This window comes from Nomia melanderi, chromosome 2, assembly GCF_051020985.1.
Source record: "Nomia melanderi isolate GNS246 chromosome 2, iyNomMela1, whole genome shotgun sequence".
NCBI classification, from domain to species: Eukaryota; Metazoa; Arthropoda; class Insecta; order Hymenoptera; family Halictidae; genus Nomia; species Nomia melanderi.
The window spans coordinates 17,733,501-18,758,074 of NC_135000.1; the positions used below are offsets into that span (position 1 = coordinate 17,733,501).

Below are 1,024,574 nucleotides of genomic sequence, written 5' to 3' on the forward strand. Positions count from 1 at the left end.
CTTTCCAATGCTCAAACTAATAACAAACAATATCTTAAATAATAATCGTAACAATATACTACAGTAACCAGAATTTATATCAGTTTACATAGGAACCGAAACTAAAACTAAAATTTCTTCATGGCCATATTCAATTTTCATTAACTGCCTTTGCAATCATTCCAACTCCAACATAAATTAACAACAAAACCTCAACGGACATCAACGACAGTCACATACAATTCTTATCTAGCACAAGATCCAACATCCAAACAGCTTCATATGCAAACATAATAAAAAAATAAACTTCCTCTTGAATTGCCACGAAAAATTAGCCCCCAGTGTCCCCGCCGGCTCCTATGGAGGACAAGGGACCGGAGCACTGTCAATATTGAGCAGCCTAAAAACGAACTCCCGTACACCTCGGATAGTGGCGTCAGCAGCACCGACGTCAACCGACAGCGCATGCACCACCCTCGTCGAGGGGGTGATCAAGGGAGAAAGAGATATCGACGGAGAGAGAAAGCACGAGCGAGAGGGAGAGAGAAAGAGAGGGGGAGATCGAACGCCGACACCGTTCCTCGCAGTCTCCTCCCGTGGTTCGCGCGTGCACCGAAACCATCTTCCTTTCTGCGTGGCTTCAACGAAAAAATACAAAAAAGAGAGAAGGAAAAGGCAACGAGAATCCGTGAAATTGAAACCCCGCACTATCGAGAACAGCGATTCCTTTTGCATTAATTAAGTGTCTTCGTTTCGCCAACCTCGTCTCAGTGGATCTAATGCAAAGACAGCGACGCGACGCTCGGCAACATCACAGACCCTGAGGAGTTCGACGCGAAACTCTTCGCGATAGCAACCAGCAGCTCGTAACGCGAGAAAGTAAGTAACTTTCAGCTCTCTCAAAAATCTCGTCCGTTTGCACCGTGACGTTTTCGTACGAAACCCACGGGCAGAAATTCACTGGAGGTCGATACGTGCGGCGATCGCACGCGGTTCGAAGGATGCGTACCCTGTCGCCCGAGGGCGAATGACGCGTTTCCAGGGTGCTCGATCGTCAGGATCAACCGGGGATGAATTGGCCGTGCTTCGTTTCGAAGTAGCTTTGGATTCGATGATGTTAGTGAGAAATTCAGGGATGAATGATCATCGTTGTAGTAAAATGTATAGTGGAAAAGGGAATTAGATGACATTAGATACGTTAGCAGGCGGAATATTAAAATCGCTTATATGGAGAGCTTTGCTTTGTAGAATGGGTATTTACACGAATTTCGGTAGCTTAGATTTAGGATTTTTTTTAAAGAAACATTGAATGCAAGGTTGATTAGAGGGTTCGTGAAATGGAAAATAGAATAAGTGTCCTGTTGAATATTCAGTGGGAAGTTGCGTCTTTTGTATTCTGCACACTCGCGAACGCCACAAGCGCGTTAAATCCGAAGTCCAATTATGACGTGAATGGTTAAGTATTGTTGTGATGTAGAAGGTGATTGAAAAGGAATTAAGCATTTAATAAATTCGCTAACTGTACAATGGCTAATAAATAAATTTTAAAAATAAGTCGAGTATGAAATAATATTTTATATTGTACAGGGGTAGTAGAATTACCAATAATAACAAAAATAATAATAACACAAATCATAATAAAACAGAATGCAATATTTTAAAAATGAAATTAATGTTTTAAATACTGTAGGGTGGCAAAGTAATCTAGTAAAAATGCGAAAATCGTACTCGCCAAGTAGTTTGAATAGAAGGAAAACAACTTTAAGATATAAATTAAAATTGAACGTCAAAGATTTGCTATTATTTTAGGTTCTTAATCATTTACGTAATCAAGTATTTGGGGCTGAAGTAATATTTAGGGCAAACTATCATGTCCACGCGTACACCATGGTACTTGACACGAAAATAAAATTTATTGCTTGTGACCTCGAACACGAGGAACTGTGTTGCGAGTTGCATGATGGCGCCACGAAGTCTAGCAGCGTCGAAAACGCAATCCCGGGTGATTAAGATCAGACTGTCTCACTGGAATGCTTGATACATGCCAAAATTTCCAGAAGGGTGGTACGAAACTTATTCTTTGCTATCGATAAATACATTCGTCGGAAAGAAGCCTTTAAATTTTACCACGAAGGAAACATATACATATAAACAAATTAATTCTATAATTCCTAAATCACTAGTGCCAGTATTAATAATTTAAATGCAAATACAATATTACACATCCAATATCTATTAAAAATTGGTTTAATATAATTGAAGTAAAACATATTCAATAAAAATGGCAATAAACAATGATAAATATTATTTTTTGTGTATCTTAGAGCAATTGTTTATTGATAGAGTCGTTTCAAGGAATATTGAAACATAAGAATAATTATATTTTAATCCAAAGTGAGTATTCGTTACACTTATATTAATGAGCATTAATATTGTTCAAATAATTGATGTTCTGTAGTATTCAATTAATTTAACATGTTTATCGTTAAATACATTTTATACGATTCGTTGTTTAATAGTTTTATAATCATATGATAATAAAATGTTGCATCATATCTCAAAATGACTGCATCATCTGGATACAATGATTATTGAATACAATAATAAAATAATACAATAATTTCATATTCTTATCTGATTATTCACGTTGTATAAATTCTTCTATTTAATGACATTAATCTATTGTAAATTTTTAGAAAATATTTAATTCGATTTCCCACTGTTATAACAATGTGTTCAAAATAATATGCAGTTGTTTTATATCTCAAATGTTTATAATACTGTTTTCTATGAAATCTTCTCTTAATATTCCTCTTTCTTACGTGCGAATATAACCATTGTCTTTCATTTAAATAGATTCTTGATTCAAACAGATGCATTCAGTATACAATGCTTTATCGTCAGTATTCTTCGAACAGCTTTGTGAAGCTTCATTCGCGCGACTCGTATTGTATAATAATACAATATTTATGCGGTCGTGCGACGAGTTATACATTTCAATCAAGATACCTAACAGTTTCTCGAACCGAACTCCTTCCTAGTCTCTTTAGTTGATTAACAACAACAAAAATCGAATTTGGTAGATATACAAAAGTTTAAAAAAGCACAAATATATTAAATCGCACATATGTTGCTAATGAAAACAGAAATTGTTATTAACGAATATTAGACCCTAAACATACAGATTTTCACTGCAAATTGTAATCAATAACTATCAATGTATAAATAGGAAAGAAAAATTTCTAATGGTATGTAATGGAACGATCACTCGAAACAAGTTAAATTATTTTTCACATTTTTTCGTATAAGTATAACATTTAAGGGTATAATATTTATTTTCATTCTAACATATAAAACTATTTTTCAAATTCATGTGGACGTAAATATTTCAAGGGAACATATTTTTTAAATTATACTTTAGTACAATTTAATTATATTTTATATTAACTTTTATAAGTTAAATAATTATATTTTAGTGGTATTATAACATTTTTAAATTAAGGCTTTGATAAAAACTAACTTATACAGACGTTACTATGTTTTACCTTATAGTAGTAATTAGAAATAATAAACTTCTACTTACTTAACAATAGATCAATTATTAACTACAGACATCATAACGTTGCAACATGAAAGCTTGAAATACAAATATACACACAAGAAACTTCACTGAAACGTAACAATATATTTGCCACTCTTTCTTCCATACCTCTGTTTACCAAAAAGCAATTTGACAATATTCATTAAATTTCTTAATATAATGTAACAAATAATTGAATACCATCTAAACAAAGCATATACCGTTAATTTTATAATCATTATGTAAAAATCCCAAATACCAATTAAGTCAAAATGATTGAACATGGAAAATAATTTTAAATTACAATGTCAAAAGATGTCTTCCAAGACCTTTGGTAAAAACAATGTTAAGAAAACATAATCGTTTATCTCCGTATAAAATTCCGTAAGTAAACGAATTCCAGTGAACCCACTGATCTTTGCGTTACTATATAAAGCATTGAATTTGTAGTCGTTCACTCGCGACACGTTTCGCCTGCTTATCGATAGTTTCATCCCCCGTATCGATACTTTTCTAAACTGGGAACCACGGCGTCTGTGTGGCCTCAGCGGAGCTCAACGCCACAAAGTAGAAAATGGTCGATCGATGCGTGATTCTGCCTATGGCAGTCGGGTGTACAGCACGCGACACACAAAAGAGGAACAGAGAGAGAAAACGGCGTTAGTGAGTAGGGGAGAGAGAGAGAGAGAGAGAGAGAGAGAGAGAGAGAGAGAGAGAGAGAAGGCGACGAATCTCCCCTAACTCGGGGAAACAGTCGTGTGTCACGTCTACGCTGCTGTTATGTGCAACCTTCGCCCCCTCTCTCTGTTTTTCCCCTCCGTCAGCCCTCTTCACTGCTATATTCACATTTTCAAATGCTAATGGTAGAATTTCATTCGCGGAAACACGTGACGTTCACGATCACTTCAAAGGAAACGTTTACCTACCCGCGAACAACACTACCAGACACTTCGTACGCAAACATCTTTTATGAGAACTCGTTTATCCTTATGAGGAGTCAAAAGATCCTTGCCAAACGAAGGTGTGATTCTATTCGAGTCAGTTGACCCGAATGAAACGAACGTTTGAGACTTTTCCACTTGTTACGTTGAGCAATTTATCTGATAAAGAAGTTGTTTCTATGTGCAGTTATTTATTAAGTACATCAACCCTTTGCACTTGAGAAGAGAAATTTTTTAGTAGAATGGGTTATACGAAAGTACCTGTGTATTATGTCAGTTCTGAGGATTAATAAGGTAATCAAGTTATGTTGTTTATCTGTATTTTATATTAAACCCTTTATATTCGTTTAATGACAACCCTTGAAAGGGTTACTTCATTATTAATAGTTTTGTATTTAAAAAAAGAATAAGACGTATTTGATATAATAAGGTAAAGGTTGAATTTATTCAATGAAATTTTACACATAAATGATCAACTTAAAATATGATGAATTGAAGATGAATTATTATTAAATGACGATGAAACTATCGTTTACGTAAATGTTCTGGAAAAGTTAAATAAAAGTAGTGTGAAATATTTATATTTCGATGATAGGAAAATTGTTTGTAATTTGATCACCTGTTTAGGGTTGCTTGATTCTCATATTTTCAAGCGAATATGTCAAAATTTCATTTATATACAATTACATACAACTATTATGTTGCAATTTCGAAAACTGTCACGAATATTGTGAATAGAACTACATAAAAGTAGATTCACTGCTATTAAAGTATTCTTCGTCTAAATCTATAAATTGATGTTGTAATTTTTTATTGAAATTACGATGAGAAGAGAAATGAGATGCACGGTAAAATAATAAAGCCGAGTTTATAAGATTTTTTAATCAACAGGCTTTGACCCTGTTTTTATCGCCTTGATCTCAAGTGTAATAGCTATCTATATGAAATCTTTTCATCGAGCCTCAACAGCTTTTGTTGAGCGTATAATATCGAATGAATCAATATCATTTTAAGGAGTATGGATAACTTTTCAAACTGATTAAGAAATGGCAGTCATTAATTTATAATGTAGTCATAATCTCATAAACATTTCATTTTAATTATTCACTTATATGCTTGTATATCTATCAATATTATTTAATCATGATCATTTGATATAAATTCAAAATAAATATCTAACTTATATTCATGCGATCTTTTTCTAAAAGGAATTCCAGAAATATTTAATTCTATGAAGGATATTGTAATCAAAGGACAAATTGAAAAGTAATTCCTTATTAGATATTTTTGAAATTAAATATATGAATGCTGTGAAAAATATAACCATTCGGTATGATAATCATTACTGACGGTTCGTGTAACAAAATCTTATTAAGTAGGTCAATCAATAAAGTACCAGACAAGTAGGTAATTGTAAAGCGTGTTATAAAAATTAAAATTAAAGAAGAACTTATGAATCCAAAGAATTACACCGCTCAATATAAATGGAAATGTTGTTTGTAATAAGGAATATTAAAGATTTTACTTTTTAAGTTTTAATTAAAGACAAAAATATAATTGTACAAAATATAATGTTTAATAATAAAATTCTTCTTTTATAAATAATAATGAAATTTCAGTTTTGATTTTGTCGCAGTTTCCAAATTATTTTATTAAAACGGGTATATCTACATATGTTATAATTAATGGTAATTGAAAAAAATCGGTTTTATGATATGTCAAATAATATCTCAGAGCAACCAAAAAATGTACTTCTTCAGATCATTTTTTCAAAGAAAAGTTATATAACCGTGGCTCTTTCAATCTTATACTGGGAAGTTACGATCCCTGCATTGTAAATATTTGATGGGAACGTCAAGTAAATCGAATTTTCGTTCTGGAAGGAGAACATTTTCTTTCTTGTTCGATTGCTAACTAATTGAATAAAGTCAATCTCGGTATTATTGTCATCATTTACCAATTACTTCGACTACAATATTCAATTATTGTAGTCCAATAAATTACCTCACTTTCTCTAATGTTGAAATATATAAATTAATGGACCCTGGTTTATTTAAATGAGTTTTCTTTTTATTTTTTTGAGTCTTGAGTATTTTATTAATTACATATTACATAAATATAAAATTATTGTCATGTCCACTATTATAATAACTATTTAAATATTACTTCAGCTAATTGTAATAAAACTGAATAATTCAATAAATCTTTTATATTATGATTAAAGCAAAAAATTCTTCTGGGAAGGTCAAATTTATTTAAAACCTTAAAATACAATTAACTACATAGAAATAACTCGTACAGTTATAAAATTACCATTTCATGCATATTCTTGTATTTGTTACCTATTTTTCACATATTAGATTATTATAAATACCATTTATATACACAAGAATCAGATTTTAATTGAAATCACAAATGCAATCATAATTGAACATTTCCAATGATTTAAAAGAAATATTCATAATTCCGTTTCACAAAGTATTCAGCAAATTATTAATTCTACAGAAAAATTCATAAATTGAAGAGAAAGGCACGATTTAGCTTGGTAATACGCATAAACTAGATCTTTTTTTAACGCCGGTGAGTTTATGTAAATCTCACATAAATAGATCAAGAAGCGTTATCTAGGAGCGTTCCAGCAAAGCGTGTCTTCGAAATGCTTTAGAAATCGTGGTAAACGGATCAGAAAACAGAAGCCGTAGCAAAGAAGTAGGCGTCAAATAACAGAAGTAAAGTACGGGAACGGCAAAGCAGATACACAAGGTAATCCACTACCAGTTTCAATCCCCAGGGAGCAATCTGAAGAAACAACTTTCTGTTCTATCTATTTCTCTCGTGAACTTCGATCTATAAATTTTATAAAGCGTTCACAACAATGAAATAAAGTATTCGACGAAACGAGTAAAGTGAAGATTAAAATTGCACAATAAAAAATATACATCAATACATGTATAATATTATACAGAACTGTATGTGAACTAATCAACAAAGTTTATTAGACATATTTAAATAAATTAATCTTTGCGCACTATTTGAATTAATCCGATGAAAAATAGACATTTATATTTTATATTCTTCTTGTCTTGGCCTAATATAAATTTTTTAATGTTTTATGCAATCTTTTTTAATGTCATTTTTTAAATTTTAATACATAACATGACGATTAAGGTTATTGAATTAATATTTTAAATGTGGAGTTTAATTTCCCAAGTTATAAATCTGTATCTCGTAGATATATGCATGTAGCAACGGAAAATATAATGGCATACACTTGGGAACTTTTATACGAAAACGCGTTAAAAATTGATGACCAAAGTTTTGATACGGAGCTTTGTTTTTCAGGAAACCGATGTAAATCCGACAAGTAGATCTGCTGTTGCATACGAGTTGATAGTAGTGTCCGTCCATTGCTTACCGAATCTACTTACAAACACAGAACATTAAAGTTACAGTATTCTTTCTCTTAATTTATTTGTAATCTGGACAACAAAATAATTATCTTGTTACATATAAAGTCATGTAATTAAATTTATAATTTATGTAATTTTCAAAATCATTTATCTCGAATATTTTGTACGAAAATTGTGTTTTACATTATTAGTTTCCGAAAGACATGGTTTCACCATTCCATGATCATACTGTGAACTTCGGCCTATTTTGTACAGGAAATAAAATAGAAATAAATGTTTAATAGAGGATTATTAAACAACACTATTCTAACAAATAATAAAAATTGTCTACAAAAGATTATTACATTTAATGATTATTTTTAGAGAAGTCTTTACGGATTGCTTCGATTATAAATATTCAAAGTGCATAGAACGTGACATTTTAAATATAAATGGGGGAAGGGAAAGTTTAATGCAGTCAGTAATAAGCCAGTATAGACTATACTAATAATTATTGATTCCTCTTTTAAAATAAAATATAAAAGAAGAGGGTTAATCCGCGTGACGAAAAGGAGATCTGTACTCCTGAAAATAATTAGATCATCTACTCAATTAATTTTTCCCTATAAAAGTACATCAAGTGTCTCCTGGAACTCTTCAAAGTTTTATTTCGTAAACTTATCCATTTTCCTCTTACTTTATTTTAAGCATACAATTATAAACTATACATGAATAATGAAAGATAAGAATGGTGGAAGATGAAAAGGCATCACATAAATATTATCACAGATTATTATTTATTTTAAACATTAATCTTGAATAATTACGAAGTCAAAACAATAGACAAAACATAATATCAAAAGTATGTGCCTCTCACATGCAAGAAACTTAACAAGGGGGAAATTAAAGTAAAGATTATTTTTCATAATTTATGTTAAAAGAGGAGACATTGTGCTTTAACCAAGAAACGCAAAGGAAAATAAAAAGAAATCTCACGGGTTGATTAAACATTCTTCCAAACAACCAATGTAAGAACATACCATTCTTAACGTACAGAATTGTGCTGAATAATGCTGAAAGCTCTGTAAAGTCATAATACCCAACGTCCAGGACAACCAGACAAAGTAAAAAGAGGGCAGAAAAATGTGGGACATCATAAAGCAGGAATTTAAATACCAAACTTTATTGCGTGCAGCACACAACATGAACTAAACAGAAATAAAATAAAGAATTAAATATTCTTTTCTAGCAATACGATAAAAAATATCCGACTTTTTAAAAAACTTGATATAAATAACAGAAAAGGTATAATAAACCGGGTATTTTCTATAATTTATGTTTTCAAACATTTCACGACTTTGAATGAAACAAACATTGAACAAATTTCAATTTGCAAACTAACCATTATAATTAGAGTTCACAAAATATTACATTCACAAAAAGCATAAGACCTAAAACATTCAAACTCTCAATTTGTTAAACTCCAAACGTGAAAAAAGTACAGACACGAACCAAAACGCCCAGTAAAGACACGAAATAATTTAGGAAGCGTCTCTCAAAGATCGATTCGCCAGTTCTACCCCTGGGCGTCCCAAAAATTCCCCCAAAGAGAGAAAAAAAGATTTAAAAAGGAACTACGCGAATAGTAAGCTCACGATCCGATACCAAAAATATCCGCGAACACGCAAAAGCATCCAAGGAGAAAAGAGCCGAAAATGAAAAATTAAATGCGGGAAGACGAGGGGCAGCCGAGCGTTTAGGGTTGGGAAGTTGCGCGGAGGGGAATGACAGGGAGAAAGAACGCGAGTCAGAGCGAGGCAGGAGTAGATAAAGCGAAAAGAGGGGAGCAAGATAGGGGTTGGAGAGAGGGAGAACGAGCGCGGATTGAAGTAGGCAGGTAGAAAGGGAGGAGACGAAAGACCGAGGGCGAGAGAGGCAGGACAGCGAAAGGAGAGCGGGACGAGAGGATGTTGGTTGCGAGTCGATAAACCACGGGAAACGCGAGCACCCTTGCGCACGACTTCAACATGGCGGTCGGTGAGTTCCATTCTCTTTTTCCGTCCGTGTACGGATAGACAGAGGAACTTGGTCGTGCGATCGATTCCGCATCATTCATTTATTTTGTTTTTCATCCCCATCGGTGCCCGGTGCGTTGAACCTGCCGTAGACCCGATGATCGTCGCGGCCACGCGGATTCCGTACGCCGTGCCGTCGTCGTTGACCCGCGGCCGCTAAGTAAACCCACTTTGAACGCCGAGGAATCACACGAAGTTCACTGTTTCCAGACGAGGATCCGATATGCGGCTCAGGGTGGCTGTCATGCGCTTTGAATCGCCGCACCCTGGGGGACTGAACAACAAGTAAGTAACACGTCAGGCAGCAGTTAGCTACCCATCCATCCTGGCCATCCTCTTTTTCATCTCTCGTAGCCAGTCGATTTGTTTCTTCGCCGCTTCGTTTCGACCCCTGTCCCCGGTGCTTCTTGTGGCTGTCAGACTGTGCCGCGAACCCGAAGCGCGCGGCCAGGCTCGCGGAAAACGCGTGTCTTGTGCCACGACATACATGTACACCTGTTTCGTTTTCGTGAATGACGTGGCTTCATTGATGCCCGCGTATCCGGTCACGTATTTATCCCGAATGTATGGATTATCCTTCGATTCTGCGTGATCCAAGAGCCCGTGGGGTCCGATCCAAGGATGCTGCAGCCACTTCGGACCCGGTGTGCGTTGTTCGTTGGTGGTTCCGCTTGGTTCCACGGTGCAATGTCTGTGGTTCACGCTATCGAATGGACATCCGTTTTGTTGGTCGTTGGTGTTTGAACGGGTGTTCGGTGATGTTTTCGTGAGAGTTTAATGGGGTGTCCTTCGGTTGGTCTTGGTTGGATAAGATTTTCGTTATTCGGCGATCCGAGGAGCATAAATTACCTACCTGTAAATGTAGACGTGGAGTGTCCAATTATCGTGCATAAGAATCGCGAATTGAACCTGTTGAAAGTATAGTATTTTCCTTTCTCTGTTTGCGGAGTGCTTCGTTACTGCGGCCCGGAAGATTTTACTGGTTGTATCGTATGTTTACTTGTTGGTAGTTACATTATCCGACATGTTTGTACTTTATTTTGGGAATTTTAGTGTTTAGTTGATGATTCTTGTGGACTTTTGTGCGTTGAGTATGAATTTAAAATTATTATTCATGGTTTTTAGAGTTTCTTTAGAAGACTTTTAAATTTACAATACAAAGTAATTATTAGGCAGTGTTGTTTATTATTCTGTAAAACTACCACTATTTGAATTTCGAAACTGAGCGCTGCAGTAGAACAGATAATTGGACACTGTTACGCTAGGATTTAATCAACAACTTAGGTCGATCAATCATCTTATGTTCATTTTGTAATTATTGAATGCCTTTGAATCCCCAGAAATGTTCATCGAATCATCCTGTAATTAATTTCAGTATTACTACATAAGTTTACTTCTTTAGTTTCACGTTTGATACCGTTCTTTTAGATTACGGTGTAATCACTTTCTCAACTAGTTCGAAACTACCGTCATTAGTAGAATTAGTAATTAGATCACCGATTAAACGCGTAGTACCACGGAGATCTTAGCGATGAATTGCTTTAGATGTTACTTACCTAGTGTAAAATTGTAGATTATTTATTCCAAACCTTATTATTAGCAATGCCAAGGCATTTAACTGAAAAGGAAAACCAGAAGGTTAGTGTTGACTCTAAACGATCCCCTATTTTCATACAGTTTACCGTTCTTTATCGTTTACCGTTTTCTTTGTTCAATTCGTTTACCATGCATTTTCTCAGTATACTACTCAGTATAATACTCAGTATATACATGCTTCTTATGATGTTGCCGAATAACACCAACCCCCCAGCCAGATTTTGTTTATCGGTGTCCTCCAGTTGTATATATTTGTCCCGTTGATCGAACGCATTGAACGCACACACATCGCAACAAGTGATTGTCGCATGTAACCTTTTTCTAACGCATCCACACCAGCCCGAGAGATGTAAATTTTTCGGAAGAAAGAAAAAAGAAAAGAAATGAAACGATATAATTCTTATAGGTAGATGCTGTTATTTAGGAACACACTGTGACTTGATTTGTTTACTGGATACATTATTGCCATCGTAAACGATTATGTCTCTTGCTCTCCGCTCAACCCTTGCCCCTATTAGAGTACCAACACACGCGATGTCTTTTAGTGTCGTATTTCGTTTACGCTCGTTAAATATACGGGATGACCGGAAGAGGGGTGGTCAAACTTTGATAGCGAATTTACTCCTCCGGAGGATGAAAGCGGGTCATATAAACATAGGTTCGGGAACGCTTTCCTTCCGGAATACACCACCACTTAACTAATTGAGATCATTCCTCATGGATACGATTCTAAAAGAGAATCACATAAAAAATAGTGCTGTTGCTTTCTACTTGTTGTTTTTAGTGGGTTTATTAAAGATATTAATTCGATAAGCAGCATTCGTTTTATCGATCTTTTCGTTTGCTCGATGCACTTGCAGTAGTTTCATAGATCATTGAATGTTACTCTTTAAAATAATTTAATTGCATCTTCATTGCAGATTGAATCATTATCTTCTATATTTTGGATCGTTACCACTGCTCTAATATTATTTTGCTGAAAAAAATAAAAGTTGGTTAGAAAACATGATATACAATAGCCTGAAATAATAATTTTAGGTAAATATAGATTAATAATTGCAATCTCATGATAATTCTATAATTGTATAGATCCATTTGAAATATTCTCTTCTGGTCAATTAAGAATTCCAAACCTTTGTTTAGCAGTGGATACACTCTTATTTATACGGTGATTTGAATATTTCATGATATGAATAACTGGCGTGTACAGAATTACGCGCAGCATTAAGTATTAACAGCCTATCAAACATTTAGAGATTCATTATTACTGTACATTTTAGTTGCTATGAATATTTCCTGCAGATCGTCACGGGATAAATCGTGATTGAATGGTTCAATTCAGTTATGAAAATAATATCTAGAAAATTACACAGTTGTTTCATTCCTGCACGCTACCCGAACAGAATCAACTGCATTCTATTACTGTACAGCATACGCTTTTCCTTGATAAAACTCCTTAATAACAAGAATTATCATACATCATTTAGTGAAAATATTCTAAGAAATGCAAGTATTAAACGCGCGTAAGTAAGAAGTAAGTTACTCTTATTCTTGACTTAGAAACTTCCTTTAGCTTTTTCTAATTTTTATTTGCTAGAACAACTAGAAAATTTAATATACAATAATGATGATCGAATGCATGATTACAATGATTTAACGTTTTCGGAAGCTCTTGAAACATCGGTGAGAAATATACATCGTTGAAAAAATAACTTTCAGAAATTCACTTAAGCATTAAAGAAAGTTATAACTCGAACAGGATGCACTTTCGGATTTATATTTGTATGACCCTGTTTCCATCCTTAGGAGGAGTGATAAATTCGTGGAATGCTAACAATTTGGCCATCTACAGTTTGTTATCTCTTTGTAATTCGCTTGACAATAGATTTATCTATTTTCTTTTCAGGTGTTTATTTTGAACAGTGATTTGTTTGCACGACGTCTTGCGAGTTTTGGTTTAAATCGAAATTCTCAATGGCTTGACAACACGTTTCGATCCACACCTCATTCAATTCGTGGACATCCCCATCGACGAAACAGCACACTCTTGCACCATCGAACTCCGTTCGTTAATGAAACTCAAATCCGCGGGCTTGGGCACATTTTTTGCGTTGCTTTACACTTCCATTATTGAGAAATCGAGTTTTGTCGACGCCTGCTGTTTGATTTCCTAGACAGACATCGTTTTTTGCACTGACACTATCAAATTAGATATATGTGTACTGGAGGAATGTACAGTCGCGAGCACGAATCGATATGCTGCGATTAAGAAACCGTAGACAAAATTTTCGTTAACGTAAACAAATAAAATTTTAAAAATTGATAATTTTCATTAATTCTAATTACCGCCAAGAAATATCACGAGTGAATCTTCCTGTTTTTAGAACCTGTGAATTTTATCTTAAAAAAATGTGTACATGTTAATATTCTTTAAAGAAAACAATTTATCCATATTCTTTTCAACAATTTTTCAAACATAAAAACAAATAAGTTCTAATTTTTATATACACAATACAAATCGTCCCAAAAATTTCGTTCAAATAAAATAGATTGACCAATAATGCAGTTTTTACCTACGAAAACAATAAAAAATCTCAGCTCGTAGATTTATTGGGTTGAACAGAAAGCATTACTGATAAATTCAAGGAAAAATGAAATATTTGTTAAAAAGCAATTTATTTATCAGTCTGAAATACAATAATTCATTCCCTCATCTCTTAAACACGTATAAACAAAAATTACCTAGAAAATCGTGAAGCCTCCAAGAAAATCTCACAAATCCACAAAAATCCACGAAAAAACCTGTCCAACCCAATGTAACAATCGAAAGATTTCTCGTTGATTCCTCGTTTAATCGCAGAATATCAACACAGTCGTTGAATTATTAAATAAAAGCAGTAGTCATCGAGCGTTCCGCATTATGCGAGCCCGGGTAGCTCGACGGAAGGTGTCGAACACCCGAACAGCCGCAAACTCGCAGGAAGGCTTACCGAAAAAAAGCAAAAGGGGCCGATGGAAACCGGCGATCCGAGGGATAAATGTTTCACCGGCTCGGCCGAATCAGTCCCTCGTGATCACAAATTTAAACCGGCCCGAAAACGAAAGGGTTCCCTCCGCGAAGGCCTGCGTGTGGGTGAGCGAGCGCGTTTCGCTACCTCGCGGAGACGTCTTTACGTAGGTGTGCGCCGCCTATATTTGCATCGTCATAGATCGTGCGGGCCGCCGCTGCCGCGGCTAACGGAACGTATCGATCCACTCGGACTCATTTCTCTGTCTCGCTCGCAGTCAGCTACGTAGAAGCGAGCAGAACCAACCGAACGCCGAGGAGATCGAGAATCGGAACGAGAACTCGACGACGACCGCGGTTCCGGCGAGGAGCCCGACGTCGACAGACTACCCAGGCGAAGACACCGGGGACTTCCGGGTCGCCGAGGACACCACCACGTGGTCCTCTCTGGCCATCACGCGCGACAACGCGCCGATCGACGCAAGCAACAACGACCCCGGCAACTTGAACAACAACTTATCCGTGCCGAGGATCCGCAGAAACAGCTCCATCGAGAGCCTCGCCGACTTCGAAGGTATTTAAATGGCGGAGTTATAGGGTACCCGAAAAGGTCCGTGCGGTTTTTTTGTTAGCGATGAATTGAGGGCCGATTTCGATCAGTACTTCACTAATTTAATGAATGGCGTTGGAATTGGGAGCGAGTTATGTTTATGCCGTTGGTATTTTGATAACATAGAATTATTTCACGGAAACGTTCTGGGTGTTTACATTTTGTTCTAGGAAACTGCATGAATTTTTTTATAGTGATTCAGTTGCTCACGGGTTAAATCAATTGAGTCAACCTTGGGAATCTTTGGGATTTGCTGATGCAAATGAAATTTGAAATATGTCTCTTTGGCACTAGATTTACTGACATTTATTGTACAGTTTGTTCTATTGTTCTTAGGAAAACTGATATTCGTTCATTTAGATCTTAGAAATTGAAAGTTTTAAAGCAGACAATTAGGATACATATTGATGTGATCATCAATTAAAATCGACCCAGACATTTGACAAATAATGTTTATAGAATTTAATATGAGTCAAATTGACTTGTTCCGTAAATCTAGTATTAATAATTGTTTTAGTATCGTGAAATGAAAAAGTTTTTGGAACACGGAATCATACTATTTATTTCAGAAGCAAAATTTTTAAAGATTAATGTTTATACCTTAAGTCAATCAGCGTAAACAACTCGAGCAAACAATACTTTATCGTTTTTATCGATTACGTTGTATTATTGTTTATTATTGTGTTATGAGATATTCAAAAATTCGAGTTAGAGGTTGTAACAAAAATGTACAATTTCTGTCACCGATTTCTCTGGTTTCTGGTTTGTGGAGTTCACCGATTTAGCAAATGAACCTGTCCCGTATTGGCGGGATCGGAACATGTATGATCGATTACCTGGGGACACTTAACTTACCGAGTTATTTATAATTTATTCTGGTTCAAATATTTATTATTCTCCTTTGTTACTAACTAGTTATAGAACTTCAGAATGCAAGGTATGCTACATGTTAATGAAATTCGAGTACAAGTCGCGGCCTACGGATTATTCCGAGTTCGGTGATACGAAGCAGCCTTTTCTCGCGGATTATTCTGCTTGAAGCTGCAAATGGGATATGTTACGAAGTTATTTCGAAATACGGCAGCGTGATATTTTAGGAATCTAGGTGGACGTTGACGCGTTATCTGATAATCGCTTGCGGATACTCGTGAACACGTTTGTTTTGATTGAAAATAGAGAATTCTAAGTGAAATTGCATTTATTTTGTTGCATTGTTGGCTTAAATTAAAAATACGGTAAAAAGTGTAACGATAAGGATTTATGTTTACCAATGTTCGTGGAGATCAACATTTTTGAGATCGAATATGAGGATTTCATAGCGAAATAGAATTGTCTCTATTATATCAATAGTTACGAAATGTTGGTTTAATGATATTTGGAAACACAACATGTGCTCCAACTTACATTAATAAAGCTAAAGAAATTAATAAAAACTTAATTTAAAAAAATAATGAAGTATTATGTTGTCACATAAGTTCGTGCCGCGGTGTGTTTATACATCTCGCGTTACGTTTTGTAATCACAGAGTAATACCAGTTTGAACTCGTTCAGTTTAGTTAGTAAAGGGTACTCGAAAGCAACAGGTCGTGAAGTTATATGAATTCTGTATTTAATAAAATATTATTTTATATGGTAGAAAAATAAACGGCATGAACTTATGGGACAACGTACAGTGATGCCCGGTTAAATTTTAAAAGGATTTGCTCGGTTAGATTTTAACGAACCATCCCCACTTTTTCCCCACCAGTCACTGTCTCGAGCTTACACGGTCAATGTAACCTGGTCTCAGTACACAAGGGAAGCAAACAAGTAAGTTTCAGTAATTTCAGTCTTACCTTTTCAAATGTAATACCAGTGATTCATTGAGATTCTTCTAATTAAAATGAGTCCAAACACGATGTAAATTGGTCTATTTTTATCAATTTGGTGAAAATAAACCTTTAATTTCGATAATTACATTATGTCGATAAAACAAGTCCGATTTACATCGTGTTTGGACTCATTTTTATCACAACAATCTCAACAACCCACTGGAATAACATTTGAGAAGATAAAATTGAAATTAATGAAACTGATATTTTTTTTATTGCATATTTATGTTTCACGTTCGTGGCATCCCTTTAAAATGTCGAGTTTCGATCGTTGATGCTTGATATACTGTATCTATCTCGCTTCTGTTCATTATATCCATTCTCCTACTTTCTCAAGTTACACTCGGGTCAATTTCTGGAAGAAAAACGCTACATTGCTCGCGAGAATTTTAATGCTAGGTCCTTAAATTTTTAAATTTAACCGAGCACTAACGCAATAATAAATGAACACTATTGCATGTTTATTGGTATGAATCTTTAAAGGTCTAATAAAACACATCTTAGAAATAAATGTTAACATACCATGAATAATGGAAGATAAAACCTACGAACAAATTGTAGTTTGTGAAAAAAGATGACACGATTAGTTAAATTTTTGGATATTAATAATAATTATTATTATAGACTATTAATAAAATTAATATCTATGTTCTCTGAAACGAGTTCTGTATTATCAATTTACAATGTGTTTCTACACATTAGATTTATTATCTAAATAAATCCTGTGTGGATTGCTAAAATATCACTCTGTACGTTAAACGGCAACATTATTTAACAATGAAACAAAAAAGAAACTGTGTTTATTTTAAAACTTGATCGATTATGTTGTTTTTATGACTATGAATGTTAAAATTCTGTATTTAAATTTATATTTTTGATTATCCTTATTCTTTGATTTAAATACTTTTCATTAAATCAAACACTCTGATTGATTCTAACTGATAATATAAAAGATGGTATAAAATTGTAAGTAATATTAATCTTTTGTATTACAATTTTATTTTGATAATTGTGTTTACAACTTGGCTAAAACAGTGGTAATTTGATTCTTAAAATTTCGTGCATAGATGTATTGCATTTTGAGTAACCTAGAAATATCGACTAAAATACCAACTAGTGACGTTCATTGTTGTCATAGAAGTCACGAACTTCGATATTTCAAACTCGTCTCAAGCTTCTAGCAAACAACTTTGTCCTTAACATTAAATGCACTTTATGTAACTCGATGAATCACAAGATTTATCCATACAGTGTGCCCAAATTAATAGTTTCTAGATCATTTATGCATACTAGAATCAATAGTACAAACATTAAGAAAATTGAAAATAAATCACTTCACTGTGAATATTTACATATATTCACATTTAAACTAGAACTTAATAGTAATTTACCTATTCGCTAATTTATTATTTTACTAAACTTCTTTTAGAGACATTAAGACAATTCACATACTTTAAAACTGATGCAAATCTATTTTCTTTTGTTCGTATTTATTGAAATATTTACGTTTCCAAGGACTGCAAAATGTCTTATAAAAATTTGTATTAAATCTTTTCATAAAAAATTGTTTACTCAATTTTTCTCCTGCTTTGTAAACCGATTGCCACTTTCAAAACAAATTATTATGTAACTCTACGTAGCAACAAAATTTCATTTAAAACAAACCCTTTAACCTTTGAATGATAAATCTGTCCTAAATGAAAAGTTCACAGTAATGTACAAAAATAACTCTCCGTTTTTTCTTAGTGTATTAAAAAAATGGGTTTATATTACTTTCAAAATAAACAATGCTTTACAGTAAATGCATAAATGCATACAAATTGAAATGAATAAAGAAAAGTCAGCAATCAAATCGCTGTCGAAATTTCGAATCATACGTTGTCGTCGCGCGATGAGTAACAGATACCACATAGATTAGCTCGGTCGGGTTACGAGGAAATCAGAGTGTCCGCGTGTTTTAATGAAAAGGTTCAATCATCAAATCCCCCGAGCAGAGGCGGCCGGACCGCCGCGATGAGTCAGAGTCGCGTTACGATGCCCGATTATTCAGTATTCCGGCAATGTGCGACGAGCATGAAATTCCGCAGGGCGTAACTCCTCTCACGAAGACTCGTCCCACGAGTTGACACCGTCCGAGTGGTCCGACTGGTCCGAGGAAGGAAATCTGCCCGCAGGTTGCCGCGGCATCGTCAACCCTAACTATCCTGGCTTTCAACACCTGGCGCCTTCTCTTCTATCAGACACCGATCTGACCGAAGACGAACACGAGAGCTGTCCCGATTACACCATACTGAACGAAATTAACGCGAGACCGGTCGAGAACGACAACGAGTACAACAATAACATCGAGGACAGCATCAACCACCTCTGCGGGCAAAAGAACCAGAGGAAAACATTCTACGAGAAGCCGAAGTTCAACATTCAGGTAATTAGCTGTGATAGCAGCTTGTTCACGGAAACTTACACCTTTACGGTTGAATACTGATGAGGCGAAATAAGATTTTGTTCCTTTGTATTAATCGCTTCAATCACTTGAGATTTTGATAATTATTTTTAAAGGTCGTTGCTATTATTATTTATAGAAACCTAGGAGACATTTTCACAGCTCTCTCAGATAATCTTAGATATCTCTGCAGATAATCTGATAATGGTCTGCATTTGTTCAATTCAGAGATTAAATGTAACATTTAATTTCTGTTTGAAGAACATGATGTAATGATAACTTCATTTTGAATTTAGACATGTATCCAGCTTAGTAGAATTTTCTGTGAAAAGCAGAACGTCGTAAAAAATAATACAGATTACTTTGAAGACTGATGTTTTTGTAAACGATGAATTCATTTTAAAAGAACATCGAATTACTCTGTACATAATATTTGAAATACTTCGTATATTTCATTAAGTATGACAATTATTTGCGGATTTAAAAATGATCGCAAGTATTAAAAACAATTTGACGAAAATTACCTTACAGAAGGATAACTAGGCCAATAATTAATCGCACGGAAGTTTTGCTTTCAATTTTCCAATTAACCAGCAACGAAGATCGCGATACCAATCACCATCAATATCGACTCTGCTTCCAGACCGTAACGTCTTTGTACGAGTCAGTGGTGCCGCCGTCGGAGAAGTGCATAAACTACGTGAAGAGCGTCGAGGACTCGAGAACCGAGGAGAAGACCTTCTCGCCAGAATCGGAGATCGTTAACGGCGTCGTCGAGGCGGAGACGCATCTGACCGTCTTGGAACCGGAAGAAGCGCTCGCCGACACGGTCGCCCAGACCACGCCGGATCTGTCCGAGGCGGTTTTGAAAGAGAAACAAGAGCGCGAGGTACCAGTCGAAGTTGAAATTGTCGAGCTGACGACCAGCGTAAAGGAGACTCCGCAGTTTCCGGAAATCGAAGAGATACCGGATTCCGGAAAGACCAGCGAGGTCGGCGAGGTGGGTTAAGAAATTCTTCTTTTATAAATGATTACACGATAAAAGAATGTGATGGTAAACATTGAATGTTACGCGAATTCTTGTTAAATAAATGGAACTAAGGAATGGTACAAAAGAGAAAAGTGTTCTGGAAACTAATAAGACTACATGAAAATATTGATATTTGTAAAAATGTACTGTAAATGTAGTACACACCAATTTTTGTCCTTTTTATTACTGCCAAGTAACAAAAAACGAAGCTGTTTTGTTTGTCACGAAATATCCACCTTTTTGAAAGAACTCAACTATCTTTTTTTTAACAGTATCGTTTTATATGCAAGTTGTTACACTTTCTATTTATGAAATTTGGTATAAATTTACAGAATAAAATATTTTTGGAATATATTGTAGTAACATATGTCAGTATTAACCCTTCGAACTTCTTTGAATTAAAAACAAGGTAAAAGAGGAATTCTATATTTCGTATGACCACGTTTACAGATGAAATATTAAGATGAAGTATTGAAGGAATAATAAATACATATATTTATTAAATTGAATCTAAAGCAACTGATAGAATTGACATACCAAAGAATCTGAAAATAGCAACAGCGATTATTAAGCGATACTATTTTCGTGTGGAATCAATAGTCCATTTGATCGATAATAAATCCAATTATTTATTGCGGTACGGTACGTGTGCGTTACATCACAAGGGAGACTTTAAAAGTATTTCATTGTCAGAATTATTTACACCATTAAGAAGGAGAACGTTCGAGATGTAAACTTTCTTGTTTTATAGTACATCACAGGTAATCAAGATTAATGAGAATTCGCTTGATACCGTGTATACCACAATTTCGAGCACGGGCGCGAAACTAACGATCTCACGGAGAGCACGCACACGCGCGCGGTCGAATCATGTTAATGCGTCCAGCAATGTTCACGCTACGTTCTCCGTTTTAAAACAGCGTAACACTCGACTGTTTTACGTCGGGTAGTTATACCGCACCGCTAATCAGAAATTTCCTGAAGCCTTAACCACGGTCTTACTTCCACGTGGTAACTGAATGCCAGATGGTTGCACTACCATTCAAACTCCGCCGGCTTAGTGATGTCAACGTTTCGAGTATACCAATATGAGAGCAATTATGAGTAACGAAGAGCCCTCTCGCAGTGCAATTGTTTGATAAAGAGAAGTCGAAGAACAGCGGAATTTATTGTTGCTTTAGACATCAATAAAGTGAACGTTATTTTCAACGTTTTAAAGTGTTATAAAATTAATGAAAAATATCGGAAAATCTTATTTACTAAAATGGAGTCTGAGGAACCAAGATTTATCGAAGTGATTACTGTTTAAGACAACTAATTCCTAAGTCCAGACAAAAAATCGTGTCATCTATTTTATGTGATTGATACAGTGGGCAAAGTGTTAATAATAGTGCTTTACATTAAGTTTTTGAGAGAAGACTTTCATCTTAATTAAAATTCTTTTTGTATTATTAAAGTTCTCAGTTGAAATAATCTTCTAATGTTGTAAAATAGAATAATTAGAAGGCTGAAATATAAAAAAAAAGGAAAAAGGCTCTGAACTTAGCGGTTGCAAATGTTTACGCATTACTTGGAAACCAAACACAATAGAAAACTGCAAAAAAGAATATTCAACTTTTCAAAATTGTCATCCTATTTTACCTTTAAATACAGATGAAGAAAAGATATTGTCAAATTGACGATAATTGTTTCGCTTTCAGGCGGAGGATATCGTTGTGGAGCACATCGATCTAATACGTGAGGCAAAGGAGTTGCCTCACCAGGTTCGGTCCAAAATAGGCAACCGTCAGAACGTCACGTCGAACGGCTCTGCCGAGGACGACTCGGAGAGCAACTCGGACACGGACAGTTACCCGGAGGAGCAGCCCACCTACACCAAGCTCGAGGAAATCGATCTGCTCTCGAGCATCGGCCGGGATATCGGGGTCGATCTTGAAAAATACGTGCAACCGGTGCCAGACGTGGTCGCCATGGAGGCGCTGGATCACATACACGGCTGCTCGCGGTCCTCTTCCGCCATCACCATGAGGAAAGACGTCATCGAGGACACCAACAAACTGTACGATCGCGATCTTCCGGAGGCGTCAAGCGCAGACGCCAGGAAAAAAGAGAAGATGGTTAGGAACCAGGCGAAGAGGAGGCAACAGCAGCAACAACAACAACAGCAGCAGCAGTTGAGAATGGCGAACATGCAGAGGCGTCCAGACAAGAGGAGAGCGGACATGGATATTGGACCAGGTATGTTTTCTCGGACGATAACTGATTAAGATGCGCTGATGATATTTTTAAACAAATATTAATTGCCAGATGTAGTTCTTGGAAAAATTTGTTTGAAAAAAACGAAGACTTTCAAGGACAGATGTATTTTCTTTTACTTAACGGAACAAGATTTGAAGAGCGAAGATTTATCCCAATGATACTTTACAGTTTTTTTTTTTAACACAATTATTGTATGACCTATAGTAAACAAAATATAAATTGTTATTACACTAAAAATATGGAATACCTACAAAGGATGATTAGTGAGGAAAATATAGCTATAATGCACCAATTTTTGCAGACACTCAACTATTTATTTTAAGAACTAACAAAGCAAGAGATAATCTAATCGCACCACCCGATAATGGACACTTTTTTCTACAAATAACGTCAACAGAAGTTACAAATCGTATTTTGTTTTTAGTACAGAAATAAAATGGTTAAAAGACGAAACATACATGTGCTCAGTGGTACATAATTTACGAAAAGAGAAATTAAATACGAAAAATTTTAATTCTATAAGGTGAAAACTTCAAACAGTAGCATCGGGAGATAATAAAATTAAAAGTATTTCTTTTTCAATGATATAAATACGTTTTTCCTTTCATTTTTCATTTCATTAAACACTTTAACACTAAAACTACCAGACAGGTCAAAATGATCTATTCCAGATTTCTTCTTCTTGCAATTGTTAAAAAGATAACACATTTTTCTTTGAGAAATTATGAAATAAATTATTTAGCAATACGTAAACTGAATTATAAATTTATTAGTCTCAATGGATGCTGTCTTAAAGTTTCTATAAAGGAATTTCAAAAAGTCAATTTCACTGCTTGGCAGTTTTAGTGTTAAATGAAGAAAATTATCATCTTTATATTAAAGTCGTTCATTTTACGTAGAAACGCAAGTTCGAACAAACTGATGAACAAACTTTTCTTTTAGAGGACACTATGTGAACGTCAAACCTTTTTGTAAGATCGATCGAAGGCAACGTGTATAGTTTTTCTGCATTTTCTGTTTCACTATTAGCGAAGTCTTCCTGCAGAATAATTACACAATTAGTTCCCTAAGCACACTCGTAAAATCCTCCTCGGTCGAAGACGGAAGTTTCTGCTCTTGGTACGCTTTGCACTACGGAAATGCGATTGCGTCTAATTCGCGGTTGCTTAAGAAAAGTGAAATTTCACGGTGCAAGAACATACAAGACAATAAACCGCATGCGAATGCGTGTGCGCCTCGATTTCGATGTCGACTGAGAAACGCGTAATCTCGGCCGAAGTTGCTCTCCATTTTCCACATTTATCGCGCACAGGAAGCCCACACGATTAACGTAATCTCTAGGACAATAAAAGTACCTTGGCGTATCTTTCATACGTGACACGTTTCTTTCACCGTCGCTACTCGTTTACGCATTTCCTTCTTGACTCTTCCCTCGCGCTTACAAGTTAGTGTCGCTCTTCAGATCTTACGGTATGTGCGTATATAAAACGATCTCGACAATTTTCTTTCACAAATTGACAATATTCTTATTGTTTTATTGCGATAAAATTTAATTTCAATATTGTTTTAACGTTTATGTTAATTCAATAAAACTGTGATGCAAAAAAATATATACACACTGGTAAGTTTGGCTACTATTATTTGAAATTATTTATTTGAAGAATTTTTAAGAAACATTTAATTTTATATTAAGATATAGTTTAATAGAAGTAAATATTATTTCATTATAATTTATTACACTTCCCTTGCACAAGTTGCTTACAAATTTCCCGATGATTAATTCAAAAACATTGAGAACCTTTCAAAAATTATTCAGAGAAATATAAAATAATCAAACATGAGCAGTTACTTAGAAATTAATCTTAGAAATAATGAAATATTAATGATATCATATTAAAACTCACAACTATAGCAACTAAAAAGAATCTAAAGAACAAACTACTTGTATATATCTTAAACAAATTTCATTTCTGTATAAAACAAAAATAATAACTACTAGTAATGTGTAGATATACTTTATTGTTTGCGTTCGCGTAAGTGGGTTAAATGCAATTTGTTTACTATTCATGGATTCAATGTTCAGTGTACTATTTTCTTTTTTTGTCAAAGGTGGCTTCGACGTTTACAATATCGAGACAGCGATGCCAAAGATAGACTTGGACGCGATCGAGTCTCACCTGAGAGCCGCGCGCGAAGAGGAGCGACGGGTAAGTGAAGATTAAACATATGCAATAATTTTTCACCGTACCGCAAAACACTTTTTTCCTAATTTTCATCGGATAAATTCACGAATCTCGTATTTCACTTCTTGATACAGAATGAAAGTACAATAATTCTTGAACGTAACGATAGCTTTGTGTAGAAATTAGCTTCTTCGATTCCTGAGAACGCCGGTCGACCTTTCACTCTGACATACGTATGTATGTTAATCGCGTCTTTTTATTTGCGCGAATGTGTGCAATATTTGCATAATAATGCAGATATTTAAGGACGTACTTTGTGGGTGCAGCGCATGCAAGTAGGAAAATGATATTCGTCGTGGATAAAATTAGTACGGATACAACTGAAGAATTAGTAATTATTGAATGATAGTGAGAGGTCTTTCACAAATATCATGCAATTGGTATTATAAAATTTTATTATTCTACTATAAAATTAAACGACAAGAAATATAAACGTAGACCTTATTCGTATCAACTATAATTAAACTATAAATCCTTGTACTTTCGTAACCTAAAAAATTTTTCAGAATAGAAGTAAAAATTTACAAAGTCTCTATGAAAATCAAAATATACGCAATTCATATAACAACAAATATAAAGCACAGGATATTGTCCTAATTAATGAAACATAAATGAAGCTTAAAATAAATGACCATTAATGACCCATAAACCTGTTAGGTAATGAAATACTCGCATCTTACATGTACCCCACATAATTGTATAAAAATAACTAGCGAACACATAAATCACAGACTTAATCTATACAATTGCCATTAATTTACTTCAAGTACCGTAATTCTTAATTAATGTTCCTAATGTTCGGTTTAAAACAATATCACGAAGAATTTTCCATAACGTAACCAACAATTAATTATTTCGTCATGCAACGTAGGTTTTCCAAGTAAAACTGTTCGTTCGAGTAGCTTTTCACGCGAGCAAATACGTGAATAACCGGCGAGGAATAATTCTGCGGCGAGCGGCAAGCGTTTAACATTACGCAAATGGCTATCTCTCGAAAACAAATATGCAGGAGCGAAATGCGGACGCTCGATGAGAAAAAGCATTCGCAATTAGAGTCCTCGCGAAAGGAACAGAGGCAAGAATTTCACAGCTCACCTGACCAACGTTTTCACGAATAAAACACTACGATACTGTTCAATGAACGCTCACGTGGCGTGATTGAATCGCTTTCGTTGAAGGTCGAGATACACGGACTCGTAATCATAAATGCTGCATGCCTGATAAAACTCTGACTCGATCGGTCTAAATAAAGCAGCAAAGGATGCAGTGGGCGTGCTCAAAGATAGGTAGAAACGGCATCGATTCATGTATGGAAAACGAAGTTTGGTAGTGCGATTTCATGGTAGAACTGAAAATAAAACTGAGCACTGTGGAGCATTTACTTTTGAATAACAAGTGCTGTAAATAAATAATTGATTTATAAAAGAAGTAAAGGTGTATAACGTCGATTGGTTGTTGAGCTACTAGACTAATGCTTCAGAAAATTCCGCTATGAGTAAATAATGACATTGTTTTTTTAATAGAGAGTTATGTTTGTTAAAACAAATTCGTAATGTTTGTTTAATAAAAAGTTTTAATTTGTTATGTAAGATTAATAACGTAGTAGTTACGTTAAAATTAATGTTTTCTGTTTCTTGAGGATAAAAAGGGTTGAAGCAGCAAATTTTCAAAATGATATTCATTGGAAAGCATACATGCATCTTGTATTTGGCAACGGATGGAAGAAAATTTAAAATGTAATTCACAACGATAATATAATAATATAATATAATAAAATAAAAAATACAGAATCGTAAATCTAGTTGAGTCATTTTTAGAATTCATTGAGAATTTTAATTCTGACTTTGAAGTCAGAAGATAGCAACAGTTTGGCCCTTCTGTCCCTCGTAGATCACGCCAATGACCGCACTTGTACTGACCTGCCTCACGCACGCCACTATTGGAGGATCGTCATAATTGAGAGAGATTTATAATCATCACAATGAAGCAAAATAACGCAATTACATTGTATGAAACAGCTGCGTTCCGCTCTGAGGAACGTGAAATGATTGTTGAGAATCACTGGCAGTACTCTTAAAAGTAAAATTATTTTATTATTTCAATCAAAAATAAGAAGTCTGTTTCATTGCATAATACAACTAAACTTTATTTTAAATCTCCTGTCTTTAAAGAAAACGAAAAGTATCAAAAAAAGTCTGATGCTTTAACAATGTAACTCGCCTCAAATATTAACTAAAACATCAACTCTAGTCGCTTATCACAAAAGCTTTACTTATAAACTGAACTTAAAATACAATCACCTTCCACAAGAAATATTTCCATGCTCTTTACACTCGACTCTGAAACAAATCTTTCAATTCGAAAGTTTAATCTTCCTTTCACAACTGAATTTCCCAAAAGTTGAAAGCAAAAGAAAGACGCTATTCTTAAATTAATATTCAGCACGCGAGACTATACAAGAATCGTCTGTTCATTGTTCACATGCCAATTACGTTTCGAACTATGTAATCATTAATTTCCAAACAGCAATTACATTTTCATTAACACGACGAAGAAGATGTTTCTTCAGCGTTTAATCAACTCCAATTACTCCAACGAAGTTGAATTCGAAGTTTCAAGTTAACTGCGGTTACCTGAGCTCCGGGTAACGAATCTCCCCGCGAAATGTTCGTTTTAATATACTTTGCAAGGGTAAAGTGGAGCAAAACGGGGGCGGATGAATTCTGGAGCCGCGAGAGGGAAATTCAGCATCCCGCGGCGGTCAGGCCACAGGCCGAGGAAAAGAAACGGCACTCCGCGTAATCCCCGGCGTGTTTCACGCGAGTATTTTCTGGATTATTGACGCGGAAAATAAGGTCGACGAGGTTTACGACCCCGTTTTGGGATTCCGATAGCGAGAGTCTCATTAAATGCACAGACGATCTATATTCGCCGGTGCCAGTGTCCATTGTATGGAAATAGGGGAGCAGGAAACGGATGTCGCCGCGAAGACGATCAATGCAACCGTCAAATATACCGTGTGACATATTTCACTGCGTAAAAAAAAAAAGCGAAGGGGCTTCGCCGTCAAACAATAACGGAGCGGACTCGGTAACGAGTGTGCTCAATACTCGCGCCGGCACAATGAGCTTTTAGATTTAATTAGGGTCTCGTTCGGTAAATCAGAATAGGCTGTGTTTGGCTTTTGGAATAATGAAAAATAAATACGCGGCGAATAATGAATTTCTTAATAAGAATTTGTATGCTGATGAGTGTTAGTAATGTTTGTAGAATTTGTGTAAATAGCGAGGCAGAAATAATTAGATTCCTTTGTATTCCTTGTATACGGTTTTTTCTTGGTAAAGAGTAATTGATGATAAATTAAAATATTGAACTTTGTTTTGTTGTGATAGCTATTGTTTTTAGTTAAAAAATTATTTTCTATTGATCTTGAGTATTTTTAATTTAATTTCCTTATTTCCATTAGTTCCATGCGAATTATGATGCAATATTTGCAGCAATTTCTTTCTTCTATTCAAGGATGCATAAGATATTTGCTTTCAACTATACAAACCAAAGATTAAATATTTCAAATTAAATTGTTTATTTAATTAATTTATTAATAATAGGTAAACAGAAATACATTGTTTAGAATATGTTTTTCTATATAAATCTATTTTAAACATTCATTTTATAGCTAACAAGTGATTTCACAAAGAAAATAAAAAGCTGTATAACTTGAAAAATTAATATCTTATAAAAGTATTTGTGCATAGTAAGAATCGTAGAAATTATCTCACTATATTTTAAAAATACTAATTTCTATATCGAAACAAATGATAATGTTAAAGTATATGTTTCAAAATAAGTTTACGAAAACATTGTATTCGTGTATGCTTCAGATGTCTGTTAGTGTAACATCTCGAGATAACGTATCACAGCACCTTAAAAGCCCAGACAGCCATGGGTCAAACGATTTGCATGAGCAGCCAAGTAGAACACGTTGCGTACAACTCACAAAAGATACACCATCTTCACGATATATCCAGTTCGGAGACGCAGCAGTTTCTGCGTAGGATTTCAGAACGAAAGGAATTTATCCCGATCACACAAAATTGAAGAAAGAAAAACTCGGACATCCTTTGAGAATCAAATAGACGTAAGAAACAGAAACAGAAATTATAAATTTCATAAAATCATACGTGTAAAATTTACGACGATGCATTAGTATTTAAAATTAAATATTACATATTCATTGTAGATCTAAATTAATAGAAGATCAAAATTAGAAACACCAAATACGAATGAATCATTTTAAAGTGCTTAATTCTGAGAAGAAAGTTCGTTTTCTTTAGTGAATAATTCTAAATTAAACGTTTTCCTTATGTGTATAAAACATACATTACATACATTACTAGGTAACTTATATATTACCTTTCAAGAAATTTATTTCAAGATCAAAATAGGAACATTTCAAAGCTATCTAACTTCGCCTATTTGTATTACTAAAATCATCAAAAATCACCTAACATTCTACGTATATCATTAACTAATTTATATATTGCTCGGCGAAAGTTTGATTTCGAAATCAGAGTCGGACAATAGTGGCACTTTCCTAATCGCTCAACGCAGAAAAGGAAAAATATTCCCGTTTCCGAGGCCGGTTCCACGCGCAACGCTCGCATCAAAACGAGCCAAAGCCACTTTCACCGAGAACTGTGAAAAGTCGGGTTAATGTATGTCCAGCCTCCGTAGACGGTTAATAGCACTGACTCCACCACCTCCTTCGAGCTGGCGAACCTTACCGGAAGATCGGTTCGCCGCTCACTTGACTCGCTTTACGCCAGTCTCGTGTCGGTCTTGTTTCACGCGAGTCCCATGGCAAAAACGCAAGTAACCTCGCGTCTTTGGTGTACCGTACCGTGAACAGGAAGTTAGAATCCACTAGCTGATAGTGAATCGTGGAAAAAGTGAACACCTCGCTATTCTTACTCGCAAGACGCTAATCTCGTCGATCGACAGAGAATCAAAATCAGGATATATCTATAATAATAATCGACAGACAGAAGATTTCATTTGAATCTTTCCAGAAATTCGTTGTCCAGTGGATTTCGATCGTAAATTACGCCCAACTGTTCGAGAAACGACGTCGCGTCACTGTTTCATTTTTCCAGGGTCATAAGATATATCAACATTCATGACATAATGACGTTCAGCTCAAATTGGAGGAGATAAGCTCGTTATGGACGACTCTGTGTTTTCGTTGGAGACGTTCCAAATATGGTTTTGAACTTCTTTGAAACAGAGAGAGATTCATGAAGTAATTGAGTTTAGTAAAATGTCTGGATTGATAAACGAGCAACAATTGGAACGCTTCGAATGAAATTGCGCTTTCAATTTATCTGTATGATTGACGTAATATCTTCCGCGTGTCTTGTTTAAATTAACGAGAAAGTAAATGAATTTTAATTTGAGAGAGAATTGATCGGTAGCCATAGTTATTATATACTTTGATAAAGTGCTCGAGGCTGACATCGAACTCTGGCATTGATGTAACTCCGGAGAAATCAACAATTTATTTATAACCAAAAAAAAGTAGAGAGTAAGATACACTTGACTGCAACGAATAATCGCGACAAGATAAACGAAGAAACTGAATCGTGACAGGATGAAGGAACAAATTGAATCGTAACGCGAAAGCAAAGCGAAGGTAGATGATAAAGACGATTGCCGTTAAAGACGCGCATTATTGAGCCTCTTTTCTCCAGCAAGAGTAAAAAATAAATGAAATAGAGTTTTCACATATTACAGGTGACTCATAACTTCTACTCAAACTTCATGTGCTGTTATATGGCAAATAAAAGGAAAGTAGACCGCCGTTCTACTTATTACCAAGCGTTCTACCGTAAAGAAGAAATCACTGAAAACATCCCCATAAACGTGTTGAATCGTCGAAACGACTTTCTTTCTGGCGCTGTTTAAGAAAAGGAAGATGCAGTGCGTGCACGTTGCGATTTGAAATTCATTCTCCGAATACTCTGATGCGGCGAGCAATGTTTCACGAGTTTTCTTTCGGTGATGGAATGTGGATTTCGTGTTATTCTTACGAACAGTTTCATATGTCACGCTTAACGTTCATCATCTGTGAATAAATTGAAGGAGTGTATATTATTCAAGGAACATTGAATATTAATGAAGTTTTGAGAGATTATAAAGTGAAAGGGAAGTTGTTAATTTTGGAAACATGGGAAGCAGCAGCAAAGCAAATAGGCATTATAAAAAGGACTCCCGATTTGTAAGGGACCTGTACACGTTCACTTACGATGACTTCGATCTTGTAAGGTTTATATTTTAATGTCGAACTGGCGAATGGCGATAAGATATTTATTTTCAATTAATTAGCTGGATAAGGTGGTTTGTAAATAGTGGTTTCACACTAAAGCTACTAGATGGGTCACAATGACCCATTCCTGATGTCTTCTTTTCGTAATTATTAAAAAGATAATAGATGTTTGTCTGAAAAGTGATTAAAGAAAGTGATTTAGCAATACGAAAACTGAATCGTAAATCAATTTGAGCCACAATAGATGCACTCTTGGAGTTTCTATCAAAAAATTTCAAAAAGTCAGTTTAACTGCTGGGTAGTTTTAGTGTTAAATATTAAGTTAGAAAAAGCTAAATAACGTAAAATCATTATAATACAATGAATAATTCTAATAGGTAATATTTTAAGTATTACGTAGAGTCCTTAAAATTATGAATTTCTACATATATAAATAAGATGATTAGCTATTTATTTTAATTAATATAGTAATGTGAATATAGAAAACAAAATTTCAAATAAAAATTAACTTAGCCATATGATACACGTTCGCGCACAAGAGAAAAGTAAACAGCCATAACAACTGCGAAAAAAGATCAAAAAAACATGTTCTGGTGATAAGTTGTCGACAATGAATGCTTTGTCTCACTGACCCTGCCCGACAAATTATTTCCTGCACTTGTTGTTCCGCGGAAGGTTAACGACCCAACCATTCGATACATAAAAAGGGGAAAGTGGGTCGTGACTGCTCAGCCGATAAAAAATTAATTTTGACATTCACGCGCGAGGTAATAACAGTGCGGAAAGGAAAGTTACGAAAGATTGGTAGGGCTCAATGCAAAGCAGGATCGGATTAACAGTGTTGAAACATTCTTCGCTCACTTTGGTACACTAATTAACTTTTTTGTAATACATAGGAACCTTCACGGGTGGAACGTGAAAATTTATGTTGCAACTAGACAAGAAGAAAAACAAAAGTTTTGTGGAAGAAATGTTACATATTTACTTACGAATTACTTGTAATTTAATTGTTATAAAGCCATTGCATTCTACGCAGTTTTACTCTATAAATATTTCAAAAACACATTTCACTGTTAATTTAGCTTGAGTATTAATGAAGAAAAGACAATTTTTCTTAATTTCTGATGTTTAAAATTTAAAAATGTATATTACTCATTTATTTTATAATAGTTTACAATTTTTATATTATACATAAGTAGCAGTCAAATTGAATTTATTTTTACCAGCCAGTAACTGAAGATGATAGAACTTATACTTTTTTCGTTTTAAATGCCAAGATTACCTTCATTATTTCAACTTTAACAACTGAAATCACTTATTTCCGTTAAGGTCATAAAATAAAACGCAATGTGTTTGAAATTGATTTTTAAATAGAATTCTATTTCTCGACGGACTCTCCAAACTTCAAGTGCTTCTATCATACTGAACTTAACCTTCGCCGTTCAATGAATCACTCTTGCTAAAGTGAACCATTCTGAATTCATTGTAGAAAATGCTTAACATTTATTCCACAGAATATTGAAATTTTAATAGGTCGGCCATCAGAACTTACATTACAGTTTACACCGAATAAAAGTTTTAACGAGCATGGATTCAAACCAATTTATAATGAAGTCATTTTTAAATAAATCGAAAAGAAAAATATTCTTTGAAAATTATAACTGACAATAAGAACCGTCAAATAAAATCAATAAGAATATAAATAAATATTAATTTCTATAAAATGCACAAATTTCATTTGTTTTAGTGAACCAATTATTTCTAAATTATATAAGAAATTTAAAAATATTTATTGAAAAGTTGCACGCAATCTGTAAATATTAATTTTTACACATACTATAAAAAACATGTTTTAACAACCCCTTAAAAGACCAAGAAATTATATAGTCAATTTTATTGAACACGATGCAGAAAATTTGAAATAAAAATTATAAGTGACTACAAATATTTCCAATTATAAATATTTATAACATAAAAATTGGATTTGAAGTAAATATCTTGATGGCCATACGTACAGTCGGCAGTCCCTTTTTATCAATGCTTTGTAATGTGCTGTATCGATTACCAAGCTGGCTTTCATTTCTGGGGTATCAGGATGATGATAAAGAGCCAGCCAAGGAACAGCCAAAGTCAGAAGAGATGACGATCGAATCGTTCCAGAAATCCGACGAAACGAAGGAACCTGAAAGGGAAGATCTTGTTATGCGATTCGATAGAGTTGTACGGGGAGATCCAAATGAAGCTTCTCAGGTGTGACTTCGGACAGCCATAGAGCGCCCCTAAGAATTTCCCAGACTGCCAATCGTAATCACTCTCTTAGAATTGAAAACAAAATAAAATTCTATTTCCTTCTTATTAAAAGACTATTATAAATTTCATATTTTTAAAAATACGAAATCTGTTTCACTAATATTAAATCTCATACAGAAATGTATTACCATATCCTAAAGACATATACCGTTCATAATAATTATAAAAATTCTAACTCTAAGAGAAGCTTTATTACCCCTCATTAAAATGAAGAAAACAATAACAACCTCGACTTCGTTTTTATTGTTGTTTCCAAGTTTAGAAAAAGAGTATCGACAGTTAAATGAAACAAATCAAATCGAATGTAACTATTTATGTAAGATTAAAAAATGGAATCTCTTTTACACACAAAAAACATTAAATATTACAAAACATTCTTATTCAAAACGAACTTTTTCTTTACCTCAAATTTCATGAAACAAACAACAGATTTAATTAGATATGTTAACATAAATTTGGATAATATTAAATACAAATTGTTACTAAAAATAATGGACCTCTTATTGATACAACTGTCATCAGCCTTGCAACAGAAAAGACATAGAGAGTGATGTGTAGGGGAAAATTTCTCGTCTCGTTAACTTGAAACAGGATCCATTAATCATACTTCCGGTATAATTGGTAGCGCATTACCAACCGGACACCGAAGAAACATTATGAATTTCATTAATGGTTTCGCTAGCATGAGAATAGGTTTTAATACAATGAATGGCGGACAACGGAACACGGGGGATTAAAGGCACACCAGGGAGATTCCTCCCCCTGAGTAACGGGTAATCACACTTCAGATTCCTCTGTCTGTTCACAGCGACGAAACGACCGTGAAGAGATCCGAAGGAGGTTGGCGATGGGTCCAGACGCTGACGACTTGCGCGCTGAACGCGGAAGAAAGCCGAGCCTCCAGTCGCGACTTCAAAGCGGTCGGTATCACTTCATCCCCTAACACCTGAGCTCTCTCGAAGATGTTTTTTCCACTACTTCCGAAATTTCTTACCATTAATGCTAGTACAAAAATAGCTAATTAATATATTGATAATACAAGTGATAATATTGTCTGTGAAATGGATTAAAAATGTTTCTTCACATTTTTTCTAAGGTTTTTTCATCATGAATTGAACCGAAAAAATTGCTAATTAACACATTCATAATACAAGTGATAATGTTGACTGTGAAATAATTAAAAAATCAATTTTTAAAGTGATATGCCAACGAGAAATATTTCTGACAAAATTATATGTGCTTTTAATATAATAAGCTGTTCTTAATTTAGAAAGTGGTTTATGTTGGGAAAAAGAGACATTACGAAAAATTTGTGTAAACTGGTGAAGAAATGTGAAATAGAATTTTTATAATACGCTAAAGTGTTTGCAGTGGAAACATTAGAGTTCATGTAGATACATTACTTAATTAAAATGATAATGTGAAATAAATTTAAAAATATTACAAATGTTGTATGTATTTTAAATTGTTTGGTGTCTGTTTATAATATTTGAGTATGTGAAATTAAAACGAAGTTGCAATATATTTTTTAGTAACTACTTTGGTTTTTTTAATGTAGAATTTCTGTACTTTACAAATTAGTAGATTGACCATTCCTGAATGAATTTTGTATATGTTTATATATTTGTATATTTTAATATCCTTATACATTTAAATTGAATTAATCCAGTTAATCGAATGTGCATTAAGTTACAATAATTATTTTCATTATTTTCAAAATAAAATTACCCTTTTATTTTTAATCTCTTACAAATTTTAATAGCCGATAGGGTTTTCCAAGAAAAATTTCAAAAAAGGTAGTCCATTATCAAAATTATATTATTAAATATCAAACATTTATGCAGATTCAGATTTGTATAGATTAATTCACAAAACAGAATGATAAAATTCCATATCTTTCGCATTCAATATTCTGGTACATCAAAAATCATTACATTAATAAAATAAGAGGTATTCACTTGTAATAAGTTATAATCAGTATCCAAATGTTGATAAAAATTTAGATAGTTCCAAACTATCTTATAATAACTGGAATTGAACAGAAATTTATTTCTTCCATTGAAGGTTTTCAAAGGATGAAGGTAAAACATTGAATATACCTTCATCAAAGATTCTTTATTTTATTCTTCTTTGCATGCTTGCATAACCCGTAAATACGTATAACGTACTGTCCTCTCAAAACGTAGAGTCTAGGCAAGTTCTCAATTTCTTAATACTGTAGGTGATCAGTGTACCTCAGTTCCAGCTTATTAGAAAGCTCTAGCGAACGTTAGTGTAATCAAATTTTCGTTTATTGAAATTGAACGAAGCAAAGACATCCAACAAATTTATACAGCGAGAAGAAATTTTGATAAAGGCTCCATCTTTCCACAGGCATGAACCTACAGATCTGCTTCATGAACGACACTGCTTCCGATACGGAATCGCCATGCTCGGAGAACGATTCCTCACCTGGAACCACGCCGACCTCCCTGAACTCAAAACAACAACAACAACACAAACAACAAATGCCAGTTAGACCTCAAGTACTCAGTCTTCCTCCATTGAGGCTCGACACGGGTTCGAATTCAGCTCCCATTGATGAGGCTGATTTCTTCGCCAGGCAAGCAAGGTTACAGACCGAGGCGAGAATGGCTCTAGCACAGGCCAAGGAAATGGCGCACATGCAGATGGAGGTCGAGAGACAAAGGCTGAAACAAAGTCCCATCACGGAGATGGTGCGATCCAGCCTTGAAAAAGTGGGTAAAATAATTATACTTTTTAATAATGCCTCTCTTTTATTTTACGTCGTGGAAGCGAGTTTATAATTACGGGTCGCATACCTTATTTGTAATGTTTGTCGCACCCCGCAGGACTCAACAAAGCTTTCACTCGTCACAATGTATTCTTTTCATAGGGTAAAATTAATAAAAGAAAGCGCAAAAGAGCGATCTGTAATATTTTGATGAATAGTAGTAGTATATTGATATAATCGAGATAGTATAACTAATTAATTCATGGTTATTGGGACTCAAGAATCTCTTGAGTTAAATAATTGATTACTTCATTTCTTTATGGTGTTACCCTATTCAGCAACAAAAATGAACTTAGTACTGTTACATTTGAATGATACTATATTTTAAAAATTTGTGCTTTTTTGTTTTTTATTATACAGAAGATACAATTAAAGATATAGTAAAGAAATGAAAAGTGAAAGCTGAAAAATTTGATATTTCAACCACGTTCTTTCGGTGTAAATGAATTTTCTATTACCACTCTCAGGTCGGCGTTCAATTGGGCGAGGACAGACGGAGGCTGTCTCGGGTACTTCTGACAGAACTAAATGTCGCGCAGCTGCAAGTGGTGGCAAACGACCTGCACGCTAGAATTGCGGCTTTGAATGAGGCCCTAGTCGAGGGATTGCTGAGACGAGACGATCTGCACATGGAACAAGATTCGATGCTCGTTGATATAGAGGATCTCACCCGATACCTGTAAGTTTCACTTCATTAAAACTGAACTATTCGTGACGTACTCCCTTCTCTTCTTCTCCACGTTAGAACGAAGTAGGTCTTTCTACGCAATTAAGGATACAGAAAAGAAGGAGAATGTTAGTGAAAAGACGCATGGCCCATTTTTCTGAATGCAAAGTAGAACGAGAACTCTTAAGATAAAGTCGACGTTTTTCCGAGCCTGCACAATCACACTGTTTTCTGTTGTTTGAAACTCTTGGTTCCTTACATGTCAACTTCACACGAATGCTGTCTCAAAAATACTAACGTTTATGACTATGTCTTGCGCAGTTTGGTAAATTCAACTGGGAAACGATTCGCATATTAAATATGTTGAGTCAATAATTAAAAGTAATGAGAGTAACTAAAATTATATTGATTTTAAATTACAAAGTTTACCTGGAAATTTTATTGAAATTTGTAATTACAGAATATAAAATGTGCCACGTGAAAATCTTATATATATACAAATATATGTATATAAGATTATAATATATATTTAAAAAAAAATAAGTTAAAAAATTCTGATTGAAAAAAATTGTGAACACTTAAACGGTTCGGCTTTTATCTAAAATAATTGAAAGAAACATCATTTTTAAATAAAAGTGGAATTTCAGAAATCAACTTCTATTCTACTAATCATATTTTTGCAGTTAATTCAGATCTAAACGATACAAACTATGTTCTTGCACTTTTGCTTATTGCTATTTACTCATATAGACTTCGCTTCAAGTTAGGACATGACAATCATATTCACAGTTGCCCATGAACATAGGAGTAGGAATATAAAGATGAATATAAACTTACCTTGAATGGAAGAACTGACCGTTGTTTAAAGATACAGCGTGCAATATTGACGTCTACATTTGATTGTTTGCTTAACGACGCATACTTTGTACCTTTAATTATAAAAAACTGAACAAATTAATACTCATGTAATTCGTTGTTAAGGGTATTCACTTTTTTCAGTAAAAAAACAATCAATTTTCAATAAAATCATTCGAACTGAATTACACTTAATGAACAAAGTGCATATAATATACAGTAGATAAATGTTCATACGAAGTTAAGAATGCTGTTACTTTATTTTCAATTTATTAAAATTCTTAAGCGAAGCAATCAGTTTCTACTTGACCATTAAATTACTTCGAAAAATCTTTACTTTGCGCAAGGACACGCTATTCATAATACATGATCAAAGTAATCAAACTAATGAGTAACAAATAATTAACAAACAGCGGTCACATCAGCAAACCGTACCTTCCGTTCCTACATTTCTATGTCTATGGGATCGACGGAAATTGAATCTTACGGTAGTCGCTAACGCTCTATAGCACCCGCCAGATGCCTCATAGCTGTCTCCTCTTAACAAAAACTAACAACCTCCGTGGAAATTATGACGAACGTTGTATTTTCTGGCCTGGCCGCGCTAATAAACAGCTTCTGCTGCGTTCGCATGCACAGAGGCACCAAGCAGGAGGCCTTGAAGAAGAAGCAGAATGCGAGGGAACAGCAAATGGCGAACAGAAGTCACCAGCAAACCGCGACCGCGCAGACCAAGATGTCGTTGAAGCCGAAGCTGACGCACCGCAGTCTAGTCTCCCTGGTCAGGAAATAATGCGTGGCCACGAGACTGCGTGGTCTCGTCGGAATCTAAGCGAGCAGAACGAAGGACAGCACCAAGAAGAGGCGATGCGTAGAATATAGATCTCTTTGAAGACGCGAGAATTCGGGGACCGCAGATTCAGGCAACTGAAGCCGGTTCTCGACGTGAACGACGCGTCGGTGTCAATGTCGCTGGCTCTCGCTCCGAAATGCGATGGCAGAAAGCAAAAAGAAAAAAAGAAAGCGGCATTTGATGAATTCAATTCCGAGTATAAAAGAACGCAAATTTTCCAAAAGAGAAAAAAGTAGCAATTTCTTTTCGCGCGGAGTGGAACACAAATCTCGTTTTTCCGTTCTCCTCGCCGGTGGTCTGGCAAGAGATATACGTAACGCGGATGACACGATCGTCGCAGAGCCCTATTTCCTTTCTCTGACACCGGTCCGAGCGGAAATAAGGCATTTTCCAGAGTTTCCAAAGTTTTTACAGCTTCGTCGTTATCAATTGAAAGTAGAATATACGTACGTGCATATAATACATAGCCGGACAAGTAGCAACGAGGCAAGTTCCCTTTCCCCAGAGATCCTCGATCAAGGCGAGTCCGTTCGTCCGAATTGTTCGTAAGGATGATCCTAGAATACTTGGTCGATCTTCAACAATCTCTTAGGTAATCGTGCTAACGAAAAATAATCATTAAATGAGATATTTTCTTCGGAAAACGAAGGATCATAGAGAGAAAGGTGTTAGTTTAGTACCTATAATTATTCTAGTCTCCTTTTTTTATTTCCTGATTAGAGGCTGAGGCTGGCAGAGACGATTTGCATCTACTTTCTTCCGTACGCGCAATGATGAACCTGAAAATTTAAGCAAGATAAGCTTAAAAACTTAAGCAAGAAGTGCAACTTCCGAGTCTGAAATTTGTAACTTTAAATATATCATGGTTTACTATTGTTAATCTGCTGTGCAGTAAAAATAAATAGTAAGAAATGTACAAAGTACTGTTCTCAGTAATGTATAAATACTAACATGCTTGCCACTTTATGTCAGTTCATTTAAATGACCTCAACATTTAATATTTGTAATCCTTTCCTTCCAACTGCATTTTTTAAATCAACCATGTTTCAGAAGTTAAAAGTACAGCTACATAACGATAATAAACAATGATTTATTTCAATGTCAGACTCTAAAATCCTAGTTTACGCAACAACTAGATAAAAAAGTTACGTGTTTTATAAACATACACAACATTTTACAAAGAAATTCGTGTTGCTACTTTTATTCATCATAGTGTGCTTAAAAATTGATCGCTTGAAACAGAAGATATTTCTCGATTCAACATTCTGAGACTTTTTTTCATTGGCACGATTATATAACATACGATAAACCAGATTCGGTATCTGTCCAAGCATTGTAAGAGCATTCTATGTGTCCGATCTCCCTCCGCTCCGGTCACATATATCTTGCGGCCATGCATGCATGTGTTTCCCGAGTGTATCGCCTTTATATGATAGCGTTAAACGGTAGGCAGATCTCTTCTCTATGTTGTAAATAAGCGGACGCCGTGGCTCCATCAGCGAGTCTGATGCACGGGTTTTCTCCGTCGCCAATGAAAAACGGGTTCTTTGTTCTCCCTAGTCGAAGACGTTTCTCTTTCGGCGTCTTCCAATCCGAAACCAACTGACACAGCAGGTGGCGAGTTGATTCACCGGCAGATCAACCCATTCCCGTCTTGTAATTCATTAGACGAGGATCGTGATGGAAGAACGTCAATGCCGGTACCCAAACGATCTACGGTTATATGCCGATGTTCTATAATGACGATTAAACATGACAAATCTTTACGTGCTTTTTATGATTTCATTACTTTTACTTGATTCGTGTAATGTATTCGATAATAGTTCAAAGAAAATTCAAAAAATGATTATCTATGTACATATAAGACCAAAAACAAGAGTAAAAAGTTTGTTATTCGGATTTCGTTTACAAATTGTCAACGATTACTTTCTCTGAAGTATGACGACCTACTGATAGTCGCACGCATGAAGCTAAACATAAATATAAAAGAAAGACTTCGAAAACGAAACACTTTTTGCTCTTGATTTTGTGACTTCTGTTCCCATGAAAAATCATCTTTCAAGTTTTGTTGCATTTATTATTGAACACTTTATATAACGATCGCGTAATTTTAATAGCATTGACAATAGTATATAATATTTGATCAAAATCATAACATTCGGAAAACAGTGGTTTGATTTGTAGGAACTTTATATTTTTACTTTGTATCTTTGATAACATTATCGTGCGTGATGACGGGATCGTTGCTCCTCGAACGATATCATGCGTTAAAAAACTGACTTTTGTGTCACGAGAAATAAATCGCGTTACATTCGTAAATAGCTATTAACCATCTCGCGATTTATTTATTTCGTTACGTTCAGCTAAATGAATTGTTAGTAGCGCGTGCATAATTTCATAAGCGAAAGCTATGCATGTGATGCTAATCGAAAATTGTTCATTGCCACAGGCGCAAACTTCAAGGATTTAAGGTCACCGATGCGGTGTATGAAAAAACGAGAAAGCGATGGCACTACGTACACAACTTTACGAGACGTTGAGAAGTTTGGTTTCATAGTACAATTTCTTTCGATCAATTCGTCGTTAAAAGAGATTTCACATTCGCATTTATTACTTACAATTAGAAGTTAATTACCTTAAGAGAAAGTATAAGATGCGCTACTACGCCGATTATTGTACAAGAAATGCGAGTTTAATCGTTTGTACATACACGTAAATTAATTGCATGTAATTTTCTGTAAAAGTCTCGACAAACTATAACAGGATAATGTTATTCTATCACTTAACAGATTTCAATATATGTTTAAACAGGGATTAGCAAATCCCTTGAATATGTGCATAACCGATAACTCGGAGAGCCACGATTTCGAATTCAACTTTATTTTGTACAACATACTCGAAATGAAAAATCAACAGGTAAAATAAAATAACGCATGTGGAAAAGTAAGATCGAATATTTTGAGCAGCATAGTGTGATGTAAAGTTTCCATCGTTCCGTGTGTATATATATATATATTTTTATTACCGTTAATAAGTATAAAGCTTGTTTGTAATTTGTAATAATATCCGCTAACATAGCATCACCAAAGAAACGACTACATTCCTTTTTATATAACATAAACTAACGAGAATTATCAACGTCTTATTTAAATACTCTACTAATATCTTTTAGCATTAATTATTTAACTTCGTTCGTGTACTTATTTAAAGAATAATTCGTTGCTATAGTTTGTAAGGTTATTTACATTTTCTTCGTCTATTTACTCGTTTACGAGAAAGAGGTCGCTTTCAAAAAAACGATTTTTATTCAGCCATTCAATGTGAATCGTAACGACGGAAGAGAACGAAGAACAAATTACATATCCAGATATCAAACGCGGAAACGATTGAAGACGTGAGGAAAAGAGGACGATTAGTCTACAAACTCGCCATTAAAAAAATGTAATCGAATAGGAGAAACCGACTGATATTATACGATTTGAATTAAAATTCCTTTATCGACCGCCCGTTAAAACAATATAGACTTAGCGAATGTAATCAAAAGTATATATTATATATAAATATATTCGTGTATTTGAAATGGATTGCTCGAGTTTTGCATAAAAATATTCACGTACTGATTTTCATGTATTCATCATACTTAAGGACCTGTCAGATACAAAAACGATTGCAGGATATACATACATACATATTGCGAGTAACATATATACGAGTAACGAATTTTGAAGTCCCAGAATTTCATGTTTGTGCTACCTTTTACGTGAATCTCTCCATTGAGATAGTTACAAAGTTATAAGCGAAAAATGACAAATAAACGGCAGAACGTTCAATCTCCTAAAAGAACCCAAGATTACTCACCCGCATAAAATCATTTACTCTATTTAGACCTATTTACCATGCTCACCAAACGTGAGATATATTAGTTATTTTTTTCTAAAACATAATAAAAAGTACATACTATTACCGATCGACAAATTTTATATTATCAATTTTCATGCTCGTTCGTAAATTACCGAGATTTCTGTAACAATACCATGTACGAATGCTGAACTATTAATGATTATTCATTGTAGATAAAATTCAAACCAAAAGGTAAATTTGTCACAAACGGAAGCAGTCCAAACAGATTTATTATTTGTTACCCAGATGCAAGCAAAAATTTACAACCAAATTTTGAATCGAAATTTAAAACCGAATTTGTATGAAGAGCAACACAATCTTTAAACACTTAAGAAGACTCAAACGGTTAAATATTTTCGTATACTTACAAAAAACAGAAGCGAAACTATAATACACTTTGTTCGGTTATCTCAGAATTATTTCTGAGGGAGTAGAGAGAACTGATTAAGTCGTCTATCTCAGGAAATAATTTAAAGGTCGTCGACACATAGCGGATATGCAAAGAGGGCCCTTTCATTAATTCCAAACATCACCTCGACTCGTCAATGCATTATAAATGAGCAGCCACCGCTAATTAACTAGAAGCACATTCTAAGCCTTCTTGAGCCTTCTTAATAAATGACAAAAGCTTTCCACGAAAATGAACAAAAAAAAATGTTTTGCATAAAACGCTAAATGTTAAGATAAGTTCGTCACAATATCGATTATCGAAATACGTTCGAACGTCTACAATGAGGACGTGCTCATAAATCCGCAAACGAATCAATCAATTGATAGATTGTTTGCTCTTCGACGAAATGAAAGACTGAAACAATTCGATTGCAAATTGTTTTGTCTCGGAACTTGAACGACGAACTAAAATGTTAGATTACAATACAAAAAAAAAGAACTGTATATTATATGGAGTATTATTTTGTACTACATAAATCAATTACAAAAAAAACCCGGAACGAAGGAGGAAAGAAACTACAAAATTGATACACAACACACATGCACGAACGAACATACACACACGCACACACGCGCACACCACACGCAGCACGCTGAAAAGAGAGAAGAAAAAGAAAGAGAGAAATGGCAGTCGAGTGTATTGTCTTACCGTTAATACTATAAATATATAAAGATCATAAAATTTCGATCGTGCCCCGTTCGGGAGCGAGGGAGGTCGCCGGATAACAAGAGATCACAATGAATCTATAATGTCCGACGGGCTATCATTGAAATGATAATTCATATTCGGCGATGGTGGAAACGTCTAGACTCGCGTTAATTATCTACAAAATACTTTAATCGTAATATTAATTAATAATATACAGATTGTAAATAACTAAACAATAATAAAATATGCTCTAACAAGTTCTTCCGCTTATTCTTGCTTCCATCTCTTTCATTATCTCGCAATTGGCAAAAATTTGCTTTCCAGCACCCCCAGCCGCCGGAAAAATCCAAACGGGGGATGGCTAAAACGAGAAAGAAGGCACGGGGCAGTAGTCGGAAAATGGTGTTCTTATTTCTTTTTTTCTTCTTTTTTTCTCTCACTACGATCGATTTTAGCTCTCGCCGCTTATTGTTCAATCCAATGAATGACGTTACGGGTACCGAGCTTCCTTCCAAGTTCCGGAAGCTTCTTCGTTTTCTGGAGAAAGAAAGGAGAAAGGACAGGTGTGGATCGGTTGAGGACAAGGGGAGGGAGCACCATTTAAAAGAGTCTCACGCGTGAATACGCAGCTACTAACGAGAAGGATGCAGACGTTAACAAGCGACGAAGGAAGAGTCCGTTTTTCATTTTCAGCTTGTTCCGAAGCAAGACGTTGCTGAGGTACCACAATAAGAACACAAGCGGCGATAACGATTAATAATACATTCTCTATGTTCGTTATAATTTCGCTTCCTTTTTTTTTACTCGTTTCCATTTTGTTGTTTTTTATTCACTCGATGCCTCTCGCTCGCTAATCTCACTCGGCACCGTTCAACGTAACTTCCTAAGCTTCTCAATTATGCTCTTCGTTCCAAGGTAATAGCGAATATCGTACATCGTATTAAAAATTCTTAAGTTACAACTGTAAATATTATCTCTACTATACAATCAAGCTCGTTCGCGGCGCTGTTCCTTAGCGTTCACTGTCGTTTATAGGTTCCACGACATTTTGTCCTTCTCTCATTTAACCGCGTCTACGTTCTGCGATGGCAATAGGGACGAGAATTTACAATGTACAAAATATCCATCGAACGTTCGAACGTTATGAAAATCATTGGACGACGTTAAACTTGAAGTTTTGTGGAAAAAGAAAAAAGGGAAACAGAAAAATCGAAAAGGGTATGTATGTACAAAATTACCCACGCAAGTGGAATGAGTCGCAGCTCTTTTTTCAATAGAATTAGAAAACACTGTTAAGATTCTAATTACACTGACGAATGAGCCGATTTCTAACAGTTGCGTGGAACGGTTTGGCGATCCGTGGTATGGACAAAATCTAGTTCATTCGAATTATTCCTAAAATAGCCATGAAACGATCGAGGCTTCCACAAATTTCGAAGTTCGATGAATACGTCCGATCTAATTTACATCGATAAATTTGCGATTAAAAATACTTTCAGTGTTCAATTGTTTCTACATCGATGCCGATCGGGGCGCTAACGACGTCCGACCCACGTCTCTCATTCTAAAACTGAAACTTTGGCAGCCGCACTAGTTAACTGGGCAAGCAAGCATCTGTCTACACACAAGACAATTCCAATCTTACCTAACGGTACTTAAAATATTCTAATCTCGAGACGTATAAAAGTAATAATACTTCCAATCTGCCGTGGTGAATGTACAATATTACGTGTTTTCCGAACGTGAATGTAGTAAGCTATGTCGCACGAACGTCTTATGTCATGTAACCCTTTCGATGCTAACCACCGAAGACTCGAATGCTGGTAAATGCCGTGTGATGAAATCCCGTGAACATGTCTCCCGGACGTGTTCGTGAATTTTCCGATCGGCGTCCACCGCACGCGGTGTAACCACCCGAACATCCAAAGGGTTAAAGAACATCTCGATGCCTTTTCAACGCATTCGTCCCGAAACTAACGAACGAGCCGCTATCGACCGATAACAGTTACTCAGAATGTATATACAAGGGGAAATCATATTTAAGCGTCTACGAGAAAAAAGAATCACTATAAAAACTCGATCCGTTCTCTCTCGGTCTGTGAAAAACTTTTATAAAACGACTCGGTGATCCTGAGACTACAGCACTGATTATTGAGTATAATTACGCGCAGAACCCGAGACCACCTGTATGTCCTCTTGTAAACGTTATTATCAATGACGCACGGTAACAACTTCCGTTTGCTAAGATAGCTCTTACTTCCTTCCAAATGCGAGTTCCATTTCGTTAAGTCCCTCTTTATTAGATTAAACGCGGTCATGTACTATCAAGCAAATGGCAAGCAATAAATAAAAAAAAAAAGAATCGATTGATATTTTTCATTTCTTTTATATGAAAAATTAAGTGATTCAGTTCAATCCTCTGGACATTATACTGTTAGTTTCCAAAATTGATTTGCAACGCGTGACAAAGAGTACCTAAGCACCGCTGAATCTTGCTTTCAATAAGTAATATTGTTATCAATATGATACTGAATTAAACCTTATTTACATCGAATTATATAATTCTATAAGAATGTAGCTTCGTATTGAAATATAATCCAATGCGAATAATATTTAACTTCATTGTAAAACAGTACTGGTAACTGAAAACAGTGGACACCGGTGTTTAAATACTTTCATTTTCTCCCGGTGTATATTAGAGTAGTTTTTTGTGATTAATCGTTTTCCTATTCTACTCCCTTTCTCTTATGTAGTTTGTGACTAATTTACTGTATCACTAACGCGAATACCTTGCACATTTAGGTGATGCTCTTCCTGTTCGTTTAACGAGATAGCTGCAGATAATAATTCATGCGGGAGATAATATCACCGACCGATTTCGCTTGGTTCACAAATCCGACTGGATGCTTTTTAGATACACGAAAATCGAGTTCTGATAGCGTCACGAGGCCCGGTAAAATGTTAATGGACTTGAATCCCGTTAACAATAATGCGCGCAAACGACTAATCGAGTTCATTCGCTCGACTGATGAATAGGAAGGACGTTGAAGCAACGAATTTCAATCGAGTATCATGTATGCCAGTTATGGTCACTTGCCCATACTAGCATTTGCTGGCAGCGTCGCGGATCGTTGTTGCACCGATAAATATGGCTTCAAAGTAGATCTGGTGGACTCTCTGAAAAATAGAAATCAAAATCGATAAGGATCGAGCGGCTGTGGAGTCATTGGGCAGGCTCATTTGATTCAAGAGCAACATCAAAACATAATACAAGGTACTTCTGAACAATGCATGAAAACTTATCCACTTGATAGAACTTGCTACAAATAATAAATAATATCGATAAAAGAATCGGAAGACAGATCATAATAAGACACTGGTTAACGTATACAAAAGAAACAAATTATTTGAAAAACTGTTAGTTTACTGACTCATGTTTGCTAAAACTTTCCTTAGCAAACCATTTTCATGGTTTCAGCTTTTATTTGTAGTTCAGAAATACCCTTTATATGCTTATGCAACAAGAGAAGCTTCAAAAGCGGTTTTTATCTATGAAGAATGTAGAAATAGATGTGAGAGTTCCAATTTGAAAAAAAGCATTTGTTGAATATAACAAACATTTGGGAATCCGTTCACACTCCTGCACAACTACGAGGATCAGGAACAACTATGCACATTAAATTACTGTGATACATTATAAAATGCAACATTCATAACTACTTGCAACTCGAAATTTATTACCAATTTCATTGGTTTAGTAAATAAAGAAATTAAAAAAACCATAATATTATTGAAACCACAACATATCATACTTGAAAATCATGTTAAGAATAAATAAATCCGAAGGAACAGATTATTTATCCACGAGAAATTAGTTCCTGGCGTTAAAACAATTTGTTTATTGTTCCAAAACATTTTTTAGGCTGCTCTAGTAACAATCTTTTGATGGAAAAAAATATATAGAAATAGTATAAAAACAAATCATAATTGAAACTACCAGATAATATACATGTATGTAATTTGAATTGAAAAATAAAATTTAAATTTTAAATTTCTTAAATTAATCGTGCAATACGTTCATGCATGCTTAACGAAAATAATATTATAACATATTACCGCTTGGAGAAATACGAATACAAAAAATTGAACACAATTAATAATGGTTTGTTGTTCTACCTTTCATTTTTGTAAGCAGAATATAATTAAGATTAAACATATTTACTACTTAAAAATATTTCATCATATACAATATTCACAGTTCATAAGAAGAGAAGTAAAACACAACATAATCTATTGCTTTATAATTGTTATTTTAACATTCCCTTTCAGTTGCATATATTAACTTTAAACGCTCATTCAAATTGTTTTATTTAAAAAAGAACCAGATTCAGTACTTATCAATTTAGTTGATCCGATTCGGTTAGACGTGAAAAATAATAGGATTATTTAAAATCGGTTCTAATTAGATTTGAAAGTTAAAAGGATAGTAACTCAATTCGATTGGGATTGATTTAATCGATTTATATCGATTCAGGTTTCGAAAACTTCCATGTACAAAAAATTACTGGAATGTTTCTAACTTTAATCATTTCTGAGAATATGTAAATGTATAATACAACTGATTGTACTGTTATGCAATAATTTGTAATTTTGTTTCTGAGACACAAGTTTTAAGTCAAGACTCAATATTTCACTATAATGAAAACACTGCATTAAAGTAGAATCTTTCCTTCGCAAATGCATTCACTAATTCTTTTTCGTTTCTTTAGTCACTGTAGTTTGTTTATACTCTACCTCTGCTCTTACAGAATTTGAAACATCGCACGGTTTAGTGTCTCTTTCAGGTACTCAAGCAATCTTATATATACAGTAAAAATCTTTCAAAATTCCAACCTGAATTCGATATGTGTACACCTATTCTGAACACCAAATATCAGCATCATTATTGTGTTGTATAAGTCTTAATAAAAGTATGGACCTCTGCTGGAAAATGGGAGTGCAAGAAAAATCAAACGACTCTAACCTCGCTACACCCAATCATGCGATGCCACAATACAAGAGAGCTACTTAGTCTCCGGTTACGCTGAGTCGCACAGCTACGCTACCTTGGCGAGACACGTTGGCCAGTGCCATCGACGTGAGAATTCGCTTTATAGCCACATTTTTGTACACGTCTAGACAATCTTGCGACCCAGTATTTCTGCTCATCTGGACTACCAGCTAGAATTAATAATTCGCGGGCGCTATTTGGGTCATAGTGCAATTTACATGGCGCTATGGCATCTTCCTTCTTATCCAAATGCTCCTTATGCACTTTTATACGACACCCTGAAAAAAATATATCAATTCGATATAATTTCAATATAACTTGAAATATTGTCTGTATTTAAGGATCAACAAATCACGAATTACAAATAAATAGTAAATGAATATTATCTTTTTCTACGTACTTCGACACTCGAGAGCCGGTGGTGGTCGGAACATATGCCACAACTGCTTAGAGCATACCTCACAAGTTGTCGGCATATGATACGATATAGAAACGAATTCATGGCCTTTTAACGACTGTGTGCCTGGTTTATCTGTAAGTTGTGGCAATTCCACTCCAGGCAATGTGTTTCCTTCGTCACCAGGACGCCTTGCCTCGCCTTCACCAGCGTATAACAACTGTATTAAATAGAATATGAATAAAGTTAAACTGTATGATAAATAAATAAAAATTTTGTTACTGAGAGATTTGTTCACCTGAAAAATTCTCGGAATATCTTTGGCATCGGCTCGGATGACATCACCCTGAGTAACGGATCTAACGTGGAAGACTTTATTTAGATCCAATATTAAAATTGGATCCGCGTTTAGCTTATCATTTTCACTGTTATAAAATATTATTTTTTTCGAGGAGACAACAACGTATTGCTTCTTCCACCCGTGCCTTTTAATATTTTGTTTATTTGGCACATTTAACCAGCCCTCCAACCTCATGGTACCATGTTCCGATAAAACAGAATCTTCTCCGTCATTTTCAACAGATGAAACACTCGCAGTTTCTGAATTCAGTGACGCGATCCTCATTTGTAAAGTTTCTATTTCTGAATCCTTCGAATCAAGTTCCATTTGTAATCTCAATTTCGCTTGATTTTCTTCTACCAATTGTGCCTGAAAACATATATTCGTGTCAGATAGGTATATGAGTTTTTTTTATAAAAATTAATATTGGATTTTGCTGACCTGTAAGTCTTGTAAATCCTTTTGCCATTTAGCTGCCAACTGTCCATACTTCTCCCTTTCTTGAGTGAGCTCCTGTTGCAAACGTCTACAATCTTTCTCCTTCTTTCTTAAATCTGCTGCAGATGCTTTATTCTTTGTTTTACCACTTGAAGACAAGTCCTTCCTATTCATGATCTCTGCTAATTTATTAACAGCTTGTTGCTTCAATAGTTGTTCAGTTTTTAATTTACTACCTAGTTTTTCTATTTCTTCAGCGTTAAATTGTGCTTTCGAAAGTTGATGTTGTAATTCTTTAAGCTGTTTACTTAAATCATCCTTTTCTTTAAAGTATTGATCAACGCTCTTCTTAAGTTCGCTTTCACTATCTTTAAGACGATTTATAACCTGCTCTTTAGAATTCAATTCTTGATGATGCTTAGCTACTCCATCTTTGTATTCTAATTCTTTCATTGTTCGTTCCTTCTCAAGATCTGCCACAGTTTCCTCAGCTATTGATCTTGCCAAAGCCTCACTATCTCCTCTAGCTAATGATAATTGTAACTGATGCACTAAAGAACTGCGTTCTTCTTCTAATTCTTGTTGTAATCGTATTTTTTCATCAAGTTCTTCGCGAAGTTCTTGTGTCTGAGTTTTATAAAGAGTCTATCAGGAGGAAATAAAATTCATTACAATTAAGACTAAGAAAAATAATAACTTTTTTGAAAGTAATAATATGAAACAAAACTTCACCGAGAAATAAGCTTCCGCTTCTAATTGTTCTTGTAATTCCTTTGTCTGTAACTGGTCCACATTTCTTTGAGCTTTTAAGTGATGTAATTCTTCTTCTATCTGTCGCTTTGCTTCTCTTAATTGAGCAACTTCGCCTACTAATTGTTGTTCTCTAGCACGTAATCGTCCTGCTTCAGATGACTGTTGCGCCAAATCAGTTTGCAGAACATTTCTTTTCTGTTGTTCTTGTTCAACCTGACCCTGTAATACTTTTACCTTTTCCACTTCTTGCCTATGCTCACCCTCCAGCTTTTGTAATCGTTGTTGTATCTGACGATAATCCACAGAAAGCATAGAAGTTTGTCGTTCTTTCTCTTGTGCAAGTAATTCAGCACGTTGTCTTCCACTTTTTTCCTCATTTAGTTTAGCTTGTAATCCTGTTGGATTATATTAAATTATGAAAACAATTTTAGTTTATAAAATTATATAAATATTATAAATTTTAATCGCAATATACATACACAAAAAGAAACACCATTAGGTAGAGGCAGCAGAAAATTTAAAACATTACAATTAGTAATAAAACGAATTTAAAATACAGTTAAATTAATAATCAAATAGAACTATATAACGTGACTTTCAAAAATGAGAGATTTGAAACATGTATAATTTAAAATATTTAACACTGTTCACATGAAATATATTATATGCTTCGTTATATAATAAGTGTCCGAAGTATTTGTTTGATTTATAATTTTGAATCTATAAGGATTAATGCATATTACCTTCAAATATTTTATTCTTTCGCCCTGTTATGCATATCAGAATAAAAATGTATGTCTTGTCAAAATCAGCGTCACAAAATCTTACATTTACAACCAAATATTACCTTTGACAACTTCCAAATTAGCTTCTTCTTTAGATAATATACGAGAACGTTCTGTTTCTTGATGAGCTACGACTTCTTGATTGTATCTAGCTTGTGCTGCTTTTAACTCGAGAGTTAAGCTGGCAGCTTCTTTTTCTAGCGCTGAAATTCTTTCCGTTAGTTGTCTATTATCTGAGATTGCTTTTTCCTCTTTTTCTCGACTATGTTCAAGTTCAAGATGAAGAGTAGCCAGACGGCTTTCTAATTCTGCAGTTAAAGATGAAGCTTGCGATCGGGAACTACGCTCTTTTGATAACTGTCCCTATAACATACAAATGTACAGAAAGAAAGAGAGAAGGAGAGAGAATGTGAGATATAATTTAATCACCGAAAGTTATTAATAACCGTAACAATTTATCTAAAATGCTTACTTGTAACGTAGCAACTTCTTGTTGTAAATTATCTCGTTGTGCCTGCAACTGTGCCCTTGCCACTTGTAACTCATTTGCCATTTGTTCTGAAGCTTGTCGCGCTACAGTAATTTCGGTAGCTTGTTTTCGTAACCTTGATACTGTTTCTGTTTCCCTTTCCAATTTTGATTGCATTTCTTTAATTTGTTTTTCCAAAGTTGCAACGCGTTCGGAAGTTTGTTGTGAATTGCTCGCATCACGTGCTCTTTTTGTCTGCTCTTCATCAAATTTCTTTTTCAACTCTACAAATAATGACTCTGCTTTTCTACGTGATTCTGTTTCATGTTCTACTCTACGTTGTGCTTCTTTATAATTATGTCGTAGTAAAGTCAGTTCCTTATCGGCTCTTCCTATTTCTTCGCGCAATTCAGTTTCCCGACGTGTCATAGCTTCTAATTGCATTGTCAAAGCTTTTTGTCTTGATTCCAAAGATTCTACTTGCCTTTTCTCCCGATCCAATAAATTTTCCAATTGAGAAATTTTAATATCATCACTTGTACCATTATTGATATGATTTTCTAATCCGTCTACTGATTCTTTTCCACTAGAAGCCATTAACTGATAATCTCCTGAATATGTAAAACCAATAAAAGGTAGATGGTTTCCAGAAAATGCTTTTGGCACTGGAAAACTTTCTTCTGGTCCATCTTCTTTGTCAACATCATCAAAGTTACTAGTATCATCGTCACCAGAAAGTTCAGGTACAACTGGTGGGACACATTCTCGTAAATTTTCAAAAGTCCATTGGTCATTTTTAAAGAAGGGATGACTTTTTATTTCATCTACACCATTTCTTCCTAAGCGTTCTGTTCTATCCGTAAGAAAACCACATATTAAATTCTTGGCGGAATGGGAAATATCTACTTCTTGAGGAAAGTGTAGTGAGTTTCTATGATCCATAATTTTCGAATATGTTCCAACTAATGAATCAGCATAAAAAGGAGTATCGCCAACAAGCATTTCATACAAAAACACACCAACTGACCACCAATCACACTCTCTTCCATATACACCTTCGCCACCTTGAGACTGAAGTACCTCAGGTGATATATAATCAGGTGTACCAACCGCAGTATCAGATCTAACAAGTCCATCCTAAAAGATAAAGTATAATAATATTTCTAGAAATTCGTATGACACTTTGTAAGTTTAACAGAGATTAACAAAGATATACATACAGCATCCATTCTCATACAAGTACCAAAGTCTGCAAGTTTTAAATGACCATGTTTATCAAGCAACATATTATCTGGTTTAACATCTCGATGAACAAATCCCATTAGATGTATCGCATCTAATGCAAGCACCACTTCTGCACAATAAAATTTTGCCCACTTTTCTGGCACTTCATAGTTCGACATTAAGTTTACTAAATCACCACCCGGCATATAGTCCATCACCATATAAAGATATTTTTGATCTTGAAATGCGAAATGAAGTTGAACTATCCATTGGGAATTCGCATGTGCCATTATATCACGTTCTTCCCAAAAGAAGGCTGAATCCGAACGCTTAATCTATAACAAATACAAAAATAAGAAAAAGGATATAATATACTATACATGTGTTTATTTATATTCCTTACCATTTCAAATTTGCTGAGTAATTTCATAGCATACACTTTTTGCGTAGATTTATGTCGTACCAACTGAACTTCTCCAAATGCCCCACGACCTATCACTTTTATCAAAGTGAAGTCATCCATACGCATTCGCATTTTACAAATATCATGAGCAACCGAGTCATCTGAAATTTAAAATAGTTTTTTCTATATTCCATTCGTAAAACATGTGTAAATATATATTAAATGAAAATATATAATCTAATATAGTATTATTTTTTAATATTCAATTTTTGTAGAGACTTCAAATTTGTAATAAACAAGGAACTTACTATTAACAAAACCAATAAAATACTTACATCTATTCATGTATGCTTCTATATTCTTCATACGTTTTACACTAGGGTGATCACAATCTGCTACCAAGGCTTGGACTGTATCCAACAGGCAATCGATATTTGTAACACTTCTTGGATCTCTTATACGCTCCTCTAGCACCCTCAGGCGCCTGCGCCTGTCTTCGTCTCTTACAGCATCCATTTCTTTTATTCGAAGCTAAGAAGTAATTTGCCTCAAAAATATATTGTCCCGTTTGATGCATCAAAAGCAATGCAAAACAAAAGACTACATGCAATGTAAGTATAATTTAAACACTGTTGCAATACTAGATGGGCAGTCCATGTTTCCTGAAGAAATAAAAAAACATTAATCACATAAATCTAAAGCACAAAAATATTTCTATTAACTATAACAATTTTAAAGACAATGTTTAACTATGTTAATAATAACATTACAATAAATTAATTATTAATACATATACAACATTATACTTGTAAAACAATTTTTAAATACTGAGATGATTAAGAAACATTATCCTAAAAGACATAGAGAGAAAGTTCAATAAAATTGTCACTTTTGATCTCATCTTTAAGTGAGAAAAGATTCTAATAAATGAAAATTAAAAAAAAACAAAATTGTGCTAAATATTAACAAAAAATTTGTTGATGAACAGTGTAATACCCAATATATGATGACTCAACGCAATATACATAAAGCAAACGATCACTAGGAGGCACTGATTATCGAACTAATTCAAATAAACGAATCTTCTAACTAATATTTTATTAAATATATTTCACTTCAAATCGAGTTTTCAACTCGAAAACAAAACTATACTAACAAGTCTTGTCACTTTCATTGAAAAGAATTTTCATTGTAAGAATATAACTTCTGAAAATTATTAAATAAATTCAAAGCTTAATAATCGTTTCGCATCTTTATATATCAACAGAAACCAAAAATTTCACGAACTGACAAGTCGAAGAAGTCTGTCAGGAAGCTTGGAGAACTAAGGTGGATCCCATGCAGGTGCTTCTAAACCCGTCACAAAAGATTTTTCACATATCTCACATATTCCACAGTCAGTTAATTAATGACAGCAAGAAATCTTCTTCAACATACCTAATATTACGAATACCGTGTTCAGTACACCTTCTACTTGGATAAAAATACTGTAAAATACATTATTTTTCTAATAAATTGCTCGCGATTACACACAGCTGAGCTGTGCATGCGCCATTGGGAAAATTCACAACGATGGTCAAAGCCAATGAAAAATCCGCGGAAAACTTAAAATTGTATGAATCCTTCTTAATTCATATATAATATACAAGAAGAATCTTCAATTTATACCTGAAAAAACTGACACCTGTTCCAAATGGATGTTTTCATATTGTTCAATTTAAACTGATTTTAACATCTTCGAGGATATTTTAATTATTTGTACTATATCGAACACCACTCAAATTATTTATTATTTAAACATTAGCAATATTGAAAACACTCTTTTCTCGTGTATACGTATATTTATTTAAATCAAATAGAATTTAGACAATTTTACCTGAATTATCGATAACCACATTGAAGTCGTTAAAGCGGAGCATCAACGACTTCAGAAAAACGACGTAATGGAGTGTAGGAATCTAGATGGCGTAGCATTTGCACAGCAAGTGAGATGTGGACTTCTGTCAATTTGTAATCTGCTTGCAATTCCTTTAATTAAACAAAAGATCATTTCACAAATAAATATCTAAAATTCCACTATGGGAATTCTTACAATAAACTACATGAATCGGTACTTCAACAAAACTTTAGTTATTATAAAAAAAGGGAACTGCAAAACCGTGCAAGCATTGAATAAATACACTTACAGTGGGTGAAAAAAGTTCTTGTACACTCAGTCTCTTAGTAATAATTCTTTGTTTCGTATCAGTAGTTGATAATTTACAATTAAAAAATAATCTGAACATAATGATGATTTGTAATCAAAAAGATATTTAAACACTGGTAATCAATATAGTACCTAAATATTTAACAATGATACGCAAGGAAAACAACAAACACCTATTTATCATTACTGAAAGTTTATGCATCTCACTGCGTCATTAACTAAAAAAATATTAATGTTTAAATTATAAGAAATCTATATGTGCAAATACTCTGTTTTTTGAAAGATCTTCGTTTTTTAGCTTTATTTTTAAATGGTGTATTATTAATATTTTATTTTTCCGATTATTTTTTATTGCGAGGTGCGGTTATTTTTTTATGTCAAGTTAATTTGAAAAAAGCGATTTACAAATAGTTTTCTATACCACTGTAGTTGTGTAGATGATTAAACAAGAGTATACAAATTTCCTTTCTTTATTATTACGACCGAGTTCCGTCGCCGCGTAGTTAGTTTCAAACAAAAATCTGTGCTATAAAGAAGTTATGAAGTGTAATTTGTAGTATTTTCTTTTCTGTTGTCACTTTCCTTTGTTTATTTTCGTTGCTAAGCAAATGTAACTATTGTTTTTTAAAATTAGATCACGTTTGTTTACAAATATCAAGATCCTAGAATGCATCTTCAGTCTACCTTGTGTATGTTTTGATTCACAGAAACTATTCTACAAAATCTTTTTAGTGCTATTGGTATAATATTTTATGTTTATAGCTGAAACATATATTGCAAAAAGATAAGTACATATGATTGTCAAATCAAATGCCTAAACATATGTCAGAACTTTATTCTTGAGGTATTTAATCTCTCATTTATGTAATTTTCTTTGCTTATCTTTACAGTAAATTATCTTTTACAGTAAAAGTTTTATTATTTCAGGAATTAATCTGGTTTATTCTTTGACTTGATCACTTCAATCATTGTGTTATTGTGTGGATTTCAATTCACTTCATATTTTTGATACTATAAAAATGGGTTTGCCCTGTGATTGGCAAATAAACAAAAAAAATATTTCAGAACGTGGCCAATATTTATTTGAGACAGGCCAATGGTCTGATTGTGAATTTATCGTTGGAAAAGATCCTCATCGACAAATATTAAAGGGACACAAATTATTTTTGGTCATTTCTAGTCCTGTTTTTGAAGCAATTTTTTATGGAAACATGACAGAGAAAAATGATCCGATACCAATTCAAGATGTTCAACCTGAAATTTTCAAAGCCTTTTTGAAATATATATATACAGATAAAGTTGATTTGGATTGTTTTGAAGTAGTTTGTGGATTGTGTCATTGTGCTAAAAAATATATGATCCCACCGCTAGTAGACAAATGTAAAAAATATCTCACTTCTGATTTATCTCCGCAGACAGTTTGTAAAGCTTATGAACTTGCTAAATCATTTGAGGATCCAATACTTATGGAAAAATGCCTTCAAGTTATTCGCAAAAATACAAATAAAGTTTTGGAAGCTCCGAGTTGGAAGGATATCGAATTAGAAACCATATTAACTGTGTTAAAGGAAAACTATTTACAAATTAATTCTGAAATTGAATTATTTAATGCTGTAGAATGTTGGGCAAAAGCTGAATGTGCAAGGAAATTACTTGATCCAGATGATAGAAAATCAATAAGATCTGTAATTGGTAATGCTTTATCAAAACTTAGATTTTTAACATTAAGTCCTCGAGAATTCGCAGAAGGTCCAGCTATGTCACTGTTGCTTATTCAAGAAGAAGCTTTCCCAATTCTTATGAATATACTATGCACTTGCAAAAAACCATCTATGCCTGAAGGATTTTCACTTAATAGAGTTAAGAGGTATGTCAAAGCGCAGGAATAAGTTAGCCAATTTTGTTTGTATATTCTAAGAGTATTAAAATACATTATAATAATAATGTATTTCGAATTTTAAGATCCATCTTGAAATTTTATTTTTTAGAATAAAATATTGTCCGATACTCCATGGAATTGATCTTGAAAAAATTTACGGTGAATAATAAAATACAGTTAATCTGTTTATAAATTTATATTTTGTGTCATATATTTGCCAGTAAAGAATACACAAAGTAGTTAAATAGTATCAGTTCTCCTAAAAATATCAAACATACAAAGATTAAATAATAATATTGTACAAATAATTTGCCTATGAAAACTGTATATATTTTTGTATATACTTTTCTAGAGTTAAGCTTAATTTCTCTAGATAGAAATTAATGAAGTTAACACTTTAACAATAGGAGAAGATATACAGTATTTTAATGCGCTAGGTTTCATGGTAAATCTAGATAAAAAATATGTATTTTTTCATACATATAATCTTCAAAGATAATGTATAGATATGCTCAGTGATAATATTAAAGTAAGTTAGTTATTGCTTTATATTATGTTAAATAAAATTGTCGTCTTTGTTCTTAACTGATGTTTATATTACAAAAATAAAACAGAATGGGCACAAACTGAAAGAGAAAAAAGAAAATTGTACCTGATATGTATTAACTGATGAATATAACAATTTATGTTAGGCACACATACAGTATTTTGTCTTATAAGCTTTTATGTTATAAGATTAGTATAAAGATTATATAAATTCAATAAGTATCTAAAGACAAAATTTTCGAAACTTTTGTATTCGTTATTAAAAATAAAATTTTTGCATTCCTTATTTAAAAAGTCTTCAATTTATTATTTATGGATCGTCATTCTTTCACCACGGAAATAAACTATTGAGTTAATGAAAACGTAATTTTTAAAATGGGTGTATACGGATGGGTATGTGTATGATTATATCTTATCTCAGTGTAATTATAGAAAGGAAATATGGTAAATTGATTTATTAAATTTTAACATTTATTACATTTAACATTTTATAAAAAGAATATCATCATACGCATTTTGTAATTTTGAATATGTCTTAAAAATAGTGCAGTATCTACTTTTCCTACAGTAAGGAACAACGTCAATTAATATAAACAATTACGTCTTCAATTAATAATAGTTAAAATTAATATTTGTTATGTACAATCACGGACATATTATCATGTGCATATTAAAGTAAAAGTTACGAAACCTTATTCTCTTTCCAAGCTGAAAGATTCGGTGAGGCATTCGTGTGTATCGTACAGTTTATCACATCATTTCTGAAAGTTTAAAAAAGTATTATTGTTTAATTATGTTAACGGTATAGTTAGACTCAAATAAGAGACTTACAAGAAACGATCTCGCAGAAGAAACGCCTTAGGTTGCATCAAATTCAATCTATCGCCATTATAACACAAAACATGTGCCATTGTAACTTTTCGAATTTCTTCTAATTGATTTAACGTAAATGATCCTGGAGTATTCGCATTTTCGAACCAGTATCTGTCACCTGTATAATACACGTACAACTAATTATATTAATGCAAGTAGCGCATACGCTTTTAAAATATATATTACCAATTACGAGTATTCCGTAAAAAATGTTAACAGTGTACCAAATTTATTTACCAAAACGAATATTTCGGAAAGTACGACCCAGTAAACAAAGAAACGTTGGTCCCAGAACAGAATCAGATACAGTTGCTTCGGACAGTGCTCCTGTCACTAAATCTATGTCCTGTACATTTCTGTGAAAATTATTACAAGCATTTACAAATTATACAAATCATTTAATTGATGATATAAATAGAAATGTTACGATTCTAAATAAAAAATTACGAGGAATATGATGAAATACAGCTATACATGTGATAAGTAATGTAAGAATGTAATACAACAGCACGTATGTCTGATGAATTCTCAAACTTGTTTTTCTCAAAAACAGAATTTTGTAAGTATTCAATAATGAATTGTGATCAGTCTATATTTTAACGGCTATTTACTTTATTTTATGGAGTATCATTATTTCAAGTGTTGGTTAAATTTGTTAAAGTACATCTTACGAATTACCACTATGTATAATTATATATAAAATATTAATGTGCTTCTTCTTACTTATATACAGCCCGAAGTTTCTCTATAGTATCTTTGGTCATCGATCCTCTAAGGCTTTCAAAGCTGTTAATATCTGGTAAATCACAGAATGATCGCCATCTGAAATAAGGTGGCAAGCCATGATCCCGTCCTTGTTGTATGAGTTGTGCAGCGTAATCCACAGCAATATCGTTGCTTTTTCCATCATGAAAGTATCGTTCCAAAAGGATTTCATTCAATCCTGGCGGTAAAGGCCTCCTAGAATGTCCCGCTGTCACGGAAATTAAATCTTGCATCCTAGATCGTCATTAAAACCAAGTTCTCATGGGACAACGTATCGGTAGATTGTGATAATATTTAATAAAACTTAATTGAAACATGATTTGCAATGCCAATGTATTATGCTTCACTCGATGTAATGTTATTTATCGAAACGCTACCACTAAAATTAGAGGGAATTATAACTAAATTCCATATTTTATGCATTTATTTACAATTACAATTGAATTATTTGAAGGAAAAGTTTTTAAGCGAATTGTCATGAAATTTGAATGATTCCTTTTATATTTTCTAATTTAAAACACAGAAACGTGAAGCTTTTCGAGATCATTTATGCACCACGATTTATAATTCATGCATTAAAAAGAAAACACGCAGTTCCACAATTGGAAGCTCCTTTTATAGTTGTATGAATAATATTTATGACTAATAGTCCAATGAAGCGTGCGTGATGTTACGACTCTCAGTAGCTTGTTAACTGACTCCTTTCTAATAAACTTGTTAATGATCTTGTGAAATAAATGCCTGCAATACTACTATGCAAAGTATTCCCAAAATAAGAGGTCAAATTTTATGAGTGTATTCTACTTTTCATTATTCCTTCGTCCTACTTTGAATCAAATGTCAATGCGTAAACGCGGTTCTAAGCTGAGCCAACAGAAACATTCTTGCTTCATGGTTTCTCTATTGTAACGGCATAAAAATAAATTTTTTTTTATATTCTTAGATTATACACTTCCGTGAAAAATTAAGAGATTGCTAAATTTTCATTGAAAAATCACTTATGTTCAAAGTAGATACTACAACTTTATAAAAAACCGTTATACAGCAGTCAACCTAGGTTTATTTTGAAACGTGACGCTACTACTTTCAAAATCTACATTGATTCTTTTCTGTAACGTTTTTACATCATGTGACGAGTGTAAAAATAAATGTAATAGTTCATTTAATATATTTTGCAAATATAAACATCTCTACGGGCATAATAACAGTTTTTTCAAAACGAAACCCACTATGAATTTCAAAAACGTAGTCTTTCCTTTAAACCGAAACGATCGCTTAAAACCTCAAGTAAGATTTTTTCTACTGTTTTATCAACTTTAAATAAAATGCACAAAATTTCTTATTCATGTGTGTAATGATTTTCATTAAAAAAATTTCCGAAAATCGTATTCACATTTTATCTGATAAAAATATTCGAAATGTATCCTAAAAGTAAAGCTGCAGTGGGTGTATGTTCACAATATTTTGTTATCATGATAGTGCCCTACATAGAATACACTTATAAAATTTGACGTCTTATTGCAGGATCATATTGTATATATTTGTAGATATAATTGGTGATATAAAAATAATTTACTCATCATTTTATAGGAAAATTTCAACCTACATACCTGTAGCACCAACGATCAAGCGATCGATAGCTCCTGCTTCATAAAACTCTTGTGGAGCATAGAAGGCCGATAATAAGGATCTTTCTCCAGACTTTAATGCCGATCGTGAGTCAACTAGGTCGAGGGTTTTTGGGGTCAACGCGGCGATGAAGAAGAGTCCAGCCGACGCAACAGAATTCGCGAGTGTCGCGTCCGTTCGAGTATCATAACCGCGAAAGTAGCCTCGATGCGTTAAACGTAGCTGGTACCTTTAATCATACCATAATTAAAATATACATATGTTGGTACGTTACAGTAGGCGTCATATTTGAAATTACAATGTTCCTTCATAGAGAAATTATTCATTTGTAAACTAATGCAGCTAAGTATATGCCATTACATTGAAATTTATTAATATTTTATTTCATAAAACATGTTCAACGCAAGATATTTATCTTTACCACCTCAAATTTATTTTCTTATATGAAAAAATATTTCAAACAAAAATATACGTCATTAACCTTTTAGCTACGATTGGACTAGCCATGAAGCAGTACTTCTGTAATGCAAGGTTTGACGCGATCTGTGTATCATATATGTAATATCACTGCAATTTGAGACTAATAAAATTTTCCACTGTGCAATTACGTTAAATTGGACTATAATGTGCACAATTATCGATGACAGAGAAAGAATTGTACCGCTATAGTGGCATACTATTTAAAAAAATGATATACACGAAAGCTATTATAGTGGCGTACAGTAGCTAAAAGGTTAAAGAGGGCATACAGTATTATAATAAATTAATAAATTTTAAGTTTCTAAAGTGTATCATGCAACATTTGACTTCGCGTTTCAAAAATATTAGACACTGAGTAAAGAAATATGAAAGCACGTATTTAAGTACTAGTGGTTATTGCGATATTCTTAAGTGAGAGATGATGACATACACTCATTACTAAACTAAACACTCATACTGATTGCAATGCGTAATATTGTGGACATTTCGTATATTAAAAACCATTTAAAGTGTGCCTCCTCCCTGGAAATTGCTATAATAATTTCTAAACATAAATTCCATAACACTCCTAATATCTTTGATACAACTTCACTTTCAATCATTTTAAATGTAACGAACAATTTACAAAATATTTAAAGTGATACAATTACCTAGCTCGACCCGTATTTTCGTTCGTTCTAAATATTTAAGTTTTCAATGCGTAATTCCGTTCCACGCAAGTAGCACTTGATACTTGTAAATGAAGTCTTACGTAAACTTTTGAAAGGAAACATAAATACGCAAGGAGGGTATAAAACGGTGTTGATGTTGTTTTAATTACATTTAAAGAATCGTTTACTTTTTTGCACCGAGCGAACTAAATGAAGTTAATTAAATAAAATTTCTGGTGCATTTGTTTCTCGAATGAATGCAACCTGTTAATCCGTTAAATTAATTATGACACGAAAGAGGGTACCACGTACTTGTCGAGGGCTGTTTCGCCGAGAACAACAGGCAGAAACTCGTTATAAGTTATATGCTCCATTTCTGCGATAACGATCCTTCTTGCTTCCTGGTAGAGTCTCTCGTCGTCCCAGTGAGGATTCAGTTGTCCCAGCTCTGTAGCGACTCGGTTATGTTCCCGTAGAAAAAGTACGTGCATTAGAGTGAGACCGGGATTCTCGTTTACTCGCGAATCTCCGCTAAGAAAACATGGGAAAGCTTTGTTCGCGCTTCTGCAACTTTCGTACTTCGGCGAAGGCATGGGCAAATTCTTCCTCTGCGTATTAAGCAAACCGCCCTTCCCGGATCGCAGAGCTTTCGCTACGTCTTCGGAACTTCCATAAACCGGGGAAAGGTCTAAATACGAAGACGCCTGGTTGATCTGCTGCCGAGGACCCAATTTGCATCCCTAAGTTTAAACATTACTTTTATCTACAATCCATTAAACATCGTAGTAAATATTCTCCAATATTGAAACTATTGTCTTTTAACTTGGGTGCAATGCGGGAGATTAAGTATCCTTCAGAAAGGATTAATATGATATAAAGGACTAATATGATGCTATCGATAACTATAATAGAAATTAAATTATTACATTTCGCTAGATATTTTACAATAATACTATTCTTCAAGGTCCTTAAGTTTCCAGAAATTTTATTCAACTACACAAATGGATGTATTATTAAAATTGCTCTTGTTACAACCTAGTTTGTAATCAGAAACGTGAGAAGTTTTACGCAAGATGAATATTCTTGTTACCTGAAATGAGTTTCCAGGATGTGGTGCTGACCTCGAGTATTCCATGCACCCCACAGCATTATCAGCACGGATGGGAAAACATTCCGGATGAAAATGCTCATAATCCACATTGCAACATTTGAGTTTCGCACCGTCGGGCAGTTCCATCTTAGGTGTGTGAGCAAGATCGTGAACTAAAAACTGGCCGAACAGCGCGGTGAGCGCCATCAAATACGGGTGTTTAACGTCTAATCCCCCAGAATGTACTTTTAAAGAGACTTCCCTGGCGCTGGGCAAGTCTGTACGTGGTAAGGAAACACCGTCCATGTATTCAGGAGGTAGTAACCTAATGTAAGGTTCCAGAGCGGCGCCCCAAGTTGGGTGTAGGCCGTTGTTACACCTTCCACTATGCGTTCTGTATTGAGAATCGAATTGTTTGCAACTGGCCATCACTTGTAAAAAAGTAGACGAGTCAGGACAATTAATGGCTGCGACAGAAGGTAACACGGAGGACGCCTCTCTCGAGGACATGTTCAGAGCTTCCACCAGCATTGTCGCCATTGCTTCGATCCGTAGAGCTCTCCTCGACAGATTTTGTGCGTGTTCAGTTATTTCGTGGGACGTGCTGAGAAAGTACGACGGGGACCCATGATTTAAATGCGTGTGCGAGTTCAGGATCGCTTGCTCTGCCTGATGGTACTTTTGCATCGAAACGTTTGTACGCTTATTCAGATCCAGTAACATGTTCGACGGTAGGGTCGCGCTCTCGACAATCACGAACGCGACGAGGAATCTGCGAATTGGAATCTAAGGATAGGAAATATAAATTTGTTCTTACGTGTACCTGGAAGTAATTAGCCGTTAGGATACAGGAAAAGAAATCTCGGTTAGATTAAAAGTATGGTTGATCTACTGTACGGAAAATTGAATGGCAATGGTAGACCTTTAAGGAACAACGCTGTAACTATAGAGAAGTTGCTCAATAGTAAATAACGAGAATCTTGCAGCAATTCTTAGTCCTTTGAAGAGCAATCTCTTGCGAATATAGGATTCATCAATTATCTGTAATGAAGTTGAAAATAATAACGTTGTACAAAATATCGGAACGTCGATATCGTGGGAATGCACGGGAGAAGTTCTAACCGGGTATGTATCTGTGATCACGTTTCATAATATTATAATATAAAACTTTCTTCGACACGTGTAAAAAATCCAAGATGCACGTTCAGTGAAAGTAATAGTATTCTTTATTAAAATTCTATTTCTTTAATGCCCCTCAATTCGCAACTTGCATATGATTTTAACGTTTTTATCATTCATTTTAGGAGTTTTATGAACACGATAATCTGTTTTATGCGGGAAAAGATAAGTTCAATATTTAATTGAACAGATTTAATGCAGCATCTCTTAGACTCTTTGGTTTTAAACTCCTTCTTATATTATGAAACCAATTTGAAAATTTGAAAATTTAAAGAATAATTAAACATCTGAAAATGCATTCAAAAATATTTTGTTGTCCCTGTGGCAATATGACGATAAATAAACAATATTTCGAATATTTCATAATTACATAGAGCATTTACAGCACAGATAATTTCCTATATTCTTGTAACAAAATCTGTCAATAACAAAGAATATCTTTATAGATAATATCTGTTCATAGTTCATAGTTATGTACTTTCGACAAGTACATAAGAGTATGGTAATCACGTCTTTACAAGATAATAGGAATCGTATTATCTCTAACAAAACTGAAAACTGTACAGCAATAGAAAACCCTTCGTACATTAGCAACGTGAGAATATATTATACAAGTTTATATCGCTGTGGTAATGTTACACCTCCCACCGGTGAACTCGTGAGAAATTGTCTGTAACTTCTATCCTACAGTAGTATACCTTGAAGTTACCTAATAATTGGCATGTAAATTCAATAGTTGTATTATTATCTAAGTTAACAATGACGAGATAGGATCAAAATACACGATCGCAGGGTTGAGCCATTTGGATTATAAGTTTTTGCCATTCTTACATCTATGTTGTAAATAAATTGGGGTGCGTGACGAGAACATAGCGTTTACATAAAGGAGAAAATTTTTGGGACGGGAAGGTTCGCATGATTTCTCGACAGAGTAGCTTTCTCGTTAGCGAGAAGTAGGTCTACTAATATTGAACGAGTCGCGTGATCCGTTTCAACATTTATCACGAGATCACAATGAACTCCAAAGACCTTGTCCAGGAGGTATCCTTTCCCCTCGTTCTAGACAACTATTCGTTGCTACCCTTACCGCATAAGGTTTATTCATCGATTAACCTTCACTCCTTTAGCCAATTTCTAGGTCGATATAGTTGCGTTTTCGATCATTCTAATGTTATATATGAATAGAACGAATGTGAAATGACCTTAAGACGAGATCGACGAATAGCTATCTGACATTTGGACTCCTTCCTGGTTCTCCTGTGATTTCCTTACGCAATCTTTGCTCCATGGCGAGGACACCGTGTAAGTTAATGGGAACCACTCTTTCGTGTGACTTATTACCGAAGGTATTTCTTTAAAGTGTATTTTAAGGTACAAAAAGTACTTCTATTTAAAGTGCAGTCCAATGAGACAAAGACTGCAATAGTATTGAGAAATTTCTAAGATTCGTAATATATTTGAAACGAAAAACATTATTTTTTGCAAAAGATATTTCATCTATTAGTTTAGTGAATGATATTTTGTGTCTTTTAATTATTTCAGCAAAAATCATTTTTAACTTCTTACTTCGATTTGACTGACATAAACAAATAAATTTCCGTGACACTTTGTTAAAAATTTAAGTGAAATAATACATTTAACGTGAAATTGAAAATGAAAACTAAGTTTTCGAAAAAATACAGTTTCTAATTTTCAATATATCGGTTTAATTTCAAAATGTAACGGAGAAAAGTCTTAATTTTCAATAATAGTTGCTTTGTGTTTACATACAAGTCCTTAATCAAAAATTATAAGGTCCATTATTTAAAATACTAATTTCCTTATGTGGAAAAACAATTACGTAACTTAAGTAGACATATGATATTTAATTGTTCGTATATGATAGTAATATTTAATATTTCAGAATGTTTTTACAATATCAAATTTGTTAAATTACTAAATTAGTCTCGTTTATTTTCCATTTCCTTTTCTCACGAAAATCAAATTGTAAGTTTTATACAAAAAACGCAAATTCAAAAGTATACATGAAACTGAATAGCATCGTTGTTAAAGTTTTACATGTTCAACTCACCGTTTTAATCTCCTAGGAAAATGATAAAAATTTGACGATTGTGTCAGTTATTTGACAGAAAGAAAGCAGAAACACTCACCGGGACAGGAAGATGAATACATGATCGACCGATGTTTGTTTCACACGCGTTGACATTTTCCCAAAATTATTATCCTTTACGATAGTGACCAATCCTTACTGGCAACACGCGATAGAATTCATTCGCCTTGGCGAATTTCGCAAGACTTGCACCGGCTATGTACGAGAACATGTAGCGGCAAACCTGAACTGAGACCGATCCTCGAACGAAAGTAAAACCTGAGTGCGTCCGGTCGGATAAAAGAGTGGGGCTCAGAAGGATCACAGTAATATAGGGTGTCAACAATACAGCGGCGCGTAACACTTACTTAAAGTCACGGTAAAAGTGCATCGTTGCTCCAGTCGGATTGGTATTATGAACGAGACCAAGGTTCACCTTTCATAGATACTGTTGTCCGCAGTTGCGGTTGGACGTGCAGTTTCAAGGCTCAAAAGTGCATTCGCATCTTTTTATACATGCAATGCGTTATATACACACACCCTGTGTGTATTCCTTCATTGCATGCCATGCGTTGGCATCGCGGTGTCATTGCGCTATGCTAATTAACACTTACAGGCTTGACCGTAATGTCGACTGTGGTTGAAAATTCTTTAGAACTTCGCGACTGATCGACCGATTCTTACCATTTGTGGAGCTGAGAGTTCCGCAACAGTTCGATTACAAAATTTAGTATAAAAATAACTTAGTTATGTACGTTGGTAACATGACGTACATAAAATTTATCCTTATCGGAAAATTTAAATTTACCTTTCGGTTAATATTTTGTGTAATTTGGTGTATGTCCAGCATCATCTTCCTTGTTGTCTTAGTAATATATAAAATCAAAATTTCACCACGATTGTTTGTAGAAAAAATTTATTTTTTAAGTAATAAAAATATTTTTAATAATCTTTAATTGACAATTCAGTTAACTGTTTTTTAAATTCAAATTCACATTTGAAATAAAGGGTTTCTAGAATTAGTTAAGAAAAACTTCGTATTAGAGTCCTTGAGCACTTTTATTTTCGCTCTGCCTGCCACTGTTTACAGTTTTGATCTCTTCTTATTCTGTTTCCATAGTATTTGTTTACTTACAGTGTATTAAAATTATCTATGGTCGCATTTACATGAGCGCGTTAATATTTATTGCTTAAATTACAAAATTTGGTTCTACGATCGAATATCGTCCGTATTATCAAGAACAGCTCCGCTATAAGCTAAATCCCAGTAATGCTCGACCTGATGCTTTTTAAAGTGCTCGCGAGCCATTTTTTCGATTGGACAAACTTTAAATTTAATTTCACCGAAATGACGTTGTTTGCTAGTACCTTCCCATACAGGAACACATTTGTTGGGCACATCGTTCCCATCATTATCCTTTATAGTATCTTCTTCCCACTTAATGCGATGCATCATTAATCGTTTATATTTATTTAATTGTTTCGCCCCACCCTCTACTACCACAACGTTGCAATCACGGAAGAGCATCACACAACCTGTGAGGTAAAGCTGTTTTGCATTCGTTTCTACCTTAAACTTTTTTGAAGCGTTATTCAAAAGATCACGTATTCTGTAAAAATAATATTTATCATCGATAATAATTTCTTATAAAAATAATATTAAAATTTGTATGATTCTTATTAGTATATTATCATGTTTGTATCAATATTATTTTTCAGTATACCTGTAAACAGCCACGTGTACACCAAGTGTAGTATCTTCCTTAAGTTTCCTTGCCTTCTTTTCACGCCGCTGATCAGCGGTTAATCGCCGAGCTGCATTGGCGTCTTCATGCGCTTTTAATCTTTTAGCCATTTGCTGTCGAACGTGAGCTTCTATTTTTGTTGGATCCTGGACGGCTTCTGTACCTAATACTCTCATAAGATTTGAAATTCGTAATTTTGGTTCTGGTGGTGGTTCAAGTCCTAATCGAATTTTTTCTTGCTCCTCTTTCCAAGCTTCACGCCTATTTTGCCTACGTAATTTTTTACGTTCCTTCTTTGTTAAAAATACAGGCATATATATTGGTTTTAATGGGTCAGCTAAAAAAATGAAAAGAAATAAATAGGTAATAAGTAATACATATATTACTTTATATTCGTAATATTTTATTGAGGTATACATACTCGGTGGGCGCATTTGCGTAGGATGTTCTACGAGATTAGTAATAGTGGAACTTTTGATTCCAGTAGGCTCATCTTCGTTTGGATATCCTCCACTTAGTATAACAGAGTCCCACCATTCCACATTAGGCACATCTTCGCTAAGAGCTTCAGTTTTCGGTGCTATAAGTGCTAATTTAGTTGCTGAACTTATACCAGTTTTTCTTGCGATTTGACTAATTTCATTTTGTAACTTTTCGAGTTGGGCTTTCATACGAATTCTTTCTGCCAACTGTTGAAATTTTCCTGGTTCATGAAATTTTAGTGTACGTTTTCCACGTACTGCTGGTTTTACACCTATCCTAGTGTCAAAAAAATGTGTGTCTTGAATTTCTTCTGGCCCTTTAGATTCTTGCAATTGTGCTTTAAATTCTTCTCGCTTCTTTGCTCGAATATTGGCCTTTAATGTTGGCACCACCTGTGTAAGTTGTACTTCTTTGCCAGTTATATCTACTGTTCGTCCTGATTCATCCAAGATTAATGGAGTTGGTTTGTCAGGTACACTGACATTACCAAGTAATCCAGAGCTCAGTTTACTTCTGATTTGAGCTTGTAATGCAGCAATTTTACGTGCTTTGTCAGAATCTGTTTTACTTAAAAGACCTTGGTTATACATGCTACCTACTGTTGGTATTGAATCTCGTGTTTTAAGTAATGGTTTTACTGGTGCTATCTCTTCTTGTTTTATAGCCTTTAATGCCCTTTTTCGTTCTTCAATTTCTCTTTGAGCATTAGCCATCATTTGTCGTATCTATATAAAAATAATTACCTTAAAAGTAGATAACACACTATTTTAATATTGATAAAAATATACATACCTTGTCCGCAGACAATTGTGCTTCTGTTGTTTTTTCATTTTTTACTTCATCATCTCTAAATCTAGGTTTTTTTGCTTCTTTTTCTTTATCTTTATCTTCCACATGATTTCGTTTCTTACTCTTTTGCGCTGCTTTGGCATCATCATAGATCGCAAATATTTTTTCAGTTAATTTTGAAGCCTTTTTATCTTCCAGTAAAGCAGACAATTTATCTAAAATACCAAATATATTGTCTATTTCACTTAAGTAATAAATAACTTACAGCGATATATTAATTATAATTTAATTACCAATTGAAACACGTCATACACAAAATATATAAATGTAGGAATTTATGTAAATTACTGAAAATGATTTAATGATTACATGAAAATTATAATATATCAGAATATTATATAAATATAAAATAAATGTTAAATTATTATTAGGATAGATTTTATGAAGGAAACAACCTAAGTAATATATTACATACTTAACATTTATATGTGACCAACTTTAAACTAATACCGCTAAAAAAAATCACCTTTATTGTTGTCTTCAAGAAACCTAATTAAGTGAGTAATAATATTTTAAACAATTATAGTACTAACCTGCCGTTTTACGTTTATCATAACCAGAGGTAATACAGTTGACAGCCGTAGTTACGATAGCAGGTTCCCCAAAACCAAGAAATTTATGCACTGCTTTCTCAATTTGTGGTTTCATTTCATCTATTTCTTTTCTTGTCAAATACGCCATTTTTTTCAAATTCGTTAAGAAGTAATTTATTTAAAACACCGTCAACTTAGCAGAAAATAATCTACTTCACAACATAACCTCTTGAAATTATAAGGTTATGTACAACATATCAATATATATCTATTGAAGTATAGTTAGTTTCACAAAATACCAAGCAAACAGTTACTTTGGAAAGAATTGTCATGATATTTATTTACGGTTCAACGTTCATTTCCAAATTAAACATTGATAAATATATTCTAATAACTTTAACATCACATTGCAAATTGCAATTGTTATTTCAGTATTCACTAGTTCTTTACACTTAACCAACTTATACACTATACACAAAGTTCAAATAATCTAGCAATTTCCCTAGAGCATATAAAGCATGTATGTACGAAGGAAAAAGTGTCCTACTCGTAATCTAACTCACGCGATGAATTATGTGAAAAATAAATGTCTAAGAAATTGTTGATAAATTGGTTTTCTTAAGTAGATGACGCACATGCATGGTTACGTTAACCTGCTAGCAAATGATGCATTATTATTATTATCATTATTATTATTATTATTATTATTATTATTATTGTTATTATTATTACATAAATGTTTTATGCAATGAATAAAAAATGTACAAATCTACCAGTATAGTATATTACAAAAATCAGAAATATGAATCCTTAAGGAATTTAAATTTGAAATATTTGGAATGAAATAAGTGTCAGATGAAAAAACTCATATATATATATAAGGTTATAAAGTAAAAATAGGCGTTTCTATATCACTATAATTTCAGTTGGAAATAGTAAAAATATTCACATATAAGTATAAAAAATAAGTGTAACTGTAAACCAAAAATGTTGAACTGCTTCCCTTGCAGCTAGTGACTTTCGATCAGTGTTCCCCTACTACTATTTCTAGGAGCTGTCCAAGATTGTGTACGTACCTTGAGCAGTTTTATAAATGCAGTGTTCAATGCAAGCAGGTGAAAGTAGGTATGGAGAGGGTAACTCTCTGCGAGGGGAAAGACCCTAGAGATCTCGTAAATTCTCAGTTCATGACCCTTGGTGTATTGCATAAAGTTGGTACCAATGTACTTACAAGTACTGAGTTTTGAAAATAGTATCTTATAAATAAGAAATATGAATATTAAATAAAGTTATAAGTTTAAATACTTTTGAATTGATCGTAGGCTTACTATTAAGAAGAGTCTTGATAAATTTTAAAAATTATGTAAAAGGAAGTCAATTGCAATAGTTAACCTTATCAAAGTTAACATAAGCACGTGTCGATGTTTAAAACTTAAGATAAACATAAAGTACTTACGTAGAAATGATAATTATAAAAGTAACCCTAGTGAACATTCATTAAAAATAAATTGAACATAATGAATGAAGAAGACAAAATTAAAATAATAAAAAAATATTCTGGAAAAAGTAAAACCATTACAGAGAATATTACAACAGCAGATAGAAAACGTAATACTATTATTAAAGAACTCAACGTCAATAATAAAGTAAAAATCATGAAAAGTAGAAAGTAAAAGTAGGCATAACATATGTAAATAAAAAGTGATAATAACAATAAAATTATGAAGGCCTAACAAATTGTAAAAATAAATATAAAACATGGAAAGACATTGAAAAAAGTGGGAAATACAAATTAATAATAATTTAACAAGAAAACAAGGGAAAAGGATTAAAATACATGAAAATAATGAAGCATTAATCATTTTGTGCAGTCCAAAAGAGTAATAACAGTAATAAGCAAATGAAAAATTAAATACACTAGAAATGTACAATATAACATGTTTAAGGAATTTAATTATATAGGATTGTAAGGATTATGTAGATGGGATTAAATTTAATTTACGCAAAGATTTGCAATACACACCTTTACCTTGGTTTTCATAAATAATTTTTTATGTTATTTCACTGTTATACGAAAAAAGAGTATGTAATTGTTTTCAACATGAAACGCATTTATTTTTCATAAACGTTGATTAAATGTTAGAAATATTCATGATACGAATAAAATAATTTCGGGTATTCATTTTAGACAATTAATATTAGCGTGACGTATAATAATTACTGCAGTGTACAAACCTTTTGAAATGGACAAATGCTCTGGTGCAAACTTCTGAATACAGCTCTTTAAACACTGGACATCTGTTGCTACGCAGTACGACAGAAATTCCTGAGAGGTCACCCGCGCGTAATAAATCTAGATTTACGTAAAGTTCTGCGATAGTAACTTTAGATGAAAGCGGCAATGTAAATTCACAAAGTAGCGCAACTGAATGATGATCCTAAAAAATCCTCGACTATATATAGCTATTTTATTGCAGTGCCGTTTTTTGTGTATCGTACTTATGTGAATGAATTTAATGTAAATATTTTTTTAAGCAATATAATTACGAAAGTATTACATACAATACGTTTATTATATGTATTTATATTAATATAATATAGATTTTTTTCACGCTTATCTATGAACTTATGGAGTGATTTATTAAGAAATTTTATGACTTTAAGGTCGACAAATAATATTGATACGAATTAATGTTGTTATAAACGACCGTAGTTAATAATTTACATAACATTATTATGTAATTGCCATAAATTACATGCGTGTAATCTATGAAAAGTAAATTATCAAGTTAAAAAAAAACAGGTTTGTAAGTAAAGTTACATGAAGTAATAACTACATGAAAAATAGTAATTACTTATTATTCATTCTTTTCACACTAATATATATATATATATATATATTTTCAAAAACCGAGTATAAACTATTCGTTAATACTGACAATACTGAGGATGGATAATTCTTTTGATCAGCACCATTGTTTTATATAGTTTGGTCATTTCTACTTTCATTTAACTTTGAAATGTTAATTAAACAATTAATTTAAACAAAACGAAAAAATGTTTACTCTGTAATATTTGAGAAAAACATGAAGAGTAATTAAAAAAATATTCATAGATAATGCCAGGCTTCGGGTAATTTCAGTTAGGTTCATAATATAATATAACTTTGTTAGAATAAAATATATAAAGGTTTAAGAGACGAAAGCAGTTCCGAAGGCAACGAAATAACAGTAGACCGATAACCGCAAATGAGAATGGCAGAGAAAGCTACGTTGTTCCATGCTTCCCTGGTGATCGATGTGACCAATTCTGCGGACCACATTTGTTTCATTTGAAGTTGTTGTTCTAAACTTTTCTGTTAATTGAAATGAAGAAATTGGAGTATTTGTTGCGCTTATCTTGCGATACTAAACAATTGGAGCTCTACTAAAACTTACGTTCAGTTTCGTTATAAGTACACCGGGAAGTCTAAGTAGTTATGTTGTCAAAGAAACGTGCTCGTTAATCTGCTTTAAATGCTTAAATAAGCTTCAAGTAACTTGCCAACTTTGAGATGTATAAAACAGATCAATCAATTCAGATGAAAAATATGCTTTTGCACTGAACGACAATATTATCACTGTTCTAAATATTAATTTGATCAAAAGAATTGAATATTACCGAAAAAACATAAAATGCTAATCAAAAGGACAAGATGACGAATTTTACACCTTAATTTCCAAATTACATCCCTTATAAATTCTTCCTTTAAACATAAACGCAATCATTCAACCTCAAGCCAATCACCATCACTCATCTTGTTTACCAATACCCACAAAATCAAACTTTGCGAACTACTTTATAAATCTATCAAATCGAAATGCTTCAATGTTATACAAATTATACGCACAGTGTAATAAAATCATCCAAACAAGCACGTTTACTTCGAAATAAATCGTCAGAAAGGGGATTAATGCATTGGTATCTTGCTTTTTCCTTCGTAGCCCAGAAGATTACATTAAAGTAATAATCCCGAATTACGTCTTTCTTCGTGCACAGAAACAGCACTCTTATCGAATTTCATTTGTAATTTATCCCAGTTGTTGAGTTTTTTTTTGTTCCGGTCGATTCCGGGGAAGGCACACGCTCTCGCCGTGCACCAATGTCAATGCACACGGTGTGTGCAACTATGGATGTAGGGGTGCGCTGGTGTACACATGTGCACGCTGCACTGTGTTGTGTCACTAATATTCAGTCAGTACGTATCGGGCCCGTCGTGTTTCTTCGTAAATTTAACGATTTTACCGGCAGACGTGGCTACGTCCTGAAATGATGTACGGTTCGCTCGTATGACTCGGTAGCTAATGCTTTAATATGCGCAAAGGGTGCCATGCCCGTGTCACGCGGATTACCGCTAATTGTAGTTTATGCTTTATACTACGCTATTCTCTTGTATGCTATGTCGTCCGTTGGGTATTCGATATGTACGGACCTGTATGTTTACTTGTAGAGGCGAATGCAGGTCCCTCCGGATATATATCCACATAACAATTTGTATTTGCGAGAATGTGCACATTGTATACGTCTACAGTCCGTACAAGTTGCTCACTTCTAAGTACAGATGTTACCATTTTTTAGGGTAATGTTGAACACCGGGGAACGTTTATTAAGGGGCACGCTTGAAATTCATTATTACGACGGATTTAAATAGAATACCTTATTTGAAACATGCAGATTGTTCATAATGTGTGTTTAAAATTGCTAAAAGTTATAATAGTCATGGGGAAGGAAATGTTTAATGAATGTATATTACAGTATGCTTTTAGTGTAAAATCTACTTTTATATTTTGAGTTTCCTTGTCGTAATGCCTTAGAATAAAAATTCCTAATAGATTTAAATGAATTTGAAAAATTAGGGAAGATAGAGGCATTTAATAAGAAATTGTTTCTGAAAATGTATCCCGAAAGAAATAGCGATATTCTTTGTTGTTTGGGATAACGAATAACCGGTAATCAGAAAATTAAAACCCAACTACTTGTAGTTTTTTCTTGTTTTTATAGAACTTATGAACGTATTCGTTAGTTGGTTCATTTTTATCGCATTACATTGGCGCGTGATATTGGTAATTTTAATTACGCTGATATTTCTTCATCGACAGTTCATAATTATTAAAATATCATTGCTAGTGCCGGAACTCGCTATACGAATGGAAGTAAAGGCATGCAGTAGTATAACTGTCTCGGATATTTAAGTGGGTTTATAACAGTAAAATCTGGAGAGTAATTTTACTTTTACTACCGTCATAACGGTGCAGCATTTAATTACACCGGACGTTTATATTTATTTTTAATAATACTTATGGAATGAGAATGCATTGTATTGTTTGTAGAACAGATTTACATTAAACAGAAATAAATCGATGTATTGTAAATACATTTTCACGCATCTGGAGATACGCAAGTAAAGGTAGAAAGAAAATGGAGAAGTTTGTAAATGTCATTGAAATATAAATCTTACTGATCATGCGTAAAATAATTAAATTTTCTTCTCATCTGCATATTATAATCATCATAACATAATATATCCGTTGTGCTACAAGATCGTTGTTTTCATCAATGTTTGTATATCAGAGAAGTTATGCTTATTATTATAAAACATACCAATATTTTATACTAAAAATTATATGATTGAGTATCACTTTTTTTAATAATTCTAACAGGCGCTTTGATGCTTATGAACGAGGGAATACGTTCACAAAAAAGCGGTAACGATGCTTATAAGTAGTAGGTATATAAAACTCTACCAATTTAAGAATGCTAACATCAAAGGTTCTGACAGGAGTTTCGTCTCAGTGAAGATGCTTTATGATCTGGTTTTTCAACCCAGTGTAGACCACCGAGAGAAACCGCGCGACACTACAGAGGTGGACATGACAATTAAAGAAAAGATAATATTATTATGTTCGCGAGAAGCATTCGTATTAATTTCTATATTCGGTCAATATTAAGTAACACAATACACGTGGATACAGGTATATTTCAATGTACTCAATACATTTGAATTTTTTCACTACGAGAGCTCCTTCACGGCATGTGTTACGCATAGAGTTCAAATAGTCCAACATTCAGTGTGTTCATTTATTGTATTAATCGATGGTACGTGCTTTTATTACGGTTGTCATTTAATGATTATGCAGGTAATTATTATTATTAGTAAGTAATTATTCAATGTTTGTAGTTAAATCTCAGATGATTTACAGAAATTTAGATGTAAGAAATACTAATGATTTATTAACTTTGAAAGCAAATTTCTGATTATACTTCAAAATAACTTTGTATGTATGTTGTAAACGTATAAAACTGCAGACAAATAAAAAGTATTTCATATATTTCTATCATAAATAATGATAATATAAATTGTACACCTACCTGTTTTACGCCTTTAAAAACTACACGTATATTATTTGAAAAAAAGTAGACTCTAAAATAGATTTATTATTATTTTCTACAACGACACTTTTACTAATGCTGTCTTCGTGTGTGTATAATTTTCAACAGTGCTAATTGTTCATTGATAACAATCTCAATTAGTGCGATAAGTAACAAGAGAATTATGGAATGTGTGCAGCATTTTCCAGGACACGTAAAATTTATGATTCGATTGTGTCGTTCGTCTTTAAGCTATAAAAACTTGTTCGTGTTGCGCACATAATCTACTTCTAATCTACAAGATCTTGAATGTCCAAATAAACTTATTACATCTGTTTTAGATTTGTATCAAATAATAATAATTTATCGTATATTCATTGTGACTAGGTATCTTGATTACAGATATATACAGCTATGCGAACAGGAAAAATAAAGTTGCAAAGCTGATTAAGGGAACAATATACTTTTTGTTCTTGTGTGTCGTGTAGTTCTAAGATTATTTTGGTAAGCGAGAAAATATTAGGATATCTTTGGTTTGAATAATACAATTAATAATTATACCCATTGTATGTTCAAAAACGTTTATTTCCTTCGATCTGAATAAAAATCAACTCATATACGAACAGTTTTAATACGACCAATTACAATTTCACATGGATATACTTGTTGCAAATGAAATGAAAAACAATCTCAATTTTGTTCAATGGAAGGGAGGATAAAACACTTAATTATATCAAACATTGTACCTTATTCCTTAAAACGAAACATTCCAAAAAGGGGAAGGAATGAATGTAACAACATACATTTTCTATAATATATTTTACATTATAAACCAACCATACATCATCATAATAATATCTTATATCCTTAAGCCTAAGCGTTTTTTTTCTTTATCCTATACTCTCATTTATATACTTCCTTCGTATTTATACTTTGTTTATTTCTTCATAGTATTTATATATGTATATATATATATTTATATATTTATATTTATATTTATATGTATATATTTTATTTATATTCATCATTATTTATATTTTATATACTAGGTCATGTATATATAATATCATACACGTTTTTTTCCTTTCACACACGTCCCAGGGCGTCTCGAATTTCCATTTCTATATCGCATGAGAATTGTCTGTTTGGAGGTATCTGTCTCTTTTCTTCTTTTTTTTTACTTCCCCTCCCCTATGTACTCGTGCACGTGTGCATCTATATTTCTAGGTAAATGTCGCTCTGTGATTCGTATAGTAGTAACGTGTAGGTCTGTATCATTGTTTGCGTTGTTGTCCATGTATGTGTGCATGCGCGTATCACTATAATGGTGTAAGCATGTGTCACGCGTATATGTGTATAGGTTTCCCTGTATGGCTGTGTATGTATTTACGTGTGTCGTGTATGCATGCGCGCACGCGCTCCTGATACGTTATCGCTTAATACGACCCCTATATCGCGTCGGTACAAATTACATATACAGTGTACAAGGTTTTGCTTCTTCGGTTTGTGTCTGGCGATTGCGTATCGCCTTAACTTAAAAGTGTATATGCGAAGAGGCTGCCATGGGACCCCGCGGGCCATTGTCGGTGGAACGTGGAGGATCTACCGCGAACCCGTTTTTTTACTAGTTCGATCGTTTTTTTCTTCATTAAACGCTTGTTTAAATAAAAATATGTTGTCGGACGATGCACGTTGGATGGACGTTGTACCGGTCCCTTCCCTCGATCTCCGTCATATGCCGTGTCTCTTACAGTCGTGCGGTACATCGATACACACGATTCTTATGCCATTATTTGCCCTTTTACGTTTCTTTCTATCTTCTTAATTTTTTTTTTCATCGCTTTCGTCTCGTTTTCTCTTTCTCTATCGATCTTCCCATATGTTTTTGTCCTCGGTTCTCTTACGTTTCGTTCGACCCCGAAAAAGTTACATACATACGATGAAAGTGAAAAAAGGCACCTTACTCCTTAGCGTACGGTCGTGAGTGATATGCCGCATACCGCGCCGGGGGGTTGGGGTGAGGGTTCAGAAGGCGACCCATAACGTGTACAATAATACGGGTCCCGTGTAACACGCACGCCGTGGAATCGCACGAGAAACTGCGAAAACGACGAAGGAACGGTACCAAGGATCGAACGAGATCGCCGACCACGGGTTAAGAAGTAGGTACTGTCCCCTTCTTTTCGCGGTTTCCCCATCCTTTTCTCAGGCGACACACGTTAATCGTTTTTCTCGTTCACTCACACTACTCGCGGAACACACACACATTCTCCTTTTTTTTACCACATGCCTAAATCTTTTCTGTCCGTGTTTCTCTCTCTTTTTTTGTTCGTTTTACTCTTTCCCAGTTTGCTCTTGTTCTCTACGCGACAGACCTATTTATTTCGTATTCTCGTGGGGCTCAGGGGGTCCGGCAGGCAAGCCACAATATTTTCACCTCCATTTCGTTTATGAGTTACGGGTTCAATGATTTGAAGTCACTTACCAGCTAAAAGGTATTTAACACAGTACATTGCGGGTGTCCCGCGTTAACAGGTTTTCACGCGGGTATCCCGACGTCGACGTCGTCTCCTCTCGATTTCGTGTTCTACGCTTATACTCGATATACTTGCTAGGTGTATATGTGTTTGTGTGTATAGCGTGTCGTGTGTCGCGCGCGCGCGCGCGCGTGTGTATGCTGTGTGCGCGTGTGTTATTTTCTTCTCATCGATTAATGTTATTCTCTTATACATTTATGTCTGGTATGTATATATAATATACATGGTTTTTGTATTATACGCCTGTGTATATATACATATACGTAATAGATGTATGTATGTATACACATACAGATGCACGTGTTGGTTTTTCTCATTTTTGTTATTGTTCTTGTAATATATATGATCATATACATATGTTACTTTAAAGTATGCTCGCTTACGGCTCCTACTTTTTCGCTTTCTTCTCATTTGTGTGCAACATCTTATACATCCTTGTCTTATTGACGCTAAACTGTTTTCACGGTGCTCTGTATCGGTATCCAAAGTAGCGTAGCTGCTGCCCTCCTACACCGATTTTAATTCCTGATCGATGAAGCGAGTTAAGTTGCGACTGACTTTGAACTAAACTCTTTCGCTATTGCATCGTTTCCCTGGCCGAAGGAAACTGCATGTTTCTATAGAGCAGCTTCAGTCATGGCGAATTTTGGTTATATCTGTTCTGTCGTACGAATCGCTGGAATTTAAATAGTAAAAGTGAAACACGCGACACGGTAGAGTTTCTCGTATCCGAATACCTAGTGTACAAATATATACTTTGAGATCCAAAATTCTGTTATTCAAAATAGAGTATCCCCTAGCAACTAATGTCTTTACTTGTTATAAATACAGACAGTTAAATAGAGGGTGAATTTCTTTCTAACAAAACACGTAATAATTATTTCGGAAATAAAATTTAGAAAGACATTAACTCTTGGAAATGGGTTAAATGTTTCAACGATGATGGCAACAAAAGAATTAAACAGGAAAAATAGCGTGTCATAAATAGACCGTAGATCTTTGTGTAAAATAATATGTTCTTGGTGTAATTTACAAAAACTGAGGTTGAACATGAGTTAAACATTGAAATGAAAAGAATATTATATCTACTTCATTTGAATACATATATCTCTCCATTAGTTCGGATACGAAAGATTTTACTGTGCGAACTTAAGTTCAGATTATATATATTCTCTGAAATTCTACGTTTAAACATAATAATACTAAAATGTCATCTTGAAGATGATTTCTACTTTCGCTAGAAAATAATTTTCCCTTTTCCTTGCATTCTTAAACTCTGACTTGATTAATATAATAGAATATTACAAATGCTCTCAGTAATAAAATGTAAAGTGTTTAACAATAAACACTTGGCGATTCCTTTATTGCAAAGACAAATGAAATTTTCGATCCGCTGTGCGTAAGCAGTAATGATTATGTTAAAACGTCTAATTAATCATTGTATAATTTTGACACGATTTTCTACACGGTCTTCCTCTAAATTTTTATTTTACAGATGGCACGATTCTATGTATGTACAAAATTTTAATTGTTGCCTATTAACCGTGAAAGCGGTAATGTTACCTTCCCGAATATTCAGATTAACATTTGTAAACAAATGTAAATAGTATCACTTTGCAGGACGGTAAGATAGGTATGTATCGCCTACATATCTGCGAATGATTGAAGGAACTCTCAATATGAAATAATAGAATCCACTTAACATACGTTTTACTGCATTAATTACAGAATAAACAGTATCCAAATATATATTTCGTACTGACGAAATCGCATGATTAATTTCACTTTTATAAGAGAAATAAATGTAGTTTATACATATTTCTAATCCTACTTAATCAAATTTTATTTTATTTTTATAAACCGAAAAGTAATATATACGTTTCATATTGGGATTTACATCATCAGTTACACAGGATGTTCCATTTGTTTTCATTCAAAATATCTCCGATATTTTTGTGACACGAAAAATATCATTTTTGTCCAGGTGAAATCATTGTATATACGGCACTAAAAGCAATTTAAATACCCTCGATAACAGGTAAGAATAGTTTTTCAGACTTACGCCTCTTTAATTCCTCGTTATAAAGATCCTTAAAAAATGTATCGTTAAAACACGCGAAAATTAGTCAACGATGTAACGAAAATGATTACTTTCTTCTAGGCGAAGAAATATAATCAGTACATATTATAGTAAACTCTCGTAAGAAAAGTTGTATACTCTTCCGATTCTATCAAACTTCAATAATATCTTTAAAATTATTTTAACATCGCATTATCACAATTCACTTAAAATATTCACGACATTGAAAGCTTAAGAAAGTGCACAAGAGAGAACGTTTGTTAATATCGCATTCGTCTATCGCGGTTAAAGTAACTCCGTTCCGGATAATTTTCCGTATCATAATAAATAGAGGAGATAGTTTTATAGGTGGTCAAGGTACGCGAGATATTGCGTTAAAAGTCTCTTATCCGTCGCCCCTTTTACAGATTCTAACAGGGCTAGTGGATTCGTTCCGCTAAATCGCGCAATGATATGTTCACATCACGTTGTATACACGTAAGCGGCATATGCGTAATCGACCGAAAAAAAAAGAAAGTAGCATATTCTGGTTCCTTCATCACCGATGCCACCGAAGTCCCTCCATCTATCAATCGTTCGAGATCTCGCGAGAAAGCATATCGGAACTTAATTACTTTAGTCAGTCCACGGTGAAAGAAGCACGTACACGTCTCTAAATTGTATGTTTCATCAATGATTGTCGGTTTATCGTATTTGGTAGGTCTTCGCGAGGGAGAATCCTTCTGTGTAGAAAATCATTATTTATAGAGTGATTCGGTGGTTCGACGGAGTAGGACGCAGGTATGGCCATAAGAATATGATGACGAAAGGTATAGCTTTGCGGAACTGGCTGCTGACGGATCTGATCGGATTCGCGCTGTACGTGCGTGATCTGCAACCGTTAATTGCGAAAAATGAAAACTACAGATCAATACGGATATTTACGTTAAGTCTTTCGAGTTAGAGAGAGAAACTGTTGACATTTTCTTCTTGTGTAGTCTTTCTAGGATATTTTTTATTCATTTCTGTTTAATAATATACAAAATATTCATTGTTCCTTGAGCTAGTTGAAAACAAAGGGCACAAGAGTGCAGGACAAGTAGAAGACAACTATTTAAACTTAATAATGCAATACTTTTTATTTCAAATATCCATCATTCAAAGGAAATTGTATTTTAGAAATGTCATACACAGGAGTTCTAGTACATTAAAACAAGTATTTCTGATTCGAGAGCAGACGTTTAGCAGTATCAATCCGAGGATCACAACTTTCGAAAATTGCACGGCATAGGTGAGACAGCGTTCAATTAAATCCAGTCGTCAATATATCGTCTAAAAGCTAAGCTTACATCCCTTTATTCCTACGCCCATGGATGCAAGGGACACTAAATTGTAACATAATTGGTTAATAGCATCTCATATCCATTCCTATGGTGTAACGTCATAGCTTTAGGTGACTTTCGAAAAAGAGGAATGGTGATGAGCGTCAGCTGACGAGTATCAAAGACGAAACAGGCTTCGCTAGTCTTGAGCTACTCGCTGAACCCACGGAGTTTCGCGAAGTTACAAGGGGGACGCCGCGTCACGTGGGATTCGTGGCGCGACGGTAAAGAAAACGGGTGTCGATGATGTGTCGGCAAGAAGAAAAGCAAAGGGAGCGGGGGAAAAGGGCGAGTGAGGAACTGGGCCGTGGTAATACGGAAATGTCGTGATTCGATAACGGCGAGAACAGTCGGCGTGCCAGCGCTCGTCGAGGCTGAAAACGGCGCGACGATAAAAATCGCCTAAATGACGAAAATCGCGCTATCGTACACACGTTACAACGTCGTAGAAATTCGAGAGCCGCGACATTCGGAGGCACGGACGAAGAATAGAGGCAGCAGCAGCAGCCACAACTCGTTTCTTATATATTTACTTGTGTTTCTTTCTGCGAACGTGTTCCATATGGACGTGTGAGTACATGTGTGTGCGCGCGCGTGTGTGTGTACACGTGTTTTATGCTCTCATATGCGGTTTTTAGGGTGCTGCGATGTAACCTGCGGATATAGTTATTGCACTATTCATTTTTTTTGTTTCATGAACGTTTCTTTCTTCTCGTCGTATTCGCTAACCTAGTGATGGTCAAGCTAGACTAGATCCAACCTACGTCTAGAGCTGTTTGTTCTAAGTTTCCTCGTCGCCTACGTTTCTTTTCGTTACGCTGCCGCGTAACGGTGTGCTGCTCCGTTTAACTGTGTATTTACATAGGTGTATATGTGTAGGTTTGTGCAATGCGTGCACGTAACTCGTGTAACATGTGAGTGTACATTGTTGTTTCTGTTCTTTTGGGCGTGATTACGCACACGACTTAGGTACCATAAATGGATTTTACCATTTTGTTTGTTTTTCTTATTTGATGTATCACTCGCGTTCTCTAGCTCGCTCACTCTCGTTCTCTCTCTCTCTCTCTCTCTCTCTCTCTCTCTCTCTCTCTCTCGCTCTCTCTCTCTCTCTCTCTCTCTCTCTCTCTCTCTCGCTCTCTCCCGCTCTCTCTCTCTTGGTCTCTCTCTCTCTCTCTCTCTCTCTCTCTCTCTCTCTCTCTCTCTCGGTCTCTCTCTCTCTTTCTCTCGCATACATTCTAACCTCACGTTCACTTTTGCACACGCGCTCGCTCCCCTTTCGTGGCCGTTCGCTCGGCGATCATCCTTTCTCATTTTAACTAAGCTTTTTACACGTTCCTTCGCGGCGGCTCCAATTTTATCCGCTTCGTCATCGTTACTTTCCGAAACCCCGTATTTACCTCCTACTCGGTCAGGTTACATTAATTACCTATTTATCACTTTACACTACATTTTGGTTTTCCCTTTAATGCAGCGCCGTTTTCCCATTTGGCTAGCTCCATTCGGTTTATTACCTAGACAACGTACTTGAGGCTATGGTAAGGTTCCTAGACGCGTCTCGGTGTTCGAGACGCTTTCTTTTCGCTTTTTTTCCTCCTCTTTTTAAATACTTTTTACAAGACGAGGATCCCCGCGGTTTCTTTAAAAGAGCGGCGAGAGATCGCTCCGTTTCGCGCCGTTTTGAAAGTGGAATCGAGCCGAGAGGCGGATTTTTTGGAAATGGGGATTGATTATACGAGCAAAAGACGCGAGGGCTGGATCCGTGAAACACGTAATGTCGATTTCTCTTTGTTTCACCTTCGTTCCTTTTATTTTCTGGGCTAACCGTTGAATACGGCATACGTTTCGCGTATCCCAACCCTTGCCTCTCATTTACAAATGGCCCTTTTCCCGCTCCTCTCGCTCGTTCTATCTTTCAGAAAAATAACCTATACTTTTATTCCTTTTTTTTCACCTAACTAATAATGTACACGATATTTTGTTTCACTTATGTTTTCATATTGTTCCTTAACAGCTATTTCATCTCGCGTACATTTCTTTTTCATTTTATTCTTTTTTTTCGCTTACGACGATTTAAAATAACAGCTTTTCGTCGCTGTTTTGCACGTTGGTATATATTTTGCATTTATGTGTATGTATATGTTTTATTTATAATTCTTTCGTCTCTTCCTCGCGACTTGTAGCGTGTCCTGTTAGGCTGCACGTTAGTTTCACACGTTTTGTGCCGAGAAATCGAAATCGACTGTATTCCAGGTTGCCGGTAATTTAGCAACGAAATGGTTTCGCTATGTTCAGTGTTTTTTGTCTTTTCTTTTTTTATCCATTTACGTGATATATAATTGAATTTTCCGGTAATTCGTTGTATTCTTATGCTATTTTTTTTGTTTGACAAACGACACTTACGTTCCTCGTATTTATCAATTACAAAACAATTGACGGAAATACGGTTGAAATATATGTTGGTGTTGATCTTGGGCCACAATTCTTATGTTTTAGGTACACGGTGAAAAATTTCTTAATTCTTGTACAATCTCTCGATTCATTCATAGCGGGTTTTCGTCGATATATTGCCAGAAATGAACGTACTGCGGCGGACATAGAAAAATTGAAAATTAACAGTTGTGCACATTAATTAGTAATTTCTACCATCTAGTTTTGGAACATTTTTTAACTACGTACGGTGTGGATGTTATTTTGTTTATATGATTGTATTTAGAAAATCTAAGAAGTCAATTTTATATTAATTAATATTTTACATGGCAATAAGAAAACTATAAAACAATAAACTTATATGAACCATTATTTTTAATATTGTAGATATTAGGTAGTTAATAACTAGAGATAGAAAAAACAAATTAATATTTTTAAATATTTTAAATTAAAAAAATATAGCACAGAAATTAATTTAACTAAATCTGGGATACTAAGGAAAACTTTAGAAAGAGATGATAAAATGATAATTTGAAAAATTAAACATTTGTCTTGGTAATATAAATGAAGAAGCGATGAAAAATATAAATTGAAAAGAATTGGATAATAATGTACCAATGAAGTCAACAATTACAATTTATTGTGATCGACTGTGATGAAGAAGATGGATGAATAAACATTATATGATTCCAGTTGTAAACAGTAGCAACGTAGGGCATACCAAATGTTACTAATAAGATCTACGAAATATTAAGACGTTTGAAAATATAACGAACATAATCGTAAAAATATTTAACTAAATTTACTTTTGTCCACTTAGCCTCTTTATCATTTCATTATTTAAACCAGACCACATATTTATAGTTCTTTTTGTTCAAATTACTTTAGAACATGTGAACTTTAGTGTTCACGAACATTTTATTACCGTTGTAAACTGTAATTTCAGATTGAAAAATTACAAATATTTGGTTCGCATCGTATCAAACTTTCCTTTGTCCGCCGCTATGCGAAACGAGAACTTTAACTCAGAAATCGTAATTCATCTGCCATTGCACAAAGAGCTATTCGTGGAAAAACTTTAAAACGGTAACGCTTGAAAAGGTTGAAGATTCACGTTTCGGTGATCAGACATTAATAAAACCGAACGAACAAGTTTGAACGATGTATAATTAATGGAGAATAATCTACGTTCAACTCGAATTCTGTCGGGTTTATTTTACTGGGAAGACACTAAGGGATTATCGAATCACGCGTAGTCTCCGAATTTGTATACTTAAGCATTATGTTTCAGACACGGAAACGCTTCGCCCGTTTCTTTTCCATCGAATAGGACAATCATTAGTTTACGAAGAATTAATGGCACGAAACGTTTGTGGTCCGCAAGATGGACTGAAGGCACACCTTTTATATCCATGTCAACGTATTACGCATCGCATCGTTCGGAAAATTAGTAAATTTACTGATAACCTCTAAAACGCTAACGTTACCTCGAGCTTGTTTGATTACGTTATCCCTCCGTTATTCGATGCTATCTCGTTTCTATTCATTGCTACACGACGGCACACGAGCCGTTGCTGTATCGGTCTTTGATCATCAACGCTTTTGATTTGAAACTCTTGAGCGCTTTTGATTCATTTAAAGCACGATCCGTCTATCTTTTGATTAGTAACAAAGTTGTCTATCGCTTTTGTCTCTCCCCCATTCCCATTCTCTCTCCTGCTCCCCCCTCCCTTAACTGTTACCATTTAGTCCATTTCTCTCTTTCTCCCTCTCCGTTCCGTTCCCCTTATTTTTTCATTCCTCTTCGACTCGTTCGTCTAAATTCTACGGATTTTATTGTACCACGGCGATACTCATGGATTTTGTATCCGTCGATGTGCGCTCGTACGATGAGACAGTTTCATTATCGAAAGACACTGTACAAACACCAACACACAGTGCGATCGGCAAGGTATGATGGGTCGAACAGAGAAAACGCGGAAAGAATAACGTTTACGCGGTTCCGAGACGTGATTAAAACCGAAAGAAAGCAAGCGCGGAGCAAGAACAGGGGGAACACCACAGTCCAGATATATTAAACGGGCGAGCATGTCCTTGACTCGCCCACGTCGTCGCACACCTTAAACTGTCGTCGATCTCCCCATTCGTTTTGATTTTTTAATCGCGCGTCCTCTCTCTTCACACTACTCGGCAACAGTTTAATCACCGGATGACCCCGACGCAACGATTATTACACGGTGGCAACAATTCAAAGACTCGATCTGGAGGACAGGATACATATCCGCGAGGAAGGAACTCGATGCATCTAATCTAACTTTCGTGCTGTTTTGTGCATTGTGTCTATCTATGAATTGTATAATTTCTTTCTCGTCTTTCGCTTGTGTTATAATTTCTCATTTTATCGTTCATGTATACACGCACACGCACACTCACTCGCGTGTTCATCCCGTTACCTCGCACGTAGGTACGCGCGAGGTTTACCACACATGCTTATATGTTCGTTACTTACACTTGTTTCGACTTAGTTTCCATTTTGTTGTATTCATCGATAGATTTGGCCAAGTCGAAATTCGGGACGTCGGACAGACCGTAATGAATTTTCACTTTCTCTCTATCCCTCCCTCTGCTTTTCTCTCTTTCCCCCCATCCCGATGCCCCTTTTCTTGATCAAATCGTTCAACCGTCGCCATGTCCCTTCTCTTTCAAATCTATATACCGTTTCGTTGTTGCGAATTCGTAGCTCGTAAGCCGATCAGCCGTGAGCGAGTTACAGCAGAGAGACACGGGGGTAAACGGCTTGTTCGTCATCCTAAGCTTAATGATTTATTGCTTAAGCGTCTTAAAGTAGAGATTCTCTCTTTGGTTCTATGGTATGCATGGTATATAAAAATCTAGAGTACAAGTTAAAAACCACGGTAGACCCGATACGTTTTACTGGAGTCGACCGATCACCGGACACCCTATCCTGATCGGCGTTTCGGCTCTTTCTTTCGTCACTTTCGTCGTCTTCACTTTCTTTTCTTTTCTTTTCTCTCTCGTTTTCTTTTCCTTTTTTTTTGCCTTAACCGAGCGATCGACGCGCCGAGCATCGGTCGACACCCCTCGGCGCATGCGGCTGATCTTTTATAAAAATATCCAACTGTCTAACCGCCGCGTTAGAAGGATCAAATTCGAACAATAAAAATGGCTCTCGTCGTCTCATCCGCAAGGACTTCGGGTGCATGATTTGTCTTTTTGGCCTCGAGTTCGATAATAAATGTAACAACCGAAGGGTGGAAGTCCTCGCAGTGGCGGGAAAAATGGATTTAAGACACATGGATCTATCAGTCCCGTGGTTCACGATAGTCGAAGTGGTTGTACGAAAAGTGCATTTTCAACAGTTTCCCCTAGGAACGCGGAACTCTTCAACCTTGTTTCGTGGAGGTCTGCTTCCGCCCTTGCCACCGAATTTCGAATCGCCCTTGAGTAACGTTTTATTATAACATACCTACCTAACTAGCTAATTGTTGAATTTTTGTGTATTACTTCTTTTATTTTTTTTTGTCGTTTTGTTTTCTTAATAATGCTCTCGCTCTCTTTCTCTCGTACTCCTCGTACTCATCGATTTATACAACCGCGATCGCGCGTGCTTCCTCGGCGACCGTCATTCCTTAAGTGAGTGACGCGTTTCACCGCTCTTTTGCGTCTTTCGCTTGTTCATCTTTCTTTTCTCTTGTTCTTTAAAGCCGAAACTACAAAAATAATGAATCCGGGTTACGGGTCGGTATCCTAGCAGCGTTCCGTCGCTTCCCCCCTCAATCCTCGGGAGACGTCAGAAGTTTTCGACCGTCTCGATTTTAACGGCGGGAAGTGTGAATAACGAGCTTAGCTCCCACGCGTCGTCTCGATTCGTGTCTCCGCCCGCGCTGTAATCAGCCGTTAGCGAACGCCGCGACGCACAAAATATCGACTGTTTGCGCTACGAACGGTCTTCGATGATCACATGGTGGTCCACGTACCCCGGAATTCGTGTTTCATTACTGAAGCTTTTGTCACTACCGTGACGGCAACGCTATCTATTAATTCAAGCCGAGAGAGACACTACAGTTTATCCTACAGACTGGACGAGAGGATACCTCCGATTTGTTATGACGGTACCAGTTTCATTCATTCATTCATCCTTTCCCGTTTTCAAAGATTGCCGGTTACACTGGACGTGAGAATCTGCGGGGAGCGTGGAAGTATTCTCTTTTTCTTACTTTCTTTTTTTTTCTTCGTTTTCTTCGTCATTTTTTTTCTTTTAATCTTCTTTTTTATGTTGCTTTAAGAAACATTTATAGATAAGACCATTCGACTCTTTCCCTTTTCCATTTCTCTCATCCTCTTCCGTTTCCCTCGCCATCGTTTCGCTAAGTGGTCGTTAACTATTTTTGCTGATCAACTTACTCTCACTGTCTTATATTATGTTTCGTCAAGCCGCTACCGGCATGATTTTGGTTGCTTTTGCTGTCGCGGTGCCCTCGATGGTGATGAAAATATTTTGGTTGTTGTTGGTTGTTGTGGTGGTGGTGGTGGGGGTGGTGGTGGTGGTGGTGATAATGGTGGTGGTAGTAACTGTTGTTGCTGTAGAAGATGTTCCTGTTGGTGGGGTGTACTTGTTTACCATCACACTAGAAGGCTAGGCGTCAGCCAGTCCTCATCCGCTAGCTGGACCGCAACCAAGAACACACTTTACCATTTGAACACACAAACGCTGGTTAAGTCTTGGTCCGAATTTTAAGAAAATAATAGAAATATTCTGAACAACTCTCTCTTTCTCTCCCTTTCACACGATCATTCTTGCCTCTCCTTCTTTCTCTCTGTCTAGCTTTCTTTCTTCATTCTTTCGTTATCTTCCTCTCGTCTCTCATACGCACGCAATCTCTAGCTCTCTTTAGTTATAAAGCCATTTGATCTTCTCTTTTCTCTGACTTTCTCACTTTCTCTCTCACATATTCTCACACTATATCTTTCGTTCCATGTCTTCACATTCTATACACGAGGAGACTAATCGATCTGAATCTACCTTTACCGTGACTCAACCTCAATTGTTCCCGGAAGTTGTGAAAGTGTGAACAATTAACGGAGATATTATTTCACGAACTGTGTTTGTCTGGCCTTGACTAATGAGAACGCGCGAAGGAAAATTGTCAGTGTCATGTAAATATCTTATGAATCATGCGATCGTGGTGTTCAATCAGTTAACCTTTCTTGTGGATTTAAACGGTTAATGGCTCAGGGCAATCGAAACGGAAATACCGGCGACGGGGAAATCTACATAAAAAGATTCTCGTTCGTTCTTTCTGCGTTTGTTCCCTGCACATTTTTCTCTTCCGTTTAGTTGCATTTCGTACGGAATGATGGTACCCATTTTAAAAACACGCACTCCAACGACAATTCGCTGCTTCAATTCGAGGTTGAGCCAGGTCGTAGATGCAGTTTTCTTGATGTAAATAGATATTCGAAAGTAAGGATAAGCCAGACCGTGCGATGATAGGTGTAGCGATCACTGTGCCTGCGAACCGAAATATGTAAATAAAAGTAGTTCCCTGAATGACTTCGAGTATCTCTCCTGGTTGTTAATCATCAGTTTAAAAAATTGAAACGAAATCGAAATGACTTATTAAACGAAGTAGAAAGTATTTAATGAAAAATTAGGATCCCCTTTAAGACCGATTTAAAAAAAAATTTGTTCCACAGGATATATCATCCTAAAAATTAATTTTTTAATTCTCACAATGCGGTGTTAAATGGTATTTTCACTCAATTGATATCATTCGCATTCTAAGAATTAAAAAAGAAAAATAGCGCTGGTGTTCGTTAACGCTCGAGGCTTGTAATTATTTATTTGTAATATTTTCATTTTGGAAATATAAGTCATATGTTTCTCTTAATACAAATTATACCTTCAGCTTATATATTATTCATCCTTTTTATGTTTCTGTGTCATATAATTGATCCATTTACATTTTTCGTGGTCTATTTATATTTATCAAATGATTGTTGTATATTCGAATAGATTTTTTTCATACTGCAATGATTCGATGAAAATCCAGCGAGATACTCGATTTCAAACAAATCAAGTGCAATAAGCGTGTACTTCAGCCATGTTTGTATCACCGTCGAATATTTGTGCACATTGAACAACATGCAGACGAATATGGAGATGGTGATGGTGGTGAAGTTTTCATGCTTGTTACTTGTATGATTTGACTCTGGAGATTGCATTCAGCATGATTCGTCGATTGCTATTAATTATAAATGACATTTATAGATAGCAATGGTGCATGTAACCTCTCAAAATAAATAGGTTTTAATGAAAAGTAAACTGTGAAGTAAGATAACTCAAAGTAAAGTTGTAACTACGGAATTAGCAAAAGGATACTTCAAATGTTTTGGAAATATTTGTACTCCTAAGATTTGAGACGTAATTTGATTTATTGTAAGAGTTATGTTCCTAAGGATTAATTTAAATCATACTACAATAAATTATGTTTGTTTGTCCATTTTAATTGCATACGTATTTGAATAAGTAATGTGTATCAAACTCAAATAAAATTTTGAATTTTGAAGACGCAATGCATCTTTCTAATTAAATATCAACAAATGGAAGAATAAGGCCAGAAATATTACTTTTATGTTGTCTTGAATATTATTTTCTGTTCTTTAAAAATTAAAAAGGTATACACATTCTTTTACTAGGTGTTTTTTATGTAAAATGAAAATAAGTGACAAGCTTGGTGTGTATATATGCAAGGCAAAACGTCATAAGCCACATGATTTTTTATTTTGAGATTGTATTGAGGATTAAAACTTAACCGATTCGTTACCAGATTTTCCTTTTTTTTTAATATCTAGTATTTTACGAACTTTTTTAATATATATTTGTTCAAAAACAAATGTTACTTTGTAAATATTAATTAAGTAATTTAAATAAACACATATTTGTTAAAGAATGTGTATTATGACGCTTCTTCTTACAAACATACATACATGTGGAGTGTAATTATCATTATAGCAAGAAAAACCTTGAACTAATTATCTGCACGAAATTAATTGAAAATATGAAATGAATTTTTGTTTTGCAGTTTTCTAGAAAAATGATCAAATGTTTACGTAATGTTCAGAGTATAATAAAACGAGTGGATATTTCATTTTGATATTATATTTTACTCTTTTCACTTACGGAGGAATATAGGTATCTACAAATATGAGTATCACATTTTATTACTTTTGAAATGTAAATTAATTTTATTTGATTATTGATGCCAATAAGAAAAAGATGAAAAAAAATGTCTGATCCACAATAGATTTACCTGTATAACATCCACTCGTGATAATTATGATATGCTTACACAAACATGCTTACATTTGATTCAGTCAGTGTTTATGAGAAATCCCCTAAATTTACATGTATATGTTCATTATTCACATTAATAATGCATAATACATACAAAATATTTCTATAAACTTTTGTTGTATTGTAACCAATATTATAATTTTTATGGTTAATGTTTCCTTGAAACAGTGATATCATTGATAATTATTTTTGTTTTTTAATTATTTGTATATGTTTTGTTTATTTATTTTTTTAAACATTCAATAAAAATTTGAATAGTACATCCTCTTTACGATTAATGTCGTTGAATGTACTGGAGAATGAATAAGAGTTTATTGTGATCTATAGATTAAGGAATTCGAGCAATTGTGTTTAAAAAGGTATGTGACGCAATCGATATACAATGGTAACACTAAGTCGTGAATTTCTAAAAGAATTTGAATTGTGCGTGGGGAAATTGTACAGGGATCACTTTTATTTCACCTACGCACACAGTTCTCTCTGATTTATATGTCCAATTCACCAACCGAAGTTAATGTCCCTATTAGCCTTCTCAGTTCTTTTATCCGCCAATTATTTATGTTTTATTACATAAAGTTGTAAATAAATAATCACTGAAATAAAGCTGGCAAAGATTGGAATCAAATATGTTTCATCAATCGATTAATTACTGTAACTAAGTACAAAATTCATAAATAAATTATACAAAACTCTTTATCAAAATTTATGTTGTTAATTTAAATAACTAATAAAAAAATATCAATTATTCTTTTTATATTCCATCATTCTTCAAAATAATAAGCTTGAAACCTTTTTCAATCTGTAATTATACTTATACATAAAGAATTTGTATTCAACATTAAGTTATAATTTTCCTTTTGTGAGTTTCTGTGAACATTAAATAAAATTAGTAAACTTGGGGGACGTGTATTTACGAAAGCATTAATTTTGATAGCATTCACCAATGATCAAGCAGAAATAAAAAGCACACAATGAAGTGTTACGACAAATGTTTAAACTTTGACACTGGATAACGAAGGTTGACCGATGAAACTGCATAGCTATCGATTTTAACTGATCGCGTGGAGATCCGTAAAATTTATGCGTGTAATAGTAGCAGGGTGCGACATTCATTACGTAATGCAAGGTACGCTATATTTTACAGTATCAGAAACAACATTCTTATTAGAAAGCCACTCATGACACAAATTTCTGCAGTCAACATCATTCAATCACCTCAAATAACTTTGATATTTTGTAAGAAAAAAAGCCAAGACTAGAACTTGTAGAATTATTACCACAATTTGATCCAATCATTTTTAGGTACTCAATTTTGTAAAAAGAAATCACCGAAATGCAATTAATATTTAATTAATACCTGTATATAGTGGTACGATTTCAAATCTTATTTAGATGATTGTATATTGAACAGAATGTTCAATCACTTTAACAACATCATAATATTTAATAATTAAATCAAATTTCCATTACACTTTGTAACCTTCTTTTAAAAACTTCTAGAAATTATTAAACAGTCCTAAGAAATTTATTACGATTATATAATTGAAAAAGGTCACACAACAAAGAAGTAATACACTTTAACGTATCTATTTTTGTATAATGTAAAAACAATATTTTTTGTTAAGATAATATAGATAAATCATATTTAAAACAAGAAATGCTAAAATTTTATTGAATATCCAATGAGTGAATCAAAAAGATGACAATGCAGAGACACGTAAAGCGAGGTACACTTACATCGATTAGAGAATATAGTACGTAACGAAATATGCACGCGTATACGAAACAGACAAAGAAAAATAATGGTTACCTGGAACTGTTGCATCGGGTAGGCCATCATTTGTGCCGGTGGTGGTGGTGGGGGAGGTGCGGCTTGTACCCCTGGGGGTGCCGTGACCGTCGTGGCGTGGTGTGGCGGTAACTGTGGTCCCCCAGGTAATCCCTGGCCCCAACCTGCTGCCGTGCCAGCAGCGTGGACACCCATTCCCATTCTGTATTTACAGGTCGAACATGTAATTTTGCAGTAAATAAATGTACACGTTCGAACGAATAGAAAATTTTTTTGGACAATTTCAACCTTTGCATTCACCTGTCCCTTGATATCATAGATAGGTAATCAAACTAGACGTGAAGTTCGGTTTATTGTAATAAGTAAACTATGAATCTTTATGCAAATTAAAATGTTTAAGAATGCAGTTAGAAAAACAAGACTACAATAGAAAATGATTAATTTGATTATTTGAAATGAGTAATTTGAAAATGAGTAATTTGATTTAAAAAAATACAATGGTTGTTTCAGTGCCATATGAATAAATACAATAATAAATACATTTTATTGAAACGTGTTTGTTTCTTGATTATTTTCGGAAATATATTTACTGCGTTCGATTTGTTGTACGCAGACAGAATAACTCTTGGCGAGTTCTCATATTTTAGTTATTATCATTGTTTATAATTAAAATTTTGTGAAAACGCGATAAACTGTAATACATTCATCATGATACAAGATAAATTTTATACAGCCATATAGTATCTCTGACAAGAAAAATATTACACGTATTTCATACTACACGTCGTTCGATTTTACACATAAAATTGCTGCTAGATAACGTTTACTATCAAAATGACAGTTTTATAATGTTTCATATTTACGTCTCGGTGTTATAATACGTGATATCTTGCGAGCATGAGTTATGTTATATCAACGCGTGCATTTCGATAACATAAATGTTCATAAACGTGCGTTCACCCAAAATGAATTTGTCAAATAATTAAATTTAATACAGGTTTTCAAAATTCCCAGTTATAACAATAGGAAACCAAACAGTTGCAGTTGGATGCAAACGATAATTAATCCTTCCATGTTTATTACCTTGGAAAGTATAGAATTTATATTTTTTATTTGCAATATTAATATCTATGAACGCAATGACAAATAATTTTATATTTTCATATTTGAATTTACACAGCGTCGTTTTTGCAGAATGATAGAAAAATTTTATTTTTAATCAAATTATTTCACCTATTCATTCCAATAACTTATCCTTATTTATGCGTATAACAATGTAAATAATTTTGAGTGAGTATCTATTTATTTGACGCGTATTTCTTTGATATAATACGCCAATGCCTCCTGTCGTACCCTTAGAAATATTACTTATATATTATGCAGTTCTTTACTTTTCAAGATAGTAACATGTTTCCTCTCTCAAGTTCTAAATTGCTTCCATTTCTTACTATAACCTATTGCCACTAACTTCATTAAATTTCAAGAACGAAACATACGTAGTATTAAACATATTACACATATATGTACTATACGCGACTGAAGAACATGTACCTATACTGTTAAATAAAAATTACTATATACTCAATATAAGAAACAATATGCGTTAACCTGTTAATCTCTACTATTTAACTACATTTCCCAATAATTATCTTTTATCTTTTTTATTAAACCACCAATTTCTATATTCCACTAAACTACAATGTCTGTATTAATAAAGCCTACATACATAGACTCGACGTTCATCGTTGCAGAACGTTGACTATATTATTTTTAGTCATCTCAAGTTACATCGTGAACGTTTGCACGAAATGTCACCGGGTTAACAGGTTAACCATCCACGTTTACGAAAATTAACACCGTCGCGCGTTGCAGCGTCTTTTCATCGTAGACTGTAAATTCAGCGTCCGCAGCCGCCGGCCGTTAATTTTTTTACACCCTCCGCGCGCTGGACCTATTACGGAATTACTTTGGTCGGAGAGCGGAACTTTAAGAGCTTACCCCATGTATTGCGCCTGTTGATAGCCGGCGAACTGTCCATAAGTGTATCCCTGCATTCCCTGCAGGAAACCACCGGCCTGCATCTGCGTCGCTGTCGTGGGATAAGATTGGGGCGGATACCAGTATCCAAGCTGTCCAGTACCGCCGACGCCACCGACGCCTCCGACACCCGCGACACCCGCCGCCGCCGCGGCGGCAGCAGCTGCCGCCGCGTAGTATGGGTACGTCGCCGACGATAACGCCTGGGAGAACACGAAGATCAATGAAATAGAAAAGAGTAAGGGTAATGCTTGGATTTTATATTTAACGATGTCAATAGGGTTAGGAATGGTAATACCGCGTGCTTAAAGATCGTAATTTTACGTATACGCCGTTCAATTGTCGGAATAAGAATGATCCTGTGATCAATGCTACGAACGTTTTCCGTGTTTTCTTTGTTTAATGCCTTGAACGCCGCACGACTGCATAGAGCAAAATACACAAAGTGGAACAGATATATTATTAACTCGTTTTATTGAATTGCATTATTATTATTGCACGTATATCTTGCTCAATGTCACTGCGTTATTTATAATATAGAAACGCTTTCAAATAACTGTCGTCTAATTGAATGAACTATAGTAATTCGATTTGGTTGGGAGTCATTGGTAACTCTCACGGCATTCAACACGTTAACCCTAGTATTACCGTACCAGTCAAAATGACTGGTTTCGGTTCTTTTGTTTCGTAAATATTGTTATCTTTAAAGTATTGAATATTCGAAAGGATTTTGAAAATAAATAGTTTCACTTGAATGCTATAATGAATGTCTAAAGAAACTGAAGATAATTTATTGTTAGAATTTTTATAGGGATTACATAGCAGTCGTATTAAATGCTCGGTAGTTCTAGTGTTCAGCTGCTTTGATCTTTTTTTTCTCTTGGTGTACTGACTCTAACCCTTTGAGTGCTGAGTACTCCCAGCCGATACGTTCTGTGTGGTTGGGATATTCTTTTCCTCGTTTGAAGATCGATGAATTATGTTAATTCATACAATTCAGTAAGTTGTAATTAAATTGTAATTGTAATTCCTCAATTTCAAGGCACCCCCTAAATTATTTACCTCCAAAATTCTGCCATCCCGTTTTTTTCTTGACAATAAAAATTCATCGAACTGACCTAAGTCTACCTAAGCAAAGGAAAGCAACCTTAACCCTTTGAATGTTGTGGGTGCGTATATGCGTCCGGTGAAAGTGTGAAACTGTGGACTATGGACGCATATATGCGTTTTTCGATCTTTTCAATCTTACACATGACGTGGTGACAATTACAAGCGTATGTGATTAATATATGCCCTTCATAGTATTATTCAATTTGGCGAAACTGAGGAATTACAATTTAATTACAACTTACTTGATTGTACGAATTAACATAATTCATCGATTTCAGATGAGAAAAAGAATGTTCCGTCCACATGGAACGTTTCGGCTGGAAGTATTCAGCATTCACAGGGTTAACCAGTTAACCAGTCATCTTAAAGCTTGAAATGATACTAACTCTTTCAACGATGAATTCTTTATTTTTTCAGATAAACGTGTAATTTTTTTTTTGTTTTGCTTTGGTTTTTCATTCAAATATACCCTAGGTGCATTCATCCTGTATTTGACGAGTACACACCTCAGTTTTTGATTTTATTGCACGCGAAACGAGAAAATTTTCAAACTAAATCCCACAGTTAACAAGTTAAGGAACGTATGATTAGAAATTGAAGGTGTCGATTGCTTTCCGCAACAGTTGCCAGCTAATTTGGCGAGGTTAAGAAGTAGAATCGAACACGGAAGACAGACTAACATGTCGGGTAGACGGTCGATCCGTGATGAGGTACGCGGTGTTGCGATATCCCGGCGCTCGTGAGAGAGGCGCGTTATGGGAATAGGGATCAATTAGAGCGATGTCACGGGCCGAGTAACAGTGGATGGATGGATAGAAGTACTGCTGAGGGGAGGGAAAGGGTAGAGAGGACGTACTTCGGCTACCATTCCCAGATCGGACGTACTTGTCCTACCGGCGCTAATTGCTAAGAGACCTAATAGACACACTTGAGAGCAAGACTTGTGAATAGACCGGAATCTTGCCCGATTCTCTGTTCTCTTCTTTTCCGTGGCCCGTTTTTACTCTTCCACTTGTCTCGTACTCGGCTTCCCGTCCAGGGACGCGTACATACCGAACCGGATGGAATTAGGAATCGAATACTGTAATTATTTCCTGTCTCGATATCTGGAAGAGTTTATCGTTTCGCGACTTATTCTCGCTAATGATATCTAAACGAGACATAATGGCCCTTCGACGGAGCTAGTATTTCATTTTCATGGAAACCGATGTCGCGATGTAACCTCCATGTACGTTTTAATTTCTATGTACAGTGGAATGTCGATCATCTGCACGTATTATAACTTAACTGAAACATGGAATTCAGTGAAACCGGTTATCTGAACGATCGATTGAAGTATCTAATAAGTTTTCACTCATTTTTTATTTTAAAATTCGAAGGTGCAGATTTTTGTGCTGTAAATATAGATGTTAATCGAATTGTTTCTGAGATATTTTAACCCCTTATCTTACAATTCCGTGTGTGACTCGCAGTGAACACTTTAAATAGAATTTAACAAATATAAATATTACTCAATTCCTTTAAATTCAAATTAACTGTTATTCTTCTGTTATCAATTATTATATTATAGGGCAAACATAGAGATAAAATATGCACAGAATTATTCTCCTTTTTCAATACATTATTACTGACAAAGTTGTTGTATCGATCACAATTGATAAATAAATCATAGCACAAGGGGTTAATTAAGAAGAAAAGTCAAATTTTTAGCTTTCCAGGTGGAAAGTGATTTTATAAGCTTTCTTAAATGAAATGATATGCATTTTTGTGGCGTAAATATTTAAATACGTTTAAATTAAATTCAATGCGAATGAGACACTTGTGGAAGATTTTATATTTAATCTACTGTTACCAATACGGGTTATGATTTTCAGTTGTATATAAATAATTGATGTTAAATAAATGACAGTTACTGTTTCTTCATTTAGTTTGAGCTGGAACATCTGTCGATAGGATCGAACAAACTTGCAGCATAATACATTCACCAGGGCATCTCAATTTCTAATTCAAGCCTAACTTAGTTTTAGTTCAAAATGGACTTCTGCTAATTGTCAGGATCTTTCGCGCGTACTCAAAAGTTGAAACACTGTTCTAACGAGAATTTGCACGCTGAACTGGCATCTTATTCATTTATTTTTTGTTCCCTTTGATTATCGTATACAAAGTGAATAAAATAAATAAATTAAAAGGTATTATTTTCGTCTTAGATACGTACATTTATAAATACTTTACAGAGATCAGGCATAATTTCACGAAGATCTAATTTCCTTTATTTTAATTTCCTACAAATGTCGTCTGTATTTTTATAAAACGAACAAAATACAATAGGAAAGTAAATTTTAATTTTTATTCAGAAGTTTTTCCGACAGTAGCATCCTTAAGTTTCGTTTCATCGGATTTTGAGAGGTTAATAAAGGGAGAACGTTTACCTGTCCAGTTTGTTGAGCATTGTTCGGGTCTCCGCTCTCCTTTCCCCAACTGCATTTCACTGTTTGACCATTGATGTCAGTGTTGTGCACCGCCACAATAGCGTGTGTTGCCGATTCCTTCGTAGAAAACCTATAATAAAAGTAATCATAAACGTTGGATTAACTTCGAACGTATCTCCTTAACATAAATAATTATATATTCAATTCGTGAATCTTTTAAGCTTATTAAATCTTCAAATATTTTTAACTGGCTGTACTTTCAACTTATTTCTTTATGAAAAATTATATATTCAATTGATGAACCTCTTAATCTTACTAAATCTTTTCAAATATTTTTAACTAACTGTACTTTCGATTTATTTCTCTATGCAAAAGTATATTTTGTATTTTTTCAATTTTATTTTGCATTTGGATCCTTCAAATACCTTTTGTTGTGCAAACTTCATGTAAACTTTTGTATAATTACCGACTTAATATTATTTTTCATCAGTAACGTGATTATATTTAATACATAATAATATTGTAGAATATTGAAAACAGACGAATACTTTGAAATTAGTGAATGAATTTTCAATTTGTATTTTTATGTCAAATTCCTGTACAAATCGAAAGTAATCGGAATTACAGGAACTTAATTAAGAAACACAGACAGAAAGTCTTGTGCCGAACGCGTTAGACTTACGAGCGTTCTTGTTCGTAAACGAGAGAAGAAAAATATGTAGCGCGATCTGGCATTTTCCGCCAGTTACACGGGACCTTATTATCGTAGGTTTAACGAAATGGTCAGTTACTAGTGCACTCAGCGACTCCTGCAGTTTAATTTATGTGAGTTTACCGTGCGCATGAATAAGCACGATAATTGTGAATCCCGGCGAATCTAGATTACCGCGAATCTAGAGATTCCATGTTAAATCGTAGTTTCGCACATATATCGCGCTACTTTGAATTTCATACAGTTTTGGAGGCTGTTCAAAATGTATCGAACATGTAAACGAACTCCTGATATTATCATTTTGTCGTTAACGACCGAGTTAACTGTTCTCTCTTTGTTCTTACTCCTACTTCTCCATCATGTTGTATATATCTCCTCGTGTCGCGATCTATGTACATATTTTAATAATAATGATGATAATAATAGTAATAACAACGAACTGTTTTTGTAACGCAGAACGAGGAAGAAACGAATAATATAAATACGTAAAGATGAATGTAAATGAGTTATGTAAACGTTAAACAATCTTGTAATGCTTCGTTCCTTAATATTATCTTGTGATATTATGTTGAATACAATATTTAATATTCAATAGTTACTATTAAGAATTAAAGAAATCAATGAAATATTTTCAAAATTTTGTTAGGAAATAGATTCCTATATGGAAAATTTGATTCAACGTTTATAATAAAGATATAATTTTATTGCGAAAGTGTAAACAAATGGTGCAGACATACAGAAAATTGTTGATAATGCAGACAGCGTCTTATTTATCGACTTCTTCAATTATGGGAAGGTTAAGGTTTGTCATTTGGCATTTATCCAAGATTCAGGAGATATACGTCCCCGTAAACGTCGCCTATGTAGTCGTGCACTATGGGAGGTGGTACGTTATGTTGCATGGTCGATAAATACGTCGTTTTTAGAGGCATTATAAAGATAATCTTGTGTACGGATGCTTGTCGCGCAAGATTCAGAATACAGTTTCCGCTCTTTAATGAACGGGGACGGCATTCCATGATAAAACGATTTCTCGGGTACCCCGCGGAAAATAAATACTCGGCGCGCAACGTCCTTACGCCAATCTCTCTGGGAGAACAATTCAGGCGCACACGTTGTTGATAAGTTGGAATTGTTTTAATTTGAAATTCTTTTCATGCGAGAAGGTTTGATTTATATTGTGCTCTTCTCGCACAATAGAAGCTATATGTTAGCCTGCATCGAGAGCTTTGTATAAAAGTGTTTGCCGAATGACACGTTTTTCTAAGTGAAATGGTCGTTGACCGATGAATTACTCTTTCGAATATTTACATTTGAACGGTACCCGCGATCAAATGATTTTTCTACATGCAAATTCCATTTTCAAATTACTTTCAGATTCGTGTTATAGATCGCTGTCATAGTAACAATGAAAATAAATATTTTAGCTTCGATTCGATCATTCCATTAAGTTAAATTGAACTGTACGCGTTGGAAAATTAATTATTTCTTCTTTTAGGAGTTGAGGCTTTTTAAAAAATTACTGAAATATTTAAAATTCTATAAAAGATTTGTTTTTGATGGTAAGACGCTAGAAGGCAAGAACGATACAATATTCTGGTAAGCATATTCGCAAATAACAATGTTAAAGATAGATCGTTGTCATGAACGTGAGAGGATTAATATTTGAATTTCGAAGATATGAATAATTAAAACAGAGTATTATCATAACAATACTATTAAATTTCATAGTTATACTATAATAATCTCCATATCTCTGTTGATGTTGTAATAATTCATTAACAGCGCCATCATTTTACCAAAAAGATTGAATAATATCTACAACTGCTAAATAATATTCCTCTTTTAACTACATAAACCGAATACCATTCATATACAGGGTGGAAATTATAAAGCGTTACAGTCGAATATCTCCGAAAATATTGATTATATGCAAAAATGTTTCAGACAAAAGTTGTTCAATACCGAAGAGGACATCATGTGGTGGAACTTTTATTTTTCCTGGTGGACACTCCAAGGTGAGGTGAAGGTCAACTTTCTTTTTTTAAATGGAATGATACTTTTTTTTATCCACCATCAAATAGTGCGTTTTAAGACGAATTCAACGATCTATGACTCAAAGTCATTCAAGTTCAAACTTGCAGGGAAATGGAGAAAAGGTGTGGTCGTTTTACTTTTACGTATATCAACCCTAAAATTAAAAGTTGCAAAAGTATCATTTATTCATCCAAACAACAAGAAACAGTTACCTGATTGTCTCTATTTCTATTTAAGATTCTGCTGCATAATTCAGTTTCCTACGCAAAGAATCTTCAAAAGTTTAAGAAATCCTCATCCACAAGGGTTTAAACTCAATTAAAAATCCTCATCACGAGCTTGACCCGAAGTAACAGAACTAGAGTGTTAATTTCCCACTAATTCGCTTCCAGCGAGTAACGACACCGTTAACGCGATCGGGGTACTAAGAGCATCCAACGAATGGATCGCGATACTCCGGAAGCCCGCACGTTACATCCAGTTACCCGTGAACGTATATCAGCTATCACTTATCCATTTGGAGCACGTTCCCTGAGCAAAATTCGATCAATTCTCGTCGCCAGGCCATCTCACGAGGGCTCAATCCTGGATTGACGAATACGACACCGGGTGTTGGGAAGGGCCGACGAAAAATCATCGAGTTTACCGAGAGATTAGGTCACTTTTAACGTCCACGCCCGGAACTGCACAATAGGAGCCTCGCCGAACTTCGTTCCCCCGTCTTCTTTCTCGAGTAGGACGAAGGATGGTCATCGTCAGCAACCAACCTCCTTTTCTGCCGCCACCGCTGCCCCGTTCTCACACGCCCCCACCCTCATCCAAGTCTAAAGGCCCGGCCGATAACCAGTAGTAGATAAGATTCTTTCTTTTCATCGGGATGAAAGGATCCTTCTCCGTCCCTTTTTCCCTCTCGCTCCCTCTCTCCCTCTACTCTTGCTTTATACAGTGTATCCCCGGTGCAAGTCCATACGTCATCCCGAGATATTCGTTTCCGAGCCTTCTGACTACAGAAGAATGGAAGAAGGAAGAGCAATTAGACGGAAGATATCCGAATGACGGACATTGTCCACGGGTGGTGGAACTGCACCAGACACACGAAGGCGCACTGGCGGTGGGGTCGAGAGGGTGGGTTACTGCCGGCATGGCCGGAAGAAAGCAGAACGATGCTGAATAGCGTAGAATGTGCGCGAGAAGCGCCGGTCAGGTCCAAGGAGCAAAGGGGGCTGTTGAAGGGGCTGGGGGTTGGGGACAGGAGGGAAACGAAAGAGTTTTTCGTCTCCTTATTCCGCCTCTTTCTTCCGTAGCCATTGCTCGTTTTCGACCTAGCCTCTCGCGTTTCTGCTAGTTTGTTCAAAGATGGGTCACGGAAGCCTGTCTGTCTTTAAGGAGCACTGATAGATTCCGATTCGCCAGGCTCCGCGCGTCGTTACATTCGTGTTCCCCTGTCACGAAATATCGCTCGCCACGCCGGAAACGGGCCAGTTCCGGCGTTGGCTTAGAAATTCGCTTGCTTAGAAAAATTCGGGAATACTGTTTTGCGAGGGATCATTTGGTCTTGGTGGGGTACGAGGAGTTCGATTGAAATTGATAATGGAAGTATGGAAGAAATGACGATACATTGTGTGAAAATGAGTAAAATGATTGGAATGCTTTTTTGAAATACAGGTTTCATTTACGAGGAAATTGGTTGCAGAGAATCTCGTGTATGCGTATGTGTTTTGGGATAGGAAGGTAGTTTATTCTGTTACTTGGGTTTTTAGATTGTCTGTATTAATATATGAAAGTGAAGTGAATATGAATTTTAACGATGAATTCAGTTTTATTAAAAAAGGTAAATATTACGCAAATATAAAGGTATAAAATAATAGCAGATTTGTTGAAAGAATGGAAACATAAGTTAATTAGTCTATGCATTGAATTTTCGAATCTTGTTATTCCCGATTAACGTTGAATATTGGTATCATACTATGAATCACGTGTAAAATTATATATTTAAGATTTGATAACTTTAGATTTGTGACTGTTTGCCATGAACTGTGTATATACATAAAACAAAAATGAATGACAAAAAAGAAAGAAAGAAGAATACTGTGTATTACGAAAGTGATAAATGATATTAATCGAAATCACCAAGAAATATATTCGAAGGTACGAATCATGAATCAGAAGAAATTATTTCGGTGATTTGAGTTGCTGGGTAACCATTATTTTCCTCTATAATAGAATTCAATGATTAGATCTTGTATTGTATACGCTTTCCTTTGTGACTGCATATATATTTATGTAGCGAGAAATGGGGAAACACAAAAGACTGGGAAAATTACGAAAGGTAATATGTTACATCATATTGATGAAAGTGGTGTCCGTGAACCTGTGTTTTCCATTATGATGATATTTGTTATCGTAATGAATTGTTGTACACGAAACATGTACTTTAATTATAAGAATTAACGACTATAGAGAAATATAAACATAAAATGTTCTGGTTGAAAAACGTACAAAGATAAATGAGAAATATCCAATAAAAATATACATGGGAATTAATTTTACGTTTAATTATAACATTTCAGAGATGATAATAAAATGAATACGTTTTGTTATCATTTGCTTGTATTCTTATTAATACAAAAATGTGACAGTTATTGCTGCAGTGAATCAACAACAACGCAGAAAAATTGATCGATGTTAAAATAACTTTATATTAATTTACAATTAGAACGGTTTCCAATACTTATTTTGATCACGACAGAGTGATTTTTATTAGCGTGACACACACACGAAACGAAGGACTAAAACTAATGACGCGTAAAACACGATATAGCAACCTTTTATTGCAATATTCCCTGTTTCCTTGGAAGTAAACGATATGTTTTTGGTAGTGTGCGGTCTCTAAAATCGGAGAGTCATGGTTATTTTCCTTTGGGTCGTGTCATACTAGCACAGGATGATATCGATTGAATACGTAAGTGATTTTAGCTGCATTCCAAAATCAGCTATCAATTTTAAAAGCATCATTGCACCCTCGTCAGATGCCAAAAGTTCCGTAAGGACATCATGATGTTGTCAGTGCCTTGAACAAATTTCACGACCTATCCTTCGTCACATCTTCCGATATTACACGCTTCCAAACCGACATTTGGCAACGGGAAGTGGCTTAAATTGGGGCTTTGTGGACTTTTATAAGACGAAGTTAAATATTATTAATTGCATGTACATTTGTTATTGTGCAATAACACCCCAAGAACATTATTTTTCCTTGGTTGCCAATTTTTTCTTTTCTAATTGAAATTTGAAATATTGCTTTTGGATTCTTCAAATTCTATGAATATTTATTGCGATTTTCTTTATTAATATCGTTTAGCTTTTTAATCATGAAAATTACAAGAAAATATGCTATATTGTATTGTGAGATTGTATATAAATGTAGATCGATCTCAAAAATAATGTAAAGAAAAGTTGTAGATATTGTTCTAGATATATGGAATTTATGACAATTCCGTCTCGATAAAGTTTCTCTGATAGTCAATATACAAAGCAGATGGCATACAGATATATTTTAGATTTTTACATGTAGTAGACCACGAGAATGTCTTACAGTATTTTAATTAATAGTTAGAATTTAATTGATAAATGTAAAAGAAGAAAATTGATTAATTTTTGAAATCAATACTTCTTATGCGAACATTCTGTTGTATACTGTCTCCGTATACGCGAAAATTCAAATAGATACTTGTGTGTGCTCGTGTGAATAGTCTGGTGGATTCTCTCTCTGTATTAGAAAATCCGATACAATGGATTTTGACACGCCCGCATGGATTTCAACCAGTACGTGGGTCATGCATGAATTTGCCTATGGTTCTTTACGAAGTGTCACAGAATCCTATAGTAGCGCCTAGTGTCCTCGAATTTTCCACAATTTCTGTGAAGTAAATTTTTAGTCCCCTCTGATTTTTTATGATTCCTGTAGAACAGTACTGCGTAAAATTTTATTTGGATAACGAATAAAACATAAGAATAACGAAAAGGACTAACGAATTATTTGAACAAAATAGTAAGAACTTAAATAAGAATTTATTGCAATAAATTATTATCATATTCTTACATATACACATACTATTATGTCATTTTTTTGCTATTAACTTTTGTGACTCATTTATTTTCAATGCGGAAGGTACAAACTTATTTTTTGGTAAACATATTAGTACACGTAAAATCTGAAGCAATAGTTTCAACTTGATTTTATCTAAAACAATTTATCCTTATAAAATATGATAATAAATAATTATAATATAGTTTAAAGATGTTATTTTTTAAATAAAATATTTATTATCATTTTACTATAATTCTAGATATTAACATCGAATATTATACAAAGCATTCATATTTCTTCCATAAAAACTTAAAAATTCCTTTCATTCAACACAAAATTTTAAATCTTCAAACGACACTATAAATAAAAATTGAAAAATCATATGTTTCAGACTACAAACTTAAAAAGTCTTAACCTATGAACCTGATTAAATATATTCCATAGTCTACATCTCATTTCATTCTAAATACAATCTTTTCAATATTAAGAAAATACAGCACCTCAAAATACCGTGGGTTAATTAGATTAATTAGACTAATTTGTAGCGGACAAATTCATGTATGAACAGCGTGGCAGTAATCGCGTTATATATATTCCTATTAGCGGTGAGACACCCAGTACCTATGTACCAATTAGATTGAATAATCTCGAAAGTTTCGCTGCGTTAGAAAAAGTCCAGTGATTATAAGTATGAAGAATTAATTTTTTGAAACTCGACCGTATACGAGGGGGGGGGGGGTAACTTTTTCTATTGGTCAACTTGACTTTCCGTTTTTCTTGTTTTTTCCCGGCTGGTGATCCTTCCGGTACCACCATACTCTTCAACTCCGCGTTCACCTCTGGGATTTCTCGTCACAGTGACATCCCGAAGAGATATTATACGTGACGTATATCACCGCGACATTTCAACAACAACGTGGAACAGTCTTGGGGGACACCAAAGATCGAGAGATCGACGTGGCACAGACCGCCGCGCGTACCAAACTTTTGAAATTAATAAGTTTCAGAAGAAGCGTGCGTCTTACTTGAGTGTACATTTGACAGGTGAGCAATCCGCTGGAATAATTGCTGAACTTTTGAAGATGTTTGCTTGGGCAAAATTATTTACTTTGGAATTCACCTTTGAAAAGTTTCCGTTTCATTATCGTGGGTTAAATGCAATAAACGTTCACCTCGTATTATATTGTTCTCGATAATTGTGGATTTGGTCGAATCGTTGATTCTAAAATCAAAAATTGCTTGCGGTGAAATTGATTTATCTTGAGGAAAGGGGTTTCCTAAACGAAAGTTGTGACGAAGGTTGTATTTGTAACCTTGTAACTTTCTGATAGTGGAATTTTCACAATATTTTCATTGTACAATATTTTCATTTATCCAAAAAATGAATTAGAATATTATTATATTTTCTTATCATCTTAGTGTCAACTATTTTTAATATTATAATTTTTCTATAGAATTAATTTCTTATTACATATCATCGACAATGTGTTTTTGGTTCATTGAGTTGATATTATTTGAATACTTTAAGTTTCATCAGCAATAAGGTAATATAAAACAGCTAAAACTGAAATTGAAATTTGCAGTTTGAATATATTTCACTACTGTGTTCAATAAAGTGTGAACCATTAAGTTAACAGTCTACAACAACAAATTTTTCGAAGTCACTGAAGATCGCGCAAACAACATTTTCTGTTCAATTTTCGATGTCACTGCGAAGCAACGTTATGTTTATTCTTGGACCTTTCAGACGCTTCACTTATGTGTCAACACATCGTAATGGCACCGAAAAGTAGACAGATAACTTTGTTTGTACGACCTTCACTGACTTTGACTTTTGCGACTTTAGAAAATAAGAGGTCGTTCCAGATATTTGTCAACATCAGCTGTAATTCCTTTTCAGATTTCAAAACCGTGGACTTATATTACGCTGTAATATAGATGTCTTTTATTTAAATATTAATTAATATTTGTTTGTAACATTGAGGTATTGAAAAATAAATTTTTATCCGTACGTGGATGTGTATCTAAAAATAAGAATATCAATATAAATGACTTACCTGATGAAAGCGTAACCCTTGTCCTTAAATACACGTATCTCTTGGATGGATCCAAAAGGTGAGAAAGTCTTTTGCATCAGTTCTTCTGTCAGACCATTAGTTAGTCCACCACAGTATACCGTGCAATTTGTTGGACTACTCTGATTGTATACTTCGTCGAAAGTCAGCGGCTTTGCATTCGCTGCAAATACAAAATAGAAAACATTAATAACGAGTTATATCTTCCAATATGTAATGAATTATATTTCTGTAATACGAAAAAATGTCCATAATAAAGTATTTCTAGATTATTGATTATTTCGGTTAAAATCTTCATTAATATAGTTATTACAATACATTTCCCGTTTGATATTTTAATTATAAAATCCCATAGGCTCCCAAATAAATGAATTATGTAGATAGTAATTTGAATATCTATTATTTGTCATTCTCGCAAATTATAATATTTTCTTATTGTTAAAAAAAATTAATTTTCGTTTAGAAAGCTTATAAAATAGCAGCTAAATGCCTGCGTTTGGATAAAGCTTCATATAATTTAAAATTATGTTATACGGGACGTGTAACTTTCTAAAAAAACCAATATGAACAAGCGTGTTATATTCCGAGAGGTAAAAAAGCACGATTCTATTTACATAATTATCGGAAAACTTAATTTTGATTACAAATATTATTAATTGGTATTCATAGCTGTAATGTTATCTATAAATTATGGTTAAAAGCAATGCGAATTTATTGTCATGTTTGGTAGTCATTATTGTTAGTTACTATTTTTGAAAATAGTGATCTCAATTTAGGAAAATAGTGCATTTATATATTATGGCAAGATTTATTGTACATTTATTTATTTTAAACGATATACTGATTATATTGAATGTCTTTAAAGTATTAAAAAAAGTAATTTCATTTAAACTGCATGACATTAATAAATTTATCATAATCATATTTTACTTATTTACACATACAGTAAATGTAATAAAGTTTAAGTTAATAAAGTGTAATTTTACTTTAAGTAAGTTAATTATAGGATTTAAATTCATTTACGAAACTACAAGCACTCTAGTCAGTTCAATTACGAAGTTTTAAAAATGTTCAGATTTAATTTTTGCTTGCCATAATTATTACTTAAGGAATGCATGAGTAATACTTTAGTATAAGTAGTTCGGTGAACCAGTCAAAATCCTTGAACAACTTTATTTTAGCACAGCGAACTCTTACTTTGGTCATTAATAATCTTCACCTGACGCACATAAGAAACTATTCAACCTAAGCAATACATTAACAATGCGTGAATAGCTGCAGTACTTCAGCAAAGTAGTAAACTCAATTAAAATTTATCAAAAGTTTAATATAAATTCCAAGCTTCGTGCGTCCTCAAGATTTATCACTATAAAATAAAGATTTTAGTATGATCACTTGTTATAAAAAATTATTATGTCAACAAAGAATTAGTTAAAAAATATAAGGTCATTATTAAATATTTATTTGTGTTTAACTGAAACAGGTAAGAAATATAAATGTTTAATGTTACAAGGGAGATAGTTAAATCTCATTGAAAGTTTTAGAACTACTGTAACTGTATACTGACTGTATTTAGTAATTAAAGTAAATACATTGATAAGTAGAGTAGGTCTGACATATTACGTCAATTATTTTGTGTGATTAACATCAGTTAGTTCAATTGCGGAATAATTGATGTTTCAAACTCAGAAGTGTTCACCCTTTAGTCATTTATAACATTACTATAGTAAAATACGTATTTAAAATATTTTACAATTTTGTAACTACTAAATGATATCGTCAGACAAATTATTATTTACAATAGTGAATTGCGCCAGCAAATATAATAAATAACGTGAATTTTTAATAAAACGTGACAAATAATAAATAATATTCAATTTTAACGACTATTAAAATTGAAATTTTCGCATGCATTTGTCAGAGTAGCGATCAAATTTAATTCACAAATTCAATATTTAATATCTTCAAACAGATCTACTGAAATTTAAAAAAAGGTTAAAAAAAGGTACTGGTAATTTGATCAAACTATTACTACTAAAACTAAGTATACATGCAGTAAAATTTATCCAATTGATACCGTCGTCGAAAATTATCCAACTCTGAGTATTTCAATTATTAAACCAACTGGCAATATATTTCCTAATTTAATTTGCGTAATCAAGTACACAAGAAGACTGACTGTCACACATTCCTAATAATAATCTAATAACATAACTATAAACACAATTTCTGTTCCTGCAATCAATAATACTTATTCCCAAGAAAAAACAGTTTTCAAAAACTAAAAATACTCATCCTTCGAGTAGCATGTATCTTTCAAACTCAGTTGCCTAAAAACGAGATTATAAAAACGATTTCATATTAACAAATATATTCAGAAACAAGATTACTTATTCCTACCCAAGCATGGTTGCAATCGAAACCAAGACAAACGAAACGATCCATAGCAACAGGTAACCCTCAGAAGCCCTTGACTGCTAAAAGTGCCCTCCGATGAAAACTGTACACACGCATCGCTCATTATATTCGATTGCTGCCTGAAACGGATCTCAGGTAGCGTATATCGAAAAATTAGTATTCAAGGTTTAACCATGTATAAAACTCTCGCCGGCCCGACGGCACCAGGCATTTCCGAAAAAATCGAGGCAGGTGCATGGAAAACGCATTTTCGCGAGTATATTTAGTCGTTTTAAAGCAATAGATTTCCTCGCCACGTCCTCCGTTCTCCTCCCTTTTCCGTCTTAGCCTCTGCCGATACCGGGAAAGGGGTCAGGTTTGACGACGCGGAACTCGGGTGCAGCAAGCTAGCTGTTCGAGATATCGAACGGCAATGCCAAAGAGGTTGAACCCCCGTCAGCCAAGTTTACGATCGCACGGGGGCTTAGCCTATACTAAGGTAGCGAGCCACGGGTGTAAACGCGACCGGTAAACCACGGCCTGTAATTGCCTCGTTCGAGGATAGAAGGTTCTCAGGACGTCGGGAACGTCCCGTTAAGAACTTACCAGGGGGGACGTTCTCTTCGTTTCTGATAGCTCGGCATTATCTCTTTATTGCCCTCTGAACGTTATTCTTAGTATTCTCGGAATGTCGTTCTACCCGTGCGTTATCGGTTCGCTTTAAAAAATTTTCTTCCCGCTAAAACGCTTACGTAGCTACTATAATATTGATTTTTCTCTCGTGTTCAGGAAATTATTGTTTTCTTTTTACGAGCCGTCACTACCCCCACCACGTCCACCGTCAACACTCTCCTCTCGCACCATCCCCTGCTTTGCCACCCCTCACTTGGTTTCCGCGATCGATTCGAGTGAACAGTGAATGTCAAAGTGTCGCTTAATTTAGGGACACTGGAAGTTAAGGGATGATTCCCTTTCTCGTTGCTCGAGCCGCCGCGGAACAGGGGATTCTTTGCTTGAGGGTGTAAGTCGACGCGGATCATGGTTTATTCTTCGATTTAGAAATACTAGTACTGTTCAAGAGAGTTGTTCGTGTCATAGAGTTATCTCTTTGTAATGATTGTTGGAGAAGATTTTGTATGTAACTTATTTTCTGCTGAAGTTTGAAAAATGTTTTAGATATTCATTTGATAGACAGATGGCGCTAGTTTATATTGTACAGGGAGTGATTTTAAACGTATTTGAAATTTATTGTAAACTGTTTGTTATGTAAGGAAATATTACAGTCTTTTGTTATTTTGAGTTTTTGTAGAGATGTGAATATCAGCATGAGCTTTTAAAATGTACTGTGTAATATTTGACCCCACAGTTTGAAAGTATGAAATACTGAAAATGAATTTTGTGACACGTATTTAAAGGGATGTAAATTATTTAATTAAAAAATTTCAGATATCATGGAATTTTGTTATTTTTGGTTTAGAAGTACAGACTGTATCAGTTCCTATAAATTGTTCTAACATTTCGCTACAATTACTGCTGATTAAATTATATAATGCTACTGTCCACAATGTAAAAATAATAAAAGACTTCAACGATATTAATTGGGGCACCCTCACAACGGAGATACAAGCTGTTATTTGAACTCAATCTAAAGCTATCTCTTTCTAACATTTTAGTTGTACAACTGACTCATTAAAAGTCTTTGGTTAGTGAGCAATGAACTGGAATATGAGCAGGTTTCACTTTAACAGTGAATCACTACAAGGTATACACCATTATCAATGTGTCACTCGATCCTCTAATGAAGCTAATTGCAATGTCAGTAGAACGTCAGGATAATTTTTTCAAAAGGGCATAGCCCGAACCTGAAAGCCTCAAGAATGAAGAGGACGAACAGAAATAAACTTCGTAGAATTCTATGTCTATGAGGGAAACAAGCAAGTGAAACAGTACATCGTTAAATATTTCGCCATCAATAGGATACACACGGTCTGCAGGGTTTTCAAAATTCATTAATGAAAACACTGTATCTTTAGTTTGAACAGATATTTCTAAAATAAACTAGTAATGAGATGTTTCATGAATAAAATTGGAAATCTGAAAGGAGAAAAATAACTTTTCTATTAATATCAAACATCATATGCATATTGAAATAAAGTTTGATTACTTTGTATTTTTAATATTAATGAATATGGATCTTTGTTTTCTACAGCATTGTTTCTGTTACAAATAATTTAATTTTAATCTTAGTAGAACCGAAGCCTGATATTTTTCCAAGCTTGTTATGCGTCGAACTAGTTGAATATCGAATTAAAGTTTAAGAGGGGTTATATCACGTATACTTGGCTGAAAAATTGAGGGGTTACTATAGATCCATACTATCAGAAAGCTATCATTCTGGGAGGACTCCGTGAATGAAAATCAGCTTTAAAGAATAGATCTCAAAAATGAGATTGGCTCGTTACTGGGGCTTCCTTCGGCAGAAAACGTAATGATATACAATAAAAAATTTTATTGGCGCTTATTCATACAGATATTTTATAGACCTGTGACTGATTCGTGATTGTTTATTACTTCAAGATCGGAGAGTGGTCATTCATATGCAAATATATAAACATTAATACGGTTTGGAGTTTGGGCGTATCTGATAACAGTATGCTGTCAAATATTGATTACTCTTAGGGAATTTTTAATTTTTAACTAATTACCATTGTTAGAATTTATATATTTTTAACCGTGAAATTATTATTGCAACTTTTAACATAATCATTTTCCACGTAATTTCCTCGTTGTTATTATTTTTCAATATTTAATCAGTAATTTCTAACCAAGCTTATCAAATAAAGGTAAATTTGAAAATTCTCTTTAGATGTAAAATTAAACTTTATTTCATTATGGGGTTGAGAAAAGGTCTTCTACTTTTTACGGAAATTCGACCATTCATATTCTTACTTTATGGAGCATGCCATCAATCTAATGTTATTACAGATTAAAATTATATAGTTTCAGCAATAATTCCTGCAAATCGAAACATTTCTGAAAACGGAAATGAATGTCCGAAATAGGAAAATTTCCAAGAATAGACGGAAGACAATTTGTTGATATTCCCAAACAGTTACGTCCGCTTTAAATTTTACGGTAGCCACAAAGCTACCTAGACTGTTGTCTTCAAAATATTCGAACTCGGTAGATTTTTCCATGGAATTTACTTCCCAATGTTCCAAGACTGTTTCAATGAAAATGCGTAAAAGGGAAAAGCAGATTTCCCAAAACCTGTGATCAGTTACGCGGCCTGGAAGGAAATCTATGTAGGCCTACTCTTATAGAGCCCTGAGATTCGTGTCGCCCGTGTCGCGGCAAAGGTGATTTATGGGTGGTGGCTCGGACGTACTTCGCATGAAGCTGCTATCACGGGAAGAGCCGGCAGCGCTACACTCGGCTCATTAGGTAGCTGATTACATGAACGCGGTCGAAACGAACTTCTATACACTCAATCAATGGTGGGTCCGCTCTCAATGCCCGGTGAAACTTTATTCTTATCTGGCCGGGAACAACTTGCCGATCAGGTAACTAGATTTATCGCATGGATCTAAGAACTTTTTACTCCGGTGAATCCTTGATAACCCGCCGTGCCGCCGTCTTCGGTGTACCCGGACGAGATGAAAGATCAACAGCAACTTCGCCGGGTAAACTCGAAATTTTCGTTTGACCGCGAATGGTACCGGGATGGTGGCGTAGCCCGTCACAGTTTCGAGGTCAAACAGAAGGGGAGGAATGCCGAAGTGAACGAAAGAAATGGGAGAAGAAAGGAGAACGGGGGGAAAAGGGTGGAAAACACCTGAACGAGGAAGAAGATAGGGGATGAGGAGGGAAAAAAAAGGGATGAGACAACGTTGTTGGACTTTCGCAATATCTTCTCTCGCTCTCTGTCTTGCTCCCGGGCAGGAAGTTTCCACTTTTTTCCATTTTATGGCGAAGGGAATCTCTAGTGGTCGACGATGGAACTCGAATGTACGTTTCTCGTACCCCCTTAAATAACGTAGATACTTGAAGTTTCGTTGGCACTAGATACCCCCGCAGCGCGCCAATATTCCCCTCGAGTAAATTCATGCTAGCAACCTCTAAGTGGACATCGACTGGTCCCTTTGTCTTCTTTCTTCCCGTAGCACGGCGCGCCGCGCGCGCGCGCGTCCAGGGATATTTGAATAATTAGTTCTCGTGGCTGACTGTGCTGTGCTTATAATTTTCCGTTCGCCCGTTAAAACGTTATATCGACCGGCACACGATGAGGCAAAAAAAAAGTTGCCTCCCTGACTTCCTCATTTTCTCTTTCTGTGTGTCTTCTTCGGTTTCTCGGGGAACTATTTTTCTGCCCGACCGCCGCGCGCCGCGATTGTTGTGCGGTAATTGTTATCCATTTTGCGAAACTAAAGAATCGCTTAAGTCATTGTCCGCGGTAACAACTCTACTTCGCGATGATAATGACGCTTATGGAATCCGATTATTTTAAAACGGGTCCCCGTCTTTGTGACTAGCTTAGGCGAAGTTGAAGCACGGGTTTAAATGGAGACTGTAAGACGTAAATCAATTCCCAGGAGATCCGGTTTCTTGTTACATTCTCTTTACTTTTTCATATTGCGGAATTTTTGGTCTGGTTAAACGTACAGTGGACGTGTGAATGCAGGACTTAATGTGAAATTTTTTGTAACTAGTCCGTGGATCTTTGTGAAAAATGAAAATTCCTTGAAACGAATTGAAGAAACAAGTGTTAAACAGAAATTAATTTTTTCTCTTAAGAATCTTAATCTGTTGTATTTTAATAAGAAGAATATCTGATAAAAAGAATATTTAATTTTAATCTAATCTTAAGTCTATATTTTAATTTAATGTTATTGAATTTGTGTACCTGTTTCTATGCGAAATTACTATCGTGCATGTGGTACAGTAAAAGTCGCGACATATTTCAACAAATACCGACAATATTATGGTTTTTATAAGAAATTAGAAACCAGTCGTTTCATTGTTCAATACTTTTAGTATTAATGTATACAAGGCTTTGTTTTTAATCAATGAGATTTTGATAGTTTCTTCGATTCACACATGTTCTAGCATCAACAATATTTGCAATTGATAGAAACTAGAGTTTTATCGATTCCCTCAGAAACAAAGCCTCATATGAAAACATCATTTCACTATTTATATTTCACTTACATCTATCTGAGAAACATCGTACATCCGAGTGTATTATAACTATGACATCATTGTTTGTATTTATATGTGACTCGCACTCACACGCATATTCACGCAACTGCTGTTTTTTATTATTTTTTTAATCATTTATTATTCTGTTACTTACGAAAAAAGTTATTATTATGTTAGTCGTTGAAATTTGTCAATTTATTGATTAAGAACTGTTGATTAAGAAATAAAGAAATAATTTCTTGCGTGTAGTACCATGAATCGGTTTACTTCCAATTCTTAAGAATATTTTCAGTTCAATAATCCGTAATGTTCGCTCAAGCGGATGTAACACTTTGTGTAACTTAAAACGAGACGTATTTCCTGTGGATTCCAAAAGTCTGTTTCACATTATTTCACATTATTTAGCAATGGTTACGACGGTGCTTTACAATTACTGGAAGTTTGAAATTTACGACTTGGCACAAATAAACTCAATGCATAGACAGAATTGGACGCGCAACGACTTCGATTAACGTGAAGACTGCGGGAAGTTTAAAACAAGTTCGAATTGCATTCAGACAGCAAAGATTAGTAACAAGAAGTAGGTATATACTTTTACTACGATAGGTCCTCTACATAGTTTAATTATATACTGAAACAGATACAATACAGATTGGTTACTATTTTTACTGCAGGAGGAAATTTCACGTCGATTCTTCTTGAAACTGCATTTCTTAACACTAGAACAACTACACTCATCAAGTTGACTGGTTTCAGTTTTATTTCACATATTTAGTTGATTCGCAATTATTGATATTTTAAAAGCATCAAACACCTGCAATGATTTGAAAAACAAACAGTTCCACTTCAATACTATATGAAGAAACCGAAGAAAACTGTTGTTAGAATTTTTATAAAGATTACATATTAATCATGTTAAATATTTGGCTGTTCTATCGTTAATTAACACAATTCCAAGAATAAACTCTATTTATTTGAAATTTCGGATAAAATTTGAAAACTGAAAATATTTAAGACGTAGTGGGTTATGTTTAAAGACTGAATACTTTATAATAAACGTAATATTTATTTAATTAAAGGTATTTTGTCCGTAAAGATGTATTAGGTAATATAGAAATATTATTCTAAATTAGAAGAATACTTTACTTATTCCGATAAGTCGTCCCGAGGCAATTATATATTCTTCTCCGACGTTGGCCGTGGTACTTCCCGGCTTTTGACATCATTCCAATTCACTACACATCACTAAACTATCTATGTTAATAAGAGTCTAAAATTGAATATCACCAAAAAAACCGAGTAAAATTCAGTGAACGTATCGTGTTACGCAAAACGTGGAAAATATGTTAATAGTGCAAAGAAATTCCTCTTGAATTTATGCCCTCCGTAAGTCGGTTTAGAAAAATGCTCGTGTCCATACACATCCGGTGTCTATACAACGCCGAACCTGACGCTCGCGTGTTTGATACGTTGTCCTTAATACTTTCAACAAAAATAAAAGCATGAAATTGCAGCGCGTTGCAGGTGATACGTCACTGTTAGGGTGAGAAATTTACGCAATAACGTGCCTGTAGATAAATGTGCACGTGATATAAAGAAAAATTTGAATACCAATGCAGTTATAATGTGGCACATTGAAAAATGCGAAGTTCCGTCATTTTGACCGGCGGTAATTGGAAGGATTTATTGATGCATATCAGTATTGCTTACAAACTATGTGCTCGGTGAATTTCTCAATATTAACTAAACTGCAGAAAGAAATATTGTGGTGTAAGTATGAAGTTGAAATGATGAGAATGTTGAAAGTGAGGGGAAAAACTATTTATTTTACAATTTCTGTCTCGTTGTCTTCTGTAAATAGTTTTCTTGTGTCCTTTTTATCATCCCTTACGAGCATGTCGCACAATTTAGGCAGCTTAATGACCGGACAAAAGTAAACAGCCAGGTATGTATAGAAACCAGTGTGTATATATACTCTACTATAAAATTTTACGGCGAAAAATTACTTTGAACGTGGTTCCAACGGCGCCGCTAAATACGTTCAACGTAGCGCAAGTGATTCTTGCCGCTTATATATACACGGCGCACGACTAGACCGGCAAGAATTTCTGTGGCGTTATGTATATACATATATACCTACTATGTTCTATCTTATGCACATGACACATGTATACTTGGATGTACAGTGATGAACAAAAGTATTGGCACAGATAAGATACTTCTCTAAAATCTTATACAAATTTGTAGAATATACCATTTTTAATATAATTTTCGTATAGAATAGAATTCAAAATTGAAGTTTAATTATATCATTATGTATTATTGTTAAGCAACTATGCAATATCGAATTGAATACTCTGCTTCTAACTCTATTTGTTTTATTACGTATTTTTAACTGCGGTACATTGAATGTACTAAATTTTCTTTTGCGCTCGAATTAGTATTTTGTTGTATAATTTATGTTTCCTCTTTTTGGATCATTTGACTTATTATGCAATTACAACAAATAAATAGTAAACCTTCTTTTTCAAATGTAGTAATTGTACAAACATTGTAAACAATTACATTAAAATTTTACAGAAACATTAAATTTCTAAGTATGCTAATACTTATTTTTCATTGAAAACTATATGTACATTTTGTTATCCATTGATATTATTTTATTATCTTTATTACATAGCATTTTAACGATCAGAAATTGTGGTACATTTATATTTCAGACACGGAAGTTGTACTTAACAACGTAATTAGACTAAGAATTGTATATACTACAGATGGAAAAAGATTTTAGAGGAATATTTAAATTGTGACAATATTACGTTTATCACTTTATATAAAAGACGATTAAATAATATTTCGAAATCGAAACAGTATTTTTAATCAAGAACGAAACTCATTTTCTTTGAGGATTATTAATCACATACTGAAAAACTTCTGCACTCAAACCGATGTTCAATAGCGTTTGAAGAAAGGCTTTCTTAGAGTATGGATAATTTCAGCATGACAGGAAAGAAATGAAAAGGTTGAAAAAGATAACAGCTGTATGTACACGGAGAAAAATAGTAGCAATTAGAGATTACTCAACATGAACGAGTAACAAGTTCGAGTGATATCCGCAGTTACAACTTCCGGTTGGTTTACTTTAATGTTTTACTTACAACACCGGCCAATAGTTGAAGGCTCTAAGGCATCATTGTATTTTCTAAGAAAGAAATTTTAATGTTGAACAAACATTTAATTCAAATATTATTTACATTGTCTTTAAACAGCTTTTCAAGTCACTTTATAAATATCTATGTAATATACTAATAACATAAATAATGTGTTTTCAAATGTATCTGCAAAATATAATAAGTTTGTCATATCAGTAATGTAATTATTGAACAATTATTTTATAATAGTGATGTATTATATTACACTATGAACATTGTTTGTGCTATTGTACAATCGCAAATTCATTCTTCTACGTTCACCTGATATATTTACATCAAGAATTAGTAAAGACCATTACCTAAGGCAAGGAAAATATGTATTATTTTGAATATGAATATTATTATTCACTTTGAATTGTTAGAAATTGGTGTTCGTGACAATGATTCAATAATTAGACAGTAGATTTTATTGAATACCATATGCAAAATCTAATCTCAATGATATAGTATAAGATACTAAACATATTCGTAAACTAATAAAACTTTAATACAGAAAAAGAAAGTCCTGTTTCTGAAAATTAATTCATAATAGTTTGAATTTGCATAAACGTTTGCAGTCTAATATCCAATTTAATATTTCCCATTGAAATTAATCGCAAGACCTGGACCTACACTTTTGACCGGCATTGTAATTAGGTGTCAAGAGGTGCCGATATTTTTCTCCACGCAGTAAACGTATACAAAGTACGAAGAGTGAAAATGGAAAGTTAAGAAAATGTATAATAATTATGATAGTAATAAATACAACAAAGATAAGTAATATAATATATAAGGTATTCCAAAAGTTAGAAGAAGTACAAGTAATGATTATTAAAAAGAGGTAAGAAGTAAGAAAAAAGTACGAAACATATTTTTAATAAAGGGTAAATTAGGTAACGTTCGTATCTAGCTTGCTTTGATTTTGGTTACACTTACACACTCGTCTAAGCTCTCACTCCCTCTCTTTTCTCTCTCTCTCATTTTTCTTTGCTATTGGCCTTAACTCCTGCCGTATCACCCTCCTGCAAAATATCCGTGTTAAAACGACGTACCAAATGACCAAAGTGCAGCAACGGTTCCTATAGAACAAAATTTCTTACTAACTTTCGCCATATATATTTTCTCAGGAATCATTAGTTACGATCATCATGTAATATACGGTCATGAGCTTTGTTTCATCAATTTACGGAATATTTATTGATTTACAGAATTCATTAATGAACAAAAACAGAGTGTCCCAAATTTATAAGACTATTTGGAATATAGATATTTTTCACAAAAGTATAAATCGCAAAATCCTTCAACATGTTATAAATTGAAGCTCCGATTCCCAGGTATTACGGATTAAACGTGCTATTTGATTGCTAGTAAATTAAAAGTCCCGTCATACAACAAAATTTCGTTGCAAAATACATGTAACACAAACATAGTAAAAAGATACTTTAAAGTGAATGATCATGTAGAATTTTAGGTTATTTACTGTTAAAAACAATGTTTATATAGTGATTAAATTAGATACTTCTAACATACTTAGATCAATAGTAATATTAATAATCACAAAAAAGATTTGTCTTTACTACAATTACAACTTAATTTGTAATAATTTTAACGCCATTTAATTGAATCATTTCTAGTTGGAGTTATCATAGTTGTAAAAGAAGTATGTAATAATATTTTCCATTTTACCGACACAAAACCTGTAACGTTCTGAAGCTACCTTTTCTCGTAACTACAATTTTCTTGGCAATTTTCTCGAAAGGCCTATTGATGGTCCAGGATATGACCGGTTTATGATGTCCAGGTATCAGGGATCGAAAGGTGAACATCCTTCAGTTTGGTGAGCTGCCCAGAACACCGACTATTCGACAATTCCACGTTGATGAGATCCTATGGTCAAGGTTTCATTGAAATAAAGCCTCCAGCTAGCCAGCCAATGGATGTGATGGATAATTTATTGTCTAGAATAGGTCTATGCTATGGTATTCAGGTGCCAGGGATCGAAAAATGGAAAAGTGAGGATCGTTCAGTCTGGAGAACCGCCAGAGATTCGGAAAAACGGTAACCTAGCGCTAATGGGATCCTAAACTTAAGATCTCAAATGAAAAGTCCGAAATTGATTGCTTTTTAGCAGCACACCATTTCCAATTGTTAATATTTTGGGAACGAGCGACGAACTAGCAACATGTTGAAGGACTTTTTGATTTGTATTTGTATAAAGATGATGTATGTTCCAGGTAATTTATTAGTTTAGGGACTCCCTGTATATTTGGATGTTAAACATAAATTTAATTCCAATTTATATTAAAAATATAAAAAGCGAAATTTGGTATCGCTACCGTTAGATGATGAATGAAATGGGAAATAGATTGTTGTGTAATAAATAGTACTAATAGAGTAGCATTAATTGCATGTGTTAAATATAAATAAAAATATCAGACGGACTTCCTTTATATTTAAACTGGTTTTGAGAAAATTAAATTTGATATTCTTCATCCAAGTAACATGTTTGTTTATTACCTAACACTTCTACTTGTAACAAACTAGTAAGATCGTACCAAATTTAATTTTCTGGGAAATAATTGTTTGTAAGAAAAATATGTTGCGGATTTATGTTGGAAATATGGACAAATTGAAAGTATAATTGTCAGAATTATAATAAAAGTCTGTGTAATTGTAATTTATCTATATTTTGTGCATTATAAGGTTCCCGAATACACTTTTGCAGTATTTCCAGGAATTACATAATCTTATGTATTATTTAATTATTGAAAAGGTAAAATACAATTCACAGTCCCTCGTTAAACTAGTTTTTAATCGATTTATACTTTCATATAGCCAAAGTATCTTAAACTGAAATTTTTAAAGACTTTGTAAATTTTATTTTAATATTTTTAAACATCTTTCGTAGATTATTATTTAATCAAAACTGCAGAATACATTAACTACAGCGGAAGTCGTAAGAATAAAATTTAATGAAGAAATACTTTCAGTAGAGAAACGTATAATCTTGATGAGATAATAAGTTTACTTCATTTTCCGAAGTTTCAGTGTAAGTATTTCGCACTAAAAAGTATGATAATCTCCTTTCAGAAGGAATTAAGTCATTATAAAATTTAGTGTTTCAGCTTCCACAGTAATTTTCTCTTTCTTTATCATTTTGAATGTCATTTTGTTACCAGCATTTTATTTGGAACATTCCAAGTTGTAAGATTGTAAAAATATGAACAATGTTTAAGATTAAAAAGAAATTACACGTGTAAAAGTAATTATCAATTAATGTGTAAAATATTTCTCTATTAATTTCTAAATATAACTGAAGATTATTAATCAAATAACTTAGTATCGCTTAGAATAAATTAAAAAAGTTGTCGATGATGATAATCGAGTGTAAAGTTATGTTACGATAGAGTCCTTGAAGAGTGGGGGCAATGATACAATCGATTACGAGTTTCTTTCTACAAATGCGCAATATTAAACGATCTATGCTTTTGAATGGATGCCTTTTTTCTTATTATTATCTCTCCCGCTTACAATTGTGACTGTACCTAGTACATCCTTATGCTGTTCAAGCACTAACGACAATTTAATGGATTTTCTCATAATGACAAAAAACTAAGTATTTCCGGACCGGTTCTCCCTATCTCTTTAGATTATACTATAAATAGTAGGATATACTTTTTTTTATAGATAATATGGCTACGTTCTACCGTACGATGAGTATAAATTTAAAATAACTCTCACAAAGTATTCAACTACTTAAGTATATGTAAAGTACCGTATAAAGATGACAAAGTTTTCTTTTACAGAATACTTCTCATTCACACATGATCTGAAATTTCGAATTTTCTAACATTACCGAATGACTTCTTTAGGCAAAAAAATCTACTTTATCACCGATATTACCAAAAAATTATTTTACATACCTCAATTGAAGCAATAAGAAATATTACATTAAACCTAATCTACTTTATCGCCAGTATTACCAGAAAATTAATTTACACACCTCAATTGAAAGAATAAATAATATTACATTAAACCAACTTAACGATGCCATTCGATTAATAAAACCAACTCTTCGACTCGCCCAATATTTCAAGCAGTGCAACTTTCATTAACAAAACGTCACACGTCCCCATTGATTTTACAGTTCCGATTGCGCAGTGCGTATGTACTCGAGAACTCGAAACCGAAGGAAGCGTTTAGGTCACAGTGAACGACGGCAGTTAGCAATACTTAAAACGGACGCTCGCGGTTTAATTACCCGAATTTGATAATCGGTCTGTTACAGAGCATCAACGTGAAGTCTATGTCCCGGAATATTCTCTAACAATAAACACAGACGCATGTTGCCCGCAGGAACATTATCAGGACTAATAAACCTGCAAGCTAAACCACGTCTGCCATGCTTTGCCAAGAAGGCTGAGTAACCGTGGCCGTTAAAGTTTCTGCATAATCTTGGGATAGGCGGTTTCGTTCCGCGGGAACGCCGCGTCTCGAAAACGCGCCCCGATGCGCGCGCGCGCGCACACACACATACACATATACACGTTTACAGACTAAAGTCCCTGAGTTGCATCCGAACATACGCGGAAGGGTTATTCGACTATTATTTATGAGTGTTGTTTCCTACTCGCCGCGCTGCTACCCTGATTACCTCTTCGTCTGCGATACTATCTACGCTTTGTTGTTACACATTTCTCCGGAGATACAGTCGATGCGAGAAGATCCTCCGCGTGGATAGACGAAGTTAAAAAGAGAATTTATGGCGACCCTTAGCTTACCTCCCTACTTCATTGTTGATACGATGCATGCAACGCGGAAAGCGTGGCGATTGAATAATAGGATCGTGGGTCGTGCACTGATCATCTGATTGATGATCATTAACAGTTGAGCATCTTGTCTTATGATTCACTTTGCGTGGCGAAGTCTGTGGGGGATGAATGAAATTTTGTTTGAAATGCGAGTTTCAAGTAGGGGGTGGTGGTTAAGTATTGTCTGTATTCAAAGATTTTTTTTTTATTTGTAGGTTTTGTATTATGTTGATAGCTAAGATTATTTCTGATGTTAATGTGTTCTTTGTTATAGATTAATTGCACTCTTTATTTAGAAATTTGATTTTCTTGTTGTGTCGAGTGCACGAGTAAACTGTGAAATGTTGAAGTAAATGTATCTGTTTTGGTTATTAAACTTTAATTGATTTAACTTGACTTCGATGTTCATAAAAACTTTTCTGTAAATTGAACTGTATGTGCATTTTATAGGAAATTCAAGACACATCTGTTCAATTATGCTCAGATAGACCGAGTGTTGAAAGTATTATCCAATTCATAATTAATGAGGTACTATTTTCTAACTTGCTTGAGTAATTCCGGAATTCGATCACCAAAGTGTAGAATCTAGAGGAAACTCCTAGAATAGTCTCTACACTGCTGCATCAGTTCGTTCTACTTGGATTTCAACTTCCATCGAACTTCGTGTCAAGCCAAGATTTGTAGTCACGGCCTAAATTCGAGGTTTCGTTCTTAATAGATTACGATCTCGATAAAAGAATTTAGCTGGACGTTATAACATTTATTATCTTAACAGCGATTGACTCAAAGTATTTAACACAACAAGTTTTTTATGTACGGAATCTTCTTTGTACACGGAAACAAATTAATTGTTTTTCATGAGAACTATCAAGCTATTTTACTGTCTAAATTTTAATATATATTTTGTTTGTAGCCTGATATTAATTTCTCGCAAATCTATATAGTATATTTCGAGAACTAAACTCCTTAGTTTAAAGGTAACGAAAGATATCGGTAATTATTAGCTTGCATTTTAAAATTTCAAATTTATTGTAATCTTTCAAATTTTCGAATTTTCCATTCTTATTTTTTTAAACTTTCAAACTTTCAAATATTCAAACATAATCACAAGACAGAGTGCCAATACTTTATTAAATGACCCTTTGTACATGGTAAGCTCTTCCAAACAAACCTAGTAACAATTCCAGTACCCGAACCCCGAAAATTGCTCCTTTAACCTTCCATCTACTTAGTCCCTTCCAAAACACACTAAAAACATTCATATACCAAACTACAAAACAACTAGCATACACTGAATCACCTATTACCATATTGCCTCGCATCTATATTCCCATACGCACAATTTACGCACGTCACACAAGAGATTCGGAACGCACAGAAACGCTGACCAAACATGAAGATTCGTGGTAATGCATAGGAGCATGTGTACACCGACCTGCCACATATCGAACATTGCAAACGTATTGGAGAAAAAGACAGACACCTATATAAAGTGTGCCAAATACAGAAGAAGAAGCTTCATGCACGACACCGAGAAAAAAGTCAGTACCAAGAAGAAGAGGACAGACCAAGAGAGGAAGAGAGAAAGAGAGAAAGAGAGAAAGAGAAAGAGGGACGATAAGAGTGGGGGAGAGATTCAAGCGTTTAAAGGGCCGCGGGGGTGTTCAACAACGTTCCACACTCGGCAACGAAATGGTCCTCCGCCGCTTTATCACGACCGGAAAAACAATCCTCTCTGTGCACCTTCGCATTTATGCCTTTATTACTTTCGATCCATGTCTCCACGAGCTCTGACCAATCCCTACAGGCACCGCCGCGCACGAAACCCTTCGCCTCTCGAACCCTACACGCCAACGTGTTCGGCATTTCCTCTCTCCAACTAGCCGAACGATTCACCGTGCTCTCCTAGCCGGCCGCGACCATCAGGAATTTTTCACTTCGTACGCCGGGCTAATTATACGCCGGACCTTTACACATCCGCCCATCTCATTTTCTTTCATTTCTTCCTTTTTGATTCTCCTCGTTGCTTTTCCTTAAGCGCAATCTCGTTCTCATCTGCGCTGAGACATCTGCGTGTCTTTAACGTTTAGAGGACCGGAGGAGACCTTTCTATACGATACGTGCATTGTGTATGTTTGTAAATATTTGAGATAAACAAGCTGCATTTGTTATGAGAAAATGTTGATTCTTTAAAGGTTCATGAAATTTAATCGAGACACTCGCAGGTCTTGAAAAGTAGAACTAGTAGATACGTCAAAATTACCCATTTTTAAATTCTCTTTTACAATTATTGAAAAAATAATAAATCCTTCTCTAAGAAATTTCTACACAAATTGTTTTAGTACTACGCAAACTAAGTTATGAGTGATCGAAGTCTCGATAGATGTACCCTTGGGGTTTCTACAGACAAATTTTGAAAAGTCAACTTGATTACTCGGTAGTTCTAGTGTTAATACTAGAGTTACTATACCTGTCAAAATAAAGGGTATTAGTTTTCATATTTTGTAATTATTGATATTTTAATAATATTCAATATCCGAGATGATCTTAAAAGTAAATAGTTTTACTTATACGGTGTAACGAATATCTGGAGAAATTGACAAAAAGTAGTGTTACAATCTTTGGAAGGATTATATATCAACCCTAATAAATTCGGTAGTATAGTATTAATATATAGGGGGATAGGAAAGACAATTTTAGGGCTTTTAACAAATCTTCAGATTCTGTATAAATCACTATTTTGGAGGAAAAATGCGGGTCTCTCAAAGGTTAAGAATCTTTTGGTGATATGTCAATTTGAACAGAATAGGGGTAAAAATTCGAAGAGAAACCTGGCACGAAGAAAGAGTGTAAAGAAGATATTGTTCGGGAATGTTGACTGTCAGCTTGAGCTGTCTGACAAGCTTACATTTTTTGTAATACATACTGTTTCTCATACGACCAAATGTTTTAAAATAAAAATGTACGGTATTACGGGAATAATGTGATAATTAGGTTACTGGTATTTTCATTTTCTATTGGGATATCAATATTATAGTTTCAACTTTCTTAAAAGTAATATGTAATATTTGATCTTGCAGTTCAAAAAATGATTGAACATTAAATGAAAAATAATTAAAGTACTAGTTTAAGTATTTTGAGTACATATAACATAACATACGTGTTGAGTATTTTTATATTCCGTGTTATGTATGAAGTTTTATTGCATTCAACGTGTATGACTTTGGTTGATGTTCCTTGTTAGCACTTTAATGGCAAGTGATGTAATTTCCATTAATAGGCCTCGTGTCGCGTTGACTGTCAAACCAATGATTAACAATCCATTTATGAAAACAGAGATGGCGCAGCAAAGAAGAATATCGTGTAACGCAGCGTTATGTGTGTCATTTGAATTATCGACTTTAAGAGACCTAGACACACATTTTTATTGTTATTAATGTTCTTCTCCTTTCATTCACGATTGTGAGTCAGCATTTTTTAATTTCAATTTGTTATTAAAACATATTTATATACAGTATATGTTTCATTTAAACAGTCCAGAGAAATTTCAAATAAAAACAGCATGCGAAGCAGTTCTTTGCTCACATTTAAAAATTTATTTTTTCATCACTAAGAGAGCCGAATTTCATTTAAATGTAAAAAATAAAAGAAAGTTAAATGAGTAACCGTTATAATAAATTTTAACTTTTCAGTTTCCATTGTATTAAATAAATGTCTTCAATCCTGAACAATTTTTATGTATTAATCTTTCAGGGTTAATCCAAGTTGAACACGACTGTCACGCTGGTCACCGATAATGAGAGCTTCCAAATTACTCGAAAACAATTATAATTCGTAAGATAACTGCTGTGAAATAAAAATATTCAACAGTGTAAATAATTAGATAGTAGTGTAACGTAACAATTGTAACTCAGAAAAATACCAAATAATTGATAATTGTTTCTGTTCGTCTTTGTTAAAAAAGAATAAGTGATACATTAAACGTTGGAGTTTTTTGTGACAGACAATTAATGTTATTAAAATTTATATCATTGTGTTCAGGAAGGTCTATAGAATAATACTGTGCAATAAAAGTTTGACAGATTTCCATAATTGAGACACAGAAAATGTTCAAAGTCGAAAAATTGAGTTTTTATTAAAATTGATTTTCTCAAAAACTGTGAGTGACGGAGAAACAGATTACATATTCGAATTTAGCATGAGAAATACTATTAAGATGACCCATTAAACCTTCTGTAACAAAACCGTGTTGACCAGTGTAATCAAACCGCAGACAGTAGACACTTCAAGTCGCAATCCGGCGTGTTTTGATCGTGGGAACAAACGGCAACTGTTCCGTTCGGTTGTCGTATTCACCGAAACGTAATTTATCCGAGGAAACGATACTGGAAGGAACAGTCGAAGAAAAAAAAGAAAAGAGGAAAGGTATTATTGGTGCTGGAAAAGCGTATTATTGTGGGGCTCGCTCTAATACGAAGGTGCTGATAGCTGTGATTGCTCGACCGACGAAATAGGGGTGGGTTAGTCGTTGTAGCGGTGACTCGGCTGCTAATCACTCCCCCCGCGCCTTGCCTTCAGCCTCGAGTTACCAACACAAACACCGAATCTCCGTCTTATACACGGATTCTTGTCTTAACTATCTTCCAACTTATCCATCTCTGTTGCACTTTCTAACCGTCGTCGTTTTCACCGACCCACCGTCATTTACCTTCTCTTGCCTGGCCATTAAAAGGTCGCGAAATTACGATGATTTTATGCACACCGAAAGACGCTACCGCCAGAAGGCACGCGCGATATGAAAATTTTGATGTAGAAAAATATTCCTTAATTTTCCAGGGTAAAGTGCAAGTAGTGTAACTTCTTAGGATGCAACTGTGAGGACGAAGAGATAAATAATATTCATTGCAATATAATGGTTCCTATGGTTCTGTAATAGTAAAATATAAAATAGTTGGTTTACTTTTTGGTATTTACAGTGTTAAAATGTATTTGTATAGAGTGTGATTTTAATATTGGTGTAATTAGTTGCAGGTTATTTTGTGAAGTAAAAATATAATAAATGGAAAATTCCAAATAGAATTTCTTGTACTTCCTGTTGTGTAAACTTGAAATCTTAGTATGCTTAACCATTTCTTAACCAAAAATTGTAAAGTTTAGCATTTAATTATTAGTAAATTATATTGTATGTAATTGTAAAATAATTAATAATAGAGGCAGTTGTGCACCATTTTAATACTTAATATTTTCCGTGCTTCAAAATGGGAAGAATTCATGGGAAGAAATTCATAGAAGAGGAAAGCTAGCATAACAACAGTAATATTATTTTCAATAATAAAAAGTAGTTATACTAAAAAATATTTTCAACTAAACTAGCGTTTCCTTTTACCTACAACTTTTTAACTTTTTAACTTTCCTTTTATATCACAACTGTGATTTCAACCTCAAAGTTTGCAAAACCATGCTTCACATCCTCTCGCAATACAGGTATAGGTCTGTTCTACTAAATCCCTTTGATGGTTGCAAATGCAGAATGTGAAGGTTCCATGGTTTGTCCCAGCGGTTCCTTAAATTTCGAGATTTTCGATGCAGCGAAGGACTATAATACAGTTCTCGTGCAACTCTGAAAGGGTCCGGGTCATCATTTTGCTCGTTTGATGCGACGTCAGACCTCAAGCTGATAGGCAACGGAACTTTCGGAATCGAATGCTGTCGCATTTCCATATGTAAATACGCTGGTAACCGACTACGGTAAATTATAACGGTTCGAGTCAATCACAACAATCGATCAGCGGGAAACGTAGTTCATCGTGAGTTATTGTTTCTCCGTGAGTCGCGGCATCTTTTTTTGCCAATTCTACGGATCGCGACCCGTCAAAGTTATTTGCGATAATAATTTCCTCGGTCTGGTTCCGGGCAAAAAAGGCATACGGTTCAACGGTGCACTTTGGCACTCTCGAAAGTGATGTATGGTTTTGATTGGTCGAATGGAAGTAGACGTCACGTAGGAGAAACAAACGAGCGCCGATTTACATTAGAAATCCGGTTGCGAAATTCTGAGGAGACGAAGTAGGTTTATCGGCGCGATTTGTATAATCGACCAAGTTTTTGGAATCGAATCGACCGTGTGCGCGCAATGTTCGTCATGAGCTTCCAGAAAACTGGATCAATTTCTGCTTCTCAGAACCTAATTCCGACCCGTTATTACCATTTTGTCTTCGCTTAGCGCTAATTTTGATTTCCTTAAATGTATACTTTCTGTTTCGAATATTATTCACGAGAAATATTTATATTGTAAAATTAATTCACTTTTTAGTTAAGTGATCGTGAGTGGAAAGGAATTATGGATTTGATAAAATATGACTGTCACTGTTTTATAGTAAAAATTTAGAGAAAATGTTTATTATTTGGTATATTTGTAAAGGGTCCAGTAAAGTGAATATGAACAGTCTGTTTTAATGTTTAAAAATTTTTAAAATATGCACTGAAGTAAATTCTTTCACTGTGTAATTTCCGAAAGAAGAAAAGTTGCGTCAATTAATAGCAAAGCAAAGGTATATCAGTCTCCCCCTGAATATTAAACCAACGCTGCCCAATGATGGGATTTCTCACGCATTTTCTTTCTCTTCTAGCCTTTCTTTTATAGGACACTACTATATCGTTAAGAAAATCTCGCAACGTTAATGAGACGTTCTAGACAGTAAAACAAAAGACAATATTATTATTACTGCGAGAAGTATTCATATCGTTTTCTGTTATTCAGCCACACTTTGTGTACCATAGTAATAGAAAGAAAACGTAGAGAAATAATTTTCCTCTACAATATCATCTTACGCATTTAAATTATTACGATTATAAAATGAATTTTTCCAAAAAAACGTTTCATTAAGATATAAATAAAATAAATAGATAATTCTATATTGTCCGAATTCTTACAATTTCTGTATACAATTCACAGTTCAATTACCAATAACTAAAGGTAATTAATTACATAAATTGCACTGAAAAGTCTGTCTTTAAAAGGTGTAAGTTGTCGTGTGTTGTTCGCGCTCGTCTAAAGTCCACACATCGAGATAACTTTCAATGTATTACAGTGACACGAGAAATGGCTTTCAATTGTACCGTGAAAAAAGAACCGTCTAGATGTTTTAATGGACGAATAGATCTTGCAACTACCAGCTATTTAGTTGCAACCCCGGAAGCTAGTACAAGAAAGATACATGGCCAGGATACATTGTCTTGTGTGCGAAATACATCTCGAGTGCAGGCTCTTCTCGCAATAATACCTACGGGACCTTCCGTTCTACCTGTGCAGGTCGGGTTCCGAAGTAACATCACTCACGAAAAAAGTCACCCAATGCCATCCCCCTACGGTTTTCCCCTGTCGATGGAAAATTTAGAGCATAATCACTCGAAGCATAAACAAATGGCTTTGATGTATTACTTATTTTCAATTTCTGTGGTCAAGGAAATCATTGTGCAAAAATATTATACATATATATTATACATATATATTTCATTCATTATTATTGTGAAAAGAAGAAATGCAAATTTAAACGTTTATTAAATTTAAATTGATAATTTAACTATTAATATAGGTACCTGTCTTTTGTATATGTAATAGATTAAAAATAATTAAGTAAAAATGGAAGTAATAAAATAATAGAGTACAGATTTAAATAACGAATAATAGAATACAGATTTAAATTTTTGAAACACGTTTTATTAAATGTTTACAACGTCTACTTAATTGATATATCAATTTATTTTATAAAATTTTCGCCGTGTAGTTTGATTTTACTATTCCTTAAGTTTCTTACTTTTTGTGACGAAGATGATATTATTGTAATGCAGAGTTTCTATCTTACTACCATGAATAATTGCTTTACCTTAATTATACATAAACATGATGATGAAGGACTAACTGTTGTAAAAAGAAGGTTACCATATTTTATGAACTTTCAATGTCTGCATGTCTTTTGATACTTGTTTAATAAAGGGCAATTTTCATTACGCCAAACAGGCATCATATTAGTATTAATAACGGCAAGTGTGACGTACTTCATGGGAGTCTACTTTTTCTAGAACTCTATTATACACGTAATTACTGGCTTTATAAGGGGAAAGAAGAGCGAGAAAAATCGTGAGCGACGCATACATGTCGATGCTATAGAAACAGCGTTGAAAGTTTTGAAACCGGCGCACGTTTAAAGCATCTCATGCTACCCACTTAAGTTTCATTTTAACCATTTAAAAACTATTTCGTGCAGATAATTTGACGGCGAGAGACTGATCACGAAATTTTATTAAATAAACACCATTTTTAAAGTGAGCTTCGCAATTTTTTTTTGAAAGAATTGAATGAACGCATACATATTTGAAGTTTCCATATTCTTTAACGTTATTAAAGTATGTTTAAAATGTAAAATAATTCACCATTATCAATTGTATTAATAAATAATCATTTTATTCACTATAATTGCAACTATGTTCAGTATTTATTATCATGATCAATTTCTACGACCAATTACTACAATTTTAACATTGATGTAAAACCAATTTAAGGGTACATTCGTCACAGCATGGAAATTGAGAGAATTTAAAAAGACTGATTATTTTTTCCAAGTAAATCGAAAAACAGCCTCGATAATACATCGACTGAAGATAAACCGTGTGTTTTCTTGTATTTTCGTGGAAGTTTCTCGTGTTTCGGTGTCTCGAGCCCATCATGGGAACGATGAAAACCGAATGGCGCGGGCAGGGGTGGGTGAGGGGACGAGGGAAAAGGGATACTTAGAAAGAAGAAAACTGAATAGGAAGTCAAGGATTTAAAATAGAGGTAAGCTTGTCATCCTCTTTCCCCTTCGCTTTCATTTCCGTGTCAATTGTAAATAACAAAGTTTCCAATTTTCTTCAATTTGGCGGAGCGAACTACAAGGTGCAAGCGTTCTCCGGCTGTGTTCCTACTTTCGCGCAAATTTCCCTCGGAACGTCGCATTTTCCTCCTCGACTCTGGTGGCTTTACGTCGAACTCGAAGGATGAACAGTCCCCCTCCGCACCCTTAATTCGAATCACGCGCGGATTTCGTATTCTGTCCGAAAGTTTTACATCTCGCCGCATTACCGAGTCAGGAAGTCAAACTGACCCGGAGATACTAGAGCAGAAGGAATTGCAACTTCTCCGTTCGAATAGTTTAAAGAGCTCGGGCGGTAATGGTTTGTTCCTCTCTTCTCACTCGTTTAAATTGCGGCTAACAATTTCTGTCGATCGCGCGCGCGCACGCTCCGTGCGAACTGTATTACGTTATTGTATTATCTTAATGAGATAAGTTAGATTGCTACTCTTGAACGAAAGTTCGCGTGGAATATATGCTTGTCAAGGCGTACGGGATCGATTCTTCTGAAACGGATACTCGTTTAAAATGAATTTAAATTACAGAGTCCGGCGACTCTGTATAATGGAAAATGCTCCGTTAAACACATATTTTGAGCGTGGATTAAATTACGTCCGCTAAAATCACTTGAAACACTGTTCTTCTTGCGAAATTAGCTTCCTGCATATAACTCTTCAGTCATAATTACATATACTTCTTAATTAATATATATCTATTCTATTTATCAGAGACACTTATAAGAGTCCAAAAAAAAACAGTTCCAACAAGCAATAATACGAAATAAAAAACACACCACCAGAAATCATCAGAATTCAAGATATTTCTCATGTAAATCCCTACGTGCGGATACTTTGAGATACAAAGCTAACTTCTTAAAATTACTTAAAATCCATTAAACTTTCTTTGCTCTTTATAATAACCTACAATTAGAAACAAGAAAATAAGTACATCTTACTCGATAAAAACAAAGGGAACAGAAAATTATGTTTTTAGCGGTGGGAAAACTTCCACCCATTTCTCGCACAGTAGTAGCTACAAAGGCAGTCGCGCGCGCGCAGCCCGCGGCACGTTTCCTAAGGGATATAACCTTCCCGTTGTAGGGCAATTCCAACCAATTTACTATTCATGCCGGTTCGATGTATGCCTAGCCGGGGGCTGTTGTGATACGAGCGAGCAATCAAAAACTCTCGTCAGAAACAACCGACCGTCCGGCCGATGGCGCAACAAGCAGAAACCTCGGCCCACCCCTTCCCGCGAGGGACGGATTGCTGGCAAGGGTGCGACGGAAAGAGAAAGGAAGAGAGAAAGAGAGGGACAGCGAGATAGAGGAGGAAAGAGAAAGAGAAATAGAGTGGGAGAGGGAACGCCAAGGGGACAGGCGCAAGGAGGCAGGGGTTGAAACGGCGCTCTCCTGAAAGGTAGGGAACATCGGTCCGTTGTTGGCTGGTTGTTTCGTTTGTTGACGTTTCAACGGACCAACGTGGGTATTCCGTATACATACACGCAGACACGAAAAAGGGGAGAGGGAAGGAGAGGGAGGCATATGTGAATACGGCGATGTACACTTAGCGTACATACCAGTGCGGTAGTTAGTAGAGAAAAGAGCACTTGATTCACCCCTTGGGCTGTAAAAGTAATTATCGCCGGTTGTTAGCGATTTAGCGAGCGTGCGTTTTCGAGGTCGTATCTCGACGTTGCCTCCAGACAATAGAGGGTGGCGTGCGCCGACTGGGGGTGGCGGAGATGTTACGAAGAGTGATATTAGGTATGACGACAATAAAGGAACGCGTCCATGTATCAGGATGATTATAATTGGTTGCTTTTCAACGGCGCGCTGCCGGTGACGAGCGGCTTTTAAACGATCGACGCTGCGGGAGTTCACTTTTTCTACGTTTCCACGTTCGTTCATTTGATACGAATGTTTATTCATTGTTTCGCGGCGGTACGGGTCGGTAGCTTCAAAGGGTTCCGCTTTGAAGATGGATATTGTTGTTGTTCGGTTGTGAACGGTAATGGAAACTCGTATTTTCGCGAATCGATTTATGGGGGAAAGTGCTGACGATTGTTGTCCCGACGATTGATCTGATTTGACGAGGAAAATAATTGAGTTTGTGTCAGATTTTGGTAGTCTTGTTGCTTATCGTTGGTTCAATAATAATTTCTCTTCATAGGTAATAAGAATAATTGAAAATAAAATAATTTGATACTCAATTTTTTTTTTACTTGACTGTGAATACTATTTGATATTATCGAACATAGGCAATGAGAACCCTAGATATATTGATTATATAAAATTGCGATATAAGGTGCTATTTAAAAAAGTTGCGAATCTCAAACGAAATAAAGGGAAGAAAAATGCAGAAACAGAGAAGGAATTTTATTTGTTTTTAGGATTTCACTTGGCAGCGATTTCAACTGTTATACCAAACTTAGGCCTATCTGTCTCTTTTATCTAAACCGAGAACTTGTACTTGCAATTCGGAGATGTATTCCCTTGGCAGCGGTTTGAACTCTCAACACAAGGCTTAGGTTCTCCAGTAGCATATTACTATGTAGCTTTCTCCGTTCTGCGTTTCGTTTATCCTTCCCTATTCTGTATCTATGTTGAGAACTTTTATTTACGTTTTATATTCTCTTGCCAGTGATTTGATCTCTCAATAGGAAGTTTAGATTCTTGGGTATCCTTAGGCTTGTTTTCTCTATGTTACTTTTACTGTTCCGGAGATTCATTTTTGTTTGTCTCCATTTTTGCTTTGAACAGAATTTAATATTTCTTTCCTATAACTGATTCGACAACCTTATTTGCTCTGATTTTAAGATACGAATCGTTGTTTATAAAGCAAAAGAAAGTTGTTGGGTGGTTATAATATATAACCGTTTGCCTTTATTGATGACTCTTACTAGTGATCTGCTTCAAAATACTGATCAATGCTCATTAAAGAACAAACAAAGCTGTTATAGAACATTAGAAACCCTGATTTCATACTTTTATCCTGGTGTTGTGATTATTATGATTATAAATAAATTCTATCTAAGGACTTTCAATACTATGAATGTGGAGATTTAAAACAGATCGAGGAATAGAATACAATTATTTAAAATTAATAACGTATTTTCAGTATGCAAGAAAATATACTTTATGTTGGTACTATTCAAATTAATATTATAGTTCGTTCTGTAGATATAAAACTTTATATTATTCAGTTTAAAAACGTGTAGGAGACTGAATGGTTATCGATTTTCTCGGGAACGATGTGACCTACTTTACAGTAATAAAAAACTCGGAGTAATAAAAAAATGCTGACTTAGCTTTCGCTGCTGACCACTACACAGGTGTTAAGTTCGAAGCAGATGAACGAAAGACACGGCACAGCGATATGATTGTACTCCGTCGCATCGGTAAGGGATACTGAAATATTCAAGGTACTCTTTCCGGTGTGATACCTTACAATCGACGGTGAAAAGTTGTACTTTCGTCGACTGAAAACCATTTATTATTCCTTGGCATACGGAAGTCAATAAAATGAGTGACACGAATCCGGTAAACATCAAATCTGCAGGGCGCAACCGAATCGACCGTATAACCGAAATAAAAATGACCCAAAATGAAGAAGACTCATAATTTGAAATCAAATTTTAAATGCTTAATAAAGTTTTTCGACTTTCTAGATTTGTTCCCAATAGGAAATCTGGAATGAAAAATGGATATCACAGATGTTACAAAACTCTATAATAAAATAAAATCTTAATTAATTTTTAAACGAATATATAATATAAAATTTGTAGGTTGCACAAGGGAGGTAAAGTTAAACAGAAATGAAAGGTATATAAATAATTGTATGAAGATAAAATTCGATAATAATGTTCTAATTGCCAAGCTGATCTTGTAACAATTAAAAATTAGGTATCATAACTATCATTATGTTTAGAAAAATACACTTATAATATCGAACTAATGTTTTTAAAGGTAAAGAATTGTTGAAATAGTTTTGATCGATAACGCAACTTTCGTTCGTGGCAAGTGAATATAATTTCGAAGTAGTCTAAGTCCGAGTATCGAATGTGGTATATCATAACCGAATATTCCAACTACTACTAAATACACAAAGTTTCTATTTAGCTAGAAAGTTTAAGAACGTGGCGTAATTTAATATTAAGCGCGCTCGAGTACTTTCTAAGTAGTCCCCAACTTCTCGGATTCCGCCTTCGATCGTGAGAAAAGCGACGACAACTCCCTTGTAATAGAAGCTCGACGTACAGTATCGTGTTAAAGCTCGCAGCGTGATAAGGGGACCGTATACACTTAAACGTAGACCTGTAGATTCTACGAGTAAAAAAAATTTGAGGGCGAACACGAAAGGTAAATGACGTAGAACTTGAGGGTGGACTCATTCAGAAGTATCGTTTAAATCTCTGCTCCATTCAGATCGTTTCACGGTACGGTTCCAAAGACAGAAACAAGCACTGTGACGTTTAAAAAGTTTATTTTACGATTCAAATTAAACATTTCACGGTTATATTTCAAAAGAAATTTTTTTTCAATGCAATTACTTCATTTGTTATTCATTGCTCGCTATCTAACGAACAAAAAACTCTTTCTGGAATAAATATTATCATTATCATCGAATTTTTATATGCAAAAGGAGAATATAAAATGAATAATTAAGTAATTTAGAATTAAAATGAGATTACGTTATTAGGTTTAATTGGGAACCATACGAGTGTAGAATTCAAGTTTGCAATTTATTCAAAACAAATCATCCATCTCTTTGGAAAATATGTAATACTATTTGCTATGAAAAGTTCTTAAGAACTAATTATTTTTATCATAATTATTAAAGAATTTCTTTAAAAAAAGAAGTCCTTTCCTTAAAATTCCTAGGAACTATTATAATTACATACGTAACTCTAACGATTGATGGTAATGTTGGAAGTATTGGAAAAAATTCTGTTAAAAATACACCAGAATCTTTCATTATTCGTCTACATCTCGCGAAAGAGAAAACTTAAAAAATTCGCACGTCTCTTAGGAAAAGGTTCATGATCATTTGAAGCCGTGTAGTTCTACAAAGCTAATTCAAGTTGGAAGAACCGAAGACCGAAGTTTCTACCGGACCTGTTTATAAATGAGCAACGGGGAAAGGGGAATCGAACTTTCCGACTCATTCTTCCAGGGACTGTATCGACTACCGAAAACATACAGCGAACGTACTCTCGAGGTAGTATAGACAGGAGTTCGCGAGTGTCTTCGTTGTACGCGAGAACTCCCGTGCACTTTAGTGCCGGTGGAAGCAAGCCGCCAATTTCCAACACGGCTCGACATTTAACCCCGGCGAAGGACTGGCCTGCTTATTTAATGCCAGCACGTCGACTCTACGTCACCGTTGATGGACTGGTTTTCCGGTGCGTTAATGTTGCGTTAGGTCTCTAACTTCGAGAATCCCGTTTCGCGTGTGCGCTGGCATAACGCGTGCCCGCTTCCGCGCGTTTATCGCCGGCCCTATTACTGGGAAAGATTCTTTGTTTATTTCAATTTATTTGAGAATGGCCATATTAGCCCTTATATTAACAACTGGGTATTCAGATAATCATTTTGAAGCGTTCCTTTAAGTAATTTTTTTCTGTTCTGGTAAAGGCGTAATTGCTTTCGAAATTTATATTAATTTCTGCTTCGAAGCTAATGAATTTAGGTAAAGGTATTGTGATACTAAAATTTGGATAAATGTAGGTATTTTGGTTGCCAACATAAGGATTAACCGTATAGTCTATAGATGCTATTGGGATCATTTAGATTTGTCTTCATACGAGAACTAATATTATATTTATGTATTTCAGAAGAGAAACTGGGGCAATTTATTAAAACATGTTGTATGTTTGAAGGTACATAGATGCGTCACAAAATAAACACTTATCAGAACGTTATTTTGTTAACAGATACTCGTGAGTTAATCTAAAATAGCTGACACGTATGTTTAACCCCTTGCCCTATTTCTTTCTCCACTATGATCAATCCAAATGGTACTTCTTCATTAATAATTTATTAAAAAAAAGTAGGAGAATCTAGTCATATCCTATTTTTACGTTTGCTGTAAAATATAATAACTGATAACATGTGAACAATATTTAATTTGAATTCAAAAGAATCGAGTAATATTTATGTTTGTTAAATTCTGTACAAAATCTTCTTTATAAAGCAAGAGGTTAACATTGAAACATTTAAAACCTCTTACAAATTAGGTCTTATTGAATAAACTTTAATTTGGTTGCCGAGAGAAATTGAATAGATGAATTTCGACTGAATTTTTCGAACCTTCTGTACACGGTACTTTACAACTTCGGGTTTTATAGTCCGGCGCACGTCTGGCGAGTGCCCGGTGGCCACGCGATGCTTTCCTGCCGGGCGATTAACAACACGGTGCTGAAAAGACGGCTTAATTACATATTGGTATTTACAGGCCACAAAAGTGAAATACGTTACCATTGCTAATACGGTTTCCCTTTTACGATCCGTAGCTTTTGTTTGTGCTAATACGCAATTATACGAGGCCCTCCCCACCGCGCCATTCCCATTCCGCTAATTTTGATGTATAAGTAGAATGGAAGGTTAAGAGTGCAATGGAGTTGTATAAACGCGAGGAAAAATAAAGCTAAAAGTGAATTCTGGGGTAATGATTCTATAGAGCGGTGGCGATGTTAATGCGTTCTTGGTCATTTGCTTGTTAAAGTATGGCACCGTTTGCGCGCGGAGGGAATTTGTGTTTTATAGAGGTGATCCTGTTACTTTTTTATGCAGTACGTGACAGAGGTTTTGTTATAATAAAAGAGAGAATAATTTCTTTTTATTTTTACATACGAAGTAGTGGAATAAATTGGTTCACGTGTCTGTCCATTACTGGTTACTTCTACTTTTAATAGTACAGAATGTCCTCTGATGTTAAAACCGGGAAAGAACTGATACCATATGTATGAAAAAATAGGTCGGAAACATAAAATAAAATTTTTTCTTAAAATCTGAGTTTCGAGAGCATATATGTTGTGGAATAACAGTAGTGTATCTTATTTTTTATTCATACGACAAATAATATTTTGTATATCTTCTTGCTAGTGAATATTATATATATTTTTAATTTAGAGAAAAATTGAACAGAGGTAAATAATATAAATATTATTGAGAATTAAGAATAAAGTAAATATTATTTTTTATCTAATGACAACTCTGTTTACACTCACTGAACGTGTCTCTTGTAACTATAATTGATACAAGCATATATAGTATGGACCGTACAGTTTTGCCATGGCAACGTCACTCCAAGCTAAAACTACATTAAAAGACAATTTCCACGATAATTCCGCTAATTTAAACAATAATTGGCTTAATCGTGTTTACTGTTATTGGTCGAAGCCTTTATTTAGTATCGTACTACTATAAACCGGCAAGTCAGTTATATTGATTCGCTAAGTGCATTTCAACATGTAATATGTAAATGAGATTCTAATCGTGTATTATTTCACAGGTATTGAAACGTAATGACACAGTGTTATTGTTCGTCGATGAACAATGCTTAGAGTAATTGAAAGATATTTAATTGAAAAAATTGCCTTTCATAACAATTTCATAACAGCTCATATTGGGATAATGGAAAATTCGATGTGTCAGCTGTTCGTGTCGTATTGTCATACAGAGTTCATTTACGAAATTTATAATTCACTACTGACTTTATTTTAATAATACAATATGACATAAAAGATTCAGATATATTTAGTGTATTAAATTACAAAATGCTCTTTCCTCGTTGACATAAATTGTATATATTTTATTATAGAAAATACTTTCGATACTCCCATTTAAATTTATATTTTCTGCATACAAAAAGCTCTGAAAAAATAAATTACAATAAAACGGAAAAATATTAATGCTGATATTTCGTTGAAAATTACTAAATTCTGTATATTTTGAAACTACTTAAAAATACCATTTTTTGTTCATATTCTACCAAAGCGAATTATTTTTAGAATTCAATTGAATTGAATTTAATCTGAAATATTATTATACATATTCACTCTATTAATAATAATAAAAAAACATTTACATTTAGTAGGCGTATCATTTGAAGATTATTAAAATATCTAAAGATAAAACAGAAGTAGAAAATGAAATAGAGATAAAGAACTAATTGGAAATCAATAAGTAATTTATAAATTGAGTGTTATTATGTTTCTGTACAGTATATGAGTTTAAAGTGTAAAGAACATATTCTACTTTTCGAAGTTCTGAAGTTGTTTGAGCAATTATGAACGGCACTGTATACATGGCGGTGTTATGCACACGATGCCGTTTTCCCAGTTCGACTTCCATTTGCTCTCGCCGTTGCTCACGGCTTTGCCCCGGAACAACAGAGCACTCTTACTCTGCCACCTTCGAGTTGCCCACCTCTTATGTACAAATAGATCGATGATGTTTATTTGGGTTGTGCATTGTAACTGGTTTATTTACGTAAAGCCATTAAAAGTAATCGACACAAATTACTTCTCTTGCCATGAAAGTACCACTATACAAATGTTCGTACACAATCAAGTTATAAAATTGTTAATGTTGTTCGTTATTTTCGTCCTTTCACGTTTCATATAATTTTCCAAGTTATTTCACAAGAAATCGTTCCAAACATATTAATGCATCTTATATTATAGCTCTGAAAGAATCTGTTCAATTTTTTAAAGATTATTAACTTCTACATTCTTTTGTGTAAATTTGTTTGCATTTTATAATTAGCTATTAGATAAGATTTAATTTCAGAACCTCCATACTATGTGTGTAATTAATTTGGTCATTTAGAGTCACTTAGGCAAACGTTTGAAAAACATTAAACTAACTACTGTTAGACGAATACTAATTATAATATTTACTAATATACGTAATAAAGGCTTCTCAAAAATAAAGTGAAATAGTACCCTTCATTCTAAATTAAACTTTCTATCTTTAAGTAATGGCAAAAGAAGCTACGCTATATAAGGGAAATGTTTTCGACTGTGTCTCAGATTATAAAAATTCAATTACCGAGTTTCCATTGCTTTTCATGTTGTTTAATATAGCACGACGAAGTTCGGCTTTATATCGCCGCGACAAGTTTACTTTCAACGATTAAGAGTCAAAAAAATGAAAAAGCGTCGCGATTCTTTGAAAGAGAAGCGATGCGAAATCGACAGCAGTCATAGTTTGCTTAGGGGCGATTCAGAGTAGACGGCGATACAAACTTTCAACATTAACCCGAGCCCAAGTTGGTTTCTTTCACACGCCAGCAATCGTATTTTTGCCTGACCGCAAAATTATCTAATTGCCGGGGCTATAAAATATTGACCCAGTTGCTGACAAACTTCGGGCTCTCTCAAATTAAATGTTGGCCTGCGACGGCGCTGCTGTCTTTAACCTTTTTGCCTTTCCATTTTTCTTTATAGCTTCGTGACGAAGAATATTTTATGATGAATTCCTCATTTCCGTTCCGCTTTCGCGCACATAACGCTCAACGGGAATTACACAAGAATAACAACGTTAACAGATTTTATGGGAAGCATAAAGGCAGGACATACAAATCCGTTTGCGGGTTTTAGACATTCTTCGAGGTTAAATGTGTATTAAGATGTGTAATTATTTTTGGATATATAAATTCTTTAAATTAAATTATGTATTAAGGTGTACAATTAGTTTTCGTATTTATTTATTTCTAAAATTTATTTTTAAAGTGTATTCTTACTCACTTCTTAAAAATTTTAATATATTAAAGAAAATAATTTAAATAGTGTAAATTATCAATTGTCATAAATAGATTATCTTTTAGAAAATAATTCAGATAAGGCGAACGCCATGTATTGTTCGCAAGACGATGTACATTTATATGAATATTGATATTGAAGTTTTAGATGTACATACATAGATACGCTGACACACGTTCCATTTCGCAATAGAGTTTCGTGTCCTAGATTTTTAAACGAATGAACAATATATGCGTTAATGCGGCCACCGAAACGTCTTTCTGTTACGTCTGATGCGATGTTTTTGGAATGATGCCGGAAGTAAGTAGCAGGAAGGAATCGAATAAACTTCGTTATATAATTTCAGCGAATAAAATACTGAGTAAATTTACATTTGGACAACTCTGTAATTTTCAGAGATCCTTAATCGCTAGATCGATACTCATAAAATCTTCTTTCTTCGAAAGCAATGAAAGTTCTATAAATCCTTTTCTTAAGTTCCTTGAACTTCATGTGTCTTATGTTTGTTAAATTTTGTTGATTATTCTACTGTGAACAATAATTTTTAAATCTAGACCACAAGTTGTGTTATTTATATACATGTGACATTGTAGCCAAAGTGTTCAAAGCAACGAAGTTTGTCGAAATGCCACTTTTCTCTAAATAGATATTTTATATGAGTATGATCACTATTTTATATATTTTTAAATACCCTCCTATGTATATTTAATCGTAGCAATTAATTTAAGAGGATGTTTTTATTTATCAAGAATTCTCAGTTGATCTAATTCACTCATTCGCAAGCAGAGTAAGTCCAAAAGGATTTTGCTCTTAATAAATGATTGATATGTGACATTTTCAGGTTTCTAATATGTTAATTTTTATAACAAAACATATAATAATTCAACTTTGGAGTACATAGTTCAAATGGTTTTCATGATATTCACAAACACACAAAACAAGATAAAATTCCACCAACACTTAAAAAATACTTTTAAGTAAATATATTTAATTACGTCAAAATAATTACGCATGAACCTGTTAATACATAAAAGAAAAGATATTCTTCAAATGTTATCAAAGAATAAATTTCCGTCTGCAAGACTTATTAAACCACTCCGATTCTTAACCTCACAATTCAATTAATTCAACAACAGAGTATTTAACCAATTAAATGCACGTTTCATATCATTGCTGCTTTCATTCTCCGATCTTCAACAATGCGCACAGCAGAGGAGGAATGTCACTAAAAATTAATATCCGTTCGTATAATATTATAAGAAATCATTCGCGTCATGCCAGTCGTTCGAGAAGAAACCTTTGAGAAAATCGTTTGTCTACGCCACGAAACACGAACACACATCCGAGGAGTGTTTTACAAACATTCTTACACACGCTTTCCGCTCATAGAATTCGCACAAACAATTGTCTTTAATAAACGCGACGTCGCATCGCGGAGTCTCCCGCAACCGAACATTATATTCGTCGTCCATCCCGTTTCTTTCGTTCCTCGCAGAAACGTAAAATTCTTCGCGTACAACCCGCGAGACGTAATTTCGTATTGTCCGGCGGAGCAGATGTTTCATTAAAAGCACTCACCTCGGCATTATATCGAGACTATTTACCGTCTCGAGAGTTTTTATTGTTGCTCGGGGTAGCGTGCTCGAGAGAGGGGGATTGTTACAAATAGGCTCGGATAAATGGTAAATTGCACGTGAACCGACTCGTGTCAAGGATGGACGGCCGTTGACGATGCTTCAGGGAAAAAATGTGAACCGCGGCCGCGTAAATTTATATTAATACGGTTAATTACCGTCCGACTGAAATCATTCAAGCCTATCATTTTCAATTACCCTTCCCGAACGATCGCGTTAAATTTATCTACGACAATGGGCGCACGAGCGACCGAAAGGAGACCGATTCACGAGTAACCCTTTGTTCCGCGCGATCTCGGCATCAGCGGCATTCGAGCTGACGGTATTTTTCACTGAATTGTCATGGTTTTTGTAATAAATATGAGTTGCTGATCGAATGTGATGCGAATGTGAGGTCGTCCGGTAGATATATAGAAATTTGAATATACAATTTAACCCATTCGTTACTAGCTACGTCGTATCTCGTTGTTTACGTTATAAATTTGAATTAACTATTACTTTGCATGAATTACAGTTTTAGGAAAAAATAAGTGACAATGAATGAGAAAATAATTTTGACTTTTTCGAAATCAATTTCTGGCGTTTAGGGTAAGACGTTCTTAGTTTCTCTGGCAGCGAATGGGTAACGAACAGTTTAAATAAATGGAGACTCGAGAAGGAAGTTTTCGACACAAATTTACAGAATTTGGTTCTTTATATTTTGAAGTTTATTCTAGAAATGAGAAATATTGAATTTATGAATAATCAAAATTTTGAATGATGTAGATTGTGAAAAATAGTAATTCAGTTAATTGAGGTCCTACTCTATTGATGACGATTCACTTGCGAACAGCAAATGTATGATACATTATAGATTTGTAGAGAAATTTTTTCAATAGAAATTGATCATTTTATTATAAAAGTAAATATTGTGTACTAATTTATTATTCAGAAATGGTTTTAATCTCTACTGAGTATAATAAGAAAATTATTGTTAAAAGAGTATGTCGCGCCTTTAGAATTTCCAGTTGGTCCGACTGCCTGATGAAATAATTTAATATATTTGAGCATTGAAATCGTGTACCTTGGAATTTTTCACTTTTACGGTAAAAGATAAGGTCTGACAAATGAATAAATGAGCCTTATGATAAGGGTCGCTAGAAAAAGTGAAAAATGGAGTTTCACGCAAGAGAAAACTGAAGGAGGTAAAACTAAATCAATAAGAGAGGCTGATGGGAACGCTGTCAAGAAAGGTAGTGCCTTTAATTTGGTAAAAGTAGATATGAACTTTATATTTGGATAAATTTGTTTTCGTAAAACGATATTAGAATACAACAAAATTTACCTGTGTAAAAATTTATGTTATTGCATAAAAATGTTTCAATGACTCGTAGATTGTATGAAATTATGTAATTTCATTTAAAAAGTAAAACTTCTTTTTCTTTTGTGCATTTCTTTTTTGTTTCCAATGAAACCTGGAAAATATTTATTCTCGCCACACATATAGATAGTCTTATACACTATCTATATTCAGTCCGCGGAGTTCCGCTAGAGCTCGAAAGATCGCTAGCAAGATTTCATACGCTTTTGGCTAAACAGCGTTCTTTCATTTACTTGAGGCCTTGGCCGATATTTTCCAGCTTTACTTTTTTCAGATTCCGATAAACGTGAAGCAGGCGGCAATGGACTCAAAATTGTTTCCAAAAATTACGTGTAGATGTATACTGATTGTGAACCCGTGAACTTTTGGAAAAATGTACAACAAAACTATATTTGTAACGGTAAAAATTCATCTTAAGTATGTTCATCTTAAGTATATAGATAGTATTAATATTGCATAAGGCATATTAAAAAGAATATAGAATAATATCATAAGATGTGGAACATTTTTAATTTTTAATTAGTTATAAGAAACTTTTTTTAATAACTACGAATGATTAAATATTTTTTCAATTACCATTTCATTTTCTTACTTTTTGTTCCATGAATATACAGGGTAGTAACTTAACTAGGAAAAACTTTCAACTGGAATTGTTTCATTTTCGACGTCTTCTTTTAGAAAATCAAGATTGAAAACTTGTGAAGCACACGTGCTTTTGGCTGACTTGACTGAATACATGTCGCACAATCGATAGCGAGCTGCTGTATTTGAAAAAATAAGTCACAAATTCAGAATAAATTTTTTCGTTCGAAACCTTTTTCCTTGAACTTAATTTAAAAAAAGAAATAAAGACTGAATAAAAAAATATAATCTATTCACCAAATAAATCGTAAAATAAACAGTTTATATTTTTTTTTACTATTATTGTATATAAAGCCTTTATTGTTTCTCTTGCGGGGTACACCGGCAGACTTTTGCTCCACCTTATATTTTTTAAAACATTTTTCCTTCTCTCGCATATGGAACGCCCAAAACACAGCACGCCTTAATTGCCTATTTTTTTTCTTTGCCTTAAATTCTACTCTTATCTTTCATTCTTTTCTAATTTCCACTTTCTGATGCCATCGCCGCGCCTCTCTCTCTCTCTCATTTTCTCAATCCTCCTTTGCCTCTTTCATTCCAGGGACCTACGTTTCCGCCGTTCTTCCCATGCTTCTTATTTTATCCTATTTTACTTTCTTTTATTTCACCCATTCCTCTTTTTACCTCTCATTCCTCATTCACACTGCCTTCTGCTCTTCTAATCCTTCCTAGTCTGCTCTTCATCCATTTCCCCCTTTCCCTCCCCACTCAATATATCATTTAACTTTTCTCTCGTCGTACCTCATCAACACTATTTTTTGATTATTATTGTAGGTTTTTCACCCTTATTCTATGATCAATTCTTCCAAGAAACGTCTCATTTATTCAACCATTGCCTATTACAATCTCCGCATCTACTCCCAATTCCACTTAGTATTCCTTAGTTCCACGTTCATTCGATTCGAGTGCAATAGCGTGGTCCCGCGAAAGGGAACGAGTGCATGCGCGCACGGTTGAAATTTTATTAACGGGTAATCATTTTTCTGGTTGCGAAATTTTGAAGAATCCCGTGGTAGATGATTAAGCTTGCGAAGGTGGCTGACAAGAAAGTGTTCTCCGCGAATTTGGCCTATGCAAATGCGGGTGAACGGTCCCGGTAGGATGAGTCTGCGAGCCCACCTCCAGTGAAAAAGTTTGGACGCTCCGCGACGAATACTAATTAAAGACTTGGGGAATGAAATTAGTTAGTCGGGGGGTCGGAGGTGACTCCGAGGCTGGACGATGGAGTCTCTGGGTCGACGACGAAGAGCCGCTTATGATAATATAATAATACTTACTTGGGTCTCGGAGTGCTACCTCCAAGCTCATTATGCGTTTAGTTCATAACTTCAATTGGATTCTTACTATCCTCGGCCGACTTAAAGCTTTATACTTTCATTGGGCTTTTACCTTTAACAGTGATAATTATGGGGCTAATGACGACTAGACGGATAACGTGTAAATTACCTTTTGCCCTACATATTTCTGCACGAGAAAACGACTCGGGCCGCTCGATTTCCTTCCAAGGTCAGTTCTGGTGACTGTGGGACGCGACAAATTTCGCGGTTTCTTAGAATGATGTTTATATAGTGATTATAATAAAATAATGCTATATAATGAATAATAATAACTGAACTAATTGCATCATCGAAGTGTACTATATACCGCTAGATTCTTTATTAAAAAATACGTAACTTCCCTACGTACAACGTTCTTCCAGCTTTATTAATTATTAAATATTCCACTGAATTTTTCACTTCCAAAGAACAGTTTGCATCCTCTCCACGCGAATACCGATTCAACAATGACACACGTTAAATTCAGTGAATCTTATACTAACAAAATGTAAAACGAACCATTAAAAAAAGTAAACTCTGACAAAACCCATAAATATTCTAACGAGATCGGTCCACCAGCCAACAAGAACAAAGTTGCGTTCACAATATTCGCCGCCGTAAACGCTCGCATTGATTAGAAGCTCGAGTAAGTGCGCCGGATAAACTCGTATTTCTCCCGGCGGATATTTACTTGGTCATAGTGACACTCGGTCGTCGTCTTCTCGAGCACCGTCGCATTACAAACGAGCCTTTTTTTTAAGTGCCTCGAGTGTGTTCCGCACGGTTCGTTACGACACGGCGCACGAGTCCAACGGCTAGAACACCTGGTGTAAGCGGAACGTTCAGCTTATTAAGGACGTGCGGCTAAGTCGTGAAAAAAACGTCCCCGCACTTCAAAGCGTGTAATCGAATCTAGTTAATAGTAACACGTAAAAGTGAACGTGTAGACGGCACGGAGCGGCCCGTTCGACTAAACGAAAACAATAAGACGCGATAGAATGGCGCGCGCGTGTAGGCCGTGGCGTTCATCGCAGACCCGCGGCGTTTTATTATAGCGGGTTTATGTTACCGCTCCTCCATTCTTTCTTCTTCTTCTATTTTTTTTTACTCGCGTTACCGCTCGTTTGCGTAGGCCGCGTTGCACCGTGTCACCGTTCAATTTATTTTTACACGATCTCTTTTCGTTCCGTCATTGATCCGCGGCTAACTTGTTCGGCATTCATCCATTTTATTCGTTGAATAATTTTATTGCTCGACGTCGCCGGGATTAAAACGGGATATACTCGACGATCGCGATTCGTACTGAGTGGGTATCCGTGAACTCGTGACCGTCGCGGGAAAAAATCGACCGAATGCATTATAATGAACGCGGTCGTTACACTGATTACGGGAAGTTATTTCTACTGTAATGAGTGAAATAAGCGAAAAGGTATACACTATACCTTATTAACACATTAGGCGCTACGAAAGTCTTGACTGCTTTTTCTTAGAGTTATTCTTTTGTAGCAAAGAAAAGCGGAAACGATTATTAAATATTTGGCGTTACAATTCTTGAATGACGCTATTATCAGTTTAATTACGTTATTAAACATCTGCATTCGATATCGGTTATCTTACATGTTAGGATTGTTTTCAAGTAATTCAGAAGCGTCGGTCATTAGTGACTGACATGGCGCTTAACGTGTTATAGGTAATTTATAACATTATTTACGTGGTAGTTTTTATTAGCGATATCAATTTACACGATCTGAATTTAATGACATTGAATAAATGTACTTTTGTCTTCTGAAATGTCATTATTATTATTTCTTTTGTTGGACTATCCTATACAAATATGTGTTTGTAAAACTTACATCAGCTTTTCTTTCCAATATTTTGTTTCCCCTTCTACCGATAAATTTTATTTGTGTAATTTTCATTTGCGCAAAATGAATCCACGAGGAACGGATTTTCGTGTAAATCAAGAGCCAGGTATATAAGTTTGAAGCTGTAATAACTACTCGCGTCGTCCCGCGAGAGGAAAAAGGCACTCGACATCCATCTCTAGCTATCGATTAGCAAACACTCGGGCGTCGCTTTTGCGGGCCAATCGTTCATGGTACATAAAATTGTTTCCAGCTTTCTTAAACGGCGCGGTGAAAGTTTTCCGTGCTGGACAAGCCGACCGATGGCGGATAGTTTGGTACCGTATAGCGACGATATCGCGCGCATTCATTTTTGAACCGTAGAATTTCGCCGATCTAACCGAGTTTTGGCCGCGGCAAGAAATATTCCGTGTTCGGTGTGGTATTTCATTTTGTCCGGCAGTTTCGAATTCGCGTCAGACCATTCCCATAACTCATTGTCCCATATTTTTCTCTTTTATTTTTTTATCAACTGCCGTGTTATTTCGTTAATCAGTTACAAATGTAATCGCGGTAAGAGAAACGATAGGTGATTTTATTTTATTTGGAATGGGAATTGAAGTATATGGTGACATTGTACAGTGAAGTTTCATTTCCGAGAGAATCGAATTAGAAAATTCTCATGGATAGAATAACTTTTTACTAATCTGTCAGATCATTACTAGTTCGTTTCACTTCTGTTTACGTTTACACACATGTGGCTTACGAGAGTTGTTTGTTTTTCATGACAATTTAATATTTGTCGACCAATAGGAATTTTTAAAAATTATTTAAATGATTAAGGAAATACATATATTCTAATTTTTACTTATTTATTATCAAGGTTTTCTTATAAACAAATAGAGAACGTTCAAAACTCGAAAAGAAAGATGAGAATAAGATACCAACATTTGATCAAATGTTTTCCTGTCTTACAGAATATTATCGCTTGGTTTTAAGTTTGTTATAGTTTCATCAAAACTGAATGTAAAAGATGATAAAACATAACTATTATATACTTAATAAACAATTCGTTTACTATAATCAGTTTTATAAATAACATTATTTGTAGGTAATTTGCAGTTGTATGTACAATAAAATGCACTGGCAATAATATCATTGAATTACAAAATAAAAGATCGACTTTTGGATGGAAGTATGATTATATAGTATTTTAACTCTTTCCACTTGGAACTTCTGCTGTGTTGCCGCCCAGCATTTCAGGTAATTGTTTTTAGAAATATCACACCATAAAATATAATGAAGTGTATTTTCATATGCGTATTAGACTTTATTCACGGAAATGAAATCTAATGTTTCTAAATCAAATTTAAGATTACTTATCATGGTTAACAAAATGTGTCTATAATGAGTTATTGCGAGAAAATGTAGAAATTGTTGCCGAGTACAAAGAGTTAATATATGTGAATTATAAATCTCAATATGTGACACAATTATCGATGAATTTATTAACTACGCGACCATTTTAGATATAATCTGCTTGCGGACTTTTTTGTTGCGGTAAAGTAGACGGGAGCTCTTTATACAATGTTTTTATATAATATATATTTCGCTTTTTTCATGCTCCTGAAATTGGTCGATAATAACAACAATCATGCACCACCGATGAACACCGCAAATTCGCAAGGAGCCAATTCTACATGCGAATACTCACCTTCAGATTTTGGTGCAGGAGGTTTGCGGGTCGCCCAATTCGTTCGAATGCTTCTGCTACCGAGCCATTGTCCGTTCATGGCACCGATAGCACTTTCCGCTTCCTAGAACAATGAAAGGAAAAATTGGATCTTTATATTTGGGAAATACGAAGTTAAAGAAACAAACAAATTGTTTGTTTGTAAATAAATGTATAAAAGCTATTGATGTGTATGGGTGTTAGACGGAAATATTGAGATGTACATTTTAAATATCTTTAAACAATATATTGTTACTAATTCACTGAATTTTCTTAAGTGTTTCGGTGAGAAATATGAAAATCGAAATATTATGAAAAAACTAAAATATTTTGAGAATTATATTGTTACGTGTAATGCTTTGCAATTTTCTAACTTCTGAACTCTGATCTCCAATTTCATTTTATTATTATTAATTCTCTAATTATTAAATGCTTGCTATTATAATACGATAATTACATATATTTTGTTGTGATAACACTTATTAAAAAAAAATATATAACAAAACTAAGATTAGTAATCCGATTGATGTTTTTATATATGTGCTGAAACAAATTGACACTTGTGTTCTTCTTAAATGACGGCAATATTGTAGGAGCTGGTAAAAAGAAATCACGATCGCCACGCTATTTTGCATTAAAGAAGAGATAGAGCAACCCGAATAAACCAGAAGGTGAAACATTACGACCACCACCTAGGGGTCGTAACTCGTAGTACGTAAGATGGTGACCGTAACTTTTATTTACCACTACTCTGATTTGCGAAACGCAGCGTGAGTGGATTGAGAAAAGTGGTCTATTACTGTCTACTATGCGATGTAGTCAGAGTGAATACGTATAAATGTACGTCATAATTGCATTATCAATGCAAGTAAAATACAGAATAACAAATACATTTTCACTTCTTTAACAGTATAGGAGTCTTAAGATATACACAATTATTGCATGTATTGCATAATAAAATACTGATTTGATGTTGTCATCAATAAATGCAATGTTTAAGAACTTTATGAACACTAGAAATACCAAGCACTAAAAGCGTCTCTTTTTTAACCCTTCATAAAAGCTACAAGATTACAAAATTATAAATTTAATCAAATGTTATATGACTTTTATAGAAACGCATGTATGAATGAATAAATTTATTGTACATATAACCTTTGATTTTAATCACTGTATAATAAGAAATCCAAACTATGTTATCCAACTGGCATCTTTAGAGCGCTAAGTGATCATGGCACAACATTTAACAGCTTCAGAAAACATAAAGTTTCCAATCAACGTTACAAAATTCCATCAATTCCCACCTATTCACAAGAGCAAATCCCGCAGACACCGCAGCTTCGCGCAGCGACACGACAAAAATGTTTTCCACCCTCCTCGAACAATACTATCCACCAACGGCGCGCTGGTCCGACAATAAGAAACTTGCCGCGGATATTGTTCAAAAGTTCGTACGACCGAATCCCTCGTTCCCTAGTTGGAGAGTAGTTTCCGATGCGGGTTAAGTTAATACACATTTTCAAATTTTCTCCAATCCGCTGCATCTTTCCGTCCGATTCTTCGGGAATCCACGGAAATGCTCCAGGCGAACCGAAAGTCTTCGCCTGACGCCATTGGATTCGCGGCCGACTGCGAGAATTCAGCCTTTATGAGGCCAGGAAGGGGCGAGCTGGGGAAAGCAATCGCGAAACGGGCGAGTGCCGATAGCGATAGCTACGACGTCGATGCAGTTTGCCCTGGTGGTTGGTAATAAAACAGCCCCCCTCCCCCTAAGCCCGCATCCGTCTATCTATAAGTCCATTACAGGATCCGTATGAAAAATAAGGGAGAACCGCGGATGTGTGCGTGTAGGGTAGAAGGAAGAAGGGAGGACGACAGCCAAGAAAAAGGCAAATCGGAACACGGTGGTAAGGGGGCCGCGAGTAGGAGAAATGGATGTGGAATAACAGAAGACGACATTGGTTGCGGGCGCTCGCAAACTCGTGCCCTCCACGTAAATGCAAATGTCCGTAACAGTGTGCCGAAGGGGGGGGGGGGGTGATAGTCGGACGGTTGACGCGAAGAAGGACGGGGGATAGGAAACTTAAAAATATTCCTGTCGCGAGAAATCTCCCCCCCCCCTCCACCGAAAAGATTGACTGTTTGAAAAGCTCTTCGGTCGGTACGTATGAAGAAGGGGTGTTTCCTCTGCACCGTACCCCGCCACCACGACATTCCGGGCTTCCTCTCACCGTTTGCTCTACTTCGAGGACTCGCCGGGTGCTCGCCTTTTGCCTCGTTTCCCCAACTGTTACCTTCCACTCGGTTCTCTCGTCTAGGCGTCCTCTTCACCTCCCCGTTTCCTTCCTTCTGTAACCCCCCATTGGTGAACTTAGCATCGCTGATGCCAACGGCATCACCGTCATACTCAACCGGTCCTCCACTCTTTTCTACGATCCTTATCCCACCGTCACCCCTTGCCACCGCGGGGATAAAGTATTTCCGATTCGAATTTCCATTCCCTCCGCCGATATGATGCCGCGCATTCGCGGCGGTTAGCCCAGGTAGAGAGCGGAAGACCGAATGCTCGCCTCTAAGCCGATTCTAAACTGCGGTCGATAACTCGCCGTCGTCTCCTAGCCACCCCGGACTCCTAACCTCCGGGACGAGGAGAGGAACGGTTGAATCTACCTACCTACCTACCTACCTACCTACCTACCTAGCTACCTACCTAGCTAGCTACCCACCCTCCCGCCTAACCCCCTTCCATTTTCCGTGACCGGACCGTTTATACGACACACCAGAGCCACCGCTGCCCTCCCGCTAGCCCCTCCACCGACCTCGACCAGTGCCTGCCTACTTCGAGCTGTCTAAGTACCCATCAAATCGAATTTCTTGCACGACCGAAGTCACTATACCGACGTCGCCGCCGCGGTGCCGGCTCTGACCAACGACACCCCAGCTGCTCTGCCACGCGTTACCGTGTCACGGTTCCGATACGTGGCCGTCGGATTACGTGGCTTTTACGAAACTTACGCCCCGTTCTCCTTCGGGGCCGGGACGTGTGCAGGTATCGCGGCCGACCCGAACGTGATTTGTAAACGCATTTCGCGCCGATGTGTGCTCGACCGGCCCGATCGATCGCTCCCGTTTCCGGGACCTGGCCGGACCGACGCGATTGGATATTTTATGGGGGTATTATGTCGACGGTGGAAAATTTCGAGATCAACAGGGGAAATGGAAATTAAGAATATAAAATGAAGTGCGTACACCGCTGCCCCTCTTCCCGAGTCGGCGTTACCCTCCGCTAGGAATTTTATCGGCGGAGAGCCATGAAAGCTTTTTTCTGGAATTTCCTGATTTATAGGTGACGGGTTTATTGGTTTTTGGATTTTATGCCGGCGATAATTAATCCGAGTGTTTCATGTTTTCGTATTCCGCGCATTTGATACTTTTATGACGCGCTCGGATCTTGCGCTTTTGTTTCTTATCGATCCGCAGCGCGGAGCGGGGCGACCGGTAATTTTGCGAGGAAATTAATTTTTGTTTGCTTTAATTACGGTTATTTTTCGTAGCCCCGCTGGCTGCTTTAGTAAATCGTGTGTTTGCATCTGTTTGATGAAATGAAGGTGATTATATATAGAAGTTGATGAATTATAATAATTTGAATTCATGTATTTTGCAAGCTTAATACGAATGAAAAATTGTTTTTACTTGTGGGTATCTGACGAAGTGTATCCACCTCAATTTTGCAAATTTCAAATTTTTCATTAGTTTTAATATTTACAAGTAAGAAGGAAATACAAAATTACGAAATTATACTATTATGTGATTGTAACATTTTTCGAATTACAACAATAAAATTACAAAGTTTGCATATACAACAGAAATTCTCAGGTTCATAAGCTTACGATTCTATTAGATTTTAACACTTTTAACGATATTGCACGATTTTCTAATTCCTTAGATTATTGTACACAAATAAACTGCCTTTCATTCAACTAAAGAAACCAGAAAATAAAACTACATATAATCAAGAACTAACAAAACAATGATCTACATAAAGTCTGTAAAAGTATACTTCAGAAAATATCCTCCAAGACCGCCATTTTCATTGAAAAATAATCAACCCGACTTCCCGTAGAAATTCAATATGAAAAGTGTACTTGACCTATCGGACACTTCTCAATAAAACCCAAATTCAAACGAAGTTCAGTACACCTCTCTCTCCATGTTCCATCTTACAAAGCCGTCGACGGAAACTGTAATTCAAATCGCCGAAAAATAATCCACGGTGAATCGGGGAAGGCGGTTCAGCGACGTGTAAAAGTTAAACGCACGTTACAACATCGACGCGCGTTTATTGCGGTGCTTCCGAGTAACAGGGTCGAGGTCGAGGGAAAGCGAGAATCCCGGGAATTCGCGTTTCCTCGTACATCTTAAGAGAGCCGGGATGTTGGACGGTCGGTGATCAGAACCCTCCCCCGATTTAGGTACGTGTATCCGGGGGATATAGCGATGCCGAGCTACGAGAGGTGGCTGACGCGCGGGAGGGGGGGTGGCGTGCAGAGAAATTTTCGCGTGTTCTTCGAGGTTAACGGGAGACACCCGGAAAATTTATACTTCGGCAATAGTAATACCGTGGGTGTGAGACAGGTGCCGGCGGTGGTCCAGATCGATAGAACGTTAAAACAGAGGGGAAACGAGAGAGGGAGAGAGAGAGATGGGAAAAGAGAAAGAGAGCGAGAGAGTCTGCACCTTCGGGGCAGTCACCTCAACGAATAACCTAGCCATAAGCGCGGAAAAGCCTTCTTTTACTCAGCCGTACATCTAACTTCGCCCCCGTGATTTACGTCGCAGATTTTGGCGGGGCATGGTAAAAGTCGGACCATTCCGTGGTCTCTTCCGCCGAAAAATGATGTTGTAAAGCGCGACGCACGGCGCCCCGCTTCCTTATTTAATCAGCGGAAAGAAGTCCGGGCGAGGGGGCGGCAGATTCGAAAAGCGACAGCGCCGTGACCCCGGAAATTTCCCAGCGGCGGACCGGCCGATAAATTTAGATATCCCTCTCGAAATGGGTCACGTTAGTTTTGAAAAAGTTTATAAATACCATGGTCCCCCGAAAGTTTTCCTTGTGATTGGAAACTCCCGAGCCGTTCTTAACTCTGCGTCCCCCGGCCCCGGTGAATTGATATTCGCTCGAGGTCCCTCCTGACCGGTGACATTCCATTTCACGAATTTAGGTTTCTTTATTGTACAATAATTGTATTGGTTTTGTGCTGTGGAAAGTTTGCTCGTTGCGAATGCGGATGTTTGTGCATTCTTTGAGTTTAGTGTGTGAGGTACAGTTAAATGGGTTTAGTGATTGGTAGCTTCTGTATGAATTTTCGAATAGAGATGATAAAATTTTTGGTGGAGGATTTAGTATTATATATGTGTATGTATAGTATATAAACGGTTCGTGTATTATAAATGATGTTTCTCCTTAGAAACAGTATTGGATAGTAGTTTAATTCTCATTCGAAAGTGTAAGTATTAATATAATATGAGATTTAGAAGTTATAAAATTTAATATCTTTTTAATAGTATATTAATGTTATGAAAGTTAATTCTTTGTTTTCCACTAACATCTGTTAGAACTACTTACAATATAAAATGAATAAGTTATAAGACTCTTCAGTTGTAGCAAAATCTCAGTTTATATATCAAATTCACTATTTCAGGTTCAATTCTGTGTTATACTAAACTATAAATTTAAAGTCAGAACATTATTAGTGTAAAGTCAAATTTATAACTTACCACTTTTTTAACGAAAGAAACAAACCCATATCCTTTGGATTTGAGTGTCTGTGGATCTCTGACGACTCTGCAATCCCTGTAACAAAAAATAAGACATTATATAATTGATGTTCTGAATGAACCCAAGCAAACAATGTTTTACTGTATATCGTACGTTATTTCATAAAATTTTCAAAGATAATTTATTCCCATTAAAACATAAACTTATCATTTTTATAATAAAACTAGATTTATCGTATAGTAAGCTTGTATGACGCGAAAGTATATAAATATAAAAATATTTGATTTATAGTATCTCTAAGATCTATAGAAACATTAAAAGAAACCCATGTTTGAGTAAAATATAATTTATGAAAGTAAAAACGATTGAATATGAATTTCTTCTAACAATTGTACATTTCTAGATATCTCAGTAATTTGATATTTCGTCATTTGCTAAATACACCTATCTATCGTTTTTTTAAATCACATCATGTAAATAGAAATAGAATCTTTGTTGACAACACCATTCGATGTACAAATTACTAGCAAAGAATGATGTATATATATTACGATACAACGTAACGAATATTGCCGTGTTTCCAACACTTTTGAAGTTTCGGCTACTTTGCCAACAGTTTTCTCTCCTCCTTTTATTCACCCGAGGTGTACGTCTGCAAACAACCGGTATCGCCGTCTGTAAGCAGTACCTCAAGATTCCCCAATTTGGAGGGATCGAACATCAAAAGTTCTGTCCGAAGTTGCGCTTCTATAAAGACACTTAGACAGGATGGTTTTACCGCAGGTACAGTGTGTTCTACTGTATCTTTCTGATCACCGAACGATCTCCTTTATTCGAAACAAAAATATTAAGTAAATCAGGACAATTTGTCATTTGTTTAATACGAGAAAGATGTTTTTTATTTTCTGTAATATTTTCACATTTTTATGATCAGTTTCATTAAAAATAATATTTCTGCATAATTCATGCATAACGCAAGATTAGTCAACAGTAATCCATTTTATCGGAGGTAACAGTTTTTAATGGATTCAACTCTTCATATTCCGAAGGTATTTTAAAGTACTGCTTTCATTCAAATGCAGCTACGAATCAAAGTTTCTTCGATTTTTAAACATTTAATTTCATCGAATTTTAAAATGCAACGATATGTATATTTATATCTTAATAATTGTAAAAATTCCTTATCCTCAATATCTAATGTAAATTATTTGTACTTGAATCCTTTATTCTCAGTAATATCAGTAGAATAAGTAACATTTAATAGTAAATACTGAAAATAGTAATAAGTAACATCAGTAAAGTATTTTAATTTTATTTTAATAAAAATTATTAGAATTTGATAACATGTACCCAGACGAAGTGCTCAATTTGTTTCACAAAAGATAATTCAATTCACCTAAAAATTCTAACGAAACGAGTATTTTCCTCACACTTTCCTTTGTCCGTTATTAGAATTTAATAACACCCCGGGTGAAGGGCTCAATTTGTTTCATACACGGACGAATTTCGAAGCATTTGTATTCCTACGAAAACTGCCAACAACATTGTAGAGCGAGTTGGAGAGTCCAGTTGCCGGGTGCCCTCAAATTCTTCCTCATAATTAAGATTCCAACAGTGCCTAGGCAGACGAAATTAGGGAATACTCCCCGGGCATGGGGTGTAGCTGGTGGCCCCGGCTCGTTCTTTTCAGCTTAAATAAAGTATTCTTTCGGCCGATGAAGTCTGGCATGCGGTTCGAATAAAATTCCGGGTTATGGGTCTGTTTAATTCCTTGCCCCCGCTCCCTGTCCGCTCGTCTGAATTTTCTTCGACCGCGCGTGTACGGGAATCCCGGGAGGTCTAGCTTTTTATGGGAATGCGCGCTATGCACTCTGGCCAGACAACCAATACGAGAATATATCGGTGTTCAGAATGTCTTTTATAGATAATACTCGACTATTCGCTTTTACGCGAAAGAATTTCGGTAGGAATATTCTGGTTTATATAGGGTGACCCGGAAACGAGGCCGCGGACCCGATCAGCGAATAAAATTCACAAATGAAATTAAAGTGTACGATTCCGTTTATTGAGTATTACTAGGGGATTTAATATTTTTTTTAAAATAAAATGGTATTGTTATATATAAACGTTGGGATTGGATAAATAAATTAGTTAGTGTATCTAGTGGAATATAATGTTTCGATTACTTTTTTCCTGCTATATGCTTCCCAAATTTCATTCAAAATATTCACACTTGAATAACCAACTTGTAATAGTCACTGATTATAAATCAGATTGTAATTAGACTGATTAATATCATTATTGCGAGAATTATTTACACCTGTTTTGCAAATAGAAAATGCTATCAGTTTGCAATTTCAGAATGTTGAATTTTTTTAGTAATATTTGAGTTTCGAACTCTGTATTCTGTATAAACAAATAAAATTGTTTTGATATGAATATTTTTTATGTCGATTATGTACAAATAATTTTTTTATTCTGCTTTTTTTAGTAATTTCACTTTCTGCAGAGATTTACGAATACGAAAATATCAACAAAGTACAAAATTTCATTCTGTTTACTCCTTGAAGCCAGGCGTTCAACAATTGTTTATAGTCGCGTTCGATATAATTTACCTAATAAATTCAAAATACGATAACATCTGATAACAAACCAAATTGTCAAACTAGAATGCATAGTGATTTCAGTAAAAAAGTAGCAAACTAAATGATAAGAAAGGAAAGGGAACGAAGAAGGTGCACGTATAATTTTTAAGTACACCGAAATAATAGCAGAACTCATTATCTTTACCAGAAAACAATCAATCATCATCGGCTGAATATGCATTAAAAAAGCCCGAGAGGTTATTCCAAGATTTCTCGTGCTTTTTCCATGGCCGACGTAGCCATCCGCTTCGTTTCGTCGAAATGAAAGGACGTCCGCACTCGCAGCAAAGAAATCATTAGGGGCGTAATACGCGGAACGTTTACCCCGACTTAACTTACTAGGGTTAAAAGACCCGGCAAAGAATATTTTCCGTAACGCGGCTGAATGAAATTATAAAAAGGTGTAGTAAATATTGGGAACTAAGGCGCGGAAGAAAAAACTGGAATGGGTAGGAAGCCTGAAAGCGCGGTCCCCAAAAGGACAGAGCGTGAAAAGAGATGAAGGGGAATATAAGCAAGATTACGCGATTCGGAGCGCAAGTAGTGCGTCAGTTTCCTGGCCTCGGTTATCTTGCTTTTCTCTCCTTTATTTTCCGTATTTCCCGCTGTTATTTGGATAGCGCAATCCCTTTGCTTATTAGCATAACTAATTGAAACGAGTAAACAAAATTAACGATGCGGTGTCTGGTGCAATAAATGTAGTATCACGGAATGAGATAACTAAACTATTGATAAATCAAATGCCACGTGCAAATATTTTGTATTTGAGAAGGTAACAGACGCACTGATTGTAAATAAATGTAGATAAATATTATACCCATAATTAGACGGTTGTGAAATGATAGTATGGAAAGGATATAGTAAAATAAAATAACATTTTTAATCATTATCTTTATGTTGAATTATTCAATCTAGTGTGTTTTATAATGATGTTCAATGAAATAAAGTTGTAAAATTAATACCGAGTAAAGGAAATTGTTTGCATGTAGGGTTCTGATTATTAAAATTGAATGGGAAATGAAATAAGTGGAATGCAAGCGAAAAGGTAATGAAATTCTATGAATAACTTTTAGCTTACAAGTACCATGAAATGAGAACACATGTACAAATATTTCCTTTTGTTAAATATATTACGGGATTTTCATCTTCTTGTATGGTGCATAGATTTTAATGTTTTTACACGCCTCGTGTGGAATTTATGTACGACGCAACAGGCTAAACTAAGGCTAATTGTAAGTTTGGAGTTACGGATAAACGGATGTTGCGAATACTTTTCACAAAGTTATGAAGCTGCGCGCAGACCTAAATTAAAAGGTGGACATCTGTGTACGCGCTTTTGAATGAAATTTTGTACATGCTGACCTTGATTTTCTTATATGTTTTTTGAAACTAGTAATTCACCTTGTAAGTATCTCTACCATGATACGTATTAATCACAGAAAAGTACAAAATATTTCAATATTTCGAATTAGACTGTTTATTTTTATATACTTTTAGTAAATTTGGCTTTACATTTAATTATTTGTAGTGCATTATACGTTTTCTTAAATAAATTATTCAAAGATATTATAAATATTATTAGTAATGCTCAAACTCGCAATAATAATGTACAAAGCGTAAATTTAAATAATAATTATAGTTAATTACTGGCCTACATAGAACATGGGAGTTAATAAGAGAGATTTGAGGATAATGAATTGTAGTATTTACTTGCTTGTAAAAGAATAGTAAATTGGAAGCCCTTCCGCTTGTTTCAAAGTAAAATTAAGCGGTTGCATGACTGGCTCATAATTGTGCTTGTAAGTTGATATACGATAACAGGTTGCTTGGAATAGTTGTAAACAGCAGTCCCTTTATTGCATTATTATGCGCAATCGCTAGTGTCGTTTTGTTAATTGTTAAAGGAAATATCGAAACAAAATTTTATTTGTTGCTTTATATATATATTTATTACGGCCAGTAAAAATTATTCAGCATAAAATTTAAAAAATGTATAATTATATGGATACAAGTATATAATAATTATCACTCTAGCTAAAAATTTTCTACTACAATTTATTAATCTCAAATTGTTTAAACACATTGCGCGTATAGAAATGTCAAGAAAGAAATTCCTTCAAAAAAGTTTTCACATACTAAAAATAAATCAAGACTAATAAAAGATTTTAAATCACTCATTTCATTCAATTTAATTACACCGCGAAGAATAAAAATTACAGACTAATATCAATCCCAAAACATCTTCCCCCAAAACCAAACAAAGCTAAGAAAAGTCCATAATTCCTAAGTCAATACACGAATCCTTCAATAATGGACATGTTTAAATCTTCTCGCGGACGAAAAACTATATTACATCAATTTCCATTCGAAAAAGAAAACGGCGCGCGGTCCGATGAGAACCGTTAAAAAAGCGTCGTGCGCAGGGTGGATCTTATAAAGTATTTCGAATAAATTTCGAAAACGAGCGCACCAGCGATCCTCCTTTTCAGGTATTCCGCAATGGTTTCCGAATCGCGGCATTGTTTTCCGCGACTTTTCAGTGAAACGCCGGTGAATGTCACAGTACACGAACATGAGTAATAGTCAATATAAGTTAGATGTAGAGCACGCCAGTCGCATATGTCGTTGCCCACACTTCAAGTCTCCCCACCCCTACGGTTCTTCCGCATTGGATATAGCAGCGAACCCTCGCCTGTACGTTCTCATTGCGCGTTTCATCCTCGCCCCCCTCGCCACTCCCGTGTTCCCATCGGCCCCGGTCCCTGCCCATCCGCACCCCCTTCCGTTCCTCGTTCCTATTTTTTTTTGTTCCCTCTTCTCGTTTGTACTCTGTACGCGGCTCTCTCCACGACGAACGAAACAATCGGCGAGCCCCGGGGGTGGATTTACGTTTTCCACCGCTAAAAATCGTAAATTAATGCACGGTTATTGACGCGATAAATCTCGAAATTTAATTCAAGTTCCATCGAGAGCTGTCCGGCTGGGACGCGGCAGCCTTCCTTTTTTGGTTAGTCGCGTAGCCGCGACAATGGTGGCCGCTACGGCGGCGCGGCACCCCCGTAAACGACAAAGCCCAGATAGGATAAAGAGTTAGTCTGGATTTATTGCCGGCGAGCCCAGCCCGAAACGCGATGAACGTCAAAATGGAAGCACGGCCCGAAGTCGATGATTCAAATTGCGCGTCGTAGACACAGGCTTGTCTTCCTATATCCTATCAATTCGCAAGTATTTATTTTATGCCGGACGCTCCTGCGACCCGGTGAGATTTATTTGTCGAAAGAGAAAAAGAGAGAGGGGCCGGCTTCGCCTCGGTCGCGATTAAAATCCGAACGCCACCGAAACTGCGATTAAAATCGAACGGTTTTCCGCGGGGATTGTCGAGGAAATATTTGCACGCGCAATTTTTGCGCGGAACACGACCGACTTAGATATACATGGGTGTATCCGCTCGCTCGTAACATTGTTTTGGTATATTGTTGGAGTTGAATGCTTGTTTGGACGCGTTAATGAATTATCTTTCGTACGGAATGGGAGCGTGAGAAGGATTTTGCATGTGGAAATGTAGTTTGATGTTTGTGATTGGTATAGTGAATATTTTGTTGTGCATTAGGTAGTGAAATAAATACATTTGGAAGTACGAACATCTTCTAATTTTGAGGATTTACGGTTTATTGGGACTGGGCATAGCTGTGATGAATAAGAAGTCATTTCTGTGTTCGATATATCGTTAGAAATATTCGCTTTAATCGAAAGAGTTTATGTTATGATTCAATATTTTTAGTAGTCATATGTTCCAGAACTGAAGATTTGTTATTTGAAAATAATGTTATTGGTTAAGTCGTTAGAAAAATGAAAATACAATAGATTATATCGATTTATATTTTTCTTTTTTTTGTCATTTTAATAGACGTACATACTGACAGATTATAATATATAATGTATGTGCGACAGTTTCACGCTGCATTCCCTTTAAGAAATGATATAGTGTTAATGGATAAATTTAAATGGTAAGTATTAATATTTTTAAACGAGACTAATTTTTGCACTGAAAAACTTCTAAAACACATTGTATAAATTTGCCGTTTTAGTTATTATTCATACATTTTTTAACATTCATGTTCGCGTTATTTAATTTATAAAAGTACATCATCAGAATACTATATTTAGTCAAATATTGACTTTAACTTTTTATAATTTTCATTCTTTTAGTGTTATAACTTTTAATTAATTATTCATAGGAAATGTTACGATATTGTAGTACTTGTAACGGTTTATTTCTGGTTGTATCAGTTATGTTTATCGCAACCCCGATGTTTCTTATTTGAGCGAAATAAAACGTTAATTAGAATGGAATACAAGATTAGTAAATCTACTTACGTGCTAATTCTCTGTTAGATGTCTTAATCGAGTTACGGGTTTAACTTTGTTAGCAGAAACGTATATACGTTAAATCAATTCTGTTCAACATTAATAGACTGTAATTATGAAGCTGATGGTATTACGTACACGTAATTCTCTAATTGGGATCTGTCTGATATTTCATTGAATCAAATTACAGTAATTCAGTGTGTATACGTAGCTGATATCACAATTGAAACATGAGAATATGTTTGAGAGGTATTTGAAATTAATATAAAGAAATGAAAAATAAAAAGATTGTTTATAACATTCTGATATATTAAAAAGTTCGGGGACAAGTTATAATACACAATCTGATTGTTAATATTATTTAAAACATGATTATGACGATTCTAAGCTTAAAGATTACTTAATGTTCATGATTGATATTTTCCTCGTGCATTATAAAAATTTAAATTTCTAACATTTTTGAAATCAATTAATGCCATTGTGTAAAAAAAGCTGAAATAGAATAGATAAGTATAAAATGTAATTTAAAAGATGTTTCAATTAATAACGGTTTTGTTGTTACTCAAATACAATACAAACATCGTTGTAATACGACTGAACAGCTAATAGTTCAATAATCTTCATTTAACTTCTATTCTTACGTAAAACTATTTTATTTGCACGATATTTTATTTGTACGAGAAATACTTGTATTTCTACGAATCATGTTTTCGCTCCCAAGCAGTTTAATTTAAGAAACGTTAAATTGGAACTAACTGCACTTTTCAATAATGGCGCTTCAGAAAAGTTGTCCGAGCGTGCATATAAAACAGCAAGAACCCTAGCACGAGCCAGCAAAATCTTGTCTTCGTTTTATCAGTGGACCGTGTTCCCAACTAGCGAAACTTTTGCCCGTTAACTGTCACCCGTTCATCCCTTTTTCATCCCCTGTCAGCGGCCCACTGGATACCACTGAAGCAGTTTTTCCTGTCGTCATCGAAGGAAACCTCGAACTCATTAATTACCGGCGAGAAAAAAGGAGACGCGTCAGCAAGGAGAATCTTTATGCCACGAAAATCTTTGTTCTTATCATCGCGCAAGGTGGGATGCGAACCGAAGCTGCGTCGAAGAATATCATTTTTGAAAGAGTGAAAGCGCGAAGGGTGACGCGGCGTGTGAATGCACGGTGGTCGAGCTTCATCAATTTACTTTAACAACTTGAGCAGGCTGTCGTCATGATCGCGGGGCGAGATGGTTATCAGCATTCGTGTTAGCTGTTTCTGTGACATCGACGAGATATTGCAGCTTTTTGTATGCAGGAGTTGAAAGAATATGATTATTATTATTTTCTTATTACTAATATTTTATTATATGTTACTATTTTACGGTCATTACATATTTCATCAATTTCTGTGATATTGAAATAATAATAATGATAATGGTTCTCAAATTTTATGTACTATTTAGTGGACTGACACATTAAACTATAGTTAAATTCAGTAACGTCAAAAAATTTATATCGTTCCTTATTTACGATAAATTCGAAATAAATTCTTATTTTCGTTTAATAAAGAGTATTTATATGTATGAAAAGTTCATTATGTTTAGTTTTATGTGTTTTAAGGTTGTCGACCCCAGAAAAAGTTTAAATGGTACGTGTAGGTCTTCGTTAAAAGATATTTGTGAGGTGTTTTAATATTTTTACTGTTGCATTATTTGGAAAACGCGAGCCAGCAAAAAGTGTATTTACATGTCTTTTCTTAAGAGCTTTGTAATGTGCGCACCGCTACGAAAAACCGAATAATGAAAATGTAAAATCCCAATCTCTGCATTTTCATAATGAAGTTGACATATGTAATACCAGAAGACGTAAAGAAAATAAACATACCAAATCCATTATTAAATGTAATATTAAATGAATTATTACCAATTAATATCAAATTAATTCCTTATTAAAGAAACAATTTTTAACTTAAATCAAACTAAATTTCGAACTTTCGATTGTAGAAATCAACGTGCTTACAGTTGGGTGATGATTTGATGTCATCGAGGCAAAAGATATCTTTGCAGTTTACAGTTTCAAAGTTTTGATTATTTACGTATAACCATATTGACGAATAATATATTATTAACCAAAAACGATAGAAATAGGAAATAAAATTAACAGAAAATTGGACGAGAAAAAATGAAAACTGATCAATCGGTCGAATTCCGTAATCTAGCCAAGTGATTTCGTAGTATATGTTATCACTCAAAAAAAACCTTATAAACATTTTGATCTACATAACACATTTCCTTCTAATATTCGTCGAAAGAGTAGTCACCATTTCGTTCGCGTTTCACGATACACACCGTGTATAAAGCGGCGCGCGGTTCTCGATCGATGAAATCACGAAATCGAGGGAAAAAACGAAGGAAAAGGAGAGGAAGAAGAAGAAGTAGAAGAAGAAGAAGAAGAAGAAGGAGGCTAAGAAAAGGAAAAAGAAGAACGCTGAATATCTCGGTAGCCCTTGAAATAAGCCATCAGTGAACTAAACGGCAGAGTTATCGCGCTGTCGGTAGAAACCATTCCGGTATCGGATGAAAATGAAAGGGAGCGCAGTGGCTGGCGGCGGGGAACGAGGAGGTGGAGGGGGGAAGTTTGCTTACTTTTCGCTAAGTGCACTCAATGCCGAGCGCGCGAACTAATTGTCGGTGGGATAGGTTGGCCCCCGGTGCCGTTGCGAGGTTGGCCAGAGGTGGATAAGGTTGGGACAAAGTCGTGTGCTCGCCCTGCTACCTGGGGACTCTCGAAGATTCTGGAGTGGGCTTCGATTTCGAGATCTCGATAAATGAAACGGGTTGTCGTGGAAACGTTCTCCTTCAATCGTCTCCGTCGAGCCGTACCGTATTTTTATCCCGGTAAACTGCTTATTAATGTCCCCGCAACCGTGACACGAGCGCGCCACCTTCGACGAATTTGCGGGAAACCGATCTCCCTCGTCAATTTCAATGATTTTTGAATGTGGTTTGGGAACCAACATTTTCGACAATCTTTTTAATACGTTTAACTTCTTACGGAAAAAGCCAAGGGGTGGAAATACTGGAAGTGATAGAGAGGAAGAGACTGGAATTGCGAAGGGAGTGAGAAAAAGAAAACTGAAGAAAAGAAGGAAGCCAAAGAGGAGGGAAGGATCAAGTGCAAAAAATGGTGAAGTATAGATCAGTGTACATAAGTAAGTTAAGTAAATGTAAATAGATTGTAAGCTAATAATAATATTGTAAGATTGTAAGGGTTCATCCTAACCCGAAAGGGAAGGACTATGTAAAATGAGTAAAATAAAAATAATACATGTTAACCAATCATTTTTAAGAGAAATAAATATTTTTATGAAAAATACTATTCTAGCTGTCGAGAAAAGGTCGATTACTGTATTGATTATATGCTGATGGGTTTGAAACAGTCCATTGGTTCGTATTTTGCTGATATTGCAGCATGTATGTGGTTTCAAGGCGATGGTACTGGACTCTAAAGGGTTAAGGGTAGATCGAGGTGAATCGAACCGAAATAAGAATCTAGCCTTAATTTGGTATATCGTAGATTATATTCTTCACTTTATATTCCTGATTTGAAGGAAAAAAACTTAAAAATTCTTTTTCATTGATTATTTTTCAGGTGTGAGTATTTTTGTTTCTTTATCGTGAATCAGAAGATGGGTTGGTTTCAGAAATATGCGCAAAACTATATTTAGTATTATACAGATAATATAGATGATCACAGATAAGCATACATGGGCAGAATTTAATACGTCCTTGAAAATATTTAAGAAACGAAAAATGTTGTTCACTGTTGGTTTCTTTCGAAAGAAATATCTTTTCTGTAACTTCACTTTCGTTTCTTTCCAGAACTTCTTTTTTTGGACTATGTCTTAATTAATTCGTCGAAATTCATACTCCGTCGAGCCGTAACCGGGAACCGTCAACTCTAAACCGACCCCGGTGCCGGATTGATTTATGGTGCTTATGAAATTTCATAGTTCGTGATGTGAATAGTTTCAATCAGGGCACATGCGTGACTAAAATCGGCTAACGTGGATTATTTGAGGTACCCGGGACACCAGAATACGTACTTGGTACCTTGCAATTTTTTAGAATTTCAAATATTTTGAATTTCATGTATACATTGAGAAAACTGTGTATACTGAGAATATTTTTTTAGAAATTTAATGACCTTTATTAATGCGTAATAAATTAATTCCATGGGAAAATGAATATTTGTTTTAAAAACAAGAATCTATAGGAAATTGTACCTACACCATGAAAGTTGAGATGAGGAATGAAAGTTTGTTGTGTAAAACTTCATTACTGAGAAAATCAATAATCATCAACTCACTGTAAGTATCAAACTTGTTTTAAATATGTATTCTAGAAATATTTCTCTATGTTAATGATCTTGTTCTTAGGGAAAGAAAATAAAAATTGCCTCGTGTATTATAGAATATTATTTTTTATTGTATCTCATTTCATTGTATCTATTATATGTGACTACATTTGGTTATCTGTTAACTGAATAGTTATGAAATATGGTTAGAGAAACGCGATGGTTGGTTGTTTTCTGACTTTATTCACATTGATACTCATAATAATTTATTCTTCAATAATTCAATAATAACATGGTAGCAATTATCAATGGGATAATAGCATGATTAATAGAAACCACGTAGAACAATACATAATAGTTCGTATTACGTACAAGTAGTTATGGTAAACAATGGTCAGACACAAAGCGGGAAGATAATCAATAGCATCTGTGCGCCAATTGAAAATTTTAATTCACTGGCACCACGAACCAGATTTCTACGAAAATCGTATTTACTACGTCTGATGTTTAACATATTCAATCAACAATGAATTATCAACTCCAGAAAAGTGAAAAAGTGCAAGTTACATAGAAAAATGAAAAAAAATCTTAAATAACATATTACAATACTTCAATAAATATTATTAAAAGTAACGCTATTTTGTTCCGAGTTCTCAAATCAAATACTTCTTCACCACTTTTTCAAATAAAAGTTCTCTTATTTAATACGAATCATTTGCAGTAATTACGATACACAAACAAGAATACACGGGAAAAACTTTGCTGTTTACTACTGTAGTATGCTAATTATACCGGGAACCGTAATCTAAAATATTGTCCACGCGAGACTCGAACGAATTATCGTTGATCATCGATAACGTCTCGCGTATAATAAAATTAACGCAAAACAATCACACTTTCGATACAAAACACTGAGTTAATAATGTGGTGCTGTGCCATTGTAGAAACGTAGCTCCGTCGTCGACCATTATAAGCCCCTTTTTACCCCTGCTCACTGATTTACTTTTCGCCCCTATCATCCTCATCCCCCTTTCGTCGTTCACCTCTATGACCAAAGGGTTAACCGGGTATGGCGTAAGCGAGATTATTGCCTAGATAACTGGAAAATTAACTGCAAAATGCGCTGTTTTAGCCCCGGCAAATGGGGTTATGATAATTTTAATAACATATTTATTGCTCCCCGACTGTCCGCGGCGAGTGTACAAAAGGCTACACACGACCGATTCGTAGGCGAGGGCCGATAACGCGCTGCTGATTACGCTCGCGTTATTTTGCGAACTTCGTCGGCGCCGAATTCGTTCGGGCGGCTGGCCAAGTATTGGAAATTTATGAGCTTTCTCTGCACCGGTGCGTGATATGCGTATAATGTTTACGATATTATGCGACTTGCATTGTCGCTTCCCCTAATTCGTTCGATTTTAACGGGAAATTAGAGCCGTTCGCTGGAATTAGAGTAGTGTTAAAATACACTGAACGTTTTGTTAAGGATTAAAATGAATCATTTGTGATAGTAACGCTGTTATGAATTTATTTAAACTGGTATAAAATGACTGAAGGTTAACAGAGATCTTCGTTTCTTTTGTATTAGATTAAAAATTGTATTATTAAGTTACCATTATACAAGAAAAGTATCCGCAGTCCAATAGTGGCAGAATGATTTCAGTGTCTCGGAATGCCCGCCAACGGGAAAGGAACTTTCTCCGCCACGCGTTTCGTCTGAGGCCGGATCGAATCAAGGGAACTTAGTGTATTCAGCAGGAGCAAGCAGCGGTTAAGAACAATAGGCAGATAATAGGGAAAGCCTCCTTCCCACGGCGCTTTGTTCGGCGAACATGCATGCCTGTCAATTTTGTTTGGGAGCGAACGTTGGTCGTTCCCACTGCGCGTTGTTTGACGAACATGTAGGGTCATCAAACTGCTTGGGTGCTGAACATACACGCACCAGGCTGAGCGGAGGCCGGGTTGCCTTTGATGCGTGCTACATTTACTGACAAATGAGCCGTGTGCGCCAAACAACGCGCGGCGGGAAGGGAGCTTAAGACATCCAGGATATCCGCGTCATCAGTGCGTGTGCGAATCATTATTGGTCACAGCGGCTGAATGATGATGGACATAAATATAACGCGACTGGCTCGCTCATGGTTCGCGTGTGGAGAATGGCCATCTACGAATCCTTTTGCTACACATGAATTACCCTTTTTCTTTGAATACCTTGCTGACCGATGAATTTGATTAGAGAAAATGTCTTTTGCCTTTACATACATACTTTATTCACATATAATATGCTGAAATGGTTTAATCCTTTGCATTCGACTCATTTTCAATGTTGTTGATTGTAAAATTGTATTTATTTTTGGGGAAATGAATGAAAGTAATTTATTATTAAATTATATACATTACACAATTATATATATTATATAAATTATATATACAGAGTTTTTGAAAATTTATTTTAATGTGTATAGTTAAATAAATTTTATAGAATCTATGGTCACCTACAGGTGCAGTTTCCATGTTATGACATGTAAAATGCGTATAAATATTGTATGCATAGAATGTGTTAATAAAATAACATTATTATTAGAACCTAGGGGATAAGGTGGATTTGGAAAAAGAACTTCAATTATCAGAAAATTATAGATCAGTTCACTGTCGTACGTTACCAAATGAAAGGTTAAAAACAAGGAAACAAGTTAACGAAATTCTAATGTGAACTCGATTATCGAAAAGTAACTCCCAACAAATGTGCACTTTATAAAAGAAAATGAATAAATGTTACGCGGCTGCTTAATTTCCTTAAGCAAACTTCAACGTTGATGTAAGCACGATAATATCAAAACAGGAATTATTTAAGCAGCATTATGAACGTTAAAGGAAAAACCACCGAATGAAATCGTATGACCGCGGAGCGATAAACTTCGGCCTGACACGTTCTTAAAATACAGCATATTTCGCGTTATTACGCGGAGGTCCGTCGAAAAACGTAATCCGCGAAATTGCACCGTTGAGGGGGAGGGCATTACGTGTGTTTCATTTGACAAGTTTCATCGCGCAACGCCGGTATACGATATGTTGGTTAACGTAACATCCTGTTTTGTTATCGCGCGAACAGCAAAGAGAAAGGGAGAAAGAGAGCGCTCCCCGAATAGCGAAACGAGCGCAGGAGAAGGAATTTCGGTGGAACAGAGACGAATAAATGGGTGAATTAATTAAAGTACGATTTTAAAATGCAACGGGCCGCTAACGCGAGCTTAACGAAAAGTAAACAGCCCGTAATTTCCTTGAGTCTCACATTTCATGGCATTAGTCCCCGGAAACGTTCTCGCGCGGATTTATCTTCGTGCGGCGGACATTTTTTACGCATAATGAAATTCGCGTTGGTGTTTAGGGTACAAATGTCATTCCATGAATTCCTTGAGAAGTCAGAACAAACAAATCCCGTTCGTTATGAATTATTACGGGCCCTCGGTATACGAGGGACGGAACGAGTTTCGAAAGATAATACGAACTTCTTTTGTCAAGTGGGAAAGATTGATTGAACGCGGCTGATGAAAGGTATCGTTGTTGTTTCGGGTAGCTCATCAATTTGTAATGCAAACTCGATGAAGTGTAAAATCAACGCTCGCCGGATACCGCCGAAAACTTTCCGTGAGCTATTCAATTATTTAAACTGCAAATTGATGATTGATGAGCGTTTGCGAAGAAACGGCGAGCAAACAGAAAAGACGCTAACGAAATTGGGGTCACCTTTCAATAATTTCGCAGCCTCTGCGCGCACGGCGGGCCGTATTATAAAAAACTGTGGGATTTCTTCGGGCAAAGAGTCTTAAGCGCTAAGAAATTTAAATGTGTACGATTATAGACATATTCGACAATTCTTGACCATTTGAATTAATAGCAGTGAAGATGAAAATGTAGTTACTGAGAAGTTCATTTCAAAACTGATGAAGATTAAATATAACTACATATCCTCCTTTCAGCTTACTTTCCTATCCTAACCTATATTTGAACAAACTGTATGGGTAAATATTTGTATTAATGTATTTATATCTATGAATAATTGTAACTCGTAATTCTCAAGATTCTGTGCAAATATAAAACAGGAAAAATAAAACTTTTTTCTAATTCGATGAACTTTCACCGTAAACTGTACTAAGCCTTATCTTTGCTCCTCTGATAACTATTCTCGCCCGGAACGAATTGAATATCCACCAAAATCCAACTGACAAATGAATAAGCGGTCCAAATCGGAAAGCACCGTGAAATCTCCAAAGTGCATTCCAATTAGCGCGAACGAAAGACGAAATCGTTCAAGAATATTTGCTGGAGTGGCGCGTGTGAAATGTAAAACTCGATTCCGTTTCAATGGTATTTGTTTGCCGCATTTTACCGCGCGCAGAACGGGCGGCCCCAAAAACCGAGATAGCTGTATAAATGTGTGTCATGCGAGTTAGTGATGGGTTTTACTGACGCTCGGTTTACGAACGCATCGCTATCAACGTGTGACGTACGCGCTGTAACGCCGCCAGTATTCTGCACGCTGTCGAATGGCCGGCACTCGAAAAAGGCTATTAGCCGGTGTAGTACCTTTGTTTTGAGGCATGGAAAGAACCCCTATTTTCTCTTCCACCTTCCAACCCCTCCCCAACTCGTCCCACCTTTCCGAAACATTCGCCAATTCCAGTCGTGTCGTTCCATTTTGGATCACTTCCCGATTTTCTGTCGTTAACAGCGTCCCCGCTTTATGACTTTTAAACGGTTCCCACTCGATTGCATCAAGATGCAACCGGATATCCGAACCGTTAAACAGTAATATTATCCGATTACCGAACACGCGAACGTGCTGTGTAATTCTGCCACCCCCGACTGTTCCAAGTTCCTCTCCACGAGCGCCGCCATTAAAACGAACAACTGTTACCTTTTCCAATTTTAAATTACTCACTCGACAAACGCGTTTTCCATACTGTTTTCGGTTTGTGTGTGTGTATGTGTATGTGTTTTTTACTTTCTAACGGATACGTTACGAGGAGTTCGAACGATGCTAGCGTATGGATGGTAGATTGTTTTCCGGAAACGTGTTATGGGATTGTCGAGAATTAATTGCAAGTGGAATACTTTCGACGTGTTAAACGAATTGTTTTCTAATTGCGGGTGTGGTTGAAATTGGAGGAATTGAATAATCATTTTTCATGGCACTGAAGTATCAATTCATAGAAAGAGGATCTTATAGAAAGAGCATGCGCGGAGGCTGCGCTGGATTGGTTCTTAAGCTTGTAATGTGGAACACCTGTGGAATTATTTATCATGGTGGCAATATTTGCTTACAACGCTGTGGGTATTTCTGGCAGAAATATCTTGGATTGCAATAAATCATAAATTTTTATTTCTTCATTTTCTTCGAACTAATTGTGGGATTAGTAATTAGAACATTTCTAATAAACATAATAAATTATTTATAAACATAATAATTATAAACTTATTTAATAAAACATAATACTTATTAAATTACGAAATTATTATAACTTAATAACAGAGTTAAAGCTATTGCTGATTTCTGAACCTAATAGTACTTAAAACTGAAAAGGAGATGTTTTTATTAAAATAAATTCATATGTTTTCTTCGTGAATCTACGAAGAAGGTATTAACACGTTGAATGCTGCACAATTTCATAGTACAAAATACTCGAAATGAAAAAAATATAATATTAAATCATTTGATTGAATTGCATTGTTATTATTGCAGGTTCACCTAGCTGAATGACGCCACATTAGCTAGCATTATTTATAATATAGAAATGTTTTCAAATAATCATGGTTTAATTGAGTGAACTACAGTAATTCTATTTGGTTGGGGGTCACTGGTGACCCCCATGGCATTCTACGTATTAAATGTATTCAATAGTATTATTTGTTACAATAACTTAAAATAAAATACTATGGTACAGTTGGTTACTCACATGATCCCAGCCGGCCGGCGTTTGAAACAAGTAGAGAGGCAAGGGGAGACGTCCAACTAGCGGCGCTCGGTCCGATAGTAATGGCGGAATTAGTTTCGGCACGTCTTTGTTACTGGCCGAGCCGCGAGCTGAAGTGGAGCGTGCGGCCGAATCGCCTTGCCCCTCTTCACTTTTGAGCCACACGCCGGCTGGGATCATGTGAGTAACCAACTGTACCAATATTGATCTCAAAAATTCACGATGAACATTTATAGGTAGTTGTAAAAGTGGTAAAACTAATTCTAAAGAAATGACATCGTACCACGATCAATAGTCATTACAAACAAGAATAGTAAGTCATGATTAAATCCAATATCAACCCAGAAACTTAAAACTCGATTTTTCTCGAAAACAAATTCTATTAAGGAAACTGTTCTAAATGGTTGATTTCTATTTTTCATGTAGAACTTTATCTTTTGAGCTCTAACGCAAGTTTATATGGTAATGTTATATAGTAACACTCTGCATGTACTATGAGGTTCTGACGAGAGTAGAACTTGGAAGGAATGCGAGTTTAGTGGTTAGAAGTCTTAGTTCCGCCATCGTAAGTCACGTGACTAAGCGTGGCTGTCACCCATTGGGCTAGAAGCTTGCGGGTCTTGGAGATACTTTACTATTACATGCTTATCTGTCTAGATAGTATTTTGTCAATAAATTGATAACAGCCAGTACGTTGCAATAAACTTCCATTTTTGTTTCCATGACAATTACTTATTTAATCTCTGTTTTACGATCGTCTCGACACATGCAGTGACAATAAAATTGTATCGATCAATAACGTTTGTTTTTATGTATATGTGTACAGTTTTACGTTGCACGTTTCAATAAATTAACGTTTATTATAATTACACGGAATAAAGTATTAAGTCAATATATAATGGCGTGTAGTAAAACACATAAGTGTTCTTGATAAATAAAATGAACTTGTGTATATATAATTGTGTTATTATACAATATTACATGTATTATTAATATTTTAAGAGGATTACGTGGAAGATTTATTTATAGATATCCAGAGTTATTATCTGTTATCGATAGAAAATTTAAGTTTAAATTCCTAGAAAATGGTCCCTTAAATACGAGTACCCTTTATACAATGCATTTCATAACTTTGACGTTACAAGTTGTTATAAACTCAATTCGAGCGCCAAAGCTTCACGTTTAAAATTTAAAAGCTCAAATTTAAAATTCATGTGATGTCATATTAACTGAATTAAATTTACTTAAAATCTGCGAGATACAAGAAAGCAATAATAATAAGTAAATTGTTTTTATCAGTAGTTCAAGACATTATATGTCTATAGATAAAGTTAATATATCAATACCAGTATTATGTACTGGAATCATCTAATGTACAGCTAATGAAACACAGTAAAAAGATAGAACACTGGAAGTTGTGTATTAACATGTTATTATCAAAGTTGGTCATTAGTTGTTCGATCACAGCTTTTATCCGTGGCCCGGAAGACAGAGCTCGTTATTTCTTTGCGGAGGATGCGGTTCCCTACCAGATAGCTAAAACAAGTTGCTAGGACGAGTTAACGACGAATCGACCATAGTTCGAGAAAGTTTGCATCTATCGAAGTGTAGTTGATGGTCCATGTACGTGAACTTACAATCTCCTTTCTTGAGGTTAACTTCGGAAGAGCCAAAATAACGAAGGGCTAAGATGCTGAACACAAGAGCTGTGACTGTACCTTGTCCTTCTGTATGGCTTCGTTAAGAGGATTAAACGGCTTTGAAGTTACGTCATCTGAAATTGCGCTAGATCGAGCGAGAAGGCGTTTGGCTGAATCGGGAACCCTTTTCGACATTGACAATTGAAGAGGATTTAAAGATGAGAATCTGAAGGCAAACTAATAATCGGATTTTTTAACGGAAGTTTCAACAAGGATATTCAATTTCATGAACAAGAAAGCAACAACAATTTAGGTGAAAATAATTTTTTACTTTATTATTATATCACTTGTGGTGAAAGAAATAATTTACAGAATTTAATGAAAATGAAGACTTATTACATTTATTTTATATTTATGTTAGTTCTGTAAAAGAAATATTTAGTTGTAAAATATTTACATTATATGTTTCTAGTTTTATAGTTCTTGACCTTTCTAAACGTAATAAAGAACAATGTCGACAGCTTTCATTGTCATTTTTTCTGTTCAGATATACTATTGCATGTTTAATAATTTTTTTCTTTTTAATTAAGATATTAATTATTTTCATTAAATATAATATTACTTTATTCGTTGAAATATTAAAAAGCTATGATATGTCATTTATCTTTGACAAAAATTATTACGTTTCTATTAATTACTTATTAAAGACAATTCGATTTCTGTTATCCTAATACAAATTTAGTAAAGTTAATATATTATTATTCACTTATTTTTTGCATCATTGCAACAAATTTGATTATTAGATGTGTACTAGATATAAGCTGTTAAAGAATCATAAAATATTTTTCAATCAAATCGATCGTTTAGTTCAACGAATCCTCAAATCTTCACGTCCTGTTTCAAGGAGAATTTGGCGAGTTCTCTAAAGAAGGCATAGCAGCAAAGGAAACCAATTGAAGCACGAAAATAAAAAGGTAGGTCGAGTTCATGAAGCAGAAAAGTTTCAAAGTCCTACAAATATTTGTAAAATAAAAGAACACGAACCTTGCTATTTGTTCGTTTTACAAATTCCAAAATTCTCCGGTTTGCATCGATATGTATCGAAAAGGTTGAAACTCGAAACACAGTGACCAGTAAAATTGTAACAATAAAAGTATTCTTGTTAGAAAATAACAATTTAAATGTGTATGCGACTATAATTTCAAATTTTCATCTGTTTAGTATATATTAACATAATATAATTATATTTTCATATAATTGTACAGAAAGAAACGTAATTTATATTTATTATATATATACACATTTAAGTACAACTAATTACGAGAAGTAAGTTAAACTCCCTATTTAAGATCACCTAAAATTTTCGAATAGAAATGTTATATTTAAGAATGATTTCATTTTATTTTCATTTTTAAATAACTTATAAATAGTTCTTTTGTTTTATATGTAAACAAGTAATACTTTGTAAAGTATATAAAGCGAACCGTTATTCTATTATTAAACTTAACATATTATTGAAAATCTCTATTTTATAATTGACAATTTCATTCACAATGAATTCGTATGTTAACGGTACAACATATACACAAAATCTTAACAAAAGTATCAAGAACAATTTGATTATAAATTTAAAATTGTAAGTCAAAAGTTTCATCGATTCCGAACGATAGTCGACATTTCACTGTGAACGCGGCCGTAGGAAATACTTCGCGTGTGTAACGCATTCGCTTGAAATTCCTTTAGGATATTTTATTCGGGATCAGAAACAAGAACGCGCCAAGGGACGACTCGATGCGAGTAAGACACAACGGGAAACAGGGTGAACAGCTCGTAGTATTGCGAATCGCATCCGACGTGGGATAGAAGTTTGCTCGCGGCTTGGAATGCGTTTATTCGAATCTTGATGCAAGAATTTATTCCGTCCGTTCACTCAGCTGCGCAAGCTTGCCCTATTCGGCTTCTGTTTGACGACATGGTTTTCAATCTAATCTCTGAAAAGTGCTGTAACCCTAACGAAATTTTTGTTTTAATTCACATGTAATGAACTTTAAAGATATTCATTAGAATTTGTAGGGAACAATAAAGTCAATGTTTATTTTAATGTCTTTCATTGAATGCAGGCTCCTTAAACTAAATATTTTACATATATCTGCGATTTAACATAATCTGTCAATAGAATTATTTATCTACATTGTTAAACTATTGTATAATTATATACTTATTTTTATCAATTTATATTATAAAAATATGTTTTATCATTATTTATAATAGAAATTTCATTTTCAAAAATATATTGAATCTGGAAATTGTAATATTAATATAAAATATAATATAATATAAAATATAATAATTACATACACTAATAACTACTTAACACTATTATTATCCCGCTTATATAATTCAGCTAGAGTTTTAAATAACTAACCATTTCTCGTTTTCCTTCAATAAAATAAAATATTAACTTTCATCTAGATCGTGGTACTCAATATCAGTGAATTTCACAATTATTTTACCCAATATCATTATCCTCTAATTACAGTTTATTTAACCGTGCTTTTATGCATTGGTAATTGTTTAACACAACTCGTCTCATCGAATTACCAAAAAATAGAAAAAACACGAACATTTTAACAATTATCAAAAAAAAAAAAATAGAAGAACACGGTATTTAATAAATACCAGGAATGCCAAGACATTGAGTACAGCCGCACTCGAATGTTCCTATTGTTTGCCCACGGGATCACCTAACGTTTAGTGATCGTTTGCTCGTACGGTAAATGTCGGTCGAATCGCAATACCCATCGAACGTCGCGGCTGTAGAGCCGATTCCGTTGGCGGAACAATCAGTCGAGTCGCGCCTGATTTAATGCATTATTTTATTAGAAATCTATAAAGCCATCCAGATTACGCGGGAAAGGTTTATGGCTTGCCGCCAACCCACCAGATTCGGCCGGCGCATCCTCTTTCCGCTTTGACCTAAACCGTTTTCGACATTCAACCTACCACCGGCGACCAACCCGCGTCACGATTCGTGCCCTCTCCCCCTTCCTCGCCCCTAAAGGAACCGCTGGTCACCAGTTTGGGGCGTCAGCTACCCTTCCTTCGGATTCATCGGTTAACCCTCGGGTAGCTGACCATGTAGCAGTGATGTGACCAGCTAACGCCGGGTCATTCGTGATCCAAATTAAAATTTTCATCATTTCTGTATGCAATTCAATTTTTCCGTGGGTAGCATATAGTAAGTTCAATCAGTGGTGATTTTTTCAAATAAATTAAAGTGCTATAGAACTCCGCATCTTATTCTATCTTATCGTATTCCTAGTATTTCTGAGTTCTCGAAAACAAGCACTTGCGAAATATTCTTGGATTAATTAAGTGATTAACTTGAATATATTTGAAACTTTATGAAAATGTGGTTCTGATATTTAAGACTTGTCTTATCACATCGCGGACAAATTGTTAAATGACACTGGAATGGAATAAGTGAAAACGAGGAGGAGAAACTCAAAAAATGAAATGGAATGCAATATAATATAGGATTGACACTAGATTTACGGACATTTACTTTACAGTTTCTTCAATTGTCCTTAGAAAAATCGATGTTTGTTTATTATATTTCAGAAATTAAATGTAACTACATCAATGAAAATCAATCCAATTCAAAACATTTACAAACATTAAAATATTCACTAAATAATATTTATAAAATTCAATATCAATTAAATTAACTCGTTTCGTAAATTTAGTGTTAAGTGTCTAACTGTACATGAATATACGCAAAAGTAATTTGGGTATTGGTCGCTTTAGGGGTGTCCTTTCCAGGCAGCGGTGTCGGAAGAAAAAAGACCAGCCGAGGAAATCAGCGAATTAATTTATGCGCGATTTCTTCTTATTTGGGTCGTATCATGCTGTCCGACAATTTCCACTCGAAATAGGCGGCGCCACCGGCGCGCCGCGAGGTTCCTCGTCGGCGAGAGGGGCTTTGCCCGAATTTGAGGCATCCCCCGAGCTGAGAGTAATGACGATAAATGAGCGGGCTAATGAAGAACACTATGAATTCCACGGGAGCTTTAAATTAGTGGGAGACGTTGCATTCTTTGACAGAGGGAACCTTGTTGATGAAATAATTTGACGTTGGCTACTTTTATTTCTTCGACGTATGAAGGCCATTAGGAGAGATTTCGACGAAATTATATTAATTAAGATCTATTGTGGCGTGTATGCACCTTGTATTTCAAAATACTGGGACTGTACGTTATTGAAATAAATTTTTGTTCAAATAGTTAGGCAATTAAATTCCTATTTTATTTTCGATTATGTTTGTTGCTTTATTTTAGTGGTAATGTGATTGAAAAATATATTCGTTAGCATTTACTGTTTTATTTTGTATAATTTCAAAGTCATGATATTAGAATAATTTTGAGAAATGTTATATGAATTATCGAGAAATTAAATTAAACAGCTTGTTCAGTGGTCTAAGATGAATAAAGATTAACTTTCATTCAAAATTCGTTGCTTTCTTTAAGTGTTACACAAAGATTATAATACTTTGTTTAAAAATTGACTTTTTCTTCTTTTCTAATAAAAATTTATTATGTAATGTTATCTTCAATGCTGCACTATAAAACAATTAATATGTTGCCCACTGGGCACACAATAAATAAAATGAACGGATAATGATAAAAACGATGAGAATAAATTAATTTAGGTGACTAGCACATATCCGGCGACTTTCCTCTAGCTGAATACTTCCGTAATTGCTCGCGGTTCTCTCTAATGTCTTAATCTTCTTGTGAGTCCTGGGATCTAATCCGAAAAGCTGATCACTCTTTGTTCAACTCAAAATTTCACATGAAATTCAGTTTCCGCGAAGTGGGTCTGTAAGTATGGCGATGAAATCCGAAAAGGAACCACGACTTCGAAAGTTCGCTGGGGGGAGAAAAATTGTTCGGTTCCGGTTTTTACGGCAGGCATAAAGTATATTTTAGGAAACGATTGCTACGGACGTCAGGTTTCTCACACCCTGGAAATTGGATTTCGTGGCTTTTCTTGGACCATGAATTTTTTTTCGATGTTTAACCGTTGATATAATTGAACATAAACCGCGTTACCTATCGAAGCATTTTATTTTTCCTTTCGTACTTCCTGTGCTGAAAATACCTGGAAATCAATAACAAGGAAAAATTCCATGTCTTGATAAAACTGGTAGTAAATTTTCAGGTATACATTCAACTGTCGGTTTTAGACCATTTCAACGAATTAGTTATTGTTGTACGAAAGTCTAAGTCTAATCTACAGTTTTATGAATGCTTTCATAAATATTGGAGTCTGCAATATTTTAAGTGCCTCGCATTTTATCTATATTAGGTTTTTAATACGCTTTATCTTTTGCCAAGTATGCCTGTGCAACGACGAGTAAAAAGAAACAAACCTGAAAAAACAAATATTATTGAATAATATTGAAGAATTGCAGGGAAATTCTTTAAGTTACATATTTTTAATTCCATTAAAGAAGATAACGCAAGAAAAATAGTTCATTAAGAAATATTTGATTTATTAAGTACACATTTGTTTTAATGTCACAACCAGCGTTTATTGATTTGTGGAGTCGACTTTACTTTATGATTTCACAGAATTTATCAGGCTTTCATTATTAATTACATAACTCTTTAAACAATACGTATATTTCAGTAGCTTATTTTAAATTTCGAGATAATGAAACAGCAGAAAGGGATTAAATAAAATGATGAATTCAGAATGAAGAGAATTACCAATAAAATTGAGAGCCGAGGGAAGTGCATATGTTTCGACTGTACAAATAATATTGAAGAGATTAATTCACTTATTCTCAGTGAAAATACCAATTCTCACAGTAATGTAAGTTCTCCATTCTCTCTCCCCCGTACAAATTTACTTCAAAAGTAGTAATATTATTTCGATTTAACATACAGTCTCATATAATTTATATTGCACTACGTTATTTAATATTTTCCACCTGTCTGCAAACATTTTTGTCATCAATGCTAACATAAAATAGAATGTTACACAGATTCACAAAGATTTCTTTTAGAAAAAAACGAGAATTCTTTTATTCGACGTAAATAAATATATTATGGTTTTTATTCATAATTGCGTGATATGAAGTAGGCTGGACGTATTGATTTTTAACACGGAACAGAAGGATGTCTGGTGAAGTTTCGACGATGGTGGGCAATGGCAAAGCCGCAAGGGTATTTGTTAATATTACGATATTGATTATCCTTAATGAGGATGCTGCGAAACGATCCACCGGCTCAATAGTGCCTCTCCTCTGCGGTGATCAGAGACACTGCTGAACCGTTCGTTTCTATGAAGATTACTTTCGCGCACGCTTTACACGAGCCTCGAGTATCATGTGCCGGGATTTTTGAATAACTAGGCGAGCCTGCCTATTATTCCTCGTTCCAACACATGATAACACGATGAATCAGTATAAAGGCAAAAATATTGAGCTCAGTGATCAATTGACGAATATACAATCCTCTATCAGTTGAGACTTTTTCAAGGAAGAATAAGGTGGTTTCTTTTATAAAAAGAACTCGATTACAAAAGATAAGATTGCTTCACATGAGTGTTCGTTATTGAGACGATTGATTTCGAATATTGGTCTGCACGCTCTATTCAACTTTCCTTGACTTCAATTCTAGTTGATTTGAATGTATATATTTGTAAATTGAAATCTGATTTTCTCTAACAAAATTAGAAATTAGAAATGAAATATTTTCGAAAGAATTTTTAAAAAATTGTTTGTTTTCCCTGTTATATGAGATATTAATTTTTTTTAATACGTAATTTTCTATGATGGAAAACTTATTTATGCTTGGAAATATTGTTGGACATGTTTATGTAGCATAAAATATACAAATAGAATATTGGAGCAGAAATAACTCAAAATCGTATTTATTACTGAATGTTTTACATCTTTCTTTGTAGTGAATATTAAAAATGGAGCTAGAAATTTTATTTTATTACTTCACTTCATTTTTTCAAATAAACATTTTTCTACTACGTTTTATATCTCTTTGGGATTTATTATAAGAACATTTTAATTCATTGATGTGCAATTTTCTTTGTAATGATTGATTACCACGCTTTTAAACAATGAAATTTGTATTCCCACAAGAGGAGTCGCTGTAGGAAACCCAACCGTCAGTTTTTCTCCGCAGGAAAGTTCTAACGAAAGTTCAATCATTATCGTTCAAAACTGTGAACCGAAATTCATAGTGAAACTTTCATATATCACGGTCGATAAGATATGTATCTGCTATCATACCTCGGACCGTATGGACGAAATTTCGAAGGCTTTCACATTTCAACATTCAACATAAAAATCTGGACGTACGTTTTCGTGTTTTGCAATCGTTGAAGCGAGTTCGGTTTGTTATTTCTATGCAAAATTTATTTTAACCTTTACCGTAAAAGTTCTGCAAATATTATCAATGCAAATCGTTTTGGATAAAAACATAAGGACTGTCTTTTACGAAAACTTTATACTCGTTTCTGATTCTACACGTGTGTTAACATGAAAAACAAAGAAAAATACGTGTACAGTAAATTTAATTCGGTTGATTCTTGGAAATTGCGAGATATAATTAATAAAACACGTAATGTACAAACTATTTACTAAAATGCTGGATATTTTGTTCGAGCAAATGCATACAAAAATTAATATTTAAAAGTTTTGGTAATCACCTAGTGAACTATAACTTAGTCGGAGATCTTCTAAAAAACTTTTGGGTTGGGCTGTACCCTAATTTAAACAGTTTATAAATGCATTTGCACTGCTGTACTTATGAAAAGAATGAAATTGTACAAAATCAGGCAATAAAAAGGTGTTACGTACAACAATTTAACTTTTTCTCCACAACATTGTGCTATCACTAATTAAGGAAAACAACATTGCCAAGTAACAAAATAAGGAAAGATTTTGTCAAAGTCACATTTCCTAAAATGTTTAATACTAAAACTACCAGACGGGTTGAAACGACGTATTCCTTATTTCTTCTTTTCGCAATTATTGAAAAGGTAACAGATATTTCTCGGATGAATTATTACAGAAAGCGGTTTAGCAATACGCAAACTGAATCAATTAAAGTCTCAATAGATACACCCTTGGAGTTTTTATAGAAGAATTTCAAAAAGTCTATTTAACTACTCAGTAATTTTAGTGTTAATAACAATATTAGAAATGTTTCCAAACGTTTAAACAGTACCGTATGAACTGTCAAGCAACACCATATGAAAAAACCAGCAAAACAATTCGATCCACTACAGAACGACACGCATGACATTTAAATGCAACACCATAATTCAACCGTTCCCATTATCACTGTAAACACCGTGATGGATATATTAACCTGCCGAAGCACGAGCATTCTTTAAAGGAACGTAATATTCATCGCGCCCGGTGTTTCCATTTAAATATCCCGGCGCTATTGTTCCCAAAATGTCCACGTGATAAACACACCGACGTCATCTGTCACATGCTGTCAAAACCGTTATCTCCTTTTTTTAGACACAATTTTCCCAAGGAACACCGTCCGCGAGACAAACGATTTCTCGGTTGTGACAGCGAACGTATTCTAAAATGTTCAGGCCATCAAGCCTGCTGCTTGAGCGCAGTCTATTCATTCCGGCTTTGCGATTGTTTTGCAGTTTTAATATCCAAGATGGTGAATGCCGCGGAAATAGCGGTGAAAGACGACACGGGGAAACGGAGGTTCGTTGCATTTTAATTCCTCCTGTATCAGCGGGAGCCCGCGCAACCACGGGCACACTATATAAACGTTCAGCATAATCGAACGACGAGCGCCTCGGATACTCTGTCAGGAGACGCGATCAAAGAATATTGAATGGGAATTTCACTCCGACTTGCTTCACTCTAAACTCGTCTCCCTTTCTCCCAGTTCCCCCACTTCCCCCTCTGTATACCACCCGCGTGGGACAAGCACGAACGCATAATTAGAGTTTGCAAGCACCGTCGGGATTAAGTAAAGTAAATTTCACGAAGGAAGTTAAAAGAAATGTAAAGTATTTGACTCGAACCTGGCAGTCGAGTTGCTCTTCTGCGCGGTGAAAGAGATGAGAAGAAGACGATGAAAAAAAGAAGAAGGGGGGACGAGGGAAAGGAAACTATGAGAGTGATTAAAGCTTCTTATGAGTTTCTTTGACGTTGCTTTCGCGTGAATAAAACGCGTTCATAATTTCGCGATATAAATTATAACCACCAAGGCTCTACGGTAACGGCCGGATGCCAAACATAGATAATCCTGGTTTTTCATTCAACGGGAATGTATTAAGATATTATCGATAAACGCTGCGTGTTCTCCTTAGAAATCCGTTTAAAGGGATTCAGTAACCTAATAATTCGCGGGACGTGCATAGAAATTGCGAAGTGAGCGGGTGATTCGTGATACAAACGGAGAAGTAATTCCGTATGCGATTATAAAGTGAGTCTTTTAAATTGAAAAATGTTTCTGAATAATATTGAACGATCTCTGAGAACAACGACTTACTTTTTATATTATATATTTATATATATTATATAAATTTATTTATAAATTATGTATCGTACGTTTTTTTAATGTATTAATCCGTGAAAGTTTAGAAGATTGTTACATTCTGTATGGCAAAAATAATATATTATTACTTTATTTGATATTTTAGTTTCTATGTTTCAAAGTAGTGTCATTAATTTAGTATTTGACCCTTGAAAGCAGTAAACAAACTACAAGTTAATAAAAAAATAAATGGTTTAAAAAATGTACTATTTCATAAAAGAAACATTAGTTTTTACAAAAATACAGCAGAGTTTATTTTTTTTTAATTATTTAACATTGGTTATATTTATCATTATTTCTCCATACGACTGAGGAATTAGAAGACACTAATTAGAATTAGAAGAACGAACCGGTTTAAATGATCCACCCAGTATATAGATGTAATGGATCCCGAGAATGTTATATAATCTTAATTGCAAATTCCCAGATACAAACTCTTACAGATAGTTGTCTTAAGTGATCAACTGCCATGTGTCATCGGTTTTGTTACTTCTTCCATTTCAAGATTCCGTTATTCCAGTTAATTAAATGTCAAGTGTCATGGAGAATGAATTAAACGTCGTGTGTGAAAATATATGGAAACAAAAAATTTTAATTGTAGAAAGATTAATGAAAGAGAATAGTAGGTAGGAATTATTGTATAATAATATAATGAGGCTTGTTGTATGAGTAGATTATATTATATTTATGAGTAGTTAATTATATAGAATCATTAAACCCTTTCAATGTAATAATTTTTCTTTTATATGGAATTAAATAGAAATTTAATTTGATTGTTTTCATTGTCGTAATATTAAAATTAACACATAAATAATATTTAGTCGTTTAACAATTTTTTCATAGTGTGTTACAGAACAACACTATAAGTACATAAACATCTGTAGCCTATTTGTAACTGTATGAAGAAGACGATGTATGAATAAGTTCTATGATATAAAACCTATTCTCCTATAACTTCCTTTCTTCCAAAAAGAAAGAAATGGAATCATACCATCTTTAGGGGGATCGATATAAAACTGTTCAGGAAATAAGCTAGGCAAGTAAACATTTGAGAAGTTGAATGCCAAAACCAGATGTACGTTTCCTTTGTGAAAGTAACATAATACCCTTATTTTCATAAGAGTATCAATTATTTTTAAATATTCTATTATTATTTCATTTTCTCTAAAAGTATTCATCTCTTGATCACATAATAGCAAGAATATACAATTTCAGAAATGTTCAGAATTAATAAGAAAAACTTAAAAATTGAAAATTATTTACAAATATTAAAAATCTCTCTTCATTCAATAATTTATGTTAAAAATAACTGAATATTAAATTTTTTTAATGTAATACACATACCGATACTTTGTAAAATAATCCGCTTTATTGCACTATGCTTTATATTTTAAATACCTAATATGAAGTATTAATAAATAATTAATTTGAATAGTTGTTTTGAAATAATTCATCAGACTCCGGTCTAAAATCTACTTCGGCTTACATTTAATATGTGCAACAATATGCTTCGAAGAAAAGCCTGATCATATGAAGTTACGTAAATGTCATTAAGCCAGTTAACTTTTTCTTCCAGCATTTTTTTATTTCAGTCCATACAAAAGATACGATATGTCCTAATTGTGTCACTCAGCCTGGATACGCAGTTAGGAAAGTGGGTTTAGTAATGATTTATAAAAGTTCATGTCTATGACCATGTATGAGTAATGTGAGGAGAGAATATTGTCATATAGTTTCTAATAATTTCATGGCATTATGAGATAGAAACTGCTCGATAGAAAATTGATAAGCAGCTGCTCTTGACACTTTCACGTAGCCAATACTTGCAGACATTTATATGACCTACATACGTACATATTAATATATTTCAGGTAAATGTTAGTATTTATAACTATGTTAGTTAGGTAAATAGTAGTATTAAAAATGCAAATATTTAAAAAATAACCGAGAAAAATTTTATCATCCTTGAAAGCTATTTCAATTTTTCTGCTGTCATTATAAATACTTTATCGCAGTACTGAAGTTACTTACTACAAATAAATGTAAAAAATCATTTGATTAATTGATTTAGTTCCTGTTTTATCAATTAATGCAGAATAATTTCATTGAAATAACTTCTATATCTCTTTATATTGTTATAAAATACTCTGTATTTTAACTTCTATATAAATTAGTATGATAGACGATACTTCTACTTAAGGATAAAGATAGTAACGGGGGGAAATATACGTTGTATGAATGTACATCTTTATTCCTTGGAAAATTCGTGTACATATAGCACCGATGAAAAGAATAATGATCACGATAGAAGCAAATGAAAGGAAGTATAAGTGAATAGAAACGACAAATGCAGTAATTGCATTCAAAGTGGTCAATCAAATTTCTTTCTCGTGGCAAGAGCAGCACGAGCATGAGGCATAATTGCACATCTATTAGATCAATATGAAATAGCTGCGTAATTGACCTATTATTAATACTATTTTTGTTTCGCCACAGGTATATTAAACTCATACTTTATAAAAGGAAATTCTGTAATTATCAAATTCTTTAATAATTCAATCAAAGTTTGAATGGAAATTTGATTATATATTATTATAAAGTATATACAATGCACATACTAAAATTGCATACTACACAATACACATGTCTACAATGAATATATAACAAATAATAATATACGTATACACAGTCGAATAACATTGAACTAAAAAGTAACATACAACTCAATCGCATTTTTCAAACAAAAAACAAACATCCCGTACTCTCGATACTGTCAACCGAAGTTTCCAGTTCAGTACGGATAGTAATCACAAGGTAAGTAAACTAAATTATAGAAACAGAATCCAGTGCTCTAACGACGACTTCTTAACTCCGATCCTTAACCGAGGGCATTTTCATTTCTCCTATCAAACGGAACCCTTACGGGTTACGCGCTAGCTATATTAAAACAGGAGAAAAAAAACGAGAAGAAAGAGACCGACGAGTCCGGGATTACGTTCGTTAGTCTAATTAGGAAGCTGGCGACTGTTCTAAAACTAAAATTCCAAACTAAGAGAAACAGTTGCCAGCCAGCTGATACCAGAATTGTGGCGTTTGCTCGGTTCGACGAGAACTAGTGCGTAGGGTAGGGCGCGGGGCGAGTGGAGCCTTATTTGAAAAACAAAATTGCGAAGTCGACCGAACGCTAGAATGGAGGAAAAAAGCCGGCGCGCACGCGTATCAGAAGCGTTAAAATAATAAAACGCCAGAAGGAACAGACATTCCCATCGGCAGTATCCATGAAAGTTGTTCGAACTTTTCCATGTACTCGAGGGCCATCCTCCAACTACCCTCCTGCTCTTCCCGTCCTCTTGAGCTACACCTCCATCCTGGAAGAAACTCCGTGAAAGAGGACGCCGCGCAGTGCCTGCCGGTAGGAAACACGTCAGCCGGCCTCAGCGTGCGCGCGCGCGTGTGTGACTTTTAAACCACTCACCGTACAAGTTGACTTTTATTTGAACGAAGTATCAACAGGTATTGACCTGGGTTCTTCCTCCTATAGCATATATCGTGCAACTCGAACCTTCTTGTCGTGTTTCCGATACCATCGTCTCGTCCTACCGACCGCCTAACCAAATCGGATGCCGGCTATTTTCCGCGATCAAAAGTCAAAAGCTGCCCGACAACCGCCTTCCACGAACCGCGGAACTCGAACTTCTTAGAAATCAGCACGTTGCCTTGATCGATCGCTGGTTTCTCGAATAATTCCGGACCATTATTTACGTGCTTTATAGGCGACGTCTGGAATCATTTTTGAAATATGGCATAAGGGGATTGAATTAATAAACGATTTTATTGGGATAAGTTGGGGAATATGGAAATTTTAGTGTGAAGGTGTTTCGCATTGATATTTGTTAGGAATATTGAAATTTTAATTATTCATTAATTTATGGTGTATTTAATTATATGTAATTATTCATTAATTTATGGTGTATTTAATTATATTTAATTATTCATTAATTTATGGTGTATTTTTGTGATACCTATTTGTGGGTTTCAAGGTATCCGGGATATTTGAAAAAGGAATGAGACGGAGAAGTATTTCAAATTTGAGCTTTGCTATTGCATATTTAAGAAATTATTGAGTTTCTTAATAGTAAGTATAAACCATTAGGTGCCATTTTAAAATAAATTTATAGGAAATCATGTATTTTTTGTAATCTCAGAAATATTTGTTAATGGTTCAAATAATTTTACTCCATTTTTGAGATAGAAATAGAACGTTTAGAAATACTAAGGAAATATTAAAATTTAAAATGGTTTTGTGATGGATTAAACAAAAGGCTATTGAATAAATTTTGACAGTTAATGGACAGTCGAGATAGTGTTGAATTCGAGGATTGCTCATAATATTTCGCCGTAGTGAAAGTAGTTGCACTTATTGCTGCCGGTATCTGAATAGGGACCAAAGTTGATCGCCAGATTCGGGAATTCGACAGAAAGGCGTTTAAATCCGTGATAGATATTCCAATCGGATGAGCGGATGGTTCGAGCGTAGGCAATGATGGGGGTACGATTGGAGGTGAAAACCAGGGGTAATCCTAGGGATTATTCTCTCTGATCCCTGACCAAATATGTGTTCAACGGACGTCCGCTAACCACTATCACTACCTATCACCGTCTCACTTTCCATGCCTACCTCTCTGATTACCATTTTGTACCTTCGTATTATATGATGTCAAAAGGACTTCTCGTGACCTACATACAAAAACTGTATACGACGAGTATTATCCTACGTATAGTTGATCAATCTTTAGGTGTTTACATTTTGCAGTGGAAGAGATTTTAATTTTTTATAGTTTTGAAAATGTATAATCAGCTAAAGATGTTGATAAAAAGTGTTGTATTAATTATTAGCTAGAAGTTGATAACGACATCGGAAATATGTGTTACGCTAAATATTGAATACGTTATCGTTCCCCTTGTATTATTAGTATACTATTGTACGATTAAGTAGATATTTAGTTAAGAATGTATTAAATAAATATATAATCTTTTATGTAAATATAAGAAATACTAGGTACATTTTAGGATAATGTAACCAATATTCCTGTGACGTAAATTTAAGAAGTAAGAGTCTGCAACTTCTTCAAAAGGGACCAATAAAGCTTAAAAAAATATGTTGCAGAAAGAAAATATCCTGTTTCCACATAGTCGGCATTTCTCTTTATACAGTTAGCGTACCTCGAGACCAGATTTTTTATATCCTCTGGGTAGAAGTTTACTGCCTGCAAGTAAAACCAGTTTCTTACTTTTCACCTTAAATCTTCATCACGAAGCATTGCAAGCCCAGTCAGATCTTCAAATTCAAGCACTTTTTAAGAACGTTTTTCTTATTTTTCATCTATGCAAAAGATGGCTAATAGTAACGAAACTATCGAATACTGTTGAATTTTGTATTTTAAAAATGATGTGAAATGTAACTGAATCTTAACAAACGGTATTCTAGATCTTTATAATTAATAAACAGAATATAAATAATAATAATGCAAATAAATACACGATAACAATTTTAATGTCCTTGTTCCTAAATCATTCACATTATCTTATTAATCACAGTATCTTATAAAATCGATGAAGGATTATTGTATAAGGATTACGATTATTCATAGCATTTAGAATAACTGAACGGTAGCAAACATCTCACGAAGCATGAAACAAATCAGTCGTTTTTCCAGAATTCCAATTGAACTACATAAAACGAATCTTGAATATTGAATTGATCGAAATTCATGAATATATATTGGACCTGGCTTTCTTTATAATTAAGCGTTTGGAATTTCAGATGAAATTCATTTCAGATCTCTGTAGGTATATTTACAATATTTTTCGCTTAATAGATTATATATTGTCATCACATTATTATTAAAAAGTGACTTATAATTCCAAATAATTTTTTTCTAAAAATGACATCTATTTCTATTATTTGCAAGCGATCATTTCAAAAGTCAATACATGTTAATGAAAAAAGATAAAATATTAGCTGTAAATAATAATAGATAATAATTTAATTTAATAATCATTAAACATTTTATCCAACAATTTCGTAGGCACAAAATATTTACGTACTTTATTTCATTGGTTTCAAAAGACACTAAAACATTTTCCGACTTCATTTTCTCTGAACCTTCCTTATTTTCAATTGAAACATTGACCAGTGTCCTCAAGAGCTACCTCATACATCTAAAGTTAGATCACTTGATGTCTATGCTGAGGAATACAGATTCAATTGCTCAGTGTTTATCTGTTCTGATTTCAGTTTCAATGTTAATTTACTGTTACAAGTAACCAATAAAGCTATATACAAAACACCAAAATACTCTTTCTACCCACCTAGAATCCGCCCAGCATTCCTGTTAAAGTTGCATAACACATAATCCAACCAAAAGAAGCCTCAATCATATCCTATCGAACAAGTTATTTTGAAGATAGAAATGTAACGTTTCGAAATACCGAGAAAATATTTAAATGTAAGTTAGATTTGTAATACGTACTAAATAAATTATTACAGTTAATAGACAGTCGAAATGGTGTCCAACTCCACGACTGTTCATAGTATTTCACAGCAGTAAATGCACTTATTGCTATCAGTATCTGAATAGGGACCAAAGTTGATCATGAGCCTCGGCCATGTCCCATCAGACAAGTTACACTATTTTTCGACGCGGTCATCAGAAAATATTCACATGGCGTTCATAAAGCGAGAGCTACTAACGAAGAGTGGGGGTACGTTATTGGTGAGCGCGTTAAGTACTCTGCATGCGAGGCGCGGGGATAGTTGTGAATGGCGAAGTGGAGAAAGGAGTGAATGGGGGAGCGAGGCGAGGGAACAAACACAGCGCGCACCGTCGCGTAAATCTGGACGAAGGGTGCTGGGCACGCTTGTACGCGGCCTGTCCGTGGCCAAACAATGTCTGTCCGAAACAGCCGCGATTTCTCTTATCGCGCATTCAAACGCTAAATAATGGCGCAACTTCTCCTTGGTCAACACCGACAACTCGGCCAGCCACTCCGGCCGGTACCCCAGCGCACCAACACTATCGTGGATCCCCGTGAACACGGAGCAGAATTTCATGACCGTTCGCGGCCCTCTTTCCCCGCTGGCGGTGGGTTTTCGCGTCGCTGGGTAGGTACACGTAACTCGCTGTACACGATTGGCCGATTGGAAAATATTGTACCAACTATTCGGCCTCTCGTTCGCATCGCCTCTCTACGAGCTAGGCCCGCCCCGCCGCACTAAAGAACTTTCAGCATATGACAGTCGTATTATCGAATGAACACGCTTGCCTTTCGCGAAATAGCCCGGCGAACCTGGGCACGCGAAGAAATACGGTAAGCCATGCAAGCTGCAATACGTGCACAAGGACGCGCGATGCCAACGAGAATGGTGTACAATTTCAATGCCAGTTAAGTTTCTGGATAATTTCGAGTGAACGGGAATTGGTAAGAACAAGTTTACCGTGTGGTTCTGAGGTAATGCGAAACAACGCGAGCGAGAAAGTGCACTGCGAGAGTGTGTACGTATTAGCTGTGATTGTTTTGTATTGAAGGAGAATGAATTGGCAACCTTGTCGATTAATCTAGGTTCAAAGATTAATCTGAATTGATTTGCAGGTTTATATTATAAAATTTGATTGAATTTGTTTCTTCGTATAGAGTGAGATAAATATAATGAATAAATCATTATATAATAAATATTATTAAGTGATAAGTAATGTATCCAAATGTTGGTGGTTACTAACGATTTTACTGTTAATGTGACCACCTTAAAATAAACTCAAATGAAAAAGAAGTATAATGAAGTAGAGAATCAAAGTTTGTATATTGATTAAAACCGTTTTGAGGTTTTTAATTAAAATTGCAAAGCTGCGTTGAGAAAGCAGTTTTAACAATATTTATTACTTCTATTATTCGTTTGCAAAATTTTCCATGATTACAACGAAATTCTTTTAGTAACATCTGTTTCCTTTAATATAATTGCCAAAGAGATTCCTTTAAATTAGAAATTCTCGAATTTCCTAAGGACCTTTCTTTCCCTTTCGGCGTTGCGAGGCAATAGCGCTATTGACAGCGTAGGTAGCGTGCCCGTAACTAAAAGTCTCGTTCCGTGGATGTAACTTCAAAGAAGTCATTGTCGTCGAAGTTCCTGGCAATAGAAGTAATCTGCACACTTGTGCACAATAGGGTACCCCGGCACTAACCCGCCTCCATCTGCGATAGGCTCATCCGCACCTCCTTTGGTCACCTGTCGCGGAAGTCTTAGCTAGGCGCCACTGTGCCATTCTCCCATATTTGTCATTGAGCACCCGTTCAATTTTGAATCAGCCAATCACGGAATTTTCTCTCCGTTGGCATAACTTGAGTGGGAACTAATCATTGGCAAGCTTGAGTTCCTCGAAAAAGATAATACCGGGATTGAAAATTCCATTACAGAGGTTTCAGTGGGGTTATTCCGATCGAATGAATGCAGAAGTGAATTGGGGAAGTTATTTTTCGTTCTAGTTGTTTTGAACAACTTGAATCGCAGACTGTTTGCAATTACGATGTAACATTTAAAGTTAACAGCTGAGTGAATAAGAAGTATCCTTAATACTTTGCACTCCGAATTTCTTTTGCATTTTTTCCTCGATAACTCCGTATTATTACGATATTTTTTTGAAATGCATTTAAAAAAATAGTTAGTTTGTAGATAGCAGTGTAAACGATTCTTCTTACTGATAATATTGAAAACAACATAATAATATAATTTATTTTAAAAATACCTTTACAAAAAATCACACCTGTGAAGAAAATTGATATCGAGTCACGCTTGACATAGGAGCGCAAAGGGTTAAACTCAAATTTTTATGTGTAGAATAACTGTTAATATATTTGTATATAGAAATTAAGTAATTTGCAAATTTATGCGAAGTAAAACTTTGCTTACATAACGTGTTTTAACGTTTTATACTTTATTAAATTCTCATATTAATTAATATAAATTAATATAATTACTTACAAATTACAATATATTAATGTAATATTCTATAAAACTTAAGGTTTGTAAATTAATATTTATAATGGAGTATAAGGAAATGTTAATTCGATCGTGGGTGGAAAATATTTTTTAAAATTTCCTGGCCGCAAACGAGCAAACTAGGAGTAATACAGAATGATGCATAGAAATTCTAAATCTCAAAAGTAGCGTACAAGTCACGTTCATTCTATAAATCCACTTCTTCCCGCTGTTCTTAACACTTTAAGTCATGGGTTACTTTATCACCCAGATTGAATGTTTGTCTGAAAGCATTACGTCATGGTATTTGATCTGGTTTTCTGAAATATCGAGGTTCCATTTCCTCCGGAGCTTAAAAACTCTGGAACTTCCTAAAAATACGAAAAATACTCTTCCCTTGCTGTTTGCGTTATCGAATGCGCTGCGGTTTGCAAATGCGTTGTCTTGTAAATGCAAAATTGAATCGGTTTAAGCCCCAGTCAAATAATTAAAAAACCCCAGTCAAATTTATAAAACTGTTCAAATATGAAACTTGTTGAAGATTTAAGTTTAATGCATATTACGAAGATTAAAATTCCCGTAGCTCGTGAACGTTATCTCGTAAGTAAATATTAAAATTACACCTTTCACTCGTCGTAAGCTTTTTATTACTCTGAAAAGAAGAATTCTAGTATCCGTATAATAAATACAATACAACAATATTCACTCTAAAAATGAATCTTACTGATCTTTATCAAACCAACATCGTACGACTATGCCTTTTTTCCAGCATAGACATAACAACAAACTCCAATATTTAATTCGTCACATTAACATACATGATACACAATTTCGTATCATACTAATAGATCGCACTCTACTGAATAACTCATAAAAGCAATAATTATAAAATAGATCATTTCAATTCCACTCTAAACTTCACACAAACGCGTACCCAACCAAACTAAATTAGTCATCCACGTATCAAATCAACTAACAAAGGATTTCACAAACTCTCCAAAATATTCATTACCAATCACTAACGCTCGCCAACAGCAGCGTCTGTAATTAAACGAAACACTGACTCACTGAAGACCGGGCTGCAGATCCACATACAACCCCCCGCCATAGATCGAATGGGTGGTTGAGTGGCCAGAGACACACTAGAAGGTCGTAATCCACTCCGTCGAATATCTTAGGTATGGACGAGGCCCGGGCGTAGTGCATTCGAGCTGTCTATTACCCGGGTCTCCGGGTACGAGACATTAGGACATTATTGGTACAATATCAGTGGGCATTAATACCGGCAGCCGCTTCGCACTATCGCGTCGTACGGTAAGATAATTACGGGGTGAAATATCGTCCGGTAAGGCAACGTCCCCCGTTACGATCACGCCGGGACTAAATTTCCCTCCTCTGTCTCTCTTTCACCCCTTCCAGCCGCTCCTGGGATTCGCTTCCTCTCGATCATCGGAATTTATCTCGTTCCCTCTTATCTCATCCGTTCGTCTCACTCCCCTTCGCTCCAGCTAGCCGGCAACCCTCTCCGTCGCGTTCCGTGCTCTCGTGTCTTCTTCCCGTATTCTTCGCTCGTTCACACGATTCTTCTTGCACTCTTGCCGCCTGGCGCCTTCCTCACGGACGTGGATTTCGGTGGAGTTTTCCCGGTCTGACGATTTCAATTTGTCGACCGGAAGGAAGAAGAGCGGAACTCATTCGAACCGCGGAGAGCCACGGCTCTGGTGTCGGGGCAGGAGGCACGGAGGGCGGTCGAGGAGTTGGGGGCTAGTGCGGCTAGTTCTATCCCGCCGCATCTCGTCCCTTCACCCCGTCCCAGCCGATACCTCGTGCTCCTCTCGCTACGCTTACCCGTGCCATCCGGTTTCTATGCTCTCTTTATTTTTCTCTTTGTCCGTCCCTCTGTCGTGCCCGTTGTTTTCCTTCTCCATTGCTCTTCTCCCGCCATTGTTCCCGGCCCCAATGCGAGGTGCAGGAACCGGTTACTCGAGGGCTATCATGCTTCGAAGAAGGCGTAAGAGGGATGAACAGCGAGGCGACGGACGGGCTGACGGAGGAGGGAATTTCGTCAGGTTGTTTCGACATCGTCAAAATAGTTGGTCGAGAAGGGGGCCGCGCGGGTGAGCGGGATGCACGCGCGGCAGTCGATAGGGGATGCGAGGGAACCTCGCGAGATGGAGAACGATACGATGCCCGGGTGGAAGGGAACGGGAAGCGTCACTCCGACGCGCGGCTGATTTACACTTCAACCAACATGCAGCGTGGCAACGTGTAGTACGCAATGTTTGTCAAGTTTCGCAACTTTGCCCGGCTAGGGCTGATAACTACGCGGCAGGGACGTCGGTGAACTCTTAGCCTTAGGGATACAGGCATTAGCGGGGATCAATGAGCTCGACGATTGGTCACGCGCCAGTAACTATCACTCTAGTTTAACACTTCGGGATATTGAAAGTACTCCGCGCTAGTAATATTGATATTGTGTACCGCTGTTGGACGGTTGTCAAGTCGTTTCTCGAATTGTTTGGCTAGTGTGAATTTTCATTGGAAATCGACGGGTGTGTGTGGAATTTGTTAGGCTTCTTTGGAATGGGGACGGTTTTTTGACGCTTTTACTGGTGTTAAGTGTTCGAATGGATGGATGTTGTGGATGGAGTATTGAAATGTATAAATGGATTTTTTATTTAGTTGCTTGTTGATTAATAGTTTCTTGTAAATTAAGGATTAATATTGGGAATGTCTTGATCGTTTTTTCAATGACAAGTGGAATTATTATTGTGAATTAATGAATTCTTTTAAATACTGTGCTGTAAACATTGTTATTGGAATTACCTTTTTAAAGAAATTATTAAATTTGTTTTTGTAAACAACATCAATTTTGAGAAGCGTATAATAATTTTAAAAATGATTCGCCATTTCTGTTTTTCTATTCCTTCCATAAGCATTTATGGAATATTGCATGATATTGGATGTGAAAAAAAATAGAACGTAAAATTTTTTGAATAGAAAATGAAATCCATATTCAATCGAGTATACCAACCGCATGTGTTCTACACAGAATTTCAATTGTGAAGAATATTTTATTGTTCATAGCCGATTTTTCGCATATCCTTTTCCCAAAATTGCTGGTACTAACAGTACATCCTGTGTACACATATAAGATTAAAAGATTATTTGAAATAAATATTTTCAATATTTTAAATTTCATTATGAATACCTTAATACAAATATTTTAAAAACCTCAGGGATATCTGCTTTCCGTATAAAAAAGAATAATAATAGTATCGGAAAATGTACTTTTTGAAGCACATTCGTAAACCAATCTAATAGATTTTATAATGGCTACATAATTGTATTAAAATTGATTTTTCATATTAGATAACGTGCATATTTCATAAATTCTCCAAGAACAAATATTGAAAGTCCAACGAATATAAATAGAACCATAATTAGTAAATTTGTTTCTGTAGATCTTAAAACTTTCTAAAATAATTCGTGAAAAGTGGAATCCGCATAAAAGCCTGAACATCACATTTTAACATTTAAAATATTCTCAATTCAATCAATCTGAAATTCTCTATTACTACAAAGAAATAAATTTACATTCAAAATACGATTAATTTTTTGACACAAAAACCTAGAAAAATCACGAAGAACAAGTTACAATTAATCTAATCGTTTGAACCGGTATCAGTGATAAATGTACTTCCGCAATGTTTCAATAGTGAGCTTCCCAATTCCATTGGAATACTTCGTGCTAGGTTCTCGTTAAACGTTCGTGTCTTTCGAGCAGCAGGCGAAACTCGTTTCCTCTTTCGAAGTGTCGGCAATAATGAAAGGGTAAATTTCTTTTCGAACGGACGTGCAAGATTTCTGGCTATAATGCGAGTTAAGGAAGTGCTTACCTTTTATACCGGAAAGACACGTTAAAACGTTCGGATAAGGTTTCGAGTGGCGTGCTATAAATACGCGAGCTCGTAACCGGGTGAACAATTTCGGACGGAACCTATTCGAAGGTGAAAACGTTGGCAAACGCTGGGGAGTGCATAAATAATAGATTTTTAATCCGAGTCCGCACAGAAAAATGGACTTCCAGGAGAACAGACTTTCAATTCATCTACCTTTATATGAGACCTCCAGAGAGATCGAACCGAGTGGGAAAGAAGAATCTGCAGGTTCCCTTTTCGGTAGGGCGCACCGAAGATTAAGATTTCAGTTATTCTTCACTGTGCTCCTACAACGCCCACATGCTCCCGAACTCGTAATTCTAACAGTGCCGATTGAATTTTTGTTTTAAAAGGGAATAGGTGAACAAGATTTCATTAGCATCTCCTTGAAGCAAGATATAAATTACATAAATGTTAAAATACGGTATGTAAGGTATCTTACGATTAATAGTATACGTGTATATCGAAATTTGTTAATTCCAATAATTAAATAAACTGAAAATGTAGAACATTTCTTTGTTTTGTTATTCGCGAAACTATTTCGCTGTAATTTTGAGAAGGTTAAGTTTTATCTGTTTACTTGGAAGATTGGTAGGATTTCATTAGTCTGACTGATCATTTTTTATCATTTCTACTTTTTGTAAGGTTTTATAAAAATGCGTTACATGAAAAATAATGTTAAAAATTATTGAATATTGACGATTTGAGTAATTAAAAATTAAAAGTTACAAGAAATGAAAAATATAATAATCATTAATTAACATATTGCCACAGTATAAGTGAGATAAAACAATTTTTCAAAATAACGAATATACGCGTGTCCACTAATTCGTTTAAAACATAACTTACATTGCCGATTAAAAATCGCGGTTAGCGTTTAGAACAAACAAGGAGGAAAACGTATAATAAAAACGAGTTAATTGAAACAAATCCCAATTTAGAGATTCGAGAGAGGAATCGACAATTACAGTTTTCCTCTCAGTAAACTCGTGTTCGTTCGACGTTGTTCTTATATTTCTCACGAACCCTTGCTCTCGAAATCGTATCATGCAGATCGTTATCCCACGTGAAGAGGCTGTCGACCGAAGAAGAAAAAAAGCAGAAATTCGTGACGAATTTCCTGGAAAAATAATAGTTAGCGTAGCCGATGATTTACGACCCGTTATTTTTCTCGGTAAATCGATTCGTACATTCAAGATTGTACCAGGAGTAAGAATATTCTTTTGTGAGAAATGGTGTGGCCTTGGTAAAATGGGAAAGGAAACGATTGACTTATCAAAAATCAATGTCGACTGCTCTGGAAGGAACGTTGGCAAATGGAGCGTCCTACTGGAATGGGTTATAAGTTAAGTGGCATGGAGTGCGGTTTCATGCAGAACGTTTTCCCGAATATATATGTATATACATATATATATATATATATATATATATATATATATATATATATATCCCGTACATATATATACATATATATATACTCTCACGTATATAAGGTAATTTTTGATATACGATCGTGCGCCGATTTATACCGTTACCGCTGGTCAGGAGAGGCGTATGGAGATCGGGCTTCGAACATCTTTTAACCCTTTCAGTGTTGAATACTTTAGTGCCTATACCGTACCTCGGTGCATATTTTGAAAACATTAAGAATATCGTATTAATTTTTCAAGATTTTACAGACATTCTATGAATATAATAATGTTTACTCTGTAAATTAAGACTCTGTAGATTTGCCGTAGTGCTATTGACATTTCAGTATCTACAGATTAACATTTTGCAGTGTTATCTCTTTTAGTAACAACACTCGCTGGAATTGTTGCATCGTCTACACTAAACCAGTCAAGATATTTCTGTTTACAATTGATTCGTAACTTTTTAATTAAGTACAAGTCATTGACGCATCACTAAAAATAGCTTCGCCGTACTCCACAGTTCAAGCACAAATTTCATTCGATGCATTTAATAACATCCCCGCAAAATTTACCATCGTGTAACAAACATGCCGTCTTAACCGGAGTTTCACAGTGACCCAAAAATAATTTTTAACCCAGATTTCGTTGAAAATTCTCGCCGAAAACGGAAAGTGGGTACAAGAAAGTAATTTTTGAAAATTAAACTGTGATACCATCCTCGTGGCTGGGGATCGATCTGCAGGAAAGGTGCTCTCCATCAAAACGCAACGCGGTTAAAACCTATAAAACGTCGGAAAACATCAGCGCGTATAGCTTTCCTTAACCTCATCGGTTTGAGCGTCAACTTTAGTAGACTGTTTATCTAAAGGTTCTTGTAAGGACACCTATAAGTTGATTTTACTTGATAGTGGTGGTTTGAATAGAAAGTTTTATCGATCAATGTAAGGAAAAAGTCTTTATCTAAAAAAATCATTTATTTCTCAACATAAGATATACGTTTCTTCATTTCCTTTCCTCTCAAAAGCATACAAACAAAAACTCATTTATTGATATCAAACTTCCCATTCTCCGATAACCTAAGTAATTTCCCCAATTTCCCTATGACTACTTCAATTATATTCCACATTACAGTAACAATTTCCAAAAATAAATTACTAAATCCATTATTACCGTAAAAGCATAAACTTCCAATTCATCGAACGACCGTAAATTCTCCAAACGTCACACATTTCACACATAAACTCCGAAATTCGGCTCATTTCACCATCAGATCAACCATTCATCCAGATTTCTCAACTTCATCCAGTACCCGCGCAAGCCCCTCGATCCCCAATACATTACCGGAAAACAAAGTTTCAACGGCGCATTTTTCCACATCGCTTTCAGTCACCAGCGAACGGCCAGCATTAAACTACGATGGACCGGCGTGCCGAGCAGGTTAACCGGCTAAACCGGACCTTTCGCGGATTCTCGGAAAGGTTTCAAGAGTCATATAAATTCATTCGAAATGGTTCAATCAACAATCACGCTGAGTGGCGTTTGGCCGCGCGGCGGGGCGCGGAGATCCTTCGGCACCAAAGCGTTCGAGTGTTTCGTGTATTCGAAGCGCGAAACAGAGCCCGTTGCCAATCTGCCGTTGCGTTGCGATGGTGCCGGGGCGGCGCGCATTGCCCGGTGCCGGCGGCTCTGGGGAAGAGAAAATCGTTCCGGTCCACGTTTCGGGACCGGTATTGGTTTCAGGTGTGTATGTAGGTGTAGATCAGCCCGAAACGTACGATCGACGGAACATAGATATAACTATGCCTGTACAAACTCTCTGTTCTGGAAAGAGCGGGCAAGGGGCGCGCCAGCCTTGCAATCGAGCCTGTGTCCCGGCCGCTCCCCCCGCGACCCGGTTGCACGTGTATAGAGCGGCGGGATGGTTAGTCGTGCGTGTGTGACTGAATGGCAGAGAAGCCTGAGAGACAAGAGGGCCGGGGGAGAACCCGTGAAATACACGGCTCGATACTTCGCCGGTGCACGCTTTGTCGCGGTCAACCCCAAACTCACCCGCAATTCTAATTGTTACACGGGTATCGGACGCCTCGCGCTATATGCCGGTGCCCCCGTGGCGAGAAAGAACGATCCACGGGGATAACCGAAACCGTTCCGCGATCGCTATCGCGATGGTCACCTCGTTAACCGTAACTGCGGCGAGACTATAAATTGCGGCGCTCCGATTTCTTCGTTATTCCTGTTCTAAAAGGGAAACGGAATGAAAACGTTTATTGCGTAATGATTTAACGTTCACCCTACACCCCACGTCGAATAACTGTAACGAATTTTTTTCGATGTCGAACCGGAGGTTCGAAGCTGGGCTTTGATTAGAATCGAGTGAATCGAGTGTGATTAGAAAAATTGAACGACAGTAGTGGTGTTTACGCGAATGGAAGGAGTGCGGATGTTTGTAGGGTTTTCATGTTTCTGGATTATTTTTGAAAAGTGGACGTTTAGTTGAGGTTTCTTGGTTTTAGTATGGATATTTGTGGTTTATTGTGATATTAATCCTTTGCCCTACGATTTATATCTCAATTGAGATCGATACAACTAGTTTGTCATGAATAATTTATTGGAAAAAAGAGAAAAATTGTATATATATATCTTATATCCACGTTTGCTCTAAAGTATAATAATTGATAACAGAAGAAGAATATTTAATTTGAATTCACGAGAATTGAGTAATATTTATTTTGGCTGAATTCTGTTTAAAATCTTCACCATGAGTCTTACACGTTATTCTAGACCAAGGGTTTAAAGGGATTAGTTTGTTGTGTGAAATTCTGATAAGTATTGGATTGATTAAATTATTTCTTTCTATGTTCTACTGAAGAATGTGAATTATATTTTACACTAAAATGTGATTCTTTTATGTTTAATTTTACGTTATTAATATCAAGTTTCATATGTACATAAGAAATGAATTGTATTCTGTAAAATTGTATTTTATTTTGAAAGATGCATTTTTAATAATCAATTTTTGTTTAATAGAAATTGTGCCGAATATATAGTGAAATATTTGAAGGAATAATAGAGCAAATCAAATATATTATGACATCAACTTCGACGTGTCTCTACTGTGCATTAAAAACCTGTCATACGTATAAATGGAATTTATTTTTCAGAAAATATTGGCTGAAATAGGGTAAAAAGTAACGAAAAGAATTCGTACAACGATTGGCGTATCAGTTTCCTAGTGTACTAATTAAAGTAGACGCTCCTTACAAGAAATTAGGAGGCGCATACGAGTTGGCGTGAAAACAAGGAGTTGATTGCGCTCGTGATCGTAGAAATGCACACTAATTTCACAGATCTAGGACATATCCATTCAGAAATGCCGTATATGCTACATACCAGGCTCACGTCTTGTTGATGAACCGCTATTTCCCACGAAAGCACATTGCAGATTCATGCAATATACGGCCAATAAGTGTGATAAGTTAAGTTCGATACCTTTGGATGCCGCAATAACAAGTTACGTCGAACATTCAACAATGGAATTTCGTGTTGAATCACTAAAGAGGAAGGGGAAATTGAACTCATGCTGGATGAACATGTTATCGAAATGCTATTTGACATGCCGCGATTCCGCTATGAATGTAAATCCTTCGCACTAATATATTCAGATATTAATAATAGATCACTGCGTCGCACAGATCAGATAACAATTACTGAAAGCAAAATCCTCTCACGGTCAAAGGCAGGTCTTGTTTGGAAACATTGATGCGTCACCATCGTATTTGAAATCAGCATTTATCCGTCACGTTCAATGTTTTTAGAAATTGAATTTAAAAAAATATATTTTAACTTCTCTGAGGTAAGTAATATATAGATAATTTTATATTCCGAAACTTCTTTATATACAATGTTCTTTAAATTAAAGGTTTGAAAGTTTTGATTGAAAGATTGAGAGCTTTTAAAAATATCTATTAATTCAAAATCGGATCTAATGCTATCGTCTTACGTCAAAATCGATTTTTGGCATATCATTCAAATATGTAAAAATTTGCACTATATTGTCTACAAGGTGATATAGTTGTTTCTATTCAGTACCTATCCATGTATTGCACTTGAGAGTGACAGGTGACAGCGTGGAGCACGTTGACAGTCTACGATACGTCGATCACTATTGACGATCTAGGAGCAAGGCGTAAATATCCATTGTATAAAAGTCGATCATTAATCTCTTTAGACTTCCACTATTCACTAGACCTTGATATATGATCTTCCAAAAACCGGGTAATTATATACAGACTATATATAACATTTTTATTAAAATACTGTCATAATTAAAATATTATTAAACGTTTTATACTATTATATACGTGTGTATTAAACAATCCAGTAACTTGGATTCACTGTTTAACTGCAAAATGTTAAATAATTTTATTTTTGTATTCTTGAGTATTTTGTTTCATTTTATTGAAATTTATGAAATATATTACACATTGAATATATTTTATTTGAACATTTTCAATTATATAGAATAAAGATAGCAGTAAACAATAAGTATTATTTAACTTATGCCTTAAAAAATTAAATTTGCCACGTAGCTGCGAAAATTTCGACACATTTTCTAAGTTTTCTTTCGCGTCTATTCATTTTGATTTTGTTTTCTCCTTTGAATATTTTGTAAAGTAGAGAACGAAATGAATAAAGATGAAAATGGATTGAAATATTTAAAACAGAAGTTTCTTCGCATACATGAATGTGAAGAACATTATGAAAATATAATGGAGCTACCTACTTCCTCCTATTAAGCACTTGGGTGCAATATGTCTTTAAAGACCTACGTCCTGCGTTTACAGAACACGATTCTTTCTGCTGAGAACACGGGAATGGACTTAGACGAACATGGAGAGAGGTTCCATCAAGGCATTCTTCAATTTGAGGAAAGATATAGTAAAAAAATAAAGAAAACACGTTGCCAGGCTCCTGATGGCTATTACTTATATATATCTTGAATTATAAGTTTACTTTACTAGAATTATAAGTGAAAAAATCCACAGAGAAAAAAAATCACTAAATGTAATGTAATTAGTTTTGTAAATAGTTTTAGAATATCAGTGAATTGAAGATATTATTAATCATCTTATGTAAAAATATATTCTATAAATAATTATAAACAGTGATGATAGTTATCATTAGTTTAAATTTGCTAAATGTTCTAATTTTACAGAAAATTAACGAATTGAGATCATTCTCTTTTTTCATATAAATAGAAATGTTGATCAATATATAAACGGTACGTACTGTAATCTGCTGGATATTATGTACAGCAAAAGTTAAATATACCTAGAATTTTATATATATCTGTATATATGCATGTATGTATATAGATGAAAATTAAATACTTTATAATGGTGATGCATTGCGCAGTTTTTGACGTTTGAAATTTTAAAGGAAACAGCTAGACAACTGTGTAAAAACCACCAACACAATTTTACGTATGCTCCAAACATTTTCCAATTAATTCCATAGAAATTAATTCATCAGATTATTAGATTCCGAAATCGTTAATACGATGTTAGAATGCAATGAATTGAGGACGGGAAACCACTGCATATCATTAATTATTATCAAACTGATTTCCAGAGATTAGCGAATAATATGCACGCAAGTTCTACTGCAGGGTTTCTCTTTTATTTACACAACCACTTTTGAGCTTCTATCGACACATACACGAAAACCTTAATAGCACTACGAACATCAACAAAATTGAACAAATTCATGCTAAAATCACACAAAACACAAGAAAAACAGAACATCTGTAGCACACGAACATTGCAGTTATTATGATCGTGAAAGTTTAACTGTGTCACGTATACGTGTTCAGATTGCCCGAATCATATCGCATAAATCTCAAATTAGGTCCACGGTATTAATTTACTAACGAGTAATATTAATTTACCATCGCGGGATGCGCTATGACACAGATCTTTCAATATTCGGCCGCACATAAAATTATTGGACGCGAAAGATAACATTGAACGGTTGAAGCTTACACAGAGGATGACCCATTTTAATCTATAAATGTTTAGATTTCAAAAACTACGTAGAACTGGAAAAACTGCTCCAGAGGTAATAGCTGCTGAAAGGGAGCACCAGTGTGTAAGAGTATCGAAATAGCTCGCGGTGTACTTTTTTTTGTCACTAAAATAGTAGTCCGTTACGAGACGAATTCAACTAGACTATATGTCGTGTGATTTTGATGTCAGATTCATAAGCGAAGAACGTAAGTGCGGAATTGGATTGATATTTGTCAGGAATATTTTTCTCACCGGTTAAAAATTTTTAGGAAGGAAGAATAGAAAATATAAAAATTTTATTTTGTATCGCCGAACGTCGTTCTGTGGCAACTGTTGAATTGAATTGTTGATTGCCATACGAATGTAGCTTACGGGTATTTCGCTTGCAGGCATTGTTGCAAGTCGTCAAAGCGTAAAATAAAAGATTTTTTACCAGGAAAATAGAATTGGGAGCAAGTAGAGAGGTATATTTTATTTATCTTATTTTGTATAACAGTAGACTTGCTGTTATATGCTAATATTAGTTAGTTAAGTGGAACTCATTTTCTTTTTATAAATGTATTGATTGATGTAATAATAAAATTTCATAAAATGTTTCTACTTCTTTTGATATAATAAAGATACTTATACAGAAAATGAGTTTATATTCAACAAGGATGAACTCTGCACAAACAATTAAGCGAAAAACATACAAAATAATTTCTGAACTTTCGAGATAGTCAAGTATGAATAGTTGTCGAGCATACGCGGTATCTGCTCGCTAAATGCAGGGTGGCGGAATCGACAGGGATTATTGTACCTATAAAAAGAAGGTAGAAATGTAAAATAAAATTTTTTTTCGAAGCTTCGTTTCCGAAAAAATCGGGTTGGAACATGTTCTACTGACAGTAAGCCAAATGCACGTGTATTCGACAAATTTTCCATTTAAACTTTCTCGAAAGTGAGATTTCAAACGAACAAATTGTATTTCAGATTTTGCATATATCTTTTCATCCAGAATAATGCGTTGCGAATTACACCACCTACGTGCAATCAAGTATACGAAAATTTCAAAAATTTTCAATTTAGATTTCTTCGAAAGAAAGTTTCAAATATCATTTGAAATATCTTACGTATTTTTTCGTGTAAAATCAATTAATTCTCGGCTTTATCATGAATTACAGAATACGCTATATATTTTTTGAACTGTCGGTGTTGTTGGAATACCGTAACGCTTTAACAAATCAATGGATCTTCTATTTATAAAAATATGTGGCCCGAGGCCATGTATCAGTGCCGCTATCTGCACGGCATGTTTAATTTCTACGAGAGCATGATAAATTAATCTCTCACTCTTTCCTCTTTTTCTTTCCACCCTTCCTAGGGAGCATTTAATCCATGCATGAAACTTATTTTCAACGCGGGAAGGGATGAATATATATGTCACCCTTTCTTAGCTCGATTAATTACTACTTAACCGAAGACTAGCTCATCAGCTTTCAGTTTTATCTAATAATATATATACGTACAGGCACGAGGTTGCCTATTTCTAAAACAATTAGTCCGTTCTAAAAACTAAAATCGACCACAAACTATCCAATTACTTTATAACAGCTTGCACGCGATAAAAATCAATGATACCTTGCAGACAAACATCTCAGGAATATTAATATCTACTGTGTGATAAAGAAAAAAATAAGTAGGATACGATTTTTAAAACGTTTCCACGTAAATTTGGGACTGTGGTTACACGAAATTATCCCCCCGACACTTGGTGCATTTTTTTTACGCGAAATTATTTTTAATGAGAAGAATTAATGAGAAAGTTGTGATCGTACTTTTCATAGGCATCAAGATGGAGGTTGCCGCCTCATTATCGTCGATTCGCCAACATGTTCACCCGCAACGCACTGTTCCGCCGTTCCCATCGAATAAGAGTAGAGAAATATTTCTATTAGTTTTTTCAGTGGACTCGAGGCAACAGTAATTTTGCGGAGAACCGGTCGGTCGGTGGTCTGTCGGCTTCGCGGTACATTCCCGGCGCGTTAGAAATTTTAATTTTAATTACTGTTGTCCATTTTTCATTTTAAGGATTTCCACAAGGGAGAAACGGCCGGAAAGGCGTTACCATATTTAAAAATACAGTTGAATATGACGGCGTAACACGCCACGTCAAGCTTTCGCGCGGCTTTTTTTCTCTTCGCGCGTTGCTCGAAGCTCGGACAATCGTGCGTTAATACTGGCAATTTTTTATAACTTATATTCACTGAGATTTATTTGTCTTAACGTTACGCGCCGGCCCTCCCGGGCGGCCAGTCACTGTTATATTTTTGCGGGTTCGCGCGAGGATAAATTATGAATCGGCGTGGACTGCATTATTTATACAGCCGGCTCAAACTTAGTATTCGACATTATGTTTGCGGAGCAATCTAACAGCCACAGTCACGAAACTCTCGTTCCATCTTTCGCCGCATTACTTCCCTTACCCGTATTCAATGGCATATCCATTATTTCCTGCATATTTTTGGGATCAATCCACTCTGCCCAGAAACCACTGCGCGATTAATTGTGACACGTAGATGGAAAATATTTTACGTGAATCATGTATCTAATATGAAATCTGTTGGTAATCTAAATTTTTATTATAGCAAAAATTCATTAGCTCGATGTAATCGACTAAAAGAATATATTTTCTCAAAGTTTTATTTCAATGTATTTAAAATTGAAAAAGTACTGGTTTTTGTGGTATCACTCGATTGTTAACGTTACTACGTAATTATTTGATAGCTACTATTACACATTATAATTTATCATATATTATATTATTATTTTCTTTCTTGTTATTAACGTGGTTGTCATTGTTCTTATAAACTTTCTAAACAGATGCTTAGTTGCCAATGGTACTGATCATTTCATTTTTGTAATGTACTTCATTATAGTAATTTATTTTTTCTTTTTATTATTATTGTTGGCATTGTTGATGTTCTTTATGATAATATTTCATAGATTCAGAGTTATCATAAAAATATATTATTATCAAAATATTGTTTAGTATACCAGTACTATTTTTCAGTGTTAAAGCCAGATAAAATAAATTCTTCTGTGAAAAAAACTTTTTGCACGCTTTTCGCGTGCGAGTCGTTTTCATTTTGCCCAATATCTCAGTACTATGACATTGTTATAAATATGTATGTCACAAATGAAACTAAAAATTAAAATACGATTGTGTATTCTTTGCATAGATTGATAAATGGTACACTGATCCACGGCCGAGTAAGCTCGCTTGAATGGGTTGTATTCATTCATTTCGCATGAAATATTTCCGCTATTTTTAATGTTATGAAAGGATAGTTTTAATTTGAATTATATGATTTCAAGAGATAAAAAATTGCTTACGAAAAGACGACAAAAATTAGTCGTTTAAAACAATCTGCTTGTAACATACCAATATTTATTCAAAAGAAGTTATACCTCATGAAATATAAATCTATAGAAGAAAATTATTATTTTAATTGCGTAAATCATAATATATTTGTTTTATTATTAATTATTTATAGAATACTGAGGTCAAATATCTGTCGGTCGTGGAATACTTTCTAAAACGCTTGAATATATTTGGACCGCTACTAGGATGATATCGAAACGATATGGAGATATAAGCTATTGCGAATGCATATGTATGTACTCGTGGCATGTGCTCGGAGGAATGCGTTTACTGATGTACATATCGTACGTTAAACTCCACCGAGGCAGAGATAATCTTATAATTCCTTCAACATTTCCAATAAGATCACATATGAATAGCAAGTCCTATATCGTACACGTCGGTTAACACTGCCGGAGTTCGCGTGGCGCTTTCGCCTCTACCGAAGCAACGAAATAATTTAGGATCGACCGGAACGCGAGTTCAACGATTCGCTGGTGGTGGTTACAGAACGTTTCCATTCAGCAGATTTGTAATTCATGTATCATGAAACATAATATCTTTGATCTCGTACACGCGTACAACAACGTTCTGTGAACTATTGTATATAAACACCTTTTATTTTTTTATATAGTATGTTCTCAAATCTTTTTCAGAATTTAACATAGCAATTGTATTACTCGCGTAACTGAAACTATTCTGCTTCAAACAATAAATTTCGAGATTCTCTCTAAGCCACAAAATACTTAGAAATTGTTGCAAACTGTTAATAAGTATAACATCTCCAGAATATCTACACATCATTTACAATTCTTAATAAAAAAAGCATAAATCTACAATTCACATATCTCAACAAATAATAAACTACCAAACAAATATACCAAAACCAGAAAGAACTCTTCTCAAAATCCTCAAATTACAATCTTTTAACACTAAAACTATCGAATCCGTCAAATTTATCCACTTCAAAACGTTTATTTTACAAATATTTAAATTACAAAGACACTTTTACGAAAGAATTTCAATTAAATTCGTGCATTTGCACAGATACACGTTTAAAAGATCCTTCGAATCTCAAGCATCATACTATTCCAATTTCTATATAAAATTGAAAATAAGTCACTCTAATTGCTCGGCAGTCTTGGTGTTAAAATCCATCGCCCATCAAGATCTCCTAGCGTCCGCAGTTACACCGACCCCCAACAAGCAGCCAAGAAGCAATATCCCAGTTAACCGTACTCAATTCCGCGATAAGCTTCCGCGTCGTTCAATTTCCCTAAGTACGCGTATTAATGTACGGGAAAAGAGTCCATCCCGCGGCGTAATAAAACGCGATGTACTTTCAATCATCGAACAATGGACCGCGGCCGCGTACTGCTCGCCGTCACCGAAAAAGGAAGCTGCACGGTCGTTAAATGCGAAAAGATGCGTCCCCCTGATGAATCGCGGGACGAGCTTACTGCGTCGCTATCTATATGATTGATGTAGTGGTGCGCGTATAATACGACGATGGGGGAGGGGGTGGGCGGGGGCAGGGGGCAACGTTTACGATCCGAAATTCCGTGGAAGACTCCGCCGAAATTTCGGTGTGCAAGGCCGCTGCACGACCAGCCACACCATCCACAGCCACGTCCCACATCCATATTCATGCTGACCGTGGCTGGTGGCTGGTATGCAAATAACAGTATAGATTGAAGCGTACCCGCTGGATGACTACGCCGGTAAGAGTTCGCGGGGGTAAAAAGACGAGTAGGGCCGGACGAGCGGCTGACAGAATTTTTCAAAATGCGGAAACTAATATCGCGAGCACGCGAACGGTATCCTTGAACCGTGACCCGTGTCTCGGACTGCAAACCTATAACCTTCGCTTGTTCCTCGCGCCTCGCGGCGTACGCCGTTTTCCACCGAGTGTCCTCTTTCGATCCTCTTTCTTTCCCTTATCCCCTATCCGCTTCCACGTTGTCGTCCTGCCCAGTGTTACGCTTTTATGTGTCGCGCGCGTATATATCTCTCTATCTGCGAGCATGTACCAAAGGGATGTATAATGCGCAGCTGGTAGACAGGTGTATATAAGGTATCTCGCGGGTTTCCGTGGAAACTTTGTTGGTGTTCTGTAAAGATGTTGTATTAATGTTGGTTAGTATTTGAGTGACTTGATTTGAATATGAATAATGAATGAATTATTAATTGTTATTAGAGGTGTTTGTTGTTCCTGTTGTTCGTAAATTGTGATTAATGAATTCGATTTAATTGTTATCTGTGAATGGTGAATGTATTAATTATTCGTTATTCGCAGGTAATAATCAGATTGAATTTATTCGTTGCTTTGAGTAACTTTCAGTCAACGCTGTGTTCTACATATCCAAATTCCAATTATAAAGTTTCTTTTGTATACCCTTATAGATACTTTCGCTTTATGTTTCGTATTTCCACTACATCGTAAATCGTTTACAAATTCTGTATTACGTAAAGTTTTAATTGTATAATACCCGGTGACATCGTTTCAATGAACTATTCAATAAACCTTTAAATATGATAGCAGCTTGACAACGTCATTGGGCTTTTAAGAATGATGGTGAGACCTCGTTAAAATTGACAAAAGAATGACGGAAAATTAACAGTATCAGTGTTTTAATTAGAAATGTTTGTCATAATCGATAGAAAAGAGTGTCTTGGAAAAACCTTCTTTCAACGAGGTAAGGTCCTCAAATTCTTCACTTTAAAAGTTGAAAAAGCGAATTTTTCTATCAAGAATTCTTGAAGTATTTTAGATGAGCATACTCTTTATCTTTTTTATTCACTTCCTCCAGGAAAGATTCATTTTATAACAAACAGCATGCGGTGGTATACAAAATATATGCGAATATATGACGAAATCATAGAAATATGTAAATATACAATCAAACTTACTTTTGTCAACCTGGTTTCTTCACTTGTCCCACACATTTCCATTCTTATGCGCAGTCTTTTTGTTTTCATTACTTCATATCATCTACATATGTATGAAAAATTCAGTGCTGTTGTAAAGTACAGTTCCATATTCTAAATTTATGGTATTCTTCTTGTATCGTTTGCCTTCCAAACTTTCTTTTATCCGCCAGTATATCTTCATATTTCGAAGATTCACCTGCTTTTATCAACACAAGTCTATTCTCTGCCTAATATTGAATATGTTGTAGATCAAATTTCAGTCTGAATTTCTTTAATTTATCCTACTTCCTTGTTTCATTAATTTCACCTAATAATTACTTTATCTCAGCTAAGGAAAACATATTATTCATTTACGAAAGGGGTTAAATTCTCGAAAAAAATATTAGAAAAATTCAATGAAACTACATACACGAAGGACCAATTAATGTTTTAGCATTGAAAATGGAAAGCATTCAGAAATTGGAAATGTTTATTGTGAGCGATTCATATGTTACGATTTCTGTTGCGTTATATTAGTGGCTCAGATATTAATAATAATTAATATTATTGGCACCATTGTAATATTAGTATTTATTTAATCTAAAAACATTTCACACAAGCTTTTCTCCTCGAGAACTCAGAAATACGTAGCAGTTAGGCCACTACTATTCTAAGCCACTTATATTTCGACCTTACTTATGGATATAGCATATATTACCAAAATTCATACGAAAACCTGCAGAACACCCTATATAAACGGGTACGATTCACGGTACACCGACTCTCAGCGGACCGCCTGCGTCGAGGGATGAGAGAGCTTTCTTTATTAAAGCTCGCCGGAGTGACCAAAATATGAGTTTATATGAACCTCGACCCTTCTGCCCGCTTTACCCTTCTAATGACACCCCGTGATCTTACTCGTCGCACCGAGAAAAGACGAACGGTGACTTCGCTCAGTTATGCGTTTTGCGTATACGCTGTTACTTTCTCGGCGCGCCCACAGCGTTCAAAATGAGCTGCGCAGAATGAACTAAATTAAAGACTGCACGTGGAAGTTGTAACTAGAATCGATATTTCACAAAATGAATTCTGGTTGAAGGGAAAATATTTTGGAATGCGAAATACGAGTGGAGGATTTGGATTTATTAATCCTTTACACTCGAGAGGCGACTCGAGCAAAATTATAGATAACTTTGGTATTTAATATTAAGGATTGTATAATGTATCAATATGTGAAATATTTAAATAAAATAGCAATGGTCCTTAATTGACGTATGTCTTTTCGTTGAGCTAGTTTCAATAAATGCCATCTACATCTCATCAGGATTGTTCGTTGAATATTTCAAATAAGTTTGAATTTATTTGAATTTATTCCTTGTAATGTAAGTAAAGGTACAGTTAATAATTGTTTCTTATGCTCTAAACAAAGCTCCACGGTGCTTGTATTAAGAGAAGCAATTAATTATTGTTGCATGAATTATTTATTTCTCAATTTCAAAGTATACACATATTATAACAATTTAAAAATATCAGAATAAGGGATTCATGTGTAAATTTTATGATTTCATGTAATCTTATGTTTTGAAATTGGTTCGGGAAAAATTTGCATACAGACAAACATCAACAATCACCTCTCACCACACATAGATTAACATTTAATTTTCATTTATTTTTACAATAATATTTTGCGTTGTACATTGCTAGTCTTACGCAAATAAGTATACTAAACATGCTCGTGTCTAATACTGTTACATGGAAAGTCATTTAATCATCCTAATGGATCGCACTAATGGATCTTCGTCTTCGTACTATACATCCTTGATGATTAATTTGTGGACCTGTGATGACAGGATACTTTCTGTTTATTTGAGACAGTTCTGTGTGTCCTTAAAATGTGCAATCCTTCTTCTTCAATCCACCAATGTTCCATAAAAGTATCGTATAATTATTAAATTCGAATTTATCTCTGTATTAATGGTTCAGCCGAGATGTGCATAAAATTTGTAATGTAAAATTTCCATCGAGAGTATTATCGCGTTAATAAATTGCTGATATAAGGAAGCTCCATGATATATTGGTAGTAAGAAAGCATGCAGTAAACCGCTTTAATCGAAGAGTGATAATGAAAATTTCTACCAAGAAACAGAGATGGAAGTTCGCCGTCGAATAGCTGTATTAGGAACCTTATGCGCCTTAAAAAATGACCATAAATTTTATACCGATCGGAGAGCATCATAATATTATCTAGAGCGTTCCTGCGTCCCACAACACTTTCCGATAATAAACCATATTTCCATGGAGCTCTAGGGAATTATAAAAGCGTTATAGTTAAACAACTGAGTGAACGAATGGTACTCCAGAGACTATTGATTTTTAATCGATTTTGTGTTATTTTAAAAATGCTTATCCCAAACGTACAGCGCAAGGTAATTTAATGTTACTCGCGAATTCTGCATAAATTAATACAAACGCGCATCATCCCTCTGAATTAATTAACGTTAACTGAAAACGTTCTGTATTTTTCGTAGCAGGGAAAATACGATGACAGGAATGCTTATAAATGGACAAAATTTCAATAGGATAATAAGAATAATTGTTATATACAAAGCTTATTATATTTTGCAATGATTAAAGGTTTACAAATATTTTATGTAATTGTGTAAAAAATGTACTGCTATTTCCTACATCAGAATATCTAATTTTTTACAAGTAATGCAGTTTTAAGATTGATTAATATTTTAATTATAGTTCTGCTATGGAAAAAATGTCACATGAATAGTGTATTCTTTCTTGTTATTAAACTCTTATCAAGATGTTGTTCAGTAGCTCTCACCGTTATTGAAATATTGATTGCACCTGGTTACGCGACTCACCTTGGACGAGTGCACGTGAAATAACCTTGTAAGAAGAAAATAATCAAACGTGTCTCTTTCAAAATAAATTATTTCTATTCTTCCGGTTAAAAAATATACATATTCATACGTTTTACTGATTACTGAATCAAACATGGAAATGATATGCTGGAACGAACATTTGTTTCTAAATTGGTAAAACAGGAATCATAATTTCAATGAAAGTTTCCCTTTTTTAATCATTAATGAATCGTTACCAAATTAATAGTTACATAATACGAATTTTGCAGCTTTCAAAACTAACATGTTTTTACAGAAATCGAAAATCTTCCTTTTATACACACTCAATTCTCTATTTTTCAATACCTTTTTTTATTCTGGTACAAATAATTCCTACACTCATGCAAATAAAAAACCACTTTAGTTTTTGATTTTACACAACTGCAGCAGCTGTTATCGTGCCAGACATAAACAGATTATTTAAAATACTTGACTAAGAAAATTGCTGTAACTTTAAATTACATCAATACCTTCACCTAAAAAACGTATTATCTATCCTTGACACAAAATCCTATTAAAAGTCCTACAATTATACATTTAATACCTTTGTATAAACAGTACCCAAAAATTACTTTATTTTTCATCAAATCAAACAAGCCTCTTAAAAAACCTACGCAAAGCTAATCACACTCACTCAACACACATTCCTCTTCCATGTTCACAGGAAACCAAGCACGACCTCTTTTTCACCAATTCAAGTAAACCAAATTCTAAGCCAATCAAAAATCAAGGAAGGCTTAATTCGGGGCGAACGTCCTAATACGAAAATTCTTGTCCCATTCTCGTTGCGGACCACAGAAACCGTACAACTTCACGCGAATAGGACAGTCCTTAATATCCTGGCTTCTTCGCCGACTTTCGCAACATTGACTGCAGACACTCACGTTCACAGAGCCTCATTCACTAGCATGCACACAGAAGCCCACACACTTCAAATCTCAGCTAACTCTCTCCCCCGTGCTCGCTTCCTTCGCCATCTCTCTTCTCCTTTCGTCCTTCCTTTCCACAACGTCCCTCCTAGATTCTCGACCTCCTTCTTTCGGGCGGTTTTTTAGAGGGTCGGACTTGCAACCATTCTGCGTTCAAGATTCTTCCTGGCGATAGGTGGACGTGACGGCGAGGAGAAGGACGGCGACCGGGTGGAAGCAGCCGAGGAAGGGATAACGTCCAAGAAATCTTTTCAAATCCCTCGGCATTTAAATATTCGTACCAATTCCATCCCCCCTCTCCGTGCGCACGATGCTTCGAGCTTTCTCGGTTCTACCCCTCGAGCTACCCTCGGTTGACCAACGAACCGACGCGAATCACGGTTGTATTCAAAGAGCTTTCGCTCGTGTTCCCACCATCGTTTCTCCTTCCATCCCCGGTCTCCTGCGTGGATGTACACACAGATCCAGTCCACCGTCGCCTCCACCCTGCTCCTCCTCCTGCCCCTCTTACCATGCAGGTTTCTCTCTGTCCCTTTGCTGATGGCTCGGCTCGATCTACCGTACCCGGTCGTGCCGGCTACAGTTCCGCGGGCCAGTGTGCGTTATTGGCGAAGCGGGGAAAAGGCACTTTCATAGAAAGACCGCTGCTTCTGGGCAGCAGGAAGGGGGATGATAGAGGGTGAGGAACGGGGTGGGGGAGGCTGTATCGTTTTACGTGTTGCGTTCAATCGTGAATACCCGACCCGCCGTCGGCCCCTTTATCTGTATCTCTGACTCGTGCGCTCATTCCGCATCTCTTTCGAGGCCCTCTTTGTTCGAGCACAGCTGGCCAAGAGCTGCCGTCGCTGACGTCCGGCTAGAGCCCGTCCCTACCTTCTTTCTGGATACGCTGAACGTGACTCGTCCCGATCCGGCTCGACCCGACTCGACCCAACTCGACTCGACTCGACTCGATTCGACTGTAGCCGACCCGGTTCGTCTGGTCCCGTCTCGTTTCGTTTCGGTTTTCATAGACTAATGAAAAAGTTGCCAATTGAAAATCGCCTTCTGCTTAGCTTCGTCTATCTTTTCGGTATCCGCATGGCTACCTTTGACGCGCTGGTAATTATGATTGGGAATGTGTTTATGAACGGATCGCGTGTCTGGTGGGTTTCTTTAATGGATGAGGATGCGTCAGAGGGTTTAGAAGGCTCTTGGAAGGTTGTTTGGTTATTTCTGGAAGGTGGGTGTTTTCGAATATTTTGGAATTTATCGTTATCGTAGATTTTCTATAGTTAAACTCTTGTTTTAGGATTTAGTTCCGATTAGATTCGATGTGATATATCTGTCAGCGAGATGCCAGAAAATATAACGTACGTACGTAGCGTATTTTATGACGTATAAGATATTTTTAGAAATAAGGGTTGACTTTACACGATGGAATTGCGATGAAAGTTCCTGTACGTACGAGTCCGACAAGATGTAAGTTTTGAGTTCTAATACTGTCAACGGAGTTGATCAGTGTGATAGATACATTTGTACAAAGTTTGATCAAATTTATCACGTCTATAAGAAACCGTGTTATAGGAAAGTTGTTGCAATTTTTGCACCGTGTTATCAGAATACCGTGTCATAAGAAGGCGAAGTGTATAAACTATAAATCAATAATGAACACTAAATCATAAGAAAATTTCAAATGCTGATTCCGCTTCCCTCGTTACACCACATATTTCGCTCAAAGAAATTTTTCCGTCGCTATAAAATAAAAACCCGCTAGTTGGAAGATTACCTTGAACACAGTTTTAAAGATAACCTAACAGAAAGCCATTAAATTATTCCGCAAAATTAACTACAACGATATTTTCGCGGCCCTTTATCGATCACTCAAACTCTCACCAAGTAATCGAGCGATGCTAAAAGAGATCAATCCTCGTTCCACTCGACAAAGAAGCGGCGCACAATGCCGCAACAGGATTGCGTCCGATCGGACAACGTTATTCGAGGAGCTAGATCCTGATTACCGGCTCCTGGTTCCCGACGAATCGGACCTGATACATCGAACAGAATTAACGCAGCGCGGCGACGTGCTATCGGCCCGACTCGGCCGATTGTTCGAACGTTAACACCGGATAGACACGGGCGTCTCTCGAAATCTACGAAAGACCCATGACAACGGGTGGAATGGTTTTCTAGGTCGTAGGATATCCGGCAAACTGAGCCGAATTGGAAGTAGCTTGAGGAACCGAGAAACCATTGGACTCGGTAGACTGAGGGGGCAGAGAGCCAAGCAAGGAAAAGGGCGGACACATATCATTGTGCTGTCGAGTGGCTTGAATAATTTAGTCGGACAACAAGTGCCTGGACCCAGCGCCGACACGTTTCCACTCTGTAGCTAGCTGTCTCTCTCTCCTCCCCTCTTCCTCGCTACTTCCTCTTCTCCGGAGACACGGAATGGTAAGTTGGCATGGTTGACGACCCGGCTACCAACCTATCCCACCTTCTTATTTTTACTTTCCCTTCGTTCTCTTTCGACTGTACCAGGGTGATTGTGGACCCAGCGTTGCACGGACGAGCCGGAGATAACATGCCGGGGCAAGAGGACTCCACGAACAAGAGAAGAAGTTGCGGAGAAGGGGTTTCAAGTGGAACCGGCTATGGCGAAAGTGAGGAGAGAGGTTAAAGGAGAGACAAAGTGTTTGGAAAGCTTGCTCGCCGAAGAATCTACGAGCAGTTCCTCGTACTTAATGAGCAAAGTACTTTCATATACTGTTATGCATAATTTTAAGATTCATTCGTTAGATGTTTCTGCTTTTTTCAGGAGATCCTTTTGTTATAATGAAGTACTCGTTCAACGGCATTCGTATATAGCGTGTATTATAGGCTCGCCTTACTCTTGCAATTAGTTCGAAGGGTATAGACAAGCAAGGGGGTCAAAAGTGCAATTAAATGGTCGATGAACCGCTCCATTTAGTTTACCAAGGAATGACGTGTCAAACATTTCAATCACTATCGTGGCCAAGTTGCTATATTTCCTTTGTTCAGTGAATATGTATTTAACCATGCAGCTGTTGTGACCTCTTTGAAAAGTGTCTATTAATGACAAGCGCTCTCGTCAACAGTAGCTAATTGATTAACTAATAAAATTGTTTCTTAGGGGATAGAATATTAAAAAAACTTTCATTATTACCTTGAAAACGAAACAACATATAACAAAACTTTGTTCCCAGTTTTTACTATGAAATAAAACTAAAATTCAATTCCCTCCTACACAACTACTATAATCGATTTCTCGTAAAATGCCGCACTTCCCATACAAACTACAACACGGCGAACGAAACGCGTGAAGCGTTATTAAAAAAGAACCGATTCAATTTTCGCCCGTCCGACCGGGTCATCTGAATAGAAATCGAATTAAGCGGGCACCGAACGCTAAGAAAACTAAAAGCCCCGGGACAAGACTCGCGTGTAACATTGATTTCACTGGGGTTCAACTTCTGGCAAACAAGATATTGAGCTTCAAAGCGGTACTCGTACGTGGGCTGTTTTTGGATGTTTTCCGGTCCTATTTTCTTCTCTCTATCCGCGCCGGGGCAAGGAGTGGCTGGAGATCCTTAGCAAGGTTTACAAAGAGAATGCAAGATGCGGCCTCTTACCGGATTTTTCCGTCCCCGTTTTTCTTTTAGTACCGCCGGTGTTTCTATCTTTTACTCTCGCTGCCCTCTCCCCTCCCTCTCTGCCCCCTTCATCCTTCCACGGTCGCTCGATATTTCAGACTCTAAGCATAATTTCAGTCCCCGTGGACTATACGCGCGCCGGGGGATTCTTCCGTGGTGACGGAGAGTAGCTGCCTCATTGAAATTTCATACTCGTTGACCTACCTACCAAACCCTACCTCAGACATACTCGGCCAGTTCACCCCTCCCCCACACCGCCTCGCTCGCTTCCTCCCCCAACCCCAACCCCCTCCGTCAAACAACCTGAAAACTTCCGACTGGAAGAGTCGAGCCATTACACGCCTTCCACTCATACTCCTCCCGTCAATATTCTCTTTACCAACTCTTGGAAAACGTTTACAGAAAACCGATTTCATTATTATCACTGCTGTGTATTGTGCGTCGCAAACAAAGGGAAGAAATTATTTTCCATTCGGCCGACCGAAAAGTTTGTCCCCCCCCACCACGGGTTTTTATTTGTTTATGATTCATTATGCGCGGCCGCGGTCCTCGGTAAAAGGGGTTTCACTGCGTTACGATCTGAAAAAATGGAATTACTTTGAATCGGACGGTCGAAGAGTAATTTGGAAGTTTTGCTGCGGTGAATTTCGAATACTAGTAAAGGGAACCAGGGTTTTGGGTGATTTATATATGATTTATTGTTTTGGAGATATTTATGTTGAGAATACATGTATGAGTTTTTTTAATAGTCTCTAAAAGCTGTGTAAAAAATTTGGAAAAAAATGTTCTCAGTATTGTACTATTATATATTATTGTGTTATTATATTATTATACTGCGTGTTGTATTATTTAGTAATATTTTATTAATTATTTTTCGATTATTTCTGTGTTTCCTTATCATCACATCGCATGGAATTGATCAAATAATGGTATCATACAACTGTAAACATTTATGAAGACCAGTATAAGTAGAAGTAATTCGTAATGATCCGACACAATATAGAACTGACATTCACAGTAGTGTCTTAATTAGACGAAAATTCATACCCGATTTTTAAAAAAAGTAAATTTCAACTACAAAAACTGTCACATTCTTATAGTAGTAATGGTAATCGTAATAGTAATCGCAATAGTAATGATCTCAACTATAATAATAGTCCTTAACCCTTTTTACCCTTTGCCTTATGATTTCCTCAACAACCACGTTCGCAAAGGTACCTTCAATATTATTCATATGCAAGAAGAAAAAGAAATACTAATTTCCATTAGAAAACTATGTCTATCCTAACAGTTGAATATTAACAATAAAACAAGTAACCGATCGTGCTTTCAAAGAAATAAACACCATTCACATTTATCTCGCAGATTTTCCATAATTCTCGCCATACCTGCCTTAATAATAAACCAACTACCTAATCCCATTCGAAAATAAACTTCGCCGAACAATTATATATTGCTCATCCAGTGTCCAACAACGGCGTTCTCGGTCACGAGAACCTAATCCATAGACGAAGTCTCCCGTACGAGACTGGTACAATTACGAATGCGGTGGATAGGTACGTTAAAAGCGGTTATAACTATGTCGCCGCTTCGTTGGACCGAATTCTCTTTGACTATTTGTTGAGGAACGAAAACGATGGTCGTGGCTCAGACGGTTTCCCGAGAGTAAGAAGGCCGGTCCCGGAGTACGGGGGATGGGGGAGACGCGGCGGGAGCGTGAACAGAGGAGAGACGGTCGGGGTGAGGCTAAGTTTACGGGGTCAGTTTGTCGAGAGGTGGCCGAGGGGTAGAGGTGGAAGCAAAGAGCAACGAGGGGCGAGAGCGGTAGGGTGGCGGTCGGTCGTACCAAACTCGGGCAGCAACGACGAGAGGGTGGCAGCCAGCGGTGGATCCAGGGGAGCTGGAAGGCAAGAGAGGTAAGATTTAAACCCTGACAACGTCTCAAGTCCGAGTGCACCGCTCGTTCGGTAGATTCGGGCGCTGGCGACCGGCTACTATTACTACTATAACCCCGGCACAGGGGATCTGGAGGGATTCCCCCGGACGTTGGGATGGAGGCAAAAGACTCCAGTCTCCGGATTTTAAGTGCCTACCGCCGAACCAGCGAGGCACATTATTCGGCAACTTCCTTGAATCATTTCACGGAGTATCACCCTCTACGACCGCCTTCTATTACCAGGCGCGCCAGTACCGCGTTGCCAGTTCTATGAACGTTACGGGAAAAATGAAATTACCCGTTTCTCCCGACTTCCGTGCGCGCGGACAAAGCTCCCGTCGTCATTTGAATAAACTTCTTTTTTTCTTATCGGCCACTTATTGTCCACGCGATGAATTGGATGGTTTGATCGGTCGGGTTCGGTTGTGCTCAGATGCAACGGATTTGGAAAGTTGGTTATCGTTCGAGTAAATAGTGTTCTAATCAATTTTTGTGGGTTTTGGTGGGTTTTGTGGATGATGTGAGTTGGATGGTTAATGTGCATCGTCGAAGAGTTTGGAATCGTTTGTTTGAGTGGAGGGATGTGATAGAAATGTGAATAAATGATTGCATTATTCGTGGTTTTCTAATTGACAGACACTGTTGTTATAGGGAAAATGTAAAAAACCTTATCCTGTAGTTTGTAGTTTGACGTAGTGTAATTTCCATTGTAATGCTATCATATATTTCGTGAAAATGAGATTAAACTGAAGTAGTTTAACGTACATTCTAGAATGAAGAAAATATATTAATGGACAGAAATATCTCAGCAAATTGAGTTAAAGATTAAAATGATTAAAGAGGACTGAAAACAGGTTAATTGTTAGAAACTGAAACAGAAAGTTAATTGTTATGAACTAAAAAAATTAATTGTACAAAAATGTTTAAAAACACTACATCTTCTTTGTTTCCGTGAACTGTACGTGCTTTTAGATCATTAACAAGATTATGCTATATTTAGAGAGATAAAATAAACAATGCTAGGGAGAAATTTGTGCAAGCTCTAGCACACATACGTAGGTGCACAAACATCAAGAGCTTATTCTACTCATCTCAAGGATGAAGAAAACTCGTATAAACATGAATACGGAAACGCTCCCTTTCCGAGACATAGGTACACACTGTTTGTTTATGGAGACATTTCATGACTCTCATTTACAATCCTCCTATTTCTGCATTGCGATATTGTAAATTCTCCAAAATTATGTTGCTCCCTCGTGTAATAAAATTTATCGCTCTCTGGGAAGGTTTAAACTGATTCGACAATCTACATCTAGCCAGTATGCGACGAAACCATGATACAAATCATTTTTACTAACCACTTCAGCAAAGTGAATGAAGGAAACATGTTCATATTTAGTTTGCGTGAACATTGGTTTAATATTTGCATGATTTTTTCTGAGGTGGCGAAAATATATTTCGAAACCTTATGCACTTATTTTTGCCGCGTTCAGTTTAAACAGACAAATATTTAATTCAATGAATGTATTTTTGTAAGTCATGTAAGAGAATACAAAACAGTTAATTTTACTGTTCGGTAGTTCCAGCGTTAATATATCAAATTGTTACATTCAAGTTACCAGAGGTTATAGCAAAGCCAAGCGAATGGTACAGAATTAGAGGATTCGTGTTGGAGCTTTTTACAGATGAAACGTCCGTATAGTGAAGTATATTTCACCGCGGACGACTCAGTGACTGTAGCTGATCTATAGATTTCAACCGCTGTAGTGAGAACTCTAGACTTTAGATTCACTTCGTAGACCGTGGCAGGAAGTCGCAAACCACTTAGAGAAGTAGCAGACGCTCTAGGAGCAGGGTAGCGAGCGAAGACGAGGGGATAGGTTCTGCTAACGGAAGGAGTGATAATCTTAAGGGGATATAAATCAAGCGACCGCACATTCACAACGCTCTTCAGTATACAGATTTGTGTGGATCCGTGCTGGTCTGTATTTACTCGCGTAAACGCTACTGCATCTGCTGGTAATCTGGCAAAATACTGATCACCCGTTGTGATTCTTTCATTTCGTTATGCTGAGACCTCGTTGAATCTAACTAACATACTGACTTTGGAATTTATATGAAAATATTAACAGTATTTTTAATTCGAAAACTTTTAATTGAAATATTCTGTGATGTATTATACGTTTTATGATAATATTTTTGTGAATATGTGTCAGGATTGCATTATATAAATTTTTGCAAATGCATTATGTATATCTATCGCTACGTTTATTCTTTATATTAGATATTTGATTACGGGAAACCACTTAATGAATACTAAATATTTGAAGCTAAGATGTACCTGCATAAGGTTGTACAAATTCAATTAAAAACTTAGGTACCGTGATCTACGACACTATGAAAGTTTTCAGTCACTGGTGACTACGAAACCTTCAGTATAATATATAATTTAATAAGTATAATAATTTTATATAATTAAATTCATTCCTACACCCCGAATTATTTGAATCAAATCATTTATTTCTTGAAAACCTTTCAACAAGCACACTAGTTATAATAAGTTATACTTGGTGTTCCAGGTTCGTAGAATGAAATAACATATGTCAGTAAGTAAATAACAGTTTGGTCGGTACAAGAAATACTAAAATGCTTCGGGATAGCCAATAAGAGGATAAGTAAGCACGCAACCAACGAAAGATCAGTAAGTAATAATTCTCTTCCACCCTTGAAACTCGATATCCGGCGAGGTAAGCTATTTCGCCGGATTTTGCTTTGATCCTTCGTCCACTTTAGGGTTTGCTTCTAGTATAGAACCTGACATGTGTACTGGCAAACGTAAAAACTCGAGGCCGTCGGACTCTGACAGAAATTCGAGGAAGTTTAGAAACTAACTGAAATTTAGTACGTACGATATCAATTTTTGTTAACGACCACCCACGTTGGCTATAAATGATTTGTATAGTCACTGCAAATATATTTATTGCAGCTTTAATTAAAATATAAAGAACATCCATCGAACTACCACAGGAAAGTTATAAACCGAAACAATAAAGTTTTTGTACTTTATTAATTTCTCTAAAAGACACTACTGCCATTGTTAATTCCATTTAATACATAGACACCCGATGTTAAAAACGGTCCTAACAAACTGAAACTCGTCTCAAATGAATATTGTTCATTTAATTGTAACAAATCCTATATTCGACACAAAACATAAACGTATATTACTCGAACAAATAAATACTCAGACATCGATGTCCTTGCTCATCGGGTCAACATGAAACAATTGCGGGCAAAAATTCTCCCCGATATAATTTTTCTTTTCACGGTGACTGGAGTCTATCGCAACAAAGGCGGCGGCGGTATATACGATCGCCCGGACTTTTAAGTTCGAATTGAGAAAGTTCAAGTTGTATCGATGCAATTAAAAAGCTACGAGCGACACGAAACTGTCCGGGCGCTGCTCATCAATTGCACCGACGGAATTAGAGAAAGAAGAAAAAGAATAACCGTCCCCCCTGGAGACGGTGAAAGCTAAATTATTATGTCCGGACATTACAATTGAAGCAGTCTATTCCTCGGCTCTATCTAGTCGATAACACGCAGAAGTTGTACGCGTACTTTTACGGATAAAGATCTCGAGCAGAAGTACGGTCGTTTGCAAACTAATAGAGCCGTCGCTTTCCCTAAAGGTGTCGAAACTTTCAGAGGCTGTCAACTTTTCCAACCACCCTTGCTTCTTCGTTCTCAACCATCCCCTCCACCCTACGCCGCCGCCTCTTTACACGCCTTCGTCGCAACGGCGACGATCTGTAAAGTGAAGCAGTCGCGTTTTTTTATCTTCGATGTTACGCCACCACTTCGTACCCCTTTATGCCTGGCAAGAAATAGGAGCCGTAATCGAAGCGATTTTGAAGAGCATCCTCCACGTTACTGTCGTGTTATTTCTCGTATCTAGAAATCGATCGAAGAGTAAAGATATTACTCGAGCCGGCGCGCGAGCATTTTTTTTGCTAACGACGAAGCAGTTTGATGGAAATCGAGTTGCTGGAAGCGAGATGTTTTTGATATTTGCTAATTTGGTGAGTGGTATGGCCAGTTAACGCTGGAACTATCGAACGTTTAACGTGATTATTGTGTAATCTTTCTAAAAGCTGTAAGAATAGATTTTTTTCGACTTCTTCGTGTATTGATTATATTATAATATAATTCAATAATTACTGAAGTGAAACTATCTATTTTTCAGATTATTTCGGATATTACTTGTAAGATGTTGATAATTTTGAAATAAGAAAACTGAAGTCTGTTATTTTGAGAGATGTGACAGTTCTAGTGTTAACTCCTTGCTGTATGATTTCTTCTTCAGTTACAGTTGTTAAATCTGGTTTGTTGTTAATAATTTACTGTAAAAAGAAAAGACTTTGATGCTAATTTTATGTATAGGTTTTCTTTGAAGCATAATGATTGATAATATACAATTAGTTTTTCATTTGTTTCGAAAGAACTGAATAATATTTGTATTTTTCAAATTTTGTTTGAAATCTTCATTACGAGTGCACGTTATTACGAGGCAAGTTAAGTCGTCATTGGATTGCATCTTTCAGTAATTCTTTTCATATATTATTGTTTATTTAAATAATAATTCTTCTAGAATTGTGTTATAAATGGTGTGTAAATGATAATGATACAATAATAATAGTAAATAAATAGTAATGATCGCGTACAATATCTTGTATATTACAAACATAATACTTTATTACCTTTATTTCTGCTTATTCATTTTACAACACCATAAATTGCAATTAAATTACGATTAAAGAATCCTGCAATAAAATATCTTTCCCTTTACAACTCACCAATCAATGTACTTTCCAATTATCTACAACTCCGCTGCAAATTTGATAAATAGATTTTTGACGGTCTAAAGCTCGGAGTAGTAAAATATCGAATAAAATTTCATTACACTTTTATCTTCGCCGAAGTGCCACAAAAACTATAAGAAATTCCAACTAATCGTAAAAATTTAAATTCACGTAAATGTTCACAGTCCAGCTATGACTACCACTAATTCCGCGCCAGGTTTAAAAAAATATTTTATACAGTCGATTTAACAGAAGTGTTTAAAGAAGAAAAAATGCACGAAATTACAGTTAATACATGATTATCGAACAGTTAGAGAATGAAAGCGATTTATTCCATTCAATTTCTATTTGTTACGGAGAATCACTCCCCGGATGGTCGTGGAAAAATTTAGCGAACACACTGTACATAAAAATGCGCGCCGATGCTCACCTAACTCGCGAACGATGTATGCGTGAAACATGCACGCATACATTTGTCAGTAGTACCTCGGGAAAACTCGGCTATATGCGTCTGGCAGCGGTCACCGCATGAAAACGACTCCCTTGAGAGAAGCTATATTAAAATTCCTGAAACTTTTTAATCTTTCCAGTGCAGTTAAATATTAATAGCAAAATCTTGGTTAGGACCGTGTGTTCCGAACCACTCAGGAACACGTCGGCCACTGCTCGTTACGCGATACTTCCATTGAGCATCACGATATCCACTTAACATTTTCCTTTCTGCGAATCCAGTTGTATTATGTAGCGGTATACTGTTGAGGAAATTACACGAATCACTTTAATCTGCGAGCCATTGACGGGATTTTTCAAAAGTAGAAGAAGACAAGTTTAACAGTCGTACTATTGAAAAAAAGTGTGTGATTGTAATATAAAGTTTGATATTTAGACAGATTTGTATACGTTTTTATAATTTTGCATTTTTGCAGATATATACGAAGAAACTTGCAGTAAGCAGACCATTTTATTTTATTGTATAATGACTTCGCTAGCATGAAAGTAAGATACTAATGTTATTTGTACTTATTTGGGTTTATTATCATTTTTATTCCCTTAATACAGAAAAACCAACTTTTCTGTTCTTGCTAATGGCCTTTATAGTTATGAAGCATTGTTAAAATAGATGGGAAGATTAATATATGAATGGCATGGCTGAATTGTGTTGAGTTACACTACTTACAATGTAGTAGGAAAATCAGTTCAAATTTGATTTTTAACCCTGAAAATACCGTTTGCGTGTTATTAAATCAATTTCTGTAATAATTTCTCAGAGAAACGTCTGTCACCTTTTTAATCATTGCAAAAATACGACATGAAAAATAGATCATTTTGACCCCTCTGATAGTTTTAGTGTTAATAAATTCGGAGTTTGTATATTCTGGAAAATACCATAATTTATATTTATATTTCATTATTTTGTTACTGGTTTTCTATTTTCTCAAACTTGTGACAGTAATTTGAAGTATTCCATTTTTGTTAAACCCGATTAAACTTTTTTGAAACATTCCTGACAAAGATAAGAAAAATTATACAAATATATTAACTTACATTCTGAACTGCATGTAAACAAAAAACATCACTGAACCTTGTTCAAACTTGTATTACTTTACATTTTGTAAAATTTCCTTGCACTATCAATGAATGAACATATCCAGTCTAATTATGATTAATATTTGAACACTGTCAGTATTAACACTTAAGTTAGCAGTTCCTCAGCTTTCCGCCTATTAAATATGTGTGTCCTTTTTTATAGAAAATGATGGAATAATGGCGCAAACCGATATTCTATATTACTTATTATTTATATTATTATTTACCGTTAGATGGAAGCATCCAGGGGCGACGTATCGGTGCGTCACGCCGGCTTGAACGTGTTAATAGCTAAAGAGTAAACTTGTCGACGAGTAGCGAATAAAGTAGCCGGCTCTTCAACTCCGACCCGCTTCGGTTGCTCACTGGTGAGTTTACTACCCCTATTGATTACATTGAACGTGTTTAATAGCCACGAGTTATTTCGCAAGTGAGTAGCAAGTAAACTACCTGCGTGTGAAGTACACGCTAGCTACACATCTAGTGGCAACTGAATATTTTTGTACCTACACATTTACTTGAATACTATTTTCAAGTCCATAAGATAAAATGTGCTATTTTAACTCTAGAACTACCCAGAATTTAATACAATAACTATGTAATCCCTATAAAAATTCTAACAATAAATTATTTTCAGTTTCTTCAGCATTCAAGTGAAACTATTTATTTTCAAAACCATTTCAAATATTCAATGCTTTGAGGATATCAATAGTTGCGAAATAAAAGAATCGAAATCAGTCATTGTGACTGGTACGATAGTTCTGGTGTTAAATATTGAAGAATTTTAATCGTGTTAAAACTCATTTACTATTGTGCGATTTTCTTCGCTATTATAATCGACTGATTTACTTTACTAATAACATTTGACGGGAACATGATGAAATTTTAAATTGTTTTTCACTTCGACTCAATCGACGAGAATTTTATCTCTTGTAAATTTATGTATTTTTCCCTACAGACAACTTTAAGTGACATATGTTCTACTTCAGAATATTGATCTTCGTATTAATAATATTTTGAAACTTTATTTATAAACTATTCTGAGTCTGAAAAGTCCGATATCCATCGCGCAAGGATTAATCCATAATTTCGTTAATTTTTTATGAAACTGTGTAGTCGAGACTTCTGAAAATCGATGTACTTAATAATAACCTTTTAAATTAATAGATGTATCTTCAATCTTCCATCTTTGACACGTTCACGCCGGTGTGTACAGAACTAGTGGTACAGAACCAACTTATATTAAAATAAATCAACATTAATAATTAATTTATTCGTTAAATTATTTACAAACATTTATCCACAATTTATCTCCATCGTCATTTTCGCAAGCATTGCTCTGTTATTATTACGATCTATGATGAAACATAAAAACACGCCTCAATATAAATATATCAACAAATATGATAAACTAGTCACTCGTTAATACAATTACTAACTTTTATTCAAATAAGTAAGTAGAAAGGTTTACCGCAATTCAACAAAAGGACCGCGATAAAACGTTATTTCTTTACATACTTCACGTCAAACATTAATATACATCTCGTACAGAATCGTACAGCTGTGTATGTACATAAATTCCAATAATACTACACCATTTAGCGCACGGTGCAAATGGGTCGACCGCGTCAAAAACGTGACGGAATCGGCATCGTAAGTCATAATTCGCGAAACGTCATTTTTCACTGAAAGTGAGAGAAATACGTGGAAAGAATGAGAGTGGGCCGAGGCGGTACCTGGAATACGCTGGAGAGAACCGGTTTTAGTATTTGTCTATGCATCGGTCTGCGGTGGTGGTAGTAACCATAGGGTAGAGTTACACGTATTAGTTGCAGCGCGTAATGGTGAAGAGTGGTTAAGGGTGAAGAGCGAGGGAGAAGCGAGCGTGGAGATTACTTAGTCGCCATTTAAACCTGAAAGCGAGCTTTGGTTCTCCGGTTGAGATCAAGCTGCGATATTAACGGCCTAACGTTGTACCGGATTCTCCAAAATACACGGCCCGCAGGAAGTATCGAGCTCACGTTCGGAGTCGCTTCTATGGCCTTCCACTCCCCCTACCTAATGGCCGTACGTGTTAATTGAAACACGGTTTAACTGCACGCCTTCCTCGTAACTTTACCTGTTAAGCAGTCCTACCGAGTTACTACGGTTATACTGCTGTGCCACAGAAAATTCTTTTTATCGTGCGGACAGGAGTGATGGTATTGATTGGCAATGGGATATTTGATCAAATTTATTGTAGTGTTGGTGGAATGGATAATTGGGAACGAAACGATTATTTGAAACAGATGTTTGTTTCTTGTATAATATTGATGCAGTATTCTGTGTAATATTATTTCTTCTTTTTTAATGCTTTAGCGTGGTCTAGTTGAATAACGAATTTGGTGTGACTGATGAAATATTACCATTTAGATTAGTAACTTTGAATATTATTTTGTACTTGATAACTGAATATATAAGGATCAGAATGTATGAAGATAATTATGTTTCTAATAGTATTACTTAATCATTGCAGGAGTAAAATTTGGTTTTGATGTTTTACTGTCAGCTTCGGGTGTTCTGGAATTGTTTAAGTGAAATTTTACATATTAATATTTGTGAAAAATTGAAAATATGAAAATAGGAGAAAGAGTTCTGTACATATGTAAGCTATAGTTGCATTTGAAGTAAATGGAATGTTGCAAAGCAGGCGTAACTACCATATATAATAGCTTCACTCATAGAGGTTCCCGGACCTTCGCCATATAAGATAAAATAAAATAAAATACAACAAAATACGAAGAGATATAAAAATAAATAAATATAACGGGAATAAATAGATAGATAGATAGATATAACGACAATAAATAAATAATAAATATGTTAAAATTATATATATATATATAGGAGTGTCAAAAAAGATTAGAAAATATAGATAGGGCGCAAACGGATGCAGAAGAGCGGCAGGCATATTACAATCAGATTAGAACACCATTCACATAAATTAATTCCATACTTCATATATTTAGTTGATCCGTTTCAAGATTACTTCGCTCATCTACCTCTTCTCATCGCGCCGTAAGTCGCAATAATTGTTTCCCTCGCAATTTGCCGCGTTCGGGGAATCAATTTCGGCCACGTCCGTGAATCGAGCGCTGTAAATCTTAAAAATCTTCCGATTCTTCGAAAACTGTACGTCGATATTTCTCTTGAATCGACTGTCGGACGAAAGTGGTCGCTCGAGGGGCATACAATTAACCCGAAGCGTTCGGCACATACCAAGCGCGGCAAGAAAAGCGTTTGTGGGAGGGTGTGCGCCGGTCAAACGAAGAACGCGGTCGGGGGCGCGGAGAAAAAGGAACTCGGACTGGAAGGTGCATAGATAGTGGAGCGCGCTGGCGGGTCGCGGGGGACGCGAGGGGCCGGGAAACAAAATAAAAGAGGAAAACCGTTGGCAATTTTTCACTAGCTTTTTAAAGCGCGGCTTAGGTACACGTGAAGCGAGTTTGAATCGATTTTTCCGGAGGGTCCCATTTTTCTGCCGTCTACTTGTACCAAGCGATGCGAACTGTACGTACCTTCCAGCTGTTTTGCCGTCGAACACGAATGTCACGCTAAGTTCGGATTTTAGATTGAAAGTTCACGATCTTAGAACTCGTCGCTCTCCGGAATTTTCCTGTCAAACGAATGCTTTTCTGGTTACACGCGGGGATTCCGGGGATTAACCCTGCTACGTTTTGCGGGTCTCTTTCGACGCAGCCGAGTTTATACAGCTTTTGGCAGTAGTTTGTTCGTTTGACACTGGAACTACCGGTCAAAATGACCAGTTTCGGTTTCTCTCTATCGCAATTATTGATATCGTCGAAGCATTGAATATTCGAAATGACTTTGGAAATAAATAGTTTCGCATGAATATTATAATGAATGCCTGAAGAAACTGAAAATAATCTATTGTTTGAATTTTTATAGAGATTACATATAAATCGTATTAAATTCTCGGTAGTTCGGGAGTTAACCGGTTAGAGTATTTTATTTCCACATTTCAGGTATTGACGCATTGCTCAATACTTAATATTAAATATGAAATTTTACAATTTTGGTATTGCAATCGAGTGGCAACTGAGAGGCACCTTTAAAGTGCAAAGGGTTAAATAACATTTCTCACTAGAAAGTTTCTCACTAGAACAAAGTTATTTTATTCCGATATTTCACATACTGATGTATTATACGAAGTTCAACATTAAATATCGAATTTTATAGTTTTATTGCGTCAAATCAAAAGATGATCGAAAGATGATAAAGTGCAAAGGAGTAAGAATGCTAGAAAATATGAGGCTTCGAATGAACTTTCTGTTTTTTTAACCCTCCCGTGTCTGCGTTTGACGGATACATACGTAAAAGTCCTATTTCACGATATACGTGTATATTCGGCGTGCCCGCTCGCATTATTCGAGATTAGTGCTTTTAATCCTCTTAGAGCTACTCTTATTATTTTGCCGGTCCGTCGGATTTGCGTGATGTACAGGTAACAGGGAACGTTTTATTCGGCCCGTGTGAATTCATTTTTGCAACCCTTCCGTATATCTGAGAGAATGTTTGTTTTGATAAAATGTTATGGTGTTTGGAGATTTTCTGTTTTTCTGGTTGAGAAGATTTACATTAACCCTCCGGTAACGAATGCTGGGATATTTTGATCCAACATAGTAGCCATTGTTGTATTCATACTGATCCACAAAAGTATTATATATATATATATATAGAGTATGTCTACTCATTAGATTATTTGTATACATATATTCGCAGGAAAGTTTAACGTCTACAGTTAGCAGCAGTTGTGCATAAAACTTAATGCAAGATATCTTATTAAAATATGCGAATAGTAGGAACTATATTATGAGACAAAATGGTCATTTGTTTACCAACAGTGAAGAATTTATGAATCCAGAGAAGATTAGGAATTAGATAGTCAGCATGTATTTATTATAGTCAACAATGTGTATTTTCGCGCGGTAATAATAAAATTCCATTTCATCAATCACAATGTTCTGTTTATACTGAATCGTGTGTAAACATATAGTTTGTAACAAAATGCTTATATAGTGCACTGTTCAATAAACAGTAGTTCCCATAAAAGAGAAGTATTTTTATTGATTTGATTCTGATAGGAATATCATAACGATAAGGGTCTACTCTGTTTATATGCATGTTGTATGGTAGGTAAAGTAGTGCATTCTTTCACGCATGGCAGAAATATTCGAATGAATATTTATTAAAAGCTACACGGAAAAATGTCGTGTACTCAAAAAGATTTAATTAATTCTCATTTCTACATTGGAAAACATGTGAACAAGCATTACTGGTTTCGGATACAGTAAAATATTGAATGCATAAATTTCAGAAAAATTATGTACTGTGTCGGCCAAAAATATTTTTATTCTGTTCAGTGCAGTGTCTGTATTGTAATACGTGAACGAATATAGAAGATAAATAAATTCATCGAATAACAGTGGCAATTCGTCGAATGAAATGGACAATATGCAACTGAATAAAGTTTAACGGAACATAGGGAATATTGTCCATAAATTTCTTAGAAAAATAGAAAAGAATACTTCGGAAGACCAATATTTTTTGTAGACATCTCGTTACACATTAAATCATTGCTACACATGAAATCATTCTGAAAGGGAGAAGAACGTCATAACGCTATTAACATCTATATTCATTAAGTAGAAACAACCCGAAACGAGCAAACACGTTAATCAAACTGTATTCAATTTGACGCGTGCTTGACGAATCTTTTAAATCAATTTCCTCGAAAATGTAGCCTTGCACGACGAAATTTTAATCTACGTCCGTTAATAGATTTCGCACGGTGAATACTTCATTTCGAGATGCACCGTAAATTCCGATACACTTATATGTTCCAAACATTTTGCCTATAAAAGTCTAGCAAGTCAAAATTTCAACGTATCTAAACAAATCTTACCATACAGTATTTCAAAGAAACATGGACAAAACGTTTTACTCGTTTCCCGCGATTAACATATTTTCCATTTGGAGACGAAAAAACAACCGTTGTGAACGGTAAGCGGCTGTTATTTCAAAATCAAAATATCAGGGATCGGTAAATATTATTCGTGATTCCAGCTTGGAATTCCATGTCGCGGTGAAATATGATATTCCGTACGAGCCCGATAACAAAATACACACTTCGGCAAATGTGATTTTACGAATGAAAGCGTGATGAATACTTAAACGACGCGCGTGCGTGCCAGCAAAAAAAGAGGGGGTGACAGGTGGGGAGAAACATATTTCACATTGCAATGACAAATCAAATATGCGCGTGACATCGACGCCGTTGCGAAGCAAACGCGCCGGCTTTAAATATGGTGATTCCCGGTTGAACACGAGTCGGTTTTTCGTCCGGCAGTATCAGATACCGGGGGCATAACCGATACTAGATCAATGATTCGAATCGCGTTCGTTAGAGCGCATAAACGAAGAACTTTTTATTTCCCATTAAACGGTAATGCATTTAAAGCTCTATAGTCTTCCAATTTCACTGTTCCCGGGAATTTTACAGAACTTCCGCAACGCGAACACGTTCTCCTTTCGATGAATTAATCCTTTCGCGAAATCGAGTTCGCGCCGTTAGGGACATCGTAAAAGATAATGAAATCGTATCTTGATTTCACACTAACGACCCATTAGAAAAACAACGTAACCCCGTTCTATTGGTATTACTTTGATCTAACCTTAACACCGGGACAACCAATTTAATGAAGGTTCTGCTAATGTGTTTGCTTGCTCTGCTAATGCTCCGCTAATGCCTGTAAATTGGTATATTATTGCGTTCCACGTGTGAACTATCGAATAGTTACTTCGATAATTACAGTGCTGTGATAATGTTTTGAGAAATAAATTAAAGTATAGAGGATTAAAAAAGAATGTTTGATTTATAAGAAATTTGCTGTAAAGTAAAACTAGATCAACCATAGTGACGGTGAACGCATATTGTACTAGTTCAATTCTTCTAGTTTTTAAAAATTTCAATATATACTTGAAAGATTATCGATAACAAAGGTTTTGCGTCTATCATTCCCCACAGTTTACAGTAATTTTAAGATATAAAATTTACATGCACTTGATGTTAGAGTGAATGGCAGTAGTGTCTAAGCAGTAATTTAGAAGGAAAATATCTAGGTAATAAGAATGTATACTGTATTGAATAGGAAGTAACTATTAAGTATAATAATATCCATTAAATATTTGAAAAATATCTATTTTGAGTAGTAACACTGTACAGAATAAATGCATCTCAGTTAGAAATACGAGGAGTTAAACTTTCAACTCGAGCTGGCAGTGTATGATTTAAATAGGAGATCCTTTTAATTATATCTGTATGAAAAGTGGTACATTTTTATGAGTCTTTTTTTCTGAAAACTAAAAGCCAGATTCATTTGATATTTAGTATATGTTAAAGTACACTTTTTATAAAGCTACGTGAATTTTTATAGCAAAAAATTCGATGCATAATACGCAGCGCGCTAAAAAAAATGTAGCGATATAACGCCCACTTTAATTTCCCTAACCTCTATTGCGTTCGAGTTGACTCGATGGTAATATTTAAATTTTAGTAATTTTTTATATTCTATAAACATTTCACTACATTTTATATGGCCACTTATGATCACATACGATGACCAAAAATTTTTAATTTCCATCACTCTGAATATTATAATCCTGAAAGACTCTTAAAGGTTTCAACTTTCCGTAACTTTGTTATTTCAAAAAATATATTTTACTTCAAAAGGTTACTAAAAGTTTGCATTAATTTTGCAGTGTAAAACTTACACGAACTGCTATTTTTTTTTACGCGTATATCTAATCACTGTTCATATTGTAACTAGCAAATGAAGTTTTCCTATAATATAAATTGACACAGATTATTGACTTATTGATAGGATCCATCAAGATATAATACTTGCATAAATTCATCTCGTGAGTACGATGACCGACTTTGAAAGCAATCGACGCTCAGAATATTATCGTTGTGCATCTATCGACCCGTAAGTGGAATAGGGAGCAAGGTATCTCCGGTTTGTAAGTTAGGTGGATCATAGATCATGGAAAGATAAACATTATTATACTTCGCGTCGGTGCATCGTGGAACGCCGAATGATGAGGCACTCGTAAAAGATCGCGACGTGAGAGACTGGTTAGTCTCGTTAAAGGTGCAATAAACCTGCAAAATCTGTGCGGTTAATAAAACGAAATATTCAGATCTCTCCTCTAGAGTGACTCCTTTTTACCAAACTAGGTCAATTTACTACAACTGCAACTCCTATTACTTTCAACAGTAAATGGTGGTAAAACGTATACAATCATTTAAACTAGGTTTCCGTATACACAAGATGTTCTTACATTTTGTTATACAATTATTTTATAAAAAAAAGGGTTGATTTATTTGACAACAGTTGAAGTGCATTTATATTTTCATCCCAAGTGTTGAACATTCTACCTTTTTTATTTATATCATAGAAAATTGATCAGAAATATGGAAAATAAATTTGTAATATATTCTTCAGAATGAACATTCGTTAATATTGTATAGACGAGAAGTTTTTAGAAATTTATTACTGCTGCACATATATATAATATTATGTATTGCGTAATATTTTTATATGCATACATTTCATTTTTACACTTTAAATTTCGATGCATATATAAAAGGAAGTATTCAGTAGTAAAATAAGAAAGCAAAAAAAATGGGAACACTTTATTAGTGCTTCATTTTCCAGTTAATAATAAAGTAAAGGTGTTCTGTACGTGAGAATGTACGTCGCGAGGTAATATTTACTGGTATTTCATCACTTCGAAGTAATATATAAAGTCGACGCAATAAATTACATCAATAATGCGACACAATGGAAGGTTTGACTGGCACGAAAGACTTCTCAACCGCGGCACGATTCGTTAACGTTGCATGCACGAAAGATCGCTGTTCACATTACATCGCTATATTATCACTCGTATACCACGAAGAGGACGGTAAGTCGTCTTTAATGAGCAAGATTAAGAGGACTTACGAGATTTCGCCGAAGGGAGCGAAGGCTTCCCTCAAGGTCTGCGTCTCGATCTCCGGGCTTAGATCTCCTACAAATATGTGGTAGTGTTCTGAAACAGACGGCCACAAAAAATCGTTAAGAAACATGTTATAAAAAGAGTGGAGCGATAATGTCAATTATATTACACTGAAACTGTACTTTGTATTCATTTGTGTGAAATTTGTGTATTTCTTTTTAGGAATATATACATTTGTGTGTATATGTATGAACATATATGAAAAATATAAATACTTTTTCTTTCAGAAATTAATTGTACTGGGACCTATAAAAGTTTATATAAACCAGTCAAATTTAAGTATTCCGAAAATGTCAAATAGGTATGAAATATATAAATTTATGATCGAGACAATAGAAAAATATATTTCCACATGAACATAATTTTTGAATTAACTATTCTCTGTATTTAATTGCAATATATCTATGTACATATATTTGTGTGAATAAAACAATGAACTGCAATTACTCTAAAACTTATTTCTTTAAATTGAACATAAACGATTATAACGTGTACCCTTTTTGGGTTGACGATTGCTGCAAAAATAAAGATTGTACAATTTCCTTGTGTATGTAATACATAATTTTATAGTTACAATTTTTTACAATAATAAAGGCTGATCATTTATTTTAGGGTAAACATATGACGTGAAAGCCTTGAAATTTTTCATTTTGCTTAGAGTTCGCTTCAATACGTACTCTAAGTTCTGTCAGCTTATCGACAGGCCTCAAACTAAATTAAACTTTCGAAGTAAGTTCCAAAGGAAAGCTTAGTGACTTTCATTTAATTTTTCATTTCAGTCGTAGAATTGCGAGAGATTATTTTTAATAATTGTGCCGTTATAAATCGACTGTAAAGAAACAAACTATAAAATTGTTCTATCGCAATAAAAATATATACCTGAACAAATTATTAAAAATTTCGATATATCAATATTCTTCGCTATACCTTACAGTTTATACGCAAAAATCTGAATATAACAACAGATTTTTTTATAGGTCATTTGATTGAATTGTATTTAAAACAAAATCGTGTATTTAAAAGGTAATTAGTGTACATATATAATTTCTTAAACTCTTTCAACTTAACAATCAAAGTACGAGTGATCATTTTAATTCGCCGATATAAGTTGTGTATTAAATATGTAACTTCGTCGTTACGTTATGGGCGATGGTAAATTTGCTTCCGGTGTTCCTGTTAAAATTTAGAAAGTAATTTAGCTCAGCCAGTTCTGCTATACACATTAAATAATATTCCATGTATTCTGATAAGGCTCGTAATTGTTTTTCTTATGTAAATTAAGGAAACAAATACAGATAGAGTCAATTTGTAAAATTAGTATAAAAGAAGTATTATGGAACGAAATGATGGCAGAAAATCAAGTTGAAGTATTCTTTCATAAAACTGTTAAGAAACGTTACCCTACGGTACCCTACGGAACCGCAGAGTTTGTTAAGCAAACGCAAAGCACGAAAAGCAATATTTAAGCCTCGGATCGTAGTATAAAGTGAATTTTAAGTTTAATGTTTTCCGCTAATTGGAAAGAATCATTATGGCAAAAAGGTTATAGCACTCATTTTGCATGATAATTTTTATTTCTAAAATTGAAAATAATAACTTCCGTTCTTCCGTGATAATTCATACGGTATTAAAATGAATCTTTTCGTTTTTATTATTGAAGCGAATAATATGAAATTAATACGTTTAATAATGGATTCCTAAAATTAACTTTTAACTGTATTACACTTAACTATCATTTTATACTGCTAATAAACTTCTACAAGAACTAAAACTACTTCTGTTACAAATAGTAATTGTTGATATTTAATTAAATAATTTAAATTTTCCCGAATAAAAAAAATATTCTTATTCGCTTTCTTTGTTTGGAATAAATAAATGATTAAAAGAAGTGAATAATTATTTTACAATGCTTTATTTAAAATACTTTTAAAAACTTATTCAAATGCTTATTGAAAATTTATTATTAATTGCATAATTGTGAATGACGTAGAAAATTTTGCCAAATGATTATTATATCTATCAACAGTAAAAAATCTGGTAAGAAAAATCATGCACACTTGCATCTTAATTACTTTATTTCTAAAGTGTATTTATATTTATTTCTAAACACTGCAGTTCAACATATTTGTTGCAACAAATTTACAATGAACGAGGAATATAAAATTGATTTTCAAACCCGCTTGATGTTCAGACGAATATATTGCAACAGAGTGATCATACAGGTTGCAACGGTAAATAAAATTAATCGATTGAGGTTGATATTAAATTAAGTGACAATGGCCATTAAACTTGGCTTTCATAAACGGTAATACAAGTAATCGAAGCTGTATGCAATGACCTGCGAACTGGAATACATTATCCAGTGAAAATTGGAGAAATTAATACAGCTGCTGCAGAGATTCAATAAACACCAATCGGAAAGATATCGATATTTTGTCTCCAAACAAAAACTCGTATGAATCAATGAGACATTAATTATAAAAGATGAAAATCGGTGTTTTACCATATCACAAAACCAATTGCTTTTATTTCGAAAACAAACGGTAATGGAACAAAAACGCTTCCAAATGTAATCTTCCATACTGCAATCAAAAAGTTCCAGTAACTTGATTGAACTTTCAACTCAAACATATTCATAGTTATATAAATATCTTAATTAGGCATACGGTTATTTATTTAATTTGATAAGTAAAGAATTATTACGACAAACACTACATTTAATTGATTATATACTTTCCGTCAGAGATAGTAATTGTTCAACGAATTTAATTAATGTTTCATCGAAATTCAATTTAATTTTTCATCAGATGCTCATATTATAAGTTATAAATTGCACATTAGCATTCATAGTACGTACAATGTTATTCTTAATAACATCGTCAGTGCAGGTAGTAAGATTGAATGTACACACACGCACACGTATATATACACGCATATTAAACATGGTCACGATCAGAGCTGACTCAGTCGAGGGATTGAAAACTGCACCGTTCGACGAGTTATAGGAATCTTTAGTGTGAAGTTATGGAAATCTTGTAAGGCAATAAATAATATTTGCGCCGCCAAGCAGGAAAGACGCAGTAAAACCGTCGATTTAGTACAGTGGCCTGGTTGTTCCGCGAGTTCGCTGAATATGCATTTTGCCGCCGCAAAATCTGGTTCGTTTACTCTATACCTAATTGCTCCACTTTACTCCACAATTTTAAGGTACATTCCCCGTTTCTACTATTAACGCGCCGGTTTGTTGACCCCATTTGCATTTTTCCCGCCCACCGTTTCGGGACCTTTGACGTCGTTCGAGTCAAAGCGGTGAGACTTAACCCGATCATTCAGTTGGTTAGCGCATTTCGATTTCTTCGACTCGACAGAAAACTTGAGCAAATCCGGTTCGCATCGGGAATCAATCATCGGTTTCGCGTGTGAGGACGTGTTCGCGCCAATCTTCTTGCTGCGGCGTTAACTCGTTGTCTCACCGTATCCTGCCGGATTCGTGGCAAAAAATGTGAATAGAAATTAGCAAATGTAAATGCTGCTTCTTCGAATTGAAATTGAATGTTATTTTTCTAGTGCAAAATCTTAACACTGAAACTACCGAGCAATTAAAGTCACTTATTTCCAGTCTTATAAAAATTAGAACAATACATTTTTTGAGATTCGAGGGTCTCCAAGTCTCGTATCTGCGTGAATATGTACATTTAATTAAAAATCTTTCGCAAAAACGCCTTCATAATTCGAATACCTGCAAAATAAAAGTTCTAATGTATGTCAATTTAATCCGTCCGGTAGTTTTAGTGTTAATCTTTAGAGCGAATGAAAGCACAGAAGGAACATGGAATTCGCTTTTATTTATAGGGAATTATTAATAATAAAATTTTTCTAACGCAGTTACGAAAGAAATTACAGGCCAAGGAGTTAAGACATTCAACGCTATCTGCTTATAACAATTTGTATAAGACTAAAAAAAGTGAAATTGGAAAATATATAAATAGGAAAACTGTGCTTCAGATTATTATTATTGTAATGTACATTCCCTTAGATTTTATTATAAATTTCGGTCTTCTAATTTTATTATTTTTGTATGTATTCACGACAAACGCGAGTGCCTAGAACGTACAGCAGACAAATGTCTATAATAACTTCAGAATGCTGTTACTTTTTTTCCAATCTACTAAAGGTCTTAACAGAAAAGGCCAGTTTTTACTTGATTATTTTTCCTTCAAATTACTTTAGGAAATTTCGATTTTGTAGAAATATCCGCCGTCTACCGATAACGGACTAATCGTACCATGAATAATGACTGACTGATCAACCAGCATGACCCACATGCTAGGTCATCGTTCTCGAATGTGTTAATCCCTCTAGTACTGTATATTTTAGCGAGTTCGCAAACGACCGTGTTTGGAGTCACGTTACACTTTGCTAACACAAACATTTTGAACTTATATTTTATTACTTTAAGGCTCTTTTAATAGTTACGTTACTAAAACTATTGAGCAATGCAAAAATTATAAAAAGATAATAGTCATGAGTTCAGGGTTCGAAGAGACTCATGGTACGGCAAATGTTAACACTTTGTTGACCGGTCACGAGTATACTTGTGTTGATCGCTTCGAGTTGTTCATGAATTTCATTGTATTTACACTTACATTAATTTATGCCTGAAAGCAATGCAGATGTTTATAAGATCGTTTTACATTGTATTCATTAGTTTAAATCATTTAAATTATTTTTTATATATATATATTAATTAATTATATATTAACGTTTTATGGACGAAGATGCTTTGAAAATACAAAACCTTCAGCAGATGAAGCTAAATTATATATCAATTGCTTAACACTAAAACTACCAGATGGACGATCCATTCCTGATTTCTTCCTTTCACAATTATTACAAAGGTAACAGTTGTTTGACTAAGAAATAATTAAAGAAATTGATGTAGCGATACGCAAATTGAATTACAAGTCAATCAAAGTTTCAATAGATGCACTCTTGGAGTTTCTATAAAGAAATTTCAACAAGTCAACTGCTCGGTAATTTTAGTGTTAAATAATAGAACAAAGGAAACTACGTGCTGACCTCTTGCTATTCGAGTAATTAAAACATTCGTTTGCGATTTAGTCTTCCAAATATGAAAATTTCATCACGTCGAAATGTCGACATCCGTTCGCGAAGGGTTAAAGTTGAAAGATATTTTTTACAAACAAATTCACCGGTCAGAAAGGTATTAAAAGACCGCGTTTCGTTTTCTTTACTGACGAGGAACGAATCAAGGACCGAAAATCGGCGCGATAAACATTTCCTTCTTGCCAATCGGTTTCCTTTGTTCCGTCTGCTGCCGCTATCTTTTACTCATTTCATCACCTCCCTGGCCGGTTATACGGGAAACGAGTGGGTCAGGATGAGTAGTTGAAAATCGAGTTACAGCTATAGAAAGTCCCTGGGCCGGAGCATCGGTTACAACGAACCGAGTATTCCGTGGAAGAAAAGTATGGAGGTAAGAAAGGTGTGGGGCTGCTGGGAGCCGAGGGTGGTCTGATTACAATCGGTTGATGGTCTATCCTCGCTGGTCGGATGTTCCGGTGGGCACACACAGTGGTCCATTCTCGTGAATTAGTCCGAACCTCGTCATTTTCTCCTGCCTCCCCTCGCTGCTCGTCGCTCTGCGCTGGATTCTTCGGACTGTTTGAAAATCAGCAGGAAATTGACAAGACTGTACCCTTCGGCAACCACGAACTGAATTTCTTGTTTTGCGCTTGATGTAGGATATATTCTTTTAAGGATTGAGCGTTATTCAAACCATTTGTGACTCTGTGTAAGATATTTTTGAGAGTTTATTTCCATTTGAAGCATTAAAATTTATTCATGTTAAATATGTTTTGTAAATTATACGTTTTTGGAAAATAGTTTTTTATAATTATATGTTCATTACTGGCACTTATGTAGAATTTAAAAGATGTTTCTATGTTTCATTTTTAGGTGTTAACTTTTATACAATTAATACGTCATCCGTTATCTTATAATTGTAGATACTTGTTGATATTGAAATTAGTAAAATGGATAAAACTCTTAGAAAAAGTATTTTATATGTAAGAATAGATTTATCATATTAAAATTTGAGAACAATTTTATACATAAAAATCACAGACAGTTAAAACAATCATATATTTCTAAATATTTTTCAATTCCGTTTACAAAATTGTTTGCACCTTTTATTATTAAATAAAAAAAATAATTTAAATATAAATTTAAACATTTTGCTCAATTGAATTTTACATTTTTCAATATTTTAAATTTATTATCTGAGAGATTCTTTTTCGTGTTATTACTTCGTTGCACATATGTTCTGTCTAGATAACTTATCTCTATAAAGTTGTTTTCAAAACAACCAATACATCAGAGTGTATACGCAGAAAATTAAAATTGTTTCTGTACTCTTTCTCTTTCTGTTCTTTTTTTTCGTTCCCTTGATGTACATAGAAATATTAATTCATATTTAATAATGCAAAATTTTTTGAATTTTTTACTGTATAAACTTTCAATGCAGTCTCAACCTCACATTTTAGCTTTTTTCCCGTAATCAACAGTTCATTTAACAATTGCGTATTCATTGAATAATTTAATTATAGTTTCACCATGTTTTAATCTCTTTATTATTTTCCAGTTCGTTTTAATAAAAACAAAACACACTATAGTTCCAGTGATATTTTAGTAGAATTAGAACCAACGGTATCTGAACTATAAACGCCAATTAGTAACCCAAATACATGCATTGTATGTAATGCGATGAAAACATTGTATATTTTCAATCAATGCTATCATAATCGAATTTTCATTTAAACGATGTTCCGATAATCTAAATAGTCGATGGTTTCGTTAATCGTTATTCCGATAATTGTGGTCTCAAAACTGAGGAAATCATTAGAAAGAAGAATCATTTAAATAGCACATTACATTAGGTTACCTTTTTCCATTACGAATGGTAGTAATAATTATTTAAATTAGAATTGTCTTTCATATGCACAGAAGCTTGCAAAAATTCAAAGTTTCTCATCGTGGTTATCATTTTACTTTTGAAGTATTGATTAAACAATAACACTTCGAACAGAAATACCCCTTTTATTGTAATACCGTATAGACGATTGATTTCCATTCAATGAAAAGTTCTGTGTTGAATGATAACATTTTTCAGGAATTATTCAAGCATAAACATGAATGGTAGGCATGTAAATTATGATATCGAACATGACAAATTAATTGACACGTGTACGAATATTGCACGGGTTCATTTTAAAATTAAAATATTTTCTGTCAGACGTATAAATATTTAAATATGCACGTTGCCTGTTGTACAGGTTTTTGAAATTAAAAATAACATCGTTATAACTTATTTCGTTTTGTTTCTTTACAAATAATACTTTTTAAATTATTAAAACTGTCTTAAGTCCTAATTAGGAACAATCGAAGTAAATATAAACATAATATCAAATATTCTGAATATTAAACACAAAATATAAAACATACTTAATTGTGCGTTTATTTATTTACGCAGTGTAGTATAAATCAAAAGTATTCGAAAAAATACTTAAAAATTTCAAAAATGTTTCCACTATGTACAGTAAATATATGAATGTATATAAATTGATTAGAATAATATTAATAAAAGAATATTTAAGTAGTTGTTTCCAAGGGAACTAAGAACTATTAGTATATGATAGATAAGATCGTACGTTTTGATGAATGATATGCTAAGTAGGTTACAAATGGAATAATACCCACACTTCGTCCACCATCCTTCATTTCATTAGGTTATGCTGAAAATCCATTTAGAAAATTGTGCGTGTAAGGAAATGGAAGTAATTTATAGCGAGCTTGGATGTTAAACACTTTCCATCACGAAACACGCCATGTTGAACATAGCTACGCTTTTCTAATTATTACGCACGCCAATGTAGTTTATAAATTTAGACAGGCTAGCGATACTATAAATTGACATTATGTCGAATAAATAAGTGATAAATATTAACACAGATAATCATAAAAAAGGCGAATATGAAATATGTGTGTGTGTGTATATATATATTTCAATCATATTATGATAATCTCTATATTATTGAGGAAATAAATATGAACATTTAGAAACAGTTTCTAAAAATAAAAATTTTTTTTTAACTACAAAGTTGTGACTTTTTCACATATAATAACATGGTGAAAATAATTTTCTACAAAATCAAATGGTTAGCAACCTTTATTTTAGATTCTCCTTTGCTATCAGTAACTAAACATAATATTCAGTTTATTTTAAATGTAATAATCTATTGAAAGCCATATTTTTTACATATTCAGTTACTCTACTTAAATGCCGAAGGTTAATCTTAAAAAACAAAGAAAATATAGAAACTAAAAGGGGTACTTTTTTTATCTTATATCCCAATGTCTGAACGACAATAACTAAAAACATCGTATATTTAAGCTTAAATACAGTAACACTGGCCCATACACTTCTCACAAAATTTCAATTGACAATCGACTTAAACAACAAATATTTTCAATTGAATCTGACTTAAAACTCTACTCAAAATAATAAATTCCGAAGTATTACAAATATATACCCCCTCAAGGATTAAGCCTTCCTAAAAAATTCTCGGAACACCCGTGCTACCGTAAAATTACGTCTAATGCAAAAAACTGGTTAGAGTACAGAACGGTCGCGTGTCAGGTGTGTGGTAACCTACATTTCCGATCGGGGTGCCTAAGCCTGCACACCAGGTTCCTAGACACCACGTGTGCACCAATGCACCGCAAGGTCTGGAAGCGACCAACCAAACCGAGATTCGATTCTGTTCACCCCGCTAGGTTTTCACCGTACGAAGAATTAATAGAGGTCTCTATGCTGGTAGCTTGACTTCCATCCCGTGGTCGTGGCGAACGTTTCCTTCGATAGGAGCGTGCGCGTAAGCCGCGTGTGTCCCGCTCTCGCTGCCTCTCTAAATCAATGTTTTACAGTTGCCCCGCGAAATTAAGAAAATCCCTGATCTACGAGCCATCCGCGTTCGATCCTTGATCTATTGCACCGCCGGGACTTTTATGGGTCCCTCTTCGCATTGTCCTGATTGAATGGATGTGATTTCCGTCCTGGCAGAAACGCGTTCCATTCTTACTCTTTCCACTGGCCCTCCCCATAGAAATGTCTTGTAACTTTCAGCGGCGGTTTGTATTATACGAATTTCTGCGATGCATATCGCGACAAAGAAAGTCCGCTCCAAAATTGCCAGTTTATCTTGCCGGTCGACGCAACAGCGCTCCCACACAGCTGCCCTACGACGAAGGATTTGTTCGTGTTCCATCGTTGCGTGGTTTATAGCATGTAAACCGATCAACATTTCGGATTGCTTGTACGATGAGAAGAAAACTTGGAATTCTCGGTAGAAAAAGTATAGGTGAATATTCGAATCTTTCAAGCTGGGAATGGTTTCGGTTGGTAACAACAACTATAGAAAAATTATGAAATTTGATTGTTTTGCGTTTGTTTGAAATTATTGATTCGAATCGATTTATGCTACTTCGTTGATATATAGCTTTTCTTTCTTGAAGGGGATTTTATCGTGGAAACGTAACTTTTGAGGATATGTTGCGTGGTGGACTATATCTTGCAACGAAGCTGTATTGTTTGATAAAGTGAAATCAAAAATATGTACTTTATTATTCCTTATTTTATAATATGCTTTTTTAACGGTACGTGGTAGTGAAATATTCTACGATTTCATAACAAATATTTATCTTATCACGGCTCTTAATTATTTTTACAATTACGTTAAACTGTGATTACAAAATTCACCAATTCCAATGATTTCATTTCTTGATAATATGTTTCTACCGACAAAAAGTAAAAACGATACTAATAAGGGAGACATTTTAATTGTCTTATGATAAAGTTGTCCATGTCATTCGGATCAATAGACCACGATTATACAAACTCAAAATTAATAACAGCTTGAATAATATAATACACCGTTGAAACAATCAAAATATAGAAATTCGAATGTTCAGCAATTTGATTTGAATCAATGAAGCAAAGCATAATCACACATCCATAATCATTACGTAAGCCTGCATAGGTATCGTTCGCTGCTGGTGCCATAACGTGGCTTCACTAGCCTTGTTTCGCAGTGCATTATCTATTTCTATAGGCGATATCTTACGATGATAGCGATCATCGTGGTAATAATGTCGTTTATATCGACTATCGGTGCTATCGCCACAATGGACACCGACGAAAATAATAAAGCCTCCCCACAAAATTGCCCTCGAGCGAAATTCATCGTGACACTGGGATCGGTTAGATGATAGACGCAAATAGGACGATAACCGGCCAGGAATAATTCTTTCTTCATAATTAGCTTCTCCGTTTCAGCCATTGTGGGTGTGTCATAAGTTTCAATGCCGTTGTTGAATTTTTTACTGTCTAGGTAACAGTAAAACGTCGGGAAGGTTCGTCGGTAATTTCATTGTAACAGCTTTTCTATTTGTGCCATGAGCATTTAAAATGCCTTCCGGCGAGAGATACTGCGCTGCTTTTGTCACGCGTCCGACATGAGCAAAATTAAGTGTTATTTAAAGTACGGTTCTAAATTGGTATTCCTCTTCCGTTCACAGTATAACGAATATTCTTTTCAAAATAATTATCTACTACTTAACAACTGAATTGCAAGTGTGATTCTTTGTTAACAAATATTCATAGTCATGTCGAACCTAATGCAATAGTATTCAAAAACAATTCATTTTAACCCTAAAACTGCCGTGACATTCACATTTTCTTTTTTTAAATTTCTTAAAATTATTGAAGTGTTTATATGCAAAGGTATTTTGAGAATTAATATATTCAGTCGCATAAAGCAATAAGCGTCGCGACGGAATTTGGAGAGATAACAGTTCGTGACAAAAATGGAAGATAGAAGAAAGAATAAACATAATAACCACTTTAAATATTTAGTACTTTTGTCTAAAAATACAAGTAAAATAATAATTATTTTTAGTACACCTTACAGTTTATAAATATGTTATATATGATATAATATTTTCTTCTATGCCTATTACTTTTTGAATAATGTAGTTAAACATTTCTTTTACTTATATTTTGAAATGCCTTTTCAGTACACATTAAATTACTATGCTATATTAAATATTATATTAAATAGTTTCACTAACAAAATTTCACTAACTTTACCAACACCGGTATTTCACATTTTCATAATATTTACTGTCAATAAAAATCCTCTGTCAGCCGAAGTATCCAAAAGCATGTTAAACCTCCATTCCGAACTACGCTCGTTTCCGTTTCGTTCCGTTTCGAAAGTCTTTTTAAAATGTACGCCTCGACGCATAACAATTATTTAACACGTAGAATTGAGATTTAATTTATTTAACGAACGGATCGGTTGAACAGTCAAATTGAAATGAAAATTATATATCGTGTTCGAGACAGGGTATCCGATTGTTAACAGATAACGCGATAGCGATCGCGCCCGAGGACAATCAACTTCTTAATTAATGACGCTGCGAAACGAATTAACGATTGATACAGTACTTCAATTAACCTGCTTGTTTGAAATGGAGGGCGCCTTTTCACGATGTATTCAACCACCGGTGGACCGGTCTCACGATTCGTTCTGGCCCGTTCGTAATAATGCAACGGAATCGAAAGTGTATTGTGGAACGCATAATAGAAGCACTTTGTGTGTGATAAATTGATCGTTCTGCTGGCAAGAACGATCTCGCGTGTACATCAATGCTCGTCCCCATACCGAAAAATTGTCTCTGCCAATAGACTGGCGGTCTTCGTCCGCGCGATCTCAATCAAAACTGCCAAATTTCGAATTCTATTATGAAGAACCAACAATTTAAAATATTGAACGAGCCACGTTTTAGCGGACTACAGCGGCGCGATCGATCATCATCAACGCGGGAGACTGTTATTTCTAAAAGCAAACGAACGGCAGTCAGTTGTTTTCGTTTCAGATATTAATAAATTGTGTACGTAATGATTGGTACCAAACAAATGCCTTTTGAAGCCTACTAAAATATGCAACACTGTTGGATACTAATTAATGTGTAACTTGTCAAACAGTCTCTGAATATTTAATTTTTAATCTAGCATTATGTCTCCTTGAGAATATTATTAGTAAGGAGAATCTTGAAATAGAAACTGTCTTTCGATATATTCCATGGGGAAGTTTGTAATTGGTTTATCGTATTTAAAAGTAAAGACATCTAATTATTAAAATGATGTAACCTCTACGTGAATAGAATAACTTTTGTCAATCTACCTGGAAAAATGACTAAAGAAAGGAAATAAGTCTTGAACAGTTATTTTTTACAAACTGTAAACAATGCATTTATGTTATTTATAATCTGAAAGTTGCAATAAAGTATAAATTTTTATAAATTTAACATTATCATTAAATGTATACAGTGAAACATGTATCATATGCAACAAAATCTGTCTAATTTCCAATTTCCAATTTAAATTGTGGTCTGAAATGCACAATTTGAACAAACATCTGCAATCTAATAATTTATTTAATTAACAATTTGTATTTCTGTTTTGGAGTTGCCGTTCTTTCAACGTCACAAGCAATAAGAGAAGTCTGCTAGGATGTATTGCAGTTTGAACAATCGTTCTTTCCTCCCGTTTAACAATCAGATGCCCCGTTTGTGCGTCCCCATCTCTCTGTCCTTCTTTTGTCAGCGGTGCCATCATTGATACGTCATCGCTCGAACAAAATACGAGCGAACCGTTCGTCGGACGTGTTGCAACAATGGAAAGGCCAAAAACACAGAAGTTCTTCTCGAATTCTCCCGCGGCAATTTTTATTTTGTCAATTTTGTGACAGACGAAAGAGCATGGGGGATAGGTATACACGGGCTGGCATTGATATCGCAACCGGGCTCAACTGTAAATCGTCGTGATTTAGGAGATGAACGACACATTGGCCAATGCATAGCTCAAACTGTGCTATACTCGATGGTATACTGCCAGGCGCTGGCTTCTACGACGGCAGCAACGGCAACGCGATGCATGATGCATTGTCCCTAGACAAGCGTAGATAACGTCGGAATTTGGGTTCCTACGTTCATCTTTGGATTTTCTTTGATAGTTCCCAGGGTCGTTCCTTTGAAAACTTCACTTTTTGATATTCTCTCTAATCGAATCTATTTCTGAAGTTTACTTTTGATGCGCACTTTATATATGTGTGTTATGTACTACCAGATAATCAATTTAATACAGTGTTGTGCTTTTTGTAATACAGCTAGATTATAATTTGAGAATTTTCATTTATGAGAATTAATCTTCTTCATTTGATGTGTTTTCTGTATAATTTATTTTCTTTTTAATTAAGTGTCCTATATTAATAGAGATACTTGAAAATAGTTTATATTTAGAATTATTAATATGTTTAGAATAACGAATAAATTTATTTTAACGTTGCTAATTAATAATATTTTGAAAATATTGTAAAATATAGGTTGCTGTAACATGTTTTCTTTTAAGAAATATGAATTGCGTTGTTTTATCAATATTTTAATTGAAAGATTAAATTATATCATCTCTTTACAATTCGACGTAAGCTTTTTGTACTCGTTACTTGCAGATGATTTTTTACAAAGAACTGAGGTTCTTATGCATTTATATATTCAATTAAGCATTAATTCATGCTGATAATTTCTCCGTTTATATTATTAAAACTGCTGTACGTAAGTCACGTGATGTCCATTTACAAACTGCGTTCGGTACACAATGGATTACTAATGGATGCCTGTAATCGTTGAAATGCAACGATATGTCGGAGATTATCATTAAGTATCATGCGTATGTATGATGTTTGGTTGTAACTGTTTGAACATTTCCGTTTAATCTTCTTTTATTGAATATCAATCCAGATTAAAATCAGCCAGTAAAAAATAATTATAAAAGTACTATCATTTCGTTCAACATTAATTGCATACTCGTGCAAATTTCATTATAGTTATACTAAAGTTTGAAATCAGAGACTGTTTGGAATCGAGAATTTCTCAAGTTACCATCAATAAATTTCTCCTTTGGAATAGTTAATAATAGTGTGCGTCAAACTGTGTATCCCAATTTTCCGTCATTCTATTAGAATAATCTTGTATATTAGAATATCGTCCAATAGGATGGTATCACTATAAATCATAAAGCTTCTTGGAACAATGGAACCATGCTTATTCAGTGATACGATTGCGTATGCCACGAGATTTCATTCACCGCAACGGTGCGTTCATACGCGTAAGCCACTTAATTAAGTACTTTAGCAATGTCACACGTTAGTTACTGCTTAGCTCTAACGTAGTCACGATCAATGGACGACATAACGCACAGAATTCTCAAATATACCTTCCAATGTTCAGTAAAATGCATGACCGACATTTAATTCATAATATGACATTAATGCAACAAATTTTAATGAACGGCTAATAAAATCAGAATTGAATTAAATTAGAAGTAAATAACACTAGTATTTTTTTCGAAAAATCAATAATATACTTTTCACTATACAAAAAATTTCTTCATGACCAGTATATTCGTCGTTCACAGCTAAGACATTAAACGTATCATCGTTAACACGGTAGCTACCAATGTCACATATTCGTAACGGTCGTAATCCTATATTTTATATAAAGAAAACGAAACTAGTGCGGTACATATATCTTCAATAACTTCTTTAGAAGAATTGTTAGCTTGAATAGCCGTATTAACCCTTTGAGTGCTATGAATGAATATATGCGTCCGGCAAAAGTCATCGTTGTGAACTATGCACGCATATATTTTTCAATTTTTTCGATTTCACACATGCCGTGGTGATAATTATAAGTATATGAGATTAATATATGTGTTTCTTAGCATTATTCAATTTGGCAAAATTAAGGAATTACAGCCACAACTTAATTACACCTTGTACGAATTAACATAGTTCACCGATCTTTCGACGGCAAGCTAAGCAAAAAAATATTCCGTACACACAAAACGTTTCAGTTAAGAATATTCAGTACTCAAAGAGTTAACCGTAGCCTCACCGTACTCTATTTGGCATTTACTTATTATACAGACCACCTTCGTTTTCTAACTTTCCTAACTAACATAGATCACTGGGTTCTTTATTTAATATTATAACACATCATTAACCAGTTAACTACGTTTGACGTGTGTACACGTCATCTTAAAACGCCGAATTGTACTAATCCGTTCAATGATCAATTAATTATATTTTAGATAAACATGTAATTCTTCTTCGTTTCGCTGTAGTTTCTCGTTAGAATATATTACAGGGACATTTGCCCTACGTTTAACGAGTATACACTGTATTATCTGATCTTCAAACTAAATTCCACAGTTAACTGGTTAACAATTTATCATGATGTAAAATGTTATTTCTTAAAAACAATGGTAATCCATATAATACAAAAACACCAGAAGGATTCACCAAAAAAATTCGAAGAACCAAGTAACGACGAAAGTCGAGCCAACGAATGGAAGTGTTTAACCTTTCGGTCCGTGTCCTTACAGTCGAATCCCGTTTACATTGAATCAGCTTAATTAAATGGTTTGTACGGGACGGCGTTCGAAGCGTGCGTGCGGGAGGGCGGGCGTGCTAGTCGTGTGCAAGGATCCATCCGCGTGTGCGCGCACTGTATACACACCTATCGTGTATCCATCAGCATGCGTGGTGGCGCAATGCCAAATTGATGCTGTTTGCCGTCGCTCTAAGCCTCAATCTGCCCGGTTGTACCGGGACGATCCTAACACGCGCGTGCTAAGCTCGCCGCATTATAGATACGTTCCATCCATTGACGTGGCTAGCTGCGAGTACCCGGTAAAGCGTTAGGCCGGCCGCGGACGGATGGCAAGGGGCTGAAGGCGAAGTAGCGTGGCATAACGGCGTCGTCGACGAGTGACAAACCGGCGGACTGGCCCAGTGCAACCGAAACTCTACGAAACGCGATTAACGCCCGGTATATATACTTACGATACACACCAGAGATATTCGGATTGGACTACCACGCTCCGCCGCAACTATGCTACGCGAATACGTTTAACCCTTTCGTCCCTGAATATGTGTTTTACAAACTATAAAGTGCCACTAGAATAGCTGACGGATTCAGTGAAAACAGATTTAAACCAAAGTATATGTACTGTTCGCTGATTAGCATTTAAACTGTCTTCCATAAGCAAACATACTTGTGTGGTACACGTTTCCATTATCTTTCAGGCGTTTTCTAATGTCCAGTAATTTAAAATACTCGTGGTACCTATGTGTAGCATTCAGGACGATAGAGTTAAATAATAATGAGATGTTCGAACGTGGTGATGATAGGCAGTTTGTGGAAGCTTGATTAACCTTTTGCAGTTGATAATTTTTTAAGAGGATGTTTAAGAGTTTTTAATACGGATGATATTTTATAAGAGGAATCGTATGTGAAGAAGGGAATATAGATACTTTATATCTATGTATCATATGCTGATACTTTATATAAAGTTTAATGTTTAATATTTAATATGTAACTTCATAATTTTGTTGTATCAAAGTTGTAACTGAAAGTTGCTTGGATATTCGGATGATAATTGATGAGTAATGTCTGGTTAGAATATTTTAATGATGTTAACATTCACTTTTAATTTTTTAATTTGGTTTTAATTTTTTGCCGATAATAGTTAGATAAGAATTAATTTTTAACTTATTTCGTGTTATGGTGGTTATATGAATTTCTTGGTATGTAATTGTTTTAGTCTCATATGCAAAGCATATTCGTAAGGTTCATGTGGGTATAAAATTAGTGAGAGCTTGCAAAAGATAAATGCTGTCGAATTAATCATTTTCACAAGCAGTTTCATGTGTAGCAATAGAAAGTAAGAAATAATCTATTTAATAATAATTACGTAAATCTGTCATATTAATCAGACGAATTACCAATGAGATAATTATCGATAAAGAATTTAATCTCATTATGACATCACATTGTTTTAACAATATGTGTTTCCGATGTGAGCGTTTTTATCCGCTTAATGGTAACAGCAGTCAATGGCTGCTAATGAATTCAGGGAATTAGTTGCTTGTGGGGTTTAGGGAATTTGGCAAATACTGCGTGAAGAAAACGAATATAACAGTTACCTTGAATATGCAAACATTTATAAATCTTTACGTTATATATTTCCAGTTTTAGTCATTTAACTATATTCTTAATAAATACTTTTTCAATGTGAAACCTAAGAAATGCTGTACAAGGTACCCATAATTTTAATAAAAACTTTAAATAAAAACCGGTTAATTCATAACAAATTTTCAAATTTTCTACAGTATTATAAAAATATTGCTTCAAAGTAGCATAAAATTTAAACGTTTCTCATTCCCTACAAATTGCTTTACATAACGGTGAAACCAAATTCGGTTGAAAACCAGTGACCGAACGTTCTTTACAACAATTAAATGTACGTTTGATCGAAACCAGTTTTTGGCAACGGTTCAAGAAGCTGTCCGTACTAATAAGTTAACAATGTCAACACAACGATATCTGCAATGTATTAAGTTGAATTTGATCCATTACTCCGTTGAAGTCCGGCCGATTACATAGCAAATGTTTGCCAGTGATCGAACCGATGTCAAGTATCGACCACCGCGTGGCCACTCTTGGGTCGAGTTTAGGCGACGCGGTAGGCAGAAGGCTGTCAGTTCGAGAAATTCGTGGGAAGTGATAGACGAGGCCGGGAAAGGGAAATGCTCTTTTTACGATGATCGAAAAGAGGATTGCGATTACAGGGTTCAACGGATGTCACGTTGCAACCAGCTTTTTGCGCCGCAAGCACTTTCACATGATATGAATATCGTTAAGCGAAAGCTTGGCCGATTGAATTGTAAAACTGATCGCATTTACAGATTCCCAAGTATGGCGCGAGGAGTATGTGCAGCCAGAAAACAGGAGGTGAACTTTCTAAGAAAATCTTGCGACATTATTTCTCGTGAAAACAGACGCTGCCTTGATGTATTTCAAACGGTTTATCAGATACATTATACTTCGTTGATAATAAACGTCTTAAAATAAAACATATTATTCCACAACATTATTTGCGCAGACCTAAGGTAACGAGTTTATGTTTCAAATTAAGAACTTAACACGAATTTAACCATAAATTACAAATTTGATATTATGAATTTAACAGGCTTCTCTAAATGCGCAGCTTGCGTAACTCACATCTCTGACAGATCGAATTAAATAAAACAAAATATCGATATCATTTCTAGCTTCAAAGACAACAGCTTCTAATACTTTCACCGAGCGCACATTATACAAGCTACAATCGCTCCGATCATCAATACTACGAAACACGTTGACACTCTGGCAGACTGGCGATCACTTATCTACGTGACAGAAAAGAGGATCATGTACATCATTAAAACAACGTAAGATTGATGGTGAACCGGCCTCCTTAATATTCGAATTGTCAGTCAGTTGGCGAGACGTCTGGGTTAGGTCGCGGGGCGTGATGTATTTTTACATAGCAACGAGTCTGTTCGGGGCTGGACCTTTTTCTCTCGAAAAAGAGCGAAGCTCCAACGAGTACGGCCTGGAAAGACGGAAAAAAGAGACGCGGTAGAGAGGGACGGGGAGACGGTGTTCACTTCGAACACCGGCAGCGAGAGAAAGAGAAGTGAGAACGGTGACCGACCAGCTCCAGAGGGATACAAATTCATGTCGATGCAGCACAAAGTGGCGTCCACCACTTCTCAACCTATTCACCCGCCCTTGCCGCCCCTCCACCGGTCCAACGAAACTTTCCCAACGCCCACCTCGCGTCGTTTTCCCTACCGCTTCTTCGACACTCGTCCAGGCGTTCCTATCGATCTAGGCGATCTAAAAACTCCTGGAAACCACCGACGACAGCTTTTGCGGGCGCCGCTTAGCGGGACGTCGCGCGGATACATCGACTGTCCACGGGGTATTGGAAAGAGAGCTGTCTTTTTTGCGTGGCCGACCGCGTCCGGGTTCGGCTTAAAGAGGCGTACAAAACGAAAGGAAGACAGGACAAAAATTGGCTTTAAATACATTAGGAAGAGGACACCCGGTGAACCGGTGTATCCTACGAAGTTTACGGGATAGCAAGAGGTTTTGATTGGCTCTGGACCATTGGAACAATATTCGTGGAGGGACACGTGAAAATAGAAGCACATGTATTTCTTGGATTGATGAAAGAGTTATATCAATTAGTTACATTGAGTAGGTAATATATTGTTCTATACCAGGTGAAAATATCGGCGAGCCGAAATATACTGATATATAAATATATTTCGATGCTGAAGTCGCACGGGTAAATGTAATATGTTATTATTAACGAAGACGACGCAGTACAAGGTTTGCTAAGTAGTGAATTCGACAGAGTTAGTTCTAGACTTCTAATGCTCTTGTTGCTTATGATTCGGCTACTTATATACCAAAATATGAAAGGGAAAGGGTGAGGATGATCAAACTTTAGAGATGAACGTCAACCGTCGTGATTCAGGGTTTGGAGGTGACTTTGCTGAAGATGCAGATAACGTGGATTGGTCATCCAACAATATGGCGAAGTCTTAACAACCATGATCTTAGCTCCGCACCCCAAGTACTTTTGGGAGACCACTTGGCTGTATAGAAGATTGAGGGTTTCACTGGTCAGTTAATTTCTTAGTTAAGACAAAGCAAAATTAAATCGAGATTGGATCAGGATTCGTAAAGTACACATATTATAACCGCTCGAGTCTCAGGGTTTTTAATAAAGACGAATAGACTCAAACGATAACGCTTAGCTTAGCTAATGTAGGTAAATGCTAGGTAATGCGATGATGCTTTTCTGATTCACTAAAAATGATTATGCTTCCAAAAAGACACGTAACACATGTATTTTTTAAATTTTATGTTTTACTTAAATATCAATTTTAATTGTATTTATCACAAAAAGAACAGAAATGTGATTCAAATTTAAAAGATAATTCAAGAGATTACAAAAGTTCTTCACTAAAAACGTACAAACGTAATAAAAATGATCGAGAATAGTAACAACTAAAAATAGAGTGTATTACTTATATAAGTTACATGTATAAAAGTAAACGATGCGACTAACAAGTATCAGTAAAATTCAAGTACACGGTCAATTGTGGAAAGCACTCAAATCTACTGGATTTTTTCGACATGCAATCTGAACAGCCCCATCGCGCCACGTGGGATTATAACGGATAGACAACTGAATAATATTTCATCGAACCGAAAGCGAATCGAGACCTGGCCGATGGTGTGTATTGGACCTAACCGGTTGAAGCGTCTCGAACGCTGTGTCCCCTCGCGCTGACCCGCGCTGATTTCGTTTCTCTCGCGGAACTTGTCCCATCGAGCGAGACCGGAATCACCGACAACAGTCCGGGATATTATTCGAACGGTTATAACTTATAATCTGAAAGTTCGGTAACTACGGGCAACTTCGAAATAACAGCGTTAGATGGTCGCTGGAGCGATGAAGGAAAAGTTCGGATTAGTGGATCAAGAATGGATAATGTCGTGTTATGAGATTTATAAAAATTCTAGGGACGACGAATGTAATTTGCTTTTGCTTGTTCTTTGAAGGAAGCAGGAGGTGTGTACTTTCGGAAATTTTCTTGTGATTGCGATGAAGTGTGAGTGGTATTATCCTGTTAATTGTGGAATTTAGTGTGAAAAATCTCTCGTTTTACGCGTGTTCATTTAAAATAAAAAAATGAAATATGTACTGGTCAAACGCAGGGTGAATGTACCTAGGGTATATTTTAATGAAAAACCAAAGCAAAACAAAGTAAAATTACATGTTTATTTGAAAAAATAAAGAATTCATTGTTGAAAGAACTAGTATCATTTCAAGCTTTAAGATGACATGTATACTTGTCAAACGCAGTTAATTGGTTACTGACGAGAGGTTACTGTATGCGTTAAAGTTAGTAAGAATGTAGGACAGAATCATTTTATTTGAAACTTCGGTTTTTTACGAAGTTTTACGGATTTTCTCGACATCAGAGTCATGAACTATAATTGAACTATAATTCTGTATTTTGGATTTATTTTATCACGTGGAATAATTTTTTCAATTTTTAATTTTGAAGTATTTTGTACGCTAACTATGGCAATTCCTTGTGCAAAATAATATATTAATATGCACATATAATTAAATAATTTTTAGATCAGATGAGACACACTTCATATATTAATTATTTTATATGTATATTATTAAAAAATGAATTATAAGTTCTTTAAGTACTTGTGTATAATTTAATTGTTTCCATATTTATATTTCAGCTTTTAAAAGGGGAGACAAAGTAGACTGGCACAAGATCATAGTTCCTGTGATTTTTGAACACTAAATACTTTATAAGCCACAGATAAAATCACTTCTCATATCAGAATATGAAATCAGAATTCGGATTGGAATTTTGCATTGGCCAGACAAATCATTTAATTATTTAAAATGACTAAATTATTGAGGAATTCTTTTGTCTAAATCCTTCACAATATAACATTAATATTAATAATGAAATATCACGATAGTATACAGTATTTTATAAAATTAGGTACAGGTTTAATTAATTAAACTTTCAATTATTACTGAATCTGGAGTATTAGCTTGATTTATGCGAGGTTTCATTTTGGGCATTCAGTTTAAATACCAGTAAATCGGCGACAGATATTTTTGAATATTTCGGACGCGTTTCATGGTAATTATTAATGTCTGCCTTTCCAAGCGATTGAAAATATTATTAGTCCACTGAACGTGTCTAGCTTGTTTAAACCGTTAGCCGATGTTGCAAAGCCTTTTTTTGAAATCACATTTCCACAGGGAGGGACAGATTTTCAGCGACACATTCAATGGACCACTTTTCCCTGTAACATGAACACTTTGCGGTATTCGAATTTAAATGAAATATTGAATTCAAATCTCATCGTGGAATATATGGTCTGCGTAATTGGCCTCTGAAAATGTTTGAACATTTGTCCCGTTACAAAAGTGTCTACTAAATTAATATTGATGTCTATAAAAAGGCAATGTAAAGTTTCATTCGTAAAATAAACGTTATTGGCCATTTGTCTCTTTACAAAGAAACCTTTCGAAACGTTCTGTAATTAATTAATTACAAAGTTGTGATCATTTTTGCGCAATATTTTTTCTCTTTGACAATTTAATTACTTCATATTTTCTGACGTATACTCGTGCCTTCAAAAAGACACGTAGCACATATATTTTCTAAATTAATATTTTACTAACATGTCAATTTCAATTGTATTTCCCATAAAAAGCAAAGAAATGTGATGCTTTAAAAAACAATTCAAAGTATCACAAAAGTTCTCCACCAAAAACGTACAAACATACAATTAGCATCGTTTCCATTCAATTTCATACTCACAATATAAAGCACATTCAAAAGTATAATTTCCATAACACATTCCATTCTTTCTGAACATTCTTCACAAAACGAAATCCTAAATAATCCGTTAATTCATAAAGTACCCAATTACTCCATATATTAACGAAGCACGCGACTCGATCGGCAAACAAATTGAATTCAACAGAAGAATGAAGTCGTCTCCCTTATCGCCGATTCATTTCTTTCCTACGTCGTCAACGGCCAAGAATAAAAGGGAACCACGGCCCGTGGAGACAGAGGGACGATAGCGGTATGAAAAATTGATTGTCAATTCATGATTGACAGAAAAGCCTTGAGCACCGTCGAGCTGTGTGACGTCTACAAAAGATACGAAAGTCGAGAAGGAGCCGGTGGCAGACAGGGAAAAAGACACGATGGAAGAGGTTTACGTGTGCGGTAGGAGTGGCGTTCGAGGAAGGGCAGACCAGTTGCGGCGGCCAAGAGTGCGCATTCAGCAGCTTTGCTCGATCGCCTTCGGAATATAAATTTGCAACATTATCGCCCGAGAAAAGAGCGTTATCCCCAACACACCATGAATTCCCGGACACGCGTGCCGTATCAGGAATCCGGCTGGCAGTCGGTTCGACTCGAATGGATTCCGAAGGATTTCCCTCTGGCCCAGCCGCCCTGCGCGATAACTCGATTACCAATTTATTCATTTCGATGGAAAATCATCGCCGGTTTATTCGTCATATCAAGGACGGAACGTCGTCCCAGCCAGTATTTTAGACCCGATACTGTTCCGGCGAGGGATTTCTCTCCGGGTGCCATATCTTTCGCCGTGGCGAATGTTAAATCACCGGATCCCGGCAGCGTTTCAAGAAATACCCGTATGTGTACGTGATTGTTTCGCGATATCGTGCGGTACGTGAGGAACCGGGAATTTTTGCAGATCAAATACGGTCGCGTCTGAAAATTCAGCGGGGGAACTCAACATTGAACAATGCGTTTTCGTTATTATAAGAGATTTGTGCGCGACGTGATATAATGCGACCGATAAATTCTAGAGGGGGTCGCGATACGTGAGCGCGAAAAAATAGCGCTGAGGAAACAGTTCAAAGAATAGGAAGTGAAATTATTGAAATGTTTGAGGACCGTGGTTTATGGGATTTTTGTTTCGTTATCCGGCTCGGAGGACAGAAAATATCGTATTGTACGGTTCGATCGACGAAACTCTGTGTACCGAGAACAACGGTGAATATTTTCTTCATTCGTTTTCGTTTTCAGTTGAAATGTTTATAACATCGTGATACTAAAGGACAATCGGAAGAATCAAGATTGAAACTCTCCTTCTGATTGTATTTATTTAATATAGTTTTAATATTGTTTTAAATAACACTAATATGTTAAAGAATAGTATTTTAGTATATTGTAAATTTTAATAAACGTTATAAGAAATTACGATTTAGTGCAATCAAATATTATTATGTGATGCGTTAATGGACAGACTAGGTTTTAAATTACTGAACAAAATTCTGTGACTTAGTATAATTTTAATCCTTTATAAAATAGGTTTATAAAATGGATCGTCGATCACTTCTTCTCTGATATCTGTTTGCGAGCATATAATTCTTGCTCAAGACGATAACATCAGATAGGAGAGAGGAGGAAGCAAGCTTTCGCGCGAAACCCGAAGACTCTTCACCACGATCCCGATAATTGAAACGATCATAAAAGTTTGCTTAACGGGAAACGTTAGATTATCGATAAGAAGAGGGTGAAACTGAGAATAAAGAGCAACCTGCTATTCGGAAAACTGGGTACGTCACGTTGTCTCTAGGAAATGAACGTGCACCTTGTTCAAACAGCACCAGTGGATGTCGCTAACACCACACATCGATTTAACTTTTTAATTACTTCTTTCCTTAAAGTCAATGTAGAGTGAAAAGTTGTATTAGAGTGAACGTATATGAACTCACGTAAGTACTATGCTAATAAAAATTGTATGTATGTGTATGTTTGATTATGTATCTTTAGCTATAACTTTAATTACAATGAAACAACTATTTTTTGGTAATCTAGGATCGAAAAATCTCTTAATACACACAGACACATTATTTCAGCAGCATGATAAATAAGAATTCCAGTTCTGAATTCTGAATAATTATTTTTATAAATCCATTATAACACTGTGTCGAGTTTAAACAAATAATAAGAAACTGTTTGTCAGAAGTTCATAACTAAATTGCAAATACATTAACAATGAAATTACAAAAATAGAATTACAATGAAAAATAATTTTTCCTACCAAATATTACACATTGCATACGTTATATGTTTCTTTCGCTCTGTAACTTTGTGCTTTCAAGTTTCCTATGAATGCATAAAACTCCACAGTATATTCATAATGCATTAATCAACCAACAACCTTGAAAATTTACAGCCAAAATTCCTAATTCAACTGTTAATTCTCTGGTAACTAAGAATACCTGAGCTCGTTCCTTCAATCTCAAAAATTACGGAATGCAGAAGATCGTATCGAGAACGTTACCGCGGTACAGTTTCTAAAGCAATGCGTATTTGCGTCGCAACAGGAAGCAAACGAAGACTGATTGCTTGTATTGATCAGCGGTGAGTACGTAAGGTTTGTCAAACTCCCTTTCCCTTAGGTTCCGTTAGGATGTCACCAAGCCCGTCCCCACGTTCCTGCTACACTCCCACTTCCTGTGCCGCGCGCTCTTAAGCCGTTCTCGCTTAACAATCCACCGTGGAAACACGCGATGCCTGCCAGAATACTGATCCGGAAACCACAATTAACTAATGGACGACCGTCCCAGGAACTTATGCGAACGCTAGTTTCCGCATCTAGACATCCCCCGCAACTTCCTGGATTGAGTCGTATCTTATAAACATCCCTCATGCGCTTGACTCTAAGTTGTCATGATCTACCCAAAGTTTTGGCTCCTGTGTCGTCGAACGTGGCCACCCCGGTATCTATAGAAGGCGTATCCGTGTATCGCCGTTTCGCATCGAAAGGGGAAAGAGTCACGTGGACAAGGTGTTTCAGTTTTCCCAGTTCTGCGATAAACAAGTTTAGGTCCCTTGAAACAGGGTTTGATAACTGAGAGCGAACGAGGGAGCGAATGAAATTTTGAAGGAAGTGTCGCGAAGGAGTGGGACGTATGAATATACTAAGGATTTTATGCATTTCCTATATTTTAACTGTTTAAAACGAAGGAAGAAGTTTAACGTGTTTTTGATGTCATTTTTAATGCGAACTTTCACGTGCAGTATTTATAGAGACATAAATTTTAGAACTCCGATAAAGATGTACTTATTATTATATTATCATTCATGTCCTGAAGTACTGAAATGAGAGGTTTGAACTTAATACAATTTTGCTTTCAAGTTTCAAATATTGTAAGTATTATTTCTGTAATATAGGAATCATATTGAAAATTAAATTTGTTCTTGTTTGACATGATTATAGCTCCTTTCAACACAGCACAAATTTAATTTGTGAAAAACGAGTTAAACCTGGTTATATCCGCAGAGAGATGACTTTTTCGTTATTAAAAATTCTCCATAAATCACTTAAAAAACTGATTAATATCCCAGAATTAATATTACAGATATCATCTTCACATTTTACACATTTTCATGTCACCATTTGAAGATTAAAACATCCCTTCAGAGTTTCGATAAAAATATTTATATACTTGAATACATTACCAACTTCCAATATTTTAAAATTCATTATTAACCCTTTGATAGTAATATCGAACTGACACACTATATACATTATAAATTAAGTTTAACATTTAGAATAAATTAAAATAAGTCAGAACTTTTTTATTAGGAAATTCTAACTACGGAAGAAGTATTCAGAAGCTTAGTCATGTAATAAATGTTGAACGTTAAAGTTAAGAAACGCAAGAGTAAATTTTACATCTAGGTACAGTCGACATTTAATTTCATTCTAATAACTGTATAATTTACCAATTATACAATTATTTGTTACAATTACTAATAGTACCACAATCATATCATAAACAAGTACAATTTCAGTGCTTGTCAAATAAATAAATTCGTAAAACGCCGCAAACTATGTTCAAGTTAAATAACTTCAACGTAAGTTCAAAAATACTTTGAACCGCAAGGGGTTAGAGTTATCGAGGAGGACGGATATACGTCGAAAACAGAGTAACGATCGCGTAATCCCTCTTCATTGATTAAACGGCATCAGTGTCATGATACCGACACGAAAACCGTCGCGTTCTTCTTCGTTCCAGAAACTCCGCGGTTTCCTTGAGTGGCATCGAGCTGCGGCAGCCTCTCGTTATTCGCGCCGAAAGTGGGTGCCAGAGGGATACGGACGGTAAGGTGGACAGAAATGGAAAAAAGTTGATGAGTGATTTATAATAGGAAGAATAATGGAAAATGGGTTGGTACGATGAATGTCGGTGAGAAGAGTGAGGGGTGTGTCGACGGCTCGTTTATTAGTGAAGCCGCACTCTCCCCCATTACTTTACTACTGGCATAGCTGGTGGGTCCACGGCCCAACAGAGTTGTAATTAATTACCGAAGTAATTATCTGATGATTTAAAGACCTACCCCGTAGATGCCGCGCACCGAAACTGAAACAAATTACTATTACCCATATCCGAAAAGTAACCGGCGGCGGCAGCGAGGCGCGATTCGGAAGGGAAAGAGAAAGGATCGCTGATGGAACACGTTAAGGGGGAAAAGTTTCGCCTTTGTTCGAGCAAAGTACTTAAGTTTGGCAATCGTGCAGCATTACATCATATAACGGTCTCATTGTCGCGTTATTGGAAACAGACCGATCGTTGCAACCGACTGTCCGTTCTGCATAAATGTTATCTGTAGACTGCGGATTTCTAAGCAAATTCAAATGTTTAAGAGCGTGATTAGAAAAATAGAATTGCGATGGAAAATGATTTTTTCTAATAGATATTATAAGAAGTATTATGATTTGGATATTTCATTTATATTACTGTTCCATAATTATTCTGTACAATTTTTCAGTGTCAAATTTTTCATAAATACATACAAATTCGTCATTTAGATATCTGATAAAAAATTTATACATATTTCTTTCTATATAGAAACGGATGCTAAAGCTTGGTTATTATTGGGTTTTTTGTAAAACTACTTCAATGTAAATAATTTTTTCGGCAAATTTTTGAAATTAAGTAATATCAATAGATGGATGCTAATTTAGATAAACTGATTACATATTTTGACGAGTTATGAATAAACGTTTCTGTAAAATATTAGAGAATATTGCACTAAAGTTATAGCAAGACTGTGAATATAATTATAGACTTAATGGAGAATAATTCTTTAAACTCGATGTATTATGTCAGATTCAAATCTTTACATGAAGAATTGAAAAAATCTATTCTTTTCTAACGAGAGTATAATGAACAGTTTTTATATACAATAAAGTAAATAGAAGATGTAAGTGACTCAATGTTTATTACTATTTAACTAATTTATTACTTTTATGAAGGAAATAATTATTTTACAAATGATAACAACTCTTTCGTTCTAGATTGAAAACTTAGGTTTCAAAGGAATTGAAACTTCTCAGTTACAATATCACTTGTGCACTACCTTATAGGTTGTACTGTAATAGCATAACCGTCGGGTTGTATTGAGCTAGTTCTGTAACCAGTCGAAATTAAACCATGGGATTTCAATAATTGGATAACACGCCGCAGCGTTGTATTCTATCGAATGGGTCTACTATCAAGTACATACTCCATTGATACATGCTGTTATCACTATTGTTGTGAGGAATATAATGTATACGGCGTTCGGAGTATACTTGTAATCCCCACTTTGAATGAATATGCCAAGTTCCCCAGAGATGCAAAGCAAATAATGATTAGTGTTCAAGTAAAAGGGAACTGCAAAAAGTAATAAAAGTAAACTTTCCTTTAAAAGAATCTAATGCCTTCTAATGCTCCATTAGTTAATAAATAATAAACAAATAAAGAAATTCATATACTATAATCTACAAAATATCTATACATATATAAAATTTGTATTTCATAAGATTGAAATTATGAATTTTGACATATTTGATCTGTAATGTTTTACATATTTTTGACAAATCCACGAAAACCGATCTCAAAGTACGTCTTACCAAAAAGTGATGTGTCCAATATTTTCAGAGAAATTTTACATAAACGGTTCCTTTTCTAGAAGTAATATCAAATATACTCAATTTACTAAATGCACTATTCATTTACTGTCCTATCGTGGGAGTTACAATCAGTATCATTTATTTCCAAAATATAGTACACCATGATATAACACAAAATCTCCCACGCCAACGAAGAATCATATTAAAGTGTCCTGCGTTCCCCAAGTCTCATATTTGCGACAATTAAGTTCCATCGTCAAAGAGTTTCCCTAAATACGTGACCGGTCCAGCAGAATGTCCATGTCCTGGAAACTACAACCACGGTGAGCGTAACGAAGTAACAACTGCGTCCGAAATTCGCCATTAACTTTTCATTTTCCTGTGGACGCTTAACCAGCTGTAAAGGAGTGTGTAGGTGCTACGTCCGGGAGCGTCATTTTCAAACGATGTTTACCCACTTACCGAATAAACCTTCGGAATTTAGTCCGGGAGTTAGTTTCGAATCCTTCCCCATCTGTGACACGGCTGGATCCCAGTGCCTGTACGGTTCCGCCGTTAATGAGTGAAAGATCTCGCCCCTTTCTGACAGTGTTCGAGGTCATTAGCGGCAAGGACGCCGGAATCAGAGGAGCTTATGTCGTTTTCCATTAATCGCTAGCGAGCCGTGGTCCACGCCTAGCCGCTGGTGCACCTGCCAACCTAACCTACGAGACTCTGTGACAAACGGCACCGCGCGGAACTTTACACAGTCCAGACGGTCGTGATCGCACAGTAAAAGTGGTACAAGGAATGCTGAGCTTATGGGAGCGAGAGAGATAGAAAGAGAGAGAAAGAGACGCCGGTAAAAAATTGAACGAAACAGTTGCGCGGCTATAAAAGCTGGTCAATGAGAAGACCGCCGGTAAACGATATTCCAAGTAAATAATGCGAGCTTAAACCCCTTGACTCTGGGGATTCGATACTGTTTGGGGTGATTTTGTATTCCTGAAGGGTAGGTGATTTTACATGAAGAAATAAGTTGAGAATGTTCGGTAATTTTTTGTGGAGAACTTTGTTTCTGAGGGGATTGGTTTTGAGAGGAGACGCGTGAGATTTTTTGTACGTAGAATTAGAAGTGTATTGTACGCAGACGAATGAGTCTTATTGAATAGAGTATGCGTGACTAACAAATTTTCGAAAGCGATTATTATATAAATGATGAATTATGTGATAAGATTGTGTTTTAAATATGTATTGTGAACTTTAGGTTGTTTGGATTCATTTTTAATGAAAATGTTTGAAAAGAAATTCATTACTTTTATTAAGTAATTCATTATAGTATAAGTGATACAAAACTCTTATTTCTTTATATTTAATGATCTTGTTCTTTAATAGACAAATTTTATAACTGAATTTTCAAGGAAACAAATTTTCGTGGAAAAAATTTATTCTACGTTTTCGCTTGTTTTTTAACTGTACCACTAATTGCAAGAGGATTCATAGAAGTGGTATTAAACTTCTCTTGTTGTTGCACATGTTTGCTGCATTCTAGAAAGTGAGGGTTAAGTATTTAGAAGTTCCGAAAGGTCGAGTGGTTTCGTCCATCGTGAGTTTACAGAGCATTTAAACGATACGATTTGTGCAAATTTTCACGCGTTTTTCAATGTACTAATTTCCTAAAGGATTTCATATTTCTGGCTTGGGAATAAAATCTCCCTCTGGGATGCCTTCTTTCACGTAGAAAGATTAATGCGGTTAATGTTTCCAGCTTTTCCAGGTAACGGACTCATTTCAAATGGAAATACGCTCGATTTATCCTAATTAAATTAAATTTTTATTTTCTGCGATTTAATTACTTCGCTCATTGTAATATTTCGAAGCCAACGCCTTTCGCAAGGAATAAAAACTTGACTGAATCAATTGAAGATATACCTGTCTAACAACTGCCCGTCCATAATTTTATAAAGCAATAAATTTCTTAGCTTTAGGAATAAATATAAATTAACGATTAAAGTAACCATTACTTAGCTTCTACCTACGTGAGTTATCACAATTATGTATACTTTATGTGATAATTTATTTTAATTAGTTGATCTCACAGCCTATTTTTGTTCATTTATTCCCATGTATAAAACGTTTAAACATTATGTTTTTTTTTTAAATATTCAAAAATCTAAACTGAGGAATGAATTCTAAGTTAGGGAAGAATAAAAATTACTTTCTGTTTGTGAAATACATACATAATAATTAAAATAATTACAATGCAAATTAATTTATATTAATAACAATAAAAATTGATCGATGAAAAATATTTGTAAATCTAAACACACTACTACACATTTACTTACGGAACACTATCGAACAAAACTCAGAAATATTTTTCATTAAGATAATTATAAAATATACACACACAAACCATTAACGCGCGATAACTCTACAATCGAAAACCATTTTCCCCAGAATAAAACGTTCAATAATCACAAATCGATCCTTAATTCATATCCGCAACTCGACGTTTCCCATTCTCGCGTTCGACAGTTTCGCAAACGCAGGTAAACGGAAAAAATCAGTTCCACAAATGTTTAAAGGAATCCCGAATGAAATTCCAACGACAAGATATCCCGCGTACGCGCGTCGAGCCGCGCGATCGAAACAACGGTCGGCCGGGGAACAAGGCGCACCTATAAACATTTCAAACGATCGGCGTTCCTTCTTGCCCGGTAGTCATCGTCTCTAAAAGCACGCACAAATGTGCTCAATCTGGCACGATGCACTGTTGCAAAGCGTGCACTCGCAGTATAAAAAAGGAGAGAAGGGAAAGAGAAAACAGAGAGAGAGAGAGAGAGGGAGTGAGAGAGAGGGAGAGAGAGAGATAGAGTGAGTGAGAGAGGGGGGAGGAGAGAAAGAGAAAGATAGAAAGAGAAGGAGAAGGGAAAAAGAAAAAGAAGAAAATGAACGGCAAAGGAACGAATGGAAAAGAGGGCACACTGTGGATGGCGGGCAAGGCTGCCGATGGTGGATGAGTGACGAGGAGAGCCGGGTGAGGGGGCGAGGAGAGAGAGTAGGGTAACGAGCAGAGTTGGAGGTAAACGGAAGCCTCGCCGGTATAAGGTTGGGGAGTTTGATAACGCAAAGGGGATTGCGCACGTGGGCGGCAGAAAAAGAGGGGGTGGTACTGTGGTCGGGCGCAGTCTTCTATATAAAACATTCAAAAGGCTGTTTTTATTTCGGTGCGATTCAATGCATGCTGTAGAGAAGACTCGGCTGCCTGCGTGGTTGCCCGGATGCCTCGCCGTGCCCTCGTACCCTTCTTTTCGTACCTTCTACTGACGCTTTAACCATCTCTCCTTTCTTTGCTACATTAGTCCGCCGCGTGCTGCCGCGCTCTCTCGCACGCCCGTTCGGCCGCGTTGGCGCTCGTTCCCCATCTTCCACATTTCTGTCGGTCAAGCCCGCGTTTTCTGTTTGCATTTCAAATTGATGGATTTACCGAGAGAGACAAAAAGGTGAGCAAAGGCTGCGAACGACGACCGGAAATGGAGGAAAACGTCGGAAGACGCGGGAGGGAGGAAAAAGAGAACCGGTTATATGTCCGAACGTTAGCCTATCCGCTTCCATTTAAAGAGTTTTGCATACTTTCTGGGCTCTTGGGAACTGCGAAACGAACTTTTCGGTGCCGCGTTTTCTCGAGTCGATCGTCGTGGCCCAGAAATCTCGACTGAAGTCGAATATGGACGTTTGTTCCGTGAGATGTTTAGGCGGAACGCGTGTCGCGCTGATTGCGCTGGGTACGATGCGAACTGAGATCGTTGAATAATATACAGGGCATCGTCGCGAATTTTGAAATTCATTCTCGCCGGAAGCGGGGCGGTGCGCACCGGAGAGTGAAAATTTTCGAGCGGGATACGCATCGTGTTTACTTTATTACCGCAGGTCTAATGTTCCGACTGACGCTTTTAATTTCACTCTCCGTGTATCCGCGCTCGCGGAAATTTCAAAGTGATACGCCGTTTAAAAATTCATCCCGGCGAATAAAAAGCTTACTCGCGAAATTAAAACGGTAAAACTTTTATGACATTTCTATGAGTTTGACCGGTTAAAAATTTATCCGTGCACGCACTCGAAAAATCCATTTCCGCCGTGAATGTGCTTCGAGAATATAAATCGTGCAATGAAAAATAACTTTTAAATAGGAGCGATACGCGCCCGCGAGCACGAATGCGCGAGCGATACTCAAACATTTGTAAATGTCCAATGTTGAATGAAATTATTTCAGCGCGCGCGTTACTTCATTTCTGTGGGAACGTGTGGTCTTTTCGTTGCATGGTCGTAGTATTTATTTGTGCATATATCCGGATTCTTATTTATAACCAACCACGTGAATCGATTAATCTGAATCATTCTGAAAATTTGTTCTGCGTTACAAGTGGAAATTCTTTTACTTAAATCTAAATTACTTAGTTTAATTGAACGTTTCAAAGAAATGGAAGATCGCAATTTTAATTCTTTCTCGATATAAAGACAGAAATGTTGACATTTTAAACTTCAATAAAACATTTCCATTACTTTGGAGTTTTCAGGGTCTTCAATTTTTTGCAATTAGGATTTTTAATCAGAAGTCTGTGCAGGTGCCATGTGCAAAAATTTCTGCAGATTTTGTGCATGAGATAAGATTGGAAAAATGGAAGCGAAGCTTCTTTGATCTGGTTAATTATTGCTTTTTACTTCTCTGATTTTCGATATCTTTATAATTTATATAAATCTTGATTCTATGAAAATTCTGAAATTCTGAGGTATCAGTATTAAAAGAAACTGCAAGGTGAGAAATTTCCTGTCGATTTAAACATACTATATTTGTCAAACACATCAATTGATAATGCAGAGTACATTTAAACTATGATATAGAAATTAACGTCCACCTACGTAATTAATTCATACGAAATATGTGAAAATGGTTAAGATTAATATAGCAGATTCAGAAAATTATAATTTAACAAATTCTTCAACGAGAGAATATGCTATTGTGGTAGGAAATAAATCGATATCGCGAGATTTAGGTTGGATTGTAACGTATTCCCCATGTGAATGGAACGTTCTCGAGAAGTTATAACTAGGTACATGCATACATGCATAGTAGTATGTTTTGATGAAAATAGTTTATCCACAGAATGCGAATGCAATATTACATTAAAACTATTCAGAAGAGATGTAGAAATGACATATCATATAACAAAAATAACTCATTAGTTAAATTACACCAAATTCTTTCTTCACACGATTCATTTAATTTAACACGAATTAAAAAAACAATATATTCTTTTTACACAATTTTCTTTGATTTAACATGATCACCCAAATTTCAACATAAATTTTTATATAGTTTATTATATTACTTTGCTGATATCTTAAGTCTGGAAGCACTCTTTATTTTCCTATAGGTACAATATCATTTTTTTTACACAGAACACATATCTACCGTATAAAAACAGAATTAGATGTATATAAAAAATTCTGTCTTGTAATTGATAACGTCAGGTTTTCTACTTCGTAAATTACAATGCCCAGAGAAAAACTTCCGTTGTTCTCGTAATACATATTTTCCAGGCAAGATGAAACTTGTTCGCAAAAATACGTCGCTTAAACAGTAATAATATAGAGAGCACGTATTCCGCCCAGTAAAATGCTTTTTTGTGTGCATAAAGAATGCAATTCCGTGTATTCGGTTCAGCTATCCTATTATTACAGAGAGCCGACAATCACGATTCAGCGGGACGATTTAAGTCCCCTATGACCGTGCTCACGGTGTACAGAACATAACGCGGATTTTGCGATCTGTTGGCCTTTAAGTATCAGTGTACCGTGGTCCCCTTTTTTCCGCGGCAGTCGGGGCACGATTTAAACTTAGGAAGCTGCCGGATAAAATGTGAAACCGTCCCTTCAAAGCTGAACAAAGCGACCCGTGGCCGTCTCGCTTTCTTGAGTGTTAATAATGGAATTATGAATCACGTCGCGGCTAAACTTAATGCGATTTCCCTGTAAACCCTGGCATAAGCCCCGTGGCCCGATCAATGCAAGCGTTATAAGACTCTAGTATATTATGTAAGGTTTCCTCGTATCGCGATTCTACCTACCCCTTATTCACTTACTGATTATCTCTGGATAAATAAGAAGCGCACTGCAAAGATGCATCGGTCTTTAAACAGTCACGTTTCTGGCATAGAGCCCTTCATTCTCGTAAAGATGGGACCTCTCCACTGTAACCCTCGCGATCTGATCACGTAATCATTCCGTTCGATCATTATTATGAAATTCTTTATTTAATTATCGAAATAGAAATGATTATAATTATAAAACAAACTGTTATTAATATATCAATCTAATGAAATGTTCTCTTTGAGTTGACCTATGCAATTTATCCGAACGTCAGAATTTTATTATTCTCTTTAATTGTACTACTTATTGCAAGCCTGTGCACAAAGTATTTTTAAAATTATGGTACAGGTAGTGAGGGTAATTTGCTTGAAAAATAAATTGAAAATTGAAGATAACATGTGTTGTTGAATAGGAACTGTATGTAGAAGAATCAACTTGTCTGGTTATGACTCGCTGTTTCTACTTCTTGTAAATTCTGAATCAAGACGCAGCCTTTCTTTATCAATAGCTTCTTCAGAAAATATTTTATTAAATATTGTTAGTATATTCTCCCCATACTGCCACCTTCGCGATCCAACTACAGCCAAATACAATATCCGGAAGACTAACAAACATTTGTTTCGATAATGATCACATTTCCATTCCTCTTCCCATTGTATTGCAAGTAAACAAAATAAAATCAATTATCAGTGTTTTAACGAAGCGTCCAAGATCAATGTCGAAAACCGTCGTTAAAGAAAAATATTGCGGAAACAACTTTCAATCCCGTCGTTACGCTGCCGACAGCTTCCGTTCGAGCGAGCGAACGTCCAGTTGAATGCTCCTACAGCGAACTGCATCTCAAACTGCGACAATGATTTAATTGGAGGATTACGGTCCGTTTCGTGCCGTAGTTGGGCGCAGATACGACTTTTATCTCATAAGCGATCGAGTTTGCCTCGTTCTCCCGGCTGATTTTTCGATTCCTCGCTCGTCTGTATTTACCGGTTTGTTGTTAGACAGATGGATTCCAGAATAAGGGGGAACAGAAATTCGATAGACGAAGCACGTGGTTCGTTGGCTGGAAAGGAAGACAGAAGGCATCGGCGTCTACGCGATGTCGTTCGAAGGTTAAGGTGGTTCCGGTTAGCTCGGGCTGCCAGCCTACGGTATAGCTCACAATGTTCACCAGGCCGGAGAACAGACACACTGTGGCAGTTAGAGGTACGTGACCAGCATACTAGATAGTCACCACATATTCTATCCAACCGAGAAACCTTCTTCCCTCGTTCTCCGTTCTTCGACGCCCTGCCTGTTCCATCCTGGTCCCTTCGGAACACTACCGTTTCAGGCCGCGTCGCTGCCAGAGAGTTAGTTGCTTCCGTGCCATCTTCTAACCCAGACTCAATTTAACCTATATACGGAATCAACTGAGTAACGTGACCACCTTGATCATTTTCGTTGTCACTGGAGTGGTTTAACATTTTCTTTGCGCCGTGGATGGCACGGTTTGGAGAACCATCAAGTTTTAATTGGATATAACGTAACTTCGTTTCGCCTTCTATGCTTGGAAATCGATCTCGAAGGATATTAAATTCTGTTTAATGTCAGTTCCACGGAATTCGCCTGGGAAAATATCAACTTTGAAGTTCTGATAATTGGATTCTTTCTTCGTTTCTGTTTTAAATAAGTTTCCAATAGTCTTCTCCGTTTTTAGGCGCTTGAAACTAGCTTCTTGTTTGACTGAGCTAGTGAGCATTTAAACTAAATAGACTCAAAAAAACATTCGTTTAGCTGATGGAAAGGATCAGAGTTATGAATAGAGACGATAATTTTAGAAGCTTCTTGGGGAAAATAGGATGTAGGAAGTAATTACTGTTATTTCTTTGAAGACTTTCGAAACAGTATAATCCGTAACAAGACAAATTTTGGGTTTTCCGCTATGTTCCCTTTTCGGAAGGGGAAACCTCAGAACCACCGATACTTGCGGAAGATCTGAATCCCACTCGAGGTGTTCAAATGTCATCAGCAAACCGCGGAACTTCATGCAAATGCACATTTTCGTAGAGAAATGTAAGAACAACAAAAATTCCAGCGAAATTTCATTTTCTTCGCTGATGGAAAACAGATATAGCTCTGACGAACGAAGGGGAGAACAGGAGTATATTAAATTTCAATTCACTTTGCATTTTATGCGTTCTGGGCGATTTTTGCGAGTTATGAATGCAGAAAGCTTCGCAGTCCGGCTGTCACACTAAGACCCTTGTGGATACTCCGTGAGACCTGTTTCGAGAAAGGCGATAGATTTGAGGGTTTTTTACTTTTTTTGATATGTTCATGTTGATATGTTCATATTGTAGGATTTTATGCAAATTGAAAGTATGTCGAAACGGATGTAATAAATCGGAGTGAGTGTAAATGAATGCTTGAAAAATCATGAACGCCAATAAAGGGTGTTTAGGATTGAATGAATGGTCCTGAATGGACCCGTGTGCATCAAGGGTTTGTATGAGATTTTTTGTGGTGTCGGAAAGTGCCTTTCCACGCGCGTTTGTGTGTGTGAAAGAGAGAGAGATAGCGAAAGAGAAGGAGAAGGGAAGGGAAAAAGAAAACCGAAAGGAAGAAAAAGAGGAGGAAGGAGAGAAAGAAGAGAAAAGGAAACAGAAAAAGAGAGAGAAGAAGAAAAAGAATGAGAGAGTGAACAAAAGATCAAGTCTATAAGAGCAGCCGACAAAACTGAGAGAAGTCATTTTGCGAGAGCTATCGAGCGAGTGAATACTCGAGTCAGCGAGTCTTATTATTACAGGCTTTACTTGTTTTTGCTAATAAACTCTTTTCTTTGTTACAACCATGAGTTTTGCGAGCCCGTTAGCCCTTTGCCACAGCACCACATATGATGTCCTTAATCTTTAAATATACACCTGAATTTAATCTTTAAGTATACACCTAAATTTAACCTTTAAGTATACATTCTTATTCAAATATCTATACATAAAAATATTACCAACTTTACAACGAAAATTTCATTTCTTTTAAAATTCACGATTATACAGAGGTCTGTGAGACCGCACGTCCATACTTGAAACTAGAACTACAGAGTATTTAATACGATTCATATCTAATCCCTATAAAAATTGTAACAATATTTTCAGTTTCTTCAGACATTCATTACAGTATTCAAATAAAACTATTTATTTTCAAAATCATTTCGAATATTTAATGCCTTTAAAATATCAATAATTGCAAAACAAAAGAATCGAAACCCGTGATTTTTATTGGTACGGTAGTTCTAGTGGTAAAGGTTAAAAACAATCCCTGTGATATGACATGAAAAGTGGAAAAAGGTCAAACCCATCGAGACATGTCTCCAGATAAGTTTCGCCGTGTATAGACGCCTTTACGCGGGTTCGGTCTGTATAATGTTCGCGGCCGTTTCTCCTTATACCTGTCACTGAGAAACTACGCATGCCGCCGCGTTGAATTCACATGTCCGGGCCGACGACAGAGTCACGAGCACTGGCGAGCTTTAATTAAGACAGTACGAGGACACTGCAGGAGAACCCGGACCGTTCTATCGAATTCAGACGAGGGTCTTCGTGCGCTCGATCGATGCGGAACGATAGAGGGTCCAGGTTTTTGAATCCACGCTCGAAACCGAGTTAGCGGCTACGCGGCGCGGCGTACGGCTGATTTATACGACTTCACGGTACGAGCTGCTCGGCCTGCGGTTTCGTTTTGATCTTCCCTTCTTTCGTGCTTGGTACCGGGCCGGTATTTAATACCAACGTTGAAAATTCAAAGCTAATGTTACTGCGAAGAAGCGAGCTCATTTAACGGTAATTCGCTGCTTCAAACAGAAGCACCTTCTGCGGATACGAAACAGCCGAGGTTTTGGGATAAGAGGTTAAAGATGGCTGAGTATTAAAATAAATTCCTTTAGATTCAAAGTGATGAACTACCTTTGGTTCTGGAAGTGTCTGCTGTAAGAGTTTGGTGATAATATATATTATTACTTGTTGTATAATGTCTTTTATTACTAATAATAATATATTAATTATGTAACTGTTAATATTGCAGTATCTAGAATTTTTAGCGTACGTTAAGGTATTTTTAAGAAGAGTGTATGTAAGAATGAGTGTGATTGAAGGACAGGCTGTAAAACGGTTGAGGGAAAGTGGCCTACGGAATGATTTTTGGGAGAGAATGCCTGTGAGAGAGTGGCGGGAGCAGAGTCCTGTATTGACCTCCGTGGCATTGAGTTGTACTTTTTACGTGTTGTCCGTGTTATTTCCATATTTTATTAAATACATATATTTATTCCTAGTTCTCGATTACTCAAGATCCACTCTTTCATTATCTATAATATAGTAACACTATAATATTGTGACGGAAAATAACTTTTTATAGAATTTTAAAGACTTTAGATTGATTATTATTTTAGATATACTGTAATAATGAATCAATTTTTATTAATATTACTAGATCCAAGTTCAAATTTGCTTTTATTATACTTAATAGGTGTGACTGTAGAATTATTCATTTGTGCAATAAGTTGTAATGATTTTCACCAGCTTCTCATAGAAAAATTTAAGAACATAGCGTTGACGTTGTGAAAAATGAAGAAATGTCTACGGTTTCGAAATAACTAATTACTATAGATTACTATTTTCATGAGAAATTTGGAATGGAACGAATTTTGTGAAAATTACCTTAAGCAGCGATAAAGACTTAGGTTATCGTATAGAAAGACACATTTATATTGGTACGTTCTGAAAAGTAAAATCCGTTCATTTTCATTCCCAAGGAAATACGACTGGTACGTGTATGCCTCCAGGAAGAAGAAGGTTATCTCTCTGTAGTTTCTTTGAAGTAGTGCCATTTTTGTCAAAACTGGAATATTTTCAGTTGCAATAATTCTATAAGAGACTTGGTTATCTTTGAAGTATAATAATCCTACTTCTACTATAAAAAACGATACACTGAAAATTTCTGGAAAATTTTGTTGTATTTTTCCGTTAATAATAAAAACTGGATGTAACTAATTCAGCGTTACTGGCATATGTATAACCTTGAGTAACTCCCTTCATCGTACATAACCTTGAGTGACTCATAAGCACCCCAAGTTTCCAGTTCATTGTCAGTCAAAATATTGCCCTTATTAAATCTGCGGTTCAAACAACGTGGGGTCATTTTAAGCGAAGCATCCTAACGAGATTAGTAATAAACTTAAAGATAGAACCATTATCTAAAAAAACTTGCTGCTACTATAGTTGTTTTATAGTTTCACTTCAATCATTGAAAACAAATCGAACGAAGGTAAAATTTGTGACACTATAAATTTAACAGGAAAAAACAAAATTAATGCACATCTGTCTAATGAAATTTAAGAACGATTGACATAATGATTAAAATATATGATTAATATTAAACATCCTCTGTTTATCGATATAATGCCAACATCTTCATGCTTAGAAAATAATGTATGAAACTAGGAATTCTTCTCAATTCTTCTCGAATTTCTTCAAAAACCACAGAACTCGAAAGACACTTGAACCCGAAAACACGTAAAGCGACGAGCAGTTATGCATGACGGTCTCACGCTTAACCTTCCTCAAATCTTCAATAAGAATCCTCGAAAGAAAGTAGTTTCAACTGGGGAATCTTCTCGCATTCTCATCGGAAGGACCCGCACTGTTCGTCACTGAGGGACCCCGTGACATAACAAAGTGGAATAAGTATCCCGCGGGACGAGCACAACGGATGCCCGCGTCATCCCTAGTTTCTTCGGACGGGAAAATAAATTCGTGTCAAGACAAATAAGCGCACTCAACGCCTTCACCCTTGCCTATCCGTTTGTCCGCTCCGCTGCTAGTCTCCCGGCCTCCGTTTCCCCGCCCTCCCTTTTTTCTAGTTCCCCGTTCGACGGTCTCGCCTCTTCTTCCTACCCGCCCTCTCCCGCCCGCCCTCATCCTCTCTTTCCAATTTTCTTCATCCCAGGAGAGGCACATCCAGTCAGCTCTGTGGTTTCAAACCGAGGCTCTTTCAACTTCTTTCGTGTCACCAACATCTCATCTCTTCCTCCATTCTCCTCTTTTTCTATCGACTCGGACTTTCTTTCTATCTGTTCTTTCGTTCTTTGTAATACGAGCTAAGCGATTCGGAGCCCCGTGAGTTTTTCCTTATCTTTCCCAGTGACGTTTTTTGCATCTGCCGGAGCAATCCCCCTTCCCTCTCTCTTCCTACGCCCGCGCAATCTCCCTCCCCCTCCGCCGCCCTACTTTTGCCGCCCGCCAATATTGGCTCTCATCTTTCGGCTTATTGAGGACTGCCGAGGAGGTGGCCCGCAGCAGCCAGCAAAGTCAGGATCTAGCAGCTCTCTCCGTCGGGTATTGGCTGTTCCAAGCGGCGGGCTACGGCGCTCTTCTGAAATCGGCGCTAAGCTAAGTTAGCCTGATTTGTGCAAACTCAAGTCCTTTCCCTTCCTTGACTTGCTTCAACCTCGCCTCACCTGCTTCCCTCGCCACTCCCCCCTACTGCCTCTCCCCCTCGGCCGCGCCTTTTGAACCCCCCTTCTTCTAGTTTCACGACTGGTCGATCTTTGCTCTCGATCTTGCCGCGGCTCGTTCCGGATTTCGAATTCATCGACTATGGTTAATTACGATATTGCTCCCAAGACGCCGATGGTTCCGCTTCCCTCCTTGTTCCTCGCTTATCCGTGCTCGTGTTTCTGTCTTCTTACCTGTTCGCGGAATCTTTGCACTTCGTGTTTGCACGACCCTCGTCGATCGAGGAGCAGCCACTTCCTCCGATCCACCGTCCCTTTGCAAAACTCCGATCAAACGAAATTTTTACGGTCGTACTCATTTTTATGCTCGGTATCTTGAAACGAACGTTTCTGTCCTTCGCTCGTTGTACACGAAATTTTTATTTATTCCGATTCCTACCGATCTCCCTCTTCATCTCTCTTTTTCTCTCGCTCGCGCTCGTATCCTGCGCATGCTCGCATCTCGAATTTAATAACACGTTCCATTTCAGTGTACGTTTATTGTTTTCAGTTTTACTCGGGCTCGGTATATGGTCAATATTAACGTGTTGCCTTGCGACGCGGACGCGCGACAAATGCAGAATTCGGGGTTACTGAACTTCAAATTCGATAGTTTTTTCGGATCGTTCGTATGTAGTCGTTTCTACAGTTACGAAATGGTTTTTATGAGTTCTCGAGATATATATGCTTGCGTGATTAAAAATGCATCGTAGCGAATACTTTGAATTTTTAACACTTGTAAAGTGAGTCTCAGTATTCTTATTTTATTATATTTTCTAGTTAATTTTATTTTGAAGTTATTATCGTTGTTTATAGGTTATTGATTTTGTCTTGGGATTGACTAACTATCTTAGACTATAAAACAGAAATGTGGGAGAGGATAAAAGCGTGTAATCCTTTGAAATGATACTTTATGTGATTTTTAGAGGACAAAACCTTATGATAGGTGCCTTTTTATATTAAGCATGTAAACATGTTGAACTACATCATTGGAATAGATATTTCAACCCTAAGATTCTCAGAGACAGCACATCTCCAATAATAGTGAATCAACTGGATGACAAATGACTTGTTTTCCAGGGTGAAGCATGCTTTCGTAAAAACAGATGGGTCGACTTCGTCTTTTTTTCGAGAACGTTTATGCCTGAGCCAGAGACCTGGAGGACCTCATCGTAAATCATATGTGATTCCAGACAGGAATTGATTACTGAGTGGGTCATTTGGAATAGCTAAGTACAACGTTATTTTTTGAGGTATGCTGTACAGATGCACGTTAAATGAATTGCTTGCCAGAAATATTTTGAATTCGATGAAAATAAAATATTATGGGGCTGAGTTTATGGAACATGTAACAACATACACTAGAAGATTTCTGTTTTATTTATATTGAATAATAAGTGTATGGAATTATTAATTACTAATTACTATATCCTTGTATTTTATTTTTTTAATATTTACATTTCTGCTCTTTTTGTATAAAAATGTGTTAAAATTGAAACAAAACTATGAAACCCAATTATAACTAAGGAAGAGGTAATTTGATATAAAAAGCTTAGATAAAAAATGTGCAATAAACTTTGTTTCATTTGTCAGTTCGATTGCAAAAAATCTAAAAAAGTCTATTGTGTTTATGTAGAATTTGCTAACGTGACTGAATATGATTACTACAATCGATAACAAATTTCCGCACATGAAAAAATAAGGTATGTGAGACAATTCTTTCACAAGAAACTTTGTTTCAAGGATGTTCAAAGTTCTCACATGTTCAAATACTTACAGGCAGTAGAAACACTAAGTCATAAATAACCACGTTAGTAAATTTTCAATGCATATTAACAAATTGCTAATATAATTACTAATATAATTACTGATCAAAAATCTTTTTTCATGAACATATAATACTAACTTTTAATAGACATTAACAATGAAAAAACCAACCAAGAAATCAACCAACAGAATACTTAAATAACCTTAAAACAAATGTTTTATCAAAATTACGCAATATAAAAATAGTAAAATACAAATAGCTCAGAAAAAGGAGCACATGATTCAGTCTAATTTATTCAAAGAATAAAAGCTGTTTAATGATTCGACTTCCCGTGGCTCTTTCCCCTCGATCCTTCTTCCACTTGGTATTTGTCATGGTACACGATCCTTGCTCCATTGATGAGGCAGTTCGGTCGTTCCTTCAAAATTCGATTCGTACTATTCGATCGGTTTCCTTTCTTGATAATGCCTAGCTACCTCGACCCTACGATGATACCTACCAGCGTATCCCTCCGAACCGAACGCTCGAGATGTCTGCTGAGTAAGACGGAACGGTGGCTTACGATTTTCCACGAATCGGTACGTATTTGAACTTTACGCGGAATCCAATCTTACTGTTCGACTTCCCGCTCTTCCTTTCTCTCCATTTCTTTTGTGGTATGGTCTACGAGCTGGAGTCCTTTTACCGCAATCGGTGATATGTTTCAATAAAAGGCGAACTTGTGTTTTATAGCATCCGTGAGAAACAATAAGCGTACGGACCGAACGAAATTAAAATAGAATGACGCTTCGTTGCGACTTTCTGCATGTCAGCTCGACGAAATCGATAAAAGGATACGTTTTCTCGCGAATGTCGGAGCCTTACGTTTTGCTCAAAATGTGTGGAATAAGACAATTTCTTTCATGCGAATCATGCTAGTCTGAATTGAATTGTTTCAGTACGATTGTTTCAAAATGTAGAGTTTTGTTTGATACAAATTTTTTTCGTAATGACGTGTCGTTTCATTCGATAAGAGTAATAATTTGTTTTCCAATTATTATGTCAGTTTGATTGTAACCATGTAAATTTTGATCTTATATTTTAACGGAATGAATAATTTGATGAAATAATTTCCTATAACATTCGGAATTTGTATATAAAGATTTGATATAAAACTCTTTATTTTATAATATACTATAGTGATATGTAATGGTTTGATTTCATATTAATATATCGAGTACTTCAAATAATTAAAAAATATTATTTTTTTCCATGCTTACTTCAAATAGCATTTACATATATTTTCTTTTCTGAAATAGAATACCCAAGAGTTTTGTAGATACAAATATTCAAATTAAGATTAATTAAAACCTTTTTCCAAACACTCATAAAGTAACATTTTTCTTAATGAGATCTTCATGTACATTGATCATCAGCAACATAAATATTTCTCACACCTAAATAATTATGTATTCATCTGTTCAGAACACGAATAAAAGCAGATAGGAACATTTAAATTCAGAATGGCGAAATTAGGCAGGATCGACTGGTCTGCAGTGAACTTTACTCTTTCATGTAGGGAAATAATGGATCCTGTCGATGAAAATGCTGGATTGAAATTTAAACTCTCCGCAGATTCTTATTTGCTTTCTCAGCGATTGCTGTAACCAATTAAGCTATCCAGGTCGTCAATGAGTATCTCATAAAGCTGATATCAGGTGAAGGTCGCTTATCAATAAAATGTCGGCGACACCGACGAAAAAATCGGAGAAGTCTCGATGATGGGTGTCGACGATTCTCGCGTGTAATACGAAATTCATTCCCTCCTCTTTCCCGCAATGGCCAGAGTGTAACGATTTGAGAAATTGTACTCTGATATGCAATATCGACGGATGGGCAAAGAAGCCAATCTACACCGAAGTACATACACGAGACCACAGTGCGCTCTATGGATTCACCTAAACAGAAATATCAAACGTTTCTGTTTCTATTTGCTTCGATGGGGTAAAACTATACCTTAATTAATAATATTCGATTTTCAACGCTGCTTTACGCTTTAACTAATAAAAAAATAGTAATAATACTAAAATTCAGAGAAAACCATTTTCAGCGTAACATTATTTACATTACTTCTAATAAAATGAAATTTTAAAATATTAAATTCTGAAACTTCGATAATAAATGACTAAAATTAGTTTTGACTTGTATCTAAATTCCACTGAAACGGAAGAAGGAAATGAAAGTACTCTGTTTCTGTTTAAATAAATATTCTTGAATGTGCGCAGACATTTTTTACAGGAAAGAAGTTATGGCACAAGCTCAGTTCAAATGCTAAATGTTGCAGCGAAATTTAAATGAAAAATATTACAATAGGTTGAGAGACACTGCATAGTTAAACTCTTAGCGGGAAGAGGAGCAGTGGGTGGGCCACGAAAAGGAAACGGTCGCCATTTCCTGGTGACGAGAAGACTCCCAACTCCATCCTGAACCATCAACCCCCAACGAGTACAGTCTCACTTGCGGCGATCTATTCTCGGAATATTTTGGTGAAATGAACGTAGACATGGTTGCTGCAAAAACAACATAAAAATGGAAACGTGACGTAGTTACTTGCAAAATTAAAATTCCTGTGAAAACACCTTAACGGAGTTTCTTTTATATCGATTCGAATTTGTTTTTGGGACGTAAGTAGAAATTCAATGTATAAATAAAGCAGTCGACAGTTGTATTCTTGACTTTTTTCATCTTCTTGTGATTATTTAGATATTTCATATTACATACCATTCTCTTATTTCATATAATAAACTTAAAATACAGATATAACGAGTAATATAACGAGTAGTATAAGCGACTGACTTCTACTTGTTATTTATATCGATATTTCTACGTGTGATTTAATGTCTGCAGGTTTTTTGTACAAAAATATTGTGCGAGATGTTGCTAAGCAGATTTGTGATGGTTCTTTATGTATTTGTATTATTTCAACAACAATGATTGATATAAATAAGTACAGATGTATTTTATGTAAGTAAATATAATACATTTCAAGTTGTAATTAAGAATGGGCCAGTGAATTTATTTCATTGGTTTTCGCATACAAAATGTTCAAGATCTTTTTTTATTTTAAATACGTTATTTCAACTTTTACACGAGTTCATGTTATTTTCTGTTAAAAAATGTTATCGCGCTACGTAAATTGTTTTTACCCCTCTGTTTCTGTAATATAAATAAGGTAGAAATTCATTCGTGTCGTGTTTGTAAAACATACTGTAGAAAATGTGAAAATGTACGAAATAGAGAAAAACAGTAGAGCAAGAAAAAAGTATTTCGCGTTCCCGAAAACATATTGATACAAATATCTAAATACACAAGTTCCAATATGACGCCCCGCAGTGTAAATTGCAGTGTGAAATGATATTACACTGCAAAATCTGAAAATTGATATTGATTGCTCTCCCATGTTTTGTTATAATTTAAATATTCAGTTTTACCAAAACGTAAAATGTTTCCCTCGGAAAGTGAATATACGTGAGTGTAACAATAGTATTTTAAATTAATTGAAACTCATAACGGAAAGGGTAACACGAGAAGAAAAGTTTTTCTTCCGGTTTGTCCTAACAATAACGTAAAAAATGGAATCATCAAAATATACCTCTTGTTAAGCTAAATACTTTCATTATTAGTACATATTATGTAGTAAACATTATCATTAAAAAATATATTAATTTCATAAAACCGAGACATTACTTTGGTAAAATTTTCAATGTAATCAGATATATAAACCGAAACTATAAGAGAAATCTATAATAACATTTTGCAGATATCTGTACAATAAAATGTTAAAATAGACATAGACGTTCTTTTACAGATATAATATTTTACAGTTATTAATATTTCTAGATTACTAAAACCTTGTCATCAATTGATAACACGTCTACCAGATAGTCAAAATGACACAATCAGTATTTCTTTTATAGTTATTGAATGAATAAAAATGCTTTCTTAAGAAGTTACTAAAAAAAATCATTTATTAACTTGTATTCCAAAAAAATATTAGTAAATCTAAATTTCAATGCAACAGGAATTATGTAATTCTATTTCTAACCTCAATAAATAAATTCGTTTAATCTCAACAAAATACACAAACAGAATAACACAATAAAATACAAGCCAATTCGATATTTCCAAAGTCAAACGGAATTATTCCAAAAATGTATACCTCAACCGTAACAAACTCATCGGATCACGTGTTCCACGGCGAAGGCTCGCATCGAGCTCCGAATACAGAAACGGCCCACCGTAAACAGAACAATCCAACGATCGAGCGGCACGATAAATTAGCCCCTCCGGTAAGACGAGAATTGCCATTCGTACCTCATCGGCCGGCAAAATGAAAGCACAACAAGTGACACGCAATTCCGATAGGTGAATTTCAAATTGTTAGCCGGCAAACGTTTCCGAGCCCCGCTCGTTTCACCGCGGTCGAAGGTAAAGCACGCTGAAAATAAATTATGCACGCACTCCGCGTACGAATGCGAACGGTTGGTTGGCCGACGCTTTTCACGGGAAACGGCTTAACCGATGGGAAAGGGTAGCGGTGTTGTTAGAGGGAGGCGAGTAACACACATACAGGTTAAGCGAGAGTGAGCGAGACGCTGGTGACGGGTTGGGGCATTAGGGGTTGGAAAAGCGCGAAAGAGAGGATCGACTCGGGGGAAGGAGTGCGAGAAGGCGAGAAGGCTGGACGAGTGGCAGTGGTAGGATGCAATGGTAAAAGAGGTAATGTCGGGAAGGGGCGGACGGGGGATGGGAGTGGGGGAGGGGGCCAGTCGGTTTGCACGGCATGGAATGGGCGGTAGCAGAGGACTGCAGGAAACTGAAACGTGGCCAAATCGAAATTAACTCGCGCGTAACAAAGCCGCGACTGAAATATTAATTATCTGAAAATTAGTTGGATATGGGTCACCAGACGGTGAGTTATGCGGTTTGTACGAGGCAGTGTGTACCCATTGTAAATACGTAAAACGCGCGTGGACCTACGGGTCTCCGCGTTTCATCGCTGCGACGCCCTTTTTTCCCCTCTTTGTATCCCTTTTCGAACACGAACCGATCCGCCCTTCCAACTCATCCACGGTTTCTGACTTTCCTGCCGGGATGCCCGTGTCGGAAAACCTATCCGTCGCCAGATGTAAACGTTCCGCGGCGAAAGACGCACGTTTCAAGCTTCTCGCCGCTTGGCTCCGGAACCTGTCGACCTAGCTTCGCGTTATTCAAACATCAGAGGGCTCTAAACTAAAATTTATTGTTTATAATAAGTTGGACATCTAGTTTGCATCACAGTGAATTTGTTTATAAACTGTTCTTGTGGTTTTAATTAAAATTAAATTCAATTATTGGTGAAATTCTGTAGGGTTGTTTGATGCGAGTACGTTTCTTCCTTTGAGAGTCTATGAATACGGTTTGAGTAAATAGATTTTAATTAAGTTTCTGTTATAATGGCAATGTTATAGTAGCGAGTGTTGTTGAGGCATTCATGTTTTAATTTGAAAAATTGTTTTTCACTTCGAAATGAAAGGTTTTTACTTGTATGTGGAATTAAGTCAGTTTTTCTGTATAAGTTTCTTCTTTGATTATGCGTCTTTGAACCAAGTAGTAGTTAAAATATTCATCATAATAACAGGATTCCTGTTTCATAAGCTGCACTAGCATCCAGTACACAGAATTAACTATCTGATCGTTACAATAATATTCCAAATGAAAGTCGTTTATAATATCTTAGACAAGCACTGATAAATTAATTTGCAATAAAATGAATCCGTATTTTCTCAAGGCTCATTATTTCTCCCTTTCAACGTTCAATACAATTGTGATCTTCATATATTGTTTTGCAAATCAAGTTCCATTATCTACGATTTCTCGAAACCAGTGATGATATTAATTTCGTTAAGCCTAGACCGCTAAAATCTGACACTGTGCGTCGTCCCAGTTTGCCGTTCCATTGTCCATTGTCCCGCCCTTCGCTACTAACTTTATTAAAGCGTGTACAGGTAGCCGTATTTACCCAAACCTGTCCTCGGTTTGTCTGTTACGATTCAAACTGTCCGATGGATTTTATCGCACCAAAGAAAAAATACCCGGCAGCCTGATTGAGTTACGATCTTCGTTTTTCCACTGTTCCGCCGCGCGACAAACTCGAAGACGGATTCATTTGGGACGCGTTCGTTCCCGTTGCTGCCGAAAATTAACTCGTCACTGTCCACCGCAGCGAAATACGCGTAGAGTTGCTCCACGCAGGAATTTCGCACACGTAATTTGAAATCTTGCATACACGGCCGAGTGATTAATGTACCGGAGACATTGTGTGCTAACCGACGTTTCTGATTCGAATCAATTTTCCTGTGAAATTTCGTATTAAAGAATCAACCTTTTAACTGTGAAATTTAACTTCAAGGATCTCTCGTTTTGCGCGCAATAAAATAAAAAACTAAAGTGTGTACTGGTCAAACAAAGGATGAATGCATCTAGGGCATATTTTAATGACAAATCAAAGCAAAACAAAGAAGAATATGATGTTTATCTAAAAAATTAAAGAATTCATCGTTGAAAGAATTAGTATCATTTCGAGTTTTAAGATGGCGTGTGTACTCGCCAAACGCAGTTAACTACTTAAGATTAATCTCAATATTAGGTTTACGGACGTTTATTGTACGGTTTGTTCTATTGTTACTAGGAAAATTGATGTTCGTTTAAATCTTGGAAATTAGAAATTTAAAGATGGACTATTAGGATATATATGCTGTAATTGTACCAATGAAAACCAACATAAATGTTAAGCAAGTAAGGTTTAGAAAATTGTGTGCGTCAAATTGACGCGTTCGTAAACCTAATATTAATATAATTCTTTATGTAACGCATAGCAACTATCCTGCCTTCTTGAAGTTTGAGATTTAACAGTATTTCAAAAACTTGAACTCTATAATGGGTTTTCTTATACTCTCTTACATTTTCTTATAGTACACTATTTAAAAATTAAAAGATTAAAGTGACTTAAATTAATAAGAAAGTATAAATTGCAGCATAAAAATTGCTACGTGAAATACTTGAAGTAATGGGAGTAGTATTTGGACCAATTGTTCTAAGTTTTGCTGTCGAACACGACGCTACGAGAATTATGGGTGTCGAGAGAAAACAGGAGCGAGCGATAAAGAAGACAGGGATTGCTCAAAGAAAAGCTAATATGTTTTTAAACGCTCCCTACGAGGAAGGGGAAAGTAAACTACAAGGTTCTGCAACAGATAAGTCAGTATAAACATCATATTTTATTTTTTATGTGGTATAAAGCTATGTGTAAAGCTTTAAAAACTTTTTCTTAAGAGTAGTATTTTTATGTTCATTGTTCAATTTTACTGTTTCCAACTTTTAAAAGCTACAACACTTTACATTCTTTAACACTTTGACTTTGTTAAAATTAGTTATTAACGGTTTAGTATCATAGTCCTTAAGGTGCACCATTATTTAGTCACTTATGCTGCTGAATATTTTGATTCGACATCATTTTTCTGGTAATTGTTTTCAAGCATTTTGAAGGCTCCGGTCGTCGGTGATCGTAGTGATGAACGTAATAATAAAAACTAGTGTAATGTCTTATACAGAATAAGTACTAATAAGTATTTAATATATATTACTTATATACAAGACATGTCACTGGTAATACAACCAGGCACAACTGAATTCCATATAAAGAAAAATCGTAAACATCGAAGAACAATTTTCCATTTGAATCTTCGTTTACAAGAAATTGCAAGCAACTGTTAATTTTAAACTTCCTATTATCTGTCACTGTATCATACAAGTGAATTTCTCATTATGCACAAAGAATAATGACTTTCACGTTTGACTAACAGCAACTAAAATGTTAAACGCGTGTCCGCTAAGAGTCCATCGGAAAGTATAACCGGAAACAACGATATTAGGAGACGTTCGCAGTTTAAGCAAGGTAAAAGAGGTCCAAGCAACACGTCGCGTGGGAGGCGAAGTCGTGCACACGTCAACTGTATACACGTATAAATGTTCAGAACCGTAAGTATACATTGGATAGTGTGTACTCAGAGTCTAACAAGGGATGGCGCACGTTACAGCCACACAATCAGAGTCGCTACTAATGGAAATAACACACACCTGACTTGCGCTAACTAACATTTAGTTCGAACATGGCGTTCTGGTTCTGTTTGTCTGATTGTTTGCCAAAAGCCCGCAAATATTGGTCGATCCATTTACTATGCACGTTGTGCTCATCCCTCGACGCGTAACAGCGCATACGTGTTCGATTTCCGTCGGCAGCACAGCTTAAAAATATTTGAATTTCATTATTACATTGTTTTCGGCCCGCCAAAGAATAATTCCATTTGATAACCGGGTCGGAAAGTCGCTGTGGCGTGTTTCTGTTCGATATTCTAGAAATAAAGAAGTTCAAGGGAATATACAGGCTGCTTAAAAAATGATTGACGATTTCAATGGTATATAGTGTTCATCGAATGGAAGAAAAAAGTTCTGATGAATAAAGATTGATAGATTAACATTATAAAAGTTATAAACAATTTTATGTTTCGGTTCAAGAGACAGAGTTATATAGAGTCAGACATAGAGACAGTGGTCTGCCTTTTTATTCTACGTACGTAAGGTGACACAGGATTGCTAAAATAAGAATTTTATTATCGCCAAGAAAATCAGTCGCTTTAACTGGGACGAAAAAATTGTTTATGGCTTTGATAATATTGATTTTGGACTAATATTCATTACAACCTGCTTCTGATATCTGACGAGTGCTATCTACCCTTGAAGCTTTAACTTTTAATTAGTGTATACTGTATTACTACATCATAGACGCTCAATCTTATGCAACTATTATAAAATGTTTCACAAATGACTAATGTTTATTGAAATTACATAGTGATAGAATATTACACTCCAATTGAAATGCACATGGCACAAGATCAGAAGCCATGCTAAAAGAAAATGTGAACAAATGAAAGTTTAATGGAATTTCATAGATATTGCACAGTAGTGAAGCATTAAGCCCATTTTGTTCACATCCTGTATACCCAAATAGATCGAACGCACAGGACAATGTATTGTATCGAATTTGAAACAACGGAACGTATTGGCGATAGTCGTTCGCGTGACTTTGAGAGACTACCAAACAGCTCTTTCACAGCGTTCGTTGTTCCCTGTAATCAGGAAATACGATGTTATTTGTTAGAAGTCATTGCCTCGTGGAAAATTCACGGTAAATCTGCGCGACCGCGACTTCCGCGCCCGGCGATGTAATAAAGGTGCTGAAATGTAGTGAGTCAAATTACACAAACGAGAATTTATGAAATAGCCACGCAAGTACGACTGGTGTGTCCAATGCGTCGCCTGATGGTCTATACGGCACACTCCGGTTTCCCTCCGCCCCGTTGAACAAATGGCACGAAATTGCATTTTATTTTTTTCCCTATATTTTCTAACCGCCGTGAAAATCACCGGTATCTTTTGAATAATTAAATGAACGGGGCCAACGGCGCGAACTAATTTCACAGTTTCCTGAAAAAAGAGGCTGGCTTCGTATCGAGAATATTTTGAACAATCCAGTGTGTTTAAACGAAAAAGAAGTTATAAAAAGAAAATTTATTTACAGCGTGAGCACTGACGAAATGAAAATCAGAATACAGTATTATGTAGCATTTGGTTCGTATATTTTAGTAAAATGGAACTTACGTAGTTCAACTTGCATTTTGAAATGTCAAAGGAAAAAATTATACTTTATATTTTCGGCTTACTTTTTCATGGCGAATCGTTTCTTGTAAATTACACTATTATAAATGTTCAGGTTCAATATTCTCAAAAAGGAAACTTGGAATGAAAGAATCTTATTGTATATTTTCGATATTTCCCTTTCTTAATTATAAATTAAAATAATTTCTTTAAATTATCTTTCTAACTTTCAATTCTTAGTCTTTATCGTATTATATTTAAAATACGTACGAATGCATACATATTATTTTTCACTTAAAAAGTATATTCCTTCAATATAATTTCAATCTACTTTAAATATAACATTTTCCCTACCTGGAAACGAAAAATCTTGAAATAGGAGAAATCCAAATTTATATGTTTCCGTTATTATAAACGATTTAAACAATTATTTAAAATTTCGAGTCGTCCACTAACAATTACTTTGGCATTCTGGAATTTACTCGTTGATTCAACCACGTTTTCCACCGTTGTAGCGTCCTGAGATTTACGCGCGAGTACGTCCACGTTTTCCACCTTCGTAGTGGCTCCTTGTGATTTACTCGTCGGTTCAATCACACACTCTGTATATCCTAGAGGTTTCGTACGGTTCTGACGTTGTTTCGTCCATACATATCACTTTTCTGTGGTCGCTAGTGTTAGCCAGGCATCGGGTCTTCCACTAAAGAACTTCAAATGTAAGTAGACAAACCTCTCGTGTCATTCTTCCACCGGCTGTGTCTGGTTTGACCTTGACCCAAAATCTCAAAGATTTCATTTAACTCTTTTTACATATGTAAAGTAGCAGCATCAGTCAGGTCATTAGAGACTATTACCAGTGTGGATAACAACTACTTTGATAAGTTTATATGTATCAAATATTCAACTGTTCTCTTCAGGTGATTGTTGGAGGTCAGAGACATATTTTCGTCGCCAAGTAAAAGTGTATTCATATAGAATGACTTCTTCTCTTTTTACAGCCAACTTCAGTTACGAGTTAATTATACTAGATTTAATGAGAAGATTAATGTATCTAGTGGAAGTACTTTCGAAAAAATATCTACAAAAATTGATTAAGTAACAAATTCAATAGTTCTAAGCATTGCCGTCAATAGTGAGTTAAAGAAATATTTAGATCAAATTTCTATCTTATGTCTACTTCAAACACCTCTTTATCTTTTAATCGTTTCTTTTTTGCGTTGTCACTTTTGCAACACTGTTTCTTAATTTGTGAAAGATACAGGACGATCGTGAGTAAAGTATGTATTCCTACTTTTTCAATAATGCTGCAAATATGTTGATAAACCGAAGACAGCAGATATTTTTAAAAATGTCTCATTATTCTCATCTTCTATAAATATATTTTATCAGTTTTAAATAAGGTGTTAAGGAGCAAGGGAAAAGTAAAGCGAGATAAGAAAAGGAAAGATAAAATCTTTCATCTTGGACTTGCTAAAGGACTTGTCAGTAAAGTTAGCTAGACTATGGTCTCTTATCGCTTAATATAATAACAACCATAATCTAATCATAGCACAAAGAAGTTTGTGTCCACTATGCTATCAGCTATCAATCTGAACGTGGACTGAAAGTGCATACATGCGATCTGGCGATGACGAAGTTTGGTTAACCGTTTGGTTTGTCCATATCTTTATAGAAAATGTAGAATATTTCTAATGAAACATTTTCGAATGCGAAGGGTTAATGCACAAATGCACATAGCTTTTGAGTTACACAAATTTCCGTACCAAGAATTGAAAGTTGCAAAGGAATAATTTAATTATCTAACTAATAAAAGATCAGAACATACGTTTCTTTTTACCTAGTATTTAGAAGTTCAATATAGACTTTAGCTTTCTGTGTTCGAAATTTTTTATTTTTTCAAAAGTTTTCATTTTCAAAGGGTTAATAGTCACTAGTGCGTCACGATAGAGGTTATAAATGATTCAGTGTAATCAAAACACCCTGATCAGTGATTAATAGATTGCGTGCGGTTAACAAACGATACACACAGTGTGTAAAATTCAAGAGTAAAATTCGCTCGACTGTTATACATTGAACGCATTGGATTTTAAAAAATGGCGCACATCTATTTGCATCCTGCGTGTGGCACGCAGCGCGGGGAACGCTTGCGTAGTCAAATTAATTCAAACGCGTCGAACATAGTCGGATGTTTTATTTACATGGTGCGTACGGAACGCTCGTCTATTTATAGACCACCAACGGGAGAGGAAGGAACAATTGCAATTGCTAACCTTGAACTTTATTTAATTTCTCTTCTTTTAAGGCTATTTATTTTAAGGTAATTTGCAAGGATATTCTAAATGTCATTTCAAGGTCATCTGAAGGTTATATCAATGTTAACGTAAGTGTTTTGTGTATTGAACTTCGTTTCCTTAAGATTGTACTATTTTTAAAGTCGATATCGAAACGAGTTCAACAATTTATGGTTATAGTTTTATATAGAAGTTAGAAATGTTGATAGAAAATATACACTACTGTACTATCGTTATTGTCATCAGAAATTGAAATGATCAAACCTAATGTTAACGTGCGTCAAAAGAGAAAGGTTTGTGTAATTTTTTCAAAATGAGAAATGTTTAATTGAAAGTTGATATTTTAATTTGTTGACATTCTTTATGTGACCATTCCTTTTTAGATAGTACCAACTCAGTTTCTCGCTATAGCTGGTTTATCTTAAACATTTTATTAGGAAAGGCTTAATCGTTCTATACACAATTATCTCTGTTTAAAGGATAAACTTAACACATTACACTAATTTACTGCAAACATATTATTAATCTACGTTCACTGGTTTCGAAACAATGTTTGTAATATCCACGACAAACAGCATGTTTCGCCGAATACTATTGTAGCCGATATTCCGTAGTATATTAACCACGATGTAGTGTACTACCCCAGTGGGTCAATTAGTGTCATTCATAAGTGAGCAATCGGGCCTACAGCCGTTCAATACAGTACCTCAGGCTCTAGCCTGCACCTCCAGACGTTGGGTGTAAATTCATCACACCATCAGAAGTGGTACTCGAAGCCATCAGCCCCTCAAAATCATTGTTCCCAGAAAACAAGAGACTCTTTGACTCTTTTATCTGCAAAAGTCTTCTTCTTATATAAGTTCTAGTAGCACAACTATAAGAGAAATCCAATAAAAAGACTATCCCTCTCCTCGGTAGGACATGTCTCATTCTTAACCAGATTGCTCACACTAACACATTCTTAACAATATATTCCGAACAGTATTCAGAACAATATCACTATTCTACTAAATGAAATCTTTCATCAAAATTAAAATTTCATTTAAAAATACAAACTTCTAAATAATTCTATTAACTCTCTATTATTTGTATACAAATTAATATCTTCGGTCGCGAAGTGACACCAATTAGTGTCTCCCACCGACAACGCTTAAAATTGAAAAAAAACTCCAAGTAGCGACTCTTACCATTGATACATTGTTAATATATTTCTAAGTAACGTTAAAAAATTCATTCTTCAATCAAGTAGATATTAACTACCATCTCGAGTTCAATCCATTTGGGAATCTTCCACATTTCAACGGTTGGGACTCGATTCTCTGGAGCAGATCAAGTCTAATGACACTTGATCTATCAGCTGCATTCGATACCATTTGATACCATTCGATACCATTGTGGCAGTTACTGTTGGTGAACTCAGCCGCGGATCGTCCTCGTGCCGCACCTCGGGGATATACCCCATCCGGGCTTCGGCTGCCTGGACGAGTTCGGCAACTACTTTCTAGTTTAACACCTGCGAAGGGGTTGTCCGGTATGAATGTTAGACCAGCCTCAGCCTAGGAAAACTCTGTCCTCGGTTCCTCGCGGGAGTGTCATTGGATAAGTTTGGTCTACCCGTTAGGGAAGTGGCTCATTTAGTCGGCGTCGGCTCCAATATTCCTCTCCCGGAGCCACGGTTTATGAAGCAAATATTTAATTAGGCGAAATTTCACTTTATTAAAGATATATGTTTCGCAATTGCAATTACGGTCAACTGCCAAAGGTAAATGTAAATTGATCTTGGTCGAGAAAATGTTTATTTAATTTCTTGGGAATGTGAATAAATTCTATGTATAGTATCTCAGAAGTATTATTTTTCTGACGTATCGATGTTCAGTTGTTCTCCATGTAATAGAATAAAATTTATTACGATAGACATATTAAAACGTATCAATATATTTTGTTATTATTATTAAACATTGTAAACATTGAAATCAAGTTGCATTAGTTAAATTCAAAAGTGAAGAATATTATACTCATTTAGCGTGATATCTTTTTGTCACGAAGTGAATTTACCAGCATTACATATATAGATAATAAGTTGCTAAGTAGTTAATTATTTTTTCCTAGAACCAACTTATTAGTTTAGAAAATGAAATTAAATAGGTTAGACGATCAATTTTTCCTAGTGAAAACGGAAACAAAAGAAAAGACGAAAACTGGGAAACTGAATAATTGAAAAATATAGAAATTGATATGAAATTTTAAAGCCAGCCATTTGACTGGTGGTGGTACCTCTAGTGTTAAATATCAATACATTTCGTGGAAGTAGATTTGAAAACTTGCCTAGGAGAATATATACATGTAGACTAAGATAACATCTTGTATCGTTAAAAATACCCAGCATACATAGGTTAATTTCTAAATAGATACCCCCGGGCATAACCGAGTAACATTTAGTGTTATCCAACGTAAACTAAGAGGGTATAGAACCATCGGGTTTCGTTGTAGCCTGTACAGGTGGGCTGCGGCGAGTCCCTTTGCCGTTGAACCCGACAGACTGAGTGCACCAGCACTATTTGCTTGGACTGTTGGGGTTTTATACCGTTGTGGCAGGAAAAATTTCATGAATTTACGGAAGAGCGGTGCTTCCGAACCAGTGATGTAATAAGCGGTACAAAGTGCAGTGATCAAATTACGGCAACGAGAGTTCATGGAACGTGCGCACCAACACATTCCACGCGTCGAATGTCTCCGGCAATATCCTATAACCTGTTCTTGCTACCGACGGATGCCACAAGGGAAACCAGGTTTTATTTACCCGCATTCACGTCACTCTCTATCATCTCACTTTCCTTTGTTGCCACAATCAATGTCCATATCGTTCTGGACCGCTTTTGGCAATCCTAGTATCATTGGCAAAGCGCAAGCAACACTCTGAAGTGCGTGCTTCGTGACGAGGTTTCGAATTAGTTGTTTCGTACGTCAGTCAAAATTTTAGGGGGACTTAATGGAGTTTTTTAATTTTCCTTTGATGTTGGACAACGAATCGAGCTGTGCAAGTTATTTCTTTGTTTGGGCTTGGTTATGAAGTCAATAAGGCTTAATAATTAGTTATCGTTCGTAGTGCATATTTTGTGTGGGGTGTATTGTATCTATGATTGAGAAATAAGAAATAATATATGATACAATAAGTTTTAGCATAGTAGAAGTGGGAAAAATGTGATGTTAAAAACTTATAGAGATAAAGAGGTTTCGCCACAATATTATAATTAGTATTATGATATTGTATAATATTTTAGTATCAAATATTGAAAATATATAGAGTATACAATATTACGTAATACTCCAAAAAAAGCCGAATATACCCAAAAGCTATTCTAAAATCTAATCCAATTTCAGTGTTGTTAATAATTCGTGCATCAACAGTACAAAGTTTCACAAAGAAAATTAAATGCTATCTATAGTGAACGAAGATTATCCAAACTTGTCGAGCAATTATTGATAGTCGTTTTTCAACGATCAACGACGAAGATCATAAATTATTTCACTCGGAACCTAAGTAAAAATGTTTCTTTCGGCTCGCCGCAAATTTGTTCTACATTGAGTACACCTTGCGTATAAATAAACCTTTATGCGCATTCTGTTCTTCGTCCGACTTTACGCGGAACTTTGATAACCGTCCAGAAGCTTCCGCGACTTTGTTTACTCGTTTGGATTCATCTCTTAAACCATCGCCGCTATTAGTTCCCAAGTTCGTCAGGTTCTGCTGAAACTGTCTCGGTAAGTTCGATAAAATGTTTCTTTCTGGACCGCAGGAACCTCAATAAAGTCAGCATTGTACAAATTCACGAAAACGCTGAGCGATCGAATGAATTTCATATCAAATAACAGGAAAACACATCAGATTTTATACTTCATTTCGGAAACTTGTTTTAATGCGAACGTTATGAGAATAATTTTGAATATCATTTTGAATTTTACTTAGTAGTTACTTGAGAATAAAGAACATTATCTAGTTTCTATTGCGGAGAACTTTAGTGAAGATTTAGTACAATGACATTTGCTTCCAGTATTTTATACGAACGTTATGTTAACTTGTCGGTATCAAAAACTATATTTTTTGTGGCTTTATTTAACAATTATATAATAATTAATGATTCTAATCATTATTAATAAGTATTATTATTTGCATATTCACACTTCCGTTTCAACGGTGTATACACTAATAACTTGCAACTGCAATATTCTTTTACTATTATTAAAGAAATAATAAACCAAGGGTTGACTACGAATTTATTTAATATAAAGCCATCGTACGAGAAAACCTCAAAGGCTCGATCCAATCACCGGGTACTCGCTTTAAGCATTAATTTTTAAACGGGTCACATCCCTCCCACTCCATTTGTCTGAAACATCGTTGAATGATGCACGTTCCTCCGATCGCAGTAACGAAGAGCAACGTTATCAGAATAAAATGTTTCACAACCCATCTTCTTTAACTGCGAAAGATCAAGGAGTAACAGACATTTTTACGTAGAGGGACTCACATAACGCGCCCCTATAAATCCTATGGATAACTCTTTCCCGAAAGTCCTGGACTCGGCTTTATGACCACTCGAAATCACGCGAATCGATCGGCAAACGTATCCAGGAAAAAGCATCGATAGGGTCGTAACGGTGCCACACTTTCTCTCGTTGCCACTGTCGACCGTTCCAACGAATCAAATTCAGTTATTCGTAGCAGGTCTCACGTAGTACTGGTCAGTCTGGGAATATTGGTGCAAAGACTTGCCAGACTGCGGCGAAGAAGAAGCACGGCGGCGTGGAAGTGGAGCCAGAAATTCGGTGAAAGAATAGAAAACGAGAAAAAACCGAGGAATCACGACTAGGGAGAGGTTAACAGGATTTCACAAGCGAAAGGTCGAAACACAGAATGGAGGAAAAGCATTTGAGCGAGAAACAAACTGGGAACACAAAATAGTTAAAAGAGATTTAATTTCTATGTTAGTATGATTAAGATTCGTATTTATTTATTCATTATTGCGAGTATATTATCAAGAATATAATTACGAATTCGTAAGAATTAAATTAATTTGTAAAGCTACTCATTAAATAGTAAGAGTTTTTTTGAATATTGTCAATCTACGTGGAATAATTTATTATTACTTTTTTTTAACATTTTTGATTTTTAGTGCAACACGTACTCTGAAATCGTTCTTCGATTTATGTTTCCGTAAAATATACAGATTAATTAATTTTATTTTATTAATTTTACACTGTTTCCAGTGAAACAAATGTTTTCATTTATTACCATTTCAATCTGAAGATGTCATAGGTCATTCGTCTTGATACTGGCTACAATAATTTTTCGTATGCATCGATTTTGTTTCCATTCCTGAAACGTTTGCACCTTATCTATTGTCTTCCAGTTCGTTCAATTTACGAATTTTACCCTCGTTCTACTGCTTTATTGATAGGGTAACTTCTTCTTACGAGGTCAGCCTTATCTGAATTACAGAGCTGTTAAGTCATCCATCGGAGTTTTAACTTGCTCGTTGAACTTTCCCCTATCAAGGTATTTTCAAATACTATTCGAGGGTAAAGACGCTCCGAGGACTAAGGAGAAGTGGCAGCATAAGAAGAAGAGAGAAATGGAGCATCTTCATACTGCTACTTCATCCTTACTTCTGGAACATCCCCTTTGAACTCGTGATAAAAAACTGAAGGAGCTAAAAAGCAACCATAACACGCGTGCTTTCTCTTTGATCGGAGGAAAAGTACACTAACTCAGACTTAGAAAAATTCCGGCTGAACAAAAACCGATCACTGCTATCCTGAACGACTACACTACCCCTCGCATTTTCGTTCGATAACCTTATTATAGATTACGTCGATAATTTATAAACGTGTTACAGGATAAAATGATTTACATGTGGTATACATTCTCTATTACGAAATTTCTTTGGCATAGAATGGAAAATTATTTGATTATATACAAATTTTAGTTTTACTGAATTAACATTACGTAAAGCATTCATTATTTCTTATTGTTTGCTGTTGCGTATTCAATATTTCATTTTATTCATTTTTGAGATAGTAATAAGGAAACAGTAAGTATTTAATTTCATAAATTTTAATTCTTTTCTTCTAGGTTATAATTTTTAATGATTTCATTTAATGTAACAATTATATGAAGAGACTTTAATTTTACTAGAACGATGGAAGAAGGAAACATTGGGAACGGCTGAGAATTACTTTTATTTGGTGAAAGCTCTCAATTCACACTTCCTTCAGGGAACTCTCTTTGAAATGAACGTCCGGATCGTCATGTTGAGTTATCTAATAGTACGAATAGATTGGTACCGACAATCGCTAGGAAAGACTAGATCGCATATCAGTGAGTCGAATAAGATTGTCGTCCCCGAAGAGTAAAGCAATTTTGTGCGAGCACCGGCTTTTCCACTATCCTATCAGTAGTGCAGTTTCGTTTAAGACATCTGCCATAGTTCTTGAAAGATGAATGATTCTTACCTTTGAATTGTTCCTTAAGACATTTCCTTCTGCAAACTAATTTCTTTTTAAAATTTTCAACATTTCTGTTGTACAAAAATATTGATGAATTAAGGTAAATTAAATATTGCATCGACTCAATTAAAATATTATTTGAAATAAATTATTATTTTAATATCATTACGCACCAATTATTGAACACATGATAATGTATGTCAGCGTTACTACATTTTTTAAAACAGTACCTATATAATTATTGAAAAATATTTCCTTACTAATTCTAATTATACATATCAGGTGGATTTTTGTTTAAAGTCCTTCAATGCCCATATCACCAAGTCTCTTCGCACATTTAATTTAATTTCGAATTAATTATTTAATATAATTATTTATCATATTTATCCTACATAGATATCTACTAGAGTGTACGAGAACTTTTTAGAATCATTATATGAACACACGTCATTGGTTTTTACACAGTTTCTACATACGTAGGAAGTTAAACTGTTAAATAACTGCTATTATACACATTACACTGCTGAAAAAATTGGTTGTGCATGTTTCTGAACAAAGTTGTACAGTTAATATATTTCAATTGTTTTCGAAAAGCATTATAACCTCGGGACATTTTATGTTAATAAAATATGCTGAGAAAATATTTCACAAAAAGAAAAAATGTACTGTAAAAAATATTTGAAATTTCACAGTAGAAATGAAAATGAATTTTACTTAAATGTGGTGCATGAGAGGTTTTCAGGTTTTTATTATTTGCACTTTTGAAGTTGTTGGTGCAGCAATAGAAACGAAACTGTATTTCAAGTAGCTTTTTTCATTAAATAGTTGCATATTAATTTTTAAATGTTTAGAGCAAAGAAGAACGAAATGTAAGAAGTCCTTTATAATGCTGTATGAAAAGATCTTGTTTCATACGTAAGTCTTGTAACAATTTCAACACGTATTTTTTAATTCAGGCAGCGCACGCTTTTCGAACCATTCATTGTTTCATTTTGCACTTTTCCATCCCCAGTATGTTATTTTCATTCTATTCACGTTTGTTCACCCACATTAACGTGAAAAGTGCACTCGAACAATTATGTCTTGTTTAAACAGCGTTTGTCATGAAAATGAAATTATGACGAACGAGAACAGTAGGGTGTTTTCAAATTGATGAATCATATAGAAACGTAAGGGAAGTTTAAGGTAAAATTGCACAGCAGTATATGCACAATACAAATTATGTGATTAACAACTTTATAAAATGTATCAATATTATCTCGAAATTACCCATTCAATAAGTAATTAAATAACACGTTAAAGTGTATGAGATAAAAATAATTCTAATAGAAAAATTAAACTGCGCTTTTTAATTCATTCATAGGAAATTTGAAATCACAAAATTGCACAAAATACACGGAACATGAAAAAATATATGAAATATCCAAAGTATAGTATTTTTTATAATATTTATTAAGAAGCACCATTTTCTATAGTAATCCTATTTTTCTAATTATACTCTTAAAAAATTCAATTTGTATAAAGATTCGCCGTCTAATGGTAATCATATATCAGAATATCTAAATTATTTCTGTACTTATTTAAGATATTAAAAAAAAGGTAAGATAAATCAAAATACTTTTAAAATTTATTTATAAAAGTTCGCTCTCAAACGAACGCTAACTTGTTCATCTGATGTTCGATAGGGACTCATTCGGGGCTCGTTCGGGTTTCACAGAGAGTCTGCATGAGCACCGATCCAAGAACTTTCTTGTGTCCAGTCCCTGCCCTTCGGATACAATGTGTGCGCCGTCAATCCGTTTAAACATGCCCACACTGACAATGAGCGCGAACCGATTCCATTTTCACTTTGATGTGCCGACAGGGAAAGGACTGAGCCGGTATTCACGCTTTACTATTCAAATCTTCTCTCGTTTGATGCTCACGCTATGCCCAATCGGGGCGAATGCTCAGATGAACACGTGACTTATAGCGGTCCGTGCCAATTGCACGACATCTTCAACCATATTAATAAATTCTATCTTCTCAAGGTAAATCAATAATTAGCATATGATTCGAACATTTCACTAGCTAATATTCCAAAATCAAATAACAAAGAAATCTTCTTTTACCAATGATTTTTGTAACTCCTTACATTAAATATTATATAATATTATTTTGTTGTATATCGATTACTTCAAACGTTTATTGTAAAATAGAATAATTGAACATTTGAATTCCTTTTCAAACAATTTCCAAACAGCTTGATCAAAAAGACACGAAAACAATCTCTTTTCTCTGTCTATTCTATTTTGAATATTTTTAATTAGGTACTCAAACAGATCAATTTATAAATGTTTATCTTAAAACAATCTTTTTTTTCTACTTAAAAGTTTTACATCGTATTAATGACTAAGATTGTTAACAATAAGATTGTTTTTACTGAGAAGTTATATGTTTAACCTGTAAATTGAAATATTTTGATTATTCCATACATGATTTCATCATCAAAATGTTTATTAACAAATATAATCAGTATAAAAGTTCGAGAGCACTCATTAATATAAGAACAGACCTGGAACTACTGTCCGGTAATGGGGACATAAAATGGTCGGTAGAAGGCACAAATAGGTCAATAAAGGGGATATCGTACCGAATGTAATTCTCGCTATAATTTTCTGGAAACTTGACTTAATTAGAAAACTGGAAAGTCCAATAACCTCAATAATCAATGCCTTATGCAAATAACTTTAAACGACGGCGAAGAGATATCTATCCCGAAACGATCATATTTCTATACTCCGTTAATGTCGTCATTTATTCATACTTTCTTTAGTGACCATGAAACCACCGGCACGAAATTAACCCTAACTCTTCGCACTCGAGAGGCGTTTTCCAGTCGCCATTTGATTCGAAGCAGGAAAATTATAAAATTTCAAATTCGCCATTGCATTTCGTACAATTTATTGGGTCATCCCATAAATAATGCGGATTATTATATTTCTTTTATCTTCAAAAATAAAGATGAACAAAACTGTTTTTAATCTCCTTCATCATCTATAAATTGTCTATCTATACGTTATAGTTACTTCAAAAACAGTTATAATCTTTATTTTTTAAGATAAATAAAATATGAAAAATCACATTATTTATAGAATGAGCCAATATCAACACATAGAACATTGAAACAAAATATTTGTGTTCCTTAATTTATATAAGATATTTCCTTGAGTCAGTTGCCAAAGATATAATTAACAATTCACTAGAAACTAACGAATATTTACAGTGAAAGACATTATCGAAAAGGGTTTAATCTCTCTTCGAAACCTATCCAACGTCTACTAACATCAACCCGACCAAGCGCGAGCTGAAAAACAATTGACACACAGTAAAATGATAAACGATCTCGCAGGAGCAGAGAACACGAGCCGGTCTAGGATCCAATCAGATAGAGCCTAGACCGATCGAAATCAATCTTTATTTTGCGATTGAATTTCGACGCGGTCCGCGACTATCCGCGCAAAACTGCTGTCCAAGCATAGCAACGCTTTATCATCGAGATTTCGGTCAATTTGCGGATTATCCACGATCGTGCATTTTAACAGTGATACTAGTTGCCGAGTCGGTAGGCATGCACAGCCAGACACGCGTTTACAACCACATCTGCGTTCGCCTGTGAGGGTACAGCTAAACGAATATTCGACGGAGTGGCACACATAAAACACGGGCCCGGACACTTCCACACCTGGAGGTATACGCTTTCCCGTCGGTATTCTTCGTCCAACAAATTTCGTTGGAATTGGAATAAAAGTAATTAGAGGCATTCGTGTTGTCCTGTAATTAGCTTGTGTGTGCACTTTCCAGCACGCTACCCCCGACGACTAATACGATTCTTGTGACATCGTCGTCCAATTTCATGCCGCAGTAGTATCGCGGCCGGTTATTCCAAGAGACACGGAAGGCCGTTTATCTATTCGGGCAAATAAAAGGAGGTACGTGGCGGATTATAGGGGAGGGAAACCGGGAACGATCACGAGCGATTCTTTCCCGGTTCTGTGTCGGTGTCGGCGTCGGCGTCGGCGTCGGCGTCGGTTTCGACGTCCTCCCGATTAAAATCGCCGTTAACGCGTAATAAATGCAACTGCAAGCAAGAGTCAGCGATCTATAATAATAACCGAACGGGGGGAACCTCCGATGAAGTTGCCGGGGTTCCCTAAGTAACGAACTCCGTTCTTCTTTGCTTAAGAACTGGCAGTTCGATATGTACTTTGCGTTTCGTTAGGGGAAGCTGGCGGTGTGCGAGGAGAATGAGGTTCACAGTTGGAGATTGTTTTGAAATAAAATTGTATGTGGAATTTGTAACATGTTTTTAGGAATGCGAGTTGTTGATTAATGTTTGTGCATATGGGAATATAGATAAGATGCGAATTGAAAAAGTCAATTTTACTTTGATTTGGGTGGTTCTGTGATAGTCGGGTATTCATTTAATTGGATTGACATTATTGAAGATATGGCGATGTTAACGAAGATACTGTCAAATCTTAACATTGTGGTTTATATTTATGAAATATTATAATGATTACGTGTTTATATAGTGTATATAAATATGTTTTATGTTTATACGTTTTATGAACTTAAAATATTATTCTGTGTATCTACAATGTTTTTGTTAAGTTTCTAATGCTATTTTATTTCTATTGAATCGTTTTTGAAAGCATTACAGATAGGTATAAATGTCCAAAAAGGAGAACTATTTTTATTACTAGTTATATTTAATAATGTACAACTATATGTTGATTTTGAAAAACAGAATTTTGAATAGTTCAATTATTAAATCATTTGTTTCTTCTATATGGTTGTGATATTTGTCAGATAAAAATTTTTCAGTGTATGGTATGTGATGTCACAGTTCTTTCATTTCCAAACATACGTTAATGAGCATCAAAAGAATTCCAGCTATTAGATAAAAAGTATAGTCCACTCACGAGGCGTGTTTATAACGATATACCATTATATTCGGAGTAAAAAATTATTAGTATTATTGATCCCACTTTCTCCCTGAAATGTTCTTAAATATTCACTGTTAATACAATATGTAAACCACTCAACTTGAATTAAAATGTAATTGAGACAGAGCAAAAGTAGTCTCACAAATGGAAATGTTCGCTTATATCCTGTACCTCCACAGAACAAAGGCATTACTCCGCCACACTATCATCCTCTGACCCAGTTATGATATGTTCATTGCCAGAAAAACCCATTTGCTGTTTTCATTTGCGCAGTTGATTTTCATTCCAGTAATTTTCTAACACTGATCCCGTTAAATAACGAAGAAACCATTCTGTTTCTATCCTTCTCTGTTATTCCCGTATCAAATACTTGTTAAAGCTGAAACGATTATTGTACTTCAAACATTTCTAAAGAAATCCCTTTAAAAAGACTCTTTTCACCCGACGAACAAATTTACACTTGTTGAAGACAAAGCCAAAAATATCGGTAAAACATTTTTTGTAAAAAACTATTGTAAATTTAATTGAATAGAAGAAAAATACGATCATCTACATTTAAAAATGCAGAGAACTTTCATAATACTAGCTTCACAGATATTGATGCAAGACTCATTTTAATCGAAACTCATTTAATATGGCTTTCAGGAAAATTGTACTATTTATTATCCACAATTAAATGAGACTTTAACATTTTTTATTTAAAATAGTCATAACCTCCTATTTAGGTCACAGAACTGCGAACATGTTAAAGGGACATGTATACAGAGAGCGCAAGGGTTGCGTTAGAAACGACGCCAAATTCTAGATCTGACCGCACGTCTCTGGCGGTTTAAAGACCGTCCAGGGTCGTTTTCGAGCTTGCATCTCATTTCTATCTTTAATTTAAAATCTAATATGCCGAACGCGGACAAAGCATAAGATTGTATTACTGGCTACGGCGCTGGTTTTACGGCGACTAAATTGAAACTGTCTGAACATAAATATTTTCTCAATACCTCTTTTCCGACTGGTGTGTAATTTTGACGTAACCACCTGGCCTGGTTTACCGTGTCCCTCGTAATTTCCACGAAAGCTCTTTAATTTTCGCGAAGGCTTAACGTGTTTGGGGTAACAACGCGAAACGGTTTTCGCCGACGGTGGTGATTCATGGTCGCGCCGCGCCATTGTTTTCTTCGTCGTTTATAAATCACCATTAGTTTATAAACAGAAACCGCCGCTAATATACCTGTGCCCGTGCATCACTCTATGAGCACGGATGCAATTTAAGATCTTTGCATTTTGAATGAGGCGTGACTATTCTTCCTTTTAAAGTACCTGTAAGTTTAGCTATAAAGATTGAAAGATTAGGTCACGCAAGAAATTCGATCCGCCAATAAGTTTCGATTAAACAAATGCATTGAGTTTTGCTTGGAATTATTGGGTTAAAAGGCTCTGATGTAGGGTCCACAGAATTTTGCAGTAATATCTCAATAGTGTATTGTATAATATAATAGTGACTTATCGAAGAAGACTGAATTAAAATATTTTTAAGCAATTCAGTATTTTAGATGCAAATAATTATATCTCTGTAATAATATTAATTATACACATAAATCTAATGTAATTGATATTAATTCTTGTATTAAGTAAATAATCACTAGGTATGTTAAAATATCTTTCTGTCCAAGATTTTTCGAATACTTATAAATATTAAGTTTATTGCTTTCACTGAAGGAATCAATGTTTGTAACAGCAATCTTTCAATCGCTTTCTTACCAAGTAAATTCCCTCGAAATTTATTATTGTAAGGAATATTTGAATGTGTACATTCTTATTTTGTTTCTGTAAAATATTACGAACAAAGCTTAAAAATATGAGACAGTATCATAATATTCAATACATCGATGCACTCTAACAGGATAAACTCCGTCCCGCCGTCCGCCTGAAATTACAAGTCCAACACCGCCATCAACGTTAATAACTCCGAAATGATACCTGGCGGGACCTCTAATTCGACCGTCTTCGATTCAAAAGCATGAAAGGGGAGGCCGAACGTACGAGAGGACGTTTGACGTTAATTGCACAGCTCCGATGGACGAAGAAGAGGCTCCTCCTTTTTTGATATCATCGACAAAGAGGGGTTAATCCGTTCCGCGCTATCGGCCGAGTCGGTCGCGCGACGAATAACAATGGGAGCTAGACAACAATGGACGAAGAAAGAGGACACGGATAGATGGGAGGCGAGAGCGGAGCGACGAAACCGAGCGGGAGAAAGACGGGACGAAGAAACGGAGGAAAAGAGCAGGACGAAAAAAGGGGTAAACGCGGTGGCCGAGGAAAAGGGCCGGAATTCAACGAAGAAAAATCGTCGTCGGGTCATTCGTGTAATCCGCGGAACAAGCCGTTGTTACGCTGCCGTAGAATTCGGAGAGGTTCGATGCCCTTCTGCTGCTGGACCAGCGCAGAGTGCGGCCGCTAGTGGACAAAACCCCAAAAATTCAACTATTCGCATAACGAAAATTGGAGGTTACCAATGTGTTGTTAAGTAGTTCCTGTTATACAAAATGATTTTCACTTCAAAAATAATAATTCTGTGCAAATCAATTCCGCTTCTCTATTTATATAACGTTGTAAACGCAAAATATCTATTGTTATTGAAAAAACTTCATAATATCCCCATAATGTAAACAAAAATACAACCACCACATGTTTAACTCTATACTTAACAACTTTTGTTTGAAGAATTTTTTTGTATTACTCATATTTTTTAAGTTATTCAGTTTTGTCGAGAAGACGTGCGTTTAAACGTGTTACCTCGTGAAATGGCGACGTAGATATTAACCTTTTGCGGACGAGGATTTTGTAACACTAAAACTACCAGACAGATCAAAATGACCCATTCTTGATTTCTTCATTTTACAATTATTAAGGAGATAACAGACGTTTCTCTGATAAATTATTAAAGAAATTATTTAGCAGTACGTAAACTGAATTATATATCAGTTAAAATCTCGATAGATGGACTTTTGGAGTTTGTATAGAGGAATTTCGGAAAGTCAATTTAACTGCTGTGTAGGTTTAGTGTTAAAGTAATGAAAACCCTTCGTAAAGGAAGTTAAATTATACAGCGAGGTCTTGAATGCCGGGGGAAAATATGACTATGAAGTGATTGTTATTTGAACAAATCTATTGTTTCTTTACAACTTTATATTCTATATATGAAAGTTTGATGTTGACGTGACGACATTCATCCTCAAAGGGTTAATCCTTTGTTTTCGAAGGTTTCGTTTACTCATCAAATTGCTACAAGCAATTTCCGTGGAAAGATCATGTGGACTGTTTAGTTTAAAAGTACAAATCCATTTTCTGCACAAATTGATAAACGAAAAATTTCATTTATAAAAAGTACACGTTTTTTAAAACAGCTATTACATTATAAACATCACTGATACCTACCAAACAAAATATATTTCTGAAAATAATTTACATATACGAAAAATAATTAAATAAGATTCAGTATACCACTAAAAACATAGATATTGACAATTGAAAATATAGATATTTGATAATTTAAATGAGATCGGGCTATCTCTCCCGGAATTCCCTTAAATAAAATAGTAAAATCCCGCAGTACATATATTACTGATCAAGCGATATGCTAAAAATCTCGCGATGACGTGGTGTTCAATGTGTTAAGACAACGGTGACATTGCAGGGGACATACCAGAAGGCTGTGGATAACAGTCGGTCGGTATCTTCCCTGGGAAATTAGAGAGGCGGCGCGAAGACAGACAGAGGACAGGGACGAAAGAGAGAGGCCGGGGGTGGCGCGGACCGGCGTAGAACATCGGGAGAGGATTAAATGGCAAAATATCACTCAGAGAAGTGCACCGAGCACACGGCTAGAAGGCTCCGGCATTTGAGAGAGAATGATGGTTGGTACGTGACCAAAATATTCTCCCATGGTTTCCGCTGTTGGAGGGACAGAGACGGGTTGAGCGGTTAGTTAGGGAACGGAAGAGAGAGGAAAGATCTCTGCTCTCCGGCAACCCTGAAATATACAGGGAAAATACCGTCGGCTGGCCTAAAGAGAAGACCTTGACCACCGATGCGCAGTCACAGGTAGGAACGTGAATTACTCTTTGAGACACTTATATCAAATCTCTGGGAGATCGTGCGCGAAAATCCGATGGCGCGATACCTGGTCGAAAGTCCCGCCTCATTTGGCATACAGCGTTGAATCACGGTTTTAAATCAACCGTGAAGAGCAACGAGAATGTTTCCGCGGGCGCAACAATTAATGCAGTTTGGGATTACATACGCGATAGAGCACGATATTAACTAATATGTAATTCGTCTGATGAGGAACGCGGGCCACGCTCCAGGCTGATTTTGATTAAAGTTGGAGTGGAGGTGGAGTTTGTGAAAATATATGATGAGTGCTTTTTTCCAGCTTGTGTTGAGGAGATTAATGTGCGAGATGGGAGAATGGTTTAAATATAAAATACAAGCTGCGATTGAATCAGTAATAAATATTCCTGGATTTTGCGTTTAATAGCGCAGTTTGTTTTAGTTGATTTTTGTTTCTCAGATAAATACGCTAACTACTTTTCGATTACTATTTTTATATTTAGCATAGCAAGGTAAGATACTCGATACTATTGTAACATGTTAATCCAGAATATTTCTGAATAATAGAGCTAAGTAAGAATTTCATTTATATTTCATGGAATGATGGTTTTATTTACCTCGAAGCAATAAGTACATTTACACATCTATCTAGAATACAAGATTCTTTACAAAACGTTAATGATAGCTATTAGAATTTACGGTGAATAATGCTTTCATACGTTTAATTTCATTACAAGTGAACTTTATGGAGAAAGTAAATATGTTGCTCTCTTTCAATTTTGAAGTCTCCTTTCAGCCTCTCAGTTAGAAATTAAAGCGCGCGGTATTTAAAACTTCATAAACCATCGGTAATATGGAAGTATTAATCTACAGGAAGTGCCTCTGGCGTGTTGGCACTGTTTGTTAAATATTTTCTCGCTTTTACGCCTGTTTTCACGGAATTCATGTCCCCCGGACTGCCACGACAATTAAGGCGATTCGCCAAAAGTACTCGAAACGCGACACTTGTTAACATCTGGCAGTAAACTTGGTATCTCTCGGCCGTTCTTATCACATCGCCGTGGTTATATTTCTCCCGTATACAATTTACCAAGTTCCATTAACGACACCGTGGCGTTAAACCGTTGCCACCAGCGCCGTCGCCATTTTTTTTCAACAATCGATGCTCCTTGTTTTTCCCGTTTCCGTTCCGCGGTTCACGGGAGAAATCTCATTTCCCCCCACCGACCGGGCCGTGCGATATAACCGACTCGCATTTTCACCTTTAACGAGCGCCGCGAAAAATAATGTAATGCGCTAAATTAACAATTAAGACCTAAACGGCTGGTAATTAAGCGACGGCGCTGCTGGAACCGGCTAAGCCGAGAAAACGAATCTGTAAGATGCAGTGGACCATAAGACACCCGACGAAGGTAAAGAAGGGATCAGCGGGAAGCGGGAGGAGCGGCGCACAACGAATAGAGAAAAAAGAGGGGGAGGGGGTAAAATAACGGTGGGAGGTGGATGCAAGACCGTACCGGAACGAAGCAAAAAAAGGCCGGATGTTTCTGACGGTAGTCGGATAATGTAAAAAGGTTCTGCTTAATCCATGTGAGTAGTACATTGCTTTCTACTTGATACTTTCTAGTTTGATGTTGCACGTTCTAAAAGAATAATCGAACGGTAATTGAAAATAAGAATTGCGAGCGAACAGGTTTTTAAGGTTAAAAGATTATCGCAAGCTTTCCCTTGTTAACGGGAAACGTTCGTGCGGAAGAAGGTATACGCTAGAAAAAAATCATTAAATCGCAAGAAACGTTGCAGATGTTAATTAGTTTGTACGAATAAAAGTGGAGTTTGTAAATTTAAAGGGGACTGTGGACAAAGTGGACGTCTGTTTGGCCGAAGGAGTTTTATCTAAATGTCGAGACATGAAATGGTTTCGCAGGCGAAGCGATTGTAAACAGATTTGGCTCTAAAAGAAGAATGAAAGCTGATTGATGCAAGATTTATTCTCGTGTTTTTCTGGAGTTCAACGCCACTTTTCTGAAGAAAATGTTCTTTTTCTTTGATATTTTTTTCCTAATTAAGTGAATGAGGTCTTGTCTGCTTATAGTTCAATTGTATTTCGGTATATAATACAAATGGTGTTACAGATTTTAATTTCACCATTTGGGAATGAGCAAATGTAATTTTTATCATTTTATTGTAATAATAATTCATTTTATATGTTACTGGGAAGTTACTCAGTGATAATTGAAAAATCTAATTTTCGAAGAATTGTACGATATACTAATTGCATTATTGCATTGCATTATTTTAGTAACCAAGAGAGAAATAGTGCATAAATATTTACGATCGTCAAACATTTCCGTTTAACTAACATTGCGATCGAATATCGATACATTTTAGGATTTTGTTATTATAACGGTGTCTCTTTTGACATTACCGTTATATGACCGTAGCTCTGTAAAATTTTTTGTACCAGTACTATGCATCCAATATCGATACTTTCAGATATATACTTTACCACTATTTGTAGTCAATACCGGTATGAATTTCGAAACATGTACCCGTACGTTATTACAGCGAGAAATACTGTTTTAAAATTACAAAATTTTACGAAAAATACAGGAAAATACTGGTTTCATTACGCATTTGTCCTTATTAATAGTGTATTACTTATACAACCATTGTATAAATTGTAATAATGATACAGTAGTATATATAGATATATTTTAAGAATGTGAAGAAACATTCATTCGTTATTTAAATGTTACTAATACTTCTATTTTCTTTGCTTCTACATTACAATGTTCATTTATGAATTCACAATTTCATTATAAATTATTTTTTTCTCCACGTAACGAATATGAAAGAAATAGCGTAATAATTGAACACATTATTATTTACATCTTGCGTAAATTTTAAAAAATCAATGAACTTTATAATGCTGCAACAATTATCGGTGGCTATTGATAAATGTCTGGCATTTTACCGGCATTTTAAAAATACTTGTAATATCGATTTCTGACACAGAACATTGTAGATATTATATACAAGGTGGCGTGTGAAATACGCACCCATAAGCTGGAAACTTGTATAACTATTTTACATCGACAAATTTCAATACGATTTTGCATAATATTACATTCAAGTATCAGAGGCGCTTAAACAAACTGCAAACTTTCTGAAACAGAACTTTAAACATGGACTTTTTGAAGTTTAGAAGAGGCCGGAACTTGTCAAAAGTTTCGAACTTCTTTTATTGTACTTTGAACTTAGAAACAGCATTTAAAGATATTAGAACTTCACGGTTTTGAGATAGGTTGTAATTTTGAAACGTACTATGTCTGAATTGTAAGAACAACACTGTTTTTTTCTTGTCAAACGAATCTTTAGTATCGTTGAATTATGGAAAATTTACACTAATGTGAAATATTTAAAAAACATTCGCGAAGTATCTATATTTAAATTAATTACATTTTGTTTTACCTACATTGTTTCTTGTATTTTTCTCTCAGCTTAAAACGAACAAAATGCTATTATAACATTTAAAAATAATTAAAATACTTAACACGCTTTAACACAACACGAATACATTTTCCTTTAATTTCTATGTTCTCTTTTAAATCAGAAAGGATACACTTTTTCTCATTCAAAGTTTTATAAAATATTCGATAAAAATGGAAACTTAGTTACATATTCCATTAAAACTTACACTCTTGCCATCCTAACAAGACCTGGATATCAATTTTCGAGCAACCTATTTTGCAAAAATTTCTTTTTTCGAACGTCAATTCCTTTCGAAATAAAAATTTAAATTCACCCTCCGAACACATTGACATTTTTACAGCCGGTACATGTGGTAGATAACGCTTGGAACATTCTTCGCTAACAAAGTGGCTCCGCCGAGTAAGCAATGACAAATAGTTTCAGACGAGTGCTCGCGGAGCAGCCGAATTAATAGTTGTAATAACAGTTAGATGAAGCGGAGAGACCGTGGGATGCTGCCGCGCGGCGAACTACGAAATTTATGTAATTGAATAGTCGTGGGTTCGCGATAACCGAACCGAATCGTAGAGTTCCTATTTTACTGGCGTCAATCAATAGGCAAACGTAACATTCCACTTGGCATGCTGAAACGTTCGGTTGCTTACGCTAGATATAACTTCTCGGCATGATATTGATTTCTTGGCCACCGACACATCGCTGCTTTTTCAAACCCGACCGGTTACCGATTTTGAATGGGGGCGGCCGGCAACACGGGCCCCACAGTTAGGGGCTTAATTTCACATCTCATAAAACCGGTGAACGGTGGCCCCAAAGCCGGATACGATCCGCCATTACATCAGAGTGAAACACCATCGCTGAAAAACGAGCATCGGCTTCTCGTTACTGTTGCGCACGGATAGCTCCTGCTGCATCCCCTTTCCACATGCCAAGGAGAAAGCTTATAAGCGAGCAATGTTTGATTGGACGCCCATGTTACGGACCGACCAGAAACTCTTTTCTCCGTTGATATATTCGACAGATGCGCTTACATTATAGATATACCTCTAGCATTACATGTGATGCATCTAGCCACGATATTTCGTGTCGCATTATGAAATTCCAATACTCGTCACAAAATGTTTTGATAACGGAGTATTGGCGGAGTTGGTTTTCGAAATGTTTCAATATTAGAATGAGGTGTCACGTGCTGCAATTGAAATTATACTATAAATGTTAAACGATTCATTTATTCATTTATAAGGATTCAATTATTTAGAGCTATCCATAAATACATTAAATGTGAGTGTAAAATGAATTATTAGATAGAAACAGTTTAACAGCATCGATTTCGTAGATTTAATGTATTTGTAAGTGTCTTGAAGTAATTAAATGATTCAATGAGGAACAGTCTTTGTATTTCTAGATGTGTTAAGAAATTATTGTGCTGCGATTTTCAAGTCTTATGACCTCATGAAATTCATATATAAAAATTATTGTAGTATCGTATAATGTTTACGATTCTTAAATTGGAATTGGATTTACAATCTCGCAGATAGATGAAAACTGGGAAAACTTCTACAGTAAACTGTAACTTGTATTTCTTCAGAGAGTCTTTAACTTACGGTTCTTTCGGAAACAAGTATGAAGACAAAAACCCATTTTCATTAGTAGCGAGGTAAGAAGAAGCCTTAATGAAAAAAATCATTGTATGTTTCTCTCTATTTCGCACGAAAGAATAGACCTTTTGAAGAGTTACCCCTTGTATATTTCGCGAACGCGTTATGCGAAACAATTTTCCGTAAAAAGGGGACCGCGGTGCGCCCGAGGGAGTAATACGGACCTGACCCCACAAATATCTGAGGATATGTGTATAAAATTTTCGTGGTACGAAATTGGATTGTTATTTTAAAATGTACAGCCACGAGCGCGATTAAATCGAGAGACTGCCTGGAAACACCGTGCAGTAATTTAACAGTGGATATTCAAACTTCAATAATGCATACTTTGCATTTCCATACAATTCATTCCGGCCGAAGGGAGCGAAAAGGCCCTTTTGCTTCATAACGAAAGACAAAATCAGCGCACAGTATAGCCGGGCATTGAGAATAAAATATTTATCAAACATTCTGCGCTTCGTTCGTTTATATTTATGGTTAAATATACGGTTTGAGGGAAGCGTTACCGACGGATGCTAAATTTCACTGCAGAAAGTAATAATATTACTGGCATTAATAATTTCCTCCCATTTGTAACACACCAAATATTCAGTATGTACGAACATATATCCTTCTACGGGGTATTATTGAATTACAAAATAAAATCAAATAGCTGAGCACGGTAACATTTAAAAATATTTAACAATTAAATACTATTGATAATAGAATAACTAATTCTTTCAAATATGTTTTTAAAAATTTTTCACATTTTTATATTCCGACTTCCCTGTATAAGAAAATGTGAAACTAGTTTAGTACTTTCTTTTAAGTTGTTATTGTTCATACTACGCAGATCGTAATAATATTTGATATTAGTTTCAATTATAATAATAACTTATAAGATTTTATAATCAATTCTTGAATCGAAAGAATGCATGAGAAACAATGCTATTAAACATATTATTTACGCTACTTTTGTAATTTAAAAGAAATTAACAATACCGACTTGCAAATCATTTTTATTCAATTCCACTATTATCAGATATAATTAGGTTTAAATGAAAGCAGTTATTTCTTCATAAACTGCATATGAAACAAATTATATTAATCGCGAATTTCACATTTCTAACCTTTTACATTACACAAATCGAATTACTCACAAGTAAACGTTTGCCAGTGCTGTTGTAATTTATTATTTTTCAATATCCGTAGATAAACTTAATACATGCAAATATACACGCATATATCACGAAAGATATTAAATCTTTGACTCCGATGCATGTTCGAAACGAGAAAATGGCCAGGTAGCGAAACGATAGGTAGACAGTTCGCTGACTACGAGGTTAGCAGGGTATTGCTTCTGCAATCAACGCTAGACGGTTCGCGAGTGACCTACACACGGCCCGCGAACCTCTTTCCGTTTTAATTAAGATAACGGCAATAATTCGACCCGCGGGTATTATCTGGCTGACAAAAGTGACCGGATTGTATGTAATATCAAGTTTCCGCGCAATCAGGAGATTACTGTTCATTTGAATTAAGATCTTTACACGTGCCTTCGACCATAACCGTTTCTTTATTAATTCTTTATTTTCGCCGGCTACCGTGCCACGTATCTGGCTTTCGTATTTACACCGGCGAATCAACGAAAAAAATCTACCAGCCATAAAAGTTGCTGATTTTATCTAAATTCGAACCCGCACGGAAGCCAGGTTATACGCGCAGGCACACTTGTCTCGGCTCGAAGAATCGTTCTCTCTTTATTAACCGTGCCGCCCAGCGGGATTTTCACGTGCTCAAGACGGTAGCGTTTCGTTTCGAATAGAACTTTCAATCATGGCTTAACTGACGGAATTAAAATTTTTACGAGTTCCGCGGGAACACGTCCCATGAATAACGAGCTCATGTTAATTCGTCTTACTGCTCACGCGTAGCGTTCGTTCGGCGCTTGAAATTTTCTAACTTTGATTACTGGATCTCGTGGTGCGTCGCTTTTTTCCTAATCAAAGGCATATCTGCGTTCGAAGTTTTCGCGTTATCACGCGATTACTTCGGGCTTTACTGGGAATTTACGGAAAATGTCTGTTGCGAAATGTTTAATGCCAAGGCACGACGCTTTGCGATCAGACTAGAATAAACGAGGAATGTATTTTGACAAACGTAACTGTAACGAAATGCAGATACATGGAAGATGTATTTAAATATCGCATTTTTCGAAATATTTCTTAATGATTTTGCTGCGATGTTTCATTATGCGAAAATCAATCGTAAAGTGGGATGATTTTAGTGAAAATATTTGCGGTCTTATAGTGAGAATATAGAAAGAGTTGATATCTAAAGAACGTATGTGCAACGATACAAGAATAAAATGAGTTAATATATCTACGAATTATAAATAAACACGTTTTCGAATGGTTATGCTCAAAACGAGCTCGAATACATAATTCAGTGTGATTATGAAACAAACAGTATGTATTTTCCACGCATGGAAATGCTATTGCCAGTACGAAGTGGTCGATAATCCAGAGCAGCCATTTTTAAATTTATAATACTGCTACGATCGACATCGTTGTATTCAGAAACGAAATTCATTTTTCATAAGTAATTGTGATCGATTTAATTATATGCGTGTATACGGCAAGATACAGAAAATGAACAATTTTATGTTTGAAGTGCACTCGTTCTCCGAATAATCATTTTTAAACGACTGAAGAGTGAAACATTATTTTATAAGGGAACATGAAATTGCCTGTTCCCGTTATAATTCCGCGGACAAAAAGGTTAACACTGACGTTAAGAGTGAAAATTATATCTGTATTAAGACGGTAACTATTCTGATATCGAAGTTCATTATTCTGTACGAAAGTGTACAATAACTGGCTTTTTTTAAATTATCGGTAATGGTGTAGGTTAAAAGCGACGGCCACATTGTATCAGTATGCTCCGTCGCTGTGGAAACTTTCATTGAAAAAATAAGTTGGTTCGACAATAGTATATTGAAAAAGTTTCCAGATATCTCATTTCCCGATTTTTACCAATAACGTCTCTTGTTCAGCGTAAATCACCTCGTGATTTTTTCAGCACCGACAATTGTTTTCCTGCTCTCGTTCAACTTCTTTCTTCCATACATTAATGCCGTCAGAAAGAGAATTTAGAATGTATGCGTATCCGTGTCTTTGCATTACTGTCAGCCAATGCTTTCGATGCATTTCTCATGCATTGTGCGAAGGAAATCGAACGTACGAATATTGTCTGCTCGTTGTAAAATGAGGAATGTAAGCTAAACTGTCAAACAACCACACCTACTTGTGCCGTAATCAAATTAATTGAAATTATTCAATATTCCATTTTACGTGACTAACTTTTAAAAAACAATTCTTTGCACATTGTCAAATAAACAGCAGTCTTATCTTTCCAGTAGATGCACACTTTACAGTGATCCATTTGTTTATACTGAAACTAAAATAAGTAAAAATTAATAGATTATCATTAACACGTGGTTTTATAATAACATTAATGAAATTTATAACTTCATATAAATAATTATCATTTCTAAAATACATTTTTTTATTTTTGTGGCACTGATAAGTACCATCTCTGGTCCATTAAATCGAATAAAAAATACTAAATATTTCGCTAGTTCGTCTAAAAACGCAGTTACTTCGCATTAATATAATGTGTATCTACTTCGTGCTCCACTTTACAAGGGTCAACCAGTTGGACAATACTTTCTTAATAAAATAAATAAGATAAATAAGATAGTCGATGTACGAATAGAATGGTAAAGTTTACAAGCGGCGAACTATGATGCCCGCAAATTAACGCAACTCATCTCTCTAGTATCCCGGCTAGTCGCGAATACGGACAGAGTCTGACTGGCGCGCATTAAAGTAAAAAGATTGATGACGCGTCCCCAATACATATACATCGTCGCAAAACGCCGATGCAAAATCTTTCGTGACTCGCTAATGTTTTGTAACGGTTCTTGTTCTGGCACAAATGTTGATAGATCGTTTCGTTGACCAATGATAAGATCGAGCGTGTGTGTCGCACGCCGGAAGAACGATCGGTTCACGATCACAGAACCGGGGTGGAATGGAAGGGGCAAAAACACACACACACAAATGAAAACTTCACGTCTTCTGGAGATTTGCATCCTATACGTTTCGGGAATTCGGTCAGTTTTTAGCGACCCTCCAGAACTTTGATAACGGTTCCCCCTTTTATATAAAATGACAGTATAAGTTCGTCAGAGTGATACGCCCCGGAAGACTCATCGACGCCATTTTTATGTCTTACTTCCTCGGCACTTCGAACAATGAAGCTCGAACTATTTTTGAAGTTTATGTAGTTGCATGTAGTAAGGATAAAACTTGAAGTAAAACATAAAATCCTGCGAGTTCTTCTCCCGGCGAGTATAAAATATCCAAAAAGTTTTAATACATGTTCTATTCGCGTAGAAAGCTATTATATTCAAAGCTCGCCGGGAGAAAAGAAATTAGAAGAAGAAGAGGCGGTTTAGTTTTGACATGTGGACAATATTAATTTTCAGACTTTTTAATATTTCTAATATCAAGCAGTGAATTTGAACATCTTATTCTTGGATTCCATCAAATACTGTTTACAAAATAAATATGAAATCTACCTAAATCTAGATATCGGAGCAAGATTTGCGGTAAACGTGGGTACTGTCAACGATAAATATTTTCAGAAGTTCAAAGTTTCACGAGTCTCAGAGCATAAAACCGACTTCACTCTCCTGATAAAGTCAACTAAGAAAATCCTAAGTCTGAAATAAATGGATCATTTATATTCCTTCCAAAAATTGCCAAAAAACCGTAGCCAATTAAAAAATCAAATTTAAACCAATCTTTCAACGATTATTTAAACGAAACTCTATTTCGGATCTCCAGTCATGTCTAGAGGTAGCAAAGGCAAATCCACGGGGCGCGGCGAGCTGTGTCAAAGACACGGGTCCCGACTTCGTTCCCTTTCATTCTATTTACTTAAGCAACGATACACTCGAGGCACAAAGGTTAGATCATTCCGGACTTCCTGGTATGTATATCGACGCCGTGGCGGGCGGAAACAAGTTGATAAATAGTTTCGTTGATCGACAACGAGGCGAAGCTCGTTAGACGTGCGCGAGACGAATGAACGGCGCGCCATCACGAGAGACAGTGGCAAAGAGCAGAGATAAAGAAAAAGAAGAAAGTGGCGAGGTTAGCGGAAAAACGGGTGGTTGGGTACCTTCCTATTATTCACGCGCGAGATAGGTGCAACGGGTGAAGGCGTTGGGTGGTGGGCGGAGGGTGGCGACGAGGGGGTGAGTTGATCTAGCTCGATCTCGAAAAGGCCGGGGTGAGGCCAGACTTAGGAAGGTGGGTTAGGGGTTCGTGGTGAATTCTTATAAATCAAAACAGACACGCTATCCCGTCTCATAGAGTGTTTCCACCCTTTCCTGCGCCCCGGCACCTACACTCTCTTACTTCTTTACCTTCTAACGCTGCTCGGGGAACAAAGGAAAGATGATGCCGGGAAGAGTGTGAAGAGCCGGAGAGAAAAGTGTGCGTAACATGGTCAAACGAGAGATAATGTGAGCACGTTACTGCATTTACCGTGAATCGTCGATTAATCGGTTCGACGTCAACGATGTCGTTAATAGAAGCAGAAGATTAAGCTTTCCTACTTCCCGACTATTTTTAAATTTTCTTGGAATAACTTCGCGATTACCGGCTGGGTTTTTCAGGTCTTTAGGAGTGTTTATTGTGTATATGAAACATTAATCCTTGCCAGTCCAACTGACAATCTTAATGCCAAATACGAGTGTAATATATATATTTACGCGAGTAAATTATGAATTAATTTCTTGCTTTTTGGTATTACTTTATGCTTATTCAATAGTTATAAGTACTCTTGATTTGTAAATAAATAGGTTTTGTAAAATGGGTCATGTGTCCGTTTTCCTCTTTAAAATTAGGAAAATTTGTTTGTGAAAAGAATTTTCGTAATGCTTCATGGTGCGATATATTTTTAAATAACTGCAATAAACGCAATATGATCGTATAATTGGCATTTGAAGTGCAAAGGGTTCATTCCTGTTGCCTTCTTTCTTTGAAAGAGCTCGTAAATTCTTGATTGAACGACCATGTTCATACTGGATTACTGTGAAACAAATGAGACTTTGTTTTTGGTTTCAGTAATGTGTAGACTTTATGTAAAACAATATATCATGCGGATGCGGGAGTACCGATTCGGGTTAAATTAGAAAAAATCGAGTGAGAAGAAGTGGGAACTGAAAATTATTCGTTCGTATGTGAATGCTTGGGATCCTGAAACTTTTAGCAATCCCAGGTTCGATTCAAACTCGTATTTCAAAGAAATTGTTTCACATTTATTAAATAATCGCCGATATATTCTTTTATTTAAAGTAATTGAGGACCTAATAACCTTATAAACATCTATATTCGTATATAAATTCTATGAAACATAATAATTAATAAAAAATCTGTAATTTTCAATAATAAACAGAGTATCTGCATTTCTTGGTATTTTTATCAATTTATTTTTATTCCTATTTCAAATTATCAAAAATATTTTCCTCTGATATATAAATGTGATAAATTCATGAAAGAAAGATCGTCGTATCTTTAAAGACAAACTCTATTATTTTTTGATTGCTACTTTAAATTGAAAAATATGAATATTTTTCACATCTATATTGAGCATTTGTGTACCTAAAACAGCCAAGTACATCAAGAGCTATATTATAAACGTAATACCATCCACTTCAAACACAAGACTGAATTGAATCTTGGGTAAATACCCAAAGTGCTGGGATTCTGAGTATTCATATATAGGAAGATTCTTTCCGTGTCCCGACCGATTTTACTCGAATTTTCCCGATTCTATTTAACCCCTTGCCCCATGATTTTTTCCTGAACTGTAATCGATCTGATTGCTTTGTCATTAATCATTTATCGAGAATAAGAGAAAATTCCAGTCTTTTCTTATGTCAACGTGTGCTCTAAGGTATAATCATTGATAACAGAGGAATAATATGTAATTTGCATTCAAACAAATTGAATAATAATTTTTTTGTTGAATTCTATTTGAAATCTTCACCACAAGTCTGTCATGATATTACAGGGCAGGGAGTTAAAACTCGGGTACCCATTGTATCGGACTAGTTGCACATTTCTAACACATCATTACTGTTCAATTTGTATGCATCACTTTAATTTTTCTTTGAATGTGCCATATTCAATCAGTTTTCTAGTGCGTATAGAGAAATAAGGAAATCAAATAAATTATATTTGGTTATAGTTGATTGTTATAGTTGATTATTAAGTATCAATTTTATTTTATTCTCCGGAAAAAATAGTAACATTAAAATGTTCTTACTATTTATAAGCTTGTGTAGATATGTTCCAGTTTCATGTTTTATGTCGTTATTACAGTATAGTGATTATCATAAACACGCATAATAGTTTTCCAGAAAAAGAACTACTTCGTTGCTGTGTACCGTTATAAAGAAATAGCGTAATGTGCACGTAAGTATAATAGGCTACTAACATTTTTAAGCGAAAAAGAATGTGTGTGGATCATGAATTTTTAACCTTATAGATATTGCTTTAGTGGTTGCTTGTAAACTTGTAAACCAGGAACGTAGAACGGAAAGTACGATGCGATGGAAATATACACTAGGTATGGTACTTCAGTGTTTTCCTTTAAAATAAACAACTCGTAATTTTACAAATTGTTATTTTACATGTCTTGCACAACCATTATCTATATATATTTTCTATGGCGAATTTATTACGTCACTTTTATTATAGTGTATTTACACGTAATTCTGGTACCATTTCGTTTTTTCTTAATTTATATAGTTGTCTCTTAAAAATAGATCACGCAATAAAAAATATTTTCATTATTAGATCATTTTAAATATAATAATTTAGGAAGAAATGAGTATTCCTCCTACTTATAGGAATTTTCATTATCATTATATACGACAGTTATAACAGCCAAGAAGCTTATTGTTCTTCATTGCCAATATTATGTTGCTAAAATAAAGTGTATTTTGTTCTGAAAAGTTTCACGTTAATGATATTCCAGAAATGTTTAGTTTCAGTCAATTTAAAAAGCACATTAACGGTAAAGCTTCCATGATGAAAATATTAAATCGTTTTTTCAATTTTGTCATCCACGTTGCTAGGCAATTTACTGATATAATTACGAGCAGAATATTATAACTTTGTTCAAGTTCTGAAAATGTACAGTTTACTTTTCTTTGTAATAGAAAGACCTTATAAAATATTACTTGTTTTTATTTTATCATGCATTAACGTTTTGGATGTAGTTTAGTTGGATTTAATCTGTGCAGCATACAAAATAGTGAGAAGCATGAAATTATTATCGGAAATTTCGGATAGCGTTCATTTCGACGATATCATCTATAATAGATGCAATTTTATTCATTATTACCTTATTTCGATATTCTTACTTGACACTGCTCGTAATAAGTTCAATCTAAATAAATCTACACGTGTTCAATGTATGTTATAATCATGCACCGAAAATAAATTCCTCGTTCTCATTATCTTCGTTACACAGAATCGATAATCAACCTGCCAAATAAACTATTCTTCATTATTAGAACGAACCTGTTTTAAAACCCTCCTGGGAACGCCAGAACTTTAAATATATCTTGTATACTAATTATAACAACGTCATATCGATAATTAGAATGTATAATCACCAAAATTTACATTACAGCTATTTAGAGTGTTTAGTTTATATGAGTCACGTGAGAAATCCTCTATTAATTTGATACTAAATAGTACACATAGTGTACCTTGTTATAACCTAATAAGCACATAATTAATGCTATTTCGTTAATTAACGTTATCATCCAAACTATTTCGTTACTGAACGTTGACCTATTATATCATTTGTCCTGTTCAAGTAACACATACTACTTTAAATTTTAATAAAGACTAGCCTAAAGTACGATTTTTCAATTAGTAGTTATAGATTTCTTCCAACAAGGTCACTCCTATAGACTGTCCAACGTGATCATTAATCATTCTTCTGGTACAACCATTTCGACCAGCTATGAATGTATTCTACTTGAAAGCTACGGAGTCAGAAGAATGATTGAGTATGTTTGTTTTCGTTGTCTTAAATGGTCACGTTATTTGAATACATTCCGTTTAGTGTAAGCTTGGTTCTGATATAGGCTTAACTTGTGGTCGAAATGTATGGATAGTAGTCAATCATGGATTATTGACAACAGAGCCATTTCATACGAAACTTTTCATCGTCAGATAGAGAACTAAACTATATTGTGTTATTAATCCTCGCGGGTATATGAGAAAAAAATCTATCTCCTATTTTCAGCATTCACTGTTAAAATTTCAATAACGGATCGACAGAACAATGTTTATCCAATCTATAATATTCGCCGAGTAATTCATTTACAATTTCTCGTTCCGCAACGCAAGAACAGAAACAGTACTGTTTTATCAATCTTTGTTCTTTAAAAACATGAACTTCTGTAAAAACGTATGTTTTCAGAAAAATTTGGACCATTGTATAAAAAATGAAGATTTTAAAGAAGTAAATTTCATCTTAAATATTCGGGCCAGTTTCCAACATATGACAGTGTCTGCAATTATTAATTGATATGCTTAATGAGCTCAGGCCATTGTCAACGTATATTTCCCCAACCTGACCAAATTAAAAACCATTTGGTGTTTATGCAGAAGAATTTTGTCTTTATGAATCTCTACAGAATTCGTTACTCTGTCGCTAATTCCACAAAATTGAATAACTGTACATTCCCATACAATCCGAAAGATTCTACCATTCATAATTTTCACGTAATGCCTCACTTTCGGGAGCATAATAGGAAACTTCACAAAAACTATCCAGGCGATATTATATTAGGTCATCCCGTAAATAATCTCGTTTTCTTTATGTTACCTTATAGCATACAAAATTAATGCTCACGATCTTTTTTAATCGACGTATTAAATAACACATTATACAACATTTTGTGATTAATATTCCATAGAGTAAATTTAAAAACCATCGGACAAAGTAAGATAAGAAACAACGTCACTTACAGAATATCCTAACACGTAGGTTGCTACATAAGTTTCAGGAATACTTCAACAAAGGAATTTACATTATTTTCATACAGCTTTACACTTTTAAGTTTACAAACTGCTGACACAACGCAATTGAAAATGCGTTAATGTTAATAGAGAATATTTCAAGGAACAGGGAAATTGTTAATCCAAGTTTATTTCTGACTTTCCACATAATTTCCCGAAACGTTCACACCCACGCAGATCATTTATATCGTTGTATTCATTGCACCACGATAAATACGCGAGAAAGATCATCCTATCAAAGCATCCACGATTCCGGTCGTTTTTCACGGCAGAGCGGTTAGACCGTAGGAAATTAGCAGAAGATGAAAAATAAAAAAAAAAGAAGAAGAAGAAACTTACGGGGGTTTTGGACGTGCACAGGAGACAGAGGATTGGTTCGCGTGACGACGACCGGCGGGGGCATCCTGGCGTGCAAGGCGGCCAGGCACGAGTTTGCCACGTCGTAGATGAGACAGGCGCTGTAGTATCGGCCTGCACTGCCCATTTTCAATTTATTCTTACTCGGCGCCAACGCCATTTTCCCGTCCATCGTGTGCACCTGCAGCAGCCGGGCGTGCGCGAGTTCGCTTAGTCCCCTCGATTACTACTTTGCTCCCGCGACGATGATCGACGCCGATTATCCAGCTTGACCTCCGGCCAGATTAGAACGGTGAACGGTCGGCCGTGATACCCAACTTTAGGTGTATATTCAGCATATAAACCGGGCCTCGTTCCTTTCTCACCGCAGCAAACACTGCCGGAACGTGCACAACACTGTTTATCTTCTAACACAATGCGTGGGATGTGCCGTTGTGTTGTCGTTGAACCGGGGTGAATATAGGGTACGATACGAGGAGAAATATAGGCTATAACGGTTTGTTTGTAGCGCGACAATTATTGAAATCCAGGCCAACCTCCGATATTTGAAAATCTAATTAGGATCCCTGTAACATTGCGCTTTGGGATAGGAACGAACCTCCGTAATGTTCCTCGTCGATGAGAATTGGCTTCGTTTTTTTTTTAATTTGGGCATTCCGTTTGAAGGTTTGGTGTAATTGGAGAGAATTTGGAATTGCTGATATCCACAATTATTGTGTTGGTTACACTTGATTTAGGAAAGTTTGAATTTGAAAGCTTATTTTTGTACGGGGAAAAGATTTCGTTAGAATTTGTGAGATTCGAGGGTTGGAAGAGAAATCGGGTTGATGAAACTTGTTTTCTTCTGTTTGTTTTTTTACTTTCGCATAATTTTCCTTTGAGAATGTGTGTATTAAGAATAAGTGTTGACACATGTAAAATAATTATGAAGGAATAATAATTTGAGAAAAATGGAGGATGAAAGTGTCCTTAAAGAATAAAATATAATTTAAATTGATTCAGTGAAATGTGAAAGGTCAAAAGTTGGATACTGTCGTAACTTTTCCCATAAGTAGAAAGGATATAGTAATGGTGTAGTGCTAAAATTAAATTTTTTTTTTTTATAGGTTATTTATCGAAATTTCTTATCAATTAAAATTTTTCTGCACTTTGGATGTCGTTTCAAAAGAAATAAAACGTTTCTACATAAGTAAAATCTAAGAAATATGCTACTAAAATTAAATTTAAATAAGTCGAAAACATTTTCATTATTAATATTAATATAAAATTTGTTTTTAATAAACGTAGAAATATAAAAATTCACAACCCATTTTAACTTCAAATACTACCAAAAAAGCTTTTCAAACTACTATCTGAAAAGAATATGTGTTAAATGTTCAGAATAGAAACCTAAAAGTATTTGTACACAATTATATTTGTTGACATATTTTTTCCTTGCCCCTAACCTAATAGTAAATAAATGTGTACTTGGTGCAGTAATTAGCGATCGTGCCAACGTGATATAAGAAAAATCGAATTAGCTTAAGCGGAGCATTGGTCTGTAATAGAAGACCGTAAAAGGGATCTTGGAATAATTAAGACAACAAAAATCCGGCGCGTTGAAGTGTTCAGAATTCGGTTGCATCAAAGAGATCACGCCGAGTATATAGCTCGAATAAGGACGGAGGTGTATCGTGTCACTTACTTCCCCGCCCGTTCCTATCCCTTCTTTCATCCCATATTTCTCGCATGGACTCCAGAAGCAATTAAGGGAACCTCATTTGAAGACACAGGGCGGTAGTCTAACTCGCGTCACTGTACCGTGTCAACTCTCTAGACTCCGATAACGAGGCAGTATTCCATGTCTGGTTACCACTGGACTGTTACAAATGATATACTCACTATTTTCTTGCACTTACACTGCTAGCTACAGCTTCAGTAACACCGGATGGGCATATCACTTTTTTAATAACACTTTTTCCAACAACACTATTTTTCACATATACACATAGATACACACATCATACACTTCATATCAGTTAACGGTTTTAATCCGTGACAACATATAACCATTAAGGATTTCAGTTACAGCCATTTAATCGTCTCCACAACCACGAAGAGATCGTCACTTTCATCGGTTGAAACAATATTTAATTCAAATTCACGTTCAATGTCGATTTTAATGTGTACGGAAATACTTGATTTTAAAGAAATTGAAACGTGTCTAATTTTGAAGTTTCTTAGCCGTGGGTTCTCTGGTAGCAACTCCGATAGTGTTTCTCGGACTCGGACCAACAATATATGACGACGACCGATCTGATCGGTGGGCTGGGTAGCTGAACGGAAACGGCGCGGTTCTGCGGACCGGAAACCTGGACCGGAAGCGTCACGAGTCAACGGGCGCCTCTCTGATTGCATGTCGCAAACATGGATAGATAAAAACGATCGCTTACGCGGTCTCCATTTGATTACGACGTCGTTGGTTTACGCGTGGTCGGTTTTCTGGTCTTCGAATACTACGCTATTCTCGCGGCAATTTAAAGAAATTGATTTCGGACTTTGAGGATTCCCGATTTTGGAGGAGGGGGGGGGGGGTTTGATCTTTTGGGATTTAGGTTAATACGTGCATCACCGATCGATAATGTTTGATCGCTAGCAGTGTTCACGGTTTACGGAAGAGAAGAAAAAAGAGTCTGCGGTTTATGATACTATAATTGTGGTTTCGTAATTCTTTTTTCAATTGAATTCATATAGTTTGTGTGTAAGTCATTCTTATTCTTTTTCTTTGTGATTCACTTGAAACTTTGGATTTCTTTAAAGAAGAACTCATTCTGTATCCGTTGACTGTTAATTCTCACGAAGTTATTAGCAATAAGTAGTTAAATTTAGGACATGCTACAAATTATCTTCTTTCATTTTCTTAGTACTTATTTTTTGTAGTAATGTGTATTTTTAATTTATCTTGTCATTTGCATACAAATTTTATTCTTCACATAGCTAATTTAAAATAATAATCAACAGTATTGAATATAGAAAATGTATAAATAGCACTATATTTATGTAGCATAGTATCTAACATATTATGTAACACATTATGATACATAAATGTCAGTAAATAATTCAAACCCATGGTTTTATATAAAATTTGGTTATTGTGATTTTCATGAAAATGTTATTTACATCAATTACATTTTAGTAAAGATAATAACGAAATATTGTAACAGTGGAACATGTTTTCACTAAACAGACAGACGAAAAAAGAAATTCAATACAAAATACACCGATAGTTCTTTGAAAAAAATAATGAATTGCTAGTTGTTACAGAATATTAATTCAATTTGTTGCATTAAATACTTGACAAAATTTACATCATATATAAAAATCATAATTAAATATTTACTACGATTATATCATATTTAAAAATTACTGCAATACGAAAGGCAGTAATTATCACTGAAACATGTGATATGGTGATTAATAGATTCAATGACAAACGAAACAAGATAACATGAATAAAATTATATTGTTTTTCGTTGGGAATGCGAACTAAATTGCAAAAGAATTTCTATTATCCATAACATGCTATAACTCAATCTCTTTCATTGCATCCGCACTGCAGCATTCATAACCAACGGCGTTTAATTGTGTCTTACCCTGATTGAGTTCAAACATGATTTATAGCCGCACAGAGATCGCAATATACGAGATGAAACGAAAACTACGCGTCACGGACTTTCTGCGCGGAAATTTTAAATTCAATAACTCGACAGTCCCGTATCTAGGAGTATTGTGCGTAACTATATTTTATCTAACACGCCATGCAGTATTCCTTATGTTCCCCTGTTCAAGTGATTGATCATTATCGACGGATATTATCAGGGTAAGAAACAATAGACGTCACGCGGTTATGCTTCAACTACTGGTGCATATAATTATCACCGGAATCGATTACATGCCATTTCGAATCGTGAATGGTGTAAACTACGAAAGGCGTTACGCTATTAGAATTAATACGGATATATTGTAAGAAACACCGTAAACAAATAATCTTGCATGAATTATAACTGTGTAACATTGAGTTTTATTGAGAATTAAATTTAAAGAATTAAATTCAATCGACATTCATATAAGAAATAATCTGACGAATATTTACGTTCAATATATAAAAACCTATGACACAGTATAATATAAGAAATCAGAATAATGTTCACTTCTTAGAAAAAAATTTTTAATATGCTTTGATAGATTTTAATTATTTTGTGACGTTTCTTGTTATTGCATTCGGTGAACAATGTGTAACAGATTGAAAGTATTGTAATATTTTCAATAACAGAATATAAAGTGATGCAACGTGGTGAAATATGTATTCGAAAGGTGCCGAGGTTTCAAAATAATTTTATTGCCTCTAGGTATTCTCGGGCAGTTGCATATTTCATGTGTCTTGATCAAGGATGAAACTTTACAGTAGTTAAAAAAGTCAAGCTGAATTTCAAGAATCACGGGACAATATGCATCCAGTGGGAGACAAAGAATTTCCTTTCTTTTCAAAGGTACAGTTCATTGTGACACATCCATTTTTGCGTAAGGATGACAATTACTCATAAAAGTGTTTGGCCTAATTAAAGTGGATATCAAGTTTGATCAGTTAGAGAAAATTTCAGAATATATAAGGAATTCCTGTAATAAATTAATAAATTTAACAACTAGATTCATTGATAATGGAAAATATATAGTCAATTAAACAATAATAATAATAATAATAACAACAATTTCATTTATATAAGAGATATTTTATAACTGTGATAAAAAATGTACATTTAAATATTTTTAAGCTTTTTAGCGAAAGAAGAAAGTTTAAAAGTCATAACGATATCTCCTATATTACAGATATTAGTAACAGAATGCGAATATTGATGCGAAATCGCATTTTCATAAATTAATTTGAAGAAAGCACAGTTAAGACAGATTTTACTTCATATAATAACAGTTTTCGCGATTACTTGCAAACTTGGTGTTATATTGCTTCTTCAATACTTCCACGAGCAATAAACGCGTCAACACCTTAATTAGTGAGTTGTGTAACATGAAATGTTGGGTTTACTGTCATTTGCAAACTTATTTAACTACTTAAATTCTAGAAGATTATGAAATTCTTTCGTTGACGTAATAATTAGATCTATTTAACTAATCCACGTTAATGGATTTATTAAAATCTTAAGTGTTTGTATAAGATTTACACAGATTTCGGAAAATTTTAATATCGTTTTTATTATTCTTGAGAAAATGTAATCTTTGCAAGACTGTACGATATTATCGTTTTAGAAAATAAAAATGATTATTCTATAAGAGTTCAAAATAAGTCTCACAAGGGAACCTTTTTAACTAGCACACGTCGATTTTGATGAAACGTATGCAAAACATAGTTCTCAAGAAAATATTTGACACGTATTTTTTCTTATGGACTAACATCTACTTTGAAGGGGCGAAAATACTGCACAAAGTTCAGGGCTGAAAGTATATTTTTTACAATATCTCTGAAACTAGGGATGTAAAAAGAAATATTTTTTTAAAATTGTTTGCCTCGAAATGAACAATTTATATTTCTTTTCTACACCTCCTAGTGTCAGAGATATTGTCAAAAATATACGTTCAGCCCTCAACTTTGAAGGGTGTTTTCATTTCTTCAAAGTGGATATTGACCGATAAGAAGAAATATCTTACATAAGTTTCATCAAAATCAGCGTGTGCTGGTTGAAAAGGTATCTTTGTCAGTGCCGTTCATGCCATAGATATGTTTAGCAATGACACTGCTAATGAACCACTACAGATGGTTCGAAATATTTCGACTTAAAGATGAAAATTTAAAAAATGAGCTCTACAGAAAATCACCTATCCTTGTCGATGATGAACGCCTCCACCACTAGTGGAAGCTGATCCCTCTTAAACTTTGTCATCCCCCACGGATGAACTTCGACTGAGTTGCAAAACCATCAGCAACCATCTCAAGAACATTGGAATAAAGTGTATGTTCGAATTTGAGAAACGAATTTCCTGAAAAATCCTACATTGCATATTACACGATCCACCTTTACGTTGGAAAGAAATTCAGAAAGTATTCAATGCTTTTTCAATGCTTTATATTCTTGTCGGTTCTGTACATAAATAGATTCATGCATGAAACGTATAAAATGCGTAAAACAGGTTTTCTCCATCCAGCAAAACTAGTTTTATCAAAGTTCGTTGTGTTTTTCCTGGCGAATGAAACGTTTAGTAGGAAACTCCAAAATATGCGGCAGCAAAAATGAAAATATTCTCGAATTGAATTATGATGGAATGAACAGTAACATTGACTGGTCGACTCTGGCAATCTATCATCGTCAAGATTACAAACGCGCAAATCCGTAGCATAATAAATATTACGCTCGAAATCGTTCAACAATTTCAAAACAAATCCGTAAGCTCCACTCGGCGAAGCATTTAATCGTTGCACACACCACTCGGTATCAGCACTTTCCGCAAAGTGCGATACATGCGACGAAGTGCATGCTGCAACGAAGTGCACGCTGCGACGAAACGCAAAAGTCGACCACATAAAGCGGTACCGAAATAATCGATACACTTCGCGGCAAGGGAAATTGCTACACGCGTTTCGCGTGTGTTTGGGACATAAGTAAAAAGCGGAATCAAAACAATCAACCATCGGTCCGGATAAAATTGTACAAGTACGGCCCGCCACGCCGGTTCGTTAACATGGAACGCAGTGCAGCGACGTGCGTGGGATTACCGGCGAAATAGATTACGTAACGACACGAGCCGGAAAAATTGCACCGCGGAAAGTGGTAGGAATACCGAACACGCGTTTACGGAACGGTGGAAAAAACGGCACCCACGAAAATTGGCCGTACGCCGTGGCCATTGCTGAAGTGGCCGGCGTTACACTGAAAACCGTTCGACTACCTGGCTTAAAGAAGCGTGTATAAACACACCGGTGTGTCGATGTTGAAGAGCGGCGAACAATATACGTTACATGTGTACGTAAACCAGTAACGTCAAACTGGATGGACACCTGTACGCCAGTGCCTCTCAATACGGTTTGTAAGGTGGAAGGTGCTTACAAAGTAGTACATTTAATTTTTTAAGTTTCCACTGAAGGTTAGACATGAATTTATTAAGTATTAATCTTTAATCATGCATTTTTTTTCTTGGTTATTGTGACCTTTTAATTTGTGAATTTTTCTCTTTTGGAAGGGAAATGATTACTACTATGAGATACTTTTAAGTAGGTTGAATTAGTGTAAGATTTAATGTATGCATCATTATGTGTATATTAGTTTATAAGAATAATATGATTTTAATTTTAATTCTTAAGAATTTATGATTATTGAAAGGAAGAATGGTTTATGAATGATTTTGAAAATTGTGCAAAGTTGTGTAAATGATGGGACACCGTGTTCGATGTTTAACGATATTTATTGAAGTAATATAATTTTACATATTTCATTATTTGATACAAGAAGTATCTCGTTATTTAAAACATTGGACAGAATTGTTAAATTGACTCCTGTATCTTCCAATAAAAGACACATATTACAAAGTGAAATTATATTTTTCTCGACAAATGTATTTCTTCTAATACATTCTGTTGCAACTTTACTTTCATTCTTTTGAACATTTCCACACTATTAAACTTGTATTAAATTTACAATTTATTAATCTTTATTTATATTTTCTGCATAAGTTTATACAGTACCTAAAAACTGTGTTTACTACTTACATACATTAATCATGGAATTACTCTAAGAATTAATAGAAGAAAAGATACAAGAAAAATTATAGTAACTCAGTATTTGTTCCTAAATATATTCGTATAAAGAAAAAACTTTTCACTGTATATTAAAAACTTTACTAACAATCAGAATATTATCCTAAACTCCTAGTTATTAGCGTATATACATACTTGTACATGTATACATCAGTCTCGTCTTTACATGATTCTCAGTTTCCGACTAATTAATCTCTAATACACAACACTGTGGTCAGTTAACGATCATATAACTAATGCATTGCACTATATTAAAAAGTCATCCATCCTACGTTTATATTAAGTCATCTTATAAGTAATGTCATCTTTTTATGATAACTTCCGTTGTAAACAATTATTACGTATCCTTTTAATCATCGACATACACATATTATTGTATACTGAATATACTTGTACATGACATTTTCCCATGTCCCAATTAATTTTCTACACCATTTTCGAAATGGAATTAGAAACTATCTTACAAACTAAGATAATAAATGACATTACATTAAACCTTTAGCTTCAATTTAGACAGTAGAAGATATTCGAAAGCGACAGACCGTGAAGTTATAAGAATTTTATATTTAACAAAACATTATTTCATATGGTAGAAAAATAAACGGGCACGAACTTATGAGACGACCTGACATTTACATTATTAGGAAGGGAGATACTCATTTACCATCGAACAATGGATTTCCCATTTTTGAGCTGCTGTGTAATTTGCGAATCGCTGCGTAGAAACGGCCATCGTCGTATCATATCACCGGGGCGATTCCAACACGGAGAAACCGGCTGGCTCGGTTACGTCGCGAACGAGCAGACGACAATGGATGCGCGACAGGAAGGTGGCCGTATCAAATGCTTAACAGTCGGCACAATACCGCGTACTTACACAGCCGTGCAGCTGTGCACGCGAACGTGAGCCCGACCAGCGTGCGGCACACGTTGTCATTTCCGTTGCGAAACATTGGACCACGTTACAACGTTAATATCGAGAGTGTACCGAGACTAGGAACTGAATATTTAATTTGCAGCATTGTCAGGACCTAGTGCCGCGCGATTATCTCTTTCTTCGTCTTCGCCGCCGTTGATTCGACTAATTAATGTCGCCGTTTCAATCTCGAGCTGTCTACGTTAGAAGTGAAACGTTTCGTCTTGTTTAATTTGTTTCGTTTAATTCGTGTTTTTATGCAGATGATTTATGCAGGCAAATTAAATAGTGCGATAGTAGCATAGGGTTTCTGTTTGACATTTTATTGACGTTTTTTTGACTTATGAGAATGGAAACTAATAAGTAAATTTTATTGAAATGAAAAACGAATGCCTGAAATTATTAAAAATAATCAAATGACGTGTTCATGTTTGAGATATTAAATTTTGGTTAAGGATATTAGTGTGAACTGATTTTCTTACTGTTTCATTTATATTTTTATGCGTGATGTTTTTAAATTGTCGAACATATTTCTTGAGTATTGATTCTGAAAACATTTAATGCTCTTTCCCGCTTGACCTAGATCAACAAATTTATACCACTCCTATACTGTTCCATTGTAGAAATTAAACATATTTCCGTATATTCTCATATTTTCATAAAATGAAAGAAAATAATCGCTTGTCTCGAACATAAGTGTTCCTTAAATCACTTGTTCAAATTTAGAATGGGTGGTATGATTCTTATCGATTTCTGGTCGCTGTTCAATAGCAAAAGGTTTCATTTAGTAGCCAATCTGAAATAGTATTGTTTCGAGTAATATATTTCTGCAGTATATCTGGGGACCTAGTTTTATTCCCTCGTTTCAAGTACATCGACGATGAATAGCCAAAGCTCATAGTCTTGTTTCACTTGCATTATAAATCATCAAATATTCGTGGGTAATGAGACAAAGCAGCTTAAACATATTGCAATAATAAGCTTCTCAATATAAACGAATATTTAATTCCCGGTAAATTCGAAATGATTTTAAGTCAGACTTTTTTCTAGCGTTAGGCTAACCGTACGAGTATAATTAATTTTTTGTTCCACTTTCCACGATTTGACAAACATAAATAAGACGTTACAAGAGTTTAGTAAATTTCAAGGTAAATAATGTTTGATGTATTGAAGGTTTTGCACATAAAAACATTATCTTGCATTTTAACAGTATCCCATAGAGATGACTTTGAGCTACTAAAATCACAGATGGTTTCGAAACAACGAATTAAATGGATTTAATAGAAACCGAGAGATAATTATGCGCACGCAACACAATCGTACGCATTTATCATTAGGGTCATCGAATCATTAGACCATTCCTTAACATGAATGTTCTAAACAGGCTGGGGACGAATCATAAATTCGTTGAAATATTATTAGCTGTCGTTTAAAAAGTCGGAAATTATTTTTATTCGTAACGAAATTGCGAGCATCAAATTAATTACAAATTGGCACATACTTTCACTTTTTCTTATTTCGTTTGCTCATTTTATACTGTATTGTACTAATATATATAATATATTAGTAATACAAAATTTTTATTTCAGCTTCAATGCTGAGTTGTTTAAAAAAGTGTTCTATTTGTACTTATTATACTCTATGAAATAAAAACTACAAAGCAGACTAAGAAAATAGAAAAGTTGAACAATTGTAAATTGAAGTGCGAATAAATTTTGCCGTTCCCTTAGGAACGTCTTTCATAGAACATTTTTTGCTATAGACGTGTTAATTCAAATAGCAACAGTGAAAAAAGATAAAAATATAGTATACGCATATATCGCTAGATAATGAAAATGTCACTGATACGTTCATGAATTATAAATCTGTTGAACCGTGAAAGCGGGAGAAACAACCAGGAAAACAATATACCAAATTTGTTCGATAAGGAGCGGCGAAGAAAGGGGCGCATAGATAAAATAACACATTATGCAAATGAATACGAATCTCATTAAAGAAGTTCAATTTATTCCTCGAACTTTTAAATGTATCTCTTTGTCCACTCTTTTTTCTAGAAGTTCTAACTGCGTGCTCGTTAAACGATAATTACAAAGAAATTCGATAAATTCAGAGAATGGAGTATCTCACGCCATTTGTTTATCAAAGAGGTGGTATAATTTATGGACGTTGGTGACATTGCTCAAAGATTATTCGAATTAAAATTGTCAAGATATAAATTAACATATGTATAAAAACAGATGTATGTTATATTATAAGTAAAATAGCTTCATTTATGTATTATAAAGTTAATTAGTGTAAGTGTAACTGAATTTTCATATAATATTTATACAACTTATATACACATATTATTATTATTGAATAAGCCTCATAAAAGTTTTCGTTTTAATGCTGTAACCATTTCGTACAAAACGCGTTAAAAAGTATTCCAGAATTATAGAAAGAAGAAGTGTAATTACTTTTAGAACGGTAAACTCGAAATGCATAGAGGTAATATATATTAAATTTGAAGACTATGTTATTGACATAGAATCTACAATGCTATGTTAATTATGTTACCGTTTGAATGTAAAACAAAGTGTACACAAACCAAATTATATCACATACTGTTTGAAGTGTTTGTTTAAGCGAAACATCGAGTACAGTAATAACTAAACAGTAAACATTACGTACCCATAATAAATATGTCTAACCAAATATAATACAGATCGTTCATAAATCAATTTAATTTTTTCTGTTGTTTATTCCATCCTTTGTTAATTAATACTTAAATAAACTCGTTAACAAATATTTAATAGCGGAAAACATTTCCGTTCGATACTTCTTTTCGTTAATTACGTACACCATAAACATTTGAATTTACATAAACGCTCGCGGTGCAATAATTACGATTGGGTGTATGAACATTTCTGAAATAAACAGCGAGCGGGAATGCAGGAGACAATTTTTGGGGTTTGCGGTGTATCTGTTACGTGAGGGAAAATTACAAACGTTACATTTCTCGATGTCGAAAAATTTTACACGGTTATCAGGGGATGAATTGAAAATGGAAATGTCGCCTAACGCTGGCTCGAAATTACGAAACTGTCGAGATGATTGTGGTGGTGCATAGGTGTAAATGCATGAAAAAACAAACGAGAGTAATATCCATTGCAATGTGAAACAACCAACCGCAATGCACTCCATAGATGTTTATACATTTGCTAATTAGTTTATTCGTTGTATTATTATTTGTATATTGCATATCTCATCTCATTTTGAAGATGAACAAATAAACATTTCGTTTTATAATGTAAACGTCATAAAAATGTTCTTCGATTTTGTACTAATATTGCGTTCAATATGCAAAATCCATTATTATATCCCATACAAATTATTTTATAAAAGACACAAGTAATTTTGATAGAATTCCGCAATCTAAATATCTCAGTCCCTTTCAATTATTAAATTATTTTCGATTTATAAACTCAGTTGTAAAACAAATGAATTCTTTCATTGCAAAAGATAGTTACAAAGCTTTCAATAGTTTTTAATTTATTCCAATGTATTTCTATTACTTTTCCAATTTATTTCAATAGTCTTTAAGCTCATAATTTCAAAATTTTCGAAACGCCACTTAACTGTTTATATGGCTGCGAAACTGCAGTCATCTTCAGTGAATATCAAATATCTGGAAAGATATGCGTATTCCACATAAAGAAAGTCAATATTTTTTGGTTAACGTATGAAATGCAGCCTTTCTGAATTCTACAAAACTGAAATTCTGTCATGTATACATACACATTGATTCAAACATTTAAGAAGATGGAAATTACCAACGAATTGACAGCGAGTGGTAAATATGGAAAGCCCGTAAACCCGTGATTCGGCACGTCGAAAATTTTGCGGTTGTCGAAAGATTAATTGAAAATGCAGACACTCGCGTCAGTTCGGAATTGCCGGCGTATAGGCCGGTATATATAATGGCCGAGCATGGACGCGTACTAGCTCACTCGCGTACATGCGACAAACGTTGTTATGCCGTCGCGCGATACTCGACCACGTTACCCGCGCTAATTTCAAAGCATACCGTGGGTGAGCTGATGATGTAATCCGCGAAAGCAAGGTAGACAACGCGGGATCAAAACATGTGTTTATTGCATACCGGGAAACTCTTTGATGCGTGAATTACAGCCTCGGTAAAAACGAAAGCACATATCGCGCTCTGATACGAGGTTGCTGTGTCAAGCCGGAAAATGGAGGACAAAAGGTACGAATGAACTGCGAGAGGCGGCGGTGCCGTGAGTTTGTTGGTGCGGGACCGCATATTTTTCGGATCGCTGACAGAAAAGGAGTGTGGAAAAAAGTTAATTCATTCCATCGGCGAATCGTTCGTTAGGGGGATTATTAATGTGCGCTAATTTCACTGGAATATTGATGCGGCTGATTACCATAATTTACATATGATTGGTAAAATTTAGATCTTTCTCGTTTAAATCAACGTTTCCAATGGAATGGGAATAGACGTTTCATGGGCCATGCTTCTTATTTTGTTGGGAATTTAGAAAAAGTGACTAATACGATATAAGGTATATTCTCAATACTAAAACTATCGGACGGGTCAAATCGATCCACTTCAGAATTTTTATTTTTCAAGTATCTAAATTATAAAGGCGTATTTGTGAAAGATTTCCAGTTAAATTCGTGTATTTGCACAGATACAACACTGGGAGACTCTTCGAATCTCAAGAAACGTAGTGTTCTAATTTTTATAGAAGGTTGGAGATAAGTCATTCTAATTGCTCGATGGTTTTACTGTTAATGTCGCTTTTGTTGCTAATAGGATAAACAAACCTGGGAAGCATGTAAATATTTTAAGCGTTTCGTGCAAATTGTTTGTTATACAAAGAAAATGTTTTCTTTATTGTTTGTTCACAATGTGTGTATATTTTATATTGAACAGTTCTGTGGCTGTCGTTGTTGAATATCTGGTGGAACCGTTTATTACTCGTTTATTTTGTGATAATAAATGTATAACTATTAACGTATAAACAACATGATTTTAAAACAAAAGCGTATTGTTGATCGTAATACCTACAATGTTTCAATTATTTGAACAGTGTGGCAAGAAAAGCTAAATCTTCAAACTTTATCATATTTGCTAATGAAACACAACTACAAGAATAATGCATGAACATTTTATTCTTTATGTATAGTTTATATTATACTGTAAATGAGTTTACATGCAGGTTAATTAAGCTGTTATAAAGTAGTAAATTATACATGACAGCAAAAATTCTTAACGCATGAATTCTTTAAATACGATTTAACTGTATTGTTATAAAAATATTGAATTTTCAATGAAAACAGAATGATCTAATAAAATTGTTTATATACACCATGATATGATCATCTCGTACGTAGAAAATTTTACGAGAACCTTGATAATAATAATAATTTACCAGTATCTCTCATGCAATATGAATTTTTTAAAAGATTCAACATTACTCTACTCTGTTTACCAACAAACTACGATATGAGATAAAATTTGATGATTTATGAAAGTTACAACAAACACGGCTTATTAACGCCACACAAATAATTTCGAAAGAATTACTCAAAAGCATAATCTTTTGTTAATATAAAATGTATGATTAATATATTTAAGTTTAGTCCTGCGATATAAGCAAACAGATAATATTATTGTTATAATAACAGTCTTTATGATACAAGCAAGCAAATAATGAAATTGGAAAGAGAAATACCTAATAGTTTCATAAAATTTGAGTGCAAGAATATACAAAACTAAAAAATGATTATGAATTTCACATTGAATAGTTTTAGCATATTCCTTCAATTATTTTACTTTCATAGTGGAAAATGTAATCAATTATATTGATTGCATTCAATGTATCTTTGAAAATTTCGTAAATTTGTTCCTCGCAACACCAGTAGACCATTTAATTTACATGGTTCATAGAGAAGCTGAATATAAAACAACTTTTAATATCCGCTATCCGGAGTTGGTATCAGTTCAGCATCTCTGAACTTTTAGAATCACTTCCGTTATGGTGCTCTTAATTGCCAAATGATTGTTGGGAAAACTGCGATATTACAGATTAACGATGCGACTGTGACCGTTTATTTGCAGGGAAATGCAAGGTATAATATAATTCTTGGGTTTCTTTATTGTTTTATACAAAAATTAGAGGATTGAAGAAGAAAAATTATTGATATTAAGAATACGATATAATAATAATTTTTAACTAGATTATTTAGTATTTGTTACTAAATATGATAACATAATAAATAATAATATGATATTTATAATAATATTTAAACAAAGTCATGCATAATTCATATTTTGACAAATAAGTTTAAAATACTTAAAAGTTTTGATATTTCTTAGGTAGATATCATTAATGTTTTATATCTGTTTTGTAATAATGTACATACTTGTTTCCCATTTTACTGCTTAATTTATTAGTATAGAGCTTAACTACACTACCATTATTAATTATGTTCTCCATTAGTATTATCATGAATAGTTTAATGTCTTGATAAATTGTAAATATGGTTAATGTTCATTCATATTACAAAATATGAATTAAAGTATGAATATTTATGGTAAATAATAAATGATGTATATAAAATAAAATATATCGTGGTTCGTACATTATACCAAATCAATCAAAAATAGGTTAGCACAGTAGATAACTTAAGCAACATAAGATTAAGTTATACAGAAACTGTATAAGATCTTTTTTGTTAGTATTACAAAAGTACTAAAATTCAGTAACATGACTGAATATTATCACTTCTTACGTAACTTAAAATAGATACATGCAGCATAGTAATTACAAGGCAATCATGCATTGAAATACATGTGTTAATACTTCAAACGCGATTATTCCAACCCAGTAAGTTCCACCAACCTTTGCAGTTTACCGCGTAGTAGAACATTCTATCCGCGCATCTATGTGCTACATGTAAATATATCCGGAACAGGCAATAATCTTATCTTCTAATATTATTATATATTTTTACTTGACAGTATATGTTAAAGATTTAAAAAGTATTAAACTTCTTCCGTAAGTTATGACTATATTCATAATACAAAATAGGCATGTAAAATTCATTGAACTACACAGTTACAATTTGTTAAAGGTAAATGATACTGTCATTTTTACATGGCTTAATAATATTTATTTCAATCATAGACGTTATTTCAATTTTAAATTTACTAGTAATTTTTAAAACTTCATTTACTACAAAAAATTTCAACGCATCTGAAGTACGAATGTTGTTAACTTTATTATTGCATTGTTGTGAGTAGCCTAATTGTGATTAATCTAAGCACCTTGTCTAATATACATTTCAAATGATCTCGTAAAAAAAAGATACAACTGAATTAATACATTTTATTATATTGATCAAATAAAAATAGAACACTTAGCAAACAAAATTATAGCATTTTCTTTAAAATAGTAATAATATCTTTTTTAAAATACACGAAATACTGTGTCCACTTTGCAGATCTGCAAAGACGCTTAGCCGGAGTCTGTAGAATTAAAATGGCTACTTTCCCAGTTCCATAGTTTCATTGTCCACAACACGCTGTCCTATGAATCCTAAGTATTATCATTTCAATAGTCAATAACAAAAACGCATGAGTATTATTTGTATTATTGTAAAAGAAAAGGAGAGCCTGGGGAGTCGATTATACTATAACCAATCAGACCAGCGTTCCTTCAGCTAGCCAACTTCTAGCTCTGCACGGTAGTTAAGGTCGGCCGGGCGAGAGTTGGTGCACGAGGAGTGGGGACGCTTTCCCGGCCTGGAGCTGCAGACGATTCTTCTCTAGCGTAAAAGCACAATGCGTTCGAACGTTGGTCGTACTATCTATCGACGCGCTAGAGGTCGTAACGTGCGATTTTATCTTGGGTCACATTTTCTTAACCTATTTGCCGCGGCACACTGAACAAAGTGCTTGGCCGCGTGCGTGAGGGTATTCTCTCTCGGGTGGTTGCGTGATATAGTATACAAATCATGAAAAGGGCGAGTCATTTCGATTGATCTGCGCGAGTATTTTCCAAGCCGTTGATGATATCGGGAAGTATTTCTGATAAAAGTCGAATGATTCCGAGAGCAACATAATACGATATAACTGGAGATACTGGATTAGAGAAATATGAAAGTCATATTTATTTCTTTTTAAATAGAAGTACGAAGTTTTTAATATATTAACACCTTGCCGCGTTATTTTCTTTCGTTATTAACCTTGTACAGCATTTTACTATCGATAATTTGGAAGAAAGTAACAAAATTTTCTCTTTTACTTTAAGTGAAAATTTCGTTTGTAGGTAATACATTGGTAATAGCAAAATAGTTTTTTGCTTTGATCCGTGAGAAATGAACAACATTAAGTTTTGTTAATTTGGAAATCTTTATCACGAGTCTCACTCGTCATTGTATGGCAAGGAGTTAACAGTATAGGCATATCGTTGTCTTTGAGACTGATTATATCGATAAACCATTGGTTAAGGATAGATTTTCATTTTAATATTCATTAAATTCGTTGTATGTAAGCTGACTAAATATTGTAAGGTACTATTTTTTAATATTGATGTTAAAATACCTTTTAAGTAATAGATTTCTAGTATAAATAGCGTGAGATACTTTTTAACAGAAAATGATAAGTTGTATAGATTAATTTATTAAAACAATTAATTCTTTTTCAAAAAATAAATTGATCTTTGTGTATTCGTTACATATCCACGTTAATAGTTCTCGTTAAATCATTTACACTCCCAAACCATTCAATCTTTATTTGCACCATTTTTCGGTACCATTAACAATTAGGGAGATATTTGTGAATAATCTGACTCATCTTCTATATTTGATACCTTATACAACATTACAAGAAAAAAAAGAATGTCATATTGTAGATACTAGAAGCATAGACAGCAAATAATTTTATATAAAATTTCAATTTTTCCTAGAACATATAATCTATTAATCTTGTATGTAGAGCGCGGTCCAACTCGTTCGACTGATATTCGTTTCGTTAAATTACGGAAAGTGCTGAGAGGAGATTCACGATTAACTAATAATCGTAAAATCGAACATTCGTCGAAACTAATACACAATACAATAGAAAATTACCACCAACCTGCATTGCGCGATAAGCGAAATTTACAGTACGAGCCGGACTCGTAGTAGAGTATTTTGGCTCAACTTACACGCTTCCAGTCTATATAGCTCGTTGTTTCGGTTGTATGGGTTAAGAGGGATAAATGTTGGAAGAAAGCGAGAAGTGATATTCAAGCATCGATCCCTACATAAGTATCGAGGAATGTACATTTTTACGGTCAATGGCCATGTCAAAATTCTCGAACGTACATACATAATCCTACTTCGAATGAATGGCGCGTGCCGACTGATCGGCAAACATCGCCCTTGAACGTCGAAGCCAAGAGGGGAATACGGTCGGTAAGCAAGAAGTGGTGGGCGAAGGGTCGAGGGCCGAGCCACTTAGAGAGGGTGAATTCATACGCCAATTCTCGTTGTCCTAGTATTTTAATCAATTTCGTTGAAGTGTACAGGAAAATATTTAAAATAATTACACAGAGCGATAAAATACACCTCTTCACTGTTGTCGATAAATAAATTGAGAAATGTATGAAGATTTCAACCACTAATTGTTAATTAAGTGGATTATACTGTTGTATTTGGTAACTAAATTTTTCAATAAAAATTCGTAACTGTCATTTTTAAATTATTATCGGGCAGTATAATTTTCTCAATGATAGAGAACGGTCAGTAAGAACTAATAAGTAGTCGGATATCGATTTACGGTTCCCAAAAATTTAGCTTCGAGTGCTCCTTCATTACCGAAGTTCTTGAATAAGTTTCCTAGTAAATCGATTCAATTCGGAACCTTAAGCAGTCAAAGTGGCGATTTATATTCTTCAGTGAGAAAGATCTGCAGAAGCAGTGTGCTTAACTCATTTATAAGATTTTCTGCGCGGATTGGTCCAGTATGCGCTTTTAGCGAACATTTTTGTGAATTTACCAAGGAAGATAATCCTGGAAGTAGATTCCGTAGGTAAAAAGTATGAAAGAGTGATTTCTTTTCTTTGGCGTTCAGAATAAAATAAACAAAATATTCACCTCTTATAAACTTTATTGTATATCGTTTAAAATTGATATTATCTTAAAAATATTTTGCCTTAAAGAATCATAAATTACTTCATCAAATTGTACATTATTCTTATTAAAACTTGATACTTCAATTACCAAATTTTTGGATACTGACATAAATCAGTATAAATTCTCAAAATATCTAAGATAACAATTTTTCCTTGATCCCCGTATTCCCAAACGAACCCATGCAAATCACGATTCACGCAAACATTTTCCTTTTACCAATTAGTAAATTTTCCATCGTGGAAAATATCCTAAACCACAGCTGAAACACAAATATTATCGTTCCAATTATCAAATCCTCCGGGTTCCTTCGAAAGTTTTTACAAGAACGTCCGCGGGAACGTAGCGAGCGTATTATTATCCGAGCTTTTCGTTCGAATGTATTCTCTATTGGGTGTGTTACAATTCTCACGCGGATGAAGTCTCGCGTGTATTTCCTCGAGAAACTTCATCCCCAGACTTTCGTTCGTATCCACTACTCACCACCTACGCGAACACACTCAACAGGTTAGCGCGCCCACACAACTTACCGCCACGGTGCAGTACATCCAGCACGATTTGTTTTGTTTCTCCGACACGGTCCGCGTTTTCCAAAGGCAAGGAAAGCAATTAAATCAGTAACGAAGAACTTGTCTCGCGTTGAGACACACGAGAGTAGCCCTTCACCGGGGAAACTCGTTGCGGGCTCCACTTCAGATAAGTACACACTCGTGCAGGCAGCGTTAACCCCGCGATACAATGAATTCCTTCCGTATCGGTGATTGCGCGTTTGCGAAAAATTGCTCTCTAATGCGAACGGCGGCAGAAAATAAATTCAGTGAAACAGAAGGATGAACATTGCTTAAATGTGAGTTAACTGATGAAACCTAGACAATTTTTAGTCAATGAAATCAGCGTGAACGTCGCTCAGCATACGAGTATACTTTATTTTGTAGTTTTGTGCTACATTGCGACCACGTTAAGATGATTATTACTTTAAATTAGATCATCTATTTTACTGGATACTTTTTTTTGGATGAAATGGCGCTATAGTGGTTGTTAAGAAAAAAATGTATTCTAATGAATTTCTTTATTCTAATTTCTATACATAATTAACCAGTTAATTGTGGAATTTAGTTTGAAAAATCTCTCATTGTACGCGCAATAAAGTCAAATAATAAAGTATAATATATACATGTATAATATATAATATAAACGCAGGGTAAATGAACCTATAATACATTCTAATGAAAACTAAAGCAAAACGAAGAAGAATCACAAGTTTATTTGAAAAAAATAAAGAATTCATCGTTAAAAAAATGAGTACGATTTTACGTTTTAAGATGATGTGTATACTTGTCGAGCTCAGTTAACTGATTAAAAATACATATAAATATTAATACTCGTTCTGGTGTTTGGTACTTTACCCTAATGTAGAAACGATGAAATTGTACTAATTGCGTTAATTCGCTGTCCGTGCTGTAGCATAGCTACATGGCTAGTTCAGATGTAGTCGAAGTGCGGATTGTATTGAAATATTGTTTGCTCCTGATTCTCACTTTATTGTGCCAGCTTGACGTAATGACGACTGAGATTGTCTAACTAATTTTATAATAAAGTCATTCTTATACTGTACAAGAAATACTCCTAGTCTTTATGAAGTTACAGGCGAAAAGCTGACGACTATTATTGTGCTACAATCTTTTTCCCGGTTGTTCGAGCCTGATTTTCACTCAAACTGTCAGTTTCTCTATCATAATCGACGATGTTTCCTAAAATGTACTCACATAAACGAATACTTGATTTGCAAAGTGTTAGTGAGAAGGAAAACGATGATCACCGGCGATGGTGTTAGGGTTGATTTCCTCTGATTCGCTAACGCCTACACTGAATCTGTCACCTTCAGGCTCAATTCTATCAGCCGCATAACATTACGTGACGACTTCAGAAATATGGCAATAATATCAATCTTTGAGAAATAAGAAAACTGAAACCATGCATTTCAACTGATACGATACCTCTAGTGTTAATGAAATCTAATCGTAATAACTGGACTGTAGACTTCTATACATTCATAGGAAATTCGAAGGTACAGAATTACACAGTATGCACGTAATACGAAAAACACATAAAATATCCAAAGTTTACTGCTTTGTATATTATATCTCAAAGAAGCTATATTCCATTGTAATTCTATTTCTCTAATTAAGTTCTCAACAATTTTAATTTCTTTACAGAATCTCCAATCTTGCAGTGACTAAATTTGCGTCGCTGTCTATAGAACGAACACAAATCGAAGGGATCGGTCACGTTCCCCAGGACACTGTCAACGGTGGATCACGGAGGCCGCGATCTGGTCCAAGAATCGGCCTCCTTTGTTCGAGATATGTACGCTGGTGACACGGAAGCGGCGTTACACTCTATTCGGGATTTGAAAATTTTGATCAATGATGATAACGACGGGGACAGGGGGAGTTCTCGGAGTCGAGTCAGTGGAGACGATAAAAAGCATCGGTTACAGATTGCAAAGAGCCACGAGAATGGAACGGCTCGGGCCGAAGAAGAGACCGACGAGGAGTTAAAGGTGAAGGGAGGAAGAGATGGAAGAAGAGCGAGTTCGTATTAAGGGTAATGGGCATTATCTCCATCGATCCCGGTGCTCGCTATCCTACCACCCGACTTCAACCCCCTCTCGACCCCCCTGTGCACCCCATCACCCACTATTCCAGAGCTGCTGGATAGCTGGCTGGTTCGTTCGAGTTGGTAAGGGCAAAAACGCATGGGAATTCATTCGTCTATGGTGAACAGACAGGATCGCAAAATGCGGGCGCCTCGATAGATATCGGGAGAACGGCGAGGGGGGTGGGCGCATGCGTGAACACGAGGGACCGGTGTATTTTTTTCTCTTGCGAGAGAAAAATGATCATCCCGGCAGGGGTTAGTGGATTTGTTAATGCGCCGGTCGTTTTTGCATGACGGTAATTGAACGAGAGAGAGAAAGATAGAGAGGAGAAGAGGGCGGCAGAGGTGGGGAGGGAGAAAGAGCCGCGGCATTTGCGTCTCGATCAAAACACCTATTAGCACCCCTAACTCACTGCCAATTAAACCGCAATTTATAGCGGTTTCGTGAATCAACGATGAATGGTCGATTGCGGGAAGTTTATGAAACTTTCGATGCCGATTGGTAATGTTCACCATTCCCCTGTTCGCAGAACAAATATACACCGACGCGGAAATCTCTATTGCCCTCGGTATCGTTTGTTGGGACGGGATAAACCTACAACTTCGGTGTTGGCAAGAATTGTCGGATTAGTATAACGGACTGTACACGAAACTTGGGCTTGTGTTTTTAACCCCTTCTACTGGGAGTTGTTTGTAGGCAATATTGCGCAAGTAAACAATTTAATTTTTCCTCGTTTCATAGAGTAATTGATAAACACAAATAAATATCGTCAACGAAAAAGAAAAGGATAGTGAAATCAAATATTCGTTCGTTCTTTATTTCGACAAATTTCAATATTGCCCAAACATTTTCATCCAATTCACAAACTCAAAATGATTTTGTAGGTTACGAATGTTGATCCTTCGCAATAATTTTATTAAACCGGTGGAGCTAACATCTCGCCTATCATCCTCACAATTTTCGTCGATTCTTACAGCGAAATCTTCATTAAGAAAAAGCGAAGTTATTTCGACGAAAGAGAGAAAGAACTTTCCGCAGTCTAATTGATTTCTACGTATCCGACACGGCCAATCAAAAGTTTCGCACTAAACGTTTATAGCAAAGTAGGTCTCAGACGGCCATACTTCGTTTTCAGCCCGTGAACTTGTCCAGTCGGAGGCAGGGATTGTTCCCGCGATTGGCTTCCAACATGGCCGCTAACTAATCAGTATAAATTAGAACGTGGCCGAACGGGCAGCTCTAAAATGAACGTCGCGCAATACGATCGCGCGCGACGCCCGTCCCGAATTCGGTTTTTCCAGGGGTTTTACCTCTTTTCCATTACTGGCCTGGCCTGGCCCGGGCTGGCCCGGGTGCGCGCGCGGTGCGTCAAGTGGAAAGAGAGTGACGGTGACTAATTGTCGTAAAAGGTGATCATGATATGTCCCGACTCGTAAATCTGATTGGCTTCGCTTACTGACCTCGCTCGCAATCTCGCCGCCACGATCACAGCCCGCGTCGCACGTATGTCGCAGCTACGCCCAATTCGGAACGGGCACTTTTAAATTTCCCGAAATCGACCGCGGTCTTTTCCAGCGATCCAGAGATATTACCGTCGGTTGACGAAGGCGCCGCTTTAGCCGTACTCTAGTGACCCGACCGAGATTTTATCGCGCCACTCGAGTGGGAAGCCCCTCGAAATGTATGATTCGACGGGGAAGGAGAAGTTGAAACGATGCGTTCGGATTACGGTGACCGATCGGTCCGCCCCTATATAACGTGCTTCAAATTATCAGTTAGCCGGACCGGATCGTTTTTATCCGGTTAAGTCAGCAGATCCGTCGTTCATCCTGTAACGGTCTATGTACACGCCCGTTACATCGCAATCGCGAGGTTAGAGCACCTCACGACTCCCTCTACGTCTTCCCCGCAATCACCAATTACTGGCACGTGACTTGTACTTGAGAAACCACTATGATTATCGGCAACTTTACCCGTGATGAATGTGACGTTTCATTTCGCTGTAGCTTGATTTGGGAAATTTATAAGACCGCGGATAAGTAAATGCCGTCAGTTGAGTTCGTTCGTTTGGTATGAGATTTGTTTAGAAGATTTGAAAAGGTATACTGATTGAGATTTAATCTTTTTAGATATTAGCTTTGTGTCATTTTCATGGGATAGAATGTTTGCTGATGGTAATTTTGGAATGACTAATAGAGGGACATAGTGATGCATGCCAGAGTTGATAAAATTATGATGAAAAATAGTTTTTTTTTAAGAATATTCGTATTGCAGGAGGAAAAACAGTTCTCAAAGTTAGGGATGAAGAATGTATTTCGTTAAACTTGAGGGGTAACTATATAGTTTTTATCAAAGTGATTTATTTTCCATATAGTAAAGTATATGTACTGTCGATTGAAAACTTATAGTGGCTTACCGAATCTAAATCAAATTATATTATTTAAACTGAAACGTGAAACTTGTAATTCTTGACTGTTGTAAACGAGTCCAATTCTGTACACTCATATACCTACGTTTGTTTTCTACATTACTGTTTCTTCTACATTAGGTGAATCATAAGTAGCCTTTACTGTATTTTTTCTAACTTTAATTAGATAATAATCTACTTCTTCTAATTAATCACAAAGGACTTGAATAAACTAAAAAATGTCTACTCTGTATGCTGTATGCGTGTAATTAATTCAATTTTTACTTTCTGCGTTATGAGTTAATCTTGCTGGAATCTAATACAATTACACATATCGAGACAGCGAATGCAATATTAAACAAAGAAACAGACGGAGGTTATGAATTCGGCGTAATAGAAAGCTGAAAATTCTAACAATAGAAAGAACCTCGGTTGGTTGCGAAAGAAGCAAATGGTGACTGAAAGCTTTTCATAGCGAGAGTTATCTTTCAAGACGACATTCCAAAGCCTTTTGGAAACCAAACCGTATCCAGACGGGAACACTGTGCTCCGTTCTAGTGTTCCTTGTTTTAGTTCCACAACCTTCTCTGCTTTCCTTTCCCTTACTACCCCTTAACTTCACCCTCTTTGTCTGAATAGTACTCTTCCGATAAGTAGATCTTTATCAGAATTATCTAGAGCAACCAGTTAGATTATTACCACGTTTGGGATATGAGAACCGATCTAATCACCCAGTTCTCTGGAATTCATTTCTGTGAGTAAACGCGTTTAGAACCTGCGCCATCTTGTACTCAAGTTACTCGAGTTAGCCATCTTAACCTATCGTCCCATTTTAACTCCTTACCTACATAAAACGTTAGAATAACTTCAAATATCTTTAGTTCGTTGGAAGCATGTCTACATATAATATTATATTCTGCAAATTTAATTTGGTAGGTTGATGCAGATTTGTAAGTGGGATTGTTCGAAATTTTTTTTTTTTTTTGCTTGAATATTTCAATAACTGCGCAATATGAAGCATAATAAGTTAGAAACTCAACGATGAGTTACTTTATTAGTACATAATATTAATGTAATCATACTTTTTGAAAAAATTAGGTAGATTTTCCCGTATTCATGAACATAAGAATATTCCTAACACTAGTATAGGAATGCAGAGTATATCAAGGGAAACGTTGAATTGAAACAAAAATTACATAATGAGGATTAACTCTTCAGAAAAAGCTAAGTTAGGTTAATTAGACACTAAAAGAAATTAATTAATCAATTTCTACCTTTCAATATTTTGTGCTTTCATTTTTCTGCAATTTGAAAGTCTAAAGTTGCACCAAGATTTAAAGACACTGACTACAATAACTGGCTATTCTTTTACCCAAAAATTCAATTATTAGTGTAGAAAGTAAGATCATCAATTCATTGGTAAATATGTGTACCAATGGACTACGAAAATTAAACAATGGAATTTTATTGCATGTTTGACGGAAAGATGATGTGTAGCATTTTCACGCGACTAAGATCCGCATGACGTAGTACGGAGATAACATTCAGTTTCAAAGAGAGTAACAAATACGCAAACGAACTTTTCTCGTTAACTTATCGGGAATTCGACAGACCGCGGTCGCCGTTTACGCCGAATACGTGAATCAGATAAAAATAATCTATCCCGACGGAACGTGCAAAAAATTGTCAGTCGTATTCAGCACGCGCTGGCAAAAATATAAGAGTTCTTTCGGTTTGATATTCGACGGTATTAAATCTGGGAAACGACTTTCGAAGCTGGTTACCATTGATTCCATTGCTACTGCATCTCCGGCAGCGTGATGTAAATGCAACAAACTGTAAACTTTCGATTTCGCGGACAATTTTTACCCTCGTATCGTGATTTACGTGTGAAATAATATTTCAAGATATAAATTCTTTCATGGAGCTAAGTGAAGTATTATTTCAAATAATAAGTAGTTTGTTTTATTTTGGAACTTTTGTCTAACTTTTGAAAATAAATTATCTTATAATGCTTCAAGAAGTTTGATAAATAGGAGACATTCAAAATTGAAAATAGTGAGGGTTAATTTTAAAATATTCCTGTTTCAATAATATTGGTTCAATAATACTGATACTAAAATAAATTAATTTTATTAATTGAATGAAATATATATTTGAGATGTAAGATCAAAATATTTCATTTTGTGTTTTAAATTATTAAAATAAATATTTCCCGTAATTTCGCGTAATAGTCTATCCGACTATTACAGCATTTCGAATATTATTTGAAATTCCGAAAGCTGGAGTTTCTGTATGTATGAGTAACGCGCGAATGTAATCTCCCTGACCTTACTTATTAATGATTGTTATAATCCAATTTTGATGTATGGCTTCGACATTATACTATCGGGTTCTACAAATGCGCAGCCATACGATTGATTAGTGAAGGGCTTAAGGAACGTTAAATCGCACCCTACATACAGGGAGGACTACGTAAATACGATCACAACAATTTAAACTGTTTTTTTGTTGATCCTGTTACAGTCAACTCTATGTATAATGCAAATCATAAAACATTACAAATAATATACGAAAATAAAAGTTTCAAACTATCTACAACTACTATTGATTTAAAAATATCATTCCACAATATGACTCAGCAACTAATAATATTCGATGTAAAACTATAAACTAAAATTTTCTCATTCTTTCTATTTAGAATCAAACATTTTATGTCGTTATCAACCTTCCTTTTGTGTAGAATTGTATATTTTGCGACTGAATCGCTATTTACCTCATATTAAACATTTAAAACATGAACATTTATATACACGTTATTAGAAGCATTCATAAACGAGAAGGAAGTGGTGCACATCTTCAAAATATATTTGAATAATATATTGAGTTTATCATGCTAATATTAACGACGAGGCGTATGAATTCATTAGCGTCTTCCAACATTATGGAAAAGTTGCTCGCGCACGCAGCAATGGAAAGTGGTATTTTGTGTAATACCCATCTTCGACTGCAGAACTATTTTATCTCATGCTATTTCAGCCCCCTTTCATCCTGCTACTCTCTTCTCGTATTCTCCATCTATCTTTGTTCGTTGAACGTAATTCAATTCTCGGGGCGGTGTGAAGCATCAAAATATTAGCATATTGATCAGCCTACCGCTACCTGCTCTCTTAAATCCACAAGCGTGAAAAGCACCCAATGCGAGCAACCACTTTGGCTGTTGCTACAGAGAATGTAATATCGCCTGTTGCGACCGCCCATATTATGCCTGATACCAGTGGATGATACAAGTTTTTTTCAAAGCTGTTAACTTAATCGGTTCATTCTGGCTACGAGAATAACCGAGGGAGCTGCTGGAACATTGAAAAAATTAGGAGTGTTGAAATTACTAAGTGCCTATCATTTCAGTATGGTATAAACTACCAATGTTAATCGTGCGTAGTGTTTCAAACAATCGATATCTGATGTAAGTAATAAACTTATCATACACATGTTTCCTTATCTTACGTAAAAATTAATTATGCAAATACTCAGGTAATAAGAATTTGAAATTATTTTAATTGGTCTAGTAAATATTGAGGGAACGATATGATTTCAACTTTTTAGTATCATAAGTGCGCTTAAAATTATACTTACAATTTAAGCTTGAAACGAATTGATCATATTTTTCCATAGATATGTTTATGGCTTGAGAAATATATCGCTGTTTGTAAGTTGAAATCATTGTTTAGTATTCACAAAATTATTCTTCAAGCTTTCAGTCTATTTTCCAGGTTTAGCATAAATATTAATACACATACAGAATTGAAGTAAATAAAGAGTAAACTATTTTCAACACTTTTGAACAATAGAGTACACCGTATACAGATTCATAAATTTGCTTTTAGTAGCACTTTATAGTTTCTAATTAATATACTCCAGACCTTTATCCAATATCAAGTGTCCAGTAAGAAATTCTTAAAGTTCCACATGGAAATTTATTTTCCCCTTAAAAAAATTTAATTTATCGGAGGTAACATGAACATTTTACGAAACTCTATCGTGATGCAGTTTTTTCGTGTCTTCCACAGTCAAGTGGAGTTTACCAATTACATATATGGTGATGTAATATAGCTCTACCAGGCATTAGAAACTGGAATAAAGTAGAGCCGGTCTGTGTAACAGAGAAGTCTGGGGGAAGACCTCAGCCACCACTGCAGCGCGAAATCTCTCTAAGCGCAGAGAGTGGGGTAGCGCTGTTGTGGTGAGACGGGAGAGGAGCAGCGGTTAGGTCCACCCGGTCCGCTATATTCTTGCCAGGCATGCGCAGTTGGAACAGTCTCTAATCCACAGTTGACTTATACAATGAGAAATATCTGTTTAAAAAAATCGTCTGCTATCCTGTCTCATTTACCAGGAAATAATAAAAAAAGAACTTTATCTTCTATAGCACGCATCAGTTGTTAAGTAAATATAATTCGAATGATAAAAGTAAACCATAATTAAAATGAAGAAATCTTTTTTATCATTGGAATTATATTTACTTAACAGCTGATGAATGCTATAGAAGAATAAAGTCCTTTTTTCATTATTTCTATGTTTTCCTTTTTTCTTCTAATGATATTCAAAACAGAGATTCTAAAACACTGAATATATATGTTGCAAAGTGAATTTAATAGTATGCATTTACATAAAATTTAATGTTAAAATATATTTGCAGTGAAGCTAGAGAATAATGAATAAACTTTAAACGTTTCTCTGTGAATTGTACCGTGAGCATGTATTATGATTAAATTTTGAATTTGTATATTTTTTTTAGTTTGTTATAATCGTATGAATGTTGAATATTGTTAAGGTATTTTTATTTAAACGCTAATTATAATATGAATGGAAAACAATAATATATTTCCCTTCAGTAGTTAGCATGGTCAGTACGAAGGCCACGAACAAATTTTCATTTCATAGAGGTCTCTTGAAAGAGAGAATTTCAAAATTCTGTAACAGAAATATGAACAAATTTTGGTCTACCTGCAAAATACAAACTCAAAAATTTTGTTAACCTTATTTATCCCAAAATGTAGAAGTACGTAAAACAGAAATTCATTCACTGTTTTCACGTTTCAAGAATAATTTTCAGACTCGAGCGAAAGCGCTGTTCAGAAGGTCGATCTTTATCGATTCAAATAAAAAAAGAATGAACTGCGCAAGAGTAACGGTGTTAGAGGTAAATAAAGCTTCGCAAGCTTCGTCGCGCTAAAATCTAAAAGATTATCAACAAAGAAATCTGTTTTAATAGAAGTAAAAAGTTGCACTTACTCTAAACCCTTTAAAAGTAGAATTTTCTCGATAAACAGTATTATTCGAAAACTTCAAATCAAGTATTAGTCTTGTTCCCATTTGCTTCTGAACATGAAATTGTTGCTATCCAATTCTTAGTAACAGAAGCTGTTTATTTATGTATTAAAATCAAACAGTACTCCTGAATTTTAAAAAATTAATAATATTTAATATTGCTTTTCAAGAATTTGTCCTGCATGCTCGATGCTTAAGCGGTTGAAGATACAAAAAGAAAGAATACTGTGCCTCACAATGTGACAACATCGTATGAAACACGCAGCCAGCGTTAGGACTCTTCCATCCGCTGTCTAGCACGCTTCAGGTGTCTTCTTTCGAAGTACAGACTGTAGTACATTCTTCCATTGAAGAACACGAAGACTATTAACAGTAATGAAGACTAAACTACTAGTACCTGGGCATTTGAGAGAAGAACAATATCTATGTTGTCGACCCCTGTTTTCCACGCGACGCTCTGATTACATGGATTTTACGGTAGCGTTCAGTAATGTATACACGAAACGTTATGAATTATTGTAATACGATGTATACGCCAAAATGCAAGAGAAAACGAATAAAACAATAATACACCGATTATGAGGACTAAATCAAGCGTAAACTGCAATAAATATTTATGGTAATTACAAACTGATTGGATGCTGTTACAACACCAGCTTCCTGATGATGGCCAATAACCGAAATTAATCTTTTCAATTAATTACAAGGGAAAATACTTCCAAATTCGAAATAAAATTAATCAGAGAGTAATTATCAACGACCGTTAGTTTATTATACAATTATGAATCGATGATGCGTGATAATAATCAGTATCACTCAATAAAATCTTTAATTTCCTATTTCCATAGATCATTTTGTGAAGATCATATAATAATAAGGAAAAAATTCATTTTATCAATTGAAAGATTCCTTGTAATAGGTATATCGTAACAATACTATTAATCATTCTCCTGTTTTCGTTTTCTTGCGTTTGAAAAATATATCTAGGTCGTGGACAAACAAAAATTCACAGTCTATTCAATGTGGTGATAAAGGATTAGGAATCGACATTGCCTGTAGCGATTGGTAAAATAAAATTCGTTGGATCTTTTTTATAGCAGCTACCCATTTTATTAGTCGAATTTGATGTCGAGCGCAACGATTTAGCGTGAATCGTGAAACCTGAGTTACGAGAACTTGAGCCAGCTGACGGACTCGAATTCCAGATCCAGCTTACAACTGCTGCTTTATAGGTAGTTGTACAAAGGCATGTCCTAGTCAATCAATCAACCAACACAGATTCAGTAATCCAGTCAGCTAGTCAGATAACTAGCTACTTGATACACAATTAGATACTGTAACGGTTCAACACCTGCTACTCATCGAAGTATAGAAATCCGTGCATGAATGGTGACAAATGATTTCGAAATCATCGTGCGAACGATCTAATCATCTTTGTACAGGCTTGGTATTTGCTTCCAATTTACTGTTAGCATATGGAATATGTCAAATTCAAGTTCTGTTAAAAACGATAAATTGAGAAAATTCCGCGACAGAATATGGAGACATGACGCAGAATTATTAATTGGTTTGACAGAATTTGTAGCTTCATTTGGAAATTGTATGTTGAAATCTTTCAGATACATCGTTCTAATAAGTACATAGCAACTTGTATTATGACAGTTCAGCGTAAACGAAGTTAGGTATTTTTCAATCGAAAATTAAAGTTTGCGAAAATTCAAGTTTGTGCAGTGAATAAGTATTATTTTCCAAAAGGTTTAAAATTGTATTAAACGAAACAATTGATAAATATAAGCAACTGGTAATGTGTAAGAAAATTAGAAAGATGATTATTTCAATTGCCTTCCCGAAGAACGTCCACCATGATTCTCAACTTCCTCTTAACTCTCCATCACTACAGTACATCGCTTGCTCCAAAACTATGTATTTGCTTTACCCGGAAAGCGAGATTGCCAAAAAGTTTCGCAATCGGTTCACGATTATTCGTATGATAGATTAGAATATAGGATTCGAATGTTTCGCGCTGAGTACGCAATTCATCGTTCAGCCCCTGCTGCCTGTTCCCTTCGCTACCCCGGTATCCCGGAAGCGCACAATGCACAAGGAGGTTCCATTATCTCGCATCGGCACGAAGAAAGAGAATCCGTGAGCACACTCACCAGCCATTTTTTCGCTGAAAAGAAATCCGCGTCTGGTGTCGATCGAGTCTAACCGTGAGACTTTTTCTTACGAACCGTCTTTCACGGCTGAGTCTTTCTCATGCCAAATTTTAGATTTATTCGTCGCTGAAAGGGGGTCAGATTTTGCTCTTCCCCTGCTGAAGGCAGCCGGCCAACTGCACGCAAATCCATGTGGTTTTCCACGTGTAATCCGCGGGACCTAACCCTCCACCCCCCGGGAGACCGCCGAGGGGGAAGAGGACAACTATCCAGAGACAGCTATCCAGAAAGAGAGAGAAAAGTAGAAGAATTCGAGGAGGATACCCTTGCATCGTCCACTTCCGTAATGATTCGCTCACATCGATGTGTCTGGGCGTCGCCGTTCCAGCCACCCCTTATAACCTGCCGCTGATCCTTTACCAGTATCCTTTACCAACATCTTCGAATATTTCTATCCCCAATGATATCTGTTCCCTCTTGTATCGCTGACCCCCTTCTAATCCCTTCACCCTAGTCTCCGTTCCTCTCCGCCGTCGTTGCCTCTATTCCTTCCATATTACCCCGAAATGTCCTACCGTTACGCACCATATGCTGTGTTCAAAGGCCGACGGGGGAGGAATATACGCGACTGCTTGATATTTCCGCGCTTGGTTTTTACCAGGAGAATGGCCTCTAAGCATCGACCGTGGGCTCGTTTTCAGCCAAAACAATATCATTTCATCCCCGCTATGAGGTTTTCCATTCTCTCCCGGGTCACTTCCTCGGTCACGACAGGTAGCGGCGCGGCCGTACCGGTTCCTCTCTTCTCCTGCCCCCAGCAGCGGCGGCAGCAGCCCCGTAGGTGGACCGCGCGCACCGACAACCCCATTCGAGTCCTCTGGGTCTCGGCTATACCGAAACCTATTCGACTGGGCGACAGCAACACCAGCTAGCTCCCCGGCTACAACACTGCCGCGCCGCCAGCCATACCCCTTCGTCTCCATCAAGTTTAACTTGGCGCAGCGAATTTCCAAGTACCGTTTTACGAGTTTTCGTTGCCACTGGGAATAGACGGATCAGTCGTTACGCCGCTCGGTAAATGTTGTTCCCGAAGTGACTGCTGTTTCTGTACCGGTATGTTCGGCCTCGTCTCTGTGGAGCGAGCGGGGGTCGGATAATCAATTTTGCAGCGAGATTACAATTCGTTTGCGACGCCACCCCCGAAACACCGGTGTATCGTTAATTAGCTGCGAATCGGGTTTACTTTTTCATTTCGGGCCGCGAGCAGGCGGATTTGTCGCGATTTTCTCGGCAAATACATCTTTCCAGTGTTACGCAGTTTGTTTTGTGCCTGTGCAGTTCAATTTTTGGGTCGGCGTTAATGTTGCCTGATTTTTTAATGGTATTTCGCAGGAAAATATATTTAATGGCACTATTTGAATTTTAATTTAGAAACGTAAACGTGTTTGCTTCAAACGTGCTTTTTAATTTTATATTGTCTCATAATATTTCGTCTGCTCAGAACACTTTTGTTTACATGGCGTTGCACGGGGTTCTGTGAAAATTTTGTTTAATTAAAATGAATTTCACTGTGGATTTATTTAATTTCATCGTAATACCGATATTCCGAATTCGTTCATTTGGAGTAAGTACGGTATACTTTATTACATTGGATTAAAAAGATGAGTATTGTCGTATCTTTCACATTTCACATTTGTAACTTGTGTATTAATTAATTTTTACAATGTAAACAAAACATTATTTTAGCTATTCGAAATAATTAAAGTAACTTATTTGTTATTACTTGTGTAAACATTGATTTTGAATACTTTTTGGGGGAAATAATATCTTTGCTGCATTAAGAAAGATTTTTCAACGCTAACCTTGAAATTGTTCGAAAATCAATAAGTATCTTTAAATATTTTAAACCGAGAAAATAACATATTTATAATATTTTGTAATCGGTGAGTTTAGAATACTCTGCTGTTAATTTTTTGGAAGTTGAAAGATTATTTTTCTATTTACACATATAAGACATTATAAATAAGTGAAAATTTAAAACTGCTGGAAAGTACAACGTAAATAACAAGATGAAAGCAAACAGAAGAATTTGTCGATTTTTCTCTTGTTCCTCTTGTGGACATCGTTTTGATGAGATTATGGTAGGGCCACTGTCAACATACTCGAGGACGAAACTCACCCTAACCGTTCACCCGTGAAACAAGTTATCCGTTACGCTTTCTCGAAAACTTGGGACTTTACTACTTTCCACTTCGAAAGTTTTGTGAATCTGTTCTACACTTTTCTTTTCTCGTAATTGTTGTAGGTAGTATTTGTTATCGTAGATATAATAATAATTATATTCAGAACTTTCTTCTCGTATACTAATAAGAAAAGTATTTCAAGATTTGAAATAATTAATGTTACAATAATAAAATAATCAACTTTTCTACAAAATACTCGAATATTTTAAATGAACTTTTCCTCTGAATTTTTCGATAAAACTGTTCAAATAATCTTCAAAATCAAATTTTCAAGATATTTTATATTAAAATGATACATTGTATTTACTAAAACAGATAAAATGAAAATGTAATCCGAGTTAGTCCTTATTACAACGTTGTAATATCACAAAACAGAATTAATTAATATATTGTAGGGTGCTGCTCACAAAACACATTATTTAGAATTAAAGAATTAAGCAACTAAAGACTTCTAAATGTATAATAAACAATTTTATTTGTGTAGTACTGAAATATATGTTTCTTCGTGGTAACCGATTATTGACAATCACATCGCTCGTACCTATAGCCTAGTAGGACGTAGCTAGGATATTTTTAGATATCGTCATGATAACGTTGAAGGTCAGTTTTTCTCTCTGTCTTCCTGATCAATGAAATATTTTATTTTAACTGTTCTTCAGACGCTAGTGCGATTCGTCTCACATCATATGGATGTTGTGCAGCTGCTTGGAAATGTTTGAATCAATAACTGTGCAGTAAAATGTGACTGGCAGTCACTCGTTCCGGCCGAAATGATTGGAGCATTGTCTCTGAACATATTCGATCTGCTTAAAATTGCATGCCTGTACACGAGTGACGTTCCAGGAAAATATTTCTCATAAAAATGTATCGTAACTGTTACCTCGCGTGCCTTATTATTTAACATCGTCAATACCTTGCAAACAGTTCTGTAAATCTTCGCTGTCGATACTCTCGTGCCTCACGTGCCCGAAATAGAAATTTACTTAGTCACCCGATGTATTTATTCCTATACAATTTATTTGTAATATTGTATGATCTATTTTAATGTATCAGATGAAATATTTAGAAAAGACGTGTCTGTCGCTTTAACTTATTGAAGAATTGATTTATGTAAGAAATAAAGAAGCATCTGTTTCGTCAACCTATTACTTCTACAATATTAATACTCAGACATATCAAAAGAGAAAAAGTATTTTAAAAATTCTATGATCCTCACTCGGATTTGTCTCAATTGCTGATAAGTAAACTACAAATTGTATGCGTTTATAATCGAAGTAGGTATACAAAGTATAATGAAGATCGAACCGTAGTAAATACTGACATACCTTTGATTACGGTTAATATACAACAAATGGTTTAGTACTCAACGTAATTATTTCTATTGCATTAATTCCATCACTTAATATTTCTAAACATAACAATTAGTAGCTACATAATCTTACAAAACAAAGATAAGGCAAGACTGAAACATACCTAAATTCTGTTTCAAAACCTAGCCAAAAGAACAATGTAGTCACTAAACTAATCACCAAAACGATGAAACTGTGTTATCATTTAATTTCCACCAGTAAGAATAATTGCAAACAATATCGCACAACGCGAAAGAAGGTATACCCCCATAAAGGCGCGGCGATTGTTCAATTTGCAGAGCCGAAATCAAAACATAATACCAGATTCGAAGGTCCGTTCCGATTCAGCGGCGGGTGCCCGGACTTTATACCAATTAATAACATCAATTGTCCGTCGAATTAACAACGCGAGCAGTTGTTATGATACAATATCGGCAGGCAGCGTAGCGTTGCGATCAACACTCAATATCGGACGTTACTGTAAACTGGCCGGTGCCGTAATTAATTTATAATCGAATTCGAATTGATCCACGGGGCAGGGGCGGTAACGAACGGGCTCGTTTGGAGCGAGAAGAGTCGCGTCGATAAATCAAACCATACACGGGAGAAACTGTCTGCGAGGAGTGATCGAAACAAGCCGCAATCAGGTGGAAGGCGTGGAAAATGCGAAAACTTAATAGGAGCTGCATAAAGTGGCCTCGAAGCAGCCCGTTGGCAAGAGGCCGGCGACGAGTGGGCGGTGGAAGGGTGAATATAGAAAGACGGGCTGGTAACCACCCCTGCAAGGTACCTACGTGGCATTCAGCGGCGCGAATGGTGGTGGCGCGGGCTGGCGCGCCAACTAAAATTGAATCTGCGGACGAAACTTCGGTAACCTCGTCAGGAAACCGAAGCTAAAGCCATCCATCGCCTCCGCTTTCGTCGTCGGCCTCTTTCCCGTCGGCGTAGCCATTGTCGACTTCTGTTCTATTTTGAAAAATTGCTGGCACTTTCGTTCGCCCTTGGTTTTCGCAGTCGTGTCACTTTCCCGCCCGATTCTCTAATGCCGCATTAACCCCCTATACCGAGAAAATTCCGCAGCGTACAACTTTTGAATATAATGGAGACTCGGACTTAGCCGATTGCGAACGCAATTAGCTGGATCTTTAAAATTAATTCATTGGGACTGGGGTGCAGCGATTCATTTGTTTTATCGAGTTTTCTGTTAGGTTTTAAGTAATATAAAAACATTGTTCTATGTATTGATAAAGTTTTTGACGTTTGTTGTGTACGAAAGTTGTGAGAAATTTTTTGTGGTGTAAGTGTATTGTGATTTGATGTTTGTTTGTTACGTGTATTAGGCGTTTTGTACATTCCATTGTTTGATGTCAAAAGTTGTTATAGGTGGAACTTTAGTTAATGTGGATTTTGAGTTAATATTATGTAAAATTCTAATGTCGGGTAACTAATGAAATTGTGTGATTGTTAATGGAAAATACATATTAAATCTAAATTAATATTAATGGCATTTGTGTTTTTCTTTGATAATGGTTTTTCATGGTTAAATAATTGGATTTAATGTGGTTTCTTATGTTTTATAGTAGTACTGGTAATGATTCTTTAGGTTTAATAAAAGGTATATAGAAATACAATGAAAGAAAAGGTTTGAATTGTGTATAAATTTGTAACAGCCCTTTCTGGACGAATGCCACGAGCTTGAGGGACACTGTGACTTTCTTGAATATAGGGTCAGAAGCCGTCGCTATGACGACAGACGTATAATTTTATTATTTTATTACAAAGACTGACTATAAAAGGACACGTATTTCGTTTTGGTTATCACTATTTTTTGTCTCGTCAGCTTTGAATGAAACGTTTGTTCAGAGAATGTTAATATAGATTCTTTTTTCATTAACCTTTTTACTAATGTGGTTTCTTTGATAAGAACATGAAATATAATTGCGTTTCATCCATTTCTTAAATAAAATGTAGAATGTAGTTTAATAGTTGCCCTATTCACTGAAAAAATAGGGGAATAATTGAATTTACGCTATAAACTTTCCGTTTTACACTTTTCAGAAGAAAATAATTTATGTGCATTAAATTGTATGTTTAAAAAATCAATAATTTGTATTCTATTATTTTTCTTTTTGACATATACAATGTTTAAACATCTCTGAAACAATATTATTGTATCATAATTTTCACTCTTCTCTTGAAAATTCTCCCAATTTATTACAAAAAACGTTTCAAAGTCATTAACGTAAAATAGAAAATGGAATTCATCAAAATAATTAAATAAACAATCAGTGCTTGCACACATGTTTATTGATTTCAATACAAATTTTAATGCTTACACAGTGTTCCAGTAAATAGCTTTATGCCATAGAATACTTTCACTAATTGGTCAGCTTACTTGCATACGAATAAAACATAAGTTCGGCAGCTTCGAATACTTTCCTCGAGGTCAGAACTTTTCAACCAATTGTGCCCGGGCTTCGAAACTGATTGCATTCAATGTAAAATTAACGTGGTACTTTACTGCTTATACACTCATAATTCGCATTTTACAAAATAATTCATAAATCATTTATCATTTCATTCAAATCTAATAAAGAATAAACCAGTATTTTCTAAACAAAAAGAAAGGGTATCGCAAAAAAAACACGAATCTTTAGGTACCACGAAAAGAAAGCTGTCAACGTAATCCATCACCAAAACCTCGCAGTGTCCATAACATAATTCACAACATAAAAGCCCTAACAAAACATCACAACGTGTATAAAGGGAATACTTGATATTTAGCTACCTCCCCCACTCCTCCGAGGTCTCCTCCGTGAAACTTCAGTAAGCAGAATTAATTTTCTTATTAGAGTGTCCCGCTTTCCTAGTCCATTCTTCGTCCAACAATCTCGCTCGAGTCCTAAATAATTTAACGTCCCATCTCATCAGTCGGTCGTGGAGCATCGTGCCCTCGCATCTCGGTTGTCCTGAACGGGCGGTTCGCTCACCAGAAATTCAACACCTCGCTCGCAGGGGTGAAGAATTCCCGTTTCGTCGGACCTCTGTCTCCGATACCGTCGCGTGGGTACGTGCCCGAACGCGTTCGAGCGTGAAACACCGCGCTGGAGTGAACGGTACGAAGAAGAGGAAGAAGAAAAAAGTAGTGGAAAGGTCGAGGGGCGAAAGAACGGAGGGAGTGGAAGCTCGCGTTTCGACGGTTTCGCCGTTAACGTCCGCGGCCAGTATTTAATCCTTAAGTAATTAACGGGATCGATTCGCGTCGGAGTCCGATACGGGGCCAAATGCCGTGATGTCTGGTGGTCTTCGATAAATTCCATGCATCCACTTGCCTACGTAGCTAACGTGCATGCCACGCAGGTAGTATACGTGGCGAAGTGGCACGATGCCGGGACTTGCGCCCTTGTTACGCTCCCACGACACGTACACTTGCGATGTAACGGTAACTACAGTTAGTACGTGCTAAGTGTGCACGGCTAGGGATTGCCCTATTGGCAGCTCTACGTATTCTGCTCTCTGGATTACACATACGTGGATAAACACGCCTCCGTACGTTGTCGCGCGACGCGTTACGCTGACTTTTTCCCGTACGCCGATCCACACCCCGCTCACCACCCCATAACCCTCGCGTCACGCGATGCGCGTTCTCCGCGCGAATCGCCTCTGACACCAACTGATGGTTTACACGTCGTTTAAATACGGGGTGGCTTGTAAACGCGTGTCAATATTTCTGGGGTAAGTGTGTTCGGTGATAATAGAGTTTGTATTTGTCGCATAGTTTGTTGTATTGGTTTTAGAGAAGTTGATGTTCGTTTAGATGTTGGAAATTGGATTAAATTGTACAAATAATTAATAACGTTTGTGAAATTCAATGTGGATCAAATTGACGCTTCCTGTAAACTTGCGAATGTAGGTAAAGTGTCATACGGACGTTTTGTGTTGCATAGTTTTTAGATTTTGGGTGATAAAAGAAAATTTACGGAGAGTTTGATTTATAAATAGATATATGTTAGTATATTCTTAATTTTATCTAACCCTTATAAATATTATTATAATAATATTTATTGATATGAATTGCACCAAATTTTAGACTTAGTAATCTATTCTAGCAAATTTAGTACTGTTATAAAATAGTCGATACACCACTATACACATTTCGACAGAAAGATTTGTTCCTGGAAGCATTGATACGTATTTATGTATCACTCTGTATGTTGAAGTTTCATCATGATACATATGAAATATGGAATGTCACGTTATCTTGAACAATGTATTAATTAATTAATGAAAGGATTCAAAGCTCTGAAGGTAGATAATACTCACGAAATTAAGAATAACAGTACTAGTAAATGTGGGTTTAATAGTTGATATTTTTTAGTCCTAGTTCGGTGAAGTAAGTTATTTCGACTTTAAGCGATTTTTATGTATTCTGGCCTGACAGTGAACGTGTTAATCGGAAGCTCTACGTCGCATCGACTGCAAGGTCATTAGCGATAGCTAATGTGTTGTATTCTCGATCTTGATATGATTGATTATGTCGTTAGACTATATAGTTTGCATATACGGTTAGATCATATCGTGGAGCTTTTTTCAGATAATGTAATCTATTGTCAATATATTCCTTAACCGCAATTTAGGTGCATGCGAAATGTAAGGTGCATAAATTTAAATTTCTTTGCATTTTGTATATCGTGTATAGATATAAACTAGAATTTATTGATGTATCCGTGATGCATTGCCAATAGAGAAAAGAGTTTGTTTTCCTAAATTGATAATTACGCCTCATTCAAAAATAGCATAGTGCAATTTTTAATATTCTCCTTCTTACTTTTTCCTTTCAATTTAATTTGAAGAAAGACAGATAATTAAATATTTTAAGATATGTTGTGAGTATTAGTGTGTTCGTCTTATTCATGTCATCCTGTATTTTTCATTAAATTTATTTTTAATGTGTATTAACATGCACTGATACTAAATTTTTTTATTTACTGCGACAACTTAAAGTGTTATAACTTCTTCAATTATAGAGTGAACCTTTTTATTAACTATTATGTGATCACATATATTATCATGTACCCATATATTTCATAAAAAAAAGAGTTAACTTTTCTTTGTCTTTCGAGAAGAGAACATTTATTTCTTTTTTGAATAATTTACGATTCATTATATCTTACAAAAATATATAATGTAAATTTATATGTACGTCTATTATAAAAATAAATCAAATTCTTGTCATAGTTCCATTTTTAAACACCTTTACTGTTACTACATTGTATAACAATATTTTTGCGGTTTCTCTAGATAGCAACTAGCATACGAGCGTATTTTCAAGTTTCTAAACCGTATTATATTTCTACAACGACAGCAGCAAAACATTATCACGTAACGATGGATTATTAATTCAAAATGAACAGCCTTGAATTGGTCAAGTACTTTTGCAATCACATACGTCATCAAATACATTCGCGGAAGCTAAATTTCAGTCTTGTTATACGGCTTTCATACGCGCTGACATACCACCATTGATAGCAGACAGTCATTAACGTCAAGACATGTGATTTTGATCAAAGCGATTCGTTCATGTGACGTTGCCATTGATCTGTGTATATGTGAATGCAAAATTGTATTCATCTTTACCCTAGGAACGATAATTAGTGAAACTGACTGTCAACCGATATTAATTGTTAATATATTTCATTATAATAAAACGAATTGGTCAATGTTTCTTTCTACAGAATTTATAATAAATTTGAACTTTTTTTGTACTAAATTATTATGTAAATTATTCATCATATTTTATGGCTATTCCAATTTTATAGATACTGAAAATTATACCGAAATATGTATTTCGAACTTAATTAAATGCATATACAAAGTATAGAAGCATTTTCTTGATAATGCTACACTAAAACACTCCCAGGACATAAAGAATTAAATAATATTAATCATTAATCACTTAGAAATAAAGAATATATTACTTATGGCAAAGGAAACAACAGAGTTACCTTCACGTAAATAACATATTTAATATACGAATAAAATGTCCCAATTCCTCTGTAAAATACTAACAAAAGAAGGATATTATTTTTCTGCAATTTATATTAATTTCGATTTACTCAGTAATTCTCAAACATTATACCTACTCCTCCAAAAACAATACAATATCTCTAAACGCAATTATCATTAACAAAAGCGTATTTTCTATTTGAAAATTTTATACAACGAAAAAAGATAGCCTAAGTAAATATCGACAAAACGCACTTGGTTTACACTAAGCGTCAATTGAAGGCTCGCGAGGGACGACTATTCGAGCTATTCCGTGTACCGCATAGCGTTTTCGCGCTTTTCGAAATCCTGCTTCTGGAACTTCCGAGCCGTTCTTGTCTATTCGATAAGAGCGGATTCGAAACTGAACGAGCCAACGCGCAGCTACAGGGCGTACCTATAACAACGGTTTCATTGTAATCCCGGCGCAGTTGGTACGTGCTAAGTACGCGCAGTTAAGGGCTCGCGATCGCGACGCACAGCCGCCATCGCGGTGACACGGTTCGCTCGAGGAACGTGGGGGATCTAGATGGGTACATAGGTATTTACACGCGTATTTCCCCCGACCGACTCAAATCATTTTTTTCTCGCGACGGAACGGTTTTCCCATCGAACGGTTTCATCGTCGCTCATCGGAGCACGAGAAGAGCCGGTTGGGTTAGGTATCGTAGTCGACGAGCACGCGCAGGATGGATCACATCCGATACAGACCACTTACACGACGCAACGTGATACCATTTTCGAAACGGTACGCAAACGTTACCAGTACGATGTAGGAGGTTTCACTGGAACGAACAAAGATCCTGGCAGTAACGTAGCTTGAGGTAGCTAGCGGTGCTACGAGGTCCTGGCCCCATGCCAAGATTTTTTTCCGCGGCTTTGTTAAGCCGGGGCCGGCGAGTTATAAATTTTTAATTGAGCTGTTACGTTTCGTCAGGGCTCCCGGTAAATATTTATTAGCTGGTAATTACCGAGAGATAATTATTCGGCCGCTGGTTGGCCGGGTTTCGAGCGGCGCGGCGACGGCGTCGGCGTCGGCGACGGCGACGGCGCGAAAATCACCGGTCACCGGCGCTAATCTAGAAAACTCGATATCGCCGGTTAACGGGAGAACAATTAATTCCACCGGTCGATCGTCATTATCCACCTTAGACGACCGATACACGCGTATCGTGATTTCGATACGGGTCACGCTGGCCAGCGGTGATCTGCCGGCCAGCGCTTGGCACCCTCGCCGCGCACCCGCAAAGAAGTTAGCACTCGTTTTACGGCCGACGAAATTGGAGCAGAGAATTGCGGTAGTTTCGCGGGCGAAAGTATCCGGGCCGGTGTACGTATGAAGTAAAATGGAAATAAAATTTCGACGAAGTCGAAGTGAAGGCAGAAGGTCGCATATCAAGATAAACAAATGTGTGTGTGTCTGTTTGTGTGTATTTGTGCGTGTGCGCGCGCGTGTGTGTCTAGGAAACTCGAGGTTTATTTAGTAACCTTCCGTCCTGCGGCAGCATGTCGACGGAAATTCTCGTCACATCGCAAACACGACGTTCATAGAAGTAGCCCGTGAAGTTAATTCGACAACTTTATGGACACAACGATCGGAGCGTATCCTAAATAACGTTCAAACATACGAGAACAACTCGCACCAAGATAAAACTTGCAGGAATCCCTCTTGCAGACGGTTCCCGCTGTAAACAGAGCGGTTCTTCTGACTAATCAAATTTCGAACTTCCGTTGCCGGATCAATAACGGCGTCGAAATATTATCTAATGCACGGCTCGCTTCGCGCGAATACAATAATTTGATTGATGGGCATAAAGCGGTTTAAAACACCGTGAATCCGAGGAAGGACGGCGAGTAGCGCTCGCTCGTGCTCGCACGCGCCTCCGACGTTTTAATCGGGAACCTAGCTTCAGCGGTGTACAGTGTCGGACAAAAGAAAGTTTAAAATTGGCATTTGCGTGTATAGGCTAGCGGTGGAACAACAACTTGATCGTTATAGTTCGATAATGATCGATTGCTTTGGCATTTTCTGGAATGGTTAATGGAAACGATGGATTCCCTTGGACGTTGCTTTCTTCGTGACGTGTTCACGTGGAAATTGTTTGGAAATTAATGGAAGTAAGAATGTTGTTGAGAGAAAAGGTTGTCGAACGACAATGTTGGTGGATAATTGGTGGACGTTTATTTGTTTGGTAGTGATGTAGAGAGTGATACGAAATTTAGGGATGAGATACAAATAAATGGGGTGAGATTGAATTGTAACTGGAAGGAAGAAATTTCAATGAACCTGATAATTTGTGTGCGGTTATAAGAGAGAAATAGAGAATGGCAAACAATATGTAAGTGGAACATTTAATTATGTGTACGTCTCCTCAGTATCAAATGGTAATTGATGTTTAAATTTTAAATAACGTAACATGTCTCATGGAATTCTTGTATAGGTCACTCTTCATATTTTTTAAAATAATTTTCGGATTATACTGGAAGACGAAAATAAATCGTTTGGCTTGAAGTATACAATGGAAAAAAGTAAGTTCAAAATGTTCAATATACTAATAATAATACTGTGAGATAATAAAGATATGTCACTTATGCTGTTTGGTAGTATTTTTATTAATTATGAAATGTTAGACATTTAACGGTTAGAATGAAACGGATTCACATTGAAAAAGAATTGGAAACAGATGTGTAAATTAAATTATGGGAGATAAAAGAATGTTTAATGAATATAAAAATTACCACTCGGTGAATAATTTAAATATAATTGGCAAATTAAAAAACGGAGAACAATGACAAAAAATGTTATCTTGATAATATAGATGAAAGGATGTCGAAAAAATGTCAGCAAATACAGATTAAAAAATTATATATTGCGAAAAAGTATTATTCTCTATTATAAAAAAATGTTAAATCTCTGTTTGCCATGTCATTCGCAAACAAGCCATTGTTGTTTTGGAAAGGTGATGTATGGCTTGATAAATCAAAATTCGAACAAATAAAATAACGAAAAAAAAAAACAGTTTCGTATAAATCATCTGATCGTTTTAATAAACACAAAATTCAATCAACCCTTAAACACGGTGGCAGCTCGATAATGCTGCGGGGCTCTTTCCCTAGGAAAGGTGTTGGAAATTTGGTTGAAATTTCGCTAGAAAAGTTTATCTTCCAACAGGATAACGATCCCGGGCACACTTCAAAACTTGCATCCTCATTTTTTGTCGAGAAAAAGTTGTAAAAACCGAGCAGCCAGCTTAATCTCCAGACCTCAATCCCATCGAGAATCTCTACGCTATTTAAGATTAACATATTCCTTTAAATTCCTCCATTAACTAGGACTCATCGAAAACTACTATAGAAAAAGTGATATATGTTTTGCCAATAAATGCATTCTAAAAGTTAAACGATGAGACGTCAGAGAATCTACGAGCCTCAATAAACACGAAACAAAAGCACTTAAAATATTCGTTAAAAAATGCAGCAAATCTGCTCAAATGATTATAATTAAATTCACATTGATACACCTACTTTTCCTCATTTCTTTTATCAGATTCTTATTTCTACACCCAAGCTTTCTACCTCCCCATACATTTACGGAAAGCTCTTCACTGCACAACGAATTTGATGCATTTGTCACAAATAAGATTGCACAGAACATGAAATAGAGAAACATTCGTAAGAATATAAGAGTATCATGATTTCATTTTCAAACCATTAAGAAGAATCAAAAGAAGAAATTAGTTTCTACCTAACCCTTGTCTCTATACATTGGTAACTTTCTATTTCGCATAAAGATGCGTTGTCTACCGTCTTCCCTCAAACTACGTCGCTGATTTACAGTCTTTTCGTATCACTCTTCCTTTAAACGTCCCTGCATATACCTGCCACTTCGTATAGTTAAAATATCGACAGGAGCGGCACTGGGTACCGGTAAAATTGATCTCAGACCGTACCCGGAATGATAGTGCAAAGCCATAAATCTGTTTGTGTAAACCGGTACCTGATTTGTTGGCGGGTGTCGCGGTATGGGTGAGCGTGGCCGCTGCGGTCAGCTTAGGCGGTTCTATCTTCTGCGGCACGCTGTGGGCCGGTATGGGGCCCGGGTTCGTCATGGTGGTCATCGTCGTGGGCATCATCAGTGTCGACATAGTCAGCATCTTCGCCGCGTTCCGGTTTCGCCGTGGCGAACTCTCTTTTCCGGCAGGTCCGGTCACGTGACCCGTGAAGGGATCAGTCTTCCGCGGCGGCGGCACCGAAAGCGGGTAGTTCTCGCGACGTTACACACGCCGGCCTTTCGTTCAATCGACGACGGGGGAAAAAACGTCAGACAGGTGAGACGGTCGCGTGATTGAAAACGTGCTGGTTGCACGCGCCCCTGGGATCGATGCTGCGAGAGCGATCGCGGCCTACCGTGGATCAATCGGTGACGCTAAATGTCTCGTGAACATCGCATCACTCGGACAGTTATATATGTACGTGTGTATATTTGTTCAATCGAGTCGTTTGAAGGCGGCTGTCCCTGGATCCAGAATCGAACAGCTACTGCATATCGCGATTCCGCTTTATCGCGACGTCTGCAAGATCGCGGTGAGTCTCTTCCCTCGCGTCATAACCTTACATCGTCGCGCGACTGGGTTCTCGCTGCTTGATGTCCTCGGGCATTTGCCTTCTGCCAGAGATCTCTATTTCTTTCTGTCCCTCCGCGTGTCTGTCTTTCACTCACAAAAGTTTAAACTTTCCCTCGTACCCCGTACGGCGTTGCACTGCTTACCTTCGAACAATCTCTATCGTCACGAGTTCGACCTCGAGTCAACCATCACAATCCCGACGAACGATTCAAACGAAATCTCTCTCCTCAAAACGCTTGTTACTCACTGCGACGCGGTCGTACGCATCGAAACGATCCGCACGTGATCCCTGAGAACCCTCGACGATCCTCCAGTGAACCACAAAACAAAACTGCAACCCTTCTGTGCGCGGTATCTATCCGTGTCACTCACAAAATTCTTTCGTTCCTCGCCACGTCTCGAATTAATTCGACTCGTTCTTCCCGGACACTTGCACTTTCCGTTCGCGACGATGCTGCCTTGTCTTCTCGTCCCGTCCGTTCGAAAATGTCAACACGATCGCAGAGTGGCGTGCGAGCGCACGCGGCCCTTGCGTGCGGCGCGTCTAGACGGAACAACGGCGCAGTTCTACGACGCGGCGAATAAACCAAACGGTAACTCTTCCGTTGCCTTTTTTTTCTCTCGGACGCACTTCTCAATCAGTTTCGCGGCGAGGGAACCTCATCGAGCAACTAAGTTGCTGGTCACGAAGTATAGACGGTTTGTCACTTGACGCAACCCTACGCACACACACAGCTGTTTTCGGCGTGCGGTGCGAGAGAAAAAGGGTTGACTGGTGTGGCAACGGCGACGGCAAACGTTGACGACGACTAGAACGACGACGACGACGTTCTCTACGCTCTCCACGCTGCGCGCGTTACGTCACGTCCGGCCGAGCGTAGAGTCGGAACTCGTCTGGCGGGGAGAGCGCGAAGGGATGCCTGCGTTTGCCTGCCTGCCAGCCTGCCAACCCTGGACGCCCGCCGTCGCGACGCCCAGAGGCGCCGGCGTTCCCGAGCGTCCGCGGAATCGCACGAGTTAAGACGCGAGCCAGTAGTCGCTCGCTCGCCGCCAAGCCGAAAGGGTTGCTCGATGCGCTTGGGCGGCCTATGCATTTCTATGCACGAACCTTCGAACTATTTCGAGATCACTTCTGCTTGTATCTTTTTTATTCTTTACACTGATTATTTTTAGTTTTACCGTTCTTTCCTCGATTTTTCATTATTGAAATCTGTGGATGATTCTTTTTCTTCTGCTTTTTCTGCTTTTTCTTCTGGTTCTATGGGCTTCGTCAAGCTTCGATGTGGAATTGTGGTTCATTTTAATGTTCCTGGGCGGTATATGGACTTTTATGCATGAATTTTTTAACTATTTCGAGAGCATTTTTGCCTGTAATTTTTTACTTTATTAGATTGATTACTTTTAGCTTCAATCCTTTATTGGTTATTGTAATTTGTGTGATAAAAGTCTTTTTTCGTCTTCTTTTTCTGCTTCTTCTTCTGCTTTTATGGATTTCGTTGAGTTTAAGCGTGTAATTGTGGTTTATATTAATGTTACTGGGGGGATTATGGATTTTTATGCATATACATTTAAACTTTTGAAATTAATTTTTCTTAACTTGTTTTCTCAATCACTGCACTGATTATTTTTAGTTTTACTCTTTTTTTGGTATTTTGGTTATTGAAAGCTGTGCGATGAAAGTTCTTTCTTTTTCTTTCTGCTTTTATAGATATGATCGAGTTTCATAATTGTGGTTCATTTTTATGTTAGGTGATAGTTTGCAGTCTCTAATTTTATTAGTTTTGTTTGGAAGATTTGTATATATATTTTTGGTTGAATTAGAATTTACGAAAGTATGACTCATGAATTAGTTTGCTTATTACTGAAATTTTAATAATTTCTGTGATTATTATAGTTAATTTAGTACCAAATTTAAGTCTATATCTAAACCTTTTGTATGTAGACTTTGCCTGCAGCATTTACATCGAAGAGGTGGGAAGACATTTGTCAATGTGAGATTTAACTTTTTAAAATATTAATGTTCTTATATTATAGTTAATCAAATAATTACTAGGTCACTAATTTAATCAGTGGCATCTATGATACTAAATATACCACTTTTATATATTTAAATATATATTTAAGGGAGGATAATATAACTTTAATACGTGAAACGAAGAAATATGTTAAGCACTTTAAAACACGAGAATATTTCCTTAAAATATTTGTAAGATCATATAAGTTTCAAAATTAATTAATGTAATTTCAGAAAGGAAAACAAATTACTGAAAATATATAAAAGATTTATCTATTAAACGTGGCACTACGTTATACTTCAAATAATTCTGTATACATTAGACATCAATAAGGTAAACTATATGAGGTAATTAAAGACAGATTAGTAATTACGCCATTGTATACAATGGTACAATATATTAATTTAAGCAGTTAATAAATTATTATATTATAAATAGATAAATATGCAAGACCTATTATTATTATTAATATTAGTATTACTAATAGTACCGAAAAATATTATTGGTGTCATTTTCATTCAATTTAAAGTTTGAAAAATATAAAATAATGAACTACCATATTTATTTGTATTATATTGTTTGTACTATTATTCAATTAGTAAATGTTTTCACAGTGAACCTCAAATTACCGTTGACATATTGATTCATTGCTAATTGATATGCTATTTAATTGATTCAGAACAATTCACGTTAATGTATAAATACTTTACGTACATTTATATTTTATTTCAATTTATTTAAATTTGCAAAGAAATTTCGTACCTGAATAAAAGTAAAAAATTAAAAATACTCAACTATATATTAATATCAGGCAAATGACGGTTCCGATGAAGAAAATTACCACAAACCAGTTTAAAATATTTCATATAAATAATTTTACCTCGACATAACTGAATACGAAACATTTTTTATAAATTTCTCTCTCTTAGAATACAGATTTCTTGATAAATTGTAACGCAAAATGAACTCTAAAAATATGATTGAAAAATGAGAATAAATTGTTACTTACTTTGGACAAATTTCACTGAATGAATTCAAATTATATACAAATTATTATGATAAATAGTATAATACAAGATAAACAAATATTAAAATTAATAATAACTGTAACATAAGTGCTAGTAATATTAACAATGATAATGAGGGTAATGATAATACGATACTGACAGGGATTAACTAATAAATGAATGGACTATAGATTGCAAGTAATTTAATAATTAGGACACTTTAAGCATTCTGGTACCCTTTCCTTTCGATAGAGACTGATTGCGATATTCGGGTAATGGGATATGATTACTGCGTTTAGACAACCCCTTCATCATTTAAGCTTGTCTCGGTAGTTGCAGTTTTGCCTAATTGATTTAAGAACGACAACTGGCGTACATAGATGTATCACCATTTGGAACTGTTGTGGATTTATTGTTCGTCCCATAAATTCTTGCACTTGTTCGTGCAGCTTCCTCCCAAAAAATTTATTTTATATATATATATTTTATATAAATATACAGATGTGGATGTAGACTTATCAAACACTCATTGAACAGAATTGAATACTCGACAATATATTAAATTGTTCATAAAGTGTGCAACGTAACTTATACGAAACAGCAATGCATTTCTACACATACAAAAAAAAGTAATTGATTCGATTTATGGATCGTTATTCATTGAAATATGATCATTTTGTTTTAACAAATATTTAAAGTACAAGAGTCTGAAATAACAGAAAAGACTGGATTATGTAGTACTATATTGGTTAATACTTTTTCGTATATTTTTGTACGTTGAAAACGAACACGAAAATGAAGTGTGTAATTATTACAAACCTAATTACATTTAAGACACATATTACAACAAACCAAAGGAAATACAGTAATTAAGAACACGCAAAGGTAGACTTATCACTGATATCAAATTTCACGTAATATGCTATATTAAATAAGAATTTAATTACAAATATTAAATTTTTCTATTTCAAAGAATTCTTCTAAGATAGCACAGAGTTTTCAGCAAATACTTAACGTTAGATATTCCTCATTTTCATCGTTATACACTTAATCGTATAAAATACAATATTTCGAAAGTTCCCCTTCATCGGTGACTAACCGAAAGCATTTCATCAGAAAACATATTTTGGCTACTTGATTCGTTCGGCTGAATGTGACAACGCTAAGGAATGTCTTAAAATGCAAAAGAACCCGATTGCCGGGATACAGGCCAGAGGAATGCATCCGTCAATTTTCACTCGCCGCGATTCCGCGAGTCGCCGTTGAAACGCGTCGTCCGTCTGCACTTCCTCGTATAATTCAATGTGCCGGTGAAACGTCGAGCGACAAAACCCGCTTGCCAATTTTTACCCCCTGCGACTCCGCATGCCATCTCCACGGGAAGGCTCGGTCGTCTGAATTTCTTCATATAATTCGGTATACTGCTGAAACGCATGACGGATGCTCGCACAATGGTAGCCGACTCGTCTGAACCGGACCTTAATCCATTGTTCCAGAAAATAAATTAGAAGAATTCGTATCTGCATACAGATCTATGGTCCGTCCATTCTCTACTTTGCTTATTTCACAATTCCAGAAAGTTTATACCGTAAAGACAACATATTGGTTTTTATCAGTTCTAGAGATATTATCACTTAAGAATAAACTGCAACCACGTTTTTCTTATATTTGAAATGGTGTTCACATTAAAAAGTTACCCCCTTACTTTTCTTAGGATTAACTTGTTAAGCACAATGATTTATTATGGACGTTTCTCTTTTAGATGTTTAGTATTCCTAGTCGGTTAACAACGATATCAATGTTGAATGTAAATATTCTGTATGTGCTATACTTTTAAAATATTCTACACGACGAAAGTATGTTTAAAGTTAATCGTTTGAGGAGCACAGTTATTTATTATCTATGACAGAGATCTTCGTTGTTTAAATAGTAATAATTCTTCGACGTTAATTTTGAAACTATGAATGGAACTTGTAAATGATATTTATGAATAATATACAAGCTTATAAACTAAAATTGACTTGGATGCACATGCTAAAACATGAAAGAAATGCTATCGTAGTATATGTACGAATGAACAATTTTATGGTACGATTTTCCATGAAAGTCTACTTTTGTCATTCTATTAATTGTAAAACAATTTAGTCAAACGATTTTGACTAATTCAGTGGTAGTGTAAGGATTACAATGATTTTTCTTATAATGACCACTTCATTTTTCAGATATTTATTCTATATACAACATTGCATAAAAATGTAATGTTGTTCAGTGAAAAGTGAGTGTGTTTAAATATCGATCGATACGTTTCTATACGAAACTTTTAGCCTACCAAGTGAGTTTCTACTTCGAAGGGATCTTGTTCGCTTACTGCTATCTGCTGTGCAAACGGTTCGCATTATGTCCTGGAAATATTCACTTCACTTGGAATACTCTACAGATATTTGAACTTTCGGCGATTGGCAGCGCTATTTTCATGTCTGATGGTTATCGACTACTGCTTCAGAGTGGTTATAAATGCGTCACAACCGAAAAAATATGTGCTTACGGCAGTTTATATACTTGTCGAATGAAGTACCAAAATTTCCGTGAAGATATACTAGTGCAAAAGTAGTTCAGCCATAAAATTTACAAGTTTTATAAGCTACTGAAAAGAATTGTAACAGTGCAGATTATTATGTTGCTTCTTATATATTCAGTGTAGTCTGTAGTAAACATTACAAATTTTATTTTTCAACGGAACATACTATTTCGTTTTCAAAATAGTTATGTTTGAATATTAATTAATCATAATTTATAATTGCGTTTGACTCACGATGGTTTTAAATTTATAATTGGCAGTAGAATTAAAAAACAGTGATTTAATCAGAAACTAATTTAAAATGATAAATAACATTTTTCTTTTCTTCTTTGCATGGGCTCCTATTGTTTGTTATTTGAACTTTTTTTCTACAGAACTTTCATCAATTTATTGATGACAATTTTTCGAAAAAAGTTTAAATAATATCTATTTATTCAAATTATGTTTACAAGTAAAATATGTTGTATACTGTTTCTGTAATGGTTTCATTCTTAAAAATATTATATATCGGTTGTTTTACAATTATATCATGTTATATATTAGAAATTAAGAACATAAACTTGTTTTCTTAGATATGTAAAACTGGATACACTTTTTTATGCATCTATGAAAAGGTAAGGTTAAATTTTTAATGATTTTGTGCTAAACAATTACGGTTATACTCAGATGCCGACAAATTAAAGCTTTATTATCCGATTCTCTTAACCGTACATGATGCACATGTTGCGAACGGACAAAACACATTGCATTTGGTATCTGAATAAATTCGTTATCATATACATACATGTCTATTAGGTATTATACGGTAGATAAGCTTTACGAATTTATATTGAAAACCATCAGCGTTAAGAGCAGTTGCATTAGTGCACAATATTCACACACATGAAAATGTTATCAGAATACTCAAACATCTACAATAGACGTAATATTAAATAGTGATCATGATACGTTCAGAAATTATAATTATACATTTAATAATAGCTATATAATATTAAACTATTACCAGTTTATAAATTTTTGGTGTGCCATATACATCTATTATTCAACGCTGTAATTATTAATACATTCAATAAATTTGTGTTCCACAAATTTACAATTACACTAATCATCGTAATGATTTTTGATAATATATAGTAACATTTAAAGCAGCACCAACAAAAAACATGTTTTTCAAGAATAACAAAGATAGGAAGAATAAAGAAAAGTGTACAACACTTACAACTATCATAAATTAGTATAAGAAATATTACTATTCAAATTCGATTTTCATACTCAATGTCCATATTTTTTACAATGGTTATTCTAACAGATACATCCGAAGCAGAAAATAAATCTTCTCATTTATTCATATTTTACTATCCGCGCATATTTGCAATATTCCATCAGTAGAAAAGAAATAATCGTTACGGACGTCTGGTCAACTTGAGCGCCACGTCTGACCCAATACCATGCGTATACTACTTATCCATTACGTGGCGCCGCTCGCTGGTGGCCGATCGAACTACGGTGATTGCAATGCTACTCCCTGTCTGAAGACTGTAAGGATTTCACCTCCGCTTTCGGTAACATTGATGCAGGGCAAGAAAGGGAGCCGTGGCGGATGTTTCCTAGAAAACCGCTGTGCAAAGCGCCGTCGCGACATTTCGGTTACGCGTACCTTTGAACATTCTAATTGAATTTGTCGCTTCATTGTAACGTCGCAACGATATTAATCCTTTCCAACTTGACAATATTTTCCATTTTAAATATTCATTATCATCAGACGAAATTAACGATGTTTTTTGCAACTGATACGAAGAAAAATATTGTTTGAATTAAAAGATATAGTTATTCTATTACAGTGTTTCGTGTGTTTATATGTTACACAGAATTTAGTATTGTATTTTGAATTTTATGATTTTTCCCTGTCGAATCGAATGGCGACAACCGAGTAAAATAAAACGTTAAGCGTAACAAATGCAACCGAATAACTCGTGCAATAACAACGTCGTAATTAACGCTTCATCCAGGTAAATCGAGACATGAGCTTTGCGTTAAGTTCGGCTAAAAGTTCGAAATACGAACGAAATGAGTAATGTCTCATGAATCGGCATTGAAAATTCGAATGACCTTTCGTTACAGGCATTTCACATTTTATTTCGTTCGATTGTGAATTGCACGGCGGATGTGGAATCCATTTGGACCTACAATAGAAACTTTGTATGGATGTAATGAAAATTTGCTTTAGAGCTGGGCAAGGCAGAAATTGTTCCGTGTTTGATCTTTTTCGTTATGGCCTGCGGAAAATTGAATATTTTAAAAGTATTATGAATATTACAAATTAATTTATTTTAAACGTAAACGATAACTGCGTTATGTGAATTTAAATAGACGTTTAAATAATTATTTAAGTGATTTTCATTTCAATAATCGTTTCAATAAAATTTCATGGTAATGATGTTTACTTTTACTTGGAATTGAGGATAATCTCACCTAGTATTAAAATTCTTCGAAATTGACATGAATAATATGTTTATATATAACTAAAATTATAATTTAACGTCCAAACATTTTGAAAGGATTATTGTCACAATTAATACGACCGGTATAAAATACCGGAAAATGATATTCACGTGTTTGTTGCATTGAAGACGGTGGACTTTCTTCTCTCTTCAATATCCTATTTAATTTAAATATTATGTTTACTGATATTTAAACGGGATATTGTTACATATGTTAATGTGTATATATTCAGTCTTCCATGTCGTTATTAATTTCAACGCCAAGCAGAAATAATATAGATTAAATACAATGAGCTTCGTATTTATAATTTGATAATAACGAAATTAAATGAGAATATGTAGCATGCTATTATACGATTAAATGAAAAGTAAATATTTCTCGTGCGATAATTTAAACGTGACTCTCACACTCATTGAACATGAGTTACAGCTAATTGTAAGGGGCATACAGAGGATCGCACCTGCGCCGACAGGTACGCGTTTGTTTTAAAATGTTGTATTTTAATTATACTTCGCAAAGTTTTAATTAATATTATTTGCTTATTTCAATTTTCTAATATCTTTAATAAATGACTACAACAATTAAGTACTGCAGCAAATATTCAATGAAATCGTAAACAAAAAGCCATATGAAGTTATTAATTTTTTTGGAACTTGTGTAAATATATTTCAGTAGAAAAATACTGATAATACTTTTAACTCTCTACTATTCATAACAGTGATTAGTGAAACGTCTATTAAAGATAAGTTACAGAGTCAAGCATACTCAGGAAAAGTATGCATGTACTCTCGATAAATCACAGATTAACTTGAAATTGTATACTAAGTAATATAGAATTCGAGCTATACGACGTTCAACAATTCATTACTTTCTCTGTGAAAATTCATATGCAGTATTTTATATGAACACTTTGTGTCACTCTCATGCAAGCGATGCGTTAGTCTGCGATCAAACGTTAATATTCATAATGGAATATTAAGTGGAATAAATATATTTATCATCTAGAAAAATCCTCTTTGAGGTTGATCGACCTCTCAAAGGGTGGATGGAAAATAAAATTAATCGTTGCTAGTGTGTTCAAAATAACAATAACGGAGTAGTTTAAGCGAATCCAAATGTTCCCTTTGCCGGGCTAATAAATTTATGCTTGCGAACCGGTGGATCAATTATTACTCAGTCATAACAATAACCCAAAGCGCAGATACACGTACATACAATAAATACGCCTCGGGCGATTATCGAGCTGCAGTTATTGCCGTACGAATGTTTACCGTACAGTCCAGTTGCTATGCCGAGCTGTTCATCATTATGCATCTTTAATTTAACCGGGATCATGATGAAATTTCAGAATGTGGCTACGGCTACCTCGGTTTTGCATCCTCCGCCGATATTCAGAGAATGCGACTAACGTCGGAGAGCGTCTTAGTGGCTTGCGGAAAAGCTCTGGCTCATGTTCAAACTCATAAATAATTCCGTTTGTGATCGTGGGCGTAGCAGTTGTCGACTCGATAGAAGGAGGAGACAAACTGAGATGCGGAACATATACGTGGTGATGCGTGCCCGACTGCTACAGAATCTATGAGGTATTGGTATCAGCCTGCCAAAATACAATCTACCACTCTTCACGTACGAACCGGCGTGTTTCTTCTTGCCCATCCTTTTTTTCAGCGATTCCTGTACACTCCAGTTTTTCATGTGTGCCTGCTCCGCTGCTTTATTCCGTGACAAGCAATGTATTACTACGAAAACTATGTTTCTTTTATTTATTTTTAAGTGTATTGTGCAGATAGTTTTATGTATTTTGACAATGCGCGTCTTCAAAAAATGATGGGATAAAAGTTTTCATAGATATTTTAGAGGAGGACTGCGAATTTTGATATGTTGGGTGTGGAACATTGATTGGATGCTTTGTTTTACGTTTTAAAATGTCTTCGTTATTTTAAGCTTTTCTCATTTTTATCTCGAAATTGGTGTAACAAAATATATGGAAATGTTATTGAATGTATTGAAGATTGAAAAACGCATGATTTTCTGCAAATAAATGGTATATAAATTTATAAAGGCATCAAATTAATTTCTGTAGTTCATGTTTTTCAATTATATAAATTTTCGAGAAAGAAAAAGATAGAAGTTTTCATAGAATTTTATTGCATTATATATTATTCTGAATTTACTGATATCATTGTTATAAGAAATAAAATAAGATACATTTCTATAGAAACTAGCATAAAAATCCATAGTTGAATTATAAATGATCCATCCTGATATAAATTATCTTGAATTTCCCTAAAAAAAAAGAATTAGCCTGCCAGGCGAATTATTCATGAAACTAAAATTGCGACGCGCAATTTTGAACTGCAAAATTGGAAATGGTGCAAAACTTTTCTTCGTGTAAAAGTTCCACAAAAAAGTAGGTCGAAAATGTAGTATAACATTTGTTCACGTGGAACATTGTTTTCGAGTTAATCGACTTCGACAGTTGGTCTGACCCACGTGCATCAGTATTTACAAGAATTGAAATTGGTAAGTTATGAACAGACACGTTAGCCAAACTTCGCTTGCTCGCATCTGCGTCTGGTCGAAATTTAAATTCATATCCACCCAAAACAAAATGAGCTATGAATAAATTTTATTCCATAATTTTCTTCCTCTACTTTCGTGCAGATTCGTTCTTTGCCCAACTATCTGAAAACCAGTTCAGTCAATTAGAATCCAAGTTGCAAATTTTAATAGTCACATTGTTAATACCCACAAGAACATTAATATCGATTAAATACATTTTGTATAAAACACGAAAACATTTTTCCACGATTTAACGATTAAAAATAACAAAAGAGATGATTAATGAAAACATAACGTACATATAACAGAATTGTATTTTTTAAAATTCTGATTATCATGAAACTTACAATACGCGTATTTACTTTAATTTTAGAAGCTTCCAAAATTCATTTTCCCATAGATAGTAACAAAGACAACATACATAAAAATATCTTAAATATATAATTATATCCATCGACTGTTTCATGTTATTTTCACCAGACACTCATTACACTTCATCATCATCACGCATTAACTAAAACATACAAATTCGCTACACAAACAAAATCAAGTTATAACGATCAAACCATATTAACAATTCACATTTGATTTGTTTTCTAAATGAAATTAGGAGGCGAACAGATACCGCGGACACCGATGTCGCCTGGCCCGGGAAAAAAACGCTAGCACGCTGCACGACTAATTGAATTATACCTTTGTAGCCGGAAGCTACACGCGAAACACGAAAGTAACGAAGGCAATATAGTTACTTTCTATCAAAGGGAAAAAAGTATGACGCACAAGTAACCGGGTTCTAAGGAGAGTTGGCTCGATGCATCAAAAGTTTCTCGGGAAGGATACCGATACACCGGGATGTACCATTATACCGGCGAAGATTCCTCATTATCTGGCTAAAATCTCCTGGGCGAAAAAAAAGAGATGAAGGAAGAAGGGAGAAGGAAAACGAAGGAAGAAGCAAAAAGAGGAAGCATGACGAACACGACAACGGGGTATGTCAGCGACAGAGAACGGAACTCCGCACGGCGTTTCTTTGTATATATATATTCTCACGAAGGCGATCGCTGTTGTGCCCTTTATATTTCTTATCCCTGATATCCGTATAACGTGACTGTAAGCTGCGTCGTTTTGATTACGAGATCGAGAAGAAACCGGCCTTCGTTTGATTTTTCCCTCCGTATTAGTTTAAATTCCCACGTAAATTGGCTCTTTTACTGGAGAACAGCCTGGAGGGGTGGTACGGTACCGAAAGAGGGCACCGGTTGGAAGAGGATCGTGGGGTTACACGTGGCGACGAGGAAGAGGAACGAGAAGCGGTTCACAGATGGAAGTAGATGGAAGGACGAAGGATGAGCCTCAGGCGATTCGCTCGACATTGCTATGTTGCAGTAATTGAAGCTAATTAAGGACTCGAACTCTCTCCCTCTTTCTTCCATCCCTTCCTTCCTTCTCCGCTGTCTCTGTCCCTGGTACTATAAGACTCATTCCGCGTCCTCTCCAGAGGGTAGAACGTAACGTCCGCCCGCTACGTCCTTTCAACCGAATTATCTCTTCCTTGTCCTTAAGCACCATAAAGGTTACGTCGAAATCCTTAGCGTACTTCCTAGGTAGTGAACGTAGTTCCTTCATACTCGTGAACATCTCTCTTTTGTATCTTTTTCGGTTGCACTATATAATGCAATTTTTGTACATACACTGGTATAGGAGGGTATTTAAAATTGATATGGAAAATATTTTTGTGATGGATAATTGAAAATACGTAGTATCCGATGCGTACATTTCCATTATATAGTTTCTTGGGGCTTGTGAATACTCTTGTTTTTGTCTCTTTGGTTACAGTGCATAATGTAAGATTTTGTATATGCACTGGTCTACAAGGGTATTTGAAACTGATATAGAAAATATTTTTGATGGTAGCTAATCAGAAATATCTATTATTCGATGATTACATTTTCATTATAAATATATAGATTTTAAATTGTTGTGGAATGGTGTAACACAGCTTCAAAGTTTAGAGTCAATTTTACTGTTGATTATTTATGAAAGATAATGTAAATAAAATTAATGAAGGTCCATGTATATTGTATTTAATAGCATTGTTAATTTTTTATTTTGTTTTCAATAACTTTTTTGTATATTACTGTCTCGTTTGTTTTGTGCTTCGGCAAGCAATAATGTTCTATAAACCTTCAGTAGTTTCAAGGGCCACGAGACATTTTCATTTCAAGTTATTTTGGAATTATTTTATTTCTCATTTGACTTCGAAGGTTACCGTTTGATATTTTCATATTACATATTTTTTACAGAAGAAAAACATTTGGCTTGTTGATTCTACAGAAAAATATGACATGAAATTCGGATCCAAAATTTTTTTTATAAAGTTATAAATAAATATGGACGCATCAAACTGTTTCTTGAATTTCATCTACTATCTTTGAACTGTTATTTCGCAGATTTATGTCCTAAAGTTATCTATTAAGTTATTTACCCGAATATATGCTTTTTAACAAATGTTTAGGTTAAATTAAATTATTAAATTATACAAATATAGATATAAATAATTTAATTTAATTTAAATTTCTGAAGACACGTGTAAATAATCAATATTTCAATAACAAAAGGTGCAAAGTTTAATTAAACACGTGATATTAATGAATTCGTAGTGAACAATCTTTATGATACATGTAAAGAGGAAGTTAATACAGTTATCTGATTTATTCACCTCAAAATGGAACGGCACGAGCCAGCACAGCGAATAGACGTAGGCAGTGAATCTTCGGTCTTGTATATAGCAGCCAGATGCTCTGTACATTAACACGCTCCTTTAACAAGTTACCCACCCCGAATCAGGATATTGTCTCCCGAGTTTCACCGTCGTTACCACCGCTCGCTTAGGTTTGATCGATGACTTCTCCATCGAGCTGATAGGGACATCAGCTACAATCCACTTTGTACTAGGCACAGGAAGTTCATGTCTCTATCCTGTATTACATATCGTCGCTCAAAAATGTTTGATCGCTTGCTTGCTGAACAATCAACTTGACTTCGCTAATGGCAAAGATGTAAATTGTAACTTGCATTTTATGTAGTATGTTTTTTATTCAATTTTTAGCACGCTCAAGTAACTTTCATATTGGTCACATTTCACATTGAGTTAGATAGTGGTTCTGTCGTTTCTTTTAATGGTTGTGAATAATTAATTGTTGGGCGAAAAAGTTTAATATAGTGAAATTTATCTTGAAACTTGAATTAAATTGTACAGTTCAATTACTAAATGATCGGAATTTCAATTTATATACATTGCTGATGCAAGTTTGTGTGAAAGGCTTCGAACCCAATTAACACGTTAAGCGCCCTGTCAGTCACCGATGACTGACGCTTCTGAATGACTAAAAAACAATCGTAACATACAAGACAACCGACGTGAAATAGAAATGTTTAATAAGGCAACTAAGTTGATAATAGTGTAACGCAAACGTTGCAACACCAAACAATTCATAATTATTCCTACTTTTCTTTGCTGCCACAAAGACAAACTCTATGGGAAAACGTTTAAGATTTTCGTGGCGCTTAACGTGTTAAGTATATTCATATTCACAAGTGAATACGAATTGTGTCGTTAACAGCTGTAGATTTTTATGCCCCTATAAAAAACGTTACAGAATAAAATTGCAAAAAATATTTTTATAAAATCAAATACAGGTATTATATTTTTCTTTGTGAAACAAAAGCATTTATTTAGATACTAAGTTAATTTCAGTTTCCATTGTTTGGTTTCTGAAAAGATATGTATTTTTGTACATGTTCGCAGTCTTTTTATAATCTACATATTTTTTTTATTTCTACAAGGACTAGGACAGAAAAACGAAATTTAGGTTATAAATCAAGAACGAACAGTGAAAAGTGGGTAAAAAATATATGGTTCGTGAATGAATCATAAATTATAACATTGTAATAAATTTTTGTTTGGTTGTCTCACTTAATCGAGATCTATGCACCTTCGAATGCAGACGTATTCTCACTGTCAACTAGAGTATAATGAACTACATGCGCACTGTTCTTCACTTCTTACGGTTCCGTTTTAATTTTTAATTCTAAAAATTAATTCCCTGTTTCGTCACGGAGATTAATTTAATCTGATTGGAACATTTATTTCCTATTATCTTTGGAGACAATAATTTAAAGTATCGCACACTTAACTGCTTCGTGATTTATTTCATAACTAAACTCGGAAGTATTATTTCATTGTTAATTCTTCTGTAACAGACGATGGAGTTGTATATTCATCACAGGTGTATATTTACATTTAAAATTTAACATTACATAACGATACAGACAAAAATCAATTGTCGCGACAGTTATATCTGGCCACGTTACTTTTTATGCACATGTGAAAAATAATTTATTATATATGTTACAAGTTTTTGTAATTTGGGTTTTATACATCAGCAATTTTTGCAACTCTTTGTGCACATTGGAAAATTAAATTATTATACATACTACAGTTTTTTGTAAATGAGTAAACTTTCTGTAATTTGGGTTTCATATATTAACAATTTCCACAGTAATTGTAATCGTTACTTTGTAATAATCATGCCGTGCATGAATAATTAGGAACGATCGAAGTTAGCAGAACTCCTTGTCCTTCTTCCCTGGAAAATGTTCATCTTGTTAGCCTAATACTGCCCAACACGCGTTTCATAGCTAAGAAGCTTTCCCCAATTCGCTTTCATTAAATCCTAATATCTGCCTTCATTAATTAGTGTGTTCTGCCTGTTCACCCTACGTAAACGCTACATAGCACGTGAAAGGCAACATGGCTGCATAAATGGCCCTAAACATGGATACTTACTACATGTTTTTCTTTAAACTAAGTTCAGACTGATTTAATCTTAAAAGTTCTTGGTTAAATGGCTGACTTGATATTTGAGTTCATTAATGTGTTGAAAAGCAAAACTTTAACACGTATGTCAGATGTAGCTGAAATGTATTTGAACTAAAAGTATCTGTAAATTGATGACTGAGGTTAGGCTTTTTAACTTTTTATCGTACGAATTCATTTTTAAAATGTCAAAATATTTGATAATAGTGTGCGAAATTCACATATAAATTTTTCAAATAAAATATGATTCTTAGGTTGCTTTTAAACGAAACAAGATTTACATTATCGGATTTTTAAACTTCAATAACTATCAAATTGTACACCACAAATGTAAATTATTTAGATTTTTTTTTGTCACAATGTTCAACCACAAGGTAAATATTATTCCGTGTTTTGGTATTGTTTGTCATTGACGTTTCGGTCGTTACGAATCATTCGAGCAGATAAAGAATTGTCCAATAATTCTTCGTGTCAGGAATGTGTAAATTCACGTATCGGAAAGAACGAGAAACCGATACGTTTCCGGAAATATGTATCTTTATTTTCAATTCGTTTTTCGGACGGCGAGCTTCAACGTGTATTTTTTGCCGTTATATAAAGCAGATACATTTATTTTCATGTTTCCCGTCGTAAAGCAGAAAAAAGCTAATGTATATCGTTCGTTACCATGCGCAGTGTACCTTGAAACGAAAGTTGAATTTAAAATAATTAACAACTGTTTGTGTAAACGACGCGCGTATTTCTTCATTTTAACGATTACACGAATTTAATGCGAAATTAATGATTTTTTTCTTGGGTGAAATAATACTAGAAACGTCCAGAATAAAGCTCGTATATTTTAATGAAAGTATTTTAGAAAATGTTATGTGCGTCGCATTTACGTTTTTGTAATTAAGAATTTTCGTTAGATGCATACTATCGTCAGATATGTAACTGAAAAATTGAATATACTTATATTTATACTACGGTTTACAGATATACGTCTAATTTTTAATTTACAGAAATCCGATCAATAAATATACATGTATAAAGCACTTTAAGTAGGAATACATTTTTAATTGATTTCATGGAATATAAAAGTCTAATATATTAATTTATTCCTCGTTAACGGTGAAAAATGTTTCTGAATAATATTATAATCGTAGAATACGTTGTTAATCATCACCATTGCAACGATTCGTTTAAAAGTATACACCGAAAGAAAATGTATGACCGAAGTATAAGATATATCAGTTCATCTTCTAAGTAGCTGCTTCTTGTTCGTAAGCGTCTGATCTTCCTACGAAAAACCCAAAGTGACACATGGCCGTGTTCGTGTACCAAGCAACAGTTGCAGCATTTCGTACTCGAACTTCGCTTTGCATAACATTTCACGTAAGTTACTTTCTTGCGGTGTCACAGTTATAATTATATTCATTTGTTTCTCAATTTCCATGTACTAGAGAAAAGTAACTTTAACTTTTCCATTTACCATTGAAGATTATATACCTATGTTATGACATTTTCTTGTTGTGAGCTATAATAAATTGCAACTAAACAAGGATAATAAACAAAAATTTTTTTACTGTACAACAGTCTTGTTAGGTCTATGAATTTCAATTAATTCTTCACATATACTTGTTTTTGCTTTGATATTGAATTGTAAAACTAGATGAAATAATGAAGTAAAAGAAAATTATTACTCGATTATAGTTCTACTTATATTAATAAAAATGATGCATGAATTATCTAAATTAAAACCCTTGAAACTGATTTCAATTCTTGAATCGATTTAAACGGTTCTTATGGAAATAATATGTGGATGTAGGTCTACATTTACAAATGAAAAAATCATTTCTATTATTAAGAATTTCAATAATTTCAGTATCACAATTGTGCAAATATAGTAATTTAATAATAACATTAAAGATTTACACTTCCTAGTAAAAAAAAGCGACAAATAATTCGATTGTCTTAAAATCTCTGCTACGCACTGCAGAATTCAATGTAAGTGTATCAATTTTGTTCGTTCGGTATTAGGTTAAAGGCATTTCGAAGTATGGATTTTCTACTTTCGGTCGAAACCCAAAATTGAATACGTTCACGTCTACTGTCATCAGGAAACGTATATATCCATCCATCTACGGTGTAGCAGCAATAATTTAGGCCATGCGCACGCAAGAGTTTCCGTGCTACATACGCACACTACCGTGCCATTTTCGCGTGACGTATAGCGGCGGTCTTCGAGCAAATAAAGGCCAAGGAATTAAGTAATGTAACTATTCAAGATTAAAGTTCGTTCATAATACTCTTAAACATCCCCGTAACGAACCTTTCACTCGAAATATGCAATTTAATTTTCTTCATAGTCTTCTGCTTATTTGCATTCATTCTCGTTATACATTGTAAATCACTGTTAGACTGTTTTACATTTGTTTCTCTCTGTGCAACGTTGATTTATATAAAAATTCCTTAAACGATTCTATCCGTTGCAAATCATCAGAGATTTTTATTGTGGACATCACGATTATTTATGGACGCTGCTCGATTAAATTGCTTCCGAAACTTTTCGGTGTACAAAGTTCAAAACGTACTAAAAACTTGTTACGCGCGAAAAGTCAATTTCATGTTATTATACTGCCCCGTAACGATAATTTGTTCGTCTTATTACTATCTCGCGAACTTATCTGTATGATAAAAATAGAAGTTAGAATGTTTCGTATGTAGTAAAATTTGCAACTCTTATATTCGGGAAAACTTCTCGATACTTTTGTCGCGAGTCTGTAGTTCACCTTGCATCCTTCTATTTTTTCTATAATCTAATGTACAGGAATTGAAAAATAATCATGACATTGATATATCTAATACACAAAACACTGTATTTCAATAGAATTCAGTGTTTCAATACTGTTAACGTAAGACATTGTGATTTCAATTCTCTTTGATAATAATTTTTAAGGTATAAATAATCAACTATTTGGAACTTTTTTAAAATATCAGAACTTAATGTGCATATCATTTATTACTAACATATATCTACTAGTTAATTAGATACAAGCATAAGAACTCGATATAGTGGAGCTTCAAAGATTCAAAAATATAGATTCAAAGAATATAACTCATATCATCAAATTTATATTATCTTTATTTAATTTCAATACAACATTTCTTTTTAAGACAACCATCGAGAAGGAAAATTCATTGCTCTTTTTCCTTTTGTACTAATCAATAAAAGTACACATTTACGAAAAGATTTTTTGAGGTACTTAATTATTTATTCACGAATTTTTAGGGAAATTCAAATTTTCTTTACACTATGTGAGGAGAACAGAAATTAAACAGACGTTAATTGTTTTTATGATTTTAAAGTAGAGCCATCTCGTGCTACAGTTGCCTTCTAGGCTCATAGGCCAGGCGAGGACCCATGCGAAGAGCAAAGGTTATAAAAGAGTGAGGACAGTGGCGTTATGTAAATGAGGCTGCTAGAGGGAATACAGTACCTCACTCGCAGATTACCCCGCCATGAGACACTAGGCTCTTGGCGTGCATGGTTTGCTTAGCGCGTCGTTCTTAGCTCTGTACTCGCTAATACTGGCTTGCACGAGCATCCGTTTGGCCATGCCGCTTTTAAAAAATTAAAGATTAAGTAGTTAATTTTAATATAATAAATATAAACTCCTGTTCAAGTGCCTTCCTTCCTTTCTTTACTTTGAATATAGAATTTGTACGTGCTTAAGACGACTATTGAATATATTTTAAAACATTGAATGTATGAAAAATTCTATCGTATATATTCTGAAGCATATTTCTAGGATTCAGATTGTAGAGTTTGCGAATAACCAAAACTTTAAACGGTGTATATGACAAGAAACAGTGACTTATTGTTATTTAACCCGTTCTTGTTACTAAACTATTATTTTCGTTAAACCTTGAAAGTTTTTCCTTTTCTCACAGCACCACGTACAATTTACCTGAACCTGCTACCAGTAGTACCCTTTTTAAAAGAGCACATCTAAATTGTGTTTCTGGAACAATGCGATGACGATTATACTCGTCGAATACGAATATCTTTAGTTCCTATAAAATTCAATGAAATTACAGAGAAATAACACAATCTTCTTGAAATCTATAATATACTCATCAGCATCAAAGGATTGCCATTTTCTCACGACGAGTACACACGACACACATAGCCAAGAAATAAAAATAATCCGCATATATATATTTAGTTACATAGTTGGATACAGTTACAGGCTACCTGGTCGATGGTGTGTGACGTACGGCCTCGCTGGAGGGGTATACACCGGCTAATCTACGTGTACGAAACCATTTAATACAGAAAGCGGACAAAGGCAGAGCGCAGGGGCGCGCGGGTGCACGCGTGCACGCGTAACACGCGAGGGGGAGGTGTGTGTCGCGTGTACATATCCAGCCAGGAGTCAGTGGTAGCAAGATAGGAAGCAGTCAATAATTCACGCATTACTCTCGGTTATTATGCTACTGTGGTCTACCGTACTTGTGCGGTTGGCAATTCAGCTTTACATTTGCTTTACTAACCATGGCGTGGACTAGTTAGATGTCTGCTCAATAGTGTACGGTACCTCAGATGCACTAATTTGTAACCGCTCGCCAGCTACGATAAAACTCCATCAGTTTATTTATCAAAGCTCTCATATTCTCTCCCCTCTCACCCTCTCTCTAGCGCTTTGTCCGCCGGTCTATCCATCTTTCTCCAGCCTCGATTCCCTCGAAATTCAACGGTGATCTCGCTCGCCTTTTGTTGTACCGCTTCCCCGACGCTTGCTCCCGCCGCACTTCTTTGAACTCAATCTACGATCCGCAGCCAGTTGCTACCGGAGAAACATAGAAACGGGTGAACGGGGCGAGTGGGGGCAAGGAAGGGGACGAGGCGTGTACATCTTCTCAAATTGTTACGCGTATATATCTGCATGATAATGGAGCGTACGGATAGCTCTTGGCTGCGATCACATCTTTGGCCGCCGCGGTAATTTCCAAGCCTGTACACCACCGAGATGAAACATTAGACTAGGAGCTCGGCCCGGTTGCCGGGGTACCGGGTACGTGGGACGGGCGCCTCGGAATGCTTTTCGTATACCGTCTTGATTTCCTCCGTGATTCCCTTGGATCGACCTCGCCCCCTGTTCCCATCGCCGAAGAAATTACTCATGACTGTTTTATTGGGAAACATAAATGCAGTCTGATTTAATGTTATTGGTTTATTAGCGTCCCGCTGGCTGGTTAATCGGTTAATCAACGACGCGTGACGACAACCTATTCCGACACGAATCAAGTTTCCAATAATACCTGTCATTTGTACCCGTGTACGCGGTCCGGTCTGATACTGTGTCAAGGGTGGTTGCGGAATGGCTTCCTGTCGATTGAATTATTTAACAAACCGATTACTTTTTGGGACGATCGTTAATTCGAGTTTTTTTTTTATCTTAGTGTTTGATTTGCGTTTTCAGTTTTATGATGGGTGGTCTGATAAAAGTGGTTTATTATAATATTAGGTTATTATTATTATCGTTGTATTTTGTGAACTATGTGGCTAGTAGGTTTAATTTCTTGCTTGACGATCTTCCTTCCTCATTACATTTACAAGGGTTACTTAATTATTAATTGTTTTGTGGCTGCGAGTGAAATTGTGTAATCATTGGAAGCGTAAATTGGGTGTAACGGTTGAATATTTATGAACAGAAATTACCATTTCCTTGCAACTGATGTAATTAGTTATACTTTTATGTTTTAAGAAATGTTATTCATAGAACTGAAAATTTTAATCTTGTACATGGAAGTTACGTTACTTTGACTTTACCAATGAAGGTAATTGTAGGTAAAATAAAACAAAACAACCAAGCGAGCTACCTGTATTTTTTAAAAAACACCACAGTCACAAAAATTTACATATACTGTTTTAATACTTATAAAAAGATAGTAAATCTTTTCCTACTTTCATTTTTTTGTGTTTCTTGGTGCACGAACTACGTAAGCGAAAAGCACTGGCCAGTAATTACACGAATACCATATAGTATAGAAAAAATAAATGATATTACTGACAGTTGTATATTTTCTTTTAACATTCTAATATTCTCACAGTACTTTTCCAAATGTAACAAAAATTCAAGTTACCACTCAATTAATCTCTGTTATAAAAATTTTTATTCATGAAATTGAACAATGTAATAAATATGAACTTATAGGAGACATTGGTCTAGTCTAGGGTCGTTCATCAAACTGTAGCAGTAAACGAGTCGATGACAAGAGGCTTGTCCTTGAGAAACATGCTTCTGTGAAAACGGATAGGCCAATTCTATTTCTTTTTAGGAAGGTTTATAACTGGGTCAATGCTGAATGGTGCTTTGTCGTAAACTATGTGAACTTCTAAGCGCGAATCGGTTACTGGGTCATTGGAACAGCAGAGTCCAACACAGTCTCCTAGGTTATTAGTTATCTAAGTGCGTGAGCAAAACGTTTTTTTGTAAACATCTCAATTTTCTCAAGATGTACAAGAGTTCAATATAACCTTTATATTATTATGCAAGAATAAATATAAGAAGAGAATACATTTTGTTAAAATTTTATCTTAATATTATTGCATTCCGTTGAAGTTGCGAATACTGAAAACAATCGGAAATAAATGTTTGTCCTTCCTGAAATTATGTTAAATAATGAAACACTACAAAAGATGTGAATATTCACGTTGCCTAATAAAGTAATTAATTTATCTTTAAGATTTCTACTGAAAATGTTAGATAATTTTTATTCGGTACGTAAATTCGGTAGAAAATTCTACGCCACACGAAAGATTCTAATTACACACATTATTCTACGTTGGAGGGTGTAACTTAGCAATAAAAACAACATATTCAAGGCTTCGCCACTTTCTCTTTATAGTATGTAATGAGTCGTAGAATTGCGTGTCCAGTCACGGTTTGCGTCTTCCGCCATTATCTTTGAGCGAGACTTGAAACAGTTGTTGCTCAGCCCGGGAAGAAAAAATACATAAAACGCCAGTCGAGTAACGTGAAATATATTAGACTGCCGTTAGAGCTGTCATCGTGGAGGTGATATACATCCCGCAACACGTTAGTACGAGAACATTAGATCCTCAGATATCGTAAATTAGTGTAGTAAAAAATAACTAATCTGTCAAATCGACGTAAAATATGAATGACCCGCTTACAGAGAGAGATGTTCAACGAAAAGTTAACAAATATCCAGCCACTGGTACTCTCCTGCGCCAAAGGTGAAGAAAGTATAAAAAAGAAAATCTTAGAGTTTGGCGTGGGAATACAAAAATATACACAGGTTTATCATATACGATTATTAATCCTATATTTTATTTCTTATACTCCTACACGTGGCGATCACTCTACTAACCAACCCAGAAGTCAAGTAAAAGCCGAATATCGGGACGCTTTACCATATAAATTACTGTAATTACCAAGATTCTAGATAATCGCATTCAATTCTTATTCTATATTAATCCTTTACACTTTTATATCAAATATGACTCAATACCAATTTTCTTCATAGGCATGTTCCTTTATTAAAATATTTCTACAATATATTATATTATTATATTAGTTTCAATGCTATTAGTAAAGAACATTATTTACACTGCTTTCTATAAACTATCTTTCAAAGTGTATTTCAATTAAAACATTTTAAATAATACAGAGTCATCAAAAAGAAAATGCAAAAGGAATGCAAAGGGTTAAACACTATGTTTGCTCTTTTCAATGATACCAAAACACCAAAAACAAATACGAATTCTATTAAATAATCCTTATATAGACGATTTCATTCAGAAAATGCGTTTTTAACACGTTTGGGAGGCTTAATCCATAGTGCCTATCGATCATGCCTTCTATCAATTTTCCACGAGAAGTGAAAGATACTCAGAAAATGAACTGAAGATACTTCCAACAGAAAAAGAAGGAACGTGGGAAGCGGAACATAGCCTCTTCTCCATTGAAGCCATAACTTTCACCTGTTTATCTTACGCTAATTAACTGAACATGAAATATTTTCCGAGGACGCCCGGGGACCTTTGGGAAAAAGGAACAGTGGAGCAAGTCTGGCGGGGGATACTAACCGGATACTATTATTTCCCGTTTCGTTAAGCAAACCTTAAGTATTACACGATAATGCGCATAATCTACTAGCAGATTACATTAAATGTAACGTTCGGTCGTGTGATTTTTCTTCGGGAGAAATTGAATTCGGACAAATGCAGTTTTAATCGATTTAGCTGCCGCAGGAATAGTGTATCGTTGGACGCGCGTACCCTACCGCTGGCACGCATTATCATAATTATTTGCCGTACTTTTGATTCATTAAAGTAGCTTACCGGATAATTTGATTTGCTACAAAGCGCCCCAGTAATTCGGTGTAATGAACACTGTCGTGAGTTACGTTCCGCGAAGTAGAGTATTCAATTTATTGGACTATTAGAGAATACTAAACCCATACCATTTTGTTCCTTGGAAATGGTATGAAACCTTAGAAAGATTGAATTTCGAGACATTATGTGAAAGATTAAAAATGTCGGGTCACGGAGATCATTTGTTTCTTATGTTTTCTATTGTAAAATATTTCTTAACTGCTTATTAACTTCTTTATCATTGCATTACGAATAATAATGTAACCGAATAAAAAAAGATGAAACATTAATAACAGAAAATTAATACTTGGTAGTATTTCAATATTAAAAAAATTAATTTATATTTATTATTGTTTACTATCGATCAAATGTTTCTGTGAAATATTTCTGTGAAAACTATTTTATACCAATGTTTCATTATAATCGGTAGCAACTGTCATTTCGATACTCTTCCCACGTTTAATCTCGAACAATGCATTTCGCAAATTTGGTACAACTGAAAGGTACGTCCAGTCCAGGGCACTTGTGAAACAATTCCGTTTCCATTACGTCTTCGCGAACAACGTGTAATCTAATTTTTTCGACGAGGAAAATCCGACGGAGCCGAAGACAGCGGGTGGACAAGAAACGTTTACATTTCCAGGACGTTATGTGTTCCGAGAACGTATCGACTCGCTTCAACTCGCCGCGTACTTCCGCCCGAGGAGTCGAGCGAAAAATATATAAACGATTCGTGTGTTTCTAGAAGGATTGCAATTACAAAACTGCTGAGCTCGTGTTCGCTTTACTTGTAATTGTACCGTGCCGATCGCTAGTTCATACAATATCTTATATCTGAGTCACCCATTTTCCAAATCAGTTAATTCCATAAAACAAAGAGTAATGAAACATGAAGCAACAATAAAGATTAACTTTCAAAATTCCCCTTTAAATGGGAAGTCAAATACATACTGCAGCATATATTTTACTTTATTATTATAGGTTTCTTCTAACGAACATATAAAGTACATAAAACAATGTATACTTGAAGTAATTCTTATTAATCTCGCAATTTTAGTTATTTCGTAGCGATAAATCGAATAATAAGCGAATTTATTTTAAATATCTAAAATTATATCGTCAGTCAATCGCTTGATGATAGAATTTTTAAAAAATTGCATGAAACAATATATTCTCAAAGTAATCCTTATTAATATTGTAATTGTTATATGCTCAAAAGAATTTTCGTTATTTCCTAGCACTGAGCCCAATAACAAGCGAATTTGTCTTAACTACCAAAAGTTAAGAGTCAATCAAGCGCTTTAATCATAGAATTTCAAAAAAATTCCAAAAGTGGCGTTAACCGATTTAGTTCATAACGCAGCCCAGACGTGTAAGAATTGATTTTACAGAATAAATAGAGCTGCCGGTATTTCCGCGTTCACCGACGTTCGTCCTCCACGAAGAAAAACCTCGGGAAAACCGACGGAGACCGGTGTGTTTCAAAAGTACGTACGTAACGGGAATTCATTTTCTCTTAAAGCGTCGGCGAGCCTCTTTCATCATAAATGTTATTAATCGCCGGAGGGCCTTTCGTCCCGGCGATGTTCAACATTTAAGCGTCGAAGTTTTTCCACTTTCTTTGTGAGTTTTCCGTACCACCGGGCTCCTCTTTGCTGACCCTAGCCAGCCCGAACGTCACTTCCACGCTTTCGTCGTGCAAAAGGGGGGAGGGAGGGCAGGAGTTCTGTTTAAAACGTTTGTCTTAACGAAGTTAGACTCCTGGGTTCGGATAGGGAGGGTGGCAAAAGGGGGCGAAGTTTTCGAGTTCGTGCCGCACGATTTGCAACAAGAGTTTCGCCAAGTCCAGAAATATATCTCTATACCTGTCCGTGTACAGGGTTATACAGGCCAGTGTGTAGAAACGGCTACCAAGCCAGATCGTGCGCAGGAATTCTTAAGATTTACTCTGCCTACCTTTTGACTTCGATGCTTCTAATTAAGTCCGCATAGCGATAATAACAATTATCCTAGCCGGAACTTTCTGCGAAAGTTCGTCCGATGGTACCCAGTTCCTGCGATATACAGAATGTCGCTGAAAAAAATCAACTCTGTACACATTACGGGTCGCTCGCTGCTCTTTGTTTGGAAAGTTTCCACCTCTAGGGAAGAGCGGACAGAAGCTGGGAATTAAGAATGTCGGCTGGATCGTTTAAACCCGATAGATTCGCTTGCTTTTTTTAGTGATCGGAATTGGGAAGAATTCAGAAGAGAAATATTTAAAATATTATTTCAAGTTATACAGATCGGATACAATAATGTTTGAAGTAAAATGAGAAGTTTTTACGGACGGAATATTTTTGTTGGGTGACCTGAAATATTAGATGAAGTATTTTGATATTGTGTTTGAAATGTTTATTTAAGTTTTGTATATTTTTGGGTTGATATTACTGATGTGATACGTATTGTTAAAGAGTTTCATCGATTAATGAACCGTCTTTGTAATAATTGCTTACAAACTGATCGTGAGAAATATTTCTATTAATAGGGAAGAAAAATCAATTACAACAATCGTCTTTAAATAAATTGAATATTAATACAAGTACACATACATATATTTACATATACATACATACATTTTTATCCAATTAAATAAGAAAAATAATACAGATACTACAACAATAAAATAGAATAATGATTTGAATAAATATTCAATCATTTCGAAGCGTTACAGAAATTTTCCAACTGACGAAATGAAAAAACGAAAACTGTTTAAATTTTAATTCCTGTCAAGTATTTAAACAATAGTTTAGATAAGTTTTTAATCAATAATGTTATTTCTATATTATTGTGTCAGGTTAAACCAATCGGCGATGAAGAATCATATATTTCCGTATTTGTTTAAGGCTTCTGGATCGACATTTCTGGTTTAACGCATTTATGTCGGGACATGTTTCTATATATTTAATCATTGATCGTCATAATAACAATATTTGTAAAAACAATGTTAAAGTGCATTCCTTTGTTACGTCTCTAGTTTTCTAACTTTAGTTATAAATTGTGAGTATATGTAACTAAATAATTTGATAAATAATTTATTTATTAACGTTGATTTAGTTTAATGTTATACATTGGCTGTGTGCCACCGGCGATACATCCCGACGTGAACGTGTTAAAGGTATACAATCAAGTCGGCATAATATCTCCGTTGTACTCCAATTTCTATATTCAATTTCTAATATATCATAAACCATTTCAGTTGAAATTCAATTTGAACGGAATGATCGCCTAGAAATATGACTACTGTTCTCAATGAACCAGCACCGCGGCATGACGTTAATGTGGCTACACGAGCTTTATAAGTCCTAGTTGGAACCATGTGCCAAATAGTCGTGACATCTCCAGTCGATAGTCAGTACAGTGCTATCTGGTAAGGTTAATACGTATTCGTTGAACAAAGCTGATGCATGCGCATTTAAAACACGTTGCTTGCTTGCCAAACACGGGAGACATGTATTACACTGTGACACATACCTTCGTTTTGTATCGTCGCTGATAACATGGTGGATTCTAAAGACCAACTCTGCCGTGGCAGTTTCAAAATTTTACGGTCTGATACCTTGAAGTCGAACAGTTTTTCTAGTAAACAGGGTGAATACTGAAATTGGATAATTTTGCTTTTTTTTTGCAAATAAAAATAATATTGAAAGATGCCATTGTGATATAATGATACAATACATTCAACGAACGTTAGGTAATATTTCTCTTCCTTATGAGAAACTTGAAGTTTGCCACTTATTACCTGTTTTGTAAATACTTGTTTGTTAGAATGAAAAAGGTATATAGATAAATTTGGGCAATTATCAGAAGTACAGACCTTAAGACAAAATAGTAAATCAAATTATTGTGAAATTAATAAAGCGTAGAAGAAATTATGCTAATGCTGATGAGTTTGAAAGTGGTCAGATAATCATGAGAAATGTTCGAAGATCTGCTTAATAAATTATTAGAAGAAAAATAAAAGAACAACTAATTTAGTGGAAATATATTTTCCTAGAAATACTGAAAACTATAATAAAAGCTTTTAATGAAAATATTTGTTATTAGTATTAAAGATACTCGAAATATTCACCTTTTAATAGTAACAATATTTTAAACAACACAATATTTTAACAGAATAAAAGAAATATTTTCCTTCAAACAGATTTTCAAAAATTACCTCATTTTGTTCACTAACGCTATATATGGACTCCTTAAAATAGAACTCGCTTTTGACTTCTCGATTCAGAAAATTAAACTACGATTCGCTCACGGACTGCGCTGTTAATTCTGTTACTGCAATTGTGTTGCTCGCTAATGCGTATGGTATTATTGCTAACAAATAGAGCGTGGAAATTCAATGGAACTTTAATATTGATACGAATGCATTTAACGCCGGTCTACTTGCCGTTTCGAGTAATTTATGCGCTGTACGTACCTTCAGTGTTCTTGCATTATATCTCAGTATCGATTCGCCAAATTGTTGATGCTGAAACTGTGCTTTGGTATTACAATACCGGCATCGGTATCGCTGTGATATATTGTAATCACTCCGGCTCCACTTCACGTTTTGCGTGACATCTTCGCCGTTGTTAATACGACTGGGCCAGTAATGTCGAAACCACTTTTCCATCGTACAGCAATTGCGGGTGTGCCGCGCATTGAGCGCGCTTCAAGTGACAGATTAACCACGGAACAATGTGCAATTCAGATAAATAAATGACTGAGTCTCTTCATCCCTTCAAGATGACAGTGTTAGGTATGTCAAATCTGTTGTAAGATAAAAAATTGTAAAGTTCGTTTCCTGAGAATAAGAAGTTAGCGATAAGAGTTAAATAAAAATTGAATAAAAGGAAGTGAAAATTAGTTTAAAAGTTTACTGTTATGATTTAGTTAACAAGGATTTATTAGTTAATTAAGAAAAATAGTTATTATAATAAACAGAGAATTAAAGTTTTTATAATTTTATACATGACCAACGGCTTCTTTTTTCTACAAACGTTTGAAATTAAATGGAATACAATCAGAATATTAGTAGGTAATGATTTTGAATTATATAATATGTATATAAGAAAAGACTCGTATAAAGATTAGATTACAGAAAATTGGAGATTCAACTTGTGAATGTCACATAATAATTATCTAAAATTTTTGGTGAAAGAGGTATTCAATTTTTAGTTCTTTGAAGCTAAATATTGTATATAAGTTATCGAGGCATGCAGTTTAAGAATTCAATGATGTACTCATGCGAAGTTTGTTCAACGAAGGAGTCTATTGAGTTGAGGCAATTTTCATGCAGCATGATACAAACATACATATCAAGACCTCTAAAAATACAATTTTTGCTCCTTTGTAGACAGTCTTGCCTGCTATTCAATCATAGCGTAAAACCCATTCTTCTTCGTACCAATCAGACGAACGAATTTCGACAAGTTTATACACTTTTCAATAGAATAGTTCTTCCTGAGGCGTATAAAATATAGTGGCGGACGAAAGTATTCGTGCAGTAAGATAAATCGTATGAAAACAATTGTAGCTTTACTTTTATTATATTTTTATACATAATGTATGTACAACCTCTAGAATAGTGTTCCACTTTTGTGAATATTAAAGATAAAATTCATATTCTGTAATATATTATCTAATTTGGAAACATATTTATTGGTTTGTAATAAATGAAATGTACAAAAGTATTCGTTCACGTTTAATTGTTTAATACAATTCATCGAAATGAAATGATTTATTTACCAATTAAAACTACCACTATAATCGTTTTTCACTGAAAAATCTACTTCCGTTCGTCACTATAGAAGCACATTACTAAACGTTCAAATATTCCTGACATATTAGGTCATCCTATAAATAATCTCGTTTCTTTATGTTAACTTCCAGTGGATTTATATGAATACTTGCTTTTTCTAAATCGTTGAGATACGAATATCATTACGTATATAACCTTTTCTCCTTTTTCAATTAAATTTTTAATACCATTTTCGAAGGTCAGTAATTTCCCATTAAAAAATTCATAAGAAACAACGTTGCTTATGGAATTACGTAATTTACTCGATTGATCATTCCGCCCCAAGTTTCTGTTGATCTAACTGCAGTACAATCGTTTGTGACAATAGTATTTTTAATCCCACCTCTGGCTTTGCTCAGGGATGAAAGAAGGTACCGAGAGAAAGCAGAGAAACCAGCAATTTCGAGGTAGCGTTACGCAATTTACTACCTTTTCTCCCTAGAAAAGTTCTGGCTAAATAGAGAGCCAAGGCCTTATTAGGAGATGATGGGGGTGATGTTATGCCGTTCCAGCATGGTTCTCGGGAACAACACGCTCTCTTAAGTTAACGGAACAGAGATGTGGAGGGACACCGGCAGATGAAGGTAGTTTGTCAACTCAGGGCTTGTTTCTAGTCCCGGTGAACCTAATTAAAGTCGTACACTTTTCTTTCATTACCGTCCCCATTTTCCGTGGCCTCTTAAATTCAACATTCCTCTACCATGCTTGGAATTACTACAAATGATCCGTAAGGTATCTTACTTCTCTCGTTCATCTCTAATGAAAACGGCTACGGATTGCGTGTGCCATTTAACACCCGCACAACCATCGATGGGGCTTCACGAAAACTGTTCCCTTTTCCATAGAGATTAAATCTTGCCGGGAAAGTTGGGATGAAAATTTAATAAGCCGGGATTATGTGTTCTGGGATGTTGCCAAAATAATTATTCGACACTATCGTGGCATGTGAACATTTTATACTGAAGGTGTTATAATCGAAATTTTTATGAGTTAAAGATATTTTAAACATTCGTTACAATGTTGCAAGAATTGAATATGTTTAGTTCGTTCTTGTGCTGTAATTTAATTTAATATAATGTGTCGCTGATTGTATTTATGCTTCAACGAATGTAACAAATATTTATAGTTAAAAGCATTATAAAATAAAGACAGTGGTTGTAATAATTGTATAAACATATGCCATTTGAATATTTTTTAAGTAAGTAATCTGAAAGTAATAGTGAGGAATTAGGACAACACAATGCAGGAAATAAACTATTATAAATTACATAGTATTTTTGAAAATTTCAAGCATCTCTATGTTCAACTATCGTTCAGTGAATGCAAAGTCTATTTTAGCGAGAAATCAGCTATTATACATTGACTCTCGTATGAAATAATAGCCGGAAGTTAAGTAAAAGCTGAAGCTCAATATTTTCTGAAACATGATTAAGTTCATTACCTATGCATTAATATCTATATATATTTCACTTAATAGAATTCGAATACCTTAAACTGCATTTCTGAAAATATTCTTCTCATAAACTATAAAACTGATTTTATAAGTAAACTTGATTAAGGTTTGTTATACGTGTAAACAAAAACAGTATTGTTATGATTTTTTCATTACACGTTAAAACACGTTTGTTTGGATAGAATAACCAACAGGATTTTCTTGTGTTTTGACAAAAAGGCTTCAAGATCACGAAGATATTTTACAAACTCCAATGATCAACATTATTGTTTAAATAGTATCAAAACGTAATTCAATATTCCGATTACTAAACTATGCGATTTCCAAGTAGCAAAGTCTTTCGTTCCTAATAATGAACTCACAAACAAAGTTCAACTAGTGCCCCATAATCCTCTTTCTTTCAACACAAACAAACCATTTCAAACAATCCCGAAACGAAGAATCCATCTAATAATTCTCCATTCAAAAACTCCAAAATACCCCTGCACGGAGTAGAATCCCCAGAGAGTCAGTAGGATTCATCGACGAAACAAACAAAGTCATCCTCACAATTCATACAAAACCAAACGAAGAGCCGTATCATGTCAACCCTTGCTCCAATAAATCCCAGCGAGTTCTCTGTAGCCGTCCTTAATCGCAACGAACTGATCGGACTATTCGATTTTCGTGGACCGGCGCCGAGACTTCGGTTCTCATTACCGGAAAGACGAAATCGTTCCATCCAGCGAGTGCGGCGCTCGACGTCATCCTTCCAGGCTATCCGGCATAAGGGGGCCCGAAACGGGGAGGCCACACACGTAGCAGGTAGGTACCTGCATGCGGTAGGAACGTACGACTCCGTGATAGGATGGCTCATCCGGAAGTCGCTTCGATACGGTTCGCTCATCCGTACGTTCCAGAGCAAAGTTTCCGGCTCTCCGGTGAATTAACAACACCGCGGTCCGCTCTACTTGAACGGTCGTGTAATCTCGCGTATAGGCTGTCCCTTCCATAAACGTGCAGAGCATTGTCGGTTGCACACGAATGCCTGGCTACCCAGTGGTTACGGTAATGAAATTGCTACGCTTCCCCTGCAGCTGATATTATTCCGCTTCCAACAGGAATACCGGCCATTGCGTCGGTTGGTTTAGGGACCAGCCGAGTGATATTTCGAGAAGTTTCCTCGAGCTATTCGCGGGCTTGCTTCCATTAAGCATGTATATTGTCCGCTCTATACCTGCCGGATACGCGCACTGTGTGTCGACGCAGCCGTTCGCTCGCTCGCGTACCCTGACTTTCATGCTTTTCTCGTACCCCCTAGTCGACCACACTTTTTACCCCGGCTAAGTGTCCTTAACCGCAAATTAATGGAAAGACAACGACCGTGCTTTTTTACCGCATTCGTTCGTGCCCATTCCACTGTACACGTGCGAATCATGCGCCCTCCAACCCCTGCCCCTATGTCCATGTCTTCGAAGCGTTTCAGTGGCTTTTATATCTGTTACGGTTCTGTACTGTGTAATTAATGTACTTTTTTCCCTTACTCGTACGATTTGACGGTGATGAGTGTAGAAGTAACGGGAGAGGAATATAGAACTTTGCGGTGATTTATGGGACGTTTGGGAATGCACCGGTTCAAAAGTGTATGCGGCTTGATAAGGTTTGTTATGGGAGTTCTGTGTCTATTGGATCTAATTGATTTAGCTGAGATAGTATTGGAAAAGTGGGAATATGTTGGTAATGATTATGCTGGTTTTTGGGAGATTTGGAAGAACTGAGGAAATTGGAACGTGACTGAATCGGGGAAGATTGAATGAAGGTAATGGCGACAAGAGAATGGAAATGTGATTGGGTAAAAAGAATTTTGAGAAATGTAGTAGAATTATTGAAATGATTGATCAGCAGTGTCGGTTATTTGTATGAAGATTTGTAATGTGCAACTTGATTTAGAAGCTGCAGTCGTGCCTGTTCTAACGTTGGATGATAGCGTTGATGTCTCTTACAGCAGTTCAAATCTCCTGCTAGCAACCTCGTGCTCGAATTAAATCGTACATATATATTTCATTGTGTTAAAATTACTTTAGCTCTCTAATGATACAGTGGAATCAATTATTAATTAGTGTAGTTACTTTTAAAATAATGGGAACAATCAGATTTGAAGTCTCAAGGTACAATATGACAATACGATAAGAAATTAATTTTTACTACGTGTTTAGTATACTTTGCTATGGGGTATGAATGAGATTACTAAGTTTCTTATATAATTGTTAAACATTCTGACATGCAACGTCAAGTGAATATAAAAGCGATACAAATTATTTATGTCTGTAAGCTATAGAAAATAAGCTTGAATTGATTAAAATTTGAATGCTGTTTAATTTTTTAAAATAGGGGTGAGAGTAATTCTATTATATTCATTTATAAGCCCAACAAATTATCAAACAAATTTCATGCAACGATAGAAATTGTGATTGAATTGACAACAAAAGCGCATTGAACAAGCCATATGGATATTTATACGTTCATAATAATATTCACTCTGCATATGTTACGAACATAATAAAAATCGGAGTAAAGAAAATATCATTCTGCTCACTGAATAATAATTGTATAAATTATGTAATTGGAATATCATTAAAAATTAGTAATGAAATATTTGTTAGCCATTTAAGTACTGTTCTCACTTTCGTATATTATTATTACAATATTTTCGTTTTAATAATACGTTAATAAAGAGCAATAGCACTTTTATATGGCTCAAACCGAATACATAAGTAAATCCAGTATTCGTAAGCACATTCTTCTCATTATTCAGATTATGTTCGACATATCAGTGGTTTAATGCGTAGCTTGCATAATGTTTGGAAAACAAGCCGAGAAAAGCATCGCACAAAACGGCAAATGGCGCAATACAGGATTACAAGGTATAAGTTACGGTGAAATTTGTGAATGAATTATTTGGTATCGAAGTATGAGGGTAACCTGAGGCATAACAGCACAGTGAGCATTTCTGTTTCTATACCTGCACAGTCAATATTTACAGAGCAAACGCCGGCCAATGAATTCGTGCAGTCTGTGCGAAATGACATTTTATGTTGCGTTTACGTATTCATTATTTATTTTGCACGTTATCAACTTTCCATACGATATTATCGTACATAATGAGAAAGGGGGATCGTATTCCAACGTTCGGCAGAAACATTTTTTAATGGACACGCGCATGGGGGCAGAGAAGGAATGTAAAATAAATCCCGAGATTTATGGTACTTTAGCAGACCTTTTATTGCATTTTCATTTATTCCGTTCAATATTTGCTCCATAACACAAATACTTATTCATTACATTTATAATTACTTTGACCAATTAACTACAATTTTGAATTTATTAATTCGATTGTACCGATGGATGGGAAAGTTCAAAATTCAACCTTGATATAGATATTATTATTCCAAATTTTAATGTAAAATTCTGAGATATATATGGCGAACCATCTGTTTAATATCCTTCGGAAATAATGCAAGAAGAATTAAAAAGTTACACAAGCTTTACGACGATTATTAAATAATTTTTGTAAACGTAACAATTTACATATATTCTCCTTACTTATAATTTTCTTCAGAATATCAATATCGATAGCGTTATCGCATAATACATCAAATTTCCGACACTCCAAACGTAACACCATATTTTCCTCCAATAATAACTTCTAAATATAAATGATCACCATACAAAGTCCGAAATAACGTTTACTCGGTAGCACATCCTCCATTCTCACTGTAATATTAAAACTACACCTAACAATTCTTCACATTCTTACTTCTCGAACTTCTTCTAATACAAGTATGCAAACAATAAAATCAACATAGAAATACGCGTAATCACTGCGAAAACCAACAAAGCAATTCTGAAAGCAGAAGGGTTACCAAAGAATGGCAAGAGATCCCTTACGCATCGCCGTTAAAAGAATACATCTCCCAGTCACCGAGGGCTCTCCCGCAGCGCGAGTAATTATTAATTTTTCGCAATTACAAGGAAACTGCTGCTCGCCGCGTTTTGCGGTGCAATAACGGTATCGCGGAGCACGGCTCCGCGGGGCTATTGTCTCGCTTTAATTACAGTGGACACTCGATATCAACGGAACAGAGCAGAAACCGCGGTACACGCGGGCTAAGTAGATGGTAGATTATTCCCGAGGTGTTTAAGCGGAACTACGCTCCAAGATTAGCGTCCGATTTCGTTGGAAACTGATCCTTCGATTAGCCGTAACGGAACCGCCGATCAATTCGGCCCGGTCCGTTCTACGGCTAAGAACAATTTCTCCCAGACGTAAGACGGTATTACGGCCCGCAGCGTGATTCGAAAGTAGCCGAAGGAAGTGAGAGCCACTGTCTGTCTCTGCGCAGCGGTTCAATTACTGTTACCCCGTTAACGACCGCGCCAGAGGGCCGATAATGTCGCGATACGGTCAGGGGTTAGCCGTGGTTCCTTTATGCTAACGAATGCGTACACACCGAGCCCCGGAATACAGACAATCATATATCGACTATCGAAGATAGCGGAGAAATTAGCTGAAAATGGGGGGCTCCGGTGATTATTGCTACGGTCAATCTTAGTCGCGCCGGTTATTCGAACCGTATCTGCCTCTTTGTCCCGAAACCCGCGCTCAATTCCCGATGGCTAGCCGAAATCACGGTAATTTGTAAGGGTCGTTTATCGGCGATGGTAAATTAATCGAAAGGACTATCGGTATTATGGTACGCTATTGTTCGAAATCGGACTTGGATTGCGATTAAAATAATATTGTATGAGATGTTATTTTCGATAGTATATTATTTCATTTTAGAATTAATTTTTTGTTTCGAATACGATTTTGGTGTGTCATGTTAAGAAATCGTTTCGGAGGTAATTATCTTGTGTTTGGAATATTGAAATGATGGGGGGTTTAAGGAATTTGTTTAGGTTGCGACATGAGTATTTTGTTAACGATGTGGTTTATTGGTTCATGTACTTTTTTGGAGTACAATACTACGTTATTATTTCTGGGTGATAATTAAATTAAAATGTTTTTTCGTAGTTCTGATTGTGACATTTCTACAGGTTCATTAAGAATTAATAGATAAGTGAAAATGGTAGATTTCTGGAAAAATTCGGGTGTAGAAATAAATGCTAATGGTAATATTTTGTTTTCATAATATAAGTATGTATTTTTAACTTAGAGCACAAGTTTCCCATTTGTAACTAGATTTTGTATACTTTTGTGTGATACGAGTTTTTCGAATTTAATACAGTGATTTTTTAAAATACAGTTACTATGTAGTATGGTGTTGCCTAAACTAGATCAAATTCAGTTGAGAATAACCACAAAGAAGGGCAGGGAAAAAATGTACTAAAAAATAAGAGTAAGCGAGATTAAATGCCACACGGGACTCGTTAGAACAGTTCATAATATTTTACAGTGTGTCTGAACTGTGTTCGTGTCTCAAATATTATACTAATGTAATATAAATACTGTTTTCATTTTGTATTATATTTCCAGTAATTAAAGTATAAAATTAGTACAAACGCGATTCTTATAAATTATTTTTAAATTATATATTCATAATTTGAAATATAAAAAATCGTACTCAATGTATTTGCATGATTAACAAATAACTCTAATAACCTCGTGTTCAAACTCATACTTACTCTTACGTACTCATACGACCATGGCTGATATTTCGGTAAATGTATCGATGCATGCCAGTAGTATGAGTCAATTATTGGTCAGACTTACTCTCTTACTTGAGATTTTCTCTTCCAATAGCTTATTATACTAATGAAACAAGAGGTATTCAATGATTGGAACATCTTAATTATTTAATGAGAACGTTTGAATTACTTTACCACTTCTCATTCATCAGTTATTTCAATAAACAATAATACATAAGCAGACAGGAAACCGATGTTATACTTATAATTACATGTGCAACAATGAAGTATTATTTCTTTTTTTTCATTCAGTTCAGTTCATTTTACAAAGATGTAAACGAAAATAATATAATTTATTATACTAATACTTTTATTAGTTAACTTTGCTCCTATTACTTGCAAATAGTTATTTTGCAGATTGTGCCGTGTTTTTTGTATATAATTTAGTGTGAATATTTATATACTCTTTTAAAGTTTGTTTAAATATTATACGAATTACATAAATGTAGCTATGCCATTTTAGAAGTAAAAAACTGCACAAAAATTATGGTAAAAAAATTCATGTCAACTATGGAACAGTGATTAAAATTTTTCTTGAAGCATTCAGATGTGGAGAACACTTTTACGAATTATAATAGAAACACTGATTGAGAAATGACGCCAGAAAATTTATAAACGCAAAGAATACGTAACGTGTACACCGTAATAGGTAAATCTGCTGGTTTCTTAATAGTAAACCTCATTTTATATGTGTATCCCAAGCTGGGTTATCCCTAGGGAACTTTGCAATTTATATTAATGGAGTCAACGCATGAACAAGCAGAGAACCGTGTACTCGATATCACTTTCGTAAGAAACACAGAGATAGATGTTCATCGTATACTGAGCCTTTAATACTTTAAGCTTACCACTAATGTCTTTGCTGGTGCACTGAAACTTGAAGCATGTGCTAATACATGTTAAGTTCGCCAATGGATAATACGTTTTTTTCTCAAAATTAAATATTTGTTTCCACAGAAATAGAAGTATAAAAATTTGCGAGATTAAGAATTATGCGAAACAATTCTTACGAATTTTTCTGAAGTGAGGGAAGTGACTCTGTCAACATTTCAGTTATAAAAAAAATAATTTACGTTATTTCTAGTTTTGTTGGTTTATAAAATTTGAATATAATATTATCTAGTCTTTTCCAGCTTCTTTAGTATTTGTATAGAGTACAAAAACTGGAATATATATCATTCGAATTCAAACTTTATTGCCAATTTAATAAACATAATAAAGCACATATTAGTATATTTAACATAAACAATATTCTACACGGCAATAAATATTTCATTATTTTGTAATAATTGTATTAATAATATGTAATATGTATAAGTATTGTATATACAATAGAATCGATTATCCAATTTAATTGAGCAATTAAGAATCCAGGTAAATAGTGACTTGAAAATAATTTTTCAAAATATGTGAGTAAAATTCGATCGTACATATCCCAAAGGTATTACCTAAGAATCTGAATTAATGAGTTCTAATACAACCAACGGTCTAAACAATCTGATTTGCAGAAAATTTCGACTCGGTTAATTAAAATCCTACTGTATGTATAATACATCTAACAACATTTCTAAAATCATGTAATTAAATTCATTAATTAAAAACGTACATAACACCATCAGCCTCAAAGAAGACACGAAATGCTATAACCATGAAATACACCCGTAAGCCAGGAGTTTGACGCTTCGTATAGTTATTAACACGATAATATCTCAAGCAAAGCATCGTAAACTGCTCGGTTAGATGTGAAAAGGTTGGTGAAATGGTGGCGGACCGACCGAAATGAAGAAAGATTGAGTGAAAAATAAGGAAAAGCTTGGAAAGCGGGATGGTGAAAAATGGGGAAGATGAGCAGTGGATTTGAATAGACAAATAGCCGGCCTGTAAGAAAACGGTTAATGAGGAAAGGAGGAGGGGGCAGTAGATTGTTCAGCGTACAGAGGTACGCCGGGGCCGGCACGATGCGAGCGTAGACATAGAGATGTAGTCGGCGAAAGAGAGCAATAGTGGTAACCGGTAGCAAAAGGTGAGAGACAAGGAGAAGGGGGAGTCAAAGCAGGCTACCAAAGGGGGTTTTGCGCAATGCGCCCGGCAGCGCTGCAGTGGAGTTTATTCCTGATCTCTGCGTACGTTCCTCTCTGTTTGTGAATCATTGTGTGTCACGGGGTGTTGCAGTTTGAAACTTTTTACCCTCGACCCTCAGCTTTGATCTCATCTTTGTTCCTGCACGCATGACCACGTGTGCTCTCTCCTCGGTTTGTCTCTGTACATCAACAAGATACGTTGACAGTAACTTGTTCATCGAATTCCAAACGTACGAACGGCCACGGGGATATTCGAATGTTTTATGAAACTAAAAGAATAGCTTTAAGGAAAGAATAGTGAAATTTGTGTGCAAGCTTTAGAGATATGTGGAAGAAAGGTACGTTCAGTGTTAAAATAAGAAAGCAACTTATAGAATGAATTGAAAAGAAAATAGATTTTTGTGTATTATGGAATAGTTTGTATAGGAGATTTAGCTGTGATTTGAACTTTTAATATGTGTTTGAGAAGATATTTATTTTATTTCTTTTTACCTTTCTTAGAAAACCTCATAAATCAGAAGGTTTAGCTTTATGATGGTGAATGTATTCGATGTAAAAGAATGATCATTAATTATCATTAATTATCCTAATTATAAAATGTGTATTTCGAGCATAGAATGATTTCTTATCTCAGAATACTGAGTCCAGTAATTGAAATCGAAATGAAATACTGACTTTCTGTTATCAAGTAAATTAATCTTTAGAAGATATTATTAATGTTGAAGGAGCTCTGTTGAATACAAATGTAAAAGATATGGTAGGTCTCGGAATTAACCGAGCACCTACTCTGTTATATCTAGGAAGACATGTACGGTTAAACTAACGATGTCCTCCTAACCGAGCATTGATCTCACTAAGGGCTGGTCGTTTCCGCACATGTGATACAGAATTTGATACTTCAAACCATATTTAAAAAAATTCTATAATTCTATTTCTTGCTATAGAACTAAAACCATGCCAATTTATCATATTATCGTTTAAAACAAAAAATATCGAATACTCAAATTACAAGGGTATGATCTTTTAAATGTTCGTATTACGTACCGCATCAATGAAAATATTAATTTTTAAAGTAACTTCGGAGGTACATATTTTAATGATTTTTTAGTACCTGTCTTTCGAATGAAGAAGTCAGGTTTTTAGCATTAAGGACAAGATTCTTAACGCTAAGTATACGGATATTTATTGTACAATTTATTTGATTAACCTTAGAAAACTTAATATTCGTTCATTTAGATTTTGGAAATTAGAGGTTTGAAGATTAGACAAAGAAAATGCGCGTTTGAGTTATTGCGTCAATCAAAATCGACATAAGCATTTACTAAATAATGTTTGAAATATTTAATATGCGTTAAATTAGCGCGTTCCTAAAACCTAGTGTTGAATTCCTCCATAAGTCCAACTAGGAGATACAAGATCAGTGACACGTTATCCGGGAGTATTTGTCTTAGCGGCTTATCGATGAGTCGACAAACCACGAAGATAAATGTTGCTAAACTAAATAAATCTGGATGAAGTAAACAAGTTTACCGACAATTGAAATTCCTCGGTTTCGCCGTATAAATGGAGCTAGCTAATACAATTCCGTCGGAGAATAGCATAATCGGTAGAGTCAGACAAACGCTGTAGATTTTGAATTATTCAACAACTGCGTTTGAAATGCCGTCATCCGTGTCTATGTTGTTTCCTTGCAAACAATTTAAATCCTCCGCACGTATTACTTTATTTTTACTGTTATCCGATACCACTCTAAAATATCAGCTGGAACAGAACTTTTCAACTCGGAGTGTACCGCTGCGTATGCTTTTGCTCTCGAAATTTAAAACCACTTCGAAGATGAGAAGTTCCATTCGATCGATCGTCATTGATACGTCCTGAACGGTCGCGAGAACTAAACAAACATATTCGGAAGAAGACGCATCACGACAGAAAAAGGTGCAGGTCGGATAGAGGGATAAGACACTTGCGCTGAATGGCAATGCAACTGCGCGGTGAATGCTTTATGAGAATTTAATGCGTCTAAATTATATAACGGTATTATATATTTTCATTAACAATTTGGCACATGTACAGTGTTGCATATGTATTATGTTCAGAGTTACTGAGACTAATAATTTCAATCATATGGTACTACGTTTGAAATATAAATCTGCTTAAAATGCAATAGTATTTGGTTTTATTATTATTTATTTTAGTAGAGCTTATTAACTATTGCATTAAAATATTGTTATATTAATACATACAAGTGATTATCATTTATGTCTCTGCTGATATTTTATTACACATATTTTGTAATTTCATTCATGTGCTTTTTCATGGAACAAATATAGCTTTTACTGTATAACCTAATTCATCTTATAAAACAATAACAGAATTAAGACTTTATATTTGAGATTTCAGATACATGAAACTACGAATAATATACAATAAGAAGAGTATTAATTACACTAATAAATTTTTATTTGTGTTAATAAAAAGTGGATGGTTTAAATAATGAAATAAAGTGTAAGATATTTGTTATTTGAATAATTATAAGCGATAGTGCATGAAACAACAATGTAGTTCGAAAACGTGGCTACAGAAAAATAACCACGAAGTTATTCTATGCTTCTATCCACGAAAGAAATGGTTCATAAAAAAATGTGAGTACCTATTTCGAAAGGAATTATTTCTATGTGTGGACGTATACTGCAGTTATAAACAAACTGACAAACTGTTAAATCTGGATTCCTTTACGGTGGGATGTATGGTACACAAAAGCTGTGTAAAAATATTTTTTATTGAGAAATTCAATACAAAATTTATTATCTATTGAGGTTATAAATAAACAAAGATTTTATTTATTTTTCTAACTGTACCTCAATTACAAGGGACGAATTAGGTTTCAAGAATGATTAACCTGTTAGTCTTTATAAATTGAATATTCACAGTACTAGCAATCATCATAATATTTAGAAATTTTGTTTTATAATCAAAGATATTTATATGTTTATGTGCAGGTAAAAATACTTTTCTTGTTTTACGAGTACGTATTTCTTAAATGTCGAGGCGAGAGTAGTTTGGAAAAGCTTTCCTAGACTAAACTTTATCTCTTTTCGTATAGTCTAATTTATAGAACATGTACATTAACGAAGTTCGAAAAGTTTTAAAAGAACGTTTTGATCAAGAACGTTATCAATGAAAATCAATTTTCGTTCCTCATTTACACTCAAACACTTTCGAACTCTAATGCTCCGACACACTTGAAAGCAGAATTTTAGTTTTCACGTCAAACCAGATTAAAGCGAAGTTAATTAAAGGAGACTGAAAATTTGCATTCAACAGTGAAACGTTTTAGTGAGATTTCAAGTATTAATAGAATAAAGTATAAATTGTACAATCATATAGAGAAACTGGATTTCGGAATACAGTTCATTTACCATAATAAAAATAAAAATGAATTGTTTATGTCAGTAAATGTTTATGTATTTGTTTGAAAAACGTGTGAAATATAATTTACTTATTGATGCAAGGTAATGTTTACTAATTTAAGTATGATAAGGATGCTCTACCTTGTTATATTCTACCTTATATAACCTTTTTATGACATTTCCTTTAGTTTTAGATTTTCAGACATTTCTCAGCGTTGTAAAACAAAGGTATTGCCTCTTTAACACAGTAATCTTTTTCTAAAGAGAATTACTTGGTGTGAGAAAAGCAGTTGATGAGTCAAAGAGAGGCAAATGTTAAAAGAATAAAAGTGACAGTAAAAAATTAGGACTAATTACAATTCAAAAATAAAATTAACTGAAGAACATCATCGTGAAGAGAAAAAAACGAAAAAATAAACGCTTTTGACTTTTTGCGTAATATAAATGAAGCAAAATTCATATATATTTTAAAATCGTGAAAATTTATTAAGCATTTTTCACATTTCATATGTAAAAAATTATTAATATATGTAACCCTGTGCCTTGTAAGAACATATCATACTCGTAGAGAGGACTTTAAACAGAACTTAGCAATTCTACTACTTAATTCCTTTGAATTTAAATTAAATATTTTTATCCGTTATCAATTATTATACTTTGGAATAAAAATTGATATTAGATATATCCACAATTTCTTTCTTTTATTTAATAAATTATTAATGCCAAAGGAAGTGAATCGATCATTGTTGAAAAATAAACCGTCTTGCAAGGGGTTAAATTTCTGTTTTCCTACACAACAACTACACCGCAAAGAATATTTTCCATGCCACAATAAAATCTAAAGCAGTCAAGCGACAAAACCCATTAACCTAGGCCTCCTTAATGTCCCCGTTCGAGCACTCTCCAATTCAAAGTTTAACCACTCGCGCGACCAATAAAATCGAGCGAATCGTCCGAAAACCGTCGCACGTGCACACGCCCGCCGGCGCCATACGCGGCAAATAAATCTCTCGTTTTTCCGTATTCCACACAGAATAGATCTTAAAACCGCGCGGAAAAATATGCCGTCGCTCGGCGCGCGGGATTTACTTTCTCGAAGACGAGGATCGCGATTAAGGGGAGAGATAAAGAAAAAGTGGGAGAGAGGGAGAGAGGGAGAGAATGAGAGAGGGAGAGGATCGCGAAAAATATAAAAAGGACAGTATTTTTCTAAGTCCCATGAATTGTTTCCACTAGCACAACTGCGGAGGGGGTAGAAACGGGGCGGGCGGAAGTCTATCAAACGCAATCCCGACGGGCATTTTAAAAAAGTTATACGGAACAAAGGAAACAACTCGCGGGTAAAGCGAAATGGAAAAGTCGCTTTCCGCATTATCTGTTGACAATTCATTATCGGACCCGATACACCCGTTTTCGAATTCCAATAGCGAAAAGTTTTCCGCGGCGCGCACACGATCTGTCCGTACCTATTCTATCACGAACAAACAAACAGCCCCGATCGCCCCCCCCCCCCCAGCATACGAGCGCGATACCGACCTTCACTCGCACGGGCAATTCGTGCCCGCACTTATACGAATCCTCGAAATAAACCCCCGTTGCCGAAGGGAGCGAAGCGGAGCGCCCGGTTGCCCCGGTGTGTTTGTTTAGAAAATAAGAACGCGTCGTCGAAACTTGTATACCTAACTCCGCAATGGTACAGGCCCCCATCAGCCGTTCTCCCCTTGCCACCCCCTTCTCTCACTCTTCGCGAGGGAAAACCCGAACACGCCCCACCTTCGACCCTCTTGCCCCGTTCCTGCCGCTCACCCTTAAGCGGGCCGCGGTCGCGTATCCGCGTGTCCGCCCTGCCCGATATGTCGCCGTGTATTTTTCTTTCCACATTCGGAAAGTTCTCCACCTGCGGTTGTTATTTTCTCGACAATATTTTAGCGATAGTCTCTGAGTAGTATTCTAGCGGAGCACCGTTGCAGCTGCAGACCGCACGTGCGCCATCGACGGTTTTGAGTACCGCCGCGTTTCTTTATTCCCGTGCTTAATACTTCTATTCCTCGCACTTTCTTTGTTTTATTTTCCTCGGGATTATTCGTGTTCTTCTTCCTTTCGATGTTCTGTCTTTCTTGGGGAGGCTTTGTTTGTTCGTGGCGGTTGTAGCTTCGTGACAGTTTTGGGAATTGTTGGTTTTGGTTTTATTTTTGGATATTGATTATTATCGCGTTTGGTTGTACGTAGTACTGATTGGGGCATCTTTGGGATGGCTATTTGTCTTGAAAGATTATGAATTATTATACTTATGTAGTCTCGAAGAAGTTATAATTATCCCGGAAGTACTAAAATAAAAAGGTTGGAGAGAATTACAAAAAATTTGTTTCTACTTTGATCACTGAAAACTAATATTTGGGGATTTTTCAAAACGAAACTGATCGGTATATAAAATTTATTTATTAATCTGTAGGGAATATATAGGAATTTTTCTATGCATAAATAATGGTTCTGTCCATGTGTCTTCTTAAAATTTGATTCCCTGACGATTTTAAATTGTGTGGAATATTCTCTTAAGAAATAAATTCTAAAGAATGTTTAATCTGTACGAGTATAGCTATAATTTAAAATTTCTAAGCTTCGTTCGCATTGGGACAGTTAGATGTTACCTTTTTCTAGAAATACTTGAAAACAAATCCACAAATCATTTTAGTATCGTATACAAGAATAAAATATATCCGATGACTTAATAATTTTATATGTGAAAATACTTTTTATGACAAATGGACAACTATATTGGGATAATAGACCATAGTTCGTTTATATACGTCGGTCTCTATAATTTAATGCTAATCATGTTCAAAAAGCATAGAAGCATCTCGCGACCTCTCCTTTTTAGACAGTTTCTCGTCGCTGCCCCGAATAATTTATTAGAATAAGAATTATGCGAGCAATTTAGAATATTCTTTTTGTGTCCATAAGCGTGACAGGCTTCAAAAACTATTCAGGGTGGCAGAAACAGTTACGAGCGCGTTCGTCTAAACACGCCCAAACAAATACTCTCGTAAGATGAATAATGACAACCCATGCGGTTCCGCAAACAAGTTTAAAAGGATCACGTTGAAACAATAAAACCGTTTTATCATTGCACCAAACCGCGTACGGTCAATGCAAACATTATTATTATCATCTTGTTAAATTATTAATTGGTTTCCTTTTGGCCACGATTTAACGAGCCACATTTGAATGTCCCTGTTGCCGCTCGATTCAGGGAGTCACGTTATTAACTGTTCCGTATAATCGTAATTTATTAATTTAATCGCGGTTTACATGAGAAATGATCAGTTGCATTGATATTCGTGTCATGGTACACTACATTGTCGATGGAGCGAAGATTTGTCAGTAAATAATATAATAATTTATAGATTAATTTTTCATTATTAATTTCTGTAAATCAACAGTGAACTTTCTATTAATTGTAAAATATATGAAGAACTAATTTCGAATTTTATCTCCAGTTTTTTTCCTTCTGATTTTTTTCAAGTTTTCTAATTTGTGTGTACTTAAGTGTGTATACGAATAATCTATAATACGACAACAAAATTATTCTCACGCCAGATGTTGTTCAAGATAAATTATGTTTGAAATTAGTCCAAATGTTTTTTACCATTTTTAGGGAATTTCATTATATAAAATGAAATGAAATGAAATTTAATCTCTCCTCTATTTTGCAATGCCTTTTTTCCTCATTTTTAGCCACTTTAACTAACAAACAACATTTATTATAGGATATTATAATAAACGCAGCAACCAGCAACACGTTCTATGCCTATTCAGCTACGTAAACACAGCTCGTTTACTAAATGTCAAGTATCACACTCAACACTTACTCGCTCAACAAAGAATAACAACGAATCTAACAATGTACAAGACGCGTTAAATGTGAAAAACCAAACAATTAACGCGTTGAATGCTGCACGATTTCATAGAGCAAAATATACAAAATAGAAGAAATATAATATTAAATCTTTTGATTGAATTAGTAGTCGCAAAGCACGCGTTACGACAAACAAAAATCTATTTCGAAGCATGCTCACGGAATTTTATGCACTTACGCGTCGACTCGGCGTATTTCAGCGTGCGTTAATTTCGAACAAAATTCTTGCACTTAAACAGGTGCGGCGCACCGTGAAATTCGGTATTGTAGTGTCGTGTGAAATTTCCTCGGGATTTCGGTACTCCATGGCGCAGGAATGAAAATAAATAGTGTACACAGAAAGGAGAAAAGAGAAGGCGAGAGAAACGCCGAGTGACGACAACGGCGGCCTGCTAAAAACGCACGCGTGCATAACTCAGCGGTTTAATCGTGAATGCAGTCTCGGTACGCATAATGAAAGCGCCTCGAAAAACAAGCTGGCAGTGGCAGTAGTAGCGCCAGCAGCATCAGCGCCAGGCTGCTGGTTGTCGGGACGCCGATACCGCAACTGCGTAACGCAAGCTAACAATATTTAGGAGGGTCGGCGGATATTTAGAAAGGATGGTAGACAACATTCTTGCGGTCAGTTCTCGTAAACACAACTCTCTCTCTCTCTCTCTCTGTCTCTCTCTCTCACTCACTCACTTCTCTTTCCGCTAAATGGGAAATTCACTCATAATTTTCACTGTCCGAACCAGCTGACTCATTACGACGAATTAACCCTTTGCGGTTAAATGTCATGACGATTTCGATTTTCGATATTTAAAATCGGAAACTGCATATGAATAATTTAATTGTTCAACTAACGAAAGGCTGATATGTAGTTTCTTTTCCTTTTAGTATTTAGGACTTTTATCATTCAATTGTTTGTGAAAGGAAATGTTAGAAGTGGAGACAATTATAAGTGTATGTGATTAATATACGCGTTTCGTAGCATTATTCAACTTGGTAAAACTGAGGAATTACAATTACAAATTAATTATGACTTAATTATATGAACAAAACAACAACAAAATATGCTGTGCTCGCGGAACATTTTGGGTGGGAGTATTCAGCACTGAAAGAGTTGAGACAGCCTCGTCCGTAAAGTTAACCCCTTCTCTTATACTAATTACTTATATATTACCGATTTTTAACATTTAGAGTAAACGTAGGCAGAGATTAAGGATTAAATTCTTTTCTTTTTTTGTTGAATTACTAACAACAAAGTAGTTCTGTTATGCACAGTTCTGAAAGATATTATTGGATAACGGGTTAAATAGTAATTTTTCTATCGATTTTCTTCAGTTTCCTTCGTTGCGTCAGACATTATTTAATGCATTGCAACGTGTTTTCGTAATAGGTGATACGGGGGTGAAAGGTAGTAATATTTGATATATTCTTTTAACCCTTTCGGTCATGGCGTCCTCATAGATGGACATAATAAATAAATGCTTCGTGTGTATAAATTTGATAAATTTTATTGTTTGTAAATGTTGTCCTCATATTATCACAACCATAGATTCTATGTTACAATAGTGTTGACTTCTCTTCTCAAATTGTGTTATCACAATCACCAAGATAGCTGTGAAGAGTTCACTTGAATGTGCGTCTTTAGTTTTATTTTGTGATAACACAATTTGACAAGAGAGCGACACCATTGCCAAATAGAATCTATGGTTGTGATAATATGAGGTCAACATTTACAAACAATAAAATTTACCATATTTAGATACATCAAGCATTTATTTAGTATGTCCTTATATGAGGACGCCATGACAGAAAGGGTTAATATTTTGTACCATTTACAGTAACTGAAGGATTCTAATATTAATAGGACTCATAATGGAAGGAATAAGTTTCTATGTAACCATAGAGTCTTTAACAGGGCTAGAAATTAAAATTTATATGTCAATCAGTGAGCTATATTTTCATTCACATTACTGGTACATAATAACTAATAAAAAATTTCAAGAATTCATTAAAACAGTACTTCAATCATCACTATACAGGGTGTCTCACTTTAATGTACAACTATCTTCGGAACTATTCCTCATTTAAAGAATGTGTGAAATGCAATTTTTCTGTCTCGAGGGAGCAACAATTTGGTTACAGTTGCTTTATCACTATTATTTTTTCAATTACAATTATATAATTTTTTCTGTCTGAATCAATGCAACAAATCATTCGCCACAAAAAAGTCTTAACCCATCCACGTCGAAACCCTGTCAAATCCGAAAAATTTGCATTCGAGACATTTCTCAACTAACGAACGGTTTCTCAAATAATTCCATTCACAGATTAAAATGGGACACCCTGCGTACACATAAAATTATTCCCAACGTTACTTACGGAAACATCTCGACGGAACGAATAAATTCATCCATAATAAAACAACACACCCCGCCGCGGTAATCGATATGCGTCAATCAAACGAATTTAAAATGACGCATGAATAAAAAAAAAGCAACGCCTCCTCAGGAAGTTTCGATGAGTTCGGGTACTTTGAAAACTAGTAACGGCGCATTGGTAAAAAGTGCGCATTCAGTAGTAACAGAACTCCTTCAGTAGTTTTTTGCCGGGCGAAAAATTTTCGAAGTAGGACGAATGGGCGGGAGAGGCTCGGCGATTCATGGCGGAGTACTGAAAAAGGTCCAGCATTTTCTCAAAGCGCCCGGTTGTTAAGGTTTTAAGTATGCAACGAGTAATCTGCCTGGTACCTCGGCCGGGTTTCGCCAGGCGACTTCGTTACACTGCTGCCTAGGAACAAAAGCTGTTTCTCTTGTATTAAGTTTGTCGGTTCCGCAGTAAAACTGTTAGTTTACGCGGCTACTTTATTCATTAACGGAGGAGTCCGAGAATATAGTGAATGGCGTCGGTGTTCTCGGCACACCCGTTTGCGCCGACCTTTGCTTCCTCGTTGTCCCGTTGTTAATCGACGCAGAAAACATCGCGTCCTGAAATGCCGAGAATCCTTTTATTCCGCGTTGCTCCCATTCTCGATGATTAAAAGCATACGCTGCCTCGTATCGCGTCGCGAGACGACGCCGAGCACGTCGAAACGATTTTTGCTATCACGAAGACGGTAACGGTGGCAGTCGCACATAAAAAACGGTGTTTTAGAAATAAGAATATCTGATTCAAAAGTATTTTTTTCGAAATCGTTTTGAGAGTATTGTGAGATTTCATATATATTCGAAGGCTAATGAACTAATTTACTTTGGAATTTATTATAGGATTATATTCTACCAGAAATTCGTGCAGGTTCTACAACTAACATGGAAAAAGTGTTTAGAAAATTTTCAAATTTCATTTCTTCCTGAAAATTAAGTTCCTACAAAACTGTGGATAACGAAAAAAACTGTTTTCATGCTCCCATGGAACGAACTTGCTTATAAAACGTAGTACGCACAAAAACTCGAAATTTGTTGAACACTATGAAAAGGTCGCTCCTGTAACAGGGTCTACATGACAGATAATTAAAAAATGTTTCTACGTTCCCATATTCACTTAGAACTTTCCATGTTTAATCCGTGCAGTTTAATTGAACAATATTTCGAAGAAAACGAGCCAGTGTTTCTCATTAGTGTCGTGATTCACACGGCAGTGTCCGAGTAGGTAGTGCAAAAATCGAGTATATCGTGGCGACCGAGCCGGGTCGGGAAAGAAAGAAACGTAAAATGGAGTCCCGAATTATGAATTCATACCGGCACTGTTCGACCCGGTTTCTCATATATATTTGAACCGTTGGTGATCCGAAGAAACGAGCGGTGACGTGGGGTTTACATATTTCATAATAGCCGCGGCCGGGCAAAGGAAAAAAGTTCCTGAAGAACCGAGCATTTCAGTGATTAACATGTCAGAGGACATTCTATCTCGCCGGAGATCTTCATCTGAAATTCTGTTTAATTCGAGCGCATTAGCTCGGCTTTCGAAAAAGTAACGTGACCATCCCGACTCCGTAAAGGCGCGTCGCACCGGTTATACGAGACGACGATGGCGCAAGGCGGGATTCGTAAGGTGGCGTTGAAGCTGCCTGAAAGCAGATACAAGTGGGCGGCGAATGGTGGGTTGTAGGAGGCGAAGGGGAGGAGGGAGGGCGGGCATTATTGAAGAAGAGGCAGCGGAGTTGAGTCCCGCCAGGGAAATTAAAGGGCTTTTTAATCCCGCAAGACGAATCGCCCGCGTCTCACAGAAAATTTCATTTTCTCGCGGCATAAACGGAAGATAATAAAAGTAAGCAGCTAACGTTTAACATATTGCCTGTGATACAACACTGGAGATCTTTCTTTGATCTATAGCGAGCAGCTTATCAGGTATTAGAGTGGAGGCGCGCTTTTCATCCCGTCGTTTTTTCTACGAGCGTCCCACGGTCATGGAGCACTAGATTGATTTATCCCGGAAATGCTTGTTTTCATTAGAGGAAGGAAATTTTGGGGATGATCGTGTATGCTTGTGTATGAATGTAAACCTGGATATAGAATTATTCATCAAAGTAGTTTGTTAAATTTGTGAGTTGAATAAATTGGATTTACTTCGAGAAAACAGAATTATTTTTTAATGGTGAAGTTAAAAGAAATTCTTTTTTATTTTGCTTTTATGTTTCGTAATTTATTGAAATTTTTTTATATAGAAATGAATAGAAAATGTGGTATCAAGTTTTTAGGAAAACATTGTGTGTTCGAGAAAATGACTAAATTATCAAAAAATAGTTGAAGGCAAATTAGAAATGTTTTTCTTAGAAATATTCGATGTGTAAATTACAGTCTGTTGTAAAGAATTTGCAGTAAAGTGTGCCCATAGTATTTTTCTGACTAATTTTGAATAAGAATTTATCTGGATGATGTTTTTAAATGGTATTCGGAAGTACTGCATTTATAAAATTTGCACAACACTATTGGGAATTATCAAATCGCTATAGGAAAGATTTACCAGTTCAAGAGGTACTCAAATACTAGACATGACTTTATGCTCGAAACAATGGAAAATATGCTGCATAGAGAGAAACTGGGAGAAGGAAGAAGTTGAGGAATTTGAAGCATCGAGATCACTCGAAGTATCAGAAATTTCAAGCGGCAGCTGCTTTGCTTTCCCGTGAGCTCGCGAACGCAGGAGTTCTCATTTTCTATAAGCGCAATACGTCACTGGCATAAATTTATGGAGTCATCGAAAACCTCGTTCTTGTAACAAAATATTACGTGCATCATTTATATATTCCTGAATATATTCTCAATAAGTAAAACGTATTATAATATGACTGAAAGCCCTATGCTCGTCAAAAGTAAGTCTGAAATGTGCTAATCATTAACGAAGTCAGTTAACTTCACAGAAAATAAGATTGATTTTTCAAATTCCCTTTAAACAGAAAATCACATTATACAATATATTTGACTCTATCAGTACTACAAGTGTACCTTATATCTAACAATTACATTAAATGCAAAAAACAGTATATCATTGAAGAAATCATCATTATCGCTACAATACTTCAACAGGCAAGAAAGTTTTTATAATTTCCTAATACCGAACCCAATAATAATGAATTTATTCCGAAAACAACAACTAACCGCTGTAACAATAAAATCTGAAACCATTCGAAATTAGAATTAACCAATTCAGTCAATAAATGGCTCGAATATAGAACCATTTATAATCACCAAACCCAGTACTTACGTTCTCCTTTTCTTTCCCTACCTGAAATTCCATCAGCTAGCTTCGAACGATGGCACTGAATGGTTTTAAACGGTTAAATTTAAAAATTACGTAACAGACGATTCAAGAGCATCGTATTTTTCTGAGAGTAGAAGCGGCCGCGTATGCACACCTACCCGGTGCCCTTATACGTACACGTATACATGTCTGTCGTGTAGTCACCCCTACAGAACTCTGTCCATCCGTCAGTCTGCCAGTGTGTTTATTCAGAACGACGCGGAATATGGAGGAGTGGCTATAGCGAACGAAATTCAGCGGCGGGCGAGTCGCGAGAGGGTGCGACGCGGGGCGAGCCGGGGTCCACGGAGTGAGTTAGAGGGTTGCTTGGAACTTCGCTTGCCCTTGGGCATGTAATTACGCGCTTCGTTTCTCGAAAGCCTCCAGGGTCAACGCAAACGCGGACTGGTAGCCACGTTATAGAGAATACCCTCTCTCCTTCCCTGCTGCCTCTCTTTACTACAACCCACTGATTTTTTCATCTTATTCTATCTTACGATGAATGCCATCCCCTCATCCCTGATGATCCTTTCTTCGTGCCGACCAACCCGTCCACTGCCTCGCAGCGGCCGACCACCTACACTGGCTGGTCGAGTTGAAAGAAGCCAGTTCACTTTCTTCGGGGTTCCGTAAGTGTTAACTTTTTACTTGGCGGGAACGTTGTTTGAATTGTCCTGGCGCCCATGCGATGAACAGTTTAGTAAAGATGGCTGTGAGTGTGTACATGTTAATTGTTTGCAATCGAGGAACAACGCATAGTTAACGTTTGGTTTGATATAGAGGAATTATGAAATTCAATGTTTAATGTGCAGTTTTGTAGTTGATTTTGGAATGACGGAGTAAAATATTTTATTCTTAGATTTTGGTATGATTTTTATTTGATACAATCAATGGCTTAGTTAGTACTTTATTGGAGTGATGAATATGTGTGGCGAAAAGACTTTTGAATACAAAGGATTAATATTCGTAAACGGAGATTATTCCCATCAGAACTGATAGATTTTTTATTGGAATAGAAGAAGAATGAAGATGTAAAATTTTGGATGCGACACTTGTGGATAACTTGCGAGGGAGGATGTAGTTGAGAATTAGAAAAAGTTGATCTTTGTCGTGTATAATTTTATAAATTGAGATCTTGTCGACTTTGTAATGGCAGTTCAATCTATGAATTCAAGGATGAAGTTAGAGATTTTGAAGCTTTATAAAGCAAGATTAATACATTGTAGAATTCATGAAGACACATTTAGAAAGAAACGGTTTATGTCGATTTAGCAAACTTAGCCTCTTAGAAGATTAGATTTTCTAACTTCCAATTGTTACTGTTTTAAAATTTAATTTAATATATGACGAAGTTCCTTTGTGAGTGTTAGAACATTTGGAAGATAAATATTTTTTTAATGCAACGGCTGGTAATGAAATCCACGAAAAGAAAGAAATAACACAAGAGCATATATCGATTATAAGCTCAGCTTATACATGAGTGTAAAATACACAGTTCCATTATGATAATATTGTAATAATAATTTCAAGTTCATGATCAAACATCACGAAATATTCAAATACTTACGGACGATAGCATAAATTGAGAGGATTTCTTATTATTGATATGTAATTTTCCGTAAAGCAGACTCGTTGAATATTTAGACCCTCTCAATTTGCATGATTTGCATTGCGCGGTGGATGATGAAGCCGTTGCATGTACATAAAGTAATGTACCTTATCGTACGTTATTTCAATAAATACGTTACGCGGCTACGTAATGCTAATGTAAACGTGGGAGGAGTACTTCTATGTGTAATTCTATGAAATAGGAAAACATTACCAAGATGAATATGCGTTTACCCTTAGGCATCGTCCAGTTATTTAGAAAAGTTCTTGCTGCTCGCGCAAAACTGTTTTGAGAAGCATACGTTATATTATTTCCACGGTTAATGAATAATTAACGTTAAACAATTATGAAAATTTCGCCAAAGAACCTGGTGTTTACTTCACTTTGCACCTGTGATCCTTATATCGAACATTTATGGTATTAGTATAGAATCCGTTGTAAAATAATAAATAAGATTTTAATTGACGCGAAAAATTAATTATTTCTCGCAGGGATTTCTTTATCTATAATAATATCAAATTATCTTTGTAAAAGCTACGTAAGAAAACTGATTTGTTTTATGTCTGCTATCATTACTGACAATTTGAATAAATACTTAGAAACTTAAAGTTATTTGTCTTTACTTTCCGAACAACATTAAAAGAAATTTCACATGAATTAAAATTTCACTTATAACATTCTCGAAGCGTTGAGCTAAAATAAAACTTCCTACATTAAATATTACTATTTCCTATAAAATTCCACTCTTCTCATCAATGTACCTTCACAGTCACCAAACATTTCATACACAAGACAACAAATATTCCACAATAAAACCATTTCACCCCCAAAATTCCGTTTCTCATTTAAAAAATAATATTTTAAACAACACTCGAAACATCAGAGGAAATCTGTAGCCAGCCCCCGACCGCTCGGCCTCTCACGGCCAGATAGAGATATCAATCCGCTATCGGATTTTGCGCGGCTTTTGACCGTTTGCTGCGTAATTCCTCGGGCTAGAAACAACGGGGCGCGCACGTGAAGTTGAATCTAAGGCTAAATGCTGCCAGGTACGTTTTGCTTAGACAGAACATAATGTATACGCTGCCTGTGGGTTTAAGGATAACGGGTTGGGCGTGGAGGGGTTGGCCGAAGGGCCGGTACGTCGGAACAACAGCTACGACTTCAAGACCTAGACAGAGATAGAGAGAAATAGCGAGAGGGAACGAGACAGGAGGAGCTCTAGTCCGCTCAGGTTACCGCAACATGCCGACGGCCTCTTGAGCCTGGACATCCCGGGAGTTTAGTGGGACGCTACAGCTCCGCGCGCGCCGGGCGCCGGTTGCTCTGCCGTTTCTCCGCGTCGTCTCTGTGTTTGCTCACAAAGCCCGCAGAGAAAGGGAGAGGTTAATTAATTAACGAGTTTTTACTTAGGCCACGGTAGACTAAGCCATGCGCCAGCCGTTCCACCCCCTAACCAGTCTTCCCTCTCGCTCCCTTGCGCCCCCAACCGCCGCCACCCGTCCTCCCACCGCCAACCATTTCCCCGGTACCAGCGTTTGTTTGTCGTATTCTCGGCTTGTTGGTAACTGTTAGTCATTTATGTAAACGTAATTTGGAAGAGGTTGGGTGGCGCTAGCCGCAGGCCACATTCCGCGCTAAATCAAACATGGCTAGGTTCCGTACGGCCGAGCGAGGGCGCCGCGCGCCGCGGACGAGCCGGGTGGAAGCTTAATGCTTCGAAAGCGCGTATGAAGGGCCATGCGACGAACACGAATCCCGTGGCACCACAAACTTTATGGCCCGCGAGTCGGGACTATGCATTTCTGGACAATGCTATTTGCCGTTCGCGACTCGCGAAATAAACCTACCCTCGTTGTCTCGTCGAATGAACTGGATCCTCTAACGCGGCCCTGTCTTCTGCGCGCAGCTTTACTTTGTTTGTTTATTTTTTTTTTCAGTCAGCCTTTTTATTGTTTATTGTCGGACGGTAATTAAGAGGAACGGACGAGTTATCCAGCTGCTTTATCCGCGCGCTTGTTTCTGATACTGGGGGGATTAATTCTGACCTTTTTTCTTCTTCTTCAGCGCGCGATAACCATTACTTGCGACCCGGCTGGGGATGTTTATGCGGATATAAAATGTCGAAACGTGGAGAATGGAGAGGATGTACGTGGTGAATATGTAAATGAGAGGATCATGTGCGGAATGTGTAGCTATGTGTATTTAAGGGCTGTTAACTGTTTTCTTTTGTTTATTATTTTGTATCGTCTGCTGCAAGTGAGTATCTATAAAAGTTTTAAATTAATTCATTCAGCGGACAAATGTTTTTCTTTCGCATGACGTTATATGCACTAATCGTAATCACTTCATATATATAGCTTTTATAATTTTACTCCGATAAGAGTGTACATTAGTACTACCGCTGCTCTGGCGTAAGAAATAAGCTATAGATAGCACGCAAGTTCAAACAACATTAAATAAATAAATAAATGAAATATTAAATACGTTCGTCAAAATGTTTCAATAAAAACACACAGACAAAATAATTAACATCCCCATCGATCTTCCATTAAGTCTATCGTAAAAATATGAAAAGTTATAAATAACACGACAGAAGAAATTTCCAGATAATAAACGAATTAGATTCCGCGGATCAATGGGCACTTTAAAATGGACACCGATGCTGGAGAAGGACGATGTAGAGTAACAAGTGACCCGTTGCGGACTGTTCTTCTTTCCCCATTTTCTCCTTCTCTCACCCTCCCACCTTTACCCTTCGCTCCTTCCGTTTCCCTGTGCATCATTCGAGCTTTCGGCGTCTCTTTTTGCAGTTTCTCCCTTTCTCCGGGGGGCGTTCACTTTATTTACGCAGGCAGAAACAAACACAGGTATATAGACCGGCGGGTATCATGGCCACCATAAAGGACTGCGCGCACGCATAAATCCCAATTACAACTACCAATGGTGCAGGCCAGCGGCCGTGACACGCTGCAAAGTGCGACCCGTCCATAAATTCTGCCGGCCGGACGTACCGAATTTTCCATGCAATTTGAATAAGAGATACGCATTTGGGGAAATATGCACGTGCCCGTTCGCTCGCGTGCACGGACGGTTCGTCCATCTGTACTCTTCAATGTACGCGGAATTTTCGGTGCGCACCGCGTTCAAAGCGCTGCCGGGCTTATTGTTTGTGCTGTACCGGTTCGCTATTATTTTCGAATAAATTCGGGTTCAGGAAAAGATCCATGCCCACCGCCACAAGCGCGCGCGCACGCTGTTCTCGGGTTTCGGACCTTTCCGGCGTGGATTGAATTTCTTGCTGAGTGCTCGAAAATCATTCCTTTTTCATTTCCATCGCGTCGAAACGAATTTCATTTCGTTTCTGTTTTTGAACATTTCCTTTTTCCTCGTGGGCCGGTTATTAGTGATCACTTTTGTACCTTACGTTTGTTTGCAAATTGCGCTCTTGAAGTAATGGTGATACGTTTTATTGCTGTTCTGTTCTTGACTCTGGGTAATTTGTGAACATAAAGGAGACTTATTTTAACTTTTTTTTTATTTAAAAATGTAGTTCGATAGAAATAGAAATAGTAGAATGTTGTGTATTAGTCATTTTTGAAACTTTCTATGAAAGCTTTTCGTATATCACGTCTTCAGATTGTGGAATAGCAAAAAATATGATTAGTTCATTGAATTACTTTTCAAATGTTAATTGAAGTTGATTATAAAAGCTAAATTAATTCATTTTATATTGTGCATTCATGTTGCTTAAATTTACTTTTATGATCGTTGATTGTTACGTGATTATTACAACCTGTATTATATGTTTTTTCCTTAATAAAATTTAATTTCCCGAATGTTGTTCGCTGTAGAATTGTTTTGTTTTATGTTTTCATAAATAGGAATACCGTTGGGACGGCAAATGAATAATGTAAACGAATATTATATTTCACGGACAAAAGCGCAATTTCTTTCGTGATTCTGTTTCAACAAACCTTGGAAACAAAACTCATTGCCTGTATTCTAATTGTTTACGTCGAGCAGAACCATTCGCGAAAACCGCAGCGGTTGTAATATTTTCGGGAATTTTGCGTTGCAATTTCCTCCGAAGTGTTAAGTGCTGCATTCAAGAATCTCGTAATAGAATTTACTCGTAGCAATGAGAATAAAATAAATGAAACTCTACCACAAGGAATTAGGAGAACACTAGCGCTTATAGAAAGCGTTCGCTCATTCATTAAATAATACGTAATTTTTTTGTTTTACGTTTCTGTTATTCTTTACTGTATTTAAAACATGCCCCAGTGTTATTCGTTTCTCAACATTATTTTCGGGGCATAATGTTTTTACTTGGAAATGATACTTTGTAATGATACTAGCTACTCTTCCTTTAATCAAGATATAATGGAAATAAAAGTTCATTTAATGGAAGCATTCCTGAAATAAATAAAGTTCAAATGATTTAGTAGTTATAATGATGTTAACCATTCCTAATATTCATTATATACAAATTCCAGGTCAGTTTATTGTTGAAACTTACGTCTATAAATTCAACAAAATTGAATTGTTCTAATGTCATATTGTACATATAAAGTTTAATATTTATACTATTTGGTTGACTGCTGCAACAAAATACTAAATACCGTCGTTTACGAAGTTCAGATCTATTCTATGTTAAAAGCAGTATTTCATTAACCATGTGACTGCAGTATTAAATTAAAGCTAAAGATATTACATTTTGATTAAACAGAATTTCAATAGAACAAAATCCAAATTAATTTCAATATAGATTATATCAGTTCAAAGTATTTTACTTCTAGATTAAGTCATTTTAACGTCACTTTATTTTTCTTCAACCCAGTTCGATCGCTTTTATTCGAAAAATGTTTGTTTCATTAATCTTTCACTTTGTTATTCATTCAAAGCACATAAAGTTCATTAAACTAATTTCTTGCAAATTTCACTGTAGACATTCAAAATAAATCTCTTACTACTCTGTAAGGAACATAAATAACATTAATCTGTTACTACGGAAATTTTGTACATTCCATTGGAACACAGGATACGGATAATGCAGTAGGATAAGGAGGACAGCTAAAACACTTGGAAGCGATTACATTAGAACAGGAAATCAATTCCTGGTCGCGTTAGCTGATATACGCGATTCTGCGGAGATCACGGAAGCACACGCGTATTCATACACAAAGCTCATTACTTGTTAATTCAACAACCGTGGACGGAAGGATGCGGATAGCTTTGGGTGTAAATATGGAGGGCAAGCTAGGACCGAGATAAACTGTGCGTTTTGGCTTGTCACATAAGGCTGACCTGCACGACAAAACATATCCACACGTGCGTGTAGCCGCGTATGGGTTAGCCCGCCTCATTAATGGTTAAAGCTAATACCGGAGGCTCAGAACTAATGGAAATAGTACGACGACCCCTCTGATCCCGAACTATTGTGCACCCCTAAGGCACTTCGTGCCATAAAGTAACATACGACCCGTGTGTCAGGTGATTTAATGACTTCACGGAGTTGTTTTAATGAAAATGTTATTGAAACGCCCGGTTCTCAAATAAATTTCAATTTATCTATTACTCTTTGTTATTCCTATTACAAGTTCGTAACGAATTTTTCAAATATTTATCTACTAAAAATCTATCTTAGTATGAGTAGCAATATCTAATCTCATAAAAGAATTTCTTTATTATTCTTTATTATTCCTATTACAAATTTGCAACGAATTTTTTAAATATTTATATGTCATAAACTTATGTAAGTATGGATAGCAATATCGAATCGCGCAAAAAAAATCGTTGTAATGATTTGTTAATAATGTTTATTCTGTGATTCAAAATCTCAATTTTTTTAATTTACTGAATTAATCTGAAATAAACGATGTCTATTTTTGCTTGTTTTGAACGGTTTATTTATCGAACTGAATTCTCTAAGGATGCTCTCATTCAGGGTACACCGTTCGACGCGCAGCAGTGTGCATCGCAATACAGTGGATTCGGAAAAGAGTGAGGGAAGGGCTCTAAGCTCCGCAGCTTAGTTTGGACATGCTTGGCAGTAACCGATTTCTGCCTGGGAGTGTATCTGGTTTATGACAAGATTCCACTCAGCCTTAAGCCAATCATAAATTTCCTAGGAAAAAATAATGTTAGCATATCTGCCTTTACAAAATCATGTTTTACTGCAAGTTAAATCTCTTGTGATCAATTGGTTTCCTATTGCCATTTATAATTTCTTTCCATCGAAATTCGTACATTATTGTGAAATTATTCATTGTTACGGCCGCGAACATTTGTGTAGCAGGTGATCATTAATATTGTTCAAAGTAATGCTCTAACAAATCGGTACCTTTAATCTCTCTTCGTTATGAAAAATTTAATGATAATAGTTATCTTAGTAATAATACTATTAATCACAATTAAATACCATTTTATTACAGCAATAAAAAATCATATCCGGCGCAACATTTATTTTTCCAAGCAGCACTCTATTCGCCGCAAAATCATTGCATGTTTGAAAAGCCTAGCATCACACGAGCACAGTAATTATTCATGGCAATTCTGTCAAAATATCTAGTGAAATATAGAAGCAGCACACTTCGATACAGGGGACAGGAGAAATCCCGAATGCGTGTAAATAGCGATCAGCTCGTACAATCGTACCGAAAAATGCTTTTTACACGACCGCTCGGTGATTTATCCTTATGAATAACGGCTCCCTCTGTGAGCCACGTTACACCGAAGCGCTACGAAACAAACGTAAACTCGTACGATTCGTTGTCAACTTATCGTTATCTCGATATGTAAATCGCGGTCGAGCCAGCCGGGCACTTAGCTCTTAAAAAAAATTCCGGTTCTTCCCCGTTTCCCGGGGTGGAACGAGGTCGAAGTGGGCGGTACACACGAAAAGAACTCCGAAAGTAATAGTAGCCTCGTCGGGATTCACCGAGGAAAAATGATAATCTTGTTCCACATGCACAAGTATCCCTGCATCTTGGCGAGCGAGCGAGCGCGGGCATAAATAACAAAGTGGATTTCCAGATTTCTCATATGACCAACCTCTTCGTTTCTAGGGATTTATCGATCGCCGGCATCTGACTATTGTCGTATCTCGGAAAGAAAGAGAAAGAGAGAGAGACAAAGAAAAAAAGGAGAAGTACCATCGTTCAATCGTATCAGCCGTATTTCGAAACCGGTCGAAATGGAAAGGAAAAAAGAATTGATTTCGGTTTTACCGTCCGTTACGCGCGAGCCGCGCCGTATACGTCCGCGCGCAATATTTTATACGGTTGGTAATTTGAATAATGTTCCGCGTCGTTGTCGCTTTCGGCCAATCATAATAAAACGCGGGGAGCGGACGGCGACGCGTCCCAACCGGGATAAATGTTTCTTTGCTCGGCACAACGGTAATTACTGATTTGTCATTGACGACCGTTTATTCCCGGGTTAAATGAAAACTCGAAACACGGGGACGTATAATTCCGCGGGGGGAACCGTTCGATTCGCGCTCTCCAGTCGCGTTGGCAAGCCGTGCCGCGATTCGGCTGCGCGGAAATTAGTTATTCCATATTAAAAGTCACGGGACGTTTGTTTATTTAAGCAAATTCGCAGGGAGCCGATAACCAGAGATGGAAACAAACACGGATCCCAATAAATGTAGCGCGCACGTGCCGGGATGAAGCGTAATTTACGGGAACAATGAAATATAATTTTCGCGTATGATGAATTTTCGCTTTTATGATCAACCGTGAATTCGATAAGTTTAAATTAAATGCTGTAGGGTGCGCGGTATTTTATTACGTTACGATTCGTGAGGGCGGTGTGCTTTATAAGCCGAACAGTTTTGTAATATGCATCAGCATTGCGCGCAGGAAACGCACGAAACTTATGAGACTTGCAAATGGGATAGGTGTGCATGGAAATGCGCGCAAGAGCTGAAGAATATTGTGGCACAGCCGAAATGGGGATGATTCCTTATGTGAAGTTACACCGTTTCTTGGAAGTATTTGATCAATTAATCACTTGTCTTGTGATTTCTTTAATAACTACTCTCGGTAGGACTATTTTATAACGCTGGTGTACAAAATTTAGCTTTCATTTTTTTGCTACGGAAGGTTTCATGGGTGATCTCAATAGTATTTCTTGTGCTGTATTCGAATATGCAATTCGTTTTTCTCTATCCATCAGAGTTTTTGAGAAAATTTTGAAGAACTCAGTTTTTAAACTCTAAAGATCTGTTGACTCTTAATTATGAACCCTTTTCGAATCTTTCTGGCACAGTGTTATTATATGGACCTTTCTGAACACCATGATGTAAATTTTAGTGACATTATATTTAAACATGTTGAAATAACCCTGAAGGACAAAATGGCCCAGGAAAAACACCGATTTTTACGGATATTTTTCAATTTGTCCTTAAAACTGAGTGCCGAGGAGAAAATATAGCTGCAGCATACGATAGAGCAGACACCTACCTTGCAAACTCAATTGAAAAAATTTCCATGGCACATTTTTGCACAGTTTCATTTTACACATACTTGGTAAACCCATAAAATACCATCCAAATATATTTAACATTAAACTATATTTTACAGAACCTATTCTTACCGTAACCGGTTAAATAACTGGTTATAAAATTAAGGTAAACAGCTTAAACGATACATTTTTCTCAGTGGCAACAACAACAAAAGGAAAGACAAAAATTGAAAAATTGACCGGACAATATATGAATTGATATAAAATTAAACGGACAAAAGAGAACGCAGAATTTTAAATCAAATTTTAAATCCGGTCATTTGACCGGTGGTGGTAAGTTTAGTGTTAATTGAACCGAATAGAATTCAGATATGAAAGAAGTTAATGCCACTTGGAAGATACTGAAACGATTAAAAAAATTGCTCTGTATACTTTAAACGGGCGTAAAGACGGCAGACAAATATATCGGGCGGAAAGTCACCGGGGACATTAAAACCGATCAGGACACGTAAAAACGTTCTAAATCACGTAATTTATGGTGCGCTCTATATGAAATGAGCGGAGCACACTTGGTTTAGCAAGAAAGCCGGATACATCGTAAAAGATATCTGCGTTCGACGGGGATAAAGCAAAGAATCGAGTTATCACGGTGATCCTTTTTGTCGGTCTGTACTATTCAGGCGGATACTGCACCGGGGTATAGCTCAGGTATATAAAGTGTCGGCGATGAGTCTGTAATAGCTTTGCGACGAGATAAATAAAGTTATTCGTGCACGTGAACAACTGCCGGCTAACGGATCACGTTTATTACGAGCCATAGCGCAACAAAGCACCCCCGACACGATCCATCTAACCGTTGGTAAGGTTGAGGGGTATTACATTAATGGTCGCGCGGTGATCACTGATCAGGAGGGTCGCGAGTCCTAGAGTATACACAAGCTGATTTATTTACGTCTAACGTATATGCATTCGAAAACATTCTCATTTTTTCAGATCGACCTCTTCATGCGTTTATTGCATTTTCCACCACCTACGATTTAGGACCATAAAACGTTTACCCTTTTACGTGCCATTGTTACGAAATGAGAACGGAAGATTGATTGTCTTTTTATATTCCTATATTCTTCACTTTATTTCGCCGTTTCTGTTATAAGATCGGTGAAATATTAAGTTATATGTAATCAAATTTGTAATAATATTCTTTCATTGATTGTGATATTAACAATGGTACAGTTGTTTAATTTTTTAGATTGTGACTTTTATTATCTTATTTTTAATAAGTATTGAGATGCTGATTTTTTGTTGTTGAAATAACGGTGATAATCGATGAATGTAAAAATAGGTTTGTACCGAATCATTGGAGGAGCATGGATGCAATAAGTAAATTTGTAAGACCGATCGACTTCCATTTTGTTTCTAAAGATTAAACATGGTGAGAAAATGTAATATTTTCTGATGAAAGAAAATTTAATCTTTTTGGTCAGTCGGGCAGAGAATAGTCAGGTGTAAAGTAAACAAAACATTTGTAATCTACAATGGAATAGAGTGGCGGTTGTATAACGCCAGAAAGTTGTACCTCGACTGCAGGAATGGCGAAATTTAATCAAAGGTACCATTAATATAAACATACGCGGAGTTTTATGAGGGATATCATACAGAACGTAAATCTATAACAGAACAGAAGGGTACAATGAGAAAGTATAAGTAACTTTGAAACGATGAACATTTTTCCAACATTGTCCTCCACTATCATATAAATACCAATAAAATCTCCTATTCTATTGTCCCGCAGCTTTAACAACGTTACATCGATATTTTCTCTATAGTCACAGACCCTATTTCAATAAGACCTAAAATATCAAAGTTCACGAATTACTATAATTCATAAATTATAACAAACATTTGAAATCGAGTTCAATAAATGTATATCATTTTTCTCCTTTAATTCTCAATAAAGTATCAATATTCAACCATGAAAACAAAATGTAGTAATAAACGTAGAATTTCTTCTTCTTCCAATTATTAAGTAAACATTAAGCAACTTATTAAAAACAACATTGTTTCCATGAAATTAGCAGCAAAGGAGAAATCAAGAAATTAAACAAAGGGTCAATTATGAAACATGATTTCATTGAGAAGACACTTTGGTACATTCGAAAATCTATATTCGACTAGTGAATGTGTCACACGAAATTGTAGTACATTTTTTTCTTCTCCTCCCGTCCCACCCTTTGGTTCCACCCTAACCACCCCCTGGAGTGCAGCGGCGGAAATGCGTTGTGAAATATTTAACCCAGCCTCTCCCGTTACCACCCCCAGCAGCAAACCGCTTTCGCTTCACAGATCTTCCTCTCTCTCTCTTTCTATCTCTCGCTACCCCCTCTCTTCGTCTCTTCCACCACCGTTTTCACCTTCTCCTGTCTCTCTCTCTGTTTATCCTGTCTCACTCAGCAATTCGATGCCGAGCTAGGAACATCCGGTGCTCTGCATTATTAAATGCACGACACCAACCTCTGGTTATCCTGATTTTATGGGAAATCCGTGAATGAAATAACTTGTCTTTCTTCTGCCCTCTTCCCCTACCTGTCAATGCCTTCAGTTTTTACGTGTTACGCGTGGAACACGCGTTCCGCAAACATGGCGCGATTCCGTCAGGTGCCGTGATTTTTGAAACGGTAATCTGACATTTATGTTCAAACAACGTGTATTGCATTAGTGTACTATTATTATAATTAATATTCTCGGTGATGGTGGCGAAAATCGAATGAATTCAATAAACACATTGAACTGAGTTTCTATCATTACACTGATTTGTCTATATTCTGTACTCATTTTTATATTTTATGCTGTAGCAAAATTCATAGGCAACCGAAATGGAGGAATAATTAAATAATAGCAATTAGTTGGGAATTTCTAATTCTCCGATAAAATCGTTAAGTAACTACTACTAATTGATTTAAGTATATTACTGATAATGGCAATACATAAACAAGATAAATTATTATTAGAAGGGACAATAATGTATAGATTAATATTATTGTATATACATAATACGTAAATATAATTACGATAACAGAAACATGAAATATATTACGAGAAGCTTCGTACAACTTGAAACATCAGTAATACATATCGTCCCTCTCCAATTTCTACTTTCGATCTTTTACGCTGAAATGTCTTACAATCAGTAACAAATTTGAAAATTCCAATAAGATAGAAGCAACTTCATCGTGATAAACCAAAGTAACATAAATCTATCCTTATTAGTTTCACACGGTCAAACAAAATCCTGATAGAGTCCCGATATTTGAGGAAGAACTCCAAGAAACCGTTTAAACAATGATCAACCAACTTATCGCCAGACACACTATTCGCGAGATAGCAATGGGGGACATTTAAAATCAAATGTTACTAACGTTGAAACGTCTTCAAGTAACCAGCCCAGATCCTGAAGTAGACGAACTTTCTCAATTACCAAGAGATACCGCATAATTACGGGGAACAGCAGCATGTCCGCCTGTATCCATTCGCTCTTAATGAAGCTGTGGCTGCTAACTCATCAAGCGAACGCGGCAGTGGCACGGCTGTCGTTGTAAAACCCGGTCTTTTATGTGCGAGCCTCTCCTTATTTGTGTAACGGGGAATATGCGGTGGAATCACCGGTTTCCGTTTGCGTTGGCATACATTATAGCCAATGGAAGGAGGGGTGTTGGAGCGTGAAGGGTCAGGCTCGGGTCGCAGCGACTGTAACATGGCCAGTGATTGATCATTTCCCTTATCGAAGATTTTATTTGAATTTTTAATTACTCACCGTGCCTTCCAAGACCGATCAGCTGATAGCGGGGTTTGAATTACAATTAGACGCGTGCGTTTCGCCCGTTTCGCGCCAGCACATACCCACCTATTGTTAGCATCCTAGCGCCCCTTACGCACCGCGTTAGTCATACGCGTAGTATAAATTAACACCGTGGCGGGGCGAGCTTCCATTGTAATTCCTTTGATACGACCTGGCTACCCCCTTATATTATTGCATCTTAAAGAAGGTTTCGTGATTCCTGGAAATCAGGTTTAACCGGGATGGCGAGTAGGCTTGCGCACCAGCCAGGAATAGGGTAATCGTGTTAACGTTAAAGTTTTCTGCAATTCATGAAATACAAATGCGACCGGCACGATTTTATTAATTCGGGCTAATTCTGATTGCAGCCCCAACGAAACAGGGTATCGCGACCCATTATTGTCGAGTTGTTTACCCGGTTAATATTAAAACCAGTGTAATTTTAAACTTAACCACGGCTCAGGGAACATGAACGTTGCTCTGCTTTCGGATTTATGTGTTGTATGTGGCGTCTCGTGCATCATAGCTGGTTAAGAAGAACAAGAAAGTGGAGGAAACGAACTGGTGACGTTAGGTTTACCCTTTGCTTTATACTTTATTATTTTCATGATTACACTCGCAGGAGTATCTTGATCGTTACTAATTTCCTGGGGGGAAAAGAAATTGTATATTCATCGTAAGTGGATTTATCGTTGGGATGAAATATTCATGAATGGGAAACATATATTTTTCTTTAATTGACGTGAACTGGATAATATTCGCATTTATTAATTTCGATGTAAAGCTGTAATCAGGAGTTTTGATTCGACGTTGTGGAAAAAGGGGTTATATGGTATTGAATGGCATCCTTTTGTAATAATAATTAGTGAAATGAGTATTGACATCATTATATATGTTAATAAATATTTTAATTAAATATAATGCAATATAAAATGGAAGCATTGGTTAAGGTACTTAATTTTTTATTGGAGACACTAAATCAACTTATAAAAGCAGAATCTAATTATTGTCTATTGAAACACAGTACTCTAGATAGCTTAAAAAATGTTGTAAAATTATCACTACTTTTTGGTATTTTGTAATATTCGGAGTGTTTCAAAAATCTTGTTACAATCGAAAAAATGGATTCATTGCGTAACAATATGTCCAAAATATAAAATAAAATTTATTCGTACAAGTCTTCCTTTTTAAGACACTCGACTTTAGAAATTTATCTGCTGTGCGTACATTCGCGCTTAGAGCAAGTGGAAAAGGTGAGCGATGAATAGACGCGTTAGTCGAGTTCCATTCAATATCCAACGAACATTCATATTCCATTTCCTGTGAAACGAAGCCTTTATGAATAAATTATTTCCCAAATTTCTTACTCAATTCTACGTGTTGGATTATTCCCTTTCCCGTTATGTTACGATTCCAAATGCATTTTTCATTACTGATACGATTCTAATAGATTAACTTTTATCTCTCTAGCAACGTTTCAATTCTTACACATCAGATTACTACAAATTGCTCTTTTAAAAGATACTGCATATTACTTTGTCTTACACATACACCCAATTCTGTTTTAAAACGTAAAACATATTCTGCGTAAAAAAAATATATATTATACCTCTAGAAAAGTAGAGATTGAACTAAAATTATACAATAAGTACTCCACCAAGAAAATCAATTATTTTCTAATTCATATTAAACCAAACAAATCGTGTAAGAAGAGAAGAATAATACATATTAAATCAAAATCATAAAAACAACATTAGGCGTACTAAAAATTGAAAATATTCCCCTGGAAAATACATAAAAATTTATTTCATATTCTTCGCACATGATTACAAACATACTTTCCTAGAAAAAAAAAGAAAAACGTTTTGCAATCATATATACGTTCACTTTCTTTACGTAATATTCGTTACAAACCCACAGTTATCAGTTATTCGCGGGAAATAAAACGCGAGGTGTCGGCGTCGGTCGTTGGCTTAAAAAGCGAACGCTTCCGCTCCATTTTTATTTCATTATCGCAGCGCGCGTAGGTTCGGGATACACACGCAGCCAGGCACTTGTACGTGGCGGCATTATCAAGCTAGACTAGCGTGCGACCCCTGTTAAATAGTCAGAAACAACCACCTATCCAAGATAACACATACGGTGGCGCGCTTTGCTTCAGACTGTTCAAGCGTGCATAATGATATTAATTATTAAAAGGAGAGTGACAACAACTGACTGCCGTCAAAGTTCGCATGGCACGCCAACGAAGCTCGGATGCCTGGTTATTATTTTATTTTTCGTCGCGTTCTCCTCTGTGCGCCTGTTATTAAGGCTGGCGCGCAAAGGAATACCAGGAGCCGGCGCCGAAGGAAGCTAATTACTATTCTCTGAAATTTCCCGCGGAAAAGTTCGACCCTTCAGCAGCGCGAGGAAAATTCCGAACAATACCGCGAGCACGCCGCCCGCTACCCGGTTGAAATTCGTGCTCCGCTGACGGCGTAGCCGGCAAATCTGATAATCAGGAGTTCGCGAACGATCGCGCCGTTTAATAATGAAGCGGGTTCGCAGCGCTGTTAAGCGATGCGAAATGTTTTTCGAATCGGTTTATATCTGTCCTGTTGACGCGAACTCGTTCTGCCACGCGCGATTTTCGTTCCCGTGTAAATCGCATTCAACGCCACGCGATTAATATCGACCATGCAAATGTGTGTTTGTTATTATCTACTTGTTGCTACGCCGAATGTTCATTTTACTCGCGCGTGTTAAATAAATGTAGCAATAATCTGTCGCCGGTCGTTCGGATTTCAGATTTAACTGTGGTATTGTTGACCATTGTGCGAAGAATTATCAACAAGATTTCTTGTAAAAATTCTGGGAACTTTTCTGTTTCGATTTATAGGTGGTTTCTATTGGATTATAGGAATGTAGATACTCATTTTGAAAGAAATCTGTGGTGTCATTTCCATCATTAATGTATGGTCGGTCATACATTATCGAAGTTATTTAAAATTCTTATGCAAGTTGACGTGATCAACAATAAATAAATATTAGTATTACGTAGTGCTATATATGAGTGACTAATTCTCAAGATCAATTTATAGTAAAATAAGTATTTCTATAACTTAATAATTTCACTCTCAAATTATCTTACATTTATCGTCCCAACATTTAACAAACTGTCTTTTTACAAAAATAATACCTAAGAAAAGTCTTCTCGCGATAATGACCTCATACAGTAACGACTCGTCAAAATTTCTCTTCCCACACGGTTTACACTATTGCAATGTCTCAAATTTCAAAATCACTCGCCTAGATCCCTCATTAACAGCGCGTCATTTATCGAAAGATTTCTACAGCCAAACACAAAAATTATCCAAGGTTGCAAGAAAACGTTCACCATTGACAACTCGCGGAAAGCGTTCCACGTTCAGTTGATCCACACCGACCCGTAAATACGTCTCGATGCTAATGAACAACGACGTAATTGTGCTTCAATTGCCAACGAGTGGGAATTGTACAATTTTCCCTCTTCTTCCTACACGCGCGTGTGTGGATCGGCCCCGGCTAAGAGCAGTCAGGAAATTACGAGGAGCGTGGTAATGCAATTCCGCGGCGCGGCAAGTGGACAGCAACGGCAGAGGATGGTGCAGGGTGCGAGGGTTTCGGGCACCATGGAATTTGGCATTCCTGCAGGTCAGCCTAATTGCTATGGGCCACGCAGACCAGGAATTAATAATTAAAATAAAATACAGCAGCGAACGGGTTTTGGACCTCTCACCCCTCGCCGCTCTTACACGTCGCTGGAGGAGGGCACGGCCTCGGCAGGTCCACGGTAGACAGCGTGGGAGGGCGATGGTAGCAGCGGTGTTCTGGTTTTCAGCCCCACAGGCAGTAATATGCATAATTAAACATACGTGACTTATCTGCTGAAAAATGTTGCGTTTAACACCCGCTCGCCCACGCCGGAGTAGCTGCGCCATCCCCTCTCCCCCCGTTTCGCGCGGTTACCTCTTCTCGCCCTGCAACTCCGTTACCACCGCCACAAACCATGGCGCGTGACATAGTGCGCGTGGTTCCCTGCAGATACCGGTGTATCGTGTGTCCGTGGTTTTTCAAATTATTTTTTCCCTCTTTCCTCTCCCTTCCTAGCCTCCGGCGCCCTCCTCAGCCTCGTGACCTCTTCCTTCCTTCTCGTTGCGCTCTTCACCCACCCTCGCGGTTGGATGTACTCGTAGAGGTGGTTCGGTGGATGTTGAATCGGTGATAAGGGTTAGGAAGACGCATGAGGGTAGTTAAAGAGATGTGTTAGCACATTACTTAGTGATGGTTATTGAGAAGTAGTAATTAACCTGTTAACTGTGGAATTTAACTTGAAAAATCTCTGGTAATGTGCGCAATGAAACCAAAGAATGAAGTGCATACTCGTCAAATGCAGGCCATATGCACCTGTAATATATACTGATGGAAAACTAAAGCAAAACGAAGAAGAATTATGTGTTTATCTGAATAATTAATATAATTTATCGTTGAAAGAATTAGTATCATTTTGATTTTAAGATGACGTGTATAGTCGTCGAACACAGTTAACTGGTTGATGCTTAAGGATTTTTTAATTAAACTTTCAGTGGTAATAGGAAAAGTAATCCTGAATTGATAAATAATATTGAGTAATTTTATTTTATTGTTGTTTGAGGAATTTTTTGAAGAAATGTATTGCGCTAGTTTTTCGTATGAGGTTATTAATTTATATCTTCTTATTATATAGTATTTTTATATCATGTTTAATGATAGAAGTGATTAGTATGTTATATTTCTTATTTCAAGGTATAAATTATTTCCCCGGGTTCCATTAAATTACCGTTACTCATAAAACATTTCAAATCTCATAGAAGTCGCTATAATTCGAAGAATGAGATAAGTGTATAATTGAATCCACTTATCCAGCACGTGAATTCCGGTTATTTGAATAAAAATCATAAGTAGTCAGAGATTAGTGGGCACTTACTATATAAACAGCACACTTACGCGAACAATGTTTCCACCAATGAGTTCATATGAATAGAGTATTAGTATATTTTATGCAAATAAAATTTCAATGGTGTCGTTTACTTTAGTGCACGTAATGTATCGACTTAAACGTTTGGTTATTTAAAAAGTAGTGAAAATTTTACTATGCAAGATGAAACGATTGAGATGCGTTGAAATTCAATTTTTTCAAATTTTTTTTCTCCGTTACAGGTATTATCATAATTTCTTAATAATTTAATCTTTTAAGTTTACGAATACTGTCCTGTTCAAAAGCTTGGATTCATTTCTTCTTTGATAAAAACAAATTTTGGATCTTTGAAGAGACGCATTTGATATGAATGTTTCTACTTTTCTGTAATGTTTTAAATTATAACATTAAAATTGTTAATCTGTATTTATTTACAACTGGGGTTGCGGCACTGTTTTAGATATATTTCGTTGAAATAACTTTCTACCTTCCTAATGACGATTTTATCGTGGAAAAATAATTACTTAACGAGAATACGAATTATTATCGCCCTTACGGCGCGGTCAAATAATTTCAAACGTGGGAATCCCGAGATCAGTGAAATCGTTTATGGTATAGGAATTAAGTAGAAAACCAATGAAACATTAGTGCTTGATGAAACAATGGACAGACGAGGCAGTACAATGAAAGGAGCTCTAGTAAAGGCAAGAAATAACTTTTTGAAATTCTAAGACCCAACTGTCTAAGAAGCGAAATAGCAGACGTTCAATTTATAATTCAAGCGCTTATCTACGTAAAATTATTGTCGGTTAAATGCATAGGCGCACAATCTGCTTTCTCGTAATGACCAACGGATCATGAACCATTCCTAACCGCGCGAAGCTAAAATTTCATATTACTGTCCTCCTTAAAAATTTTTGTAGCGGCCATGAACTGATATTCGTTTATCTGATTTTCATGTGCTTTCAAAATTATATTACTCTAAGAACTTAAATTTCTTACCGTCACATTGAAATATATGAGAAGTATTATAGTTATGCACTCAACATTTTTCTTTTTAATACCTTTGAAAGCATTTAAAAATTCGAGGCACAGGAACCTGAAAGTACAATGTATGTAAGTTATTATGTTACAATCATTCAAACATAGGCAGGGCATAGGAATTTTTAACATTGACCATTTTGTTGCAAAAGTATATGGATTCATGCAATTACATATAAACATACAACCAATGAACATTTCAGTTCATTCAACTACACAATATCTCAATCATCACAAGTAGGTCAATAAAGGAGACATTAAACCAAACGTAGCGATTTTTATAAATTCCTTATAAAAATCCCTCGTACATTCAAAATATGCCCGAAACAAAACTAAAAAGCATCAACAATATTCATCACTAAAATTCTACAATAATATTCTTATCAAATAATCCTAAAAACAATACCTACTACAAGATAATTAAATCCTCGCATGATTCACGGGGAAGTATGAAAATGAAGTAATCCCCGGCGTATCGCGTCACGAGGATCGCCTCGGTAGTCCGAAACGATGAAAAAAGTTCATCACTCACCCCTTAATTGTTTAGTTTGGCTTCGCCGATGGCGTAAACAGGAGTATGCAAATACAACGGCGAAATAAAAGTTCGCTAACAGGATGGCAATCATACGTTACAGAGGAATACGCTTGGCGTATACGCGCCGCTCCGTAGTCTATACTTTCCTTCTTCCGTGCATGTAAATATCTTTTCGGAATATCTAGACCCACGTGAGCTCTGGATACGTATATAATTGATGAATGCATGAATATAAATCGAGCTTGTTAATCTCGAGAAAGTGTCAACATCGGTTATTCTTATGTACCGGCTTGGCGTCCGGGGAAGGGATAACGAAACGCGTTTTCGTGGTATCGAATCGTCGTGACGCGACGCGACGCGGGGAACTCGAACGGTACGCGTATCGATTCCTGTCGGAATTACAGACGACGCGGCGCGGCCCGCCGATTATCCCGAAACTTTTTACCGCGGCCCCGGGACATAACTTCCAATCGAGGGTAGTAAATATACAGGGGCGAAGATAAATCTGAGCGTCAATTAGTCCGATCGATTACCACTTATTTTGGTGATTAATTGCCACGCGAGTCGTTATACGCTGAACGAGATCCGTAACCGCGGGATGAAATCATTCGGCTGTTTAATGCGTTTGCGTCTCGGAAATCAAAAGCGTGCCGTTATCGATCATCCGTGTGTGCAAATCCGCCCCGCGTAACGAGCTGACGCTACCCACCGCGTACCGCGCCGTTTCGTATTTCGACAATCGCCGAATAATAGTTATTTTCTATTAGCCGTTCGATCACGGAAATTCGTTTCTTGACCAGTTAACCCTTCAGGACGCCACTGTATTGAGTTCGATAATACAATGATTAATATCTTTTTTATCTTTTAATTATAATTTCTGTTATTTTTTGGAATTAATACTGGAACTGTCGAGTAATTCACGTGACTTATTCATAATTTCTCGTAAAAGAAGGGTACGTTTCTTGAAATTTGAAGTAACTCTTATTGTTAATCTGCATAAATGAGTGAATCGGTTATATAATTATTTACGAAAGCATTTTCATAATTTGAATAATTGCGGAATAAGAATGTTGGAAGAATCGTCTGGAAAATGTAATCTTAAAGATAGCAATGGGAAATACGAAAAAACCTGAATTATTCGCAAATTAAAGTAATACTTGCAACAATAGGAAAAGAATGTGAAAAAAATTGAAAGAAATCGAGAATTGGGCGTCGTTCCTAAAGAGTTGTAAGGGAATAGCAGTAATAGACGCATGACCGATAAGCGTGGGATACGAAATTTTTTTCACCCCCTGTCTACCCCCTCACTTAAGGAAAGCTTTTTTTCTCTGGACATTTTAACAATGCAACAGGGGACCCCGGCTATCTCGGCCAGTATTTCAGCGTGATACCAGTCTGTGACAAATAGCTACCGATGTAATGAATATGAAACGCAACCCCTGACTCCCTCGTTCCTGCAACCCTTTCACCGCCACCAATCCTACGGAACTGGACGTAGTACAACGTTGTATAAGCGGCGCGAAGTTGGAATGAAACCTACACGACCGGGTTTGATCTTCGTTGTGTACGGAATATTTAATTGCACCCTCGTCGCGTTACGACTTATTTAATTTGAACTTCATAACTCACCGATTAATGTGGCCGCAATTCATGATTGTTTTATTATTTCGCTTATAGAATACTGAATGAGTTTAGAGCTCCTTTTAAAGGTTAATTGAGATTCAAATTTATCGTTTCTCTTACGGTAATTTGAAATATTGTTTAAAATTGAAGTGTAGGGGATTGTTATTGTAATGTAATTACATAACTATTTATCGTAATAGATAAGTAAATATTTTCAGAAGATTTTTATAATATGGAAAGAAAATAATACAAAGGATATTCCGAATGTCAGAACAGTGATTTGATAATTTGAGAATGCGATTGAATCCGATTTCACTACCGAATTTTCCCATTTTTTTATTATATATAATCTATTAATAAGCTCTTGCCATATGATATCAAGTGAAATCCATCTTACGCAAACCATACACAATTTAACAAACAGTAAAACAATAAATCCTATTCCAAATGCAATCCCGTGATATCCATCCATACAATTAATAGTAGTATACATATAAAACATAAAAAAAAGTTTAAAAACTCAAATCACAAAATCCCAGCACCCAACGAAATAAACCTAAAATAATCTTCCAAAGCACGTCGCATGAGCTTCTCACGATTCAAAAGTATATTCACGATAACGTCTCGAACATTCAAGAAAGTCGCAAACGTAGAACCGGTGTCACGTTTATCCAGTTTCCGCGCAATTTACGATAAACGTAACTCGCAGGCGAGGCAAGGGGTGAGATTTCAAAGAACTATGTGTACACAAAGTCGTTCTTCGCGTTTATCGTAACGTATACGGGGGGAATAATCCCATAATGAATGAGTAGGAAGAAGACAGCGACGCTTAAACGATAATAAGGATCTTATTACAGATAATTCCTGGCTAGACGCTTGTTAACCTATACCGTGATGCATGACGCGACGCGTTCCGGGAAGGCGCAAAGCTGTGTATTTTTCGAATTAATATCCGTTCCTCGGCGAGAAGGAGGGTGGCGGAGATAATGGCGAAGGGGACGAGTTGGAAAGAGGGAGACACGAGGTAATGCCAGTAACATCAACGACAGACGCATGTACAACATCTTTACGCGATGTGTACGAAAGGATTATTCCGTGACAAATGAACAAACAGGCTGCGTACCCTCTCCCCACTCTTCTCGACGTTCTCCTGTACCGACGAGTCTGGAACTATGCCCTCCTTCGTGATCTCTCCTCCTACGTAGCTTAACCCTATCACTGTTTCTCACTCATACCTGACCTCGCTACCTACGTATAACGTCGTATGCTAATTGCTCGGTTGGCTCATGTAAACCCCTATGAAACTGCAAGGGTTGCGTGGCGTCAACCCCGCGCCCTGTACCTGCATCTAACAATAGCTAAGGTAAGAGTTTCCGCGCAATTAAATCTCACCGGTTCGCGTTATGCAGGCTTTCCCTGCTCCGGTCACGTTATTCTTCTATTTTTTCCTGCTTCCTATATTTCCCTTTGTTGCGCGAAGATCTGGAAATCGCGTCCTTTAATCTAGATTTGGGGATTGCTCGTATTTGAGAATGTTTGGAACTTTGCGCAGGGTGATTTGAAACGGTTTCTTTAAGTCTGCATGAAAAGTCAACATTAAAATTACCTAGCAGTTAAATTGACTTTTTGAAATTCCTCTATAGAAACTTCAGCTTTAATTGATTTATAATTCAGTTTGCTAATTCAATTTCTTTAATAATTTTTCAGAGAAGCATCTGTTATCTCTTTAATAATTGAAAAATACAGAAATTTTGACCCGCCTAGTAGTTTTAGCGTTAAATGTCCGGTAAAATTTAAGAAATAAATAATTTCACTTCAATACTATAGTCAATATATGAAGAAATTGTATAAAATTTATTGTTACAATTTTTATAAGAATTACATGTTAATCATGTTAGAAGCTCGACTCTTATAGTATGTTCAGTATACTTGAACTGGAACGCGTATTTAACCTGTATTTATTATTATTACAGAGCAATTTGTATATTCTGCGACATAACAATAAGGACCAGCGAATAACTTTTCGTAACGCGGCGTAGAATGAACACGTACATTCAAATTAATTACGAAAATTCGAAGTAATCTCAATATTTCGTGTTCGCGAAGTTTCTATGCTTCGCTGCACTGACTAATTAAACCAGGCAGAAGTTTCCAGCGGATCTGCGCGCAGATTGATCGAATTCGGGATGTACGCGTAGCAAGTGTCAAATGCGTCCGATCGCACGTATCTCTTGACGAGCGAAAATGATCCGAGACACCGGCATACGTAAGAGGCTTATCTTTTATCAATCATTCGTGAAATACGGCGCTCCGGACTAAGCATTTTTGATGGGGCGTATCGTATCGACATAGTTAACACGTGAACGGAAACTCGGAACAGCCGTTCGTACCGGACGGCGCCTTAACAATATTCGTTCGTGCTCCGTTTGCAGCAAGTTTCGACCGAATCGCTCGGCCTGATTCATATTCGGGTACATCTACTGCGAGATAAATGCATCCCACTGGCGGGGAATGAAATTTATGTCATAGATAATTGTCACATTGCTACGGCGTCAGTCAAATCGTTCGTCCGTCAGCCGGCGAAAATTCCGTATGACTTATACGCGTATGTTTTCCTCGCGGCACAACTCGTTATAGTTTCCTGTATCAACGCGAGATCGGAATTATCCTATCTTTGTGACAGTCGATACTAATCGCAGCTTTTAGCCTTTGAAACGTAAGAAATCTTCTGCAAGGCGATATTAACTTGTAAATTAGTTTCAGTAGAATTATTCCGGGTGAGATGCCACGGCTGTATTTAAATTATCAAATACCTATATTTTCAATTATTTTTAACATTAAAACTAGTAGACGGGTCGAAATGACCCATCCTTGATTTCTTCTTTTCACAATTATTAACAAGGTGACAGATATTTCTTTGAGAAATTATTAAAGTGTTTGATTTAGCAACACTGAATTGTAAATTGTGTATTGTAAATCAATTAAAGTTGTAATAGACGCATTTTTAGAGTTTCTATCGAGGTATTTCAAGAAGACAATTTAATTGCTGGGTAGTTTTAGTGTTAATGGTATAATGAATGTCGCTCAGATGCTTACTTAATTATTCTTCGTATATGTAATTTACTTTTATGAATATATATTGTTTTGTTGGGTGTAAATAGTATTTATGGTATAATATTTTTTTCTTGAGTGGGCCATTTCTCTTCGACTTACCTTATAGTTTTGTTTCATTAAATGGTTTAGAATACAATGGCTGTTATACGAATTCCATACGTTCTACATATACGTTGTAAATATCGTTTATTTGAAATATACGTATTTATCAGTATGTTTATAAATTGTTTTTCTTACAATTGTTAGTATTAACTCTTTAATTACGAAGTTCAAGCAGATTAACGGCAAACGAGAGTGCTTGAATAATAGTAAAATTATATACAATTTAGGCAAAGAGTGACAACACCTGAAAAAAGATTTTTATTCGTATATTCGTGACCGAAATATTAAGCTAGATGATGGATTCATCTAACGAGAGAACAGAATAACAAGCGCCTCTATGCGTGACACGCTATCAGACTCTGCTATACACATATGTGTTTCATTATGCTTCACCTAATTTTATATTTAAAAATTTCGTCCGCTTCCATCAATTAAAGTTAACGAAGTAATTGCAATTAAATAGTAATTGGGTGAATTGCAGACTGAATAATTATCCTTGACCATTGTTTTCGATATTGTTAATTTTGAGCGCGATAAAATTGTTTAGTAATGTTAACAAATTATTTTATATGTGTGTAACATCTTCATCAATTCAAAATTTTTAATAAAAATGCATTTAGTTGACAAAGTTTACAGATATTTAAGAGAGTATAAATACTATACATTATGTTGCGTAATATTGTGAACCTAGGAATTTTTCACACAAATTTAAATGTTATTTATTATAGTTGAACATAAATTTTTTAATTCTATATTTTATAAATTTTAATTATTAGCTAAGGAAAAGAATTAGTCATTATTTAGAAAAAGCATTTTAGAACTGATCATTTAAGTAGTAAATACCCGTATCATCTTATTTGTTTAGAAGTAATTTTGAAATTACATATTAATTTATTCTTACAGAAAAGTAAATTTCCTTCAAAATGATATTTTATTTAGTCATTAAATAAAATATAATTCTATTTTACATTGTATTTGAATTAATGTTTCCCGAAATTGCTTCTGCTTTTATTCTGAGAATTGCGTCGGAAATACAGATTTCCTCGCGAGCGCTCACGCATGTAGACTCGCATACATATTATTCAAGGATAAACATTCAAACACAGCGTAAACAGATCAGCAAGCTGATTTCCTTCCAGGATAGTTTACGTTTGACATTAGTTACGCTGTGGCAGTTCGTAGTCAATAAAAGAAAATGAGTGAATCAGTACGAACCTTAACCAAGGTTCTACTGAAATAAAAAATTACTTAGAAACAACATATTCGTTTTCGACACAAAATTCGGTTACCCTTTACAAATTACGGTTACGATAAAAACAATTAAAAATTGTAAACGATTTATTATATAAAATCATTTCTGAACCTCATTTCAAATAAAATTTAACCTAACGAAATTAAAATAAAAATCTATTTTATTATTGTTTTCACAGCACGTGAGATGAACAAGATCTATAATATTTTTTTTTAATTTTAATAAACATTACTAAACTCTGCTAATATTACGATTAAAAATGTTTCACAATGTTTTAAAATTACGTGCAGTCATAATTTCAGGATCTTCAGAAATATTCATCTACACTACTTTTCATTTTCAGATGTAAATGAAGTTCCAACGTCTACGCACAAAATCTTCCTATAGAAAGTACACGCGAACGAGTTCGTCCGTTTGCGCGGTATGTTTTTACGAATTATACCGCCAAGTTCATTCCTTTCACGAGATAAGATAGAAAATTCTGCTTGAAGAGAGGTTGCGTGTCTCTCATTAACCCGGGGCGCAGCTCCTTTTTTCTGTAATGCTCGGTAACTAGCGAACGCGGTAACTTTTGAACGAATAAGACGACAGTTGGAACTTTGTATCAGATTTGTGTCGCTCACTTTATCTCCGTCTCACAATTAGTTTAAAATTGTACTATAATCTGTACAGGGAATCATATTTAAAGCCAAGAATTATCTACCGCGATTATGTTACGCTTTCAGCTTCTACTACAATTATAACTCCATTCTTCAAACATGGTGTAAAATATTCTTCGATAATTTACTGTTCGTGGTATGCCATTTAAATAAATGTCACGTTCTCTTTTTCTATAAATATATTAAAAGTCAAAGGTAAAAGTAAGAAAATATAGTGAAGTATCTGGTGACATGAAATTGAAACTGTGTGAAACATGAAAGCATAACTTAGCTGACAAATATAAATGAGTTTTATCATTTTCATAAATAATTTTTACATATTAACTCACACTTTCTATTAAAATAATATAATACTATTACACTTATTATTTATAATATATTGAATATACATGTACAATATAATATTCTATAATAGATAGTATATAATATACTTATTTATTATATATTTTGAAATTTACACCGGAATTTATATATCTCTACTAAATAAAAACCAAAATTAACTTACAAAGAAAATATTTCGATGTAATTATTGATAAAATGAACTAAAAATGATCTTTAAAAATATATTCCTCGTTCATGTTATACAACAACGAAATTTTTAAAACTTTCGTTTCACCTTGAGAGATTTATTGAATCATCTATTTTAGACAAGAAGTTTAAAACACTCTAGAGCAATGATCTCCGTGGCGACATTATCATTGAAAAGGGTATTGTAAAACTTTAATATAGAAAATTTTTGATCGGTCTCTGACTGTTATTCTATCAATAGAAACGATCATGTCCCTCGCCGTAAGAGTATGAGTATTCTTCGTCCGGCTAAAGCGATAAATTTCAAAAAATGAAAAAGTACGTTTACTTTTACGACAATGATGGAACTATTAGTTGGTCGGTTATCCGATTCCAGCGATGAAACTTTTATGAGAAGTTCCACTGGCCGTTATGGCCAAGAAAACAATTCGAATTTTCCACCTGTGGCAACTTACCCGAGCAGCTACGTATCTATTTCGAGCCCTGTGGGATAGCGTTTAGAGAATTGCATTACCGGAGGTCTGTTCGTGTGTACACGTTTCGCACTCTATATCACAAATTTGTAAACAGAGTTACACTCTGTATATCGTGCCACGATTAGAGATAAATTTGTCAGTTAATTAATGCTCGCTACTACAAAGGGAATAATTAAATTAGCGGTCAAGTTATAGTGCGTTTAATACCGTGAAATGATCAAAGCAATACATTAGAACCAACAACGTTAAAACATGCCGGAGAACGCCGTTAAATACGCTAGTATCTCCAAATTTACATTTAATGGTTAGCTAATTAGCAATCTGAAATTTCGTGAAAATAAATATTCGAATAATAAGCTTCAGGAATTATTGAAGAAATTTTTAATGATGACACATTATTACTTGTTATTTATTATTTATTATTTTAACATAATCTGTAATTTTCACGATTTTCCTTTAGTTTGTGTAAAAATCGAATTATTGTGATACATGCGATATTAATAAAATTGTTTGTTAGTTAGTTCGAAGTTTCTACGGAATATGCAATTGTTTTGAACGCGGGTATCGTTCCGCGTTCTATCAACGGAAAGCTAGACTAATTACGAGTATCGCCTGTTCCATCGATATCAGCCGTTCCGAAAGGGCATAATCGCATTGGGTCTGATTAACGATTCCATTCATAAGCCAGTTTTGCCTTTCATGACGCTTGATTTCAATTTCTAGATAAAATCCCTGATATCGGCTCGCCTAATAGGCAAAGCGTTTCATACCAGTATAGCCTCTAGCGCCCTAGGTGGCATCGATTTTCGAAGCGTACTTGAACCTCTTTAACCTCTCTGGTGGTCGATCGATCGAGCGGGTGCGGTGGCGACAAGCGAAAGGTGCGAGTTTAATGAGTGTTGGTATTCGATTTAATATGAGTATTGGTCTACCCCTGATCGCCGTGCCACCTAGGTAGCAAATGGTGCGAGGAGGCGACGGAAGCTGGTAAATTGCGCGAAAGAACCAAAAAGGATCTAGCATCAAATGATATCCGATCAAGAGAAATCCAAATACGCGAAAGATTTCACGATTTTATTTTATATTACTATATTTGAAGGTCATACAATCTTGTCTAGATAAAAATAATGAGAAATAACAAGTTTAGACTAATGGAAGATTTTGTTTGTGTGTTTCTAGCAGTTATAGCAACTGTTCGTTTTGGCATGTTTTCAATGAAAATTTGTATGTCTTTTATATTTTTTGGAAAAATAGAGGTAAAGTGAAAAATAAGCAAGATAATTTTCGTACTCGTCGAAAAAGATCATAAAAGAGTATGGTTATTTTATAAAGCATTATATTACTTTTGTCATATAGACCTAACAGTTTTCCAAAAGCAGAGCTATCTTCTTGAGAAACAATTATGATTACTGCAATTGCAATTTATTTGACCGTCATTTATACACGAAATCAAATAAGAATGAAATTAATTAAAAAAATGATAAAACATATGTAAGGACCTCAGGCTTGCATAGAGTTAAATAACAAACACGTAACAATCATTTAGAGCCAATTTATGTTACGTCTAACTGATTTAAAGAGACACTTGTTCAGAAATAGTGAAATTAGGCATCATTATGTCTTAAAAACTTCACATTACAATTTAGTTATTATCATTGTATTTGTATTTAAACGTATCAGTAAATATAATAATAAATTTACAAACAAGCAAGCGACTTTCTAAATTCCCTTTACAGGTAATCACATTTCGTGCACGAATTATTTCCTAAACATTAAAGTGCAAGAATCAAAAGAACAAAGGCAGGAAAAGTGATGGAGGGGAATCATCGCGGAAAGTAGATAGTATTGTGCCCTAGCTATTTCGTGGCCATAGAGCCCACGAAACCTATATACACAGTGTGTACAGGCAAGGAAGATGTTAGCATACGAGTGAACACGTGTATGCATTGACATCATTGCGTATTCACTTACTCGCGACTCAATGCACACAATACTATCGCTTATGGGAATGCTTATATACCATGACCCACGTCAACGATGGCACAGAACCTCGGTGCAAACGTCATCGAGCACGGTGAGAGATTATGCGTGGAAAGGGAACGAGACAGCGAAGGGAGACCGGGAGAGGAGCTCGCATACATCAAATCACGGAACTTGAGAGATCGACTACACCGTTAGAGGAACTCGTTCATGACATGCGGTGACGTTTGACGTGATCCATAGGCATGAAGGTAACGCTTGTCTCCATACATTACGCCCTGTCGGCTGACCCGGTCATGAGTAATTACTTATTGTTTGCATTACCTTGTCTCATAAGTTTCTCACGTTTTATTAACACCTTAATGGTCGCTGTATTTGTCCCTACACGACCGGAGTCAATATTAACAACATTAAGTAATTTACTAACTGGGGCGCCGACATTGTTCTTTCGAATATTTTTTGTTTAAAAAAATATGGCAGTAGAATACTTTGTACCTTTATTTAATTTTAAGAGTAATTTATTATTTTTTTAATATTAAGAGAGTACACTGATCGGAGCCAGTGGCAGTCAACCTGTTAACATGTTTGCTATGAACGTCATATATTTGTAAGGATCACAATGCTGTACTTTATATAAAGAAAATTAAAATAATGCTATAGAGATTATTATTTAAAGATATAAGACATGGAATTATATTTAAGAACTCGATAACTGTTTTTAGATTTATTGTTTCAATGTCTTATGTAGAAGGCTTTTTGGATTTATTAGAATAATTCGATTGAAAAGATTGTTAAACAAATGATGGCAGTGAATGTGTTAAAATAGCCTATTAAATACATTAGCATTTATATCGTTTATTTTACTTGTGTCACTTTTTATGGACGTCTTTAGACGATGTTATGTTATTGAATTATGTACAATCCATTTTGATGTATTATCTTATTTTACTTTTCTTTGGTTTTTTTTATTCAATCTCGTTTTTATATTTTTAGCGTTATTTTGTTCGTTCAATGGTCTTTTCTATTTATTTGCTTCTTCATTTTATAATACCATGCAATTTTAGGAATACTGTACGAAAATCCAGACTATGAATTCACTAAACTACATCTTTTAAAAACACTTTGGCCTCGAATTAATTAATATAGCTTACGTTAACGGGACTGTGTTATTATAACAAATACATAATATATGTGTAAACAACAAACAGAAATTCTTCGACTGGAAAATTTTAATCAGCACAATGTTAACAACATTAACTCTAACTAATATTCACAACATTAACATACGCGTATGAACTAAAATAGCTATGAATTTTGAATGGGTACAGTGAAAACATCGAACTGCAAGAAAGTTTAGTTAGCTTATTTGATCTAAATGAAGCCTTAAACTCTTCGCGCTCCATGCACAGAGGTACAATTGTGCAACTCTACGTAATTATTAGCACAACCGAAGAAGAGTGATTCTATATTACAAAGTCAAATTGAAAATCCAGAACAAACTTCCGCTACGACGTAAATCTTGTAACTGAACCACAAATTTCGCGCGCACAGACGTTACCATTTCAAATAACATACACTATATATCCCTCAACAATTCATCCATAGATTTTTACCTTCAATCTATCTCAAACCCGTTAATCTTACATCCGCAACAACGAAAACACAAGGGTATTATTCAATATTCTTTAATCCTTTATTCAAAGCCCTTCTCAAAGACCGCCTTTTTTTGCACCAAAGAAAATGATTCAGGTTACATCTAATTTCAAAGAAAAAACGGAAGGAAAAAATCATTCACCGTGTGCCAGCGAGCGAAAGATGTTCGTTAGTCGTCGGCCGCTAATTAATATAGTTCTCTGAAAGGAAAGTTTTTCTGTTGGCCGGCCAAGATCGTGGCGGATTAAACGGGTGAAAAACAAAGGGTGGGAAGAGTGTGGGCCGGAGCAGGAGGAGGAGGAGGCGGTTTCAGGAAACAACGAAGAGGGTGCCGGTAAAGGAGCACGGGATAAGGTTGCATGACCCGTTGTATGTTTAATTAAGAAAAAATCCCATAACCCGCTAATGGGCGCCACGGTGTCGTCGAAAAAGAACGTAGGCCACCGCAAAAGAATAGAAGAAAGTGCTCCCGCTCCCTGGATTTCGCGTGGCTACGAACAAGCTTCTGTCCTTAATTCCGTAATACGAATATATGCACCTACGGGCTAGAGAGAAAAAGGGGAGCACGGGCGTAATGCACGCTCGTCTAAGTACAGTCTGTAATTATGAAATAACCCCGGACCCTCTTTACGCTTCTATTATCATAGCTTTTTACGCCAGCGCAGGAGAAACCACGACAAATTTTTCCTGTACCTAGGGTCCGCGCTCGAAAAGTCGTTCTCCATTTTCCTCGTTTTCCCTCCTCCTATCTCCAGAGAGGAGGGCAAGACCCCGCGCGGTCCCGCGCAGTGCGGCGCGGCGCCTGACAAGCTATCGTCATTGTTCAACGTTCTCCGTGTTCACTCGTTAAATGCCCTTTTCCTTGTACCGACGAACTTCCCGTCGGCAGGAGAACTTTTTCGGATTTAACTAGATTCTGCACTTCCAGTGTTTATCATATATTCCTGCGGGGAATAGGGCGATGCACGCATGCGCGCGCGCGGGCGAGCGAGCGTGCTCTGGGAGATTCAGAAGTTTCATAATTTCGTCGAGTTACAGCCGTCTCTATTGCGTTCGCCCCGCGTGTAAATCTCTTGTATAATTTCGCTGCGGTGTTATGCGTCTCGATAGTGGGTTACAGCGCGCTGGGTCTGGGGACTTGAGTGAGATCTGATTTACTTGGTTATGTGCGTGCGAAGGTTTTTAATTGGAGATCGTCAGTTCTTAATGAATCTTTGTTACGTATGCAGTGATTGAGAAATGTATGCTATGTTTTTGAGATGAATTAAATTTGAAGAAATGTACGTTGTATATGTTTACAGTGTATAACGAAAATATTGGAATTTTTATTTTTAGTTTTATGTTTGTAATAAATTGTTTATAATTGTTGTAAGTGTCATTTCGTTTTTACCAATTAAATTATAAGGTAGATTTTAAATATTTAGTGAACCCGTGACTATGGAATTATTAAAATGGTTTCATTGTTCGCGATATTTTTTATTAATAAATTACTTAATACGTAATATATTACCAAAGATGCTATTGATATATTACCAAAACGATGACTAAATGCTCCAAGAATAAATTAGTAGTTCTGGTAGAGAAAAACTCAAATTATTGGGGTACTAGCTAAATTAACAGTTATATTGTTTGCAATAAAACTCAAGAACCTGATTGCATGCATTCTCCACAGTGGTTCATGAGCACCATTAGATCCAGACGTGATGTTACCCATTCGAAGCCACGGCTTTATGACATTGTACTCGGGACGTATCCACACCATGTGTTATCCGAATATTTTCCTAAATGTTGGGTGTAAGAGTGTTCATAGTTCAACCGATTTACTGGATCCTGTATTGTTCTATAAATCCATATTAATGATAATCGACTGTTGGGAGTACACCAGATATGGAATCAATTATTAAGGGTGACACAACTGCATTCGGTGTAAATTATGCTCTAAATGAAAAATGTGTTGTCCACCAAGGGATAGGGGTGAAGAAAAAGATTGGACAACTTAGATTATCCATTTGAACATAGAAGACGATAGATAACAGCATGTTTACCAATTTCGTTCCTGTAATAGCAAATCCAGAATAAGGGAAGTATAATTTAAATTTCCACTGAAACTTAGCAGCTTGAATTTAGAGCAGCAATATCTCTAGAAACTTTTGTGAACCGCAATTTATTCAAGTCATTCCTTTCACATTGAGGTTAAGGAAACGTTTAGAACTTTCGCGCTGAGAACCACGTGAATCTAATGACTGCTGTTTATATTTGTTTACATTAATCTTTATGTCAAAAATATAATGCTAGTAATTATACATAAGAATTTGATGTGCATCGATAAATAATAGTAAAATTTACAGAAATAAATAATATTAACCTGCCACTGTGTATGTGCGTATCAAATATAAACAACAAATATTAATCAGAAATATTAATTAAAAATTCTAAATGAATACAAATTACTAATTGTTAGAGATTGTACTTTTCTGAAAATGGAGGTTCATATGAAAATATTATCTATAAAATGCATTTTATATTTACGATTTAAATTTATATACAATGATTATGATATTCCTTATTTTGTTAACTGGAATGCTTGTTCTACGGCGTCATTTAATCGAAAAATTTATCGAAAACAAATTACTTTTTGTATTAGGTGAACATAATTGTTTGTTATAGATCCTTTTATACATATGAATGGACATTGTTGCACGCAAAATCATTGCCCGTGCAGTTCTGCAATTATATCCGTTGCTTGGTCGCGTCAGTGTAATCTTTCCTGCTGGATTTAGAGATTTCAAGTGAACTAGCCTGTATAAGCTCATTGCCCTGCTCCAATTGTTGAATAATTTATGCTGACTTTGTTGAGAACCACTGCACCACAGAGACCAGGCATCGTGCATACGCGATAAGACAAGAGCAATGTGTTGTTCTCGCTACATACAACACATGCGTGCACGGCCAAACCCTTTCCAGCACGTACAAAAATCATATATGCTCGAGGCATACCTGAAATATGCCTTGATAAATAATAACTAGAGGGAAACAAGGTTGCGCGGAACACAAAGAAAAAAAGTTCCTTCAATTTTCACCGGAACAAAGGATCGCATGATCGAAACGATTAAACGTATGCAATCATGTCGAATGCCTTTATTAAGAATTCACTATGCAACATCTGTTCACTTTGTTGTTTAGGTATACTGTATCGGTAACGTAGCGAGCGAGTCAAACTTCGAAGACAAATTTCACGTTGGAAAATAATAAAAAGAACAGTTACTTTCGGGTTTGAACTCGCTTTATTCTACCGAAGTTTGTATTATAGTTACATGCTGTAAGAGTGACCACTTGGCACGTGAATACAAGTCTGTAACTATTTTATTACCTACTTGGCAAGATTACATGTAAGATACGGTGTACTGTTTGTAAAGAGATCCATTAAATGAACCGGCTTAAATTTTATAGCTCGATTTATTGCAAACGTTATTAAAAACGAGAACTTGAACGGAACACTGAATTCAAATCAGTTTTATGTTTACATGGAATTTATGCAGTCTTTTTAAACGCTGAAACGGAAATTTAAATTTAAAACATACCATATTTTGTACTGTTTAAGAAACTTGGCAAATATTTTTTATACATTAATTATTCGGACAACAATTTTTTAGAATTTTTTCTGTTAAGAAATTAAATGTAAGATCTAATTATCGTAGATGTTAGTTTTATTAACCCCCTGCCCTATAATATCGTGTCAGACTTGTGGTGAAGATTTCAAACAGAATTTAACAAACATAAATATTGCATACTATTCCTCCGTTATCAATGATTATACTTTAGAGCACACGTTGACATAGAATAATTAATAACAAAGTAGTTAGATTGTTCACAGTTCAAAAATAAATCATAAGCCAAGGGGTTAGCATTTAAGATTACAAATAGTCTTATACAGTCTAATACTCTTTTTACACGTATATTGGTTTAAATGTCTACATTAATGTATACAAAAATGAAAGAAAGCAGCATAAAGTGCTGTTAAATAAACGCGAAAATTCAAATTAATAGATCTGGAAATCCGAATGTCAGAAAATCAGGTCAACCGATGCGGTCCAATATAGGACGGTTGTTTTGCAGTTCATAAAACTGTTTATAACTGAAAAATGAAGCCCCGTCTATATGTAGGTGTTGTTGCGATCCAGCGCAGGTAATCTCGAATCGTCATAAACTGGGATTCTTGGAGAGCTACACGTCAAATGCGACCAAATCTGGCCTACAAAACATTATTTATTACTAAGAACCAATATTTGAAAATCCAAGAGTAATATCCACGAAATTTCCATCGAGATTTACCTACTCTGTCTCTGCAAACAATCTCAAATTTCATGAAAAACAAGGAACATTGAATTATTTATCGTTTAAATGCACGCAGTATATACTTCGAACAGACTATAATTAAATTTATTATATTTACTCGAGTTTGACTGGATACTTATATGCATCTATCGATTTATTGCGTTACGCCTATCTTCAGTCAGCTCCAGATTATTAATTAACTAACGCACATTGGCGTATCACGAGTCAAATATCCATAAATCCCAGTCGTAAGCTGTACTAGATTTTAGGATTTTTTTCATTATTATAAATACGTAGTGTCTATCATTTGATAGAAAATAGAAAGGGACTTTGTATACCTAATGCAATACAATATACTAAGTGACAAGGAACAGTAACAAGCTTCAATTTTATTAGACAGATTCCTGTATCTTTATTCAGGTATTACAGAAACCATTTTCAAAACAATTTTGACAACGCAATACCCAATGAATTCCAACTTAATTCCTGGCTACAAGTATAAAAAATATTCATTTCGCAATTCCAGTTTCTATTACTACTTAAAAGACACATTAAAAAATCTTTAGCTGTTACTCATGTCTATCACCATTTAAATACATTTAAAAATCTTCAGTGACTAACCACTGATTATAGAACAACCATCAAACAGGTATCATTGAGTAAAACTTCAATTACACAGGCAAAACTCTCTTCTCACCGCAACCTATACCCTCGGAGACCCAAGAAAATGAATCGGGTCGACCGGTGGCCCAGACGGATTTCAAGCAGTTATCAAACGGGACGTGTTGACGTCACCGTTACAATACAAATGCAGTGAAACGTGGCCGTCCTTTAGCCAGGATATCCATGCGTAATACAGTTGCGTGGCCGCTTTAACGTTAGCAGTTACATCGTGTTTCACTAACACCCTATTCATTACCCCGCTCACTCCATCGACCCCGGATACACGAGTCCGGTCTGCATTTCAGTCTGCTCGCATTAAAGCTCTAAATACCGTGCGACGAGCGCAAACGGGTGCCGTGTCAGGATGGCCCTATCTGCTGTCTCCCGCCTCCTCTTGATCTCGCTCTCGGTCTTTCTGCGTTTATATCTCCGTGCCCATCTGCTTTTACCGCCTCGACCGGCATTTCTCTGCATGTGCGGCCGCCGTCCGGGTCTGTCCAGTATTAAAATCCGAAAGTACTCGACCGAATCCGCCAAGTCCGCGACGGACGGTTACGATCGAGGCTAAGGCTGCTTTCACACCACGATACATATATCGCGATATACGTGGATGCGAATATATCAATATACATACGATGAATAACGAATATGCTAGTGTAACAATGAAGGCGAATACACGATGATTTTTGTGAGGTATAGTATTAAGTATGTTTCAGTAGAATCTTAATTATCCGATTTACTTGGGCGACTAAGAATTCAGATAAATGGTTAGGAGAAACTCTTCGGAGTATGTTTACAAAATTTAATGCTAAAGATATATCCTTATAGTAGATATAATTTGAGATTCAATCGGGGTTACTGAGTTTGAGAAAAACCAGGACTCAGAACGATATAGATCACGAGAATTAGTGACTCGGTTAATGGGGATGCTCATTATGCATATACTTTTGTGTCTACATCAAAGACAGAACAGTAAATTGATCTCCTATAGACCGAATTTTTTTTCGTGACTATAAAACAATGTACTTGGTATAAAATTAACAAATATCAATCTGTAAATACCAATTCCTATATTGTCCCATTCACCAGGTTTTCAATCTTTACCGTTTTTCCCGTTTCTGTTCCTAATAAGAAAAATATATCGTCTAACTCGTTTACTTTTATTTCATAACCAGTTGTTTGACTGGTTAAGGTAGAAGTAGGTATATACAAAGTGTCTTTATGTTTAGTGTTAATATGCTATTCGTCAACACGATCACCGATCAATGTAACCAATCAAAACTGCCACCAAAAATAGCGAAATATTCGTTTTGCCTCTGAGCTAACCCAGACATCATCTCCTTTGTAATACACCGTACGTGTATTACGATACGAGTATCGTTATATGAAAGCGACCTAAAAGCCGTGGCTCCTTTTCCTTTCTCCCGCGTTCCCGGCGCGTTCTTCCGTTCACATTCCCGAACGCACCCTGCCAAACTTAGCACCCTACCCTAACCGGCCTCACCTTCCGTCGATCGATGCCCATCCCACTACTCGCCGCCGCTGGTTCCGCAATTGGGATACCGTAATTGATTTTAATCAGAGGATTAGCTTCAGATTAATTCATCGATCGACGCTGGCTAATATTATTAGATGACCGTCGAGTCTGTACCCGAATTTTGCATTCTGTTGCAATGGCCTGGATCTGCGCGTCTACTAGTTTGCGTTGGGACTATGCCCGTTAGGATTGCACAAATCCTTTCGTTGTCAATTTATGTGGCGCGTAAGGTCAAAAGGTAATGGATGACTCGGAATCAACCGAAAATCAGAGCGTCAAATCAACAGAGAATCAATCCGCGTGAGTTTGTGCCAGGTTTAAGGATTTTAGCTACGCGTTTCGTTTACGATTATTTGATAAATTAATTTTGAAACGATTAATTGTTCCCTACTCTTTTGTATTTCACGCAATATACAATTATAGAGAACAATAGGTATTTTATAGTTGATTAAACAGAACATTGGCAAATTGTGCATCCATAAAATATTATTTTGCTACCAACGAACAATTAGAAATCTGCTATTAAATGTACGTTACCATTTTCAATCTATTTTATTTAACAAGCTTTATTAAGCTTTGAACAAAATGAACACTCCATTATAAATTTACAATATGTATTCATGCTTCATGAGTATTGCACAAATGAAATTCAAATATCTAAAGTTCAGATGATTCATAACAGTTTAATGAAATTGTTTAGAAGCTGACGACCTTTAGTTCCGCGTTTGATTGCGCAAAGTATTTTGTAGAGTACAAGTATAGCCGAAAGGTTTTACTCTCCAAAGAGGAGCTATAAGCCTGTTCGCTAATCTAAGGGAGACATTAACTGTCGTTGGTGATGGAGGAAATCGTTCCCCCAGGGCGAAGCGCACGTGAAAATTAATTAAAAAGATGGTCAAGGTTTGACTTGGCAGTGCCGAGTTTGCGAGTGTCTCCCAATGGTAAAGGTTTACGAGCGTATTGTTCCGTGAGTCAGCAGTAGGAACTGGCACGTACAGTAACCTGCTCTACATGGCGTATCGTATTACCGGACTGCGGATTTTTATGCAAATTTAGAATTTTAGACACCGTTTCACTAGAAAGGAAATTAGAGAGAATTATATTTAGCGCGGTGGGGGCATTGCCTTGTGCACTTTTTCTTTTGGGAGTAAGAGCATATTTCCTACTGTTATTACGTGTAGATAGACAACGCTGAATAATGTTGTTCGTTATAATTAATTCTGTTAAAATTCAAATATTTCAAATTGTTTTAATACGAACTGATTATTCGATCACCGAACTGTACTGAATATTTCTATCTATGGGAATATTACTCTTATCAAAACCAATCTTTCTCGATTTTCACTCGCAAAAAACATTCATTTGAATATCATACAAATTGTTTATCTCTCGAGTGTGTGTCATATGGCGGTTTTTAACCCAATTTTCATGCAAAATGCGCATGCAATTACTTAATTACCAAAGATAAAAGTTTTCCAGCACTGGAGATGGTTAATTAGTTTAATAGAAATTCATAAAAGACCCTCAGAATGATAAAACAGATTTTTCAATTAGCAAATATTATGAACAAGGGAATATGGGATTAATGGAAAATAACGATTTGATAATTTCTCATAAGAATAATAATAATATTCGAATAGTTAAATGAATTAGGTACTGCTTGAATTGTCTAAACAATGAATTCGTATCCGAACTGTTCAAGCAATAAATTCCGGTAACAGCTAAACCATTTCGAAGTTCACTTACTGTCAGAATGGTGAATGAATATTTAGCAGGCATTTAAAATTCTGCGAAGGATACGAATATGAAAGAACACAGATGCGTTCTCTTGTTCGAGGAACGAGAATGGTAAATGAATAGACTTCCGGAAATTCGGCAGCATGTACGTACATGCACGGCCGATGGTTATTGTTCCACTACGGAACTACTGTGCAACACCATCCGATCAATAAACAAGGAGAGCTTAAAAGGTTCACGTGTCGTAAGCAAATATCAACGACGTGTATAAAAACGGAAGCACCACTGCGTACAGCATACGTAGACAATACACCGGAAATTATTGCACGCCCGGATATAAGGTGCAACATGTTTCTAGAAAAGCTAGAAATATTTCGCGTGCTGAATGTTGCGAGTTCCTTTTTTTCGCGTTTTCAAATATCTGAAATTGCGACTCCTGTGCTTATTAGCAAATAGCATGAATTTTCTTTCTCTCGGGCTTTATTGAAATACATTGCAGTAACACAGTTAAAACAGTACGCGCTATGGCTCAAAAGTATCAGGGCACTCATTTATTCTTACCGGAATGTAACCTAAACGACAGGCAACAAACATTTTCACGACATCGCCGATGTTACAACTCGATGAAATTAGCTGTTGCCTTAACTTCCTTTCGAGTTATGTGCAGTAACATATTGCAGTAAACATGTAAACTTTTGTTATTTCAAAAGATTTTTATTTACAGTGTATATAGAAACGTAACAATGTTTGTATATACTTGTAATAAAAAACTTTGTTGCATAGTAATAATATTTATATGATAATACATAAGTATATTTACTTGTTACTTAATAAGAACTCATTTATATATTACCACGTGATATATACTAGAATGGAACTTGAAATTCAATAATACGCATAAAATTTGTTTATTGTATTCTGACTAAATAATTACTCTTCGTCATGTGTTTTTAGTTTGTTATTTTGCAGATTACCTAATTAGAAGCGAAAAGCGTCTTAATGTATTATTTATTATAAATACTTCAATTAATTCAGTAACTAATAAAAAAGGCATAGAAGGTATTACAGTGGTCTAAAAGAAATTTAATGAAAGCTTAATTTCTGTATTGTAAAATTAGAAAGTGCGAAAGATATAGTATAAAGAACTGAGTATTTAAACACATTTTCAAACTCACCTTGTTTTTCATCTCGTTACAGATTTACATACTTGAATTAGTTTTTTTTTGTGAGGTAACTTGTTTTAAGTATCTGACCCGATGTTACGTCTGATATTATAAAAAAACTATCCTGCCGTAAATGGTCAAAACGCTCATATAAATACATTAGAATCTATTATCACTTACAATTTCGTTGCCATGCTGCCCTGCACGTTTTTAAAAATATTCTGTTTGTACCTATGATGCAAATTATGCAACCTAGTTGGATATTTTTGTTTACACTTAACCCGTACGCTTCGTCCTTTGCCGACGTGGTCGGAAAATTTCACAACGTTGCGTAATAATTTTTTTGAAGCCGGCCATTGTATTTCATCGAGTATACTGTGATAGTACAATGCCAAATTTTGTGAAATTTTTTTAAACAAAATTTGGCATTGCACTATTTTATTAAATTTCTCGGTTAAATTAACAAATCTGTGTAACTTTGTGTTGTACTGCACCGTACGAGATACGAGATACGTAGTAAAATATCATTCGTAAATATTGTCAATTATATTTACTGTACGATATGCCATATGCCGAGAATTATGATGTTGTTTTCTGTAATTAAATATAATTCATTGGACATTCGTCGTTCCTTTATTGACAAGAAATAATAGAAGTTGAGATACGAATGTTTAAATATACGATTGAATAATTTGATGTTATTTGAATTTGTATCATATATCGGGAAAAGTATGTTTTTGCACAGAGTGATGCAAATATTTCATTAGATTTCAGCATTAAGCTTCAAGGAAAGATTGATTATTTTATATTCAACTTTTTATCGTAACATGTATCAGATACCATCGGAATTTTATTAAAAATTGTTCGTGCTGTGTCTACACGCCTCAGTTACTTGTTACTTGACGAATATTTACTTAATATTAAATTTTTTAAACGTTGCTATTATTAACAGAATCAAGATGTTTCAGAAAGTTATGATATTTCTATAAAAACTAATATTCTATATGACTGGTAAACAAATAAATACATATTAACACAGATTAAAAAAAATACCTTCTTTATTCGATAAAATTTATTACTTGAATATATTTTTTTCATAATTATTTTATTATAAGTCATATCATACATACGATTGAAATATGCAAAACGTATTTTAAAATTTAAAACATTAAAGCATTTGGTTCCAGACGGTCATCTAATCGGAACAAGTGTAATCAAACGTTATATGTTTCCAATGAATTTCTATGCTTCCATTTTACACACTGATTGCACAATTTCATGAAAATAAACTCGCAAATTAATTTTTATTTCTGAAGCTGTTGGCTCTGTAACTTTGTTAATTCAATTTCGTTGGCAAAGGATACTCGAATTAATTTCTGTTCTACTCGAAAGTTGTTTGTATCTCAAACGATATAAATGAATCTACATTTTGCAGTTTTCACATGGAGAGGTCCGATTAAAAAATTATGAAAAAATATAGCTAGATACCTCATAATCTCCTGTCGAAAGTACTTGACCATGAAAGTCGGTCAGTAATTAATAACAGGGTTCTGAGTCGTTAATTGCCGCGACACAAGCCAGCACGTGTATATGAGCTGTCTAACTTGGAGCGTACGCTTGACGAAACGTGTCACATAAAAGTATCATCGGAATAAAGTATACAAATGGAATTAGCAATTATCGAACTCGAACCAAAAACACTGTCGATTATACAACAGAAACACGTATTTCAAATTGTTATCAATTACATATAAAATAAATCTTATTTCACGGGACCTTTCTGTCCCGAAGTAAATAAAATATAGAACCGTGTAAATATCTATAATAATTATGTATATGAAAAATTATTTACAACGTAATGAACTTGTTTACTTATAATACATTTCGCTATTGTAATTTTTGACAACATTGTCTTTATCACTCCACAAATGTATTTAGTTTAACAGCTATTTCCATATTTTTATATAAATGTCTAATGCATCTTTGAAAACAGAATAAAGGAGTATGAGTGTTCTACATAGACCATGTAAAAAAAGTGATGATGGATTAAAGATTTCTAACACATGATAAACGGAAGAAACAAGATACAAGTTGTTGGAGTGTATTGTAAGGTTTAGGCAGTGAAAGAAGAATCGTTTTTTTTTAGCTTTCTGACCAAAAGGGCACCCTAAGGAGTTTGAACATATGATATTCCATCACAAGAGACAGCTGTGATCTTCGGGCAGTTGTATCGTCACACAATTGAAACGCTCCAACGAGGTTTAATTAACGTCGGTACATCAGTTCAGTACAGTTAGGCACTTCACGAACCGCTGGACAATACTGCCAGAAACCACGATCCCTGCGAAACACCCTTGACACTCGGCGTGAACGATTCTCCGAATCTGTCCTTTAATTAGGTCGAATTAACGCAGCGAATGGTTCTTCCTGGAGGTGACGTCACTTTCCATCTTCAGAAGGATATTCAACAATCAACTTGTGTTATTTTTTACTAATGACGAAATAACTCTGAATTAATACATCCCTGGCTATAGCAATTATAAAAAAAAACCTTTTATTGCAACGGAGTCAAGAAATTAATGACAGTTAATGCAGCTGAAAACTGCATTGAAAAGTAAATTGATTACATTCACAAGTGATTTGTATCCATCACTAAATTATTCATTCCACAACTTTCCATTTGCTGGTATTTTTCAAGACATATTTTTATTTCTCACAAACATGTATTCTTGATCAAATACTGACCGATTTACTGCTACAGACACGATAAACTTACACCTTATAGAAGTCTAGCTACAGAAATTACTGGATTATGTTACATTAATAGGGTCAAAATGTTCCATTTTGTATTCATTTGTGCTTATATACTTTCTGCAATTATCTACACATTTTCCATTTCTCTTAAAAATTGTCTCCACCTTTAGTTAATATTCTGTTTCACAATTGAAGTAAGTATTATTAAAAAATTAACGTTCGTTACATCATATATATTATACCATGATAATACCATATTATTTATACTAAACCCAACTTTCCTCAAAAGTATGTACCATACTTTACACAGACCTCATCCGAAAGTATCAAAAAGTGGTTGCGAAACATCGGTGCCATAGCCCGATGAAAATCATTCAGTAGTGGTTCCCGCGGGAACACCAGACATCCCGACAGATAGCGACGTTCTCGCGCGGGCGATGCCTTTCTTAGGGCAAGGCCTAAGGAACGCAAAGGAACGAGATTAGTCGCGTACGTGGCTCGTGTTCCCACTTAGAACCGCGTCGTGCTGTTTGCTATGCAAATAATCCATTCGACCCGGCCCCCTGGTCCCACCCCATAGCTCCCCTTAACACCCCTCAGGTATTTAGTTACACGCATTCAGGCAGCCAGCACACGTTCCATCATAAACATGTATCATCCGGACGTAGCTGCGTATCTAAATACACACGGCGTTGCTTTTACGCCGTTTTCGTAGGCACGGCGCCGGGAGGATACATTAGCCGGTGAGCGCGTGCGCGCGGGCGCGAGCATCCCCAATCTATTTACACGCGTACGACGCCGGAACTTGACTAAAGGGTTGGCCGAGGGCAGAAATGGCAGGTACGCGCGCGTGCTCCCATATTAAGGTGTGTTCGCGGAAAATTATTTTTAATGCGTCCAATTAGAGAGGTGCATGTTACAAGCATGATTTTCATGGAAGATAAATGAATTTAATAAACGGAGGTCCCCGCGCCGAGTCACGGTCAGGGAGCAACGTGCACTGTTAGGCGGCATATGGAAGCGACGTGTGTCTGAATACGAGCAGCCCTCCTTTCCTACCGTTTCGTTCTCCGCGCAACGCGAAGGCTGTACGGGGTAATTATCGTCGACGAGATGCACTTTACTACCACCGGTGAGGCTCGTGATGAGGAGCGCCTTACACTGCCAAGTAAACACGCGGCCAACAACGAAAAGCTAGAAAACGCCGACGGGAGGTGTATTAAGGACGCCTCTGGAAACGTTGCTTCACGCTAATGAAACTCATTTAGGGGAAGCTCCGTACAATGCTAATGCCCGCTATTGACATGGACGATTCCGGGAATCCGGGATCGTCGGGGGATCCTATTGGTCCCAAAAAATGAGAAATTATGGCATCGAATTGTCGATGGTGTTCCGAGTTCCGCGGGAGATGATGTGATATTAGGGATACTCGTACAATACGGAATTAGCTTACTCGGTAAAGTGGATAATGTCCACTATATATAAAGATTCAATGATGTTGAATTCTAAGAGTGGAAAGGTTCAATGTTTCCGGGTGTAAGCCGTGTCCATTAGGAATTGTTTACGGACGTTTCGCTAGCATTGCAGCTGGCATCATCAGGGAGTTTGAGGGCTCACTGATACTGGTTAGCTAGAACCAGTGCTTCTTATTTAAGAATATCTTACTCGTAGTTACGAATGGATGATCACCAATCAGGTGATCATCAGCTGATTAGTTAAAAACATCGAATTGGTGATTATCCGTCTGTACTACGAGCAAGGTATGCTTAAATAGGAAGTACTGATTCTGGCTAACCAAGGATTACACAAAGGATTACACCTGGAAACTTTGAACATTTTTCATAGTATTCCTGGCCTCAAACAAATTGTACCATTGTCTTATAATTTACTTACTGACAAGTCGTCTAAGCTTTTCGTATCACTAATTTAAAAAATGCCTTATGATCAATATAAAAACATGCTAACTTCTAATTAAATTACTCAAATATTTAAAACACGCTACCATTAAATAACAAAATTTGTGTTCAACGTCAGTTCATTTATATCGTCGCGGCTATATTAATTAAACCAAATGTTCTACATACAGCAAGAGGGATTTAAATGCGCGCTATTCCGCAAAATCATGCGAAAGCCGGTGCCGCGCAATCCGGACTCTTGCCACCCTTATCTCTCCTATTTTTCTCGTCCATTCGCTGGGACGTGTTTCGAGCGGCGCGGCCTTGAATGCTACTTTCGCACGAAAGCCACGAGTTATGGACGCTCCCGTTCAGAAAAGCGTCTATTCATTCTGCCAGCCGGAACAATCGCGCGAGAAAAGTTGCTGTCATCTCGGACGTCCGCGTTACCGAAGCCACGAACACGCGCCACTTTCAGAATGCATTTGCATACCCGCTGGTTTATACTTTTTCGATATCGACGCAGCGCGAGCGCGCGCTGTGCCGCGCCGCGGCAGCCGTACGGCCAATCGCGCTTCGCTCCACTCGTATTGTGAAATTACGCTACTTCGACGGTTCTTCTCTCACTTTCCCCGCCAGGTCGTTGCTAATTTAGAGGCACTGGCGATCTAACGGCTCCCCACGGTCCCGCGTATCCGGCCGGTTTCCGTTCGCCGCTGCTGTTACCTGTTCGATATTGCGATATGATGGCCTCACTGTTGCCGATGCTAGCTTTCGGTTACCGATCGACTCCGCCGCTTTTTGCGGAACGTTTCATCGGCAACGACCGTCCCAATGTAACGTTCGGCAGTGTGCAAGAAAGGTTCTCCGGGGATTTATAAATGCTAGGAACAATTCCCGGCGTCTTTTCTTCACCGTGAAATTATCAATGAGATGGAGAAGCGTCTGGGTACTTGTATTAGAGAACCGATACTCAGATATAAACATTAAAACTGCTAGACGAGTCAAAATGACTAATTCCTGATTTCTCCTTTTTGCAATTATTAAAATGCCAACACACGTTTCTCCGAGAAATGATTAAAGATATTAATTTAGCAATACGCAAACTAAATTGGAAATCGATTGAAGTCTCAATAGATGCACTCTTGGAGTTTCTATAGGGGAATTTCGAAGTCAATTTAACTGTTGCGTAGTTTTACTGCTAACAATTGAAAATTTATGGATATTTCTGGGTCACGCTGTTTAACGGACAGTTAGCTGAACATTGGTTCTAGTTCAAAACTATTCAATTCGAATAATAAATAAGAGTGTGTGTTTTTTATCATGTTTGCTAGGAAAAATAATTTTCCATCGTTAGATTATTCTTCTTATTATATTATTAAAATTTTGAATTTTTATAAAGATCCGCAGTCTAATTGTCGCTTTGGAAGTTAACACTATTTAGAAAATAATTTTTGTTTATAATAATACAACATCAATGATGATAGAAAAAGTACGAAATTTAAACTGTGGTTTAGTATGTATATAGTCGTCTATGCTACTCTTTAATGATTAGGTGCACACTTTACGTTCTTATTTATTATTCTCCATGAAGGCTTTACAATATCAGCTTACACGGAGGATGATATTTATTCGGGTATCTTCTTTAGCAAAAAGTATGCCACGAGGAGCGATAAATTTACTTTCATTTTATATGCATCGTTCACAGTATTTACCGCAACGCATGCATCGGCCCTGGTGCACAATTCCGACGAAAACGGGACCGTGCAGAGCGACATAGGCTAATTTTGCATCGTCCGTAAGGAGAAGTAACTCGTCCTTCAGGAGCAAGTTAACGGCATTGGAACTCTTTATCGCTTTCCAGCTCCTCACGGCGTCGTTAAACTTTATAAACGATAGAAATATCGGGCCACGCAACGATTACGAGGCCTCGGTAATCTGTTACAATATTTTAAAGCGCCTTATACCGTTGTGCGTACATTAAAGTCGGAAATTATGGATCCCGTTCTTACGCAACCTGTGCTTCCCGAAGCCGGAAGTTCGCTCGTTACATACGTCAGGGGAACTTTAAGTTACCAGTGCAATACTTTCTCATAAAATGTGGATCATCCGGATACATTCTTGCTCTTGTTTCTAGACGCTGTGAATAAAGAAGGCATTATATTAGCAATCCCCTCGATTCCATACTCTGCGGATAAGGACTCATCCTCATAAGTCATTTTCGAGCTTCACCTGAACATTTTACTGTAGCCATATCAGTTTCCTTCTTGAGATTACATAGTAGACACGAAAATACGTTTAATATAAGTTTCTTTTGGTGACTGCTAGCTTTGTGAGATTTGTAGTTTAATGTACGTCAACTGTGAATAATTATGAAGTTAATATTAATGTATTGAAAAATTTCCAGTTTTGTGCAATAATTTTAGACTACAGTAACATATTTAGGCTTATTTAGAAGTGATAGAACTATTAATAGCATATGTAAATTAATGTTTAATTTCAGTCTTTGAAATTGTTTTATTTTGTTTTTAAAAGTCTCACTGATAAGTAACCTATCATTTTATTAATAAAATGATAGTGTATAGCATAGAAAATAACCTTCTTAACAAAATATTAATATACATGTACCTAATAGGAATTATGAATAATTCTTATATCTTTTGTTTAGATAAGTATATAGTGCAAAGAGATCAAGAACACCATGCATTATTGTCGAGATGATAAAAGATATTAATCTTCATTGAAATAAATAAGATGCATAGCTAATAGTAGTACATGATCAATTAGCACACCTAATACTAACATTTAATCCTTTCGAACATTTTTTTAATATTGAATTCTTTTGCTGTTGATGTCATTTTTGTGATACAAAGTCGGAGAAAAAACATTATTTTGTTGTAAAAGAGCGTGCGCGGATTGTCTTTCTGTGTAAGCTGGAGTTGCAATTCCCAGGTTCACCGTCGCGATACGCGTTCGATTGCGACCATCGCTGACCAAATGAATGTTCTCTTTTGTAGCATTCGGACCTCCATTTATATTTTCGTGTTTATCCTCTGAAGGTAAACTGAAACCACAATTCGCTGGCGGATATATTCGTCAAATCGGTTATTTCTGCAATAAGTGAAAACTTTTCCGGGTTTTCTACCGATTTTATTTTCTATTTTGTTCTCTTTTTATTTGAAAAATAAAGAAAAATGTTTGTTGTTTTGATATCATTGAGATCATTCAATAATAATAGCATCGCGCATTTTATGTCCTTAAATATCAAATATTATTGTACTTTTCTACAGACAAGAACATATGATTGTAAACAGTTACTGCAAATTGGCAATTTCGAATTCAACGATACAATATAAATATAAGATATCTTTTTCAAACGATACAAAACTGTAATAACATATTTGATGTGTGACAATCTCTGGAGCTTTCTATATAATATATTTAGATTATATTACCGCAGTATATATTGTAAACTTCTTATGAACGTTTATAAAATATTAATTTATTGATTTGTATCCACAATATTGTTCTTCAAAACGATTTAATTCACAACAATGGGATTTCGATTAAGAATAACTTTTATATAAAACATATTCTACAATTAGCAAAGCTTTCGTTCAAAGCGTTGAATATTTCGATGCAAACAGTGTTCCTAATATTGTTCCCTTTACTTCACTATCGAAGTCACCGCGTGTTTCCAATTCGTGAAAGAGTACCAGTGTTCTTCTTTCAATTTGTAGCATGATCAATGGTTATCTCCCATTCCTTTTGCATAATTGAAATTCCAATCCTTCCAGGGTCTGACTGTTTTGCTTCATTTGCATTTCCATAAAGCTTTTGCCTCGATCTCACAAGTGATCAATCAGGAATTGCTCCGAGAAATGGAATCAATTAAATGCAAAAGCAATAAAATTAGGTTCGATTCATCGTAAAGAACGGGTCCTTGCTTAATCTGGTTTTATAGGAGTCGTTATGCTATGCGTGCGGGATAATTAAGTTTCATTCGTACGCGTGCAAACGGTGGCCGTCGATCGTGCATGGATATCGATTTCTCGCCGCCTGTTTTTTCTCCCGGGGGATTTTTTATAGCAAAATCACTTAATTGTGGCATATTAAATTTTGCACAACAGCTGAATACGCCTCGGAAAAAGTCAGTTCAATTTGTATGTAGATTTCACCGTAAACGAGCTCGTTTATAGTACAAAATTCTAGGTTGTACAATATAATCATCTTTATTTGAATTTATATGGGACCGCATCCAGGCCTGTTCTAGGCACAGACATATACCAATACCGTTCCGTGTTATCCACATACAGCAATCGTTAAGTGGTTATTGCACGCGTTATCAGTTCCTGTATAAAAATAACGTGAGACCAACGCAGACAATTCCGTGTAAAGATGACCGTTATATTTGTGGTCAGTATTATTTAAACTATTTGCAAACCATAGAGTCTGGTTAGGATTCTTTTCCTAAACTCCGAGAATGTTTATTAAATATGAACGTTTTTCGTGCAGAAAAGAGTTTTACTTAATTATAAGGTTTTAATGATTTCATCTTGGTATACAGGGTGTTTCCAACTAGTGATTCTTTTGGAATATCCAAAAAGAATCGTTGAAATATTAACAAAATACTACTAAACAAATATTTCTAAGTAAATATGTAAAAGGAAAGATATGTAGTTTAAGCGTACGGAAAAAAGTTTAATTTTGCCTGACTTTTATATATTTTTAAGTAAATAGTTTTTTAAATGGGAGTTTGATCATTGTAATTATTTATTACAATTAATCATGAAGTATTACATAACTCGATCATTTGAGAAATTTCTGAAAATATAGGTACACTATGTATGTAGAAATGTCTAACGTTAGAAGGAAGATACGAATTAGAGGATGTAGGTAATCATAATACTTCATCGATTCAAATCAATAAATTGCTGAAAAATTAAATTTCTGGACATTTAAATACAAAATCTGAAATTTATAGGTTCTAGAAGTATAGTACTAAAAAAGAGTTACTGTTTGTCACTGGTGATTTCGAATGTTAGGTAAATAAGGTCTACCGTCGTAAAATAGCTGCAGCTTTCCAGTTATCTGGTATTTTATGGATGGAAGAACTAACATATTGTTCCACCGTCAAAACGACGGACAGAGAGCAATTAGGTGCGCGCTCTAGTTTCGACGTTCCATTAAACACCTCCCGTCTCACGAAGCAATATTATCATAAACTGCAACCTCTATGAAACATTCTGGATGATAACCTTCATATAATCTTTAAAACTTTCAACTTTGTTCTTACTTTTCCAATATCATATACAATATGTCTATATAAATGAAGTGTGTGTAAACAATCAAATTTTTAACAGAGAACTATATACTATAGGAAAATGAGCCCTACAGGATCTTCACTATAATAAAAATAGAACAAAACATATATTAATAAAAATTAAAACAATTAATGAAATATACAGATTTAATATTATTTACTTTTTTATTCATTTTAAAACCCCAATGAACATTTTATTGAATATATAAATTTTTATGAAAATGATGATACCTGTGACTAACAGAAATAATAATAGTATGTAGTACAATTATAATGTACGGCATATCTTTGCGTACTTGCTGATTAATAAAAAAAATCTATTTTTACGATCGTAATTAGGAACAAATTATAAGATAGAAAGTAAAACAAGAAACATTAATATTTTTAAAAGTGTTGCTATTTCTACGAGAACTGCTGTATATTTAGACTCAACAGTGTTTATAATCTAATTTTTCTTATCTCTGCAGCATAGTTAAATGGATGCATCAAAACGTACAGTATCATGGTTCCAGCAAAATTACGGGTTGTCCGTGTTGAATCGCATGAATCTTTTGATTTCATTATTTTATACGGCCTTATACTTTTGGGGACTGAAATGGGTCGAGACCGAAAGGTCTCGTTAGTGTCTAATTACCGTTAACTGAGCGACAACTGGGGCAGACGGCGTGGTTTCATCGCTGAACCCGTAACTCACCACTTTATTCTGGCGACAATTACAGCACATCGATGCGGTATCGTGTAACGTGTAACTGCTAGATCAGCAGTTACGATAAGCCAAGAATTATGTTGACAGTGTTAGTGAGTGGAACACGCGTTAAGTACACGCGCAAGTGCTCCTGCTAGTGGCTTAAGACAATGTAGTTAAATGGATCTTGCTGTTGCGAACGCCTACGACAGAAATTCATACTTGCTAAGTTCACGTACCGAGATTTCAGATAGAATTCTCAGTTCGTATATTATCATAACGAAGCGTTGCGATTGGCTTCATTGTGTGATAACTTTGAATTTCATCGACTTTATCCGAAGCATTCTTCGCTAATAATTTAGATTGTTAATTTCTATGACTGTATTCTGTTTCGAAGTACTTAGTAAATATTTCTCATTTTTTGATAGTTCGTATCATAGAAGTATTCACAAAATGTAAAAAATTTTCTGTGATGATTTTTCATCGTAGTTTTAACTAAAGTATAGAAAATTGAGAAGATTAAGGTTTACAACAGAAGAGTTCGGCATGCTATTAAGAAATAGAATATTTGCTCTTTATAACTAAATATCTGAAAATAATTAAAAATTATTTCTATAATAGTTTTGATAATGAGAGTGCTTAACGATTAAATTTCAATATATTTCAATAAGTTGAATAACTGGAATGAATTAGAATAAAATATATTATAATAGAATCTGTACAGTTGCCAGGCACGTTACTAATTTATTTATTACAAAACGTTTATACGAGCGACAAACTGTAAATAATAAAATTGTTAAAAAAATATTTCTTCAAACGAATACCCTTTTCAATGAATAACAAGTTAAATACACGACGATTTTATAAAGTAACGTAATGAATGTTACCAAAACTACACCAATTTGTTAAAATTTTAATCAAACAGAGGAAATAGATCATACTAGAATATTTAGGAAATTTTTTTCATTCTCTCATTTTTTATTCCGTGACATGATTCATAACCGATGTCAATTTTTTGTAGGAAAGGCAACACTTATTGTTTTTGCCTCCGATTTTTTCCCAAAAAGCGAGTCACGTCCGATGTTCCGAGAGAATTTGCATATTTAGTGGGCCAAGTCGGGTCCGATGCAAATTTCTGTTAAATTTTTTCCAATCACCTCCCTCCTAAACCGAACATGCTCCGTTAATCCACAGGTTCGCGTTGGAAAATGGTCACAGCCACGTGGAGTAGCTTATGGCGTGGCCGCCAGCAGTTTATTTAAATCATCTATGCGGTTTTTTTTGTTTACCATGCATCCCGCACACGAATTCGTATCATAAACTGACCCCCTTCGAATCACCCACTGACATTTCAACCGATGTCGCTTGCGGCATCAAACCATGAGAATAAAGAATGAAAAAAAATATTTTAGTCCCAGCTATACAGCACGGATTTATCTCAAGTTTTAAAATGGTTTTCTTCTCGTCAGTTATGAAAAAATGCAGAAATTCTAATTTCTAGTTTAATAGCTTTGGCTTATTCAATACACGAATGCTATAAACAATCTGTTTATGTTCACTATATTTATTTACTCGTGTTATTTATGTTATCCACTAACAGCACACACTGTATAATTATATGTTATTTGAAAGAACTTTTTTAGGCGCTTTTTAAAATTTGTTCCTTGTGCTTCCAACTTGTAATTAGACTTTATCTTCAATTAAAATTTCTTGTAGTATTATAAACTTTCAGAACAATTTCTCGTATGTAATAATCTTTTTTAAAGTGAAATGTAAGTTCTATGTATTTTTACAACGTATTCACGAAAATAAAACTCAAGTCAAGTCTAAGAATGGTTCAAAATAGTATAATAAAATTGATCAATAACATGAATTTTCTTTAGAATTTCCGGCAAATTACTTAATATATCAATATAAAATACACCGATACTATCCACACAAATTTCTACAAAACATATATTGTTATACTACTATATATCTGTTTATTCATTCCCATCTCATATCCACAAAATAAAATTCATAAATAACACAAAGCATTCCAATAAAATAATATCAACCCTTAACGCACCCTTATCACAACATTCACAGCATTTACACATACTTCTCAAATCGAATGCCACACAAATTCTAGCGAAAAATGATTTCACTATATTCATCATCATTATTATTGCTATATTTTCATTGAACACAATATGTACTACGTCAGTCTCCCCCAGTTCATTTATTTTCGTTACTTATCCGTACAATATTCTGCGCAAAGCGGCAAGCAAATTTAAAACACTCCTAGACCGTTAAGGGTTAATTAACGCTTTGCTTACGTTCACTGCGAGAAAAAGATAAGTTGATTTAGTTGAATCTGTTCGTGTGAAGCGGGTGTTATAAGTGTGATCCATCGCAGGCTGCGAAAGGACGTAAGGCTTTAGAGCACCAGTTAAATAGAACGAGCGTGTATGTCAGGCCCTCTCTGCGACATAATCTTTACAGCTGTTATAAACTCCGTTTTTCGTATCGTTCACAGCTCATTACTTATTCCTCTTTCCGTTTCCTTCCCCCGGGGCACGCATCGCGTCGCGGTGACTAAATAATTTTCCCTGCGCCGTCGTGTGGCGCTTAATAAAAACGTCCCACCAGATGAACTTTGCGTTTTAGAATTACTTGTATAATTGTCCAATGCGGCTGAAATACACCGATTTGATTTATTTTCGCGTATAGCGTTGTACTTTCACCTCGTGATCGTTGTTCCCTTGCGCACGAACGCCCTCGTCTAAAACCTAAAATCCCACCGCGGTTTTTGCCGATAAAACTTCTGCGCCGCTTCTTTGCCGCCTTTGAAACTTCCTGCGATCACAACTGCTACGAGCATACACGGGATAAAAAAAAAGATTTTGTACCGATTAAACGTTCGACGTGTACGTCGGATGATGCTGCGGATTACGGTGGAAGAAGAATGGGTAATTGATATTTAATTATAGCTCCTTTGATATGCGATGTTCGGATGTAATTTAACTTGATTGCTTGTTAAATTGTTTGAGAATTTTTGGAGCATTTTAATGTTATGATTTTATCCATTACATCTTACTTCTTGAAATAGGATACAGATGATAATGGAAATTATAGGAAGCATGATGTAAAAGTGCATAAACTTATGTAGAAAATGAAGGATACTATAATAAATGTTATCAAGAGAAAATAATAACGTTGCTGTTTTTTGATGGCATAATATTGAGAATTAGTGACATGTAAAATCCTTATTTAGGAAAGAATTTTTGCCATTGAATAATGGAACGTTGCATTACCATCGAAGAAAGCAAAATGATGAAGAAGCTTTTACGAAGTGGAAGGGGATGTTAATTCGATATTAAATATATATACAATGAATAACTCACACCAAGTTCTTTTATATTCTTTAACATAAGTTCTAATATTTTATGCCCATTACGAACTTACCGAAATTATTAATTATATCATTAATTCCTACACATGTTACTAAAAACAGCTTCCTTAGAAGTGGACGATTTAGTTCGTATAAAATCAGGCATCGTTTCCAAGCAATTTTTATTTTCCAGTTACTACTTTACTGCCATTTTCTTCATGTGGTCTAACGAGGGACGAACAATTTAATAATGAAAGTAACTGAAAGGAAGAGGCTAGGGTGTAATTTCATCGTAATCAACGATAAAAGGAACACGCGACTCGCCTCGTCGAAAAAAACCTGTCCAACTGCAGGCTGGTTTTTGCGATTCCGAAGTGTTCCCTCGAAATCAGAACGCTCATGGCGGAACTCGTGTCCGCTGCGCGTTTAACGAGTGCCGTAAAACGATAGGATGTTAAATCGGCGGCCATGTAGGGCACACACACCGGATTCTGCGAATGTAGAGAGAGGAAGAGTTGGATGCGAGACCAGCGGTATTGTATTGTTGCATAAATGGCGGTATATTCGAGCGACGAGGGGTCAGCTTATTCACCCTACCTGAGTTATCACACACGGGGGATCGCAGTGATTCTCACTGTTCGATACCGTAGTCTTATTCAACGATGATGACTCGTCCGCCGAGGGGACACAATGTAACAACCCCTGCTTCTCTCGCGAGGACTCTTAACATAGTAATGCTCGGTCGCTAGGCAAGTCCAGTTGCATTCATTTTCCTTGTCTATCTTCCGTTCTTTTAATTCAGAGTGAAATGCTTTGTTCTTTGCCTATGCATGTACACGAAGTGCGTTAAAAACGGTTTTCTAAATAAAAGAAACGAATGATTTTTTTGTATTTGATATAAGAGATGATACAATTTTATGTAAGAAGTTTTATTTTTGAGTAAAATGATTATTTATGGTTATTTGAATTTTGAGTACATTGTAGGTGGTACTTAGTAAATAATCTTTTTTATTTTCAATTGTTGTATGATTTTGAATCAAAATATGTTATTTGTTGTAATAGAATTTTTATGTTTAAAAATAATATAAATTGAATATGCAGAGGTTATTAAAATCCTTGACATGAATTAAATTGTTGTAAATTTATGTCTCCATGCGGATTATATAGTGTTTGAAAATTATAGAGTTTTAGGTACTAATAAATAAATTAATTAGAACTATGGAAATAATTTTCATGTTTTTAATTGTACATATAAAATAAAGTTCTGTTCTGAAGCAGATATACGCTGTTATATGTATATTTGAAATGTTATCGTATTTCATTTATAAAGAGTAGGTGTCATTTTCAGAAACTCTTTTGCCAACACTGTATAGACAAATGTAATTAAAAATTGTTTGTAACATCAAAGTTAAATGCTATAGCACACCGACAATTGCGCATGTGATTTGTAAATACACGATTGTAGGCATCAAATGTTCCCAATACCTGCCCTATAACTAATTTATCTTTCATGTTACAATTATACATTTAATAGCAACATTTACATAGAACCATTATTTTGACATATGTGTGTATTATTCGAGAGGTAGTCTAATTTCATAGTATTACTTAACAGTTGGCTTTGTCAATGAACACAATAATTAACTATTATTACAGTTTATTTATAATTGACTAATTTAAATTGGATTAACATATATAAACCATCCTATTAATAATTATATAGAGTGTCTCAACCAAATGGAATTACGTAATTTGTTTCAGTTATTGTTGTCAAAAAAAATCCCAGAGAAAAGTCACTATATTAAGGACCATATATAACGCCAACAAAAATAATTTTCCAAAGTCATTAAAAAATAAAGTTTTAAACATCCTCGTCTTACATCAATGTTTTAAATTTTAGGATCCCATTTAGCTGCGGTCCTCTATTTTCATTAATTGTGGTAATATTTGCAGAAGTTATGATGTGAAAGGACATGCAAATTTGTTCGATTATCTGATGCGGTACAACAGCATTATGTAATTAGAAACCGTTTATGTCACGTTATTAACCTCAAGCCAATCATTTAGTTTACTTTGAAGCTATTACACAAATAATTATTAAATGTTATTAGAAAACGCAAATCGATATTACCTATTTACAATATTCTGTCCCCGTTGCAATTTAAAATTAAAAGAATGTATATTACTTCATATCTTTATATTACAACAATTAATATCGTATTTCATTCATTCATATCTCATCATTTGAATTCTTTCCTAAGAATCTTCTTATAACAGCTGAAAATTATTTGCACCAGAAAAAAATATGTAAAACACCTCACAAGATATCTCATCCTTATTTTGATTTGATAGACAGTTATTAAATACTTGAAAATATTAGGAAGAAACAATGTTTCAAAATTCTATTCGTAATAATTACATCTCACAATGACAAATTCAGTAAGTCTAATATTTTTACCGTTTATTTTTTACATCTCCAACCGATAGAATCCTTAATCTTACACCAAAGCTACCAGAAATAATACGCAGTCCGTTAAGCGTCAATTGACTTCATCTGACAAAAAACTAGCGATTATATGTCTACACATGTTACGTCACAGCGTGCAGTCATTCTGCTGCAAACCAGAAACCCATCTATCCTACCAAAAACGTTAGTGGAAAAGTGACTTCAAAATTGACCCAGTATTTCTCTGCGTACCAATCTGACAGAAACGTGCTCGTAAGAAGCGGCGGGTATAACGAACTTCCGGTTGTCACGTGGCGGCACCGTTCCCAAAGTGTATACTGCCCATAAAAGTCATTCGGCGGATGTGTGCCAGCGCACACATACGCAACTATTCGACACGTCTACACACATAGCACCGTCGGGCCGGGCAGAGAAGCCGCATGGTTGCATTAACTTGATTAAAACGCATATTCTTCCATCAACGGAACGCCGATGGACGCACGTGAAAATAATCCTTAAAGCCCGAAGTCCGCGCGCGTAACGGACCCTCTTTTTGTTCACAGTAGACTCTCCTTTGTAATGGCCGCGAATAAAAATTTCACGGCAGTCTGATTGTTTCCAGCGGCGCGCGGCCAGCACCGCGCTGATGGCGAAACATAATAATTACCACGTCCTTTCGTCATCGTAATTAGCCGCCGTACCCGTGTCCAATCTGCGATTGCTTTCTTTGCTCCCGTAATCACATACGCCCCGCGCGTTATACGCAGCAATATACTAATTGCGCGCATCGGATTATCACGTCGCGAAATATTTCTTTTGGTTGCTTACTTATCGATGGACAGCCGACTTTCGTTGCGTTAGAATATAAATTATGGTACAAACTTTACGAAATATTCTATGATCTTTCTTATGTTTTTTGACATTTCGAGCAAGTTAATTCTTGTATACACTCTTATACGACTAGGTCTGCTTAAGTTCATACTTCTTTCGTATTTCTTCTTTTGGTTTCTCCATGTTTGCGAGTTTTTTTAAATTTGCTTCTTTTAGTTATATATTTGTAAACGTCCGGTTCTTTTCGGAGCCATTACTTTGTTATGTTCTACAAAAGAAAAACTTAGAGATATAGTTACACTCACAATGGTAATCATTTTGGAGTGAGTCTGGTAGAATGGACAACTGTGACCGTTGGTGTACTTTTAAACTCTTCTTTTGAAAAACGGGTCACTGTGGACATTCTTGTCAGTGTTAGTAATTGTTAGTAGATTACAAGTTGTAATGAATATTAATTATAATTATATCAGTACTCGATGAGTTTATGTATTCTTATGTAGATTTAATTTCACTTTAAGACCTTTTCTAGATTTATATAGAGGTTGAAACTTAATAAATTCATTTACAATTTTTCAACAATTTAATAAATAATTGACTGTCTTTAATTTCCGCTGTGGCATTTTGTACTTCCAAAGATTTTTTCAAACTTCCATATGAAGCTACCTCTCCTACGTGTATATTTATCTACCTCACCAACCCCTATACTTTCACTCTTTGTCGTATTACCACTTTTTCCAGGCTGCCCGTCCTTACTCGTATTTGCCTCCTACGTAGCTGTCGCTTTTCATTCTATCTCTTACCTTCTTTCTCCTTACATAAAATTCTCAAATCATTGTCAATTCAATCATTAAAATTTTAACTTGAAATTATTTTCCAAGTATAATCACTTTTCCTCCTTTTACTTTTCGACTTTTCCTATAATAATTATAAAATTAATTTACCGGTATATGCTTCTCTCCACCGTCTCCTAGATCTAAACTTACAAAATAATTTTAAGTCAAAATTTTAAAAGACGTCTTCTGACACCTCCAATAAAAATAATATTAAATCTTCAATTACAATGATCTCCATTACTAAAACTATTCATTTACATTTCCAAACCATCATCTACAATTTTAATAAGACTTTCACTTATTACTTCTACTCAACTTTTCTACAACAAAACGGGCACGCGATAACAAAATCAAAATTTTCTCAAAAAATACATATAACTTATGCAACCATAATTCTCGAGAAACCCCACCAGTAGATCCTGATTACTAGTCAATATCATAAGGATCAAAACCAAACCGAATTCGTTGGAAACTCTCGTCATCCAATATCTCGACACGTCCAATCTCGCATTACCGCGTTCGCGTTTCGACCGACGGAAAAATCACGGGCATTTAATCGAGCAGGCATCGAGCTCGGTGCAGGGCAAGTCGGGAAAAGTGGGCCACGGTGAAACGGCAGAAACGAAGCAGAAACGAAATTTTCTATTTCCCAAACGGTAGTAACAACCGGTGTGCGGCCTGATTCCGGCCTAACAAATTCGAGCGATAAATTGGACGGCCGCGTAATCTCAAGTGATGGATCTCGAACGATAATATCGAGCGTCGATGTTGAGAGGTAAGTGACACAAGCCTCGGGGGCAGATCCGCATATCCTCGTGTCTATTAGCCGATGTATGATGGTAGCGCGCGCGGTCTGATCTCGCAGATACCCCAGTGCACGGAGGTTTACCGATTCCCTCGTCAACCATGCACTACCCACAAATGCCATCCGCAGTGCTTTCGCCGCACGACGCTACCACCGAGTCACCGTTACACCACGGGGGCAGGGCGAGAACGGCGCTGGGACGCGCGCGCGCGCGCGCGAGGTTCGGTTTCGGTACAACGCCGAGGACAAAGAGAATGCACAATGCACTTGTCTACCAAGCCGATCCTATTCTCTCGGTCCATCGAGCCGATCGTGTCGTCAGTTAAACGCGAGGTATTTCGCGAACGTGACTGACACCAGACACCTACGGACCACCCTCGCTCGTTTACGACCGGCTGTATTTCAACGGGAACTGCGTCTTTTCGATTAACCCCTTGCCGTACGGTTTTCTTCGCGATTATGTTCGCTGAGTTTATTTTATTGGTAATCATTTGGTGGGATGTGAAGAAATTTTGTTTGTTGCAAGTAGATTGGTTTGAATGTAGAACATTGGTATTGTAGTATAATTTTTAATTTTAACTTATGTGCGATGAATAATATTAATTTCTGTTGAGTTCCATTGGAAATATTGGCTATGAATCTCACTTAACCTGTTACTTGTGCAATTTAGTTTGAAAAATTTCTCGTTTCGCACGGAATAAAATAAAAAAATGAGGTGTGTACTTGTCAAACGCAGTTACCTGGTTTAGGGGTTAAAGGCTATTATAATGGAAAGACACTTGCGATGAATATATAATTCGTTCACACAATAGGATACAATGAATAACAAATTAAGTCTCATAAAACAAACCATAAGACAAGATAGATTTACTAAATTGAATTGTAACTCACGTTTTCCTTAACAAAACAAATTCGCTACCCCCGCGACTAATCAACAAACATTCCTCCTTAATTTCCCCCTTAAATAAATGAACTAATAAAACGACGAACAACACTCTGTACGCCGCACTAAATTCGAATGGGGCCTCTAAAATTCTGAGTTGGAACGTGCGCGCGCAGTTCCCCGTAATTTGTATCGTCATCTTGTTATACGCCGTTGCCAAACGCGCCGTATAAATAGCCATCCCGCCGGGGACAAACTGGAAAAAAAACTGGGCAGAAAAAAACGTTGACGCGAAACCGTAAACTAATGGCACGGACAGAGAAAAATATTTATACGCGACTACGACAAGCGAAAAGGGGTGGGGGGAGGCTCGGGAGCAGGTGGGCCCGCCCCGTGTCGCGAAACGTTTACATTATTCCCACGTAGCTACGTTAATAAAGAAACACGACTCGCGAAATTTCCTGCTCTCTCGCGAGTCATTAAATTTAAGAGCGATGTCGAGGGAGGAGGAATGAGCGACGGAGTGAGAAAAAAGGACTGTGCGGAGGTGGCGGTACGCGGAGCAGAAAGGGCGGGCGACAAGATGCATACACGCGGGAACACGAGATGGCGGAGCGTAAACGAAACGGAACGCGCCGCTTCGAGACGCGGTGGAAAAAGTGCAACAGAAGCGGAAGTGGATGGATTAGGGGCGGTCGGGACAGGAAAAGGGGTTGCGCGCTCGCGCGGGAACGCCGACGAAGAAGATGAGAAACGCGAGAAAGACAGGTTCTATTTTGTTAATAACGATAACAGCTCCAGTAATGCATATAAACAGCAAAGGCGTGTGGCTTATAGTCTAACAGTAAACACTTTGCCGGAGATAAACGGAATACGGGAGTGGGACTCGCGGTGTAACCTCTTTGTGCCGAAAAGCCCCGTAAATACTGGTACGATTATCCCCCAGCGCGATTCATAATGCAGGAAAAACGATGCACGATTACGCAGTCTACCTAGCCCACGTTCAATCCGACCCTACACCACGACCTTCGAATCCGCTTACGTTCGCTGTCTTTGTCTCCCTTTCGCCTTTCGGATCGCCGTCACCCTTTCTCTTCTTATGGCGGACTCTCCTCGCCAGTGATCGTACGAAGAAAATGGTACACAGATTCTAACCCCCACGTTTAGAATGAATTTACTATCTGAATCCGCGTTCTTTAGGATCGTTGGGATAATATTACGTGTCGTGGCAAATGCTGAAGAATAGTTGAAGTCCAGAATAGTTGAAGTGACTCTTTTTGATCTTTATTGTTGATGGAATGTACTGCGGTTGTTGTTGCCCTATGATTTATTTCTGAAGTGTGATCGATATTTATTCTACGTTTAGTTCAAAGGTTAACCATTGACAATAGAAAAGTAATATTTAATTTATATTTAATTTATTTTTAATTTATATTTAATTTATATTTGTTTATTTAAGCAACGCGTAAATTTCTCAAATTCAGTTAAAAATTTTCTTCACAAGTCTAATATGACATTGTAGGTCATGGGGTTAATTGGAAAGTAGTACAAGGATTCTTGGTAGTTCTTATAAAGATTGTAATAGTAGCGTTTAAGTTCCTGTAGACGTTTGTTATAATATGAAAGTGAATCTGGTAATTTGAGAAATGATTTTCAGCAAAATAAGAAAAATAAAATCTTGCCGCCGTAATTTACAGCGATTAAACTCAGTTCCAATATTCTTAATTAATAATATCAATCCGTTAATCCTCAGGCAAAGACACAACGAACTTTGTTGAATCTTATACTTCATTGTATTTCTCACATTCACATTTTACACAAATGCATAAAAATCCGTAGTAAATTTGTCATCCTCAAAGTAAATCATGATACACGTTATAAAAGCATCGAAGCTGAAGGACAAAAGTTTCTACCACTTTATGGCTTGCAGAGTGACCAGATTTAAACCCATAAAAAATTCGAATAATTTTTTCTGCCTTCAAAATCTTCTCTTATTATGCTCCAGTTGTCTCGCGGCTCCGCACACAGCGTGCCATGTCTTTCGGATAATGCTCTTAGCCATGGCGAATTTTCCAAGCATGCACTATAAGCGCTCATAAACGTCCGCGATTCTAAAGTTGCAGTCCAGTTGCTGGAACTTGTATACCCAAACGTATCCTTTATGCGTACACTTAAAATACATTCCGGTCGATATATCGTAATAACCGTTCACGGCGAGTACGTTCGATCCTTGACGTTTCAGTGCCGGAAGTCACGAGCTGGCGCGAAACGATTAGTTTTAAAAAATCTTATGTCACCTTTAAATATTTCGGTTTATGCCTCTGCATAAAAGTACATGATTTTATGCGACCGTTACGGAATACCGTTACGCTAAAGACGGAATTTAAGATGGGAACGTCTGGAACACGCCATTCTTTCGGAACACCAGATGCAGAAGTTTATGAGTCGGACGACCAGGTGAGCACATGACCAACATCGTAAGGGTTCTTTTACTGTCACAATACAGTCATTTTTTTCGCTGCCTACGTGCATTCACTGCGTTCCGTTCCGGTTTCCCTGTAATTTTCTTGGTAATAGATATTTTATGATTTAATGATAAAGATCACTCTATTGTTCGAGTTAAAATGTATTTCGAAGACAGTTAACAAGATCGAATGATAGTAATTATATTAACCAAGTTAATTTTAAGTAAAAGGACTGAAAAATATATTACATGTCTTTTTATGTGGGTATTATGAATGAAGGATAATATTACGAATTAAATTTTAATGAAGAAATAAATATTTATCTTTATTGCATCCTTTTACTTATTAATATTAGTAAATGTAATTTATAGTAAATGTTACTTACCAAACAATCTCCGAAAGGATATTTTTTTCTATTGATCCATATATTATTATCAATGAGTTTAGAGATAACGATATAATAATGAAAGGATAAATATGTTCTGTGAAAATTATCTTAATGAATCGAATTTTGTATGTTTAATATATACTTGTATAATTTTGATTACAGTGTCGATTCGGCTTATAAAATATTTCTTGTCGCGGGCACTACATTTATAGAATACATACGCTTAGTTGAACTTTGTTAACAAGTCTGTCGGGGTAGATACATTAGTGCCTTGTGGAGACTTCCTATTACGAAACTCGTGACTTCGTAAGTTCTGCTTTAATAATCTATCCCTTTGCATATATTAACTCTCCGAAGGTATACGCTTCCGTCAAGCAGACAGCTGCTGTTATGTGAGTCTTATTGGACTCTTACGCATTTTTTACTATAAAATGTGTCGTATGGGTTTTATTGGACCCTTACGCATGTTTTGCTATAAAATGTGTTGTGTGGGTCTTATTGGACCCTTACGGATTTTTTACTGTAAAATGTATTATGTAACGTAATTCGCAGTTTATCTTTAATACCTTTTACTATCCTGTGTTGATCATGTTAAACGTTATAAACTATTCGATAATTCTTATCATCTTCTACAATATTCTATTATCAGAATCTTACTTGTAAGTAAAATTTTAAGTGAAAGTTTTTAAAAAATATGGATTATTAAGTAGAGATTTATATTTGTTGCTTCTAAGGTTCAGTAAATCTTGCACCCAAAATTGTTATAAATATTTTAATGCTTGTGGAAAAGATTTTATCGTCGATTTGACAGATGGAAAGTTTTTGTGTGTTTCGAAGAGAACAAAAGTTTGTATGTCAGTAATACTAGATTTTCGTTTAGAATTAAAAATTGAAACTCGATGATGCCATAAAGAGCTCATAATATTTTAAAGCCATATTAAAATGTTATATTGTTAGATTAAAATTCGAACTACCCTGTCGTCTTTACGGGAATTACACGATTCCTCTGAAACCGTTGCAAATTAATTAGTAAAGAAAGAAGTTAAATAAATCAAATGTAATTACAGTTCACAATATACGAGAAATTTAACGGGATAACACGCCAATAAATCGTGACTTATAAGTTTTCATCTTCTTTAAAGAACAGAATCTTAACTCTGTCAAAGTTTTATAGACTCCACTCAGAAACCAAGTTTGTTCATGTAAAGAACTTACAGCTTAAATTGAGGAATTCAGTGATTGTTAAAAATAAATGCTCTCAGGTAACTGGAATTACCGCTGATTAAACATTATTCAGCATTCTTCGATTTTGCTAATGATCGTCGTGTATTGGCAATGATAACACCGAAACGACAGTTGATTATAAAATAAATATTACCCTAGTAACCAATTATTAAACCAACAAAGGTACAAATCCCTAAACAATCAATTACCCTATAAAACCAATTGCAAACAAAACAAAGTTACCCATGTACACAACATCGCAAATAAACACCACTAGAAACAGCTCAAACATACTCGCAAAAATAAAAAATCAGCATATTCCACTTCAGTACATTGCTCTCCCCATCTTCTTCATTCCTTCCCCCAGCCACCGTCATCTCGCGCGAGTAGAAACCTCCCCCGGAGGCGACCGTTGTATAAAGCACCGCGGATTCGGTTTTCGGAAAGTATATCAGCGAAGTACAGTGGACTCAAGTAAACTTGTGTAATATACATATGTACTCCGCGGGCCCGGTCGGTGCAGAGACCGTCTGGAGTCGCAGTTGCAGGATGCGCGCAGGTGTACCGATGTACCCGGAGATTCCTCGCATTCCCGTCCAGAAAAGTAAAATAACCGGTGCGCCTTCGCCGCCTTGGTATTCCCCGTCTCGGTTGTAACCGCAACGCGTACAGTGGTATCTACTCACCGTGACGCGGGGGAGGGAATGCGATCACGGGTGCAGGAGGGGCGAGCGGAACGCGCACGGCGGGGAGCCAGGAAAAAGTGTGCTTACCCCGTTCAACGACCGTGCAGTAGTTCCCGGCCATATTTACACAGAGAATAGGGGAGGTGCGTTTTAGTTTTGCATTTGTCCGCGGGGAGGTATAGCACGGCTTCGAAAAAGGATCGCGGAGAGTGCACGGGGGGTGCGGGATGGTCGGGGGGATGGAGGATTCGAGAAGTATGTATGGGTAGGATGGAAACGGTCCGGCAATGGAAAAGCCGGCGGGAAGAACGACGGGAGATACAGGACTACCATCTAACCGCTTCAGAAGGGGCAGAGGGTTGACTCGGGGATGAAGGGGGACAGGAGAGGACGACACGGGTGAAGGACGGGGGCGGAGGAGGCAGGATCGGGTCCCATGTGCCTTTCACGGTTTTACAAGTCTATAAAAAGAGGAATTTCAGACTGAGTTAAATATTGCTGCTGCCCCTCACTGAATTTCAAACACGCACACGCGTTCATCGCTCACTATGCATGTATAATGGAGGAGGGATACACGTGTTCACCCTTTGGGCTTCCTCGCAGGTACGCGGGCGCGGCGAACACGGGGGAGGAACGCCGATCTTTGGGCCGTTGTTCCGCTGGTTCATTGATTGTTTCAAGGAAAGAAATGTATGTGATACTGTGATTTTGGTCGGTTTGTTAGGGTGTTATTGTTTGGAGTGTGGAACTATGGCGAAGTGGAATGTGAAAGGTGGAGTTTTGTGAATGTGTTTAGTTTTTTTAATCTTCGTCCGTTTTTTTAAAGAAATTAAAGTAAAAATTAATTTCGATTTGGGTTGAAAAAGATCTTAGTACCCGATGAAAGTTAATGGGCAGTACCTTGGGGTGCTAATTGTTTTTTGAAAGTCGATAGTGATTGAGAGTGTGAAATTTAGGGATTTTTGTAGAGAGTATGGCGGTATCTTCGTAAAAGGGAATAGAGTTTGAATGTGGTTTAGTAGTTCCCGTTAATGATCTCAGTTAGGGCTCTTAGTGTAGTGTTGACAGAATCTTGATATAAAGCTAATAAAGAGTTTATGATCACAGGTAGCGAAGTAATAACGTTTAGAAGATCAAACAAATTTGATTTCCTTGGTAGCTTATGATGAACGTTAAAGACTTTAATTACAAGTAAGGTATTAAGTTTAGTATAAAATATTTTTTATGGTTTCTAAGCTTTTAATTATTATATATTAAACGAATATTAAAGAATCTTTATTAATATTAATTTATTGAATTTCTGTTGCGAAGACATTAGGATGAGAAATTTAAACATTTTTCTGAAAATTCAGATGCCTGGAAATTATATGGTAAAACAGTATAGAAAGTGCGAGGTACTCACTGCTGGTGTCCTGTTTTGGTTGGTTTCCTGGAGAAGTCGCCCAGTTAACTTTCATTTCCTGAAACATTAAAACAATCGTATAAATATAAAGATCCATAGAAAAGTCAAAGGAAAATCATTAATAGAAATGTTTAAATACAAAAAAGAGCTTTTATATTTTAAGATTTTTCATATAATCTTATGTTTAAAACTCTAATAGATTTTAATTGTGTGACCTATCCACTATAAATTTACAATGTTACAAAAATCGGAGCGTTTTATTAACCAATTGTTTCACGATTGTTTTCCAATTAAGTTCACAGGAATCACTCAATCGTTAATGAAACCTTACCAAAGAACAAAAATGTATATTCATTGTTAAAATTTTGTTATATTAATATTGAGAAAGTATTATTTACTTTTAACACAATACAGTATAAATATAGTACAATTTGTGTAACAATAAATATTCCAAAATTTTTGCACAGGGAGAGTGTTATTTAATGATAGTATTTATTTTTTTTTGTACGAAGTTTCATCTTTCGTTTGCATTACTTCCACCATGTCCTTAGTAAAATCGTATTAGTTACACCCATAACTCAAATGTTTTAAATACGGTTCGATTGACAAAAGCATTTAAATTCTGTTGTGTTTATTTTCCAGGTAACTAAATTTTTCTAGTGACGATCAATTCGGTTTATAGAGGACCGAGCGAGTCTTTACTCTTGAATACGGTTGGTAGTCCGTAGCAACAGGAAGCGGTATCACCGCCAAAAAGACGTCAGCAGGCGGAAATGGGACGTGCCGGATATCGTCGGGTCCTAACAGACGCCATAAACTGGATTTTTTATGCATCACGGTGTACCGATCCCCGCTATAGCTGATATTCGATAGATAGTAAAAGTAATTTCGCAGGAACCGGTTGCTAGACAGACATGGGTGAAGGTACACTAAAAAGTGAATTAATCCAAAATGGCTACCAGTTATTCTGCTACACACTTAGAAAGTCGAGGCGAAACTGTGTTAACGTCACTGGAATGTCTATAAAGTTTTAAACCTGTATGTTCCGAAAGTATTTCGTAGTGTCGTCTTATTCTATTAAAATTCTGCTATAAACCAAGAAATGCGCAAATTTTTCATTTTAAGGACTGCTGAGCGTTTGACAAGATTAATATGTAATTCTTATGAAAATTCTAACAGTAGACTTTTTTCTGGTTTCTTCATACATTCATTGTAACATCCAAGTGAAACTATGTATTTTTAAACTCATTTCAGATATTTAGCACTTTTAATATATCAATAATTGCAGAATAAGGAAACTGAAACCCGTTATTTTGACAGATGTAATAGTTCTGGTGTCAATAAAACATACTTATAGTTGACATACGTGTTATTTAGGTAGCTTTGGAGCATCTGGAGTAATAACAGCATACAAAGTAAGAAAAAATATATACATTATGGTGGTAAAGCATTTAGTTTAGATTGGTGGGAAATAAATAATCGTCAGAACATAATGGTTATTGTGGTTGATGACAATTTTAAAATATGTTAAATTCTGTAGTTTTTCATGAAAGAAAGATTTTCTAGAATTGAAATCAATTATAATGGTTAATTATATCAAGTATTCTTATTTTCGGCGCATTTTTATAATACACATATCTCCATGCACATAAATATACTTACCACCTGCTTTGTGTTATATGAGTAGCCGTATGAAGAAATATATTTTAGCAAAATAACGTTCAGAGCTCAATTCAGTAACCATGTGTACACGTCCTTCGCGCTTGCAGTTTATCATGAACTGGACATATAATACTTTCTATAGTACTTAAAGGATGAGCAATAACTTATTCCTCGAACAAGCTGTATTCTTTCTAGAGAAGATGTAGTTGAGACTTATGGAACCGAAATTCATAACTTCAAGAATTTATTTTAACTTGCTGTTGAAACAAATAAAGAAATATATTGTGTTTTGCACGAAAATGGGAAGATTTAAGATTGGATTAATTAAAAAATATTCTGTTTCGTTTCTGAATATAGAGTTTACATTATAACATACGAATAGATTTTACTATAAACGTTAAAAAATAAAAGAAATTTTCAATTAATTTTAATTTGTCACGAGCAGTACGCTGAATATCAAGAGAAAATGGAATCAACCCTTCTGATTTTATTGTTCACATTGAAATTCGAATATTAATCCTTCTCTTAGTTGTACATATAAATAGTTCAAAGTAAAAACTTCGTTTACAATTGTCTAATACTTGAGAGTAGTATTAAAATACATACAGGAAGTTATTTATTAAATTTCATTTACTTAGATCCTTATACCGATAGCGATTTTGATTTTATACAGAAAAACATACTGTCTGGTATAAAATATAATAATTACATTTGTAAATCTTCTAACATTTACCGGCAAGGAAATAAAATGTCGTAGTGTGTAGAAGAAATATTTCAATTAAACTCCCGTGATCGTAAAAGGGGTTGCTTACATTTTTGGTAATTAACCAAGGGAAATATTGAATATATAGTCCACACAGGGGAGAGGATGATAGCAGTCAAACCAGGGAAATCGTAAAAGCTTACTACACGAAACGAAGTGTAGGCAGTCTTAATGGAAAAATGGTGTCACCCCCAGTGGGTGATACGTCGCCGACCGTATCAGTAGTGTTAATACGGTACACGCAACCAGCGTGTCTGTGATATTGAATCATTACTTCTCATTTTCTTAGTTGTCTGCATGATTACACTGGCAATATAGGTACAATCAATTAAGGATTGAACATTTAATCGAAGAACTCTTTTAACAAGTATTTAGAAAGGAAAAGTGTTACTGTACAATGTTGAGTTAGTGCTCACTGAAACAGAAAAAAGCTTACTATAATGATGAAACTGAATTTTATTATAAATGAAAATTATTAATTTAAATTTTCATTATAAATGAAAATTATGGTATATGTATTTAGATTGTAAATTATGATCACAAGACAAATATAAAAAGTTGGAAATATAATATGAATTGTAAATTGTAATTCTAAACTGTATAATGACTTTATCTTATATTTCCATGTAGATATTAACTGTTATAAAATACTTTTACGTTCCATTTTTCAGGAAACCAGATCCCGAAGTAACGGCTGATTAAAGTCGCAGTAAATACAATTTTAAGTAATTCATTTCGTCTCATGCCTTACGATTCCAGTCAGGTTATTTCACACCGTTACATATTCAAATTATTTCATGAGAGCGTTTTGCGAATTTACGAGTAAGGCAGAATGTTACCAAAAGGAGCATGCATCACTCTGATTTACAACATTAATAAACTTAAATTAGCTTTCTATTATGAAATATGTGCTGTATGAAATTTCCTGTTCTACTATCCTTGTCGTGGCTAACGGAAAGGAATGAACAATCGAGAAATTGTTGAATGAATATTTCACTGTGAAATATTTTTTATCGTTCATTCGTGGTAATTGTGTCTGATATTCAATTATGATTTTAATATATGCTCCTCAGATTTCACGTTGTTTAAGTAAAACTAGGAATTCCAGAATTCATTACAGCATTCTTTCTACGAACAGCACAAAGTTAATTACACGGTGGCGTATGCGATATACTCAACGGATAATTGAACCGAATTACAATGAAACGTGTGAAGGGATGTAAAATACTCCGTGGCATTCAATAAAGTGTTGTCGCCTATCCGATGCTTTGTTCGATTACTAACGCGCCGCAGGTCGTGAAATACTTTATAGGATATATTTAGAAACATAAATGGAAAGCCGCAACCAGCTGGTGAAATATCCCCCGTTAATGCTTGTTAATGTTATATCAGCATAGCGCATCTCACTATGCAACGATGCACTTTTCACTCGGTGTATTGGTTATCACAATATGTTCCAATTGTTCCGTTGCGAAAAACCAAACAATTTATTGAATCAATTAAATTCGTTGATTCAACGGTGCTGAGCTAAGGGCAATTTTCTACTACATAAACACGGCTATTAGCCAGTGTAAAATATTTTCAAATATTTCCCCATGTTGTATTCGTCCATTCAAGTTTATACAACTAATAACATTAAATAGTGTTAGCTGAGATTTAACTTGAGTTTCAAATTTTTCATTTTTTGTACTTGTTTGCCGAAAAAATGCTCTTCCTTTTTAACTGAGTAAATATTTCGTGGCTGTAAGATAAGTACTAGATCCTCTACAGGTGTTTTCATTCAATGTTTCGCCGTATAAGAACCCGTTTATAATTAAAACATTAAATTTTATACTTTTTCATTATATTAATGCTTATGATTTCAAGTTCTCTCTGTTTATATGTGATATCTACATTGCTTAACAATTTTTCCATGTTATCAAATATATTACCTCCTATCTAATTTTCAATATTATTCATTACCTGTCGCTTAATTCCCCACAAATAAGAAAATCTTTACTCAAAATTATTATACAGAAATACGTAAATTACTTAGAACCTCACAATCCCCAATATTAAAAATGAAAAACCTCAAATACATTTTGCCCGAAATATTTGCTATCTTCAGTTCTTAACCCTTTCATCCAGAATCGTACCACGAACATTTTAACCTCTTACCCTACGATTTATATCTCAGCTGTGATTCATACAACTACTTTGTACTATATTCACGTTTGCTCTAAAGTATAACAATTCATAAGAGGAGAATAACATTTCATTTGAATTCACAAGAACGGAGTAATATTTATGTTCATTAAATTCTATTTAAGGTTTTCACCACGATTCTGACACGTTATTGTAAGGCAAGGGGTTAAATTATATGAAAGCTAGAAAACACCTGAAAAATAAAGGAAAATTGCCACATGGGGATCTTTGCCTATGGCTGACAGCTTAAGTGCTACTCAGATATAGCTAATCAGCTCTATTAGTAGACGTGTTTTGGTTGATCAGCGCGTAACCGTAAGTTTTCTTTCACAACATTCATATTAAAAAATATACATATTCAGGAACAAGTTAATATTGTCCATTGTTCAGCTCTTCATTAAAGGAAACATTGAATTAAAACCATCGCGGCAATGAACCATCGAAAAACAGCGTCAAAAAGACTGCCAGCGCATCATAAAAAATGTCGAACCGTTGTAAAATTGGAATCTCTGAACAACATCCAGGAAACCGAGGGACGCATAAACATCGCGCCGAGCAGACCGTCGCTTCGCAGCCTGCGCAGTTCCATAAATATTATTACGTGAAAGATTAATACGGCGAAACAACGATATAATATTTATATCGGGTTTCGTTGATATCGCCGAATGAATATTTCATTTTCGGCTCCGCCGAAAATCATAAGTCGATAATCGGATCAGAACGCATCAACTAACGCGGCTTACGAACGTCGGCACCGGCCGAGCAGCTGATTCGCCCTGCCACTACCTAGCGCTGATGAACTTGGGGCCTTAATAAATGCGAAAAATAACAGGCCGCCAAGGGATGAGTTCGCTTCGTTATCCTAACCACGGTATATTTGCTATATCTTTCGGTAGTTCCTGCGTGCCGGCCTGCGGTGGATGCGATGGAGGAACATGAACAAGTAATGTTAAGCGCGGGAAACCGGCGGACGAGCTGCGCAGCGGGGGCACCAGTAGTGTAGAAAGAGGCAAGGGTAAAGAATACGGGGCTAGGAATAAGTAAGTAAGCGAGTGACTATGTAAGTAAGGAAGTAAGTCTGGTAAGTAAGTAAGTTAGGACAGGATGGAGGAGTGCCCAAGACGCTCGGTACGCTAACGTCGGGCCCGCAGTGTGTCTGCAGCAATTTGCAACTTTTAATAGTTAGTCCGGGTTGCGAAGTCGACTGTCGGCCCACAGCCCGTTCTTTTATAGTTTATACGGCTGGAAAAGGGAAGTTTATATGTAGTAGTTTTAAACAGTTAATGCGCACGCGGTTTATGCCCACCGCGACGGTATATCATATTTATGCCGGGTGTCCCGCGGGATCTAACGTTTCCAATGAGCTAGAGATTTTTTAAGTGAGAATGGGAGTTTCATTTGTGGCGACACTGCTGAAACGTAATCGTTTATATTTGAGTGCATAGTGTATGCGATAGACGCGTTTGGAATAGGTTATGTTGATTTTTGGAGTACTTTGGATGATTGTAGGGACTATTGGGCTTGGGAGTGAATTTAGGGGATGGCGATTTTAATAAAATTTGATGGGGTGGCTGGCTTTATTTGTAGTTGTAGTTGCGGATAGACGATTTTGAGAGAAACGTGAATAATGTTTGGAGAAAACTTATTGATATATTTGAGTAATGCACGAAGATTGGGAAAGAGAATTTATGATCTTTACAATGTGGCGGTGGTTAGAACCTATTAGTATCTATCGAAAACATAACTAAGGATTTATGATACGGTATTATTGCTGAAGACATTGTGGAAACAAATGTTACCTGATACAAAATAAAGGTGAATATTTTTATTTGCGTATTTATCGTCAAATGGAAACAAACAAGAGTTTCTAAAAGCATGTGTCTTCCATTTTAAATTATAGATTATACATGCAAGTTTGACAAATCAGTTTTTATTCATTTTCTTTGTGTAGTTAAACTTTCTATTTGAAAACAGAATTTAGAGGAAAAACTTTTCCGTATTTTCTTCAATCTCTAAGATATTTCGGACAATGTGTTTTCACCCCTGACTTTGGGGGATGTGTCACCTCTTCAAAATATGTTTCAAATATTTCTCAGAGAACCATCTCTCATATAAGTCTTATTTAAATTTTTTTGTATTGTTTCGATATATTCCTTTATAGCTTAGGCAACGATATCAAAATACTATTATTTTGTTCTAAATTCAATTCTATTGCGAAAAATTTCTACCGGGAGAACAGTTATATCAAATATTAGAATTGCAGAGATACGAATTATTTTATGGAATACATTACAGAATTTTTCTTCAACTAATTGTTTCTTATCATTGATCAAATAGATTCGCGATGAAGGAAAAATATACATGCATAAGCATTTATTAGGAAATATTTATAAATATAGAATTGGTTAAAGCTTGTCATAAAAGCAATTGAGACATCAATTTATGGTGCACTACGAAAACCTCGCAAAAGAGGATTGCTTGCGCAAACAGAATCGTATTATGGAAACTGATCCAGGAAATTAAATGAATGAAATGTATTTTGTAGAAAAAATGTATAAGAAATCTATTTATACGATGTAATAAGGATTCATAGTGTTAGTTATAACATTAATACCACACCTACATGCACGAGATTTTTTTACGTTGTTACGTATGAAACCGCTGTTTCTGTAAATTGTAACAAACTATATACTCTCGAAACAATAATCTTTATATAGTACAAATATGCACCAGATGCATTAATGGCTTTCCGCGATGCAATATCAATTGAAATATATACATACGTTTTCAATAAATGTAGAATGTTCTGTAAAATTCTTCGAGTATTACGATTATTAAATTGACGGATCTAATTTTTACAAAAGTGAAATATATCAATTTATATTCCGTCGGGAGAAAGCGATTAATGCTGATGATAACTGTTTAAATAAATAATGATTATTATTTTAAAAACACATCATTGTGATTTCAATTCATAAGAACGGCAATATTGAAGGGTATCAGCTAAGACATATGAATGTATTATAAAAATCATTTTACTGATTATTTTATTAATTGCAGTAAGAGAAAATATATTCATAATATTTAATTAAAAAATGGGATGAAAATCGTGGCACATATTTTTACCAGAAGTATATTGAAGCTGCACGAAGATTTTCAAAATGTAATCCACCGAAAAATGTGTAATGTTAAAAAAGTTATAAATATGATTATTTATGTAAGAATTCCAACCTAAAAGAAAATATTTGATTTTGATCTCATTTTCCATAAAACAATTCACGTTTGCTTTGAACTTTAGCGAGATGATGGGCGAGGTGCGTGTTCGACATTACTATTACAAGTTTAAGTGAAGGAATCTTTATTCAACCAGCGACCGCGAGGACTTCATGTCAACTCTTGGTTATTAACAGATGATTCTGACTGTGACTATTACTGTCTATGACTATGACTGTCTTTTTATCCCTGCTTCACACGGGACAAAATGGTGAATTTTCCCTAATTGGTTAAACAGCGCATTGGTGTTAACCAGTCAGGTACTTCCGGTGATTTTCAATCACCGCCTATTCCTTGCGCCCCTAGCGCGTTCTTTGTGGAAAGACAGTGCGCTTTGGTGGGGAAGTATTCCTTAGCGGAAGTTTGGCAACGCAACGGAATTTCCTCCGGGTCCAAGCCTCGTGACGTCACTCGTCGAGGGTCGCTTGACCATGCCTTGCATCCCTTCGGAAATTCATGGTTTATAACATCTGCAATTTGCTACTGAGGCCGTTTGCAAATATTGTCGAACGAAAAACAAAGTTGGCTATAATCCTCAGAAAACGGCTTTCTCAAAAGTAGCCTCGCTGACCTGCTTGTCATAAACCACACTAGCTGTTTGCACGCCAAATGTTTCTTTATGTCGTGCTTACCAGCCGCTACAAAACCAACCGAATGTTGCCACTATATATCAATCAAGTATCAATTTTTATGATACATTGGTCATCAACGGTCGGAGTTTCGGAATTGCAATAAAAAGATTAGTCTCGATTAGTCTCATTATTTAATTGTTATAACTGAATGATTATGTAATAAATTATACCAAGAAAAATTAATATTTTAAAACAGATAAATCTCATTTTAACCAATTCAGAGAAGACAGATACTAAATAAAAATATGTTATCGTTTATCAAACAAATAATAAATGTTCAACAGTTACTTCTAATACCATTTACCTTCGTTGCGAAAGATCGGGTAACATTGTATAAAACGCTTAAAATTGCCGCAGCACTCAACGTGTTAATATTATATCTGATACGAATTGTTCGCTTCATCGTGACAGAGACCTTAAAAATTGAATGAAGGGTGGGATACTCTTCATACTTCATTCATAAATCATCTGAACGCCGCTGGAAAGTGCGGCGTAGCTGAATCCAGAAATACCGAAACGCGGCGTGGCACTTTAATGCGAAGCTTAAGCGGCGACGGAGAACCAATTACATATTGCAGATGTGAAGGTTGAGTTAGCGACCGCAGGCATCGGGCTAGTCAGGCAGAAATTGCAAGCTACTGCACTTTTGACCTTAACTGACCAGTCGGCTGTCGTTCAGATATTTATTGTCCTATTATCGTGATTGATGCTAGCCCGACTGACCACCGGCTACTATCTTAAATAAGTACGTTTAATGGTAAGATCCTTCCGGACTTTCACATGACGAAGGGCGGCCGCTTCTTCCGTTGTCGCCCACCATTACGGCCAACTGCAGCCCACCCTGTCCCTAGGGTTGCCCGTACGTTTTCTTACTTATATCTTCTTATTTCCCAACCACATGGCGCCATTAGTCGCGGCGGCACTACCGACGTTTCTCGCCTGCTACGCCAATAAGTCACGGAAATTCTATCGTAAGGAATTTACGCGAAACACAGTTACCGGGTGGCGTTCGACGATTTACTTTATTAGTCTTTTTGGAAAATTCCGTGACGATCCTCTGTAACGGTTTTGTCATAAATTAGGTTCTATTGAGAACGATTGGCGAAAAAGAGAATTTCTTTCGTTGACTATCTGAGAATTGGTGTTTGTTGCAGAAATAAGGATATTGTTGAATTCTTTCCATTTTGTTAGATCTTGAGTGTGCCGAATCGGTGTCGGTCACCGATCGACGCAGTAATTAATTAGAGCAGTTGATGTGATAAATTGTAATATTTGTAAATGTGTCAATGATATTTAAGTTTGTTATATAGATTGATGAAGGCAAAATAAATTTCTAAAATGTAATAACAGAAATAAGTAATAGTTAATGCATTTTTATATTACAGAGAAGTTTATTTCTTTCTTCTTCTTTGATCACATTTTCCAATTTCCTTTGTCCTCGTTACGTCCAACTTGCATCTTAAGAAATTATCACATGCTACTTAATCCAATAATTCAGTAAGATAAATCGATTCCAATAAATTACCATCATATTTTGAAAAAATAAGCTCTACTTTGAAATCATATTTTCATCCATTCTGACCTCAAGATTTGAAATAGAAGTCGAATTAAATTTTTCACGATGCTTTTTAAGAAACAATTCGTTAAATTAAGAAAGAATTCGTTAAATAAAAAAATCTGAAATAATATTGCTTATAGTAAAAAAGGAAAATAATGTTTCATCAGTTTTTGAATAATTTTTTAGTCAAGGAATAGAAATTAAATTATTACAAATTTATTTTAAGAACCACTTTATTGTATTTATTTTTTTAGGGGACTTTATTTTGCCTGACAATAATTTGGAATTTTAATGAGACTTTTAACCAGTAATACCAATTACTTATACACACCGTGTAAACCTGGATTTGTTAATTATGTATACATACCACTTTCTGTAATCTACGTATTCTGATGAAAATATCTGGTAACAAAAGTCTACTGTTATTTTTGTCAGGATTCACTAGCAATTTTATGTGCAATGAGAAAGTTTGTTAATTAATTTGTAGGATGAAAATATTTCAATCGTAAATAACTGTCCAGTTGCGGTCGAAAAATAATTAAGCGACTTTCAAATATTTCAGCCCTTCACGAATGAGAGCAGTAAAATCGATTCATACTGCTACACATACCGTAACAGAATAAACTACATATATTTTCACGGAAGAAAATATTTTGAATGAAGTTTTTCTCGTTAGGTTGTAAATTAAATTTTTTAGAAAAGTTTGGGGAAGGTACCAATTAATATCAAATAATAATGCACAAGCTCGAGCCAATTAAATTTTATTGTCGATAACCCCTTTGATTAAAATAATTGGTTGAAACATTGTTATTTCTATTAAAATAATTGTCTATATTTGAAATTACATGAACATGTAGAAAAATGAAAATGAAACTCATAAAAAGAATAATATGTGTAACTTCGATACACCTTTTCGTACCTTTTGAACTCATTTTTAGTCATTTTCATTAAAATACTAAAATCAAACGAAGTTCTCAATTTCAAAATATTTTTCTATCTCATCTTTCAGTATAAAAATGTTTCAGAAAAAAATAAGGTTGTAGAAAATAACTAAAAATTAAACTGACTAAAACTAAATGATTGAAACGAATTAAATGATAAGCTACCGTGGGTAAATATAGGTATTAATTATATTATAATTATTCCCCATATAAGATTTTAACTGTGTTTCGTTTAAAATTGAATTATTCCAAGATGTTTCTTTTTCATAATTAATAGAGCACATGATGACGGACATATAAATATTATTTTGATTTGTTATACTTTTATTAGTTTCAATTATCTTTAGTATCACAGAAACCTATATCACTACGTTTTAACATTCAAATCTTTCAAGAAATAACATTCCGCATGCATCCCTGTAATATATAAAGTCGGAGAAACTTGCATCACGTGATAATCGAAAATTCTGTCAAACAAGTCATTAACATAGAATCTTTATTTAATCAGGACCGTTCACTATATAATATTCAAAATATGTCTGCAGAACTGGCTCGTATTTTTGTAGTCCATGAGAGTATGTATTACATCAGCCGGAGTGACTTTCCTAGGATTTCTTTTGGAATGAGAAATTCGCATGTTTCATCTTACGACACGAATTTGGGACATCCTAAGTATTGCGTGAGTATAGTGCTATCCGTCAATTTCTTTTTATCACGAGATCTAATAAAAGACATGCGAGGTGTAAGCTTATGAAATTTACAACTCCCTCATGCAATAGATCTGTAAAGTATTACTTTATTTGCATGTTTACATAATGACACATCCTGTAATCTATTTTTCAACAACAAATATTTATTTTTATTTTTTACATTAATTTTAACTGTTTGATTGCATATTTAATAAATCCGTATTTAATTATTATTTATTATTGATTATATTAAAATCAAAATTAAAATGAGTAAAATGAAAAATTAAAATATTAATTACAAACAGCAAATCTTGTAATGTTTGAAAATTAATAGAAATACTGGAAATATTAGAAATATAAATAAAGCGCGTTGCAAATGTATAATGTAAGACTTCTGTTATTTAAAAATCAACATGAGTTTTTCAAACAATACAATTCTCTAATTTTTAATTATAATACATTACAATATCAAATACACTGTGATCTTTATAAATTGATAACTCGCTCATTTTCTTCATTGATACAAAACTTAGCAATATTCAGAACTTATTATTCACCTACATTATTCACAATCCGAGAAATGTGATTCAGTGGAAGACAAATCCACTTCACGCTTGAATATAAAACATTCATGGAACGCAAGCAGAACTAATGATTGAAATGTACACCTATCAGGCTTTAAAGTGTACAAGCGTTTAAGTTGAAAAATGGTTTGTACACAGAGCGGTTCACTTCGGAGTCTCGGTAACTTCTTCTCCCCGTCCCCCTATCTCTACTAAAACTTTTAAACCAGTCTGTACAGTTTTACAGAATTATAATCAATTCCGTATCCAATCTCGGCGCAATTTCCAACATGACGCAGAGCACATAAAAAGTATTTCCTTATGTCAACCTTCGCCAGGTCCTACTATTTATTCATTGACCCAACCATTTACCCTGCCGTGGCATCCGTCGACCAACTTTACCGTTCTTGTTCAAAAAGTTGAAGAAACTGTTCCGAGTTCCCCGGAAACACACTCACATGGCTCGCTTTTCGAACCATGATATTCAACCATGTGTGAAGGGCCAAGTGGTCGCAGTTTGAACGATTCTCGTCGACAAGGAATAAGAAAAGTACAGAAAGAGAGAGCATTAATAGTACAGGTCTCCTGAAGACTCTTAACACAATAGTTACCGAGTCTAAACAAAGGAAATTTCCTTAGGGAGAACGTGTCTTCGGTTTCTCTATACAGGTTGCTCGGCGAATTGTTCTATTTACTTCTTCTGCAGTCTTCTTTAACAAATTTGAGTAAATGAGTAACCAGTGTTTCTTTAAAAGATTTGTCTTTTATTTGAATGTTTATTGTTTGAATATATAGTAATAGTGAATAATGTTTTATTCGATTTTATATTATTTTTATTAAATTTCAAAAACGACAAGTTGTTCTATTTGTTCTTTCTACGTTTTCTACGTTTTCTACGAGCGCTGTTTGTGTTTCTGTTTAACTATTAGATATTACTTACTTTCCTGCTTACTGTTTTCAAACCAACTATCGTGAAAACAATATTATATTTGACATAAATGTAATAATATTATATAACTCAATTCTAAAATGCAATTACCTCAAAATCATGAAAATTCTAATTTTCAAAAGTGTTAAGTCTTTTTAAAAATGTATATAAAATTTCTGTTTTCATGTGATAACAACACGATACTCACGCTACTTGCAATTCTTATATATACTAATACAAATACATAAAATTGCAATATGAGCAACTGACACTCTTAAAGTGTGCCCCAAAAGTTAATTATAAAATTAACGTCGCGATTATTATGTATTGTTAAAAGTATCCAAATCAAAGAAGAGTATTGAAATGTCACATTAACATTAATATTGACATAAAGGCAGGATTAACCATTAAGCTTCAAACGATGAAGTTCCAAAAATGCACACGCAAAAGAGATATTATAAATCCTTCAGTAACCATGAGTTGTTAATGCAGACATTATACTTACACGGAAAGAAGGAAGAATGTTAAAAGTGCTAACTACTGTGATAAATCTTGAGTTACAAATTTTCTTCTCATTAATAAAAATATATTTCAACTTTGCAGAATTTTTATGTGTGCTAGTATGGCGGTCAATGTGTTAAAGCGGATAGTCTTTCCACGCGCGAATGGTGGCCGCTAAGAACGGTGATTGTATCCGGTGTCGTGGTGTGCGAAACACTTCGCTGCACTGCACTAACCTATGATATACGATTACACCGCACGCCTCCTGTTCATATCTTATTATGTATTACGTACTCACTCAGGTTCTTATTCGGCTGAGCCTCCACTTACAATACTGTTCATAACTATTTGGTCACCTTCGCTTTATCGAAAATACAAAAAATATATTTAACACTAGATTTACAGGCATTTACAAAATTTGTTCTATCATTCTTAGAAAAATTTGTATTCGTTCGCTTAGATTTTAGAAATTATAGGAAAAAAAGTGGAGAAAAGGTATCTTTTCAGATGAAAAACGTTTCAATTTAGATGGACCGGATGGTATTAGATATTATTTTCATGATTTTCGGAAGAAAGAATTGCATTTGTCAAGGAGGCAAATGGACGGAGGCGGCATCATGGTATGGGCCGGAATAGGGAACAACGGGAGAACCGATATAAAATTTATTAACACCAGAATGAATGCAATTAAATATGTAGAAATATAGGAAGAACTATTAACGCGACATATTTTTCAAAATGGGAAACAGTTTTTGTCAGTGGAAGAGTTGAAAGCTCGTATTGAAGAGCAATGAACCAAATTAAGTGAAGATCAGATAAAAAAATTTATATAAATCGATACCACGACGATTAATGGAAACTATAACAAATAAAGGTGGCACAACACATTACTAATAAATAGAAAGAAATCTTTTTCATTAATTTGCACCCACTTTTTCTTACCTAAAATATACATTGTCTTATAACTTTTTCGCGCCTTATTTTATCAAAAATTAGAAACTTTAATGAAACTTTTTTCAGTCTAATTCAACAACATTGCCGCTATGGAAATGTATGTACTTTAGCTGATTCTCTGGATTAATAACGAAAACTTTTACGAAAAAATTAGTATTAATAAAATATTAGATAAAATCGCAAGTGTCTCACAGTTTTGTCGCAATGTACATTCCAACAAGAATAGAAACTTTCATTCCGTAGTAGTTAAAAAGATCGACCGTTTTTTTTAAAGTTCTAGAAAATTATATAAATAGTAAAACATATTTATTGTGTCATGATCTTCCTACGTATCAGTTAATTGTTATATTGAGTTCCGTTTCGTATTCCTTATAATTTTTGCATTATGCATTTGATGATAGGTTTTTATTTTAATTCAATATCCTTTATCTAATAATTTTCATATTGTATGTAACGTGTAAAGTTAATTTCTTGTGGATCTATCAACGAGCACCTGAAACAAAGAAATTCACAGTGTATTGTGCCATTTGCTCCGGGTGCAAGAGAAACAAGCTTCACCGATATTTCTCGATTCTGACGTTCCGTAACAATGTACGCTTCCGAATTAACTTCGTATATCTGCCTGTTTCGTTTGATGGGTCATATTTCGTTATTTTGTAATTAAATCCCGAAAACAGAGATAAAATTTCGTGAAGAAAATGGAAATACGAAAAACGCTTTGTTCTCGTTACGTTGTTTATAATTACACGCCGCACGGAACTTGAAAGGAAGCTGAAGAGTTTTAAAAGAAGCTCATTTTGAAATTTACACGGGACATGTTGGCTCTCAAGAGCTGTAAAATTTATAACCGCGGAGCAGAGATGAAAATGAAAGAGAAAGTTTAAATAAATGGAGACCGTTCCTTTACCGTATGTAACTCTAAATTAAAAGCTTCCTATTTACGTAAAAATAGTGTTAATTTTGGTAGAATTGAAGCATTTTGCACTGAAACTTTCAACGTAACATAAGCTGTCAGAAGTTACATGGATCTACTAAGTCAAGTAAATTCTAATTTTCTATGTAATTAATTTTGTAAGTCTTTCCGATTATGCTATTTTAATTTACACAATTGTAACCTTTGATTCATATGTATATTTCAAAAGTTTATAATACACTGTTATACAACACAAGAAAATATAGATAGCGATTTGAAATAATATTTCGAGTGGGCAGATTTGTACTGTATTAGGTGTATTGAAAAATAGAAAGTACCGTCTTATCGTAAATTAGTAAATCACGTAATTACACTGATATGGATTCCAATTCAAATTACTTAATAAATTTCTGGATATTAGTTTGAATATTCCGTAGCATTGAAATAAAATTATTTATTTACCAGTTTTAACTGTTCGTTTTCTAATGTTTTCATCGAAGAAATATTCCTGTTTAGTATTGTACGTTCATAGAATGATTTAATAGTAATAAGTACAGTATGTTTACGCTTACTGATAATGATGGATTAAATGTATCTTAAACATCCACAATACGTTCATTATTAAACACGCCTATAGCGGTTTCGATGAAAACCATATTATTGTACCAAATGCGGTAGCGATTGTTTTTATATTAAATTCTCCGATTAATTGCCATTATAGTGATTCAAATGGCCCTCTATATGCTGTTGATGAATGCGCTGCTGTAATGATTAACGGAACACTCAAAATGTAGCTCCCTTCAAATCCTTGTAATCATCGAAACGAGGAAAAATTGCACGGATAATGTCAGTTATATTGAAATTAGCTGTTATGCGTTGTGCCGTTGTAAAGACTAATATTTTGAGGTAATGGTAATATTTTGAGACACAAAAAACGAAAAAAGAGTAAACGAGTAATGTACATTGGCTGGCAAAAGTATTCGTACAGTAAAAATACTATAGAAAACTTAATTATAACTGATGAATGAATAACTTTAATTCACAGAATTTTGTACATTCAATTTTACATGCAACACTAACAAATGGAAAGAAAATAAAGTTTCTATCATGCCATTTACTAATTAATTTTTATTATTTAGTCTTGCTTGTCGTATTTGTTAAAAAATATACTGCAGAAATATTCTCTTACTATTTAAGACAATAAAATGTAATAATTACATATTTATTTCCGTACATAAAACAACAACATCCACAAATATTTCAATGTTATAATATTAAAAACATGAAATCAAGGTTAAAACCTCTTTTACTTAATTCTTTCCATGTAAACGTACAAAAATCCCCATTCAACTTTATAACATATAACTACAGAAAAATGAGAATATTTGTTTGTGCCAAGTAAGAGAGTATTAAAAAATAAACATTCCGTTTCTTCCTAAAACTCGCGTAGAACAGAAATTTTTGCGTGAAAATGGCGCCCATTGTCGAGAATTAATATGCCATGAATTTCTCATGGCGAGGAGTTTTAACATGAAAATGGTAGTTCCGACAGTTAAAATCCCATACATTTGTTATTACAAGCGAGTTCTACATGAAAACGCAGAATAACACGTTAGAAAAGTGGTACTTCCGAATAATACTTCCAAGCAATTAATGCATCTCACGAGCATTCAAAAGGTCTTAGCTGAAATCGAGCGACATTAAAAGGTGGGTTAGACAGCCACTATTTATTTAACGCTATGAAAAATCCACTTTGTGACCCGTAACCGACTCTATGACCAATATAAAGGTGGATCACCATCAAATATGTATCCCGTGTGCCTCGTATCGACCGTTGCTTAAATAATAAAACATCGGTCCCCATAAATCGTTTCCGGCCGGCTGTCGTAAGCACGTTGGACATCCGTGTATGCCAGTAATTCTGGGAATTGCATGGTTCCACAATAAAATATGCAAGAGGACGGCGGCGTTGTTGAAGGAGGGCCCGGGCTGGTGAAATACACAATATTAGGGACATCGAATAAGATATGCACAGAAGTCCGACAGATTAAACGTGGCCACGCGAATAACTCCATTACGGAATAGAATTAATTACCGTTTCCATCTCGCACGCTTTACCTCATTTTACTTGGTGGCCTATAAGAAATTCATTTAGTTTCCCAGTGCTTTAAAATTCCATATTGTTGCGGGCAGCTTTATGAAACAGAGTGTTACGCGGCTTTTCATGCCAGAAATTAAAATCTCCTCCTTAGGGGGCGGTGAAGACGCGAACGGAACATTTCGCGTCGGAAACGCGACGGGGCGAGAGAGAATAAAAAAAGATAGGCGAAAACAGAAATTCCCGGCAGCAGGGGAACAGGGGAGAATCAATTGCGGAATTTGAATATTCTATTTGGCACAATGTTCGACGTAAAATGATGCGGCCGAAATGCAGTTGACCTAAAAACTATATCACAAGTGAAGAAACTGGTTTATGTAAATCGTTCTTGAATCGCTTTGCCGATCAGAAAGCGCAGATACGCTGTGCTTCCGCTAGAAATGCGCGGAACATCGGGAAGAGGCGAATGGAACGGAAAAGCCGCTGAAAGATTATTATCCGCGCGAATTTGCGACACACGTGGAAACGTTCGAGTAAATAATTCCCGTTTTTCTTCGACTTCTGTTTTTTTTTTGTAATGAGACTGCAATCGGATCATCAAGGTAGATTTAAATTCATCGAATATCTAACGAAGTTGGTGTCAGGTACTATGTCAAGAGAAGTTGTATCTATAATTGAAAGACAAAATGTGAATTTCATGCATTTCTAGCATTCGTAAATATATAAAACACAATGAATTCTGTTATGGTCATAGTAAATGTATATTAATGATAGAAATTTAATATTTAGATAAAAATGCATTGTATATATGAAATACATAAGCATTGTAAACGTACTGAATGGAATACAAAATGTAAGCCCAGATTGAAACAGGATTTAGAAACTCGTGCATGCAAAATTTAAAGTTAATTACGTAGTCGCATGTCCATTAGAGTTGCTTCACAATGCTTCAAATTGAAAATATATAAAAATACGTGAAAGAAAGTTTACTCATAGCCTCGTCAGGAAGTTGAATTAAATTATTAAAATTATTCCAAGTCTGTGCATTTCGAAAAATTAACACACAAATTGAAAGTGGGAAAGAAAAATAGACAGAAACTTGTTCGTAATACCGTTCTTGTATTCCTATAGTGAACTTCCAAATGAAGGTTGCGATCATTCCAGGAGTGAAAAGGTATTGGTAGAAAGAGGCCAAATACGTACTAGTCTACAATAATACAGTTTTTTCATCAAGCTAAGTTCCAGCGTCAAACCACCGGTGACCCGCGTAAAACGCAGTTTGGCCATAGTTGAGACAGCAGCACAACAGCGATACGACACGCATTCCTCACAGAAAGCATGTATTCGCGGCTTAAAGTTAAACGAGAAAGTTGGGGCATGCTTTTGGTACGAGCCTCTCTTCGTAAGCACTCACCCTATGGAATGCGTTCCCCTTCGAGTGGCTCTTCGTCTCTCAAAACATTCTAAAAGCGTGGCTTAACTCTTCTTTCGCAACTAGATATCTAGGCGGACAACTACGCCCATACCTTATCCCCGAAAATGAACTTATTATTTCTGGTTAACCATTCTGACCCTATTAATTTCATTTCAATTTAACTGGAAATCTTGAAAGTTGTAATTCCAATTTACTTCTCAACAGAGAAGTGTAAACTAGAAATATCGGAAAATATTTACGAAGTTTCTTTATTTAATAATTTCAAATGTTTTATTAAAATTTAATTGAATTAACAACGAAATTTAATTTCTTTGGCGTATTTGTTGTTTAATTGCAAACCATGGCAATATATAAAATTTACATTTCATGCTTTAAAGTAATTTATTACATATAGGTACTTTATTTCGTAACGTATTCTTTATATCTTTTTCACAAGAAAATTAAACGCATTATTTTAAGTAATAGGAATATATGAGAGTTTGTGTTGATTTATTCGACAAGCAATTTTCTAATTAAGGTTAGAACCTTTACATTGGAATTCGTCTTTCAATTGACTACAACTCCATGATAATTTCTTTGCGTTCCATAACATTACTGGTAAAGCTTTCCTTTGGTACAGTAGCACGTTCAACATTAAATATTAAACGTCAGAGAGCAGTTAACGTTGTTGTATGAGAGAAAGGTTACAAAGGCTCAAACTAGCAGCTGTAAAATTAGACACAGAGATTCTACTGAAAGCAAAATTCATGTTACATAAGACAAGCTGTTGGTTCTTCAGTGTTTTCATACAAAATTCAAACAAGATTTGTGGACTTTCTTATATGTTGCAGCAGTTCACTGAGACCAGTGCTTCGTTACCTGTATAATGCATCTGAAAATGTATTCGGACATACGTAGAACTGTGAACCATGTTCACATAAGTTAATTTATTCTATTCATTTCGCGTTCTACGTGGTTAGTTAGGTCTTGGCTAGGCCAATATCCTTACGGTGTATTGAAAAATATTATTTCATTCGAAAAACACTAACCGCCTTCTTCGATTTCTATCAAACTTTAAAATTTTAATTAGCAGTAAAAAGTGAAGAATGATTACCTTTGTTAGTATACATAAAGTTTATGAATTAGTAATTAAGAAACAATTAGAAGAGAAGTCATTTATTAACAAAAATATTCCTTGTAAAACGTGGTGTTTTTTTAAGAAATAGTGAAAGTTGATTATGTGTCGTTTAAATTGTTGTATATATGGTTTAGCTTTAGAAAAACTGTACAAAACACGATTTGATCCAAAAGGTTAAACGAATACAACGAAAAAATAAAAGTGCATGACACTTTAGAGAAACTTTATGTCCAGGTAACTGGTGAAGTAATTTGTCCAGGAAAGTGCTGTTTCTAGTTTCTTCGATATTGCGTCCAATTGAATCGAATGGTCCCTTAATCCATTTCCCCAAGTTCCTTCCTTAAAGCTGTACTATGGTTTGGCTACACTTGCACATCGATAGGTAGTATACAATTAATAGATTTATTCGAATTTATTCGAAGTATTCAATTAATAGATTTATTGGAGCTCGAAAATTTGTGAACAACTATGAAATCTCGTTTAATAACCGTATCGCGACGTAGTTGAGGGATATTAAGCACCCTTGAAGTTTCCTGAGTGACTTATACAACTATCCCCAGGGCACAATAAAACGTTATGTTAATTATTTTCCGCAATAAAGCGCAGCATAACATTTAATTGCGTAATTCATTATGCGTTACACGTGAGGCGGCAGAACTTTAATTTTGTAAAAAATTTACTGCTCGTGTTGTGAATTGTCAGTGATTGTTTTATAGATAAAATATATATAGATAAAATATATATATCATTTATATATATTTTTATATTGTTTTATCTTTATATTATTAATAAACCCAATATAATTTTAATGAATCAAAATCTCAAAAGTAGACAACAATGTCACGTTTCATAATTGTGGAATTTACATGAGACCGTACGCAGATCAGTGATCAACGACAAAAGTTCCAGTTCATCTCTATATAATTATCTGAACAGTACCGAAGTTAGTTGCTGCATCAAACGTGCAACTTCTTCCGCATTGTCAACGGAATCAACGAATACCTGGCACAGAAGTAGACTAGCGAGAAGTTTAGAATATTTGTACGGACATGAATGGCAGTGTGCAGAGAAGAAGAGAGTCGAAATGCGAAGGGGAGGATTAGGGTGGCCGTTTAAGGTAGATAACTTCCTTTGTTTCTCTCGACCGTCCGTTTTCTCGTCTGCCCACGCTCGCGTTGTCGACAATGACAGGAAAAAGCGGCATCGGCTGCCGCCGAGAGTCGTCTTCAACTGGCAGCGCTGGCACAAAAGGTGGCGAATGCTGCAGCTACCGAAGTGAAACGGTGAATACTTCCGTCGATATTTAAATTCCGTGTCGAAAGACGACGACGAAAGGAATGACTGCGACGTCAAGAAGGGCGAAGCCGGGGCGCGCCGGTCACAGACGTTGTTTCTCTGACTTTGATCCCTCTTGTAATTACATTCTTTCGGTTCGAAAGCGAAACAAGAGCGCGGGGGAAGTTTCCAACGTTACAACGCCGAAAATCTCTTCTCTTTTAGTGTTGCCCTGCTTACACTAGGAATTGTTGAAGAAACCTTTTGATATTGACGATCGACCAAATTGATTTTTTTCTTATGTTTCTCTGATCTTCATATGGTAAAAATATAGCATATGTAACTGTGATTATAGATCTAATTTACTTAATTTGTATACTATAGTAGATACAGAAAATTATAATCGAATAATATTGTACACGTAAGTGTTTTGTATTATATTAAATCTATTATATCTATTATATTAAATATTAATTATAATAGATACTTATTTCCTAAGTATATTTGTGCATTTACGAAAAGTATGTTAGTGGGTTATTGTATAAATACTCGTTTGGTATTTACCAGATTCACATTGATATATTTGAAAAAGACAGTCAAAGAAGTTCAAATGGTTCAAATGGTCTGTTTTTCAGTAATACGGAGTTAATACGTTGACTGTTGTGTCAGCTATGCAGCAACAGTTTTTGTTCAGATTAAAGTAATTTATTTTGAAGGTGATATAGTTAAAGAATCAAGTTTCGTTAACTCCTCTAACATTTAAAATAATTAGTTATTCAAAATTTTGATTTACTGCTATGTAACCTTGAACAATTATCGTTAGAAAAAACGGTGTTATAAAGGAATATTTGTGGTACGAAGTTTCGTGTATACTAATTTATTAAATGACAGCAACAAAATAAATAAAAAATGATAATTCATTTAATGAAAATATAGTAGTAAAAATATTGCAAAAAGTCTAATACTCATAACTTTTCTGTCTTAAAAGGAAATTCGCCATTTAATAGTGATAGGTAATTCACGCAGCATTATTTCATATTAACATATTGGTTGTGGACATAATTGGTACACACGAACATTTCTGTGTTAAAATTTTGAGCAGACACACTCTATTTACTTGATGTAAACTATACGATCATTGTTTCGCAGTTAATAAACTTTCATAAATTTGTGGGGTGCCAAACCAAAACACGTTAAATACACATTCAAATTAATCGTCTCTGGCATACATTGTTCCGCTTAAATATCAATTCAGTTGGATATATCATGAATTCGATTATATGTACACCAATTGAAGACATTACAATGAAAAGTAGAACAAAAATTCGAGATACGTTCGTGTACGAAGAGACTGGAACTTAATAAACCGAGTAGGATCGAAAAATAATGTAATATGTTATGAGATGAAAGATGTTTGGCAAAGAATTATGTAAACTGCAAGGTACGTCAAAGTCAAAGAACTTTCAGAAGATCGCTCGGTAAACAAGAAAAATCCTTCGCGTGTTCGTGAGAAATCGCTTTGACGTTCTAGAAGTAAATACCTACCTCACATTTTTCAATTTCTATCCGTGTCCGTGTTACTCCATCTTTTATTCGGAAAAATTGGTGAAAGACATAAGTCCGTCGCTCATTCTTTCACTGCGTACATACCTAGCACTCATATAAAACACAATTTCACAAATTAATCGTTATTAGTTTTAAGAAGAACTAATCTAATTCGTGAATTTCAATAGACTAGTTCAAATCACGAACTCAATATAATTATTACATTCATTCGTATTGTCCACTAACCCAGTTGAATTCGAATGAAAACTCTAACAAAATATTTTCTCATCAACACCGAAACTATCAAAAAACAATACAATACAAACATTATTTACTACCAAGACAAAAAGAATCTCTATCAATCCAAAATGCTTCAATCTGAAATGAAATTACAAGCAAAGTTAAATCTATGAACAAATTAAAAGTTAAAGTTAAAATAACAGAACATCTCCTAACGCATTTCTCACAATCCACCAACAACGCACGAACAAAATCTCCAACGTCGCTTCAAACGCTGCCATCAACTGCCGAACAAACTGAAACATTAGTTCCTTCTAATTCAAAACAGAAAACAGAGGGAAAAAAGGGAACCTACAAACAACACAATCGCTCTCTCGCCGTGGGTAATCGAGCAACGGTACCGTCGAGAACGTAAATACCAGGAGTGGTTCTCGTGCAATCGAATCGGGCTGGGCCGATGCATCCAGATCAAACTACACGCAGGCTGGCTTCCAGCCCCAGCGACACGGGGCTTTATACGTCCATGCCTAATGCTTCCGCCCAATGTTTCCGGGCGCGCGAAGTGTAACCGGCGCGCAACTCCAGCCTAGGTCCGGCCATTCTTCCGGAGTGAAAATTTCCATGGCAAAGTCTACGGAGCCCGGATAACGTAGGAGGCCGCGGTGCAGAGTCAGGGGAAGTTGGGCTGCTGAGAGGATAGGAAATGTGGCAGGGAGGGAAGAAAGCAGGGGAAGCATCTGGGCACGCTCGCATGAATGTTTAAACCGATGTTTTACGATGGCTTTTTGTTTCGCGTGTTTTATTGAGCAGAGAGCGGATATTCGCGTCAATCTCGCTCTCTTGCAATCCGCGAGAACCAGAAGAGACTGTGCCGATCTCTTTTCCTCGTTCCACTCTTGCTGATCCCACCCCGGCGCTGCTCTGCCTATCCCCAACCCCGCTGCTCCCCTCTCTCTTCCGCGCCGCGATCCACACAGTTTTCTTCTTCTGGTATTCCCTGTGAATCTCTCCGGTCCTCTACCATTTTTCATAAAAGTTTCAGCGCTGCACGGCACGGCGCACGGCGTAGATGTGTGCAAGTGATAACGGCTTCCTAGTACACCTCGAAGGGAGATTTTATAGGGTTATAGATTAAAGCCGGTAACCTTTGTGCCGACGCGGAAGCTGTTTAACGCGCGCCGGAACACGGAATATCGTTTCGATTATGTGTCACAAAGGGGAACCCTTTTGTACAAATGGAGAACTCTACCGGAATAATAACCGCGCGCGCGGGCGAGCGAAATTGGAAACTTTTATTCGCACGGCGGCTCTTTGAATCGGCGCGCGGGTTTTTTTAGAGGCAGAATTTCCATGGCTGTTTACGCGTCGCGGAAGTTGCGTTTCCTTTTTGCATTGAGCTGCGTATTATGCGGTGTTCTGATGTGGATTTTGTTTGACGATCTTTAGGAGGGGGTGTGCATTAACGGATGTGTTCGGACAATAGGTTCTAGCGGATTTAATTTTGTAATGGATTGTTGGTGTACTTTGCGTATCTATTGGTCCTTCTGTCACTTTTCGAATAGTTATGAAAAAGTATTTTGTTTTCTTTTGTTTTTTAAATACGGCTGAATTTGGAGAGTCCGTGTAGATGATATTGCATGTTTGCAGCGAAATGTGCCCTGATTAAGGTTGACTAATTAGAGTGGTTCAGTCATTTGAGAGGTAATTTTGTTATATTGTTTACTCAATGCATATCTTAGACTATGTGTGCCCAAGTATATTCACTTATTCGATCATTAATGATCTTCATTTCCTTACTTTATTAGTTTACCACCAGATTACCACTATCACAAGGACAAACATCATAATGATTCAATCATAATCTATCAATTACTCTGCTTATAACAAATAATTTAGTATTATTACCGTAATTCGCTCATTACAATTACATTTTAACCGGAACAAAACGTTTAACGGCACAAAAACCTTTAAACATTGTTCGGTATAAATAATTCCTGCGCAGACCAAATGTCGACTAAAATATAAAGTTTCATTTAAAAGAATCATTACTTGAAGCGCTTGATTTACTGTTTCCAATAACGCATTTCACTGAAATAACGCCAAAGCAGGGAAATGATGAAAATTTCAGAATATAATAATTTCCCCGACAGCGATATTCCGTTATATATTCATTCGTAAAGAAGTTCCAATTCCCCCAACAAAAGAGAAAACGTATGCTACCGTAACAATGGACGCACCAGCGTATCCCCTATTTTACGTAAACATTTCTGCTTTGTCGCATGTCTTTGATATTTGTTGTCCCCATCTGCGCATCGATTAAGGTATAAAAGAATGGAACCGCCCGCGAAAAGCTTAAGGACACAAAGCGAAAGTAGCTTCGGGGTTGCGGCGTACATACGGGCGCACGGATCTCGCGCGTGCTCGAGACAGTCGAGCGAACGAAAGAGAAGGAAGAAAAGTTCCGGGGCAAGTGACTGTGCTTTCTCTAGTGGAAAGATGTACGTGCACGGTCAGGCTTCCCGGGGTAATATCATCGATTACCGCCTTTCCCTCGGTCTTGGCCCGACTCCGTTTCAATCGCATGCTTTCTCATCGAGTCGTGGTCCTTTTATTACGCGGCGCTCTCGAATCAGTCCCGGTTGACATTCGACCGCGGCGTATCTCAAAGGAATATACTCCGTGCACGTTGGACTCGGTACCGGGAGGAATGGCATTGCTAACGACACAATGTAGACAGGAACGTAAAGTCGAAAAGAGCCCGGTTTCATGGAGAGAAAGTCCGACCGGGGAACTGACAGACGACACTTTTTATTGCTAACAAGGGAACATACCGAAATGACGTCCCCTGATTTTTATGAAAATTTCGTGTAGGGTAGTTCTTATGAAAATATATCGTGTAATTTTATTTTATTGGTTGATGATCGCGTTAGTGAGGTAGAAAGTGTTTCAAACGAGCTTTGAAACGGTGTTTTTAAATATATTGAAAGGAAACTGTATGTATAGAAACATTTATATTAATAAATATTTGTGGCTTTTTACTTCAAATAAAGAAAGAGCACTTTACTTGGGGGAATGAATTTATCTAGGGTTTATGAGGTATTTCACAAAAGTGGAAATTTATACAAAGATTCGCAGTATGATGATTATTATAAAAGAGTTTTGTATACTCTTTTATATATTTTTCATATTCTTAATTTCACTAACTTATGAAAACTGAAATTTACCGTAGGCTACTGGGGTAAGTTATTTTGATCCAGCTTGCAACAGTTGGTTACAACAGCCAACTGTCTGGAATGCGGTTTTCGTCCAGGACTTTTAAATATCATTTTTATCAAAATGATGTATTGAATTAAATAAAAATAACTTCTTTTACAAATTTAATTTTTTATGAAGTATGCACGTATTTGTGCCTTCGTGGATATGATTTGTTTCGTTTCTTAAAAACTCTTCAGTTACATACAATAAAAATAACAAACAGAAAATAAATATTGTATATTACATTATTATAATCATCATTTAATAACGTAACTAATAATGAATGTTAAATACATCGAAAAAGGCACGAATAAAAAGCATAAATATAATGAATGTATACATCTTTCTAGTGAATAGATTTAAATCCCTTCCATTACTATATTAAAGAAAACAGCAAATATATAATAAGCTCGAAAATGTAATCGATCGACACGAAATTGTAAGCGGAAAATAGAAAACAAATTGTTTTCGTAGGTCCATTCATATTTCGAAATATTGTGTTTCTGTAAAAGCAAATTTCAACCAAATACGCGGTATTTATTATTTTCAGTATCTGCTAATGTAAACACGAATACACGCGCAGGTAATTTACAACGCTGATACATTTCGAAATAAAATTTCACATGAAACACTGCTACTGTAGGGTTTTAATCAATTTTCTCATGTACCTAGATGAAATACTGTTTTATGATTTTTTTGAAGATTTTCATACAGTATAAATGTATGAAATCTCTTTACTGAATCATTATTTTAATTTTCTTGTGTACTGTGTTCCAGATAGAAGTGAAGTACGTATGATACTTAAAACTGTATGATGTGCATTACTGTTGAAAGATTGATAAAAATAATGGAAGATCGAGGTAGACGTCATAAAAGAACATAATGCGGTGAAACCAATACCCAATTTGTATCTATCAAGGAAAAATGTAAAACGAGTGATATTTTATTGCACCAGTCCTATTGTCTTTTATATATTTATTCTGCTTCCTTTCTGTTTACTGTTAACAAAGTTTATTTTTTAAACTCTACGTTTGTTCATTAAATTATTCCACCGTGCAGCTTAAATGAAGTCTGCATATCATTATGAAAATTACAGTTTCTACAAATTATTCTATAAAAATCAAAATCAATGAACAGTTTCTTTTAATCAACGCCATTAATTCTTGTCAATATTTATCTTTTTTGTATTTTACTCTGTACATATCACAAATGTAATAAAATTGTTACTATAATTTACCGCACTACGGTCTCTTTGTTAAACCGTTCAACGGATGTGACAAAGAATTTACTACTTCGTACGCACTGTTTTCCATAGGATAGCACCATTAAATAGCAGATCTGAATTTTATTTTTGCCCCTTTTCCCGTACAGCGTTTCGATCGGAATGTGAATTTACGGGGTGGCTTGAATGAATTTTTTTACTGCCGTCGAGTAATCGCGATACACTTTATCTACTTCAGCATGGACTATGCATATGCATATCGACCGCATTCAAGTTCGAACTTTCCTCGATTCATCTTTCTCTGTTTTGACAGTATTCTAAATGGGCTTCGACAAATGAAACGATAACGAAGAGAAATGAAATTACAAGCTATTTAATCTGACTTTAACTCGTTAACATATTATTGATTCTGAAATATCATAATTTTGCATCTTCGAACAGAAATTTATATACTTCCGAATATGATAACTATTCCTTACAGATGGCGAGCGTTTATGAACGTCTTTTAATTTCTTATAAACAATGCATTCTGTTAATTAAAAGACAATTCTATTCTTTTGAATTTTATATTAAACTATTCATTGTATAGGTATATAAATCTCCGCCATACTTCTACATGCGAAAATACATAGAAAATATACGAACTGAGTTACAAAAATAGGATTCCCAAATAGTTTTACTATTGGAGTTTGAAAAAACTGCGACAGGAAATAGTTGCAGTATATCATTCCAAATTTCGAAGCAGCAAACATGAAAGTTTATTATTTGACACTGCTTGGCATATTTATCAAGAAATCTGATAGTGGAGTTGTGAATCTCTATTAATATTATTTACAGTTAAATAAAATGAGCAAAAGAACCTTTCGGTACCACAAACATTTTCAAGAATTTCCTTCCGGCGCTTAAGGTGTTAACCCTTTGCAGTCGTAATAAATTTATTTTCATTTTACATCACTTTAATAACAAATATTTCAATTCTTTAATTTTGTATTTATAATTGATAATTTCATGTTTTAATTATTTTCATTGTATACTAGCACAAGTGTTCAATTGGGCATAGTTCGCCATACGACTGCGAACGGTTAACCCCTTCTATCAGTCTAGAACATCCAGAGTAAACGTAGACACAGAATAAGCATGAAATTCTTTTCTTTTCTATTAAATCATTAATGATAAAATAGTTTTATTAAATCCAGTTCTGAAAAGAATAATAGCAAAGGAAGTAACATTAAAACTACCGAACAGGTCAAATTGACCCAGTTCATAACTCTTATTTTCCAAGTATTTAAATTATGAAGTCGTTTTTTTGAAAGGTTTTAAATTAGATTTGTGCATTTATATAGATATAAAACTAGGAGAACCAAGAATCTCAAGATACGTATTGTTCTAATTTCTAAAAAATATAAATAAGTAACTCTAATTCCTCGGTAGTTTTAGTGTTAAATACGTTTGTGGGCCAGTGTAGCTCACGAATAATCTATCGTTGGCCTTACGTGTTGCAGTTTCCTTCCGGTGAATGTTCGAATTAACGTTAGACAATTTAAAGTCCTTGGCAGGCTTATCGTCGCCTGTTATCGTTTGCCCCTTGTTCTCCGCCGACTGTTCGTTACGGTGCATACGCGGAAAAAACAAGAGAGAAAAGAAAGTCGTTCCAGTTCTCGGTGTAAAAGGGTCGTGCTCGATATCACAATCCAGTGACGTAGTGCATGGAAAAGTATCTGGAAGAACAGACACCGGGGGTCGGACGAAGGAAGTCTTTACGTTTCGTCGGATTCTCTTATTAAAACAGAACAACGAGATAAAGAGACGAGACACGCAAAACGACGATGACACGAATAAGGTGAATAGGAGCAGGCGAGAATATAGCCTAGGTGACACGAGGGTACGGGCATGTTTTTATCATTTAATTTTGCAGACAAAGAACCCCGGGGCATTCGTTCGCGGAGGTCAAGCCCAAAGGAAGCTGCCGTTCCTTCCTAAGACATTATCTTCTTCATTTGCCTCTTGTAGTTAAGAAACATCCCGTGGGATTAGAGATAGACTTCTTTTGTTTCGAGCACAAAGGCCACTCTCCGAGTCGGGTTATCGAGTTTTCTTCTAACCTCTTTGTGCCGGATACCTTGAATGATTTAGTTGAATGCACCAAATAAATAGCTACGCGAACGATTACCCGTTAACGGGAACAATAAATAATTTTCGTTACAGCGTTGAATGATGTTTAAATCATCGGATCGCGAGTGTGACGTGAATTAAGTATTTATTCGGGGAGAAAACCTTTTTGTAAGAAGATATGTCGGATTGATAAAATAATGTTAGTTAATGAAGATTTTTCATTAATTAGTAACTGAAAATTGGAAACTTGTAGAACGAGGAAATAGAATTGATAATCAATCGTTTCTGAATTTATGTCAGTTGTGTATTGCGTAATACTGAAAGTAATACATAAAAGTGTATTTTATAATAGCTGAAGAAATGGTTTACATAGTAAGATTTCAATGCGAACTTTCTCAATCAGCGAACAATAATTAAAAGAAAAATCTGTTAAATGTTCTCGACCAATTCTGTTTTACTTGAAATTGTCTTCTCAAATATAAATGAACAACGCAAATGTTTCAGTATACTCATTTATATTTTTCACCTTGCAGATTTGTGATTCGTTGACTAAATAAGAGGCACTATTACGTCGATTATGTTAGATTATAAGGGAATGCTCCGCTGCTGCAGAAAATTAAAAACTCTCCTAACAATAAAACGGATCATTTGGATGAGTGAGCTTAAATATTAACTAACGCAAGCATTTTGCAAGCGGTTACGAAATGTCTGCTTAGTGTAGTGTAACGAATGCATCTTCTGGTAATGAAATTACTCATAAAAGAAACGAACATAAATAACGTCCATGAAATTGGATGCTTCGTGCTGTAATCAGAGCTACACGGAAAATTTGCTCGCCAAAAAGAGAATGTAAGCCGGAAGCTCAGTCATTTCCTTCAAGCATTTCACCTGTGAAGCTACATTTCCGTCATATCGAAAGAAATTCGACGACATGAAGTAATTTGTCCATTTATTCTTGCGTGAAAAGAAATGAGATTATTTTCTTATTGCGATTGAAGATAAAAGCGAGACGTTATATTAAAAAGCACATATGTGCAAACCACGAATCACGAGAAGATATTGTTCTAAAAACTCGATACAACATGATTTGAATATTTAATACAGAGTTACTATCTACAAAACTGTTGTGTATGGGAAAATACACAATTCAACGGTTTGTTTGATTTGTGAAAAACTGAGTTATCAATAAAATGAAAATTTACTTCTTTGTCTCGTATAAATATTTCACGAGACTTTACTTTATTCGTTCACAGTATTAACAAGATAACATTTCTATGTTAAATAATAAAATTTTAATAATAATGTGTTTATTATAACAGACATTGAATATATTTTATGATATGTACAACAGTAGGAAGTAAACGAAGTACTATAATAAAAACAAATTTAAATAACTCTTTTATTTTGATTACTAAAGTATGTTTATAGAAACTTACATTTTGGTAGATCAATTGTTTTCTAAAGATGTACTGATCAGAGATTTATTTTTGTTACGAATGTTTTGACGTTTCTTTTTAATTACACCTAATTAACAATTGAATTTTTAACTAAATAATTTCCTACCTGTGAATTAAAAAATTAATTCTCAACATTGATTGGAAAATTGTTCGTGAACTATATTATATCTACGTACCATTTTCCTATCTGCATCATTTGAAAGCAAAAACCGGTACAGAGCAACAGCCCCCGGTGATAAATTGAAATCGGAGAAATCAATAACCAATAATACCGCCCGTGGAACTTTTGAATTAAATGGTAGTAAAACTGACGTATTAATAGATAATAATACGTAACATACTTAAAATTAATCAATACTTTATCATATTGGTAAAACAGAAAATGGAAGAGGACAATTAGATACATGAAATGTACTTTTAACAGGAATATAAAATTTTATGTTCAATAATTTAATATATTTTAAAAATTGAAATTCCCATATTTGGGAACACTGTTACGCAAACATTTATGAAAGTATTTTCGAACAAAATTAAAATCAATATCGGTATCCAATAAATCTTTAACATAGTCACCTTATTTATATTTATATAAATTTCATACTAACTTCATATTCACTCACATAAAACTGCTATTTATTTTCTCATGAAAGTTTTATGCTTAAAGAGAAGTATAACAAAAATGAAAAAATTTAATTTCAGTCGAGTGGTTATATGATTGAAGTTTATTAAATTGTAACTGACGATGCGTACAGTACGGGCAAACTTTTATTCACATAACTTAACTCTGCTCTGTAAGAGATTCTTAAGCATAAATATTGCATATTCATCCATACCATGCAAAGATAGAATTATACGTATCATTACCTGATTAAATCAAACCACCCTATACAAGAAAGTACATTATTATATGAACGCAAGTTCAGTGCACAGAAAAAATTGTGAAAGTTATTACATTCCATTTTCCTTGTTTGGAAACTTTGATGTATTCCCAGCAAGTACGCGATCGATCACCGTGTAATCAGGTTTATGGGCGCATTATTGAAATCAAGCTACATGCTTAAGTGGTTTTTAATGCGATACATTGAAACTACATTAATTCAAAATACAGTTCCCAATTTGTTAAATTGTAATTGTGAAATGGTAATATTTTATGTAATAAAATTTGTGGGAATTTGTAGGAAAGTTCTATATTCTATAATGATGAAAGGTGGGACATAGTCTCACTTATGTATCATACATTTTTTACACTATTGAAAACATTAATCTGAAATTTTAAATAATGTATCCAATGTCCACAATAATTATTGATTAATTTAAATCATATGACTTTAATACGATGGTACAAACTGAACACTAAATTTTCAGTAAAAAGTTATGTAACAATAAGTGTTCTCTTAATATTATCACAAAGAAAGTTATAACTGTTGCGTATCATGTATCAGTGATGCAATAAATATTTTAAATAGTGTGATAAGGCGATCAGAAGTGTTTATGTGGCTTCTTCGTTTTTTCTCGTTTAAATATTTTCATATACTAAATTATTCTATTTATTTCCTATTTTTAAGCATAGCATCAGATTATACAGGAGACAAAATACAATAAACAATAATTCTACTAAAAGGGAAGCGAGTAAAAAATAATTTCTGCAAAAAGTTTCATCATATGAAGTATAACTTTTAAGTAAATTCAACTGTGAAAATACTTCTGCCTGGCTTATCATCGACTGAAACCACTGACAAAGAAACATACTGAAGTACCAATTTGATTATTCCAAAATTTCACTAAAAACCAGTTTCAACAAAAACCTTTAGCACGTATTTTCCTATACTTCGCCATTTTCATCGAATAAAATAATCTCTCGAAATTTGGAGATGAAAATCATACATGAATATTTAACCTATACACTAAATTTCCTACGCTAATGAATACCTAATATCCTCCACCGAAATTCCTTCCACGGAACATTTATTAACAATAAAATAAATTACGCGAGACTAATCCCAGAAAAGAATCTAAGAACAACGAATTAAGTTGTAATTATTGCAAGCATACCGCGTTAAAATGCGATTAACCAACCGGAGCAAATCAAGATACACAGGGGACCGGTGAACGACACGCGACGATAATAGCGCAAGGAGCCGACCCGGAGAATACCTGTGGGGTAGGTGGATCAATGGAAAAAGATAAACAGAAAGCGGTTTGACGGGGCAACAGAAACAAAGCCTTTTCGCCCGTCCATCAGAAAGCTCGTGCTTCCGCGCGCTTACGTAGCGGGCTAGCTCGAGGCTTCCTATGGACAGCGTGGCAGCGCGGAAGCGCGTTTTTCCGCGGGTCTACTGATTGGTCCACCTTGGAGGCTGCGCGGCCGGGCAAGTTTAATATTGGCCAACGCGCTAGAGGACAAGCGAGCCTTATGCTTCGCCATTGGCGGGGGGCGGAGCTAGCCGAAGCTTTCAGGAAAGCTCTTTCTCCTTCTACCGCGAGCCTCGCGGCTCACCTGCTCTATTCCTGCCCCGCGAATCGTCCACGCTCGCTACCCTCGCCTCTAACTTTCCACCCTCGATCCTTCACCGCGCCCCACCGCCTGCTGCCAACCGCCTTGTAACGCGGATTCCTCTACCGCCAAGCTTGACTGCCTGGCCGGGAAGACTCTCGCGCAATTTGGGTCACAATACCGGCGAGTTTTTCACCTTCACCGCGAAGACTCCCAGCTACCCCCCGAGATCTGACCAACCTGCATTCGATATCGCGTGCGCCACCCACGTGCAGGCCCGCATCGAATAACTGCCGCGGCCAATCACGCTTTCTCCACCTACGCGGGCCATGGGAACTCGTCGAACCGGGGATACGGAATGTAGACAACGGCGGGGAAATGTTGGGGATACGTCGCAAGGAATGCACCGCCGGGACGTATTGTTTTTCGGAATTTTCTTAACGTTTTAGATATACTCGGGCGGTATCAGATACTCATGTTTAATGCTTTCGTTGTTTCGTCTTCTATGCTCTTGGTATTAGCGGTATCTTGTGGGTGAAATATGAACTTAGGGTGTTAGTGAATTTTTGTTCGGGTTTAATGGTACTTGGAGCTTTTTTATTGCGCGAAATTGGGGTGGTTTCATTAAGGGATGGAATGTTGAAGACTGGTATTTATGGTAGTTGATGATTTAATTACAGAATGTTTTATGTATGTGAGAAAATAATATTTATAATATTTCATTAGGTTTGTTATATATTTATATGCAGTTAGGTTTATTAATAAAAGTTGCTACTGGGAGGATGATTCGAATTGTAAAAGTAAAATGAGATTTGACATGCAGTTTCTTTATAAACAGATTTTCAATGGAGATAGCAAATTTTGAAAATAAATCTGGTGAACATGCTCGTGTGTATCGATTAATTTGTCTGTCCAAGAACAATTATTTCTACTCTCTGTCTACTGATAGTCATGCATTCGTATTATTTTCTTGTACAGTAATTTTGCTTGAGCTAACCAATCATTTTATTGTTTTTTCATTTTACGCTTTTAGTTGGGTGGCAATTCTTTTTCATAGGGATTTAATATACACAATAGAAAATATGCCAAATATAAAGTGCAATGTCTCAATTTATAGATCTATTGCATTCCAAGTCTTCAGTTCATTTTTATGCTTATTGTTATATTTTACACCGAATCAAATTATATCATGCGTATGATTCTACTGAAAAAAATTGAATTATATTAAATCCTATACAGGATTATTATAATTATTACTTATTAGTATTTTCATTAACTGACATTAAATCCACTAATTTTTAGAAGAGTATCATAATTCAGAAAATATATATACTAATTCAAAATGTCATCAAAAATACAATATTTCAATTATCACAATTTTAGAAAACTGAATCTTCAATTTTCAATGACCTATACGTTTCAAGTGTGAACAAGATATTAAACATTCACGGCTTAAATAATATCACGCGGTTTTTTCGTTTCTCAAAGAAGAAAGGGGTAGTAGTCTCGAACTAAGCTCGCAAAAGAAAAAAGGAGTGGGCTCGGAAGAAGGTGGAAAACAGGAGAGGCAAGGATTCGGGACGACTGTGGAACCAGTAGGTTTTGCTGGTGGTTCTTAATAAATATATTAGCAGCTCTGGTAGCTCAGAACAAACCCTCGTGTTTCCTCCTGGGGATGAAATTTTAGCTCCCGACACCGCAAAGTATGCTTAAGATAATCAAGCTTGTCAATAATGTAAGGTACGACCGAGGAAGCAACCTGGCTGGCGAATGCCCTGTGTAATCTTCCTTGCGCTTTGGACATTCTTCTACCCCTTCCCGCGTACCCAGTTACTTGCACTTGTTTTATCAACGGACGATGCCTCGTTTTTTACCGTGTGTTTCTTCCAGCTGCGTATATTTCGTCTGCAATTCGTAGCCTCTGTTTGGGAAAAAACTTATGGTTAACTTACACCCACGGGACCGCAGAGAAGTAAATATTGACTACAAGTTCCTTCTTTGATTAGGAGGGGGTGATTGCGGCTTTATGGGCCATTATAAAGAATCTCGGATCACTTTGACTTGTTACAAGATACTGGAAATTTACTTTCTTAACATTAGATTTATAGTACGCGTCAAATTAACGCATATTGAATTTTAACCAGTTAGTTGTTTTCGACTAGTTTACTCGTCATGAGGAGATTACAAAATTTATGTTATGACAAGTGTACTCGTTCAGAAATAGTTAACTTACTTTTTGCGATACGTTTTGAGCATAGACTTTTTAAAGAGGTCGCAATAGCTAACTGGTTACAAATATTACTATGTGGTAAATGCTCATTCGGTTTTGATTGATGTATCTTATTATTTATGTTTATTTTTAAATCCCTAATTTCCAAGATATGAACAAACGAGCATCAATTTTTGTGGGAACGATACAATAAATTGTACAATAAACGTTCGTAAACTTAGCATTAACGTGTTGAAGTGTATTGCAATATTAATGAATTAAAAATTTATTCTCGTAATAAATATTAGTATAAGAGTTAAGTTACATTGATGTAATTTTCGTAAAAATGAAGTTTTTGATTATATGAGATTAATTTGTTAACGTTATGAATGTTTTATTAATTATTGTATTTGACAAAGTGATTCTTGATTCAATCCACTCTGAGCAGCATGAAACATTCACAGCTGCATTATTAATTATTTTAATCAATAGATCAATTTGAGATGTAGCATTTATTAGCAGATGCTATCCTTATAACTATTTTGTAATATAATATTAAGTCAGATGTGTGGTAAATTTTATGAATATAAATACTTTTCAATTCATGTAACATGAAACTGATAAGCAAGAAACAACTGTGTTTAACCTTGATTAAGAGGAATTACATTTGAGTGTAATATTATTACATACATCTATCACTTACTATATTTTAAAATTTTTATATTATCCAACTACAACTTGCTCCATACAATTTCGACTCAGCAGAATGAAACAATATTACCGACAGCGGAAACATAACTGTAAAGATAATCCACAGTACGTTTAAGTCCTATGATTTCTTTTGCAACTGTGTTTGACGAAATTCTTTCATCATTAGTAATGTATCAGGAAAGGAAAAGAGATAGAACTGAGATGTCTCAAATTCGATTTAAAATTCTCATCACCAGTCTGACATGATACAGGACAAGGAGTTAAACCCAGTAAAATTTTCGCGCAATTCTGAAACTGAAATGTCCTACAGGAAAAAAGTACCGTTCGTACCCCTCGCGACATAAGAAAAGAACTGTCACGTGATGACCCCAATTCGAGGAGAAGAAGAATGGCGTTCCCAAGTCTAATCGACAATTCAACTATTTTATTCGTCCCTTTGGTCTAATCTCTACGAGGTCTTCCCCTCGGTTACCCCTTAATTCCTCATTGTTGTCGTGGATGTTTCCTTTCTCGGTCGAGAGAGGTCGAGCCGCTTAATTTTGATTCAACAGCAATTCGTGTCCGGGCCGGTTCGCCGGCCGCATGTTTTATTCACCGTTGCGGGGAACTTTTGTCGTGCCCTCTAAATTTCTTCCTGCTCGCGCGCGCACGCTTGAGTCGCCTGGGGAGAAGGCGAAAAAGATGTGTAGGTACTGCCTGACGAAGTCGACGACGGGCTTGCTCATTAATTTCTAATGAAAGAGCCGCGACCGGTGTCGTCCCGCAAACGACGCTAATAAACCGTTGACGTTGTAGTTTCTAAATCAAGGTAATCAAATTCCGGGCACGCCGAGTAGTTATCGGGCGGCGAAAGTTTTCAGAAATAAGGATGGCGCGGCGCAGGGAGGGGGAAGGGGTTTCTCTGCCTCGTTAAATATGCTATAAAAGTAACGCGGCAAGTCTATTCTTCCGTATGGCCCGCAGACATGAAGTTCCGAGTAGCGCGGAAGTTGGCGGCGGAGGAAACCGAATCGGGACTTCGTTACCACTGAAGATAATCGAGCTCCTTCATCGAATTAATTTAGATGAGGGTGAATTATTTAAATCGACCGTAAAAATGTATTGGACCAACGATCTGAGATTGGAACTTGGTACATCTTCTTTGTTTAATAGTGCAAGAAAGTTTTTAATGAAAAATATATTTTTAGCCCCGTTTGGGTAATATTATTGTGGAAGGAATTTTTGTCAAGATCTTTTGTTTTTAATGAGATTTCAGTTGTCTCAGGATGTTAGTAGTACAATATTATATATTACAAGATCTTAAAACTATGTGTAATAATTGATTTTCAACTGATATTTATTGAAGTTTTATTTTAATTTATAATTTGAATTTTGAACACTATATAAGGATATATGACAATGTTAATATTTACTAGTATTCCTATTAATATGAAATAAATAAATAAGCCTAGCACCGCTTATGTAGGTTTAATTATTATTTCAACTTCTTTGAAAGTAGTTGAAAAATAGTGAACACGTGCTGTATATTTCTATATTCTATTTTTAAATTAGAACCAGAGGTAAATGTATAAATCATTAAAAGTTACAAAAACTCAACAGTTTCGTTACTAATTATTAATATAACAATTTTATTTTGTTTTACAATTGATAAATATATGAGCCTTCCAATCAAAAAGGTATTAAGAATAGAGGAATATTCAGAAAAGTAAGAACCACCGTTATTCCTTTATGTATTCTACATCTTTTGTACGTTATCCTCGTAAAACAAGAACTTCTCTCCCATACGCTGCTTCAAAATATGAAAGCAAAGATATTTCAACCAGTGATCGTTTCACATACGAGTTTCCGTGAATATGGTCCCCAAAAATTGAATAATACGTATAAGGTGAGAGTACCTTGGAAGAATTTCAAAGGAGAATTTTTGGAAAATTACAACGAAGAAGTTTGAGACATTTCAATATTTTCGGGGCCATGTAATAGCACGTATAATATGACAGTTCAAAGTCTCCGCCCATCGTTTCGAATAAAACTTCTAATGGTAGTTGGCACTTATCTGCAATAAGGGATTTAACATGACAGAAATTACATTAACATAACCTACGAGACTTTGTCATTCTCTATATCTTTGAGTCCGAAATTATTATAAGCTCGAGTCTGAACTTAACCGACTTTTTCTACTTATTTTCATCGTCCATATACAATTTCTCTCTTATGTTAGCGAAAAGTTGTGCCAAATCCGATTGCTGGCTATTTTCAAGTTTTATACCAACGACTCAGTATCAAGGATTATAAAGAACTTTGATCGTGTTCTGACTTTTTATTAAACAAATTCAGAAATCTACGTTAACTACTATCTCATTTGTATACTTTTCATGCAGGAAAATATCTTTTCATTAAACTTGCATATAATTCCGTAAATTTATTGCTATCATAATGATTTTATTAATAATTGATAGATGATTTTAATCTTCGATATAAAGATTTATGTATATATAACATAGGTTTCTGATTTGGGAATGTATTAAAATTAGGATTTTAATGCATTAATATAAATATTTTTGTTATGTTACTTTTTTATAAAAAAGAGGAAAACATTATAAATTACAAATATATAAAAATCTGCAATTTATTTATCACTTATTACTTACATAATATGTGTTATTTTCTTCGGTTCGAAATATTTCCATTATATTTTAAGAAATTTCGAAAATGCATTAATAAAAAATGACCGGTCAGTAATGAATGAATTGATGAGAAACTATCAGGTTAATATATGTGCACACACACAGGATTTCTTCGAGATAAAAATGTTAATTACACATTCATAATTCAATTTAACAGTAGATAGAATATTAATGGGGCTTTCATAACTTTCTAAAGTGGTACGATACATATATTAATATTCAGAGGGTTATTCACGCCAGTCACGTTCATTTGCCTTTAGAAATCGCATATCAACTATAAATTATGAATTTTTTTTTCATTGGCTCATTCGTAGAATACAAAAGTTTGAAATTTATCCTTCCACCAAATTTCAATACCCATTATTTGCATAAAATAAATTTATCTATATGCAACGTTGTTCGTTTGAAAATGTACACCTTCATTTAGAAAAGTATAACAATGGCAGATTTCATAGTTAAAATATTACATAAATTATTAAACAAAATATCAGAGTCGATGGGAGTAAACTATTCATACTTCATAAATACAGGAAAATATGTGTAAACCATTGTTTATTAATTGTCGACGTAAAAATGATCAATATTAGTAAACAGGGTCATGAGTGTCATAAACTGAATCGTAAGAATTACCAAAATCTAACAAATTAATATTCCGCATCAGAAAACAGTGTACATATAAATTTCTATATTGCAGGCTTTCCACGTGTATATTAATTTGCAAAAAAGTAAATATTATTTTTCCTTTTTCAATCTGGCACTTATAATGTAACATACGAATAAATGTCACAAAGAAATAAACTTGAAAATGATTGAAATTTCTCAAACAACGTCTACAACGTATAGTTTAACAATATTTAATTCAAGGATATGAAATCTATATTAAAAGTTTCTCAAAAGAATACAAAACATTCTAGTCAACCCAATATTCTAATTCCACAAATTCCGATTACCTAGTTACCCGATTGCTCCTTCGCTGATTGCCTTCAACCACCGGAAACCATTGAACTTTCTCACGTTCCCAAGATCCCCACTTATTATTCCTCGAGAAAGACGTAATTTGAAAGAAACGTCGGCGCACTCCCGACGCCATTAAAGTCCAAATGAAGAGGGTAGGAACGTGGATTTTCCTCCGTCTAAGAAGTCGGATTGCAACCGTCAAGGAAGTCAATAATCCGTCTGAGACGGAAACATCGAATCTCTCGAAGCCTCGTAGCCCGAGCCTTAGAAGATCTAAACCGTCGTTGCTTTCATCTCCGTCCCCAATCCTTACTAATGTCCTCGCATCATTCGGCTACGCTGGATTTCCGGCCGCGCGACCGCGTGTACATTTATATTTCTGCTTGTCGGTAACGATATCATAAAAATAGTTTCGCGACGATCGCCCGGCTACTCCCGTCGCGGGAAGGAAGTGGTCGTAAAACAGCGTCCCATTTTTACATGCGACGACAGTATATAGGCCAGTCTGCCCCGTCAAGGAGTATAATTTTCCCATTTAAACGCCGGTTTATCGGGAACGTTTTAATCGTTGCACGTGATACCACGGAACGTATGCCGTTTTAACTGAGCCTCCCGCGTTACACGGCGTTACGTCCTGTGATAAACGCTTCTAAAATGAGAAAAAGCTATGTGCGAGCATGTATTATTTAACGGTACGCGGCGAACTCGGTACGCATAGTTGCCCTTAATGGACGCATTTCCATAGAGGTAACAGGCCAGGTCGTAGAACCTGCGAGATATCAGCCGAGTTAATAAATTCGTGCATACTTGACAGAATGGAAGCTATATTAGCCATTCAGCTTATTACCGTTATTAAAATGGGATACGTCACCTTAATTGCGGAAAAATAGCGCGATTCAATGTATAAAATGTGCCTGTGCGTGTGTTCGTAAAATAAAAAAGTTTCTTTCGAGAGCTTGTTGCTGTGTTACTAAAGAAATTAGGTGAGACTCGGATAGTTTTTTTAAAGGAGAATTATAATTAATATTAAGTTTTAAGAAACTGTATTTTTTCCTTTAATGCAAATATTGACTGAATCCTAGTTAGTAAACATGTTTGCGGTTGCTGTAGTGAATGAAATAAAAAGTAAGGAAAGTAATTTCAAAATGTCTTTTTGAATGAGGCTTTGGTACGAACTAGAGTGAAAAGTTTGTAAAGAAAAAAGTAAAGAAAGATTTTTCGACATTTCTGGGAAAAGATTAATATATTGACTTATGAGTTTTTTATATGCATACATACACTAACCCTATGAAATTGCTAACTGTTTAAATGTTATATGTTCGTTTGTTGTATTAACTAAAAAGAGTAATTATCTGTTACTATGAATCATATGAATCAAATAATATTCATCTTTCTTACAAAGGAAAAATATTAAGAATAATTGCATCAACTTTTAAATATACGAAATTGTATCACATTAGCAGAAAGATACCAGAAATATCTAGCTTGTCATTTCTCGAGGAAAAGTGGTTCTTAAAGCTCGTGACCGAGGCTGAGCCAGATGTAACCATAAGACAGACTTAATGTGTGTGTCGCTATCTAGGTTCGCAGATCGCCTTACGACCAAGACAGTCGTACTTCCATGTGTCACTATATCTATGTTCACGTTTGCTTTTCGGTTACCGAGAAAATCGTGAGTATAATACTTAAATATAAAAGATATTTCTGGTTCAAATAAACAAAAATATAGGAATATAAAACAAGATAGAAAAGTATTAATCAGAAATTTCATAGCAGTACTCTCGAATATTAAAAAAATTGTTAACATGTTTTATTACAGACTTTCTCAGAAACCTTATATCAGTTACACGTTTTTCATAAATAAATTTCTGTAATGATTGTAACTATTCATGATTTTATTTTGAATTTTGTCAACAAGAGGAACATTATTTGTTTTATAAGTATCTACCTACAAAATAACTGCAACTTTGCCTTGTAATTTTCAAAGTAAAAAAGAATTTAATCTCTGTTCCTCAGCGAATAACAGTTTTCTGCCTCTGTTTTGAATAATTTTACGTAAAAGGCACTACTTCTATATTAGATTGTCCTATAAGTTCCTTCTCCGTCCTGTCCGCAATGTATTGTATAATGTATCAGAAATTTCAGAAAGAAGCATTGTGAAGTAACAAAAATCAATTGTATTTCATTACACACAATTGAACGATTATCCGTACTCAATGTTTACCTTCAAAGTAAACGTTCACTTACTAAGGAACAGAAAATACCGTTTCGATTTATCAAAATATCGTAACTGATTAATATTAATGTAAATCCAGCAGTCGCGAAGAGAATCGTACGGCAAGAGGTTAATAAAATGAAAGAAACTATGGAAACAATCTAACACAATGCTTTAACAGAAGAATACACCGAAGACACTTACGCAGAGGACAATGAATCATTGTCGACCGTTCGAGCAAGAGCAAGAACGCGTACAACTGAATTCGCAGTACGTTCAGCTTTTATTGTCCCGGCTGGGACAAAAAGTGGCTAAACCGTGTGCGGCGAAACCAAAAAGCCGGTGCACGCGAAAGGACAGTTGTTTCCGCCGTCCAGACCATTCGGGCTTTATAATGTACTTATTTGTTGTCCGGTTGGCTGTAGGGCACTTAACCCAATTAGCACGTCATAGCCTTACTCTTACGCGCTATCTGGCAGCGTATCTAAGCGCTGCGAAAGCTCCACACGTGTAAGTTAGCCTCCTACGCGTGCGTCGCGCGGCCGGAATATAAAATAATACCGGTCCGCGTGCCAGCATTAATTTAATTAATATCTGAGCCAGCTCATACGCGACACATGGTCACCGGAATGAAATTATAATCGCCGGCTTCTACGCTGGGCATCGACGGTGTTTTTCGAGTGTCCCACCTCCGTGCCACCGTGTTTTGCCGAAAACAGGGAGTCACGCGAACTCGGTTACGGTACAAAACTGAATGATTAATGGGGAACGAACAGATTGTAGTAATTATGTGCGCTGGTTATTTTAGTAATTAATCACATTTAATAACGCGGCTAATGAATTGCCGTTCCCTTCGGTGGACGCGTGATAAGCAGCGCGATATTTAATAATTGCATTTTTAAAAGTACGACTCTTTAGCTGCGCGGAAAGCTGTGAAAGTGGACGGTTTTTCTGTTCGTTTAGAAAGAGTAATTTCTCTTGTTCACTATGATTTTATGAAAGTGTATTGATTTATGAGAATTTCATTTTGCACATTATGAAAGTTCGTGCCTTTAATGCTAAAACGGGTAGTTAAATCGACTTTTTGAGATTCCTGTATAGGAACTACAAGAGTGCATCTATTGAGACTATAATTGATTTGCAATTCAGTTTGCGTATTGATAATTAATGCCTTTAATAATTTCTCAGAGAAACATCTTTTATGTTTTAATAATTGCAAAAAGAAGGAATCAGGAATGGGTCATTCTGGCCCGTCTGTGGTAGTTTTAGTGTTAATAATGTTAAATGGTTTTTCATAGACGTTCTGCCACGTGTACGAGAAACGAGTATTATGCACATTATGAGTTTACATTGATTTTCGATCCAACTAAAATAATACCTCATTGACAGATGTAGAGTAAAATAATTTAGAAGATCGAATGCAATCGCAGAAAACAACGAACATCGCGCAACTAATAAAATGAAGCAATAAAATTCCAATATTTCTTACTTGAAACGCCGGAACATGCGCGGGCGTGTCAAATATCCGAGTTAAGTGTCAAATCCATAAGGAATTCGCCAGAAGAAAATTGATGGCCTGCGTATAATCAGATTTTATCAATTAATGGCATCTCGCCGAAGGCAAACAATACGAAAGGACACGATAATTGTTCCCAACGTGTGGGACAGACGCGTGTTGATGACACGGCCGGCATTTGCATTTCAAATGGGAATTGTTATACGATTCATATTTCAAAACGCGAAAAACGAAGAGAGCGTAATAACACTCAGCGGGTTAGCAAAAGAAAGAGAAAAGGCAGCAAATGAGTGAGTGAGTTTTATGTTTTATGCCGGGCGTAATGTTTCGGGATTAGCATAGTACACGATTGTAAAACCCCCCTGAGGAGATACAGAAGCCGCAGAGGAGGCATCTCCGTTTCTGCCCCGCTACGCGGCTTGCTTTTAACGTCCGAATTTACCATGTTTCTCGTAGCTGCGAAATTATTTTCAGAATTTCTCTTGGTTCCTTACTGTTTTTCCGGTTCCACCCTTTTTTCCTTCGTTCGTTTCCGCTCGCGCAATTGTGCTCGGTTGTACAAGGAGCGAGGAAGACTGTTCTAGCGGAACAGGCGGTACAGTTGCCGGGGAATTCTTCCTTGATATCGGGTGAGATTAGTGGGTTTCCGGTAATTCGTGGGACACGAAGGATAGCTGACCTTGGAAAAACAATGTTGAAGGAATTTGTCTTGCCGGTGATGCGCAAATATTGGGACAACCCACGTGATATGGTTGTCCTGATAAGAAAACTTCCGGATGATGGTTGATAAATAGTCCGTTCGAAAGTGCAATAAACAATTACTGCGAAACTTTGAAGTGGAATTCTTTTAACTCCTTGCTGTATGATTCTTTTCTGGTTATTTGTGCTGTATGATTCTTGTTGGTTATTTGTTAGTGTGAAAAGGAAAATATTTGTTGCACTAATAAAATTAGTGGTAATGTTAAATAATTATAACAATGAAAACACACCTTTCTTCAATTAGTGTGAATTCTAACGTTTGTATGTATTAAATAAATTCGTAGCCAGCAATTTTACTTGGTATTTTAAGATAAAGGGTCGAGAGCACGGGAATCGAAGTGAAAATGATCTCACGGGTTTTATAGCACTATTATATATGAATTAATAGCCGCAATCATTACTTCTTATCAGTTTCTTTTAATAAGATTTTATGTCGTAGTTTGATAACAGTTTTAGTCTCCTACTTGGATATTTTAACGACTGATACTGAATAAGTGATCAGTTGAAAAAGAATTCATACGAATCATTTTATATGGAGCATAGGAAAATATCACAACCCGTACTTATTCAAGCACTTAATAATAAATAAATCACTCAAATAAATAAATATGGAAGAAAACATATGCAATGAAAACAGTTCAAACAATATCTAACTCCACAACATACTGAACATTAAAATTATTTTTCCATTAAATTCAATTTCAATGTCACAAATAATTTCCCAACGAAAAAGAAAATTATTCCATAAATTTTCAAACCTTCAATATGAACAAACAAACATTACCATCAAAATGAAGCCAACACGAACCGGCAAAAGTCCATCCGCGTTCCCACAATGCCCGCCGCAAGTCCGACTCAATAACTTGAGTTTCCGCTAATCCGAGGAACACAGTCGGTATCCTAAAGGAACGCATTAAACATGTGATATGGCAAGATTGGAATTTTCTTGCGCCGGGAGTTAGTTTGTTCTCCAACGGGAAACAACTCCGCCGATTGGTGTGTTGTGTATCGGTGATCGAAGACGCGGGTGAGATATTTCCTCTAATTCGTCATCGGGAAATGGACATCCGGTAAACACGGGGAGTCGAGTCGCCGGTGTATCGTATCCTATCCGAGTCGTATCGCATCCTCTATCGCATCGCGGGAAGTATGGCATCGCATGTAACGGTCGCACGCGCGTCCGCTTTATTGTTCCACGAAAAAAGAAAACGAGAGGTGGGGAACGGGGTTCGAAAGGGGCGAGCGAACGGCGGCTGAGAGGGGGAGGATAGCACGCGGAGCCGCGGAGGCAATCTGCGACCGGAAATTTAAAAAGTTGCGCAAATACACAGGCCACAAGGGAGTTAGACGGGAGCTAGGGGGCAGGGGCGGGAGTGGATGCGGCGGTAAAAGGGGTCAGCGAGCGGGTTCCTGGCGGGTGGAACAGGGACGGGGTAGTTCCAAGTATACATGGAAGGTTAAACTGGCAAAATTACGTAGTTCCGAGCAATTCGCATCCGAATGACTCGTGGATGATCAAAGCCCGCTTGCATGTTAGGGGTTGATATCCTGTACTGGGCGCTTCCCAGAAGATGAGGTAAGTTACTCTCGGTTTCTTTCATGTCTCTCGCTTGACAGGAGCAAGGTTGATGCCTCGAAATGGGTGCAGATTATATCGGACAGTTCCTGGAAACGTGGGGAGGGGTTTGGGGGTGAGACTCACGGAATAAAGAGATTAACTGCTCTTCGAGACGAAGAGATGGTCCGTGATATGATAAGTTTTTATTGACTTGTTAGAGGGTGGTTTACGCGGTTTCTTGCGGGAGGCTTGGAAATGAACATGAAGTGGGTGGTTTGTTTTGTTCTTTTATGCAGTGGCTGTGATCGTGATTCTTGATAATTGGATTATGGATCTTGATGAAAGTCAGAAATTTAAAAAAAAAACATCGATTAGATGATTTCTTTTCTGAAGAATTTTGATAAGTTGAAAGTAAAGTAATATTCTTGAATTCATGAATGTTTTTTTATTTTATATTGCACGTACTCATATTTGTCATAAACATAGAAAGTGCGTACTGCGTCGAGAAATTCGACATGCCAGACGTTGTGTTTAGCATATCGGACGCGTGTATTTTACTTAAGTTTACGAGGAAAAATAATTCTCCGAAGGAAGACATGGAAGATGAATCACCAACGATTCGCGTCCCGCGTCGCTTTTTCCCAGCGTTTTGCATTATTGAATAACAATTCATTTTTCCATCGCCGTAACTCGCATGAGTTAAAACAACAAGAATACGGTTACGATATCACGAAGATTTATAAGATTCCCATACAGGAATAGAAGCCAGCCAGAACAGCTAAAATTACATTACCGTGTTGGGCATATTTTATCACAGTATCGAAGCTTGACTTCTTTTCAGTATCTCGCGTATTAATTATTCATGAAATAAAACAGTTCAACATAAATATTTCGTCAGCGATTGATAGGGTCTGATAAACACGGATTCGAACCTCATAGCGTAAATAATATTTAATCAAATAATTAGAAGGTGAATAATTTTATTAGCAGAATTAATACGATTTGAATTGAAAGATAGAAAATGAATATAACATGTAATGAATTTTCACATTTTTTATAAGCATTGATTAATTAAATTCACATGAAAAAGAGTTTCTCTTTCAATGTTCCTTTTACTGAAGTCTACTTTTCCTGCAATTTTCAGTCATAGACTGTGCGATATCAAAATAAACTTATTTCAGTAATTCTTAAAAAAGTTTTATCTTACATATAATTTTCTTCGTCTCCTGTTTTATTTAAAATTCTTTTACTGTCTAACATTGTGTTTGACAGAATAGTCTAATGATCATTTTTCTGTACTGTTCTCAAGTTTGAAAGTGTCCTTGACAAAATGAGAACTTAACTAAATCGTAAAAAGTAAACAAAGGAGTTGCTGCTAACAATAATAAACGACGTGGTTGAGTAAAAAAATACCCTTACAACAAACTAGGGTTAATTACACATTTCTTCGTTACACGTTTCCAATTCTTCACCTTTCAACCGCATACCTTGTAGAATCTATTTTTCTCCCTTGGTCAGTCCCTCTCCTCTCTCATTTTATTCCCCAGTCGGCACTTGGCTATCCTAATAGTTTTGAATTACATGATGGCTGTCTTCAAGTAACCTGAGACTCTCCCGCATGCCCATTCCTCTAAATTTTATATTGTATTTTCTCCTTTCTATTCGACTATGCCTTTCCTGACCCTACAGCTTCTTGCCTGTTTTGTCAACATTTGTTTCAAGTGTTCCGTTCTGCATTTTATCTTCATTTACGCATATTCTGTTTCTTGGTGGTTGTTTCTCGTTTTAATTATGCCAATATTTTTGTGGCCCTTTTCTTTACAGCCACTTAGAAGTATTTTCCTCATAATTTTTTTCTTAATTTGTTTCGCAATTGCTTCAATATTACTAACTTTTTAATGAAAGACAAAATATGAAAGGTGATCAAAAGGGAATTTTGAACTTAAAGAATTAGATAGCACACACAAAATGAAAAAATTTTGTTTTAAATTATAGTATTGTCAAAGTTATAAATAACTTTTCATTTTATCTGAAACGAATGATCGGGTTACTTGTAATTTCCTGGCGCAATAGAAGATTACATGTTGTTATTCCTTTTTACGTTTCATAAATTCATACCAAAACACGGGATTAAATAATACTAATATCACCTTATTATATATTAAATTTTCGACCATATTTGACAGGTATCTTAATAATGTTTCCATTTTGTTTGTAACTCAACAGGACTATTAATCAAGTACAAATTAGATTTCCATTTCTATGGACCCGTTCTCATTAATAAAATTATTGAAATGTAAAAACTGTCCTACGTATTTCATTACCATGGAACAGATAATAATATCCATAACGTTTGAAACGGATATACATTTCCACTAACTTTATAAATACATAATTTTATTAAATGCAACATCACGAGAAGTGACGATATTGCGGCCACCACGCTCGAATGCAGAAATGAGAGATATATTACTTTTCATGGGGTACTTCTAATTTTATCGCCAATATTTGTTACAGTAAAAAAATTTTCGCGTACAAACAGCAATGTTCACTTTAAATGCAATTTTAGCCATATTTACCTGTACACGTGGCTTTATGAGAAGCAATGAAATGTACACGCTGTAGAACTCCATTAAGTTCCATGAAAAGATTTAATTGGTTTTCGCGCTGTTTACTTTAAATAGAAATTATTTCCTGAGTAATCTGCCAAACGTGGTTCTGCTAACGTAAAATATTAATTCATGCGTGAGCACTAAATGTAAATAAAAAATAAAATCAAATAATATATTTTCAATTTGTTGTTGTCTCGATAAATGTATTTTCTTTAAGTAATATATTGTCAGTCAGTGATTCATCTATTAAATTAGAGTTAAATTACAATTAATAAATTGCAAAGTATACAAAAAATTATTTATATTTATATCCAACACTAATTACTATAGTATATAGAAATTCATTAAAATACAATTATTTATTTGTCAATTAATTATTATTATCTCACTGCACGACTTTTGTTAGCAATTGTAAAATAGTTTGTATATGTTTGTAGCAATAATCTTGAAAAGAATTGAATACTTTAAAAGAGTCAATTCTTCTGGTGCCTCGTAATAATCAACTCTTTCATAGTTCCTTACATCCATAATCATGGTAGACATGTTTTCGGACTTTTGTATATTCTATCCATCAAGAACTCATTAACCATATTTGTTGAGCAATCAAAGATCGTGGTATTGCCTTCAGCAAGCGGCAATTCTCCAAACACTCGAAACGATACCGTGCTGTATCATATACAGAACAAATAGTGTTAATATTAATTAAATTTGCATTTAAATGATCAGCAAGAGTCTGACTCGTTATTCCAAGGCAAACAGTTCGTTTCAATTTATCGTAGTTTCATTTGTCAAAGAAAATATCATTTGTGCTGTCCCGTTTAAACGCGGAAGACAATGAAAGCACGATCATTGGTTGTCGATTTCGAGCAAACGAAATAGAAACAGAAAAGGTAGTATCGTGTATCTGTTGGAAGGACGGGAGTAATACGATGAATGGTAGAACTTAAGCCTCCAGGGGAAAGAAGGAAATGCGAAAGAAAAATGGCGGATGAGAAGCATCGCGGAATAATATAAAATATCGGATTCTCTGTGTGTGACTGACGCGGCATATAGAGAAAAATGTTCTTGATGTTTCCCTCGCAAGCCCGCCAGCAATTATATTGTATATGTTCTCGGAAAAATACAAAATAATCTTGTACAGAATAATTTATACAGGAAACAGATTCTTTTTCAGATTTAAGGAAATAATCCTGATTATAATTAATTGCTATTTATCATGTACATATACATAGTGTGTACTTTTTGTTGCAGGTATGAACAAAGCTGATGAATTTAATATTCTTAAGTATTTACACTTATAATATTAGATAATGATCATGTTTGTTACGTAGATATGGAAATAGAAAGATTAACAAATGGTTCTTTTAAAACCTGTTAGATGTTTCTGACAAATTTAAAAACTATTCAAGAGTTCTTACAATACTTTATAGTTTGTATCACGCATGGTTTGTTAAATAATATTTATATATTTTCCTCGATCTAGTTTGTATTTTAGAAATCATTGTTTCATTTTAATATTTAATATAGGATTTCATAGCTGTTGGAAAGAATGCGATGATTCCGGTGAACACGTTTTCACGAATGGTTACGAAGCTTTTCACGTTGATCGCATTTATTACAGAAATCTATTATAGACGTCGTTAAGAGGATCACCCCGTTGCCAATATTTGCTTTAGCTGTTCACGAATCTATAGTTTAAGCTCTGTACAGTGTACTTGTACAGTTTACGAACGTTGAATAGCTTAAGACCTGTCATAATCTGTGATAATGCATAACACAAATTGTACATAGAAAATTTAAACAATAAGTTGTCATCGGGTAATCTTATAAGAAAAACTGTGGAATTGATTATATTATTAGCGTATATATTGGTAATGATATATGTAAATAATATAATTAAATATAATAAAAAATTATATTCCGAGTATACATACTATAACCATAAAAGACAGTAAATATGTGCATTCTTCAATTACGTTATTCTATTTCTTTGTAGTTTGTTACGTCACAGATCCGGCTTGAAGGACCAAAAAATGTTCCGTAGCAGATCCGGCTCGAAGGACCAAAAATGTGACATCGCAGCGTGGCAACGTCGATAGTTGCACGCCTGTGCACGAATACTAACGCGGATTTAATTCCTCGGCTGGGGTTGTAAATCCCAGCTTTAATTTTAGGTCTCGTTCATACTCGCGACGCTTCGATTTCCAAATTTCTTCAGAAATCGACTGATTCGATTCTGATCTCCGAATGATTGAGATCAGACCACCGGTTTCTCACGATACTGAGAACCCGTTTTGATGCGCGTTTCGAGACGAACGAATTCTCGAATTTCGAATTAGATGCTTCTTCGGAGTGTGAAGCTGGAGTGTAGTTGTCCCGACCGATGGACTTGCAGAATCTGATAGAATCTCGTTACTTCGAACGGTTCAGTGTCTGAGAATCTGATCGGTGTCTTGTCACTCCGAACGGTTGAGTGTAGAATGTGATTCTGACTGTAACTGAGTAACTGTTTGTCCCGAACGATGGACTGAATGTTTTTCTGTTTCGTAACTATTCGTTTCTGATTCGTTAACTGATTTGTTTGTCCCGAACGATGGACTTAACTGAATGTGTGAATGAATGAATGATATCTCGTTACTCCGAACGGTTGAGTGATTCTGAACTATTCTGATTGATGTTAACTGCGTAACTGATGCGAGTGCGATCCTGTAGGTGTTTTTATACAACACCTACAGGTTTTGTGTCGAGTGCGCTGATTGGAAAGTCGAAAATACCCAATCGGCGCATAATTCCAAAAATCGGGGGCGTCTTGGACGACGCCCCTTGGTCAGCCCTCTTGGTGCAAGGGTGAGGGCAATGGCCACGTGCGAGGGAACCTCGAAGATTTGCCGATGCCTTGGAAATTTCCTTCAAGTTGACTCATGTCTGGCGGAACCGTTATGAACGAGGTTCGAGTCGACCCTTCGGAAATTCCCGATTTATGATATGGTCGGTTGTCTGAACGAACGAAGTAAAAAGTCCAAACTGTTATCTGGACATGCGCGAATTAACTAAATGATTTTATCATGGTTTAGGGTGAAATTTCCCCCTTGTAACTAAAATAAATAAACTGAGTTCGAAAAAAGCTAATCCCGAAAATAAATTTGTTGGCACGTCCATATCATAAACGAACCTTCGAGGATTTTCGCCGTTTTGTTCCGCATGGGACGGAATATAGTTTAAGATAAGCAATTCTATATCTAAAATCTATCAATGAATTGTTTACTATAATTGTATTATTTTCTGTTTCTGACAATATGTACACCATACTGCACTTTCTATGTCAGCACTTTAGTTACGTCATAACACGTGTGGAAATTCATGCACCGGCCACACAATAAATAAACGTCGCAAAATTAGTTTTATGTTTACCGAAAACAAATAGAAAAAGCGAGATTAACCTTTTTCGTGAAATTTAATGTTTTATTTCTGTACGTACTGTACATCCACGGGTTTCTTGAAATAAAATGGAACCTGTTGACTGATGTTATGTGGTTTTAATACCTTTACGAACTTATTGTTTTCACTGTACAATATTCTCATTGTTATATAACAATTATTTGAAGATGATAAATACACTCAATTGCTATGTACATTGGTTATTTTCATAACATGAAGCTAGCATTACAGTCGCCAGTAAAGTAAACAACGTAGTGGTTGATAATGTAACATAGAAACAAATGTCATTTATTTACAACGCATTTATGATTAATTCTGCAAACAATTTTGTTCCCAAAGTATATTATTATACAATCCAAGATTTATGGGGGTTTGTATACTTTCAATTACATGCGTCAACTGGCTTTTACGAAACAGAAATGTGTACCAGAAATTATGAAAACAGAACATGAAGCTAGTAGACAATGAACACATATCTGAAACATTTCATCTGAGGTACTATTATTTATGTAATTATTATTTGAAGTGTATATTACTATAAATGTATTATTAATATATTGTTACTTAAGTGTTCAGTACTAAAAATACCTTTACATTTGAAAAAACCTTTATAATCATCGGATTAAATGTAAAGCAAATTTTAGAGTACTTTTTTAATGGAAATCTGCAAAAATTTGATATTCAATAATAATTCAACTTGTCAGTTTGTTTAAAGTATAATATATTCTAAATAATATTATTAACGTCGATTATTATTACTGAACAGGAAAGTCTTCTTCATTATCTGCACTTATAATATTATCATTGTAAATCCGTGTGATAGTAGACATAATGGGTTAAAGAAAAATCTTTGAGGAAGCCATCGAACTTATTCTCATACAAGAAGTTAATATTGTAAAATATAAAGTACCTTCCAACAATACTCTCTAATACCCAAGAAAATGATGCAACCTTACGCAGAAATAAAAAAATGGGCGTCCCATAAGAGGATACTCTTCGTTTTCATTCCTTTTTCATTTTTCCTTTTTTATTAGTTTCTAAGGAAAAAATCATGATCCTGAATGAGTGGGGATTTATCAGGCAAGTATTGATCCTTTCAAAGGAGGATCCAAATGACACACTGAAAAGTTTCTTTGAGGGATACACAGCAGTGATTCTGAAACTGTGTCTGTACTCTTTCTCTTGATTACTTTAATGTAGTGTAGTTAGAGTAGCTTAACAGATCCTCAATGTAGAAAATTTCTGATGCAAGCTTTCTGTTTATACGCGAACTTTTCGGTAGAGGGTCGCGGTGTATGCGCGAACTTTTTAGCGAATACTTGTTGTTTATGCGCGGACTTTTTGATGAATACTCCGTGTGCATGTGCGAACATGCTGCTGTATACTTTCAGTGAGTGTATGTGTGAATCATGTAGTGAATATCTGGTCCCTATTAGCAAAAAGCCAGCACAAAGAGATTTGATGTACCTTTTTGGATTTTACCAAACACTTCGGTTGCGCAAGAACTTGTATAACATTTCTTCATCAATATCGTAAATTCTGTAACAATGATTGTTATCGAACTCCAATAATCTATACAATATAACTTTCTAATTATCAACGATAATAAAATCCGAGAAAAGTAATTCCGGCTGTGATGGTCCTGTGGATGTCCGACCTAATGTACATTGTCAAATATTTATATTTTCAATTATTTTTAGTAATATATTGAATCTTACGGAAAGATACTTTCATAAGTCTAGTTTCTTTTCGTTAGGTATTAATGAAATTTGCGATATAACAGTTGTTTTAATAAAATTGAGCCATTTCTTCCCGATTTACTCTCTATTCTCTTCGTTTGTTATTAATTGTTTTAGAATTATTATGAAGAATGGTTAAATATACTTAATACCTAATATATACTTAAGGTTATAAAATAGACGCAGAAATAATTTACGCTGAATTAGAATTTCCAACAGAGTATATGTATACAATTATGCTGAAATATTTAGATGGTAGGATGCATAGGATTCAAAGTGTACTGCTTAAATATGCAAAGCAACATTTATTATAGTAGATATGGCTGCATTAGATTTATCCAAAATATATTCCGCCGCAATAATTCCGTCATTAGTGTAGTCAGGTACAGTTGTACCATAAATCTGAGTTTCGGGCGAGCGTGAGAATAGCCTGACAGTCGGAGACTTGGCGTGATCCACCCTTATTAAAGCGTTACTTGCTTACTTACTATTGTATTCCGGTCGTTACTTGAATTCGTTCGCCGTGACACGTTCGGTCTGAAAACTTTGGACGGTTTTTAATTTGCCGGCCGTCACAGGCGACTTATGGATCACTGGCGAAGTCGCAAATATAAACTGCGAAACTTTGATCCGCTATGAAAATCGCCGGAAAAATGAGTTTCAACGACAGCCTATTTTTACAAAGGTAATTTAACTCTTATTCAACGCTCGTTCATTTGACTATCAGTGTTTAAAACCTACGGGCATCGAATTCATAAGAATATATGATTCCTCGTATTCTCTGATATTTTATAGCAGAAATGGATGTTTCGGATATTCCTTACAAAGCTATCGAGCAGCATAAAATAAAAGTCTTCGCTTTTTAGTAGTATACGTCTAAAACTAAAGACCAGATTTATTCATTCTTCAATACTTGGCTAGTGAACTTTCAATTGCCAGTTATTATATTTTCAAATATTAATAATTGAAATATCAAATAATCTTTGTGCAACTTAAATATATTCTAATACTGTTGTAATTTACTGCATTTCGTTCTAACTTGTTTGAAATTTTAATATAGTTGTGTAAAAAGTTTCGCGTGGTATAAAATATAATACTTATGGAACTTTATTCTATAGTAAGTGTAAACCAGTGTGGTATGTATATTTGGAAGAACATGTGTTTACACGTACCCTTTTATAACTTTGAACAATTTAGAAATTGGAATGTTTTTGCGTTCCGCTCTAACCTGAGTACAACGTTCATCTGAATCACTGTATTCCGCAACCCTGTTCCGTCTGTACTGACCGCAGTTTTAGAGTGTCCATGAATTAAACAAGTTTAATTGAAAGAGGCAAGACCCAGTAATATGAAAATACTTCCTCCAAATTTTTTATCAACTTCAGCTAAAAGTGAAGCGTATAAAATGAAAATGCTGTTTGACGTTTTTACTTTGCTACATGAACTCTGCGAAGCATAAAATTCAGATGAAATAATAATCCTATGTAATTACGTTTAACAGTCGTGGAGATAAAAATTCACCAATAACATCAGTTTGCATAAATATTTTTAAAGAAAATTCATAATAAAGTGAAATTTTAACAAATTTCGAGGTCAGAGGTATTTTAATTTTGACGAACTTTTAAACATTCAGTATAGAATGACAGACGACCAACGTTGCAAAAAATTGTAGGCGTTAGCCTTATTTGAAGATTGGCTCAAGCTGATTCCACGGAATTCACTAAGTTATTCTGTTTACAGAGAAAATTAAAAATGCGAAACATGCGAAATCACGTAGACGATTTTAAATCTCAAGCATTTACGTACAATCTCGTACCACCTCAGTTTTTTTTTAGCTACGGTTTACATGTTTGTATTTAAATGGAGAAAGATGCATGGAGTCGTTGTCCTTAAACTTTAGATAGTCCCTACTTTTAGAAACTGTGTTACCAATGTAAGTTCATAAATTGTTGCAAAAGTAACAATTTACAAAAATAACAGTTTTAAAGGAATTGTATAAGAAAGAAGAAATACAATTTTTGTCAATCATTTTATATCCACGAATTTGCACTAAGTCAAGTCATATTTCTTATGGAGCCAAGTAGAGTGTCGGCCTGGGTCATCGTTTATAATCAGGAATATAATGAGTCAGAGACTGATCTGTTGACTTTTAAGTTCCGTTCTATCATGGTCGCGACCCTAGTACTAGCTCGCCGTCGGATTTCTCCAGCCACTGCTTCTTCGCGCTTGATTATGAATATTCACGAATCTCCATCAGCGTTGCCTATGCAATATTTCCAGTATTATAAATCTTTAAGTATTGCCTTGCCGTTCATATTAAATGAGGCTCCTATAAGAGATAGGAAATATGCAGTTTTCCAGTTGTGTAAATCTATAAAACAGACGTCAAACTATTAATTGAAAATAAATGATTAAAGTAACTTCCGGTGAATAATAAGTTTCTTTAAGTTTTCCTAAAATCAATGTCGCATTTTGAATAAAGCGTAGAAGTAAAATTGATAAGATATTTAAAGAACTGTTTAAATCTGAAAATTTAAAAAAAGGAATATGGACTTCTTAAATTAATTTTCTATTGTTTCTTAGTAGACAAACTGATCATATTCAAATTCTTGATTAATTCTAAAAAAATCTGTACAATTAAGAATTAAAGAAATTAATTAATTTCTAAAACGCACATTATATCTCTCGTAATAAATCGTTCATAAAAAATCATTCCTGCATTGTATGAAATATACAAAGTACATTTCACCAACATTTTATTCAATATTTCCTTTCGCAGTTGCTCCCTCTATTACCTTTTCAATTGCATCTGTCATTACGTCAGAATTGAATAATAGAACACATTAAATACGAAAGGACGTTAGACTGATTGGAATAGGGCTGTTACAGTTAACGTCTCCATAGCATTACCAGGAGACCGGAAATACCTATGACACTTCCTTTAATAGAACGAGATAATCTTTCTGGCAGTTGGTAAATCGCGGCTTATACATTCTGTGCGTGGTTGCAACACACGTTGCATTGTTAATATCGCTGGAATCTATGTACTCATATATACACAGGGCTGAGGTTTCCCAAGTGCTTACGCGTATACGTTTCATGTGACAAGTATATAAACATTACATATGTGTTGTACGTATATTTACCCGCTGCTAAGACACGTATGTACAGCACATATATTGATCGTTCATGCATTTACATGTAATGTATGCACATTAACTGTACATAAGAAAGTTCAACGACCTTCATCTTACTTAAATATTCATTAATGAATATTACCGAGGTTTACGCTGCGAAATACTTAGCGTATGAGGGCAGCGTGAACTCCTTGTTTTAATCTCACATTACACACGATTGTAGCGCTTTTTTTCCTCCGTTTCACCGAGGGGACCGCGGGGTGTTCCCTTCTTTCGTAGGAAGTAAGCGTTTCGTAACTCGTCCACTGAAGCTATGATGCTGTGACAGCTCTAAAATGGAAGGATATTCGTAATATATGTTGAAAATATGTACATTTGCAAATTTAAACATGTTGATTACTTTATTCGCCGAGATCGATTGTCGTTATGACGATGAACCTGTTAATTGTGGAATTTAGCTTGACAAATCTCTCGTTTTGAGCTCAGTAAAATGAAAAACTTAAGCGTATACTCGTCAAATGCGGGACAAATGCACCTAGGGTATATTTTAATTAAAAATCAAAGCAAAGCAAAGAAGAAATATATGTTCATCTGAAAAAATAAATAATTCATCGTTGAAAGAATTAATATTATTTCAAGCTTTAAGATGACGTGTATACTCATCAAACATAGATAACTGATTAAGGTGCTGATACAATAGTAATTACTTTGCTATGTTTTTTCTCATAATAATTTACAAAGGCTTTTACTTTAATTTTATTTTACTTTGTTACTGTTGCAAACGAATTGAGCTTGCTGGCAGTAATCTCAAATTCATTTACATGCGTTATAAGTTGCTATTAGAAAAAGGTGTTGCAAATTTCTTGCTAGTACATCTGTGCATTTATATGTATTCATTAGGACTATTGCTACTTCATCAATCCATGTCTTATACTGTTAACTCAAATTTGAGATGAAGATTCTACATTAAATTTAATAAATATGAATAGTATTTACTTTTACAGTAAATATACAATCTTTTTTGCTGGTAAATATTGTTAAAATAAAGTAAGTTTTGTATGTTTAACCAAGAAAAAATTGTAACTCGAAGAGTTAATTTTAGAATAACTGATGAAACAGCTTACTTGAAAACTGAAGTATTTATTCTCGATCTTTATTTTAAGAAACGGTTTTGTTAAATTAATACATCTTATTTTTAACGACAGAGATCTTGAAAACACAATCGATAATATGTAATTATTTGATATATTCCAGACGATAAAAGTAACACATTTTTATTATTTTAGTATTAATAGCTTTTCCAAGATTTAGTTTGGTTTTGTGTTACGTTGATATTCTTGTTCAACCATTTTTTCAATCGCCACCTATCTTCCCCATTTTCGAATTCTGCCATTCTTTTTTTCTTGTTTCCTTTTCTTAAACTCACGCAAACTCTTGCTACCGATCAATCATCAGTCTTCAGCCTGGAATTCTCTACAGTACCTCGTGTCACGCGCGCGTTTCTTCTAGTACATATTTTTTGGTATGTAAACTATCGTGCTCTTCCATTTACTCCAATCAGTTTAAAGAAAAGAGTTGTCGACAGCCGAGGTAGCTTAGTGACAAAAACATGCGAGGCAAAACGAGTAAAATTCCGACAGCTCAACGAATTATTCGTCTAAGAATTTCGAAAATCTTTAAAAAACATAAACGTATATAAATCTCCAACTTGGTTGCGATATCATAAACGAAATGAAGATTGCGTTAAAAAATAAATTGCTGTCTATATAAATCACTACGTTCTTCATTAAGATCTCACAAATTTATTCTTTTACTGGTCTAAAAGTTAAACTTCCATCTTCATGCGAACAATCTATATAATAATTTCAGAAGTCTACGCGCATTTAGATTAATCCTGTCGATTGAAGAAACTTCCCGTTTCGAAGAGTAGGCTAAAAATTAATAACTGAAGATGATCAATGTTTGTCTTCCAACGAGAAGGATTTATGACCATACTATTCAGCGAAAGGAACTGGCACGTACAGGCTCCAGCTCTACCTCGCGTACTGTATTAACCATTTCGGTACAGTAGTCGACACGCGACTGTAGGTATGCATTTGATGGCTGTCGGCTATAGTCAACACCCGTATCGAAGGGGTTGACTGCAAACCGATATTCCCCCAATATTGTTGCCTATTGTCGAATGAATATTTAGCAGGTGTCTATACATTCTTCAGCCAACTGGAATTTAAAAAGAAAAACACAGATGTGTCAGCTGACTGAAGTATTTAATACATTGATCGCTGTAATTTCACTGGTGTGCAACTAATAGTAATTGCACCGCGAGGTATTAATCTTGAACAAGAAATTAATTTTCTATGTTCTGTCTAGTCACGTGCGTTGTATATTTATAAAATTACGAGATATTGTCACGTAGCTACGAATATTTGTGTGAATTTATATTTTATTGTTCTAACACCGAAGATTTAAAAAAAATAAAATTCTTTTTCTTGTCTTACGTATGACAATGAGTTATACATCTTGTAAGGAAATTATGGTTTATTCGGATTTTTATTTTAATTAGTTTGTCAGACTTTTGGAAATCATAAATGCATAAATATTCGCAGTTTGATGATTACATTTTAATACTTTCCTTTAACTAATTTATATGATGTAAAGTTAATCATTACACAATCATAAAAGCTTGACACAAAAAATAACATATTTTTCGATATCTTGACAAAGATTTCATAGATACCTACTTTAGGTTGTTAATATTTCCGTAAATATACATTGGAATTAAATCGCGATATCACTAAACGCACCGCAACCCGTCGAACAACAGATTTTAAAATTTAATTTCAAAGTCTGTTTCCTCTCGTTCATTTAACTTCATATCAATTTCTATATTCTAATCAGTTTTCAGATTTTTATTTCTTTTTCTGTTTCCACTAAGAAAAATTTATCGGCTAACAGTTTGCCTCTGCAATGCTTGTGAAACATCGAGAAATAATGGACACGGCTTACATTCAGAAACTTTGAACACTTCTCACAGTATTCCTGATCGTGAAAACCTAAAACAAATCATGTTTACCTTTATTTTGTAACTAGCTATTTGCCTGGTCACGATGGGAATGAGTATATACAAAGTAACAGTACGTTTAACGTTAAAGTACAGAAGGCAATAACAGTTCAAAAGGAACGTAGCCGATGCCGTACAGAATTGACAAATGTAAATCACGTAGTCCAGGCAAGACGCGACCTGTAAAATAACTTTGGTCCCGATAAATCAGCTTTAATTCTTAAGATAAAGTAATGACCTGAAACGTTCAGTCTAACAAGATAATACGAGCTCGTAGAACGATTAAACATCCGGGGCAGAGGCAAACATGCAGAGAAAAGTTTTCGAGATGTTTCATTTTAATCTGAGTTCCGCACTGAATTGTTCTTCGGCGCCGCTTCCATTCTCGCCGAAGACTCATCTCCTATTTAAAGAGATACACGAACACCGGCTTTGTAAATTAGTCTCGACTTTTGATATCCTGACTTCTTCCCAGCCATTTAATATTTCGAAGCAGTAATCACGAATTGCCCGTGTTCCCCTTGATACTACGCATTAAAGCGAATCCCGTTCTCCACGGGTTAAATTTGTTATTCGACTCGATGTCGAAGTATATTTGTATGATGTATTCAATAAGATAAAGGGGAAATGAGAAAATTTATTTTTAATACAAAATAAATAATATCGCCATTTGAACATTTTTATCATATTCACGAATACAGTGATTCATCAAAGTAACAATATTGATTTCCATTGCGTCCGTTTAAATTGACGACGAAAAGTTGACGCAGCAGGAACCGAATGAAGGTTAACTTACCAATTAAACCCTGATTGAAATAATAATTAAGTTAATAATAATTTTTATATAGAGGTAGACACGACATTACTTTGCACTTAATAAACAGTACAAAACACAGAGTGTTTTTTAAAGTAACATTCTTTTTAAATATCGTGAACAGCTCTATTTTATTTCTTTTATACACACACACACAATAGTATTTTCTATTTTTACCACATATGTAGAAATGCATCTTTTAAAACTTTAACTTAAAATTATTTTCTAAGTATGGATTGCAATACTATTTTACATTTTTAACACTATTTTCATCGCATATGTAGAAACACATCTTTTAAAAGTTTCCTTAATTGTCCGTGTTCCCTTTGATACTATGCGAAAGCAAATCCCGTTCTGGCCGGATTAAATCTGTTATTAGAATCAATGTCGAAGTGCATTTGCACGAGGTATTCAATAAGATAAAGCCAGTTGCGCGAACCGTGCTGTATAATTAATAGATTCATGTCGATGCGAGACATTCATATTATGTATTCTAGTTTTGTTTCGGGTGAACCAAATTTTATGCATCTTTCATTGCGTTTTAGGGGGTAGCTTTCTTCGGGAACTTTTTCGCGAAGAAGAAACCAGGGCTATTGAAATGAGACTCGGAAAGTTTATTACTCGCTTCTTCCACTATGCTTGGAATTTTTTTCATTCGAAACTACAGCAGAACATTTGTGTGATGTGCACTTAACACGTGGAAAAGCATTTACAGCGTTCAGGATTTTCAACATTTGGGCATGCATGAAAGAGAAACGCAGTGAAAAGTTAATTATGGAATAATTGAGGTTCATTATTATTTACGGTAATTGAAAAGTGCCGAAGAATAACAAAATGGCAGCACGTCAAACCCACACTATGCATTCTTATCCACAAGTGGGTATTTCTTGTACTCTTTAATAATATTAATCTTTGGAATACTTCAATTATGAAGGATAACATCGTACTTAGATAAATCTCGAAGACATGTACAGAATTTCAGAAAAATCCGTTGGATGCATGCTGAGAAACCTTGCATGCGCGCATTGATAAAATAGTTTCGAGGAAAATGCGTTTGAAGTTTACAACAGAATCCGTAATGCTTTCCTACAGGGATTTCAAGTACCTTAACATTTTCCTATAGAAAATAGAAAACGTGTCAGTGGGTTTATAAGAAAAGTATACAGTTTCATTAAGAAGAGAATAATATAGATCTTGAAATCTTCAAAACTCTAATTTCTGGAGCAAATACATTTTTTGCTTATTATTCAACACCATTTGGCTTTTCCTAACGAAATTCTTTTTTACCTTTTATCGTTATAATGCTATAAATTGAATTCATTGCGAGAAACACCCTATGTATGAGTGAAACGCGTATAGCGGTAGGGCTAAAAGTTGTATTGAAAGGATTAACATGTTATCTTTGAATTACAGTATGTATATGTAAAATTGTAACGAAAATCCATTAACATGAAATGAAAGGCGTATTTTAATTAGGTATATTAATTAGTTGTATTTTAATCAGGACAAGGAATGTAAGTTATTGATAATATTGCAATGTGCGTATTATGAAAAATATTATGAGAATACCTTTAATATTAATGGCTGATATCCCGACACGCTCGAGGCATCGCTTTGAAGTTTGTAACATCGTTCACTGTTTCTCTGTTCCATTCGCTCTCGGCACAACCTGTTCGCTTTCGGCATTGACGTTATTTATTCGATGTTACCTAAACCGATTCGCAAATGCTACCATTCTGATTATTATTAGAAATATATATGCTTTGCCTCGGTAAATATTGTGAAAACGAGTAGTCTCCGAAAGGAAGATATTGCTACTAATGAGGGATCTGTAATACCTTTTTTTCAAATAATAATTCTCCAACTTAATGTAGAATATATTATATATACTGTATTATTTTAATCTATCTATATACTTATTGATCAAAGTGCTCGTTATTTTTTAAGAAATGTTTCTAATGAAACTAACTTTCGAGGGATATGTTTCAAGCAAATTTTTTAATTCTCTGTGAAAATTTTAAAGTACGTTCACATAGATAAGATTTGAGCCAATATAATTTGAAATATCTTTTTCGAACAATATGAATTGATCCTGAGGTGACATTACATGGAGATATTGAAATGAAATATTCTTTATTTTCTTTTTTTATTTATTGATTTTTTTCACTAATGCTGATCTTCACCTCCTCAATTACACATATATAACAAAAATATACTGTTATAATACCTCATTATAAAATGCATGGTTCACAGTTTACATCTGTTAAATGAAAATTGATATAATATTGACATAGGAAAAATAGTGGCAAAGAAAATGGTAACGATCTTTCTAAGATATACTGTGTTATTAATGTTACATTTTCTCGATAATATTCGACATTCTCATAGAGTTCATTTTATTTGGGGAAATTTAGGGAACGTTATATGAGCGTAATTTAGAATCCGTGTGCTTTTGATTATCTTGCACTCGAGTCTCACGAGCACTCGAAAGTTCTTCAGCCTTGATACTATACATTTCTGTCGTACATCTGGTAACGAGAGCTATGCGTACGATGATTGTAGCCAGAGGCATTGCGAGTGTTGTTCGCCATCAGATACAAAAATAAAAGCGAATGTAACAAGGGGATTTTCCGAAGAAAAACAAATCGTTGACGTGAAGTAATAAGATACACCTACATACCTTAGAATCCAAACATTCTATTAAGGAGAAGGTTGTCGTCTTTCTTTCAGTGTTCCTGTATAAGAATTGCAATTGCTTTTGTCCTCCCTTTGAAAATTACAATCTTTGTTTTTCTATTATTCTACCTTAAGGTTAATTGAACAATTTCTGTTGAAAACTCTTTTATAACGTATACAGGAAACAGTATCAAATGGAGAATACTGTTAAAGCAATGCAATTTCGAGGATATTAGTTACAAAAATAATTTCTTTGAAATATTCTAGACACGAGAAATAAAATACTTTTAACATTTCGTATATGGTAAACTCGGAACTTCTCTCTTCCCTAATTCTTAATTTTTTCAAGTGAATCAATTGTCTTATGAAAATAGGTATTACTTTTAAGATCACAGTTATTATTTTTAAGACAAATACGGATTTATTTTATTGTTGACATTTAATCATTTAATAATGATAGTACATAAAAAAATTAATTCTAATATAAAGTATGCATTATTAAAGAATATTATTGTTATTTATGAAGAAGTTACTAGATTAAAATAATCAGTTAAAAATTTGTAATATTCAAGTATTATATTATCCATCAAGAATCTACTTGGTCCACATTAAATTGGAGTAAAAATTCGCTAACAATACTTTTCAATTTCATCGTTCCACTATTCTGATTTAACCATATTAAAGAATCTTTCCATTTTATCTATTCCTATATTCTCTTTGTTCCGTTAGAACACGATCTGAGAAAAGCTTTTGCGAAGTTACGTTGGCAAATGTTTTCACGGAAGGGAACATTGTCCACAGTTCCAGCGCAGACAATTATGAACTAAATAAGTAAACGTTACGTCTTCGTCAAAAGTTTCATCGTCTTCCGTATGAAGAGGAATGCATGCTAGGTAACTAGAAGGGAAAGCATATATTCTGATGAGAAATTCTAACGCGTAAACTTCGAGAACATTCGTTTTTATACTGTACAATTTATGCTCACGACGTTAGTGTAACTTTTCTTTCGCGTTGGATTATGCCACGGTAATCAGCGTTCTCGAGTCGTCTTAACTAAAGTTGCTCAACTACTTGGGAGAAATTTGGTGCACAAATATTTCTATCAACCTGCTTCTGTTACATAAATTCTTAGATTCAGAATAATATTATAATAATATGTACCAATATTAAGATTTATATAATTTAAAAAAGTACATTATTTCACATATAAATAGAACTTAAAATTGTACAGTTGAATTGTTTTAAAATTTCCATTTTTGGTGAATAGAAAATGCGAAAAAGAATTTTTTTATACGAGGATCAGTTGTTGAAGAAATAACTTCTCAAAAATCATCTAATAATATTTTAGTAGAACATGATTTTGTCTATAGTTTTGTATTATTGATTATTTACATCTGCGTTAATGTTTATATCAGATTTTGCACAGAAAATAGTATAATTTTATATTACTGTTATATATCTTTTTATTAATGGTGTAACAAATAATTAAATTTCATTTCCTTAATAACGAAGTTTCAAAAACATTTCAATTTACATCTTCTATAATGTTCCCACGTAAAAACTATATCTACTCGTAATCATGTTACGACTATTGATTTAACTGAAATATGAAAGGTAAATTTTTTTAAGTAAGTTTATGTAACGCAATTGAAAGATGTTACAGAAGATCAGAACTGGAAATTGCAGAGAGAATAATTTGTTACTAGAATCTCGTTTCAAGTCTACTCCGATGGTTTATTATAAATGCTTTTGATCTTAACTTCAGAGGTATATATTCCCACAGATATCTTCATGGATTCTTCTTCCCGTTGATATGTAAAATTTATAACTAAACTTTTAATTAACCGTTTTCATACACTCTAAATATGAGCAGTAAATTCTGCATCAAACGATTAGTTCGCTCTTAAAATGTCTTTAGATCCTTTTTTATTTGAACTTTTAAACGTATATCGTTCTTCTCAAATGTCTCTAGCTTTATTAGTTCGTCTAATTGGATCGTAAAATTTTGGCAACACATTTTCGAAGCTCTTAAACTCCTAGAAAATGTGATGGTGAATATAAATTCTATGGGCATAAAAGACGAGTACGTGTGAAAATACAAATGAAACTTTCTGTATTCATTCGATTCTCACTATTTTTCAGTTTATAGGTATTTAATTGAAAGGATATGGGACCTCTTTGCCTGATTGTTTCACGATCAAGTATGTGTATATAGCAGTAATGGAATTGATTTTGTAACCTATACTCTAAGAATGATTACTATCAGAGAGCTCCATAAAACGAAGGTTGTTGCAAACCTAATTTAAAAGTCATTTATTTAAACAGTATTTTTGTCACAAGAAAACTTTATTAAAATAAAATATCACTAGTTTTTGTTCCGATGTTTCATGAAAGTTTAATATAATATTCTTGGTGGCTAATCAATTTGCGCGCAACTGAGAAAATTATTTTTCGTACAAAACAAAATAATTCTACCGCTTGAATATTTTTATCATTTCCACGAATACAATAATCAATCAATCAAATTAACAACATTAAGCTTCTTTGCATCCGTTTAAATTGGCGACGAAAAGTTGACACAGCAGCTTCCAAATTAATGTTAAATTACCAATTAAATCCTGATTGAGTTAATAACTCGGTTTATCATTATCATACATAGATAGACTCAATATTATTCTACATTTAATAAACAGTACGACACGGAGTATTTTGTTGTCATTCTTTTTAAATATCGTCAACTGTCCTATTTTACTTTTTTTATACATACACACACACAATACAATTTTCCATTTTTTACACTATTTTTACCACATACATAGAAAAACATTTTCTAAAATTTCTGCTTAAAATTATTTTCTAAGTATAGATCCAAAAGGAGCTAGAAAAAAAGCATGTACTAAATTAATTTTATAATCATTCTAGAGAAAGTAGAATAGTCAATTAAGAAAAAATTACTAAACTTAAAAGCATTATTATCATAAATCAAGCATTACGATTTTATTTCAATATATTCATAATAATACCTAAAAACTTTTTCTGATTTCGAAATCCATGGAATTGTAGCGAAATATTATTATTCAAACATTCTTAATCGGATTACAAACAGTGCGAGGTTAATTATAGTAAAGTTCCCGAAGACTGCCAATTGGTAAAACATGGCGCTACTCTGTCAAGGATCCTCGTGAGATGATTCCTTCAGCAGAAGTGGAAGATCGTTAGCCGGAATTGAAGGAACAAAAAGGTGAGGAAGGTTAGGTAATGTTAAGAGAAACAGGGGTGAAGCTCGATACGTATTTAACTCACGTGCCTACCTAAGCCCGGAAATCAATCGCCTCTCCCAAACGAATTCGGCCACCCATTGGAGGATACCTATCTGACGAAAATCAAAACCTTCTATCGAATCGTTAGCCGCAAAATGAAAACAGCCTTTTTCTTCTTTTCATGGGACGCATGTTGGTACATACCTATTACTATACCGTCGATGTTTCCCGTTAAATTTTCCTGTTTATTTTAACCAGGGCCACCCAAACTCTAGCGCAACAACCCTCCATCCGTTTTGTCAACTGTTTACGCACGGCACTAAACTTATTTAAATGATGTAACTCAGTTGAAATAGTATTTTGCGAATCGGTCGTGTAATTAATTCTAGTTTGCCTTTTTCCTCGTTCCAGTTGAGTCGTTGAATTTAAATAGAATTGTTTTCGTTTTGTTAGCCGACACCTTGTATCGACGAATTCGTTTTAAGCTTAAATTGCATTTTTCATATTGAACAAGCTTTTTTTTATAAAAAACGTACCATACTAAATATAAAATTGAAAGTATAAAATTAAAAAATTTTTCTATTAAATGTGTAGGAGGAAGAGAATATTTTATTTGTATAAACAATATTTTTACTATTTGATTCGTAATAAAACAATGAATTTAAATCTAATTGCATGCATAATGTATACATTCGTATACATTCATCTCACTCGTACACTTTCTAGAACATTCTTCAGTCACCATGCATTAACTTAACATAAACCTGGAATATTTCAGATTCATTTAACATGAACATATAAAAATCAATATTACAGAAAATCAATTTAGTCTAGAATATTCCAGTGCCTTGAACATTTATTCAAAATACACGTGCATTGTTCATCAATACATTGATTGCCACAAATATAAAATATATAATATAAAATACAATATTCTTAAATGCAAAATGTAAAACACAGCAAATAACATTACAAATATCAACAGCAACGATACGTAAACGATCGAATCCCCCGTCCACCTATCGATTCTCAAATATAATTTCCTTGCCTTCACAAAGCACCATTATTCTATTACCGTAACCAGACGCCGTTGTCGATACAAGAAGGTGCATAACAATTCCCAATACCCGTTCACATTAAGAAATGCACGAAGCAATATTCACGGGTGCATCCCATTGACGGACACCGCGCCGCGGAAGCAATCGGGAGGGAGTTCGAAAAAGACCCGGGCACCTCGATTATGACGGTCATTTTTCATAGGAACGTATCTCATCTACCCTTCGTAAACTCGGTAAACAGTATGGCGATAGAAATTCTATATTGTGCTCCGCTGGTAACTTACTAGGTAGATAGATAGCAGTCTGTCTACGTGGCTGCTCGGCCGAATCTGTTCGCCCCTGGATATATACGTGCACGTACCTCTGTATTTGTACGTGTGTAACGCAAATATGCATGCACACGGTCGACGCCGCGCACAGGCGAATCCGGGGCATTAAAGTTAAGTCTGTATTTTATTGGACGCGCCTATAAATCAAAAGCTTCGGCTAGTCAAATATTGGAAGCTTTGCATACGCCAATACGCGGCAGTGATGTACAAAATGCAGATACCTGCCTATCCGTTCACGTATACCTGATTGACCGGCTTGTTCTCATAAGTACAAACATGTATCATGCATTCCTGCTATCTATCGATGTTTATCACGGCCGAATAAAAGCGCGTCTGTTTGTTTTACGGATAATAATTAATCGGCCCGGTGCTTATTTGTGAGGCAAATTGGGAATTTTTAGTGCATCCTCCCGTATACACTCTTTCATTTCTATGGGCATTCAAAGGCCGTTCGTATGTGCCGGCGATTCCGGCTTCGTCTATTTCATTGTTCAATTTCCGTTTTACGCCGCGCTCTTCCAATAATCTTTCCAGCATAATTATGTAGGGATTGGTAGCTCGCAGTTGGCTGTTCTGAAATTTGGTGGGCTATTGTCGAACAGATTCATGGTTGGAAATACCATCGAATGTGAGATGTGTACTCTGTACTGTGCAAATTAAAAGAGATATTAGAATGAGTTCTGTAATGGGATGTGAAAGTATATAGAATTTTCAAAGGATAATAAAGAAGGTTCATGTGATAATTCATAATTAAGAAAATACAATATAAAATAGGAAATATTTTGTATAAGAAATACATAAAAAGTAGATCTTTGAAAATGGATACAAAAGTGTAATAATTCTAAAAAATTAACAGGATGCAAAGATTAAAATATTTTAAATACTGCAATAAGCATAATGTTACAATTATAATTTCTAAAATTTCACTTCGTGGTTTAGTAAAATTCGCTACAAAAGTAGGAATGTAAAAATGTTCTAATTAACTCTGAATTTAATTAATTTATTGTTTAAAAGAGAAGCTTTCAAGAGCTTTGTGTGCTGATTATTAAGTCTACATTTTATATTGCTCATGTAAAAACGTGCGATTCACAGAACAAACATTCAAACCTTAAAAAGTTACTTAAAAATGTAAATCACAAAAGTCTTTAACGAAACTCCATTCCTTGCGGTCGATTATTCTCTACCCACATTTAAAAATGAACGTTCACTGTTAACATATCCAGTGAACCAAATTCCGTAGGATTGACGATACGAAAGGAAATAAAAAAGCAATTCGCTATGATAAATCCTCTCCTCTCAATTCCCGTTTCATTAAACAAATTGCTTCGATTTTACGAGACTTTTTGGATTATCGGTGCGGCAGTCGACGTGTTAACACATTTCATCTCTCAGTGTGTCTTTCGAATTCTTCGGGATGAATGTCTGGGGATAACAATAACGTTTCACTTGTATGCGTGCTTCATCTTCGGCATGTGTACGCTGAGTGCCACGTTAATTACGTTCCGGGAATTGCGTCACCGGGTAGCGCGAAGATATCATTCTAAGAGAATAATATCCCATGCTCCTCGGTTGTCGTTGGGGGCAAGCACACGATAAACGCCTGTTTTCGCGTACCAGTTCTAACCGTTCGTCTTTATCTTCAAAGAGTTGTATCGCCGTTATCGTTTCATGTTTATACTTGTCGTGATGATATACTTTATGGGGGATCATCTATTCCTCCACACTCGTATTTACGAGTCCCATGTGTGCCATACCATTACTGCCTTCGCAATGGCGGCCAGTTCTTCTATAGTTCAGTCTTCAACGGGTGCGTCGGTAAGGATGTTTATCGCTTTGATATTCGTGGCTGGAATTCACGGGACGGATGGAGGCTGAGAAACATTGACACCTCGCTGTACAGAGTCTGGGTCCGGTTAGATCATGAGCTGATGATTATTATATTTTTTTAACATTTGCATTGTTCAATTGTTTAGTTGATCAGTTAACTGCGTTTGACGAGTATACACATCACCTTAAAACTCGAAATGATACTAATTTGTTTAACGATGAATTACTTATTCTTTCAGATACACATACAATTCTTCTTCGTTGGTATTTATTATAGCTGCATTTGCCCTGCGTTTGACAAGTATATACGTCTTTGTTAGACTTTACTGTGCGCACAACGAAAGATTTTTGAAAGTACATTTCATAGTTAATAGGTTAACGTAACATTCCTTGGCAACTACTTAACAAGATCTAAAATAAAAAAGGGATTAGTATTTATTCTAATCTCTTAGTAAGGATCACTATAAATAGTATTACTATAATTTAGTAATACTCCCTGTATCGTAGTAACAAAATATAAGTTCAAAGTGTTTCAGTAACGTCTGATTGTGGATTGCTGAAATCGATGGTACTGTGATGGTTAATACTTGTTTTCTTCTGTATCCGGAGAGACTTCGGTTTATATAAAAATTTCTCAAATAATTTTGAACTAGAGATAACGTCGTTTTGCATCAGGAAATCACTTTCTGCTGCTGCCTTTCTTTCATAAGGAAATTTTTCTTGGAAAAGTGTGTCCTTGAAGAAACCATGAATTCATTTTATAAAAAATATCTAAAAATATTTCAGCCATATCATCCTTAATGAAATTTTATGCTTTGTAGGTCAACTTTGGAATAAAAATAAAAATTTTTCTTGGTACTTGATTCGCGTAACTTTCTCCAATGAAATTGTTCGTAAATATTAAATTGTGTATTTGGAAGTTTCACTTACGAAAATGAGAAGAATCGATTATAATGTAAGTGTCGGTGCATTGTTTTTTGACTTATTTAGTAAAATTGTTTAATTATTGTATGGGTTTGAAGAGTAATTTTGCTTATTGTTAAACAAATAATTAGAACAGAATGTTTGTAAACGGATTCTAAATAACATAGAATATATACTTGTCTGTAATTAATATCTAATTAATAAACACTCGTCCCTACGTAGAATTCAATTGAATTTTTTGTCATATTTCAACAATTATACAAAATAAAGCTTCGAAGGAATATATATTCAGTTCGACTAGATTTATTCGAATAAAACAGATTATTCCATTGAAAAGATAAGTGAAATCAATATTTGCTATATCCTCGAAACATTTTCCTTCCATCACTTTGGACACTCGTTTTTACACTTTTTCTTTCCAATAAAGTTTACTGGATGTTGCCAACAAAAAAGCGTTAGTTTATTTACTAAATATACAACTGCGCGAACTTTTTGGAGCTTCACGCTAAAGTTCTTTGCAATTCCTGTTTCCTGTGCTCTGTTTTCAAAATAAAAGTAAAGAACTATATTTTGGAAACACTAACTTCCACGTTACTGTCCATAAAAAATGTTATCACTCTTCTCATGCGCTGTCTAATTGAATTTTAACATTTTTCCAATTCATATGATTATAAAAATTGCTTCGTAAAATATATTTGCATTTTCGTTCATATAAACATCCTAGCAGCAAGTAATCCTATTCAAATACAACAATTAACACAAACGTACCATAACTAACCAGTTAAATTTATATAAATATAAATATTTAATATAAAACATTTAATATAAACATTGATACTAAATATTTAATGTTTAACATAAAGCATTTGATAAAAATATTTATATTTATATTGAATAATTATATTTATAATATAAATATGCTACTCTTGAAGCATTAACTAGTTAATTATTGGTACTTGGAGATACCTTAATACTGTAGCCATTGTCTTGGTCACGATAACACGAATGTGTAAGATATTCTTTTATTAGATTCCGTTGATCCGAAAAGCAGAATTGGTTCCGAAGCTCTGTTACAGCATGTTTACCGTAAAAGTCGAGTGGGCAGTTTAGAACGGTCATATAAGAGCACGCACGGCTTAATTTCGTTATTCCGTATAATGCCTGCAACTACACCGTGGGTGCTAAAAACACTGATGGTGGAAAAGGAAGAAACCAAATATTCTAATTGTGTGGAAGCAGTAAGACTTACAGAACAATGAAAAAGGGTAGAAGTACCAGTGACACTGGCGCATACTTACTTATTTCGTTAAGTACGCATGTAGAATCCCCGGTATTCGAGATGCAATTATTGGAAGAAAGTGCTAACCGAAGAATACACAACCACAACTGTGGCGAAAAAAAAGCTTATAATTAATGCTTTCACGTGCATACATTACCTATTTTCAGCAGACTACGATTATCAAGTTTATAAAGGTAGACTCTTTTCAAATTTAGAAAGTTTAATAACATTCGTAGAAATTACAATAACATAATGTGATTGATTATATCTGTTTTCCTAAATTCAGTTTTCATTTTTCCTTTTTTTTATACAGATTGATTAGCAACGTCTGAATGACTTTTATAACAACTGAAATTTTTAAGTCTCTAAATACATGCATTTAATTTTTTATTTCTTTTTTATAATTTAGCCATTTTACGTCAGCCTAAGTAAATGCTTTGAAGTATCTTCTTTTTTAATTGTTTTTGAAAGGAATTTCGGAAAAATTGGTAAATTTTGTAATATTATATTATAGCTCTGCATCTATAAATGTTCATTTTAGTAAATGTTCATAATAGTAAATTATTCTTCCAAAATTTCAATAGCAGTGACATTATTTTAGGAGTTTAGATTTAAACGAAATAAAATTTATACGTACTTCTTTGATTAATAACTTAAACTTCGTTCACTGTTGGTATATGTCTAATTCGCTGAATATTGATTTCTATGAAATGATCTTCACTAATGGAAAATTGTCTAAACATTATTAGTCTATTCATTACAGGATTACATCTCAATTAAGTTACATTTGATTTCGCATACATTCCTTTAAACATCATTGTATAATGTCAACATAATAAAAAAGTAACACTAAATACATATTTATAAACTGAAAATAATGCAAGTGATCTTAAATGAATTTTTCCAGAATAATTTAAATATTCTATATTTATATTCACATAATTGAATTTATAATATTACCGTGTCCAAATAAGGCTGATCACAGTTCATCCCATAAATTATTCGAATTTAATCTAATCGATACTACAACTTTAAAAATTATTATTAATATTCAATGTTGCGACAAATATAATTTCATATATGTACATGATTATAATACTTAAATAGGAATTTCATTATAGATCGTGGGAATGAATACACTTGTTGTTTATTATGATATTGAATAATCGTTGAAATATTGGCATTTAATTTGGCAGAATGGATTTGCCTTTATTAATTAATCGTGAAATATGTATCATTGTAAAATATATGGCACATATTAAATAAATATGAACGAAAGCTTAAATAACCTGGCGAGAAACCAGACGATATATTCCTTAGTTACAAATTAATGAGCTAACATCCTCCTGCAATTTGCACATCTATTTATGCTTGCACAATTAATGGAACACAGAAATTATAATCAGCCCTGGGAAATCTTCCATTCATCGTTTCCCAGGTAACATCTGCGTAGAAGTTAATTAGCATGTATGCATACATGTTAGATTAAAACTCTTTCATACCGCATTAATTTGCCGTGGCAACACAGTTAATTAAGCATCGTTTTAAATTAAATATCCTTAATAATAATATTAAAACAGGCATTTTATTAAATATTATTTATTTAACTTCTCGAATGTACTCGGCAGTAAATATGGAGTTAAATTGTACTGGATTCTTAATTTTTGGAAAAAGAAACGAATATATGATACACGCACAAATATTATTATAACAATTTATTAATTAGTAGATTGGAATAGAATTAAACATCGAGACATCGAATATAAATGAAAAGAGAATTTATAAAGATGATGTATTTAATGAAATATCAGAACTTTCTGAAATGTAACACTGCACAGCACTTAAATAAAAATAGTTCCTAGCCATATTAAAAATTTAAACATAATTATTTCTACTTCAGTATCAATGAAATAGAGTTTTATGATTCAGTTAAGATAAATTTTCAACTACTTAAAACTTTCGATAACATTCTTTCGCATCTACTTTATACAAAATTGTAACTTTGTCGGGGTAGCATGCAATAAATTGCAATTAAAAAAGTTTGTTCCTCAACTTTCCTAAAACTTTTCAGAAAATGCACTGCAAAAATAAACATCGTTCTTTAATATTAAAAAGTAGATTAAAAAGCAACATGCCAAACTTGTCATTTTACAACATTAGAGTAATATTACAGCAACTACATGGTAATACAATTATGTGTAATTATATTTAACAATACCTTTCACTAAATAACAGATACATGCGAATATTAGGTTGCGAGAATAACTCACAGCGTTCTTAGTTTAGCATGGCTCGTGTTTATGTTTTCTACCCCTATGCGAGGTAACTTAATAAAACGTAACGCAAACTTAATCTATAATTCTGTAATTTCCATATTCCATTCTACACACACTCATAAAATATCAACGGAAATTTTCTGAGTGTTCCTTCCTTTATAACAATTTTTCTACGGCCGCCACCAGTTAAATAATACTAGCAATAATATTAGCAGACTGCAACAGTTGCTAAAAATATATATAACTCATGTGGGGATCCAGCCATGACTCAGAACAATTATTGAATTACGTCTCTCAAAGATATTCAAAATTAAATTTGTGAAAACTAATTGCTAGTCTTTGAGATAAACTAAATGTTAACATGTTGATTGTCATGGTTGTCACCGATAATCAGGTTTTCTGAATTTTCTTGAAACGATTACAATAATACGACTGATGTCGAATTTTTTAACGTAAGTAATTAGACATTTAATAAGAACTGTAATATTTAATAATTAACCCTCTCGTTCCGAAGAACGTATATACATACGTACTCAAAAAGTGTGTGAACTTATGAAAAAACGTATATATTTACATACTCAAATAATTGTCGTTTACGTGAAAAAATGTATTCTAGTACCTACATGAGAAGTTGTATTTTCAGTAACACTGCTTGCAGTAAATTTTATTTAGCTTCATCCACTGAACGTCTTCTTTCTATATCCTCTTCAATTTAATACCTAACTTAATTATTTTTGCTATGAATATTGCTTACACATATACTTTCATTATATACACATTTTTTAATAATATTAGAGATCAATAAATACATAGTTTTCTTTTTTCCCGTTACTTAACCATCCGACACATAATTTAGCTTCATCCCCTAAAGGTTTTGTATACTTTAAAGAATCTTTGGCCGCGAAAAGGGTTAAACGATGGAAATGACGGGACGCCATACGTTTACGTTGGTCGTATCGGAAACAAGGGTTGCGTTATGAGAACAGGCTCGGCGCCTTTGTCACGTACGTGTTCGGTAGAACGTACGTTTTGTCTGTCTCTCTCATCCGGCCAATCTTTCTCCCTCGACTCACGATATTCTCGTTGTAGAAGATACGTCAGACCTCGACGGAGCTAGATAGAAAGTCAATTTGGCGTGATTCGAAGTAAGTCACGCGCACAACGTTCATCTGGCTGCTTCCGGTTAAAACATCCGGTCGGCGGCCAGCCAGTTTGGGCAATGTATAGCCTTACGGCCCCCTGTCCGTGGTACGTAGACACGCGCACGTGCGCCGAGGGCGCTGGTATGCGGCAAACACAGCTCTGTTCTAGACGAAGGGAACCGTTTTTCGCTCGGAACGTTTAATTCGTTAAATTTTTCCTGAGCTACGCTCCTTCCTTCTTTACGCCCGCGCAACAGCAACACTTCTGATGTTTTATTTAACACGGTTATTAAGCGGCAATGCATACATAATTCTAATAAAAGGTGGATATTCATGTGCTCGGAACATAGCCTTCGGTCGAAATGTTCGGATATTTTCAGAGATAACGAAGGAAAACCGTGGGAAACTCTTTAGCATCGTTTGTGCGCAAAAAATTGGAATTTCCTCGAAGAACTTACTGTTGTGCCGCGTAATTCTGGAGTTTTAATAAAATTTGATTATTAGAAATTTGGATTTTATTGTTTTCCTGTTTTTGTGAAGATCGGGGCAGTCGCTTTATTGGTGTGAATTAATTACCGTGGTGCACTAAAGGAGTTCGATCGTCGAAGCTTCTTCTGTGGAATCGGATCTGTGCGTTCGTATATTATGTCAATTTTTAATATAGCTAACGTGTTTTACTTTCCGTTTATTTATGACCTTTGTATGAATCATTTTTGTGCTGTATTTTTCTTTGCTAAAAAGGAGTTCTTACACAAATATATAATTTAAATAGAATAGAATAACCATAATAGTATTGGTCAGATATTGTGTTTCTTAATTGATGTCACCCGAATAAAAGTAATTCATGCGTACATGTTAAATGGGCTACCCTGTATAATTGAACGAACTCAGAATTTCCTATCTGTTTGTGCACGTATGAAACATGTATCTGGAACATCAGGTTAAATAATGAAGCTTTGCGGTATTAAGACTTAATGAAAACTAGCTAACAAAGCAGCTATTATTGTTATCTGGCGATTCGGATTGCTACTTTATGCCACAGATATCGAATGCAAATTAGAACCACTATCCTTATCGTCGCTGCGTGGATGGTTCTGACTGGTTGCAATCCTGTATTGTATTAGTGGACTATCAAATATCGATTGACAGTTTGAAATCAAGATTATTTGTTTCTCGCAAACTAGATGTAACCAAATATGTACACAGAATTATAATTTAATGTTATTAACTCCAATGAAACGCTTCTACAAGCACATGTCATTAGAACTAATGTTTATAAATCTTTCTATCAAATTTTATTCTAGTCTACACTACGAGTTACGTAGAAATGTACACAAAATATATAGTAAACGTAACATCAAAACTAGATTAATCTTACAGTTTATCAATCTTGTTTCCTTAGTAAAAATTGGGGTAAATTACAGAATTGCAGTAATATAAGTAAATTGTTAAGCTTCATGATTTTTAACATTTGTACGAAAGTAGAAGCCAAATGTATAATTCCATCTATTCATTTCAAGTGTCACCAGTAAAAGAATCAATGAAATTGAAAGTCTAACTTTCTACGTAATTATTATATAAACTTTAAGTAATAAAATGTCTTTAAACTCTCGCAATAAATAAAACGATAGCATTGAAAGACCAATAACTCTTATGCAAATTGATGAACGACAGAACGGGAATCCTATAAATTCCGTATGAGAAAAGAATACATTTAATCGGCGTGTGTGACTTATTCAAATTCGATTCACGAAGCTATTAAAAGCTAGCAAGCGACGTCCTTGAAGGAAACTCCAACGCCGGAAGCGCCGACGGACTTCACTTTTTGGAAGTTGCGCTCCTGGTACAGGGCCAAGCGCAGCCTCTTAATAATACATTTCTGTTGAATTGGTGCCAAGCCGATAATTTCAGACGCGGCGATAGTTCAAGAAAGATGCTGCTGCCATGTCAGAAGGACCTGCTTAGAGGCAGCACAGGGAACACCGTGCAGACGTAAAGGTACGTTTTTAGTGGTACTGCGATAGAAGCGAAGACAACATCGACTCGCAACGCTTGTATCGTTGATCAATTAATTGTACGTAACTGTATGAGTCGATTCAACGTAAACGTTTTCATTTAAAACAAAAATGTGTTTGATGTTGGTAAAAACTTGTTGAAGGCTGTTAACACTTTATTTACTGTAAGCCTATTAATCGGCTTCTCAATTTATTCTCCTATGCAATGACGAAAATATTAGTAGTTAGCGAGTGGTTGTCTTGATCAGGAGCTGTAGATAAAGTGTCATGGCTTAGGTTAAGCTTTCATATCTTTAAGCCCTCAAGCTTCATATCTCAACCTTAAATACTAAGTCTTGAAGCCTGAGATTTATATACAGTATAAGTGTTCGAGGTGTCAAGGCTCGACTTTAAAGGCTGAGTTTTCGAAGCTTTAAGACTCAATTTTAAAGGCTGAGTTGAGGTTGTGTCTCAAATCTTTATGCTCAAAGAATCGTGCTGTTTGTCGCTATATTAACACCACACATTATTAAACGACTAGAGTCTTCAAGCACAATAACTCAATCGTGAAGACTTCCGCTTTCACAACTTAAGGCGAGAGTGTTAAGAAATTGAGCTTTTAAAGCTTGAATCAAAACTACAGCTTTCAAGATTCAAAACTTAGGCTTTATTTTTATAACACTACAATTTCCTTGCTTCACTCTCATTGCCTCTTTTATTAAATACCACAGCTCTAGTGTAGACGTATCTTAATACGAGCATTTTTCAAAGCAATCGGTTGTCCTGAGTTTCATCGACGAAATCGCCGAAACTTCGGAGCAATTTGGAGGAGAAACGTAAACCAAGCGTGGCATGTATCGACGTTTCACCTGCCGAGTTGCCTTCGTACGTACCCAAATTTCCTCCAGTTGCGCCTGGGAAAAAGGGAACAGACGTATGGTATATTATTGACTTATTCCACTCACCGTATCGGTATTGCCGTTTGGGACGAAAGTCACACGATAAGTAGAAAGGATGGGGCACGGCCGGGAACGGAACGGGAGGCATGCTTTGTAATCGAACTTTCTGCAGAAGAAATTCAAATTCGTAGGGAAAACAAGACACGATGAGCCTCGTTTCAGCGAACGCGGTCAGAATTCGATCGAGCAACGGTTCGCGATCGTGGGATCAAAAGGTAGTTTATGTAATTCGAACCGGATATGCGTGGTTATATGATGCTCGACAGTTTTCTTCTTTAATAGCGGTTAATATAAAAACGTGAAGTATATTTTTCAGAGTATATAACGATTTCACATTAATACACTTATTATTCTACAATTTTCATAGTTACTCGATTTGTAAAGTTGTTCCACTTTCAGTGACTCATGTAAATATAAATATAACCTTATAAATAAATATTTCTTCTCTGCAAATAATGACACCAAAAGATTTCCTTCTTATTTCTAATACCCTGCTGTTTATAATTTTCAATAATCTCGATATTCATATGTTACTCACGTGAAGTCCAACATTTACCACAATGATTTTAGTTAAAAGCTTCTACTGTGCAGCTCTCATGTTAGCTACATCGACCACCAAGTTAAAAGCGCCCAGCGCGACTTAATTTCAGCACGCTTTCTTATTGGTCGAGTTGCGCAACAAAAAAACGCAAGGAAAACGGAATGCAATAAAATGAGGAGACACGATAGAAAACAAAATTCTCTATAGTTTCGTCTCACTCCGTCGTATTCAGTTTTGCTTCTGTCCTTTGTTAATGCCATGTGGCCAATACCGGCCCTGCGTCGTAGACCGAGGCAGTTCGAACATTGTGAGTAGAAGAGTCGTCTTGCCGCTCGGACTTTTCCGCACATGGGTAGCCTGTCATCTCGTCAGAGCTACGCAATAGTACAATGAGCAGTATAACATTTTCCCAATAAATTCCCAATTCCGCCATGTAAAAAAATCTGCACAAAGGGAAAGTCAAACGCTGATCGTCTGCGTTTCGTCAATCGAAGCCTTCTTAAGGGAAAGCGTCCTCGAGTCTCGAGGTGCAATAAACAAAGCAAGAGATAAGGGTGGTGCTCCGACTAAACAGTACCTTTCTCAGAATACTTGCTTTGTACTCTTCATGGTGACAACGTCTAAATAAAAATGTTCGAACACAGTTTTCTAACATTTTTTAACCCACAAAGCCAATCCTACAACAAATTCTTCCAAAGAATATTAGTAAACTTCAGAAACTCAAATGACTACTCCATTTACAACAACAAATTACCTCAAACCAACAACCCAAGTCCCACTAAACAATTACCAACATTTCTTACTAACAAATTCATGAAAATATTAAAAATCTCCATGACTACATCCGAATCGCGAATACATCGAACAAGAAGCAGGCCTCGGTGCTCCCATTCCCTAGAACGCGATCAGAATCCAACTGGTCGCAGCAAGAGGAGAAAGCGGCGAGTGTCACCTGTTCGGCGTTCATCGGCACGGCGAGCACACGTGGTCGGCGGGGCGGCCGCGCGTACACACGTAGAGTAATTTTCATCCGGCGCGTTACGCCGCGTACGTGGGAGGGCCGAAACGCGCGGTTTCTGCGGCACCACGCGCCCCTCCTATATCATCGTTTAAAATAATATTGCGTCCAAAGGGGCATTCGCCGCTCTCATATCCGCCGCGACAAATCACCCTCGCCCGGCTTCTAGCGCCTACCGTGATACCGTAGCCTGGAACCGAACACGAAATGCCTGAGGGACGAAGAGGGAGAAGGGTTGGGGTCGCGGAAAACCGAGCAGACAGAGAAACAGGGGTTTAAAGGGATGGGGAACGCTGGGACGAGAGACGAGCCAACCCAACGCGACACGGAAATCGTGAGCCGCGCGCGAGATTCTGCCCCTATCGTTATTTATACTCACGCGCTTATTGCTTGATTTGATTAATAATTCGCGAGCCACGCCGCATCCCTCGGAAGAAACAAATATGCGCCTGGCCGCGGATCTCGGATAAATAATCGCGTTGGTCATTGCCACCCCCCGCGATTCGTGCGCCGAGGAGAACGCGGACGGCTTACGTTCGAGGCGCTGGATATACTGGACCGATTTGTTTCGTCCCTGTCACGTACCGGCTTTTCGATTTCTTGAGCTGATGATAGACATGCGCGCGGAATTTCTGATGCTGCTGGAGAAATATCGTTGGCGAGCGGAGGGCGATCTTTAATTCATTTAATGGATGCGGGTTTTGTGGCGACGTGGACTCGGCTGCGATGGAATGGGGTTTTGATTTATTTTGTTGTTGTTTCGGTTTTTTTATTTCTTCGACTGATGATGGGGTGGAGAATGGATTTTTGATATTTTTGGAGAGATGATTTTTAGTTGTTGAAATGGAATATTATGTATCTTGTTTTGCGACAAATTTTATTGCAAAGAAGATTGAATTATTTGCGATGCAATGGTTGTTTGATTCATCGTTACAATTTTCAATTTTTCGTTGTGGATTACATTATGGGGTGTTTAATATTTTGGTGGAAAGGAAGGTTATCTTTAATTACTAATATGAGGTACTACGTATTTTCTTTTATGACAAACGAAATTGTATGTTAAGGCAAATTGAAGCATGAGCGATATAATAGCTTTTAAATTGATTTCAACGTTGTTATGGCTTGATTTTCATTTTCTCCAGTGGATGTTAAAAAAGCACATGGAATTTTTAACAGGGAATGTGGTTACATTGTAACCGTAGAAGATGGTAGAAGAATGTGGAATACGTACGGTAGTCTAATTTCGCAGAAGTCTGAGCTTTTTAGAGTTAGTACAATAGTCCTCGTTTAATAGACGCAGCCTCGAGTCCACGATGCGTCTGTTATCCGAGGAGGTAGATGTTCTGGGAATTGCCGGCTGTTATCTCTCCTCGGTTCGCTCGCTTCTTGAGTGCAGCGGGGATGAGAGAGAGAAACATCGAGTTCGAGCGAAACAGAGATAGGTTTGAGCAGTCCCGTGAATTAGTGGGGATAACTTCGCGTCTGTTATACGGAGAAAAATACATCTATTAACACCAGAAACTCTAAAAACAAGGTTTTTCACGTCCACCTATTACAAAATGTTATAAATATACATTTTTTAGTGTAAAATTTTTCTTAAAAGAATTCCTTCTTATTAATATCTTCAATATTGTCACAACAGAATAGTGTTTAACTCAATGAAAATATTACTTTTGGAAAAGAATAATAGAAATAAATAATTATAAACATTTATACATGCTCATACAACATCTGATGTTCATAAAATTTTGTCGAAGGGTATAAATTATCAATTATAAAAATTAATAGATATTGTACAATAACTGATGCTGTTATTTTAGTGCAAATTTATAAATATGGTATATCTAGTATGTAAATATATCATTGTATCACATAGTTAGTGACCTGGCAAATTAAACCAACGTTTAAAATTCAGTTAAAAATCAAATGTGAAAATATGAAATAAATCGTGTGTGCTGTGAAGTTCAAAGAGATTAGTTATTTTTATAATATAATAATTCTTATTATTGTTACTTATTGTTACGGTGAATACGTGAAGTGTGAAAATGGACTCAGAGTCCAACTTGTAGAGAGATAAGAAGACTGTCAGTCAACATTCTTGGTATATGTCACGACTGAATTACACGCCTAGAATATTTAGATACCAAGGTATATAACAGCGAGATAATGGAATCTGAAATATCCAACAAAAATCTCAATTTCAAGGAACAATGTTTTTTAAAAAAAGCAGTATCACTTAAGGAGAATCCTCAAACTACTGTATAAAGTGCAGAATCGTATTTCACGAATGAATGAAGGTAAATACTGCTATAAAATTAAATTCGTAAGAATGCACCGACGATAAGAGAACTGTGTATTAAAACCTTCTAATGACTTGTAATAACGTAATTATTACGTAGTTGTATTCAATGTGCTTGAAATTCAAGTATAAACATTAATAGAACGTTAAATGAAAAACTTTTGTCTTCTGATAAAATCAGGTTGTTCTGACAATAGACAACTTACTTTTTCAGTTATCCATCTAACAAATCCTTTTTAGCCGTATTTAATCTAAGTCTAACTAAAGCTGTGTATCAACCACGCAATCGTCTAGACTGGAGTTGAGTCGCATTTCGTTTTCTTAGATCAGTGAGATTGTAACTAATGAATGAAGATTTGTCAAATGAATCTCTGCAGGGTAAATGTAATACTGTATTTGAAACCTCTGAAGCTTTGTTATTCTATCTGGAAGTTGATAAATATTTATAGAATAACTTATTCAAGTTAAATACGATGCCATGTACTATTTCACCATTATTTGCAGTATATAAAGTTGATTATTTAATTGTATCTTCTTATACGATATCAATCTCTGACGATTATCAGAGAGTTTAGTATATAAACAATTTTCATAAGTCTTGTGCGGGACACAAAACGAAATAAGTGGCTATTATTACAATTTAAGTATCAATCCAGATAAGTAATGAAGAAATAATTAACCGTTTAACTGCTAAGCAGTACGATCGCGCCTCTTCGATATACTGCCTAAAAGTGCCAGCCTATCGGTTCGTAGAATCAAATGAAGTTTATTTATTCGTCTTCCTTTCAATAATTTATTTTTATTTTTGTTATTGTCTGTTTATAAATGGAAAAATATAATGATCGCATTATTTAGGATTTTTGTGTGTGAAAATAGAAAAGCATAGTTCAGTTTCTAATCTGAACGAAGGAAACGTGATTGCGGTGCTTGGTATTTTTGGATCAGGATTTTGAAAAGACCTGTGCCACTCAAACGACTAAATAAAGGCATGATAGGATGAAATTTAAAAATATGAAAAGAAGGTCATATACATTACATTCGTTTTAATTAGAAAATATAAAATTTGAGAAAATGTAGTAAATCCTTTATCGTTTCATCTCGTATGCTGAGCATAACTAATACGTATAGAAGAATTCTTAAAGAATAATAAAAGAGCTAAAACAGATCAAAAGTTTCCGGTAAAATGAGATGGTCCGATTTCACTTGAATTTTAAAATATGTATATTTTTAACTGTTTTTAGTGGTATGCTGAATTTCCCACAGAAGCCAATTTAACCTATTCTCTTTAGATGTATTAACATTCATAAATATATTTGTTCAGTATTAGGTATTAATGATATTTACGCTGTAATTGTCTTTTTGCAAAAGTGGGCCATCTTTCAGGACTTACCCTACATTTCACACTAGTTCTCAAATTTTCGAAACACTTCTCATTCCACTTAAAGTTACACAGTTTTCTAATTTCATACGTTTGCCGACGAACGAGCAGAAACGGAACAACAAAGTCTTAATACGGTCTGTTGTACGTTCCACAATTCAGTTGTTATAAAACTTGACTAATTCGTGATGTTTGCAGAAAAGAGCTCAGCTGGCGTGCATGGATACGGCATAACCCGAGGGATTGCGTCGCACTCAGCTACTCCAAATTACCCGGTAACCAATTCCCGCCTAGAAGCGCACATGGTTTACCACAAGGCCCCATTGAGCCCAAACTCAGCCATAAACCTTTCGGAAAAAGAAATTACGTCAGCCTATTTGTCTTTAGGGATAGAGGTTTCGCATCGTGCTTTGGGTCTTTTCTAATCGAATGATTTTCTACTACCGCCCGGTGAAAAACTTCGACTAAACGGCGACCTCAACCGTTCGCTGCAATTGCAGACACACTATTTTTGAGGAAATGAGGCTGCACCGAAACACATTTGTTCGAACAACTGAAACATGTAAGCTTACTACTTATTTGAATGAGTTTGTCTGCCGGAGGCGTATAACATACTATTGTTTCTAAAGTCATTCCCTTATTTGAATACGTTGACCACTCAACTAGCGCTTATAAAAATTTCACAGAACTGAGACAAGTTTTTTTATGAACCAGAAACCGAGATCTCAAGATTGACTGAAGTGGTTGCTGTATTAATCTTTTTGCATCTTGTAGATTCTGTCGAAAGTTAAAGATTAAAGATTAAAAATTAATTTAGGAATAAGACAACACAGGAGTCATATTGTAACATGAAAATACTATTCATAAGAGTGGGAAATGCAATGTTATTTATATAAAGAATGGAAGTAATTACAAAAGTTTAAAATAATCTTGCTACGTCTTTCATTCTTGACTATTTGTTTTAATTTTCATATGACATACAATAGTATGTATCATTTCATTTAAAAAATATGTATATACTATTATTTATATGAATTGTAAAAACAGTATAGTTTTTTCTTTAATTCTTTAGCTACTCATTTTTTATAGTAATAAATATTATTTTTTTAAATATTAAATAAATATTTATATTTATATTTATATTTATATTTATATTTATATTTATATTTATATTTATATTTATATTTATATTTATATTTATATTTATATTTATATTTATATTTATATTTATATTTATATTTATATTTATATTTATATTTATATTTATATTTATACTTATATTTATATTTATATTTATATTTACAATATAAATATGTTGTTCTTAGAGCCATACCTGGTTTGTTATTAGTGAATTTGCCTTACGTCAGTGAACTTTGAGGAGTTTTATCGTCCTCGAATTTCCAAAAAATGTGATAACGACTTTCATAAGCTTGTTGGATTATGGCTTCTTCCGAGGGCAAGATTTATGGGAACTGATATTAGTTTTGGGAATATACAATCTGTAAATAACGGCCTTCCATAGATACGATCGTGACTCGTGTTCCTTGAAGGGAAAAGGATATCGAGCGCAACTTCGTTAATCGCTGTCAGCGAGAGAATTATCAGGTAGGAACCCTTTCGAAGAAGAGACCGGCGAATGGATGGAAGGAGGTACGAATGCGGCCATGATGTACGAGCTTACGATTTAGCTCTGAAATCAGATGGTTGTAGTTATACCGTATCCGAAAACGACGCGGATTGCCGAGACTAAAATTTATTGGTGTGGGGGCTCCTTATTTGTGTCGTATAATTTAACCCGAAGATATAGAATTCGTATATCTCCGGACGAAATTGCTCTCGAGACACAGTATTAACAATACAAACTAACTGCAACATGGGAGACATGCAGTATCGTGTGATTTGGCAGGTTATGTATTCGCAAGTTCGCATTCTTAATGAAATAATCAGCAGCATAAGTGATTTCACTACAAGGAGGATAATGATTTTAATTAATTACCTCTTCAATTCAAACTTAAACTCATTCAAAGGCATATCTGCTTTCAGCACTGTTAATTGTTCTAATTTGAAACAGAATTAGAGTATTTTGTTCATTTCTCTTATTTCTCATTTAAAGGACATCAATATTTGTTTTGCCTGGTATCTACATTACAATTCAGAACAACATGTCTCTGTCATTTAGCAAATATTTACTTAATCCTCGTACTGTAGATATAGGGCTACTTTGATTCAACAGTATCGTTTCCCTAATATGCATTTATCTAATACAGAATTAATATGACTCTAACACATGTAATTACAAGAGTGTACAAAATTTTATTCAAATTTCCTTTCTTATTCCTAGCATTATATAAATTCATATAAATTGAAATCAAAATATAAAAGTTAAATTACAATCTGAATCATATATTGAATAGTTTTCACAGCACGAATAATCGTGCGATTTTCAGGAATTTAATTTTTGTCAACTTTCAATAATAAAATTGGTAACATTGATATTCGCACGAAAAACACGGTGACAAACGAATCTCGTGGCAATAATTTGAAGTGGTAAATATCAATACTAATGAGACGAATGCGTTGGCCGCGCGACGTTGATAAAGAACTGGCTCTGATGGACGTGGAGAGCATGAAATGTCGACGGGAAGAGGTCATGAAAAGTCGATCGATCTCGGCCAACGGTTCGGTAACACTCAAACCGTTGGCTAATTATACGAACAAATTATCGACAGGATTAAAGCAATTATTCGTCGCGCCTGATCGATGCGTGAAATTGGAATTACTTCGGCCTTCCGTGCAATTGTCCTGTCGGTCCCTATAACCACATCCATCCCTCACGGACAGACTTTTCAGGGTGATATCTTACTCACTCTGTTTTTTTTCCAGTGACACAGAAAAATCATCTTTTATTCGAGATCGTAACCCTCAACGCAAGCATTGTAGGAAATAGTTACTTCTACTTCGACTATCGTAAAAATAATAAATATTTATCGATCTCCATAATTAATATCACATAGGAATAGAGAATAATATTATTATTCGAACTTTTTCGTAGAATTTTTTCAGAAAAACAATTCTTTTTAATCATTTAAGTTATTAATTACTCAATGAAGTACTTAATTATGCTGAAAAATGCAAATAATTTAATAGCTAGAAAAATAAGGAATTTAAAGTATTTAAGTAATAAATTACATATTTCTTTAACACTAACACTTCGAATATAGTTGTTTCAACTGTTCGTGTTCCTAGAGTTTCAATAAAATGTAGTTCATTGATCATAAAAATAATGAAAAAGTTTTAAATATTTAAATGAAAAAGGAACCTGAGAGAAAATCAAAAATAAAAGTCTATCGAGTACGTGTGCACTTTGGTAACGTTTGTGGAAACATAAGTTCCGTCGACAATAAGCCAGATACAGAAAAATAACTGATACTAGAAAAAATTTTAATTTTAATCTTCCTGAAAATGGTACAGATATCAAAATTTCATTGTAGGTTCTAGATTTATTGTTTTATATAAAATTACATTATTTCCAGTCGTATTAATGATACAAAACACCATATAGAACTGACAATGGGTGCATATAAAAGCAATAGTGAACCGACATAAGCACTGATTGCAGAACCGTAACCAGAATCGACATTCTCACTAATTTCGGTTCTTTATATCCGTTATAGAAACTAACAGCACTTTGAAACCATTTCGGGAATTGGAACCCGTATTGTAAGTTTTCAAACCCCGATTACAGCAACGGGAGTATCATAAAATCACTTGTAGTTTTCTGAAATTGAAAGTACAGTGAGTAACGAAGGCATTCGAATCGCTGTATTCTACGTCTATATTGATAAAATAAATTATTTATCATTCTGAATGGATATTGTTCTAATTTCTCTTACTTCGTATACACAGTCGATGTAATCCAGAAGAACGGGATGTTTAACTAATTCGCTATTAGCATGCTTTCAGTAACAGTCTCCAAGGTTACAATATTTTATTAAATAAATCATGTCGTCTTTATAAAATACAAATAATAACCAAGAGGTAAAGTCATCACTACTTCCTCCGCATTATATCATATTTTACAATATTATGTAGTGCGTACAAAATAAAATATTTTATTATAAGTATTTTTGTAATTAGAGTTGCAATATTGATCGAACGCGTTTCTTTTGGCGTTGCAATATTCATTGAACGTGTTTTCTTAGTGTTGTAATTTCGAAAATGTCCCAAAACGTGCTGGAACTATTGCTCGCACCGCATGTTGGTTGGTAGTAGCAAAAATGGCTGCATTTCATCTTTACAGTTTAAAGTGGCTGCACGTAATATCTCATACACAGTTGGGTAAAAGAAATAAAGGTTGATGAAGCATTATTCGCGTTCGTATCTTTGAAATAAATCATAAAATAATATTGTGAAATTTCATGTTCCCAATAAATATTTGGAACTAAATGTTATTTCCCAGCAATTTGAATTGAATCTTAATCTATCACTGAAATCTACTGACGTTTGGTCTCATAATCTCGAAAGTCTTCCTAATTCAAATCCCAGAAGGATTATACACAGACCAGTATCAAATACAAATAATAATTTATAAAAAGAAATACATACTGTAATTTTTCTATGATGTTTGTATATACCTTTTCGGTTTTTGTACACTCCTTTCATATTTAAAAATTAAGGTGCACAAAACTGTTTGTAATCTAAAATACATTCCCTTTCATCATTTATAGATCATCCATCGATACATTATAATTAAATTGAACAAATTGTTATTTACTTTTATTCTTTTAAAACAAAAGGATCATAAAAATCCCCGGTAATTATAGGACGAGCCAGTACATACCAATAGCTTTAATTTAACACGCTTCTAAAGCTTCCATTAATCAGTGTGCGTATTCGCGTAAAGACACGCAGATCCATGAAAACCTAATTTCGCTTAAACACGTTTGTATTATAATCGCAGCCTTAATCGGACATTCATAAGGTGGGAACGCGAGATTAATGCGTTGAGTTATCGCCGGTGTCATGCAGTATGCGAATTCCACATTAGTCACAACACTGGACCTTTTAATTAATTAAGCATCTTGAATAACCATTGCGAGATGAACAGAACCGACTCAGTTCTAGCAGGGTTGCACTTTTGTTTATCGCCGCCGAACCGTGCCTGCGCGCCGTTAACGCGCCGGCAATGTTAATGAGTGTATTAATAAAACTTTCGAGGATTTTGATTAACCCAGCAATCGAATTTGTTATCATCAGCGAATGTACCTGGCGTTGGCGGTCTTTGTTTCCGTTGCTTTTTTTGCGCGCGCGAACGCACCACATATTGTTTTGGGCTACGAGTCACGCGTGAAGCTCGTAATAATAATAAAAGTTATATCTACGCGTTCTATTCGAGCCCGCAGCGCAAACGTACGGCAGCCATGAAATATACCACTGTCTCTAATAATGAGAACGGACGCATCTGCGCTTTTTAAAAGAAAAAACATGCATGAAGAATGCCAATTACCTTTTACTGTGTTAAATCTTGCCAGCCACGACCCTGAATTATTATAATCTGCCGCATAAAAAACATTTCTATCGAGTTTAGGTGAAACGATGACGATACAACTGGAAATTCAAATGGAATTTACAATTTCCATGCATGAAAAAGGATATATTAGGTGATTTGTGACTGCGTGTGAAACACGGATGCAGCGTCACTTTCAGTAGGGGAGGAAAGCATTTGAGCATGGAAAAGATTATAAAAAGAATAATTGAAAGCAGTAAATGAATTATCTTATTTTGAAGAATTTTAGGCTATGTTTGTATTGATGTGCAACGTAAGGAAATATGAAGAAAGTTTATATCCCATAATTTAGTAATTAATTTTAATTGATCTTGATAATAAAGTACACTCAGTTGCATAAATATTCGTATACTTACCATATTTGGTGTGCGTGTAGGAGAAAATAGAAAGAGATGCGTGCAAAGTTTTAAAAAACGATAGAAAGTTAAATCTACATTAATATAGAAAAAATGAGACATTCTTTGAAATTTCTAGTTACTGTAATTCGTGAATAATTAAATAAATACTTACATTTAATATCAGTGTGAATACTATAAAATACTCAATGGAATAAAAATAAAATTACAGTAGAACTCCGTGCATCCGAAACTGCCTACTCTCCTTTGCTGTCTGTTAATTTGTATAATATTCACACAGAATTCTGCTCACATTTTGTTGAATGCAAAAATTTTAATTAGAGAGAAAGACAATTCCACAGATATTAATTACAGTATAATTAAACACTTTCTATTTCTAAGGTTAACTGGCTTTTGTAATTAAATAATTGAATCTATGGTACGAGTGAAATTTGGTGTAATCCCTGTATAAAAGTCGCAGTCTAGAGAGGAAGTGTAGGAAGTGAATTAATTTGCTTCTATTATCTCCGTTAAATAAGACGAGATAGAACAGTGGTTAACCAGAAGAAACCGGCGTTTTATTTACGCGCAATTAGGTTCGAACTAATCGTCCTCCATACAGCCCGCGCTGAACCATAACTTCTGCCCTCGCACTCTAGTGAACCCATATTCGAACAGTCTACAAATCAGCCATCGTGTATGTGTTTTTGTGAGTTTATTTCGGATCAGAGATAGGAACCATTAACTGCCCGCGGGCTTTCATTTCACGTGAAGTTAATCCAAAAATATTGACCGCGGCTAAAATGAAAAAATTCTTTAATGGATTTATCGTGTCTACATGGCCCGGAATTAATAACTCACTCATTGATAATACAAATGAGTATTCGCATCAAATATTTTTTATTGTTCCGATACTGAATTCGATATCTCGTATTTCTAGTGTTTAATGGAAATATTGAATTTCATGGCCCGTGATAATGTTCGTATGAATATTTACAAATTTTTGTTTATAAATTTATGTTACACTCGTATTCATTTCGTCGCGCGTATATATTGCAATTACAGTGAATGATAAAAATTGGTGAACCAGAAACATTTATTTTCTTGGGTACATAAAGAAATAGTGAAAACTTGTATAGAAATTTATAAATCGATTAATTATTTTATGGTCAGTGTAAATTCTATGGCTGTGCAAGTGAATTTATAATTTGGGACAGTCGTCAATGAAGTCGAAACTAATTTACTTATCCCAAATTGGGAGAAACTTATCTAGACATGGTATTTGATTAAAAATCATGTCACTAATTATACATGTCAAAGAACCAATAATTAAACCATATTTCACAGTAAAAAGGAATTTTTATAAGTTAAATTTCATAAATATATTAATGAATAATTATTATAGTAAATTATATATTCGTATGCAAAATGTTCATAATTTAAAAATGTCGAAGACATTTGATTAAAATTCAGAACTTATGATAATATACATTTTCATGTAGGTACATTTAATAATATAAAGTACATTCAGGTTTATTAAGGTTTAATCTACAAACCCGGGTATCTATATATTTTGAGTTGACTGCAAACCCTCGGACAGATACACGATATATCACTAAATACGGCATATACATCTCATATATATAAGTCATGGTTAATGTACTGTGTGAACATTATGCCTATACGTTGTCTTGTGCTATCCAAAATTACCAGATAAAGCAAAGTATAACGTTCTTTATTTCATAATAAATGTTATCTAAATTTTAGTGCAAAGAGTCTGTTGCAGTAAATTGAAAACACTAATATTTAACATAATAATTTCAGATTTCACTAAAATTGGAAAATGAATCTGTAGACCATATTTAATGAAAACTTAGATTTATGTCTTCGTTAATTTCGACAATATATTTTAATAAAATGTATCAATTTTGATTGCAAGTCGCATTACACTCTTGTCCATTGTGTATTTCAGATATGTTTTTAAAAGCTTTTGTTACATTTACCACTAACCGTACCGTCACTTTGTACATACTCATTCTTACCGTAACCAGTCAAAGAATTGGCTGTAAAAGAAAAGTAAACAAATTAGATGATAAAGTTTTCTGATTAATCGGTCAATAGGAATTAATATAAAGTTAAATAAACGAAAGAAAATGCAAAAGTTTCTCTTAAATTGTAAAACCAGTCATTTGACCGATGCGCAGTACGGTTACTATTAACAAGAACCATCAATTCTAGTAGCTAGTAGCGAATGTGTTAATTGATAGCAGCTTGATTCTAAAAAAAAAGGAAGTCTGTCTTTCAGAAACTTTCATCGACACGTCAACGAAAGAAGGGTCCAATTTAAAACGTTAAATTCGATGCGACACCGAGCGATTAAACAGTCGCGCGTGATAGTGGACGCAATCATCGGGAACATTGACTACAACAAGAAATGACAAGCCTGCTACAGTTAGCGGAGTTCGTCAGCGATGGATCGCAGGTCATTGTGATTGGATATCGACATCTTGGGAAACGTATCACCTGTCAGACGCATAAGTCACCCGGCACCTCGACAACGGTAATAGATGCAACCTCCTTGCAGTCACGTCATTCGAAAATTAATTACAGTTGGTCGCGAGGTCGTAAAGAACAAGGCCTGAATAATTAACGTAACCGTTCTATCGTAGCCGGAGCTAATTATAGGCCCCTCCTTTTCTATTCGCTTGATTAGCATATTCGTTAATTATCGGGCCTACGTACCAGTATACATACTTACATAGGACCCTGTCGCTTGTAAGCTTGCGTGCGCTAATATTCGCGTGAACGTGCGTGTCGCAGCCGTACGAGTAAGTTAGTATATGTATACGCTTCAGGCTACAACCTACTCCAACATGGCGTAAAATCTTGGCAAACTTACAACGCTTACGGATTACGAATGGTGATCCACTGAATTCTTTTGCTTTGGTCCTTTCACGATCACCAACATTCCTGCGTGATTATTGTACATCCAATAACTGTAAAACGAGGAATCTGAAACTGATCTTTCTAACTTATCTTCAACCGGATTTTTTCAATGATTTTTCACTTGGATAATTTATGATACCTAAGAATGTTCTTCATTTTCAGTAATTATTTTAAGAGGATAATTAATAACTTAAATTTGAAAAATACTAAATTGATACCATATGACATATTAAATAATAACTGATACACATAATTTGCAAGAATTCGATGACCATCTACGTTTTAAGCTAATACGAGGGTAACAGTTAAAAATGTTCATCCTAACTTAACCAGGTTCCCAAAATATCACAGTGTACAGTAGCGATGTAGTCGTTCGCGAAAATTAATTTGTGCGCAAGGAACGCGATATCGGTTGCATGAAGACGTAAATTCTGGAAGGGGGGTAGGGTTGAACGGAAGGCCAGGTTTACGCATATTCGAACGTTTATCGCGCCATGTCGAGTGAAGCACGCAATCCCAGCGTTACACCCTCTGCCGTACTCGCAGAGTAGGAGTACTACTGAATTCCTGTAATCCCCCATGATCGTACTTACAAGTGCGAGCTTCCGAAAGTTCTGATCGTGAAATCGGTTCTGATGCTACAGGTTGCGTTTCGATGGCCCGAAAGGTACCGAATGAGGAGATCGCGTCACTTCTCCGAACACTCGAAACTTCACGAACGAAATTCGAATACCTATACACGTGAATAAACAGTTGCTGTTTTATGGGACGCGGTGAATTTATCTATTTTCAAAGATTTCAATAAGCGGTTGAAATTTCACGGAGCACAGTGAAATTATTTTTCGAACACCATTTTCCTCTTAATGAAACCCTTTTTCTATTTCTAAATATTTCAATCAGCAGTTGACATTTTACGGGGCAGTATGAATATGGTTTCCGGACTTTATTGTCCTTTTAATGAAGACCTTCTCCAATTTTTTAACGATTTTTAGTGATGGAATAGATTAGTAGAATGTTATTGTAAGTTTAAATCTTTTGAAAATTGATATTAATAAGCGAAAAGCTCTGAATGGATTATATGACATTTTAAAGTAAAGAAAAGTGAAATAGGTAATTAGTAATATATAGCTTTTTACTTACTTTTCTTAAAAAACAGATGCTCAGTGAATTATAAATAGTAATGTAAATTGATTAAAAAGCGGAGAGATATTATATTCAGGGATGGTTGTAATGTGTTTAAAAGAGTTTGCACAGTATGAAAGACAGGTGCATTGACTGAAGTAGAAATTCTAGTTAGAAAATCGCCATTAAGGGGGGAAATACCTTTAGAACCTTAAAAAATAGCAAAATATTTTCTTTTTCTGTAGGATGTTAGTATAACATCTTAAGAGTATAGTGCCAAAATTTTAAAGCGAAATTCGTAGCCCTTCTGATGCTATCGGGACTCATAGGCGGTAGCCCACCGCAGGTATATATTCACGCGCTAGAAGCGGAGGAGCCGCCTTTCATAATTCCCTCCTTTCAATCATTGTAAACATGTTACTTTACATTGTTTGCGTTATACAAGAAAAATTATCATACAGCCGGCTTCGAAATATTAAAAAAACAGAAAACCTCGGTGGAAAAGGCAAACTGACTGATGCGCTTATCAGGGAACTCACCGCATACTATGGCTTGGCCATACGAAGAAATATTCATAGTGTGGAAAATATGCAGAAAGCTATAATGGTCTCGTATTATCACTTACGCTTCACCAAAGAAAATCCAAGGCACGAATACTGTCCGGTAGGAAATGACAGCTGGTGCAAGTGGCAGAAAGCTCTATCTACAGGAGCAAATTTGGACCTTATAGAACATCCTGCACCACTGCATCCAGACGTGCAGAAGCACATCCTACCAATTTACGAAGATTTATCTGAAGAGAATCTACTTGAGAGGTGCTTGGGCGGACATACTCAGAACAATAACGAGAGTTTCAACTCAACTGTTTGGCGCTTCGCTCCAAAGCACCTGCACTCAGGAATAAAGATTATTGAAATTGCAGCATATTTGGCAGCTGGCTTATTTAATGAAGGATATGCTTCAGTTTTAAGAACTATGAGTGCTTTGAATACTGTAATTGGAAAACAAGCAAAAACATACGCCGACAAAATCGACGAACAGAGAGTAATTCGACAGGAGCGACGCACCTCATTAACTACCAAAGAGGCTCGAAAAGCAAGAAGTGAGCAACGTATGGAGGAAAATCAGCTCTATGAGGAAACAGAAGGAATATTTTATGGCGCAGGAATCGCAGACTAGCTGCTAAGTCATTGAAATTATTGAGTTATCACTTATCGAAACTTTGAACGTGTTTATCTCAAAACTACATTTTCCAAATCGGTGGAATCAATAACTCAAAAACTACTCAATCAATCTTGCTGAAATTTTGCACACATATCTATAACAATATTGTCTTCTATATGAACCTAGAGATATGGAATAAATTGTAAATAAAAGTATCTTTTTATAGCAAAATATAGCGAAAATTTCATGTAAAATTCAAAGTTTCTGTTTAAAAGCGTGCCACTTTTTCAATTTTCAATATTTTTCGCTTTCTTTAGGTTTATCTACAAACGGTAAATGTTAATTATGGAAACATGTCTTGCTGGTTTGTTTCAAATCAATGTAGCCAATGCTAGAGCTTACACCATTTAATAAGTCGCACCACAACCTTCCCGAAAAACAGGGACATAACTCCGCCATTTTTAAATATTTTGAAAAACAAAAAATACGTTGTAATAGAGAAAGAATATAATAAATGATAACCAAAGTTTCAAAAATGTAAAACAATCCTTTCCTTTACAAAAAAATTCATAAAGATCAGCTTGTTTTCACCCGTCTAAAGGTATTTCCCCCCTCAAAACACGTTTATGTTGGAGTAAACGCACAATCACTATTTCCATTCATTAAATTCCTTAGTACGATCATAAAACAAGATTTAAGACGATCATATAATGATTTGCCTGCACGCTAAAGTTACTGATCAACGTCTTTGTTAAGCAACGAATTAGATATGCAATCTCTTTCAGCAATAAAGCAGCGTAGAGCAGACGGAGACTCTTAAATTCAAGGACAACCCATCATTTGTCAACAAGCCATTAGTAATGAGCGCGATAAGGGAACTTGATCACTCGTAGTTGATTCGAAGGAAAATAGAGTTGTTTTATGATCCGATAAATTGTAATTAATTACATTTTGGACGAACAAGATGTAAATGTTTTTATTTTAATTCAATTCAATAAGAAGAATGTAGATTATCGTTCAGATTCAATATAATCAATTCCAGGTTTATATAGAAGTAGGTTCATACAGTTCAAATAAACAAAATGTAAAACTTATTGGAACAAAATAAAATTATACACTCACATAAATTATAATTTCAAATAAAATTTCACGATAAGCACAACGCACTCCTTAAAATAAGATAAGAACTTTTTAAATTATTAAATATCGACATAAAAATCCGTTGCAGACGTGCACAAAAGCACAAAAAAGAACTTTCATTACCATCGTAGCTAAACAGTCAACAAATAAGAGTATGAACAAAGTTGGGTATCGTTGTTTCCTAATGAAAGGTCACACTCATCAGTCATTTGAGTTAGGTCTGGGGTAGTATTTATTTAATGTTATAACACATTATTACTATTTCATTATTATTATCATCATTACATCATCACTATTGTTATTAATATTTTACTTCTTAAAAACAAAGGTAGTCCGTATAATACGTAAATACCCAAAGTTGTACATTGTTTCAAGAGGATACACCGCTATCTCTAAAACAAAGACGGAGTCCTACAAGAACGAACTAAGCGATTACACAAAATTATGTCGTTGTAGGAGGGAACGGTTTCTCAGAATCGCCGGCCTGAATCACATTTTCCGCATAATTATTCGCAAGATATTTATGAAAACGGCCACGAAAAGGCGATCCCAATTACGGAATAATCTAAATCGAGCGGGCCAGCGGCGAAATGGAACACGAGGAAGACGTTCTCGACGACGATGGCGGTGCCTTTTAAAAGGAATAAAACGAGAGAGCGAGAATATCGTGTCACGGCGAGCCTATGGCCAATAGTTTCACCGGGCTTGCGCCGATAAATGAGCAATAATGGTGGCGTGTTGGGGTAATGGTACCGTTTAACGCCCTTCGCTCGTTCGTCCGAGTATCGCCGCCTCGGGACTAACGGCAGCCAGCCAGGAAAGTATGCTCGGTGTATCGGTGTATCAGCGCCACGGTTCTATTGCACGAAAGCGGCAACCTGTTATGTATAGAATCTCGCGGCTAGCGAAAACTTTCACGAAGCCAGCCAACGGCCATTTCTATTATTTCAGACAATCAATGGTAACTTTTAAATCGACGTGATTCTCAGGTGTTTCGAGCTGCGGACCTTTGTTAACGAACTATTAGCGATCGTGTTCCTATTAACTACTGGAACTACAATAAACTATGTGTTTACCAAGATGTTGGTTCTGTTTATTGGTTTAACAATGAAATGTTTACTGAGAAGCGTAAATAGTTTCTTTAAGATTGTTCGTTGATTTAAGAATGTAGAGGAAGCTGATGTTTTGTTGGAAACGGGAGCAAGAAATGGTGTTTGGAACGCACGATTAGATTAATGAAGAGCACATCAAGTTGATTGAAATTTTCATTAGAATTTTCTTGAGAATATTCATAGCGTTTTTGTAAAAGTGAGTTGATTGGAAAATTTGAAAATATCACAACTTTAGTGATTAGTATCTTAGGTAATACAAGTTGTTCATTTATCATTTAACTTGTGTCCGTTAAATAATTTTGTTGTGCTTTATATATTCAAAATTAAAGTTTACTTTTTTAAGTTAAATATTATTGAAATAATCACTTCGATTCTTTTATACATTTTGCTATCTACTAAGGTATTTGTTAGTAACATTTATTCATAAATCTTTATACAAACACCACGCAAAAAAAGAGAAAAAATAAAATGCGACGAACCTACTTACATTAGTATATGTTAGACAAAAACATTCCTCTTGACTGTAAAAGGTAACTGTTGCGAATGGAGAGTGATTTTTATGCATTTACATATAACAGATGTAGCTGTGTGAAACATAATGAAATTTAATTTTCATTTACTTAAAAGATTCAGAGAGTGAGGATGTTATGCTGCAAATATGAAGTTTCGAGTAAATTGAGTTTAAAATTATTCTGTAACATGTGCGATTTATGCAACGTGCAGCCTTTATCTTCTCTGCATTTTTATAGTCTGTGATAAGACAAAGAGAAATGGGAGACCTTTTTTTTAATGGACATCTCATACTGCCTTCAGTTATTACAATAACTCTATTATAATAAAAACATCGCAGAATATTCTCATTCTGTGAAGCCTTCAATTTAAAATGGATTTCGTTGTCATCCCTCTATAATAACACCGTACGTTCAGAAATAACTTTATATATAATTATCGAAAGAATTTTATATTAATAATTTAATTAACATCATCACCGTATTCACGAGCCGCATGAAATCCACGTTCTCCACAACTGATTTCCTTTAATCTTCGCAGATTTGTACATTTGTACACGGACCATCGGTTTTCGATGTTAATTATTCTAATACAATTATTGGAATTATTAACAGAATTATTCTAATTTCAATAGCAGTAAATAATAGAGAAACAATTCTGGAATGTACAATTTGATAAAAACATGGATAGTCCATTTTGTATGAAAAGTAGATCTCAACTTGCAACTCATTTAAAAATATTATAAATAAGACGACATTTTTCGAGCGTATAATTTTGTACATTTTATTTTCTGCATAGATAAATTCTATACATTTTTCGTGAATTTTCCGATGTGGAAAATTCATGAAATTTATAATTCCTCAAAAAACGTGTTTCCTATACATTTATAATCTAAAAGCTCAAATGCAGAAGTTCATTTTACATTGATCAAACTGATGTATGTCAAACTTTGACTACATATCTGCATAAAAGTTTTGACATAAAGCATGAACAGAAATTTCGACGCTATATGAAGTAGTTAAATGTAAATTCTGATACATAAAACAGTGCTTTAATGCATTAATATTACACTTTTGATGATTATTGTGCCTTATTACTAGATTGCAATTGTTTACGCATTTGAAATGTTATTAAAGAATTCAATTTCCATCGAATGTCGATTATCAGAAATTTAACTAGGAAAAGTAAATGTTAAGGCCACTTATAGCATTCCTGTTCCGTCCGGGTCCTTAGATTACCACAGTTTTAGATTTTTAGACATTTTATCTTACCCATAAAGCCCGCGATTCTTACTGCAGATTTTCCTTGTCTATTGTTCACATCTGGCGTCCAGTCACCAGCATTTCTAACTCTCTAGTCCGTCTGTTTTAGCATGTGTTATTCAGGCCAAGCGTTTCTTGCTTTTACCTGCCACGGTCGAGGATTGCAAACGGGACGAATTAGTTACTAACATTAGCAACTAGGAAGACCCAAGAAGGGAGGGAATTTTGTCTCCCTTCTACAACCCTCTACACTTAAAAAACCAACCAGAACGTCTTCACCCCCGCTAAGACGACTTTACCGAGGCATCGTCGAAGACGATTCTGGGAGGTTCAACCAGTAGGAATTAGGAACTTAGATCACCCACAGTACAACATTACAACGTAACAAGTCACCACAAGAGGCAAGTCTACTTTAGCTCCTACTCACTTTTTAAGTTTTGTTCCCGATCATTCGGGTGGTCCTTCGAGAAGTATAAGTTTATAAGTTGGCACACCTCGTGTAAACGCCTACAAGGCTCGATCACCATTACGGTAGCCACGAGTACCTAACAGTAAAAAATATATGAATATCCACCATCTGGTATTTACAATCGATTTTCTTGTTTTCAGAAGACGAGGAGGAATTTTTATGCAAGAATCGTTCTTATGGAGTTTTTAATGAAACATTGAAAATGCGAATTAAAATATTTTAGATTAAAAGACCACTGTATATAAATTGAAAGCATTCGGTGAAAAAGCTTTTCTCAATGTTCTTGGTTTCGGATTTTATAAAAATGAAATAATAATAATTTAAAGAGTGGACAAAAATCATAGTAGTATATTTTTAATTACTTAATTTGAAAACTGCCATTTAAATTATGTTCATTTCGCGAAATGTGGATTAGTCTTATCCATAATACATCACATTGTTGTAATTACAATATGTGTGGTATTTCTTGTAATAACGTTTTTATGTTTTTTTCCCTACACCTAAGACATCAAGTCTGTAATATTTGGATTATTATATTTTCTTCATGAAAACTTTACAATCTATTTTTCCTTGTTATTCCGGCTTTGGAAATGTACATCCTAAAAACGTGATTTATTATACAATAACTGAGTGTTATATTATATTTAACACTTATCCATCTGCTTTCATTTAGCTCTTGCTTCATGTGTGCATATGCAGTGTAACTAAAATATGAGTGGATTTAAATATTATATTTGAAGTTCTGAAATCGTCTGAAGTGAACGCAGGAAACACGAAAGACGCGTCCAAACAAATGAACAATAATAATTTTTAAAATTGTTTGCACTTGCGTGCCTTGTCTGCCACAAGAAATGTGCTAACGAAATGTCCTTGAACATCAAAAGTTTTAATCACTGATTTAATCAAAAGAAAAATCGTGTCTTTGATGGAAAATTACGAAAAAACGTTTGAATAATTACTTAATATCTTATTACATTCTTCTCTGCAGCAGAATGAAATAATTTAATTATGAATCTACACTATTCACAGATATGTTGCAGATATTTAATTATTTAAAGCAAGAACGAAATACAATGGTGTATGAATTAGACAAAAAGATAATGCTGCTTTGTGAAGTAAAAGAATGATAAGGTGATCTGTACTAAACGTATGAAAAACTAGAAACGATGATTAATGTTACTTTTTATTCTACTTTCTATTAGAAATCATAATTATTAACAATACCATTAAACTTTTGAATTAAACTTGTAAGTACTTACGTTGAAGATTACGATAAATACAAAATATTCCTGTGGCCCGACAGATGTCTAAATTGTGGATTACCTTGTCAGCAGCAACAGAAACTTTTTCACGACGAACGGAATACAAGTACTCTTCATGTCTCTTAGAAAAGTGGATTTCCATTTCTCGGGCACCATTCTATTTGTAAAACAAAGTAGAAAATTGGTTGAAAATTTGTTTTTTATTCCATTCATAACGTAAACTTGTATGGAATTCTATCTAATGATATTCAAGCGTCTAAGTAAATATGAAAATGTCTCCTGCATTGGAGTTTCACCGCGAATGTAATTTCCTCCATTCCCGCCGGCCCCCACTATCGCGACTACGTGCCCCGGTTTAACGCCGCGCTATAAAGTTTTTGTCACTGTCTACAAAATGGCAGTGAGAAACGAGCATACCTGTCGAGCCAGGCTAAAAGGTATATTAAACGTTTCTCAGACGGCTATGAATCGATCGATTCGAAGATCAATTCATTCTTGTTTTCTTTTATTTTTGGCCGCGTTATCTGGAAGATGCATCTCAGAATTTATATCGTAACCCCTTGTCGTGTAGTGACGAATATGGCTGGTGATGAGGATTTCTCAGTTTAATTAAAAATAAATGTTCTTCATTAGACGTGAATCAAAATAAAAAATTATTTTGCTTTCATCAATATTTCATTTTAATATTGAATGTCCACTTATAATGAATAGTAGATTTGTTTGGCTATTTTCATTATTATTTGAATGTTTCTTTTATTATTATTATTATTATATAGGTATTTTTGTCACGAATTACTAATAGTACAATCAATTTGAATAGCATAGTTACAAGGAAAATATTATATTATACATTCATGCTTGATGGACAGAAGAAATATGTAAATATTTGAGTGTGTGAAATGCGTGGTTGTGAAAGTGTTATGAAGTAAAGCAGGTAATTAAGCAATCACCCTGTAATATACTTTCATTTATTGCCGATATAGGAAATTTTTTGCATTATTACATTTACATACACGTTGTATTGCAATACCTACTACATGTTACATTTTATGCAGATATGCAAAACTCAACTTACGTTAATTGTACATAAGTGTAAGTAACAGACGTAAAATTTATTAGAACAGCTTCGTTTGTTAATCTATGCCGGTGAATGTATGTACATTTATTCGATTTACGTTTTAAGTTTATAAATGTCTCGTGCAACTTCGCGATCGTTCAAACAATCGTGAAAGCACGCTATGTTTAAATTACTTGCTGCGCTAAATATTAATGTCGTTGAAATATGTAAATGCTTTAGAACTTCTTCTAATTGAAATTATTCTTCTTACAATTAGTAGATTTTATCTGTTACAATCTGGCAATATTTTCACTATTACAATTAAAGTATTTTTAAAACAGAAACTATTATAACAATTTAATAATTTTCATGAAATTACATCATACTCATAATTATGTGACTGATAAAAATATAATGACAAACAAAATTCGAATGCTACAATCAAAATAACATATCTTATATTTTCCAAGGAATATTAAACATGATCTTTTCTTCTAGATATCCTGAACATTTTAAATTACCGGAAAGCTAGAGAACGCCTTAAAGATAAAGAAAAATTGTACCACACAGGGATCTTTGCTTATGAGCGACAGTTCATTTGCTAATCAGCCATAAGTTTTTTTTTCATAAAATTCGTCAATTATTCTAATAGCATTGTGTAGTAATACTGGTACACATTTGAACCCCCCCCCCACTCGTCTTAAAAGTATTATTTTATTTTATTCACTGAAATGTTTCAATTTCACTTAAAAGCAGCTGTTCTTGGCTCTCACTTTGATTTAGGAGAAAAATACATATTCAGGGATGAAATGATTAAATTAAACTTTAATGAACAATACATTTTATAGTCCATCTTCTTTATCAATGTTCTATCATCTTTCAAGTCATTTTATTCCATAACCGTCTACAATATTTCATATTAAATATCACAAAAAAGAAAATAGACAACTTCTGGATGAATTCAATGCAACGCATTATTCACCAGAAAATATACCCACATATAATTTTCTTTTTATACGTGTACGCGATCGCAGAATCAAAAAAGGGCGAATCGCCATATTACACGCGCGCCGAAAGGATCCTTTTGAGAGTGCAACGATGCTTTGTTAACCAATCAAAGCTGCCGAACGATTCCGTTATACAGCGGGTCGCGCGATCGCGATACCGTTGCCTGTATTTTATCGTGTCCCCCGTGTGTTCAGCACTTTTCCTATTCCACTGTCCCTCCTCAGATGTCACGAAACCCTGGAATTTAACTACGTGATTGGATTACCGCACAAAATCGAAGGATCGCCAGCTAGAACTCCGGATGACTCAAAAACGATTCACACACGAAATCTGTCGTGAAATCCAACACGCGGTGTCGCTTTCCCCCCGGTACCGATACTATTTCCATGACAAGGCCCGCTTTGCCTATGCCGTTGCGATACCCCCAAAAAAATTCGATCGCCGCCTCCAATTTGCAGGACTCGGTGTGTCGTTTTCTGTTTAATTATAATTCCTCTAGCTTCGATCCTCGTCACTCTGGGAACACGTTTTTTTTTTATCGTTCCTACACCTCTCTGTATATTTAAATATTTCATCGTGACGTTTCTGATTTTATTTCTTATCCTCTGGAAGTTATTACTTTTTAATCTACGACATACACAGTGATCAACTAAGCTGCTATTAAAGTACCATATCGCGATCCTTTTCGTAGAGGAAAATGAAATATGTTTATCTTCTGGGGCTAAATGGAATGTTAATCAACTTTTTTTAATCGATTTTTGCTTTCCTTTTAATGGAAAGAATAAGAGTTTGCCCTTTTTATTTCTGTAATAAAAATGAAGGTAGCATTAGAAACGAAAAACCTGCGAAATAAGAATAATTTTATGATTTTAGATTTAATTAAACTTATGATTTTAAATTTATGGTTTTAAGAATATTTTAAAGATTAAAAACGATTAAAAACAGAAAATGAAAGAAAAATGCAAAACGCAGATAATATGGTACTTGGAATTAAAAATGGCTATAATTGTATATCGTGCACAAATGTTTAGTTCACATATGAAAATTTGTTCATCCACATCATAAGGTTTTATACACTTTTAATGACAATGAATGTTCCTTCGTTCAAGTAAATGACGGGGGTACACGTGTTTTGCAGCCGTTCGGCCGAACGGTAAAAATTCGGTCCGTGGTCGACGGCTTGCAAAACACATGCCGCAACCTTGGCAAACCACCCTTTGGTGACACCCTCGGAGGGAGAGTGGATGACGTCACGCGAAGCCGGAAAAACCCAAGAAGAGCGGGCTCTCGCGGCTGAGGTGCACCCACGCACAGACAGGTGGCGTACGAATCGCCTTGGCCCGAGGGACCCGCCAATTGGGACCGTCGTTTTCCGGCATTTTCCGATTCGCTGATTGGTGCATCTCTCAACCACTAGTCCCATTTGAAAACACGTCAACGTGTTCATCTCGTGGGCGAAGCGAAGTGAATTTGCGTCTCCAAGGGGTCAGTTAGCATCAACAAGTCAAGGGAGCAACATCATCCTCCCGCGGAAAACGTACCATTCAAAGCGAAAACTTGTCGGAACAAAACTTATTCACCCTATCTCTGCAAAAGGTCGTAGGGTCGTACGCGCATCGCGACGTCGATTTAAAATCGTACCGGAGATTTACGACCTCCGCTGACTCGGCTCTCAACGCACCCCACAGTCTCGTCGTGAACGCGTATTCACACATTGTGAAACAATGTATGTATCAACATTTTCATTACTCGTCTATTTCTCCGGGACAATTATTTCCGAACTCTCCACGGAGGAATGTTAAACAAGAAAGTTAAATTGCACGAACGACTCAAACAGAATGTTTGCCCCGTAATTAGCGGTAGAACGAAATGTCACTATTACTAATTACTAACATTAATATCGTTCCTTTCAGCGCGAAGACAAAGTAATCTGAATAACAAGTTGATGTTGGGAACAATATTAAATCCTGTGCACGCCGGAAACAACGGAGCACGATAGAATCGCTCGCGCAGTGAATAAAATGTTCCGGTTGCTAAACGAATTGAAGAACTGTTTATGGAATAATTCAACAATTTAATTTTCAGAGAAACTCAACAGCGAACACAGTGTAGTCACTCAACAATAGATTTGCAGAGGGATTTGTATTTGAAATTCCCAGTGTCCCGTAGTGTCCTACCTTCGTTCTACCGTGAAATAAGTCTGGGACTTGGAAGCTCGGTCCGCGGCTGACTATTTGCACTTACCAACTAGTAGCATGGCACCTCGGTGCTCCCAACTAAAATACTACTTTCCGTCGACTACCTTTTGCCTGGCAAAGCAATGCATACGTTTAAGTGTGAAATATTTTCCTCGTTGATACGGTCGTTTGTTCGGACTTTTCGTAAAGACAGATTACATAAACAGAATTGAAAAAGTTTCCTTTATTTAGTTAATTCTATGTATTATAGCATTATCAGGCTTATAGGAAACATTTTAAGCATAAGTTAGAAGTAAATATTATACTCATTTGAATTGGAATTAAATATTATTTTTCTAATATAAATTAAGAAGTTTCTTTAGAACACACTGACACTGCCACTATTATAAGACTTTGTTTTTTTTATTTTCCTGTAATATACAATTTAAGCATAATTTTTCTCCTTTAAATAGTCATCAATAATACTGACAATACTGAAAGACGAAATCATTATAACATAACGATACACTGCATTTAATATAATGTTAGGTAACGTTCTTCTCCTTTTTTACAAATTTCCAATTTGGTAGATACTTTTTCTACAAGTACTCTTTGATTATTAATCTTTGAAGTAAATCTTGATTAGTTCTTTTTAGAATCTTGAAGTGGTTCTTTCTTAGTAAATTATGAGCGATAAAATGGTTCTAATAAACATAGATGTAGAAGAAATTATAGAGCAAGGAGTTAAGAAATCTTCTTATTATGAAAATGAAAAAGTAAACCCATATTTGAGGATTTTTTAAACTGTAAAAAATACCAATGGCAAACATTAAAAACTTAAGACTAAGTTAACTTAACTTTAAAACTAAGACCAGTGTATATTTTAAGAATCTATAACATGTTCTATAAGTCAAAAAACTGGTTTAATCCAAAACTATATAGCCCCACAGCGCATCGAAAAAATTTTTATTTCACACAACAGCCGTTATTGTAGTTACATAAAATTAAAAGACTGAGAAGGTTTGTGATACTAGATAGAATGAATAAAATATTTAAAAAATAGAAAAATGTTGATATTGGAACAAAAAATTGCACACATATTTATTTTCTCCTAGCTTGAACATTTAAGGGGTATCTATTGAATCAATTTGCACAGTTTCAATTAATCAGATGACTGGATTTTAATATATCGTATAAATCAATTACAAAAAATATTTTTTTGTTCAATTTTATACTATATAGAGCGTAAAGTATCATATGTTGATATTTGTTAACAGTTTTAATGTTATAACGCGGAAGCTTTATGGACAAAATTCAGGAGTATTTAAAAGATTGATCACTTATTGGTTTTTGAAAATAAATAATTTGCAAATAGTTAGAAATATTTACTGAAATTCAAGATTTAAAAAGTTTGTAATTATTTATAGCCCTAGTTTTTATATTACAGTATATGTAACCTCATTTTGTACAGTCTTTGATCTTTCATTTCAATAATAATATTAGTACTACAGTTATATCTTCATGAGATCATAAATGGTATCCACGCTAATTTCGAAATATATTTATGGACTGATAAACTAGCCAAATGAAGTTATCTATTTAACAAACATTATCGGCGTATGTGTTATCTCTAATTGTACAATATTCCCTTGCCGACTTATTGTTAATTGCAGTCCAAATTGTGTTAATGATTTTCTCCACAAATAAGCGAATTCCCCGCAACGAATGGTAGTCACAATAATTTGTACGCAAAAATAATAATTCAGTAATAAAAAAGAATGTTGTTAGAGAAGTACTTTTTCAATGTGTATTCAAATTTCAAAACTAAGAATGCAACATATGTTGTTTTATATAATTTTACTGTCTCATAAAACATTCTTTTTAGTCAAATATATGATAGAGTTTGTTTTCCTTCTGTAACATATTATAATTTGTTTATGGTGTGTGTTACTGATGTTCTTAAAAGACTTTGCAATTAGTAATGTAAATGTTACAAAAAATCCAAACCATACGTCGAATTCAATCAGAAAAACAAATCCTTGAAAAATTTGAAATCTTTAAACTGAAACATATAATTTCAATACCAAAATAATAAATAAGTATACTAAAGAAATAAATGACATTTTCTACAGTTGTCTAGTAACTCTGAAAAAAATATTTGTAAAGACTTGATGAAAATAATAACTTACCTAATACATAACTGAATCAAACAATGTCTTACTTAACACTAAACATACTTCAACTTTTGTACATTTAACTTTTGTTTCTGTTTCCACTAAGAACAATTATTTGACTAGTTACGGTACGAATAGGTATATACAAAATGCCGTTACGTTTAGTGTTAACCCCTTGACCTACAATATCGTGCCAGACTCACAACGAAAAATCTAAACCGAATTTGATAAATATAAGTGTTATTTATTTTTCCATTATCAACCATTAACCTCTGCAATTAACCTATACATAGAATTAACATCAAAATTGTTTCCTTTTCCTATAAATTATTATTAAGTAGTTGTCTCTTTCACAGATACGAAATAAATCATACAGTAAAGGGTTAATAAAACATCTCACGTTACAAATATTCGGTGAATTTACCTTCACCGGGTAAGACGCTTGCAGAAGAAAGCGTATAATCCACTCTCAAAATAACATGGCTCCAGGAACAGCAGTTGGTCGTATAATTTCGAGCGAAATCGGACGATCAAACGGAATTCGTTGAGGCCCGGTCCCGCAGCGCCGAGACTGTGCAAGATGAATTTTCGGGAACAGCATCCGAAGAAAAAGTATGGTACACATGTCGACGGGAAGAGCGATTCGCGGACAGCACGGCCGTTTCTGTTTACAAGATGAGCATCGCGGTTGTAAATCATAGAGAACGATGGGTAGAAGCGACCGCGCGCTAGAGCAACGGGATAGGGCGCAAGAAGAGGAATGTTCCGAAGGTGGGCGAGAGCGCAGAGGGTAGAGCAAGCAAGTCTGTTGGGAAATAAGGAGGCAAAGTTAAGCTCTCATACCCTTCTCCATCTTGTCGTTCCTTGCCTTCGGCAAATAGCTATGTAACCCTACTATATTCCATCCCTATCGCGCTAACATTACATTCGTTCCAGCTAACGTGACGAAGCCACCCCTCGGGGTGACGTAATCGCCATCGTTTATCCATTTCCTGTTAGACCGAGACATGGTTACAGTTTTCCCATCTGTCCTTTAAAACGAGATCCCACGTGTTCCATTGATTAAGGGGGGAATCACAAACAGGAGCAAAAAATTGACCCGAAGATTCCTCAGGATCGGACCCTCCGTTGATACGATGGACGTTTTATGACGTCGTTCGCCGAATATCATGTGTTTTCGTGTGGAAAATAGAGTTGGACGTTATTCGATTGTTTGGGAGAAATGTTTGTCGAAAGTTTTAATATTTATTGGGAAATGAAGCATTCTTGCTTGATGGCTTTAAACGGATAATGATTATTTATTGCTTGTAGTGAATTGTTTTAGTTATTTGTTCAAATAATTTATTTGAATTTGTTTGATCTTTTCTCCAGTAAATTATTTCTATTTTTGTAGTATATTCGTTCAGTTGAATTACTGATGAGTTTATTTATTTGATGATCGTTTGAATGGTTCATCTATATTCAAATAATACAGTAAAGAATTTTGAATGAGAATGCATTTTTAATCAGAGTCTGAATCGAATTTCCCATACAATGATAATAATATTAAATTACAGCTGCAGAAAGTTCTCGGTTATAATTACAAAACACCGTTATATATTCATTAATTCCTTTATGTCCCAAAGCCATTAGAAAGTACCGTTTTCATTAAAATACTTTTACGAACCAAACATGATTACATTTCCTAAAATTGTAATTTCGTTTCACTTAGTGTGTCATTATAAGTATTTACGACTGAATGTTTGTGAAAGCTTGCTTATATTTGTATAATAAACTACATATAGTACGTAACAACACAGATAATAATAAAAAAGTACAACAAGATTCAGAGCATTACATAATTTCTACCACAGCTTCAAAACAAAAAACAACAGTTTGAATTAAATCCCATCCAATTTTATTAGAATTAGCCAAATACGAAGAATTATTTTACATACCACTCACGTAAAAAAGAAATCACGAAAGGAACTCCCTTTATCTTCTTAAAACTTACTTCCACACCAAATGATTAATTTCCGCGTTCCATTTATTCAAACAAGAAAATGAAATCAATTCCCACTGATTTCAGAGAAGGCAACTCGCGGCGGTTTATCCGGTCTACCCGATATACATACTTAACAGATATTACATAAGATACAGATGTAGGTAATAACATTAAACAGCCGAATGCTTCGTAATATCTTACACACATGTTGCGCAAACCTTAACCCCACGATCCGTCTTTGGGGTGTGTGTTAAGCGCAAGCGTTCCAGATTTATCTGACTCATATCTGCTGTCCCGCGGTAACGTTTCACAAAAAGACCCGTTTCCCCCCTCTGTCGCAGCCATTAAAGCTGTGTACGTGCTCCTTTTTCCCCGACGACAATTTCCGAAAAGTCCGCCACCTACGTGGATCAGGTGCTTGATTCGCATGCGGCAACAAGAGTGAGAGGACGACGGAGGACGAGGGGGACAGGGAGAAAAAATAAAATTGCTCCCGCGGAACGAGACTTCGCGCCGGCACGGGTGGACTCTAAATTTAAAGGAGGTATTACTGCGACACAAATGAAATGTAAATACCACTGCATTATGGAATATAGGGTGTGGCGTTTATGAAAGACCGCCTAAACAATTCGTTCACAGCGAGTGACAGAAACGAACATTTCAGGTAAACGTTGCGTGATGCTGAACACACGCTCTGACGTCAATAGGCTATTCGCAGGCGGAGGTGTGAAGGATACACGGATTTAATTGGAACGACACGTTTCCCGCTTATCTTTTAATAAATCGTCTTCAAACTCATTAATTTTAAAAGCGGCAACCCAGTGGAAAAGTAAAGTATGTAGGAGAAATTCAAACGTTCGACATTGTTGGATCATTTCGAGAGAGATATAATGTTTCTTGAGAAACCATTACGATTTTTGTAATTACAGGGTTATTTAACTTCGATGGTTAGAAAAGAGAAAACGCATGATTTTATGGGGACAGGTTCGGATTATAATTGAAGTGACATAATGTATGTGATTTGTTATATTGTTTTAATTATTTTTATATAACAATATGAAATTATCCGAAATACTTAGTGTGTGTAACAGTGAAATATATGAATATAAAGATTATTTAGATTTATAATGTTTCAGAAAATGTGGGACAACCTTTTACGAAATGTGATTAAATTTTTTAGTTACAAGCTTCATGAAATATGCAGTTAAAACGTTAATAACAAAATGATAATTAAACTACGAAAGTTTAATATCAATATGAAAAGTATCCTATTTGATAACGGCAACCATAAACTTGTCTTCAAGAACTGGGGAAATTGCATAAACATTTGCAGGCTAGTAATTACTGTCTAGCCAAGTAATAACACCTTCTTGAACGAAACTGTAAATCAAAACTGATTGCTTAAATGCTGAGTAACCCACTCCTTTTATTATCCTATTCACAGACGTTTTATTATCATTTCATTACCACGCTCTAGGCACGCGTGACTACCTTTTCTTCAGTAGGTATACATATATATGGAAGTGCAACTTCCAACATTAAATACGCTCCAGTCGAAACAGCATTTCCCGAAAAAGTCAAAACCCATTGACTTGATTAATGTGAAATTTGGTTGGAATTCTTATATGCTGTTTATAATAACTCTTCATTATTCTTCGATACCTAAAGAAGAAGGAATTTCTAAACTAATATTAACAATGTGGAAGAAATAACTATTCTGTTGAATGTGTAAAGCAAACAACTTTTTATTTTATACATTTAGTAATTTACGAGTACTTAATTCTTTAATTTAGGTCAATCAATCTGCATATCCGTAGAGTTATAGAATTAAATATAACTAGATCATGGATTTTTATGCAAATTTAAGTTTTTGAAAATTTAATTAGAATCATAGAACTATGTTAGAAAATAGCTTCTCGTAACAATTATAAAAAGCATTACACCCTGAATGTTTTAAATATCTTCTTGTATCGTGTATATTTTGTGTAATTATACGCTTATACATTTTCTTTCTAGTTTAAACGTCAAAGTTTACCACTTCCTGCACATACAATGTGTATTTGACCAGTTCGTATCCTATTTGTGTCCATCACTATCAAAACAGATCAGTCAATACTATTGGAGAATTAGCATAGGTGAGGAAACGAGTGGTTCAGCGGAACATGAGGGACGTTTCCGAACAACGAATTTTCATCTCGAGAACATTAACCCGTTGCCATACCATTTAACTGGGTAAAATCCGGGCCATAATTATGGCGACCGATATCTCACTCGTGTTGTCACCTCGAATCAGACTCGTGATATTTATGTTTGATCAAAAGGTTTTATCATGAGTCAAACTCGTTAAAGTACGGCAAGGGGTTAATGGACATGTTTGTACACATGTAGTCGCCATACATATCACGGCATGCAAACAGACGATCAATCACATTAGAGACTCATATTCATACGCATTCACAACAAAATCCCAGAAAATCTACCGAACCAATCGTTTAAGTGTCATTGAACGATTTCAGTAGAGTCAGTCAATAATGTATCAGCCATGTAGAAGATTCGCCGCAAAGGATCAACGTTTCCACTGCCATTCTCATGTTTTCAGAGCACCTTTCATGAATAAAAAGGGGAAAGCAGTTATGAAATCATAAAATGTTTGAAACTTTACTAAAGCTCAACATCGTTAAACATTATTTCATATTATTTAACATTTTACACGTAATAGCCTGACGTTTACATATTATTTTCAATAGTATTTTTCATTGAAGCGTCAAAAGTATTTACTAAATAAATAGTGTGGTGAAGGCTATATTTTAATATTTTTACGTTACTTTTTAAACAATATTAGATTATGCCTCAGTCAGGAAAAAAGTAATGCCAGTTTTCTGAATGCATAAAGGGATACTGTAAAATTAATTCATTCAATCTACAATACATATGATATTTCACGAATTTCCTAATTCTCATTTTATTGCTAATAAAATATCATTTTATCTTCAACAAAAACAGTCATAACTTTACTATACATATAAGAATCCCAAAATTTGTCTCACTCTAGCGAAAACTGCACTCGTTCAATACATCAATTTATTTTTACTATTATTTTACTATTCAATTTATTTTTATTATTCTTAAATTTGGAAATAATTTAAATAATGGAACTGGGAAAGCCACCTACGTTTTATTATCATTTTTTATCGAGAACGAAGCAACTTCATGATATGTTATATTCAAAACTTTCAAATTTCTATGTACACATAGACAAAGTATACCAGAAAAACACAAGAATTTCGCGTATTCAACAAGAATTTACGGATATTCTGAAACGGATCAAAACGTACGTTTCCGCGGCCGGCTGAAATTGTCAGTTTGTGGCGTGACGGAAATATGACGAGGTTGAGATTATCAGAATGATGTCAAGCGTTGCGTGAGCACTGAATCGGATCCCCGGCGGAAAGTCATGCTATAACGTGTCCTTTTTATGATTCCTTTTGTGTGTCAACAGTGACGCTAAAAGCGCGGCATCAGCATCACTTTTGCGAACGTATACTGAACGATTCGTTCTTGGAAATCTTATTTAGAACGGGACACGGCACACGGTCCGATTCTCCTTGCAATATCTCGTTCGCAACAATTCGGCGTGCTGGAGCATCTTGCTCTTGGATTTAATACGCGGAAGCGCGGCCAACCCTCGAAATTGCATTGCCGCGCGTCGCATAAGGCGCGCGAATACGTTCAATGGTTCTCCTCGTCTTGACGAAGCGAATATTTGTATGTTAATCCGATTGAGGATGTCGCTTTAATGGAAGGGAACGGTGTCTCGCGAGTATCCCAATGTGTGAAGTGAGAGTACTCCGAAGATATATAGATAAAGAACAATTCTTCGCATTGTTCTTAACGAAGCAACTAGAATTGGTACTTTTATGGCAATAATATAACTGATAATTAACGTATTTCTTTGTTCCTTACTAATTCAATAATATATTTGTTAAACGATTGGATAAAATTATAGTAACAGTAATTAAATATTAAGTAATAGTAATAGTATGTAAATTTTTAGGACAATACAGTAAGTTTTATAAAAACTGTTATGAACATAGAATCATGAAATTTATATTCTTATGCCTTCTTCGGAAATTTGAAACCTTGAAACTTCAAAATTCCATAGAATGTGAAAAACAATATTTTTTAAGGAAAGTCATTCTGTATCATAATTCAGTTTTCCAATTAGACTCTCAAAAATACGAATTTCCATAAAGCTTACCACAATGATCACCACAATTTCAACAAATTAAACATTCGTTTCTAACACAAACCCTTGTGCGCATCTAATTCTTATCCCAAATAATCACACGACCTTCTGGTTAACAATAAAAATCTGAAAATGGGGTACTGGCCGCCATGATAAGAGCTACGAACGGGTCACAAGGCTCGAATAACGAGACGATCTCATTCGGGGCAATCATTCTGTCTACCCGCTAACGGAAATAAGTTCGCGGTGTTTTTCGTGGCAGCTGTGGCGGTGGTGGGAGCGATGTCGCGTGAATCACGCACCAGAGGCTCGCGGCGGCTCCTCGTAGGCTTGTCGACCGAACGTTTCGTCGCTTTCCTCGTTCTATCCCTGCCCTGGTGCACGACAAACTGCATGTGCGCGGGTGTGCACGTCACCGGTTCGCCATGCACCGCGCAACGTTCACGGCATGCATACTGTATGTGTGACGCCGATAGAGGGGTGCAGCGGAAGGGGGAAAAAAGCGTGTAAAATATTTCGCAGACCTGAATTTCGCAAGCCGCCGCCAGGTCGACCCCGTCCACGGACTTTGATTTCCACACAGCTGTATGTCAAGCGTATTGTGAGACCAATGGCCTAGCGTAAATACCCACTGGCCAGTTGCTGTCTACGGGACAAAAATGTTTGAGGCCCTTTGTGAAAACTACCGCAAGCTATATGCTACTCGATATTTTTTAGTTATGCTGCGGAAGCTACGCGCCAATCGGGTATTGGTGTTTATTCCCCGATGGGTATCGAGCTTAATAATAATGGACCGGAAGGTGAGCAGTTCTTAAACACTGAACGTATCGGAACTTTATATACACATATTTATATCGTAACTGATCAATTAACTGGTTATAAGATGAAGATAAATAAATTAGGGAATCACTTTTATTAGTAGAAACGGGAACAAGAGGAAAGACAGAAGTTAGAAAATTGATTAATCGGATAATGTAAGGACTAATATATAAAGTTCAATGAGCAAAAGGAAAAAAAATGTGGAATTTCTCATAAAATTTGAAGTAATTTGACTAGTCTCTAATGTTTTCATATTGAACATTTCGGCGCTTTCTACTTGGTGTCTCATTTTAATGCAATTATCTTTGAAAATGTTCGTTATTTAGTAGCAAAATTGAATGCTCTACTGTGCTTGGGTCCATTCGGACCCGTAGTGGGTGATTGTTTTTTGCAATTGTTTAGTTAAGATAATATAGTTTGGCAATAAAAACAGCGACAAAATTAGAAAATATAAAATGTTCATGTATAGATCCTCGTATATATAATTTGTTTTAAGGTAATGCATTGATTTTACCTTGTTGAACGCAGAGCGTACGTAGTGACACGCTACGATCTCGGAGAAGAGCAGTTGGAGGGGTGCAATAGTTTCCCGGTATCCGGTTATCAAAGGGCTGTAAACGGATCCAAGAGACCCATGATGAAGGCAGATCGTGTTACTCTGATATTAAATTCTGCTTTAAAACCTTACGCCTGTCCAGCGTTGTATCTAACCACGACGTTAATTCCAAAATCATTTCTATTAGAGAGCTACCATCGTTTAAGAGCTCTTCAATATATATCTTGTAACAAACATAACATTTTTCATTATACCTACATATAAACACTTCCGATACTAAAGTAATTGATACATCAAATTTGCTATTTTACTATTGTAAACTGTTAAAGAGAAATAGCAAAAGTATCAAACACTTTTGGAACTCCTTGTAGTAAAAATTCACGCGGTACAATGAAATAAATAATTTTAATCTAATAAGTTATTCGAATATACTTAATTTTTCAAATTGTAATAAAGTTCTTTCACAAAGCGTTCGTATATCGGTAAAAATGACGTAAATGAAGATAACACAATCGAAGAGAATCGAAGGTAAACTTGAAAATAAAAAATTTAACATTTTCGTGAATCAGCAATAACATGCAAATGATGTAGTAAGGTTCTCCTTGTTTCTCTTTCTTCTTTCTTTCAATTATTTTATTTTATTTATTATTTCATACTTCATCTCTCTTATTATATTAATTTTCTACCCCAACTTAATACCATACAATCAAAGTATCATTCACTTCATAATTTAAGCAAAAGAAAAACATTCATTGACGCATGAAATCCGCAAAATCAGTCTTGTTACACGAAAATACGAAAGCGCCATAAACCGGTGTAGCAGAGCAGGCAGTCAGCAACCGAGGCAGAAAACAGTATTAATCGGGTATTCCTTTCAGATGAAAGGCCAGCGGAACACGCAGAAATTCACGGATCATTCGCCGCTAATAGCCCGCATTTTCTGTCCGCGCGGGGAGCGTGCCAATTAAACGTGATTTATTCGGGAAACGCGAAACACGGAGATTACAAACGTAATTTGCCCCGAACCTCGACGGCCGAGCAAGAACTGTCCGGGCGAGTCGGTATCGCTTGTCAAACAAGAAGCGGAGCACACGTTCTTCTGTTTTCGTGCTGAGTCGTACTAGAATCCGACTCCGCGCATTAATTCCAGCCTTAAAAATAATGATAGCGTGTACCTCGCTAGCTAAGAAATTCCGAAAGTGAATGCAAAGCGGGCCTTGATTGGCGGCGGACGAACGAATGAACGGGCGAGTCGCGGATGGCGGCTCGGTTGCCTCGGAGGACGAAGGGACCGAGTGGGAAGACAAAAAAAAGGGACAGGCACGCTCGCCGCATTACTTTGTACAAATAACGCACGCCGCTGTAATTTGCAAAATTCCCGTTATTTTACATTTTAAACTAGAAAATAAAACGGCCTGCCTGGCGGCTGCTTATCCGCCCAACGGGATCTCGATGCTATCGCTTCCAGTCACGCTTACCCTGCTGCAAGCAAGCCGAGCACGACTGCTCTGAAAATTACTGTAGTGCCGTACATGGCGTGAGTACTATTTTTTCCCTCGCCAACTTACCCCCCCGCCGCACGCGCACACCGATAGACCCTCTACACACAAACACACATACAACCGGTCACCGGTTCCCACCCTTTTTTTCACGTTCGATCTCAGGTGTTCCACGGAGAACGCGGAGATTCCGGATAAGCATCGGCCGCTAACCGCTCTCCCGCGCGAACTTCGAAATTTATCGGCCACCCCCTGCATTCCGCCACACGAGCCAGAAGTTTCCAACCTTATCAACTCAGGGGCGCAACGCGAACCGGATTTCACGCCGGAAAAGTGAACGCTGGCGTCATCTCGTAGCCGTTCTTTGAACTTCGAAAATTACCCCGTCGTTGGAGGGGTTCTAGGGGTGATTTCGTCCCGGCCACGGTAGGGGTAGCTCGTGATAGAGTGGGGGCCGCCTGTACAAGTCCATGTTACCAAACTCGAAATATTTTTATTGGAGCTGCGTCGAACGATCTGCGCGGAAATGAAATTCTTTCGAACGCTTATCTTGGTCGAAGTTTCCGCAAGTTTGTTTGGGTGAGATCTTGCGTTTAACAGCCATTCACAATTGTTGAAGTTCGCGATATTAGCGTCGTGGAAGAGGTCACGTTCGAGTTGTATACGATGAGGTTTCTTGATTTTGGGAATTTATAGAGAACCGTTGTCTGAATATTTCATTTCTATTCGTTGTGTTTTACTTCGTGTTGCTTTTGGAAGATGTTTTTGGTTTCGTCGGGTGGTTTATTCTTGTACTTACGTTTTTAAACTGTGGATGTTAGAGCGGGACTAATTATGATTTCAGAATCGAAGAATGCGCTTTGAATTTAGAAAGATTTGCCTCGTGCAGAATGGGTTAACTGCCGGTTCTCCCACCATGGGGATTCGAAGGACCGGTGGGGGTGAATCGATACAGCCACGATACAACGGCTAAAGGCTCGAAACTCGAAATAGAAATGCGCATGCACCTCCTTCTATCGGCGCTCTATCGAGCCTTGAAACAATGTAACAGCAAGCGAATCGCATCGTCGCGAAGAGGTGACTTTCAACCCTATTCGCAACACGTATATTTAGAGCGTTTACGAGGCATCGTTTTGCGACCAGATCGTAAGTGTTTTCGTTTCGATCCTCCTCCGCGTGCAGGGGACCTTAGACAAGTGTTCGCAGCAGTTAAAACCTTGGTGATATGTATCTATAGCGTCCGTACGAATTCATTCGCGAATCCGGCTCGTTCACTAACACGAGACACACGCGACCGCCTAAGAAAAATACATAGAACAACGAGGTATTTGGATATTGTTAAAATTGACGTTTGTAGAATCGTGGATAATAGTTTTGAATAATTTTTTTTCATTAATAAACGCATTAGTGAAGGATTAATTTTAGTTTTAACATAGTATTTATTTAAAGCATATATATCTTCACGTTTAAGTACTTATGAAAATGTGGATGTAAAAACTTCAACCGTGTGTCATATTTTTTTGTAAGTTTCAAATATAAAATATGGATATACAATTTGTTATGTGTTTTACGTTCTGAAATTCTTTTACTTGTGTTGTTTTTCACATAGAATTATTGTAATTGAAATAATTATCAATGTCTAATACAACTGACTTGAAATACATGCGGGTGGTTCGAAATGCTCGGAATGGAATTATGAGTATTTGCATTATTTTGCAATAGTTATGTAAAAAATAGTATGTATAAAAGTGTATACATTAAGCATTCTTGATTTAGATGTACATTTAGAAATATGGTAAAAAATTTCAGTAAAAAAATTCATTAATTCGTAAACATAAAATCTTTCATGAAATTTAAATTAGAATATTTGATTAATGACATAGATAACAATTATTTTCAATTATAACATAATAGGAAGAATAATTAAATACGTCATAGATTTACATCATTTTGTTTGCGCGACTATGATTCCTGAACATGCATTGAAATCTCGTGGTCTATCTCGTGCTGAGTGATTAAAATTCGCAGAATAGTCACTTTCCAGCTACTTTTAGATTACCTAGTAACTTTCTCTCATAGAAATGAAAATGGTAAAAGTTATTTTACACATAAAAGTTTAAATTAAAAAAATATGTGTTAACTAAATTTAACTTCTGGAAACATATATCGTTTGTTTTAAATGAACACGCGTATATTTCTAATTTCGAATGAAACCGTTCTGTTATTAAACTTTATAGCTTCATTTTGTTAGTGTTACTGTTATTTTTAATACTAAAAGAAAATTGTTCTTGATGCGAGACCAATGAAACGACTAAAAGAACTGAAAAAAGGTTTTACCTTTGTGCGAGCTTTTGTGAACAATCAAGATCCAAGAAACGGCGTTGGTTTATAAATGGAAGTAATTACTGATAACAGATTTTCAATTTTGTAAAATCACCAGACACAATTTCAGTCCCTTACGTCATTAAGTACTCGTCCCACTGCAGTTTCATCAAACATGATTAGAAAACATCTCCTTAAAAAATAATTGACAGTTTTAATAGTCATTGCATTTACAGTACATATTCTAAAAGTTCAAAATATCAAATTTGGCCATAGAGAAATTTATATTTTGCTTCTGAAGAATTAAAGTATTGTTAAGCATCAGTTATCGCATCATTGTCTTTTCTTTTGGTTTATTAAAAATATACACCTTGTATAATATTATATTTAAATACGTTTCTTAATATTAACAATATTACAAGCGATCTTATTAATTTCACATAGATAGATTAATGACCGTAATTTTAGTTAATAGGTGATGCATTACAACTAGTCAAACATTTGATAAACTTTTCATTGCAATAAGTAATTGAATAAAATATTGATATCAGACGCTAAGGACAACCACGCTAATTCGATTAATGTCAAAATAAGTCTGTATGTAATCTCAGTTTCGTTTTTAAAGGCCAAAATCAAATGAAATTCTTTATATTAAGGCTAACATTTTATGTGTCTTTACATATTTCCACACATTACAGGTGCATAACAATCAAATATGTATTCAATACATTTTTCCTTCTAAATTCCTTCACTATGACTTCGAAAATATATTATTGTTTGTTTTTAATTTTTATAAACTTTCGTAACAGGATGTTCCAAATCATTTTATAAGTTGGTTGTAGAAGTATATATACAATTATCATGCAAATTATAATTTCGCTGCAGCATAACCACTACTAATAAATTGTATATTGAAAATATATGCCTAAAATTTGCACATGAATTTAAAACACTATCACTTAGCGGTAGTCTAAGTCTAAATCTTGGAAAAATTTGTATCACCAGACACATTCTTTAATAATGTAGGGATAAATACCAAAGCTAGAAAACTCTACCAAAAATTGAACTATAATATGAAATAAATCTCTATCAAAATTTGTATGATACTTCCTACACTGCGTGTTGTAATAAAAAGTGATTGAAAAATAACTACAAGAGTGAGACTTTCAACAATAAACTAATCCAATCGCAGGATGAAGCTAGACTCATACAAAATCCGTCAACGTAAAATTTCTATAGAGAAACACACCTTTCGCGTTATAAGTAGTCGCACTCTATTTCCTACAGAAAAATTAGTCAATCCAAAATCCGGCTCGCCTTTGCAACACTTCGAATTAAACGCGGCCGCTAGCCGCTTGGCCCCTGGGAATCAAACAAAACATCCCTAAAACACCCATTAATCCTGTATTCCTGTGCTCTATCATCGGCTCGCTTCCGAGCTAACGCTCTCATTACCAGCGTGACGCAAACGGGAAAGCGGAACAATGGATCCGCGGCGACACCGGTGTGCTTACATCGGGGGAACACGGATCGGAAGCAAAATCGCGAATCCTCTGCACAGCGTAACGGTAGAATGGACAGCGGGTTTCCCCGGGGGAACTATAACCGGGAAGCTGACCCTCCCGTGTTCACGGTAGTTGCTTAAAGTGTCAGCTCGAGGCAACGATACAAGTTCGAAATGTATGGTCCTCGAGAGCGATCGAGATTTAAGGTTCGAGGGCTGCCCGTCGACCGAACTACGAATAAAACCGTAGCCCGCGCGTCCTGCCGCGCTACGTCCCCCGTAACTCGATCGATCGGTCGGCCCGCTTGGATCGTTAGATCGATCGACTTTTCACGGAGTGGACCGGCGGGAGAACCACGGTTAGAGGGCTGCACGGAGGGTTGAAGAGGAGAAGGGGGAGGAGGGGGGCGGGAGGCGATACCGTACCTATGGGGAGTATGCCGGTGCACATCGTATAACGTACGCGGTATGCTGAAGGGGTGAGAGACAGATTAATGTGACCCCGTCACCGTTCGAACAAAGCTTCGCACAATGGCCACACACCGGGGACACTGGACGGGTGGATTGCGTGGGACGGGGCTCGATGTTACAGGGGTGAGGGCCCGAGACACAGAAGGAAAGGGCTTGACTGCACTGGATATATTACCCGCCACTCGCGGCTATCGCCAATGAAATTCAATGCGCGATCACGTACATCCGTTGCGATTCCTGTAAAAGTGTTGTACGTTCGTTTTGTACACCCCTACAGGCGCAGGCACGCCGCGCGATCTTTCTTCGATCCTCCCTCAGCGCGGCATCTTTTGTAGGCTTATTCCTCTTGGAATGTTCGTGATTTCTTCAACTCCCTTTTAACTTCTTTCTCACGAGCGATCGTGTTTTGTTTTGTGTTCTACTTTTGAGGATGTTTCGTTTGTATTTCGGGGTTGGTGAGATTGATTCGGGGTTGATGGCGTTTTCGGTAATGAGTGGGTGTTTTGATCGTTGGGGAATGGTATTTCCTGTGCTATTATGTTGAGTGTAGCAGGTTTGTGATATAGTAAGATATTTATTGATAGATCAGTTCTGTTACCTAGAGTTAAATTGGTGGAACTAGTGAGTAGTTAAACATTGCATTTTATAGATTCTTTGGAAATAAGAAATGTTTAGCTTTTTTCATTAAATGTGGGATTATCCATTTTTTTAGCTCTCCGAAGTAAGAACAGAATTCGTTTGAAATATTTCATTTCTACTAGCTAAATAAAATTTTATTCTTGTACTTTACAAATACTAAAGTAATTAGAACATTAATTTTTCTATTAATAATCACACATTAATTCTTAAATAAAAATTACTATTTCAATACAAGAAGCACAGATTTTAATTTTATTTCTTACAGTTATATTTAGCATAAATTAATAAAAAATTTCAGTCAATTAATAATAGCATTTAATCACTTTTGTAATTCAGTTTATCAATGCGTTGTGATTATCAGCACGTTAATAAAGAGATTTTTCAATTTAATTACAAAGTCTATATAAACATTTATATCAATAGAAAACTTTAGTACTAACAACCTTAAGCACAAATTATAATGAGTTATTTAATTCTGAAATGATAGTCGAAGAAACTCTACGCAGCGTTCTACGAACTCCACGTAAATTAAAAGAAAATAGACTTCCTTTCTGTCAAAGTTAGAATCATTAAGTCTATTTATACACCCATCAAGAATAACTCCAAAAATATTCAGAATGTTCACACTATAATAGCCTTTCAGCTACTAGATTTTTTGATTGCATGGAAATTCTATAGATATTTGACATAGCGAGGATGGGGTGACCACACCTCCAGAGGGTGGGTTCCACTGCGCGCGCATAGGATCCTTCATTCCTGCTGGAGAAGTTGCCCATATTTGCCAACACTCGGTTAGTCATCGGTGGAAAGATCGCACACTCCGCACACGCGGTCCTCATTGTGCCAGTTAAATGAATTTCAGATGTGGTTAATCAAGCTCCAGTACTTTTTCTGGTCTCAGTTAAACTGTTGATTTTTCTGGAGTCTCATTTACGTTTGTAATTAGTCTGGGAATGTCAGAGTTTTGCATAAGTCACGAACACTTGGTCGCAATAATGACAATAATTAACTTTTAAGATTATTTAACCTTCGTGTAAACATACCTGGCTTATTCGATCATGCTTCAATAATAAACTGTTTACATTAGATGCTGCGATGGTGAGACTGTTTTATTATTTCCTACCTCTAGTTCGTTTATCGGAAGTTTTTGTTTTTATGTCATCTTCTGTTTTGTGTTTCAACAAATAATATGTTCTTGTCTTTTTTATTTCATTCATGTATCCCAAGTAATTCTACGGATAACGAGACTTTTTTACAATGCGTATGTACGCGATATATGAGTGAATTCTACTTATTAAACCTATCGAAGATACTTTTGTATGTATTTACCATTTAGTCTTTAAATTTAAACAAATATTACGCTACAGCAAAATATCTAGCGTTGTAATGAATTGATTTTTGCCAAACAGCTCGCTTAAATAAAAATCAACAACAAGGCTAGCTGCTCAATTGCCAGGACAGAAAGAATTATATCACTTTCAGAGAGAAAAAATGAAATTTCTAACATCGAACGTTCCATAATGAAATCTATAATCACTATACCACGAAATTTTAAGCACTCATATGAAACTTGAAAGTGCAAAATTATTAAATAAAATATTCAAAGTATACAGCTTTCTACAATATCTATTACGAAAACACATTCTCCATCGTAATTCCATTAACCCAATAATATTTTCAAGTACTTGAAAACTCAAACACAATTGAAAGACAAGAATTTGCATAAAGATCTTCAGCCTAATCACTTTACCCTACGCATTCAAGAATCAAATAAACTATTGAACAAACCAGTGAAACAATTCGACATGCGTTCCCTTTCGTTATTTCGAAGAACACGGGCGATTGAAAACCCGTTAACGCAATACCGAGTCCGGTAGCATCGGAACGAGAACCGGCCGAGATCGGGCGAAAGGGGATCGATATATCCCGGTAATCGTTTTCTTTTTTATCACGGAGATAAAGGGAGACAGGACGGTGTACACGGGTCGGTATTTTCACGGAGGCGCCATTAAATCACTGGAAAATCTGTTCCGCTGTGAGTGCCACGGCTGCCACGGCATTGCAGAATAAAGAGGGGCTTATTATAAGCGACGGTAATTCTCGAATAAATAACCGCAGGCTTGTGTGAAGATCCAAGAGGGGCTGCTGGGGTAAAATGCCGAGGAAGAAAGCGGAAGGGCGACGTGGAGGAGGTGGGGAAGAGGAAGGAGGAAGTCACGGTGGAGAAGAAGAAAAAGGAACCTGGGTCGTAGGTGGTTGATTTATTTCGGCGCCACAAAGATCTGGATTCGCGTACGTGCGCTGTGCCTCAAATTACTAACTTATAAACTCTCACTCACCCTCCCACTCTCTCTTCTATCTTTCTTTCTCTTTCTCTCCTTCTCGCGTTTTCTTCTCCATCGTTTCGCCAGCAGCCTATCCGCGGGCCGCAGGCATCCTTCTTTATCCCCCATCCCCCTCGTTCTTGCTGCAGAATCCACTATACATCACCCTATTCGCCGACCAATAAAGTAGAAAAGTAATGCGCGCACCTTCGTCGCCTCGTTGACGAATTGGGAAGGGTGAGATTCGCTCCGGGATAACTACGGATATTTATAAATTAACGCGGCCTACTTACTTTCCGGGTCGTCTCCAGTCATCAAGAATTGACGATTCGCTTACTCATCGGCGCGTCTTACCTGAAATCAAATTATGGTGCGGTTAGATTGTTGGTGATACTGGTGTTTACGGGCGTGAAACTCGTTATCGTTGTGTTATGACTTTTGGTAATGTTGGGTATTGTTCGAGGGAACCTTGGTTTTAAAGAGGACGGAGGAATTCGTTGTTATTTGGTTATTTGTTGTTGGAGTTATTCGTTATTTGTGTGTACTTTTATTCGTTATTTATTATTCGTTGTTTCTTAACAGTATTTAGGAATTCGGTTGAAAGCAGGTCTATGTCATTTATGTTCTTTGTGTTATCGAGTGTAGTGTCGGGCAAAAGTTATTCAAAATAACGAATAAACTTGATGTATTTGTTATCTGTGAATGACGAATATATTAATTACTCAATATTTGCAAGTAATAATTGCATTGAATTTTTATCGTCGTTCATTGTTAAATAACTGTTATACAACATTGGTTGTTGAGTAGTAAATATCTATTATCTTAACGAACAAATGGTTAATTGTATAAGAACGTCTGGCCTGAATTATTTTATTTCCATTTTTTTCAAAAAAAAATTAATAATTTCATGAATATCTTACCGAAACTTTTGCATTGATCCACTAATTTATAACTATATAATATACTAATATAGTAATTATACAATTAAAAATCCTCGACGCAAAGCGTGGTACCCATAATTAATAAATCCTTAAAATAATTTCACATTTCAGAATCAGCTGTTGCAGTTTCAGATAGTCAAGCAATTAATTTCAAATTAATGGCTGCAAACGTTCCAAATATCAATACGGAGTAAACAGACAGTTTGATAAATAATTTATAAAATCTGAAATTAATGCAATAGCTAATTTGAGTAACATGATCATGGATTTTCTGGAGGGGTTTCAGTAATTTGAATTATTTTCACTTGCATGCGCAATATTTAACTGAAGATCAATATTCCTCTTGTAAAACTGTTAGCGTCTCATTTCGCTGTGTAGCTTGATGAATTTTAATTAAATCAGAAGTAGAAAAGAAGAAAAGGGAGAGGGCGAAACAGCAAGCGGAGAAGACGATGGGAAGGGGTGGAACGGCACGGAGATGTAACGAAGCTGATCATAAATGACGCCGGAGAAGTAGCCAAGTAAAATCAAAGATTTTTCGGCAGCGTTAGCGCATTTAATTTCTCCGACGATAATAGGATGACTACGATATGGTGAGCAGAAGAAAAAGGACAGACGAGCGGGCAGGGGACGGAGTCCCTTATTAAAATTCATTAATTTCGCCCATCTATGAAAGTTTCATTTTCATGCAAATCCAAGGAACAATCTGACGGAAAAAGAACCGAGTCGGATGACTTTGGAAGAGTTGCAAGGGTCCTCGCAAAAATTTGTTCCCCTTCAGACTCAAACACAGTCAAAATAAACTGCACCAGTAACAGTAATTTTTGTGTGACCAGAATATATTAAAATATATTAAGTTTACTTTTTATATTTTAATACGTTACCGGGAATTGATGTTTATGTTACACGCCAGGATTTTATAATATTTTTTCTAGAACATATTTAGTACTATATTCTATTTGTTTTTAAATGGAATGTTCCCTGTTTTTAGAATTTATTGATAAATATAAATTTGGCAGTTCAAATTTCGATTTGAAATTTAATGTGTCGAGGACGTTATTGATATTACATTTGAAAACTTTCCATCGTCTGTAAATACTGTCCCTATTTCATTTCCAAATACAAGTTTATTTTTTAATGAAATATTCTTTTACTCCGAGAAAGAGCTAAAATAGCTCGATTCACCATAAATGTTTAACAAATAAATACAAACGAAAAATTACAAATAGACTTTACCAAATAAAAATGTTGTTTCCTCTAGTTTAAATTAAATATTACTCTCCTATTATCAATTGTGGCTCTTTAGAATGAACGTAGACATAAAATGAACATAGAATCATTCCTTCCCTCCACTAAATTATAAACAGCAAAATAATTCCACCAAACACAGTGGTACAACAACTCACAGTACAAACTATTAAAAATAAGCCACAGAATTTTCCTCGACCATCGCAAGCACAAATCCCGCAACTCCGATCAATTCCTATTCCCATCGGACCACCACTAAGAACACTCGATAAACCAAAATATTTACCCAACAAATACAAACGACAAGATACAAATTTCCCAAGTGCCAAACCACACCCACAGCCAACAGAAATCTCCTGAAAAACACGAACTCTCACCGCGAAACAAAGCCCAAACAACAAATATCTCCAATTAAACCTGATCCTCGCAATTTTCCTCAAGCACTTCCTTCACCGTCGTAAGCACAAATCCCGCAACAACTCCGATCAATTCCTATTTCCAGCGGATCGCCGCTAAATCAATCGCGGCCGCCGCGAATTAATAACCCGCGCTCGATCCCGGTATTAATTCATTTAACAGTAAATGCTCGGATTGGAATGCGGGACACGCTCGTGCGCGGCTGGTTGGATCGGCATTAGAACAGGGCCAAGAGCCGAACAAACGCACGTGACAGAAATCTGGCGGGGGCAGCGGAATGAGTGATCGTGTGTTCCCCAGCGGTAACCTCGGAAGGAGCGAAATTTTCCCGACCGACAGCCACGTCAAAGCGATTTGTCGCTGGGCTTCCGGAGAGAAATGCAAGCCGCTTCCCCCGTCCGTGGGGCGAAACGACCATTTCCTACGTCTGGAGACTCGTCCCTGCCCGACGTTCCTACACACACCGCATCCGCGGTGCTTCCGGCCAAACGTGCACCGGCTCTCGTCCAGTTTCGTACCGCCATTTCTACTCCCGTTCACCGAGCCAGCTATCGGTTGTTATTTATTTAGAATCGAGCCGATGAATGCCGGGTCGACCCGATACACGGACTCCGTTCCCCGACGATATATACACGCCGCAGGTGACGGCTTATCGCGTTCATGCAACATTAGGCTTCCCCGTTATTTACCTCATTTTCAGGCTTTCCGTTCTCCATCGCAACCCTCCCTTCCCCCGCTGTCTTCCTTCTTTATCATCTGCTGCATCCTCCTTTCATCCAACAGCGAAAACACATTTCGCGGCCACGGAGGGAAATCTGTGCCCGACGAACGTGTCTCGCGCGCTTCATCCCTCCGCTTATTTATATTCATGCGCGTCGAACGGTTTCACTCCGAGCTACTAAACCGTGCGGTTCTCGCGAGCTGCTTCCGCGGGGACGGGGCTTCGCAGGGGACCCCGGAAATATTGGGGACGAGGTTCTTGCATGGGTTGCGAAATATTAACGGTATGCTGTTTTTTCCTGGGCTCGGTGTGTTGGGAAGGGATTTTGTTGTTTTATGCGGCTTTGGGATTGGTTTTTGGTTTTGAAATGGTGTTTCTTGAGGAGATTTTTAAAATTGGCAGTGAGAAGTATTTTGTGAGGTTTGTCGTTCGTTCTCGATTGAGTTTTTGAGATTTTTTGTAGTGACTGTAGCAGTTGAATAGTCAACTGAGAAAAAATGATTGAATTTAGAAGGTTATTTTAAGTTACAATTTTAAGTCTTTGGACGCCTTTGATGAAAATGTTGTTAACAGAGTATGTTTCGAAATTGTTGATGAGTTATAGTGATGGTAAAGAACAAGTAACTGGATGTGACATATTTATTTAATATATTTTTTGTATGCATTACTATTTATATATTTTGTATTTTACACTTTTTCCAGTTATGTATGTAATATTAAAATTTAGATTATTTATTTATTTAAACAATTTAGAAACCTATAGTTTTGTATTAAGGAATGTTGCTTAAATTGAACATACAAATATAATTAATATAATAATTAGATTAATTACAATGTGTATGATATTAGGAAGTTTTTATATTCAAACTTAAAACTTTTGTTAGCATGTGTTACTGTTAACAGTAAATTTACAGAGCTGAATAGGAGCTAAGTAAATGACAGTGCATACCTTCAAAGTAACTAATGTAGTTTCAAGATATGCCCTTAGGATGTGTATTCTACTGTCTGGTATAACCATTTACAGTGAGAAGTTGAGGCTGTGCAACACACTATTTGGGCACATATAGTATATTTAAATAAAATAATTAAAATAAATCAAATAAACGAGCAATTAAAACATTCTTAACGTTTATTCGAATTATGGAATACTTTATTTGATTGTGTAGTAACTACAACTAGTGCCGTCTACTGTAATTGTATGCGAATTTATTTTATAATATAATAATACATAAAATTCTGTTCAATTTTGTGTATGAACATTCGAGTACAAACCTAGACTCAAAGAAGTAGTACAACAATTCGATTTCTAAATATATGATAGAAACACCTTATTAAAACTCATAATTCATAAAATTTACAACGCGACTACTATAAAATAAATAATGCTTCCTCCAATATTTAAAAATCTTTCACCTAAGATTTTACTTTTGTAGAATTATCGAAGCCTCAATATTAGATAAGATTATCCGTTAAACACATCCATATTTCTATTCCTTGGTTTCCCAAGTTAAAAACAATTATCAAAGATTAATGAGTATTTTCAAAACAAAATTTTAAAATATCAAGAAATGTGTTCATTGAAACACCTTTCTAGCAATATTTAATACTAATAAATTTCCATTTAACATTCATTTTCACTCACTACAGTTCTCATAAGATTTCCCATAAACTCCATAACTCCTCAACAAACGTCAAAAGATTAAATTCCAAAGAACCAAAGGGAAACCAAAAGAAATGATCTAATAACATAAAGTCTATCCCAAACAAAAATTCGCGAAATTAAAAAGGAGAAAGAATTACTGAAACATTCGCGTGACCGAAGGTCTTCATCACCCGAATCATCGGTTAAACGGATTAAAATTCTCGTCGTTCCGTCGCGATGGAAAACGTGTAACGATTGTCATGAATAAATCGCTTTGAAAGTTCTTTTCTGGCTGCATTCTTCGCGCGCCTCAAAGAACCGCGTTTAGTCACCGGCGAACCTGCGAACTGGTTGAAAGGTGTGCGTGAACGTGCAGCTTCACAAGTGTAACTGCTCACAGACATTACAGACAACCATGTGGTATCATTAAGTGGTCGAGATCGCGGGAGCGATCAAAGCCCGTGCCGCGCCACGCCGGCGAAATATAATTTGGTTTGCATATTTCCCATTGAAATCGATGCGTGCCGCGGCACGAACGAATGCTCGCTGACTCTCTTGCCCCGGCGATTATGTTAATGCGGGTAACGAAGGTAACATAACTGCGCTGCGCGCTGGATATACTTTTCGACCACTTTTCTTTCCCTCTCACCCCGTTTGTCCTTGTTTCACTCGCGCGACAACGCCCCTGCGACGTCTCGTCAAGAAGGCACGTCGGTGCGCATAAAAATATGCGGACCTTCGAACCGACATGAGTTCACTGCATAATCATACAGTCAATGAGTGCGAAGAAGCTAACCATGCGAGAAAGGAGACCGAGGAAAGACAAATTTATGGGAATACGTATCGGGCTTGATACCGTTTGAGAATTCGCTCGCTGTTCGCCACCCTACGCCGCCGTTTTCTTGTCTTGCCCGTGATATAAGGAACAATAATTTTATTTCAGGGAATGGAAGCGTTTGGGACCTCGTCAGAAATATTTGATTTTGTTACAATGAAAATTCTTTGTAGAAATTTATTGTTTTTAGTATTAGGGTGACAAATGTCTTGTATTTTTGAATGTAGAGTTTGTAATATAATGTATCTAGTAATAAGTATTAGGAATTGGTGAACTAGAAGATTATAGGAAGCTTTCAGATAAAATACCTAATGCATAGTTTAATGAAGTTTAGTTTCACGTAGTGAAATTTATCTTTAGACTTCGTTTACAAATGCGACGAGACTGGTTAATCTGGTTGGAAATAGTTTTCTCGGTAGTAAAAGTGTATACATCACGCTCCGTTAATTTTAAATAATTGCGTGGTAACCGTCAAAATATGAAAAATTCAGTATAAAGAATCGAAATTTGTGTTTATTCGTGATAATAAATTACAAATTTTTTAGTTTTGAAAAATAAAAAATTGGCGTCTGTTGGACGAAAAAGAAAATAGTTTATTAACAGGTGGGGAACCTTATTACGAAAACGAATGCTAAATGTAAGCTCAATTAGTTGAAAAGGAGCCAGAATTCTCGGTTCTACTATAAAGATAAAAGTAGTTTTAAGAAAAACTCGTTCGAAGTTTCGGTCGCACGACGAGTTACCTGAATGATTTTTTCTAAAATGATATAACTTCTGCAATTCCTCAAATTTCTACATCAGACATGCTGAATAATATTTTTAGATTATTAATCTGCAAGAGTATCTATAAGGAAATGACTTTTTTTAAATTTTCGAAAGGTTATGCCCCATTAAACACCATTATGGCGCTTTCTATCGATCTTCCCATTAACATCGTGATGAAATATGTGTGTAAATAGTTGAGGCGATTGCGGCGTTCTCGTTGCGGTTACTTGAATAAACGCACACCTATTTATTCGGACGATGACGACAGGGAATATTCATGAATGAAACTTGTTTGAATATTCAGATCACAAACGCTTTTTAAGTATTGATCGACTTTTGGCTTTAAGTCACCCCTTTTGCGTAACCTCTTCTAGAATATACCTTGAATTTTTGTTATCGGCGGGTCAACCTCAAATGATTTACATATCAATTAAATCCGTTCATCCTGATAAACGTTATTTATCAATTACTATCATCATTTTTTCCGAAAATTTAAAAGAAGAACTAAAATTAAGATTTTATTCGAATTTAATATTGATGATATATAATATAACATTACATTTATTTATTCTAATGGAAAATTGTTGACGATGGACTTTTAGATAAGAATGATCCATAATTATTTAAGATTTGTTCATTTAGTATAGAAAGTTTAATAAAGTGTGATAAAATAAAAGGTTCAATTAAATATAATATTAAATGTTAGCTTCTTTTTATGTACAAAGATAGAAAATTAACTAAAATAAATTAAATAATGTGAATGAGAATTTAATTAACTTCTAATTTACTAAAAGAAATAATTGTTTCTATTTTATTTAATTTTATTAAAGGAATAATTGATAATATTTAAAAAGGCGTAATCTCTACAGACAAATCCTATTTACTTGCACTAAAACACGAAATTTAATCGTGTATTCGTTTAGTAAATAATTTTCTAATGGTTCATCTAATACATGCACGTTTACTTCCATGTACATGTTTTACGATTATATGTGGCGTATACGCTCGCTACTTGCCAAACATTTACCTTGCCTCGCGCAATGCATTCAGTATTGTCCATGTCCACAACGCTGTTAGCGACAGTGCTTTTCTGTGACCAAAATTTCGTCCAACTATGTGAATCTTGTTTATATGAGACGGACGACAAACAGAAGACTACCTGCACTGCAAACATCTTCTACGTAAATAAATTTGTTGCCAACTCCATACTACCCCAGAGAACGGCTTGCAATTCGTCGAATTCTTAGCGTGATATTAGTACCATCAAAATTCCTTTAATCTTTAATCAGTTTCCTTATAGAATTTTTAAAACGCTAGAAACAATGTGAATTTATCAAATCATATATTTAATGAAGTTTGCAAAACGAATAATAAATAAAGAAGTTAATGGAATGTTTAATACGCTCAGCTTGAAATTGTTGTATTATGACGAAAAGCTTTCTTGTTGGAAATAAAAAGTAATTAAACAGTTGCTTTATGTTTATTTCTCTCTAAATAAATAGAGTATTCTTGTTAATAGCTACCTTAACTCGTGTGTACTATATGAACACAATTTGACCAGAACTGTATAATTAACGCTTTTCATTTCGTAGAAATGTGATAAATAAATTTATATAATTTTTATATTAGACATATATGTATAATGATTAAAAAATTCTGAAAATATTTGAAACATGAATGCATAATAAAAAAGTAAACATTCTTAAATTTTGGAAAGAAGAAATAAGAAAGAAAATAATTTTTTTTTAGTAGTACATTATTTGTTTACTTGAACAAGTACTAATATTATGACTGTGTTAACGTTATACTTGAATATACACAGAAAGCATTGGCATGCGTTATTTCAAAAACAGTAGAAAAGGGGAGAAGCTTATCTCCATGACAATATGTCAGATACGGTTCACGTGTTGCCACGTCGTTTATCACTTGTTTCCTGTTTCGCAGAAGAACATTTATGTTTTCCAAATTTCCCATAGGACAGGTTTCACTCGAATCAGTAGCTCGATCAATCAATGTAAATATGGTTCAGACAAATTGCACACTAACAGGAATCGGTATAGAGATTTCAAAAGCATAATCTACTTATTTAAAAATTCTATTAGTACACACGTTTCTCCACCTCCTATTTGTAAATATATATTCACTCTTTAATAATATAAGCATATAATATTATAAAAGGTTAATGTTAATGTAAAGAAAATGTTAAAATGCGTATAAGAATATAATATTTGGGTGCACAAATACATGCCCAATTTTCATACCCCAATTTCATTACAAACTCAATGCCATTAGAGAAAAATTGATTTTAATTTTTTACTAATATACTTCATACACAATATTTGTTTTTCAACGGAATATTTATTCTTTTACCTCGGTCTCTCATAATTTTTTTAGTGACTACATTCGTAAGAACCCTTTCATTATTATTAATTTCTCATTAATGAAAAATATTATGTATTTATATTGTGTTCTCATTTCTCGTCGGAATGAAATATTCACAACCACCATTTCCTTTGATTTCGTCGCCACATTTTTCTCGATATTACAAAGAAAGAAATCATGAGAACTCTTTTAGAAATGTTCTCTTGTTATTAAAAACAAAGAAAATATTTTAGATTTCAATCTCGGATAGTTCGCCCCGTATATAAAAAGATCGAGTAGTATAAACTGTAATCGTCGGGCTACCATAGAAAGCTGATGAACGGTGTTTGATATATTATTTTGGTACAAATTCTTTTCGTTTTCATAGAGGAAGGCAGCGACCACTAGCAGAGGACAGGTCGATATAGTAGAGACTGTAACTCTTATCGCAAGGAAGCCGGCGGCGGAAGAAGAAACATCCCTCGTAAATATAGAAGGTATAAAAGCTACCCTTTTGATGGAGTGGGCTTTTAAGGGTCGACCTGGTATCGGACCGTTCGTTCACCGCAGGATGACCAGAAGGATCGAATGGAAAGACCATAGAGGTGGGGGTTGAGGGTAGGTGTTGTGGACGCAGGATACCAACCGTGTTTAACAACCATCGCTTTACGGGTTTCGTATTTTGTTTAAAATCTAACCATAAAGTGGCCATCGGTTCTGACCTGACCGAGGCATTTGCCATTACGAGTTTTAAGGTCCTCGGGTTTATGTACCAGCCTGCGTCCGTCTGGCTTGCCTATCACGAACGACGACATAAAATATAAGATTCGCGAAGACATTACGGGGGGTTACGGCTTATTTTTCGAAGTGCCCGCGAGTTTCATTTTGATTAAACCTTGATGTACTCACGAATTGTCGAAATATTATAAGCACAGATCTTCCGGAATTCATATTGTATTTTAAAATAGTATTACCATATTGTAGGTAAAGAAATAATATTTAAGTATAGTACACTGTGGTTAGCGTGTTAAATTATTTTTCATTAAATTCGCCATCTTTATAAGTGTTGCTTTATCACGATGAGTAATTAGTACTTCGATTCTTTGTAGTGGTTTCATGGCATTACAGAATTTCTATACATATTTTAGAGGGTAAAAAATAATTACTTGCTACTAATAAACCTAACTATTGTGTTTTTCTGCAAATCCTTATTCTTCCAATTCGCGGAAATTAGTAACAAACATTAAGAGACATCTGGACACGTTAAGAATAGAAATCATTAACCTGAACACTTTAACGACACACTGTATATCGTACTTTTATTCTATAGACAAACTGAGTATAAAGATTATTCATTGATTCCTTTGATATTCTGTTTCAATATATTTACATTTATGGTTTATCAATTTATAATACAGTTTATATACAACCAACTGTAATCAATTTTAAAATTATTTATCGTGTATGAAACAATAAATAAAAGATTTCATCGCTCGAGAACCAATAACGCCATCGACAGACGAAAGACGTGAATAATTTTTACGCAGTTTCTTCGACACACGTCGCAAACTTCGACTCGGGCCTTTAATTAATACGTCAGTGGCATATATCTCCGTAAATTGACTTTTTCCAGTCTATCGAACTTTCGAAAATGGAACAACAAGACGCGATTCAATTTTCCGCGAAATTGTGGAAAGAAAACGGTTAGTTAAACGTTTGAAATATTAAAAACTGCGCACGAAGGGAAGCGTTTGTTGAGGACGAGGGATTATGAGCGGCTGAAGCGCTTGAAAAAGGTCAGCATTCGCTCGAATACGATGAACGGAGGCCGTCTTTCGGCTTCAAGAGCAGAAAACTTCTGCAAAAGTTCCTCTCCGAGGTAAAGTCCATGAACGGTAAATTTCCCGTTCAAGTAACAAATTAGGATTAACAAAAGTTAAAATTGCGATAAAAGAAATGCAATTTGAAAACGTACTATCCAAGTGTATATAACACGCCTGAGCAACAATCACTCAGGAAATGCCGAGCTCCAGAGAAAGCGTTTTCATGAATCTTTCAACACAAATCTTACGAGATTGAAGTAATTTATCGTCAATTCATCTCTTTAATTTAATTTTATTTTATACACGAGAAAAATTCCGTTAATATTGGACGATATAGTAGTATGAGAACAAAATTGGAGTCTCTGTTAAAAGGTATAGACAAGTAAAGTGTCATCTGAAATGGAAGATGGTAAATAATTTATCACAAATGGAAATAACGAGCAATTGTCAAAGACTTAATCGGTCACTTGAAAAGTCTTGTAACCCTTAGACTATCGAATCTTCATTTGTTTCACTTTGGAACAAAATTAGCTATTTAACCATCATGACGTGTACGAGCTCGAAGGATTAACGAAGGACCGTATTAAAATTTACTAATTTATTTAAATTGAATATTAGAAAAGCTTCTGTTAGGAAAAATTGAATAGTAACAATATTATATTGATAATCAAGTAGAAATAAGAGTAATGGTTAACTTGATGTTCGTATATAACGTTGCACGTCGAGAAAATTTGTCCATTAAGGGGTTAATTTAAAATGTGTAACCAGAAGAAGTTATATTGAAAAAACAGTATAAAAAATCTTGATAAAAGGAAAACGTGGAAAATCAAGAAAAGGGGTTGATATGTATTGTATAAATTGTGTTTATAAATAAGATAATCTGTCCTAGTGGTATCAACTTATTTGCCCAATTGAATTTTTAATTATTCTCTGTGATGCATTATAAATTCGAATTCTCTGTGGTCATAGATGAATGCGAAAAAGTGTTACGCATATTTTCTCTTATGGTGGCGGTTCAACGACATTTCATTTACAAATCTAAAGAATCGAACATGTGTTTTTGAAATAGAATATATTTCCGTGGACGTTTTGCATATACACGTATCGTCCCGACACATTTATTGCGACGGATATTTGTATAGAGAAGAAAGAACAGTAGCTGTTCCCATTTTCATCCCACATATATTTTCGTCTATTTGTCTCGCGGAACGATTTCTGTAGATAGTGTATGATGATAGAAAGCATCATCGAAATTCAGAAGGAAGCGTCACAAGGTATTCCCATTTCCCTCGCGCCTTCCCAGTCATATACGATATCGGGTGTCTTCGTGTTTGCGTAGGGATATCAGCGAGGCGATAAAGCTGCACCCGCCCGGGGTGTATAACTTATGTTTATACGCCTGAATTCTTGCGCGCGACAATTTTGACGAATCATCTGGGTTCAAGGGACCGATGGTAATTATTTGTTTCGATTTCACTTGGAACTTTGTGTTATAACGTTGTTTCTGAACATTATTTATATTAAAGACGCCTTTTGAAATTTCAACTTCAACTTATTTTTTACACTTAAAGATTCTTCTACAGTTAACTATTCAATTTGTTCTATAATGATTGTGAAATTAATTTAGCGGTGTATGTTTTGATTTAATTCTATTAAATAATTTAAAAATGGCGTTGAACTGTGAATTTTATATATTTATAAGATGAATGATTAATTATGATTCTTAGTATTTGGAAAAATTGATAAAATTCAATAAATTGTTTATTTTACCTAGAGTATAATGATGGCTCTTATAAACTAAACAAATTTTTATTTTTCTTCTGTTTCTGCAATGTAATTATTCGAAAATGTCAGTTTAAATGTATGCGGTCTCTTTTGAACGTCCAGTAAGAAGTATATGCAGGACATTTAAAAATTTTCCTTAATTTCTAGATTATTACTGTTTTGTTCGTTTCTTATTGTATTCCTTTAAACATACAGATTATTTTAATTATAACTAAGTCACGGATTTTTGCAATTTGAGTAACGCGCGTTTGGCGAGGCAAGAAGTTGTGCAATATATTTCAAAATGCTGGAGAGGTTGTGTTCTTTTGTCCCTCGAGATTTTTTGTTCGTGTCGTCGAGCAGTGGTCACGTGTAACTTTACGTTTTCGTTTTAAATTACAAACACTAAAATATGTATAAATGCACGCAATAAATTATTATAAAAACTGTTAGCTACAGAGTATGTAATTTTCACTTAATAATTTACAATACTTTAAATATCTGTGATTAAGTTTTCACAATTTATTTATTAAAATAACGAACCGTTTACATAAAATATATAATACACACTTTATATATTTTTTCACATACATTGTTGCGTTATGATTAACATATATCAATGTTTAGGTATCAAGTAAATTAAAAACTGAGTCGACGTATAGTAGATATTAGAAATTAATAAATTTTGGCGTATTTTATGAAAAACCTATAAACTTCATTTGATGAACTACATTTTACGAAGACAATATTAATTAAGCTACAACAAAACTCCGCCACTGAATGGTTAGTTCTCTATAAAATAATACAGAACCATCCACATACGCATAAAAGCTGATAGTCCAGAATAATAATAATGAATCGACTCTATGGTATAAACATGATAGGCAGACGAAGCGCGCATAGGAGCGGTCGCACAACTAGAGACATTATATTTTCGGAAAGCAACTAGACGCGACAGAGTTTACGGTGACCATAAAGTTGTTTTATTTCTGCTGGGGCGGTTTTAAAATTCCACTTTTGAAATGACGTGTGCAAGGTGGGGGCGAACGGAAGGGAAAACCGAGCGGGATCGAACAAAGAACGAAAAGAAACGACAGAATGCGAATTGAGAGTGTGCGGGGAACGTATGCGGGAGTAAAAAAAAACGTATAAATGTTGGTCCCCCTCGTAGTTGAGAATTCGGAAGGGTCGCTCGGTTATATACATATGGGACCAATTTACAAAAATTATTCAGAGGGCAGACGATCCTGCCTATGCTCGTCTCGCGCCTCCACGGAACCGTCGTAAACGCGTATCATTGTCAAAGGATTTCAGACACCACGAGCACGGGAAAGAGGAGGGGACCGGAATCAAGTTTTAAGCTTCACGGAAAACGTAAGATCCTTTTCAGTCGTTTGCGGTAACTTCACCAACAAGTTGGACGAAGTTTTATTCAAATAATCAATGGAAAATAAAAAACAATGTGCCGAGGTTTCAGGATTAAAAGAAGATTCTTGGCAAGTTACTTGCACAGACAGATATTAAACTGAAAGTAATTTTATTAACGAACAGCAGGGAGCATTTGTAAGTTCTTTTTATAACGTTATCTTACTTCGTTTCATATACTCTTCGAGGAACAACTTTAGAAGTATGGTGATTTAAGTTGGCTTTTAATCGTGCGAAGAGAAATGCTGCTTCAATGTATATTTAACGTTTCCATTTTTATTGAACGAATAATCCGTAATATATCTTCGTTATTACTTGTAATTTCTGTGAAATCTAAGATGAAAGCAATTATTTCACAATTTGATTTGGATCACAATTTACAGTGTTTTAAAAACAATTCGTTAGCACCCAATATAATGATGACCGTACTATCCGATGCGCTAATAACTCGCCAATAATTACCTTCATCGCAGTAAGGATGCAACTTCGACTTCCCTGTGGCTTCCATCGGACCCAGCCGCGCGAGTTCCCCGAGTAACGACGCAACCGTTGTAACTTTCAATGATCGTCGGCGAATAAATTTCTCTGAAAACCGAGGAGAATTCTATCGCGGCAACTTCCCGAATATATTCTGCTCGAAATTCATAACAACTTCCCAAGTCACAACGTCGTCCGTGGCTTGCCCCGACCATAAATTCATCTACGCAACGGCCTCTTTGGCGGCTGTGTATCCACCTCGTGCAACCCCTTTCCGCCAGGTTATTTCAGTTTTCGCGTGTGAGACGCGACAGCCCGGACGGGAAGAGACACGCGTGTACTAAACAAATAAAGTACAATGCGAAGAAGGGCGCTGGGTCTAAAGCTCTGAAAGTGAACTAAAGAATCGCAGAACGCCGAGCTGGCCTCGCGGAAGAAGAGCTGCGGAGAAGTAAAAGAGCCGAGCCGGGGGTGCGCGCGCGGAGAGAATGGTACCTGAAGAAAGGGTCTGACAGAGAGAAGGAATGAAACCAGCCGGGTCACTCGTTCGACTTTGCGAAATAAAAACTCTCTTTACGGGGAGCTTTTATTGCGGGCTCAACGTTTTTTTTTTGTATCCCTTTCGTTGCACGCCACAGTGCCTTTCAATCGGTTCAACGAATACATAGTTTACCAATGGTCTCTTCGGGAATACCGCGTTTCCCTCTTTCCTAACAACTTCTATCTTCTGCCTTTCGCCTGTTTCTTCCGTCCTGTTTTGTCTCCGCGCCGTCTACCTCTCCATCCTGCTCCCCCTCTTTCTCCACCCCCTTAATTCCTCTTGTGGCTCTCTTTTTTCCTTCTTTCCGCGGGCACTGGCGACCGTTAAACGGCTGTTCTTAAACAGATCTCTCGCGACTCGTTGATTCGACGTTCTTGTATTCTTTCTTAATTTCTTTCTGAAAAGTAACTTAAATTGGGGAATTGTCTGAGGCGATTAAATGACCTTCGCGATTAAATAACGCGAATAAAAAACCTTTCCGAAGTAATTGGATCATTGTCCCGGGATAACGAAGAACGCGTAATCTTTTTAGGCGGGTTTCGTTTGGCGCCCGTATCGAACTGTTTTCTAAAGAACGGCTTCCTAACTACCCTTTGTAGGATCGCTGGAGTATTTTCCTTGTTTTTTTCTATTTCTGTTTGGATGAAATTGGGGATCCACCATGATACCTTGGAAAGGTTAATTAGAATAAATATATTACTTATCTGCTTATTTTATACATTAAATAATGCAAATTTTTGTGAACCTAACTTTAGATTTCATAATAAATACATAAAATGCACGATATATACATATGTATGTAATATAATTTATACAATCTACACTCTATTAATCAATATATAACTCATAAATAATTCAAGTTTATTTTACATCCTTTACATTTTATATTTGAATTTAAAACAATTGTTACTGTAAGATATTTAATAAAGTCATCGAATTTGTTTCAGTGAATGGAATTATTATAATACTGAATTAAACGAGATCTGGTCTTTGCGTTTAACTTCAAACAAGCAAAGATGAACTTTTCACCGGTAATTTGGTAATTAATTTTTCAAGGAAAAACAGTTATACGGTAACTTGAAGGGTGGGGGGAGAGGTGGGCTGTCAAGAGCACTGATTGAAATGTGGGGTAAAGAAGCCTCAGGCGGAAGATTCGAGGGTAGAATATTGGAAGGGATGGGTGGGGGTAAAAGCGTGAGACGCGCAATTTAAACTGGCTAACAGCATACAGCCAGAAAAATGTTGCTTCGTCGTAAAAGAAAAATTTTCTACTTTTCTATTTTATAATTAAAAGATAGAATTGCGTTCAGAAAAATAAAAATAAAATTGTAGAAACGAAAAAGATATCTATTTCTCTTTCTGTCTTCAAGAATATAAATATGAATGAAATAAAATTAAATTCGCTGGCATTAATGCTTCAGGATCAAATAACGTGGTATTCCGTATTTCTTGCATGATTTTAATACATACAAGTTTTTACTTAATATTTAATTATTTTTAGTATTTTACTCAAAACATTCAACTGCACTCAAAACATGAGTATTCTGGTAAAAATTACTTTACTAAAAATATGTTGTAAAATAAATTCAAACGTTTTCGCTTCCACGAAGGAAGTACTGAGTAAAAAATTTGTGTCGATTTCTTTTCTAATTTTGTATTTGTATTAAAAGAATAAGAAGTTGAAAAATAGAGAAAATTGCTAAATAGAATAGAAGATACATCGTTTCCTAATATTTCAATTTATTATAGGAGCTTACTTGTCTTTCTTAGAAGATACAAGAATAATTTGTTGACTAACCGAATACATAAAATGAACATTCTGTTGCCTAAAGAACGAGACAGGTCGCAGGTGTCTTCAGTTCCAGCATAAATGCGGAAGATGTTACGGTCCGTTTACTGAAACAACGGTTAGTGCGCACTTGATTCGAGTGTGATTTCATTGGCGTTTTTCTGGATGTAATAAACGAGTGGTGTTTGCGGCGGAGTTCGCAATTAAACTGTATATACGTATCGTACATACCACATGTACCGAGTATACTCTAAGCGCAGAGTGCAGGTAAAGCCCGTTTGTTTTGGAAATTGCGTTAATTTGCCAAGCGCAGACCGGTTGATTTTGTGAGTGACGTCGCAATCACTGCGCAATCACCGGAAACGAACGAATCGCGGGGGCGAACCGCCGTGGCCATGTATACGGCTGAACTTTAGCAATCGAATTCTTCGAATAGCGACACTGTACTGCAACTACAAACGATGTTATGAGCAAGATTGGACACTATAATTAAAGGATTTGCATGTTCCCAAAGATAATTCTGAAGTTTCGCATACTGGCACATAAGAAGCTGATCATTTCAAAAGGGATATTTTCTATCATTTGATTTACACTAAATATATGTTTATTCTTTATGGCACTTTGTATATGCTACGATGACTAGTTCAATAACTAAACAGTTACAGAATAAAGGTAAACATGTTAGACGACAGATTTTTCCTAATGTAAACAGAGAAAACGTAAAGACAGAAATTTAAAAATCGATTAATCGGATAATGTAAGAATTGAAACGAAGTTAAGCGAATGAGAGAACACGCGAAGTGTTCAATCAAATTTTCATACCGGTTATTTAACTGGTCGTGTTAATGAAATAAATGAGTAATGAAATACTTGGTTTTACTCATTTTCTAATGAAGTTTGTTTCCAGATGTAAATTGGTTTGGAAGAAAATTATAATGTAAGTTGTATTTATATTATATTATAGATCTTCTTTAGTTTAATTCTATTATATGCTGATTATTTTGTATTTCTGTTATCATGAACTAGAACTATGTTAATTCTTATGATAGACACACACGTATATATACATCTTAATGGAATATTTTTGAATGTTAATGATCAGTTTCATATTCTTTTATCAGTTATATTTCTTAATATATATTATAATAATAGAATAATATACGAAATGATAAGGAATATATATTTAAGTTTAATGTTTAAGTGCTTTATCAAATATATAACTTCAACTTTTCAATGAAGTAATATTTTATTATAAGAAATAATTCAGTGTTTCCTCACGTTACCCAATTTTTTCAAATTCTTCCACAATTAAACAAAAATTGAAGGCATTTTATAATTAATCAAATTTTTTATCCAAGCAAAATGATTTTCTTATGTTATTGTATCATAATATGACAACAAATTTTTTCTGCTAATTCATTGTTATGTACGTAATTACATACCCAGCATTAATTAAACAAAGTATTGTTGTTAAAGGTTATAATATAGTCGATTGATTTAGTAATTAGCATTTTGTAGAAGTTAAGTTATGAATAGATTATCTTGTAAAACATCGTTGTAATTACAATGCTGCAGGTAGACAACACCATGTATCACGCAGTAGAAGGGTATCATAAAATTTAGAGCGTCATCCTGGCAATTAATCACCTATTAATTGGCAAGAAAAGATGTTCGTCATCCTACGAAATTAGTTGATCTTGAAGAGTCTCTAGATGAGTTAAATACCGTCGCTCATTATTTATAATTAATGAATATCTGTCTGAAACATGATCTACGGTGTTATACACTTTTTAAATACTAACGTTAAAATCTTACACGAAAGCAGTTAAATATACAATTTTTTTAATGAAATATGATATAGCAGTTAGTAATCTTAAAAAAAGTGAAACTCCTTATTTTTATTAGAACATATAGAAATCAAGTCAAGTAATTTGAATATCGAAAAGCATTCTTGCATTTTGAGAAATATAATTTTACAGTAAAGCGAGCTATAATTGATCTAAATACAAACTCTATATCTGCATAGGGAGTATTTGCTACTCGAATATTTTTAAACATTAAGATATTAAGAAAAATTATAAAATGTATTCCACTTGAACAAAAACCTGTATAAACAAAGTACAATACAGTACATTCTTGTATATTATATAATATGAAAATAATGTCTACACTATCAATAAATACTTATTGCATGTAACAAAAAAATTAATCAAAATGTTTTATAAAAAGAGTACGTTCCTATAATATGTTTACGTACATGTTCAAAGCAAATAACTAAAACATTGCAAGCAACTAATTTTGGGAAAGGCTAGCAGAAAGCATACTAAAAAGTTCTACCCTGTTCATTCATAAAAATGGCATAAACATACTAAAACACATTACCACATATTATTATTTCATACCAAAATAAATTCCATAAATACAGTATGGTATCAATGATTTGAAGTACATAATAATGTAACATATTAATCAATATATCAATTTCTGTCTAATTGTAAAGTATTATAAATTAATATTTTACAGTTACGGTATTTTGTATCTAGATATAACTTGTTTATTGACATTAAATGAATATTTTAATACATAGAGTAATAACAGACATAAAAGCATAACATGAGACTGAAAATTAATATAATGATAATAAAAAATATATTAAAATCATAATAGCAATTCGAGTGGACACATGTTACTTATTTTTCAATTTATATCGACCACCGGCGAATTTACACAAGGGTATAGTTTTTGCGAAATCAATCACGTGTTATTTGCTGCCACATGTCGCCACCGTTAGCAGAACAGACAGAAAGACTGACGACAGACATGAAGAACACGGAAAGGGGGAAAAGATCAGGATTAGAAAAAGAGAGATTTACTCGTATCAAACTCGAACACACACCAAATCCTGAGGAAAAATGCTGTACTATCAAATGATATTAGCACTTATGTACTAACTTTCTATAAAAATGTAAATGTATGTATGTCTATATATATTCTTACTTTTTTACATTAAAAAGTAACTTTATTTTAAATCAATGTATTATTAATGTAGTTTAATATATCAACTTTAATTCATGAAATATGATAACATTAGTAGTCGCCACGAAATTAAATTTAAAAATAATTTCAATTAGTATACTATTGGATACAGATGATTAAAATTCAATTAAAATTTGATAAAAATACTTTAATAAAAATCTATTGTTTCTATAAAAAAATGTATTACAATATGAATTTCATTTTTCAAAGAAACGTTCCGTCATTCGAAACAACAAAAAGATTTCTTATATGAACTTTATGTTACCATATATACCTATTAATAGAACAATTAAACTTTTATTTGCAAAGAGCCCTGCTCAACAATGTATTCAACATTAACCTCTGTGGATACCACTTACAGAAAAAATATCTAAACACAAAATACACGAAAATGCAATGTTCTCTCACTGAATCTCACCGGTGCTTTATTACGTTTGCATCGGACTGATGTTATTCCGTGTTACGATAAGATCTTCCCACACTTTTTCAAAATTCGTCCGAAAGGCTACCCTGTATTCCGTTGTTCCGCTGTTTAGATGGGGCATGCATTGAACCTTAACTGCGCGGACGTGTTTTACGTTGAAAGAATCAAAGGGTAGATTACCGGAGGGCGGAGTTCAGTCTAACCTTCTCCACAGCAATTTACTTTGAAATCATTTACCCTCCTACCAGTGAGTGATAGAACGAGAAGGAGGAAGAGAGAAAGAGCGAGAGATAGGGTGGGGGGAGAAGGAGAGAGAAGGAAGTATAGAGAAAAGGGTAGTCGATTCACAAGTAGAAAGACGAAAAGAAAAGAGGGTGCGCGGCAGTCTGGAGCTTTCGAAAAATTACGCCAGTAAATTTCCGTGGCAACTACCATCATTTACTTAAACTTCGTGGCATCGGAGCTATTGCGAAGCGGAGATAGAAGCCTTCTTGCGGGAATCGTGAGGACAATTGTTTTCCCACCTCCGGGGGGTAAGTAGACCTACTGAAGCGGTACGAAGCCATCCCGAGATGTACGGTAATTGTTTGCAATTATTGGCTCGCCTGGGGCCAACTTTGGGATCATCTCAACATGCCCAGCAAATTGTTACCACCGCTATCCTTGGGCTCCTATCCCGCGTTTCTTGCACCCCTCTTTCCCACCCTGTTCTTCCTCGCCCACTCCGTTCTCAGTATCCTGCGAGTTTCCTTCGTCCGCCCTTTCTTTACTTACGCCTCACCCTACCCTGGTTACTTGTTAAACGACTCCTTCGTACCTTGTCAGTTGACAAAATTGAACTCTATCACCTCCTTCATTCCGGCCCCGGTCGGATCGATCGTTTCAGTTAGCCTTGTATTGATTGCGTGACATTCAAAGAAAAATTGTTAGCCGGGAGATTCAATTGGAATATTGCATAATTAATTGTATTTGTTGCGGTGTTTTGGGATTTTAATAAAATGGTGATCTTTAGTTTCCTCTTTGATGAGATGATATATATTTGTTATTATAGCCTTGAATGTAATCAATTAAAGAATTTAATTATATATGGTAGTTATTGATCTTCGGATGATATTTGCGGAGTTATTCTTATGGGATCGCAATTTTAATTTTGATATAATGTTGGACTTGTTTATTTGTTTATATTCTCGATATTAGTAAATATATTGGAATAGGATACAAAGTGTCGGTTTTTTCAATTTATGAAAGAAGCAATATACTTGGAAATTATAATCGTTAGTTTTTAATTTTTATAGTAGACTATTTTTAATAAAGAAGTTTCAGAGAAATTAACTATACTTACTACTGTCTTCTATATCCACATACATAAGTTTCAAATTGAAAATTTTGAGAACTCAGGCTTATAATACTGATACCATTTTCATTTCTCGCAGTAATTTTAGCACTTATTTTAATCATGTTTTCCGTGTTAATATTCAGATTTAAATATTATAAGTTACGTTTGTAATTGTCATGACATTGATAAAAGTTATTGCTGTACATAAATATTACTAAACAGATATCAATCTGTTTGAAACAGTTCTAAATAGTAAACACAGTAACTTCATCCAAGGTAATAGACTCTATCAATGACCCCAACTGCACAAAACGATGCTCCTCAACTAAACAACATTACTTAAAAACATAAGAAACCTCCAAATATAAATAATGAATTGTATCCTACCTCAATTAACTAACTAACGACGACATTAATTTCATTTATCCTTTTCGTTTCAATGCAAACACGTAAGCACACCAAATTCCATCAGTACAAATTCCAACATCAATGCAACTATTCTAAACAGGAACCGATGCATCCAGCCCGCGTTCAAAACAGATCCAAGCAGTTAATGTCACGGCAGTTGAATTGCAAGGGGGTGCAACTGGAATGAGGAAGAAATCAATCAAGTAGAATTTATTTGATCGAAGATGTGGGTTAGGCACTCTATCTATAGGGGCAACGGCGAGCTCGTAAGGCAGCAAATCTTCCAGAGAGAAGATTCAAGACACAGAACGGTTGAAGGTGGTAGCTTTTGCCTTGAGATACGGCGATACATTCTCGAGCGTGGTCGTAGCATTAGGATTAACATTCGACCGAGCTAACTACCAGCCAGACCAGGATTCGCCAGCGAAATTTACGGTAACTTCGTGTTAAACGATAAAACCAACAGCGGCGCTCGCCTATGGGAGAGGAGAGACGAGAGGAGAAACGAAATATGTATGCGTGTATATATTTGCATGACTGAGAGGGCCGGGTTAGCCGGCCGAAGGGAGAAAAGGACGGACAGAGAGAAAGGACATGGTTGCGGGCTCTTGCCTCTAGTATGTGCACACTGCCGAGTATACTATACGCGAGAATGGTAGGTATAATAACGAGGCCCTCAATATTCATGGTGTACGACATACCCGCGCAAATTTAACCCATCTGTACACCCTTACCCTCGTTCGCCCCATGTTTCTCTTCTCTTTCACCCTCCTTTTTCTCTTTTCCGTCACCCCTTTTTTGCCCCTCTTCCTTCTCTTGTGTAATTTTCTGCATCGGCTTTCTTTTTCCGCCGTTCGCCCCGTGCAACGCGCGCGCCCGGGTTTTCTCTCCGACATCGACACATTTCAATTATGCGACGTGAATATTTACCGTGACCTATGTAGTCGGCCTGATCAAGCACTTACGCGTTTAAGACAAGTATTGGACAAGGCGCGTTGCACTTGTTTGAGTTTACTGTAAACGAAACGTTTTTAGAAACGTGGCTGTGTGATTCCTTTAGCGTTTAAGTACTCGAGTATTGCTGGATCGTAATATGGATACTTTTGGATGTGTTTATTATAGAATTGTTTGCTTTTGTATTGTTAGTTTCATGAAGTGGAATATTATTTTTGGGCATCAATTGATTGGAGGTAATTTATTGTTTATTACCGAAATTGCACATTTGCAATAGGTAATAATTGAATGCTTTTAATTGGAATGTGTTTATACTTGTTAACGATCGTGTTCATGTTGTTAACTAATATTTTTGTGAGCTTTTCTGTAACACTCATAATTTCTTTGTCTGAATATAAAAAGTGAATTCGTAATTTTACTGAATTTATGAGTAATTCGTGCAATCAATATTTTGATATAAGGAATTTAGTCATCTTCACGTAATGTTTTTAAACATTAAGGAACTATATGCACAATAAAAATAAAATCAAATGATCTCATAAGTGGTTTTTTGATAGTTAATTAAAATTTTCATATTTTAATACATAGATGTTAATACAATAATAATGTTTGAATATATTATTATTAAAAGTCGTTATGTAATAAACTATAATAACTTTCGATAGTGACTTTTGGCGTCTAATAAATACTTTAATTTTCATATATAAAATCACAGGTACCCACCTGTAATTAAAATTTGTTTAAAGCAAGACCATTTACAAATTGAATAGAGCTATATTGATTTTTAACTATTTAACAATCCAGTACAATAAATTATATTTTCCCTACGCTTTCACCCTTACCGTTCATACAGACATTAATGCGCAAACATATTTAGACATTTTTAAGTGTTGCACTTTCTATAACGACTACAGTAACCAAACAATATCGCAGAAAAGACAAAGACACAAAACAATCAGAAAAAAAGTATAGTTTAACCCTTCGCCGGCAATATGATTTTTCACCGACGTGACCAACAATACGAACCTTCCATAATCTTGAATTTTCATTGTCGTGAGTTCTGTGAAAATTTGAAAAAATGCTAATACACTTGTTATAGTCCCTAATTAAATATATAAATAAAATGTTAGCCAAATTTTCATATGACTTTGCAACAAAAATTGTAAATCGTGGTTAAGTTACGAAGAGACAAGATTTTCGACAATCTTTTAATGGTCTCAATCCATACTGCCGGTAGATTAACCCATTTGCATCATAAAGAAGTATGAAATAGAAGGACCTTATCGCCAGTTTTTGAAAAGATTTTATTTAAGTAAAAATATTACAACAAGTAAAAAGAACTACTACTAATCAGAATTACTAGTTTCATTTCCGATAACACTCTCTATTTTTATTTTCCTGCTAAAGGAAAATATGTCACACTAAATTCTCTTATGATAATGACTAACAAAATTGAGCGTATATATACGCTAATGATGCAAATCGGTTAATCGTGGTCAAGAAAACGTTCATGTTTATAGAAATATACTGTGATTATTAAATTAGGCGAACTTAGATCGTAGAAAATAATATTTGAAGATGGCACGGAGATGAATTCTATTCCACCAGCTTCTCGGCGCCAGTGTGTAAGAATAACACTCGGCGGATGGGCAAGGGCGTCGGGGATTTGTCTGGGACTATCTAGAATCAATTCAGTTATAGTAGTCGACCCCTCGAAAGTAACAGCGTAGGGAACCTCAACCCTTATCCGCGCCGGTCTGTCGGCTGTGTCAATAGCTGATAATATTAGCACCACCTATTTTCACGCCACTGTCATATATTAAACTATCGAATACTTTGGTCACTTCTTACATTTCCTCATGAAATAGGTCTCGTGTTCAGATGCAAATAACAAACCGCATACGAAACTGACCTAAACCATGAGTATCAATCAAATTCAGAAGGAACTACTGATTTCAATAGACTATTAAAAAAATAATGGACACTTATAAAGTTGATGTTTAAGCGTTGTTTTAATTAAGACAGTGTTTTACAGTGGTTTGTAAAATATTGAAACATATTAAAAATGAATAAGTTTGAAAGCAATTTAACCTTTACTCGTGGCTTTACTTATTCCTATGGGTTAGATTATTGTTCGCAAATAAGGGGTTGAATAATTAACGAAGTCTTTGTGAATTTTTGATAGATTGACGATGCTGAGGCAATCTGATAGTACGATCAAAATTGTTTGAGAATAAATGTATAGTGGGATATTTTGATACTAGTAATTATGTAGAGTCAGAATATTACTGAAACCAATTTTTAATGAAGTAGTTAGTGAAAATATCCGACTTGGATATTCTGCTTAAATAACAACGAAAGTGGCTGGCTGAAGTATTAAAAGTATTAATACATTATGAATTGTTCCCTAAAGAATTCATTGAATTTAATTCAAAGAATTACAAACGTAACAATTGTTTAATAATATGTAATTTGTTAAATAAGCCTGCGCATTAAATTATATCTCTTAAAACTGAGGTACATTAAACTCTATGGAAAGAGAATTTTCAATTATTCTCCCGACTGTTGTATTCCGGTGATTAAATAAAATAACTTTTGCAACATGCAGTATCAAATTATACGTTTTAATTTAATTCCCCTATTTTTCGATATTTTATTTTTCTGAATACGTAACGTTAAATGTTACCATGAAATGTGTACAATTTAACATTTGATTTTAAATCTGTATGTCACATGAATCTCCAGAGATCTACGCGACATGCTCGATAAACCGAATTTTTTTCAGCACGGAATACATTAATAAATATGTTTTACAATGATTATTCAAACAAAGACATCGATACATCAATTTAAATATCCATCTCATATTGTGCATTATGTATTTTAAACATACATTATTTATGAAACGAAATAAAGAATTTAAAAACAGTACTAAATATTCATAAATCTAAAAGTACTTCAAATCGGACTTTCCTTGATTACACAAACATTTACTAAAATACTGATCATATCATTTTAAAATTCTCTTCTTTTTTCCACTATAATGAAATCGTAAAAATGTTTAAGTTCTCATGTACATCTATCAATTTTTCCGTTACAGTCGAAAGCCGAATTCATACGCGCGTTTCGAAGTTCAAATAGTTTGAGAAACTCTATGCAATTGCAGAAAATTGACGCTTTCTCTTTGCCGGAATCGACAATACTTTTCCGTCACGTTGTAGCGTCCCCTCCATGCGATTTACCGTGTGGAAAAAATCCAATTTGACGTGCCGATTCCGCGACTTAACCTCTTAAACTTGCCCCGCCAGATATTCATAACTTTCGCACTTACACAGATGCCATGACCTGAAAAATAACCCGAAAACATGCGTCGTGATCAGACTTCCTGCGAGATCTCATAACTACATTGGAATAATTTTTAATAAATTTGGAAAAAATCTAAATAGTAATAAGAATTCAAAAGAAATGATAAATGGAATATTTTCAATGATACAACTATAAATGGTAATGTATATCATTTTTCTATCGCTTAAAAAACTAAATAACGGTTAGCAATAAAAGGTTGACGCTGATTGTAGAAGCCATTTTTCTTTCATCTTTATTATTCTCGGTCGCAATGCGACATAAAGATGAAGCCATACGATTTGCAGCAAATCACCTTTGATTATAATAACGCAGAGTGTCAGACATAGAACATTAAGCGAGAAAATCCTGGAATGATGTTATGAAATTCGTGATATAAAACACGGATTCAGTACAATTCCTCCTTAAGGGTCGCGAAACACTTAAGAAGATATACCGTCTTTATTATTCTATAAAAATAAGACACTTTACGCAGCAAATGATCATCCACGTTCTTTTAGTATTATCTTTTTCTCTCTTTTATTGCTCATCGACGTTAAGAGACTCTTTGAATCTCATTGTTAAAACGTTAAACTGAAAATCGTTCCAATGGTCATTACCTGTAGAAGTAAGCTGTTTGTTTATATAAACCGATTCAGCGTCTGTGAATTTTGTATCTACGAGCACATATATACTGAAAATATAAACACTAATTCTAATAACTTCAACTAATAATTACATATTACATACCAATAATAAATAAGTTCTCAAGTTGCAAGATTTATACTTTCATATTCTATAAATATGAAAAAATGTTATTTAATGTCTAACGTATATAAAACAAGTAACTAAAATTCTAAGTTATAAGCATATGTAATAAAAAACTATATTCATCACTTTTATAATTATAATTAATATATTTAATAATTTTCATTATTTTACAATTTTTATCAGTACAATTATAATTGATAATGGTATCATTATATGTTATTGGTCGTTGATAATACTGAGAACACAGTATTTGAAACGAACAATTTTCAATTAATTTAAACATGAATACATATTTTCAAGTGCAATGAGCGGCGCACATTATTTCTCCCAGTTACTTCGGAACTTCTTTTACATAATTTATTCAGCATCACATTAATGCAGGGAAGCATGCGTTATGCATGTACAGTGCATCGTCTGTGTACCGAATTTCCATTTCTGGGCTATAAAACGGGAAGAAATCCGAGGTCTCCTTGTGTTCTCGTGTATCAGAAGCGAGCGCGTAAAGGGTCGACGGTTTCGTCCGCGGACCGAACGATACTTCGAAAGCTGCTCTCTACCGGTTTCGATTCACTGGCCGGCCACGATAATAGAATTCAGCCCCATAATCCTATGTTTGACGAGGCCCGTTGGAGATAAAGGTGGTAAAATGAGGTCTCAAGCGGAAAAGAAACAGAGAAAGATAAAAATGAAAAAAAGGCCAGTCGCGTAAAAACAAAAGGTGGACGTGCACCGAGGATATGAGGATTCGAACCAAACGACGTGACGCGACGCGACACCGTGGATGGACAAGAACGAGAGACAGGCGAGAAGCTTGTTTTCTCGGGAGATAAAAATGTTAATTTAAAAATAAGGCGCTAGTTGGGATTAATAGGGTAATAAAAAGGCTCGTTTCGCGAAACCATTTTTCTTTCTCTCCTCTTCTACTTCATTTCTGTCTTCTGCCTGTCTTCGGCTATGAAATGGGATAATTTAGAATTATTGCAAATTAGGAAGCCGGAACAGTACGTTGTTTGCGAATCATAAAGCTTGTCCCGCGGGACGTCGGAGATCAGATAAAGGGGTTGGAGTGTTCCTCGTGGGACGACATCTACGACATCCAGTTCATTACAGTGAGTTACAGGATATTCAACTTATTGCAACGTGACTTATAGCGTGTATTTATTAGTTGCGGCGATAAATCTGCGTAATGCACTGAAAATCGTTGGCGCGTGACTGAATTTGTTTGGAAAAGCGTATGTTAGTTGGACCAATGAAGAATTAATGTCGCTTTCTATCGATACTAAGAGGAAATTATCTTTTATTGATTCTTAATTGAAAATTCGTAATTTTACAGAATTAAGGAAGCGACCCCAGAAATAATGGAGGTTATATGATTAATGAGGAACGTCAAGTTTTAAGGATGAACTCTGCCTATGTTTTGTGCATGTGATATTAATAGATCAGTTATGAATTTATACGATTTTAAAAAAATTTTTGTTTAATCGTAAGAAATATTGAAAAATCGAATAAATTATCATGTGGTTGATTTCAATAACATATTATTGAAAATATAGTTACAATTACAATTACAAATAATTTTAACTGTTAACAGTCACTAAATAATTTTAATTTGAACTGAGCATTTCAAGAATACAAATATACTACTGAAATATATTTATCCTAGCAGTAATATTTTCCAAAATAAATTAATATATCCATTACAGTAATAGTCCCAACAAATGTGCATTACAAATTATACAAAACTATTAAGACATTATTTGTTTTTAATCGTACTAAAATGCTTCTTAAACATAACGAATAGCGTCGAATTGTAACACTAAGTTATTAAAACCAAGAAGCGCGCTTTAACAAAAAGAAAAGGGATTTCAAAAACGTATTAGTCACTGACAGATTCCATCTTAATTCTGTAATTAAGAATTTACCGTCTACGATATAAATTAATTCTATATGTTAATTAATTAATATATACATTACACCCAATTCTGTTTCTACACATATCTATCGTGTAAAAACAGAATATAGTTATGTTTTACGGTTAAATAAAATGTTTCGAGAATATCGATAACTTAACCACATTGAAAGCATTCAATTCATCACATCAGCACAAAAACCACGTCTTAGCGTATACCCACTAATTTCGTCGTCGAAACGATTTGGACATAAAACATTTCATTACTTCACAAAAGGCGCTTAGAAGTATCGTACGTTTGCGATCACACCATCAAGAACCGGCGCACCGTATCAGTCTCCGTTAACAAGAAACAAAATTACGATCGCGCAAGCTTTCGCCTAACCACCACGCGAGCTAGCAGCTGCGGCTATATATCGTGTGCATAAATAGTCCGGGAGGAAAATATTCCTTTTATAACCGGAACGAGAAATTTGACGCGGTATCGGTGAAATGGCCGGCGCGCGCGCTCGCGCGCGATACAAAATAAACGGGCGTTTGATAAAAACCGTCCGCTTTATACCGTTCAACGTAAATTGCTCCATTATGACGAGGCGGAACATCCAGAGGCGGCGCGTAAATCAAAATCTATAAAACTTGTTCCCGGGGAAACTTTGTTAACGATGTTGTTACGATCTGACGGGAAAATGCGAGAGCCGAACCTGCAACACGCGCCCGCGGTCTTATTTTTCCTATCACGGCCACGCGCGTTATCGAAGTCTCAGGTGCATTTTTATATTTCCTTCCAGACTGAGAGAAAAGTTGTAACAACCCTAGTCCCCGGGGGAGCATACCCAGCGCGAGTCCACGAAAAGTGACTTCTCGTATCTTCGTATACCGATGCCACCGTCGCCTGTTACGAACGTAAGTATGGGAGGAACCGGTTCCAAGAAAATGACGAAAAAGAAGGGAGGAAAAAACTGGCGAGAGAAAGGGGATGAACGGAAAGGATTAGGAGACAGTATAAGGCAGAAAAGAGGGTAGCGGCAAAGAGGAATAGAAGCTTCCTGATGGGGAACCAAGAACTTGGAATGCAGTTGTCTTTCTTTTTTTTTGCTTGCAGCTGGAGCATTCTAGCTATTGGTTTAGCAGAAAGGACTCCGGTAGCTGGGGGTTAACTTTTAGTGGCTCTAGTCTCTCGCAATAGAGGAAAGTAGCGGATAGATATCTGTACTAGGTCTGTTCTGCTTCTCGGCCCTGGCACTGCGAGGGACCGTGCACACACCGCGGCAGGAATACGCTCCCGAATACGGCTATAAGAAAGGAATAACATTTTCGTGTTCGAGGAAAACGAACCACGAGGCTGTTTGGTATTCAGACCACAATCGGCGCTATCTGTTTATTTCGAAACAACCGCGTCTCCGGGAGTCCCCCGGCTACATTTCTGCCACTCTCGCTTGTTCCTCCTATCTGGCTTTCTTTTTGTTCCGAGTTTGCCTATCCGTATCTATTTCCCTGATACCCCTCCCCTATCTACGGCGACCTACGTATCTTCGTTAAAAATTGATCGGCTCGACGAAACTGGAGGAACACGTAGACTAGTACTATGGGGGATGGGTATTGAAGAGTATGCCGGTGCTATTTGTGACTAGGAAGCACTGGGCGACTGGAAATTTAATTCAACCTTTTAACACTTTATCTGCCGTAAGCCAATTTTAAGGTCTATATATTATGTACAGTTTACCTCGTAAATGCTTCTTAATTAGTAATTAGTAGGAGGAAATGGGGTAATATAGAACGTCTTTTTTAATCGTAATAACACAGTACTTGGAGAAATAAATGTATGCAACCTTTGAAGTTTTAAGTAGATTTTTGGATACAAGGGAATTAAGAGACTTTTTAATGAAAATATTTGGTTACAGAGGAAAATATGATTTTCTGAAGGTCTTGAAATTTCAGCTTCGCAAAAATGGTAGGGCAAAACGGAACATTCATGTAAGATCATATAGCGCAAATTACAAATAAATATGTCTTCTTTTCTGTATTGGTGTAATTTGATTGGTCAGTATTTATCTCATCTTCGATTCTAATTTGCTATACGTCAATACGATTAAACGTAACGAAATTAAAACTATGAACAAAGCACGTAGCAAGGAACTCCTTTTGCCCTGTACTATAATATTCCCTTTTAGCCCGCACATAATAGTTTAGAAAAGCATATAAAATTTACAGGTTGACATGAAATAAAGAAATAACTTAAGTGTCAGAAATACAGTTTAAGAAACGTAGAAACCAGTAGTGTATAATCTTGTTAAATTTTTTCACTGAATATCTTTCCAATGCTTTTAATATAAAAATAACTCGTGCACTGCTCTGCAGTCGATCTAAAACTACATCGGGGACTTATTAGAACCACGTCAATTCGATATTAATTCGATACAAGCTCCTTATCCATGAAAAATATTACTGTCTCGTTTTACCTTACTTTCCCCTAATTTAATTGTATTGGCCTCTAATTCACTGCGCATTACCAACTAATATTTAGCAATTTGCGCGTAAAGTAATTTCCCGATGCTGTAATTAATATTGATACAGCTTTCCGTTCGAACTTCAGCCAGTTTTCGAGGCATCGATCTCCTCCCCTGAGTTCGAGTGTTTCCACTTGCTTGCACGTACGTATTGACGTTTATATTCTGTCGTCGTTGCTCAAATACGTCCTATTGCTTTTATAAAATTTATCAGGCTGACAAAATCGAACGGACACGTAAAGAAAGTATATACCGTCACTGAGCACTGAAACCCAGAGAAATACTGCAAATAGATGCTATCGTATAGAAACCGATACTTGTTCGCCACTTTAACACTCGATCGGGACAGCTCTCCAAACCATTCGGATCACGCAATATCGTCTCCCTGTATCTGCTTCAGTGTTCACGAATATTTTAGTAGTTATTGTGCAAATCAGATTTGTAACCTTATCCGCTAAGCGTTTTAATGTGTTGTACTATTTATACTCGTGCCTCGTGAAAGTATTTGCATCCGAACACAGTGTGTGTCACCAATCGTGTGTCCGGAACATGAAGAATATCGCGAAGCACTTTTCAATGAATTTGACATTTAACTGAAAAACAATTGAAGTTATGTAGTTAGACAATATGAACGTATTCAATAATTAATCCAAGGGATTCATTTTCATAGCAGTTGATTTTTTTGGAAAATTTTAATTCTTATAATCTGTTTCGGGAATGGAACAGTCATTGGAAGTAATGATGAATATTTCGAGAAGTGATAGATACATGGTTTTTTTTATTGATAGAAAATTTACTTAAAAAAGTATTGAATTAATTTCTATGAAGGACGTGTATGAATGAACCTGTATAACTTATCAGTTTGTACAATAATAGAGGCTATGTAATACTACGACCTTTCTGCATTGAAAGTAGAAATAACTAACATTAGTCAGACAGAGTACTGGCTATACTTAAAAGCATGTTCACTCGATGAATATTCATATATCATATTTTCATAAATTTCGTAGAGATGAATAACAAATTCAGATCTTTAACCTAGCTTTTAATTGAACATTTAAGAACTCTTATTTTAATGAAAACATTACAAAGCCACGATTTTGTTTTTATACAATAGATACGTTAAATATACAAAGTATACTGTACCTATAGAAAAATAAAGATTTTAAAAAGAATTTAAGTGATTATGTTAAATCAAAACAAATCGTGAAAAAAGAAAAGGAATTTTTTGTCTAATTCGTGACGAATCAGGGAAACCGTACGACAAAAAGCAACTCCTATTGAACTAAAATTGTATGAAAGAATTTATGTTAACCCTTCCCCCAATAATATCTAGTCGCACTCGCGACGAACATTTTCAACTAAATTTGAGAAATCTAAATGTTATTTATATACGTTTGATACAAATGAAATATTGCTTATCCATTATCAATCTTTTACCTTTCAAGTAAACGTAGCCAATTATAATCATCTAATTCTTTTTCGTTTCTTCTAAATTATTAATGTGAAGTAGTTTTATCAAGCAGAGTTGTAAAAGAAATCATAGGGCAAGAGGTTAAATCAAAATCTTGTAACAAAATTCGTGTCAAAACAGGATTTGGTGAAGATACATCCAATTTGGATATCTCGTTAAGGGAAGAATCATGTCGATTAATTTCTTGCCGATGTTGGTCCCCGCGTAATTCGAATTCGAATCGTAAAACGAAACCGTAGAGAGTCTTGTACGTACGAATGGCCAATAGTTTTTGCGGGCCAAGAACTGAAACCTAAATATCGAAAGACGGAAAGAGCCAAACTTGTCCGTTGAACTTGTAAGAAGCCACTGGAAGTCCACGCACGTGACCAGAGAACCAACATGTGCGGTGAAATTATTGTCCACAAACCGTCGAGCTCGCCGTAAGGAAGAAAGAAAGACAGAGCCACGATCGAGGAAAAAGGGACAGAGAGATGTAGAGGGGGCCCGGTAGCGAGAGCTCACGTTCTGATTAAATTCTCGAGGAATTTAGGTGATTGCACGTTGATTCGATTGAAGGCATTTCATAGACGAACAGTCACGAATAAGGGTTCAATGAAGGCGCGTTTGTCAAAGGAAACTATCTAGACCTAACGTTCCCGTCAGAACGGATCGCTTCGACTTCACCTGAAACGGGTCAATCATTTATTTATCGTTCGAGACACCGGCGTTGCACAGACACGTGTTTTATTGTTTTGTCAAACAATCAATGTAATTATCCATTCACTCATTCAATGGTGTAAATTATTATAATTTAAATATCACTTCATTTGGTATGGTAATCTTTATAACCACTTTTTCTATTAACAGTTGAAACTCTCGTTCATTAAAAATTATATAATACAGCATATTAATTCAGATACTAATCTTATACCCCATGGAAATATGAACGATGATACGTACCAAATCTCTACCATATTAAACGCAAAGGTAAAAATAGTGTTATTTAAAAAATTTCATAATTTATAATTATTAAATATGAAAGATAAATTACTTTCAAAAAGTAAACCTACTTTATTTCCTGATACTTTGAATGATATTTATTCAAATTTATACTATTATTCCATAGCTTATAATTATTAAATGTGAAAGATAAAATTACTTTCAAAACGTAAGCGTACTTTATTCGTTGGTACTCTGAATAATATTTACTCAAATTGATATAAAAATTCGAAATGTTCCCACATGTCAGCCAACGCAAAATCATCGTCTCAATTCCAACGTTCACTGGTGTCGCTCTTAATCTGTATTTTCCCCTCTTTCGCGCCAGCCGGCGTCGATTTTGCCGGGCCGTGTCCCACGAATTGCTTCATCGCTCTCCGGCTGTCTCCCAACGCCACGCTCTTTTTTCCCCTCCCGTTCCACGATTCTCGGTCAGCTTTGCCGAGACGGAGGCTCGCGAAGAGGTGAAATATGCTGACTTTTACAGGCGCGCGAAGGCCGACAACGAGAGACCGACCGGCAGAGGCCGGAGAACGAAGAACGAGAAGGGACTAGACCACAAAGGCTGCGGTCGGCCCGATTTTACCGGCAGACGCGTCCTCGGCAATTATCGAACTTTTAAAGTCCGAAAGGGCTCCGTTATCCATTACCGAACGCTAGACACGCCCATTGTGAAATTGTCGACGCTTCGTGTCGTCGCCCTTGGCTCATATTCGCCCGTTCGAATAAAGCGCGAAAAGGGAATTCTGACTGACTTTAAATTACCATTCGCGTGAAATTCTGGGTATAATATTTCCCTCACTGTTATACGAATGCACGGAACAAGAAAGAATGATTATGGTAACACGTGCATAGCCTTGATAAGGTTTCTTAGTATCTATTTTTGTGTATCTTATGTAGATAATTTTATTGTTGCGAGAGATCGTTTTGCGAACATTTTGTATATATTTTCTTGTTCATAAGCAATGTGATATTTGTTTAGTAATTTGTTTTATTTATTATTTGTGTTTCGACATAACTACTGAAATTAATGATAATGTTGTAATTATATGCATTTATTAACTTATTGAATTTCTTGTAAACTTAAAGAATTTTGCACGATTTTCTACATATAGGTACGTTTATCGCTTGTTTCAAGAATCAACCTATAAAGTATACATTTCTTCGCCCAAATCACAATAACTATTTCAAAACGTGACAGAGATAAACGTATTTTGCAATTAAAAATACTACAACAGATTTTATCTTCGGATACATCATACGTTCTCCACGGAAATTTGTAGTAAAACACGAAATATTTATATAAATTAAAGGAACACCAGAGTTATAGTGAAAGTAACTACTATAAAAGTGAGCCCATAAGAATTCAGGAGACTCCTTAAAGTGTCCAGAAACGGTGTATTGATCCTGACATTGAAAAAAGCCCAATACGGCGGGCAGATATCAAGCAGGGATCCCATAGCCAGAAAAGTGCACGGTCAACGATAAGAGGGTAGGTTTTCGAATGGTACGATCACGTCGTTACCACTGAGGTTTTTGGCGAATGGCGCGGTTGTCGGAAGTTAAAGGGGATATGACCGAGAACGTAATGAATATATTTGCATATCGGGGCCGTTACCGAACCGTTACTGGTACAAGGTATACCGAAGTACAAGTCTGTCCGACTGCCAAATATGCATGCATCTCGCTCGGGGCCAACCGTCCGCAACGCTTCAAACCGAGCGCCATGCATATAACACTCGGAGGAGAGAATTGTCGATTAGTTTGCAAACTAGGGACGTGCATTCCGTCGCGCGCGCGCGCATATATGTCTGTGTATCTATTCAGGCATGAAATTCACGCGCTTAATAGTGCCGAGCAAGTTAAATAATAACTATCTGGGTCACGCGGCGCGTGTATGCGTCTTAATATAAAATCAAGTTAAGAAGTTCTACGTTTAAGTCTCGGTTTAACGGCCATGAAAAGTGTCTGCTGTAGGTCTCACCTTTACGGTCTTTTCTCGTTCGACGAAGTACAGGCTGTAAAAAAATTCATGATAATGGCTTCGCCAGGTGAACCCGTTATTCTTGTATCGATCAACATTTGTAAGGAAGGCTTGTAAAATTGTTTACTATTACCGGGCATATGCTGAATAAGAGAGGTGCAGGATATAGTAATTGTTGCAGTGAAATTTTGTTATGTTTTCTTGTTGCATCAAATATGGCGAAGCTTTTGTAAATAAATTAAATTTTCATTGTTTTGTATACGTAATTACTTCTTGTTTATGGAGTATAATTATTTGAGAGTTTTAGAACAGCAGTTTTGTATTATGTTTTTAGTGGGGTGACCTCTCAGAAATGTTGTAACAGAAGTCTGATGTATAAATCAGCAGTAAAGATAAAACATTTGTTGATTCATTATTTCATAATGAATATTATTTGTGTTTTAGTTTCGAGAAAATAACATGTTAATACTTACAATCGTTTACTTTCGCACAAGTGTATATTTCTTATTAATTCTATTGATAATAAAAAGATAATCATAGTCACAGCGTTTTATTTAAATTCCAACGTATCTATTGACTATTAATTAACATTAAATTCTTTTGAAAAATATGAAATTTTGTATGTATTGTACCATTGTTAATGTTGATAAACGTTAATATAAGTAGAAACATCTGGTCATGGTCAGACCTACGAGTTACTTATATAGTGGTCAGTTTCAACAGTTTCAAAAATTTTGAAAGTTTTTGCAAAAAAAATTAATTAATTTTTTCAGTAGTCATATGTGTTGATACTTGACAGAAATTCATGGAGTAATATTTTAATATTCCACATTATATATTACAGGTAATATTAATCACATTATTTATATGCTTTTTTCTTTGCTGTATTACTGAAGTAATAATTCTATTATTCAGAAGAGTGACAGGATAATTATAATTTTGCTAACATCATGATTAAATGCTGAATATACATAGCGACGTTGCGAGTACTTGCATTTCATATTCCATTGTACTTACAAAGTTTCTTCTCCAATTGACTATATTATTCGTCAGGCTTCTAATTAAACGGTTTCAAGACAAGCATTTTAGCACACTAATAGAATTCGTTGGTCGGGTTGTTATGATCGCAAACTTATGAACGAAACTTCTTGACTTTGCTAAACATTTCCGTCAAGTTAATAAAAACATTTCCGGTATAAGGTAGCCGCCCATAGGAAACAGAGCTTTGTAATTTTTCTAAATATACATACTAATTTAATGTTTGAGAACGAATTTTAACTGTATTCTATTTTTAGTTTAATGAACTGTTATTAAATTAACAACATTAACAATAACTGCTACATGAATGAAAATATCCGCGACAAATTAGTTATATTAAGAATATAAGAATTGTACTTGGATTTCCGGTGTACATATAATAATGATAGGAACATCTATCGAATATTTTAATCCTTTGCGAAAATTCAAAAAAACTTGTGTAATTCTCAAAATTTTTAATCTCACAAATTATTTCATAATTTTGTAATTATGAAAACAATCTGCTTGGTAAAACTGAGAGAACAGTATTATTTAATTCAAATTGTGTATTATTTGAACTAACATATTAATACGACAATTTTATTTCTACTAAAGGTTAATAAAGACGTATTCATCTATCTTAAATATGATGGGTACCAGAAGAAGAAATGTTTGACAGTGAATAAGATCATTTTACAATAAAAAATGCACGAACGTATGTTATAAGAAACAAATATAATATTTAAAATTTTTTTTCAATTTTCAAGACTCCCGTGACTTTCGAAACTTTTAAGAGTTTCAAAGTTTTCGAAACTTCTAAGGTCTCCAATACCTGGAAGATTTGAATAATATTTGAGGTGCTCTGAAGTTCCGAAAAGCCTGATTGAAGGTTTTTGAAACAATATACAGAACCTGCAGCTGCGCAGCGTATTGAACATTGCAACTCACATATTTATTGCTATCAGAAGAAGAGTATAGTGTGCATACAACTATTAAAAGAGTAAAAAAACACTCATTATAAGTATGGAATATATTTTCTATCTAGTTTATATAATATAACTATAACAATTTTCTACATTTCATTTGAATAGAGGCTTCAATTAAATCTGATTTTAATTCAATTTAAGTTGTACAATGCACCTATGCAACATGCACCTACATTAATTATGTTTTAATTAAACACTTAAATTAAATGTGATCAAACGTCATCAAACTCAAATATTTAAACGATTCTATTTCTTTAAAACCTGTTTGCTAAAAATCATTTGTTTAAGTTCATGATGATATAAATAGATGTTACGAAAAAGAGGCCTTCGTTACAAATTTATTAAAAATTGCTTCTTGTAAAAGAGATGAAAGTAAAAAGGTAATGAAAAGGAACTTATTACTCCAAATATCAGACATACTAAAACCTAATAATTTGCTGATTCTATACAAAAATGTATTGTCCATTAACATAGACAAAAAAGGGACTTTCCTCAATTTTCTATTTATAAGAACTAATAAATTATTTTTTAACCACTGCATATTATTCTCATTTTCCAATTTGCCCCATGTTACACCAGCCGTCTACCTAGTCGCTACAGTAATCACAATTTATTTGTCCATTGCCCAGTATTTAGAAAACATAACATAGGCCTTTCTTCTAGAAATCCATTTATCTTCCACGAAAAGTTCTAAACGTCTAAAAGATATTACGATCACTTCAGAACGAATTCGTTACATTTTCCAAGCTTAATTTACTGTCACGGGGACTGAAGGAAACCTTATCTACATTGTCGGTTCGTTCCGTTCCGATCCCGGCTGGTCCGGAGGAAATCAGTGTGTGCAGGAGGGAATCCTTCCCAAGCTGCTGGCTGTCCTAAGGGAGTTTCGACTAATTTCTCGTAGATCCAAGTCGAAATAGACCGTTAACACCCTGCTGGAAACGCGGGACGGGCACAGCAGCCAAGGGAATGTAAGTTAGGCGAACAAGAAAGACGGAAGCGGTGGGGAAGGGTCCGGGACGAATGTTCCTGAGACGAAGACAGGGGAATATCCTGGCGCACTGGCGCAAAAAGGAGAACCGCCGAGTTACGGGGTAGCGGGACGGAAAAGTGTGAAAGGACTGGCAGTCCGGGAGTCAAACAGAAACTTGTTCCTTTTGATCTTGACTCGCTGTTCCTCTCTCTTTCTTGTGCTGGCGCGCTCCTCCGCCGTATATCTTGTAACTGCCGGAAATTTGGAAACTTGACGCGGCGGGAGCGGATCGGCGCGGTACCCGCGCGAACACTTCAGAATTTCTCCACCGGACATCACCTTACTGCCGAACAAAATCGACCTGCCGTGTAACCTCGTTGTTTCCTCGCTGACCGTTCATTTTCTATGTTGTAACGATTGAGTTTTTGGATAATTATCTAACATTATGAAGTTCATTTGAATCTTAACAGGACTCTCATTGGCAGCTGAGAAATTTGTATTAATATTTATTGGGGTTATTTTAATTTTGCGATTTTCGTGGCGGTATTATTTTCCAGGAGCAACGATTGCGTAGACCGTAGTAAAATGTTATATTAACTCTTTGAACTGGAGAGCTCTGGAGCAGTGCGATTTAAAATTCATTATTACTAACTGTAAAATTTTGCCATTAAATATATTATAATATGTGTATCTATAGTCGATAAAAGACAGTGAAATACAACTATGACTTTTCTTTTTATGCGCGTATCTTTTATTTATATGTTAATATGCTTTTTCTATTAAAATTGTGTTGTGTTACTAGTTATGTTAATGAAAAAAAGGTTCGAGTACAAAGGGTTAATGGTAGTATTGTTGAATATGATATTATTTCATTTTACTTGTTCCTTTTTCTGATGAATAGGAAATTAACAATATACTTTTGAAAGCGAGAAAATATTTGAACTCTTTTTTCATTTGAAAAGCCTGATTTCGAGGAACAAATTTTCTTCACTTTAAAACCCAGCATCTCTACTTTTTAATAAACGCATCCCCAAACATTACCACATTTTGTACTACCTTCACAATTGAATAATTTCAACAACATCAAAGCAACAATTCTAAAAATGTTCAAAAACGAACTCTCTGCAATAATCAGTTCACTATTACCGATGACCAAGAATTCATCATAGTTCGTGGCGTAGTGTGAATTCACTACTAAATTTCAGTAAAAAAATAATATTAAACAAAATAAAATGTGATAAAATATTTATTTATTATTTTCATTTCACATTCTATTCTTCACAATTCCAAAAACCTCGGGAATCCGACCTAGCCCGATATTTTCGGGTTCCAGCACACCTCTAGCATTTACAGACCTATGTCTTCCTCGCGTGAAGGTTGTCGTCGTCGATTCCTCTCGTTTTTACCTGTCTCGCGCCTCTTCCCCTTTATTTCAATTCCGTAGCATTGTACGCACGCATAACCGTCGCTGTAATAACACAGCTAGGCGAAAGGAAAGAAAGAGAGAACGGGATCACCGCGGTGCTCCGTATACCCTGAGGGAGAGACTGAGCTTTATAATAGCACGATGGAAACACAATGGCTCCCATTCTACCTTTCTGCCTCGTCCTCAGTTGCCCGGGACTCCCTCTGCTCCCTCAACCTAACCGGCCCTGTCCTTACACCCTCACCCGTCCACCTGTGCACGTGGAAACTTTGCATAAATATACTATAACTATTGTTTCGAGAGAGCCATTCGCGGCAGTTCGCTCTGTTATTTATCGTCGCAGGTTAATGAATTTCCCCTTTCAGCCTCGATTTATTGGCTAATTCGCCAGCCTCGTCGGGCGAATAAGTCGCTCGACTCCTCTAGGATACACCGACAGAAAGAAGTTTCGACCGCGGATGGACTCCGATGCGGACATCGTCGGAGAAAAGATATCGACGTGTTTGGTCGATGGTTTTATCTCTCGATTTCCTTTAGCCGAGCACATTAAGCGAGAAGCGGGAAACGATAGATCGCTACTTTCGAAAATTAAAGTGCTGGTGGAGTTATAAGTCGGAGGATTCAGGAAGTGGATTGAAATGAGCGGAACATCTATTAGAGACGGACACGTTTGTTTTGTTCTTTCCTTAATTCCATGGTTTGATCGCATAATGGTTTCTTCTGTGTGTCTTCTATGTACCATTTCATTGGAATTTAAGTAGTTTTAACGGAATGTGATAACTTACGGTATTGAAATATATAATAATGAAGAAAACTGTTTTGAGAAATTTCAGTATTGGGTTTGTTTCAGATGGAGTAGAATGTCATAAGAGTAGAACATTTTCATTTTTTATTGTACGGTTTCATTGTATGGACTGTTTTCAACAATATTCGCTTTAATATCTACAATAAGACAAACAGTATTAAATAACAAAATATTTTCCTGTTCATAAACGGAGCAATCTAAAGTAAAGATTAATTACACAACGAAACAGAATGAAACTGAATTACATGTCCTGCCTTAAAACAAATAGCAGTGGTAATTTTTCACTAAGATAACGAGAATTTAAAAAATTTAAATACATTTCATATTCAACCGAAGTTTCCTAAATTTTTAATCACTTCCATAAAGAATTCATATTTTTGCAGTTCATAAAAGCAGATTTACACGTTTACGTTTCCTCTAAACGATTCTTCTTCGTTAAAAATAAAAATCCATTCCGCATACTCGTCTGCCATACATAGAAATCGCAGTCGGGCAATGACCGTTCAAAAGAAATTAATTTTCGACAACGATCTTGAACGCGGTGGACATGTAATATCGTTCTGCGTTCGCCTTATTCGTTTTGAAACGCTGAAAAACGGTAAACGCCGGTAGACGCAGCCGCGTAAAACAATAAGACGAAGATAAGAATCTCCCTTTTTCTCAATTTTAATCTTTCAAACGAGTTCCACTGAATCGCGATTGTCTCATTTGCGTAAACTGCGAGCGACCCCCTTCACCCCCTTCTCCCGGCGTTGTTTCATTTAGATACACAAGAACAGCCGGGAGAATTTCATCCGTTGAATTCCTTGTGTCGTGATTTGTAGGTAACGGTTAATTCATTTTGCCCGCTCATTCTCCTTCGCCCATAGCAGATTGGCGCCAACAAAATCCGCGCCCGGGAAACTATTTACGGTCTGTCTGCCTATCTAACCTCGTCTTTGGTCTTTTCACGAGCACGGAACGGGATCCTACGGTTCCTTCCACCACCAGTTTCGCCAATATTCTTGCCGAGGGGCAAGGAAAATCACGTTTGGCGGGAAAGTATGGGGTTGCCGTTTTATTAAGGCCTCAGTTTCTATGCTATTTTATGGCCAATCCGTAGAAGTACGTAACGGAGCTGCGTCCAATATCCTTAAAAAATATTCCCGCGGTCAGTGATCATTCGTAATCTCTATATCCACCGCTTGCGTTCGTATGCGGCATTAAACCCTGTACTATCCTTGGCAAAAGAATATTCGAGAACACGAATAAAAGAGTCTTTTTTAGCAATTATTCTCTCATTATACTTGGAATATATTTTCATTCAAAGTATTTACATAATGACTAGTGAAATATTGATCTAACGGTGTTTCTGTAATTAATGAATTTTAAATGAAAGAATGAGTAAAAGTGTGGAATGAAATTCTACCATTTGAAAGTTTAATTTAGAAAATATCCAAACAGACAATTTGTCATATAAAACTCAAATAAAACATGTTTAAACTTAACTCCTTTGCTTACAATACCGTGTCAGGGATGTGATGAAAATTTTAAACTGAATTTGATACATCTAAGTGTTATTTATTGTAAACGTAGACGTAGAATAAGCATCAATATTTGTTCTTACCCTAGTAAATTATTAACGATAAAACAGTTATATCCATCATAATTGAGAAATAAATCATAAGACAAGGGGCTAATTTCGACTCTGAGCTCTGAGGTGTCAAATCGAAAGCTGCACATGAATAATTTAATTATTTAAATAACGATATATTAACATGCGGCTTTATTTTTTACTTGAATTTTCCACGGAAAAAAGATGGAGGTTCGAAAAACTCTCGTCAGCAAAGGGTTGAAGGCACGCGTGCACGCACGATGAAACGGCGCGCCGTTTCCATCCGCGGAACGTATCGTGAAAAGGAGACTGTCGCTAGTCCAGTTTCTCTATTTCCAGCGTGTTAATTGTCAGTACTCAGCAACGGCACACGTGCGGGAAACGCTTGGCTATTCATGCAAACAGTTTTCGAAAGTTTAATCGGCGCATCCGTCGGCCGCGCGCCGTATGGTCGTTCGTTCGGAGTTCATGCGAGCAACCGAGAGACAAGGACAGCGGCTAGGAAGAAAGGGAGAGGAGGTCAAGGGAGGTCGGCCACAAAAGATAGAATCGTGGGGGAGGGGGGAACGACGAGAAAATGGGTTGAAGTGGAGGTGGACGAAAACCAACAAAGCAAAAGCGAAGAAGGAATTAAAAGAAGAAAAAAATACGACTAGAGTGGCGGGAGGTGAAATCGTTGGAAGAGGGACAAATGTGTGGAGCGAACGAAGTCGTGGCAGTGAAACGCGAGTGAGATGGGACCGGTGGGAATGGACGAGGGAGAAAGACAGGAAGAGGAAAAATAGAGGCAGACCTAGATACGATAGAGGAGAATCAAGGAATAAAAGGGGTTGGCGGCGTAGCGGGGAGAAAAGTTGTTATCTACTTCACAGGTGGTGATAAGGTCGCGATTTGTTTTCACGTGAGGTTCCTAGGCATAGATTAAAACTGTTTAAGCCCCAGCCATCCCGGGAGGCGCTGTTCCTACACGAGTTTAATCTAACCTCACTGTTCCCCTGTGGTATCCATCCTCCGCTGTTCCACTTTCACCTCTCCCCCACGAACGTATTAAATCCTTTTATAAATGCTCCCGGAACGAGATCTAAAAAGGTGAGACGAACAGGAGGAAGAAAGAAAAACAAAACTTTTATATCCTTTGTGTCCCTTAACACTGTTAATCCTTTCACTACTAACGTGGCCGATCTGTTCCATCAACTCTGACGAGGAAATCTAGCACTCGCAATCAGTGGCACTGAGAACGAACCCATGGTTTTTTTTATTATAGTCCATTACTGTATTAATAGTAGAACCTTAATTAACCACAATACAATATCGAGCCAGACTCGTGAAAATATCCTCAAACGCATGTTACAAAAATTAAATATCGTTGAATTATTCTGAGTTCAAGTTGAATATTATTATATCAATTACTATTCTATTATTATTATTCTATTACATTAATTATGTTCTAAAATAAAGGTGGATATTGATGAATAGAGAATTCTTCTTTGTTTTTTGGCAAATTATTAATATCAAAATTATTTTAGCGTAGTTATCAAAGAAATCATAGGACAAGGGATTAACCGAGTATTTTTCGCGATCTAGATCGATCAGATTCTTAGTCATATAACCTCAATAATCCAAATCCTCAGATTATACCTTATGACATATGTGATCAAATTCTGCAAAAATCCTTTGAAGAATCTTTTTTCTAATCTCTATATATCTGGGTTGTAAATCTTGTAATTAAATCGGATAATCAAGGTTCCACTACACTCAGAAGTTTATTATCTAACTAAAAGGCTTCGGTACCAGGTATCTACCTAGTCAGATAAGTCGACAACGAATGTGTTAAAAGGTATGGCAAACAGAGACAGGGATAAAGACTGCCAATACAGTTTCAACGCGAATCGTACGCTATCGGGGGAAGGAGATTAAATGGAATATGTAGCTAACCTACCCCCACCCCATCGGTGGAAAAGTTACAAGTTGAATCGATGATAAAACGAACTTCGTTCTCTATTTTCCCGACGAAATTAGTGCGAATTAGCAGTTTCAATGCGATTTCAGCGGAATTTTACTGGCTGTTTAGAAGCGGTGCTTGCATGCGACGAACAACTTCCTTGCTTTGAGGAAATTAAGTTGATACGCACGCACGTGGACTGTAAACCACCGCCTTATCGGCCGGGTTTCAGCTTTAATTGTCGGCAATCCTGGTTCCGTTTTGCGCACCGCGAATAAGTTTTTGAGCGATAATGGATTACAGTATGGGCAAGGGTTTAGAAATATTTTACAGCGACGCAAATCAGAGGATTTCGCTGGGCGAATTAATGTTCGGTGCGGTGTACAGATAAATTACCGGTCAAAACTTTGAGGTTATTTATTTAACGAGGAAAGTTGAATTCTTTTAATAGGAGGACTATGAATGAATGTGCGAACTTAGCATTTCATGTTAAGACACGTGACTCTAATACACTTATAGAAACGCTGTATCCATTACATGTTATTATGGCGATCAGAAAATTTTAATAAAATTCAATTTCTACATATGTCACACTGTGGTAAGATATCAAATAAATTGTTTTATATACTTGTTTCTAATTCAAAATAACGTGAAAGCACTTTGAAACATTTTTAATTGGAATAAGTGAAATTTAAGTGTGATGTAGTCAGATTCTGAATACAATTATTTTGAATGTTTCTGGATTCAACACTTCACTAAAAAATAGTTATGACATTAACATTCCATATGAAACTAATGAAAAAAAGAATTGCATATAAGAATTGAATAAAATAGTTACTAAAAATACCATTTCATAATAATATGCATAAAATCGAAAAACCTTATATGGTCAAAATAATTCCAAGGAAAATGAAATTCCGAAACTTCCAGTTTTAAATGTAGTAATTCAGATTATCACTATATATTTGCATACACATTTTTTACGTTTATTCCTTCAATACCTTCTTCTTCTACTTTTCACTTTCACGCACTTCAATTTCACATTTACTTATTTTTGTGATCGTTCTGTACATTTAAACTTCACGTAGCTTCTCTTCGCGACGTCACCACGATGTTTAATTTTTATTATAAAATGACATGCGTATTTAGCTAAAATATTATTTGTATATTAAATTGAGGCATACAGTAAGTATTTAAAACTTTTCATATTTTTACAAACCTCACAGCGATGAAAAATTACGCCCGATCATAAAAGGTCCATATGGCTAGCCAAGTTGGGAAAAAAAAACCATATTGCCAACGGAAGTCTAAGATTCGTTCACATCTGGCATGCGTGAGCCTCAGCTGGTTACGTTTTCCGATGCTTTCTCTATATCTTCCCCAGTTTTTCTAAGTAAATATCTTTTCGTAACTTTCCCTGTACTGTTTCTTGTTTTCCAACTTCTTTCCGAAAGTTTCGCCCGGACCTGGTTAACCTTCGCACACATTCGGCAATCAGGCCTCCGCGAACTTCCGGGCGCGTACCTCTAGATTTATTGCTCACTTAGTCACTTTCTCCGAGTTTTCCTGCGTTCACGCCATTTCTTCGTCTGCTACCTTTTCCATTTCTCTCTTCTTCGTTCTTATCTTGTTCGAGTCGCGCGAATCCTTGCAACTGATCAGTCATCGGTCTTCGCTCAGGAATGGTATTTGACACTTTGTGTCGTCTACGTGATTTTCGTTACATATCCAATTTTTTTCGCATGATTTGTTTCGATTTAACACGAATTGGAAAAAGATTTTTTTGTCATGATTGGGTTTGATTGATCAGTTACCTATTATTATTATTTCACTGATTTTTTATGTCTGGAACCAATTTCTATTTTCTTATGGATACAGTATATTTTTTGTACGAATCTTTTTTTACATTATGAAATATATCTACTTTGTAAACACAGAATTGAGTATATATTTTGTTAAGTTTATTAAAAGAAAAAAATTGTGTTCATTTTGCTCACATCTAGTTCAGAGCCATTCTCCTATAAGTGAGATGTTAAATTCAATAAATTGATGGTTGAGAAAATGTCAAAAACTGAACGTAATTGTTTTCTTTTTGAGTAAAGATTAACGATAAAATAACTTATACAAATGTAGCCACGAAACAAATTATAGATCAATGATTTAAAATTATTTCCACAGAATGTTTACGTTAATAAATATGTTAATAAATCCATTAAACGCACAGAAGGAAAACAAATGAAAAACCTGGACAGTGGATTACTCTAAACATGTACAAAAGTAGTATGTAAAATGCATAACACATTATTTCGTAATATTGACACCTTCATGTATCATAAGAAGTATAAAATTCAAGTTAAGGTCAGACACATTAACAGATTTCCAATAAAAACCACGATCAGTTTAATTTTCAGGTTTTTAACGTTAAATTCCTCTTTCATAATCACAAAAATATTACATTTTAAATGTTTATCCGTATCATATAAAACAAAAATGATTTTTATGTATTCGTGTTATAAATAAAATGGTACAAATTTAACGGATTGCCACTTTAGTCTTTTAGAACATCTAAAAATGTGAAAACATGTTTTACATAGATTTCAGTGGCAATAAATCAATCGTAGACAATTCACTTCTCTTCCACTTGCTCGTTCCACAGTTTTCCGCGATCAGACATGCGATGTAACAATTACTGCGTGCTATCAGCGTCATTCACAATATCTATCATCCGCAAAACCTGAAGGGGAACATGCTGCGATGCCCGGGTGTCCTTCTCTTCGAGTAGCAATTTTAGGGTAGTATGTATCATCACTCATCATGTTCCTACCTACTAAACAATGCTTCCATTCAAGTATCTACACCCAGCATTGTTTTACACATCATCAGGACGTTCTGAAATATACTTCTTTTGTCTATAAATTGCTGCAATCAATGCTGTTATTTAATATAACTGTAGACCGCACAATTATTGTGGATATTAATCAATTGTTTATGAAATTGGTAACTATACAATTTCGAATTAAATATAAATATATTGTTCGAATGTATAAATTTGAACTATAATCTTATAATACTGATAGTTATTAGGTTTAAATCTTTTTCTATATTAATAATTATAAATTTATACTTTGTTTATATCAACATATTATTAGACATTTTATTCAAATATATTTAATTATATGTTTTAATCATAATGTACAAACATATGCATTAATAATATTGTATTAATATATTTTTTGCCACATAACATGAATATGGAGATCAATATTTAAAGAAAGATGTATCTCTTAGAATAACAAATTGCATTCAAAAAACAAGAAGTTTGTCATACAAATTTTATTGTATAAATGTAAATTTCGACAAAATATTTTGTGATAACAATTAATTCATATTCCTTTACGTAAAGGAATTCTTTTTAAGCGTATCATTTCATTTATATATTTTTACGAAAGATTGTAAAACGTTATTCGTTTTTAAATTCGTGGATTACGCGAAGTCGTATATTACCACCGGTATAAAGAATTATCTTCAGGAGGAACAAAAATAACACGAAAGGATGAACATTAGCACATCAACGTGCTTTTAGCACTTCCGATGCAATGCGAAAGTATAAGAGATTCAGGTAATATATTACGTAAGTATCCCTATGTAATTATAGAAAAATAGTGCTCGTCCGTGGCACGTGCGAGCGTAATTAAGATCCGTAGATGGCGTAAAGTGTCGAGATTTCGAGGTTGCTAATTACATGGCGCTCCGCGGTTCTTATGTGCCTACCAGCCAGGCAGGTAGTTGGCAATAAATTTTATGGTGCGCAGGAAGCGGCCACAGTAAGCAAATCCGGCTGAGTTACGAAAGAGAATAATGGTAGCAGATGTAAGTATAACGTACATGCACCAGTTGTATCGAGACACCTGTCTTTATTTATTAGATGTTTGTTATTAGTATTTAAGCAAATTCATGGGACTAAATTCAACAGAACGTGCATTTCACTCGGAGTGAGGATTATTCGAATTACTTAGACTTATTTATCCAATATTTATCTTATATTATAATTTTACACAATTTACAAAATTCTTTTGTAGTTTACAGAAAATTCTTTAAAGAGATGTTTAAATGACTTAGCATCATTGATGGTAGATACGTAATAGTACACCAATCTAAGAACAATATTATTGTCTTATTAATTCAGAAAAATTCCCTCAACTGTTTTATATCGATAAACATATTAGAAAGATTTTTAAGTCCCCACACACCAACATATTTAACACACAAAGAGCTAACAATTTTTACTGTTTATTGTGTTTTATTGAAAGGCATCAATAAACTGTAAACATCATCAAGCATCTGGCATCGATAAATTTTCATTAACTAACTTAACAAATCAAAGTAATTCCACGAAGGTACGCCTCTAAACCTGGCATTCCATGAAACCAGTAAAAGCCTCATTAATCTAACCACTCTTTTAACTCCTATAAAATCCTACGAACAATTTATGCTGTAACGACATTTAGTAAATTCTTTTAGCAGGCTATTATGAATATATCACGTAGATACTTCACTAGAAAGCATCTGTACATTATCTAATCATAGAAGGGATGCTTCATGAGGTCGAGTCTTTTCAGGAAACGTTTAGAAAAACTGGAGTTCTCGTCACGATGTGTATAAAGTCGGCGTCTGTTAATAAATTTCCGTACTATTGCGAGGCCAGGATCGTACTCAGAGATCCCAGTAAATAAGCTGGCCGAGCTTTAATCATTCCTATTTTTGCATCTAGCAACCGGTCATGAGTTTAGCGCCTCGTTCCCTGGCCCTTTTCCTCTTCATTCTATCATCCTCACTCCCTCTCTCTTGATTTCTCTCTCTCTTTTTCTCCTTCCCTCCTTCTCTTTCGCCCTCAAGATTTAATTATGCAAATCGCAGGGCCACTAGACAAAACCAATATTTGCTTGAGTTCTTAGATGGTGGTAAGGGGAGCAGAGAGGACAGAGGAAGGGGGGAAAGCAGCGGCAAGAGGCAGCCACGGTCGGCCAGGTAGGATTCGCAACTCATAATCAGGGAGATTCATTTGCCTCGGTACATAAAAATATAATCTCTCTCCTCTTCCCCCTGGCCCTGGACCCTCTCGGTGCCTCCTTGTCGTGATAAATACATTTCCAACGTTAATCGTAATAGCTTCTCTGCTGATTAAAGCCGCGCATTAACGCCCTTTGTTGGATAGAATTACGTGAATTGCATTGTTGGCAGAAGAGCACATCTTCAAAGCGGCGCGGAAGGAATAGCGTAACCTAAATGATGTGACGATCTTTATTTAGGCGGCATAATACCGTTTGCGTAGCAGCGCGTTCTGAAATTAATCATTAGATTGAAAGTAATGGAAATAAAATGAAAAATTGTGGAAATGGAGGTTGCAGAAAACAAGTGCACGGGATATTAATCGTGATAATAAGCAATGTTTTCTGTAAAATTAATTAACTTATTTTAAAAATATTGTACTAATCGTTAATATTAAGGAGAAAATATTTCATTGTCACTAATGGTTGAAAATTATACATTATTGAAAACAATGTTTCATTGATTGTGTAAATATTTGTAGTGCTTTCATGTATTAATTAAAAAATTGTTTGTAATAAATTCCGAAATAAACTGTTGTTTGTTTCAAATAAATAACGTTTCACATGAATGAACAATATTGAAATTGAATCGTGAGAAGTATTTTCCTGTTACGATCAATTTTATTGGAAAAACGTTTAAAACATTTTTTGGCTTGTACAAATATTGTCAATGGAATGTAAGAAAGTTACTTCTGTGAATGTTCTTTGAAAGGACTTTTTATCTGTTTGTATTATATCCAATGCAGTACATAACGCAATAATTTAATTTTATATTTCCTGCGTAAAATTCGCGACAATGTAAATGTTGGCAGATGAACGACCGTACGCGGAAATTTCATAAATTTACACAGTGGTACATGGGAAGTTATGGTCCTCAAACCATGAACCGGGATTAAATGCAAATAGAGGGCTACGCTTCCACTTATCTATTGTAAATTCCCTTTTAGAAGAAACTTTTGTAAAGTAATTTAACTTCCATAAAGGAATAATTTTATTCATTTATATAAAACTTCGTATAAGTATCCTGGGAAAACGCATTCACTGGAAGAAAGTTGGCAAGTACTGATGAGAAATAACGCTTTTACAGAAACAGTTGAAAACTGGCTTTACTGACTCCGGAAAGAATGAGATTATTCATCTTGTTTAACTTATTAATTGCAACGTCCATCTTAAAGCAACGAGACTTCCATCATTCGTAACTGGCATGCGTACAAAAGGTAATTCAATGTTTCGTAAACTTCAATTCCATATTTCTTCTTATTTACTGATTTCGTTCTCATTAATCTATGTAATGCATTTTTCTTTGTTGTTTGCCTGGAACTGTTCAGTAATATGGTAAGTAATGTTCATACAAATGTATTGATGCGTACAGAATTTAATGCAATAAAAATAAAACTCTGTAACACGTGTAATATTAAATTATTTATTGAACTTCAGTCATTTATTCGATTGATTAATTCTTTACTCGCAACGTTTAGAAGGCAATATCCAACGAAATATTAGTAAATTGCCTAAATATTTAAGAATTTGTAGTTATTAACAATTGTGGATTTACATAATAGAATTTAATTTCAAAATTTACATATCAAGACTATTTATAACTGAAGTTAATTAACTTTTATAACAGAATGGATTATTTTTAAATACACGAAGTGAATGTTGGAGTTCAGAAAATTCCGTGCTTTTATACATCACAGGTTAGCGGTAGATGTTAAAAAGAGTATCAGGCATTTTTTAGCTACTGCTTGTATTTTTAGGCGACAACGCCCATTAAATGTCAACTCGTACTTTCCTATTTTCCTGTCAATCCGAAAATGTAAAATAAGTATGAAAATTGCTAACATAGAAACATCACAAGCTTTTCATCTCTATGAGACTATAAAATATTCTTTAAACTAAAATGGCGTGGTAATTTTTTTATTTAACAGAACACGAAATACCATTAAATATTTCATTCCAGCACTTTGTTCGTACCCGTTACAATTTTCAAAATACAAGAAAAAAATCAATACAAACATTATTATTATCATAAATTTACTCATACACTATCCTCAATAATACAACACGCAACGAATTCAATGTTTCAAATTTAAAAATTGTTTCATGCATTACACAAGGAACACACTTTTTCAGATTCTAACAACCATTAAAAAAAATGGTTTAGAACACAAGATAACACGGATTCATTATTATCGTGTTTCACTCGTGAAAGAACGCGTTTAAAATAGGCCAGCGATATGAAATGCACGAGAAATGAAATATCATTATGGCTTGTAATGTTCACCGAGAAACTTCCGGCGCGATCGCCAGGACTGTAATAATTGAATGAAAACGTTTTACAAATCGAGCATCGGGGGGAATCGAAGAATTACAGCTGGTTGGAACAAAAGCCCTAACGACGACCGTCACGACAATTATTCATTATTTTCCCCTGGTTTCACCATGAAATCTCTAATAACGGCGGCTGCACCGAGCTACCGTAGGAGTTTAAAAGCCTCCCCCATGATAAAAAAGGAAAGCCGGCGGTAGTCAAGCAGGTAATGTATCCAGTTAAAAGTTTTCCAGGTTCGCCGGAGAGGGTGGAAAACTTCTCAGGCCGTCGCCAAGTAAGGGGCCAAGGTGCCAGTAGAGACTAGAGATTGTGCATTTGTTATTCATGGGGTCCAACGCTTCAGTTGGCTTTAACATTTCATCGTGTAGAAAGTAGCCGCTTTCACTACGGCCTACGTCTATGTAAACTGTACGTAATGCATGCGTAAGAGAGACAGAATGGGCACGAAGTTTTCCAACGGGTTGTTCATCAAAATAAGTCGAATAAATTAAATGATATTCCAAGGATATTGCGTTCGAATAGAAATTTATGTTTCATGCTTCTGTGGAATTATTGTAATTAATCGTTCTTTGGTAATGGCGAAAATATTAATGAATGCTTTGAGAAATATTATTCTGTATGTTAAATTCATTGATATATAATTATATATTAACGTGTTTGATACTATAGAAGAGTGCTTGAAGAAGTAACTTTAGATATAATGTCATGTTGGATTTTCCCAAAATTTATCTCAATCGTTTATTCCTCATACAAGCTTAAGTAACTTCTCCACTGAATATTTTTCTCGGCTTCTAAATTGTAAATTATTTGAGCGTAGGATTTCAAGCTCAGAACTTGAAGGGGTGTTTTCACCCTGAAGTTACCACCGTTAATATAAGCCCCTTATATTATGTTGTAAGAAAACAACATTATTAAAACAAAAGACATTTCATTACTCTCATTATTATTATACTGTTTGTAGATATATAATCAAAAGTATACAATAGATAGAGAAAAAGAAATAAAAATCAAAGATTGTACGAGTGACTACGTAGATACAGTCAAAGATCGTTTTAAAATCTTTTTGGACTTTGAACTTTTTCCTATTGACTGCATATGTACGTGACAGGTACTTGTTTGCAAAGGATTAATTGTCCATTCAGCTACGACAAAAGATATTCGCGTGGTTAGTTATTTCGGATTAATGCTGTATGCTTATCCCTTTATACTACAAACTTTTCTTCTTCAGTATCATCTCCATGATTGTTGTGAAGGAGATGTAACTTGAGTGCTTCCTCGTTGCGAAAAGTTACGCCTACTTCAATACCAGCAGGATTACGTGACTCTGTAATCTCATGCCTTCGTCTTCTTAATCTTGTTTGGTTGGTACTTTAATTCTTTCTGCTCGATAAACCCTTGTAGCAATGGACTTTAGAATGTTACGCTTCAATGTTAATAATAAGAAGAAAAAGGTTTTTATTACAGTCTTAATCGCTAGTAAAACGAAATGAAGAAAATAGTACTATGATATTCATTATTAAAGTAAATAGTACTATGTGAAAACTATTTTAAACACGATTACGTAAAATATTTGTAAAATGCTATGCAATAAAGTGAAATTGATTAATAACACATTACATTAAATTATTTATAAATGTTACATAATGTTATTTAATGCAATGTCTAATATACTCTGCATTGTAGTTATATCATATACAATTAAAGCAAATATAATATATACAAATATAATATATATAATTAAAGCATTTGAAAAAAAAGGACTGTAAGGAATGAACTATACAATGAAATTGATATAACGATTCACATGATATAAATTTAATTAAAATTGTTTTTGCTTTACTACGGTTATATAAACCGAAGGTGGTTGTTACCGTGCCACTAAAAACAGTAACTGAAGAAACACTTCGAAAAACAACTATAGTAATTACAAAATGGATTAATTAAAATTTTATTCAACATCTTCTTCCCAGGCTGATGTACAATAAATCATTTTTTAAGGGTTGGATTATATATATACATCTTTTCACCCCTGATGTTTTTCAATTTCCAATTTCAATTCTGTGCCTAATTAATATTTCAATATTTTATTTTGAACCTATTTTAAAGAAAACAGAAAGAAATGAAATTGTTTCAGTTTACGTAAATTTGATTTCGTTCCACTCTTTTATTTACTTTAACAGTTATGCTGTGTCACGGTTCCGAAAACTTCAAAATTTCACAATGATGTAGGTATAACATCATGGTCGAAGAAAGTGACGAAAGGTTGGAGAGCTAGGAAAACTTACAAAAGGGGTTGTCATGACCGAACCGTGACCTAAGCAATGAACGACTCCGTTTGCTGTGCGTTTAACGCTACGTGTCAACTTGAGAGTTTTACTCTCAAGCCCTGTTCTCCCTAGTTGCTTAATTACTTACAATTAGTAGCACACTGCGGTGAGCATAGATCTAAGGGTAACTCTGTGACAGCTTATTATTCTCTCATATCTGTCACTCCCACTTTCGACAATAACACTCAATCTAGTAAAATCTCCAATGTAGTCACTGGTGGGATAATTAATACTACATTTTTAAATAAAAGATCATGTTACATAAAGTAGCATAGAAGATAAACCTGCGATATTAAGAAAAAATCCATCATTAAAATGATAAAACCTCTTCTTTTCTTATCGAATATAAAAAAATATAATGTTCATTTGCATTTAGAAATAATGTAAATTAATTAAATAAATGTTTAATTAAAATTCTTAAAGTCTGGGGGCAATTGAATGTTTCCTCGACTCGCTGTTTAATTTTCGTATTCAGTTTGGTATTAATAATTTATTTGTACATGACGAATACTTTCATTTCATTTGCATTTACCATTATTGAAAATGTCTTCGACATCTAATAATTGAATAATTATTGAGACAGATGTTTGGTTCGTTAAATCGAATACTTTTTCCCAGGTGTGGTAGAAAGGTTTGCGAAATATATTGAAAGCAAATGACTTCATAATGACAATATGTTAATATAAATGCTGTACATTAATTATAAATTTATGAATAACGTTTCAATAATAGTAACTCACTGTGAAATAATTTCATATAGTAATTTCTATAACAATAATATCAGAAATAAAAGTATATGCTTGACAAATAGTATACGCGCACATAAACGCATCTCTAGAATTAGTGAACAGTTCATTAATTCCTCCACTAAAAGTACCACGCTCGTTGTTTACAAGAGGCTTCCACCTACGTGTACCCCGCGATATTCACTTGGAAAGCCTCGAATTCAAGTTTATATTCATTCCCCCTTTCTATTGAGCTCATGCTGATAACTTTCGAACCGATATTTGACAAACTTTCTTTAAGTCCCGCGAATGTGATAATATAATCAAAACTTCGGGCGGCGCGAGACAAAATAGGAGAACAACCCCTTTGTCGTTGCCGTAAAGTTTTAGGGGAATTATACAATGATTTGCATGTTAAGTGTTAATTGCAAATGAAGCGGAACTTTCGTAGACGGGTAAATGTTGGAGGAACCGAACATTCCGAGCGGAAACTCGTTTCCTATTTGTCCATTTTACGTATCGATAAGATGGTTGAATGAAAAAAAGGGACGGTGTAACAACGATTCACGGGAAGATAAAGGCGAAAGGGAGAGGGGAAAATTTCATATCGTCGCCCCCGAGACGCTTTCCAGTAACATCGTCGAGACGATGCAGGACGCACCTGAGGCGCCCCTTTCTCACTCGTTCACTCCTCTCTGAGTGGCTTAGAAAAAAAACTGTCGCGCGAGAAATTTAAAACGCTTTAAAAAGGCGACATTCTAGCATAATGAAATACCCATTTATTTATGTCTTTCCTTGAAACGCCGCTTTCTAGAGCTTCAATATTTTAACAATGAGATACTGCTTGCATGGCTGTTGGAAAGCATTGATTCTTGTTGGTATAACGTTGTTTTTTGGATATGTTATGGTATTTGTATTATTAGTAATCATTTTCGTGTTCATGTATATAATATTTTATGTTAATTGATAAATCATTTGTTTATGTACTTTTCTGAAGTATAGTGGGAGAAAATAGTTTTTATGTGGTAAGTCCGCAATTAATATACTGTCTCTGGGTACAAATTTAGGACACTGAATTTTCTATTACATGTAAAAGTACATATTATTATTGAGATATACTATTTTATCCCAAAAGATTCTTTCTTTCAGTTGGGTAATAATGGCTACAAATATTATTTTCATTGAGGCATTTTTAATCTGAAAATATTTTCACACTAATTATTATTAAGTAAAGCTGATACATATAACAATTTTTAGAAGAAAGCTATGAAATTTTATACTTTATCTAATAGCCTTGTTCTAAAGTGAATAAAACAGTTGCGATTTATTACTAAAAGGAAACAAGAAAATGGACATTCATATTAATATAAAGATTAACTTACACATATAATGCGATATTATTTTAAAGAAAGTTATTATTACATGCTTTTTTATAATTTATGTATGCAAGTTTTTATAAAAAATCAGGATTTCTGAAAGCAATCTGTTGAAGTAGTAGTAAATGAGAAACTAAACCTTTTTCTTAAAAGTTTTACTAAATTAAAAACAGAATTATAATTATTTAATGTCAACTAAATGATGAAGAAGACAAATCTAATACATGCCGATATTCTTAGCGAAAAGCAGCTTACTCGTATGAAAGATTAGTAAATGTAAGCAGACAAGTTAACAGTAAAATCAATATTACAAAAATCAAGCCGGCATGTTAATTCTGTTTCTACAGACTTCAACTCATCGTTAGTCGTGTTTCAAACTGGCAGTTCAGCTAAGTTCCTCTTGCTCCTCACTGGAACTAGCTTTTACTGTGTATTATACAAGGAAGATGTACGAGCTAAATATCGACAGGCAGTGTCCATTGAAAATTATTTCTATATCTACACGAGGAATCTGAGGCAGCGACCGCCGTAATTAATGTTATAATTAATCAACCCTAAATCAATTGAATAAAAAAATACAGCTTTAATTATTATATTTTTATAAAAGAAAAAAATGTAAATAAAGTCAAATATTCATTTCGAATTAGATTGGTCCAGTCAGTGCTTAAGGGTTTATAAAAAGCAACAAGTCTTATCATATATATTATTTTTTTATATTATCATTAATCTGCGGAAATATATACAAATTTCATATCTATTTAGAAATGAATTTGCAAAGACTAGAATCGAAATGAACTTATTTTCGTCAAAGATTTCAATAAATTTTACGATATTATTTCTTTTACCATTGTTCAATCATCTTATAACTTACAAATTGTAAACAGCTATCATACATGTCAAAATAAACTATTCCTGATTCCCCTTTTTGTAATTATTGAAAAGGTAACATAATTATCTAAAAAAACCGATGAAATTGTTTCAGCGATATTCAAACACAGTTGTAAATCAATAGAAATCTCAATAGGTGTACTCTCAGAGTTTCTATAAAAGAATTTCAAAAAGTCAATTTAACCGATATTTTTAGTGTTCCACCATCTAATTATCTCTAAATATCCTCTCTAAATCGCAGGTTGGAATATCTCTCCTGATCACGCGAGAAAGTTTTCTGTTCCTAATTATTTGCATACACGTGTATGGAAGTTACTTTTATGAATGCAGTAGTATGGTCTAATAGAGCAGGGCAATCGCTAATACAACATCAAGGTATAGCGCACCGGTGGACTGATCACATTGCCAGCCGTGAACGGGAAGACGATCAGATAGATCGCATGAACACTGCGGATGTCGTGCCGTGTCCGGTCCTCCTATATATCCATGGACGACTCGGACAGACAACGAACGTTCCAGCGGGACACCATCAACCCTGATTGACAACTTCATGCGTGGAATGGCGCAACCGAGATTATCGGGTCTCCAGACCGGAAACTCGTTCTGCTGACCACCTCGAACCTGAACCGAATTTCGCCTCCCGCGCGCCATGTACGATTTCCGCATACAAAAGGGACATCGAATCGACCTCGGCTGCGTAGACGAGACACTCGATAAGGACATTCCATGGCATATGCAACTGATTACCATACCATAGTTGCCAAGATACTCTTGACGCACGACGAATTGGAAAATTATGTGAAATGCATCTTGCTACGGTATATTCGATTGTAACGCACAGAGTGGTCGTTATTGTAGGTCGAAATAAAGACGATGCATCTGTATATTTAGATATATGTGTGTATTATGTGTTTTGAGTATTAAAAGTAATTGCATGGGAGATGTTATATTTAAGAATTATATACAGATGTGTGTAAAATATTTTGAAGGAATTAAATGTTGATATCTGTTGATTAATGTGTAAGCGAAAATAATTGTAAACAATTCTACTTTGCTTTTACAGTCAAATGTAAAATAATGTCTATTTTTAAAGAACTAAGTAATTTTCAATTTTTGTTGGTGATAACTTGTAGAAAATGGAAGTTGAGAACAGAACATGTTTTGGCATTTAAAATTATTAAAGCAATAACTGAATAATATTGTACTTTTTCAATGACATTTTACGTTGTAATACATACTAAATACAAAGAAGTTAAAAAAAGTCAACTAAATGAAATTATACCAAGCTACAATACATTATCTCATCTACTTAGACACTCAATAATTTTTCTTTCATCGAGTAAACGTATTTCTAATTTTAATGTTAGTTTCCTCAAAGAGGATGTCTATTAAACTTTCATTGAAAAATATACATTACTTACTCTATGCAATTAAACATTTATATTTCAACATACTTCTATACATAGATAATTATTTACCTACAATTATTAAAGAAAGTCTGCACGTATAAAATTATGATTATTATACACCGCTGCAAAACGAGCCACATTACATTAATTGCTCTAATTTCAATTGTTTAACGATTGTAACTGTCTCTTAATGCAGTTACTCTTCATTATTTCAATACAAAATCGGATATCCAGTAGATAATAATGAATCACAAAGCCTTCCAACGTATAGTCTAAACGTTTATAAAACCATTCATTTCGTACTCTCCGCTTAAATCTTCCTATAAACCCGAAACCCGTTTTTTCCATTTATCCGTTCATCCTCGTTAAACAATGTTCGCGGTGTACGCGGAGGATCGTTCAAATTCTCGGAAACAGTAACCATAACACGTTCGTTTCGCTTAAAACTCGCGTTACCCGATACACTGTACCCCGATCACGAGCAACGTGTTTGTCAAATCAGGAACAAAATTGTCGTACCGAGAGACGATGATCCTGCAATGAAATGTATATATACATGGTACCCAAGATTTTTTCGGCGAATTATTGTTAATATCCCTAAAGTCAAAATAAGAAAAAAATTTCATGTAAATATATTATTCGAAACGTCGTTAAAAAATTATAACAATGAAACTATACGCGAAATTAACAGTAACAAGCTTGCGTTATTACGATATACCATTGAATTAGATCAAGAATACATACACAGTAGTTAGAAAATATTAAATTGGCCAAAAAGTGTTGCTGTTTTACTTTTCGATGTAGCTTTTGTATTATAATGCACTAATAAATATTTCCGACGAGTAAACTAAAACAGAAAGCTCTAGAATAAATTACGCGACGCATCGTTCAATGAAGTTTAAGTTAACGTACTAATCAACCTAATATTATACTCATGTATTATACATTATATGTAACACATATATTATTTCACACCTAGAACTCCTTTTCAAAGCGAACAAACCCAAACACTACTCATCCATCTCTATACAATAGCTCACGCAATTACGTTCTTCGCCGCTCATTTCGTGTACAAATCCTCACAACTTTCCAACGCTTCCAATGACATCCAACGTTCATACATTCCTCTCTTCAACCTACAAAACATACTGACAACATTTATAAAAAAAAGAAATCTGGGACACTCTGTATATTGGAAAGCCAGTGGACAGAATGACCGATAGAACGGACAAAAATTTCGTGCCGTATCCGGCGCGCGATGAGGGAGAGCCAGGTAACGCCGGGAACGCAGAGGAACAAGAAGATAAAGCGGCGGAGAAACGCAGGAGACTGTATGTGATAAGGGGGTACCGTTGGGTGCCTAGGGGGTGGTTTAAAAAGGGGGGTAGATAGGCGAAAAGGGGGCACCAATGTCTTGGCTTGCGAGCCTTGAGGTCCTCCCGTCACCCAATCACGTCCTGGGCGAAGCTCGCCATATTTTGCGGGGCGGAGCCCTCTCCTTACTCTCCTCACGCGACCGACTCAGCCTCTGTGTTCTACTATTATTTTAAACCTTTCGCTCTCTTCTTCCCGCTGATCGCGCACCCCCTGCCGCCTTCTCCCACCCTCCCCGCCCCTTCTGGTTCGCCAGTTTCATCCCCTTGTCTTCTTTACCACCTCTGCGCCGACACCCTCCTACGATCTGATTCTCCTCGCTGTGTGCTCCTTTCTCTCTCGTTCGGCTCGCTTTGACTCGCCACCTTCGGACCTCCCTTTCTCTCGTTCTATCTATTCCTCTGTCTCTGTCTCCCTGTTTCTCTCCCTGTTTCTCTAACCGTGTTCTTCCCTTCCTCTCGCTTCTGTACCGTCTACGACCGACGTAGATCTGGTTCTCCTACCAGGCCCACCCGCCTCGAGGCAGAGATGAAAATTTCCAGACTCCTTGCGATCGAAACCGAATTGTTATTTCACGAGGTAGTCGACCCCTTCGCTCCCGCTCGGCCAACTCTCTCTTTCTCCGTTGCCCTTGGACGCGAGTTACACGTCCGAAATCGTTGCAGTAGGTACCTTCGCTCTTACTTCACTTTCAGTTTTTCCTGCTCGTGCTCCGGTCAGAATGTAACATTGAAGGGAGTCGGGAAATTGAGTAGTTTTGGGTATGGGTTTAGTGTTGATCGTTAACGCGGCTTACTTTTTTAACCAGTTAACTGCGTTCGGTGAGTATACACGACATCTTGCAAGTCGAAATGACACTAATTCTTTCGATAATCAATTACTCATTTTTTCAGATAAATATGTAATTCTTCTTCGTTTTACTTTAGTTTTTCGTTAGAATATATTGTAAGTGCGTTTGTCCTGCATTTGACAATCATCGTTTGATTTTATTCCGAGTACAGTAAGAGATTTTCGAAAATAGGTTCCACAGTTAACAGGTCAAATAGATTGCGATTTAGGGATAGTGGATAGAGGAAAATGTTTCTGAATTGTTTGAAAATGTTTCTGAAAGATAAAGAGAAGTTGGAATCTGGAAGTATGTGAAAACGTTATGTAATATGTATAAAGACCAATACGTCTAGTTTATGTAGTGTAAAAGGTTCAGTATTATTCAAACTTTAAATATTATTATATACCAACCCTTCGTGTACTAAGAAGCGATGTATCGCTGCTTCATTCACGTTCGGAAAGTTTCTTTTTGATTTTATTACTAATGAAGCGTCTAACATACTTTTAGTATTGTATAAAAATTGTATGAACTTTAGATAAAAATTGACCGAAATATAATTTTTGTATGTAATCATGCATCTTTGTTTAAAATTGTCTGACATTTCTAGAATATGTATGAAAATTTCTCCTGGTACTAAAAGGGATAGTGAATTTCAAATATTTTAGTATTATTGTATAATTTGAGTTCATGTATAGTAAATGTCCATGCCCTGTACATAAATACACTGTGGTACATCATATGAAGAGATTCACCATTAAAATATTGACTTAAATTAGTTAGTTGCAAATACTGCATATAAATTGTTTTGTAATTTAAAAAATTTTCAAGTAGCATGTGAGAAACATTTCTCACGGGTTATAATATTTTGTACATACGGAACGAAACATGACTGACACTGTCATATAGATCTGAATTTTCTATTAAGTGAAACCCTAATTGTATGCTCGTCAGTTTTTACGACTTATAAGATATAAGATGCTATGCGAAATGGTTTAATATTACGGACCATGAACAAAGGCTCCGTACTCTTGATTTGTAGAGGATAGTACGGCAAGATTAATTTACAAGACAAGGCGAGCGACATTTCCTAGCCATTTATTGCAGTCTGGTACAAAATGAGGTTGAAAACGTCTCATACACGATCAACGACATCGTCTTAATTAAATAACTTCGATTAAGGTTTTTCTCGTTTCATTTATAAATAATTAATATTTACCTATTTAAAATTTACAATTTTAATTATTAAGCTCCACTTTGATATTGCTTTTAATGATATTATTTGATTTATGTAATATATTCCAATTCATCGATGAATATATTAATATACATTAAAAATTATTTTGATTTTCCTATCATCTCTTGAACGAATAAATTAAATAACATATAAATTTCTATATTCTTAAATTTATAATTATTTTAAGACTATAATCATATTACTGTTCGTTGATATAAATAAACAGGTTTAGAAAAACTTATTTAAATAAACGTTTTTTGTTATTCACCTTCTTATGTCTAAACGTCAAAAAATATATTTTCTCGAAAATATAAGCCATTCAATTTTTATTTTCATAATAAAATCTATTAATTTTAAGAATTTCAGTGTGATTACATCCAATTAAATACAAACGGCAAGTATTTTCAGTCGTCTCGCAAACCGCCAAATCTATTTAGAAGCTAGCTAAATATACCTCTTACTCAGATAACACAGTTTGCATTAATAACGCTTAATTCAATACTAGCTCGATTTTTAAAGTTGCTGCAATTGCATTATCTCCGATGTTATATTTTGCCTCGCAAGAGTGACACCCGACCAGTAGCAGAAGCAGAAAATTTTAGATCGGTGAAAGGAGAGCCACGTGAAGAAGAACAAAAAGGAATGACGATGCAGTTACTCTTTTGTGCAAAGCACCGGCACGAACCGTGTTACATATAAACGAATGGAAAAGTGATTTTATGTAACCTGAATGAAAACAGTAAGCTGTTCAAATTATAAGTACAATCTCAGTACCCTGAATTCGCTTCCTTGATGCGGTCGCAAGTTTATTATTCTGCCTTATTACGATGCATAACGAGATTAATTTCTCGGCGCAAATATACCGTGCGACTGTGTCCCCTGGTTGCATATGCCGTACTTATCAGGCCGTTGACTGAAAGGTAGAAAGGCGTTTGCGCGATTTAAAGCATTTTTCGGTTAGAGTACCGCAAATTCGTTCGTCGAGTCGGTTTTAAAATTTGGTTCGGGGGAAGATTCCCATGAATGGCCCGAGTGGTCTTATATAAAGCACTTTGCACACATTTGGCTGCCTGGATTTCCTAAAGAAAAGCGGCGGAAATTCATGAACGTAAAAACTCCGGCGAGTGTTTTACAAAACAGAACGAACGCCTGTGAAATGAGTAAATCGATGGAGGTGCAGGTGCACGGTCTGTTCAGGGGATCGCTTACGGCGAAATTTTTGGCTGTGTGGAAGCCTAACACTTTTTCTGTACGTTTTCGTGGTATATTTAAATTTGTTGAATAAATTCAGTTATTCGTTATTTAATGAATTTAATTATTGTTAGTTACTTATCATTTAATAAAGTTAATTATCGTATAATAATTGTATTATATAATATATTATTGCCTGGTATTTTTTGGGCGAGGTTTTTCGTAATTTCAAGAAATATTTTCTCCATATGGTTTATTAAATCAATCGAATTAATTGTATTGTAGTTCATATCGACTTTAATTGTACGAAGCATCTCTTGCGGAACTGTTTTAAGTATGCTAAGTATTGTTCTGCGTCTTAAATTAAAACAACCCTAAATACAAATTTGAATGATTATCATTACCTTTTATATTGTATAAAAGTATCCTAAGTGTCAACATTGAATTAAGACGACTCCAAACACAAATTTCAATAATTATCACAGGTTAACGTTGTTATAATTGATAGAAGATGTGAAACTGGCAGTAATGAGACTTCATTACGTAAACAGTATTCTAAGTGTCGGTTTTTTTCGAATCGAGACATCCCCAAACATAATTTTTAGAGATTATCAAGTTAATTAGTACTGCTATAAATCGTACAAAATGTGACAACGATAATAATGAATCTTTATGTTCCACAATGCTACTGACAGCATTATAAGAAACACGACAAAGAACACCGGAAAAATGAGTAAATGAACAAAAGTGCAGACACAAATGTATCTCAGATCGACATGGCTACAGCGAAAGAATTATTTCTATTCGACTGGCATAACTGCGAAGCTTACGGTAATTAGTATGACAGGCGTGCCTAGTGATTCTGATGGTAACCCAATTAACGGCGATCTCAGTACAGTAACGCAAATTCAATATGCAACCGTTGTCGCGACACGTTCTTCGAATTCCCGTCATGCTTTCTAACAAAGAGAATTATTGTATCCTCCGAGCTTGCCCGGACATGTACCAATTGCTTAATTCGTTTGCACGTTGCCCTGGAAATTGCGGTTCACCAGACGACGGATGACACAACTGTCAGGACGAATTGAAAATAAATCTCTTTCCCGTAAACTTCAATTGGCAAGCTGGTTTAAAAACTCGTTTCATTTAGAAAGTTGATTTGTGGGAAAGCGTACTGTCGAAAGAATTAGACATTTAATAATAGATGATCGATATTAGTGTGTAAAGTGTAATATTTAATAAAATTACTGTTTGTTGAAAGGAAAAGGTTTTATATTAGCATTTATTGAAATTTGCTTTGATCTATTATACTAAAGATTGATATAGTATGTGCACATGCTAAATAAATTAAACATGAATTTTCATATTTACGATGTACATATAAATAAATGTATATATTTTGCTCATTATGGGATATTAATTATATCCTTATGTTGAATAAATACTGTTAAATTTACAATGAATTATACTTTTTTCAGAAATTATAAAAATATTGTTAGTGCTGTACTTGTTGTACATTGTTTGTGTAACATCAGCATATAGATATAAATTCTTGTTTAACATAATTTTCAAGTTCTTGTAACACACGATTCGTTAGAATATTCTTCATAGACCGCAAATCGTATGCAACAGAAACGCAAGGGTTAAAACAATAGATAAATAGACAAATTAATAAGACAAGATAGAAGATGCATTACAACTAAATATGAGGCAGAACAGCAGGAAAATAAATTAATGGAACGTACGTCGTGTTTTTATACATTTTGAAAAGAGTGAACGCATAAAACGAGTTATAAGCAAGTTATCTATTTGGAAGTGTACTGTTTATGATTAATATATATTTCATGTAGTAATCTGGTGTTTGCGATATGTGCTAGTATTTAAAAGCGTTTTTAATAAATAACAGTTCCCGCGTTTGTTTATGACCAGAAATATATGGCCTGCTATATGTTAGCCTACCCCGTGTGCAGTAAGTATAATAGACGGCCATTTGTTTCTTTTTGCGCCATCTCGACATGCTATGTGACTTGGCTACCTAGAATTTACCATGTTCCACCGAAAAAGTGCACCAATGTATCTTACTGTTTCATACGTTACCCGCTTTGTTACGTTTTATTCTGAGGTCATCATAAGTGAAGGCATCATACCTCGAATATTTACGATTCTAAAGATCAGATGAATAAATGATCATTTAAGCATAATAATTTATGCGTGTAACGTTGTAGTGGAAACAATATTCAAAACTTATTATTTACTTTACCATTTACTATTTATCACACGTTTTTACTTTGGTAAGTTACTATACAATTTAATAGTAACTGGAGCTCTCCTAGATTGTCAAATATGCACTTCATGTTTTCAACCAATTAACCTCTTTACGAAGTTGTATAGAGTTATTTAGAATTAATTGAAGCAAAGCAATAATTACTGCACAACAATATCGAAAAACCTGCTTACTCTGATAAAACATAGATTAAACACTGCCAAATAAGTGACAAAGAAACCAACAGTAATATATTTTCTTATCACTACAATTGAAAATAGTAAAACATTAAATACATGATGAATTTCTTAATAATTCCCAGCCAATGTTCATTAAAACGAGAACAAATCACTAAACCATTCATACTACGTATAACTCATTATTACAATTTCAACGTGACAGACGAGTGCGTCGGATTAAAATCCCATTAATAAAATATATATCAGTTTCCATTAAAGTTGAATAAAATAATCGAATAAATCAATATCTCAAATAAATTACATCGCGTAACCACTTTTAATTCCCCGTTCATCTCGAACCAATACCTTCATCCGTACGACGTTCGTTTAATCACATTATTTACCGATCGTATCAATATTTTATTATAATTCCTACCGTTTCCGGCGGACATCGTTCAGCCCCGAATTTCCGTCACACGTGGCCAATTGCGATCGATGTTGCGCTTCGGCGACTAATTCGTCATTTAGAAAATTACAGAAGGATACGCGCGGACTCCAGCCGGATTACCGCGGGATCGGCGCTTGTTGTAGAAACGAAGGGAAACGAAACCTCCCGTCGTTTATCATGAAACAGTTAATATTTAACCGGCGTAACGTAACGAAGACGAGGTTTACGCGCGCCCGTTAACGAAATGCCGCGGCGCGAGAGCTATCCCCGGGCCTGCGGCTGGCCCCGCCCCCAACTTGTTTCGTTTACGATAATCCTTTATGAAATTAAAAACATTAGGGCCTCGTAAAGATAAAGATATTGTACGCTCTATAACCGGCTTCGTTATAAACGAGCAGGCCAGCGATATAACCTTCGGAATGACGGTGAGACCGACGGAGTTAATATCTACATCACGTATTTCTCTTCCGCACAGTATCTATTCCTTCCTCCCCCCTCCCCCGCCCTAGTGGCTCTCAACTTTCTGACCGCTTATCGTTCTCGTTACAACCATTTCTTCATGCTCTGTAATTGACCGTCTTATGTTTAGCACTGGTTTCATGCATTCGAGCTCGCACCCCCTTCTCGCCCACGCGACTATCATGACAATAAAATCGTGTTCTTTCCCTACCTTTTATAAGCGCGATACTGCCACCATTCCGACAGTGTCGCGCGATTTCATTTATGAAAACATTTTATTACGCTGATTTATTGTGGACAGCGAGTTGCGAGGAGTGACTGTTTGAGCCTTGAGTCCTTTATTCGTATTAGATTGGTCGGAATGGATTGTTTTAGTCTTCAATGTGGCGTTTGCGTTCTAATGTACGCATGTGTGTTGCAGATAATAAGTAACAGTAAGACGTTGAACAGTTGAATAGTTGCAGTGAATTAGAAGATGATAGCCTTTCGAATGAAACACATAATGTATTGTTTGATAAGGATAAATTCAATGAGGTGAAGTTTTTCTTTGAACTGTATTTAGAAATGCAATGAGACCTTTTGGTTTATTTAGTATTTTATATGCGAGTTATATGAAATATATTGTGGATTGCAGGTTTCTAGAAGAATTATACAGAAGTGCGTGTTTATTGTGGTGGGAATTGGTTGACACTTGAAGTTTTGAAGCTTTTGTTTATGTTTTATACGTGATAAATATAAAATATATTGTAATTTGAAGAATTTTGTAAAAATTACATGGAATTAGGTTTTTAGTCAGATAAGAATTGTTTGAGACTTAAAATATCGAATTCTATAATTATAAGTACGTACTTTTTATCAATTAAACGTAAAATATATTTAAATTCGCTTATCAATTGTAGAATATGCTACATTAACAACATTTCTTCACGTACATTCAATTAAATTATATAAACATAATAATTATAACAAAGTTTTACATTAAACTGTATAAAAAGGTATCATGCATGGAATGTGATAATTGAATTTTTTAAAATTACTTTCCGTATTAAAATGTCTTAAATGATAGTTTATCTAAACAGGTAATAAAATTGTATATTCTAGAATATTTGGTGTAATGTCATACATACAACTTGTTGAAATTGGAGTAGAATCATTTTGCTATGGTTTCAGAAGACGTCATTCCTTATGTCTTACCTGAAATAATATTGAATTATTAATTTTCGGTCGTTATTTATAGAACTGTTAATTGCCTAAGAGTAAAATTATTCTGTTGTATTATATAAACTATTTTACGTGAGAATGAATGTGATTTATATTCCGAAACTTAATATTAGTTGAGATGTATTACGAGTACAATTAATTAAAGAACAATTTCAAGTAAAATTGTATTACTTAAGTGATAAATTATCTGTCGAATTAGGTGTATTTTAATGTATAACGATTATAGCAATTTTTATGCATTTACAATCTTCTATTCTTAGAATCATTAAACAAAAGAATTCAATAAAATACCTTAAAAAGTTATACAATATGTTTCATAAATTAATCATTTTTTCAATAGAAGCCAGCAAGTGAATATGGTATCCTACATCTTCCTAATACCACTGTCCCTTCTTGATATCCGTTCACAAATCCGAATATCTCAACGCATTAGTAAATTCCAATTAAACCCAATACTAACCCAAGTACAACTTTACAACTGTGCAGAATGTACACGGCAACCGTAACTAAGACTTAAATCTAAAAAGACTTCGATGCACCTCGTACCTACAGAAAACGAACGAATTCCTATAACATTCATGATCATTACACCAAAATCCCAAGCAAGTGAAAAAAACACTTAATAAGCATTTCCGTTAATCTAATTAAGTAATTAGTCAAGTCTGCGATAAGGAAGAAAACGAGTTAATCAGGATCGTGAAAAAATTCCAGGTACATCGTCTGGAGCATATTCCAGGCCAGTTCAATTTAATCCGGAGGGTAGCGCGTACATTCACGGGGTTATGTGACACTAAACACAGCAACCTTAACAACGTATGCCTAATGTCTTGGAAACGCGGAGGAGCGTACATACTATTATATATGCAGGTTCGAGCGTACGATTCAGCTTCAAATTCCCAGGCAGTTGCTGCGCTCCCGGAGAAGCGTAAATTGCGAACCACACCGGCGCAAGAACTTACGTACAGTGTAATAAGAAAATTTGAGGACGCGCGCAACGCCGCCATTTGTCATTGTCAGCCTGACTTCAAATGGCACGGACCGGCGTGCGAGGGCTGTCGTTCTATTTCTATGCTTTTAACAATATTGTACATCATGCGTCTGTTTATTCTCTTTTCCTGCGGTTCTTTCGTTGCTCGTCTCCCCACCCTAAACACGTTCAGTCACTCGGCTGGCCAGCTCCACGATATGTCTTCATGTTTTCTTACGTAAGAAAGAGCCAGTCACTGACCAACCTAATCGCATCGTGCTAGACATCGGACGTTTCACCCTGAAATTTGTGACCATGATAACAACGAACGATCTATTCTTCGTCGACTAATTAGTGTTGAAGAATCGGGGCAGCTCTAACGATATTACTGGGTTAGTACACGTGGAGGTGCATCAGTAGATGAGTTTAAAGGGGAATCATTTCTTTTTCTTAACTGCTTTATTTAATTAAGGTAGTGTTTGTTGAGTGTACTGGTGTTGGAGTAGATCAGGAGTTTTTGCGAAGCTCTCTGAACATTTTTTATATGAATCGTAATATCACATTTTTACATAATCTAGTATCTATGTAACAAAACTATTGAGGCTTGCTTAATTTTTTGAAACAGGATTAAATTGTAAGCTGAAAATTATTTCGAAATTATATTCTTAGATGTTTCTAATATTTATTATTATCTATTTATTATTAGTTGTAAAACGCAAGAAAAAATACATATGTATAGTATAGACACATAAAAGAAACCGATGACTGAGTAACTTTGAAAACAAAATCTGAAACAGACACATTTCTTGCAGTGTATTCATTAATGCTATACAAATTGCAGAAGAAGTATCATCACAAGTGAAGAATGTATTTAAATATCCTGCCTTAGACGAGAATCTCTTTAATAAATTATGAAGAATTATGTACATAATCACAGCAGTTACTTTTCAATATCTGTTGACAAATATTGAAGAGATATTGAATTGTCTTCCGATTAAGTTATTTGCTTCTTCCTTCGGTAGATTATTGACTTTCTTTCAAGCACATTCTTAAATTAATTGGACGCTCCACTGAAATCAAACAAACGGAAAGGAGTGATTTCTAATATCCATGTAAACACGATGTCTGAAGTGCCAAGGAAGGGAAGGTATGATAGATCGAAGGCGTCAGGGCGAAGAAACGGGTATTTAAAGGAGCATCCTCGCCCCCGTTACTTTCATCGAGTTAATCGGCACTCGAGGAACCTTTAACTTATCTTCATCCCTTTTCAATAGATTATGAATAACCTTTTCATTCGCCTACTACCAGTTTATTTGCATCGATTGATTGGCTTCTCTTCTTCGACATTCAATATTTGCTCTTTTTTCCGATGATACTTGCATCTTTCAACTTTGCAGTTCTTACTTTCAAAGGAACTTTGAAGCTACTCAAATACATCTCCAAAACCACAGTGATTCAACTAAACTATCACTTTATATGAAACTACTTAATCTCTTTACACATGTATCTCCACTTCTCTCCACAAAAGAAACATAAGATTCAGCCGAGAGTTACAGAAACAAATTACAAGATCCACTTCAAACTGAAACATTTACAAAACAAAACAATCGAAAATATTAGCAAATATTTCCAAAAGGAGAATTCAAAATGTACAGAAACAATTTCTACATCCATACGATTTTTTATCCACCCAAGAAACCGTCAGCGATAAACCAATTCCCACCACATCAGCCGCGAAATAAATAACAAGCGAACCGGGTTACGCGGCGCGCATTAAAATTCCCAGACAGACCGGAAAAACCGTAACCAATGAATCCATAATTTTCGAAAATTATAAAAGTCCCCCATAGGAGTTTTCTCCGGCTGCAAGTTTTATGAACGACGGAGGAATAGAGCCCACCGTGAGCATCATCTCGGGAGTTTCCTTCGTGTACGTGCGCACCAACGCGACGGCCGACCGTCCTTGTATCGGTGGCATGCATATGTATGCGTGTAAAGAGAGCGAAAGGAGACGAAGGCCGTGCGGCTGTGGGCTTCCGCCGAGTATAGCGGGGTGAGCAGATACAGCCCACGAGAGGGGGACAGCGTGGAGAGCACAGGATAATAGGGATGAGTGGGCCAAGGGGTATGAATCAAGCTGTGCAAACATTGAACTTCGAGATACGGTATCGCCACACGAAAGCTACACACCACGAGCAAAGAGGAGGACGTACCTCGAAGTACACCTTAGCGATTACAATTCTCGACCCTGGGCCGTAGCTCCTCTCCTATACAGAATGGCGCGTCCCCTCTACCGTTCTGGCCGCTCGTAACTCTTGGTCCTCCCGCGGCGGAATATGTATGTGCCAAATATTGGCAGTCCTAGGTGAGGCTGTATACGCGCGCGTGTGTGTATGTTTGCATGGGATAGCGACAAGGACAGAGAGAGGGAGAGGGAGAAAGTAAAAATTTTCAATGAACTTTGGAAACCACCAACAATCGAGTATTTTGTTGGATGGTCCCACCGGGACGAACGGTCTGGTGTAAGATGATAGAATTTTAAATACGCTTGACAACTTCCGGTAATTCGTTTGAGTTCGATGTTTGTCTTTCCGCTTCCACTGCGTTTGTTTGAGGATTGTCGGAGTACGTGTTTCTATCGCAAACGAAAGTTCGGTTATTCAAATTGGTCGGGAAGTATGTTGCCCGGACGAGAGGAGCTTTTGAATGCGATTCCGTGATACGCCGGAAACGCTGTGTATTGCTTTTTCGTTACACCCCTTTTGGGATATATTCGAAGGGAATATTTTCTTGGTATCTTTGAAGAGGCGGAATAGAAATGTTTTCTATTTGAGGATTGTAATACTGCGATAGTTGCTTGTGGCGTGCTTGTGCTTTGCGGTTATTTGGAACACGGTCTTTGATGACCAAATGGCTGTTTAATGTATTCGCTGTTTATTAGTAGAAAATTATCCGGAACAGTTTGTTAGGTATATGAATGTTTTTTAAATATGAGAGTAACGTAATGTTTAACCCCTTGCCCTATAATATATTTCTCAACTATGATCGATACAATAACTTTGCCATTAGTAATTCATTGAAAAAAAGATAAGTTTGAGGCATGTTGTACGTCTATGTTTGCTCTAAACTATAATTATTGATAACAGTAGAATAACATTTAATTTTGAATTTAAAAGGATTCAGTAATATTTATAATTGTTAAATTTTCTTTAAAGTCACCACTACGAGTCTGACACGTTGTTATAAGACAAGGGGTTAAGACAATTTGAATTGATTACTTTCGAAATAATAACCACGTGTTAAAACCAAAAGTTTATAAAAACAAATTCTTTGTGGAAATATGATTTTTTGAAAACAAGTTGTAATATTAAGATGTTTTGAAAAATTCAAATGGTTCTACAGAACAGTAATCTTTTCCTTGGTTAATTTAAATGACTGCCCACAGTTATGCCGAATAAAAATCATAGTTGTGTTAATAAAAGCAAAATAAGTAGCTTGAATGTTACTTCAGGATTTTGGCTCGTTACAGTGTAACTTCTTATTCAAACCACGATGTACCAGAACTTTTTTCGTTCAGGAAAGCACTCTGAACACGGTGGAGAGGTTTGTCGAATTCCCTGCGGAATACCGGATGTACAGGATTTCAGCGAACTGGTGGTAGAATCCGAAAAAATGGCGAACACACGAAAAAACAGGTCGAAAATGTAGAGTAACATTTTTTCGTATGAAGCGCCACTCCCGAATGAATCGATGATGAAAATGTACTCGGTGTACATGTGTGGCGCTGACTGTAAGTAGTAACGGTAAATAATGAACAGACGTGTTGGCCAAGCCGTTTTCAATGGCACGCGTACATGGTCGATATTTAGATCCAATTTTATCGAACTTGCAGCTACCTATGATAAAACTTTATTCTCTATTCTCTATTCATTTTTTCCCTTAAATTCGCTATTCTTTTTTATCAGAAACAGTGATTTGCAAATACATAGTTTACACAGTATCCATTATGTACTACAGATCTATTCCATTGTTTTGTGAGCACTTAAATGCTGTGTTCACAAAGATGCCATTATTGATTGCAAACTGATGTACAATTTATTCCATTTCAACGGATATGTTCATACTTTCCCATGTTGTATAGTTTTATAAAACTGAAAAAGAATTGCAGCATGACGTTGTGTTTACACTTTCTTTTTAGTTTGTGTGTCGTGATTCATTCACAACAGATTTCAGTGTGATTCATATTAAAGTCTTGCTTAAAACGAAAATCAATTTAAATATTGCACAATAAGATGACATAAATCAGAGAAATTTAGGCTGTTTCAGTGGTTTTCGGTGTAAATGTCCGAAGTGATAAAGTTGAGTTTGAAGAAATATTTATAGACATTGCATATCACTCTGAGATATTAAATGTACTCCAAATCAGTGACGCAGTTGATCTTTAGCAAACTTGAATATTATGAATATTTATCATGATACATAACTTTAAAACAGATTTGTTAAAAGATGAATAAAAAGACAGTACATGTAAAAAAATGAAATCGACATTCGAATCTCTTTTACAACTCCAAATACAAAAAAGGTATATATATTAGACTTTGTCCCCTATGAAACTATTTCTAAGTAACATAGTTTTAATACAATATCATTATTTATTATACAGTTTTAAATGTCTCAACCCGCATATTTTATCGTGACTTTAAAAAAACTTAAATTTTGCAAATTGAAAATACTAATGCTTATATCTTACAACTCCATGGCAATATATATACGTAAATATTAACATCCACTAAATAAGATAATATATTTATACTTGTACTTAAAAAATTAAGATAACCAACACTTTTTTAGATAACCTATACATAATTGTAAAAATAATGAAAGAGACTATATCTTAAATTTAAAAAAGTTTCGTTCACCTCAATAAATACATAAAATTATTATTTAGTTTAATTTTTAAATCGCATTATTTATAAAATGACCAAATACACTATGAACACTCAAACTGAAAATTTAAGTTTTCCAAGGTTGTGCCAAACAAGAAATGTGACTAATAGGATGATGTTCTAAAATAGGCAATGATTGCAGAAAGATAAGGGTGCGTTCGGCTTGGAGAACTGTAACATCTCATCCCGTGGGATATCGGGAGAGTGGCCTCCCCGTCTCCTTTTCCCGAATGTTTTAGCCAACCCCAGTTATACGAGACTGGAATATCTTAAAGGGACAAAGACTTTCTAAGCAAAAACATTATCGTATATATGCCGCTGTGATTAGTGAGGATGACCAAGCCGTCCACTCTGCAAAAGTCTCCGGCAATAAATCACTAATATTCTAATTGACAAAAAAGTGTGCAGATTTCCCAGAGGGAGGCATAAAACGTGAATCACTGTTTAAATTGGCGGAGCCTCCTTTTAAATCGTCGAGAATAGCTAAGTTATTTCTGCCTCGCTTATATCAGTACTAAATCAATTTTCAAGGTTTCTGAAATGGAAAGGTTAATTTGCTATTACGGCGAAAAGGTATAAGCTTGTTTAAAGATTCATATTACGAGAAAAAATATACAGGGTGCCTTGTAATTAATTGAATCCGAAAGGAGGTGAAGCTACATGAAAAAATAAATTGAAAATTTGTGGCGTCCATTTTATGAAAATCAAATATAATTTGGTTGAAATTGTATATTAGGAAGTAGCGTAATTAATACAAAATTATTGAATTATTGAAAACTTAAGATTAGAAGATTCATTTATTACCATTTGGCGTTACTTGTATTTACCAATGAATCTGAGTGTTTATTATAATGTTAAACATTTTCATTGAAATTCCAGGGTAGTACATAACGTAATATAAAATTATATTTACATATTTCACCCTGTTTGATATCAGTGTAAATAACACACAACTCTCACTAAGGTCAAATTATTTGATTATACATATATATATCGATATATGTTCATATTAATATCCATCCTTTTTTATTCCGTTTAATTGTATTCGAAATAAACCATATAAACTGTGACTAACCAAAAAACAACATCTTTTGCATCTGTCCTTAAAAAATTGAATCCTCCACAAATTTATAGAACACAAATTATTTGTACCAGTGAAAGCATTAAAGAAAACAACAGCACACTACGCAGAATTATCACAAACACCGTCGGATCAACATTCATGCAAGAACCAGACAGAAACGCGCACAGCGAAGAAAAAAAGGGACGACAAAGGTCGGCACAGTCGGCGGGAACAAGGGAAACATGAAGACTAGAGAGGGAGGGTGGATCTTTGTGCGAGTTGGCGTACAATAGTAATGCAAAAGTCAACTCCCCGCTGCGCCGGAAGTCGACGGTCGGCCATCTTTCCAACCGGATGTGCATCCTAAATGTCTCACGAGGTTCGTATATACAAATTTTATATAGCGCGCTCCTTGCTCTTTCATTTACTCGTTCTACCATTGGTTCTTCGCCATTCCGAGCGGGATTCCGTGATTCTCCACCGCGACCTGCGTTCAGCATCCGCGCGGTCTTGTTTCTTCTCCGGTTACTTTCTATCGTTTCACCTTTCACCATTCTACACCGACTCTAGTTCGGCATTATGATCGTCGAGCTTTAACTCGGTGACTCTGGTAAAGGACGGGGTAGATGCTGAAGATTGAAATAAAGATAGAGATAGAGATAGAGGTAAAGATGAAGACAGAGATAAAGTTAGACAGAAAAATAGACATCTACGGAGAGACAGACATACACATAAAGAAAAAATAAAAATAAAGAGAAAGATACACAAAGAAAACCAAAGAAAAATAAGAAAATAAAGAAAGAGAGATAGAAAGAAAAAGAAAAAAGCATACCAGGATCGCGAAACGAAAACAGAAACAAGAACAAGGACAGAGAGGACGACGGCGAGGCGGGTAGGATGAAAGGGACAAGGACTTTATTCGCGGGCGGTGCGGCACTTCATAGGACGGTGCACGCACAGTAGGTGTTATACATTTACGACATCACCTCGCGGCGCATGCACACCAACAATATAAAGGCGCAAACGGAGGATACAGCGAACGAGAAACGCATAAAGCGTCTCGCGGCACGGTCTCCCGCCGCTAGCAGCCGCGTTCTCGCGGAGGGGCGCCGAGCGTAAAGCGTAAACCGTCGGACCGCTTTCTGCCTTACATCTTCCTTCATCGCCGTCGTCGTTGCTGTAGCCGCGGCACGGCCGCTACGTATACTCGTCCCAGGCATCCTTGCTCTCTTGTCCTCGCCGGTTTTTCTCCGGGCGAGCTCGTTTGCCGCGACCACCCACGCTCCTCGTATATTTCTTCGCGGCAACGACAAAGCCCTCGCGCAACCTTATCAAATTTCGTTACCCGCCCTCTTCTGCGTTGGTACCGAGCCTCCCCGTGCCACGGGAATTTTATCGCTTTTATTATTTTCGTCCTGCGCTCCGCGGGAGATTGAATTGATTCGTTCGATGGGAACCGGCGCGACACCAACACCGCGAGACAAACCCTATCGCCTCGCGATTGTTTATGCGGACCGTCTCCGTCCGAGTTATGCCTCGTAATTGGGACGTTCGGTGCAATAAAACGGACTACCGATCAATGCGTTGTACGATTGAAGGAGTATTGTAAGGGATGAATGGTGATTGTTCGCCCTTTGCGCTCCGAAAGTTTTTTAATGCTCGAAACAGATTTTCTGATGAAATATGAACATTTTCTGAGACTAGCTTAACTGGAAGTTGCCCGTAAATTAGGGGACAGAGTTGCTTTAATATTTCATATATTGATGCGTTAGGCGAAATGTTAAATGTGAAATTTTATGATTTTGCTGTATGAAATCAAGTGGCGACTGAGTTTATTGAAATTGCGAACATTGTTTTATTAAGATTATTTTAGGATATTGATGAGATACCCGGATACTGATGGAGAGAAAGAGAAGCTAGACGCACGCGTGGAATCCCAGAGATATGTTTAATAACTACACAATTAATCAATTAATAGATGTTGCAGTTCGTTGTGGGATTCGAAGGTATATAGATATGACTTCCTTCGATATTAAAAACTAAATAAGGTAAATGTTCATGTTTGCTTCTATGATCTTATTATTCAGTGGTTATTTCTTTTATGTTCCGAAAAACGATCGGTAAGGGTATGCAATTGAAGTATCTTACAGTTTAATTTAATTAGACATCATTCATTGACGATTACTGTTGACCAAAATTTATAAACTAATAACATCACGCAAAAACCATCAAGAAAGAATCAATTTACAACTATACATATAAAAAACAGTCAAATATAATTAAAAAGTACATATAGCAATCAGTATAAGTAGTCTAATGAAGAGAACATTGAACCGAATACAATTTTAACTGTAAATTTCAGATAAAAATCTATACTTGAATTCTAACCGAACCAGAGACGCTCAAGTTTAACAATATTAATACATACTCTCCGACGAAAAATATTCTTACATTTCATTAAACGATATTAATTATAAGTCAATCACTTTTCGTATATACGATAAAAGCTCCATCTACCTCGCTGAAACTTCGAATACCTTTAATTCCAATTATCTAACCCTTGCATCGATTAACCAGTGCTGCGCACACGGCGAAACCGCTATTATTGCAACGAAATTTACATCAGACGGCAATAACGCTCCTCAGTCTTTCGGTCCGGCGTCGTTCGAAAGGGTTGAAACTGTTTAGGGGATGTGTGATAACTGATATGTACGGTTGTTTAAAGTTGACCGAGATAAGGAACGATAACAAGCAACGGGAGAGTTACGAGGCAACGAAGAAACGAGGTCGAAAGATCGGTAATACCCCTGGGAGAGATTTTTCTTGCGAAGTGGCCTTCCGACAGGAAGGGAAAGTTTTCTCTTCGGCGGTTGCCGTGTTCCGAGAAATATTCTACAAGAGGTTACAGAGACCGTGCATTCGCGGTAACCTGGGATTGCATGTCGGTAAATTCGTGAAATTCTTTGATTTAGTTTACCGCCTTCCATGGACAGTGTATACGTGCACACACATGGAAGGAGGGTGCTCCTTGAGAACCAGCTAGACGGGGCGACGGAGACGGAAAGCAGCGCGGGGCGAGGGCAAGGGAAAGAGGGAGTCACGTGTTCCCACACGACTGGCAAATACAAAGATAAGCTTTACGGAGCGGGATCACTGTGGATAAAAGAGCACTCACGACACATCTTATTTCATTGTACCCTTTCTTTTTTTTCTTTACCCTGGTTTTTCCCTTCTCGTTTCAAGTTATGACTTGATCCTGGACGTGTTTACGGGTTCTGATTTGAAGATGTGTGCAGCATCATGGTAATGTAAATAAATTAATTAGAAGAGAAATATATAATTAGTCGTTTGTAAATCTTGTATAACAGCAGGGATTTTATTAAATCTACGGGGCTTGAGCTTGCAGGATAATACTTTTGCTACCATTATTGTTAATGGTAATATTAGTTAGATAAGGTGAATTTAAAACATTTGAGGAAAATGATTATTATTTATGAATTGAATACAATATTTGGTAACAGAATATTTATAATTATTATAATTGATGTGAATATAAATTTATTTAGAATTATTGTTGGAAAATAAAGCACTTAATTCAATTTGTTGTGTCCTTAGTTATATTTTATAGGAACTAGTACTTGCGTTTCGTTATATTGTTCTACAAACAGTACAACGCTTGAGTGAGATTTAATTAATGCGCACATTAGTTTCGGTATCGTAAGACATCACATGAAACTCTGGATAGCATCACCATAAACCTCGATTCATACGAAACAACCTTGAGGACACGGCCGTTCCAGTTCCAGGAAACTGTCCTTCACTTAGTTTGAAATAGCTCTGTAAGTTTTCCATCCCTAGGAAAATATAATCTAATTAACATGTCTAATTTTTTGTTGTTGTTTCTTGATCGTGGAAATTTAAATGATTAATTTGAAGCAAGAGTTCTTTCAAAAAATATTTGTAAAATACAATTACATTTCATTAGTTTTGGGTAAACACTTGGAAATGAAAATTCCTTAAACCCCTTACTCTATGATTTCTTTCTCAATTATGATCGATTCAATTATTCGGTCAGTATTAATTTATTGAAAAAAACAAGAAAATTGTAGGTACACCTATTCTATGTCTATTTTGGTCACACAATAAATAACAGAATAATGTTTAATTTAAATTTAAATTGATTGAATAATATTTATATCTATAAGCTTCTGTTTGAAATCTTCACCACGAGTCTGACACGATATTATAAGGCAAGGGTTTAATGAAAAGAAATTATTGTTCGAAGGAGTATCATCTAACATTGAATCAGCGTTCAAGGGTCAAAATGATCGCTTATCTTTCCACAAAATTTGTATATAATCACGTCATTACACATAAATAAACCGTCGAATACCGTTAGCTTTCTAATTTGGAACAGTCGTCCAATATTAATTTGGCGGGTGGTAGTTCGAGTATATGCGTCCCGGAACAGAATAATCTCGAGTCTTAGAGCTCCAAGGTAAATTTAATTGAAAATCTACGTAGCTACTCCTGATGTTATAGTTATAGAATTCTACTAAAAGCAACGACTGTATTTTGCAAAATATTAATATATATATATATCATTATGACTGTGACATACGAGGAAAAGCAATTTAAGAGTTCTTTCATAAATAATAATCTGAACATGAAATTATTAGTATTATTTAATAGTTTACGGTTTAAATTATTTTAAATTATTTTAATCTTAATTAATTAGCTAAAATGCTATTGATGCATATAACAGATGTTTAACATTTTCCTTTCATACTTTACGAATTAACATTTTGACTATGTATAATTGATATATACAAAACGAGGTTTTTAATCACAACTTAAACATTCATTCTTATAGTGATTCTATAAGATAATTCTAAGAAATCAAATTTTGTTTCAATTAGAATTCTTCTAGAGTGAACAAACCTAGTAAGTCGATTAAATTTTTCATTGAAGCTCATTCAATTATCTAATTATCTCTGAACTGCATCAAAAACTGAAAGTATTATAATATATTGTCAAAAGAGAACAACAGCATACTCATACTACGTAATTAATTATGGAAATGAGTAATTGGGATATCACGTGTAATTTACTCTTCCGCTAAAAATATTTTATTTTTCTTCGCAATTAATACGCTTCCAATTGTTAAAGAAGTGTTCAGAATGGATTCTTTAAAGAGTAAAATGCGAAGAAAATTGAGAAGAAAACGGGAAGCGATGCCGTCGCTTTTTAAAGGTGATATATCCTACTACGCTATCATGCTACGTTGAACTCGCGATGTAACTTTTTCCAGTATCCCATTTCGCTACGTTGGGGCAGCTCGGCACGATATGGATTTTTAAACTGATGTAGGCAATAAGGATCGCTTAAAGTGAAATGCTAACTCGAAGAAATGAAACAATTTTGTTTTCAGGCTTTAATCAGTTCTTTTTACCGATAGCACTTCATTCACGTTATTTTCTTAAGATTCATAACATGCTTTTGCTATTTGCAGTAATGAACGAAGTATATCCGTAGCAACTTTAAAATAATTTCATTAAAATTGCAAATAATTAGCTGAGTTAAATAAAAATGTCATTCAGTATGAAATTACAAGAATCTCTGCGACGGATAATTGAATATTCGAATACTTACTGCAAATTGTGTCAGCCGCATGTCATTCGTAATAATTTAATTAGCAATAATATATGAAACATCTTTGCTATCTAATATTGTTTCTAGTATCGACCACAAAGATCTAGTATGGCAGACTTGTAATATATCATTTTACTGGAATGGCCCATAAAGAAGATAAGTACGAAGAAAATTCGAATTTTTGAGAAACTACTTTTTGCTAAAATCGCATTAACATCGATGAATATCAGTTCGCTATATTCCCTAGTTACAATAAATGGAAGCTATAAGCAGTAGTCAAAGACGAGTGTAGAGTCCTATTCAATAAAACGAGAATGCATCGTACATTCAGGTTCGATTTTCTCACAAGCTGAATTCCATCTAAAAGAATTTCATTTTACATGTTTGATTTACTTTTGCACACAGAATCGCTGGTTTTTCGTCCGTATCACGATGTTACACACGTCCAGCCTATGTAAATGTGTAATAATCGATAGTTCGAAACTTTATGCCTCGGTATCATATTTCAAAGTCCGTTCGAAAATAAGAAATAATTTCGAACGCGCAGTAAACTGTCCAATATTTCATTGGTTATCCTTCAATTTTCATTCGTTTGCTTTCCTCGTTTGGCATCATTTTTCATTTCTCAATCTCTTTATAACATATTCTTCCTTCAGCCATCTATTACTCTTCGTTCACCTTTCAGCTTCCGCTCAACTCTCCCAGTCGGTTAGTTCCTTTGAAAACAAGAACGTCTGAGAGAGAAGGTGTATTGCAGGAAGTAGAATAGAGTAAGCGAAAGATTAATGGAATCAACCTCTATATTTACGTACACATTTAATCTCCATGCCTTTAAGAAAAGATCCCTTGTTAAAATTTATTTCGAGCTGTTTGCTGCTCTCAACGCATGCAATAGAAATGCAGGCTCCACTGATAATTGCTAAGAAAAGAAATGTGCAATTTTCAGTAGAATTACTTACAATTCATTAACGCGTAACTGGGGGAAATTAAGTTTGAATGGATATCTTATTCTGTTTCTGCAAATTAAGAAGTACATGCGTTTAAAATTCTATTCAAACAATTAACTCTAATGGTACTTTACAGTTTGTCTAGGTGCAATTTGGAAATGTTTCAGAAAAGAAAAATGTCCCATATCTGAGAGTTTTTGAAGTGGTTATTAAATGATATTTAAAGCATTTATTATTAAAAAAACTAATCTGCTTATCACGAAGAAATAGAATTTTTCATGAACACTTACCAATATACAAAGTATCTCTAAAATGATGACACATGAGTTCCATATAGAAAATATAATGTTTTCGCAAAACTTTATTTTCAAGATTCAGACAATAATTTATCCAAAAATTAGCAGTTAATCTCTTGCAATTGTAAAGAAACAAACAGTGAAATTGAAAAAGTGTTATAAGTTCTCTTTAAAAATAAGAGGTGTACTTCTCTTAACTCTTTATTAACAATGTTTATACATTCTACCGTTCCGTTTTAAAGAAGAACTTCTTCATGCTCTAATTTCAGCGCCAGTAATTGTCTTACAATATTGTCAATTTAGAGACGTCGAAAGCGGGAACGGCTGTGGAGTACAAGAAACTCGAGGTTAAATGGCGCTTCTCAACAATTCGCAAATATCTGGTGAACCGGAGCGTGAATGCAAAATAGGAAACAGTAAACATTACGAAACTACTGACTTAAGATTTCGTTAGACATCAGAGCACGTACGCTGGTTATCGTCGATGTTTCGCTACGGGGCCGTACGTTTCCCCTCTTTTTCTCAATTTCTTTCTGCATTACTCTTTCCAGCTCGCGACGATATAGAGGCAGCGGCTATTAGTTCGGGTATTCCCTCTATATATCCGTAAAACGACGACAGTTTCATTGAACGAATGTTAATGAAATTGAGAATCACACGTGACAAAAACTCACAGTCGTATTCAATTCTGTTCCGTACGAGACTCTGATGAATATTGGCTGCGCGAGGAATTTCACGGTGCACTTTGTACAAATGGGTTTGTTAATAAACTACATGGATTCATGCCGAACGCGACCGTACTTCGTTCCTGCTAACGGTTTCGCAGCATGGAAAGTATAAGAAATATATTAAACATTTGAAGCTGTAGTAGATATACGAAATGAAAGGTTCTTGGTATATTCGAGTAATATGAACAATTATTTAGGACGTTTAGAATTCATGATGTTATAGAACATAATTAGCAAGAAGTATTGTGGATGAACTTATTATGCATCATTTGTGTGTAATTCATGATGTAAGCTTCATAGAAAATGAAAAGTTAAATTTTTAGTGAGTAATGGATGTAGAATCTTATCAGATATTTACACGTAAGATTCAAGGTCAATTAGCCGAGTGTAGCTAAAGTTTTCACGGTCCTCGTAAAAAGAAAAGTAGTTTTCAGAAAATCACGTTTGAAGTTTCGGTTGAGATGATGAACCACCTAGGTCGTTTCGTTCAAAATGTTATATAACTTCGTTAATTTTGAAAATGTCCCCATTAGATTGACTTCGTCTAGTTTATAAGTTATTAATATTATTTTATCCTTGCTTCGAAAAATAGTATAAACTTATACATTTTTTCAAATTCTTACACTGGACTTGCTTTATAATTTTTCTTTTCATTTTCGAGCGGGCATGTACCCTTAAAACTTTATCAACTGAAAACCTGTGCATACTTCGTAAATAAACTTCCACATTTTACTCCATATATTTTACTCATTTTCATTCCCTTTTCTATTCCATTAATAAACTTTGATGGCGAATCCGATAGTATATTCACAAATAACTAATCTACACCTTTAAAACAATTCGTTCGCAATGCTAACTGATATAACCGTTAAAAAATTATCCATACCCTTCCCATTAATCATTCATTTCCACCCACGTATCGAGCACTGCCAAACAACTGAAACCCGCAGGTGGCTTACACTTCGATATCACACTAAACGGCGTGTACTACCAAATATGTAATTCATTAAATTAGTTTTCTGAATAGAAAAAATTGTTATATAGTTGAAAATGAATTTACTCATTGATAATTTCAATAATTTCAACAATTTTCAGAATTTCCAGATGAGAAGAAACGTAAACTACATCGCCATTGTGAACGCGTTAAGCAAATGAAACAAAGGCCCCTAACAAAAACGCATCTCGTCAGCGCATCGCGATAGAATTTCGCGCACCTCCCTAACCGGATCAGAGGGCGGCATAGCACGTTTCCAATCAATCTCTGCGTAAATAAGCGATCACGGCGGAACATCTCCCGCTTCCCAGTGCGTTCCACCGCGTCTTCCATTCGTCAGACACAAACGGAAGAAAATTGTAAAACGCGATGGGTGGCTTTTCCCTCATTGATATTCATCCGGCGTAGAAGTGCAGCGCGATTGGCTAACTATCCTACCATACACCGGCACACGCCGGTACACTGCCATTTTTCTTCGTCCCGCCGCGGGGCCGCCGCCCACCCCTCCCATGGGCATTCCTTTTTAACTTTTTCCTTGTATACCCGTGCACGCATAAACGCGCCCATACACGCGCAGACAACCATCTGCGCGAATCATACACATAAACCTTCGTTCCTCACGGTTTTTCTGTTTATCGATCATCCTCCTCCCCTCTCGTTCCTTCAATCTGGCTCTCGTCATCCGTCTTCGTCGAAGTGTCAATTCATGAGTCTCTCTCTGTCTATCCCACCCTCATCCAATTCGCTTTCTCCTGTCCTTTCATCGCCTTCTACTCTTCCTCTCTTTCCTTCCTCAGCCTCTCACACACCGCTGATTCCTTTTTTCTTCATTTTCAGTCAAGGACTGAACGACTGTTCTGGGTAATGCATCGATTCGTTTCTAGGCTCACCCCTATAACACGCACTTCAACCGCGCGCGCCTGTCTTCCGCGTCGCCGTCCTTCCCCCTGCGTCGCCCTCCCACGTTCCGTCGCTTCATTCCGCGTTTACTTTTCTTGATTAGGCTTCGTGGATAATAAAAAAAGGAGAGAGAGAACCCGGGGAAGGAAGGAAAAGTCGGTTCGATCTGCGTGAGCGCGCGCGCAAGAGAGAGAGAGAGAGAGAGAGAGAGAGAGAGAGAGAGAGAGAACCCGCAGAGAGCACGTTTTCTAAAGGCACAAATGCCGCGACGCGTCGAGCAAGCGAACCGTCAATGGGACTCGACGCTGCGCTGGCTGGCTGCCGGGAAACCGGGCCGCGCCGAGGGACACGCGCGCGGATACGCGAATCGCAATCTGATTAATTGCGCGTCCAATCGAATCATTCGTGCCGCGCCGTGGTAATGTATGTCCGCGTGTACTGCAGCGGTTGCTCTAGAGATCGAGCTGGGACGAACAACAAGGGATATCCTCCTTTGTGCGGCTTTGTTCGGGGTCTAATTAAAAATTCAGCCGGCTCGCTCGGAAGAAAGAAACGGTACTGGGACGCGCGCGCGCTGGGGATTTCGCGGAACCAGCGCAAACGAGCGTGAATTTATAAATGGTTCGATTTCGCTTCAAGTGTTTTTCTGTCGCGTTTTGTCCCTGCACAGAATGCTTATCGTGATTGAAATGGGAAATAATGATTCTATATGAGAAAGATAAGTACGATATGCGACGTATTTTTGTTCGTTTGGTATTGGGGATTTGGTACAGATGAAATGTAGAGAGGAAGCGTTATTCTATATATAAAAATACATGAAAAATATAGAATAACAGTGGTTTATACTTTCGAAAATTTGTCGAATGCGCGTGCTATTGAATAGAAATCGACGTGTCCGTTCATGATCTGCCATTTTTACTGTGTATAACATTTGGAATCGATTATATCGGAAACGGAGTCTCATATGAACAAATTTTATTTTATATTTCCGATATATTTTCTTATGTAAATTCAGCCTGTTTACTTGTACCGAATTCGGAAGCAATCCATGCGTAGTAAACTTTGTCGGTAGGTGCTAAGTAACTATATTTATATTCATTTACAGAATTTAGTGAAAACAATTTTCATTATGGATCGGGGAAATTATTTGACATTGGAAGTTGTTTCGATACCTTTTGGTTCTCAATTTATTTATAATTATGATATGAATGCTAATAATTATAGTAAATATTTAAATAATTCTTTTTACTAACTTCATTTTTTTTACTAAAGTTTATGTATTAATCGAGGAGTTTTTAATTCTTCTAGTTCTTTGCAATATAAGATGACAAAAAATAATATACTAGTTGCACACTATGCATTACATTAATTAACCTTTGTACTCCAAATGCAATGACTTGTATAAATAAATTGTGTCATCCATTTCTATTCCTAGAACTAACACTTTGATACCTGAATTACCACGGTAGCACACATTAAAGTTTCATAAAATTGAAATAATTTTTTTAATGAAACAGAAATTCAAAGGTTAAGATTTATCATGATTACTTCTTCAAGCTTTTACACTGTGTTATCACTTAATATAAATAATATTATCGGATAATCGAAACTGCTTACAGACATTAGTTTCAGGTTAGATATATTATATCAAACATTCGCGATGTAAATTACCTAACGCAAGATATCAAACATTACTCACTCTCCATTTGAATCAATAATCGAAAATTAATTTGGCAGGTGACAGCTGGAGTAAACGCGTCCTATGAAGGACGAATCTTAGGTTTGCAATCCCAAGAGGATTTAATTGATAATTCGCAAACTACTTACGATTCAACGCCCGTTGAAACCATATTACGTCATTGGTATCGCATCTATTTAATTGCGTTCGAAGTCCGATAAGTATTAAAGATTAAAACAGTTTATCTTCCTTCTACGTGCTTATATTTACCTTTAAATCAAGTAAACACATTTTTACAATATTTCGCTGGATTGATAATTAATTTCAAATACGAAAAACATAGTGTAAACATATATGTTTTATTAATAAAATTTACTGTTTGCAATGAGAATTTTATTTTGTTTGTTTAGTAACTACATTGACACTTTATATGTCAATAGATATACACCAGGATTATGAAAAAATGATTAGTAATATAATTAAAAATATATCATGACATTCGAAAACTTTTAAATAAGATACATAAATTAAAATGTTATCTCTTGAAAACACTTTTACAATAACCCAAGAAAACAAATTAAAAAACAAGCATACTTGAATAGAGCTACAAACACTGAAGTACATTTTTGTAAAAAGAAATTCATAATAACGTGACATCGAATTATCATTTACAAACATAAGCGCAACATTATCAATAACCCCTTAAAACAATATCCACCACGAATGAACTGAACCCAAACTAAAACGCATGAAATCCTAATAACTTCCGCGCGATAAGTTCCATTGGACGCGGCATAAATAATTCCATTCAACGTATTATTCAATGAAAATAACGCGAGGGTGAAAACTTTCGCGTATCATTCACGGCTACATGAAACGTTCAAGTTTCAGCATCATTAGCCGTAAAAAAGAAAAATGCTTCATTGCCCTGGGAACACTCGTCCTCCCTAACCTCCGGGCCGAATGAAAGAAGCTCTGCAGGCCGACGTCGGCGGCATCACTCATCGCCTGCCGGTACGTAATTACTCAAACACGATTAAATGTTCCCGTTTCTACGTCGAAGAAAGAACTTTGAGCATTAGCCTGGGTTACATCAACATAACGTATATAATGCTTTAAAACCGAGTGCGAATTACCTCCCGTGATATAGCCTGGCAAAAAACTTGGGCCACTTTATTCATACACCTCTAACTTCGTGTTCATAACCTTTTCTCCGCGCTACTGTATAAAAAACCCGGACAGCCTTGGCGGCAGGGGGTAGAAGAGGGCGGTGAAGTAGTATGCAGTCACCCCTGCACTTCCATCCTGTGCCACAGTGGTTTAGATCGTCGGAAAAAAATTCTAAAATGATTTTCTTATTGATTACAATACTATTATGTATTAGGTTGGCTAGAATGTCTTGTCGTTTTTATTTTCAACTTGGCGTTTATACTATCGCTTTTATAGTATATATAAGTTTTACAGTATGAACGCACAGTGTATAGTATAAACATTTTATAATATAGATTTATACTATTATAGTATATTAACAGTTTATACTATAATGTGCGAATAAATATTATAAATTGATGAACTAAAATAGAAAGCTTCTTAGTAAAATCGTAATGAAATATTAATTTAACGAAATGATATTTTTGTTTAAACTTTCTTTCGAAACGCCATGAGACTCTTTGGTCGACCTAATATTTGTGTACTCTAAATCGGACGTGACCAAAATCAAATCGATAGGTTTAGTATTGTAGTTTTCGAAATACATATCATATATGATATGTTTCAGTAAAATGTTAGTAACATGTAGAAATAATTTTTAAGAAAAGCGTTTGGAATGGATTCTGTAATGGTATTGTGTTCTATTTAGTTGTGGAGTTAATATTCATTCTAGCAATGTGGGGTTGGTATCATTGTAAAAAGCATACTTTTGTTCACACACAAAATCTGAAAGTGTAATTTAATTTTCTTACGCTTTAATCTCACTTTATGGGTACAAATTACGTATTACATGACTTATATGTAGAAAATTGTGGTTTATTGACATACCAGATACTTGTATATGTAAATCAGTGTCATACAGTATCCTCATCATCATCATCATTTCTTTCATCGTTGATAACTGTAATATCAGAGATCATTATGCGTTTAAGTATCATGTATAGAACTTACGTGAAACATTCAATAATGCCTATTTTTTTTACCTATATCTACTTATATGAACCAGACTATTGTGCACCGGCCGCGTCAACAATTGTACGCTTGTCGGACTTTCCTATACCGAACGTGAAAAAAGGCTTAACCGTATGAAGGACAAATATTATTCATCAAACAGAAGCAAAAAGGTTATAATGAATATGCATCAAAGCATTAGTATTTTCAAAATAAGGATGAGTTTTTGTATTCTGGTTATAACGACTGACTTTCTTGCTTCAAAAATGATCACATCATATGTATATAATGGATTATCTTATCATTTCTCTTCTTCCTAGTTATAATAACATTATAATTATGTTAATCCTATGTTATGATAGGCACGTAGAATGCGAAGGCAGATAATCCATTGTTTCCATACGATGCGACAGGTCCTAGAGCGACAGAGTCAGTCGTTTTAATCAAAACAAGACATTGTTTCTAATTTTGAAAATATTCATTTCTCGATATTTATTTACTAGAACATTGTCTTCAAATTGACGAATAATATTCAACCGTTCGAGAGTCACGTCTGTTTGCAAAAAACCGATCGAAAAGTGCTGCACTCGCTCTTCCTTCGTTTTAGCTCAGACAATGAATTATGCTTTTCTAATTCCACATTAAAAAAATGCCAAATGCTGCGACCGTTACATTTTCCTATCTGTAAGCAATTAATAAAAAAATAAATAATTCAAAACTAAACAAATATACTCAATTTCACTCTACGAACCGATAGGCTAACACTTTTTGTGAACTCTAGAAGCGCGATCCGCCATCTGGCATTAAAACGGTTGACATTTTTTTTTAACACCCTATATATTCTTTTTTTCCCCGCCACTGGCTTAAATATGCTTAGATTCAGCCCAGACTGATATTATGTTGCCGGCACGCCAGAAGGGGAAGAGCTGCTCGAGATATTCCAGCGATGCCAGCGGACCGCGGAAGACGGGATACTTTTCCACGGACTGAACGCATACCTCATAGGTTACGTCGAGGATCAAGGTGAAAGGGGGAACAGGTTTTTCAAGACTTTTCAAAGTAGTTGTTAGAATGTACCGCCGCTTTGTGAAGCTTTCCAGGCATTATTGAGGCTCGCCCGGGTTACTGGGAGACGGATGCAGTTTGGCTTTGACTGTGCTTGATCATTGCACCGCGAAAGGAAAATGTTCTGAGGGGTGTGAGTCCGGGAGACGTACGATATGTCCGGTATATGTGGTTTATTAATGAAAAATGAAAGAATAATCGATACTTACGTATTATACAGATTAGCTTTGTTTTTCAGAAATAAAATATTAATAATAATAGTACAAATAATGATACTAATAATATTAAAATATTAACAACGTGTTGTAATATTAAATAATTACTAACCCAGACCTAACCAAAATGACTGACCAGCACGATTTTCAGTTAGGAAACAAAGGTAGTCCGTATAATACATAAGTACCGAATAATCATGAATTATGAAAAAGGTTCGAAAAGTCATCGATTGTAGATCAAATAAATATTTGCAAAATTCGAATAGATTAATTGGATAAGGCTTTTTGGATTAAGATATTTTAATTTCAATATTGTATAAATGAAATTATTGATCGGACTAAAGTAATAAACATTTCATGCAAACATTACTCAATCTATCGGAAGATTTGTAAATGTATAAAACTTAACCAAAAATTATATTTACATATTCAATATTGCTCTTCATTAGAAGATTCTTAGACATCGGGTTGTGAAAAGTTTAACGAAACATTCTTAACATTGTAACTGTTTTGTGTGTTACTACAATCTTTAATTATCAACTTAAATATGAATAACATACGGCACCTCCAATCAAAAATAGTAAAAGAATAGAAATAATTATTATTCAAAGTAATGAATCAAAAAATATATATCTAATAAAAAAATAATAAATCACAAAGGTACTGAACAACTGGAATTTATGAATGGAAAATGAAAGTCGGAAAACAGGGATTGTAAGATGAATCACGTGAAATGTTAAAGTGTAGTAGTGACCAGGTCAATGTCCCGCACTCATAGTTACCAGGGATTTTGGTTTTTGCTGCGTCGTCCTGTTCCATCCGGTTTCCCGACCTCTGTAGTGTCCTAGGTAATGGACTAGAAGGATAATAATGCTGTGTTTTACAGCAGCTGAGTGCAGTCATTTCTCTCTCCCAGTTCACGTCACAGTGTATGAAAACATCGAACAAAATGTGCATAGGATTGGCAGCTTCATAAGTATGAAAAACTACCACCCACTGAACTTTTTACCCATTTATTAGCCCGTTTTCCTATACGCTATTTATGTAGGTTTATTACCAATTGACCACCATATATGAAACTATTATTAAGAAATTTTCAAAATAAGGAAAATAGTACAAAAAATGGGAAAACAATTGTAGTAGAAGAATTTATAATTATTTAACTATCTGAGCATTGCATTCTACAAACTTTTACGAATGAAATAATACGCATATTTCTTCCAAGTTTCATTTGTAAAGTGTCGCAATACTAAGAACTTAACCAAAACAAAAACTATAACCTGCACTCTTTCCGCTGCAACAGAATTTATTTTGTCTACTCGTAAAACCAGCTTCAACATATTAAATACAAACTTATCTGAGATACTACGAATTCATCAAACTCAAAGATAGCAGACTGAAACTCCAGAATAAAACTACATCTACCGTTTCAATAGAACTATACGACACAGTATTAACTCAAACCTTCGTAATACTCTTTACCTAAAAAGCCTACAATTTGCAAACAATACTCCTTGTCAGATACAAAAATTTCGGAAACTCCGCTGAAATGAAGTACGCGCTAAAAATGAACAAAGCGAATGAAAGAGTAACGGAACGATGAGACGCGTTCGTGAACAGAATAACGCGATCTTCGTGATCCGATTTCAAACTGCCACTGAACGCATAATCCCGTACAATTATTAGCAAGCTGAACGCGGCCGGTAAAAATGCCTACCTTCCAGCGACTCGGTTTCCACCGATCTGACGTACCACCGTTGGCACGCTATCGTGCATCACCGCCGTACTTTTTCACCCACGAACGCCCCTCTCCCACCTACCACACGTTCGCCCTTCTTCTTTTTCCCTTTCTTCATTTTCCAACACGAAGGACGGGTCTGCCTCCGAACGCAATCATCCCCTACGCCTCCTCCGGCTGGGAACACCGTTAACAGCGGTTCAACGGTTGCGCGTTTTATCGTCCAACGACCGCAGATCGAGATATCGGATAAAGATTAGTCGGTGCTAGCTGTGCGGATAACCTGACTAGGAAAAACGGGTAAAAACGCCGAAACGAAGAGGTGCTTCTAGCACGGTTTTTCTGTCAGTCCAGCGGGCCCGAGTCCTCGGATCAGATCGCGGATTTCTTTTGCGAAACGATGATATCGGTGAAATAAAATGCGCTGCTCGGTGGACCAAGATCGAAAATAAAAATGGAATTTGGTAACGGGAAACTGTGTTGAGTTGGACAGGAGGTTTCGAAGCATTTTTGAACGAAGTTTGAGGATATTTGACTACGTTACATTAGAATATATTGAAGCGTGAGTTGCGTGTTTTGTTTAAAAATTTTTTGTTGTGGTTAGATTAACTGTTTGTAATGTTTGTTAGTACGATTTTTTGTTATTCATTTATATTAATCTATAAGGTTAACAATTTTGTGGAAGTATAAAATACTTAATTTTACTGAAAGTATATTTAATTCGCAATTACAAATATAGTCGATCTAGCATATCAAAGTACAGTTTGATGTTGATCCTTTACGTATCTGATTTCTTTTGCCTGTCGATGCTTCGTTTCCTCTTGGTTTAGTATCGAGTTTCCCCTTTTACGAGGTTGAATTTTCGGGTGTCCACTAACAAAGGGTTGGTGGAAAGGAAACAATCACCGATGAATATCCTGAATACATTAACAATCTGTACAGTAAAAAATATCCATCAACAAATTTGTATAAATATTTTCTAAATACGTTATCTTAAAGTTTTTTGTATTTTCCTGTAATATCATGGAAAGTGTATTTTTTAATATTTCATAGTACGTTCTAAATATCATTTTTCGAATTTCAAAAGTGTTCTCTAATATTTTTATCCGAGCGATTCTATATTAACAATGTAATTTACATATAATATGCAAAGATATTGAACCAGGGGAAAGGTCATAAAAAAGAAATGAACAATGAATAATAATGTCCTCTTCTCTTCTTCTCTGAACATGTTTTCTTTACATAGTCTTCTATTACATAAATGATGTATGTTTTAAAGAGGAAAAATAGTTAAAAATTGTTCATCTTAACCGTACGCTGCCAGTACAGTTTTACATTTAAAGTACCCCACAGAGTTGTTTTAAACCTAAATAATAAGTGAAACCAAACTAATGAATACAACAAACGTTTACTGAAAGTTTGATCTGGAAAATAACAAAAAGGACATGTCCTTATCGGATATTCGTATTTCTTGCAAACTGCAAGTAGTGAAATACAGCGAATATAGAAAAGAAGAGTAGTTAAGAAGAAAAAGCGAGCGTCCAGGGAAAGGGAATATGATGACGAGGAACGAACAGCGCGAATGTGAGCACACCGTCATAAATACTTCAGAACCAGACTTCGTGAATTTCGCACCCCAATTCCGACTGACTAATACCTAGTGCAGCAGCCGACAAGAAAATATTCCCGTCGAAGGGAAAGTGAATGGCAGACAGAGATGGAAAGCATATTGAGATATAGACTGCATGGATTACGCGACTGATTTCGTAGTGCATTGTTTGTTTAATTATTACAGGTTAAATTTTCTGCAACCTTTATACGGAAGAACATTTCGATTGTGCAATGAAAATGGAAAATTGGTTCACAGAGTGCATAATAATTAATTTCATTAATAATTTGTATTATTAATGGTAAACTCAGATTACTACTTCAGATAAATAATATCACAACATGTGTTATAGAATTTACAAAAAAATATCACCACAGTAAATTAAATCTCATTAATATAGTTAAAAAATATTTGATTACAGAAAATGCTTTGCTCCAGTGCATCTGTAAATTTTCAAAATACATTTCTTTCATAGAATCAACTTAATTTCCCGCTATTGACCATCACATGCAGACTTTTATCAAAAACCGACGGATATATTTTGATACAACAAATACCTTGAAAGTAAACTGCACAGAGATATTATAGTAAAGTGATTCCATGCACATAATGCTGTCAAAAAAATATGAAACTTGCATTTCCCTAAGCAATACACTATTCATTTCAACCTCAATTTACATACACAATACAACTTTTCCCTAATTCCACGTCACATTATGAAAAGCACATTTAAACAGTCCTGTCCCAAAAATATCCAATATCCGTCGAAGCAAATAAAGCCCGCCGTCGAAAGAAAGGTAAATAACCAGCACCGAATCGACATAAAATTCCGAATGCATCGCGATAAGGGACCGTATAAGATTAATGACAAAAACATCGCTCGCGATGACGATATTTTCGAAGTTTATCATTCCCATTTCCGCGGTGGCCGTTCTTCGTATCGACGGTGGCGATCGTTGAACTTCCCGAAACAATAGCAACCCGCCACGTAGGTATTATTTCAGTTTTACCGCAAACGTTATCAGGAGCGCCATTCATAAAGCGCGGGCCACGTACCGCGTATATCCACGGGGGTGGCGGTGGCGCGCGCGGTAATCAACCACGGGGGCCAGACAAATTAAAACGTTCGATTTTTCATGCCGTGTTACCTAGGGCAGTTCATAACAAATGTAAACTGCGCGGCCGCGCGACGTTATTCCGGCCATCGCGCCCCTCCGCGTCCATGATGAAGTATCAGTTCGTGTAACAAGAAGCCCCGGCCGGCGGGGAGACATCCCCCTCTTTTTCGAGTACACGAATTTTATACGCGAACGCGCGTGGGCGTGTACACGGCCCCCGCGAAAGGGTATGCGTGCAGTAGACGTAGTTTATTCAAACGAGGCAAGAGAAAGAGCTATTGAAATAAGTAGGGTCGAGTGGTTGAGACGATGGAGAGGGCCTCTCTTTCTCTTCCTCTCTTCCGCCCTTCCGGCCCATTGGTCGCCCTCATGATTTAATCTCGCGTTCCGTTTTCCAAACGGCAAAGGGAAGCGTCCGCCAGCCCTCCCACAAGTGCCGTTTCATTTTTTCAAATATTAAGAATACTGTCTGGACTTAATTTTAACGACAGACACGCGCCGCTGCGTAATCTTATTGAACGAGAACGAAGTTTGTTTTGGAAATTGAAGCTTTGATGACATTGCTTTGGGTTATTCATTTGTCTGTTGTCGCTGAAATTTGATTCGGTTGGTTGCGAGTTTTTGTTACTCGATCTATTTGTTTTTCGAATCGATTTTCTTTCTTTTTTTGTTTAATGGTCAATAATAGGTGATCATAAATAAATAGCTAATTAAAATGTGTAATTAATGTGTGTACAGTTTCAATATTTCGTTACTGAAATTTCTAATGTTTGTAACGTTGTTGTTCCTTTTTATTGAATTAATATCTTCATCGTTCGGAATTATTTTCTCTAAGAAACTATTTTCTCTAAACAGCTTACCATAATCTAACTTGCCTTGCTTAACTTGCCATATATTGTCATTAAAACGAATGATCGAAAACACACATTTACTAGTACCATATAAAACCAACATACAGTCTTAACATCATAATGAAACAATTTCCTTAACCCCCAAAAATAATATTCGTTCATTATATTAAATACCAGCGCATCGCACGTAACTCTGGGAACGTCATCGTAACTGCATCGACCCTAATCCCGCAAACGAACTTACCCGCGTCGTCACGTATTTTCCATGAAACTGGTCACTCAGTCAAGACGCTCCCCCATACACTCACTCGGCAAACGGGTAACCCATTTTTACAAGATCGCCCTGCTCGTGATCGCGTGCGCGCGTATGCGATCATGTGCTGAATTCCGGCAATACAATTCCAGTCGAGTCGATACACGGTAACGAAGAAAACAGTTCCTTAGACGCGTACCGTACCGTGATACCTAACAGCGGTGAATGAAACAGTCGGACGATACACGGAGAAACCGTACCGCAAAGACTGGCCGAAGATTTCTTCGGAAAGTCCAATTTCCCGTAAACGTTCTCAGTATAATGCCAGTTTTCTTTCTGCCGGGCCGAAACCCCACGCCACACCCCATCCCTTTTTCGGTATTTCTCAATCTTGGTCCACCTTCGGTCGTGTCTATCACTAACTGTCGCAGTTAGAGGCTTGGGCCGGTTCCCAAGCATGGCCATGGAACTTTCCCTATAAAAGTCAACGATACGACGAAAATAAAAGGCGACGTCAACACAACGTAACCGCGGCGACTACTCCGCAATACCGATCCCCACCCTTACCCACGCCCACAATCCCGATACATACGACTTCTGGTCACCGCCAGTGTATTTTCATGGTTCGCGTATCGAATATCGTTTCAACTGGACTTTTAATATCGCGCCGCGAACGAAGTCCCGTTTTTGAGTGTGGCTATCGAGTTACGCGAAAAATATATTACGGTACAGGGAAAGAGGGAGGAAGAGTGTGGCGGAACGAGGAGAGGAGAGAGGAGGGATAGCAAAACGAGTTCCCGTTACTTTCCCCATGATTTTTCATTACCAGGAGCTATTCAGGAAAAATTTGTGCGGGCTCCGCTCGATTCGCGTTCGCCGTTACAACGAATTCCCGGGGCTGATGGACGTGCCGGTGAAATTGAAAAATCAAAATCTGACGGGGGTCGCGGTTCGACGTAATTATAATTTCAATGACGATCATTCGGATGCAGACAGCGGCACGCGGCTGATGTAATATTAAATGTTCTATCGATTTTAGCTTTGTTGTCGGTTGTCCTATCCGGACGTACGGCGAATTCGATTTCGCGTTCATGAATGTTTCTGGATTGGAATATTTTCCGGCGTTGTCGCGGGTAATTCGACGACGTCAGACGGATGCGGGAGGCGTATCTGGAAGATTGCGCGGAATGGTTTAATCATTTCCTGGGTGAATGGTCTCGTGCGTTTACGTGTCATTTTAAATTGCGGCGGGGAAGTGTTCGCGGGAAGAAATTTTGAATCTGACCATATAAACTCGTTTTCTCTCAATTTCATTTAATACGTTCCAATTTCTATCGTAATAACGATTTAAAATTACATGCGCACCGAGGTTTAACAATTTCGAATGCGAAATTGATGTAACTCTTACTTTCAATTGAACATTTATTTGGAATTAAATCTGTGATAAAATTTCTTGCAATTGTTCGCTGAAGTGAAGAATGTATAAATTATTCGTATGTATTGAAATTGCGAGAATAAGAGAAAATACCATTTTCTATTAAATGTTAATAATAGGATCAGAAAATTTTGTTTTATAACATTAAGTTATTCATTCAGTATCCTTTTTTTATTAATTTAGCTGCCTTTATTTATGAAGTAACGTTTCGTATGTTTATTATAAATAATGTAGTTAATTTTTCTGTGAATGATGATATTTACGAAGCTATAAATAGGTTTTTTTAACAATTTTTTAAAGATACCTATGTTTACTGTTAATTATTATATTTTAATTAATTATATATAATTAATTTTAGTTTTTAATCATATATATATATATATATATAATTGAAATTGTTTACCCATTTTACGTTTTACTTGTATTTAATTGTTGTTTACATCTTCAAATTATCTTTTATAATATCCGTTATCTGTATAAATTTCACATAAACTGCAAGTCTAGGTCAAGTTTGAACGTTTCAAGTTAGTAAATAGTTTTGACGCATCATTTCATTCAAGCCTCTCTCATACCAGATTATAGAAGCGTTAGTATGCACTCTAGTGAAAAGCATTCTCATCCATGTACGCGAATTAGAGAAAATTAGGCAGAATTATAACACTATATACACGAAGGCTGTTGCATTAATTATTTCCCATCAATTATTAAACAAGAGTACTCATGCACTTATGAAGTCATCATTTAAACGAGGATTAATGTGGTTTTAGTTTTACTTCTGACATAAGGCATACCTTAACGCATTAATGAACAGTCAGATACATATAGGATCTATATAACATTTAAAACAATTAATTTAATCAAATTTTCTTCATACATAAAATTTGTTTAGTAGGGATATTTTAGTATAAGATTTAATGAAATTCTAGAAGAACCTTAATTAATGCAGCTGTTACTCCTGGTTTGAAGTAATCTTTCATAAAATTCACCATTATTTACCTTCACACAGAATAAACTATTACATAGAAGATTCTACCTCAATTCCATTTGTAGCAAAATAATTTTCAACTAAGTATACTTAAAACTCCATATTTTGAATATGATAACTTCACCTTACAAACCCTTTAGTTATCAAGTTTAGAGTAATCCTTGTCATATAGTACATATTTAAGTATATAGTAAAGAAATGAATTTCTAATTTTGATGAAGAATACCTAAAACCATCAAATATTAAAAATACATAACGAACATCCGCTAAAAGCCCTCCACAAACTATTAAAACCAAAGTGCTTTAAATTACCGTAGGGCTTAAAAACGAACCCAACGTTAAATTGTTAATTGGCGAATTAAATTCAAACCGAGTTTTTACATAAACATTCGCAATCTACTAATCATATTACAAAGGTACACTCGGATCCAGTCGCTAATGACATTGCAGTCGATGTAACGTGAATCCTTAAACAGGGGAACGAAATCTGCCTAATCAATCTTTCCGCTGCAGGAAACATGAAAACCGTTTGCGGTGCACGCGCTTCCAATTTTTCCATACGCTGTCGGCGAAAAAAAGGGGTAAGGGGAGCGAAAGGAAAGAAACGAAAAGGGGGAAAAAAGAGGTTGTCCGAAGTAGCCAGAAAACGGCGACCGATTCTGACTCCGGAGCAAACGGACACGACAGCAATGAATGAAATCTACAGATGGCTGATTTCGGAACAGCGTGGCGATGGATGTTTGCACGAGTGTGGGTGGGTCCAGCGTAAAACAAACAAGGCTTACCGCATTGATCGCCGTAATCCCGAACACGTACGTTGTCTCTCCTCCTGTATGCCTTTCTCCTAACTCTCACCAACGCTTTCAACCCCTCGCCGGGAGCCCTTCCACATTGCGGTACCCCACGTCCCTGGTGGTGCGTGCCTGTTCTACCTATCTGCGTGGCCAGAGAGACTGCCTTACCTGTACACGTGACGCTGTGCTTGTGTAAGTGTGTCCGTGCGGGTCGCTACGTGTGTGCGTGTCCCTGTGCTTACGCGGTGATGGATTGTCACAACAGTCGGGAACACTAGACTAAACACTCTAACGATCGTGGTCATCGAGAGAGACTACGTATTTTCACTGTTCCGATAATATCTGTGATCATATTACTCTTCGAAGTACCCCTTCATATTTTCTGCGGCGCCAGAGAACGGGTTAGAGAAATTCTGTTGAAAAGCAGTACCGAGTGTTTTATGAGGGCTGTTTCGGAAGCATATATTTTTATATAATTTTTCACAATATGATCGTGTTCACTGAACTGGGTGTTTTCGAAATTTAGTTGAAAATCAACTGTCGAGTGTTTTATGGATATAGTATTAGAAGTATGTACTTTTGTATTGGTTTTTCTTCAGTGTAACTGTATTAGAGTTTGCTATATAGCCTGTTAATAAAATCGTAGTTAACTGGGGACGAAATTATTGTATGTAAGAGATTAATTGAAAAATACAGAATAATATATTTTTCATATAATATTTTGTCTTCGAGACAATCGCGTTTGAAAATTTGTTGGGTGTCCGTACTGTTCACTGGGAAGCAGCTAGTATGTCTGTTCGTGACTTACCGTTTCCACTTCTCGTAAGTATGCATGTACTTTGGATAAACCTTCGAAGCTGGTTGTGTTTTGAGAATTAAGTCCTCTTTAAGAAAATGCTTTGTCACGTTTTTAACTTATTTATACATGTAAATTCACTCTTTACTCGGTTGTAATAGTTTTTTTTTAAATATCCTATGTTACTCTTGAAAATATCTTTTTACATTTTCTGTGCCTGAAGAGATGAGGAGAAAATATTCAGCTGAAAATCAACTGCCAGGTATTTTTGAGACGAACTTCTAGAAACATGTATTTTTGTATAACATTTTACTGTAAACTATATTATGTTAAAGTCCGATTATATAATTTACTCCTGTTAAGGTTATAAATTTTGTTATTTCGAAAAAGTGACTATAAATCAGCTGCTGTGTATTTGGATTTTAACAGTTGGTTTTCTCATAACAACGTTAAACTATTATTTCTACGTCATTTTTCCTCCTTTATATTTTTATTTAATTCTGTTAGTGTATTTTCTTTTAACGTTTTAATTGAAGAATATCCTTGTCTTATTTCTTGTAATTCAGTTAAGAAATTTTTTCCTCTTTACTTCGTAACAATAAATAATTCAGTCTATCAACTAGAGTCTATTTTAGAGAAACAATTACTTTTGATAAATGTAGTAACAATTCCACAAAAGTTATCATTATTGTAGCATTCAATTTATTAGATGAAAAGTTCAGAGCTTTAATACAGATTGGACATCCGTGAAATTGAGTGAGTTCGGAAAATCTTGAGTTTCAGTAAAATATATCAATCAGTTGATAACATTAATGATTAATGAAGAGTAAATTGGTTCCTGGATAGAAACAAGAAGTTCGAGCTCGAAAACGGAATAGGTAATTAAGAAATCAGTTAATTTTAGGGTCATATTTTATGATGCGCTTATTACGTTCCCTCGGTCGTTGTAGAATGTAAAGAGAACGTTAAAAGCTGTGGGGTTTCGTAATGATTTATAAGTCAGGGTGGAAGTTGAACATGTGCTGCGTATTAAGCTTTGGGGACTATAATTTAGTTAAGTTTAATAATTGAAAAAATTTATGCCATATGAGGCAGAATCTGTGATACAGTTGTGAAGTAGATAATTTTCTACATAAAAATATGTAAATTATATATAATAATTTTGTTACCAATGTTTTGTTTCCAAACTTTTATTACCAATAATTAAACTTATTAACGATTAATTACAATAGTTTCAAGCAATTATAATTACGTGTTAACAATGACTTTTTATATGAATTGAGGAAATCAGCACACCTTTATATCTAACAATGGCGAAACTCCTGAGGAATATTACAGATGAAATTAGAAAAGTTTTTGTGCAAATAATTGGTTTAATGGTTGTGCGTAGAATGCAGGTTTATTCGAGTAAAGTTTATTGATTGTTGTAATTAGGTTTGAATTTCATTACATGCACATCGATTATCGATATCACAATTTTGCAGACACATTGAACAACGCAAACTCGCCAGTTCGTAATTCACAGGGACTTTAATTTCCCATGCTTTTTTCCTTTTAATAGAATTGCCAACATCTTTGTAGTGAATTGTTCATTTCTCATTGCCACGTAAATTAATTGCTTCGATAATTCACACTTAATTGATTTCTCAACAACTGTAATGACATCATGTTTCCGGTGAATTGGTCACATTGTAGTATAATTCCTGTAGGAACAAATGGTTGAGAAGAACATGAGTAATTACACAATACTTGGAATATGTTGTAAAGATCTAAGATTACATCTATACGATGTAAAGTAGTTCTTCTTAATAAATATTATAAAACAAATATTACGCTTTGGATATTTCATACATTTCAATCTGAAATTTCCCATAATTACATAAAATCTTTAAAATCTTTATTCTATCATTTCTAAACTTCCACGAGATCTAAAATTCTTCAAATTGCCGAGTGTTTTGAATCCAGATTTTCTACCTCCAGTGCCAATGAACAAGAAATTATATGAACGAAAAAATTGGACACAAGAGTTAAATACGAAATGCTCCTATATAAAAAATACCTTATCATAGCAACATATACCAACGATATTCACTAAAATCACTGATGCTCATAGTGTCGTCGCTACCTAACGAACGAATTCCTCGCCGTCCTTGCCCTTAAAAGTGCCTTTTAGCGGGCTGAGTCGCTACACCATCGTCTCCATGACTTACATTGTTTCCCCACGACCCAGCACTTTGTCACCATCGCTCGAATTCGGTGTTCCTTTCTTTCTCTGCAGCGTCGTTTAACATCGCGCCCAAGATCGAAGCGTGGTAGGATTATCCGTGAAGCCCGGATTCCAGCATGCCTAGAGACGCTCCAGTTGTTTCAACGCGATATTCGTGACTCGATTTCCGAGAGTGGCTCGTTCCTACGTACATATACGTACCCGTGAGCGGGTATATATCCTTCCAATTCCTTCCTCCACCCTCGCCCGAACGCTTCACCCCCACCCCCCGCCCATTCGTATCCGAGACCGCGCCGCCGATTTACAGTCCTTCTCGATTTACGGTAAACCCGATTCGTATAATAGCAATTACGAGCCGGGAGGAAGCTCGACGTCCACGCTGTTGCATGTATTATGCGTCTCTGTCGAGAATGCTAGCGGCATGGCACAAGAGCAAGACTAGTCTTTCGCGGGGTGCTTTGTTTATAGTTTTTATTGGTTACTTTTAAAAGTGCATATCAGTAAGGTGTTTGTAAATATGAATACTGAGCCTAGAATCTTGAAATCTGTAGCTGTGATTTGAACCTTAGCTTCAAGGTTGACCCTAGTAGCTTCAAAGATTTAGCCTTGAAGATTGACCCTTAAAGTTTTGAAGACTCAGCTTTGAAGACTCAGCTTTGAAGATTCAGCCTTGAAGATTGATTCTTGAAGCTTCGAGTACTCAACCAGTAAAGATAACACTTAAATCTTCGAAGACTAAAGCTTAATAAAATTCTAAGTCTCCAAGATTCAGATTTTGAGGTTGACTGTTCAAGCTTCGAGGACTCAACCTCTAAGGTTAACTGTTGAAGCTTCAAAGAGTCAGCTTCAAAGATTGACTCTTGAAGCTTTGAATACCAAATCTTTAAAGTTAGCTCTTGAAGCTTCGAAGACTCCACCATCAAGGTTCGTGCTTAAATCTTCGAAAACTGAAGCTTAATAGAATTCTAAGCCTGTAAAATTCAGATTATAAGGTTGACCCTTGAAGCTCCGAGGACTCAAGCTTTATAGAACACTAAACCTTCAAGTCTCAGCTTCTAAAGCAAAGCCTTAAAGCGTCGAGGACTCAAGCTTCATAGATCATCACGTGTAACCATATTGACGAATAGCAGACCAGCATCGAAAATTAGATGATAACATATAAAAACTGATCAATTACAACCGCATTCCTTTTGCTAGCATTTTTTGTCTAAGATACTACAGTATAATCGAATGACATTCGCGAACCGTGTATGCGAGATATCACGAGCGCCCGCGCACGTACCGTCGGAAAGTGGCGGCATAAACGAAACTAACGACGGGATGTGTCGTCGTTATTCCACCCGGGACCGAGATAAAGTAAAAACTTGCTGCGACTCCGTTGATTATAAGTTTCATAACTTCCGGGCTGGCGCGCCGCGTCTTTTGTCTTCCCCGAGGAAGTTTTAACTTTCCGCTGGAAAAGTGAAACTCTTCCGTTGATTCGTTTTAAATCGCCTGTGATCGGTGGACTGCGGATGTTTATGCAAATATGGGTTTCGATGAGCTCTTTTGTGAAACCCGGAATATTAGGGTGAAGGTTTTTTAAATTTATTTGTCAAAAAAAGATTAAAAATATCTTAGAACAGTTACGTATTGAGCATATAACTATATTATTCTTTCAATGACCAAAAATGGTGCAAATGAATAGAATCCACAGTTAAATAATCGTACTGTTATACGTATGATTTCTTATTATTGATTACCAATTTCAAATAGAAATTACTTTAATAGTGACAATTTATTCGATTATTTCATTAAAGTGTAATTACTTTTACCGTATGTGGTTGCATAAATCTATTGCAACAAAATATTAATTTTTCATTAATGTCTTCCCTGTGGATTAAAAGAGTAGACACATGAAAAGTGAAAAAATGAAATGAATGAACAGAACGATGAGACGAATAAAAAGGAATTCAAGTTTTTTTTAAGGTGAGATGTGTAAGAGGCGTAGAAGAATAACGCAAACACAATGAAATACTGAAAACGTGCGTATGGGCAATGAGCTTTCTAGTTTCCAGCTTCGTGCACTCGCTTTCTTTTCAACAGTTGACGGGAAGGGTTGTGCATTCATGCTTGTTTACGCAAACTTTTGCCACTCCCGTGGCCTTTCACTTTTCATAAATAACTTTTCTTCTTCGTTCCTTTCCATTGTTCGGCGTAGAACAGTAACAGTAACCGTATCGCATGATTTGAAAACTATGAATGTCAAGAGAAACTCGAGCTAACGAGAATTCTATTGCGAATAATGTAATACATGATCACAGTAAACTTTCTAAATCGATATTTAATAATTGGAGAACAATTGCATACAATTTCTTGTATTAAATAATTCTGGATTTTTCTTGAAATATTTAGTTTAATGAATATTAACACGTTGAATGCCATGGGGGTCACCGGTGACCCCCAACCAAATCGAATTGCTATAGTTCACCCAATGAAACGACAATTATATGAAAACATTTCTATATTGTAAATAATGCTACATAATACAGTGATATTCAGCTAGATGAACGTGGAAATGCAATTCAATCAAATGATTTAATATCATATTTTTTCTATTCTGTGTATTTTCCTCTGTGAAATAGTGTGGCGTTCAACGTGTTAAAATACAAATGCACCAATACTCATTTTGAATAAAATTTTTCGCTATCGATCAGTCAATAAATTACTGAACATTTTCTGAGAACTATGTGCTTTAATAGAAGATCATAATTAATTGGTCTATTTTTATCTATTAAAAGGATTAGACGATGTATAGTAAATGGAATTAAGTATTAATGCTGCTTTAGATATTTCTAACTTCTGCTAATCGATACTTAATATTATATATAATTACGAAAATTATTACTTAATTGTGTTTGCTACTAATAGCAAAATTTGAATGTCCGACGGTAAATTGAAATTATTGTACTTAAACATATTTCATTATATTATATCAAATTTATGTTGAAGTCTTCTATTTTATAGTAATAATAATTTGTTTGTTAATAATAATTTGTGAAATAGTACTAATCGACTGTTAATATTTCTGTTAATCTTTTAACTGCATTGTTAAAATTGAATTAAAAGGGATAAAACTTTTTTGATGCGAATTACCCTGTATGTATCTATGTAGTTACAAAATATAATAATCATTGCCCGTAATCCTCTTTGAAGCAAAAGCTTTGAATACGCGTCTACGCATCCACACAAGATTCTAAAATATTTGGTCCCTATATTCGGAACAAAGTTAATAATGATTCGTAATATTTCGAATAAACATATATCTATTTATTTCGGTAATTTAATTAAATATCAGAATGCAAATATCTTTTATCAAATATTCATGAATTCAACCAATATCAATAATATCATATTCTTATGAATAGATCCTTTTATATAATTATACTATTGTTATGACTTTGTATTGTAATCTGCATACACTGGTCCACAAAAGTATTTCAAGTAGATATATTCCTAACAGAAAACTTTCTACTCATTGTACATTCCATACATTAAAATGTCTATACGATACTCGTGGCACACGTAAAAATCACATACACCTGTTTCATCGAAATCTAATAACACACGTTTGAAAAACATTTGTATACCAATGTGCTTGTTTTACCGCTTCGCTCACTCAGATACAACCAAAATTTCACGACACTCGAATATTTTCCATTCTCCCCACTTTAAACGGCAATTACTCAAGCCTTCAGCGACAATGCACATAGACGTATTCCTAAATTGCGTAACATCTCATCAAAGGAGCCGGACCTATACACAGCAGTCGCCGAGTCTGCAGATAGGAAAGAAGTGGTGGCGGGGTAGGGTAGCAGGAGGAAGGACGAAACTATCCTCACGGCACGTCTACAGTCGGAAAGTGATTGCGAAATTCCTCCCACGGTCTGTGTGTTCGTGTACCGACTGACGAGGTCAAAGGGTTGGTCTACAACGTGAAAGGAAGCTGGGTGGTGTCGGGAGGGTGTAACCAGGGCTTGATAGTCCGGACTCCACGTTTCATTAGCCCCGGCGGCTAACTGTTAACCGACAATTTAAACAATTTTTAACTTCGAAACTTCATTCCCGGGCCCCTCCCCTCTGCTCGCCGTCCCTTCCCCCTTTGCGCCCGTCCCAGCGAACACCGTGCAGCCTGCGGCGTAGATGGCAGCAGGTTGGACAAGGCTCGTCACAAACGAGTACAGCTTCGGTCGAAGCTCGCCGGGAAAGAGGAAATAAAGGAAGGCAGAGAGGTCAGGTCGGACGCGCAAGAAGGAAAGCGAAACGGTGGAAATGGGAACACGGATCAACTTTGCAATATGTGATTATGGGGATAGTTAGAGTTTCGAATCGATAGAAAACACGGTAACTTGTTTGAGACAGCCGGGACAACGGGTTGCAATTCGTTAGCGGGGGATTATGCGTTGCATGTGCAGTTAGTTAACTGAGGAATTAAGGAAATGTAGTATATTTGAGTGGAAGGACTTGTTTAAGTGTTAACCTCTTGCCTTATGATTTCTTTTTGAACCGTAATCCATTGAACTACTTTTTTATTAATAATTTATTCAATGCAAGGGAACATTCCAGGTTTATTCTGTGTTATTGTCTGCTCCGAGTTATATATAGCCATTGATAAAAAAGGAATAACATGTAAGTTACAAATAAATTGAATAATATATTTATATTTCCTAAATTCTATTTGAAATCTTCACTACGAGTCTGACACGATATTGTATTATTATCTTATTGTACTATGGTAGAAATGGAAAACGTTTTACGCTTCCAATTTCCAAAATATAAATGAAAGAATATCAATTCTTCTAAGCACGATACACCAAACTATAGAATAAATGTCCATAAATATAGTATTACACAAAAAGCAACAAAATTTCTTTAACACTAAGACTACCGAGCGGTTAAATTGACTTTTTGAAATTCCTTTATTGCTAAATTAATTTCTGTAATAACTTGCCAGAGAAACACCTATTATGTTCTTAATAATTGCAAAAAAGAGTATCAGGAATTGGTCATCTTGACTCATCTAGTAACTTTAGTGTTAATAGAAGTAAACTGCATAGAAATGCGTCTAATACAGACAGACCAACGTACAATCTTCTTCACCCAGTACCGTAACAAAACCACCAAGCATAATAGAAACGCTGTACATGCGGTTGTCCAAAGCGCAACAATAGATTTCATAGATTATCGCGTCAGATTAATAATCGTAGAGCGCGGCGGGCAGGCGAGGACGGTCGGGCGGTCCGTGATGCACCGTATTCAAATTTTTGTCAGAACGGGCACCGAGGGACGCGTTTCTCCCTTTTGCCGACGACAGGGAACCGGAAGAGGTAACGGTGGCGGAAAGGCCGGAGAGGGAAAGAGAAGAGGGCGGTATTTCGATGGCCTGTTGCCGGCACGCCGCACGCCGGTAATATGCAAATAGCGCGGCTGAAGCGCGCTCGTACGAGTGTGTAATAGAGTGTGCGTCCGTGATGACAGAAGCGTGGTCGGGGGGATGAAGCTCAATGGCAGCGGGCGAGCGGGAGGCCGGCTGGGGGCTGAGAGGGGGTGGTTGGAAGGATCGAATGTACGTAACTGTACACGTTGGCTTTGATCAAGCATAACAGCCCACCGCGCGCTGGAGTGAACTCGATGAACGTTACGCGTGTAACCGTAAGTGTGGAAGAATTTCGGTTGTAATTTTCCCGAAAATTTCAAACGGTTACCCCCCGCCTGGTTCCGACCCTTTCCCAACCGTCCTGACGCGCGCCATCCCTGCGCGCACAATAAATTCGCGCAGAGCCCGCTGGGCACTTTCAACCGCGTATTAATACCCTTTTCTCCTATTTTTCCTCTTTTTTTGCGGATCGGTTGATCGAATTCTCAATAATTTCAAAGGATCGCCGAAATCGCTTGGATTTTCGAAATTCTACGTTGGCCCGCGGCTCCAAAATGCACGCGAAGAATGCAAGTGATTAAATAAACCTGGATTAGGTGAAATGTGAGCAGCATGTTTCCACGTGTTCTGTAATGGGTTTGTGAGTGGTCTTTGTTAGCCGAGTTTAATGCTTTCGTTGTTAACCCTTTGCCCTGTGATTTATTTCTCAATTGTAATCGATACAACTGTTTTGATAGGAATCATTTATTGGGAAAAGAGAAAGATTCTAGACATATTCTATGTTTGTGTTTGCTCTAAAGTACAATTATTGATAATAGAAGAATAATGGTAAATTTGAATTCGAAAAGGTTGAGCAATGTTTACTCTTGTTAAAATCTCTTTAAAATCTTCACCGCCAGTGTGATACACTGTTGTAAGGCAAGGGGTTAAATTCGAAGTGATGAAGGTACGATAAAGTGGATTCTGTGTTTTTTATATTTGCGTTTTTTATGAATTTCGGGATAAATGTTTTCTTGAATTGGGATTTTCGTAAACAGTATGTTTAATGCATGTAGTTGTTATACGTTATTTTGTGTGGAAATGTTAAATATAAATTATATTAATATAAGAATATATATAAGATTAGAAAAGGATGGATACAGATGGGAAGAAAATGGAACTGTTACAAAAATGTGTAATGATGTAGAATTAAAATCGCTTGAATTTAATGGGTCCGCAATGAAATCATGTCTTTGAAATAAGTACCTGTAATAATGATTAAGATAATAAATTGATACGATTTAATAGTAGACCTTTATAAAACTCAGTTGAATGTAATTATCCTTTCGGCGACTACTTTTACAATAAATTACATTTTCGTAATTATCTGTTCACTGAAATTGGCACTCCAAAAGACGATTGATCAGAGTCATGTATTTTCATCAAACGTAATTTGGGACGATTACTTGCTAATGAAGCCATCTCAATTTAAAAATTACACAGACGAAAGCAGAAAAGTAGCGAATGATTGAAGTGTTAATAGTTCAGTTAGAGTTCATTTCGTTCGCTTTAATCATGGTCAGCAATCGTCCAAATTTCTTCGCGTTGTTGCACTTTCCTGCTAGTTGCAGGTTGTGAAAAATCCCGAAATACTTCGGTTAATCAGCAAGCTTCCGTCGAAATGGCATGATAATGAAGCATTAATAAAAAGAAGGTTACAAGTATTTTGCTCAGGAAAGTCAAGAAGACACGATCGACCAAAAGCAAAGTTCAAATTCTTTCCTCGTTGGGCAGATTAATTGGTTGTAAACACATTTTCCTTGCTCTTCATAATCGACGATGGCTGGTCACTTATATCTATATTTTAAAGTAAAAATTACAAGACCTACTTTAACATTTTAAGAGAAGCTACTTTAAAACAATTTAAAAAACAAGGATTTGAGTACATCCAAATCAACTAATAAGAAATGAATATTTAACATTAGAAATATGAATTATAGATATATAAATTATTTTAAAAAATTATTAAAGCACATATTTGCATATAGTGTAATGTTTAAACATAGCTCGAGTACTGAAATATAAAAGCCTGCATAAATAAATTAATAATAGCTATTTTTATGATAATCCTGGAAAAATAGAGGATTTCATAAAAAAATGAACGCATTTTAAATTATCTGGATTATAAAGTAACTATGCCATAACAATCGAGACGATAGTATAATAAAGACAATAAATTACTTTTCATACATATGTAAGTATGTAAATATTCATAAATTCGTACCATTTCAATGGTTCAATACTCCGCACTCGTTAATATTGAATCTTTATTTTTACAATAATCACATTATCTGCAGTAAATATTTAACTTTTTCTGAGAAATTATTAAAGGCAAATCATAAAAGAGAAAGTTACAACGATGAAAAAAAGCGCAGACAGAAAATGGCAAATAAATATCGTTCTTTCGTGCAACGTTCTTACGTATTAATCTGTATTTATTGGAAACAAAACTCTCCACCAACAGTGTAGAATGTTTTGTCTTCCATCCACAGACATTCCAGCTGGTGTTGTCGAGCAGTTCTTAGCCCGATGTTTTTGTCTCTAGCGGAGTTAAATGTTGCTGAACGATGAACGAGCTTTCAAGAATGTCTCAGTGTTACTTTCGGTATGCGGCCAGAGATCACAAACGAGGCCACTTCGCTCCTGATTAACAATGCGAAAGTTTCTATAACTTGCTTCCATTCCCAACAACGGCGAGACAGACGTTTCGAATGCGCATGCTTATTCTTCTCCTGCCCGCGTCATTGTGTTGTCGTCTTTGTTTCCACTTTCCAGTCCAACGCTTGATACGGGAAGACGTAAATAATGCAGGTAATAATGGTATGAAAGTGCCCCATCTTCCTTCCATCATAATAGTCCCTGTTCCTTCAGATGAAGTAGCGCGGAGGGAACATTTTTTATAAAGCGTTTCGTGTCTGGTCAGTTAAAACCTAAAGAAATATGCCCATTTTCCGATGGAGATCGACTTCAATTTTTATACGGACACTAAATGTGAAATCATTGAATCCCTTCTTACACATTGCTTCTAATGAAGTTTTTTGAGAGAATTGTTGCATTCAACTTTGAAAAATATGTTTCGAAATATTGTTTAATTGTAAAAGTAAATTTAACACTTAAAGTTGCTTCTAATTATTGTATTATACTATTGATTATAACATTACAACAAGTAATTGAAGCTATATTGTCACCCGACCAAAAATTGAACAATCGCATTCTTTTTTTCTATAAAGTAACGTAATTATTTCATAGAAAACAATATAGTTATTTGATGTAATAACTACGTGTCTCACAAACGTTTCTCTATTTCCTTATGAAAGCGCCATTAAATTATAACACGAAGAATAAACAAAGTATTAAACAATCCACATTCTATCTATTCCTATAAACATAGTCATTTCAAAAAGAAACCAAAAAGAATCAAAAGTGAAACCGCAAGTCTGTACAAGTATCACATTTAAATGAGAGTTTTGAGAGGGTCAAGGAAAACAGCTTATCAGCTCATTGGAAGGAAATACGGGGAGCGTTTGGTAAAATCAAACGAAAGGGATGCAACTATGTATATAGGAAAGAAACTCGAGGGTTCCTTAGTCGGAGCAGCGACTAAGAGATAGGGAAGTAAACGGAAGAGGGTGAAAGCGGGATCAGGACGAACGCGAAGGACGATCCGGCCTCCGTTAACAGCATATTGTAATGCGTCGAGAAGTTGGCGAATAAATCGAAGAAGCGTTGAGAGTAAAATTAGATAACAACTCCCGCTCTGGCTGCCGCCGGTAAAGAGCCGCTCTTCTGGAACTTTTAAGGACCATTCTCTTATTCCCGGTACCATACCCCTCGTGGGTTCGCCTCGTCCCTGTTACTCCACGCCGATTCCGCGTTTTCTCTATTCGACCCCTGAGAAGAAGTCTCCGCGCGTCGATCCCATCGCGTCGCCCTCGACGACGACAAGGGTCTTACATTCACCCATTCATTTATCTGAAGTTTATATTATTAGGCGTTGCCGCGTTTCAACATTTGTCCGTTTCGGAAGAATGAATTGCCTCAGACTTATCTTGAGGTGAAAGAACTTCCACCGTGTTAGTCGTTTTCTTCTTGTCCCGCTGCGCTGTCGGTTGCCCCTCTCGACACTTTTCACCTTTCGAGGTATTATTCTTGCGAACGCTGTTCCGCGAGCAATTATGCGTTCTCGTTTGTGCGATGAATTACGCTTTTTCCTTTGTGCCTGGAGTCACGCGTTTTGGTAGAATGAGCAGGTAATGAAGTTTGAAAATTGTTGTTCCCGTGTTGTATGTCCGAGTGACGGGAAATAACATTTTTTGCATATGAATGTTTAGACTTTAGGGTAAACTTGTTCGTGCGACGAGTACTGAAATCCCTTTCTGTTGGGGGATTGTTGACAAGGAAGAAAGTCTCGTGAAATTAATCAAGAAAGTAAATATAAGACAAGGGGTTAATATATGTACATGTATTATTTGTAGGAATGTTTTGGGAGATAGTAAGAATATAGTATTACTTCGAATACTATAAATATGAAAACGTGTTTTCTTGAATATTTTACCAGCCAGTTACCAAGATTTGTTTAGGAATCCAATTAGGAACCCATACCTTCATTCAACTGGCATTAACTACCTTCAACATTCTACACCCCTTCTCTCATTGAAAATTCCAATACATCCCCGCTCAAATTATCGCAGAAAAATTACTTCCGCATAACAAACTCAGACTGCAATAAACGTAGAATATCGATCCACCGATGAATATTAATACTTCTAACCCAACACTGTCTTAGCGTGAGCGATCACCTAATTACATATTTCTCACTTTACACACCACGCACTTCTCCCGTAGTACTATAATTATCCAGCAGTGCTCGAGTGCGTCAAGCAATCGTTTCCGCCTCGATCCTCGCCTCTCAACAGGTTATAGTCCCAACGACGTCGAATAGAAATATTCATGAAAGCTGAACTAAATCGTCAGGCATTCAAGAGACGCGGAGCAGAATCGCAGGGGATACAGCTAAAACTGTAAAGCGTGAATTCCTCGCTGCTCCTCGAATTCGACTGAACGTCGAATTAAATTAATCCCGTAGTGAAATCGCGTCGACAATGGTGATGTTTGTGCCATCGACAGAAGGTACGCCGTTTAACGTCTTTTCTTATGAATGGGAAGGGCTCGCAGGCTCCGGCAAAGTGGAAGACAGAAGGTGACTAGAGAGAGAACGGGGCGGGGCGAGGCGAAACGAGCTGGCAGCGTGGAACAGGAGCGGATCAAACGAGCTATTAGACCCGTGTTACGGCAATCTTCGAAGCTCCCGGACCTAACCCTCGTCCGCCGGACCGTGTGTCGCCTCCACGGTCCCCAGGGAAGCAACGGTCTATTACATTCCACCGCTCGCAGCCTGCAGCGGAACAATCATAAATCTTCGCCGCGGAGCCATCCCGTTACTTCGACTACCGTCCCCAAACCTGTCACCTTCTCGAGGTAAATACCCTGCTCCTTAATCTTGTCAGTGCAGCGAACCGGCTGTCACGTGTCTCTCTTCGTTGCGGTGTGTGCGCCCGCTCGTCCGCGGATGTATAACGCCGCCTTAAGAGCCCGTCGCGATCTCTCTCTCCCTTTCTGTCTCCCTCTGTCTCCCTCTCTCGTAACAATATGTGTTACGGGCCAATACAGGCTGACAGGACGTGTAACTCTGTGACACCTCGTCAAGCACACTGCAACCTCGTCGCGGATCTAGCCGCGCGGCCTGGCTTTATATCTATAATTACTGTGAGGGAGATTGTTATCTGTTCATTATACTGGTGAAGTGAGTAGATCCTAATCGTGTTTCGGATACTACAGCTTTTCTATTGGCGTGTTTTTAGTTATTGCCTTTTTCGTTTCATTTGTTTATAGAGATGGCGTTGATATTGAGATTATTGGCGTGGGAATTGAGAAAGATATAAGTATATGCGAATATTTGATGGTGTATGGATATTATGTATTTTATGTTATTTAATTATGTCCAACTTTCAGTTTTATATATTTGTTATTGTAATATGTTAGTTGAATGTGAGTTGCTTTTTTTGAGTTTAGCGAAATTTTGTGATTAATGATTTAGTAAGATTTAGTAGTTGATTCAACATGTTGAATGTAGTAACATTTTCTCTTCATTTTCTCTTTGCTCTAGGCTATAAGAATTGCATTTTGCGTGAAGGTCTTTACAGAAAGTAATATTTCCTTACTTTTACTTCGACAATGAAGTACAAAGTACGAAAGAATTAATTTGATAAAGTGACCGGTGTAATTATGAAGATACATAATTATAAATGAATTGATGAAAACATCTACTGAAGCAACTGTCAACAGAATAAAATCACTCGCCCCTGCCAGTGGTCATTGTGTTAATCGTATCGTGCAAAGACAATATCTTTTGAAGGGAGCAGCAACGCAGCAACACTGAACATCCAGCATCAGGCGCATACAAACGACGTCAACCGAAGGACCGGCTGTTGCGTCGGTTTCTCGCGAACGGACACACATCCAGCTATTCAACGACTACTAATTTCACAGAAAAAAAGTGTATGCACGATATCGAATTCCCAGGGCGGCTTGTCATGGAGTTAATTACGTTTCAAGTGACGAGATCAAATAGGAGGCTGGAGAGACAGTTCTGTATGCTGAAATGGACACGCGAGACTGCGTGGTGGAGAACGGTGGGTGATGGTTTAGCGGGTGGAGTGAAGGGTGTAACCGGGGAACGGTAAGCGCGGCGGTTTGTGGAAAACCGCAGGCAGGCTGAACCCGACGGATCCGCAATAATCATTTGCAGCCTAAAATACATTACCTGTGCAATTTATTTCGGTTTGTTTCGGCTTTGTTTCCATAATTTATTTGCACTGCTAATTTTCGTGCGACACGATACAATTTGGTGCGACGAATAAAAGGAAGATGGCCGACGATAATTCAAGGATACGAAATTAGAAAATGAAACGACAGAGAACAATGATTATGCACGGGGCTCTTATGCGTGATTAAAAAATTACTGGAAAATAGTTATAAAATAAGATTCTTCGTAAGAAAATCATGTTACTAGAGGAAGAAGTTAGACTTGTATTCAAAAGGGAATGTCTCTGGACTTTAATCTGTTAACTGTGGAATTTAGCTTCAAAAGTCTCTTGTTTTGCGCGCAATAAAATGGAGAAATTAAGTGTCTACTTGTCAAACGCAGGACGTATGCACCTGAGGTATATTTTAATGAAAAACCAAAACAAAAGAAAGAATGTTCATGTGAAAAAATAAATAATACATCATTGAAAGAATTAGTATTATTTCAAGCTTTAACTGTTTCATTTCAAACGCAGTTATCTGGTTAATACGAAATTTGTAAATGTGAAATTCCTATCATGTGGAATATGCTGGTGACGTTATAGGGATCCTACTGTATAAGAGAATTCTCAGTAATTTCCTACTGTTTTCCTTCCGTTTCTTCTTCTCTTTCACTCCACACAGTGTTTTCGTTCTCATATTTCGACTCTCGTGTTCAATCAGTGCACCTTCCGCCCTTCTTTGTCCATTTTACCGCTGGCCCACCCCTCTGTCTGACCATCAAGCTTCCTGCACATCCGTGTTTCAACCGGCCGTCTATTGATTCCTGACGCGAGAGTAATGTTCTTCTATTAATGATCATGTCCTGAATAAATCACGCGATTAAATGGGTTCGTTGTTCGTGCGCTCTCGTTCGGCCGACGTCATCCCCACCGGACACTAAGCGCAAACAAATTGACACTGACCAACAGCGGTTATACGCACCTCTGTAATGCGTGCGCCGTTTAAAAAGGTTTCTAATTCTGCCCGCTTCTGTCGTGTTTCAGCGTCATCGCCGATTAACAAACTATTTAGTTGTGCTGTGCGAAGCTGTTGTTTTATGTCAATTAAAATTGAAACAATGTAGTTTTTGGAAAATAATGTTTTGTTCTTTCAAAATATCTGCCATTGACGTTAATGATGTTTTTTCTAATCAGATAACAATTAATGTAATATTTTTTGTTTTTGTTAAAATTAGTGTTTCTCAAATTAATCAATTTTTCATGTTACTTTCAGTGTTCGAAATTTGAATATAATGTTAAGAAAATTTGAATTTGAAAAGTTGATAAAGTCTTTATGACGTTATTGTATAATTTACTTCTGGTTCACGTTACTTAAAAATGAGTTCATCGACATTTTTATTAAATCATTAGTTGTTTAAAATTAAAATCATTAAATAACTGATAATTATAACGATTTAACCAACTATTTACTATCAAAAAATATCTTAAATATCTTTTTCATTTTTCTTGTTACAAGGAGATTTTTAAGATATCAGTTGAATGTTGTTCGTGCAGTGTAGTAATAACCTGTAGTAATCTCCAGGTTATTCGACCAAATATGTTTCTCGACCTAAACTTTCAGAGCTGTTTTCACCTCTTCAGTATGAATGACGACCGACAAAGAAAAGCACGTGTCAAATATTTTCATAATAGCTATTTTCTACGAAAGTTTCGTCAAAACCATACCAACCACTTTAAAATGTTTCCTTGTAGGTAACTTTACTTTCTTCTCGACGTTTTAGAAATTATTTACAAGTCTTGAATTAAAAAATGAAAATGTGAATCTCCAAGTGCCATTGTTAAAACGACTTTGATCGAATAATTTTGTTGAAAATGCACTGATAATAGCGGTCTGGATTTGATTTTATACTTAGAAATGATTTTGACTTGCACAGGTTGCGATTGAAGCTTCCTAGCCTAAAAGCCTCTCATTCCCTTCATCCTGTATTTAGATCACTTTACTATACTACGCTATAGTTTATTCTACAGTCAAAGATTTTGCTTTGTCCCAAGTAAACTTGGTACCCGCCACTAACACAGCTTTGTGTACAGGAAGCAAATCTCTATGGCCCCACATTAATTCTCCCCTCCTTCTTACAATATTAACGGCATTTAGTTCTCCCGTCTTAGACCCGATATTCAGGGATCCTTTCAAATTGATAATTTATCTCATGCAAAAGCTGTCTCGTGATTCAGTACATTACACATGATATTCTAATTGCCATGAATAACAGCGTTTAAAATATGCTGTTAGAATTTTAAACAAAAATATTTATTTGATTATATGACATACTTAGGTTAAAAATTATTTCGCATACAATCTAAACAGATGAGATTGTTTTTCCAACTTTTCCTTATGGGTTTGTCAAAATATCTTCTTGTTTTTTTTAAAGAGCTTTGAAAACAAGACTTTGTACATTAAATTAAGATTCATGAAATTACTTTATTAGAAATAAACAAAAATATCACTAATAAAACTTATGGAATTAAATATTTATAAATCATTTCTATATAATTTTCGAATATGTTTCGTTAAATCTTTTTGAAATAATAATTTCTTTCTTATTTTAGAAAAAAATCTTGTCGCATTTCTTACAGATGAACACATTATCGTCCGTTGCTGAAAATAGTGGAAACAGAGAAGAATATCGAGAAAAATATTGACATAAAGCAATGGTAACTAATCCGAAAAGTGTATGAAAAGACAATAAAATTCCCGAAACAAATAAATTCGATAAACAAGATGTAAAACAGCAAAGCTATCAGATGCAAAGAATATCGAAATATTGAGACAAAGGTACGAGTACTTCGGTTAAGTTTTACGAATCTCAGTGTTAAATACTCGTGTTTACTGCAAGGGTGTTCGAACTTTGTAGGCATTTTGCACACGGTGTGCCGACGTACAAACTTATCTTTCTCGAAGGACCACCCTAATAATCGGGAACAAAACTTAGAAAATGAGTAGGTGCTAAGGTAGACTAGGTTCTTATTGCGACTTGTTATGTTCTAATATTGTACTATCTGTGATCTGACTTCCTACTGCCTGAACCTCCCAGAATCGTATTCGACGATGCCTCGGTAGAGTCATCTTAGCGGGGGTGAAGACGTTCTGGTTGATTCTTGTAAGTACAGAGGGTTGTGGAAGGGAGACAAAGTTCCCTCCCTTCTTGGGCCTTCTTAGTTGCTGATGTTACTAACTAATTCGTCCCGTTTGCAATCCTTGACCGTGGCAGGTAAAAAGCAAAAAACGTATTGGCCTTAATAACACATGCTAAAACAGACGGACTAGAGAGTTAGAAATGTTGGCTGGACGCCATATGTGGACAATAGACAGGGAAAATCTGCAGTAAGGATCGCGGGCCTTATGAGTTCATGGATTTATGGCTGCCACGGACCCTTCTCGTAATACCGAAAGGGCGGTTGCAAGTCGCGACGGGACGAAGGCTCTTATTATTAAAGAAATCTAAAGAATGTACAAATAACTCTTAAGGAAAGATGAAATGTATACAAATCTAAAACTATGGTAATCTAAGGACCCGGACGAAACGGGAAGGCTATAAGTGGCGTTAACACTCAGAAACGTCAAATGCATTTTGCAATTGGCGTTAACGTTTCCGAGGAAAGGCGTCTGCATTGAGACAAATTGTAGGAGTACGATGAATCATCGTGCGTCGAAAGCATGAAGTGGGGCTACCATTTCGCAGCCGCATTACTAGACTTCGCAAAACAGCCCGTGATGCATAAAGAAGCGTTCTCGTTGCCTGCCTTTTTCTATCTTCTCACTGACGAACCAAGCTTCTACGGCTACGCCATCTTTGCGAAACGAACGCGGCTGCGTGATTGGAAAAGTCAGATTACAAATCATAGCCGGCACGAGAACTACTCTAGATAAAAACCGTAAACTCCGACCTGTTCTTCAGTCAGCTTTAGTTTTCATTTCTATGAATATTTTCTAATATTATCATCGATACAAAACAATACGTATTCGTTATGAATAGGATTATTAAAATAATGCATTACATTTGAAAAATATACGTTATAGTAAATACATTTATTTCATATCAGAACAAATTCATAAAATGAAGCGAAGATTACTGGGTTTTATGGGCACAATATATTACACAGCTATAAAATATAAATTAATACATATCGTATAAAATACAAACTAAAATGTTCTAAATTTTAGGTGATAGTATAGAAAAATACTTCCACAAATAATCGATAATACCATATTAAAAGAATAAAACCATAAATTTGTTTTATGCCATTTATCACGATTTTAGCAGTGGTTTTCACTATTAACCAGTTCCTTTCGCTCCCATTCCACATAATTCCATTAGTCAATCGCAACAGTTATTTCCACAGAAGCTCGCCTCAAAAGTTAATCGTTCCCCGGTTTCGCGCAATGGAAAACCTCCGCGCTTCTTGAAACTTCAAAAAAGGGGGAGAAAAACAATAAATCTTGTTCCCGCTGAACGATTATAGACAGAAAAACAATGAATTTTGACGAAATGGTCGTTAATACCTGGAAACGACTTTTCACGTAACAGGGCACTCGAACTTCAGCCGCGAAAATACTTCGTGTTAATTAATAACTTCGCAGAATAAATAGTCGACAAACAGGTAGTACATGGAACGAGATTTCGTGCGTTCCGATGCGGTCGATGGGTAACGTCGGGGGTGTCGAAGAGTGAGGGGGCAGGAACGAAAAACTCGACGAGAAACAGGAAACGGGCGCGACATGAGCAAACCGTGTGCATCGGTGTGCGCGGACAGGGAGCGGCCGCCCGCGCGCCACTTCCAGTTAACTAGTTACCACACTCAAGAATCGGTAGGGGAAGTATCGGGGCGCGAGAAGCGTGCACCCCCAAGCATTTTCCAATTAGCGTTAAATAAATATTCACGCGATGTAAGCGCTTTTCGTACCGGCAACGCGAAGTAATATCCACGCGGCATCCCCTAGCGCTGGTCCAGCTGGCACGAGGGAGAGGGTTGAAGCATTTAAACGCAGAAAACGCTGGAGATCTGTGCAGAACAAGAATCGACGAAAAAACACGCGCATCGAAGAAGAAGAGGTAGTTACACTGGTGGGAGAAACAACTCGTTTTAGGGATAAGAAAAGCCGCGCGAACGGCTACGAAGATGAAGTCGATCGCACAGGGGTGTAAGAGAGGAACAAGGTTCACGGATGAGGAGGGAAAACATGGGGGTTGCAGATTGAACTGATGAACGCGAAAGAACTGAGTGGAATTTCGCATTTAATCAAGAAAGCAACGAGACTGGTTCGCTCGCGGAATGAGAGGAGTTAGGGAATGGAGAGGAGGTCTGGGGATAAGGAAAAGAGGAAGAGCGGCGAGGATAAAGCGCGGAAAGCGCTAAATGGTATCTGAACCGGTTCCTTTCTGACGGGGTACACGGCGAACAGCCATTTGGTCTGCGAGTCGGGAAGATGGTGAGGCTGACGAGAGGGCGGCGGTGGGCGGACGGTGCCGTCGGTGGGTGCTTTTAATCTTTCGCTCGTGCGAGGATGCGCCCATTACTGCAAATTAAACTCCCTCGGGAGCCTCCGGCGTGTGACTGCTGCCGGTGCTACGGTAATCTGTCCACGAAGAGCGCGTGTATACGTACGGCAACCCCCGTGTCTGCTGAAAAACCGGCACGGAACTAGATACGGGGCGTCCTGGATACAGGATTTATGGTCGCTGTGTTGCGACACGCTGCGATCCTCAACGGGGAACAATCAATTTCCCAGAAAAATTGCAACTACTTGACCGAATATTTATTAATGACGGTGGCTGCTGGTTGGACTGTCTTGCTGATTGTGCGACGCTTGGAAGGTGATGTCACTGCGATATTGCGTCGGGTTTACTGTGCAGTTGTAGCTGATGTGTAGACTTTTTGCCTGAGACATTTTCTTAGTCTCGCGGCTATATCTTGTTTCGTTAGAGGAATACTAGTTTTCAAGGTAACTGTCTGAAACTCTGCCTGATAGGTACACTTTTTGAGTTTTCTATCAGTATGATTTTAATATAAGATTGTTAGATAGTCGAATGAGGAATTTGGAATTTAATGGATTTTATTTGTGAAGTTGTAAATTTAATTGTAAGGGTTCCTTGAGTTTAGCAGGATGAACGTGAAGATTGATGTATCTATTATAATGTTTGGAAATAAAAAATCAACATTTTCATTAATCATTCTAATAAATATTTCTTATCAGACATTTTTTCAACATTTTAAGAAATAACAAAACTGCAGTATGAATAAAATGATTATGATTTCTTTAAAAAATTCACTTACATTTCATTATAAATAATCGGAATGTAAAAAGGCTTTACTAACACATGAGAAATCATATTACAAATTCAATTGTAATATGTTTATATAACTTTTCTGTATCCACGAAATGAGTAAATTCTGTTAAACTACTAAAATTTGTACAATAATGTTTGTAAGATATCATTTCATTAATAATTATACATTCTTTCGTTTCTTAATTAAGATTGTGTATAGTAGTTTTTTCTTACTTTTCTTTCGCTCTTTAATGTATTATTAACGTCTTGTTTCCGTATAATATGAACTACACATTCATTTCATTGTGCTCCATTTTTATTGTTGAAGAGTTAGTATTTTTTAAGAGGACCCTCGAGCACGACGAAATGTTTGAAGTACACTCCACTAGTTCTCCACAATATCGTGTATACAGCCGTAGAATCTTCCTGTTTCTACTTCTATCTCTTTTTTTGTTGAAACATGACGTTCTGTTTCTTCGCTGTTAAGGGCATGATAAATGTGCTTATGTACTCGAATAACACTGAAATGGTTTAAGGTACTAAGATACTCCAATATTGTAGAAAAGTAAACAAATATAATTTAAAGACGGACAATTTAAGAAGTAAAATGAATAAAATAGTTTTGTACAGAAAATCGCTCTTAAAATGAAATTAGGGTTATTAAATATACAAACAACGTATATAATGTACATAAAATGTATAAATGTATATAATACAGTAATGTATATAAAATAAAATTGGTAACATTAAATCGAATATAGGAATTACTAAACACAGGTAAAGGTAATATTATAAATGTAATTTATTTGAAACTCAATATTTAATACCTATTCAATTAATATCTTTTGATGAGGTGTCCCATTATTACATTACGAACGAAATTGGATAAAATCTGATATTAAATTAGTTGTAATTACAATGTTCATACAAAAAGGGTATTAAATTATTTTTTATATTTTTTTAAGGGAAAATATATAGAAAAATAAAAATTTATTCGAGTTGACTTATCTGGTGAAAGTTAATACCACTAAGTGAGATATTAAAATTAACTAGCTCCCTGGAAAACAAGATTTTAAGGATTGAAGTCTTGTCTCTTCTTGCCGCAAGGAATTTTGCTCTTGGCCATTTCTTAGCCGAAATGGATTACCTAAACTCATCAGTGGAACTTGCCCGTGGGGAATTTGTACAATCAAAACTCACGCTGTCTTATAGCAAAACTAGGCTATGTTTACATTATTTACAAAGATATATATTATATTTAACTGGCGTGAACAACTATTGAACCAATTAATCATTTATTATTATACACAAGATGATCTTTAATTAGTGGTTCAATAAAAAAGGGTGCAATTCTATATGAAAAAATATTTCGAAAACATCCAATAAAATATCAACCACTCAAGCATTACAAAATGCTTTATAGGTAGTACTATTCTGTTAAAACAAATCATGTTTATACCTACCTAAATGAATGAATGGTAGATTCGTGACTCATAAATTTGTAAAATAACAATTGCCATCCACGAGTGGTTGCTAAAATAATATCGTGAAGAAAAGTGCTTAACAGATCGAAATACAACCACCGGTATTTGCTGACGCGAACCATAATACACGCAAGATCCTCAAATTCAAGCACGTTGTGTATCATGTGTTATCACGGAAGGTTACGTGAGTCAGGGAAATAAAAAAAGTGAGGAGCTGCTTTATACACGGATGATTCAGTTCTTCGTATATCTTCACTGCTTCTTTCAGAAATAAGTGCACGAATATCGTGGAAACCTTCATATCTTTTGGAAAATAGGCCAAACATTTTTTTTATAGTAATAATTTGTAAATTGTGTGTTCTAAGGGAAAGGAAGAAAGGTGAATTTACAATTTCTGTTTTGACTTGCAAAACGCTTAATTTACTAAAACATGGTTATGAACGCAAAATACTATATTACAGTAGATGTGAAAATTAAACTGGAAACATAAATACTTTCAACCTCTTACCATATAATTTTCTTCGCAGCCATGCCCGCTAGATTTATTTCACTATTAATAATAAGCAAGAACATAAAGGAATTTTGTATTCATTGTAAGTACGAATTTTCTTTGAAAATGAAACAGTGATTATAATAAGATAATCTCTGTTCTCGACCTATGTGCCATGAGTAACATTGATTTTTACTAAACTAAGCTAGAAACCTTCGTTTCAAATGTCATTTATTATCTTCAAGCAAAGAGTTAAACTAATTTCTATAGCCATTAAACAATGTGTTTCACAAATATTTCTTTAGGTACAATGTAAATAATTCTTTATCAGTATCATCGAAAACATACATTATCCCCATTGGACTACATACATCACTGTTTACAATAAACCGATATGGACCATTTCCAAAATGGTTCAATATTACACGACCATTGAACACAGTTTAACCCTACAACCTTCTTTATGTCTTTTCTGGCCCAGTAATATTTTCATCTTCTTAATACTATTTCTTCCGTTTCATCATTCTCGATTTAGTCATATTCCATTCATGCTAAGAATACTTTAAATTTGAAAAGGTTATACAAAAATTGCTATTCGACCATTTGTTCCCATTTTCTTTCCTACTATTTTAAATGTATAGATAAATTGAGGAGTGCAGCAGGATTAATACATATCAAACCTCACCCAACTTCTTTACCAACGGTATAACAGACACAACACCACCCCTTAGACATCAAAATCACTTACAAATATTTACTATTCGATACCAATTGCACACCAACCGCATAACGTAGTACTTAGCTAAAAGCACTAATCACTTATAAATAAAGAAAAACTAAATCCATCTAAAGACAAAAACTTACATATATCCGAAGATTTCAAAATAAGTTTCTACAAATCCATAAAAATCTTTTCCAAATTTTCAATTCAAACTGAAGAAGAAAGTTTCGGCTCATGGGTGCCGTCATATAAAAGAATCCTGGTCTCGAATGGATTAAACGTTTCCAACGCATAGAGAAGCCTCGAGTTTCGGTAGTAGGTTCCGGAGGGTGTCATGCACTCGGGATTGGAGAGGTGAGAGGGGGTGGTACGCGCGCGTGCGCTGACGCAAGCGCGGGCGTATGGTTTCCTTTGTAGGCTGCTTTCAATCGCTCATTCTTTTTCCTCCGTTTCTGATAGCCGCGCGCCGGTTGAGCCGGTAGTTTTAATTGAATATCAGGCGAAATGTAATTACGGTTGGAATTCATGCTTCGTCGGAGCAAATAATTTGCCATGGCATGGAACACAGTGGAATGGTAACGAGGGGGATAGGATGAAGGGTGTGTCGAGAGAGGCGCGGCGCAACGGGATGGGCGGCCGGAAGAGCTCGATGCGTTATCAAAACTTTGATAATCCAATCGATTACCAATGCAATAATTGGTGGCCGAGCCGTTGGGTGGGGCGGAGGATAGCAGCCGTGACGGGGGGCGGGGGTGGTGGTGGGGTTTCCGCTCATACTCGGATACGATTTGGGATAGAAGCGGGTTTAAGTGGAATGAGTGGATACTCCCGTGTGTCGAGGCCGGCAGGGTGTCCTGGGAAAGAGGTAGCGCTGCCTGGGAGCTGAAGGTATCATTGTAAATTAACGATAAACGAACTGGCGCTCATCAAAGAGCCCCTACGCTCGTAATATCTGCCCACCTAATCCATTTACCGACAATGGTAATTCTGTCCTCTCGCCGCTCGGGCGACCCCTTCGGTCTTTTGCGAAACAGGTTGCCCGAGAGCCACGAAAATCGAACGGCCAAGATCGAATGTTCGCCAGTGAACGAAATTCGGTTGCGGTTTTATACGTTCAAGGATGTCAGCGAAGTAAGCTTCGAGCGATTTTAAAGCGAACACTCGATGAAGAGGGTATGTAACCGTTTTTTACTTCTGCTGCTTGTTATTGGAAACACAGAGTTACTGGTGGAGATTCAAAATTGTGGAGAGTACCAATTTGATAATATTTTGTTGTTTGTGTTTTTTTGCTTCAGTACGTAGCTCGTACTAGAAGAGTTACTTAATTGACTGTGAAAAGGTGTTAGGATAGAAACAAGTATCTTTTCTTATGTTACGTATGCTAGTAAGTAATGAAACTAAATCTTTGTGTATCTACAATCAACACGTATCGAAAGCGTATAATATTTAAAAAATTAATAAAAGTATATTTATCTTGAATTATCTATTAAGTCATTGGTATGAATTATGGTTATTTTAATTTAAATGAAATTTTTAGTTCCCAATAACAATTATTGTTCATACGATATATTTAATATATCCATTAAAATGTTGTAATTTCTATTTTGCTGTTATACTTCATCTATATTAACATTTATGTTAATATTTATTCTACTTTGAAGTTTAGACGGTGTCCACGCGTGAAATATGAACAGATGTCAATGCAGAAATGTATTTCGTATATTTTCAGGTCGGCATGAAATTTTATCAAACACAGCGTATCAGAGTTGACTGACGTTCATTATATTCGTCTGACTGATAAAATTCGTATGAAATTGAATAGAATATCAAGTGCGACAAAAAAATTCGATACTTCATATGTGCCGGCCGAGTATTTATTGAAACTGTTGTTATTGAACCAGAACCGTTACAGCCGATATATGGAATGTAATATCTTCCTCACCAACGGTAATTTCATGAATGCTGGGATTCTCGCCTCCCATAGTGCTCCACAATGGATTTTGTCGGAGAATCCGGTTATCGAAAATCAGGGTTCGGAAATCAAGGAAGCGGAAATATAGCAAAATTAGCTGCTTACCAGTTCCTCACCTCTTCTTCCGACCCAATAATTTCATTCAAGTATAAAAGGCATGCGCGTGATTTCTCCGCTGCACACTTAAGACTCGAATTATTGTTCTCTGAGATGCTTATATGTTCACTGCCTATAATAATTACTCGAACGATAGTTTAATTTACTTCCAAAAAGTAAATATAAACAACCCATTGGCATTAATGATTGTTTATTAATTTCTTGCTGCATAACAGCGAATCACCGGTACAAGTGTTCCCCAGTTTACAATAGTTAACAGGAGATGTTATTTAGTGATTACAAATATTAAATTTATATATAATGAACACAAGTATGCAATAAATAATTAATTCTTTTCCAGCAGAGAAGTTATTAACAGAATTATCATCTTTGTGATTCAAATTATGAAATGAATCAAAAGGCAAGGAGTTAAAAGAATTAATACTGTTTTTACTGTAAAATGTCTCTGATTACGCCCTTAAAAGTTGTAAGGATTAAATCATTTAAATAATTTAAGTATATACATAATCTTAGCTACCAATGAGATTATTCAGTTTTTTCTTTTATTTCTTAACTTAAATCTAAGTGTTTTAAAGATAGAAGATAATTGATACATCCTTCTTAGCTATTATTTAATGTTCTTCAGAGGAAGTGTAAAGAAAATTTAAAGCCATACGCGTTTAACGAACCTGAAGAATGATTCAAACATTTGCATGATTCTTCAAAAACTTCACAACAATCTTGCAAAAAAAAGACGCATTAGCTTCTAATTTGTCGCTGCTAATCGAAGTCTGATCGACGAAATTCACACTCGACTCGAAGGGAAGGTTTCGCTCTACAGCATTCATGACTAACAGGCGATTGAACATCAAAGGTCTTTAAACGTTTGATGTTCCTCATCTTCATTCCAAATTGGTGTTACGACGATCTTGTCGTAGTTCCCGTTGCTGAGCGGAAGTTGTCGCGACATTGGACTCGTTAACTAGAACGCAGACATCGAGTTTTTTAAGAAATAAAAAAGAATACGTAATATGTTCTTCTATTTTATTATCTTTTACTATATTTTACATACCTACTTATATTGTATTTTCTTTTTACATTAAAGATTTATGTCTTTATTATACAATTTAAATTTGAAATTTTATATGGTTGCGTGATTCTATTCCGTTACTACGAAAATTACTTCGGATTATGCAGTGATAAGGAAATTTTAAATAATTATAGATTGGACAAAATATAATGAAGATTTTTAAAAGAATATTCTTTCAGAAAATATTGTTCGATTGAAATGAAATTTAATAAATTACAACCTTAAATGTCATCACTTCCAACAAGAAACAAATCTACTCTTATTAACTTTAAAATTACATCATAATTATTTATGTATAAACAAAACGTTTTTTGATATTTTTTCGATATTTATAATGTCCTCGTTTAGAAAATCTTATAAAATTTATTATTAATAGTTATTAATGGTTTGTAGGAATTACACTTCAAACAAGGAATCTTGTGATCAATCTAATAAATATTCAAGAAAAATGGAAGATGTATATAATTTAATTTTAAGCACTGCATCCCTGTGTCCACTAGATTGAACATATAAAGCACAACCTTTATTACGGTATCTATTTTAACTAAAACGAGGGACCGTATCAAGCATTGAAAAAAGGTTTCATTCTCTTGAAGTTAGGGGACCTTGAAACCGCAAATTTCTGGAAAAGCACTTTGCGGAATATGAGATTCGCTTGAAACGCTAATGAAATCCGAAGGGCAAGGAGCAGTTTCTGAAGGTGGCTTACTGGCCATGGCTTAATCTAACTCGGAGCCAGACTTTGCGCCGCGGGAGTTTCGTGCCGCTGGCTCTCGAGGAAGCCATCTACGAAACTTGTCCAGCTAAACGGGGAAGCATACGTCACCGACAATGGAACTTAGTTCGATGAGAAACCCTGAGGTGTCGATTCTAAAACGCTCTGTCTTTAGAATTCTGTTAAATCTGTATGGTACAAAATCCGGCGATTTAACTGTTGCCATCAGAAGTGCATTGTACATTCTTTAATTTTAGTACCACATTTGTTGACTACGTTTTAACATCGATGTGTTATAAATTCATGTATTTATTTCTTCATCTGTTAATGACTTATTATTATAGGAAATTACGATAGAATATTTTAAACTAACCCTTCGTTTTAACATTGTTTTGTAATTGTGGTTATCAAAGAAAATTTATGGTTACAAATATGCTAGAAGAAAAGGTAGTTCGAAGTTCATTGTAAGTTCACATTTATTTTGGAAACTGGATATAATTATAAGGAAAGTAATACGTAATTTCAATTTGAAAGCACAAATTCCTTAGTTATACTTTGAGTAAATTAAAATGAATATTTGATTCTTTGTATCGAACGTCGTGTTATAATACACTTTTGGATATTATGTTCTATAACTCTAAGCAAGGTACATAAGGAAAGTTCTACCAACATAATGAGTGATAAAATATTTCAACGAATGGTATTCAGTAGATATAAGTTTCATCGTATTATACTGAGTCTTCTAAATTTGTAATTGTTTTAAAATATCAATATAAAAGTTTATGAGACAATGTGTTCAAAAAAAAAATTCAATTCTTTATATCTAAATTACACGTAAAATTTGATTCTAATATTTCTATTATATAATAATTTAATGTTGTCAGTATACAAATGTTGTGATTTCTAATTAGAAATTTCATAATTACATAGCAGTAATATTCTCATATTTAATCTGTCACTGAAAAAATGTAATTTTTAGTATTTCTACTATATTATGCATATTGTATGAAAGGCAACAATTTCACTGGAAAACTGGTGTTCGAATATTTGCCTTACATGCCGTTACACAGCTACACTGTAAACAATGGTCTCAGCACAAAGAGTACATTGCTCACTGAAATTGCAAAAGTTTAGAATGTTTCCCGATAGTCCGCATACAGGGAGGAGACGAGATATCGCGGAGCATCGCAATGACAGCGGTCCGATCGTGTGATACCTCCGTTGATTGATACACTGCATGGAATGTCAAAGGTGCACCGCGTTATATTTCAATCTGGGATAAAAAAAAATTTTGACAGCCTTGCAAGTTTCAGTTATCTGGCACTTCGCAACGACCCCCTAAATTTGTTTTGCTATTTTTCAGTGTTAACGATATTTTAGTACTACTCCGTTTTGTGACAAATAAACTAAGAGAAAAGTACTGTAAGTAAAATATTTACTATAGAACTTTGTGTCTTTAAGGTATTTCTATGATTTGTAAAACGTTATGAAAATGTTTTGTTAAGTATTATCAAATATACAAGGTGTTTCAGATAAACTAATATATTTTCTTCTATTCATATCTGACAGAATTCCATTTTGCAATGGACATTAAAATATATTTAAGTACATTTGCGAGATAACTATGAAATGGCCTTCAAAATAAAAATATAATCAGTTTCCAGGACAGACATATTTATGAATATTACTTATTTTTTATATTATAAATTGACTATATATACATCTGTACGTAAAATTTGGTTTTCGTTGGATTTCGGTCTACATTTGCGTAAGATGTACATATGTTCCAAATAGTCCAATATTTTTTATGCACCCGGTATACTGAACTTTTTGCTTGTAAGGTACGCAAAGCGCAATTGACTTTTTATTCGTTTATTCAACATTCTGAAGTTTCTCAATAAGTTTTTCTCAACAAACAATAAATAACGCGATTACAGTTCTATTTTGAAGTTTGCTTTGTAGAATGCTTGGTTGGGCAATATTATGAAATAAAAACAGTTAAAAGCTTCTTACAGGATGTGAACAATACTCATCATTCATTTTAAGAGGACGATATACCGAGTTCATTGCAGTAAATCTCGAAAATGAATTTGTGTACAGTTGTAATTATAACAATAATAAAGTTACATAATTCTAAATTGTTGGATTAGTAGATTTGCATGATAAAATCGTATATTTCAATACAAATTACTATCTTCACTTGTTCTTCGAAGAATACAATAAAACAAAATTCTCAAAAAGGCATCTCCTACTTATTGCTATTTTGTTTTAGAAATATATAAAAGTTCACATTTTCAACGAAATTAAAGATATTTCAGTACAAATTGTATATGTAACGCAGCACAACATTACTGAATGTCAAACGTAGCTAAATTCAGATAACAGAATGTAGTTAATCAAAGAAGGTACTTTATTTCACTTACTGCACAAAGACTCCGTTGCAGTGGAACTTGCAACGAGTGATTTACGTGACAAAGAGTATCGTACAAAGATCACCGTCAGAACGTGAAACCCGGCGAAAAAAGGAAGTCGAACGTGAATCTGAAACGGAAAGTATCAGCGATAAAGGGATATTGTTCGCAGTAAGCCGTGTGTGTACCAGAAGCTAAATGGACGGATAAGCTTGCTCGAAGAAGTCTGAGTAGGTGTTCGGCCCTCCGGTTGCTGTTCAGCTTTTCGTTTTGGATAAGTCTACTTTTCCACGGCACGCTGATTCCGCGGAATTCCCATTGCGTATTGGGACAGGTTTCAGACTTCAGCTAGATGACGAACATCGTTATTCTCGTCGAGGATCGCATTGGCTTTTAAGGCAAGCGTAATTAAAACGTAGAGGGTTGTCGGCACCCTCATCTTCTTTCGCGATAGCTCAAACTCATTTCGTATATACAGGGTAATTCGTAGGGCCAATAATGACCCGTGACAAGGGTCTTCTTGAGTCCAAGACGAGACACTTTCAAAGAACAATTTCCTTTGGTGAAGTATCTTCATCCTTCGCTCAGTTATTACTTAGCGGATTTTTTCACTCTTGGCAGAAGATTTTGTGCAAAAAATGAGTTAGATGTTTTGAAGTTTTTATAATATAAACATAGAAGAGGAAATAATTTAAATATTCAATTTAAGTGACAGTTCTTGCATATTTTTTAGCACTGGCGTATTCAATAATATATTAACTCTCACTTGAGGAATATTTGATTATTTTAATAAGTTAACAGTGTGCATAACAATTAATTCAGAATTTCTTTTGAACTCTCGGAAAACGAAAGACAATTTCATATTATATTAGAATTTCCCTTTTACACAACTTTTACAAAGAAATTTTATATTAAGCTTTATGTATATGTTATTAATTTATTAGAGAGTTAACATTACATATAACCACCAAGCGACTCAAGATTTTCCGCTCGGAGTATTTCTTTTACTAATATTAATAACATTGATACAATCTTCAGAAAAATTATTGTTATCACTGTAATTTTAATATTAAATACTTCGCACACAAATTCCATTGCAGACTAAAATATCCGCCATTCAAGAGTGAAAATAAATAATTCGAACAACCCCAGAAACATCAACTAACCGATTCAAAAGCTATTCCCCGATTACCTGCTCCGAGTCAAATCGTCCAAATTAATCAACATCAATTAAGTCTCGAACAGAGCGCGTATCAACATCAATTGCGTAAATGAACCGCAATACTCTAAAAATAACCATCAACGCACAGAGAGAACAGACCAGCGTGACAAACCATAACCAGGAGACGATCCATAGCCCTTTAATTTCTGACAAATTTCGCTCACCCCTGGTTGCCAACTAAACAAAACATCCTCGGGTTACAAGACGCGAGGAGGGTGCGCACGTCGTTCATCACGTCGGGCCGCTTTATCGTTTCCACGTTCGACCGAAAAAGGAAAGAATGTAAAGTCAAAGGACCGGAAGGCAGGAAGAATTCGACCGAACGGCTCGCCGTTCGTCGAAGGAAAGTCGCTCCGGCGCCTCTTTTCCGGCTCGCCTAACCTGAAAAACGGTATTCTCCTCTTGCCCACCCGCCTCGCGCACTTTGAATCGCGCCTCGAGAAGTTCCCCGGTGCTGAAGCGAGAGGACAGTCCCTAGCAGAGGAGCGCCAATGACGACCGTGGCGGTTAGGTACCGGTGCAGGGTGAAAAAGTGGTGGAACGGGGGTGAGGGGTAGAGCGTACAGAAGGGTAGGCATGTAATTAACGAGTATTCTCAATAAGACGGTCGACAGGTCTGGGAGAGGGTAAAGCTGAAGAGCGCGCCGAGGGAAAAAGCTCAAAGCTCCAAACGCCTCGCGCGTTCACCTGTTAAATAAAATACATTTAAATGCCGGCGGCACGTTGCCGCGCGTGAAAACTATTGACTCCCCCGTCCACCCTTCGTGCCTCTAGCCCCGTCCTATTTCTTCCACCATCGCCATCCCTGTACGAGGCAGCTTAATGAGCGTCGCTCGCGTCTCGTTTGAAACCATCCTGTCTCTAGATCTTTCTTTTATGCGAACTCTCTCGGTCTCTCGCCCAGTTCTCTCATTCTCCCTCTACTCCTGTTTGTTCCTGCCTACCGTTCTTCTTCGACTTCTTCTTTTTCTCCTTCGTTCTCTTTCCTTCGTCCTTCTTGCTCCGACTTTCCTCCTATCGTTACCGGGTTTCGTCTGGCGTGCGCGAGATGCGGCTAGACGCCAGTGAAAAATGCAACGTTCGGAACGTGCCAGTGTTGACTAGAAACGGCGAAAGTTCGGTTCTGACACTCGCAAAGTTGCTGATTGTATCAACAGGTATCGAGAACGCGACTTGTTTTCGACCTTAGAAGCGGCATATCTCGTTTGTCTTGCGAGGAATAGCACGCTGATATTTCTGACCGAGGAAAATTGAAGGTTCTGGATTTGGATCTTGGGAAGTAGTGTCTCTTCGTTTATGGTTGCGAATGGCACTTTGTCCTTTTTCGAAAAGTGGCACCTTTTTGTAATTTACTGTGAAGGACTAGGTAGTGCAACCTAACCTTAACTATGAAAAATATTATGTTCCCTATATTACGTGGAAATGGAAAGGATTTTTTAAGTTCTTTAATGAGACAGACGAAAGTTGATCAAACCTAATTATATAAATGATTTAGTTCAATAACATCGTTGTAAAATTGATTATATTATTATAAGTATTATCTTTCATATGTGGTAATTAGATGTTGCTCTTATATGCATTTTGCAATGAATATTCATTAATTTTCTGTTTTGGAATATACTGTCTCAAAATATGCATTTCAAAGCTACTTTTAGTTAAGTCATATTTTATTAGAATTGAAGTTGTATTATTCAATCGCAAACTAATTTCTTGGACTATTGTAATTTTTATTAAGGACTAACTGAATCTGAAATGTTATTCCTAGCGACGTTCGAAATAAAGTATACCTATTCTATATTGCAATAGCTATCGACGTATATTCAAAACATGCTTATCGGAAAAACGATTAAAACTAGTTTCTTATCAAAATAGATTAAAATATGCTTAATTTTTCTAATAAGAATAAAATATTCTACTTTTCTTAACCCATAACGTTTCACATTTTTCTATATTATAGAAAGTATAATCTATAGATCCCAATTATCAAATTAGTAAATAATCAGGATTCGGAACACTGAACTTGTACATTGTTAAAAATACTAACTTCGTTAACACGTTAAATGCCGTGTCGGTCACCGATGTCTGACGCTTCTGAATTGCTTGAAAAAATATTACAATATTCAAGCTGACTGCTGTCGACTACAAATATTTAATAACATATATAAGTTAACAATAGTATAATGTAAGAATTCTGATGTACAGATAATTAAGAATTTTTTCTATTTTCCTTTGCTACGAAGGAACAATATATATATAAAACGTTTAAGATTCTCGTGGCGTTGAACGTGTCAATCGAGGCTCTAGTGTACCAAAATTATTGGGACAATCTGTAATCACTAAGGTACATAGTTGTTTCAAAGTAAAATACGCAGAGTTTTCCACATTTTTGTTTTTGATTGTCGTCCAATAATTGTTAACATTAAACATAGAAAGGCGTATGTGGCCAACAAGAAATGAGCTAATCGATTTGACAAGGTGCTCCCCGAACAACCATTATATTCGGTACGTCTGCGTAAGGACAACATGATATCAGCTTTCTGAAACACTGAGCTCAAGAGGAAGGCCAGCATCCATTTATTCATAGCAGTTCATAAATAAATGTATGAAAGTACCAAGGGTACAGCAGCGAGGAGCTACCGCCCCGCTCATCTTCTTCCATCACGACTATACATAAAGGTAAGTCGCCTTTTTCGAGTTGTATACATTTATTGCACGATAAGCAAGAAATCCAACAGGCGTATGTTTGAGGGACTCTTTACAGGACGGATGATTTAACTGAGATCGCGAGGAATCCCGCTAAAGCATGAAAGCACGAAAGGCACTTCTGCCTCATAATTTATATACTGTACAGAATTGAAAGGGTTCACGTGTGCTTGCATCGCTCGGGCGAATATCCGAACTAGTTGTATGCCGAAGTGCATATAATGCGACACGTGGTCGGAATATGAAGTCTGGAATCTTTTGGTATAAAACGTTCGATTTTAAAAATAGGTGTGAACCAAGGGAACTTGTGCTCTTCCCTTCGAAACCCCCCGATGTCCTGTAATTGGTGGATTAACCGAGAAGTTCAGCTTGTAGCCAATTAACTTGTGAGAAATGGAATCGCGCTTCCCTTTTTTATAATCTTCATTACGGTTACGAAGAATTCATTACCTGTGTTTCCTAATTTTGTTAACATTTTTTTGTCGTTCGATATCAGTAGAAAAAATTACTGAAAGAGTTTAATAAAAATAGGTTATGTGAATTTTATTTTTAATTTTATTATGACTGAATTAGAATGTAAAATAGTTGAGTGTTGTTAGTTATTTTCGAGAGATTTATTAGATTTTCAAACGAAACGTGTATCAATTAATTGGTATTGTAATGTTATAAATTTAATCTTAATATTACGACCTTACAATTATTATAAAAGAAACATGAAATATTAATGAAAGAGCTGTACTTGCAGCCCATCTGTAATATTACGAAATTGAAATGTAATAAACGTAATCAAATCTAAGACAAGCATTCAGTTACAGTAATGGTAAACTGAAGTTAAATTAAACGGTTTATGGGCTGGGAGTCGACAACGAGAAGAACATAAATGCAACTCCATTTGTCTCGAGAACTGGCTAATTTTCACTTTATGTTGAATCAAATATTCCACGTTAATTGAAGTTTTCATTCATTTGAAAATATAATACAATTCAACTAAATACATTCTTTCTAACCATTTATATATTATATTGAACACAGGTTTACATAAATGTCCTTTATATTTTCCAACATTTCAGTTCAGTGAAGCATCCAAAAAATTCCGAAACATTTAACAAGAAAAACAATATCCCGTGAAGCTTTTAAAGGATTGCAGCTTCTTCCTCTGCAGAATAAATTTGATATTTTTAAGAAGTGGAATTATTATTTCGGACGGTAACTATGTACAAGGAAAAGCTCTTCTTTATTTTGAAGTTCTGGCGAAACTTAAGCAAATTTCGCTTCAACATTCGCGCCCAACGAACAAAGAGACCTACGGAAAGAGGATGCATCGTTGATTGTGCAAAGGGTTAAGATTATGTGCAAAGAAGGAGAAGAGAGGCTGAAAGAACGGAAGCTTTTGTTCCGTATTTCGAGATATTCCCAGAGGAAAGATTAACCCACGCTGTCTTTCATCCTTCTGGGAGAGAAAGAAAGGGAATAACAAGTACAGAAGGTGAGTGGCACAAGGTAGAAAACTTGTCGTTGTATGCCGCCTAGTTTACAATACAGGATTAAGCCAGATACCGCATTCCCCTGCTCCACTGGTTCTGTGAGCAAAACTTAAAGCTCTTGATAAGCTCTCGTATTATCTCTCTTACACCCAACTACCCAAATTTCCCACTTTCTCGGGTATTCTTGGTTCGGTCTTCTCTTTTGCCGGTGTATACTATTATATTCTTCGAAAAACAATACTTCTTACCGTGAAACTCAGACGAGCGTACAACCGCGCCAGAATATGGATAAGGGATGAATGCAGCATTGTTGTAGAAATTGTTTGACAAATATAGGAATATGATTATCGAAGAAAATATTTTACATTATATGTATTATAGATTAAGGAAATAAAATAGGAGGGTTGACGATATTTGAACAAAATTTTAACGAAACGATTAATGCCTTTGGCTTTTTATCAAATACATAATGTAATACTCATTAGTGTGCGTGGATGTTATAAAAAATTATTAAGTGGTATGATAGAAAGTTATGAAATATTTGTAACAGAATGAAGAAAATGACGACAGAGATGACCGACAAATTTTTAGAATATGTATGAATGATTAACTTACTTTCTCAGAGTGTCATTCAATTTTACTTTACACTCTACGAAAAAAAATATTCAGTTCTACATTGATACTTTATTTATACAGATTGTCATTTTTATTATTAATAAGAATATTTTTTACATCTTAGAATTTGTTCTACATCTTCCGAAACATATATCAATGGATCGCAGTAAAGTTACATGAATGTTGATCAATCCTCCAAGCACAGTCTGATTTGTCAATTACACCGAACATTCTAATCGAAGGAAGCGTCGAGAAATGTCATGACCCCAGGGGACTTTGGAAATATGATTTCATATATGAAATTACCGTTGTGTCTCGGGGAGGAAAAATAAGTTCAGTCCGAGTCGAACACATTGCCCTGCGCTGGCGATGATACCGAGGGGGGTAGCATCGAATCACATGTCCAAAAGAAACAGTGGGTATAGGGCTACATGGGTTAGATATAATGTTATGGTACGTTGACCACCACGGACCATGTAGCTCCTAGGACGTCGGTGGTGTGCCACGCTACGGTGGATTTATTTCTCATCCTCTCCAGTTCCTTCTTCACCCCCGGACTTTTTTATTTCCACCGATGTCGCTACGTACATCATTCCCTTTTGCATTCTTCATTTCGTCTGATGCTCCGTATAAAAACGATCCTCCGGCACGAGGGTGTAATGCAATTAGCCGGTTTCTTCTTCAGCTAGGAATTAAGCGTAGTGCTCCGCTAAATAAATGTCTTCGCGGCTCCCGCTGGATATTATACCTCTAAATGCAATTACATCGGCTAATTACGAAATTTATCACCATAATTTCCTCCGAAGTTTTTAAACGTTTTAAGTAAATGGAAAAGTATATTCTCTTTTTATCTTCTATGAAGTATCAAGGTAAATGTTCACGCTTATTATATCTGTTTCACGATACTATTTTTATAGTGCGCGTGGTTTTAGTTGCATGTGTGCAGATGTTCTTTTATGTAGCGTGATCGTGGGATTAGAACAGTATTAAAATTATGGTAAGCTAAAATTTCTTCTTTCAAGAAAATAATAAGAAAATCAAGTAATGGAAAAAATGCGAATCTTGTTGACTGAGAATTCTTTAATTCCATTCCACCGCCAGTTTATTCTCATGATTAAGTCTAATATCACGTTTGTGAGGTTATTGTATCTAAAGAATACCGAATCAGAATTTTCAAACATTACATCTCTTTTTTAAAAGGCCAGGTAGCAACTGAGATCGCTAAAATTGTTAACAATTGTGTTAATACTATAGCAAATCGTCTGCAAAAGCATAAAAGTATATAAATAAACTTTTCAAGCTCTTATCCATTAGTTTTATCACTTATCCCAATACTTCAAATGAAATACATATGCTTATTTCTATATATAATTGTTTTATCCTCACATAACATGTACTTCCTTTCCATGCAACTATGGTATTGTATTAAGTCGTCCCATAAGTTTGTACCATTTGGTTTTCTACCGTATAAACTAATATTTTATTAAATATAAAATTTGTATAACTTCACGACCTGCCGCTCTCGAATATCTTCTACTGACGAAACGAAATTAGTTCAAACTTTGCACGCAAATCATCGCTTTGTGATTACAAAACATAATACGAGATGTATGAACATACCGCGTTACAAATTCACGGGACAATCTAATTTATAATAAAATTCGTTTACAATTTACATCTTTTAAACTTCATTTTGTTCGCCACAGTGCATCGCCTTCGTTGTATCATTTGTATCAGCATGGTATCGATTCATACATTTGACGCGTAAACGTCGATCTAATTTCTATTCGTCGGGGTGGCGTAAAATAAAGGTTATCCGAGCAGCGGAGCACGTTCCGGAGCTATATCCACGTTTCCCATTCCACGTCGCGACCGACGACACGTCGTGCTTTCATTCTTTGGAAAGCGAACTGTTATTGCAAATAGGCGAAATCGTCGTAGCGATCCGCTGCTATGGAGATATCATGCGGTTTGCGATATCGAGCTGGCGCGACGCGGAGGATAATTTTACCATAAGAACCCAGCACAGACAGTATCGTGACATTCGAATCTGGGGAAACGTTGACTCCTTCTCACAGCAGCCGTTTAACTCTGATGTCACGTACCGGAATTCTTAACTTGGATTACTGTCGCGCGTTGCTAGACCGAGGTTTCTGTAAATATATGCAGCACGGTGCAATACACGATTCCGTTTCTAGTAATTAATCAGGATTCCTGAAGCTTGGACACTTAACACTTTATGCAATGAATTGCAACCTTTTGATTTGTATTTATAAATTGGAAAATTACATTTGTGGGTTACAGTCATTGTATGGAATATTAGGCCGTCCCATAAGTTCGTGCTGTTTACTTTTCTATTATATAATATAATATTTTATTAAATAAGAAATTCTTATAATTTCTCAACCTATCCAAGTTCTTGAATAATTTCTGGTGAGTAAACTGAAGTATAATGGTTTATCCAAGACATCATATCGCTCTGTGATTAGAAAACGTAATGCATTAATTATAGACACACTGTTAGATGAACTCATGGGAAGATCTAATAATAATTATAAATATGAAGATAGTATTTTAACATGTTGACCAACCAATCAACATTTAACAAATGACACGTATATTTAAATAAATTTTCTTAAAGAAATAGGAACTAAGAAGTCAGGTTTTGTAGAAGAGATTGATCCTTCGATTTTCTTCGGTTCAGTAGAAAATTTGGTTTGCTTCATTTTTAATGAGAAAATTAATTATTAAATCTATACTAAAGCTATCCATTGGTGACGTGGCGATTTACTGTGTTAAGATATTTTCAGGACATAATAGATTGAATGATTTCATAGATAAAATGATAATTAAAGTGAAATATATCATACTTATATTATTATAGCATAAGATATTTTGATTGCATAGTACAATTTTGAATGAAACTTATTACCGTCAATAATGCTAAATATTTTGTTATTAAGAAAGAGTCAGAAATTTTGTTTACGTTATTCTATCCAGTTTTCAATGACGAAATTCTGAACCATTGTAGACCTACTTAATCAATTAGCTTCTATCTTAAAAATAATATTTACTGAAATTTTTTTCGGAACATTTATATATAGAGTTCATGTTTGTCCTCATTTTTGTACAATGCTCCAAAATTTTTCCACATAATTCATATTTTGTCAGACAGTTACCTGAGTCGTACAATTTATTCTGGAAAATGTTTCAACGTGTGTGACATGTGTCATCGAATATGTAACAAACGATCATATTCCAACATTTATATGTAAATAAAACGAAACAATCGTCAGATCCTCGATATTGAAGTAAAACAATTTAATTTGCAAAATCAATCTTCAACATTAATATAGAAATTCTCATAAAAAAATAACAAAACAGAACCACTTACAAAATCGCATGTTAAACATTTGAATCTTTCCGCGACATTTAATTTTCGTACACTAAAATTTAAGTAAACGCTAAACTTCCATCCATTTATGGCGGACATGTGAAGCCTGTAAACCCGAAGATTTAATAATACTGTGGTACTTTAAGACACTTTCAAGAAAAATAAAAAAATGTCCAAATAACAAGTATTCATATCAGGTTAAACAACAGATACAAAGAACTTCCTTACACATTAATTAACAATTTTTTCAAAACCACCCGAACATGAAAGCAAACATCGACACTCCAAATTAAATCGAATGATAATCGAAGCCTATTCGATACACAGACTTTAATGGAATCCGCTCCAATCGACGCGTATGAGGTCAAGTTGTCGAAAAGTTTTCAAAGAACGAACATCCACGGTTCATTATACGAGGCGGGCAAATAAATTTAACGGTAGATTTCATTGAATTCCGGGGATCGACCGGCGAACGGAGCGACAGTAGGAATAACATCGCGGTTTTCCAGCATTTTAAGCGTGAGTGCTTTTTATGTACCTAGGTACTTACACCGAGCGCACCCGATTCGCCAGTGGCCTCGGCCGGTTCTGTGTCACAGCTTGACCGATTTACCGTGGCATTAAATGCGTGCTTGCGCGTACATACACAGGGTGTTCCAAAAAGGTCGGGATAAAACAGATGCTACTCGTTAAAATAGTCAAGCAGATGAAAAAAGAGCATTCAAAATTCAATGTATATCGATTAATTGTCATTGAAGATACTTTCCAAATAAAAAATTTCAATCAGTCTAAAAATTCATGCTTCGAATTCAATGTTTACACTTGGGTTATAAATCGGTTCCAGAATGAAGTTTCAGGTTCCGAATTGAGTTTCGTTTTACGAATCGTGTTTCAGGTGCTTGAGAATTTTTATATATCAGGCGAACTTTCGGAATCCAGCCTGATCCCACGAAGAATTCTCAACCCGAATTCGCTTTGTATTTTCGAGTATTTATACACCCCTAATGTAAACCATAATAGGATCTCCATTAACCAAGTCGCTTTCTTCTGCGACTAAAATTATCAGAATCTTGATTAAACCTTTCTAATCAACTTGACTCCTTGTTCTTAACAATTGCATTTCACAATTGCATTTCGCAAAACCACTTCCTTATTCATAGTTTATTAACAACAGAATTTGATACTTTTACTATATCTACGTTTACTCCCGATATTTACGTTTACTCCCGATATTTCAAGTTAAAGAAAAGTAATAATATAAAGTAATAATTTAAATCGTCGAAATCAGTTCAAACTCTTCATCACAAATATAACACGATATTATGCGTCGAGAGATTAATAATTCGGATTCTTAGATTAAACTTCAAAATATATATCATTGAATTTTCCAAATATATTTTAACAAACTTATTCTAAAATCTTCATTTATCTAGACCGTTAGAAGCCCAAAATAACCAATTGTCGAAGTTCTACGTATAAGTTTAGTTCTCAGCTTTCAGGACACCCTGTATGGGGCAGCTTGGATAACGTAGCCGCGCGTGTCGGTCGGTGTCGACACGACGACAACACGACGATACGCAGCACCGTCGGTGGTGGTGGAAGGCAACATGCCAAACTGTCAGACAGCCGAGGGCAGCGTGCAACCCGGGCTGCTACACGTGTTGGTCGGGCCCTTCTGCAACCATCGGTATGCCAATAGGACAAGCGCCCGGCAACTTTACCCTTCGCCCTTTTCCGCCGAACCGCCTTTACGCTCCGGCTATCTGATAACCCTTTAACGTCACTGTGACCCAGTACGGGGCTCTACGTTTGCATGCACGCACAGCTACGCCCGCCCATCGCCCGTCTTAATCACTTTCAATCTCGGTTCTTCGTTCCGTCTCGGTAGTAGGCACTGCGAGGCACGGAGACGCTTCCGCGGCCATTTCCGCGGACACGCTGATTCGTGTCTGATCTCTGTCACCGGCTGACGTCGTTCGTACGTCAACGGGTGTGCATTAATAACACTAGCTTTACGGACATTTGTTGTACAGTTCAGTCTATTGCTCCTAGAAAAGTTGATGTTCGTATATTTAGATTTTAAAATTATAGATTTAAAGATAGACAATTAGGATATACTTCCGTGTAATTGGATCAATCAAGGCGGACTGAAACCTTCACCGACTAATATTTATAAAATTCAATGTGTGTCGAATTGACGAGTTCCGTAAACCTAATGTTAACAATGGATTTGCGAAGTATTGGGCATTCACTATTCGAATGAATGTTCATTTGAATAATTATGACGAATAAATAATTCATCATTATTTGAATGTTTGTTATTTGTATGGAGTGTTTACTTGTTATTTACATTTCTCATTGGCATTTATATATTCGGTTAATAGCAAGGCAATGCTATTTACGTTTGTTACATTATTTTATGTAACGCTGAGGAAAAGTTATTCGTAACAACGAATGAAGAGTGACGAATGAATTCAGTCTGTTTATTATTTGCGAAGGATGAATATATTATTTAATTACTGATCGTAAATAATAATTGGATTGAATTTATTCGACATTTTTTATTCGGTATTTTGAATAACTTTTGCAGAATACTAGATTTACGAACGTTTATTGAACATTCGTATTTTATTGTTCCTGAAAATGTAGGTATTCATATAAAAATCAGAGCTTCAAAAACAGAGAATTGCGATAAATATTTGTTAATTATACTTAATAATATTTATTTAGTTTCAAATTGAACGTGTACCCGTATTAATTTACACTTTAAAAGTATTATGATCCACGTATGTGGGTCACAGAACTGTGAATGTTTTAAAACCTCGCACGATGCATTCTAGGTCATTCGAACCCTTCGCACGCGACAACCGTCTGTTCTGGAATCGGTTCCGTCGCTACAACTAAACAAAACCACGTTTCCTATGTGGAAAAAAAAATGATAGTACACGCTTCGAAATAAAATATTCGCTTGATAGTATTTAACTATTCAAACTAATTCGCACAGCTTACTTCATATCGCACTTAGTACTTATATTTCTTAAAATATACTTCAAAACATAGAAATTCTCACAAATCTTTTTATAGATCTTACGTAATTAATTTTCACAAATATCTTCTAGACTTACTCTCTTCCTCATAAGTGTTTCAAACCTTAACAAACTATTACTCCATGTTTAATAACATCTCTATTACTTATGTAATAATATCTACATTAATATCCTTAAAACAAAATTTCTGATATATTATTCATAAAACTTCGCTATTTCCTGTTTGTTGCACCCCTAAAGCAAACCGTCTGAAACACCGAAAAAATCGGTATACGACGTTCGAACCGAGAAAGACACAAAAACGTTCGAACCCAGACACTTCCAAACGAAATATGGAAATTCAAAGGGTGCATGGAGTCAGCAGAGGTTCGGCTGCGCGGCTCCAGCCGGCTACGGGGATACGGTAGAAACGTGGCGAAACCTAGAACACCTCGGTATCATAGGGGCGGACATAGTTATTGCTATGCATATGGTGCTCCGAACAATAAAACGGAATGGCGGGAGCGCAATAGGTTCGGTAGGTGAGACGGGATTTTAGAGTCGGTTTTAATCGGACTATCGAGCAGGCACTGGGAATCGTGCGCGCACGCACGCACACAGCTAAAGAGGAGGAGGAGAACTCCATTCTCTCTCTTTCACCGTGTTCCTCGTACTTTTCGCCGGTCCACGAATTTCTAAACATTGCACTTTACTTTACGTTTACCGGTTATCGTTCCGTTTCAACCTGACCTTCGTCACATATGGTTAAAGCAAGGGTTAATATCCGTGGATGAATAAACGCAGGATGACCAACAAGATTCTAGAATTATTTTCTGTGTATTTTAAAATTTTAAATCGAACGTGACTGAAATCAAATCGATAGTGTTACTGTAAACTTATTAACCCTTTGAGCACCACGCATCATATTGCTTTCGGATTTTTGCATTAATGGATGAAACTTTATTTTCATTAAAAATTCTATAGTGTTTATTTCAAGACAACACGTATAAAAATACAATGTCGCAAAAAATGTTACTACGCTTTGATTGTTTATAAAGTATTTATTAAACCTCGTACAATTTATTTTCAATGTTTATAAAGAACTGTTTTTTTTTGTAAATAGAATCCAACGTTTACCAGTTAATAAAGTGTGGTAACATGTTCATCGCGACACCCTGTTTATGTTATGTTATATAAAACTAAACAAATGTATAGTGGGAACAAACTTCTTCCGTGACCGTCTATAGCGAAAGTGTTACAAAATTTTAACAAGCATAAACATTACTCAATTCTTTTCATACCAAATTAAATACTATTCTCCTGTAATCACTTATTATACTTTCGAGTAAACATAGCCATAGAATATGCATAGCATCCTTCTCTTTTTCCAATTACTTATTAATTACAAAGCAGTTGTATCGATCGTGATTATGATACAAATCATAGGGAAAGGGTTAATTAACGTTACAGTACTCATAGACACTAAACTATATAGTTTTACAACCTGCCACTACACAAAGACCTCAATAAATTCTATTCAATGTATTCGACAGCGAAAAAAGAAGACCAGCACCTACCCTTTCCCACTCCCTCGTTCTTTTCGCCCGTCTACGAATTTCCGAGCACCGTACATTACTCCACATTCCCCGGTTTCAGTTTCGTTCGTTCTCCACCTGGCCTTCTTCACATATGGATGAGCCAGGCGGTGGTATCCGTCGACGAGCAAACGCGTTCGCGGCAGCCGCGCGGGCCGGGCTCCGTTACGCGTACGTATACCTACCTGCCGGTGTTATTCGGTCTCGCGAGCGGATAAGTAAGCAAAAGGGGAGGGAAAAGGAAAAGAGAAATTCAGAAGCGGGGTTAAAGGGAGCGAAGCGGATACTGTGTTAGCACCGGATTGTATCTACTCGAGCACGAAACGGTTTACATTTACTAAAAGTTTCCAATTGCATGGAGCACGCTCTGGATATCCACTCTACTTTCCTCCTTCGGAGACGTCATTTTACTGCCGGCGATGGCCGGGGAGATGCAGGCGAATACTACGGACTGCCTTCCCCGTCATCCACCCCTCGCTACCCCCGCCGACCAGCACCCCTCTCGTTCTATCCCGGCAGCGAACGACTTCAAAGTCGTAGTCTGGAATCGTTTTGCAAATCCTTGGAGGAGGCGTATCGGGCCTTTTCGTATACCGTCACCTCGATCTTACTTCGTACACCACCCTCGATCCCCCCTCCCCCACACCCTCCATCGACGAGGAGTCGACTTTGTCTCTTTCTGCCTCTCGTTATCTATAATGGGTTTTCGCCGTCCTTTAGCGAACTACAGAAATCTCGTCTACCGTGTAAACTTGTTCCTTCGGTATTATGGCTTCATAATTATGCACCGGATTTCGCGATATTATGCGCGAGGGCGGGCTGCAGGGCTCGTCCTGACTGTTACACCTTCTTTGGCTCGCTTAAATAGGATTCCCGTGGTGAGCTTTCGAGCACCGGAAAGAGATACGACCGTATTTTTGAAGGGGTTTGTCGGTTGCTTGAGATTACAGACACTTTTATGTAGGAATGAATAGGGAGGGATTTGGAAAATAATTATTTCTTGGGGGTTACGGACCGTCCGCGGCACGTTTATTTCAGGTGAGGCTGAAATGAGAAACAAATTTACGGATAAGAGTGTCGAACGGAATTTCATTTACTGTTTTTATATTTTCGCCCTTTAATCTTGTGCTTATTGGAAAATATGCGGGGAGTGTGGCGGGTTTTGCGTTAAATTTTTATGAAATCGTATTATGTGAGATATAGTAATTAAGTTAATACAAATAAGATATCTTAAAACTACTGGTACAGTAGAGAAAGAAGTGACGGAAGACTCGAAAACGTGAAAGAAAATTTATTTATAGGTTTGAGCAACCGTGTTAATCAATTTGAAAATTATACATGTTAAAATAATTAACTAGTACAGTATTTCTTAAGTAATAATAACAAACGTATAACAATTTAATTAACTAAATAATTGAGAGTAAAATAAGAACTTTTGTAATTAATCGCTCAAACAAAATTTCATTCCGACAACTTCCAATCCTGCATTAGAACAACTGAAGATGTTAACAAAATGCTTTTATTTTCCGTTTCGTCCGACAATGTCGAACGCTAAATGTTTCAATGAGAATTTCAATCTAACCACTGCATCCCCATTTTCCCATTCAAATAATTTCCAACCCCGGCAGTTCCAAAATCTAAGAAACCCCTGTGCACGTTCTCACATTTGACGCAAACAATTTCGCCCGTCCTCCGTGTAATTGCTTCCCGCGCCTTAACGAAGAAATTCTATAAACCGACCGTTCCACGGAACAGCCCAGGTAATCTCCTGGCCGCCCGCAATCTCCCAAAACTGTCCCAAAATTACATTCGTACGCGCGCGCATAAACTTCCAGATCAAGATTCCACGGGCGAATAAATGCAAAACGATTTTCCGACCGCGACCGGGCCGGCTAGATTTCCTCGGAGAAATAATCGTTGACGAAGGTCGCCTGCGAAGACACCTCGGATTGGATCGGAGGGTCGGTCGCCCCAGCGAGAACGGACCTAACCCGGACTGGGGGTGTCCTGGGGTGAAAAAAAATAAAAAAGAAGAAAAAAAGATGAAGAGGAACGAAGGTGAATGGGCGCGGGCGAGATTTTCGGGCCAAAGGGAGAGGCAAGCCGGTTACAAAGTTGCGAATTAAAAAACACAAAGAAGGACCAGATAGACGGGAGTCGGAGGGATGGAAGGGGAAGGGGAAGTGGCGTAGAGGTCGGTCGAGAAAGGGTAGATTTGAGACAAAGGGTGGCACGGGAACAATAGCTTGTAATCTCGAGCCCTGAGAATAGCCCTGTCCTGCGTTGCTCCGTTCAGCTCAGGCATGCCCTTTCCCCTCCGTTCGAGCGCCTCGTATCGGAACCATGATTTTCAAACTCGCCCCGTCACCGGTTCGAGGGGCAAGCGACGCCCGATGAGCGGCTTGTCAGATCTGGCTGAGTACAATGAGCAGGTTAAACGAATCAATTTTTGCGCGATTCTATTCGGAAATTCCATTTCCGTGAGCGACAACCGGCCGAGGAGAGGTACAAGAAGATAACGGATGTAGGGTCGCGAGGCGACGAGGATGGAAGTTGAGAGGGCGAGAGGGCGAGTGGGTGGGCTCGTAAAAAAAAGGAAAAGGTAAAGAGATTTCGTAGTTGATATCGTTCCTCCATCGCCGAGGAAGCGGGCTGAAAAGCACCGGGCAAAATAAGAAGCTCATGTGGAATTAATATCGCGTTTTATACCCTGACGGTGAAAGGGGAGGACTTGAAGTGCATTGAATATGAACAGAATGGTATTCTCGGGTCGTTAGAAACGTTTTGCCGGCCCAGGAAGCACGGCATTACGAATTCATGAAATTTCATTTAACTACATTCTTATTCAATTAACGATCTTTTCACATTAATACATTTCCATTTTTTCTGGGATGATGAATTTAGCGATCGACAGCCGACGGCGCCGGCAGACCGGTATCCGTGAATTATTGATTGTGATTGTCGTGCTCGGAGTTAAATGCGGTGGAGTAATTAGTGCGGATGTAATTATTGATGCGTACGGCTGGGAAGGTGTCTTACCAGTAGTAACTTGCAAATAGAAACACGATTGTAAGAATTGGATAAAGTGTAGTGATTTCTATTAATGATTCAGTACAAATTTACTGTTTGAAGAAGTGATGTATGAGTATTAATCTTTTTTTGTTGAAAGGTTGGGATTGTTTCTAATATTTGCGGTTAACGAAATAAAATGGAAATAATGTAGTTCATTGTTTTTTGCATATAGGAGATTTATCAAAAACTTCGGCAAACTTTGTTTCCTTCAGAAGGAACGTTACATTAATGAAAGAAACAAATACAGATTATAAATTGTGACTTTCATATTTTTTCATAGCTCTATTTATATGAAATACTGTATAAAAATAAAATAAAAAATAAAAAATTACTTGAAAAACAATAATGTACACGTAAATTTCAATAATCTTTTACCTTAACCTGTGAACAAGTTATATATTTTCTAAATTGCACTTGATATAATATCAACTCCCTCAATAACATTTTAAAACAAACACTACAAAACAATTTCAAGAATGAGTGCATGACAAAGATTTGTGTTCGAAGGAGAGTGTTAATTAAAAGAATTCCTTCCTTCTCATGTAAAGAAGGTAGTACAAGTACTGTCAACAGTTTCCTTTTCACTTAGACGACGGAGAATAGTGTTCCCGAAGTTCCCGGCAAGTTTCGTGGATAGGTACTGTGAAAACGGAAGCAAGATAGCAAAAGGAGAAGAATAACAGGATAATTTACATTGTCAAATTTTCATTGTTTCCCCTCTTGAATTATCTTGGTATCCTTCTTCACTTCGCTCGACTACTCGCCGTCGTCACACCCTTTCCCACACCATTTCTCCGTTTTACATCTCCTTGGCAGTCGACGCACAAAGAAAAACTTCGCCGGATTACCATCTCGTCGCGGTTCTTGTTAATATTTATTAGACGGGCAGCGTTGGAAGGCTGGCGGGGATCGGCAGGATTGCCTCGTGTTAGAGGCAACATAAAACTTTCGCACTCCAACTCACCGCATTTTCGATGGAAGTGATTACGAAGAAAAATAAACGATGGGAACTACACCGCGTTTCGCATTGCAACGATCTATGGGTATCCGGCTATTTAAGTGTTTGCCGGTTGAACCTTCTCAAGAATTCATTCCGCTGTTTTATATTTCGCGTTTTTGCTTTTCATAGCGCAGACCGCTCGTTAAAGAATTTCGTTTACGCGAAATGGAGAAACTTTCGAATTTGCTTTTCTTGGTCTTTGGCAGCTATTTCAAAAGCAATTTCATTTTCTTTTATGATAAATACAAAGAAGTAACGTTCTCTACGATTTTAAATAATAGTTTTCATTTTGCATGTGTACTGAAGAGATTGGACGTTGTACTTCTACCTTAACCTAATTCGAATATGAATATGTTGCGCACACATTTGAATTACAAATTCCTCTATTTACATTTCTCCTTTTTTTTCTTTGGTTGGGTACAGTAGAATCTGAAGTGAAAGTCATATAATTTGCATTTTACTACTTGCAATTTCAGCAAACTCTTTCCTAGATGAATTTACTTTCAATCATAGTCATAATTACAGCGTATGTAAACATGATTGATTTTGAAGTAACAGAAGAATGATTGCGAATGGAACACGAATTCGATATACTACTAACAGTGACGAATTCTGTAACTATTGTGATTAACAAATAATTTTATATTCCAAATATATTTTTGTACTTTAACCGTTTAACACTAGGTTTACAAAACGCGGCAAATTGACGCGTATTCGCATATTCAATTTTACAAACATTACTCGACAAACGTTTAAATTTATTGTCTATATTCAAACCCCCCATTCCCAATACTGAAGTGACTGGACATCAATATTTCTAGGAACAATAAGATAAACTACACAATAATCCACCACAAACCTAGCATTAAAAACCCCGGAGACCAAACATTGCTTAATATCCCCTACAAAAACCTCAATCACCTAAACATTCACACGCGAAGAGAATTCCAAAAGCAGCCAATTCTTTCCACCTCCTATAATCGCATGCTCCTTTAAGAACACAGGCGTCCATCAGCGAGAATTCCAACGTCTCGCACCCTTCAATCGGCTGTACATCAGCAACGGCGTTCAGAGTAGCAGGAACTCGGAACTTCTTAGCGTTCTAATCACGTCGCGAGTAATTGCCGTATCCCGCGGTGCACGCGCGCGGCCGGCGTCATTCAATGCTAACGTAGAAACGTGGCCCGTCGAGTATCAGCGTTACGGTGGCGCACTTATAGACGGGGGGCGGCGCGCCGGGCACCGATCTACCGCAATCCCATTTCGGGATAGCACGGTGGGGTGTCCACCGGTGGTCGTCGGCTCGGTTTGCATTTCACAGCAGATATACGGTTATCTTGTACACGTCCATGACAAAGCCCGTACGTTCCCGTTTAAACGCTATCTCGTCCTAGTCGCGCGAGCAAGCGAGCGAGCTAGAGAACGCGAGCACGAGCTCGGGCGCACACTCGCGTACTGGCGAACGTCCCACCAATCTGCGTCCGTATTAATTACGGCACTCATTAAGATATCCGGTAATTCGCGGCGAGGCTGAACACGTTTGCAGCCGCACGACCATGGCAACCGGAATCGGTAGGGAGTCGCGAGCGCTAGGGGTGGCTGGGCGCGGCGGCGGCGACGGCAGCGGCCTCGAAGGCTTGATTCGACGTGCACGTACCTAGAAACCCGGTGTCTGCTATTCATTTAGCGAAACTGTGATTTTCCTTAATTAATTGATAGATTGTCGGGCGAGATAGGCGGGCACAATCGCGCGTTCGCCGCGGACGCCTCCGCTCCGCGGTCGTAACACCTCCCCATCATGTCGGCCCGCAGCGCCGCGTCGATTCGGGGCAAATGGAAAATCGGGGGTGAATGGAGGAGGTCGGCGATGAGCGAGCACGCCGCGCATCGCAAATTACCGTGTGCGATCATCTCTGAAATAATTAAATTTGATACGGGATGTCGTGTCACGGCGAGCTACCTCCCTCGCCATCGCGGACCGTTTCCGAGCGGACACCTGGACAACGACGCGCAGTTTTTCTGAGATTAGTTTGACGGACTGGGTGGAAGATGTGGGATTTGAATTATGATTTGATTTAGTGTAGAAGTCCGATGATTGCGGGTAGAATTTTTTTTGTTTTTTTCTTTCTTTAGTTTTAGGTGTTCAGAATTGATGATTTTGAGGATCGAAGGACTGTTTTTGGTAACTTGTGCGTATCGAAAATGGTGTTTTGGTTTACAGTATGTGAAATTATTTACGTTGATTGCTATGTTTGAAATACAAAATGTAAGGAACGTTTAATAATATATTGAAAAAGTAATTGTCAATTAACAATAGAATTAAGAAATCTTGTCAGTATAAGTACTATACTGATTACAAGGAATTATTGATATTGATACTGACATAGATTATTTTTGTGTTAAAACATATAATTTTTAGTACATTAGTTCTAACATATTAGAGATTTAGAATACATTGAATATATAAATTAATAATTATTCAATAGTAAATACAATATTCTATCTATAGATTAAAGGACAAAGTAGTCGTTGAGAAATTATGAGTACATTTGCTTTATTATTTCAGTTCTGCTCACCTACTTCGTTTTAATAGATAACTTTGTTCGGTAAATATAATAACTCTTCGACGCAATCTATGTTTTTGTGAGATTAAAATTACAATGCAAAAAAAAGAATACAATTACTAAGTCTAACTCAAATGGTTTGAATTTTATTTCAATTATTTTCATTAAATCTTGCAAGTGTATAACAAACTATAAAGTGCAATAATTTTCAACTAAAATCAGGAAATCTTGGTAAATTAATTAATAATCAAATAATACAAATTTGAGCGTGAGAGGTTTCATATTTTTATAATCATTTGAAATTTGATTACAAAATATTGCCAGAAAAAGGGACATAGTCGCATGTTTTAATAAAATTTTTGGATAGCTAGTACATATACTTCTGCAATGTGCAACGTGTCAGGTGTATGGTGAAACAACGACAGTAATAAGCAGCCAACGGTCAATATGGCATACCATGTTCACGGAGGGATGATATAATCTCGACGATAACTATGTAGTGACTGGCATGCGAGTCACGAAAGCGTCGCGAACTTGTCGTGAGACAACATGCCTAAGAGTATAGACTGTTTACCACCAGGATATCGTATCGAGGAATTCCCGTCACGATTAGTTGCATTCTCTGAATTAAAAACGTAGAGGCGAAAAATAGGTGTCACGTTATAATGTAAGCTATATTATCATTAAACACATACAAATAAAATATCCTTTCTAAATAAACAAAAACTTCCAAAAAGCATTGTACAAGTGTAATCAATATTTAAGAAAAACTATAATTGAACAGTTGCAACTAATAAACTTATGATTATAGGATAAAAATAAATACACTTCAGTTATCTCAAAATATTTTATATTTTGTATTAAATTTGATGTTTTGAATTTGAGATAACGTACTGAAGTGATGAGTAATTGAAAAGAAAGAGAATAAAGGGTACTCTTTAACTTTAAATGTATGAGTTTTTGAGCATATAAAGTTAAAAGAATAACTAATTTATTTATTTATTAGGTATACACGTGTATATTAAAAGAAATGATTTGATGGAAATTCAATAAAATCCTACTTATTTATTTCACTATCAATTCTTTGAAAATTTAAATTCTTTTGCTGTTTACAATATTTATTACAGATTTCCTTGAATTATATTAAATCCTCAATCAAAATATCTTACTACAATACAAATTATGAAATAAGTCATAAAAATGTATGATCAATACTGTCTTTAAACGCTTGAATGCCCGAAAAATGTATTACCGCTAGTTTTCAAAATATAGTAAAATGTGGAGAACCTTACGTATGAAACACGTCCATAGCCTAGTACTTGAGTTGAAATAATTGATTACTTCCGGGTGGAGCATTTTGATAATGAAATCGGCGGATCTCGCTCGTTCGCGGCATGAAAGATGGGTGTGCTAACGAGGTTAGAAGGCCAGTTCCGGTCTGCAATCGGAAGAGAGTGTACCCAACAAACTCTATCCACAGAAGTTGAGATCCATGGAAAACCATATTATAACTTCATTGCTCCCTTCGTTGGTTAGCAAAGTTCGAAATCTTGTACGGTGTTCTTTCTTTTAGAAGCTCGTCTTATCCGTTCAATGGATAATAACTGTTACGATGCACTACGATACTTATAATCAATGAGTAAATACATTTGACTAAAAGATTCATTCAAAATGTTTTACTTTACTCTTCATATAATTTGATTGAAATTACATAATACACTAATATACATTAATACAAATTAATTCAATATTATTTTCAATCAAATTGAATTTTTGAAATTCGGTTTTAATAAACGGTATTTTATTACCGAGTATTATTATTAAATATTTCCCATTTATACGAGAAAAGTATCTTTCAGAGTATATTTCTATCAATTACCGTCAAATAAAATGTAGAGTTATATAGAAGTTAGTAACGAATATATGAGTATATAAATTATCCTGAAAAATATTTCTTGTCATTTTATGTACACAGAAGTAATAAATATTAATGAATTATTAAAATATTGACGAACCCCGAGCCAGAGTAAATGAAAAGCTCACTAATTTCCACAAAGCAATTAACGTCCACCGAAAAAACTTTTAATTAACTCAGACACATGGCTCATACAAATTATAACATTGAAACCTATCGAGAGCGGTGTACATTGCGGAACTTTATTTGCAAAATGAGGTGATTGGGTTTAGTATTTTCAGACGCAATTAATTCTTAACATTGCACTTTGGATTTAGTGTTTGTTGGTTTCATTTCATTTCGGGAATACTCTTTTCGTAGCCAGGTATACCATTTTCGTCCTTAACCAGGCGCGTACGAGTTCACTCCCGAATCCTTTACACCTCGCAGAACGGAGAGTGCTTAAATTCATAATAGCCGCAAAATGCGGTGTGAATTTGCGATGTGCTAAAGTTAATTCTTGCCGGTTTTAAAGGGGAATTACACGAGCTGACCACACTCGGGTCTTCTTCCGGGTAACGCGTTAACCCTTTCCCCCTGTATGCTCTTGGCTGGATCCCACATATTTAAGTCTTAATCTACACAAAGCGGGCGTGTAAACAACGTAAAGCGAATCCTAATATCGAATGCGCAGTGAGTATTTGTAGTTTCGTCTGAAGTAGCAAGAAGATAACGAACTATTGTTTTAAAAAAGTAATTATAAGATATCATAGAATATTTTTGAAATTATTTTTGGTTCAAGGTTGTAGTAATCAGAAAAATATTTTTGGTTTTACTAATATTCTGTAAAATATTCTATATTATTTAACAGTTACATTAGATATAGATGGAGGTACTTCTTAAAATATTTTCGAGATAACGTTACCGTAATCTAGAAAGAACTTCTGGTTTAATTCATACACAATGATGCACTAGACTTCGTTAAAAGAGTTTTAAGATTAGAGACTTTAAAACTTTGATTATATTTTAACTATAACGGAATGAATACACACAATTTAATTTTTCAAAAAGTCTATAAATATATTCTTCAAAACCATTATAGCTTATAGGAAGTTATGGAAAGTGCCGGAAATTATGATTAATAGTTAAAAGCACAAAGAGTTAAATGACTATTTGTCCAAAATGTGAAAGAAACATGTTACAAACTAAAATATAACAAACACAATATAAATTCAAATGTAACAAAAAACATAGACATCATCTTTCCCAAACAATTTTACAATTCCAACCACACTACGCCAGGAACAAAATTCCTACAACGTCTACAAAAGACACGAAACGCAAGGACTCAAGAAATTCCCTTGTTTACGTACCAAGAATTTATCGACGCTTAAGTTACCGGAATCACGTTACCTCCGAAACTACGCCCCAGCCTCTGACTTGTACTCGTTAATCCCGAATAATCATGAGGCTCGCCAAATTGTCACAGCGAATTTATCACTAAAAATAACAAGGACCAACCGACCGACCTACCGATCGACCTGTCTTTGTATCTTCTAATGCTTTAGAATAATTTTCCTGGATTATACGCTTGTACTTTCTTCTAAACCCTGTCAAACTCCATGCTCTCATCCGAATGATGGTTACTAGGATACGCGACACCCTCCTCCTACCACCCGCACCGTCCCCCGTTGCCCTTCATCCCTCGCGTTTCCCATTTTACTCTTCTCCGGCCTCGTTCCTCCCCGTCATCCGCCACATCGTGCGCTGATGTATGATTTAATGCTGGTTCCGAGAGTAGACCGAGGAGAGCGCGGAGCGAGTAAACTGGCAACGCGGGCTGGAAGAGAGGGTTGAGGCGCAGGGGGGCGGCAGGTTGGGACGGTATAAGGGTTTGCACGGTGTAGTGTTGCAGTGAGCTCATTAATTTACTAGCAAGCACCAAAGGGTGGCTTAACAAGGCGCTAGGTTCCATTTTATTAGGTAAAATTGAAGACATGTCGGAGAATGCGCTTCTCGAATGCGAAAGGGTTATGGGCGTACGTGAAATCGAAAATGCCTTTGTCGCGGATGATCCTACGCAGGGTGTCCGTGCTTGAGATACTCGGGAAACAATCGTTGCTGCTATAGATGAAAGTTTGATACTAGAATTTGATGGTAAAATATCTGGTATTATGCTGTCTGTTGAGAATTAGTTGTGGAGGATTTGTAGGGAGATGATAATCCTGAAAGCGAGTAAGTAGAGTATAATGAAGTTATAGTGATAGAAGGAAAGTATTTGTGGTATGATAAAATAATTGTGGAAATGAGTGTACTCTGGTGAAGAATAATTTGATTTTAGTAGATATTATATGATGTTTATACTAATTTTCGACTTGAGAAAATATGTGTAGGTAATGTTAATGTTTGTGAATGTATTAAATAATTTGAATTGATATTTATAACATTGTAATATTTTGAATGAATCAAATTATTTGTATAGAATCAAATTTATTGATAAATGCAACAATGAATATTGAATAATACACCTCCATATTTGTTCCTGTTTTAATGAATTAATTTCCTTTCAATGTATTGTAAACTATTCTATTTGACCTGTGAATATTAAACAGTCATATATGGAAGACATTATGTTCTTTCGATTGATGGAACAACAGAATATTCAAATTATAGTTAGTAACTTTATTACTAACTCATTTATTTGCAAATATCTGTTATTGCTGACTTTTAATTTCTTTATTATCTGTGCATGTAAATAAAAGCCGAACTGTCTACATTTAATTTCACATGTAAGTATTATAAAATATAATATAAGTATTGGTTCACTGACAATAACCTTGTTATCGTGAAAACAATGGAATAATAAGCATAAATTCATCGGTGATACATACACGGATTAATTATTACCCTCTGCTAATTAAACAATTGAAGTAAAATTATGATTGACAGTTATTAATACTAAAATATACAAATTGAATTGTTTCTGTCTGTAGAAATTTATATACTCGATACATATTTCATTTCAAGCAATGTTTAATAGAAACATAACACGAAAATGTTATAAAATACTATTACGTCCAGAATTCATGCACAAAAAGCCTATGATATTCTACAAATTCATTAAAAACAGCTCCTGTTGAACCATTAAGTTACATATTATTCACAGAATTCCTTTAATCCTCTAATCCTATTTATTCAATGATTAAACTAGAGCCATTGTTTCATGTTTTATGTTATATGACCGCGGTCAGTGACGTCTCACAAAATGGCGGGCGGCTAGGGTCGTGGGATCGGGAAAAACAAAAGGACGAAGAAAAATAATTAATGCGGGTGTCTCATGTACGCTCGCCTGACTCCTCCCTTCCTTCTTTCCCTTTCGTCCCTCTTTTCCAGAAGAAGGGTGGGACGAGTAGCAGATAAAAAGATAACGAGCCTCCGGGAGGCTTCACAGGCTAGAGACGACAAAGGTGCCCGGTGACGTTACGTTTCAAGGTACGTTTCAGCTATACGTGCATGCTGCTCCAAGCGTGACTGTACAAACATAGTTCCAGAATACATTTCCTTGTAAATGTAAACTTCTGACTGAAGAACGTAATGCCATGAAATTTCTCTTTCGCCGAACAATCAACGAAAATGAAAAAGTCCCGATTTTATATAAATGCATTGAAGCAAGCAATATCTTCCCCAACTCTTTATGAAACTTCAGTAATTTGAAGTTTTAAGTACACGTAGAGTTATATACTATATTTGGATTACTTTGATTCTGATAATAAAAGTAATGGTCTATAGTATTGTGATAAAAAAATTATGATGCCTGATCTACTACAAAGAGTGAACTAATACAAAATTATATTGAGCATTACTAATAATTAACACAATCAAAATAACAAACAAATACATAACGATCATCACACAGTGCCAAATGATTCACCGTTCCACGATAATTTTTCACCTTCACGCACCCAGTGTGGTCTTCACCTCAAAAAAGGAATAGCATCAAACCCCGCATCGCGCGAAGCCTGTATCCAACGCCCGGACAAATATTCCCGCAACGCATTAGCGCTATTTACACATAAACAGCGTGACGCGTGTACGTTAATTAGCGCGTAACATAAACAGTAACGAATATTTTTTCAGCCGGGCAAGCAACCGACAACCGTTGTCGACGTAGCCGTGCAAACACCGATGATTATTTTAACAACATATCGGGAGATTCGTCGTGCGGCAAACAAACGATGTCGCGGCCGCGCGTTCGAAGAGACCGCGCCGCTGCAAAAAGCTGAAACACGGTTCCAGCCCCGTAATAAACAAACGAGTCCTTTGTTAAAACACACAAGGGTGAGCGAGCGAGCGAGCGAGCGAGCGCGCGCGCGGTTCTTGGTGGGAGCGGTGAAAAATATAAAACGACGCGGCGCAGGACGGCATCCGTGTTTTCGGGCAATTAAACATTTCCATTTTCAATTTCTCGTTGGCGCTGAGCGTCGGGGCGCGGTCGGCGGTCAGCCTGTGGCTGACGATCGTTGATTCGTTTATCTCCAATCTCTCTGTTCCTCTAGCGATTTCCCTTTCTCTCGTCCCGTTCCAACCCTTCTCTCACCCTCTCTTTTCCTCTGTTCTCCTCTCTTTCCATTCACGTCCACGTCTCTCTCCGATACATTCGGCTCTCTCGTCCCACCTTTCGGTCTCTTTGTTGCTTCAATTTTTTTCGTGGTTTTCCATTTCGAGCAGCCTCGCTACACCCCGGCCCATCGACAATCCTGCCATTCGAATCACCCTCGAGAATCGAACGGATACCAAGCAATTATTTAACGCTGCGTGCTGCGGCCTCGGTTTGTCTCGTTGAAATACGCCGGAATCCCGGCTATCGGGACACCTCTTATACGAGGTGACAATTTCATCGATTTTCCTATTATCATCCGGCACGACGACAGACCGAACAGTGTTTGCCGGTGAAATAAATTTTGAATTTCGGCCGGACTATTATCTGGTCGGCGCAGCTACGGCCGCTAACGAGGCCTGAAAAATTGTGATTTCGAGGCGGTCGGCGGGCCCGATCCGTTGGGAACCGACATGCGACCGTGTCGGCAACACAACACCGGTGTACAGGCTTTTCGCGGGAAATCTGCCGATTTCTATTACTTTGTAAAAGCTATTTCTGTTTGACGCGAGACCATTTTTTAGGGTTTCCGATAATTTCTCTGTGTAGTTAATGTCAATAACAAAAATCAATGTACGTTTGCTGATTTTTGTTTGGAAAAGATATTCAATGTTTGTGTGATATGCTTTTCAGATGAGAATGCTGGCGAAAGGAATACACATCTAATTGGTCAGCTTTCATCTGCTCTTACCTCGTTTTTGGTATCCCTACGTTGAAACGGTTACATGTAACCAATTAACACTATATACAATATACTCAGTGAAAAACTCCTCTTGCTTCTAGATACACAGGACAGGATTGCAAGGAGAAAAATTTTAATAAATATATGTCGAAGATCAAATTTCGTAATATATTTATTACTAACTTTTCAATCATTTCAGAAGCTGATCTATTACATAGATCAATGAATGACTTAGAAGAATTACGTAATCGGATTTTATATGCTTGTAAAGCCGTATAAAAAAGATGTCAAACGAGTCCAGAAATCAAAGAATACATATGAAACAGTTTCCATAAATATTGAATAGTTAATAACAAGTGTATCAAACATTTTTGTGGAAAGCAAACATTTTGCTGCTAATCGTGCTTGTCATAATCGATATTTTTGTTAAATATTTTCTAAGTAATTACTAATCATTGTCGTATAAAATACTTCATTTAGAAGAATATTTCATAATTACACACGTTTTTAATACATATCTCTTCATTACACGTTAAAACCGTGCAAAATTTCTCCATAACATGCTCACATAATGAAACGCTCGTACCTAGTCAATGATTAAGACATCACTATGTTCACCAACCTGTGTGTACTCTGGAATATCTCCAATGCACCATACAAATATCGACAATTTTTTTCATAAAGATCCCGTGTACAATCACAGATCCACGCGATTCATCATCTCCTTCGTTCATCAGGTATACACACACGGCCGTTTCCGATGGATGAAAATTACCGGGCGCGTAGGCTATTAATTGGTACACAAAATTTTGCAAGACCGACTGCCAGGCGAAACTTGATTTTCAGCATGAACGTGTCCAATTACACAAAGCCAGGCCGGGCCAGCTTGTTTGTTATAATTAATAATTAAAGTAACGGGATTAAACAATTATAGGCGATACACGTATCTCCGGGGCCGGCAATTAATTAGGAGCTCCCAGGCGGGGCGGCTCGTTGCAACATGTGATTATCTTAAACCTCGGAATACAAATCAGTTTCCAATTACGGGTCCTCGGGCCGGGAATCCCCGAGCGCGGCAACGCGCGCGTAGCGTCGAACCGTTTGAACGCGCTCGATGAATAGAATGAATTTTTCAATGGACACGCGTCGTAAATTGCCTCGACGTTCCATGATTTATCTGAGTTTAGCGTCTCCGAATGCATAGTTTATCGCCCAACGACGTGATTCGCGCGCGTGTGTGTGCGCGTGCGTGCGTGCGTGCGTGCGTGCGTGCGCGCGCGCGTGTGTGTGTGTGTGTGTGTGTGTGTGTTCGTGTGGTGGGAGAGGGGCCTGGTTTCTAGCTGAACGCGCTTGGTATTGTGTTAGGACCACCTTGGGAGCAAGCAGGTGCTCCAGCCTGTCCCGGAGGAGATATCAGATCCTCGAATACCGGGAAATATATCTCGTAGACACTGGTTAGCCGTGTCACAGAAAACTCGTAAACGATTCAACCGCGTTCAGGAAAATACGATCGTTCTGATTGTTCGAAACCGGCGGCTGAAGTGCTCAATCATTCCTTGTTCTCGGCGTTATTTCCTGCTTTTACGTCGCCGCTCGACCGATATACTTCGCGTGCCCAGCCTTTCGTTGCATAGAATGCGCTTTCGTGCATTTCTGTATTTAGACTGCGGAATGTTTCTTTTGCCACTGTATGTATGGATGGATGGATGGGTGGTGTATGTGTGTACGTGTATTAATTAGTAGGGAGAATGATTTTTGTTCGGTCGAGTTGTGTTTGATTGGAGATAGTACTGTATATGCGTGTGTGTATTGGATCGTTACAAAATGCTTTTCGTTTTTTAGGAATCGCGATTGAATATTTATATTATAATTTTTGTGATTTCTGTATTGATCGTTTTAGTTTTAGGATTTGTTTTGTAAGGTTTTTGGAGTATTGTTAGCACAATTTGGTATTTAATCGTGTGACAAATGATTCTGGTTTTATATGTATATGTTTTGATAAAGAAGAGTATGTTTTTCCAATTGAAAATTACTTTCTCGTGTATTGAACAAATGTACATTTGCATCGAACGAAGCATCGAACTCACGAATATCTACGAAAATAATTTCTAGAATGATTTCAATGAGATATCACTTTTATTTTCCGCGTCATGTCTAAAACTTCAAGAAACTATATAAAATAGTTAAAAAATATAGAAAACTATATAAAACCAGTTCATTAAAAAATATTCTCTCAATAAGATCCCATTTTAATAATCTATGATAATCTTGTCCGTTACAGAAATGAAGGTTAGTTTTGTAAGTGACTTTTTGTGTTTCCGTTCTGTGTTTATCGAAAAAATCTGTACGCGAATGTATCACATACAAGATCTGTAATTATTTATTCAGGTGGTCGAAGACATCGAGTACAGAATAGCCCTGTAGAAGCGTATCATGCACGGTAAAACGGATATCTGGCAAACCGGTTCTCTTTGTTTTGCAGTTCGGATAGCTATGCTCATGTTTACACTAATAACGCGCCTCTGGTTCCAGGTTGGGTGGTTGTGTATACGTATATAAGCAACAAGGCAAGGCAATTACAACGGTCCGAGTGTCATCGTTGTTATGCCAGATGCTCGTCGTACTCCATTATATTGATTAGCAACGCTCTCTGTAACGCTTCATGGTTAATGGTGATCATTGAACAACCTGTTTCAGTGAAACTGATACGAACGCCAAGAATTTTCCGTTTAATCTCCCACGCATGCTGAAAAAATCAACTGTTCGGTGATTGTTGATGCGTGAAAAATTAGGACTACATAAATCATGTCAGAATTGTAACAACTGAAATATATACCAATAACAGATGCGCAAAAAAATTAATTAGAATGTTTCCTGAAGTAAAGAAAGAAACCTTCATTCTTACGTTATATTTTAATGTATAATTATATTGAAATGTAGAAGTGTACACCATTTGAAGTTATTCTTGAAATAGTAAAGAACAAAGTGTCCGTAAAAATTAAATGTAGTGTTACTATGTATTTGGTAAAATATGTAAAACGATTTTCGTACATGAATTGTCCTTTTACAATTCCAATAACGTTTTTCTTCTCAGAAAAGGTTCCATATTTTACATCACAAGCTCCGTTCATTTTCTACTTAAAGTCATATATATTAACATCATTCTATATTTGAATATTAAGTTTTACAAGTACACAATTTGTCAAACCAGTAATATTGTATTTCCATAAACATTACATGTCCTGTAAGAGTGACCTTCTAATTAATCCTAAACAAACTCTAAGTATTTAATAGAATTTCAAGTTTATGCTGACTCTCGTTACTCTTCGGTTAGTTTTTGCATGAACTAGTTTTCGTAATTCCAAGATTCATATATTGTGTCCTTCATCGGAATAACAATTTCTCCAGCTCTTGCGAGACGCATAAAAATTTTAAAAGCGTCTTTGTTTCCGTGATTACTCGAACCCCTTTTCGCCTCATTCGTTCTCAAGTAATTTCATCCACACACACGACAATTTCCATAATGTTCAAAGCATACTGCAAGCGTGCGTCTCGGCACGCGATCGATCCTGGGCAACACAATTCGCGAACGTCATTCCAGCATTTTACACGCACGATGTCAAACTGCGGATAATCTCTTAGAATATGGGCGAACAGTCCGCGGAAACAACGCACCGTACTGTGAAAAGACCGCGTGGGAAGATAAAAGGCACAGAATTCTGAAGGAAACCACGCTATGAAAGCTGGAAAATTTACATTCCATATCTCTAAGGGAAAAGGGGTGATTCTGCATAAAAATAAAAACTAAATCGAAAACATTCATTCAATTTTTTTCATAAGATGCTTTGTTTCTGTTAGACATGCAGTTATCCACGAAAGTATTCGAAAGTTCCATGGAACATTGTTAGTATTTTAAACTGTTGCAATTAAAATAAAAAGCGGCCAACAATCCACTTTAATTCGCTTCAAAGCGAAAGCTCCTACTTTCAGAAGTCTCAGTTCATCTTTTTCAGAGATTTTTTATGAGAAATGGCATATACAAAAATGAGGGTACTTTTTTCCTCGTAAATTCTAAAAGATCGAACTTTCTTAAAACTACTGACAAAATTTTTGCATATTTAAGTCTACCATGGTTTTGAAGTCTAGAGTTTCCCCTTTGCAAAATTCTAATTTACTAGTGCTCCGAAATTTTTACAATTCTTTTGTGGCAAGTTGTTAAACTTTGAATATACTGAAACCTGATAAAAACTTAATGAAATCTTAGAATTTGAATTCTTATTATTTAATTCTATTGTTTGTGATTTTGTATATAAGACGAAAAATTTTTAAGGGCAGTCAAAACATATCCTTAAGACGAAGATGAGTCTTTCTTAAGTTAAGTTCGCACTAAAGATTCGTCAAAGAGCAATCTCTTGCATTTAATAATCTTAAATTTATTTCCAGAAAATCAAATTTGTTACATGTTCAAATTCGAGATGTACATAAATAAATATTGTTTATATATTTTTTAGAGTCAGTAGTTTCTAAAAGCATTACACTTAAAAAGTTGCTGAACACGAACTATTCCATAGGACGTGTCTGTTCGTAACTTACTGTTTTCACTTCTTTAATATACCAACTAAGCCACGTGTCTTATGCATAGTTTTGAGATTAATGATCTCGTAAATAGTACTTCGTATGAAAGACCTTTATTTTATGTTTTCGGTTTATTTTTTAATGCAAATTTATCCCCTCTTCGATAATATGAAAGATCTTTGAAACACTCTGCTGATAGTGCAAAAATAATACACCTTGAAATTTCCATTTCTTTAATTATCAGATTAGAATGACGATCTCTGTTAATTTAAGGTGACGAATAATACACCTTATTTCATTTCAAGATCTTTATATAACAGTTTCACATTTCGTTATTGTTTTTAAAAAATTCGAATAACTCGAAACATTTAAATACATTTTCTAAAAAATCTTGTATTTTAACTTGTGTTATAGCTACAATAAAAGAACAAGGTATTATATAGACAGCGATTGCTTGTAAAATTCAAAACCTTTGTAGAAATATAGTCGTTCTAAAAGCTTTCATTTACGATCTAGTCCTTGCAAGCTTGATAACCTGACACAGCATTTTTACTACATAACATGGTAACATGTGCACTGAACGAGGATTTTAAGTGTGACCATGTAGAAAACACTATCTGTCAATCTTGTATCTATTGTTAACTATCTGTCATCAAATTCTAATTATTTATGTATTTCAATATCAAACAATTATTCAAGATATATAATTATACATAATTATACAAGATAATGAACGTATTTACATGCACATGTAATATTAATTATGTACACAAGTAATATGCACACATTTGGAAATTGCATTAATTCATGATCTATTACAATTTTCCGTTAATGTTTATCTATTTGTAAGAAATTTAATTTGTTTCTATTGCTGTAATCAGAATATTCTTGTAAAAAGTCAAATATGTAAGACAAATATCAGTGTGTACATATTTTTACATTGGTTTAATGAAATTGGTTTAATTGAATGATCGAATTTTTCCCCTTAATCCACGTAATATGCAGAATAGTTATTTCTGCAATAAATATTGCTCTTACAGTATTTTTAATTAAAATTTGTATAAAATAAGTTTCCACATTTACATCACATAAAATATCCTGAAAAACGTTACAACCTCAAATGCATATCTCATAATCGGAAAGTAGAAATCACGTAATACCTTTCCAAATACAGTAAGATTTGCGTTGGCATTACATCTGTTGAAGTCCCTGAAAAAGTATTATGTAACGGTCGATTGGAACAGCAAACAATCTTCAAGTTACCACAAAAGAATATTCTGATCTATAAAAATTGATATTATATTTAATACGAAACACGTTCTTTTAACCTTCTGTTCGCATAGATAAACTTCGAATACTGACCACAGACTCATGAACAAATGAAAATGTCAACAATTTAATCTGTTAAATATTAACAGTTTCTGAAAGCTGCGGCAGTAGTTGCATAAACTCGACCACCCATAGTAATTAACCTTTACGTATGAATGCGTGGTCTCACAGACCTCTATATAAAATATAATTTTGAAACCAGTGAAACTTTCGTTATATAGTTGACACTATTGCTATGTAAAGAAATTTAAGTAAATAAAACCCAATAAAGGTACTCAATTTTTTTCGTAATTGCTACAAACGAGAGTATTCAACATTAATCGGTAATTTTCATATTTCCATACTGAACACCTGGTTGACCGGTCACAAGTCAACTCACAGCTTCATTGATTTTTATCTGAAGATAATACAGGTCTTCATAGAACCATTTTAGATCGTACCTATTAGATTAAACCGTTTCAAACATTCCAAAATGTATGTAAACAAAGCATATACACTAAAATTTAATGGAATAACATTCGGCTAAAATTACCGATCAGTAAGCTGCTAAAGGTTAACTTCACTATACTTAAAGGTTAAGAATGAACACTGTCACACTATCGAATCACCGTATAGATCTCCCAGTGAGGGGATGAAACAGCTGGCAACGGTGGAAAGGGGAGGAAACCGTGGAATAAACGTGCATCGATAAACCGCATTCGGATAGATCAAAGAGCGGTGCTTCCGCACGGCCGGAGAGGGCAAGTGTCATGATTCAAAGTCCAGAAAGGTACTCGACACGCATGAATACCTGCTGCACAACCCTTATTTTCCATATCCTCGTCCCGTGTGTCCCCGTATTTTCTCTTGTCCGTTCACGTCTCACCTGAGATCAAGCTGCCCGTGAAAGGGGGTTTCGGATCGGGCAACGCCTCCGAACGAGGGTCTGCATGTTGTTACACCGAAGGAAGAGGTGGAGGAGAAGATGGTGGATAAAGAGAGACGCAGGATGTGGGGAGGGAGAGAGAGCGAGAGAGAGCGTGAGAGAGAGAGAGAGAAAGAGAAAGAGAGTTGTTGGGTACTCCGGCGGGAGGGGTGGGGGTTAACGACCCCGATAGTCGCGATAGGACGTGCGTGAGCCCTCGCACGACTGATTACGAGTGAGCGACCCTTTGACGATCACGATCGACGAACTTGATGCACGGGAAAGAGAGACCCATGGACGGAACGCGAGCGAGACGTGGAAGAGGGTAAGCTGCACATGTGATCGATTCGAGCGTGAGCATCGAAGAGAGCATCGCCTTAGGGGCTCTCCAGAGTGAAGGGGTTAGTTACATTGATGCGGTGTACGCGGGCTACTATCGTGTATCAACGCAGATAAATCACCGGATGTACTTCGCGGCGCGCACGTTGGGAAAGACGTCTCGCGTTCGCGTTTTTGCTGCTGTGTCCGCGCCAAGCCGCGCCATGGATGGCGGGATGGGACGAACTTCTGTTTCTCGGTGACGATTGGGAGTTTCGGGAAAACTGCCGTTTACAGGGAAATTGAAATTAACACATTGTTGACCAGCCGCGTGTTAACTCGTGTTTTCATGCGCAAATGTTGTTGACCGGTCACGAGGTAACTCGTGTTTGCTCTTGCATTAACTATTTCAATTTTTGAAACGCAGGCAAAGTTGTATAAAGATACGTCCGAAGTTTCATTTCAATTTATTATGTGTAAATAAAGTATATTGAATTTTATTTAGATAATAAGCGGTGACATGGAATTACTTCTGCGTAAAATTGTCAACAATGCGTTAACGCCTTGACTGCCGAATAAGTACTTATCAAGACTACTATGTAGTTGAAGAATTTTCTGAATACTAATCGTACCACGACTGGTCACAGACCGGTTTTTAAATTTGATTCAAAATTTATTACATTTCCCTTCGTTCATTTAACTTTACATCGATTTCGGAATTGTCCGAATAATCAGTTTTTCCAATTTTTATGTTTTCTGTTGTTTCTGTTTGCAGTGAGAGAAACTAATCTCATAATTTGTTTACCTTTGTTTTCTAACCAGTTATTTGACTGGTTGCGGTAGGAATGAATATATACAAAGTGTTGGTACATTAAGTATTAATGGAGTAGAAAGAAAAGAATAAAAATTCTTTCTAATGACTGTTCTACTGTTCTTCTTATATCTTATACATCCAACAAAATTCGGTTCGTCCGATACGTCAGCAGGGAAATTCATGTTTTAGGTAATGTGAAAAATGGTGTTAGCCGAATTCAGAAGACGTGGTGGACAATTCTATTGTGTCTCATAAGTCTCATCGCAATATGTTGCGATCAAATAATGTAACTAACTCTAAATAAGACCAAAACTGAAGTCTAGAGAAAACATAAATTTCATTACATCTTGTTAGATATTAAACTAATCTAAATATTAACAATTGAACATACCATAAAGGTATAAGGTTTACAATCTAATCGTGGCCTGGCGAAACATTCATTCACTAATACTCATTATTTTTTTTAAAATTCACAAAACACCATATCAAATGTAAGGGAGAAAAGCTGTTTTCGTTAGCGCTAAAGTAGAAAAGCGCTCTAAAAGTCGATCGATTCGATCCGAGACCCGTTCCTTGAATTCGAAAATTTTTCCCCTCCGAAGGTGGGCGGGGGGTGGAGGTAAATAGAGCAGAAAATGATATAGTCCCCGGTTAACCGGGCCTAATCAGAATACACAGAATCGTTCGTAAAGTTATGCGAGATATAGTCATTTGTGGACCCTTGAATTCGTATTTATGTTTGTACCCGCCGTTTGGCAGCGGTGGTGGCAGCGACGGTGGTGAGAGTCTCGTGGAATTGAAATGCAAATAGTGGGATCCGGGATGCAAATTCCGGTTGCACGGGGTAACGCCAGCCAGCCATCCTGAACGAATGAGCGAACGAACGAAACACGGCCCAGAGCAGGCACGGATCAGTTCAGAACGGAACCAAAAGGAATGGAACTGAGTGGACTGCGGATAAAACGGGAAAGAGAGGGAAAGAGGGTGCGAGAGAGAAAGAGACGAGTGCTTGTGGAAGGGGGAGTAAAGAGAGGGGCGGGAGGAGAGAGGACGAAGAGGGTGAGCGATGAGTGGGGCCGAGGAAGAAAGACAAAAAATTGATTGCAATTCGGCGCCACTCTAGGCTTGCTCGAGATAAAAGTAATGCGTTTCGTGCATAACGAGTCCCTCCGTTTCTACCCCGACCCTCCTATTTTCGCGTGTTGCTCGCATTCCTCTCCCTTCTCGCCGCCACCGCCACTACCACCCCCCCCCCAACTCTCTTGCTTTATGCCGCCTTATTTCGTACTGCCACTTTGTTTTCAACTTCCCGAGGTGCTTTGTAGTTTGTGTTTCGATGAGTAACCCCCTCTGGTCATTTCGCGGCATCATTCGACTCTCGAACCTGAATAATGTAACCGTATAATTCATCGATAGACAAGGACGTGGATAGACAAGGACGATCCTTTGCGCGATGTTGTTCGGGAAATGTTAATCGTTCGTTGTTGTCGGTGAATCTTCAAAAGTTTTCTCGTTCGAGAGGGCCGGGAATATTATTCTTTTGTTTCTTCACCCCTTGCGTTCGAGAGGTACTTCGATCGTTTACTGTTGCAGTAATTGTTACGGTACGAGTTTTCAGTGAGTTTGGTGTGGTTTCAAATGTGATTTAAGGAGACGATTTACTTACTATTATTTTGTTGTACTGTATCTTGTTGTTAGAATGTGTATGTACATTATGCAAATGTTATTGCTTTTTGCTGTATGATATGTAATAAATGTATATAATAATTAAATTTAGTAAATGCATTGAGTATTGGTAACGAATTAAAGTACTTCTATTTATAAGTACCTTTTTGTAAAAGCTATAACAATAGTGTAGCGTAATTTTTCTGGTAAAAGAAGTTAAGAAATGCAATACTAACTACGAACAATTTTTAATAATCTCAATGCATAGTTTTTATATGGAGATTGTTGTACAATTACAAAAAATATAATAATAAAACTGTGTACTAAGATATAACCATTTCCTCGTCTTTGTTCTTTTTGAAAAACCTCAACATTCAGAGGCTGAATCACAATATGACTTTCATGGCTACTTAGACATATCTGACATTCATAGCCATTGGTCACAATAAGAGGATAAATAACAGTTCAAACAAAGCAATTTTTAATGTTTCACATTTAAGATCGAATGGACACAACGTATAAAACGTGATTATTATTATTATTATTATTATTTTTTTTATTTATATTATAATGAATAATTTAAAAAAATATTTAACTTGTCGAGATCAATATTTTTAAGTCTGAATTGAATCCATGATAATTTCTTGCTTTTTATACCTCGATTTAATATATTTGGAAACCGATTTTTCTGTTCACATCCAACATAGCTAAAAAAAATCCATTTATTACCTACATCCAGTCATAAAAAATACCAAAGATTGATAAAAATTTGATTAATCATTTTTCACTCGTATCATCATTCAATTCTACACGTACATATACATCGATGAATGTACCTTTCTATCAACATCGCCAGTATTTCGATAAAAATATATTATTCCGATAAAAAAATGTAATTAATATAAATAAGAGTGATTTAAAAAGTAAAAAATCAAATAAACGTTTCACGAAGAAATCTACTCTGTTATAATTTTAGTTTCTTCGAACTCATGAATGAAGACGTTGTATCATTCTCAGTTGACTAGTCCTGTGAGTAGCCACTAGACGAACGAACCCATACAAATTTCTTTGACAGCCCAATTTCAAGGAAATTTTGCAATTGCCCCGGCAAGATCGAAATAATGTAAGACGTATCACGTGGAACACGTTCTACATGACTTAAAGACAAAGTTAGCTAAAAGGTTAAGTAATCTTCGTGTTCTTTACCGGTTTTCTCTGTACAGGACAGAATCGATACCTCGTAATTATATTAAGCAGAATGTCGGTGGAAGTGACTGGTCCATGCCACAGCTTATTTCGAGATGGAAGTATCACTGCATGGCGATGGACGACAATCGGATGGTTAACAGGAAGTAATTGGACACTCGTAGCTACCAGCCAGCGATGCACATCTGTAATTCGCTTGGATGGGTTGAGGTCGGTTGTCAGTATTAGCCGGATTCTGTTTTGCATACCTACCAACTTGCATATGTCGTGCATATCAATTTTCTGTCACGTTTCCACTTATAATGTTGATTCGATTAACAATTACGCAAGTAGGTATTGGAAGTTATCCGCTTCGTCGCCCCCCTCGTGAATATATAATGGTACCGAAATTACTTCCCGATGTTCATTTGCCGGCACTAACATTGATATTCCTGGGTTGCATTGAATTTTCGCACTTGTTTACTTCGGAAGCTTGTATATTAATTAATAGACAAGAACGGTGCGCTACCTTGAATGGAGATCGTATTATAAAAAAATTGTAGTAAAATGAATCATCGATATTAAAAGAATTATAATCGTTTTCATTTGTGGAAAATTTGAAAGTGTAAAATTGCACGGAATGTATGCAATACGAAAAAAATCTATGAAATATCTAGAGTGCAGTGCTTTTTGTAGTATTTCTTAGGAAACATTATTTTCCGTCGTAATTCTATTTTTCCAGTATGTTTTTAAAATTTTTAACTTTCATAAAGATTCGCAGTCTAATTGTCATATAAAGTAATAGTCATATAGTTAGAAGGAAGCAAATATTTTTAATGGCTAAGTATTATATGAAATATGAAATTTAATTAAACTACAAACATTATTTTATGTTTCATTATGACAATTCATGGTTCTAAATTAAAAAATTTTTCAAATTTATGTTTAAAACAATCCCATAAGAAATTCATATTACCATTCATTTCAAGCTAATAAGGTAACTAATAATTTCTGAATTTATTAAGCACGATATCCTCAGCAATAAGTCATTTGATATTTTTACCAATGACAGCAAGTTTATGTTCCATGCTAATATTGAAATGTTCAACGGTAATTTGAAAATGTATTCATAAAAAATATTTTCCTATGGATGTACTCTCTTCATAATTAACAGAAACTACCACGAAGAAATACCAAAAGAATGCTAATTACGCCGGAAAATAAGCAATATATATGAACACTGCTCTAACACAAATTCTGATGTAAAGAAAATTGAGCTATGCAAAAGCGGGAACGAAATTAAGCTTCCGGACTCTAATGGGAACAACGAAATTGAACCTCCAGATAGCGAAGATAAAAATCTTAGGAATAACGTCGTAGCGGGAAAACGATGCGTATTCTTTCATACTCTAAATATAAAAGGGATAGTAAAAAAACTGTTTTAATGGAAATACACACGAGAGATACGAATTCCAGTAAAAATAGGTATGAAATGAATTTTCATAAATCCTACATTAAAGTAATATACTTAACCCTTGAACTTAGTAATTATTTCAAATCAAATGTTTATTCTTATCATTTAAATTCACTTAAATGATATGATCTCTACTGTTATAATGTAATGGAAACCCAACCATTATACATTCCCTTCTATTATGGAGATAAATAAGAAAATTATTTTATTTACGATGCGGAAAAATGATAAAACAGAAAAGTATTATATTTTTATTATCTTATTATACATTTAATTTCATTATCATCTCGTTCCACCTTAGAATATTCACTATATTCTACCCCCAAATTTTAATTTCATCGACCCACGCCCATAGATCCTTTCATGTTTTCTTCCGCAACTGCCTATAATAAAACAACTTGATCATTAATAATTTATTAAAACAAGAAACTAATTTACTACTCATTCTATATATATTCACTTCGAAGGTTACCAATTCACAATAAAAAAGAAGTACTATCTAATTCATATTTCAAAAAAGCAAATCAAACTTTCAATAGAATCATGGAATCGAGCGCGACACCATAGGACAATAAGTTAACCGCATTACATCAATAAATACATTCTCCACCCGTACACGTTATGGACACAGAACGATAGCTTTCGAGCGAGGCAAGTTAGCATCCCGTCGCACGAGTGGCATCGATTACGTAGAAATTAACATTTAAAAGCGAAAAATTTGCAAGTGCCAAGAAGGCCAGCGCCATACTAATCCCGTGCTGCACCGAGCCACCGTACATAATGCAACCCGGACACACGAGTGTTCTCGTTACCGAGCGCGAGCAATTTGCGCGGGCGCGTGCAACCAGGAAAGAGAGGAAGAAAGAGAGAGAAAGAAAGAAATAGTCACGAGCGTGAACGAAACGAGAGAAAAGAAACGCGAAACGGAAAGGGAAAAAGGGGGAGAGACGTTGGACAGTGAGGGAATAACGTTAAGGTGAGAGGAGAAGGAGCGAGAACCGCGCGGCTGTAGGGAAAAGAGAGGGAAGTAGAGGGTGGAGTGCTACCCTCGCTGCTAAATGTAAATGTCCGGCATTTGTTACTTCGCCTGTATGACCCGGTGTTTGTTTGTATCTGCGGTACGAGTGCAGCACGCCGCGGAGCAGGAAGGGGCGGGGGATCACGGAGGTGGAGGATGAGCAGACACCAGCAACATCACCGGGCGTAGAGCTGTGTTCGGTGTGCGTCCTTCTCTCTTCCTCTCTCTATCTCTCTCGATCTCTCTTTTCTGTTCCTTTTTTGGTATCCACTCTTTTATTTCCGCACCCCCTGCTGTTCCCCGTAAGCCGGCGGGTTCGGTACGCTCATTTGTAAAATTTTATGATGGCCCCCGTTGCGTTGTATCCATTACGGACCGGGGCGACCGTGTTCCTCTTTTTTTTATGAATTTCGTTTTAATTACTGACCTATCCGCCGGCTCTGCGCCGTCCCCATTGTAGATCGATCTCAGGCCAAGTATCCGCGGACTATTGAAATCCCCGCAAAATTGCATCGCGCGACCCTAGCAGCCGTGTCCACCCCCGCCGCGGAACTGTGTAATTCTCCTACGCGCGCGACGTTGTCAACGAATGCGGAGAATCAGAACGACCGAAAACGCGAATGAGGTGCGAGAGAGTAAGGACTTGAAAAATTTGCTCATCGATAAAAGGGTTTATCTTGTTCGCTGCTACGCCGGTTATTGATGACCGGCGTTTTTGAATTGCTTAACCGGTCGAGCGTCACGGCGCTTTGTCGATGTTCGGTCGAGTTTGCGATGAGCGATCGGGATTCTTTTGGATTGAGGGCTTTGGCTTTTTTTATCGGGAAACGAATGATTACGATTTAGTAATTCTATATTGAAATGTGATACGTTGAGCGATTGCGCTTGTTTCGTTTTAGTTTGGAAAACCACTGTGATTTTGTAATTAAAAAATGAACCATTATCCTTTTTTAATTCCACATTAGAAGATGATATCAGTAATAATATAAGTTACACGGTTGCGTGTCTTTCGTTTCAGTTCGAAGGATTACTTCGTCTTTTGTAATACTTTTATGAATCTTCTATAATTTCACGTTAAAAAATGCTAAGTTGTGCTATTACGCTGTTTTTTTTTATATGTAAATAGGAACTAAGGAGAAATAAAATAAATAAATAATAAAAATATTTAAATTCAATTTGACTCTACGGGTTAATGAAGTGGCACTTTTGACATCAAACAGAATCATGATTGCGTCGTTTATCGCTCCAATATATGAAAATGATTATAATAAGACAGTTCCTATGTAATAGAAGTTGTTTAATAATATAATTAGCTAAATGTAAAAGTTGTATATAACCTTAATAATTGTGAGGAGCTTCAAACATGACAACAACGTCATCCTGAATGATTTTTCCCTGCACACATAACCATAACTAGAGTTTAGTTTCAGAAATATAAGGAACTCAGAATAAATAGTCGATATAAAACAATTTATTCCCATACTATGATACACTTAAAAAATGTAAATTCGTTCTGTTTTTCAATAGAAATTCATTCTTTTTGTTACTTAAGTCAATGTTTCTGAATATTTCACGCATAAAATCGTCAAGGTAAAGTATACGAAAACTGATTACTTCCCAAGGTATTTCAATTTTTTTTATATAAAGCACTTCCAACAAAGTTACAGAATTTGTTATGCGTCTTGAGAAATTAAATTTTGCAAAAATGTAATTTCTCGATTTAAACGATTTGCGAGATATATTGAATATCAAAGTCCATAGAAACCTCCCGGGACACGTCATCCTTTCATCGCCGGGACTCCCGTTTTACTTTGACGAAGTAAGTCTTGCTTATAGCTTTTTTCAAGCTATAGAATGCTCTACGAATGTTCTTTCTCAGCATGTAGCATAACTTTCATTTATCAGAAGCACGGATGATGATATCTTGCGATGAATATTCCATTTTAAATATGACACTGTCGGTGTGACCAAAAGAAACACCAATTTCTTCATTAAACGCTCTGTTTCAGATGAGTTTGTTCACAATAAAAAAAATTAATTAATTAAGATAAAAGAAAATAGTAACAATTATTATCTTTAATTATTACTAATAATACATACTTTGCTACAAATTAACCAGCTTTAAAGATGGACGTTTAGTCATATAAACGCGCGTCTGCATCGCCCGAGGAAAGAAGACAGAATTTCACTGATTATTTTATAAACCCATATCAGCGTGAGCTACAGTTGAAACTTCGAAAGTCCAGTAACACGTGGGAGTTCGTGATGCGCGATAGGAATACTTCTCTGGAATCCCCGCGTATCATATTTCCAGTAACTAACAACTTTTCACGTTTACCTCGAAATCCTTCAGGTTGTTGGTATACATTACTCCTCGTTTAAAAGGTTAAAATTACCAGGGAATACACGTATTTCAGAATAACCTGCTTTACTGTAAACGGCAAGTATTTAATGCGATTTACGGCTTGATATTCCATTTCCTTCAACTTAAGATTATTAAAATGAAAACCTTCATGAGGAAGGTATTCTTTTCAGTAAAATATGTGAATATCAGTATAATATTTGTAAACACTAATGCAAATAAAGATTCGTTTCCTTCTCCAATGAGTTCAAAACATTCATCATAATGCAACAACAGTGTTGCATTCAATTATATTTTATATTTTATTATACTCTTTTATTTTCGTATTTGAAGTAGATGCATAAAAACTAGTAATCTAGTCATTAAAATAGGCATTTGTTTATCTTTATCTTCATTTTTAATTTATGATGTATACTTCTAACATTAATATACGAGAATCAAAATTTTGAAAGTTGAACTTGCTACAGTTCTTTCAATTAAACACCAATGCTTTTAAATCATTAAATGTACCATAGTTAAAACCCATGAAAACAGTCCAATATTTAACACCTTAAATGAAACAAGAAGCGTGTGGGGTGTACTTGGAATCTTTTCGGCATGGTTTAATTTAAAAATCTTACCACTACATTCTAAACCTTCATGCGAAATCAAAATTTCCCAAAACAATTTAAGAAACCAAAGCTCCCAAGTACAAAGAAAATTCTCTCCTCAAACTAATCAACCCTTTGCAATCTCTACGCTCAAATTCCTCATAATATCTGCAGTCCACATATTACTCGTACCAAATCACCCTCCAGAACCCAAACCCCAGTATCCGTTCACCAATCACATAGCAAAGACGTCCCGTGTAGAATCACGGAAGATCGAACGATCGCGCGAAACAGAATCTCATAAGCGCCAAACGAATCCGGCGGCTGCTTGTCCTTATCCGATACCTTGGTCGGACTTGTCCCGACAATAGGCGGCAGCTTGAGCTAATAATATTCTTCCCTTTGCGTAAAAAGGGACGCGAGCGTGCGTACGAGCGCGCGCGCGCCGGGAATCAGAAACGCCGAGGGTTACTTTCGTGCTCGGCAGCTTTTTCCTTCGCGCCGTCCTGCTCCCGCCAGCAACAGGAGCCCGCCTCCTTTCTCCCCGGCCCGACAAGAAAAGCATTGTGCGGAAAACTCGCCGCACACACAGCGGAGCGCGGCCGCGCGCCGACGACCGCCGCACTTGTATGAGGCCGCGCGCGCCACTCTTTTGATATTTCAACGTAGCAGACGAGTGGCGTGTCGTAATGAAATCATCTCCAGTGCTTTGATCTTCCCCTTGCCTAGCCTCACTTCTTTCCACGATGAGCAACCTCCGCGTCGCTTTCCCTTGAAAACGGCTACCCCATTCCGCTCACCACCGTCCCGACCATGCCACGCCTCCCCTCCCTTGCCGCCACCCCCGCCAGAGGCCCCACCACGGCTGAACGTCTCCCCTCCGTTAACCCCTCCACGGGATTCCCGTGCCTCATCCCTAGCCCCCCTCTTCTTCGCCGTCCCTTTTCATCCCACGCACCCACACCCACTCCTCTTCGCCACCCCCCGACAATCTCTCCCATAATGAGTTCCTTCTGCACTTTCTTCGCCCGCGATACATTTTTACCATGCGAAAGCAATTTCCTAATTATAGCAGGCGTTAACCGGTTATCCTTTGTCGCGCGACACTTCCCTTTTCCGTCGGTCAACGACGTTCAACCGGCTCGTAACTGCATTTCCGCGTAGTGTTTTTGCGCTGCGGTGCTAACGGGCGCACGCCGCGGCGTGCAGCGAGGAAACGTCAGCGTCGGGACCAGGGGATTTTTCGTTGAGGTAAATGGTCCCATTAGCGACCGGTTGTTTGTGTTGCTTTGTCGGGAGAAATGGGTGGGAGCTGCGTGGACGGGTTCGATTCGGTAGGATACTTGAATTAGCGAACAAGATTTTTTCTGTTCACCATTTCGTGGTTGCTTGATTTCTTAATGGAGCATTGCCATTCGTGGTTTGATGATTTTAAAGGATTTGGTAAGCGGAAGGTTGTTGGATTAACGTGGTTATGTGGTTTTATAATTTTGTATAGACGTTTGATTTTCATTTTGATTTTTAATTTTTGACGTCGGGATATTTTAATGAAAAAAAACGGATTTTTTTTTAATTTCACGTATACATGTAAAGTAGATATCTGTCTATAGTCTGAGAGAATGTATTCAATATTTGCAACAGTATCTTTATTACATAATAAATACGCAGTTTTTGTGACAAAACGGATATCTTGTTTTTACATGGTAAGCATGTTATTCAAACACATTTCTTTTCTTCGTTTAAGTGTAGGCGATGACCACATTCATATAAATTGAGATTATTTTTTACGTGTATGTTTCAGACGAATATGAAAACGCTGGGAATCATTAATAAATAACAATAACAAAGACATTAATAAATAACTGCCTCAAGGTATGACGAGAAATTCTACCAAACAATGAAAGACACACCACTTAATCAAACACAATTCCGAACAATTCAAATTTACCTGAAAATTTTCTCAAAAAATTGGGAGGACTTCCTGACCAGTCGAAAGTGTGTAGATGCACTTGTTACCCTCGATCAAACAGGCCGTTAAAACGAACCTTCCGTGCGGCATCCGCACGATCGTCTACAATGTCATTCACAACTTGTATCCGAAGTAATCCAACCTGATAGGGTCTCACACAGCAAGCGGCCGAAGTAATTGTACGAAACACAATAAGGAAGCCCACGGTCTTTTGAAAGGCAATAACGCGAGGCACGATCTATCGGGAACTACGGTGGACATTGACGATGATCGATACGCGCGGTACGTATAAGTAAAGGGCGTCGCGACAGACGCCCGGGAGGTAAAGCAGATGAAGGACGAGATGCTCGTTCTTCTTTGTACGGCAGAGCCACGACCGTGGTAGGTATATAAGGTGTATCGAGCAACAAGGAGTAACGGCCCCTAATTAATAAAGTTACGCGAACAACTCTCAAAGTCTTCCCGCTCCTTCTACGCCACCTTCCATGGGGGTATCAGCTCTTTCCCCCTTGCTTTAGAAATTCTGTTATTCCCCCTTTCCCGTGCCTTCTTCCTTCTTTATTGCTTCTTCATTCTTTCGCTAGAGGCCCACCTTACCAAACTTCCTTCCCTTTAGTCGATGAAAACTGCACCCCCGCCCGGAACGTTTATTTGTATTCACCATTAATTGCGTTTGATAATCAGATTCCGTTCGGTACCTTGAACGCTGGATAGACGATGCACAGGAGTGACAGATAAATTGGTGGCGAAACTTTGGTGGCGTGTTCTACTAGTCGTAAGGGTGGAAATGGGTCATGAGAGTATAGGGTCGGAAATGCATCCTTTCGGAGTTGTACACATTTCTTATTTATTGTGGAGTGCTGCAGGAATGCTGGGGAATTATTTAAAGGAATTATTGATAAGGTCTTCTTTTCAAATCTTTGTCTACATTACTAAATGTTTTAACTATAAGAAAAGAAAACTGTGAATTGGTTTTTGTTTTTATTTGTCGATAGATTGTTATATATTCTGTAACATTGCTGATACTAAAGACCCACGCAATCTGTTATCTCTTTTGATATGAAATCTTGAATATTACTGTAATCTTTATTTTGATTCTGCAATATAAGAAGCTTTTTGTATTGCTGCATTTATTACTGCTAAAGCAAATATTTCTGTTATTTATTGGACATACATTAAAATGTAATACTAAACGAACGTTTAATGGAAGTGTTTATTTTGTTCTGCATTTCACTTTGTACATTAACCTTTCTTCTTCATAATAATAAATTATTATAACTTTTCAACCATTACACAACATAATTTTTCTAATAAACCTAATGAACCTAAATTCTATTTTGCGTAGATATTTCAATGAATCATAATGAAAGTAAGTTTTTATACAAACAAATTATTTTACACGTTTTTTGATACTATGGTAAAAATATTACTCCAGAATGTAACAAAAAGTTATATTATTCCACAGTTTTCTCAAAATATCTATTCTGAATCGAAGTGACACAGTATTCCAATATCATTTTAGTTATAGTTAAACATAATCACAGTAGCCGTAATGCCGATACACATAATTCCGATGATTAATTATTTCAGAAAAATGTAATGCTGTGATTAAATGCCAAATATAATGTAATATGAAATGTATGCACTTTTTATTGAAAATTTAATTCCCCATAGATTGTGCCACATTTAACCAGGCGTGCTGTATAACACGTGAATGTAATAATTTGGTGAAATAGTTGTACAATAATACGTCAGTCTCTCCGTATTTCACTCTCGCGGGAGATGTGTTTCGTAATAGTTTTAGAGAAATGCAATTGTGTGTATATGCATATGAATAACACTCATGAGAGTATGTTAATGTAGCCTACCTGCTCTTCTAACAGCAACACTTGAATTTAAGTCGCAAGTGCATAATATGTACAATAGAGAACATAATAATGAATTTACTTCCTTTGAAGATATTTTGTGAATGTTTTGTATTTCGATATTTTACGTGTATACTTATACTGTATATTCATGTATTCAAAATAATTTCAAATTGGTTTGAATATCAAAAGAGATAATATTCCTGTATTAAATAAATAATAAAAATATTTTTTTAGAATGTCATTTATACAGAAATATTTATTCATTTCGATCTCTATTATTTGAGAACGTATACATAATATTAACAATGCAAAATTTTCTGTTTATTTGCTTTAATTTAGATTATAGATTGTTTTATACACTCTGAGGAATTAGAAACAACTATGAAAGAAAAAGATAAAAATAAGAGTATATTTGATTACGATATTGTAAAAAAGTACACCGATATTTTATATTTTAGGCACATAAAAAGTCTAATGAATTTGAAGATGTATACTGTTGTCGTATTAGCAGACACTTCGAAAATATAATTATTACAAGAATTAAAAAATATAGGTAAGTATTATTCGATAAGTGAAATAGGAATTACTTTGAAAAATTACACTTAAATACCATAAGTGGTAATGATACCTAACTTATAACAAAATAGTCAGAATATGTTTGACAAGTCCGTTTGGGTAAGGTACAGATGTAAACATGTGTAATATTGTACATACAGTAATTGTATAATCATTACAGTCAAGCTATTTTGCGTCGACAGCGGTATATGTTGTTACAGATAATTAGTGTTCTATGCAGTACACATATACCTGTATATATGTGACGTATACAGTTGTGTATGTAGTATGTTCATGAAGTACACATTTGGGCACAGGGTAAATACAATATATTATTAGTATTGCTTACAGATCAATATGAGGTATCCTTGTCCATTATGCTAACTTCGGCAACAGTGCATTTTTTATAATTAATCTGTCCGTTAAACAAGAATGATTCCCGTCAACTTAGAACGAATAACACATTTTCATTTCCAAACGAAAATTCAACTGGTAATTCTTCAATCAGATATAACAACAAATAGGTATTCTAATATTTTTCAAAGAAATTTATTAATTCAATTTAATTTAGATTGTAATTAAAATTCGTTGCGTTACTATACCATATAAAAGGTGTGTAGGATGTTTGAAAATAATATTTTTACATTTATTCTACTATTTCGTTTTAGTTTTTAAGAGACGTTTTTATGTGTGCATTTTGTGTATTCTGTAACCTACGATTATCATAACGCAATAATTTGAATTAAACGATAGTTTAAGATATTTTATATAGCTGTAAAGAAACGATTGAAATTATAAAAATGTTAGAACTAACCGAAATCTAATAGCACGTTTGAAATAATTTGAATTGCTCGATTCATAACTTTGCACAAGCGATACCACAGTACGGTAGAGGTCATCAAATACCTCAGGATCTCGGATAGCATGCCTAGATAGAGTGTGCCCAGGTAATTTTCATTAGACCATGTATCCCGTGGATACTCCAGTATCCAGATACACATATCCAGTACCAATAGCCCTAATAGGAACATGACGGAAGTTACACACAGAATCCGCCAAATCAACATTATATGAAGAAATTGTCGGCAATACATAATAACGTTAAGTTGACGCAATTGAATTAATGATAAAAATACTTTAGTATATGTACTTTGACGTATATTGTTCTAGGAGTTAATCAATTTACAAATCATATTGGTTTTAGGTAAAAATTAAATATTATTGTTCTCAAAAGAATTCATGAAAAGAGACATTTGGTTAAAAAAGAATACAATAAATGTAGTAATTAATAATTTACTAATATTTTCAGCAAAACATTAATTTATTTTCAGAAAGAATGAAAGGACAAAAAATATAATCACTTAGTAATGTTTCTGATTATTTCAAATTTTAAAACTTCAAACATATTGCTTTTGTTTATTCTTAAGTCATAATGAACGACGAATTCTCAAATTACCGTTTGAGTCCTATTCATATTAAATACAATTAATTGCATATACAAAATCAAGATGTATTGAATTTACAATATGTCCGATTTACTAAGAACATCAAGTAACATCTTTAAACATCTAAAATATTCAACTTCATTAAATTTCTATTTACTTTAAAACAAAGCAGAAATCCTTATAAAGTAATCAAATTTTTTCCCGAAATTTCTTCTTACAAAGCTTTCCAGTATTACTAGATAGACAGTAAAAATAATTTCAAATAGCTGAATAAATTAAGTTCCATATTTCGGAATATTCAATGTCCCCTGTCCGGAAATAAAATTGGTTAGTAATGTACAGACGTATCGTCAACTCGTGTCTGACAAGTACCAACTGAAAATCCCTTTGCAAAATAATTTAAAAAAAATGCATAATTCTAAACAAGCAATAGGAAATAATTCAGAATTCTAACTTGCCTTTAATGTCTACCAGTGCAAACCATACATATTTAACACGTTCACTGCCAGCGTTTATTTCGGTGACGATCATCTCAATTGTAATGTTTTATTCAATTCAACAAATCATCCTAAACAAAATTTTGAAAAAATGAAAATAAAACGAGCTGCTGAGTTCCTAAACATAATGCCGTAGCTTATAACTTTAAAAAATAATATTTACAGGATTAATTTAATTTTCTTTATATAAAATATTGGATCATGGTTGTCACAAATGTGCTACGCTAGTAGTCAACGTGTTAAATGAGTAAATAAACAAATCCATCACCACTCTATATAAATCCACTTCCAAAACTATGTAAGTACAACGACAGGAATAAAACCCACAACTAGTTTCCAACATCTGTCACTCCAAAATACACCTAACCAAACAGATAAACAAAAAAAAACAATTACACTGTTCCTCCTAGATAATCCCCTTACTTCCAAGGCCGTACATCATTCGATCCAGGCTACATTAGGGTTTCCTGGAGAATACCGCAAGAATAATTTTCCTGTGATTCAAAAAGTTTACCGGATCAATCCATCTTAATTTAGCCTGCGCTCCCGAACAAAGACGGCCGCGATCAATTCACGCGATGCCGCTAGTCGCGTCTCTAACCAACACGCGCCGAGCGGAGCCGGCCGGCTAATTGATAACTCGCACGGAGAGAAACGATATGTCTTTTCTTCTCATCGGCGTGCCGGCGCCACCGGGAACAAGGGTCTGGGTACCGTTTCGCCGGGTATCGCGCGGATTCCGCTCGGCGTCGCAGCACCAGAAGAGGAAGTACCACCCGTGGACTGCCAGATTTCAAGAATTAAAGGAAGTTCTCCCTGGCAACAGGAACGCGTCGCGTTTCGCTGCGTGTCTCTGGCCGCGGCGACGCGACGCTGCTGGCCATAAGAGAGACTCCCTCTCTCTGTTCCTCGCAGTGGCGAGTTATGGCCCGCTAAAGAAAATTGACTTGAATCCTGGCCAGGATAAGAAAAGCACGTCGCCGCGAAGAAACCCAGGGCGAGAAGAATGAAGAAAGCAATCGATGCTACGGGGCGATACCGTGGACAAGAAGAGCTACTTGTAAACGTGAGGCTACCCAAAGAGAAACGCCGGTTCTGCCGCAGATACCGAACCGCGCGCCGTTAGAGATCCCCGCTATCGATAGATATCAATTAAGTGTTATTATGTCCTTTATGCTGGTACCGTTCGCGCCCGATAATATCGCGCCATCAATGAACCTATACCGTGTGATCTGATATTGAGAATCGCATGACAGCTTTGTGCAATTCAACCACAGAACCCATTGTTTCGCGCATATCGATCTCGAACGGCGAATCGATACGGGGTTGATAGATAACTGGGTTTTTGTGCACGTACGATGGGTAAGATAGGGGGACTAGAGATGAGGAATTTTGTTTCTTGTGTTAGTAGCTTCAGTACTTGCTTCGGGATTTCTTTGGTAACTGTTTTTGTGAGGAATTGCTTTGTTTTTAATCATTTTTATTGGTAATTGTATTACTTTGGTTTTAGGAGTTAAATATATGCAAGAAAGTAGAATGGTATTCAGTTTAAAATCGTTGTCGCAAGTTTTGTTAGGGATTATAAGGCAAAGAGAATGGAAGAATGTATAAATTCTTAAGAATGGAATATTATCAAAATTTTCACTTATGCAGACTGTATTAGAAAGTTTAGTGTTGGAATGTAGATATTTGTTTGTGCAATGTTCGTTGCAAATTTATTACGAGATTCGTTCAGTGTCGAGGAAATTTATTTGGAAAATCGAGTTGGATATTTTAAACTTAGTCACATTTAGACCATTAAATGCGTTTTGGTTGGCCCGTCTGACTAATGTTTACAACTTCCACTTTCTGTACATTCTAGATGATGCAGTATTGCTTTTCTAATCATCTTATTAGCTTCCTACAGCTTCCTAAAGTTTCAAACAGCAGTGGAGTAGAAAGTTGAGTAACATTTCTTTTCATTTCATATTACTTTTCGGAAAATTGAAGTGGTTGATATTGATATATAATAAAAATACTGTCTCACTTCAAATTCTTAATACACGATTATAAAGTTTTAATGTTACATAAGCTTTTTTAAAGTATATGTTATTTATGATTTAATATTACTATCCAGTTTTTAGTATGTATTGCCAAATGTTTTTGTAGTTAACTTGAACATCAATACAGTATCACGTAGTTTCGTCAATGTTCGTTAGTTTGGTACGAAATTACCAATATATCCACGTGAAATGCTGAGTCAGACTTAGTCTCGAAAAGAAATTAAACTTTTCATCAGTGTAACAAATAATGCGTCCTAGACATGTAAATAAATTGAAAACAGTGGAATTTTCCTATTACTGTATTAATATAAGTAATTTTTCTAAACTAAACTGGTGTTGAAATGTTTGACTGAATACCATGTATAGATGCAGTAGAAATTTCTATACTGTAATAATTCCTATAAAATCATGATTTGAGGATATTGATTGTAAATTGTTAAAAGTTTTATACATATTAATGTGATAATCATACTTTTCCCTACATTTAAGTATGCAGCATACAAACAGTGAATTGTTATTTTATTTAAACAGTCTTAATTCCGATTTTACATTTAGTTGAATGAACTGAATCGCATCGCTGATGCGTAAATCAGCGAACTGGAATGCTGGTAACTCGATGATGAACGACGCTGTCCCGGCTATTGAGGGACGCACATTATTTTTTAACTACCGCGGTCCGTAATGATGGATTCTAGAATCAGCGTATACGAAATGTTGTAATTTTCGCGAGCGAATACCACTTAAGGTCTCACTTCTCCTTTGAATACCTTTCCTGTTCATTATCATGAAGTAAGCTACCACGAATATAGAGTTAAAAAAAGACAGTGTCTTTATAAAATTCATGTTTCATTTAGGATATCAGTTTCAGGAAAGACCCTGAATACCTACATTGCTCAATATAAAATATAAAAATATATTAAGACCATAATCCAATACTGCTTCTACTAATCAGCCTATTGAATATACAAATTTATAATTATAGTCTAAAAGATCTATAAAATCTCGAGTGCAGAGATACTGCAATACCTTCCATTACCTCCCTACGGCTAATAGAATCCATGTTAGTATTACCATCATTTGTATCTATTAATTATCAACTATTCCATATTATCATTCTCAATACTTCTTTACCGCAGATAAAATACGAAAAACTCAATAAAGATATTTTAAGAAATGAGGTATAATCTTCTCCACAAAACAATCGACCGTTTCATCGAATGGTCCAGCAACCACGCTATGTCCAGACCGTATCAAAACGAAACCAAACGTAACAATATCTCGGTTCGTCATACGGCTGGCAAAAGAAGAGCGCCGGTTGTTTGTCCACGATTCGCAAGCGTTAGGAAAGTAAGCGTAACATTCATTTTTACCTTGTTCGGTGTCGTTGCTTGTTGCTGCGGCGAACAGCTGGTGCTGTGTATCGTCGGCTGGGTTGTCGTAGCCGGCACAATGCCTTGGTGATTCAGATGGCTCAGCTGATTGAGCTGGGTGAGTTGTTGCGGCTGTTGAACCGGATTCTGGGCAGTGGGCTGCAGCTGTTGATGATGCGTCTGATGCGCAGGATGGGTCGTCTGATGATGCGTCGCGGGGAAGGTGGGCACCGTGAACGGGACGAACAGCATCGGGCTGCCGAGGATGTGCGCACCACCTCCACCCAATGCCCCCGTCTCCTCCCTACACCTTTTTCGTGCGTTTTTGGTTTTGGATAACTCTTTCTTACTCCATCAACCGTGTTTCTTATTTCGTCGTGCTACTACGTATACACAATACTCTCTTTTCTTTAATTATTATTATATTATATATGTATATATATATTTTTTTTTATATCAAACACTGCTGATGATGACGACCAACAGAGTAGGGGGGCAGATGTAGCAGTGACGGTAGTAGTAGTAGTTGTTGTTGTTGTAGTAATAGTAGTAGTAGTAGTAGTAGTAGTAGTAGTAGTAGTAGTAGTATTAGTAGTAGGAGTATTTTTTGTAATGGTACAAGTAGTAATAGTAGTAGTAGGATAGTACTATTATACGTGTTGAAGTGAAGCTACAATGTATGTTTAGTGATTTATCATTACCTGCACTCCTGCCCCAGCTCCTGGTGCTGGGGGTGGGCGTAGGGGGCGGCTCGGACGGAGGTGGTGGACGCCACCCTCGCTACCCTCAGTGATAGGCCGCCCCGCTGACTGGTAAGCTGGACCGAAGCTGGCTGGTGGTTGCTATGCACGCAGCAACAGGCACGGCAACCGACCGGTTGTTGCTGGCTCGGGATAGCCTGGGGGTGATGGGTTAGGGGGCCCCTGGGCCCCGTGGAGGAGGGAGAACACGGGTACACCCCAACCAGGCAGCCCACCACCGCAGCCCCGGGGCCCGGTGCACTCGGTGCCAACGCGCCTGTAGACGAGGCCACCCCAACCTCGCTTGCCCTCCTGCAACCACTGCACCACTGCACCCACCCTCCTAAATGGGGCCTCTGGTACGACCCACTGACGCCGATCGTTGACCCGGACTGGACCACCTCCACCTGGGCCTCTTTCAATTTGCGGTCTCTTGCGGGCGGGATTTTGCTAACTTGCTGCGTGCCCGGTCCCAATGAACACAAGTGCTCCCTTTCAATCGCCGTTCACGTTGATGACTCGCTCAGCACCCGGCACCGTTTTCTCACGAATCTTTGTAATCTTTTAATCCCTTCACTTCGACCAGTTTCGCCTTCGCCGCTTTGATTCTTTACAATAACAAAGTCGCTAAAGTTCAAGCGTACAACGTGATCAACGGTGATCGACGCTTTTCTTCCGCGATATATGTGGCTGTTTACAAATTAGCTGTCCTTACCGCGTGAATCTGGCCGGAAAGTTCGAAAGTTCCTTGTTGCTAGACTTCGAGAGTGCACTATGCAAATACCTAATTGAGATTATCGTAATCAGTATTCGCGTTCAGAGGAATCCTCGAATATTCGAAAGTTTTGCGTGAAAGAGGATCGCTCCACTGAAGTCTCCGGTGATGCGTATCGGTGAGTCTCGACAAGGTCGATGCACACTCATAACCACGTGGTCGGCTTGAGTCGCTGCGTACGTCGATCCTTCGGGTTGCTGCGTGCAAAAACGAATGAAGATTTCTCTCGTGGCACGAGGAGCATTCAGAAACGTCGCATTCGCGAAAGAAGCTTACGTTAAGCGACAGATCGAAGCGCGAGCCGGTATCGAAGTCACGACGCCAGGTTGTCTGTTCAACAAGTACACGGTCGGTCGTTCTCCATGGCACCTGCTAGTTAAACGTCTCAATATACACTGTTTCGCGCGGAATACTGTCGGTGTTTCCTCACAAAGACAACATATCCCAGGTTCGAAACCGCGAAAACCGTTGCAACACTTCCACCGCCGATGGAAACGCTGAATCCGACGACAGGAACCGGTCGCACAATTTCTTGTATTCACCAGGTATTACGTTCACGTGTACAACAATAAAAAAGCCTGTCGAATGTTATCATTCACCTCAGGATCCGTTCCTCCGATGCGCTACCGTATAAACCACTGCTAGAACACACCGTCTGAAAGGGGACGCGTCACCAACTGTCAAAAAAGCATGCGTACGTTTCTTTCATTCCTGCTGAACTGTGCGTTTCGTTCCTTATATTTTTATTTGATATAACAGAAACCGTGGAAACTCAGTTCCCGTGCGTCATCGTGAACCACGTATGCAAACGTTGTTCGGGTCTCGCGACGACGAGAACAAGCGTCCGGCGGAACGATCTTGTTTCTTGGTGATTCGGCTCGATCGAGGCAAGCGGGTCCTCCCGGCTCTGTGAACGAGGACGACGATACAAACGGGTGGAAAAAGAGGGAACCTAACCCGTAATGTTGGAAGGTCGCTCGCCGACTGACTAGCACTTCCGCTCAGGCTGTTGTGCGATTCAGAGTGGGGGATGCTTCGTTGGGTTGTTGTGTGTAGGGGCCGGTGGCGGTGGGTAGACTCGTCGGTTGGTTGGTCGGGGTGGTTGTGTGTGCGGGGCTCGTGCTGTGCGCGGGAAACCAAGGGGTTTCGAGCTTCTACCAGCGGCACTGCCTGGCAAAATAGCGACCAGTTTCACGTGGCTCGTACTACCTTCGGCCCGACTACTTTTCCTTCGCCGCTCGGCCGCCTCGGTTAGCTCTTCGCTATGCGTCGATATTGCTTTACGGATCGCTGAGTGTCTAACTGCGTTCGCGTTCCAATTTCATTAAATCTTCAATCGCTACTCATCCGCGTCTTTACTGACAGTGCTGCAAAACATCAGCGATGATCTTCGTTCTCCCTAAGAAGCATCGACGTGTTAGAATTGTCTTGAAGATCAGTGCAGGAGTGGACGAAGAAGTTAGCAGTGTCAGAAGTTGGAGCTTCAACAATGCCGAATGCTTTTAGAAGAGGTCGATCAGATCAAGCCGCTGATGCTTTGCTAGCCACGATGTTTCGAACACTAGACTCACTTCAATCACAGATCATTCTTATAATATCACCAAACTCCCGCCGATTTCTCGCACAAAAGATTCCAAACAGGAAAGGATTCTGTTAATAATCACTTCACAGAACGGTACAAAAAGATCACCCGACGATTCTGAAACTTCTTTAACGCACAGATCCTAATATTCGAATGATCAACTAAGGTCTAACTCTTTGGTCGCACGTTTCTCTTCATGAAACCTCCGCGAGAGATGTTTCTCCGTTCGCGGAACCGCTGTCCGACGGACGGGATTCGCAATCTCTCGGATCAGTCGGTCGCAGCTCCGGTGCACGTGCCGTGCCGGTTCTAGCACTGTCAAAGAACCGGGGTAAACACTGGGGAGGAGTACGCACCCGGTACACGGGATCGTAACTCGCGTCGGACCACGGTATCACTCACTTTCGGGATCAACACTCGCGCGTCGGTCGCCGGGCACGATCTTTCGGCCCGGGGGCAGGAAGGATCTCGCTGGATCGAGATCACGCCGGGAAACGGACGTAAAAACGAATTGGTTCGTAAACGTGGCCCTTTGTACGCGTGCGTCACCCCGTCTCCGCGTTGTTGTGTTTACGTGTCGGGACTGTGTGGGTGGGTTGTAGCCGGCGCGAAGACCAAGATAACTGCGCCTTTGACACAGAACAGGGGTATTGGTGGGGGGAGAGCGAGTAAGAGAGAGAGAGAGACAAAGAGGTTGAGAAAGATAGAGAAAGAGAAAAGAAAGAGAGAGAGAGAGAAAGAGAAAGCGAGATAGTGTACGCGTGTTTGTGTGCGCGAGGGAGAAAGCCACGATACAAGAGGTGGTTGGAGGGGTGGCAGTTCGAAGCGATACTACTAAAGTAGGAAAAGATGGTCAAAACGGAGAAGGGATGGAAGGACGATGCTACCTAGTGGCCTAGTGTGTAGCGAGCTATGGATTCGGTGGAGCACTGTGACCTGCACGTAGGTAGGTAGCGTGGAGACAAGAACCGTGTATTGCAATGTATCGCGGTGGTGGCGACGGCGGCGGCGGCGGCGGCGGCGGTAACTGGAGGGGTGGTCCGTCGGGATGGAGGGGCGAGTGGGTGGGTTAGGTGGAGAGGGATCCTGGTTCGTTCCTTCGTTCCCTCGAGGTGGTGGAAGAGAGGGTAGATCGGACGTTTGGGAGACCGGGGGTGCGCGAAGCGCCGTAGTTCGGGGGTTGGAAACGGCTGTTCGTGGTACTGCTACCCGGTATTGTTTAATCGCCAACGCATTTTAATTATAATTTTCTGTTTTTTTTGCAGGACTTTCGCGCAACAAATTCGCCGGAAAATATCAGCGGCCCATTGTTCCGCCGGCCGATCACGTTTTTAACTGGGTTTAATTAATGCTTTCGGGAACGGAACGTAAGATTTAATTGGTGGTTTTGTTCATTCTAATGGCAGCCGCGCGCCGGATTGCATTGTGATCGAATTATCCTCATGTGGACGAATCGTTGGAAGTATAACTAGGTAGGCTGTTGCAGTTCGCAGTAGTTTTTTTATTCATGGTACGGTATCGTGTAATGATCCAATGTTAGCAAGGTGACAGGGGGTCGTGTTGCTCTGTAAGATTCACGTTAACGGTGAATGTTTGATGAAGTTGACGACAATTGACGTGAGTGTTTTTGCTTGAAATGGATTATGTATATTTGAAACTGGAGTGAAATAATTGGACGTGTTTCGTTTTGCATGGAGTCGTTGTTTTGTACTTAGTGTATCTGTATCGTTTTTATTCATCTTTGAAATGGATTTGTGAATTGATTGTGAAGTTCTATATCATTCAAAATATTTTTGTAGATTTCAAATGAGCCAGATGTTTGTAGATGTTTTTATTATTGTAATTTTAATTTTGTAAGGATGCTTTTAGAATATTTGTTACGATTTCTATAGTTTTCGTGTTATCCTGGAATATCTGTTACTGATTTGAGGAAATTGCTATCATAAAAGACATTATATCCATTTTTTTTATACATACCGTGCTATAATAGTGGTGCAAATATATACACAAATATATACCTATTATATATTGCGTATATAATATATACGCAAATATATATCTTCAATCTTCCAACTGTTCAAACATTTCAGTTACATTCAGCTTACTGCTTGAATCATTACTAGTTAATTCAATTTGTACAGAGCTAGTTTACTTATAAAAAGGTGAATATAAACTGTTAGATGAAAACTATAACGAAACAGAAGATTCTATACCTTATTAAGGATTCTATAGAACTCTTAATAAAAACAAAATGATTCGTTTAAACACTGTATACGTCTACAATTTACATATAAATGCATCAAATTTAAAATAATCATAACACACATGAATGTATGAAATTAGTTGTCTGTTGAATTAAATAATACCGTATATCCGTTACTGATAATGTCAAGTAGAAATAACAAGAATTGCGCAGACACTGTACTTAAAACGTTTCAAAATACACGTGTCCAATGAATAATCACGTTTGAATTCTGTAACAAAAATTTCTATACGCAATTACATTCCATGATTTCAATTCACCTTTCTGTAACAAATTAATTTATGTATTAACATCGTCGTTGTATTAATATCATCTAACAAATAATCTAAATTATTCTATATCTGAACGAATGATAATCGTTTCATAAATCAAACGCAAAAATGCTAGTTTACAAATCATAAACGTACTCATTTTTATGTACAGTTTATATTCTGTAGGTAAATTGCATAAAAAAAACTTGAACACGGGGAAAATAATTCTCAAACAATAGCTCACGATTTTCTATTTTAATTCTTTTAACGTAGGGTCGCAGAAAACAAAAGACAAAAATCGGGTCTTTACCCTTCGATGGAGCAAATTAATTTGTTCCTCCCCGTCTTCGTTAGTTGACTACGAGGCAGGAATAACCAAAGGCCTGCGGTTACCGAGGCATCGATCGGCGCCCGTCATTTTTGTCCACTTTGTCGCGTGTGTTAATTAAAAATTGCTCGCGGTCATTGTCGTGGAAGAAATCACGCACGTCCCTGTAATTAAATCCTCGATAAATTCTCGTCAATCGACCATCAGGCAATCATCGAACGCCCATCCATTCAGCGTCACACATACAACCTGTGATTTGAACATTTCGTGTTTTCAATTGTGCCCGGTAGAGAGGCACGAATTTATTAATTATGCTTTACCTCGGTCATTGTTAACTCGGTGCTTTCAGGAGTGCTGCAATTGACTTCTATTATTAATTACGTACGCGCGACAAGCGGTGTGTAGTTGCGAACCGATCTCCTTCGACCTTCTGCATTCGATCATGAATTGATAAAAGGAATTCAATGAGTCGGACGTGAAAGTTTCGAGCCATAACATATATTTGTAAATAAATCTTTTAACAACTGTACTATTCGTTTCCAACGATTCAAAATTAATAAGTATAGACACCGGGAATATGTATTCCATTCTCAGTTTTCAAGGAACAATTTTTCGAATATTGAAGTAATTTATTTACAAAAAATGTTTATACATTTGAAGTAACATTAAATGAAGATTGTAAGGAATTTTATTGAAACGGTTATTTTATAGAATTTATTTTGCGTGTACAATTTATTTGAATGCAACACAGTTGATACGTGTATTTGAACGTAGAATTCTTTATTTATAAATATTGTCTTGAGATATGACTTTTACGTTACTTAAATGATTTTTAAAGTTGAAGGTTGACTGTGATGAAGCTCTGAAAACGCACGTTTATAGTTTGCAAGTTGTAGGACCAAGATTCTATTAAAGTGCACTTCAAAGTCTCGTTAGCAGAAAAGAATCCAGGCTCTGGTTGTAAGTGTTGTAAAATGAACGACGCAAAAAGTGATAATGATCTTACTGAATATTCAAATACACCAACAAGTGTTTATTAAATAATAATAGCTATAATACCCTGTACTGATTAATCATCAGACGCAGTGAAAATAAATATACATTTGTCTGCATGACAAAGAGACCGAAATATTCTCAAAACCTATTTACTGAAATTTGAATGTCTAGGTACTTTAATGTTATTAAATATGACAAATATGGGCAGTGATTAACTTGGTCTAAATAGAGCAATAATTTTTATTATTAAACTAATTCTTACGTAAATATTTTGTTTGTTTTTACTTTAAAGAACGTAAATTGGATATAAACTATCGTGTCCAGCTAACATCTTACATTTATAATACTTACCTGAGAATAGTAAACTTATGAACATAACATAACATTTAATAGAATATTTTAAAAATTGCATGATCACAGAGGAATTGTTCTCAGACAATGACAATAAAAGACGTTCAAAATCAAGAATAACATAATTTGAAACATAATTACTTAAGTTACTATATCAAGAAACGTGCAATATTAAATTCTACTTAAAAAACAAAGTCTGAAACATATTAACCATGAGATCAGAACTTCAAAGAAAATGAATTAGTCACACCATAATATCTATCAAAATCAACCTAAACTAATAACAACTATTCGAAATGCATCAAACTCACGAATTCCGTAAATTTACTTCAGCAGTTCTGTAGTCATACCCAAACTATAAGAGATAAAATCTTCATTCAGAAATAACATTTATACCACTAAGAGGAACAATATTGTAGACACTTCTCACTGTTAACATCAATTATGTACGTTAACGAACATAGCAATGTTAAACATCGGTCAAAAAGCAATAGATGTACAAATGTGGACGTTGAAAATTTTCCTTAGGGCGAACCGTGACCATCAGGCACATCAAGTACGACCTCCACTTTGCGTCCGGTAAATTTCGTATTTTCACGGCTAATGACTGAGGAACGAGACTGTAATGTATTCTACGCGGAGCATCTACTATGCGCCTCCCATTAGCATTTGTAATGCGTACCTACCTCTAACCCTGGCCCGCGAGCGTTGACGGTTCACACAAACCCATCAGCAGTGCCATTTATAGCGTCATTCCGTGTTCGTGCGCTAGGAAAAAAGAGTTTACTACTCGTTGCCGGGCAATATGTTAATAGGTTAATAGAAACGCGTATCGCGTTATGTGGCGGTTGTCCGGGGGTACACGGTCGCCCGGCGTCAAGTACTTTTCACCAGTTTGCCACGAAATTCCACGACAACTCGTGGAAATAGACGCGCCATTAAGAACCTTTCACACGTCACTCGAACGCTGTGCGTCGTTACCGTCACTTGTCGCTGTTCTCTGCAGTTTCTTCGTGACGTCATGTCGTTCAAACCTGTAACAATTCTTATTTATTCCCATTGAGCCAGTCGATTGTGTGATCATCGGAACAATCGCCTTTCAGTTCAATGATGTTCAGGTGTCGTAAACATTTAATGCGTTCACTGCTGTGCAATTTTTCTGTATTGCGCGTACGTGTGGTTTATTTCATTGGTGGATAAGATAAATGGTAGTAGTAGTGACTGTTAATTGTTTAATGGCATATTTTTATTGTATGCTATTATATAATTCCTGCGTTTATAGGAAACTTTTATTTGATAATAATCGTTTCAAATATTCGTGAATATAACAATGACATTGTAAACATATCCTATAGACAATCAATTTGTCATTGACATAATATTCGAAATTTGAAATCAAATATTGCGAAGCAAGACCCGAAGGTTTCAGTTAATTTTGGCAGTTCACTTCAAAGTGAAAATAAAAATTAAAATACACAAAATTTAATTTCTAAGCAATTCATTTACAAACACAGAATCATATAAAAAATTGTTCACCATCTTAAACAGTTATACGTACTAAAACAAAATAAAGACACCAATTAAACTGTATTCGCCTTTGCAGTAACCAGGCCTAAATAATCGAATGCATCACGAATGCATAAACATCCGCAGTCCAATAATGTCACCAATTAACTCTTTGCACTCGAAAGTTTTTCACTAGAAACATTCGACACTTCCTAGTGAGACATATACGACATTATTTGAAACAAACCAATGAAGAAACATAGCAAATTAAGAAACAAAGCTACTTTACATAAACGTCTCACATATCGATGCATTATACAAAACTTAATGTTATACATAACACTTTTTAATTTTGTTATATTGAATCTAATGGTGACTGAGAGTTAACTCTCGAGTGCAAAGGATTAATAATACTTATCAAGGACGTTACAGCGAACTTGTTACGATTCATCCCTCAGCGTTCCCAGCAACCTTGGTCCCCAGCAATGCGAACGTGAATCTGTTTAAAACTCCGGGAAAAACGTTCGTTCGAGGGCGAAACGTCCTCTGAGACACGGAAACAACCGACGAATTGGTAGAGGTGGTGACTGCGAAGTCGGCGAGCGCAATAACGGGATAAGCGGGGCCATCGGACAGTTTGCGAGCGCCTCTGCTCCTGATGGGCCGGACGATGGAGAGACGGGGATATAGGGAGTCGGTATATTTATAATGACCCTATATGTATGCAAATGGCTGCATATCGTACAGACCTATCCCACTCGTACGTGACAGAGGGCTCTGTCCACGTGTCCTTCCACCCTCCCCCCCCGTGCCCAGTCCCCTCACCACTGTTTCAGTGTCTTCCTCTTTGTCGCTCTTGGTACGTGCCTCCTGGAACCCGCAAGTCCGTGTGTAGCGGAACGAGCGTACGGCAACTTGTCGTCGTTTCGTCCTGGCATGCACGGGCGCGGCGAAACGCATCGATTGTGCGTAAATGCGAGTTAACGCGACTTCCATAGGAGACCGTGCCGCAATTTTGCAGCTAACCGAGTCTTTCCGACCGCCGCGCCGAGCGCACGTCCGACCCCTCCGTGATTCGACCCGAACACCCACGACAAGCTAACCGGCGGTGTCGAACAGAAATTGACGATCAACGGGCTTACGGTTCATTAAAAATTCGGAGTGCCGGTTGGTAGGCTGGGTCCTTTTTGATCCTGGTCTCTTTGAACTTTCAAAGATGTTTAATTACTTGTTTCTTTTGATTCTTTTAACTGTTTCTTTTGCTGTTATAGATAGTAGTGTAGTATTCGGATCAGTTAGATTGTTTGATATCTTTCGTAGCTGTATTTAGTATTGTGGCTTTTTGGGTTTAGTATTGTGTTTAGTATTGTATTATGTTTAGTTATTGTGTTTAGTATTGTAGCTGCTGTAGACGTTAATCGGTGTTTCTTTGAAAGAAATATTTAGAAATATCCAAGCTTTAAGTACGCAATTAGAACATTCTTTTCTTATATAGATAACTTGATTAGTTTAAAATTTATTTCTTGTGATAATGTACTAAATAATTATAAGTATTTTCAAGAAATTGAATATTAAAATTTTCACTTTTACAAATATTCAACGCAATAAGAATATTTATTAACTATTAAAGTGAAATAATAGAATGCCTATAATGAAATAATATATAATAGAGTTGCACCCAATAAATTCTAGAAACAACATTTACCCTTTCTTCTCCATAAATTGAGGACAATTTACTATGGCACACTTTATGCGCCTACCCATCTGGTGGCACGATTTAAAGCAGTGTGGCCGTTGCTAGCTAAAAAATGGTCAATTTAAATTTTAATGCACCATACACATAAAAATAAACATCAAGAGTATGTGCGCGCAATCATTGCAAAATCATCAGAACGATTGTCTCCATTGTAATATCAATAAATTACTTCTTGAATGTATCGAGTGCATTGTGCACTCCCCGTAAATTATTTGAAAAGGGAATTAAATATCGAGAATCTATATTGCGTAACAAATAATAAAAAATTGTTTCTATTCTAGTGAAGTATGTACATTTTTCACATCTTCAAACGGTGAAAAATTTTAAATAACAACTACACATTATACGCCAATTAATCGTGACATTGATAAATTCTTTTAATAAAACATTGTCTAAGATTGTACAAATCGCAATGATTATTTATCAACAAGTTATTTGTAAATCAATTACCATAATTTATTTTAAATTTATGAGCCAAATCATTATAAATATTTGGTATAGTTCTGAAAATGAAGAGAAAACCGCAAGAACTTAAAATGGAGTATTTTTCATACTTATCTAGTTACAAATCTTGATTTCATTATTCATAAAACTGTCATAGTTTCACTGAAAAAGTCCTATTCTTTTGGACGATGATTGATTGTAAAATCAATATCAATTGTTAAAAATGCACGGTTAAGTTAACACTGGTTTTCAGCTGGCGCGATGCTTGGGATACGAAAAACTCGATGATTAATAACGCTAATGGTGTTTTTGAATTACTGAGACAAAACGTGCATTGATCCTTTACCACTCCGGAATTTGTTGAACGCGTACAGTGATAGGTCGCGTTGCTACGCGCATAAATTATATCGATAAACATGTTATTTATACGCTGACATAAATTAGCTATGGTAATTCCCACCGATCAACCAGAAACAGTATTTTGGGACGGTTCGATCCCCGATGATGGGAAAAACCTCACGTCACGGCAATTTGTAGGATAAAATTTCTCAATTTTCTCTAAATAATAGCACAATGTTGTGGAAAATACAATACTTTTTGTTCGATTAGTGGTTCTTTAAGCACCCAGAATTAAAATAGTTTGATATAGAATTATTTTGAATAAAACTCCGTGTATTAAAAGTTAACAATAAATTTCTATAGAACGAAGGTGAAAGCAATAATTTTTTATTAAACATTTAATATCATTCTGAATTTTTTGTACATAAAACAATAATTTTGATAAAATGTCGATAAGACGACATTTCAGTCATTTTCATAAATTAGAAAAGTTCACGTTTAATAAAACCTGTGGTTATTTTAAAAATTTCACTCACATTATATTGTATTCATGTAAATAGCGAAATGTAACATGTACATGTACTTGAGCGCCGTTCAGCTCAACTTTCAGTCCTTCTTTTATTATTTTAATATACATTACCGTTTATAAACACTGTCAATGATGTATCTCACACGTTAATATCCTTCATAGAAGAAGTTAAAAAATATTGCAATGATTGTATGCCAGTAAACATCACCAATACTCGATGCAAGTGGAAAAGTCAAGCAATAGTCAAACACTTTATACTTCTCATTACTTTCTGTTGATTTCTGATGATTGTAGAACGAAATACAAAGATACGAATGTTCTACGTTAAATCTGGATTGAGTCTAGCTTATGTTCTATTACATCGTCACCTTGCATACAGACAAAAACACGTACACGAACAATAGTTAACTATTAAATCTATGAAAGTTAATCACCAACTGAATATTCACATTAGTACCATGTAGATAGAGCCACGATTCGAAAAAATTACCTAACGAAGCCAACAATTTCCTCATACAAACATGATCAATATCCTACCCCATGGTCTCCTTCGTCGCCAGTCAAGTTTAAAGAAAAGAAAACATAATCGACCAATTGACAAGAGCATCTTAGGCTAGGGGACAGGAAATATAGACATCTCATTCCTTGGTACGCTGTAGGAGCATGACGAACGGACGACCCCTCGCGTAGAATCCTTTGCATAGCCGGAGGGGGTGCGACTGCCGAAATTCCAGCGAAGATTAAGACGTGCGGATTTGTGGGTACGGCAAGCGGAAAAACAGGAGCTAAGGGCAGAGGACGGAACCTTAGCTCGCGGCTACAGGAAACCGTAGTCAGCCTGTTCTCAGACGTGAGAGAAACTTTCTCGCTTGCTCGCGCGCCCTCTCAGCCTCTTCTCTTTCCTCTCGTCCAGAACGCTGCTCCGTTCTGTTCGTCTTCCTCGGCGTGTTCCTCCTTCCCGCGATGGCAAGAAAGCTCAATTTCAATTTCGAGCCCCGAGGGTGTCGTTCCGAAACGAATATAATTATACGAAATAATTCTGACACAAGGGGATGGGGGTGAAGCGACTGGTGGGCTGCTCTTCGAGTGTGGGGAGGACGGGTTCGCTCCTGAGCCAGTTGGGAGGAAGTCTTGCTTAAAATGGGCGACTGGGGCGGCTGCGTGCAGCCCGACTACAGCGTAGTCCGCGGTTATAGGCTCGCCCTTCGCGTTACGCACGGCGAACCCGTCGAAAGATAGCGAGTGCTTAATGGCTCGAAATTCCTGCTGCCGTGGAATGCCCTGAATGAAAATTAAGTCAAGTATGCCTTCAGAAATCGCCTCGCGCCTACCCCCGCGCAATTTGCAACGTGACCCCAGCGGGGGACCAGCTTGTGCTATCTACCTGTCGAAGTTTCGCGTTGTGCCGCGCTGTTTGGATATTATCGGCTGTGTTTGTTTGTTCGAGTGCTTTTAGTGTTGATTTTGAAAATTGTTGGGTCGTCTCTTAAGTAATATGGTCTTTTTCACGTGTATTTTATTTCTGATAAGTAGGATTAGTAAAGGTTTTCTAAATGAGGTGTAAATAGATCATTTATAGATGAAGAAGGAAAATATGTTTTAGATTTAAAAAAAGTTTATCTTAGATGTTTCAAATAGAAAGAATATATTAAACTTGTATTATTTATGGGATGATATAATTGTATAATATAAATACGCTGTCGCTGAAATGTTTGGAGTTATTTGTTTAGTGAAGTGAAAAATTGGATTTTTTAGTGAAAAATATATGAATGTTTGAGTTCTTTTATGATATTTGTAGAGAAAGAGAGAGAGAGAGAGAGAGAGATTAATTAACACATAGAAATTTACTTATCATAATGATTCACAAGAGGAATCTTAAAATAATGCAATAGTCATAAACTATTGTATGCCCTAGTATGAAATGGATTGTGTCTGCTTTTTATTGACTCTTTCTACTTAAAGTCAACATTGACTATGCATGGTAGAATTTCCCTTTACCAATCTTATTGACTTTCATCATATCAATTTAGATTAAGTTTTTAAGAAGATACTAAAAGACTGTTATTAAATTAAATAAAATAAGATATTCAAGTGCCGTTATTATATTTTCATCAGCATTAAGTTAGATAAAATTAATTAATAATGGAACAGAAACAGATATAGTTACAAGTACATCGAAGCATGACAGGTTTTGCTTATGAAAATATATTCTAGTATATACATATTGTAGTTTTAAGTATAGACATGCAAATTCTAGTTCCAATTGCAATCAAGAACATATTTCTTTTACACACATTACTATTATATATTTATATAGAGATAGTTTAACATTAATTTTAAATATTCCAAATGCATTTTTAAAAACATAGTTCCAACATGTTTTCGCTTTTATGCTGTATATTTTTATACATTTATTTTAGATATTTATTATAGATTTTTGAAGAAAAGAATTTCTAGTTCATCTACGATGTTAAACAATAAACATAGTTAATAATTGAACATTAAAGTGAAGAAGAATAAATTGTGAAAAACTGTACACACTGTATAAACTATCGAATCCCGCAGTGAACAGATATATTGCGACATTTGACTATAGTCAACTGTCGCAGCGTAACAGTTAAGCTGGAGATGATGCATTGGTCTAATACAATCAATTCGATTAAAATAGTAGAGAATAGCACCGAAATAGTACAAACTAATAAAATCATTAACAAAAACTAAGTATAAATTACTCTTCCAAATCTTTGCAGTTATTACTTCACTTTTCATTGGTACAATAATATCAAGGAAAAATCATATAACATTTAAAAAAAAACATTAAATAATTTTGTTGAAAATCGTGTATATCCTAATTATAAAAGTTTTAAATAAATAAAATTATTTTTTTATTATTTACAATTATATTCTATTTCAATTCTTTTATAATTTTACTTAGAAGCTGCATTGAAACTTCCGTAAAAAAATCCCGAAATAAAATATTGATAAGAAATCAATATAAATACACTGCGACCGTCTCGCTAAATACGTTTCACTGAGTGTTTATGTCGAATTAATGGTCTATAGTTGTCCCATAAGTTCGAGACGTTAATTCCTCAACTTGTCGGAGCGTAAATTTATGTCTCAATCATTTCACTCCCTCTTATCAATTGCCCGCCGATGGAATTACTTCGCACTCCTCGAGCTCTCCTTCTTCGACTGTTCACCCCTATTTTGACCTATCTTCCATCTCTGTTTCACTCGTTTTCCACCGCAGTCAACTGAGACGAAGCTACCTCGTTCCATTACCCGGATATTAGCCATCGGGGTTCCACGAAAACCTTACAACTGATATAATTTGTCCTAATGTAATTGCTAATTAACCCCCGAGAATTTGCTTACTAATCATGTTATTCATATAATATTCCAATCTCTAAAATTGAAACGATTTCAATAAAAACTATTCAATTTCCGAAGCTCTTTTGAAACCCAGACTTTCTCCTGCATTAGAGTAGAAACGCCATTAATCTTTGTGAACGTAAACGATTTCTTGCATTTTATGAGTTTCCACTCTGCATAAATGCATAATGATCAGCAGTATATGGATTATACAAACGGCGCTTCAATTAAAACGGACAGAGATGAGTTTTTAAATAAAAGCAACTTATATTTACGATGTCTTTGCGCTTATAACATTTTTTTCGAATAAAAAGACGGTATTTTGAATACGGTGAAATACGAGCAGGAATTTGTTTTGTTTTTATACGTTGCCAACCTGGACACCCTTTGTGTACCGGAATTATATCGGACACATTTGTTTAAACAGCATTTGCTGAAGTCTTTAGAACCGCAGTTTTCGAATGTGCACACACGTATTTAATGTCGAATATCGCGAGCCCGCTCATGATTTATATACAAAATTCACGAGCGTGGATTCATTACCATTAACTGCACACGGAGACAGAATCGTAATTAATAATTCGAAATTGTGGCCATTCCACCCCCTGGATATTGGTAATACATAGCAGTTCGGTACTCTTATGCTTTATGGTAACTTTCGACTGTACAACTGTTTCGTTATGAAATTTATTGGGCCCCAATACTTTGCTTGCACGTGAACAATGAGTTATAAATGCGGCCAGGCCTAAAATTTAAGTATCAACGAACATGTATGAATAAATATTGAATTAATAAATATTACTCGTCGTCCAATGAATATTTCTTTCTCATTGTAAAAATGCTTTGTAAAGAAGATTCAGGAAGATTTATTGTTTATACGATTGATTTATGGACATATTAAAATATAACAGATTCTACTGAATCATGCAAAATGTTCTGTCGTGTGCATTTATTATTTATTATTTATATTTGCCTACTGTTTTAGGTATTAATTGGTATTAAATGTCTATGAATTTACCATCTCCAAATTGTGTGTACACAGTGTGCTCCGCGCGATTAAAATTTCTGTAATAATCATTCAATTAACGAATTCAAATTATTACTAAACACTAACATATGAAACAATTATCTATTAATTTTGTTGTTTGCCACAGTATAAGTTCTTCGTTGTAGCATAATGATTATTTTCCCATGAAAGTGGTTAAAAGTCCAAAAATAAAAACGAAATGTTAGTTACAATAAAATTTTCTCATAAAATGTTTTTCATGAATTTCATAGAAATCTTGTACTCTATTTTATATTTTTAAAAAATTATTCCTATTAAAATATATTCCAATTTATATATACTCAGTAAATTTTTATCAATTTTTGCACGAATTTTTTTGCCAACGTTCAAATTTCGTACAAATATACTGATTCTCGTCTGATCAGCGAAGTTCAAGTGGCGACAAGCGCTGTTTGAGTACTTGGATGGGAGACCGCCCGGAAACACCGCGTGATGTTGGCTTCCTAATTTTTTTAAAAATTAAGTTTTGCTTTAAAAAGCATAATTCAATAATTCAAAAGTTCCGTATACTGAATTTCCACAAAGTGTAAACAAAATGTGTTTTATACTTCAAGAATCAATTATTCTATTCATGGCAAAAACGACTATCAATGAAAATATTCGTTCTAATTTATTCAATAATAAGCTTTTTACGTTATCTTACTTGACAACCAATCAATACCTAACTTTCGAAATTAATTCAATACAATATGAATCCATATTATCCATCCTTCTATATTTTCACCTTACTTTTATATAAAAAATTACCGTCCAACCATGCTGTTACATTATTGTACCATTATTACACTTTACAACAAATTATTCTCTTCCACGTATACAAACAAAATTTAGCCACAGTTAGTTTTAGTTCACAAACATTCGAACAAAGTGATGTTTGAAGACGCACATCCCCCATTTCAAACCGCGCGATCATGATAGCAGCGCTTTAAACACCTGCTAATCGAACTTTCGTAAAACCTTTCAAGGAGATTAGACCATTCAGGCCCTTCGGCGGCCGGCGATATTCGTAAAAGTGCGACGGAGAATCGCCGCGGTGTAAAGTTTAGAATCATGCCGATTTTCAGAGTTCGCCATTCGCCGAAGAAGCGGGTCCGGGGCGTGGAAGGGTGTTCTGAAAAGAAATTCCAGAGAAGATTAGGAAGACCATTTCAAGACGAACGGAATCATTGTGCTTCTTGGGGCTTTCGAGGATATCCGAGGGAAAGGGATTCCACGGCGGGGTACGAAGACGAAGGTACTGGATTGCAGCCCGGCACGCGTCGCTTAGCGTGGATTCTGGGTACGGACAAACGGAGAAGGCAGGGACAAAATCGGATGGCAAACGAACCGTTTAGGATTCCAAGCGGTACACTTCGACCCTTACCATCTTGCGGGCTTCCGGTACGGAAACGGTTTTGTTGCACCTGCTCGATTTATAAGCCTTTCAATTTCACGCGGTAATACGTGTTATTAACACTAAGTTTACGGAGCGCGTGAAATTAACATAAGGCGCATATTGAATTTCATGAATATTATTTTGTACATGTTTACGTCGATTTCGACTCATGCAATTAGACGTAGATGTATCCCTACTATCTGTTATCAAGCCCCTAATCACCAAAATCTAAATAGATGAATATCTATTTATGAACAATGGAATAAACTGTACAATAAATACTCGTGAACCTAATGTTAAAAGTAATGAGGAATTCAGAGAATGCCTTAGGGAGGCTGATTTTTCTACATTGCTTTTTAACTCCTTGCCTCATGGTTTCTTTCATACTCGCACTCATTAGTTGGGTTTTAAGTTGTCTTATTTTCTAATTGTTGATATTATAAAGGTATTCGATATTAGAAATAACTTTAAAAATAAATAATTTCACTTGGACACTATAAGAAATATCTGAAGAAATCGAGAAAATGTATTGCTATAATCTTTAGAAGGATTACATAGCAACCCTAATAAATGCTCGGTAATTCTAGTGTTAAAGGATTGCCGAAATATAACTGTAAAAGTGAGATTTTTCATAAGAAAATAATACAAGCAATGGAAGAAGTTGGACCAGTATCGATGTAGCGATGACGATGGAGCTTAATCCTTTGTCCTGTGATTTCGTTCAAAACAGTAGTTGATAAAACTACTTAGTAGTTCTGAAAAATAATAATTTGGACCAGTATAAATAAAACATTCTATAAGTTAATTCAGAAAAATAATATTTGAATCTTTTAGTATCAAAGTTGTTTCTTTCATTATCTCTTTTAAGTATGAAAAATTTAGAAATAGAATATAAAAATATAACTAATCTTACTCTTAAACATACATTCCGTAGACTTTACCTCGATGAAAATATGAAACAGAAGTGGGTAATTTATATACAGTGATATCTATTAAAAAATGTTCACAAAAGTTCGTAAAATAAATCTACAATTTACTTGTAAATTATTGTTGAATATTAAACACTCTATTTGAATATTTCTTACCCATCTCTACCTACAAAAAATTGCCCTCCGTAATGAGAGACGCTTGGTTGTCGATTCACGGGTTCTGCATATTATACTTGCTTTGTTGTTTCAGTTTCCTGCACCTGAAATTGATCATATTGTGGTTTATTATTGTAGAATAAAAATTGCCTACATAAACATATTAATATGAACAACACTTTCTACTTCAATTTATATCAAAATTATCAATATATATTTTTATACTTAATAGTTTAGACGAGAGATTTAGAAATAATTCTTCTTTATGTATGACTATAATAATTTTTTTGTTAAATTACTAATCCAGCTGGAAAATTTACTTAAAAATTTTATGAGAAATACGATTTATAATAATCGAGATAAAATCAAACCTCTCATCTTTTACAGTTTTCCAATATGCTTAAAACGTGTTGATGAATTTTGTTATGCAATTAAAAAGAATTTCCTAAAGTATTGAGGTTCGTATAACACGCGTATCTCCAGTTTTACTTACGATCTCGGATGTGGTATATTATAATAAAATTTATTTCTATTTTTTCAGTGTTTGATGTGTCGTTTAAATTTATATCACGCGAAAGTAATACGAAATTCAACGGTATCCAAAATATTAAATTCAGATTCACGTGTAATACTAAGCCGACAGCAACGTGCCTTGAAAAAAATACCACGAATGGTAATCCCAATTCCCGAACGTAAGTTAATAAAATCAAAGCGACGCAATTTCGTATAAATAACGTGACAGAAATTCTAAAGTTGACTGCCAAATTTCGCATTCAGCGTGGTTGAAAAGGATAAAACAACTCGTGGGCCATCCATGCGATCAACCTACAGTATCAGCAAACAAAGCGGGTAGTGGAATCATTTCCAAAGACAAACAAGTTGGAAATGTAAAACATCGACATTCTAGTCTATATTATAACTACTGATTATTTAAACTAATCTATATGTAACTTCTTATAAAAAGGTAACTTTCATATACGAAGTTTTTTTTACTATATACATGAGAAAGACGAGCAATTTCAAATATAATTTTGACATTTTGTTAATATCCATTTAGTTATTAATTAATAAAGATGGACTAAAATTTTGCAGACGAGTTTGCAGAAAATTGTTACCTTGTAACAATAATGATGTATGAAAATTATATTACCTGTAAGTTACATACAAATTAAGAGGCGGACGCTTGTAATATTAAAGTGAAACATTCTCTAATCTATGTAAAAATTTCATTTCTATACAGATAATCAAAAATTCTTTATCCGTATCAGGAATACATTTCTATCCGGATAATAAAAAATTCTTTATTCATATCACAAATACACTTCAATCGCAGGTAATTCGCTAAAATCGTAATGCAATCATACAATCTTAATCAACATAATTATGTCGTATAACAATAAACAATCAAACCCCTTATCTACCGGTAAGATTTAAACCGACTTGCAGCATTATTTATCATTAACTAGCGTGATCCGAATCCTTCGCATCAAAAATGGATCACATGATAAGTTCAATCGCGTAACCTTGCAACGATACCATTAAATCTCAGTCAGCAGGTGCGACGCGCAACGTTCGACGCCGACGAAAAGTTCATCGACAACGATGCTCGGTCCCCGTGGTGCGCCGTCCAGAAGGACCTTAATTAATTTTCGTATCCAGCCGCTAATACCTCACGAACCGAGGAACGAAGCGGTCTACGCTTGAGGCTTCGCCGAGCTTTTTAAACTTCAGAGCTTTCGTCGCGAGGAAAGCTGAAGTGGTGTGAGGCGCGCGGGATACCCGGCTCGAAAGAGATCCGAGAAAGAGAAAGAAAAAAACCCAGAGAAACGGATAGAGAAAGTTCAAGAGTGACGAAGACGGTTCGTTATGATCCAGAGGTTGGTTAGAAGAGAGAAAGGGGTGTGGGTGGAACCGGAGGAAAGCGAAGAAAGTGAGAATAAGGGAGGCATGGAGGGGAGAAAGAGGGAGAAGGGGCAGGGAAAAATGTAAAAAAGCCGAAGAATGGAATAAGGTTGAACGAAGAGGTCGGGAAAAGGGAGAAAGTTGGAGAAAGAGGGGTAGGGAGTAGGGACCGAGAGCAGGGGAGACAGTCGACGTCGTCGGACGGTGATTTAAGACTCGGCGGCGCGCGCTTAGTTCTCTAAACATTTTAGCCGACCTTATTTCGCCTGCATTATTTCAACGTTAAGACAAGGCGGAGCTCGACGACGGAGTAGTGCACAAGGGCCGGGCTCTAGGAGGGGCAGCCTCGGAGCTTAAGAAGAAAGCTGCCGACTCGGTTAAGTGGGCTGATACATAAATATGCGATTAATCAAGTTAACTACCTCGTCGTGGATGCCTTTTTCCTCCCTTTTCTTCCCTCTTTCCTACGGGCCTTTTCTTTCCCCTTTTTTCTATGCTTCCACGGTTTTGTTCGCGGACTCGCTTTCCGCGCCGCTTTTCACCGGAACTAGCTGGCCACCGGCGCTGCCTCTGTCACGCCGGATGGGTAAATAGAGGCATTCGCCTAAACGATCCACCATCGCCGCGGATTATGAGAACGCCGAGGTGCACCAGGCCTCTCATACACGAACAAATGAGTCGTGAAACGAACCGGTCGATGATCCGGTGTCCCCGCGTTTCCTTGGATGACGTATAAGCACTGTAACACATGGCTTGTGTAATTGGAATCGGAGTTTCAAGGCGCGTTACTTACAATTGTTTGGATGGGATTTTTTTGTTTTTGGCAGAGTGTGGAATTGAGATGTGGCGGGATTCGAGTGTGTGAATGTTTGAACAAATTTGACTGTTGAATGGATGGACAGGTCATTAGATACTTGTATTCGTTCTAGGTATATATTTGAAAATTTTAAGTGTGAATTGTGTTCGTTGGTAGATGAAAAAGGAAATTAAGGATATATATGGTTACCTTCTAAGTGTACATTAATTGAGAGTTATGAACATATTGAAACTCCGTTTTAACTTTTCTTAAGATATTGGTGTAAACGAATCTTCTTGACTTGATAAGTTGAATAAAAATATAATAAGGGTAATCCTTGTAATTTATAACCTGAATTTATTCTTCTATTTTTCTTATTATAAGATTGTACATTAGAATGATGTTGGAAAAGTAGACAGTAAGTAGAATTCGTCGAAAAATATAACATAGTATTTTAAATAATATATTTTAATACACAAACTATATATATATATATATATATATATATACATACATATACTCACTATATATATATATATATATATATATATATATATATATATATATATATAGTAAATAAAACGATCACACGTTTTCTCCCTTTCCTTGCAAATTTGACCTTGATTGACCTTGAGTCCTAGGTCGTTGAATTCGTCTTAAAACGCATTATTTAATAGTGGATAAAAAAACCTATCATTCCTTTTAGAAAAAGAAAGTTGACCTTCACCTCGCCTTGGAGTGCCCACCAGGAAAAATAAAAGTTCCACCACATGATGTCCCCCTCGGTATTGAACAACTCTCGTTTGAAACATTTTTGCGTATAATCAGTATTTTCGGAGATATTCGACTGTAACGCTTTATAATTTCCACCCTGTTAATGTTATGATTATACTCTGTAGTGAAAAGTTGTATGAAAAACGCTGCATTATTTTCAGTTAAGACAGTTTATAATTTAATAGTTAATACACGAGCGTATATACCAAGCTCCATGAAACTACAACAGGTTCTTAAAAATATTTCTACAAAGATGCTTCGTGCTTGATTCAGCAACAGCTGTTGAAAGATCAAAGATACGAAACTTCTAAACTTCAGACCAAAGGAAATTTCTGTCTAAACTTTGTTTGCAGTTTTCGAAATTAAAATCTCACCGGCAAATTTTGAAAGGTAACATAATTAAAGTGGGTTTAGAATGGTTATTATATTCACTTAAAAGTAGAAGTTATACTAAAGAATAACTTGCTTTAAAGAATACAGCTAATTATCACTTTGAAAATAAAAATTGCGTTAATTATTATGAAATTCACTCTACAGAATCTTAACAAATTGAACAAACTATATTTCCTAACTATTACGTTACTTATTATAAACTTAATTCTACAAAATCTTAACAAATTGAAAAATAAATAGTTGATATGCATCATACAATTATCTAAATAGGACTCACGTGAAGTACATAGTTCGAGTGTATAGATTAAATACCTTCCGTATCGTTACACCAAAATCTTTATTTCATAGGTTTTGTTACAGATAATTGAAATACAACGTATCTTGATAACTGTACGTGCCAAATATTCGATACAAATATACGTAATACACGAGCAGCGAAACTTATGAGATGAAGTCCCACTATTATCGAAGAAGGAAAATATTATTCTACAAACGTTTAACGAAGCACATGTAATAAAATGAAAAGCAAATAGTTCACACAACGCTAGTGCCTAGAAATCTTATTACTCTATTTATAAGTCATAAAATAATATTATTTTCTTGAAGTCACAAATTCTAGTCAAACTTACTCTTGTATCATAAACAATAAAAGAAACTATAAAATATATTTAATAATATTATATTAGAATTAGTATAAACAGCATTTCATCCTTCATAATCTTTTAGAAGAAAATGTTCTGTTCAACGAAGATATTTCATTTGCTTTAACCTGTAAGTATGGGCGTATGATCTCATAGACCTCTATATAAAATATCGTGAATTTCGAAACCGATGAAATTTTCGTTATATAGTTGATACTATTGCTATGTCGGGATATTTAAATAAGTAAAAGTAAATAAATACAATGAATTTGTTTATTAATCACTATAAACGAGAACATTTAACATCAATCATTAACTTTCAAATTTCTATACTTAAAGGTTAAACAAAATTTATTTTTTCGTTGAACAGAATATTTTCTTCCAAAAAGATTATGAAGAACGAAAGGCTGTTTATACTAGTTCTAAATGGACTGATATGAAACAGATATAAGAAAATCGAAATACGAAAGTCATATAGATTCTCTGTTGTGATACGTGATCTAAGATTTATCGACTGATCACGATCTAAATCGCGTTACGGGGTTAAATAAACACTCCATTGCTACGTTATCTTGCCAACAACGTATAACTTTATGCCAGCAGTGGCACAGAACGAGCTGATTATTCTTCTTGTATTGGGATATCCCATACGGACTAACCTCTACAGTCAGACACAGAACATTTAAAATATTACCGCAGAATTCTAAATTACTATCGACTATAAAGTCAGCCAAAATTTGCTATCGACAAACCGTTATTTATTCGCCGCATTATATCACTTAATGTTTTGCTATTATTCACCTCCGCGATTAAACCCGACAAGAACACTCATTATGGGTTAATGCATACGAATGAGTGCACATTCCATAACTATAAGAAGCGAGTCGCGTCGATATTTGATTAACTGTTAAGTGGAATAAATTTGAAGAAATTGCCTTTTATTTTTGTACAGATTTTTATATTTATTTTCATAAATGTATGAATTGCTGTATGTACTTCAATGTCGAAGTATGTTCATTTTACCAGTAAAAATATGATACTTTCTTCTGTTAATGGAACGATTTTTAAAGTGTACATACTCCTATATAAATAATATCCTCAAAAAGTGTGTAATTACCATTTTTAATTAATTTATATGAATACAAATAAAACAGAAATTAATCATTACGGTTTAAACAAAGTAACATTTGTTCTAAAGGAAAAATAAATTATATGACGTTATAAAAGTAATTTATACAAGAAGCAATTTCAAATAAATGTACAAAGCATTGAAAAGTTATTTGTTCGGATGTTCATAATTCCAATATATCAAGCTATTCCCTTTATTCTGCAAATCGATAAAAATTGATAAATAGTTCGAGAATTTCCGTTCGCAACCGAGATAATAAAAATCGTGTCACGAAGACGCGAAACCGTTCACAAATCATTCGTTTCTTTATTCCGCGCAGCCGATATTAATATATCGTCGTCGTAGTAGAATTAAATTGTTTGCGATTTACGCAACGCAGTTTCAATTAATGGATATTTACCACGACGATAACAGTTACCGCGTAGCAGGTAAATAGAATTTGTCGTTTTAACCACGGTAACTGAACGCGCACCACATACTGACGCATGAGCCACGAAAAACATGATAGTGCGCTGATAAAAGAGACTTTATGGATATCAGAGCAAAGATATCGGTGTAAATAGCGCACTATTTGTACATAATTTGTTCCTGCCGGTTGAAATATACGCACTAACGAATGAGTAATTAGAAGTGGGGCGAGCGAGACTCTTAACACTCGGAAGAAGCGAACTAAATCGTTAGTACGAATTAATGAAGCGAGTGATGGGCGTATAACGATGTGTTCTCTGTATCAAAAGGATAAAAAAGAAACGCTGAGCTTCGCGACGGAACGTCGACGATACTCGTAATTACACGTTCGTACGTTGATCCTGATAACGTTTGGGTAATGCCAAATAATAAATTGCGCAAACTCGCAGACACTTTAACGGTATGGAGATTAAAAGTGTCGATTTCTTAAAATTTAGATAAACTTCTAACTGACATTCTTCAGTTTCTTTAAGGTTTTAATTATTCACTGCAACTGACGTTGCTTTGTTTAGACTAAATCATGGCTGTTATAAAATAGCAATTACGATTGTAGTTAGTATTTGAAACTGGTTTATGACACTATAGTAGTAAACGTATAATATTTTTTGTCAATTATGTTATATGTATTTAACCGTATATGAAGAATAAACGGAAGATCATATTGATATTATATGATATAGTACGATATAATATTACTTTTTTTAGAATTTTGTTAGAAAATATTAAATAATAATAACCAGATTAAAGACATTTATTCTCTATTTCAGTCTATTTTCAATTTACCAAAACAAACATAGATGAATGTGAAATTTCATTAAATTCTTAGTTCTCACAAATTCCTTCGATTGTGTCTAAATTTTTTTCTCCCTCAACTCGGTACATTGTTATTAAACCGAGTCCAAACACTTCCATCAATTTAGCATACATCTTTTAAGTACAAACATACAACATCATGTAAATTAACCAAGTACTACACGGCAACGCTGCGTAACTCGATTTTCCTTTCCCACGCACATTCGTTATGTGCACAACTAAAAAATGCTCCCTAGGAATAACAAAACGCGTACAAGCACGAGCGCATCACACACCTGACGCATTAACGAGATCGTCAACGCGATTGCGAATCCCCGTGAAAATTTGTTGCCGCGTCGAGAAAGAGGGAAAAAGGATCACGATTCCACAGAAGTGGGACACAGGAATAAGTTCGTTGGTACCGCGCTGAGTTTCCAATCGCTCGGAACTCCGACAAGGAATTTAAAACGTAATCGCTACGCCGGGACGAGCGATAATTCACCCCGAAAGTGGCCATCTAAAAAAGCAAAGTAATCTCTGCAGCTTGTCCCTGGCCGCGTCCGTAAATCTCCGCGCACGAGTCCGTTCTGCATAACGGGTCACGGAAGTCAAGCACGGTGGAATCAACGGAGAAGAAGTAAAAACTGTGCTGTTCCTCTAATAACCTGGCGCGCTCGTATTCCCGCGCGCAACGGCCACCAACGAACTTACGTTAACTACGTGTATATCTGTGCATACAGGGTATCCTGTGAGGCATGGTGCATTAAATTGGATCAACGTGATTTTCTGGTTTGAAGTATGACGAAAATTAACCCCTTGCACTCGATTTATTTTCAATGTTGTTGGGTCTAAACTCGGATTTATCTTTAGGGAAATGGATTAAAGTAATTTACAGCGATAGAATTCAACGTTGTATATTTATCTTATTTATTACTATTACTATATGATCTAATTTTCATAATCTTTTAAAGCGTGGTCCTTTTTCAAACAATTCCCAACGTTCTTAACCGAGTCACTATTTTTCGCGATGTAGACCATTCAGAGTTTTGGTTATCCACAAACTCAATAATTTGGATCCTTGTATTATACCTCAAGATATGTACGATTAAAGCAAACATACTTCAAAAAATTTCTTTTTGAGTTTTTATATATTTGGACTGTTAATTATCCAACTAAATCGTATAGTCAAGGTTCTTCCGTAGCTTTAATTATATTCAAATTATATTAAGAATGCATTTTTTCCAAAAACGAAATCTCCAACGCAAGTACACCATTCTTAACCCTAGAATAGAGAACGGACTGCTTTTGTTTTTTAAGAAATAAAATATTAATACTAATAACAATAATAACAATAACAAAATACTAATAATGTGTTGTAATATTAAATAAACACTAACCCAAGTGACTGACACCTAACACCTAAGTCCATTATACTGCGAACGTACCACTATTTACAAGAAAACCTTGTAAACATTACCAGAACTCTTTGTAAAATAAAATACATCTAAAAATACTTCAAATTCGAATATTTTAATTAGTATCTTGCACAACACTCGTCACACTTCTAACCACAGAATCACATCAACCCAATTCCTGACAAGACTTACTGGACACCCCGTGCGTGCGTGCGAATGCGGCAGTTTGTTTCGCCCCTCGGAACACAGGATGGCCTATAGAGGTGACCGAAGTAACGCGTATTGCAAATGAATCGTTAAAGTCCCGAACGAGCGGAGAGTGCGTCGGACACAAGGAAATCGATGCTCGAGTAAATGATTTCCCGTACAGCCCCGTAAACGTTCATGCCTTTCGTTCGCGAAGGTAGAGCTCATAAATCTTTCGCCTAAGTCCCTCGACCCGCGTAGGCGCGGATGGCCACGCGCGCGCGTTGAGTGTTGGGATGATGCACCCCCACGCGTACAGCTTTTGCACGTTTAATATTGCGTGCGTCAGAGCTGAAGTATTTACAGCCACCGGATCGTGTACGGACGCCCATCCAGGCTCTTACGTTAGATTCAATCTTGCGCCACGTTCTTTCAATATGGAGATTTCGGTCCTGTCGCGCGGAATCTGCATTATGGCACCGGTGATTCGTGATCGTGCAACGTTTCGAAATCTCGTATCGTGTTTGTTATTCGGTTTCGCTATGAGTTCGTGCGGTCTAGTTTTCTATCATATGTATAGTTATAAATTGTGTAGTTATATTCTTGTAGAAGTTATAAGAATTTTATGTTTAATGAAATATTATTTAAATGTATATAATGATAATATATATAATGATTTATTCATTGTAATTTATATACATGTTTCTAATATTTTATTAAATATAAAATTCTTATGCCTTTTATAAGAATATAACGATATGTAAATGTAAAATTCTTATAACCTCATGACCTGTCGCTCTCGAATACCTTCTATTGACTAAACTGAAACAGGAAGGTTCAGTCTTATATTATATTTCCTTTTTTTCTTAATTCAGAGCATTTATGTGAGCGAGACAAGGGAATACAATAGAGATGCACGTGGCGCCGCGATTTATTAACGGAACGCGGATTTTTATGAAAATATAAATTTTTATATTCACGTTTTCATTTCTGTGTCCTTTGTTAGAAGTTTTATTGTCGTAGTGGTGGTATAAGAATTATTTTCAATTTCATTGAAATTTCTTATTTTATTGTGCTTTTTACGTTTATGAGTTCTGTGACTTTATGGAATCGGCAATCTATTTATTAAGCATCGTTCGTTGAATAGTGGCTCTGGAAAAGGTATATAAAAGATGCCCGCAATGAAGATACAAAATTTCATTTTCCAGAACAAGTTTAACAAGTAAAACCTACAACTACAATAATAATAATAGTGATAATTTCAAATAATATTTATTATTACGTGATAAACTTATTCTCAAAAAATAAATTTTGTATTTTTATTGCAGATACCTTCGAACATCCATAATGAATATTTTTAAACGTTGTTTTCAGGAAAGTATCCAACGGTGAATTAAACCAAATGGTCCAATTACGTAACAATTTCACTTAACCGATGTTTGTCCTTTAAGCAGGAGCTGTCCAAGCTTTACTTGCGGTTAAAACGAGCTTCCCCTGCCCTGCTTTTGTTGTCAAGGAAACCAAGACGCTAAGCATGGTGGCATCTATTGCAATCTATGGCAAACGCGAGAATCTCAGGTCTCTGTCTTCTACTGTTACCGCTGTCTCACGTTAGCAATGATGAATGAAGGCAGAGCGAAGCGTGTCGGGGTTTTCAACCCTGGACAGTGTGGCTTTAGATTATCTCGTGAGAGTCCACGTCAAAAACATAATGTATCGTAAACTCTGAGGATACATTACATTACGATAACGAAAACTACGGGAAAAGACCATATATTCCACAAGAAATAGTTGGCAAGTAATGGATCGATTTAATTTTTTTATCGTGTTGTATAGTGCACGATCTAAATTTTTAATGTCTATTATATAAAATGGAAACCAGTGATGTGCCTCATAAAAGGTTTCATAAGGTAATTTTCATCATAAATGTCCTTTTACATCGCATTAAAATTTTATTAGAATGGTCGCGAAGTACAAAATGTTAAACTTTCTTGAGGATTTGTTATTGCAATTTAAATATATATTGTATTTCAATGTTCATGTGATATGTTTTACTATACAACAAATCTCAAATTTTGTTATAGGAGATGACAAACTATACTATCGGATATTAAGAACAAATAGAAACTAAGATAACTGACTTATGGTAATTTCATAGTAAGAAATCAAAAGAATATTGTTCTACATATAATATTAAATCATCAACATCCAAATATTAAAAAAACATTTGCTCTTTTTTTTAATTAGGTTATCAAAAATCCTTTCTCACAAAGAATTAAGTCCTATTTGACTTCAACGAGTCATAACACCATATCGAGTGACCTCAACGAAAAATACAAACACATATACATACTCAAAATAGGTAGAACCTCCGCTTTTAGTCCAAATAAATGAAAATGCAACAAGAAAATTTTCAAAACATATCAATAAAATTCGATTGTATACAGAATTTTTGATTAAAACTTTTTTGTATATTTTTTATTGAAAAGTATTTAATTTATTGACACCCGAAATTGAACGTTCTAAATCGTGATAAATAGTGACTCATTTGATCGAGCTCCTGCCGTACATTCAAAATGAAATTCACCTTTCCCACCTTCTCCTGAATCAAGATCAAAAAAGAATCTAATCTCCGACGTTATTTTTGAAAACGGATTCACCGTGGTGTGAAATTCCGCCACGAAGGTCAGAATACCCGACCCTGAAAGGGCACTCGAGAATGAGTGTGCGGAGGAAACAACGCGGCCAGGCATAAATATTAATTGTTCGAAACATGTAAATACGTGCGGGGAGAACTGCGGCGCGACGGATTTAGGAGGATACTGCGACAGCACGTGCATCCCAAATGGACTATTATTCCATCAGCGACACAAACTGTTGGGTAACTCAGTGGAGCGAAGCGGCTCGTGGCTCTCCTTTGGTCCAGAGTTCCGATTCGCGGCGAGGGGAAGGGAGGGAGGGACAGAAGGAGAGAGAGAGAAAGATGGAACACACGTGTAGGTGACCAGAGATAGAGTGGAAGGGTCAATCTTTGCGAGCAGTTGCCAGAAATAATCTCTTGCTTGACTCGGTAGGGCTGATTGCTTGATTTCGACAAACATCATTCGTTCAACTCGATCTCTCTCCCCGTTCTATCGCCGTGTATTCGGTCTCCGGGAATTAGGCTGTCGTCCAACCGACTGTCCTCCGCGGTCGGCATACCAAATGCAATTGGAATTTCCAGTTTCTTAATCCAATTAAGAACGGCTGGAGCACTTTGTCACGATAGCCACGAAATGAATGCGAACGAATGACTGATACCGGAACGTCAGGAAACGGCGTCTCGTTTTTGACGAGGATTCGCGTGGTTTGATGGTCTGCTCTTGTTGCAGACAGACTGAGAATTTACGTTATTAATTTGAGAAATTCTGAATTAGAAAGTGGAATCATTGTGATATGATAGAATTGAATTTTTTATGTTGAGTGATAGTGTTAATGAAAAGATAGTTTTGGTTTTGTCTTTGGATACATTTGGAGACTATTTTGATTTTGTTCTTGGAGACATTTGTGAGACGTAAGAGAATACAAATTTGGAGTGTAATGATGTATAAAGCTGTACTTATTCGGTTTTCATGTAAAATGGTAATGTTAGTTAATGATGATTTTAACGAAATTAGTTTGGTGATTTATTTGATAATCGTTTTATAACTACGAGTACTAGGTAACAATGACAAATGCAAGTTTACTCACAATTTAAATGATCTTCAAGTAATATTAAATTGTAGTATACATGTAGAATATACTATACATGTTATATAAAATCTGGAAATAAACAGCATAAACGATCAAATTCTTCCAAAGATTGAAAAACGTATGGTAGACAGAATCACGTTTAGTTTTAAAAGTAATATACTAGGAAAGTTTCAACCTTATTTCTCACAACAAGCCGTTCATGGTACCGTGAAAATACAGAATCCATAATTCGCGTTTATTTCTGGAAATAAAAGAACGTTCTGCTAACTCATAAGGAGGATAGACAGTAAAATTGTTTCCTAAAGTGAATTCTACCTTACGACGGTGTAAATGAGGCTCGTACTCGCGTTTCAGATAGTCCTTGCGTGCTAGAAAATCATACTTGTATATTTGCGGTGTCTGAACAGTTGGGAGTTCATATCTGTTTTCGGTGGGAAAGAAGAACATTAAATCTCGTGGGTGAACGAACAGATCTTTGTCTGAAAGAAACCGCACAATTTGAAAACATTGAATCTAAAACGAATTTAAAACTATAACCATACATAGTTACTCTACAGAAAATATTACAAACAAGATATTCAAAGTTAAATACAGTCTAATAATGAAAATGATGAAATAAATTAATTCTTGCAAAATTCCGTAGTTCTATCTATTCAAAAAATCTATTGAAAAAGACTGTATAAATCATGAAAATAACATTACCCTATTATCACAATTCTGTAGTAACAGTATGATCTTATCGAACATTACAAATATTAAAAATAAACTAATCATTAATTTACCATTAAATTCATATTTCCATGTAAACATGAAAATACGCGAAGGAATTTTGATACGTGACAGGAATCCTGAAATAAACGGCGAAGCCGTAGTAGTGCGCGACTTTTCAGCCGTGAAAACAGAGGATTTTAAGTTTCACGGATTCACAACTTTATCGTCTACTTAGCGCGGGTTTCCACGGGGGAATCTTAATGATTACGCATTGTCACGTAAAGGAGGAAGGGGCAAAGGCGAACTGTGTTCAAGACCAAAGGGGGTTTTTTAATAAGCGACTGACACCCTTCTGCCGCGATCCGCTTACCAACCCTTTCTTCGTTGGATAGAGACAAATATTCAGTCAAGGGAAAAAATAACGTGACGGCACTAGGGTTGTGCCGTCAAGACTCATCCATCCTCCGGACTGTGATAAATGCAGCTGGTTAGTAAAAAAAAAGTGTGTTCCCTCCGCAAGAGTTTAAGTGTAAGAAAAAATATGGAAGTCCATTTATATTGCTGATTTGAACAATGCTTTAATTCCTGCATCGTGCTATCTGCTTAGACACAGGAATGTGATATTCTATAATTTCAGCAATACGAAAATAATGTAAGGAATATCAATCTGTTTATTGTGCTAATTATACGCGTTATCTTGTGTCCTGCAAATTTTTAAATATCATAATTGCAGAAAAAAGATTGATAAAATAAGCAGATTATTATGAAACGCTTAAATAAGAGGTCCGGACTAAAAACATTTTCTGAATAAATAAATAAGTCAAAATGATTGATTACTTAAATATATAGCGTATTTCATTATTTTCACATTCTAAATAATGTATCTAAAAATATAAAAATTTTATCTTTCTAACGAAAAGGATTATTAAAAACGATATAAATAAGATTATTAAATAATTTAAATAAGTTTGACAGTAAGTGCTCGATTTTAATTAACAAAATTTAATTCGTATTCGATGAAAAATTTTAATATTTTCAGTTTGCAACTAAAACACGATTATAACTTTGTTACGGTGAAGCTTGAAATAATTTCAAGCAAGAATTCACGATTCATCTGAATTCTAAGACGGTGCTCATAATAATTCTCAGGTAATTACGATTAGTCAAATTGACCGCTACGAGGCTGGAATCGAGGGTGAAAAAGGAAAATCGGGAAGCGAAGGAGTAAGAGTAACTTCAACAAGTTCGCGAGATTAAGATTATGCGAGGAATTATTCGGAGTAATTAAAATGCAGATGCGATCCACAAATCATCAAGATTTTTCGGCGCGTTAAGAAGGGTGGTCGCTTCATTCTCCCCGTTCATTAGTCCCCTCTTTGTGGAAAAAGACGCGTTCGTGAAAGTTGTGGTGATTTGCTGGAGAGGTTCATATATTATGCGCATTTATACGCATATATGGTGGAATATACTGCACGAAGAAATTATAAGATACGTTTAATTTTTTAAATAGCAAAGAGTTGAAATGCAGATATATATACATATTCCTGAATTTAATTAACATAACATTGAGAAATTTGTTTTGGGTACTGTTCCATTACATTAACACCTTCATCGAGGTGGTTAAATGTAGCTACATGTTATATGATTACATGACAAAATACTTAATTAGTAATTACTATTTTCAAAGTATAAGTTATTGAAAATTAATAATCTAATAAATCTTTACAGTGAAGTAATGACATTTAATTCGATTAACGCTAATATGGAATATATATTTTAGGCGACCAGTTCTTTTTTTCAAACAAACCTTTTTCAAAAATTAAAATATTTATTAAGACTAAATTTTAAGTAATATTTTAATTAGATTTAATTTTAAATCAAAATTTTATATTTTTGTCCATTTGAATGCAAATAAGTTCATTTAATCGCATTAATAAAAATCGAAACATTCTTCATCGTATATTCATACCAGCTTTGTAAACCAATTATGATTCGGTGTTTAATCCATCCGCGACACGGATTTACTTTATTTAACGATGCCAGCATGTTGGTCGTTTAAAATGTAAATGGTGAATGATGCATCATGAGAACTAAAGAGCCTAAAGTTCTCTGCGTATCGGCCAGTAATATTAGTGTATTAATAAAATTATTCTAAATGGAGATTAAAACTTCAAACATTTGAACTTTGCTCTACAACGCCAATTGTGACTAACGCGCACGTGCAAAGACTGATCAAAGCAGTTGAATGGACAAAAAAAGTACATAATACAACAATCTGTGTGTTCATTCTCCAGTGAATTATTAAAACATATAAATCTATTATAGATTTAATTTACTATATACTACTATACTTTTCATTTATTAGATTTATTTAATGATCGTCAATGTTTCTATGGTATTCACCATTAAGCAATGTCAATAATGAATGAATTTCCATTTGCGACTGCGGAGCGAGTTGAAAATATAACCAGACCAGGACTCCTGATCCAACGAATTGATAGTTAATTACCGGAAAACAGGGGTGACTCGGGTTACTGATAAGACAGGTCGTCGCTATAATTCACGACCAACGGATTTTCATATTCTTTTATAATAGATGTAACGTGAGAACTAAACCATTCTGGAATCTTTAATTTTCCAGAATTGAATATGTAATTTGCTTCGAAGAGACTCCAAGAAAGCTACTACATTCGTGTTCATTTTGAATGACCCGTCGATTCGCGTCTCACTTTAGTCTTTGCTTATCAATAATTAATGGATTTTTCTGAGATTGTAATGAACATAGAATGATTTAAATTTTACACAATTTATTAGTATAATTATTATTTTTATCGACTAACAATGAATAAAAAAATAGTTGTGGATATTACAATTTTTGCGTAATAATGTTAGATCAGAAACAATATATTCATGTACTAAGGATTTTTTAGGATTCCATTATTCACAACAACAATACACGTATATAGAAACGTTAATAACTTACTGTTCTAAACTAATTTAGAAATAAAAGAAACCAGAAGCATTTTGTGGTTAGAAGGATTCAAACACTGATGATGGATGTGAGAATGAAAAATTCGTCTCTAAGCATTAAAAGCTAATTCATTGTCATTATGTCATTACGTAGAGAAAATAATAATTTAATATTATCATTAACATTAAAACATTTTAGATATGAAACATTCAGAAACACAACATTATGTAAAATGCAATCTATAGTTTAAAAGAAAGTTCGAAAAATTCTGAAAATGTAGGGAAATTGTTTCAGTAATATTGATTCTCCAGCACCCACACGCTTCTTACATAACTTTCTTTCCTTCTCCCCTATCATTCATTATCACAGTTCATTCAATCTACAGAAACTGTAATTAATTTTCTTTTAACTCTTAAGATTAATGGATCGACGTGATACTCTTCATTGAACCAAAGGTTTCATGGCGATTACTCGCCGGGTTAGAAATTCCCTAACTAGTTGGCATGCAGTCGAATTAAAAAAAAACCTAAGGGTCAAGACGTACGTATACATATTCCACAAATACTAGTAATCTACAATATATCAAGGTTAGCGTTAGAGTATATCAGATTCTTAAAATTGACTTCCCCTTATCTTTGAAAATTCTATAAGACTGCTTATATTTTGTGAAATTATACTTAATTTTAATGCATAGGAATGTAGTTAATCATATATGGCAATTTCTTGAAGGAAAATAAAGGGAAATTGGGAAATATGTTTTTCGCGAAATTTGATCCTCAAAACAATCAAACTTAAGAATCATTTATCTAACTTTTTTGATTATTTATTTTGTTTTTACATACGTAGGCCTTTTTAGAACATTTAGGTACAACTGAGATTTAGATGATTTAGGAACATTAATATACGTTCACCGACAAAAGTTAAGAACAAGGTAATTACTTGCATTACAGAATTTAAAAAATGCATACTGTTTGATGTGAGTATGGGTATAAATAATGCAACATGTTTTAGTTATCCTCCTCTTTATAAATGGAAATAATTAGTATTAAAGTACGCATAAAACACTAGTGTACCCAAAAGAAAATCTGAGAAAGAATTTTTTAATTAAAATTTATTTTTATTACACAATTTGTAACGTTATCGCATCCATACACTCAAATGGAGACTGCTATTAATAATTTAGCAGTAACGACGATTTACAAAGTAAATTTCATAAAATTCGCAGCCTAAATTTACGGTAACGCGATACGTTTCATTTAATGTTAGCACCACACTTGAAATTTTCTTTTTCTTTGTCAAGGTTAACTGAAATGTCCATCATATTTCAGATGCACAGAAATAATACTATTGTCACTGCTGCCAGCTGTTACTAAATGGTGCCATAAAGTAACTTTATTCCAGCTGTCGCATTCGTATTATCTGCTAAATGTCCTACAGTTCACTTTGCACTGAATTTAGATGTGAGAATAAGCACTCAATCTTTTAACCGGTACGAGATACGCTCAAAAGAAATTGTTTTCTTTTTTCTGTGGCGCTTCTCATCATTCAACCGCAATTTATACTTCGCGAAAAAAATAATATATTCATAGATCGTAGAATGTATCAAAGAAGTTCTTAACGTCTTAATGCCTAGAAGGAAGACGTAAAATGCACCTTTCATCGATATTCCGTACCCTTTTCATTGGTATATTTTTTCAAACTTCTTTGAAATAATTGTATAGGAATATTATTCCAACTCCATATACTCATACGTATTTATCAACAACAAATTATTTCAAAATAAATTTGTAACCATACGTAGCAGTGCTACTTTTAATCTTTTAATTTTTTGTTTTATTAGGAGACATATTACTTCTTTCTTACGCTGTTTTTAATTTTTTTAAATCTTTTACTTGCTTTATACACATATCATGCAATTCCTGTTAAACACTTATGATGGTTTACAGTGAAATTTTAAAATAATTTGTATTTAAAATTATTTATCCTTAAATTGTTGTATTGTTGATCGTACTATATCATATTTATAGTTTTATTTTACAGTTTCAGCTTTTACTAAAAATAAAGCAATTTATTTATATAAATTTGTAAAACCAAGGAATATACTTAAGGTAATGTATTATTCTACGACAAAACAGAGTACCGATTCAGTAAATTACAGTGAAGAGTAACAGAGATTCGCTGAAGAGAGCAATTTGTAATTACATCTCTAACCTTAAGCGCAACTGCTGGATTGCTTGATGTAGATTTCGCAAGACCTCTTGTAATTATTGTACATACGGATACCTCCCTTAAATGTGCGACTATAACATTTATAGAACAGTTGTTAATTATGATTTTCTACCTTTCCACTATTTGTTTATTTCAGAGTATTATTATTACTGAGATGTAGATATTTATATGATATAAGCATCTTAATGTGAACAACAATATTTTCAAATTTAACTTTTCTGCACTTTTTAGCAAATAAGAAATTTGTATAAAAAAGAAAAAAGGTATTTATTAACAATAAAAATTTTGTTATTAATGAAAGTGTTTTTATATTTTCTTATCTGTCTAATCTTGTTGTTCTTTTTACTATCAGTAAGAAATTTATTATATAATTGATATAAATTTTACTAAATTTCTTTAAATGACATTTTAAGTCTTAATAAATTGTGTATAAAAAATGCATGATTTTATTTATTAATAGGCTGTAAGTGTTGAAGCATTCATGATATACACGAATAAATAAAAGTTAAGTAAGGTTTGATAACACTTTAATCTGTGATTAGTAATCACATTTCTGGGAAGTTATTCAACAGAAAAATAAAGCCGCTCAAATACGCGCATAATTTTAAGACCGTATGACTTAATCACGATGCTTCATTATTAGCAGCGGCTTATGATGCGATCAATATTTCCGTCGTTTACGCGATAACACCTATAGCTTGAGTCATATAATTATCTCTCTATTAAATCAAGGAGCTTACCGATTCCATTTGACATTGATTGGTAAGCGTATCCGTCAGCTGAGTGTCGAATTCAATTCTAACTCACGTCGCAATAGATATTAACTATTCCGTATTTGGATGGTAATTAGATCGATGGAAGTATTTGAATAAGCATTCCATAGTCGGATGCAAATAATCATTCCACTGCTTGTGCCTGTAAATTAGATATGTCCAAACGGATGTTCCCTAACGTAAATTAAACCTTTAATCCTCAATACCACAGTAGTTAACCTTCAAATTAGAATTAAGTACAAATATGGTTATTTCTAATATACTGCAACTTTTTATAAATCATATAAACAAATAATTCAATGAATAAATAATTTCTGTCAGAGTAGTTGAAAAGTTTTTAAATAACATTGAATTAATGATAACTATAGCAGTAATGATCATAATAGAATAATATCGAATAATATAATATTCACTTATCTAATTTCAATAACAATTATAACCCCCAACACAGGAATAACACTCAAAGATACCCGACAAAAATTTGAAAAAATGAAAATAACGACGAACAACATCAATTTAATGAAACTCCGATACTAAAAAGCACCAAGAACTGACAGAGACTTAAAAAAAGAAACGTTAAAGTAAAAACAACATCGAATAATATAATATTCACCAACCTAGTTTCAATAAGTATCGGTGAGTACCCAAAAAATCTCGTCAAAAATTTGAAAAAATGAAAACCCACGTTACTTCCCGAGTGAACCGAATGAAACGCCACAATAGCCGATCGGGGGGATCGAAGGAGACGGTGTTCTCTTGCCTTCTTTCAGCGAGGCCGCGCGTTCTGTCTAAATGAAGTGTTGAAGAGCTCTGCCAACACGAATACGCTCGGGTAATAGTAACACGCGCTTTGAATCTCGAAACTACAAAGGCCCGCCGCCGGGCTAATTTGTCTGAATGAGCAGACGATGGACTATGGGGGTACCACGGGGGTTGGACCTAATTCTGGATAAACACCCTTTCATTATTTCCGGACTTGAGCGAGTTTCTCCATCCAGCCCCCCTCCGACCCCCTTCCTTCCACGCTGCCGTCCTTTGTTCTCCACGCGTTGTCTTGCAAGACTATAAGCGTCGGGGTTAGGCCGCATTTATCACGAAAAATCTTGTTCGAGGATTGTCTGTCCGCGCTGAGGGCCATCGGCTCCTTAAGCGTCTTCTCTTTTTCCTCTGTGCTTAATTGATTCGTCGCGAAACGGTTTTACGAGTCCCGGAGGTCTCGCCCCGCCGGAAGAGGCAGGGGGGACTATTCATGGTGAATGGAAAAGGAGCGATATCCGTGAATGTGATTATTATTAACAGAGTTATCGGAGAGGGTCCATTGGATAGGGAAATGCTCTGAATCAGATGTTTCTCTTGAGAATTGAATTATCTAGCGCCGCCGGAATATCGAGATCTACCGTCGATGAGAAATCTGTTACGCGGTGTTTTACAAATACTGTTCTTCATTTTTAGGCTGGGGAATATTGTGCATTTCGTTTCGGATTCGAGTGTGAGGAGCATACGGAAATGCAATGCAATTGGATTCAATATTGTTTACATATTTAGACTGAGATTGTGGAGTCATTACAGAGAGTGTACGCTTCTGGTCAATTATAATAAAAATAGGTTCTTGTAAATTTAGGAAATTTTTATTTTCGTTTAAGATCGTTACGTGTGTTAGTAATAACGAAGGTAATGTTTTTTAAATGATTTTAGACTTAATGACGTTTTTGAAAACTTATTTTTTTATCGGATGAGTCGGATTATCATACAACCGTGTTTGAGGTTTTATATAAAGTTTACTATAATGTAGATTTAAACATTGTATAAAAATATGTAATAGTATATAAAAATATAAAAAACTATTTTCTTGCAATATGTTGATAATACGTACATTAATGATCAATCCTTGACAGTAGTAATGATAATCCATTTTCTCATGATTCTATTTACATAGCTAAATTTAAAAGACACGCAAATTCGCCATTTACAAAATTCTCAGTGCTTTCCAAAATATTCGACAATTCTCAACTTTCATTTGGACACCTGATTATTTCCCACATACGCATAACCGCCAATAAAAAAGAAACACATATGAAAAAATTTCGTATGAATTACTTTCCGCTAAAATCTCATCAAAATCAATGCATTCCCTCATAAGATCTAAAGATTCCCCGAGAAATCGACATCCGAGCGCCCGAGCAATTTGCTAGAGCGACTCTAAAATAGCGCGGAGCGCGGGATAACTGATCGATGCGCCTCCGATCGTAATGCGTCGAGCAAATAACCTGGAAACAATAGCGTAAACTGAAAAAAGAAAAGGGCGATTGGGAGGGTCGTAAAATTGTAGAAGAAATTTGAGGAAGACGGCGAAGAAATTAAGGTAAAATCGTAGATTGGTGCGAGACGGGAGGGAAAAGGAGCCACGATTGGGCGACCGTAAAAGCATGTCGAAACAAGCGAGCGTAAAAAACGGAATGCAATTGGCGTTGGCTTAAAGTAAGTCCTCCTATAGGCCAAACTCTTGGAGCAACGGATAACGCCGTGGAGGGCCGCCGGCGGCCCCCTTTGCGGCGCACCCTCCGTAATCGATCAATTGAGAATCGTTCGAACGACAATCGATTTCGAATCAATTGGAGCCACAGTGTAAAACTAACTGGATACGTATTTCTCCGGTCGCCACCCCGGCCCACAGTCGACTTCCTCTCCGGCAATTCCTCCATTTCTCTGGCGTCCCACCACTTTCCTGCTCCTTCTGCCTTCCAACCATGAAACGAAACTCAACCTCCACCTCCCTTTAACCTCCTGCCACCCTAGCAACGTCTCTCCGTCGCGCGCGCGCTATTCTCTATCCGGCTAACTCCGTCATTTCTCTTTGTCTATCCTCTCGTGTGACCGACCGTTTCCTAGCCATAGTTGACTCTTTGTTTTTCATGGGGCGAACACAATTTTGGTTACAGTTCATTCGGCGATTTCTCTCTTTTATTTCACTTCCATTAGAGAGTGGCGCGTGCGGGGTCGACCATCTGCTTCGTCTTAATTTTTCTTCTGGTTTCTATCGTTGCGTTTTGTGTATGTGTGTGTGCGTGTGTTTGTATCTGGGAAAACAATTCGATTATTACAGTTTACGGAATTAGCGTGAAGCAGAGTTGGATGTCATTCGAATGATATTTATCTGTTGTATAATTGTCGAGGGATTTTTAAGTGCAACTTCGTTTATGAAGGAAGAATTTATTTGGACTGGGATGGTTTAGATTTGAATAGAACATTTATTTGAATTTGAATCTTTTTGTTAATTTAAAGATACTATTGTTTAACTTTTAAATGAAATTTGAAATTAAAAGTTTTAAGATATTATTTATTTAAAGATAGATAAAATGTATATAAAATTAAATCTGAACAAATATCTTATTAGATTATGTAACTATGTTTGACAAGAAAAGTGTCCAACAATGCGATCAAGCTTCTTCCGTTCCATGCCGAGAAATTCCAAACAGCGCAATCACGCTCCTTTTTCCAGAGCAGTAGAGTCCAAGCGCGCCGTTAGTTGCATTTACTGAGGCGATGCGTTCCCACATTGCAACATGGAAAAGGAAATCGTGTTGCGCAGCACTCAACCAGTTCAAATAAAAAACAAACATTAAATGCATTTCATTAATACAGAAATTAAATTTTGGTATTCACTTGTATAACTTGTAGGCACAAATTGCACACACGTTGAAACTCCATTTAAATTCCACGATTAATAAAGTATAAAAATGTATAATATTAACATTCACATTTTTATACATGAATATATAATAATTATAATTAAACAGGAATTTATTTGTTAATGTTGAAACCTTTCTGAAATTAATGTATTAACAGTATTCAATATGCTAATGAATTATTTCTATTTTTTACAGTTTCGCATAAATGTAAATCACTTTTAAATTTTGCATATTTTCACCTTTCGCTAATTTAAATATTCCATCATCTAATTATTGAAAAGATTTCATCTTTACCGTGTACGAATAATTACATAATTTCGGTGACAAAAGTCAAGAATTTTCAAACAATTTTTATCCTATAATTGAGAACAAGAAATATAACACAGTACCAACACCGGTAGAAGTGAACGTTATCGAAAATTAACAACGACTAAAGAGACGCGTAATCCCCCTAGCCCATAAAATTCTACAGATGATACTTCCTTGTTTTATTTTCTCGCTCTATCTGTTTTTAGGTTTCTCTTTCTTACAGTCAGGCTTCTCGTTCACTAGTTTCCTCAGTTTGTATTTCGATTTATCTTTTCCTCCTTTTTCTTTATTTATTTCCATTCTACTTCTTTTCTTCGCGATTTCTCTCTACCATTTGTGTAATTTAATGTTTTCCTTCTCGCTCTCTTAAAGTTGATACTCCAGAATTTGTTCGTTGAGCCGCGAAGTACCTAACAATTTAAATTGAATGAATCAAGAAACGTGGAGTTGATCTATTTCGGGCAAGAAACTCGATCTTTTTCTTCATTCCGTACATTTTTCTTCTTATTGTACATCTATAAAGAATTTTCTTTGGGGAAATTGGACTTAAGGATTAAATGGATAAAATCTATTTGCAACAATTCTTCTTTACATATTTACTGTAAATTAAAATAACGAAACAATTGTTGTGCATTCTAACTTATTTATTAAAAATGATTGATTATAAACCAAAAAATTGTGTATTTATTGTTAAATTTAAAAATTATTTAATCGTTTGTATTATACTTCATATTATTCTATTTTTTATTTAACAAATTAAAATATTGATAAATTAATCAATCAGAAGAATTTTTACTAACTCTTAACTAATTTTGTTTAACCTTCCAATACTGTGTAAAGATACAAATATGTAAATTATCAATAAGATAATTAATAACTTAAAAAGCGTATATTATCGTGTTAATATTATATTATTTAAATTTTAAATTCTAAATTATTTTTCTCCTGTCATCCTTGAACATTATCAAGAAATATGCATTTCATCTTTCAGACACAAAATAACAAAATTATGTATGAATGGATTCAATGACGCCTTTCAATTAAAAAAACTGGATACTTTCGTACAAAAGAGTAGTACTTAAAACTGTAGCTGAACGTTTCACATAGTACGCGTTTATTTATCTCGAGTTCAAAAGTTACGAAGATGCTGCTGTCTTGTTTCAGCAGTTACCCTCTTCGTTTCTTCAGGTAAAGAAAGATAAGGCGCACGATGGACGAGGAAAGGGGACAAAGAATTGGCAGAAGAAAGATGGAAAGGGAAACTTAATGAAACGCGTCTGACGAATAGACCAACTAATTGTATCTGAGAGGAATTAATAAAAACGTCTGACGGGCCGAACTGGTAGTAGTGCCGAGGGATGCTTCTCCATCATTTATTTCATTTTTCTCAAAGTACCAGTAATTCGCTCTCTCTTTCTCTCTCAACTCTCCAGCACTGATACCCGTCTGTCATTTTGCTGCGTAAGTTAGCAGCTTCAGAAATAATCCCATGTGTCTTTCCTCAGACATCTAATTCTTTCCTAGTCTCCGCGTGAAAACAGTATAATGGATATATTCTTAATAAAGATGTTAATTGGCACACACCGCAGGCCTCGAATATTTTATCGTTCCCCTAAAATTATTGACAAGACAGAATTAAAGTTCCATACGAATTTATTTCAAAATTATTTATTTCATACATTTGAAGTAAAGCAGGATTATGTTTTAATAAATAATGAAATGCATTTTATTCCTTTTCATGATCGTTAAAAATTATACATTCATGGAAATTCGCAGTCTAAACGCAACTGTTTACTTTAAGATAAAAGAGAATTTTCTACTATTCGATAGATGTGCAAAATGTTACACATAAATATCAGAATGAAATAAAATGAATGAAAATGAAAATGAAATCTTGAAAATTTCCTTTCATGTATAAAACATAATTTCACATAAAAGATGATCTACATTTCGTTTGGAAGATACGATCTTTGACGTTTTAAATAAAAACTGCAATACCTTTTAGAAAATACATTGAAATGAATTAAGAATTATTTGCTAGCACTTCTCATTAAAAAATGTTTTGCTGTAATTCGATATTTTAATGCTTTCTTTTAATTACATAATACTAGAAAGAATTTGTTAGAAATTCGATATTTGAATTTTTGTTCAATGCAAGGTTTAATGTTAAGTGTAAATTTGATCTAGTGTGATATGTTTTATTATGTAACAATGCTTCCTGTTGCCTTAAACGTTGTTATCTGTATTTATTAAATAAACTTTTGTTCCAAGTATATTCCCCACTCAAATAATCCGACAGAATTAATATTTTACATTTGTGAAGTTTAATACAATAGCAAACATAGTACGGTTAGCTACCAACACATCCAATAATTCGTAGTCATCGCGTTCACCGCAATCGGTTCATCTTCAACGATACCACGAGAAATTTCTAATTCGTCCGTCAATGTGCACACTGTATAGTTTTCGCCGAGGCAGTGGGCTTTTTACACGCTTGAATTCGGTCACACTAAATTTCTGACCGAGCAGAGTCCAAGTTGCGGCAAGCGGGAGACCAAAAATAATGGCCGCCACGGCTAAAACCAAAAATAATCGGGCGCCGCCTGCTGTTCCCTCACTAAATCACCCTTCTCAACTGGTAGCCGGTGACCACTTTCCGTCTCTCCGCCTGCAACCCCCGCCCCATGCTTACTTTTCTCCCAGCCACCCCCGCTAGTTGCTTTCCATGCCACCATACCGGTATCTCATTATTTGCCTTAATTAGTAGCAATTAGCAAATAATTAATTGTAAGAGATGAACGATCCGAAATCGATCGAAGCAATTATTTAAAACCGGAAATAACGATTGTACTCGATACCAGTACCAAACTCAACACTTTGTGTACCGCCACTGTAATGTCTAATGCAGAATTACTTATTTTATAGGTACTACCTCTGAACTCTTTCCATTTTTGTATGAATTTCTTTATTTTCAGTTGTTTCATACTGTGTCGTCACATACTGATTGTGTTATATTCTCATTTATTTTGTTTGCGTATTTATGAGATGTTGAATAGTATTAGTTTTATTCGGATGTTACAGTAATTGTTTTCCAGTTGTAATTCCAGTTGGAAATATAAGTTTTAAAAATATAACAATTAAAAAAAAAATTGAACATGTGTCAAATGTGTGTTCCGTTAAGAGACAATCGGCTAACGTGTCTATCTATGGCTGACACTTTCTACTTCCTATCGGGAAAACCGTTAGAGTCGGTTAATTAGAATAAAAACTTCTTTATTTAAAAAAATGTCATTGCACGTTGTTTATTTCATTATTATTTCCAATAATAACATAAAACTATAATGATATAATAACATGCAGTAGTATAACCAAAATACAATTATCACGATTTAATATCTATTTCATAATCCTACCACGATTATTAAAATATCCTACATATCCCTGATCGTTGGACAATATTACTAAAAAATACGTGCTGACCTATATAAAACAAATGCATAGTCTAACAACAAATAATAACAAAACCTCTCATAACCCATAAACCCGCAGAAATCCCAAATAATCAGTTCCTAACAATTTCTTCTCTCCCAAAAGTTGCATTCTTGTCTACCCTACATTATTCTCAAATATAATTCCGTTCGAAACTTAAATCTCACGACTACAATATATCCTACATCGCCAACGTATTTAACACTAGAATCCCCAACTTCCCGCAAAACAGACTTCCTTCCAAGCGCCACGAAACCCAAAGAAAACTCTTCCAATTTCAATCCGAAAAGATTACATATGAAGCCGCGGCGCAGATTGTCCTCTCCGAAAGAGAAATCCCTCGGCGTCGCAAAAAAAAACGAGAAGTAACACCCGCGCACGACAGAAAAGGAAAGGAAAAGAAGAAAGAAAATGGAAAGCGTAATACAACGGCTGGAAGTTCGGCAATCTCTGATTTACCGTAGCCCGCCGTGAAGGTACCGCGCGATAAATTCCTCGATTATTCCGAGTCATAGCTTCGTCACGTAGGAATTCTGTAAACGATGAACGGTAACAGTCGCTAAATAAAAATGCGCTATAATAACGACGGGCCGCGTGACGACGTAGAACGAGCCAGAAACGTCCGCAACGCTTTGGCAAATGCATCTGTCAGCGAGGGAAAGCGGCAGGGGAATGGCTTTCCTCCTCCCCCTCCTCCTCCTGCAGCCGCCGCCCCCTCGAAATCCGTCCAGTTTTCCCTCACACCATGTCCCGAGTCGCCCTCTTTTACTCTTCCACCCCTTCGATTCGATCGTTCCGTCCCGCTCGGATCGGCCCGTTTCATCTCGCTTTCTCGACCGTCCTGCTCTCTCCGGCAATTACTATAAATCAGAATCGCAGTCAATATTTAATCCTCGTGGAATGGTGTTCGAACCGGGGAGGGAAAGGGAATGGACGAGCGAAGGGGTACACGCATAGGGAACGACAGGGTGGGAACAGGAGAGACAGAGAGGTAGAGGGGGAGACTAGTGACCACGGGGGTATAGCGGAAACTGATGCAACAATGCCAGTAATGCGATAAAATATACTACGTGTCGAGCGATGGAGGGAGATCCGGGGAAATGGGCGAAATGTCCACTGTTCGTGTTGCTGACCGTCGTTCCGTTCCGTTCGCTTCGTGTTTCATTTCGTTCGGCGAATCTCTCGCAGTCATTCTACCGCGGGGTGATTCAGAATAGACGTACCCCGTCAGAGGAGAACGAAACCGTTAAGGCCACCATACACGTTGAAACACCCGACGAAGCAGGCATCGCCAGTCTATGTTGTTTGAGAGATAAGCCCCGAGACTGCATACGAGCAAGAGATGTTTCTCGCTAGGGATTTTGTTTATGGTTTTAACACATTGCTGACTGGTTACGAGTTAGCTCATGTTTTCATGCCTAAACGCGTTAACTCGAGTTTGCATCAGCCATTTCAATTTTTGAAACACAGGGCAATACAGAACAATGCAAAAGCGGAATATTCAAAGTTATATGAAGGATATGTCCAAAGTTTCATTTCAATTCATTATGTATAAATTAACTATATTGAGGTTTATTTGGATCGTTTTACTTTCATATTTAATTACGGAATTATAATCGGTGGCATGGGATTGTTTCTAACTTCCGGTCAGCAATGTGTTAACATTAACGGTACCGGATGTTTGTATTAGGTCTTGTAATATGAAATGTTGGATTTTTTTTACTTATAAATATTTCTACTCCTGTCGTTGTTATTTGCTCACAGTACACTCCTTTGTTTTTCATATAACTTTTTAAATAGTTTCATTGCCGATTATCAGAAATTGTCGAAATCGATATGAAGTCGGATGAACGAAAGAAAACGCAAACTTTTTAATCAAAATTTTAAACCGTTCATTTGATCAGTGAATGTTGATTGATTAACCATATTGACAAATAGCAAATTAGTATCGAAAATGAGACGGTAAAAAATAAAAACTGCCCAATTAGACCCGCGTTCCTGTCAAGGCTCATCCCCTGACCAACATGGAACACAAGGGATGGGTTTCAGCCTTTCTCATTTTTTGTTTGTGCATAATATGAAACCTTGAAAGACTCGAAGCTATCGTTTGTAGCTATGCTTCCATCGCTGCAAGTTTCAATGTATGGAACGCTTTAAAAGAGCTAGACGAGTCGCGTTTTGCGATCGCTACCGACCAATTCTGTCCTCTTTCTCGTTTTCCTCGGACTCGAGGTGCCTGGAACTTTTGTACCAAGAATGGCCACGTGTTTTTGCGAACTAATGGGATCAACGGCGTTAGGAAAAGGTTCGCGAAGGCACATTTGCATTTTCTCTTTGCTTTTTTGTTCTTTTCCTTTTTTTCCTTTTTTTGCGATTAAGGGAGTTTACTGTTGGGAAGAGGCAAGGGACAGAAGGAAAAGGAAAATCGGTTTTCTTGCCAACGTTCGTACTAATTATACATTTACTGTCGGTTTCCCGGTGTTCCTCTCGGTATGTGGGACCCGTTTGTTTCAATTACCAAGTCTCGGCTCTCTAGAAAGGAGAATCGAATTTTTGTACTTGTTTTTGTTTGTGTTTTGAGTGAAGTAAATTGTGCGAAAGAATTGTTCCATGATGTGCACATGCAAATGCTGTTTCAAACAAAAGGATGGTTTTTTAGTTAAAAATGAGTTGTACGATGAATTATCTAATTTTTAGAGAAACTTTGTACTTCTCACTGAAACATTGTTATTGCATTTTTTATGAATTAACTTTACACAATTTCGTTGCTTTTAAATAAATATTAAACCTTTAATTTCTTTTGATAACAAAAGGTAGTATTTCATTTGAAGTTAAAGATAGAAAATAATAATCGTACTTACGAAATTAAATTTCAAACTTTCACCACGAGTCTAACGCAATTGTATGAAATAAGTTAGATAAGACAAATATAATGTACTACATTTCTACCACCACATTACAACTTAATTACTTTTGTGGAAAAAATATAAATTATTAAAAAACTTTTTCAATCGTATGTTTATATCATTAAAATAATTTCATAAATAAAGCATGAGCTAAACTTTAAATAATTCTTTAATGAAGTAATTAAATTGAGTTTCTGAAGTTCAATTCTTTTTTTCTTCCTTTGAAAAATCTGTTTTCTTTTCACACAGACACCAACGTGAGTGCTATATGATTTAAGAACATGTTTGCAAAAAGAGCTCTGCATCAATTATGATAACACGAATTTATAAATTAAGATTTCCAGTTTAACAAAATTCCTTTTAACACAACAATTCTGAATTCACGACTGGAAATAATTATATAATCAGATCAAGTTGACAAGGACCTTCTTAATCTTTCTTCACAACAAGCAGCAGCTAATATTTACAATAGGAGGCGAAGTGGTCGCGTGCCTTTCAGCTATAAACGACGGAATTGCAACAACTTGTGTTTTATTAGGGAGGTAAGTCCAGCATCGTACCAATCCCTATGTCATTATTGCGGCAATAGTGGTTCGTGACCTTATTACCGTCATTACTATTGCTATGGGAGCAGAATTGTCCGATTTTCTGTGATTCCAATCGACCGGTCATTACATTCAAGGCATTTCAACAGCGTATCTCATTGTTAGTAGGATCTACATAGAAGACATTTATGGATATTGTTTCAAGGCCAACTATAATTAGATATAGTAATTAGTAATAAGTAGTTAACAGTATCCTAAATAATTGCTTCGTAGAATATTATTGACCTCATTCGTAAGTTGACTGAAATTTTGTATAATTCATTAGAAACGTTTATTAACATAATATGATCATAAGAATTGCATGCCATCAATTTTAAGTTTTTAGTAATGTACATTATTTATAATATACATGTTATCCTGTTCTGAAATTCAAAAATTTATCTCGAGTCTACAGACTTTAGTAGAATTTAGAATTCTACAAAATGTAATTGCATTTCTAGTTATATTTATATTTGATTTGGCGAAAGCAACAGAGATTTGAAATATTCAAGCTGGTTACAGGTCTCCAGTTCAGTCAGCGCATCAAGAATTTATATTTATCTTGAAGGGACTACAGGACTCATATTTTCTGGCGACCCACAGTGTCACGACTCGCGTTGAAGAATAAGAAGATTAAACCTCGAAATTTTGTATTTGTATTCATGACAACGAATGTAAACATTCCTCCAACTGAAAAACATCAAATGAAATATGAATTATAGAATAAAGTCATACAGAATTATATAGTAAAATTAATAAATAAAAATTTGTTTATTTAAAAGCGCCCGTAAGTAATTACATTTAAAACCTTACAATTTACGTTCGTTTTTTACATCATCCAACTTTCATACATAACGAAATGATTTCATGCCTAATTTTCTTTATATTTTTATCTAGTATAAATTTTGCCTGCTTTCGAGAGCTTCTTTAGATACTAAAATTTTTGTGAATAAATTTCACTTACAAAAGTTATTTCCAATCGTAGAAGAATATTCCTTAATGTTAATGATAACATTAAGTTATTAACGTTGTCTTAGTTTTGTCTTACAATAGTAAGTGAAACACGAGAGGATGGACTCATTCAGGTCTAACCACAAAATAAATCATAAGGAAAAACGTGATATTAAAGATTCTAGATCAGAGCCTGATGAACATACCAAAGCTTTACTAATAAATTCAGTTTAACAATAAACTATTATAAATTTCTTCACTTATCATTATACTGCATATCTTCATCCATTTATGGTAAATTAGAAAGTTCAAAGTTGCATAGAACGCACCCAATACAAAAGAATATATGAAATATCTAAAATTGTAGTACCTTTTTATGATATTTCTTACAGCAAGTTCATTTCCTATCGTAATTCTATTTTTTCACTTCTATTTTTGGAAATACCAATTTCCATACAGAAGGATGTCTACTTATTATAATTCCAACACTAACATTCTACACAAGTGATTATTAACCGATTATATCAAATTTGAATTAACATGAAAATCCACAGTCTACCTTATTCCAATAAAATCCATAGTCTACTTATTGCAATTACTACTTTCAGACGTCTCCTACACACATGAATATCAACTGAAAAAGAAATGTCGCGGTTTATCGAACGATTAACAGTTCGAGATGACTTCGAAAGCAGCGGTATTGTGAGAAATATGTAAAGCACTCGACACGTGGCCGTGACACGTAGCCGCCAATAGCAAATGTGAGCGCTTCGCAATGGAGATGAAGTGCCGCGAGAGCAGGGAGTCATTGTGGGCAGAAGAATAGTTTCTCAAGGGTTGGATCCTCAGGGAAATCAGAAGGCAGTGGGCCTCCGGGATAAACCAAGCAGATCTCGGCGGAGGTTCGCCAAAGTAGCTTGTCAATAACTTAAATCTCAATCGTAACTTGCTGCTCCCAACTGATTTCCGTTTCTGTGACTCGTATCTTTCCCTTTCCTATATTCATACGTTGACATACCTTCCGCGTGGTTACGGAAAACATCCGCTCTCAGATTTCGATCCACGAATCCTACCCGCGAAATACATCTTCGTTACGGCACATTTCTGTCTTTAGAGGATAGATATGTATACAAAAATATACTATATCTATAGACGGTGAAATTATCGATGTGCTTAGACCGCTTCGATTTTGATGATGTTTAAATATCTTGTTGGGTCATGATTTTGAATAACTCTTTCCTTTATATATTGTCAACGGAAGGCTTTAGCTTCCGAGATAACCACAAAAAACTTTTGCTACTACTACACTGAATTCTGTAAACATTCATAGTTTTACAAGAGTTAAAACATATAAAGAAAAATTGCTTCTAAGACAAAAAAAATCACTAAGTTAAAAATATAGACACACAATTTGACATTGTAAAAACTTTCATAACTTCACAATTTAAATTAAATCGTTCGAAGAATACACTGTTAACATTATGATACTTGAGTCAAATCTTCTAAATCAGAATAATACCTCTTAAATTCTGAAACAATGGTGTATTAAGTCAAACAGTCTACATTATCATCGTTAAACACAAAGATCCACAAATATATGAACAATCTTTATCTAAAAAATCCATAAAACAAAACGATTTCGAACGAGTTACTGGTCAGCGATCAATGTGTCGCGTAAATTATTTCTACAACGCGGCGTGCTTTCCGTTGGCAGGGCTGGCAGTTGCCTAAAGAAGAATATTTTTCTCGAGAAACGCCGCGGTGTTCCGAGGCCAGAATAAATTCCTTCTCGCGGCGGGACACAGGGAAGAGCGATAAGTTGCATTAACACTTGAAACTCGCCAGAAACTCGGCACGATCAATCTGTACCGCGCGTGAAATGTATCTCCGTGCCAGATACTTTGTTAACTCGATTTCTGCGGAGGCTGGAGCATCGAAGAAGAGTGCGGCTCTGAGCGGCATGGACAAAGGGACAGGAAACGCGAATTTCCTTGAATGTAGGTAATTTCACGGTGTTGCTTCCCATTAATACGGTAGCAAACCGTACAAGTTCGACTGTATCTTAAATATACAACGGACTGCCGTTGCTCTTCTATTAGTCGTCCCATAAGTTCGTGTCGTTTATTTTTCTAGCACATAAAATAATATTTTATAAAATATTTTATTAACTATGACATTTTTATAGCTTCACGATCAGTCGCTTTAGAACACCTTTTTCTTAAATCATGTTTAAAGTCGTTTTTGTGTTTGGTACGGAGATCTTTGTATTTGGTGCAATGGAGAAGTAAGTATTCCACTGTAATTGTCTGTGCACATACGTTACAGATGGGTATTGTATCTTTTGATAGAATGTGTGAGCGTGTGATTTTTGTATGTTCGATTGTAATTTTGTTTATTGCGAGCTGTTCTGTCCTGGGTAATTTATTTAGGTATTTGTTTATATGAAGTGAATTGTCTGATGAACTTCTGATGTGTTTCTGATGTCTATATTCTTTACTACCTTCTACTAACTAAACTGAAGCTCTTCAAGCTCTTATTGCTCTGTGATCACATAATATAACGCAAAAAATATTAACACACCGCGGCACGAACTTATGAGACGACCTAATAATTCTCGGACCAAAAGCGCGTGAACCGCGGAAGAAAACCGTTCCGCAGATTTTTCGTCACCGATGGAGATTATATTTATATAATCCTCGATAAATTCGTTATCCGACAATCGTGTGCCACTGCGTCCTTCTCTTTTCCCGCTGCAACTTTTATCTTCTTCCTTCTTCTTTGCTCGCTTTTGTGTCTCTGTCGGATCTCTCTGATTCTCCTAACCGGATAGTGTTTCCTCTTCTTCGTTACTTCCATGGGTAGACACGATTCCAACGGTATGTTGGATTATTTCCTTTATCACCAGGTCAGAAAATCTGATTCCCAGGATTCTTTATTGGATTGATAGCTACGGATAAATAAATACAATAGAAGCGTTTGGCAAATCCAATGTGATTATCGAGAGAACCTTTTGTGGGAAAGTGGCTTTTTTGTCATTTGAATTCGTTCGTATGGAAAATAAAAATATATAAATATTAAGTAATTGAATTCATTAAGTATTAATGAAAGTAATAATATTTATATTATTACTTATATATAAATATATAAATATTATTACTTATTATTCTTATTTATCTGAAGAAATGCTCCTTGAAAAGAAAAATACTAAATATGAATAAGGTATTTTCCTTTCTGAGAAGTATTTCTTCAGATAAATAAAAATTGTAGGAAATATTTATAGAAGATTAAATCGTATAAAATATTTTTGATAATAATAATGGGAAACACGATAATAATCATTGTGTATAAATTACATATTACTGTGAAAATGCGTATAACGTAATTTAATCAGACGTTCATTCTTATATTTACGAAATTAAGTAATGAAATTAACGAGGAACTGTCGTTTACATCTTAATCTTTGTTCGTGATGTCATTCACTATCGTGGAACGATAATATCGAAATGTGCCGATACAGATGAAAATATGATAACGTTCGACAAATGGAACAGTATCTTATCAGTAGAGAACGTCTTAAAATTCATTACCACACCTGCAGCAGTTTGACCAGCACACCGAGTCAAGCGTATAGAAATTTAAGCAGCTGACTAACATCGTCGACCTATTTAACCGTGCCCATTTGACTAACCGATCACTTGCTCAACCGGGTAATACCCCAAACCTAATGTTCACTACTGACATGTAACAAAGGCTCAGCCAAACTACCTACATTTACTGCGCAATATTATTCATGTGGGAAATGGCGATTTGCTAGTAAGCGCGCGTCGCCAACACATAATGCCGGACGAAAGAATCAGTATATTAACACTTTATCTAGCGAAAGTCTATTAATCCTTTTTGATTTCAAATACTTGACCTCTCGCCTTATAACATCGTGTAGAACTCGTGCTGAAGATTTCAAACAAAATTTAATAAATACAAATGCGATTCAGTTCTTTTGAGTAAAAAGTAAATATTATTTATCTGTCATTAATGTAAGAAATTAACTAAAATATTTACTCATAATATGATTCTCAAAATTTACCCAAGCCTCGCATAACGTCAGGATTGATACAGATTGAATTTCCGAAGAAATTGTTTTTCTTAGAATTTGGATGATGGTGCTTAATTAAAATCGTGTCAAAAAATTAGAATAAGAATAGAACTTTGTGTAATTAAATATGTGAATTTATATTTCATATTAAAATGTATTATTGCTTATTTTCATACATCAGTAAAATAACAATACTAGATTTGAATAGAAAGCAGCTTCCTGTTCACCATAGTTATACGCATTCCCAAATTTAACATAAACTCTCTAATTAGAACATGCTCATATTTGCACCGGAATTTATTAAAGTATTTTGTTAGGTATTATGAAATAAATTATTTATTTACATTACTATCTAATAATATTATCTAACTAATATTATAGTAAAATTTTAACGCCACGGAAATAACAGTTCAGACACTGTGATACTGTAATCGCTTGAAAAGAACATTACCAAGTAACAACGAACGCTCCGTACGTAGCACGCACGTGCTTCCGAACGATAAATCCGTGGCCTGTTTTCCGTGAAACGCTGGTCGCCGTTCCACATATCGAGCTATCTGCTTAACGCGATAGACAAACGCGCAGTCTCACGCGTAATTCATAGTATCGCTATCAGTCATCATCGACAATAAAGCGGAGACACCGGACCAAGTGACGTATCCTATAAAGGGTAACGAGATAACCGGCGCGACGTCACGGGACCAGGTTGTCTGCGGTATTGTTCCCTGATCGACTGACAAGGGAAGTTATCGAACCTAGAAATTCAAAAACTTATGAAACTTTGTGTGCAGGTAAATCAATTCTAATACATTGCAATTTTTCTCATGTCGAATTTCACTTTGAAGGGGTGAAACCACCTCTTGAAAAAATGCAAACTTCTCTTTCGCATGGATTATCTTGAGACCGCTAAGGGATATCGAAAGAAAGTTGAAACAAAAAATACATTGTTCGGTGACGTATATAAAATTGCAAAATAAAATTTTCCAGAAAGTTCAAATTTTTCAAAATATCTCTACCATCAACCCTTTTTATAATAAATGTTCGTAAATATAATGTTAGAAACTACAATAAGTTGTATATTCGTTATATTCAATTTTTATAGAATTCCAAAGCTTCAAACCTCCCGTCTAATTACTAAATGCGTAAAACTAAAATAAGTCGATTAAAGTAATTACTCCTTTCCTTTATAATCTCTGTATATTATACACATGCATTTTCCATTATGATTCCACATCTTGAATAAATCGTAAAAATCTATTATACAAAATTACAATATATTTGGTAAGAAAATCGACGCATCTCTCAGAAAAAACATTACAAAAAAATCTCTTCAAAAATGATTAAATAACAATTTGGATAATTCTTCACGCAATCATTATCCATGAAGTCGTCAAAAACGTGTGCCATAGGATTAAGTGGCAGGCGTCGATGATTTGGTGAATGCAAATCGAGAAACAACGCACCGAAACCCGTCCTAGATGGCGTTAATAATTTTCCCGGGGAATTACTCGCCACGCACGATCGCGTCCGCCCGCGCTGTGTTCCTCGGCAAGTCTCGACCAAGTATAATTCGGAGTAACGAGCGGCGGAGGGACTATACTTGTATCACACGAACACAGAGCCGGAGAAAGAGACGGTTGGAAATGCCAGGAGGCTGGGGGCGAATGGGGGTAAGTGGGAAGGGTAAGCGAACTACTGCGACGGTGGTGGGTAACGGGGTGAACCCGCTGGTACAGGACGAGTGGGTAAGTAAAGTAAAGTTGGAGGCTGTATCGCGTTTAAACTTGAGGTTAATTCTCTTCGTTACATACTGAAATGCGAGGCGCACTTTCCGCGGCGAGACGCAACCGTTCGACTGAGTCAGCGCGCATTAATAAGCGGAAGATAGTAAAATTGATAGAAAACAAATAGTATCGTCGGACTGTGACTTTTGATGGAAATGTATGGTTTTATCGTTGAACACTGGGGACATTTGAGGTTGAATAGGATTTTATTGGCCGCATTCAAAGTTTCGGTGGATTAAAAATAATATTTGAGAAGTAGAAGTTTCGAAATTGTAATTAACTTAACTTTATTAGCAACAAGACCAAAAGATACATTTTTTGCGCCTTATCTCTTATAAATCCGAAATCGGGGTCACACATATCAACAATAAGAAATAATAACATGTAACACACGCATAAGAAACAATAAAAATACCACAACCAACGAAGGAACATTTTAACCAAATTCTATTCCAATTAACTCAAACAAACCATTCCCGGGAACCATTATCAACAGACATTTAAAAAAGCGCAAATAAGTGAATCAAGTAAAAGCACACCAAGAAAAGACGTCAAGCGAAGTGACGAATGACAGGGGTTAGCTCGGGTACGCCAGTTGATGTAACCAAAGTTCTCCAAGTATCCAATCTATTACGACCAGTTCGGCATTAGTAATGTGTCGACGGTAGCAGCGGAACTCGGCTGATCCCAGGCACGGGGGTTGCCTGAAAGATGGTGGAAGACGTAGGTCGCCTCGGAGAGTCGCTTCAGGGTGACTGCCATAGCACGGTAGGTAGGTAGGTAGGTAGCGGGCTTTCCCGAAGGAAATTCGGTGGCCAGAGAGGTAGAGAGGAGCGACTGACAGAGATTCGACTGGGGAAATTGTGGAGGGGCCAGGGCCGTAGTAGGCAAGCACGACATCAAAACTTGCTTGAGCGAATCTAAATTAACCGAGTAACTCTCCGCGTTACGGTCCACAATATACGTCGCGGCTAGAATAGGTGAATCGGTGTGAGCGTGGCCCAGGCGTGTCGGTGGTGGCGCATGAAATAGAGGCCTCCGCGATGTGAACCAAAAGAAGGGAGGACGAAAGGGGACGGAGGGAATTAGGATGTTGGCGAAGGTGTATGTGCTGACGGGTAAGGAGGAATCGGATGTGACGGTGAACCCAGGTAGACGAGAGAGAATACCGGAGACCGGCGCAAGACTAAGACAAGAAAGGAACAGTGGTGACGAAGGAATAGATGTGGGGAATGCAATGGAGGAGAATGAGGCAACTCGCGCATATATTCCGGAGCATGTATAATTCTGACCGCATCCTACCGAGCTATGACATATTCGAACATTAGCTATGCCAACTGGATCTCAATACCTACCACCGACTTATGCCAGACCCTTGGAGTACAGGCTTCCTCTTCTAACCATCCCCTTTCTCTTTTTAGTTATGTACTATCCATTCCCCTCGCCCCGTCCCCGTTCAAGACACCCCCAAACCGCACTGTACCCCTTTCGTGTCTGCTTGCCACCATGATTCTCCCACAACCAACTCACGTCGCGCGCCACGAACACGGCTTGTGACCGTCAACGAGCAAACTTTAACCGTACATAGAATTGGGATACACTGGAGCGAAGGAAGGTAGAGAAAGTTCAAGACCGGTGGGGGAGGGTGGAGAGGGGCCTAGAATCTGGACAAACTTATCCTATCCCGCATCGATGCGGTTTCTGTCGCGCCATACGGCTTATGATGTCCCGGGACCGATATTAAGAAACCCTGCCCGGAACGACGTTGTTACGTGTCATTTCTGTTATCCTGTTATTTGATTTTCGCGATCGGATTGAAACCGAGGAAAATACGGTGGACGTAACAGGGGTGAGTTACGGAGTAACTGCGAAACGATCGCGAACTTGATGAGAGATCGAGATAAATGTCCGCTGGATGAAGATACGCGGGGAAATACGGGAGATAACCGCGGGCTTCTCTTTTTTCAAGTCTTTGGTTCTGGGTTACTATAGATGAGAACTTGTTCGATACGCGAGAATCTGCTGTTGTTGGGAACAATAAAATTGCTTGCGTTTTCGAGTTCTTTTATGTCGCTATTAATTTTGTCTAGTGGTAAGAAGAATATTTATTTGTACTCTTTTAGTTGAATATCAGTGAGGTTGTTAGAGTGAATACAGTCATGAAAGTTGAGATTTGAAAATGTATTTTTTTTTAATATTTTGAGGACTAAGGATGTTAAACAAAGGTGAATTTATTTGTAATCAAGATTCATTGTCGAGAAATATCAGCAAAGGAGAAATTTACAAGAAAGAGAACTGAAACAAAAATTCAAAAATTCAGGAAATTGAAAATGTTGCATGAAATGTGTATTCTCAGCAAAAGATTATTTACAAGAGAAGTATTAATATTTATAATACTATATTTTATAACTTGTATTCTCAACAAACATTTTAATTTTGGAATAAATCAAATTAAACATAAAACAAAAAGTTAAATAACACGTTCATCACTACAGTGGTTATCGATAATTCTTTCCAATTGCTTAGAAACAATCACAATTTATAAAATGACTAATAACTAAGTAATTAAATAATAGTATAACGTAGTATTATAATATCAAATAATAAACAATCATTTCAACAATCATTTCATGACAACGTGCTAAGTACAAATTTTAAATTGGTATCTTTTAATTATTAGCCCCCTACATATTTATACGTCAGTTTCCTAAACCAGACTCAGCAACAGTCACGATGAACAAAACCAGAAAATATTTCATTTCACTAAATCTTGATTCTAACACGCTTTTACGACAGTCCATTCTTGGTAGTTCCCCATAAATGGATAATAAAACGTGCGCGTCCTCGACGAAAACAGTACGGGGTAACAACGTTGTTAATGACACGCCCCAAACGAGAGAGTTGGGATTTCTTCCGGGGCTAAGCGTCATCGAGAAATCGACTGCCTTCTCTTGGCCACTGAAATAGCACAAATGCTCTTGTTGAATGGGCGTCGTAAACCTTATCATGCACGTTTATTTGCGAGAAGCATTCGCGTCGCGTTCATATAAGTGCGAATAGATGTGTGCGTCCCAGGATATGTGACGTTGAGCTGCGTCTCTTAAACAATGTCTTTACTTGCGTTTATCACGAAACAGCGTAACATAACGGTACGTTGCTTCTCTTGATATCAAGAGAAAGACGGCGAAGAGACAGATACTGTACATTTTATTAACATTTCAGGTAAAACAGTTGCTACCATGGGATTTAAGCACACACCGTGCGAATGTTTCAGTTATATTGTAATGTCCTCCTAGTTCCAAAATTGATAAAATGTAGAAAATAGAAGAAAACCTATACAAATATAAATTATATGATAAGAAGAATCAATTGAAGCTTCCGCGACTATTGTTAGTAATTGTGGAATACTAATTCGAAATAATTATTTAAAGGCAATAACAAGATTATTAATTTGTTCACAATAATTGTAGGTATGTAAGAGAAAGTGAAAAATGTTGTATGTATTATAGATTCATTTTTTATAATTATCACATCATGATATTAAATGAATTGCAGTATATTTTTTAAATCCACTGGATGATGAAATAGATGTACAGGGTGTGACCATTGTACCTTCATAATTATCGTAGTTTTTTTAATCTGCATGCCTACAGTCTTTCACTTTATTTCACTGGGAATTATTACAACGTCTAATACGTTCTGCAATGGCGGCGATAAAATTTCGAGAGACTGTAGTTTCATTTGCCGCGGTCGTCGAGCGCAGACGCGTTTCTGTGCCAGGGACTGGCAATAGCTTTGCGTCGAAAAATACGTAATAACGAAAAAACGCAGCTGGGCGTAAGTTAATTACAAGTAACTATTCGCAAGGGCGCTAATTACTTATTGTAACATTGGCGTTAATTGTCCTCGGTAATTGCTTTCGGTAATTGGTTGCCCCCTTGCCTCGTTTGCCCAACATAATTCAGATAACCACCTCGTGGACAGTAAAATCTTTGCGATCAACATGATCTCTGAAATATTATAAATTCTTATCGAAGGTTTAAATAATACTACCATCACATTTCATATGATAAGTAGGAATTTAGATATATAAGATTAGTGGGGGTTTAATAAATACAAATACATAAATGCTTCTGGCTTATTGATAATACCATATATTTTTCTTCATGGAAAGTTTATAACAAGAGCAATTGCTTAAACATTATTTGAGATATTAGTACATCGAAAAATCAAAGTAATTGTTATCATTCATTGGCGCAAAGCCATTATAATTTAAATACGTTACTTTTTTTATTAATTTTAAAAACTGAATGTATCTTTTGAAAGTACTGCTTACTACATCTCAAGTATGGTTATCACTTTCCTACAATGTTATACTTTAAAAATTGAATGCCCATATAAGAAGTAGGTATATTTATATACAATTAAAATAAACTTTGTCACTTCATTTGTCCAATTCACGACAAAAATTTCGAAAAATTCTTAATTTTTTAAATGTCTGAAATCCAATAACTTACTACAAGTTAACAACTATAAATATTATATTCAGTAAAGTTGAAATTAAATATTATTTTTCTATTATCAGTTGTTAATCTTTGGCTTAAAGGTACACATAGAACAAAAATAGAATTTTTCTAGTTTTCCATTAAATTATTAACGATAAAATAGTTGAAAGGCTAATGAGAGAAAAAGAACATAATCTTTGTAAGTCGGTGCCTTCAGTTTGTGACGTACGGTCGAATGATCTTTAACTTTCACGGCCTATCTTTCGATAACCGTAGTCGAAGAGGAGTTCACGACGCGGAGACAAGTCGAACGAACGCTGGGACGAGGCCCGGACATCCAATTTGCGGAGTTAGCACGAGGTCGAGAATTACTGCTAACTTTTCTAATGAACTGCACTTAATTTTCAATTTCTTTAATCTAATAGTGACAGTCTTATTGATTTACTCGAATGTGACGTAGCAATGTACTAAAAGTAGAGCAAAATCGTTTGTACTTAGTTTACAAAGGAAACGAATACAGAGTGATACCACTACATTCTAGTTTTAACTACATTCTAGAAGATCAGATCCATTCTTTAAAGGAAGATTTTTGTGTGTGTGTATGTCTCCGAACTTTCTTTTAATTTTTTTCTTCAAATTCTAAATATCCTATATTACTATTAGTTTGAATATACAAAAGATACAGAAATCATATCGTAATATAGAAATAAAATAAAGGAAGAATCATTTTTTAAGAATGCTGTTTCGAAATTTTCTAACTTTACTATTATTTCTTTCAATTTGAATTGTATGTATTGAAATTTCATGTAAATACCAGTGTCCACTCCGTCATGTTTAACTAGTTTCATTAATAAGTCCCTCTTTGCCATTGTTCGTGCAATTACCATCGTCCCGTTTCGCTCTTTCTTTTTTTCTCAAATAGTATGGAACGCTTTAAAGCACGGACATCACTGACGGAATTTTAAATCGTTCGGCGCAAATTGGAATACACGCTTCAATTATGCCACGCCGGCGAGCAATAAAGATTTTTAATGAATGTTATTTTACTCGCATTCATCGGAAGCCCATTTTTACGTGAAAAAAAACACGGAATCCGTTATTATTTACGAGCGTTGCACATTATTCGGAAAATATGTGATATTTGGCGCCGTTCGTTCATACCTTCCATTAATCTCGCTGATGGAAATTGGTTTGCATTTCGGAATCACACCACCCCCTTAGTTTTCTCACAGGCGATACTTCAATTTGGGTCCATCGTTCACGAACAAAATGTGATATAAAGTCTTGTGTGTGATCTTCATTTTTCATAACATAAATGTGAAAAAAGTCTTTTTCACTGGAAATGGTACTTCAGTACACCTATACATACTACTCTGTATTTATTTTTAATTTACCAATTACCTCTTAAAAAGTAGAATTTTACCTGCGAAACTTCAAATATAATTACAGTACAGTTGACAAAGTGTTTTAGAAATTTTCAGTTGTATTTTTTAAAAATGCATACGGACTTAAACAAATCAAATTAAATCACTGGAAAGTGCTTTGATCCGACGGTTTACAAATGGCTTGCTTAGATCGCAACGAAACCTACGCGCAAAATTCTCATATTATTTTTATCCAGAATTTCTCCTCGTAAATATATGGAGCAAATAACAGAGGAAAAAATTGTCACCGTATATTATAGCAACGCAATAGTGTATCTCAATTTTTTACCCGCGCAATATTTCCCGAGAAACAATGGTGAGTTTTAATTTTTTAAATGGAATAATAAATATTTCTCCGCCAAATAGAAGAGCGATTGTTGGAACAGATTAAACGAAGACCGACGTGACTATCCTTAAAATTTCATGAAATCAAGAACAAAAAAAAAGTGGATCAATCGTATGTTCAAACTCGAACCGTCAATCACCAAACGTTGAATCTTTTACTTGAAACCAGGGGTCGAATATTGCTTTAGACTCCAAAAAGTATAATACAAAATCTCTCGATTCTCAAGTATAGTTCATATAAAGAGTTTTAAAATAAAAGGTTTTCTTTGTGGCGTCGGTTAAATGTTGGATCATCGCATAAATAATGCGGTTATTTATATTTCTTCTATTTTTAAACATAAAGATAAACGAAACTGTTTGTAATGTAAAACAATATTCTCCTTCATTATCTTCAGATTATCTACTTATACATTATAATTACTTTAAAAAAAGTTCTGTGCTGATGTTTATTTTTAAAAATAAGAGAAATACAAAAGCCGTATTATTTATGGAACAACATCTAAATTGTCCATTTCTAAACGATCAATTTAAAAAGAAATTTATTTCCTACACCTCCTAGTTTCAGAGATCTTGTAAAAAATATACTTTCAATCCTCAAAAGGGGTGGTTTCACCGCCTCGAAATGAATGTTAGTCGATAAGAAAAAACACGTGTTAAATATTTTCTTGAGAATCGGTACACCTAACAACAGTTACGACCTCATTCTAGTTCTCCATAATTGATTCAGTCGGAACCGATATACAACAGTTTTAAGCAGTTATTTTCAAAGCCTTTTCAATCCCTGTTTGAAACTGATTCACATTTGGTTAATCAACGCTCCCGATCTCTTGCGTTAACCTTTTAACTGCTATACGCGACTATAGGTGGCTTTCGTGTATATTATCTTTTTGAACGGTACGGGACTATAGCGGTACAAACCTATCTCCGTCATCGATAGTTGTGCACATTATAATCTAATCAAACATAATTGCACAGTGGAAAATTCTATTAGTCTCGAATCGCAGTGCTACATTTATACTATTCAGATTGCATCAAACCTTGTCGTATAGAGGTATAGTTTCGCGACTAGACCCGGCGAAGCTAAAAGGTTAACGAATCGGCCGCCTTCGCCGCCCGTCACAGTCCGCGCAAAAATCCCGCAGCAACGTAGACGTAATATAAATCGACGGTACGGTTAATCAACGCGTTGACAGGGTAACTGCCGTCCATTTCGACGATCCGAGCCATCCTTCTATACCGGGGCAATAGTAACGGCTGCCGGTCGACAATATCGACAGATATTGACAGACCGTTGCGAGAGGTGCGATCCTGCGTTTCGCCGACGACGGTAGCGCATTTGCCCCGGTTGTTTGTGTTTGGACAGAGGGGGGCGCGCTGGACATTGTAATTAGACACGACGCATCGCACCCCTGGGACCGGCGCAGCGCCTTCAACCTTCTCCATGCCGCCAACTGGCCATCTTGCTCTATCCTCTGAGCTGATATTGCTCCCACGTTAACACATTTGCATCGTGAGATAGAATGAAACATATTCTTTGTTAGCTAAATTTTTCTTTTTTCATTATGTTTCAATGATTAAAGTGTAAGATTATATACAGAAAGCAGAATACTTAATTATAATAATATAGTTAGTAATTTTGAATATTCGTGGTTGACTATTCATTGGAAATCCGTTTGGTAGTGAGGTTACGCACGGTCTTGTGTAGAAGTTATTGTTCTACAGCTGAAGGGACAATGTGGATAGCGATAACAATAACAGAATTCCACTTAGTTGAAAATTTACACGACATGTAAATCATCTAGTCATGAAACAAATATTACTGTCCTTTGATAAACATTTCTTTCACAGCGTCACATTAAAGAAAAACTAAAACAAGTAAGACCTGCATTATAATAATATTTCAATATCCATACAATACTCTTTCCTTATTTCATTTTTAAATAATATGAGTAAACATTTTGAATAAAAATGCTCTCACAATAATATTTCAACACCCTATACTGTCATTTTTTTTAAATATTCACTATAACTTAATATAAAGTTGAATATTCTGCGTACAATGACTAACTCGGTGCTCTGCCTGTACCGTCATTCTTGAGGGGTTAAATTGTCCGTCTGTGCTACATCACCTGCAAATAAATTGCAGTAGAAGGGTTTAATCCCCGGACTCGATCGGCCGGCGATCAAGAGGAAAGGGTAAGCGTGGCTCTTACGCGGAATTCATCCGGCTGAAGGGAGGCGCGTAAGGCCGGTCGAGAAAGGGTGGTCAGCGCCAACCTGGAAGTGGGATGGCATGCCCGGCACTCGACGTACTCCCGGAATGCAACGGCCGCGCGCACGTACTTCATTTCGGCTGATTATGCCCGCTGCCGACCGCTAACCGCGTCCGACTTCGGCTAGCCTTTCGTGGCCCGGCTGAGCTCTACTTAACGATAAGGATCGCGATAGACGCATCGTCTGCTTCAGTGATGCACAACCCGCAGCTCGTATTCAAATTTTTGCCTATAGATCCATCGCGGCATGTTAGGTACAGTACAATCTTTTTGTCTGATTTTTGGGTAAAATTAGGACTTTAGTTAACACTAAAAACACCGCGAACTGTTAAGTGACTGGATTTAAAATTGTTAATTGTCCGTTTTTCTTTGTTCATTTAATATTAAATTAATTTCTATATTATCTGATTGCTCAGTGTTTCAATTTGTCTTTTCTTTTGCCTTTGTTTACAAGAAGAAATATTTATCCTTTAACATGGTCGTCTTTATTTTTTAACTAATTAATTAGGCAGATACGGTTGGAATAGATATAAAATATAAATAAATATAAATAGAATATAATAAAATTGTTTGTAAAATCGTAGTAAAACCAAGAAAAAGTAGATCTACGTATAAAATGAAGTCTGAAACTTATAATAAAGTTTTTTCATGGAACAATTGATTTCTGAGATAACTGACTTCGCAAGTTTATCACATGAGCGTTTATATATACATAAAATGGAAACGGTAAGTCACGGACAGACGTATTGACCGATTCCTAGTGAACACTACGAGCTCCTGACAATTTTTGAAACACGATTACTTCACAGACAAAGTATTATAAGAATAATATTTCTGTGTTTTTTTATTTAGTTTTTCATATGGAATAATTCCTAGGTTATACCACAATATCAGAAACACCGTATATAAACTATTATCTTTTAACAAAACTCTTTCTACAAAAAACTAGATTATGTGTCGAAGTTCTAAACATTAGCAAAGAAAAAGATATATAAATCTCTCATTATTTGAATAATTAAATTTTTCATTCGCAGATTTTGTTTTTAGACGTCAAAACCATTAAAGCCGCATTCGACCGCAACGGGTTAATAAAAACTGTGTTGAAACAGTACCTTTATACGGCTAATTGTCATCCAAGATAATAAATTGCTTCGTTGTACAGTAGAACTCCATTTATATGAACTCATTGGGGGACAAACTACTCACATAACGAAGCTATTCATATAATAGAAGTCTACTCATTTTCGTCGCTATTTGTGACTCCTCATTCAAATAACCGGAGTTCACGCTCAGATAAGCATATTTAATTATATATTTATCTCATTCTTCGAATTATAACAACTTCAAGTTTTATGAATGTGGAATTGATTTGCAAGAACAATAATTTAGAAAAGTATGGCGTATCAATTTGCTCACTTAAGTATGAAAGGAAACAAGTTAAATATTTTTTGTTATTTATAGGATAATATAGTATTCATATAATCGAAGTGACGTTCGGAATTAATGTAGATAATAGGAGGTCATCCATTGTACATTTAATTGTGTATTTATACAATTTTCGTTCAACTGAATGGAATTCTATTGTGCCTATATTTGTCTTTTCGCGAATTTTTTTACTTGACAGTTATTTACACGATTGAAAGACAGCTAAATGCATACGAACCGTTCGCAGCAAGATGCCACAACTGTAACTTTGGAATAACAGAGAAAGCAAGGTCTTCTGTCTTGCAAAAGAAAGATAAGTGGCTCGACATAGTTTTTAAATTTAAGAATTATAATTATTTTAATTATTTCTGTACGCCAATTAAATAATTTACATTGGAAGAGATCCATAAAGGTCTTTAATTGTTTTTCATCTTATTTTATACTTCATCCTGCCTATAACTTTATTAAAACTCAGACAAAGTTCTTAGGTACATAATGAATTGATAAAAGTTAAAAATTAATTCGGACCGGACTACTCTGAATAGAAACAATTAATTCAAGCCGCAAAGGATTAAATATCAATTGATGACTTAAAGAGGCATCTGAGTTGCAAAAGGATTGCAATTCAAAAGAATCTAATTGGATTCCGAATCATCAACAACCAATTTCCAATTTGACTCCGAATTGCTAACTTCCAATCTCCAATTAAACTCCAAATTATTAAGTTTCTAACCAACACTTTGAACAATCTAGATCGCAAAAATAATTCGATTAGTCAAGACTCTAATGCACACGACATTGCATGAGGTCTTTTATAGGCAGAAGGTTGTGCATCACTGGTCTACTTCGATGCCTGTGCCCAGCAAACTGATGCTTCGTGGTATGGTAAGCATGTGTACCGTCGTGACGTTCGGTTGACTGTATCCTCTAGGCAGAGAGCGGCGCGTTTGAAGACCGTCGATCTAAATCACTCCTTAATGGATCGACCCGCTAATCTCTGATAGACTGTACGCTACCGATATCCTCTCTGCCCCTCGGCCCGTGCGTCGTTCTCTCAACGTTTCCACTCCGAGGCTAGATTTCCTCTCCGCGCGACCCGCCTACCGCCATGGATCGCGAGCTTTGTGTATTTATACTGCGTAAGCATCTGGGCTCGATACGGCAACACATGTTGCACCGTTAATGTCAGCGGCGGACTGCCACCCCTAACGACCGCGGCGCCGCGCTGCTGCCACTTCCAACGGCTTTCCGTTTTAATCCATTCGAGACCACGTTTTTTTTTAAAGACAACCCCCAAGAGTCTGAACTTTTTTTGAGTTTACACTTGATTCTGTGTTTACGACAAATTCGTTCTGTATAAATAAATATACTTTAATTAGAGAAAAGTACAGGCTTCTTGAAGAAATCAGTAAAATAATGGAATAAGGCATATGAAAGTTCATGTTAGAATTTAGGTGATTGCGTTAGATCAAACGAAATCGTGAAATGAGCGAAATTTTGTTTATATATACTTTACTTATTTTTACATATTTACCCATTATTTTAAATATACTTTACGTATAGAAAGATAGAGGTTGGTTCCTGACCGAAGAAATCGGTGAAATAATAGAATAAGCTGTATGAGAATTCATGTCAGAATTTAGGTGATTGTGTTAAATCAAACGAAATTGTGAAAAAACACAATTTTTTTCTAATTGGTATTTAATTAAACAAATCGTGTAAAAACAGGAAAATAACTCGTGTTAAATAAAAAACGTGTAACCAATTAATATAATAATGGAATCAAGTGTTTTTCTAATTGGAAATTAAAACAGATTTAAGTTATCTTGTCAAAACTCGTTTTGAAGTTTTACCTGAAGACTAATACAAGTTTTAATCTTCAGACACCTTATATTTTTCCTTTGTATGTGACTGACCTTTTTGGCTAGGCACTGAATTACAGATCTATGCAAGCGATCCCGAATGGATTAAAGGATACATCTATTTCGATAATTTAAAAGGCTTGACCTGTTTTGTACTTCTATTGTTATATTACGTTAGATGTATTATTAGCTATAAAAATACAGAAAAATTGTTTGCACAGCTAAACTCATCACTGTCCAGAAGATTGAAGTCCAAAAGTTTTGTTCCATTGTGCAATTTCCTCTACCTAGTTATCGAATTTCGAATATCAAATTTAAACTTCAAAGATACAAGAAATTCTAAAATTTCGTTAAGTTTCCTTCATTCTCGTATACATTCAAAGTTCAATAACACGCCAAAAGGAAAAAGTCATACAAAAAATAGTAGGTTACTACAGAGGGAGAACTTCAATTTTCAGGACCATATTGAATTTACTTAAACAGAAAATTCTTCGACGTTTTTAGGGACGTTTGAATTTCTGACAGAAATTTTCCGAATTGAGAACGCTGTACGGAAAAGATTACACCGTGTTCCCTTGTCGGTATCCAGGTTCTATCGTATATCGTAAGAGGAAGTAAGAGTATTTTCAACTACCGCTGAAACTGACCGGACGGATTATCGTTCGCTTCCTGCGGGCTAATTGATTGTTCGTAAAATTTTATGCATGCTCTATACCCGTAGTTGGAAATTTACCGTCTTCGGGCACGCCATGTTTCTTGTGCTAACTGCGTGAATTTCTCTAAGGTACATGGTAATACACCATTCTTGACGGTAGTACGTTGACCGTTCGCAGATACGCCTGTATGTAATTAACCCAGCGACGAAGAAAAAAAAATTGGTGAAAAAAAGGAAATATATATGTATGCATGTTACATGTATATACATATATATAAATTTAACTGCGGTATACTGAGCGCGCAAAACTTTCTACTCTGTTCCGGAACCTCCCTGGAATGTACCATCGCGTGACGCGGTACAGGACGGAATTTTATTCTGACATTTTCGCGTCCCTGAGGTTTGCTTTTAAAGCTCGGGGTCTGCACCGTATAAAACTCGAACGTTTCGTCCATTCGCCCTTAGTTCTATATTCAAAAACGTTTCCCTTGTGTTATGCAGTTCCTATGCTTTAACGTCTCCTTTTTGCTCCCCTCGGCTTATACCTTTCGTGCGATTTCGTCAGCGGTGAATTGTTGATCGTAGTTTTAGCTACCGGTGAACAGTAGTTTAATGAATCAATGCGGACAGTAATTAATTGTGCGCTGTATTGTTGACATTGGAGCTGGTACTTATTGTTAGAAGTTACTGATGTTTGTTTCTTTTGATGCTTCTTTTTATTTGGAGCACTTACCTGAATAACTGACTTGTTTTTGTATCATTGTGACCGTATTGTTAAGGATCTATTGTCAAATCGATTTTATATACATTAAGTTGTCAAAGAGCATTAAGCTGTGAAAGAAGAGGAAATATCAGAGCACCGAACATCACTAAATTAATATGAAAGTTGACATTGAAAGATGGTTCCATACTAAATAACAGAGAATCCTTAACACATTGTTATAGTCACATTTATAATAAATAAAACCATCATTAATTTACTACCTTCTCAATTTTACTAAATGCTGGTAGAGTCTTCAACACTTCCTTATTAGTGAGGAACTCAATGACAGCAACAATTGTCAACGATGAATATTACTACTCGAAAAATAACTATGTATTATTAAACACACATACGAACGTACGTGCAAAAAGGAAAATTGCACATCAATTGCATACCACAAATTACTAAAAAAAGAAGCATAAATTTTCAATTCCTGCGCTTACAGTTTTTCCCAGAAAACCGTTCATTTAACAGAAACACCTAGAATTTGCAATCCAAAGGATTCGAACCAAAAAGTTTGATTACCCCGGGGAGACCGTACGTGTTAACAAAATAGGTACGTGTCTCGTTTTCACCGGTGAGTTCGGAATGGTGTTCTGTCGTCTTGGCCGGCCCATTGGCTGCGGAAAGAATGAAATCGAGAAGGTAAAATGGGCAAAGGCAGGATTGGCTGATCTGGGCAGGCGATCTTTACTGCCGAAAATCCATTATTTTCCCCATTAGATCGCTCCTCCTGATCTTCCACGGCAGGCATTTTCGTTTAGCAGTTTTTCTTCCGATTCACGTCGTTTATGACTACCCGGGCTCCATTGATCCCCATCCACTATTTCGTGCTATGCACTATCTCGCACCTTCGGTAGCTCGATTCAAGCCAGAAAATCTCGTCGATCTCGTTCCTCCGGTCTCCATGCTTGCGCCGGTTTTTATCGTATTCGCTTACCGTCACCCGTAAGCAAAACAGTCCGTGCATCCCGCGCGTCTACTCGCTGCGCTAACAACTTAAAGAGGAGCGTTTCGTTCAGAAAGCTCGGGAGTCATCGGGTTCGTGTCTGGCATTGATAAATTCGCCAGTGATCTAAAGAACGGGTCAAATAACACCAATCGATATCGATGTTGCGGTACACGTCTTTCGAGGACTGTATAAAAACGATTGGCTTGGAATGTATGTGATTCGAAAGCTCTGTGACAGTCGAGGCATTTCTGAAGGCTCTTTAACCCTTTGAAGTTTGAAGTGTTATTGATGTTTCATTTTAGAACTTGCATTAACCCTTTCTTCTGTAATAATGAGTCAGACTCGAGATGAAAATTTTCGACTGAATTCAACAAATTCTTCGTGTAAATGAAATGTTAATTGTCTGTTATCGATCTTTAACGTTTAAACTAGACATAGACTTACAATAACCATCACACTTTTGTCCTTTTCTACTAAGTTATTAATGATGAAGTAGTTCTATTGAGCATAATTGTAAAATGGAAAGTGGGACGAGGGGTTAACTTGTATAAATGAATGTCGGTATTATTCTGAGATATATCGAAATTCTTTTTACACATTTTAAGCAAAATTTGATGACATTAAAATTATATTAACCCTTCGCACTCTAAAAGTATTTTACTAGAAATATTCAACACTTTCTGATGAGATACAGACATGTAAAAGTTTATAAATGTACCTTCTCGTGCGGAATTTATTAATTTATAATAAAATAACCATGTTTACTAATTTACAAAGTATTCCACTAGTACACAGATGAAAGAAGTAGACCGAACCATGCATTAATTAAACTTTTATTCTCATTAAATGCGAATTGGTAATATTTTATAACTCGCGCTGAATCGAATATTATATTATTTGAACTTGCATTAATCGAGGCTTACCTGTACATATAGATAATGAAAACTCTGTACAGGTATTTGGTCGACAATGCATCTAGTGACTCCGTGATACGCCGCTAAGGTGTAAAATATTATGAAAATGCGTAATATCTGATGATGGTTAAGCCACGGATATGAAGCTCGCGCTACTGGGCATTGCTTCCCAGGAAACCGGCTTTTATGGGGTTTTTACAGCGTTGTGTTACTCTGTAGTAGATGGTACGAGGTCGTACATAACCTTTCACCGGCTATGGGTTCAGACCAAAGCGCAAAAAAGAGTAATGAAAAACAGCGTCTCTGCCGTTTGAATGCTACGTTATGGACTGTATCTAAAATGATTACTCTCCGACAAGTCTAGTATTGACCTGGCATTGACGTATATGCAAATTAGAATTTGTATATGAACAATGTATTTACATTACAACTCGATCAAATTCAGTGAACATCTAATATTTAACCAAACTAATTAGAGTTTTCAAGAATATAATCAGAAAAATAGTTTGGATATTTTATATATTTTTTCGTGTTGTATGCATTCTGTTCAATTCTTCACTTTACAATTTCATATAAATGCATGGAGATCTGCAGTCTACTAATACATATGTGGCTCAAGTATTAACGTATGTATACAAGCAATTTCTATTTTAATATTTATGTAAATAGTCCGTGAAGTAATCAGCTTCACTCATTGAACACTTTGAGCGTCATGCCACTTGGATGCAAATGACACACCTTTGAAATAAAATTAAACCTTAATATTTTTAATAAAACATTAACGGAAATAATCAGTATTTGGCTTATATTCAAACATATTGTTCTATTTTATCTTCCAACGTCTCAATTTATAATCAAATAACAAAATCTGATACACACAGTTTTCATAATTTCACAGTAAACCAATTGAAACCTTCGCTCAGTAGCGAAAGAACATAATACTATAAAAAATACACGAATCATCATAGATTCTTATCTAATCTATATGACACAGAAATGTTACACTTTCCCGAACAAACTCCTAAATTCTCTGTAAACACGTATGGAACAGCTTAAACCAGACATTTGATCAGCATGAAATGCATAACGTCTCCCCATTTAACTGCAGAAAGAGAAACGGGATACAATAACAGGAAACTGTAATTGAAACATTATTTCGCAATCTTGACACTTCACTAGAGCCTTTCATCCCCGAATTTTTACTGTTGTTTGCTTATCCTGCAGACTTATTAAACGGTTCTCTAGATCCCGCTGCCTTGCCCTCGCGTAAAACTCTCAGCTCGTGCCGACGACCGATCGATCGAATTCGGGATTACGAGTACGAGGGAAATCACTTTGCAACCAGGCTGGCGGAAGAGAAACGCCTCCAGCGATCTTCCAGAAATAACCGAATCATTTAGATTTGGGGGATTTGGGGAGGTCGGAGTGCAGGCGCAGGCTGTTGCAGAGGCAACCAGAACACCGGGAAGAAGCGTGGATCGAGAAACGAGGAAATGGTGCCGGGAGATGGAAAAGACGCCGACACTTTTATCGATACCAAGCCTGAAGCGGCTACTCAGCGGTCTCCTTCAACCTCTTTACTTTGCCAAGAAGATATACAAACAGTTGTGTTGGTACGTGTATAGGCACGTGATCGTAATGTACGTATAGCTAGATGTTCGCGTCTTCTTGCTAAAACCGATTTAAGAGTCCAAAGAATACGGGTGTACCGGAATCTGTTTTTGAATAATGTAGTAAAACGCGGAAGTTAAAAAACAGATTGACACTAAACGTACTGGTACTTTGTGTATGTTTATTCCTACCAATCAAATAATTGGTTACAGAATAAAGGTAAGCAAGGTAGACAATAAAGTTTTCATAGTGGTAACAGAAACAAAAGGAAAGAGAGAAATTGAAAAATTGAATAATCGGATCATACAGGAATTGATATGGAGTTAAGTGGGCAAAAGGAAAAGCAGAATTTTTAATCAAATTGAAAAATCAGTTATTTGACCGGTCACGGTACGTTTAGTGTTAAAGTGTATCTACTTAATGCCTAGGAAAATTGAAAATATTACCGTGGAATTAAGTTTTTTATAATGTCGAAAGTACTTTAGTGACGATTACATAAGGAAATATTATTGAATATTATTCTGGAATTATATAGTTCGAATAGTAATGAATGTTCTTTGTCAATAATTACATGAATAAATATTATTGTTTTATAATATGCTGCTTATGCCAACTATGTATTAGGATATATAATACACACTTGCAAATTCATATATTGTATCGAATTTATATAGAATTTAGGAGTACAAATGTTCAATAAATTCTGCATTGCTCAAGCAACAATATTAATTGGGATGCATAGATGATTTTAAAGACAGTTTTAATAACACTAAATACTATTTAATTTTTTAATGAGAATTATTTTTATTATATACTACATATAATTATAATGGTAAAAAATACTTTTCGTATTCACAATCTTAATTAGTAGGTATTGTTGTAGATATTGATAAGTTTTGATACAAGCGTTGACCAGGCAGGTGATAATGTAGTTTCAACTTATCTGATTACAGTTGTTTCTAATCTATAAACCTACCATTGTTCAAGTCACTTACATATATTCGTCATTGTTTCAGAGTAAAATACATAATTCTTACGAAATAAAGTATGTACGCACAAGTACTGTAAGATTAAATTATATCGTTGTTTTTTTAAAAGAAACAATGACAAAATACAAACAGATACATCTATTACTATTTTCAACAATACTGAAAATCATAAATTCCAAAATAGCACATGCTCGACAATTATTATTTCAAGAAAATTAATTAATTCAAGAAAATATTTAACTATATTCAATAAATAGTCTTTATCGTTACCGATTGTTGTAACAAACGTAGTAATATGCATGTTGATTATAACTTTTGAATGAAGCATTCGCGAACCTATGATTATATAACATTTTCTAACATTCCCTTCTTATTTCTAATGACACAACGTACTAACACTATTCGGTGCAATAAAACTGAAACACCCTGAACACAGAAGCGAAATACTAACATTGTACAAAAATCAGATTAACAGATTCCTTAATCTTAATGATATATATTCAAAATAATCATAATAATTCTAAAATAATTTATTGCCTTATGTTATTAAAGAAAACTTAGTAATTAATGATTGTAGATAATATTTTGATTGAAATAATTTATTAAAAAGATATTTATATATTATAACAATCTTTAATTATTAATACTGATTTATTAAAGAAATACTAAATGTCTGCCGGTAAGTAAAGTATTAATTGTACCTAGTACTGGATCTGGCAGAGGGGTATAGTGATATCTTACTGCGAAGGAGGGGGTGTACAAAGAGCAGCAGTAGATAGCAGGGATGAGAGGCAGAATAAATAAAGGGAAAGTAGAAGAACACGAGGGACGTGTGCGGACCGTATAGCCGGTCAGTTTCTGGTGTCTGGTACCAACTTGAATACGAACGTAGGCCTGAATAAGAGGGTAGATTTCAGAGGTTTTAATATGAATAGGTATACTACGTATGTACTCTATTCTACCTACCGCGGCCATCGTCTGTGGTATAGATAGAAGGTTTGAGATCTTGTGAGAAAGCTAAAGAGCGAAGGACAGAACAGAGAAATAAGTATATATATATATACATATATACACATATATACATATACATATATACATATATATATACACACACACACACACGCGGACGCACACACAGGGTATCTTATTTAAACTTAAGCGCAATTGTCCCCAGAATTATTGATTATTCAAAAACTCTCTCAAATATATTTTCTTCTGTTTTTAGACGACCAGTAATTTAATACACTTGAAGTTTTCTCTAGCTGAACGTTTGTAGGAAATATAAATGCCCGTACTATTTTTTTAAGCATAATCATGCAATCTTCTTGCATCAACTAATGCAGCAGGTCATTCTTTACAAACTAATCTAAGCTATTTATATTGCAAGCTCATTAAAACAGAAAAGATTCTATTTCTTTTATATGACCCTGTATTTATTTCTGCCTATTGTACATGATATTTACAAATAGTTATATGACAAAAGATAGCATTTGCCTTTAATTACATTAAACGGCAAGCACTAATTTACATTAAGTCTAACGGATGTTTATGTTTTAATCTTCTAGTTATACTAGTGTAGCACTCTGCCCCTAAGTGACTTATATGTGTGATTTCATTCTCATAAAAATTGAGACATTTTTGAAATTACGAATAGTTCTAGAAATAATCGTATTTATAGATGGCATTAGAATAGAACACCTTGTATGTATATTATGTATTATATATACGTAGACATTGGATATACGTATACATATATATCTATTTTTCATGGGAGAGAGCTAGCCAAATGCCTAGAATTGCCTCGCCTCTTTCGTGTTGGTGTCCACTACGATTCATTACCTCTCTATTCATTGACATTACCGTCGGTGCGTTCCGCTGGCCCCTCGAAAATCACCCTCTATCCACTCGCTCCTGCCTCCTCTTCACCACTCTTTAACGCCCCTTAACACTTGACTTTGCATCACCTATACCTGACATCGCCTCGACCGATTGCCTTGTATCACGGACGTGTACCAAAGTTGATCAATCATTGGATAAGTAAATCGATGATGTTGCGGTTGTGATTCTATACTTGGAAACGTTTAAACGGAATTAACACCTTGAGAAAGAGAGACGGGGCGTCATGCAGATGAAAGCCAATTCTCAGTAAGTTCGCCGAGAAAATATCGTCACTTCACCAACTTATATAATTTCGTTGTCAGCACCTTGCAATGTTAAATTCTCTGAAATGTACATCACAACACTGTGTTTATATTTCTTCCCTTTTTATGGGATTTATGCTGTAAGTTATTGATTTAGTAGTTTCTGTTATAAAAGTTACAGGTTTCTTTAAAAATATTTGAGACAGTGTTGTTGTTGTTGTCGTCCACGGGTACAAGGAAATGATGTTTATTGATCAGAAACTGGAATAGGTACATTCGAATAACGAAATGATCATCTGATATTTTTCAACAGTATTCTGTTTATTGAACTGATATATGAAATAAAATATAATGAAATATATGAAACGGTTTAAATTAGTTTTTCAAGAAATATTAAAAAAGTAGAAATGTTCAGACAAGGCGTGGGCAATCACGCTCTGGCCTGCATTTAGCCTTGTTCGGCCAATTGCAGAGCTTCCTAGTGCGATCCCAGTGAAGTCCTTTGGGGCAAGGCATGGGGACTGGTTCAGTTCCAAGGCACACAAAGTAGGTTGAACAATCGCATGGGTGCGGAACGTAGTACGTTACATCTTCTTCTTGATAGTCTGGGCATTTCACTTCAGTCACAGCGTTTACGTTCCACGCGTACACCGCGAGAACGGCAAAAACAATGAATACGGCTGAAAAGGAGAAACAAAACCCGTTTAATTTCGAAGCTTTCCGGAAACTTGTAAACTATAGAAGAAAACGAAGTCATTAAATGGATAATATATTAAGAGGTAGTAAATAAATAAACAATTAATCAAATTTAAAAAAAAAATGATATACACGATCAACGAGACACACCGATCGAACCAATTTTCGTAGAAATAATAATAGCACTAGTAAAAATACATAGAACAGGCGATCTCTAAATTTGTCACAAATTCATCTGATTCGCGTTTCCTTGATTACAGTCTCATCTTTTATTCCTTGTGAACGGCGTTGTTCCGTTTCGATGAGATAAGTAACGATACTTGTAATGTCCGAGATTGTGTAGTGTTATATAGAATTAGAAAGAAATATTTATATATTACTCCGGTGTCGTTACTGGTAAGATTCAACACGTAACGACTTACACTCTTCTAAGACAGTTTAGTTGCGAGCTTACCTTTCATTTTGTCAGCACGAAGTGAAAGTCCACAATGTTTTGAACGTCAAGTTATAGGACTTACTGTAACTGCCAATTTTCGGGTTCCTTTTATATGCCTGTTGTTGCGAAAAGTGGTGCATATCTTTATAAATTCAATCATGATAACCGCTAATTCGATACCAGCCTGATATTTCACTAAATGAGTGGCGATAATGAACTACAACATTTTATCAGTGAATTCATTACTAAAAATTCCATTCCTTCGAGAGATTTGTGTGTAGATTTTATCGGACCATTACAAAATTAACTGATTTATTTTTTACTGTTGTGTACAATAATAAATTATGAACGAAATTAGAAACCTGTTATACTTCATCACTTACTCCTCTTAAAGATAAGTTTGCAGACCTCACCGGACTGTTCTTAAATATCAAGTAAACGTCGCAGTTCGTTCAGTTTCAAATAATCAATAGGATAATGAGTTTCGTCATTTTGACCACGAATTTGTGAAAATTAGTTGTAAAAGTAAAAATACATCATTTAATATAGGCCGACTCGTTGTTTGTCATCGGTATAAAGGAAAATCGTATCAAGAAATTGAGAAATTATTTTAAGCTAGGATACATTAAATTGCAGACGTTAAAAGACGGTTCAATGAAGACGATCAGATCTATTGAATCTATTTCGCAAAAAGGATGTCCATGTGTTCTTGATGATCTGATAAACAGAAAATTATAGGAAAACTACTCAGTAATCCAGGATTGTGGATTAACTTTAATTGCAGAATTATTTGAGGAAAGTGGAAAAAAATACGTGTAGAAACAGTTCGTAATGTTTTTAAAAAATCTGGTTATAATGATAAAGTAGCCCGTAAAAAGCCATTTCTAAATACGATGAACTGCAAGGAACGTTCTACATTCGCCAAAGAATTTATTTCTAAAGAACAATCATGATGGAATAGTATGATTTTCGCGGATGAAAGTCAAGTTCTAGTTCCCGATTGTAAAAGACGAAGATTAGTGTGGCGTAAACCAAATGAAGGGTTAAGAATAAATAATATCAAAACGACGGTGAAACACGGTGTGGGAAGTTTAATGATTTGGAGTTGTATTTCAACAGTTGCTGTAAGAATATATTTAATACCTTTTGATTGAAAGTATTTTAGATAAAAACAAGTACTTAAACATTTTAAAGGAAAATTTAATAAAAGGTAATAACTAAGAATATTTTGCTGAGAAAATTCTTTTTAGAATGTTAAAAAAACATAAACAAATGTTACATTATTGTATTTTTATTTATATGTTGTATAAAATAAAGGCAGATGGCTAAAATATTTCATTTGTCACAAGAATGATTTTAATTCAATGTTATATTAAATAATAAGCCACTTTCGGAATTTTCCTTGTAGTACATACTAAAATTTATTGTAAATTCAGTGAAATGCTCTTCACTTTTATTTTGTATTTATTGTACTTGCAGCACAATATCCATTTTCACGTGTTTCATATTTCCAAAGAGAAAAAAGTAATTCATGGAATATTCAGGTTCGTCCGCATATCGAATTGTGCTCGTGTATCAATTTATTTTCCCTTTGTTGTTAATAGGCATGGTTGTTGAAAGCCTCTTAATTTATTATGAACACCGCGTGTCGAAACGGTACGCGTATTATGTGTGATTTTTGGCACTCGACAGTCGCACATGAAACGTAGATACATACTAAAAGCCACCATTATGTTTTCGCAGTTTCAACCGCTTTTAACCGAAGTATAAGTTAACGCGTGCACTAACTGGGAAATGGGCTTTACGCTATAACGTTCAAAATACGCAATATTATTCAAGGTAAGTAAAATTTTGTTTCGGAAGCCGATAAAAGCGTTGTACGCGAACATTGAAAATTGAATTCGTTACTAGAGCTCTCGTATTAATTGATATATTTAAATATTTCAATCCACAATTATTTTCAATGTATGAAAGAGCAAATATAATTAAAAAACTCAGAATCAGTATTCACTTCTAATAAAAATGTAAAGTGTTATATTATATGTATATACAGTGAGATTCTGATGCAATAGTATTACAAATTATAATATTTTACATAATTTGAACAACTATCAAAACAAACAATAATAAATGTTATGTTGCAAAAATTTAGATCTAAGGTTCTATAAAGATTAATGGTCAGAATTCTATACATTTTTATCATTTAATATATTGTACCCATAATATGAAAATATTACACGGTATGATGTACATTGAAATATATATATATGTATATACTGCTTTTTTTAAAGTCTCAGAAACCAATTCATTATTGTTGATATACAAATATTTTACGACTTGATTATATTAATAATAATAAAGTTTATAATACGTTTCGTTATGTCATACACGTATACAAATTGAAACAATAAATATTCGCATAACGTTTCATAATGTTTTTACAATTTTGTTCAATAATACTTTTTACAAAAAACGAAAAGGTATAAGTAAAAACAGGGGCACGCGAATTCCTAATCAAACTTCAAGTTACCTCATTCATTTGCGCTGCACTTATATTTAAAGTTACCTTCATTTTGTCGGTGTAATTAACTGGACTAATAAAAATTTGTTTCATGAACGCACTCCTTCCTCCCGCGCCCACCAGTAATATAGCTTCCCAGAAACTTTTCCGTCGGGACTCTGTAATCATCTGTTAATCGCATTATGCAGCCTAATGGATAAATTATACAGCGAATTATATTTTTCTACATTTATACTAGGTGGATATAAGCTACGTGCTAATCTCACATCCAGTAAGAAAATGACGCTGTTAACAAAGAAAGTTATATAATGGTGTGCTGTAAACAACATAGTTCGTATCCCTAACAAATCCTTTCCGCACGTTCAACCTTTCATCTAATTTTTCGTTATCAAAACATTGCAATGAACACAGTAACCTCAACACGTTGACCACCATAAGAATTTTTTGTATTTTATCTAATATTACTTATTCTTTTGTAGCGAAGATAAATGGTATTAGAAATAATTATTAATGATTTGATACTACAGTTCTTACACTGTTGCACTGTTATCTGCTCACTTACGATACTAAATATCTTTATTAAACATTAATCTTTTTATTATAAAAGTTTTCAAGTAATTCAAAAATTCCGGTCTTCGATATCGAGAATTTGTTCAACTTCTACAAACTACCATAAAAAATCTAAACTATACATGTAAATATAAAATATAAAGAACTATAATAAATTGAATTATACATCAAAGTCTTAAACAATAAAAAAGGAGAAACTAATATATCAATCTCTCGTTATTTAAATAATTGAATTATTCATTTGCTATTTTCTGTTTTAAACACCGGAACTCAAAGTTGTTATTGTGGCGACATTCGATACAATATAACTATTACATTAAATATGTGTGTACATTTATGAAAATATTTTATTAAAACGAATTAATTATTTAGTGTTGTGTAAGACACCATGTTACTATTTGTGCACCGAAAACTCTTGTTATTGTACTACGGTTAAAGGGTGTAAATTGATTTATTGCCTGTCGCAGAATTATGCAGCTTGCATTGTCCTCTGTCGCTTTTACTGAAATTCACATAAGCATGTGCCGCAGCATGGATTTCTTTTCGTCTACATTCGAAAGCTCCCTTCTACGATAACGAAAGAATTTCATTTAAAAAATTATTTCCCATTATACAGTCGCCGGAACTTCATACTTTCGTCGGCATATTTACTCGAATAGCTCACAGTCATTTTAAAGGAAATCTATTGAAACCTCGCGTGTTCGTAAAATATTTGGTGTTCGTCATATTTTTATTGTATTCTAGGGCACACATGCACGCGCTCTTGTTATAACTCACCAACAATTTATATGAATAAATGTAAAGTAAGAATGAAATCTTATCAGTTAATCATCTCGTGGCAGACTAACCACTAAAAGAATTAAATTCCATCTTTTTTCGAAATAATCAAAAGTAGTACAGAAAGTTGTTATCGAATGTTAAGGAATGAAATGAGAATATTGTTTCATGTTTCCCAAAAGAGCAATATTATTAAAAAAATAATAAGGATAATATTACATAAAATAATTAAACAGTATTTACAGATGTAACTAAATGCAATTACAAGCGCAAATTACAAGTGACTTCTAAACAGAAAAATGAAATGTTAAGTACACGATATATTGTAATTCATACTTTGTGTTTTTATTTCAATAATTTATATTCTATTGTTATCAACTAACACATATACATTTAATACAAATTATAAATGTAGTTATTGATAAGCTTGTGGTGGATGTAACTTTATGATTAAATAAAAATAACAGAAACAAACCACGCTTAAGAATCACGTACACGTTTCGCGAACGGAGAACCATTCCTTCCCTTAAAGATTCATAACGATCAGAAAAGTTTCCGAGTTTCGGAAAGAAAGGTATGCGAGGGCCGTGAATTTCCCGAGAAAATCCGTCGCCGGAGTGTGCCGAGAAAATAATAGCGCGGTTCCCCTTTCCCGTTTTAAACGATCGAATACGTCCGTGCCACGCGACGAGATTTATGCGTCGATTATTTATCGCGTCCCTTTCGCCGTAGAAAATAGAAAATATGCTTAAAAGGGAGAGCAACCTCTCACGCACGCGTCGACAACAAGCTTACGATAGGTATACTTAAAATCTCATTTATATTGTCCTTGCTATCTGCCGGTACATAAATTCCACTATTGGAAGCCCAAGCTGCCTGTTATAGAAATGTAGCGGGAAAAGATGCAGAAAAATGCTTATACGTAGAGGCGCATGCACGCCTCACGATGAAATTCGTATCTCTATTCGGGCGTTAACTACGCCGATAGAAATTGAATTTGCAATGCGGATTCACGGCCGAAAATTTCATAACTATCTTTCATTTCGCTTTAGTATTTATTACCTAATTTAAGTTAAAACATATTTACTGTTCTTTTATGCACAATGTTTGACATCTGAAATAATAATTAAGAAATGAAATTTTACAGAAAAGTACTTTATATCACATTGTGTCCCATTTCTCAAAAAATAATTTTTGAGGGATTTGTAAAACAAATCATTCCTAACGTTTTCAATACTTGAACTTTCATTGTCAGTACCTTGTAATGATAAATTCTCTGAAATGTACACCTCAGCACTGTGTTAATATTTCTTCTCCTTTTATGTGATTTATGCTGTGAGTTGTTGACATAGTAGTTTCCGTTATAAAGGTTACAAGTTTCTTTAAGAATATCAGAGACCGTATTATTGTTGTCCATAACAGGTACAAAGCTATGTTGTTTATTTAATAAGGACTGGAATAGATACGTTCGAATAACGAAATGACCTTTTGATATTTTGCAACGGTATGCTATTTATTCAATTGATACATAAAATAATTCGTAACCATCCAAGTAGCGAATCACTGATTCTTAGAGATTGTTCTTAACTGGTAGGTGTACAGTGATTTCTCTTATAGAAGAATTTCATTAGTATAATCGGTATCAGTTTATTTTCAACTGATTTAATAAGTTTTCCAAGAAATGTTGAAGACATTTTCCAGTTAAATCTCTACTCCTTACCCAAAAGAACAAATATTCAGACGAGGCTTGGGCAATCAGGCTCCGGCCTGCAATCAGCCGGGCCCGGCCAATTGCAGATGTTTCTAATGCGATCCCAGTGAAGTCCTTTGGGGCAAGGCATGGGGACTGGTTCAGTTCCAAGGCACACAAAGTAGGTTGAACAATCGCATGGGTGCGGAACGTAGTACGTTACACCTTCTTCTTGATAGTCTGGGCATTTCACTTCAGTCACAGCGTTTACGTTCCACGCGTACACCGCGAGAACGGCAAAAACAATGAATACGGCTGAAAAGGAGAAACAAAACCCGTTTAATTTCGAAGCTTTCCGGAAACTTGTAAACTATAGAAGAAAACGAAGTCATTAAATGGATAATATATTAAGAGGTAGTAAATAAATAAACAATTAATCAAATTTAAAAAAAAAATGATATACACGATCAACGAGACACACCGATCGAACCAATTTCCGTAGAAATAATAATAGCACTAGTAAAAATACATAGAACAGGCGATCTCTAAATTTGTCACAAATTCATCTGATTCGCGTTTCCTTGATTACAGTCTCATCTTTTATTCCTTGTGAACGGCGTTGTTCCGTTTCGATGAGATAAGTAACGATACTTGTAATGTCCGAGATTGTGTAGTGTTATATAGAATTAGAAAGAAATATTTATATATTACTCCGGTGTCGTTACTGGTAAGATTCAACACGTAACGACTTACACTCTTCTAAGACAGTTTAGTTGCGAGCTTACCTTTCATTTTGTCAGCACGAAGTAAAAGTCCACAATGTTTTGAACGTCAAGTTATAGGACTTACTGTAACTGCCAATTTTCGGGTTCCTTTCATATGCCTGTTGTTGCGAAAAGTAGTGCATATCTTTATAAATTCAATCATGATAACCGTTAATCTGCAACCGGCATTTCCCTAAATGAGCAGATATAATGAAGTATTTTATCAGTGGATATATTATTAAGAATTTAATTTCTTCGAGAGATCTGTTTGTATATTTTATGAAAACATTACATAATTATTGCACATTTCTAATCCAAACTTAATTCATATCTCATCCAATTAACTATTCAGAAATCATTTTAATAACGGCAGCGCTTCGGAAATCAGTTTACGGTTCTCTATTATTGTTATTATCATTACTACTTAAAATATATTATTATTCACCAAAAACATACGATTAACTAAATATCTATAACACATTCAATTTCAAATTCACGTTTTCGAAATATATAAATTGAACATTATTTTCTATAATAAAATTTGTCTTTACAACAATTTTAATCAATAACTGTATAAAAGTACTACTGGACCACGAATGAACAATTCTGTCTTGCTATCTGAAAAATTAATCATCTCTAAGGTAACACGGTGGATGCCATTTTCTTTCGATAAGCAATGCTACGATGTTATAAGGGGGAGTCATAACTTATTCTGACAAGTCCACTCCTAGAAACGCACGGACGTGTGCAGAGGGAGAAGGGATATACAAAATGTGGAAATAAATAAAGGAAGCCGATCTAACGTGCTTACGGACTAAGGTAACCGGTTTGGGATGGTTTAAAGTAGGGATGGCTGGGTCGGGTTCAGGTGGCGTTGCAACCAATATCGTAAATCCAGATCGACTTTGAGAGAGAGGGGGCGATTCTCTTTCGCCTTTTCGTTTACAATCACTCTCGCATCTTCTTTTGCATCTGCGCGATACCTTCATAAAGCCACCGATAGGATTATGAGGCTAGAAATTTCGTATGGATGTGAAAAATAATTGCGAAACCCTTTCTAACTAGTGAGTCTTTTTATTGCGTCAATTTTTACATGATTTTCACAATATAAAATATGCAATTTGTATTAGAAGTCTGCAAATTGTCGAAAGTTTAACATTAAACGCACCGCGACCAGTCAAATGACCAGTTTTAAAATTTGATTAAAAAAAGATATGTATATAAAGCTAAATGAACGAAAGAAAATGTAGAAGTTTTAATATATATACATACATACATACATATATATATATTGTACAATTAATCAGTTTAAAAATTTTTGTTTTTCCTTTCCTTTCTATTTCCATTAACAGTAATGTGCATTCTGCGTTGTTTACCTTTATTTTGCAACCAACTATTTGACTGGCTATAGCAGGAATAGGTTTATACAAAGTGCCGGTACGTTTAATGTTGATCAAGCATGTTCCAGAATTTCTTTTTCCTTAGATAATTTTTTAATAAAATGATTATGATGAACTCACTATAACATTGTTTTAATTTAGACGTTAACGGCAAGCGTACTTGTTAAGAATATTTTTTATTTTTCCGTTTCAGTCCATCCTAAGTGCTCCAATCATTTGACCTACCAAGATACGATTTTTAAAACCTTTCCATTCTGACTAGGGCAATATCCAAGAAAAATAATTAACACTGTATAAAAAGTTATTATATATAACCAAGAAGTAATTGAATAAGCTACAAAAAAGAGTGAAAGTTAGTCACACCGTTGTTACAGAGAATTCATGAAAAGTGATAATTTCTTCATTTCACAACCACATTAATCCTTTATTTTACAATTTTTTTCGCAACTGTACTTAATACAACTACACACGTTATCGTTAATAACTTATTGGAAGAAGAGAAGAATTCAATACTTATTTTATATTTTCCTTATCCCAAAGATTAACCAGTGAACTGCGTTTGATGCGTATACACCTCACCTTAAAAAGCTCAAAATGATACTAATAATAATTCTTTCAAGGATGAATTATTTATTTTTTTAGATGAACCTAATTCTTTTTCGTTTTGCTTTAGTTTTCTGTTACAATATATTATGTTATAGGTGCATTTCCCCTTCGTTTGCAAGTATATACTTTGTTGTTTCATTTCATTGAGAAATTTTTGAAACTAAATTCCACCTTTAACAAGTTAACGGTAGACAAAAGAAAAGTAATATTCAATTTATGTTAAAAACGATGTAAATAACATTCAGAACTCTTATCGAGTTCAGTTTAAAATTCTCATAAAGAGTCTGATACGATATTATAGAACAAAGGATAAAAACGAGTGTCAAGAGAGAGAGAGAGAGAGAGAGAGAATCTTACAGTATTTCCATGTCTCAGTGAAACACTTTCTCTTGATGTAGGAATCGGCACATGAAAATTTAGAAGTGTATGTTATCTCGATGTAGCGTACATCGGCATTGCACACACACACACACACACACACACACACACTATGGTGCCTGGCGGAAGCGGAGGCCAAAGTAATTCCTGATATCGTAGCTGTCGGTCAATCGATGCGTGGGTTTCAATAATCCAACGGATTGTTATCGGTCTCGTACATAAAACTCTGCCGGAATATCACACGACATCCCGATGATAACCGATCGAATTTTAATCGGGGACCTCTTGGAATTGGATAGCTGACGTGTGATCCTCTCGAAAATCCACAGGAAACGCGATATGCCAGAAATCAATCCAGATGTGTCATCGCCGACTTTGGCCTTGCGCGTAGTAATACGTAACGGTACGTTGGTCTGCGTGTGTCAAATTAAAAAGCTTCAACGAAATATAGCAGTTCGGAGTTCGGTACGATTAATCGGAATAACTTTTAACCTTCTACTGTATCTGTGTGGAGTGTCCATAATAGTATTATATTCCACATTGTAACGACTATGTAGGTATAGATGCAATGAACATTGCGAATTTGATATTTACAGAGAAGTAGAAAATATTATTCTAATAATATCTGTTTCTAACTCGTGTTACAGACGCACTTGTGAAACGTATTATACGTTTCTGACGTTTACAAGATACTGTACTTTGCGTTTAGCTGCATTAAAAATTCATAATTGATAACTCTTAATTAATATTGAGATTGTAAAGTATGGCATTTCTATGTACGTAAAACACAGTAGTTTTATTTAAGTGTAAATAAAAAATTAATATATATTAATTTACGTTGTCATATGTATGAGTGAGGAATAGTGTGCGCAATATTGTTTAAATAATTTACTGCATTTAATGAATACTAATGAATAACTATCATAACTATAACATAATCACTATCATAATAATTTTGTTTTAAATACCAGAAAAAGTAATATAATTAATTCATACCTCAGAATGTAAATGAAACGTAAATATGAAAGCATAGTTTAGTGGATTCAAAGAATAAGAAAATAAATAAATTCTCCTATAAAGACAATTTATAATACTTACACAATTATTTAAATTAGGTAAATAACTTAGCTGAATAATTAATTCGAATAATATTTCTCAGTTCTCCACAAGCAGCTTCTAAATTAATAAATTCTAAAAATGCAATGTTCACGATTATCCTTTGATCATCAAGAAAGGTAAATTTTAAATCTCATAATTACATACTTTTTACAATTATTGATTCATTCTGTGAGTTCACGTGTTAAGCGGATAAGAAAATCTCTAATCTTTTCAATACTTGTAACCATCTAAAAATTAAAGTTACCTCGTTGAAAGATATAAATTATATTATGGAATAAACTTCTCGTAAGATGATTTGAACTAAATGTTCTCGGCCAATCGTAAGCTCCTACAACTTTCCTATGCACGTAGAAATTTCATGAATCGAGTTGTTTACATATTTCATCGTGTTCGGTTACACGAGGCCAGAGGGTAATCTAATAGTAAGCAATTAAAACTCATTTTGGCCGGCTCCCCGGTTAGAAGCGGAATCGCTGAAAGTGTTTTTAAACTGGCCGGTGCCAGTTTCGAGTTTGCGGCGGGATCTCCGTTCCGGGGAAATTGTTTTCAATCTAACGAAGCATTTATAAGCCGTAAAAGCCTGCCATCACATTCGAGCGGGACGATCTATTAAATTTTTATGAGCTTTTTGTTGAGAACCCTACGTTGCCTCTGACTTGCGCACACAAACTTACCGTTCGCCGCGCTTTACGTTTGTAAGAGTAATTTCCCATTCACAGGGCTTGAATTAGAATTTTCTGGAACGTCTCTAATTACTTTAATAATACACTACATCATACTTTTAAAAGTTGGATTATAGTATTAATGATCTTCTTTCGGTATTCATTAAAATAATCATATAATTTGTTAAATTAATCGTAAAAGTACTGGGAGAACCGGAAACAGTACTTAACTGTTTTCTGCTCTACCTTGTTGTTCTTTTTTTTATTACGGCAGGCTAACTGTTGGTCGTTTCACTGTTTCAGTAGTCTTACATAATGCATGTTCATTAATTTTTATTGGCGTAAAGATAGTGACGCAATTGTAAAGTCTTTAATTACGAAATTCTCTTAGTTATCTTTATTCTCTCAACTTGAACGTTTAAAAGCTTCTTAGTTTTTGCTAATTTTCTTAAAGTTTATGTTCAGTTTTTATACATTGTGTATTTCTTCAACATAGTACTAGACAGTTACTTTTCTACGATACTTTTTCAACTTATTGGAATGTAAATGTGAAAGCAACAGTTATTTTGAACAGTTTATTTGAAATTGAAATAAGTCTGTCTAAATATGTAGGTATTACCATAAAGATAATTCTGTAAATATAAATGTTTATTTGAAAAACAGCTGCTAGTATATCTTCATTTGAATCTACCCCCGTTATCAAAAGTTTCCTTGCGACATAATTAATTTAATTTCTAACAGAATTAGTACATCAATCATCGTAAATATATAGCCAACAAATCTCGTCGAATTTTTAAATGAAGTTTCGAAAAAAATTTCATTTCATTGAATTGAACTTCATTGAATTATGGTAGCATATTTTAATCGGCACTATTATCTTTCACTTTACTTATTTGTAACATTGAAAAGTAAAACGACAAGACTTTTCGAACAACCTAATACCTCACTGTTAAAAGCTTCGCCGCTAACACTAACCGTACCGATACTTTGTATATACCTATTCCTACCGTAACAAGTCAAATAACTGGTTAGAAAATAGAGTTAAACCATTTACACGATAAATGTGTTTTATTGGAAACAGGAGCAAAAGAGAAGCCGAAAATAGAGAAACTGATTAATCGGATGATATAGGAATTAATATAAAGTTAAATGAACGAAGAAACACGCAGCATTTTCATTTACACTGTAAAACCAATCATTTGATTTGTCGCGGTACGTTTAGTATTAACACTAAAACTACCGAGCAGTTAAATTGACTTCTTAAAATTCCTTTATAGAAACACTAAAAGTGCGTCTATTTAGACTTTAATTAATTTACAATTTAGTTTTCGTGTTGCTAAATTTCTTTAATAATTTCTTAGGAAAACATCTGTTATCTTCTTAATAATTGCAAAAAGAGGACTTCATAAATGGGTCATTTTGACCCGTCTAGTAGTTTTAATGTTAAATAACATAACTTAGGCAAAATCGTTTGCTACACATCGGCAACACCTAGCAGCAAATTTTCTAGTTAACAGATACCATTTGTTCACGTGTGCACCTGCGTTTGATCTCGGCAATCTCAGGGGTTAAGGCCGCCTGAACAATGGCTTCCAGTGCTAGAGGTATTGTACGCAATAGAATCTGGTAAGTTCTCTGCACGTCTAGTTCCGCGAGTCTACCCGCCGCGACCCGAAATCTGGGAACACGAGGGGTAGATTCTCCCGTATCGAGAAACCAGGTGCGGAAGGGTAGAAGAGAGGAAAGAGAAAACGACGAGGACGGCATTATACGGCCAAGACAGCGAGAGGGAGTGAGACAGGTGTATGCGCGTCCAACTCCGCTCGTAATGAACTTGTGAATATTTAGTGGGGTAATTGCCCGTCGCGGCGAGTCTGCCGCGTCTACGGCTATAAAGGGTGTCCACAAAATTTAGAAGCAAAACCAATATCAGTTGACCACCTGTGCTCGGCCTTCATTACGTCATGCGCGTGCATACGTATGCCGTTTGGCACTGGTCGCGTTGATAATTTGATTTTTAGGGGGGGGGGGGGGGGGGGAGCAGACCTCGAGGGAGCGCCAGCAAGTCGTTTTCACTTTTCTGCTTTGTTCGCAGTTTTGTTGAGATTCAGATTTTGACGAAAATGTGGTTGATTTGAGAATTTCGTATCCTGGAATTTTGTGATGAGTATTTTTCGAAATTAGTTTTATTCGTGAAGTCTTCTTAAAAATAAAGAATAAGTATTACATAGAAAAAACTTTGTCGTTTTACTTTTCAATGTGGTATTAAGCGACGAATATGTAAATTAAAAGACAATCGAAAGCTTCGAAATGAAATAGTCAACGCATAGCTCCATGAAGGTTAATTGAAGAAAGTCAGATTTTTCTTTAAAGTTCAATTAGAAATGAGATTTGTATTTGTTACATTGAAAAGTAAAACGACAAGACTTTTTGGCCAAGCTAATGTATAAGACTTGTATACTTCAGGTGTAAAAATCTGTCTCTGCATCGTACAGAAATAAAAGTGTCAACTCACAATCACACAAAATGAAAGAGGATTAATATTCATATCGGACGACAAGACAGTCCACGATAGCGATTAAAATAAGCGATAACCGGGGTTGATGAGAATTACCAGTCGTGTAACGAATGTACGAGTCCGCGGAGACACGCAACAAAAGTCTAATTTACGAGCAAAGCAAGTCGGGATTTCTTTATGTCTCGTGTAGCGAGTGCCTTCACATTCTTTGCACGCCATCGCAGAGTTTTATAATCGGTATTCTTGCCGACTGCCTTTCCCCGCTTTTTTTCTTTTTCTCTAGCTCTTCTTTTAGCTTTCTCTCTTAGAAAAATGTCTGGCTATTAATTCGATCTCGCTTCCTGCGGCGACTACTGGCACGGCAGAACGAACCACCTAGTCAGACAGACAGCGTAAATTAACCACCCAATCAGACGCCCAAATATCCTTTGTATCACGGACAAAGGGAAAAAGTGAAACGGGAATTCACGATTGCCCAAACATACGGCAAACATTTGTTTGTGGCCGTTGCAGCGATTTTCGACACCTTCGCAGTTGTTGTTCTTCATTTCATCAGAAATTGATGTACCACTATATATATTTGTATAAATATATACTCGTATAAGTAAACTAAAGTAAACTAAAGTGGTACAAGTGGAGAGAAAAAGGAAGTATAGGAAAAGGAAGAGGGAGAGAGAGCTGCGGGGTTGGAAAGAAGAAGAGAAGAAAAGAAAAAAAGAAAGAAAAAAATAGAAGACAAAGAAAAGGGAAAGGGGAGAAAAAAGAGAAAAAAAAGAAAAAAAGAAAAAGGAGAAGAAAGAGAGTAGAAAGAAGAAGAAAAATAAAAAAGAAGGAGAAAGATAAAGAGAAAAAAGGGGCGAGTTCGAGGAACACACGAGAAACGCGAGTGTACGAAGCGGGTAGCCGGTAGCTGAGTCGTACCGATAAGAAGTCTCGATCCGTTCGCCAGCACCCTTCTTTCGTCGTTTTCTTTCTCGCTTCTTTGCCGTCGTTCTCCTTTTTACAGCGAGAATACGACATTAACTGACGGACGGGAACGGCGAGCAGTACGTCGGGCACCGGCGCGGCGCGCGGCATATACGACGAATACGACAAACTCCTCTCGCGCTACGTAGCCTGCATTGAGCGCCAAACGAAATAGGGAATTTAAGTGTCGCCGTTCTGATGAGATCTCTCTTTCCCCGAGCTCCGTCTTCCTTCCACCGTTGACCACTTTCGAGCGATATCTCCTTCCCCCAGTTCATTTCCTAGTTCACTTCCCCTCACCGCCTCACCCACCCCCTGTTTTGCACACGATACACAGGGCAATCCCTCGGGAATTCGAGAAGTCCTCTCTCGCAAGCCCCTCTTTCATCTGTTCTTCATCCTACTTTTGCTCCGCTTACGTCTTCATTTTCCTTCGTACTGTTTGCTTAGTTTCTATCGATCGCAGCTGATAATGTTGGATCAAGACTGTTCGGCAACGCTCTCTCGAGAAGCCCGACTTTATTCACGGGCTAAATTCAATCGGGAAACGCCTGTTCGCGAGGCGCTGTTGTTGTTGTCCTGAACGAATACAAAGGAATGATGTTTGTTGAATAGGAACTGGAATAGATACGTTCGAATAACGAAATGATCTTTTGATATTTTGCAACGGTATTCTATTTATTCAATTGATACACGAAATAATTCGTAACCATCCAAGTAGCGAATCACTGATTCTTAGAGATTGTTCTTAACTGGTAGGTGTACAGTGATTTCTCTTATAGAAGAATTTCATTAGTATAATCGGTATCAGTTTATTTTCAACTGTGTTAATAAGTTTTCCAAGAAATGTTGAAGACATTTTCCAGTTAAATCTCTACTCCTTACCCAAAAGAACAAATATTCAGACGAGGCTTGGGCAATCATGCTCCGGCCTGCATTTAGCAATGGCTGGAAATTCGCAGCGGATGATTTTGCGATCCCAGTGAAGACTTTTGGGGCAAGGCATGAGGACTGGTTCAGTTCCAAGGCACACAAAGTAGGTTGAGCAATCGCATGGGTGTGGAATGTAGTAGGTTTAATTCGAGACACATAGATCGAACCGATTCCTGTAGAAATAATAACAGCACTAGTAAAGATACATAGAAAAGCGATCTCTAAATTTGTCACAAATTCATCTGATTCGCGTTTCCTTGATCGCATTCTCATCTTTTATTCCTTGTGAACGGCATTGTTCCGTTTCGATGAGATAAATAACGATACTTGTAATGTCCGAGATTGTGTAGTGTTATACAGAATTCTAAAGAAGTATTTATATATTACTTTGTCCTAAACCGTAAAAACACGAAGTATATTCATATCTGTGTTAATTATGCTTCCTTAAATACAAAAAAAATTGTTTTGAATCTTTTAGAATCATAAAATCTCACCCTAGTATTATTGTTTTACTAAAATGAAAAACTATTCTTATAAAGCTGTCCAAACTGAAACTATTATAGCCTGTGACCTCAAGATTCTACTAATTAATTGTAGAATATGATTTTAAACAAATAATATCACACAAACTTATCCTCGGATCTGAATGATCAAGGAGATGTTGCTAATTTTAATGTTCTAGGGCATTGCGAAAATCTTAATCATAGTCTTCAAATATTATCAACAATAATAATACTAAGAACATAGCTTTTCTACATTGTACAAACGAATAGTTCTCGTTTCGAAGATTTTAGACCACCATGCGTCGCAACAATTCGAAGAAATCGAAGAAGAACGAGATATTCGCAAAAGGTGAAAGAAGATAAAATGAAAGTGGGCTGGAAGTAGAGCAGGAAGGATATTAGAAACGTGCATATATGTGTATACTGAACGGAAGAGATGAAGAGAACGAAAAATAGAAAGAGCAAGCTACAGAGAGAGAAAGAGAGAGAGAGAGAGAGAGAGGGAAGGAACTTCGCCTGACATTCGGACAATGCCGGCGTGGTGCTGTCGCGTTCGGTTCCTGGTTATGGCGGGTGCACAATGCCTATTGTGGACTAACCCACTGTACAAACGTGTGTGCCAACGCTTCTACATAACGGACTAGTCTGGGCCCCTGTTTCGTTTCTCTGTTTCTCCTTAACGATACGCACGTTACCATTTCTTCCATCCACTTCATCCGCTTCGCCTATAGGTATATCTCGAGGCTTTCGGCGCTACCAATAAAATCTTGTAACGACAGACGAAAAAGACGATATCGATCACTCTTTCCTTCGAACGGGTATAGCCATATTCCATGGAAAATATAATACATTATGTAAAAGGTAATATAAGATTAAACATATTTTATACTCAACAGGTTTATTTGTTTATTCGCAAATAAACTAACTGAAAGACTGGGGGCGTTAATAAATTAATGTAAGTGACGTGAAATTTACTATGTTTTAATCTCGTAATGTCGTGTCGACGGCTACAGAATGAATGCCCTGAGAAGGGCCTTCTCTAGTCTTACGATCCCCTTTCTAACGTGGCTCTTCCTTTGTTTATTGCACCCCAAGATTCGGAAGAGTCTTAGATTTTCTTACAGTTTTTACACCACATTTTTCACGGTAATCATAGTATTAAAAGTCAAAAGGTAATTTAATAATAATTTCTTCATCATAATGTTGACCCTTTATATACTTGTATAAGAAGTATTTCATTGAAAATACTCAAACATTTTCTGTTGGTATACAGACGACATTTTTTGAAATAAAGTAACAGTAACTAAGAAACTAAGTTTTCTGTAATTTCAGAAACAAAACTATTTTAATTTATTATTTCATATATTGATATATTATAAAAAGTTTAATATTAAACATCAAACTTTACAATTTCGCTATGTCAAATCCATTGTCGACTTAGAGGAGCCTCTGGAGTACAAAGGGTTATTAAGGCCAAGAGTTAAACAAAAGACATTAAGCCTGAGTTATACAAAATTAATATGAGGCAACGACTAGACAAGGAATATTAAACAAGAAAAGATGAAAGCTGGCCAATTAGACCCGCATTCTTTTTAGGGCTTATCTCTTGAACAACGCACAGTATTAACCTCTTGCGCTACTATTTAACTAGGCACAGCGCAAACCACAATTGTAGCCACAAGTTTAGTCTGAAATTTTACCTTTCAAACAAACAAATTCCGATGCTGCAGAAGTTTCGTTACTGAACGTACTGCAACTACAGAAATTCGAATTGCTTTTATACATTCTTCCGACAGATTAACTGACTTACTTACTAGTACCTTCAATATTGAAATACTACCACGTATCTTCATAAATTGGAGGACAATAAACACAAATCAGATAAAATCATGTCACAATAATCCTAATAGTGATAATGACGAATTACTTTATCAGTGAATTTCTTCGTGAGAACTTCGACCTTTAAGAGATTAGTTCGAAACTTCTATTGAATCACTTCAAACATTAAAAAAAAATTGTGTAATAACAGAAGAACGCATAAAACCTATTGCAAGCACATACGTGAACCAGAAAATTGTTAACTTCAGCTGGCATTAATTTCTTTTTGGTGATCTTAATATAATCTATAGTCGTGTTAAATTATTATCAGCGAGTTGGATTAATCTAAATCTGTTCTGGAAAAATCCTATTTGAAAATATATTGATATTATAGTGTTACTATAGTAATATAATAATAAAACGGTGAATCTTGAGTAATCGAGAGCTAGGAATAAATATATGTATTTAATCAAATAAAGCTAAAACTATGGTCAAAATATAAAATATGGAAACAACATGGACAACATAAAAAGTACAACTCAATGCCACGGAGGCCAACACACGACTCTCTTCCCGCAACTCTCTTACAGGCATTCTTTCCCAAAAATCATTCTCTCACCACAAGCATTCTTCTCACTCGCACTCATCACAAACACCCGGGTGCACCCCTGGAAAAATGGCCCTGCAATCTTGGATCCGTGACGTTGTGCAGGCTACTTTCCCTCGACCGTTTTATAATCTGTCCGTCACTCATACTCATTCTTACATTCACTCTTCTTAAAAATACCTTAACCTACGCTAAGAATTCTAGATATTGTAATATTTAAAATTTTTATTCGATTTTACAAACACATGATATGTATTTCCAGTATATGTTATCAACACATCTTCATGTACGAATGTTTTTATAGTAAAATTAAAAATGCATATGGATGTTACTCTCCGTATAAACAGATACATTTTATTTTTGTGGCACAAGATTTCTGTGAAATTTTCTTATTGCCATATTCACAGAATTGTCGTTGTCATTAATATCAATATTTATAGCATTATTTAAAACAGTTTACAAATAAACGCAGTTTTCATGTATGCGCCTTAACAAGTGTTAGTGACGTTCATTTGTCCTTAACCCATTCTCCTATAATATTGATTCGGACCATAATAAAAATGTTCAACCGAACTCGACTAATCTAAATGTTATTTATTTATTTTCCCTACCGATGAAATGTTACTTGCCTATTATCAATCTTTAATCCTTAAAGTAACCGTAGACACAAATTAAGCATCAAATTCTTTTCTGTTTCTACTAAATTATTAACGATAAAGTAGTTCTATCAAGTACAGCTGTGAAAAATCTTTGTAGGTCCTTTGAAAAGATCGTCAATTATTTATTAATTTGAAGAACATGTAGGTGAATTAAACATATTTTAACAATCAGGCTCCGGCTTGCATTGAGCCTTGTTCGGCCAGTTGCACATTTCCTTATTGCGATCCCAGTGAAGACCTTTGGGACACGGCATGGCGACTGCTTCAGTTCCTTGACACACAAAGTAGGTTGAGCATTTGCATGGGTGCGGAAGGTAGTAGATTACACCTTCTTGCTGATAGTCTGGGCATTCCACTCGAGACACAGCGTTTACGTTCCACGCGTACACCGCGAGAACAACGAAAACAACGAATGCGGCTGAAAAAAAGCAACAAAACTCGATTAACTTCGAAGCTTGCCGGAAACTTACAAACTACAGAGAAAAACGAATTCATTAACCGATTAATTACGTTTGATGAATATACATGTCATCTTAAAATCAAAACGATGCTACTTCTTTCAACGATAAACTATTTCTTTTTTCAGATAATCTTGCAATTCTTCTTCGTTTTGCCTTAGCTTTTCGTTAGAATATATTGTACGTGCATTTAGTCTGCATTTCACGAGTATGGTTTCCTCAGGTTGTATTTATATCTACCGTGACTAGTCGGTTAATTAGTTGTAAAATACAGGAAAACAAGGTAGAAGATAAATTTTTGTTATTGAAAACAGAAACAGAAGGAAAGACAAAAATTGAGAAATTGATTAATTGAATAATATAGGAATTGATATAAAGTTAGATGAGCAAAAGAAAACGCAGAATTTTCAATCAAATTTTAAAACCAGTCATTTGATCGGTTGCAGTACATTTAGTGTTAAATGAATTATATATTAATTCGTAGAAAATAAATAAACAATGAATTAAATTTATGTTGAAAAAATATTACACTCAATCGACACATGAACCAAACCGGTTTCCGTTGAAATAATAACAGTACTGGTAAAAATGCATTGAACGGGCGACCACTAATTGTGTTCCAAACATATCTGATTTGCGTTTCCTCGATCACAGTCTCATCTTTTACTCCTTGTGAACGGCGTTGTCTCGTTTTGATGAGATAAATAACGATACTAGTAACGTCCGAGATTGTGCAGTATTATATGGAATTGCAATAAAGGACTTACTTATTATTTCAGCGTCATTATTGGTAAGATTCAACACACTGAATGATTTGTACTCTTCGAACACAGTTTAATTACAGACTTACCTTTCATTTTGTCGTCACAAACTAATAATTCGTAATGCTCTGAACTTCACGTTATAGAATCGATTGTAAGTACCAATTTTTGAGTTTCCTTTATATAGCCCACCGACAGATTAGTTATCTTTGTCATTTTCATTCATGATAAAATAATAGTGTACATAATCCCTCTAAATACAGACGCTTGGTACAATCGAGATTATCCGGTTAAAATAGTAGCAATACTGAACTATTTTATCGGGTATATTATGACCATGAATTCCGTTCCATCAAGTGGCGTGGTTAAAGATTTTATCAAAACATTACAGAACTATTACGCATTAGCGGAAAAAAGGAATATAACTAAATTAACCTTTTACCAATATTTAATATCAATTTATATTTTAATAGTCAGCAATTAATTTTTAACTTCAGGTTTTACTCTTAATTCATAATTAAAAATTACATTTGGATTTTGGTTGTTCACTGTAAATAATAATTCTAACAGAAACATAATCCCAATAACAATTAATGATTCAATTCGTTTTAATTTTAACCGTCAGTTCAATAATTCATTACGTAGTGATTAATTGTTGAAATTCTTCTTATAGAAAAATTAATTCTTTTTGTGTTTTAGTTCACAGCTGGAAGTTGAAAAAAATTGTGAAAAAGTATGGCAAAATGATAGAAAATCAGATTAAATAACCTTTTCGCCATTTTTCTCACTCTCTATTACAACTTCAGACTTTAAGAAACTATCAATGCAAGTGAGATTTTTATCAAAATCAACGTGAAAACTAATAGTTGATAACTGACGATTAATTCTAGTGGTCGATTAAATCAATTACCGATTTTTCAACGATTAATTTAATTAATCGCAAGAGTCAATCAAATTAAAATCAATTAAAATCAAACTATCGTTTTAATCGGCTAATGCCTAACACTGTTACAGATATATCTCATTCTTCAATATTCCCACGTTGTTATTTCAAATCTCTGGTAACAGTTTGATTACGTACCTATACGTAATGTCATCTTACTTAACACTTAGCAAACAAGAAATCCAAACACATTGATAAAACGTGAACGTCACTAATCTCTTTCTAATATCCACAAACATTAAATGAAGGAGATTGAAAAAAGTAGTAGTTTTATTCCTATCAGAAGTTCACAGCGATGTTGAATTACGTATTAGATTGTTGACTGTATGAAACTTACATTATTCAATATATTTTCACGAACAATTTACTAATAAATCAGGAACATTGACAATGTTAAAAAAAGATTTAATTACGATTTATAACAATACATAAACAACAAAATGTTTAAATCACAACATGCATGGATATGTTACTTCAATAACAGACTAATATTAGTTCGATCAATTAACATATTAACATTTCTACTAAAACTTATTTATCTGGTGTGTTCAATGTGAATAATTGATTACAACAATTATAATTCCGCCCAATTCACCACAAAACAATAGATCACGAATTCAGTTCCCAAACTAGTAATAGTTATACAAACTTCCACAAAATCAAAGCGATTTTACTCACTAAAACACAATTCAGTTCAAGTTCATTGAACTGATAGCCTAAAATTGACATAAATATTTATCACACAGCGTTTACAAAATTCAACACGCGTCGAACAGATTTCCGTAAACCCAGCCTCAATGAACAGACTTCCGAAATTCCAAAGATTCTCAATTTACAGGGGTCCAAACAATTAAGGTTGAACAGTATTTTCCTTCTTTACTGAAAAGGGTGATCCCGTCACGGAACGAAACTCGATCGGCAGATCGAGCGAGCACGCCCCGCGAAGAATCCAGCGAAGTTGGTGAACGTAATAAATTGGTTAATCCATTGATTCGCGGAAATGAAAGCAACCGTGGGGTCTCGGGACACAATGAGGGGTAAAGTCCGGATCGCGTATCAAGTGGACTCGAGACACTCGAGGGTTAAATGGATCAGCCCGTATGAAGCCGGGCCGCAAGTTTAACCGGGGAAAGCAACGGCGGGTCAAAGCGACGCTCGCTTATCTCGCCGGTTATTCAATTATGACAATTTGTTCGAAGAGAGAGAGAGAGAGAGAGAGAGAGAGAGAGAGAGAGAGAGAGAGAGAGAGAAGCAGTGGGGGTCAACTCCGGCGGTTCCATGAATCGGCTCGCTGTGTACCCGACGTCGGAGGCCGTTTCGCGATAAATTGAACTTTCAAGGAGGTCTGCGATCGCTGCACGTGAACTACGATACGTGAATCGTTATAGGAAAGGTGAATAGGCTTGCAGTTGTTCCGCCGGCGCTGCTGTAGAAAGGACAACGGTTGCCCCTCTCTCTCTCATCCCGTTTTCTTCTTCGATCTCCAGCTATTCCTCTGTTCCTTCTTTATTCTCCAACCTCTACACCATTCCACCACCGACCTCGGCCCCCATTCTCACCCTTTTCTCTTTTCTGCAATCTACGCACATACACAGTCAGCCACTCAATATGCAAAATCGCTGAATACAGCCGTAAAACGCAGGCGGCGTACGCGCCAATATGGCGAGCACAGGAGCCCACGCTTTTCTCTTATTCCCTTTGCCCTGTATATCGTTGAAAAACGGGGAAATTGTGATATTAACGCTAACGTTTTTGTTAAAATATTCCTCGGCGTTTTTGCTACGCTAATTCCGCGTTATGAACGTCCGGTCATCATGGAATTCATGGTGTTACGGGGGACACGTCCTGCGGCGTTTCTGATTGTCCCCGGACGCTGTTCTTAATTTGTGCACAACCGGATGATAAAAATTTATTTCGCGGAAGATCACGGCCGGTCGAATGACGAATGTTGGTTACTTGCGTAATGCGGTAAGTCAGTGGTGTTTTATTTCTTAACACTAAGCGCTATGTCAATCACTGATGACCGATACTTCGGAATTACTTGAAAGCAATCGTAACATGCATAATAACCGATGTCGAATGAAAATGTTTGATAACGTAACTAAGTTGATAATAGTGTAATACAAAGATTTTAGTGCCGATTTTAGTGCCGATTGTTGCTGCTTTTCTTTACTCCAAAAGAGTAACTCTGTGGGAAAACGGTCAAGATTTTCGTGCCGCTTGACATGTTACGTCTAAATAAATTGAAATAAAATTGGAGTGCTTCTGATAGCTTTAGTTATGTTATTCGGTGCAAAAATTCTTAATGAATATGTGTTAGGAAGTTTTTATTTATCGAAAATGTTCTTGCTTGGGGTAGTTTTTTCGAAGCGGTTTTTAAATCGCGATTTAATTACGATGTCTTGAAGTTACGAACTCAATGTTTCAATATATCATATTCCAAGAATATTGTGATTGTCACTATTACAAGCTGAAAATATTAACCCTGCAATATCGTGTCATACTCGCGATGAAAATTTTAAGTTAAATTCGACAAATCTAAATGTTATTTAGTTTTTTTTTAATATGATTTAAACGTTGCTTTTCTATCATCAGTCTATCAGTAAATGTAGATATATGATAAATGTCGAATCCTTGTCTACTTCTAATGAAGTATTAATACAGCACAGTTGTATGAAAAGTCGTAGGGGGTTGAAGTAAGAGAAATTTTTAAGCTAATAGTAGATATGCTATAAAAAAATTCTTTGTTTCATAACAAAATTTTTATGAATGTTCCGAAAATTACATACTTTCTAAGACATCCTACAATTCATGGTTAATTAGAAATTAAAGGTTACAAATAAAAAAAAAGAAATTTTTAAAATTGAAAAAACAATGAAGTTTTCTGACAACTCCCATGAATCCATGGTCCTTCGACGATGTGGCGAATGCAAAGAATGTCCCTTCCAGTGACCTGTTCTACACACGTTCCATGACAAATTGCTCTAATTAGTATCAGATAAGATTCTGTTCACGGACACGAAACAAAAAGTCAACTAAAATATCTGACGAGGCTGAAAGGAGCAACTGGAATGAAGTAAACGAGAATCGGAAGCAGAGGTGCAGATACCGAGGGTGGCTTTAACGGCCTTTTGTTTGGTTAACTTCATTGCTTCCCGACCGGCAGTAATTGCCACAATACGGAGCGAGGAACCAAAACGAGAATAGCTATCCAGGAAATCAGAGAAAATGGTTAATTGAACGACAAGTCGATTCCTGATTTTCCTCTTGAGATGCACCACTTCGGTTGTACGCTTTGCTTCTTCCCTTCTCACGTCACGTATACATTACGCAATAAATACGACATATCAAACATCGATTTATGTACAACGGAGCTTACAAATATATCTTTAAACAAATTGAAAATATAATAGAAACATTGGCATATCGTTCGTTCTGCTAGTTATAACACAATTTCATTATCTTATTCATGTACACTTCGTTATCAATCTTTACTTATTTAACTTTCGTGTCTGTCCTTCTTATTTTAGATTGGCTATTTCGTTAGGATTTTATTTTCGTTCAAAGTTCGAAGCTTTAAGTGAATATTTTAGAAATTTTTGAAGCTATTTCGGTTGCTTCAGACTGCAATATTTGAATCGTTAAGATTTCGTCGCTATGAATATTTACGTAGATACATATAGTCACTATTACATCCCAAGAATAGTATAATATATAATATTAACACCTTCAAAATAAAATTAAGAACGTTTGAATCTATTATATCATTAATAAAACTAGAAAATAAATCTTTTACATTGTTATTCATATTATAAAGCGATAGCAAGTTATAATTTATTATTCATTTTCAAATTCATTTTTCAAACATTTTTCATTTTTTCAGTGCTTACGACAGGGTAGTTCTTAAAAATAAGAAATATTAATAAGGCCATACTATATTTTCGAGACTTATATTCAAATTAAGTTGTGCAGTGCTTTATTTTTCTAATTAAATATATTAATTAAATATATATTTCACTGGAAGATACTCTCCAACTAATGTTAATGAACTATATAATGTCCTTCATGTTTAAAGTTTAAATTTTAACGTTCGTAATATTACCATTAATTAGGTTATCTCCAATTAGGTCTCTCAAATTTACTGAGATCCATTAATGACCTAATTTATAATTTGTGGTATTATCTCAAAATATTACCTATATGCCATGAAAAAGAACCATCTTAAAAAGAATAATGATAATAAAATAAATTCTTCAAACAAAAAAAAAACACGTACTAACGAGAACATTAAAATTACGTTTATAACCAGTGCGTGTTTAGATAACAATTTCTAATCGCAAGGCAAAATAATGTGTAAGAAACAGAAGATAGTGCATACAATACTTGTGAGGCGACACATGCATAATGAGCAATGCTTTCAATAGCGTGCAGACTGTCGTAAAGTATTTTCTGTCCTGTGTCCTCGTGCTATTTGAAAATTGCAGGGGGTGCTTGCTTCATTCCGAGCACGATCGTGCCTTACGGAAATTTGGATTGACCCTCCTGCCGTGGAACAATTCTTGGCTTTGTGGAAACTGAAAAGGGCAGAAAACAGTAAAAATATCTACCTGCTGAGCCGTAAGTTCTCTCCGTGGTCATCTGATATTTATGAAGAACCGCGGCACACGGAGCGTATTCTAGGGGCACAAAGTACACTTTAGACTGGCGCGCCATGAAAAACAAGCTACAGAAGGTACAAGGAACGATAAAGAAATAGGTTGATCCTTATTAAAAATACTTCCTACGTGTAAAGTTCAAACATCATTAACATAGATAATAGTATTTTCGAAATAATTATGATGTCTGGAAGTGCAGACTTGACAGTACATGACAAAACAATGAATATAAAATATAGGAAGCTATAAAACCAAGTTTGGTATAAGACTTTTAGAAAATATTGTATTTTTTAATATTTTGATATACAGTTTAGCATAGTATATTAGTATGTAATTCCTTTTTTAATCATCTTTACCATTTGTTGCAGTAGTTGATTAATATTGCAACGTACTGTACAATTATAAATGCACACTGTTCGTAATTAATTTAAAAGAACTCTGATGACTAGACACGACAATAATGGGATTAGCTTACTATTGCTATATTACTACAAATAATATTAGTTTATGTATTAGTATATATACAAAATAGTCGTATTTAATGCTAAAAGAATTCAGAAAGAAATAACTCAAAAGTACAGAATTAAATTATTTACAACATTTCATTTTGTAAATGACACTAGTGATTCATTTTATTCTTTTTTTGTGCATTTTATAGACCTAAGAAAATTTGATTCAGTCGATGCATTACTATCGAAATTGCTTTTCAATCTTAGATAAAACATTTTATTACTTATAAATGATTAAAGCATCAGTTATAAGGTATACAAATTTCTATTGCTATTAGAAATATTTTATAAATACAGACAATGAATTCTGTTACTTATAAATGATTAATATACTAGTTGTAAGGTATAAAAGTTTCATTTTCAATATGTTCAATAGAAAACAAGTTACAAAAACCTTATTTGCCAAATTTTCGTAAAAGAAAACAATTTTTTGAGGGAAAATATACAAGCAGAAGTACATATTTGAGAAACTCTATCCCCGTAGCTACACGCGTAGTGGCTCAGAACTCAGAAGTAATATGGTTAAGCGACAAGTAAAAAATTGTAGAAGTAAACTTATTTGGATGAAATTTTTCCATTTGTGTAAGCTGTACTTCAATGTTGCTATGATTATTTGCATAGACCAAGGCTCGCAATTTATTTTCATTGATCAAATATTAAAACTCTGTATAGAAATGGATATTTCAGCCTCTGATCTACTCGGATTGCTCTAAAAGCGGGATCGAGTACTGAGAGATGAAATACGCGGACTTTTCTACTACATGTATATAGAACTCTCGTGTGTATATAAAAATACATTGATACTCTGTTACGTTCAGTTTTTCATGTGCCGAAACTCCTGTACGCGTTCTCTACGTAATACGGCCTGACTTTGAAAAATGAAGGTACAGCGAATGTAGATAAATACACAGTATACCTCACAGACACTGCTAGGTATATACTAACACGTGCGATACAAATGTTGCTGATCGCTCTTGGAAAAATAAGTTAAAGATATATAATAACAGTTAAAAAAGAACACTTCTTTTTATTGCAACAGACAATAATATGTATTTTGTTTTAAAACAATAAGAACATCAAGTTTTATGTACTTAATAACTTACATTTCAAAAACAGGTGAAACTAAAATCTAATCACTGTCGCAATCTTTTAAAACTAAATTCCGACGTTACCTTCTGAGCCAAATCTTCTTCAGTTTCAAAATGTTCGTGTTTTTCATTGATAACATATTTATATTTCCTTACTTAGAATCTCACTTATATTATCACTCAGCCATGCTTTAATCTCATCAGGCAGTAGCACAGTTTTTACTACGTATTACGGAAGTACCGCGTTATAGAGGTCCTTCTGTACTTCCACGATTCACTAAAAGTCTCCTATTCCACGGGCGCGCAGCATAAATTCATCCCTTAACGGCCGCTAACCCGCCGGGTACCAGAATCGCCCAAGTAAACCAAAATTCCTAGTCCAAATATCAATTAAACGCGCTCGAGGCGTAGAATTAACGCAGGATGGATCGCGCAGTTAACGTGGTTATAGTCAAAGAGCCGAATGCACGGGACGCGAGAGGTTTTGACCCATTAAAGTTTCTGAATAGTCCGCCGAGTAAGTGGAAAGGTTCAAGCGGGACGAAGAGCGGAAGTCAAGGAGTCAGATTCAGCGAGGCAGTAGCGAGGACGCACGGTGGACTTCGGGACGAGTTGGAAAGCGTGATAAATAATATCCCACGGCCGTTCGGCTGGGTCGAAGGCCGGGTAATTAAATGGAATTATTTAGTGTTATGAAAGGTTGCGGTAACAGGAGCAACAGCCACCGCGTCACTGACCCCGGTCGTTTTATCCCTTTCTTCGTCGCGAACGGGGAAAGGAGGAACGACGGAATTAAAGGGCATTGAAAGAAGATGGAACGCGACAAAGGTCGAGCGAGATACTTCCCAAGGAAGAAAGGGAGGAAGGAAAGGGATCCGGAGAACGGTGTACCGGCGTAAAGGTCGACCGCAATGAATAGTTCATTTCTCTTTGAAACTTCGTCTCGGAGTGCGCGAGCGATGATTAGCGGAGACGACGGTGAAATTTGCCAAGTGACCGGGAAGGGCGAGGCGCGAGGGTAATTCCGAAACTGGCCTTGAAAATCAAGTAAATACCAACGCTCGGAGAAATGTCCTTAGCGCGTTGGCTACCTGGGTTTATTTTAGGCACGATCTTTGTAGTTGTTTTTACTAGGGACAGTGTATTATCTTTATGAAGTGTAAGTAAATTTTAACTCTTTCACGGTAATGTAGACTACCTTTGTAGATGAAGTATGAAGGATGGAAGATGAAATATGCGAACAAAATTCTCTGTATATCTACTGTGTGCTTTTATAGAGTATTTCGTTAACAGTAATTCTAAAGTTATATGGAAATGATATGTAAATTCATTTTTATTAATTATTGTTTATTATTATTAATCATTATTCATTGTTATCAACTTATTGATATTTATTATTATTCATTGCTATTAATTATTATGCATTGTTTGTGATGAAAAATCCGTATTTTACAATCAATTTCCAAAATTTTCTCTGATATATGTAATTGCATAAAAATATTGTCACAAACTCACACAACTTGCACAAGAAAGTATGAAAACAAGTGGAAATTTACGTAGTACCTACTTAAGGTTCCACAGCTGTAGACATTTAAATGATCTGCGCAATATATTTCCACATAGAATAAATTTGAAAGTGTTCTTACCAAATATACACCAGAAGGGTATGAATGAAATAAAATAGATATTAAAATAAATATGAATCAGGTTCTCCACATCGTCTACATTCAAAAATGAAAAATTCATAGTGTCCATGACAAGGAGTTTTCTACTACGCTCATCCTTCCGCGGCTGCTTTCAAAATATACATCCGCTGTGGACATTGCCGAAATGCCACAGTTTTCCTGAGTGCCGCCATTACATCACCGTGCGGTCGTTGACTACGTAGTTCTCGGAAATGACTTCCTGCAGCTCATGCAGAATATGCAAGAATATTCATTCCTGGATTCACTTTTGCAACCAAATATTTATTCCACGGCAGACACTATTTTCATGTTGAATAACGACATTTCTCCATATTTAAATACCTTGAAGTATTTCTGTTTCATTGTATTATAAGTAACTTTCGTTATTATGTTCAGGCTTGCTTCCTGGCTTCCTTATTGTTAAATCTAAGAATTACTATTAGAAGCGTTTACTTGTTTATTTGTTTTACAATTACAACCTCTAGTTTAATTGCTTTAAGTCGTTTGTGACAAAGATTCATTTTCGTTTGAAGTTCATGACGATACTTATAATTTTCATCAGTAGAATTACTCATTTGGAAACTATTATGAATCTAATCTTAATCACTCTGAATCAAAAATATTACTTAACATTTGTTCGTAACAAAAATTCGGTTATATCGAACATTTCTCTTTGTATTATTAACTTCAACTAACTTACATGATGTACCAGTGAAGTAACAGTGCTGAAGTTTCAAATTGACAGGAAATGGTTTCTTATTCATCAAAGTTATACGTGTTTCCAATGCGTTATAATTAAATCCTCAATATTAAAGTATGTTCATACTAGCAACCAAACTTACTTATTCTACTATCCAGTTATATCTTAGTTTTGTCGACTATGTCGAAACGAGGTTGAGAAAATCACTGTACGTTCACTACGTTCTCTACTCGGCAACGTTTACTTCTCAATCTCCTTCTGCTCGCACGTTTAACAATGTGAAGTACCTTGAAAATAATAAAACTCTATATTTCAACGAAACTCCTATCGTTGAGGCAGCTATGCAAATTTCAAGAGGGACCTCTCCCGTACTTGAGACCGTAAGAGCGCACAGATCTGCCACTGACGTTTTTAATTATTCAATAAAAACTTGAACGTCCATATAGATAGTTTAAAATACCCGTAGTTATATTACCATAGTCTTTTGTATTCTTTTATATCCACGAAACATAAAACGTTCGCAGTTTAGGGGTCGTTTCGCCGTGTTTTGATTAAATAAGAAAAGTAATAAAATAACTACATTATTATTTACTTCGTACATAGATATATATGCTGTCTATAATATCTGTCATAACTATAAAGATCTCTGCAAATGTTACTTAGATGTAGGAAACATTGGAGTAAGACAGACAGTGGTATTTTTTCTTTCTAGTGGTAATACAAACTGATTTTATTTGGTTTGACATTTATGCATATGAGCTGACAATATCGCGTAACATGATAAAGTAAACATAAGACGATGCAACAGAAAGTTTTAATGAAATGTTAATTGATACGTGTAAGATTGTTTCGTTGAAACACTTATTTTGTATAAAAAATAGTTATATTTAGTACCACTTAGACTCTGATCTCCCATATGTAGGTATTCTGTCTGCCATGTATCGATCATATCCACATCGATACCCATTACTCCTCCATTAATATATAGGGTGTTTCAGATAATACCTCAATGTTTGTTTCGTTCTTAATGATACGAAAGATGGTTAAACCTGAATTTGAATGATTTTAAAAGAGGAATATCATAAAAAGGAGATTTTATTCTACATTCTTAGTATATTTTTTAATGAAGGATACATTTCTTTTCTATCGCATATTGAATAATGTTCAAACACAAATTATGTAATCTTACATGTAAAGAAACTGATTCAACTCTAGAAATGTGTAAATATAGTTCGCGAACTGCTTAGATCACGAACACTCAAAATAATGTCTGATAAAATAGAAAAATATTTCAATTTTTTTCGATTAAACATTTTTTCTTAGAAGTGTCCGTAGTTTCTTTGCTACTTAATTATTATTAATTATAACTATTGATCTTGCACAAAGCACAAAGTTCTTTTTAGGAACAACCGAATTCATCTTTGTCCAAAAGTTTGGCAGCCTTCAAAATTGAATATGCCATTTAACGATCTGTCGAATACAGAAGAGCTCTATGTATAGGTTTCAGGATTTGTCAAACGCTTTATACATCAAACGGATCTGGGTTGCTGCCTTGTAAAGCGCTTTGCTGTAGTTCGTGTCATGCAGCACTTAGCGACGTTCTTTGAACGTTACATCAAGCATGAAACAAAGTTGCACACTACATGGTTGTATAGTTAACCATCTAATAACCGATTCCTAAAGTTTAAGTCAGGTGTTACCAGTCTAATATTTCAATCAAGTACAGTTTATAATTAATATGAGACAAAAATTGGTAACAATCAATAACTGCAAACACCAATATGTAATTCACGTAGTTTACACTGTCAAGAAAAATAGAAATCAATATTTACCACACCTTTGGTTAATCTTTTACAGGAAAGTTACAATTTTGAATGCAAAGCTCGAAATTATCCAATTTTAAATGCTATTATTTATAAATGCCTCCAGAATACAGAGATAAGCTTCAATAAAGATTGTTTCTATTAAGTAATTAACAATTTCTAATATCAATCAATATAAAGTAGCAATACATCACGAATGTTGGAAAAGTTCTACTTTCCAAACTTCTTTTGTACTACTTACAATTTAAAGAAAAGTAAAAAAAAATGTATTATTTATTTCCATATATCAAAAAACAGCGCGGTAAAAATAAATAATAAGTATTTTTATAATATATATTGAAAAAATATCATTACCATGACACAGTCAATCGATCAGCCAATATTTAATAGGCATTTACACTTAAAGCATGCAACGTCCAAAACTTGACACATTCCTTAATATACGTAACTCATTATCACTGGAAAATATCTACACCGGATTGCTCTCAATTATTTCATGTCCACTTATCAATTAGAAAACATCGATCAGGCTCCAAGACAACGATAAAAATTGTGCAAAGTCATTTCACCAAAATGGCGGCCGGTCGCGAGTACAATACAATCGGAATTTACTCGAATCGATTCTGCGCCGAGAAAACGTTAAGGAAGGATCGTTTGCCGTCCAGCCTGGCAAGTTTCACTGATGCACCACCATGATGGCTGAGTTGAGCTCGTCGGGGAACGTCTACATGCGATGCACGATCGTTGGTAATGGCGATGGCGAACGGTGGACAGAAGCAAAGACAACAGCACGGTTTGAGCAGTTCCTGCGCGCAGGACGAGCCCGGCTAGGATACTCCTCTGGAAGTTTGCTCGATGAGCTGCTGCGTACGTCGCTTAGTCGGGCTTAGCGACGTAGCCATGCTCCTATTTACATTAATTCCCAATAATCGGACAACGGCATCCGTCCTTCGCCGGCGGCGCACCTTATGAAACGATCTCCTGAAATCGCTTAACCTCCTTACCGGCGATGGCTGTTCCTCGCCACGGGTATCGCGGGACCGTCACGACACACTTACGGCCCGGATCCGTACACCTGAAGAGAGCTCATTGAGTTTCTCCATTTGCATCGTGGATGACCTATTTCCATAATGTCGCCTCGGTTACGGCATAAGTGTCCCTAAGTTGGTGCAGCGCGCGCGGGCCCGCGCGTCCCCATCACCGGCCAATGTTTCAGCGAATTTTCGAAATTGCTGTGCTACCTCCCGCGTATTATGCGGATGTTACGTCCCGTGTCTGCCTAAACCTGGTACAGCATCTCCTCCAACTCGCTGTTACGTTTTGTCCTTTGATTGTTTTTAAAATGGCTACGGATGATTCTGCGCCCCAGACTGGAAAGAAGAGATTCCGCTAGAGTTTGCGTTAACAAGTTTAAATGCGTCGAACGCATGTAGCGTGATTGGTATGGCGAAGGAAGAAATTGGAAAGCTGTTTTATGGGAAACTTGCTTTATTTGCGAGTTCTTCGTACTTTAGGAGTATTTGTAAGAATGTTTGTGGGTGTGTTTGTATTGTGAATTTGGTTTTTGATGTTGAGTAAATGAATGAATTGATGTTTTCTAAAAAAAGTTTATAACAGTGAATAAATGATAAGTAAGGAAGTAATGGGTAATGAATAGTGTCTCGGAAATCGTTTTTGTAAATGAGAATAGATGAAATTTATGTCAGTTTGGAGAATATGAAAACTACTTTCAAGGAAAAAATGGAAGAATGCATATTTTTTGTTTTTATTATTCATTTTCATGAATGTTGGTGTGATACTGCGTACCGTTAATACATATTAGTAGGTATAGTAAATAACTCATTTTTCATTCCGTTTCTTATTTTTTATTGCTTCTACTACTTCTTCTTCTTCTACTTAAATAGATTATGTTCACAAAGTCGAAATTACATGACTTTCAAAGCGGAAATAAATCAAAGAACATATTCCAAATATTCAAAGTGTGTCGTTACAATACTAACTTACGAAACGAATTTGAACGATGCTTTGTAAGCATCGCTTAAACGATTATCAGCGAATCGTAATATTCTCGTCCCTAATGAGTTACTGTTTAGCGGTTTAGCGTCATTCTTCTGATGGTCTTGGTACCAAGTTAGCAAGCCGTCGCCGGCTATTTTCCGGGCGGGCCGCGAGGAGGAATAATGAAATGAGCAAATAACTAGATTCTCACGCGCAACGGAACAATAATAGCACCAGGGGAAATTTTTCACGGACCCGTGGGCAAAATAATTTGGCAACAGATGCGTCGCGTTCCGTCGCGTCGCGTCGCGTTTTCCGAGCCATCCGACCAAGAATAACCGAGCAGGAGTGGTACGGAAAAGGGCGGCCGGCTGTTTGGTATAGCAGGCTCGACACAATGTGGTAGCGTGAATCCCGTGCTCAGAAGTTCGACATTGCGACTACCTTTCAGAGAAAATTCTCCTATTCTAGTTCGCGAAGGACGCATTTCGTCAACGATCATTTTAAATGGTAACTAAAAGTAAGTGCGTTGTTTTCTGCACACCAGTTAGGCCAAAATAGATGTCTCAATATTCGATTTATTGAACCTATTAATTATTTGCACTCGAAAAGATGACTTTCAATCACCACTCGATTTGATATAGCAAAGTTGTAAGGTTAGATATATAATGTTAAGCTTTGTTTTTTTAATTTATTTATGATTTCTCAATAAGTTAGCTTCAAAAAGTGTCTGTATCTCATCAGAAAACGTTGAATGTTTCTAGTGAAAAACTTTCGAGTACAAAGAGTTCAATAAATCTCGGGTTTCATGAATAGGTATTATCTTCTTAACGGTTTATATCGATTTGAATTAATTTATTTTGTATATAATATCTTAGATTTTGAACATTTGTGTATGATGTTTACATTTTTTTCAGACACAATACACTAAGGAATACAATTAATGTGAATTAGTGAAATTGGGGAAGCACTAAGATATTGTTTGATTGTTAAAACAGTGTTGGTTAATGGAATTTTTTTTAAATGATTGGGGCAGAAGGGGACAGGTAAATAAAATGATCAAATTTATTGTATTTATATTTTATAATTGTTTTATTAAAAACATTGAGAACTATTTTCACTTCTCTGAGTTACTAAATTCTACTAATTCAAGAACTTTAACTATAATCTGAACATAAATAGTCTTGTTAATATTGTATACATATACAGTATTAAAAACTGTATCTATCAATCAAATCTACTAATTTAAAATGTTTATTTATATGATCCCAAATGTCACTTTACTATATTCATTTTACTACAATATTTTCAATTACAATATTTACATATTTATTATAAAATATTAAAACATCTTCAATGTTAGCATTTAAATATTACACAGTAAGCAAGTTACATTTCAAGATATAAAATAAATTTTTTACTCGTCATAATTCGTGAATACCGTTCCAGTTCTACAACTCGCGATAACCATTTGTCTATCGACAAGATATCAATTTGGGGCGGGCTGAGTTGTAAGGTGGAAAGAGGCGGGAAAATTGTTTCTTGGGACACGGTGAAACGTTTGCGATGTAGGGGGAGATCGTTTCCTTCCCGACACGGCTGGAACGATAAAAATCAAGAGTAGTTTGCCACACTGATATCTAAAATGAATATAGATCTGAAGTGATTCACATCAATATCGCGTTTACTCACGATAATATTGAATCATTATTGTGTTACACCGAGCAGTAACACGAAACCAGATTAATGTTACAAGTTTATGTACTTTAGATTATTAAACTCTTCATCAGAAAATAAGAAATTAAATTTTGATTCAAGTAAGAGAATGAATGTTTCGTATAAGTTATATTACATTTTATTTATCTAAGTATTTACTCATTTTTTAATCTTTAACATAATTCTTTAACATTTATATTGCAAATAATTATAAATATAGAAATTTCTTGGTGATTACAAACAGAAGATCAGTGTTAGCACATTCTTCACATTAATTTAGTTAATAGTACCACTAAAGAAGGATATAAAACACTAGTATGCGATTCGATGATTTATTTATCAATGACTGTGTGTTAAAGTAATATGATCCATGAAAGTATACTATGATGCTGTGAATAATTTAATGTATCAATTTTGGTTTGCGATGTTTCGTACTGTTAATATTTTCATCAAGGTTTTAAATAAAGATCTTCATCGATATCACTATTAAAAAAACTCAAGATATCATAGAAACATTTAAAATATCGAAATCGAGCATTGAAAATTACTTTCACAATCTAGGCTACACGGATACACAACGTTCAAAGAAGTCTGATGATAAAAGTATAAAGTTTATGCATTACATTACGCATTAAAATTCTACTTTTAACCCTTTAAAAACGAACGTCTTCATATTAGCGATATCGAACTTTAATATCTAAACCGGCAAGTCAGATTAATTCAATTAATTAAAGTGTCAGAGTAATTTAATTAATTAACGAAACAACAATCTGCAGTTTTTATCTGTTATAGTATTTAAAAGTTTAGCGTATAATTTAGTTTCTTACGGAAAGGATTTTCAATATTTGAAGAAATCATCGTCCGCAATGCGTTACGACTAAAACTACCGAATAGTTAAATTGATTGCTTAAAATTTCTTTATAGAAAGTCTAAGAGTATATCTATCGAGACTTCAATTGATTTACAATTCAGTGTGCGTATTGCTAAACCAATGTCTTCACTAATTTCTCAGAGAAACATCTATTATCTTCTTAATAATTGCAAAGAGAAGACGTCAGTAATGGGATTTTAGCCCGTCTGGTAGTTTTAGTGTTAAATATATCCATAGAACTCACGTACAAACCCCCTCTCGCAAAACAAGAATACTTCTCAGCGTATCCTGCACCACGAACAGCAAGGTATTAAAAGTCTTCCTCTAAATGTTTTGAGAGAGCGCGTTGTCCACGCGGGGACAGCGGCCGTCAAAAAGAAGGTAGCGCTCTCCATAAACACTTGGCTCCGAATGAATACGTGATGTCAATCGCCTCTGGCCATAGCTCTGTGTTCTTATGCGGGAAGAAAATCTTCGACCCTCGAGAGATCGAAGGGTCGGTTGCCGGAAGGGTGAGACGGAACACGGGCGAATGAACGTTGTCGGAGGAAGAAAAAAAAAAGAAGAAAAGAAGAAGAACGGGAGCCGCAACTTAGAAATAACAAGGTCGAATGACAAGAAAACAGTGAAGAAGGGAAGACAGGCGGCTCGTTTCGCCGAAAGAAGGGAAGACTTTGCCAGGACACGCGGACGGGGGACGGGGGGATCGAATCGCTCGGTGGAAAGGGTGCCGCGGCAAAAGGGAACGGCAGGGTGTAAAGATAAGGGCGTTACGTGAGCGACTCATTAAGGGATGCAAATTAACCAGCGCCAACGATGCCGCTCTGCCTAGTTCCCTCGAAACTTCGGGCATGAACACTCTAAACCGCTGCCGCTACCTGCTAGACGCAGTTCGCCAGAAGCGCAACGTGCTTCGAACCTCCGTTTGAGTATCCACCCGTACAATGTCGCTATCATCCGTGACCGGCTCGGCCTTCGCGAATAAATAAAGAATACCGATCCGGGTTCAGAGTTTAGGCAGTACGATGTCCGATTAGGTACTGAGATTAGTGATTCACGCTTTGAGGACTATATGACATTTGAGGTTGCTGGACTTTAACTTTGTCTACCGCATCACCTGGATTCGGGTGACACCATTTTCTGCTTTTTCAGGATAACTATTTCGGTTGCGTAGGTGTTGTAATGAGCGTTTATTTGACAGTTGAAATGTTAATGTCTAGGATAGAGTTGCGAACAAATGTTTTGGGCATAAATGATAAAACATTGGGACATAGTTCTTTTCTTTAGTTATTTAGTATAGAAGTTTGAGTTGTAATTATAGCTTTTTATAAAGACGGTTTTGAATGGTTTAAAAAATCGTTCGCAAAGGGTTAGAATGTGACTTTAATTGAAATGAAAATGAATATCTGTAATGATTGCATTGGATTTACTGTAATCTTTTGGATTTCCAGTTTAAGTGATTAATAATTACAAAAAATTGAAAGAATTACTGTTATGTAGTCGATTGTAATTGAGACCTGCCAATTTAAACAAGGTGTCCCTAAAATGATGGTACAACTAACAAACAAATCATCTTTCATGAAAACATGAATAAAAAATATGAAATACAACTTGTTTTCTTTTATAAACCAAGTACACTTTCATTCACATTGTTAATTTGAGATATGTAGCTAATCTTTTTCCAATTGATGGTAATTTTTTTAACTATTTCTACACCTTCGTTCATAAGAAACAATTTAAAGAGTATATTATACGTACATATTTATTCACGTAGCAACGTTAAAATTTTTAAAAATCGGATAAAACATTTATGGAATAAATGAATAACGCGATAAGTATATGATGTTTTATTCCTTATTTAACAAACACTGAATAAGTCAAGAGCACTCTTTTTATCGAACTCTTCAACTTAAGGCAACACAGATATTATGAATGTCTCTTTTGGGACTGTAATCTTATGATTTATACTAGCTTTTAGCCAGAATACTCGCAAAAAACTACCCCACGGCTGAAAATATGTCCATAGAGGGAGGTAAACCTTTCACGATACGTTGAAAACCTCTAAAAGAGAATACTAAATTGAAACATTTTATATCCTGAAAAAGTTCTTTTACATTGAAGATTTCATTGCTTCACATAAATGACTCAGTTCCACAGAAAAAGGAAATTTGTGTAAATATAATTGAACCGCATGAAAAAACTTGGAACAAGTATATAAATTCTGTTTGTCTGTATTTATGTTGTTGTTATTACCATGAGTATTGTATGTATAAATATTAAACATTAACCAGGTATTTAATTTTGTAGTGAAATGAAAAATAAAATCTGTTTAGTCATAGAATTATTACGTAACATATATTACTATGTATGAAGTAAAATAAATAAATTATTGTAAATTTTTACTGTAAATTACTATTATATTTAATTTAATCATTTGCCTTATTAAGTCTGCGCTGAAGACTTTAAACAACCTATTTCGTGCATGCAAATATTTATTTTCTGAAATAAACATACATTTACAATGTTCATATTATTTTATTTCATATTTGAAAATTATTTATACTAAAATATATATATAGAACTATTACAATCTGAAACATAAAAACGAAATGACTTTAAAAACTGCATGATTATATCACGATTAAGGTGTTACCAAGTGAACCGTAATCATCTTATTGGGTGAAGCAGTGTCCAGTCAAAGTAACCGATATCAAATAGGGGTACGTAGATCACAGTCAATTGATACTATTTCATTAGCCAATAGAATCGGCTGGATCTCCAGATGCAAGCAAATCGGCTTTTGGAAGGGATCCTAATCAAGAAGGTATGCATTCAGTGTTAGTAGGCAGTAGAAACTGATGGGAAACAACGTTCCACAGCTTCCACTAGGCGTTCTTAGAGAGTATTAGTGACCACTCTAGAGATCACCCAGGGGCTTACCCTACGAATTTCCGCCCTGAAATACCCAGTTCATTCGCCCTATTCCCACTTCTCGTCGTTAATTCATCCTTGCTAAATTGACTCAGGATACAAGGAATTCGACAACTTAAGCCCTTCTCCGACTGTATAAACGAAGGTTAACGCACAGCTTTGAATCAATGAAGCGTATAGATGATTTTTTATGCTAATTTTCCAATTATAGAACACTTCACTTTACAGAAAAATGAAAATTAAGAAAGACAATTCTATAAAATAATATTGTTAGATTTATCTTCTTAAGTAGGTCAAAAATGTTATTATGCTTGTTAATTTCCTTTAATCTAAACATACTATCATTTCATTAAATATTTTTGGACACTTATAAATAATGTACAATAGACAACAGCTATATATAATAATTAGTATATAATAATTTTAATAATTATTAAAAGAATTTGCGCAAAGTCGGTGTAAAAATGATTGTAAAGCCTTTCCGTATGCCAGACTTGTATGGTGGACTTCGCACAAGATGAAATATGTATTCGACGTTAGAAGTTGAACTATTTGTCTTCTTCACTATTTATCTTGTCTACTCACTGCGAATTCACGACGGCTGGGTATAAAGCGTAAAATTCGCTTCCGCGTATAAGCGAAAAGTAAATGTAATGGAAACTAGAATCAGAAACTGTCTGAGTTATTGCTCTGCCGGCTTAAACGTTTCTTTCCTCGCATCGCCCGTGTATCTAACAGTCTTGGGAATATTTCAATACTCACGCGGCCGCTGTCACGCACGCGTGATTTCGTCGATCAACGATTATCAGTCAATATCGCGTGTAAAGATATTTTATCCAATTATAAAATCATAATTCTTTATCATAAAAAAGAACTAACAATAAGATCGTATTACGCAACTTGGATGGCAATTTCATTTGGAGGTTCCCATTTCAGGTATACCAAAATATAATTAAGAAATATGTATCTCATTTTATGAATTGACAAACACAATATTTACCAAGAGAATTGGGCAACAAAGAGATAAAAAGAAATTTCAATTGTTATTTAAACGTTTCAGAAACATATTACAGAAATATCAGTCCGAATTAATATGTACTCAACGCATCGATGATTATTATACAACGCTATCAATAAACAAAAATTAAAATAGAAATCAATAAATACAATACCTAGCTTCTCAAGTGAAGTATTCCCCTGCGTAACATCAGATTACTAAAATGATTTACTCAGTAAGAAAACTGCATAATTATTCAGACATTAAAAAAACATTGATCTACAATTTAAATACACTAACATACATTTCGCAGATTTCTACACATATCACTTTAATAAAGATTCAAACCCATAATCTCCAGTTTCAATATTCCCTCAACAAACATCCAATAAAAGATCACCTCCAATAGAAGACATCACAAAGAATGCCAATAAAATCTACAACAATGTCACCATGCGAAAGAACATCAATACTAATCAACTCCAGCGGATCAAGCGATTCAAACGCCACCATTCCACGCGGAACAGGGTAAATCACTCCTCTAAAGAGAGAGAGAGAGAGAGAGTGAGAGGGACAGGGGGAAAGAGAGACACGTCATCCAAGTTTCCGCTAGCATGCGCGATTAGGCGAACACCGTGGAAACCGAAAAGGCCCCAAGATGGTAGCCGGCTGCTAAAGAAGGCTGATGGAAAATGACGTTATCTTTTGGCGTAAGTCGGCCGAGTCACGAGGGAGGCGAATCGTAATTGCTTTAGTTAAGGAATGTGCGTCGCACTTCGGGCTCGGACGTTGGATAAAAGCCGAAGCGAAAGAGGTGTTGGGGGAGAGATAAGAGAGGAAAAGATCGAGCCTCGGCCCGGAACGGACGAAGACGGCAGAAGAAACCGTGGGGACGGGTGAAACAGAGCAAAGGGATAGGAGGGTAGCAAGGCTGACAGAAGAACAAGAGAGAAGGAGACTGAGCGAGGGGTAAGTTCAGCGCCATGGGGTGGCTATGAATTTAAATTTCTCTAATTAGGACGCGCGGGAGATGTGGTGACGTTGTTGGTAGCTACGCTCCCCCTTCAGGTCCCTTTTCTTCCTGCTCTGTTACTCCGACCCCCTCGCAGCCTCACCAACCCCCTTTCGAGCCACCTGATTCTCTCGCATAATACTTTCTTTCTCGTGCCCTAAACCCCTCGCCCCCGCCGGTCTCTCCTTTACCATTCCGCTCGGCCCTTTTCTATATAGAATATATATATCCTCTATGCGTGCACTTACGTGTGTGAGAGTCCTCGCCATAATACCCGTGCCAGCCACAAAAGCGTCGGCGCTAAAGTAACTCAAGTAAGAGGTGGCTCACATTCGCCGTAGTTGACACCACCTGACTCAGATTTGTTGCTTCTCACGTTCTAACCGAAATTTATTTGATGCCAGCTCGCGCGGGTTAATTAACGCTTCCCGGGAAAAGAGAGGGAAAGAGGGTTGTCTGACTGGGGCGGAAGAGGGGTCGAGAACCGCGAGGCGGGAGAAGAAAGTGTGTAACAGAGAGAAACGAGGGACGGCGGAGAGGAACGAGATAGGGAACGCTCGGTCCGAGTTCGACTAGCGCGGAAGGAGGAACGGTTACGGATGGGTATTATGAAAATAAAACGGACAAGAGGCTCGTGGCTTTTGCGAGACTGTTGGGGATGCAACTGGCCATGTGATTTTGTGGGCGATTGATGTTTCGCAATAATTTTCTTGGCCGTTTCATCTGTTTTATTGAGTTTTGGAAAGAAATGTACTTGGAAGGTGAAGGGTACTGTAATTCCTGTGACAAATGGTAATGAAGAGTTTTGTGTAATTGGAAATTACGAACACTTGTTGGATCAAAATAGGATAGAGATTTTCATGTATTTTAATTCATTTATATTATTTTGACCTTAATGGAGGTGTACCATTGATAGAGAAAACTAAATGCCTGTTTAAACGAGTTTAGCATATTTTGAGTAGGTGATTGTAAATTTAGGATTTAATCGTAACGTTTCAAAATAACCAATAGAAGTAAATGAATTTATCGTATGCACAGTATGAATCTTAAGAAATTGCACTCACGAATAACTCTGTAGGCATTCAAGATATTGTGATTAGATTTGGTCTAAGTTAGGGAAATAAATGTAGTCGGAGGAACGAAAAAATTAAGAAATACTCTTAACTGCTAAGTAATATTAATATATAAAATTTATAATATGTAAATATAAAATTAATTGTACACACAATAAATATAAGAAATAGTAAGAATGGTTTACGATTAAAAAATAGTTGTTTCACAATTTTATAGTGCATATCTTTTATCCCCCAATTATATTTCCATGAAAATATTGCCATTGTTGTTATTTGAAAATTTCTCAACAACCATAACAAATGACAGATAAATGTCGCTGTAAAGAATTCTCTTGCAGTTAAGAGTAATCGAAAAGTTTCGGTGACCATTAGCGGGGATGAATTTGAGTTAAAAAGAAAAAAATAGAGGGTGCATACATTAACACGCGTAACTCAGACCAACCATGCTGGTATGTACGAATCTTAATTCTTTCTTTGTTATCTCGTTCCACTAATTCATGGCAATTGCACTATGGACCGACGAGGGAGGAAAAAAAGAACTGTACGGCCGGGGAAAGGAAAGGAGGAAAGGAGCTAAAGCCGTGGCTACGCTCAACGTTTTTCGCTTTCTTTGTCTCAAGAGATTAAAGGCTTAAAATGTTCTCACCCGTTTTACATATTTTGCGCTCAGCCCCGAACTTCTGCGCAACCCTAACTACTTCGCGAATAATTTTTCGGTAGCAAAGCCTACTTATTGAAGTACGTTCCCATATTTTGTACAAATTGTTAACAATTAACTTATCCGAACTTAGAATAGTTAATGGAATACGTTTCAAGAAATACCAAAGGAAAAAGGAATTATATGAAAAGTAACAACATTAACAAATAAAGTGTTCGTGCAGTAGAGACTTTTTTATTTCAAAGTATTTTAAAGATACTTAGAAATTCTATAATAATAAGTAAAATACTTAAAATTCTAGTGAAAACATTCAAGTCAACTTTCGCACTACAGAATCTTAAACTCTTAAAGTCTAAATACTAAGTAAAATTAACAAACGTTATTTGAAAGTCATTTTCCAATTTTCAAAAAAAGATTAAAAAAGTGCCCTTGAAAGAACGTCTAAAACAGACGTATTCATTATTCCAGCTGACTAATATTTCTCAAGCGAGAATTCCTACTAATAATCGAGCCAATGATGCCCAGCAAGGTAATCAACGATAATGTAAAAAAAGTCGTAAATATGGTCCGATAAATGAATTTCCGTTGTATCAATTAAAGGTGAGAAAATTAGTCCGGCATAAACAAACGTTATTATCGATTTCATATCGAAACTGAACGAAATTATAGTAGAATTCATAAAAACGCGATAATTAAAAGTATTGATTATCGAAGGACGGCCGGTGCGACGGGGCTCGCGGATGCTGGAATAGGAAGTTACTTCGTACACCTGTTCATTAGGTAATGAACTTATTAAATCAGAGAGACATGATGCAATAAAGAGTTCTACATATTCTCGCAACTTCCGCTGACCTCCCTTTTCCTACCATTTGTTCAATTATCCTGCCAGAGAGATTAATCGTTATTGGAAATAACAAGTTTAACTTAATGCTCTTGGTATCGACGTTATGTATCGGCCAAAAGTCGTTAAACTAATTAGCTAAGGTAGTCGAGATTTATAATTCTGGTTGAATTAAGATTCTTTCATTTGTTTTGTGTGTGTGTGTGTGTGTGTGTATGTGTGCCTTTTATCTAAAAATGAAATTTGTATGGGTATATTGATAATTATTTAATTTTAACGGATTTCAAAAGAATTAATGCAGAATAAAAAAATATGGTATCTTTTTAAAGATTTTAATTCTTGATACTTTCTGAATTGCCCAGGTTGTGGTATGAAAATGAAAGCGAAATTATCTAGTATTTATTAAATACGTACTATTTAAGTAAATACGTGTCATTCTGCGTTGTTTATTCAATCAACGATTTATTACCCACAACTATTCAAATTTCTTAAAATTAAAAAGTGTATTTGGTAGCTAACAGTAAGTATTTCGCTGACATGCCTGATAATCTATTAAAATAAAATTGTCACAAAAATGTTAATTAATTGAAGAGTTGAAGCTTATATTAATTGATAAGAAAAAAGTGAACACCTCTGTTGCGTGAAATGAAAATACTTGATACACCAGTACTCATAAGAAGCTACAGATGGAGCCATTGGACTGTCTTACAGTGAAGATAAAATGGTGCTACAGATGAAAAAGTATAGTATAATATAGGGGCTTAACAATGATAAAAAATAATGTATTATTATTGGATGGTATAAAGTGTTCACTTTATACTATTGGAATGCTGTCTTGAATATTTATACTAATTAATTTCTGTGGAGTGAAGATTAATGAGAGCAATCACATAAACATTTTATTATAACTATTATAAAAATGCTATGTAACAATAACAAAACATGTTAAGTACACTTTTTCAGAAATATAACAAGTATAGAAAACTGCTTCCTTTTAATTTTGCAATTATTCCGTAATAAAATATAAATTAAAGTCCATAAATTACTTAAGATAATTCATCTTAATTATAAAATACTGTAATTCTTTAAGACAAAATATAACTTCATTGAGTTTTTAAATTATTATATTCAACTTATTACTATAACACTTTTAGAGTATCAATCCACGAAAACATATAAACGAAATCGATTCTTCAGAATGAGCAAACAGTTAATCCCCTTCAAGCATTATCTCGCGGAGCTACGTAGAACAACTTTTCGGAACAGTTAACAGTAATGCTCGAAACGTTTCACGGTAGAAAGGCTGACTGTTCCGTCGCCGGTCTAGCCCGCATAACCGAATTAACACCGTGGAAACCTTGGTACAGGTTTACTTCGGTACGATTTAATCCTGCGTTCCGCGTCACGTCCACGAGGAAGCGATGCTGGTCGCCGCTCCGCGCCGTGGAGCCAGCTCCGGCGAAGATGGGAAAGTGACGTTAAATTTAAGAACCACCCGCATTAAAATCACTGCCCTCGCTAGTATTTCACCTTCCTGTCCCTTCCTCCAGTGTACCCTTTTCCTGGCTCCTCCCTTAACTCCTTCTCTTTCTCTGTTTCGACTCAAGGGAAAATGAGTAAGGATAAAAGAGAATAAGAGAAAATGAAAGTAAGAAAGAGAATGCAGGGAAGAATGAGAGAAAATATGAAGCAAAGTATAAGGGTGGAAATGAGGAAGAGAATGAGAATGTATGACAGTGTGAGAGAGAAAATGAGGGAGAATGTGAGATAAAATATGAGAAAGAGAGAGGGTAGAGGGGGGGGGGGAGGGGGAGAGAGAGAAAATATTAGAGACAAAGAGAAAGAGAGAGTTTGTAAAGTGATTCGAATTGCCGAACAGTCGAGTTTACGAGACTAGGTATTGCTAATATCAGAGCATAAGGGTTTCTGTTCCTCTCCCTTGCTCCTCGGTTGTTCGTTCTCTCTCTCGCCAACGTTCGAGTCGAAACTCACCCTCCGTCTCGAACACCCTCGCATCGTTCCTCCCCGGGAACCCGCTCGAAGCCGACGTCCCTTGGTTTCACCGAAACTCCTTAACCATTCAACCCTCCGCGACATTTTTAGTGGCCATCAAAAACCAGCGCCAGCTTAATTATGAGGGCAGGACCAGAAATCCTTGCGCTTTCTGCCACCACCACATGAAGATACCTTGGCTAGTTTAGTACATTCCCCTGTTCCCAATGGCCCCATGGAAATTCTGTGGCACACATACCTTGTGAAGCGTTTCTTGTTTTCCTTTCTGTTTCCCCGGAAAAGTTGAGAAAGGAGGATGTTTAATTAAATTGTAGATTACAGGCTTGAATAAATTTCCAGCGGATCTTAAAATAATGTGTTATTTTAAATCGCGTGACCGAGAAGATGGTGATTTCATACGCGAAGCAAATAATTTATGTGAAATATGATTTATTAATATAAAGCTTCAGCTTGGAAAAAATGCAATTAAATGTCTGGTACGTGCATGTGCAATTTACAGTAAGTTATTTTTAAGATGGTCACCTTCTAAGATAGGTGAGCAAAAGTGAATATTTTGTTTCATAATTTAATACTTACATTTGTTAAGAATATAACTTGTAAATTTTGGAACGAAATTTGAAAAATTAACATAGTTATAGATAGTTTCAATAACATGTTAAATACAGATGTATCTTTTATCTCCAGTCAAGGTTTTAAATGCATTTTTTGTTAAATTACTCCTTTGAAGTTATTTAAATATTATTTATTTATAATAGTACCGATTAATTAAGTAACTTTTAAAATCAATATGCCTAAATTTAAAATCAATAATTTGCCCCGATATATTACGATCTTTAAAATTCATAAACTTATGAACAGATGCAATCATTACAAATTTTTCACTTCAAATAAATGCAAGTGACGCTAGATTTCATATTGGCAAATAAGCATTTTTATTTCTACCGTAAATATTGTTTTATCGGAATTCTTTCATCGCAAAAATAATTCTTCATTGTTATTTCTATAATACAATAAAGTGCTCCAAATATTTCGAAAGAATTGATTTTATAATTCATGACATATCTCTTCACGTGAAATGAAAGTAGAAAATTATCTACTAAACATCATTCACATGTATCACTTATATATGAAAAATTACGTTGAATACATATACAATTTAAGTAGGTTGAATTTAAATTTATAAATAAGGTATTTAATTAAAAATTTTTAAGTAGACTTTAATTTATTAATAAAGCAATACGTGGATTCTGTGCAATTTTACGCTTTTAAATTTCCCATATATGCATAAAAATCTGCAGTCTACTTACTCATATGTTTTCGTATGTCAGATACCATACGAAGGAAGGAGTAATTCAAGCGAAATCGCTCTTCCTAATTGCACATTGCGAAATCAGCCATTAGCGCAATGCATCCCCCGACCTTTCCCTTTCACTTCCAGCCCAACACAACGCACTTCCGCTGTTCCTTGTCCCTGAGAACAATGTCGGCGTTTGGCATCATCATCCAGCCCTTAGCGCGAATAATAGAAGAGCTAAACGTCACCCGGGGTGCGAAATGTTGCAGAAGGGCAGTTCACAGTCTAGTGATTTGGATTAGGCTACTCTACAATGTGGTAATATTGTCTGGACCGATACGCAGAAGTCAGACACTTTGAACATAACATGTGCCATGGAAACTGTCAGTTTCACAAATTTTTAATTTTCAGATGTTGGCAAATAATTTTGAATTTAGGAGACTTATTCAATTTACTATTGCATTGTATTATTATCGTATTGTGTGCAATTTGAAATTGTTGACACCAGATTTTTTTCAATTGAAGTTCAAATTGTTTTGTCTTAATTTTGAAACAATTCACAAAACATGAATGTAAATCTCATTGCAATAAGTAATAAATAGTATGAGAATACGAAAATAACGTAAAAATGTAGAAAAAAATATTTGTTGAGGCCTCGGTTTTAAAAAAAATATTTATTTTATATTTTTGACTAATTTTTCTAGTATAGAATCATTTGCTTTTTATTACACCAGCTATTAACATGCGCATAGTGCATCCTAAGTTACTTTTTCAGAGAAAGAAGCCATGAAAACTTAATCTAATATTTTCTTCTACATCTTCCAGTATTAATAGAATCTCGACTTGTATATAGAATTAATTCTTACATATTGATTCACATAGAATATGAGTTTCTGCTTATTGTGTATAAGGAACTACACTTTATAGTAACATAAAAACAAGTTTAAAGTTACTTTTCTTTTCTAAGAAAACTGCCTCAACCTTAACAAATATCTTCAAAAATGCATATTTCTCAAGGTATTTCTAGATGGCATATAGAAAAATTGTAATAATAATATTTAGAAATATTTTGAGATCCGCATCCATAGACAATACACACCAATATTTGAATATATGTGTTTACGGTCAATACGATTCATGAGGCAGAATGGAGTTCTGAAACAGTCGACTCCTACTGCTGACTCGTTGAACAATATGACCATAAAATTTTACCGTCACGGAGGTACTTCTATATTTGGTTCGTTCGGGATAAAGTTTCACTATCGTTTTTAATTAACTTTTACATGAACTTCCTCCTGAGGAAGTTTGTTGTATTACCACATACCAACGAAATCTGAAAATATCCATTTTCGTTCAACAGCTAGGCAATCATGTTTGAAGAAATTTCGAGGATATTAATTCCGAAGGAAAGCAGAAAAAAATAAAACATATCAATCCTCATCGGACTTTCGCGCAGCCTATATAAATCGTTCCGAAAACAGAGTCTTCATTCATTGTTCGGACAGTCTACGCCAATCGATCGGTCAGTTTCAATCAATCGCGAAAGTTCCGTTCCGTCATTGTTCGAAAAGTCACGATGAAACACTCTCGAACAAATATTGTCTCGATTAAAAAATTGTTTCATTTTTAAAAACTCGTCGAGTTTGTGAGACGCCCGTTTTAGTGGGAATTCGATACACATTCTGCATTTCATAAGTCATAATTACTTTGTCATTTGAAAGTTGAAGGCTGATACAGATTGTGTACATGAGATCTCGTTGTTTTCAATCTTATCTTGAAATTAAAGTATTTATCTCTAATATACAACTACAATTTTTCTTAATAATAAAATTAAATAAATATTACATGACAGATGTGAAGTGATTATAGTTTTATTAGTTTCCTAAGAAATAAATATATTTACTGTTATTGATGTATAAAACATTTTTTAGATTTTGCATAATAAATTTTGCAATAATAAACATAACCTTCAAAGTTTAAATATTTGTACTTATTTTGGTAGTAATAATTATCTGGGATTTGAGCATGTACGATGATAAAAATTATTACAATAAGAACATAAAAAGATAAGTTGTTTAATGTTTCTTTGAATTTTTTTCTTTTTGTAAGATATTTACAACGCCATTTTTAACTTTGTCGTGTATGTTTCTCTGTAAAAACGGAGCTCCATAAATACAACTTTTACAACATGGAACAAAAGTTCTAAATTTTTATCGTGGTCAGTCATTAACCTTTCATCTGTGGTCGGATTTACCTGAAAACTGTCCAATGTGCACGGTACAATATTTATACATATACAAAAATGTTTTATCGCAAGAGCACACGGTTTAAAGTTTAAAAGAAAGAAAATCCTTCACAATATATTACACTATAATTACAGCTTTATTATTTCATTTCACTTATCTATAATAACTTTAATACTTGAGTATGTAGTTATCATACGTTTCACCTATAACTATCTCTTCTTAAATTTACATTTCTTTTCCCTCGATTACACGTTCACTTCACTCAGCTAAAGACTTAGCAAATAAGTATAGTAAACTGACAATATAATTTTCAAATTGAAACACAAGTATCTGCATATTCAACTATTCACATCTACAATAAGTCATAACTAAATTTTCAAACATGAAAGATATTCATACTCATAACCGAACTCATTTAAGTCATTAATACATTAACACTAGATTTACGAACATTTACTGCACACTTCGCTCTATTATTTTTAAGAAACTTAATATTCATTCATGCAAATCTTAAAAATTACTAGTTTAAAATTAGACAATTAGAGTAAACATTAGCATAACTGCATCAATCAAAATGGACCGAAACATTTACCAACTAATATTCATAAAATTCAGTACAAGTCAAAGTGACTCGTTCCCTAAATCGAGTGTTGGTTAATCAACTGAATACAAACAACAAAAACTGAGCCCTTCCAAACGTGCTCCATCATAACTTCAGCCGTTCGATGATAAAGGAGTCAGGCGAAGAGGGGGATGGAAGGGTGAGAAGTGAAAAACACCGGCGGAACCACTTGCGCGCGGTGTTGCTTGTGCATGTAGCGAAGAAAATAGCTTAGTTTCGCTGTAGGACCGAAATTAGATTTCGTTCGAGAAGACGTTCCGAATGTTCGCTCTCCGACCTTCTTTCCTTTATCTGTTGTACGCCGCCACCCCCTCCGAAATCTCCTCGTACAACCTCGTTTCAGCCGCTCATACTGCATCTTCTTCCTTCACTCTTACTGGCACCCTTCGTCCTCCGCCAGTATTCCCTCCATCCCGTTCCTTTTCCGTCGTTTGCAATTCGTTTTCTTCTTCGTGCCGGGATTCCCGTTTCCCCGGGGACACTCGACGATGTCGCGATGCTCCTTCACGTTCCGCGGTACTATGCATATTTCACCGATTTTTATGGAATTCCTGTTAGACTCATTCTTTCCCCCCACTCCATAGTTTTTCCGTATTTCAGTTGGGAACTACGCTTTTCCCTTTCTCTCCATCTCCCAATTTTTTCTTTCCCTTTTCCCAGCTTCCCTTTCCTTCCTCCCCATTCCGTAGCTTTCCCTTCTTTCCCTTTTCCTATTTTTTCTTTCTTTCCTCCCCCATTTCATAGTTTTTCTATATTTCAGCTGGGAACCACGGTTTTCCTTTTCTGTCCTTCCTCCTAGTGTTTCTTTCTATCATTCCCTCAACCTCCTCGTCACTCATCCTCTTCGTCTTCGCGCGTTTCTCTCGCTCTTTTCTAACGTCGTCTGTCATTTTTCCCTTCTGTTGTTACGCGGCGTGTACTCCGACAGGCCCGTAGCCGTCGTTCTCCCCCTTGGGGCCGGATTTTGTACAGAGATTTTCCGATTAACCCTGTTGTACTGTCGATCGATCAAGCGGAATAATATCCCGCCTGACGTCTATGAATTCTCACGATCTTCCCGAGAATTGTTGTATCTGTTCCCCCGGTAAAGGGTGCCAGAACTGTGAACGCGCGACGCCGTTTCCGTGAGGAATTGTAACCGGCGCGGAATGTAAGTATATATCTTGCCATCGACGGTTTCGTCGCGAACGAATTCGCTCGCTGCTAATGAAGTTTGCTGCGCGAGAGAAAGTGTAATGAACACGAGTGATTATTCGTGTGTTTTCATACGGTTTCATGTTGTAAGGAGATGTTCTTTTTATTGTTATCGATTGGGGAATAATGTAGTACATTTCATTTTTTACCAGTTTGATGGGATTGTTTATTTACATGTAATTTGACACTGGGAATGAGATAAGGAAGATTACGGTTGAATATAAATATATGACTGTGTAGCATTGTTAATAAATGTTTTAGCAATTTGATATTTTAAAACGTTTTTGTGTGCATTAAAATTTTACTGCCTTCAAATCCGATAGACTATTAATCCGCTCTTGGCCCGCTCAAAATTCTGTCCTTATTTTTTGTTTTTGACGTAGATATAGTGAAATTAAATTGAGATTAGGCTGGGACTCATAGTGTGAACACGTGCAATATAAATAACTGAAAAACATTTGATTAAATTGAAAGCGTCAGTGCTAGCACTACCAGGTGACGAATAATCTGGCAAATGTAGGAAAATGTTAACAACATAAAAATACATCGAAAACGTGGAATGACTTTTTTTTCTTTTTCTTCGTCAATTTTGGACAAATCTTGTTCACGGTCTAAATTTTTGTTTATTTGAAATTTCATTTTCGAAAAAATCGAGAATTGGCTGTTAGCTGCATGCAAGCGTACTCGACATATTTTCAGTCTGAGTTTTCCTGAGAGCGAGATATCAAATGAGAAAAAATCATTTCCTACATTTCGTACTCATCTTTTCGTACAAGAAAATTTCCTGCCGTTTATACCATTCACATTCAATCAAGCGATACATGTGCATATGTAACCCTCAAATATTCAACCTCAACATTTTTAAAAAGGAAACCACGAATGCAAAAATTTTATTTCCTGTTTTTTTCTATTCTGGATATATCTTCTCGAATGTGAAACTGTTTACAAAATATCTTGGTTGTAAAACGAATATCTAGCCACAGTAATACAAATGTTCTTCTCGAAATTACACCCAATTCTGCTTTTATGCAATAGGTAAGTACGTACGTTGCATGTAAAAGAATATACTGTATCTATAAAAAAAACAGAGATTACTTTCAATCTTAAAAAATCAGCAAAATAATATAATATACCAAGTAAAAATTCATGTTAGTACTTGGGTAATTATGTTAAATTAAATTGTATATCAATAAAATAAAACTTTTTCTAATTCGTGATAAACTGAATCTATACAAGTCGCATTTGCATATAAATCAGAACCGTAAAAAAACCTCTATAAATCGAATTTTCATTTATTAAACCGCTTTTACTCTATATCTAGATGAGTGCAAACTTCGACTGCAGTAAGCCACGAATGACTTATTATTTTTTTCTTTAGCAATTATCCAACATTACGAAAGAAAGACAATTACCTTGAATCATTTTCCTCTCGTTTAATACCAATTTTACCTCTACAACTCAAATTCAAAAGAACGTCAATCTCTACAAATCAAAATGCACATTTACATATACTCAAAACCTTAAAAAAACCTCCCTACCTTTAACTTATAATCGAATCTTCTGTAACTCGAAAAAAACCGTATGCTTTCTTTCACGACTCGACTTATAGACGTTCAACTGCAGTAAGCCGGTGACTTATTATTTTCTTAGATTTTACTTTTAGCAACTATTCAGCATTGCGAAAGAAAGACAATTTCGCCCGCGGCGAAAGAGCTGCGCCAAGCATACCAGCCAACGATACGCCCGAGACTCTCTCTCTGTCAAGCCGCCTTATATTCTGTATATACCACCCAGGAGGCAACAACTTGCCTCCAGAGATCAGTATGACTGTCGGTGTGTACGGATACGGGCGCACTATGGAAATAAAGCACTTCCGAGCTCCGCGAGAAATGCATACGTTCCCCCTGGCTACCTCTGGAACACCTCCTTCGAGATCTCTGGCAATCCCCCCTCGTCACCGGCTCTCCCCGAACAACCGAAAACCCGCGTGATACGGCTCTCGATTAAAGCTACACCGGAAGGAAGTCATTAGGCTCCATCGAGACTCGACGAGTAACGAAATTTATTTCCGCCGTTGTTCGAGGCCCAGTGGTCATTACGGCATTTGTCTTCTTCGCTGTTAACTTCGTTCGCGAAGTACGTTCTCAGACGATGTTCCTTCACGTATCCTACGTTCTGAAGGAGCAAGTGTGGCAAAGGGAGACGTTCACTTTCTATCAACGTTAACGCCTCGTTTTTTCGACAGCTTTCTTTATTGGCTAATTCGCGTAAACGAAGATCGCAAAAGAAACTATACGACAAAACGAATCGTTTACTTGCCAAATCGATACACTTCACTTTTTGAATTTTTTACTACTTTATCGTTAAAACGCTTCATTGGTTCTTACCTTCTTATATTTGAAATAATTTTCATTTCATTCATGACTGAGTTTGTTATCAGGAAATAATGAAAAGTCTTTTGTTTAAATTACTTCAAACATATACTATCTTACGCATTTTACATATTCGTTAGATTGAGGCTATACTTGGACAAATTTCAAATTAATTCTAAGTATATTTATTCGACAGCAAATTTCTTATCACAGTTTTATTATGTAACGAATTTAGCAGGTAGAAGGTGAACAGATACCGAAACAAACAAACGAAAAAGAAAATCGAGCAAGAAACTGATGTTATCTCGACGCAGCGTATGTTTATTAACGGTGCTACTTAACTAGCTGGCATCGGAAGGCGTTGAAATCAGGAGAACGGACAATTAACGCGTCCCTGGGGCAAATTAACCGAGCGGAAATCTTCGTGTTACTGTGCATGCTCGGGTCTCTTTATAACCGAAAAACGTGCGAACATTCCCATAGTTTTAGTCGAGGTTTCAGTTTGCAAAGGGAGCCTTATGATCGCGTCGTCGTCTGCCGCGCGAACAACGGAATAATGGAGGAAACGAAGAAACTCGTACGATCCCAGAGTAGCCGAAGGGTAGAGAAAGAAGCGTATGAACGAAAAGCGGAAAGGGAGCCGCCGGTCCCGATAGAAAGCGCGCGAGAATCGATTTTAACGAGCAAGGGGGGCCAGCTACGCTAACTATCTACACTAATTTAACAGGCGCGATAGCATTTCATTTACATAACCGTGATCCTACTTAGCGTAGGATGCCTAATTCTCCTCATGCGTTTTCGTTTCACTGAATGGCGCCGGAATCGTAGCTACGAATTGGATGGCCACCCATACTTGTCTGTTCCTTCTAAAGAAACGACAATGCATTGTATTTGTGCGTGGATCGGAAACTTAGATCACGATGAGAATTGATAACAAAATATTAAGTTGATGAAGAATGGGTGACTACATTGGGCCTAACACTAAAACTACCGGACGGGTAAAAGTAACCCATTCCTGATTTCTTCTTTTTGCAATTATTAAAAAGATAACAGATGTTTCTCTGGGAAATTATTCAAGAAATTGATTTGACAATACGTAAACTGAATTGTACATCAATTAAAGTCTCAATACTTCCACTCTTGGAATTTCTATAGAGAAATTTCAAAATGTCAATTTCATTACTCGGTAGTTTTAGTGTTAATACATATGACCTCGCTATTAACCCTTTGCACTCGATAATATTTTTCATTCTAAATGTTCACTACTTTCTGAAGAAATATAGATGATATTTTTTGCAACTAGCAATCTTGCATAAATGACGAAAGTAGTTTATTTTTGTGTTTCATAGGTTGATACATTATACAATATTGAATATTGAATTTTAAATTTTATTATTCCGCTGCGTTGAATTATTTGACGACTACGAGCGATAGTCGTCTCTTGTGAACGAAGTTAATCGAGGTTAATAGTTCAACCACATTGTGCTATCTATTTTCTCTTGAAATCTCTTTGCTCTGAATTTCTCTATTTATTCAGAATACTAAGTCATTAATAATGGAATCAAAAAATGAAAGCTTACTATCATGTTCTTTCCGAGTTTCTATTTTTTAAGCCAATGAAAATCTTAATAAACATACTCTTATAATATCACCAGAAGAATAGGAGGAAGTCAACTTGACTACTTGGTAGCTCTAGTGTTAAATGGACGAAGGAAAACGCAAAATTTTAAATCATATTTTGATACAGATCATTTGATCCGTCACATTATGTTTAGTATTAATGATTTAAAGCCTTTGGACTTGATCTTTCCTCGCACTTGTAGCTTCGAATGGAAAATTTAGGACGGAGCGAACACTTTTGCCGTCATTTCGGTACCGTCGCCGAAAAACCTTGACCAGTAATGTAGTTGCAAGCTTGCAACGCGAATCTTGGTTGCTGAAAGTTGAGATTACGGGCAGTGGAACGGGCAACGTAAACGGAAAACGGTGCAATCGAGATAAACAGAGGCGCCAAATGCTTGGGAATGCTATCGGGTGTCCATGCGTATGCGGCTTTTGCGGCGGGGCAACGTTTAACAGCCGTGGTTACCTAGCTTTTGAACCTTTCCCTCCAAATTCGAGATCTCGGTGTTGATAGAATTCGAATGCTTTCGGCGTTTGCTTATGAATGCGGGCCGAGGAAATAGTTACAGGGTGTGAAAACAAGCTCAACAGTTGCGCGATACCTCAATTTTAGATAGACCGTGTACCGTCTGATCAAAGCTTTCCACAATATATCAAATGAAAACATTTGAAATTATTCAATAATATTTGAAATGTACGTATAATATATTTATAGTATATTTATAACATATCTATTGAACAGAATTAATTAATTTTTCAATATTTCATGTAATGCAATTAGACAAACTGAGAAAGTTTGCACAAATTCAGTTTTCGATATGCTAATTGATAAGAAACAAAAATGTGTATTTTTATGAATAAATAATTGCTAATGAAACAAAAGTTTGCGTTTCCAATTACTGTTCTTTTAATTGAACATACAACTGAGGATCAATGTGTACTAACAGTTATTTTTCAAAGTTTATTTGCCAAAAATATGTGTTAATTAATCAATCATTTCATTCAACACACTCTGCAACAGGAAAAATACTAAACACGAAGTTTAACAAGTTCTCTCAGGTATTTCTTCACTAAACTTGCCAATCATGTGAAACTTGGCACCAACCTGTTGTACAATGTTTATTTATCCAATACTTCTAGAAATGTAGCGACGCCATAATGAAATATACACTAATCCACAAAAGTATCTAAAATCGATATATTTGTAATATAAGTGGATATCATAGAAATATTATTCAATTGAAATGAAATCTATAGATATTAGATCTGAAGATCCACATTATCCACATTAGAATGTGGATCTTCATGCAAATTCAAATTTTTAAGGTTGTAATTGGAAAAACATAATTTACAATAGACAATAGCTTTACCTAGGAAGCATTGTAAAAATCACTATACCTTGGGTATTTTATGCATTTTTCCTTATCATGCGCGTTCTGTGTAATTTGAAGTTTTCAGACTTCCCAAAAATGCATAAACATCCGTAATCTATGCATCATTCCCACATTTACACCTTGAAATTCTAATATCCTACAACATTTTCATTATAAATACATTATTCTTAATTACGTTTATGGACTATCTATCCAATACTGCCAAATAAGAAAGTCCAACACGATCAGTCCGTCGAAATCCATATGGAACATTTAAGTCTCTGACGATTCGAGGGACTTCGAACGTTCGAAGAACCACGAGTCGTTATTCGTCGCTGTAACAAAGAAAATCAAGCGGGAAATTGATCGAACCTTATATAGTCAAACGACGTTACGATGACCATGTAAGGTAATCCAGTGGGCCAGCACCGAAAAGACAGATGATGCACGAAGTAGCAAGCACCTGAGTCTTAACCCTTTGAATGCTGCATACTCCAGCCGAAACTTTCCGTGTAAACGAAACATTCGTTCGTTTAATTTGCCGTCTGAAAATCGGTGAACTGTGTTAATTCATACAAGGAGTAATTAAGTTGTACCCGTAATTCCTCAGTTTCAGCAAATTCAATAATACTAAGAGACGCGTATATTAAATTTATACACTTATAATTGTCACCACGGTACGTGTGAGATCGAAAATATCGAAAAACATATATATGCATCCATAGCACTCAAAGGGTTAACACTAAAACAACGAGACGGATCAAAATAAGCCATTCCTGATTTCTTTTTTTCCAATTATTAAAAAGATAACAGATGTTTTTTCAGAAGTTATGAAGTAAATTATTTAGCAAACTGAATTATAAATCAATTAAAGTCTCAATAGATGCACCTTTGAAGTTTTTATACAGACATTTCATAAAGTCAATTTAACTGCTCGGTAGTTTTAGTTTTTAGTCGACAACGAATTTGCATCAGAGGGTAATTCCACATGAGATGACTCTGCGGGTGACATGGTCCGATGTCATTCAAATAATCAAATGTCTGTATTTTCAATTGTTTTTTGTAATCAATTAAATCTTGTACAACAACTTATTTAACTGTTCTTCTTATATGTATTTACTTTCATAAATAAATTTCTTTTTATTAGACATCAATGATATTTATAATCTAATAGTTGTTTAAAAATGTGAGCCACCTCTCGTCAACTTACCCTACATAATGAACTAAACCTCTGATACATCCTAAACACCAGGTGTAACATACCCTAAAAACTTACCCCACAGCTCTTGTCGCGAAATGAAAAACTAGTTACGGAGGAAACTTGCAAAAACAGATTTCCGCGTCAAAGGAGAAATAAAAATACCTTTATATTTACAAATAAATCGTATATTTACATCCTCCACGCGACGTTGCACACATATAAAAAATGAAGTACACAATCGACGCGCTAAGTTCAACGATTGATATTGTCGATCACCTGTTCCCTGCGAACAGCGCATTCTGTCGCACAAGATTATGCGTATGAAATAATAAATAAATCCATAAAAAAAGGTAGGCGAAGGAACAGGGGTGATGGACGGTGAAGGAGCGGGGAGGGGGGAAAAGGAGTGGGGTGAGAATTTCTGCGAGATAGGAGCGAGTCGATGTGTTTTATGGCTTGGCAGCACTGTTACTGCGTATTTCTTAACAATGAGCATCTCTTAAGCTTGTACGCTTCACTTATTTTACGTATCTGCAATATACCAAGTTATGCATAACCATTTGCCAGGCAACGCTATAAAAGTGCAAGAAGTTGAAGATTACTCCGAATGCGAAATGCATGCGCGAAATGATACGCAGGTGACTGTAACGCTCCGCGTCGATGACCGTGCAGACGCGAATGCGAACGCGTTAACATTTTATTACCTATATCTCCGCCCGGTTATATTTCAGCTTGTGATCGCGTCGGTTATCAACGTGTCAGGCGGCGCGGGTTTATTGCTCCCCCATACAAGGGTAGCCCGTGTATCTTTGGATGCTTATATTTTTAAATGCTTTCATTTGTAAAGACGCGGTCTGACTGCGCTCGCCAGACTACTCTAATGGTTTCAGTAATATTGCTTCTGACAAGAAGTATTCGATCGAATAATCTAATAAGTTACTTTTCTATTTGAAGAACTTGCGAATATTCTTATTGATTACGATGTGCGTATCTTTTGACGACAGCTGTCGTCTTTGCGTAATTTGAATACTCATGTGAAACATTTCACTGAAGATGAATGTTTGCTACTTCAGAATGTTCGGAATATGAAAATTATCTTTTTCGTCAGGATTGTTGCAAGCATTTTAGTACATTATCATATGACTTTATAGTTTTTTTTTTATAGTTATTCGGTGCTTATAATTATTCTTTAATACACAGTCAATACTTTGTTCTGATTCTGAAATGCAAATGAATTCTTTAGCTGTCGTGATTGGAATTTTGGCCGAACTCTACTTGCTTGGCTACTACGTAGATACAATAATTCAAAAATGCTGCTGTTTTAGAAGAAAGTATTTTTTCTTTAATCATCTGGGTCTTTAACTTCTTTTGTCTGCCACTATAATCACTCTACAAGGACACTTCCAGGAAAATTAATAACAATTAACATAAGATATCTGTGAATATCGAACCTGAGGGATTGTTCCTTACCTATTACTAGCCCAAACCAAACTGCAGATTTCAATGCAAGTGCAATAAATTCTACCGAAGAAACTTCTACGAAACACAATTTTCAATAAGACTTGCTAAAAGAGTACGATAAACTATTCATTGAGGTAGTGACCTTCCGTTTTATTCCTTTTCTCTTCAATTAGCCTATTGGAACGTGAATTTCCATGATCGTCCATAGTCTAGTTGCAACTGCTAAGTCACTTTACGAGAGTTCGAGAATGCGACCGATTCAATGCCGTGTTTATTTTCGCAGTGATCGTTAAATTTCATGCGCGACTATATTGTGGGTTTCATCTAACAAATTGTCCTTCCCGGTGTATATAGCTGACATAGCGGTATCCCATCGAAAACAATGGACTAGATGGACGCAGACCTGGGCTGTTACTGTCACAAAGGTATGCAAAACTGTGTGTATTGCGTCTAAACGGTCGCGGGGATCGGGCAATGCGTTTCACTCGGAACCAGATTCCCGTGAAAGGCAAGCGCGTCATTACCTAAAGCGGTTGAACGAGCTTCTGAACTTTCACCTCGGCATGGGGTTAAAGACACGAAACTTTGGAACGGCCGATCATTTCGACCGCACCTCAAACGACCGATGAAAGTTGCTCGTTCCCCGCTTGTATTCCGCGTGGAGCAACGTTGTTCGTAACCGAATGACCTAAATGCGATAGGCAAAATCCGCTCGCGGGTTGCACTTCTCGCTTCGCCGCGTCCATAGACACTCGCGTTTGTCTCGTGCGAGAACGATTCAACGACCCATAGAGGATGATCCCCCGATGCTTTCACTCGCTTTCGTTCGCGCGAAACTTGAAGGGCTCCCGAACAAGAAAGGCACAAGCGGATTGCTCATTCCCATTGTGAATCGAAGAGCACTTAATGAGGACTTTTCGACACTTCGCGCGTCGTAATGAAGATTCGATGACGGATACAGAAGAGACGTGCCTCTCGAGAATGTGAAATCTGTTTGATACTTTTCTCAGAAGCGCAGTTCCGTCGTGAACCGGACGTTTTGCTTCACGATCAGAGATAATTTACCGACTAGCCGAGCTTCATAGCTGTAGGAAAGTATAATAGATACGCAGTTGTCTCCTTTTCTCAGTTTCGGCGCACTTCTGCAGTGGAATTTGAATCATTTTCAGATTCCGTATGAGGTTTTATCTGCATTGATGCGGAAATAATTGCAGTTTATGTAGTTTTAATTACTATTTACGTTTCCGTTATATAATATGAAATTTTGAACAAAACAAATTAGTTTACTGATTGATATTAATGATTTTGTTTTTATTTTATAGTGTTGTTCATTTGAGGCTATCGAAATAAAGATTGAGAATGGAGATTATTCTAGCGATTTCATTATATTCATTCAAAATGGACAATAAAAAACCAGGAACTGCTCTAATAATTAATAAAGAATACTCTAACCCGAAATACACTCCTCTGAGTTCCTACTTCAAAATTGCAATAATTTCTGTGCCAATCCAGTATAAATCTCTTTTCAAGACCAACGTACACATTAAATAATCCTTAATTATCAGCACCGCTCACGTAAGTAACCATAAATAATAGTTTCCACAATACGTTCGAAGGAAACCTCGATACACTTATCCTACGCATACTTCAATGATAGCAATAAAAAACGAAAGTCTTTCGTTGCATAAATTATCATACATTATCAACATAGTCTCAAACAGTGTCCACAAACACGCGGAACGATTTATGAAGACTTTTCCTTGCCAACAGTTTTACCCTCATTAGACGAAGCGGTAACCACAGTCTCACTTTTCACAACTGACCTCGTCTCCTTTTTCGAGTCACCGTACTGATTGTTGAAGAAGAAGGCAACTCCTTCTTTCTTAGCAGGATCTGCGTCGTTAAGCTGAACCTCGTTCCTATCCTCAGCGTGTCCAACCAAATCCTTAACATTTGTCTTTGCTGTGTCATCGTCCACAGTGATGTAATGTCCCTTGGGTACATCGGTGCCTAAACTATGCGGCAGGTCGCTGTACACGTGCTGCAAAGACTGCGCCTCTGGTAGACCTTGAAGCTGCACGTGGCCACGTTCCGGCTGCTCAATAGCAGCCAATATGTCCTGCAACAGTCCATTAGACAATACCTGATCGTGCCTTATGCTGCCATCCGAATTCTCCGTTCCGAGTCCTCCATCAGCCGGCTGGATCTGTAGCATGTAAGTTCCCTTGGATCCTTGGATCTCAAACCCGTCCCTACCACTAGCGATCGTCAAACCTTTCGCCAGGGACAATGCTTCGCTACCTTCGTGGGTGCTTAAAAATTGACTAGCGTCTACGTCGCCGGAGCCAAGGTTTTTTGCACGACCAAACTCTTGCTCGTTTAAAGCTGTTGTTAGGGCTTCAGCCCTTATTCCTCCTTCCTGGTGATACTGCGTATTAGAAGACACTACATCGTGAGTCGGTGCAGAAGGTGGTGCTGCCAGCACGTTAGCAACCTCGGATCCTTGACTATGATCACTGGACAAGACACTATCCGCATGTTCTAGGATATTGTACGTAGCACCCACTGAATTTCCATAGCTGTCTTTGGAGCCTAGATTCTGATCCTTTTCCAGGTTCAACTGACCCAATGCTGACGGGCCACCCGAACCAGTTGGCAATTGTTCCACTTTTAGAAGCGTATTGCGGTTCAGATCAGCAGAATGAGCTTGACCGAATGATTCTAAGCCTCCTGCGTGTGTTCCAGTGTCATGTAAATTATACTGTAGACCGTTTCCTTGCTGGAAGCCACAATCATGAGCAACTCCTGTTGTCTGCGGCGCATTAATTATGGGTGTTCCATACGTGGTTGTTATAGTGTTGCTAACACTATCATACAGATTCTTTCCAAAACCTGTGGATGTTGAAATAAAACTAGATGGAGGTCCGAAGTTGGGTGCTCCGTATGTCAAAATCGGCGCCGGGGTGTTGAAGTCACCGAAGGACAATGGCGTCCCATAGTGCACGTTAGGTGCTGCTATCGGCGAATTGAAGTCAAAACCGTTTAATTTGTGGAAAGCGATCGGGGCACCTGGACTAGGCAATTTTTGTTCAAATGAGAACGGTGGGATAAAAGATTTCGTTGCCTTGGTAAAACCGAAATGCCGAGGTGGCGGCGGTAAGTAGCGATTCAGGTTAGTCAAAAGTCCGCTGGGAACGGCTTCCTTGAATTTAATCGGGTCGCGATTCCTGGGTGGTATCAGGGAAGCAGGTGGAGAGAGAGGTGTTCTGAACGACCCATGTGGACGATGATGATGAACATTTTGCTTGAAAAGAGAACTGCTTTGCAGTCCAAACGACGAGAACAGTGACGACGACCGGCCTGATTCGGCAGCTGGGTACGGACCATTAGAAGAATAAGACGAAAGTGGTGGTGCACTGTAGGTGTCGAGTACTGGCGGAGGAGGCAAAGGAAATCCAGCCTCGATAGAGTTCACAGAATGTCCAAGGGACACAATCGGCAACGGTTGACCGTAAGAACCTGACAATGCGTTCACTTGTGTCAGCGACAAATCGTTTCCTATATTCTGAAACGCATGCGAGACACCATGATCAAGATTCAGTTGGGCTCCGCTATCAACAACAGGCAACTTCAAGGTTGGCAGGGAACCTACATTCAAATCAGCAACCAGAGGTCCTGAGGTAGGCAACAATTCAAATCCTACAGTTTTAACGATAGAAAGCGGTTCCACATTGGGTACCTTTTGTTCCTCCTTCTTCAAATGCGCCTGGTTCTCGTTATGGAAAGGTTCATACTGTGGCAATGGTGGAGGTGGCAGCCCATCGTTATCACTGGAACCGCTACTCACCGAGCTTTTCAGGTCTTGAGCTTCGGGATTATGAATTGGTAATCCATAAGAATCACTTGGTACGTTCGAATGTTCAGCGGCGGCGTTCGATGAAGATTGAGACACATGCAAGTTTATAGAGGAACCGTGAATATTCTTTTGCTCACTGTCAGGTACGCCATAGTTCTCCAAAGGCGCGCCGTAGCTCTCGACAGAGCCATGTTGGCTGGCTAATCCGGCGATCGGCTGCCAGCCGTCGTACTTTATGTCAGGCGGAGTAGGCGGGGCTGGCACTCCTGGCAGAGGTCCTGGGGGTGGCCTGTACAGGTCGCCGGCAGGTGGACCGTACTGAATATTAGGTAGAGACTGCGGCGGCGGTCCGTAATTGTCGCTCGGCTGGGAAGTGAACTGAACGGCGAGTTTCTGCGGTGGACCGTAAGCATCCAAAGACACGGGCAAACTGTGCCCCGGTTTCACTGACCCGTGTCCCGAAGACGCTATAGTCGTGAACTGGCTGGACACCGCGGAACTGAACTTCAACGGCGGCCCGTACTGAGTTTTCGGCGGTCTAAACGCTGTGAACGAGTACGGTGGTCCGTAATGCTGCTTCGGTGGCCCATAGTGAAGCTTCAGCGAGCCGAAGCTCAGCTTTGACGGCAATGACAGTGGAGGGCCGTAATTTTGTTTTGGGGGGCCGAAATGCGGTTTAATACGTGGTGGGCCGTACGAGGCTAACGGCGGCCCGAATGCCGGTGGAGGCACGTCTGGCGGTGGTGGTGGGTATATCGGTGTTGGTCCTTGATCACCCACTAATTCTGGTGGACCGTACACGGGTGCCGGTCCTTTGAAATCTGAACCACTTGGAGGACCATAGTCGCTCGATGGTGGACCGTATGAGTTACTTATCCTCTCGTCAGCTTTCACTTCATTTTCTTTCTTCTCCTCGGTGGCTGAGGATGCTTGAGATTTGTTGATTACTGCTTCTACGTGGTGTCTTATCAATAGGACGCATAACAGCGTGAATGTTATCTGGAATCAAGATGAATTTTTTTTAGTTTTCTTTGTGTATATAATTAAACTGATGTTCTTCATTGTAATATGACAAATAATAATAATTTAATGAAATTATTGTACAGAATTTAGAATATAGACATTTATTATAATAAATAAAAGGTTTCTTGTAGAGGAAACGAAGCAGATGTGTTAATTTTAGTTAACGTAAACGTTTTTTCTTATTTTATCAGTAAGTCATCATTTCATAAATATTTGTATTTCGATAGTTAATTGTGAATTAAATGTGTAATAATATTTTACATATAATATTAACTATTAGTATAATGTGTCTAATATATCAGTAGAAGCATGTAATGCTTTCTTTTCGTAATTCGACACTCAATGTTATAATTTCAATTTTATTAGCACTAGATTGAATTAATAATTAAAATCTTTAAAAAGGTTATTAACGTCAACTTCCTGAATCAGCCATTCTATTGAATTAAACGATGTGAAATTACGATTTTCGGGTTTCGGAAAATTAGCTAACGGGTTTTGATATTACCCTTGCTTTAATTAGTTCGATGGGAGCGTAAGTGTAGCTTAGTATTGCATACACATTTCTCTCGTAGCGCACATATTATCTCCGGTTCCCTATTGAAGGCCGTGAGAGACTTTAAGCTAGTTCACAACCACGGTGGATGCAAGACAAACCAGTCGTACGGATATATGTACGTGAAAACACGTGAACCTGCGTTCACTCTGTGCACCCATTGAATGCGTACGCATGTGAATATTTCGTTAATTGCAGTACTGATGTGTAGTGCCGTGTTGAAAGTCCCTAAGTTTTCCTTTAAATTCAATATTGTTATCTGCTTAACATATTGTAATAGTGAACCATTATTCACAAACGTATAAATGTAGTTAAGGAATCAAAATATTGATCTCATTAAGAAGAACATGAATCGAGTTCAATTTCAGTTGCAAAAATGGACTACGATAATCACTTTTGCACTTTTTACGAGAGAATTGTTACAGTTGTATTGATATAATAATTTCAAAATTATTATATTAATGTTTAATTTTCTAATTAGTGACTGCAAAACGTAATAAATTTAATTGATCATTGAACAATTAATGATGTAGAATTTTAATACAAATATTCCATTTAGTAACGAATGTTCTTTAAATAATATTTTTTAGGTCTGAGAAACGAAAAATAACGGAAACGTTGTACAGTAATTTTATTGTGAAAATTATTTCTATAAGATACTATCTAAATTCATAGAAATAATGGAAAGAAGATTAGTATTTCACGAAACATCGGTTATATATTATTTTCTATCTCTTTCAATGAATAATAATTATAAACGAGATGAGATAGTGGATAAGAAACCGTGTAAAAGTTAAGTTGTAAATGTCATCAAGAAACTATGCTTGGTAGTCTTAAGTGGCACGATGACCGAGATGCAAGGCTAACATAATATGCTGTACTTTCTCTCAAGTGCATCCACGAGAAATGCAGCTCAAGAGTACACTACGTTAAGCTAGAAGTCGTAGTGTGCAAGTCATGCTTAAACTTTAATCGCGTTACGGTAAATTTATACAATGTGAAAATGTTTCATTGCTTGTTATATAAATATTTGCATTCCATTATTATGTTTTCATGATCCAGTGGATCTATTCGTGTCTCCTCGTATTTAAAATATTATATTTATTATATTATATCTTATATTTATTATATTATAGTACTTATTAATTTAATATTCACAATCAATTTTCATTAACATCATATTAATATTCTTACATTTCCTCTTAGCTGTTAGTAAGAATAAAAATTTCTAATAAATTAAATACTCCTATTTTTTACGAATTACAAATAACATTGTTATGTAAATAAAAATTCCTTGAGTTTTTTACTTAAACTTTTTAATTCGTTCAATTAAATAGAATTAATTATTAAATTAGTATACCCTTTGTTTACTTTGTAATATTATTTTATGTAAAATCCACGAATGCAACCTGTTGGTATATTTTGCGTCTATATAATGATTTCTAAATAGTCACTGGTGTAAAAGCAAGTAATAAGTAGTACTTGTATTGAGTACATTGGTGTAGGCAGGTCGTGATTAGGTCAAACCCCTCCTTCATACATAATCATACATTTCAACCACGTAGGACGAGTGCACGTAACGCGATCGAACCTGTCACTTCTTATTGAGCGATACGATTTGCCGGAAAACTCGATATTTATTTCGCTTCCTTCCGCGTACAAACGCCGACTTTTCTCTTCGCGAACGTGTTCGCCATTTCCTGAGTTTTCATGCTCGCAAAACTCTCGATTTCATTATAAACCGATCAACTTTATAGAAAGAACGACTGAAATAACAACGTTAAAACGTAACACTGTTACTATAAAATGATTATAGAGTGTACAGACAATGACTTAGGTATATGACAAACTGAGAATACTTCTCTTTTTATTAATTAATATTTCTGCAATGCATAAAACAAATTTTCACTACTTTTTGTTACAACTTTAGTCTAATACTTGATGTACTTCTGTAAGTATTATAATTTAATATAGAAATAATATTAACAATGAATTATCTGACAAAAGTAATACCTGTTTTATTTCATTGCAAATATTTCAAAACAGTATGATATTAGTGTCCAAGGCGACCGTAGGCTTTGAAAGTAATCTTTCACGATTGCGTGCGCTGTATCAGTTATCTGTTAAACATATTATTACAAAATTACCAGTTTCTTATTTCCAAACACAAGAAATAGTGAGCTCAATTTATATAGACAATTTTCTGGAACGTACTTTCTACTTCTTTTGCACGATTGTTGCAGATCATGACAACCAGCACTAATTTTCTGTCCCGACTGCGATAAGAAAAGTAGTTAAACTGCGGCGCCAATGATAATTTCCTAATGACTGGGAGTACATAAATTTATTTATTTCTAGAACCTGATCAATAATTGTAGTTGTGTAAGAGTAACAATTTTATAAACTTTGTATTTTTTATTTCTAGCTTGTGTAAAATTTTCTCAGAACTTTTTAAAAGTTTACTAAGAAAATAGTTACATAAAGCAACATAGAAAAATGAAAGTTCACTAAGTTACTAAAAATTGTTAAGAATTATTTGAAATATTTTCCAAATTATTTTCCAATGAAACCATACATGATTTTCTAAAGCAAGGGAGTATAAAAATAAAAATAAATTATTTAAGGTTGATTTAGTGCGGACAAAGATCCGTATCACCCTGATACAATTAACACGAGTCAAAGTATTAATTGTGAAAATGTAAATTTGCAACAAACTCCATAACTGACTATTACAAACCTTTTTTGCTTACAATTCAAAATCTGTCATTATTCTCATATCATTATTCTCTAAAACAACAAATTTTAAAAAATTGATTTATATTTAATAATTCTTTCATTTATCTCTAACTTGTTGAAAGTAGATTAATGGCCAAAATTAAAGTTATTAAGGCGAATGAAATACACATTTCCGTGCATGTTTTGTGAGAACTTGTGGACAGGAAAATTATAGTGCATTATACACTGCTAATTTTTGCATAACATGTCACTGGCTGCATTTATCTTAAGATTCTTAACACATAACGTACTAGGAACTAGGAATCTTATTTTTATATAAATACGTATATTCGCTAATTATTACGTATTTGAAAAAGATTATAATTTTAACAGAACTGATTATTTCATTCAAATATATTAGGTAACCAAAAAATATTTTAAATTTTTCACATATGGTATTATAACTGAATCTCAATGAAAATCATTAATCATACACCGTAGTTTTCTGAAAATTGGCTGCCACGAACTATATTAATTTTTAATCATTTGAATACAAGCTATTAATACCAATTCTATCTTCATTCAACACCTAAAATCACTCAATGAAAGCGTACTAAAATTTAGTGAATACAGTACAGCTTTTACTATACGCCATCATTTAATTATTTACGTTAATAACAAATTTTTGTATGGTAGCAATCGTAATTTTTCTTAAGCCATTCAGAATACCGAGGATCAATATCCATTACAATGGTAAGCCTGTTAAAAAAATTCTTATAATTTGTCGTTATTCAAAGGACTATGCAAATGATGCATTGCAGAACACGTTATTAAACATGTCGTTATGATATTAAATGCATAAACGACCTTCTATAATACGAGAAAGATATTAAAACTCCGTGTTTAACAGTTTCATTACGATCTTAAATTACCTGAATTGCCCTCTTTATGTTTCAGGTTTCATTAGTGCCGTCACGCTACAATAACTGGTCGATAGCACGATGATCAAACGAAAACTGCTTACTTTCTATGCTTTCAGACTAGAATGAACGACAAAAGCAATTACTTTCATCGCATTGATTTTTTCTCATTATATTGACGCAACAACGCCCGATAAAACTGTAACACTGTCCGTGACCAATTCAACAGTCGTCAGGGAGAAAAAATTGTTTGCTTTCTAGTTAAAGCATCGTTTTCGCTGTCGTTGCGCGTCAATAACTCTGAAGTAATCGATCAGTCAGTAAAGTTGATCAATCTATTTCCCTTTCAGGGTATTGTTTTTAATAATTCGTGATTACGTAATAGCACATAAATTAAATAGAAGAAATAAGTAATATGTAGCAGTCAGATCTGCTAATGGAATCCATTATTACTCAGGATTGATTTCACTCTCATTTCAGTGATTACTTTCGTTAATATTTATAGGCATTCAGTACTCTCCATGTATACATAAGTATGATATTAAACCAACAACAATGACAACCATTAATTAATTTAATTGAAAGCAAAATAATAGGCATAAAACAAGTATTAATTACAAGTAAATGATAATACTAAGATTAAAATAGTAATTGTTTTGCCGAAAATACTATTTATTCATCTTTAAAAAGCCTAACGAAGAAAATTTTCATTTAGAAATAGAAATATAAGAATAAATAAAATTTTTAATTTGAAAGAATATTACAGTAAATTTGTAAATATCATAATATAATTTCAAGTTTTAAAACGGACCTTGGTTTCATATGCAATTGTATATTACAGTGAAATCCCCCCCCCCCCCCCCATGCTATGCAGATAACAATAAAATAGCAGAAATTATTGTAATATTCCTTTATTATGATAAATATGTAAGTTTTATGGTCGCAATTAAAATTGCAACAAAGTGTTTCTGAAAGCAGTGCTCTTATGAATATTCAACCCAACTCAGCTGATTATGAAAGAACATAATAATTTAATTTAGTCAATTGTATTTAATTTTCTAAAATTTGCAACTAAATATTAAAGTAATGATATTACGCAAAATTGAGTATTTTTTCGAAGAAGGATATTAATTGAAAAGTATTATGAGAACAAATTCGGGGTTAAGCATTAAAAAAAGAAAAGTTAATATAAACACATACGATTCAACATATGTTAACGCATGATCAAACAAATAAACATTTCGAATGCTATTAAAATATAATTTAAAGTATAATAAAGGTCATAGCTTGTGAGTCGACTCAATATTTCAGAAAGGAAATGTACAAACATGCGATTGTTCGAAACTTTAATTTAAATCTTTTGAGAAAATGTATAAAATTATTAGTTACTAGCAGCTATTATTTACCTCATTAATAAATATTTGATTAAACTGCAGCTTCCTTTTATCAGTTTATTGCCAACAAAAGTATAATAATTTAGAATTAAATATTTTGTTGAATTAAGTATTTCATTTGCCTGAAATGACATTTCTTATTTAAGAATATTAATAGAGGGAAACAGTAATATATTAAAAATATAATAAAGTTATAAATATTAAGTGAAATTTATGTCTAATTAAAAACAATGATTAAATTGAACGTATGCAATTAATTAACATAAGTTAAAAATAAAAGCATAATCAATGTCGTACGTGAAAAATGTATAAATATTTCAAACTGAAAGTACTTAAGAAGGAAGTACACCCACGCTATCCCACTTAAGATATAACCACTTTCGAATGTGACACAATCTTTTAAACCTCCGTTGAACGTATTAATTACATATATTTTTTACATTTCGTAATGTGTAGGCGTGTTAAATAATACAGTATTCTTTTTCTATAACCTTCGAGTTTATAAAATTTCATAAATCTAAATCTTGTCACTCATTTCAAGAAATTTAATAATGTCTTCCCCTTAAAAATATTCTGTACTCTCTTTAATAATACAATTATATATTTAAACATTTTTTAAACATTGCATTTTATTGCTGCCAGTAATATTTAAAACAAATTTGTATCGAAATCTACATTCTAATTATAAATATATAAAAATTGAGTTACATATACATCAAAATTTTTGGACTGTATAGGAAAATTATCAGTACCACAAACAATAACAGTATTTAAAAATTTATAATATCACTACTTTGAATATCCTTCTTTTTTGTGGCACAAATATTTTCACACCAAGAAGTACGAAATAATGCATATAAATATGGAGATATATTTTAATAAATTATTGTAATGTATATTTTTTCATAATAGAATAATAAAACACTTCTATGTGCAGTCGCAATAAATTATGTATTATGTTAGCTATTATATCAATGTAAAAGTAAATGTTTATTAAATCAGCAACACAAGCGGGAGTTGTGGGAAGTTTCGGTATAAAAGAAAAGTACACGTGCAACGAAACTATACAGAATTCGCTTCAGAAAATGTTTAAAACATCGATTTATCGCAGCATTTAAAATAAATTGTCCCAAGTAGTTGCAAATAACCCTGATGGGTTGATGTAACATGAACCCCTTGCCCCATGATTTCTTTCTGAACTATGGTCGATCTAACTACTTTGTTATTAATAATTTAATGAAAATAAGAGAAAATTCCAGCCTTATTTGATATTAACGTGTGCTCTAAAATATAATCATTGATAACAGAGGAATAATATGTAATTAACATTCAAACAAATTGAATAATATTTATGTTTATTAAATTCCATTTGAAATCTTCAGCACAAATCAGACACGATATTCTAGGACAAGGGGTTAAAAGTTAAATTAAAAAAACATATAAAAGAAATATCAATTTCCTGAAACTTCCGAGCGATTACGCCCCTTTAAAGAAAAGCATCAGCCAAAGGAAAAGGAAAAGGAGGAACAATTACGGAAACAACCGTATTCACAAGCACCTACCTCGCTTCGAAGCATGTTGCACGCACGCGAACCGCTGACCGCACTGTACACAAATCAAACGACACTTCCAGGGTGTTCTCGGCTTAAAAGACAGACGCGTCCTTCCTCCGTTTCCGGCGTTTTCCCCGGGTTCAATCGAATACACCGATATCGGTCCTTATCACGTCGTGCACACCATCCCGACACTTCGTCCCTTTCTTTTTGTCAGTTTTCGGCAACCTAGAGCCCCGTCGATGGAGGAGACCTACAACTCCGTCACTACTAACACAAAAAATGCTCAGTACCGTGTGTGCACCTCGTTTATATAGACTCTGAGAGGGGTACCCAGACCGAAGGAATTCTCGGCCGAGCTTGTCGAGTAAATTGAGGAAACGAGACACCGGTTGAGGAGAGAGCGAGAGAGGGCCGAGGAGTAATGAACAGAGACGGTGAACGAAGAGAGCAGAGGTGGGAGACAGCCGGGGCGACGGTTCAGGACGAGAAAACAGGGAGAGGGAAACCCTCCTCACGCATCGCTTAAAAATTCTCTTTGCAGAGAAAGTAGGCTAGCCCTGTCTCTGACACGCCGGGGAAAGATGCGCTCGGAAGTATTGGTCCGGTGATGCGCGGCCATCCGCAACACGTGGAATTCTGCCGATGAATATTTCTCACCGGAAGCGCCAGCGATTCGACCGCATCCGTGATTCAATGGTTGGGTGATTCAATGCTGATTGTCGCGACGCGAATGGTTTTCAATGTTTTATGCTGGGATGGATTATTTATTAAGGTGTAAGTATGGACTTGCGGTCTCACAGACAACTATGTGAAATATCGTGGATTTTGAAACCAATGATATTTTCGTTGTATAGTTGATACTATTACTGTTTAGAGATATTTAAATCAGTGGAAGAAAATAAATATAATAAGTTTTTGTATTTGTTGCTACAAACGAGAATATTTAAGATTAATCGGTAATTGTAGAACTTCCATACTTAAAGGTTAAATTCATGTCTTTACATAAAGGTTAAAGGACCTCCTTGATATGAAGGTAGAACTGTGAGATAATATTTTGGAATTTCTTTTTAACACAGGTTTTAATCCATTGCACTTAAAAGTTATATTTGATTGGATGTGGGGTAATTCTGGATGAGATGACCAAATCTCATTTATCGCATTGATAGTGTCTGCTGTAATTAAGAAAAACCAAAGCAGTGAAAGAATATATTATAAAATACAAAAATTGTTATATTTGAAAGAAATTTTTCGTTTTTAGAAAAATATTGCCATCTTTTTTAAGCGCAAAAGATTCCAATTTTATATGTATATTGATTTTGTTCTAATTCAAATTATATAGCGATATTTTTGAAGTCCATCTAACGATTAATTCTTAAAATAACATGTTAATTAGAACAGATTAGTAAAAATAAAAATGAACAACAAAGTATACGTTTTCTACGCTACGTAATTTTATAACACTTTCTTAAAAATTATTGTTTCAAACATGCTAATATTTTTGCTTGCCTAAAATACCTTTTCCAAAGTCATGATTTCCAGTGCAATTTGCTGACATACACCCCCATACCATCAGAGAACCACCACCGTGTTTTATTGTTGGTCGTAAATTTTGCATATTCATTTCTGTATTCGGTTTCCTGCATACATAATAACGCCCGTCTGAACTGTATTCTCCTTTCATTGTGAAAAATAACTTTGTTCCAGAAAGTATAATATTTATTTATACATATATACTCGTTTGCAAATCTTAAGTGTTTCATTTATTTTATCTTATCGATGAAAAACGTTCTAACAACTTGTGCAGCTAAAGTCGAATAGAAACTCGAATCCTTTTTTATTTGAAATCAAATAGTTTTGTCTTTTTTATTATTAATAAAATAATAAAAAATATAAGGAACCATAAAATCTCTCAAAATCCCTTGAACCATACAAGAATTATTATGGACATGTTCCGCCATTCAATACTACACATATTTTGTAAATAATTATAAAGTAAAGATAACGAAGAGTATTCCCGATAGTTAAAATTATTGAACCATTCTGTACATCCAATCCTAGTGCCTATATTTTAGAACCGTCATAACTAAACTGCAGATTTTTATACAGATATAAACTTTTATGGTCCAATTTGTACAAATTGGAATCAAAAAAATATTCGTTACTGTATGACAGGTGCCATCATTTTCCAGAAAGAAGAAAAATTCCCACTAAACCTTTTGAGCCCAAATGTTTGTATCTCTTATCAAAACAACTTTATTAAAATTGTTCACTCAAATACAAAATACGCAGTAATCGAGAATATGTAGCTAAAAATATAGGACAGTTAAAAATGTCATAAGCTTTGTAGGTAGGAAGAATTATTATAAATATTTTTCGTATAAATATATTCATATAAATTACTTCATCAATCAATTTTACATACGTATCATATAGTTTTGTAAATTATTTATCCAAAAACGAAAAAGTTTACGTAATAGTTATTTTCTATTTTCCATTTAATTCTTCAGAATAACTACCTTTCGGGTAATCGTATCGCCTATTTTGCAATGAACTCCACGCCTACCCCAACAATTAATGTCACGTTGATCGCAACTCACAAACTCAGGAGGATCGTGTTGCTAAATTCTTGTTGAAGCAGTTAATTATCGCACAATGGTAAGTTAATTCTCAGTGAAGAGCCGGGCGAAGTGAAATAGAAACGCGACCTGTTTCACAGCCCCGTGAGTCGTTTCAGCTGCGAGCCGAATCCAAATACATACGCGTAAGCCAACATTTCATGCATCAAACTGCAGCATAATGCATTGTTCCTTACGCTAAATTATTTACAACATCGTAACCACAAGCTGCAATTCTTTGAGATCGATTTTCGTTTCAAGAGAAATACCCTAAAAGATTGCACAAATTGACGATATTGCAAACAACACGTGTTAACCTTTAGAGTATCATCGAAATAATTCATCCGAAAGCATAATTACAATTATCAATTAGGCAAGCAAGCTACCTGACACTTTTACGACCAGTGTATATTTCAGTGGCAATCTTTATAGTTAGAATAGTTTATTCAGTAGAACAAATCGTCAGTATAAAATGGAAATATAATACAAATTAGATACAATTTAAATTAAATTAAATATAGTTGTTACTATTATATAAAATACTATTATTACAATCATTTAATTTTCATTACTATTTTATGTTATTTTAAATGTTATTTTCTTTTTAAAAATATTTAATCTACTTCTCTACTGTATAACATACATCTTCTCCTACTAAGGAACTGTTGATAATAAAATGACTTTTGTGAGCCTAATCAAGATAGAAAAAACTAAGAAACAAGGTTGACATTTTCTATACTATATGATACTTGAAATGTTAACTCCTCCGATTTATAAAATGAACTTATGTACTATGCAATATTTAAACTCATTTTAGAAATCTTGATCTGGTGTTACAAAATGAGTACATCGGCTTCAATTATATGAATATTTTTCGACTCTCGTGTTACACGCAGCGTTTTTTAATCAATGTATCGCGTGCTACGATTTTTATATTAGACATGTGTATGTATATAACTAAACGGCCGTTATTTTTATGGTGCAGCATTCACGTATGAATTGCATGAATAGAACATTGATATGCAATATACGACATGGTGCATGTCATAAACGATATTACACATTTCGTTGTTTTTCTTTGTTTTGATATCCAACGCAATCCATTGCATGGAACTCGCACTCGCAGATGGTATGCACCCTGCAAATCGCTCCTGTAGTTCGTTCAACATTGGACGCATTGAATTTTAAAAATGAAGTGCGCAGCACGCGACGCGGATAACGCTCACCTGTTTCATTTACTTTTTAAGAAGACATCGGGAATATCGTAAAAAGAACTAAAATTACAATAAAGGTTTACTGTTTGCGCTAACGTTCACGTCATCACATTCTATTGTTATCGTTTATAGCGTAACAACTGTTTAAAGACTACTAGAAATAAATTAAGGTATTGTTAAGTTTTTCTAATATATGCAGTGTATCAATGAGAAAATATTTGTATTAAATACGTACGTGATGGTATTCTTAACACTAGGCTTATATTCTTAACTTTAGGCTTCGTTCATGTAGATCTAGGAAATTGGAGATTTGAAGATAGATAATTAAAACACATACTCATGTAATTGCTTCAATTGAGATCGACGTAAACATTTACCAGATAATATTTATAAAACTCGATATGCCTTAAATTGTCGCATTTCATAAAGTGTAAAATAAAATTAGTAAAATTTGTGAATTTCTTCATCGATTTTTGAAAAATTCATAGGCGACTTTTATACAGAAATAATAACTAATAAATAATTATGAAGTCGACTTATAGCTCAATTGTTTAATTTCTAATATTCTTAGGTGTGTATTCTAATAATTTAACCTTACATATATCTGCAATCACAGTTTTTAGTTTTAAAATTCGAAAAACTTTAATACGTGGAAGCTAACATTAACTGACGACTCAATTGCTCCGCCATGGTTGTTGCATATTTATTTTAAAGTATATTCAATACTTTCCACACTTCTCCATTATCTTTTATCGAAGCTTCCTCGGATCTAACTCAGCCTAGCAACTTTCAGATAGAGATCCCAGACATCTAGGGACGAAGTTGAATTAATTCTGCCCCGTGTACCCTGTGTACGCTCTAAAGATGATCTGTATGTGTGCAGAAAAAGAGAAGAGGCGTAGTTTCCGGACGCGTGCATATAAGATGAAGCGGCGTATATATCTGCACCCTTGAGATCCATTACGTTGACATCAATAATTCACGGCAAAAATGCTGCCCCTCAGGATTACACATGGCAAGCCTGTTGGCTCTATTCGTCTATCGACAAACCTGCATCCACAAGCATGTCTAAAATAACGAAAGATTGCCACATAACATATGTTTCTGTTAACAAATTTATGAAAAATAAAATGCTAATCAAGGTAACTGACTGCAACATATGTTTCTTTGGCAACTGAGGTCATTCGGAATCGATTTATTATTTTTGATCGGATTGTAAGAAAATACGGTGACAGTAAAAACTACAACATATGATAAAATTAAACTTCTAATTGTACATTAAACTTCAATGGTTTTTATGGATTTATACAATTATAAGTAAATGATAGAGTGTATATATTTGTAGGAGATACAAGTCTGTAAAATTTACTGTAGTAGAAAGTTTAACAAAGTATGATAATATTTGTAGACTTTGACCAAACTGTTGATAGAACAAACAAACAATTGTCACTTTCAGTTTCTATACATTAAACCCTAAAATTGCATGCATTTCAAAATATCCACTGTATATATTTATAAAATTCCTATAAAATGATTGTACATAATTCATGATAAATAAATATTGTTTTTCGAATCAAACAGAAATTTGAATATACATCATGGACACCCATTAATGCCTGTATATATTATGTTAAAAATATACGTTGTGTAAAATTGTTTATGGAAAATAATAAAAATAATTTTATGTCAAACCTGAACGTGTTAAGTACTTTCTATGAATATGTTGCGTCCCATACACAACACAAAATTTTATCGTAAAAATGTAAAATTATTCATCAGACCTTTAAACATGAGAATTATATGATATACTTAAAAAAGTAAAGTACGATTCCGTATAGCGTTATAATGTTATACTTAACGAAACGATCTTGAGAAAAGCGATTTATGTAAGTTTCACATTTAGTTGTATCCATTTCATTCCGAACAGGTTATTGGCCAAGATGTATGCAATTCTTCGGATATTCTTGAAGATGTATTACGTAAGTTTCACCATACTGGCGGCGTTAGCCTTCAAAAGCCTCCTACAACTTCTACGAAAGCTTTTCATTACTTTCATACAATTCGTGTCCTGCGTCAATGAAGAAGTTAAGTTTGAAGTTCTCGCAGAACCGTGTCAATGAAAGTAGTCAGAAGTTACGGTGAAAGATACTAAAGAGAAGTCAATCAATTGCTGACATAATTACAGGCATTAATAAAATCTTAATATATTATTAAGCGAATCTGTTCGTTGATAATCACTGAATCACTTCTCTTAAAGGAAAGTAACAAATGACAGTACCCAACGAATAAGCTCATTTTAGAATTAATGAACAACAAATGCAGCAATTTGCATAATCGTTTTCTCTACAGTTATAAGAAATCATTAACTAATATAATGAAACTGAATTCTTTTATAATTTCATTGCTTGATTTTGTATTAATTATGATTTAATTAATGCAGAACACTGAAATTTTTGCATAAACGTCTTTTCTTAATGATGAGAAGTAATAATTAATATAATTAATTAAAAACGACAATCACTTACGAATTTTAATTACAATAAACTGTTAATTTTTGTAATCGTTTAAGTATATATAAAAATATATAATTTGTCAGAAATAATTATTCATAATATAATCATCAAACAATAATTAATAATATATTTTCTTTTAAATCTGTTATCGATTCTTGAGAGTTTGTATCTGCATCGTTTAACTCTTTTCATAATCTTTATTACCTACATTAAATAACCAGGAACACAAGGAAAAGAAACAAGTACCAACTCTAGAAGTACTAGCTAGAGGGACATAATAAAGCTGCACCAAAACATTATAAACTTCAATTAATACATAAATACCTTTCATTCCTATAATTCAAGAACACTTTCATCAAATATAAATCACAATTAACATAAAGCAAAATAATACCTATCCTCCATTATCACGAACTTTCAGCAATTGTAATCAGACAGAAATTCGTATAATTACCACTCTTTAAATATTATTCATTAAAATTTCGCCTTCTAATATCTCCTAACTCAACCCAATATTTATAATTACACCTAACGAACATTCACACTAAATATGACGTACACTATATTCCAAGGATATTCCGCGATACTCACAAACTAAACAAATATGCAAATCCAGTAAAATCCTGCGCAAACTTCTCAGTCATTTGACTACCTAAAAAGAAGCTGTTCATAACACACTAGCCTCCAAAGTACGAGATTGCCTCGAAACACTTTCTCCGAGAGCCACGCATGGTATGTGTAAATTTGTCGTTTGGACGAGAAATTTTCACTGAATATTCAACAGATAATTATAAAGGATGTAATTCCCTTTCACGTTCAAGGTCCACGAATAGATCCGTATAATTTCCCGTTGACCTGTGCGAACCACCGTGGAAAACCCTCGACAAAGGCGAAGGTATCGGATTCATAGGTGATCCTTGGTCAGTGCGAATGGTCGATAGATATTAAAAATTTTAGGGTCACGTCTCGAATGGAATGCGCGCAGGTGCGGCAGCATCACACACGCCCAGGTGGAACTTTCTTTTTTCTTCTCCTTGAGGTCAGTGATGTGACACTCGTTCGGAGAAATCACTGAACGAAACGGCTGTTTCAAAAAGAAAACTCCTGGCTCCGGAAGATTCCAACAGTGTTCTACTACTTTGTCGGATATTGTAATCGGCACGTGACTTATTCTGAATGATCGTTCAGTATCGTATCCGTACAGTTTCTTTTTATTTAAACTTGTATTGGCCAACCGTTTTTTATTGGATAATTTCGATTATATGTGGGAATAATGTTTTACTGTAAACATACTGCTGATTTTCATGAATATAGTGTATTATAAAAATGTGAACTGGAATGAATGTGAAGTAAAGTGTATTAATGTTATTCATAGCAAATAAAAATATACGTTATTAATATATAAAAGTAATATATATTATAAATAATAATTACATCTTAATCCCGTAAATTTTTTATTTAATTTTGTATGGTAACCTTATAAAAATTAATTGAACTTGAGGGGGTTAGATTTAAATGTATAGCAAGGTAGTTTAAAAATATATAAAAAACTTTACATTAAAATTTCACTTAATTTTATTTTTTAAACAAATGTGCATTCTGATTATTTATGACAATAAATGCTATACATTTTAAACTTTCATGGTGATTAAAATCTATTATTTAATACTCATCATGTGTGAAAATTAAAAAGAAGCGGTTGCTTTTTTATTGTTGATATTCATTGCATCTCTCCTTTGCTCGCAGCACTCGTTCTGCCAAGAAATTGTTTAATGAAATGACGAGTTTACGGATGCCTGTATTGTGAACGTATACACGATTCCTCTACATTTGTTTCATGTACGACATGAATTGTAAACGGCACGTGAAGTACGAGACTCGAGCGAGCAGTTGATGCACCGAATTCTCATTGTTGCATTGTGATGCTCCCGAGTGTCTCGTTACATCGTTCGATTATGGAGACAGCAGCATCACGAAAACTCAGCTCATTCCTTTTTACGAGAACGAATTTATGGAAGAGAAATACCTCTAGCGATGTATTCCCTTTTTCCACCATCATGGTAGGTACCTCTTGGTCTAGCTGAAGTATGCTGCTTCACCATAAAACAATGCTCGCGTACACCTTCACGTATCGTGAGTTTTCCAACCGTTTCATTTTCTTGACTCACGTTTGCTTCTCACACATCTGCACTAGCAATCAAAAGCATCACATCATTTACAATAGACTGTTGTCACTTTTACCTGACTTTAGTATGATCAATTTTCTACAATAGTCCTCTCAAATTTTGTCAAACGTGTAATCTACTTCTATTGATCGATCTTATCGGTGGACTGCGGATTTTTGTGCATTTATTGGAAATTTGAAAATACAATGTGGCACGTTATGCACACGATACGCAAAAATATATAAAATATCCGAGTGTACTGCTTTTTGTAGTATTTGTTAGGAAAAACGATTTTTCATTATAATATTGTATTTATGATATAATCTTACGATATTATAATCGTTTTGTTTTTATAATTATGTTTTTAAAATTTCGAATTTATATAGAGATCTGCAGTCTACTTATTAGTAACGAAGATCAGAATTATATCAAATAAAAATGAAAATTTATTATTAAAGACAATCGTACTAAAATACTCACTGTTATACCAGGATTATTCAAAATTATTGTAATACTGGTTATATATAAGTACATATGAAGACCGTGTTGAATTATTTCTATTTTGGTTCTATTGTGTATAAGCTTTTGCGCGTATTTATCTTTATTGTCGATCGTAGATCGATTTAGTAGTTATCAGACATCGGCCTAAAGATTACAACCCGATAGTGACGGGTGATTGCGCATACACCGATGAATATAATAGTTGCCAACCCTTCTCCTAACTCTCGAGAGACTCAGCGGGAAGCAGCATTGTCATTCATGCTGGGATATTCTATGCCACGAATCGCAATGCGTAAAATTGTAAAATCACTCCTATTTCAATTGACAGACTTATTCAGAATTCTGAGTCATATTTACTCGATTGTAATTAAGTTTCCCAATCCAAAAATTTGAAAACTCCGCTGCAACTTGATAGGAAATTTTCAAGACTTCCTCATGCAATTAAATGGGGAAGGCAAACAGAGATCTTCGAATTGAAATAAATAAAATAAATAAATAATTGGAACTTTCTCTTTAACTATCGTTTTCGACAAAATAAAGAACTTAATCTTGGTGTATAATATTATTTTGTTATGTTCACGAAAGACATAACCATTATCTATTCAATTTTATTTAAAGGCAATCTCTTTACCTTCTGTTCCATGATTCCCTTATAATCCTTTGTATACATTTTCTAATTCAGTCCCCATCAGATTTATAATTCCATTAATCAATTTCTTTGTTAACTAGTGCAATTCAATCGTATATTACTTCATCAATAAGTTTCAGTAAATTCGATTAACACAGTCTGCTCGCTATTACATTAATTCTGCGGAAGTGCAGCGTTGAATGATCATTTTGAAATCCTACGATTCGTTGCTAAATGAATAGTACTAATCCACGATATTAATCAACAGTTCCAGGCAGCAAATAAATATTTCATGGTGATAAGGGTCTACGGCGTTATTTATCAGGCTTTAAAAGCGGGAGCACTTTACACTACATTTAACAGTCGTCGCTGTAAGGTTTCACTGCTGGCAGGACTACTTTTAACAACATAAACCAAACATTAATTTGAGCGAGTCACTCCTGGATACCTCGTTGCGAATTGGACCAGCTGTGCTCATACACACCCCGCCAGACATTTGGCTCATTTAGCACCGAGATCAGGTGCGATAAACCAACAGCCCTTAATAAATGACTCGCATCGGTGTTTACCAGATTTTCCGATGTTATAATAATTTCCTCCTAATTAATTTCCGTATAATAGGATTTGCGAATTGATTTAGTAAATTCGATGATGTACCCAATAAATGATCCAAATATCGCTTATTTCTTATTGTATAATTCCTTACTTACTGCATAAAAATTAATTGTCAGTTAGTTACTTGGATATTTAGATTCACATTTTGAACATTTCATGTGGTTGAATTGAAAAATTTATTGATATCATTGTAATGATATTATAATTTTAAATTGTGTACGGACATTCATGTAATTCACATATGGAAGTATTAAGTTGTATTATACATTAATGAGCTTAAAAACTAAATAAGTAATAAATAATAACAAATAATAATAATTAATCATAATTAATAATAAATAATAAGAAATAAATAGAAATTATCGAAATTATTTCATTCAACCATATATCCGAGTTAGAGTTACCAATTCGAAGTTTCTTTAGCGTTATTTTCCTAAATCTTATTCCATAATAAAATTTATTTATCTATGCAGATAAATGTTCATTTTTTATCACTTCTCGATGTATCAAGGACACAAAAGAAAATTATACACCCATCATTTGTGTGCATACCCAACCGTCATAATGTTGCTTGGAAAATCAAACGTCATACAACTAACAATTCATATTCACCTCTTCGTTCTGACTGCTTTTTTTCAGTATCGGCGTTGCCAGCGATATATCGAATAATGACACAAGCATAAAATTGGCTTGATGTCGGCCATTATTGGAGAAAGTTTACAGCGTTCGTGTTTTACCGGAGTTTATCATCTAAGTTCCCCCTCTGCCTATCATCCACTAGGCTCTACTCAGCCAGTCGTAAGTTAAAATACTTTTATTCCCCGAAAGCTTTTCAAACCATTCGAATTTCGTACACACGAGAACCACTCTTCCATGAAAAGCGTAGCAACAGATATTTATATACCTTCTTTATTTCTTCGGTTTCCTTGTTTGCTTCTCTATCATTCGCCATTTCTTGATACATATTTGTTAGGCGATTCAAATCGATTCGTGTGAAACTTATTACTTCGAATTACCATTAATGTGAAGATTCAGAAATTGGTTTCAATGATTTGTTGAGAATTGATATCCAAGTACCTTGCATGGCACTTTGGATGAATTCAAAATTGTCCCAGTACATTTTTATGTACCCTATATCTATGAAATAAATACTGCGTGTATTATTAATTAGTACAAATGTTCAAGTATAGAAGGTTTCTAAAAATATTTTTAATCTTTAAAAATGGTAAAATATTATATTTTTCGAGAAATAAAGATGTATATTTTCTAGATCGTATTTGTCAAATTTTTTGGTAATAATTATCGATACTTTAGATTGATGTACTTATATCCCTTAGAAACTTTGAATTTCTAAATTCTTCGGTAGGATAAAAAAAATTATTGAAGTATCGTTGAGAATTTATTCATTAATTCAAGAAGACTTTTAAATTTCAAATACGTAGGCATATGATGCTCATAATCTCTAGTAAAAGCGACACACAATATAGATTTCACTATAACATCATTTACTCTTACCTTCGAAATTTTGTCCTTGAGATTATCATATCACGTGATCTCAATGCCGCTAATTGAATTTATTAATACAAATCAAGATATTAATATTGATAGAATTGTTAACATTACCATTGTCAGAACGGAAGACCACAGAGATATAAATAAAATCAAGAAGTCAGGAAGTTCATATTTATTTAACGAAATTTTTTCAACTTTACATTCATATAAAAAATGTTTCAATCAACTAAAGAACAAAATTTTATAATATTAATTTATTATTCATAAATTTTTAATATAAATTTGTCAACACTTAAAAAAGACTCGTTTCAATTTTTGTAAAACAATTTAATTAACCTTAATTATGGTATGGTTAATGATAAATAATGCAACCTTTCTGACAAATGAAAAAAAAAGTTATTTTTATCGAGTATTTAGAATTAGACTCTAAGAAACATTAATTATCTAGTTTATATAATCGCAAATCATCTTTATTTACAATGTTTAAAAAAAGCCATATTTTAATTCAGAAATTAATTCTAAACATTTTCTTCTTACATCACGAATACCAATTAACCAGGAATAATTAAATCCAATTTTTATCTAATTTTCTAATTAATAATTACAAAAACTTGTTTAAAGATCCAAACTCTGTTTACAAATTACAAAACAAAACGATGCATTAAGCATCACAAAAATTATATTGCAAGAAACAACAGCGTCATAAAAAATGTTCCCATCATTGCTATCTAAAAACGAAGGTTTCATTTCTTTGTCAACCCTTTATAGACAAGTGTGACTTTGAAGACACACATCAATACACCGGACTAAATTGATTTATTTAACTTTTTACCGTAATATGACGAATAAAATTAAACAATTGATCAATTTAAACTTTTATACATGCGGGCGTAAACGTTCAACGTTATTCTAACTTCAAGATTACAAAATATATTCGTTTTACTCAAATTATTAAGACTATTGAATACATTGGTAATTTTTATTCATGGGTTAATATTTATTAATTTCATACGGCATCGATTTCGTTATAATCACGATAAAAATGTCGACCCACAGAGTGTTAAATTTACTAAAGTTCACTTTTACTAAAGTTCCACAAATTGTTTGGAAGCTGTTAGATATCTGACCGGAGTAATCGCAGGAAACTATTACCATCATAGATCAGAGGATCCTGGTGCGTTAACAGCGTAACGATCACAAGCATAATACACGGATCGTGTAATATCCTGTAGCTGGTAATGGAAACGTAACGTAGTAATTTGTTGCTCCATTTACGCGAACCGCGCCCGCGCGAAACTTTCATTGCCGACGCAACGTTCATCCACGTGCTAGACTCGCGTCTTTGCATACTCCGCACGGGACGTCTTCTGCATGGCCTTCATATCGAAAGTGGGCTACGTCATCGGGGACCAGGAAATACTGATTTCTTACGCAGTTCCGGGCCTGCTTCACCGTTTGAACGTGCATCACACCGAAAAAAGAAAGAAAATTTACAATTTAAACGTGGCACGTCAGTGTTTTCACCGATTCCAAACCGTATGAATCATCCGAGAGAAATCCTGGTGCACAGTGACAAGGTTCTGGATATACTACAGGATATGGAAAGGAATGACGAAGCGCGGTCAGTGTTCCTACTGGTCAATGAAAGGGGAACGAAATTGTTTTAATTAATCGATGGAAAGTAGAAAAATATTTGGGATCGTGTGGTACGCTCACCAGATAGGATGAACCGTGATATTTCAATTTCATGTTTCTTAATGTTCTCGTTCAGTCTCATTATTGGCTGTGATTAATATAAAGTAATGAGGATTAACGTTAAATTAGCGGACCATTGAAGGGAAACGCTGGTTTTTACTTATAAATCTGTTACTTTCACAGTAGATTTACTCGTACAATGAATTTATAATTTCTCTTTCCACTGGGAGATTATTAATAATAGAGAAGTTCTGCCGGCCTAATCGTGAAAGAAAGTGGAACAAGGGGTTAATTACGTAAGTATTGTAAGCGATGTAGCTTATAAAAATCATGCGAATATGATTTTATAAATAATAGCTGGCTACTATTTGATTTATGTAGTATTTTTGTTAATATACATTTTATAGTAACAGCTCCAATTGCAAACAATAAATATTAAACGTTTTATTAATATATGTTTACGTAATAATAGTAATGTGTCAATTATATTTGAACGTATTAAATTAATTTTAACGGTAAATTAGACTACAACCCACTTACAAGTAAATATTCTAATTAAAATATGACTTCAATTTATCTATTAAGCGAATTTCATTAATATTTGAATATTTTCAAGTTTATTAAAAAACGTTCTAATTTCTTTTTTAATATAATTAACTTTTATACAACACATAGTAATTTATTCTTATTATAATATGATATAAACTGAATACAGTTTTGTGTATTATATCTACTTTCGACTTACATTTCGCCAATTCAACAGGTAAGCTAATACTAAGGTTCATATGTATTGGTAACAATTAACTGTTTCCTAGCGAAAGTGACATTCCAAGAACTAAAATACATGCTTTTACTTGTTCATTATATAAACCAAAGTATTACCGATTTCTTCCCAAACTGTTTGCTCTACTTTATTTAGCAAAACAGTCCAATCTCTGTTTTAATAATGTTTTTCAACAAACGAAGGTAAATATGCCTTTTAAAGGACACAATGGAAAATGTTGCTTACGTCATTGCAATGTTGTTTCTGCCAAAGGGATATATACTCTTTCTAATTCTTCCGTTAATCAATGAAACACATTCTTATATTGCGCGCACAAATAAGTCATGCAATATTTTTTAATAAACTAATATGATAGATTATATTTATCTTTTAATACTGTTTTTTTTAAGCTTTGGCAGATGACAAATAAGCACAGATGTTTTTTTATTCTCGATGTATGAAAAGAACAAATACTAAATTTAATATACTACATTTCTTACTAATGCATTTAAGAACTTAAATAAAATCACAAAATATACTGTATATTGGACTTAAACATGTTACAATAAAATTCAATATCGAGTGAAATATTAAAGATAGAAACATTGTCTACACATAACAATACAAGTTAGCTGAGATTAATTTATTTATTGAGGAGTGAATGAACACTTAAGAAACGAAAATACTTATACATATTATTGTGTTCAAAAAACATTTTCCTTCTATAATTGTTTGAAAAATCTTCAAATTCTTCTGGTGTATCAAATATCACGTATCATAGGGCAATTTGCGTACAAGCAGAAAGAATACGTATACGCGTCCTTTACGTTATTCTCCTTTTTGTGATGCAGACCATTCACAGTAACCGTTAACATACATTTTTACGAGCAAGCAGCTTCACCTTCAGGCCAACCCGATCGGAGTACACTTTCTCTGAAGACTGAATTCCGAGCGTGGGATTCACTGACCACTTTAAGCATCCCTACACATGTATTGGTGGTTTACACCTGAACAGATGTGAACATGTGGATGCGAAGCACGTGTCTGAACGCACATTTCCTTTTCGAAGTTTACCGTGTTTCGGTATCTTTCACGGCTGCGAACGTTTTTAAAGACTACGTCTACACCTACTACGAAGGTGAAAACTGTTTTTTGATTTGATGTTCTGTTAAACTCTTCCAAATTATACACTGAAGAAAGCTAGTTAACTATTTGAAAGTATTAATGATTAACAGTCACCTCCAGCTATTTATAGAATAAACCTGTTTCATTTTTCGTATTATAGTGAATTCTCTATATTTTAGTATTAAAAGATAGGGGATAAATAAAATAGGGGTAAGGTGAGAAGAAATATTTGTGATTATGACGAATTAATTAATTATTATAATACTTTTGGGTTAAAGTATATAGTATTTTTCAATATTTACAATTGTAATATCTATAAATGTATTTATAATTAAAAATAGTAATATAATAAAATTAATATTATTAATATTAAAAAACATTTCTAAAATTTTTCGGAGTTCTTTTATAATGTTTGTTTAATCTTAAAAAGTATGGTGCCTAATAAATAATATTGTTAAGCCGCAAAAAATATTCACTGTTACGATTTAATTTGTTCATAATTACAATACTGCCAACGATGACATAATAGTATGTGAAATAGAGAAGTATACTATATAGTGAAGATTTTGTTACTAAATAAGTGACATCCTATTATAGTAAACCCGTTTGTGAGAATAATAAATCAGGATCCAAAAAAATTTCAATGCAGCAGCACTGCAATGTTTAACCTTAATCTCTTGAAATAAAGAAAAGTTGCATTATTTCTCAGAGATTTACGTCACCATTTCTATTGTGTCTATCTTAAATGTCTATTGTTACTGTAATTTTCATGTACGAAATAGTATTCCCTTATTACATTCGGAATGGAAGGGAGTCAAATCATAAGTGTTCCATATGTCTGAATCATAGCATGCAATAATTTATTACTGTTATGACGGTAATAGAACGTACAGTATTTACTATTGAAATGTTATTGACGTTAACATTATCACTTGAACTATACATAATTACCATAAATTAGTAACAGTACATATCGTTTGCCACAAATCTATGAATTGTTGATTCATAAATTGTATAAAGGCAGCAAATCATACTAAAATTAATGTCATCATAAAGTTTTACTTTATATATATATATTATTTCGTATTAATAGTTTTATATTTATACGTACAAAATTAATGATCAAATTTTCCAATTCATGTTTTATTATTATTTGTATTAAATTTTGAAAAAAATCTGTGTACTGAATGTACCATTAAAAGTGATGAATTGTGATTAAAAATAAGTAAGAATGATTCGAATAGCTGAGTTATAGGATAATTAAAACAAACATTTATCCTATCCAAATGTTCCGTTTGGCCATTAAATGTCTGTCGGAGACTTGTGAAAGTGTCCTTGTAGCATGAACTTGGCTCGCACCTGTTATGCATTATAACTGGTTACTCCAAAGAACCTTGTACATATCGTGTTCTTCAAGATCTTACAACTAACAAAGCATTATTCCAAAAAATCAAATACAGTCAGGACTTATTTTTCCATAGACAATTAGTGTTTAAGTGAAAACAAAATTTCGGTAAACAAAATTCAACTTTCTCTTAACTTTTAACTAGTTTTACTTACAAAAGGTCCCTTTTCCTGATTATTTATAGTTTCATATCATATAAACATTGCAATTTATGACTTACTGTGACTAACTGTTAAATACGCCTTCTTACTCTTTTTGGTTTCAGTGTTTGTTATAACTACACATTAATAAAGTCTTTCTTTTAATCTAAATCTACAATTAATGTATGTCAAATTATTACTATACTTTTTATATTTCTATATTAGCTATTATCATCACCAATACTGTTTATATAAGTTATGATATAAAAGCTGACTTATATCACTTATCGTATCTCTTTCTAATTCAATGTATAAACTAATACATACCCAAACTAAATTAATTGATAAAATCAGGAATCTATGCAACAAAATTACACAAAGTTCAATTTCGTGTTATATTCTAAAATAAATTCGACATTATATAAGATTTTCTACATTTTCATCGCAACATTTATATGCAATAAAACATTTATGAATTATCTTTCGTATGATACTTTGGTCTCTCCTTTGCCTATAAAACACAATAAATCCTACAAAGATTTCCTTGCTAAATCGATGAAAGCGAAATCCTCTGCCACCGGAACGAATGATTTCCACGGCGCAAAATGTTCGCGCGGGAATATGAAAGCGTCGCGAAAAAAAAATGGGACGAAGAAATGGTACGCGAGACGACAATGGCACCAGACCAGAGGCCCAATGAACTCAGCCATCCTACAGATTCATCAGCCTTGAGCGGGTTTGATCTCGACACCGGCAGCCAGAACTTTCATTCTTCCATCGATCACAAGAATCGTGGCCCCGCTCACGATTGCAGACTGCTTTGGCCTACCTACCGATGTATCCTGTCTGCTCGTATCATGTGATCGTTGGATGAAGAAACAACAGACTAACGGCTGCAAAAGGGGGGAGGGGAATCCAGGTGAAAGATCGTCGGTGAATAACGAGAGGTATGGAAGGGGAAACAGACAGTTATAGTCAGGTTTTTGAAAGAAGAGCCCTGAACTGTAGGATATCAGAAAATAAACGAGTTCATAACAAACGGATTTTTTTAACGAAATTGAACGATTACAAAGCAACGAACGAATACGTTGTAATTAGACTACGGATTATTATGCATTCCTGCGAAATTCAGAAAAATGTGTACACAGTGGTTTTTATAGTATTTATAAGAAGAAACAATTTTCCATTGTAATTCTATTTTTTAACTTACGTGTCTGAATATTTGAATTTGAATGAAGATCTGGGGTTCAGTTGTGGCAAACATGGAGAAATACGAAAATTAATGATTCCTTTTTCTGTTTTTGTTTGTAGTTCTTTTTAAAATTGTGTTATCATTTGAATATAGTAAATTTCTAAAATATCACTATTTACGTATTTCTCATAAATCTGATAAAACCGGACCTAATCTATTTGACGAAAAAATAGAACCTACATTTTTTAGAAAATTATATTAAATACACGAGTCGAACGTTTTTTAATTCATGTTTTTCAAAATATCTATGAAGTTACCATTATTAAACTGTAAAAAGGAAATTACAAACATTACAATTTACAGTTTAATTTTATTGATCTATTACTCGATTAATAATTCACTAATGCCCAACGAACTCGCACACCAAGAATAGTAAGAAAATCTGTTTATATATTTCTGTTATTTTTCTACCCAATTCATTACTTTATTTCACTCATTCGATAAATACTATTTTCTTAATACTCCGTGCATACCAGTAAACAAAAATATTCAATGCTAGCCAAAGACTCTCCAACAAATCCAAATAATAAAACATCTTCCACTCTTTCAAAAGTTAATACTCTCTCTACCCAAAGCACACCCATATCCACCTCAATAACTGTCAATCCCATCGCATTCCTTCCAAAGTGGATGACATTTCCGTCCCCGCAGTAGGATGTGGGGACACCATGTGACTGCACCTCGTGACCGTTTTCAAAGAAAGGAGTATAGCGTCACGATGGACGGAGAGAAATATACAAAGAACAGGTTAGAGCCTTGGTCGACGAAGAGGGAGCGACAGGAGTCGGAAGAGCAGGCACGTGATCAGGAACGCGGCTGCACTTTCTAAACCAAGTGTAAGGTAAATCTCCCATCGGTAAATCGTTGAGCGATTACGCGGCGCGGAGCTCAGCCCAAGGCTGAGCCCGAGGCTCGCTGCTCAGGGCCCACTGCGTGCGAGAGACGATTCGTTCCGGTTCGTAGACGGAGCCGCCAACGGTAAGGTAGTGGTCCCTTTCTCCGGAAAATCCGGTCGCCCGGCAATTGCGACCACTCGTCGCGGAAAGGAAACGCCGAAGAAAGAGAACGCGCGGCGGCGATGGACGGACACTGCAACCCGGTATCATAGGCTGAAAGAGAACAACTAGAAGAGGGTATGGAAGGAGAGACAGGGAAGAAACCAGGAGAAGGAGGGTTAGAGACAGAGGTTGGAAGGGCGAAAGGGGAAAGGAGAAAGGGAGGTTGGCAGTTGCCTTGGCATGAGAAACCTTTACCTCCGTCCTCACTATTCCGGACGTGGCCAAATGAATTCGTTCCGAATGCAATTCGCAATTTGTCCTTAGAGCTCACGAGCAGCGAGACAAATGCTCTTACTGTTGCGTTGTAAATGCTCATCGCGATGTAATTAAGTTCCAGGCCCGTGTACAGGCCGCATGTTCACTGAATAAGAATGGTGTGTACTCGATTTAGCTGAATAAACTGTCACGTGCAGACTACTAATCGATCGCCCGGCCTAGCGGCGCAGTGTTTCGACCGCGTTATTTAGGATTAATTAAAAGGACTTCATTCAGCCCATTGGTTCACCACGCACTGTGCGGCTCTGGTTAAATGGTTTATATATTAAATTTCATTATGCCTAGGAATACGTCAGTCATATCTAGCGTTTCCGCGGGTACGTGGTTGGGTGTGTATTTTTGGTATTCCGGTGGAAGTTTGAAGTCTTGATATCTATTTAACTTGTTGTTTTATGATTTCTTTCAGAACTGCGCTTAATAAAAGTACTTTATCATGAATAATTCACTGAAAAACAAGGGAAAATTTTCTATGCATATCTACCTTTAGTGTAGAATATATCAATTAATAATAGAAAGACAGGATTTTATTTGAATACAAAATAATTGAGTAACATTTCAGTTTTGTGATTTCTGTGTGGAAACTTCCTCATGATTCTGACTCGATATTACATAGCAAAGGGTTAAAAGAGTAATGCTCATATGAGATTTCGCGTAAAACTCTCGTTACTCTTAATGATGAGAGTATTGAAGGGTAAACCTGAAATATTTTAAATTTTTTTATAAAATTTACCGGGCTGCGTTTATTAAAACTGAACGCCATTCTAATGATAGTTAAACGTAAACTTTTGTAAAAGATTAAAGAGCTAATGTGCATTTTATGCATTATTTATATCAGATGTTTCTTTAGCACTAGAGTTGTTTTGAATGAATATTTATCTGAGATAATTAGGTGCATAAATTAGTTTTTGGGGGAAATATAACATAACAATTATTTCTTTATACGCTACAGATTATTCTGGCCACCTAATCAAATAGTTCGCAGTTATTAGTTCAAATAATAGGGCAATTAATTTTAGACCAGCATCCACCGTAATTTCTCGAAATCAACAGAACATCGCGTAATAACGAATGGAAATGTTTTAAATGCCAAAAAATACATACTCAATTAACTATTTATTCATTAGAACCGAATATAACTTTATCTGAATGAAATTAAATTCGTTACTCTTATGTTCCGTTAAATTATATTGGATTATTTTTGCATTTCGTAGTTTTAAAATCATTGAACTATTTTTTAATGATACCTTTCAAATGAGAACAGTCGAAATGACCGCGTGTATAGTTTTAATGTGAAACGTAAGTACACTATTAAAGTTTAAGATAGCACAGAGTCGTAAAAAAGGGAGTCTAAGAGTTTTCGGGTTTATAGCACTCACATTCTCTTTTAATTGTGCTATAATCGTGCACTAAACAGTTCTTCGTGTTAAATTACGGTATTGCCTACATTAGGATGAAACGATCAGGTCTGACATTTCGTGATGAACAAGTATGTTTAATTTTGCAACAAGAAACCTTCAATGAAACACATGGTTAAATTATTTTTAACTGTAAAGTTAAATTTTATTTCCAAGATGGAACCTCGAAAACTCAACTACCATAATAAAAGAGTTACTCTTTACTCTTCATAAGCTAACTCCACCTCAGAATATATCATTTCGACAGTTTTAAGAATGAACTGAAGAGTGTCAGAAGTATTCATTATGTGAAAGTTAAATTAAGATGTACTTTTCTGTTATTAATATTTAATTATGTAGATTTTAAAGATTCTAAAGATTCTACAGATGAAGTAGAGGATCCAATCAACATAACTTCGAGAGAAAATATTAAGGTAAGAAGTTAATGAAATGCATTATGCAGAATTCTTTGTACTCAATAAAATTTATTTATCACGTTCATTAGAATAATTATTTGTCTTCTTTACTTGCTTTTTTTCGTATCAAATATATGAATAATCCTCCTATTAAACATATTTCTTCGAATATCTTTGACTATAAACGACATAAGATAGCTTTCACCTATCGAAGAATTTTCAGTGTTCAATTGACTGAAGATATCGAAGAGAATATTCCGCTTCATAAGTTAAATATGTATACTTATGAAACTCAATGAGTATAAATATAAAAATTCATTTCCTGTGACATAAATAACGCATGCATAAACAATTGTGATTGATGCAATTTGAAATAAATCAATTAAATAAAAGGAAAAATTTAATTTCTATGGATGTGACATCATTATGGAAACATTATCAAACAATTGATCATGTTTTCGTTATGTACATATAAATACTATATTTAAATAAATATTTTACGATATAAAAACAAAAGTATCTTGAATGGTTTTAAAGATACAAGGAAAATGTGACTTCAGTCAGCAAAAAGAAGGAAGGTTAACCTAATTCTTTTGCAACTCGATTGTCTGAATATTGGTCACATTCACTTCACAGGAAAACACACGATGAAAATGTAAACGCTCTGGTTTACATCCAGTGTAAGTGTGCGGTATAGTTGAATAGAGTCTCTGCAACCTCAAGACACGCGCTTCTCGTTGACCTGACTCCCCAGAGTTTACAATTTAATGACTTTCCACAAAAAGGACCTCACTGTTACACATCGTCGGATAAACGAAATCGTATTATTTATTAAATGTGTTTACTACATCGCGCACAATAGAGTATATCAGAAAATACAACAGCATATACGAGAAAATTGATATGGAATGATTGAAATCATCATAAGGGAAGTGAGTGATTTTAACATTTATTTCTATCGTATATAATCAGCAAAGAGTAAAATAAAAGTTTTTATAACCGATTTTAAAAATTGTTCTAACTGAATATTCATGTATTTTTGTATTTCTGCAACTACAGCATGGTACTTATAGTTCTTTTGATTTCATGTTCAACGAAAACAATATAAGTTTATACCCATTATCAAAAGAGATTAAAGCAGAAGAAATAAAAATTGTTACACCTACTTAAATAAGAACAGACTTATTTCACTGAATTTTTAATAAACACATAAAGTTGAATTTTTCTAGCAAAAGTTGAAGTATTGCTTCTAACAGACTACTTCCACATCTTTAAAATAATTAAAAAATCATAAACTAATTGGAAGGTAATCTATTTTTATTTTAATAGGCACGACAATTTTTTATTTTGCATATTTCAGTTTCTTTTGGCAATAGGAAAACAATGAAAAACTTTACGATTTTGCACTTTTATTAATAAAAAATATAAATATACGACTAAGTATATCACTTAGTAATGTAATACATAAACGAAAAGAAATATTAAAATCGCCCACTTTCTTTATATTTTCAATGTTGTATATTCTCTTGAAAATAGTTGTATTGACTTCTTACTTTGTAAGACCGAGTGAAACTCATGAAGACGGTTTAAAATTTCATTCAACAAACATGGATTGCTAGTTTTTATTGTAATCGCTGTATCGTTTTTCTATTATTAATATTCGATGCTTATTGCAAATGTGGATTCACAGAAAAAGCAGTATACCTTTCTCTTCTGATAAATTATTAAGGTTAAAATAGTAGTTGTGAGTGAAGTTCCCAAAAAAATTGGATGGCATGAGGTTAATTGCAGCCAGATATTAATCGCTAGGCTGATCCATCTGATGGACGTGTGGTATTTATAAAATCTCATCTTGACATTCTTCTATTATGATATAAGATAATAATATAACCTCGTGTTCTTTACCATTAAGAATGAAATTTTCATTATAATAATGTAGAATTATTTCTTCAAAACAATAGAGAAATGGGCTATAATTTCTTCTTCAAAGTAGCCTAAATCACTTATAGAAATTAATTTATCGCAATTGCAATCATACAATATAGTTATCTCTTTCTAATTTATTTTTTACATAAAATTCATTAGTTTTTATTGTATTAATTATTTTTAAAATATATTGTTAATTTTAAAAATAGTTTAAATTGTTTGAAGTTTTAAAAAACACATTTTTCTTGTAAATTATGTATAAAATCTTTTTCCAAGACACTACAATGCAAAATTTTAGTTTAACAACCAACTAGCAAAACTGTCTGGCAAGATCAAGTCTGGTGATCTCGCCTTAAGAATATTCTGTGTCCTCACATTTGCCATCTTCCGGAGAAACGCTCCACGGCTGAGTACGAAATTTCTCGATGGTGACCTACTTTTGCACATTATCCGATTTCTGTCGAATTTGAGCTTGTCGCATCAGGAAAACATCATCAGTCGATTGATTATGTTTCTATAACGATATTGTCAATATTAGGTTTAGAAACTAATTCAGTTCATTTTCATTTAATCAATCACAAATTTGTTTAATATTTCAATACTTCCCAGTGAATTTGGAAATTTCTATTTTTATTTAAAAAGAAAAAACAAAGTCATCTAAAACGATAGTGTATATTTCGAAGATTAAGGGATGTATGCATTTTTTGTAAATGGATGATAAAATTTTTAAAGGGCATTGAATTTATTTCTACACCAAATAATAAAAAGAAAATATCTAACAAAACCTAATCTAAACTCTCAAATATATAATCCAAGATGAAAGAAAGTATTTTTATGTACAACTTTGAAGCTGAAACTAAGTTATACACAAAAGTGAGAAATCACTTTCAACTGTTTTTGAACTGTTCTTTAATTCAACAGCAAAAATACGGTAACTTTCTGCTTGAAATGGTTTTATTACATCGTAACAACCGTATTATATTATCTCTTCATTAAACAATTAGTCTTCCGTGGCAAATTTTCATCAAGAAGGAAGTAATTTTAGTTACGGTACACAAAACACTCTGAAGCAATAACTTTAAACAAATATAACTTAATGATTCTAATCGTATCATTCTTTCAGAATCAAAAACATTGATTTTTATTTTTTTCTTATAATCTCACACTTTTAAACAGTAATGTTTATGTAAAATTATGTGTAGACAAAATTATTTGAAATATTGATCATATTTCAAAGTTATTGCAATGAACAAATAATAAGCAAAGTAAACAAGAAAATACAAGAAAATAAAATAAAGCTCGAAAGCTTGTTAGTCAAGGTTTCGGAAAATTTATGTCATATTTTAGCTGAATATAGAGAATTTTTATAATTTCTATACATTTTGTAAGATATGTTGCATTTTTCAACCACTTTTTTCTTCTTACAGTACAAATCAACAGTAGCCTCTTTATCTTCATTGGCAAGACAATAACGAGTCGCCAGCAAATAGAAAGAATCGCGGAATAACATCCGTTGCTCTACAATATCTCGTTTCAACTAGTAAGTAACGCGACCTTACAGTAGGTGCATTGTACAGTCAGGTGCAATAATGTCTTCGAGGTCAAATCCTGAAACATGTCGCTTTCTAAATGGTCTAGCTGATCCATTGCGTCTGTAGTCATTGTATTTGTGTTCACTCACCGTAATAATGAAAGGTTGTTCAACCGAAAAATTTTATTTCTATTCTTTAAATGTCAGTTTTGTACATACAAGGAATACATCTATTAATTAGAAACTAAAAATTAATGTTTATGGCGAAATATAAAGAGACATTGGTTTAGTTAATATTAATAAATATTAAAGAAACGAGTACTATGACTAGTCTGCGAACATTTTAGCAATCATAGAACATTTGACTCTGTAATATGGAATATAAACTTTGTAATAATAAAGATTTATTTTAGTTACTTGAAATTAGTTACTTGATTGCATTTTAATATTTTCTATAAGATGCAAAAAGCATGTAATTTAAATTATGCTTTAGAAGCTATTCATATAATTAAAAATGGACTAAATGTGTGGGTATGCTCTTTCAATTAACACAACTTGTAAACATTCCAACCACTTTATATTGACTAACCTTGTAAAATAATTTAAATTATAAATATACCATGTTTAGCACACAGAGAAATTACTTTATTACATTATTCTGCAGTTAATAGCAGAATCATAGAGAATTATAAATGCACTGTTACCAACAATGTTTAAATAAGAACATAATTGTTTTCTATATTTTCAATTTTTCCTTTCTATACATTTAAATGGAAACATCGAATGTACTATTTTACATTTTTTTTCTAAAATCCAAGAAACATAAAGCATCACAACAAATATAAATCAGTCCGTACAGATTTCCATTATTATGGTAATTAATCATACGTAACTTGCGGGGTAACTAGGTTAAAAGAATAGTAAACACGAACATCGTAAAGAGGAAATTGTTTTGTAATTGATATTACTTAACTGAAATTTACTCGTCGCAGAGGAACGGAAAATTGTAAAAGGGTGGAGTAAAAATAGACGAGTGAAAACGGATGAGAGAGAAAACGGTTCGCAGTTATCTCGGCACGAGAAACCTTTACCTCCATTCACACTGTTGCGGATGTGTCCAAATGAATTCGTTCCGTATACAATTTACAATTTGTCGCGACTCGGGTGAAAAGTGAGACAAATGATTTTCTGCATTCTACTTTGTAAAGAGATTATTTCATTCTAATTCCGACGAATTAACGGCCAACTGCGTCTTTAATTGAAATGATTCGCAACAGACTGAACAAACAATGATAGACATTTAAATTAGCTGTTATTAATTCCACCTTAATTGCATTGTATCGCTTTCTACGTTAACAATTCCATTTATTAAATGTTATATCTATCCTAGTCTAATTAATATTATTACTGTACTTCTCATTTAATAAAATTTGAATAAATACTGATGAATAATAGTAATGAAAAATATTAATTCCGATTATTGATTAAAAATATTGTGATTAAACATTAAGATTAAAATAAGTTACTTCGATTTCATTTGTAAATCAATATAACGAAAGTTTTAGTGGAACGATAGATTCATTCTCTAGAGTGAAGTTAGTATTCTTTTTACGTGAGAGTTGATCGCGTCACCGATAAGGTCGGATCACATAGTTAACTTGTGATGCATGTTCAGATTAAGACTTATACTTGTATAATATCCGAAAGTGCATATCTGAAAGCACGTATCGAGAGAAATTTTTTCTTTGAACAGTGTATTACGAAGTCAAGCAATACTTCCGTTTCCGTTATTCGCTTCCTGCATCGATTTTAACTCATCGAACTTTGTAAAATAAGTGTCATCCATTACATTACTTATATAAATCCATTAATTATTACAGTACAAGCAATTACATAATAAATTTGAACAATTTTAAAATATATTTGTTAAATTATAATACTATATATTTCGACGTATTTTGCGCGTGTTTTGAAAATTGTACGATTTCAGAATTATAAAACTGTGAAAATAAATTCTCCAATATTAATTAGTTTTTATGTAAACAATTTATATAAACTTTTGATAAAATAAAGAATTGCTGTGAAAATAAATTCTCCAATATTAATTAGTTTTTATGTAAAGGATTTATATAAACTTTTGATAAAATATGGAATTTCAATAAGTTCCCGTATGTTCTTCGTCCTTTCACTTTCAATATATACAGTATAGTTAAGAATATATGTAATAAACGTCTAATGATTAGAAATAATAGAAATGGGCTTTCCTTTTCAAGTAATATTGTACAATTCTGATATCACATACTCGTTTTTATAATTTTCCATGCTCTTATTGGAGTAGAAATGAATTCTTTTTAAATCAATATTTATAAAAACTATGATCCTAGTAACATGAGAAATAGTATTATATAAATTTCATAGAGTAAAAATCATATTTCGATTTAACTATAGACATAACTTCACAGTTAATTTATTGAGAATCATTAAAAGTTAATTGTGCCTGGAAAAGTAAATCTTCAATTTATTGAAATACAGAAGCTTTTTACAGGTAATCATAAAATAAATAATATAAATACATATTTTGTAGCCATTACTACGTTACACTGTTTCGAAAGCTTTATACTGTTATCAGTATTTAAGATTTTATCAAAACGTGTCTGTTACGTGTCGAGCATTTTCTTTAAAAACTTACTTCATTGACACGAAGATGATATTCTTCAATGTGATTGAACCTTACGCAACAGCTTGTATTCTAGACCTTTCCTCACTTTTACGTTATGACATTCTTTCAAATAAAGAGATATAACTCGCGAGCAAATAATAGCGAAGACTTTATGTAACGCGAAAAAAAAATACTTCACGTTTCCTGTTACAAAACGTTGCCTTCTCTTGGTTTCTATTAGTACGGTCAATATTTGTAACGAGAGTTTCGCGCATTGGAGGAAACTTCGCTTAACTTTCTTAAAACGATATTAGTCGATTAACATTCTCGTAATATTTTCAGAAATTTAGACGATATTACCAAAATCTCAAACTGAGACTACTTCCTCATTGGAAAGGATACCATTCACTTATGAAACGAGAATTCTGACATACTCCCTGGGGCTCAATAATGGTCCACATAAAAAAACCTTTGAATACGATTATCGGAACTGAATGTAGATTCGCAAAAAAGATCATCGATCTACTTTATTAGATTTTCACATTCTGACTTCATAGATTATGAATGGTACATTTCTTAAATATGGCTAAACTAACTAAAAATTGAAACGTAGTATTCACTATAAGCTGTAAAAGTGTAATAAATAATAATTAATGTCATCTTGTGATAGAGATATTTATTATTAATTATTATAATTACTAGAGTTTTTATTAATTAATATTATAAATTGTTATTATATCATATATAGTGTAGTCTCTATTATTAGTACTTCTGTACTCAAAATTCAGTCTTCAATCAATCTAACCTTCCGATGTCTCTATTTGTAAAGAAACTATAGCTATTATATTTTAATATTAATAATAACAATAGTAATGTTATCTCTTATTACTTAATGTAGCAGAGAAACTCAGAAATATAAAAATCAACTCAAACTCAGAAACAGAAAAATATAAATGTTAAGTACTATATAAAATTGCTTTCTGAGTATGTATTGTAGATACGTCTAAGTAAATGTACTGAACAATAAATTTCTTACTATTACAGTATGCATTATCTACATAAAGATAGCACATTCAGTTAGTCATGAAAAAGCAAAACAGGCAATTTCACAAAAATATATTTGCAAATATCCTTCACACAAAATTGATAGCAATTTGACTTCTCGTATTACTAAAAACAATTAAATTAAATAAGAATGTACTTTTAAAATCACATCTATAGTTTCAAGCGATATGAACAACGTAATACAATTCGTTACGTGGAAAAGATTCTAAAAGTACGTGTAATCGCACTTTTATTGCTCCTAGGTGAGCGTAATCCCTTAATTACTCGACTCGTTGCTCGGCGAGCGTATCATCGCCGCGTGGAAATCGTAACGCGCTCACGCTATCATTTCACGGTACTGATCGGTCGGCATTTCTGAAATGAACAAGTTTCCGTTCATGTTCCACAATTGAATTCAAACGAGACCTGCCAGTGTCACGGCTGCGTAACGAGATGGAAGGGCAGAAGGCCAAGGTGTCGAGCTGTCTCACGTGGTCGAAGGCCTAACTGATCGTAACCGTAACCAGACAGTCCAGATTCCTACACCCTTCCGTTACTATGTAGACGATACGGAGCGTGAAATCAGGTTTGCGTTCCTGTAACGACGAGATCAATGCACAGATATACGTACTCGGTTCAATGATCCTTATTGACGTAACAATCTTTTATTTATCTTTATTCGCCACCCGCCGTTCGTTCCCATACGACGAAAGTGATCGAAAGCTAGCCGACCGTGCACGTAACCACTGAAACCTAATCTATCCATCATTCACAACAAGTGACATTGTTTTAACGCTAAATGTACCGTGATGTGTTAAATTACGGTACTTTTTAATTAACAATTCAAACGGTTTTAAAATTTCATTTAAAATTCTAAGAAATATTTATCGTCCAATTTATTTATCTTTATTTTGTGATTGGATATTTGGCTAGTGACGATAGAAATAAGAATATACAAAGTGCCGGTACGTTTAGTGTTAACACATTTGCGACCGCGTAGAATTTTCTACAGTGTAAAGGGTCTTCTATTAAAATGTAAATGAATATAAGGGATATATGATTGAACTATGTTGTCACTATTTATTTTTAGCTACAGATGTTCAAACGATGTAGGGTTAAGTGACCGGCGCTTTACTAAAAAATATGAAATCACGTAAGACTATATTATTGGTATTCTTTTAAAAGAATTAAAAATGACGTAGGACTACGTTATCGGTATCCAACTAAGTATTTTTAAATGATATAGGACTACATTATTGGTATTCAGATAAAGATTTTAAAATGACGTAAGACTACGCCATCAGTGTTAGATAAGTTAATAATAGAAGTGTCAGACAGGTTGAAATTATGTACTTCGAATTTTTTTTTCTTTAACTCTGATTTACAACATAAAGGTGCTTCTGTGTGAAACTATTAAATAGTTTTATTCATCTGAGCCTGCATTATGAGATAGGTGGCATGAAATCTTGACAAATGCACTTTTATCATTTTTGTATAAAATTTGAAACGAATTGCTTTCACTGGGCGCTATTTCTAGTCGTTGGACCACAGTTTAGATATTTAAATGTATCATATTGTGCCGAGTGAAGGTTATTTAAAAACAAAAATTGGTATTGTAACATTACTAAAATATTATTAGATTATCTGCATTACGAAAACAAAATTTTTCTTTTTTTTCTTATTCTAATGTTTGTTATGGATCGTAATTTCAGTTTGTAAAATCTGCTTTTCGAAAATATCCCGTTTTAGTGGAATATAGTTGTCTTAGAAAAATATTTATGTAAAGTTTTGTACAAAGTAAATAATTATATAAATTATTTACTATTTCTACCTTCTAATTAGAGAAAGAAGTATTTCTTACATTTATAGTATTTAAAGATTCTCCAATATTGTTATTTTTTACCACTTTCTCCTCCACGTTAGTCAACGAATCGGCGATCAATTTAAATTTTCTGACCATGATATTTGAGACCAGGGCAACCATCTTCTCTAACCAAAAGAAATAACCAGCACAATGCAAACAATGTTTTTATAAAAACAACAAGTTTGATATCCTTGAGGTTTGTTTATAATCATCTATCTCCATTACTTAAATCAGCCGTTATAAACCTTTCAAGAACATCTAGCATAATAGAAACCATTTTGCAAAAGTTTCGTCAAAGTTCAACAAGTTCAGTGAGTCAGTCAGCCTTGAAATAATCTCAGACGAAGACAGTTTGAATTACTTATTGTCAATTTATGGACTTCGTCATACATTAAACGTTATTATATTGGGTGAGCTGAAATTCGTGATATGTTGTGATAATATCTAACTCTACAAGGAGTCTCAAAAATACATATAAATAATATAAACATTCAGAAGATCTACAAATATAAATCGACAAACCTGTCACTTTATAAGCTGAGGTTTCAACAATTAGAATTGAAAGTTCGAATTCCAAAATACAATTTTTCAATTCCAATCAATTATAATTGTTTTCAAAAATATTTCACATCTTTTACATATTTAACATATACGCGTGTAAAAAAACTTTACTTTTCTGTTCTCAGGTTCTTTACATTATTTTAAAACAAAGTTTTTTAATATAATCTACTTTTGCCAAAGTGAGAATGTGTTTAAGTAAAAAAAGATTCAACACACAAAACGATATTAAGAAAATGAAAACATGATTAGGTCCGAAATGACTTAAAGAACACAACAGGATTAAAAAGCGGTATATCATAGCTAAAATTTATATATTACTATGTTTTATTCACTAGCTACAGGTCTAAACTATGATATATAGATGTTATGAAAGGAAAAGTAAATTACTTTCAGTCTGAAGGACTGACGTGGCTTCCAACAACCGAGGATGTAACAGTTTAGGGTCAAGGTCTGATCAAGACAAAGTCTATAGCTAGTCAACCAAGGGGAAGAGGAAGCTATCAATGGTCAAGAATAGCTCTAGACTAAAGCGTCTAAGTACCATAGCAGGTAAAGTGAGAATCGTTCAGCCTGGAGTTGTTAAAGCAGTGACAAGAAGCTAAAATAAAATCTGTATAACTACCTTGTGATATGGCAGCTGAGTTCTAATAAAAGCTTGGGTTGGAATGAAACCATACTATACAAAAAAAAGAGAGGAAGTTATAAAAGCAGTTCGTTAAAGTCTACCACAACTTTAGTCTCTGTTATAAATGGTGATTATAGCAATAAATAATAATACGAATTTATCTCTTTAAAATATAATATAGATTATTAAAATTTGAAGACACTTTGTTTCATAATCATCGACATAAGCGCTGTGAAAACTTATGGTCTGTGATACCCCTAATGCATGTGTATTTTTATTATGTTTATTATTTCTTTACAATTTTTCCGAAAATAAACACAGTATTACTGTTATAACATAAGTAATATTAAAACCTTAAATATATTAGCATTCCCAATAATTATATATGAATTCAATAACAATAATATTAAAAATACTTATATTGAATAATAATTCCTATAATCAACAATAATTCAGAGTATACAATAATTTAATAATCCAATAGTAACATAAAAGCATTCTTTCATTCTTTCCGAGTTCCATATGTCTTACTGTCGCAGATCATTAACAAAAAAGTATGTAGACACGAGCAAAAGCTACTGCAAAAATTCTGTCCTTTAAATACAAGCAATAAGCAGGATTTATTGAATAGACTTCCGCTGTTATTAAACCTCTGTATTCAACGATAACCACGACAAACGAAATTATAAAGAGATTTCATCAACAATGTTGACAGAAGGATCGAAAAAGGGAAAGCAACGAATTTGATACATCCAAACCACAAAGTTGATTACCTTATGTCGATCTTCACCGAGGGGAGGGAGCAGACGAATACGTTTCACGAGAATGAAGAGCCGGCGGCGGCGGGAGAAAGTGTCCTCACTTCGACCGGGTCGTTCGGCCTCTTCGTTTTACACGAGGCGATCGTCTATGTTCATCATCTTGTAATTGGAAAGAAAAAGGATTTCATCACGTAATACCGGTGTACCACGAAAAGTCGAGCGATCGTAACGGTACACTGCTACGAGTCACGATCCAAATTATTCGAGACATGTGGAATGCCACGTGTGGAAAGTACTGCGCTTCGAATTTCTTCGTATAATGTCCGATGTTAGCAGAATACAACTTCAAAATTTGTAAGCGTAAGATATATCGGTTTGTGGAACGGCATGAATTATTTAAAGACATTCTTCTAACTTTCTACAAATGATTTTGTGTTTTAGGTCTCTTATAACGAATGATCCTTGAATAAATCTTTTTTGTTCGTACATTTATATACCTCTTCTTTTGAGTATTAAAGTATTAGTTGAGCTAACTTTCTTCGAAATGTTCATATCCATAATAATGTAGTTTGTTGCTTTTTATCTTATTGATTATTTATTTGAAATTTATTTATAAGTATTGAATTATACTTCAAAGGTTGGTCATAAGAAAATTGAATGTTTCAATATTTTTATTATTTTTACATTGTTTCACTTATTTATTTCAGATCATTTCAATATTTAGACAGTTCGTGATCAAATTACAATTACTGACAATACAAAATAAAAAATGTTATTAGGATAGTATTATTCCATTTCAAAGTTTCCAGCAACTTCTTCGCATTATCTTGTGCACGCACAACCGTGCAATTTCACAAAATGCATAATACTATCACTTCTATCTCAGCGCCAGTATGCATCTCATTAAAATTACCGAAATTTAGGGTCAAAGGAACCAACAATTACATTTGAGTGCCCGTGTAATCGAATTTTCATACCTCCTTTCGTGTCTATCGGGGTCAGGCGTGACATTATCCAGAGATCGAAGATATGCAAATTTCTTAGAGTTTGGAATCCCACCAACAATCCAGCCTATTGGTATCCCAGCGAAGATGAACAATGAGTTAATTTCCCTATTACGTAGTTTCCTTTAGGACGTAATTGACGTGACGCCACTGTTAATAATCAACGGGATAATAATGTTATATTAACAACGCCCCTTACTTAACACCCTGACGTTCTTAATAATGACTAAGGTAATGAACGCAGTTTACAATGGTTGCATAACGAAACTGAGCCATAGAATACACAGGATTTCTCGTAGTATTGTTAATTTTATTTCATTTGTTCGTCGAACGTGGAAATATTAAATACGCAATTTGTAGCAATTATAATTCTCAGTACGAACATTTAAAAACTTATAGATGCTTATTAATTTGTGAAAAAGTTATTTCTTTTTAACTAATAAAATTTATTCATTTATTTCTTTTTGAAATTAACTGATTACTTTCTGTATTTATTTATTAAACATTTCAAGGAAGAAAAACGTTTCTATAAAAATAAATATTTTCTACGCATTATTGTATATAAGATTACAAAGAATAACTATTGACTAAACAGTGTCCATTAATCAAATTTATATAAAAATTAAAAGTTAATATTTATCAATTTATACATATATATGTATATATATACACATTATATAAACTAACATTTATACATTTATTACAAATTAATTATTCTAAATTAACTTATAAAATTAAAGTTTAATATTCTAGAACTAAAACTTTCCAAAGTCAGGATGAAACTGGTTGGGGAAGGAGTAGCATAACGTGTGCGTTTTATTATTCCCGAAAACGACTGTTCAGTTGAGGTTACTCAGCAGCGGAAATAAAAGAAACAATATGTTCAATGAATTTCACAGAATTACACCCTCAGCAGTGGTTCCACTCAAGAATATTTCACTTGCGACTATTAATCGGCTACGTTAACGAATAGAGAGAATTCTGCATTAGAAAACTATATACAGTCGCATGAGAACGATAAGAGACTTCGCAGATAAAGAGTCATAAAACGTCCGCGCACAATTTCGTCGGGTTCTCTGATTCGACGGTCCCCACTACAGAAAACCGTATATAAACGGCCTGTTCCAACCCCGACAATGCAGTTAACGAGATGACGTCAAATCAGGTATCCCAAGAAGAGAGCTGACAGTATTTTCTGATTCGCTTATCACGGGCTATTGATTTTTTCCTGTATGATATTCGGTTGTATCATAAATACGGTAATGTCATACATTATATGATACAACATATCCCGGTGGTTTTACTATAAACGAGGTGATCCTGCACAATGTGCAACTGATCTTTCGAAGAACAAATTAAACAAATTCTATTCTATGTTTTCGACATTCGTTGGAATATATTAGGTTACCCCATTCGTAAGGTTATAATTACAAATATATACAAATATTATAAGTGATGTCATAATTGTGAGCAATGTCATAAATCCTATAATATTTTTAAGTACTTCATATAAGTAATTTCCTATCTTACATCGTAAGATATTCTTTTAACACCATTTCGACGATGGCACTGAAAAATTGATTGAAAAATGTATCGGCAATTAAAAGGACGTAAATATTAATTTCTAAAGATATTTCATATCGGAGCGATATGCGAGGGACACTATTCAAATTTCCGAATCCTTGGATGCAAAGGAAAACTCCCTGTCAGTGGATCCTATTTCTTTTCAAAGAATTCTTCAGCATGTTCTATGCAAAGTGGCATCGTCTGGTACCAGTTATGGAAGCACTTGTATTCCTCATCTTTCAAAGATATTCTACTGCTCTGAAATTTTCTACATATAGTAGTTTGTTGTAGATGAAGAAATTCAATCTACAAAAGTTCTTTGAAACATTCTTATTAGGTAAAACTGTATATGGAATTGAAAAATATTATACACCCCAAATACTCTCCACTTACCAGTATTTCGTTACTGAAACAATTGCATGGAAACACGAGGAAAATTTTAGCAATAGAGTAAATGAGGAATAAATGGCCTACCTTTTCTAAAAGAACTCTTACATCATAAATATCATTCATACCTAACAAAAAGGGAATACATTTTATGAAAAGGAATACGTATAAGAATAATAGTTAACCTCTTGCCCTCTGATTTCTTTCTGAACTGTGATTGATCTAACTACTTTGTTGTTAATAATTTATTGAAAATAAGAGAAAATTCTAGTCTTATTCTATGTCAACGTATACTTTAAGGTACAATCCTTGATAACAGAGGACTAGTATGTAATTTGCATTCAACCAAATTGAATAATATTTATGTTTGTTAAATTCTTCGTCTGGCGCAATATTGTAGGACAACGGTTTAAATAGGCCTCTGTGGAAAGTTTAGTGTATTATTAAGAATAATTGAAAATATAGATGTTTGACAATGTAAATAAGATTGCGTTATCTCACCTAGAATTACCCTAATTCTTTATCACAGTGTAACATCATAATGGAGAACGAAGAAATTTCAGCTTCGGTTTCGTTTTCAAATGAATAATGATCAAATATCTCTTTAAACTACAACAATTCGCTAATAATAGTGCGCGTAAGGCAGGTCAGTTTAAGATGGACAGTGACGTACAGCACGATAGACAGGGGCAGAAACCAATCTGCAGCCCTGTAATTGGTAGATATTTGGTTGCTCAATAATTTAGAAATGAAAACGAAATTGTAATTTTCATATAAGCATGAGAAATATTATTATTAGATTGCCACAAACACCTAAACTGTAGTTTTTTTTCTAATATCCGTTAAAAAAAATTATTTTCCATCGTAAAACTCTATTTTTCTAATCATATTCTTACAAAGTTGAATTTGCATAAAGATCTCGAAGTCTAGTTATTACTATTTATATATCATATCAATACTCCAATTTTTTAATATTTCTATTGTTGTATATTGCATTAGTACTTCAATATTTAGATTAGTTTTATATTAGAATTCATTTTCAATATATACGTAAAAGTATTTTTAATATGAATGATAAAACATACTCTTGTTAAAAAAATTGGAAAATTTCATAACAGAAAGTCTCGAAATTTTCATAATGGTCGTCGGAATAACAATCCCATGTCCTTCTCAGAAGCAGGAGGATCAAACCTCCGCGGTCATAGGTTCCCTCTACCTGCTTTCCAACTCCTTTCCCTCTTGTTGGTCCATTTTTTATGGTTGCCGGCTAATACCGTAACCTACGGAACCCTTTCCCGTAACTCCATCACGGACCGCAATATAAGCTTCGTCTGCATACCACCCACGCTCTTGAAGGGAATATCCATCCCTTATACCGTAGGAAACACCGCTAGGCTGTAAGCACTGATTTTAACATGCTGGAATTTAAAACGACTTCATTAATTAAAATCACAATACTTTGTATAAGTCATCGTGAATTAACCTTTTGCACTCGAATGACCATTCTCAATTACCACATTTAATACATACAAAATTAATATTAAAAATTTAATATTAAGTTTTTCATAATGTTATACATCAAAATGTGAAATATCAAAACAAAAGAACTTTGCTCCTTAATCTATGTATGATCTCTCGTTAAGTTGCTTTCAAAAAATATTGTCTGGATTAACGGTGACCACTGTGGCGGTCAACGTGTTAATTTAGTTTTAATATCATCAAATTTTGCTTAAAATGTATAAAAGAATTTCGACATGTCTAAGTAAATTACAGACATTTATTTGGCATCAATCATTTTCAATAGTTACTTTCAAAATGCTCTAAATACTCATTTCATCAATCCAAATAATTTCGTTGATCATCGCTAAGACAATCATTATCACACCGTTCTCGATTGTACTATTCGTTACAAATGATATACTTACTAATTACATTAAAGCTTGAAAACCCAAGCGACGTACGCTGATCTTCGGTAACTGAAAAAACCTGTTCCGGTCCCCGTCACGTCCGTAACCCCATCCAATAGTTTCCGAATGTATCCGAGTTGAACTGGGTACGCGCAGCCGGCGACGATAGAAAAGGAATCGCCGTGTCTTTATTAAACGTCAGATTTTCGGCAATGTAGGTCGCCCGTTTAATTTCCGCGTCAGTCAAGGACGGGAGAGGAGTCCGGTGTTCCGTGAAACGCAGCAAGAGGGGCGAGGCGGGGGCGTTGAAGGAGAACGTGGATCACGGATGGATACAGGCAGCACGGCGAAAAGGAGAAAGGCAGCGAGAAGTAGTGAAGGGGGCCCGATGAGGACTCGAATGAGAGTGGGACGAATCGGCGAACAGCGAGAAACGAGGGAACCGAGGAAAGGAATTCCCGTGATCCCAGCTTTGTTTGCTTCGTTTTCTCGTCGTGAGATGAAACTATTGCTCTATCAATCGGTGCTCTCTTTTTTCGTACGGTATCAGCCAGAAACTTTCAAGGCCTCTTCCTTTTCGTCGGTTGTCTGTTTTATGTCAGGGTTCGCGCTACTGTGGATAATTTGCGAAATACCACAGATGTATTTAACCTGTTAACTGTGGAATTTAGTTTGAAAAATCTCTCGTTTCGTGCGCAATAAGATCAAACAATGAAGGGTATATTGTTATGAAAAACCAAAGCGAAAAAAAGAAGAATTACATATTTATCTGAAAAAATAAATAATTTACCGTTGAAAGAATTATTTAAATGTATCATTTCAAGCTTTAAGATGACGTGTATACTCATCAAACACGGTTAACTGGTTAAAACCGATATATTAGGTCATCTCATATGTAATGTCTTTTGTATGCTAACTTCTAGTATAACAAATTAATATTTACTCTTTTTTAATGGTGTATTCACATACGTCGTTGTGTATGAATATTTGAAGTGTGTTAGCGAAGAGCAGAACTGTTGTCGCGTACATTTATGTTTTGTATGCTTTTAAGCAGTTTGGTGCATTAGGTACTATTTTACATAACTTGTTGTTTATCTGGTACCAAAGCCTTTATTGTTAAACACTAACTGCTAAGATTAGTATAATAAATCAGTAGACCTAATAGATATTAACCCCACGTACCCTTGTCAATACCAGTGGGATTAGTCACATTCGCAATGAATTGCTGAACGAAACGTGCATATGACTGATCGATCCACTTGGCACCTCACTATCATCACCTACACTCGGTCACATCGAGAAATACATCGTATTATTCAACTACCACTTAGCCAGCGGGGCAATATAGGAAAATGGGTTTTCTACTATGTATTTTCATCATTCTTTCGATTAGGTAAACGTCACAACGTATCGATCAATACCAAATTAGTTAGAAAAAACAGAAAAGATGAAAACTGACTTAGACCCGCATTCCTCAGTCTAGCCAGCAAGTGGTAAACGGACTATACTACTTACCGAGCTGTCCTATGAACGCTTCTGGCCAATGTGGACCTAACATTACCGTCCCCTACGTTTTCTTCTGTCCATCCGTTGATTTCGTGACCTTCTCGCGCGGTATTCGGAAAAAGCGCAATCGTTGGCGCGCGTGTGTTTTTCAACGAAGTTCACGAGGTCTGCCAGCTATGGGCGCTGGGTCTAAGAGGAATAAGCCTGTACATCGGAGGGTTGTACACACCCGCTGGCTGTCGAGATACCAAAGATTCCTTCAGAGATTGCGGACGGAATTTCGCTGTAGTGATGGACGAACCATCCCCTTGCCCCCGCGCCTTGTCTTATCTTGCCCCTCGCCGGTATTATAGCCCGTCCTCTCGTATCCTCCGTCAGACAGATAAAATTCCAGGAAAAGCGAAAAGGGCCTTCGCTGATTCCCTTTTCCTCTGGAAACTTGAACCTCTCGCGCCGACGAAGCTGCGCTCCCCTATATCCCATATCCTATCGGGACCTGTGCCTTCTCCCTCCCCTCCCGCTAACCTCTTTTCCCGGTTCTCACCTCAGCGCGCGCACACACGTTCACCACCTTCCCACGGAGACTTTAAATCGAAAGATCCCCGTTTAGATGGATCCACTGTCACGTTCGGGCTGCGGGATATCCTGCGAGCACGGAACTGATGGACGTTCTAGTCTAATAATCCCGTCGCTTGATCGCGTTCTTCTGGCGTTGATGATTGATTTTGGCCTGAGGCTGGTGTCCTCGTTTGAGATTATGGGACTGTTGGCGATCAGTTAATATTTTCAAAGTTTCGAGAATCATGAATGAACATCTTAACAAATTGACTGCCGATGACATTTCTAGTTGTTGGTTGGGGTGCCGACGTTGTTTTCTCGAAAATTTTCTGTTCAAAATAATATAGAAATGCAGTACTCAACCCCTTGGCCTGCAATATGACGTGTCAGACCCATGGTGAAGATTTCAAAAAGAATTTAACAAACCTGATGATGATTATACCTTATAACACACATTGACATCGAATAAGACTAGAATTTCCTCTTATTTTGAATAAATTAATAAATAACAAAGTAGTCAGATTCATCACAGTTCAGAAAGAAATCCGAGGGCAACAGATTAATGCTTTTATTTAATTTTAAGAATAATTTATTATCTTTTTAATATTAAAAAGATACACTTTGATTGGAATGTGTGGCAGTCAACCTATTAAATCGTTCGATTTAATTTCATTGATTGAAGTTCAAGTGCTCGTTCATAGTTGCTATGAACTTGGAAATATAAACCATGTTTTAGTCGTTGATTGAGCTGTTAGTGGTTGCTTATTGGTATTTAGTAACATGTGTAATTAACATGAGAGTTTTACATTAGATTCTTTGACTGAAGATTAGATGGAGATTAGAAGATTAGATAACGATTTTTTAAATACGTTTAACTTGTATCAGCAGTTCATGGAATTATAGTCACCCATTGATTAATGAGAAAGATTTAATTGCCAATTAACACATTGCATGTCACGTCATTCATATGTAAGAAACGTCGACGTTCCCTTCGAGGCCATGCCACTCATATATGTATGAATATATAATGCATAATGTGTTTAGGAAGAACTTGTCAGAGTATTTTAATTTTTGTGTTAAAATATACTCTTGATAAATAATTTGTGTCATGAGTTCAAGCAAAGTTTTTACAAAATCTTATTTGTACTGTACATTTGTTACAAGACTTTCCCGGTTTATTCGCGTTGTTCTAGTTTTAAAATATGATTAAAATAAGAAAGTAAGCCGACAAATAATGCAAATAATTAACATCTAAAATATTTGCATATTTCAATAAACAATGTTTATTAGAAGACAATTGAATTGTTAAAGTAAACTGTGTTTTCACATGCACCTTTATGTATGTATACTTTAACGAGCAGAAATAATGGGATTAATTAAGATATTTTGATAATTGAATTTCGTTAGGTATACATTTAAAATGTAGGCTGTCCTCAATTTAAGTATTTTAACGAACTTTGTTCTTTTATAGAATACCGAGGAAAGTTTCAACTTGAAATGCAGTGGGTTATGAGAACTATCGATTACTTGCATTGGGTCACAATAATTGTTACTAATATTAAACTTTCGATTCACAGTTATTTACTTTATTCTACATGCAATGTTTAATATGATAATAACTTTAATGTAATTTTAAAGATATATTTTAAATTTCCAAGTAAAATGTAGAAGAGAAGAAAACATCTATAAAATTATTGGAATACAGTTTGCATAAATTACCTATATAATTTAACAAAAACTTATAATACTTTGGAGTTAATATGTAAATATATTATTTTCTAATTCAATGGAATAATATGTAAAAGTGACTGAATTATACTTTTAGGTTATTTAAAATACTAATTCTAACGTAATTAAATAGAAAAATGTTACATTATATAATGGTCAATTGTGTCAGTAAAGGAAATGTGTTTCTTGCAAAATACAAAACAAAACAGTTTCATTTCTAATTATAAGTTAGATGTTAACTAGAAGTGAAAGTTGCGGAACTGAACAAAATTTCAGCAGTACACAAAAATAAATTTGCACGAAAAGTTCACTGAAAAGTTACGTAATTGATTACCTCATTGATCGTGTATCATTTCCACATTTTAGTGATAATAATTAGTAATAGTAATAATTATAAGTAGGTATACCTTCAATAGTAAAAATATTCTTATTTTCTACGTAATATGAAGTAAATTTCACATCAATTTTCGAAAAACAATTGAAACAATATTTATTACAATAAAAGTCAAATATGAAACACTTGTAAATTTAAAAATGGCAAATTCGTTATAATTGTTCGAATATTTTTTTAGAATGCCATTATTGAAAATAACAATAAGAGCAACATGTAATATACGTTTCAAGTATTAAATATTACAAAATATGTGTATCGCTCTCTTCATTAAAGTGCCAATAAAATTTTCAATTAACAAAATATGCAACAACAATTTATATGTTTGCAGAAAAAAAACACAAACTGTCAGTTTTCACATTATTATTCTCTTCCTCGTTTCCGACAAATTAATTTTCCGTTTTGCATACAATTGCACTTTCTCTATTGCCTTCCTGCAAGCTACTGAATAAAAGGTATGAAATAAAAAATTTTTGCTTACAATTGTGTGAAGAATTTCTTTCATACGGGAGATCCAAGTATCTCGTGCTCCAATTATTATGTATTATCCTTAGTTTTATGTAATATTTTTATAGCCAGGTCCATATTCAGTTCATTTCTTTAAGTACGAATATATTTGGAAGTCCCGACCAATTTGGTAAAAAGAGAAAGCTGACATCCCAAACTTGACTCAAGAACGTTGCCCTTGCAACTTACCAGACCACTTCTGGTTTAATATTTGAAATACTGTACAGGCACTTACGAATTTCAAGTTTATTTTATCATTTATCCAATTAATTAACACTTTTATATATTTCTACAATTACATTCAAAGAAATATTTCTATTTTAAATAAATATTGAACGTTTATATAACCAAAGGTAAACAACATTTGTAATTTAAACTTGTCTTTGTGGTTATCATGTTGTATAATAATAACCACAATTCAAAATTTCGTTTCTTTATTAAGCCACTCATAGCTTTAATAAAAAGGCAAATTATCAAAAATCAACGCTAGACACTTAATTAATTCTAATCACGTTAACACGCGCAGCTTGCAAGCGGCATCGACAAACCAAGTTACTGCATTAGGATACGTGCTCACGGTATGCGGCAATAAAATTTGCATTAATCGTTCTCAGCAGCAGATAGAACGCGAGAAACGAAAACGCAAAAGAGCGACAGCCACGATCATCGAAAATGCGAACTGATTCAATGAAAAGATGAAAGCCAGTCGCTAACGATGTAAAAATATTTCTAGAAAAGATAGCACGCCGTATCGAGAGATTGCAATTCGAAATGCAAATATCAAACTGAAAAAGAAAGTACAGAAATATTTTTAATAATCGCAGAGAATGTTATCTTGATACAGAATGAAACACTTCTGAATTTGTAATTTGAAACGCAAAAATGGAAACATCTAAAAGCATTTTTATTGCTTATAAATATCATAAATTAAAACAAATAAGTCAGCCACTTTAAAAGATTTACTATTATATTAAACAGATTTTTCAGATTTCTATTTTTATGCTCAGAATACACAGTGTGCAGCCTTTTAAGTGTATAGGTTATAGACAGTATGTAGAGTGAGTAGAAAGTTACTCCATGTATTGAATTGTTTATGTTCGATTCAGTAATACAGGTACCGAAATAAACTCTATGTTGCTTTATCGTATCATGCTCAACGTAATTTATGCTGTTCTCGTAGATCCAAATCCCATTGAAATCAAAGGGAAATAGTTGGTGCACTGATCGTGACCATACAACAAAAAGCTAAAATTGATCCATGATACAAAGTGCATCAATTTATTGTTCGAATGCAACAATCATGTATCGGGCAAAATAACTAGCATGCTTTTAAAACCAAAAGTAAATTACCGCAAAAAATTAGTGATAATTTGTACTGCAGTATACAGCAACACATTTAATGCATGATAAAGAATATAATACAATTTTTTAAAAATGTATATATAACACTTTAGGTATTATACAAAATGTAACATTTTAATAGTAACAACCACAAATTACAAAAAAATCAACGATGATATTTTATATATTTTAAGAAATGTAATATTTTTAAAGTAGAAATAACTTTCCACTAATTCTGTAATGTAACTAATTCTGAATAAAGTGTCTTTAGAAAAATTACTCGAACTGTACATTGTACAAAAAACTGTTACTAATACACTTACAATTGTGAAATCTTATTCAAACAAAGCAAAGTTTGCCTGCAAAGCGTATTATACTATTAATGAAGCTATATGAAATGTAATTAGGTTACTGTATTTACTCTGATGTAATTAACATCTAAACAGACTTTTTTCACAAGAAATTTCATGAATACATTATTTAATTTCTTTAAAGAAATTCTCCTATACGAATAAAAGCGATCGTTTCAAATTCTTCATTCCGTGCGCATTGCAACATGCACCGGAACAGGTTCGTTGAATATTGAAAGCTGGAGTTTCTTCGCTTTGTTTCAATCCCTGAGAGAAATGTTCCTGTTAGCTTATCAATTAATAATTTAACAAGCAGATGAAAAATAGCTCCAACCAGGTTGACAGTTAATAAAGTTTCATAATTACTAAGCAGGCAACGGTACCCAGAAATATAAGCGGAGCAAAATAATTCTCCGGGGAAATAAAATTTAAATAGACACACCGGTGAACATGTGTTCCTGGTAGTATCGCGAAAAGAACACTTTTCCAGTTAATTAATGAAACCCGAAAAGTTCGTGTGATAACTCGGTTCAGCTAATTGGCATGCCACTGCCATTGTATGCTTGATTAACCTCAACAAACGGAATATAATTCCGTTTTATACTGCCGAATTTATATCGTTTCCAAATGCCATTATTTGGCGGTCTCACTAATTAATCTACTAATTACCAACGGGAACAAGCAGGATCGAAAATTGTTTTCGATTACGGTAATGCCACTATTATTACGCTCATTGTTGCAGTAACAAGACAAGTAAATGAAAAATGTGATAGATCTGTATAATTAACCTTCGCCGTATTCATACCATAAAAATGTTGATTCCAGTCATCGATCCGCTTCGAACTTGTTTTATAAATTTCTCATCATCACATTTTATCCTCAACGGGCAATAAAAACCAAATTTTTTAACAAGGCATCGTTACACATATAGAAACCACATTATTAAAGAATCTATATTCGATAAAATTAGAAGTTACATTTCTTTGACAAAATTAAATCATTTATTTAACGAAATTAAAATAAATAATCTCGAGCTTTTAAAGAATAATACTTTAAAAATAAAATTAATTAATTATACACAAATTCCAAAAGAAGTGAAAGAATACGAACATGAATGATAAACAGTTAATTCTAAGAACATTAACATAGAATTTTATCGTCCAAAAACTTTCATTAGTCTCTATATGTACAGTTATACTGTGCCAGCTACAAAGATGCTTACCTTGAAGTCCATTGACACCGACAAGACGTCGAAAATACCACCGAGACTTTTATTTATGAAGTATCCGCCGGTTTGTGATTTACGAGGTAAATCGATGAAACGTACCTATATACATGTACAATCTGGGATGGTGACTGGCAAGGGGGAAGGGTTGTTGGAACAGCCGGCAAGAAGGCGCACGAACGGCGTCAACGACTAAAAGGAAACGGGGTTGAGGGGGCCATGGGAGCAGAAAGATAGAAAGAAACAGATGTGAAAGTAGCGCGCAAAACAGCATTACGTAGGTGTAAGAAGAGCAGTGGAAATGAAAGAAAATGGTGGTAGCTGTAGGCAAGTAAAGGGGGAGGCCGCAAAGGCCACAGAGTCACCCGGTGGCTGCACGTTCCTCTGGACTGTCTCCAAATCTACTCTACAAGCTTTTTCTATTTTAGCCCCTTATTCTTCCTTTCCACTGATTTATCTTTTTATTGTTTCACAGCCGTTCTGACAACTGCTCAACCAGACTCACACCAATCTCTAGTTCCTAACAGCACTTCTTTCCTTTTTCTTCGATGTACAATGTTAAGTTCGCGGGCGGCCATATTTTTTTATCACTCGCCGATTCTTGTGCTGAAAATTGTTCTCGTTTTTCTTCAGTGAGCTTGGAAAATGGAATTCCTTCACGCGTGATTTAATGAATAATTTGACGCCTTAATTATCCGAGTGGTGTCTAGAAATTTAGATCGTTAGGAAATTCGAGAAATTTGCCTGTAACTTGAAATATACTTGAAATTACATTGTTATAAGAGTTTTAAATATAATAATGTTATGTGTTCATTCTCTGATATTAATTAATGAGCAACTGTTTGAAATAATACTTATACGTTTTGAATGCTCGATTGAATTTTAATAGAAAGTAATGTACATTATAATTTTGTTTTTGTATATATTTGTAGTTTCATTAATATTTTTATAATATTTTATTTAGATTCCCTATGCGTTGCATAAAACTAATGTTTTAGTAATGCTTCACAGATTTTATTGATTTTTCAAATGAAAACATATTGTCTTAAAATTTTCATAAAAATTGATAAGCATGAATATTTTTATGAAACATGTAGTCAAATTGATGAAAATAATTTCCTTCCTTACAAAAATTGTTTCATTCGTCAAATTAAAAATAAACTGTTAAGAAGAATAGGATAAAATCAATTTCAATGCTGATTACAACACTTGTCATCAGCTTTTCCCAGGCAAGTTTAATGTTTCGCTTATCATGTCCTATATACATGCAACAAACGCGTACTCTATTTAAAAAGATGATTACATGTACCCCAGAAATGCGGTTTTTCGTGCAGCAGAAACACGGACAAGTGAGTAAATTTTTATTAACTAAACAGCGTCAACCGTAATTTCGCTAGTACACAGGAATAGCATCGAAGAATTTTTGCATCCTAAATAAAGCCGTCACATCCACGTTAATCGTGCCATTTTCCGATAACTTATCGCACTTTACAAGCGTTCAATATAGTTTTCGGGGCATGTATCATCCGCGGAAATAGCTCGAATGCTCGAGGCGGCTATCGATGTTGTACCAGACACAGACAACACGTGCGTAACCAACAGGATTGTGTGCGAGCAGAGCTCATATATCTTTGTAATAAAGTCCGGTGGACCCAGCCCTTTCGAGCAGCGTGTTACACTTATGACCCGCCAACGTTAATTACAAGAATAATTTTATAGCTGAAAATCTGGGCATTCTGTAAATGCACTTTGCCAGCGATTAGATCGAACAACGTGCGTGACTCCACTGACGCGACCTGATTATTCTTAACGTCCCTATATGAGAATATTTCACCCTCGCACACATTGCGTTCGCCTAATAACATTACTTATTATTTTCTGCGTGAATGACAGAAACATGTTAATAAGCTGATCGATTAAAAGTCTTCGACCGGTCGCTGTAATTGTTCGCAACCTATTTTCGTGTACTGAATCGCTATATTAACATAATGTTTGAAATGAATACGACTGCGGTCCTTTCAAAATATTGTATCGTCCAATGTAAATAAATTCTATCAAAATTCGGAAGATATAGCAAATTCAAATTAATATGTATAGGTATACTAACTGCTTGGCTTATAGTTAAAGTGGGGATCTTCATGCAAGATCTCAATTCTCAAACCAAAAATTAAATTAAAACGAATTAAAAAACATTTTCCAGTAAAAATATAAGTACGAATAGCAAACAAATGTCATAAATTGATGAAAAGATGGCAGATTGAATTTGATAAATACAAATATTAGCAGTTTCATTTGAATCGAAATAAAACGCTAATTTTCTATCATTAGTACATTTCATTTTTTAGATGAATGCAAAATTTGCAATGGATACAAAAGTTACATTTCCCATAAAGTTATTAACACTATACAATTATAGTCTAGACTCATTTTCGACCAAAAGATACCCCAAGCATCCCAGTGGTCAGCCGCATGTAGACTTCGTCCCGATGAGAACTCAACCTGGAGTCCCATCACTGCTAAGTCAACTGGCTACCATTCGTCTTCCTGGCTATTCTGGCCATCGGAATACAAGTTTTCCACTTTGGAAACCTGGATTATATAATCCAAACGCATTTTCGACCAAAGGTATCTCGAGCATCCCACGGGCCAGCAGGATGTAAACTTCGTCCCGATGGGAACACAACCTAGAGTCCCATCGCTGCTAAGTCAACTGGCTACCTTTCGTCCTCCTGGCTATTCTGGCCAACGGAACCCAAGTTTTCCACTTTGGAAACCTGGATTCTAAAGTCCAGACTCATTTTCGAACAAAGGTACCGCGACCATTCCACTGGCCAGCAGGATGTAGACTTCGTTCCGATGGGAACTCTTCCTGGAGTCCCATCACTGCTAAGTCAACTGGCTACCTATCGTCTTCCTGGCTATTCTGGCCAACGGAATCCAAGTTTTCCACTTTAGAAACCAGGATTCTATAGACCGGAGTCATTTTCGAACAAAGGTACCGCGACCATCCCACTGGCCAGCCGGATGTAGACTTCGTCCCGATGAGAACACAACCTGGAGACCCATCACTGCTAAGTCAACTGGCTACCTTTCGTCTTCCTGCCTATTCTGGCCAACGGAATCCAAGTTTTCCACTTTGGAAACCTGGATTCTATAGTCCAGACTCATTTTCGACCAAAGGTACAGCGACCATCTCACTGGCCAGCAGGATGTAGACATCGTCCCGATGAGAACTCAACCTGGAGTCCCATCACTGCTAAGTCAACTGGCTACCATTCGTCTTCCTGGCTATTCTGGCCAACGGAATCCAAGTTTTCCACTTTGGAAACCTGGATTCTATAGTCCAGACTCACTTTCGACCAAATGTATCTCGACCATCCCACTGGCCAGCAGGATGTAGACTTCGTCTCGATGAGAACTCAACCTGGAGTCCCATCACTGCTAAGTCAACTGGCAACCTTTCGTCTTCCTGGCTATTCTGGCCAACGGAATCCAAGTTTTCCACTTTAGAAACCTGGAGTCTATAGTCCGGAGTCATTTTCGACCGAAGGTACCGCGACCATCCCACTGGCCAGCAGGATGTAGACTTCGTCCCGATGAGAACTCTACCTGGAGTCCCATCACTGCTAAGTCAACTGGCTACCTTTCGTCATCCTGCCTATTCTGGCCAACGGAATCCAAGTTTTCCACTTTGGAAACCTGGATTCTATAGTCCAGACTCATTTTCGACCAAATGTATCTCCACCATCCCACTGGCCAGCCGGATCTAGGCTTCGTCCCGATGGGAACTCAACCTGGAGTCCCATCACTTCTAAGTCAACTGGCTACCATTCATTTTCCTGGCTATTCTGGCCAACGGAATCCAAGTTTTCCACTTTGGAAACCTGGATTCTATAGTCCAGACTCATTTTCGGACAAAGGTACCGCGACCATTCCACTGGCCAGCAGGATGTAGACTTCGTACCGATGAGAACTCTACCTGGAGTCGCATCACTGCTAAGTCAACTGGCTACCTTTCGTCTTCCTGCCTATTCTGGCCAACGGAATCCAAGTTTTCCACTTTGGAAACCTGGATTCTATAGTCCAGACTCATTTTCGACCAAATGTATCTCGACCATCCCACTGGCCAGCCGGATCTAGGCTTCGTCCCGATGGGAACTCAACCTGGAGTCCCATCACTGCTAAGTCAACTGGCAACCTTTCGTCTTCCTGGCTATTCTGGCCAACGGAATCCAAGTTTTCCACTTTGGAAACCTGGATTCTATAGTCCGGAGTCATTTTCGACCAAAGGTACCGCGACCATCCCACTGGCCAGCAGGATGTAGACTTCGTCCCGATGAGAACTCAACCTGGAGTCCCATCACTGCTAAGTCAACTGGCTACCATTCGTTTTCCTGGCTATTCTGGCCAACGGAATCCAAGTTTTCCACTTTGGAAACCTGGATTCTATAGTCCAGACTCATTTTCGGACAAAGGTACCGCGACCATTCCACTGGCCAGCAGGATGTAGACTTCGTCCCGATGAGAACTCTACCTGGAGTCGCATCACTGCTAAGTCAACTGGCTACCTTTCGTCTTCCTTCCTATTCTGGCCAACGGAATCCAAGTTTTCCACTTTGGAAACCTGGATTCTATAGTCCAGACTCATTTTCGACCAAATGTATCTCGACCATCCCACTGGCCAGCCGGATCTAGGCTTCGTCCCGATGGGAACTCAACCTGGAGTCCCATCACTGCTAAGTCAACTGGCAACCTTTCGTCTTCCTGGCTATTCTGGCCAACGGAATCCAAGTTTTCCACTTTAGAAACCTGGACTCTATAGTCCGGAGTCATTTTCGACCGAAGGTACCGCGACCATCCCACTGGCCAGCAGGATGTAGACTTCGTCCCGATGAGAACTCAACCTGGAGTCCCATCACTGCTAAGTCAACTGGCTACCATTCGTCTTCCTGGCTATTCTGGCCAACGGAATCCAAGTTTTTCACTTTGGAAACCTGGTTTGTATAGTCTAAAGTCATTTTCGACCAAAAGTATCCCGACCTTCCGATCGGTCTGCCGGATGTAGCCTTTGTCCCGATGAGACCTCGTCCTGGAGTCCCATCACTGCTAAGTCAAATGGCTACCCCGACCTTCCTGGCAATTCTGGCCGACGGAATCCAAGTTTTCCACTTTGGAAACCTGGTTTGTATAGTCCAAAGTCATTTTCGACCAAAAGTATCCCGACCTTCCGATCGGTCTGCCGGATGTAGCCTTTGTCCCGATGAGACCTCGTCCTGGAGTCCCATCACTGCTAAGTCAAATGGCTACCCCCGACCTTCCTGGCAATTCTGGCCGACGGAATCCAAGTTTTCCACTTTGGAAACCTGGTTTGTATAGTCTAAAGTCATTTTCGACCAAAAGTATCCCGACCTTCCGATCGGTCTGCCGGATGTAGCCTTTGTCCCGATGAGACCTCGTCCTGGAGTCCCATCACTGCTAAGTCAAATGGATACCCCGACCTTCCTGGCAATTCTGGCCGACGGAATCCAAGTTTTCCACTTTGGAAACCTGGTTTGTATAGTCTAAAGTCATTTTCGACCAAAAGTATCCCGACCTTCCCATCGGTCTGCCGGATGCAGCCTTTGTCCCGATGAGACCTCGTCCTGGAGTCCCATCACTGCTAAGTCAAATGGGTACCCCCGACCTTCCTGGCAATTCTGGCCGACGGAATCCAAGTTTTCCACTTTGGAAACCTGGTTTGTATAGTCTAAAGTCATTTTCGACCAAAAGTATCCCGACCTTCACATCGGTCTGCCGGATGTAGCCTTTGTCCCGATGAGACCTCGTCCTGGAGTCCCATCACTGCTAAGTCAAATGGCTACCCCCGACCTTCCTGGCAATTCTGGCCGACGGAATCCAGGTTTTCCACTTTGGAAACCTGGTTTGTATAGTCTAAAGTCATTTTCGACCAAAAGTATCCCGACCTTCCGATCGGTCTGCCGGATGTAGCCTTTGTCCCGATGAGACCTCGTCCTGGAGTCCCATCACTGCTAAGTCAAATGGCTACCCCCGACACTTCCTGGCAATTCTGGCCGACGGAATCCAAGTTTTCCACTTTGGAAACCTGGTTTGTATAGTCTAAAGTCATTTTCGACCAAAAGTATCCCGACCTTCCGATCGGTCTGCCGGATGTAGCCTTTGTCCCGATGAGACCTCGTCCTGGAGTCCCATCACTGCTAAGTCAAATGGCTACCCCGACCTTCCTGGCAATTCTGGCCGACGGAATCCAAGTTTTCCACTTTGGAAACCTGGTTTGTATAGTCTAAAGTCATTTTCGACCAAAAGTATCCCGACCTTCCGATCGGTCTGCCGGATGTAGCCTTTGTCCCGATGAGACCTCGTCCTGGAGTCCCATCACTGCTAAGTCAAATGGCTACCCCCGACCTTCCTGGCAATTCTGGCCGACGGAATCCAAGTTTTCCACTTTGGAAACCTGGTTTGTATAGTCTAAAGTCATTTTCGACCAAAAGTATCCCGACCTTCCCATCGGTCTGCCGGATGCAGCCTTTGTCCCGATGAGACCTCGTCCTGGAGTCCCATCACTGCTAAGTCAAATGGGTACCCCCGACCTTCCTGGCAATTCTGGCCGACGGAATCAAAGTTTTCCACTTTGGAAACCTGGTTTGTATAGTCTAAAGTCATTTTCGACCAAAAGTATCCCGACCTTCCCATCGGTCTGCCGGATGTAGCCTTTGTCCCGATGAGACCTCGTCCTGGAGTCCCATCACTGCTAAGTCAAATGGCTACCCCCGACACTTCCTGGCAATTCTGGCCGACGGAATCCAAGTTTTCCACTTTGGAAACCTGGTTTGTATAGTCTAAAGTCATTTTCGACCAAAAGTATCCCGACCTTCCGATCGGTCTGCCGGATGTAGCCTCTGTCCCGATGAGACCTCGTCCTGGAGTCCCATCACTGCTAAGTCAAATGGCTACCCCCGACCTTCCTGGCAATTCTGGCCGACGGAATCCAAGTTTTCCACTTTGGAAACGTGGTTTGTATAGTCTAAAGTCATTTTCGACCAAAAGTATCCCGACCTTCCGATCGGTCTGCCGGATGTAGCCTTTGTCCCGATGAGACCTCGTCCTGGAGTCCCATCACTGCTAAGTCAAATGGCTACCCCGACCTTCCTGGCAATTCTGGCCGACGGAATCCAAGTTTTCCACTTTGGAAACCTGGTTTGTATAGTCTAAAGTCATTTTCGACCAAAAGTATCCCGACCTTCCGATCGGTCTGCCGGATGTAGCCTTTGTCCCGATGAGACCTCGTCCTGGAGTCCCATCACTGCTAAGTCAAATGGCTACCCCGACCTTCCTGGCAATTCTGGCCGACGGAATCCAAGTTTTCCACTTTGGAAACCTGGTTTGTATAGTCTAAAGTCATTTTCGACCAAAAGTATCCCGACCTTCCGATCGGTCTGCCGGATGTAGCCTTTGTCCCGATGAGACCTCGTCCTGGAGTCCCATCACTGCTAAGTCAAATGGCTACCCCCGACCTTCCTGGCAATTCTGGCCGACGGAATCCAAGTTTTCCACTTTGGAAACCTGGTTTGTATAGTCTAAAGTCATTTTCGACCAAAAGTATCCCGACCTTCCCATCGGTCTGCCGGATGCAGCCTTTGTCCCGATGAGACCTCGTCCTGGAGTCCCATCACTGCTAAGTCAAATGGGTACCCTCGACCTTCCTGGCAATTCTGGCCGACGGAATCCAAGTTTTCCACTTTGGAAACCTGGTTTGTATAGTCTAAAGTCATTTTCGACCAAAAGTATCCCGACCTTCCGATCGGTCTGCCGGATGTAGCCTTTGTCCCGATGAGACCTCGTCCTGGAGTCCCATCACTGCTAAGTCAAATGGCTACCCCGACCTTCCTGGCAATTCTGGCCGACGGAATCCAAGTTTTCCACTTTGGAAACCTGGTTTGTATAGTCTAAAGTCATTTTCGACCAAAAGTATCCCGACCTTCCGATCGGTCTGCCGGATGTAGCCTTTGTCCCGATGAGACCTCGTCCTGCAGTCCCATCACTGCTAAGTCAAATGGCTACCCCCGACCTTCCTGGCAATTCTGGCCGACGGAATCCAAGTTTTCCACTTTGGAAACCTGGTTTGTATAGTCTAAAGTCATTTTCGACCAAAAGTATCCCGACCTTCCCATCGGTCTGCCGGATGCAGCCTTTGTCCCGATGAGACCTCGTCCTGGAGTCCCATCACTGCTAAGTCAAATGGGTACCCCCGACCTTCCTGGCAATTCTGGCCGACGGAATCAAAGTTTTCCACTTTGGAAACCTGGTTTGTATAGTCTAAAGTCATTTTCGACCAAAAGTATCCCGACCTTCCCATCGGTCTGCCGGATGTAGCCTTTGTCCCGATGAGACCTCGTCCTGGAGTCCCATCACTGCTAAGTCAAATGGCTACCCCCGACCTTCCTGGCAATTCTGGCCGACGGAATCCAAGTTTTCCACTTTGGAAACCTGGTTTGTATAGTCTAAAGTCATTTTCGACCAAAAGTATCCCGACCTTCACATCGGTCTGCCGGATGTAGCCTTTGTCCCGATGAGACCTCGTCCTGGAGTCCCATCACTGCTAAGTCAAATGGCTACCCCCGACCTTCCTGGCAATTCTGGCCGACGGAATCCAGGTTTTCCACTTTGGAAACCTGGTTTGTATAGTCTAAAGTCATTTTCGACCAAAAGTATCCCGACCTTCCCATCGGTCTGCCGGATATAGCCTTTGTCCCGATGAGACCTCGTCCTGGAGTCCCATCACTGCTAAGTCAAATGGCTACCCCCGACACTTCCTGGCAATTCTGGCCGACGGAATCCAAGTTTTCCACTTTGGAAACCTGGTTTGTATAGTCTAAAGTCATTTTCGACCAAAAGTATCCCGACCTTCCCATCGGTCTGCCGGATGCAGCCTTTGTCCCGATGAGACCTCGTCCTGGAGTCCCATCACTGCTAAGTCAAATGGGTACCCCCGACCTTCCTGGCAATTCTGGCCGACGGAATCCAAGTTTTCCACTTTGGATACCTGGTTTGTATAGTCTAAAGTCATTTTCGACCAAAAGTATCCCGACCTTCATATCGGTCTGCCGGATGTAGCCTTTGTCCCGATGAGACCTCGTCCTGGAGTCCCATCACTGCTAAGTCAAATGGCTACCCCCGACCTTCCTGGCAATTCTGGCCGACGGAATCCAAGTTTTCCACTTTGGAAACCTGGTTTGTATAGTCTAAAGTCATTTTCGACCAAAAGTATCCCGACCTTCCCATCGGTCTGCCGGATGTAGCCTTTGTCCCGATGAGACCTCGTCCTGGAGTCCCATCACTGCTAAGTCAAATGGCTACCCCCGACCTTCCTGGCAATTCTGGCCGACGGAATCCAAGTTTTCCACTTTGGAAACCTGGTTTGTATAGTCTAAAGTCATTTTCGACCAAAAGTATCCCGACCTTCCGATCGGTCTGCCGGATGTAGCCTTTGTCCCGATGAGACCTCGTCCTGGAGTCCCATCACTGCTAAGTCAAATGGCTACCCCCGACCTTCCTGGCAATTCTGGCCGACGGAATCCAAGTTTTCCACTTTGGAAACCTGGTTTGTATAGTCTAAAGTCATTTTCGACCAAAAGTATCCCGACCTTCCGATCGGTCTGCCGGATGTAGCCTTTGTCCCGATGAGACCTCGTCCTGGAGTCCCATCACTGCTAAGTCAAATGGCTACCCCGACATTCCTGGCAATTCTGGCCGACGGAATCCAAGTTTTCCACTTTGGAAACCTGGTTTGTATAGTCTAAAGTCATTTTCGACCAAAAGTATCCCGACCTTCCAATCGGTCTGCCGGATGCAGCCTTTGTCCCGATGAGACCTCGTCCTGGAGTCCCATCACTGCTAAGTCAAATGGGTACCCCCGACCTTCCTGGCAATTCTGGCCGACGGAATCCAAGTTTTCCACTTTGGATACCTGGTTTGTATAGTCTAAAGTCATTTTCGACCAAAAGTATCCCGACCTTCACATCGGTCTGCCGGATGTAGCCTTTGTCCCGATGAGACCTCGTCCTGGAGTCCCATCACTGCTAAGTCAAATGGCTACCCCGACCTTCCTGGCAATTCTGGCCGACGGAATCCAAGTTTTCCACTTTGGAAACCTGGTTTGTATAGTCTAAAGTCATTTTCGACCAAAAGTATCCCGACCTTCCGATCGGTCTGCCGGATGTAGCCTCTGTCCCGATGAGACCTCGTCCTGGAGTCCCATCACTGCTAAGTCAAATGGCTACCCCCGACCTTCCTGGCAATTCTGGCCGACGGAATCCAAGTTTTCCACTTTGGAAACCTGGTTTGTATAGTCTAAAGTCATTTTCGACCAAAAGTATCCCGACCTTCCGATCGGTCTGCCGGATGTAGCCTTTGTCCCGATGAGACCTCGTCCTGGAGTCCCATCACTGCTAAGTCAAATGGCTACCCCCGACCTTCCTGGCAATTCTGGCCGACGGAATCCAAGATTTCCACTTTGGAAACCTGGTTTGTATAGTCTAAAGTCATTTTCGACCAAAAGTATCCCGACCTTCCCATCGGTCTGCCGGATGTAGCCTTTGTCCCGATGAGACCTCGTCCTGGAGTCCCATCACTGCTAAGTCAAATGGCTACCCCCGACCTTCCTGGCAATTCTGGCCGACGGAATCCAAGTTTTCCACTTTGGAAACCTGGTTTGTATAGTCTAAAGTCATTTTCGACCAAAAGTATCCCGACCTTCCGATCGGTCTGCCGGATGTAGCCTTTGTCCCGATGAGACCTCGTCCTGGAGTCCCATCACTGCTAAGTCAAATGGCTACCCCGACCTTCCTGGCAATTCTGGCCGACGGAATCCAAGTTTTCCACTTTGGAAACCTGGTTTGTATAGTCTAAAGTCATTTTCGACCAAAAGTATCCCGACCTTCCCATCGGTCTGCCGGATGCAGCCTTTGTCCCGATGAGACCTCGTCCTGGAGTCCCATCACTGCTAAGTCAAATGGGTACCCCCGACCTTCCTGGCAATTCTGGCCGACGGAATCCAAGTTTTCCACTTTGGATACCTGGTTTGTATAGTCTAAAGTCATTTTCGACCAAAAGTATCCCGACCTTCACATCGGTCTGCCGGATGTAGCCTTTGTCCCGATGAGACCTCGTCCTGGAGTCCCATCACTGCTAAGTCAAATGGCTACCCCCGACCTTCCTGGCAATTCTGGCCGACGGAATCCAAGTTTTCCACTTTGGAAACCTGGTTTGTATAGTCTAAAGTCATTTTCGACCAAAAGTATCCCGACCTTCCCATCGGTCTGCCGGATGTAGCCTTTGTCCCGATGAGACCTCGTCCTGGAGTCCCATCACTGCTAAGTCAAATGGCTACCCCCGACCTTCCTGGCAATTCTGGTCGACGGAATCCAAGTTTTCCACTTTGGAAACCTGGTTTGTATAGTCTAAAGTCATTTTCGACCAAAAGTATCCCGACCTTCCGATCGGTCTGCCGGATGTAGCCTTTGTCCCGATGAGACCTCGTCCTGGAGTCCCATCACTGCTAAGTCAAATGGCTACCCCGACCTTCCTGGCAATTCTGGCCGACGGAATCCAAGTTTTCCACTTTGGAAACCTGGTTTGTATAGTCTAAAGTCATTTTCGACCAAAAGTATCCCGACCTTCCGATCGGTCTGCCGGATGTAGCCTTTGTCCCGATGAGACCTCGTCCTGGAGTCCCATCACTGCAAAGTCAAATGGCTACCCCCGACCTTCCTGGCAATTCTGGCCGACGGAATCCAAGTTTTCCACTTTGGAAACCTGGTTTGTATAGTCTAAAGTCATTTTCGACCAAAAGTATCCCGACCTTCCGATCGGTCTGCCGGATGTAGCCTTTGTCCCGATGAGACCTCGTCCTGGAGTCCCATCACTGCTAAGTCAAATGGCTACCCCGACCTTCCTGGCAATTCTGGCCGACGGAATCCAAGTTTTCCACTTTGGAAACCTGGTTTGTATAGTCTAAAGTCATTTTCGACCAAAAGTATCCCGACCTTCCCATCGGTCTGCCGGATGTAGCCTTTGTCCCGATGAGACCTCGTCCTGGAGTCCCATCACTGCTAAGTCAAATGGCTACCCCCGACCTTCCTGGCAATTCTGGCCGACGGAATCCAAGTTTTCCACTTTGGAAACCTGGTTTGTATAGTCTAAAGTCATTTTCGACCAAAAGTATCCCGACCTTCCGATCGGTCTGCCGGATGTAGCCTTTGTCCCGATGAGACCTCGTCCTGGAGTCCCATCACTGCTAAGTCAAATGGCTACCCCGACCTTCCTGGCAATTCTGGCCGACGGAATCCAAGTTTTCCACTTTGGAAACCTGGTTTGTATAGTCTAAAGTCATTTTCGACCAAAAGTATCCCGACCTTCCGATCGGTCTGCCGGATGTAGCCTTTGTCCCGATGAGACCTCGACCTGGAGTCCCATCACTGCTAAGTCAAATGGCTACCCCGACCTTCCTGGCAATTCTGGCCGACGGAATCCAAGTTTTCCACTTTGGAAACCTGGTTTGTATAGTCTAAAGTCATTTTCGACCAAAAGTATCCCGACCTTCCGATCGGTCTGCCGGATGTAGCCTCTGTCCCGATGAGACCTCGTCCTGGAGTCCCATCACTGCTAAGTCAAATGGCTACCCCCGACCTTCCTGGCAATTCTGGCCGACGGAATCCAAGTTTTCCACTTTGGAAACCTGGTTTGTATAGTCTAAAGTCATTTTCGACCAAAAGTATCCCGACCTTCCCATCGGTCTGCCGGATGTAGCCTTTGTCCCGATGAGACCTCGTCCTGGAGTCCCATCACTGCTAAGTCAAATGGCTACCCCCGACCTTCCTGGCAATTCTGGCCGACGGAATCCAAGTTTTCCACTTTGGAAACCTGGTTTGTATAGTCTAAAGTCATTTTCGACCAAAAGTATCCCGACCTTCCCATCGGTCTGCCGGATGTAGCCTTTGTCCCGATGAGACCTCGTCCTGGAGTCCCATCACTGCTAAGTCAAATGGCTACCCCCGACCTTCCTGGCAATTCTGGCCGACGGAATCCAAGTTTTCCACTTTGGAAACCTGGTTTGTATAGTCTAAAGTCATTTTCGAACAAAAGTATCCCGACCTTCCGATCGGTCTGCCGGATGTAGCCTTTGTCCCGATGAGACCTCGTCATGGAGTCCCATCACTGCTAAGTCAAATGGCTACCCCGACCTTCCTGGCAATTCTGGCCGACGGAATCCAAGTTTTCCACTTTGGAAACCTGGTTTGTATAGTCTAAAGTCATTTTCGACCAAAAGTATCCCGACCTTCCGATCGGTCTGCCGGATGTAGCCTTTGTCCCGATGAGACCTCGTCCTGGAGTCCCATCACTGCTAAGTCAAATGGCTACCCCGACCTTCCTGGCAATTCTGGCCGACGGAATCCAAGTTTTCCACTTTGGAAACCTGGTTTGTATAGTCTAAAGTCATTTTCGACCAAAAGTATCCCGACCTTCCGATCGGTCTGCCGGATGTAGCCTTTGTCCCGATGAGACCTCGACCTGGAGTCCCATCACTGCTAAGTCAAATGGCTACCCCGACCTTCCTGGCAATTCTGGCCGACGGAATCCAAGTTTTCCACTTTGGAAACCTGGTTTGTATAGTCTAAAGTCATTTTCGACCAAAAGTATCCCGACCTTCCGATCGGTCTGCCGGATGTAGCCTCTGTCCCGATGAGACCTCGTCCTGGAGTCCCATCACTGCTAAGTCAAATGGCTACCCCCGACCTTCCTGGCAATTCTGGCCGACGGAATCCAAGTTTTCCACTTTGGAAACCTGGTTTGTATAGTCTAAAGTCATTTTCGACCAAAAGTATCCCGACCTTCCCATCGGTCTGCCGGATGTAGCCTTTGTCCCGATGAGACCTCGTCCTGGAGTCCCATCACTGCTAAGTCAAATGGCTACCCCCGACCTTCCTGGCAATTCTGGCCGACGGAATCCAAGTTTTCCACTTTGGAAACCTGGTTTGTATAGTCTAAAGTCATTTTCGACCAAAAGTATCCCGACCTTCCCATCGGTCTGCCGGATGTAGCCTTTGTCCCGATGAGACCTCGTCCTGGAGTCCCATCACTGCTAAGTCAAATGGCTACCCCCGACCTTCCTGGCAATTCTGGCCGACGGAATCCAAGTTTTCCACTTTGGAAACCTGGTTTGTATAGTCTAAAGTCATTTTCGAACAAAAGTATCCCGACCTTCCGATCGGTCTGCCGGATGTAGCCTTTGTCCCGATGAGACCTCGTCCTGGAGTCCCATCACTGCTAAGTCAAATGGCTACCCCGACCTTCCTGGCAATTCTGGCCGACGGAATCCAAGTTTTCCACTTTGGAAACCTGGTTTGTATAGTCTAAAGTCATTTTCGACCAAAAGTATCCCGACCTTCCGATCGGTCTGCCGGATGTAGCCTTTGTCCCGATGAGACCTCGTCCTGGAGTCCCATCACTGCTAAGTCAAATGGCTACCCCGACCTTCCTGGCAATTCTGGCCGACGGAATCCAAGTTTTCCACTTTGGAAACCTGGTTTGTATAGTCTAAAGTCATTTTCGACCAAAAGTATCCCGACCTTCCGATCGGTCTGCCGAATGTAGCCTTTGTCCCGATGAGACCTCGTCCTGGAGTCCCATCACTGCTAAGTCAAATGGCTACCCCCGACCTTCCTGGCAATTCTGGCCGACGGAATCCAAGTTTTCCACTTTGGAAACCTGGTTTGTATAGTCTAAAGTCATTTTCGACCAAAAGTATCCCGACCTTCCCATCGGTCTGCCGGATGTAGCCTTTGTCCCGATGAGACCTCGTCCTGGAGTCCCATCACTGCTAAGTCAAATGGCTACCCCCGACCTTCCTGGCAATTCTGGCCGACGGAATCCAAGTTTTCCACTTTGGAAACCTGGTTTGTATAGTCTAAAGTCATTTTCGACCAAAAGTATCCCGACCTTCCCATCGGTCTGCCGGATGCAGCCTTTGTCCCGATGAGACCTCGTCCTGGAGTCCCATCACTGCTAAGTCAAATGGCTACCCCCGGCCTTCCTGGCAATTCTGGCCGACGGAATCCAAGTTTTCCACTTTGGAAACCTGGTTTGTATAGTCTAAAGTCATTTTCGACCAAAAGTATCCCGACCTTCCGATCGGTCTGCCGGATGTAGCCTTTGTCCCGATGAGACCTCGTCCTGGAGTCCCATCACTGCTAAGTCAAATTGTTACCCCCGACCTTCCTGGCAATTCTGGCCGACGGAATCAAAGTTTTCCACTTTGGAAACCTGGTTTGTATAGTCTAAAGTCATTTTCGACCAAAAGTATCCCGACCTTCCGATCGGTCTGCCGGATGTAGCCTTTGTCCCGATGAGACCTCGTCCTGGAGTCCCATCACTGCTAAGTCAAATGGCTACCCCCGACCTTCCTGGCAATTCTGGCCGACGGAATCCAAGTTTTCCACTTTGGAAACCTGGTTTGTATAGTCTAAAGTCATTTTCGACCAAAAGTATCCCGACCTTCCGATCGGTCTGCCGGATGTAGCCTTTGTCCCGATGAGACCTCGTCCTGGAGTCCCATCACTGCTAAGTCAAATGGCTACCCCCGACCTTCCTGGCAATTCTGGCCGACGGAATCCAAGTTTTCCACTTTGGAAACCTGGTTTGTATAGTCTAAAGTCATTTTCGACCAAAAGTATCCCGACCTTCCCATCGGTCTGCCGGATGTAGCCTTTGTCTCGATGAGACCTCGTCCTGGAGTCCCATCACTGCTAAGTCAAATGGCTACCCCCGACCTTCCTGGCAATTCTGGCCGACGGAATCCAAGTTTTCCACTTTGGAAACCTGGTTTGTATAGTCTAAAGTCATTTTCGACCAAAAGTATCCCGACCTTCCGATCGGTCTGCCGGATGTAGCCTTTGTCCCGATGAGACCTCGTCCTGGAGTCCCATCACTGCTAAGTCTAATGGCTACCCCCGACCTTCCTGGCAATTCTGGCCGACGGAATCCAAGTTTTCCACTTTGGAAACCTGGTTTGTATAGTCTAAAGTCATTTTCGACCAAAAGTATCCCGACCTTCCCATCGGTCTGCCGGATGTAGCCTTTGTCCCGATGAGACCTCGTCCTGGAGTCCCATCACTGCTAAGTCAAATGGCTACCCCCGACCTTCCTGGCAATTCTGGTCGACGGAATCCAAGTTTTCCACTTTGGAAACCTGGTTTGTATAGTCTAAAGTCATTTTCGACCAAAAGTATCCCGACCTTCCGATCGGTCTGCCGGATGTAGCCTTTGTCCCGATGAGACCTCGTCCTGGAGTCCCATCACTGCTAAGTCAAATGGCTACCCCGACCTTCCTGGCAATTCTGGCCGACGGAATCCAAGTTTTCCACTTTGGAAACCTGGTTTGTATAGTCTAAAGTCATTTTCGACCAAAAGTATCCCGACCTTCCGATCGGTCTGCCGGATGTAGCCTTTGTCCCGATGAGACCTCGTCCTGGAGTCCCATCACTGCTAAGTCAAATGGCTACCCCCGACCTTCCTGGCAATTCTGGCCGACGGAATCCAAGTTTTCCACTTTGGAAACCTGGTTTGTATAGTCTAAAGTCATTTTCGACCAAAAGTATCCCGACCTTCCCATCGGTCTGCCGGATGTGGCCTTGGTCCCGATTAGACCTCGTCCTGGAGTCCCATCACTGCTAAGTCAAATGGCTACCCCCGACCTTCCTGGCAATTCTGGCCGACGGAATCCAAGTTTTCCACTTTGGAAACCTGGTTTGTATAGTCTACAGTCATTTTCGACCAAAAGTATCCCGACCTTCCCATCGGTCTGCCGGATGTAGCCTTTGTCCCGATGAGACCTCGTCCTGGAGTCCCATCACTGCTAAGTCAAATGGCTACCCCCGACCTTCCTGGCTATTCTGGCCGACGGAATCCAAGTTTTCCACTTTGGAAACCTGGTTTGTATAGTCTAAAGTCATTTTCGACCAAAAGTATCCCGACCTTCCCATCGGTCTGCCGGATGTGGCCTTGGTCCCGATTAGACCTCGTCCTGGAGTCCCATCACTGCTAAGTCAAATGGGTACCCCCGACCTTCCTGGCAATTCTGGCCGACGGAATCCAAGTTTTCCACTTTGGAAACCTGGTTTGTATAGTCTAAAGTCATTTTCGACCAAAAGTATCCCGACCTTCCCATCGGTCTGCCGGATGTAGCCTTTGTCCCGATGAGACCTCGTCCTGGAGTCCCATCACTGCTAAGTCAAATGGCTACCCCCGACCTTCCTGGCAATTCTGGCCGACGGAATCCAAGTTTTCCACTTTGGAAACCTGGTTTGTATAGTCTAAAGTCATTTTCGACCAAAAGTATCCCGACCTTCCGATCGGTCTGCCGGATGTAGCCTTTGTCCCGATGAGACCTCGTCCTGGAGTCCCATCACTGCTAAGTCAAATGGCTACCCCGACCTTCCTGGCAATTCTGGCCGACGGAATCCAAGTTTTCCACTTTGGAAACCTGGTTTGTATAGTCTAAAGTCATTTTCGACCAAAAGTATCCCGACCTTCCCATCGGTCTGCCGGATGTGGCCTTGGTCCCGATGAGACCTCGTCCTGGAGTCCCATCACTGCTAAGTCAAATGGCTACCCCCGGCCTTCCCGGCAATTCTGGCCGACGGAATCCAAGTTTTCCACTTTGGAAACCTGGTTTGTATAGTCTAAAGTCATTTTCGACCAAAAGTATCCCGACCTTCCGATCGGTCTGCCGGATGTAGCCTTTGTCCCGATGAGACCTCGTCCTGGAGTCCCATCACTGCTAAGTCAAATTGTTACCCCCGACCTTCCTGGCAATTCTGGCCGACGGAATCAAAGTTTTCCACTTTGGAAACCTGGTTTGTATAGTCTAAAGTCATTTTCGACCAAAAGTATCCCGACCTTCCCATCGGTCTGCCGGATGTGGCCTTGGTCCCGATTAGACCTCGTCCTGGAGTCCCATCACTGCTAAGTCAAATGGCTACCCCCGACCTTCCTGGCAATTCTGGCCGACGGAATCCAAGTTTTCCACTTTGGAAACCTGGTTTGTATAGTCTAAAGTCATTTTCGACCAAAAGTATCCCGACCTTCCCATCGGTCTGCCGGATGTGGCCTTGGTCCCGATTAGACCTCGTCCTGGAGTCCCATCACTGCTAAGTCAAATGGGTACCCCCGACCTTCCTGGCAATTCTGGCCGACGGAATCCAAGTTTTCCACTTTGGAAACCTGGTTTGTATAGTCTACAGTCATTTTCGACCAAAAGTATCCCGACCTTCCCATCGGTCTGCCGGATGTAGCCTTTGTCCCGATGTGACCTCGTCCTGGAGTCCCATCACTGCTAAGTCAAATGGCTACCCCGACCTTCCTGGCAATTCTGGCCGACGGAATCCAAGTTTTCCACTTTGGAAACCTGGTTTGTATAGTCTAAAGTCATTTTCGACCAAAAGTATCCCGACCTTCCGATCGGTCTGCCGGATGTAGCCTTTGTCCCGATAAGACCTCGTCCTGGAGTCCCATCACTGCTAAGTCAAATGGCTACCCCGACCTTCCTGGCAATTCTGGCCGACGGAATCCAAGTTTTCCACTTTGGAAACCTGGTTTGTATAGTCTAAAGTCATTTTCGACCAAAAGTATCCCGACCTTCCCATCGGTCTGCCGGATGTGGCCTTGGTCCCGAGGAGACCTCGTCCTGGAGTCCCATCACTGCTAAGTCAAATGGCTACCCCGACCTTCCTGGCAATTCTGGCCGACGGAATCCAAGTTTTCCACTTTGGAAACCTGGTTTGTATAGTCTAAAGTCATTTTCGACCAAAAGTATCCCGACCTTCCGATCGGTCTGCCGGATGTAGCCTTTGTCCCGATGAGACCTCGTCCTGGAGTCCCATCACTGCTAAGTCAAATTGTTACCCCCGACCTTCCTGGCAATTCTGGCCGACGGAATCAAAGTTTTCCACTTTGGAAACCTGGTTTGTATAGTCTAAAGTCATTTTCGACCAAAAGTATCCCGACCTTCCGATCGGTCTGCCGGATGTAGCCTTTGTCCCGATGAGACCTCGTCCTGGAGTCCCATCACTGCTAAGTCAAATTGTTACCCCAGACCTTCCTGGCAATTCTGGCCGACGGAATCAAAGTTTTCCACTTTGGAAACCTGGTTTGTATAGTCTAAAGTCATTTTCGACCAAAAGTATCCCGACCTTCCCATCGGTCTGCCGGATGTAGCCTTTGTCCCGATGAGACCTCGTCCTGGAGTCCCATCACTGCTAAGTCAAATGGCTACCCCCGACCTTCCTGGCAATTCTGGCCGACGGAATCCAAGTTTTCCACTTTGGAAACCTGGTTTGTATAGTCTAAAGTCATTTTCGACCAAAAGTATCCCGACCTTCCCATCGGTCTGCCGGATGTAGCCTTTGTCCCGATGAGACCTCGTCCTGGAGTCCCATCACTGCTAAGTCAAATGGCTACCCCCGACCTTCCTGGCAATTCTGGCCGACGGAATCCAAGTTTTCCACTTTGGAAACCTGGTTTGTATAGTCTAAAGTCATTTTCGACCAAAAGTATCCCGACCTTCCGATCGGTCTGCCGGATGTGGCCTTGGTCCCGATGAGACCTCGTCCTGGAGTCCCATCACTGCTAAGTCAAATGGCTACCCCCGGCCTTCCTGGCAATTCTGGCCGACGGAATCCAAGTTTTCCACTTTGGAAACCTGGTTTGTATAGTCTAAAGTCATTTTCGACCAAAAGTATCCCGACCTTCCGATCGGTCTGCCGGATGTAGCCTTTGTCCCGATGAGACCTCGTCCTGGAGTCCCATCACTGCTAAGTCAAATTGTTACCCCCGACCTTCCTGGCAATTCTGGCCGACGGAATCAAAGTTTTCCACTTTGGAAACCTGGTTTGTATAGTCTAAAGTCATTTTCGACCAAAAGTATCCCGACCTTCCGATCGGTCTGCCGGATGTAGCCTTTGTCCCGATGAGACCTCGTCCTGGAGTCCCATCACTGCTAAGTCAAATGGCTACCCCGACATTCCTGGCAATTCTGGCCGACGGAATCCAAGTTTTCCACTTTGGAAACCTGGTTTGTATAGTCTAAAGTCATTTTCGACCAAAAGTATCCCGACCTTCCGATCGGTCTGCCGGATGTAGCCTTTGTCCCGATGAGACCTCGTCCTGGAGTCCCATCACTGCTAAGTCAAATGGCTACCCCCGACCTTCCTGGCAATTCTCGCCGACGGAATCCAAGTTTTCCACTTTGGAAACCTGGTTTGTATAGTCTAAAGTCATTTTCGACCAAAAGTATCCCGACCTTCCCATCGGTCTGCCGGATGTAGCCTTTGTCCCGATGAGACCTCGTCCTGGAGTCCCATCACTGCTAAGTCAAATGGCTACCCCCGACCTTCCTGGCAATTCTGGCCGACGGAATCCAAGTTTTCCACTTTGGAAACCTGGTTTGTATAGTCTAAAGTCATTTTCGACCAAAAGTATCCCGACCTTCCGATCGGTCTGCCGGATGTAGCCTTTGTCCCGATGAGACCTCGTCCTGGAGTCCCATCACTGCTAAGTCAAATGGCTACCCCCGACCTTCCTGGCAATTCTGGCCGACGGAATCCAAGTTTTCCACTTTGGAAACCTGGTTTGTATAGTCTAAAGTCATTTTCGACCAAAAGTATCCCGCCCTTCCCATCGGTCTGCCGGATGTAGCCTTTGTCCCGATGAGACCTCGTCCTGGAGTCCCATCACTGCTAAGTCAAATGGCTACCCCCGACCTTCCTGGCAATTCTGGCCGACGGAATCCAAGTTTTCCACTTTGGAAACCTGGTTTGTATAGTCTAAAGTAATTTTCGACCAAAAGTATCCCGACCTTCCCATCGGTCTGCCGGATGTAGCCTTTGTCCCGATGAGACCTCGTCCTGGAGTCCCATCACTGCTAAGTCAAATGGCTACCCCGACCTTCCTGGCAATTCTGGCCGACGGAATCCAAGTTTGCCACTTTGGAAACCTGGATTCTATAGTCCAGACTCATATTCGAACAAAGGTACCGCCACCATCCCACTGGCCAGCCGGATCTAGGCTTCGTCCCGATGGGAAATCAACCTGGAGTCCCTTCACTGCTAAGTCAACTGGCAACCTTTCGTCTTCCTGGCTATTCTGGCCAACGGAATCCAAGTTTTCCACTTTAGAATCCTGGATTCTATAGTCCGGAGTCATTTTCGACCGAAGGTACCGCGACCATCCCACTGGCCAGCAGGATGTAGACTTCGTCCCGATGAGAACTCAGCCTGGAGTCCCATCACTGCTAAGTCAAATGGCTACCATTCGTCTTCCTGGCTATTCTGGCCAACGGAATCCAAGTTTTCCACCTTGGAAACCTGGATTCTATAGTCCAGACTCATTTTCGAACAAAGGTACCGCGACCATTCCACAGGCCAGCAGGATGTAGACTTCGTCCCGATGAGAACTCTACCTGGAGTCCCATCACTGCTAAGTCAACTGGCTACCTTTCGTCTTCCTGGCTATTCTGGCCAACGGAATCCAAGTTTTCCGCTTTAGAAACCTGGATTCTATAGTCCGGAGTCATTTTCGACCAAAGGTACCGCGACCATCCCACTGGCCAGCAGGATGTAGACTTCGTCCCGATGAGAACTCAACCTGGAGTCCCATCACTGCTAAGTCAACTGGCTACCATTCGTCTTCCTGGCTATTCTGGCCAACGGAATCCAAGTTTTCCACTTTGGAAACCTGGATTCTATAGTCCGGACTGACTTTCGACCAAATGTATCTCCACCATCCCACTGGCCAGCAGGATGTAGCCTTTGTCCCGATGAGACCTCGTCCTGGAGTCCCATCACTGCTAAGTCAAATGGCTACCCCGACCTTCCTAGCAATTCTGGCCGACGGAATCCAAGTTTTCCACTTTGGAAACCTGGTTTGTATAGTCTAAAGTCATTTTCGACCAAAAGTATCCCGACCTTCCGATCGGTCTGCCGGATGTAGCCTTTGTCCCGATGAGACCTCGTCCTGGAGTCCCATCACTGCTAAGTCAAATGGCTACCCCCGACCTTCCTGGCAATTCTGGCCGACGGAATCCAAGTTTTCCACTTTGGAAACCTGGTTTGTATAGTCTATAGTCATTTTCGACCAATAGTATCCCGACCTTCCCATCGGTCTGCCGGATGCAGCCTTTGTCCCGATGAGACCTCGTCCTGGAGTCCCATCACTGCTAAGTCAAATGGCTACCCCCGACCTTCCTGGCAATTCTGGCCGACGGAATCCAAGTTTTCCACTTTGGAAACCTGGTTTGTATAGTCTAAAGTCATTTTCGACCAAAAGTATCCCGACCTTCCGATCGGTCTGCCGGATGTAGCCTTTGTCCCGATGAGACCTCGTCCTGGAGTCCCATCACTGCTAAGTCAAATGGCTACCCCGACCTTCCTGGCAATTCTGGCCGACGGAATCCAAGTTTTCCACTTTGGAAACCTGGTTTGTATAGTCTAAAGTCATTTTCGACCAAAAGTATCCCGACCTTCCCATCGGTCTGCCGGATGTGGCCTTGGTCCCGATGAGACCTCGTCCTGGAGTCCCATCACTGCTAAGTCAAATGGCTACCCCCGGCCTTCCTGGCAATTCTGGCCGACGGAATCCAAGTTTTCCACTTTGGAAACCTGGTTTGTATAGTCTAAAGTCATTTTCGACCAAAAGTATCCCGACCTTCCGATCGGTCTGCCGGATGTAGCCTTTGTCCCGATGAGACCTCGTCCTGGAGTCCCATCACTGCTAAGTCAAATTGTTACCCCCGACCTTCCTGGCAATTCTGGCCGACGGAATCAAAGTTTTCCACTTTGGAAACCTGGTTTGTATAGTCTAAAGTCATTTTCGACCAAAAGTATCCCGACCTTCCGATCAGTCTGCCGGATGTAGCCTTTGTCCCGATGAGACCTCGTCCTGGATTCCCATCACTGCTAAGTCAAATGGCTACCCCCGACCTTCCTGGCAATTCTGGCCGACGGAATCCAAGTTTTCCACTTTGGAAACCTGGTTTGTATAGTCTAAAGTCATTTTCGACCAAAAGTATCCCGACCTTCCGATCGGTCTGCCGGATGTAGCCTTTGTCCCGATGAGACCTCGTCCTGGAGTCCCATCACTGCTAAGTCAAATGGCTACCCCCGACCTTCCTGGCAATTCTGGCCGACGGAATCCAAGTTTTCCACTTTGGAAACCTGGTTTGTATAGTCTAAAGTCATTTTCGACCAAAAGTATCCCGACCTTCCGATCGGTCTGCCGGATGTAGCCTTTGTCCCGATGAGACCTCGTCCTGGAGTCCCATCACTGCTAAGTCAAATGGCTACCCCCGACCTTCCTGGCAATTCTGGCCGACGGAATCCAAGTTTTCCACTTTGGAAACCTGGTTTGTATAGTCTAAAGTCATTTTCGACCAAAAGTATCCCGACCTTCCCATCGGTCTGCCGGATGTAGCCTTTGTCCCGATGAGACCTCGTCCTGGAGTCCCATCACTGCTAAGTCAAATGGCTACCCCCGACCTTCCTGGCAATTCTGGTCGACGGAATCCAAGTTTTCCACTTTGGAAACCTGGTTTGTATAGTCTAAAGTCATTTTCGACCAAAAGTATCCCGACCTTCCGATCGGTCTGCCGGATGTAGCCTTTGTCCCGATGAGACCTCGTCCTGGAGTCCCATCACTGCTAAGTCAAATGGCTACCCCGACCTTCCTGGCAATTCTGGCCGACGGAATCCAAGTTTTCCACTTTGGAAACCTGGTTTGTATAGTCTAAAGTCATTTTCGACCAAAAGTATCCCGACCTTCCGATCGGTCTGCCGGATGTAGCCTTTGTCCCGATGAGACCTCGTCCTGGAGTCCCATCACTGCTAAGTCAAATGGCTACCCCCGACCTTCCTGGCAATTCTGGCCGACGGAATCCAAGTTTTCCACTTTGGAAACCTGATTTGTATAGTCTAAAGTCATTTTCGACCAAAAGTATCCCGACCTTCCCATCGGTCTGCCGGATGTAGCCTTTGTCCCGATGAGACCTCGTCCTGGAGTCCCATCACTGCTAAGTCAAATGGCTACCCCCGACCTTCCTGGCAATTCTGGCCGACGGAATCCAAGTTTTCCACTTTGGAAACCTGGTTTGTATAGTCTAAAGTCATTTTCGACCAAAAGTATCCCGACCTTCCGATCGGTCTGCCGGATGTAGCCTTTGTCCCGATGAGACCTCGTCCTGGAGTCCCATCACTGCTAAGTCAAATGGCTACCCCCGACCTTCCTGGCAATTCTGGCCGACGGAATCCAAGTTTTCCACTTTGGAAATCTGGTTTGTATAGTCTAAAGTCATTTTCGACCAAAAGTATCCCGACCTTCCGATCGGTCTGCCGGATGTAGCCTTTGTCCCGATGAGACCTCGTCCTGGAGTCCCATCACTGCTAAGTCAAATGGCTACCCCGACCTTCCTGGCAATTCTGGCCGACGGAATCCAAGTTTTCCACTTTGGAAACCTGGTTTGTATAGTCTAAAGTCATTTTCGACCAAAAGTATCCCGACCTTCCGATCGGTCTGCCGGATGTAGCCTTTGTCCCGATGAGACCTCGTCCTGGAGTCCCATCACTGCTAAGTCAAATGGCTACCCCCGACCTTCCTGGCAATTCTGGCCGACGGAATCCAAGTTTTCCACTTTGGAAACCTGGTTTGTATAGTCTAAAGTCATTTTCGACCAAAAGTATCCCGACCTTCCGATCGGTCTGCCGGATGTAGCCTTTGTCCCGATGAGACCTCGTCCTGGAGTCCCATCACTGCTAAGTCAAATGGCTACCCCGACCTTCCTGGCAATTCTGGCCGACGGAATCCAAGTTTTCCACTTTGGAAACCTGGTTTGTATAGTCTAAAGTCATTTTCGACCAAAAGTATCCCGACCTTCCGATCAGTCTGCCGGATGTAGCCTTTGTCCCGATGAGACCTCGTCCTGGAGTCCCATCACTGCTAAGTCAAATGGCTACCCCCGACCTTCCTGGCAATTCTGGCCGACGGAATCCAAGTTTTCCACTTTGGAAACCTGGTTTGTATAGTCTAAAGTCATTTTCGACCAAAAGTATCCCGACCTTCCGATCGGTCTGCCGGATGTAGCCTTTGTCCCGATGAGACCTCGTCCTGGAGTCCCATCACTGCTAAGTCAAATGGCTACCCCCGACCTTCCTGGTAATTCTGGCCGACGGAATCCAAGTTTTCCACTTTGGAAACCTGGTTTGTATAGTCTAAAGTCATTTTCGACCAAAAGTATCCCGACCTTCCGATCGGTCTGCCGGATGTAGCCTTTGTCCCGATGAGACCTCGTCCTGGAGTCCCATCACTGCTAAGTCAAATGGCTACCCCCGACCTTCCTGGCAATTCTGGCCGACGGAATCCAAGTTTTCCACTTTGGAAACCTGGTTTGTATAGTCTAAAGTCATTTTCGACCAAAAGTATCCCGACCTTCCCATCGGTCTGCCGGATGTAGCCTTTGTCCCGATGAGACCTCGTCCTGGAGTCCCATCACTGCTAAGTCAAATGGCTACCCCCGACCTTCCTGGCAATTCTGGTCGACGGAATCCAAGTTTTCCACTTTGGAAACCTGGTTTGTATAGTCTAAAGTCATTTTCGACCAAAAGTATCCCGACCTTCCGATCGGTCTGCCGGATGTAGCCTTTGTCCCGATGAGACCTCGTCCTGGAGTCCCATCACTGCTAAGTCAAATGGCTACCCCGACCTTCCTGGCAATTCTGGCCGACGGAATCCAAGTTTTCCACTTTGGAAACCTGGTTTGTATAGTCTAAAGTCATTTTCGACCAAAAGTATCCCGACCTTCCGATCGGTCTGCCGGATGTAGCCTTTGTCCCGATGAGACCTCGTCCTGGAGTCCCATCACTGCTAAGTCAAATGGCTACCCCCGACCTTCCTGGCAATTCTGGCCGACGGAATCCAAGTTTTCCACTTTGGAAACCTGATTTGTATAGTCTAAAGTCATTTTCGACCAAAAGTATCCCGACCTTCCCATCGGTCTGCCGGATGTAGCCTTTGTCCCGATGAGACCTCGTCCTGGAGTCCCATCACTGCTAAGTCAAATGGCTACCCCGACCTTCCTGGCAATTCTGGCCGACGGAATCCAAGTTTTCCACTTTGGAAACCTGGTTTGTATAGTCTAAAGTCATTTTCGACCAAAAGTATCCCGACCTTCCGATCGGTCTGCCGGATGTAGCCTTTGTCCCGATGAGACCTCGTCCTGGAGTCCCATCACTGCTAAGTCAAATGGCTACCCCCGACCTTCCTGGCAATTCTGGCCGACGGAATCCAAGTTTTCCACTTTGGAAACCTGGTTTGTATAGTCTAAAGTCATTTTCGACCAAAAGTATCCCGACCTTCCGATCGGTCTGCCGGATGTAGCCTTTGTCCCGATGAGACCTCGTCCTGGAGTCCCATCACTGCTAAGTCAAATGGCTACCCCGACCTTCCTGGCAATTCTGGCCGACGGAATCCAAGTTTTCCACTTTGGAAACCTGGTTTGTATAGTCTAAAGTCATTTTCGACCAAAAGTATCCCGACCTTCACATCGGTCTGCCGGATGTAGCCTTTGTCCCGATGAGAACTCGTCCTGGAGTCCCATCACTGCTAAGTCAAATGGCTACCCCCGACCTTCCTGGCAATTCTGGCCGACGGAATCCAAGTTTTCCACTTTGGAAACCTGGATTCTATAGTCCAGACTCATTTTCAAACAAAGGTACCGCGACCATCCCACTGGCCAGCAGGATGTAGACTTCGTCCCGATGAGAACTCAACCTGGAGTCCCATCACTGCTAAGTCAACTGGCTACCATTCGTCTTCCTGGCTATTCTGGCCAACGGAATCCAAGTTTTCCACTTTGGAAACCTGGATTCTATAGTCCGGACTGACTTTCGACCAAATGTATCTCGACCATCCCACTGGCCAGCAGGATGTAGACTTCGTCCCGATGAGAACTCAACCTGGAGTCCCATCACTGCTAAGTCAACTGGCTACCATTCGTCCTCCTGGCTATTCTGGCCAACGGAATCCAAGTTTTCCACTTTGGAAACCTGGATTCTATAGTCCAGACACACTTTCGACCAAAGGTATCTCGACCATCCCACTGGCCAGCAGGATGTAGACTTCGTCCCGATGAGAACTCAACCTGGAGTCCCATCACTGCTAAGTCAACTGGCTACCGTTCGTCTTCCTGGCTATTCTGGCCAACGGAATCCAAGTTTTCCACTTTGGAAACCTGGATTCTATAGTCCAGACTCACTTTCGACCAAAGGTATCTCGACCATCCCACTGGCCAGCAGGATGTAGACTTCGTCCCGATGAGAACTCAACCTGGAGTCCCATCACTGCTAAGTCAACTGGCTACCATTCGTCTTCCTGGCTATTCTGGCCAACGGAATCCAAGTTTTCCACTTTGGAAACCTGGATTCTATAGTCCAGACTCATTTTCGAACAAAGGTATCTCGACCACCCCACTGGCCAGCAGGATGTAGACTTCGTCCGGATGAGAACTCTACCTGGAGTCCCATCACTGCTAGGTCAACTGGCTACCATTCGTCTTCCTGGCTATTCTGGCCAACGGAATCCAAGGTTTCCACTTTGGATACCTGGATTCTATAGTCCAGACTCATTTTCGGACAAAGGTACCGCGACCATTCCACTGGCCAGCAGGATGTAGACTTCGTCCCGATGAGAACTCTACCTGGAGTCCCATCACTGCTAAGTCAACTGGCTACCTTTCGTCTTCCTGGCTATTCTGGCCAACGGAATCCAAGTTTTCCACTTTAGAAACCTGGATTCTATAGTCCGGAGTCATTTTCGACCAAAGGTACCGCGACCATCCCACTGGCCAGCAGGATGTAGACTTCGTCCCGATGGGAACACAACCTAGAGTCCCATCGCTGCTAAGTCAACTACCTTTCGTCTTCCTGGCTATTGTGGCCAACGGAATCCAAGTTTTCCACTTTGGAAACCTGGATTCTATAGTTCAGACTCATTTATAGGGTAACCCTTATTAACACATATACGAAACAAATCGTGAGGGAAAACGAAATCACGACCTTTTTTATTATAGCTCGACAAGAATTACTTTACACATTTTTAATTCATGTTTTTTCATTTCTTTTTGCAAGTTTTAAAAATCTTGTTAATCTTTAAGTATGGACATCTTTCTCTCAGATCTTTATAGAAGATATCTTAAACTTTGAAACGAATGAAATTTTCGTTATATATTTAGTACTATTGCTATGTAGAGATACTTAAATAAGCAGAAACTAATAAATATAATTAATTTCTTTATTAATTGCTGTACACGAGAATATTCGACCTAAATCCGTAATTTTCAGACTTTGTACTTGAAGGTACCTGTTACAAACAATTCAGAATTATACGCTTTTCTACTTTTGTACATTTCTGCTTATCTGCGCAACTGATCATGCAATGTTGCAGCACCTTTAAGTTTAAAGTAGCAGGCGTTTCTATTAATTCAAATTACAGTCGGACATTGTACGGTGTCGCGGATACGTGCGACGTCTGTTTAACGACGATTCAGCATCATTTGTATGCCATGCACTTCGTTGAGAATACCGTGCTACCGTCGCGAAATAAACACAGGCAAGTAGAATTCCGAACGATAGATCAATTTTACAACTTTTTTTATCCGCACGCGGTGGTTAATGCGATAAGCGAGTAATCCAAATGAACGTAATGTGTCGCATAATAATTTATGAAGACATTACAATTCATTACCCTCGACCTTCCCATGGTATTACATTAAACTCCCATGGTATTACACTAAGTTACCTAAAATTGCACTATAACACGAAAGCGTGTGACAAATAACAAGTTACATCAATTGGCATCAGATTGAATAAGAACACATAGCATAGAACTTTAAAGCGCCTGTAACGTTATGGTGGAAGGAAGAGATTCTAAGATTAGGACCAGTAGACCTATGCTTTTTTTATAACGAACGTTTATTGTGCCAGAAATAATAATATTTACAAAAGATACAATAAACTTAAACGCACAAATTATTATTATTGCTACTATATTTAATCATTGCTAAGTTTGTTTACGTTAGGAAATGGCTATATTATCTATACAGAAAAAGCATGAAAACTATACATTCAGTCTATAAGTCAAATTTTGGTTATTACGGACGATATATATAAATAGGTAAAGAACTGAGCAGGAGCGAGAAAGGCTCTTAGGTAGCTCTCTATTGGCAGAATAGTATATTATATCGGTTCTGAAACGGTTTTATAGCTGTTATTTTCTGGTTCTCGAAACAATTATGAAAAACCAAAATTAAGAATCGAAAAATAACAATTATAGAACCGAAATCGATATACCAAATAACATTTATGACTTATTTCGATTCTTTATAACTGTTTCAAGAAACGAAACCGATATCGTAATTGTTTTCAATCCTTGATTTAAAATAAGCTATACAACGAAATTGGATAAAAAATCTTCAAAACGATAGGTATATTGAAATTTTTGTACCTATGATGCATAAAGTACATATATGTAATTATCTGTTTATTACCTGCTAACTAATTTCTCCATGTTTTAAATACTTTCGTGCAACAGTATAGGTAACATTAATTTTCTAAAGTAATTTCTATTTTATGAAATTATCCACCAGTTACACCCTCATTAGTAGAAAATCTATATGCATTATAGATTCTATTAATATATAGATAGGTGAATTTCGTTGTATGCTAACACCTTAGCAATGGACGTAGCGTCAAAGCAACTCTTTGAAGAATTAGTATGATATTTTATTAATTTGGTCGTGAATGGAGTTTGCGCTACAACACGAACACGCGCGATGCGTGTTCAACTGCAATCTCGCGTATTCAGCGTGTCATGGATGCCATCCTTGAATTTAACATGTAATACGCTGCACAGAAATATCCCATAGTACGGGATATTCGGAAATTTCATTAAATGTTTTAACGCCTACGCGCAAAAGGTAACGCGGCAAAAAGCATTCGCTAAATTTCTGCGATATTTTCCATATGACACAAATTTCATCATCGGAACACTCGTCGCCTGCAATTTCCGGCCCCCCCCCCCCACACACAATCTGCAGTGTGCGCACCGGTATTGATGAAAAATAGATGAAATATTCAGCGATAAGTGAAATCATTAAATTTGTACATATCTCAGTTATGATTGTTTTCATTCTATATAGAAATAGTCGCGACCAGTGTAAAACATAACGCTATAGCTTTATAATATTTAATTAAAAAGGATTGTCATATACAATATCGTTACTATTGTAATAAATCTATAAATTGATGACTCTTTAAAAATGGACTACCAAACTTCATTGAATATATATTGGCAATAATTTTAAATATTTCGCTAAATATATATTAGCTAAAAGTACATTAAAAATATAAATGTATGTATAACATATACGTATTTATATATAATTAAATAATTTTATGAAATTTAATTTTAGTTTGAGGAACTGTATGAATATTTGCTTGCGAATATAAAATAAACAAATAACTAATAATATAAGATATAAAATATTTTTTCCTTAGTTCTCCTAATGATTGTGAATCCTACTTGCAACTCAAAGGAGTCTACACATATAAAAATTTTACTATAGGAAAGTGTATACTTCTATTTCAAAAACAAAGACCTTAGTAACAGTAATTAATAATGATATTTTAAAAAGTTTACATGCATAGTTCAATATATTTCCACATGTAATACAATTTAAGTATAAGAAAGTGTGATGACACATACAAAAATAATGGGATATGTATTTTTATCATCGTTATCGTTCTAAAAAATTAGAAAATACACTCGTTGAATGCACTTGCTGCGCTCTGTTCCATGTTATCGAGTTTCATGTATTGATGTTGACAAACAATTATTTTTGGTACGTGCTTGAATGCCGCGGCGGAAATCGTGTCGATTTTACTCGAAGACCGAGTACGGTCTTAATTGTTCAAGGTGTAACAAATCAGTGCCATTTTTTACGGCAAACTATCATCCTGATTCATGTGAAGTAATAGAAACTATGCAGTTATATCTTGTCTTACTTATCTGCACTCTTCCAAGTAAGCATAAAATAAGTGAAAACTCAAATGATAAATATTGCATTGTATTATCATTCGATAATAACAAACCCTTAACTAAGCGTTAACTATGATATTTGAAAAGAATGAGACAAAAATCCGCTGAAATGCATTTATTCAACGTACACACAATATTCTCCCAAGTGTTACCGTGACGACGAAGAAAAAAGCTGCTGCTGCATCTGCGCATTGATGCGCAGACTTATGACCTCGCTTCCAGCAGTTTTACGTAATGCTAGAACCATGATGTGCAAAACCTAATTCCATCCACAGGAACATCTTCCTCCTAAGAACGCAAAGAACGTGAACCATAAATCCTGCCGGAGTGAGCCCCACCTACGGGGGGTTTATAGCTAATAAACGCAAATACCTGCCGCGCTGCTTATGCGGAATACATAAAATATTGATACACATTAACTATCAAAGCCATAGCGACATCGGGGACGACATTGTCGAGAAGGAGGAAACGATGCCCCAAGTGCTTTACTGAATAACGATTTTAATACCTTCCGCGCACGATAGTTTGCAAACCGTGACGAGGCCGGCATAATCGTGTGCGGTGCCGGAGCAAGGGCTGGATTAACGACCAAACAAATACCTTCTGTCTCGTTCAATTTATTTGAATCCCGAATCTGTGCTACGATTACTACGAACAATGGCGTAACGAATTTGTGTCAGTAAGTATATATGTTTAGAATAAATAATTGATTAATTTTTAACCGGTTAACTGCGTTGGACGAGTATGCACTTCATCTTAAAGCTTAAAATGATTATAATTCTTACAACGATGTATGAATTATTTTTTCTGATAGACATGTAATTCTTCTTCATTCACTAACTAACACCTCATTGTTTGATTTAATGACGTGTATACTTATCGAACGCAGTTAACTGGTTAATTATTTAAGAAAATACTTCGTTTCTTCAGAAATCCCAGGACACTGGGTCGAGGAAACAATTCCAGTACAGTGAATGAATTATTACTATTAGCTGCTTTTAATTGGATCGAATTCCATGTTAGCAATATTGCATTCGAAGGAAAAGAAAAATGGGCCCGTAGGTAACAGCGACGACTGGGAATAAGAGTTTGCGCGATGTGCTCACGAAGGTGGATGATGTACAGTGTTAAGTCGCACGAAACTATGCAAGTGATGTGAGCGTATATCTCGCGCGACGTATGCAATCCACCAGTATAGAGGGAAAAATAAAGTATAACGAGCTGAAGGCGGAAAAAATAATACAGAGAGTCTAAACCTTACTAAAATCACGTAGAAAAGTGTATATACAAACCTTAACGATTTCTTGGTGCATCCGGGTCTTGTCCGTGCTCGTCTAACTTGTTAACTGTGGAACATAGTTTTAAAAATCTCTGTTTCAATTTTTGAATCGCAGGGCAATATAGAACATTGCAAAAGCAAAATATTCAAAGTTATATAAAAGATATTTCCAAGGTTTCATTTCAATTAACTATGTATAAATAAAGTATATTAAAGTTTATTTAGATTGTCTCACTTTCATGTTTAATCACGGAATAATAACCGGTGGCATGAGATAGCTTTGGCGTAAAATTGCCAGTCAACAATGTGTTAACTTCGTTTTAATCCATTTCGCGCCAACGTTTCCTTTTGGGACATTGCATTTTTATACTGTACCGTATGATACCGTGTGTCAAAAATACTGTATTACATTATACCTCAAAACTGAGTTTGATAAGCATCGTCGTACATCATAAGAGAGTAGAATTTTACTTTCTAAAATCGACAATTTCACAAATCTCTATAATGTATAATTACTTCACGTTACACTAGGTATAAGAAAGACCGTTGTTTCCAATCTAAAAGAAACACCCAATGAGAACAAACTTAACGAGGGTATGAAATACTTTTGAGACTTTCTACTTTGATGAAAATTTTTTCCATGTAACACGCTTAATACACTAATTACAACGAACAATAGTATAATCCATCAACTACGTGCATGTGTATAAACACACCTTTATACGGAATTTCAAGTATAATATATTCCGTAGTAACAGCACGCTCGATGTAATTAGAGGTGAAACTGTTGCTCTACATTTAAATTAATGTCTCGTTAACATCGCCGAGCAAACATTTAAAATATATTTTCGGTCTGATTTAACTTCGTCATGTATCATTATAAGCAAATGCATTCGCGTGACACGTGACAGAATTTACGTAAACAAAGTTATGCCTTTTGTCACGTAACAACCGTGTCATATTAGTTACGCCGTGGCAAACACTTTGAGTATAGAAAATAAAGAAGAACGTATCGTGTAACATAATCGTTATTACTGTAAATTATTATTATTATTATTATTATATTACATCAACGAATGTAATTGTATCCAAATGCGAGCATTAATTCTACTTCTAGAGGGTTATATGTTTCAGGCATGATAGAATGAACGATAAATGTATGTGCATATCAGAACATGAAATGGAACAGCACAATTACTTACGCGAAATTGAACTACATTTTTATAACAATCATAAAAGGGATTCGCCATCTAATACCAACACTGCATTAAATTAATAAGATAAAAATTCTTCGTATTTCAATGACTTTGTTATCACATTAATATGAATATAAATTATGTTGATTATGGAAATATAAATTGTAAGTCTTTGGCAGACTTCTTTTAATATAAAAATATAATTCTCGGTGATTGTTTTTCGAAACAATGTAAATGAACAGGAAACAAAAAACGAGTGTTTACATGGGAAAGTAAGTATTCAGTAATCTGCGAAAAGTTACTCTTTCTGTGAGAGGAGAACCCAAAGCAAATGCCCTGACACCCTGAATTAAATATTCAACGTACCTTTGTAGATAATTGAAAAAATGTCAGGTTAAGAAAACTTCTGAACATTCCGATTTTCTACATGAAATACTAGTTATATCACATAATTATGATTTATAAACAATACTATACTCTTAACCATTAGGTTAACTAAATTTTTGTTTTAACCAATTTAAGTAATATCTGACATATTTCATAATACCGAATTATAAAAGATAGTGTTATATACTTAAGACGATAAATAGATTTATTGTCAGAAATGCTATAGATAAATATACAATCTCTACTGAAATTATTTTTTATTTTTACTATATCTGTGTAAAATGAATTTAATATTCTTACGTACAATTTCCTTAAATTCCATTTGTTAAAATGAGTCTGTGTACGTTACAATTCCGTTTAGCTAAAATTCATTTCCTTATAACAGTCTCTTTCGAATAATAAAATGATAAAAAAGCTCATTCGGAGAATACGTGTGCAGAAAAATATGAATAAATATGCTGGAGCACAAGCGGCTTTGTGGAATTGTTATCAGTGTCAGCACGTTATTTGAACAAATACTAGCAGCATTAAGTTGGTCATAAATGCGTGGCGCAGCCAAAAGCCGAAGATTAATTTGAAATTCGAATTTCATCGCCAAATCTTGATAAAGAAAATCGGAGAACGGTCTGTAATTCCGGTGCATAGCGAGAGATGGATGTGTGCCAAAAAGTCGTGTGTCCAACTGAACTGACGACATAGAAACCGGCCAAAAACCAAATTTACAAAATGCATAAGCAACGATTAATATCGACGATTTAGAGTTTGAGTGGGTTTCACGATGTAATCAGTTTAGTGCCACATGTGCGCTAGATAAAACAGGTCGCTGAAATAATCTATAGCACTAACGCTATTCTAAAATGACTAGCGCAGGAATAGAGTAGTGGCAAATGTCATTGGCGTCGAAAATCAAGTTGTTCTAAATTTATTTTTAATCATTTCATGTAGAACATTGTTCACACATTTTCATTTCATAAAAATAATAAGAATTCATTTATTATGAATTCATATATCGGAGAATCCTGAGATGTTTAGTATTTTTTTATTAATTTACAAATAGAAGTTATTTCTTATCAAGACCTATTTCCACAAGTGTATTAGTGTTCATAGCAAACCGATTGCATAACGTTGAGTTCACGTGTAACAGGAAAGATGAAACGTGTACATATTATGGTAACTGTGGAGAAAGTATTAAATGTCAACCATTATTATTGGATGTACCATGTTCTTCAATGCTTGTTATAACATAAAGTCACGACAGACTATGATATTGTCAAAGAAGTTACATTGGTTGAAAAATTTGTTAAATCTGAATTTGAAACATAAATTCAGAAAGTATATAATTTTTCTGCATGGTCACATGCTCGCAAATTCTATCATCGAAGACATTTTAAAATTTCTAATTGACATTTACAAACAACATGTAAAGTCAATATAAATAATACTTGCTAATAAATAATATTATTTTTAATTATACGCTGTGCATGCTTACTATTGAATAGTAGATATTTTTTTAAATTCAGTAAGATTTCTTTCTTATATATGTCAATATGTATATAGTTCTGCATACCTTAAAAATTCTCTTAAAAAAAAACAATGAAAAGTATGAGTGGCGAGCGCTTTATACATACCTTGACAAAGGCAGGTGCTATAAATAATTCGCGAGTAGATATCATAAACGTCATGGAGTTTTTCCAAGGTGTAAATCACACTCACCAGGCCTCGTTGTAAAATCTTACCCTCGCTGCACTTTCTGCTACCACTGCAAGACATAAATGTCTGTCTCTTGATGCGGTTGCTCTTGAAGAGTGAAGTTGTGTTCTGCAGAATATTAAAACCCCGCATCACAACTCTGCTGCGGTACAACATAAACATTGTGCGGACGTGAATCATAATTTAACTTGCAATGAAAAGAAGAGTAATTAAGTATTCTTCCTAAAACAAATATAAACGATTGCCGATCTACATACTTGAATAAAGATATATGTTCCATTAAAAGGAACAATTATTTATCCAAAGAAAAGTTTAATTAAATATAGTGAATAATATTGCAAGTGATTTTCTTAATATTATCAAATGTTCATTTTCAAAAATTAAAGTTTCTTAATATGTTAAGATACGCATTTCTGTATAGTGAAGAAGATTTGAGATAATTATTATAATTAACCATAATTAATCGTATAACCAGTAAATCGTAGTAATGAAAAGTTTACTTATAAGTTAATAAATAATTCAGTATGCGAGAGAAAGAGTATTTTAGAATAATTCTTTTATATCAAAAATATTTGTTAAGGGACTTATCAACCCTTGAGAACCAAACAAGGAGCGAACACGATCGGAAAATAATAAATATATGAGAGTGATATTTCTAATCTCCTATAAAATAGATTTAAAATAAGATCAAAACATTCGGGTTTTCGCAGTTTCCTTATAAGTTTTACAATTATTCCTGACACGTTTCGACAAACATTAGAAAGTCGAAAGTCGCCTTATTATCAGTTAACGCGGCGATAAAAAAATACGTTGTAGCATTAAA

General features: G+C 35.7%; 7 protein-coding genes and 3 long non-coding RNA genes across 48 annotated transcripts; 5 read left to right on the forward strand and 5 right to left on the reverse strand.

Annotated features, from left to right (window-relative positions):
- Nucleotides 1-554: 554 nt before the first annotated feature.
- Schip1 (Schwannomin interacting protein 1) lies at nt 555-44,431 on the forward strand. 5 transcript variants are annotated; one of them, XM_031991806.2, is made up of 11 exons: nt 555-858; nt 10,175-10,249; nt 14,846-15,141; nt 19,136-19,473; nt 20,135-20,491; nt 22,222-22,759; nt 24,890-24,987; nt 34,464-34,575; nt 36,029-36,393; nt 36,917-37,128; nt 38,587-44,431. In XM_031991806.2, exons 2-11 carry the CDS (start codon nt 10,188-10,190, stop codon nt 38,762-38,764), a joined length of 2,556 nt encoding a protein of 851 aa, XP_031847666.1. In that variant the 5' UTR covers nt 555-858; nt 10,175-10,187; the 3' UTR covers nt 38,765-44,431. The 5 variants fall into 5 exon arrangements, with proteins under 5 accessions (XP_031847666.1, XP_031847669.1, XP_031847670.1 ...); XM_031991809.2 differs by having other exon boundaries at nt 38,611-44,431; XM_031991810.2 differs by lacking the exon at nt 38,587-44,431 and adding an exon at nt 37,867-38,573.
- A 140-nt stretch (nt 44,432-44,571) lies between these two features.
- Nucleotides 44,572-55,691, reverse strand: ROCK2 (Rho-associated, coiled-coil containing protein kinase 2). Of its 9 annotated transcripts, none has more exons than XR_004236313.2 (13): nt 55,120-55,522; nt 54,018-54,344; nt 53,683-53,843; nt 53,276-53,614; nt 52,059-53,192; nt 51,649-51,949; nt 51,545-51,568; nt 50,781-51,187; nt 50,052-50,693; nt 49,569-49,979; nt 49,274-49,490; nt 48,847-49,151; nt 44,572-47,000 (listed from the first exon to the last, which is right to left on the reverse strand). XR_004236313.2 is itself a non-coding variant. In XM_031991801.2 (13 exons), the coding sequence occupies exons 2-13, from the start codon at nt 54,196-54,198 to the stop codon at nt 46,913-46,915; spliced, it is 4,128 nt and encodes a 1,375-aa protein (XP_031847661.1). In that variant the 5' UTR covers nt 54,199-54,344; nt 55,559-55,691; the 3' UTR covers nt 44,572-46,912. The 9 variants fall into 9 exon arrangements, 7 of the variants coding, with proteins under 7 accessions (XP_031847661.1, XP_031847660.1, XP_076221039.1 ...); XM_031991801.2 differs by lacking the exon at nt 55,120-55,522 and adding an exon at nt 55,559-55,691 and having other exon boundaries at nt 48,929-49,151; XM_031991800.2 differs by having other exon boundaries at nt 48,929-49,151.
- Nucleotides 55,643-61,686, forward strand: LOC116433579 (BTB/POZ domain-containing protein 2-like). Of its 10 annotated transcripts, none has more exons than XM_031991820.2 (5): nt 55,647-55,792; nt 56,523-56,577; nt 56,651-56,732; nt 56,816-57,755; nt 61,542-61,686. In XM_031991820.2, the coding sequence occupies exons 4-5, from the start codon at nt 56,908-56,910 to the stop codon at nt 61,603-61,605; spliced, it is 912 nt and encodes a 303-aa protein (XP_031847680.1). In that variant the 5' UTR covers nt 55,647-55,792; nt 56,523-56,577; nt 56,651-56,732; nt 56,816-56,907; the 3' UTR covers nt 61,606-61,686. The 10 variants fall into 10 exon arrangements, with proteins under 10 accessions (XP_031847678.1, XP_031847679.1, XP_031847680.1 ...); XM_031991814.2 differs by having other exon boundaries at nt 55,721-55,869; XM_031991813.2 differs by lacking the exon at nt 55,647-55,792 and adding an exon at nt 55,864-56,004.
- On the reverse strand, nt 58,594-67,539 carry LOC116433580 (pre-mRNA processing factor 3). 5 transcript variants are annotated; one of them, XM_076364929.1, is made up of 9 exons: nt 67,130-67,378; nt 64,723-64,841; nt 63,801-64,572; nt 63,023-63,450; nt 61,562-61,809; nt 59,910-60,159; nt 59,424-59,542; nt 59,145-59,304; nt 58,595-59,074 (listed from the first exon to the last, which is right to left on the reverse strand). In XM_076364929.1, exons 3-9 carry the CDS (start codon nt 64,521-64,523, stop codon nt 58,996-58,998), a joined length of 2,007 nt encoding a protein of 668 aa, XP_076221044.1. In that variant the 5' UTR covers nt 64,524-64,572; nt 64,723-64,841; nt 67,130-67,378; the 3' UTR covers nt 58,595-58,995. The 5 variants fall into 5 exon arrangements, with proteins under 5 accessions (XP_076221043.1, XP_076221044.1, XP_076221042.1 ...); XM_076364927.1 differs by lacking the exon at nt 64,723-64,841 and adding an exon at nt 67,437-67,528 and having other exon boundaries at nt 58,596-59,074; nt 67,130-67,347; XM_076364928.1 differs by lacking the exons at nt 64,723-64,841; nt 67,130-67,378 and adding an exon at nt 67,437-67,539 and having other exon boundaries at nt 58,594-59,074.
- Nucleotides 67,540-68,108: 569 nt separating this feature from the next.
- Nucleotides 68,109-71,342, reverse strand: Prp3 (pre-mRNA processing factor 3). Its single transcript, XM_076364368.1, has 5 exons — nt 70,679-71,342; nt 70,089-70,300; nt 69,235-70,021; nt 68,793-69,150; nt 68,109-68,678 (listed from the first exon to the last, which is right to left on the reverse strand). Exons 1-5 carry the CDS (start codon nt 70,824-70,826, stop codon nt 68,279-68,281), a joined length of 1,905 nt encoding a protein of 634 aa, XP_076220483.1. The 5' UTR covers nt 70,827-71,342; the 3' UTR covers nt 68,109-68,278.
- Nucleotides 71,343-82,795: 11,453 nt separating this feature from the next.
- On the reverse strand, nt 82,796-798,655 carry LOC116433576 (cytotoxic granule associated RNA binding protein TIA1). 10 transcript variants are annotated; one of them, XM_076374164.1, is made up of 11 exons: nt 796,846-798,655; nt 796,145-796,454; nt 489,441-489,498; nt 237,991-238,078; nt 157,712-157,787; nt 151,916-152,018; nt 109,131-109,311; nt 100,235-100,364; nt 96,657-96,898; nt 94,680-94,860; nt 82,796-90,177 (listed from the first exon to the last, which is right to left on the reverse strand). In XM_076374164.1, exons 2-11 carry the CDS (start codon nt 796,394-796,396, stop codon nt 90,136-90,138), a joined length of 1,353 nt encoding a protein of 450 aa, XP_076230279.1. In that variant the 5' UTR covers nt 796,397-796,454; nt 796,846-798,655; the 3' UTR covers nt 82,796-90,135. The 10 variants fall into 10 exon arrangements, with proteins under 10 accessions (XP_076230279.1, XP_076230284.1, XP_076230281.1 ...); XM_076374169.1 differs by lacking the exons at nt 489,441-489,498; nt 796,145-796,454; nt 796,846-798,655 and adding exons at nt 324,354-324,937; nt 326,056-326,478; nt 331,241-331,274; XM_076374166.1 differs by lacking the exons at nt 489,441-489,498; nt 796,145-796,454; nt 796,846-798,655 and adding exons at nt 324,354-324,747; nt 326,056-326,722; nt 331,200-331,274.
- Nucleotides 101,823-103,361, forward strand: LOC143174238 (uncharacterized). The gene is made up of 4 exons (XR_012998034.1): nt 101,823-101,832; nt 102,514-102,545; nt 102,894-102,964; nt 103,221-103,361. It is a non-coding gene; the product is annotated as an uncharacterized LOC143174238 (long non-coding RNA).
- On the forward strand, nt 362,897-364,423 carry LOC143176585 (uncharacterized). Its single transcript, XR_013001118.1, has 3 exons — nt 362,897-363,159; nt 363,588-363,732; nt 363,803-364,423. It is a non-coding gene; the product is annotated as an uncharacterized LOC143176585 (long non-coding RNA).
- Nucleotides 798,656-823,813: 25,158 nt separating the features above from the next.
- On the forward strand, nt 823,814-825,783 carry LOC116433581 (uncharacterized). Of its 5 annotated transcripts, none has more exons than XR_004236317.2 (4): nt 823,814-824,562; nt 824,776-825,311; nt 825,486-825,558; nt 825,649-825,783. It is a non-coding gene; the product is annotated as an uncharacterized LOC116433581 (long non-coding RNA). The 5 variants fall into 5 exon arrangements; XR_004236320.2 differs by having other exon boundaries at nt 823,814-823,975; nt 824,277-824,562; nt 825,486-825,779; XR_004236318.2 differs by having other exon boundaries at nt 825,486-825,547; nt 825,649-825,776.
- A 107,183-nt stretch (nt 825,784-932,966) lies between these two features.
- Nucleotides 932,967-943,282, reverse strand: LOC116433582 (uncharacterized). Its single transcript, XM_031991824.1, has 2 exons — nt 943,246-943,282; nt 932,967-936,077 (listed from the first exon to the last, which is right to left on the reverse strand). The coding sequence occupies exons 1-2, from the start codon at nt 943,258-943,260 to the stop codon at nt 932,967-932,969; spliced, it is 3,126 nt and encodes a 1,041-aa protein (XP_031847684.1). The 5' UTR covers nt 943,261-943,282.
- Between the last annotated feature and the right edge of the window lie 81,292 nt (nt 943,283-1,024,574).

Excerpts from the sequence above, each read along its gene's own strand:
- Schip1 (XM_031991806.2), top strand. The coding sequence starts at position 10,188 with ATGCGGCTCAGGGTGGCTGTCATGCGCTTTGAATCGCCGCACCCTGGG. Across the intron at positions 19,474-20,134 it reads AGCCGAAGTTCAACATTCAG|ACCGTAACGTCTTTGTACGA; the intron begins GTAATTAGCTGT and ends CTCTGCTTCCAG. Across the intron at positions 36,394-36,916 it reads TGCGATCCAGCCTTGAAAAA|GTCGGCGTTCAATTGGGCGA; the intron begins GTGGGTAAAATA and ends TACCACTCTCAG.
- ROCK2 (XM_031991801.2), bottom strand. The coding sequence starts at position 54,198 with ATGGATGCTGTAAGAGACGAAGACAGGCGCAGGCGCCTGAGGGTGCTA. Across the intron at positions 51,569-51,648 it reads TAATTTGGAAGTTGTCAAAG|GGCGAAAGAATAAAATATTT; the intron begins GTAATATTTGGT and ends TATGCATAACAG. Across the intron at positions 50,694-50,780 it reads AAGCGGAAGCTTATTTCTCG|ACTCTTTATAAAACTCAGAC; the intron begins GTGAAGTTTTGT and ends TCCTCCTGATAG.
- LOC116433579 (XM_031991818.2), top strand. The coding sequence starts at position 56,908 with ATGGGTTTGCCCTGTGATTGGCAAATAAACAAAAAAAATATTTCAGAA. Across the intron at positions 57,756-61,541 it reads TCACTTAATAGAGTTAAGAG|GAAAATTTCAACCTACATAC; the intron begins GTATGTCAAAGC and ends ATCATTTTATAG.
- LOC116433580 (XM_076364927.1), bottom strand. The coding sequence starts at position 67,185 with ATGTCAACGCGTGTGAAACAAACATCGGTCGATCATGTATTCATCTTC. Across the intron at positions 63,451-63,800 it reads ATCCTGGAAACTCATTTCAG|GGATGCAAATTGGGTCCTCG; the intron begins GTAACAAGAATA and ends GTTTAAACTTAG. Across the intron at positions 60,160-61,561 it reads CTTGATCGTTGGTGCTACAG|CGGGACATTCTAGGAGGCCT; the intron begins GTATGTAGGTTG and ends TTTCCGTGACAG.
- Prp3 (XM_076364368.1), bottom strand. The coding sequence starts at position 70,826 with ATGGCGTATTTGACAAGAAAAGAAATAGATGAAATGAAACCACAAATT. Across the intron at positions 70,301-70,678 it reads TGATAAACGTAAAACGGCAG|ATAAATTGTCTGCTTTACTG; the intron begins GTTAGTACTATA and ends TTGGTATTTTAG. Across the intron at positions 70,022-70,088 it reads CACAATTGTCTGCGGACAAG|ATACGACAAATGATGGCTAA; the intron begins GTATGTATATTT and ends ATTTTTATATAG.
- LOC116433576 (XM_076374164.1), bottom strand. The coding sequence starts at position 796,396 with ATGCTGTTCGTCCCGTTCACGGTGCCCACCTTCCCCGCGACGCATCAT. Across the intron at positions 152,019-157,711 it reads TTTCTTTCGTTAAAAAAGTG|GAAGCGGAAAGTGCTATCGG; the intron begins GTAAGTTATAAA and ends TCATTGTTCTAG. Across the intron at positions 94,861-96,656 it reads CAACAGGCGCAATACATGGG|AATGGGAATGGGTGTCCACG; the intron begins GTAAGCTCTTAA and ends CTGTAAATACAG.